The 1,153,433-nt window shown below is 47.6% G+C and overlaps 1 protein-coding gene across 5 annotated transcripts; it reads left to right on the top strand.

The window, feature by feature from the left end:
- The first annotated feature begins 190,251 nt into the window (after positions 1-190,251).
- AIFM1 (apoptosis inducing factor mitochondria associated 1) lies at positions 190,252-1,100,131 on the top strand. Of its 5 annotated transcripts, XM_069613096.1 has the most exons (19): positions 190,310-190,445; positions 234,839-234,917; positions 298,850-298,995; positions 323,982-324,087; positions 369,047-369,073; positions 473,136-473,168; positions 514,204-514,358; positions 582,515-582,645; positions 609,821-609,911; positions 631,595-631,679; positions 711,913-711,989; positions 726,015-726,123; positions 762,116-762,223; positions 851,623-851,711; positions 908,231-908,371; positions 923,728-923,870; positions 986,172-986,296; positions 999,873-1,000,105; positions 1,099,819-1,100,131. In XM_069613096.1, exons 3-19 carry the CDS (start codon positions 298,903-298,905, stop codon positions 1,099,888-1,099,890), a joined length of 1,818 nt encoding a protein of 605 aa, XP_069469197.1. In that variant the 5' UTR covers positions 190,310-190,445; positions 234,839-234,917; positions 298,850-298,902; the 3' UTR covers positions 1,099,891-1,100,131. The 5 variants fall into 5 exon arrangements, with proteins under 5 accessions (XP_069469196.1, XP_069469195.1, XP_069469194.1 ...); XM_069613095.1 differs by lacking the exons at positions 234,839-234,917; positions 298,850-298,995 and adding an exon at positions 299,804-299,928 and having other exon boundaries at positions 190,252-190,445; positions 369,050-369,073; XM_069613094.1 differs by lacking the exons at positions 234,839-234,917; positions 298,850-298,995 and adding an exon at positions 299,804-299,928 and having other exon boundaries at positions 190,252-190,445.
- Positions 1,100,132-1,153,433: the final 53,302 nt, after the last annotated feature.

The following is a 1,153,433-nucleotide window of genomic DNA, read 5'->3' as shown; positions in this document are numbered from 1 at the left end:
ACCACGGAATCATTGACACTGTTAATAACGGTGCCGGTGCTTCCGTGAAAGTTTGTGGGCAGGTGCTGTTCCGCCCGCCAGGTCTGACCCTGGCAGGCGGTATGGCACCCACCCACAGACTTGTAGTTTGCCGGCCCGGAACAACAGTGCTGGTAAGCTTACCGGCACTGTTGTTTCCGGACTGGCAAACTCGTAATGAGGGCCAAAATAAATCTCACTGTCTGAAGAGGACAAATTCTGTGTCTCTCCTAATGGAATCCTCCTGTTCCTTTGGGGGCCTTCTCCTCCCCACGTGATCCACCTGGATAATACCACCCCCGAGAGTTAGGATCAAGTAGCGGCTGCCTTCCCCTGGCCACCTGGGAGGAGACTTTAGGCAGGGATTCTGTGAGGATTCTGCAGGATTCATCACATACCCTTCCCCTAAAGATCTGATCACCCAGTCCAGTTTCCTTTACCATCTCTAAACCATCATCCTTCCCCACATTCATAGAATGTTCAGATGTTTCCCAATTCCATACTGGACCTTCTGGGAATGTCTCTTGTTGTACCCAAAAAAAATGTGGATGAAAGGAGGAAAGTATGTTATTCTTTTTTTTATCAGGGTGATTGATTGGATTACATTTTAACTGTGCCACCTGAAGAACCCATTCATCAAAACGGGGGACATCACTACCTATAATCATTGAAGTGGGAAGATCAGGTATCACTGCCACTAATAACGATATTGCTTTCCCCAAAATGGTAAAATTAAGTTTGGTTAAATGATGTCCTTCTGCCTGTCCGTGAACACAACCTATATTTCTATGTCCTAGGGTTTCCCAGGCTGCAGGAAGAATAGCAGTTTTCACCACATATCTTTTACTTCCTGTGCCTAATTGGGGCCAGATTGTTTTTCCCTGAATCACTACTAGGATTTGATAACTATGTTTCTCCCCTGTACAAAACATCCCATCAGGTTTTTCATTAGACATGGCTTTTGTAGAATAGTAAGATATGGTACCTTTGCTCAGAAACTCAAGATTTCTATGAACTTCTGTCATAGATGTCTGTGATGTACTTAGGCCTAGGGGCAATTCATCATAAGATTTATTTTAGACACTATTTTTATTAGGTGATTGATAATACCCCATTTTATTCTCTTGCATTTGATCATAACGGGCTAAATGTACACCTTGTCTATAATCATCAGTCTCGTCTGAACTCCATGAAGATTTTAATGGCTCACATTTTGGTTTACCACTATTAGAGCAGAAACAATATCTAGAAATGTTTTGTTCAGATTCAAAAGAAGTCAAAATGTTATGCGATTCTTCCTGCTCAACGGCACTAAGCTCACACTTAGCCTTATTCACCGAACAAGAAGGAAAAATGTTTCTAGATATACCGTCAAGAGTATTCTTTTGAGCTCTCTCCCCATTCCAAGTCTCCCAAGCCACATCATATATCAACCTTCCCACTATATCCGCTCTGTGTATCTTCCGGAGATTAGTTGAAGTATTTAGGAGTTTGAATTTTAAGTGGGAATCAATGGATATATTCTCCATCCTGTTTCTTGTACATGAATAATGTAGGCAGATAGATAGGAGGGAAACTCTATTTCCAGTTATGGGGAAATTAAATGTTTATCCTTCCCTGGGATCATATATTTATGAGCGAAGAACAGATGGCAACTATTACTTTCCACGGGTTGTCTCATAGGACTGATGACGTGTCCTGAGAGTCTATGAAACTGTAAGCACAAATTCACTAGGAGACACCACTGATTAGCAGGGTCTTCTTTTAACAATTTCAATCCCCTGATGACCTTGGGTTCCGGATTAATTTCTTCCCCGCTGGTAGATGTTATAGAGTTACATTCTAATGAGGGGACATATGATGTAAACAAGGAAGGAGTGTGTCCATACCAATCTTCTTCTGACTCAATATATGTACGGTTGGTATTTATCATATTTGATAAATGCCTCACTATCCTTAACCTAACAAGGATTTTCTCTGCCTATCAAAATAAACTAAAATAAACTAAAGGAAAACACTCTAACAAATGGAATCTGTCCCTCACACTTATACATGTATCAAACTCATAAAGGGAATTTATGACAATTTAATTATAACAGAAATAACAGTTAAGTTCAACATAAACCTAATAACTGTGTCGGCTCACCTTCCCCAGATTCAAAGCAGGATTTTTAATCAGAAGTACAAATAAGGAAGTTCTGTTGTGTAGCCAAGTTCTGATAATAAAGTTCTTCTTGCTCCAAAAGTCTTTAACTCTGACTTTAACTAACAGCAGTTCAACTAGACAAGTCTGTATCTCTCCAGTTATAGAAACGAGTTCAACATAACTCCTTCTTGAGAAACAAAACACTTTCACAATTCTTCTGTATCCACAGTCATGTTTTGTCAGGATGATTCGACAACAATTCATGAAAAACTTTAGTGGTCTTTGCCACTTCTTCTTGACCTTTGACCGTAATGCAGAACTTCAATGATTTCTTCCTGGTCCACTAGGCTGCCAGGACTACCACTAAAAGGTCCCTATCCTGGTATGCTTGTGTGCCAGAACAAATGCTCCTAACACTACTCATAGTACCTTGTGGTAAGGTTTACTTCAGGGAAAGTGTTGTCCGAGTACGGCTACCCAAAAGTCTGGAAGGACCTGTGTAATTTCTCACTCAAAGTTCATATGCATTTCTTGTGTATATTTATGTATTTTTCTTTATTTTCATTCCGAAGCCAGGGCAGTTCTTTTATTCAAAAAAAGAGTTAATATATGTATAATATATTTGAAAGTATTTATTCCACAGAAGAAAGGCCTATAGAGTCAATGTCCAATACATTTCGGCCCTAATGAGCAGCTTCAGGGACAATTTCTAGAAACAATAATACGTAAAGAAAATTGTGAAAATGTTCTCATTAACTAATATTGTCTGCTTAATAATTGTGTTGACATAATTACCAGGCTTTATTTCCATTGCTAGGCACAATCGGTGCTTTTGTAATATTTGTAAATGTTCAGGTCTGGAGCCCCCATACATATCTGTAATACAATAAGGTTTGACCAATTTACCATCCTATCCTTGAATTGAGTAAACTAGTTTACATAAAATATGTTGCATAAATCATACCTTCTTGTCATCTATCAGTGGATTTCCTTGGGGTTCCTGCACTGGTGACCTGTATTCAGATATACCTCCAATTAGGGAGAGTTCTTGAAAGTACATTATTTTTGTTAATAGCCTAAAGCCTATTATTCCTCTTACCTTCAAAATATCTTGTCAGAGTGTTTGCGCTTCACCAGGATCGCAGTTGTGCGATTGCCTGTGTTTCCCCTTCTCCTTTTTATACTGAAAATGGCACCGGCGATTGGAGCGTGATGATGTCATTACACGCCGGTCGGCCATTTTGGATTAGTTCCATTGTGTTGATGTCCTTTGAGAGACATTTTTTGTTTTATTTTCAATGAAGTCTGTTAACATCAACTAGTACCCTGGTCTTATGGGCTATTTGCCATTTGCATAGCATTATAAGCATTGTCATATTTTCTTGATTTTGAGATTACAAACATGTTTCCTAAGGAAAGATGATCCATATGTTTGTAATGCATGATGGTCCTGTCTACGCAGTTCGTGTTATAAAGTTACATAATTATTGAGGTACCAAGGTTGTTCTACTGTTGGTATATTTCACATTAATCATTAGTAAATAGAACCGACAATAGGTTTTGCATTATTATTCTTGTAGCATAACCATGGTGAGGAATCATCGTTTGTCACGTTAGGTCGATACATTACATGTCCATTTTTTAAGTTCTCCTTCTTTAGATAGTTCTCTAGTGCTGGTAAACAGTATGTTCATTATAATATTCTGAGGCACTGTGCCTGATTGATTTGTGTGTTATATAGATATTTCAATTATCTGGCTATGCAAAGAGTATGTGTTGAAAGTTGTTAGTATATAGAAAACATGCAAAGTTGCATTCTCCATTCATCCCTCCTGGACATAAGGAGTTCAATTTTTCTATCCAGTATGTCTCTTTTTAATGCAGGAGTTTGGTGATGTTGCATCCACCGTCTCTTTTGTCAATGGTCTCCAAAATTTGGAATTTAATTTGTGAAATTTGATGTTTGGCTTCTATGAAGTGGCGTGTTACTGGAGATTTTAGATTTCTGGTGTGGATGCTTGAACAATGTTCGTTCCATCGAGCCTTCACTTTCCTGATGGACTGGCCATCATATATTCCACAGGGGCATTTTATATTGTAGATGATATTCGTTGTGTTGCATGTTGCCTATTTTTTTTAGAAATATTTGTTTAACTGTATTTGGGTGAAATATAATGTTTCCTTTTTGAACCATACTACAATTGGTGCACTACAGACGTGGGTAGGTTCCACATTTTCGAGGTTTCTCAGGGAGTGTCTTTCTGTCACTCCTTACCAACATATCTTTCATGTTTCTGCTACGTGTGTTCGTAAATACTGGTGGTGTTGTGTATAGTCTTCCCAAAGTTCTGTCTTCAGATAGAAAATGCCAATCCTTATCAACAATCTTCTTGATCTGATTGCTTTGTGTTGACTATTTGGTTACAGATATGAGAGAAGGTTGTGTTTCAGTTTTCTCCTTCTGCAGCATTGTTGTTCTACTAATGTTGTGAATCTTGAGTAAATAACTGTTTATTTCTGTGTCTTGATATCCTCTTTGTTTAAATCTGTTGGTCATATCTTTGAGTAATCTGGTACATTCAATTTAATCTTGTACAATTTTATTTACTCAAAGGAATTGGCTGTAAGGTAGACTCTTGATGGTGTTGTGATATGATATGATAGGTTATTTATAACGTGCTTAATTCCCAGAGGTTTCTAAGCGCGGACCCGGGGATTGAACCTGTGTTGCTCTGCGTCATCTTGCTTCCAAGGCGAGCATGTTGCCCCAGAGCTATCCTCCCGAGACTGTGTGGATGAAAACTGAGTCTGTGGAGTAGATTGTTCCGATCACTAGGTTTCCGGTATAGAGTAGTGGTCAGTCTGTTGTCTATGTACTTGACAGTAACGTCCAAAAAGTCTACTCTTTCGCGACTCTTGTTTGTGGTGAATTGAATTCGGTCATCTATATTGCAACAGTAGTCTTCAAATAATTTGAATTTTTCTTCGGTACCTTGTCATATGTCAAAGATATCATCGATGTATTGACCCCCAATAGCCAATGTAATTCTACCAGATTGGATGTTTTGTAATATTGTCGGTTTCAAATTTGTACATAAATATATTTGTGTAACTAGGTGCCATGGTTGCACCCATAAATGTTCCTGACACTTGAATATAATGTTGGTTCTTAAACCTGAAATGGGAATTTTGTGCGATAAACTCCAAAAGTGACATAAGAAATTATTTGGATGCTCATAGGTTGTCGGTGTGGAGAAGTAACCATTCTACTGCTTCTTGTCCCAAATCATGGGGTGTTGAGAAGTACAGGCTTTGTACATCAGCCGTGAGAAGAATAACTTGGTTTGGTATTTGTAGTTTGTACAATATGTTAAGGAAATGCATTGTGTCTTTGATTTATGTTTCAGTCCCTTGTATGATTGGTTGTAAGATGGAGTCTAAATAGGTTCCTAGAGGTTATAGGATACTATTCATAGCTGAGACAATGGGTCTGCCTGGTGGTTTTACGAAATTCGTATGAATTTTTGGTTATGTATAGAAGATAGGTGTTCTCAGGTGGGAAGTTGAGTGTTTTATCAGATATCCATCCTCTTTCTTCCGCTATTATGAGTAGACTCTCTAGATTCTTCCGAATCCCAGATGTGGGATCGTGATTTATTCAAGCATATGTGTGTCTGTCTGCGAGTTAGGTTTCACATTCTTCTTCGTAGTCTTTGGTATTGAGGATCACTAGTCCCCCTCCTTTATCAGCAGGTTTAAATTTTATAGTTTCGTCTGAGAACATCTTTTGCACAATGGCTAGTTCTTTCCGCCTGAAGTTGCTTCGTTTAGGTGGTGAATATGATAATTTTTGTAAGTCTGTGGTTACCATCCTTTGAAAAAGGTCTATGATAGGGTAGCCCACCGGTGGGATGCACATGCTTTTTATTTTAAATTCCATGTATTCCAACTCTTCTGGTCTTTCATTTTCAATTTGAGCAAAGAAAGCTTTCAGTCTCAATTTCCTTGAGAATTTAAAGAACTCTACTCTCTTTTCAAAAAAATTGGCACTGTATGTAGGAACAAAGTTCAAACCCTTTTGTAGTAGCATTTCTTCTGTTTTGTTGAGTGATCGATTGTACAGGTTAATCACTAGGTTTTCTTGGGGTTCTGTTGTGTGATTGGGCGTCATGTTTCTCTTCCTCCCCTTCCTAAAAAAGGCCTGTTGGAAGCCTTGGGCGTTCCAGTGGTGGAATTGTGCTGTTGGTACTTGTTTCTTCTCTGTCCTCTGGTTCATTGTTGGTTGTTTCTGACCCAGTACTTTCTTGATTTGAGGAGCTGTTCCTACTGTTTGGTGTTGTATTTTGCCTGTATTTATCCATCCAACTATATACTTCATTGTTCAAATAATCATAGGTATCCCTTCGAAATGTTCTTATTTTTTGTTCTCTAATTCAATCCTATATTCGGAGAGATTGTTATTGATATCTTCTAGAATCTTCTCTAAGTCTGCAAAGTTCAGTCTGAATCTCTGCTATTTCACTGGAAAGTTAGTCACGCTCCTTCGAAAGTTAATGTATTGTTAATAAAATCAGGTCGAGAGAGCATTTGTTTAAAATGTATTCCCATTTACGTACAAATTTGCGACTCTCTTTACATAGTGTAGGGCGTAGAGGTATGCGCAGTCCACGTGGTAGTACACGTGATTCATTGAGCATGGTAGTACTTTGTTAGTGTCACTGCATGTAATTTTCTATTCATTTTTTTTCGTATCACTCTTTCTAGATTCTCAATCTTTACGGTAGGTTCTATAATGGTACTTGAGGTACCAGTGTCTCTTATCAGATTTAATATTGCGTTGGCCTCTTCTGTGCTGAAACCCAGGTTTACTTCAGACCTTTTAGAAAAGGCTTTGACTTTCATTAACATCAAAATTCACAACTCCTTCTAGGAAAACATGATACACACTGGTACTGTTTGTTCCACTGTTCTATTTGCCACTCGCAATGTAGGTTATGCCCCTCTCCTCCTTGACACTCTCTACCAGGAGGGCTTTGCTCCTGCTAGTTGTTTTCTCACTTTCACAACAAATAACTGCCTCTTTTTGACTTGGCCAAAGCTTGTTGATGTCTTGTTTAAATATTGTCTCTTCTTCTCTATGGCAATAATGGTTACAATCTTTCTGCAATAATGTTCTCTTGTTATTTTGCCACTGGGATTTAGATGCTTAGCTTGCTTCAGTATTGCCCCATTTTTACTTTGGCAATGGTGAGTATAAGTAGCTTGCTTCAGTATTTCCCCCTTTTTACTCTGGCAATAGTGTTGGTTTTGATGGTAATGATTGTAAACTTTCTCTTCTGGTCTTTTTGTAAAGTTCTTATTACGCCAATGTAACTTCCTTATTTTAGCTCGGTATTCAAAATAATTATCAATAGCCAGCGGTCGAATACAAAGCATATCGGGATTACCCAACAATGGTAAACTCACTGGTTTCTGAACATGTGTCTGTTCGATCTGCTTCTGCTGCTCATGCTGCTTCCTCTACCGCCTCCTGCACGGCAGGCTGCTTCTGGGTTCCTGCGGCCCACGCTGATCAGGAAAGGAGCTTTTGTTGCTCCTGATGTACACTGGTGCTTGCCAACCACTAGGACACTGCATGCAAACACGGGAGCCTCAGGTGGAGAGCCTGCTGCAACGCTGCTTCCTGATGTGCAAACTCTGCAATTAAGTTATTTTATTCTTAGAGACACTCTCAGGACTGGCATTTGTTTCGAAGGTAGCGGAAGTTCTGGCGGCTCCATTTTCTCTCTTCCACTGCTGCTGCAACTGCGACAAGTGGTTTCTACAACCCCATCTTCTGGTTCTAATGGCCTGCACCTGAGGGGGCCTTAGATATTAAAAGGCCTGCTCAAGTGAGGGTCATTAGAACCACTAGACTGCATACTGCAGTTTAGTACCTCTGAGTCCCTCTTCCTCGTCCCAGTACCTATGGCATTGTGGGACTTGAAGTACCCAATGTTCTGATTACCTTTTCCTTCATAACTATAAACTTCACCTTTATTGTATTTACATTGTTTATTGAATGAATCCTTAGGGAAGGGTTTTGGAGTTTTTAATGGTTGGTTCAGATTTAAGCTGGAATTATATTCATCATAAGCCAGAGTGTCAAGAGTCTGATTGCCACATATTAATCCCACATATTTTATTTTCCTGTTGATCACAAGAGGTTTAACTACCCTCAATGTGGGTAGCGTTGTGAAGTGAAGTCTTAATCTGACAACAAGCCATTAGATATTCTGGCACCATAGAAATCTCTCTGTCTGAAGAAGACAAATACTGTGTCTTTCCTAATGGAATCCTCCTGTTCCTTTGGGGGTCTTCTCCTCCCAAGAGATCCACCCGGCTAATACCACCCCCAGGGTTAGGATCAGGTAGTGGCTGCCTCGTCACGTGGAAGGAGACCGTAGGCATGGATTCTGTGAGAATTCTGCAGGATTTATCACATAGCATAGTAAAATACATTTAGTCAGTATTTAGAATTTTGTGGGCCTGTGAGAGGGCCATTAAGTTTTGTTTGGAATTATTGTGTGTGTGTATGTGGAGGGGAGCATTGAGTTTTGTTTTGTGTGGTTGAGGTTGTGGTTGGGGTTGAAGGTGTGGATGTGGGAAGAGATGGATGGGATATGAGGGTAAGTGAGAAGTGTGTGTTGTGAGGAGTGGGGTGTTGATTGAGTATGTATGGATCGCTCCCTAAGGGCCTTCGATGCAGTGAAGTCGAGAATAACGGCGTACCCCTCTCCTGATGATCCGCCTCTGACAAGAAGCGCAGATGTGAGCAGCACAAAGACCTGGACTGCAGCTGTGCACTTCTCCGATACCAAAAGGTGACTACAATCCAAGGATTGGCCAGGATGACCTGCGGGCCGCCTACCCACAAAATGGCGCTCGGCCAGGCCTTTCTATAGCGGTGTGTGCTGAATCATCAGAGCGGCCCTAATGGTGTTATGAGCTGCAGCGCTGTGCCTGGCCCATGGAAGCTGAGCAGCAGCTTGCTTGTGGGAGTGTGAGCTGGTACTTGTGGGTGTGGAGGGGACAGTGGAGTCAGAGACCGCCGACCACGGGGTGGAGCACCAGCCTGGCGGCATTGGAGAGGTCAGGAGCCTTACCTCTCTGCATGGGTCATGGAGAGCCGCTGCAGAGTGTGGCGTAGCCTGCTGGGCCCTCCGGTGCTGCGGGAGATACACAGTGGTGCCTGCGGTGGACCCAGCATAAATTTCAGTCTGTTGCTCCATACCATCAGCCTCATATTTCTCAGTACCCTCCTCTGTAAAACATCTGGGGGATTCTCAGTGGCTGCCTCTCCTGCTGAGCGCTGTCTGTGGAAAGGTCTGGTGATCGCTGGGGGGTATAGCTCCACTGACACTCCTGTGTGCTGCAGGGGCACGCTATTGGTTGTGAGCTCGGAAAGGAAAAACCAGACTGCTGCGAGGGAGCATACTCTATGGTGGTGTGCATTCAGCGGCTCCCTAGTCCCCTGTAGCTGGGAAAGCTAAAACACCAAAGCCGGGAAAGCAAGGAGATAGTTCCACGATGGTGCAACCTGTTGACAAAAATAAGCATGCTGAGGTGGTGACTGCCCAGGTCCATGGAGCTGACTCCCAAGTCAGACCTTCAGGAAATTCTGGCGGAAATTTGCAAGGAAATCCATAAGCGTACGGAAGAACATTTGCATAGGATACTGGCGCTGGATAACAGGGTCTATGCGGCTGAACAGCGGGTGTCCGAACTGGAGGGCACACTTTGCAAGCAATCCTCTGAGGTGGGCAGTGCACTAATAGACTGGAGGCCTTGGAGGCGCACTGTGAGGCCCTGGAAGATAAAGAGGAGGATGGAGAGAATTGCTCCCACATAAATAATATTTGGATATGGGGCATCTCTGCAGGGGTAGGGGACGACAAACTCCCTAACTTCATGGCGGACCTCTTTCGCTCCCTACTGAAGTTACCTGAGGACTTGGCCATAGAACTGGATAGAACACGTTGTACTAGGACTTCCCCAGCACAAGATGGGCCCCCAGATGTGCTCACAAGGGTCCACTTCTTCCACGTGACCAAGCGTATAATATCGGCAGCCCGTCCTTTTGCAAACATCACCTTCTGGAACATGTCACTCTCATTGTTCCAAGACTTGGCTTCCACGACCTTGGCAAAGCGAAGAACGCTCTAACTACTGTCTGAGTGGTTGTGTGGTAGAGAGGTGTCCTAGAGGTGGGGTTTTCCTACCACGCTCCAGTTCGCCTACCAGGTAAAGCGAAGGATTATCCGGACGCAGAAGGAGGCTGAGGGTTTGATGAATCCTGGGGAGGCAAAGGAGAGTGCACCTGAGGATGAGGGGTTGGGTCTGAGTCCTAGTCCAGAGGCATCACAAAAATGGAGGAAGGTGGGAAGGTAGAAGAATCTGAAGGGGTTAGTTAGGAAGACCTGAGCTGTCCTGCAGGGTTTTAGGAATGTTGGAGCATGAATCTGAAGTTAGGTGATGGGTCATGGTTCACGTTGGGGTGTTGAACCCTGAGCCTGGAAAGAAGCCATGAGGTTTTGTGGCAGCAGAGAGGGGGTAGTGGGAGGTGGGGTACGTTCTTTTTTTTTTTTTGGGTGTTAAGATGCCTTCCAAATCGGTTTCCCCATTGGGGATCCCCAGATGTCGAGATGTCCCATTTTTGTATTTGCTCATATTTGAGCACAGCTAATTTTTGGATGGGAACAGTGGGGGTGGGTTTGGTACAAATGTTTACTGTGGGAATGAAGTTGCATCACATGTACTACTGTGAAATATACCAAAAGATGACGAGGGGGTGGATATGGCCTGATGGTGTAATGTGTTCTGGATAAGGTAACAGCAGCACCGGGGGGTGATGGTCACATTGAATGTTCAGTGATTAAACTCCCAGATGAAAAGGAAATCTGTCCTGTGTAAGCAGGGGGAAATGTCTCTATCAATAGTGTTCCTGCAAGAGACACACCTGCTCGTGCAGGATGAAAAGGGGATGCGGGTTAGAATGTTCCAGCAACAGAGAAGAGGGGAGTGGCAATATTAATTGGGGAACATATCTCAATATCTAAGGTCAAGGTTTTACGGGATCCCCACGGGGAGATTTGTATGTGTGTGATGTGTGCTTTGGGAGCATCTCTTCACTTTGGTTTACCTATATACTCCTAATACTCGGCAGGATGGGTTCCTGGAAAAGTTTCTCCTCTAGGTGCTCCCCTTCGCAGAGGGGCAGACACTAATAAGGGGCAACTTCCATCTGGTGCCTGTTCCCCTAATGGATAAGACCCAGCCTGCTACTAGGCTGGATTTCAGAAATGCATTAGCCTTTGGGTCTCTTCTCTGGGAATTGAGGGTGGTAGATACCTGGATATTATTTCACTTTGGAGAGAAGGACTACTCTTTCTAGTCTCATGTGTATGGGGGTTTCTCTAGGCTGGATCTCCTGCTGGTTCCCAGTGCACTATACCCGTGTGTCTGAACATTATCAGACCATGCCCCGGTGACAATCACTATGTCCATTTTGGGTAGGCTGGAGAGACAGCAGCGCCCCTGGAGGCTGTATGATCCGGTCCTGATGGATCCAGACATATGCTGTGACTTAGGTGAGATAATCGCTTATTATTCTCAGGAAAATAGGAACTCTGGCCCTTCCCCGGGTATTGTGTGGGACGCGATGAAGGCCGTGGTCCAGAGGGTACTAATCAGCCAATCGGAGGCATACTCGAGGGAGCGGCAACTGATTCGACTGGGTCTGGAGAGAGGGATCAAGTAGGCAGAGTTGGAACATAAGAAACGGGGTCACGTCGAGCTTTATGAACACTGAGGGTGGCACGCAAGAAGCTGGAGGAACACTTGGCGGATAGGACGTCCCAGGCTATGTTAAAAACCAACAATTACACTATGCAAATGGGAACCGGGCCAATCACCTCCTGGTGGCTAAACTAAGGAAGACTCAGAACGGGAACACTCTGTTGGCCCTGTGGGATGGACGGGGGTGCGCTATAGTGTGTGGAGGTGGATAAACTGAGAATACTTGAGGATCACTTTGAAGAGGTATTTCGGGGAGTAGGGCACCAGCCCTCAGCCCAGGCCAAGTACTTGCGGGAGGTGAACCTGCCAAACTAATTGTGTTTGATGAGGTAGAATGGGCCATTAGGACACTGAAGAATAAGGCCTCTGCCACCGATGCTCCCTTCTATAAAGAATTCTGCCCTCTCTTGGCTTCCTCTCTGGTGGATCTCTTCAATTAATTTAGGGAGTCTGGTAATATTTCCACAACTGTACTGATCCGCAAACCAGGGAAGGACCTGACACTATGTGACTCGTACCGACCCATCACCCTCACCAACATAGACTTGAAGCTCTTCTCCAAGATCTTGGCCCATCGCATGATGGAGGTTCTCCCCAGAATTATAGCTGGCAATCAAGCAGTGTTCATTGTGGGTCATAGCACCCATGATAACGTAAGGTGGGTCCCTGACCTGCTCGAGGTGGGGGAGAGATTGGGGGTCGGGATGGGAATTATTGCATTAGATGTGCATAAGGCCTTTGACAGGGTTAGCTGGCATTACCCAAGGGGGGGTCCTAGAATGCTTTGGGTTTTGCCCTTGATACATCAAATGGGTTATGGATGTTTATCAAAACCAATCAACCTCCCTCTGTGTTAATGGGCAAATGTCGGGTGGGCTGTCGATAACTAGGGGCAGCAGGCACGGATGCCCTTTGTCCCCGCTGATGTTTGCACTGAGCATGGAACTGCTGGCCTGGCCCGTCATATCAGAGCCAATGCAGGTATAGAAGGGATAGAGCTGGGTGGGTACAGCTATAAGGTTTCGCTCTACGCTGACGACATTCTGCTTACTCTCCGAAACCCCTGCACCTCCTTAGCTGAACTACTAGATGAATTGGCAGACTATTGTCGGATCTCAAGCTTCATAATTAACTTTGACAAGTCGCATGGGCTGGACGTTTCATTGGGTGCCCTAAGAAGGTGTTAATGAGGCCGGCAGGGCTGGGGGTCTGGGAGTGCTGGATGTGTTTTGATACAACTTAGCATTGCAGGTTTCCCACATGGTCACCTCGGGTGACCTCGCTATGCAACCGGGCATGGAAAGTTATAGAGCAGGCTGAGTCAATGGTGGGGCTAAGTCACTTCCCATATGTTGGCCAGAGATCCTTGGTTTCTGTCCATGGAGAGATCCTTGGTTTCTGTCCATGGTTTCTCACTCCTGACCACCACTAGGAATAATAATAATAATAATAATTTCGCATTTATATAGCACTACGAACCCTCAGGTATCTGAGAACTGCTTATTACATAATCTGGATGAATACACTGTACTATATGGGAAGGGTGCTTCGCAGGTGGGGTACCCCTCGAGGGATGGGTCCACTCATACCTATCTGGTATAATACAGAGATTCGACCAGGGTGTAATGGTAAGAGTTTTGGCGCATGGATTGACTGTGGGTTGGAATCACTACAGCAAGTGTACAAGGATGGGTACCCACTAACCTTTCTAGAATGTAATGACACCTTTGCTCTGTGTAAGGAAGGCATGGTGGCAACAGTAAGACGGACACAAGCAACCACAGTTGAAGGGTGTTTATTGAACTTTTGCAGGGGTGTAATAAACGTCTATCTAAACCTAAATCTAAAGATGGGAGCAAGCTACGACGATCAAATAATAAATAAGGCAGTCATAGTGTAGTCGTGTCAACATGAAAAGGGCCTTACTAAAAAAAACTATTGCCAATCCTTACTAGTAGTTACAAATAGTGTTGGGTGCAGTTCATGAAAAAGAAAGAAGTGTTCACAAAATGATAAGTCAGGATACTTGGGCTGTTGGCCTCCCTTTCCCACTTTTTCAGCACAGCACAAGGGGGTTCACTTGAGCAAAGCGCTCACTCTGGCTTTTGCGGCACAAGGATGCAGTTCCATTTTCACAGTTCACAAAACTCAAGACCTTTTGTGTTCAAGTCTCTTTACTCAACACCAGTCTCTTGACGCACAGGGCCTGCTGTAACAGAAACCACACGCAAATGTTCTCTTTAGCATTCACAGTATTCACTTTGGATATTTACCCTAGGTTCCCCTCAGCTGGGCTCAGATCCTTTGCACAAACAAAAAGTTCAACGGTAGATTCCCCTCTTCCGGGCTCAGATCCCTTTACCTAAACAAGGTTCAATTAGTCTCCCTAAGCCGGGCTCGGACCAATTGGATTTGTTTTATACTGTTGAATACTTTTGAATGTGCACAGGGTTTAGCAAGACCTTTTGCATGACCACTTCAATCTCAATATTTCTTTCACACTCATCATCAGTTGGATACTTGACCTAGACTTTCAAATGAGCACCCATGTGGTGTCGGACCACTCTGTGTATGGTCTCTTTTCGTGATTTCCTCAGAGTTCAATTATGAAGTTCAAATGATTCTTTCTAGCTTCAAGTACAGTCACGTCACTCATTCCAAACGCTTCATACAATGTTCCCTTTATACGATGTTGTTGCTTACAGCCTTGGTTCAAAACACAAGCTGGTTGGGTATCAGTCTCTCCGACTCACCGTCTGTGTTGCTTTTTCGGCACTGCTTTGTTGTAGGAGCCAAGGACAGTACCACAGCAGCAATCGCTCTTCCCTGTCTTGATTATCGATGCAGGAGAGCCCCGGGTACCTCCGACACACTGAATAAGTTTGATCAGCCTTAGTTCCTGGTCTTTGGTTTCTTACTTTCCAAGGCTCATGAAAGTAACAGTCTTTATAGGTCAAGGGTGCTTCCCTTCTTGCAACCCTTTCAGGTCTCGCCATATTCCTCCTTGTATTTAACTGCCATCTTGGAACTGCTGTTTCCTCGTGTGTTTTGCCTCGCTCAGAGTGTGCTTTCGTGCTCCTTGTGGGGAAGTGTGATGGAAGTCAGGTGTGCGTAATGATCCATAATTGCCTGACCTTGCTTGGCCGTGGTTTTGGGACATGTCAGGTATATGGCTCTGGTGTTAGTCCGGTGTGGCTCACGGTAAACTGTCAGTAAGAAAGAGTTTGTGTCAGAAAAAGGGGGGTGAATTCCTATGTATCCTACCGGGTAGGATGGGGAAAAGGTGTTACTGAGAAGGGGATACCGCGTCTCACCCTCCAGTGTCCCACTGCCACTCCCCAAGGACCCCTCATGCAGGTGATCCTCCTGCACTGGTCCACCCCCAGGAACTGGATGCAAAAGCGATGGCTGTGTCCTGGCCACCTGGATGACAGGTCCCTGGTTTCTAGGGGGTGAGACACCTTCAGGGTTCTCACACATGCCAGAAACTGAACGTTTTAGATATGCACAGTTGAGACACTGGGCTTCTCACCATCCCACAAAATCTGGGGCCACTAGACCGTTAAATGCTCTCGAATTGGCTGTTCAAGGAGGGGTTTCCCGGGGCAGAATTCCACAACTATACAGGCTATTAGATACAGGGGACTCATTGTTGCGTTTACCATACATGAGCAGGTGTGAGGAGGATCTAGGTGGGATCACAGAGGATGAAGCGTGGTTGTGGATATGGGCGAGAATGCACACATCCTCTAGATGTGTCACTGAAAAGGAGTGTGCTTACAGGTTTTGTCACAGGTGGTACCTTACACTGGAGAGGCTTCACCGTATCTCTGCGGATTACTCACCAAATTGTTGGTGAGGCTGCAGTGCAGTGGGCTCTCTTTTCCACATGGTGTGGACGTGTGGAAAGGTTGGGTTCATCTGGAAGGAGGTTTTGTCAAGATCAAAGAAGTCACAGGCTTGTCTCTTCATATGGATACTTGGGTGGTGTTGCTAGGTGACACAGGTGAGATGGGCTGTTGACCCTATCTGGTCTGATGGCACTTTCTCCTGGCACTTTCTCCTGGCAGCCAAACTTGACTGTAGCCCGCAATTGGAAAAATGTGGAGGGTCCGCTTGTCCAGATGTAGTGGGTAAAAATGTGGGACATGCTGGTCGCGGACCAAATTACTGCACTTTGTGAGGGGAGATACAATACATATTTGTCCACTTGAAGACCTTTTATTGACTTTGCAGAAAACTGCCAAGTGATAGTTGGTAAGCCCCCACTGATGATACACTTTGCAATGGTGTAATGAGATTGGCTGGGAAAGTTGCCCCAGGGTTGTGGGAGGGGGTCGGGGGTAAGGTTGGCCAACAACCGCCTCTGGAAAGGATTGAGGGACTGGACTCCTCCTGTTGCGCAGGTGGTGTGTCTCCTGATATCCCATGCCTGTTTGCCGTCTCGCAATGTTAAATTGGTCTTGTGATATTCTTGAAATGTGAATTATGTACAAATGTATACGTCTTTCCCACAGTACATTAAATAAATGTGTTTTGAATCATTTGGAGACTTGTACAAGTGAAGCAATTGTGATTGGCACTCTTTTTGTAATTTGAGAGGGAAGCTAAATTGCATGAAGGGAAGGTGGAGGCATACTTGACTGTGGTCAGTCAGTTGGAGTGAACAAACGGGGGAAAGATGGGGTTGATTGGGATTATGGACACACCACTGGAGCATCTGTGCACTAAATTGCCCCAATACAGAGATAAAATATTAAAGTACCATTTTCAATAGGTGCAAGACACAGCAGGGCAGTGTTTCCGAGAATGGCCATATGTTTTCATATTTATTCGCGACACATAAAGGCACCAAATTGAAGAGGAGACAAAACATTTAAGACCTATGGAAGTTGTATGTGGAGAAGAAAGAGAAACCCACCAAAGAGGTGAAGAAATGTAGTGACGCAGCTGTGCCGCCCACCGCGCAGCCCCCTCCCTGTGGGCTGTACCAGACGCTGAAGCCTGCGGCAGGGTACACTAATCCACAACAAGCGTCCCCAACAAAGGACAAGACACAAATATGGAAGGACATGCCAGTGGCTAGGATCACTACTACTGAGAAAACTGCAGCAAGTAACAAGAAGTACTTAGCTGACATAGAAAAAAGTGTGCAGCAGCAATTAGAAACATTGTTTAAGGCAGCGGAGGATGAGATAGAGGGGGCGGTCTGAAAAAAGGAGGCGGAGCTAGGATCGGCAGGAACACCAGGTGTCTGGACGTCCGGAAAGATAATGTTTAAATTAGACAAGCAGACCCTGCAGGAAAGGGACACCGACAAAGACAGAGGAGCAGGGGGTAAAAAAGGGAGGATGTGGGATGAAGGGGAGTCGATGTAGACACAGAGACAGAAAGGGAGGAGGAGAGAAAGAGGAGAGGCAGAAAGCGGGAGAATGGGAGGGAGAAAGAATGGGAAACCAGCTGGGGCCGGTCCCAGACCCTCAGGAATAGGAAGGGAAGGATGGAGGTAGCCAGCGTTGCCAAGGGCTGTGCCGCCCCATTGCCACGGACAGGGCTGCCCCTGTTGCAGAAGGGCTGGGGAGGAGCGCAGTATATACCATGGCAAAGCATGGATAGAGAAAATGTGATAATTATGAAGACTAGCATTGTGTAATATCTAGACAGAATTGTACAGACAAGCATTGCGTCACATCTAGACAACTGTAATACTAGCTTGCGTCACATCTCGAGAGAATTGTGATGACTAGCATTGCATCACATCTATACAGAATTGTGAAGATTAGGTCTGAACATATTGACAAGCAATCACTGCCCCCCATTAGGCTGTCTGACCCTATCATATCCATATCTCCTGTCTCCAATATTATTCATCCTGACCGTGCCAGATAGCCATACCTCGTATTTAGCCTGATTGGGCCAGATAGCCATACCTCGTATTTAGCCTGATTGTGCCAGATAGCCATACCTCGTATTTAGCCAGATTCTTTTAAGATTGTGCCAGATTGAAAGACCCATTTAGGTATTTTTCTCCCATTATCCAGGTATCCCAAACCCAGGTACTACTGTATTTGACTGCTGAAAGACCCATTTGGCGTCTTCTCCCATTATCCAGGTGTCCCAAACCTAGGTGCTACTGTATTTAACTGTCTAAAAAACCCATTAGGCGTTTTCTCCCATTTGTCATGATGCCTACCCCCGGAGCACCAGGCCGGGCCCAGCACCCCGGGAAGCAGGCATCATGCCCTCGGGTAAAAGCCCAGCAGCCCCTTATAGGGGCTCTTTGGACTCAGTCCTGGCGCCATAGGCGCCAGGCTCATAAAGGGAGGTGTTTTATGCACTTACCTGATGCAGACCATGCTGCACGCTTCAGGCCTCCCTGAGACCTGAAAGGGACTATTTTTTCATAGGGACTATTTTTTCACTCGGGCGTGGCCAGGGAAGGATACATACCTAGTTGGGGAAGGATACATACCTGGGACTTCTTTGGAGGCTATTTAAGCCACGTCCAGACAGCAGCTCATGCTTCGCGTTGTTCTGCTTCCTGCAGCTTAACGCTCACCGTGTCTGCTCCTGCTCCTGGACTCCAGCCACGCCCGCCTCGAACCTGGAAGACCTGCAAGGAAGGAAGAGAAGAGAAAGGTGAAAACCAAGGACTATTTCAAACTTCTTACCTGCATCCGGAATCTTCTCGCCAGCATCCCTGAAGAAAGACTTCCATTTGAAAGCATTGCGTTGCTCGCTGCAGCGCCACGCTTCACTCACCTGTCCTCGAGACATCTCCCGGCTCCATCGCGGCTGTCAGCATCGGACGCCATATCTCTGCACCTAGGGGAGAGAGGAAGAAACAAAAGGTGAGCAGAAGGAACACAGAAGGAAAGCCTGATTAACAGCCATAATACTTACCGGCTTTTCTTCCACATTTCGGGTCGGCGCCGCCCCGTTGGCAGGTACCGTACCCCGGCCCCTATGGGGAAAAGACAAGAGACATTTCTGGGGAATGATAAGGACATTTAGAGGGATCGCCCTCATCACTACTCACCTCGGCAGTTTAACCCCTCGACGCATCGCCTTCATTCTGCACCTGAAATAAAGGACAGATCACAGGTTAGAAAGACAACATAAAGGGGGCCTCACTTGAACTTTGAACTTTCATACTTACGGCGCATCGCTCAGGAAAGTCAAGTGGATTTTGCCAGCGCCATTCTGAAAACCAGTGAAGTAACTGGACGAACGCGCGCCCCTGCACCAGAAGCAGGATGGAGAGTTCATCCTTCCAAACCATAAGGTGAGCTTAAACCGGGGTTTGGAGGAAGTTAGAGAGGAACGAAGGGGGAAGGGTGAAAGGGGGGAGCTAGCACACTATTCTGCAGACTATTAATCCCCTTTCTCATCTGCAGAAGGATATTCCTACGGGCCAGGCAAGCACGATTTGGAGGTCCTGTCCAATCGGTGTTCCGGGTCCTGCGCATCACGCTAGAAGAGGCCACAGCAATCCAGACTAGACCAGCGCCCCCGTGGGAACCAGGTGAGCGTTACACATTATCCAGGTGTCCCTAGCCTAGGTGCTACTGTATTTGACTGTTGAAAGACCCATTAGGCGTTTTCTCCCATTATCCAGGTGCCCAAACTCAAGTGCTACTGTATTTGACTGTTGAAATGCCCATTAGGCATCTTTTCCCATTATCCATGTGTCCCAAACCTAGGTGATACTGTATTTGACCGTCTCAAAAACCCATTAGGCGTTCTCTCCCATTATCCAGATGTCTCAGACCTATGTGCTATTGTATTTGACTGTGGAAAGACCCATTAGGCTTTTCCTTCCATTATCCACGTGTCCCCAACCAAGGTGCTACTGTATTTCACTGCTGAAAGACTCATTAAGTGTTTCTCCCATTATCAGGTGCCCCAAACCTAGGTGCTTCTGTATCTGACTGCTGAAAGACCTATTAGGCGTTTTCTCCCATTACCCAGGTTGTCCTCCCTCTCCCCCATCATTCTCCTCATCCCCCATGCCCTCCCCTCTCCGGGACCCGCCCTTGCTGCTCAGACTTTTGCTCCAGAGAGACCACGAATAACGAGACCATGCTGTCCACATTGGACAAAGAAAAAGAACACTGCGGCTGACTACATTAAAGCATACAGTACGTATACATTACACCACGTCTGTGGACACAGGCCGCAGGCACAGCCATCCATCCATGCACCATAGAATGCAGCTATGGCTATGCCATTCCGGTCTAGAAGCACACATAGTTGTCTACACTGAAACCCAGAACGTACCTCAACACCTCTGTCACTAGCATACAGTAACTACCAACAAAAATAAAATTCAGAATAGCACACACCGAATCTTCAGCAATAGCAATCTATCCTAAACCACCAACAGCGCCCACCCACATGCCTGACCTTTGGACTGCTTACTGAATCCTAGCCAGCCACCTAAGTCCTAAGCCGGCGGAAATGCACACAAGCATCTCTTAATCTAAACTCTTAGAACCTCCAAAACATTGACAACTGTCACCAAGGACGTTCCAGTCAGAAAGCGCATTGAGGGCATACAAATGGGGAAAGAGCGCTATATAAATAACAAATAAAAAACAATATATACCTTGCCATCACTTGCAGCGCGGGCAGGCAAATGGATATATACACTTGAGAAAGAGACAGTAGAGTTTACGCAGGGATACCCTGGCGATCGGCAATATGAAAACCTATTTGCAGCCATTTTGGGTGAACAGGGAGACAAAATATGGGAACAGGAATGATACAATGGAGTTAAATTGAGTAGTAACATCCACGACAGTGCGCCCTTCAATAACTGCCTATGGCATAGGGCCTCATTAACGGTTTGGCGGTATCTGGCCGGTAAATCCACCTAGATACCACCAAACTGAATTACTGTTACCGCCACTTAGTCAGGCGGAATTTCCACAGGATTACAAGTTGTGGTGGCGGTGTAATTCTTCATTTAATTTAAGTCCATTGGACTCAATGGGGCTTTTTGGCAGAATTACCGCAGCAGAATTTCTGCCTCAGTAATTCCACCGATTCTGCCGATTTTCTGGCAGTGAGTCAGAGGATTTACCTCCAGGATTTTTCTGGAGGCAAATCCTCCACTTCAGGCCCAAACTTGTAATTTGGCGTAGTGCTTAAATTGGCAGAAACAGAGTTTCTGCCAATTTAACCACTTAACGCCAAATTCGCAATGAGGCTGGACCTCATTACAAGGTTGCCGGTCTGGTAAAATCAATGCTGTAATCACTGTACCGGCATACTTTACGGGACCGGAGTATTCTGAGTCGTGATGCCGGCGTGATGCGCTGTGGACGACCACACCGTTACTGGTATCGGCGTTGACACGCGGCAGCCGTGCCAGTGACACAGGCATGCCGCAATCAATTCCACATTAAGAGGTGCATGGACATGCTAATACTGGCATGGACATGCCGGTAATAATGGATTAAATGATGCCGTAAACACTGGCATCGCGGAGCAACCGTTAATAGGAATCTGGTGTGTGGAAACCTGCCCCGGGTGCCCACAATCAGCACAGGTGGAGGCAATGGAGTCTGGCACAGCACAAAAGGAGCACTCCTACACACCACACCCTTACCAAAACCACAATGCTACCATTAGCACTAGCAGTACTGGAGCTGGAGGACATGCATGCAGAGCTACTCCTTGAGGAGGCAGTAAGCCAGAGTATGCCACAGAGACGCAGGAGGAGAAGGAGGGTGAGAATGGGCCAGCAGATACCAATTGTGCAGGCAGTTGTACCCCGCAGGCAGCCAACAACCCCTCGCCTAAGGCCCAGTCCATTCAATCTAACCCCTGCTCAGATCCATACCCTGTACCGGCTGGACAGGGACACCATCACCGCAATAGTGGACTTCATACATGATGACCTGGTGAGCCTAATCAACATCCGGACAGCCACCCCCCCATTGCTGAATGTAGTGTCTGTGCTACACTTGCTTGTAACAGGCACTTATCAGCACACAGTGGGCCAGCTGTATGAAATCTCCCAACCCTGTTTCTCCCGTGTGCTCACCCAGGTGCTAGCTGCACTCCTGTCCCACATATGCAACTACATTAGCTAACCACAGATTGCAGAGGAGGTGAATGCTACCAAAATATCATTCCATGCACTTGCAAGCTTGCCAAATGTAATAGGTGCGCTCGACTGCACACATGTGGAGTTGTTTGTTCGGCATGCCGTGGAGGTAGTGTACCGCAACAGGAAGCTGTATCATTCCCTGAATGTCCAGATGGTGTGCGATGCACGCAAAATAATCACGCATTGCTGTGCAAGATTCCCTGGCTTGACACATGACACCATGGTGCTGCGCAACTCCATGCTGCCCCGCTACATGGCACGACACGCTGGATATCGTACATGGCTGTTGTCAGAAAAACAGTTGTTTGGGGCAAAAAACAGCGCGTTACAGCCAGAAAATAGGCTGTTCTGGGATTAAACTACGTTTCCCAGCATGTCTAGGGAATTCAGTAGTCCGGGGTTTTCGCGCTATGCAGCAGCTGGCAATTAGGAAGGAATAAATCTCCAACCGCCCGTGCCTCGGTGCAGATAATTAATGATTATGTGCACGGGCGGCAGTGTGGAGAGTTTGTGAACCAGGTTATTTTCTCAGACGCCGGAGGACTGTTGGGCGTCAGCACGGATTCCAGGATCAAGATAAGCATGCATCCCGGGCCGCGGTGGTGATTTACAAGCGGCTTGGACGTGCTTTGGAAGCAACAGTCTTCAGGGCTCGGGTGCCCTCGTGAGGCGCCCGGGCCATCAGCTAAGTGCATTTTCCATGGTGTTCTATTTTATGGCTACGAAACTTTTGAAGTCATTAGTTATGTGTGCGTGTAAGGAAACACGGGAACACTTTGATACAAAGCAGGCTGAATTACTTTGTTCAGGAAGATCAAGTGTTTCACTAAAAACCAGGAATTAATGTCTAAGCATATGAAAATAAGGACACTGTTTTTTGTTTGTTGCATGTATTTCCTGTGCAGCATTTGTTTGTTGCTTCGTTGTGATAATGGGGCCATGAGTCCAATGTGCTTCATCCCAGTGTGTGCTACCATGCTTTATGTGCTGAAGTCTGTTTGGAGCATAAGTGTTCCTAAATGTTGTGTTCATTACATTTGAGTTTCTAACACCATGTACGTTGTGTTTAAAGTCAGGTTATGTGTTCTTGCTTATGAAAAGATACTATGAATATGTATATACAGTTTGAAGGACAGGTCAGGTGCAGGATTTATTATATAGCTTTCAACGTACTTATTTAGAGCTATTGTTATAAGTTGTATGTTGTGTTTCCCCCCTCCTTTCCTTTGTCATTCCACCCCCTTTCCCTAACTCCTTCTTCCCCCCATTGGCTGCCACGTGGCTCCTTGTGTTACTAGTTCAAGCGCCCGTGCTAACCAAGGTGGGAGGGTCGAATCTATTCGGCTTCTGTGGTTCAGGAGAGAGGGTCGAGACCCTTATCCCTTTGCTTGCATTGACAGAATTATCTGCCAGACAAGAATCAAACACATTAAAGGTTCAGGTGCAGTGTCTGGTCGCGCAGAATATCCCGTTGGATGGGACAGGACCATCTACAAGTGCTCCTACAAATAGAGTCCCTGCCACGGTGATAGTGCAACCACCCAGTAGTGTGCCCTTAGCGGCACCCGAAAGATTCACAGGGGACCCCAGGAAATATATGACCTTTTTAACCCAGTGCCGCTTACATTTTTTATGTAAACCTACAGCCTTTGAGACCATACAGGCTAGAACAGCATTCGTCATTTCATATCTAACTGGAGATGCGGCAGCGTGGGCAATGCCTCTAGTACAGAAGGATGATCCTTTATTATACAATTGGGATGGTTTCTTGGGAGAATTTGGAAGGTTGTTTGACCGCTGAGAAGTTTCTCTGGCACAAGATAAAGAGTTGTTGGCTTTAAGACAGGGACCGCGCCACTTAGTGTCATATGTTACCCAATTTAATAGATTAGTTATTGAAACAGATTGGCCCGAGAATAAGCAGACTGTGTTATTTTATCAAGGGTTAAAGGAAGAATTGAAGGATGCCATTGCGCAAGTGGAACCTCAACCGACTACTTGTACGGCCATGATTGATTTAGCTTTAAGACTAGATCATCGTATTAATGAGCGCAAAGGAGACAAGAAAAAACCCGAAGTAACACCCTTCGCCCGACTGGATCGGGGAAGAGGCAATAGGAGTATAGAAGAACCCATGCAGATTGGTGGAGTGAGAGGGCCCTTGTCAACAGCAGAAAAGGAACAACGCAAGGTGAACAATTTGTGTTTGATTTGTGGGCAACCAGGACACTATATTAGGACATGCCCGAACACTCCAAAGAAAGGAGTAAGTGGTGAACAAGGTAAAGGGGAGACGGGAAAAGGATTGGGCCGGCCTTAGGGGGAACTAAGGTGACAGGCCCGAAGGAGACTAGGTTCCCCAATTGGATAGCTAACACGACAGGAAACAGGAAGTCTCATGTGTATATTCTAGTGACTTTAATTTTTGCCTGTAACAAACAGATAGTATCAGCCATGGTTGACTCAGGAGCCACGGGTAATTTCATTGATATTGGGTTGGCCAAGAGGTTACGTTTACCCTTAAGAGAAAAATCACAGGTGGAGGGGGTGCAATCGGTGGATGGGTCACCCTTAATTTCTGGACCTATTTGTCAGCAGACTCAGCCTATTACCATGAAGTGTGGGTCGGGGCATTCTGAGACAATCGTGTTTGATTTGATAGCGGCACCTCAGTTTGGACTCATTTTGGGCATGCCTTGGTTAATGAAACACAATCCTAGGATTGATTGGGTTAAACACGAGGTGAATTTTGAAGATTCAGGGTGTGCGAGTCACATGGAGGAGGAGATGGGCCCCGCATTGTTGCTGGCGGAGCAAGTGGCTGAACCACAAAAGGTGGGAGCTGTGGTAAAAAATATTCCGGCACAGTACCAAGATTTGTCTAAGGTATTTGATAAAGGGGGAGCAGACAGGTTACCACCCCATAGATCATATGATTGTGTAATTGAATTGGAGCCGGGGGCCAAGTTACCTTGTAGTAGAATCTATGCTTTGACGGAAACGGAAAATCAATATTTAAGGGAATATTTGGATGAAATGTTAAAGAAGGGGTTTATTAGACACTCTACTTCACCTGTCTCGTCTCCTTTATTCTTTGTCCCCAAGAAAGAGGGAACTCTAAGGACATGTATTGATTACCGAGCATTGAATAAGGTAACAGTAAAGAACAGATATCCTTTACCTTTGATTTCTGTGTTGTTAGATCAGGTAAAAACAGCAGTGGTATACACTAAACTAGATTTGAGAGGAGCTTACCATTTGATCCGGGTGAAGGAGGGAGATGAGTGGAAAACGGCCTTCAGAACTAAGTTTGGTTTGTTCGAGTACCTTGTCATGCCCTTCGGCCTATGTAATGCCCCTGCAGCGTTTCAATACTTTATGCAGGAGGTGTTGAGTGAGTTCCTGGATGTGTTTGTCATTGTATATATAGATGACATTCTAATTTACTCAACTACTGAAGAGTTACACATTGGTCATGTTAGAGCAGTGTTGGAACGGTTACAAGATTATCAGTTGTATGTCAAACTAGAAAAATGTGCCTTTCATACCACTCAAGTAGAATTCCTTGGTTTCATTTTGACCCCTTCTGCTATAGTGATGGACAAGAAAAAAGTTCAAGTAGTTACTGAATGGCCAGCACCTCAATGTATCAAAGACATTCAGTCTTTTTTGGGTTTTGCTAACTTTTACAGAAGATTTATTTCTAATTTTTCACAAATTGTTACACCCATCACGAAATTGTTAAAGAAGGCCACTAGGTTTTGTTGGAATTCTGAGGCAGAAAAAGCCTTTCAAGAACTGAAGAAGGCGTTTACCTCAGCTCCGGTACTGAGACATCCGAATCCGGAGAATCCTTTTCAGGTGGAAACAGATGCATCCAATCTTGCAGTTGGGGCAGTGTTGTCACAACGGGATGAAGCAGGGGTGTGGCATCCAGTAGCTTTCTATTCTCGTAAGCTTACTAATTGTGAACAAAACTATTCCATTACCGATAAAGAACTATTGGCCATTCGAGCAGCCTTTTTGGAGTGGCGACATTACTTGCTAGGGGCCAAACATCAGGTGGTGGTTGTCACTGACCATAAGAACCTACAGTATTTCAAGACTGCCAATACTCTGAGTCCCAGGCAATTACGGTGGTCACAATACTTTAATGAATTTGACTTCTTGGTAACTTTTAGACCAGGAACAAAGAATGGGAAAGCGGATGCTTTGTCTAGGCAGCAAAATCTAGAAAATACTATAACTGAAACTAAAACCATCATTCCAGTGGAAAGAGTGGTGGGAGCGGTTATGACACAGTTATTGAGACAAGTGAAACAGGAAATGCGGAAACCCGAAAAAGTGCAATGGGGAAAGGAGAATCCATTAGAAACTTTTCGCAATGGTCTTTCGTATTATGCTGGTAGATTGTATTTACCCACACTTACTTTACAAAAGAAAGCGTTGCATTGGTGTCACGATTCTCCTTTGGCAGGACATTCAGGAAGTAAAAAGACACAGAGTATGCTAGAAAAGTACTTTTGGTGGCCAGGATTGAGACAGGACACTATGAAATATATCCAAGAGTGTGAAACCTGTGTACGTAGTAAGGCAGACCATACAAAGAAAGCAGGGCTGCTCCAACCTTTACAAACACCTGAGAAAGTGTGGACACATATATCCATGGATTTCATTACTGATTTACCTCCAGATGATCAGTATGATACCATATGGGTGGTGGTGGACTATTTATCAAAACAAGCTCATTTTGTGCCTTGTAAAGGTATTCCAGGAGCGGGAAGATTGGCTGAATTGTTCTTGCAGCATGTGGTTCGGTTACATGGGTTACCTCAGAAGATTGTATCGGACCGAGGTCCTCAATTCACTTCTAAATTTTGGTGTGCATTCTGTCTGATGCTGGGAATTGATTGTGCCTTGTCCACCAGCTATCACCCACAGACGGATGGACAAACTGAGAGGGTCAATCAGACGCTGGAGCAATATCTGCGCTGTTATTTACATGATGGTCGTGATTCTTGGGTACAATCATTATGGTTGGCGGAATTCACGTATAATAATACCGAACACGCATCATTGGGTATGGCTCCGAATGAATGTTTGTATGGCCAAGTGCAAAATATGATACCTGAATATTTACCTGATGTTGAGACTATTCCCACGCTACAGGAAAGAAAACAGTTACTTCTGAACATCAGACAGACAGCAAAAGCCAATTTAGAACAGGCTAAGGAACAGTATAAAAAACATGCAGACAAGAAAAGGAGAGAGGCTCCTCAATACAAAGTGGGGGATAGAGTATGGTTGTCTACTCACAATCTGCTGTTAAGAGGACCTTGAAAATTTGCATCTAAGTTTATTGGACCATATGAGGTGATTAAATGTATATCTAAGGTGGCGGTTAAACTACAATTGCCGCAATCATTGAAGATCCATCCAGTATTCCATGTGTCTTTGCTTAAACCTGCAGCTCCCGGGACGCGAGCACAGAAACCCCCAGCAATCATCAAGGATGGGCAATCGGAATACGAGGTGCAGAAAATACTGGACTCCAGGCACAGACAGAAGAAATTATGGTATCTTGTCCAATGGGTGGGATATGGACCTGAGGATTGTTCATGGGAACCAGCTACTGCGGTTCACGCACCTCGTTTGGTGCGTCAATTTCATCTACGTCTTCCGGAGAAAGCAAGACTTGGAAAGGGCCCTGAGAGAGGGGGTACTGTCAGAAAAACAGTTGTTTGGGGCAAGAAACAGCGCGTTACAGCCAGAAAATAGGCTGTTCCTGGATTAAACTATGTTTCCCAGCATGTCTAGGGAATTCAGTAGTCCCGGGTTTTTGCACTATGCAGCAGCTGGCAATTAGGAAGGAATAAATCTCCAACCGCCCGTGCCTCGGTGCAGATAATTAATGATTATGTGCACGGGCGGCAGTGTGGAGAGTTTGTGAACCAGGTTATTTTCTCGGACGCCGGAGGACTGTTGGGCGTCAGCACAGATTCCAGGATCAAGATAAGCATGTATCCCGGGCCGCGGTGGTGATTTACAAGCGGCTTGGACGTGCTTTGGAAGCAACAGTCTTCAGGGCTCGGGTGTCCTCGTGAGGCGCCCGGGCCATCAGCTAAGTGCATTTTCCATGGTGTTCTATTTTATGGCTACGAAACTTTTGAAGTCATTAGTTATGTGTGCGTGTAAGGAAACACGGGAACACTTTGATACAAAGCAGGCTGAATTACTTTGTTCAGGAAGATCAAGTGTTTCACTAAAAACCAGGAATTAATGTCTAAGCATATGAAAATAAGGACACTTTGTTTTGTTTGTTGCATGTATTTCCTGTGCAGCATTTGTTCGTTGCTTCGTTGTGATAATGGGGCCATGAGTCCAATGTGCTTCATCCCAGTGTGTGCTACCATGCTTTATGTGTTAAAGTCTGTTTGGAGCATAAGTGTTCCTAAATGTTGTGTTCATTACGTTTGAGTTTCTAACACCATGTACGTTGTGTTTAAAGTCAGGTTATGTGTTCTTGCTTATGAAAAGATACTATGAATATGTATATACAGTTTGAAGGACAGGTCAGGTGCAGGATTTATTATATAGCTTTCAACGTACTTATTTAGAGCTATTGTTATAAGTTGTATGTTGTGTTTCCCCCTCCTTTCCTTTGTCATTCCACCCCCTTTCCCTAACTCCTTCTTCCCCCCATTGGCTGCCACGTGGCTCCTTGTGTTACTAGTTCAAGCGCCCGTGCTAACCAAGGTGGGAGGGTCGAATCTATTCGGCTTCTGTGGTTCGGGAGAGAGGGTCGAGACCCTTATCCCTTTGCTTGCATTGACAGCTGTTGGGCGAATTTGACCACAGGGGCACGAGGGGTTTTATATGGGGGGGTATGAACAGCATAGGCAACCTGCCTGCTGGGTGGGCCATGAAGGTTGTTGAATTGCAGGGGTGCAGGGGGTATGAACAGCATAGGCAACTTGTCTGATTGGTGGGCCATGAGGGGTGTTGAATTGGGGCGGGGGTATGAACAGCATAGGCAACCTGTCTGCTGGGGGAGTCTGACCACAGGGCCATGAGGGGTGTGGGAACATAGCACCCCTTAACATCAACACGTATGCATTGAAGTGCAGAGAGACTGGGTAGGGCAATGGAAGGGTAGGTCAGATGAGGAATTAGAGCAAGCAACGGCATCATTCCCAACCTGCCCAACATGAAACCTCGCACATTGAATGGAACAAAACCACACACAGCGTACTGGGTGCTCTGAACTGTGACTTGTGTAAATGTAACAGAATGTGCAATACAGCTAATACATGCAGATGTGCAAGGACTTCACAGTCGTGTCTACATGCAAGCAACAGACACCGTGCTCACACCAGCACGTGTATCAGGAACATCTCAAAACATAAACCACATGTACCACAATGCACCACTCTTCAATGGCAATGCATTAAATACATGATCTCAGCAAAGCAAATGACGAGTCATGATGCTACGCCAGAGAGAAAATCATCTGCCATACTGAAAAAACGTAGTCACTGCACTCAGTCCACAGGTACGCCGCAAATTAGTATGCCTGTCATGTCACCTTAAGGGACACCTCCAAGTAGAATGTGTCAAGTATGACAATGAAAAAAAAACAATGATTGAGCACCACCAAGATATGATTGAGAGCTGCGGGACACATCCAATGTAGCCTCATTCTACCATGCTAACACCCACCCTGCTGTTCCCATGTAGGGGATGCCGGGTATACCCTGATGGGCTGGCTCATGACTCCCATCAGGCAACCACACAACAACGAAGAGGCCTACAACCGTGCACATGCATGCACTCGTGTCACCATCGAGCAGACATTTGGCCTGTTGAAGACCCGCTTCCGCTGCCTCAGCAGGTCGTCCGGAGCCCTCATTTACGTGCCAGAGAAGTTTGGAAAAAGCATACTAGTATTGTGCCATGCTACACAACATGTTCATCCACCACAACGTCCCCCTGCCCCCTGACATGGACAGATGCCACCTGAGGACGAGGATGAGGATGAAGGAGATGCTGGAATACCTCAGCGCCACAATGGCATTGATGGACGTGCAACATGTCAATAATTAATTGGCCACTACTTTTGATGGACTGGAGAATACACGGCACTGGGCATGGATTACACTGGGCACTGGATACTGTACATGATTAAATTAACACACACTCAAGAAGCAATGTCCAGTCATGTTTGTTTTCAACACCAGGTGTATTCAATGAGGATTAACTATGTACAAATTAGGACTTTTATACCTAATACTTCTACCCTGTTAAATTGACCCCACAACCCCTCCCCCATTGCCCCCACTCCCAATGCCCGAACACCCCCCATTGACCCCACACCCAATACCCCAACACCCCCTTCCCCACTGCCCCCACACCCAATACCACAACACCCCCACCCAATACCCCAACACCCCCTCCCCCACTGCCCCTTCCCAACTCATCCCTCCCCACATGCAGTAGTCACTTGGCCTATTTATGGGCCCTTTTTTGAGGATGGGGGTGAGCATCTGGTGACCGATTTAGTTGCTGTGACCGACGCAGAGGGCTACTCTGGACGGAAGTGGTCAGTGTCGTGCTAGAGGATTTGGCGAGTGGGATGATGATGTGCCATTGTTCGGCTATAGCGGTCACCAACATGTTAATTGACTCAGACATAGTATACATCACTCCATTCCCCTCCCGCACATGCCTCGCCAGGTGGTATTCACCGTCCGTGGCTCTGCCAAGCATCCGTCCCATGTTACGCATGGAGTCCTGCATAGTCTGCCGTGGCAGTTTTGCCTCTGTGAGGTAGTGGGTGATCAAGGCGTGCATTGCCTGCTGCCGCTCTTCCATTCTACTGAGGCAACCCTCAGTCTCTCTTATGTGTCTGAGTCCTGGGAGTGGCAAGGGAGGTGGGCTCCGAGGGCCTGGGGGAGTGAACACAGCTTCATCCTCATATCCAACGTCCTTATGTGTGTCCAGCCCCCTGGCATCCACAGTGCTGTGTGCTCTAGTGCCATCTGTTGGTGTTGCATGTATGGTCGTCTGCCTGGGAGCAGGGATTCTGGCTTCTCATGCAGGCTGTGCACTTGGGATTGTGCCTCCTCTTGCAGGCTGTGCACTGGGGATTCTGGCTCCTCTTGCAGGCTGTGCACTGGGGTTTGTGCCTCCTCTTGCAGGCTGTGCACTGGGGATTCTGGCTCCTCATGCAGGCTGTGCACTGGGGTTGAGGCTCTTCCAGCTGATGTTCCTGCTTGCCTGCAGATGTGGTAGACACCTGCCAGCAAGGCCCCCCGGCAGTCCACAACACCTGCCAGCAAGGTACCCCGGTAGTCCACAACACCTGCCAGCAAGGTACCCCGGCAGTCCACAACACCTGCCAGCAAGGACCCCCAGCAGTCAAAACAAATATTCAAAACAACAAATGAAAGTTCCTTTCGGTATGTACATTGGACGATGACTTTTCATCCCTGGACACCCCTCTTCAGGGTGCATATCTACAAGCAGTTCTTAAGGATATCAAGACCTTCAGTAGTTAATTCTCTTGTTTCCGATGGTCTGAAAGGTTAAAAAAATAACAAAATGTTTCATTCGGATTGCACCTAAGGTGATGATTGTCCGATAAACTCTTGATAATAATCTACAGGAATTCCGTCCGAGCCTGGTGCTCTATTTCTGTTTGACATCTTAATAGCCTTTACTACATCTAAGTAGTCAAATTTCACATAATTGTTCATCAGTGCTCGCATGATGTTGCACCGGGTAACCTGAGTCTCACTACTTTCCCTCTCCTCGAAAAGGCTCCTACATTTGTGGCAGAGTTATTATACAGTTTTGAGAAACGTCCAACCCAGCCACTGTTCGGTATCATAGTCTCCAGACCCGAAACTTGCCCCCAATATGCAGGGGTTTTATCCACTGCCGCCCAAAAGCTTTTTGAGTTTTTTTCCATGCTGGCTGCCTCCAATGATTCCCAAGCACTAATGTCTATTTGTAGTTTCCGTTTTTGATGGCTCTTATATGCAAAGATCTTGCCTGTATAAAATCTTCCTGCTTTGCACTGCTTATCAAACAAGCCTTTTGGTGCCTTCCAGTGCTCTTTTTGATGTAAAGAACCACTGAATCCCTCTCGTGAGGTCCTCATAGTTCGAGATAATTAGCTCTGGCTTCACAGACTCATCCAATAACAACATGACTTTTTGACTGTTTAGCATCAGGATTTCGTCCCCTACCCAGGGTTTGTCTGTGTTAGGCAAAGTTTGAATGCAGTACCCTCTGGGAACACTACAATCAACTATGACTACAGGTATAGGCAACCCAGCCTTTGGTATAAGCTTGTACTGCACAGTTTTGGTAGCGTGTTGAGCAGCCAGGCTTATCTCAAGAGGGGAAATGTTGGCTGTAGTGGAGTTATACAAAGATTCACAGTTACAGGTATTCAAATAAACTCTTACACTCACAGTTTCTTGCATAAACAATTAATAATTAATGTATCAGTCAGTTATAAAGCCTTCTTCAGAAGGGAGCAATAGAATAGTAACACACAAATATACTTCAATACTGTACACTCTGAGTTTCTGAATCAGACAAGAACCTTTTGGGATGGCGCACAGACACAACCTACACCCACAGGTGACTTCAGTAACAAGGGTCCTGGGGACATTAATATCTTACTGTTGGCATTCAGAACACTCTTAAAAAGTTGGTAAAAGGCAAAGGTTATTAGAACACAAGAAATTACAAATATTCATAAGAAGGGCAAATACTTTCAGATAGCACTTAGAAGAGTCATTCAATTCAAATAGGCTCAGCCAAAGTCAATAGGCAAAAGTCTTTGGGCCTCATTACGACCCTGGCGGAAGACCATGGTGCTATTAGCCACATGGTCCATGCCGGTAAGTTACCGACTCCGCCATGGAGAAAGGGGAAATTACCACCCCATTACAAGGTTGGCGGGGCGGTAATTCCCCCTTCCTCTATGGTCCTTCCCCATTCCCATTTTTGCCCCATAGGGCTCAATGGGAATGGGGAAGGCGCTAAGTACGGTGCCGCAAATTGCGGCACCGTAATTAGCACCAAGGTCCCTTTGCGGGTCCCTACTTTAACGGCTGGTATACACCAGCCGTTAAGGTCGGGTCCCGCAAAGGGACCTCGTAATTAGGCGCTAATAAGTTAACGGCGCCGCAGCCTTTTACAGCACCGTTAACCCATTAGCACCTGGGTCGTAATGAGGCCCTTTGTATAGGATGCAGCACTTCAGGTAAGCAAATGGAAAAGTCTTTGCACAAGTTCTTAGGAGTCTTTAAAAAGAAGAATCAAATGCAGGGCCACACGCTGATTAGAATTGTGAGTTGCAGAAGTTACAAGCACTTCCAGAGTAAGAGGTAAGTTCTCTTAGACTTGTTTTACAGTACCTTGGTAAAGAAGAAAAGATGCAGCTGAAGACTTCTGTTCCTGTGCATCTCTGCAGATCTCACTGTTCCTGGGCCTCTGTCGTGGGGAAAAGAGGGAGGACGTCAGGGAACTCCTGCGCTTATTGCTATTTGCTTTACCGCAAGGAGCTGAAATGCGAAACAGCCACTGAAAAAAGTTTGCCGTTGCCAGTTTTGACAGTGCCAGTGTAGACTGGCACTGTCAAAACTGGCAACCGGCAAACTTTACTTTCAGTGGCTGTTTCGCGTTTCAGCTCCTTGCGGTAAAGCAAATAGCAATAAGTGCGGCTCCTGGCTGTCAAGGTGGACTTTCCCCACAGCTGAGGTCCTGCACTCGACTGAGGGGGGTCAGGCTTGGTCAGTCCCGCTTCGTGGGAGTCCAGAGGATTTAACAAAAGCTTTAGGCCAGCTTACAAACAACAAACACAATCTGGTGCCCCTCTCCCTGGCTCTACGGTTTCCTGCAGCAACTCTGAGGAAATTCAAAAAGCTCCGAGATGGGTGTCCAATTGGCTTACTTGGGAGTTGGTTGGTCCCACCAACTCAAAGGAAGAAGTCGTCCTTGCAGGGCTTCTCTATCGATGCGAACTTGGCAAGTAGTCACTGCAGCAGGCCTTCACCGGGCAAACCAACGGTCCAGGAGTTGCAGCAGGCATCCTCTTCAAGCTCGTCTTCGGCTCTTTCGTCCAGTGGTCAACTCTGCCTTCCAAGCCAAAAGACTCACCTTTTATTCAGTTCTCTCCCATTCATTCCAGCCTAGCTGTCACTCACCTAGCAGGGTGGCTGTCCTTGCCGGACAGTCAGCCAGCCAATCACCACAGAGTCCATTTGGGTTTCCTAGGAGACTAAGTACAGGGAGTTTCGGGCACCTCCCTCACTTTCTGCCTACCCCAGACACTCTGGAGCCAGAGGCGGGTTTCACTCCTGAAGCCCGCCAGAGGCGGGTGAACAAAGAGATCAAACCTGGTTTGGCGAGCAGAGAAACTCTCTAGAAGGACCTTTCCACAAAGACCGGCCAGCATTTTAGCAAAGATGGCTAGTCGCCATTTTAAAAAAGATGGCTTCCGCGGTTAATGTTACAGAGTCCGCGAACGGTTGCAGTAAATGCAAACCATGGTAGTTCAAAACAAAACCACTGCCACCAGCCAGTCAATTCAGGAAAGGCTAACATAAAAAATGTTACATGAGCATTTAGACACAGGGGATACTAAGTAACCCCTCCAGCACTCTATTGTAAGATAGGGTGTGCTGGGTCTAGCAAGTACAATGCTAAGTAAAGTCAATTTCACTTTACTGCTCTGGGAAACAGTAGTTGATCCCAGAGAAGGTATTTAAACCTTGGGAAATCTGGAAGACTTCCATGTTCCATGTGGCACTGCACTGAAGGTGCTTTGTGACACAATTGTAAAAGATGATGCCTACGGGGTTGGTTAGACTCCATAACCAAAAAGAAACACAGTGTATAAAATCACATTAAAATACATGAGAGAGTGGGAAAAAGGGTCTCACTCTCTCCAGGTAAAAAAATCAAGTCCTCAAAATCCAGCAAAGTTGCTGGGGGTCTCTAGGGTGGAGGGAATTAACACATTTTGAGAATTCTCCCTAACTCTCGTCCCCCCAGACTAAGGGACAGGAGGATTTAATCCACCCCTGGATGAATCTCCTTACTCCAGTTGGTCATACTTTCTGGAGAGACCATCAGCATTTTGGTGATTACACCCTGACCTGTCTTCAATGGTAAAATCAAACACCTGTGGGCTGATTGACCATCTTAACAATTTAGGATTCTCCCCCTTCATCTGCATTAACCTTCTCAAGGGCTGGTGGCCTGTTTGTATCACAAAAGTAGATCCATACAAGTATGTTCTAAACTTTTTCAAAGACCACACAATGGCAAAACATTAATGTTCTATGGTTACCCACCTTGTTTCCGGTTCCTTCAGTTTCCTACTGATGAAGCAGGTGGGGTGTTCCCTGCCTTTCTCATCCAGCTGACTCAGAACTGTGCCTATACTTGTATTGGAAGCATCTGTCTGTACAATAAAGGATTGACTGTAGTCAGGAACTCTTAAGACTGGAGCTTAACAAAGGGCTTGCTTAAGTCCATCAAATGCCCTAGTGCACTCCTCATTCCCCTGATCTTCTTGGGGAATTTGAGTGAGGAGATCACATTTAAATGAGAAGCTATGGTCCCATAGTTCTCAATGAAGTTCCTATAGTACGATGTGAGACCTATAAAGGCTCTCACTTGGGTTTGAGTAGTAGGGGTGGCCCAGTCTTGTACAGCCTGTACTTTGCAAGGCAATGGCCTTATTTCACCTCCTCCTAACTCATGTGCAAGGTAGGCCACTTTACTGTGACCAATTTCACATTTACTTGCCTTTATGGTCAGATTGGCCTGCTCAAGAGCCTGTAATACATATCCTAGGTGGCCAACATGTTCCTTACAAGTAGGGCTTAACACTGCAATGTCATCCAAGTATGCCATGCAGAAGTCCTCCATCCCATTCAGAACATGATTCACCATCCTTTGGAATGTGGCAGGTGCATTCCTTAATCCAAAAGGCATACCCTTAAACTGGTAGAGGCTTGCTGGGGTTGAAAATGCAGTTTTCTCCTTGGCATGGTCTGTCAGAGCTATTTGCCAATAGCCTGAGGTTAGGTCAAATGTACTGAGGTAGGGGGCGTGGCTTGGCAGCCATGGAGTAGGCTGCACGTATCCTGAGCTCCAGTATCCGGCAAATGATCCGATGGAAGAGCAATCTTTTAAACCTTGCAAACCGATGAGAAAAGATACATGCTGCTGCATGAGACTGAGCGCATCTAGAGGAGAGTGGTTCTATGCAGCTGGGACATGTATAACTGAAGTTATGGATGACAGAAGCTCTGGTCGACAACCAAGGAACTAAAATTAAAATGGCCGTCGTCCCCTGAACAAAGGAGCCTCAGAGGGCGATTTGGAAAACAGTGATTGTGAGACATCAAAGCCTCCCCCAACACTCTGTCTGCAGCAATCAGGGTTGAAAAAGCTCCGTGGGTGCGGACGACGCAAAGAAACTGTGGAAAGGGAACACCGGCATTATCAAGTGGCATTGCCCCCCTGGGGAAGCGGAGACACGGAGAACGAACTGTGGCGGAGGCGCAGGGCAAACAGGCAGCTGCGGCTGTGTTCCCCAGCGACGCGGACACTGCGGGTGATGATTTGGGCGGACCGAGGTACTGGAAAGAGTGGCCTGGGGCAGCATAATGCGGGCGGCATTGACAAAGCGGCGTGATTAAATTAATGATCGGTTGAAGCCGTCGTGAAACGCGCTATAGCGAGAAGGCGAGTGGCCTTTGGCGTACCACGGAGCCCAGCCGGAATGATAAATAAGGAGCCGAGGACTGGCATGCCCCGCGGGCGAAGCTCGCGTGGTGGATACGGCCGCAACAATGTTGCACATAAAGTATACTAACAGTCATCCGCATGTAATATAACGAGCAGGCACTCTGATATGAATAAATAGCCCCCCCCCCCAAGAGGTCCGTGTGGTGGAAACTTGCATGTAGTACTGGCATTTAACGCACACACGGCACTCAGACTCTAACCCTGTTTGCTGGTAAACACTGAAGGCTTTTTGCTGCTGGCAGAAAATCACATGGAATATTGGCATGGCCAGCCTCAGAGCTGCAGCAACGTAGGGATCCGCATGAAGTTGTGTCATGCAAACAGCACGGATTGCAGTGGCGGGGCTTGGGAGCAAGGGTGAGAGAGCTGAGCTGGGTGAGCGGGAGGGCCGATGAGGCTCACATGAAACATTCCTACTTGCAAAGAGGTGCGGGTGCCAATAACTCGTCCCTGACACTCTGCTGAGAGGAAGGAATATCCCATACGAACAAAACACCATATTGGTGCCCCGCAGACACGGACGCCAGCACTTCAATTGAGTGGATTAGAGAGGTTCTACCCACTCTGCTAGGACCCAGGTCATAAGGCCTGATCTATAAAAACACGCTAGCAGGACCTGTATGAACACTGATACGGGCTCATTGACCACAGAACGCGCAGGCGACAAGAGGTCCTGCCAAGAGCTAGAGAGTGCCTAACTGCAGAAATAGCAGTGGACAGAGATGTGGGGGGACACAATCCACTCGGGGCACAGTACAGAGAGTGCATACTAATGCTTGCTACAGCCCCCTGAGGAAAACACTCTTAAGCATCAACTATCCCTGGGGCGCTATAGAAGAACGGGGAAGCAAGACTTGTACACCACAGAAGAGCTAGACCCTGATATATAGACAGGGCTGTGCAATGTCGATGAGAGGAGTCAAGGCCAAGAGCAAGCAGCCCACAATGGACGTTTTTGCTAAGACGCAACAGACTCCTACTGGACTGGCACAAGGCGCGGAGGCCGCGTCTGTAGAAGGTACCCCGGCAAAAGAGGACCGTCTGATCCTAACAGCCATCAATGAGTTAAAAGCCTCATGGGGGACAGCAATGGCGGACTTGAGGACTGCTCTGGAAAACAAAATAGATGCAGTGGGAATAGAGGTCACCTTGCTGCGGCAAGAGGTGAGAGCGCTGGTGGAAAGAACAAGCGGCCTAGAGAGCGCAGTGAATACCAACACAGAAACCAGCGCAAGCAATGCTAAGGACGTCCACATATTGAAGCAACAGGTGGCTAACCTCGAGAACCGTGCGGAGGAGGCTGAGGGAAGGGCAAGACGTAACAACATACGAGTGGTCGGCCTGCCAGAAGGAGAGGAAGGACAGGACCCCACGGACTATGTGGAGAATATGATCCTGCAAGAGATAGGAGCCGGCAAGCTCTCACAAGGATTTACTGTTTAACTAGCACACAGGGCCCTGATGAGGAAACCACGACCTGGACCCCCCCCCGGGCAATAATAGCTAAGATCCTGAACTACAAAGACAGAGAGAAGATCTTGGAGTATTTTCGCAAAGGTGGAACAATAAAGAGGGCATCTGTAAACATCACGGCATATCCTGATTACACCATGCTGGTGCAGAGGCAGCGATATAGCTATGTGGCGGTCAAGAGGAGACTGCGCACAGCTGGGATCAAGTACATGCTGTTGTATCCTGCGAAACTTAAAGTCCTGCGTATCCAGCCATGTCCCCGAAGGAAGCGGCGACATGGCTGGATACGCAGGGCTGCCCAGAACAAGATGAGGAGGAAGATCGTGAGGATCACGATAAGTGATGGGGATACGTCATGTATAATAACAGGATGGGTGGGGGGAGGCCTCGAAAAGACAGAGGTATGGATAACAGAGGAGGGGCGAAGACAGATAATATTGAAAATTGTAACATGGGACTTTTAAAATTGTTGGACTTGTTGGACTAGAATATAAGATGCACAAGTAAATTGTGTAGCACTGCAAGCACACCAAATTAAAAGCAAACAGGAGAAACAGGATGGATGCGACCCACCCCCCGGAAGTAGTACTAGTAGGAGGCCATTAGGGCGACTTCACCCTGCTGAGCCGTGAGTACAGGCTATTGCCAGAAAAGGGCTAGATGCGGAGGTGCTTGAGATCCAGGGATGGAGCTAGGCAACAGTTGGGGAGGGTGTTGAGGGGGGAGGGGACACAGGGGAGTGAATTGGGGCAGGGAAGGGAGGCGGCAGGGAGGGAAGTTTGGGTGTTTGTTGTGTTTTTAGTTAAAGGGAGTTTAATATGGGAAACAAGCCTACACGGAAGGGAAATACACTTGTTCTTGGACTGCACTTGTGGTGGGAGGAACGGGACCCTTATAAGCCATGGGGGATCTCAAGCTAATTACTTGGAATGTCAGGGGGCTTAACAGCTATCTAAAGAGGAACAAGGTCATGCTGTACCTACGCAGGCAAAAAATAAATATAGTCCTGCTGCAGGAGACTCACCTGATGCGGAATAAGATGGAGATGATCCGGAAGAAGTGGAGAGGGACTGTGGTGGGTGCATCATATTCAGCGTATGCTAGGGGAGTGATCATCTGGGTGGCACTGCATGTCCCGTTCCAGCTGTTACAGACGATAGTGGAGCCGGATGGTAGGATGGTCATAATGAGGGGATTGGTGGAAAACAGGGAGATAAGCATTATAAACACGTATGCCCCGAACCAAAACACGGCGGCATATTTTAGAACCTTGTGTAGCAAGCTTAGCACGTGTGTGGGAGAGGCAGTGATCTGGGGAGGGGGCTTTAATTGCGTGTTAAACCCTAAGGTAGATCGATCAGATGGTAAAATGGATAGACCTGTTCCAGCCGCTAGGACGCTGCAGACACTGCTGGAGGATTTCGGGTTCTAGGACGCATGGAGGGCACACCACCCCCAAGAGAGACAATATTTGCACTATTCAGCTCAACAAAATGTACATACTAGGCTGGACTATATGTTTGCCACACTGGAGCTAATGATAGAGATTACCCAGACAGAATACAAGGCGAGGGTCCTCTCAGACCACTCGCCATTAATCCTGAGGTGGCAGTACCGACCCCCGAGAGCAAAGATTCCGACATGGCGCCTCAGAGCAGAGGCGCTTAAAGACACAATTTTTAGGGAGGATATGAGGGAGGAGATTATAAACTACTTCGAGACCAATACTGGCAGTGTGGATTCAGCGGGTACGCTCTGGGAGGCCTTTAAAGTGGTGATGAGAGGGGTAGCTGTAGCAAAATCCAAGGGGCTACAAGGAGGGGTTCTGGCTGACCTACAGGATACTGAGAAGGAGTTGGAAAGGGCATTAAGAGGAGAAGGTAATACAAAGGAAGACAATGGGAAAATACTTAGACCTCAGCAAAAATGTGCGGGGTATTGGGAGAGACTGTGTAACCTTAACTATAAAAAGTACATAGAGAGACAGCACGCAGGAGGGGACAAACCAGGGAGGGTCTTGGCATGGTTATACAAGAGTGAGACCCCCAGGCCCATAATTAGAACAATAACGGGTGAAGATGTGAACATAGTGGATACTCAAGAAGGAGTCAACCAGGAATTTGCAGAATATTACAGACTCCTATACAGAGACAAGGAGGACTGCAATTGCACAGAAGTAACAGAAACACTGGAGGACATAGGACTGCCGCAGATCAGTGCTGAAGAACGAGAGGAGCTGGACGCTCCAATCACTTTAGAGGAATTAGAAGAAGTAGTGAGGCAGTTGCCCACCAGCAAGACACCGGGGTCTGATGGATTCCTTAGCAAATTCTATAAAACATTTAAGGAAGAGGTGCTCCCCCCGCTACTAGAGATGCTTAATGAGGCATATGAAGCAGGAAGGTTGCCAGAATCCCTCAGAGAAGCGATAATTATACCGCTTCCCAAGCCTAATAAGCCTGGTTACAATTGTGGCTCATATAGCCAGCTATCAATGCTGAATCAGGACAGTAAAATACTGACAGCCGTCTTGGCAAACAGACTAAGGAGGGTTATTGGTAAACTAATACACCCAGACCAGACTGCCTATGTCCCAAACAGGAACATATCCAATAATCTTCGGCGACTACATCGAGTCATTGAGCATGTAAGTGAGGACGAGGGTGTACTGGCAATTGTATCGCTAGACGCAATAAAGGCCTTTGACTCGGTTAAATGTCCATGGCTGATGGCGGCCTTGGCGGGTTATGGAATGGGGTCCGGGTATCTGCGGTGGGCAAAAATGTTATTATGTGAGCCATTGGCAAGAGTTAAAACAGGAGCAGTGATATCAGAGAGGTGGCAACTGCGCAGGGGCACTAGACAAGGATGTCTGTGGTCTCCTATGATGTATATTTTGGCCCTGGAACCCCTGGCGAAATACCTGAGACAACAGTACGACATGATAGGCATCGCCGTGGGAGGGGAACCACACTTAATCTCCTTGTATGCGGATGACATGTTGCTGTATTTACGACACCCGGAAGAAAACCTCCAGTACATTCTGGAGGTGATGGATAGATATGCAAGGCTGTCTCGCATAGCTGTAAACCCCCAAAAATCTAGCATATTCCCACTGGGAAGGTATAAAGAAATTCCGCTAAAACAGCTACCGGTGCTGCAGATACCATGGGAGGTTAGCAAATTTAGATATCTTGGGATAGACATATACCATACAGTGAATGAGGACCATCAGAATAATACAGAGGTAGCGATCAGGAAAATTGAAAACAGTATGAAGTTTTGGGTGAAGCTACCTCTGGCAATGATGGGGCGTGGGGCAATGCTGAAGATGGTGGTCCTACCCAGACTCTTGCATTACTTTGGGAACATACCATACCTGATAGCAAGGAGGTTCCTTACCAAGTTAGACGGCATATGCAGGGATTTCCTGTGGCATGGAACAAGAAATAGGGTGGCCCTCTGGAAGTTACAAAACTCACATGAGAAAGGGGGTATAAAACTGCCAAATTATGAAATTTATTACATAGCAAGCCAGCTGCAATATGTAGCTAAATGGCTCTCTGAAGAGACGACTTCTGAGTCCAGGCTGTTTCGACAGGACTGTGCTCCATACTACTTAAAAGAAATGATGTGGCTGCCCGGGGCAGATATGGAAGGGCGCCCAAAGATGATGATACTTGGGTGGAAGATGTGGCGCAGGGCCTGCCAGCTGATGGAGAACTCGTTCCCGTGTTCCCCGCAGGTACCGCTAGTGGCGCTAGCGGGTAGTGAAAAGCAACTAGAAATGATGATTAGGAAACACTGGGAGCCAATAGGGATAGCAACAATGGGTGACATATGGCAAGAGGGAACCATAATAGACTTTGAAGTGTTGGGGGAGGAAACTGGGTTACACACAGGCCAGTATATCACATACCATAGAGTGGTGCGGAGAATCAAGGAGACATGGTCTGAGGAGGTACTAGGAGAAGAACCAGATGCCACCATAGATACAATATATGACATAGCAGAGGGGGGACATGAGATATCCAGAATATATGGGATGATGATGTCCAAAGTGGGAAAGGAAGTGGTAAAACTGAGACGGGATTGGGAGGAGGAGATAGGAGCCCCAATGAGTGATGAGATGTGGGAACGGGCCCAAGGGTATCACAAAAAGGTGTCAAGGAATGCAATATTACAACAGATGCAATTATATATTACACATAGGGCGTATATGACACCCCAGAGAATAGCTGAATTCAAAAATGCAAGTCGGCAAGCATGTCCCAAATGTGATGAAGAAAATGCCTGAATTGTGCATATGTTTTGGTCATGCCCAATCATTGAGCGTTTTTGGGGGGAAGTGGCACTCAAGCTAGAGGAAAAGGGCATCAAGATTGTGGTGGACACAGTGTGGGCCTGCTTGATAGGAGGGTTTCCTAGACCGTGTAAACTTAAGCATGTGAGTAAACTAAAAGATTTAGCGTATGTACTTGCGAAGAGGAGAATTGCTATGGGGTGGAAGGCATGACATAGACCGCGACTAGAAACATGGTGGAAAGATTTACAGAAATGGGCTGAAGCAGAAACCATGGTGTGGCAAGAAGCAAGCAATGTTGGCGGGGAGGAAGAAAAAGAGACCCTGATGGCCTGGAAACTACTAATAGCAGAATTATTTGGGCCAACGCTAGACCCAACGGAAATCACGGGAGAAGAATCTCAATCATAAGGTGCAGAAACAGAATAAGATAGGGAGTAGGCTCGAAAGGGGGGGAGAGAAAGGGAGAAGCGGTGGACATGATGAAGCAAAGTATGTTGAAGATGTTATTATGTGCACCGCAAGTTTGGTTTGTATTGTTTGTTTGAATAAAATTAATACATTTTTTTTTTGTCCAGTTTGTCCACCAGCTCATCTGTCCTAGGTAAAGGAAGGGCATCAGTCGTGGTGACTGCATTAAGGGCTCTATAGTCCACACAGAATCTCAATTTGGATTCTGCCTTTGATACTAGCACAATTGGACTAGACCAAGGACTTGTAGATGGCTCTATTACCCCGAGATCAGGCATCTTGTTGACCTCTTCCTTTATGTGGGTCCTTACATGGTCTGACATTCTGTAACCTCTGCTGTTAACAGGTAGATAGTCACCAGTGAGAATCTCATGCTGGCCCCAAGGGGTCAAGCCTGGTGATAGTAAAAACAGAGGGGCAAACTGATTTAACAGAGCTGTGCACTCCTCCTGTTGTTCCAGTGTCAGATCCTAAGAGAGATTAACTCTTTCTATCTTTCCATCTAAAGGTTGTCCAATGAGGAAGTCAGATAGAGGCTCACTCTCCTCCTCCTCCTCCTGATCAGGAGCTAAAAGCAAAGCTCCCAGGTCTGATCTAGAGACATAGGCCTTTAGTCAGTTGTTGTGAAAGACCACGGGGGCCTCCTTAGGATTGCCTAAGTCCACCAAATAATTGAACTCTCCAAGTTTTCCCACAACCTTGAGTGGTCCAATCCATTTGTCTGCAAGGCCATCTGCTTTGTAGGCACCATAACTAGAACGAGCTGGTCTTGAGTAAACTCAACCATGTTGGCCTTCTGGTCATGCCAATGCTTCACCAGAGCCTGACTTGCTTTCAAGTTTTCTGAAGCTTCTGTCATCATTTGTGTCATTCTCCTTCGGAGACCGAACACATAGTCAGTGACTCTCACTGGCTTGTAGGAAGGAGCACTCTCCAACCCCTCTTTGATTAGCCAACCCCTCTTTGATTAGGGCCAAGGGACCTCTAACATGATGACCATAGAGAAGCTCAAAGGGAGTGACTCCAACTCCTTCCTGAGGGACTTCTCTATAAGCAAAGAGAAGGCATGGCAGTAGAAGGTCCCACTTTCCTCTAAGGGATTCTTCAAAAACACGTATTCTGCTCTTCATAGTTCTATTAAACCTCTCTACCAACCCATTCGTCTGGGGATGGTAGGCTGTTGAGAACGTATAGATCACTCCATAGTTTTTTCACATGGCGTGCATGTAGTGGGACATAACATGTGATCCCCTGTCAGAGATAACCTCCTTAGGAAAACCTACTCTGGTATAAATACTAAGTAGGGCTTTAGCAACTGCCTGGGCAGTAACAGTCCTCATAGGTAGAGTTTCAGGATACCTGGTAGCATGGTCTACCACAACCAATATAAATCGGTTGCATGAGGATGTGGGAGGGTCTAAGGGACCAACAATGTTGATTCCTACCCTTTCAAAAGGAACACCCACCAGTGGGACAGGCACCAAGGGTACCACATTCTTGGCTCCACTTTTGCCAGATGTCTGACAAGTGTGACGGAATTTATCTACATCAGACACCAATTTAGCCCAGTAGAAATATATATAAATCCTTTCCTTGGTCTTCTTAAAACTTAAGTGACCAGCTAAAGGGATCTTATGGGCTAACTGTAGGAACTGAGGTCTCACCTCCTGTGGCACTACAAGTATCCTGTAGTCTCCTGGGGTAGACTCAGTAGGTACACTGTAGAGGAGGCCATCCTCCCAGTATAACATGAGCTTCCCTGGCTCTTGCCCTTCCAGCTGGGAAGCTGCCTGTTGGGGAAGTCCTTCAAGAGTAGGACACTCTCTTTGACCTCTGCTGAAGTCTGCCTACAGGGGCCACCTTCTGTCAGTAAAGACTGCAGCTCAGGATGGTCTTTTGGATCCAGATCTTCTCCAACAGGGGGAAGGTCTCCTTCCAGCACTGAATCTTCAGTAGCTGACTCAACCTCTCCTGGTTGGTTCTCACACTCAGCCTCAGCTGGTGGAGTAGTCTCAGGTGTGACGTTGGACTGTCCTCTCAGGGATGTCCTGGTTAGATGCACAGGAGTGCTATCTTTCTTGTTTCCTGAGACCTTGGGTTTCCCCTTTGTCTCTTTCTTCTTGGAAATAGAAGTTGGCTTTTCCTGTGAACTCTGTGTTATAGGTTCTTTTGTAACAACCCACTGAGAGTCATTTAAAGGCCTTCCTTGTCTGCTCCTGCTTCCTTTTACTGGGATGCCTGGGGGTGCTTGATACAACTCTAAGAGTTTTTAAGTCATTCCCCAGCAGGACTCTCCCAGGCACCTCACTCTGTACACTAACAGGTATGCTTACAGTCATGTTGTTGCACTGGATGGGAGCTGGTAGTATTGGGACCATCTGGATAGGGCCTCCAGCAACCTTAGTGGGACCTTTGGTTGCCTTAGCAACATCCTCAGGTTTGAAGAAGTGTTCATCCACCACTGTGATGCTGGCCCCAGTGTCTGTAATGGGAGGGGTCTCCTGACCATTTACAAGTACACTGTCTTTGTAGTATTCTTTTGTGTTATCAGGTATAGAGTTATACACATCTATATTCTGCTGTTCCCACAGACCCAGGGACACTAAAGAAAGACTGGCAGAGACTCCAATGGGGTCTTGAGCCAATAGTTAAAAATGTCCACTTGCCATATGTCCTTCTCCCTCAGGGATGAAGGCTAAGGAGGCAGTGTGAACCCCTGAAGGTTTACCCTTGCATCTGGAATCCCCTTTCACATGGTCAGTTAACCCACAAGCATAACAGTTTCCAAATGTTTTGACAAATGGGGCGTATGCTGACCTCCCTCTGGTTTGGCACCAGAGGTTTCACTAGACTGACCTGGTTTCCCATTTGGCTTACCCTTCTTCTGTGTGTGGCCCTCTTTTGGATTGGAGATTTTAGAATTCTCTTTGTCATCTTTCTTGTGTTGCTTCCCCTCATCCTTTTTATGAATGGCCCCAGAATCCTTGTGAGTAGCCATGTTGGCAACCCACAAGTCAGCAGCCTTTGCTAGCTTCTTGGGATCAATCTCTTTAGAGTCAGCTAAGTGCTGTCTCAGATCAGGAGACCAGGCATCACAAATAGATTCCAACAAAAACAGATTTCTCATTCCTTCAGAAGAGTTCACTCTGTAACCCTTAATCCAACCTTCTAAGTTTTTCAAACATTCACACACCCAGGTAGCCCAAGGGGAACCATCAGTCTTTTTGAGGGTATTACACCTCTTAAGGTACTGGGAAGGAGTTTCCCCAAATCTAGATATCAAAGCTAGCTTCACATTTTCATACTCCAATATTTCAAGTTCCCCCACCTACATTACAGCCTCAGTTGCAACCTTGGGGAGCCTAGGCAAAAGCCAAGGAATCAACTGATTCCCTGTGAAACCCAACAAATCCAAAATATCAAGTTTCACCTCATACAAACTCACAGCTTCCTTAGGCATGCAAGGTCTCTTAGGACTGGAAGACCTAGAAGACTCTGGGATAGAAGCATTTTCAAGAGACACTTTCTTCATTTCAAGAGCATGCTGTAATTCCATTTACCTTAGCTTGAGATCATGATGTTTGGCTTCAGCTTGGATTTGTTATCTTTAAAATTCTAACTCAAGTCTCATTTTTACAAGTGAGACAAATTCTGGACTCAGTACTGGACCTGGCAGGGTCCCTGTGGCTAAAGGCTGAGGCCTAAGAGCTGGTTGAGGTAAAGAGGGGCTCTCTTCCTGAGACTCCTCTAACTCTTCTGACTCTTCAACAATATTAGAGTTACACCCTGAATCATTATCATCCTCATCATTTTCCACATTTTCTGGTATAGTAGGTGTGACAGACCTACTACCCAGACTTTGATTATCTAACAATCTTGTAATTAGTTCATTTTTCTTTTCTTTAACAGGGAAAGACCTGACTTTACACATTTTCTTTCAGTTGATCTACTGTTAAAATGATCAGGGCTTCCTGTCTGAAGTTATCCATATATCTGGTGTGTTACAATTGCTATTCTAGTGGAGCTTAGCCTTGTGAAGGGTTTTAGTTGAACAAAAGTAAAGCAAACTCTCACTGTAACAACTCTACAATATATACTCAAAGCCTGCCACCAGTGTTAGGCAAAGCTTGAATGCAGTACCCTCTGGAAACACTACAAGCAACTATGACTACAGGTATAGGCAACCCAACCTTTGGTATAAGCTTGTACTACACAGTTTTGGTAGCGTGTTGCGCAGCCAGGCTTATCTCAAGAGGGGAAATGTGAGCTGAAGTGGAGTTATACAAAGATTCACAGTTACAGGTATTCAAATAAACTCTTAGACTCAAGGTTTCTTGTATAAACAATTAATAATGTATTTATCAGTCAGTTATAAAGCCTTCAGAAGGGAGCAATAGAATAGTAACACACAAATATACTTCAATAATGTACATTCTAACTTTCTGAATCAGACAAAACCCTTTTGGGATGGCCCACAGACACAACCTACACCCACAGGTGACTTCAGTAACAAGGGTGCTGGGGACATTAATATCTTACTGTTGGCATTCAGAACACTCTTAAAAAGTTGGTAAAAGGCAAAGGTTATTAGAACACAAGAAATTACAAATATTCATAAGCAGGGCTAATACTTTCAGATAGCACTTAGAAGAGTCATTCAATTCAAATAGGCTCAGCCAAAGTCAATGGGCAAAAGTCTTTGTATAGGATGCAGCACTTCAGGTAAGCAAATGAAAAAGTCTTCTTAGGAGTCTTTGATAAAAAGAAGAATCAAATGTAGGGCCACAAGCTGATTAGACGTATGAGTTGCAGAAGTTACAAGTACTTCCACAGTAAGAGGTAAGTTCTCCTAGCCTTGTTTTACAGTACAGTGGTAAAGAAAAAAAGATGCAGCTGAAGACTTCTGTTCCTGTGCAGCTCTGCAGATCACACTGTTCCTGGGCCTCTGTCGTGGGGACAAAAGGGAGGATGCCGGGGGACTCCTGCACTGTACTGGCAAAACCGGCAACCAGCAAACTTTGCTTTCAGTGGCTGTTTTGCGTTTCAGCTCCCAGTGGTACAGCAAATAGCAATAAGCGCGGTTCCTGGCTCTCAAGGTGGACTTTCCTCACACCTGAGGTCCCGCACTCGACTGAGGGGAGTCAGACTTGGTCAGTCCTGCTTCGTGGGAGTCCAGAGGATCTTCCAAAAGCTTTAGGCCAGCTTACAAGCAATACACACAATGGGCCTCATTACAACTCAGGCGTTAAGGATTAACGCCGTCGTTAACCCTTAACGCCTGATTCCAATTTGAACGGCTGCTTTTAGCAGCCGTTAAAATCCATGGCACTAAACGGCCGTGGTGCTAATTACGGCCCCGTAATTTACGGGGCCGTAATTAGCGCCTTCCCCACTCCCATTATGCCCTATGGGGCAAAAATGGGAATGGGGAAGGGTAAATGGGAAATGGGGATTTACCGCCCCACTCACCTTGGAATGGGGTGGTAAATCCGCCATCCACCATGGTGTAAACGCAGTTTACACCATGGTGGTAAAGTTGGTGTACTTACCGTCTGGGTCGTAATGACCCCAAATCTGGTGTCCCTCTCCCTGGCTCTATGGTTTCCTGCAGCAACTCTGAGGAAATTCAACCAGCTTAGAGATGGGTGTCCAGGTGGCTTATTTGGGAGTTGATTGGTCCCACCAACTCAAAGGGAGAAGTCGTCCTTGCAGGGCTTCTCTGTCGATGCGAACTTGGCAAGTAGTCACTGTAGCAGGGCTTCACCGGCCAAACCAACGGTCCAGGAGTTGCAGCAGGCATCCTCTTCAAGCTCGTCTTCGGTTCCTTCATCAAGTGGTCGACTCTGCCTTCCAAGCCAAAAGACTCGCCTTTTATTCAATTCTCTCCCATTCATTCCAGCCTAGCTGTCACTCACCCAGGAGGGTGGCTGTCCTTGCCGGACAGTCAGCCAGCCAATCACCACAGAGTGCATTTGGGTCTCCTAGGAGACTAAGCACAGGGAGGTACGGGCACCTCCCTCACTTCCTGCCTACCCCAGACACTCTGGAGCCAGAGGCGGGTTTCACTCCTGAAGCCCGCCAAAGGCGAATGAACAAAGAGACCAAACCTGGTTTGGCGCGCAGAGAAACTCTCTAGAAGGACCTTTCCACAAAGACCTTGCAAAAAAGGAAGGCCGGGCACATTTTAGCAAAGATGGCTGGACGCCATTTTGAAAAAGATGACTCCCGCGGTTAACGTTACTTGGTCCACGAACAGTTGCTGTAAATGCAAACCATGGTAGTTCAAAATGAAACCACTGCCACCAGCCAGTCAATTGAGGAAAGGGTAACATAAACAATGTTACATGAGCATTTAGACACAGGTAATACTAAGTAACCCCTCCAGCACTTTATTGTAAGATAGGGTGTGCTGGGTCTAGCAAGTACAATGCTAAGTAAAGTCAATTTCACTTTACCCAGAGAAGGTATTACCCAGAGAAGGTATTTAAACCTTGGGAAATCTGGAAGACTTACCTGTGGCACTGAACTGAAGGTGCTTTGTGACACAATTGTAAATGATGGTGCCTATGGAGTTGGTTAGACTCCATAACCAAAAAGAAACACTGGGCCTCATTATGACCCAGGCGCTAAGTGTTTAGCGGCGCCGTAACAGGCTGCAGCGCCGTTAAACACCTAGCGCCTAATTACGAGGTCCCTTTGCGGGACCCGACCTTAACGGCTGGTTTTACCAGCCGTTAAAGTAGGGACCCGCAAAGGGACCTTGGTGCTAATTACGGTACTGCAATTTGCGGTACCGTAATTAGCGCCTTCCCCATTCCCATTGAGCCCTATGGGGCAAAAATGGGAATGGGGAAGGGCCATGGCGGCATGGGGAATTACCGCCCCACCAACCTCAGACTGGGGTGGTAATTCCCCATTCCGCCATTGCGGACTCCGGCATGGACCATGGTGCTAATAGCACCACGGTTTAGCGCCGGAGTCCTAATGAGGCCCACTGTGTATAAAATCACATTAAAATACATGAGAGGGTGGGAAAAAGGGTTGCACTCTCTCCAGGTGAAAAAAATCAAGTCCTCAAAACCCAGCAAAGTTGCTGGGTGTCTCTAAGGTGGAGGGAATTAACACATTATGAGAATTCTCCCTAACAGTCTGCCAACACCCATCTCAGATGTTTGATAGCAATGTCCCTGCAGGTCAACCAGGCGATTCATTGTGTTCCTGTATGGTGCTGTTGCTTGTGACTGGGCCACCAAAGTCAAGCCATAATGATCATTAAAAAGGGCTGGTTGTATACTAGAATCCACAATCTGATTCCACATGTTTGCTGTCACCATAAAATAATCAATTGTTGAGCACCCTCAGTGCTCCTGAATGTCACTTGGCCTGGAATATCATCACCTATGCTGCCATTTAATGATCTCATACCTATCTTAACCAACCAGTGCCAGAGTCTTAGGCCTTCTGCACATGATCTAGAGTACTTCATCTTTGGCGCAGGGGTATTCCACACTCTGGGCCTCATCACAAGTTGTGGTATTTGCGTTAATGCCACGATTTGTTGAGCAAACAACGCCCCATCACGAGTTGGCACGCACGCGCAAACAGATCTGGCATTAATGCAAATAGCGTCCGGCTGTAACAGTGGCTGTGAATCCACAAACTCAGTGCACATTGCGTTACCGTTGGTGTCCCGCACTACAGCGCCACGGGAAATGCATCACCGCCGGAACAGGAAACAAAGCGGCAGTCATCTTGGAAATCACAATCCACCAAAAATCACAGCCCCTGGAAGCCATTCACACCTGAAAATACAGGAAAATGTCTCAGGAGTGTGTGAGGGGAAAGTCTGCCCTGGACAGAGTGCGTAAACCCAAGTTTTCAGACTCTGAACTGTGGGCCGTGTCCCCAGGGATGGAGAGGACTGCTGCAAGCCGTTCAATGACTTGCAGGTCCGTGTTCGGGACATCCTGGCTCAGCACAGGAGTGAGTCCACGGGGACTGGAGGAGGGCTACCACCACCACCACCGGAGCTCACACCGTGGAAGGAGCAGTGCACCACCCTCAAAGATATGACTGCGATTAGGAGAGTGGGAGGAGCGGAAGGCACTGGCACCCAGGAGGTTGCAGATGAGTCAACCCCACCCCATGCCCTGGCAAATAGCATTGTGACTGGTCCACCCGGCCCTTCCCGGTGTGAATGTCTGAAATCCGGGCACTGTGGGTGCAGTGCGTGACATACAGCAGCCACCCACTACTGTACCCTTGTAACAGTGCACCCAAGCGACCCCAGGTATCCAGACTAGTCAGAAGTACATCCAATGTATAAATGTAAGCACCATGACACACACATCCATTGCCTGGGCATTACAACGTCAGGTGTGCGTGTGTATTACCAACCACCCCTCACTGTCAGCAGCATGCTAGCTGTGCATTCACATCAGACATATGAAAATGCCAACCCAACAAGTCAGAGTCGTGTTACCCCCCATGTAGGATGCCCCAGCAGCCCAACATAGTGAATACCAAACAGGTTATGGCCAAGCATAATAGAAACTGTCCCCTCACCCCCTTTAAACCATGAAATGCATGAAACAAATTTAAGTTGCTCTGTCCTCATACCGCACCCTCTGTACCCTACAGGCACGCAGGCATCATCGGAGGGTAAAGTGGAAGTAGAGCAGGCAGGCCCAGCCCGACTTATGCCCAGATGCGCCTCCACCAGCACCACCACCCCGTGAAGGGACCAGTACGATACTCCAAGGCGGAGGACACACCCAACCCCACCCCACCGCAGCAGGGTGTCACTGCATCAACAGCCCCAAGCCACCATGGGGTCACCGCCTCAACGGCCCCAAGCCACCATGGGGTCACCGCCTCAACGACCCCAAGGCTACAGGGGGTCAATGCCTAGACACCCCCGAGCCACCAGGAGGTCACAGGATGTCGAGGTTGCCACCAGTGCAACCGCCCCAGAGGACGACAATTCATCCTGTGAGGAGCAGCATGGTGCACCGGTGTTGTCACTCATTCACAGTCCGGATCACCAAATGGCCACACCACAAGAGACCCAGGAGCATGTGCATAGTGAAAGATACAATCCCCATGTCTCTGCACGCCGACGTCATGCGCACATACCAGTGGCGGATGAGGACACACCCTTATATGGGTCAACTGCCGGCAGCCCCTCCATCCATTGCAGCCCCACCAGACAGGCCAACACAATTAGCAACAGCACCTCCACTACCCCGTGTAGACCTGCCAGGCCAATCACCCCGACACATAACAGAACAACAGATCCTGGAACAGCAGTCATGGCACGCATGGACATGATAGAAGCATGTCAGATGCATATTGAGGGCATGGTGGTCCAACACAACCGCCACATGAAGGCAATCAGCAGTGCAATTCGGGGGGCTGCAAATGCCCGCACCTATAAAGTCATGGAGGGGTGAACTGTGGCTCTCACAGGATTTGGGCAGAGAGTCTGTGAACTATGTGAGGTACAATCAGCGCATGCAGAGCAGATGCATGAGGCCAATAACCTCCTCCGCCAGCAGCTGGAGTTGGCTGCATCACTGCCATCAACCTTGACAACCCCCACGAGGGCTCCCTATATGGTTCGCCCAGGCGGCATTCCCTGCCCCATTCACAATGGCACTCACCAGAAGGTGGAGGACGTGTCCTAGATGGACAGTGCACTGTTGGCCTGATGGCCGGGCAGATGGACCCATATGCACTGTGTTGGGGAGGGGGGAATGTATGCTGGGGAGTTGGTGGGGGAGGGGAAATGTGTGCCGGGGAATTGGTGGGGGCAGAGGGTTTGTTCTACGATAATTCAAGCCTGTTGGAACTGGAAAGAAAGTTCGGACATTCATGATTGTGTTGAAGTGCAGTTTATTTGACAAGCGATCTTTGTGACATGTACACATCCACAAAATCAAAAGAAATTGTCAATCAACATCTGTCTGGCCAACCTCCCCTCCCTCAACCCATCCCTGTGTGCATTGGCCCCGGCAACAGGCACATGGTCATCATCACTCCCATCTCCTGCCTGTTGTGCATCAGGGGGTAGTGGCACATGCCTACAGCAGCAGATGTTGTGCAGCATGGCACAGGTGAGTACAATTTGTCCTACTTTTTCAGGCACATACATCTGTGCCCCTCCAGTAGGGTCTAGGCACTGGAAATGTGCCTTCAGAAAACCAAATGTCCTTTCCACACATATGCGGGTACCACTATGTGCATTGGTATATGCCAGCTCTGCAGGAGTTTGTGGATTCCGCACAGGGGTCATCAGCCATGTGAACTGCGGGTATCCGGACTCACCTGCAGGGTGCAAAATGTGTACATTAGGCCTAGGTTGCTTCACTGGGTGTGCAAGGGATACGCATCAATTCGCTATGCACTATGGTAATTTATGCGTGCAACGGCTACATGTTATGCCATTGTCATATTGGTATACATCCATCATCCATAGGGACATGCATAATCTGACCCCTACATACAGCCGGGGTCAATGAGTAAGGTGTTCTGTGGCAGCTTACATTTGCTTGCACTTGGTGTTAATGAACTTGCAGCAGTGTTTCATGGACTATGTGTATGGATATGTGTGTGACACTCATGCTGAACAAGTACCATCATGTTTCCAGTTGTCCTTTGATTATGGTGTCTTCATGTGCCCCACGTTTGATTTGCAATGTGTGCCATGTCCCTTGTAGACTACTTTCTACATACACCACCACCTGTGTTTTATTGGAACAGTGGTGCATCCCTTACATCAGAATGATGCTCCTGTCATATCTGACTGTTCACGGACAATGTTTATTAGTAATGGGTTGTGGCTGTCTCTGTGGCTGGTGTGGCGTTTGCTACATGGAACATTATTTTGCAATTTTGCTGGCATGTAAATGGGCATTCAGGGGTCACTCTCTCAGGGATGTTCATGGTTGTGTATTTTCCTGCTCATCTACAGTGGTTTTGTGGCTGGGTTTGCCATTGATCTCACTTAGCATTCCTGTGTGTTGCCCTGGGTGAGTTTGCTCTTTGGAGTCAGGGGGGTGAGAAGCAGCACTGCAACACAGACAAGATGCATTGTGGTTGTGTTTCCATAAGTGTGTGCCCTTCACCGTCTGTGTGTTCTGGTGTGGGGGACATGTGCAGGTGTCCTTGTGTGCCACACTTGCATGGAACTGGTGCTGGGCTGGTGCTGGCTCTGTCTCTTGGTGGCATGCAATGATTCCTGTGTGGCTGCCCCCCCTTAATCTGGTTTAGTTTGGCATGCATTTCATGCAGGATTTGTACTCACCCACTATCTATGTGCGTTGGGCTCGGTGCCTCTCCATGTAGGCTGGCAGTGTGCTATTTCGCAGCACCATGGAGTTGTGGGTGGATCCTGGGTAGTGGACGCAGCAGTGGGTGATTGTCAGGTCTAGGTTACAGGTCATCTGCACATTGAGCGAATGGAAATGCTTCCGATTCCTGTAGGCTGCCTCATTGTCCTGGGGTGCTACAAGTGCAACATGTGTGCCGTCTAAGGCTGTGCCTTGACTTCGTTGACCTGTGCCTGGGTGGTGGGCGATGCTATGTGTTTATTCACATGGTGCAGTAGTGCGTCCAGCACCTGTCCCAGCATGGCACTGAATGTGGACTGGGCCATACCATGCATCATGGCAACTGTGTGTTGGAATCTGCCAGTTCCAAGGTACTGTAGGACTGACACAAGCTTCACAAGTGGGGGCACAGCGGTGCTGATGGCAATCCAGCTAGCTATGTCACCTTGGATTGTGTCAAGCAACTGGGTGATGGTTGCCCTGTCCAGCCTCTACTCAGATACCAACTGACCGTCAGTCAGGGCCCAGGGTGTTGGCCCGACCCTGGGGATGGCTGGCTGCCTTGCTGGTGCTGGTCTCCTCCTCCTCCTCCCCACCCCCTCTTCTCTCTGTACCCTGGGCTGGTTGTCGGGCCTCTGTAGCACCTGGCGCAGCATGTAGAGGTCCACATTAAGGCTCCCTGCTCCAAATGGCAACATGGTGTTGGGGAAATGTATGTGTGGGGAATGGGTAGGTCTTTTGTAGGCCTCTTGTGTGCATTGTTTCCACCTGGACCTTTATTACTGTCTCCTCCTTGCTAATGGCTACATGGTGTTGTGGAGGGTATGTGGGTCTTTTGTGGGCCTCTTGTGTGCATTGTTTCCACCTGGGCATTGTTACTGTCACATGTGTTCTTTTACCTCCAGCATTTGTCCTGAGGTATTTTCAGCAGAATTAGTGCCAGTTTTACGGCACTACGAGTGCCAATGCTGTGCTTGAGCTAGGTCTCTAATAGCGCCTTTGGTTGTCGGCTCTATTACAGCCGGCGCTATTACAGCCGGTTGTAATAGTGACGGCAGGGTTTACAGTTGTGATCTGGCGGAGCGGTATTGGTGGCTCTAATACCGTTACCACCAGATTTAAGGGTTACGGACCAACCCGTGATGAAGGCCTCTATCTTCTTCTGGGTGATATAGCCCCTCAGGGGGCCCATTATCCATTTTGAGATTCCAGTCCCCCCCACATATCAACAGTACCTCGTTCCCATGCTGTTGCTTCCATAGTCCCTCAAGGCTTATTTGGATTGCAGGGAGGAGATTTGGTGCCTGTACTGAAGGTGCCCTTTTATAAACATTGGCTATGCATACTGATGCACCATCTGATGTTTCAATTTTAAATACCTGTAGTGGAGCCTCTGCCGTCCCCTCCAGGTTTTATAGCTTGCAATTGAGGGTACATTTAAACAGTGATGCCAGCCCTCCATACGTCTTACCCTTCTACATCTTCTAGCCTTTATGTGGTACGCTCTATACCCATCTAGCACTACATTCTTCTCTAGCCATGTCTCCTGGAAGAGAATAATATCATACTGTTTGAGTTTATCCTCAGTGGAAGGTTCAGCCATTTTCGTTTAAAACCCAGCTATATTCCAGGATAGCATAGATATTTTTTCCTACATTTGTGCCCACACCTGCTGGATATTGTATGCTGCCAGTTGATTTTTTATTTCTCCTAACCCCCTAGTCCCCTCTGGCCACGGGATACTCTGTTATTCAGTGCTATCATGGTCAGCTGGGGCCCAGGTATGGTGACCAAGTGGCCTCCTTGCAATAGTCCCCACCCATTCGTTTAGGGGTAGTGACTTTAACTGCATCTCCCCTATACCCCACACACCACCCTGTTTCTTCCACTTCCAAGTCGGCCATCCAAGCTGCTTCAAAGGGGGGACCTGGGCAATATGTGCATATACTTGCTCCAGGGCCTGTTTAGAGGGTTGATACCGGCCAGGCTCGGCCTGCCCCAATCTTGACTCTAAATCAGCTCTTGTGAGGTCAATTATTAGGCAGTTTGGATCAACATTCCTCACCGTATTTCCATTTATCCCACTGCCCCCCATGGCTGTACCCCAATCGCCCAAACTCACCTCATCAACCAGATGTGTGTACCCTGTATATCACGAGTCATGGTATTCCACGAGTCATGCAGATGGCAGTTTTCCGCCTTTATATCCTCAAACACTTCAATCCCCACAATGCGAGTGCATCACGGCAATTCAAGATACAGCTCCGGAGGTTTGCAACATTAAAGCAGGCATTGCACCCTTTACAAAACATACAGTCTGAAAGAATTCTTATAGTGGGGAACATTTTAAAAGAAATGTCTGACACCCCCAAAACGTCTGACAGTCCTTTCACTAATGATATTTTGTATGCATTTTTCGGTGTGTTAACCCCGTAAAACAACAGATCAAGTTTGTCTCCCTCCAGTGTGAGAAACCTGAGGGTATTCTCCCAAGAAAATCCCGGGAATCCCTTATTCAGGTGGCCAGGGAAGAACTGGCCCTCTATTATCCCAACTCTAAAGGCAGACGAGTGGGGAAAGATCCCCTGGGTAGGGGAGCCCAGGGCTGTGCTCGGGGAAATAACCCAGGGGAGATGCAGTATTATACCAAGCAAGAAGCGGAGGAAGACAAAATCCCTAAGACCTTTGTAAGTTGTACCTCCTTTGTCTCCCTTCCTCCATTAGAATCTCCCTCATTGAACTCCAATGACCCCTTGATATCGGGTAAATCCCCTAGGATCCCAAACCCTGTTACACTCAGAAACTATCTTTACCAGAATCCCTGCTTTCCGATGTCCTACCCAAATGCTCCCAATCATTCTTCTCCACGTCACTTTAATTATTCTTTTCCAAACCCCCAGTCTACCTTGACTAGACACTACCGTTCCCACAATCCCCCTTGTTCGTCTCACGATAATAATCCCGATCATTTCTGTTTGCTTCACAAACTCTACCGGTCTCACCCTTCTGAATTTACCAAAACCCCTAGTACAATGACTATAATTCCATATAACACCTCTTCCCCATCCTAAACCGTACGATACTTGGAAACTCTACCACCCCCCTTTTCCGACACAAACACTTTCTCCCGACACGAAAAACAACAGACTAACACTGAACCCATTTACTTGACATGTCCCAATACAAGGGTCAGGCAATTGATCAGAACCACACACACCTGACAGCCCTTTCCTTTCCCCACATGGATAAATGGTGGAGCATGAAAGCACATGACGAGCAAGGCAGACCGCACAACGACTCAGCTATCCAAGCACGGCAGTTCAGGAGGAGGAGAAAGGCGGCAAGAACCGAAAGAGTGACAAGGAGAGAAGCGACTGTGCCCTTTCCGACCCATGCCCGCGAAGCCTCTGTGAAAGGAAGCGTAAGACCGCAAACAATAGCCAACGTGTGTTGCAGCAGATGTCAGCGGTACACTGAGCCCTCCTCTGCTGATAACCAAGCCAGAGAGAGACGCTTGCCACTGTGGTACCAGCCTTGACTCCAGAGACAAAAGAAGCCAAGCGGTTCATCACAGCCGGTGAGTTGAAGGGAAAAGCGATAAGAAACCAAACTGTAATTGAAGAAAAGTACAAAGAACTGTGAATGCAAGAGGGGAAAACCAGCTGCAGAGGAGTCTGGCACCACGTGGTAGCTCACTCGAGAAACTCTGGACGAATACCCTATTACTAAAACTACCGTTACCAGAAGGCCTTGGGAACGGGGCAAAAAAAGGGTCAAAGTGGTCGTACAGGGGTCCAGCTAAATCCTCTTTACAGTCGAAAGTCTTTGACCAGCAGAAGATTGTAAAGCTAAGGGAAGTGAATCCCGCATTGTAAGGAAGTAGAAGTAGAAGTAATTGTGTGATTGGCAAAAGTGAACCCGATGGAGGGATGCCGATGGAAAGGGGCAAAGCCTAAAGTCCTGATGAACAGTGTGTTGACAAAGGTGAACCGGACAGAGGGATGTCCATAGTGAACTGTTTAAAAAGACATTGGGCCTCATTACGAGGCTGGAGGTAGCCATGCCGTTTGTACCGGCATGGCTACCCCCAAACTCGGGTCCGGCTCTGGGTCCCGCGAAAGGGGAATTACTGGGCCATTCCGACCTCGGCAGGCCCGGTAATTCCCCTTGCGCGTGAGCCGGTACGTCACCATTCCCATTTGAGCCCCCGTAGGGCTCAATGGGAATGGGGTGGATGATAGCAGCAGTACCGTTCATAACGGTACCGTTGCTACCATCCAGTTCTGCTCACGGGTGCCGCTCTGCATGCCTGGTCATGCACCCGCAAGCAGAACTCATAATGTGGCGGCATGGTAACAAAAGCAGCGGTAGCACCGTTGTTACTTTACCGCCACAATCGTAATGAGGCCCATTGAGATTTCTGAATACCATAAGTGAAGTTGATTTGAGGAAAGCCATAGTGAACCGAACGGAGGGCGGCTAACATTTGAGATGCGTATGAGCACGGAAGACGGGGATCCAGGGGTGAAAAGCCATCACCCACTGAAAAACGCTGTAGTGAACCCGACAGAGGGAGGCAAACATTCGAGAAGGGTCTGAGCCCGGAAGAGAGGGATCCAAGGGTGAAAAACCATCACCCCACAGAGATATGAATGCAACGGAAGAGATCTTTTGAATACAAGCCAGAGTGAACCCGACGGAGGGAGGCTGATATTCGAGAGGGTAACTGATTGTCTTTTTTTGTGAAAAAAAGACAAAAACCAAATGTCTTGCGCTTTCAGTGAGCTTATTGGTTGAATAAATGATGAACAAATATAAATGTATTAACGTGGGTTATCCATGTTTATTTTCAAAATGATAGATTAATCAATATCCTCTAATTCTTGCCCTCTACATGTGTTTCACTGCCTTTAGTTTCAGACAGATCTTCAGGAGGGAATTGTAAGTCTATTTCTCCGATTTATATAATATAACTAAGCCTTTTCCGGTATATTTAACATCAACAAAAAATAAAATGTTTTATCTTATGTATCCTTTGTCGCTCTGGCTTTCGCTAGTTTCAGAGGTCAATCCTCATAGATGTGTAATCGTACGGCCTGATAACCGTTATATTTTTTGCTGATGTAGAGGGCAAGAATTAGAGGATATTGATTGATTGATCTATCATTTTGAAAATAAACATGGATAAACCACGTTAATAGGTTTATATTTGTTCATCATTTATTCAACCAATAAGCTCACTGAAAGCGCAAGACATTTGGTTTTTGTCTTTTTTTTCACAAAAAAAGACAATCAGTTACATTAAGTTTATAGTCTGATCAGCTTCAGTCCTAAAGAAAACCACAGTGCAGCCCAGTGACCAAGCACACACTATCAAATCTTATCAACTATTGGAAAAATATGGCTCGCCAAAGAATTGTATAAAGCTGAAAATAAGGGACCAATTGGAACCTAAACTTTGCATTGATGTTCGAGAGGGGCCTGAGCTCGGAAGGGGGGGACCAAGGGGTTAAGATTCATCATCCAAGTGCAATCAGAAAATAACTTTTGCTTATGATTTTTGTAGAAAGGAACTGTTTGTGGATCTGATCCCGGAAGAGGGAGATCCAGGGGTGAAAAAGCATCATCCAATGTACAAGCAGGGAGGAACTTTTGTTTATTATTTTGGATCACATCAGGTCCTCGGAGGCCAGAGACTTTTTATAGAAAAGAGACTTAACCACCGAAAGTCCTGATATCTGAGAAGCGGAACTGTCGTTTCGTGCTGGGGAAGCTCGTGCGTGTGTTGTGCTCAGGAGTCCCGCCTTATCCTGTGCTCAAAACGTGGGGAAGGGAGACTCCCGGCTACCACATCCTGACTTATCATTTGTGAACACTTCTTTCTTTCTTGTGAATCCTATCCCACACTCTTTTGTATTTAGTTGTAAGGATTGGCAATAGGTTTTTCTTAGTATAGGCCCTTTTATTTGACAAGACGCCACTAGGACTGCCTTATTATTATTTGATGGTCATAGCTTGCTCCCATCTTAGATTTAGGTTTAGATTAGGCGTTTTTCTAACTCGCATATACAGTTTAATAAACACCCTTGGACTGTCATCACTTGTGTCTGTCTTTACTGCTGCCATCATGAGTTCCTTACACAGGGTCAGTGCCAAGGGTCAGTATCAATTCCACTTTCAATTTTCCAAAACCAGCAAGGAAAGCAGGCAAGAGCGCGAGAGACAAAGGAGAGCAGTATTTATCGTTTTCACCGCACAGAGCCAGAGTCCATCAATACTGACAATACTGTCTTTCTGTCAATCTGTACCAATGAATCAAGGCAACAAGAGCAGTTAGCAGCCCAAGACTAGGGCTGAACAAGCTTAATCTGTTAATTATAGCACCAATTTATCCCAGAACCTGCCGCGAGGTGTGGGTTGCACTAGCCACAGCAGGCTTTATTGCCTCTTGTCACACCCCCTCGTAATCTACAGCAAGGCGCCTGCCAGTGGTCTGAGTACCTGATTTTCAAGGCCCCTCACTCTCTAACTCCACCCCCAGCACCTGCAGACTGCGGACTTCCAGAGCAAGGTCAGGGTCAGGGTTAGCATTTTTCTCTTTTCTCAGGCTTGGACACAGGCACAGGAACAGGATCCCCTCCAGGGAAAGCAGCGCTCTGTGCTCGTTCACTGCAGGCTCGGCAACCAGACAGCTAGAGGAAGGGCCCTAGCAATGCACTCACGTTTGTGTGTCAATCCGCACTGCTGTGCTATAGCCGCTTCCGACACCGAATGTATCAGTAAAAACTGTGTCCCAGACTATCCTCCACTACTTGTCTTATAACATTTATCAAAGGTTTGCTACAACTGTAACCCAGATCAGTGTGTTGGATTTCAGCATATTGAGAAAGGCATGGAAAGCTTCATTCATTTGTTTATTTTTGTTATTTTAAAAATAATTTTTATTTAAATGTTATATACCACAACAATTTACAGACATTACATCATAATATACATCATGTCACATTACAATTCACATCTGTTTATTCCCCTGCCCCCCTAATGCCCCCCACCCCTGCCCTGGCCTACCTGACATCACATCATTCACCCTTCTATGGTTTACTCCTCGTCTATCACTCTGACGAATGCACCCTCCTTTACGGGGCTGGGTTCCAATACTCTGTATTTAACTGTCTCCAAGCTTCTATTCTTCCCTCCTCCTGGTCTGAGTTCATGCTTATAGCTGCCTGCCACACCGCGGTTTCTGCGTTTGCCCATTTTAGCAGGTCCCTCCACCATACTTGCAACAGCCGTCTTGTTTGTGCTTTCCATCCCATCGCTATTCTGCGTTTTGCCAATATATATGGTAAGTCTCTCAGTTTACTCACATGTTTAGCTCTCTTAGGCCTTGTGAAACGTCCCAGAAGACAGGCCAGGGGTTCCAACTTCCAAAGTAATATCAGCTTTTGCTAATGCTTGGGCCACCTCCCCCCAGAATCTACCTATCTCTACGCAGGCCCAGAACATATGAATCAGATCTTTATTCACCTCCACTAGCTTCGGGCATGATTGTATCACTGTTTGACTAAATTTTGCTATTCTATTCAGAGTTAAGTATGCTCTGTGGGGAATATATAGTTGAATCTGTTGCAGCCTTGTGTTTCCGGACACTTTCTTGTGGTACACTATAGCTCTCTTCCAAACCGCGTCTGATATTGGTTCTTCCAATCATAAAAAGTCTCAATCGTATCCTCTACCTGCAGCAGGGCTGTGGTCTCCGGCCATCTGCATCTCACATTCCTCAGTAGGCTGGTGTATGCAAGGTGCTGCCCCGGATGCAATCCAGTTTCCTCTATCAACTCTGCAAACTCCTTAGGCACACCTTCCCTCATCAGATCTCCTACCGTCGCCACCTTTTTAGGCTCCCAGTATTTTCTCACACTCAACCGCAGCTGGTCACTCACCCCTTCTAACGTCACAAACGGAATCTGCAGGGAATACGGTGCAATGTTCTGCATCAATTTACAGGCCCTACGCCACATTACACATCCCAGCCTGGGCGCGCAGGTAGTGCGAGAGTCCATTATGCATATAACTTTGTTTAGAAAGAACTGGGTCCTCATCGTTTGCAGCAGCCGCGACTCATGTGTTTGTTCATCCGATAGCCATTTAGTTACAAATTGCAACTGGCTAGCCACGAAATACACCTCAAAGTTGGGTAGTTAACTACCTCCTAGTTCATACGCATTCTGGAGCTTCCAAAGTGCCACCATGCACCTTGAGTTATGCCACAAAATGTTCCTGCATATAGTATGCAGTTTTATGAAGAATGACCTCAGTATCATAGACATACAGGAAGCATTAACAGAGATCACACTCCCCAGACTCGAGGAAGCAGAAAGAGAGAGGCCTCATCACGACTTGGACGGTAACGCTATTAGCGCCGGCGGTATTAGCCCTACCGCCGAACTCCCCGGCGCTAATAGCGCCGGATCATGAGTTCGGCGGTAATGTAAGTCCCCATTCCCCACTGAGCCCATTCGGGAATGCCCCATTCCCCATTGGGCTCAATGGGGACTCTTCGCGCTAATACCGCCGGCGGATTTCCCGCCGGCGGTAATAGCACGAATTTTCGGCGGATTTCCCCCCAGCTCAGAGCTGGGGCGAAATCCGCCGTAGCCCTGATTCGGCGGACCCTTAAATCCGGTGGTAATAGCGCTACCGCCGGATTTAAGGGTTACTGCCGAAGTCGTGATGAGGCCAAAGTCTAGAAATCCCGATAACGTTGGAGAAGCTAGAGTATGTAATTAAGCTACTACCCACCAGCAAAGCCCCAGATGCAGATAGACTTCCCAGTGACTTTTATAAAGTGTATAAGACGAAAATACTCCCCCCACTGCTAGCAATGCTTAATGAGGTGCTCAGTACGGGCACGCTGCCCGAGACTCTATGGGAGGCAATTATTATTCCACTCCTTAAACCCAATAAACCAGACACAGAATGTGGGTCCTACAGACCTCTCTCACTACTCAATCAAGATAGTAAGATCCTGACGGTGGTGATAGCTAACAGGTTAAAACCAATCATAAGCAAACTCATACACTCAGACCAAACGGGCTATGTTCCACATAGGAATATAACCGAAAATGTGCATAGGCTTCATGATGTCATAGATCACACCCAGGGGGGCTTGCAAGAGGCGGCAATAATTTCACCTGACGCAGTGAAAGCGTTTGACTCTGTTAAATGGCCCTGGCTGCTGGCGGTAGGGGAGGCGTATGGGGTGGGCCCCATATACCTGAGGTGGCTGCGACTATTGTACATTGAGCTGGTGGCACGGGTCAAAATGGGCTCCAATATTTCAGAACAATGGCAGCTAAGTAACGCTACTAGAGAGGAATGCCCATGGTCCCTGATGCTGTTTATCCTGGAGTTGGAACCCCTAGCGGTATATCTAAGGCTGCAATATGGAGAGGTCGGTGTTAGCACCAAAGGACGGCAACACTTGATATCACTGTATGCAGATGATATGTTGTTGTATTTGGAATACCCAGAGGAGAGCCTACAATATATTCTGAAAGTAATGGCCAGATATGCAAGGTTATTGTGTATAGCAGTTAACCTTTAAAAATCGAGTATATACCCACTGGGGAGGTATGTGGGAATGCCCAAACATAAACTGTCGGTATTACAGGTTACGTGGAAAACCGAGACGTTCAGTTTTCTGGGTATAGATGTATATCACAATCCTGAAGTGGAACACAGACAGAACACAGAAAAAGGCGGGGTCCAAAATAGAAAAAAGTATGGCGTTTTGGGCCAAACTACCTTTGTCCATGATGGGAAGAGCAGCATTACTAAAGATGGTTGTGCTGCCTAGGCTATTACATTATTTTGCAAACATCCCACATGTAATACCCAAAAGGTTTTTTTCCAAACTACAGAGCATATGCAGGGGGTTCATCTGGCACAATTCAAGGAATAGGATAGCATTGTGGAAGCTAAAAAATTCATATGAGCAGGGAGGCATCAGATTGCCAAACTTTGAAGTATACTATCTGGCTAGCCAGCTCCAATATGTAGCGAGGTGGCTGTCAGAAGAACTAACACTTGGCATTAGGCTGTTAAGTGCCGAGAGCAACCACTTATTCTTTTGAACGAACGAATGTGGTTAGCGATTCAAAGCAGAATTGGAGAGTGCAGACTGTTGGGTCTGGGAAGGGAAACTTGGCGTAGAGCCTGCCAACTGTTAAATAATCCGGCCCCGTGATCCCCACAAAGGCCACTGTTGGCGCTGGAAGGAGTAGACGGACAATTTAGGCTGAACATCAGAAGGAAGTGGGAGCCGGTGGGAATAGCGACGTTGGGGGATGTATGGTCAGATGGGAAACCCAAGGAGTTTGATAGATTAGTGGAGGACACAGGATTACACCAGGGACAGCATATTACATATTCTAGGATAGTGAGGATAGTAAATAGCATGTGGTCTGAAACAGCGCTGGCTCTCCCCCCAGATGCGGTGATAGAAACATTTTACGATGTGTCCAAAGGAGGACATGAGGTCTCCCGTATATATGAGTTGTTGATGTCTAAAATAGGGAAACAGATAGTCCAAATGAGAATAAACTGGGAGGAGGATGTGGGAGAACCAATGGAAGAATGGCTGTGGAAAAGGGCGCAAGCGTACATAAAAAGGTATCGAGGAATGCACGATTGCACCATATTCAGTTGTATGTAACCCACAGAGCATACATGACCCCTAGGAAAATAGTAAAGCTCAATCATGCAAGTACACAGACATGTCCAAAATGTGGGGAAGTGGATGCAGGGATGGTAAATAAGTTTTGGGTATGCCCAGAAATAGTTGTTTTTTGGGAGGAGGTGGCCCAAATCATGGCAGGAGCAGAGATTACACTAGAGGTGAGTACCCACTGGGCCTGCCTTCCGGGGGGGTTCCCGAGGCTGCACAGAGCAAAACATGCAAGCAAACTCAAAGACCTAGCATATATATTGGCAAAACGCAGAATAGCAATGAGCTGCAAAGCGAGTAGGAGACCGTCAGCGTGTGTGTGTTGTGGAGAGATGTAAAGAAACAGGCGAATGCTGAAACAAGGGTGTGACAAGTGGCGAAGGGTGGGGATGAAGAGGCAGAGGTAGATACGCTGGTCGCTTGGAGACAATTGGTAGCTGCACTATCTATATCAGATCAGGATAGTCAGGGGAACTATAGCCCTATAGGAGAGTAGGAGAGTAGTAATGACAGACAGCGCTAAGGAGGGTGCGCATCGAAACGGTGCGGGGAGGTAGGCCAGGGGGAGGGGGGAGTTATGGGTTGGGTAGGGAGAAAACAAAACAAGAAACGGTACGTGTAGGTTATTTTATACATTGGATTATTGCACTGCATGGTTATGTGTTGAAAATCAACAAAAACTGTTTAAAAAAAACTACCTTGGTATCGCAAACAGGACATTTGTGAAAAAGTGAAGAAGTCTCGGAGTACCACCATTTTCAGCAGTGCCGCCTGTCCCATCATGGATAATGGAAATCGAGCCCAGAAAGAGATGGAATTTTCTATGCCTTTCATTTCTCTTACTGTGTTCCGTGTGTGTTCTGAGTGAGGACAGGCTTTCCAATATCTCCTCCCAGTGGAAACAGACTCGACTTTTGTGGATTAATTGCTATATCCGAGAAAACGGCATAGCGCTCCATCACATCTAGTATATATTGCAAATTTGTCTCGGGGTGCTACAAGTAAAGAAGCATACCGTCTGTGTACAATGAGATCAAATGCCACCTCTCAGTGTATCTATCCCGGCTTCCCCGTATTCATCCCGCAAATAAAGCGCCAGCGGCTCCAATGCCAGAATAAAGAGCACCAGCGACCATGGGCACCACTGTCTAGTACCCTTACTTAGCTGCCATTGTTCTGAGATAATTGTGCCCGTTTTGATTCTGGCTACTGGTTCGTTATATAACAGGTGTACCCATTTAATATATGTCGGTCCGATGCCAAACCTTTCCAGCACCGATTGCAGCCATGGTCATCTGACCGAATCAAACGCCTTGACTGCATCCAGCGATACCACCACACATTGTCATGTATCGATTTGAGTACAATCTATCACATGGTGCAATCTGCTCAGGTTAATAGTAATATTTCTATTCAGGACATATCCTGTCTGGTCTGAGTGTATGAGCTTAGCTATAATCGGTTTGCGTCTGAGCGCCATCACCGCTGTGAGCATCTTCCCATCCTGATTCAACAACCACAAGGGTCTATACGAGTCACAATCTATTTCTGGTTTATTCGGTTTCAGGAGGGGGACTATTAGCGACTCTCTTAAGGATTCGTGAAATCTGCCAGTTTCCAATGATTCATTAAGAATTTCCAGCAGTGGTTTTAGGATATCTGCCTTGATTTCTTTATAAAATTCACTTGGGAGCCCATCCGCCCCAGGGACTTTGCCCGTCAGCAGTTCTTTGATCACATATTCCAATTCCTCTTTAGTAATGGGGACCTCCAATCTGTCTCGTTCTTCCGCACTTATCCTGGGTAGGCTAATCTCAGACAGTGCTTCCCGTATCTCTGCCAGGCCACACTCTGAGGTGTTTTCATATAATCGCTTATAATATTCAAAGAAACATTTGTTTATCCCTTCTTGAATTTCGTGCAACACGTGTTCCATTCCTGCAACTTCTCTTGACTGGTTCCCGTTTATGCTCGCTCTTGTAGAGCCAGGCCAGCAATCGCCCCGGCGTGTCTCCTTCTGCGTGTTGTCTCTCAGTGTATTTCTTAAAGCTTAAATTACTGAACCTATCCCACTGCCTCCGACATTCCTGTTGTAAGTGGGTCACCTCCTGTGCTTCTTCTAGGGGTCTGTCTCCTTTTAGCGCTATAGCTTCTAACTTGCCCTCCGTCACCAATCTCTTAAAATAACATCTTGCATTCCTTTCGATTTTGACATGGCCGCACCTCTCACCACTACCTTAAAAGCCTCCCACAATGTACCTGCTGACCTCACACTGCCCTTGTTATGCTTGAAATATTCCTTCATTTCCACCGAAACCCGGTATTCCTGAGTGCTTCCACCCTGAGTCTCCATGTCGGAATCCTGGCTTGGGGGGGGAACCTGCCATGTAACCATCAAAGGAGCATGGTCCGAGAGGACCCTACCTTTATAGTCAGCTTGTACAAACACATAATCCAGCCTTGTGTAAAGATTTGTGGGAGCATCATAGTGAGAATATCCCTGCTCCTGCTGATGCATTATTCTCCACACGTCTTCCAATTTAAATGCGTGCAGCAACGTTTTTAATGCCTTCGCAGCTGGGGCTGGATGAACTAATTTACCATCGGACCTGTCCATTACCGGGTTCAGCGTGCAATTAAAATCTCCTCACCATATTAGTGCCCCATCCCTATACGGGCCTATCTTAGTATACAAGGACCGTAAATATGCAGCTGTATCGTGATTAGGGGCATATGTATTAACAATGCATACATCTCTGTTTTCCACTCTGCCCTGCAGTATGATTATTCTACCATCAATATCTAGGACTGCCGGTGCTACCCATATCAGCACTCCCCAGGCATATGCCGAGTATGTAGAACCCAGGGTCACTCCCCTCCATTTTCATGCCAAGGTGTCTTATCTATCTTTGGTCAGGTGCGTTTCTTGCAATAGGGCTACATAAATGTTTTGGCGTCTTAAATATGCCATTACTCTATTCCGTTTAATGTAACTATCCAAACCCTCAAACATTCCAGGTTGCTATCTTAAGTTCACCCATCCTCTTCAAGCATCACCACCCTCAGCCTCCAGTTACTCTCTCCGCGCTCCTCCTCCTGTGAATGCATGTAGGCCAACTTCCCTCTAACTATCCCAGCTTCCCCCATCCCTCTCCCCAACTGATCCCAACTTTTGCCCAGCTTCAAATCCGAGGCTCAGGCATCCCTGCGTCTCTCTTCAAACCTGGCTCGGAGTGCAGCGGGAGGATACTGAGCTACTAGTATCCTACCTAATCTAACCTAAATGGGTGATAGTGTGCTTCCGGCACCGTCTTAAGCTAAGCGGCATCGGTGTTTCCTGCATTTAGCTAACCATACTTTCATATTTTATTTTCTAAATCAAATTCCTATGTCTAAACATTACATAATAGCTACTCAGCAGTTTTAGTGTACAATATTGAAGTAATGCAGGATCACTTATCACTTCCGCCTCTCGTCTGATCATCTGTCTCCGACGGAAAGTTCAGTGTGTCCATCCATTTATGCACATCATCTGGAGTCTCGAATGAAACAGCACAGTCCTTATGTAGGACCTTCATCTTTGCCGGGTATAGCAGCATGTATTTAAGATTAGCTGCCCGCAACCTCCTCTTGACCGACACATAGTTCATTCTCTGCTTCTGCACCAAGAAATGATAATCTGGGTACACCGTGATTGTCGCTGATGCTCTGCTTATCGTTCCACCTTTCCTAAAGTGTTCAAGGATCATTTACCAGTCTTTATAGTTTACTATCTTAGCTATGATCGGCTGTGGTGGGGCCCCGGGTGGTGGATTTCTCATCAAGGCCCTATGAGCTCTTTCATCTGTGAACCACTGGGTGTTTCAGATCCTATCTCTTGCAACAACATGTTTTATTTTAAAGTATTTTTATTGGCATTTAACTTTTAGTAACATTTACATAATAACCTGTTAAAGCATCATTTCCATAAAGAGGTGGTGAAGCGGGGGATGTCAAAAGAAGAGGGAAAGGGAAAGAAAAGCAAGTGCGATGCACAAACATTAAACAATAGTAACTAAACAACTGATCTCTTTGCCACTTAAGTACGCTGGAGGTTCTGTCCCGGTTCATTTAGTCTTTCGGCATCACAGTTCCTTGGGTGTTGGACTGGCGGATAAGTGCCAAGTCTAGTAATTCTGCGGGTGCTTTCGTGGGGCATTGGCTTTAAGTCTGATTCAATAGTGTTTCGGTGGATAGGGGATGGTTCAGGGGGGTTTGTCATCCGACAGATGAAACATATCTCATATTAGTTCTTTCCAGTCTTCAAATGTCGGGCTCGCCTCTCCTCCAGCTCTGTCTACTCCATCTCCCCACACCTTTGTTTCGGCCCCTGTCCAGTGCACTAGCTCTCTGTACCATCTCTCGAAGTGTGGGCCTTTCAGGGATTTCCATGTCATTGCTATGGCTCTCTTGGCCAGCACGCACACCATGTCCATAAGTTTCACTATGTGTCGTAGTTTGCATATTCTTGGGTACGAACTGAGTAGGCATTCCTTCGGGGACAATTTATATCATGTCATTCCTGCCCTTCTGCAGGTCTGTTCCACTCTGGACCCTTGCAACAACATGTTTTCGATGAAATTGGATGGGTTCGAGCCTTCCTCTCCTTCTGGGAGCCCAACAATGCATACATTTTCCCTGCATGCTCGACCTTTCCGCCTCTTTTGCTCTGTTTTCCAGATTCCGCACCTGTTGTTGTAGCGTGGAGACCTCCTTCGAGTTCGTGTCGCAACTGCTTGTGTTGGCCTTCACCTCTTTCTCCAGTACTCCTGTACGTTCTGCCAGCGCTCTAACATCTTGTATCAAGAGGTTCACATCAATACTAATGGCGTCAATTTAGAGTTCCAATGATGACTTCAACTCTGCTATGGCCTCAAGAATCTGTTGATCACTCTGCCCGGGGGCTTCCTCTCTCTGCGCGTCTTGCCCTGTTGTTTTTGCATCATCCGGTGGTTGTACTGGTTTGGCAAATGCGTCTATCGATGATTGTTTCCCTTTGGTCTTATTGGTCTTATTCGGCTTAGTTGTCATTGTTGCGTCCACACCCTCCTTGGCCCCCTTTTCCGCTATAATCAGTGTGGCACCCTGTTTGTCCTGCTGTGCTACTGCGTTGAGCAGTGCCTACGTCAGCGTACCTGTACAGTTCACCATATGCACCGTCCCTCCTGGGGGTAGCTTGGTTACAATGTTTCTCCTTTGAACTGGTGTCACCTTGAAGAACAACTTGTGGCAGGAATTGTCTCACCTTGTCATCACACCGGCCTCTACCACCTCATCACCCTCATTACAGGAGCTTCGACCGGAATCCTCAGTAGCCACCCAATGTGTCTGCTCCTGGTTATCTTCATGATCACCACCACCCTCTGCTTGGTGTCATTATGTCTGGGCTTTTTTGCTGATATTGCCGATCTGCCTGAACAGTTGATCTGTGCCGTTTTGTTCCAGGGGGGCTGTTATTCGCCCCACTGCGGCCGATACAGATGACCAATTTCACCCTTACCCTCTGCAGTGGCTGTAGTACCACCTGGCCACCTCACAGCACACCACCACGCACATACACTGCTTCCACCTTCGTTGCTAATGCAGGCCTTTCCTTAAATCAGCAGCGCTTGGGGGAAGATTACAGCTTGTGAGAGTATTTCCCGAGCAGTGTTGCACCCTTGTATCCAATTCCATAAACTCCAGAGTCTTTGCTCGTTCAGGCCCAGTGTTCTAGCCCCATGTTCAGACAGAGTATTGCCCCAACGTTACTGCTCAACAAGCCCTGCGGATGGTCCTGTAATGTCTGCGTGGCTTTTTGTATGCTGCAGCCCTTCACCGCAGTATTTGTTTTTACTGCGTCCTATTGAAGCTGGGAATCTGCTGTTTACTGCCTTTGCCAACCAGTCTGTTTTACGGTCCTCTCTGTTCCGCCTTGCTTAATGTCTATTACGGGCTATTATAACCCGGTGGCTAGTACTAGTATATTTTGATGTGCCCAGGTCTCCAACGTGGGTCCGTGTGATGTTTTGTAGCCCTGTACCTTCATCTTACTTTGTTGGGCTGCACCTCTGTCTTTCACTGCGACCACATTGCAGTTCTTTCTATTGTGGTTCTTGTTCCTCCACACTTGTAGGGGTTAGCACACTCACACGAGTAATGCCATATACCTGCGTGTTCTGTGTCTTCCCTTCTACAGTTCTCCTCTTTGTTCAGCGAATTGTGTTGTGCTATTACTTGCTTCCGCTGCATTCAGGGTTCCTCTGCGCTCCGATAATTATGTCAGTTACAGTCATCCAAAGACCCGGGCTGTGCCTCTGTATGCTGCAACTGTTGCGCCTTGAAGTGTGTCTTTTGTATCTTGTGAACTTTCCTAGCAGGGTTCTGCTCCGTGTCTCTTCTGCAATGTCCAATGTGTATCTTTCAAAATGAGGTCCGCGACTACTCTGGCGTGTGTCGTTGCCAATTCCGCAGGCAGCGTTAGCGTGCGGGCAGCCGGGTATGCACCAACCCTTCCCTTCTCATTCCATGTGGCCTGTTGAGACTGCCGGCCCCTTTCTGCTACTTCACTTGTCGCGCGACTCCAAGCCCCGGTGCCAGGGTATGTTACCCCAGATCATTTGTCTATACTTCTGCCCTTAGGTGTGGACCTTCTCTTCGTACCCTCCCTGCAACGGCTCCGGTGTCATTCAGTACGGTGAGATTGGCCCACTTGCCACCGTGTTCCAATGCTGCATTGACTGCAGGCTTGAGTTGTATGCGGCTACTTTTGTATCGCAGTGATTTCATCTATTACACTGGCCCTCCATCGAAATCCTTTGTTCTGAGCCAGTCGCCATCTTGTATCGCCGAAGGGATGCTGCCAATCTTTTTTTGTTCAGAATTCACTGTCAGCACTACGGTTCACTGTGTTTGTCCGTGCATTCTGTTCAGTGCATATTCATACATCAGCTGCTCTGACTTCATGCAAAATAGCTTAGTTTAATCATATCTTCACACCAGGATCATTCAGGATCGACAGGAGCACCGTGGAAACACCTTCTATCGCATGGCTATGTAGCCACACACCCCTATTTATTTATTTGTGTTGCTTGTATAGCGTGTCGAGCCCAAAGGCATCTGGGCTCTTGCTTACATAAAACATTACATTTGTTACACATGTTACAGGCGTACAGTAAAATGTAGGCAGCATCTTTACATGTTTAGTCATACAATAGTCACTAGGCAATATGTATACAGGTCTGGGGGTTGCATACAGTGAGTTACAGTGTTGGTGGGGTACGTACATAGGGCATGCAGAGTATAACAGGCTCTGGTGTTGTGCATTAATTGCACATATTTTGAGCAAAGAGGTGTGTTTTAAGTTGTTTGGGGAAAATCCAGAAGGATTCCTGAGCTCTTAGTTGGACTTGGGACATTCCATAGTTTGCTGGCCATTGTGGGAAAGCTGCTTCTGCCTGCTATTTGGGGCTTGAATTTGAGCGTGACAAGGCTGTGCTTGTATGCTGCTATAGTGGGCCTGGTTCATAGAAAACATGTGAGGTTACATTCCATATTAATACCACCAGGAGCAGCAGAGTATAATCAGGTTAGCTGACATATTAATTCTTTCATACCTTTCCTCCAATTTAGCACGCTCAAGTGGAGGCCATTACTAAAGCACAGATATTATTTTTACCTTTCCCATTTTTTGGTTCACGCTTGTTTCCCTGACACTCTACAGTTATATTTTTATATTGCCTATCAGAGTGGTCCTGTCCACAGCACCTACTCTGCACACCAATGTTTTCCCTATATTGTGCATTTGTTTATATGATATACATGTATCTTTGCATTGAATCTAACATGTAATATTATCTATATTAAGTACTTGTTTGTTCCCTATAGAAGCCGAGATTGTTTCACATGAAAGACAGGTATTAGTATCTTCCCATGAAAAATGTTTGTATACATTATTACTATTGGTGGTGTGAGGAGTCAGAAAAGAGAGGTGGACACAAAGAGATACCATTCTCAACATCAGCCACTTTATTAATAGAAAGGAGTTCAGATAAAGGCCTAACTTTTCCTATCCTAACAAGAATGTCCCTTCATATGAAACTAAAACTAAAAAACTAAAACAGGATGACCTTGTGTCCAAAATCAATCTGACTCACACACTAATACACACAAATACAATTTGCAAAGCAAATCTATCAAAGATCAACTCAACAGAAAAGTGAAATAACTGAAACATATAATTTCAACAAAACACTTATTTTATCCAAGGGTTATCTCCCATCCCCTGGATTATTTCAGGCAAACAATTCACAATATTCTGTGACAAAACCAGTCTCTTAAAGGCATTGCAAATGTCTCCTTCTCCAAAACACTCGTCCAGATGACATAACAACTGTTCTTTCCATGATACTGAGTTGGAAAAGAGGACGTCTCTCCTGATCTTTCAGAATGGCAAAACAAAGTATCTTTTCCACAGTGCTGGTCTGAATAAGGTAAAAGAAAGTCTTTACTACTTTTCAGGGTGGCAAAACAAATCTCTTTTTTAGAACAGAGGTTCAAGTATGGCAAAAGACATGTCTTGTTAAAGTTTCTGGTTCACAAAATGTTCAAAGGAAACAAGAACTTAAGATGAACAAATCTCTTTTCATTATACCAATTCAAAATACGTTTCCCGGTACTATCTCCTGCCAGGAAACCCATCAACTGTAAACTCTTGATTTCCTGGTTTACGCTCCTGCCAGGAATATATGTCATGCACGGAGGTCCCAGATTAACTTATACCTTCTTCCCCCGGCCAGGGAAGAAAAGGAAAATGCCTGCCCAGAAATTGGGACAAAAGGTGAGAAAGGATACAGCACCGCCAGGCACTCGGCAGCTAGAAGAAACCATGGAATTATCTATACAGACCATTAGCTATATACTCATGTAACCCCCCACCCCCGTATACATAACATACCTGGTCCAGGAATGGGCAAGCCTTGAAGAGATGCTAATCTCTTCAAGGCATTGCTGGGCATTGTTAGAAAGTAATCCAATTAAGGCAGACCTAACCCGAACGGCACAAGTGCGCACGGTAGGGGGATGACAGTATCCCCTGTTTCAGTCTCACCAGAGTTCCAGGTAGAAAGAGTTCCTACAAGGTCCAATTACCAAAGTACCAAATCCAAGGAAGATCCGAAAGAGTTCCAAATGCAAAATTCCAGGGCCACAATTCACATAATCAAAGGTCCAGAAAGTATCCCGTTCGCCAAAACCAGCAGTTAAAAAACAGCAGCAGTCCAGTAAATGCCAAAGCCAAAAATCCAAAAGCCGGTGAATCAAGAAATACATGCAAAAACAAAGTGCCACCCCCAAAACAGCTGAGAAGCAATGTTATCCAAATGCTGAGCGTTTAAATAAGTCCGTGATAACTTCCTGTTTGGTAATGTGACACAGTTTTGTCACGTGCCTGAGTCTATGTGCCGTCGACTATGTGCGCTTCGCCCTGCATCCTTGAGGCGACATGGCAATCTCCATGTGCGTCGCCGTAACAAAAAAGAAGGTGGATGTGGCCGCATCCAGCACTGGACCCCCGGCTGTCCATAGGAGTACTGCCGCACCCGGAGCAAAACCCTTGGTGGCCCAGTGGAGGATTGCTGTGACTCCCTGAACTGCCCAGGAAGATCGCTGTATGCGGTGTACAGCGGTTGAGTCCACGACAGAGCCCCTCCCTAAAGGCCATGGACCCCGTGGGTGTTCAGGATGGGTAGAATGGAATCGAGCCACTAACTGGGGGGCGTGGATGTTGCCAACTAATTCCCAAGTTCTTTCTTCAGGACTGCAACCCTTCCAGTCAACCAAATACTGTGAACTACCCCTGGAAATGCAAGAGTCAAGAATGGCATTGGCTTCATATTCATCAGCAGAACTCAAGGCAAGCCGAGGCGGTGGCTTGGAAAGGGCAGTCGAGGCAGGACAAGGTTTAAGGAGAGAAGCGTTAAAACCGTGTGGATACGCCAGGAAGTAGGCTGCAAGAGATGGAATGAGACAGGATTGATGACCTTTGTGATTACATAAGGGCTGACAAAACGAGGAAGCAATTTACGACAGCCAGATATACGAAGATAACGTGCTGATAGCCAAACCCTATCCCCCGGTCCATACATTGGGGAAGGACGACGATGACGATCTGCCATACAGTGCACAGATAACTGAGCATCAAGTAGGTGCATGCAGACCTGTTCATAGACGACCTTACTGTAACAATCATTGACAGCAGGGATGAGTGTTGTAGGAGCATCAAGAAGAGGCCATGTACATTGATGTTGACCATAAAGGGAATAGAAAGGTGACGTTCCTGTGGCAGAATGAGGGGTGTTGCTATATGCAAATTCTGCCATACATAACATAGTAAAGCATGTATCTTAGTGTTCTAGACACAGACACTGGAGGTATTGTTCAAGCGTTGTGTTCAGACATTCCGGCTGACTGTCGGTTTCTGTGTGGTAGGCAGAGAAAAACCAGGCATTGATTCCAAGAAGAGTGGTAAGAGCAGTCCAGAAGTGTGACGTGAACTGCGATCCCTGATCAGAGACTATGATGGACGGTAAAACAAATTACTTAACAGAAATTTAGATCTGCCAGGACAGGAGCAGTGGGTATAACCCTACAGGGTATACAATGGGCAATTTTTGTGAAATAATCGATAATCTCACAAACAGTATTATGGTTCTTTACCATGGGTATGTCAGTAATAAAGTCCATTGATACCATATACCATGATTTATGGGGAATGGGCATGGGTTACAAAAGACCAAACAGCTTTCTTCTAATGTTCTTTCCTTGTGCACACACAAAACAAGAGGAGACATAGTCGATCATATCACATCTCATTCCAGGCCACCAACACCATCACTGTAAAAGTGTTAAGGTCTTAGGTTGGCCGGGGTGTCCACTAATGGGAGCGTCATGTGACCATTGTAGAGCTTGTTGTATAGTCTGTTGTGTTGGAAGAAACAGATGCTCTTGAACGAAAGGTAACCCCTCATGTAAGTCTACATACAGCTGATACAGATGACCAATTTCACCCTTACCCTCTGCAGTGGCTGTAGTACCACCTGGCCACCTCACAGCACACCACCACGCACATACATTGCTTCCACCTTCGTTGCTAATGCAGGCCTTTCCTTAAATCAGCAGCGCTTGGGGGAAGATTACAGCTTGTGAGAGTATTTCCCGAGCAGCGTTTCACCCTTGTATCCAATTCCATAAACTCCAGAGTCTTTGCTCGTTCAGGCCCAGTGTTCTAGCCCCATGTTCAGACAGAGTATTGCCCCAACGTTACTGCTGAACAAGCCCTGCGGATGGTCCTGTAAGGTCTGCGTGGCTTTTTGTATGCTGCGGCCCTTCACCGCAGTATTCGTTTTTACTGCGGCCTATTGAAGCTGGGAATCTGCTGTTTACTGCCTTTGCCAACCAGTCTGTTTTACGGTCCTCTCTGTTCCGCCTTGCTTAATGTCTATTACGGGCTATTATAACCCGGTGTCTAGTTCTAGTATATTTTGATGTGCCCAGGTCTCCAACGTGGGTCCGTGTGATGTTTTGTAGCCCTGTACCTTCATCTTACTTTGTTGGGCTGCACCTCTGTCTTTCACTGCGACCACATTGCAGTTCTTTCTATTGTGGTTCTTGTTCCTCCACACTTGTAGGGGTTAGCACACTCACACGAGTAATTCCATATACCCGCGTGTTCTGTGTCTTCCCTTCTACAGTTCTCCTCTTTGTTCAGCGAATTGTATTGTGCTATTGCTTGCTTCCGCTGCATTCAGGGTTCCTCTGCGCTCCGATAATTATGTCAGTTACAGTCATCCAAAGACCCGGGCTGTGCCTCTGTATGCTGCAACTGTTGCGCCTTGAAGTGTGTCTTTTGTATCTTGTGAACTTTCCTAGCAGGGTTCTGCTCCGTGTCTCTTCTGCAATGTCCAATGTGTATCTTTCAAAATGAGGTCCGCGACTACTCTGGCGTGTGCCGTTGCCAATTCCGCAGGCAGCGTTAGCGTGCTGGCAGCCGGGTATGCACCAACCCTTCCCTTCTCATTCCATGTGGCCTGTTGAGACTGCCGGCCCCTTTCTGCTACTTCACTTGTCGCGCGACTCCAAGCCCCGGTGCCAGGGTATGTTACCCCAGATCATTTGTCTATACTTCTGCCCTTAGGTGTGGACCTTCTGTTCGTACCCTCCCTGCAACGGTTCCGGTGTCATTCAGTACGGTGAGATTGGCGCACTTGCCACCGTGTTCCAATGCTGCATTGACTGCAGACTTGAGTTGTATGCGGCTACTTTTGTATCGCAGTGATTTCATCTATTACTCTGGCCCTCCATCGAAATCCTTTGTTCTGAGCCAGTCGCCATCTTGTATCGCCGAAGGGACGCTGCCAATCTTTTCTTGCTCAGAATGCACTGTCAGCACTACGGTTCACTGTGTTTGTCCGTGCATTCTGTTCAGTGCATATTCATACATCAGCTGCTCTGACTTCATGCAAAATAGCTTAGTTTAATCGTATCTTCACACCAGGATCATTCAGGATCGACAGGAGCACCGTGGAAACACCTTCTATCGCATGGCTATGTAGCCACACACCCCTATTTATTTATTTGTGTTGCTTGTATAGCGTGTCGAGCCCAAAGGCATCTGGGCTCTTGCTTACATAAAACATTACATTTGTTACACATGTTACAGGCGTACAGTAAACTGTAGGCAGCATCTTTACATGTTTAGTCATACAATAGTCACTAGGCAATATGTATACATGTCTGGGGGTTGCATACAGTGAGTTACAGTGTTGGTGGGGTACGTACATAGGGCATGCAGAGTATAACAGGCTCTGGTGTTGTGCATTAATTGCACATATTTTGAGCAAAGAGGTGTGTTTTAAGTTGTTTGGGGAAAATCCAGAAGGATTCCTGAGCTCTTAGTTGGACTTGGGACATTCCATAGTTTGCTGGCCATTGTGGGAAAGCTGCTTCTGCCTGCTATTTGGGGCTTGAATTTGAGCGTGACAAGGCTGTGCTTGTATGCTGCTATAGTGGGCCTGGTTCATAGAAAACATGTGAGGTTACATTCCATATTAATACCACCAGGAGCAGCAGAGTATAATCAGGTTAGCTGACATATTAATTCTTTCATACCTTTCCTCCAATTTAGCACGCTCAAGTGGAGGCCATTACTAAAACACAGATATTATTTTTACCTTTCCCATTTTTTGGTTCACGCTTGTTTCCCTGACACTCTACAGTTATATTTTTATATTGCCTATCAGAGTGGTCCTGTCCACAGCACCTACTCTGCACACCAATGTTTTCCCTATATTGTGCATTTGTTTATATGATATACATGTATCTTTGCATTGAATCTAACATGTAATATTATCTATATTAAGTACTTGTTTGTTCCCTATAGAAGCCGAGATTGTTTCACATGAAAGACAGGTATTAGTATCTTCCCATGAAAAATGTTTGTATACATTATTACTATTGGTGGTGTGAGGAGTCAGAAAAGAGAGGTGGACACAAAGAGATACCATTCTCAACATCAGCCACTTTATTAATAGAAAGGAGTTCAGATAAAGGCCTAACTTTTCCTATCCTAACAAGAATGTCCCTTCATATGAAACTAAAACTAAAAAACTAAAACAGGATGACCTTGTGTCCAAAATCAATCTGACTCACACACTAATACACACAAATACAATTTGCAAAGCAAATCTATCAAAGATCAACTCAACAGAAAAGTGAAATAACTGAAACATATAATTTCAACAAAACACTTATTTTATCCAAGGGTTATCTCCCATCCCCTGGATTATTTCAGGCAAACAATTCACAATATTCTGTGACAAAACCAGTCTCTTAAAGGCATTGCAAATGTCTCCTTCTCCAAAACACTCGTCCAGATGACATAACAACTGTTCTTTCCATGATACTGATTTGGAAAAGAGGACGTCTCTCCTGATCTTTCAGAATGGCAAAACAAAGTATCTTTTCCACAGTGCTGGTCTGAATAAGGTAAAAGAAAGTCTTTACTACTTTTCAGGGTGGCAAAACAAATCTCTTTTTTAGAACAGAGGTTCAAGTATGGCAAAAGACATGTCTTGTTAAAGTTTCTGGTTCACAAAATGTTCAAAGGAAACAAGAACTTAAGATGAACAAATCTCTTTTCATTATACCAATTCAAAATACGTTTCCCGGTACTATCTCCTGCCAGGAAACCCATCAACTGTAAACTCTTGATTTCCTGGTTTACGCTCCTGCCAGGAATATATGTCATGCACGGAGGTCCCAGATTAACTTATACCTTCTTCCCCCGGCCAGGGAAGAAAAGGAAAATGCCTGCCCAGAAATTGGGACAAAAGGTGAGAAAGGATACAGCACCGCCAGGCACTCGGCAGCTAGAAGAAACCATGGAATTATCTATACAGACCATTAGCTATATATTCATGTAACCCCCCACCCCCGTATACATAACATACCTGGTCCAGGAATGGGCAAGCCTTGAAGAGATGCTAATCTCTTCAAGGCATTGCTGGGCATTGTTAGAAAGTAATCCAATTAAGGCAGACCTAACCCGAACGGCACAAGTGCGCACGGTAGGGGGATGACAGTATCCCCTGTTTCAGTCTCACCAGAGTTCCAGGTAGAAAGAGTTCCTACAAGGTCCAATTACCAAAGTACCAAATCCAAGGAAGATCCGAAAGAGTTCCAAATGCAAAATTCCAGGGCCACAATTCACATAATCAAAGGTCCAGAAAGTATCCCGTTCGCCAAAACCAGCAGGTAAAAAACAGCAGCAGTCCAGTAAATGCCAAAGCCAAAAATCCAAAAGCCGGTGAATCAAGAAATACATGCAAAAACAAAGTGCCACCCCCAAAACAGCTGAGAAGCAATGTTATCCAAATGCTGAGCGTTTAAATAAGTCCGTGATAACTTCCTGTTTGGTAATGTGACACAGTTTTGTCACGTGCCTGAGTCTATGTGCCGTCGACTATGTGCGCTTCGCCCTGCATCCTTGAGGCGACATGGCAATCTCCATGTGCGTCGCCGTAACAAAAAAGAAGGTGGATGTGGCCGCATCCAGCACGGGACCCCCGGCTGTCCATAGGAGTACTGCCGCACCCAGAGCAAAACCCTTGGTGGCCCAGTGGAGGATTGCTGTGACTCCCTGAACTGCCCAGGAAGATCGCTGTATGCGGTGTACAGCGGTTGAGTCCACGACAGAGCCCCTCCCTAAAGGCCATGGACCCCGTGGGTGTTCAGGATGGGTAGAATGGAATCGAGCCACTAACTGGGGGGCGTGGATGTTGCCAACTAATTCCCAAGTTCTTTCTTCAGGACTGCAACCCTTCCAGTCAACCAAATACTGTGAACTACCCCTGGAAATGCAAGAGTCAAGAATGGCATTGGCTTCATATTCATCAGCAGAACTCAAGGCAAGCCGAGGCGGTGGCTTGGAAAGGGCAGTCGAGGCAGGACAAGGTTTAAGGAGAGAAGCGTTAAAACCGTGTGGATACGCCAGGAAGTAGGCTGCAAGAGATGGAATGAGACAGGATTGATGACCTTTGTGATTACATAAGGGCTGACAAAACGAGGAAGCAATTTACGACAGCCAGATATACGAAGATAACGTGCTGATAGCCAAACCCTATCCCCCGGTCCATACATTGGGGAAGGACGACGATGACGATCTGCCATACAGTGCACAGATAACTGAGCATCAAGTAGGTGCATGCAGACCTGTTCATAGACGACCTTACTGTAACAATCATTGACAGCAGGGATGAGTGTTGTAGGAGCATCAAGAAGAGGCCATGTACATTGATGTTGACCATAAAGGGAATAGAAAGGTGACGTTCCTGTGGCAGAATGAGGGGTGTTGCTATATGCAAATTCTGCCATACATAACATAGTAAAGCATGTATCTTAGTGTTCTAGACACAGACACTGGAGGTATTGTTCAAGCGTTGTGTTCAGACATTCCGGCTGACTGTCGGTTTCTGTGTGGTAGGCAGAGAAAAACCAGGCATTGATTCCAAGAAGAGTGGTAAGAGCAGTCCAGAAGTGTGACGTGAACTGCGATCCCTGATCAGAGACTATGATGGACGGTAAAACAAATTACTTAACAGAAATTTAGATCTGCCAGGACAGGAGCAGAGGGTATACCCCTACAGGGTATACAATGGGCAATTTTTGTGAAATAATCGATAATCTCACAAACAGTATTATGGTTCTTTACCATGGGTATGTCAGTAATAAGGTCCATTGATACCATATACCATGGCTTATGGGGAATGGGCATGGGTTACAAAAGACCAAACAGCTTTCTTCTAATGTTCTTTCCTTGTGCACACACAAAACAAGAGGAGACATAGTCGATCATATCCATCTCATTCCAGGCCATCAACACCATCACTGTAAAAGTGTTAAGGTCTTATGTTGGCCGGGGTGTCCACTAATGGGAGCGTCATGTGACCATTGTAGAGCTTGTTGTATAGTCTGCTGTGTTGGAAGAAACAGATGCTCTTGAACGAAAGGTAACCCCTCATGTAAATCTACATTCCACTGCTGTGAGTCAGTAGGGTGTAGTGTGACCCACTCTTGTACGGTAGAGATTATTGTAGGAGGAGGTGTACAGAGACAAACAAAGTATGTTTGTTGCAAAATTCTATCAGGAAACACAGGTAGACGCACAGCATCTGAAGGGCGGGACAAAGCTTCGGCATTCTCATGTTTTACACCGGGACGATGTTTAAGTCAAAAGCCGAAAAGAAGGTATGCCAACAAACTTGACGACTGTTCACACACTTCATCGAAGCCAAGTCTTGAATGTTGCGATGGTCTGTGTACATGGTTACTGGCCATTTAGCACCTAAGAGTTTATGATGTCTCCAAGCCGAGAAGGCGTCTTTAATGGCAAGAAGCTCTTTCTCCGTTAACAGTGTAATGCATTCCAGCAACCGAGTACTTTCTTGAATGAAACGCCGCCGGATGAAATAAAGCAGTGGTAGAACAAACTTGAGACAAAATAGCCGATTTAGAAAACAACATATTGCTTTTTTTTTTGCTTGTTTTTTTTAAACCGGATGCACAGATGAAAACAATACAAGCATTTCAGAGACACACAGTAACCCCTATTTCGGTCAGCAGAGACTGAGCGAGCAAAGTCCGGGGACCTCACGGCTCTCTCCGGACCACCCCCCACCCACCATCTCCCTTACCAACAAAATGTTCCTCTTGACCCAGTAGAGCGGCTGCGTCCATTTACAGATTACTGCCTGAGTGAAGGACCTTTGTGGCCAATTGGGATTTCTGGGTCATCATCGGGAAGTTCTGATCATAGTCTAGGAATGGAGCCCATATGTTTGCAAATCGATGTAAGAGGCCTGCCTTGGCTGCTGTGACTTTTTCCGCTACCAGGATTTCCCAGAGTTTGATCCACCAAAGAGTCATTGAGGGGCCTTTAGTTGTCTTCCAAGTACGGGCTACTGTACTTTTCACAGCCAGTAAAGTAATATCCTTTATAGTATTGATGCATGCATTGTGCCCAGAAAGCTTGTACAGTCGGGCATGACCACCACATATGGAAATATGACCCTGGCTGTTCACAGTGGCGCCAGCATTGGGGGTCAAGGGCCAGGTTGAAGTGGTGCAGGTGTAGCAGAGGGTAGTACCATCGCAGACGCGGTTCATGGGCACATTCCCTATTAGTGATGCAGAAGGATGAAGAGTGGGTCCTAGACCATATGTGTCAGCGTTTATACCTTCTTCACTAGTTTGTAGTGAATTCCCCTCCTCATCACCTGAATCAGAGTCCTCCTGTTGTAGTTCGTGTAGTCTCCTCTCCCAAAAGGGGAAAAAGCCCTAAGGCACAAAAAACACTTAAAGGTATAAACCGAGGAAGTTCTTCCAATGAGGTTCCCGTGGAGACTGGACTGCCAGAAGAGAAGCCGCATAAGAATACGCGACGAGGTGTTTACTGGAGAGCGAAGGTGATAACAAGAAGACTCGCTATTGCTCGGAGCACCGAGGAGAACCAAGGAGTAAGTATGTACGAGGTAGGAAAGAGGAATAATGGAACCGGTGGGCGAGGGAGGAGCCAGGGGGGAAGAGAAGAGCGGGGATGCGGAAGAGCCGCACAACACAGAGACGGCAGAGAGAGAGGGAAGAAACAGAGAAAGGCCGCCGAAACGGGGAAAGAAAGAAAGCGGGATAAGCAGCGTACCGTGTGTACAAAACAGGAAAAAACACTAGCGAAGCCTCCCAACGAGGAAAAAGCAAAAGAGGAAAAAGCAAAACGCCAAGCCAAGGGTTGCAATGCACTGTCCGCCGGAAGGGGGGGAACAAAATACCTTCTGGCGGTCAGTGTTTACACAACTAGACCGCAGCAGTGCGTTGTCAAAAACGTGACGGCGCTAGCAATGGCGATTCAGATGCCAGCGATCTCATAGGCGTCTGCCCAGTCGGGGGGATGACGGTATGACCCCTGCCAAGACTGGCTCCTCCTGGCTTGCCCTGGTGTGCTTTATGGAACATGCGGACACGCCACGGGGCCTGGACATAAGAGTAAGGTTCCCAATAGTCTTCAGATGAGGGAAACCCCTTCCAACTCACCAGGTACTCCAATTTACCCCTTCTGTACCTAGGATCACGAATAGAGGACTCTTCGTATTCCACAGGAGATGGGTCAGGGGTATCATGAAATGTTGTGGACCTTCAGAGTCTAATAGACGGATCCACTGGCGCAAAAGAGATGAGGGAAACACTGGATGGACGCGAGACAGACATTTGGGCAGCTTAGGACGATAGGCTACAGGATTGATCTTGGCTATAATCTCAAATGGACCGATAAATCTAGGTGAGAGTTTGGTAAGGCGAACCCAACGTGGAAGGTAACTTGTGTAAAGCCAGACTTCAGAGCCTATGTCCCAAACAGGGCATGGGGTGTGATGCTGGTCAGCTTGCATTTTGTGACGGTCATGTAGACTCTTCCAAGCAGTCCTGTGAGCACTCTCGATGTCGGCTAGAGTGGAGTCAATGGAGGGAATATTGCTAGGAGATAATACAGTAGGAATTATACCAAGGGGATGCAGACAGTAAGTACAAAAGAAAGGGCTCAACTTAGTGGAAGAATTAACTGTGTTATTGTAGGCGAACTCTGCAGTAGGAAGGAAAGAGAACCATTTGTCCTGATGGTAATTGACATAGAATCATAAGTACTGTTCAAGCGATGCGTTAAGCCTCTCAGTCTGCCCATTCGTTTGAGGGTGGAAGCCCGAGGACAAGGCCCTTTCAATCCCCAATCGACTGCATAAAGACTTCCAAAACCTGGAGGTATACTGACACCCACGGTCTGTGATTATCTTATCAGGTAGTCCATGTAGTCGGAAAATGTGCTTAATAAAGACTTCTGCCATGGCCGAGGCTGATGGTGTTCCTGGGAGTGGGGAAAAGTGTGCGAGCTTAGTCAGAGAATCCACCATGACCATTATACAGGTATGCCCATTGGAAAGCGGAAGGTCCATTATAAAGTCAGTGGATATCTGGGACCATGGTTTGGTCGGTACAGAGGGTTGTCTCAAGAGACCTAAAGGTTTTTGGGAGCAATTCTTACAAGATCAGTAGTACTTTTTAGATCAGCGGTAATGCTGGGCCAAAAGAAATGCCTGTCGATGAGTTTGGAGCTACCCTTTACTCTGCGATGACCTGCAGTGAGATGATCATGGAACCATTCTACCACCTTTTGCTGAAGGGCCAATGAAGGTATGAACAGTCTTTGATTGACAAAGATAAGTCCGTCCTTGGCTGTGGTTCGAACGTTCCTACCCAGATCCGGCGAGATGTTAGCTGAGGACGCGGTAGCTTCCTTGATATCATTAAGAAACATAGTCACGCTTCCTATGATACACTCCTTCTGAAACATGGGGTCATTAGTCAATGCTTGTGATGGGTTGTGGAGGAATCTACGGGAAAGGGCATAAGCCAGGATGTTTCGACGGCCAGGTATGTAGGTTATTATGAAATCATACTGACTGAAGAAATGGGCCCACCTGGCCTGACGGGAGTTGATACATTCCAAGTTGCATAAAACCTGTAGATTTTTATGGTCAGAGCGAACGGTAAATGGAACGGCCCGGCCCTGAAGAAGGTGTCTCCATTCTTCACAGGTGGTCTTGATGGCCAATAATTCCCTTTCAATTATGGAGTAATTCTGTTGACTACAGGTAAGTGTCTTGGACATGTACGCTATTGGGTGTTCCTTCCCATCCTCCTCTTGAAGCAAAACAGCTCCTATGGCTCCTGTTGAGGTTTCAATTGGTTGGGTTGCTTGAGAATGGGTGCCGAACAGAACAAGACCTTCAGATGCTGGAACGCTGCTTCTGCTTGACCTGTCCACCTAAAAGGTTTTGCTTCTTTCTTGAGAAGAGCAGTTATAGGGAGGACCACATTAGAAAAACTGGAGATAAACTTGCGGTAAAAATTAGCCAACCCCAAAAACACTTCCTTGATATTTATAGGGGACGGCCGGGTTGCTATAGCTTTCACCTTTTCGAATCCATCCTGATACCCTGTTCAGAGAGTACAAAACTCAAATACGGCACGGTAGAGACCGCAAACAAACATTTCTCTGGTTTTATCAGGTGTTTGTTGTCTTTGAGTCTTTGAAACACTGAGTATAGATATCTTTTATGTTCCTGTAGGTCATGAGAAAAGACAAGGATATCATCCAGGTAGACAATGGTATAGATGTAGAGACTGTCCGAAAATATCCGGTCCATAAACCGCTGAAAAATGGCTGGTGCATTCACCAAACCAAAAGGCATAACTTTGTACTCATAAAGTCCATAAGGTGTGAGGAATGCCGTCTTCCACTCGTCCCCTCCGCGGATACAAAGCAGATGGTATGCGCTGCGTAGATCCAGCTTGGTAAAGATAGAACACCCTTGAACAGCCTCTAGGATGTCTGATATTAACGGCATTGGGTAACGATCCCTGATTGTGACCTTATTAAGACTATACAAGGATTGAGTTCATTGGAATCTCTTTTGGAAACAAAAAATAATGGTGCACCCGCGGGAGACTTGGAAGGTTGGATAAGTCAATTTTCGAAATGGGCGTCTAGGTACTTCCATAAGGTCTTTTTCTCGGTACGAGACAGGGCGAACATACACCCGAAGGGTACCAAGGCATTGGGAACGAGATCTATTGCACAGTCTTCGGGATGGTGGGGAGGCAAGTCCAGACCTCTTTATATTGGTTGAGTTCAGGTGGTATACAGCATATCTTGCTAACAGTGGTAGATTCTGTAGGGAGTATTTGCACGGTTCTTTGTGGCAGATTTGAAAGACAATTATGGCGACAGTACATGGAATGAAATGACAGGTTTTATTTTGTCCAATCAATGGTGGGGTTATGTGCTGGCAAACAGGCTCAAACGAGTTATGGGCAAATTGATACACCCTGATCAAACAGGCTACGTTCCTGGCAGGAACATAACCGACAATCATAGGAGACTCCACCACATTATCGAACAGACAGAGACGGACCCCGGTGACATGGTGGTTGTCTCATTGGATGCCATTAAGGCCTTTGACTCGGTGAGGTGACCATGGTTGCTAGCGGCTCTGAGGGAATATGGGGTGGGGCCGGGGTAACTGAGGTGGGTCAAAATGGTGTATAGCTCCCCGATCCCAGGATTAAAACCGGTGCAATAATTTCAGACAATTGGCAACTTAGTAGAGGTACTAGACATGGCTGCCCCTGGTCGCCCATGCTGTACATTCTTGCCCTGGAACCTCTGGCAATCTGCCTCAGACAACAATATGGGGAGCTAGGGATCCTTACGAAGGGGGGCTTGCATCTCATATCATTGTACGCCGATGACATACTGCTATACCTGCGCTTCCCAGAGGAAAACCTACAATATGTCCTGCAGGTGATGGAGCGTTATGCCATCCTCTCGGGCATAGCGGTCAACCCCAGCAAATCAAGCATGTTCCCCTTGGGGAGATACAGGTGGGCCCTGCACGGGAACTTACCGATCTTGCCGATACCCTGGCAGACCAGGACATTCAGATACCTGGGAATTGACATATATCACACGGCCAAGGACGAACACAAATACAACACAGAAAAGGCAGTGGAGGGCATCAAGAATAGCATGGGGTTTTGGTCCAGGTTACCCATGGCTATGGTGGGTAGGGCGGCTTGGATTAAAATGGTGGTCGTGCCGAGAGTGCTACATTTCTTCACGAACATCCCGTATATGCTCCCCAAACTTTTTTTGCAAAACTTATGCAGGTGGTTTATATGGCACAACTCCAGAAATAGGGTGGCCCTTTGGAAGTTACAAAACTTGTGTGATAGGGGGGGGTATAAACCTACCAAAATTTGAGGTATACTACCTGGCGGGACAGCTTCAGTATGTGGCCAGATGGCTGTCAGAAGAAGAGACGGCCGAAGCCAGGCTATTGTGCAAGGACAACGCCCCCTTTTCCTAAGAGAGGTGGTGTGGTTGCCCAAATCAAAGCTGCAGGGGTGGGCGGGACTGCTGGTGTTGGGTTGGGAAATATGGAACAAGACATGGCAATTGGTGGGGAACCCGACCCCGTGCTCCTTGCAGGTGGCGCTGGTGGCGCTATGCGGGGAGGACACGCAAATGATAAAAGGGATCCGCAGATTCTGGGAACCGATGGGCCTTGTGACCCTCTGAGATGTATGGCAGGAGGGGGAGGCACTAGACTTCCAGAGATTAATGGAGGACACCGGGGTGCACAAAAGCCAATATGTCACTCATACAAGAATTATCAGACGGGTGCGAGAAAGGTGGCCTGAGGCAAGGCTGGCAGAGCAACCTGATGTGGTCATTGAGACGATGTATAATATCTCGGAGAGTGGACACAAAATATCCTGCATATACGAACTACTAATGATCAGGGTGGGCAAGGAGTTGCTCCAACTGAGGTGGGACTGGGAGGAGGAGGTGGGAGAACCTATGTTGGATGGACAATGGGATAGGGCCCAAAGGTACCACAAGAAGGTGTCCCGGAACGCAAGGCTACAGCAGATCCAGTTGTATGTTACTGTAACGCTCACCTGATTCCCGCAGAGGCGCCGGTCTTGACTGGGTGAATGCCGTATCTTCAAAGGTGATGTGTAACACACGGTTGGCTCTTTGGGCTGGACCTCTGTGCACTGTATGTCTGACTCGAAGAGTAAGATGTCTGCAGATAGAAAATATGGGATTAATGAACTGGGGTTATTGGGTGCCTCTCTCCTCTTCCCTTTCTCTTCTCCTGTAGAACCCCAAAGGTTAACGCCCTCACCTTAGGTAAGTGAACGCCGAGCTCTCCATCTGCCTCGGGGCAGGGTGCCGTAACCAGTTTCTTCACTGGATAAGGGTGCAGGCCTCTTGACCTCAGAGGACTGCTGTCCGTCGTTAACTGCACGAACGGTAAGTTCTGGGCACTTCAAATGTCTTAAAAGTCTTTTGTAATGATATCCCTTGTTTTGCAGGGTTCCGGCGATGGCGGATGGCGGGCTGATGAGAGTTGAGGATCGAACCCGCGTGAGGAATAGAAGCGCCTGGAAGCACGTAAGTAAGCGCTTGTAGCCTGCTTCACGATGCGCTCTAACTGTCCCTTTTATCTTGCAGGTACAAGTTCGGAGCTTTAGAGAAGCTGAAGGGTGCTGGAATACCCACTGGATTCGGCGTGGGAAGGAGTAATGGCACGTGAGTAGTAAAGTTGCCCAATGTCTTTAAACGCACCTTCTTTTGTCTTTCAGATGCGGGATGCAGCGCCGAAGGCCTCCGGAGCGTGCGAAGAGCTGGTAAGCTTTTGTCTTTCAGATGCAGGAATGCAGTGCGAAGACCTCCGGAGCATGCGAAGAGTAGGTAAGCCTTTGTCTTTCAGATGCCGGAATGCAGCGCGAGGCGTTGGTGACAGCCGATGGACCAGGTAAGAGATGCGCTGCCACTGAAGACCGTAGTGCTAACCTGTTCTTTCTTTGTCTTTACAGGTGCTGCTGAAGACTGGATTCCAGGATGGTAAGCCTTTGTTCCCTTAGGCCCAGGATCAGAAGCAGGAGACACGATGAGCGTTCTGCTGCAGAGAATGCAGAATAACGCAAAGCAAGATTCATCCATCGGGTGTGGTTTAAATAGCCTCCTGTAGTGCTTAGGTGTCTCCTTCCACAACCACGCCTAGGTAAGAAAAGAGTTCCTGCTTTACAGAAGAGTTCAAGTGTTCTGAACCTAGGGAGTGGCTCCTGCCCCACCCAACAGGAAAAGTAGTCCCAAACAGAAGAGGATCAGGGGTTCAACTGGCAGGTAAGTAAGCAGCATGGTCTGCTGCAGGTAAGTCTACCCAAGCATTATGAGCCCGGCGCTTCCAGCGCTGGGACTGGGCATCTTTATGAGCCTGGTGCCACTGGCGCCAGGACAGGGTCCAAAAGGTCCCAATTGGGACTGGCTGGCACTCGGAACCGGGGTTATGGGTCTGCTTCCAAGGGAGTCGGGCAAGTCCTGATCTTTTGGAAGCAGAGATCATGACAGCACCCCCCCTCAAGGCCCCTCCCAAACCGGGCTTCTCCGGGGGTTTGGGCTTGTTAGGAAATGTTCGATGAAATCTTTTGATTAGACGAGGCGCGTGGACATATTCTGCAGGTTCCCAGGATCTTTCTTGGGGACCGTAGCCTTTCCAGTCAATCAGGTAAAATAGTTTAGATTTGGAGATCTTGGAATCCAGGATGCTTTTGAGTTCAAACTCGAGTTCTCCATCAACTAGAATAGGTTTTGGAGATGTAGTTAGTTGGGTTTGAGGTTGCACGGGTTTTAATAGAGAGACGTGGAAGACCGGATGTATCTTCATGTGAGGGGGCAAGTCCAACTTGACCGCTACTGGATTTACTATGGTAGTGATGGAATAGGGACCAAGGTATCTTGGGTTGAATGTGCGTGGTCCTTTTAGAGGTAGATATTTGGTGGATAACCAGACTTGATCTCCTACTTGATATTGGGGGGCTTCCTTCCGATGTTGGTCTGCTCCTTTCTTGTATTGTTCTTTAGCCCTTTGAAGGTGAGAAACGGCTTCCTTAAAGGCTTGGGTGATTGTAGAATGCAGGTGGTCTACTGCTGGTGTTCCAAGATCTTGGAGTGGATCCAACTCCGAGGTTCGAGGGTGACTACCGTATAACAGAAAAACGGGGTCTTCCCAGTTCCCGAGTGGACAGAGTTATTGTAGGCATATTCGGCTATCCAAAGGATATCTTTCCAAGTTTTTTCAGTTTGTTGTAGCATGCAGCGCAAATACTGTTCCAGAGTTTGATTGGTCCTCTCGGTTTGTCCGTCGGTTTGAGGGTGGTGGCTGGTCGAAAGTCTCACATCAATTTGAACCGACCGACAGCAACTTCGCCAAAAATGAGAAATAAATTGACTACCTCGATCGGAAATTAGAACTGAAGGAAAACCGTGCAGTCGGACGATGTTTTCGAGAAATTCTCGGGCCAGAGTTGCTGCTGTTGGTAAGCCTTTGAGTGGAATGAAATGCGCCATCTTGGAGAATAGGTCCACAATTACTAGGATCGTATTGAATCCGGAGCATGGAGGTAGATCGGTGATGAAGTCCATAGAAAGCGTATGCCAAGGGCGAGGCGGGATGTCAATAGGGCGTAAGAGGCCGGCTGGTTTTTCCTTTTGACTCTTGTTTTGGGCGCATACTCCACAGGACATTATAAAGTCTCTGATATCTTTTTTCCAAGACGGCCACCAGAAGTAGCGCTTGATCTTTTCCGAGGTCTTGGTCATACCGGGATGTCCTTCCATTAAAGAATCGTGATAACAAGAGATTACCTTTTTCTGTAAATCTGTGCTGGGCAGGTATAACCGTTCTTGGAAATATAATAGGTTGTCCTTCACCGTAAAGTCCTTTCCCTGCAGATGCCAATTCTGTATGTCTGCTGGAGTTACCAGTAGCCTGGCTTTATCCTTAACTTCCTCTATGGATTGTGTGGCGATTACACCTAGAATTCTTTGTTCGGGAATGATAGGTACAGGTTTAGGATTGATCAAATGTTCTTCCACTCCCATCCGAGAAAGGGCATCAGCTTTACCGTTTTTTGTACCAGGTCGATAGGTAATTATGAAGTCAAACTCGGCAAAGAATAGTGCCCAACGGAGTTGCCTAGAGGATTGAGCTTTTGCGGTTTTCAAATATTGCAGGTTTCGGTGATCTGTAATCACAGTAACGGTGTGTCGGGCCCCCAGAAGATAATGCCGCCAAGCCTTAAAGGCGGACTTGATAGCTAGAAGTTCCTTATCAGTAATAGTGTAATTGATTTCAGGAGGCGAGAATTTGCGGGACCAAAATGCCACAGGATGCAACTGATTGGTTACTGGGTCCTTTTGTGATAGAACTGCCCCCATGGCAAGGTTCGAAGCATCAGTTTCAACGATGTAGGGGAGTTCTGGGCGAGGATGTTTTAAGATCGGTGCAGAGATAAATCTAGTCTTCAAATCCTGGAAAGCTTGTTCCGCCTCGGTAGACCATTCAAAACGTTTGTTTTTCTTTAATAAGGCGTTGATGGGCTGGACTATTCGAGAGAATTCGGGGATAAACCTGCGGTAAAAGTTAGCGAAGCCTAACATGCTTTGAACACCTTTTACGGAGGATGGCGATGGCCATTTGAGAAATGCATCGACCTTCTTTGAATCCATACGCACTCCGATAGGTGATAATATGAATCCCAAGAATTCAACTTCAGTCACGTTGAAAACACATTTTTCCAATTTAGCGAAATGTTTGTGTTGCCGCAATCTCTCGAGGACCATTTTCACGTGTTTCCGATGTTCAGTTTCCGATAAAGAATAAACGAGGATGTCGTCAATGTAAACAACAACACACACATCTATGAGCTCTCTGAGGACATCGTTCATAAAATATTGAAAGGCGGCCGGGGCATTGCAAAGTCCGAAGGGCATGACCTGATATTCAAATAGCCCATACTTGGTGCGGAAGGCCGTCTTCCATTCATCGCCCTCTTTTACTCGTACCAAGTGGTAGGCTCCTCTAAGATCCAGCTTTGTATATATGCATGCTTTTCTGACTTGGTCCAGGAGTTCAGGGATCAAAGGTAACGGATATCTATTTTTAACGGTGATCTGGTTCAGGGCGCGATAATCTATACAAGTTCTAAGGTCCCCTTCTTTTTTTGGAACGAAGAACAAAGCTGAGGAAGCAGGGGACTTGGAAGGGTGAATAAACCCATTCGCTAGGTATTGATCCAGGTATTGTCGGAGGTGAAGATTCTCAGGCTCGGTGAGGGCATAAATTCTACTACAAGGAGGAGTAGATCCAGGTATCAGGTCTATCTGGCAGTCATAAGACCTATGAGGAGGTAGAGAGTTAGCCTGATCCTTCCGGAAAACATCTTGGAATTCTAGGTATTCAGGAGGTAACTGGGGAGCCTCCAAGGAAATTGCTGCCAGTGCAACACCAGGTCGAGGGTGACAAGTAGAGACACATTCTGGAAACTGAACCGTTCTTGCTCGCCAATCGATCTGAGGATTGTGCTTCTCTAACCAAGGAATTCCTAGAATAATCTGGAACTGAGGGGCCTTGATCACATCGAACACGATCTTCTCATGGTGTCCATCTTGACTTACTAGCGTCACTTCTTGGGTGGTATGCGTTACTGGTCCGGAGGCTATCTCCGTACCATCCACCGTAGTAATGACGTCCTTTACAGCCTTTGGACAAAGAGTCAGATTCATCCTCAAAACCATTTCATGATCCACATAATTGCCGATGGCACCGCTGTCGACGTAAGCTTCAATCGCATGTAATCGATCCGGATGTTCAGGGCTAATGAGGACCATAGGTATCACGAAATGCGAGGTCACGGAACTGGTTTTAACGCTCGGCAAGAGGACCTCTATTCTTGTCGGGCGAGGTCGTTTCCCTGCTCAGAGTTTGTGACCCTGGTAACTGCAGCTCCTACTGCCTTCTTGGCTGGTTTCACCGGACAGTCTCGAAGAAAGTGCCCCGAGTTTCCGCAATAGAGGCATAATTGCAGCTGTTTTCTCCTTTCCCGCTCCTTTTGTGTTAGTGGTCCTTTCAGGCCCCCTATTTGCATGGGTTCCCCGGAGTCTACTCCTTTGGTAGGAGTTGGTGGTTTGGAAAATACTCGAGCATCAAACTTGGAACGATCGGCCTTCCTGTTCTGCAGTCTGTGGTCAATTTGAACGACTAAGTCAATATAGTCCGAACAGTCTTGCGGGGGATTCACTACTTGGGCTAACACATCTTTGAGCTCTCCACGTAGACCTCTATAAAACAGCGTAATCCTTTTGTCCTCAGGCCATCGAGTTTCCACTATCAGTCTGTTGAAAGACGCACTATAAGCCAAAAGGTCTTGATTACCCTGTCGCAATGAAAGGAGCTCATTGTCCAAGGCCTGCCCCTGTGAATGTCTTGCAAACAGTGTTTCCATACTGAGCTGAAAAGCTTGAAAATCATGGAGAACCGGATCATCTTGATTAACTAGAGGGATCGACCAGTCTGCCGCATTGCCACTAAGGTACGAAAGCACGAAAGCTACCTTAGCTTGATCAGTTGGAAAGGCGGCTGGCCGGCATAAGAAGTGCAACCGGCACTGATTAATAAATACTGCAAACCTCTTTGGGTCACCAGAAAATCGTTTGGGCGGAGCCAGAGGTACATTCCCAGGTAGGTTGATCTGCACTGGGTTCGTAGAGGATGTTGAAGGAAGATTTGCCCCTGATGCGGGTAACGGAGTTTGTCCGGCTTGTGACTGTAGCAATTGTCTAGCGAGATCGTCTGTTCGCTCCTTGGAAATAATCAGTTCCCTTCTTAGAGCATTCGTTTCCTGACGGGCTGCATGCACTTCTGCTCTTAGTTCCCCAAGTAACTGGGCTAGCTGGTCGGTATCCGAGGTTTCCATAGCGCCTGGGTGGGAGTTTTGCGGTAGGCTTTGCGTTCTGTAACGCTCACCTGATTCCCGCAGAGGCACCGGTCTTGACTGGGTGAATGCCGTATCTTCAAAGGTGATGTGTAACACACGGTTGGCTCTTTGGGCTGGACCTCTGTGCACTGTATGTCTGACTCGAAGAGTAAGATGTCTGCAGATAGAAAATATGGGATTAATGAACTGGGGTTATTGGGTGCCTCTCTCCTCTTCCCTTTCTCTTCTCCTGTAGAACCCCAAAGGTTAACGCCCTCACCTTAGGTAAGTGAACGCCGAGCTCTGCATCTGCCTCAGGGCAGGGTGCCGTAACCAGTTTCTTCACTGGATAAGGGTGCAGGCCTCTTGACCTCAGAGGACTGCTGTCCGTCGTTAACTGCACGAACGGTTAGTTCTGGGCACTTCAAATGTCTTAAAAGTCTTTTGTAATGATATCCCTTGTTTTGCAGGGTTCCGGCGATGGCGGATGGCGGGCTGATGAGAGTTGAGTATCGAACCCGCGTGAGGAATAGAAGCGCCTGGAAGCACGTAAGTAAGCGCTTGTAGCCTGCTTCACGATGCGCACTAACTGTCCCTTTTATCTTGCAGGTACAAGTTCGGAGCTTTAGAGAAGCTGAAGGGTGCTGGAATACCCACTGGATTCGGCGTGGGAAGGAGTAATGGCACGTGAGTAATAAAGTTGCCCAATGTCTTTAAACGCACCTTCTTTTGTCTTTCAGATGCGGGATGCAGCGCCGAAGGCCTCCGGAGCGTGCGAATAGCTGGTAAGCTTTTGTCTTTCAGATGCCGGAATGCAGTGCGAAGACCTCCGGAGCATGCGAAGAGTAGGTAAGCCTTTGTCTTTCAGATGCCGGAATGCAGCGCGAGGCGTTGGTGACAGCCGATGGACCAGGTAAGAGATGCGCTGCCACTGAAGACCGTAGTGCTAACCTGTTCTTTCTTTGTCTTTACAGGTGCTGCTGAAGACTGGATTCCAGGATGGTAAGCCTTTGTTCCCTTAGGCCCAGGATCAGAAGCAGAAGACACGATGAGCGTTCTGCTGCAGAGAATGCAGAATAACGCAAAGCAAGATTCATCCATCGGGTGTGGTTTAAATAGCCCCCTGTAGTGCTTAGGTGTCTCCTTCCACAGCCACGCCTAGGTAAGAAAAGAGTTCCTGCTTTCCAGAAGAGTTCCAGTGTTCTGAACCTAGGGAGTGGCTCCTGCCCCACCCAACAGGAAAAGCAGTCCCAAACAGAAGAGGATCAGGGGTTCAACTGGCAGGTAAGTAAGCAGCATGGTCTGCTGCAGGTAAGTCCACCCAAGCATTATGAGCCCGGCGCTTCCAGCGCTGGGACTGGGCATCTTTATGAGCCTGGTGCCACTGGCGCCAGGACAGGGTCCAAAAGGTCCCAATTGGGACTGGCTGGCACTCGGAACCGGGGTTATGGGTCTGCTTCCAAGGGAGTCGGGCAAGTCCTGATCTTTTGGAAGCAGAGATCATGACAGTTACTCATAGGGCATATATGACCCCTAGCAAAATCGCCAGTTTTGGGAGTTCAACGGCACAGAAAGGCCCGAGGTGCGGGGAGGTGGAGGCTGGGATGTTACACATGTTTTGGGCTTGGCCTGAGGTGGGCAGATTCTGGACGGAGATTAAGCTATGCTTAGCTGAAAAAGGGATCACACTGGAGGTGGAGTCAGTGTGGGCGTGCATGCTGGGGGGCTTTGCCAGACCACGTAACCTGAAGCATATAACTAAGATGAAAGACTTGGCCTACATCCTGGCCAAACGGAGAATTGCGATGGGCTGGAAAGCAGCCCAACGCCCCAGAATAGAGACGTGGTGGGCTGACCTCCTGAAGTGGGCAGAAGCAGAAACGGCAGCCTGGTACGAAGCAATCAGTAAGGGAGGGGAGGAGGAAGCGGGACCCCTGATAGCATGGAGACAACTGGTGGCCACGATGGTGGGACCCTCCCAGGCCGAACTTAGCACAGATGATACGAGGGAGACAATAATGTGGAAGACAATCCCGGAGATACGCAAGCAGATGGCATTGAAATAGGGGCTCGAGTTGAGGGGGCGGGAGGGGAGAGGACTGAGATGTAAAACATGTGAATATAATGACTTGAAACTTATATGTGAATGTCCTCAATGTTGGTAATGTTTGGAGTGTTGTTAACAAAAATAATAAAATTGTTTAAAAAAAAGAAAATGGTGGGGTTATGTCTTCTTAACCATGATATACCCAGAATGATGGGAAAATGGGCTGCCCAGATTATATCAAAGGTGAGTTCCTCAGTATGACTTAACACTCAAACCTGAAGTGGTTCAGTGGAATGGGTGATCGGACCAGAGCTGAAGGGAGAACCATCGACCCCTTCCACATTTTGATCTTCTTCTCTACGGAGTCGACGCAAACCGGTCTTTTCAGCCCATACCGTGTCAATAAAATTGCCTGCTGCGCCACAATCAGTGAGTGCTAAAGTGTCCAATACTTGTTCTGGAGTAGCTATCTGTAGAGACACAACCATGAGGTGGGAATCCTCCTCGTTCTGTGCGGGTGTAACAGATAAGGAAACATAGGGACCCTTTAGGGACCCTCGGATACCAGTCCCTAATAGGTCTGAGGGCGATCGTTTCCCGAACGCCTAGGTGGTACATCGGGACAGTTCCTGAGAAGGTGTCCATCAGAGCCAATGTACATACATAGACCAGAGTCTCGGCGATGTTTCCTCTCTTCTGGGGTCAAAGGGGCTCTTGCAGTACCAATCTGCATCGGCTCATCTCTAGGTGCTCTCACAACAGAAGGAGATGGTGAGGAGGAGGAAAAGGTAGTCGGTAGTGGCGGTCTACCCTTTCTTCTTTCTGCCCTACGTTCCCCAAGACGATACTTGATCTGTTTAACAGTAGTAAGTAAATCGGAAAAATGTGGCAGGTCTGGGGATTCTTGCAAGTTCATCCTTTATTTCTTCCTTAAGTCCTCTCCGGAAGATCACATACTGGGCCTGTTCAGGCCACCCGGCTTCTACTGCGAGGTGTTTGAACGTAGAGATGTAGGACAATAAGTCGGATGATCCTTGACGCACGTCCAGCAGATCTTCACAAACTGTGAATGTAATCTCAGGACCTTCAAAAGTGTCTTTAAGTCTTTGTAGGAATCCATCAAAATTCTGTAAGACGGGATCATTATTGTTAACAAGTGGCGTTACCCAGGACAGAGCATTCCCCATCATGTTGGAAACCATAAACCCTATACGAGAGCTAACAGACTCATAAGTGTGAGGCCGGAACCTGAAATACAGCTGACAGGCATCAATAAACTCCTTCAGCTTCTTAGGGGTGCCATCAAACTTTCCCAAAGAAAGTGTCATAGGAGGTCAATCAGTAGACTGTACTTCCCAAGTAGTCACCAATTGTTTCAGGATTGTATTTTCAGCCTTGAGATTCTGAACCTCTAGGTTGAGGCTCTGCACTGCGGCTACCAATTCCTGTATCTGTTCGGCAGTCGCCATGGTAGGAATTTGGCATTGCAAACTGTCAGCGTTTATACCTTCTTCACTAGTTTGTAGTGAATTCCCCTCCTCCTCACCTGAATCAGAGTCCTCCTGTTGTAGTTCGTGTAGTCTCCTCTCCCAAATACTCTTTTTTTTTTTATAGATGGAAATGGCTTGCCATGGAATGAAGCCACCGTGGGAGTTGTCACCAACGACTCAGGGGCCCCCTTCCGGAACAGCCGGAAGAGGGGGAAAAAGCCCTAAGGCACAAAAAAACCCTTAAAGGTATAAACCGAGGAAGTTCTTCCAATGAGGGATCCGTGGAGACTGGACTGCCAGAAGAGCAGCCACGTAAGAATATGCGACAAGGTGTTTACTGGAGAGCGAAGGTGATAACAAGAAGAGTCGCTATTGCTCGGAGCACAGAGGAGAACAAAGGAGTAAGTATGTACGAGGTAGGAAAGAGGAATAATTGAACCAGTGGGCGAGGGAGGAGCCAGGGGGGAAGAGAAGAGCGGGGATGTGGAAGAGCCGCACAACACGGAGACGGCAGAGAGAGAGGGAAGAAAGAGAGAAAGGCCGCCGAAACAGGGAAAGAAAGAAAGCGGGATAAGCAGCGTACCGTGTGTACAGAACAGGAAAAAACACTAGCGAAGCCTCCCAAAGAGGAAAAAGCAAAATCCAAGCCAAGGGTGGCAACGCACTGTCCGCCGGAAGGGGGAGGAACAAAATACCTTCCGGCGGTCAGTGTTTACACAACTAGACCGCTGCAGTGCATTGTCAAAAACGTGACGGCGCTAGCAATGGCAGTTCAGATGCCAGCGATCCCATAGGCGTCTGCCCAGTCGGGCCATGACAATATGCCCACCCACATCTGGTCTTCAAGAGGATGCCACAGGTCTGCCTCCCACTGTGCCATGTAGGGGGCCCTAGTAATGAGTATGTCCTCCTGCAAAGGTTTGTAGAGCGTGGAGATTTTCTCCTGAAGTGGTAGCTCTTTTAGGGTAAGCTCAAGAGGGCTTGGGGTGCGTATCGCTGCTTGACGGGTTTGGAGGTGGGAACACCAGTGATGAAGTTGCATGCATGAGAACCTGTCCGTCTCCGTTAGGTGAAAGGCTGCTTTGCATTGTTCAAAAGAGCGAGACTGATCATCCTCGAAAAGCTGACCCAGGGATGCAAGCCCCCCCCACCCCCCCTGCGGTCCGGTTTCTGAAGTTCAGTGGACGGGATCTAGGAGAAAATGCTGGATTATAGAAAATCGGGGAGGAGGGACCCAACCCCCTTAGGATGCCCTTATGTTTTAACGCCGGTCCCAGGTTTTAAGGGTATTTTTAGTGGAGGCCAAGGTCCCACTCCAGGTTTGGCGTAATGGAGGCCGGATGTGCGGCAGAAAGCGCAAGGAGAGTGGGAAGCCCCGGTTCCAGGCCAATCCCCAAGGCCACCGATTTCCCAAAGTTGATAGCAAAACCTGCTACCCTCCCAAATCTGCGAAGCTCTTCAAGGGCTGACGTTAGTGAGGGGCTAATGTTGGTTATGGATAGCAGCACGTCATCAGCATAGAGCGCAATCTTATGCTGGGAGGTGCCAATGAGAAGGCCTTTGATGCTCAGATCCATTTGAACCCGTTGGGCAAAGGGTTCCATTTCCAGTGCAAACAGAAGGGGAGATAGGGGACAGCCTTGCCCTGTTCCACAGGATAGAGTGATTGGGTCTGATAGATGGCCGTTGACTCTAAGGAGGGTTTTAGGGGACTGGTAGTTGGCCAGGATGAATCTTTGAAAGTTTGGGCCAAAACGGAAGGCCTCCAGGGCTGTTGTAGGAAGGCCCAGTCCACTTTATCAAAGGCCTTAGTCACATCCAAAGCCAGCAGTGCTAGTTTATGTGAGTCTTGTGTGCAATATCTACTAAATTCAAGGCTCTACGGATGTTATCCCCAGTTGATCTGTGCCTTATAAAGCCCATTTATTCCGAATCTATGAAGTTGGGAAGGACGTTCGCTAAGCGGTTCGCTAGGATTTTCGAGTAGATGTTGCGGTCGATATTTAATATAGAAATGGGCCTGTATGAGCTATTCTCTTTAGGGTCTTTGCCAGGTTTAAGCAAGAGGATGGTTATGGATTCTTGCATCGATGGGGTGATGGATCCCGACACACCGAATGAATTAAAGCGGGCCGTTAGTGGGGCTACCATTTATGGGCGAAACACATTGTAGAACCTTGTTGTGAAACCGTCTGGGTTTGGAGCTCTGGGTTTGAGAGAATTAATGGCTGTTTTCGACCTCATCACCTGTAATTGGGGTGTCAAGACTTTCTCTGTCGGGTTCCTTGAGTTGGCGAAGGGCTGCACTTTGTATTTACTCTTGATGTTCTGTTTGGACCCGGGGCGATGCCGTCATTGTCTTAGAAAGATGAGCTGCCGCCAGTCATAATTTATCTTGCTCTGAGTACTGAACCTTGCCCTGGGGGTCACGAAGGCCTAGTATAGTGTCCTTTTTCCTGGCCTTGGCTAGTTTCTCCACCAAGAGTTTATTCGCTTTATTTTTCCTGGCATAGTAGCCCTGCTTGGATTTGGCCAGTAGATGCGCCATTTCCTCTGCATAGTAGGCCTCCAACTTTCTCCGGGCTGCTTGTAGGACTTGTTGGGACCTCGGAGACCAGACCTTGCGTTTGTGATTGGCCTCGGCTTTCTGGACCTCTTCTTCGAGATCTATTTGGATTGGTCATTTGCATTTGTGTAATGCTGCCAGTGTGTGATTAGTTCTCCCCTTACCACAGTTTTCATAGCATCCCAAGTGTTCACAGGGGAGGTATCTTCAACTGGGTTTTCCCAGAAAAAGTTTTTGATGACGGTGGCTATGGAGTCCCTTGGTGGCATTTCATTCAGAATGTGGTCATATAGGTTCCAACGGCGTCGAGGAGGCGGGTCCGGGTCATGGGCTCAGAGGATCAGTGTTACCGGAGCATGGTCCCAGAGTACCCTCGTTCCAATAATTACATCATCAACAAAGGATAGGGTTTGTGGGGAGGCCAGTAGGAGATCAATTCGGGAGAAGGTTCTATGTACATGTGAAAAGAAAGAGAAGTATTTTTTGTTGGGTTGAAGCACTCTCCACGTGTCCACCACCCCCCAAGGTTCGAAACAGCTGTAGAAAGCTTATTGCAAGCTTAAAGTCTCTGGGTGCTGGGGGGTAGGATCTATCCCCAGCGGGGTTAGGGACCCCGTTGAAGTCCCCTCCAATGAAAACCTGGCCTTCGGTAGAAGAAGGGGAAGAATTGCTGTACCCCCTTTTTTGGTTCCATTAGAGGCCAGATATTGAAGCGGGAAATTCTTTTTGCGGAGGCGTGTAAAATCCGCTGGCATTAGGTGTGTTTCCTGCAAGAAGACCACCAAGCTTTCCACTTCCTGTAAACACATTTATCTTCAGGAAGTTTCGGCAGTTAACTGATTGAATTTCGTTGCATTAGTTCTAAGAGTTCTAGGTCTCGTGTCTGAGCCTTGAATCGGGTGTCGAAGACTTTAGTCATTTCTGAAACCAGAAGATCAAAATCATACAAAAACAGGACTATTGCCTTCTAATAAAGGGTTAGCCTATGTGGCTGTTATCCCACCCAGATACGATAATGTGAAAGCGGCCTTGGTTGTAGAATCAGGAAAAGCCTGGGGTCTATATAGAAAATGTGGCTTGCACTGGTTGATGAAGGTGCAGAATTTGCGGGGCTCTCTGGAAAAGTGCTTTGGCGGAGCCAGAGGGAAAGGAGTAGTTACGTAGACTGGGGCCTGAGCAGCTGGCACTGGAACAACCCCAGGATGTGGGGGTGGTCCATTCCCAAATTCATTGTCTGGAGGTAAAGCGTGTTCGGCATTCTGAATTGCATCTAATAGTTGATGCAATACTGTGTTGGCAGCATTCATGTCTGCCCTGAGTGCCCTAATGGCCTGAATCATGGCTACTACCGGGTTCTCGTGGCCTCCATAAATTCAAATGGGTGAAAAATTGCTTCTCAATCTGTCATGAACTGAGGTCCCAGATGAACCAATACCTTCTCCCCCAAGTACCAGCCAGGGAAGAAAAAGAAAATCCCTGGCCAGAAATTGGGACAAAGGTTAGATAGGATACAGCACCGCCAGGCACTTGGCCGCTAGAAGAAAACAGGGAATTAGTTACATAGACCGTTAGCTATATACTCATGTAACCCTCTTTATACATAACAGACCTGGTCCAGGAATAGGCAAGCCTTGAAGAGATGATAATCCGCTGTGAATTGTTAGAAAGCAATCCAATTAAGGCAGCCCTAACCCGAACGGCACAAGAGCGCAATCTAGGGGGATGACAGTATCTGTAAAACCAAAATCTTGTAAATGTACTGCAAATAAGATAAGACCAACAGACACGGAGATACGTTTAAACAACAGAGTTTATTCGCTTCAAGCAGACACAGGTTTAACACAACAATAGCTGTGGAGAAGTGAGCAATTTACAGAAAGGATATCATGTATTTTATGCACCCCAGTTTACATGAGTTCTTCTGCGATTGCGATGTCACAGACAGTTTACAGCTCTCTGCTATGTATAGGGTTTTCTGTGAAAACATACATTCGTCAGTGATTTCATGCTTGTACATTCTAACTTTCTGACCTTAAAAAACAACAGACTGTTCTCACTGAAAGGAGACATTCCTACCAATATTATCTTTTATTTTACAGTTTATTTAGGATAACCCTTTCTGGGTACATACAGAACTATTTGTGCATTTGTGAGACCCACGCAATTAACAGCTGCAGACGAGAATATCTTATTGTGTGTCATGCACTGGTGAACCGTCCCGAGCTTCCTCCTCACCTGTGTCATCGATGGAACTGTTGTGAGTCTCTGACCTCTACTTGCAGCGGGGCTGCTTAGGTTTCTTTGTCTTCTTCCCCTTCTTTTCATGGAGATAGGGGCGAGCTCCCTCAGAGGCCACCTTGCCCCAAAGGGTTACTCAGCAACAGGGAAAAAGTGGCTTGGAACAAAAAACCCTGGTTCTAATGTTGCACTGCAGATCACGTGTGAGATATGGTCTGACAGTAAAGATGCTTCCGGGACAGCCTCTTGTAGGTATGTGGCCTTTGAGTGGGTTATAGCAGATTGAGCCAGAGACCAGATTGTACCACTCGGTACGATAGAGAGAGAGTACGGAATGTCTGTTCCTTCCGATGTTATACTCCTGAAGGTAGAAAGAGGATAAGTATGAAGACAAGTGCAGTCTTCCTGAAGAATAAAATCCTTAGATAAGAAGACTGATGACCAGATCCAGGGAAGACTGGTCAAAACAGCAATGCTGCTGCAAACCTCTCTGGAGCAGCGCAAAGACAGAGGATACAAGTAGAGAAAAACTCTGCGAGAGCAAGTGTGACAAATAGAATAGCAAAGCAAGAGATAAGGTAAGAGTGACAAGACGAACAGAATGCGGTGGGAAAACAGAGGAAGCAAGATGACCCAGAAAGGCGAAAGGGTAAATCGTAAAGGAAAGAGAGAAGCCTGTCTGAAAGAGGCGGGCGAGCAAGAGAAATGAAAGCGCCGGAGGATCTGGTTAAAGAGAATAGTAAACAGGGAGCTCAACGGGAGTGCGGAAATGGAAAGGCAGAGAATGCAGAGGAGCACCAGAGATCAGGGAGGAAGAGTTAAGAATGGGAACAGAAGCAAGGAGACAGGAAGGCTTTGGCTGAGGCCGGAGTGGGATCAAACCTCTAAGTAGCTGGTTCTCTGGGAAACTAGAGGACGAGCAAGGCGAAATTCACGAGACGGATACAACACACAAGGTATTTGAATCCGCCCATAGTTATAACCTCTGCGGCCATCTTATCTTGGGTGTGGACTAGACCGCTACCCTGAGGAACAAACAGGTCGTGAATAGTGTCTGAATGTAATTTCCACTGCTGCCAGCATTTCCAGGGGTCCGGGCTGTGCAAGATCCAAGGCTGTATAAACACTGAGCTCATTCTTTGCAACATTTCTGTGTAGCTAAGCACTCTTGTGCGGTGAACACATTCCTTCCAGCTCCAAATAGAAGATCGCAAAAATGGAGTGAGTGCATGAAACAAAAATGGAGGATCTTAAGGGTAAACCTGAATAAATATTACACCCCGACCTTCGCCTCATCACACTCCCCGGTGTCTGCCCCGTGCCTCTTCAGTCTCCCGCGTTAACAAGGACAGTTGGGGAACTCTATGTAAGGCCAGAAAGAGGGACAAGAAAGTGGTTTCTCTTCATAAGGGGCTACGGCGCCGTCATGCACCTTTTTTCTCACGGTGGCAGCTGCCATGGAGAATAGCTGCAACAAACTACATTTCCCAGAAAACCTGCCATGGGTTTTAGTTCCCGGCATTAATACGGGAGCCTCGTTTTCGATTATGTTCCGCCTCCTTGTTGTATTTAAACCACAGCGGTTTTCAGAACGCCGCTTCTGTTTATAGTTACAACCGGCATTTTCTGAAGTGCTACTTTCTGTACCTTAATTCTGGAAGTCTCCTGTTTTCTCCGTGTACCGACCTTGCCTGCACACGGACTCCTACATCTTGATTCTACTTTGGTATTGTTTGCTGTCCGCCCGTGTACCGACCTTGCCTGCACACGGTCTTCTAATTCCTTATCCTGTCTTGGTTTTGTTTGCTGACCGTCCGTGTACCAGACCTCTTGCCTGCTCCTGGACTCCTGGATTGTGATTTTGTTGTGTTTGCTGACCGCCCGTGTACCAGACCTTTTGCCTGCTCCTGGACCCCTGTTTAAGACTTTGCTACTGCTACTACCTGTTGGAATACCATCTCTCATTTGACCACGGACTCTTGAACCCATTCCTCACAGTGCTTGCGTTCTTCTGGGGAATAACACTGGTAAGAACAATTCTTCATTTTGGAATCCTGTCTTCATCAAACTGTTACCTCATCTTTGGATAACATTGCTTAATTTCTAAAGTGCATTTTGGAACGCTTTGCTGTGGTGCACCATCTCGAAACCAGTGCGACCCTCGTTCTGTCCGGGGATAGCTACCCTACTAACCTTCCTTTTTTTTGTTTTATACTTTCGTTGTTGCCCGGGATTCTTTGCACTACTCTTACCTCCAACAGTGGTAAAGTATATTTCCTTGATTACCATCATTGGGCAGTTTTCACATTTAGCTAGTATCTAGAACTAGTATCTAAAGTCTCTTCTGCTTTATAGGTTGCTCCAGGTCCTTTTTTGTGGCTTAAGGGGAACTCACTCAGGTACTCTATTAAGGGTAATAGTCTTGGGGAAAGCCAGGATTGAATCCGATAGAATATTCATCTCTTGTCTTTTCTTTACAGCTGGGTCCGTGGCGGTGTGTTCTCCCCGCTCTTTTGATTGATCGGCCCCCTTGTCTGTATAGTTCAGCAGGTGGTCATATCAGTTTAAAGAGTTCATTCCCTCACAGAGAGGAGGCTCAGGTGGAGGCTCCAACCCGAGCTCTTCAAGCAAATCCAGCACAAGAGGACCGGTCTGTTTTTTACGCACTCCCCATACCGGTGAATAACAATAAATGCATTTTCACAAACCCTCCTTTTAGCCTAAGCTAACCCATTTTTTTATACGTCATCATATGTATGGATATCGATATTCATACATATCTGAATTTCCAAATCCTGCATAAAAAGTGCATTTGTCACATTCCCAGAGGACAAGCGTTCAGGTTGTAAGTGTTCCAGAGCTCTAAAACAGCACTGGCATAGCATAGATCCTAAAGTTGGCAAGAATGGCAACAGTGATCATAGCAAGGACAGAAAATATTTTCCAACCCCACGTGGTAAACAAATTCCACACCAAAGTACTGATGTCCCAGCTACCTACGTTAACATGAATTTTGGACCCCAACGTGTTTAACCTCTTAATAGCCTGATAAACAGTAGGGGAGGAGTCTTCTATGTAAACGCAGCAAGATGACCCAACCATTTTACAAACCCGTCCTCTTTCAGCTTGCAAGTGCAACCAATCTAATAGCCCTCTGTTCTAATGTCATATTTAATAGTATATCAGTTGTCCCATTAATTGTTCTTTCTAACAATCGCGCCAACCTTCTAATGTTTTGGGAGTTTATTCCCGTGCCCAAAAAAGGAATTATCGCTTCTGACACCTTAATATTTGGCCAGTTGTATCATCATCGATATCCCTCCTAGGAGGGTGTTTCAATATTTCTATGGTTAATGTCAAACAAACCCCTGGTAACAGTATCCCTAAGTAACATGTTCCCTTCCAATCTTTGGGTAACCATGGATATGCTTGCTTCCCGCAGACAAAGTAAATTGATCCCCCAATGTGCAAAGGCCTTGTTTCATTGACCAAAACGGCAGTATTCATTCATTTGTCATATGTACCCAGGTATTTAGAACCTTCCTTACTCAGACAAAAGGGTACAGTGGCAGGATTATTGTTAATTGTGTATGCTGGGGGAGTCGCTTCCCAATTGCCATTCGAAACGATATCAATGATTGTTATGGCTTAGAATTCTTGACTGTGCGTTTGGTAGAGGCAGTGTTTGTAGTGCTCCTCTTAGCAAACACCGAGCATCACAAAGGCAGTAGTACCTGCTGATCAGAAGTATTTATATTTGTCCCATCAAAGTTACCTGTGGTACTGTCATTCCATCTACCAAAGAACTTGGCCCTAAAGGGTGCATAGCAAGCAGTGGACAATGGGAGAGGATATATATACCATCCTAACCCTTTCTCTCCGTGTTGTGGAAGGTGGGAACAAGCCCAACAGTTGGTTTTGTTCAGTATTGCATGAGTATCATTCATTATTCTTATGAAGGTGCTAGGGAGATATCCCTCTCGGTGTTCAAGATCAAGGGGATGAAGTGTGTATGTGTGTACATAGAAAAGAGAGATAGTAGTGGAGCTGACCATGGGCAATAGTGTGCTGAGGTGGTGTGAGACCTCCAGAAACCATAAAACAGTCTTTAATATACGTGCAATACATGCTACAATACTTATTACTACACATTTATCTCGAGTCAACCACAATTCTTTGACCTGGCCTTTCCAGTGGTAAAGCTTTCCATTTAGTCATTTCTGCGCACCCCAAACAGAGGCATAGGGACCCATTACGACCCTGCCGGTCCGGAAAGAACGGTGGTGGTAAAACCACTGTCACTGTTGTTTTCGGACCGTCTGATTCAGAGTCCTGCAGGCGGGAGGTGTCATTCCCGCCAGGTCTGACCTGGTGGGATTAACACCACCCACATGCAGGCGGACATGGAAACTCCGGCTGTATCACAGACGGAACCGGTATTTCTATGGTCCCCATCCGCATGGACTCCTATGGGACTCCATGGCAATGGGGATTTACAGAATTCCGCCTCCGGAATTACCGGGTCACCGGGGTTGTAATGCCCCGGTGATTCCGGCAATCACGGAGGTGGAATGGTATTACGGGTCCGGCGGCAGCCTGCCGGTTTTTCCAGCACGACTACCGCCGGACTCGCAATGAGGCCCATAGTCTCTCAGTGTCCGTTAGGAAGCCTCACTGATATAGGCTTTATAAGTTCATCCATGGATGGCACCTGACCACGTGGCCTATCTTGCTTGGGGTCTTCTTTTCCCTGCCCCTCTCTACCTCCAGGCGTCTTTGGGGGGTATGGAGGGAATATCGTTGGTTTCTTGTGGGTGCAGCACTAAAAAATATCAACTTTCCTAACTTCAAGAAGTCCTTCCCTAGCTATTTCCATGGTCAAAGATTGTATCTGGACACCCCGGCACAGAGTGATCCTCAAACAGTGGGCCTCATTAGGCGTTTGCAGGTCCAGAAACAAGAGTGCCGGTAAGCTCACTGGCACCCTTGATTCCGGATCGGCAAACTCAGAGTCTGCCTGCCATGGCTGCTGTGCCCGACAGGTCTGGCCCTGCCGGGCGCAGCAGCCACGGTAGGCAGACTGGTGATGGAAGTACCGTTAGCAACGGTAACGGTGCTTCCGTCGCCCCACTCCCATAGAGTCCTTGGAATGGGGACTTACGTTTTTACCGGCACCTGACTTCCCGGCCGCCGGACTCGTAATGAGCCAGTGGCACCGGGAAGTCGGGTGCCGGTAAATTATTATGGGTCCGGCGGCAATCCGCTGAGAGCACCGGCAGGGTTACCGCTGGACCCGTAATGAGGCCCAGTGTGTCAATGGTTGACAAAGGTAAAATGTTTGCCTGCTTAACATTTGGGATAGTGTATTCTACCTCACTGACTGGTACGTGCTGAGGAACCTATTCACTTTCGCAATCCCCAACTCTCTCCTTTACCGAGCTGTCATAGGCAAAGGTAAAGGCAAAGCATTGTTTAAATAGTTACCACAGCTTCACCAAGAATAATGTAATAAAGCATCTAGCCGTCCTGTCTCCAGTATGTTGTTCCCTTGTGTAAATGTGTGCGCCCTGATGCCTGCGGGCTTCAGCGCAGTACAAATGTATACATAAAAATAAAATAAATGTACTCTTTTCAGATGTGCTGCATGTATCCAATGTTTTTTGCCGTCTACACGCACAGCAGTCTGGGTGGCCAATAGGACTTGTAGTGGCCCCTTCCAACGCAGCTGAAGGCTGGATTTCCGCTGGAAGTCTTTCTCCAGAACGTAGTCTGCAGACGGAATTGTGTGGCCAGGAACCACATATCGATCAGGCAATGCTTCTCGCACCTGTTGGTGAATCCAATGCAAGTTTGAGTCAACTGGTTACAATAGTCTACCATTAATGGATACCCAATTTCTAACAATTTCCTCGGCCTGGGTACATTCCCCATATTAGCAGGTCTCCTCATCACAATCTCATACGGGGACAGACCTGTTTTTGCCTGTGCTGTGATTCTCATTGACATTAATGCTAATGGTAGGGCTTCAGGCCATTTTAGCTGGCTGTGTGCACATATCTTGGCTAACGTGTTCTTCAGGGTACAGTTGTGTCTCTCAACCTAACCCGGCTGATTGAGGATGATTCGCGGAATTAAATTTCTTTCTTATCTGTAATCCCTCATACATGTGCTTGGTGACTGATGCTATAAAGTGGGAACCATTGTCCGACCAGATCACCCTTGGTAAACCAAAATGTGGAAAGTACTCTTTTAGCATTACTTTTAGCAGTTGACATTGCAGTGTTATCTTTCAGAGGGAAAGCTTCTACCCATTTGCTAAATGCACAAACTACCACTAGAACGTATTTAACATTCGGACATCTTTCCATCTCAATTAAATCAAAGTTTATTAACTCTAAGGGCATTGAAGGTGGACGAAAGCTGCCCTTAGGTACTGGTGTTCCTTTCTCAATGTCATGCTGTAAACAGGTCATGCAATTCTTGAGCAGGTGGTCTGCTATTTTGGGTATGTTGGAGTTCCTCTATACCGGGTCTAAGTGTTTACAGATGCCTTTTGCGCTTATGTGGGCTGGGCCATAGTCACTATAGCTTGTACACATGCATGAGGTAACATCCATCGCTGTTTATCATGGTCAACCCAACAACCTTCCTCATCTACACGGGCTGGTCCTGATCCCCACTCTTTGATTTCTTCGGCTGTGGCCTCAGCCTGCATCTCTTTTACACTGCTAATGCCCTCTTCCATCATCCCACTCTCGGTGACCCAACTAGCAAGACCCAATACGTACATTCCAGACTGTAAGTCTGTGGCTGTTTGTTTGGCGTTTTGGTCTGCGAAAGCATTGCCTTTCCCAATACTGCCAGTGATTTTTTGGTGGGCTGCGCATTTCATTATTGCTAGCTGTTTAGGTAATGCCAGTGCTGATAAAAGCTGCACTATCAAGGGACCATGCTGAATCTTGGTGTCATGGGATGTTATAAATCCCCTTTCGACCCATAGTTTCCCAAAATTGTGAGCTACACCAAAGGCGTACTGGCTGTCTGTATAAATATTTACTTTCAACCCTTGAGATACCTCACAAGCTTGAGTCAGGGCAATTATATTTGTAAGTAATCCTCCTAGTTTCTACCACTATATCTAGTATGCTGATTGTATAGGCAGCGGTAGAAGTGCCGTCCGTAAATTTAAAGCAAGAAGCATCACAAAATATTTCTCCATCTGGGGATGGCAGAGGTGTGTCAGTCAAAGCAATTCTCCCTTTTGTTCAATTTTCGGTGATAAAGATGCAATGATGATTGGTATCAGGAATGCTACTCTGCTCTAGGGGAGGTAACAGTTCAGCTGGGTTTAACTTGTTACATTGTTTAATGTTGATGCTAGGTGCAAACAAAATTAGCTTGTATCTAGTGAGACGAGCAGATGTGAGATGCTGGGTTTGCGTTCTGTTCAATAGTACGTCTAGTGAGTGAGTCACTGTGACGGTTAAGGAATGACCCAAAACCATGCCTTTGCTCGGTGTTACTGATGCAGCGGCAGCAGCCACAGCTTTAAGACATTTTGGCAAAGCACATGCAAGAGGGTCCACCGTGGAGGGAAAATAGCTGCACTGCCTGTTCTTTCCCCCATGTTTCTGCATTAAAACAGCCAAAGCACAACCATATCTTTCATGCACAAATAACACAAACTCCTTAGTGGAATTTGGTGTCCCCAATACTGGCGCGGAACACAAAGCAGTTTTGAGCATATCAAAAGCATCTTGACAAGCTGCATCCGAAGGTAGAGGTAGACACATCTTTTTTCATTAGTGCTAACAATGGCTTAATAAAAAGGGAAACATTCAGAATCCATTGCCTGCAATAGGAAGTCATCCCGATAAAAGTTCTATCCTCAGTTTGTGTGTTTGGAACCGTCATATCAGAGATAGCCTGTATTCTTTCTGGTGCAAGACGCCTACCCTCCTTCGACAGTAGGCAACTTTATGTTGACAATAATGGAATTTTTTCAAAGAAGCCTTGTGACCGTTGTTAGCCAAGTGTGTTAATAATACCACAGTGCCCTCCTTGCAAGCTTCCTCACAATCTGCGGCAATAAGTAGGTCGTCAATGTACTGTATTACTGTTCAAGATTAAGGTAATTCTAAAGTGTCCAGTTGTTCCTTGAGGGCTCTACTATAAAAGCTTGGGCTTTCAGTGTATCCTTGGGGTATTCTAGTGAATGTAAACGATAACCCCCCCCCCCAGAGTAAAGTACCTACTGTCAGCATGTATCAGTATGCTGAAGAATGCATTCTTTAAATCTACCACAGAAAAATGAGTGGCCTGGGCATGAATCATAGTCAAAATAGTTGTGATGTCAGGCACAATGGAAAATTGGGGACAAACATGTGTACTGATGGGCCGTAAATCAATTACAAAATGGTAAGGCAGTGCGTTGTCACCCTTCTTGTATAAAGGATGTAAGGGACTGCTACAAGTGCTACCCTTAATCCGTTCAATGACACCTAGATGTACATGATCTGAAATTATCATTTTCAGTGCGGCTTCTCCATCCACTGAAACCTTGTATTGTGGTATGCGTGGTAATGTGACATTTTGCTTTAACTGGACGCGTACTGGTGCAACATAGAACATTCCCACATCATTATCACTAAGGGCTCATAAATGAGTGGGTACACTTTGCAATTCACTTGGTAGTTGGAGTGCTAACAACTGAGATGTAGAAGTGTGCTGCTATGAAATAGTCAAATATACACCATCGGGTAAGCAGTAAACAACAACATATCATTTCTTCAGTAAATTCAAACCCAACAAGTCTTCCCCATAGTTTTTTTTTAAATGTATTTTGTATCAGTTTTATTGGTTTTATCTTATACAAACACAGTAACATATCAAAAAACAATGTCAGCATCTATATACTTAGAACATTCCACACAACCTAAACCCAAACCCCCCCTCCCCACCCTTCTCTTCCCCCCCCATTCCCTCCCCCGGCTTGCCAAGAAACAAATGCCGGTACCATGATTACTAGAGTTAACTTCTGGCTCACGAGGCACCTCGCTCTGTGATTAACCTTGGTCCACCCCCCCCCTTCTGTAATGCAACCACAAGCAAAGTGTGTAACAAGGTCTCCCATTTGGCGATGCCAGCTGTGGCATCACCCTGGCTACCACACACAGCTTGCTTCCATACTGCAGTCTCCGCCACTGCCCACCACTTCAAGTCCTGCCACCAAGTCTCCACTACCGGGCCTCTGGGGGATTTCCACACCATTGCTATCCTGCGATTAGCCAGGATGCACGCCAAATCTTTCATCTTATGGACATACTTTGTGCTTTACGGTGTGGAAAGCAGCGCAACAAGCATGCTCCCAGAGAGAGCACATCCTAATTCAGCCCCCCTCTATGTAGTCTATCTGCCACCCTCTACCAATAAAGCCCCACCACTGGGCATGCCCAAAACATATACAACAGCCCAGCCTCCAACGCTTTACATCTGGGACACCCCTGTGCCGTCACGCCTGGGAACTGTAAAATCCTCAGGGGAGGCATATATGCTCTATGTGTCACCAGCAACTGTATCAGCTGCAACCTTGCATTACTTGACACCCTTTTATGATATCCCAGCACCTGCCCCCATTGCGCATCCGTAAACTCTACACCCAGGCCTGTCTCCAATTTGTCCTGTGTCACTAGAGGTGAGGGGGGGTCATTGGACAGCAAAAGGTCATATAGTCATGATATGGTGTGCCCCCCTTCTGCCATGTCATATAGGACATCTACCACTGCATGTTTCCCCATTAATTCACTGTATGTGGGCCATCTTCACATAATCTCTGCCTTAAGTGTACTATGCAACAGGTATTGGCCCATATGTATTCTTGTGCACTCTACCAACTCTGAGAAGGTTATAAATGTCATATCTTGGAGTAAATCCCCTATTTTGGCCACCCCGCAGGTTTCCCATTGGGTGCGTATACCTCTCTAGCCCAGCTTTTAAGATGCTAACACCGATACCAAAGGAATCTGCACTGAAACTGGGTCCCTATGCCCCATCACCGCCAAGGCTCTGTCTCACATTCTCCCTCCCAGGGACACTAGGTGGGGCCACCTACCTCCCCGGGGCTTCTGAATCCACACCAATTCATTCAAGTAATAACGCACGCCCATGGGCTGTGGCATCAATGTGTCAGGGTTAGGGTCATCTGCCAACCAATCCACCACAAACTGTAACTGCCCCGCAATGTAGTAGAATTCAAACTGCGGGACCTTGATGCCGCCTCTGCATACGGTCTAATCAGCTGTGATAGCGCTATTTGATTCCACCTATTTTGCCACAAGAACCCCCTACAGATGCTATCCACTGTTTTAAATAAGGATCTGGGTATGTAAAACAAGGCATTTACCCTTCCCCCAAAGAGGCGGAGAGGTTTATGAACCCGGAAAGCGAAGAGGGGCCCCCCCCTAATGCGGCCGAGGTCCCCAGAGGTACCCGTGGGGAAGCCACCAGAGCCTGGTCAAAGGTACCTAGCCGTCGTAGACCCCGTGGTCCCGCGGGCAAACTCAAAAGGGACAATGACCGCTAAAGGGGCAGTCTAGAACACGGAAAACACAAGCTCCCCCCTGGCTGAGCTTTCTGCCCCTCTGACGGTGGAGCCGAGCCTCCTCGAGATACCTACAGTACTCAAATCAGTTAAACTTATCCTGAATGTTTACTGGCTAAAGGAAGAGGCAAAGTTTGCCTCCATACCGAATTCATATACCGGTCCGGCCGTATGCCCCGTTGGTTGAAGGCTGGCCCGGAAACCTTGTTATGGTTTGATGGGTGGGGGGTGGGGGGCTGGGGGGGGACGAGGGGCGGAGGACAACATGATAAAGAGGAAAGAACGGAGAATTTCGCCATGCAGGAACAAGGAACAAGAGAGCTTCAAGGAACAATCTGAACCGACTCACACGAAATCCAAAAGATGGGCTCGCTAGACAAAACCCTAACCATCACAACCTGGAATGTGCAGGGGCTTAACGCACCCAGAAAGCGGAAAGCAGTGGAACACAAACTAGACCAATTAGCAGCCGATATTGTCTGCATTCAGGAAACCCATCTCATTGCGGATGACCAAAGCCGACTAAGATTTTGGCGCTACCCAAAACGCTACTTCGCCTCAGCCACACAGAAAAAGAGAGGCGTAGCTATCCTACTAAAAAGAGATCTCCCTCTAACACAGATCACCATCAAAAGAGACCCCGAGGGCAGATTCCTACTCCTGAAAGGCCTCCTAGTGGAGCTACCGATCACCCTGGTTGCCGCTTATGCGCCAAACAAAGAACAAGACCAATTCCTCCTCAGCCTCCTTCCAATCATCACATCCTTCGCAGAAGGATGCCTAATAATCGGAGGGGACCTCAACCTCCCCCCGGATCCAACAATGGATAAGACGCTTCCAGCCTCAAGGGAGGACTTCAGCAGATCCCTTGCCTTGGCGAAATTCCTGCGGGAAACCGAAACAATAGACATATGGAGATTCCACAACCAAGGGGATAGGGACTACACCTTCTTTTCGCACGTGCACAAAGGCTATTCACGCATCGACCTCTTGCTCGCCACAAATAACCTGGCCCCCTGCGTGGAGAGGATTCAGATCGGACCGATCGCAATATCGGACCATGCTCCAGTCACGATGGTGGTGTCTATCCACGGGGCCCCGGAACCTGCCCAGAGGCAATGGAAACTGCAAGATTATATCTTGACAGATATATCGGCTAGCTCGGATCTCGCTGAGGCAATTCGGAATTATTTCTCTGAGAACACAACCCCCGACTCCTCAACAGCCATGGTGTGGGATGCCATGAAACCAGTGATCCGAGGGGTCGCCATGGACCTAACAGCCAGACTCAAGCGCCAAAACCTACTCAAGCAACAAAAGCTCGAGCAAAAACTCACAGCCCTGGAAGGCAAACTCAAAGCCAGTTACAAGAAAACAACGCACCAAGAACTCAAAAAAACTAAAAGAGAGCTCGAGATCCACCTGGCGGACCGAGCCGCTAAAGCATTAACCTATACCAAACAATACTATTACCTGAACAGTAACAAAGCGAACAGACTCTTAGCATACAAACTGAAAAAGCTTCAGACCAGGAACCACATCCAATCCCTGCAAGACAGGAACGGCACCCTATTCCACCGGGACTCCGAAAAACTCGGGTTAATGGTGCAACACCACGAGGAAATCATGGCAGGGCCCCCGACGACTATCTCAGCCATCACCCAATTCTTGACCCCAGTACCAAAGAAACAGCCACCCCCATCCCTAGTGAACTTAGAGAGCCCTATTTCAGAGGAGGAAGTCAGCGAGACGATCCGCCACCTAAAAAACACAACACCTGGCCCGGATGGGTTTTCAGCAAAATTCTACAAAAAATTCGCTCACCTGCTCGCCCCACAGCTGGCAAATCTATTCAACTCATTCCTGTCCACCGGCCTTACGTCCCCCTCCATGAACGAGTCAATAACAGTGCTGATCCCTAAACCAGGAAAAGACCAAACACAATGCTCATCGTACAGGCCTATTTCGCTCCTAAACAACGACGCGAAAATATTTGCAAAAATCTTAGCAAATAGGCTATCCCCCTTCCTCCCGGAGCTCATTCACCCGGACCAGACTGGATTTATCCTAGGTCGGGGCACCCAAGACAACATTCGCAGAACCATCAACATCATCGAATCAGCGAACAGACTGGGCACAAAACTGGCAGTCCTCTCCTTAGACGCGCATAAAGCTTTCGACATGCTCGACTGGGGCTATATTAGGAACACACTAGAGCACTTCGGCTTTGGCCCAAACTTCGCAAAATGGGTTCTGGCCATCTACCAAAAACCCTCTACAAATCTTCGCCTCAACGGGACTAAATCCAGCAGAATAAACATAACCAGAGGCACAAGACAGGGATGTCCTCTTTCCCCACTTATATTTGCCCTATCCATGGAACCATTCGCCGAAAGGGTCCGCCAAAATGCATCAATATCAGGCCTAACGCACAAGAAAGAATCCTACAAAATCGCGCTTTACGCGGACGATGTGCTCCTCACACTCACCAGCCCGGAAGAGTCAATAAGAGCCCTATGGCAAACGCTCGAAGAATTCCGAGCAGCATCGGGATTCACAATAAACATCTCCAAATCCACCGCACTGGGCATAAACATCCCAAGAAAGACCAAGGCTCATCTCGAAGAGGGGCTCCAAATTACTTGGGCCGGAAGCAGCTTCAACTACCTGGGGGTGCAGATAACCAATAAAACTAAGAGGCTGTACAAGACCAACTTCCCGACACTCTTCAGAGACCTAAGAAAGGACATCAACCGCTGGAAAAAACAGGAAATCTCCTGGTTTGGCCGAACGACGGCGATAAAAATGAATCTCACGCCACGGCTGCTATATCACGCCCAAGCCCTGCCGGTGTCGATCCCGGAAAAGGCCCTGCAGAAACTGCAAAGAGAGGTGCTGAACCTAGTCTGGGAAGGAAAGAAATCCCGCATCCCAAAGCGCATAATGCTCCGAAGCACCGCCCTGGGCGGCCTAGGGGTCCCAGACGTGTCAAGGTACTGCCTGGCAGCCCAACTAGCCCCAGCCTTTGCCTGGAAATTGCCAACCAACCGACCCCGGTGGTTGACTCTGGAGGAAGATTGGTGTCAGTCCCCACTGGAATCCTTGCCCCACTCCAGGGAGCCCAAGGGGGCCAGGGATCTGGGCCCCCTATCAGCAACAAGAAACACAGTCGCCAGCTGGAGGGCGGCTGCACGCCGGTGGAAATGCAGGAGCACAATGGGTCCACTCACGCCAATCTGGAACAACCCCGACTTCTCCCCCGGAATCACACCAAACCAGTTCACGGAATGGCGAGCCGGCGGCTTAGAAACTATCTCGGATTTCTTCGAAAACGGCCTCCCCCTGAACTTCGAAGAGTGCAAAACAAAGTTCAAGATCCAGGAAACAGAAAGGTTCCGCTACTCCCAACTGAGGCACTGGCTGTCGCACCCTCAGGTCAGGAAACTAGGCAGCAGGGAGCTCACAGCATTGGAAAACTTCCTCTTGACAACCCCCCCTAAGGGGAAAATATCAGCCCTGTACAAAACTCTAGACAGAACAGACCCGGAAAAAAAAGAGCCATATATGGTGAAATGGGAAGAGGACATAGGGAGACCAATTGAGCTGGAGGAATGGCAACACATCTGGTCCCGCGCTCTGAAAAGCTCGAAATGTGTGACGAACAAAGAAAGTGCGTTTAAAGTTTGCTACAGATGGTATAGAACCCCGTCATTCCTCAACAAATGCAACCCGGCTATCCCAGCGCAATGCTGGAGGGGATGCCCGGACCGCGGAACCCTATTTCACCTCCTGTGGTCATGCCCCAAAGCCACCCTATTTTGGGAAAACATCCTGGAACAAATTAAAACAATCACGGGACTCAACATCCCCTGGGACCCAGGGATTGTGCTACTGGGGTCGACGGGAGATGGCCAATTCCCGCTAACCGGCAACCTGGCGGACCTATGCTCCCATCTCCTAACAGCCGCCAAGATCTCAATCGCCAGACTCTGGAAAAACCCGGAGGGTCCATCCACGCAGATGTGGTGGTCTAAGTGCTGGGAAATCGCCGCAGCGGAGAAAGTCACAGCCATCAGGTCAGGCAATAAACCCAAATTCGAACGCACATGGGCGCCCTTTCTGGACTACGGACAGCAATTCCCTGGGGTGGCAAGGCAGCCACCCAACTTACGCTGGATGGAAACTCAAGACTGAAAAAGAAAGCACAACCCCAAGCCAGACAGGCAACTGAGCTCCTCCAGTCCTCCGAAGTACCACGAACAATCAATCGAGTTCCCCGGACTTGGAAGACCCGACACGAAAGCACCCTGGTGTAACCTAGCGAAGCCCCACATCGAACCCTTGAAATAATCTCCTTGGCAAAATAGACAGTAACCTGTTCTTGAGCAAAAACAGCTCCCTGCGAAAAGTGCTCCTTGTCCCTTGCCCCCCCTTTCTCACCCCCCTCACCCTGTAGTAGTTGTTTCTGTTATGATTTCTTTTGTCCTTATTATGGAGGAGAACGTAAGACCAGCTAAGACTAAAATATGCAAAGTAATGTTCTCCTAGCCATATGTTCTAACAAGTCGATATACATGCAATGATCTTATCCTCTACATGACTTGTTATGTTGAAAACAATAAAAATAATTTTGGAAAAAAAAAAAAAACAAGGCATTTATGAAGAAATGCAACAACATGGGCACCACTATCATCTTTAACAGTGCTGCTCTTCCCATAACGGAAAGGGACAACCTGGTCCAGAATGTCATGAACTACAGAACACGCCTCTTTTGGACTTCCTGGTCCTTGTCTCAACGGGGCTTACACTCAATGTCGTCTCAATGCTATTGCGAAGTAGCGACCAGACGTGTGCTCCGTAGCTTGCAGTATTGTTTTCCTTGCTTCTTTCCAGCCACCCCCATTCCTAGTCCCTTTCCTTCCTTTCTTGATTCCTGGACTCGTGTGCTAGTAGCGCACTCTGTAAATTTCCCGGATTACTGGATCTTTGCATCCCGGAACTTTGAACACACGCTGGAGTCGGAAGAGACTCGTGCAGCCTTATTCAAGACTCGATCCGTCCGCAAGACGGCATTGATCAAGAAATCCAACAAAGATCGAACTCAGGTGAGAAGGGGGGAACTCCTTGACAGTTTGAGACGCCACCCGACCGAACTCGATATGGACATGGAAGCGGCCGTCCAGGACCTGATGCGTGGCATGCGAGAGCTATCAACCGAGGTGCAGAATCTAAAGACGGAAAACGCCGCTCTCAAACAATTAGTTCTATTCCGTGATTCTGCCACAAAAGAAAGTGTGTTGCTGGGCGGCATAGTGGACAAATACAATGGGTCGGCAAAAACCCTTAGCGGATTCCTGGATTCATGTTTGGTCCACTTTACTTTTAAGCCCTACTACTTTTCAACTCCCAGGGCTAAGGTGGGGTTCATAATTTCCCACCTTTCAGGAAACGCCTTAACCTGGGCTGCGCCCCTCGTTAATACCGGCGATGCTCTCCTAGATGACTATGATGGCTTCATACAAGCCCTTAAGACCATGTCTGACCGTCCAGAACAGGTCTATAGTGCCCAGGAACGCCTGTTAGACTTTCAGCAAGGATCCCAGGATATGCTCACCTATGTCACCCGATTCAAGCAATTAGTCAAGGAAGCTGATTGGTCCCCTGAGGTGATTTTTACCCTTTTCCGGAGAGGACTGAATGAGGAGATTAAGGATGAGTTGGCCAGAGTGGCTCGCCCAAACTCATTCCAGGCACTAATGGACTTTGCCATGCAAATAGATTTCCGTATCCAGGAAAGGAAGGCAGAGAAGAAGAAATCCAAAGGTAATCCTCCGAAGCTGTCCTTTGAGAGTACCACCAAGACGGACACAAACCCAGGCTCAATCTCTGAACCAGAACCCATGCAGATAGGAACCTTCCGTGGAACTATATCCCCGCAAGAAAGGATGAGAAGGATTCATACGGGGTTGTGCATGTATTGTGCCTCAGACAAACACTTGGTTAGGGAGTGTCCTCTAGCCCCTCCTCGGCGAAACGCCAGCTCCCGATCCTAGATGGAGCAGAGCTTCGGGAGAGAGATGTTTGCTCTACATCAATTCCATCCTTGAACTCTCCTGGACAAAACAATTTGGTGATACTACAGGCCTTCCTGTCGCCCTCCAAGAATAAGACCTATCCCATTCTGGCCTTGGTAGACTGCGGAGCTATGGGAATTTTCATTGATCAAGACTGGGTTGTTAGTCATCATATTCCGTACGAGACACGAAGCACCATGCAGCCGGTGGAAGCAATCAACGGAAGACCCCTCACTTCAGGACCCATAAGCCTGCAGACAAAAGAGATCCAGCTTTCCATAAACCATCACCAAGAGCGGATTACATTCGACATCTTTAAGTCAGCTGATTACCCCATGGTATTGGGTATGCCCTGGTTACAGAAGAACAATCCGTATATCAATTGGACAGCCGGATCACTATTCCTAGGCTCAGAGTTTTGTATGTCCCACTGTCTATTCCTGGATCCCTCCTCGACACCCCCTAAAGAACCACTAAGAGACCAGCAAACACCACTCATGGTTTCCAATATCATACAAGTCCCAGAGGCCTATCAGGGATATGCTGATGTATTTTCAACTTCCATAGTCCAGGCCTTACCCCCTCACAGACCTGAAGACTGTGCCATAGATACAGATCCCTCAGCAGTGATTCCCTTCAGCACCCTTTGGTCACTATGAATATCTAGTCATGCCCTTTGGACAAGCTAATGCCCCCGCAGTTTTTCAACGTTTTATGAATAGGGTGTTTTCTGACATGTTATTCCTCTTCGTCATTGTCTATCTGGATGACATATTGATCTTTTCCAAGGATCCTCTAAAGCATGAAGAACATGTAAAGGCAGTATTACAACGACTCCGTGAACACAAACTTTTAGCCAAACCCGAAAAATGCATGTTTCACGTTACTTCTGTTCACTACCTAGGATTCATCCTTAGCCCAGAAGCAATTGGTATGGACCCTTCAAAGGTAAAGGCCATACTGGCATGGCCCGCTCCCACGTCCGTGAAACAAGTTCAATCCTTCCTGGGGCTTGCCAACTTCTACCGGAAGTTCATTTCTACCTTTTCCGAGATCGTTCAGCCGATCGTTGACCTCTTGAAGAAAGACACCCCCTTTATCTGGTCTACACTGCAAGATAAGGCATTGCAACGTCTAAAGACAGAGTTCACGCAAGCCCCCATCTTATCCCAACCCGACATAAATCGGCCATTCCTAGTGGAAACTGATGCCTCTAACTATGCCATAGGAGCGGTCTTGAAGCAGGAACTTGAGGATAAACTGGAACACCCCATTGCTTACCTCTCACGAACCCTGACTCTCAGTGAGACACATTACTCCGTCCTGGAAAAGGAACTGTTAGCCATCCACCAAGTCTTCACTGAATGGCGACATCTACTTCTGGGTGCTAGATATCCAGTTCAGGTCCGCACGGACCATCGGAATCTTCAAATTCTACAGTCGTTGGAGTGCAGGAACAGTCGTCAGGCGCGTTGGGCCTACTTCTTTGCCCAGTACCAATTCCAAATCACTCATGTTCCCGGATCACAAAACCTGATTGCTGATGCCTTATCTCGACGTCCTGACTATGTAACTACTGAAGACAGGGCCTATTTTAAGATGTTTCCCCACACAATCTTTGTAGCTCAAGCAGTCAACCTCCTGGAAGAAATTCGAGTGCAAACCCAATCCTCTGACCTCTGGAAGGATATTTCAAGGAAGAATCCATGGAACCTAAGAGTTAAGGAAGGATATTTATTCAAGGACAATGCACTGGTCATTCCTACACAGAAATTACAACAAAGAATAATAAACCTCTGTCATGATACCCTTCACTCCGGACATCGTGGCATAACCAAAACCCTCCGTCTCATACAAAGACAGTTTTGGTGGCCTGGAATGAAGACCAACGTACAGCAGTACATCAAAGCTTGTACTATCTGCAGTCAAAATAAACATGATAAGAAGAGACCGGCAGGTCTTCTGCTGCAACATACATTGCCAACAAGGCCACGGGAATTCATTGCTACAGACTTCATTGTGGAATTACCACCTTCCCGAGGATACACGACCATCATGGTTACCATAGACTTGTTCACTCATATGGCTCATTTTACACCCCTGCGTAGGCTACCATCCTCATCCGAGCTTGCTGGAATCTTCCTGGAACACATATTCCGTTTACATGGACTTCCTTCCAAGATCATATCTGATCGAGGACCTCAATACGTCTCTCAATTCTGGAAACATCTCTGTCGCATTTTGGAAGTCCAACGCGCCCTCTCATCTGGTTATCATCCCCAAACTAACGGGGCCACAGAACGTGCTAATCAGACCCTGGAGCAGTATCTTCGATGTTTCGCCACCAAGGTTCAGGATGACTGGTCGCTCCTGATACCCGTGGCTGAATTCGCCTACAATTCTGATCATTCAGCACTTAAGACCAGTCCCTTTTATTGTAGCCAAGGTTTCCATCCATCGGTTCTACCCTCTGTTCTCCCTCATCCTACACCAGTACCTACCTACTGTCGACTCCTGGATAGAAACCCTCATCAACGTACACCAGGAGGCCAAAGAAAACTTAGAGAGGGCCAGAACACAGACTAAGAGGTATGCGGATTCCAAAAGAAGACCAGGTCCTTCTTATGCAATTGGTGATCAAGTCTGGTTGTCCTCAAAATTACTACCCCGACATCTACGGCCAAACAAGTTAGCCCCTCGGTACTATGGTCCGTTTCCCATCAAGGAAATTATCAATCCAGTTTCATATCGGATCAGGCTACCAGACTCCTGGAAGAAAATTCACCCAGTATTTCACACATCCTTATTAAAACCCTACACCCAATCCTCCCGGAAATCCTGCCGACCTCCTCCTCTGCTGGTCGACAACCAATTGGAATATGAAGTATCCCGAATATGTGACTCCAGATATAAACGGGGTCAGTTTCAATACCTGGTTGAATGGAAAGGATATCCTCCTAGTGAAAGAACCTGGGAACCACTTTCTAATCTCAAGGCCCCTCGACTGCTCAGAAGATTTTACCTTATACACCCGGGCAAACCCGGAGGAACAGGTCTTCAGAGGAGGCATGCTGTCATGAACTACAGAACACGCCCCTTTTGGACTTCCTGGTCCTTGTCTCAACGGGGCTTACACTCCCTTGTACTCCCAACATGGCCGTCCACTGTGAAACACCTTCCTCGCTCTACACCTTGGACGTATCGTGTTCTATTAATAGACCACGCCTCCCGAGGCTCCGCGCGTCTCAATGCTATTACGAAGTAGCGACCAGACGTGTGCTCCGTAGCTCGCGGTATTGTTTTCCTTGCTTCTTTCCAGCCAACCCCATTCCTAGTCCCTTTCCTTCCTTTCTTGATTCCTGGACTCGTGTGCTAGTAGCGCACTCTGTAAATTTCCCGGATTCCTGGATCTTTGCATCCCGGAACTTTGAACGCACGCTGGAGTCGGAAGAGACTCGTGCAGCCTTATTCAAGACTCGATCCGTCCGCAAGAAGGCATTGATCAAGAAATCCAACAAAGATCGAACTCAGGTGAGAAGGGGGGAACTCCTTGACACAGAACTTGGATCTGACAACCCCCTCCAAGGCCCTCAGTCTGTTATGTACATAATCCACTGCAGGGTCATGGTACACATAGACACCCAAATACCTGAACATAGAAACCTTCCACTGTAAAGCTAGGACAGGTAACGCCCTCAGGTCTAGCTTGCACAGACCCGATAGGGGAAACAAAGCTGTCTGATTGAGCATCGAGAGGGGCCTATAAGAGCCACACTCTTCGGGAGGCTTGCCAGGCTTAAGAAGCAGAATTATGATGGATTCCCTCAAACTCAATGGGAGAACCCCAGCCCCATAGGACTCATTAAAGGTGCCAAGCAAATAAGGGGCCAGTTCCTGGGCATATTCCTTGTAGAATTCACCAGGGAGTCCATCTGATCCCAGCGTCTTCCCAGTCGGTAGGTTGGCTATCGTGTGCTGTATATCCTCCAAAGATATATGCGCATCCAAGCTATCCCTGTCTGCTTGACTCAGCACTGGGAGTGCTATCTCCTCCAGCACCTCCGCTACATGGGCCTTTGATGCCCGGTATCTTTCCTGGTACAGGTTTTGATACAATTTCAGGAACGCGTCGTTGACTCCCTTCTGGGGACACAAATCTTGTTGCTTCGTGTATATTGAGTGTATGGGACCTTGCCTATCTTCATTTTTGCACAACCATGCTAGCAATCGTCCGGGTTTGTCCCCATCCATGTGTTGCCTCTCAGTGTATTTAGCAAAGCTGTGTTTATCCAGTCTCTCCCAACATTCTATACATGTTTGTCTTAATTCAAAGACATTTGTGGTCTTGTACAGCACCTGCCCTTGAGACTGTTCTAATTGTCTCAAGCTTTCCCTTGCAGTGGATAACTCCCTGCTAAGGCAAGCCTGGATACCGTTTGTTGCTGCTATTGTGTTTCCTCTAATCACTACTTTCAATGCCTCCCAAAGGTCCCTGCAATTGGGGCACTACCCTTGTTGTGCGAGATATACTCAGTGATACCTTCCTTGATGCTCTCACGAAACGCAGGGTCCAGCAGTGACTCACTTCTGAGCTGCGACGTCAGAATTGGATCCCTAGGGAGTACATACTGCCATTGAACACTGAACAGAGCATGATCCAACAAAACTCTGCCTTTATATTGAGCCAGCGTGATGAGGTGTGCAAGCTCCCATCCCACAAAGAAGTAGTCTAACCTTGTGTGCACTGCATGTGGCGCCGAGTAATGCGAGTAGTGTCTGGTGTCCTTTGTGAAGGGCTCTCCAAGCATCCACTAAGGCGTAAGAATCTAAATGTTTCTGAAACGCCTTGGCAGACAGCGGAGGTTTAGTATCCTTACAGTTAAAGTCGCCTCCCCAAATTATGTTACTATTCCTATAGTAGCCCAGCCTGGTAAACAGGGTTTGGAAGAACGAAGCTGCTCCGTGGTTGGGGGCATAAGTATTGACTAGGCACGTCGTATCGACTTGTTCAAGAAGGCCCTGTACTACCACCATTCTGCCCTCATTATCTGTTTTCACATGGGTGACCTTAGGGGGTACAGAGGGAGCGATCCATATCAGAACCCCACTAGCATAGCCCGAATATGTGGAGCCTATGACCCGCCACCCCCCATTTGTTTGCCAGTCGTAATTGTTTCTCAGCCGTAAGGTGCGTCTCTTGTAACATAGAAATATCCATCTTACATCTCTTGAGGTATGAGTGGACCCTATTCCTTTTAACATAGACGTTCAAGCCCCTCACATTGCATGTGAGGACATTTACAGATCCAGCCATAAATTTCACATTCCCATTGTCGGGCTGGTCAATCCTGACTCAGCACCCATCCCTATTCTTTCCTTATAAAATGTCATAAGCGGAAGTGCCACATTTTCTAACTCCTTCAACCAAACTACTGGCAAGCTCCCACATCCCCAACAACAAGCAACTGCCCAGCTGCATTCCTTCGGCTCAGGCATAAACGTGCCTCGCATCCACCCCCAGATAACATGACTGGGGCTAGTGCACAGCGGGTAGGCACTTAAACAAGTGCCACCAAAAAAGAAAGAACCCGGAGGGTGTGACACCCGCCGCTGTGAGTTCGCTCTCCCACCCCGTGATGTACATTTCTAAAGCCCTGCCATATAGCAAGAGAAGAGTCGGTTAGCAAGCTCCTAGGATCTGTTCGAGAGAGAAACGCTCCCTTGCCAGGGCACACTCATAAAAGTGCCTTCACAGCAAGCAAACACATCAGTGCCCCACATCACACCCCAGTCCTTGCCAAAGCACTCTAGACGCTCCTGGCCACCAGTTGCGTAGAGCTGCCTTTATGTCTTCCCTCATCATCTTCCCCTTCTCAGCCACCCGGGCATATTTTCTCTCTGTCCATCCATGCCTGTGCTTCCTCTGGCAGGTCAAAGAACCTGGATCTGCTCTTATGTATAATTTTGAGTCTAGCCGGGTAGATCAGCATATACTTCAGCCCTGCCGCACAGAGCCTTGGCTTGGCCGCTGTAAAAAGCACCCGGCTTTTCTGTACTTGAAAGGTGTAGTCGGGGTACACCGCCAAATCTGCAGATGCCCTCCTCAGTGCGCCCACTTGTCTCACCACAGTTAGTTGTCAATTGAAAAGGACATGCATCAGTGAATGGTCCCAGAGAAATAGGTACCGGTTTGGAGACCAGACTTATTACAGGGTGTACCAGCGAACCATACAGATACATTTTGTTGCCCTGACAGAGGAATATCTAGAACCTATAGGTGATCAGTGTAGCACTTCAGTGCACCAGTATCAACTAGAAATGTGTATGCCTATCCCTAACTTTCATTGTAAAGTAGGGTCCTTTTTGATTGACAGGGATAGGGGTAGATTCCTGCCCCTGTTGCGGGCTGTCCTAGCCAAAAAATATGTCGTCAGATGTGTAGTCCTCAGAAAAATAATTCTGTGAGGGAGTGTTATTGAAAATGTTGGTGGGCTTAGTCAGTCCGGAATCTTCATCAGGATGATCGCTGGGCAGAGAGGCCGATGTGGATCACTAGTAGCGGCTGCAAGAAACTTCATCTCAGATTTTACAGGGATGCCCGGTACTCAGTGGTCCCAGTGATCTGTCACTCTGTCCTCGAAATACGATGGATCATCCTCAAAAGGCGCCACATTGGGTGCCAATTGTTAAACCAAAATCTGGTAACTCTACTGCAAATAAGATAAGACCAACAGACACAGAGATAAGTATAAACAACAGAGTTTACATGCTTCAAGTGGACCCAAGTTCAACACAACAATAGCTATGGAGAAGTGAGCAATTTACAGAAAGGAAATCACGTCTTGTATGCACCCCAGTTTACATGAGTCCTGCTGCGAGTGCTATGCCATATATAGTTTACAGATCCCTTCTAGGTACTGGGTTTTCTGTGAAAACATACATTCGTCAATGATTTCATGCGTGTACATTCTAACTTTCTGACCTTACAAGAGAACAGACTGTTCTCACTGAAAGGAGACATTCCTACCAGTATTATCTTTTGTTTTTGTGACAGAGGGTTACTGTGCTGTGCAGTGGTGTGTTTTACAGTTTATTTAGGATAACCCTTTCCTGGTACATACAGAACTATTTGTGCATTTGTGGGACCCACACAACAAACAGCTGCAGATGAGAATATTTGATCACGCTTGGTCCGGGCTGTGTAAAATCCAAGGCTGTATAAACACTGAGCTCATTCTTTGGAACATTTCTGTGTGGCTGAGGATTCTTGTGCAGCGAACATATTCCTTCCAGCTCCATATAGATGATCGCAAAATGGAGTGAGTGCATGAAACAAAAATGGAGGAGCTTAAGGCTAAACCTGAATAAATGCATTTTCCCATATCCAGTGTTTTAGTCTCACCAGAGTTTCAGATAGAAGGAAGTCCCACAAGGTTCCGATTTACCAAAGTACCAAATCCAGAGAAGATCCAAAATAGTTCCAAAAGCAAAATTCCAGGGTCCACAGGAGGACCGCCGCAACTTGTGCAAACCCCCAGTGTCCCAGTGGAGGATCGATGTGACCGACGTGGTACCCCCGACAGTGCACAGGAGGATTGCCGGCTGCGGTGTACAGAGGGTGAGTCCGCGACAATATCCCCATGTTGGTTCACTGGGATCCCCTCGTGTACTCTCCTGCCAGGTATCCTTGTCCAAAAAGGTTTCACTGCCCGATATCCTGATCAGGTGTCTCTGCACATACACTTTCTCCCTAAGTATCACACAACTGTGCTTTTTCACTAGCACACTTTGGTTGACTTCAACTGTTACTTGTACCAATCTCCCCCAAACCGTCATTCAGTATCTGAGGGTTTGTTCAAGCTTTTCCTTTCAACAATCTCTCTTGGCAATGCTTGTTCCAAGTATCTCCCAACTGTCCTCTTAGGTAGGGAGAATTACACCATAGTTGCCCCTGTTGTTCTTTTGCCAATATCTCTTGGCTTAGGCAATGCTGGTCCTAGGTTTCCCCAAATGACATTTCATGTCAGGAGAATTGCACCACATTCGCCTTTTCCATTTGGTTCTATTATGTCGGTATTCAAAAGTACGTTTCATATGCATATCAGCATATCAGCAGGTCCCAGGGTCCCCTTCACTTTAAGGCTGACTTATTGGCTCTTAATGCGGCGGTTGAGAGACGCTTGTACACAGCTTTACTGTGCTTCCTCTGCCTTCTCTTGACCCTAGCTCCTCTCTGAATGTAATGAACGTCTCCAGCTGAAATGACTTCTGGCGTGCTTCTCTTCCCACAGTCCTTTGTGGGATTTCCTTTGCCACCAGTCATGCTTCCCGCGCCGCGCACTGCAACTTTCCTTCTCTCTTCATCCACATTCACGTTTCACTTCCTGTTCCCCCAGCGGCAGGTGATTTGGGAATTATTAAGTCCCACACAGCTGATTAGCTTTGTGACAAGTAAACTGCATATTGCTCTCACTGGCCCTCATTACGACCCTTGCGGAAATCAACCGACCGGACCGCCATAGCGTAAATAGCGTTTCCGCCATTGCACGATGGAGCAAAGTGCGGCTCATTCCGACCCATCGGGCACGAGCACCACGCCATGGCGGAAGTGCAAAGTCCGCGATGGCGGAAATGACCCCAAAACGGCCCACACCGCCGCCGTAAGGCGCCCTAGGTGCAATACCGCCACCCATCTCAGCGGACACCGCAGTGAGCGCCAACCGGAAATTACGGTGATCGTAAATATACGGAAACGGAAGTAAAAGCATGGTCCCGGAACGGGAAACATCCCGCCGTACACCTATAAAACCACAAATTCCACACAACCATAAAAAATACTACCCTGAGACACATCCCAACCCGTCATCCACCCTAGTGAAACCAAGAAAAATGGGAAAAGTAGCGACGAAAGAGTGCGACCGCAAGCGGCAGGTCCACTTCTCCCGTGAGGAACTCACGGTGTGTAACGCTCACCTGATTCTCGCAGAGGCGCCGGTCTTGACTGGGCGACTACCGTATCTTCAAAGGTGATGTGTAGCACCCGGTTGGCTCTTTGGGCTGGACCTCTGTGCACTGTATGCCTGACGTGTAGAGTAAGATGTCTTAGGTAAGTGAATGCCGAGCTCTCCATTTGCCTCGGGGCAGGGTGCTGTAACCAGTTTCTTCACTGGATAGATAGCGCAGGCCTCTTGACTTCAGAGGCCTGCTGTCCGTCGTTTACTGCACGAACGGTAAGTTTCGAGTCATTCAAATGTCTTTAAAGTCTTTAGTAATGATGTCTCTTGTTTTGCAGGGTTCCGGCGATGGCGGATGACGGGCTGAAGTGAGTTGAAGATGGAGCCCGTGTGATGAATAGAAGCGCCTGGAAGCACGTAAGTAAGCGCTTGTTGCCTGCTTCACTATGCGCTCTAACTGTCTTTTTATTTTGCAGGTACGAGTTCGGAGCGGCTGCAGGGTGCCGGAATACCCACTGGATTAGATGTGGAAAGGAGTAATGGCACGTGAGTATTAAAGTTCCCCAATGTCTTTAAACGCACCTTGTTTTGTCTTTCAGATGCCGGAATGCAGTGTGAAGACCTCCGGAGCGCACGAAGAGTAGGTAAGCCTTTGCCTTTCAGATGCCGGAATGCTAACCTGTTCTTTCTTGTCTTTATAGGTGTTGCTGAAGACTGGATTCAGGATGGTAAGCCTTTGCCTTTCAGATGCCGGAATGCTAACCTGTTCTTTCTTGTCTTTATAGGTGTTGATGAAGACTGGATTCAGGATGGTAAGCCTTTTTCCTTAGACCCAGGACCGGATGCAGAAGACACGATGAGCGTTCTGCTGCAGAGGTTGCAGAATAACGCAAAGCAAGATTCATCCACCGGGTGTGGTTTAAATAGCCTCCTGTAGTGCTTAGGTGTCTCCTTCCACAGCCACGCCTAAGTAAGAAAAGAGTTCCTGGTAAGAAAAGAGTTCCTGCCTTCCAGAAGAGTTCCAGTGTTCTGAATCTAGGGAGTGGCTCCAGCCCCACCCAACAGGAAAAGTAGTTCCAAACAGAAGAGGATCAGAGGCTCAACTGGCAGGCAAGTAAGCAGCATGGTCTGCTGAAGGTAAGTCCACCCAAGCATTATGAGCCCGGCGCTTCCAGCGCTGGGACTGGGCATATTTATGAGCCTGGTGCCACTGGCGCCAGGACTGGGTCCTAAAGGTCCCAATTGGGACTGGTTGGCACTCGGAACCTGGGTTATGGATCTGCTTCCAAGGGAGTTGGGAAAACCCTGACCTTTTGGAAGCAGAGATCATGACAGTACCCCCCCTCAAGGCCCCTCCCAAACCGGGCTTCTCCGGGGGTTTTGGCTTGTCAGGAAATGTTCGGTGAAATCTTTTGATTAGGCGAGGAGCGTGGACATATTCAGCAGGTTCCCAGGATCTCTCTTGGGGGCCGTAGCCTTTCCAGTCAATTAGGTAGAATAGTTTAGATTTGGAGATCTTGGAGTCCAGAATGCTTTTGACTTCAAACTCGAGTTCTCCATCCACTAGGATAGGTTTTGGAGATTTGGTTAGTCGGGTTTGAGGTTGCACAGGTTTTAATAGAGAGACGTGGAAGACCGGATGTATCTTCATGTGCGGGGGCAAGTCCAACTTGACCGCTACTGGGTTTACTATGGTAGTGATGGAATAGGGACCAAGGTATCTTGGGTTGAATGTGCGTGGCCCTTTTAGAGATAGATATTTGGTGGATAACCAGACTTGATCCCCTACTTGATAGTGAGGGGCTTCCTTCCGATGTTGATCTGCTCCTTTCTTGTATTGTTCTTTAGCCCTTTGAAGGTGAGAAACAGCTTCCTTAAAGGCTTGGGTGATTGTAGAATGCAGGTAGTCTACTGCTGGTGTTTCAAGATCTTGGAGGGGATCCAACTCCGAGGTTCGAGGGTGACTGCCGTACAAAAGAAAAAACGGGGTTTTCCCAGTTCCCGAATGGACAGAGTTATTGTAGGCATACTCGGCTATCCAAAGGATATCTTTCCAAGTTTTTTCAGTTTGTTGCAGCATGCAGCGTAAATACTGTTCCAGAGTTTGATTGGTCCTCTCGGTTTGTCCGTCGGTCTGAGGGTGGTGACTGGTCGATAGTCTCACATCAATTTGAGCCGACCGACAGCAACTTCGCCAAAAATGAGAAATAAATTGACTACCTCGATCCGAAATTAGAACCGAAGGAAAACCGTGCAGTCGGACGATGTTTTCGAGAAATTCTCGGGCCAGAGTTGCTGCTGTTGGCAAGCCTTTGAGCGGAATGAAATGTGCCATCTTGGAGAATAAGTCCACGATTACTAGAATCGTATTGTATCCGGAGCATGGAGGTAGATCGGTGATGAAGTCCATAGAAAGCGTATGCCAAGGGCGAGGTGGGATGTCAATAGGGCGTAAGAGGCCTGCTGGTCTTTCCTTTTGACTCTTGTTTTGGGCGCATACTCCACAGGATATTATAAAGTCTCTGATATCTTTTTTCCAAGACGGCCACCAGAAGTAGCGCTTGATCTTTTCTGAGGTCTTGGCTATACCGGGATGACCTTCCATTAAAGAGTCGTGATAACAAGAGATTACTTTTTTCTGTAAATCTGTGCTGGGTAGGTATAATCGTTCTTGGAAATACAATAAGTTGTCCTTTACTGCAAAGTCCTTTCCCTGCAGATGCCAATTCTGTATGTCTGCTGGAGTTACAAGTTGCCTGGCTTTATCCTTAACTTCCTCTATGGATTCTGTGGCGATTACACCCAGAATTCTTTGTTCGGGAATGATTGGTACAGGTTTAGGGTTGACCAAGTGTTCTTCCACTCCCATCCGAGAAAGGGCATCGGCTTTACCGTTCTTTGTACCAGGTCGATAGGTAATTATGAAGTCAAACTCGGCAAAGAATAATGCCCAACGGAGTTGTCTAGAGGATTGGGCTTTTGCGGTCTTCAAATATTGCAGGTTTCGGTGATCCGTAATCACAGTAACGGTGTGTCGGGCCCCCAGCAGATAATGCCGCCAAGCCTTAAAGGCAGACTTGATAGCCAGAAGTTCCTTGTCAGTAATCGTGTAATTGATTTCAGGAGGCGAGAATTTGCGGGACCAAAATGCCACGGGATGCAACTGATTGGTTACCGGGTCCTTTTGTGATAGAACTGCCCCCATGGCAAGGCTTGAAGCATCAGTTTCCACGATGTAGGGGAGTTCGGGGCGAGGGTGTTTTAAGATTGGTGCAGAGATAAATTTAGTCTTCAAATCCTGGAAAGCTTGTTCCGCCTCAGTAGACCATTCAAAACGTTTGTTTTTCTTTAACAAGGCAGTGATGGGCTGGACTATTCGAGAGAATTCGGGGATAAACCTGCGGTAAAAGTTAGCGAAGCCTAACATGCTTTGCACACCTTTTACGGAGGATGGTGATGGCCATTTGAGAACTGCATCGACCTTCTTTGAATCCATACGCACTCCGCCAGGTGATAATATGAATCCCAAGAATTCAACTTCAGTCACGTTGAAAACACATTTTTCCAACTTAGCGAAAAGTTTGTGTTGACGCAATCTTTCAAGGACCATTTTCACGTGTTTCCGATGTTCAGATTCCGATGAAGAATAAACGAGGATGTCGTCAATGTAAACAACAACACATACATCTATGAGCTCTCTGAGGACATCGTTCATAAAATATTGAAAGGCGGCCGGGGCATTGCAAAGTCCGAAGGGCATGACCTGATATTCAAATAGCCCATACTTGGTGCGGAAGGCCGTCTTCCATTCATCGCCCTCTTTTACTCGTACCAAGTGGTAAGCTCCTCTAAGATCCAGCTTTGTATATATGCATGCTTTTCTGACTTGGTCCAGGAGTTCAGGGATCAAAGGTAACGGATATCTATTCTTAACGGTGATCTGGTTCAGGGAGCGATAATCGATACAAGTTCTAAGGTCTCCTTCCTTTTTTGGAACGAAGAACAAAGCTGAAGAAGCAGGGGACTTGGAAGGACGAATGAACCCATTTGCCAGGTATTGATCCAGGTATTGTCGAAGGTGAAGGTTCTCAGGCTCGGTGAGGGCATAAATTCTACTACAAGGAGGAGTAGATCCAGGTATCAGGTCTATCTGGCAGTCATAAGACCTATGAGGAGGTAGAGAGTTAGCCTGATCCTTCCGGAAAACATCTTGGTATTCTAGGCATTCGGGAGGTAACTGGGGAGTCTCTGAAGAAATTGCGGCCAGTGCAACACCAGGTGGAGGGTGACAAGTAGAGACACATTCTGGAAACTGGACCGTTCTTGCTCGCCAATCGATCAGAGGATTGTGTTTCTCTAACCAAGGTATTCCTAGAATAATCTGAAACTGAGGGGCCTTGATCACATCGAACACGATCTTCTCATGGTGTCCATCTTGACTTACTAGCGTCACCTCTTGAGTGGTATGCGTTACTGGCCCGGAGGCTATCTCCGTACCATCCACCGTAATAATGACGTCCTTTACAGCCTTGGGACAAAGAGTTAGATTCATCCTCAAAACCATTTCATGATCCACATAATTGCCGATGGCACCGCTGTCGACGTAAGCTTCAATTGCATGTAATCGATCCGGATTATCAGTGCTAATGAGGACCATAGGTATCACGAAATGCGAGGTCACGGAACTGGTTTTCACGCTCGGCAAGAGGACCTCTATTCTTGTCGGGCGAGGTCGTTTCCCTGCTCAGAGTTTGTAACTTTGGTAACTGCAGCTCCTACTGCCTTCTTGGCAGGTTTCACCGGACAGTCTCGAAGAAAGTGCCCTGAGTTTCCGCAATATAGGCATAATTGCAACTGTTTCCTCCTTTCCCGCTCCCTTTGTGTTAGAGGACCTTTCAGACCCCCTATTTGCATGGGTTCCCCGGATTCTACTCCTTTGGAAGGAGTTGGCGGTTTGGAAAATACTCGAGCATCAAACTTGGAACGATCGGCCTTCCTGTTCTGCAGCCTGTGATCTATTTGAACGACCAAGTCTATATAATCCGAACAGTCTTGTGGGGGATTCACTACTTGGGCTAAAACGTCTTTGAGCTCTCCACGTAGACCTCTATAAAACAGCGTAATCCTTTTGTCCTCAGGCCATTGAGTTTCCACTATTAGTCTATTGAAAGATGCAATATAAGCCAAAAGGTCTTGATTACCCTGTCGCAACGAAAGAAGCTCATTGTCCAAGGCCTGCCCCTGTGAATGTCTTGCGAACAGTTTTTCCATACTAAGCTGAAAGGCTTGAAAATCATGGAGAACCGGATCATCTTGATTAACTAGAGGGATCGACCAGTCTGCCGCATTGCCACTAAGGTACGAAAGTACAAAAGCTACTTTTGCTTGATCAGTTGGAAAGGCTGCTGGCCGGCATAAGAAGTGCAACCGGCACTGATTGATAAATACTGCAAACCTCTTTGGGTCACCAGAAAATCGTTCGGGCGGAGCCAGAGGTACATTCCCAGGTAGGTTGATCTGCACTGGATTCATAGAGGATGTTGAAGGAAGATTTGCCCCTGATGCGGGTAACGGGGTCTGTCCGGCTTGTGACTGTAGCACTTGTCTAGCAAGATTGTCTGTTCTCTCCTTGGAAATAATTAGTTCCCTTCTTAGAGCATTCGTTTCCTGACGAGCTGCATGCACTTCTGCCCTTAGTTCCCCAAGTAACCGGGCTAGGGGGTCAGTATCCGAGGTTTCCATAGCGCCTGGGCGAGAGTTTTGCGGTGGTCTTTGCGTTCTGTAACGCTCACCTGATTCTCGCAGAGGCGCCGGTCTTGACTGGGCGACTACCGTATCTTCAAAGGTGATGTGTAGCACCCGGTTGGCTCTTTGGGCTGGACCTCTGTGCACTGTATGCCTGACGTGTAGAGTAAGATGTCTTAGGTAAGTGAATGCCGAGCTCTCCATCTGCCTCGGGGCAGGGTGCTGTAACCAGTTTCTTCACTGGATAGATAGCGCAGGCCCCTTGACTTCAGAGGACTGCTGTCCGTCGTTTACTGCACGAACGGTAAGTTTCGAGTCATTCAAATGTCTTTAAAGTCTTTAGTAATGATGTCTCTTGTTTTGCAGGGTTCCGGCGATGGCGGATGACGGGCTGAAGTGAGTTGAAGATGGAGCCCGTGTGATGAATAGAAGCGCCTGGAAGCACGTAAGTAAGCGCTTGTTGCCTGCTTCACTATGCGCTCTAACTGTCTTTTTATTTTGCAGGTACGAGTTCGGAGCGGCTGCAGGGTGCCGGAATACCCACTGGATTAGATGTGGAAAGGAGTAATGGCACGTGAGTATTAAAGTTCCCCAATGTCTTTAAACGCACCTTGTTTTGTCTTTCAGATGCCGGAATGCAGTGTGAAGACCTCCGGAGCGCACGAAGAGTAGGTAAGCCTTTGCCTTTCAGATGCCGGAATGCTAACCTGTTCTTTCTTGTCTTTATAGGTGTTGCTGAAGACTGGATTCAGGATGGTAAGCCTTTGCCTTTCAGATGCCGGAATGCTAACCTGTTCTTTCTTGTCTTTATAGGTGTTGATGAAGACTGGATTCAGGATGGTAAGCCTTTTTCCTTAGACCCAGGACCGGATGCAGAAGACACGATGAGCGTTCTGCTGCAGAGGTTGCAGAATAACGCAAAGCAAGATTCATCCACCAGGTGTGGTTTAAATAGCCTCCTGTAGTGCTTAGATGTCTCCTTCCAAAGCCACGCCTAAGTAAGAAAAGAGTTCCTGGTAAGAAAAGAGTTCCTACCTTCCAGAAGAGTTCCAGTGTTTTGAATCTAGGGAGTGGCTCCAGCCCCACCCAACAGGAAAAGTAGTTCCAAACAGAAGAGGATCAGAGGCTCAACTGGCAGGCAAGTAAGCAGCATGGTCTGCTGAAGGTAAGTCCACCCAAGCATTATGAGCCCGGCGCTTCCAGCGCTGGGACTGGGCATATTTATGAGCCTGGTGCCACTGGCGCCAGGACTGGGTCCAAAAGGTCCCAATTGGGACTGGTTGGCACTCGGAACCTGGGTTATGGATCTGCTTCCAAGGGAGTTGGGAAAACCCTGACCTTTTGGAAGCAGAGATCATGACACGGTGCTCACGGAGACCCTCCAGGAGAATGCTGCCGTCGTCTTCTCCACGCAAATGACCAGGACGGCACTTGCGAACAAGAAGGCCATATGGGCCCTGGTGGCACAGCGTGTAAGTGCGGTGGGGACCGCACCCCGCAACCCACAGCAATGCAGAAAGCGATGGGACGACCTGCGGATACGCGTCCGTAGCATACTTTCTGCCAACCGCAACATTGCCACAGCTACCGGGGGAGGATCGGAATCACCCATCAAGTTGACCCCCTGGGAAGAAATCTGTGCCTCCACCATTGGAATGGAGAGCATAGAGGGAGTCGGAGGGATGGAGAAAGGAGTGCAGACATCCGAAGATTCAGGTAGGTGTCCCAAATAAAACAATGCCAAAACCACAATGTCCAATCATGTGAAGTACCACGTGCCCACATAGTGCAACAGGAACACATGTCCAGGAGAACGTCCACATACATAGGCCTGATAGCACACATTAAAACTCACATCAAATACATAAATAATTAAAAATCCTAAAAACACCCTCTACACGTGCAGCAGGCACACCCTAACTGCAGGCTGCCAAACAACTGCACCCTCACTCCACACACAAATGAAACCACCTCCAAGGCCCCGACCCAAATCACCCTCAGGTACCACCCCAATGCATGTGATACATTGCCATTCAAATTCCCACAGACCCATTAATAACGCTCGCCCTCCTTTACTCCACCACAGGGTCCGATCCAAACGACGAGCTCCAGGACACCCCTACCAGCACACCTGCAAAGAGGGCCAAGACCAACGGCCAAAGGCCCTCCACCTCAGCTGCACGCATCAAGACACGGCAGCAGCACAAATCAAGTGGCAGCACACAGGAGGGAACTCCAACAGGCACCCCAGCAGCCAGCATGCCCACAACACCACCACCACAGGTCCCCCCAATGGATGCCACAGTAGGCACTGCTTCTGGTGGCAGCAGCACCATAGGTGATACTGCATTAATGGCAGCATGACACAGAAAACGGGGATGTCGAAGTTAGATCCATCCATGACCTGTCTCAATCCCCCTGTCTGTTCCATCCCGTACACCATGAGGATACCACGCAGGGGCACCCACAAGACGACGACTGGCCATCCCCCACAAGCCCTGTGGCAAGGCAACATGAGGTGATCAGCCCCTCTGTGACACCACCGCAAATGGCCATGGCCCAGCAGAGGCAACAGTCCCTCGACCAGGTAATCGTGCAACAGCAGCAACTGGCCACGCTCCTCAAGGACCATGCCGATGAATGTGGGGGCACTAAGGCAGCCATAGAAACATCAACTGAGACACTTAGGGCAGAAATGGAGAGAAGTACAGAGACACTAAGGGCACAAATGGAGAGTAGCACCGAGAGCCTGAGAGTAGAAATGGAGAGAAGCACCGAGAGCCTGAGAGTACAAATGGAGAGAAGCACCGAGAGCCTGAGGGGGGAACTGCATGCGACGTCCAAAGACGTATGTGCCGAACTTGCCGCAGTGCGCCGTGTGCTCACTGAGCTCTCACAAACCCTTAGGGACATGCATGGACGTGAGCAGGCAGAGACATCATCCGTTGCAAGTTCCGTCCAGGGCAGCCCCCAACGTAGATCTGGGAGGAACCTGCGCTCCACAGGCAGGGGTGCCCCTGATACCCGCAGAGGGGGCTTGCAATAGCGACAGCCCACTGACAATGAGCATCTTTGGACACTGGTGTTCGGGGGGAGGTAGGAGGGTGGAGGGGGTGTGTTGGGCTCACTTGGGTGGCGGGTCGATAGGGTGTTTAACATGATATCACATATGCCATAAACAATGCACGATCATGCAATGAGATGTGTGGACATTGATCTTTGTGTACGAGGCCATTATAGGCGTACAGTCCATATTGTGCATGTTCCAGACACACACAGTGCCACGAGTCCCGTGTCCATGTATCAGCCACCAGGCGTGAGTGCTAGAAGCATGCATCTATGAGATGCTGACGAATGTCACGGCCCTCCTGTGCCTCGCAGACTCCTTGAGGTGCTGCCACATCCCCACCCTCATCATGACCATCATCAGGTGCTTGCAGTTCTGCGTCAGGGGGCATGTGCACATTTCTACGTACGCACATGTTGTGGAGCATGACACATGCCATGACCATCTTTGTACCTTCACATGGCGGTACAGGAGTGCCCCGCCAGACCTGCTGAGGCAGCGGAAACGAGTCTTCAGTAGGCCGAATGCCTGTTCTATGACTACACGGGTACGTGAGTGGGCATGGTTGTAGTCCTCCTCATGCTGGTCCCGTGGGTTCCGGACTGGTGTGAGGAGCCATCTCTTCAGTGGATACCCGGCATCACCTGTATGTGGACAAGAAAGGAATTTTGAGGAATGCCATTGCTATGTACGCACCCCCCCCCTTCCTGCCAGGTCATTGCCGCATCACATACCCCACATCATCATGCATGAAATGAGACTCACCGAGTAGCCAGGATCTGTTCCCTGCGTGTCGCTCCATGTAGCGTGGTATAGTAGAGTTCCTCAAGACCATAGAATCATGGGTTGATCCAGGGAATCTGGCACAACAATGTGTAATGATCCTGTTGGAGTCACACACCATTTGTACATTCAGGGAATGAAATTGTTTTCGGTTGCGGTACTGGGCCTCCATGGCATGTGGGACGACCAATTCCACATGGGTGCAGTCGATGGCACCAATGCAACCCGGTATGCCGGCAAGTGCATGGAATCCCACTTTTGTGTTGGTAATTTCCTGCTCCGAGCGTGGTAGAGAGATGTAGTCGTCTGCGTGCTTCAGGAGGGCATCGAGCACTTGCAATAGTGTCCGTGAGAACAGTGGCTGTGATATGCCATGCAACTGTCCGACTGTGTGCTGGTAGGTGCCTGTGGCCAGGAAGTGGAGTACAGACACCACCTTCAGTAGGGGTGGGATGGCGGTTGGGCTATCTATCATGCTGACAAGGTCAGCCTGTGTCATGTCCACAATGGCGGTTATGGTGTCCCGGTCCAAACGGTAGAGGGTGTGGATCTGCTCATCAGTGAGGTTGAACGGATGTGCTCGGAGGCGTGGGATTGCGGGCTGCCTATGTGGTGGTAGTGGCTGTGCTGGCGGCCCTTGCTGGCCCTGCCTTGGCCTCCTCCTCCTCCTCCTGCGTCTCCGCCGTGCGGCCGGTTGTAGTTGGTGTTCGTCTTCTTCTTGAAGTTGGAGTACTTGCAGTGCTATCAGGTCCCCCAGGGCCAACATGGCTAGTCCTGCCGGTAGCATTTCGGAGTGGGTGTGGTTGTGGGAGGAGACTGGGTGTGCAATTTATGTGTTTTCAGGCTGAATGGCCTCCACCTGTGGTGATTCATTCCACCTGTGCAAGCTGCACTCCCCTTTGGGCGAGCACGTCCCGCACACAACGCTGCAATTCGACGAATGGCATCTTGCTATTGCAATCATGTATTTGTACCCGATGGCAGTGTAACATTGGTTGATATGTACATTCGGCTATGGTCCCATTGTTTCACATACAATCTTTGCAGTCGCGAACAGACTTGTGAAGGGTCAGTGGAACGTAGTACTCGAGTAACGGTGGACCCTCATGCAACACTGTACCGAGCTTCACCGACGGGCGTTCCATTTGTGAGTGAAGGCAGTTGCCATTTTCACACACAGCCGCACTAGATGGATTAATTTGTGGTTTCAAGCGGCCACAGATGCCTTTTCGACGTGATGTTGCAAATGAGGAATTCGAAGGGCGGCGCTTTCGGTTTTCAGCTAGCGGCGAGGAGATGCCCACAGGTCTGACTGCAAATATAACGTTCTATTGTTCAATGTCCTTGGGACAGGGGCCATGGCGAGGATGCAATGATTGATATGAATAGTTTGGGATGCGCAATAGCGACGTGGGCGATGAGGCCGGACGTTCCCAAATACATGTTACTTCACAACACTGGAATTACGGGCTGGGGCACAGTGGATTTTGCAGGCTGCATAACGCACAGACTCAATGGAAATTTCACATGTTATGTGAGTATGGAAACAGGCGTTTTCATTACGGGATGAGGGAATGATGTATGGATGCATGGACAGATGATTTGATACAGAGTTTGCCATGTACAGGGCTTCTTGGAATCTATCCACCTCCCCTGCGCTATGTGATGCAGGGCTGCCATAGTGGGACCATCGTCTATCTGGCCTTGTTGAGCCCTCCCTGTCTCGACGCGCCTTCAGACACTTGTGTCTATGCACGTTACCAATCCCATCAGATGGATTCTGTTTTAACAGACGCATGCACAGGTACACTCGTTTGTGATAGTGTTTTCACCTCGATATGGATAGTTATGATTCGCAAGTGGTTTTTGGGTGGTGATGATCCTTTGGAGTGGGCTAACATGCATATGGCTGTGGATTTGGTGTGATCATTGAGGTGAGTAATTCAAATGTAGTTCTGATGGCCATACTATTCTTTTTCATTTCATTTGGTTGACAGGTATCTCCTCCCCTTTTGCCACTGCCATCTGTATGCCACTCCTGCAGATGGATTTTACTCCCAACACCTGCTGCTTCGTGTTAATCAGTGGAGCAGCATTACGATCTTATGGGACGATCGCCAATGGGCCACATGCCCTTACGCAGTACTAGTGGCTAGGAGCAACATTTCGGCCTTTCAGCTGGACTAGTGCCTCCCTATTGGGACGGCCCTGCGGTTCTAGGCGCTTCCATGTTGCCTTTTCGTACGGGAATGTAGCCCCTGTGTACCATGAAGGAACAGGGCGTCACACAAGAAGTAGCTGGTCATTTATTGCGGATGCAGCCCACAATGGTGAAATATATTTTGGAGTTCATGGCCTAATGGCTGTATGGGCTTGGTGAATTTGTTGTGCATTAAATTTCTGTTCTGATATGAACCGTGTAGCATTCTTCTTTGCGAGTGATGTGGCATATTCCTATTTGGGGAGCGATGTATTGTGAGGAGATCTGCATTGGGTTCCAGCTTCGGAGTATAGTTGTGTGGTACTGTGCTGGGCGCGTTTGCCTACGAAGCCCAGTGAGGTCAGGGATAAGGGCTGCCATTATGACTGTTTTGATGATGTCATGCTCAGGGGCGGGGGATTAGCTTTTGTGTGACAGTTGCCGGTCAGCCAGTTGGATTGGTGGAATGATGTGATTATCGGAATATTGCTGGTCACAGGTGCCTGTGTTTGCGTGCGTTTCTTGGTGGGAGACTGAGGTCATGTCCATTTGTATAGCTTCTGTATTCGTGCCATCTGTGCCCTGCAGCTCCCATTGGGCCCTCTTGAGATTCATTTGTTCGTTGGCAGGCATGGATGACTAGTACATTTCACTGGTTGCATTGTGTGACTTCATTGCACCTACGGGGGGTTGTACAATGTGGCCAGGGAGCGGTGTACAAGCACTCAGTAGGGCCGTTTACGGTTGGTTCGCGATGCCGTACTTCTCACCATGGCGGAATGGTACTTTCCGCCGTGCTTGATGGCGTTAGGTGCATGTCCGCTAGGGTCGGAATTCGCGTACCGTTACGCCATGGTGGTAATTACGGTTTGGCATGGCGCGCGCGCGCGTACTTGGTGCAGTTAGCGTTGGCGTTCACTACGGTGTCGCTAATGGCATCGTACTTTGCGGTGACGGGTCATGATCGCACCGAGCGCTATTCGATGGCGGTATTGCATTTCCGCCATCGTTTTTCGATTTCCGCCAGGGTCGTAATGAGGCCCACTGTCACATTTCCTCCACATGTACTCCTTGTTCCTCTTCCTCGTCACAGTATTTGAGGATTTCAGTGCCTTTGAGTCCAAGGAGGTTTTAATGGTTTTTGCTTTATATGATTGAACAGTTGTAATATCATTACAATTACCATAAGCATCAGATGTTTCACATATTTTACTTTAACCATATCTACATGAAGACTGAATAGGTTTTTGTTTAAACTTAATATCTCTCAGTGCTTTAGAATAAGATGGTTTTGAATAATGGCAACAAGCAGTGAAACACCTTGAAATTAATGGATCTTCTGAAAGGTAGCCGATACTTACAGGGGTACTCCTTAAATATATTAGGATACCCCTAATCACGCTCGCACCAGATTAAAGTTCGTCCTTCTAGGGAATTAAGGCCAAGAGTCTGGTCTTGCACGGATAACAATTTAATCTGTACACAAATGAAGATGGGGGGGAAAGGACTCTGCCCCCCGACCAGCATTCTGTCCTTCTTCTGTGGGCGGCTCCTCCAGACTGATGCCAAGCAGGCGCCTTATATACTGTTCAACTTGGTTACTGGATACTGGCATAGCACATCCAAAACTGTTCTTCTTGCCTTACAAGGGATTCTGCAGTCTTCCTTCTTGTATGGCCAGGTTACAAACTACTTAGCAAACTGCTGCCTATGCAGGAATACATTGTCAATCCTGTTTGTCATCATTTGCTATATTATAAAAATGTATATATAAACACACCTTTCCGTCATACTCTCCACACTTCACTCAATATTCTTATATTTTATCTGGTCCAGTAATTCTGCTTAAAACCCTGTTTTCCAATACATTTACATTGTGTATATGAGCCCTAGCCTGCCTGGGTGTTTTGATGGACAGGGAACAGCTGCTCAGCTACTTCGTGTGCTCTACCAGAGTTAGCCGATACCAGGCAATGTTTGTAGTCTATTTTTAGCACAGGCTAAATTCACTGTGCTTTGATATTTTAAAACTACATAGAAAAACAGAATAACAGAATAACCTTTACAAGTGTATTCAACTAATGGTTATTTGCACCTTATATTTAAATACTAACTATTTTCATTTAGTGGCTGGCCACGCCTGTGTGTGATTATTTTTCATGAAAAAAGCTTTCTCAGTGTTCCAGTGCTTATTTGTATTTGTGTTTTGTATTTGTTTTATTTATAAAGCGCAGCCAGGCCCAGGGGCATACGGGCGCGTAAGTTTAGATTTGGTTACAGGAAACTGGGTTACAGTTACATTAGTATGCAGGAGGCAAAGGTTTCAAGGTTACGGTTACAGATAAATACAGATGTTGGTGTTACTGTCAGATACCAGATTTGCCCTCGTAGTGTAGCTGATGAATTCTTCTTCCCAATGTACCCCTCTGGTTTTGACTAGAAAGAACCAGAGCGATCTATTGGAGAAAAGAATGGATGCCGATGGAAATCCTGGAATCTCCGTGGAACAACTCGGGTTGAAATACGGGATGTCAAGGAGACTTGGATAAGGGTATCATGCAGCAATTCGGAACCAAACCTGCATAGGTGAGATAACAACACACCACAACCACAAGATTTGTAAAATGTGATACCGAAGATATACCATGCAATGCAAAAAGGTAGGTTTCGTAATAACAACTGCCAGTAACAATAAGACAAAAACCACCCCCCTCCTTCTACCCAGTCTTATCAGAAAAAGGTTAACCGCTTACCGGTGTTTGTGTCCTAGGAGAAGGATAGTATTCGCAGGCGGAATCCAAGCAATCCACAAGAAGCAGTCCAGGACTATCCCGACGGCACGAGGACGCCTAATAACACCCTGACCCGACGGCACGAGGACGCTAGTACACACAGGAAGTCTCTAGTCCGTGTACCACTACTACAGTTTTAAGTTCCAGAAATACCAAGAACAAAATACTGAAGAGGATGAGGTCTGACCTGAAGAAAACGAGGTATCCAAGGAGCAGGCAAGAGAGGTCCAATAGCAATCCGAGATCAAGAAACCAGACGAGGCAATTCCAGGCAAGGCGACAAGAAAAAGGCAATCCAATAAACAGTCCGCGTCGAGGAGCCAAGGTGATCAATCACTGTGGAGGAAAGAACAGGGTAACAAGGACAGGAACGGGGAGAACAAGAACCAGATATGGGTAAACACAATTCCAAACGCCACTAATCTGTGATCAGAAGCACCGAACCAGTAGGAGGAGGTGCTAATAAGGAAGCAATTCACGTGACAATCCGGCGCACTACTCGACGTGGTCCGAGGGAGGAGTAGAGTGGACGCCAGCGTTGCCATGCCAATTTCCAGGTACCAGGTTTCGCCTTCCTTAAAGGGAAACGAGCCCGTGGTTTAGCGAGGAACGAGTGCCCATACATAACAGTATCCTCCCGCAAAGGGGACCTCACCCCCCGAGAGGACCAGAAACGGGCCATAAGGACAGGGGCATGAATGTTATCAGTTGGTTCCCATGTGCGGTCCTCTGGACCATAGCCCTTCCAATCGACCAAGTACAAACGCCGTCCCCTGCACACTTTGGTATCCAGGATAGCAGCCACCTCGTATTCGTCGAACCCCTGTACTCTGACAGGAGACGGGTGTAAAGGCAGTTTGGTCAATGGGTGACAAGGTTTCACCAAGGATACATGAAACACCGGATGTATCCTCCAGGTAGGAGGTAGAGCTAGACGGAGCACTGCAGGATTTATGACTTGCAGAACCTTATAGGGACCCACAAAGCGTGGTAACAAGGTCCGTCGACCTGACAATCGTAGGTTCTTCGTGGACAACCAGACCTTCATGCCAGGAGTATACAAAGGAGCCGAGGAGCGTCGTGAATCCGCATATTTCTTTGAACGCTTCTGGGCCAGAACCAGTTGATTCTTTACTAAGGCATGAGTGTCTGAGAGTCTCTTAAAACAATTTAAGGCAGCAGGATTGTGCAAGGGTGGCTCAGCATCAAGAGGTAAGGACCGTGGATGTCGACCATACATAGCGTAAAATGGGGACATGTGGGTCGCGGAGTGGAGGGAATTATTGTAGGCAAATTCCGCCAACGGCAATACGGAGACCCAGGTACCTTGACGTTGAAGAGTGAGGCAACGGAGGTACTGCTCCATGGTGGCATTAAGCCTCTCCGTTTGGCCATCTGTTTGAGGGTGATAGGCGCTGGAGTATCTGCCATCGATACCTAAGGTTGTGGTCAAAGACCTCCAAAAGCGAGAAGTAAACTGTGGTCCCCGATCCGTAATGATCATAGTGGGTAGGCCGAACCTTTTAAACACATTTTTCAGGAATAGATCCGCCAGTACCGGAGCAGTAGGGACACCATGGCACGGTACAAACATAGCCATCTTGGTAAAGTAGTCAATCACTACCCAGATAGTGTTGTAACCTTCCACCAAAGGAAGCTCCACGACAAAATCCATGGAAAGCATCTTCCACGGGGCTTCAGGTATAGGCATGGGTTGTAGTAGACCCACAGGTTTACCACGTTGATGTTTGCACTGGGCGCAAACGGCACAAACAGCTATGTATTCCCTCACATCCTTGTTCATAGAAGGCCACCAGCACCACCTTCCCAAAAGGTCCAAGGTCTTACCAACCCCCGGATGGGCCGCTATAGCAGCATCATGACACCATTGCATGGCGGTACGCCGAGTATCAACATCTGGCAGAAATATCTTGCCCTGTTTATAGGGTAGTGAATGAACCAGCTCCAGACCAAGGCTTGCCAACTCGGAGGGATGGTTATTCACCCAGTCCTTGATTGCCAAGTTTAATGGAGGACGTAACGTGCAACCACACACTACTTGAGTAGGCAGTAACATAGAGCCGTGAAGGTTAGAGGGAGTCGGAGGTCCATGAAGCCGCGAAAGGGCATCTGCTTTAGAATTCAAGGAACCGGGACGGTAGGTGATGGTGAAATTGAACATTGAAAAGAATTCATGCCACCTAGCATGGCGAGCCGTGGTGCATTTCACCGACTGCAGGGCTAAGAGATTCCTGTGATCTGTAAAGACTTGTACCGGTTCGGGAGAACCCAACAGATGGTGCCTCCATACCAAGAATGCGTCTCTGACAGCCAATAACTCACGCTCCGTGATAGTGTAATTTCTTTCATAGGGCGTAAGTTTCCTGGAGTGATAAGCCACTGGATGGAGAGTCTTGGTATCTGGACAATGTTGGGATAAAACAGCGCCCAAGGCTATATCCGAGGCATCGGCTTCAACAACAAATGGTGTGTTCATATCTGGATGCTGAAGAACAGGAGCGGAAGTGAAAGCGGATTTCAGGGCTTCAAATGCGGTTTGTGCCTGTGCATTCCACTTAAACGGATGTTTCGTGCTGGTGAGAGCCGTTAGTGGAGAAGCTAGGGCAGAATAATCTTGAATAAACCGCCGATAAAAATTTGCGAAACCAAGGAAAGACTGCAAGGTTTTCAATGTGTTGGGACGCGGCCAGTCCAAAATAGCAGCGACCTTGGAACGGCTCATTTGCAAGCCCTGATTAGTAATGCTATAGCCCAGAAACTCCACCTCAGTGACATGAAACATGCACTTCTCCAGTTTGGCGTATAGACGATTTTCCCTCAATCGTTGCAATACGTTGGAAACATGAATGACATGAGAGGCAATCGAAGGAGAATAGATCAAGATGTAATCCAAGTATATGACAACGTAATGGTCTAACATGTCATGGAATACCTCATTGATGAAAAACTGGAAGGTAGCTGGAGCGTTACACAGGCCAAAAGGCATAACACAATACTCGAAGAGACCATACTTGGTTTTGAAAGCAGTTTTCCATTCGTCGCCTTCGCGGATCCGTACAAGATTGTATGCACCCCTTAAGTCCAGTTTAGTAAACACCTTGGCCGACCCCAATTGATCCAGTAAAACGGAAATCAGAGGGATCGGATGTTGGTTCTTGATAGTGACTGCGTTCAATGCCCGATAGTCGATGCAAGGACGAAGGTCTCCCTTCCTTCATCGGAACGAAAAATAATGGGGAGGCAGCAGGTGAACGTGAAGGGCGTATAAATCCGGAGTCCAAGGAACTCTGAATATAGTCCTTCAAAATCAGGTCTTCCTTTGGGGTCAAGGAGTAAATGCGTCCTGAAGGTACCTTGGCCCCAGGGACCAAGTCAATAGGACAGTCGTAAGGTCTATGGGGTGGAAGTACCTCTGCCCCTTGAGCATCGAAAACATCCTTGTACTTTTGGTAAGCCACAGGAAGCGTAGTATTGATAACTGCCCCTACGGTACCAGCTAGTTCAGAGAGAACGCGGCCTGGATTGACCATGGCAGGGATTTTTAGACAATGAGTATCACAGTAATCAGAGAGAAAACACACGTCCCCTGAATACCAGTCCACTGATGGGTTATGCAGTCTGAACCAGGGCAGACCTAATATAAATCTGAACTGTGGGGCGGCAATAAGATCAAAGGATATACTTTCCTGATGCCCACAATCCGTGGTCATTACCAAGTCAATAGTGCGTTCTGTCACTAGCCCAGACACCAGAGAAGAACCGTCCACAGCATTCACCATTTCCGGACATGGTTTAAGGACAATCGGGAGACCCAATGCCCTCGCATGGGAGGCATCCACGTAATTCCCTGTGGCTCCAGAGTCCAATACCATGCTAACCTGCTTTCTCTCAACACCGGAGGCCATGAGTGACACGTTCAGACAATAAGGGCTACACAAAGAAGGATCTGTAGATGAAATACCCGGCGTCTGGATCCCTTCAGTCACCGGGTTTTGGCGTTTCCCTGTTTCTTGGTAGGTCTTTTGGAGCAATCCCTGAGCAAGTGATCGGAAGCTCCACAATAAAAACATAGACCGTTCTTTTTACGGTGTTCCCTGATTTCTGCTGATAAAGGACTTCTCAGAGCCCCTATTTGCATAGGTTCAGAGGATCCCGAAGCAGGAACAGGAACAGCAAGAGAAACCGGGGGAGCTGTTCTTTTCTCTCCTTTCCTCGCTGCCTGTCTGGAATCGATCTGAAGAACCAAATCCAAAAGTTCGGGGAATGTCTTGGGTATCATTGGCACAGTTGCTAGAGTGTCCTTCAAGGAATCAGATAAGCCCTTATAGAAGAGGGAGGCCTTCTTTTCTTCAGGCCAACCGGTCTCTGCCACCAACTGGTTAAATTTGGCCACGTATGCTAGCAGAGAGAGACCTCCTTGCTGCAGATTGAGCAGTTCTAAGTCAGTAGCTTGTGTCGCATAACGTGTGTCAAAGACGCGACTCATGGCATCTATTAATGCGTCACAATTATATAGAAGATGACTCCCTTCTTCCAACAGTGGATTCGCCCAGGCGGCAGCAGTGCCCCCTAAATGGGACAACAGAAATGCTGCCTTGGTAGTTGCATCAGGAAAAGAGGCAGGACGACAAAGAAAGTGCAGTCTACACTGATTCAGGAAGGTCCTGAATGTTTTGGGGTCTCCATGGACCCGTTCAGGAGGAGCCAAGGGGAACTGTGCTGTCATATATACAGGACCCGTGCCCTGTTGAGATGGGAGAGGAGCTGCGTCAGGAATACCCGCAAAAGGAGCCGCCTCGGCCCCCCGAGGCGACAACCCTGCTTGCAAATCATCTATGCGCCGCTGCGTAGCAGTATGGGCAGCGGTCATATCATTGCGGAGATCGGCCACCAATTGCAAGATGGTGGCCAATGTTTCATTGGCATCCATTAAGGCTTCTGATTCTGTCAGATACCAGATTTGCCCTCGTAGTGTAGCCGATGAATTCTTCTTCCCAATGTACCCCTCTGGTTTTGACTAGAAAGAACCAGAGCGATCTATTGGAGAAAAGAATGGATGCCGATGGAAATCCTGGAGTCTCCGTGGAACAACTCGGGTTGAAATGCGGGATGTCAAGGAGACTTGGATAAGGGTATCATGCAGCAATTCGGAACCAAACCTGCATAGGTGAGATAACAACACACCACAACCACAAGATTTGTAAAATGTGATACCGAAGATATACCATGCAATGCAAAAAGGTAGGTTTCGTAATAACAACTGCCAGTAACAATAAGACAAAAACCACCCCCCTCCTTCTACCCAGTCTTATCAGAAAAAGGTTAACCGCTTACCGGTGTTTGTGTCCTAGGAGAAGGATAGTATTCGCAGGCGGAATCCAAGCAATCCACAAGAAGCAGTCCAGGACTATCCCGACGGCACGAGGACGCCTAATAACACCCTGACCCGACGGCACGAGGACGCTAGTACACACAGGAAGTCTCTAGTCCGTGTACCACTACTACAGTTCAAAGTTCCAGAAATACCAAGAACAAAATACTGAAGAGGATGAGGTCTGACCTGAAGAAAACGAGGTATCCAAGGAGCAGGCAAGAGAGGTCCAATAGCAATCCGAGATCAAGAAACCAGACGAGGCAATTCCAGGCAAGGCGACAAGAAAAAGGCAATCCAATAAACAGTCCGCGTCGAGGAGCCAAGGTGATCAATCACTGTGGAGGAAAGAACAGGGTAACAAGGACAGGAACGGGGAGAACAAGAACCAGATATGGGTAAACACAATTCCAAACGCCACTAATCTGTGATCAGAAGCACCGAACCAGTAGGAGGAGGTGCTAATAAGGAAGCAATTCACGTGACAATCCGGCGCACTACTCGACGTGGTCCGAGGGAGGAGTAGAGTGGACGCCAGCGTTGCCATGCCAATTTCCAGGTACCAGGTTTCGCCTTCCTTAAAGGGAAACGAGCCCGTGGTTTAGCGAGGAACGAGTGCCCATACATAACAGTTACAGGTACATACATACAAGTTCTCATTTTCATGTGGTAAGCAATGGAAGGTGCAAATAATAATATAGCATATAATATAATATATAATTTACATACACACATTAGGCAGGCAACAAGATTAGGATCTAGGAAGTTAGGCTGTCATTGTGTCAAGGTCATGAAGCCAGTGCTTAGTATTACGTTTGAATAGGTTGAATGAGGGTTCTGACCTGAGGAGAGCGGGGAGTGTGTTCCATAGCTTTGAGGCTTGTACAGGGAAGCTGCTCCTCCCGAGTTATGGAGTTTAAATCTCGGTATGGACGTGGTGTTAGCTTGAGCTGCTGTAAGAGGTCTTAATGATGTGTGTGGGGTAAGTTGGTTGATGAGGTAGGATGGTGCAAGGTTGGCCCTGGCTTTGTGTGTAAGGGCAAGAGTTTTGAGGGATATTCTATGCTCTACTGGGAGCCAATGGAGATTGCGTCTGGTTTCATGCGACTTCTTAGGGATGTTGAGGGCTGCCCTGATGGCATTATTTTGAATTATTTGTAGTTTGTTAATATTTTTATGGCTGGTGCCTAAATAGAGGGCATTACAATAGTCTACTTTGGACAAAACGAACGTTCTAGCAAGTGTAATGCAGTTAGGTGTGGAGATGAACGGCCTACATGCAGTGATAAGTTTACAGGTGTAGGCGGCTGATGATGCTACTGCATTAGTTTGTTTGGAGAAGGATAAGGTGGCATCCAGGTAGATACCAAGGGTTTTAGTGTTGTTTGAGACGGGAATAGTGTTACCATCTATAGTGAAAGATTTAAAAGCAGTGTTTCGTTTTTTTAGTTTGGCATGAGTACCAAGGATAAGCAGCTCTGTTTTTTCGTCATTGAGACAAAGTCCATGATGAGCCATCCATGCTTGTATTACTACATATATTTCATTAAGGGTTATGCTGTCTGTTGCAAAGTCACCAGATATGGGAACGAGTATCTGGGTGTCGTCCGCATAATTAGTATACGTGACACCCAGATAGTCAAGGATATCGAAGAGGGGCTTCGTAAATACATTATAGAGCGTTGGAGACACACAGGAGCCTTGCGGGACCCCACAAGGTACCGGTGAAGGTTCCAGAGAATCAGTGGGAGAGAAGACCCTCATAGTTCTGTTTGCCAAGAAGGAGCTGATCCAAGCAGTGGCTGCGTCAGAGAAGTGTGCTGCAGATTTCAGATGGGGGCAGAGCTTTTGGTGGTTGACCAAGTCAAAAGCTGCTGACAGATCAAGCAGTTAGAAGAGTGCAAGTTTACCATTGTCTTTTAAGATTTGTTACGCTCACCTGGCTCCCACAGGGGCGTCGGTCGGACCCGGACAGCTGCGGTCTCCACCCACGTGATGCGTAGTGCAGCGATGACTGACTGGATCTGCCCTCCTAATCTTGTCTGCTTAACCCATAGAAATATTCTCCTGCAAGTGGAGAGATGGATTTAGCCACTTGTGGATTCAAGTGATGGCACCCCCACAGTCTTCTCTTGTCTTGCAGCTGGCTCGTGAAAAGATGCTCTTGTGGCAGCTGGTGGCGCTCAGGTAAGAGTCTGTATTACACGGCGCTGTCCGGTAAATGTTGCACGTGGAAAACGTGTTGTTTTGTCTCTCTTTACAGATGCGGCACGTGAAAATATGGAGAGTCACAAAAGGATGCCCCCGGTGGTAAATCAGGTAAGGCTATGGTGGTAAGAATTATATTTGTTGGTTCCCTCGGCTCACCTTGTGGTTTTCTTTTGTCTCCTAGGTGCCGAAGTTCAGCGAAGAAATGATGGAGGCAGCGCCGACCCGAAGGATGCTGTGAAGACTGGTGAGTATGGCACGGCGCTGCAGCTGGAGGTATTACACCTTTTCGCCGATGGTAGCTTAGGCGTCATTGGTCCCTGTGTGGAGCTATGATTCGAGGAAACTCCGATACAGCAAGAGAATCCTATGCCAGCAGTCTAGTTGTTTCACGTTGCCGTCAGGAACACATGATCAGTCATCTGATCCCTCTTAAGGAACCCGGAACTCCGCTTCAACGCGTTGCTTCTGCTGAATGTGATGCTCCGTAAATTCGCGAAGATTCAGAACCCTGAACCCTATTCTATCGACAGCTATTCAACTTTCTTTTTCTCACAAACATTCCTTTTTGTTATAGAATTGTATCTCGTCTCGGCCTGCTCACTTCCTCTCCTTCGTTCAGTCCAGGGAATTCCCTCGTCTCTTCAAGCAGGGCTCTCCATTTGATATTCCGCTCTAGTCAGAAGGTCCGCCTATCGGAAGTAAGTCCAATTCCTACATTTGGTCTATCTATTCTTTGCTTAGAACCACACTTACAATTTTTCCTTTGTCAGTTGTCACCCTCCTCTTTGGACAACCACTCCTTCAACTGCCCGGGAAGACCCATTCGAAGGATCTAACTCCAGTTATATCCAAAGTTAGTTTCGCACTTTCCTCATCAATTTACCCTTCATTCTGCTCTTCTTATACTTAGCTGTTATTCTCGTTCTGTAGGTCTCTTTCCACTTCGCCACATAGAGAAGGGCCATCCTGAGAGACAACCAGTTCTGAAGTCCAGAGTCTTTCCTTACAAGAAGGCTGATTCAAGATCTCCAGGGTTTTCTTCCCCAGAGGGTTTCCCTGGGGTCCGTGTTTCCCCTCACTGATTCTTTTATGTTTGGTACTAGGGGGAACAGGGATTCCGGGGTGATTCTTCTCTTCTGTTGTTGCTGCTCTGAACACGTTGGCATCCGATCAGGTTAGTGTTTTTCTAAATATCCTTTTTGGGAATTGTAACACAATACCGAGAGGTATTAACCTCAACAGAGTTATAACTGTTACAGTAAGCGATGCCTAATATAACTGACAAGATCGGGTGGCAATAACATGGAGCAGCAAATGCAACAATTAATGGCCGCTATGCAGTCTATGTCACTAGAAATGCAAGCTATCAAGCAGGATAATGCTCAATTAAGGCAACAGGTGACCCGAGCCTTTTCCGAGACTCCCCCAATTTCATTGAGCATGGGCAGGTTTGATGGGGATCCTCATAAACTCAAGGAATTTTTGGATAGCTGCACCGTGCAATTCACATTTAAACCCAGATTCTTCCCAACCGATAAAGATAAGGTGGGCTTTTTGATCTCGCATCTATCTGGTCCTGCCCTAGCTTGGGCTACCCCTTTAGTTACGTCAGGTAACGCAGTATTAGATTCCTACCCAGCATTTGTAAACAGTCTGAGATCTATGTTTAGTCGCCAGGAAATTTCGTTTACTACACAAGAGAAGCTTCTTGATCTCCGCCAGGGAAACAAGGACCTTCTTGTTTATATCACCCAGTTTAAACAATTGTCCTCAGAGGTTGGATGGCCAGATGATGGTCTCTTAACGTTGTTTCGCCAATGACTCTCTGAGGAGTTGAAGGACGAGGTTTCCAAAGTTCCTCGACCGGCCAACTTGGCTAAAATGATAACCCTCACCATGCAAATAGACTACTGACTTCAAGAAAGGGTGCATGAAAAGAAGAAGCCTAAGGGAATCCGTACTCATTCTGATCCTCTGCCCAGTATTTTCAAAGCCCCTACGGGTGAGGAACCTATGCAGATTGGATCCGTCAAGGGTCCTTTAACAAACACCGAAAGAGAACGAAGGAAGACCCTGGGGCTTTGTATGTATTGTGGCTCCACTTCTCACGTATCACGTGATTGCCCGATTGTTCGTCCTCGCATAACCAAACCTCAGACGGCGGGAAATGCCAAAGCCCTGCTGTAGAGGGAACCATGGTAGGGAAATCTATTCAGAGTTCCCCACATATTTTAGGATTGTCTCCAGAACAGCCCGTCTTCCACCAATCCATGATTGTACTAGCATTGACCTTTAGCCTTCCAGATCGTTTATTACAAAATATCCCAGCTTTACTCGACTGTGGGGCGGCTGGAAACTATTTGGATGACCATTGGGCAGCTAAAAATGGCATCGCAAGGACTCTTAAATCTTGCTCCACTCCAATCCAAGGAGTAGATCGTAGTCCCTTAATATCTGGACCTATTAGAGAACAAACCAGTCCTGTGACTTGTATGATTGCCTCACATAAGGAGAGTTTGACTTTCGATATGATAAAGGCTGCCCACTTTCCTGTCATTTTGGGACTCCCTTGGCTACGCACTCATAACCCGTTTATAAATTGGACAGCAGGGACTCTTTTTTTGGGTTCAGAGTATTGTTTAGCCCATTGTATATCTCAAGAGGCAGTTGGAATTCAAGTTCCATCGGAAATTTCCAATACTCCCACAACTTCTTCTATTAATCAGTTACAGACAGTGCCTGAATGTCATCAACAGTACCATAAAGTTTTTTCAAAACCCCTTTTTCCCTCTTTACCACCTCATCGTCGGGATGATTGCCACATCGCCCTGCTCCCCGATCAGCCTCTTCCGTTCGGACGGATGTATGTCCTGTCTCAAAAAGAAAAAGCGGCTCTCAAGGAGTATCTTCATTCTAATCTACAGAATGGGTTAATTACTGAGTCCAAATCTCCAGTTGGAGCCTCTCTCTTTTTTATCCCAATGAAAGACTCAGAGGAGTTACGTCCCTGCATAGACTATCGGGGACTCAATAAGATCACCATCCCAGATAAGTACCCGATGCCACTGATTAAAGACATCCTAGAAGCGGTTCAAGGAGCAGCACTTTACACCAAACTAGATCTTCGCGGGGCTTACCATCTGATCCGAATCGCCCCCGGAGACGAATGGAAAACAGCTTTTTGCACACCTTTTGGACACTTTCAGTATCAGGTGATGCCTTTTGGACTGATAAATGCACCCGCTGTTTTCCAAAGGTTTATGGACCATTTATTCTCCGACATTCTTCTTCATTTTGTAATCATCTATTTGGATGATATCCTAGTGTTCTCTGCAAATGAGGAGGATCATATTCATCACGTGAACATCGTCTTGGAGCGCCTTCAGGCTAATCAACTGTATTGTAAGGCTGAAAAATGTGAGTTTCATCAAGCACAGATCTCCTACCTGGGATTCTTTCTATCAGCTCACGGTATCTCCATGGACCAGAGGAAGGTTTCAGCCGTTCTAGTTTGGCCATCCCCCACATCGGTTAAAGAAATCCAATGATTTCTAGGATTTGCAAACTTTTATTGAAAGTTTATTCCTTGTTATTCTGAGACTGTCTTACCCATAACAACGTTACTCAAGAAGGGCGTACGTTTCAAGTGGGATGAACAAGCTCAACATGCATTTGATACTTTGAAAGGTCTCTTTACCTCTGCATCTATCTTGGTCACTCCAGATCAAACTCGTCCATTTATTGTAGAAACTGACGCTTCTCATCATGCGCTAGGGGCGGTCCTATTGCAACAATCAAGTACTGGGGACGAAAGACCCGTAGCCTATCTTTCGAAGACATTCACTCATTCCGAAGAAAATTATTCAGTACTTGAAAAGGAGCTTCTGGCTATAAAGAAAGCCTTTGAAGAATCGAGACACCTTTTATTAGGTTCCCTCTTCCCAGTAGTGGTACGTACTGACCATCAAAACCTTAAAGTACTTCAGCATGCTCAAACCACCAATAGCAGGCAAGCAAGATGGGCACATTTTTTTCTCCCATATCGGATTGAGTTCACCTTTTTACCAGGGAATCAGAACCTACGAGCGGATGCTTTATCCCGTAAGAATCCTCATGTTACTAGATTCTGTTCTGAAAAAATGTTTCCCCAAGCTCGATTTGTCTCCATCATTTTTGATTTTCTCCAGGCCCTTAAATCTGAAACCTCAAATAAAAGTCAACTGTCTGAAGGATTAGCTACGTCCTACCATCTAACCAGAGATCAGGGATTGTATTTTCATGAAGACCAAGTATTGATTCCTACGTACCCATTACAATTGGAGGTTCTTCGGATGTGTCATGACACCCGTGCAGCGGGACATCGAGGCATTCAAACTACTCTTGACTTGATTAAACGTCACTTTTGGTGGCCTACCCTTCAGTCGGACGTCACAGATTATGTAAAGGCTTGCAGTGTTTGCATTCAATCGAAGACACTACGGTCTCCTCCCTTCGGATTGTTGGCCCGCATGCCTATACCAGAAAGACCGTGGCAAGTCATCTCTACTGACTTCATAGTCGATCTTCCACCTTCTTCTCAGAACACTACTATTATGGTCACTGTCGACTACTTCACCAAGATGGCCCACTTCACTCCATTACCCAAGCTTCCAGGAACTGCCCAGATGGCTAAGATATTCATCTCAGAAATATTTTCAAGACATGGTCTTCCTGATATTATCATTTCAGATAGAGACCCTCAATATACATCCTGTTTCTGGAAGGGAGTATGCCAAGCCTTAAGCATCAAGAGAGGTCTAAGTTCAGGATATCATCCCCCGACCAACGGGCAAACTGAGCGCTTGAATCAGACGTTAGAAGGCTACCTCCGCTGCTTTGTGTCGGCTGCTCAAGACAACTGGGTAGAGCTTTTACCTTTTGTAGAGTTTGCCTATAACAATGCCAAGCATGCAGGATTAAAGACAAGTCCCTTCTACTGTTCTTATGGATATCATCCTTCATTTGTGCAATCCATCTCCTCAACCTCATCACGAATTCCTGGAGTAGACAGTTTGATAGCTGATATACAAGACGGACATCGAACGGCACGAGTGGCACTGCAAAATGCTCAAGATCATGCCAAGAAATATGCTGATAAACGCTGTCAAGCCGAGCCAAATTTGAATCCAGGGGACAAAGTTTGGTTGGCCTCTCGCTTTCTACCCAAACATCTGATCCCTTCCAAATTATCGCCAAGATTCTTTGGACCCTTTGAGGTACTAGAGCGGGTGGGTTCAGTAGCAGTGCGACTGTCTTTACCTCCCTCTTGGTCTCGCATTCACCCTGTTTTCCACTTGTCCCAGATCAGGCTGGATTTACCAGACCGTTTCCCTCGGTCCACCAAACCTTTACCTCCTCCCGTTATGACCTCTTCTGGGGATGAATATGAGGTTGCCGGTATCTGTTATTCCAGATATCGTCGAGGCCGTCTCCAATTCCTTATTGATTGGAAGGGTTACTCCCCTGCAGACAGAACATGGGAACCGGCATCAAGAGTACATGCGCCTCGATTGGTGTGCCGTTTCTTTCGCCTTAACCCGGGTAAACCGGGTTGGCCTCCCCTGAGGAGGAGGCAGACTGTTACACCTTTTCGCCGATGGCAGCTTAGGCATCATTGGTCCCTGTGTGGAGCTATGATTCGAGGAAACTCCGATACAGCAAGAGAATCCTATGCCAGCAGTCTAGTTGTTTCACGTTGCCGTCAGGAACACATGATCAGTCATCTGATCCCTCTTAAGGAACCCGGAACTCCGCTTCAACGCGTTGCTTCTGCTGAATGTGACGCTCCGTAAGTTCGCGAAGATTCAGAACCCCGAACCCTATTCTATCGACAGCTATTCAACTTTCTTTTTCTCACTAAAATTCCTTTTTGTTATAGAATTGTATCTCGTCTCGGCCTGCTCACTTCCTCTCCTTCGTTCAGTCCAGGGAATTCCCTCGTCTCTTCAAGCAGGGCTCTGCATTTGATATTCCGCTCTAGTCAGAAGGTCCGCCTATCGGAAGTAAGCCCAATTCCTACATTTGGTCTATCTATTCTTTGCTTAGAACCACACTTACCATTTTTCCTTTGTCAGTTGTCACCCTCCTCTTTGGACTACCACTCCTTCAACTGCCCGGGAAGACCCATTCGAAGGATCTAACTCCAGCCATATCCAAAGTTAGTTTCGCACTTTCCTCATCAATTTACCCTTCATTCTGCTCTTCTTATACTTAGCTGTTATTCTCGTTCTGTAGGTCTCTTTCCACTTCGCCACATAGAGAAGGGCCATCCTGAGAGACAACCAGTTCTGAAGTCCGGAGTCTTTCCTTACAAGAAGGCTGATTCAAGATCTCCAGGGTTTTCTTCCCCAGAGGGTTTCCCTGGGGTCCGTGTTTCCCCTCACTGATTCTTTTATGTTCGGTACTAGGGGGAACAGGGATTCCGGGGTGATTCTTCTCTTCTGCTGTTGCTGCTCTGAACACGTTGGCATCCGATCAGGTTAGTGTTTTTCTTAATATCCTTTTTGGGAATTGGTAACACAATACCGAGAGGTATTAACCTCAACGGAGTTGTTACTGTTACAGTAAGCGACGCCTAATATAACTGACAAGATCGGGTGGCAATAACATGGAGCGGCAAATGCAGCAATTAATGGCCGCTATGCAGTCTATGTCACTAGAAATGCAAGCTATCAAGCAGGATAATGCTCAATTAAGGCAACAGGTGACCCGAGCCTTTTCCGAGACTCCCCCAATTTCATTGAGCATGGGCAGGTTTGATGGGGATCCTCATAAACACAAGGAATTTTTGGATAGCTGCACCGTGCACTTCACATTTAAACCCAGATTCTTCCCAACCGATAAAGATAAGGTGGGATTTTTGATCTCGCATCTATCTGGTCCTGCCCTAGCTTGGGCTACCCCTTTAGTTACGTCAGGTAACGGAGTATTAGATTCTTACCCAGCATTTGTAAACAGTCTGAGATCTATGTTTAGTCACCAGGAAATTTCGGTTACTACACAAGAGAAGCTTCTTGATCTCCGCCAGGGAAACAAGGACCTCTTGTTTATATCACCCAGTTTAAACAATTGTCCTCAGAGGTTGGATGGCCAGATGATGGTCTCTTAACGTTGTTTCGCCGAGGACTCTCTGAGGAGTTGAAGGACGAGGTTTCCAAAAGTCCTCGACCGGCCAACTTGGCTGAAATGATAACCCTCACCATGCAAATAGGCTACCGACTTCAAGAAAGGGCGCATGAAAAGAAGAAGCCTAAGGGAATCCGTACTCATTCTGATCCTCTGCCCAGTATTCTCAAAGCCCCTACGGGTGAGGAACCTATGCAGATTGGATCCGTCAAGGGTCCTTTAACAAACACCGAAAGAGAACGAAGGAAGACCCTGGGGCTTTGTATGTATTGTGGCTCCTCTTCTCACATATTACGTGATTGCCTGATTGTTCCTCCTCACAGAACCAAACCTCAGACGGCGGGAAACGCCAAAGCCCTGCCGTAGAGGGAACCAAGGTAGGGAAATCTATTCAGAGTTCCCCACATATTTTAGGATTGTCTCCAGAACAGCCTGTCTTCCACCAATCCATGATTGTACTAGCATTGACCTTTAGCCTTCAAGATCATGCCAGGAAATATGCTGATAAACACTGTCAAGCCGAGCCAAATTTGAATCCAGGGGACAAAGTTTGGTTGGCCTCTCGCTTTCTACCCAAACATCTGATCCCTTCCAAACTATCCCCAAGATTCTTTGGACCCTTTGAGGTACTAGAGCGGGTGGGTTCAGTAGCAGTGCGACTGTCTTTACCTCCCTCTTGGTCTCGCATTCACCCTGTTTTCCACTTGTCCCAGATCAGGCTGGATTTACCAGACCGTTTCCCTCGGTCCACCAAACCTTTACCTCCTCCCGTTATGACCTCTTCTGGGGATGAATATGAGGTTGCCGGTATTTGTGATTCCAGATATCGTCGAGGCCGTCTCCAATTCTTTATTGATTGGAAAGGTTACTCCCCTGCAGACAGAACATGGGAATCGGCATCAGGAGTACATGCGCCTCGATTGGTGCCCCGTTTCTTTCGCCTTCACCCGGGTAAACCGGGTTCGCCTCCCCTGAGGAGGGGGCATACTGTTACACCTTTTCACCGATGGCAGCTTAGGCGTCATTGGTCCCTGTGTGGAGCTATGATTCGAGGAAACTCCGATACAGCAAGAGAATCCTATGCCAGCAGTCTAGTTGTTTCACGTTGCCGTCAGGAACACGTGATCAGTCATCTGATCCCTCTTAAGGAACCCGGAACTCCGCTTCAATGCGTCGCTTCTGCCGAATGTGATGCTCCGTAATTCGCATATCCCGTCTGGTCTGGGTGTATCACCTTACCGATCACCCTCTTCAGCCTATTGGCCAGCACTGCCGTAAGTATTTTGCTGTCCTGATTCAGCATGGACAAGGGTCTGTAAGACCCACACTCCGCGGCCGGCTTGCCTGGTTTTAGGAGTGGGATGATCATCGCCTCGCGAAGAGACAATGGCAGTTCCCCCTGCTCATAGGCCTCGTTGAACATAGCAAGCAGTCCGTCCCGGGTGCCTTACACGTGGGCAAATGTTGGATCACCACCTCCAGCTCTTCCGAGGTGATAGGGGCGTCCAGTTCCGCGCGTTCTAGGTCGTCCAGGGTGGGCAGCTCTATGTCCTCTAACGTGTCCAGTATGTCTTGGCTCCTATCCTCCCCTGCGTCCTCATATATGTGTCTGGAAAACTTGAGGAACTCCTCGTTCACCCCCTCCTGGGTATTACAGATGCGACCTTCCTCATCCCTTATCTCACTGATCACTGTGCGGGGGGTCTCACTCTTATACAGCCAGGCCAGCAATCTGCCCGGCTTATCGCCCTCTGCGTGTAGCCTCGCCGTAGATTTCTTGTAATTTAGTCTACATAGCCTATCCCAGAGTCCACTGCAGGTTAACTGTAGGTCTTTTATCTTATCGCTATTCTTCAGGGCGGTATCCTCATGTCGCGTGAGGCCCTCCAACTCCCTTTCTGTTTCCTGAAGTTCCCTTTCAATGCCCCCCTGGAGCCCTTTAGATTTCGAAATGGCTACTCCACGCACCACCACCTTGAACGCCTCCCATACTGTTCCAACCGAGCGCACACTGCCCATGTTTATATCAAAATATTCCTCGATGGCCTCCCTCAAGTCCTCCCGGAACCTCTCATCTTGTAATGCCTTAGTCCTAAGTCTCCATGTCGGGATCCGCGCTCTGGGGGGTTGGTGTCGCCACTCTACCACCAAAGGCGAGTGGTCAGATAGTACCCAGACCTTGTATTCCGCTCCCACCATTTCTCCCGCTATCTCAGCCGCGACGAACACATAATCTAGCCTCGTGTGCAGGTCATGTGGTGCTGCATAGTGCGAGTATTGCCTATCCATTGGATGCAACCTTCTCCACACGTCTTCTAGGCGTAGATCTTTTAACAATGTCCCCAGTGCTTTGGCCGCCGGCACCGGCTTCCCCGCTTTGTCGGCTGACCTATCCATTTTGGGATTCAGGGTGCAATTAAAGTCCCCTCCCCACACCACCGCACCCCCAACCAGGGGGCTAGTTTTGCTGTAGAGGGACCTAAAATAAGCTGCTATATCATGATTGGGGGCGTACAGATTTATGATATGCACTTCCCTGTTCCCCAGGAGTCCTGTCACTGCCACCATTCTGCCCTCTGGGTCTACCGTTGAGCTAAGCTCCTGGAGCGGCACGTGCGGCGCCACCCAAGTGATAACCCCTCTAGCGTACGCAGAATACGTAGCCCCCACAACATGTCCCCTCCATTTTCGCCTGACAACCTCCAACTTCTCCCTTGTGAGATGAGTCTCCTGCAACAGGGCCACATCAATGTGCATCCTTTTTAGATACAGCATCACTTTGTTACGTTTCAGATAGCTGTTAAGGCCCCGTACATTCCAGGTCACAATTCTGAGGTTACCCGATGCCATCTACTCAGTTTGTTCCCAACCCACCTCTCCCTTCAATGCTTCCCTTGATGGTTTGTTTTCCGGCTCTCTCCCCTAAACCCCTCAACAGTTTCCCCCCTCCCTGTTCCCCAACTCCCATCCACTGCACACAACCCAGCCCCTCCCCCCACCCTGCCCTACCCCAACAAATTCCCAGCTCCATCCCTGGATCTCAGGCCCACCCGCGCCTGGTCCTGTCCCGTCGCCGAGGACTAGGACCCCGCGGGGCATCACCGATCTAACAGTGACCTAACTAAGTATATTACTATTGGGTACAAGGGATGCCTCCCAGGAGCTCCCAGTCGTCTATTTTAGGATTGGTGCGTCCAGCGGGTCCAGCCAGTTGATACTACAACACACTCCTCACAAGCTTAATACAACTCTATAATCAAGTCCCAATGTCTTGGCCATGTCACCCTAGGTGCCACAGCTGTCTGCTACTTATCTCCTGCAGCCCCCATCTGGACATCCGGTTCCTGAGGTCGGCCCTGCATGTCCAGCCAGTCCATTGCCTCGGTCGGCGTCTCGAAAAAAAGGGATCTGTTCTTATAAAACACTTTCAACTTGGCTGGGTAGAGCAACATGTAGCGATGGCCTGCTTCCTTCAGCCTCCTTTTCACCGATCCAAAGTTCATCCTACTACTCTGTACAAGCAGCGTATAGTCCGGGTAGGCCGTGATTTTTGCGGAACCCTTTTCAATCGTTCCTCCCCTCCGGAAAACTTCGAGGATCTTCTCCTGATCCGATAGTTCAGGATCTTTGCGATCAGCGGCCGTGGGGGCGCTCCAGGGGGGCGGTCTCCTTGTCAAGGCCCTGTGCGCCCTTTCAACCGCAAACCCCTGGGTCAGCACCCCGCCTGTTATCTCCTGTAAAAGCATGGATTCCACGTATTCTGTGGGGTTTGACCCTTCCATACCTTCCAGCAGGCCCACTATACGGATGTTATTACGTCTGGCGCGCCCTTCTGCTTGCTCAGCTCTGTCCTCCAGATTGCCCACCCGTTGCACGAGGGCATGGAGCACCTTTCCATGTGCGGCGCATGCCTCCGTGTTCGGGGCCATCTCCTTCTCCAAGGCCCCAGTGCGCTCCGCAATCGTTCGCACGTCCTGCCTCAGCAGGTTCCCCTCCTCCTGGACCGCTTCGATCTTGAGGTCCAGGCCCTCCTGCAGCTCTTTCATTGCCTCACCCAACTTAGTCTCCCAGGCCACCTTTAAATCTGCGATCGCTGCCAGCACCTCCTGGATCATGCCCGGTGTTTCCACCTTTGCCGTGGGGGTCTCCTTGCTCTTGCCCCCCTCCGCTTCTGGGGGCGACCTGGCGTAGGTCTCCATCGTGGACTGTCGGATCCTGGGTCTAACCACTTTAGATGACATCCTGCTATGTTAACTGGGCGAGGGCCTGCCGTGCCTCCCTCCGCACAAAGGTCCGCGTGGTCACGGACCACTCTCAGCAGGCCAAGCATGTACTTGTATGTACTTGTCTCTTCTCTCGCGCCCAGAATGGGCCGTCTCCTCCCATGTGCTCGTACCCTCTTGGAGTTGTGGCCCGGTCTCTGTCATGTTCCTTCTGTGGCCAGTGCTCGAGTGCGCTCACCTATTCGCCGCACTCCCTTTGTTCCCCCTCTTCTGCGATCCCAAGGCCATCCGGCCCACAATGCCCAGGCCCAGAGGGGCCGCTTTAAGTGTAGGGGATCAGCAATTGTCTTGTGTCGGTCTCAACCACTTGGCCGGCGCCGATGTTTCGCTGTGGAAAACTGCAGCCACCACCGCCCGCTCATTCGCGTCGACCCCAGGATCCGCGGCCACCCAACTGGTGCGCTGCCACAATGAATCCTCCTGGGTTCCGCTGGCGTTCGATCCGATTACAACGCGGGCCCAGCGTCGGTTACCAATGTGCTCGCTGAGTCTCGGCAATGCACAGTCCATTGGTTGTACCAGCTCCGGGTACGTGTGCCCACAGATGTGCGCCGCCTCAGTGAAGCAACAGCGCTTTCCGGTCCAGTGCCGCGGTCTGCTTCTAATCGCTGGTCTTGGAGTTCGATGCAGGGGCTTTACAGGACCTACATCTCGTGACCCCTATTGTCCTCTTTGTCTCTGCCGCCATCTTGTTCCCCTCGCCGATCCGGGGCCCACGGCACGCAGACGAGTATAACTCAGTGTCCTCACCCTCCACTCGCATTTCAGCGAGTGTAGCCATCATCTTCACACGCATGGGCATTATTTTCCAGTACCGGCCGGTTCCCGTGCACGCACTTCTCCTCCAGGATCATTGTAGGATCAGCGGAGCTCCACGAGAGCACGTCCCTTTACATGGCCGTCCAAGCCACGCCCCCCTTCTTATACTTACCTGTTATTCTCGTTCTGTAGGTCTCTTCGCCACATAGAGAAGGGCCATCCTGAGAGACAACCAGTTCTGAAGTCCGGAGTCTTTCCTTACAAGAAGGCTGATTCAAGATCTCCAGGGTTTTCTTCCCCAGAGGGTTTCCCTGGGGTCCGTGTTTCCCCTCACTGATTCTTTTATGTTCGGTACTAGGGGGAACAGGGATTCCAGGGTGATTCTTCTCTTCTGCTGTTGCTGCTCTGAACATGTTGGCATCCGATCAGGTTAGTGTTTTTCTAAATATCCTTTTTGGGAATTGGTAACACAATACCGAGAGGTATTAACCTCAACGGAGTTATAACTGTTACAGGAGGTGCGGCGCATGCAGAAATTATGTTCTTTACAGGTCCGGAGACGAGGTGGATCCAGAATCAGGTGTGGAATAGAAATAAGTTCGTTTTCCAACCTTGTCCCTTTCTTTCCTCTTTGTTTTAGGAGCTCCGGATTCGAGGCGGGCGTGGCAGAAGACTGGATGCAGGCTGCAGGCACGGTGAGCGTTACGCTGCTGGATGCAGAATAACACAAAGCGTGTGTTGCTGGTTGGGCGTGGTTTAAATAGCCTCAAAAGTAGTCCCAGGTAAGAAGTCCCTGGAACCACACCCGAGTAAAAAATAGTCCCTGTAGAAAAATAGTCCCTTTCAGGCTTCATGTTGGATTGGAGTCATTTGCAGCATGGTCTGCCTGAGGTAAGTAATGAGTATGAGCCTGGCGCCTTAGGCGCCAGGACTGATTTCTACTATGAGCCTGGTGCCTAAGGTGCCAGGACTGAACCCAGATAGCCCCTAGCCGGGGCTGCTGAGGTTTTACTAAATGTCTAGATGCCTGCTCCCGGGGCTGATGGGCTTGGTCCGGATGCCTGGGGGTAGGCATCATGACAGCACTCCCCCCCAGGGCCCCTCCTAAAGTCGTTCTTCCCCTGGGCCCTGGTTTGTCTGGGAGGTTCCGATGGAATCTTTTCACCAACCGAGGTGCATGGACGTGGTCACTAGGTTCCCATGACCTTTCTTGTGGTCCGTAGCCCTTCCAATCGATTAAATAAAAAAGTTTTGATTTAACCATCTTGGAGTCCAGGATATTTTTTACCTCAAATTGAGGTTCTCCATCTATCAAGATGGGGTCGGGTGGTTTGGTTAATCTTGTTCCTGGTTGAACTGGTTTTAAAAGTGAAACATGAAAGACAGGATGAATGCGCATATTAGAGGGTAATTCCAATTTGACGGCTACCGTGTTGATAATGGCCTTAATAGTGTAAGGTCCCAAATATCTAGGGTTAAAAGTCAGAGTTCCCTTCAGACGTATGTGTTTTGTATCCAGCCAAACTTGAACCCCAATCTGGTATTGTGGAGTTTCACTTCTATGTTGATCAGCATTTTTCTTATATTTCTCTTTTGCTTGTTTCAAATGTTCTGTTTCCTCTTTAAAGGCTTGTGTAATAGTAGAATGCAAATGACTAACTGCAGGCATTTCTGAATGCTGAGGCGAATCTAGTTCTGAGGTTCGGGGGTGATGTCCATATATGGTATAAAAGGGTCTTTGTCCGGTTCCTGAATATATAGAGTTATTGTATGCATACTCGGAAATCCATAAAATATCTTTCCAATTACTTTCGGTCTGGTGTAGCATGCAACGTAGGTACTGTTCAAGGGTCTGGTTGGTCCTCTCCGTATGACCATCGGTCTGGGGATGGTGACTGGTTGATAACATCACGTCGATTTGCGCCAGTTGACAACATTTCTTCCAAAAATGTGAAATGAATTGACTACCTCGGTCAGAGACCAATACGGAAGGAAATCCATGTATTCGAACAATGTTTTCGAGGAACTCCTTGGCCAGAATTGAAGCAGAAGGTAATCCCTTTAGAGGAATAAAGTGGGCCATCTTGGAAAAAAGATCCACAATAACTAGAATGGTGTTAAATCCATTACATGGAGGTAGATCTGTAATAAAGTCTAACGATAAGGTGTGCCATGGTGTAGGTGGAATATCCAAAGGTTGTAAGAGGCCAGCTGGTTTTTTCTTCTGACTTTTGTTTTGGGCGCAAATGCCACAAGACATTACAAATGACTTTACGTCTTTTCGCCAGGTGGGCCACCAAAATTGTCTCTTAATTTTAGCTTCAGTTTTTGCGATACCTGGGTGTCCTTCCATCAGGGTGTCGTGATAATTGGAGATGACTAGTTCTTGTAGTTCCTTGTGTGGTAGAAATAGTCGCCCTTGATAATAAGGTAGGTCATTGATGACTGAGTAGTCCGAGCCTTTCTTCACCCAGTCCTGCATGGCTGTTGGATCGAAGAGTTGTTGGATCTTCACTTGAATATCCTCTAGTGTCTGTAGAGTGGTTATGCCAAGAATTATTTGTTCTGAAATTATAGGCACCGGTTCCGAATATGCTTCTCCCATCCCAATTCGGGATAAAGCGTCTGCCTTACCATTCTTACAACCTGGTCGGTAAGTGATCATGAAATTGAATTCGGCAAGGAATAAGGCCCATCGAAGTTGACGCGACGATTGGGCCTTGGCTGTTTTTAAATACTGCACGTTCCGGTGATCGGTGATTACCGTAATGGTATGCCTGGCACCGAGAAGATAATGCTGCCAACCCTTGAGGGCGGATTTGATGGCTAACAACTCTTTATCGGTAACCGCATAGTTTAATTCGGGGGCCGAGAATTTTCTGGACCAAAATGCTACTGGATGAAGTTGACCGTTTCTGGATCCTTCTGGGACAGGACAGCCCCCATGGCTAAACTGGATGCATCAGTTTCAACTATGTATGGAAGTTCAGGGCGTGGATGCTTTAAGACAGGTGCAGACATGAATTTCGCTTTCAGCTCTTGGAAGGCCTTTTCAGCCTCTTCGGTCCACAAGAAGCGTTTGTTTTTTCGCAAAAGTGCTGTGATGGGGTGTACAACATATGAGAAGTCAGGAATAAATCTGCGGTAGAAATTAGTAAATCCAAGCATGCTTTGCACCCCTTTAACTGAACTGGGTGATGGCCACTTGAGGATTGCATCCACCTTTCGAGAGTCCATTCGGACTCCTTTTGGAGTCAGGATAAATCCAAGGAATTCAACTTCTATAGCATGAAAAAGACATTTTTCCAATTTTGCATATAACTTGTGCTGGCGTAGTTTCTCAAGGACTGCACAAACGTGCTTCACATGGTCTGATTCTGAGGAGGAGTACACTAGAATATCGTCTATGTATACGACAACACAGACGTCAATGAGTTCACGAAGGACATTGTTCATAAAATACTGGAAGGCTGCTGGTGCATTGCACATCACGAAGGGCATCACCTGATATTCGAATAATCCGTACTTGGTGCGAAAAGCACCAAGTACGGATTTGTCGCCCTTCTTTACATGTACCACATGATATGCCCCTCGGAGATCTAATTTAGTGTAGATGCAAGCATACTTTACTTGGTCTAGTAGTTCAGGGATCAGAGGCAATGGATATCGGTTCTTCACCGTGATCTGGTTTAATGCGCGGTAATCTATGCACGTTCTGAGGTCACCTTCCTTTTTGGGCACGAAGAATAAAGCTGAAGATGCAGGGGACTTAGATGGACGAATGAAGCCATTAGCAAGGTATTGGTCCAAGTATTGTCGTAGGTGACGGTTTTCGGGTTCCGTAAGGGCGTAGATTCTACTGCATGGAGGTTGTGCACCGGGTATGAGGTCGATTTGACAATCGTATGATCTATGAGGTGGTAAGGTGTTTGAATGTTCTTGTTGGAAAACATCCTGGAATTCTTGATATTCCTGAGGTAACTGCATGACTGGATTAGCGACTGTGGCCAGGCTTTTGTTCAAGGTTTTTTCCGGGTAACAGGTCTGTGCACACTCCGGGAAGGTTACTCTCTTCTCTCGCCAATCAATACAAGGATTATGTGTTTCCAACCAAGGTATCCCCAGTATTATTTGGAACTGCGGGGCTTTGATTAAGTCAAACACAATAGTCTCTCGATGCCCATCTTGACCCAACAGTGTCATCTCTGTGGTGGAATCAGTTACAGGCCCAGAGGCAATTTCAGTTCCATCAACTGTGGTGATAACATCCGAAGTGGTCTTTTTGCAGAGAGAGGTAGATTCATCCTAGAAGCCAATTCGTGGTCCACATAGTTTCCTACGGCCCCGCTATCAATGTATGCCCTAACTGCGTGCATACGTGATGGCTGCCTTGGATCAATAAGGACCATTGGTATGATTAGGTGCAAGGTCTGAGTGTCCTTCTTTAAGCTCGGCAAGCGTAACTCTACGCTTGTCGGGCGTGGTCGTTTCCCGAATCAGGCTCTGTTTGATTTCTATTAGCAACTCCGACTACTTTCTTGGATGGTTTTATAGGGCAATCCCATAGAAAATGTCCTGAGGCCCCACAGTACAGACACAACTGCATCTGTCGTCTCCTTTCTCTTTCTTTTTGAGTTAAGGGTCCCTTAACCCCCCCGATCTGCATTGGTTCTGATGCATCTGTTCCTTTAGGATTAACATTGGGTTTAACCAATACCCGATTCTCGAACTTAGCTCGATCAGCTTTTCTATTCTGAAGTTGGTGGTCTAGCTGTACCAGATATTCTATATATTCTGCGCAATCCTGAGGTGGGTTCACAACTTGGGCCAAAACATCTTTGAGTTCACCCCGAAGTCCACGATGAAATAATGTAATTCGCTTTACCTCTGGCCATCCGGTTTCCACCACCAACCTATTGAAGGTTGCGGTATAAGTTAGCAGGTCCTGGTTTCCTTGTCGTAGGGATAGAAGTTCGTTATCCAGGGCCTGTCCCTGTGAATGTCTGGCAAATAATCTTTCCATGCTCAATTGAAAACCCTGAAAATCCCGAAGAAGAGGGTCATCCTGGTTGACTAATGGAATTGACCAATCCGCTGCGCTGCCACTAAGGTATGAAAGTACAAAGGCTACTTTGGCTTGGTCGTTTGGAAAAGCTCCTGGTCTGCATAAAAAGTGCAAGCAGCATTGGTTCATGAACACGGCAAACCTTTTCGGGTCCCCAGCAAAGCGTTCAGGTGGAGCTAAAGGAATGCTCCCGGGTAGAACCACTTGCACAGGGCTGCTCGATGAAACAGGGGTTGAATTCCCCCCAAGTCCAGGTAGTGGTATTTGCCCGGCTTGGTTTTGCAGCAGTTGTCTGGCAAGATCATCAGTGCGCTCCTTTGACACAATCAGTTCTCTCCTGAGGGCATTCGTTTCTTGGCGCGCGGAGTGCACTTCTGCCCTAAGTTCTCCTAACAATTGGGCTAGTTGGTCGGTTTCTGAGGTCTCCATTACGCCCGGGTGGGGATTTGTAGATAGGCTTTGCGTTCTGTTACGCTCACCTGGTTCCCACAGGGGCGTTGATCGGACCAGGACAGCTGCGGTCTCCACCAACGTGATGCGTAGTGAAGAGATGACAGTCTGGACTGGCCTGCCTAATCTTGTCTGCTGGACTCGTAAAAGTATTCTCCTGCAAGTGGAGAAAGGGATTTAGCCACCCGTGGACTTTAGTGATGGTTCCCCAACAGTTCTCGTTCTCCCCACTAATCACCTCCGATATTCCCTTTTGGTAACCTCACCTTATGTTTTTAAATGATGAGCTCTCCATCCTGCATGGCATGCAGGGGCGCGTAGATACCAGTTACTTCACTGGGTTGAAGGTACTGGAGGAGTTCTGGAGGAATATTGACTCCAGTGTCTATAAAGTTCAAAGAGTTCAATATGTCCGATGTTCACTCTTGTTCCATTCCCTCGTTAGGTTGCAGCTGGGTCCAAAAGAATTTTGCCTGGAGGCAGCTGATGGCGTTCAGGTAAGAGTCTGTATTACCAAACACTGTCCGGTAAAAGTTGCATGAGTTTAACTTCCTGTTTTCTCTCCCTTTATAGGTGTGGCATAGGAAGATGCGGCGAATTAAAGAATAATACCTCCGGTGGTAAAGCAGGTAAGCCTATGGTGGCAAAGAGATTGTTCTTGTTGGTTTTCTCGACTCACCTTGTTATTCCTTTTGTTTTCCCCCCAGGTGCTGGGTTTCGACGAAGAAAATGATGGAGGCAGCGCCGAGTCGAAAGATGCGGTGGACTGGTGAGTATAACGCGGCGCTACTGCTGGCGAAGCGACACGTGCTGAAATAATGTCCTTTCCAGGCTCAGAGATGTGCTGGGTCTGGAATCAGGTAAGGAATCAAATAATGTCTGTGATCTAACCTCTTCTCCTTTCTTTGCCTTTTGTCTAGGAGTTTCGGATTCGAGGCGGGCGTGGTAGAAGACTGGATGCTGACTTGCAGACGCGGTGAGCGTCACGCTGCTGGATGCAGAATAACGCAAAGCATGGGCTGCTGTTCGGGCGTGGTTTAAATAGCCTGCAAAGTAGTCCCAGGTAAGAAGTTCCCCAGAACCACACCCGAGTGAAAAATAGTCCCTGTAATAAAATAGTCCCATCCAGGCCTCACGTTGGCTTGGACTCATTAGCAGCATGGTCTGCATAAGGTAAGTAAAGTCTATGAGCCTGGCGCCTATGGCGCCAGGACTGATTTCTATGATGAGCCTGGTGCCTAAGGCGCCAGGACTGAATCCAAACAGCCCCCAGCCGGGGCTGTTGGGGTTTTAATGAGTATCTGGATGCCTGCTCCCGGGGCTGATGGACTCGATCCGGATGCCCAGGGGTAGGCATCATGACAGTTTTCGGGTTCCGTAAGGGCGTAGATCCTACTACATGGAGGTTGTGCACCGGGTATGAGATCGATTTGACAATCGTATGATCTGTGAGGTGGTAGGGTGTTTGCCTGTTCCTTTTGGAAAACAACATGGAATTCTTGATATTCCTGAGGTAACTGCACGACTGGAGTAGCGACTGTGGCCAGGCCTTGGTTCAAGCGTTTTTTCGGGTAACAAGTATGTGCACAATCGGGGAAGGTTATTCTCTTCTCTCGCCAATCAATACAAGGATTATGTGTTTCCAACCAAGGTATCCCCAGTATTATTTGGAACTGCGGGGCTTTGATTAAATCAAACACAATAGTCTCTCGATGCCCATCCTGACCCAATGGTGTCATCTCTGCGGTGGAATGAGTTACAGGCCCAGAGGCAATTTCAGTTCCATCGACTGTGGTGATGAGATCCAAAGTGGTCTTTTTGCAGAGAGATAGATTCATCCTAGAAGCCAAAACGTGGTCCACATAGTTTCCTATGGCCCCGCTATCAATGTATGCCCTCACTGCGTGCATACGTGATGGCTGCCTTGGATCTATAAGGACCATTGGTATGATGAAGTGCGAGGTCTGAGTATCCTTCTTCAAGCTCGGCAAGCGGACCTCTACGCTTGTCGGGCGTGGTCGTTTCCCGAATCAGGCTCTGTTTGATTTTTATCAGCAACTCCAACTACTCTTTTAGATGTTTTTATAGGGCAATCCCGTAGAAAATGTCCTGAGGCCCCACAGTACAGACACAATTTCATCTGCCGTCTTCTTTCTCTTTCCTTTTGAGTTAAGGGTCCTTTGACCCCCCCGATCTGCATCGGTTCTAATACATCTGTTCCTTTGAGGGTAACATTGGGTTTAACCAATACCCGATTCTCGAACTTAGCTCGATCAGCCTTTCTATTCTGAAGTCGGTGGTCTAACTGGACCACTAACTCTATATATTCTGCACAATCCTGAGGTGGGTTCACAACTTGGGCCAAAACGTCTTTGAGTTCACCCCGAAGTCCACAATGAAATAATGTAATTCGTTTTACCTCTGGCCATCCGGTTTCCACCACTAACCTATTGAAAGTGGCTATATAGGTTAGTAGATCCTGGTTACCTTGTCGTAATGATAAAAGTTTGTTATCCAGGGCCTGTCCCTGTGAATGTCTGGCAAATAGTCTTTCCATGCTCAATTGAAAACCTTGAAAATCCCGAAGAAGAGGGTCATCCTGGTTAACTAATGGAATTGACCAATCCGCTCCAGGTCTGCATAAAAAGTGCAAGCGGCATTGGTTCATAAACACAGTGAACTTTTTTGGGTCCCCAGCAAAAAGTTTGGGTGGAGCTAAAGGAATGCTCCCTGGTAGAACTACTTGTACAGGATTGCTCGATGAAACAGGAGTTGGATTCCCCCCGAATCCAGGTAATGGTCTTTGCCTAGCTTGGTTTTGCAGTAATTGTCTAGCAAGATCATCAGTGCGCTCCTTTGACACAATCAGTTCTCTCCTGAGGGCATTAATCTCTTGGCGCGCGGAGTGCACTTCTGCCCTAAGTTCCCCTAACAATAGGGCTAGTTGGTCGGTTTCTGAGGTTTCCATAACGCCCGGGTGGGGATTTGTAGATAGGCTTCGCGTTCTGTTACGCTCACCTGGCTCCCACAGGGGCGTCGGTCGGACCCGGACAGCTGCGGTCTCCACCCACGTGATGCGTAGTGCAGCGATGACTGACTGGATCTGCCCTCCTAATCTTGTCTGCTTAAAACGTAGACATATTCTCCTGCAAGTCGAGAGATGGATTTAGCCACTTGTGGATTCAAGTGATGGCACCCCCACAGTCCTCTCTTGTCTTGCAGCTGGCTCGTGAAAACATGCTCTTGTGGCAGCTGGTGGCGCCCAGGTAAGAGGTAAGAGTCTGTATTACCCGGCGCTGTCCGGTAAATGTTGCACGTGGAAAACGTGTTGTTTTGTCTCTCTTTACAGATGCGGCACGTGAAAATATGGAGAGTCACAAAAGGATGCCTCCGGTGGTAAATCAGGTAAGTCAATGGTGGTAAGAATTATATTTGTTGGTTCCCTCGGCTCACCTTGTGGTTTTCTTTTGTCTCCTGGGTGCCGAAGTTTGGCGAAGAAATGATGGAGGCAGCGCCGACCCGAAGGATGCTGTGAAGACTGGTGAGTATGGCGCAGCGCTGCAGCTGGAGGTGCGGCGTGTGCAGAAATGATGTTCTTTACAGGTCCGGAGACGAGATGGATCCAGAATCAGGTGTGGAATAGAAATAAGTTCATTTTCTAACCTTGTCCCTTTCTTTCCTCTTTGTTTTAGGAGCTCTGGATTCGAGGCGGGCGTGGCAGAAGACTGGATGCAGGCTGCAGGCACGGTGAGCGTTACGCTGCTGGATGCAGAATAACGCGAAGCGTGTGTTGCTGGTCGGGCGTGGTTTAAATAGCCTCAAAAGTAGTCCCAGGTAAGAAGTCCCTAGAACCACACCCGAGTAAAAAATAGTCCCTGTAATAAAATAGTGCCATCCAGGCCTCACGTTGGCTTGGACTCATTAGCAGCATGGTCTGCATAAGGTAAGTAACGTCTATGAGCCTGGCACCTATGGCGCCAGGACTGATTTCTATGATGATCCTGGCGCCTAATGCGCCAGGACTGAATCCAAACAGCTCCCAGCCGGGGCTGTTGGGGTTTTAATGAGTATCTGGATGCCTGCTCCCGGGGCTGATGGACTCGATCCGGATGCCCGGGGGTAGGCATCATGACAATTTTCAGGTTGTGCACCGGGTGTGAGATCGATTTGACAATCGTATGATCTGTGAGGTAGTAGGGTGTTTGCCTGTTCCTTTTGGAAAACATCCTGGAATTCTTGATATTCCTGAGGTAAATGCACGACTGGAGTAGCGACTGTGGCCAGGCCTTGGTTCAAGCGTTTTTTCGGGTAACAAGTATGTGCACAATCCGGGAAGGTTATTCTCTTCTCTCGCCAATCAATACAAGGATTATGTGTTTCCAACCAAGGTATCCCCAGTATTATTTGGAACTGCGGGGCTTTGATTAAATCAAACACAATGGTCTCTCGATGCCCATCCTGACCCAATAGTGCATTCTCTGCGGTGTAATGAGTTACAGGCCCAGATGCATTTTCAGTTCCATCGACTGTGGTGATGACATCCGAAGTGGTCTTTTTGCAGAAAGATAGATTCATCCTAGAAGCCAAAACGTGGTCCACATAGTTTCCTATGGCCCCGCTATCAATGTATGCCCTCACTGCGTGCATACGTGATGGCTGCCTTGGATCTATAAGGACCATTGGTATGATGAAGTGCGAGGTCTGAGTATCCTTCGTCAAGCTCGGCAAGCGGACCTCTAAGCTTGTCGGGCGTGGTCTGTTTGATTTTTATCAGCAACTCCAACTACTCTTTTAGATGTTTTTATAGGGCAATCCCGTAAAAAATGTCCTGAGGCCCCACAGTACAGACACAATTGCATCTGCCGTCTTCTTTCTCTTTCCTTTTGAGTTAAGGGTCCCTTGACCCCCCCGATCTGCATCGGTTCTAATACATCTGTTCCTTTGAGTGTAACATTGGGTTTAACCAATACCCGATTCTCGAACTTAGCTCGATCAGCCTTTCTATTCTGAAATCGGTGGTCTAACTGGACCACTAAGTCTATATATTCTGCACAATCCTGAGGTGGGTTCACAACTTGGGCCAAAACGTCTTTGAGTTCACCCCGAAGTCCACAATGAAATAATGTAATTCGTTTTACCTCTGGCCATCCGGTTTCCACCACTAACCTATTGAAAGTGGCTATATAGGTTAGTAGATCCTGGTTACCTTGTCGTAATGATAAAAGTTTGTTATCCAGGGCCTGTCCCTGTGAATGTCTGGCAAATAGTCTTTCCATGCTCAATTGAAAACCTTGAAAATCCCGAAGAAGAGGGTCATCCTGGTTAACTAATGGAATTGACCAATCCGCTCCAGGTCTGCATAAAAAGTGCAACCGGCATTGGTTCATAAACACGGCGCCGACCCGAAGGATGCTGTGAAGACTGGTGAGTATGACGCAGCGCTGCAGCTGGAGGTGCGGCGTGTGCAAAAATGATGTTCTTTACAGGTCCGCAGACGAGATGGATCCAGACTCAGGTGTGGAATAGAAATAAGTTCATTTTCTAACCTTGTCCCTTTCTTTCCTCTTTGTTTTAGGAGCTCCGGATTCGAGGCGGGCGTGGCAGAAGACTGGATGCAGGCTGCAGGCACAGTGAGCATTACGTTGCTGGATGCAGAATAACGCGAAGCATGTGTTGCTGGTCGGGCGTGGTTTAAATAGCCTCAAAAGTAGTCCCAGGTAAGAAGTCCCTAGAACCACACCCGAGTAAAAAATAGTCCCTGTAGAAAAATAGTCCCTTTCAGGCTTCATGTTGGATTGGAGTCATTTGCAGCATGGTCGGCCTGAGGTAAGTAATGACTATGAGCCTGGCGCCTTAGGCGCCAGGACTGATTTCTACTATGAGCCTGGCGCCTAAGGCGCCAGGACTGAACCCAGATAGCCCCTAGGCTGCTGAGGTTTTACTAAATGTCTAGATGCCTGCTCCCGGGGCTGATGGGCTTGGTCCGGATGCCTGGGGGTAGGCATCATGACAGCTTTGGATCTGAGTAGTGAGGTCTATTAAGGCAGTTTCCGTGCCATGTCTGGGTCGGAAGCCGGATTGCCTTAGTCCCAAAAGATTGTTTGATTCTAGATAAGCCTGTATTTGCAGGTAGGCAGCTCTATCTAGTATTTTTAATAAAAAGGGTACAGTTGTTATCGGTCTATAGTTAGACGGGTTGGCAGGGGTCAAGAGTTGGTTTTTTAAGTAGTGGAATGACCCAGGCGTCTTTTAAATTATCAGGCACTACTCCGGTTTTGAAGGAGGCATTGATAAGGTTAGTAATGAATGGTGCCTGGTCATGTGCTGCCGCTTTGATGATCGGGGCAGGGCAGGCATCGCCTTGGCAGTTTGACGGTTTAAGTTTCCTAATAATGTTTTCTACTTCCCAAACTGAAAGGGGTGAGAAGCTGAATGGCTTACAAGTTGACTCAAAGGTGGGTGACTTGTTGGGGAGTTGTCTGTAGTCGGGGTCAGAGAGTAACAAGCATTTTTTCACATTGATTTTCGATTGTAATTGAGATATTTTATCTAATAGTGCCTTCTGGATGTTGCTGCACCATAGTGCATCTGTGACACATTTGTCAATAGGGGCAATAGGGGATTCTAATTCTTTTAGGATCTTGAACAGTTCTTTTGTGTTGGATTCTGCTTGCGTAATCCTTTTGTTGTAGGTGTCTTTTTTAGCGAGTAAGATGGCTTCTTTGTAGCCAGAGGATGCTAGGGTTAGCTAATTCTTGTTGGTAGCTGAAGGGTATTTTTTCCAGTGTGCTTCTGCAGTTCTTTTAGTTTTGCGTAATTCTCTTAGATGCGGTGTGAACCATGTATTTAAGTGGCGTTGTGGTTTAGATTTCCGCAATTTTAGTGGTGCGATGGTATTCAGCGCTTTAAGAATTGCCTGATTATAAATGTCCACTAAGACTGTAGGGTCAGAGGTGGCAGTGTTGTTGAGAAGGGGGAGTAATAGTGGAAGGAGTTTATCCGGTGTGATGTCTTTCTTGTTTCTCGTGCGGGTGGCAGGAGCGATGATAGGAGCCGGGTGAGGTGTATTGGCTTTGATGGAAAGGTTATTTTATGATGATCCGACCAGATACAAGGATCATTAGATAGGAGATCAATAGAACAGTTAATATTAGTAAGCCAGTCCAATGTTCTTCCTTTGATATGTGTAGGCTCGTGAATAATGTGGGTGTGACCTAAGTCAGATAGGGTGTTGGCTAGATCACGGGCGTTAGTATTCTTAGGTTTGTTAAAACCAAGATTAAAGTCCCCGAGTAGGATAGTTTGTGAGTTAGGTTTAGTGTCCGTGGATATAAGGGATACAATATCCTCTAAGAATGTGGAAATAGGTCCTGGTGGTCGGTAGATAAGGTGCACTGTTGCTGTATGGTTAGGTGATAATGGAAGTTTCATGGACAAGGATTCAGCAGAGGGGATTTGGGCATCCTGAATGACTCTAATGTCAAACGTGTTTCTGAAGATGAGGGCGAGTCCGCCTCCCTTCGCCTGATTGGTGTTTCTATCACGTCTGATGATAGCATAGTCATTAGGTATAGCAAGGGCCAGAAATAGACCAGAGGCTGCATTTAGCCAGGTTTCCGTGACCGCAAGATCGAGCTTTTCATGAGTTATGAAATCAGCGATGTCCAGAGCATGGGCATGGAGGGACCTAGCATTCACCAAGGCTGCTTTGATGAATGTGTCTTTTGCAGGTTTTTTTTGTGGAGGTAGGGGTAGTATATGCAAGGAGATGGGGTCTAGGTTGCTATTTGAATCAGTGGCCAGATTAGCTAGGTTGTTATCTCTACGCAAGTGTTTGTTGCTCTTGTGGGCATGTGGTTGGGGATTTTTAGTAACCAATCGGGCTCCTAATCTCGAATTTCTTGTTAAAATGCTAGGGTGGTGAGAGCAAGGTGAGGTAGGAGCGAGATTGTTTGTGATGTTTTTGCAAGATAAGGATGAGCTATTATATAGCTTCAAGTATGGGCGCTGTTTTAGTGGGGTAGTTCTGGAATTAAGTCTAAGGTTTCCATTAGTAATAGTACAAGGTTGATTAGGAGATGGTCTGGTAGCAAAGTGGCGTATCCAGAGTGCCGGATCATCCAGGTATGGGTTTGCAGAGGCCATAGTACTAATCCACAGGGTGTGGGTAGTAGCTACCTTAAGTGTGCTGGTATATGTGTATTGATTAGTATGTAGGAGGGGCTGACAAGTCCAATGTCTAGTGTAAGTGTACAATAGGTGGAGGAGAGTAGTTAGGCACCAATACATAGTGGAGGTAAGCGATGCCAGTGGGCAGTGATTAGGAACTCAGTGTCTGTGGTACTATTGGAACTTGAAGATGAAATGCAGTGTCTAGAGCTATGTTCACTGATGTTCGTCTAGGTTGCTGCAGTGAATAAAGCCACAGCTTTAGTGCCCCAGTTAATCAATTTGGCTAGGTTGTAATAAGGTGATACCAGGTAGTTCAGAATAGAAGCAATTAGCCAGGAGTTACATAAAGGCAGCATCTAGTTGTAAAATAATGCAGTTATCAAATGCCAATGTTAGCACATAGGTTCTAGGTGTGGGCCGATTCGACTAAATGCTATGGCTAAATGAAATGTCTAACATCAAGTGGTAACAATTGGCTAAAACACAAGGCAGTACATGGATTCAATGTAGCATCACGTGGTACAGAACAGAAATAATCCATACCAAGTAGGTCACTAAGGGATAGATAGCCTTAAACAGTCCAGACAGACTCAGCAGTTCAGGGACAGATATGCACAAATAGCATCAAATCAATGGCCTAAATGGCATAGTTACCATACAAGTTAAGGTAAGTTATAGGTGCATAATGCATGCGAATGTATCTCAATTGTAGCAAAGGCACTTGCAATGTAGTAGGGAGAAAGTAGGCAATGTTAACATACGATTGAGCGGATGCACTGTTGCCAAGCTAGATAACACGGTAATGGCAGATGCAGGTAACAAACCCTGGTACATACATTAGAAGGGCACGTTTAAACATAAGGATAGGCATAGTCGCCGCACGCGACAGGAGGTTAAGGCGAGTTTAACTAGGCACATATCTGGTCTGTATTCACAGTGTACAGAGATTGTTATGTAGTGAAAACACAGTTCAGGCGCCGTAATCCGGTGAGCGTTGGAAAGTTAATGAGGCATATGGAATTCAGAAATCGGACGCACGCACAGCGGATCCGGTGGGCGGGGGATACCGGTGTGTATCAATTGGGAATAAAGGCACTGGCCACGTTATGCTGGCATGATACTTAGTGTATTGGTTATTGCTCTTGCAGGGGCGGAGGCGGGAGGGTCTGGCTGTACGTACGTTGAATCACAGTTACAGGTTGAAGTGCGGCAATAGTGTGGTGCAAGCAAATCTCACCTTTGTTAAGAAGAGGGATGGCGCGTGTATTTGAAGGAGCACTCGAGCACGTCCAGCTCGGTCAGGCTCAGTCAGGAGGAGCCTTTGTTGGTTGCCTTCGTGGGGGGCCGGCTTACGCCTGCTGGTCCCTCCCACTGGGCTAAGAAGCCACGGACAGCTAATCAGGGGAAAACAGGAACACCAGGTGGTTACAGGCAAGCCACAGAAGCGGCGGTGGCCATCTTGGAATGGCAAAAACCTCGTGGTTTTTGCAGAGTCGAATCTAGGTGAGGTGAGCTTATAGAAGTCTTGCCTAATTGTAAAGCGCTTGGGGGTGCAGGAAGGCGCTAGCTCCTCCCCAATACTTTGTCACAATAAAGAGAAGTATATTGCTTCTCTCCTTGTGGAGTCACAACCCCCACCCTCCACAGCCATCTCCTCCCATGTGATCCACCCTCAGAATACCACCCCCAGGGTCAGGATAAGTTAGCGGATGCCTTCCCCTGTCCACATGGGAGGAGACTTTATGATATATGATATTTTATTTATATCACACCCATACACAAGTGTTTTGGCTTAGATCCTTTTGTTACGCTCACCTGGCTCCCACAGAGGCGTCGATCTGGACTGGACTGCTGCGGTCTCCACCAATGTGACGCATAGGGCCGAGATGACGGACTGGACTGGCCCACCTAGCTTTGTTCGTTTGGCCCGTAGGAATATTCTTCTGAAAGTGGAAAGGGAATTAACCACCCGTGGAGTTGAGCGTAAATCCCCCCACCCCGCTGTTCTCCCCACTGATCACCTTGGATGTTCCCTCTTATAGTCTCACCTGATGATTTGAAAAGATGAGCTCTCCGTCCTGCATTGAGCGCAGGGGCGCGTAGATAACCAGTTGCTTCACTGGCTCGAAGGAATGGGTGAGTTCCAGGACAATATTGACTCTGATATTCCCGGCAAGACTCTGTATGTAGTTCGTAAGAGTTCAAATGCCTGACTTTCACTCTTGTCCGATTCCTTGCAGGTTGCAGCTTGACCCTACTGAAGAGTTCCTCGTGGCAACCGGTAATGTTCTGGTAAGGATTTGTATTATCCAACACAGTTCGATAAAATAATGTCCATATGTAACCTGTTGCTTTCTCCCTTATTCAGGCGCTGAGAGAAAGTATGAAGACTCAGGGAATAATGCCTCCAGCGGTAAAATTAGGGAAGTCTTTTGTGGTGAGGAGGGTTCCCCTTGTTAGTCCCTTGTTTCACCTTGCTGTCCTTTTGTTTCCCCTTAGGGGCCGGGGTTCGGCTAGGATGCAGTGGAAGCTGCTCCGACCCGTGAAGAAGAATAGTACCCCCGGTGGTAAAATCAGCTAAGTCTATGGGGGGTATTCCTCTGTGTATTCCCTTGGCTCACCTTGCTGTTCTTGTCTTCTCCTTAGGTGCCGGAGTGCGGCGGTAACATGCAGGAGGATGCGGTGAAATGTAAAGATGCTGCGAAGGCCGGTGAGTTCAGCGCAGTGCTGCAGCAGGCGAGGCGACGCGCATAAAATAACTTCTTTCTTCCAGCTCGAAGGCGTGATGGATCGGGAATTCAGGTAAGGATCAATGGTATTGCTCTTGTTCTAAAATTTTCTCCTTCTTTCTGCCTTTTTCTAGGAGCTCCAAATTCGAGGCGGGCGTGGCAGAAGACTGGATGCAGACTTGCAGGCACGGGGAGCGTTACGCTGCTGGATGCCGAATAACGCGAAGCGTGTGCTGCTCTTCGGGGTGGTTTAAATAGCCTCCAAAGTAGTTCCAGGTAAGTATTCCTCCCCAGCCCCACCTGAGTAAAAAAATAGTCCCTAGGTAAAATAGTCCCTTCCAAGCCTCGTTTGGCTTGGAGCTCTTGCAGCATGGTCTGCATCAGGTAAGTTTGCAGCATGGTCTGCATCAGGTAAGTTTGAATCTATGAGCCTGGCGCCTATGGCCCCAGGACTGACTCTCCATAGGAGCCTGGCACCATAGGCGCCAGGACTGCACCCAAACAGCCCCTAGCGGGGGTTGTTGGGTTTGCTTGGGGTAACTTGATGCCTACTTCCGGGGTTGCTGGACTTGGTCTGGGTCCCCGGGGGTAGGCATCATGACAGCACTCCCCCCCAAGGCCCCTCCTAAAGTCGTTCTTCCCTGTGGCTTCGGTTTGTCTGCGAAATTTCGGTGGAATTTTTTCACCAATCGGGGTGCATGAACATGGTCACTAGGTTCCCATGACCTTTCATGTGGTCCGTAACCTTTTCAGTCGATTAAATAAAAAAGTTTTGACTTTATCAGCTTGGAGTCCAGGATGTTCTTAACTTCAAATTCGGGTTCTCCGTCTACAAGGATGGGGTCTGGTGGCTTGGTTAGTCTTGTCCCTGGTTGTACTGGCTTCAAAAGTGACACGTGAAAGACGGGATGAATTCGCATATTAGCAGGTAAGTCCAACTTGACAGCCACCGGGTTGACAATGGCCTTAATAGAGTAAGGTCCCAAATATCTGGGGTTAAAGGTCCGTGTTCCTTTTAGAGGTATATGTTTTGTGGCTAACCATACTTGGTCCCCTATTTGGTATTGTGGAGAATCACTTCTATGCCATCAGCATCTTTCTTGTATTTTTCTTTTGCCTGTTTTAAATGTGTAGTTGCTTCCTTAAAGGCTTGTAATCGTAGCGGGCAGATGGTCCACTGCAGGCATTTCTAAGTCTTGGGGTGCGTCAAGGTCTGAGGTTCGAGGATGGTGCCCATATAAGGTATAAAAGGGGCTTTGTCCAGTTCCAGAGTGTACTGAATTATTGTATGCATATTCGGCGATCCAAAGAATGTCTTTCCAATTACTCTCCGTCTGATGTAACATACAACGCAGGTATTGTTCGAGAGTCTGGTTGGTCCTCTCCGTTTGACCATCGGTCTGGGGGTGGTGACTGGTCGATAACCTCACATCGATTTGCGCCAATTGACAGCATTTTTTCCAAAAATGTGAAATGAATTGACTGCCCCGGTCAGAGACCAACATGGACGGAAATCCATGTATGCGAACAATGTTTTCGAGGAATTCTTTGGCCAGGATTGAGGCTGAAGGTAGTCCTTTTAAAGGAATGAAGTGGCCCATCTTGGAAAAAAGATCCACAATAACTAGAATGGTGTTAAACCCATTACAAGGAGGTAGATCGGTAATAAAGTCTAACGATAAGGTGTGACATGGTGTAGGCGGAATGTCTAAAGGTTGTAAGAGTCCAGCTGGTTTTTTCTTTTGACTTTTGTTTTGGGCGCAAATGTCACAAGACATCACAAATGATTTAATATCCTTTCGCCAGGTGGGCCACCAGAATTGTCTTTTAATTTTAGCTTCAGTTTTTGCCATACCTGGGTGCCCCTCCATTAGGGTATCATGATAACAGGAAATGACTAGCTCTTGTAGTTCCTTGTGTGGCAGAAATAGCCGCCCTTGGTAATAAGGCACATAATCGGTGACAGAGTAGTCCGGGCCTTTCTTTACCCAGTCCTGCAGGGCTGTAGGATCAAAGAGTTGCTGGATCTTTACCTGAATGTCCTCTAGTGTCTGTAGAGTAGTCATGCCAAGAATCCTTTGTTTGGAAATTATAGGTACTGGTTCTGGGTTCACTTCTGCCTCTCCCATCCCTATTCGGGATAAGGCGTCTGCTTTACCATTCTTACAACCTGGTCGATAGGTTATCACGAAATCAAACTCGGCAAAGAACAATGCCCATCGGAGTTGATGTGACGATTGGGCCTTGGCTGTTTTTAAATACTCTAAGTTCCGGTGATCGGTGATCACAGTAATGGTATGCCTGGCACCGAGAAGATAGTGCCGCCAAGCCTTGAAGGCGGATTTAATGGCTAATAACACCTTGTCGGTAACCGCATAGTTTAACTCAGGTGTCGAGAACTTTCTGGACCAAAATGCTTCTGGGTGAAGCTGGCTAGTTTCAGGGTCCTTCCATGGCTAGACTGGATGCATCAGTTTCCACTATGTATGGAAGTTCAGGGCGCGGGTGCTTTAACACAGGTGCAGACGTGAATTTCGCTTTCAGCTCTTGGAAGGCATTTTCAGCTTCTTCAGTCCACATAAACCGTTTATTTTTTTGCAAGAGTGCTGTGATGGGATGTACATGTGAAAAATCTGGGATGAATCTGCGGTAGAAATTGGCAAAGCCGAGCATGCTTTGTACTCCTTTAACTGAACTTGGTGATGGCCACTTAAAGATTGCGTCCACCTTTCATGAGTCCATTCGGACTCCCTTTGGGGTCAGGATAAACCCAAGGAATTCAACTTCTGTGGCATGAAAAACGCATTTTTCTAGTTTTGCATATAGTTTATGCTGGCGCAATTTCTCAACGACTGCTCGGACGTGCTTCACATGGTCAGATACTGAAGAGGAGTATACTAGAATATCATCGATATACACGACAAAACAAATGTCAATGAGTTCACGAAGGACATCGTTCATGAAGTATTGGAAGGCTGCTGGTGCATCGCACAACCCGAAAGGCATCACGTGGTATTCGAATAACCCATACTTAGTGCGGAAAGCAGTCTTCCATTCGTCGCCCTCTTTTACACGTACCAGATGGTATGCCCCCCGGAGATCTAATTTAGTGTATATACAAGCGTCCTTCACTTGGTCTAGTAGTTCAGGGATCAGAGGCAATGGGTATCGGTTCTTAACAGTTATCTGGTTCAATGCGCGGTAGTCTATGCACATTCTGAGGTCACCTTCCTTTTTGAGTACAAAGAACAAAGCTGAAGATGCAGGGGACTTGGATGGGCGAATAAAGCCATTGGCAAGGTACTGGTCTAAGTATTGTCGTAGGTGAAGGTTCTCAGGTTCCGTAAGGGCATAGATCCTGCTACAAGGGGGTTGTGCACCGGGTATGAGATCGATTTGACAATCGTACGATCTGTGAGGAGGTAACGTGTTTGCCTGCTCCTTTTGGAAGACATCCTGGAATTCTTGGTATTTTGGAGGTAGTTGCATGACTGCTGTGGTTACTGTGGCCAGGCCTGCGTTCTGATTTTTCTTTGGGTAACAGGTTTGTGCACAATCCGGGAAGGTTATTCTCTTCTCTCGCCAATCAATACAAGGATTATGTGTTTCCAACCAAGGTATCCCCAGTATTATTTGGAACTGTGGGGCTTTGAATAGATTAAACACAATAGTCTCTCGATGCCCATCCTGACCCAATAGTGTCATCTCTGCGGTGGAATGAGTTACAGGCCCAGAGGCAATTTCAGTTCCATCGACTGTGGTGATGACATCTGAGGTGGTTTTTCGGCAGAGAGGTAGATTCATCCTGGAAGCCAATTCATAGTCCACATAGTTTCCTATGGTCCCGCTATCAATGTATGCCCTTACTGCGTGCATACGCGATGGCTGCCCTGGATCTACGAGCACCATTGGTATGATGAAATGCGAGGTCTGAGTATCCTTCTTCAAGCTCGGCAAGCGGACCTCTACGCTTGTCGGGCGTGGTCGTTTCCCGAGTCTGACTCCCTATGGCTCTTATCAGCAGCTCCTACCACCTTCTTGGGTGGTTTTACAGGGCAATCCCGTAGAAAATGTCCAGAAGTTCCATAGTATAGACACAATTGCATTTGCCGTCTCCTTTCTCTTTCCTTCTGGGTTAAGGGTCCTTTAACCCCTCCGATTTGCATGTGTTCTGAACCATCTGCTCCTTTGGGGTTATCGTGGGTTTTGTCTAACACCCGATTCTCAAACTTGGCTCGATCAGCCTTTCTGTTCTGAAGTCTGTGATCTAACTGGACCACTAAGTCTATATATTCAGCGCAGTCTTTAGGTGGGTTCACGACTTGAGCCAAGACATCCTTGAGTTCTCCTCGAAGCCCTCGATGAAATAACGTGATTCGTTTTACCTCAGGCCATCCAGTTTCCACTATTAACCTATTAAAGGTCGCAATGTAGGATAGAAGATCCTGGTTACCCTGTCGTAGGGACAAAAGTTCGTTATCCAGGGCCTGTCCTTGGGAGTGCCGGGCAAATAGTCTTTCCATGCTAGTTTGAAAGCCCTGAAAATCCCGAAGAATTGGGTCATCCTGAGTAACTAGTGGAATTGACCAAGCAGCTGCACTGCCGCTGAGATATGACAATACAAAGGCTACCTTGGCTTGATCGTTTGGGAAGGCTCCAGGTCTGCATAAAAAGTGCAAGCGGCATTGGTTCATAAACACGGCAAACCTTTTGGGATCTCCGGCAAAGCGTTCGGGTGGGGCTAATGGAATATGTCCTGGTAGGTTTATTTGCACAGGGTTACTCGATAACACAGGAGCCGGATTTCCCCCGGGACCAGGTAGGGGTGCTTGTCCAGCCTGGCTTTGCAATAGTTGCCTAGCAAGATCATCAGTTCGCTCCTTTGACAAAATCAGTTCTCTCCTAGGATCATTGGTTTCTTGACGGGCGGAATGCACTTCAGCCCTCAGTTCCCCTAGTAATTGGGCCAATTGGTCAGTCTCTGAGGTATCCATAAGGCCCGGGTGGGAATTTGTGGGTAGGCTTCGCGTTCTGTTATGCTCACCTTGCTCCCACAGAGGCGTCGATCTGGACTGGACTGCTGCGGTCTCCACCAGTGTGACGCGTAGGGCCGAGATGACGGACTGGACTGGCCCACCTAGCTTTGTTCGCTTGGCCCGTAGGAATATTCTTCTGCAAGTGGAGAAAGGGAATTAACCACCCGTGGAGTTGAGCGTAAATCCCCCCACCCCGCTGTTCTCCCCACTGATCACCTTGGATCTTCCCTCTTATAGTGTCACCTGATGATTTGAAAAGATGAGCTCTCCGTCCTGCATTGAGCGCAGGGGCACGTAGATAACCAGTTGCTTCACTGGCTCGAAGGAATTGGTGAGTTCCAGGACAATATTGACTCCGATATTCCCGGCAAGACGCCGTAAGTATGTAGTTCATAAGAGTTCAAATGCCTGACTTTCACTCTTGTCCGATTCCTTGCAGGTTGCAGCTTGACCCTACTGAAGAGTTCCTTGTGGCAACCAGTAATGTTCTGGTAAGGATATGTATTATCCAACACAGTTCGATAAAATAATGTCCATATGTAACCTGTTGCTTTTTCCCTTATTCAGGCGCTGAGAGAAAGTATGAAGTCTCAGGGAATAATGCCTCCGGCGGTAAAATTAGGTAAGTCTTTTGTGGTGAGGAAAGTTCCCCTTGTTAGTCCCTTGTTTCACCTTGCTGTCCTTTTGTTTCCCCTTAGGGGCCAGGGTTCGGCTAGGATGCAGTGGAAGCTGCGCCGATCCGTGAAGAAGATTAGTACCCCCGGTGGTAAAATCAGCTAAGTCTATGGGGGGTATTCCTCTGTGTATTCCCTTGGCTCACCTTGCTGTTCTTGTCTTCTCCTTAGGTGCCGGAGTGCGGCGGTAACATGCAGGAGGATGCGGAGAAATGTGAAGATGTTGCGAAGGCCGGTGAGTTCAGCGCGGCGCTGCAGCAGGCGAAGCGACGCGCATAAAATAACTTCTTTCTTCCAGCTCGAAGGCACGATGGATCGGGAAATCAGGTAAGGATCAAAGGTATTGCTCTTGTTCTAACCTTTTCTCCTTCTTTCTCCCTTTTTCTAGGAGCTCCAAACTCGAGGCGGGCGTGGCAGAAGACTGGATGCAGACTTGCAGGCACGGTGAGCGTTACGCTGCTGGATGCAGAATAACGCGAAGCGTGTGCTGATCTTTGGGCGTGGTTTAAATAGCGTCCAAAGTAGTCCCAGGTAAGTATTCCTCCCCAGCTCCACCCAAGTAAAAAAATAGTCTCTAGGTAAAATAGTCCCTTCCAAGCCTCGTTTGGCTTGGAGCTCTTGCAGCATGGTCTGCATCAGGTAAGTTTGCAGCATGGTCTGCATCAGGTAAGTTTTAATTTATGAGCCTGGCGCCTATGGCGCAAGGACTGACTCTCCATATGAGCCTGGCGCCATAGGCGCCAGGACTGCATCTAAATAGCCCCTAGCGGGGGTTGTTGGGTTTGCTTGGGGTAACTTGATGCCTGCTTCCGGGGTTGCTGGACTTGGTCTAGGTCCCCGGGGGTAGGCATCATGACACCTTTAGGCTTAGGATCAGTGATGTCACCGCCGGATTCATTGCAGGGGTTCCTTGTATAAGTTACTTTCTCTTCTTGTTTTTTTCTGTTTTATTTTACTTGATTTATATATAGCCTGATTAATGCATTGGCCATAGAGTTCGCTCTCCTTTGTCTTTCAACATAGTTTTATATTGATCACTAATACAATACTGTTTTGGAATAACTGGAATCTTGGAGTACTTATTTGTTAATGAAGCAATTTCAATGTCTATTCTGGTTGAAATGATTTGATGGTTCACTATAACCAGAGGCGTGAGCACACAGTACCAAAGCTCCAGATCTTATATGATGTTTGGTGTATCCACAATAGTGCCTGTTGGGTTACTGTAGTGTTTCTTATACCCATGATAATATTAGAGATATATGGCTTATTTTTGCAACACATTGGGTGGTGCCCACATCTACATTCTTCTATTGATCTCAAATAGATCATTATGAAAACCACCTTCTTGATAGCAGACTCATGAGCCAGATGGTTGGGTGAGAATGGAGCCCTATTATGTAGAGCCCCCTTTTTGAAGATCCGGGAGGAAGCGTAGGTTCTAAGGTGTGATCCAGTGATTAATCCTAAAGTCCTCTCCAGGTTTCAATGGTCTCAGGAGATTGTGTTAGCGGCCTTTTTTCCAGAGCCTCACTCTCCTGAGGAAGAGATATGACATAATTTCTTGAGGTTAAAAGATCAACCTTGGAATACCTGGATCTCACCACAACTTCTCAGAAGACTGATAGCTTACTGGTGGCTTTTGGGACACAACAGTCTGGACATAAGGCCTCCATGGATACCATTCATCGTGGATAATGTCTATTATCCCAATGGCCTAGGACCACATTGACCAGCAACCCAGGGGTCCCGTCCTAGGAAGGTCCACGTGCCCTCTTTGGCAAATGTACACTGCAGGATAACTGTAGGGCAGCCACATGGCTAGTCGTAACAAATGTGTCACTATATATTGAACTTGGAGGATCCCCGGTCAAGTGCCTTTTGGTTGGATGTGTCGCAATCTGGGACCTGTGAGTGAGTGATTCTTGAACTTATTGGAATTCACAATAAAAGGGTTATGGGTGATTCTGTCTGGAGTGGCTCTCGTGGTCAATATTCCCTTCCCCTGAAAGGTAGCTTTGGTAAATTCTGGGATGAGGAAGAGGGACATGAAGGTAATGGTGGGATTACTTACTGGTAATCTTCATTACTCATAGTCCTACTCTTCCTCGTCCCAATATGGAAGTTCCTCCTCTTTCCCCCTCAGTGCAGAAGGGTCCATGTCAGGGCTTGGTATTAAACTGAGGCATACGTGAACCTACAGAGAATATTGAGGTGTGGAATGCACTCATCCTTGCGATGTTCTGCCCATCGGATAAGCCCCTGTGAACAGTTTATTGTGGCTCTGTTTAAAAGTATGGTTCTGATAAACTCTTTGATAGTGAGAGATGGTTGTGTTGAACTATGGACTAAGGGCGTGCTGACTCGTGTAGCGCCATTCCCCGCATGGTGTCTGGGTGTTGGTGAAGAGCCAGAGACAGGAAAAATAAAACAACTAACAACTTGCCTCATTGACAGTAAGTGCGCTGCATGCGCGTGCGCCTGCTAAAGTAGCGCCCCTCATTGCAGGCCACGCATGAACTGCCAGCCCTCGGCCCCAGTCAGCACATCTGTCACAGCCTCACCAAAGGGAGCACACCACCTGGCTAGAAGTCCATACTTCCACAACTTAAATACCCCAAAGCACAGGACAGCATATGTGACACCTGGCCTAACCTCACAGCGTTGGGCCCCATACCTCATCCAGGGCCCCTAGTAAGGACAAGCACACAGCACAGCAGCTGGAGACACACACATCACTGGCCAAGTCAGTACTGAAGCCAATGGCAGACAGCCACAATACATCGGCGAGGAAAAGACAATCACCAAGCACATGTGCCCTCCTGTAAACCACGCACCATGTCAGAGGACCCCACTGTAATGCCACTGAGGCAACAAGCCCAGAATCCGGACACCAACACGTGGCTAGACACCGCGCAGGGAACATTTATGTAGTCATTTCAACCATTTGGCCCTTGTGCAGGGCTCCGCTGGGAGCTCTGGATCCAGCAATTCGAGCTGAACCTAATATCACGCGACAGCATTGTGGAGGAGAAGAAAAGGACGTTCCTGATGCCCAACCTCAGCACCATGGCTCTCAGGTTATTTAACGCACTCCCGAACCGAGGCACAGAAGATGACTATGAGACAGCGAAGGCCATCCTCACTAAGAAGTTCAAGCCCCATATCAGCCCAGACTTTGAGCAATTCAAAAGGAGCCAAGCCAGACAGCGCCCACAAGAGAGCATCGATGACTTCCATGGCCGACTGAGAGAGATGGCCATCGGCTGCGACTTCCCAGATGATGAGTTCGCAGTGAGGCAACAGGTCATACATGGACTCTCCTCTGAAAAACTCTGGAGGTCAATACTGTCAGAGACGAATCTCCCGCTAGACACCATGCTGACCATGAGCCAACTCATACCGGCAAACCCCCCAATCAGCCACTCAGGTCAGCCCAGCAGCCCTGATGTTTGGGGTACCCATTCAAGCAGGACCTACCCTAGGCCACTCGTGGTGAACCCACAAGTGGACCTGGAGCAAATTGAACAGAGGAGACAAGAACACAATGAAAGGGAAAACCACACCAGACGAGCAACACCAAGGCACCTCAGAGTAGGAGACACTGTTCTCATCAAGAACCGCACCCAGAGGGGAAAGATGACCCTCCCCTATGAATCTCTCCCATGGACCGTCACCCACCGAGAACACAGGCTGGCTACAGCGGCCTAGCTGCTCACATAAGAGTCATACAGGCCTAATGCAGCCAGAACCCGGTCTGGATGTCCACCCACCAGACTGCATACATTCAACTGATATCTCCACCACCACACCTAATGCTAGGATCTAGCTACCATCAGGCAATTACACCAGCTGCTCACATAACTGGTGCACCCACGCACCGTATGACACACACTCTCTCTACTCACTCTACTGACCTGGACTGCGGTCCCCGAGGGTGTTCAACCTACCGGCGCTTTGAGGTCATACCAATGATATATAGAGTGCTATATAAATGCCAAATAACATAACATAATAGCCACACGAGGCCCAGAAACAGTCACCAGAAACGTGTCCCACTTTACGAGGACACCATCGACCCTATGGGAAGAAACTGAACAGGACGAAGATGTCCCTGAACGGACTCCAAGAGTGGAAGCTCACCCGACTCCAAGGATATGTACTGCATGGCATCTACACACGCACGTGAGCGAATGCCCACAAGACAATCACCACCAGCAACCACCAAAATGTTTTAAAGTCTTACTGTTGACTTAGTTATTGTTTATGTTGTTTGTTATTCCAAGTTGGAGAGGGATGTGATGTCCACATGATCTGTAACTGACAGGGTCCGGACAGAACGCGTGAAGTAAAGCAAATAAATGGGAGCGAGAAAGACCGCCAAGGCAGTCTCCGCTCCGACACCAGATCAATTGTGTCGTGTTACAACATTGCACTGCGCAGCACGCCAGGTTGCAGGCCCTGCCTGCCATCCCCGCCGGCCCTGCTGGCAGTGCACTTCGCAGGACCCAGAACACTATAACAGGAGGTTATACCTCCACATGAGGGCCAGGGCCAGAAAAGTAGCTTGGAAAGGGTTCTCAAAAGTAAGTACTGGGACGAGGAAGAGTAATGAAGATTATCAGTAATTCCACCAGTTTGAGTGAGGTGGGTCAAGCTATGCAAATTATGCACGTTTCAAATGTGGGCAATGCTGCAAATGCATAACTCTCAAACTCACTGCGAAAAGTTGCATTTATGCTTCTCTCAAACTCACTGCGAAAAGTTGCATTTATGCTTGTCAAGCATGGCCATTGAAAACTTGTGAGCTATGCGTTTATTAATACGAGATCTAGGAGAAATTGTCATGTTTAGTTATGTCTAACTTCCATCTCTAAAAAGAGCACCTCAAACGTTTCAAAGGTTTTTCAAAAAACGCACGTGCCATTTGTATTGCACTTGCACATGAACTTGCTAAACTCCGTCTGGTGAAACGTTCTGGTCATCCTACACAAGGCACAGACGGAAAAGCGGCGGCCATCTCGGATGGTGATGCCTTACGATCAGTTCTGACTGTACACTTATTGCGCACATTCCGCACAAGTATAAGTAATTGACAAAATGACGAACGGTCATTTGGCGTCATCGTCATTGAACTGTTTCAACATTTAGAATTATGGAGCATTTACATATGTATTAATTCCTACGTCATATGCATCTTTTGTATATGTATAATGTTTAAAAAAAACAATCCTTGCTTATATGAAGCTTACAAAACGTTGATCTTGAAAACAAAACATCATATGACCTCTTCACTCGGTAGCAGGAAACCTGTTGCTGTGCTTTTCTGTGGTGGCTTTTTTTTTGCTGCCTTGCATATTTGAACTGCAAAGCAGTACAGTGTGGCATAGACACAAAAGACAGACTATAGCGAAATGTTTTCTGTCACTCCATTTTAACCAACCCCAAAGCCGAAGCTCTCTGACGTAGGCAACGCTCTTCCGAAGACTCAGCCAATCACAGATTCCTTGTGCGCTGACACTTTCGGTCCGAAGGGCACTGCATGCCCTCGGTTACTGGCCTGTATTCTTCAGCGCGCGGACATTGTACGAGCCAGCAACATGCTCCGCTGCAGGTCCTTACAGAGGCTGCTTGTTCCTGCTCTGCGCGCGCGCTGTCCCAGCTCCCGGAACAGGCCAGGCACAGGTGAGAGTGAACGGGTACACGCTTCTTGCAATTTCGGGGGAGAGGGGATGCATGCAAGTGTTACCTTGCTGGGCATTAGCTTGTAGGTTGCAAAGTGGCACCATGCCAACGCCTGTTACCTATAGCCAGTCCAGCTGTTTTAGCTAACCCCTCGTTACATTTCGATGCATTTAGTTTTCCTTTTTGCTCTGTCAGTGATGTACTTCCAAGTGGCAGCATGCAAAGTGGAATTGGTGGAATACACCCAACTGGTTGAAGGTGTCATATGGTGAACGAGGCACATTAGGTAGAAATGTGTCCGCTGTAAATGATTTTGCTGCATTCAGATTAAGGGTCATGGACAGGGCTTTAAGTGGGGTAAGAAATGGAGGGGGTGGGGCTCATTTAGGGGCGTGGCTTGTATGATAGGCGTGGCCTGGATAAATACATATGTATGCATTTATATGCTTGTATGCATACCTTACTATGATTTGTATACTTTGCAAGGCATCTTTTATACAAAAAAGGTAGCCGGTGCCTCTCTCGAAAGATCATGCTGCAAACTCTCTCTCATCTCAGAACAGGTTATCTGGCCATGTTCTTTCTGGAGAGGAGCGCCTGCTACCTTTTTTTTTGAAATAAGGCATCTTTTATGAATGTAGAAATATGTTATATATTTCTAGGTTTATGAAAGATGGCTTGAAAAGTACACAGCCCATAGTGAGGTATGTACAAAAATATATAAATGCTTACATTTACGTATTTGTGTGTGTACTTACTATGGCTTGTGTACTTTTCAAGCCATCTTTCATAAACCTAGAAATATATGTCATGAAATCCCCAGATTCACTACGCGTAAACAAGATGCATCTGTGACCTGGGAGGGGGTGGGGAAACAAGAGGACAGTAGGTCACCAGAGGAAATTACTTTGACTGACAGAAATGTCAGCCAGGCACAGTGACTCTGTGGCCGGCTTCTGTGAGCTTGCCTGGCTTAATGGTGGGCACATCTCCCGTCGCGGCCGTGGTGGGATAATGTGTCCTGCTGTGGTGTGGTAGTACTGGGGTGCCGTGGCTCAGCCCTGCTTTTTGGAGACTGCTGAGGCCTGGCCATGGCTGGCCCAGCCCACTTAATGCACTGATCATGGGGTCTACCCCCCCCCTTCTACATGCACTGGAAGGATGGGCCCTATACATTCCAAACTTTCCAATTTAGGAGTGACACGCAAGCAACCCCTTTGCAGTACCCAGCATTGCAAGAGTTGGGGTGGGTTTCCTACTGCTTTTCCCCTCAAGTGCATCTTGGAAAATAAATGCTCAACTGATACGCAATTTTTCTTGCATCTCCTATGTATGACTTTACTCTGTATTGGGCCTGCGGTGCGTTCAACTTCCTGGATTGTGACACAAATCGTGCTCCTGCTGTGCCACCTATTGTGCAGGGAGGGAGCAGAGCAGGAGCATACAGCAATACTGCTATCACAAACAGGATGTCCAGAGAAAATGTCACACCACAGTAGGAAAGGACTAGAATGGCTGCCCCAGGCCCGGCTGAAGATTAGGGGAGGGGAAACTGCTGAGAGTGAAAACCGTCTGAAGCACCCATACATTACAGTAGCAACAAAGATAATGTTAATAGGTGCTGATTTTCACGAGACGGCTAGCCAGCAGACAGCTTGAACAATAAATGCTCACTCGAGCTCTAAACCCTTCCTTCTCAGCAAGTGGCTGATGTGAAGGAACCAGTGTTAGGAGGCAATGAGCTGATAACACTTCTGTATAGAATCCCTGCAGACTACCCCTGGGTGGTAGCGGTGCGTAGTATAAATCAACATAACATATCCTGTGGGAAGACAAAACGCAGCTTGTAATGAGAGCGCTGCAAGGTTTACATTTTAAGACCCAGCAGGAATAAATATATTTTATGTTGCATGACCACTGACTGGCAACGTGAGGGCAGTTACTGGGAGGCCCCTAAGGCCGCATTGATTTGAAATGGTTGAAAGGCCCCAATGCCGTCCCTCGGCTGCCTCCATATGCAGTCTAACCAAGTAATAACACAAATCATATTTGGGTTTTAATCCAAGTATGCTATGCGTTATTTTTGGGAAGTTTTTTTATAAAAGTCTACCTTAGGTAAGACTTTAGAAGACTCACACGTGGGACACAGGGCTGCAACGGTGTATATATGCCTGAACTACACATGTTTGTTGGTTGCATTGGCTGAACAGCTAGGCTTATCTTAGGGTGGCGAGCAGGGCTGTAGGTGGTACAAAGAACTTGGGGTATATAAATGGGCCCAAAGAAACTTTCATACTAACGCTATAAAATGTTTTATTTTATATATACACTAAGTACTATACATTCAAATAGCACATAGAAAAACGAAGACAATGATCACAGTAACACAATGAGTATGCAATTCCAAAAGTTAAGTAAAATACTTTTGTAATGACTGTTTCAGGAAAAATAAATTAAACAAATCAACACAAGGTAAATAAATACTTTGCAATATTTTCTCAGAAGCCTAGCACTTTTCAAAAGTCCATCCCTATCTACTTATGAGTGTCTCAGAGTAAGATTGGAGGGCAAAATGGGTACGCCACAGATGTAGAAAGTTCGAAAGTTCCAGAGGAAGTCATCAGTTGCAAGTAAGTAACAGTCTTTGTTGAAAAAAGTGTCCGGGACTTCGTAGAAGGCTCTCATCTGCATTCCAGCAACACATGAGCTAAACAACTCCAGCTAAGTTTTTGTAAGTGAAGAAGTTGTAGCACAATACCTCTACGATGCAGCAGCAGACCTGCTCAACGGATTCTTGGTCAGGCAGACGAAAGAAGGTTCGCCGGAGTGGATCTCGCAGAAGCAGTTGGCAAGGTGCTACCTGCAAGGGATTCTTCGTTTCTTCTCGCGGCTCTGTGGTTTTGTTGCCCTTTTCAGGATACCAGATGCCCTTTTCAGGATACCAAATGGAAGAACTGTTGTTGCCCTGTTGATTTGACTCGCTTTTCGGCTCACCACTGGTGAGGGGACTTGAAGGAGTCCACCAAGTTTCAAGGATTCGATCTTCAGAAGACTACACACTGCACGATGGTCGCAGGTCCCAGGGTATTGGCGGGTTGCAGCCCAGGAAGGTCGCAGCCCGTCGTGGGATGGCTCAAAATGCAGGTAGTCTCAAGACTGATTACTCCCACCAGTCCAAGTGAGAGAGTCGTCCTATACAGAGTTCTCCTGATGCTTGGAATGAGGGGTTGCACAACAGCAGTTACTCAGAAGGCATCTATGGTCACCTGGAAGTGGCTGTGGGCATCTCTCCTCATCTCTCCTGGTGGCTGTTTCAGGACAGCCAGCCCCCTGTTTTAAATGGAAGTGGTAGACCAAGACACAGACCAGCTGTGGAGCCACTTTATGGAACCAGGTAGGGCTTTATTTTACATATCTACAAAGGTTATTGTAATTATTTACATCAGACAGGGACTGATCTTAGAGAGTACACCCACCGTCCATCCTCGCTCGCCCCCAGCTGCCACTCTGACATTCACCAGCATTCTCCCCAGCTGCTAATGATCTCTTGTAGCAACATTCTACTAATTGCATGCATAGCCAGGAAGACAACATAAACACGTCCTAACATCCCCCTTCCTACCAATTCAACACACAATCAAAAGCAGCAAACACACCAGCACATGTCACCCACACCAGCCTATCACCAGGAACAAAACTCCTCAGAGCTGAGACTGCCACTCTCAGATCCAAGGCCTGCCACACCCTGGCGCAACACTCGACTAAGGGAAACCAACTGAAATGAAACTCATACACCAACACGGGTACCAGGGCAACACAATGGTTTGAAACAAACTTGTTGTCACACAGCACAGGACAGGAGGCACCGCACAAAGACGGATGCAGAGCCCAGACGGATGCACCACACCCCCAGGCCAGCAAACTAACAAAACCAGACCAAGATGGGGTGCATATCCATCCATTTCTCACCCATAGTAAAAACCACTGACGTGACAAGCTATGCTTTGAACTATCATCTGCGCACCCTCATACAGACATATAACCCTTCCTAGCACATACAATCCGTACAACACTCGTACAGACACGTATGCACTTTGTACCGCATACCTGTGAGACGCAAAACTAGACTGCAAGTATCCACGCAAAACACTGTGCAAAACATCCAAAAAAAAGGTACACCTGGTGGTACCAATAAGCTGAAGTGAACATTTAACCAGAACACTGGACAAAATATATTTACAGTCTGGACTAAAGATAAAATTTCCTTGCAAGGTCAAAATGATGCATCAGAAATCTTGATTCCTTTCAATAGTGAAGAGTCATATCCTAACTGGACCCTTCCCAAATTGTAAAACTTTATGTCCTTATATCATTCCTAAAATATCTCCTGACCCAAAGACATGTACACACTTTAAAAAAATGTTTTCCTGGGATATCTCCTAACGCAAGGAGACCTATGACACCTACTTAAACATTTTTAGTGAGCTAAAATCCTTTTCCAAAATCTTTCTCAGCCCCGGGAGGTATGACTCATTTAATGTGTAAACCTGAATCACTTTTCTTGACCTGAACCAAAGCATACTACACATTTCACTAAAAAATTATTTATAACCCTGTCCAGCATAGATCACCAAGCAAAACAATGAGGGAGCAACTAGGGATGTAGATGCCAACAAGCATGCAACTCAATAATGGCCACGAAACTGAAAATGAAACTGGAAAATTGCGTCAAGATACGTCACTAATGGGGGGGCGCTGTTGAGCAGCCGACAAGATTGCCACTTAGCATCTAAGCTCCGTGACCCGCGAGCTATAATCCGCCGGAATCGGTGATTCTAAAGATAATTTCTTGCTGAGACCCCACGCATCCTACTGCCCATTGCCGCCTCTACACACAGCATTGTTTCTGGGTGAAAACGGACATCGGGGGCCATAGCTGCCGCCTGTGAAGGCCTCCGGCCCGCGTGACACCGATTGCGGCCCATCCCCCTTCGGCTCGAAGTGCGGCCGCCTGGGCCGCTTCCTCTCCGCCCTCCTGCCCCCCATGTGCCATCAACATCCACGGCCTGTGCTCCGCCCGCGGGGCCGTGCCGGAGACGGTGGCCACCCGGAGAGGCACCACCTCTGAACGCTCCTGTCGGTGAACGGAGGGTGTCGGCCCCCAGCGGGTGAAGATACAGCGGGGGCTGCCGGAGCGGCCCCCGTGCGGACACCGCCCGAACGCCCCGCCGCCTGCGCCACTGGCCCCATGTGACGGCGCGGCCCTGCACGATCCAGCTGCCTGCTCCGGCTCAGGGGCTTCGCCGACTGCTCTGCTGGTTCCCTCCGTTGGCCTCGGCGCGGGGCTGTTTTCGGGCCCTGGCTGAGGCTGGGGGGCCTGATCCTGCCTGGACACACTGCTGAAGCTGGTGGCCCTGCTACGGCCCGGATGAACATCGGTTCTTCGACTCACGAGGTCCCAAGGTGAGGAGGGTGTGGGATCTGGCCGCTGCACATCTGGCCCGCCTGCTCCGCCTCGTATCTGGGCTGCGCCTCTGCCATTTTGGGGGTGAAGTGAACCCCAGACTCATCTTGCCCCCCTGTGACCACTCTCTTGCTGCTGGGGCCACCCTGGGCGTCCATTACTCTGCTCTTATTGGGGCTCCCGCTTTCTACGCCCTGGGGTACCCTGCGCCCCTGACTCTGCTGCTTGCTACTACTGGCCGCCTCGGCCCGGGCCCCTCGAGTGGACTTGTCACCCCGGAACACGCCAAGTGTGGGTGCTTCTTGCATTCTCCTGCCAGGCAGCGACCGCCCCGTCACTGATCACGGCTCGAGCCCCTCTCTAAACCCCATTCCTGCCTCCCTGCGTAAAATACTCACTCTCTCTCTTCAAGGCGCTCCCTGAGGATGTCCGGCAAGGCACGCGGGGCCAATAAGGCTGAGGCAATGGATAAGTTTGCTAAAGCCCTAGCCAAGCAAGACCAAGCTGGGGCTGCCCCTCTTCCTGACGACTCAGATGTTTCCTCTTGCCCCCCTCAGCCAGACCGTACGTCGCTTATGGAGTCTATGGCCAAAAACTTTGCGTCATTTCACGAAAAATTAGACGACATAAATGCCAACGTAGCCTCCCTACGCACCAAATTGGATCAGCATGGCACCAGGTTAGGTGAGGCCGAGACTAGGATTGGAACAACTGAGGATGAGGTGTACGTGCCCCAGAATACGGTCTCGGACTTGGTGCGAGATATGAAACGGGACAAGGCGAAGTGCGATGACTTGGAATCTAGGTCCCGCAGGAATAATATCCGCATCGGTGGGGTTCCTGAGACAGCCCTCAAGGGCAAAATGGAACACGCAGTCGAGGCCCTGCTGAGAGACCTCCTGGGAGATCCTCAACTTTCCCCCTTCTTTACTATTGAGCGTGCTCACCGCTCACTGGCCCCTCGCCCCAAACCGGGCGACTTCCCCAGACCAATTATAGGCAAGGTTCTCAGCTACAGGGACAGAGACCACATCCTGCGGTTGGCCCACGAAAAAGGGGAACTAAGACTTGAATCCCAGATCATTCGCATCTTCCCGGACTTCTCTGTCAGTGTTCAAATGGAGCGCAGGCAATTTAATGGAGTGAAGAAGATGCTCAGAGAGAGGAAGGTGGAATATGCCATGTTATTCCCCGCTAGGCTGAAGCTCAACCACCGTAATAAACTGTACTTTTTCACTGTCCCAGAGGAGGCGGTGAAATTTGTCGAGGCTCGTATCCCTCTCACGGGCCCTGGAGCCGATCCCGTTGACGAGGACTGAGCTGGCCTGAAACACACCTGATACTTGCCTCGTTGTGGTACCGGTACCACGCTTGTTCTTTGTGATTTACTTGTAATTTCATGTATCCTCCTGTTGTGAATGCTCCTTTTGTCGTAACTCATTGTTGAATTTTGAGACAAGCTACGAGGGTCACAGATGGGTAGTCCACGATATATGGCACCTAAACATTGACTATCTACCCCTACAGCCCCTGCTCACTGGGCCCTACTATGCGGTCTCCTCTCACGATTTAATTTAATCACCGCTATACACTATTTGGTGTACTCCACCGTTCAACTATGTTGTCCGGGTTCACGGCAGCAGCTACCCCCGCTGCAGTTGCAACGCCGAGTTCGGCTTGTTTAGTTCATGGGCTGCCCCCCTGTTTGGTTTGGGGGTTGAACCAGCCACGTTGGGCTTGGTACGAACGCCATGAGAATTTGGGTGGGTTTCTGGGCACTGCTAGGTTGGGGGTGGCAGTGAGGGAGGGGGGAGGTGTTATTTGGGGGATGTTTTATTAACAAAAAAGGTGAGACAGTGGCAGCTTTCGAAATGACACATCAGGCCACCGCACTAGTGGCCGGCATCTGTTTGGCAATGTTTGACACACACTACTCGGATCCCCCCTAAATTGCTATGAATGGCCATTAGGCTAATGTCCTGGAATATCTGGGGGCTCAGCAACTACACCAAGGCACGCAGGGTCACGGCCTACTTCCAGAGGCACGGGGTCAAGATACTCTTCCTACAGGAAACTCATGCCCTTGCACAACTATCGTCCTCGCTCGCCCCGGCTTGGGGCCCCAATAAATATTACACTGTGTTCTCCTCTCAATCCAGGGGTGTCCTCACCTTGATTCACAATTCATTGGAGTTCTCCCTTCGCGCCAGTCATATCGACGCCCAGGGTAGATATGTGATCCTTCATTGTTTCCTGGCCAATTCAGAGTGCCTTCTGGTCAACACATACGCTCCATGCATTGATACACCCAAATTTTTTGACCATATCCTCCTTGGCTATGTTGGGGTTCCCATCATATGGGGGGGGGGTATGAACCTCATCCTGGACTCTGACCTGGACAGATCCGGGGCTGCACCCAGAGCATTGTCCAGGGCCGCCCGCCGCCTCCATGCACACATGCTCACCGCTGGTCTGGTGGATGCCTGGAGGATTCTCCACCCGATGTCGAAAGAGTTTACATTTTACTCCTCCGTCCATGACAGTCACTCCAGGATTGACCTGTTCCTTCTCTCTGCGGGCCTCATGGGCAAAACGCTCACCTCACAGATTCTCCCTCGCACACTCTCCGATCACTCCCCGATCACACTGGATATCGCTCTGCGCCCTGCCCTACCTCTGCATTCCAACTGGAGATTTAAATCTGACGTACTACACGATATAGTCTTCAAGGCTGACATTCTTGCAGATATCGCCTCGTTTTTTGACAGCAACAAACGCCACGACACAACGGATGGGGTAAGATGGGAGGCCTTTAAAGTTTTCATCAGGGGCATGTGCATTTCTAGGGAGACTGGGGTACTGAAAGATATTAGAAATTCTCTGCACCGTTCTGAGACCAAGCTCGGAGACCTAGAGCGTGAATATGCGGTCACCCCGACTCCGCCCATACTAGCGGAGATTAGAACTGAACTAGACACGTTCGAGTCCCTTGCCCATAGCGAGATAAGCTACCTCGCCCGCCCCATCGCGGCCCGAAAATACGGGGAGGGAGAGAGACCAGGCCGTGTTCTGGCCCGTCTCGCCCGGGCCGAGGGTGGCAGGGCACGCATTGATAGTATCATAGACAACGATGGAGTGCGACACTGGTCCGACCGCCCCATTCTTGAGACCTTTGCAGAGTTCTATACAACCCTTTATGCTCAGCAATCGGAGCACTGCCCACAAGACCTGGACGACCTCCTAGACGGCATCCCAATGTCCCTATTATCCCTGGACACCAAAGAACAACTAGATGCTCCCTTCACCCTTGACAAGATCACTGCAGTCATTTCGGCCCTTCCTAAAGGGAAAGCCCCCGGTCCGGATGGCCTGACCGCCGAGTTCTATCAGGAGCATGTTGCTCTCCTCGCTCCACGCCTTCACGAGCTTTGGGAGGAGTCGCTGTGCCTTGTCACCCTCCCACGGTCCCTGCGGGAGGCTGTCATTACCGTGCTCCCTAAGCCGGGCAAGCCCCCAGATGAGTGCGGATCCTATAGACCTCTATCCCTCATTAACACGGACACCAAGATCTTTGCCAAAATCATAGCTAACAGGTTCCTCCCCATCATGAAATATCTAATTCACCCTGACCAGAGCGGATTTGTGCCTGCCCACTCAACTGCCTTAAATATTCGACGGTTGTTTAATGTCATCTCCAGAATTGATCCCCAAGCCAACGCTGTGGCCGTGACATTGGACGCCCAAAAAGCGTTCGACATGGTTTCTTGGCAATATCTGTGGGCGGTGCTTGGAAAGATGGGGATTGGCCCATACATGCTGTCCTGTATTAAACTACTATACACTAATCCGGTAGCCAGAGTCCTGGTCAACTCCCGCTTATCGGCTCCCTTCTCCCTCCACAGGGGGACGCGGCAGGGGTGCCCTTTCTCTCCCTTATTTGCTATGGCCATCGAGCCCATGGCTGATAGCGTGCGAAACAACCACATGCGCAGAGGGATTCGCCTCCGAGACGCCCCCGAAATTATTTCACTATACGCAGATGACGTGCTTTTATATGTCAGAGACCCCTCAGTCCACCTCGACCCGATCATACGAGAAATCATAAAAATTGGCACATTCTCGGGCTTCACCATAAATTATTCTAAATCAGAAATCCTTCCCCTTACTCATGCTACCCCCCCAACCTGCATGTGAATTTCCTCTCAAATGGGCGCCCAAGCGCATCAAATACCTAGGGGTCCATGTGGCCCTCTCGAAAGCCTGGTTAGTGTCTGATAACTATGGGGCCGCCGCACAGTACGTTCGTACCAGCATAGAGAGATGGCGGAACCTTCCCCTCTCACTATCAGGGAGACTATCCCTAATTAAAATGATTATCGTGCCTAAACTCCTGTATGGGTTCGCTAATGTTCCTCTTTCGCCCGGGAAACAATACTTTGCGGACCTACACTCTGAGTTCACCCGTTTTCTTTGGCACTCGGGCACCGCGCGCAGGAAGTGGTTGCACATGACCCTCCCATACGAGAGGGGGGGCTTTGGAGCTCCTGACCTCACCCAGTACTGGACGGCGGCCCAAGCCCAACATGCTACATATTGGTACCACCACCAGGAACCCCCCTGCATGTTAAACTCGAAATCCTAGCAACCGAGGAGGTGAATGTTATGTCCCTGATCCTATTTCACTCGTATCAGACGCACGCCCCTGCCGACCCAGTGGCCTCCACTATCAAAGCATAGCGGCAGATCCTGACGCCTAGTTCGGACTCCGAACCCCCCCCCTGTACTACAAATGGCTTCCCCTCTGGTCTTTCCCGGGCCTCACCCCCACACAGGATAAGCTCCTTATACGCCACTGGTCGGACCTGGGATACAGATCATTCTCTGATCTGTTCCCTCATGGGGAAATTCATCACCCCGGAGACGTGGAGGCCCGGCCACTCCAGATCCCCACTAGAAATGCTGCAATACTTCCGCATTAGGGCGGCGGTCCAGGGCCTGTGGCCTTCATACCCGAACAAACCCCCTGAATCCCCCGAGGTCTGCTATATAGCCAATTCCGCTGGTTGTAGGGGTATCGTATCCTACTTATACAAAATGTTGATGACACGGGCTACCGAACCTCCCCACACTGTCCGGGATGCCTGGAGCCGGGACCTGGGATTAGACATCGCAGATGATATGTGATCCAAAATGTGCATGCACACCCGCAAGGTTTCCCTTAACTCTAGAGTTAGGTGTATCCAATACAAGCTGCTCAACCGCCTGTACTACACCCCTTATGCGATAGGAAAATTTGCCCGAGATCAATCGCACCCATGTCAGAGATGTAGGGCTAGCGATGCGGACCATGCGCACATGTTCTGGTCGTGCGGGGCACTAGCCCCGTTCTGGAACGCGGTGCTCGATGCCCTCACTGAAATAGTGGGGTTCAGTGTAGATCTTGAACCCCTGCCTCCCCTGTTTGGGCTCTGGGAGGGGACTGAGGCGAAACGGGTAGCCAAGTTTTTCAATGTGGCGGCGAGTGTGGCCAAGAAATGCATTCTGCAGTGTAGGAAGCGCAGGTCCCCTCCCTCTCTGGAGATGTGGCTCAAGGCCCTCACCTAGACACAATCCTGTGAAGAAGACTATGCTAAAATGCTGCCTAGTAAGGCTCGCCCTAAATACATTTGGACGGAGTTTTGTAGTTACCTGAACAATAAGGTGGACCTGGAGCTCTTGTCTTCCCCTCCCTCTCCGGATCGGGGGGCTGATCTCGGTACATGAAGCACGCCTCTACCGCAGTTAACCGCTGATAGCACTGTATATGACCATCTGTAATATTTGTACGCCATGATCCATGCTTTAATGTGAAATGTGTGTCACTGTGCTAAATTACACTGTATCGGCTGCTACTTCTTGCCAATAAAGAAAAGTTAAAAAAAAAAAAGATACGTCACTAATTCCTACAATAGACACCCTGCCCCTTGAGTTCCCCCTTTAACCACATTTACACACAATTTACCCTGAAGCGGAACGATGGCGTGCCAGTTAATAACGCACAAAACAATGATTTATTTTCATTTGTTATTCGCGCCCAGAACTCTGGGCTATCACGGCTATATGTATCCTGAATAAAAGAAATAAAGCTCCATCTGAAAATCTCAATTGCGGATGAACCCTTGAAGGAAAGAACAAAACGCATGAATTATGAAAATCCTTCAGAACTAGCTGCCTTACCAAAACTGATGTTAAACACAGCTTTACAGGTGCAGGTAGCATCAAAACAACAATTAATAAATCTCGAAACGACGTGCTGCATTCTAATCTAGATGCTGTATGGCACAAAATAAATGTCTCGGAGGACAGCGGTTTACCAACTGTACTCTTTTAGAAAAAAGAAAAAAAAAAAACTCTTCTTACTGCGACCTCTTCATAGTTAACAATTGGTAGTCAATGGCTTCCTTCTTGCTACTGGCCCGCCATAAAAAGAAGACTTCGGAACCCCTTTATTTAATACCTCTTGTACATGAGTCCCCGATTATGGCAACAACTAAAGTGGGTCACAGCACACCACTGTCATCCTGCTTGCTGCACCATTGTAGGAAGATCCACTCCCCCTACTTCTGCTGTCGATGGGGCACCCTATGAAGAAACGTCTGTTTCACTGCATGGGCCGTTGGCGCTGTGCTGGACGTTCACAACATCATCATTCCTCCAGACACAGAACGGAGCTCCCAACCTTTCTAACACAACCATTGACTGGGGCACCCTGGGGGACAACTAGAACGCCTGGACCCCATATCTCTTGCCCAAACTAAGCACGAATTTGCTTGGCCACGGCCGCAGAGGGCTTAATTGGCACCATGGTCTCCCTCTGATTAGCTGGGAGTGAGGATGGGTGGGAGAGATGGGAGAACGGTGAGTGGCTAAGCTGTCCCCTCCTCCCGTCCCACAGCTCTCGCACTCCTTACTTCGATCGTTGATTGGTCACCTCTCCGTCTTCAGAGACCCCGGTTACTCTCAAGTCACTCGGCATGCCTATTTCACTCTTGAGGTTCTGCAGCTCGTCGTCATTCATATTGTAAATGGAAGTGGTTGACCAAGATGCAGACCAGCTGTGGAGCCACTTTATGGAACCAGCTAAGGATATGCAAAGTTTCCAGTTCCGCTTAGTATTTACATCAGACAGAAACAGGGACAGATATCCTCACTTGCCCCTAGCTCAGGCCCCAACTGCCACTCTTGGAACATTCACCAACATTCTCCCGAGCTGCCGATCACCTTGTGCATTAACTGTTTCCAGGTAGGCACACCACTTTAATGAATAATTCAAGGGCCAGGAGAACATGATTCTCATAATTTGTGTAAGGATGATAATTGCACCAGAATAATGCACCACAGAATTCCTGGTCCTCTGCTTACTATTCACTTTACCTTGTCCTGTAAGTTTTAACAGCTTTTGCTCAAAACCAGACTTCCAGCTAAGAGACGTGTACACCATCCATTTTTACTCCCTAAAAACAACAGGTAAATGCACCCTTCAAAAACTCGCAACCATGAACATATAGGAGCCTATCCCCTACTTCTACCCACAAAGCTCCACTGATATTATTTCTAATCAGTGGCCAATAGAGCAGTGGCATTGGTAGGAACTCAAATAATAGTACTGCCTGATCTCCTGATTGATTTTTTTTATTTTAATTTTATTCTTCTTGGCATTTTAGATAATGGCAAAAAGGAATTGCCACACATTCCCTCCCACCCCAGTTTCCCTGCGGTACATGGTATGAATAACAGTACTTGAAGAATTAAGCAATACCTAAAATTCGAAGTTTATGAGGACAGTAAGAAATGTTAGTCACTTTGGAGAAAGTCCAGCACCATGTCTCAGTCACTGGTAAATTTAGATTGTTTTCTCTGTATGCAGTATGTCATCCATTCAAGTGCCACAAAATTCCATACCTTAACAAACCATTTGGTGATATGTGATGAGTCCTTTGACCTCCAGTTTTGAGCAATCGCCAAGAGTGCTGCTAGCTGTAGGGTGACTAAGGCTTTGCATTTTTGTTTGGAGCTATGTTTAAAATCTTTTTCGATTTTAAAAACCATTACACATGATCTAGGCGTTCTGGGCCCTTGCAGGGCGAATATTTGCATCATTGTTTTTTTTTTTTTTTCCAATACATTTTTTATTAACCCTTTTTAATAAAAACATCACAGGAAATTTAAGAAAACCAAACGAAACAACCCCCCCCCCCTCCAGATTCAACAGGTTCTCAAATAACATATGAACTGCACACATAATGTTTATCATTATAAAATCTTTCGGCCAGGGTGCCTTGGTGAATCTATGAATTGGGAACCAAAACCAAAATCCCCTTGGATTTGCTGCGATAATAGACCCCAAACTTCACAGATCAGATTCGTCCTGAGGGCTAATAATGCCCAGTAATTCCATAGCTTTGGGACACCAGGCCCATCGGGCCCCCGCTTTTAGGTAGGTTAGCAAGTTGGCCCAGTCCAAGGTGAAACGCATGTGTTGGCCCTGAATAGAGTAGGTGAGCCATTCCACTGCCACCAGTGACCACAGCTTGGCGACCCATTTGTGTTCCTGAGGGGGAACCCTCGACTTCCACCTCCGGGCAAGTACCAGCGCTGCCACCATTATCTTTATTACGTAGAGTTTGCAGTCCTTTCTAGTGGAAAGAGTCATCAACAGGTCGTTCAAGCCTAATAAGGCCAAGCCTCTATTTTGGCCCAGATGGATTCCCAACACCTGGGCGACGGCATGTTGTACCTGTGTCCAGAATGGGTCAATTTTGGGACAGTCCCACCAGACATGAGCCCAGGAGCCCTCTAAGCCGCAATCCCTCCAGCACAACCTCGACACATTGGGATAGACCTTATTTGACCTGGTTGGGGTTAAGTGCCACCTCATCAGTTTCAGCCATATCTCCCAAATTTGAATAGATCTGGCGAGTTTCGGGATCTGAGACCACAAGTTTACCCATTGCTGTTCCTCAATAGCCACACCCACATCCTGCTGCCATTTAATCATATACTTCCTCCCTCGAATGCAGCATTTCCTGCCTTTTTAATAAGTTTATAAATAGCCGATACCACCCCCTTATCCCCGGAGTCAGTATCTAAGTACTTTTCAAAATGGGTAAGGGAGCGTGAGCCCGCCTGCTTAAGCGACTGCTGAGAGACCCAGTGCCTGATCTGAAGATGGGAGTATCTCTGCTTTTCCCCTATGCCAAAGTCCTTCTTACACTGTTCAAATTGTTTCACCTCTCCCCCCCTCCAACATATCCCGGACCATCCGACAGCCGCCCTGGAACCAAGGAAGAAAAGTCAGCGGGTTGATGACTGCTGGAGTGAATTGTGAGTTCCCATGTATGGGCATAATCTGGGAAGGGAAAGTGGTGATGTGTGCTCTACTAATGGCTTGATCCCATGCCTCTCCAGTTGTTGAAGTTATATCGCTGCAATACATTCATGAAGGCCTATCCTGCTTCGGCACCCACAGAACTCCCTCCAAGTCCTTCCCCACCACCGCTCCATCCATCTGCCTCCACACCTTCCCCCTATCATTTCTCTGCCAGTCCCTGATAACTCTAATCTGAGCCGCAAGATAGTAAACCTTGAAGTCTGGCTCCCCCATCCCACCCCTGCCGGCCAAAGCTTTCATGAGGGCAGCCGCTAGTCTCGGGAGCTTTGGATTCCAAAAAAACCGAGGGGTTATTTTTTGTAGGGACTTAAAGAAAGCCGACAGGATGCTCACGGGGAGTGCTGTGAAGTGGTAAAGGAGCAGGGGCAGGATTGTCATCTTTAGGGCGTTGATTCTCCCCAACCATGAAATTTCCAGGGGTGCCCAATCCACCAATTTCAATTTCACCTTCTGAAGGAGTGGAGGGAATTTCGCCTTGTATAGGTCGGCCCGTGGACCTTGTCGGGGAAATTCCCAGATACTTAAATGATGAGTCAACCCACCTGTAATTGAAAGCCTTCCTGAGGTCCTGGACCTCACTAGGTGACAGTGAGGGGGAGCGCTTCAGACTTGTGGGTGTTGATTTTTAGGCCTGCTACTTGGCCGAACCTGTAACTCCCTAGCCACCGTCAGCAGGGAGGTGATCGGCTTGGTCAAAAAATATCATGTAGTCAGCGAAAGCCGCTATTTTATGGACCTCTCCACCAAACTGGACCCCATCTATATCCTCTGACGCTCTTACTGTCTCCAGGAAAGGCTCTAAGTGAAAGGCATAGAGGAGTGCTGACATCGGGCAACCTTGCTTGGTGTCCCTTCCCACCCTAACCGGGGCAGATATTTGGCCATTTATAGCTAGCCGGATAACTGGGTTACGGTCGTTTGCCCTTACCCTCTCAATGAAGCCTGGGCCAAACCCCATTTTGGCCATAGCCGCAAACAGGAATCCCCATTCAACCCGGTCAAATGCCTTCTCGGCCTGGATCACCAAAAGAAGGGCCGGGATGTTCTTTTTTGGAGCCTTTTCGATCAGGTGGGGCAATCTTCTAACATTGTCTGAAGTTTGCCTCCCTTTAATAAAACCCGACTGGTCACTGTGTATTAGGGAGAACCATTTCCAGACGGTTGGCCAGGACCTTGTAGTGAATTTGAGCATCCACGTTTATCAAAGCTATTGGGCAGTAGGAAGCACACTCGGTCTGATCTTTACCCTTCTTGTGTATTAAGATGACTTTGGCTTCATTCATCAATTCGAGGAGAGCGCCTGTTGACCCCATGCAGTTGAACAGTTTGGTGAGGATAGGAACCAAGACCTCTTTATGTGTCTTATAGAATTCAGATACAAAGCCATCTGGGCCTGCGGCTTTGCTGGGCGGTAAGTTATTTATCACTCTTCTAACCTCATCAGTTGTGATCTCCAGGTCGAGCACATCCTTCTCCTTCTGAGGGATCTGACGGCACCTCACCCGAGAAAGATGGGCCTCCTGTTCTGCAGTTGAAGGCTCACCTGATCTGTATAGGTCAGAATCAAATTTGCTAAATTTCCCTTCAATTTCCGAATTTTAAGTAAGGAGGACCACTGCCTGCCCCTTTTATTTTCAAGATTGTTTTGTTTCCAGGCTCCTACCTCAGCTTCCTGGCCAGAAGGCAGTCCGCCTTATTGCCTCTAATGTAAAACCTTTGTCGCATAGCGAGGAGGTTCCGCTTGGCCGCCCTTGTCTGTGTACGGTTCAACTGACCTCACTGCCCTATATTCCCTTTTAGTGGCTGCCGACAACCTCCCACCCATACGAGACATGATATCCTTGAGTCTGGCTTCCAGTTTTTGCTCTTCTAATCTCCGCTCCCGTTTGCGTCTGGCCTTGGTTGCTATAATCTTACCCCTTATAGTGGCCTTGAGGGCATTTTGCCCTCATTTTGGGGGGGTCATGTCTTCCCAGTTATTGTGGTTAGTGAAGTCTAGAATTCCCTCCTCTATCTCCTTGACGAGAACTGGATCCTTAAACAGCGAAATTGGGTATCTCCACTTCCAAAGGCCTGGGGGCCCCTTTTGGCCTGGTTATTGAGAGGGTAAGTGGAGCGTGGTCGCCCAAAGTAATTGCCCCTACTCGAAATCCAGGCATAATCTATACGTGAGTGTGACCTATGGGCACGTGAGTAGAATGTGTACCCCGGCGCATCGCCATAAAGTTCTCGCCAGGCATCGACCAAGGCCAGAACTTCCATTTTCTTCACCAGGTCCCCTGAAGGTCTCCCCCTCCCCCCTTTGTCCCCCAAGAGGCGGAACTCCTGTCTTTGGCGGGGTCCCAGGCTAAATTAAAGTGTCCTAGCAAGAGGATATTTGCCTTTGCAAATTTCCCTAGGCGGGTGACTGTATTTTGTATATAGGGGTCTTGGGTTTGATTTGGTGCATACAAAGTTGCTACCGTGAAGAACTCCCCTGCTAGACATTGGTCATAATTTTATGCTGCTTCCGCTGCCACAGAAAGCTAAGAGCAAATGGATGGAGCCACCTGTAGCGCACTTGATTCTCTGCTCCACGGGGCAGCTTCACCCGGCTCTACACCTAACAAGCCGCGGGCACCAGTCCTCTGCGGGTGTTCTTCGTTAACTGCCCACCAGCCTCCAGGCAGACGCTGCGCTCCCCCCCGGCGCCAGCCGGCAGGGCCCCCTCTCCGGGCTCCCAGAGTCTCATGCCCCCTACGCACACTCAGAGGGCACTGTCCTCCTTCCCGGCCTCCGCACCTCAGGTCCGGCTCCCCCGCTGTTCTGATGCTTGGGGAACCTGTGAACGACTATCTCCCGGGGGAGCCGCAATGCCGCCGCCACCTCCTCCATGGCCCGTGTCCTTCCCCCTGGCGCCGCGCCTGCCTCTTCCCGCACGGGCAACCGAGCTCAGGATTCGTTGCTCCACTTCTGTACGAGGCGACCGCAGCCGAGCAATAGCGGCGACCACCGCAGCCTTAGTGCTGAGTTTTGGACTTCCGGGAGCTTCCCCCACACCAGGCGATTCACGGGGAGGGCACCTGCAGCTTAGTCGCCGCTTCTGCGTGCTGCTGAACTGAAGCGGTGCGGGAGCTCCGGGGAGCGCGACCTCACAGACCCGCCGCCATCTTGGAATCGTCATGTTTTATTTACTTTGTCCCAATAATTTCCAAGCACTGGGCAGCTCCACCAAATATGTACCCAATCCACTAATGCTCCACATTCCCGCCAGCACCTATCTGAGGCAGAGGGCTTCATTTTATGTAAACTAACAGAGGTATGTAATGCCATTGAGTCAATACAGAATACCAAAATACCTGAACTTGGATAGACCTAGTATATTTGGGTATGTCCTTCCATAGGGTTTCCCACTCAGCTTCCGATAGCGACTCCCCAAGGACAGATGCCAGCGTTGTCTGTCGGAGAAGTTGTGGGATGATCTCAACCATGATTTTGTATAGATTGGAGATGAGGGCTGTATCACCCGAATTGGTAGTTACAAATATTTCGAAAGGGGTTAAATCTCTTAAATCTCGAACTGCTGCTTTCTTTTAAGGGGGGTGCAAGTATTCAGTGCCTGACCTGAAAGTACTCGGGCAACTTCGTGAAACCTCATTTCCGACTTGCATTGTATGAAAGATTTAGGTTCATTACCTTGAAAAATGTCCCATTGTTTAGTACAGCCTGCCTGTTTCCAATCTACAAATGTATGGGGTTCAAGGCCTGGTGTGAGTTGAGGGTTGTGAAATGACGGTGTAAGAGGTAAAGGAAGAGTCGTACGATAGTATTTCTTAACTGCCATGTTCCATACTTCTCAACCTGCTTCATGATGCACTTTTATGACTGTTAGGGGATCGATCTGGTTTAGGCAGCCACAACATGTCTCAGAGCTGCAACCCCCCCGCCCCCCGTACCCACTCCATCTTTTTCCCAGTTTTTTTCCACGCACCATTCTTTCATGACATGGATTTGTGTAGCCAGGTAATATTTCAAGAATTTCGGCAGACCCAAACCCCCCGCTCCCATCCTCGCTGTAGAGAGCATTAACATGCTCAAGGCTAGCCGTGGGTATTTGTTAGTCCAGATAAATGAAAACCCCCCCCCTGCAGCCTTCTCTTGGTGGTATATTCGGCATCTATTCCGCTGTTAACCCTCAAGGATTGTTCGCTATTGTCATTCTAGATTACGGGACAGGCCTTGTTCCTGTAAGTCCGTCGGGTCCCTTTTTGTGTCCAGGATCCTTCGTTTCCCGCGTTAAAGTTCTGAGACACTTGTGGCTGGCCTATGGAAATAATTCTCTCTGTGTATTCGTGGAACGGTAGCCATACTTTCACATAATTCTGATATTTGTTCAATGCAAGCGCGCAAACCTTTTCCATGACCATAATGTTCCGGATACGCACCCACCACATCACCAGTATCGGACCCTGTTCCGATTTCCAATTATGCACCAGCGTGATTCTAGCTGCTGTCAGCATATGGGTAACCAGCTTCACTCTTGCTACTGATGCCCCATATACCCCTTTTGCGCCTAGATGTACCACCTTCGGGCACATTGGCAACTGGACCTCCAGTGATTTCCTTAATGTGGTCTAGTATTTCTTTCCAGCTTTGGGGCATGTCCACCACTTGTGCCCCATATCCCCCCACTTGTCCACAGCCCCTCCAGCACTCCTGGGTCCGCCTTTTTCAGCCTCGTTGCTGCCAAGTACCATCTCAAATACATTTTGTAGGCAGATTCTTTGATTGTGTACTGCACCTTGAGCTTTTTTTGGCCCTCGGCCAAATCTGACCCCACTCCTCCGATATTGGTTTGCCCAGATCTCTTTCCCAACTCTTCATGAACGTCCCATTGCCGCCTTGTCCAATAAACGATATAACCTTGAGATTCCCCTTTCTTGGAGTCCCTTCTTTCATTGTAAGTTCCAGCCCTACTGGCTCTCTACTCGCTGTCTCTCGGCACTCCTTGGGTGTAATCCAGTCTTATTTGAACGTAGTGGAATCTTTCACTTTCGGGCAGGTGTAATTCTGTTTTGCATGCCTCAAACTGCATGGGAACCCCATCTTGAACAAGATCCTTTAGAGTCGCAGTACTCCCTCCCTCCCAATTTGCCCAGAAACCCAGGTTTAGGCCCAGGCAGAATTCGCTGTTATGACCCAGTGGGGTAAGGGGTTTTTTCGCCGGATTGAGTTTCTTCGCTCCCAATGCTTTGTCCCAGTATCTGAATGTGTTCCTAGTGGCAGCCAGCAGAGACCCCCCCCCCCAACCTCTCTTGCTTTAGCCTAGATATCCCAGCGGGATACTGCTGTTCAAGCTCACATCCTCCTTTCCCAGTCTTCCATTTCCGTAGTCTTTGATAACTTCCCATTCATATATAGCTTTTACATAGGGGGTCTGCAAATTTGCTAGGATCATAAGTGTTAAAACCTCCCCATATCCTATATGGGCCATCTTAAGTCTAAGGTAGTTGCAATCTATGCTGTAAAATGCGTGTGAGGCATCTAACCACCACCACCACCGAAAACCTCTGCCCGGTCCTTCTCCCCCACTCTATCACATTCACTGCCTTGCGGGTATTGCCCTGGGTGTGTCTGCCCATTATAAATCCCACCTGGTCTGGATGGATAGGTTTAGGCAGATACTTGTTAACGAAGTGCTAATATTTTAGAGTATATTTTGGCATCCCCATTAAATAAAGAGATTGGGCGGTAACTAGAACACTGAGTGGGGTCCTTGTCTGGTTTCAACAATCCCTAGCTGACTGACAGTCCACTAATCTCAAGTAACCTGAGGACTTAAATTAGGTGAGAAACATGATCCACAAGAACACCCAGTGGACCATATATTGCCATCCCTCCCACTCAAATCTTGTGAAATGCTCATTGGGAGTTTGGCAATCTCCAATTGTCGCACTTTCTATTTACCTACTATGTAGACCTCCAGGCTCTATCTGTACCTTCGAGGAGGATATCTCCAGCATTCTTAGCAATAACACCAAAGACTCCTCCCAAATTCTACTACTGGGTGATTTTAACCTCGGATTTAACGATCCTGCAGACAAAAATGCTCAGGCAGTAGCTAACATCCTTGCAGAACAAGGACTGACCCAAAGAGTATCCCTACCCACCCATGTCAAAGTGAGGACCGTAGATTGGGTGGCGGACCTGAACTGCGAAACCTCCATCACCACCATCATTCCACAACTGTGGACTGACTACCATCTGATTGCCTTCACCCTAGCAATGAATAGACAGCTGGCCAGAGACAATGCCATGGCACCAACCCTCCCCACCAGAAGTTAAAAAAATAGGCTACTCCCACACATCCAACCTTATCTCAACACACTCCCTAACGTCCTTGTTGAGGCCTATAACAATACTATGTCCAAGGCACTTGACATCATTGCACCCCTCAAAATGCTCAAAAGCAAACCGCGTGCACATCTCAATGCCTGGTTCACTCCACAACTCAAAACCCTTAGACTACTAAAAAGAAAACTAGAATCTGTTTGGCGACGTAATCCTTCAGATGAAAATAAAGTACAACTGACTGACTTTGCAAACAACTACAATAGGGAAATAATTCACACTCAAAAAGACCTCTAACGAAAGAATCACCAATGCAAGTTCAACACTAAGGAACTATTTATGGTCCTACGAGAAATGGAATCCCCTGTTCCGCCCACAGACAATGTGCCTAAGGCCTAGCCTTGGTGCATAAGCATACAAAATGCGCTAGCTACCAAATAACACTTGGCCATCAAAAAAGCTACCCTGCCCAATCCTGAACCACAATCCACCATTCCGACTAAATCTGGCAGCATCTTAGAACCATTTAGATTCTCCAAAATATGAAACTGAAAAATCTTTGAAACCGTCTGCCAGGGTGACAACTGCTCCGCCCAAATAATCAAAGATGCAGCGAGAGACCCAGCGCCTTTTATTTTCGACATTAACTCCTCCTTTGCATCTAACACGGTCCCAGCAACCTAAAAGAGTCCTGGGTCCTACACCTGCTAAAAAACAAACCCTGGACCCCTCCATCCCAACAAATTACAGGCCCATCACCACAGTGCCCTTCCTTCTCAATATAATTGACAAAGTAACTTACTTAAAAATTCAGAATTACCTTGAGACCAACCACCTCCTAGTGTGCCACCAATTGGGCTTCAGACCACTACATGGCACGGAAACGGCACTAATTGAGCTAAAAACACAAATTGATGAGCTCAAGGATAAATGGAAAACTGCCATGCTTCTCGATTTATCGTCTGCCTTTGACCTGGTTGACCAAGAAGTTCTGTGCAAACACCTTGCATCGGCGGCCCACTTCTCGAATGATGCAATAGTGTGGGACCAATCCTTCCTAAACAATAGAACAATGCGAGTTTTCTCCCAATCTCTGCAGACCCTATCCAGACTACATGTGGCGTTCCACAAGGATCTTGTGTATCGCCGACTATGTAAAATATATTTACAAAGCCTCTGTTTGACAAATTGGACAGGCTGGGTGTCACCTACACTAACTATGCAGATGACACCCAGATCCTTATTCCCCTTTTGGGCAATTACAGTAACGACACAGCTTTGTTAAATAAAATGTACCTCCTCATTCAGGCATGGATGGCAACCCACGGCCTCTGCCTGAATGACAACAAAACAGATTTCTTGGATCGGCCACTAACTTAAAAAAGCTGGACACCAGCTACTCTGGCTTCCTTGTAGACGGTATAGCGATCAAGGTAATCGAAAAGAAAAAACTCTAGGTTTTTACTTTGACTCCGCTCTATCCTTAAGCAAACGGGTAAACTCCCTGGCATCTTCAACTGCCTACACATGCAAGCTCATCAGGGCGTGTAGGCCATTCCTATCCAAAGCTAGCTGCATCATCCTTGCCAATGCACTAATACTCTCAAAATTGGATTACTTTAACGCCCTATACTTGGGCGCAAACAAATACATCCTAGACAAGATCCAAACCCTCCAGAACAATGCGTTTAGAACTGCTCTGAACATACCTAATAGAGAACATGTATCAGAACTCAGAAAAGAACAGCATTGGCTGAAGATCAGTGATAGAATTCTGCTTAAAACAGTTTCCCCTCACGTTCAAATGCCTCAACAATGCTGCCCCTCCATACCTAACAGAATCTCTAGGAAAACCTCTACCCACCCCTCGAGACAGACAAATTCCTTCTGTCTGAACATCCCTAAATTTAAAGGGGTAGTCCAGCTAAACTTTTTATTTAAAAAATAGATGGGCAACATTAAAAAAAAAAATAAAATACTAGCACTTTTATTTTTTTTTTAAACTTCCTATGTAAAATTCCTGCACTGTTCTCCGGTCCCCGTTCTCCGCGTACAGCACCAATGAAGGAAAAGCCACCCAGCGGTAGCTTTTGTTTACTACAGCTGGCTGGCTTTTCCTTCATTAGTGCCGCAAAAGCCAGCACAGGCGGGCATCCATTTCACAAAATGGATGCGCCCATGTGCTTGCTTTTGCGAATTTTGAGCTTGAATAGCTCAATTTTACATAGGAAGTTTAAAAAAAAAAAAGTGCCAGTATTTTTTTTTTTTTTTTTTAATGTTGCCTATCTATTTTCTAAATAAAAAGTTTAACTGGACTACCCCTTTAAGTTAAAAAAATAAAATCTGGAGGAAGTAGCTTCCCAGTGAAAGCTACCAAATCATGGAACGCATTACCTCTCACCCTCAGAGCTGACTAATCCTTCCTCCGTTTTAGACGTAACACATTGAACTGGCTACAAACCAATGACCTGTGATCCCTACTGTACTTAAACTTTATATTTGATGGACGTACCTACTCATAATGCCTCTGTATTCCTATTGAAATTTTTCTGCTGTTGTCTGATTGTCCTACGTAACCCTTTCCCCATGTAACCCTCGCCTGTCCAACCTGTAACCTAAGCTTTAAGTATTCTTGTATTCATTGCGCCCAGTTACTTTCGGGTTCGGTGTGCCCTACAAATCAATAAAAAAGTACAACAGAATGGTTGTGGAGGGCCCCGTGTTCTCCCCGACACTTTCCTCCGTCTCCTTTATGAGGTTAAAGAGTTTTGTGAGTGGGCCAACTAGAATCTGTTGAAATATCTTATACTATTAGTTCCCAAACCCGTCTGGGCCTTGAGCTTTATTCCCGGCCAGCATATTTATTGCCCTCCCAGTCTCCTCCTATGTAAAGGGAGCTTCCAACACCCCACTGTCGTCCTCCGCCAGCCTTGGCATGTCACAGCCCTCTAAGAACTTTATTTGGTCGTCCTCCCTGAGACCATCCCCCGCTAAGTTTTCCGCATGGAAGTTACACATGATATGTTTTCTCCCCCCCCCCCATCTTGGTTGCCCCTTCTCATGCCTCAGCTGTGAGATATATTTTCCAGCCTGATGTTTCCTTAAGTTTGCAGCTAAGTACCTATTTGCCTTATCCCCTTTGATATAGTATGTCTGCTTAGTAGGTATTAATAATTGAGCTGATCCTTCTGCCAGTTGCACCTCTATTTTAGCCCTGACCTTCATCAGTGCGCCCCAGGCCTTCCTCAAACCCTTTCCTTTGTGTCGGGCCTCCGTCTCCCTCACCTCCCTCTCCAAAGTCACTCTCACCCTTTCTTTCCCTTTTCATATAAGTTGCTGTTTGTGCAATAAATTCCCCCCGCATCAACGCTTTACTGGCATCCCACATGACTCCCCAGTTCATCCCCTCTGTATCATTCTCCTGGAAGAAATGCCTCGGCGTGCCTTCCATGTGCGCCCTTACCACTCGATCTTTCAAAATAAGGGTGTTTAATCGCCATGCTTTCCGCCTCTCTGGAGGGCCCACTAGGGCTTCCCAGTGCAGCACCACTGGAGCGTGGTCTGTAAGAAACCACCCCGCCCCTGATTTCTAATTCTGTTACCTGGGGAATACGCAAGTCTGAGACCAGGATCATGTCAATATGGGAGAACCCCCTGTGAGCCGCTGAATAATGTGTAGTCGTCCCTGGATTGGGGCTTAAAGAAACACCAAGTCTCTATCGGGTGTAGTTCCCTGAGGAATTGAGCTAGCGCTAACCTATTCCTCCCACCCACTTGCGTGGGCGGGAGCATTTTGTCCATGTGTGGGTCCATAAAGCAACCCTCATTGGAAAGCGCTCCTGCTGCTCATTTGTCCCATAAATGCTCACTTATGTTACTAATTGGCTTCTTATTAACTCACTTTCTCCCCCCCCCCCCCCCCAACAAGGAACCTCCCCTCTGGGTCTTTGTGGACAAACCGCTTAGCAAATGCTCCCTCCTTCGCTATTAAGATTGAAACACCCCTTTTCTTCACGCCACTGGAACGAGGATCGAACGCTGTTTGATAGGAGAATTAAGTCCCTGGACATTCAGGGATGCCCTATGGATATCCGCAGTCATCCTATCCCTTAACGGCACCCTTTGTAAAGCTCCGCCCGCAACCCGAATCCTTGACAAGTCAGCTTATATCTGTAAACCACCAAAACTATCCCCTTTCCCACCCCAAACTTGTGAGAAGTACCCACCCCAACCCCCCAAACAAACCTTTATTTGTACTTTTATCTCTCAACCAGAGATTTGGGGATCTTTCTGATTCCCCCCCCCCCCCCCCCCGGCCCTTCTTCTTACACCTCTACCTGCATCGTTAACCCCTTGAGTTTATCCAGTAGCTTCCCTTTAGGCTTTCTCTTTACCACTCCGACCACCACTCGTGTCATGTCATGTTGGATCTCTGCCTTCCACTGTTTTCTGTTTGCCTCTCCCCTTGAGCTGAGAGAGTCTCTCTCTCTCTCTCTCTCTCTCTCTCTCTCTCTCTCTCTCTCTCTCTCTCTCCTTCCAGACTGCAAGTCTGTTTCCTCCTCTTTTATATCCCCTCTCAATTCCGGGGGCTGTCTTTCCTCTCCTTTTCCCGTGATGGAGGCCATTTCTTCCTCTTTGGCAATTTCGTATTGACGACCCTGCCATTCAAATCGTAAGGCACATGGGAAGTTCCTAACAATAGCGCACCTTGTTGGATCACAGCCAATTTGTCGCTACTCTCAGCCTCTTACATTTGAGTAGCGTCGTCTGCGCCAAGTCCTGGAACCGGGTCAGCGTAGTGTTTCTGAATCTCACCGGCTCCTGCTTACGTTCTTCTCTAATGATTACTTCGTTCACTTGGTACAAGTGTACCCTGGTGAGTATATCTGGAGTGAGATTCCTGCTTATTTGCCATGCCGAGTATACCCGGTGGGTGTGATCAAATATTTCTCGAGCGCCTTCCCCACCCAAGATGGATTGGAACAGATCATGTCCATACTTCGCAAGGTTTTTCTCCCCAATTGTTTACAGAATTCCCCTGATCCTTATGTTTCTTCTTGATCTGTTTTCGGTGTCTTCCTGTTTTATCAAGGATGAACTGCATCTATTTTTCCACAGCCTCCATCCGTTGTGCTTGAGTCTCTTGGTCGTGCCCATGTTCACAAATAAGTGACTCCAGCTCCTCCACTCTTTCAACAGCCATGACATTTTTGTTATCCGATATGGCCTTTGTTAGGTCCATCTTGCTTTGTTTCCCTCACCATTGATTTTTTTTTTTAGGTCAGATCTCTGAAGCGGTGGGTCTTCCTCCACCGTGGGAAGTGCCAGCCGAGAATGGATTTGTGCATTTGTTTGCTGTTGCGCTCGTTTTGGGGTTTCTGCGCCCATCATGAGTGTTTTAATGTCCCCGGATTGTGGGCCCTTGAGTTTCCCCTGGCTTTTATTAGCCATACTTGCCAGCAGGAGAGTTCGTATGGCATCAGCTTGCTCCTTTGGGGGCTCCGGTGTAAGATTGACCATGTGGGGCGAGCGCTGTCGATTTTCCACCTTCCTCTTAGCTTCTGTTATGCACTTGATCCACATGACTGCTATTGTGGGGCTCCTCACACCACAGTGCCTGCTGTTGCTTCCTGGTGAGCGGGCACAGGAGTTACTCCATCTGCCTCATGTTTTCTCGCCCCCCTGTCCCTGCCACTGCCTCTTTTTTTTTTTTTTTTTTTTTTTTTTTTTTTTTTTTCTTGCTGCCACACCGCCCTGAGACACAGAGCTTTCTCCAATATCTGATTCTCCGTGAGGGGGGGGGGGGGTTCCGGAGCCCCCCACACCCTCTTGCTCCTCACCTCCCTCCTCTTCCTCAATGGGTCTCCTCCAGCACCTCTCGCTCCGATTATAGGCCTTGGGTTGGCAATATCGGGCTCAACGTCCCAAGTCGCTGCTGCTTGCTGTTGGTGTCCCATCTGTCACCATCGCCGCTGCGCTGTTACTTCACAGTGGGTGGACAATGGAGTTACTCCAGCCACCACGTATTTGTCGCCCCCTCTGTCCTGGCCACCGCCTCTTTCTTCTTGTTGCCACACAGTCCAGAGGCTCGGAGCCTTCCCCTGCATCCACTCTCCTCAGGAGAGATCCAGAGCCTCCCCCCCCCCCCTTCGTTTCCTCCTTTCACGCTTCTAACCTCTGCCACAGTGGGCTTCCTCTGACTCCTCCCCCGCCCTTGGTATCTCACTGCTGCTTGCCGTTGGTGCCCTGTCCGAGCGTCGCTGCTGGAATCACTCACACTTAACCCATGCTGGCTGGGGCCTCGTGGGGGGGGGGGGGAAGAGTGTTTTCTGCAGGCTGGCTCCTAATCCACGGCACCTCCACCGCACCTCCAGCCATTCCCTTGATGACCCCTGGGGAGATCCACCCCCCTGCCGACATAGCGTACCATCAGTCGGACTTGACTCTACTCTCATTCGCCTTCGCTCGAGCCAGCCCCTCCAGGCTGCCTGTTGCTGTTCTTGGAGCCTGCGGGCACAATAGCTTAACTGGTATGAGGGTCCGATGCGCGTGTGCCAGACGCCTTCCTCCCAGCTCCCACCACCGCCACGCACCTCACACGGGTAATGATCACATTGGGGGTTCTCTCCCTTCGCTTCCCGGCCAAGCTTAACCAGTCCCTCCCTTCTTTCGTGCTCAGTCGCGCCCGCCATTTTGTTTTCAGCCAGCTGCGCTTCGAGTCGGGGAGCCTTTCACCCCTTCACCATGCCTCTGATGCCACCAAAGTTGGTCCAAGTTCTCCTGCACCTTCTGGGAGCCCACTTCTGTTTTTGAAAGGGGTCTTTCATCTCCCGAGGAGCGGTTTACGAGTCGATACGGGACCAGCAGCTCAATGGAGGCGCATCCTGCGGTGTCTCCGGCTAGCCACACCCCCTGAAGTATTCGCCTTGTTCAGTTTTTGGAAGGAGGGGGCGGGACCCGGATTGGTAATGCCTGAAACATGTATAGGACCCTAGGCAGGGGGACCCTTTTTAGAGTTAATCCTGCCCAACCAAGACGCCGAAGTGTCTGACTTTGTCCAGTGTAATTTTAAGGAGAAAGAGAAAATATTTTAATAGGCATGAAATATCTCTACTGGCAAATCGAATTACTTTCTTATTCCCTGAAAAATCATTTGATTCCAAGTTGGGAATAAAATCGTATCGGGCCCGGCTTGTAACCTTGCCCTAGGAAGTGAAATGACAGAGAAAATAATTTATAGTTTTGCTGACCCTTCCTTTCCACAGCCTAGCTAAAATTCATTAAGAGCCTTACTGAGGTATCCTGGACCCCTGTTGAAGAAAATCTCAAATAATTGCCTTTTAAGTCAGTAGCAGCAATGCTCATAAATACAACAGATTGAGTACCACCTTCTTTAACTACAGGCCCCTCTTCTTAAAGTCAGTTATCAGTTGCCCAAGACGCATGGGGATGATGGAGGCAATAAAAGCAAACCTGTGATAATATTGAAAAAACCCTCTGTAGATGAGCATAGAAAGAAAGAGAAGGTGCAGTTTTCTAGACAGTTACTAAAGTTTCGTATCCTTTAGCCAACCAACACATTTCTTCACTGCACTTCTAAAATGTCTGATTTGGTTTTTGAAAGTTGCTGACTTGTTCTTCACCCCGAAGGAGTGTTCTTCTGTGCCCTTCCACCCGTAGCCCATCCCGGCTCCTGTGTTAGCCTCTAATACCAGTTGACATTGCTTTGTAAAAATTGTGCGATTGTAGCAGTAACACTAACTGAGATATTTGCATACCCACAATACTGCAAGCAAAACCTATTATGTGTGATCTGTATGCACACAATTACTATGAAGTACACACAAGATTGTTTGCAACATCCCCACCTTTAAATTGTAGGCAGGCCTCCAGATACAACTTGTACTGGGCCCTTACGCACATTAAAATCTTGTAAATACGGCACCGTTTATCTTTCTGTGCGTACCATTAACGCAGCAGTTGGGAGCAGAGTGCAGTGCAATTCAAAGGGCAAGTGACTTGATGGAAACCGGAATACCTCTTTTGAATCTTCTGCATAGATGAAATTGCAGGCCATATAAGAGCAGTTCCGACATGTTTCTCTGTGCTGCACGCACCAAGCCTGTCAGAACCAGCACACAGTGAGAGGAGGAATGGTTTCTTTGTTTAACTTTGCTTGTGCTTTGGGTCTGTAGATGCTCATGCAAATGATGCATTTCATAATGCATGTATATTTATTTTCCTAGCTTTTTAGGATTATAACGGTAATAAGATGGAAGATTTAATACAAATGGGAAGTAGTCTTTTGCCAAAAAATTATGCTTTTTAGTGAATACTTTCATTGCACCAAGTATTTTTCAGAGTTCATGTGGTGTGGGCATTCATCATCAATGCCAACTGATGTGTTATTTATGGGCTTTCGTACATACAATTATCACCTAACTGAAGTTGATACTCCTTTATCGACCTCTGAAGGATGAAATGCTCCATTGGTCTTGCCGGGATTGAAACCTGTAACCTGCCGATCTCTTGGACATTGCAGCGAGCGCACAACGTGCGGAGAGATCTTACCAGTGCATGATGCATCTATGTGGTGTTAATACATATTAATGTGCGAGAGACGGTTTTTCACAAATGTAATTAATTATTTGAAGGCAGACCTCTTTGCTACACAACTGATTTATTATCTTTTTGAAATTTTTTTTTTCAGTTCTATTCATTTTTATTAATGTTCTGGGTGCCTTTCCACTATTGACACTCTTGCAAAGGCAAATATTTTTCTCTCAAAATGTAATTTACACTTTTAAAACATTACTTCCACCACAAAACCTTATCTCGGACACAGATGAGTATGCAATGTCTCGTTTAAATGTCCATTAAACCTTAAAATGCAATCCATCGTTGTTTGCCAGTTATGATTTAGTGAGTTGGTCACAGCTTCCTTTTGCCGTCCTTGCATCAGCACTTTCTTCATTTCCCAGGGTTTTCTTTTGGGCAGAAAATTGTTGTTCCCCTTCTTCACACGTCGTGACCCTGTGCTGGCAGCCTTCCCAGGTAAATGACAAACTGAAAGGAAATGTTCATTTGTATTTTTTTTTTCCTTTTTTCCCATTGCTGTTTTTTTGCAGGGTGCTTTGGGCCTGATATTTGGGCCAGGTCTTAGTATAGTTGTATGTCCATTCCATTAATCCTTATGGGGCGGTGTTTGCCGCCTTCAAGATCGGCTCCTTTCAGGGATAGGTTAATGCTCCCTGGACCCTGGTTCACTCCTCCAAGGCCCCACATGGTGGATCCTATCCAATTGCATGCCCCCACCCCTTGCACCATTTCCAATAGATCTGCTAAGAGTTGTTGTACTGTGCTCTTCAGGCCTTTATCCTTGACCATCTCTGCCAGATTCTTGGTGCAAATGTTTAACCTCTTCTTCAGATCCTCACATTGTAGTTCAAGATGGGATAATCGGGAGAGGTGCTCATTTTTCTTGGTCTCGTCCGCCATCTCTTGCAGTACCTTTTCCGTGACATCCGTCCTCTCGTCTAGCTTGGCCATATCCACCTTCACCTCCTGTATGGACTGTTTCAGTTCTGTTTTCAACAGCGCAAACTGGGTCCGGAAAGTTTCCGTGATGGTATCTTGACATTCTTTAAAGCATTGCTGACTGTGCACTGCATTTGCAGACTGCCATGTCGAGCTCAACATAACTGCCCTGCAGTTCTGCGTCTTGGCCCTCTGCGCCCTCACTATAGCGTTGATGCACTTCTTGCCCCCAATACCTCAAAATTCTGACTTCCAAGCACGTTGGGGTGGTGGGGGGGGGGGTTGTCCTGTCTGGCTACCAGTGTTTTCCCCTTGCCTTTTGACACGAGGCACCCTTTCTAAGGTTCCTGTGTTCTATATGCCAATTGTCAAAGCTTCAGGTTTGGCACTTTTTTCCGGCCCCTTTGCTGTTCACCCCCTTCCTTGTTGACCTCTTTCTGGGGTACCAGGGTGTGCTGCCGAGGGAAATCTGCTGTTCAGTACCCCAAGGGGATGGCAGGCACTCACCAGACTCTTCTGCAAACCGCCTGCACCTGAGGCTTCCCTGCCACCCCATGGCTCTGTTGGGGGGGGGCTTCACTTGTAGGGGGCCTGGGTCTGCAGACTCACCTGTGGTGCTCGGAGCAGCTCCTGGGAGCTCGCCTTGAGCCTTTTGTGACCATCTTGTGGGGAGTACCACCACTCTCTGCAGGTCCGTAGGGAATCCCCTTCCCAGCTGGCACTTGTGATGTAAGTTGCTCAGGGCCACATTATTTGCGCCTTCTCTGTGCTCTCATCTGGACCAGAGCGTGCTTCTCACAGGTGTGGGTCAATCCGCTACTGCCGCTTTGACTCTGGGATCCCTAGACCGGTGGGGGCTTGCCACTCGCCGGTCAGATTTATGATGCAGAATGTGCCTCACAACAAACATTGGGCCCCCTTTACCCCCTTCCCCCCCCCCCCCCCCCCCCAAGCATGGATGCAACCTGGCCACCGCCGATCGCCTTCACTGATGCAGGGTGTGCACATGTTTCTCTCTATTACATTTGCTTTGTTGTGGCCCAGTATAGATGGAGCTTCGCCTCTCATGTCTCTAACCAGACGGCGGCCATCTTGGAATCCATGCCCCACCCCTCTTTTTAATGCATTAAATAAATAGGGGGGGTTGAGGCAATTGAGTGAATTTTCCTCAGGTTTGGAAAATTAGCCAGTTTTGTTTTTTTTTTTTTTTTTTTTTTTTTGTAGAATAAACAAAATAAACAAAATTACGCAAAATAAAGAAAGCACATTTAAAGATGAGAAAAGAGGGACAGGAAAAACGTTAAGCCCTTTTGTGATGGTAGAATAGCAGGGAGCAATGCTTGCTCCCCGGTGGGAGACCTTGAAGGAAACTTGGCAGTCAAGCCTAATTTAAAGAGGCAGTTTGCAAAAAGAGAGATGACATGGGGAGAACAATACTGTCTTTGGGGGACACATTGAAAATGTGGGGGCTAAAAACCCAGTGAACTAACAGTAAATTGTGGAAATCAAGAACAGGACGCTTCATTAATATATTCATGCGACTGTGCCGGAGTTGAAGAGACTCAGGAATGCTTTAGCCAGACAGACATTTTACCATTAGAAAAGGAGCGGCATGGTAAGGAAAAGATCTCCACAAGGTTTACTGTTAAAAGTGGTGAAAGCAACAATTTGACTTAAATCGGAGGAACCAGCGCAAGTTACCAGTTCTAAAGCATGGTGAACTTGTAGGAAGCAGGATGAGACGGAGATCTGTGGCAGAACATCTGTTACACGCATGTTGACAATAGAAAAGATCTTTGGCAATAAACAAGAACCTCTTACCCGATCCTGTAAAACCACTTAACTAGATTTCTATTTTGAGAATAATAGCAAAGCACTGTTGACTTACTCAATGTTAAGAACGAAATCCGAGTGACGTTCAGTTTGTATCGACGTCCGTGTGACGTTTTTATAACGTCTTGAATATTTACAAATGAAGGGTTTCGATGCATTGGAGATGGAAGAACATGGTTTGTTAGATCTGGCCTCTCATAATATGGAAAACCGCATAACCTCTGCAGAATGAAAGGCTTGGAGTTAGCTGTCCAGCAAATAAGAAACAAGAAAAAGTCAGTTCACCTGGAGCGAGCCCTGATAACGCGTGACATCATACGGCTGTGGTAGAATTCAACTTCAGGATCGTTCGGCTGCCTCCCGAGGATATGGTACGTGGAGCAAACCCATGGATGCTATTGCGAAGGACATGCAGCATGTTACGCTACATCTGAGCTTGCCGAAAGGCAACAGCGTTAACATGATAGTGTTATTTTACATCTATTGAGGTGTGCTGTACGTCACTGCGCATCTCCCCAATCTCTGTCTACCGCTATGATCTGACTGCTCTGCCGCATGGTGAGACCTGTGAGAGAGATATATATAATCACCAACTGTTACTGGATTCTTTATTTGCTGGTGACACCCAGTGGTATCTGATATTATGCAGTTCTGCCCTCACAGAAGTTAAGGTTTTGGACTTGGGCAGTACACTAATCCCGATATTATTTGGTGATAGTAAGGTTGTTGGATATTTATATAGTCATTGGCAGTGGGAAATTAGATTGCAACATATAACTAGTTGGGGCACTTTGAGGTGTATGGTTCTGATCTTTTAACTGTGCATTTGTAAAAAAAAAAAGATTATTGAGAATTGTGTATTTGGGATTTATTATCTGTTTTGTATGTTTTATTTGTTCTAACATCATATTTTTTTACGCATACTATTGATGTTCGTTGCGCAATGCCATTATAGATATGGTTCACTTAACTAGGATGCTACAAGTCACTACATTTGTAATTTTAGTTCCTATACATAAACACTGATTTGCTTAGGCTAATGCTTGCTCCGACTTTACCCATATGACGTCTTCATGAATGGAGACTTGTGCAGGTCTTTTTTTTTTTTTTTTTTAGCTTCTTTGTTAACATTCATTTGCTTATGATCACATTTTGCCCCAGCTTCCCTCAGTGACAGTTTAGGCATGAGTAATTGTGCAAATACAGTCTTTAAAATGGACCTGGTCGGAATTTAAATGGCACTTTTAAATGTCCAGGTGCTTGTTTGTATGCCCTGGGGTTCCCCCATATCTTCGGGACAACTCGCTGGTATTTCCTTCCGTCCCAAGCTCCTGCACCCTGCTGCGGCGAAGTTTCCAGGTCAGAATGGTGTCTCCTACTAGACAGCCCTGTTTCCAGAGTTCTTCTTGATCCTGCATTCACTTGGGGTACCGTGGCTGCTTCCTACCTTCATGGCGCCCAGTACAGCTTCCCTGCTACTGCTGGTATCCTCGCGGTTTCTCTCTGGAGCCTGCCTTGCTGCGTTGGGTCTTGCCACGCCTGTACTAAAGCATCTGCCTGTTCCCATGCGGTCTGCTTCTTCCTGCTGCTTTGCCTTTCGCTTTTCCTGGAGTGCGCCTTCTTGCTCCGACTCCACACCGCTTGATTGTCGGTGGAAGTCAGTTTTAAATGTCCCGTGCAGATGAGTTGAGTCTATAGAAAAATAGGAGGGTTTAAGAAGATTCTGTTTGGGATTCTTGCCTATTGTATCATAAATAGGTGTTGGTTATTTGTAAAGTATGAATACTATCCTGTCGGGTATTTGTAAGAAGTGGTTTTTGGATTTTACAATTGAAGGGATGGATATAATTACAATAGGACACCAGGGATCTTGGAATTCTAGGGCCTTCCTCGGATGGTGGAGAAGAATACGGTGTCTCTCCTGAGGAAATCATCACTCTCCTCCCATGTGATCAGGCAGCGGCTGCTGTACCCTGGCCACATGGGAGGAGACTTTAGTCTGGGGATCAGTGATTACTCCACAGGATTCATCACAACATCCAGGAGAGGAACGTTTTGTATCATGCTAGTGTTTGTCTGAAGTTCATCAAAAACATTATATAGATTATGGAGATTGAACACATACATTTTAAAGTATGACACCATTAAATGGGGGTTGGAAAGCTATATTGACAGATTAAAAAATAAATAATGTATTGATAATGTGGATACTGCAGACATCCGCATTGAATGGGATTGCTTTAAGGCTACGATAAGAGAGGAATGTATAAATCGGACTATTCACCTCAAGAAACAAGTTGTGGCAGAGATAAAGCTATTGGAATCTGCACTGGTTAAGTAAAGCCGGTATGTGAATTCCAAAAAGGGTAGCGGCATGCTTGTACTGAGTAGACTGAAGCAATTTCTTCATTGTAAAATAGCTCCACAAACTGACCGGTTTGTTTTATGGCATACTGGCAGAATAAGGAATTGGGGGTGTGGAGGTTCCGGCGGGCGGGTCGTTTGCTCTTGGCTAAGAAGCTCTGGGGCTATTCGCATCAGTTTGTTATAAAAGAATTTAGTGGTTGATGATTGTTTGGCAGTTCTAACTGATGATGAGATCTGCAAATGCTTCAAATTATATTATGGTCCCTTTATTCCGAAAATGTATGTCTGAAGCTGGAAGAGGGGATCTTGGATGCTGAAATAACTATAGCTATTAATCAATTACAATTGGAGAGGTTCCCTGGCCTGATTGGGCTGTCTCTACAGTTTTATCAATTCAAGCCTGCTTTCTCTAATATTCTGTAATGTTTATAACGGTTTGATAGCAAGAGGGGAACTATCCAACTATTACGTTAATCCCCAAGCCTGTAAACGACCATGCTAAAATGTGAAAATGATCACCCGATTTCCTTACTTAATGTTGATATGAAAATTCCTGCAAAAATATATTGGTATAGGTTAAGTGGCTATATTGGAGAGGTGATTCATATTTTGCAGTCTGGATTTATCAGTCAATGAAATGGATATGATAATAGCAGGACCCTTATTAATGTGATTGGACGTAAGTATGACCTGAATTTGAAAGCAGTGTTGAATTTTTTTAAGGATGCAGAGAAAGTCTTCGTTATCTGGAACTGAGATTTACTTAAAGAAAGATGGGTTTTTGTGGTACTTTTACAAATATGGTTGATTGTTTGCATAATGAGGCTTCAGCCAGGATTTGGGCTAATGGTACTGTTTTTGAGGCTTTCGAGTTGTATAGAGGCACGAGACAGGGCTGCCCCACTGATTGTATGTCGAGACCTGGAGGCTCAGATGATGCTTTTCTCCAAACTAAACTTATAGCGCAGCATAGTTAAAAATATAACAAGATACCAAAACACAAACTATAAATACCAATATATATTTGAGTCTTTTGGTAGTCCTTAAATGATTGATGTTCATGGACACGTGGTCCCATTCAACATTCTGTTGCGCCTTCATGTCCTTCAACTATCTAACCCTTATAGCTTCCTCTTTCTTTGCTGCTCGAACAGCAGCTAAGTACACTTTTGCTATGTTATTACTAGTGCTTTGTGATTCTGGAATGTGTTTAACTGTGACGCGTTCACATTACGTGCTTCGTGGTATGTGAGCACAGCGAACGGCAGAGCATATCCCCTTCTGCGCGAAGGGCCTGAGGGCAGTGGCGTCTGCCACACTCGGGATCCCTCAGTAGAGGGCGGTGCAACACGGAAGTGGCTATGAGCACGTGAGGAGCCCGCGCTAGCCGAGCGCACTTCCATGTCACATTGGAGAAAGTTTTGGCACGCATGGAGACATACTTGCCCAACTGGTGTCCAATACAACGCCGGAAGCACTCATCAGCTTCTGCTGAGGTATTGACAGGCAGAGTCCCAAGAAAAACTGCTAAGCTGTGTAATTTGCAGATATCCCTGACCTGGTGTTATTACTGTGTGTGTGTGTGTGTGTGTGTGTGTGTGTGTATTTACTGTGATGGAGCAGGCACAAGTACCCAGCATTTTAACCAATTTCAAGACTCCATAAAAGGCTACAACCCTGCATGGGTCGCGTTATACAGAAGGCACCAAGTGCAGGGCTAGGGCACAGTGCCAAGCACATGAGTCTTATGGAGTATTGGCTGCTATTCTCCCAGGGAATGGAAGAGCTTGGAGGTTCAGTGGACGCTAGGAGAATCAAAGGGTTAAGAAAAAAGGCCTGAGGGTTTGCAGTTACCCCCCTCACACCCCCCAACCCCCTCCTCACCCCCCCCCACCCCCGGCTCGCCATGTACAGAGAAGGGTGGCAAAAAGAAACCAGCTAGGTTAATGGAGAGAGAATAGGTGGCAGGAGGTCACCACATCCAGCTCGGATGGCCTTGAAGACCAGAGCTGGCATGAGGCATAAAGTGAGGAGGCAGTGGAAACGGTGTCATCCTCCAGTAAAGTCCAAGACAGTAAAGGAAGAGGGCAAAGGTACAGGAGGATGACGACGGGATGATTTGCTGATTCGTCCCAGATCCTCAGAATGGGATCTGCCAGCAAAGATTGTGGCATATTTAAAAAATAGATTAAGGACTCTAGTGTCTAAAGTGTCCAGGAATAGGTTGAGTCGCACGTCAGGCCGCATCGATCGGGGGGGGGCAGCAGAGACCCCCTAAAATTGACAAGCGAATGCTCGCTTTTATGGGGTGATGACGCTAAAGATGTAAAGGGCCTGGACAAATCAAGGAGATCGTTCCAGGATAAGATGTTAAATGTGGTGGGTCCAATAACAAAGATACACCATTAGTAGGTGAATCTACATTTTGATGGTTGGCATAAAGCTAATCCATTCATTCATTAATTTAAACTCTGTTTAGCAGTATGGTTTGTTTTGAGCAATCGTGGATCAAGATTTTCTGAGAGCCATGCAGAAAGATACATGTATTATACTTGTTGTTATGTACAGTGCAAATTCTAGTTTCTAAGCGCTAAATATGTTTGTGTGCCAATGATTAATGCTGAATGCGGCTGAACAGTGTAGATATGTTATTTAGAAGAGCGTATCTTTTGGCGGACTGTCAGCTATTCTCAGCACAGAGAAATGGCCTTGACGGAGAAAGATAGCGTGATAAATGTTTTCGGCAGAATTGCAATGTCTTGTTACCAGAGACACAATGCTCGCACAATATGTCTTGCTTTCTCAGAATATTTCAGAACTACATGTCATTATGTTCCAGCACAGTATATGCCTCTGAGAAATGTATGTACGGAACTAGAAGCAATGATGTTTCTCTGAAATGCTTCTACGCATGTGATGTACGTCACTGCACTATGTATACAGTTGATTTCTTTTCAGTGCGAGTGGTAGTGCTGAGTGCTGGGGGGGGGGGCGCTTGGCTTGTTAGTGAGCAGTGGACCTCTGCCATGCATAATTAACTGTGTTTAGTTTACTATCTACTGCTGTGTCTCTTGTGATCTTGTTTTGTATTCATAGGTTTATAATTTTGGGAATTGCAATCAGAGGGGAGGCTATAGATCTCATAATCTTGACTGTTTGGACTCCGGGGGGGGGGGTGGGGAGAGAGGGAGAGAGGGAGAGAGGGAGGGAGGGAGGGAGGGAGACACACACACTGTTTGGAGATTTGTTTATAAAGGAAATTACGTTTGCACACAGAGATACGGCTCTGGATAAAGCCCAAGTATCCCCTAAAAAAGTGTTTGGCAGACAGGTTTTCGGACAGGTTGGCAGCGGGCTGCTTGGCCAGCCATCCCTCCTACTTCAGGCCTTACAACGACCAAACCCATCAGAGAGAGCAGGAAGGCAGACAACAAAAATCTGTTCTTCCCCCCTCAAGGGGAAGAAACTGGTGTCCTGCTGCAAGACGGCAACATAATGCAGGTCAGAGCGAAAAGAGCGCAGCAACTTCAGTTAAAGAGCTCAGAGATCCCCGCAGTAGGTGGGAGGGTAGCGCAGTGCATAGAGCTGGAGAGCGATCTCTGGAGATCCCTGGGCTCTAGATAAAGTCCAGGGCTTTCATTTAGATTTTCTTTATCTAGAACCAGTCCAGTCATGTCTTACAGGACCAATTTTGTTCAGCAAAGGAGACCAGCAACTGCTGGATGCTGAAATCGGAGAGCTAAGGCGGAAGAACGCCATTGGTCAAATGTCAGACGCCACTTAAGGGTTCATAAGCAATATGTTTGTGGTGAAAGGCAAACACAAGCTGAGACCGGTGATCATCTCTAAGAATTAAATAGGTTCATAGTTCAGACATTTCAAGGTGGAGGATATCCACCTCCTAAGGTACATACTACAGCAGGAAGACTGGCTAGCCAGGGTAGACTTCAGAGACGCCCATCTGATGTTATCCATTGCCCCAGAACATCAAAGGTTCCTGCGATTTCTCTGGGTAGGACAGAGGTGGGAGTTGTGATGAATCCTACAGAATCATCGCTGAAACCCAGCCTAAAGTCTCCTCCCATGTGGCATGGGGAAGGCAGCCGCTACCTGATCCTGACCTTGTGGGTGGTATTCTGAGGGTGGATCACATGGGTGGGGGAGGGTGGCTGTCGGGTGACGATGGTGACTCTGATAGCAGGAACGCAGTACTACTCCCATAACAGTGAAGAAGAAACTATATAATAATTTCTGATGGCCTTCTGCTATTATACAGTACCCTTTAACTTGGTCTTGAAATCCACGCCTTTTTAAGCAGGATTTTCTGTGTTCTTCACCCATATACAACCCCTCTAAACATTCTATAACATCTACTAATGACGGTGCCTGTTGTATAGATAAAAATGTGCCACACCAGAATTTAAATTACTGTGGTAAACCTTGGGACTTTAATTCCCAGAAGGCTTTAAGTACTGGGACAAAGAAGATGAGGATTAAAATATGGCCAATATTAATGTATGGTTTATGGTTGTCCCTTTAATCAACAGTGTGGGACATTTAGACATGAGAAACACCTGCAGGCAGGAAATGAAGTGAAACCAGAACAAGCAGGAGAAAGTGGAAGAAGAAGCACGGTCGGGCTGCAGAGTGCATGCAGCAGGAAACCAAGCTGCTGAGGCAGACATGCAGGAGTTTACCAGACTGAAGAGGAGAGGTGCTCCCGGACTGCCTTCTGTCACCCCAAACGTACCGGAGTGGCAGAAGACCCATCGGAAGCCATCAGGCTCCAGAGAAGGACTGCAGAGGTGTCAGCATTTGCAGGTTGTCAACAGTGCTGCCTCGATGTAAAGCCGTGCCCGTACCGGCAAGGGGCCGCAAAATGAGCAGAGAACTTGAAAAGGATTCGGACAAGTTATGGATCTTATACCCATAATGGAACTCTGCCATTATTGCAAAATAGCAAAACTGGCGAGTTGGTCATTTGCTAGTGGTGACCCTGGGTCGTTCCAACAGGTGCATGGACAAGAAAGTATACGTTTAGAATACAGACCAAATAGAAATAGAGACAGACTACGCAATTCTCCTGACATGAGATGTCAGTTGGGGGGGGAAACCTGGAACCAGCATTGCCATAAGCTAAAAGACATTGGTAGAGTAACAAGAAAGGTAAAAATTATACAATTCTCCTGACATGAGATGTCGGTTGGGGAAACCTCGAACAAGCATTGCCAAGACACGCTGTAAAAGAGGTTAACAGAGGGAGTTTGAGCAAACCCTTTGTCACAATTCATGCCCCAAGCACAACAGCCCCTGGCAACAGTGGAACTACAGCTCTCAAAAGTGGCCCCAAGGGCCTTTAAACACCTCAGAAAGAATACTTAAGTCAGTCCTGGCGCCTCTGGCACCAGGCTCATTGTCAAGAATAGGACTAGTATCAGTCTTGGGCCTTAACCCAACATGGAGGCCTGTAGCGCAGTTCAGTTCCTAGAACTGAAGTATGCAGACCAGTGTTTTGGGTGTGGTCGGGGCCTTCAGGTGTGGCTGGCTGTATAAGCCACGGCCAAAACACACGCTTCGCGTTATTCTGCACTCCTGCAGCGTCACGCTCACCGTGTCCAGCTCCTGCTTACCTGCTTATACCCAGCCCGACCCTGAAGCCCTCGATCCTAACGCCATCACCGACCTGGAAGAAACAAGAACAGCATTACTAACAACACTTAACTGGGTAAGCGGCAGATCCTGAAACCGCTCCAGCGCTTCGCTCGCTCGTCACTCCGGAATATTACCGCAACCTGCAACATCAAGAGAAAGAGGAGAGGGAACACAACAGCAGGTTAGCAACTCTCACAATAAATCCAAGTGCAGCGCTGCGCTCCGTGCATCAGCACTTACCTGTAATCTTCGCCGCCCGGCACTGCATACCCAATCCGGCTTCTTGTCAAGAACTCTTACCGCAGCCATACCTGCGGAGACAAAAGACATTATTAGAGAAATTGCTTAGTCGGAAAAGGCAATATCAAAAAGAACAAAGAGAGGAGAAGGGGACAGATTAGAGACTGCAAAAAACACTATCTCACCTGAAGACAGCAAGAAGAGTTGGAGTCACAGCTGGTCTGGACCCGATATAAGGGGCCCACGGACCAGTGAAGCAACTAGGTCCAACGGAAAGCTGGCACTCACAACTTCCCCCACCCCCTGCACAGAGAAGCAGGATGCACAGCTCTACGCTTATCAATCCAAGGTGCTACCCCCCCACCCCCACCAGGCAAATAACGAAGCAGAGAAAGCCCATCCAGCATCGTGTGGCGCCCCCGTGGATACCAGGTGAGCCTAACACCCTAATATTTGAGATATCCCTGTGGGGGAAAGCAAAACAAGTGCTTACTGAAGTCAACAGGTTGTGCCTCTGTAGAAACTGAACTTTGGGAATTTTGTGAGAGAAATGTGAATGTTCTGAAGAGGCCTGATAAGAGAATCGGGTATTGGAACCTTTTTGAGAAAGATACCTGGCAGGAGCGTATACCTGGGGGTCTTATATGAACCAAAGGGAGGACAAGCAGTTTTGTTGTATTGAGTCTTTGTTGAAATTGAATCTTTTGGTTGAAGGAGTTTATGGCAAGGGAAATACACCATCAAATCCAAACTTTGTTGGAAAATAATTGTTATACCAACCCTTTGTTGAAATTAAACAGTTTGTTTTGACCATCCTGCATACTACTGGTTTTCAACCTATTTCAACCCTTATCGTAAATAAAACATTTTTTCCTTTGTCGGCTGCTTAAGGAAAATAAGACACTTTCATCATCCTTAAAAGAACTTTGGTGAAACAGTATATTTCCAAATTTCCTTTCCTGAAACAGTTCACGGGAAGGAAAACTAAACTTAGAAAACAAGGATTGTCTTGCTGAAAGCGTGTGTGTATGTGTTTTTCTTCTGTTAGTGTGCGGAATGGATGCATTTGGACACGAGGACAACTTGTATTTTAGGTTTGTTTTCATAGGAAAGGGCATGATGGGTCTCTTGTTGTTTGAATAAACATGATAGATATTGAGAATACTTCAACTTTGTGTTCGCCTCGCATTGCTGACCGCCACCCCCAGAGTTCACATGTCTGTCTGGCTTTCGGACTAGTTTCGGCACCCTGGTGTTTTACCAAGCTCATGAGACCGGTAGTGAGTTTAAGGGAACAGGGTATTTGACTGATCATATACCTGGACGATATGTCTAATGCGTCAGGATAGGGATCTACTTCAGGCGCAAGTGAAAATTGCAACTGATCTTTTGCAGCAGCTGGGCTTTCTTGTAAATTGGGAGACCTCTCCACTATGGCTGGAGCAGTCCATGGAACTCCTGAGATTTGTGCTAGACACGACCCACGGGACTCTGTTTATCATTGGGCCAAGAGTGATCAGGATGACGTCTCTGAGGAAGTTTGCTATAATGGTGGGTCAACTTGCGGCCTCAATCCAGGCCATATTCCCTGGTCCTCTCCATTACAGAGCCCTACAACAGTTGAAGATCCAACATCTCAGAAAGGGCCTGTCCTACGAGCAGCTGCTATATCAAGGAGCAATGTCTGAATTGGAGTGGTGGTCCCAGCATATGGAGCCCTTGAATGGGAGAGCATTATTTGTCTCCTCCCCGGACCTAGTAATAGTCTGATGCCAGCCGGTGGGGCTGTGAAGTCTGTTGTGGAGAAATGATAGGGGGCAGCTGGTCGGGACAGGAGTTAAATATGCACATCAGTTGCCTGTAGTTATTAGCGGGTTCCTTTGTAGTGAAATGCTGAACCCAGGACACAGGGCATTGTGTAGGCCTCAAAATGGACCATGCGTCTTTAGAAAAATATATATCAATCGACTGGGCGGAACGAGATCCAGAATGTTAGCGGAGGATTTTTGTCATTTGTGCCTGCAGAGGAAGATCTTGGTAATGACCGACTACCTACCAGACTCACAGAACGACGTAGCAGACAGGAATTCCAGATCTCGGGATGCCAGCCATTGGCAGTTGTACTCTGAGGTATTCCAGAAACGGAGGTCCTGATGGGGGGGGGGGGAGGGGGGGGGGTCTGTGTTGGACAGATCTATTTGCATCGAGGCTGAACAGACTGGCCTCATTTCTTCAGTTGGAGACTGGACCCCGAGGCGGAGGCAATGGATGTGTTTTTCCAGTCCTGGGGCCGGACAGAGTATGGGTTTCCTCAGTTAAAAATTATTCCGAGGACTCCAGTGCAAGAGATGAGAGACGATTGTGCTGGGTGCAACACGGAACGACATCCCTTGGTACAGTTGGCAACCTGAACTTAATAGCGTGGGTGATTCCCGGGTTATGGCAGTTCTTTCGGGAGAAGCTGAATGCATCACAGAGGAGTCGTGGGCTCCTGGGCACAGGAGGACTTATAAATCTGCGTGGACACAATGCATAGCTGGTGTCTGGAGTGGAACGTGCATTCCACTGGCACAGATGTGGCGCATGTAGGGAATTTCCTGGCGCAATTGGCGGCACAAGGAAAGGCCTATAGAACAATTAATACATCGCGGTCAGTGATTTCAGGGGGACATCCGCGTGTCGAGGGCCTACTATTGGCAGAACATCACTTGGTATGTAGATTGCTAAAATGCATAAAGAGTTTAAAGTCGTCAGCACCTAAGTACACACGGTTGTGGGATGTGGTGTTGAGGACCGACCATGCACAACTTTCCAGGAAGCCTCTTTCAGCCAAGCGACAAGGCTACTATGTCTTGTAGCTTGCAAAAGGGTTTTGGATGTGAGGGCTTTAGAGATTACTAGAAAGGCTTGTGTCCCCAACAGGGGTTGCGTTCACTGGCTCGAAAAGAACCAAGTTATGTTTAAGAATAGTGTCCTATGCTTCATTCCCAGATCAGCCCAAGCTTTGTCCGGTCAGATTTCTGGCAGCTTATGAGGCCATGACGGAACGCTTTAGACCCACAGGAGAATCACAGCTGCTCATAGCATTACGTTAGACTTATGGAGCAGTAACCGGCTACAATTGCGAGATGGGTTATGCAGAAATGTATCGGTTATGCAGCAATTGGTTTTGCATACAACGTAGGGGCTGGGCTGGAAGATATACTGAAGGCAGCCTACTGGTTGAATGAGTCAACTTTTAAGTAAGAATTTGTATTTCCGACCTGTTGAGCAGATTTTGACTGTGGTGGTAGGTAAGCTTTGAAAATCATAATCCGATACGCTGGGTATTGACCTAGAATTCAGATTTTCAACACAAACGTTTATAGAAAGTCCTAATTGTATTAAAGACACAGAGACTAAGGATGATCCCACTATGGCAATTGTTAATATAGTCATTGTATGTACTGACTGTTTTATTATGTGAAATACTGTAAAGTAATAATGGCATGATTGCCCACCTAGAGTAGATCTCTTATTAAAACATTGTTTGTGTTGTAGGTTTGGATACAGAGAACAAGCCGGCAGGTTCATGAGGAGTGAGTGGAAGGCGATCTTGAGTTGACGTCAACCAATTGAGGTGCAAAAAAAAGTTGGAACAGCAAAAGAGGAAGAAATGACAAGGGTTAGAGAGTTTAAGGACATGAAGGAGCAACGGATTGATTAATGGGACCCTTTGTCAGTGCACACCATTGTTTAAGGACTACCAAAAGACTCATATTATGGGATTTGTAGTTTTTGGTTTTGTTACCTTGTTATATTTTTACTATGCTGCTCGAGGTCAAGTTTGGAGAAAAGCGTAATCCTTCGCCTATGTGTCTTTTAATAGAATTAAGACTTTCTAGTTTATTTATTTGTATAGCGCCGCCTGGCTCTGGGGCATCTGGGCGCTTAACGTGGTTACATGGTTACAATCATTATCACAGTCAGTGTATGAATATTACAAGGCATATGTATGACCTTTACAGTTAATATAGTACACAGTATATGCAGGTAGAATAGGAGCATTTGCATCAATGTATAGCATTTCCAGGTTCTTACAGTATATACAATACTTGTATGGAATCAAATATGTACAGTCAGTTATATAGCTAGCTATTCTGGATGTCTTGGATACATGCTGATAATTAAGCATTGATGTTTTGAGGGTTATGGTGTCAATATAGATGTAAATAAATAGAACATTAGTGTTGCAAATCGTCATGGAATGGGTCTTAAAGGATTAAAGCTAGGGCCCATTTAGGTTTCATTGTTGGTGTATGCAGAGAATTTGGTGGCTGCACTTTTGCACCCTCCAGTGTCATGTCCACTTCTAAAGAGTGTTTTTGATGAGGTTGCAATGTTATCTGGCTAGAAAAGTAACTGGACTAAAAGTGAAATTGTTTTAATGGACAGTTGTTATATGAATGATTCTGAAGGATGGAGTTGTAAATGGTCAGATGAAAGGGTCACATACATGGGGTGAATTAGCTCGATAAGGGATTTAAAAAAAGATTGTGGGTTCATGTGAAGAAAGTGATTTCTCTTATAAGAAAGATGTTGCGAAATGGAAGATTATCTCTTTAATTATGTAGGACAAAATAAGTGCAATAAAGATGTCTTTATTACTAAAGATTTATATTATCCAGTCACTATCTTTGCCTTTCTCAAAGAACTTACTACGTTTTCAAGAACCTTCTGTAGGAGGATAAAGAGACTAAAGGGATTCCTCGTTCTATCCTGGCTCATGTGTGGCATTGAGGTTTTGGATATTCGGATCTGGGTAAATATTGTAGAGGTTTCGTTCTTAAGAAGTGTTGTACTTTACACAAACTGAAGTGAAAATACCAATCTGGGTGGCTATGGAGGCTTGGGCAGTAGCACCCTTCCGGCTTGCAAATGTGTGGGATGCCACTATTTTTATTACTTTTTCACCCTCTATACGGATGACTAGTACCGCGCTAATTGAATGGTTAAAGGAGAATGAGCAGGTTGTCTGGTTACATAAGGAGGCTTCCTTATGGAACAATCCGGCTCTTCAGTTGAATAATAGTGACATTTTGGAAAGGCTGTGTGAAGAAGGGTATGCTGAGTTTAGGAGATTGGGGGATAAATGTGGATTGTGTAGGAGGGATAGACGAAGATTTTTAGATTTGAAATCTTTGTGTCAAAGGATGGATATGACTAATGTCCCATTGGCTGATGGACCTGGGTTAAGATTTAAGGGTACGACTTTCCTTGGACTCATGTCGGTTGGGTCTGAGATTACTGATGGGATTGTTTGAAGGCAAAGTGGTCTACTGAGTTGAATTGTGAGTTGTCGGTGTGAGTGGGAAAAGGCGACTAAAGAGGCAACCTTAATGAAGTTGGATCTAAAGTTACGACTAATACAGCAGAAAACATTTATGTAGGTTGTATTGGACTCCTGAGAAAGTGTTTTAGGTTTCCAGGATGATTGTTGCTGGTGGTGTGGTGATGGTTGGGGGAGGGGGTGACTCTGTTGCCCATGTTATGGGAGTGTTCAAGGGTTAAAATGTTTGGAGAGAAGTCCTTGATCGAATTGAGTTAGTTGTGAACACAGATGTTTCAAGATACCCCAAAAATACATTACTATAGTTAAGTGGGTCAGCATTAATGAGGGAGGAGGTAAAAGGAGAGCGAACAGACGATATGGGGGGTCCATAGGTCTGGAGAGGGAATGAAAAAGAGGATGTTGGTAAGGGTTTGTCTGGAGGAAGTACTGGTGTAGGTATTGGCGCTAGTGAGGCCTGGGTTACACAGGGCAAACACACATTTGATGTATATGTTCTAATGGAATAGCCACATAGATCAGTGCACATACAAGGGAAATGCAAGAAAGCTATTTTTACAATGCATGTTGTACAAAGCAAAGGTGTCACATTTTCTTGTTGGGAGCTAAAATCTTTGTAGTACTTGCTGATTCTGACAGCTTATAGATGACCGTGTTAACATTTGGCCCTTTGGGTGGAGGGGGGAAGAAATTGTCAACACAGGTATGTTTCAGCCACATTTAGCAGTCTAGGTTGCTCAAAGTTGGGCGGCCTTCATCAGGCAGGCGGGAGACAATGCAGGGGCACTGTGTAGTGGTCCTGTGGGTATCTGTGGGATGTCAAACCAAGAGTGATGTTTGAGTCACTGTTCGGGTATGTCATTTTATAATTTGAATAAGCTATTATTGCTTTTAGTTGGTGGAAAGCAACCCTCAGAGGGGCTGACTTTGTAAACCTTGTTTGAACACGGTTGTGGGCCTCTACTTGTGTTGGTAGAAGAGGGTCCAGGTCAAGGCTATGGGTAAAGACTCTCAAGCCTTAAATGCGTGATGAATTGGTGAAAAATTAATCGAGCAGCAGCACGAGTATCACATTAAGAGCTGTAGAGTTAGGATGGGTAATATTTGCAGCAGCACGTTCTTTCCTAGCTTTAAAGCAGCTGGGTTCAGCATGAACAGGAGGAAACTCTTAGGAGAAAGGAGCCTTTTGTGCTCCTATCGGAAGCTCTAACGAGCACAGCCTGTAAGGTCGGTGCCTAGCTTCAGCTCTATCACAACTTTATATTTAAAGAAAGGGTGGTTATAATTTCATTTTGCTCTATGAACTAAACACATGGAAATGGTGACACATTTTTAATTTATGATCTACCCCCCTCTTCCCAGAAATGTTCTTTGGCACATTATGAATGGTGCTCTACAACAAAGGGGAGCCTTCAAAACACAATTCCTAACCGTAGAAGCCCAACTTTTATTACTAATGGGGCAGTAGTTAAGTCAGCGTGACATTGCAACACCTTTTCTCTTAGGTCTGAAAGCTCTTCTTTCTTTGTCTCGGTTCATTCTGAGCCATTTTCAGGGGAGACTATTAAAACCAGAATGAGCCCAGCCCTTTGGTGTGCTTTTTGTGTTACATTTTCTTTTTCAGTTCCTCCAAAGATGAGTCGGCAGGCTAAAGCTACTCCAGGCCCACATGGCACTCTAGAGGCGCAACTCCTTCTGGGAATTAACTTAACCTTTTGTGAAATGGAAAAGTGGTACCTATCTACTTGAATGCCTTTTTGGACACTTTGCTGTAGTCCCACTTCCCATGAATAATCTTTCTGGTTCCTCTGGTCTCTCTTATCTCATTTTAACACTGGTTGACTTTTCAGTCCATTGAGGGTGTATATGGTTACCCTAAAAGTACTGCAACTGATAAGTTTTCTTTTTTTTTTTTTTTTAAAGATTTTTTTGTTGTTTTGGTTGACCGCCATTTTATTTTAGAATCTTGTGGGGGTTTTTTTTGGTTCAATTATATTCTAATTTGATCCCAGCCAGAGTCCTTGAAGTGGTAGACATTTCAAGCTGTATGCTGCTAGTCAAGCATAGTCGCTTGCCACTTTAGTCCTTCACCTCCACACATCATATAATGTTTTAGATGACAAGTCTGTTATCAGTAGCCAGTGGCAGTTGAACATTTTGAGGCCAGTTTTGAGGGGAAGGAAAATCCCAGCAAGTCAATCTATGTTGAGGTTATCCAAAGCAGTTCTGTGTTGGGATTTCTTTTTAAACTTTATTTTAAAGCGAAAACGGATACCGTAACATGGACAATTATATGATATGCATGCTGAACCCCATGTTACAGCAAAGTGTGGCGAAGTACAACTAAAAGTAGTAATATAGTTAGTCTAGCAACACCATAACAGTTCAAAAGTTTCCACCCCCCCCCCCCCCACTTAGTGAGATTAGTCGATTGGACCATTTGTATGTATTGATTGTGACTGATGCATCCGCAGAGACCCCCAAATGTCCTTATGCCTGCAGATGAGGGTAACCGTACCTGTGCAGGTCTCTGCCCTTTCGCTGGTATAGACCAGATCTGAGCCACCCGGTACAAGTAGGCTCTCATGACGACTTCAGTACCGTAAGATACTTTTTACCACAATACAGGCCACAATCTAAAATCTCCTGATGACAATTGATACTTTACCAATGTCTCCCTGCAGGTATTAATAGGAGACAAAGTGGGTGGAATATCAGCAATATATCATTGAGCATCCCAGCCACGCTTCGTCAAAATTGAGCAACAGGATGACTGTCCCAGAACATTTATAATGCAGTTGGTTAAGCACCTTGAATTGTACTATAGGATATCTAGCACACATTGATAGCTCTTTGGTTAATGGGCATCATCTCTTCCACTGCACATCTGTTGGCTACTTCCCAGAACTCGTTCCCACTTGGAGCGTGCCCCATTCATCGAATGACTGGTTTGGTACATGTTATATAATTTATTGGATATTTATAAAGTGCCTATACAGCAAATGGTGTTTGAAGGTGCCACAAGACAAAAAATGGGAAGGGGAACAGGGATGAAACAATAACGTTCCTACTATGCTTTGTCTCATTCGGGTCATGCAATTGCAGTAACAAAAAGGGAGAGGTGGGTTGAGGGAGAGTGCCGGTCGGAGAGGAATGCAATCATGCAAGGGTGGGGAAGGGAAGTGCAGGACAGTGAGCGTGCAAGTGCTGGAGGAGAAGATGGGTCAAGAGGGCCCAGGGGTTAGGCGAGTGCTAAGAGGAGGCCAGGTGGACAAGTGCCAGGGAGTGACGAGCCACATGCTAAGTGCGAGGACGGGGGTGGACTGGGCGAGGAGGGCCTGGTGCCCTCTAGTATTCAGAAGGAAACTGTCAAATGAGGCAGGCGCAGGGGTAGTAGCAGCGGAGGGGGGGAAGGAAGGAAGGAAGGAAGGAAGGAAGGAAGGAAGGAAGGAAGGAAGGAACGAACCCATGATGTTCAGCTTTAAAAGTACTTGAGTAGACAGCTTTGAGCTGTTGACTCGTTTTCCTTGTGGTAGCACCCGATTCAAATGTGGAAGTAAAGGCAAATGAGTCCAAGCGAAGGGCAAATCTGTCAGAAAGCCATTACATACCCATTTGCCACACAATGATTCCTTGCAAACACTAAGATGTACATGCCCCAATAGTATTGCTATGTAGATGTGCCCTAGAGCCACCTGGCTGCAGTAATGACATTCTCAGAAAAGTCAGTATCCATGCCCAGCTAACCACACACAGACGGATTGCCAAAAATGTCATTTCTTTTGACTAGCTAGGCAGTAGTGATACTATCGTCCTTGAAGGACAAGCCACTGGCTTACTCGCACATTTTCGTTTTTCTGTCACCATATTATTTGGGCTTATAACTTATTGGTTAATGCTTCCCATCCAGCATTAATATTTTGTACTATCATCTCAACGGCTAATGTTTAAGTGCAGAACGTGTCCGCTAAAAGGAGAGCAGGGCTCCAATTAAAGTATGACGGCACTGGAAGGAAGCACCAATGTGGAACTGAATGAAGAGCAGAGTTTTGAACATTTCATAGTGAAAGTTTCTATCATTTTATTACTAGAACTACTTACAATTTCTTTAGAAATGCCACCTTTTTTTTTTAAGGGTTACAACATTTTTTTAGAATGAAAGCTGTGAAAAAGTACTGATCGGAAGGGGACACTGGAATGAGTAAAGTAGCCATCTAAAGAATAGAGGGGTACAGAGCAGCGGAAGATAGTGAGCAACTGTAGCAGAGACCGGGGTTGGCACGACCCCATAAGAGAAGGAAGGGTGAGACGGAGGAGAGCTGAACAGATAACTTTCCGAGGAGGTGGGGGTGGTGAGAAGGAGCCATGTATCATGTTAACATGGAAGCCCTTTTTATTTGGTGTGCTATTAAGCCTTCCCAGACCATCCACCTTCTACTTCTTTACTGCCCTCCGGGCCCTATAGGATCCTTTGGCAAAGATCTAGCTGATTTGGCAGCAAACTTGAACCTTCAATTCTCTAACCTTGTAATTCTAGGCGATTTCAATTTGCACCCTAACATGCTTAACTCTGCTGAAATTATGTCTTTTTTTGATACTCTTTCAGACTTACATCTACACCAATTGGTGCAAGCTCCTACTGCAATACATGGTAACATCCTCGACTTAGTATTTGCTAAAGACTCTTTACTGTGCCCTGGTCTGATTGAACCAGTGACATGGTCTGACCATCATTTGGTCTCCTGCTCTTTTCTACCCACTATTTCCTTCCGTAAACCTCCACCCCCTAAGATGCTTCTACGCTTGTGGCGCTCAGTCGACCCGAAGGCACGTAGTGCCCAGATTACCTCTAATTGTGCCTCTTTGAAGGCATTATCTTTGACTTCCCTTTCTCATTCTCTGACGACCGCAGCTGATTTCTATGCTCCATTGAAATTGACTCAGGGTCGTAGGCTACCCTCTCAACCCCGGTTCACGGACCAGCTCAGAACGGCTCGCCTCCAACGCAGACAAGCTGAACGTAAATGGCGTGCGTGCTATGGTCCCGTGCTTAGAGATCTATATAAACTTAACTTGGCCACTTATCTGACCAGTGTAAAACTGGCAAAATCCATTTTTTTTGCCCAGATAATTGAACACTCGCTGTGCAAACCTAAAGCTCTTTTCTCCATTGTGCACTCGCTACCTTCCTGGAGACTCTTACCACTATGGTTAAACCATCCCAGAAACTGTGCAATGACTTGGCTTCCTTCTTCATTACAAAAATTGATGTCATTCGAGCTAACATCGCAAAATCTCTTTCTTTACTGCCTCCTGATACCACCTGTTTTGTCCCCCCTTTCCCTAGTGACACTCTTGCGAGTTGGTCCTCTTTCCCTCTGTTCACCGAAGCAGAAGTCCTGGCAGCCATTTTAAAGATCAAATCCTCTTCTCCTGAGGATGCTATTCCGGCTGTTATGATGAAGACGATTGCCCCAGACATCTTAACTGATATCACGATGGCGATATGCCAGACTGGCCTGGTGCCATCGGAGTTGAAATCAGCGAGTTTCATTCCATTCCCAAAGAAGCCTTCCCTGGACCCTACTATTCCGGCTAACTTCCATCCCATCTCCCTTCTTCATTTCCTATCTAAACTTTTGAAATCTTTGGTTACCCCTTTATTGTCTTCCTTTCTGGAATCCTCTAAAATCTTTAATCATGCTCAGGCTGGTTTCAAGCCAGGCACAGGTACTGAAAGTGTCCTTGTCTCTGTGCAAGATGACTTGTCCACACTTGTCGATGCTGGCGGAGCCGGGGCTTTGATCCTATTAGATCTTTCTGCCGCATTCGACACGGACCATTCCATCCTCCTCTCACAGATCGGGATCTCTGGCTCTGTTCTCGCCTGGTTTACTTCTTTTCTTTCTGATCGCACTCAGACCCTCGCTATGCCTCCTTTTCTATCTACTCCCTGTTCCCTCACCTGTGGGGTCCCTCAGGGATCCTCTCTATCACCGATTTTGTTCAATATATATATCTGGGCCCTGATTTGTCTCATCCGTTCTTATGGGTTTAACTGTTAGTCATATGCGGATGACGCACAAATCCTGATCCGCTTAGATCAGGCTCAATCTGAGGTTTCAGCCTGCCTCCATGACTGTCTTGGGGCAGTCGGGATATGGATGGATCAGAATTGGCTAAAGCTTAATGGGGACAAGACGGAGGTACTGTTGGTAGGATGCCCTCCCAACCCCCTACTGTGGACCCCTGCTTTTTGGCCCCTCTCCCTGGGCCCTTTACCTGGCCCAGTTAGCAAAGTAAAGAACCTAGGGCTTATCCTCTCCGCTGCTCTGTCTATGGCTAACCAGGTCACGGTTGTTTGTCAGTCCACCCATCATCAGATCTGGGTCCATAAGAAGGTCATGCCTATGATCCCCGAAGCCCTTCGTCCTCCCGTGGTGGCTGCGCTAGTACTCTCACGGCTGGACTATTGTAATTCGCTGTACCTGGCACAACCGATGGTCTTATCCATCGTCTCCAGCGTATGCAGAACCTTGCAGCCAGGTTAGCCACTGGCTCCCCCTATGGGGCTCATATCACGCCAGTACTACGCCAACTTCACTGGTTGTCAGTGAAGCAGCAAATTAATTTCAAGTCTCTGCATCGTCCACCGGGCTATTCACGCCCAGGGTGCCAAATGTTTAGTCTAAATTTATTAGATACATACCGGATCGGGACCTCCGCTCCGACCTCTAACCGTCTGACCGTTCCTAGAGCTAATCAGGAAAGGCTTGGTGGCAGAGCTTTCTCTATTGCTGCTCCCAAATTGTGGAACAGCGTCCCCCCGCTACTGAAAGCCGCTGCCACCCATCTTGGTTTTAGAAGAGCTCTGAAAACCTACTTATTTTAATTTCTGGTCGTCCATTGGTTTTTCTCGACCGAGCAGCCACCTTTTCGATCACCATGATGCCTTTGGGCGACCGCGCGCTTTATAAACTGCAATAACATAACATCAACATGTATGCATTGCCCTCAGCCTGTCGGGTGCAAGGCTGTAACCCTGACATTGATGACCTGGTTCACCTTGAACTTCAAGTTCAAATGATTTAGACTGAATGAATCATTTTATAGGCACACAGCAGGAAACCAGCTGTCGGTCATAACACATTTAATGAGGCTAGGGCCGTCAGAATAAATTGCCACTTACTTGGCAGGTACATCTTGGGGGAAGTCGGAACCGATTACTTTGATAAAGAGGGGATTAGGATACTGTGTATGAGGGGACGGTTGGAAAGCAGCATTGTGGGTAAGGAACATGATGGGTCTGCACTGAGAGACTGGAGGGTGATAGCAAAGCACTTCAGCTAGTTGGCACTACAGCTGTTTTCTATGGCATGCTTTGAGGATGAGATGATCTTGGGGACCAGAGGTGGGAAGTAGTTGGAAGGCATTTTGATTGTTGAAACGGAGAGAACTGTTCACTCGAAGCGTCACAAAAGACATGAAATATACCTAACCATACCTTAAGCATGAGAATGTCGCATATCAAACTTTGACAGCCATGGATACAAGTCTTGCAGGCAGAACACTGTTCTTTCCCCTCAATCTTTCTTGCCACCAACTTCTCCCCTTACCCCACCCACCCAAGGCTAATGGGGTTGCATAGTGTTTTGGTCAGGGTTTTGGTATTTTATCCACAGGTAACCGGCAAAATGGTATTTTTGTTCTTTGCTCCAGCGGCCCCTGGGGATCTGTCCCTAGGGTTTGGGCAGATTTCGATGCATGCCAAGGGCTAGCACACGACCAGCTAGCAGCTCCAGTGAACAAGGAAAACTGTACACAGTTTGCAGGTGGTAGTAATGCTTCACTGACCGATGCATGATGCACCTCCAAATGTCTGCGATCCTTTCCAACCCTCTATTCCACTGCTTGCTTCAAAGGAACATGTATCGTATGTCTGCATTAAGATATGCTCTACACAACAAGCCCCAACTAAAAAATTCCTTTGGATTCCACTTCACGCCGTCTCCTGGATGTTCCCATTTACTATTATTGGCTTGCCTTCATGGCCTTTTCTGTTACTGGGCTGTGTGCCTGGCACCAAAATAAAATGCACCTAGAACATAGTTTCTAGCCAACCTGCAGATCCATTGTGGATTTTCCTCTGGCCCCACTCACTGCTCTGTGAGGTGCACAGCTTACACATTAGAAACAGATGGTCGTGGACAGAGACTTACTATCTTTAAAGAGGCGACTCGGAGCCCCAACCAGGTCTAATTCAATGCAATTGTTACGGTACCTACACATCTGCATCTCCGACCCAAAATCAAAATCCCAAGTAGCCACCAGTTGGTTACTCGGCATTTAAGAAAACAAAAACAGAAGACAAATAAGCATTGCAGAGCTGCCTATTGCAGTTCCATGGTGGCCGCGTGTTCAATGGGTGGAAAACAAACATTTGTTCAATTGAACTGCAGATTTAAACTAATCTTATATAAAAGCAAGCTGTAGGAAAGTCTACAAATCACTAACATCAGGATCATATATTGCAGGTTCTTTTGGAATGTTCCTCTACAAGAGTTTACAGAAATCTTACATTCTCCTTTGTCTAAATGTTCACTGTTAACCAGTCCTGGCTTTTAAGCTCACGTCACATCGTATTCTGGTACTTGTAGGCCAACATTTATACAAAGGAAAATAACGGGAGGAATTTCCAGAATAAAGAAACTCCATAGCAGAAGAGAACACCTGTTAGAATACCAATCGACTAAATGTATCCGAAGGGGCAGGATACAACCAGTTAACAGAGGCGTACCTGCCCACGTCCATGTATTTAAACAGGCTTGTATTGCCTTTATCTTAAGTTCTATGGCATAATGTTGTGTCATTTTGTGCATTCCATATACTAATTAGTCAACTACTTATTCTTTAGGACGTGTCCTGTAATTATGATGTTATAAGTAGCATTAAAGTATTACAACGTGCATCTGTTCCTGCCCAAGTAGTCCATTGTTCTGTAAGTTTGGGGATTCCTGCTCAGATGCAGCATGAAGGGGCAGGGAGCTAGGTAAGAAAGACTTAACTGTATGGTACATATGTCACAAGTACCAGTTACTTTTCGTGTTGCATGTAATCGGGAGCACACACGCCAGCCATCCTCAGGCTTACAAGCTCGGTTCGTAACTGGCAATTTCAGAACACTCGTGCATCATTCCCCATCCAACATCCATTGAGGCGTCATTCATTTAGTCAACTACATTCTCACAGCATGCAATCATGACCAGCAGGACCTGACTTGCAACAAGACCCAATAAACCACATTCCCTTTATATTCATTAACACTACAAGACACAACAAAGTGCTTGCTGGACACCAAGCACAGCCATGAGAAATTAGGTCCCCTCTATCGGGTACTTTATTGGATCCCAGGGCGTAACCCACAGCTGCACGATATTGTTTTGTTTAAAAAATTCTTCTATAGTTTTAACTTTATCCACCTATTAGATGTTGTACTTTTTACTCTCTTATGAAGACAAACTTATTTTTACTCTTAAAATTGCATTTACTCTCTAATTATAAAAATAGAGCGTAAAATACTCTCACCTCAAAATTGTATCTGGAGGACTGGGAAGGTCGGTCAGAAAGGAAGGTCAACCAGTCCAGTGCCAGGTCAGTGATGCCAAGGGTATCATCGAGCCAATTTATAAGGGTGGCATGGTTGACCGTATCAAAGGTAGAGGAAAGGTCAAGAAGGATGAGAACGGAAGGAGTTGGAATCGGGATTTGAGAGCAAGGCTTCACAGGTGTTAATGAGTGCAGGTTCTGCTGCTTCGAAGCCAGATTGGTAGTCGTGGAGACAACCAACAGATTCAGTGTGGTGGATCAGTTTGGGTATGACCAGCTTCTCGAAGAGTTTGCCCAGGAAGAGGGTAATCGAGATAAAGCGGTAGTTATCCGGGCAGGAGGGGTCAGCAGAAAGCTTTTTGAGGGGAGGCTGAACAAGGGACTGCTTGAGGGGTAGAGGGAAGGAGCCAGTGGCAAAAGGGTGATTGCACAAATCGGCCAAGGCTGGAGCAAGGGAGGCAATGTTGTACTGGATAGTTCTGCAGGAGCAGGGCAGCACCTGTTGGAGGAGACTTTCATAGAGAGGACTTGTCTCGAGACCTCATCCGGTGTTAGGGGGGGGGGGAGAAAGGGAGAGGGAGGGGGACGGGGAGGAGGGGGAGGGAGGGGGGGGAGCTATGGGAAGTCTCAGAGCAGGTGAGGGTGGGAGGCAGGGGTGTAGAGCAGCAGGAGAATAGGATATCCTGAGTTTTGGTAATCAAGTGGGAGGCAAGTACATTGCAGAGGGCCAGGGATGGCAGAGAAGAAGTTGAGTCTGCAGTAGGTTTGGCGAGTTCCTTGCAGATTTTGAATGGTTCACCTCTGTTGTTAGTGGTCCCAGAGATGCAGGCTTGGATATAGGCGGCCAGTCTGTCAGAGGATGTGCCTGAAGCCTGCCACTTCCTCTTAGCACTTGGTTTCAGAGAGGGTAGGTTGGAGTCCTACCAGGTGCTGCGCTTGGAGGCAGGTTTCATGCGGATCTTCATGTCAGGGGCAAGGATGTCCAGGTTGTTGTCGATGTATAGGTGAAGGTTAGCAAGGAATGTGTTGGTGTGGGAGTCAGTGGCTGGAGTGGGAGGAGTTATGAAAGTGGAGGCAACAGCAGAAACTGACCCTCGCTTTAACGGTCGAGTGACTGAGAAGGAGACTGTCAGTGCGGGCAGAGGCTTAGCTGGGGGACCCAAGACCCAGGTGAGAGGACAGGGGCGCATGGCCAGACCTGGATTGAGGTGGAGTGAGTGAGTTGGGGATGTCTGCTGAGATGAAAGCTGTAGGAACGTAGGTTCCTCGGACACATCTGTCAGGTTCCACGGGTAACCTTTATTTCAGTTACACAAGATAACAGTGACCCACTGGGTCCCATCACCCAGGTTAGGCCCCTCCAAGGGACAACCACAGGAACCTTTATTACATTACAGGCATTCCTGCACTCGCACACAAACCTTCTCCCAGGCACACCAACATTCTCTCCGCATTCCCAGGCACCTGCATTCACACCAAGCACAATACAACACATCTCCCTCCTTTACTCGCACACACAAATCCATGAAAGGGAATGAACAGGGAACACTTAAGGGTGACTTCTTTTTTTATGAGCGATGAAACTCGGGATAAATGGAATGAAAGTGATGGCGGAATGTGAACACACCCCGATCTACCCCGGTTGGAACATGCACAATTCCCAACCACTCATACAGCGGAAGGCTTAACCCACCTGTCCATCCTCATTGCCAGTGTAGAAATGTAAGATCCTTCGATGCATCTGTCAGGTTCCATATGTAAGCATGTACGAAGATTCAATTCAACACTACAGCTAAGTCAATGCCTAGTCTGGGATACTGAATGGAAACCTTTATTGATATATCTTTATGTCCAGTTCATGAGTTCTGGATGACTACCCCTATATAACACCCCTCTCTTAGAATCCCCCTGACCCCACTGAGCCAAGAAGTAGTTCTGTTTTGCAAGTTTAAAAGGTTTATTTGAGAACTAAGACAAAATATAGATACCATGCTTTTATAATAAATTAATAATCGATATCGCCCTTATAAATATAATGTTAATGAACAATGGGTAATCTGACACTAGCACACTTCTTTATAATCAATGAGGAGTTAGTATAGGATGGATCAAGTAGCAAAAATACTTTTATGATTTCAAGGGAAAAGCAATGAGGAATACAATGCAGTACAGAAATACTTGAGATGATTTTAGCAAAAGATAATATAATCACTTTTTCTCTGGCAATTCACCCCCCGCCCCTATGCAATGTAAGACATGGAAGTAGATGGAAAGAGGAGCACACAGTTCTCAGGAATGCAATCAATTACAATACAAAATTCAGTTCCCCCCCAGCAAGCTTAGAGAAAACCGGTATGAGTTTTAAAACACAGGCCCAAGTGCTTTGAATGTGGTGGCAATGAAGTGAGAAATATGCTGAACATGCTTTTAATTCCCTTTAGGAGGTTCAGGGTGAGTGAGAGATACTTGGGATGAGTTCAGGCTCACTTTAGCAGTGATTCTGAGGTGGTGATTAAGAGGCAAACGAATTTTTAGCAAGGAAAGAAATGACTGCTGATGGTTACACGTGGCTGGATTTTTAACCAAATCGCGGTACAATTCGCGAGTGCGTGAATCGTGATTACGGCAAAAGAATTTCGTTCCTATCCCAAACGGTTCCAGAGATACGGATGATTAAATAAAGGTGGTTTTTCGGATTTAAAGTAAACTCAAAATGACAGGTGACCGCTTGCAGCTTTACAAATGACAGATGACACGATTTCTAGGAGGCTGTTCTACTTAGGTTAAAATAGTTTGGATTAGATTATTTTAACTAAGAGATTGGTTCTGCACAGTTCTGCTAGGTACTCACAATATAAATTTGAAATAGGCCTCGCCACGGATCTGGTCAGGTTTTGGACTGGACTCCGGTTCTGGTCTCGGCACTTCAGTGATCTGGGTCAGCTCTCTGGTTCTGCTCACAGCGGTCTGGGTCACTCTGGATGCCTGGTCTGTCCGGATGCAACGGTCTCTGCACAGCTCCTGGATCTTTTCACTGGTCCTGGCAAAAGTTCTTGGCAAGGGATTCAAGCAGCTCGCCCGGCTGTGAGTAGCTTGCAATGATTTGAGGCCTGCTGCAGAGAACTCAGCTTGTGGTTTTAGGCCTCTGATTTAGGTTCTAAAGTAGAAGTTCTAGGTTCTGGAGTATGTAGCTTGAGTCAGTCTGGAACTGGTATCTTCTGGATGTTGTGTGATCCGGCAAAACGCTCCGCAGCAACTGGATTTGAATCCCTCTCTAGATCCAGTGGCTCTTTTTATGTCTTTTGAAAGTGGGTGTGTGCGCAGCATCACTAAGCCAGTCCCTCTCTACTTGTCACTGGCCCAATTCTCCCCTCTCCCATGATTGGGGGAAGGAAATGTGAGTCAGAGTGATGCTGTAGGTTTTATGGGTCAGAGGATCCTCCCCTGGTCAGTTTGCCCAGATATACAACTTGTTGAAATTACATGTGCACATTATATATTCCTTATGGTCCATGCTTGTCCGCCTCTGATCTTCCTGGGGGCTTGCATTCAAAAATGACAACATTTTGCGCTTTTTAACTGGTTTCGCAATATCGGACATTTACCCAAATTTACACACATGTGCACAAGGAGTATGGACATGAATTGATGAAGTGTCAGATTTTTAACATGCAGACATTTGGAGTGAGACCCTATTTTCCGCTAGCAACCCCCCAGAATACACCACAGGGTCCTAACGCATCTCAAAATGTTCACAGAAAAATCACAAAAAGGATATTACTTGTATAATTCTGACAAGTCCGCACTATGAGTTATCTATCTTTTTAAAATTATGCTCTGGCCCAGATGGGTGTGGTTTAGGTTCCAAAGCACATGGGGGGGGGGGGGAAGCTTCTGCCTGTCCCCGCCTCCAGCTCGGGTGGCTCCCAGAGGCACTTCTCCTCCCACTTCTCCCAAGAGGAAGCCACTTTTACGACGCCCCCAATATAACATTTGCCTGAGTCCAGGACAGGCCTTTGTTCACCTCCCTGTAGTCCCCAGCTGCTCCATCCCTAATCTAATCAGAGAGGTGACAACTCCTTTTGGCAAGGGGAAGAGTGGCTGAGCAGGTTTTAACTCCTGTGGGGGTAGATGTCAGGCAGAATTCAGTTTCATTAAGCCAGGTTTCAGCTAAAATGTCACTTTTTGTTCCCCAGTTTAAGTCAATACAATTTTTACATATGCAGCTAGAATGCTGATTCTAAGTTCAAAACTATGACATTTTAACAGTTACAAACTATGTGACACTCAAAAGTAGGTCACTCAGTTAATTTAAACATTTCGATTTTGGTGGTTTTAATCCAGTTTCAGTTAGGCTGCTGACATGCATAGCTCAGCCAGTTTTGTTATGAACATTGTTTTGGGCTCTTCATCTTCCCAGATTTTGTATGCACACATACTTCATTCTGCCAGATGTCCGCTGGTGTTCAGTGAGATTTTTGGATGTGTTGCAATGTTTGAAAATAGGCATTTTGAGCTGGCATTCAGAGAAACCAAAGGTAATTTTAAAGCGTTTTTGAGCTAACGGGCGCTGCTGTTTTACATTTGGCACCCATTCCACTCATGGCACCCTGGCCCATCATGCTCGCACTGGTGGGTGGCAAGTTAGGCAGCCATTTTGGTGTACGCACAAACTGCGTGGTTCTCCTGGATTCTGGCGCACATGTGGGCTTTTTGGCCATCTTGGATTTTCAAAGCCCACAGCACCAAAAGTTGCAGCATGATAGCTCAAACGTGGGTCAGGACACCCAACAAGCATTATTCCAGTTACATTAAGATGGTTAACATGAACCACTGGGTCCCCTCACCTAGGCTAGGCCTCTCCAACTGACCACTCCTGGAACCTTCAATGACTGGCATTCCTACACTCACAACCAAACATTCTCTCATGCATTCCCTAGCACCTGCATTCACTTCTAGCATTATAAAACGCAAGCATCCAAGGTGTCTGGCTGAGTATCGGACCGGAGGGAAGAATGGTGAGGGGAAAGGTAGCCACAGAGGTTGCTTGGAGTCCAGTGGCAGCATCAGGAGAGTCTAGGTGAATATTTAAGTCTGAGGGGGAGAAGGTTGGAAGTGAAGGCGAGAAGAGGTGAGGTCTGACCACTCCGAGAGGAAGAGGAGCCCGGACCAGGGGTCCTGCAGATGGTGGCGAGAGGATTGGAGAGACAGCAAGCCTGTAGAAGAGACCTTCAAAGAAAGAGTAGGTCTGAATGGGTATGATAGTAGCAAGGACCCACTCGGGGAAGATCCGTGCCACGCCACCTTCCGACTGGTTAGGCCTGGCCTTAGAGAGGATGTTGTAGCCCTCAGGGAGGAGTGTGTCAAAAGCAGTGATGGAGCTAGCAGTTGAACCATGTTTTAGCGTGAACATCGTCAGTCTTCAAGAAGGAGACGTATGTCAAGGGAGTGTTTAACAGAAGATCAAGAGTTGAGGGTAGCTTGGTGAAGCTGGTTGCCAACTTTGAAAGTCTTCCTAGGAGGGGTACAGGAATGTGGTATGTCTGTCAGTGGTGGCAAAGCGGCCAGAGGGGCTGGCAGGAGTGGCAGGAGAAGAGGAAGTTGTTGAGAGACGGTAGACGCCTGTTGTAAGTGATTTCAACCCAGCACTCCACCTAAGTCATTGTCTAGCGTGAGATGGCCAGCTGGAACCCTTATTTATATATTTTGATGTCAACAGTTCTTTTATTTCTGGATGATGTACCTTTATATAACGCCCCTCTTTGAATCCCCCCCCCGGTCTCACTGAACCAAGAAGTAGGTTGTTTTGCAAAGTTAAAAGATGTATTTTATGAATTGAATATATATATAATTTTTTTAATTAATAATATCTACATATCACACTTATTAATATTTATGCACTGATCAGCAATGGGTAATATGACAATCAACAATCTCTTTAATCAATAGGAGTATGGGTGAGAAGAATAATGTAGTAGAAAATAAACTTTGTATGGATTCAATGAAATGCAATGATATGAAATTAAGGCAGCACAGAAATAAAACTCGATAAGAATTTAATCAAAGACTATGTAATCACACTTTCCCCCTGTTACTGCTCAATCACCCCTAATATGCAATATGAAGAGGGGGAATGAGGGCACACAGGTTTCAGGAATACAATCAACAAATGCAGTCTCGCTCCCAGTTCCCCCAGCAAGCTTAGAGAAAACAGGAATGATTTTAAACAGGTCAAATGCTTTGAATGTGGTTTGTAATGAATGGGAAAAATACTGAAATGACTTTAATTCTCTAAAGTGGATTCAGAACTAGTGGTAGCTGAACTTCAGGAAAACACTAGCAATGATGGTGGGATAACTGGTAGATGGGAAACTGAATTCAAAGATTAAATGAAAAAAATAACTATTTTATATTGGATGAAATTGAGTCAACTGCAGATTCGCGGCAACTTTTGTCCGCGTGCAGGAAACGCGATTGCGGCAAAAGGAGTTCGAATGCGGTTTTGGATTCGTTTGAAAGCTGAGGACGTTGGCGTCAAATTGACACTTAAATTTCGTCCCTTGCATGTACAGTTCAAGAGTTAGAGGTTTTAGTAGAGGTCGATTTTTCTCAAAAAGAGTTAAGATTTCAAATGAAAGGCATGCTTTTCAAGATTAGAAACAAAGATTGGCTTACACTAAGGGGCTATGAAGATGCAAGATACCCAACGGTCAGCCCCCAGAACAGCGGTGCCTCCGCTCTGACTTTTGCCCTCCAAGACACTTGTCCTTCTTCAGCAAATATATTTAGCGCAAAGATGATACATCACTACAATTATCACAGGACTATGTGGATGAGAGAAGGATTCAGGACAGACAAAAGAGATTCTACAATACAATCTGGATATGTTGGAATGGGTTGGATGGGATTATTTAAGGCTAAGAGATTGGCTATGGACAATTCTATGCTAAATACTCACAACTATGGTTTTGGAATAGGCCCGTCGGGATCTGGTCAAGGGTTTTGGACTGGAATCTGCTCGCCACCGGACAGGATTCAGGCGCTTGGTTATGCTCTCAGCAAGGCACCCTGGTCTGCACGGCCTCCTGGACTGGATCTGATGGGTTGGTTCTGGGTACAGCTCTGCTCTACTGGTTTGGATCTCTGGGTTCTAGCAAGGGTTCTTGGCAAGAAGCAGCCAAAACGGCACAGCCAGGCTGTTGAATTGGTTGGGCCCCGTGGATGTTTGGGGTTAAAATCAGGTTGCAAGATTCTAAAGGCCAGCTGAGAAGGGTTCAGCTTTTTGGATAGGGCTTTCTGCTTCAGGGTTCTGGAGTCTGGATAGCTCTGGAGTCTGGATAGTTCTGGATCTGGATTCTCCTTCAGAGCGCTTCGCCAGTAGATCAGTGATGGGTGAATGTGTGTGTCTCTGTGCCCTCAACAGTCCCTATTCATGTATTTCTCAAGGGGGTGGGTAGGCTGATTATACTATGCCCAACCCTCTAAGAAGCTGATAGGTCAGAGAATTTTAGTTTATGGTCCAGGGAGAAAACCCTCCCCTATGTTTCTGTACAGTACATCTTATTTTTCACAAGAAGCATATTCACAATATCCCCAACTTGCTAATATTACATATTTATATCCCAAATTAAATAAAGCACGCATCCGTCAAAGTCCCATCTTCTGGAGAGCTTCTGTTCACAAATGAGTTTTTCGCGCTTTTGGTCGGTTACTCAGTGTCAGTTCTGTACCATTTTTTTTCACATGCATGCACATACCATCTGGGCAATTCCTGTAAAGTTTCATATTTTTAACATCACCTGCTACAAAGTCCACATATTGATAATTCTGTCTCTGAATATCGCACAAGTTCCAGAGTAGTTTCTACTTGTGAGCAACATTTTAATTTTAATAACCTCTAAATTCCATATTTTTACCAGTTCGGCACAATTTTCTATAAGTCTTTTTCAAAAAATATAATGTCTGTGTTTTCTGAATAAACAAAACTGCTCGTCTCTGCCTCCAAGGTCTTGCATGGGCTAGAGAGCAGTCCCAGGCCTCTGACTTTGGCATCTGGTTTCAGCCTACACCCGAATTAGCATTTCCTTGGAGTCAAAGGGAGTCTTTGGCCTGTTGCTCTGCTAGGAGACAAAAGTGCTCCTCCCCTTTCCTTTCACACCTCCATGTCAGATCCTCAGCAGAGCAGGGGGAAAGATTCCTTTGTTTGGGAGAAGGTGTGGAATGTCTTTGAAGCTCAGTGTAGTTGGCTTTAACTTTTAACACAATGTTTAAAATAGTCTTGTCATAAAATACAAATTACATTTTAACAAATATATCCATCGATCTCTTAATTCCATCCTTTTTGAAATCTAGTTTTGAATTGTATCCACCTCTATTGCTTCTGGTAGCAAGTCTTTCCTTTTCATACTTTGCTTTCAATGTACCAGTTTAAATTGACAAGTTAAGTAATCACCAGCTTCTGACACAGGTGAGTAGCGGTACTGCGCCCATTTTTGACATATCATTCCAAGCAAGCATCTTTAAATGTGGATTTTCTTCTGATAAATATGTTTCTGCTGACATTGTGCTTAGGTGAATTCTTTATATCCAGTGATGTTTAACACCCAACAGGGATGTTGGATCTTTTGTGATGTTTGAGAACCAAGATTTTTGCACTTCCCACAGCCGAGGAAAAACAGATTTTTAAACAGCTCTGTGTTTCTCTTGCAATGCAGGACTGCTTTTTCAAATAGTTTCATTTTCCTCTGTGGGCAGTCAAATGATGGGTTTTGGTAGTGGTCTCCTGTACCACGGACATAGGCAAAAGTGAATTGGAGGCCTTTTTTTCGGGTTTTCCTGCGCACTTATGGGTGATTTTAGCGCGCATAATGCTTTCCAGCGGCCATTGTTTCTGATGCAAGCAGTGCACAGTAATGTTGCAGGGCATGGACAGTGGGTTAAAACATCCCACTGTCCAGAAGAAGGTTGGGCTGAGAGCCCTGGGCCATGATCGTGCCGTTCTGGGAGACATTAATGTTGCACCTAGAGGATGGGAAGTATGCTAAGAGTACTCCCCATCTGGCTAGGGGGTGGGGTCCATAGGTGATTAGAGGGAGCGAAAAAGAGGATGTCTGTGTCTGCCTGGAAGAAGCGTTGACGTAGGTGTCAGCGGGCAGCCCTGAATTGGAGACCAGGAGAGATTATTTTGAACTTTTTCCTTCCAGGCTTCCAAAGAGTTGGGGTAACAATAATTGGGGAAGATGGCGAGCACCATGGTGGGAAATAGCTTGGAGATGGAAAGGGCGAGAGTGAGACTGAACCTGCACAATGCACGACAAACTCACCAGGCAGCCTAGTAGCAAGACTGGCACAGATGAGTCAAGTGCATGGGACATCCCACAGGTCGCTGAAACCCTCCCCCCGGCCCCCTTAGAGGGGGAATGCCCCAGGCACAAGCACGAGGGTAGAGTGGTCCGCAGCGTCTCCTGATGTTAAGGGAGACATGAGGTGCTAGAAGTCGAGAGGCAGCAGGAAACTCGCACTGTTCCTACAGCAGATGGGGGGGGGGGGGAGGAGGGATGTGGGGGGCAAACTCTGGTGGAGAGAACCCTGCCCCACAATACGCATAAAGTGCCTTTAAATCACAAGTCATCACTTCTTGGAACAAGGACATCCAATCTTAGTAACTAGTCATGGGGCGCCATACCATTATGGCCTAACCTCTGCAGCGGACATCAGTGTCTTGGCGCCCATCTTAATTTGCTAGGATATTCAAGAGGGAGCATCGTTTAGCATTTGCATAGGAGTCTGGGTTCGCCAGTGCCAGGGGTTCGGTTGCATCCAGTCTGCAGAGAAGGACGGCTTATGTTCAGGCTGTGTCAATAAATGTATGTAGGCCAGTGAACAAAAGCTACAAACAAGTGGCAACCTCAGCCATGTCGCAAGATGTTAGCAACTGTGCAGTATGTTTAGTTGGCTTGCAGCACAGTCTAGGATCACTTTACTTAAAGCTTGTCTTATGACCTTGGTCCACTATCCTCTAAAGTGATATCCTGCACCGTTAACCCAGTGTCCCTGGTACTTCGCTCGGTTCATGCACGTGCCCGGTGCTCCTTCGTGTATGCAGGGCACACTTTGATTGCGCAGACGTTGCTTCACTTGCACGCCTAACTGGCAGAAGGGGTTTGCTTCACCCTGATTTAGTATGTTACCTCCGGATCCCCCACTGACATGGCCTCTCCAGCAGTAGGCTCCTCCGTCCGTCTGTCTTGTGTGAGAGCAGGTGCCGAGCCTGCTGTCTCCCAGGATCAAGCAGCCTCAGTGCTCCTCATCCTGGCAGGGGTTAGGAGGACAAAGCTCACCTCTGTCCCCAGGCAAGAATCCCGTCAAGCAGATGTCTGCATCTGTATCCCCCAGGGTGCACCATAGCGCTGCAGGTGACGCCCATATCGCAGCAAGGGCAACCTTCCCTTACCCTTCTGCCATCTTTGCAGGATTATTTAAGCAGTTGCCTCGTCCCCGGGTCTCCTGTGGCACCCAAAAGCAAGTTGCCGGTCTGGTGACCTGGCGGGGAGCTCACTCCTTGCTGAACTCCACAAGTTGGCTGCTTCAGTTCTAGTCGCAGTTGAAGGATTGCATGCTATTCGCACATAGGTATTGTGTGGGTTTTTTAAATTGTCCTTTTTTGTTTCTGTGGGATCTGGAAGGATTTTATGGCAGATTTCAGGCACCTGTGTTGGACCCTCCTGAGGATCAAATCCTCTCCATGGTGAGCTTCCGGTTCCGTGAGGTGTCACCAGACAGTGAGTGTCCACTTACCCGCCAAGCTCTTTATCTGTCCATTAACTTGAATGGATTCTCACCCTCCCAAAACACAATTCTTGTCACCATCACCTTGGGCTCGAAAGGTTGAGAGCTATGCTCCCCCTCAATCCCATTGCCTGTCCATAAACGTCAATGGAGAACTTGCATGTAAAAGCAAAATCTTCTTTGGTATTTTAATTTTTTTATCCTGCCTTTTCATTTCAAAAGGTTGACCGATATGCATCGTAACATCACTATATAGTGTCCATAAATATCACACAGTAATGCATTATTTATATGGGGTTGTTTCCAAGCGTATTCGTGTTTCTCCAGTGTCCTGAATCTTCCTTTGGGGAGCAAGTCACCAAGAGTCAACCGTTGTTGAGAAGGATTTCTGAACTCTGTCTTGGAGGGGCAGAGGTTCAGAAGGCCAGCCTAGATTCTTGGAACAGGGTCACCTTTGGACAAGCCAGACCAATCAGGGTAGCTATGGCAGGCGGTCAAGACTTCATCTCAGGAGGCGCGAGGGTGACTGAAGGACCTCAATGAGCACACAGAGCAAGGACACTTACAAATTACTCCAGACAGATGTTATATTAAAAATATAGACACATTTATTACAAGGCCTTTGTAACATAGACCATAGCAAAGAATCACATGAACACTAAGTAAACCAACACATCACACTCAATACAATATATATACAAGACCACTGGGGTCCAAAGGGTTAAATGCACGAAATATGTTGACAACCTAGAGGGGAAGGAAACCGGCAATGCAGGTAATCTTTAGACCCAGTTCCACATCGATAATACACCTAACTAAGGGGCAGTCCAAGCCCTACGAAGAGAGGAGCCTTGTGCTCAACAGTACATGCGTGCGCTTGTGCAAATGGGAAGGATAGGGTCTCTTCGAGGGTCTCTAACAGCTCAGGACGGTGGATGAGGCGATGCAGAACAAGTTCACACTATTTAAGGAGGACCTCTACTTGAAGGCAGAGGCAGTCTGAGAGTGCGGGATGGAGTCTCTATTTCGCAATAGCTGTGGAAAGGAACGGGGCACTCGGGGGGCCACTCGTGCATTAAAAAAATGGGCTAAAAAAATGGGCTCCTGCACTAGGGGCCACCGATTGGGGTAAGGAGTACTCACCGGTCCCCGACGCAGGCAGACCCAAACTTCGCCAGTTCAGTCCACTTCGCTGACAGGATCGAATGCGGCAAAAAGGACGTCTCGGCACCATGTAGTTCCTGAGATACAGCAATGATTCCCAAACGGGACAGTGGCGATTTCTCCGCTCCGGGAGGGCAAATCGACCCAGTTTCACTGCAGCAGCCTTCAGGGGCAAGAGGGTCAAAAATGCAGCAAACTTGCACAGGTCGTTGCCGCGGCAGAGCAACACGGTAACCGCGTTTACTCTGGTCCTGGCGCACTCGTCTCACTTCAGACCTGGGAATACCAAGTGTACAAAATTCGGTGTGAGGGTGCTGTGGACACAGCTAGCAGTATACCAAGTTTCGAGGGCCTCATCGAAACGGCGGCAGTGACGGAGCAAAGCAACTGGGTAAGCTGGTCAGTCCACTGGTTGGCCCAGGGACACTTCCGAGAAAGCTTACTTGCAGGGTTTGATGAAGGTGTCGAATAGTAGGTCCCACTATTCCAATGGGTCGAAGCGTCTTCGCCGACCTTCTAGGACGACAAGATGCAGAGGGGTCCCACGGGACGACAGCGGGCTCAGGGTGCCAAACCTTGCAGCAGGTCACCAGCGGTTCCTCAACTCAGCTTTGTAGTTGCAGGAATTGGCTCCTATCCTTTCTTCAGTGTGAACTCAGGAGATCGACATGGTAGTGGTGTTTTCAGCCTCCTCTTATCCAAAGTTTCCTTCGTGCCAAAACGGAGGGGACCCAATGGGAGATCTGCTCACAAACACACACTCCATACGTGGACCAATCACGGACCACGGTGGTTCCAGGCATTCAGGGCACTCCAGACTCTCTGGCACCCAGGATGTGTATTGGGATCAGACATCCCAGCCCACATCCTGGAGGCACACGCACAAGGCATGCAGAAGCCCGCAAAAGCATTGGGATGTGCAGGAAAGTGCATGACCAAATAAGGACTGCCCCGGGTCGGCTCGACCTGGGGAAGGTGAAGGGGCAAGATGGCCAAAGGACAGGGACAAAGAACCTTGTGACATGGCCATTATGGAGCCAGGCCACCTATTCGTGCCAAACGCGGTTAACATGGCAGGAAAGGGTTAAAAATAATGCGAAAAGATAGCTGCCACCAGTCCTGTCCATGACATATCTTCACAGTTCATAAAGTCCAGCGAGAGTTTCTTATGACTTTGGAAATGACTAGAGACCCAAGTGTGCTGTATGGTAAGATACATTGCACACTTGTTACATGTTGTACAAAAGCTGCAACATGAGGAAACGACTAAGGGAAACAGTCTCCCAGTACTGACTGTCTTAAGGGCATGTCGGTTTCCCCATAAGAAGTGAGTGAAAGCCCAGAGGAGTGCAGCTGAAGGCTGTGCTTCTCTGGCAAAGTCAGTCAACGGTGTCTAAACAGCAGCAAAATGTTTGGGGGTTGACACATGGAGGGAACATTACATAGGATTATGAAATCCTTTCCTAACAACCGTCACTCCGCATCCCAGGATTTCCGCACTCATGTCAAATGAAGGGGGAATTACTTGAGAAGTTCCATAGTGGGGCCCTTTTTATTATATACGACGATCGATCCCAACCTGCGATATAGCCTTGCCCAGCCATTCACTGTACTGCACACTGGGTCGAGTATAGGAGTCAACATATCTATCGCTAAATGGTACTGTTTTCAGGCACACCGGCGCAGCCCCATACCTCTCTAATTGCAGATGTACTGGAGTGGACTCGCTAGCGTACCAATAACCTGCAAATTGGGCCTGTGCCACCAAATGACATCACTCAAGTCTGACGTGGCGAGTCCCCCATGTTCATAAAACTGATTCTGGCCACTCTATGACCCCAAACACCCCGGCGCTGTAAATAAATGCTCTACCAGGCCACATGGCTATATTGCAAAAGAAATGTAGTCATTTGGGAAGCACAATCGTGGAACAGTCGTCCATACGTGGAAATTGAGAGGCAAGACATACCTTAATTCTAATGGTGAGCTGATGGAAGTATACTGCGTGGTTATCAGCATGTAATGATTTTAGTGTGCCAGAGACCATTATACCAAGCTATCAAAACTGAGAAGAAACCCATTTAAATCCCAGCCGTTGGGACAGCTGCATCCGTAATGGTAAATATTTTGGACTTGGCTTCTGCCCTCCAGTTAAGTTGCGTATTGGGCCTTTTTAAGCACAGAAATCTTGTCAACAGAGCCCTTTTTAATTCTTACTTGCCTACCATTTACACAGGCTATTTATGGCAGCACCCCCAGAAATCGTGGAGCTCACTGGCGACAGCCTAGCTAGCAGCAGCTTGCAAATCCACTCTTTACTTTAATCGACATAGTTCCTTGAAAGAAGCAACTGGGATTGTCTAACATTCACCTCTGTTAATGATTCTATCAAGATAATACTTTGAGTAATGTAAAGGGGAATTTGTGCTTTGTTTACTTTGTTCAACTGCCTGCATTTTATAGGTTAGTGTTTTTTAAAGCATCTTCAATCATGAACCTGCTTTTCACTCTGCTTTAGCACACGGGTAGTAAGTATTGTATGAAATAAATTGTCTTAAGCAAGGGCTGCATTTCTGCTTAATTGGCTTTAATAGAGGCAGCACAGTTGCAGCAGCATGGGCATTTCATGCGTTTTCCTTTCATCACAGAAGCACACCAATTGCATAGCTGGGCATGTGGTATGAACTTTAACTCCCTTTCTGACTACTAACGGCAAGCGGGTATAATAGATACAAGTAGATGCAGTGCTGTATATATTTTCAGTGGCACAGATTTTACCTGTACCTCTCAATGGGACTGCTATATATTCAGGCAAAGTAGCCGAATTTATCAACAGAGCTGCTATACCGTGCGCATGCTATGGCACAATGCCAAATCTTCACAGCAGGGCTGATTGCATCATGCCCACATTTCTTAGTAGGACTGTTGTTTTGGGACAGTACCTGAATTTCTTAAGAGCTGCTGTTAAGAAAGCACGAACATGTGTTGGCATTTTCTGCAGCAAGCTGAAGTACAAAGTAAGAACTGTCTGAGCTCGTCACACCAACCCCCGACAGTGTGAGAAGATGGCATTGCTGTCATATACATCAAACCCTTCTACTCGGTCTTGTGCTTTTCAAAACATCTGCTTATCCCATCTCAGATTACGGAGTTCCACTGCCAAAAATCTAGCACATTTCCAAGCCTCATTCTTTTGACTAATTTAGGAAAGTCCAAACCGGCTTAGAGCTTTTGACGAGCCATTTGTCAGGCAAGCCTCACGTGGAACTGCCAGTGGCCTAACCCTCAGCGCTAATGCTCGGTTCAAGTAACTCTTGCATCAAACAATGCCAAATAATCCAAAACAATGCTGTTAGAACCATCACCGGGAAGTCCAAGCGCGAGCATATTACCCATGAACGCATAGGCCTTCACTGGCTCGCCATTGAGGAGCGCATTAAATTCAAATCCTTGACACTGGTCCATCGCTGTCTTTATGGCACGGCCCCCACATACCTAGAGAAGGAATTTCGCTGGTACGAACCAAGCCGCTGTCTAAGATCTGCTAAAAAAGGGCTACTCAAAGCCAGCCACACCAAAGTCAAAGCTAATGGACTCGGGAGAGCCTTCCCCACCAAAGCTGTAGCACTCTGGAACGAGCTGCCGGATAATCTTAGATGTGAAAGTAGGTACCTGCCATTTAGGAAGCAGCTGAAAACATTACTCTTTCGGTAATTGTTATATATTCAGCATAGACTCCCTTGAGTCCCCTGTCACTTCTTTTCTCTTCTTTCTATGTTGTCCTGTGATCTTGTCCTCTCGTGTACTTGTCGCGCCCTGATGCTCGCGAGCTCCGGCGCGTTATAAATATATAAATAAAATAAACAGCCTTTTGGGAAAGGCAGCTCAGTGGGTCAATAACCCTGCTGCAGAGATTATTGTGTAACCGGTTTGTTCAAATCCTGTTAATAGGTGAGTTAATGAGTCTGCATCAGAGATATGCATATAAGATGCAGTTAAAATTCAGTTGTAACAGTTGACCTAACATTCGACTTATCAAAAGGACTACTAAATGTTCAGTGATTTAGAACACACACATTTCATCCGGAATGCTCCATTTGTAATAGCTCATAACACACATCTCTTCAGGGCTGCTATGCTTGTAATGGCTCAGAACACACACCTAATTGGGGCTGCTATACCTTTGATGGCTCAGAAGTAGAACACACACATCCCATGAGGACCACTATAATGCAGCTCTTCAGGGCCGCTGTGCTTGTAATGGCTCGGAACACACACCTCATTGGGGCTGCTATATATGTGATGGCTCAGAACACACATCTCAAATTGGCTCTTGTACTTGTAGTGGTATACAGTGTTCGTAAAGCATCTGCATTCAAGCAAGTGCTGCATCTGGTCAGACAAAACTCTATAATTCCCTGCCTAATGGCCAAAAAAAAGTTTGCACACCCCTAAAAAGGAGCACCCAATGGTAAAGCTGCTCTAGATATTTTAATGGAAATGGCTTTTTCAGCTTTTTGGATATTTATTGCTGCTATGTTAAAAGACCAACAGAAAAACAGGAGAGGAGGAAGAGCAACTCTGAACCGAAGGAATACAGAAGAAAAAGGTGGGGTGGGGGGAGGGCTCAAAGGGACAGCAAACATACTAGACAATCCAAAACGGGAATTCACGAACAGGAAGAGAGAACAATTAGCTACATGATAGGGCAACAAAGAAAGTGAGCAGGGACACAGAGTTAATAGAACAACCACACAATAGAAGTGAGGGATAGAAGCAACAGCAAAAGAGATATTTGGAGACAGTAAAATAAAACACAGATCAACAGCAGGTGGGCAGTGATGGAAATAGAAAAGCAAGACTAGAGAAGGGCAGACCAATGACCTAAGCGGCCGTGCAAGAAAGATAATCAAAAGGAGTAGCAACCACAACCGAGAAAATGAAAAAACAGATATAGCCAGAGAAATGACATGAGAGGAAGAGGAGTTATATAAACCGAAGCAGCAAGATCTAGGAGGGCAAAAGCAACAATAGAATGCAGAGATGGGAGATCCAGAGTGACAGAAACATGCCGCAAAATGTGGCATCGCAACATTTAAGGGTGAGAGGCAGAGCATCAGAGTGAGACATGGGGAAACAAAGTAGCAAAGGGAAGGAGAGATGGAGAAAAAACATGGAGTGGCTGCCAAGCAGCAACAGTAGGCCCGAGAGGCAGAGAAGTGATGCGCGTAGAGTGAGGGACTTGATTTATGAATCACCCAATGTAACTAGCTGGCATCTGTAGTAACTCTTAAGAGAGTTTGTGCCCATGTATCGTGAAGATGGGTAGCATGCATCTACAAGGTTCTTGTGTGGGGAAAAGGTTTTCCACAGGTGCAACAGGTCCCTCCTTTCCCGTCACTCTTTTTGGCCGGCCTCTCTTGGCCCTCTTCCTGCTCCCACCTGCAATGCTAACAACCTCAGGGGTTATCTTCGACTCCACACTTGCCTTCTCTCCTCACATCTCTGATGTCTCTAAGAAGTCACACTACCAGCTGCACCACCTCAGAGGTATGTTTCCTTTCCTTCCCCCAGAAGCTCAATGTCTCCAGAGCTGTGGTTCTCTCTAGGCTGGACTATTGCAATTGCCTCTTTCTAAATCTGCCTGTTTCTACTCTCTGCTCTCTACAACTCATCCAGAACAGGACTGCGAGACTTGTCCTTGGCCTCAAGCCCACGGATTGTATCTCTCCAGGACTGAGATCTATGCACTGGCTCCCAGTGGATGCGAGGATTAAGTTCAAAACCCTCTGCATTGTTAGCAAGGCCTTCTGGGGCCTCAATACCTTCAACTCTCTTCCTAAATATCTTCCCTCTCGAGCTCTTTGCTCATGCGCCTTCATCTCCCTCAGGGTCAGTCGCTTCTCCAAGCAACGAGTTGGTGGTAGATCTTTCTTCGGCTGGGGCCTCCCTCTGGAACAGACTCCCTGCCTCCCTGAAACTTGAGGAGAACCATCTCTGGTTCCGGAAGCACCTCAAAACCTTCCTCTTTGCTTCTGTTTGCTCTCCTCCTCTCTCCTGCTGAACTCCTGGCTTAAACTGTACTGGTTACCTGGCCACCCTCTGATGTCTGGCCCAGGTCCCCTCCACCCACCAGTTGCACACCTGCACTCAGTGGTCGAAGTGGGGGGGGGGAGCGGTGCTCCTCTACTTTTAATTAAATTTTACCGTTCCTATACTTTTATTTTTAAAAGAAACCGTTCTGGAACGGTTTTGTTTTAAAATAAGTGTAGGAAGAAATTGAAATTTGCACTTTCAGTGCACTGCACTGGACGTTTCCTTAAAGAGCAGGCACATGTGTTTTGGGGTTTTTATTGTGCATGGGAGGGGGCGCGGTGATGGGGTCTGTGGGGAGCGGTGCAGGCCAGTATGGAACATAGTTCCACTACTTCTTTTCATACATTTCGACCACTGCCTCCCTGGCAACCCCCGCACTTGGGGACTGTTTTCTGTATGCTTACAGTCCCCCACCAGCACTTGACACCTGATGTCTGCACTTAACCTTGCACTTGCCACCAGCTGGCCGTACTGCTTGTTTTTTATTCCATTTATCCTATGTACTGCACTGTCCCCTCCCACCCTGCACTTTTCCCCTTCCCCTGCACTTGCCTGATCTGAATGATACCTGGCCTAGTAGGATCGTTGTCTGTCTTCCCTCTGTTCCCCCCCCCCACCCCTCCCTTGCTGCGTCGCACTTTGAAACACTTATGGCATTTATAACGCGCCTATACATCGATGCATTATTTTGAACCACTTTGAAATACAGCTGTTTTGTCACTTATGTTGTCTGACACTTTTTACTCTAGCAGAGGAGGAAAATCATTTTTACTCTCTTGAAATTGGATTTACTTTCTAATTCTAAAAATTGGGAGTAAAATACTCACTCCAAAATCCTCTGGAGCACTGCTTGACTCTATTTATCCTGTAGCCGGAGTATTTTTCAAATTCATATAACTTGTTCACTATGGGGTTAAGATTTATGTCTGGGTCGCGAACAAACCGGGTATAGTCTACATACAACGAGATTACTTGTGGTGGATCAGTCATACGGACTCCCCTATGTCAGTTAGGCAAGATTGGATGCAGTCTCCCTGCGGGAGACTACGCCAGCCTTGTCCTCTTGGTAATCGGTAACCCACCTATTGGTATAGGTCTGTACTAGACAAGTTGGTAGAGTGACTGAGCAGCCAGACTTATCTCAAGAGGGGTAAATGTGAGCTGTAGAGATGTAAACACTGAGATTCACAATTACAAGTATCCAAACAACACTTGCACTCAAGGTTTTCTAGTAAAATAGTTATTTAATTAACTGCCAGTGTTAAGTAAGCCTTCTTTAAAAAGGGCAATTTGCAACAATAAAAATACACTTCATAGCACTTCTTCAGATTTAAGATCAGCAAGTAGATACCCTTTTGGGATGCCTCTCACACACTTCATACACCTCGTGGTGACTTCAATTACTAGGACACTATTGGCATTGATATATCACTTTTTGTACTTAATTCAATTCTGAGGTTTTGGAAAAGGAAAAGGTTGTGGAAGGAAAAGGTTAGTAGGTTCTTGGAGCATGTTGGTGCTTTTCAATCTCCCATTGAAGTCTAGATTAGATCTTTCCCAGCAATGCAAGTTAAACCTATGCACCACCTGTGAGGGACAGTTAGAATCAAAGTCAATGGGTTAGAAGAGTCTGCAGGGAGCCAGGACAGCCAAAGTCAATTTGAACAATGTCTATTGAGCTGAGGCACTTCTTTAGATGGCACAAAAGTCTTGCACAAAGTTTAGAGAGTTTGTAATAAAATCACTGTTGGGCCATAAACTGTTAAGCTTGTAAAGGGCAGAGCTGAAATCCACTCTGCATAAAGAAGCTACTGCAAGTCTCAACTGAGATTATGGGAGCTACAGACAAGAGGTAAGTACCCCTTAGTCAAGACAGTACCTTAGGTTTGAAAAAGAGGATCCACCTGGTTTCTGTTCAGGTTGCAGCCTTGCAGATCCTGGGTCTCAGTCGTGGGGACACGAGGGAGGACGTCTGGAGGACTCCTGCACTGCAGTTTGAAGGTCGGCGGCGGCTACGGGCTCTTTTCAGTTCAGTGGCACTTTGCGGTTTCAGCTACCACCAAATGGTACTATTGTGGATCTTGTACACTTGATGGGCTTCCCTTGCTTCTGGAGTCCAGCATTCTGGTGAGGTGACTCTGGCTTGGGTCTTCCTGCTTTGGGAGGGTCCTCAGGATCTTCCTGGAGCTCTGGTCCGGCTTAAAGACGTGCACTCGACTATGGATTTCTCGGACCCCTCCCCCCCCCCCCCCAGCACTCCATTCCAGCAGCATCAAATAAGTACAGCCAGTTGGGGAAGGTCCTCCAGCAAAATTCATCTTGGCGTTAGTTCGTCCCACCAACCCAAGAGAAGAAGTTGTCTGTTCCGGGGCTTCTCTAGTCGATTCAGAATTGGAGCTTCAGCACTGCAGCAGGGCTTCACCGGGCAGTTACAACGGTCCAGAAGGGTGCAGCAAGCTTCTCTTCCAGTTTCCTCGGTCTGTTTCGTCCAGTGGTCGACTGTCTTCAGTTCAAGAAACCTTGCCTTTTATGCAGGTTTCTCCCATTCATGCACAGCCTAGCTGTCACTCACTCACACAGCTAGTCAATCAGCACTGGGTGCATTCAGGTAACCAAGGAGACTAAGGACAGGGAGTTTCAGGCACCTTCCTCGCTTCCTATCCTGATAGACACACTGGAGCCAGAGGCAGGTTTCAGTACTGAAGCCTGCCAAAGGCGAAACGACAGAAGGGTTAAACCTGGTTTGGTGCGCAGAGTAAAACCCAGGAAAGACCTCACAAGCAGAAAATGGCGAAAAAGATGTTCAGGCTGTTTTGACAAAGTGGGAACCCATGGGTGGTATACTGCAGCTGGGGTCTCAGCCTGCGGTAAGAACACAGTGGTAGGAAAATCAAACCACTGCCACTAGCCATTAAAAGTAGTGAGGGTAACATAAACAATGTTACATGGCTAGGTAGGAAAAGGGGCTACTAAGTAATCCCCCAGCACTTCCACATAAGATGGTGTGTTGCTGGACCTCCATTGCAAAAACAGATAAGTAAAGTCAATTTCACTTTACTACTCTTAGGAACAGTAGTTCACCCAAGAGAAGGTATTTAAACCTTATGAGAAATCCAAGGGGCGTATGTGCACTGCAGGTGCTGTGTGTCACCATACAAAAGATAGATACCTATTGAGTTTGTCAGACTCCAAAAACAAAGAAACTGAGTCCAAATCAGATCAAAAATGTAAGGGTGAGGAAAAGGTCTCCCTCCAGGATAAAAATTAAAAGTCCTAAAGTCCAGGAAAAGAGCAGGGGGGACGGGGCGTCTCTAAGGTTAAAGGGAATTTGCACAGAAATGAGAATTCCTCTTAACAGTCTGTGCTTCACCCGTATGCGTGCCGCTGAAGGATCCATCATGAGTGCAAAGGGAAGGGGAGACAAAGGGCAACCCGGGCGTTCCCCCCCCCCCCCCCCCCCTCTCCAATTCCAGTTTCTGGGATACAGTGTTATTGGTGTGGACCGTGGCTGTAGGGTGGGAATACAGTATTGTGATGCAGCTAAGAATGTATTGCCCAAATCGAAATCGCTGTAGTACTCCAAATAGCTATTTCCAACAGACCGAATCAAAGGCCTTCTTGGTGTCCAAAGAGGCCACAATAGCTCTGGCCTGTGGATTTATTTGCGATAGAATACAAAAGAGATGCCTCAGATTCAATGCTGTGGATCGTTCTGGGATAAGCCCGGATTGGTCGGCTGGATCAGCGTCTGCATGTATGGCAGTAGCCAGTAACTTTGCAAATATTTTCAGAACCATGGCTAGCACAGAATGGGCCAGTTCCACAACAAATTGCCTTGAGATTTGAGCCTCCCCAAGTATAGTTTTCAGAAGCCCTTCAACAAAGAGTTCCATCGTGCCCTTCACTGCGTGTTCAGGCACCCCTACAATGCGGACGTTGTTATGGCGTGATGCAACTCTAGGTTGTCACATTTTGCGCGTAGTTGCCATAAAAGCCTTCATCGCTACAATCTCATGGTTGTGCTGCTCCACCTTGTGCTCCAAACCACCAATTTGCATTTCGGCTTCTGTTATGCGCACACTTTCCTTGTCCAATTTGGCTTGCGGGGAACTTCTATATGCCACAATGTCATCCAGTCTGCTGTTGACTGATGCGAAACCAATCTGCATAGCCACCATAAGTGGATCAACATGTGCAGTGTCATTCACAAGTGCCTCTGGCCTCATCGCCCTCTCTGGCTTTCTGGTAAAGCGGTCCATGGGTCTTAGCCTCTTCTCAGCCCCCTTCGTCATGGTAATTTGGGGGGGGGGGGTGAATGGGGTGGAGTGGGGGGGACAGACAAAACCCTGTGATCGCGAGCAGGAGGCTGTCTCCCTCCATCACCGACCCACTCAACGGTGCATACCAAGGCAACTGCGACTCCTTTTCTTAGTTGTCTCCACTCAGATCGGATCTGATATTCTCTAGTGCAACTGTTTGACACTAGCATCCAACAGCGGTAGTACTCGTCTTGCAGACAATTAGCTTTTGGCTCCTCTTTCTGCTTCAGGACCTATCTTTAATCTGCATGGCTGTTAATGCCACAACTCTGTGTGCTCCCTACAAGCACCAGATGCATCAGTCACCACCTCAAGCTAGCCACGTACTCTGCAGTTACAAGCACATCTTGCAAGTGGTATTCCAGGTACAGAATGCTATGCATGTACTCATTAGACACACCAGTCTTCACAAGTGCTCTGATCCGCATATATTGCTGGCAGCATTTGTCTGCAGCTGCTGGGAGCTGGCCCCTCAGACCATACGTTTCCTCTACGAACTTAATTCTGTGCAAGTTCCCCTGCAACTCGCCGCTGGCGGGTTCTCAGCCCTGCAAATGTTGTTGACCGATCCGCACAGCACAAGACGTGCGCTCCAGCTAGCTTCTCGCCTCCAAGGATTATGCTAATTCTATTAATGTTCAGGTTTGACACACTCTTCAATGGCCTGCGCGTAAGCTGCAAACTCGCTGTCCCGCCACTCCCCAACGGTGTCAACTCCAGGAAGCACGGAGCCGGGTAGTGACAGCTCTCTGGTGAGCCCAGAGCCCCAGGCAGGCGTGCAAGCCGCTGACTGTTGTCACCATGTCCTGCAGCCCTCCACCAGTATGATCACTGCGAGAGGGGACACCCATCTCTTGTTCCACACGTCTGGTTAAACACCCCAGACAAGATACCATTAACCTTCACTCGCGCCCTTGGTTGTGTATACAACACCTTCACCCATTTCATGAATCCCTGCCCGAGGCCCATTCTTTTTAGGACTGCCTTCATAAAATGCCATTCAACCCTGTCGAACACCTTGTCAGAGTCCACGGAGACGAGGCAAGCGTCACTCCTCTAGGGTCTGATGCTGGTGTAGCAGATTGTTTTTCAAAAGTTGTCGGCACCCGGTCTACCTTTTTTATGAAGCCCACTTGATCCCCATGGATCAGGGATGGCCTACATTTCTCCAACCTGGTACCTAGGATCCTAGCCAGAATCTTCACATCGCTGTTTAGTAGAGCTATCGTATGATCGGAGGTGCACTTTTCCTTATTGTGTCCCTCTTTATCTATAGTCACAATTACTGCTTCTAACATTGGGTCCCCCTCCAGCACTGAGTTAAAGACCAGAGCCATATAAGGGGCCAGAGTGGATCTGATCCGCTTATAGAATTGGACTGTGAACCCGTCTCTCTTTGGGGCTGTGCCCGCCTTCAACCCTTTTATAGACTGGACCACCTCCTCCTCAGATATGGGCTCTCCCAGGTAGCTCGCTAACCCCCCCCCCCCCACACACGCTGTATCCCCACTAAAGCCAGGGCATCCAAGAGGTGGCATTTGTCGCTTGTTGCCTTTAAACAAACGTCGAAGTGTAGAGTCTTTTAGAGCAAGTGACAAATTCCCTCCCCAATCCCTCTGGGTTGTGCACGGTCACCCCATCTTTGCCCCTTATAGTCCCGACTGTCTACCTGTCTACACACACCCCCCCCCCCCCCCAGTCCAGGAGCATGTTGAAATTCCCCCTCCCACCACCAGACAGCCTTCCACAAACATTAGCAGTTAAACCTCGCCTATTCCTAGACGTTTACTTGCCCCGTGTTGGGGGCAAATATGGAGCACAGGGTGATCCTTTCAGGCTTCCCTTAATAAACAAGTAGCGTCCACCCGGCTCCCTTTGTGTCCCATCCACCACCAGTCCCAGGCGGGACGACACAATCGCCACCCCGCCCTTTTTTCTCCGTACCTGAAGCTGTGAACACCACCTCCACCTGTTTTGCCCCCAGTCTGTTTCTTTCCCCTCTGCCAGTGTGTATTATACCATGAGAATGTCCAGTTTGGCCCGTCTGAATTATCTTGGTCATTGACCTCTTACCAGGTCAGTTGTTGAGGGAGCCAATCACTAATTCGTCGTCGACGGGCATGTCCCCAGTTCCACTCCCTCTGGTTAAGCATCCCTCCCCTCGCGAAATCACACCAACTTGTACCCAAACCACTGAAAGAACTTTGAACCACTTAAACTCCCCCTGGAGGAATCTCCGGCTACCCTGCCCACCATCCCACCCTGACACTGAATGCGCCTGGATAGGAACACCAGAAGTCTCCCAAGTCAATAGAACTCTCAAAGAACACCCCTTGTTGTTACTGAGCCCCCCTCCATCTCCCCATCCATCTCACACTGTCAACATTAGCATCCACAATACCCTGGGGTCAATAGATTCAAAGTAAATCCCTCTTGTTTATCTCCCTGGGCCTCCCCCTCGCAATCTTCCTCAGGGCTGGCCCACCATTTGCTTTCACATCGCCATTTGGCAGCTTCGACCCATACATAAGGCTGGGTCATGGGCTTGAGGGGCCCCTCGTGGGGTATTAAGCTTTTTATACTTGTGGGCCCCTGCCATCTTGCGTCGACTTCTGGAGCTCGTGGGCAGGGCCATTGATCCAACGGTCTCTCCCAAGGCTGATGCCTGGAGCCGTGACTGCTCCACGAGTTCATCCGAGGTTCTGTGTACGGCGTCCTCCATTGCCAGCCGGTCACCACCTGCGTATTGATATCTCTGTAGTGAGTATCTCCGGCTCATGGGCTGGGGGAGGGGGAGTCAGCCCGGGCTCTATGCGCTGTCCACGATCTCCCTCTCGGTCCGGGATCTTAAGGCTCTGCTCTGGGTTTTCTTTGCTCTTGGGGAGGGTCTCTGGTAGACTCAGGGTGTCCTCTTCCCCTCTTGTGGCACCCACGCTTTCTGAGCAGGGGCCCTCTATCCTCGAGGCTGTCTCCAGGCTCAACTCAAAGGCCCACCTCTGTGCCTGTTACTGGGGGCCGCCTTGGTCTTCTCTTCATTCGCAGCTGGATCTTCCCAGTTGAGTGGTGTCACCTCGGCTCCTCTGCAGCTGGGCCTTGTCCACCCTGTCGCCACTACGGCACCCTCGTGTCCAGGGGACGGGCCAGCGTACTCCAGCACCCTCCCTCCCTCTCCTCCACTGCGAGTACCCAGAGTGGTGGGGCGATGGCACACCCCAAGGGGCTGGTGGCCTCACTCTCGCCGCTGGCTCCCGCCTCTGCACCTTCTCTGCTGCCTTCCGTTGCACTTATCCGCTGGAGCCCCCTAGGTGCCCATCCGAGGGGGGCACAGTCACATGATTTCAGCCGGTGGCAGGGACTCCCCCACGCCCTGCTCCCCAGGTCAGCTCACCCCACTGGGTCTGCAAGGCCTCTGTCCCTGGGATCTCCCTGGTTGTCCCACCTGGAGTGGGCCGGCCCCACCTGGCCTCTGACTGGTTGCTGTCTCTCTGGGATTGCAATGGGGCCTCCAGGGAACTTTATCTATTTCCCAATATGCTCCTTACTTGTGGCCGTGAGTGGTCGCACTGTCTGTTGGCCCCAGAGGGCCTCTCCCCTCAGCTCCTCGCTGGATGGGCTCCTCACGCTGGCAGGTTTGTAGTGCCTGGCCAGTCGTCCTCCTAGGTTCGGGGCGTGAGTGCAGCATCGAGGGACTCCCCCAGCCCTGTCTCTTCCTCCCAACAGGGGTGTCTCCAGGTCTTCCCCACTCGATCCCGCTGCACCCCCATCCTTTCTGCTTGCCTCTGCAGTGCCCGCGCCACACTGCTATCCGCCCTTCTTCTTGCAAGGTCTGCTCCGAATCCGACCTTGTGTATTACTTTCACTTTTTCACTACGGGTCAGACCGTCGCCTCTCCTCTCCTTTCCTTACTGATATCTCTGCCGTTCGTCGGCGGAATTGTCCCAGAACCTGAGTGGGGGTGCCAGGGGTGCTCCCCTTGCAGGGGCCTGCCCTCTGTTCAGACCGCTCAGTGGTGAAGGGGGGGCTCAGAATCCCTTTACGTCCGGTGCTACTGGAGCCGACAGGAGGATCTGCTACCTTCCATGCACCCCCTTGGTGGCCTCCTCCCCAGCTGTCTTGGAATGGATTATGAGCTGTCTCACTGCAATGTCACTGGATGGATCTCCGCTTCATGCTTCCTTTTTCTCCCGGCTTCCAATGCCACCTCTTCTTCCTGCCTGGCCTTCTTGCGGGTCCTCTGATGGTGACCTACAGCTGCAATAATGCATCACTATCACAGTCTCTGCTGCTCGTATAAACCTCCGAAACATTAGGAAAATATGTTCTTTTCTTACTAACACCTCTACAAAAACTCTATTCTCCACGCTTGTGCTCAGCAAACTTTACTGCTCAAGCTGTCTTCTTGGCCTTCCTATCTACTCTTGCCTCGCTCTAGACAAGTCCTCAACTTTGCTACCTGCACTCTACTTCCTACCTAGATCCTCCTCCACTTCTACTTACCGACAACATGCAGGTGGGCTTTCCATGCACAACTGCTCTAAAGTTCCTTCTCTAGTCTACAAAACGATCAATGGTCTTACTCCTCAGTACCTGTCTGATTGTATCTCTGTTTGCTCACCATCTTGTTCCCTCCGATCCTTCTCTGCACTCCACCTTACTTGCAAATACCTTCCCGGTGCCTCTTCTCAGTTGTGCTCTTTCCTGCTGGCACCACTCCATTGGAACCTACTGCACATAACAATCATCGCTCGCCCAACTTCAAATCTCTGCCTGACCCCACCAGAAACTCACCCCTCCCCCTGCCCCTACCACTGCCTCCAGTGTTAATGTTAGTTTGTATGTTTTTAAATAGTACTCCTCCTCTAGTTTGAAGCACTTGCCCCCTTAGGTTAATGTTACCTTTTTGTAAGTCACCTTTTTTCGTATATTGCACCAAGAAAGTTACGGTGTGTTTTTTAAAAAGGCTTATAACTACAAAAGTAGGATAGTTAATTTGAGCTAAGTCACATATTCCGCAATGACTGGAGGTGAACTTCCAGCAATGGCTACTAGGAGCCCTTGTGAAATGTGCGACTTATCCTACTTATATATTTCTGTTTTGTTTTCTCCCTGGTATATATCCCACATTTTTGTCACTCTTTTAAACTGGCTCCCCACTTGTTCGCCTCTTTGTGTTTTTGTATATCTTTCCTGGGAATGCCTCCGCCATCTGTAAACATGTTATTGTAAGTCATTTGTTTTGAAATTGACATTCCTGTTCTTCAAATAAATACAAATGCATGTTAAAATCCAATGGATGTAAGTCCGAAACAGTGCATAGCATTTTCTTACACATTTTCATGAAGCCTTTGCCCACAATATATGCCAGGGTTTAACAGTTTCATGCTGGCTTTGCCCATACATGTTCATGAAGACTGAAATGTATGCCAGTATTTCCATATATGAACAAACTTCGATAAGCTTTGCCAGTAAAAAAAGCCACGCCACTGTAATAAAATGTCACGACTGGCTGTATAGGTCAGTATAGCCACGTAACACCCAACTCCTCCACTTATTCTGCTTGCTTTACCTTTTTAATGGCCAGTAAGAAATGTCGACATGCCACAGTAAGAAAACGCATCCTCGAGGGCCACTGCTCAGCCAAGTGCACAAGTGTTCATTCAAACGCATTCACCATTCAGGTGCACACTTAAACACAAATCCTTGCTTGTACCCATACATACATTTTACTACTTTCAGCCCCAGTCCGGACTCTGCTTGCCACGATGCCCCCCTGGAGGCAGCAGAGCACCTCTTTCATGCCACCCCTGAATGTGCAGCGAAGCGTAAGTGCACATTGAAGTCTACAGTTCCCCAGCCGGCATCTTGACTGGAGCGTGCAAGGCTGGGGAAGTAAAACACCCCCGGCCCTGCATGGTCCATTGGACATGCACGCTGGGTTACTGGATTTCTTTTGATAGTTAAAGGCAGCCCAGGAGACTCCCTCAGCTGCTTGCTGCAGCTGGGGGATTGTTTAGTGTTGTCACTGTACTGGTTTGGCTCGTATGAGTGGCAAGTCGGTGCCCCGTCGCCCAGTATGGCTGAGCCGTCCCATCCATGACTGTGTGTGTACAGGAAAGTTTCGGAGCTCTGGCTGCATCGCACCAGACATGTCTCTGTAAAAGCATTTTTCTGATGCGCTGCGGGATGAAATGCCTCAAAATGGCATGCTCTGCAGTCCATGCTGTTCTGCTTCAAATGGCACCCTGCAGCAGGATTCATGTGCAAGTTTGGGGTGGCCAGAAACCTGATTTATATTGTACTGTTTCCAGGACTGAGCTGTGATTATCTGGTGCGTTTTTCCAAGTAGTTCACATGTAACGAACCAGGTATGCATGCCCTAGCATCTTAAAGCCCAGGACATGAAAAGTGGTGCCCGTGTGACACAAGTCTATCTGGACGTGTCTCTACTGCATGCAAGAAACGGTGCCCCACAGCATCCCGTTTAGTCCACTGCATCACACCAGGTGAGGCTTTGGAGTCCAAGTCCCAAATACATAATGCAGACTGGGCTCTTGCAGAAGAGGCCCTTGTCCTTGCTGTCATGGCATCAAAGCTCGGTATACATGTACTAGATTCTTGAGATTCTACCCAGCCCTGCCCATGTCCCAGTAGCTTACAACGAGGCTGCAGAGAAGGGGATTTAACTCCTAGAAACAAACCTGCTTGTGGAAGTGGGGGCAAGATGGCAGTGGTGCAAGGAGTTGGGGTACTCCTCTAGTGTGAGGATTTCTTTTGTTGTGACATTGTTTGCTTATTTTTAATTATTTGGTGGCGTCCTTCATTGCAGCAAACATTTGATGACCTGATGGAACTGTATTGCTCATTTGCAGAAAGTGCGTGATGGAATGCTGTGACTAAATATTCATTAGCAGCAAGGATATTGACCGCATGTATGTTTTCTGGGGGGCTGAATTATATGAACTTTGCATGCCAATTTATTTCAGTTTTTTGTGACTCTGAAACAGGCTCTTCTCCACAGTGATCAGTACTTTAGTGTACAATTTTTCTCTTCATTTAGCAGTGCGATGGGCCTGACGAGCATAAGTCACAGTGCTTCACATATGGTTACACTGATCCATTCACGAATCTTGAAGGAATTGAAGGACCAATGAAAACTTGACCGTGGTTCCATCAGAACCCAGAGATTTATTCAGTTTCAGAGTGGTCATAGCTGGGAAAACCTCCCCCCTTCTGGGTTGGGCTTTAATTTCACCTTGGCCTCTGCATTAACTGGGATACATCCATTCCTACAAGATCACTTTTTATACTCTGCAAGATTTGCACTCGCCACTAGCTAGTAATAATTGACTCCTGGCAAGTAAGAAATGGTGTGCTCTGTGTATGTGTAGAACTGAGGTGGCAATTGACTTTTTATGACTGGCTCGTAAATTGCATTTTGAAAGCTTTATACCTGTACGCTGCCTAGCTGAGACATCAGATTTCTGTTTTGAAGCATTTAAACTGACCACAAAAGTGATGAGTGGAAGGTTTCGAATGAATCTAAACCACTGGCAATTGCTCTGGGCAACCTTCCCTTTAAGCATTTAAAGACATTCAGTTTCTGTTTTTCATCACAAGAAGAACCCCTCCGCTCCCAGTACTTGTACGTATTCCTGCATTTTCCTTGTGCGTAGCTTAAGTGCTAAGATGGTCGGCTTTATTGGAAATTTTTGACACGTCTTCGAATAATGCTTATTTAGCAGATCAGTCAGGGTGGCATTAAGCTACCCTCCTAACCAGTTTGTGTATGTTGCAGCCTTGCCCACTCTTTGGTTAGCCCATCAACAAACAGTCGCCCCAAGACTCGTTAATAGGCGGGAGAGACTAGACTTCTCCAGAGAAGGAGTACAAAACCTGCCATCCCGGGCTGAGACCCTAGCATCTGCCACAATGGGGGCGCCCCACACTGGCATGCTTCATAGTTAAAATGATAAAAATTAACTTGACCCATTTGACTCTTGGGGTGGTGGGCTGGGGGTGGAGGGAGTTAAGAGGTCACAGCTACGACCTCCGATACTCCCCATGGTATCAAAATTTGAAAAGGATTGGCAGCGCCCATCCAGGATTGCGACGAGAAAGCTAAAAACATAACAATCCATGACAGAACCACAAAGGGCCTACACAATTTAATGTGTAGCTACTTGCACTGTTATCAAGGTGAGTAGCCCCATTTGATGCTTTTTTTAATTTTTATTTTTTTAAATTTATTTTTGTTTTCAACAATTCAATAGCGTGGTTACTTAACAATACAATAACACCCCCCCCCCCCTTCCCAACTGTCCAGACCTTAACGTTCTACACCACCAGTTTCATCGCTATGATTGTGAGTCATTCGTGTCATCACGTGAGGAGCCATCCACCTTAGGGCTAAACAACGTCACTGTTAGTGCCACCCATTGGAGTAGATCATCCGAGGTGTCCTGTCTTTGGGCTGTCTCCCAAACAGCCGATTCGGCATTCAACCATTTGCCAAGGTCTTCCCACCACGTTGTTAAGGACGGGGCTTGAGGGCGCTTCCAGTTCATGGCGATGTGTCTTTTTGCAAGTATATACATTAAGTCTTTGAGTCTGTTTAATGGCCTGTTCTTTTTGTTTCTAGGATATCTTCCGAGGATACATGCTTTTGGCATGTGCACCTCCAGGGTGATATCCGCCTCGGCAACCTTGGCTTTGATTTGTGCCCAGAAGGTCTGTATGGCGGGGCATCCCCAGAACATGTGTCATCCCTGCTTGAGGTTCTTTGCATTTAGGGCATCCCGTGGCCTCGGCTCTGCTGAATCTGGAAATGGTGTCTGGAGTGAGGTACGCTCTATTCATGATGTAAAATTGTATGAGCTGGAACCTGGCGTTCCTAGATACCTTCTTGTGGTATCTCGTTATGTCCTCCCATGCCTTGTCTTTGAACTGTAAGCAGAGTTCCTGTTCCCACTTCTCCTTACACTTGAGGCTGTGCTGGGTGGTGCTGTCCAGCAGTGCTTCATATATTCTGGAGGTCTCGTGGCCTCCCTCCGCTGCCCCCAGCAGGCTCTCGATGCTTTCGTGTCTAGGTTTTCTACTGTGGGCCAGCGGGCAGCTAGTCTCTTTACAACCGCGTTGTGCAGTAGGAACTGTCCCGTGTGAATCCCAGAGGCTTCCTGTAGCTCAGTAAAATTTAAGATACCCTGCTCATCCACCAGATCACCAACGGTGGCGACGCCACTTGGTTCCCATTTGCCTCTTATTGTCTTTTGGCTTCCCGGCTTGTTTGTCATGATGGCAGCAATCGGGATCTGAGGGGAGTAGGGATCTGTTATTTTAGCAGCCTTGCAGGCTCTTCTCCATATCTGGGTACCTTAGAGGATCAGGTGCGGATATTGGTGTTTTGTTCCTGGCGCAGTCCATAGCAGGTCCCTGAGTAGCATTTGGGTGATTCCTGGCTGCAGCAGGCGGGTGTCTGTTGAGGCCTCGTCAGCCATCCATTGGATCACGTGTTTCAATTGTCCAGCTAAATAGTACAGTTTGAAATTGGGAACCTTGAGGCCTCCTTTGTCATAGGGTCTCTGCATTGTGTCCAAGGCGTCTCTGTGCCTTCCATCTTGCCACAGAAATGTCCTGCAGAGCTTATGTAATTCATTGAAGAATTGTTGTGGTACGTTGTATGGTACGTTAGTGAAAAAGTAGAGCAGTCTGGGTAAAGCAACCATTTTGAGCAGGCCCACTCTGCCCGCCAACGAGAGTGGTAGCCTGCCCCAGAACTCCATTGACTTTGCCAGACCCTCCTTTGCCCTGACTGTGTTGAGAGCATGCTCTGTCTTGGGGTCTCTGAACCCTGATGCCCAGGTACTTAGAGGAGGGTTCCCATTTCAGGGCTAGTGTTGGGAGAGCTTCGGCCTCTTGCCCGCTCAAGGCCGCCAGGGGTTACAGGCAGGATTTACTATGGTTAATCTGGATCCCCGTATATCTGTGAAATCCCTCCAAGGTCTCTAATATGTAAGGCAGTATGTGTACGGGGTTTGTTAGATAGAGGAGCATGTCTGCATACATAGAAATCAAGTGATTCACCCCATCTATCACTATGCCCCCGTCTCCATACTCTTGTCTAAGGTATGCCGCTACGGGTTTGATGGCAATGATGTATAATATGGGTGATAGGGGGCATCCTTGCCTAGTTCCCCTGGATAGCCTCCATTTGTCTGAAAAGGTGGTGTTGGTCCGTACTCTGGCATCGGGGTTAGTGTAAATGAGTGTGACCCATTTAATGTAACTAGGCCCTATTCCCATCATGGACAAGGTAGCTAGAAGCCATTTCCAGCATACCGAGTCTATCGCTTTAGAGGCGTCCAGGGACGTCACTGCACATTCCTCCTGTCTACCTTCGGTACTGTAAATGACATGGTGCAGTCTACGTAGGCTTTCGGTGATGGTTCTGCCGGGCACGTACCCCGTTTGGGCTTGGTGGATCAGGGTCGGAATGGCTTTGCGCAACCTCATAGCCAAATTGCCATCAGTATCTTGTCTGCATTTAGTAAGGACAAGGGTCCGTATGAGCTGCACTTGGAGCTGTCTTTGTCAGGTTTTAACAGTGGTATAATGACTGCGTCCCTCATGGTATCTGGGAGGTGGCCTAAATCGCATGCCTCATTGAACACTTGGGAGAGTAACCGACCTAGTATATCCTCGTAGGCCTTGTAGAATTCCCCTGGGAGCCCATCCGGTCCCGGTGCTTTCCCGGAGGGTAGTGATCTGATAATGACTGCAACCTCCTCAGGGGTAACCGGGCCTTCTAGGGACTCTGCCACATGTTCCTCAAGGTGTGGCAGCCTAATGATGTCCAGCACATCCTCTATTTCAGTATCTGTTGGCGGTGAGGAATCGGTGTAGAGAGCCTGGCAATACTCGGCGAATGCGTGGTGTATGCTGGCTTGTGAGTGTGTGTCTATGCCGTCAGCGTCGCGGATAAGGCAGATGGGTTTTCTAGGGGCTTCTCGCTTATAAAGCCACGCTAGCAGCTTCCCCGGTTTATCTCCTAGGGCATGACCTCTTTCGATATGCTTCGCGTAGCTGAGACTTCCAAGGGCCTCCCAATGTTGCAGGCAGGCCTGCTTTAGTTCAACTATTCTGCGTATGTGGGCTGTGTCTGAGGAGGCTATGGTTTCCAATTGCTTCAGCTCTTCCTCAGCGCTCACTAACTTTGTCGTGATGGATTTCGTGGCTACCATTTCCCCTCTAACCTCTACTTTATATGCTTCCCATGCCGTGCTGATGTGCTGGACACTGTCTATATTCGTCTGCCAGTAATTTGTCGTACATTGTCTAATTTGCTCACAGAATGCCTTGTCTAACAGTGCTTCGCTTCTGAGTCTCCATGTGGGTATAGGGGGTCTGGGTGCCATCATTGTGCATGAGGTAACTAGGGGGGAATGATCCGATGGGACTCTAGCCAAGTATTGTGTGTCCTCGAATGTATCGAAGTGTTACTCGCTCACTAATAAACTGTCAATTCTAGTGTGTACTGCGTGTGGGGGTGAGTAAAAGGAATAGATTCTGCCTTCTGGGTGCTTGGCCCTCAAGAGATCTTGCAGGGCATATTGTTGTAAGAGGGCTTTCAATATTTTAGCGGGAGGGGAAGGGCGGGAATGTTTGCTGTCCGATCTGTCCAAGCGTGGATCTAAGGCGCAGTTGTGGTCCCCTCCCCATATTAACATGCCATTTCTACTTGGACTTAGCCGGGTGTACAACGATCAGAAGAAGACTGTTGCATGGTGTTTGGTGGCGTATGTGTTCACTAGGCAGAGTTCTCTGCCTTCCATAGTACTTCTTAACAGGGCCATTCTGCCTTCGTTATCTGTTAATGTGGGTCAGGTTGATGGGAATGGAAGGGGCGATCCATATTAGTATTCCTCAGGCATAGTTGGAATACGTGGTGCCTATCGGGCTTCCTCTCCAAACTTTAGCCATTGCTGCTAGCTTTTGTGCGTTCAGATGGGTCTCCTGCAGTAAGGCGATTCCTATTTTGTGGCGTTTGAGGAAGGTATGAACTCTGTGCTGCTTAATGTAGCTGTTCAGCCTCTTGCGTTCCAAGACATGACTTTGACTTTATTATTCATGAATGTGGCGTCTATGTGGGTTCCTGGGTGGGCTATATGGTGGCTCCGTCGCCTGGTCTGTCAATCTATGGCACGGTGGATGGTCATGGCGTGCTCCTCGGGCATCTCTCACTCGATCTGATAGTAAGTGGTGTTCACGGTGGCCCTGTTTTTCCCCGTTAAACAATTGAATCAGGATTTTAACAAACGGGTTCCCTTCCCATTGAACAATAAACTTGGAGTTCCCAACTAACAAAACTGGTCTAGCGGGGTTCCCCCCGTTCTGACTATCCCGTTTCCGCTCCATTCGACCTTCGGTCTCTTGGTGCCCTACGGGTGGGTTAATTACCCAAAGAGATTCGGGGGTGCGGGGCAAACCGCCTCGGTAGTGTCTGTTACCGGGCAGTACATGTTCGGCCAGCTCCAAGTCACTCAGTGGTGCCGCAATCTGCAAATTATAGCTACTTTCTGTTGGTTTTAGTTGGTTTTTCTGGGGGTGCCATTTTCCTGTGTTTGCATTTTCTTCCCTCTGTCAGGGATATGCTCCCTATCCATCCATTAGTTTACTTCTGCAGGTGTATCGAAGAGGTACGTTCTATTGTTTAGGATGACCTTCAATCTAGCCTGGTATAGTAGTGTATCGCAAGCCCGCTTCTTTCAGTCTCGCCTTAATGTGGGAGTATTGGGCTCTGCTTCTCTGGACCTGGAGGGTATAGTCCGGGTAGACGGCAATTTTAGCCGAGTCTCTTTCTATGCGGCCGCCTGATCGTGAATGAGCTAAGATCATCTCTGTCTTTGTAATTGAGGGCTTTGGCAATTATCGGCCTTGGCGGATTCCCTGGTGGTGGGCATTTAGTAAGGGATCTGTGCGCCCTTTCGATAGTGAACCCCTGTGATAGTTTCCCGGCTCCGACTTCTTGCAGTAGCAAATTCTCCACATAGTTTGTGGGGTCGTTTCCCTCTGTTCCCTCCGGCAATCCAATAATTCTGATGTTACGGCGTGCGCGCCCTTCCGCCTCATTTGCCCTGTCTTCGAGGTTCTTTACTTTTTGGGTTAAGGCGTCTACCTCTCTCAAGAGGTGGGTTTTTGCCTCAGTGTTTTCTTTTACCTGGGACTCCAGTGCCTCCGTTCTGCCTGCAATAGAGCGGACATCTTGTCTGAGCAGATTTAAATCAATAGCCACGGCATCTATTTTGCTCTCCATAGTTTTTTGAAGTGCCATGATGGCTTCAAGGAGTTGCGAGTTTGCTGGTTCGGGAGGCCCTTCCTCGGCCGCAGGCGAGGTTGTGGTTGTGGCGTCTGGTTTGGAGACGCCTGTGGCTGTGAAGGTCTCCATGGTTGTCTGCCTGTGCTTGCCTCTGGCGCCTTTTACGGACATCCCCTCGCGTGCTGGCAAGCTTGCCGTGTCCTGGTGTCAGTGGTTTGCCTGTGGCTATTCAACTTTAGTTCATTTATGGGCTCTGTGGCGCAGTCTGCGTAGCTGTACTATTGTGGTGATCTTTATATGTGCTCCAGCAATTGGCTCACTGTAACTGTTGGATTCAGGTATAGGATTGCAGGTTGTGTGGGCTCTTAATGTTCGCAGCTCCTGACGTTATCACGAAGCATTTAGCCAGCACTTTAGCCGCAGGCACAAACAATCATTGGGGCTCTTTACTTCCTTGTGGCCTCCATGCGGGTCAGTTTCAGACCGCTTAGCAGGGTGTTCTGTGTTCTGCTCGCCACGTCGGGCTAATTGTGTGTGCGGCCCTCTCGGGGCACGGTCCCGCCAGTGGATCCTCTGTAAGTGGGCAGGCGGGGGCTGCGTTGTGTGGCTCTTATGTCGGGCTATCCTCCCAACCCACCCCCTCCGCTCCGTACCTCTTGATTCGGTGCCACTCGCTGGCGCACCTGGACGCTGGGTGTGCCGCCGCCGTATCCCCTCCTCCAGCTGCGCTGCAGGTCCCGCACCGGAGGGGGCCCTCGGAGGCGGGTCCCAGTTTCGTTCCGCCGGTCGCAGCGCAGTGTGCCCGGCGGGGCCTGCAGCACGGCTCCTGTTGTCCTCGCCTTATTCAGCCGCAGCTGGGGTAAGCCTCTTCGCTCGCGCTGCGCCTCGGTGTCGGGCGCGGAGCTCGGCTCTCAGGCAGTCAGTAGGCAGCTGCCATTTTCGGGCTCGCTCTTTCTCTGTTCACCACGGTGCTTCTCCACGTTGGGGGCACGCAGCGGTCCAAAACTTCTGTCGATGGGTCACTGGGCACTTCTTCATGGGTTCGTGGGTTGCTGATGCTGTTTCACCACAGCAAAGGTGCAGTTTGGCGGCAGTATATTGGACGCATCGGCGGAGCTGTAACGAAGCCCGACTTTCTTACATGGCGGTTAGACACGCCCCCCTCATTTGACACTCTTGAGAAGAAAAAGGTTCCAATATTTTTCAGTAGACAGGTTTGCGTTGTGGCAAGGTTTTGAATTTCCCACCAGGGCAGCCTTGCTGGTCATCCTCCTTGTCTGGTGGGCACAGTCTGCTGTCCGTTTTTTATTTTTTTTGTTTTTTTTTTTCCCTGTCTGGCGGCATGTCACAAATCCACGCCCAGTAGAGCTGCTGCTTCATACAGATAGGTGCACCACACCTGCATGCCCTTCCAAAGATCATTGCAAATGGGATGGACCATCTGTAGTCCATTTTTGACCAAAGCTTATGTCCTTGGCCTGAAGGTTTGCCTTTTCTGCAGGGTCTTTGCAGTCAAATCCTGATATTTCTGAAGTGTCAGGCCCTAACAGGAGATCGTCCCATATCTGAGAGTCACACAATGTCTTTCTTCATTGCGTATTTCCACGGCTACGCCCAGGGCTATCCCCCCACTCCGTTCCACCCTGGGGCCCTCATAATGGAGGTTCAGGCATTGAGTCAATTTATGAGACCAAGGTTGCAGCAAAGGAAGTGTACTGAGAGGGTGCAGTTGTTCCCTGATATAGGGGTTTCTAAAACTCTGAATGAGGGAAGTAAGGAATTGGTCATGGTTAAGTGGATAAAAGAGGAGGGGACGGATACTGGTAAGCTATCGTGTGTGATTGAGGATACCTGCGCGTCCTCTGCGTCCATCATGCCCTTCTTGTCTTCCGTCGGTATCGAGATTAACCCTGTGCCTCAAACCCCTTTTCCCGCATTGGGTCGGCCGGTTCTGGATGAGGTGTCCCAGGTGCAGACCACTCCAGAGCAGTGGATGTTGATAAAAGCCAATATAATAAAAGATTTGAATCGGTGTAACAGCTTTCAATTTTTGTTCTTGGAAGGACTCTCTTGACAATTGTGTAGGGAATTATCCTCTCATCAGGGTGGACAATCCCTTGATCACGTAAGATCTGGTGACCAGTCCGCTCCTTTTATTGATTGAAAGTGACCGTACTTTGTTGACCTTTGAGTTAATATCAAATGATGTCAGCATTTCTAATGGCCCCCTTTCAAAAGTTGGGCCTTGTGTCCCCGCTTCAGTATGTAACGAAAAACTTGCATCCTTGGTGGAGGTGGAGCAGTACAAACCGGGCCTCATGGACACTGAGCGATCTGTGACAAGCCGTACGTTGTCCGTGAATCCCCAACACCTGAGTTAGGAAATCGCAAATGTCAGTACCCAAGGATAAGTCACTATGCGATTTTTGTTATGGATGGAAGGAACTTCGTCATTGCGAATATAGAGAAACCCAGTAGGCGGGAGCCAAGAGACGCATTAAGGAACAAAGCTATGGGCTGGCAAAGGAAAAATCGACATCGAGTAGTTAGATGCTCCGATGTGAAACTGGTTCGAAGACTTGAATGGTGTAACCAGGACAATGGGGATTGATTATCAGTGGGATGTGGAGCAAGTAACTATCCTTTTTACTTGAGTAACTGCAATTACTTAAAGGTTCCTCGAACTTAAAACTTGTAGTGAAATAGTTCAGAATGAATTCTATTGCTTGAAGTATTCGGTGTAAAAATGAATTGTAAAAATGTATACTGTCCCTCCCCTCCACGCCCCCCCCCCCAATATATGGTTCTAGTTTGTTTTATGTTTTACGTCATATTTGTCAGCGCTCTGATGCCTGCGGGCTTGCAGCACTATATAAATAAAAGTATTTGTGAAACTTCATGGTAGTTTCCGTGGGTACAGCCTTTGCTCCTCCTACGTAACAGACCTATTCTATAAATGGTGGTCCAAAATAATCTCCCATTGCTACTACAGGAAATGGGGTTTGAAACATTACCTGCATCCACTCCTTAAGATTTGAAACCCTATGTCACCTCCATAATGCCGGGAACCTGAAGGCTCTCCTGTCAGTGGGTCTACTGTCCATGTCTATTTTCAAGATCTCTCAGGCAGGTCAACGCAGCATCCCCGTGGTCACCTTGAGATTGCAGTGAGTTTAGGTTAATACTTGAATATTTTCCACTGAGGTTTCATTGTTCGCTCTTTATCCTAACTGACCAAAATCCTGTTTAATTTTAGTGAGATTTATGGTGATTAACCATGGCTCACCTGCATTTCTTGTTGAACCATTTTGGAAATGCCCTCCTCCAGTGCATCAATAGTCACAAAGGACTGATTTCGTGAAAGGTGCTCTAGGTGTCGCCAGCCACTTTGTAGTGTTCTCAAGCTTACTTGATCTTTATTGCCCTGTGTTGTTGCATCAGTTTTCTTGCCACTGGACCTCAAGTGTGACCAAAAGGGACCTTTTGCTTTGCGAACAGAGAGCTTTGCAGACATCATGAATCCTGGAGCAATATGATGTGACAATTTTAAGTCTAAACTGGCGCGAAAGGACCCAGTGCAGGCAATCCCTTTATTCAGCTCTTAGTGCAGGTTTTAGGGCTTACTCTCTCCTTCGGAAAGTCAGCTCTCCAGCAATCTGTCTTTTGTTTCACAAGAATGTTGTTTCTCTCATGTCCTTGGTGGTCTAGGGAGTAAATTGCCGGAGGCAGTGTGTCTCTGCCGGCCCTGGAAGCGTGATGCGGCTCTGCTGGTAGCTACGTATGGCTTGTTCTGCCAGTGCTTTTTCTCCTGGCTTGGGACACCAGTAGCGCATGCTTCCAGAGAGTTGCTATTTTCAATGGTGATTCTTGGCTGCCTGCAGTTTCTGGAGCAAGGACAGTTCTGATGGAATTGGGGGTGGGGCTTATCGCTCTCGTCTAATGTGTTTCTTCTTTCGGGATTACTGTATTGATTCTAATGCAGAGACTGACAACCATTGGTTGTATGGGCCACGGTGTGATGCAATTGTGAACTGCTTTGAAAAAGACTAGCACAAAGTGGGTGGGAGGGGAGGATAAAACGAGAATTTGCCAGAACCCACTTCCGGGGTAGGACTTGCTCTTGAGTTCTATCTGGTATGCCTCAGACTCCTGTATGAGAGGTTCCCGTCCACTCCCAATCCAGATACTATCAAACCAGATGTCGGTGCTGCCCCGCCCCTCTTACTTTTCAGGGATCTCCCTGGTATTGTGAATGTACTTTGAGATTAGAGTAGGCTGGCATGTACTCCTGCTCCTGAGTGCCTTTGTAGAAGCATATAGCCTATAACATGGCCTGCCGGTGGACTCCGGTGACTCTGGAAGACATTGCAGCACTAGAGCTGGAGCTGCTCCTTCAGTTTCCCTTGGTTTGCTGTGGGGCATAGAGGCCAGATCACACGGGTACCTCGGGTAGTGGATGCATGGATCAGCTGGAGACTCTGTCAACACCAGCGCCTCGTTTAACCTGCGTATGTGTTCTGCATCTTTGGTTGGTTGTGGTGCATCTGGGCGAGGTCCGCAAGAGCAGTCCGGCCGCACGGCAAGCCGGGACTGCAGCCCCAAGGAGGTGATGATTTGACTCTGTCCAGCAAATGATCCTGTTATGCTGATGGTGAGTCTTTGACTGTTTTTATAGTATATTGGTGTGCGAGGGACGAGAATGTCCATACTTGGGACACTTCATATGTATTCACTTAAGGTAAGGAGGTCAGGAAGGACCAGGCAAGCAGTTAGCCAGACAAAGGAATGAGGACAAAACGGCTTTGGAAAGCACACAAACAGGGTTCCGACTGAACGCATTAAGACACACTTAACCGAGGAGGGAGAAAGTAGTTTAAATACCCCTCCTCTCCTGAGAACGAGGTCAGCGGCGTGCGTGTTAGTTATGGCAACCCATGACCTCCAAGAATATCGCCTATGCCCGGCTGCCGTGCATGCGTGATGAAATCAGTATGGCGGTGCCCAGAGAGTGTTATGATGTTGTTAATTCTAGAACCCATACCCGGGTTCGGTGCGACGTCTCCTGGAACGTGGGATTCAGTTCTCGGGTGAGGAGAAGTTGTGCCGAGGCCGGGGGAACTCTCTCATGAATAAACAAACTAAAAGAACAAACGATCGTGTATCCTTATATATATTGTAATTGTAAACTTAACAAGTGGCAACGAGGAGCCAGCCCGTTCCGTCAAGAGTTCCCGTGAAGGAAAGAAACCGTGGAACGGTCGGCTGAACCAACGTTTAATTACGCCTTGACGAAGGAAAACAAATACAACTGCCGCCAATCTGAAGGTAACAGCGTTTTAATTACTGGATAAAGTGTAAAGATACAGCAACGTTCACCGATCACCGATCAACGTTGAAAATAAGTAGTGCATTGTTTAAAGTCGGCGTGAACTGTATTGATGAGGACAGCTTCCCGTATACGTCCTGCCGTACGAGAAAAAATAGAGTAAAGGACCTTAAACGTCCTATACGTGCCGCCATCTTAGGGAAATCGCATACATTATAACGGAGCTAGTGAACGGCTTTCCCAGTGTGTACGATCACAGATTGATCTGATACTACGCGGAAACTGTAATCTGAAGAAAGTGATACATACATAAAGTCGCACGACTGAGCGGCTATGCAAACAAATATATGAAGACAGAGTTTACAATAGAAAACACATCTACCAGAAGCACAAAGGTTATTTACATGAAAAGAGGACATATGTGTGCATTATATTAGTGTTACAGACAATTACAACATGGTGAAAATCTCACTAGAAAAGTAAATAGCGAAACCATAAGAAATATTTATAATTGGAAGACAATGGCTATGTAAGGAAAGAGATCTGTGGCACATTATACATATATTGACAGCAGCAATTGGCAAATACAAACAATCCACAAGCCTAAAGCCTCAACATGCGGAACATCATGGCACCAGAGAAATTTTTGGCTCAGCCTGGATGTCCAGTTTTCCCTTGGGAACAGTGGATAGATAATTTTCAAGTATACATGAGGGCCATCGGTGGTGCTAAATTCAATGACGACTTAAAAGAGGCTACATTGCTAAATTGCATAGGGGCTGAAGCATTAAGAATATTTCGAACATTACCTCATAATGCTGACATCGCAGGTGGATCTGAAGATTCCACGTCTAGCTCAAGGAAATATGAAACCGCCTTGGCAAAACTGGGAAAGCATTTTGGGAATAAAACCAATGTAGTCTTAGAAAGATACAGATTTTTTTTACCCGAAAACAACTTAGGAATGAATCCATTGACATGTATATTGCAGCATTGAGAGGTCTCATATCTACATGTGAATTTACTGGAGATTGCGATGAATAACTAAGAGATCAAATTGTTCTTCATGTTGCTGATCCTAAAATACAACAGAGGTTGTGGCAAGCGAAAAATCCATCTTTGGAACAGACAGTAGAGATCGCACGATCCATTGAACTGGGAGATAAATGTATGAAAGAGGTGCAAAGTAAACAAGAAGCAATTGACAAAGGGTCTATTCAAGCTATCCGAAACAGCGAAATGAATAAAGAAGAGGAAGCGCTGGTAGCCATGGTAAAAAAGTTTGTGAGATCAGATGTTAACTCAGGTTTGAGACGGAGTAATGAGATGTATTCACGATCGCAAACCAATTGTGGTAGGTGTGGTTGGTACAAGCATACAAATCCAGAAAAGGACTGTCCAGTTAATGGTGCTGAATGTTTCAAATGTGGTCAGATGGGACATTATGGCAAAATGTGCAGAAGCCTTAGAGGGAAAGGAAGGAGTGTCATGCGGGGAGTTGGCAACAGAAGCTATCGCCAATCTTTTAAACGTGCCACTTCAGGTGTGAGTGCTGTAGAAAATGATCCCAGATCGGATGATATAGTGGCCATATCTACACAAATTGATGAAGTGCAAATTCTGGCTCTTTCTTCTAAAGAAAAACGTATAGACTCATGGGTACCAATGGCTATTGATGGAATTATCATACAAGTTATGGTGGATACAGACTCCCCGTATACCATAGTTGATGAAGACACATTTCAGAAGGTTTTAAATAAAAAAAAAACATGAAGATTTGTATATCACTAAAGTAAAAGCCACGGGGTATGGGAAGTCTCCGATAGACATAGTAGGATACACCTGGGTCCAATTAACCTTTGAAGGGAGACAAACTTATTGCAAGTTGTATGTGGCTCGTGAAGGTTTTGCCGTAATAGGTTGGTGGGAACAAGCAGCCTTAAAAATTAGGATTCATCCGGGAGAGCAATCCCATTATGAGTGTTAAGGACAAATGTTGCGACTCTGATGCCACTCTAGTGAAAAGTTTTCCTGAAATATTCAATGACAGGATAGGTATGCTCAAAGGTTTCAAACATCGCATCATTCTAAAGAAAGGAACCATACCAGTTGTCCATAAAGTGAGAAGTATACCGGTGGGCACTAGAGAACCGTTGAAGAAAGAATTGGAAAGGTTATGCTTCCATGATATAATTGAGCCTATAGAAAGCTCGGAATGGTTGTCTCCCATTGTGATAGTGCGAAAACCTAAGGGAGATATTCGAATGTGTTGATTTAAGGGATTTAAACAGAATATGGGTTGATCGCCACCCTTTACCAAGCATAGGAGAGATGCTCTCAACCATGGAACCTGCCAAATACTTTACCACGCTTGATTTATCTTCTGCATATCATCAGATTGTGTTAGAGGAAGAATCTAGACATCGCACGTCCTTCATAACTCCGTTGGGTGCTTTTCAATTCAAGAGGATGCCATTCGGATTGGCATCTGCAGCTGCTGTTTTTCAAAGACTAATGCAAATCTTGTTTGAAGGCTTAAGTGGCGTATATTTTTTTCAGGATGATATTTTGATTTCAGCTATGTCGGAAGAAGATCATGATGCCAAACTTATTGGAGTTTTGCAAATATTACAACAGAAAGGACTCGCATTAAAAATTGAAAAATGCAAGATAAAAAAAGAGAAGTAACCCATTTGGGCCATTGTATCGATAGTGAAGGAATAAGACCCAAGGAGGGTCTGGTGGATACCATACTCAATTTGCCTGAACCATCAAACAAAGACCAGTTGAGGAGCTTGTTGGGCTTGACGGAGTATTATTCCAAATTCATTGATCACTACACGGACAGAACGAATTGTATGAGGAGTTTGATGAAAAAAGGTGTTAAATTTGAGTGGTCAGCCGAATGCAAAAGTGAATTGGATACCATCAAGACATTGATAAACAAAGCCCCCGCTTTGAAGATGTTTGACTGTAGGGCTAAATCCATCATTTCAGTTGATGCCAGCAATGTGGGACTAGGAGGTGTACTAGAACAAATTCAACATGGACTAGCAGTTCCAATTGCTTTTGCTTCTAGATCTTTAAGAGATGCTGAAAAAAATTATTCCACTATAGAAAAGGAAGCTTTGGCAGTAATGTGGATTCTGGAACACTTCAAAGGTTTAATATCGGGGAGTCCCATTGAGATCAAGACTGACCATAAACCCTTGATTCATATCTTGAGTCCGAAAAATTCACATTTGATGTCTCCTCGGATCAGAAGGTGGATTCTGATCATAATGCAATACAATGTTACTGTTAGCTTCACTCCAGGCAGAACTAACATGGTTGCTGACTGTTTTTCTCGTTTGCCGTGTTCCTCGATAGATGAGGAGGCGAAAGAAGAAGTGGTGGAGATGGACAGTGTGATAGCACAAATACATCCTAGTTTTACTAAGGAATATTGGATCCAAGCCAGCGGGATGGATGAAGAACAGGTGAAGTTAAGAAAAGCTATTAAAAGTGATTGGAAAGAAATGGATAATGAAGTTTCAGCATGGCAGGATAAGAAGGATGAAATGTCTTGTGATGAAGTCTGTATATTTCGTGGAGATCGAATAGTTCCACCCTCGAGTTTGAGAGAGAAGATAATGGAAATAGCACACGAGGGACAAATAGGCAGAAACCTTACAAAAAGGAGAGTAAGAGAGACTTTTTGGTGGCCAAATATGTGGAGTGAAATTGAAAATATTGTTAAAGAATGCTCTGCATGTGCAGTTAGCGACAAAGGAAGGATCACCAGAGCCACACCCTTGCAGCCTGTTTCCATACCAGATTCTGTTTGGACGAAATTGGCTATTGATATAGCAGGTCCATATGAGATTTTGGAACCTCACAAAATTTATATTATTGTTTTGCTTGATTATACATCAAAGTGGATAGAATGTGGTATTATGGAGGAATCAGTGTCAGCCATGAAAGTCAAGAAATTTCTTGAAGAAATTTTTAACAGGGAAGGAGAGCCTTTAGAGTTAATATCAGATAATGGTGCACAATTCATGTCGATTGAGATACAAAAGTTTCTCAAAGAGAGAGCTATCAAACACAAGACCACGGCTTTGTATCATCCCATGGGGAATGGACTAGTGGAGAGAATGAATCGTTTCATTAAAGATACCATTCAGTTGGCTATAGTAAACAATATGCCATGGAGAGAAACTCTCAAGGAAGCTATAATCACTTATAGATTCACGCCACATTCTACAACAGAGGAAGAACCATTCACCATGATGAGGGGAAGAGTTGCCAATAACAGGTTGAGGCCAGCTTGGTTGATGTCAAATAAGACTAAAATTGTGGATATGGAAGCAGTCATTAGGAGAGTGAAGGATAAACAAGAGAAGCACAAGAAATATTATGACAAAAAAAAAATGCAGTAGAGAGCAAGACTAAAGTTGGAGATTGGATTCAAGTGAGAGAACCAAGAAGAGTCATGAAAGGTGAATCTAAGTATCGTTATCCACAAAGAGTTGTAGATTGTTCTAATAAGTCTGTGACATTAGAAGACAGAAGCAGGTGGTCATGTGATGACATTGTCAGGTCTGATGAGAAAATAAAACGGATGATGGATGACAATGAAAGGATGGAAGGGAGAGGTGTCCAGGTGGAAGTCGAGCCATCATCATCCAAAATGGCATGCCATAGAGACAGCATAGATAATGATGGCTCTGGAATGAAAACCAGGAAAAGGATACCACGTGTCAAGGAAGATTACATATATTATTATTAGCAAACATGTGACTTTACTGGAGTATTAACGAATTCAAGGAAGATTCCATGTTCTGTATCCTTTCAAGTATTTACATTATTATTTAATGTTCTTATTCTTTGACAAGTTGTCCATGTTACTGTTCATTTTTTTTTTGTTGTTGAGGAGGGGAGATGTTATGATGTTGTTAATTCTAGAACCCATACCCGGGTTCGGTGCAACGTCTCCTGGAACGTGGGATTCAGTTCTCGGGTGAGGAGACGTTGTGCCGAGGCCGGGGGTACTCTCTTATGAATAAACAAACTAAAAGAACAAACGATCGTGTATCCTTATATATATTGTAATTGTAAACTTAACAGAGAGAACTGGCGTCCATGCCTGGCCTGCGCCCGGCACTCTGCCGTGCGCAGGTGCCAAGCCGGCCAGAGGTGCCGGGACAGGCGCTGCAATTAAGTGAGCGTGTCTGTATGTATTATTTGCGAGTTGTCTGGATGGATGTATGCGTGCATAAAGCGTGAGAGACCCCGATAGAACTACAGCGTCTGCATGTGTAATTATTTCCAAAGTCAACTCCACTGGGCTGAGGCTCCGTGCAGTAAAGCTAGAAAATGGGGGGTGAGGGGCGGGTTGATCTAGAGTCAAGAGGCTGCCTACTGCCAGTCACCAGACTCCAAAGCCTACATACAGCTGCCGACATGGCACTCTTCTGTTCACGGTCTCCCTTGTCTGCAAGCTATCCCGAATGTATGCGGGTGAGCCTTGTAGTTTCCTTTTGAAAAGACTTGTTGGTGCATTCATCAATGCTGAGAATTATTATGCTTTCGTGTTGATGCAGTCTGCAATGCTAGGATTATAGTTTGACGGGGATGGTCATTTGTGCTGTTTGTCGGGAGTTTCCCTGAACGCCCTGGTGAGGCGGGGCCCAGGTCTGGGGCTGCATTGATGCTAGGGCTCCGTCGGGGGAGTGCAGCACTCGAAGATGGGGATGTGATGGATGCATTGGGGGATGTCCCAGTGTGTTGCCCGCCCCAGGGACCCCAAAACTCTATTCTTCAGCATCCTCTGGGTGACCTTGTCGCACACTGATGCCCTCCTGCCACCTGTAGCTCTCTGACCAAATAGACAGTGGCACAGTTGAGGGAGGGCCTTGGAGAGAGTCATGGTAAGTGTCTCCTTGTGTTGACTGTTTCTCAAAAAAGCTCCTTAAAAACCTAATAAATAATGCCTTGCAAACCGGAGCTCCCTTTGGTGATGAATTCTCATCACAATGTGCGCTCATATGCATGTTGTAGATGCGGTTTGTGACCAATCTAAAGTAGAAAAATTGCAAAAAGACCCACTGGGTTTCCCGCGATTAGCCACATGTAATGAACCGACCTTAAAATGACACTTGGTAGCAAGTAAATGATATCTGTACAGTGGGGGCCACATTTTAGCTGTTTGTTTCCGTGATGCTGGAGAAAAACAGTTCAGACTTTTACCTCATCATGGTTGTGGAGCGGTTTGGAGAAGTTAAGATGGGTCTTTCTGCAGTGACCGTCATAACATCTCGGCGCACTTAATCTTTAGTCTTTATATCAGTTTTATTTTTTTCTGCCACATCAAAACCATTGCATTGCAGATGAGATGCGAGGATGCACACGGGGCTTGTGTGTGACTTTTACCCTCCCGTCAAGACCTCTTTGAGCTAGCGCCATCTCGCAGTAACATCTCAATGTACTGGGCAGTCCTTCCAATGTAATTTCTAAGGAGTCTTATAAGTTCATTACTTAATTGCTGCTGTAAATGAGCTCTTGGTGTAAACACGAAAATCCCACCATGTATGCCTTCCCCCCACTTGATTTATGAGCTATATGCACATCTTCTCCTCTGTTCCATGCACTGACGTCCTGTATAAGGCAAGCATCGGCAAAACCAGCAGTTTCGTCTTGTGTATAGCTATTGGACAGATATTTGCCACACTCTCGCATCATAGACCCAGGTATTGCCACCATTTTCCAGGTGTTGCCTTCCGTTTGCCACGTAGTACTAAATTGGCAACTGAGGGTTTGGAGTGGATGACAGCGAGGCTGAAGCTAAAAATGTGCACATTTTTTGTGGTTTGCACGTCAGCCGCTTGGGCCTCTCTAAAATACATTTGTGTGCCATTAAACATAGGATGTTTGTCTCCTCAGTTTACAGTTCATTTGGAGTTCGTCCATATGTAAACTGTTTTTGTACTAATTAGAAGTGTGGTTAGAAGAACGTATTCCTTTGTGCATTCGGGGCTAGGTAAGTTAGGTACTGTTTGATGCACCTTTGCTATGTGAAGACTGGGACCAGGAGAGTAGATGGGATAATGTTAAAGTTGGTAATACCCGTTAAGTGTCATCTATCTTCATAGGTATTGTTTCTACTATGCATACATTTCTGGGGAGGGCTTACCCAGCCTGACCATATTTGAATAGGCATTTGCTGGATGGTGAGGCCGAGGGGTTTTGTCAGTGTAGTTAACTTTGGGCATTCCCCCGGTTGGACTTTATTTTTATTCATCCAATGTTTAAAATATAAGCGCTTCAGCGGTCCAAACGGTACAGCAGTAGGGTATGACAATAAAATCAGTTGGCAAATGAGTTCTGAACAGAGAGCAAGAAGTCGGAGATCGAATAGAAAGAGGGAGGGCAGTCCAGGGGTGAGGAGGGAGAAGGAGCAGAAACTAGATGAATCACAGGGAGGATGGGTAACCACCAGAAGCAAGAGAGACTGGGAGCAAAGGGAACGAGAAGGAGAATAAAAGGGGACCCAAAAAGAGAAATGCAGCCGAGCAAGACTGTAGAGACATTTAAATAGTAAGCAGAGAAATTAAAGCCAGGTGACATTTTTTTTTTTTAAGTTCAGCCCCTGAAGAGAATGCAAAGCAGTGGAAATAGAATCATAAGGAGAGTGCAAAGAACGTGGATCGAAGGAGGTTGTGCGGAGTGGAGCAAGACTGTAGGTGAGAAGGACCAAGTAGTAAGCAAGAACAATAGAATAAACTGGAGTATACGAAGGATGAAATGAGTATTTTAGAAGCATACACAGTTGAGAGCTGGCAGGCTTTATGGATATAGAAAAGTTGAAATAGGCAGCAGCTTGCAGGTAGAAGAAATGTGAGATGAGAATGGAGGGGGGGAGGAGTCGCATTACTCAGATTACCAGCAGATGCAGAGATGGGGGGGGGGAGGGAGGAATGGAGAAAGCAGGAAAGAAAAGAACTTCCGTTTTTGCTGGATTATGGTGTTGATAGTGAGAAAACATCCAAGATAGTCTATCTAGCAGATAAGCTGAGAAGGAGCGATTTAGTCGGAGAAGGTCGAAAAAAGGCAAGAAGGATCTCCGAATCGTACGCATAGAGGTGGTGAGAAAAGCCAAAGGAAGTAATGATAGAACCCATTTGGGGGGAGAGAGTGTAGAGAGAAAATGACTGAGGACAGACCCTTGGGGGTACACCATGGGAGGAAAGGCCAGCTCAAGAGACAGAGGTGGGGTGGTTTGTGAGATGAGATTGAAACCAGATCAAAACAACCCCATAGACCACCTGCATGGGTGGTCAACGAGCGGAAAATCGCATATAGATCAAGGAGTACAAAGAGCAGTTTTTGGCATAGTGTGAAGAGAGGCGAGACCTGAGACAGCAAAGAGTGGTAGAATGACTGGATGAAACCCAGATTGAAGAGGACTTTGGTTTTACCTTTGACTTCTTATCCTTGTATTTAGTGCTCCACATAAGGATTTTGAAGTGGGAATATTTTACTCCCTATTTTTTAAAGTGGCGAGTACAATTTTCTTTTTTAGGGAGTAACATTTTACTTTTTTTACACCCTAAAAAAAAGTCTCATTCCCAATGGGGGTACTCTGTAACCGAGTAAAAATAGGTTATACTTGTAAAATAGAAATGTTTTGTGAATATTTCTTTGCACAGAGGTATTCCTGCACATTAAAAATATAGTTTACCTCTTCCGATCAGGCAGTTATAAGAGAAGGCTTCTTCCTGTGGCACTAAGTTTCCGACTGGTTTAAACATATTCATGGAGCTGTGTGAATGAAAGCAGGGAGCAACCTCCTACGTGTCTCTCCCAATTTGTATTGGGAGTATTTTCTGGCTTCTGTCCCAAAGGCAGTTCAAGGTATACACACTAGGGTGTATGAGCAACTCGTGAGACGGGATGAAAACGAGATGAAATCGGCACAGTGGTGATTACTCGTAGGTAATCTTGGAATTTTGGCCCAAGTATGAGCCCTTCTTTGCAGAATCTGTGCCTAAAATGCATCAATAAAGCAACATAGAAGGTTGGAGCTTACCCTGTGTGGTGTTACATCGTTCCATTTGTCACTGTCTGTTTTTACCAGAAATCCAGAGAGCTGTTGGCTTTTGAAATTAACTGTACTTCTCTGCAAAGTGTATTCACCCCTCTTCAATGCGAATTGTAGATTTTTGTAATGGAGGCTTTCTTTGTCCCCCGAAGACACTTCAAGGCACCATCTGCTAATGAAATAGCTTCCGTCCCCACCCCTGAATCCCCCACACGCACGACATTTCCCTATTGCCAAAGGCTTTAAAAGTCCAAATAGTGACATAAGCTCGCTCAGAAGAGAAATATCCCACTGGTACCGAGTTGGCATCATTATGGTGGGTGCGAATCTGGTAGGTGATGGCAGTGGGTCGAATTTCGGCATTCTACTGACTGGTTCTCCCAATATCTTCATGTCCGCTTTCTTGTTGTACATTTTCTGACTGTAAAAGAGAGCAGATATTTTAGGGGCACTCTGCTGAACCTTTTGTTATTATGAATCAATATTCCGAGCTATCATGAATTGGTTTTAAATAATGGGGTAAGTTAATTGGAAAGTAATGGAAATAAATGCGTGATATCCTTCTGTCAACTATTTGTTTTTACTGATGTTGATTGTTTCATGAATGAGAGAACCATAAATACAGCTTTAAACTAAAGACCTGAGTGATCTAACAGCAGCAAGGCTGTTTCAACCAAGATTATGTTCATTTGCTGGGGGTGCAGCATAATAATCTGGGCACATTAAATCAATGGTATAAAAGTGTAATTTGGGGAAATCCATATCTCCGAACTCAATTTCGGTGTTGGAACAGCAGAATGGCCTTGAGCAAGTGAGCTTTGTCTGGAAGTTGAATGTCGGATGGTACAGGGTAAAAGCATACTCTAGAATTCACCAGGTACCTGCTTAAAGCCTATCACGTTTTACATTGATTTAAATTAATTGGTGGGTGCACAAAGCCGCAAAGGGTGCATGACTTTAACCCCAATTATTTCAGAGATATGAAATGCCTGCTCTTCCATGGTTGCTGGACTTTTGCCTGGTCGGAGCAACATCCCCCCTACTAGAAACTACAAGTACTAACCTGACTAAATTGCAATTGTTAAAGCCCTATGGCAGCCTTCGGACTAAAGCAAAACGACCACATATCCCACATGAGGAGGGAATTGCACTGGCTGTCCATCCTAGCTAGAATCCTATTCAAGACACTGACCATTGCACATAAATGCATGACTAAGGATGCTCCATCCTACCTGAACAACTGTCGCCTAAAAAATAAAATCCACCTGATGCCTTCGATCCGGATCTAGCACACATTGGTTTTTCCCTAGATTCAAGGCCGGGGGGGGGGGGGGTTCTAGCTTCCCAGTAGCAGCACCCAAGATCTGGAATACCTTGCCCCATGCACATTAGAAACAAGCCATCTTACCTGCGCCTTAAGAGGCTCATCAAACTTGGCTATTTAACAAATTCAACTAATATTGGCTTTACCACGACCCCATGGCTATGGCCAGATCGACCCGCTCCAGGCTATTTTTTTATTTTTTATTTATAGCATTTGTTACATGCCCAAACCCACAGGTATCATGGCATAAGTTACATGCGATTGCTTATTTGGATGCAGAGGAAGTTACAATACAGGTAGGATTAGATGCATCATTACGTTTCATACAGGTAACAGTTAGGGAGACGGGATAGTTACAGCAACCGGCCTAAACATTTCAGTATGCAGTGATACTGGTTATAATTGATTGAATAGCCAAGTTTTGATAAGACTCTTAAAGCGCTGGTGGGAGAGTTAATTTCTGATGTGCATGGGGAGGGAGTTGCAGATCTGGGAAGCTAGTACCCCCCCTGCCCGGCAGCTCTCGAATCTAGGGATAAAGTGTGTGCTAGAGCCTGATCTGAGGGGTCTAGTTGACCTTTTTTGAGTGACACTGTTAGTGAGATAAGTGGGACATAATTGGTAATGCATGCATTTCACTTCTGTATCCTGTTTGACGTGTATGTTTTGTAACACAACCTGTAACCAGAAAGCTTTCCTGCGATACCTCCGGGTTTGGGCGTATAACAAATACAATAAATAAATACATTGATGGTCGCAGTGCAGTCTAGTAATTGGTAGCAGCTGCTTGGGGATTCTCCTGTGATGCTGTATTTATTCTAGTGGTTGTTCACTCCTTGGGTACATGTGGTTAATTTGTATCAATACTGTGACAGCCCTGACCAAGCAAATTGTTTTAACAAGAAGCCCTTGGAAGAGACTATGCTCATGATAAGCAGGAAATATACAGATGAGTGCACTAGACAGAAATGACACTCTTGTGGGGTTATGTTGGACAGCAAATGACTATGCAACGGATTAATACGGTAACAAATCTGATACAGGAAGGGCCATGCTATGAATTAGTTTTCATCATACTCTGTATTAACCCGAAATGAGTCCAGTTAATATAGTAATCTTCTGTTGTCTCTTTAGCTCGCAGACAGAATTTCAGTGTGGTTTGATGTGATTTTTTTTTTTTTTGTCTAATAAATTGTATCCCACAGGTAACTTGGTGCAGCGATGGATTGTCCCCATAGAGCAGCATACGACCAGGCTTATGGCTAGCTCTGGTGGTGCACCTGGGGACAAAGGGGACTCTGGTTATTATACCATAATGGTGGCCCTTTCAGCTGTAGGAGCAGTTGCATATGTAAGTAAAGCAACAGCTTCTGAAATGAGCTGCAAACAGTCCCAGCAACTAATGTATGTTTTTTGCTTCCTTGCTTTTGCAGGTCTTTACTATTCTGTATGTCGTCTTGTCAGTCTTGTCTGTTTATATCCCAGAGGGACAGTAGTACGATGGAGTACACCTCACATCTTTAACCTTTCAACTATGTCCTTTGTTGGGGTAATGACTATGCTGGATGTGTTTAATAACTTGCTACATAACAAGAGCGTGCAGTATTGGCGATAAGCAATAACTTCATTTTGGATGGCCGCGAACAGTGAAATATATCTTCAGGTATTGGCCAACTTGGAAATTAATGTTTCTGCTCATATTTTAAAGAGATGGGCCTGTTACTGATGTGCATCATTCGGGGTTTAGTTCTGCATCAATACTCCAATAGGACTCATTGTTGGTCAAGCCACAAACTCAGTGTTTTGATGAAAAAGGGGGGGGGCATCCGAAAATAAGGACTTTACTCATGTGTACTGTATTGAAAAGCGTTGTGGAAAAGGGTTCTTAAAGGATACTGTGGCATGCCCTCACATCTGCAGGCCTCTGAAAATATCGAGGCTTTGATTTGTTTGTTTTTTTAATATACATTCTGTATTCTGCAGTTTTGTTGTTTGACTCCATCTATTGTGTTCAGTTCTGTATGTTCAGACAAGAGGGGCAACTGAACATAATCCCAGTATGTATGTTGTGAAGCACTGAGCAAATTGAGATCTTCGTATTCTCTGCTTGTTTTTCTCTATTTCCATCTTGTTTGCTTTTCTTCTGTTTGTTCTTTCAGTTGGCCAGTGTCAGCATCTCAGATCCCCTTCTAGATCTCTCTCTACGGGTCTCCCAGGCAAAGATGGCAGTCACCTTGTATACTACATAATTGTAGGCGGCGCAGTCACAGGGGCAGGACTTTATGTAAGAGGCTTTGGTTTAATTCACGTTTTGTTTGCGTTGTGGGGGAGGGGTGCTGAGAAGTGGAGGACATTATTTATCCGTGATAGCTGTTTATTGTATAACTTGTTAACCAGCATGAGAATAAACCACGGCTTGCTGACAATGTAGCATTATGTTCCATTCTTTACCATTCGATGGAAAATTATTCTGGAATTTTGAAGAATTCCATGTAAGGAAATCCTTGGTTACAGAAACTTCCATCAAGAAATTCAAAGAACAAACGCATCTTGCTTTCTATTTCTGCTGATTTCAAAGAGTTAATCACAAAATAGGCATGTTGGACACCTCCTAGAAAATACCAAAATTTCCTTGGTCTATGTATGAACTACTGCTGTTACCTACGATAATACTAAAGTTGAGACCCTTCAAGGATTGTATATTGTCGCCATTTGTTTTCGTAGTTGAGAGGAAAATAAAGAACACCATTTAAGCTTGCTCAGAGCATACAACCACTGATGCCAGGGAGACGGGTTGGATGAGAATATTTTTGATGATTAGAACTCTCCCTAGTCTTTGATTACATTTCTTTTTTCCAAAGTTTTGCCTCTCCTGCTAACATGAATTTGTTCAGCACACAGACTGCGTTTGCACTTGGGTCTTGCACAGGGCCACGAGGAGTGCAAGTTCCTGGCCCAAACCTTATAAATACAAGGTAATAGCAGCATTAGATGACCTATGTCAGGGAGGTTGGGCGATCGGAAGCCCTGACATAGTTGGAAGAAACCTCCGGCGTCAAAGATATTGAAGCCAAAATGTTGTCAGAACTGCACATGGGCACTGAAAATGGCTTGTCTGTGACTCCTAAATCGCAGGTTGGCATTCAACCCCATTTGGTGAAGGACAGCCGCCTTAGTGTAAAGTACACCGTGCTACCGATAGTCACACCCCACACTCGTGCCTGTAGTAAATTACGAGGGAATAAAGATGGCGTAGAAACACAAAAACAAAACTAGTAAAGGCTGCGATTAAAAAAAGAAAAATACTTTACATTTGGGCACAAGCAATTGTGGCATCAGAACACGGCCCAAAGCGACACAGGCCATCAAAACGGCATGAGATGAATGGTGCTGTGAAGTCACATGCTCTGGAGACGTATGCTGCAGAGGAAAAGGCCTGCGCCAAACAAGGTTTTGTGGTACTGCATAGCAAAAGAGCACAATGAGGCGTTTTGGCACCAAGAAAACAGTTTGCCTGTAAAAAAGGATATGATCAGAGAAAGCCTTTATGCAAAGTAAGGCTATAGGTGTGAAACTCCAAACCTGCAACGATATGAACTATGGAAGCACAGAAACCTCAGGAGTCGTGGCCATTCTCGATCATGAAGACAAATCGGAAGAAGAAATGTTTGTCCCCAATGTAAATGGATTCAGATTCAAAATCTGACAGGATATTTCCATGCCACAAAGATAATGAGCAGGGCAGGGTGGGCCAACATGAACATATTCTCCTTTCAACAAGCCTTATGAAAGTTAAATACTGTGATGAAACATTAAAATACCCGCATGCAAAACACTGAGGGGTGCAGAAGGGATATCCAGGCGTTCAAAAGCTAGTTGAGTCTTTTGTGCAAGATATTGGTGTACAAGAGCCCATTTAAAAAGCCTCATCCAGATGAAGCAAGACTCAAAAGTAAAACCGGTTCACCGGGTAGGGAATATTGTTGCAAGCGCCCCCATCAGTGCGAGTCCAAATGATGCTAAGAACAGCAGCCACAACCGCACTGGTAGTTTCATGGTTTGATATGCTCAAGCTGTCTGGATTCAAGTCAGAAACTCAAGCCCAAATTATCACCATGCTATATGAATGTGAACATCTTTGAATGAATCTCAGAAGCAGGCCATAAAGGAAAATTAAACTACTAGATCACAAGGGGCTATAGCATCGAGGCTGCATAGAGGGTTTATGTACCCAACGGGCCATAGGGGATGCAAGGCTTGGGATTCAAGCAGGCTTTTCAGACGCATGCTGCCTCATGGCAACAAACACTACAGCCGTTCCAACTAGGGCAAAACTGATGTCCATCGCGTGATCCGAAGATCAGGAAGGGGGGAGCCACCAAGCTGTACATCCCCTGTGAAACCATGATGGTTAGTTCCCCATTTGGGTGAAGAACAAACTAGGACTGCAGCTGGGAGGTAATTACCAAGGAAACGTGTGTGCCTGAAAAAGTAATCGGATATTTAACCAAATTCCTGAAACAAAAACAAGTATATACAGTATCAACAAAAAGGACAGAACAAAAGAGGAATCCTCCCTCCTGCTACTGGTAGTGTAAGCAGAAGCTCTCCTATCAAAAGGAACACTTAACAAATACTGCAAAGGACAAGTGCCAGAGGTGCATATATTCAACATACTTTCTTATTGCCAAAATAGATGGGACATAAAGACTGATGCTGTATTTCTGACCTCTAAACAGATCTCAAAATACAGTAACAACATTTTTAGATCATTCTCCAAGAGGTCATTACTCAAATGATGGAAGGAGATTGGGAGATTGTATGTCCACAAAGGATGCAAAGATGTATATTTTCATATTTCTATGTAGTCTGAAAGAAGAGGGGATGGAGAGCCCCTTGCAGCTATGGGTAGGAGGCCTACAAGGATAGAAGCAGCCATTCCTACCCGACAGGAGGAATGTGGCAGTTGGGAGGGCCTCTCTTCACTTATTACCTGCATGCGCTTTGACAGTACACTGTGAAGTACCCCTACACCTTGCAAACAATGCTGGCCAGTTTCTTTCTTTGCTTTTCAGAGAACCACAACATGCAACCAAGGTCGGGCCAGACTGCCCACAGGATAACGATCCACCAGAGTCTTTTAGACAAAGGCTCCAGTCAACAGGTCATTACAACCAGCAAGACGGGAGAGCCCTGCTAAGTCAAGCAGCGGGAAGTCTGTACAGCCGCCACGAATGCTGTGCATGGATTACCAGTGTACACCGCTGCAACAGAGTCTGCAAAGATTGTCTCTGACCAACTCGCATGGAGCGACTTTTGATCGGAAAATAATTTCTCAGATTTATCAGACTCTGCAGCAGCACATCTCCCAAATGCATACTAGAACACTCTCCAATGTGGTCTACTATTGTTTAAACCCGGCCGGGCCGCACGGAAGAAAGGGTGGGGCTTTTCACCCATTGTAACACCTCATGTGCGGGGACGTCGGGAGGCGATTGGTTAGGAAAAGACCGATGGTATAAGGAAGGAGAAAATGAGAAGGGAAATGGGGAAATAAGGTGTGGAGTGTTCGGTGAGGTTGGAGGAGAGGAGGAGGCAGTGGCATACCAAGAGACGAGAAGGAGGAAGGACGGTGGAATGTATTGTGGAGTTTTGGAGAAAAGGTGAGGTATTGGTTGGTGAAAGCAAGTGGTTGTATGTTGCGAGTGGCCATGCATGAGTGAGTGTTAGAGGAAATGTAAAGAGTGAGTGGAAAGTGGTTGAGAGAGTGAAACAAGAGTGACCGAGTAGAAGGCAGAGGGAGTAGCAGGAGAGTAACATCAGTAGGTGGAGTTAGAGAGACTGGAGGGTCAGAACAAGGAGGTAATAGTAGAGAAGGTGGGTGGAGTTGGAAGGAAGAGAGTAGCGGGAGGAGAAATATCCTTTGTGCAGAGTTCTCTCAGCAGTGGATTGTGGCTGCGTCGAAAAAAAATGCAAATTTGATCTAGTTGCGTGGAAGCCAATATAAACTTTGATCAGACCATCAAATGTGTTCTGTAGAGCACCTTCTCTTTCTGTATTGTAAGGAATGGCTGATTCACAGAGAAGGCAGTAAATTACTTCTTACTGGAGTGATTGAAACTACAAGCAAACTTTAAAGTGAGATTTTATGGAACATTTGAGAAATGGGTTAAATGGAGGTAATAGTATGTGGAACTGCGTTCAGATCCAATACTGGCCTACTTATTGGTACGTGTACACGGTTAATCTCCATCCATGAACCCTTTTACCACTGGGCCTTTTCACCATAAGCTTTTGTCCTGGCATGTAGTATAATGCAGCCGATGTCGAAAGGAAAATCTTTAACTATAGGCTAACCCAGAATAAAATATGTTACTGTTTCAGTTGGTGTACCTTGTAATGGATCGATTTGTTGATGCACGCACCACATGACACACCCTCATCTATTGAGGTAGCAGGATCACTTAGAGGTTTGGCAGAGCTAGGTACGCATAAAATGAGTGTTTGTCTCCTGCATGTTCTGCATCACCCAATAAATTAGGGATGCTGGTGGAAAAGCATACGCAAATATCCATGATCAGTTTATCCATCAATAATGCCTAGTGACCCCCTGTTGTGGGTCCCTAAAGACAAAGTAAAGGCATTGTTTATTCCCTTATCACAGAGAGATGATGGTGTGCCACAAACAATTAAAATTATTTGGATAGTCTTGGGAGTTAAACTTGCACTCGTGACCATGTTGGTAGTGATGACAAATACTCTGCCAGACAAACGTCAATCCCTGGCATTGAGCTGATGCAAAACAATGCAGTAGTAACGTCCACCCAGACTAGCGCATGCTTTCCCTTTACATGGGTGTGAAAACCTCTTAAGGTAGGGACATAGCCAAGATCTTTTAGATATGGATATATAATGCCTGTTGCTCATTTATCCTTTGCCTTGTGCCCACAAGAACTTTAGATCTGCCGACCATCTTGTGAGCGAGTCATCATTCAATGGTGTCACTTGTAGAGTGGGAGCTGCGAGAGGACGTCGCCTTGTGATTATACACATTCCATCATTGAGGCAACTGCATAGCCTTTGTTACAACCACTCAAGCCTCCTAGTGCCTCTAACTCTGCGACCACTGCAAGATACTCCCGTTCTTGCATGGGCCTAGTGTTCAGTAGTGAATTGGGGATGACATTCCCAGTACTTTCATAGTATTCCTCACTCAAAGAGACGAGTCCTGGTAAAGGGGCAATCTCGCCATAAAGGCATGTATTCATTCTGATTAAGAAAATACCATTGCTTGATGTGGGGGTGTTCTAGTGTGATGACAAATGGGCCAGAGTGCCTCTACAAGATAGAAGATAAGGGGCCAGGGGGTGGGTACTGCGAGGATTTCCTGATCACCATCACTCAACCCCCGTCACAGGGCAGGGGACAGTAACAGGGAGGGCTATGTTCACACTGCCCTGTTCAGATAAAAAGGAGGCACCCTGGCTCAAGAACAGTGAGCAATTTATCCTTTACCAGCTTCCCTGGGGAGGTTAGAGCCAAGCGCTTCCTCGCTTTTATGAAGCGCCATACCAGGTACATCATTCCCTTATGAGAGCTGGGATCGACTCAAAAAAACATTACACTGCAGACATCAGGGGCCCTTCATGAATTAGCTTAAGACGTTCTCCGATGACATCAGATTTCACATAAATCTCCAGCGTGAAATAGGCTGTTCAGACAAAGTCAACAGCAATAACCCCTTAAACAGAACACAGGAGGTGGGAGATGTTAAAGAACTTGCCCTGCAGTTAATACAATTTTCAAATACCGACCTCCGTACTAGCAGCATAATATAGTGCCAAGAAGACTCCAGGAAAGAAGTTTAAAATCCAAGATGGCAACCCCTTAAGACCAATACCAAGAGGAGAGACCAGAAAGACACAAAGAAACAAGGGGCAGGAAACCCCTATGCTCAAGATTGACCAGACATTTTTGAGGGAAGACTGCTTGTAATGGTTCTGAAAAATTCTTGTAAATAAAACATTGCAGAGTTTCAATCACTCCAGTAAGAAGTGATTTACTGCCTCCTCTGTGAATCAGCCATTCCTTACAATACAGAAAGAGAAGGTGCTCTACAGAACACATTTGATGGTCTGATCAAAGTTTATATTGGCGTTCCACGCAACTAGATCAAATTTGCATTTTTTTTCGACGCAGCCACAATCCACTGCTGAGAGAACTCTGCACAAAGGATATTTCTCAGGGCAATACTGAATTTTGGATCTACTTTGTTCTGAGAATGTGAAACCAGTCCGTTCTTTATAGCTTTTGGCATTGTTTAAAAGCTAGCTCTATTAGCCAAGCAAGAATTGCTTAATGGATTTTGCACTGTATACAGAAAAGTTACCAACAGGCAAACAAACTATTGTTGCCTGATAGACTCTGAGCATACGCAACAAGGGCACAAGCAACAACCTTTGCTTTTCTAGCGAATGACCATATGCCTTTTTCATATGGCAAGACGCTACATGAAGTTGAATACGCACATTTAGCAAGTGTTACTGCAGGCCATTTAAGTAACTTATTTGTCCCAAGTGCCTGTATAACACCCCCCTACAGGGGACACATCGAACAGGTCACTAGTCCATGCGCAAAATGTTACTTACCTGTAATGGTATTTGGCATTTCTGCATACTGATCCGTTGTCCCTGATGGGTGGCTAAACAGATCATCCAACATCCCGATCTCACCTTTGTGATTAGAAGAGGGAACTGGCAAAGTTAAATAATAAAAATCTTTATCAGGAGTGCAAAATGGATCCATAAAATACATGCACATGGAAGAGTCAAATCTTTACAAGGAAAAGTGCATTCACTGCTGTTACATGCTTCAGTTTTTAAGTGCCTTAAATGAAGTGTACTTTGGAAAACATTATAAACCCACAGTTTTTACTTTATCAACGTATTAAGATCTTTCGATGAACACCACCAGAGGAACTAATTGACTGTAGGAACATTGTCGTCAGGCCCCCATTTTGTCAGGGATGAGCAGAGCCTTCTCTTGGAGAGGGTCAGGGAGGATACATCCTGGAATATCGACACTCGAAGTGCCATACATGAATGTGCCTCTTTAGCTCTCAGGGATCTTTAGTTTGTCCAAGTAATTATGGACGCGAGTGACGACAGATTTCGTCCCTCCCACTGCCCCACGTGCTCTGTGAATTATCTTTTTTTTTTTTTCCATGACTTCATATAATGTTCTCAGGTCCGCCTCCGTCTCCCCTTCTTTCTCCGGGATCCCAAACAGGCTTAAGTTGTTCCGCCTTTCTCTGTTTTCCAAGTTGTCAATTTTCATTCTAACTTTCTCCATTCGCCTCTCCATTTCGGACATGCGCATGTCCATTTGGGTTTCTAGGGTGTTGAGAGGATTGATTGGGCTTGCCTTCCTCCAGTCTCCTCCATTTTGTCAATCCTTTAGGTGATTCTATTCAGCCTACCCCCAATGTCAGCCCTCATGCTTCTAATTTCTTCCATGAGCGCTGCAACGTCCTTTAAAAAAAAATGTTTTGCAGAAGCTTCTACGGTGGTAGACATGTTGGCCTGCGTGACAACTCCTTCTCTACTCCGTCCCGTTGTATATTCAAAGGTGGCCAGTTTTAATCTCTCATCCATACTCCTCCTGCTAGTCGAATGGACCCCCACTTGGGTGTCTCAGATAACCCACCGGCCGGAGACTTTGATTGGTGCACCCTTTTTGTGCAGTCCCCTGGGTTCTGTCTGCCGGCCGGGGTCTGTTGCTCCTATCAGGGCTGGGAGGTGGGCACCTCACCTTCCACCGTTATTCAATCAATTCCTCCTCTGCACTGCGTGGCAGGGAGACCCAACCCCTATAGAAACTACTCCAGGACCACTGCAGGGGGTGGAGATCACCCCCTGTACAAATTTGAGTCCTGTAATGAAACGCCACTCTCACCAGGTGGGGTTTGAGTTTTGGTGCCCCCACTTCCTGGTTCCTGCCTCATGTTTGGGGTTGTCTCAATCTCCAGGAGGGGTCCTTCCAGGCCTTGTGGTCTCACTGTTTTCCTTTCCACCAATCTTCTTCTCCCTGCCTCAGAGGTACACTTCTAGTCCCCCTCACCCCCCCCAGCTGTGCTCTTCAACATGTTTTCATCCAGGGTGATTTCCTCCCAGGGCCTGCTGTGCTCCTATGCCTCCCTCGTCCTCTGCCCCACGTCTCACAATGTTTTCTGGGGAGGCAGGTGGAGCACCAATCTCCTCAAGGACACCATGTTTATGTCGGGCGTCCTCTCCGTGCCTCTCTAGTTTAATTTTGGGCCCACTATCCCCCAGCCGATGTGTCTGCGGCACGTTGTCCGTAAGGCGCTCACTTTGTTTATCCTGACAGGTTAGGTCACGTGGGCCTGCTGCTCTCCTGTAGATTGCGTGGTATATGCTGCCTTGTGGTAGGGCGATCCCCCTCAGGTGCGAACACCGATGGAAATCGATGGGTGGGAAAGGGGGTTCTCCTCCCCAATTCCGAGACTCTATTTTCAAAAGCGGACGGGCCGCTTTTCAGGGAAGCCGGGGAGGCAGAGTGCCTTCTCTACCAACCTCTGTCCGGTGGGAAGCTTACTTCATTTGGCCACCGGAGGTCAGAACTCCTACATTCCAGGGCCGATTTGGCCCGTTGCGCCTGCGGGGGCAGTGGGTACTGACCGCCTCTCAGTCCTGGGTTGCTGGTCTGGGAGGGTTCACAAAGTGGGGGCTCACTTCACTTTTCGGGAGCGGATTGTGCTTGGGCTCACTGCATCAGCACACCCCCTGGTTGCCACCCAGCTTTGCTCTTTAAGTGATTATCATAGTCCCAACAGACATACCTCTGGAGTACATTCAATCATCGAGCCGTCTATCTACCTCGGGGTGAGAACTGGCTCCCCCAGTAAGGTTGCAGTTTAGGGCAGTTCCACCACATATGTGAGTATGTGCCTACCGTTCCACAGCCTCTCCAACAAAGCCCAAAGCTATATCTTGGGACAGGGAAGCACACATGGGGAAGGGCGATCCCTATGCAAAGTTTACATTATGGTGAATCTGGGTTGCTGGGCCATGGAATGGTGTCAACCCCAACCTTTTCGTTCTCCATCGGTGGAAGGAAACTCGTACATGCTCATAGGGCGATCTGATCTGGGTAGCCAAGGCATATACCCAAGTTGTCTACCAACCACCTGCTCCTCTAGTTGTCTCCACACTTTCTTCGAGCCAGGGTCTATCCAGTCCAGCAAAGTCCTCATTTGCACCGCTTGGTAGTATTTCCCTAAGTGTGGCATGGCTATGCCCCCCCCTCCCCCCCTCCTAGATTTGTAAAATGTTTTCGCCGCTACCCTAGCTGGCCGATTCCTCCATGCAAACCTGTCCAGTTATTTTTGGAGCTGCCCAAGCACTTGCTTGGGAAGCGCCACTGGGAATACATGAAATGGATACAGCCGCTTCGCTCGGGTGTTGGTTTTTATTGCTGCTATTCTGCCTATCAGTGAAGTTCCTGTGCACTCCACTTGCTCATATCTGCCCAGGTCGCCTTTATATAATGTGATATCTTAATTGCATACCATTTTTATAAAGGTACCCAGGAACTTGTATCTCAGAACAGCAAATACCCAAAAGAAGACTCTCGCTTCCCAGAAGGCTGACCCACTAGTGTCCGCTCATAGGACTGTATTTACTGTACTGCTTCTATAAGGGGCCATGCAGAAAATGCTTACCTGAGAACCCACTGCAAAAGGTGCAACGTGCCGCTGCACTTAAGTGGTTTTTGTGTTGGGGCATTCATGAAGGTGGGGTGGTCTGGAGGTGGAAGAGGGGCTCAACAGGGTGGCCGTCTTGCTGGGTGTGGGTGAGCAGATGAGGCAAGACGTGAAGGGGGGGAGGGGTTGGAGAGGCAGAATCCTGCTGGTTGGAGACGCACCTAAGCGGTCTAAAGACTGTCTTTTGTGTGAGTAACCTCCAACAGGCAGGATAGAGATGTAGCACTGAACCACCAGCCAGGGGAAGGAGTAACCACAAAGATGACACCAGGAAGATTTAGGAACCTTACCAAGCGGATCCGGTTGGCTCACGTGGCAAAACTGGTCAGTCGGCATGCAGAAACTGCCAAGAACAGTCAGAGTGTGGATCATCCAGTCAGTGAAGATGAGGAACAGGGACGACCCACATGCCATAGGAAACTGGAGCTAAGGACTCATAGCCCAGCCAGAATGGCCAAACATGGTCTTAAAGATTTTGCACCGCATCTCTGTGCCAAATCCTTCAGCAATTTTATTTAGAATCAGCAGACTTGTAGAATGCACAGGTTCACAGGGATGCCCCAAAACAAAATGGCAGGGAGTAGGACTTATAAATAAATAAAATAAAATGCATTAATGCATTTGTACCCCAGTGGCTACCATACTGGTACATTGAGCTACTAATGTTTTAAAAGTGGCAGTTCCCCTTGTGAAGCCAAAACTAAGTTAGAGCTGCTACCAGCCTACTCCGCAATACCATAGTAGGGTGATGTGATATCACTGTGGGGCCAAAATTGGGTGCTTGAAAAACACCCATGTCCTAGGAGCCAGACTGGCTACTATTGGACTGTGTGCAGAAAGGGCTGCAATGGCAGGTTGTCTTCTACTGAAGTCTCTTGGACCCCATACATAAGGTCTGAAAACTAGAAACACTGAGGGGAAAAATGCAAAGGCTTAAGGGTTCCCATAAAATGGGACAGCATTTATGCCCCCCCCCCCCCCGGACCCTCACAAACATGGTATTCCACTCTACCAGCTAGTTTAATATACATTCATACCTTTTTTTTAAATATAAAGTATGGTGTGTGTGACTGATGTAGGGCACCAAACTGTGGGAAACTCTTGGAGAAGATGGCCTTTGCCCAAAGGACCCAGCACACTAAACTTGTTAGTTGCCCATCAATCTGGATTCCGATCATCCAGAGGCACGGAAACTGCTCTTCTGCACACCCGTGAGGAACTGTTCGCATCTCTTGATTTCAACTCTCCAGCTGTTCTTTCTACTTGATCTCTCCTCTGCGTTTGATACAGTCAACCACTCCAGCCTCATAAAAACGGCTCCACGATACAGTAGGTATCTCGGAGCGGGCACTGGACTGGCTGACCACCTTCCTCAGTGACAGTCCGTCCCAGGTCATTCTGGGCTCTTTCTCCTCCCCAATCTTCATGTCCACCTGTGGCATCCCCCAGTGCTCCAACCTTTGTCTTTGGCTCTTTAACGACTATCTTACCCTTCTCGCACACTTCATTTCCAACTTCTGCCCAAGATTCCTATGTTATGTAGATGACGCACAACTCTTCTTCAAACTTCCTTCTGATCCTCTTCTCACTTCATCTATCATTCCTGCCATCCAGTCCTGGTGTACTTCCAGTGACCTCTGCCTCCGGCAGCAAGACTGAGATCCTTGCTATTGGGACTCCTGCCCCCTCTTTCTCTCAATGACTCTGACCATTTTTCATGGGCTCTTCCGCCCTCTCCTTTATCTTAGGCCAGAAACCTTTGAGTAATCGATCAACTCCTCTCTCCTTCATCCCTCACATTCAGGACCTTGCCAACTCCACCTCCTCAAAGGAATTCTTACTTTCCTCACTTTGCCCCAGAAGCTCAATGTCTCTAGAGCTCTGGTTCTCTCTAGGCTAGACTACTGCAATAGCCTTTTCCTTTATCTCTCCTCTTCTCCAGCATGGGGTCTGGCATGGATTCACATGCTCATGAATATTCCCCGTCGTCAGGCTGGGAATCCTCGGTAAAGAAAAAACCAGTATCCGTTTCGTTTCTGATCTGTCTTTCGTAGTAATAACCAATCACTGGTCTCTGCGTCATACTGACCACAGCCAATGACTGCCCTCTACCTAAGCACCGCCTCTGGCAGCCATCTTCAGATTTTTACCGCACGTTCATGTGTTGGGATCCTCGTGCTATTGCTCTCGAGCGTTAGTGCTATTTTTCGCGCTTTTTTCACAAAAACTTCGATTCTTTCGGTCAAAAGAGCCTCAAGCTCCACCGATCCTACATCCGATCAACGGGGACCCGTGTCGGATTCGTCTGTGCCCCTCAAGGGTGAAGATTTCGTCGAGCTACACTTCGGAGGACTCCAGAAGCTTCTCAGGCCCGGTCTCGGAGATGGCCCAGGAGAAGGGAAGCTCGACGCCCGGAAAGCTGTTCAGGGTCTGCCCTGGATGCCAGCTGCAGAACGTCTTTAAGGAGGACGAACACTCTTTCTGCCTTTACTGCCTTCATGAGGACAAGACGCACGTGGAGAAGGACTGTGCGTTTTGCGGCAACATGTCGGAACGGACCATGAAGGACCGCCATCAACGTCTCGCCAACTGGCTGGAGGGTAAGAGCCCGTCTGGCGAGAAGAAGAAGAAATCCGAGCGGTCTTCTAAGACCTTTGAGGGCGCCCCGGCGACGGGGGCCCAACATAAGGCCAAGCACCGCGAGTCCGCTGGCACCGGGAGCGCCGAACGGTCGGGCTCTACGGGCGCCAGGCAGGGCGCACCCTCCCCGGCACCATCAACCACGAGCCAACGCTCTGGGTCGGGTAAGAGGAAGGCCGAGCACCCGGCGAAGCTCCTGGAGAGGCCCCGGTCGAGCTCTAAGGCAGAGGAGGAGCGTGGCAGTGCCCCCTCCCTCAAGGATAAGGCGGTGAGCGCACCTAAGGTGGTGAAGGCCTTGATCCATCCGACCAAGCCCTCTATCGAAACGGTCGCGGCGGCCCTGGCTCAGCCTGTGGAGGCTGCACCAGTGGTGGCGACCTCAGGGCCCAGAATCTCCCTGCCTCCTCGGAGGGAGTCTTCTTTTGTGCCCATCGATAGGACCCCCGTGAAACCCTCCGTGGGGAAGAAGGGGGGGCAGGGCGTCGTCGTAGATTCGGCCTCAACCTCAGAAGAGGAGCTGATCGAGGTCTTAAGCCACGGCCTAGGCGTGGAAGAAGGCCAGCCCGTCGGAATGGACCCCGACGCAGGTGACGACGACGACATCGTCGAGGATACCGACGGGGCCCCTGCTCGCCCGTCGGATTCCCCTCTGCCAGCGCCGCAAGACAACTCGGCGGCCATTTTGTTGGCCATACAGTCCTTATGCTCCGAGATAAGGACGAGGCTACCGTTACCGACGGAGGAACCTCTCCCGTCGGGGGATCCAGAACCGGGACCTTCTGGTGTTCCCCCTACCAAGAAAAGAAGGATCCATCCACCACCTCCTTTTCAACCGTCGCGCCCCGTCCAGCCCTCCTCCCCGTCCACCCGAGGGGATGATACGGGGACTGACACGGCAGCGACGGGTACGGACGACGAGGCATACGACGAGGATATTCCGTCGTCGCCTCCCACCAGGGCTTCTCCGCCCGACGAGATCGGATCTTTCCACTCCATGATCTCCAGGGCTTCCGAGCTTTTCCAACTCTGCCCTGAGGAGAAGAAAAAGGAAGGCTTCCTTTATCAGCGGCGCGAGGCCAAGAGGAAGACGGTCCTCGCAGTGCCTCTGTTGGACGACATTTGGGATGAGGGCCTTTCCCTCCTCAAGAACCCTTCCACGACGCCAGCTAGAAGAGACCGGTACGAGAAAAAGTACCGGGTCCCGGACACGGCCCCCCTATGCCTCCGGGCGCAGCCTACCCCGGATTCCGTCGTCTCCGCGGCAGCCAGGAAGAAAGCGGGGGGGGGGTGCGGCCTCCACATCGACTTCCCCGCCGGACGGCGAGGGAAAGAAATTGGATGCTATGGGACGTAGAGTCATCTCGTCGGCAGCGACGACGATTAAAGCGGCCAACGCCTTGGCTATCGTGGCTCGCTACGACAGGGAGCTCTGGTACAAGATAGCTCCCCTGCTGGATTTTCTGCCGGACGACAAGAGGGCGGAGGCCCTGGAGATCCTGCAGGAAGGTGAGGTGGCCTCGGACCACGCCATCACCGTGGCGACGGACATCGCCGACACTGGGTTCCGCCAGCTGGGCAACGGCGTTTGCCTTCGACGTCGTGGATGTCTCAAAGCTACGGACTTCCGGCAGGACGTCCAGACCAGAGTCCTGGACATGCCCTTCGACGGGAACAACCTGTTTGGGAAGACAGTGGACGATTCCCTTCAGGCCATCAAGGCGGATACTGAGACGGCCCGGGCCCTTGGAGTTCTGCAGCAACGACGGACGCCCTTTCGGAGCGGCGGAGGCAAGGGCGCCTCCAAAGGTTCCGGCGGCGGTTTCGCTTCCTACCGTCAAGCGGCCCGCTCGTCGTCGCAAGAGGCCTACAGAGGACGAGGCAAGTCTAGCGGACCCCGCCGTCGTCGCCAAGGAGGTCAAGGCGGCAAGGCCGCGTCCAAGCAGGATTGAACCGGCCGTGGGGTCGGGCCCCCACCGAAGCACCCCGGTGGGAGGCCGGCTGGCGGGCTTCGTCAGCGTGTGGGAGTCCATCTCCACCGACCGTTGGGTGCTGGACGCCCTGGCCCGGGGCCACGCGCTCGAGTTTCAAAGAAGGTGCCCGCGCGTCCCCCCCGTGGCCAGGAAAGAACTTCACGTCCCTCAACTTCTCCTGGAGGTAAAGGCGATGCTCAGAAAGGGCGCCATCGAACTCGTCCCAAAGAGGCTTCGGGGCTCTGGAGTCTACTCGAGATACTTCCTCGTGAAGAAGAAGACGGGAGGATGGCGCCCCATCCTAGACCTGCGACGTCTGAACAAGTTCATCAAGGCGCAGAAGTTCCGGATGGTCACCCTCCAGCACGTCCTGGGTCAGCTGGAGGAAGGAGACTTCCTATCGTCGTTGGATTTGGAGGATGCCTACTTCCACATTCCCATCCTAAAGGGGCACCGAAAATTCCTCAGGTTCGTGGTCCAGGGGCGTCATTACCAGTTCAAAGCCCTTCCCTTCGGACTACGGTCGGCACCCAGGGTATTCACCAAGTGCCTCGCACCGGTGGCGGCGCAGCTGCGCCGCGAGGGGATTCACGTCTACCCCTACCTGGACGACTGGCTCATCCGCGCCAAGACGAGGGAGCTCGCCGTGGTCCACACGGCAAGGACCGTCCAACTCCTCACGGACCTGGGATTCTCCGTGAACTACGCCAAATCCCACCTGGTGCCCGCGCAAGTCGCACTGTTTCTGGGAGCGAGGCTCGACAGTGTCCCTTCTGGCCTCCCCGTCGGAGGAGAGGACCAGGACCATCTTGGGCAAGGTGCAACGGATGTTGGTGGCCGACGCGGCCAAAGTGAGGTCCATCAAGTCCCTCCTCGGGATGATGTCTTCCTGCATCTACCTCATTCCCATGTGCAGGCTCCGGATGCGCCCGTTGCAAGAATTCCTGGATGCGCGCTGGATCCAGACGACGGGCAGCTTCGAGGAAAGGATCAAGCTCGACGAGAGTTTCCGACGAGCGATACGGTGGTGGGGCACCCGCGCGCATCTGACGGCGGGCATGGACTTCCAGACCCCAGCCCACCAGGAGACTGTGACCACGGATGCCTCCCTGGAAGGGTGGGGAGCGCACACCGAAAATCTGCACGCATGGGGACTCTGGCTCCCGACGGAGAAGTCCCTGCATATCAACGTCCTGGAGCTCCGTGCAGTGTTTTGGGCCCTCAGGTCCTTCCTTCCGTCCCTCAAGGGCAAGGTGGTGAGGATCTTCACCGACAACACCACCACCATGTTTTACATCAGGAAACAGGGCGGAACCAGGTCCCCAGCGCTGTCCAAGGAGGCGCAGGACCTGTGGCATTGGGCCGTCGCCCAAGGGATTTTTCTGGTGCCGTTTCATCTGGCAGGGATAAACACCATCGCCGACTCACTCAGCAGGGAGCTGCGCTCGTGCCACGAGTGGGAACTACGGCAGGATCTGGTGGATCGCCTCTTCCGACGGTGGGGCACACCCCAGATCGACCTGTTCGCGACGGCGACGAACACCAAGTGCCGGAGGTTCGCCAGCAGGTTTCCCCAGACGAGGAGCATGGGCGATGCTTTCTCGTTCCCCTGGGAGGGCCTGTTCCTCTACGCGTTCCCTCCCTTGCCTCTGCTAATCCGGCTCGTCAACCAGCTCAAGAGGTCACGGTGCAGGATGATCCTCGTCGCACCTGCGTGGCCGAGGCAGATATGGTTCCCGGACTTGCTGGACTTGTCAGCGTCCCCGCCGATCAAGCTGCCGGCGGACGCGGATCTACTCTCCAGGGAAGGAGGCGCCATCCTCCACCACGACCCAAAGTCGCTGAACTTGCAGGCCTGGCTCCTGCAGCGCTAGAGTTTGGAGGATACGACATACCGGCCGATTGCAGAGAGGTTCTTGCAAAGGCCAGGGCGTCCTCGACTCTTAAATGCTACGGACACAAATGGAAGAGGTTCTCTGTCTGGTGCCACGCACAGAAGATTAACCCTCTACGGATTACGGCTCCCCAAGTACTGCCGTACCTGCTGACGCTGGCCAAAGCTGGTCTGGCACACGCGTCCATCAAGATTCATCTTGCTGCGATCTCCCGATACACCAGAACCACGGGGCGTACGTCCTTGTGGTCTCATCGTCTGGTGAAAGAGTTCATGAAGGGACTGTTCAGATCGTTCCCGCCGGTGAAGGCTCCGGCCCCGGCGTGGGAGCTCAACGTGGTGCTGACCAAGCTCATGGGACCTCCGTTCGAGCCTCTGCACTCGGCCCCGTTGAAGTTTCTATCGTGGAAAACAGCTTTTCTTGTGGCCTTCACCTCCGCACGACGAGTGGGAGAGATCCAGGCCCTTTCCTGCAAGGCCCCGTACTTGACTTTCCACGACACGAGGGTAGTGCTCAGGACGCACCCCTCCTTCATGCCCAAGGTACCGTCGGACTTCCATCTCAACGAACCCTTGGTGTTACCTGTGTTCTTCCCGTCGCCTTCGTCGCCGGCTGAGAGGACTTTGCACTCGCTGGATGTAGCTAGAGCGCTGAAGTTCTACGTGGACCGCACGAAGGGTTTTCGGAAGACGTCACAACTCTTTGTGAACTTTGGACCTGTCAATCAGGGGAAGGCTCTCTCGAAGGCTTCCATCTCCAGATGGCTCTCCGGCTGTATCATGTGCTGTCACCGGTTGGCAAACCGACCGCTGCCTGGCCGTCCGAGAGCCCATTCCACCAGAGCGATCGCAGCTACCACGGCGTTCCTATCTGGTGTGCCCCTGCTGGACATATGCAGGGCTGCTACGTGGAGGTCGACGCACACCTTCACGAAATTCTACTGCGTCGACCGGGATTCCAGGGAGGAGTCCAGGGTCGGCCAAGCAGTGCTGCGCAATCTGTTCGCCTGAGGTGAGCCTGGTGAGGAGGTAAGATGCTTAATGTTGAGTTGATGTGATGCTTAATGTTGAGCCTTTGCCACCTCCCGTGGTTGTGCATGTGTGTACTGCTATGTATTCTTTATTCATGAGCATGTGAATCCATGCCAGACCCCATGCTGGAGAAGGAACAAGTTACTTACCTGTAACTGTTGTTCTCCAGCATGGGTCTGGCATGGATTCACATGCGAACCCTCCCGCCTACCCCTCTGCGGCTCTTCACTTGGTCATACTGCCACTTCACGTGCTTCCAAATCTGAAGATGGCTGCCAGAGGCGGTGCTTAGGTAGAGGGCAGTCATTGGCTGTGGTCAGTATGACGCAGAGACCAGTGATTGGTTATTACTACGAAAGACAGATCAGAAACGAAACTGATACTGGTTTTTTCTTTACCGAGGATTCCCAGCCTGACGACGGGGAATATTCATGAGCATGTGAATCCATGCCAGACCCATGCTGGAGAACAGTTACAGGTAAGTAACTTGTTCCTTCCTCCCTATGGCCCCTCCAGCTAATCCAGAATAGGGCAGCAAGACTTATCCTTGGCCTCAAGCCCAGGGACTGCATCTCTCCAGCGCTTAAAAACTCTCCACTGGCTCCCGGTTGCTGCAAGGATCAAATTCAAATTCCTCTGCTTCATCCACACGGCTGTCTGGGGCCTGGGAACACACTATCTGCAACATGTTCTCACTAAATACTTTCCCTCTAGATCTTTACCTTCCTCTGGCACCAACTCTGTGTGTTAAACGTTTTGCTAAACAGTGAGCTGGTGACAGATCTTTTCTTAGCAGGCTCCCTCCTATGGAACAGCCTCGCCGCCGCCTTCGTTTTGAACCAGATTTCCTCAAATTCCGGAAGCGTCTTAAGACTTTCCCTTTCACCTCCTCCTTTCCTTCCTCCCTCCTATGCTAAACCCCACAGCTGCTGAGATTGGTTACCAGGACCTTGTGTCCTCCTGGGTCCTGTCCTCCCACACCAAATTGCCTACAGCCTCCGCCCCTCCCAGCACTTGGTCTTTGCACCCACTGGCCTGTTCCACCACAGGTGTGCACTTAACCATCTATTGGTGGTTGACCACTCCACCAAGGCACTTACAGCTGCTCACTTGCACTTCAAACTTGATACCCCTAGCACTTACCCCCGACTCCCCCACCCCTTCTCTCTCTCTGCTTACCTCTATCTTTAGTGTTGTATCTAATTGTACTCCCATGTTGCCTCCCTGTTGCCCTGTGGGCGCTTTGAAGCACAATTTACTTGTTCTATAAGCGTCTTATAAATGTACAATAAAATAAATAAACACAGAAGTCAAAGATACTGAAAGGCATATAAAGTCTAGGGGTGGGGACAACTGACCGTATATAGCCCAGTTTGCTACTTATCTGTCCCGCTGTTAGGTACGTTCGCATGCAGTACCCTTTGGGACCACTACACACAACTAGGACTACAGGTGTAAGCAAAACCAACCTTTGGTATAAGTCTGTACTACTGAGTTTTGGTAGTTTTGGTAGCGTTGCTGAGTAGCCAGGCTGTTCGCGGTCGGGAAAAATCATGGTAGTTCGTTGTAAAACCACTGCCACCAGCCATTTCGAGAGGAAAGGGTAGCATTAAACTGCTACATGAGTTTCTAGACATAGGGGATACTAAGTAACCCCTCCAGCACACTATTGTGAGAAAGGGTGTGCTTGGTCTAGGAATTTGAAAACGCTAGTAAAGTAAATAAATTTCACTTTACTTTCTCTGGAAAACAGTAGTTTATCCGAGAGAAGGTATTTAAACCTTGGGACAGCCTAAAAGGCTTCCCCTGTGTCTCTGCACTGAGGATGCTGTGGGACACAAATGAAAAGATGCCCATGGAGTTGTCTAAAACTCCATAATCAAAGAACACAAGAGTAAAACGCATTCGAAATGCGTGAGAGCGCGAGTCTCCTGGTGCACACTGCACTGATCTTCCCAGATACTACATGCCAATGTGTAATGGCCTGGGAATCATTGGTTTTGTCTCATATTTTCCACCCTCTACTAGGTTAAAACACTTCCTTGCCTTCAGTGCACCTGTGGTTAACCCAAGATCAGGCTGAACGAAGTCTTGCCAACCACTGTGGGCTCCACATTGGTTCCCTGTGGCTTCTGGGCTCCAGCTGCTTCCTTTTTACTTTGTTGGCTCCAGCGCTTCAGACTCTCCATGCTGGCACTCCTCCACGCTGGTTCCCTCTGACATACGGGACGTGTGATTTAAGCTAACCTGCTGCACCAGTCTGATAGCTTGTAGACCTCTGTTTAGTCTGTCGGTGTCCCATCTGGTATGCAGGGCTTTGCGGGGAGAGTTGATGTGCAGTAACATTTCTTGGCTGCATTTCTGTGTCTTGGCTCAGTTACATTTCTGCAAGGGTCCCTGCTCACATACGGTACACCACAGACCTGAGTGTACATCGCAGTATATGGTGACCATGAGGGACCGGCTTCTGTTTGTACAGCTGTCCAGTCTGCATCTTCTGAGGGATAAAGTCCTATTCTCCTTTCCCTGCCACTGGGTCCCAGCGATTGCCCTCATATACTGGAATTCTGGACTTGAGGTGGGAAATCGAGCACCATAACTGCCAGCATCATCAGGGGCTCTTTGACCTAGATTGAGTGGGGGCCTGGACTTGGAGTGGGGGGGTTCTGTCAATAGCACCCATGACTGTATCCAGGATGTGTTTGACTCTACCTTGATGATAAAAGTTGGTTCAGCGTGTACACTTCTTTTGGTTTGTGCAGACTGGAAAATTGCAGGCATTCCTGTATTTTCCCAAGCTGCAGGTAGATGATGCTTTTCAAATCCACAAGCACTACAGTACCAAGGGACATGGGGCCTTCATTTCTATAATGGGCTACCTTTTATCCACCATAGTCTAAGCTGGGAGACCTGGTTCCTGTAGCTCTGAGTTAGATGGGCAAGTATGTGGTGTCTGACCTCCGATCATGCCTGGCTCTGACAGCAGTTGTTTTTAGAACCGTCAATCAGATGAAGGTACCTGTTCTAGTTAATGTGAATGCTTATAAATGTTCTCATCTAGCAACGTTTTCTTTTTGTATGTTTTACTCATTTGTCATGGTTTGCTGCCGCCATTTTCTAAGCAGACCCATGAAGGCATGCTCTGTCCTTTTTAGTTATTCATTTCTTGGGCCAGTGATAATTATGTAGTGGGTGAGGCAGCATGTAATTAGTTTTTAGATTTGGTTAGTCCCACCAGAATCATTTTGTTTTTGGAAATAGTTCAGTTTCATGTGTAGACCCCACTGTTGTCATATGTTTGTCTGTCATGGCACTATGTTTCATGTTGCATGCAATGTATGCTTAAGTCTGTGGTTTTGATGTCTGTGTCATTTCCGCCTACAAAAGTGGTCTCAAATCATGCATTTCATATGTTTTAATAATTTGTGTGAACTTTTGTAATGTGTTATTTTCTTTACAATAGTATTAATTTTGGGGAGCCTCGTTGTGCAGAGTAGCGGGCAAGCTGTTGTGACCAAACCTGTAGCTAGCTATCTTGAGTGGTGTCTGGGTTCACTCAAGGCTACCTCTCCTTCACCCAACTAAGCCACGGCCAATAGACACTTGGGAACCATGCTCCAGAAACCCTCACAATCTCCCACTCCTCACCATCAACCCCACACCTCCCAAAAAATCCTGCAATATCCTCATTAAAGCATATTCTGAAGTTTTCCATGCCAGAGGCATTGTTGCAGACTGCTACAGAGACTTACTTCTCTGTGACCACGGCATACATCCTAGACCTAGTTATTCTAGCAAGATGCAACATTGTGATCGGACAGGAACAATGAGACTGCTCACAATAGTACACAAGGCATCCTGTACTTCCGTCTTCCATGGAACTACTGATCTGCTCCTTGCCAAGCATGCTGTACATGATCTACAGCTTCCACATACCAACAAAGCCACCTTATTCAGTTCAATCGCAGACCTCTTTGACAGTTTTCACAAAATATTTCAGCAGTAGTTTGCTATATTAATCTCCCAGCAGCCACAGAATCTTCAAAAACATTGCTCTACTAATTGAATCTCTAAACTGCTTCTCAGAACCTTCCATCCTTATTAGCAGCACTCCCAACCTAAAATGCACATGGTCAGACAGGCCATGTCTAGTGCACCTGTACAATTTCACCACACACTATCACAATGGCCAACAAACCATTGTATTGCTCCTTTGGAACTTCTCCCACCCATGTGCATGCTACAAGAGAACCTCATCCTCCTGCCCTGAACTTCAACTGACATTATGGATGAAATTGATACTCTGACATACACTGACCACACCCATGATCCCCTGAAATCTTGGAACTGACCTAAATCATCAATTATTTTGAAGATCCCTTAACAGCAAACGTTATATTCACTTTCAAATAAACTCTGGTATTAAGTGGAAGACCTTGCAATTCTGAAGTCCCAGCACACCGCTTGCAAGAAACTGATTACCTACACAATCGCCTAAAACAGAACATGGACCACTCCATCCACATCAGACATCCCTCCATCCCATATCACCAAGTGTACCTTAACGGACCATGTTGAAAACCATAAGCATAGGAGACGTAACCCACATTTTCTTAAGCCAAGGCTGCTCTAATGAAGTTTACCTTTTCCCCACTTCTTGTAAAATGTGTTGCAGAGTAAGCCCATAATCCATTTAGTTATGAATCAACGATTTGTTCACATCAATCAACTCTTTGCTCCCTTCATGCATCTTTTCCCACCCTCTTAAAATGGGACAGATCTTACTGCTACTGGCCTTTTACACAACTACCTTTCATCAGTAATATCAATGAGAAAGCAGTCTCCCTCCAATTACACACCCATCTCCAAACGAAATCACATGTGTGGCTGCCAGTTCAGTTTCTGGTCTAGATGCACCATGCCGTCCACATATTATCCGAGGGAGATTCCTATCTGGTGGTCCTGCTTGACTCCTTCCCCCAACCTCCATCTTCACACGGCTCTGCTTCACATCCTTGCAACAATCATGGGTTTGGATAAATCTGTTCTCGTTTACTTCGTTACCAATAGATGCCAGCTTTTCCAGATGAGCACCATCTGATTCCTTTGACACCAAGTCCTCTTCAATATCTACATGGTGCCTCTGGGGCAACTGACCAATCTGGACATCAAAATCCACAAATGTGCAGAAGAGACTACTCTAAGGATGTGCACTCTTAATGACATACATCAACTAAAACCATGGCTCTTTCTTTTGTTCCTGAATGTTGCTCTGTACAGGACCTAGCTAGCATGGATGAACCCCTAGGAATTACCACTCCTCTCTCAATCCCTAGGATTTCTAACCAACTGCAATCTCTCATTCAAGACCCTTGTCGCCATTAAAACGGACTGCTTGGTATCTGCTGTCTCCTCAGCAAAATCCAACCGTTCCACCCTCCTCAGACTTCAGAACCCCTGTCCAAGCCTTCATTCTTGCCTGTCTTGATGGAGTTGACAAACTCCTGGTAATTGTGGAAAAATCCACCCTCTATCCCAGGCAAGACATGAGGAAGCATGGCCTCCTTAATGATGCTCCACCAGTACAACTGGAAAGGACCAGGAGGGCAACCTTTGCTGTGGTGGTCACCAATGTCTGGAACACCACGCCTGGATGACTATCTTATGGAAACTGCTGAAAACCTGGCACTTCTCCAAACCTCAATAAGAAGCACCTTATCTGCCACCTTTTATTTATAGTACACTAATTGACATCAACTACAAGGACACCTTGAGGGAACTCTGGACCCACTCAATCTTACATGAACCCTGCAACCCAAGACCATTGTAGTCAACCTCTTACACCTAACCTGTCTCTACGCTCCCTCTTCCACCTTGCACTCCACATAAAAATGAACAAAGACACACGGGAGCAGAGAGATTGTGTGTGTATATTGTGACTACCATAGACTACCTCATCCATAACGTCATCCCATCACATTCCCTTCCCAATGCTAACCTTCCCCTTTGGATAAATCTGAGGCTTATGTGACAAAACGCAACCCACATGTCCAGGTTAACTAGAATCACATGTGTACACAGGCATTTGTGAATCTGCTTCAAAACTTGATTGTGCACCTTCTGCTGCCACTAACCACCCTACCCATCCAACTCTCTTCCATGACCTAGTGCCAAGAGGTTGCCAAACGGGAAGAAGCTATACCTTCGATGATGCAAATAAATTAAATTGCATTGCTTGCAGCATCCTCATTAGCCCTCCTCGAAGACTGTCTGTCAGCAGCTCATACCCTCCCTGAGAATATTATAACTGCCTCACTCCATCTTCCGGAACTGCATCTCCTACCCATGTAAGCCACTGTCCACTTCAAACGGCCTGCATCACCTCTGAGGCAACACCACCAGTGCTCCATCCAACACGGTTGAGAAATATAATGTCTTGGACAATGTATCCCAAGAAGCCGGGATGGAAACTAACCACTGCAGAAAGAGAAAGCCGGGAAACTGGCTTTCTCCAGATAGGGCCCTGAAATGTTTATCTAATCCACTCACTACCATCTGGCATTCACACTCCCTTGTACACTTCAGGAAGAAATTGATGACACTACTCTTCAAGAACACTTAGCACAATGCAAACTGCCAACTCCTCCATCCCCATTTTCTCTTGTAGCTCGCACCCCTGGAATGGATTGCTAGCTTCCCTCAGACTCCGCACAACCCTTTGCCACTGTGTATTTTGCTGACCTAGCCCCTGTACATGACTGTTGCTTGCAGCTGGGTTTGCTCTATATGAAGCCATAAAAGCACATATTCAGAAAATTGTAGTAAATGTGTTAATCCTATAACAATCATAATTTCCCAGTATGGTTCTGTGGTTCTTTTGCCACTGTAAAATAATGGGAAGTAGTCAAATGTATGCTTGGATGTATGTAATGTAACCAGGGAGTATGGCATTGGTTTCAAAACCATTGCTCCCACAACTCTTATGAGACTTCATGCACTGTTTGTTCTTCTGTTTGTAGATTTGGAAAACCTTGAATGGTGATAAAGAGCGATACAATGATAGACTATCTGCGCTTGCGACAAAGACAAAGGAACAGTTGAAGTCTGAAGAATCCCAAAAGCAAGGTTTGTAGCCACTGGAGGGGGAGGCAGCAATGCCTTGGAGGTGGGCAGTCTCTTCAAGTTGTATTTGTTGCCAATCAGCTTCCTCGTTTGTACAATGTACTCAAAGAAATGTCCCATGATCATTCCTCCTAGCCCACCAGTTTCCTAACTTTGAGCTGCTCATTACATTGCCATCTGTCTACCGTAGAATTAAGTTAACCGCATCTGATGTCCATGCTCCTTTTCACTCTAGAAATTTTAAGGCGAAACCTGGCTCTTTCAGACTAAGGCCCACACTCTCATCAAGGTGTTAAGTACGGAAAAGGACGTTAAAAGGGTTAACCTTTTCGGTACTTAAGACCTATTCTGAAGGTGAGCATTCTCCTGCAGTTGGAAGGAATGCGCCACCTTCGGAATACATGTGGCGGTTGCTAGGATGGGTTGGAAAGCAATCCAGCAACCGCCACATTCGTGAACTGGTTTTTTGGAATGCTATTCTTGTGGCACTCCGCCACTTTAATATGTGTGCTAAAATAGCACACATATACAATACCCTTTTGGTGACGTTAAACTGGAGGAGTGCCACAAGAAGCCTTTTTGGTGTAAACGACAGTGTCCATATACACAAGTGTGTTGTATATGAACACTTTCATGTACACCAAAGCAAGCAGCTTCAATGTTGCTGTTTTGGTGTACATGGTGTACATGAAAGTGTTCATATACACCGCACGGGTGTATATGAACACTTTCCTATACACTAAAGCGAGCAGCTTCAACATTGCATCCTGCAACGTTGAAGCTGCTCGCTTTGGTGTATAGGAACTGTTCTCGGCAGCATTTTTGTAAAATAACAAATATGTCGTTATTTTAGAAAAAATGCTGCCGAGATTGGATTGCGCCTGTTAAAACAAAAAACAGGCGCAATTCATACAGTGCACTGTCGTGCTCTACGAGGACGCCCAAGCCCACTTGAGAATACTAGTGGAACCTGGGTGTCCTCTTTTGGCGCAGTGAATCGTGCTGTTTAGCACCTTCACTGCGCCAAGTTCAGAATGTGGAACTAAGTCTTTGCACTTTTGCTGATCTACAATTAAACCGCATTTTGCGCTTTTGAGGAGTTATTATTGGATGACCATTCTGAATGCTTTGGGAATACTAAAGCTTGATGGAAATAGTACCAAACAATTTCCTATGATGAGCAACAAACGTGAGACATCATATTTTTTTCCCCCTCCATAGTATTAATATTGTCTGGCATTACCTTTATGCTATTTACTTTATTTATTTTAATCTGCTTTATTGATTTTTTAAACAAAACACAACCCACAACCAAACAAAGAGGGAGTAGTAAGTGAATACAGATGAAATGAAACCACAGTACAAGCATCTCCCCATCAACAACCTCTTACCCTCCAATCCACCCCAAATCGCTTCTGCCATATCCAATACATGCAGCTCTCCTCGGAACACAGCATCAGGAGGTCAAGGATGGAGCAAAGAGCTACCACCTCGGACTCTGTCTACACAATCCACTGTTTATGCCACCGTAGGGTCCCTAGCATACCGTCCATCCATGATGAAGACAAATGACTGAATAGCTGTGATTACACCCTCAGAACCTTGCCCATACAGATGAGTCTCCACAGACCACCCCAATACAGTCAGGCCACCCCTCATAATTAATATATCCCCACAAAGAAAATAGACCAACAACCAAAGGGGAACCACACCATTTTACAAAGCTGCAACTTGTTTCTCAAGGAAGTGGTGATAACAATGTTGATAGGTGCCTAAGGTGTAACCTCAACTGTCCGGTTCCTATATGCGATTCACATGCATGTTTACAGTCCCACTGAGCCTGGGTCTCATTGCGGATACTACGGTTCCAAGAAGCCCTCCGCCATTCAATATACACCGTCCTACGCCATGGAGCTGATTCAGCCTTCGCCCAGCGTTCCAAATCTGCCAACTAAGCTTCCATTCTAAGACCCTCTGCTGACTTCAAAGTCATTGCGATTCTCCCTTTTAGCTAACACACACAGATAAGGTATTTTATCCTAGTGAGATGTACTGTGTGGTCCCTTCTCCCTCCCTCCGGTAATATTCCCAGCAAACAAGTCTCTGGGGGCCACGTGTGCATCTGAATCCCTCCCCCTAACCACCTTTTCTGCAATCTCCTTCCAAAACCGCCCAATGTCTTGGCAGGCCCATAACATGCGTAGCAAATCAGCGTAATTCTGCACACATCTGGGACAGTTAAACAAGTACCCCCGTCCCCTCCGCCCCCCGCTCAGCGGAACGATGATATCCTGTCAGGGGAGAGGGAGGGACAGGTAGTCTCTATGTGTACAGTCGGGTGGGCTTGAATCTGCAGTTTCTGGAGACATGTTTAGTGTATGACAGTATCCTTGCCCTTTCCGCATCTGTGAATGTCTTACCCAGGTCCGCTTCCCATTTTGAGCGTACCGGCAGAAAAGGTTTGCTAAGTTTAGTCTTAAGCAGTTCATATAATCCAGAAACTGTGTGGTCCTCCTCTTGGCACCACATACAGTCTCTAGTACCTGGTTATTTATAATCTCTCCGCAAAAATCTGTCTGCCTCTCACCAATGTTCCTCGCGAGGCCCAGGTGTATCAAAAACTGCCCATTATGCATGTCAGAAATGTGCATCAGCGTAACAAAGTCCATCAATCTTGTCTCTAGCTGCAAATCTCCCAATGTAACTATCTCCTTGCTCTCCCAGTGCCGCCTGATCTGTATAACTGAGTCCGTAGCCTTTCGAAGCCAATCCCAGCTACGGGATATTCAGGGAGTAAGGATCAGAGATTCCCATACATTTCCACGCTTTGTGCCAAACATTCCTGCCTAGCACGAGAAGCCAGGGCTGACACGGGAGTCGGTCTTCCTTAACCCACAGTACCTCCTTCAGAAAATACTGCTTAAGTGACGACATTTTGTCCAATCAACTGACTACAAACTGCAGCTGTCCCACAAATTAGTATCATTTGATGTGGGCAGTCAGATTCCCCCTGTACTGTAATCCCTATACAATGTGCTCAATGGTATTCTGTTCCGTCCCCCTCCACATAGGAATGATCGTGTCTCTGACTCCAGAGTACTGAAGAACTTCTCGGGTATGATGTGGGGTACATTGACAAAATGATATAACAATACCGGGCTTGGCACACTGCCATTTTAAGAAGGGCAGCCCTGCCTGCCACAGACGAGGCAAACCTCCTCCACAATGCCATGGACTTAATAACAAAGTCGTGCCAGACATTAATTCTCAGATAACTGAATGTGGCCTTTGACCGATCCTTTTGGGTGCAAGTAAGCCGGCTGGTTCAGGTTCAAGCCAGCTGGGCCTGCCAACGGGAACAAATGGGTCTAATAACTGCTTATATGGATGCAGGAGAGCTCTGCAAAATGCTCTAATATGTCTTAAGATTTATGGCAGGTTTACCTCATGGGTGTTAACGTGAAGGAGCATATTGTCCGCTTTCATAAATATCAAATGCCTGATCCCATAGATCACTATACCTGCCTCTGCATTTTCTGCCCTTAAGAATGCAGCGAGCGGTTTTAGGGCAAGAATAACATCAGGGACAGCGGGCAATCCTGCTTGGTGCCCTTGTGCAGTTCTCGTGCCTCGGAGATCTGCCTCCCTGTCCTTACATTTGATTGTGGTTCAGTATAAACAATCTGAACCCACCTCAGAAATCCTGTTCCTGCCGAATTGTTTCAAGGTCTTGTGTAACCAGTCCCACCTCAGTCAAATGCCTTGACCGCGTCCAGCAAGGCCACATTAGTATTAGACTGTCGTCTGGTGCGGTCGATCACATGGTGGAGTCTGCGCATAACCTGTTTGATCAGTGTGTATCAGTTCTCCAATCACTCCTTTCAGTCTGTTTGCAAGTAGGGACATGTGGATCTTATGTTCTTTATTAACCATAGAAAGAGGCCTGTAAGTGCTGCAGTCCAACTGTGACTTTCCGGGTTTAGGTACAGACACAATTATGGACTCTCAGGCTACAGGGCAGCTTTCCCACCGCTTATGTCTCTTTGAACATCGCTAAAAGCCTGGGGGCCAATGTCTCTGCGTACGCCTTATAAAATTCCCCCCCGCAGACCGTCTGGTCCCGGGGTCTTGTCAGAAAGCAGGGACATTATAACTGACCTTATTTCCTCGGGGGTGAACGGGGAATCTAGCGATGTCGACCTCACTCCCATCCGATGACCCTGCAGAGTACACATTTTTATAGTATGCAGAAAAAACATCATTAATCTGACTCTGGGTCTTCACTATTACACCCTCATCCCAGATGGTCTAAATCATCTCTCGTAGCTCCTCCCTGCGGCACAGCCACTTGTCACACCCCTGGAGTATCTCACATTTCTTTCCTGACCACGGAAGCCAAATGTAGTTGACCCCTCCCACCTTGGTTTGCATGGGCTCCTGATTCTAGTCAACGGGTTACCACGAGGCAGCCAATGGGGATTCGGGGGGAGAAGAGGGTTAGGGAGAAGTTGTGGATAGGGCAGGGGGTGTTAGGGTAGCTGGATTGATGATAAGGTGCGGATGGGAATTGGGGAAGTAAGGAACGGAACATACATCATTTATGATGATGGCAAGTAGCCTCCCGTTTCCTTGACCTCTTAACTCCTAGATGCACACTTCTACTAAACTGAGCATATTCCTTCTTGGTTAGGATTACGCTCTCATGATCAGCAAACATTCAGTAATCATTGCATAGCTGGTAAGCAACTAACAAAGCACATAGCACCAGGAATACCTGGACTAGCAATAACATGGAAACATGTACAAGACACAAGACCATAACCTTTTAGCATGTGTGCTTGCTGAAACACATGACGCAGTAATGGCGTGAGGCAGAGAGGTATTCCAATGTTTAGTTCCCCCCTCAGACGCTTCAGTCTCCTGACTGCCTGTGAATCCCAAATGTGTGTTTAGCAAGCAGCAACGTACAAACAAATATTGCATGCTTCCTGACCCATGTCCACAAACGCTCCATCAAGAGTGTTCATATGCCTTCATTGGCTAGTTTAAGCAACGTTTTGTATGCCAAGAGAAACGTTCCTTAACAGCAGTGTTTTACCAGAGCGTAGCCTTCACCGGTCCCCCCCCCCCCGTTAGCCAGCATGGCAGTGACCCAAACAATGGAGCGATTACACTGAGGCCTGGAAAGTGGGCTCACCGCCTCCTCCCCAGGCTTTGTAGAACATGCCTTGAAGCTGGAATAACCTGCGGTCTGTGCGGCGCTCACACGCCTGCCGCGAGGGAGACTACCGGTGCTGCCTCCTCCTGTCCCTCATTCAGTGCTGCCGCCCCACCTCCGACCACCACCAAGTTCCTCTCCTGCTCTCCAGCCCGTGCCTGCAGCAGCACGGGCCAGGAAGGGGCTTAGCGAGTCTCCTGTGCGCATGCACGCTCACCAATCCCCATGATAATCCAATGCAGACCGCCAATGGAGCCTCCATACTCCAGCTGCAACACGGCCAGCCCCCACTCCCCTTTTCCTCATATTATGCAATTAGTCTGCGCGGCTTGGCTCCTGCATGGAGGTTGTGTATATTTAGCTAAATCAAATCTGCTCAACGGGTGCCATTCCGTCAGACACCTCTGAGAGCCATTGGGTTCTCGGCCGCCTCCCCTCCCCCATCATTCCATGTTCTGCTTTTTCGATCGCCACTTCCATGCCCAAATGGTCCTCCAGTGTTTATTTCCTGAGCCCACCCATCTTGCCAATGGCCCCCCGCCCACTACAATCTTAATGGCCTCCCATAAGGTGCTAGTTTTCTCTACACTGCCTTTGTTTATATCAAAATATCACTCCATCTCGTCATTGAGGTAATCCAGTAAGGCTTCAGCCCTTAGTCGCCAAGTAGGGGGTTGGCGGTCTGGGCGAAGTCTTCCGTCATGTAGCTATCGATGGGGCATTATCAAAGAGGACCCTGGCCCTATTCAATGACAGTGAACTCCCCCAATATGTCTCCCCCAGTGAAAATATAATCCATGCGGGCATGTACCACCTGTGGTGCCGCATAATGTGAATAGCCTCGGGTGCTGTTGTGTGAACTCCTCCAAGTGTCCACTAAATCTAAGGTCTGCAGCAAAGAGCTTAAAGCCGTGGCCGGGAAGGGAGGGGTAGCATTCGGTATTTATCATCGGACATGTCCAACAGAGGGTTGAGTGTGCACTCGACACCCCTCCCGCCCCCGCCCAAAATCAATGCAGTCCCCTGTACACTGTCCCCCTGTAGAAGAGGGATTTGAAAAATGCTGTGGCGTGGTATTAGGGGCATGGGTGTCAAGGATGCATACCTCCCCGTTTTCTATGAACCCCTGCACCAGCACCATTCTCATTTTGTCGTCCTGTATTGATTCCAGCACCTTGAAGGAAACAGACGGTGCCATCCAGATAAGAACACTCTAGCATATGTAGAAAACTGTGATCCATTCAGTTTCTCACCCCACATTTTGGCTATCTGCTGTGAGGTGAGCTTCTTGGAGGAGCGCAATGTGCACCTCCATCCTTCTCAAGTGCTCACTCGCAGTCTTAATATAACTATTGAGGCCTTTGACATTCCAAGTGATTGTTCTCAAACTGCTAGCCATCCCCCCTCCCCCCCCCCCCCCCCCCCCCCGGGTTCAACAAGTCCCCACCGACCCATCATTGTCCCTCCTAAGTTTGCTCAGGCAAGCCATACACCATTAGGATCGGTTAAAGGCCATGCATGCTGCCACTGTGCACCAGCCACACGTTCTGGAGAAGGTCAGTATCCTCTCCCTATCTTTATAGTTTGATTCTCACAATCCTAGGCCTTGTGGGGAGCCCTCTTGGCCAGCAATCTGTGTGCCCTCTCCACTGTGAAGTGCTGCGTTGGGGTGCTAGGTCCCACATCCTGTAAGAGCAAATTCTTAACATAAGACGTTGGGTTGTTACCATCCTCACCTGCAGGCAAACCAAGGATCCTGATATTATTCATCTTTGCTCTCTCTTCGGTCTTCGACCCGGTGTTCTAGTATTCGCACTTTGTCAATCAAATCAGCAACCGGAGATTGGGTAGTAGCGATACCGGTCGTATTCGCCATCACTTGTTTCTGCAGTGCCTATCCAATCCAATAACCCGCGCACAACCTGCCTCAGCAGTCCAACATCCACGACAACTGCATCCGTTTTCTGCTCCAGAGACGACTTCAAGGATGCAATTGCAGCTAGGATGTGACTTCCCCCTGCTGGCTCAGCGACGAAGATGCAGGTCTCTCTTCATCAGCGACGAGCGGTTGCAATGTGCCTGCACACTCCTTCCGCACAAAGGCCTCCACGACTGTTTGCTTGCCTCTATGCTGCTTGCCTGGCATCTGTGGCCAAAGTGGGAACGCTGGCTACGGTTGAGTAAGGCAGAGGCCATGCGGCAGTCGCAGGATTTGTGCCCAGAGCAAGCACTCTCAATCTCTGAGGTCACCTCGGTGACGCCCAGCCCTCCAAGTTGAGGCCGGGGCCAGGTCCACCACCACCAAAACCCACCTGCTCAACTGTGTTAGTCTGCTGCTCAATTGGCATCAGTCCCGCACCCTGCTCAGCCACAGAGGCCCCAAGTGCTACCTCCGCAGTCCTTGGGGATGGGCTATCCTCGGTGACCAGCAGGCCAGCCCTCTGCCACCATCTCCCACCTGTCCCCCATCCAAGAGATAGCACGGCCTCAGTTATCACAATAGGAGGTCCGGGGCCGACCTGAATGCTCAGCAGGCAATCTTCTTGGCGTGCTTTGTTATGCCCATGGGTAACAGCCAGGCCAGCTGAGGGCCACAACATCGGGCAACAGCTATCACACTGACAAAGCGCCCCCTATTGTGATGGGGGGGGCACACATTGAGGGAGTACCCTGTTCAGCAGCCATTACCCCCCGAGACACTCCAGGTGCCTTGTTCACTCCCCCAGATGCCAAGCAGACAGTGTTGGGTAGGAATTGATGCAGCCCAATTGGTGTGGGACTACACAAGACTTATCTCTTGGTATTAGGTAACCCACCTTTTTAATATAGGCCTGTACTACACAAGTTGGTAGTGTGACCGAGAAGCCAGGCTTATCTTGGGGTAATGTGAGCTGTAGAAGGAAATCAGTAAATGCAGGTATCCAAATATACACACTTAGTTATATAATGCATTATTTATACACCAGGATATTGAAAGCATTCCTTAAAAAGCACCAATTAGTTCTTACATTAATCCCAAGTTAGAATTCAATTCAAAAGGTGAACAATAATGCAGGTGAGTAATTCATTCATATGTTACACATGTTTTAGGACCCAGAGGTGGCGTCAGTTGAGGTCAGTATAACATGTTTTATAAGTAACACCTTTGCAATATTGAGTTTATTTAAGGAAGGAAAGGTTAGGGTTAGATCAGAACAGGCCGATCCGTGATGAGAACTGTTGGATTCTCCCAAAGGGATGCAGGCAGTCTATTATCCCAGCATTAAAGTGTTCAACATTTAAAATCTGTGGGAACAAGCGCTGCCAAAGCCAATAGGTTCAGAAGGAGGGCTTTAGGGAGCCAGGACAGCCAAAGTCAATGGGCAAAGTCAAAGTTCGGATGCTCTTCTTAAAAAAGTTCTTAAATAGTCAGTGTTAAAGATAAATGACAGCAACTGAGGAGTCACCTTTAGAAAGCACAAGCTGTAAGGCCAGTGCAGGTAAGCTGAGGTCAACTTGGTGTAGGGTTAAATCACACTCCCAAAGATGGGAAACGCCCCAAATGGCAAAAGAATAATGTACCCCAAGCCCCCACAGTACGTTTTGAAATGAAGTTGTTCCAGCTGGAAGCCTTCTGGATGCAATGCAGCAGATCCTTGTTCCTGGTCCTTGGTCGAGGTGATGAAAGGGAGGATGTCTGGCAGGCTCCTGTGGCAGCGCTCGAGAGAGGGGCTCTGCAGCAATGGATTTCCTTCGATCAGCAGCTCTTTGTTGTTTTCGCACTCTTTTCTCAGTGCCAAAGAACGAAGAGCTCAGGTTAGGCGTTCCTTGATCCATCTGTCCTGGACTCTAGATGCAGATTTGTTTGCTTATGTATCGTCCCCTGCATGCCCACGAAGATTTGGCAGGATACTATGCTCTCACAGGTGGTCGAGGTACGCCAGGTATTGGGTTTCTGCGGCCTTGGAAAGTCGCAGCAAGTCAGGGGTTGCGCCAAAATCGTTTGTCTCGAGGCTAGTTGGTCCCACCAGCCTAAGGGAGGAAGTCGTCCTTTACGGTTCTTCCCTGTTGATTCGAAAACTGGGTCAGCACAGCTGCAGGGCTTTACCAGGGACTTCGAGGTCCAGGGGGGTGCTGCTGGCATCTTCTCTCGTCTTCTGCTTCCGATGTTGTCCTCCAGTGGTCGACTCTCCTCTTAAACCCAAAAACTTAACTTTTATGCAGGTTAGCCGTCATTCACAGCCCTACGCTGTCAATCACACACCAGGGTGGCTGTCCACAAGTATGGCCATCTGGCCAATAGGAACTGGTTTCACTCAGGCACACCTAGAGACAAAAGACTGGGAAGTTTCAGGACCCTCGCCCTCTTCCTGCTTTTCCAGGCACCCTGGAGCATGGGCGGTCTTCAGGGCTGAAGCCCGCCAAAGGCAAAACACACACACAACTCAAACCTGATGCAAACAGAGTAAAAGCCCAGAAGAAACTAACTTACAAGAAATGGTGAAAGAAGATGACTGGGGCCATTTTGAGAAAATGGTCACCCTTGGGTGTGTAGCACTGCAGCTGAGCTATCAGCCTGCAGATACATGTCACTAGGTAGTAAAAAAGAACCCACTGCCACCAGACATTCAAGTGAGTTAGTGTAGCAAAATGTTACATGAGGAATGTGTTAAAGGAGTTACTAGGCAACCCCCAGCACTCTACATATGATGGTGTGTGCTGGACCCATAAAGTAAAGGTAAGTAAGACAGGGGTCATCTTACTATTCTTGTGAAACAGCAGTTCCCCCAAGAAAATGTAGTTAAACAAAAGTTCAAGGGACTTTCCAGTGGCACTGCACAAAAAGTGCTGTCTCAATGCAAAAGCAGAGGCCTATGGAGTTTACCAGACTCCATAAAACAGTAAGGAACATAGGAAATCATAGTCCAGAAAACACATGAGTGAGTTGGAATGTCTCACTCCCTTGGGAGTAAAAAATTAAAAAGCCCTGAGTCAAGCAAAAGAACAGGGAGGTCTCTAAGGTAATTGCCACAGAAAGGAACATTCTCACTAACACAGCACAGTGCTAGCCTGGCACTATGGAGCACAGCTTCCCGGGCCACTCCTCCTGCCAGGAATGGCCAAATCATGCCTCCGGGGAGCACCCTGTTGTGCTCAGCAGCACAAAGCCCTGCAGCCTATGATGCCACACCGCCTCTACTGTAGCCGCACTGTGGGCCGCTTGAGTCTCTCTTGGGATGGGAGGCCAGCCCGGTGGACATCCCTCAGTCACGCAGGTTCCTGCTTGACACTTCTGAGTGGCGGCCGCCATCTTGGATCTGTTCAATCTTGTTTCTTTCCCGGTATGACAGCAGTCTGCCAGAACTCACCAACTGTGCTGATGCAGTTTCAATCAGGAGGGTCTCTGACCTCGGGAAGTACAAGTTTTTCACCAAAATGGGCACGATAAGGCTAGTGTTGCTTAGGATCTTGTAGGGGCACAAAGGAGAGGCAGCCCTACTGCATGGCTGCTAGTCAGCCACCCCCCACCTTTGCCATTTACTGTTGTCCACACACTAACTCCCTTCCCCAATTTAAAAGTCTGAAAAACATCATTTAAAAATGTTTTCATTTGTCCCCTTTGTATAGTTGTGGCTTTCTGGTACCACTACATGATGATAAAATGTTGACAAACGAGCATTGTATTGGCGAATCATGCACATACTAAGTTTAATGGCCATATGCGGAGATCAAAACAATGATGTAGGCACAGGGCATGAGTTAAGATGGCCACCACTACCTCCCTTTAATGCTTCCATGTGGCTATTGCTCTCAATCTAATGTGTCAGTAACTTCAAGCTCAACTTGGATGTCTTGGTGGCGACAATTCAGTTGCGTTTGAAATCAGTGTGGGGACATTCTAATTCCTTTTCAGAAAAGTAGAGTGCCACCATTGCTCCATGCAGTTTAGGGCTATCTGCAACCCCTCCCCCCCTTAATACCTGCAGTGACACTGGAAATGATGGCCTGGACATGGTAACTCCCCATCTCGCATTTTTTAATTAACTTGTGCAGTGTTCATTTTTGGGCGATTTATTTCTAAAGTCTACCTATGATGAGACCTTATAAAACTATCCCTTGGTATACAGGCCCCAACTTCTAGTATACGTCTGTACTACTCGAGGTTCTGGTAGTATGGCAGAGCAGCCAGGCTTAGCTTAGGAAGGAGATGTGAGCTGTATGTAAGTTCAGTGAACTCAGTAAATACATAGGCCCGAAGAAACTCTTGCACACTTGTAGTTGGAGTAAAATGGTTATTTTATATGCTCGCTCGGTACTCTTTCATGCTAAGTAACGCCATATAAAAATCAAAGCAATACTTCTGGTGAGTAAACCAGAAGTAAAAAATGATATATGTACATAGTTCAAAAGTGAGTAAAATCACTTGTTATAGCAACTCAGATAATGTTCTGTTGTAGGAATAAAAAGGTTAAGCAAGGTTAATCAACACCAATATCAGGTCAGTACTCTTAAAGACTTGTATTACTTTTCAGAGGCTTTAGGACTTCAGCAGTCCATTCCTATCTAGGTGTAGAAGAGCAGGTGGACATAATATCCTAAACTCCTGCCCCCTCACCACCGTCATACTGGAACAGGAGGAGAAGGGCCCCATATGGGACACCATGTGTTATGCCTATACTGCATCGAGTGTTCAAGAGACGATTGTTAGTTTGCATTCAGTACCCTCTGGGACCACTACACACAACTATGACTACAGGTGTAAGCAAAACCAACCTTTGGTATAAGTCTGTACCATACAGTTTTTGGTAGGGAGCTGAGCAGCCAGGCTAATCTCAAGTGGGAATGTGAGCTGTAAGAGTGTTACACAGAGGTCTACAATCACAAGTATTCAGATTGACACTTTACTCAAGGTTTCTTAGTAAAACACTTCTTAATTTATTACACAATCAGTTAGAAAACATTAACTAAAAGGAGGCAATCAATATCGCACAAAATTATACTATAGTACTTCACACTGTTAGGTTTGGAGGCATTAAACTACTGCCTACTTTGAAGGAGGAGGAAAAGGGCATTCAGAGCATTTGAAGTATGAGCAAAAAGGCGTAATATAATAAAACGAATATTACAGTTACTCTAAAACAGTGCAAATAGTGAGTTCACCAGAGGAGTTAGTTCAATGTAATGGGTAGGCCAAAGTCAATGGACAAGTGTCTTGTATAGGTAAAAACGGTTCTGCTAGTTTAAACGGAAAAGTCTTTGCCACGGCTCTCAGAAGTAGTTATTGGAAGAAAGGTTCATATGTCTGGTCACAAGCTGACCAGGCCTGCAAGTTGCCAAAGTTTCACGCACGTTCGCAGTGAGAGTTAAGTTCTCTTGGTCTGGTTTTCACAGTACCTTATTTTGAAGAAAAAGATGCAGCTGAAAACTTCTGTTCCTGCAGATCTCGTTGTTCCTGAGCCTCGGTCGTGTGGACAAGAGGGAGGATGTCGGGGGACTCCTGCACTGCACAGGGACTGGTCACAAAGCTGTCAACCTGGAAAATCTTCGATTCCGGTAGCTGTCTTCAAGCAGATAAACTGGTGTCCTGCTCCCTGGTTATTCTGTTTCCTGCAGCACGCTGAGGAAAATACAAGCAGCTCTGAGAATGGTGTCCAGGTGGCTTATGAGTTGATTGGTCCCACCAACTCAAAGGGAGAAGTCGCCCTTGAAGGGCTTCTCTGTCGAGATGAACTTGGCGATTCAGACCTGCAGCAGGGCTTCACCGGGCAAACCAACGGTCCAGGTGTTGCAGCAGCCGTCCTCTTCCAGCTCTTCGGTTCTTTCATTCTAGTGGTCGACTCTGCCTTCCAAGCCAAGAGACTCGCCTTTTTAAACAGTTTTCTCCCATTCATTCCAGCCTAGCTGCCACTCACCCTGCAGGGTGGCTGTCCTTGCCGGACAGTCAACCAGCCAATCATGCCAGAGTGCTTTTGGGTCTCCTAGGAGACTAAGCACATGGAGTTTCGTGCACCTCCCTCACTTCCTGCCCACCCCAGACACTCGGGTGCCAGCAGCGGTCTTCAATCCTGAAGCCCGCCAAAGGCATAGAAACAAAGGGACCAAACCTGGTTTGGCACATAGAGACAAACTCTAGAAGGACCTTTCCAAAAAGAAACGTTGAAAAAAGACCAGGACCTGTTTAAACAAAGGGGGCTCAGAGGCCATTTTGAAAAACATGGCTTCCACGATTTAATGCTACCGGTGTTCGCGGTCGGGAAAAATCATAGTAGTTTGTTGTAAAACCACTGCCACCAGCCTTTTCTATAGGAAAGAGTAGCATTTGACTGCTAAATGAGTATCTAGACATAGGGGATACTAGGTAACCCCTCCAGCACTCTTTTGGAAGATAGGGTGTGCTGGGTCTAGGAATTTAAAGAAACTAGTAAAGTCAATGTAACTTTACTTTCTCTGGGAAACAGTAGTTTATCCCAGAGAAGGTATTTAAACCTTGGGACAGCCTGTAAGGCTTCCCTGTGTCCCTGCACTGAGGGTTTTGTGAAAAGATGATGCCAATGGAGTTATCGAAAACCCCATAATCAAAGGTCACAAGAGTAAAACGCACATCAAAATACATGAGAGAGTGGGGGAAAAGGTTGCTCTCTCCAGGTAAAAAAATCAAGTCCTTAAAATCCAGCAAAGTTGCTGTGGGGGTCTCTAAGATGAAGGGAATTAGCACATTTATGAGAATTCTCCCTAACAACGATATGCACTCTGACAACTATCGAATGTATCCTCGCACTGAAGGACTTGAAGGATGTCGTGTGGAGTGATGTCAGCACACACTTCTGGATATCATATATTGCTGAATGAAATCTAGCGTGAACAGAATGATGTCAGAAAGAAGCTATACGAGGACATACTGAAACGATATGAAAATACTGAAGAGTAACGATGTAACTGAAGTGATAAGAGAAACATGTACGAAACGATAAAGTAATCGTATAAAGAAAGAAGAATGAAGTAATTTGAAGTGTAAATGCGCACCAACGCAAGGTAGATGAGACACATAGAAGTTTGCTATAGAGGAAAATATAACACAGCAAGACAGCCATGATGGGAAAATGGACACCGGCTTGTGTAAAGATTCAATTCAGCTACCTCAAACAGATCAGGGCTGCAGAGTCGGACGGTGGAGAATCTGCTTCATGTGCACAGCAGTCTGTTGGCCTGGGATCAAGAATGCTATTTCAAGGAATGGCTGTAAAGCACAAAGGGAGGCAAACAGATGAGCCATGGATGAGAAATTCTTCTTTTTGATTAAAGAAGAAATTTGCAAGAGCCAAAGTATTGGACAATTAGCAATGAATAGGGCTCCTACAAGATGAAGTGAGCAAGTCTCCAGAGGCCAAGAGGAGAAACAGCACCCAGCAGGAAAGTGACCCATTTGCGGTCTCCTCAGATGTGATCCAGAAGTTGAAAACCAGGGCTCTTCATTAAGCTGTGGAAGGAGATAGTAATGTGCTTACACTCCCTTGAATATCTCAGAACAGAGAGCAGGCTACAAGGTGAAATACAAACGGGAAATGTTGGCTCATGGCCGGACTGATGAGACATTGGGTTACTTGGGAAAGTGGAGTAATCTGCCGTGACTCAAGCACCTGGTTTTAGTTTTGCTTACGTGCTGCTAGCCAAGCCGAAAGTCCAAGGTTTGGTGGGGATGCCAACCAATCTGTGGGTCTATGGGGCAGCCTGCTATACAATGTTGCATAGACCAATCCGCTGCCATCTTGTCCGCTATATTCCTTATTTAGAGGTAGTACAGATAAGAGACAGCCAATGAAATAACCCATATGTATCCTATAAGTAGATATGTTCCCCTAACCAATCCCTCCCGTCGATGGGTTTTACAGTTTGCCACATAGGATGACATCGTAGATGAAGCATATTGGAGAATAAAACCACTGTGTAATCCAGTTTGTGGGTGCAAGCATCAGTCCGATGTTTGCCAGTTGACCCTGCTTTATTAAATTGAGAATAAAGTAGTACTTTGCCATATTCTTTGAGTCTGTCTGGTTATTTTATTGGTAATCCCATCTAGCACAATAGATGCTTCAAGGTGCTAGAGCACATTTGTATGGGTTTTTCAATGTCCGATTGGAGTTATCGCAAGTATGGTACAGATGCAGAAAAGGCAAAGTTCCAGCGGATTCTTCAATAACAAGTAATGGACTTTGGTCATAAAGGTTACAAGGACCTTGCCAAAGGCTTCCTGTGCGCACACAAGTGTTAGACCAAGGCAAACTGCATGGGTGAATACCCAAACACTGGAATCGTCACTTTAGCAGCAGAGGAGCGACAGAATGATTCAAGGTGGACTGGCCAAGCGGCACCTAAGATGGTGGCTTAAGTGAGAGGCTCTGCCTTCGAGAGATCATTTCTTAAATATGGGCAAAACTCTACTATCTCTGAAACATCAATTTGAACCATTAAACGGCAGCGACCGTGCATTTCTGCTGAGTTTCTGAGCTACAGCAGTTAAATAACTCTTACTTTGCTGTTGGAGGCTACGCATCTAAAGAAACGCTGCGTTCGTGTCTCTGAAGGTTTGTCTCGTTTACGTATATCCACAAACTTTGTTGGTGAGGTTGGCCACCGGAGACGAGGGAAAATATTAAGTGGCACCCTGTTGTGCTCCGGAGTGGCTCAGGACAATACTCTTAATGCCGTTAAGAGTTTCTCGTGTCGTCAGTGTCCCTCTTCTGAGGTGACATTCTCTACCCACTTAGGGTTTAACGTTTTCCTTGATTCCGCGCCTGTTGCGGTCTCACAGGGGGTGTTCCAATTGCTTTGGTGTGGTCTGTGATTGCACCTTCTGCAGATTGCTCAGATGCTCTCCTCTGGCGCCTTTCTGCCTCACTTGACTGTCTGCTTCCTGTCCCTCGATGCCAGATTACGTTACTCCCCGGCTGCTTTAACACTTCAGTGGCCTGCTCAATTCTGACACCCGGTGTCGCAATAAGAGATTGCGTGCCTAGTATTAGGTTTATCTTTTTTATTTCTGGCTCACTATTACTGTCTTTCAATACACATATGGCTGATAACACCAACGCCTCACCTATTGGATAATTCTTCATTCAACTCTTGTATGGAGAAGATCTTTGAGGAGCTCAGCAATATTTGTTCCTCCATCTCCACTCTTGATTCTCATTCCTCCAATATTCAAAAATAAATCCAAGGCTTCAAACATGAGATTAAAATGTTCTCAGGCAGATTGGATGAGGCTGAAGAAAGAATTTCTTTTGTTGAAGATGGGATGGAAGGCCTTGAAAACGTGCAGCAAAAAAATCACCAATTGGAGCTTGACTTCACTGAATCAGAGGATAGAAATCGGAGGGATAACCTATACTTTTTTTTTTTTTACAGGATTCCCTGAGAAAATAGTTGGATGACCCTATACATTTACTTACTAAATGGATCCCCTCAACTTTAGGTATCACGTTTTCACCTCCATTGGAACTGCAAAAAGCTCACTGAATAAGGCCTTGTTTTTCTACCAACAACTATATACGCCCAGACTGTTTATTGCTTCTTTTCTAAGACTACAGCAAGCGCTCCAAACCTTACTAGCTGCCAGGAAAAACTCTATTCTTTTTCAAGCTCAAAAAATCTGTCTCACTGGATTTTTTCCAAATACACACAAGCCAAAAGAAAGATTTCTAGATGGAAGAACTTTCTTGAAGACCCTTGGCATCGGATACGGACTGCTTGAACCTTAAAAAAAAATTACAATTCCGGTTGGCCCGACTAAAGAATTCAATTTATTCCAGTATCTTCAATCTACTCCGATGGATACTAAAGATTCAACATCCTCCTCTTCCAAACCAGACCCTTGGCATCAACTACCTTATTATAAAAGATCAAAAAAAATCAACAAAAGCTCAGTTTCATCTACACCCATGGCCTCTTCTTCCAATCCTAGTTGCTCCAGAGACCCATCTAGATCACCTATTAAAACCACGGAACCTGATTCCAAGATGGCCGCTGTGGGTAGCGGACGTGTTTGAGAGCCTCTCCCCCACAGGGCCGCACTGAAGGTGATTAAAGCAACATTGCCAGATGAATTAACAATAGTAAATATCTAATATTAACAATATTAAAAGATACAGGGTCACCCAAAGCCCCAGGTGAGAATGGAGGAAAGGGGGGGGGGGCGACAGAGACAAGGTCAAGCCAGCAAAAGGAGCAGAAACCCTGGGGGTGGAGTAAGGGAGCCATAAGAAACGGACCAGGACCCAGCGGGGGACACACGAGCAGAGGACAGGTGGTGCACGATGCACACAACTGGAAGAGGCCAGGACAGGAATAGGCCAACAGCCACATGTCAAAGACGAGAGGGAAAGCGGCAGCGGTGGCGACCCTACAAACCCCACATACAAAACAAATAGCGAGCATCAAACAACTGTGGAGAGCAGAGTCAACAGCAACCACGCGTGGCGGAGGCAAGAAGCAAACTTCACCAAATCAGGAAACTGGGGCAGAAGGACAGATGGCAACGTGCAAGGTAGACATGCAAAGCTGGTTAAAGGAATTCCCGGACCAGTCCATGGTCTCTTTTCAAATGCAATTCAAATCACTGAAAGTGGAAATGAGACAATCGGTACAGGGTCTAAAGCTGGATGGTGCAAAACTGGAGCAAAGAACAGATAAAATTGAAAGGGCAGTTCAAAATAGGGAGGAGGACTTGCAAAAGACGGAGGAGGCCATGGAACATCTTGCGCGCCTGATGCACAATTTGGAGATACAAAGTGAGGACCTGGAAAATTGCTCAGAGATCCAATATAAGCATTACAAATCTTTCGGTACAAATTGAGGATAAAGAGCAGAAAGCAACTACCCTGCAACTGTTTGCAGAAAAGAAATTCTGGCAGACGAAACGGAAGATGTGTTTCAGATAGACCGGGTACATTGTGTAGGCTCACGAAGAGGGGAACCAGGGGCACGCCCCTGGGATGTACTTGCAGCAATTATGTCCTATGGGCAGAAGTAACTGATCCTGCGGTAAGCAAGATTAGCAGGCCAGGTTTCGAATTAACGGAGAAGAGGTGCAACTCTATCGAGATCTTGCACAAGCCACATTACAGAAGAGCAGGCAGATTGGGCCAGTGGTGACATTTCTAGCGTCAAAGGAAACAAGGTACATTGCCTTTTGGACTACTAGTCACATGGGACGGACGACAGCACAGCATCACCACATGCGAAGAACAGATTCTGAACTTGCAAGGAGACACGCAGGAAGCGGGTGAGGGACTACAAAGTGGGGACAGATCCCGTAGTAAGTCGTGGGAATGGAAAAAGGTCACAAGCACAAGTGGCGTCAGAAAAGCCAATAAGAAATGAAGGGGCGATAAAGCCCAGAGATGGAGATCGACGAATACAAGGTGGACAAGTAAGATTGGGATAAAAGATGGTAACTAGATCCTGTGAAGGATCGGAACTGTCCAGGTTAGAGAACAAGAGGCCCAGGAGGGTGGGATGGGAGTGGAATCTTGGAACTCATAGTGGGGTTTAGTAACCCCCACTCAGATAACTCTGGGTGGTTTGAGGGCCAGGCACGGCAGACATGTCATCTGACCAGACATAAGAACATGGAACACCCTCGGGGTGTTGGGGGCTGGGTGAACAGATGGGAAAGTTGGGGTAGGTGGGGATTTTAGGGGGAGGGTACAGGAAGGGGGGGAGGGAATATAGGGGGGTGGAATGTAGAATCAAAGTCTTGGAAAGTAAATGGAGATGGAGGGAATGAAGACTAGGATGGCATCATTAAATGTGTTGACATATATAATGTAAGGGGAATAAATCCCCCATTAAAAGGAAAAGGATGGAACAGCTGGTGAGGGGGAAGAAAACAGACATACTAATATACCAGGAGACACACATTAAGAAAACAGACTAACCTCATTTAAGAGTGAGAGGATTCTTTCAAATATATCAGGCCAATGCTGGGGAGAAAAGGGCGTGGGTATTGGTAGGAATTCGGGACGAACAAGGAATACAGGTTCAGGGAACAATGGTCGAGGGGCGATACCTCTTTCTGAATATAACACTTGGAGACTGGAAAAACGTTGGCCTCGATTTATGCCCATAACACCGGCCAAGATGTTTTATTTTTTAAAAAGGGGTCCTATCCACGCTACAAGAGTTTGCTTGTGGAGAAACTTTCCTGGCAGGGGATCTCAACTTGGCATGAGATCTCCACTTGGACAGGAACCACCACTATGCGATCGGGGGCACAGGCCCCATCTAGGGTGTTGAAAAACAAAATGGAGATGCTGGCAGTACATGATGTGTGGAGGGCGGTAAGTGGACAAAATCGGGGATACACCTTTTACTCTCAGGTCCACACCTCGCAATCGAGGATTGATTATATATGGGCTTCAACCGGATAAGTAGGTAAGGTAAAAGAAATTGATGTTGGATCTCTTCCCTCTCTTCCCTCTCTTCCCCCTCTCCATGCCCCGGTCATGGCCACCTTCATATTGGGGAATATGGAGGTGGAAGTTCCCAACAGAATGTCTACAAGATGAGGTCATGGCGGACATCATAAGGGAAATGGAGCAATACATCTCGGACAATGACACAGGAGACCCACCACAGGGTGTGGTATGGGATGCAGTGCTGAGGGGGGAAATTGATAGCCCTAAAAGCGAGGAGAGACTAGCAAAAACGGAGGTGGGAAGAGGAGCTGGAGGGAAAGCTGAAAGAGATTCAACAGGAGATCTCGAAGAATCCAGCTAAGAAGCTGTGACTAGCACTAAGACGTGTCCAAGGCCAACTGGGAATGATGTGTAATAAATAGGCAGGAAAAGCACTCCTCTACCTAAACACTGGTACTATATTGGAGCCAACAAGGCAGATAAGCTGCTGGCAAGGCAACTAAAGGCTAAAGAGAATAGCAGAACTCGGGGACAAACTGGGGCAAGTGCAGACGAAAGATGAGTACATGGGTGAGACACTAAGAGAACACCATCAGACACTACAAATCTGACAACCCTTGACTCGACACACAGGAGAAATATTTAGACCTCTGCCCCCCCCCCCCAAATTTCTGATGAGGAAAAGGAAATTCTAGAGTGAGATATAACAGATGAAGTCCAGAATGCTATTAACAGTCTGCCGAGAAACAAAGCCCAGGGCCCAAATGGTCACCTGGATTGCTTTTTATAAACAATACCAGGATATCTTGGCTCCTAAATTAAGTGAATGATTGTGTTCCCCAAACAGGTAACGGACCCAGAGCTTCCAGGATCATACCGCCCGATAGCCCTGATGGACCTAGACGCGAAGCTCTATATGAAGATGTTGGCAGATAGGATTTCACTCTTGCTCCCAGCACTTTTAGCGCCAGGTCAGTCGGGGGGTTTATTCCAACAAGGAAAACCTTTTGATAACACATGTCGGAATACGCGTAGGGCATATCATCGGTTAGAAAAAGTGGAGAAAACACACCAGCCGGCAGTTCTCGTCTCGTTCGATGCAGAGAGAGCTTTTGACAGGGTCTGGTGGACGCAGCTATTCTACACAATGAGACGAATGGAGTTTGGACAGAATTTCCTCCATGTGGTGATGGCTAATTATCCCTCGCCTCAGATGCGGGTTGCCCTAAATGGACTAGTGTCGGAACCGGTTAACTTGGGTAGGGGTACGAAACAAGGGTGCCCACTATCGCATTTATATGCAATATTTATGGAGCCATTATTGGCTAAGATTAGAGAGGCAGATGCTGTAAAGGGCATAGATACGGCGGGAAGGGAACACAAAACTATGGCATTTGCGGACAATAGGAAATATTGAACCTAAAGGTAAAACCGGATACCGTGGGGAAACTATCCCGCAATATGCAATTAAAATGGGGGGGGGGGGAACAGGGATTAGCTACTTAGGGATAACATTGACATCGACACTGGGCCAAATGTATATAAGGCAAACTACCCGAATCATTTAGAAATAATTAAATCTGATATCGGGGAAATGGGACCCGCTAGTCACATCATGGTGAGGGAAAATGGTGGCAATCAAAACTGTGGTGCTAACCAAAACTGCTATATCATTTTCAAGCCCTACCCGTTGAGACCTAAATGCGTTTTTCAAATCCCTACACAAAGCCGTTAAGACGTATATATGGAAACAAAAGATGCCAATAATAGCAATGCTAACGAGGACGGCACCAAGACATCAGGGAGGGCTCGCACTCCCCCACTTCCGCAGATATTATGAAGCGGCCCTGCTGAGGGTAGTGAAGGAATGGTTTGCTGAGACCCCACCACATATGAACTGAGCAGGATAGGGGCGTTGGCGGTATCCCCACTATCGGGACTACTTTGGCTGAAGGGGCAACATAGACACCAGAATGTCAGGGTCAGCGAGGGGGTGGGAGGTCGAGATATAGGACACAGCAATCAAGAGGGGCACTGTCGACACTCCCCTCACCTTTTCTACCAATGTTTGGGAATTCTGACTTTCAACCGGGGATGGAGACAAACGCGTATAAGAAATGGGTAAAGGCGGGATTTCAGACGATAAGGGATATGTATGGGGGGAACTTGATGACACTTGTAGAATGCAACCAAGCTTTGGGGCTATTAGGCAACGTTTGTATGCAGTACCCTCTACAAACCACTCTGACTACAGGTATAGGAAACCCAACATTTGGTAAAAGCTTATACTACACAGTTTTGGTAGCGTGTTGAGCAGCCAGCCTTATCTCAAGAGGGGTCAATGTGAGCTGTAGTGGAGTTAGAGATTTACATTTACAAGTATTCAAATAAACTCTTACATTCAAGGTTTCTTGAATAAACAATTATTAATTTATCAGTCAGAATAAGCCTTCTTCAGAAGGCAGCAATGTAATACTAACACTCGAATACACTTCATGAAATGCACACTCTAAATATCTGTAAATCAGTAGATACCTTTTTGGGATGGCCCACAGACACTACCTACACCATCAGGTGACTTCAATTGCCAGGGTGCTGGGGACATTAATATATCACTGTTGCATTTAGAATCGTATAGTTGCATTTTCTAAATAACCTTTTCCTTTGACTTATAAGAGACCACACATATTCTTAAGCAGGCAAATATGTTCAGATCCCCTAATAAGAGTCATTCAGTACTTTAGGCTAGGCCAAATTCAATGGGCAAAAGCCTTATATAGGATGCAGCACTTCTGGTAGGTAAGTAGAAAGTCTTTGCACAATGTCTTAGGAGTCTTTGAAGAAAAGAAGAATCAAATGTAAGGCCACACGCTGATTAGATTTGTGAGTAAAATAGAACAATTGCAACAGTCGGAACTGCGCCACACACGAAAGATTGTAGCCCATCAGTGTACAATTGTTTAATTCATGTCATGAACAGCCTGACACATGTTTCGAGCGTAGCTCTTCCTCTGAGGCTGTTAAAAGGTCATATAATCAATCATTGTGTGAAAATATACATGATGATGCACAAAAACCATTCAGAATACATGGGCCAAATGTTGATGGACAACAGGTAATCAGCATAGTGTAACAACACCCAATACACAAGTATCAGGCATCAAATGTCAGCATCCAAGAACCACATTTATACAAAATTGTTTGAATATGAGTTTGACAAATGATATTCATGTAACATTCACAAAAGAAGCAATATTCATATTACCCGGTCAGGGATGGCATCGGAGTAATCCAAAACAACGGAAAAAATAAAAAAAGGGAGGAAAAAATTAAACTAAGCCTGCAGTTAGCCAGATTGGTGGGTGGGCAGTCGCGATAAAGCTCTGTGCAAAAAACTTAAATCATAATCACAAATGCATGTACCAAAAAAGAGAGAAAATCATATTTACCATGCAATCCTGTCCAACTTGGACCACTAATAATTAAGAAATGGGATAAGTATTAATAAAAAACCAATAAGGTGATATGTAGCGCTGCAAAATACCAAGAATTGCCACTTACCCAATAAAGAAGTTGTGTAAATCACAGAGCGAAATCAAAATCCGTAACTGAAAGAAAATAACAAATCCACACTAAGATATCCTCTCCGCCACACGGAGAAATATACTCTAAATTAAAAAACATGAGGATTTTACCTGAGTTAGCTTGTAATAGCCAATTATAATTGGGTTTAGGACGTGCAGCAAATCCAGAATGCCAGCATAGTATGGCAAATTCAAGGTCAACAAAACAATAATATAAAATAATTTGCTCAATAATACTGCCAGTGATGAGTAAGAATTGCTGTTGTTTACTTGCTGTACACGAAAGTCTTTTATATAATGGCAGCACATATCATTTATTCGACAACTATGCTAACTGCTACGCTCGAAACACGTGTCAGGCTGTTCATGACATAAATGAAACAATTGTACACTTGTACTGATTGGCTAAAATCTTTCGTGTGTGGCACAGTTCGATTGTTGCAATTGTTCTATTTTGCTTACACTGTGGGTGCTGGGCAAGGCACTCGTACATCAATTGACCACAGACGCCGTTAATCACGTCGCAAGCGCTGGGAGTATTTGGCCTTATTGCCCAATTCTCATTTTCTTTTTAGATTTGTGAGTAGTAGAAGATGCAAGCAACTCTACTGTAAGAGGTAAGTTCTCTCATACTTTGTACAGTACCTTTTTAAAATGGAAAAAAAGATGCAGCAGATGACTCCTGTTCCCGTGCAGCTCTGCAGAACCCCTCAGTCGTGGGGACAAGAGGCAGGACGTCGGGGGACTCCTGCACTGTACTCGGATGGTCAAAACTTGCAAATGGCAAACTTCCCTTTCAGTGGCGTTTCAGCTCCTTGCGTCTACCGCAAATAGCAACACTGCGGTTCCTGGCTGTCGAGATGGACCTTCCTTGATTCTGGGCTCCCGCACTCTTAAAACAAAACCACTGCCACCAGCCATTCAGTGAAGAAAAGGTAACCCCTCCAGCACCCTATTGTAAGATCGTGTGCACAGGGTCTAGAAAGTTACCAATATAAGTAAAGTCAATTTCACTTTACTGCTCTTAGAAACAGTATTTTAACCAAGAGAAGGTATTCAAACCTTTGGGAAATCTGAAAGACTTCACTGTGCCACTACACTGAAGGTGCTGTGTGACACAATGTTAAATATGATGCCTATGGAGTTTGTCAGACTCCACAACCAAAAGAAACATTGTTCAACAATCACATAGAAATACATGAGAGAGTGGGGGAAAAGGCTCTCACTCTCTCCAGGTTGAAAGAAATCAAGTCCTCAAAATCCAGCAAAGTTGCTGGGGGTCTCTAAGGTGGAGGGAATTAGCACATTTCTGAGAATTATCCCTAACGGGGGTTTACGGGGAAGTTGGCTTTAAATAAACTCAAATTAAACACTGGCTGGTAGCCCCCCAGTTGAGACAATCAGTCACTAGACAACTTACGCCTTTTGAGACTTACTTGACAACAAACGCAGGATCTGGGAAATTAGTAACAAACCTCTAGGTGCCTAAACACAGGAGGTTCGGTGGAATTATGTGGTAAAACTGGAAAAGACACTAGGGGAAACGATAACGAAGAAACAGTGGTAATACACATGGGGACTCATCCCCAAGCTTACACGTTCAATACAACTGAGGGAGATGTGGAAAGTGTCATTCTCCAATGGCACTATATGCCTGATAAACTTCATGGCATGTGTCCGGCTACTTCAGACAGGTGTTGAAGAGGATGCAAAGTGTAGGGGGACTGGAAGCACATATGGTGGAGCTGCCCAGTTCTTCTACAACTTTGGGAAGCAGTGAAGAAATAGTTGGGCAAAATGGTAAGGAATGGCTTTGGGAAAGGGTTTGGTTGGTGGGGGGGGGGGGGCAGGGATATGGGAACCAGGTATGGGAAACCTCACTAAGGCACAAAAAAGGGGATGCATGATCCTAGTAATAGCAGCATGGCTGTCGATTTCCCAGCAATGGAAGAAAAAAAACAGCACCCAGGATATGCGAATGGTTACAGAAAGTATGGAACATTGTATCCCTCGAATGGGTAACCTACCAATTGCAGGGGGCCCAAAAGGCGTTCAAGGAAGAATGGGGACCGGTGATTAGGTGCCTTCAGAATGACTATATGAAACAATGGTGTCCCCATAACATTTGAATAATGGACATAGTACACGCGTAAGGATATGCTCAGGGACTGGATTCTACACCATCGGGGTTGGAGAATGTTACTTGAATAAATGTTACCTATGTCTATGAAAATGAACAAAAAGAGTAAAAAAAAGAAAACACAGAACCTGCCATTGCTGCCTTACAAACTTCAATAAAATTTTACTCTCACAATATTCCAACTTTATTAATTCATGTTCACAGCCTATTTAATAAATGTTTGCATAGCTCATATACCTTAGGTCGGCTACTCGCATGTTGCCCTAGTTTTCTTTGTTTGATAATGTTAGTTATTATCTCCCTGTTGTCATGTTAATATTTTCAGAGCCGCCAGGGGATTACTCCGGTGGTGATAGTGCGCGGTACGAATGTCCATTAACATTAACATATCCTTCTGTACTTCCCAATATCGCTACAAGACATGGAGTTCAGCGTTGTGCTTGTTCACCAACTATTATAACACCATACATTTAATCTGGTCGTTTCACTGCTTTCAGTTTTGCTGCACCCCTTGATCAATACTCTATAATTTTATAATTACCAATGTCTGTTACGGGTGTCACATGGAATGTCAAGGGGCTAAATCATATCATCAAACACCATAAAATGATTACCCAACTGGCAAAATTCAAGGTTGACGTCGCCTACTTTCAAGAAACTCACCTGAATTCCAACCACAAAAATTACAAAATTAAAGCTTCCTGGATTAGTCGTGCTTTTTAAAATGCTCTAGCTAAAAAGGGTGATGTCTCTATTTTGATCAACAAGCGCTCTTCCTTGTCTTATCAATGAAGAAGAGGGCCCGAAGGCTGCTGGATCATTATCGATGCAATCCTCAACAAACTACCAGTTACTATAGTTAATGTCTGTAGCCCTACCGCTCCTGACCTCCATTTCTGGACCAACTTCAAATTGAAACTTGTTCAAAAGGACTCTCTTGTGTTGAGATTTAAACCAATTTTTTACTTCACTCTGGATCGCAAATCTACCTCCAACTTTGTTAATTCCAAGTCTCGCTAAATGTCTCTCAATATGTTTGATAACCTTCATTTGATTGACTCCTGTCGGTTTTTGTCACGCTGATGCGAACGACTTTACCTTCTTATTCTCCCCCACATCATTCTTTTTCTAGATTAGACTACATTTTTGTTAACCCATCGCTAACTCCTACCATTATTTTTTTTAATGATATAAATGAAGTTTGTAATCAACTATCTAATTTTTACAAAACCATACTTCTGAAAAGACATTCAATTAAAAACATTAATTTAATGTCTTTCAACTTAATGTTTGCTTCTTATTGGGGAAGTCAGACCTAGATTATTTTTTAAAGAATATTAGCCCGCTAGTGCATTATATTGTTCCAAAAGTGGATAATCGTGAACACTAAAGATTTATTATTTCCCCAATAGAATCTGCGTCCATCTTTCACTCTCATCATAGTCAGTTCCTGGTTGGGGTAAGATATCTCAAATTTTCTTTACTCATTTAATGCTGTGCATCCCATTACAAACTGGTATATAGTAGGGGTGTACTGAATAGTAAATTTACTTTTCGGCCGAATAGTGAGCCGAATAGTGGTTTACTACTAGAAATGTGTCGATATATGTATAGAAATAGATCTTATTGATTGGGACAATGAGATTGGTGGCAGGATAATAATCAGTGCTTTAAATGGAGGGGAAAAAAGAAGTGCAGGTCACTAAACTACTAAGCCGGACATTCCTGCCCAGCACTTTTGGCACCTGCATCATTCCAATGTTTAAATGTAGAGTATACCATGCCATAACCTTCACTATAGGCAACAACCTCTTAGTTACAAGTCACAAAGTATATAGAATTATGCCAGCTTGACAGGGTGTGTTATGGTGCATGGGATGCACACAATTGCCAGGAAGACGCCCATGTTGATGGATACACTTTTATTAGCAAACAATATCAAAATGATATACTAATAATTAGGAGCGCATTTTGAAAGGTTGAAGTTCAGCTTTTGCACCGAGTTTCTCGTTGAGGTGTGAATCCAGCATCTGCAGCTTAACATATCAACATGCAACTGCCCGGTATTGAACGTTCATGCCCTGCTGAAAGCTTCACATTTTACCATTTGCACTGCAGAGGGCACGATGTCCCAGCATGGATGTTATAGCTTTGTAGGGACGCATTTAAAAAGGGACATTTCTCATTTGAATGGGGTGTTTCCGATGCACATTATGTAATCTCAATAGTTCATTTTATGCATTGCATTATCAACCCATGCAACAGGGCAATCTAGCAGAGAGGGTTCTGTCTGCAAGAGTGCCACCCAAAAGGTTTTAGTTTGCTCATAAGAATAGTTTTGAACTGGTCTCCCACATACTTAATAAAGAGTGTGAACGGTTCATGTTTTGAACATTACATCATTGTAAAAGCTGCCATTAGGGCATCAACTCTTTAACACTATGTACATCACAGTTGCCAATTAAACAATGTTAAAAGCAGAGCCATTCTGCAAATCGCAGCCCATATGCAAACCCCAGCTTGTAAATCAAGTAAAAAGGAGAAGCCCACTTAGTGAGATAGTGTTCTGCGTGGTGTGTGAGAGCACAGCAGCTCAATGTATGTAATGTAACTCCTGTTGTTCTCCAGTGTGGGCCCTGGAGGGTACTTGATGGACACTACGGGTGGTTGAGCGTTCGTGTTTGCTAGCTGGCCGGGCACTTAACAACATGTGTGTCTGACAAGCACCTAGGCAATTGCATTCTAATAGGTTTCTGCTGTGTGATGCTGGTAAGTGACGCCTCTCTGGGTGAGAAAGCAGCAGAGTCAGAACAGAAACAGCCCAATATCTGGAAACCTAAAACAAAATATAACTGCATCAGCAGCGTTGGTGCATATGTAAGGAAGAAACGGGTGACGAAGAATGCATAAACATTAAGTGAAAGCTTCTGTAGCACAACAAATGAAAGCCCACAGGCAGCTCAAACGGCAATAGATTAGCCGCAGATTCTTATTTCATTAAACCTTCAAATGCTGTTCAGCAGCAAAACACAAAGACAGCTAGGTACATAAGCTTGCCTTCCGTGCTTGCTGCCTTGAATCATAAATCTAAAATCCACACCCGTGGGCTGTTCATGCTGCGAGCAGTGACCAATTCCTCTGTGTGATGCATTCTTCACAATTTACATACTAGCTGCCAAATTGCATTTTACACTGAGGCAATTATTGGAAAAGGGAAAAGACAGGCTTTATTGTCCTGTGATTACACCTCTCTGGCTGACATCCCGCACTGGCGTTTCAGGCAGGCCCCTTTCACCATCCCAATGCCTTTCCCGCTGGAACAAATGTACATGGGGCTGCCCAGGTTTTCTTTTTAAGAGCACAGCGCCAGACCTGATTATAAAGTCCTCGCAGCTGCCTTCGCATCAGGGAGTTGAAACAGGAGAAAGGCGCCTTCAGTTTCCCACCTTACCCTGCCAGGTCAGAGAGTACTGCCTGTCCTGTGGATTTTCCACAGTATGGTTCATGTTTTTATTACCTCAATAGCAAAGAAACATGTGCTATTATTCATGCCTCCCTAACTGCTTTTAACCTTCAGTGGCTCCAAGCAAACGCTCTGAACCAAAGCAGAATACTTTGAGAACCTCTGCTCTGCCTAGCCTGACCATCAGTGTTTGTGCACACAATCAGAGAAAAGCAGAACACATGGGATCAAGCAAGGCTTGAATTTCGCAAACAATGGGCCTGCATTCACATTTAAATGGTACATTTTTTTTCTGTTTGCCGAGTTTGTCTGGTGACCTCATTGACTTGCCATGCTCCAGATGACTCCTCTCCTGCCCCTTAATACACATCTCCAGTGGAACTAAGATTTGATCTGCCAGGGTTTTCTTTGCTTCCTCTAGGGGAATGCTGCCGTACTTGGTCCAGGTGCTGGAGAGACAGATCAACCGCTCTGTTTCATGAAGTGGGCGATGGATGGCTCGATTGAACCTCCAGTAATATGAAATGACAAGGAGTGGCACAGAGCAATGGTTTTGGGAGGGGGGGGAATACCATAGATCAAGTGAGCAGATGACGGGCAGAAATACAGTGAGAGTACGAGAGAGGGTGAGGGGGTCTAGAAGCAGGAGGCAGCTTGATGCTGGAGTCATATTTTGCAAGGGAAACTATTCGGCTTCGAGTGGTAATTAAATATTCGGCCAAATGCCGAATAGCTAATTTTAGCCGGAATTCGGCTGAATATTTACTCCAAGCCGAATTTCGGTACACCCCTAGTATATAGATTCAACTGTTTTGGGATAGAGACAAAAGCGACAATAGGTCAAGTCCGATGGCAGCTGTTTTGTCTTGACCACAGTTTCCCGTGTGGGCAACAGGTTAAGGCGTAGACGTAAAAAGGTTTCTGATGCTTGTTAATCTGCTTAGAATCACATGCTATGCATATGGTCCGACATCCAGTGGTAACCGCGGAGTATTGCATCTCGTCTTTCGGGGGACCGAAAGGGGACGTCGGCATAGGCGTGTCTGAAACACTATCCCTATCGTGACGTGTAGTACCCAAAATCCCTCACGCGCCGAGGTCCCTCAGATTGTGTTTTTCCGCCCAGATAACTGGTCGCCCTATAGCGGAGCTCTTCATGAGACATTGTTTATCTTACCGAATTGTCGGTTTAATCCCTGTTAAGTCACTTCGCCTATCAAGAACATCTTCGACGAAGACTACGGGGGAAATCGTCTACGGCTGTGGGTTCCGGCACCTAAGATCCGGCGTTCGGACCTCCACGTGGTCGGGCCTTCTGGCCGGCCTACACAGTAGGGAGAGTGGGCTTGGGGGTTTGCCATACTGCTATGTCTTTCCTCTTTTCCACTTCTTTCCTTTTTGGTCTGGTTACCCTTCCCTTCTGCAATGGAAAGGACTCAATTTAGATTCTGCCCTGTGTGAAGGGTCAGATATCCGTGGAAAGTCGAGCACACGTCGTGTAACGCTTGCCACCCCCTAGAGCACTAAAGCGGTGTTCGGCATATAACTCCTAAACCTAAAACCCTTAAGGAGCGCCGGTTGAAGCGGTGGGCCGCGTACGGAATGATACGCGTGGAGCCTCCCTCCCCTGCCGCGACACCAGCCGAGAGTGACGCGGGTACATCGGATGACCACACGTCCAACATGGACGTTATAGACCTTGAGGCGGACTATTCTAGAGCCGCCATGCCCGTCCCCGACCCTTCCAGGCTCGACTCTGGTCTTGCTATAGGGACCACACCCGGTGAAAGGGGCGTACAATCGCACCGCACAAAGCACACAACCCAAGCGCCCTCCTCAGCGACTTTGTCGAAGAAGGCGAAAGCGCCATCGGATCGATCTGATCCGAAGCCTTCCCCGCATCCGCAGCAGCGCATGACGACTGGGCTTAACGAACATAACAAGGGCGCTACTCCCCAAACTACACACGCCGAAGTTTCTGAACAAGAAACTTCGAGTTTCCAGGTTTCCAAGGCCCGTGCAGGCCCGAAAACTACGAGTAGGCCTCTACCCGAGAAGCCTTCATCGGAGGCGTTGTCTCCCGAAGATTTGGTGACTATCAGTAAGAGCATCAATAGGATTGCTACGGCGGTGGGCCTATTACCAGTTTCGCCCACAGTTATGGGCCAATCCGCCGAAAGGTTTTCCACGGATTTGGAAGACGATCCCGAAGACTCTTACTAAGAAAGCCAGGTACCCCTCTCAAGCACCCTGAGGAGATCCTCTCAACGCCTTAGGGCGGAGGACCCGGTTCCTGCTCAGCTGGGTCCATTTGGGTCAAGTGGACCACGGAGCAATTTGAGGGGTATATGGATCGACTGGAGCAGTTCTTCAGGGCTTCTGATCAACCTCCGCCAAAAAACCTCTCCGGGAAGGCGGTAGACGATGCGCTGGAGACAGCCAAGAAGGAGCACGAGACTATTAAGTCGCTGCACCAGATTTCCCAAAAACCCTCTTCACAGAGGGGCAGCAATTCTCGGCGGTCCTTTCGAGGACAAGCCCGCGCCGCTCAAAATAATTTCGGCAAGGGCAACTTCAACTCAAGTAAACCGGCTGCAAGCCCCACTTACTACCCCCAGAGGGGTCAGAAGCGCGGAAAGAATAGAGGAAGAGGCTCCAATTCCAGAGGTGCGTCAACCTCGGGTCAGAAATGACCACCAAGTTCAGGTCCCCTCCCATGTCTCCCCAGTCGGGGCAATTAACATCTTTCCTCAAGGCATGGGAGGGGATAACTTCAGACCAGTGGGTATTAAAGACGGTCGCCCACGGTTACTGTGTGGAATACGCCCCACCCCCACAGTTCAGACCGCCGAAACATCGACGCCTTTCACCGGAACATCAGCAGATCCTGGTCCCAAGAGGTGGAGGCGCTGCTGGGAAAGGACGCCATAGAAGCCGTCCCGATTCTTCAGGTAAACGAGGGTATCTATTCAATATACTTCCTTGTACCCAAAAAGGATCTCACCATGTGTCCTGTTCTAAACCTGCGCCCAGCGAACAAGTTCATAAAGCCCCAGGAGTTTTGCATGGTAACACTGCAAGAGGTGATCCCATTGCTAAAAAAAGAGGACTTCATGACAACATTGGATATGAAAGATGCATACTTTCATATTTCAATGCTGCCAGTGCACAGAAAATTCCTAAGGTTCGTGATTCAGGACAAACACTACCAGTTCAAGGTACTCCCCTTTGGCATAGCCTCAGCGCCAAGGGTGTTTACCAAGGTCCTGGCAGTGGCAGCAGCACACCTCCGCAGACTTTCAGTTCCAGTTTACCTTTACCTCGACGATTGGCTCATCAGGGGGGACTCGTTCGACCTGTGTTTTTCGAACACCCAAAAGACAGTAGACCTACTGTTCAGCCTGGGATTTTCTATCAACGAAAAGAAATCCAGCTTAGTCCCCAGCCAAGTAAAACAGTTCCTGGGGGTTCTAATTCGTACGGAAGACATTCTAGTCTTCCCTTCCAGCGAGAGGTTTCAGAACATGCTCTCTCAAGTTCCTCAGTATGTAGCCAGTCGGGAGGTGCCGGTACGCAAAGCTATGCGTTTGCTAGGAATGATGGCGTCATGCATATACTTGGTCCCCCATGCGCGGCTGCGCATGCGTCCCATGCAAGAGTGGCTCAACAGCCAGTGGTGTCAGGCCAGCGGACAATGGGAAGATCTGTTAGTTGTCTCGCCAGCCCTCGTTCTCTCTCTGCAGTGGTGGTCGAGGGAGAACCTCTTGAAGGGGAAAACCTTCACCACCCCTGCAGTGGAAGCCACTCTCACGACAGACTCATCTCTCACAGGGTGGGGGGCTCATCTGCTTCAACAGACAGCGCACGAAGTGTGGTCCCCTCAGGTAGCGTCCAACCATATAAACCTTCTGGAGCTACTGGCAGTGTTCAAAGCATTGAAAGCCTTTCAGGAGCAACTGCAAGGTAGGACAGTGCATGTCCTAACCGACAGCACAACAGCAATGTATTACCTGAACAAACAGGGGGGCACTCACTCTCCAGGGCTATCCAAGCTGTCCCAAAACATCTGGATATGGGCTCTCAAACACAAGATGTTTCTGATATCCCAACATGTTCCAGGGGAACTCAATCTTCTGGCAGACGTACTCGGCAGAGATTTTCCTCTGCCAGAAGAATACGAATGGCGTCTGCACGAAGACATTGTATCCAACGTCTTCGCAGAATGGGGGTTTCCAGAGATCGACCTGTTCGCTACTTGGGAGAACGCCCAATGCCCAGATTACGCCTCCAAGTACCCCCAGAACCGATCCAAGGGGAACGGTCTCTGGATAACTTGGTCGGGGAAATTTGTTTACGCACTCCCCCCACCCCCTCCCCAGACTCTCCTTCTGAACAAGATAGTATACAAGATGCACCAGGAACCAGTCGCCGTGATTCTGCTCGCTCCCATGTGGGCCCGCCAACCCTGGTTCGCGCACCTGATGGAAATGTCCCTCTACCCAACAGTCAAGCTGCCCTGCCCGTACAACATGTCTCAGGACAGGGGGGAGACTCTGCACCCATGCCCACAAACTCTGAACTTAGCAGCCTGGCTCTTGAGGTCCTAGAGTTTGGACATCTGCAACTCCCTCAAAGATGCATGGACATGCTGAGGGAGGCAAGAAAGCCTAACGCACGTTATTGCTATGTCAGCAAATGGAAACGTTTCGTCATCTGGTGCAGTTCCAAAGGCGTCAATCCCACCGATTGCTCGCCTTCACACATTGTGTTATATCTAACCCATCTGTTGGACTCTGAGTTAGTCTTCAATTGCTTAAAGGTTCACCTAGCGGCGTTGTCCGCCAACACCACGTCACAGCAAACGGTGTTGTGGTGGAAAGTACCTGTGATTAAAGCCTTTATGGAAGGGGTTAAAAGAATGTACCCCCCATCACTCACACAGCCCCTGGGTGGGATCTAAATGTGGTTTTAACTAGGCTCATGGGGACCCCCTTTTGAGCCTATGCATAAAGCTAGTCTGAAAGACCTGACTTACAAGACAGCCTTTCTAGTAGCTAGCTATCACTTCTATCAGAAGAGTTGGCGAACTACAGGCCCTCTCGGTCTTGGACCCCTTTGTGACAGTCCACAAAGATAAGGTAGTTCTGCGCACTCATCCCAGATTTGCGCCGAAATTTATTTCGAAGTTCCATGTGAACCAGTCAATCACACTACCCACGTTCTTCCAGAGACCTACTAACATGGCCGAAAGAAGCCTTCACACACTAGATGTGCGTAGGGCAGTCATGTTCTACATGGATAGAACCAAACCACTGAGGAAAACTAAACGATTCTTTGTTTCAGTGGCAGCTGGTAGAGAATGGGACCCTGTCTCTAAATCGGTAATATCAAGGTGGATTGTCAAATGCATCACACTATGTTTCTCTCTTGCAAAGAGAGAACTTCCCTTCAAGCCTAGAGCACATTCTACTCGAGGCACTGGGGCATCCATAGCATTCATTGCAAATGTTCCCCTAGAGTCCATTTGCAAAGCGGCAACCTGGAGTTCTGTACACACCTTTTCAAAACACTATTGCCTAGACACTCATTCTAGGTCTGATTCTCAGGTGGGACAAGCAGTACTAAGCCATCTTTTTTTCTACTGTTCCTTCTCACAACCCACCTCCAACTCCGGGTACTGCTCGCTAGTCTATGCACAGCATGTGATTCTAAGCAGAATAACAAGCATCAGAAGACATGCATTACTTACCGTAAAAGCATTTCTGATGATTGTATCTGCTTAGATTCACAAGCGCCCTCCCTGCCTCCCCGCTCGCGGTGGAAGGAACATAGACTTCTTACTACTCTTTCTCTCTTCATGTACTCACTCACTATAGCCTTGGGCTCCCTCATGGTAGAAAAAATGCAATCGGAGGGACCTCGGCGCGTGAGGGATTTTGGGTACTACACACGTCACGATAGGGATAGTGTTTCAGACACGCATATGCCGACGTCCCCTTTCGGACCCCCGAAAGACCAGATGCAATACTCTGCGGTTACCACTGGATGTCGGACCATATGCACAGCATGTGAATCTAAGCAGATACAATCATCAGAAATGCTTTTACGGTAAATAGTGCATGTCATCCCAAATGTGTCTTGATGGAAACATCTTTAGGTACTGTGGAGGTGGATTTATTGCTCTTATCTCTGTATCACAATTGAGTAAAAGCTGTGCCTTGATTTGCATTGTACGAATCCAGTCTTTCTGTTGTAATCGTTTTTTTGCTTGTTGTGGGCGACCTTTAAGCATCTCTAAAGTTATATCATCTTTCTGCAATATCATCGTGGCAGCATTTTTCCACACATTTAAACTTGTAGCACATATGGAAATTGATTGTTGGCGTAAGATCTCTATTGCTGGTATATGGTCATTTATCGCTGTCTTTTTAAAAAGGTCTCGATGTTTCCATCTTACTATGGACTCAAGCGATTGTATGGCTATTTCATATCGGATTCGCGGCACAGAATATGCTGGGGTTAAAGCTAGAATTTTCCACCAAAAAAGCCCTTCTATCTTCTGCTATATTTTTTGATCCATATTTAGAATAGTCTCACTCCCATATGAGAGAATGGCTACAACCCTCTGCCTATAGAAGGTGAGCACAGGTAACATTGAAAATTTGCCAAATTTATTATGCAGCGTTAGCCCTTGTCATGCCAGTGAACGTGCCTTGGAAATTAGATGGACTGCCCAATCCTTTTCGACCTCTGAATAATTAAGCCATATGCCCAAATATTTGATTGTATTTACATGGTCAAGTTTTTTTCTTTTTTTTTGTCAAAAAAGAGGGGCATTGATTTTGACTTGGCTTTCCATGTATCAGTCGGGGTCATAATTTTTGATTTCTGTGTTAATCATCAAATCGTTATCTTTCACATAGATTTCCAGATTTCCTAAAATGTTCTGCAGGCCCATTTGGGTTTGATCTAGTACTACTAGGTCATCTGCATACATGATATACGGGAGAGGAGTGGCTTTCACTTTTGGAGGATTTGCTGTCATGAATCACTGATTGTCTGCTATATCTGCTGTATACAGATTAAATTAAGATTGCTGCAGAAGGGGCAACCTTGCTTCAGCCCATTCCATGTGTGAATCTGGTGGGAGAAGGCTCCCTCCTGGGCCAATCTTATCCTGATCGTGTACAGTTCTTTAATAGGTTGAAGTATTTCATTCAGGCATTCCCACTTGGCTAGTTTTTTCCAATATTTGGTTCTGTTCACTGCATCGATGGCTAGTTGGAGATCAATAAATGCTGCATAAATTGGCAGTTTTTCTTTATTGCCTCTTCTTTTAAAATATTTAGGAGCAATAGATTGATATTGGTTCCAATGTTCTTCCCGAAACATGTTTGCCTAGGATCTTGTCTGTGATTTATTTTTTTATTTTTTTGTAGCCCTCTAAGTTTCTTCTGGAGGAGGGATGCAACGACTTTTCCCAAGGGATCAAGCAAAGCTATGGGGCGGTAATTGGCTGCTAATTTTCTATCGCTTGTAAATCGGGATAAGGATAGCAGCTTTTCATTTCAAAGGAATCATGGTAAATTCTGAGCTCAGTTCAAAAGTCTGGATACAGAGATTCACCCATATTTCAGTATTTCATTTTAGGAGGGGACATCGGGACCGAGGGGCCCTGGATATGTTCACATTTTTTTACTAAGGACTTCTTCTAAATCCCAGTTGGTACTCCATTTCATTATGGGTTTATCACAGTATGTATTTGCTGTTCCGTCCTTTTCCTTGTAAAGCTGAGTAAAATACGTTAACTACTCTTCTTCCGGAACTTCTTGAATAAGGTGCTCTTGTTGCAAATTCCAATTTAGTAGATTCCATAAATGTTTAAAGTTTTTATTTTTCAGTGCTTTTAGTATATTCTCAGCATCGAGTTGGTTCATCGACTATTGTGTTTAAGCAATTTCTATAGCGTTTTGCTGGTATAACTAGCTTAACTTGATCTTCACTTGCTGTTTTGGCTATTACTTTCAGTTGATTTCGGAGTTCCCTTTTTTTTTTCCTTACTATTTGAAGGTTGTAGATATGGATGTGAGATTTTCTTGAAATTCTTGTCTGGGAGTTAGTATGTTTAAAGGGAACCAACAGCCATTCATACTCCTTCTTTTTGCTATTCCTCTGAGCGTTGTATTGAAAAAAAGTCTAGACAGGCCTTTCAGTTGTTTGTTGCTTAATCGCAGTCTGTGTACGCTGATTCAACTCCAGGCATGGAAGATTAAGTTTATCTTGAATAGGTAGAGTTGGAGGTCCATGTGATGGTAATTTTATGGTGATCACTGTTTAAGGACTGAATTTCATCTGTCGCAAGTATTCGGTCTTTTATTTCTGTGGAGGTATAAATGTAATGGAGAATGGCCGTGGATGATCCTCTAGACCAAGTCAGTTTGCGGATACCATTGATGCTATCGGATCCATCACAGAGGGCCATGTTTCTTTTTGGAGAGTTCTTTTGACCATCGTTGGGCTCTTACAGGTAAGTGGTCACCCGGAATTGTATCTCCATTAGTGGCAAAGAGATGGATATTTAAATCGGCACAAAATATATTCAATGTCAGGAAATGTTATCATTGCCCCATCCATTGATGAAACAACAAGATCTGTAGAACACTCATCACTGATAGCTAATGGATTCCAATACAAATTCATAACACCTAGTTGTCTTCCATGCAGTGTTTTTTGTTGATTATCTCCCATCATTTGGATTTGAATTGGATATTGTAAGATGGTGAATTGAGCCCACAAATTGAGATTGATTGTTTCCAATACCTGTAGCTTTGAAGCTATTTTAATCAGGATTAACAGATCTGCAGACGGGCGCCTTTTTAAACAATGGGTTCATATAAGTCAGGTAGCCGTCGCAAAGTGGCTGCTCGTAAATCCATGTCTCTTGCAAGTAAATAATTTGATAGCTTGCGAGATCATTGTTTTCTGTTTGGAATCGATGTACTGAGCCTCTTGAATTTCAGGAGCAAAGTCCTATTGACTGGGTGGTGGTTGTTATTGTTGGTTCCTCTGATATGTTTGAAGCGATGAATTATCGTTCTGTATATCTCTCCATGTAAAATGTTTAGTTATATTCGATCTTGCTAACATCCTTCCAGTACCACTTCTGTTCGTCCGTTGATAAGACTGATTTCTTTTTTCAGTTAACTCTGGTCCCATTTTAGTCAGATTATCGGACTAAAATGTATTTTCTGTAGGAGTATTACTCCATTCTTGTTTCAGAGATTTCTGATCACACCTCTCACATGGGATTTTATTCTGTGTTCTTAAACGGCAGAATCCTAGTTTTCGTAATTGACGTTCTTGCCATCACCTTGTCCATTATTTGCATGGAGTTGAATTGTATCGCCACCCTATCCATAATTATGTCATGAATAAACTCTACTGATTTTGATATCATTACATAATACTCTGCAGTTGTGGTATAAGGCGTAAGATGTTTGTTCTGTTTAGTATAAGACCATCGTTTGTTTTCTCTAGTCTCTGTATTGTATTGGTAGAATCAGAATGGCCTGGATCAATGAATGTCGGTAATTTTAAACCAAAATCGCATGGTAGAGGCAGTTTCGTTCTCACTAGAATTTCCAGTTTGATCATGTACTCGCACCGAGTGACTGAGTCGTCCGACTCGGATGTTAAATCCGTTAGAGGTTGTTATCCAAAACATCTTTGCATGTCAATTCCACTAATTGGGTATGTATGGTATAACCTTCTTCATACTCGTCTAGGATAATCGGCGAAGAATCTTCTATCTCACTTTCTTCATTTATCAATGTATTTTCTGGATCCATGTGGACGGATTCATCAATTTCATGCTGGCGCTGTTCTTCGATTTATCCTTAGACACAGGAGTATGGTTTATCACACTCGATGGGGCTTTGTCCTTTCTTTGTTTGTTTGAGGAAGTAACCACTTTTTGCTTTTTTTATTGGTTCACTTTTAATCAGGGCAGGGATTGTGAGATTTCTCAGGAATGCCCTGGAGCCATTTCTCTATATATGTTTTCTTGGTCGGACATTCACTACGTTTAGTTTGTCTATTCGTATTATTATCCAGGGTATAAGCGACATCTTGTTTGTTCCAAGAGAAAATCAGAAAGGAATCTGTTCCTTGTGCCTTAGCTAGGAGGGGGGACTACTCTTGAGAAGTCTTCCTTTTTGCAGTTGACTCTGGGTATAAAGGTACTGTCTGATTCCCCTGCTGATGTTTCCTTTGGATTTCATTTATCAACTGCGGGTTCATTGACCTTAGTTACATTCGTAAATTGTTGTCGGTTGGTCTGATTATTTCCTGGTTTATGGTTTGAATAGCGTACATTTATACCATCACTCCTGTTTGAAGTACTGTCTTTTTGACGCTGCGTAGAGGCACACATCTCTAACATTGCCGCTGTCAGCTGTTTTATCTGCACAATCACTCCTAGCTATATCAAATAGTTGCATTTGCCATTGTATTGTGGCTTCAGCTTCAATGTCCAAACGACCTTGAATTTTATTTATAAATGCCTCAAGGTGTATTTGATTGGGCTGAATCAAGGCCAGCAAGGTTGCCTGATCTTTCATAGTATCCGTCATTGTCTCTTGTAATTTAAGGAACGGTAACAAAGCTTGGCTAGATTCTGCCATTAGTAAGATCTGTTAGTCCATCATAGTTGTTGGAATTACTTCTTGCTGGATTCTTTCCGGCGGCGAACAATAACATGATTGCTAATGTATCTTGTTGGATCTTTTTCGCATCCTTTTGTGGATCCCATGTATCTGAGATATCCTTTTCCATTTTTGGTGGGATATTTATACAAGTTGCTGCTTTTCTTAAAGTGCAAAGTTCTACAGGACAATTAGGTATTGGATGCATTTGTGTTGACGTTATGACGTCTTCCCTTGAGTGTTGTGTCCAAAGGGCCGAAGACATCATTTCTCTTTTCATTGTTTGTCAGCAATAGCTCAATCTCTGATATCAAGAGGGAGACATGCAATGCGAGAGTTGGTATTCACAGGCTTGCATGACTGAACATAGTCTTGGATGCTTGTTCATATTTTTTTTTCCTAAACATTTGTTAAGCCAGAATTGCTCTATCTTTCTGGGACAATGGAAAAGTTAAACCGAAGGTAGAATCGCATTGTCCAAGTTCATGCTCTATTGACACACTTGCTCTTTGCCAAGAACCCAGAGTGTCGTTGTGCATTATATTTCCCTCTTGGTTCCACTAATGCAGGGAAAGCAGGTTTTTATCAGCCTCGTGTTATGTATCGGTGACACAAGGTGCAAGTTGTTCTACCTGCGACAATCGCTGGAAAGAAACCAACTGAGGGTTCTCATCCGATGTTCAAGTGGTTACAAACTTCCCTCCATATGTTCAGTCACTTCTTCAGAAAACAAAGTGCAAGATGAGTAGAGAACCTTACGCCCGAGTTGTAACAGGCGGATCTTCTTTCCTCAAAGTCAGGTTGCAATTCCTCTTATGTTCGAGGGGAGGGAGAACCGACAACAATAGGGTGTCGGACGGGGGCGGGGGATCCGCTGACGAGAGATTCTTCTCACGATGCCTCGTTAAGGGGCCTGTTGAAGCTACCATGTTTGTTCACAACCCCAAAAGGACGCAGGAAGCACAAGGGGGAGCTCAATGGAAGAAGTGGGTCAAGAGGAATTAACAAATGTACCCCCCACTCCGCAGAGCAGATAAGACCTATATACTGCAAGCTCCTCCTCGCAAGTTTCTATCCTCTCCCTCTTCCCAAGATTCAACTGAATCACTCGTTTTGGGTGTCAGTAGGCTCGTCAGGTCAAAGCCACATTCATATTCATCATTTATAGCTCCACTTCACAAGGAAGGCAATATAACATGAAAAGCAAGCAGGAAGCAAACAAACTAAACTGAGCAAATGCAATGAATGCAGCGGAACACTTTTCCCTGCTCGTTCATGTCTTCACTCACAGAGGAAGGCAATATAGCCTCGGAGCAAGCAGGGATCAAACAGGGAGCAGTCACACTGAACAGAGCGGATGCAGTAAATGAACGCTTTTTCCTGTTCGCATCCAAAAAGAAAAGTTTACCTAGAGCAGCAGGTCACCGATTGCCGACTAATGCAGCTCTAGCACCACTTACCAGTTAAAACTTGCAATCTCACTTGGTCTACGGCCTCACGGTCTCTCGAGCCGCCATCTCTTGAGCTGCACAGCAACACTGCAGCACTAAACTGGAGGAAAGAACCTCCCAGCTTGGATGTTGAGTGTCAAACCATCACCGTTGGATTCTCTGAAGGAAACAAACGGCCGCTTCCAACACACCCTTTCTTTTTCCTACCATTATTAATTCAGAAATTGGTTTCATAACCATTTCCGATCATGTTCCTGTCTTAGCTTTTCACAGACAACACCACCACCATGTTCTACATCCGGGAATAAGGGGGCACCCACTCACCAGCTCTCTCTACGGAGGCCCAGGATTCACCATCGCAGACTCACTAAGCAAGGAACTGCATTCTTGCTGCAAGTGGGAACTTCACCAGATCTTCTGTTGGCAAGTGGGGGGTAGCCCCAGATAGGTCTCTTTGCAATGGCAGCGAACGCTAAGTGCCAGAAACGAGGAGTATGGGAGGGATGCATTCTCGTTCCCGTGGGCGGGACTGTTCCTGTATGCTTCTCCTCAGTTCCCCTTCTGTTACGTGTGATGAACCGTTAACCGATCAACCCAGCGTGGCCTCGTCCATCAGGATGCCACTGTCCCAGACCTCATCAGAGAAGGTGGGGAGGGAGGGGATTCTGCATCACGACCTGTAGTCTCTGAACCTGAGGGCATGGCTCCTACAGCCCTAGAGTTTGGGGGTTATGCTGTTCCTGCAGAATTTAAGGACATCCCGGCCTCAAGACACTCTTCAGGACATTCCTGCCGGTGAAGGCTCCTGCCCCAGCCTGGCAGCTCAATTTATTTAATTCTTTTGGGATTTGTAAAGCGCACTAACAGCCCAAAGGCATTGAGGCGCTGTAACATGAAGGTGTCTTAGTTGCATATAAATAAAGCTTAGCTCAGGGTTACAGTGAGCTTGTATCAACAGTGGTTACAGAAAACGTGTAACCGAACAGGTTGAGTATTGTACGATCATTACAGAAGAATTATATGTTAGTGTAATATAGTATTCCTTGAGGTTTCATATGGATATTAAGACATGCAGCCTAAACAGGATCCTTAGTTTTCCCTCGGTGCCACAGTGTATTTTATACAAACGGCAACTTTTTTATCACTTTTCGAAAGGCATTGTGAGAGTCAATGCTTCTAATGTGGGGCGGTAGTGTTCCAATGGGTCGCAGCCGGGGGTGGGGGGCGGGGAAGCTAGAGCCTCCTACACAAACTCTTTGGTCTTAGGGGTGGATATTCGGTTAGTGTAAGCCGATCCGATGGGTCTAGCTGAGAAGGGCTCAACTATTCTTTGAGACAGGTAAACCGGTGCAAGGTTATGGATGCATTTATGCGTTAGGGCGAGAGTTTTAAAGATCTGCTCTTTCACGTGAAGCCAATGGGCCTGCCTCCTGGTCTCAGATACATGGTCCCTCTTGGAAATGCCGGTAGCGGCCCTGAGGGCATTGTTTTGCACCGTCTGGAATTTCGAGATGTTGGACGTCCATAAGAAGAGTTCATTGCATTAGTCCAACCGAGATCCAATTATTGCTCTAGCAATAGTGAGGCAGTTCTGTTAAGACTGAAAAGGTCTTGCTGCGTTAGCAAGTTGGAGTGGTATGCTGATGTGGACGCAATAGCATTAACCTGCCGGCTCATGGATAGGTTAGAGTCCAGGTATACACCCAGTGTCTTGACGGCCTGAGATACAGTGATTGCCATGTTTTCAATCATTAAAGAGCTGCATTGTTTGTCCAGTTTATTGAGGGTGGCAGGTGATCCAGTTAGCAGAAGTAATGTTTTCTCGCCATTGAGGCACCAGGTTTTTGCCATCCATGTTTGAATCGTTGAGTATATGGAATTAAGGGTGTTCACGACGGCCTCGTAGTCGCCAGTAAGGGGGATAAGCACCTGCGTATCATCGGCATAGTTGGTGTATGAGATGCCCAGCGCGACCAGAATGTTGAACAGTGGCCTTGTAAAAAGGTTATACAAGGTAGGTGAGATGCAAGAACACTGGGACTCCACATTTGATGTCACTTGTGTGGGCACAGGCTGAGTCAGAGAAGACTTTCTTAGCCCTTTTCCCGAGGAAACAAGGTGAACCAAACACAGGCCTTTGTGGAGAAGTTGGCTGCAGAGGAGAGATGGTGGCAGAGGGTTTTATGGTCTACCAAATCAAAAGCTGCGGTCAAATCAAGGCGCATAAGGAAAGCGGGTTTGCCTGCGTCGCTGAAATAGTCCATTTGATTTTTTTAGGTCCAACAGTGCAGTTTCGGTACTGTGTCCCAAACGGAAGTCAGACTGACGGAGGATGAAAAAGCTATTTGTCTCAAAGAATTTTTGGACTTGCAGATAAGCTGCCTTGTCCAGGATTTTTGGTAAGAACGGGACCGTAGCGATCGGTCTACAGTTCCCTGGGACTGCTGGGTCAAGAGGAGGTTTCTAAATGAGAGGGAGTACCCAGGCTTCCTTGAGGCCACAAGGGACAATGCCTGACTGGAAGGATGCATTAATGAAGGTCGTGATGAAGGGGGCCAGGGTAGGGGCACAGTCTTTATTTAATAAGCTGAGCCGGACAGGCGTCCCCTTTGCCGACGGACGGTTTAATGGAATTAAGGCAGGCAATGACTTTTAGTTCGCTCTTTTCCTTGAAGTCCAAGGGTGGGGATTCACCAGGTCCATAATAAGCCGGCATGCTACTGTGTAAGTTGGAGATTTGGTGGCTACGTGCCCGTTGATGAGCAAGGATTTTGCTATGCAGGGTGTCCAGTTTGTCAAGCATGGGGATTGAATTTTATTCCACAACTTTTCATCCTTGTGGAGAGTTGGGGGCAGGGGTGGGGCTCTGGGGGTCTCCAGCTCTCTGAAGATAGCAAAGATTTCCTTAGTCCCTGATTTGGCCTTGCGAGTAAGAAGACTAAAAAGTCACTAAATGTAAAACCACTGCCACCAGCCATTCAAGTAAACTTGCCATTGTAACAAAAATGCTACAGGCAAGTAAGCAAGGCGATGCATTGTAGCTCCCCAGTACTCGGCATACGGTGGGGTGTGCTGGCTCACTATATAAAATCTAAAGGGGGATGAAAATCCCTCTTTACCCCTTGGGAACAGTAGTTCATCCAAGTACATTAAAGATAAATGAACAGGGAAGACCAAATGGGCAACCCAGCCTAATCCCAAAGGTTATAGGAAACTAACTCCAACCAAACACTATGGAGAGACATAAACAGGTTACCCTTAAAAAGATTAAAAGACTAAGTGAGAGGGGAAACGGATTCCCCTTCACATAGGGACATGGGAAAATAATCGCCAAGTACAAGCAAAAGAGTTCTCGGGTTGACACAGGTCAGGAAGATTTAGCACAAATAAGAAAATCTTACTTTAACAGTATGCTACATAACTTGAAAAGCATCAACAGTAAAACATGCTTGCAGCCATTAGGTCCATATTCAGCCATCAAAGCGTCACCTTTAAGACCAATGGTCACTATTTAATAATCACTGATGGTTCAACCTATTAAGCTAAATTGGATTTGATGTGACTGATATTTTTACCAGGCTGGGTAAATGACACTCCATCCATTGAGCTTCAGAAGTGAGGAATCTGCCACTGCAGCAGAATTACTGAGGACCACCTTGTACTGGAACAGTGCTTTGTTTTCTCTGCCACGGTTGGTAACACATTATGGTTTTGTAAGGTACCTTTGTCATTAAATTGATTGTATGCTTTAAGTTACCTTTAAAGGTGGAAGTGACTGTCTGATTCCCTTCCTCACTATCCCCTTCAATGCACTTCTGTTAGATGTTTGTGTCTCCTCTGAACTTTTTCTTTTTAATCTCCCCACTGGCCGTATTTAGCAGCCACAAAAGTTATGCTTTCCATCTATTTGTAAAACTACCATCTTCTATCGTTTTGTGTGCTACTAAAGAATCTGTGGTGGTGCGTGTCTATAATTCGGTTAACGAGGATGTGTTTGTACTTTTTTTCAGTCGAAAAGGAAACCGTGGTGCATGAAGGTAAGCTTGATTTATTTTTGGCACTGAATGTGGGAAACATACTGTTACTTTACATTACATTTTTTTTCTGCATATGTAACCGCAGCACACTTGCTAGCTTGTGTCTACGTGTCTTCTGTTTAGAATCCTTTCATCTCATTTGTAAAAAGACCGTTTTTGCTCAGCTTGATTTTTTTTGTGTTTTTTTTTTTTTTAAAAAATTAGTAGTTGCATATAGTGTAGGCCTAAAGGAAACTGTAAACTAAATGGCCACTGATCTGCAAAAAGATGGTCTGCCTTTCTTGTTTCTTTAATGGGGCAAAACCGAAGTGCACAAAAACAAAATTGTTGAATTATGAGAAATGTTGTTGTGGGTAATGAGTGTTTTGAAGAGATTATGTGGTTACGGGTGGGTTGCCTGTGGGAGGGACTGTGATCCTCTGCTGTAGAGGGGGACCCACTAGCTCTGTGATGCGACTCCTGGCAGGGGTGTAGGGAAGTATACCACAGGCCCCCTTTATACCCTGAAATATCCTTCCAAATTGCTGGAAAAAACATTCTAGTGAGTATGACACTCCAGACCTGGGCCACTAATCCTAGAATCCCCACAGGTGCCCATAGCACCAAAGTGTTCTTGCCCAATAATGTGAGACTACCTCTACCGATGAACGCAGCTTAAATAACCTGTTGCATGCAAAGGTGCACACTCGAGGGTCTACAATCTGGCTTTAGCAATGTGTGCCTGTTATGCAAAGTTTGCATGCAGTACCCTCTGGGACCACTGCACACAACTATGACTACAGGTGTAAGCAAAACCAACCTTTGGTATAAGTCTGTACCACACAGTTTTTGGTAGCGAGCTGAGCAGCCAGGCTTATCTCGATGTTACACAGAGGTCTACAATCACAAGTATTCAGCTAGACACTTCTACTCAAGATATCTTGGTAAAACACTTATTAATTTATTACAGTCAGTTAGAAAACATTCATTAAAAGGAGGCAATCAATATCACACAAAAATATACTACAGTACTTCACACTGTCCGGTTCTGTGACATTTAAATTACTTTGAAGTAGGAGCAAAATGGCATTCAGAGCATTTGAAGTAGGTGCAAAAAGGCATACGTTAATAAAATGAATATTAGTTACTCTTAAACAGTGAAAATAGTTTGGGTTCACCAGAGGAGTTGATTGACTTTGGCCTACCTATTGCATTCAATGAGCTAGAGTCTTGTATAGGTAAAAACGGTTCTGGTAGTTAAACGGAAAAGTCTTTGCCACGGTTCTCAGAAGTAGTTCATGGAAGCAAGGCTCATATGTTGGGGCACAGGCTGACTAGGCCTGCAAGTTGTCTAAGTTTCATGCACTTTTGCAGTGAGAGGTAAGTTCTCTGTCGGTTTTTCACAGTAACTTATGTTTAAGAAAAAGATGCAGCTGAAGATTTCTGTTCCTGGCAGTTCCTGCAGGTCTCGCTGTTCCTGAGCCTCAGTCGTGGGGACAAGAGGGAGGACGTCTGACTCCTGCACTGCACAAGGACTGATCACAAATCTGGCAAATCTTCGATTCCGGTAGCTGTTGTCAAGCACACAAACTGATGTTGTCCTTCCTGGTTATTAGGTTTCCTGCAGCACTTTGAGGAAAATGCAACCAGCTCGGAGAATGGTGTCCAGGTGTCTTACGAGTTGATTGGTCCCACCAACTCAAAGGGAGAAGTCGTCCTTGAAGGGCTTCTCTGTCGAACTTGCTGATTCTGACCTGCAGCAGGGCTTCAACGGGCAAACCAACGGTCCAGGAGTTGCAGCGGCCGTCCTCTTCCAGCTCGTCTTCGATTCTTTCATTTCAGTGGTAGACACTGCCTTCCAAGCCGAGAGACTTGCCTTTTATCCAGTTTCCTCCCATTCATTCCAGCCTAGCTGCCACTCACCCAGTAGGGTGGCTGTCCTTGCCGGACAGTCAGCCAGCCAATCGCACCAGTGCATTTGGGTCTTCTTGGAGACTAAGCACAGGGAGTTTCGGGCACCTCCCTCACTCTTCCTGCCCAACTCAGAAACTCTAGCGCCAGAGCCGATCTTCAGTCCTGAAGCCCGCCAAAGGCGTAGGAACAAAGGGACCAGACTTGGTTTAGCGCGCAGAGACAAACTCTAGAAAGACATTTCCAAAAATAAATGGCGAAAAAAGACAACCGGGCCCTGTTTTTTTTTTTACAGAGGGGACTCAGACGCCATCTTGAAAAACATGACTCCGGCAATTTTTTGCTACCTGTTTTCGCGGTCATGAAAAATCATGGTAGTTGGTTGTAAAACCACTGTAGTTCGTTGTAAAACCACTGCCACCCGCCGTTTCGATAGGAAAGGGTAGCATTTGACTGCTACATGAGTTTCTAGACACAGGGGATACTAGGTAACCCCTGCAGCACTCTATTGGAAGATGGTATGTGCTGGGTCTAGGAATTTAAAAAGGCAAGTATAATCAATTTAACTTTACTTTCTCTGGGAAAGAGTAGTTTATCCCGGAGAAGGTATTTAAACCTTTTTGACAGCCTAAAAGGCTTCTCTGTGTCACTGCACTGAGGGTGCTGTGTGACGCACATGAAAAGATAATGCCTATGGAGTTATCTAAAACTCCATAATCCAAGAACACAAGAGTAAAACACACCTCAAAATACATGAGAAAGTGGGGAAAAAAGGGTTGTGCGCTCTCCAGGTAAAAAAAAAAATCAAATCCTCAAAATCCAGCAAAGTTGCTGGTGGGAGGTCTCTAAGGTAAAGGGAATTATCACATTTATGATAATTCTCCCTAACAGTGCCTTTTCAGGGGTGAAATATATATTTGCACATTATTCTCGTCCCACCCACAAGCGGCGCAGTCTAACACCAAAAAGCCAGGCAATTCGCCAAACAAGAGAACGACCAGCAACCCGGAGATGTGTTTCTGCCTTGTTGGGCATCTTCTGTGAGTTTTGTCTGTCGTGCTCTGTTTCTTTCTAGGCAAACAGATGGTGATCTGGTCCTCTCTGAATCTAGAACATTTCTTGGCCTCTGCCTTGTATGGTACATAGTTATCAATCACCTGTTGACTCACTGTCCACAATTGGACATAAATGTGAAAAACTAATCTGGAACTTGTGACTTCATGCTTTTGACAGAGCATTGACACAGCCCCATGTCCCATTGCCCTCCACGTATCCTCTTTGCCTTTGAAAGGAAACTGCAACTACCTCTAATTACGGGGAGGAGGGTAAGCAACCTAAATCAACAATGCAACTTTGATGGGGAAATGCACTATACAATGTCACAATATTTTTTATGCTAGCCATGATGTGAAAACACATTGAACGCAGTAAGTCGCAAAGACACACATTTTACTCCTTGTTTACTCTAGGTGGATGGAATAGTGCTTACCACTTTAACCTTTAATAGAATCAAATCTTTTCTGTACTTTTTTAAAACCTTCTTTGTTTTAAATCCATAAGAACATGCAGAAAAAGCAAAACCAACCACATTCTGAACCCCTGTCCGCCCCCCCACCCCCCTTCAACCCCCAAGAAAAGCACAGCACAGCCGTTAGGAAAGCACAGGATAACATAATTGTAGTGTCCAGCATATGATTAACTAACCTCCCAGAAACCACCACGCTGTAGCCAGGTGAGTCCTATCCAGAACAAAAAAAGAGAACAAGAAAATGCTACTTCCAACTCTTCCGCCCCACCTCTTTCCCACCACATTTCTCTCACTGCTAGATCTTGCCGCTTCCACCTCTACAACATCCGTAAAATGTGTCCTCTCCTAACTTTTCACGCTACTAAGCTCCTAATCTCCTCCCTCATGTTCTCCAGATTCTTCTACTATTCCACTGTCTTCTTTGGACTCGCCTCCTCTCACCTCTCCCCTCTCAAATCCATCTACCACTCCGCTATCCGCTCCCTCTGCCTTCTCTCACCTCACGACTCCATCTCCTCTTCCCTTGACTCACTAGGTTGGCTCCCTTTTCACTCCCAACTTAAATTTAACTTCTGTCTAGTCTTCAAAGCCCTATATTGTCTTGCCCCTCCCTATCTATCCTCCCTTCTCACTTTCTACACCCTTACTCTCAGTTCTGTGGATCTCTTCCTTCTCTCTTCTCCTCCTCCACCCTGTACCCTTTCCCGCTTCCGCTCCTTCGAACTTATCGCTCCTTTCCATTGGAATCACCTTCACCTCCCTGTTTGCTCTATTACCTCCTACCCCTCATTTCGCACTTCTCTAAAATCCTACATCTTCCATTCACCCCGTAGCTTCTTTCAGCTTCCTCTCTCACCACTGAATCCTCCTCTCTGTTTCACCCCCCTCCATACGCGCTTAACCTCACTAATAATGTAAATTGTTCCTTGTACTGTTTTCTGGTTTGATTCAATGTCATGTATTGCTTGTTGTAATTGATTGTTCCTCATGTAAAGCGCTTTGGATTAAAGCGCTATATAAATCTAAATGAATACAAATCCAGTCCTCCCTACCAAGTCCCATAACATGTCTCTCCCTCTACCCCAGCTGTTCCAGAGGCCCACCATGGCCAGATGCATCATCCAGAGACGTCCAGCTTCTCCCCTTCAGTTCCTGAGTTTGCAAGGTCCTTGCACATGTAGGCGTGCAGGGGAGCCCAATAATCCAATGGCCTGCTCCAGCTAGGTAGCATAGAGGCATACAAAGTTTTGTGCTTTTTGCAAGAGGTTAAACATGACAGCCATTCATGCACATTAGGGGCCCTCGGCTTTCCCCAGGCCCTTGATTTAAAAGACCACAGCATTGCAGAAGCCATGCCCAACAGTTTCCTGTCAGCCCTTGGGAGTATAAAACCAAGCCAAGAAGCAGGCTTTAGGGGAGCTGTGGGGGGAGACAGTTGGGAAGCATTTTACCCATAATCCTATGGATTTGTTCCCTGAAGGGTCATATATGCCCGCATTCCCAAACTGTGCATAAAGTAGACTGGGTCCACCCGACATTTAGTGCATCTCGCTGACCTATCTGAGTAATACCTTTTTCAGTTGGGCCGGGGTGTAGTACACCTGGTGTAGAAACTTTAAGTATATCAAACTATGTATGTCGTTAAGGAAAATCCTTGGCATAGCATACAGATCTGCCTCTGTCGAATGCCCAACCCTATGACTCCCATTTTGCTTCAAAGATGGTGTGACCCCCCCCACCCCCCCTGCGTCAGCTGCGCCAGTTTGTATAATGGAGACCCCTTCTTAGTGAGTCCAGGTGGGTTAATTGAACCAGGGGAGAGTTTGCAGGTGCTTCCGGAAAGCTCTGCAACAGGCCACCAAGCATCTCCCTGAACCGGAAGTAAAGCAACATTCTCACTGCATTCCAGACACCCTTTTCCTTCAATGCATCCCAGGGAATCTACCGTTCTGAACCATATCCCCTTAGGAGTGAATTTCCAGGCCTTCAAAATGAGTCTTGAAGACTTTCTCATGTTTTATTTCGACCCCATGCATAGCACATACTGAAAATACAGAAGTGTACCTCCCTTCATCTCCCTCCCGAGGTACTTCCCATTCCCAGGCCCAGCATGTGATATCCACTGGCTGCACCTTCCCTCTAACCACTGTTTTCTTTGTTCCCCATAGCATCCCTTTCAGGTAGTCGGGCCACGTCTTCGCCCTTTCCAGTCTAACATGTCGGAACTCGGGTGATGGATGCCACCGCCAAACAGAGTACTGCATTTGTGCCGCTAGATAATAAGCAACCTAATCGGGGTATTCCAAACCCCCTTCTTCAAACGGAGCAGTCAGTGTGTCAAAGGAGTCCCTGGTTTGCCATCCTGCCCACGCCAGCCTCACCAGAAGGCTTTTAACGCGCGTCCAAAATCTAGATGGGTGAACCACTGGTACATTGTTAAAAACATATAGCAGCTTAGGGAATATGACTATTTCAGCCAAGGAGATCTTTGCAGCCTGCGATCGCGGAAGGAGGAGCCACGCTTCCACACTGCGTTCAAAATGCTCCAGTGTTGCCACATAGTTGGCTACATATAGAAAGGACCGGGAAGTAGACACCCTCACACCTAAATACTGAATGCCCTTGGGGCACCACCTAAAACCCTCCCCTGCGCACACCGCAAGCATGAAGGGCAGCATCTCTGATTTTTGACTAATTTATTTTTAGCACTGCGCATTCTCCATAACTTCATCTCTTGCACCAGTGGCTGCAGATTATTTTTGGGGCTCTTAACGTACAGAAGCATGTCCTCTGCATATAACGATATAGTCTAGACATGCAAATATATTTTGACCCCTCTATGGGCATGATACTCCCTTATGCTACAGGCCAAGGGTTTGATCACAAAGGCGAACAGTGTAGGAGATGGGGGACATCCTTGTCTTGTGCCCCTAGTAGGGTTGATGCAGGCAAACATTGTCTGATAAATTAACATGTTGGCCCGGAGTGCAGTACACACAAGCCTAATCCATTGAAGATATGTCGGACTCGGCACGGAGCGCCGAAGGACCTCGAATAGGAATGGCCATTCGACAGACTCGAAGGCCTTCTCTTCATCTACCACGATGGGGACCCCGTAATCTACATAATGCATCAGAGTAAATGTACATCGCAGATTATTTGGAGTAGATCTCTTGGGGATAAACCCAGCCTGGTCCTGGAGGATTAAAGCTGGCATATGTGGGAGAAGTCCATTGGTGAATAATTTCGCTATGATCTTGTTATCCGCATTTATCAAGGATAACCTGTATGAGGAGCGTTGACGGGGATCCTTATCCGGTTTCAGCAATAATGTCACCAATGCCGTTCTCGTAGATTCTGGCCGCACTCCTGTAGCGTAGCGATGGAGTGTTCATACATAATGCGTAAATGGGGGGGAGGCAGGTACTGTGCATACTTTGTACAACTTTGCAGTAATGCCCCCCCCCTCTGGGAGCCTTCCCATTCGGGAGAAACATAATCACTCAGCAGATCTCCTCCTCAGACGGTGGTACATTCAACAAATCCGAATGTGCTGGATCAAGCCATCCCAGAGCCACACGATCCAGGAATTGACTAATCTCGTCCTGCATTACTTGTAACTGAGAGGAGTGTATAACCAGTCGTAATAATCGTGAAACATTGTATTAATCTGGCTAGAGTCCCTTACTAGTTCTCCCCTAGAGTCTATAATCTCCAGAAGAGAACCCCAGCCCCATTTTTATTCTCGCCCATGCCAGGGTTCGACTAGGCCCGTCTCCCTCTCCACACGTGGTCACGGCAATCGGATCTCCCAGATATTTCTTCTCTCCACATGCCAGATCTGCATGTTTCCTTCTTTTTTCTTGAAGGGCCCTTTCCACATTTGGATCCCTACCTAGCATCCATATTAATTCGTTAATCTCCCCTTCCAGTGTGCCTATGGAACTACATAATAATTTCAATACCGGCCTTCCCTAGATATACAACAACAACCTCATTTATAGACCTTAAACGTTTCCCATATCACTTTGGGGTCAGGGACTGAAACATGTGTCTGAAATGACCTGTATGTCTTGTGTGATTTTTGTCACTGAACATTGCGTCTTAAATGGAGCAAGCCCAGAAACGCCACCGAAGTAGGCGTCTCCTGATACAGTCCGGATAGCGCCACCACAAGCAGACAGTGGTCCAATAGTGTCCGATTTCAATAATTTGGCGGTCTTTGCCAATTTAGCGAGGTCATCATAATGTAATCGATTCTGGATGCGCTGTCATGCACCCCTGAATAGAATCAATACTCCCTCGCTGTGGGGATGAAAATGCTGCCAGGCATCCACAAGGCAGTCATACTCCGCTACATGCCCTCACACTACCGGAGCCCTCTGGGAGGACCTGCTGAGTGGAGGCAGAGTAGACCATTGAAAGGGCCAGAGCAATGTTTGTCGCCCGTCCACACAATTTCATAGGAAGGGAGTTTGTGAATATGGGACGCACACAATGATAAAAATCTGGGAAATCATCATTTGGGGCATAGATATTAACAATTGGAAGCTATGTACCCATACATTCCCCCACCAGGATTAGAAATAACCCCTCCTTATCGGCAACCTGGTCATGCAAGCGAAAGTTCAGGGATCTGTGAAGGGTTGTTGCGACCTCTCTGGCATGAGAAGAATGAGGAGCTAGCTCTATGGCACACCCCACTTGAGGCCCCAGGAAGTGTTCCACCTTTAGCTAAATGGGTTTCTTGTGGGCACAGCACATTTATCTGATGCCGCTTCGCCTGGCTCATGAACAATCGGAATTTCTTCCCATTTGTCAATCGATGGATGTTTGAGGTCATTATCGTGAATTGCTCCCCCTCCCCCTCTCCCATCCCACAAACGTGCCAGTGCTATGGTACCAGTCCTGCCTTCCCAGAGGAAACACTGAGGGGAATCTAAGCGGGTGCTCTGTGCCCCCACAAGACAGCTGTTAAATCTGTAAACCAAACATGACATTAATACTGTGCTCATCCTGCCTTCCCCCTCCCTCCCACACCTGCTCAAGTCAGCAACTCGAACATACCGGCTACACTGGCCCCCCCAAAACCCCAAACTCCTAGTAAAACACTACAAACCACCCTAGTAAGCAGTTACTGCAAGAAAGGGGAGCTGTTGGCAGTCACATTGACTCAGTGACTGACGAGCCACACATAATATGCTCTTCTCTGCAACAACTCCTCGCAAGGGGATCTAAGTGCCACTCAAGAACTGGCTCACATTAACACTCAGCTTAGTTATCAGGAAATCGAATACATAGGATGGAACTACTTCTATTTGATAGTGTTAGCGGTTTGAGCCATGTGAGGATCCCCCCTGGATCCGGCAGTTCTGAAGAAAATGGCTTCTCTGGCTCTGGAGATGTTAAGCATGTTTTCCCATTATGCACCACCCATAATTTCATGGGAAACGGCATGGCATAGCAGACCTCCTTTTTCCGCAGGATATTTTTGACGGCTTGAAAAGGTGGGCTAAATTCCAGGAACACATGTATTATTGGCGAGCCAAATCGCAATTTGCCTTTCTCTCTTGCCGTCTTCAGGATCACATCCCTTTCCCTGCAGTTAAAAATCCTGGCGATGATAGCCCACTCAGGAGATGGTTTAGCTTCCAGGGACCTATGCGCTCTGTCCACAAGGAACATGCAGGAGACGGAGGGATATGGGAGGGTGGGGTGTGGGGCGGGGGATGACTAGGATGTCATATTGGCTTCTGTACGAATTTCTCCATATTATCAATATGGGTGGACTCCGTGGGTCCCAGTATGCACAAGTTATTCCTGCATGACCTTTCCTCAAGGTCATTGCAACTTTAGTCTGCTGAAGCAGGGCAAGTTCTCTGCAGCTCCGCCACCTTATCTTCTCCAATTTCGATACTTTGTTCTGCCTCTGTCATACGTCTGCAGAGCTTGTCCATCTGAACTGCAGATGTCCACCCTGCATGCGAGGCTGTCTATCTAAGTCCCCAAATTGTTTGCGCTATCTTTCGACGCCCGGAGGGTTAGTTTCAAGGCTTCCACATCAGGCTGTGAGGGACCCGGAGATGCAGCTGCCGGTGGCACAGACTGATCTGATTTGGCATATTGATCCATCTTCGCCTGTGTTTCCTGGTTACCCATGCTGGGCCCACTCGGCTTCTCAAATGTTGGTAGACCTCGCACCCCAAGCGCTTGGCCTCCACTCAGCAACTTTCCACAGTACCAATCGCTAGTGGGGCCAGGAGACCAGCCCACTTTGGGACCAGTGCCCCCAGACTGTCTACCAACAAGACCGGGCCCGACCAGTGTAGCACCACCCTCAGTGTAAGACTGAGGGGGGGCTTGCAAGCCAGTCTCGCCTTGATCCACCGAGTCACAGCACTATCTCACCTGGCCAAGGGGATAGACTGGCACACCCAGCTTGCTGTCTTGATACTCTCAGGGCTCACCACTGGCCCTTCTCAGCCCGGACAGGACCGGTAGAGGCTGCCAATTGATTCTTCTGGGCTCCAGGGAGGTGCAGGGTCAACATGGGGCCAAGACATCCCCTCTTCACCGGGGGGCCCCGCTGTCACAGAAGAAAAAAAGCACAGCAAGCCATACCTCGCCCGGCATCCTTGCAGGCCACGCACATCCCCACCCACCCCCACTCCCCCACCCTGTATTCAGCAGGCGCAGAGAAAGGGCACTTACCAGGTCTGTTCACCTGCCTGATCGCTGCAACAAGCTCCATTTTGGCTGGCTGCCACAGCTCTCCCCAGTCTCCTTGCAGCACCTGGGGAGGGGTGGGGGGAGGCCGGTTGTCCCCTCCAGGCAGGGGCCCACCGCTCACAGCAGTCAGTCGCTGCACCCGCCTCTGGAACAGCAGGGCGCTGCTGCCGCCCTCTCAGGGCTCACCAGTCCGCGCTTCAGCTTGCCCCACTTCTTCGTTTGTCAGCGTTTTCAGTCAGACTCTCAGCCGCACTGCTACTCCCGGCACACTCCGCTGTGGGCAGCACACAGTTGGAGAGTAAATATTCAGTGGAATAGAAAACTGTCGGGTGATTTACTCGCTACAATGAGGAACTGTCTGTTATGTGCTTGCTTCATATGCATTGAGACACTGAACAGGGCAGCTTTCTGTGTTGTGGGAATGAAGGCTTGAACATCAGATAATTACTTGGGAACCTTGAATTGTGGGGAGACTGCGCCCAGCCCACCCTGATACAATTCTTGCCAGTTCGAGGTCATAGACATCTGACATAATGCGACAATAGTCTTGCTTTGAGCACATGGTCTGCTTGCAAGAGAGGGCCATGTGTGTCAAATACTCATTTGTCACCCAGAACAGCCCAAGCTTTGTTCATGCTACATAGAATGATGTACCTAGTTGCCGGAGGCATGACTATCTTCATACCATTTAGTATATGATAAATTAGTCACGGATCCCAAATTGGGGAACCAGCAACTGCCCCCTTAGCGACCCATGTGATATGCCTATGTGGGCTGAGGGTAATCTCCCTCTCTGAGATTCAGGAGTGGTGTGAGCAGGATCTCCCAGGTTACCCTCTCCTCTTTAACACCTGGGTCATGGAGTAAGTGCTTGCCACACAGGCTCTAAAGCGCGTACGACCGCTTCCAGGCGATACTTGTGAAGACTCTGGCATTGGCAAGTTACAGGTCTGGTGACCCAGCTGTCCTGTACCATGCACTGAGCCCAAATGTGTGCTATTTCTAGAACCAAAGAATAAGCAGTAGTGGGGAGCACTGTTTCTTCAGACACTAGAGGGAGAACATCCCAGAGACAGTTTCAGCTTTGCACACAGGGTGCAGTCTTCAAAGTGTGTGCTTGACCAGTGAGTAACGTTAAAGGTGGCGTAACAGCCTTTCATACTGTCCACATGGCAGGGCAGACCCACGTTGAGGATGTTGTAAAAACTGAAATCCTAAACCATTTAGGAATGACCATCATATTTATATATTGGATATGGAAAAAAGTTGACATGACACGTTTTTTAAAACATCTTTTTATTAGCATTTCTTCAACAACATAAGAACATCATAACAATATCCCTCCCGTAACCCCCCCCCCTCCCTCCACACGGTACATTCAATTCAGTGCATCCTCCCAGTCTGTATCAAGTAGGTGCGTGCAAGTGCTGTCGGAATGACAGATTCAAGTTTAAGGCAGAGATTGACCCAACGGGGCCAGTGCATGGGGACCTGACATTTCCAGGCGAGGAGCAGGCCAGTCTCTGACAGGTGTTCAGTGGTCCAGAGTCCATTCACCAGGTGTGTGTATTGGGGGGTATTCCTTGTCCAAGGGGATGTTTCTCCTCTATTACAGTTGTGCGGATACTACGTAAATTCTGTTGGTTCCGCCAGTGTTTTCAGGAAGAGTCTTGCGGTGAAAGATTCCCTTAATTCTCTTTACCGGACTCCTTCAATAAGTACAGAGTGTATGCGTCCCACATTCTTCTGTCTCCCCATTTGCTACCCTGCATGTTGCCCCACCTGGTTTCCATGTTGCAGTACAGAATATCTCTGGACCATTGTCTCCCACCCTACACCATCGCCACTCTTTGCTTAGCCAGTAGCAGCAAAAGGCCAACTAGTCTCCTGATTGCACCTCAGCATCTCCCATCAGTGTGCGGAAATGAATCTTTTATCCTGGCAGGTGTATAATAAAACTGATGCAGGTATTTGAAATGTATCAGTTAAAACCTGGCACAGATGGCCCTCTTCCTGGCCATCTCACAGCAATCCTGCCACATTTCAACCGGTATTTCCTTCCCCAGCGCCCGTTCCCTGGCCTCCCTGCATGAGCCGTGACCGATGGTCTATAGGTCAGGGCCTTCATGTACAATGCAGATGTGACCCGGCTACCCAAAGAACCCTGTATTATGCTGTCCAATATATGTGCGGTCTGGAGCTGTTTAGGCGAACGACGGGAGCAGGGTCTGCAAAGTCAGTCTCACCCTAAAATATAGGAAGATGTCAAGTGTCGATTGCCGCCCCTCTTTTATCATTTCGAGTGTCATGAACTCCCCTTTCGGGAATAATTGGCCTAGCTTACTGACCCCCAGCCTCCATCAGTGATATGAACCCAGCCTCACGTGTCGGGTATGTCGGATGAGTGACCGGAAGTGCGGGTGAGTAGAGTACCTCCCCTTTGTTTTTCCGTTCTATTGCGGTCCAGGCTTTGCACGTCAACTCGACCATGTGCCTGGGTTTGTGTACGCGTTCTGGGGCGGTAAGGATTACGGATCTCAAAAGCGCAGGAGCAGCCAAGGCACTCTAGTTCCACGTGTCTCCGGTCCTGATGTGTCCCAAACCAGTACATAAGAAACCCAGCCTGAGCCACATTATAATACGCCTCGAATTCAGGTAATGCTAGGCCCCCTCATTTATCGGAGCTGTGATCTTATCCCAAGATATTCTTGCCCTCTTGCCTGCTCAGATAAATTGTGTGACAGCCGCCCTTAATTCACGGAAGAATTTCACATGCAACGGTACTGGTGCGTTTAGAAATGTATACAGAAATTTGGGTAAGATCGTCATTTTCACCACTGATACTCTACCATAAAGGTTGAGTGGGAGCGAGTTCCAGAGTAGCATGGCACCTCTGGCGACCTCCAGGGCCGCCACATAATTACTGCGATACACCACCTCTGTTCCTTGATGTGGTGATTCCCAGGTACCGCGTTTGGAGTAGGTCCCACTGGAATCCCCATTTATCCCGGAATTGAGTGACCACTCCTGTTAGAGGAAATATAATAGATTTGCTAGTATTAACATTCAAGCCCGACAGAGCCATAACACTGGACCTCGTGCATTACAGGGTCCAGGTTAACTATTCGGTCTCCAAGAAACACTACCATGTTATCAGCATATGATATCACAACTCTATGGTTGTACAGTCTGATACCCCTGTGTACATGTAGCTCCCTGATTCGTTCCATCCGCGGTTCAATTGCCAGGGCAAATATCAAGGGGGATAATAGGCAGCCCTGGTGTGTTCCGTGCCTGAGCGGGATCCTCTGTCTCTTGCCCATTCACTCGTATTTTAGCCACCGGGTCCGGATACAAAAGGGCCATCAGTGAAATGAAGAACTCACCCATGCCTAGGCGGCGCAGAACTGTGAACAGATATGGCCACTTGACAGTCAAACGCCTTGGTGGCGTCGAGCAGTACTGCTATCACTGGGTCATCCTGCGGGAGGGCTGCCATTAGGCCAAATATTCTCCTCCGCCCATACGAAGTAGAGTGTCCCGGAATAAATCCTGCCTGGTTAGCCTTGATCACAGTCTGCATCAGTGGCGAGAATCGTGCTGCAAGTATTTTGGCTAGTATCTTATTGTCAAGGGTGATCAGTGCGATCGGACGGTAGGATGAGCAATCTTTACCCGGCTTCCCTGATTCCAACAGAACCACCACCTCTCTGGGGGAGTGTGGCAGGCTTCCCTTCCCAATAGCTTGTTGGTAGACCTGTAACAGGTGAGGGGACAGTTTGTCGATATAGTATTTTATAAAATTCAGCAGTGAAGCCGTATGGCCCAGGGGATTTCGCAGATGGTAAATCCTTAATCGCTGCCTTAACCTCCTCTAAAGACAGTGGCCGATTCAACCATTCCCTCTGCCCCTCACTACACCAGTACATCCCTATTTGGTCTATGTACGAGTCTATGACCGCCTGAGGGGCATGGGTCTGAGCAGAGTACTAATACGTTTAACGTTTCTGGAACTCCTGGACAATTTTGAGATCCTTGTATTGGTCTACCCCGCTTTCATCGGTTAAAGCTGCTATCCTGCCCTCCAGACCCCCATCCTAGTAGTCCTGGCTAAGGATCTCCCCGGGGCCTGGCCCTGCCCGTATTGTCTGGGCGCATTCTTATCCCATAAAACTTAATTTCCCTCTGGCCTAGGGCGTGAAACTCTTGGAGTGTTTGCATCAGTACCGCCTGCTGGGCAGTCGTGGGGGTGGGATGAGCTTACTGTAAGGCCCGAATGAACGCCTCTTTCTCGCCCAACTCTCTTCTTGTCTGCCTTAATATGCCAGACTACTTTGCGATACATTCCCCACGAATCACACATTTAAACCCCTCCCATAGGGCTGCCACCGAGTCCACCGACCCCTAATTCATCTCTAAATATGAGTCAATAGCTGCAGTCAGCACCTCTCGACAGATTTTATCTGACAGGCCCTTGCTCTTGAACCTCCAAGGTGGTCGCGTCCCTCCCCTCCCAAGCAGGGCTATTCTTAAGAATACTGGGGCATGATACGACAATGTGCGGGCAAGTATGCCCACATCTGAAGTTTAACCCAGCAAGGTCTCGGATATTAAGAAAAAGTCCAGTCTGGAGGCGGAGTTGAGGGGATCAGAGTGATGTATATATTGACGTGCTTCTGGGTTGCTTACTCTCCACACATCCTCCAGCCCCCATACTTGGAGCATTCCCTGTAACCTAACAGACTCCTTGGTTTGTGGGCGCAGGTTCCTCCCCTTCCTATCCCGAGAGGGTTCCAAGACCTCATTAAAATCCCCTGCCCATACTATCTTGCCTTCAGATTTAATCCCCAGTTGTTGCTCGATCCAATCCAATGATTCCAATGTGTCTTGGTTGGGGCCGTAGTAACTGATTAATGTGTATAGCTTCTCTTGGATTTCAACTTGTACAACCAGTGCCCTGCCCTCTTTATCTTTTGTAGTCCTAGTATGTTTAAATCCCACAGAATTGTGTATTAGAATGCACACCCATCTTGCATACGAGGAGTAGTATCTGTGGCATCCCATCCCCTGCCAACTCCGATGTGAGGTGTGCCTCTTGTACGAAAGCTATCCCCACCTGATGGCGTCTCATGTACCCTTTAACTTTACGGCACTTAGAGGAGCTGTTAAGGCCCTTTACATTCCAAGTTAGAAATTTTACTGTCGCCATAACCGGTCTGCTTGCATCACTCCCTCCCAGCAGAGGAGGGATACCCCGGATATACCTGGTCTCCCATGTTTTAGCACGCACTTAGAAGATTCCACATCATGCCTGGATGCAACATTGCATGTACCCGTAGGTCCCCCCCCCCCTCCTTCGACTACCGACAATGCCAACACGTCAGTGGTATCATCACACCGCCCACCCCCAACCTCTGCTGTCCCCCCCGCCCCACGCTGAATACACCAACCTTTCAGCCCTTCAACGCCCCCAATCATTAACTATTATCAAGCTTCTGCTATAGTGTAGGCTTGGACCGACCCACCATGCACTCAATAGATGTGCGGTTCCTGAACCTGTAACACCAATTTAAATCCCGAACCTTATTGCGCAGCTGTTAACTGCTCCGTTCATACGAGCCACATTTCAAGTATTGTTCTGACGTGGGCGTGGAGCCCTGGCAGCATATCCAAAAACAAGCTAGCGTCTTCCGGGGTCTGAAAGAAGATGGGCTTGCCCACGTGCTCGACCCTGAGCTTGGCTGGGAACATCATGGCATATTTCATGCCTCTATCCCGTAATCTCTTCTTGATGGCAATGAAAGTTCTCCTGGTTGCTTGGACCTTATCCGAGAAGTTGGGGGAAAAGCTGTATCATGTCCCCCTTGTAGCAGACAGTGCCCATTTCCAGTGCCCTGGGGAGGGCTGTATCCCTATAATTCAACAGGCAAGCTATCGGCGTGCGAGGCGGTGCTCCATGGACTGGTTTCCTGCCACTTGGTATCCTGTGTCCCTCTCCACTATACACAGTGGTGAAAACTCCTCGGGCTCCAGTGGCTCCCGAATCAGCTCCTTCACCATTCCTTCCATATTCCTCCAGTCCAAAGACTCCGACAGCCCAACAATCCTGACATTATTTCTTCTGCAGCGTGATTCCAGATCTTCCTGCTTCGCTGCGAGTTCCTTCAGAGCATGCTTTACCTAATACATATCCCTGGAGATGAGGCTGTCTCATCCTCTACTCGTGAGACTCTGGCTTCCGCTTCATCCAGAATCTCACTGTTTGTCCAGCCTCACCTGCATATGGTCCAACTTGCAGGTCAAGGTGTCCAGCTTTTCGTCCAGGGACTGTATGCCAGACTGCATTTGCGACAACATTGCTTTGATGTCTTGGATGGCTGGCGTTGGATCCTAGGGGGGACACCAAAGTTTGGTCTTCCTGTGGGTACTCCATTGTCCTGGTTCCCTTTTGGCTCAGGTGTTGTCTCGAAGTCAGTTTACCCTGATGTTTACCGCCCTTCCTGGCCTTGGACATATTCAGCCGTGCCCCACGAATGGACCGGTGCTAATTGTGGGTGGACAGGCAGGTCTCCACACCCCACTTTGCCGCCAGACTCCTCAAACTCCTCACTTCAGTGATGAATGTGCCGCAGGCAACGGATGATATCTGCCGCTCCGTGACAATGGAGAGAGTTAAGGAATCTGCCGCCTCCGGGCCTGCAAGTGGTGTAGGGTTCAGCTGGTTTGGTGTGGTTTCGTGCAGTCCCATTAGCGCTCCCAGGTTGGGGTACAAGCCAGCTTGCAGACCTTCGCTATAGTTCCACCAACGTTCTCTGCCCCGCTGAAGTGTGCTATGCAATATCCCACCAAGAAGGGCTTAGATGCCTCTGCCTAGACACCTGGACCTGCTTCAGTGTAATTGCCTTGGGATAGCACGGAGCTATGGTCCGTTCTGGGTGAACACGCACAGTCATTGGGCAATCTGAGCAAGTTTCCTCTCCCCCACACGCCGGGTAATGGGGGCACACGGCAAAAAGGTGTTGCACGTCCAGATGCTGATCTGCTAGTGTGCCCCTGTTGTCTGGGATTTCGTTGCTGCCCTTGTCTGTGTATTGAGTGGCACCGCTCTATACCCCACAGTGGCGGTCAGAGCAGGAGCTCACTGCTGTTTCATTCCTTGGTCCCCCTGCCCCTCAGCGAGGAAGCATGTGCCAGGTGCGTCCTCCTTTTTACCCTGTGGTGTGGTTGGAGAAGGCAGTGTTGTGTGCGCCCCTGGCCCTGTCAGATAGCAGTCTGCGCTGGGGTGGGGAGGGGGCCGTTGGTTGTACCTTATGGTGCAATCCCCAGAGACGTTCCCACCACATCGGAAGATCACCATGCTCGCCGTGCTTCAGGGCTCCACGGCGCCTCCTCCCACAGGCGTTGGGCCAGGACCTTGTGCGGCCCCCGCACGCAGAATGTACCCCCGCCCGATGCATAGGCCAGACGGGGCGGCGGGGCGCCATTCATCCCTCGGGTCTGCCCCAGCACACCCCGGTGTCCCCTCCTCCACACCTTTGCCCCGAGATGTTTCTTATGCAGGTCATCCACGCGACCACGGGCAGATCTCCGGGTGCGTCCCTTCTCAGCCCGGCACCACCTCCAGGCGAGCCCGCAGCCAGTTCAGCCACAGACAATCCCAGATGTTGGACGGGCCCTGCCGGGGCACGGGAACCCTCACTCAGGTCCCCAGCCGTTATGGTGCTCGGCTGGCGAAGGATCAGTCCTCCCCCATGTGGTTTGTGCAGTGGGTTCTGGGGCAGTCTCTATGCCGATCCATCACCTCTGCAGCCGGTAGATGTAGGCTTCCCCTCTGGCAGACTCTAGGCAGGTTCTCCAGAGCCCTATCGTGGTCCTCAGACACTAGCACAAGGTCCGATCCAGGGCCTCTCTCCAACCAGGAGGCTGCAGCCACCCGTTCTCCACCTCTGCTCTGTACTTCCTCTGCAGCCCTCCACCGCAATGCCTGAATAGAGGGCTTGCCCACTCCGATTTCTCCCTGAGTGAGTCCACAGGAGCACGACCTTCTGCTTTCTCCGTTTCTGGCGTGTTGTTACCAGAAGTGGGTCGGGAACCTTCAGAATTTTGTACCAGATTTATAGGTGCATGGGAGCTTCACAGGTTCACAGCCATTTTGGTTGGGCTCGCTAGCGCCCCCGAGATGACACATGCTTAATGACTTGTGAGGCAGGCAGTGTTTAGAAGTAGGTTTATTTTTCTTGTACTTCAACCAGTTCAGTCCTTAAACCTTAAGAGTACACATACATACACCTACTGACCACCTCAATAATTCCAGCTGCGCCCCAACTGACATTCAATGTGATTTCAATGAATGTTCTAAGTAGTATTCCAGCATTGTCTGAGTTGTACATGCACACCATATTAATCAACCTTGTACTTGCTCACCGTGGCCAGCAGGACAGGCAAATGGGACACAAACACATACCACAACATGCAAACACACGGATACAGAGAAATGCTGCCCCTATGCCCAGGACAATGTAGAGGTGAGCTACATGCATGGGACTCAAAGCAATCCAAGACAGAAACTAACAGAACATATATCCCAGATAGCACATGAGGGGGCGGGGAAGGGATGAAGAATGCATGGATGGGGCAAAATGTCCCTATGACAAGCACACCTGACGCAAGAGGGTGAGGAGTTGTCCAGAGAATCAAACGCCTATTTTTCTGTGACTGCCAAAGCCTCAAGCTAAGGCCCAAGCAATAGGCAGCTCCCTACAACACTGGACCTGCCACATCCGTTTAACATGTATCCGCAATACACCTTAGTTTGGCAAGCCCTAGCGACATTTATAACTCTTGATACTCTGTTAAGGTCGAGCAATGATGCATGCAACATGACTATTGGTGTTAAAACAAAAGGTCTTTATTGGTATGCTTTCAGTGAATACAGGTTGGATAAGCGCCTATAGGTATCAAAGACGTTACTCCTATAGTCAAACCTATAGTCAAACCGAATTACATTCTAATGAAAAGTAGCAAACTGTAGTAGTTGTGTACATCTGCTCATAGTACACCAATCTAGAGGCTCCCTGCCTCTATAGACTCTTATTGTTCTTGACCTGCTCTTTATTAGCTGTTCAAGCAGCAGAAAAGTACTACTTTTGTTACTATTGATTTATGGTAATAGTTTTGTCTGCTATTTCACCAGTTCTCTCAAGTTTCCAGTAGTCATATGGGAGGTCATTGAGTCTTGCTTTTGTTTGGAGTCCTTGGAATTGTAGGTTTCCCAAATTCTAAATGGAAAAGAAAAACACAATTCCTGAAATCCCATGAGGAAAAAACAGGACTGGATGGCCTTGTCTGTTATTGCCACAGGAAACCGAGCTCTGATTTCATAGTCTTGTTGAGAATTTAAGCAGCGGCAGCTACTGAGAGTGATTAACACAGCAATAGACTTGCTGCAGTGCATGCTTCAGTTCAGGGCTTTTGCTGCAGGATCACTGGTTCTGGACTGAGATACTACAGTGCACATTTGAATGTGCAGGGAGCTCAAGCTTGGCCAATTTAACCAAACGGGCAGTATTTGAAGAGACAAAGAAGATTAAGACCTTTATAATAGATAATGTGACCATGTTTTCAATGTGTGACTGGACAACCCAAACCTGTCAATTTGTCTTATTGAGTCGTACATAAACGGGCACTTGGGGTTTGCAGGCTAGGAACAATCCCTGTACTGTCTCCATTGTCCCCTAAGCGGACTCCCACCTCCCTAACCTCCCTACTTCAAAATGTCTTTTTGCAGTACAGTCTCTCTAGACAGGTGACCCAAACTGTCTAAGCAAGCCCCACTATAAGAAGGTCAAAAGGCAGTAGCCTTCTCTTTTAAGCTCACTCGGGGACCTCCTAAGTGACCTTACGGGGTAGTTTTAGTTCCCCGACTTCCTTTTTTCTGGGTGAGTCTCTCAACCTTTTCTTCACTCTCGCTTGTCTCCTCTGTTCCCACTTATTCTCTTGGTTTTCTTTCTTCCTCCCTGTTATGTTTCCTCCGTATCTCACTCCTCCCCAAATTCCTGCTGTCCTCCATCATGATTCATTCTCCCTCCTGCCCTGCGTACGCTCACAGGCGATGGAGCGTGCCTCTTGCTTAACCAGTTACCTTCAATCACTCTCACAAACATGCTACCTAATTGGTACCACCCTCTCATTCAAAACACCTTAGTCTCCATCTCCAAACAAGCAAATAGTCTCCAAGTCCTTATCCACCTCCTGCTCTTTCCTCCACCACCCCTTTCTCGTTTCTTGGTCTTTCTCCAATCTCACCCAAACACGCCGACCAAGCTGGCTTTTTATAGTTTGTTTCTGCTTCCATTGACAACCTGAGTCACTGCTTTCCTGGGCCAATCTCTGCCTAAGCTACTTAAACTTCTCCCCTATAGCCGAGCCAACCGCCACAACGTGTATGTTAGACTACCAACGATGGGTAATCTTGTCTGGGTCAAAGCAGACACAATCTCCTTGAGTGGCTTTTATGATGGATTTTCTAGATTCTGGCCTGGTCGACAGATTTTAGTCCACCCTAGTTGAGATTAACAAGGAGCACTGCGAGCTTAACCAAAACACAATCTAGGTACATGGAAGAGCAGTGAAGGCTTAGTCTCAGGAGTGTTAGTGGGGTGGTCTTGGGCCCTCAATGAGTCGATACAGAATAGCACACAATAATTCCATTTAGACAGTTATAAAAACATTTATTTTTGGCCTTTAGGAACACACTGAGGAATGAAAATAACAGTGGCAGGGCTTCACCGGGCTGGACAGAGGAAGGGATGCTGGGCCACGTCAGGTGTTGTCTTCGGATATTCAACTGGCTGCTCTTCGAGGTACTCTTGGCTTCAATGTAGATCTCAAGAATAGCTGCAGAGGTCCTCCTCTTATCCAAAATCTGAGCAGGAAGCAAGTCCAAGCCCACCGATGTTTCTGCACCATTCAAACAGCCAGTAGGTCTCCAATCGTATCAATTATTTCTCCATAACATGTGAGCAAAAGGGAAGAGAAGTGAAGCTGAATGCTTTACTTTCATTCAAAAAGTCAGGAATGGATAAAAACAGAGCGAACGGAATGGGGTTCCATAGGAAACTATGGAGGCAAAGTTGCTAAAAGAAAATCTTTCCCAACAGTGGCAGAGTATTTAAAAACAAGGTTACATAAACTGCTGGATATAAGGTTGCAATGTCTCCTGCGCAGACATGCAGGGAAAAGTATCTCTGACCCCTTCTCTGGATACAAAGTTGATCATTCCTGAGCTGGAACACCAAAGTTCAATGGGGTCTTGCACGCCTGCCAGGATGAATTGCTGGACTTATCTGGGCCACTCTCTGAGATTCTATACCTGCCGTGAAAGACTGGTGCATCCATCCACACTGGCCGGCTGGGTGCAACACTGATTTGTCTTGGAAATGCTAATGATGCCATATCCTCGGAGAAAGATAGATATTGACATAAATCGACTGTTGGGCAAAAGGTCTACACGCCAAGAGGGAATGGAATTTGGTTTCACAGCAGGCATCTGACATGAGTCACTCTGGTTATGGTGCGAGAAACTGAAAGATCAGAAGGGGATACTTTTTGTGCTAGACTGGGGAGAGGGTGGGGGTTCTTGCTAGCTTTGAGAGATGGGAAGTGTCGTGGGCCTCCTGTCAGCATCGATCAAAGCCATCATAGGTTTGGTTGTTACACTACAGACCCCTGCAGAGGCTGAAGACGGTTCATCTGTGGGTGGGGCGGGGCTCTTTCTTTTACTCTGATTTCTCATAAAAAGTGGTGTTACAGACCGCTGGACAACATGGACGCCTGGATTGGGTTCAGCTCCAGACCTAATAATCCAACATGAGCAGAGAAGGCTGGAGTGCCAGGTGCAGGTCAAGGACCTTGGGTAGGAAAGGATCCAAGGGAGCTTTGAAATGCACATGAACCTAGGGCAGAGTCAGTTGCTGAATATATTGAAAATGGAAATCAATAAATCACAAGGCGACACAAGTCATGACTTCTAGCAGAGCTCCCAAAAGACTTAAGCATGATTGCCTTGTCGCATTTTGAGTACAGTAGAGTGCTTGCCAGTTTTGTCCAACACCCTGGTGAATTGGAATTAGACATGCCTGACAGATTCCATTGATTTAGCAACATTGACTCCTCCCTGCAGCATGAGTGGGGTCCTTTTTATTTGCAATACCGAGCTTCTGTGGTTCTTCTGTTCGAGGCCTTTAGATGCTTTCCATCAAGTCTGTGCAATAGGAACTAAAGGTTACCCACCCTCCCTATCTTATATTTATTGCTCAAGTTGTGGTGTAGATCCTGCAGCGAGCAAAAGCAGTAATAGTAACGCCATGGTGGAGCTTGCAATCTAGGTTTACAGGCTTACTGGAACTTTATATCCATCTTCCCCAGTGTGCATCTTCAGACTAATCCCAAGGGATTTCTGCACCCACTGGTGGCGAACTGGTCACTAGTGTTAGTTGCGTGCAGGAAAAGCATCCAGCCTCATTAGGGAGAGTTAGCTTCCCCTCTATCTCTCGAAGTAGCACATCCTCTTCGCCGGTATGGTGGTGGTGATGTGTGGAGAGAAAGTTGGATCCCTTTTCATCCCCTGTATCTTGTGTATTGCATGTTTTGGCAGAAGAAGGGAAGGCATACAGGAGCATACATGTACGCTGTGCTTTTTCCGACACTCCATGTTGCAGTGGAACAGTTGCCAGTAGGTGAGCCTCCCTTAGGATACTCGTTGAAAGAGCCACTGCTGCTCCATATGCCCCCTTTTGGGACATAAATGTCGCGCTGACCCTATTCCAAGAATGGGTGGCTAATGCAGAGCTATCACACTTAGCCCGATCAGGTAAGCGTACTACCTTGGTTTAATATGCTGTAGACCGGTATTGGACGTTAGACAGCTGGTTTTAAAGGGCATAGTATACATGATGGAATTACTTGGACCTCACAGAACGCTAAATGTAACACTGAGGCTTTCACTCTTATTTCTCGGTCCATTCAAAATGATGCGTAGTTCATGGTCTCCAAGCCTTCGGGAGTGTATGGAACCTTTGCAGAAGGATCCTAGTGCCGAGTTAATTAGGTCACAAAACAAGTAAATTCAGAGACGTTAGCAAAATAGCAATGCTAGACGGTGTTACAGGCAGAGAGCTTTTCAAATTTGCGGGCATTCCACTACAGGAGCCCTGGCATCTAAAGCATTTCAAGTTGGTGGGGGTTAAGAGAATTTGAAGATTATCAATTGGTCTGGCCAATCTGTCTTCAGTGTTTTCTTAAATCTACTGAGCAGCAGGAATTATTAGTGGCGAGTAAGTATTAAACAAGCATAATGCTTTCCTCTGGCCTTGACATAGAAATAATATTTTCTAGAATGTCTCATAGGAAAGTCTTCTATTAAATGCACAGACCTGAGCATTATTTCACCTTGAATGATGCATTTCAAGCCTGCAATAGCATGGTACTGTTGATGGTTACTGAAGAGAAGATCAGTGTGTTTCTAGAGTAGCACTTTGTGATGTAGCAGCATCAGCATTCTTATTTATTGAGGGAAACGTATGACCAGAAAATTAGTTTTGCAGTGCCTTACAATAAATAGACATAAAATGGAATACAATAAAACGGCAACAAATGCTGTAACTCTTGGGTCAGTAACAATCACCCCACACGTCACGTTAGGATGTCCACATTTAAAGCATTGCAGTCTTTCCTCTCCAACTACCCTGGACCTGTGGTCTATTCACTCCGTTTTTCTGTATTAGGCTTTTTCAGACCTCAACCTTCCATTAAAGTATTGTTTTTACTTCTGGTTCAGTTCCCCAATCCCCTCCCCCAACAGTCTACCAGTGCGGGTGCCGCCATGCTGATGTCTTGCTTCTTGTGATCTCTGGTTCCGGACCCCCTGGTGGGTGGGGAGGGTTGAGGGGGTTGAGTGTTTACTGTCATGAGTCAGGCCGGTACCTGGGCTGACCCTACAGCGTGGCCTGTTTGGGCTGCCTTGGCCCGTCTCTCCTGGGTGGAGGAATTGCTTGCTGGATGTTGTACCTGGCCACATTGGAGACTCCAGAAATTAATACGCTTGTGGAAATGCACTGGTTTCACAGTAAAGGTAATTAAAGATGGTCGTTCTTCACATTAACTGCGTGTTTAACCCATGTTGAACAGTTAGCAGATATATATTTTTATTTTTACAGTTTAAAAAACATTTTTTTTTTCACACAATCAAATTTAAAGCTCTTCTAGTACAGATAAATATTAAGAACAAATTAATTTGGAGAAAACAATTCAATTCATCAATACAATTCATACAATCAGAGTAAAATAATCCATAATAACCATTACATCAATCAACAAACTTAGCAAAATCATTCTACAATTAATTAAAATACAAAAAATACAAAAGATCAAGATATAAAACCTCAAACATGTTTCACAACAATCTAGAAATCTCAGAACTTCATCATGGGAACTGTTGGGGATCCAAGTAAAATATGCCAAATGTTTAAAGTCCCTTCAAGTAGTGTAGCAGATAAAAAAAAATCTTCCTATTGTGTTGGCACGCAAAATAGTAAGCTTGAAGCATATCATTACCAAGTGATAGAGGGTCTCCGTTTCTATATAACAAAGCCGACATAACCTCTCACATCTGGGAATGTTTGATCTACCTACCGTTGCCTCGCCTGTGGTGGCAAATAAGTTTAATTTTAGATACAGCCAAGTGTGCCTCCATTTTTTTTTTAGACTGGTATTTTTGCAATATAGTATTCATTCCCCCACTAGGTCTTCTATCATAAAGTGCTCGAACACCCTATATGATGACGACCGCCTCCTATTATCAATCCAGTCCATTTTAAACAGGAGTTTCCTGGCTGCACTTGGCGTAACGCAAGCATTTCCTCATACACCACCCTCTGAGAAAATCGTAGTACATTTTTTAACCGAGTCAGAGGTTTACACACATCTGCCGAGAGTAAGCGATGCAGCTTTACAAAGATCCACCTGGCAGAACAAGTAAGCTTCGATATAATTGCAAGCACTCAATCAATCATGTTTTGGATTCATATAATACCTAAAGTATGTCTTGCAGACACCAGGGTTCCCTGTGGCAATGAGCACCTTGTGCCAAAGCTTGCTCTCAAACTGCAGCCAGACTCCCTTAGAATTTGTCACTTCTGCACCATGTGTTAGAGTAGGAATATTTTTTTTGGCAATAACATTTCAATACAGGAAGTGGTGAGAATCGCCCATACTTCCTATCAAGTTGCCCGGCTGAGATATTGATTGTATGAATGCTGTTCTACAGCATGGGGTCTGGCATGGATTCACATGCTTAGGAATATTCCCCATCGTCGGGCCGGGAATCCTCGGTAAAAAAAAGTTTTACTTTCATTTATAAACTGTATTTCTCCTCAGTGAGCTCTGTCATACTGCCCCCAGCCTATGACTGCCCTCTCCCTAAGCCCCTCCTCTGGCAGCCATCTTGACTTCTACCTCCCGTCCAAGTGTTGGGTTTCTAGGGGACCTAGGGGACCCTGACGTCTATGGAAACAAGGCGAGTCACCACAGACGATAGATACGCCAGACACGAGGTTGTATTCCCAAAGCTAGGGTTTCATTGCAAAGCAAAAGTCTCAGTTGGCCAACTCGGTCTCACGGCCCGCGACGTGTATCTCTAGACCTCGAGGGACGCAAGAGTGAATTACGTACATCAGATATATATATATATATATATATATATATATATATATATATATATATATACAAAATGCATATCAAACAATCGGCTATGACGTGTTTAACACCCCCCCTTTTATTGGGTTTCTTCGAACTTGGTGTGATGGACATCTCCGACAACTATGACACCTTCAAACATCTATTCTAGTAACATTTTGCAATTTGTGAGTGTGAAGGCATCTTTCAGTTGTTGAATAGAACACAGCGCTTCTGTTCTTGGAAGCGAGCTACATACAGGGGGGATGAGTTGCATTCTGGACCTTGCTATCTATTAGGTGCTATTCGTGTCCTGGGAGCCGACACGCTCTAGCGGGCTCAGCAAAGGGGGGCCGTAAGAAGAGCATAATTCAAGCCTTTAGCTGTATTATTCTAACCTATTCTACCATATAACGAGACTGGCTGGCAGCTGCAAAATGATTAAATGCCCTGCAGCTCTGCTTCAAGGCTACATTCAGGAGGGAGCCGGGCATTCTTCCTGGCGCTGCCTACGTTTGTGTTTCAACAAACTCTTGTCATCTTCCCGGCCCTGCGGCCTTGTCCTTTTTACATACAGACAACAATGTTTTACAGTCGAGCAGTGTAAGTGGAAAATATACTGTGAAGCAATAGGACAGAAAGCAATGAGCAATGGTTAGAAAACAAAATGGCGATTCTTGTTACATCAAAATGGCCGTTCATTGGCAAACTCGAAAACCTATATTCTGTCATATCGTGCATGAGACGGTTGGCCCACGGCCACCAAAATACGTTTGCGGTCACAAAGTAGAGGTATCCATTTTTCTAGACTGACATGCTCTTGGAGCTTTCTGCGTTCTTCATGCTTTTTTGCTAGGAAAATTCTATTTGTTTGATCGAGCCCGTGTGCTGTATCGTTTCATTGTCCGACTAACAGGGATCCATTTTGTGACCTCTGTCATAGCCCCTCAAGGTCAAAATCGAGTGGTCCTTCTTTAAAGTTTCCAGAAGGATATCGGGCCTACACCGCACACCGGATCATGTTGGAGGAGAAGGAATGGGTTCCCTCTTCAAGCCTTGCAACATCTGCGGTTTGCGGAATGTGTTCGTGGAGGACAAACATTCCCAGTGCCTTTGTCTTCACCCGATGCACAAGGAGGAAGACTCCGAGATCTGCCGTGGCTTTATCAAGTGCACGAAGTATCTGCACAGCAGGCTGGCGGTGTGGCTCAAATCCAAGGCCCTTGCCCCGTGTGGTTCACAGGGGCATGCCTCCTCTGGATCCATCTAGCCAGCCAGAATGGTCTTCTAAGTTCGTTTGAGAGCACTCGATCCGTGGGGAACCAAGACAATGCCAAGCACTGCAAGTCCGGTTCCATCTGGGTCGCTGTGCAAGCAGGTCCCGCGACAGCCAGGGCGTGTCCATCTCCATCAGCCTCAATCTCCAGCTCTTCATCATAGAGAAACACAGCTACCCTGCGGAAGCTACAGGAGAAACCGGAGAAGGGCAAGCAACAGGAACAGGTGGCCAGCCTGCCCGTGAAGGCCCAGGTGATGCAGGTTAAATCCTCTGCATCTATCGAACTGGTGGCGGCCGCCCTTTCGAAGACGGGAGGCTTCGGCCAAGCCAGTGGAAAAGACCCTGGAAAAGAGGAAGCTGTCCCTTAGCACGATGCCGACCCCTCAGGACCCAAAGATGGGGATGGGGGGGGTGGAGTGGAAGAACTCCAAAGCATGGATATTTCTTCTTACGACGTGGAGGACAAGGGTTCCGTCCGCAGCATCCTGGGAGATGTTGGGGACGACGGGAATGTCGAGGAGGAGGAGGTGGCGACGACTTTGGCGCTGGGCCTAGTGAGCCTACTCCCCAGGTACCTCCCAGAGATCTCTGATGATCTCTCGACCCTCCACATGCTGGTGTCAGATTCAGAAGAGGATGCTGGCGGCGCCACCACCAGCGACGACCCTGTTGACACTGGGGCCACCACCGCTGAAGAAAAGGAATAGGCACCCTACGCGTCTGCTCCTACTGCCAATATTTCCCCCACCCCTAGGGAGACGGACATGGCGACGACTGACACTGATGGCAGCATCTCTCCGCCACCAAGGGCTTCTCCCCTGGACAAAGTGGGTTCCTGCCACTTGATCGCCCGTGCTTCGGAACTATTCCAGCTCACACCGGAGGTGTATCAATGCTGGGAGATGAAAAGGAAGACAATTTTGGCAGTGCCTCTCCTGGACGACATCTGGGACAAGGGGCTGGCACTGCTGAAGAAGTCGTCCAACCTGTTGTCTTCAGCATCCGTTTCCCCCCAGACAGCGAGGGGAAGAAGTTGGACGCGTTGGTAGAAAGTTCATCTACCCGGTGACGATTGTCAAGGTGGCCAATGCTTTAGCTCTTCTGGCCAGGTACGACCGGGAGCTTTGGTACAAGATGGCTCTGATTCTGGATTTCCTCCCCGAGGACAAGCGGGTCGATGCGATAGAAATCCTTCAGCAAGGCGAGGTGGCCTCGGACAATGCCAATGGCCCTGGACATTGCAGACACAGGATTCTGTCAGATGGGCAACAGGGTTTGCCTCCGTCATCGTGGCTGGCTGAAGGCCACCAACTTTAGGCAGGAGGTCCAAACGATGGTCTTGGACATGCTGTTTGACTGAGTCAATCTCTTTTGGAAAGGCCATCGATGAATCTCTTCAGGCCATCAAGATCAACATGGAGATGGCCCGTGCCCTGGGCATGCTGCAACACCGTCCGTCATTTCATTTTTCAGGAGGGAAGTCAGGCAGATCTTCAAAGGGTTTTGGCAGCAGATCGTCCTCTTACCGCCAGCCCTCCTGTTCCACGACCCAGGAAGCCTACATGGGTCGCGATAAGGCCTTCTGAGGTGGCTGTCGTCATCGCAGCTCCCAAGGTGGTGCGCCGGCCTCCAAGCAGGACTGAACCTGCCAAGACCTCGGGCCCCTGCACCCGGGTGGGAGGCCAGCTGGCGAACTTAGTCAGTGTTTGGGGAAAACCTCTCCACTGATCGATGTGTGCTGGATGCTCTCGCCCACGGACACACTTTGGAGTTTCAGCAAAAGTGTCAGCGGATACCACCAGTGGCCCGGCAGGAACAACATATCCCTTAGCTGCTGCTGGAGGTTCGGGTCATGTTAAAGAAAGGGGCGATGGAGCTGGTTCTGAAGCAATTCCGGGGCTCCGGCGTTCACTAAAGATACTTTCTAGTAAAAAAGAAGACCGGGGGCTAGAGGCCCATTCTCGATCTATGGCAACTCAACAAGTACATCAATTCACATAACTTCAGGATGGTCACGTTGCAGCATGTGCTCAGCCCACTGGAGGAGGGAGAGTTTCTGTCGTTTGATCTAGAGGACCCATTCTTCCACATCCACGAAAAACATTGCAAGTGCCGGTGCTTCGTCATACAAGGGAACCACTACCAGTTTAAGGCTCTCCCCTTCAGACTGAAGTATGCGGCTTTCACAAAGTGCCTGGCTCCGGTGGCGGCCCATCTGCACCTACAGGGGATACATGTGTACCTGTACCTTGACGACTGGCTCATCCGGACCAGGGTAAGGGACATCAGTCTTTCAGAGAGGACCGTCCGGCTTCTGATGGATCTGGGGTTCAGTGAACTATGCAAAGTCCTGCTTAACTCCAGGATGCGCTCTTCCTGGGGGCCAGGCTCAACACAGTGGCCTGCCTGGCAGCCCCCTCGGCGGAGCGGATAACAGCCATTTTGGGCAAGATGCAACGGCTGTTGGCACTAAAGATCACCACAGTTAGGACCATCAAGTTGCTGCTCGGCATGATGTCATGTATCTAGCTGATCCGGCTCTGCTGGTTGCAGATGCGACCGCTCCAGGAATTCCTGAATGCCCGTTGGATCCGTGTGTCCGGGAACTTCAAAGAGCAGATCGTGCTCGAAGAGGAGTTCCGTCGAGCGATAAGGTGGTGGGGTGTGCGCTGCAACATCGCCGGGGGCACAGACTTCCAGAGCCCACGATACCAGGAGAAGGTCACAACGGATGCTTCCCTGGAGGGCTGGGGAGCCCACACCGGACATCTCCCCGCCAGAGGCCTGTGGCTGCCGGAGGAGAAGACATTACAAATCAACGTCCTGGAACTACGGGCAGTGTTTTGGGCCCTCAAGTCATTTCTTCCATCCCTCAAGGGCAAAGTGATAAGGGCCTTCACGGACAATACCACCACAATGCTTTACATCCAAAAGCAGGGGGGGGGCACATGATCCCTGGCGCGCTCCAGCTGGGCGCAGGAATTGTGGCACTGGGCTGTCGACCAATGGGATGTTTCTCATTCTGTTTTACCTGGCGGGAGTCAAAAACAGTCGCTGACTTGCTCAGCAGGGAGCAGCGCTCTTGCCACAAGTGGGAGCTTCTGCAGGAATAAGTGGAGAACCTTTCCCTCAAGTGGGGCAAACCCCAGATCGATCTATTTGCGACGACAAACACCAAGTGCCAGATGTTCGCCAGCAGGATTCCCCAGCCGGGGAGCATGAGGGACACATTCTCCTGCGAGTCATACGTCAACTCGAGACTGTATTGGTGCAGGCTGATCCTCGTCACACCAGCGTGGCCGAGACAGATCTGGTACCCGGACCTTCTCAGCGTTTCAGCGTCCCCTGAAGTCAAGCTAGCAGTGGTCGCGGATCTGCTCGCTAGGGAAGGAGGTGCAATTCTGCACCACGATCCAGGATCGCTGAATCTGAAGGTCTGGCTCCTGCAGCATTAGTTCGGTAGTTACCAGCTGCTGGCGGAATGCAGGGAGATGCTTGCCAGGGCATTGTCGACTCTTAAATGGAAGTGTTTTGCGACTTGGTGCCGGTTGCAGAAGATTAACCCTCTGAGGGTCATGGCCCCCCAAGTCCTTTCGTACTTGTCGCTGGCCAAGTCGCGGCTGGCGCACGCCTCCATCAAAATGCATGTGGCGGCTATCTGCCGCTACACCAGATCTCCGGGATGGTCCTCTCTTTGGTCACACATCCTAGTCAAGGAGTTCATCAAAGGACTGTGCCGATCGTTCCCGCTGGTGAAGGACCCTGCCCCGGTGTGGGAACTGAACGTGGTGTTGACTAGGCTCAAGGGGTCCTCTTGGAGCCTATGCATCGAGCTCCTCTAGTTCCTTTCTTAGACAGCTTTTGTCATGGCCATCACCTCTGCCAGGAGAGTGGGTGAGATTCAGGCCCTGTCCTGCAAGCGGCCCTACTGGACTTTGCACGAGACGAGGGTGGTGCTGCGGACGCACCCCTTCATTAATGCCCAAGGTTCCGTCGGAATTTCATCTAAACAAACCCTTGGTGTTTGTGTTTTTTCCGACGCCTTTGTTGCCGGCCGAAAGAACTTTGCACTCGCCGGATGTGGCTCGAGTGCTGAATTTTATGTGACCTGCACAAAGTTTTCGGAAGACTTCTCAGCTTTTTGGAACTTTGGTTCTGTGAACCATGGGGAAGGCCTTATTCAAGGCCTCCATCTCCAGGTGTCTCTCTGGCTGCATCACTCATTGTCATCGGTTGGCAAACTGACCTCTGCCTGGCCGTCCGAGAGCCCATTTTACCAGAGCGATCTCTGTGACTGCGTTCCTGTCTGGTGTGCCCCTGCTGGACATCTGGAGGGCTGCTACGTGGAGGTCTACTCACACCTTCACGAAATTCTGCTGCGTCGATTGCGATTCCAGGGAGGAGTCCAGAGTCGGCCAAGCAGTGCTACATAACCTGTTCGCTTGAAGATGAGCCTGATGTGTTAGTTGAGCCTTGCCACCTCCCGTGATTGTGTATGTATTGCTATGTATTCTTTATTCATGAGCATGTGAATCCATGCCAGACCCCATGCTGGAGAAGGAACAAGTTACTTGTAACTGCTGTTCTCCAGCATGGGTCTGGCATGGATTCACATGCAAGCCCTCCCTCCTGCCCCTCTGCGGCTCTTCTTGGCCACTTTACGTGCTACTAAATCTGAAGATGGCTGCCAGAGGCGGAGTTTAGGGAGAGGGGTGTCATTGGCTGGGGGCAGTATGACCCAGAGCTCAGTGATTGGTTTATAAGAGAAAGGTAGTTTATAAACGAAAGTGAACGTTTTTTCTTTTACCGAGGATTCCCGGCCTGATGATGGGAAATATTCATGACCATGCAAATCCATGCCAGACGCATGCTGGAGAACAGTTACAGGTAAGTTACTTGTTCCTTTTACGTAGTTCGTAGAGTTTATTAGTGCTACAAAACTTTTAATGCACTGGGCTACGCATAAACTGACTGTTTGCAATGCCACTCCTTCTGGGTAAAACGCTTTCCTGTCAATGTCTAATGCCTTTACGTTTGAAACAGGCCTACAGGATACTAGACAAAGTAGGGTTGCCAGCTTTCCTGATATCTGTTTTGTCGACAGAACTTTGTTACTTGTCCATTGTTCAAAAATGTTTAGCACCCTGTTCGCGTCCCACAGGGAAGAATATTTTGGCTGAGGTGGTTTGCTCACTTTCACTCCTTTGATCAATCTAGCTACTGCTGGATGTTCTCCCACTGGGGTGCTAGTTACTAACTCGTGTACGGCTGAGATGGCTGATCTATATACTCCTACTGTTCTAAAAGCCCTCCCTTGACTGTGCAGAGTCGCTCGAAAGTTTATTACTTGACCTATAGGGGCTGAAATGGCAGGAAAACCCCTCCCCCTGCACCATAACTCCCAGGCTTGCCAAGTGGTACTATAGCTCCTAATGGTGGACGGAGCCCAATATATTCCGATCAGCTCTATGGCTTCCTCTGAAAGTGCTGGCAAACACCTTCTGTGCCTGAAATTTTGCATGCAATCAATGCTAGGGTTTGTGCCTGCACTAGTGGGTTTGCTGACCCTGACTGAGCCATCAGGAGATCAGTTCTCTGCGGAATCTTACGGGGGAAATCCGAACAAAGTTCCATCAGAACTTGAAACCAGGCTTGCTATCTCCATTCTGTTGTCACTATCAGTATATCTGCTCTCTGCTTACTTTCGCTAGTTTCCACATAATGGTCTTGGCCAGGCCAGCTGCGTAGGAAGTTGTCCGTCCGTCCCCTATGCTTCTGGATCCAACCTCCAACTGAAGTACTTTGGCAGCTTGTTGTTGAGCCTCGATGCGAACAGATCCGTACTGAATGGTGCCCACAGATGTAACCTGTTGAATACAGACTTGGGTAGTTTCTAGTCGCTTGAGTCCTGTAGATAGCGGGCGCTCCAATCTGCTACTGTGTTCTATCTCTCGACAGATACTCTGCTGTGACTGTGATCTTTTTCTCAAGGCAGAAATGCCAAAAGTCCTTGGCTAGCTCTGGTAGCATCTTGGATTTGCAACCCCCCACCCACACCCCTCCGGTCACCACCCAGTTTATATATCTCACTGCTGAGATGTTGTCCATCCGAAGTAGGACACAAAAAATGTGCCTTCTCTTAGACCATTGATTTTAACGCAAATGAGCCTGCTAGTAGTTCTGGACAGTTGATATGTAGATGGATTACTGCCTATAACCATTTTCCCTCCTATTTCCGTTAGATCACATCTTGCGCCCCAGCCTGTATGCTGGCGTAGGACTCTGATGCACTCTGAGCTTACCCAAAATTGGCTCTGCCGTTCCATACTTCAATTTTGTGAAGCCATCATAGAAGTTCTGACTTCCAGTCTTTGTCTACTGGCATTAACTGATGGTATCACACACCCTCCTGGAGATATTTGATTTTGAGCCTCTGTGGGGCTTGGTAGTATAGGGGACCAAGAAAAATCGCTTGAATAGATGCCGTAAGTAGGCTCACTTCTCTGGCTAGATTCCGAAGCGATATAACCAGATTTTTGAGAGCTACTCTCAGATCTTTATCGTTCTCATCTTGGGCACGGGAAGTTCTCATCTTGGGCACGGGATGTTCTCATCTTGGGTATGGGTAGTTCGAAGGTCGCCTTCCCGGTATCTATGACAAAGCCTAAATTCTGTCCTCTTGCTCAGTTAGGGTGGATTTTTCGTTGTTTACTAGGAAACCTAACCCTTTTATAGTGGAGCTCGCCCATTGTACTTGCTTGGTGAGCCTTTCCTTGTCATTTGCCATAAGCAGGATGTCTAAGTATCTGATCATCCAAATTCCTTGTTCTCTGAGCGCCGTTGCTACTGGCCCCATCAGTTTAGTAAAAGCCCAAGAGGCTGAGGCGATGTTGAAGGGGAGACTCCTGAACTGCCAGGTCTGTCTCCTCCAAAATAACCTCAAAAAGGGATGGTGCTCTGCTGGTATGGGTACAGTAAGGTATGCGTCTTGTCGGTCTAGGCCCGCTAACCAGTCTTCTTTCCTGAGCATATCCCCTAGCAGGTGGTTCCCCTCTATCTTGAAATGCCTGTACACTAGCCAACTGTTTAGTTATTTTAGGTTTATTAACGGCCGTACTTTGTTGCTCTGAAAGCCTAGTGTTCGTGTGAGCTTTCTATTGCATTTTTCTGCGATAGCAACTGTAGCTCTGTATCTAACAGGACGCGTTCTGCATGTGATATGCAAATGCTCGTGGGAGAACGAGATTGTTTTGTTGTCTTCATACATTTTTGCTTGAAACCTACTATGGTTTGGAAGACACGCGCCAATTAGTTTTGTCCTCCCTCCTAGCGGAGGGTAGTTTGTGCTGTGTGCTCTCACCTGAGGTAATTCCTTGCTGCCTGGAATATCCTCTATCTCAGCGCCCTCTATACCCCCTGTCCTCTGTTTGAGGGCCTGGGTGGGGGGAAGGCATCTTGCTTTCTTGATTCCCAATATTGTGCTATAGGTCGTTGGAGTCTTCTTTGTGAGTTGAAACGGCCAGTCAAACGGCCCCTGTAAAATTTCTCCCGAGGAATACTTTCCGGACGGAGGCTTGTGCTTTTTCTAGCACTGGGACAGTTCCTACAAATGTGTTGATCTCTTTCACGAAGGCTTTGCCGAAAAGCAACCTTGGGCTCCTTCTCCTGCTTCGTAGGATGCCAGGTCCCCTAGTTTCTTGTCTATTTTTAGGAGCATGCACTTGCGTCTTTCGGATGAAATTGTGGAATGTGTTACCTAACATGCATACTGAGCACTGAGCCCAGTTCGCTAGAACTTGAGGGTCTACCGGCTCTCCTGTATCTTTTGCTCTTTCTGCGAGGTCCATAATCTTTGCTATGGTCCCTGCTAGGTCTAATATTTTGTCCTGGCAGGACTTCTATGCACGATCCATGCCCTTTCTGGCGTCTTTTCCTGCTTTTGTTACGAAGGTGAGAATCTTCAGATCGAGCTCAGGTGTATCTGCTACTTTCCCTGCTTGCTCTGGTCTAGGACATTCTGCTTTTAGATGGAACCTGGTCTCTTTCTATGGTGGTTTGCATATTTTTTATGCCATGTAGAGAGCTACTCTTGGTGATGGGGCCCAGTCTGTTGACCTGGGGGTTGGTCTGGCTTGAACATGTCAGACATATCGTCTTCATCTTGAGGTACTTCCACATTGCTTGCTTTAGGCTTGCAGGTAGGCGCTCCGTGCGTGTGGATGCTTGCATCATCTGTATCGTATTGATCGTCCTCATCTGTGGGCTGTTTTGCTCCCCTTATCACCCTCTTAAATGGGTTCTATTGTGAAAGGTCCCTCACATGGGTCATCTTTTGCCAGCTTAGTTGCCCAAAATGTCTTCCAGGACTTGTAGCCTGTCTTGAAGGGGTTTAACACCTTGCATGACTGCTTGTACTAAGGAGTCTCCTAGAACATTTTTGAAGCTTTGGGAGAGGTCTGCTTCCCCTTCCTAGGTCTTGCTGGCTGTGTGGTCTCCCCTGTCACAGGCCATGACCACTTAATGGTCAGGCTAGGGTGAGCTGAATAAAGCTCTCGCTTTCCTTCTGGGAGGTGCTGAGTGCTTTGGAGCCTTCTTTCTTAATGCTAGTTTATGTCAAATATTTTCGTTTTGAATTTTTCTTTAACATTCTTTGGCATGATACTAGCGTTGGAGTCTCTGCAGCTGATAGATTGCAGAAAAGCTGCTCAGAAAGTTGAAGGAAAGGCAGCATTCGTTCTCTTACTGCTTGCTGGCTCTTTCGCAGTTAGAATGGATGTCGCGCATGCACATGCGCATTGTGCAGTATCCAAGTCACGCCAGCCTTCTCTACGGGGTTGTGCAAGCTTGTTAATGCTGGTGGTTGCGGTAAGAGGGAGATAAAAATCTGCGCACTGTGTGTGTGGCAGACCGGAGCCCTGAGGCGGGCTCGGTCTGCCTCAATATAAATAGAAGTAGAATCCGAGCTCCTTAAAGGTATAGTCCAGTAAAAAAAAATATTTTAAAAAGATAGGCAACATTAAAATCTTGCAGTTTGCTTTTAAACCACAGTTTCATATTCCGAATTGTGGCGCTGTATTGTGAGATGATCTAAGACCCTGTGTACAGCAAAGGAACCTCGCGTGCCTCAAAACGAACTTTTTGGAACGTGAGCAAATAAAAAAGAAAATCGCTGAATATTCTCTAAACATTTGATGTCAAATAAATGTACTTTACCAAATTTACAATCTTGCGGTTTGATTTAAAAGTACAGTTTCATATTGCGAATTGTGGCGCGCTGTGTTGTGTGAGCTGATCTGTGTTGATTTCCGGGTTCTGTGTGGAGTCGCGTAGAAGACGCCTGGGCGCGTTTGCCTACGCAGCTCAGTCACGTCACGGATAGAGGCGGGGAATATGAATGTTTTGATAAAGTCTGTTTCAGGGGCGGGGGATTTGATTTAGTGCCGCAAAAGCAGGTGAGCCAGGGCGATGCGGCAAGTGATAGGATTATCAGAAAATGGCGGCTGATTTCGAGTGCGTTAATGGACGAAAAGTCGGGTAAGGTCCATAGGAAAGTTTTCTACGATCGACCGAGTTATGCTTAAAAACACATGGCCGAACCGTAGGGACAATAAAAAAAAAGTCCCGGAACTATCCTTTAAGATCCTGATCCATGAACTAGGCTTTGACCTTGTTACAGAAAAGCGAAAAGGAGGGTTCTTCTCTGATGGGTATAGGAAGCGCATTCCATTTTTTTGCAGCGAGGACTGGGAAGCTAATTCCACCAGCCTGTTGGTTGAGCCGTGGGATGACAAGACCATGCATTTGCGCTGTTCTAGTAGGTTGTGATGTATGGCGAGAGAAGGAATCGCATAAGTATATGGGTGCCTGATTATAGAGGCACTTGTGGGTAAGTGAAAGCGATTTGAGGTCTCTTCTTTGCTTGATATTAAGCCAGTTTCTATTCTGTCTGGCTGCAGTGATATGGTGTTTCCTTGGAATATTGCATGCTGATCTAATTGCATTATTTTGCATGATTTGCATTTTGTTAATATTATGTTGAGATGTTCCTAAGTAGAGCGTGTTGCAATAGTCAAGCTTAGATAGGACTAATGCTCTTGTGACTGAAATGCAATTGGTAGAAGTCAGATAAGGTTGGCAAGCTATAATAAGCTTACATGTGTACGCCGTGGATGAGGCTAAGGCATTCGTTTGTCTTGTAAGTGAAAGTGCAGAGTCAATGTAAATACCCAAGGTTTTCACATCATTAGCTACTTTAATAATATTGCCGTCGATATTGAAGGCTGTGAATGTAGTTCCTAGTTTATTCAATTTAGTTGGGGAGACCAGGAGGAGTAGTTCAGTTTTATCGTCGTTCAGACATAAACCATGCTTGGCCATCCAGATTTGAATAGTGCTATAGATGTCGTTCAGAGTTTTGCTGTCTACAACGTAGTCACCAGTGATGGGGCTGAGTATCCTGGTATCGTCAGCGTAATTCATGTACGTGATAACCAGATTATCAAGTATATCAAATAGAGGCTTGGTGAATACATTGTAGAACGTTGGGGACACGCAGGAACCTTGTGGGACTCCACAGGTAACTGGTGTAGGTGAGGCTGATGCAGAGGGTGCAAAGACCCTCATAGATCTATTGCTGAGGAAGTATTTAACCCAAGAGTTGGCTTGGTCTGAGAAGTGTGCGGCAGATGACAAATGTTTGCAGGGGATTTCATGGTTCACTAGGTCAAATGCCGCAGATAAATAGAGTAATAAAAGTAGGGCATATTTCCCGTTGTCTTTTAGTAACTTGGTTTGTGTCTTTAAGTCATTGAGCGCTGTTTCCGTCCCATGTCTAGGTCTGAAGCCTGGTTGTCTTAGACCCAGCAAATTGTTAGTTTCCAAATACTGCTGAATTTGGAGATATGCTGCGCGATCTAGAACTTTTTTTAACAAGAACGGGACGGTTGTAATGGGTCTATAGTTGGAAGGGATCTTAGGGTCAAGACGTTTTTTAAAATAATGGGAGTACCCACGCGTCTCAAGTTGGTGGGTACAGTGCTTGAGTCAAATGATGCATTGATAAATGTAGTAATGAAGGGAGCGAGTATATGGGCAGCTTCCTTAAGTGTGGCCGGGCAGATGCTGCCCTTACAATTGGAAGGTTTGAGAAGGATCATCTCTACTTCTTTGGTTGATGTTTGAAATTGAATTGTGGCATATTGGGGTTGGCCACTGGGGGGGGACGTCCTTTGGTGTCGTTGACTATAAGGTTTTTTTTGGTAGATATTTTATTTAATAGCAGGTTGATTTTATCTTGGAGAGCGTTCTGTATGTTAGTACACCATAGGGTGTCCTTAGTACAGGAATCTGGTATAGGTGCAGGAGATTAAAGTTCTTTTAGAATATTGAATAATTCGTTGGTGCTAGAATTGGCTTTGGCAATGCGGTCATTGAAGTTATCTTTTTTTTTTTGCCTGGAAAATGGCTATTTTGTAGTTAAGTGAGGCTGCCATGAAGATAACTTTGTTTCGTCCTGATGGGTAGCTTTTCCAAGCAGTTCCCGCTGTACGTTTTTCTTTCCTAAGGATCTATGTGTGGTGTGTACCATTTGTTGATGTGGGTGCATGGTTTACATTTCTGCATTTTAAGAGGTGCGATCATGTTGATAGCCTTAAGGATAGTTTCAGTGTATAAATTCACTACATCAGTTGGGTCTGAATAGGAAGTAGTGGGATGCGTGATAGGACCTAGTAGTGGTACCAGGTTTTCTAAAGTAAGGTTGTGTCTACTTCGTGTCAGTGTAGCTGGAGCTTGTGTGTGTAGTTGGGGGGGGGGGGGGCGGGGTTGGCGGGGGGGTGCTACCTTGTCAATAGTAAATGTGATTAGTCCAAGCACATGGAGTGTTGGCCAGTACCTTGATGCTGCAATTGAGATCTGCTAGCCAGTCAAGCGTTCTACCTTTTATTATGGGTAGGACTGGTTATACGGTGTATAAACCCTAGCTCTGAAATGGTATCCTTCAGGGCAGATGCTTTGAAATCTTTAGGGTCATGAAGGCCTAAGTTAAAATCTCTTAGGATTATACCTTGTGATTACTTTTTGTTAGTGGATAGAAGATGTGATGTATCATTTTTGGATGTGGAGGTGGGCCCAGGGTGGTCAGTAAATCAGATGTTTAGTAATGGTGGATATGCCGAAGTGGATAGTTTGATGTAGAGTAGTTCAGTTGAAGGTAGGTATTGTTTCTTTGTTGATCAGTCTTAATTCTAACTCTGATTTAAAGATAAACGCAATACCGCCTCCTTTGGTAGTATTAGTCTCTCTGTCTGCACGTAGGATAGTGTAATTTTCTGGTAAGGCTAGTGCTAGTGAGAGACCTGAAGTAAGGATAAAGCAAGGTTTCAGTAATGGCAATGATAGCTAGGTCATGGAGGGTCAAGATGTTCGCGGTGCCCAAGGCATGTGCTTGGAGGGATCTAGCATTGATAAGCCCTACTTTAATAGTATTGGTACTATTCCTAGGTGTGGGTATTTGTATTTTGCAACTATTGTCAGGTTCAGTAAGTTTGGCCGATTACTCGATTTATCTTAGTGATGGTATGGTTTCTAACTTTAGGGGTTTGTGTCTGATGTTGTAGATGTCTAGATCCAAGTCTAAGATTTCTCAATGGCGTAGGGCAGGGGGCTGTAGTCAAATGTGTGGGGGAACATATAGGTACTGAATGGCGAGTTGTAGTAAAATCAAGGCCTATGTTGAGTGGTTCAATGTAAAGTGGAATTCTCCCTGGAAGAGTGGGAAAGATTTCGATGCATGAAATTGAGACATTAGCTTCTCCAACGGGAGGTCAAGAAGGCAGTATTGAGGCCCCCAACGCCTTTTGAAAACACTACCAACAGAAAATGAGGGAGACCAAACCTTAGTGGGCACCTTTTTATAAATGTATCAAACAAAATGAGGTAGCAGGGAACATTTTATATAAAAAGTTATGGGAGGCAGGAGTGGGTCGACAGATTGAGGAGTCCTAGTTGGTTCAGGTGTGGGCTCACATACCAAAACTCACAAGATCAATCCAACTGCAAGAGTATTAGACTAAACTGATGTGCCAATGGCACCTCACCCCGAGGACACTGAACAAATTATTCCTGCATGTGAATAAGAACTGCCGGAGAGAATGGGGGGGACGAAGGCACTTGGAACCATGTATGGTAGGGCTGCCCCTGAATTCAGGAGTACTGGGACATAATATCGGAGGTGATAGAGGAAATGGTAGGGATCCAATGTAAGGGTAACCTAGGCAGAGCTATGCTGGGGGTTGGAGGAATAATGGAGGAGCTCCCCTCTAAAGGGCATAAAAAGGTGTATGTGATACTGATGTTGTCAGGGCCCATAGTGATTGCTCAGAAATGGAAAGCGAAGGAACCACCCACAGAGCGTGAATGGGTGAGCAATATTTGGCAGTTTGCATTGATATAATGGCTATCGTACGCAATACAGGGGAACCATCAGGGATTTGTGGGGGATTGGGACTTGGTAATGAAGTTCTTACAAAGAGACCTGAGAGGCGCATGGTGTCTGAGAAAAATGAATCTGTTGGGCCTGGTGTGAGAGAGAAACGTACAATGAGAAGGCGGCAGGACAAAAGGGGGAAGATTGCTGACAAAGATCCTGAGGGGGGCATTGTTATGTAGTTGAGTATCCGGACTATCTTCAAATAAGAGGAAAGGAAAGACTGCATTGGATTCCGGATGGGTCAAGGGGGAGGGGACTAGTTCTCTATTTTGCAAATGTTAATCCAAAATGTACATGGAAAAAAAAAAAACTGAAGAGGGTCTAGTCTTTACATTAAAGGAGAGGGTACAAAACATGCTCCTGCAACTACCTCAGTATCTAGCCAGTCGTCAGATAACCGTACACAAAGCAATGCACTTGCTCGGGATGATGGCATCATGCATTTACCTAGTCCCACATGCGCGTTTGAACATGCGCCCAATGCAAGAGTAGTTGGTGAAACAGTGGTCTCAGGCAAGCGGTCAGTGGGACGATCTTTCGCCATCCCTAGGAGAAGCCCTACGCTGGTGGACAAAGGAATACATTGAAGAGAAAACCCTTCTACGACCCAGCGGTGCATGCAGTTGTTAAAACAGGCCCATCACCTACATCTCACACCGCATGGTCTGTGGACTCTAATCACAGCACAGAACCACATGATATGATAATGATATGATTGGTTATTTATAACGTGCTTAATACCCAGAGGTTTCTAAGCGTGGACCCGGGGAGCAAACCTGTGTTGCTCTGTGTTGTGTTGCTTCCTAGGCAAGCACGTTGCCCCTGAGCTATCTTCCTGAGGCAAACCTGCTGGAACTTCTAGCAGTTTGCAAAGCGCTCCAAGCCTTCGAAGCACAACTGACGAATCAATCCGTAGAAATTCTCGCAGGCAGCACCACTGCAATGGTTTATATAAACAGGGGGGCACACATTCTCCAAATCTGTCCAGGCTATCACAGAAAATCTGGATGTGGGCACTCAAGCGGGGCATGTTCCTAACATCACAACATGTTCCAGGGGAACTCAATTCTCTAGTGGTCTCACTAAGCAAAGATCCTCTACCAGAAGAGCACGAGTGGCAACTCGACAAAGATATCCTAGACTACATTTTCACACAATGGGGCTACCCCCAGTTAGACTTGTTCCCAACAAGGGAAAATGAACAATGGCCAGACTTCGTGTCCAGATTTCCCCAACACGATTCCAAGGGGAACGCCTTATGGATGAACTGGTCAGAGAAATTTGCCTATGCTTGTCCCTCAACTCCTCTAATGAGCAAAGTGGTGAAAAATATCCACAAGTAACATTAATCCTAGTTGCTCCAATGTGTGCGAGACAACCTTATTATCCACATCTGCGCAAACCAGCGATGTGCGACCCAATCAAACTCCCGTGCCCATTCAACATGCTCACACAGCACAGGGGGACGACATTACACCCTCAACCTCAGTCTGTGAACTTGGCAGCATGGCTCCTGAAGTCAGAGTTTGGACATTTAAATCTACCTCAAAGGTGTATGGAAATCCTTGGAGGCACGTAAACCAGACACTGTTACTTTAACAAGTGGAAGAGATTTGTAATTTGGTGCCAGTCAAAACAAATAAACCCAATAGAATGTACTCCATCATACCTTCATTACATGTTTCACTTACTAGACTCTGGGCTAGTATTGAACTCAAATCAAAGTTCTCCTAGCAGCTCTATCTGCTACACTTCTCAAAGTAAGGTGTCCTGATGGAAGGTCACGGTCATTAAGGCTATCATGGAGGGAGTAGACTCCACCTTCAAACCCGCGACCAGGGTGGGACCTAAATGTAGTACTTGCAAAGCTCATAGGACCACCCCCTTTGAGCCTTTGCATTGCATTGGTCCAGCCTTAAATGCCTCACATATAAGACAGCTTTTCTGGTGGCTATCACCTCCATAAGGAGAGTCCGTGAACTGAAAGCTTTCAGTGCAAAACCCTTTCTTTATTATCCACAAGACACATTGGTATTAAGAATGCACCCAAGGTTTTCACCCAAGTTAATTTTAAAGGTCCATGTCAATCAGAACATCGAACTACCAGCTTACTTTCAAAATCCATCAAGCTCAGTTGAGAACTCCATACACATGATGTCAGTAAACAAGACCAGACCTCTAAGGAAGACAGACCAACTGTTTCTATCCATAGCTCCAGGCAGGGAAGGACACTGCATTTCTAAAAACACCATCTCCAGATAGTCAGATGCATACAGCTCTGCTACTCTCTATTAAATAAACTACTGCCTTTCATACCAAGAGCTCACTCCACCAGGGATACAGGAGCTACCCTGGCTTCTATCGCAAACGTCCCACTGAACGCCATTTGCAAAGCAGTTACATGGAGCTCTTTCGACACCTTTACTCAGCACTACTGCATTGACGCTCACTCTAAAGCAGATTCCCAGGTGGTACAAGCGATGTAAAACATATATTTGCCACTGTACCTTATCACAACCCACCACCTTCCCCAAACACTGCTTGCTAATCTATGCATAGCATGTTATCCTAGCAAATTCCACAAGCCTTAGAAGGGATACATTACTTAACGTAATCGTATTTCTGATGCTTGTATCTGCTTAGATTTACATGCGCCCACCCTTCCTCCCCTTGGAGTAGAAGGTGCATAATGTTTTCTGGGTTTTATCTGATACATAATCTTCTTTATTACACCTGTACTCACGCTACACTTCATGCAACCTCATGTCGGAACCAAAATAATCTGAGGGACCTTGACACGTGAAGCACCATGGCTACAGTAGATGTCACACTATGGATAGTATTACAGGCACTCCCTGTCAATGTCGCTTTTCAAGTTTCGAACAACAATTAATACTCTGCAGCTTTCACTAGATGTCGGCCTGTTCATAACATGTGAATCTAAGAAGATATAAGCATCAGATATACGATTACGGTAAGTAATGTATCATATATATATATATATATATATAGCAAAAGGCAATAAACACTTACGAGTATATGTTCTTGGTAAGTAAATTCAAGGAGCACTTGACTGTCGGATATAAGCTAAAAAGAAGCAGCAAGGACCTAGTGAAGACTTATGTAATATGGGTAGGGTCCTGATTGTAGGAGAGAGAAAAAGGGTCTCGGGACTACCATAAAGGAGAAGATCATGGGGATTTATAGTTTCGCTTCTATTTTTGTTTAATGACAGATTTTTTGTTATACAGCCAGTAGCTGATGTAAAAAAAGAATTCTTTAAAACAATATATGTATATTTTTAAAGAGTTTTAAAAAGCTGCTGGAAGCAGTAATCAAAGAAGTTGAGCATAATGCTCGCCTCCGGACTTGACATAGAATCGCATTCCTCCAAGATTGCAGTGATATTAGTGACTGTATTTTGCAGTGCACTTGTTCATTAACATTCAACACAGCAGTATGTATTACAATTATACATTCTCACTTAATTTCCCTGAAGATGTGGGTGGTCTGGCGTCCAAGCCTTTTTTCAGTATGACCTCCGCAACTCTAATTTACCGCTGTTTGATATACATTGAAACTTGTGTAGGCTTTGTGTGCGTTTTCCCACTCGGGTGTGAATGACTAAGAAGTAGAAGTGATTGGGTTGAATGGATTGCATTCAGACAATATGAAAAACATTTATTTCTTGGCAGGAGTATTAAAATCTTGATGAATTTTGAACTTTTGTTTTGTCAATAAAATGTATGTGCACATCAAATGCATATTATTTACATGAATTGATGTATGTATTGTTTATATAAACTCACATATGTATTAGAAATGTTGTAGGTCTATAATTAAAATACCTTTTCAAAATTTCACCAAGATGATCAGATGTGCATCCTGTTCTGGAAATATATTTATTGATGAGGACTTGCAAGTTGAAAAAAGCATTCTGATATTAGCAACCATTAACTGCTTCGGTTGGTCTGGTCCTTTTTAAAATGTTTCTTTTGCTTGACCCCATCAATGAGCCGTGAGCAGCAGCTGAAGCTGCATTTATTAGGCATGTGTCCCCGTCGGGGGCGCTATGCACTGGTCAGGATGCCACAGTGTCCATTAGCCCCTCGTCCTCGTTGGGGCTGTTGGATGCCAGCAGGGGCCATGCTGCTGGATCCACCCTCCTTGTGGGTGCCAGCTAGGATGCTGCGGTTTGTGTCTGACTGAATGTAAAGCCCTGGTGGGGGCAGCAGGGTACCTTCTGGACTGGGCGTTGGCTGAGAGGCTGAGCACCCCGGTCTGTCACACACACGAGCGCATACACGCATAATGTAAACTGAGGAAAACAGTGATTTTGTAACTCCATTTTATAACAAATCAAGCCACTTGCAATGAAAATAGGGATGGTTTTAGAGGTTGCTTGAATAACCGCAGCAGAGAGTATTCCCTAACCAATTTAGGCAGTGAATGTGTATTGTGACAAGGTTTTCAAGGACCCACATGAAAAATCCCATACGTTTTGAACTTTAATTATAAAAAATATGTATGAAGTGTCAATTGGGGCTCCAAGTCTAGGGGTGGACCCTGTATCCTTCCCCTCGTCCTTGAAAGGGGCACAGTACCCCTACTGTCTGGTCTTCGCCTATGCTAGGAAGGCCTAGAGGCTTTGGCCTTATCTAGTACTCTGACTTACTAGGTGATGTAGAGGGGGAATTCTGTTTGACCTGGCTTGTCTTTCCTCCTGATGATCTGCTCTCAGCCTTTACCTCACCATCCTCTCCTTATGCCTGTCTTCTCCCTACACCACTCGGCTTCTCCTGCTCTCTCCCCCCTCCTGCTCTCCTTTCTTTCCCACCTGTCACTTCTTTTCCACTCCCTCCTGCTCTTTCCGCTCCTCCTGCTCTCATCTCTCTCCTCTCCCTCCTGCGCTCCCATATGAGCTCTCTCCCCCTGCGCTCCCATATGAGCTCTCTCCCCCTGCGCTCCCATATGAGCTCTCTCCCCCTGCGCTCCCACCTGAGCTCTCTCCCCCTGCGCTCCCACCTGAGCTCTCTCCCCCTGCGCTCCCACCTGAGCGCTCTCCCCCTGCGCTCCCACCTGAGCTCTCTCCCCCTGCGCTCCCACCTGAGCTCTCTCCCCCTGCGCTCCCACCTGAGCTCTCTCCCCCTGCGCTCCCACCTGAGCTCTCTCCCCCTGCGCTCCCACCTGAGCTCTCTCCCCCTGCCCTCCCACCTGAGCTCTCTCCCCCTGCCCTCCCACCTGAGCTCTCTCCCCCTGCCCTCCCACCTGAGCTCTCTCCCCCTGCGCTCCCACCTGAGCTCTCTCCCCCTGCGCTCCCACCTGAGCTCTCTCCCCCTGCGCTCCCACCTGAGCTCTCTCCCCCTGCGCTCCCACCTGAGCTCTCTCCCCCTGCGCTCCCACCTGAGCTCTCTCCCCCTGCGCTCCCACCTGAGCTCTCTCCCCCTGCGCTCCCACCTGAGCTCTCTCCCCCTGCGCTCCCACCTGAGCTCTCTCCCCCTGCGCTCCCACCTGAGCTCTCTCCCCCTGCGCTCCCACCTGAGCTCTCTCCCCCTGCGCTCCCACCTGAGTTCTCTCCCCCTGCGCTCCCACCTGAGTTCTCTCCCCCTGCGCTCCCACCTGAGCTCTCTCCCCCTGCGCTCCCACCTGAGCTCTCTCCCCCTGCGCTCCCACCTGAGCTCTCTCCCCCTGCGCTCCCACCTGAGCTCTCTCCCCCGGCGCTCCCACCTGAGCTCTCTCCCCCGGCGCTCCCACCTGAGCTCTCTCCCCCGGCGCTCCCACCTGAGCTCTCTCCCCCGGCGCTCCCACCTGAGCTCTCTCCCTCTGCGCTCCCACCTGAGCTCTCTCCCCCTGCGCTCCAACCTGAGCTCTCTCCCCCTGCGCTCCCACCTGAGCTCTCTCCCCCTGCGCTCCCACCTGAGCTCTCTCCCCCTGCGCTCCCACCTGAGCTCTCTCCCCCTGCGCTCCCACCTGAGCTCTCTCCCCCTGCGCTCCCACCTGAGCTCTCTCCCCCTGCGCTCCCACCTGAGCTCTCTCCCCCTGCGCTCCCACCTGAGCTCTCTCCCCCTGCGCGCCCACCTGAGCTCGCTCCCACCTGAGCTCTCTCCCCCTGCGCGCCCACCTGAGCTCTCTCCCCCTGCGCGCCCACCTGAGCTCTCTCCCCCTGCGCGCCCACCTGAGCTCTCTCCCCCTGCGCGCCCACCTGAGCTCTCTCCCCCTGCGCGCCCACCTTAGCTCTCTCCCCCTGCGCGCCCACCTTAGCTCTCTCCCCCTGCGCGCCCACCTTAGCTCTCCCCCGCCTGCCCTCCCTCCCGCCCGTGCTCTCTTCTGCCTGCCCTCCCTCCCTCCCTCCCTCCCGCCCGTGCTCTCTTCTGCCTGCCCTCCCTCCCTCCCGCCCGTGCTCTCTTCTGCCTGCCCTCCCGCCCGTGCTCTCTTCTGCCTGCCCTCCCTCCCGCCCGTGCTCTCTTCTGCCTGCCCTCCCTCCCGCCCGTGCTCTCTTCTGCCTGCCCTCCCTCCCGCCCGTGCTCTCTTTTGCCTGCCCTCCCTCCCGCCCGTGCTCTCTTCTGCCTGCCCTCCCTCCCGCCCGTGCTCTCTTCTGCCTGCCCTCCCTCCCACCCGTGCTCTCTTCTGCCTGCCCTCCCTCCCACCCGTGCTCTCTTCTGCCTGCCCTCCCTCCCGACTGTGCTCTTCTGCCTAAACTTCCTTCCCTCCCGACTGTGCTCTCTTCCGCCTGCCCTCCCTCCATCCTTACCTCCCGCCCGTGCTCTCTTCCACCTGAGCCTGTGTTCCCTCCCGCCCGAGCCTGTGTTCCCTCCCGCCCGTGCTCTCTTCCGCCTGCCTGCCCTCCCCGCCCGTGCTCGAGTAAAAGACCCCATAGCCCATTAAACACATTACAAAGTCAAAGGATATCTCAAATCATGTCTAAGAGTGGGAGAAAAATTAGCCTTAACAGAGAATTCTCCCTAACACCGCCCGTGCTCTTCCGCCTGCCCTCCCTCCCGTGTTCTCTTCCGCCTAACCTCCCTCCCTCCTGCCCGTGCTCTCTTCCGCCTGCCCTCCCTCCCGTGCTCTCTTCTGCCTGCCCTCCCTCCCTCCCGTGCTCTCTTCCGCCTGCCCTCCCTCCTGCCCGTGCTCTCTTCCGCCTGCCCTCCCTCCTGCCCGTGCTCTCTTCCGCCTGCCCTCCCTCCTGCCCTCCCTCCCGCCCGTGCTCTCTTCCACCTGCCCTCCCTCCCGCCCGTGCTCTCTTCCACCTGCCCTCCCTCCCGCCCGTGCTCTCTTCCACCTGCCCTCCCTCCCTCCCGTGCTCTCTTCCGCCTGCCCTCCCTCCCGTGCTCTCTTCCGCCTGCCCTCCCTCCCTCCTGCCCGTGCTCTCTTCCGCCTGCCCTCCCGCCCGTGCTCTCTTCCGCCTGCCCTCCCTCCCGTGCTCTCTTCCGCCTGCCCTCCCTCCCGTGCTCTCTTCCGCCTGCCCTCCCGTGCTCTCTTCCGCCTGCCCTCCCTCCCTCCCGCCCTCTCTTCCGCCTGCCCGTGCTCTCTTCCGCCTGCCTGCCCTCCCTCCCGCCCGTGCTCTCTTCCGCCTGCCCTCCCTCCCGCCCGTGCTCTCTTCCGCCTGCCCTCCCTCCCGCCCGTGCTCTCTTCCGCCTGCCCTCCCTCCCGCCCGTGCTCTCTTCCGCCTGCCCTCCCTCCCGCCCGTGCTCTCTTCCGCCTGCCCTCCCTCCCGCCCGTGCTCTCTTCCGCCTGCCCTCCCTCCCTCCCGTGCTCTCTTCCGCCTGCCCTCCCTCCCTCCCTCCTGACCGTGCTCTCTTCCACCTGCCCTCCCTCCCTCTTGCCCGTGCTCTCTTCCGCCTGCCCTCCCTCCCTCCTGCCCGTGCTCTCTTCCGCCTGAGCCCGTGTTCCCTCCCGCCCGTGCTCTCTTCCGCCTGAGCCCGTGTTCCCTCCCGCCCGTGCTCTCTTCCGCCTGAGCCCGTGTTCCCTCCCGCCCGTGCTCTCTTCCGCCTGAGCCCATGCTCGCTCCCGCGCTCTCTTCCGCCTGAGCCCATGCACGCTCCCGCCCGTGCTCTCTTCTGCCTGAGCCCATGCTCTCTTCTGCCTGAGCCCGTGTTCGCTCCCGCCCATGCTCTCTTCTGCCTGAGCCCGTGTTCGCTCCCGCCCGTGCTCTCTTCTGCCTGAGCCCGTGTTCCCTCCCGTCCGTGCTCTCTTCTGCCTGAGCCCGTGTTCGCTCCCGCCCGTGCTCTCTTCTGCCTGAGCTCGTGTTCGCTCCCGCCCGTGCTCTCTTCTGCCTGAGCCCGTGTTCGCTCCCGCCCGTGCTCTCTTCTGCCCGAGCCCGTGCTCTCTTCTGCCCGAGCCCGTGTTCGCTCCCGCCCGAGCCCGTGTTCGCTCCCGCCCGAGCCCGTGTTCGCTCCCGCCCGAGCCCGTGTTCGCCCCCGCCCGAGCCCGTGTTCGCCCCCGCCCGAGCCCGTGTTCGCCCGAGCCCGTGTTCGCCCCCGCCCGAGCCCGTGTTCGCCCCCGCCCGAGCCCGTGTTCGCCCCCGCCCGAGCCCGTGTTCGCCCCCGCCCGAGCCCGTGTTCGCCCCCGCCCGAGCCCGTGTTCGCCCCCGCCCGAGCCCGTGTTCGCCCCCGCCCGAGCCCGTGTTCGCCCCCGCCCGAGCCCGTGTTTCCCTCTTTGCTCCCCCCTTCCAAAATTACCTTCAATGTAAACCCCTCTCAATTCCCACCAACTCTGGCTTTTTATAGGCCTCCCCATCCTGTCGAAGGTTCTATCCGTTCCCATTGGATACCTGAGTAAGCTGCTTCCCTGGACCAATCTTTCTAGTTCTACCGCCTTCTATTTTGGGTTGGGGCTTTGACTAAGTGTTCATAAGAGCCTTCAGCCCTGCCCCCTTTTCAGCCCTCATCTTTGCCATGCAGTCAAAGTGGGGGATTGTTCTCTATTCCCCTCTCGGATCGAGTGAGGTTCCAGCTTTGCACCTGCTGCCCACTGCTCTCCTTTAGCCAGCCCAGGGTTCGAGAGGTAGGTGTTTAGCCTTGTCCATTTCCTCTGGGTTAACCAGTACTTCCCCCTGTTCCAACTCTTGTCGGTAAGGCAATGATGAATTGTGGTACTTGTCTTTTTTCTACAGACTGTGCTGCTTCCAGGGTTCCATTTCCCATGCCAGAGGCCTGGGTTCTCTAGTGCATGCTCCTCACTGTACTAACTCTGAAACTACCTGAAAGAATACACCTAGACCTGACAATGATGGAGGCTGAAAGGCATTGGGACAGATGATGGCGACAGTGTACATGCATGACTACATACGCAGTGGGCCAGGAATTTCCCATGGCCCCACCACACTGCCTCCTGGGAAGGTTTGGTTTTGGTGTTGCCTTGCTAGGCCACCTACCCCAGGTTGATGTGTCATTTCCCCCACCCCTGACAAGGGCACACCCCTTGTTTCTGTTAAAGTATTGAACAGATAATTTTTCTAGTGAATGTTTTAATATAGTCTTGCATGAATCCTTAATGCTCGCCTTAGTTTCTGACGTTTGATACTCCATTCATCCTAGGTGCAGAAGGGAAGATTAAGTGATCAGCTACAGTTCAAATAGCTACAATAGTCTCTGGAGGACATCCGGCTAAGAAGAGTTTGGCAGTTGTGTTCAGATATTGATGTTTGTTGAGCGGTTTTCAGGTTTTCTAGTTATGCAGCAAGAAAGAGCGACAGTCTAAAGGGGCAGGCATTCTTTGGATTGATGTACAGTGGCCAAATGGTAATAGTCATTTCTTTGTTTGGCACTACTGCAGTCTGTCAGATTTTAAGGGAAATTAAGTTCTGTTTGACCATGCCAAGTAATCTCACATCAATTGCTTTAAATTGTTACTGCTTGGGCTTTCAAATAAAGAAAAGCATAATACTCGCCTGTGTGTGTTCAATAGACTCAAGACTTTCCAATACGCATGTAAAATGCAGGTTGGTTTCTGAGCCTCTCGCCAAAAGCATTTAGAAAAACCTAACTGGGTGGCCCAGTGTTTAGGACAGTCTTTCTAAAGTCCAACTAAGGGATTCATAAAACCATACATCTGAGACGGTACATAAGCTTGACTCTTAGTACAAGGCTGTACCACCTGAGCACATGTAAGCATGGACAGTGCAGCCAGTCCTATCTTAGGAGGGAGAGAGGGCTGTAGCTTAGTACAAAATAATTGTAGCATACATATGGTCCAAAGAAACACCAAGACACTATGTATTGTAAAAACTAAAGGGTTTATTTAAACACAAGTAGGCCAAGCTAAATCTTGGGTAAGTAGGTACTATAACATATTATATAAACATAATTCTATAAACCAACTCAATACTTATGGTTCACAAACCTAAGTATATCCTTATTTAGATTACTATAAGCAGTCCAGGTGAGTCAGACCTACAACACATCTAGAATGGCAGTCAGCTATTCTTGGGGGAGTAAAACCAGGTGCTCTATATATTTGAGGCTTGTGGATCTGCTTAGATCACATGCTATGCATTAGGCCGACATCTAGTGGTAGCCGTGGAGGATTATATTCTTTTGTTATTTCGAAACTCTAAGGTACGTCGACAGGGCGTGCCAATAATACTATCCCTAGTGTGACGTCCACTGTACCGTACCCATTGTCCTTCACTCGTCGAGGTCCCTCAGATTTCTTTTTTTCCGCCATCGTAGTCAGACGCATATCAGAGTTCCTTCTTGGCTGATGCCATTACTTAGAAAAAAGTTAGACTTTCTGTGTGTCCTTTCGAAAACCGTACACCGCAAGATATCCGGCAATGGCTTTCGAGGACAAGACATGCGTCGACAACGACTCCTGTCTCCACAAACTTTGTCTGCAGGACTCAGCCCTGTACAGCAGGGAGTGGGGTATGTTCATATTCCACTTAGATAATGCATATTCACCTATACTTCCTTGTATTCTGCCAGGCTGCCATCTTTATAGACTATGAAAAATAGTCCTTTTTAAATTATGTCCTTCCTGTAACAGGAGTTTCCCTGGAAGGATTCACACTGAGTTTTAACCTATTCCTCCGTAGGGACCACGCCGGAAAACAGTGCAAGTCTTGAAAACTTTAAAGGATCCGAAAGACTAAATGGTGGGCCCTGCAGGCTGAGGCCGCCATGGATGTCAAGGGAGCCTGCATCGATGGCAGCGTTGGCGTCCTAAGTGATGCAGAGAGTGATGGGGATCCAATAGATTCCCGCATGCGAGCCCCTGCCTCCAACAGGCAGGCCGGCGGTTCTGCTACAGAGATGACACCCGGCGGCTCAAGCACCTCCATACACGCCACACCAAGCACATCCCCCCCATGGCCGACAGTCGACCACGTCGTCGACTGATAAGCCTGATGCAGATTCAAAGGGAAGGTCTGAACATTTCTTGTCCTCTGGGCCTTTGCAATCACCACATGACAGGCCCCTGAAACAGACGCCAAAGTCAGTTTCCCACACTGTTTCCAAATCTGGAAGGTCCTCCCGGTTCTGGCGACCGTGCGTCAAGACACGTGAACGGCCCCTGCAAAAAGCTCCAAAATGAGCGACTTAATTAAAAAACATGTCCGACACCCTACTGAAGGCCAGAACGTCGGAAAACTAGAAATCCTCGACGCCTCAATCACAAGTTTCAAACAGTAGGGATTTTTCTACCCCTGAGGACACCCTTGCAGGGGCAATGCATCACAAACAACCCCCTGGACAGCCTCTACCTACACCTGCTTCCTCAGTGGTGTTAAGCTCCTCCCAGTGGGCCCAGAACAGTTTGATAGGGTCATGAGGAGAATGTCTAGTTTTGTTCATTTATTTAATCAACACCCAGATGAACTCCCCCACCTTCAGGGCCCCCCTCAAGGCGAAGCAGTTAGCAAACAGCCTGACTCAAAAAGACTCTACACAAACTAATACCTCATCATATCAAGACGTAGGTCAGGATGCATACATTACGACACTCAAGGCTCACAAGACCCGGCTAATTTACAAACCCAGAAGACCAAGGGGACACAGGGGTAGACCAATACTATGATGATGATGATGAATGACGTATACATCATCCAATCCCCATACCAACCAACCATTTTGGATGATTCCCCGGTGGACAACTAGCTGCAGTACAGTGACTTGCTCTTAAAGGCTGCAGAACACTTTAAGATGGATACCGAGGAAACTCAAATCGATAGACTTTGTAGAGGACATACTTGGGGATAAGAGATCTGCAGCACAGTTCATCCATCAGTTTTAATCTGTCCAGAGGTGCATTCAGCCTTCTCCAGCATTGGATCTTTCATGGATTCACATGCTTAGAATATTCCCCGTCGACAGACTGGGAACCCTCGGTAAGCTTATAAAGCCGTTTCCCATAGGAAAACGTTCGACACTTTCGTGTCCTATCTACGTCGTTTTGGGCCGCGCACGCACGCCCCACTAGGACATACGGTATAAATGCCCCGCGGCTCCCTTAAGATTTGAACCGTCTCCAAAGTAGTGGGAGCACCTCGTGTAGTCTATTTGGTTAGGTTGTGCTGTTGCAGTTTTTCTCCTGATGTCGGGAAAAGCGCTATTCGGCCCGTGCGCTACGTGCGGGTTGAAAGTGTACGAGGGGGACGGACATATGGACTGCATATACTGTCTACACCCTCATCATTCGGCAGACAAGTGCGACATATGTAAGGGCTTCTCCCAGAAGACTCTTAAAGATCGGAGTCGCAGACTTGTGGCATGGTTGAACGGCAGAGCGGCGGCATACCCGCCTTCGGAGGTGGGCACCACGCGCAGTGCGGCCTCAGTGTCAAAATCTTCAGGGGCCCCGCGCTGCTCAACGTCGTCGGAACCCCCAGTGAAGAAATCGCGACCGGCGGAGAGAGAATCATCGGAAGGCCATTCCAAGGACTCTTCTTCGAAGAAGGCCTCTTCATCCTCATCTTCAGCGAGGAAAGACAAAAAAGAAAAATCTAAATCCTCCTCGGGTGGTCGTCATAGATAGGCCTCGAGTCGAGAAGCAGAGAAACGCAGGTCGAGTTCGGAAAAGGCGGGAACGCCGCATAAGCCTGCCCGACCACCACCAACACCACCGTCGTCGACGGTAGGGCAGTCGTCGACTAATTCTCTGCCGCTGACGCAGTTGACCTCAACCGTTCCTGGACCGCAGACGACAACGTCGATGATCGAGCCGACTATCGCTTCATCGACGGAGATCCCGCAAGAGGCCTGGCGTCCAGAGGTATACGACCCAATTTTGCCGGAGACACTTCTACAGCAAGAGGCCTTGTCGGTGTCCTCGGGAGACGAGGATGTGAGAATAGCTGGCCCTGCAGACTTGGGGTTACAAGTTACCAGGCCTCTCTCCGGGAGCATTCCGGGTTCTACCTCTCTGCTCAATCCACAGTCACTTTTGTCATTGGAAGTCTTGTCCACGTTGCAAACATTGCTGAAGACACTGGATGGCAGACTACCTCGAACAACATCCGGCCAGGTCGGTCATCGACGACCCGGGCCTGTCTCGTCGACCACCGCCTTCAACCCCCGTGGCAGTGCCGCCGGATGCAAACCTCTCGGCCCCACGCCGCGAGGAAGGGGAACTGATGGATTTGGACTCGGACAGCAGAGCCTCGTCAGTTGTCTCCCTTTCCCCCTTCAGGGATCCAACCTGGGAGTCTGAAGCAGAATTGGAAACCCCGAGGAGCCCGGCTCAGCCGTCTCCCCCAGACGATATTGGGTCATTTCACACCATGATGGCCAGGGCTTGTACAGAATTCGGGCTGGCCCAGGAAGAATAGAAAAAGGACTGTTTTCCTTTCAACCACATGGGGAAAAGAAGGTCGGTGTTTTCAGTGCCCATCCTGGATCATGTGTGGAAGGAAGGACTGCAGACCGTGAGCCACTCTTTCTCGGAACCAGCGATAAAGGGTTGTCTTGAGAAAAAATGTAAGGCCCCGGACTCTACTCCCAAGTGCCTTTCCTCCCAACCAACTCCTGTTTCAGTGGTATCAGCGGCGGCGAGGAAGGCGAGGGCCCAGCCCAAGTGCACGACTCCCCCGGAAAGTGATGCCAGATGACGGGATGCTTTCGGCAAAAAAGTGCTTTCGGTGAAAGCGGCCAATTCTCTAGCCATAGTTGCCAGATACGACAGGGAGATGTGGCACCGGCTGGCTCCTATACTGGAACACCTTCCGGATGAACATCGCAAAGTGGCTATGTTGCTGGTCAGGGAAGGTGAAGAGGCTTCCAATCATGCCATAAACCTCGCAGTGGACCTCGCGGAGTCGGGGTTTAAGCAGGTGAATAACTGTGTGGTTCTCCGACGGTAGGCATGGCTAAAATGCACCAACTTCCGACCAGAGGTGCAGTACAAGGTACTGGATATGCCTTTTGAAGGAGACCTCCTCTTTGGAGAGAAGGTGGACGAAGCCCTGAAGGGCTTGAAAGAGGACTCGGACACGGCGCGTTCCTTGGGGGCCCACCAGAGTGGTTGGAGTTTCCGGTCTTTTCGTCCCTTCAGGGGAGCATCGGGGAAACTCCAGATTCTCGGCATCGAGGGACAGATCCTTCAGTAGGCCAGCATATTCCTCCCAGGGATACAGACGAGCTTCGCAAGCGGCTAAATGTCGCCGGGACTACCAGGCCCCCAGAAGAGAGCAGGTTACTCGTCGACTAGGGATAAGCAGACCAAGGACCAGCAATGACGGGCATCGGAACGTTCTGGGGGGCAGAGTATCATGTTACATCAACGAATGGGAGCAAATAATAATGCATCAATGGGTGTTGGACACTGTAAAATACGGACATTCCCTGCAATTCAAAAGCAACCCTCCGCACATTCCACCGGCGTTTGTAGCTCAATCCCATCTGAGTGTGTTGCAGCAGAAAGTAGCACTTATGCTACAAAAAGGTGCTATAGAATTGGTTCCGTCTTCACAAAGGGGTCAAGGGGTTTATTACCGATACTTTGTGGTGAAAAAGCCAAACGGAAAGTGGCGTCCCATCCTAGACCTGCACGAGCTAAACAAATCGTTGAAAAGCATAAAGTTCAAGATGCTCACGCTCCAAGAAGTGATCCGGTCAGTTCAAGGAGATTTTCTGGCGTCTCTGGACCTGCAGGACGCGTACTTCCACATACCGATGTGTCGGCGACAAAAGAAGTTCCTAATGTTTGTGGTAGGGCGGACTCACTACCAGTTCACAGTACTTCCCTTTGGACTGAAATCTTCTCCCAGAACGTTCACGAAATGCTTGGCCCCGGTGGCAGCCTGGCTGAGAAGGCAAGGCCATCATGTATACCCGTATCTCGACTGGTTGGTGAGGGGGTCCTCCCCTATGTCGACGCACAGGAGTCTGCAGGCCACCATGAGCCTCTTACAATGGCTGGGGTTTGCGATAAACTTCGAGAAATCCTCGTTAACACCATCAAGAAGCTTGGTGTTCCTGGGCGCACAGTTCGAGACCCAGTCAGGGTTAGTGAGACCATCCCTCGACAGGATCACCAAAGTCAGTCGATTGGCGGGTCAGTTGAAAATCAATACCAGACTGTCAGTGAGAAAATATACATCGATCCTGGGCGCTATGGTGTCCTGCATTCCTCTGGTGGGCAACTGCCGCCTGTTCATGAGGCCAGTGCAACAGTTTCTGGCGGACCGATGGACGCAGGCTCAAGGCCTCTGGTCAGACAAGCTGACCGTCGACGACGACAAGCTCCTGTTAGCTCTTCGGTGGTGGAAAAGCATCCAGAATCTATCCAAAGGAGTACCCCTACAGGAACCGGAGTTTCGGTTAACCGTAGTGACGGACGCGTCCCTAACTGGCTGGGGGGCACACATGAGCACTCTGCAAACACAAGGCCGTTGGTCTCAGAGGGAATCTCTCCTGCACATCAACGTTCTGGAACTGAGAGCAGTGGGCGTTCCTGCCTCACATCAGAGGGTCCACAGTGAGAGTTTTGACGGACAACACCACGGCAATGTTTTACTTGAGGCAAGGCGGCACACGATCCAGAACCCGTTCTATCGAGGCTCAGAAGGTGTGGCACTGGGCTCTGAAACACGATATATCCATCGTAGCTCATCACCTTCCAGGAGTAAGGAACGAACAGGCGGAAATAGGGACCAGATTCATGAATGGGAAATGGACACCGGTCAATTGTCAAAGGTCTTCGAGAAATGGGGGCGGCCTCCGCTGGATCTCTTCGCCACGAAGAGGAACAAGAAGTGCGAGATGTATGCCAGCAGGTGGCCACAGGAAGATTCGATGAGAGAAGCGTTCTCCTTCCCGTGGACGGACTAGTTCATCTACGCCTTCCCTCCGTTTCCTCTGATACGGAGAACTCTGCAGTGGATACGCAGGTACAGGTGCCGAGACATCCTGGTGGCACCATGTTGGCCGAGGCAGCCGTGGTTTTCCGACCTGCTTCACCTGTCAGCGGATCATCCGATAACGTTCCCGAAGGTTCCCAACCTCCTGTCCCGGGACGAAGGAACAGTGTGGCATCACAATCCAGGCAGTCTCAATCTCGCAGCCTGGCTCCTGACCTTTCAGAATTTGGTGCATTGAACATTCCCTCGGACTGTCGGAAGGTCTTACAAGCTGCGCGGGCCCCTTCCACCAACAAGCCCTACAGGTGTAAGTGGAGAAGATCCTGTGCGTGGTGTCAAGGACAGACTCTGAGGGTTACTCCAGAACAGCTTCTTACGTATCTACTACACCTAGCAAAAAGCGGATTGTCTTTCATCACTAAAGGTTCACCTGGCGGCCATCTCTAGGTTCACAAGAAGAAGGAAGTCATCTCCCTTGTTTAACGACAGGTTAGTGAAACACTTCATGAGAGGTTTGTTCCGGACATTCCCTCCGGTTAAACGTTTTCCACCAACGTGGAGCCTGAATATAGTGCTAGCAGGGTTAATGAAACCACCCTTTGAGCCAATGGCCACATCGTCGATTAAGTCTTTGTCATGGAAAGTGGCTTTTCTAATAGCTATAACATCAGCTAGACGGATCTCGGAGTTGCAAGCGTTGGTCATAGACCCTCCGTACCTCAGATTTTTCAAGGACAAAGTGATTCTGTCAAGTCCTCGTTTCATCCCAAAAGTTCCTACAACTTATCATAAGCACTCATCCATTTTCCTGCCCACCTTCTTCGCAACCCCTTCATCGGCTGCGGAAAAGGTCCTACATACCTTGGACGTCAAGAGAGCTCTAAAATTTTACCTTCATCGAACTCAACAACTTCGATCTACGCAGCAACTCTTCGTTGCATATGGCCCTTTGGCAAAAAGGAAGGCAATTTCAAAACAGGGACTGGCCCGATGGGTCTCGTCGACGATTGCCTTCTGTCATTCAAAAGCGGGAAAACCGCTACAAGGACGTCCGAGAGCTCACTCAACCAGGGCGATTTCGACAGCGTTGTGGGCGGGGGTACCACTGACAGACATTTGCCAGGCAGCAGCATGGTCAGTGCCTCACACATTCACCCGCCACTACTGCCTCGAACGACAGCATGCGGACGAAATACAAATGGGAAGAGCAGTCTTGCGACATCTATTTCGGTAAGGTAAGACCTTTCTAAAGAAGGGTCTATGCTGATTTGGACATATATATGTATAGATATAAATGTGTGTTTATGTATACTATTATAGCTTTATATGGATATTGCTCTGTTCAATTACTGTGGCACTCTTTAAAATCGAATCTTATGTAAACGTGATTCGCTATATGCAGGATTGGGTGGGTGCTGGATTGCATTCACTCCTCCTCCTTTTTTCAGGATCACTGCTGTGCATTCTATTCTAAGCATGCAAATCCATGAAAGATCCAATGCTGGAGAAGGGAATAGTTTCTTACCTGTAACTCAATTTCTCCAGCATTGGTATCTTTCATGGATTCAAATGCGCCCGCCAGCCTCCCCTAAATGCAATCGTCTTGTAGTTCTTGGTTTCACCCCATTCTACTTTGGAGGGGTCGAAATCTGAAGGGAGCGGCGGTAGCGGGGCATTTATACCGCTACGTCCTAGAGGGGCGTGCGTGCGCGGCCCAAAACGACGTAGATGGGACACGAAAATGTCGAACGTTTTCCTATGGGAAACGGCTTTATAGACTTACCGAGCGTTCCCAGTCTGTCGACAGGGAATATTCTAAGCATGTGAATCCATGAAAGATACCAATGCTGGAGAAATGGAGTTGCAGGTAAGAAACTATTCCCTTCTCTCCTTACCCCCAATATGACAAGGGCAGACAAACCATGCATTGAAAAGATGTTCAGACCAGCCCCATCGGACCCGTTATCCATGAAGGGGCAGCTAAAGCCTGACTCTCTAGTTATCACCACCACAAGAAAAAGAGCAGGAACACCTTTAGCCTCTGTCGAGGCCCCTCCTGTCAAGGAGAGTAAGAACATCTACACCCTGGGCACGAAAGTAGCTTCCTCGGCTGCCTATAGAGTAAGAATAGCCAATATGCTATCATCCAGCTGTAATTGCCTCAAGTGGGTCGCACAAATCTCAGTTCCAGAGTCCCTAAAGACACCACTCTTGCACACCATTGCAGAAGGGAGACAAGTAGCAAACTGCATTCTTAAAAATGACTTGGACACAGCAGACAATGCGGGGCGAATAGTGGCAGAAGGTACACCCATCAAACGCCATGTATGGTTTCATCAATCGGGTTTCAAATTGGAGACCCAGGCTACTTTTTTAAACATGCCCATCGAGCCCAACGCATTATTCTGCAAAGCGGTTGAGGATGCACTAAAGTGTGAAGGAGAAATACGACCCTCAAATACCTGGGCCAACTCACTAACAAATGCTTTGGGCAGAGAGGAGGTTCAAATACACGCTGGTTTAGAGGACAGAACTCCCAGTGGTCCGCCAATTACAACCAGGATGGGCAGAGCTCATCCGGGGGTTCTTCACGGGGACAGTCCTCCCAACAGCATTTTCAAAGGGGCCAAAGACGGTTCAGAAGTAGGGGCAGATCCTGCCCCTCAAGAGAGGGCTCCGCCCCTCCTAAGCAATAAACAACCGCTACAGGGTTCCTCCAATGCCTCTCCTGTAGGATGTCGTATTTCTCACTTTACCCACGCATGAGGGGGGGGGAAATCAAGTGGGTACTTTCCACTGTGACAGTGGGCTATTGCAGAGGCTAATACAAACACCAGCCAACCACTCGCCAAGACAAACTACTCAGGAAGAATGGTGCATTCTGTTAGAAGAAGTCAAAGCACTGCTACTAAAGGATGCCATAGAAATCGTCCCAGCAAACTAGGTAAACAAGGGTATTTATTCAATTTACTTCCTTGTGTCGGAAAAACCTAACAATGCGCCCTGCAAACACCAATGTCAAGCCACAAAAATTCAGGAATTTGTATGATAACGCTACAGGAAGTAATTCCATTGCTAAAATAGGGCGACTACATGGCAACCTTGGACATGAAAGATTCATACTTTTATATTTCAATGTTCCCAGCGCACAGAAGATTCCTGCTCTTCAAAATAGAGTAACACTACCAATTCAAGGTGCTAGCCTTCAGCATAGCCTCTGCTCCAAGGGTATTCAGCAAGGTACTAGCGGTATGGCAGCGCACCTACGCAGAGCATTGATCCCATTGTACCTTTATCTTGACGACTGGCTGATAACAGGGGAATTCCCCCAAATTTGCAAGCAAAATACCCATTAAACAAGAATTCTTCTGTTCCAATTGGGATTCTCAATCAAAGAGATCTTGTTCCAAGCAAGGCAAAACAGTTCTTGGGAGCTGTCATAAAGACAACGAGGGTCTAGTCTTTCCGTCAAACAAAAGGGTGCAAAACATATTGCTGAAAATACGTCGCCATGTAACCGTACGTAATGCAATGCTCTTGCTCGGGATGATGGCTTCATGTATTTACCTGGTCCTGCATTGCGTATGTGCCCAATGAAAGAATGGTTAGCGAAACAGTGGTCTCAGGCAGCGGTCAGTGGGACATGGCGACGACTGACACGGATGACTACGGCGGCTTCTCCCTGCCACCGAGAGCTTCTCCACCAGACAAAGTGGGATCGTTCCACGCCGTGGTTGCCCACCGGTCTGAGCTCTTCCAGCGGCCGCCAGAGGAGACAAAGGAGGAGTGTTTTCTTTACCAGCGCCGGACGGCGAAGAGGAAGACCATCCTGGCAGTGCCTCTCTTGGACAATGTCTGGGATGAGGAATCCTGTCTCTAGCCCCAGCGAAAAGAGACACGCTGGAGAAGAAATACGGGGTGCCGGAGTCAGCACCCAAGTGCCTGCAATAGCAGCACTCCCCCGTGCAAGAAGTCTGCAAATCCATCATCTTTGGCCTCCGTTCCCCCAGACAGCGAGGGGAAGAAGTTGGACGCCTCAGGTAGAAAGGTGATCTGCTCGACGGCTAGTGCTCTCGCGATCCTGGCCAGGTGCGACAGGGAGCTGTGGTACAACACATGCCTTTTCGACTGAGACAATCTCTTTTGGAAGGGCGTCAACAAGTCGTCGTAGGCTATCAAGACCGACATGGAGACGGGCTGGGCCCTAGGCACGCTTCAGCAGCATCGGCCTTCCTATGGTGCCTCAGGGAGGCAAATCTGGAAGATCGTTTAAGGGTTTCGCTGGAGGATAACCTCATACTGCCAACCCTCTCATTCCACGACCCAGGAGGTCTACAGGGGTTGGTCCAAGGCGTTCAGAGGTGGCCGCTGTCTTCACTCCCAAGGCAGCAGGCAGGCCCTGAAGCAGGATTGAACCGGCCAGGACGTCCTGCCCCCACCCTTGTACCCCGGTGGGAGGCCGGATTGTGGACTGTGCGCCATAAGTGCAACAAACTGGAAAAGCAAATTGAGGCAGTCCCATGGCCCCTTAAGTCACACATTCTAAAAATGTGTCAGAAGGCAAGCAGGTGACTAACTGCATTTTGAAAAAATAACCTACATACCACTGACCATGCAGGCCACATCATAGCCAAGGGCACATTAATCAAATGGCAGGCCTGGTTAAGGCAGTCGAGGTTCAAACTAGACACGCAGGCCACGTTGCTCAACATGCTCATTGAACCTAATGCCCTCTTCGGTAAGGCAGTCAAAGATGCACTGAAAAGTTCCAAAGAGGAATACGATACCCTCAAATCTCTTGGATAACTATCCAACAAACCTTTTGCCCAAAGTGGATCTTTTAACACTAGAAGGTTTTGTGGCCAGGGCCCACAATGCTCCTCTTGTTAAAATCAAGGCAGCCAATCACCATCCTGCAGAACCTCACAGGGACAGTCCTCCTCCAACTTAAAAATAGGCTATAAAAGGTCTAGGAGCAGAGGAAGATCCTCCTCTGCCAGAGGCTTGATTCCACCCAAGCAATGATGCCCCGCTCCAGGTTGCCTCCCATGGCATTCAGGAGGTCGCCTTTCACAATTCACCCATGCATCGGAGGGGAGTACTTGCACAAGTGGGCGTTATCCACCGTGGCGGGCGGATACAGTATAGAGCTTCTGCTAAGACCATCCAACCACCTGCCAAGACACAGACAGATGACACCAGAGGAAAGGCGCATATTGCTGGAGGAGGTCAAAGCCCTGCTGGAAACGGATGCAATAGAAATCGTCCTAGATAAACAAAGGTATTTATTCAACGTACTTCCTTGTGCCAAAGAAAGACCGAATAATGCTCCTGGTACTTCACCTAGCGAACATTTATGTCAAGCTTCAAAGGTTTTGCATGACAACTCTTCAGGAGGTAATTCCTCTCTTAAAACAGGGGATTACAATGCAACATTGGATATGAAAGATGCATACTTTCATATTTCAATGTTCCCAGCTGTTAAGAGGGATTTCTGAACTGTGACCTGGCGACGCAGAAGTTGAGAAGACCAACCTAATAACTTGGAACATGGTAACCTCTGGACAAGCCAGACCAATCAGGGTAGCGATCGCCCGCAATGAGCACACAAAGCAAGGACACTTACAAACTACTCATAACAGGTGTTATATTAAAAATATATACACATTTATTCCAAGGCCTTTAAAACAATGACCGTAGCGAGAAATCACAATACAACTCTAGTAAACCAACACATACCATACCAATACAATATATATACAAATACAAACAAGTCTCAAGCGTTAGATGCACGAAATGTGTAGTCCACCTAAAAGGGAAGGAAAACAGGCAGTGCGAAATAATGCTTAGACCCAGTCCTCCTTCAGAGGCACCTAACTAAAAGGAAGTCCGAGCCCTACGAAGAGTGGAGCCTTGTGCTCAAAAGTACCTGCACACGCTGGTGCCAACGGGCAAAAAGGGGAGTCTCTTCGAGGGAATCGGGCAGTTCAGTTTAGTGCACAAATGAAGAACAGAGTTCCGCGACTCAAGCGCAGCCTCCACTGTGGGCAGAAGCAGAGCACGAGTACGGAAAGGCGTGCTGTTTTGACACAGCGGGGAAAAGCTATGGGCTCCTGCAGGAGGGCGACCAGTTCCTAGCTATGCTACTCACCGGTCCCCGATGCAAGCAGACCCAGGCTTCTCCGCGTCAGTTTCAGTCGCTGGCAGGTTCAGGAGAGCAGGGGACGTCTCGTCGTCGTGTTGATTTTGCAGCAGCAGAGTTGAGTTAAAGATGTCCCAAACGAAGTGAACCCGCACAGTTTGTTACCACAGCAGGGCAACGGAGCGGCCGTGTGTATCTCAGCCAAATGTACACTACTCGCTTCAGACCTGGGAACGTCAAGTGTACGAATCGTGTGAGAGTGACCAGGACTAGAAATACAACACAACCTGGCGGCGGTTACAGAGCAAGACTCCTGTGTAGGCTGGTCAGTCTGCTGGATGGCCCAGAGACACTTCCGAAGACTTACGTGCAGGAGATGGTGAAGATGCCGAGAATAGCTGTTCCCGCTATTCCAAGGGTCGAAGTACCAGTACAGGCCTTCTGGTTCGATCAGAGGTAGAAAGGGTTTCACAAGGCGACAGCAGTGCAGAGGAGCAGTCCTTCAGCGGGTCACCAGCGATTACTCGGTTCAGCCTCGTGGTTGCAGGATACTTGGCTCCTGTATTCCTTCGTTCGTAAGAACTCAGGAGATCGACATGGTAGTGGTGTTTCCAGCCCCCTCTTATCCACGGTTCCCTTCGCGCCAAAACGGAGGGGACCCAATGGGAGATCCGCTCATCAACACTCACACCATACGTGGACCTATCACGGACCACGGTGGTCCCAGGCATTCACACCACCCTAGACTCTCTGGCACCTAGGATGTGTATTGGGACCAGACATCCCAGCCCACATCCTGGAGGCACACACAAGGCCTGTAGAAGCCTGCGAAAGCATCCGTGTTTCGCGGGTAAGTACATGCCCAAATAAGGAAGGCCCCGGGTCGGCTCAACCTGGGGAAGGTGAAGGGAGCAAGACGGTCAGCGGACAGGACAAAGGAGCCTCGTGGTCTGGCCATTTTGGGAACCAGGCCACCATTTTGGGCTAAGCGCGAGAAACTTGCTTAAAACGCCAAAAGGAGCTCAAAACACAAACGATCGCTGCCACCATTCCCGTCCGTGATTCACTTGCACCGATTAGTTACAATCCAAAAAGAGTATGTATGGCCTGTAGAAGGCTAGAGACCCAAGAGAGCAGTAACTTAGCTTACAATGCCCTCTTGTGCCATGTTGCACAAAAGCCGCAACATGATAAAAGAAACTACGGAAAACAGCGTTTCCCGGTACTGACTGTCTTAAGGGCATGTCAGTTTCCCCGTAAGAATGGAGCGAAAGCCCAGAGGAGTGCGGCAGAAGGCTGCACTTCTCTGGCAAAGTCTAGATCGTGGTGAAAAACAGCAAAAAGTTTAGGGGTTGCCACATGGAAGGAAAAATTACCCACAATTACGGAATCTTTCCTAACACCAGCGCACAAAGTATCTATGCTTTCAAATAGCGGGAGAACACTACCAATTCCAGGTGCTCCCTTTCGGCATAGCCTCAGCACAAAGGGTATTCACAAATGTACTGGCAGTGGTAGCAGCGCACCTACGCAGAGTGTCCATTCCAGTGTACCCTTATCTGGATGACTGCTTGATAATGGGAGTCCCCTCAAATTTGCAAAGACAACACCCAAAAAACAACCAACCTTCTGTCCCAATTGGGATTCTCCCATCAATGAGAACAATCAAGTCTCGTACCCATTCAAACTAAACAATTACTGGGAGCAATCATAAAAACAAAGGAGGGGCTAGGTTTCTGCTCAAAAGAGAGTTCAGAACATACTGTTGCAAATCCCTCACTATCTAGCCGGTTGCCAAATACTCATACACAAGGCAATGTGCCTGCTCTGGATGATGGCCTCATGTTTTTACCTAGTTCCACCCGCGCTGCTGCGCATGTGCCAAATGCAGGAGTGGTTAGCGAAATAGTGGCCTCAGGCAAGCAGTCAGTGGGACGATCTATTGGTTGTTTCGCTAACCCTAGTACAAGCTCTTTGCTGATGGTCCAAGGAAAACCTTTTCGCAATCAACCAGTTCAAGCAATACTAAATATAGATGTCTAACTCTCCGGAAAGAGAGCCCATTACCTTCACACAGCTCACGGCCAGTGGACACACACCACAGCCCAAAACCCCATCAACCTTCTAGAACTTCTGGCAGTTCTCAAGGCTCTGCAAGCTTTTCAGCAGCATCTAGTAGGTTGCAGTGCAAGTCCTCACATACCGCACCACTGCCATGTTTTACCTAAACAAGCAGGGAAACCTACACTCTCAAAGTCTGTCCAAGCGATCCCAAAGAATGTGGAAGTGTGCACTCAAGCGGAACATGTTCCTAGTCTCAACATGTTCCAGGGGAACTCAATGCTCTAGCAGACACTTTGAGCAGAAATACTGTAGCTGAGTAGCACGAGCGGCAAATCAACAGATATATTCTAGACAATCGTCTCCCTGTGGGGTTATCCTCCTTTAGACTTGTTCGCCACAAGCCAAAATGCACAATGCCTAGACTTTGAATCCAAGTTTCCCCAACCAGAGTCCAAGGGTGGGGAGTAATGCCCTGTGGATGAGCTGTTCAGGGAAATTTGCTTACTCTATATCCCCCCCCCCCCCACATCAGCCCTCCAATACCACTCCTCAGCAGGATAGTGCACAAGATGCACTAGGAACAAGCTACATTAATCCTGATCGCTCCAATGTGGGCAAGACAATCATGGTTTCCACACCTGATCAAACTGGTGATGTGTAAACCAATCAAACTTGTGTGCCCCTGCCACATGCGGTTCCAGCACGAGGGGACAACACTCCATCCACATCCTCAGTCTATGAACTTGGCAGCTTGGCTCCTGAAGTCCTAGAGTTTGGGCACTTAAGCATTCATGAAAGGTGTATGAATATTCTAAAGGAGGCACGAAAACCCAACACCAGACACTGTTACTTCAACAAGTGGAAAAGGTTTGTGGTATGGAACAGATCACAATCATTCAATTTAATTTTCACCATCCAATATTCTAAACTATGGCCAGAAGGCATGTAGGCACTAAGAAATGGCTTGTGAGAGTCCATTCTGGAGATCCAAAGAGAATGTCCAGAAACTAAAAATGTCTTGAGAGCTTTAGGAAATGCTAAATGATCATTAATGCTTTGCAAATGATTTGGTAGTGAGTTCCACAAACCAGGTGAGAGGGTGCAGAAAGCACAACCACTGACCTGTGCTCTATGGAAGCGAGGCACCATCAAATGTTTCTGAGACTACGAACGGATCTGCCTTGAGGGAGTGTAAGGACTGAGTTTCTACTGCAGATACCCGGCACCCAACTGGTAGAAGGCTCGATGAGAAATGCAGAGTGTGTTAAACTCGATACAACTGTGCACAGCAAGCCAAAGCAATTGACGAAGATTATCTTGGGAGTGGGACAATGGACCAGCTACAAGAGCCAGCTTGGCTGCAGCATTCTGAAGGAGCTGCAGTCTTTGAACCAAGAAGTCCGGCTGGCCGAGATAAATTCCATTGCAATAATCAATAGACCCAAGAATTGAAGCTGCAACCATCTTTGCTCGAGATTCAGAAGGTAGAAATGGCAATGTCTTCCTCAAAATGTTAAGCTTTAAGAACCAAGTGTTGCATACTGATGCAATCAGGTATAGTTTGTGAAACATTTAGTGTGGGGCAACATTGTATTTGGTGCATTACGCTTTAATCCGGATTGTCTGATCGCGTGGCTCGAGTGAAAGGCAGAGAGTCTTTCATACTTTACTTTCTGTCCTTAACGGCAAGCGAATTCCATGCACAGTCCTTGCTGTGTTATAGCTACAAGATTTTACTTATTTTTGCAAAGAGAAAAAGCACTCTCTTTGGGGTCACTTGAATTGCCGGTATTGTAATCCAATATCCAGGCTTTCTGCATACTTGGATAGTGTACCAGCGTTGAGGCGCGCTCCAGACCTACACTACCCAGAGGGCCCAGAGTAGCATTTACTGAAACGTCAGGTGCTTCAGCAGCTAGCCGGTCTTCGTCTGTCCTTGTCGGAGTTGGCAGCGAGGTGGAAGTTCTTCTTTTCCTACACCAGGAACATAAGGTAATCTGAAACGTGGGTTTCCCCAAGTACGAAACCCTCTCGCTGGCGGCACTTCATCTCATTGAGAGACTTAAAAATTACTATTCTAGACAGCCCCGCCATTGCTCTCGAGGATGTTTGACCCCATGGAGGCCCTCGGGCGGTATCTTTTGATGGTGGTAGAGCCCAATGCTGGTCTAGGCTGGCAGTCACTGGACACAGCAATCACGACTGCAGTTCCCATAGGCTCTAAACCCTACCTAGATCTTTCTGCTTCAGTACAACCACCATTTCCGGCCATCACTCAGCCCACAGGGCGCTGTAAACCAGCACCCACAGAGACTAAGATTGATATGCTAAAAGTCGTCCTTCTCAATACACCTTCCTTAGTGAAACACGCACAGGACTTCCACAACCTCATCTTGAGTAGCGAGGCAGACCTTCTTTGGTACGGAAACCTGGTTCAAGACACTAGTGGCCCCTCTATTTCCCTGGCTTCTCAACCTGGATACAGTTTTTAGTGCAGACTGAGACTGTGTGGACGGGAGGGGTCGGTGTGGGCGGCTGTCCATTATCGCCAAATCCAACCTAGGACTGTTTCCTGTAACCATTTCTTGTACCGATTTCGAAGTTTTACATCTTAAAAAGACTCCTTACCCGCTTTTCTGTGTCAACTTAATTCTTTCTTAGGGCGTCTATTACCCAGATGCGGTGAATTGGATTCAGTCTTTTTTGTCCAATCGCAAATTTAAGATCCATTGGGGCTCAGCCTTTTCCTCCACCTCCCCTATTTGATGTTCTACAAGGAGCCTCCATGTCTCCCCTTCTCTTCAATCTGTACATACGATCTTTCTGTACACTATTGTAAGAGTTGGGAGTATTATTTTTACCAACTATGCCGTTGATGCGCAGTTGGACATCTAGTTGTTTGGGGACCACGTCATGGACTCGGGGATTCTGAATAAAATCTATGCCATTGAGAGGTGGATGTCCACAAATTGGCTATGTCTCAATGGCAATAAAACTGAGCTTCTGGTCTTTGGCTCCTCCCAGGCTCTTTTCAAATTGGACCCATCCTATGACCACATTGTGATAAAAGGCAACAAGACCCACTCGAAGGTTAAAACACTTTGGGTCTCTTTGGAGGCCCCTTGAACACCGATGCCCAGGTGCAATATCTACCGGACATGTAATTACCGTTTTAGGCTGCTCTGTACCATCTGGCCTTTTCTCAATAAAAAGAACTCGAACTATAGCACGAGCTACCTTACTATCTAGGTTGGACTATTGTAATATACTACTTGGCGGAGCCTCAAAATATAACTTCCATGCCTGTCTGGTTATTCAAAAGGATGCGGTCTGCGTTGCACTGAAGATCCCCAGTAAATCACGTATATCAGATTACAGAAGCGATCTACACTGGCTTCCGGTGCAGGAGCACATCCAGTTTTTAAAATTGGTACGCTAGTTCATCATTCCCTTTTTCGCAAAGCTTCAGAATTTCTCAAAGCCCGCTCTACCAACCCACGAGGACTCTGTGATCCTCTTTTCTTACACAGCTTCAAGGAGTGAAGTTCGCAAGATCCAAGGGTTTTGGCAGGTCCTTCCCAGTCATTGTGGACTTGTTTTGGAACTCATTACCGGTAGCCATTAGATCTCTGCCCAATCTACGGTCATTCAAAAAAGCATTGAAAACGTATCTGTTCAGATAATTCCATAACCTCCTGTGTCCTTGACCATGAAGTTCTATTGATTTATTGCATTTTTTGCATCTCTCTCGTTTTGTTTGTTGTGCTGGTGTGTTCATGTGGCGCCCTGATGCCTGCAGGTTGTGGACGCGGTTTAAATGAATGCAACTCTGCAACTCTGGGGAACCTGAGGACTGAGCTTTAACACCAAGACTTTTGACAGAATTGACAGGGGCCAGACAAGGGACAAGGGACAAGGGCCAAGAGTCTGGCCAAAAATAAGTGGTCCAGGCTGCCTGCAAGTCAGCAGCGCCTGTTAACCATAATCTCGGCCTTTGCACCGTTCAACTTCAACTAGTTATTGGCCATCCAGTCCCTCACTGCTGTAAGGCTATTCCTCAAATGAGACAGGAGGGGAGGTGTCACTTTCCAGAGAATCGAGCCAAAAGAGTAGCTGTGGATCATCTGTGTAGGTATAGAATCTTAACTTGTGGTTCTGGATTGTCTGGACGTAGGTATAAATTAAAAAGCAGTATGGACAGCGAATACCCTTGGGGGACACCACACGTCATGAACCTTGGAGAGGAATTAAAAGGAAATCGCAACACTGCTTGCGTGCTCTACGAAAGAAGGGACGCAAACCAGGCAAATGGTGCCCCAGAAATTCCTATCCTCTCCAGGCCCTTCAGCACGATGCCATGGTTCTTGGTATGAAAGGCTGCAGAAAGGTCGAGCAAAATCAGAACTCCAACGTCCCTGCTGTCTTGGAGGCATGCCAGGTCGTCCAGGACTGAAATCATTAACAATGCCGTATCCCTCATGGGGCGGAAGCCCGATTGAAATGGATCCAACAAGGCTCAAGATTCTAAAAAACATGAAGCTTGTGGAGTAACAATAGCCTCCATAAGTTTCATGACGTATGGTAAAAGTGAAATTGGCTGATAATTAGAAGATTACATGCTTTATCTACTAGACTCTGGCATAGTATTTAACTCCATCAAAGTACACCAGCGGCCCTGTCTGCGTACTGCACTTCGCAGAACAAAGTGTCTTGGTGGAAAGTTCCTGTTATCAAAGCTTTCATGGAGGGAGTAAAGAGACTATACCCTCCCATTTCTAACCATCCACCAGGTTGGGACCTTAAGGTTGTGCTCTCAAAGCTCATGGGTCCGCCCTTTGAGCCTATGCACAAAGCCTGCCTAAACCACTTAACCTACAAAACCGCCTTTCGAATGGATTGTGTCCTCCAACGTATTCCAGCTGTGCACTTCGGAAACTTTTTCGACAGAGGGCGTCCTGCGTCGATGTCGGCTCAATGTCCCTCAAAGGCCTCCGTCGAGGGTGACTTCACCAGATGTTATAAATAGGACGCACGGAACCCGTAGCCTCAGTTCAGTTTTTTCTGCAAACACGTTTGCTTTGAGAACTCGTCGCACCTCGTGTGTTTCCTTATAGAGGATCAGGATAGTCGCAAGAGACATGCTTCCAGGTCTCTGTCTTCATCCCCAGCGAGACCGTAGAAACCTGTTAAGGGCTCGAAGCCTACGTCGCCTCCGTCGGCGCAGTGTCCGACGGATTCGGACTTCGAGGCTTTGGCTTCTTATTAGCCCTCTGCGCCATCGGCACCATTGTCGACACCAAAGCCTTCGGCGCCCTCAATGCCTCTGGGGATTTTTGCCCAAAATTGACCTTTTTGGAGTTCCCTGATACGGCGGATCCTCCAAGGAAGGCTACTTCTAAGTGTGTGAGGCCAGTGGTGGACTCCAGGCCCTCTTCTGTCCCCAGGCAAGGTTTATACCTGCCTCTGGATGACATATATGAGGAGGAGGAAAGGTCTGACTTTGGGGACCCTGTTGAGCCTGATGTGGCTCCTGTCTTTTCTGGAGAAAGTCAATTGGAGGAGTTGAGGCAAACCCTTCATGATGCCAGTGGGTTGGACATTTCTCTGGAACTGGAATTTGGCAGGCCTGAGACTGGGGCTCATGCTGAGTCATCCAGGCGGCTCATGGCTAGGGTCAGAGTAGCTGGGCTGGTCCAGTCCTCCGGAAGATTTTGTAATAGATGATCTAACTGACATTTTAGATCAAGGTCTGTCCTCTGACCCGGTGTTATCTTTTCATCTCACTTTCCTGTAAAGGGTGGCGGCTGCTTGGCAGTCACCAGAATCTCTTCCGGATGTTAATAAATCATTGACAAAGTACCGCCCTTCCGGTAGTGACCCCAGCTACTTATCCACCCACCCCACTCCTGAGTGTTTGGTGGTACTGGTGGCTACGGCCACCTTGAGGCAGGTGTGTACCCTACCATCCCTCTGATGGGGATGACAAACGCTTCGACGGTTGGGCTCGCAAGGTATTCTCTGCAGGGAGTATGGTGTTGAAATCTTTCAACTCCACTTGTGCCTTAGCAAGGTTTTCACACACTCTGTGGAACTGTTTCTCTAGCGGCTGAGCATATTCCCGAGGGGGAAGAAAGGGATGGTATTAGGGGGAATTCTCTGTTTAGGCTGAATTGCCTAACCTAGTGAGTCCCCCAGCAGCTTTGCTGGATTTTTGGGGTTTATTTTTTCTCCTGCCAAGAGTGAGACTCTTTTACCCTCACTCTTGGACATGATTTGAGTGTGTTCCTTTGACTCTAGATGTGTTTAATGGGCTATGGGGTCTTTTACTCCATAGGGCTGCATGTGTTTTTGTGATGTGTTACACAGCACCCTCAGTGCAGTAAGACAGGGGTGTCATAGTGACTCCATACCCTGGGACTGACTACTGTCTCCCAGGGCATGTAAAGTCACCATTGACTTTACCAGTCTTAAATTCTGAACAGAACCAGTACAGACCATCATATTGTGGACGTACTGGCTGGGGCAATTCGATTGACCTGGGGTCTGTTAGTCGAGGGGGCACGTCTCCGTCCCCCCTGATCGAGTTTTGGCTGGTGGCAGTGGATACTACTTTTTATATTCAACCGCGAATATTTCTCTACGGGATTTTCCCATTGTTCGAGGCTACTATCTTTATTTATTTAATTACGATAGCCTCGAACATACCGCTGGTTTATTTAATTATTAATTCTCCGGTTGGTATTTTTTGCCCAAACTCGGTTCTAAAATGGCGTTTGTGTTCTCTTCTGTGACTCCAACCCAAGTCGAGCCCTTTGTTCCACTTTTTGGCGGGCTTCTCCACAGAAGCCCTCCAAAGTGGTGCCACTCTGTCTGGGGTACTTAGGAGGGGTGGAGGGGGATTTAGGCACCCTGGACTGAGTTGTCTAGGCAACTCAAGTCGCACTCCGTCCTGATTGGCCCAAGTGGGTTTTCTGCATAAAAGCAGGGCTTTGGGGACTGGAACTTCAGAAGTCGCCACAGGACCTAAGAATCCGACGAGGGAGAAGCTGAGCCGACCTGCCACGACGACACCACCGGTGGAGCCCTGCTGGACCGTCTCACCACTTTTCCCAACGACAGAGGAGATCTTCCGCCCGAGAGTCTTCTTCCTTTGACTGGTGGTGATAACCAGTTCACCGTCTTTTCGCCTTCCCGACGGATCTCGTGGCCGCCTTGCCTGTGCCAAGCACCCCGGCAACCGGAATACCACGTTTTACCACGACCGCGAAATAAAGGGTAATACCTTTAACCGGAAAATTCTGCGGCTGGTTTCTTCCCTGGCAGTTGAAAGACCTTCAGCTTTCCTCCAATTCGAGATCTTCTCTTCCCCTGGACAACGCCGAGACTTGCAACTGCTGCCAGGAACTGCCACCGCTGGAGGATCCTTCCCACTTAAGGTACCGTGTTCCGCCTGTCTTCCCTTGCCACAGACTGTACGGGGTAGATTTAGCTCCCGGCTTTTGAACCTGGGTTAGCCTGGGACACCCTGGCTAAACCTTTCTGAGCCTCTCAACTCTTTTCGAACTCTCTGTAAGACTTTCAAAGCCTAGTGTAACTGTGTGATCTTGGGCGCATTTGTGCTATGCTCTCTCTAAGAGTGGGCCCAGCCTATGGACTTTGGCTCACAAGTGACTTTTGCTCTTCTGCCTGGCTAAAAGTGTTCCTAAATCTTAGAGTGGTGTATCTTTCCATATTCTGTCTTTTTCCCTCCCTTCTTCATGAACTTATTGGAGTGCCATCTATAGTTAAGCGCTCACCTCTGTCTGGAAATAAGTGGTGTTAACTAAGACTTATCTGATAAGGAATAAGGGTTGTATATATTATAACAGTAACTGTGTTTAGAGTGTTTTACAATAAGAGTGCTGGAGTGTTTCAAACAGTGTGTTTTTAAATAAATAATTATATACTTTGATACCAAAGCTCTGGTCAGTGTTTGCTTCTTGAGGGAAGTCTGACTGCTCAGCCACAGCTACCAGGTAAATCTGGGTGGTACAGACTACTACCAAGTGGGTTTACTGCTAACACCTGTAGTCCTAAATCTTTTGCAGTGTTCCCAAAGGGAACTGCACAGGTTTCTGCCTAACAGATGGGTTCCTTGTTCTCGTGCAAGATGGCAAGGATGTCATGTGTGAATGCCTTCAGTCGGGCTTGGATACGGCCGAGAGTGGTAGCCAGTCCCTGGATGCGAGCACAGTTATACGCAGATTTGCGTGGTTGTGGAAGTCTGGTTTTCACCCGGATGTGCAAGCCCATCTTTTGAACATGCCCTTTGATGGTGCACATTTGTTTGGCAACAAGGCTGACGAGATTTTTGAGAGGTTGCAGACCTCGAAAGCTGCAGCGAAATCGTTAAGCACAGCTGTGCGTCAACCTCCGCCTTTTTGTCCTAGGGGACAGCAGTGGAGGGGAGGTGGTTATCGTTACTACTCCTCCTTTGGTTGAACGAGAGGGGCCGCCAGTCAAAGGGGTCCGCGAAAAAGTACCCGTGGTGGTCGGGGGGAAATGGAGGTGCCAAAGCAGCTCAGGCAGCTGCCTCTTTGCCTTCAGGCACTGCTGTAGCCGCTCAAAACAGTCATGAGGCCATGTCCCATGGTTTGCCGGTTGGGGGCAGACTGTCTCAGCATCTCGAAGAGTGGCGAGCCATTACTTCGGATGTGTGGGTTCTGGGTACTATAGCCCACTGCTACTGTCTTCCCTTCCTAAAGCGGTCTCGTGACAATCCACTGGGGAATTTCTCTTTGAAGCTTCCGGATCCGCTCCTTGTGCAGGAAATCTTGACCCTGATGGAGAAAGGTGCTATAGAACTGGTGCCTGTAGCGGAGAGGAACAAGGCATGGTTGTCCCCTTTTATCCCAAAGAAAGACTGAGGGTTGAGACCCATCCTGGACTTGTGTTGGTTAAACAAGGTTCTCAGGAAGGACAAGTTCAAGATGGTCACTCTTTCTTAAGTCCTTCAGTCCCTTCCACTTTAGGATTGGTTGGCATCTCTGGACCTACAGGATGCTTACTTTCATGTGCTGATTCATCCAAAGCACAGGAAGTACCTGAGGTTTGCGGCTGAAGACTCGCACTTTGTTTCAGGTCCTGCCCTTTGGAATGACCTCTGCCTGAGGGTCTTCACCAAGCTAATGGTGGTGGTGGCAGCGTATCTCGGGCGAGGGGGGGGGGGATACATGTCTAGCCCTACCTGGACAATTGGCTGATCCGCGTGACACCAACATCTCCAGTACATCGGGGTTGTGTTGGACACGTCCTTGGGGAAGGGCTTGCCTCCTAAGGTAAGGGCTCATCACATTGTGCAGATGGTGGACAAGTTTCAACACGGCTAGAGTCTCCCGGCTTTCGAATTCTTACGGTTGCTCGGCCTCATGGCATCCTGCATTTTTCTGGTGCCTGAGGCAAGGCTGAGGATGAGATCCCTACAATGGGTCCACAAGACACAGTGGTCAGTTCTCAGGCAAGATGTCAGATCCTGTTCAGATTCCAATCGGTCTCCCAGGATCTTCTGTGTTGGGCCAATGAAGGGAACCTGATGAAGGGGGAGCCATTTTGGCAACCGCGGTTGGAGGTGACGGTAGTGACGGATGCTTCCCTCACAGGATGGGGCGCTCATGCCATCGACTTGACCACCAGCGGTCGTTGGTCTCGGGAGTCCAAACTCCACATTAATCTGTTAGAGCTGAGGGCCATCAGGCTGGCCCTGAAGGCTTTTCTGGTGTCTGTGCAGGGGAAGAGTGTCCTGATCATGACTGACAACACAGTGGCCATGCATTACCTCAACAAAAAAGGGGGGTAAGGTCACTCTCGTTGTGCACAGAGGCAATGCAGCTCTGGTCCTGGGCCATCCAGCAAGGAATTTCGATCTCAGCAGTTAATCTGGCCGGAGACGAAAATGCGGCGACGGATGTTCTGAGCAGGCAGAGCACGGTCTGTTACGAGTGGGAGTTGGCTCAGGAAATCCTTCTGGAGAGCTTCGCCCTTTGGGGAACCCCACAAGTGGATCTCTTCGCCACCAGTGCCAATCGGAAGTGCAAGCGATTCTGCTCAAGGGAATTTCTTCAGAGGAGCGTTGGGAGACGCATTCGTAGTGGATTGGTCATTCCCACTGCTGTACGAGTTTCCTCCAGTCCCCGTCAATCCTCAAGTGTTGCAGAGGTTACAGAGGTTCGGTTCCCACATGATGCTCATTGCTCCGGATTGGGCCAGGCGAGCGGGCTAGGAGAGCGTGGTACCCAGATCTTCTAGAAATGTCCACCTGCCCTACACGCCCTCTTCCCTACCGAGAGGATCTGCTCTGTGTCTCTCTCTGTCTCTCTGTCTCTCCCTCATCAGAGAGAGAGAGGGGGGGTCAGGTTCTCCATTCAGAGGTCAGAACCCTCAACCATCACACTTCGTATCTGAAAGGTTGAGGTATAAGGATTGGGACCTCCCGGATGATGTGATGGAGGTGTTGTTTTCGGCCAGCAGGCCAGCAACAAAATCCCTGTATCGTTGCCGTAAGTTTTGCGATTGGTGCAGAGGACAACATGCTGATCCTTTTCAGTGTTCGATTCCTATGGTTTTGTCTTTCTTACTTACTTTGGCATACAGGGGCTTTCAAGTAGGTGCCATTAAGGGTTAACTGGCGGCGCTGTCTATATTTAAGCGCTCGTCTGAATAATGCTCTTACTCATTCTTTTGGTTTCTAAATTTCTCCAGCATTGGATCTTTCATGGATTCACATGCTTAGAATATTCCCCGTCGTCAGGCTGGGAATCCCCGGTACATTATATAGACCCTTTCCCGTAGGAAAACTCTTTCGACGCTTATGCGTCCTATCCACCTCGTTTTGTATCATGCGTGCCCGCGCCGTCAGGACGCCCTGATATAAATACAGGACCCGCCCCCGCGCTCCCTCAGATTTCAACCGTCTTTCAAAGTAGTGGGATCCTCGCGGTTACTGCTAATTGAAGTTAGGTTGTGTTTTCGCTTCGGCGAAATTCCGTTCTGAAGAAAATATGTCCGGAAAGGCTTTATTCCGTCCTTGGGCGACATGTGGACTCAAAGTCTATGAAGGTGATGTCCACATGGATTGTATCTACTGTCTCCACCCGCACCACACGGCGGATACATGTGAGATATGCCAGGGTTTCTCCCAAAAAACCCTTAAAGATCGGAAAAGAAGGTTGGTCGACTGGCTTAATGACGGAGCGGGTGCCTATCCGGCATCAGAAGTTGGCTCCACGGCCTCCAGGAGCAAGTCGGAACCTCCCTCGAAGAAGGCGAGGCCTGTCGAAAAATGCCCTGCGGACAAGCATGCGGGAAAGCATGCTGGGTCTTCCTCATCACACAAAGTCCTCCTCCTCATCTTCCAAGACGGAGAGGCAAGCGACATCAAAATCCTCCTCAGGGGACCGTCCTAGGTCTTCCGTGAGTCGAGATGCTTCAGCAGGGAAGTCGGCAACGAAATCGGCTACGAAGTCAAAAGGCTCGGTGCCGGCGACTGGCTCGTCGACCCCGGTATCGCTGACGATGCCGATTACTATTCAGGCAGCAGCGGTGGGGATTCCTTCCTCGACGGGGACTCAATTTATGGCCTGGCAGCCGGAGGTCTGTGAACCGGCCCCCCCTGAGGTCCTGCTGCAAGACACGGCCTTGCCGGGGTCGTCGGTGGAAGGAGAAGGTGACATGGTTATGCAGCCGTCGGACTTGGGCCTACGGCCTTCCAATACGTCGACGACGAGTGCGAGTGGGGGTGTGGTCCCTCTATCCTCGACGTTGCTGACCCCCCAGACGGTTTTGTCTCTGGATGTGCTTAATACACTTCAGAAGCTCCTGCAGTGTCTGGATACGCAGATCCCTCAGCCTGGCATTTCATCGTCGATATTTTCTGCACCTTACGTCGACGAACAAGCTCAAGCAGCTCGCACGACGACCAAAAGCCCTTCGGCCTCCCAGGTGGCGAAGGATCGTCCTCGAGTGCAGGAGGAGGGTGAGCTATCGGAGTCCGATTCTATACGAGGTGACTCGGGGTCGGACATCTCCCTGTCACCGTCGAGAGACCCAACATGGAATTCGGATGTAGAGGTAGAGTCTACGAGGAGTCGGGCACAACCATCTCCTCCGGATGATGTGGGAGCCTTCCATGCAATGATGGGAAAAGCGTGTTCCGAGTTCGGCTTAATCCCTGAGGAGCAGAAGAAAGATTGCTTTCTTTTTGATCACATGGGTCAAAGGAGGAAATCGGTATTTGCCATCCCAATCCTGGACCACGTATGGCAAGAAGGCCTCAAGACGATGCGTCATCCGTTCTCGGAACCGGCTATTAAGGGGCGTATTGAGAAAAAGTTTAAAGCTCCGGAGTCCACTCCAAAATGTCTAACATCACAGCCACTGTCAGACTCTGTGGTATCGGCGGCAGCGGCTAGGAAGGCCAGAGTACTGCAAAAATGTTCAACCCCTCCAGAAAGCGAGGCAAGGAGACAGGACGCCTTGGGGAAAAAGGTGCTCTCAGTCGGCGCCACGACGGTGAGAGCAGCCAACTCCTTGGCGATTGTATCGCGTTACGATAGGGAGATGTGGCATAAAATAGCCCCTATCCTAGAACACCTGCCGGAAGAACATCGCAAAGCAGCCATGTTACTAGTACGGGATGGTGAGGAGGCCTCGAACCATGCAATTTATATTGCGGTGGACCTAGCAGAGTCGGGGTTCAAACAAATCAATCATGGCGTAGTACTTCGTCGACAAGCGTGGCTCAAATGTACTACTTTTAGACCTGAAGTCCAGTACAAAGTTCTAGACATGCCATGTGAAGGAGAACATCTGTTTGGAGACAAGGTTGATGAAGCCTTGAAGGGGATGAAGGAAGACACGGATAACGCTAGGTCTCTTGGCGCCCTCCAGACAGGTAGAAGTTTTCGCTCTTTTCGCCCCTTCAGGGGCGCCTCCGGAAACTCCCGCTTTGGAGCCTCTAGGGACCGTGGATTTAACAGGCCCTCCTACTCTTCACAAGGCTACAGACGGGCATCCCAGTCTGCACGTAGAGGCAGAGATTATCAAGCCTCCAGACGACGAGGCTCGGGTCCCTCGTCGACGAAGGACAAGCAAACCAGCAACCAATGACGACCTTCGGAACATCCTGGGGGGTCGAGTCTCTCATCATATCGACCAATGGAAATGCATCACCACAGATCAATGGGTTCTGGACACGGTTCGCATGGGTCATGCGCTGCAATTCAAAAACAAGCCTCCGAGTCTTCCGCCAGTGTTTTCGGCCCAGCCCCACCTTCGAGTTCTAAGACAAGAGGTGGCGCTTATGCTACAAAAAGGAGCGGTAGAACGGGTTCCTGTGGCACAGGAAGGACAAGGGGTTTATTCCCGGTTCTTCGTCGTCAAGAAGCCGAATGGAAAATGGAGACCCATTCTCGACCTGAGGGTACTCAACAAATGGCTAAAGGGCTCAAAATTCAAAATGCTAAAGCTCCAGGAGGTTATCAGGTCAGTGCAACCCATGGATTATCTGTCGTCGCTAGATCTTCAGGACGCATATTTTCATATCCCAATACGTCCACGACACAGGAGATACTTAAGGTTCGTCGTCGGCCAAAAGCATTTTCAGTTCAAGGTCCTCCCGTTCGGTCTCATGTCCTCCCCCAGGACGTTCACCAAGTGCTTGGCCCCCATAGCGGCCCATTTAAGGAAGGACGGTCACCATGTCTATCCATATTTAGACGACTGGCTGGTCAGAGGCTCGTCCATGGAACAAACACGAAACTGTCTGGGGGCCACAATGTCCCTTTTACAGGAACTGGGCTTCGCGATAAACTTCAGCAAGTCCTCCGTAGAGCCCTCGAGGACCTTGGTCTTTCTAGGAGCGGAGTTTCATACGCACACAGGCCTTGTAAGACCATCCAACGAAAGAATACAGAAGCTACTAAGCAAGGCGTCGGAATGGAAATGCGGTACCAGGGTGTCGGTGCGCAAATACATGTCCCTGCTGGGGACCATGTCGTCCTGCATTCCGTTGATAAACAACTGCCGACTGTTTATGAGACCTTGCCAGGAATTTCTAGCGGACCGTTGGATGCAGAGCCAAGGTCGCTGGTCCGACAGATTGGTCATCGACGAACAACTGGTACAAGCACTCCGCTGGTGGAGAGTTTCTACTCATCTAACGAAAGGAATGCCTCTGCTGGAACCGGAGTTCCAGAAGACGGTGGTGACGGATGCATCACTGAGCGGATGGGGAGCTCATCTGGAGACGTTACAAGTACAACGCCGGTGGTCGTTACAAGAGTCCTCCCTGCATATCAACCTGCTAGAACTGAGAGCAGTGCTGTGGGCCCTAAAATCTTTTCTTCCTCAACTGAGAGACTCTGTGGTGCGTGTCATGACGGACAACACGACTACAATGTTTTACTTAAGGAAACAAGGAGGAACACGTTCCAGGTCCCTGTCGACGGAGGCACAGAAAATCTGGCATTGGGCCCTGCAACACAACATGCTAATCTTGGCGTTCCACCTACCAGGCGTGAGAAATGTGGAGGCAGATGCCCTCAGCAGGGAAATGAACGAGGTTCACGAATGGGTGCTGAACGACCAGCAACTACAACATGCATTCAAGAAGTGGGGACATCCTTCCATCGATCTGTTCGCGACGAAGGACAACAGAAAATGCCCGCAGTACGCAAGCAGATGGCCTCAGCAGGGCTCACTGGGAGATGCGTTCTCCTTCCCATGGACGAACAAATCCCTGTACGCATTCCCTCCTTTTCCTCTTATCCGGAGGACGTTGCAATGGATCCTCAAGTACCCATGTCGGGTGATTTTGGTAGCCCCGTATTGGGCCAGGCAGGTGTGGTTCTCAGACCTGCTGCACTTGGCTGCGGCGGAGCCAATGAGGTTCAGGAAGATCCCCAACCTTCTGTCTCGACAGGAGGGTATCATCTGGCATCACGACCCGGACAGCCTCAAGTTGACGGCCTGGCTCCTGACTTCGCCGAATTTGGCCAGCTAACGATTCCGGAGGAGTGTCGTCGTATTCTGCAAGCGGCAAGAGCACCTGCCACAAACACTTCATACTCGTACAAATGGAGGAGTTTCTGTCAGTGGTGTGGGGATCAACCAGGTTTGGATCCGCAGTTGATTATGCCGGAACAGCTCCTTCCATACTTGCTGTTCTTAGCTCAAAAGGTCTTATCGGTGTCGTCGATAAAAGTACACCTGGCCGCCATCTCCAGGTTTACACGTCAACAACATTCCGCACCATTATTCAGCGACCGCCTGATTAAGCACTTCCTTAAAGGGTTGTTCAGGAGATTCCCTCCCGAGAATAGATTTCCTCCAGTGTGGAGCCTCAATCTGGTGTTAGCGTCTCTTATGAAACCTCCTTTTGAACCAATATCATCGTCGTCTCTAAAGTTTTTGTCCTGGAAATTGGCCTTCCTGGTGGCCATCACTTCAGCCCGACGTATTTCGGAAATCCAAGCTCTAATGGTGGACCCACCATACTTAAGATTTTTTAAGAACAAGGTGGTCCTGGCCACTAACCCACAGTTCATACCGAAGGCGCCTTTCAGTGTTCCATAAACATTCCTCTATTGTCTTACCTACATTTTTTCCAGAGCCATGCTCGGGAGCGGAGCGCACGTTACACACATTAGACATGAAGAGGGCTCTCAAGTTTTATCTTCATCGCACGCAACCTTTCAGGGACACAAGGCAATTGTTCGTGGCCTATGGTCTGGGTGCTAAAGGCAAGGCCATTTCAAAGCAAGGACTGTCAAGATGGGTATCGTCTACCATTTCGTACTGCCATTCCAAGGCTGGGAAGCCTCTTTTGCGACGCCCAAGAGCTCATTCCACTAGAGCGGCGGCATCGTCGACGGCGCTGTGGTCTGGAGTTCCTCTGGGGGACATCTGCATGGCGGCTACCTGGGCGGCTACGCACACTTTTACCCGCCATTACTGCTTGTCACAACAACATGCCGAAGATACTCGGATGGGACAGGCGGTGCTTCGACACCTATTCCAATAAGGTAAGCCCCGGTTGAGGAGTTACTTCTGGTTGCAATTATGATTGAATATTGTTCGTTCTCTGTTAACTATTGCCTATGGGTACACGACCATAGAGAACTGGCATTGTGAGGAAAGTATGTGAGTTTGCATGCACGCCTCCTCTCTTTGGGATGGTACTGCTATGTAATCTATTCTAAGCATGTGAATCCATGAAAGATCCAATGCTGGAGAAGGGAATAGTTTCTTACCTGTAACTCCATTTCTCCAGCATTGGTATCTTTCATGGATTCACATGCGCCCGCCTGCCTCCCCTGGCCATGCAAACTGGTTCCCCCACTATTTTGGGGGCCGAAATCTGAGGGAGCGCGGGGGCGGGACCTGTATTTATATCAGGGCGTCCTGACGGCGCGGGCACGCATGATACAAAACGAGGTGGATAGGACGCATAAGCGTCGCAAAAGTTTTCCTACGGGAAAGGGTCTATATAATGTACCGGGGATTCCCAGCCTGACGACGGGGAATATTCTAAGCATGTGAATCCATGAAAGATACCAATGCTGGAGAAATGGAGTTACAGGTAAGAAACTATTCCCTTCTTAAAGGACTGACTAATGTGTTCCCGCCATACCCTTTCCAGGTGCCAGTTTCGGATTTGATTTTGAAATTTCTAATGGGTGCTCCATTTGAACATTTCCACTCTTGTCCTTTGAGATTGTCCTTCAAGACAGTGCTCTTGGTTGCAGTTTCTTCCACTCGCAGAGTGAGTGAATTGCAGGCACTTTCATCTAAGCTGCCCTTTACTGTGTTCCACAAGGACAGGGTTGTACTATGGGTACGTCCTTACCTTTCTAACTAAGGTAGTTTTCTGAATTTCATTTGAGCCAGAAAGTGGTTCTTCCTTCTTTCTATCCTCCTCATCCTGGTAAGGAAGAGGAGTGACTCCATAGGTTGGATCCTAGGAGAGCTCTGAGCATTTATATTTCTAGAGTGTTACCAATTGGCGGGTATAGACCCTCCTGAAGGGTTGAGCGCTCATTCCACCAGGGGCATGGCTACTTCCACCACCCTCCAATGGGGCGTTTCTATTAAGCATATTTGTGATCCAGCCAAATGGGCTTCTATCCACACCTTTGTTAAACATTACTCCCTGGATACGATCCATGGCCAAGATATGGCCTTTGGTAAGGCGGTTCTTTATTCCGCCATCTGATTGAATATTCTAAATTCTTTTCCCTCCTCCATTTTTCTTGTACTGCTGGGAGTCTGTCAAAGATGTGGAATACGTTGGAGTACACAATCCATTCGAAGAACAAGTTACTTACCAACTGGTAACATTCTTTCTATTGGATGTTCCTCCAACGTATTCCACATCGCTTTTCCAGCCTGCCCCTCTGGAGAATTTCCTATGCGATTGCAGCTTAAGTTTTTGCAAGGCTATGTGCAGTCAAGTAGGCATTGGATTGGTGCCACACATTATGGGGAGAAAAATCTAAACTGATGCTATGGGCGCCGTGCGTCCTATTTATAACATTCGAAGACGTCGCCCTCGACAGAGGCCTTGGAGGGACATCGACCCGACGTCATCGACGCAGGACGCCCTCTCCCGAAAAAGTTTCTGAATTGCATAGCTGTGGACATTACATGTCAAAGATGTGGAATCCGTTCGAGGAACATCCAGTCGAAAGAACGTTACCAGTTGGTAAGTAACTTGTTCTTCTCGGCCTACTGCAAAAGTCTGCTGCTGAAATGGCACACTTCAGTGGCATGCCTAATCTCTCATAAACACCAGTTCTCTCAATGTGTTCGCTTGGCAATGTAAAAACATTCAAATAATTCAGCATTTCAAAACATCCCAGTCTGGCACGATTCGTTGTAGAAGTCTGCCTTCAAAACATATTGCAAAGCTGTCAGGCAAAACGATATTAACCCTTCCAAAAGTAGGCGAAATGCGGCTGTCAAAAATTCTGTCAAAAATGCTGTTGTCATGACACTTCACATCAAAGATTTTCACAATCTCTCTCCTCCCCATAAACTCGGAATGCAAATCGAAATGTTGTACAAAACCAACTCTATGCAAATGTGCATTCAAAGATGATACATCAGGACTGGACTTTTCACAATGCAAATCTACAAAGGGAACCCCTCTAGGCATTTCTTCTGGCAAACTGCACATGTCTCTAATACATGTATTCCCCATTTTCTCTTGCCTTGCTGTCGTGTCAATCACTTGAACTGCTGCACTATCAGTGGAACATGCTGTCTGTGTCACACGACCCCGTCGTGACCTAGCTTTCATTTCACTCCAATTTCCTCCCCTAGGTGACTGCGTCTCCTGAAAGGCAATATTCACTCCTCCTTCTTGGACTGCTGTCTTGTGCATTACCCCTTCTAGGTTTCCCATTGGAACTTTGTCTGCTGCTGCTGGGACGCTTTCCCAGGTCGCAGGCATATTTCTGAGTCGATCCCTTATTGCTTTCAAATCACTAAGATATGGACTCATTACTGCAGTTTTTCCTTGTAACCCTTTGGGCTGCTCAACAACTAAATTCTCACAGCTTGTGTGAGTTACTAAACCAGCTCTCGACATCTCTGAACGAGCCGATCTCCGCCTTTAAGCTCAGTGAATATGTGCACAAATTCCAACCAATAAAATTCCAAACAAAGGTTGGATTTTTTCCAACCCAAATACATCTGCGGATTTCAAACAAAATACTTATTTCCAAACAGTCTGACAACTAGGTCCTGTGGACGAGCGAAGCTGTGGACAAACATGCTCTCTCTAATTCAAAACACAAGACATTCCCAAGAAAGAACCCAAGACAAAAACGACAAATACAAAACACAGCTGCACATGATGTTCGAACCATGCCGTCTGCCAATTTGATCAGTGGATCAGAAGCTGCTGCAAAACTCTGCAGACTAAACATCAACAATTCCTTCTGTTCCAGTAATCAATATTAGCTTAGTGGAAGGCCTTGCGTTACGGGCACCATTTGTGAATCGAAAATGCAACACCAGGGGGTGTAATCTGGCCCCTCGTTGTTGCGATGATATTTCAGTCTTGCTAAATATACCTGAGGGGGGTGTGCACTGTTACTATTTAATTGCTCTGGGACACACAAACAAACCCAAACACTAGAAAATGACACAAAATGAAATAACATAACTTGAGACAAAGAAAACGCATGAATCATTTCAACAATAGAAAACACTTTTATTCATGCATAGCACTGCATGATAAAACTCCCATTAGCAAGCTAATTTGCATGGTCACCAATTACTGCAACATTACCAGCTCGCCTGGCTTCTATGCACGCAGCCTAATAACAATGCTAATAACAATGCATGCCTAATAGCACCAATGCGGCCTAGTAACAATGTGTGGCTAAAAGCAACATATGGAAAGCTATTTGTCAGCAAGCTCCATCGTCAGCATTTCTAAATCCCCCCACACACATTGGCAATCTCTGAGACAATCCCTGCCTGATGATCTCCCCTTCCATCAGTGTGTCAAAACCTCTATACTGTGTGTGCAAATCTCCCACGTATCAATAGGCCCCAATGTCAATCAGCAATACTCCCCTATTCATTGATCAATCTTCCCAGCCTCTTCCTCCAAGCTCAGCCCCATCACCATCAGTGGCCGCTTCCCCCAAAATGTAATTGAGTTGACCAACCCTTCCATCTTTTTGTGTGTGTGTGTGTTTGTTTTCTTGTTGTGGGTTAAGATAGATGTCCAGCCCCAAGTACCTAAAGGTGTTTCTTTTCCAAGGGAGTGGTAGTGTCGGCAATATGCTGTTGTCATTTACCACTAGTTTGGCTAGCGGGAACAAACAGGATTTGGTCTTGTTAATTGTGATTCCTGACAGCCTGCTGAAGTTTCCTAGTACCTCTAATACATGTTGTAGCTTCTCCTCCAGGTTCTGTATATACAATTTGTCATCTGCATACAATGACACTATGTGGTTTTCTCCATTTATTCTGATTCAGGCTTTCTGGTATTCTTGCCTCAGGAATGCTATCGGCTCCATTGCCATAATATATAACACAGGGGCTAATGGGCAGCCTTGTCTGGTATTTGTTTTTTTTATAGCACCCATCAGAGAATGTATTCCCCGTCCTAAACCTAGCCAGGGGCTTATTGTAGACAATTTTTACCCAGCACATGTAATTTGGCATGAAACCAAATGTAACCATTGTTGCATATAGCCAATCCCAATGGACTGAATCGAATGCCTTTGTTGCATCCAGCGAGGCGACCACACTGTGCCCTTCCTTGCCTTCTGTGCTACTTATGACATGGTGCAGCCTAGAACATATCCAGTTTGGTCCGGGTGTATGAGCACATTCATTACCCTCCTGATGCTGTTTGGTGGTAGTGCGGTAAGGATTTTGCTGTCCTGAGTCAATAGGGACAGGGTCCTATAAAGGCCACAATCTACTGCATTTTTTATTTGATTTGGGTAGTGGGATTATCACTGCTTCCCTCATACTTTCTGGCAGCGACCCTGTTTCGAATGCCTCATTAAATACTCTTATCAAGATCGATGCAAGGGTATCCGTATATTCTCTATAATATTCACCCGGCAACCCATTCATACCCGCCACTTTGCCCGAGTGCAATGCTCTTATTATAGCTTTTACCGCTTCTGTCGTTACAGGCTCATCTAATGTGTGCATTTTGTGTCTATAGTTGGGGTAAGGATATCGAATCTAAGGCTGCTTTTAGTTCCTCATTTTGCTCTACTCGGGTGTCTTCGTATAGCTCCTTATATTCATAGACCGCTTTGTTCACCTCCAACTGGGTGTTAACCGTGTTTACATCCCCATTCTGGACGTAGTGTATTGGTGCTTTCCTTCCATCGTTTTTATATAAAAGCTAGTAATCTACCCGGTTTGTCTCCCTGTGCGTGCATGCCCTCTACTTATTTTGCATAGCTACATTTGCTGTGTCAGGCACTCCAGTCTAAGTTTGGTTTCAGCACTTAGATGGTCCTGTCCTACGCTATTCTTCTTCTCCACATATGCAAGTTCTTGTTCTAATCTGTTTAGCTCTGAAGTAATGGCCTTGCATACTCCTCCTGCTTGGGAAATCATATATCCCCTGCTCACCACCTTGAATGGCTCCCAAATTTATACCCATAAATCGAACGCGTATCTCTTTAATTTTGAAAAAGTACTCTGCATGTTGCCTAACATGTTCTTTAAATGCTGAGTCTAGCAGGGCCGCACTCCGAAGTCACCAAGTTGGTATTGGAGGTATCAGCGCGGCTATCACCCACTTCAGTTCCAACAGGGCACGGTCTGACAATACTCTTGGATTTTTATATTCGTCCTCCTTGAATTCCCTCATATGTTCCTCCCCGTACATGTTATCTAATATTGTATACACTTTGTGTGGGGTGGAGTGATGTGAATAATCTCGGCCTTCAGGGTGAATTGTCCTCCATATGATCACCAGCTTCAAGGATTGTAGGAGTGTGTTCAGGACTTTTGCAGGTGGAGCTGCACTTCTGTACTTGTCATCAGATCTATATATTTTATGGTTTAATGTGCAATTGAAATCCCCACCCCATAGTATGACCCCCGTCCCTATACGGCCCCAACCTTGAGTACAGGGACCTGAAAAATGTTGTGGCATCGTGGTTAGGCACGTACGTGTTCACTATACATATATCCCTATTTTCCAGCGTCCTTTGGACTATTGCCATCCTTCCTTAATCGGTCTTGGTGTGCTGTTTTTTAAGTGGGACCGACTGAGCCTCCCAAATGAGAGCCCCCTCGCATATGTGGATCCCACTACCAAGCCACCCCATCTTTTAGCAAGATTGTCTTGTCTAGTTTGGTTTAGATGAGTCTATTGCAATAGGGCCACTCCTACCTTATGTCTATGCAGGTATGATATTATTCTGTGCCTCTTCACGTAGTTATTGAGCCCTCAAATGTTCCAGGCCATTACTTAAATACTTCCCGCCATCATGTGTTAGTTTCAATGTTCTTTACCATTGTTTCCCCCTCAACGAATTTATTCTGCTTCTTAGAGCTCGTTGTGTGTCAGGACTTTGGAGTACTCTTGTCGGCTCTCTCCCCTTTCCCTCACCTTCCCAACCAAACCTTCCCCAATTTTAGCTGCCCAGCTATGCCACTCGTGCTTGGGTTCTCCCACTTTTGCTCCCTCCACTCCTAGACTACTGACCAGGTGTTCGGTGCTCAACGGGTGGGTACTTAGCGTACCCCCTCCAAATTGAACAGGTTAGTAGCAGAGTTTTTCTACTAAGTGACTCTTACCAAGTCGACTGTTTTTCCCTTGCAGTCCTGCTGCTTCAGGTCTATATTCCTGTCTGGCGGCCATTATGCATGACCTAGGTGAACTCTCTCGACCGCTCCATGCCGCATTGAGTTGCTGGTTCCTTTATTCAGCACGTTCCTACTATATGGTCTTTAGTTTAGGCAGTTCAATCTACTTTGTTCGTAGGCCTACATCTGTCCTCTAGCCTGTGTTGTACTTGATCCTTCCCCAGCCTTGGTATTCACACACTGTCCATCCAGTCTTGCTTCTGCTGGGTTGTCGAAGAGTACCGCCCGGCCATTGTGTAGTATTTCAGCCTGGCCGGGTCGATTAGCATGTATTTAAGTCCAGCTTTCCTCAATCTCTCCTTTGTGGCAATAAATGGGGCTCTCTTTTTCTGTACTTGGAAGGTGTAATCTGGGTAAATTGCCAGTTTAGCTGAGGCCCTTTTGTATTATGCCCCCAGACCTCAAACACTGGGCCTGGGGGGAGCACACAGGGCGAGTTCCTGACAGTGCGTTCACTCTACCTTGTATCCCTGTGTAAGGTTCCCTGGTCCTAGTTCTTGCAGCAGTAGGGTTTCTATGTAGTTGGTGGGGTCGGACCCTTCCATACCTTCAGGAAGACGCAGGATCCTTCGGCGTCATCTGCTCCCTCTTTGTGTAATTTTACCCTCTTTTGTAATATTTCGACAACCACCATTGTTTGTGCCATGTCTTTGGTGTTGTCCCTAACTTGCGCTTCTAACTGTCCTGTGCATTCAGCTAGCGTCCTCACGTCCTGCCTTAATAGCCCCACATCTATACTCACTTCATCGATCTTGGCTTCGAGGGTTGTTTGAAGTGCCGATATGGCGGGCAGTATTTGTTGATTGCCTTTGCCAATTGTCCCTCATGCCTTCATGCAATTAATAATTGGTCTAAAGATAAGTCAATAATAGCCAAAGCAGCAGACAAAGGAGGAAAAATTGTCCTATTTAACAGAATTGACTATATCAGAGAAGGATCTAAACAACTTAATGTAATGGAATGTTATGAGACGCTAACTAATAATCCTATTCCTGACTTGGAAATTCTCTGGAATGATCAGATTAAAACCTGGCATGAACAAGACCTATTAAGTGATGAGGAATATCAGTTTGATTTGCAAAAATTCTATCAAGGCAACAATATATTTTTTGCCTAAAGTTCATAAAACCTATAAAGATTTTCCACCACTTTGACCTATCATAAATGGCATTGGCTCAATAGCACAAAGAACTTCACAATACATTGATTCTCATCTACAACCGTTGGCAGCAAACTTAGCTTCATTTGTCAAAGATTCAAAACACATCATACAGCAGTTAAATCTAATACCATGGGAACTCAATTACCACTTTGTCACATTGGATGTAGTACAACTATATACAAGTATACAACACCAAAAAGGGCTGGAAAGCACGTTTTTTCATACAACAAGATCTCTCTCATTTCTTGAGCAAAACAAAATGATAATTGAAATGCTACATTTTTGTTTGCACAATAATATATTCATTTTTGACAATACCATCTTTAAACAACTCCAAGGAACTGCAATGGGGTTGAAATTTGCCCCTCCTTACGCAAATCTTTTTATGTTTTTTTTTTTGAGTTGCAACATGCTTGGAAACATCCACTTTTCCATACAAATATCAAATTTTGGGGTCGTTTCATAGACTACATTTTATTAATTTGGGAAGGAAACATGAAAGATCTGGACAACTATATAACTCATCTCAACAACAACTCTTTTAATTTGTCATTCACGAAATCAGCCAGTGCCACAAACCTAGAATTTTTGGACCTTGAACTTTTTGTTGAAAATGCACAAATCCAAACAAAGTTATTCACGAAACCTATAGCTGGAAATGGTCTTCTCTATGCAACATCTCATCCTAAACACACTGTGCACAGTATTCCATATGGGGAGATTCTCAGAATTAAAAGAAATTGCAGCACTGTCTCTACCTTTCAAGATAATCTTCGACAAACTCATCAAAAATTCATACACAGAGGCTATGGAACGAAAATCATCAAAAAAGCAACTATCAAGGCAGAACTTGTATCAAGGGACTCTCTTTTTGAAAGACAAACCAAAATTAACAAAAACAAGTCCAAAAACTTCTTTCATTACTACATACAGTACGGAAGCAAGTAGGATCAAACAAATACTCAAGAATCACTGGAATATTCTTCTCACAGACTCAAGTCTGCAAAAAACATCTGGATAATCCAAATATTTGCTTCAGAAGAGCACCGACTATTAATAATTTGATCAGCCCAAGCTTTGAGTCCATTACCCAATGAGAGGAAAATCTTTTTTCAAATGGCAAATATAGGAACTTTCAAATGTGGGCACTGCAAATTATGTCCGTTCATAAAACAAGGCAAAAAAGAAATTGAACTACCGAATGGAAAAATTAAACACATTAATCAAATGATGAACTGTAACTCCACTTTTGTTATCTATGGGATAGAATGCACCTGCAGGAAGCTATACGTAGGGAGTACTATAAGAAAAGTAAAAAGGAGAATGTTTGAACATATAAGAGCAATCAGAAATAAAGATCTAAGATCCCCATCTCAGTACATATCATCACGAATCACCCAGATTTTGACATTTCCAATTTGAGAATTTTTGGCCTGGAGAAAGTGACTGTATCTCCGAGAGGAAATAAGGAAGATTTATTACGAAAAAATTAATGCAAATGGATTTGTATCATGGATACCTGTGTCACAGGTTTAAATTGTGACACGGAAATGTATAACTGGCTTTAAATATCTATTTATATTTTTTTGTTTGAGGTTTTTTATCACTTGTTTACTTTCTATACATGTATGTTACAATTAGAATTGATTTGCTTAATACACATGATCTAAAAATTGTATTATCCTATGATCAAATGAGAATTCAAAATCAGCCCACAAATCATCTTTGCATGAACATACCATAAAATTAAAATAATTAGCCAATAAAAAACTAAATGAGCACATATATAACTTATCTATGTAGAACTAAAAACAGAATAATTCTTAGTTGAATGACCAACAAACAATATTCGAAAATAAATAAGTATTCCTAAAATATGATCAATTCTTAGGAAGGTTTGAGTTTAGAGGTAGTTTTACCAATCCAAAATGGCCGCTGGCACGTAAAAACGTGCGCGATGTCATCGCGTCACGCTAAATCACGTGGACGTGGTGTGATGTCATCACGGCATGATCGCGGCATAAATAGTAGGAACCAGCCAGGGTAAGTCATCCTTTTACTCGGATGCTTATCATGGCAAAGGATCGCAAAACAAGAAACCAGGTAAGAGTATTATTTCTGTAGAACTAAGCAGAGTCAGAAAATTAGTATTTAAACTGTGACCCTTTCTCCAAGCGCACTAACAAGAAATACTTTCTTCTTGTTTCTTTTCACCTTCCTCCCTCTAGTTATAACACAGAACTTTATCCAAAAATTGGGATAAAAAGGCAAACCCTGAAAAAATAAAATAACCATCAAGTTTATTTGTTGATCTATTTTGAGCCTGTCAAAATTAGCTGGATATAGGCTAAAACCACAAGAATGGTGAGTCATTACATAAAAAAATGCATTTTATTTGGGTATATAAAAATTAACAGCAAAATTGAATATGTAATTTAGCATTATTCTAAATGAAATTTAGTTTTTTTCTTTCAGCAAATACACTTCCTCTCCTGATGAACCATTGTTGGCAACAATGGGGAAACACGTGTTGAGAGAGATATAGTTAGGCACAGATAATCAGTTTAACAAAAATAATTTTTCTTGAAGAAGCTACAAAACTATAGGTGTGGAGTTAACACCTAATATCAAGTTGTATCAAGGATTGAAATGGTGTGAAACACAAAATTGGAACAATTTTTGTTTGAATGTTCTTTAATCTATTGTGCAAAATAAAAACAAAATTAAATTGACTCACCTTGAACATATTCTTTGAATAAGGTTGGCGCATTGGAGTAACTTTTCCAAACTTCTTTTTTTACTTGGTCTTCTATACTTGTATCCTTGAATCTGCCAGTGGCTTTCAACACTGTTAATCATTGTCTTACTATCGTCAATATCTCCTCTTGTCTTTTCTGGGTCTCTTTTCAACTGGGTTAACCCTACCTGCCAGGCTGCTCTTAGTAGTTCCTATAACTACCACCTCCCCTCCCCCTGTTCTCTACTTCAAGGCGTACTCCAAGGTTTTGTTCTTGGTCTTCTATTATTTTCTCTCTATACTATTTCCCCCGCCTGAGCTGACCTCTTCCTTTTAATGTATTGTACCATTTTTATGCAGATGACCTGCAAATCTTTTACATTTTCTTCCTTTTCTGAGTCACTCCCCATTACTATCTCAAACTGTCCCACTGCCATCAAATCCCGGATGATCTTACTTTCTGCACCTTAACCCTGCTAAAACTGAGCTACACTTCTTCCCTGCCAATATCTTGCTTCTGTTCTTTCTCACTCCTAAATAGGAAATTTTCTTCCATGTCTCTCTCCGTTTGGACCAACTACTGACTGTTTGAATGGTACAGATCCTTGCAATTGGTGGGCTTTGACTTACCTCCTGCCTGAATTTTGAGTAAGACTAGAACTTCTGCAGCTATTTCTTCAGTTTAGTGATTGAGCCAAGAATCCTCTTAGAAGAACATCTGACTGAAGATCTGAAGAAGACTCCTGAAAAGGTCTGGCATCGCTTCCTCTGTCTGGCCAGTTGAAGCCCTGTTGGACTACCTGGTCACTGAGGACTCTGAACGGTGCTTCAGCACTTGGACTAGTGGGTCCAACTGACTGAGCCTTCGAAAGTGTCCCTTGACCACTCGTGGACTGACAAGCTCTCTTGTGGGCTACCTTGCCAGAACCATCGCCATTCTTTATTTGTACTCAGAACTTTGTAGTTGCCAGTTCGTGCCACATGTCATCTTCCCTCTGAATTTCAGCGTCCCAGCATCGAGGGATCCTCTCCTAGAGGAGCTTTGTGACTGCGACTGGAAGGACACCTTTTGTCGCCTGTGTGCAGTGGCCATCACCAGGACTCTCCTTCCCCTGGCCAGTGAAGTGTCTTGAAGAAGCTTGCATCGGGCATATATTTCTTTGCCAGTGGTTGCATCTGTATCTGACCTGAGGAATCCTTGCACCCGCAGCTCCTGGGCACCTCACTGGAACCAACTACGGTGAAATCTGACTTCCAATGACCCCCCCTCCCAGCAGACCCATCAAGTAATCTTGGTGTGAGTACACGCAGTGCAGTGCGTATGTTTCCACCCCTGAGTTCCATAGGATAACATTGGGATGTCCCTTTTGGCTCCTAACCTTGCATTCCACTGCCTTTTGGTCATCCAGACCTGGGTAGTAACTCCTGAAATATAAGTCTACTTACCTTTTGTAATATTGGTAAAGAATATTTCATTCCTTCACCAACACAAGTAAATTATAACTTGCCTGCGAAGACTCCTTCTGGTGAGAAGCATTGTGGCTCCTTTGATTTTTGGGCACAAGTCCCCATTCTTCTTAATTTAAGGAAATCACTTGTGAATGGTTCCATTTGCTCCATTATTTTTACTTACCTCCTGTGTTGAATAAGTAATTTGAATGTATATATGAACCTATGGTGAATGTGCATATGTTTGTTAGGCAGAAACCTGTGCACTTCCTTTAGGGACCACTGTAAAAGGCTTAAGACTACAGGTGTTGACAGTAAACCCAATTGGTAGCAGTCTGTACCACCCAGATTTACCTGGTAGCTGTGGCTGAGCAAATAGCAAAAAGAAGTGGGCACCACTACAGGATATGATCCTTACTCAAATAATGATTTCTGTTAGAAAATTAATTTCTTATGAAATTGCTTGTCCATAAATTGTAAAAGGGAGCCGGCTGAGATGAATAAGGAGACACCCAAATTCGAAATCAACTAACAAAGCAAAAGACCAAGTGGGATACAAGGTCACACAGCCGCTCTCCAGGACACCCAATCTGGGTATATTGGTTATGCAAACTTTCAAAAGCTTAATATATTCCAAAATTCAATGTTCACATATTTAGAAAAAATGATAATAGCCACGAAAATCCATTGATTCTTCAAAGAAGATTTTAATCAACAAGTAGTTTTGTGAAAGAAGAATAATTCGTCTCGTGATGTGAGGCGTTGCTAATATCTTCTTGGCGAGGAAGGAAAAGCCACTAGCATCTTATATCAGACTAGAACATTTGCCAATGCATTTCGGATTTACATATCCTTCATCAGGGCAAGTCTGTAATTGTACATGTGTCATTCCATAATATTCCAAAAGATAATGTGTCAACAGTATGCATTCATATAAGTAAAGTAAATTGAAATACCGATCATTGTTGTGGTGGAAAAGGTCAAAATTGATAGATGCAAATAATATGAAACAGAAAAAGAAAACGGCAGTAAGAAGGCTGTTACATGTAAAATTGGCGGTAACCAGAAGTGCGGATAGCATTTACCTGAGCAAATGGTAGAATGCTTGCATAGGTGGCGCCTTCCATAGGAATATATTCGCGGTTGAATATAAAAAGTAGTATCCACTGCCACCAGCCAAAACTCGCTCAGGGGGGGACTGGACAGTGCCCCCTCGAACAACAGACCCAGGGGCAATCAAATTGCCCCTACCAGTACGCCCACAATATGATGGTTTGTACCGATTCTGTTCACAATTTAGGACTAGTGAAGCCAATGGTGACTTTACATGCCCTGGGAGACAGTAGTCAGTCCCAGGGTACGGAGTCTATGTTTGGGGGTCACTATGACACCCCGGATTTACGGCACGGAGGGCGCTGTGTAACACACATACCAAAACCACATGAAGCCCTATGGAGTAAAAGACCCCATAGCCCATGAAACACATTCCAAAGTCAAAGGATATCTCAAGTCATGTCGAAGAGTGGGAGAAAGAGTCTCACTCTTAGCAGGAGAAAAAATAAACCCCAAAAATCCAGCAAAGCTGCTGGGGAACTCACTAGGTTTGGGAAATTAGCCTTAACAGAGAATTCTCCCTAACATTTATTGAGTATTGTGTGATATCACCTGCTAGTTTCATTTTTCTTTGTGTAGAAGGCCTAGAATTAATATTTTTATGCATACCTGTCTGAATTGAATTATTGTGTGCTATATTGTGTGGACTCCATTTAGGGCCTCTGGCCCCACTCATTCTGTCCTGAGAATAGCCTTGACTGTCTCCATGTTTGCCTTGCTTGGGTTTTGTCTAACCTCAGAGTTCCCTGTTCACTATAACTAGGATGTCCCCCTAAAATCTGTCCACCAGGCCAGATTCTAGAAATCCTTCTTAACAGAAACCTCAAAGAAAAGGTTGCCATAGAATTCACGGTTGGAACTTTTTAAAAGTTAGGAGCCTGAGGAATGCAACTATACTCCCAGCCATAATTTTATACCCTTATCGAAACGGTCCCATGTATCAAGATATGCATACTTCGTGTTACTCATTGGGAAGTGTAACAATTTGTGTAAAAAAAAAGTTGCTAGTTCAGTCTTACTGGCCTTCTCCCATGGCTTTGTGCCGAAATGGGCAAATTTACATGGGCAACGTCATTACTGAATCGCAATGAAGTCCTCACGCCACATAGCACATTGAAGTACAGGTTTTCCTATAAATCTGAGAACACAACTCAAATTAATGCAAAATGACAGACGATTGCCAAACCATTTATCCAGGACACATTCCTAAAAATAGGTGATTCCCTATTAATGACAAATTATGAAAAGAGTAGTACTATCTTGCTTATGATACATTGTGCCATTCCACGTTCCCTTTGATCCCTACAAGGTGGTTCCTGGTAGGAATAATTAACCTCTGTTCCTGGCAAATGAGCTTCTTAATGATGATCTCCTGATTCAGGCCTTTTCTTTTTTTTCAAAATTAGCTATTGGATTTCCTGGAACATGTTCCTGGGTCAATAATGTGTCAACAAAGGAGCTTTTTCAATGTGGTTTTTGATTTTGCTCCTGTGCTCGATAATTCTAGTTTTGCATTTTCTATTAATTTCACTGATTAATCTCAGACCACAAGGACACAATCATGTTTATAACATTGCTGCTGTTGCAATTTGTAAGGTCTGTTATTAACCATGGTGTGGAGTAGTCCTAGGTCAATGGATTTGATCCTAATCGCATTCTTACAGACTATACACAACCCACATGGCAAATGGCCAAGAATAGGACACATGCCCAATAATCTTGTTGGAGGGTTCCGACAGTGTGGCTGTAATGCAACATTTCTTATTTGTATGTATGCTAGCGCTATTTTTAAAAGCAAATATTGGTTTCTCCGTGGTCTTATGAAAAGTCATGTGCCAATTCCTTACAATGATTTGATTTCTTTTTTTTTTTTTTTAGGAAATATTAATGAATATATTAACAAATCCTAATCTAACTGTATTGTTACTTTTAGGGCTGTGTTCCAGCAAAGCTTCCCTATTATTGGAAACCCTTTTAGATTACTTTTTGATTAGGATGGGGGGTGGTAACCTCTATTAATTTTTGGACTTTTCTGGCTTCAACTTTGAATGCCTCATAACTACTGCTGTTTCTTTCAAGGTTGAAGTACTGTTCAAAGGGCAAGTTGTCTTTGTGTTTAGCGTGCTGGCTCCCATAGTGTGACAGTGCATTCTTCTCCGTGACTTTATGATGAGGTTTCACCAAAGGAATTCCATTATGATGGTAAATTGTGATTTCTAGAAAGTTCATTTCTGAATTGCTCGTTTTTATTTTATTTTTAATTTTTAAAGCGTGCAGCAGCCCTCAGGCATCGTGCCGGTGTTACAGAAAGTCTTGCTCCCATTCCCCAGGAGCCCTCTCCCATGGATCATGAGCTGATCCACAACAAGCGATCCTGCCTCCTTCCTGGATTCCTTTGAAGCTCAGGTACCACACCTACTGCTACAGCTACCCGGGTGTGAGATTCCGGCTTTATCATCTTTTTGGTCGCTTATTCGCTATTCCCAATATCGATCTTGGCGCCAATTACAAGATGGCCGCCAGATGCGTCCATCAGCTGAGCTGTGCTCTATGCCCTATTACCGCCGCATTCTGATTGGGCCTGCCGAGCATTTTCATCGGAACTGACGACCGGAAGGCAGAAGCCAGGCGCCCTCCACAAGGGCCGCTTTCCTAAGGGCCTGTCTGTGTCTGTCCACGTGTCTGTCCGCGCTGTCGGCCAGACCCCCTGCCTGTAACACGTCCACTATTTCCCGTGAGTGTGCCCCCTCCACAATACCTTCCTTATTTTGGACAGCATAAGTGGCACAGACCCTCTACCTCTTACTCGCATCATCCGGCTCTTGTGAGTCACCCATTCACATTACATGTTCTTTCCACATCGGCTCCTAGCCAGCCAATTCTTCATCATACTCGACTTGATCAAATCTGCTGCTACCTATACGAAATTGACTGCTCAGGAAGGCTATTGCTACAGATGATCCAGAGATCCTATCGCGCCCTGCTTGCCCACTTTGCTCTAGCATCACCTAATCTCTATATATCTAGTATGTACTAGATCAATCTTGGCTCATGTATGCATTGTAGTCAGAATTCTACTCAGCCCGTACGGCATGTCTGTATTTTGCCATTGTGCCACTGCAAATGCATCACCTAGCTCATGTGTGGTCCATAGCTTGAACTCTACCTCAGCCCATACCGCATGTCTGGATTTGCCAAGATGTCAGTTATTGCACCATCCAGCTCTTGGGAGCCTTGCAGCTAATAATTCCACTTAGCCTTTGTATTGCAACTGTGCCACCCAGCCTTCAGGGCCCTGCATTGTAATAAGCCTCACCACGCGCAAGTGCACGTTCTGCATTGTACTAGTTCTATTTAGCCTTCCCACACTCCCAGACTCCTGATTGCTACCTACCCTGGCTCACTCAGAAAGACGAGCTACATAGCCTCGGCTCTACCACCCTTCTGATTCTTGGACTGCATGTAATTCTAGCCAGTAACCACTAACATTTGATAATCGCCTCACCTTACCTCTACGCTGGTATCCTGCTACTACACTCCTCCCCAAGGTTACTGCTCTCTTCACTGAGGACATCGCACAGCGAGCTAGGGCTTTACACTAATATACTACTTCTAGCATTAGCCAGCCTATCTGCACTCAGCAGTGTGCGCCCTGCAACTATGACCCCTACATGCAGACCTTCGACTGCTCTTGTGAGCGCTGAGCTGCCCAACATCTACTTAAATGACCCTGCTTTATGGCTGGACCAGTTCACCAAAAAACCCACACCCAACCAACCATGCTTCACACATTTAAGAAACAAAAGATTAGGAACACGTTTCCTGGGCAGGATGGATCATCCGATTCGCCCTCCTACCACATCCAGTCGCTTAACGCCTAGCCCGTCCCACCAATCTCCCATTTCATGTACTCCTGTTCACTCCCAGGCAGTCTCAGACCCACTAAGTAAAGCCACACAGATCAAGGCTGCTCTTGTCAATGCTAGATCCCTTGCAGCACACGCACTGGACATAGCTGATCTCATCAAGACTCAGGAGCTTGATCTCCTTGCCATCTCAGAAACCTGGCTGCACCCCGCCTCTGGCCCTGCACTATCCTTGGCTATCCCCCCTGATTATTCCATCTCGCGATGTGACCGCACCTCTAGAGATGGCGGAATTGCATTCATCCATAAAAAATCACTTGGACTTAGCCTTCCAAGTACAAACCTGGAATCGGCTGAGCTACTCTCCGTCAAACGTCCCATATCGGCCAATCAAACAGCCACTCTACATCTTATATACAGACCACCCGGTCCTCCCACAACATTTGTGTACAACATCATGTCCCTAGTACTCGATAAAGCTAAAACTAATTCTCAAACAATCGTCCTTGGAGATCTCAATCATACCAAGACCTCACGGCCACGGACCCTTGCTAACACCTTAACCGACTTAGGCTTCTCCCATCATATACATGAACCTACCCACATTATAGGGAGATCCCTAGACTGGCTAAGCGACACCAACTGCAACATTAGCCTGCTCTCTAATGTTCCTTGTGCCTGGTCAGATCACCACATCATCACCTTCATCATTGAAGCAGCTCACCTGCCCAAGCCTCCCATTGCCCCTGCCATCCCCACCAGAAACAAAAAGAACATCACTGCCGAAAAGCTACTCCACCTTATCATTCCTGCACTTAACGTTACTAACCTCTGCTCAGACCCCACCACCATGGCCGATACCTACAACCATACAGTGCTCTCAGCCATAAACTCTATCGCCCCTCTTAAACTAAGGAGCCCTAAACAGCATACGCACCTCAATTCGTGGTTCACACCTCAGCTTAGAGTGTTGCGCAAAGAGAAATGTACTGCAGAGGCACGGTGGAAAAGTCACCAGTCTGATGCCCTTAAGGACAGTCTATTCCTACCTACGTTCAACTATAAAGAAGCCATCTTTCAGGCCAAAAAAGATTCTTACAATAACCGTATCCTAACAGCACAATCTAATACGAAGGAATTATTCAAAATCCTCAAGGAACTAGAGACTCCTGCAGCACCCCCTGACTCCTGCACTAAAGATAGCACCTGGTGCTCGAACATACAGTCAGCACTTTTGGGCAAAATTGCAACCCTCCAAACAAACAAAACTCGTTACAGTTGGATCAACTCCTGACCGCTCCCACGCCGAACACCTCCCAAACTAACCCACTCTGTAAAACGTTCACATTCTCCCCTCTTACCACTCAGGAGGTAGAAGGAATTATGAAAATTCTCAAACCCTCCAGCTGTCAAGGCGATCCCTGCCCTGCTCCCATCATCAAGGAAGCCTTGCATGAATTAGCCCCTTTCATCACAGCCTTCATAAATGCCTCCTTCAAAATTGGCATTGTCCCCGACAACCTCAAGGATGCCTGGGTAATCCCTTTACTCAGTCATCACTTGACCCTAACATACCTACCAATTTCAGACCTATCACCACTGTCCCCTTCTTGCTCAAGATCCTTGATCGTGCAGCTTATCTGCAGATCCAAGACTATCTTGAATCTAATAACCTTCTTGGATTAAGACAATCCGGTTTCCGCCCCAAACACGGGACGGAAACAGCCTTAATCGACCTAACAACCCAAATGGAGATTCTAAAAGACAATGGGAAGCTAGCGCTACTCCTTCTCCTAGACCTCTCTGCGGCATTTGATCTGGTCAATCACCAAATACTCTGCCAACATCTCAAATCGGCAGCCCACTTCTCAGACTCTGCCAATGCATGGATCCACTCATTCTTGAGCAATAGATCCATGCAGGTCTTCTCACTGCTAACATCTGCAGACCCCTCACCAATTCATTGCGGCGTCCCTCAAGGGTCCTATGTATCACCCACCCTCTACAATGTGTTCACTTAACCCCTTTTCGATGTGCTCGACTATCCTGGTGTCTCCTACACCAACTACGTGGACGACACCCAGATACTCATCCCCATCACTGGTGATCACACAACCGATTCCAAATCACTGTCGTCTACTGGTCATCCAGGCTTGGATGGCACAACATGAATTATGCCTCAACGACGAAAAGACGGAGCTATTATTACTATGCTCAACTCAACGTCTCAGCAAATTAGACCAAGCCTTTAAGTCGTTCAATATCGACGGCAATGACATCAAGGTATCGGTAGACACTAAAACCTTAGGTGTCTACCTGGACTCGACCCTCTCCTGAACAGGCAAATAAATGCAGTTAGGTCGGCCTCAACCTACACCTGCAAACTTATCACCGCCTGCAGACCTTTCCTCAACCCGCTCAATTGTATTATTCTGGCAAGAACACTTATGTCCAAAATCGATTACTGCAGTGCCCTCTACCTGGGGACTAGTCAGTCTAACCTCAACAAATTGCAAACAGTCCAGAACAATGCCATCAAGGCCGCCCTTAACACCCCCAGGAGATCCCACATTTCTAACATCCGTTCTGACTTACGTTGGCTCCGAGTAAAACAGAGAATCGCTTTGAAAACCCTAGCATTGACCCACAAATGCCTGGATAACAAAGCACCACCTTACCTATCCTCTCGGCTCACACTCCATACTTCCACGCGACCTACCAGAACTCCACATATTCACAGCCTTATCATGCCCAGATTCAAACTCCAAAAAGCTGGTGGGGTGAGCTTTTCTGTCCTAGCTGCTAAGTTCTGGAACTCCTTGCCTACTCCCATCAGAACAGAGCCCTCTTTCCTAACCTTTAAGAACAAAACTAAATCCTGGCTGTTCTTCCAGAATGCTTGAAGCCCCAAGCCCAAGATCTGGCTCTGACTTGTAAAACTACTGTAACTGTGTATATATCCTCTGTATTGTGTTGTAAATATTTTATACATTGTATGTATGGTAACTGCTCTCAAAGATGCGCCCAGTTGCCTGAGGGCCTTGCTGCGCTTTACAAATAAACAAAATTACAAATTGCTGGTTACATAGGATAAGTTACATGGCAGTCATTGGTTGCAGTACATAGTAGAGCTTCGTAGTTGCATAGTAAGCAGTGGTTACACAGTAGAGTTTACACAGGAAGGTGGTTACACGAACATCTTTGGAAACAGACTATATGGAAACTATAAATGCATACAATAGGAGTGTGGGGGCTAGTTTAACAGAGTGGTCTTGAGGGATTTGCAAAAGATGGATAAGGAGGGTTCAGCTCTGAGAGCATTGGGAAGGGCGTTCCATAGTTTGGGTGCAATGTGTGGAAAGCCAATGCCTCCGGCATTATCTCTTTTGACAGAAGGAACATGGAGTTGGTTGGCATGGTGACTTCTTGTAGGGTGTGTTTAGGTGTTCCTGTGTATGGTTTCTGATATGTATGAGGGGGTAGAGTGATTGATGCAATTGGGTGTTAAGGTGAGGATCTTGAAGTTGATCCTTTTCTTTACTGGCAGCCAATGGGCGTCTCGCCTGGTCTGGGAGATGTGGTCTCTTTTGGGGATGGAGAGTGCTGAGCGGAGCGCGTTGTTTTGAACTGTTTGTAGTTTCTTGAGGCATTTTGCAGGGGTGCCTGCCAAGAGGGCATTGCAATAGTCAAGTTTAGCTCCTATTGTGGCGCGGACGAAGGAGAGTCTGTTTTGAGCAGTGAGAAAGGGTTTGATGGCATTTATTCATTTGGTAGTGTGTGCAGAAGCAGAGACGATGGCGCTAACGTGGCGTGACAAAGAGAGGGTTGAGTCAATGTGGACTCCAAGGGTCTTTACTGAGGGAGAGACGGTATGTTTGTTATCAATGGTGAAGTGGTTGTATTTCAGGTTGAGTTTGGGCAGTATTTCCTTGGGACCTAGGAGAATGATCTCGGTTTTGCCCCCGTTTAAGCAAAGGCCATTGGCAGCCATCCAGGTTTGGATGGTGGAGTAGATTTGGAAGGAGGGCAGCTGCATCTTGGTCATATGAGCCAGTGAGAGGGAGGAGGACTTGAGTAGCGTCGGGATAGTTCGTGTAGGCTATGCCGAGCGATTCCAGCATGTCAAAAAGAGGTTTTGTGAATAAATTGTAGAGGGTAGGTGCAGTGCAAGAGCCCTGTGGCACCCCACAGTGGATGGTGGTGGGAGCTGCTTTGGCCTGATCGGAGTACACTTTCATAACCCTTCCTTCCAGGAAGGAGGTAATCCATGAGGTGGGTTTATTGGAGAAGTGGGCTGTGGTGGAGGGATGCGAGGTCAGAATGTCATGGTCAACAAGATCAAATGCGGCGGAAAGATCTAGGAGAAGCAGGAGGGCAGGTTTACCCATGTTCATTATTTTGGTAATTTGATTTGTTTTAAGCCTAAGAGGGCGGTTTCTCTGCCGTGCCCTTTGCAGAAGCCTGATTGCCTCTTGCCTAGGATGGCGTTGGCTTCAAGGTAATTTTGGATCTGGTTGTGGTGGCTTTGTCTAGGATTTTGAGGAGGAAAGGGTCGGTGGTGATGGGGTGGTAGTTGTTGGGGCATGTTGGGTCTAGGGAAGGTTTCTTGATGAGAGGGCGGACCTGTGTTTCTTTTAGGCTTAATGGGACAATTCCTGAGGAGAATGACACATTGATAAATGCAGTGATAATGGGAGTAAGCCCGCCAGAACATTCTTTAATGATAGTGGGTGGGCAGATGTCCCCTTTACATGTGGATGGTTTGATGTGTTGGAGGTCGGCAACTTCCCTTTCTCATTGTGTGGGTAAACCTCAAATAGTGATTGATTGTTCTGCCTTTTTACAAACCTTATGGCATCCTCTTCACCATGCCACCATTTGCACTGATATGCTATATTGCAGCTTATGAGGTAAATTGTAAGTGATACCTCCAGCCTCTGTGAGTACTTCTCACTGAGAGATTTATTGCTAGTGGTAATTGTTCCATTCCCCAATGGAGTTCAGTCAGTACTTGTGGGAAGTCAGGAGGACTATGCCATTTAAAAAATTTGTGTTGGAAAAAAATAAAGAAAATGCCTAACTTTCCCTACCCTAAGGGTTTCCCTACTTAACACAACTAAACTACGGTGCTCGCCGTCCATGGTGGAGTCCACAAACAAGTCTGTCCTCCATCCAAAACTAACCCAGGCTGACCCTGACCCTAACCCTATTACCGCACAACAAAAGACGAGGAGAATGGCTCCCTTCTCCTGGGTTATTTTTCAGCAAAGTTCACCTTGATATGGGATCTTCAGATAGCCTTTTGCTAGCTCCCTTAATAAGCCCTTCAGTTCCAGCATGGGGCTTTTCCAGGCCCTTCTATATTGGTTTCCCTGACTCTTCAAATTCCTGTCTCGGCTTTCTTTGATTGTTGACTGAGTCTCTGATTATGGGTTGTTCTTCGCACCCCTAATTTCGTCTTTAGGATCAACAAATATATGCTCACTACAATTTTATGTCCTTTGCTTATTTAGATCCTCACAGGAACAAGTAGGTGGAGTCCATATTTGACTCTTGTCGTTTTTATGTTCTGTCCGTTCACTGGAACGAGTTTGCATCCCTGAGTGATTCTCAATCTTAGGATTTTGCCACTCACTAGGACGAGTAGGATCTCTCCAATCATGTTAGTATTTTCTCTGTACTTCTACATGTGTCACATGCCCTGCGCCTCCCACACTCCCCGTTACCTTGGTTGTACTGGGGGTGCGTCACCGGGTCGGCATCCAACTTTTTAAATTTTATTTATTTATTTTTTCCGGTCTTGGGTCAGGGCGGCGCTTCGATTCCCCACGCACTACTTCATTGGACACACAGCTGTGTCTGTTCTTGTTATCGGCTAGCAGAGGGTATGGGATTCTCGGTCCTCTCACGCTACCACACAGTTCTCTTGCCTTTTGCTTCGGTTTCCTCGATCTGTAAACAAACTTGCCATTGTGTTTAGTTCCTTTTATTGCAATTATTGCTTTTACTGTTTTGCATTTTGAAAGGCGATGGTTGTGATGTGCACTTTTTTCTTCACAGCTGTGGTTACTGCCTCCTGGTCGCTCATTTGATTAGTCAAGCTAAACTGTCGGTGAATGTATTGTTTTTCCTTTTTCTTTTATTTCCTTTTTGTAATTTTAATTTTGTGTCTTTTTCTTTAAATAAGGTAGCAAAGAGGAAGTACCTGCAGAAACTCAAGGTAAGGAAATTGGAAAAAACAATGTATTTGTGCAAGGAAATAGTCATTGTGGGTATTTTGACAGACACCCCTTCTCCAGGAACACTGCCCCTAGATGTGAAGGCTGCTCCTCTGGCGCTTGACGGGTACAATGGGCATGGAAGTCTCTTTAATGACACTGCCTAGAAATGAAAGGCAAGGACACTCCACACTTCAAACCCTCTATTCCACCTTGGAACAAATTGCTTGTTTCTTTTCATTAAGTTGCGTTAAATCCTTGCTACAGTATGAATCATTTAGGGGGAAGTCGCGTCAGAAACAGCCTTACAATCCCTGTAACAGAGGTGCAGCACAATGTCCCTAGGTCCTTTCCTTTGAGGCTGAGTGTGTCAGAGAGCGTTGCTCGAATGCAGACTGCAGCAGCAGCTGGAGGAAGTTGAGTGCCCCTAGCTACGAGCCGCAAGCATAGGCAGCTGCATCAGGCATCTGCATCAGGCGCACCAAGCAGACGGCTTGCCAGAGAGAGAGTGGTCTATATATTATACAGGGGCTGCCACCTTCCACATTGCCTGCTCAATGATGAGTGTGGAGGAAAGCGGAGATGCTGATGTGTAATTTTGTGTGCAACACTGTGTGGTGGGAGAGAAGTACAATGCTTTTGTATACTGAACCGGGATATGGGGGTTGTTTACATTCCAATTGGTAGAGGCCCAGAAATGTGTCTCTGCTGAATGAAATACAGGCGGTAGAAAGCATTCAAGAGCGCCTTAGTGTGTATCCACTGGTTTATTTATTACAGAAAGTTGTGAGCTGGATGCAATTATGGATGCGCTTCTTCCAGAAGGATGTTCTGTAAATGCTCCCCTCACTATTAATCGCTCTTCTTTGGTATTTCAAGGAGGCAATTCAAGCTATCGTGATGTTTCAGATGTGAGCATGAGTACCCTGGCGACACTCAATATTGTACTCCAATCTTTCATCCGCCTGTATGATATGGTGGCTTTTGAAGTAAGGACGAATACTTCCACTGTAAATGAAATACTTCCACTGTAAATGAAAGAAAGCTTTGTGTGGTATGATGCTCATTCCCATTCTCAACAGGGGCTAGTGTGGTAGGTCCTACTACATCTGTAGAAAATAATTCAAACTTTTCATGGACTGGGCAAAAGGGGCCGTAAATCCAGAAGAGGCTGGGGGGTTAGCCACAGGGGAATGCCTGTGACAATATGGGGCAAACTAAGCCAATGACTAATTCAATTAAATCTAAGAAACCTAAGACTATCACAAGTAGACCCAAGGCCTCTGATAAAGGGTCACAGAAATTTCAGAATCATCCAAAATGTCTGGGGGAAAAAAAGACTGAATGGAGATTTGGTTGAATTTGGGCCGTTGGAAAATTCAGAGCGCCTGAAAAGTTCAACCAAAGCCCCCATTCAGTGGAAAGGGTTGTGGGGTTGTCCCCGCACCCTTGTTTACTATACTATGAGTGGGGGTTGCAAGGGTTTCCCCCCCTCAGCTGATCCTGTGAAAAGTAAGAAAAAAATATATTATATAGCATTGGTATGGTCTGAAGGCGCTGGTAGGTTGAACGCCCTTGGGAACCGAAGTTCAGGTCAGTAGAGGGAGTCGAAGGTGTGTGTGAGCACCGGATATGTGTGCAGCTGGTGCGGTATTCGTGTAATAGCTGCTTCTTAGCGGTAGGTGTGGTGGTTGAGAGGTCAAGAGTATGTGTTCGTTCTGGCAGGATTTATCCAGACTGATTGTGGCTGCGTTAGACCTGTGGAGAACGCCTGGCTGGGGGGGTGAGTAACCAGCAGTGTTTAGTTAGTGATGGGGAGTATGAGGCAGATGTTGGTATGAGAACAGTTCTACCGAATGGTGTCATAGTATCTCTGTGTTCTAGTTGAATGGTGGTGTAAGGAAGAGAGTAAGCGTGGTGATGTGAGATGGTGGGTTACATGCTCATCAAACGTTCCATTCCAAACCATTCCATGTTCGTTGCGAAATTCTATGCCCTCGAGTCCGCTCCATGCCCTCGAGTCCGCTCCACGCACTCCAGTCCAGTTGTTTTATGCACTTGATCCTCCTATTTCACCTGTACCATCCACATACTTCCCGGTACCTTTCACATATTACACCAGTACCTTCCGCATACTTAATTTGTTCCATCCACATATTTCACCCTTCCATCCACATATTTCACCCTTCCATCCACATATTTCACCTGTTTCACCCGCACTCGCCTGCTCTACCCACTAGTCCACTCAACACACTCGTCTTCTCTACCCACTAATCTGTTCAACGCATTGATCCACTCTACACACACCTCCGTTCTTACTCACTCCTCCATTCTACACACTCGTTTGCTCTGCGCACTCTTCCGCTCTGCGCACCTATCACTATTTGCGCACCCATCCGCTCCGCACACTCATCCCTTCCTGGCACTCATTCGCTCTATGCATGTTCTTTTCACGCACTCATCTGCTATATGCAGTCATCTGCTCTACCAAGTCGTTCGCTCATAGGCACTCATCCGCTCTATGCACTCGTCCCCTCTGCACATTCATCTGCTCTATTCACTCGTGCGTTCTACACACTCGTCCATTCTACACATTCATCTGTTCTACACCCTATCCGCACAACATACTCATGCGTTCTACACTCTCATCTGGTCAACACTCATCTGCTCAACGGATTCATCTGCTCAGCGCACTCATCTCTTCCACGCGCTTCATTAATTCTAGCGATTTCATCCGCTACATTCACTTCGTTCATTCATCCGTGCATTATCGATTTCAGGCCATGTCATTTGTCATACGCACTGGATCCGTTCCGTACACTATCTTTTTCATGCACCACACTCGTCTCATGTACTTGAATCGTCTATTCTGTATTTTCCATTTATGCCATGCGTTCATACAGTTGGTGTCATCTGTCTGTGTACTCAGTCTCTTGTATTCATCTTTCCATCCTCTTCTCTTTATTAATTTCGCCAATTTTGTTCATTTTGCACTCATTACATCCATTTCATTAATTTAAACCTCATTACTGTTTTCGTATGATTTATTCTTTTTATCCACTTCACTGCTATGATCTACTTCACTCGTTCTATTCTGTTTGTCCTTTTAGTTTACATTAGCGGTTATTAGTTGTCGCTTTCTCGCATGGATCTTGATGTATTGTTATTTGTCTTATTGTTCAAGATCTAGTAGTTTGTTGGGTTGGTGTCATTGAGATGCTGCTGTTCAGTTTGGGTTAGTTTGCGTACGGGTTGGTTTTGGGGGGGAAGAGCCAAGTTTTCAGTAGTTTGCGTTAAGACATTAGATCTTCAGTTAGGCGGATGTGGGGTGGGAGTGCGTTCCACAGCGTGGGGGCTAAGGCTGAGAATGATGATCCGTCTAACCTGACCGAGTTTGTTTTAGGTATGACTAGGAGGCCGGCTGAGCTTGATCTAAGAGTACGTGGAGGGTGATGGGGTTTAAGCTTGTCTTGAAGATATTGAGGTCCGGTTTTATGCACTGCTCAATGAGAAATGCATAAGGTTTCGAAAGTCACCCTTCGGGCCACTGGAAGCCAGTGCAGAGTTTTAAGGGCTGGGGAGATGTGGTCTCTCAGGCCGAGCGCTAGTAGCAGTTTGGCTGCAGCGTTTTGTGCTCTTTGAAGTTTATTCAGTTGGTAAGCGTGGACTCCGAGGTAGAGGGGGTTAGCGTAGTCCAGTCTTACAACTGATTGGACCGCGTAGAGTCTGTTGGGAAAGGAGAGATATGGAAAGATGCGCCTAAGAGTTTTAAGGTGGTAGTGGCAGGACTTCAAGACGTTGTTGACTTGACGCGAGAGTTAGGTCAGAGTCAAGGGTGCATCCAAGGTTTTTTACTGAGTTAGAGGGAGTCGGTGAGTTGCCCATGGCAGATGGCCAGGGTAGTGGGTGTGGAAGAAGTTTGGAGTTGCCACATACTATGAGTTTGGTTTTGGAGGAGTTTAACAAGAGGTGGCTTTGGGTCATCCAGAGCTCTGTCGAGGAGGCGAGGTCAGGTCGGCGGTTGGGTTTTGAGTTCAGGAGTTTTAGAATCAGTTGAGTGTCATCAGCGTAGTTGAAACACAGGATGTTATGTGAACGAATTATTGGTCGGAGGGTGATCAAGTAGAGATTGAACAGGAGGGCAGATAGGCATGCTCCTTGTGGAACTCCTGTGTCGATTGGTCGGGCTTGGGAGGAATAGGTGGAGAGTATCGTTATTTGGTACCTATCTTTGAGGAATGAGGCTATCCATTTGAGAGCGGTTCCACGAATTCCTAGGGAGTGGAGGCGGTCAAGGAGGATTGAGTGATTGATTGTGTCGAAGGCGGCGGATAGGTCGAGAAGGATTAATGCGGAGCATTCCGCGGAGTCTGCCGTGATTTTAAGGTCATCCCAGATTGAGGTTAGGGTGGTTTCAATTCCGTGCCAGGCTCTGAAACCTGATTGTGCGGGGTCAAGGAGATTGTTGGCTTCGACAAAGGCATTTAGTTGGGTGTCGGCGGTTCGGTTAATGAGTTTGGCAAGGAACCTGGTGTTTGAGATGGGGCGGTAATTTTCGGGCTCTAGAGGGTCGAGGGAAGGTTTTTTTATTAGAGGTTTGACATGAACCATTTTGAATGCATCGGGAAAAATACCCGAGGAAAGGGAGTCATTTATGATGGATCTTGCATTTTCTCCTGCGCAGGTAGAAGCAAATATTTCTAGTGATAGAGAACTGGCTTTGCGGCACGGAGCAAAGTCTGCTGCCGCAAGCTAAGTGAGGGGGTGGGGCGTGTGGTTGGGTGGGGCAAGGGCAAAGTCTGAAATGTTCAGGGGAGAGAAGACCGAAAGTGATTTTCGGAAAAATAGCTTTTGGTCTTTTCTCCCTCGAACATTTCTGCCACAGGCTTCTAACCCCAAGCCGAAATTTCTTAGGACTATTTTGCCAGCCGTCACTGAGAACTGGGGGGAACCTAGTGACGGACCATCGCACACAATGGTCAGGAAACTGTATGACTTTGTTAGAGAAGAAGTTAATCTTCAGGATCAGGCTTGTGTGAATAACGATGAAGAAAGTACAAAGGCAACAGCAGACCTGTCGCGCTGAACATCAGTTCTCTTCATCCCTATCTTTAGTGGAAAAAAAGATGATCAAGGAAAGGCCCGACTATCCCCCTGAGAATCCTTATGACAGCCATTGACCCCACACAGATATCTGAGGAAAAAAAAAACAGGACAACAGTCCAGTCTAAAGTAAACGGTTGGGACAGAGATTGATTTTGCAGGATAGAGAGGGGAGGCGAGGTGTGTCCAATGCAAATTTGTGAGGCATCAAGTCTAATAAATCAGTAGGAAATATTATACCTCCACAACAACATTCTTATGAAGGCAAGGATGTCAAGAGAACAGGCCATGATAATTCTAATCTAAAGAGCACTGTGCCACCCATAATTCTTTAATCTGTTTGAGGAAGATTGGAATGTAGCACTGAATATAGACATTTAGGCCTGTAAACTATTATTCCAGAATTAAGGGGCATCTCCTCATCGGATATAAAATGTGTTCATTTCTTTGACCGCAGGCATTTCGAAAAAAATGTGCAGTACACTTACTCACCAGCTTCTATATTAGCTTAGAATGTGACTGTCAGGAAGAAATTCTGTTGAAGTTACCATACAAAGCAGTCGCGTACCAATGGGAAAGATAAAAAGAGCAGGCAAACTTAACAGTAAGATGCTATTTTGAGCCTGATCAACGGCGGCAAGTTGCACATGAATCAGAATCCTCGAATTGAGGATGGTTGGCTGCAACACTCGCCACATCATCAGGATCCTGAGCTGGTTTTAAGGGGAAAATAACTGTAAAATAACAAGCGTGGTCACTCCAGTATTAGGTGGCTATTTGATCGATCATAAATTGGCCAAGAAAGGTCTCAGCAGGAGACTTAAGGGAGGGCTCTTGACAGCTGTAAAAATTAAAATGTTTTGCTTGCTCAGAAATGTTCATTCAGATGCAGTTTTAATAACAAAGGTGATGGATGGAAGTGAAGGCAATTTATCTGTGATCTTATTAATCAATGTTTATTTCAATCCGTCCAATACTGAAATTAATGCTGTCTTGATTGATTGGCATAAGGATCACATCCGGTCATCTCATTATCTTAGGTGGTGATTTTAATTGTAGGTGTAATGTTCAAGCAGTGGATTTCGAAGAACTGGAACCTTGTAAGGGTTCCATTGAGCTAGATGCTTTGGTGAGTAATGGTAATCATGGGAGGATCGGCTCACAATTTTTGTCAAGATGGGGGGGGGTTCACAAACTAATTTGTTATTTGATGGGAAACTGAAAGATGAATTAACGTGGTTCAATGCAATCTCAACCTCCATTATTGGTTATTTTTTTATTAAGTATGTTGAGAACCTAGAGGTAACAGACTTTAAGATTGTAAGAACGAATGTGAGTGATCATGCAATGTTGCAACTGTTCCTCTCGTAGTAGAGGAGTTTGATGGCGAATGTATGAGAACCAATTGGTTGTGTCGGGGACAAGAAATGGGATTATTCAACTCTACCTTAATACTAAAAAATGCGAAATTATCAAAATGGTGGAAAATGTTGACAGCAGGGGAGAAATAATCAGTAACTCGACATTGCAGGAATTTCCAGCTCTATTGTCTAGGTTGGGTAGCTGTCCGGATACAAACGTGTTCCCTTTAAATAGTATTTTCAAACTCCAATCACATTCAATTTGATAAGGAGATAAATATAAAGAGATGCCAGCTAAGAAGGGATATCTGGATACTAATCAAATGCCCTGATGTGACGTGGGTAGAGAAAGGGAAAGAAATTCTGAAGCAGCAGTACAGAACCTTGGTGTAAGCATCATAGAGTACACAGATATATTGGAAGGAACCAGGACTTCTAATGAAGATCATTAGAAAAGATACCCACTCCATCTGGTGGACTTTAAAAAAGAAAAATCAAATTCTATCCCACACGAAATCCTGCTCTGTACCTGAAGAGGCTTGGGTTAGACTTCTTCAACAAAAGATTTAACGGAAATAACAATGTCAGTTCTCTGGGTCTTACTTAGTAGCGAGACTGGGATCTGGTCTTGTTTGTTCGACAGATCTGACATCAAAGCGATTATCAACTCACTTAATAACTCTCAAGCTATTTGCCCAGTCAGACTGACCAATGGCATCTTTAAAAATAATCTGCTGCTGTGGTCTGAAATTCTGTTGCATTTATTCTAACATATAGCTAGGGAAGGAGTCTGCTCGAGTTCTTGGTCCAAATCAATCTTGGTCCCATCAATAAAAAGGCGTCTGAGGGAACCCAGCTAACTATCACCCGATTTCACTATGGATTCCGCTTCAAATATTTGCCACAATAGTATTAAGGGAATTAACATCTTGGACAGAGAAATTCAGTGCTTCAGCCCGCTCCAAACACGTTTTGGAAGGGGGTAGGCACCGTGCCGAGTGATCTGATGCTCTCCGCTTGTGTGTCTGACATAGGAACTAATTTTGGCCGCTCACTATGTGGCGGCAAAAGATCTTTCCTCTGCCTTTGATCATGTGAACTTGTCCCGGCTATGGCGCAGAAGTTGGTGACTTAGAGGGGCGGGGGAGGTAGATCCAGGCTTATTGCGGATGATTCAGATGTCATACACAGGTAACTCCACGAAGGTGAGATTTAATACATTGGGAGAGCTGTCCAGGGACATCCACCCGAGGAAGGGAGTTTGTCAGGGGTGTGTCCTGGCCCCCACTTAATTTAATTTGTACTTGGCAGACTTGTGGGAGGAAAGCAAGGCTTGGGTAGTTGGGGGTGAGGGGGCTCGGGGTACTCACCTAAGTGACCAGATCTGACATTAGAATGTATTGCCTATGCTGATGATCTTATCCTGATGGATTACACTTGTGTACGATTGCTGTGTCTTCTGTCAGGGTTTGAGGCCTACTTAAATTCCAATCAGTTGCATATCAATCTGAGGAAATCCTACGTCATGACATATAGAACAGGCAGGAGACCTAAAAGTTACATCTGGAAACTGAATAATGAAGTGATAAAGAAAGCAAAGTCACTTTATTACTTCGGTTTTGTAGTCTCAAGTAAGAAATGTCTAGAAAGACAGAAAATGAAGATGGAGGAGAAGGCTCGATCCGGTCTCTCCCTTTTGAAGTCTGTCAAAAGTAAAATGTGTGCATTTTCACTGTCCCCTAATTGAGTTTTATAACCTGAAGATGTCTGCTATAGTGTTGTATGGATGCGAGTTGATGGACTTCAAATACATGCAATTCATGGATGTTCTGGAAGGAAAAATTCGGAAGCAGGTCCTGGGCCTTCCTTTTTCAGTCCCCGTGAGTTTCATCAGATTTGAACTGGGCTTGGTCTCATGGTGGTCACAGTATATTAAAAGGAGTCTCTAGTTACACAATAGACTTTCCCAAGGTGAAAAGCCTTTTCTTGCATTTTAGTTGAATGTATTTTTGCTGATGAATTCAAACTTCTATTTGAGAAATAGAAGCAGAGATGTGAATTATTTAGCTCTGTGCTTGACCTTACTTTTCTGGAATCTGATCCCACTATGAAAGCAAAGGTCAAATGATGGGATAGGTTAGCAGATATTCAGGCTCGGGGAAGGTTGACGCTGTTTAAAGGAAAGATTTCTTCTATCTCCCTTTGAAGGATATAAGATTGTATCTGATCAAATTTCCCTCTTCAAACTTTTGCGACTGGTACATCAAGTTCAGAATCTACACTTGATGTTATTGGTCTTAATCTGGGTATTCCCAAGGAATTGCGACTCTGTAGATTGTGGCGAATGTACAGAGTCTCTCCTACATTTATTTCTACTTCGTCCATTGTTATTAAATCCTAGGATACAGACTTTTGAGTCTTTTATCCATTCAACCGCTGCTGTTTTTTTCAAACTACCTATAGCCGAGGCTAATGATGTGCTCTCAACTTTTCTGTTATGATGGCTTTAGTCAAAATGTTGATGGAAATCTTTGTGGAAATTAATGGGTTGATGGTTCAGGATGATCTTGATGTGTGGCTGGATGGAGAGCTTGTTATGATTTAAATGGAGATTATAGATTTTAATGTTTCTCATTAAAATCTATAAAGTTTGAGGCTGTTTTCTTTATCTTTCTTTCCTTTTTGATTTTTATGTTTTACTTAAATTGCTCTTTTGTATGTTTTTTCTGTTTTGTTATAGTGAAATTGTGAAATTGAACCATGTGTACTGAAAAACGCAAAGAAAATGTAGGGCCTTTGTTTGCCAAGGGGAGGCATGCTTAATCCTTTAGAACAATGGTGGCTTCCATATAATGTAATTGGTTTTGTGGTATTTTGAGCACCAACATGATGCCTTATATTTGCTACCTACTGCTCTGACACTGCAGCATGTTGCAAAGCCTAGGAAAGAAAATACATTTATAAAATGTGAAGGACTAACCCTTGTGAAAGCTGCATCAAACAAGGTATTTGTGCACCACAGTGCTTGTGCCCAGCTACCCTGTTGGTCTCGAGGGCACTTTGAAGGAATCGAATTGGCTATAATGCAGTGTGATATGTTTGACATCTTTTCTACCGCACCACATGTTAAGTTAATGTACTTTTATACTGCACAAATCACCGTAGTAGTTGCAAAGCGTCAATCCTTGTTCATAGCATATTGTTCCCCTGACTGAGTTTGCCAGACCTTTGCCTGCTGGGAAGGAGAACAAGAGCAAGATTGAAGCAAGCGGGAGGGAAAGCAGGAAAGGAGGTTGCAGGTGTAGGGAGCAGTGGTAAAATGTGTTCTTTTGATGTGGATAAACGTTTGTTGTCTTCTTGAAAGATGATGCACAGAAATGTGTTTGGTTAATGTACGCATTCAGAATCCAAGGCAATTTTTGATCAATTATAGTTTACAGACCAAGTAGTGTTGCATATGTGAGGCACTTAACATACCTGCAGTGTCTGATACTGCAGGCAAGGTCCCAAATAGTAATTCTGGTACTGCCAATCAGACTACAGTAGGTGGTGTAATCCAAGATTAGGATTTGTGAAAAGGTGAAAGTTGTTGGAAAAGAAAGTAAGAGCAGTAGGATAGGTGTAATACAAGTAAGCAGTGATTATCCCTGGACCCTAGATTTAAAAGCGGGGGGTGGGGTGGGGATCATTGATATTATGATACTATATTGTACATGCTGTATGTTGGGTAAGAATTGATGTAGTCACATTGTGTGAGACTACACAACACGCATCTGCTTGTTATTGGGTAACCCACCTTTTGGTATAGGTCTGTACTAAACAAGTTGGTAGTGTGATTGAGCATCCACGCCTTTCTCAGGAGGGGTAAATGTGAGCTGTAGCAATGACATTTGCAAATACAAGTAACACTTATACTCAAGGTTTCTGTTATAAATGTATTTAACATTAATTTTTAAATAATTGTTCTTTAAAAATGGCAAGATATGTAACACTGTAAATATACTTTAAAATGCTTTTCAGAATCAGCACAGGTTAGTGGATACTCTTTGGATATGCTCTTTCCACAATTCCTGGACGTGACTTCCCAAGCACAGTTTTGGCATTTATAGATCACTGGTTATACTTTGCAGATTCTGAGGTTGCAGAAAGGAAAGGTTAAAGGAAGGATAAAAGGTTTAACAGGTTCTCAGGGCATGCCAGTATACTTAAATCTTCCAATGAAGTCGAGACAAGCCTTTCCCAGCAATAACAGTCTAAAACAAGTTACCACCTATTAGGGACAGAAATATCAAAGTCAATGGACTAGAAGAGTCTGCAGAGAGCCAGGACAGCCAAAGTCAATTGGCGCACAGTCTATGGAGCTGAGGCACTTCTTAGATAATGAGTGTTGCACAAAGTTAGAGAGTTGATAGAAATCACTTGTAGGGTCACAAGCTGTGAAGCCGGTGAAAAGCAGAGTTAGGACAAACTCTAAAGTATGCCAATGCAAGTCTCGACTGAGAAGACCACAGCTAACGAGACTGAGGCAAGTACCCTGAGTTGCAACAGTACCTTTGGTTTGAAGAAGAGTGGACCAGCTGGATTCTGTCCTGTTGTGGGGTACTGAGCCTCAGTCGTAGGGACAAGAGGGAGGACGTTCTAGAGGGCTCCTGCAGCAGCAATTTGGAGATTCTTGGTAGCTATGGGCTCTTTGTGGTTAAGCGGCACTTTGTGGTTTCAGTGCTCGGTAAACGGCACCACTGTGGAGCTTATAATACCGGTTGGGCTTCCTTCACTCCTTGGGTCCTGCACTCTGGTGAGGGGACTCAAGCTTCGGTCGTCCTGCTTCTGGAGGGTCCTTAGACTCCTGGAGCTTCTGGCCGGATTTCAGATGTTGCACTAGAATACGAATTTCTCGATCCTGCAGAAGTTCAGCCAGTCGGGGATGGTGGTCCAGTGGAGTTTCTCAGGGTTAGTTGGTCCCACTAACCCAAGGGAAGTCGTTCCTTCTGGACCTTCTCTTGTCTATTAGACAGTTTCAGCACGGCAGCAGGGCTTCACCAGGCAATACAAAGGTCCAGGAGGAGCTTCGTTCACGGTTTCTTCAGGTGTTTCTCCCAGTGGTCGACTGTCTCTAGTCCCAAAACCCTCAACTTTTTTTTTTTTTAAACTTCTTTTTGTTTTAATAATACAAGAAAAAAAAACCAACAGTATACCCCCACCCTCTTTCCCTCCAACCCACCCCCTTTCCCTCCAACCACCCCCCCCAAGGAGCCCATAATTACCCAACCATCCCACCCCCCACCCCCCTCCATCCCCTTTCCTTCCCTTCCAACGGTTAAGCAAGTAGGTCCAGGAGTCTGTCTGTGAGGTCACCATTGCTCCTGGAACTCGCCCTTCAAGAAGTCCAAAGTCTCTCCCCATTCCGCTGCATAACGGCTCAAATTGTCAGCGGCCAGAAACGTAGCCCACTCCGATGAGAATCTCCCACAGTTTCCTCAACCAGTCCTGCTCTGTTGGGATCAAAGAGCTTTCCCACCTTTGGGCAAGGAGAGATAGCCGTCAAGATGTAAACTACCTTTGCCTTATGGGGTCCTCCCCCTTCCTCCTCTCCCTGACACTCTCCACCTTCCCGCCAGAACCTCACGGGGGTCTTTACCCGTGCCTATACCGAATGCCTGATCAAGTGCACAAGAGATACTTTTCCAAAAGGGGGCAATGCTGGGACAATCCCACCAGATATGGGCTTCTGTGCCCTCCTCCCCGTAACCCCTCCAACATGATCCAGAAGCTGTTGGGAAAATTGCCCGGAGGCGCACCGGAGTATAATTCAACCCATTAGATACTTATACCAGGCCTCCTGCAACTGGGCAGCCTTAGCCACCTTCGGGATCAATTTCCAGAGCCTTTCCCACTCCCACCGTTCCATCCCCCCCCCCACCCCCCCAGGAGCCCCTCCCATCTAGACATGTACGGCCACTTCGTGGTAGGGCCAGCACTTCGCAGAAGTTTATATAAACTTGAAATCAGCCCCCTGGATCCCTCTTTTGTCAGCAGGAACCGTTCAAACTGAGTAAAACCCCATGTTGCCGCCCTCCTTATCTCTCCAGACAACACCCAGTGCTTAATCTGGTAATAACGAAGCCGCTCCCCTTCACCCACCCCGAACTCCTGCTTGCAGTCCTCAAAAGATTTCACTTCCTGACCTCGAAATAGGTCTCTGATGATCCCACACCCCCCACTTTCCCATTTCCGGAAAGCCCCCTTCTCCAACCCAGGAGCGAAGTCGCCATTGTTAAAAATGGGGGTGAAAGGTGACGGGAAAGTAGTGATCCCCAACTTCTCCACCACCCTATCCCAGATATCCACCAGTCCCTTTAGTTATGACACTTAAGTACAAGTGGGCCGGCCTCAACCTGCGCGGGTGCCAGAGTGCCTCTCCCAGATGGTGATGTGCTACCGCTCTATCCATCTTGACCCAATGCTTGCTGTATTCCGCAGAGAACCACTCTCGGATCACCCTGAGCTGTGCCGCTTCGTAGTAGCGCCTGTAGTCTGGTAGTGCTAAGCCCCCCGCCCCCTTGGAGGCTGTCATGAATCTTTTTACCAAACGCGGCGTCTTGCCCTCCCAAATGAATTCCTTTGCCGCCTTGTCCAGTTCCCTGAAGAAGGATGCGGGAACGGGCAACGGGACCGCCTGGAAGACGTAGAGTAAGCGTGGGAGATCTTCCTAAGATCTTTTTTAATGGATGCGAGAGCAGGTATATAATTCGCCCCGTACCCTCCCGACAGACCAGGAGTAACCCAGACCCCCAAATACCGTATCCCACCGGGACTTCACTTAACTGAGCGGAAGCCCTCAAAGCTCTTAGCTAGTCACCCTGCACAGACAAGTTCATTATTTCGGACTTATGCGCGTTCACCCTCAAGCCAGAGACCTCCCCAAAGTTGGACAACAAAGCTGTTCATGCCGCTATGGACACCGATGGGTTCGTCAGGGTGAGGAGCATGTCATCGGCGAAAGCCGCCACCTTATGCCGAGTCCCTCCAAAGGGGATTCCCTGAATATCCTTTGCTTCCCGAATTGCCACGAGCAGGGGCTCTAGATAGATGGCGTACAAAAGCGGGGACAGAGGGCACCCCTGTTTTGTGCCTCGTCCGAGTCTGAAAGGCCGGGACATTGTGCCATTAATAAGCAGCCGCGAGGAGGGGGCTCTATAATTCGCTCGGATCATGTCGATAAACTTTCGGCCTAGACCCATTCGCTCCATCACCAGAAACAGAAAGGACCACTCCACCCGGTCGAATGCCTTCTCGGCATCCAAGGCTAAAAGAATCGCCGGAGTGGGGGTCTTCTGTACCTTCTCAACCAAATAGGCGACTCTCCTAATATCATCGGCCGTTTGTCGTCCCTGCACAAACCCAGACTGATCCTGATGGATCATCTCAGGTAAATGCGCTTCTAGTCGCTTAGCCAGAATTTTGGTGTAAATCTTTGCGTCAGAGTTTAAAAGAGCAATAGGCCTATGAGAGGTTCATTCCTCCGGATCCTTGCCCGCCTTATGTAAAAGTGATTTTAGCCTCCTCCATGGAAGGGGTGATGCCGCCCACGGGGTCAAAGGAGTTGAAAAGTTGTCAAGTGTGGGACAAGTATGGCAGAATAAGACTTGTAAAAGGAGACCGGGAAACCGTCGGGACCCAGAGCTTTATTGCTAGGGAAGGCAGCAATGACGGCCCGCACCTCATCCTCGGTGATTACCCTTCCCAGATCCTCCCCCCACATCCCCGGAGAGGCGGGGCAGGCCATCTAAGAAATTATTTTGTAACTGAGTGATGGGGCCCTGGGATGTGTACAGGGCTTCATAGAACCCGGACAGCCGTTCCCTGATTTCCTCCGAACCGGTGATCCTCTTCCCCATACCCCCTCAAGGCTGCTATCGCTTTTCGTTCCCTGTTGCCCCTCAGACACGCCAGCAATGAGTCCGTCTTGTTGCCCTTAGTGTACAGCTTCTGTCTGATCCTCAATGGTGCACCTTCCACTTTCTTAGTCCTCAGGAGATTCAATTGCCCCTCAGCCAACCTGTACTCCCTATATGCTTTCCTTGAGGGGTCCCCTTTGAGCCTGACCCCCGCAGCCTCCACCTCCCCCTCCAACCGGGCCTCCAACAACCGTAGTTGTCTATTCCTCTCTGCCTTTAGGGCAATGAGGTCCCCTCTCAACGTGGCCTTGAATGCATCCCATCTCGTGCTGAGACTTGTGTCCGTCTCATTGTTTCTGACGAAGAAGGCTTTCATGTTACCTATCTCCTCCCTAATCACCTTATCCCTCAGGAGGTCCCCAGGAAAGTGCCAGCTCCAAACCGCTGGCCTGCGCCTACCCAACCGCATATTCATTTGCACCGCCTTATGGTTGGCTATTCCCATGGGGCCGATCTCAACCCCCTCCACCCCTCCCAGTAAGCTAGCCGACACCGATATATAGTCAATCCAGATTGAGCTCGATGCACATCCAAAAGATAAGTAAACCTCTCTTCCTCCCCCCCTTAATACCCGCCATACATCCCTCAAACCTGCCTCCTTGAATTGCTCTTTCAGCCGAGGGGAAGTCACCGCTCCCCCCGCCCCCCTCCCTCCCTCCCGCCCGCGTGCTGCGTCCAATCTAACCTCTTATCCCAGGCCAGGTTGAGATCCCCCATTAAAATGACCTGCTCTCTTGCAAACTCTCCCAGCGTACTCAGTGTCTCCCTCATAAAGCTATCCTGTCCCGCGTATGGACCATACACCGAAGCAATCGTGTAAGTGGCGCCCATGAATTCCCCCCCCTCACCATGATGAACCTCCCACTTTTATCCCTCCGGGTATCCTGGATCCTAAAGTCCATACCACTCCTGAATGCCACCTCCATCCCCCCTTTCTTTGAAGGACCTGATGCAAAGAGGACCTGCGTGTAGCCCCTCAGGCGCAGACGGCACTGATCTACGACCAACAAGTGAGTCTCCTGCAGCGCCAGAACATCCGGAGCATGCGTTCGGGTAAATTATTCTAGTTTCACCCTTTTGAGAGGAGAATTTAATCCTCTCACATTAAGTGTTAGCCATTTGAAACCGAGTTATGGAGATACCCTGCGCCAGCGAGCCCTCCTCCAAGCGACCTCCCCACCCCCCACTGTTCCCCCTGCACCCTTGACTTACCCAGTTATATGGGCCCCTACCGTCCCCCAACCCTAACCCCCCCCCAACTTCGGGCTCAGACTGAAACTCCCCCAACAGCTCCCTCCCACCCCCTCTTCCCCTCAGCTTGTCCCATTGCAACTTTATCCAACATGTTTAACTCCGTCCCCCTGGCTCCAAATGCAGCCCTATAGGCCACCACCACCTCCTAGAAGAAGTAAAATGACGAAGGCCCAGCTAGGGTCACCCAGCCCCCCCCCCCCCCGCATTCTGACCACCTTCTCCCGGAGAGCCCCGCGCAGGTGCCCCCCCTCCCACAGGGCCTCGCAGCACCTTCCTTCTCCTGCCCCGCTCTCCCACAGAGGCCCACTCCCATGGTCTGCTCCACTCCCTCGGGACCCCACGGAGTTCCGGAGCTCCCGCCCGTCCCCCCCCTCCCTCCACCTACGTTTCCAAGCCAATAGTATTGGCAGCCTCCTGTACAGAGGTCGGCCGTTTCTGGATCCCCTCCCATTCGAAAACCAGACTAAAAGGAAAGGACCACCTGCATTTTGTCCCCTTTTTAGACAGCTCTTTCAGAACAGGACCCATAGCCCTTCTTTTCACAAGGGTGCTCGCAGCCAGATCTTGGAACAACGAAAGCTTTGCCTGGCCGCTCGCAACACTGCTTCCTTCTGACCATAACTGGCAAAAGCAACCACCACTTCTTTGGGTCTAGCGTTGGGACAAGTCTGAGCTCGACCAACTCTGTGTGCCCTGTCCAATATTGAGCGCGGGTCCTCTTCCCCCAACAGCTCCGCGCAAATGTGCTGGCATGCCTTCTTCAAAGGTTTGTCTGTTACCAACTCAGGGAGCTCCTTTATTCGAATGTTACTCCTCCGTGACCTGTTTTCCACGTCCTCGAGCATCGCCCCCATGTTCCTTGTCGCAATGTCCAGGCGGTCTATTGCCTCGCTGTTGGACATAGTGTCCTTCACTGTGTCCTGGAGGCCCCTTTCCAACAAATCAGTTCTTTCCCTGAGTTGTGCTACTTCATGCCAGATTTCACCCAGCGCCGTATTGAGGTCAGACAGCATAAGCTGAAACTGATCCTGAAAGGTTTGCGCTGGGGACTCCCTCAAGGCTTGCAATTCTCCCCTGAGGTCCTGACTAGTCATCCGCTCTCCGTCGTCCTCCATCGCTGTTCTCCTATTCTCCTTGGGTTGGCCTCCACTCCATTTATTAGTCTTTGCTCCCCATCGTGGGCCAAAGTAGTGATAGCGAACCCTGGGGCGCCTTGTAAGAGGACTCGGCCTTACCAGCTTTCCGCTTTGGTCTGGAAGACATCCATGAGGGGCCCCGGAGCGGCCCCTATTATGCCCGGGAGGGAGATCCAATGCACCAGTCGCAGCCAGGGAGTGCTCGAGGGGCCCGACCCCACCCCGGAGCTCCCCCACGAGATAGAGGAATCCAGAAGACTCAGAGTCCCGCACACGGCCGGGCCCCATGCGCACACAGACCCTGAAGCAGAGCCGTCACCGCGGAGGGAAAACCAGGGCTCCAACACCCCCGCAGGCGGACCCCCAGAGCGAGTCCCAGCCCAGGGGTGACACACTCCGGTGCCCACCTTCCAGCAGCACAGAGAACAGACTCGGCACAGCCCCCGCCCGGGGAAAGGATCCAAGCAGATGAAACACCGGGCCCACCGCTCAGGGCGCCCCCCCCAAGGCCGGAGCGCACAGGGGGGGGGGCGAAGAGTCCGCCACCCGGGCTGCGCAACAGTCCCCAAACTTTCCAGCCAGGACCCAAGGGGGAGCCCGCCGCCGCAGTTCCTGCTCACGCACTTTTCGCCTGGCCCCCTCTGCACTCCCAGGGCCGGGCCGGTTAATGCCTCCTTCTCCTCCTTTGGACACCAGTTAGTCCACACTGGGAGGAGACGAGACATATTCCCGCCTCCCCCTAATGTGCCATCCCAGGTGAGTGGTCCGCTCCACCCCGGCACACTCACATGGGTCCTCCGGATCCTCGGGGCCGCCTCCACCAAACTTGCGGCGCCAGAGCCTCGGGCAGCCCAGGCACCTGCTGAGCGCACTCCCGGGGGGAGACGCAGACAGCGCTGTCCTGCACCGGGGAAGGCCCGGCTCCTCCCGCAAGGCGGTCGGCCTCACCTCCGCTCCCGATGCTGTGTGCCGACCGCGCAGGGGGGAGACCAAAGGCGAACCTCCCTCGCAGCCTGCCTTTCCATACACACTGGAGCCAGAGGTGGGATTCAGGGCTGAACCCCGCCAAAGGCAAAACAAAGGGCTCAAACCTGGCTCAACGCACAGAGTAAAACCCAAGAGGCCTCACCTCCGCTCCCGATGCTGTGTGCCGACCGCGCAGGGGGGAGACCAAAGGCGAACCTTTCCAGACACACTGGAGCCAGAGGTGGGATTCGGGGCTGAACCCCGCCAAAGGCAAAACAAAGGGCTCAAACCTGGCTCAACGCACAGAGTAAAACCCAAGAAAAATCTCAAACAGAAAATGGTGAAAAAAGACGACCAGGGCCGTTTTCACAAAATGGTCACCCATGGGTGCTATACTGCAGCTGAGGATTCAGCTTGTAGTAGAAAAATTAAACCACTGCCACCAGCCATTTAAAGTAGGGAGGGGTAACATAAAAATGTAATGGGTAAGAGGCTAATAGGCAACATCCCAGCACTCCACATAAGATGGTATGTGCTGGACCTACAAAGAGAAAAGGTAAGTAAAGTCAATTCCACTTTACTATTTTTGGGAACAGTAGTTCACAAAAGAAAAGGTATTTAAACCCTATAAGAAATCTAAAGGATTTCTCTAAGATGCTGCACTGAAGGTACTGTCACCATACAAAAAACAGATGCCTATCGAGTTTGTCAGACTCCAAAAAAACAGTGGAACACATAATCCAAATCCGGTCAAAACACATGAGAGAGTGAGAAAAAGGTCTCACTCACTCTAGGGTTAAGATTAAAAAGTCCAGCAAAAGGGCTGGGGGTCTCTAAGGTTGAAGGGAATTGGCACTGAAATGAGATTTCTCCCTAACACTGTACAACTCGGGGCTTTGCTAGGGTAATTTCTGGGGCTGGTAAAGCAGTGCCAAGGGTCCGCAGACTCCCAGCTCACAGAAGGCCAGAACTCCTTCCCTAATCCCAAGAAGTAGAGGTCCACACAAGGAGCAAGGATTATACCAAACTCACAGGGGTCATATGCGTGAAAAACATTCAGCCACATCTCGCTGCAGTCTGGCTCGCAGGCCAGTTTTGTACACCCGTGATGTAATAACCTTTGCCACTCAACAAACTCCCTCCTAAACCTATCGAGGCCCAGGATTGGCCCCTGACTGGTTGGTCCAGTATAGGGCCCCCATACAAGAGGATTATAATTGGACAGTACTGTGTAAGGTGGTGTACTTGGATCATCCCAGAAAGTTGCTACTTTCGAAAAGTTAGTGAGAAAGCCAAGTGATTGGTTGGCACCCCTCGCCATCTACCACCAAAACTCAGTGTCCTGATTGGTCAAGCTGGGGGCCCCCCCCAAGTCTGGGACACTCTGTTCCCAGCCTGCGAAACACCTGTTCTTAGTACATGTCTACTGTGTCCCAACTTATTGTAACTGTGTCTGCGTATTACAATAGTGTGAAGACGACTAATGCCATGAGAGCGCTCCATTCCCATCGTAAAAGGTGTGTGGAGATAACAATTATGTTGCAAGTTGCTGTCCAGCTGTGGGGCCGCTGCTCGTTTCCAGGCTCCGCGTCTTGGCCCGTTCACAGCTTGGCCGAGTCACGTGGTTGGAGACCACTCTTGTAGGTTTAATTGCTACGAATTAACGTGAGTTTGTGTGGAATATTCCCTGCTGCAGCCAAAGTCACCTTGGTTCGGGATGTGGAATGCAGCTTCGCAACATGGTGTCCTTGGCAGTCTGCTGCTCACACTAAGGGTTATTCTGCTAGCACAGAACCTTGCGGTTTGGGATTTCTGAGATCATTGCGGCCTATTGTACTCTCCTAAGGTCTGCTGTGGCTTACATTATGGAATCGTCAAAATGTCCATTGGTTAGTGAGGGCTTTACGGTTGGTCAGGTCCCTTGGGTGCGCCTGCCCATAGGGTTACTTGCGTGTAAGCATCTGTAAGCGTATACACAAGCTTTTTGCGTCTTGCATTTCTGCGGTGCTCTAGCAGGCCTAATGACATAATAAACGCTGATGGTGTATATGTCACAGTCCTCCATCTCAAACTGTGTGTTCTTTGTATAGATTGATGTGTGTGTGAATTGCACAGATTGCGTGTGTGCTTCGTGTCTAACGGGGCTATGTCGTCAGGATGTCTAACGACCCGCATTATGTCAGCTTAAGTTCAATGCTTTTAGTCAAGTCGATCCATGCGGTTCTCCCCAACTGTGTCCTGTGTTTCTTCGTCCATTCTAGACAAAGTTCACGTTGTAGCAGGAGAATATGGTTGGCCGGCAGGGTACCTTTCGCGGTGGTTGTCCACGGCTGGGGCAGTGGGGATCGGCATAAGATCGGTGGCCATGTTGTTGCTGGTGCTTCTTCCGGTTAGGGAGTTGTCCGGGACTGAGGGTCTGCTCGGATTTTGCCTCTTCAGCTTCTGTGCAAGGAGCAGTGCATTACATGACTTTTACAATAAGGCCAGGACACTTTGTTGCTCATATTGCACGTTATGCTTTATTAAGGCCACCTCACAGGATTGAGGAGCAGGCAAGGAATCTTTCAGGATGCAGGCCAACAACCTGAACACCACTGTGCCCAAAGATCGGATCCACAGCCATGTAGCCAAAGTGGAGAGAACAGGGATGAAACAGAAATGAACGTCGTCCGAAATTAAGTCGCAGGCAAGAGAAATGGTGATCTGTGCCGCTTGTACATCCAGAAACCCGCTTAGTCTGTCGGCAGAAGAAGTAGGTCAAATGCAAATTTTCCATTTTTGTGACTCCCTGAAATAACCAACATTGTCCAGTATTTCCTTTTTGCCCTTAAAGTTAGGTCACAATGTTTTTATAGTGTGCCAAATCACTGCTGTAGTAGTCTTAGAGCACCAAGCCTTGGCCTTTTGTGCACAATGTTTAAGTTTATGAGCACATCTTTGGCTCCGTATCAAGCGTTCGGTGCCATTGTGAGCCTGGGCATGTTGAATGCATGCACAAGAAAGCAGGTGAGCAAAGCCATTCAACTTACTTACTTCCCTGGAACCTTAAGAACTGTGACCACAGGATGGGTTTTAAACCACAGCTTCTTTGGGGGAAAATATACGTATCAGGCTCCATGGAAGTTAAGATCTGCTAGGAACCTTATTGGGAAGCTCCTAGGGACTCATTAGATGTTTTTAGCATCCTATTTGTCATACCTAAAGTTCCAGAGAAGGAAAACAAACCAATTTATCAATGGCCGTTTTACTCACAAAATACGTTTAAAATCTATACTTTGTCAAAGATTCCAGGTAGAAAATAAACTTCAAAAGCCCAGAGAGATTCTCAACCACCATGAGTTCCTGCATGTGATATTGTTGCTAGTTTTTAGTTTTCCAGCAGCATGTCTATCCGTGAATAATACAAACTTACCAATTCGTTTTCTACTGGCATTCTTTGCATTTGATGCAAAGTTGCTGTTTTACTCAGAATAAGCATTCCTTTCGTATTCACAGGGATTAAAGACTGTTGAAAGATTTTCAAGTATCTGGTTCACATGCTAGGGAGGCAGTTTCCTTGTCAAACAGTCATCTGCAGTAACCGGAATGAGGAAATGGTTTCCAAGATGCCAGACCGGCAGGATAAAAGCTTGGTCTGACCATTAAGACCAAGAGTAAGCTCAGGGGAGCCTATGAGAAATATACAGTTTGGGCCCTTTAACATCCTGATCCTGCTTGATCTGTCTTCTGCCTTTGACACTGTCAACTATGCCATCTTGCTAAACCGTCTCCTTGATAACCTGGGTATCCCTGGTCAGGCTCTGGCGTGGCTGACTTCTTTCCTCTCCGACCGACTGTCCCAGGTCCAACTTGGGTCCTTCCTCTCTATCTCTACCTGTGGTGTCCCCCAGGGGTCTAACCTCTCTCCCGCGCTTTTCACCCAATACCTGGCACTCGTGGCCCACCGCATCGCCGATCTCTGCCCCCACTCCCAGTGCTATGCGGATGACACCCAGCTCATCTTCAGGTTACCCTCAACCTCCTCTACTTCCCTCATCTCTGACTGTCTGCTATCCAGCAGTGGTGTGCCGCCAATGACCTCTGCCTTAATGCCCGTAAGATTGAGATTCTCCTCATGGGCACACCCGCTCCCTCCTTTCCTGTAGCTCTCTGGCCGGCCTCTCTTGGCCCTCTTCCGTGTCCCACCTGCAAGGCTAAAAACCTCTGGGTCATCTTCGACTACTCTCCTTCTCTCCCCACACCTCTGACGTCTCTAAGACGTCACACTAACAGCTGCACCTCCTAAGGGGTATTCTTCCTTTCCTCTCCTTTCCCCAGAAGCTCACTGTCTCCAGAGCTCTGGTTCTCTCTAGGTTGGACTATTGCAACAGCCTCTTTCTTAATCTGCCTGCTTCTACTCTCCGCCCTCTGCAACTTATCCAGAACAGGACTGCGAGACTTGTCCTTGGCCTCAAGCCCAGGGATCGTAGACTGAAATCTCTGCACTGGCTCCAAGTGGCTGTGAGGATTAAGTTCAAAACCCTCTGCATCATCCACAAGGCCTTCTGTGGCCTGGGGCCTCAGTACATTCAACTCTCTTCCTAAATATCTTCCTTCTCGAGTTCTTCGCTCATCTACCTCAAACTTCCTCAGGGTCAGTCGCTTCTCCAAGCAACAAGCTGGTGGTAGATCTTTCCTCAGCTGGGGCCTCCCTCTGGAACAGCCTCCTTGCCTCTCTGAAACTTGAGGAGAATCATCTTTGGTTCCGGAAGCATCTCAAAACCTTTCTCTTTGCTTCTGCTTTCTCTCCCTCTCTCCCTTGCTGACCTCCTGGCTGACACTGCACTGGTTACAAGGCCACCCTCTGATATTGGGCCCAGGTCCCCTCCCCCACCAGTCACACTCCTGCACTGCTTCCTGGCCACCCCTGCAGTTGGGGACTGTTTCTGTATCCCTACACTACCAGCTGTGGTCTGCCTTACCCTTTCACTTGCCACCTGCTGGCCCTACCTTTACTGTTTATTATTTATATCCCATGCACTGCACTCTCCTCTCCCCTCTTCCCCCCCACACTTCCTCCTTCCCCTGCGCTTGCGAGATCTGAATGACACTTGGCCTAGTAGGATCGTTGTTTGTCTTCCCTCTGTTCCCCCTCCCTTGCCTTGTCGTGCCTTGAAACACTTATGTATAGGCGCGTTATAAATATCATATAATTTCTAGGGCACAGGTTTAGACCCTCACACAAGGCCCAGCCTAGTAGGGAGGGAGCACAGAAGCACAGAGCTATGAAAGCCCACACCCCTGGTGAAGTAGGTGTTTGCATCCAGCACTTGAGACAGGAAAGTGGACACAGGCGTTTGTTCAGAGACGGTTGGACGAAGGAGTTGGAGATTTAGCATGACCCAAGTGACTGGAGGAGAGGCCCAGGAAGCTAGGCACTACTGGAACATAGGAGCAGGAGGATAGACCCAGGAGACAAGACCATGGAGTGAAGAGAGCTGGAGTAAGGGGCAAGTGGAACAAGAATGGTGACCACCAAAGAAGGATACTACCAGGACTGAGGCAAAATAGAGGATTATTATCGGGAGGAGAAAGCAGACCATCAGGACAATGATGGAGGTGGTCTTGAGAGACTAAGATGTTTTTTCCAGGAGGATAAATGGGTTAATCCCTGGGGGCGGGTGGAGGTGGGAGGGGGTGGGGGTTAAATGTGATTTTCAGGAGATGATAAAAGGTGAATGTCCAGAGATGACCAGAGCTGGTTATTGGGAGGACAAAGAGGAATATAAGAGGAGGAGACAGACGACATTGGGGGATGGCTGGGTATGCATAGCTGAAAGGAAATATCTTGATCTGGGTATCAAGGAGTGGAAATAAGAGTATTGGGACAAGGCTAATAAGAGTATTAGGACCTAGCCGGTCCGATAGCACAGCGAGTAGAGCGCTTGCTTTGACATCTGTGCAGAGCTTGCTGACGCAAGTTCAAATCCCGGCAGGGCCAAACTCAGCCTTTCTTCCTTCCGAGGTCGATAAATGAACACCACACACCGTGGGTAATGAGCAGCGCTCAGATGCCACGGGGTTCGTAGTGCTATGTAAATGCTAAAAAATATAAAAAGGCTTGCAAAGGGATGGCTTTGATATTTGAGAGCACAATTTGGGAAGAGTAAGAAGGGGGCGAAGAGCTCCTATTAAGTTACTTGAGATTGTTTGAGATGGCAGGTTTCCAAAGGAGGAATGTTATTGGGGATCTTGTCGTCTTTCACATGCCATTCCATGTGCAAGGCTTTCAGGAGTGTCGGGTTGCTTTCTGCAGGTAGTGGTAGAACATTTACCCCTGTCTATGTGAAACACTGCCCAGAAGTCTGCAATTTCCCTTCACATGTATCCTTAGTTACACCCAGGTCCTGCTACAGAATTATCTTTGATGGCTCCAACAGTGAAATGTCATTTTGTAGTGGGGGGAGGGGTGAAAGTGTAGTCTTGTCACTCCATCCCATCCTTCGTCTTAACTCTTTCCATGTCTGCATTACCAGCATGTTCACTGGAAGATGTGTAGGAAGCTTAGGCAGTACCTGAATCGGAGTATACCAGCCCATTCTCTTCCTCTTCAACCAAATCCTTGTTTGATTTTATTCATGAGCTAGTGTAAAAGCCTGTATACACATGCTAAATTGCTAGCCTAATATATTTCCAAAGGCAACAGCTCCCTCTAGCGGTGACAAGAGGTGAAGTGGGCAGTCTCATGCCTGCATCAGACAAGCATAAACCTTTTATTATATTGTATGATGTGATTTTTCAGTCCTGGTCAGTCACCTTATGCGACCGCCAGTCATATTTCTGTAGACCTGGTTCTCTTCAAACCTTCCTCCCAATTGCGACCTACACAGCATCTCCAAAGCTCTGTTTCCCCATAATAGTTTCTGGATACCATCCTCAATATTACTGAACTCCCCCTAGGGGATGCAATATGGCATATATTGTATGACATCAAAGTGATGAAAGGCAATCATTTTGACCCTATCCATCGGGGAAAGCGGAAACTGTGACCACTTTTTAACATCTCTCCAGCAGACTCCTCCAATTTGGGCACCACAAAACTGCCTGATTTCATGGGCTATATTCTCTAGATATCTAAAGGCCACTAATTCCTGCTTTGGCCGACAATCTCTTAAGCATAGGTATTCGCTTTCCCTTGCAATAATTCACACAGGCTTTTCCTAGTAAATTCTGAGCCCGCTATGATAACTATATTCTTGGATGTTATTCACTGCCCTTTGAATTAACAATATCGGCTTGCTTAGGTACAGTAGTAGATCAACCCCAAATACGCAGACACTATCCTGTGTCCCCCAACAACCTGACATCACTGGATGGTTTCAGGTCCATTCAGCAAGCGGCTCAATAGCCAATCTGTGAGTTCCCAAACTGGGTAACTTCTGTCCCCTGCACACTATCTTGGGCTGGACACCAAATTTGTTTCTAACTAGAAGTATAGTAGTAGCTGTTAGACATCATCACAAGATGTCACACTTTTCAAGAGAGGTGTATTTGTCAAATATTTACAGTGAACCAATTCATCAGATCAATCAGTCATTACAATTATTTCAGAAGCAAATAATTTTTAATCTTCAATTAAATTTCTTCAATATAGGGAAAAGAAAAAAGGAAGGGGCCTGTCCCAGCGCGTTTCGAGATTGACACTTCATCAGTTGTATTTTCATCAAAGCATTCTAAAAACAATCCAGAGGGGAGATTCTATCAATATTTACACTTGGCAACGGATTAAATATAAAATATACTCTTTACATCATTTGAAAAAAGTTAATGTAATAATTACCTATTCGTTCCAGGATTCCTCTGCAACTCCTGATCACGTTGAAATGCTACTGTTCCTTTTTGATCAGATGTCACTACTAATGTAAATGCAGTAAACAAAGTCTTGTGTAAGAGACCCTTCGACATAAAGTCGGAGTTCGAAATTGAAGGAAGCTGGGAGCAATTTAGCTACTGCTTCTAGCATAGTAGAGCCTGGTTAGCTTGAAGCCAACAGCTATCTGGAGCTACTTTTGGCACCTAGGGCCAATTGGAGCCTTACAAACATGTAAATGTGATATTAACATTTAGTATTTGAGAATGTAAAGACGAATTATAACACATCTAATTCACATTTAAACACATCTAATTCACATTTAAACACAATGGTTCATATAAAATGGACATAAAGTTAAAGGAGCGTCTCTGGTAGCTCCAGGTTCCCCTGCAGTAGCTCCTGCCTACAGAGTGATTGATGCCCAACATCCAGGAGCTGGTTTTAGCTTCTGCTCATCGAACCTCAATTTCGAACCCTGAAAGTGCATGAGATCTCTGAGCTATCGGAAGATTCCAATCAATATCTGTCTTACCTGCCTCGTTTGATCACAGATGCATAGTTCCTTGTATATTTCTCTAGGAATTTGAATCCCCAGTTCTAGAGAGAAATAGACCTCAGTACTTTAGATTCCTTATCTTGTAATATGTACGAGATACCACATATCGTATTCTTGAGATCTTATGTACACAATGAAAATAAGAAAATAGCGGGCCATCCACTCGCCTATAACTAGGGTCCAGATGGGAAGATCGGATGGTAGGGGTGTATGTTAACTCTCCTCTATACAGGAATAAATCCCAGCGCTCATTTTCAGAGGAGTATCTAGATGAAGAATACAGTGTCGCTATTAATTAAAGGCTCCTATAGTGTGTGAAAGATTTTTCTCTTCACCTCTTCTTACTAGATCTTGAAACAAATGCGTGCATAGCATCTGTCTGCCTAGCTGCTCGATCAGGAATTGTTTGTTCGCATCCCAAAATGGCTGCTACTAATATCAGCGTCCCTAGATTTCATGACGTCATTACGTGGGTGTTGCAGATGGCGTCACCTGTGAAAACAAACTATTACAAGGGTAGTGTGCCGTTTCCATTTGCGGTTACTTGATTTTCAAAAATTGTGATCTGTAATACTTAACTATTCACCAAATATTTTCACGTGAGAGGAGAAGGTAAGTAATAGTAAATAACCGAAGATCTAAAAAGATGTGAAATATGTAATTCATCAATCCCTCAGTTATAGATAAAATATTTCAAGGAAAGGTATACTCTTGGTATAAACGTACAAAACTTGACTGCAGTGCTTTGCACTTTGCAGTTCACGTGAAAGAAAAAGAAGTATTCTAAATTACCAAAGGTTATGTTTAAAAAGGTGGAACATAGATACCTCATAATCTTATGCTCTGGATGTGAAATCACTATCTATTCGTAACAGGGGATATTATGGAAGTAATATCTCTATCTGATCTCGAATTCCCAATGCAGATTACTTGCATTGGCTATATAAATAGGCTAGGATGGTCTAAAGCTTGAAGTCAAAATGGGAATTATTCCTCCTATGTGGGGGTTCATGGGGTTATAAATACTTGTGCCCCATAATTCTCCGTTATACAGGACATTTTGTCCTACCTTCATGGGGTAGACATTTTATTGTACTACATTGCATTGTACTTGCATAACATGTTACAGTAGAACTTGTGCATATCCAGCCTCCTCCCTAGAGTGTACAGTCTATTGGTCCTTTAGGACATGATAGTCATTTGCATAGTCACAATGCATTATGATTTATTTATATAGCGCGTGTACCACAAATCAAATCTAATCACAGCGCAGATGTTAATCTGAGAGCAATAGCTCCATCAGTGCTTTAACGCTTTATGCCCAGTCTTCCCTTCCCGGTAGTAGGTCTCGCCTTCATTTTAAAAAAAGACATTTTATTTTTTTCTGAAATACTGGTAGGGATTCAACTCTTAACGCAGGTGGGAGGCTGTTCCAAAATTTTGGTCGAAAAACAGAAAATCTATCTCCTCTGGACACACATTGGGTTGGTGGAACGGTCAGCAACTGCATGTCTTTTGATTGTAAGGACCGTGTTGGTTGGTAATGGTATAGTTTTTCCACAAGGTAGCTAAGGGCTAGGTCATACAGACACTTAAAAAAGATACAACCTGTTTTAAATTTGATTTGGTCCTCCACTGCCAACCAATGGAGTGATCAGAATCAGAAAAATCAGAAAGAAAGCCCCCCAATTTCACCTGTTGTCGTCCTGACAAAAAAAGAGGTGAACCATTTGAAGGTGCTTCCTGATACCTTCCCTATTGTCCTCAGCCACTCGATGAGGATATTATGGCCCACAGTAGCAAAGGCAGCGGATAGGTCCAACATCACAAGGAGGGACAGTTCTCCTTGGTCTCTGCTTCTAATAATTCATCCCATGCCGCAACCAGTGCCGTTTCAGTTCCGAATTTCAGAAGGAACCGTGATTGTAATGGGTCCACTATGCCTTCTTTTTCGACAAATACCTGAAACTGCCTTGTGGCCACTTTCTCCAAGATGTTTCATGGCCAAGGGAGACCTTCCACTGGGCGGCAGTTCTGTAAATTGTAGTATCTAAACTTGACTTCTTCATAAGTGGTGAAATAATGGACATCTAAAGTTAATCTGGAACTACTCCCTAGCTCAATTACATATTTACAAAGTTTGTCATAAATGGCTTTATATCTGGTGCTAGCCGCTTTGCTACACATGCTGGTAGGGGGAAGAGTAGGTCATTAGTAGGTTTGAGGGCCATTAGCTAGGGGTATATCATTTCTTCAGTTACTGTTTTATTTTATTTTTTAAACTTGATTATTTTAAATCAAGGCAGGTTGATAATTACAAAACTTTGTCAGCAACCATCATTCAGGCATGTTGATCCCCAGTCCTTTTTTTCCCTCTGACCTCCCCCCCTCCCACCTTCCCCTCGGTCCTCGGAGGCGGATTCCTCCCTCTTAGAATGCCTATTTTGCGCCTCAAAGTCTGTGTCTCCCTCAGGGATCACTTGGCCTTTCAGGATCCATCGAGCCCTGGTGGGTTTGTAGGTCAGGGCGGGGAAGCGCTGGTCGTATTCAAGTACTGGGGCCCAAATATTCTGGAATCGGTGGAGAGTTCCCGCCTGCGCTGCCGTCACCTTCTCCGCAATCAAAATATCCCAAAGCTTAGTCCACCATTGGGGCATGTGAGGGCCTTCCGGGGATTTCCAGGAGCGGGCCAACAGCGTTTTCCCTGCTAGCAGACAGTGTGAGTAGTTTCGATCTGGTCCCAGAGAGTGGGTAGATCGCGGGAATCGGAGCTCCCAGCAAGACTGGCTCTGGTTACAGCGGGATCGCCGTTCCAGTGATTTGCGTGATGGTTCCCAAACACGTCTTCCAAAATTGCTGGATCTTTGGGCAAGCCCACCACATATGAAAGAAGGAGCCTGGGCGGCCACAGCCTCCATCAGGTCTAATTGTGGATTTATATGGTGGAGTCTAAGGGGCGGGTAATACCACCGTAACATGATCTTATATGCGCATTCCCTATTGGTGATGCAGGTGGATGAGGCGTGAGTTCTGGTCCAAATGTCTACCCAGGTTTGGTCGTCTATTGGGTGACCCAGATCTGCCTCCCACTGGGCCATGCAGCGAGTTCTTGCGATCAGGAAGTCACCTAAGAAGCGCCTATACAGAGTGGATACTCTTCCCCCGAGCTGGAAGATCTCCAAGTGTGAGTTCTAGGGCGGTGGGAGGGCGTGTCGCTGCTTGCAGAGTTTGCGGGTGCGAGCACCAGTGGCGCAGTTGGATATAGGTGAATCTGTCCCTATCCTGGAGTTGGAACTTTTCCCTTACATTGCTCAAATGTGAGGGGCATCTCTCCCGTATATAACTGGCCTATAGTCTCTAACCCGCCATTTATCCAGTTCTGAAAGTTGCGGGGGTGCGCTCCAGGTGAGAATGCCGGATTATGGAAGACCGGGGATCGTGGCCTGAAGCCTCTTGGCACTCCCTTACGCTTCAGCGCCCAGTCCCAGGAGTTTAGGGTATGTTTGGTTGATAGGAGGAGGTCTCCCCAGTGCGCTCTGAGGGGGGGTGGGATGTGTGGCAAAAATCGTAGGGGTAGGGGCACTTGCGATTGTTCCAGTTCTACCCATCTAGGGCGATTTGTAATAGTTTGCCACGCCTGGACCTGTGCTAGTTGAGCCGCCACTCTGTATACCTGTAAGTCTGGGACTCCCAACCCTCCCAGTCTGGAGCCCCCAGTAAAGTTCTGAGGGGGATTGTCGCTCTCTTACCTTTCCAGATAAATTTCAACATCTTTCTCTGGATATCGCGATGAGTTGGTGCGGGAATCGCTGCTGGGAGGGAGGCGCAGGCGTACAGGAACCTTGGAAGGAGGTTCATTTTACAGGCTGTAATGCGCCCCAGCAGTGAAATCTCCTGGGTCGCCCAACGTTTCAGGTCTCCTTCCAGTTCTTTGAACAACCGGGGGAAGTTGGCTTTATATGTGTCTTTTGGGTCAGCTGGGATACAGACCCCTAAGTAGGGGATGGCTCTTTTTTCCCATGTTATCGGGCACATTTTAGACAGTGGTTCACGATCTGCCGGGGTGAGGCCGATGATTTGTCGAAGTTTACTGTAAAGCCCGAGACCTCACCATAGCTGGCTATTTCTTGTAGCGCATGTTTCAGGGATGAATGGGCCTCCGAGATCGTGAGCAGTACGTCGTCCGCATATAGGGCGATTTTGTGTTGCGTGGGGCCATTCTGTAGGCTTTTGATCTGGTTGTTTCGCCTGATTCTCTGGGCAAAGGGCTCCATGGTGAGTGCAAAGAGCAGAGGTGATAGTGGGCAGCCCTGTCTGGTTCCGCAGGACAGGGGGATCGGAGCCGAGCTGTGCCTGTTGATTCTCAGGAAGGTTCTTGGTCTGCTATAGTTAGCTAGAATCATCGTTTGGAATGCTGTCCCGAAGCCGACGGCCCCTAGGGTGTGTTTCATGAACGCCCTATCCACCCTATCAAATGCCTTGGCCGCGTCCAGTGCCATTAAGACTAGTTTCTGGGAGTTCCGGGAGACAAGGTCTACCAGGTTCAAGGTTCTCCGAATGCCATCTCCTGTCGTGCGGTGTAAGATGAAGCCTGCCTGATCGGGGTGGATAATCTCCGGTAGGACGCGACTCGGGCGATTCGCCAACATTTTGCAGTATGTTTGCGTCACTATAGGAGGTCAGGTTTCTCTGACCTTTTCCTGGTTTGGGCAAGAGGATGGTGGTTGATTCCTGCATCGATGGAGTTACTGATCCCGTTTCCCTGAAGGAGTTGAACAAAGTTACTAGGGGGGGAATCAGCTGGGATCTGAATAGTTTATAGAATCTGGTTGAAAAGCCGTCCGGGCCTGGGGCCCATGTTTAAGTGATTTAATGGCCTCCTCAACCTCTTTCTCTGTAATGGGCTCCTCCAATTCGCCCCTCCTCGTGTCGGGGAGACTGGGCAATGCTGCCTTCTGCAGGTATTCCATCTGTTGCGGTAGGTTCCGTGGGGTTGCCGTCATGATTTGGGTCAGATGGTCTGTTGCTAATCGTTGCTTTTCGGGTTCTGAATATAGTATGACCCCATTGGGATCACGCAGGCCGGTGATCGTATTAATGCATCTCTGCTTGGCCAATTTGGCCACCAGGAATCTGTTCGCCTTGTTCTTTGCGTAGTATGACTGTTTGGCTTTCGCCATCAGCAGTGCGGTTTGTTCCGCATAGTGGGCTTCTAGTTTTTTCCTCGCCATGCATATGATTCGCTGCGTCTTAGGGGACCACTTCAGTTACTGTTTTAAAACTAAAGTAAGTACCATTGCCTTACAATGAGGATCCTGTAGCCAGTTGGCTACATGTTTCCCTTTCCTCAGTTTCCCTCTCCTCTGATGTTTTCTTGTATGGTCTTAATCTTGTCTAGAAATAAAATTATTAAATACATTTGCCTGTTCCATTGAAGGTTCCCCCCCACAATGTGTATTTATTTGACCAACAAAGTCTTTGACCACCCGGAAAAGTTCTTGTACGTGATTGGCCGCTTTGTCTATCTTCCCACTGAAGAAGTCCCCCTTAGCTCTGAAAACCGCTATTTTATATTTCTCCAGCATGGGGTCTGGCATGGATTCACATGCTCATGAATATTCCCCGTCGTCAGGCTGGGAATCCTCGGTAAAGAAAAAACCAGTATCAGTTTCGTTTCTGATCTGTCTTTCGTAGTAATAACCAATCACTGGTCTCTGCGTCATACTGACCACAGCCAATGACTGCCCTCTACCTAAGCACCGCCTCTGGCAGCCATCTTCAGATTTTTACCGCACGTTCATGTGTTGGGATCCTCGTGCTATTGCTCTCGAGCGTTAGTGCTATTTTTCGCGCTTTTTTCACAAAAACTTCGATTCTTTCGGTCAAAAGAGCCTCAAGCTCCACCGATCCTACATCCGATCAACGGGGACCCGTGTCGGATTCGTCTGCGCCCCTCAAGGGTGAAGATTTCGTCGAGCTACACTTCGGAGGACTCCAGAAGCTTCTCAGGCCCGGTCTCGGAGATGGCCCAGGAGAAGGGAAGCTCGACGCCCGGAAAGCTGTTCAGGGTCTGCCCTGGATGCCAGCTGCAGAACGTCTTTAAGGAGGACGAACACTCTTTCTGCCTTTACTGCCTTCATGAGGACAAGACGCACGTGGAGAAGGACTGTGCGTTTTGCGGCAACATGTCGGAACGGACCATGAAGGACCGCCATCAACGTCTCGCCAACTGGCTGGAGGGTAAGAGCCCGTCTGGCGAGAAGAAGAAGAAATCCGAGCGGTCTTCTAAGACCTTTGAGGGCGCCCCGGCGACGGGGGCCCAACATAAGGCCAAGCACCGCGAGTCCGCTGGCACCGGGAGCGCCGAACGGTCGGGCTCTACGGGAGCCAGGCAGGGCGCACCCTCCCCGGCACCATCAACCACGAGCCAACGCTCTGGGTCGGGTAAGAGGAAGGCCGAGCACCCGGCGAAGCTCCTGGAGAGGCCCCGGTCGAGCTCTAAGGCAGAGGAGGAGCGTGGCAGTGCCCCCTCCCTCAAGGATAAGGCGGTGAGCGCACCTAAGGTGGTGAAGGCCTTGATCCATCCGACCAAGCCCTCTATCGAAACGGTCGCGGCGGCCCTGGCTCAGCCTGTGGAGGCTGCACCAGTGGTGGCGACCTCAGGGCCCAGAATCTCCCTGCCTCCTCGGAGGGAGTCTTCTTTTGTGCCCATCGATGGGACCCCCGTGAAACCCTCCGTGGGGAAGAAGGGGGGGCAGGGCGTCGTCGTAGATTCGGCCTCAACCTCAGAAGAGGAGCTGATCGAGGTCTTAAGCCACGGCCTACGCGTGGAAGAAGGCCAGCCCGTCGGAATGGACCCCGACGCAGGTGACGACGACATCGTCGAGGATACCGACGGGGCCCCTGCTCGCCCGTCGGATTCCCCTCTGCCAGCGCCGCAAGACAACTCGGCGGCCATTTTGTTGGCCATACAGTCCTTATGCTCCGAGATAAGGACGAGGCTACCGTTACCGACGGAGGAACCTCTCCCGTCGGGGGATCCAGAACCGGGACCTTCTGGTGTTCCCCCTACCAAGAAAAGAAGGATCCATCCACCACCTCCTTTTCAACCGTCCCGCCCCGTCCAGCCCTCCTCCCCGTCCACCCGAGGGGATGATACGGGGACTGACACGGCAGCGACGGGTACGGACGACGAGGCATACGACGAGGATATTCCGTCGTCGCCTCCCACCAGGGCTTCTCCGCCCGACGAGATCGGATCTTTCCACTCCATGATCTCCAGGGCTTCCGAGCTTTTCCAACTCTGCCCTGAGGAGAAGAAAAAGGAAGGCTTCCTTTATCAGCGGCGCGAGGCCAAGAGGAAGACGGTCCTTGCAGTGCCTCTGTTGGACGACATTTGGGATGAGGGCCTTTCCCTCCTCAAGAACCCTTCCACGACGCCAGCTAGAAGAGACCGGTACGAGAAAAAGTACCGGGTCCCGGACACGGCCCCCCTATGCCTCCGGGCGCAGCCTACCCCGGATTCCGTCGTCTCCGCGGCAGCCAGGAAGAAAGCGGGGGGGGTGCGGCCTCCACATCGACTTCCCCGCCGGACGGCGAGGGAAAGAAATTGGATGCTATGGGACGTAGAGTCATCTCGTCGGCAGCGACGACGATTAAAGCAGCCAACGCCTTGGCTATCGTGGCTCGCTACGACAGGGAGCTGTGGTACAAGATAGCTCCCCTGCTGGATTTTCTGCCGGACGACAAGAGGGCGGAGGCCCTGGAGATCCTGCAGGAAGGTGAGGTGGCCTCGGACCACGCCATCACCGTGGCGACGGACATCGCCGACACTGGGTTCCGCCAGCTGGGCAACGGCGTTTGCCTTCGACGTTGTGGATGGCTCAAAGCTACGGACTTCCGGCAGGACGTCCAGACCAGAGTCCTGGACATGCCCTTCGACGGGAACAACCTGTTTGGGAAGACAGTGGACGATTCCCTTCAGGCCATCAAGGCGGATACTGAGACGGCCCGGGCCCTTGGAGTTCTGCAGCAACGACGGACGCCCTTTCGGAGCGGCGGAGGCAAGGGCGCCTCCAAAGGTTCCGGCGGCGGTTTCACTTCCTACCGTCAAGCGGCCCGCTCGTCGTCGCAAGAGGCCTACAGAGGACGAGGCAAGTCTAGCGGACCCCGCCGTCGTCGCCAAGGAGGTCAAGGCGGCAAGGCCGCGTCCAAGCAGGATTGAACCGGCCGTGGGGTCGGGCCCCCACCGAAGCACCCCGGTGGGAGGCCGGCTGGCGGGCTTCGTCAGCGTGTGGGAGTCCATCTCCACCGACCGTTGGGTGCTGGACGCCCTGGCCCGGGGCCACGCGCTCGAGTTTCAAAGAAGGTGCCCGCGCGTCCCCCCCGTGGCCAGGAAAGAACTTCACGTCCCTCAACTTCTCCTGGAGGTAAAGGCGATGCTTAGAAAGGGCGCCATCGAACTCGTCCCAAAGAGGCTTCGGGGCTCCGGAGTCTACTCGAGATACTTCCTCGTGAAGAAGAAGACGGGAGGATGGCGCCCCATCCTAGACCTGCGACGTCTGAACAAGTTCATCAAGGCGCAGAAGTTCCGGATGGTCACCCTCCAGCACGTCCTGGGGCAGCTGGAGGAAGGAGACTTTCTATCGTCGTTGGATTTGGAGGATGCCTACTTCCACATTCCCATCCTAAAGGGGCACCGAAAATTCCTCAGGTTCGTGGTCCAGGGGCGTCATTACCAGTTCAAAGCCCTTCCCTTCGGACTACGGTCGGCACCCAGGGTATTCACCAAGTGCCTCGCACCGGTGGCGGCGCAGCTGCGCCGCGAGGGGATTCACGTCTACCCCTACCTGGACGACTGGCTCATCCGCGCCAAGACGAGGGAGCTCGCCGTGGTCCACACGGCAAGGACCGTCCAACTCCTCACGGACCTGGGATTCTCCGTGAACTACGCCAAATCCCACCTGGTGCCCGCGCAAGTCGCACTGTTTCTGGGAGCGAGGCTCGACACAGTGTCCCTTCTGGCCTCCCCGTCGGAGGAGAGGACCAGGACCATCTTGGGCAAGGTGCAACGGATGTTGGTGGCCGACGCGGCCAAAGTGAGGTCCATCAAGTCCCTCCTCGGGATGATGTCTTCCTGCATCTACCTCATTCCCATGTGCAGGCTCCGGATGCGCCCGTTGCAAGAATTCCTGGATGCGCGCTGGATCCAGACGACGGGCAGCTTCGAGGAAAGGATCAAGCTCGACGAGAGTTTCCGACGAGCGATACGGTGGTGGGGCACCCGCGCGCATCTGACGGCGGGCATGGACTTCCAGACCCCAGCCCACCAGGAGACCGTGACCACGGATGCCTCCCTGGAAGGGTGGGGAGCGCACACCGAAAATCTGCACGCAAGGGGACTCTGGCTCCCGACGGAGAAGTCCCTGCATATCAACGTCCTGGAGCTCCGTGCAGTGTTTTGGGCCCTCAGGTCCTTCCTTCCGTCCCTCAAGGGCAAGGTGGTGAGGATCTTCACCGACAACACCACCACCATGTTTTACATCAGGAAACAGGGCGGAACCAGGTCCCCAGCGCTGTCCAAGGAGGCGCAGGACCTGTGGCATTGGGCCGTCGCCCAAGGGATTTTTCTGGTGCCGTTTCATCTGGCAGGGATAAAAAACACCATCGCCGACTCACTCAGCAGGGAGCTGCGCTCGTGCCACGAGTGGGAACTACGGCAGGATCTGGTGGATCGCCTCTTCCGACGGTGGGGCACACCCCAGATCGACCTGTTTGCGACGGCGACGAACACCAAGTGCCGGAGGTTCGCCAGCAGGTTTCCCCAGACGAGGAGCATGGGCGATGCTTTCTCGTTCCCCTGGGAGGGCCTGTTCCTCTACGCGTTCCCTCCCTTGCCTCTGCTAATCCGGCTCGTCAACCAGCTCAAGAGGTCACGGTGCAGGATGATCCTCGTCGCACCTGCGTGGCCGAGGCAGATATGGTTCCCGGACTTGCTGGACTTGTCAGCGTCCCCGCCGATCAAGCTGCCGACGGACGCGGATCTACTCTCCAGGGAAGGAGGCGCCATCCTCCACCACGACCCGAAGTCGCTGAACTTGCAGGCCTGGCTCCTGCAGCGCTAGAGTTTGGAGGATACGACATACCGGCCGATTGCAGAGAGGTTCTTGCAAAGGCCAGGGCGTCCTCGACTCTTAAATGCTACGGACACAAATGGAAGAGGTTCTCTGTCTGGTGCCACGCACAGAAGATTAACCCTCTACGGATTACGGCTCCCCAAGTACTGCCGTACCTGCTGACGCTGGCCAAAGCTGGTCTGGCACACGCGTCCATCAAGATTCATCTTGCTGCGATCTCCCGATACACCAGAACCACAGGGCGGACGTCCTTGTGGTCTCATCGTCTGGTGAAAGAGTTCATGAAGGGACTGTTCAGATCGTTCCCGCCGGTGAAGGCTCCGGCCCCGGCGTGGGAGCTCAACGTGGTGCTGACCAAGCTCATGGGACCTCCGTTCGAGCCTCTGCACTCGGCCCCGTTGAAGTTTCTATCGTGGAAAACAGCTTTTCTTGTGGCCATCACCTCCGCACGACGAGTGGGAGAGATCCAGGCCCTTTCCTGCAAGGCCCCGTACTTGACTTTCCACGACACGAGGGTAGTGCTCAGGACGCACCCCTCCTTCATGCCCAAGGTACCGTCGGACTTCCATCTCAACGAACCCTTGGTGTTGCCTGTGTTCTTCCCGTCGCCTTCGTCGCCGGCTGAGAGGACTTTGCACTCGCTGGATGTGGCTAGAGCGCTGAAGTTCTACGTGGACCGCACGAAGTGTTTTCGGAAGACGTCACAACTCTTTGTGAACTTTGGACCTGTCAATCAGGGGAAGGCTCTCTCGAAGGCTTCCATTTCCAGATGGCTCTCCGGCTGTATCATGTACTGTCATCGGTTGGCAAACCGACCGCTGCCTGGCCGTCCGAGAGCCCATTCCACCAGAGCGATCGCAGCTACCACGGCGTTCCTTTCTGGTGTGCCCCTGCTGGACATATGCAGGGCTGCTACGTGGAGGTCGACGCACACCTTCACGAAATTCTACTGCGTCGACCGGGATTCCAGGGAGGAGTCCAGGGTCGGCCAAGCAGTGCTGCGCAACCTGTTCGCCTGAGGTGAGCCTGGTGAGGAGGTAAGATGCTTAATGTTGAGTTTGATGTAATGCTTAATGTTGAGCCTTTGCCACCTCCCGTGGTTGTGCATGTGTGTACTGCTATGTATTCTTTATTCATGAGCATGTGAATCCATGCCAGACCCCATGCTGGAGAAGGAACAAGTTACTTACCTGTAACTGTTGTTCTCCAGCATGGGTCTGGCATGGATTCACATGCGAACCCTCCCGCCTACCCCTCTGCGGCTCTTCACTTGGTCATACTGCCACTTTACGTGCTTCCAAATCTGAAGATGGCTGCCAGAGGCGGTGCTTAGGTAGAGGGCAGTCATTGGCTGTGGTCAGTATGACGCAGAGACCAGTGATTGGTTATTACTACGAAAGACAGATCAGAAACGAAACTGATACTGGTTTTTTCTTTACCGAGGATTCCCAGCCTGACGACGGGGAATATTCATGAGCATGTGAATCCATGCCAGACCCATGCTGGAGAACAACAGTTACAGGTAAGTAACTTGTTCCTTTGATAACTGCTCTGGCAATGGTCAGGCAGCTGTTGGCTGATAGGAAAGGTCTCATGCCTTTATAAGTTTCACAGTGTGTGCGAAAAAAGATGAAATGCCATTGACTTGTCGTATGAGTGAAAGGTAAGCGTCTAAGTAGATTCCCAGTGTCTTCCATGTCTGGGAGACCGGGATTTTGATATCATCGGTGAAGGAAGTGTATTGAAAGATAAGGTTCTTGAGCACCGTCTGGGAACCTGCCAGGAGGATTTTCAGCTTCTTATTGTTGAGACATTGGAGATGCATGGCCATCCAAGGCTGGATGGTCTGGCAGACAATATTTGGTTTCTCAGAGTCTTGGTGATAATTGTCGGAGAGAGAGAGGATAATTTGGGCCATCGCCAACGTAATTGGTGTATGAGATGCTGATAGTACGAACAGTGGTTTGGTAAAGATATTGTAGAGGGTAGGGGAGACAGAAGATCCTGTGGGGATGCCACAAGACATAGGTGCTCGGGGTGCAGTCTCAGTGAATACTCTTATTGTTGTATTCTCCAAGAAAGGGGAGATCCAAGGTGTTGCTTCTGGCGAGAAGTTTACTGTGGAGGTCAGATGTTGGCAGAGGACCTTTATGGTCAACCAGGTCAAATGCAGCCGAGAGGTCCAGGAGTAGCCGAAGGGCCGGCTTTTCTGCATCCTTGGTTTCATCCAGCTGGTTCTTAAGGTCAAGTAGGGCTGATTCTGTGCTGTGACCTGGGAGGAACCCTGATTGACGGATATCAAGGATATGATTTGACTCATAGCTGTATTTGAAGATAAGCTGCTCTATACAGAATCTTCAGGAGTAATGGGATCGTGGTGATAGGTTGGTGTGGTCTAGAGATTGTTTTTCTTTAGCAGTGGGAGTACCCAAACTTCTTGGGGTTAGTGGGGACCTGGGAGGATGCAAGTGAGGCATTGATGTACGTGCTGATGAAGGGGACTAAGGTTTCCGCACAGTCCAAACAAGGTGTAGCAGACAATTTAGAGATGATTGGTCTCATAATCTGCAGATGGAATATACCAATCCCAGAAGTAGAAGCCCCAACTAATCCCTCTGTAGATTCAAACATAGGTTCAAGAGGGAATTGTTATTACCAATTCTTGGGCAAGTTCCAACTCATTTACTTGCTCTGTGTGGGCGGCTTGCACATTGTCCATTAAGATGAAGCTAGGTCCTGGTTAGTTTAGTGTTCCCCACAGTCAAATAACCCATATTTGTGCAATACATTTGACCAACGGTTGCATCACTCATTGCGGAGGTCTGAATTGTGGCAAAAAAAAATCCTAATTTTTGCAGGGGTTCTGTCCCCTTGTCAGGTTTATCCCTTTTAGCCAAGGAGGCAGGGTCTCTAATGGTGGAATGTTTAACTATAGGGCGTCTGGTCCGTTTTCCTAAGCATTTGGCTTTGCTTCGAAGGGGATAGTCAAAAGCGATGTTTCATTTTCTTCCAACAGTGTGTCAACACGAAGCATGTTAAAGGTATGATTTCACCCAGTTGCGCTGGGCTAGATATCGGCCCCAGTTAAGAAGTAAAGAGGCATCCGTCTCACACACTGCTTGCCTTAAGTTCCAAACAATTCAAAATTAACTTTGTCAAGAGTTTCATGCTGCTTGAAATTGGGTTAATCAACCAGGGATGGCAGAATCAATTTTACTTGAATTCATGTGTCAAGGTCGCAAAAGGGGTCAGGTTGGCGCATACACTTACTTCAAGAAGGAGGTCCGCCCGACATTCGACACCTAGATCACCACAGACCACCAACAACCACACTTGCACCCAGACTTCCGCACGTATTCACTCTATCACCTCCTAGGTTTTCTCCTCACACCCCTCATTGCTCCTCTTGCCTGGCCAAACTATGCTGCTCTCTCCCCCCTCCCCACTCTGCTATTCAGAAATATGGTGTCCTGCTTGCCCTGCTCTATTTCCGCCTCTCTCAGCCTACCTAATACTCAATCTCCCTATTCTCACCCATCCCACTAATCTATTGCACTCCTCTCTATTATCCTTGTACTCTTCCAGCACCCACTCATTCGACCTACTACCCTCACTCCTACTTCTATCTCCCATGCTACCCTCACTGCAACTCAAACAAACACTTACTTCACTGCTCAAATTGGTACCATTCTCTCCCGCTAACTCTGCTAGCAACTCCTCTGCACTCTATGCAACACCTTCACGCCTTGTGACCTCACCCCTACTACCTACACTCTGCCTTTCACTTACTTCCCTTTTATAACATGGGCCTTCTGCTTTTAACCCTCTCCTATGTACCCTCTCCCCGCCCCGCTTCCCAATTTGTTCCAATGCTCACCTGGCTCTGGGCCAGTTTTGTTCGTCTTCCCCCAGGGGCTAAATTGCATGGGTGAATCACTTTAAAAACCCTCTAAGCCTCTCGTAATCCAGCATAGTGTTTCAGGGTCTGATGGCTTCTCCGACAACCCGATGTGTTTATGCTTGCAAGCTGGATTTAGGTGTTTCTGAGAGCTACATTAGGAATATGCTGCCAATTGTACTTTGTCAGGTTAAGTAGTATCCCAATGTATGTTTACCAAGTGAATGCAACCCCTTGCTTATGTTTTGAATCTAGTTATCTGGCTGGGTGGAACATGGATTTGTTGCGGTTGATGGAGGGGATTTGAGGGCCTGATGAATTGAAAGTACCAGAATAGTATTACAGAATGATGGCCAGGCTAGTGAGCAGCCATTCATGCAGCCAAAGTCTGAAAGCTATGCAATGAAAACGTAATCTATGAAGCTGGGCAGATGCAGAGCTGGTTTCCTTTTTAGAATTTAGATTTGTTTCAGTTTGAGCTAAATGGATATTGTAAGACGAATGCGAACCATCTGATTTCAAGTTAAATACATGGGTGTTTATTTGGGAGACTCTCATATGGAACTAAAAAAAGATACCTTTTTAACAACAATTAGTAATGATATCTGTGATTTATGACACAATACCACTCGTAGAGTGTACGGCTGTTTGCCATAATCTACTAAAGTCTTGTCTCCTTTAGTAACACATTTGATTTAGCTCATGTCATTGAGCATATTGTACTGCATTGTGGTTACTGTACTGCCAGGTTACTGGCTTTCTGTTGCACAATCTGCTGCTGGACTTTGCATTGAACTATTGTTGCCATCTGTTACAGCTCCATCTCAGCCTCAATCAGAAACCTCTTCATTGCCAGAGGATCCAAGTTCCCGTCCCGAAATTCCATCCAATGCTCCATTCCTGCTTATAGGGGGTGGAACTGCTGCTTTTGCTGCTGCCAGGTCCATTCGAGCCAGGGATCCTGGTGCAAGGGTAAGGATCACTGTACTGATTTTTGGGGATTTGTCTTGTAACGAATACCTTTGTCTATGTTAATTTACCATGTGTTTGCTCACGCTCATGGCAGGTGTGATGTATACCAGAAGACTCAATAGAAGTAAAACTGACAAAAAACCTGTTGAATATACACTAATTTGCGGTGTTAGCAGTGTACTGGAACGTCGTACAAATTTGGCAGTTGGACTCTTGTGTTGTACTTGCAAATGCGATTCCAACCAGTCTTGAGAAGCTAGTTAAACAATCCCTCATTCTGTTCACTTTCACCTAGATCCTTGATCTGTTTGTCTGAGATTTAAGTATTGGCTGCAAAGAAATGTAGTACTGGAAAATTCTCCAAATAAGTCAGAAACCAAAATGATACCAGCTGTTAGTAATTTAACAATTGGTGTACATGTGTCGCCAACATTAGCAATCCTCTTGAGTATTGCCTTTGTCAGGTTATCATAATTCTGATGTTCAAATCATTTAGTTTCCTTTGTGGGCATAGTTAAATGGGTGATAAATGCTGGGATGACCTAGACCAATTTAGTGGGATACTGTCTGCGCAGGTGAGAGGGAGGATGTGAAGACTAATTCTAGTTTGCCTGTATCTGTTCACTGCCTTTGTTGGCTGTCTGTAGTTCTTGTCCATCTTTCCTTGTCTGTCGGACTCCTTACACTCCTGTATCTTCACTATTCACCCCTCCGCTTTGAAGGAACGTCTCTGCCTTAAACCCCTGGCATCCTCTCTCTCCAATAGACGTCCTAAAAACAGCCTCCCTCAAACCTACTTACTACTCTGTCGATCATCCTGTCTTCCATCATTTAACAATTTATGGACCTGGTGCTGAACACACTCCATTACTGCCTCCCGCACAGAAGGGTTATTCCTAGACACACTCAAGACTGGTCTTGTGCAACCTCTTTTGAAAGAATAGACCCTAGACCCAGGGGACCTGGCCAACTACCGCCCCATTATGGACCTCCAGTTTATTGGCAAAATCCTGGAAAAAGTAGTCGCTATACAGCTACTTCACGGAAGTTAATAACTGCACCTCCTAAATTGATGATCTGCCCCAAGTGTAGCATTGACACAGGCACCATCCAGGTGGTGTATGATGCCTTTCAAATCATGGATCAGGGCAGGCGAATCATGCCTCCGCCTTGTCCTTGTCCTCTCGACTGCATTACATATAATCTACCACAGCATCCTGCTCTACCTCAGGATAGCGGTCTCTAGTAGTGCCCTGAATTGGTTTACCTCCTACCTCTCGGGCAGACACCAGCCTGACAGATCAACATGTTACATTGTAACTGACTGTCTCCTGCCGAATCCCCTAAACCCCCATCCTCTCTCTCTGATCCTGTTTATCTTTTACATGGAGCTTTTGGGCACACTCCTCCAAAGATCCCGATGTAGCCATCCACCAATACGCAGACGATACTCCAGTTTTTAAATGAGTAAAAAACCCACAAGACCGCATTCTCTGCGATTACCTGGTCATCATCCAGTCCTGGATGTCAACTGCCTACTTCAAACTTAACTCATCCAACACTGAATTTGTCATCAGTACCTCCGGCTAAACAACTTAATCAACAAGATACACCTAGAACGATTTGATCCACAACTCACTGATTCAGCAAAATCCTTTGGCTTCACTGTTAACAGCAGCCTTGGGGTCAACTGGCCTGACTCCAAATCTCCACCCTTCACAAAATGTATTTATTATTTATTTGTTTTTGGTTTTAAAAGAAAAACCTTTACAAAAGAATAGTGCATTTCCTTAGATAAAATTACAATAGGATCTCAGAAACCAGGGAATAACTACAATAACTGGGGGGGCCGAAGAATGTCAACCAGGAAAATCAAATCCTTCATCCTGCCACAGGACTTCCAGACCGTAGTGCAGGCCCTTGTGGTTTCTCACATCGATGTGGGAAGTGCCCTCCTGACGGGGCTACCAACTGTGACAGGATCATCACTTAGCTCCCTTAAAAGCATTCTACCATGCTGCAGCACATCATATGCGTTGAAATCACCCCTGCACTATGCAAACTACATTGGCTTTCTCTGCAGGCCAGGATACTGTTCGAGAGTGCATGTATCATGTACAAGGCAGTCACGAGTACCACGCCAGTGTACCTGGTGGCTAAGCTCCACATATGGCACATGTTGCTCACGCAGAAAATCGACAAACCGGTTTGAATCGCAACTCATCCGCAAAGCGAGCACCTGCAAACATTCCTCGTGTCACACACCCACCTGCTTGAGCTCAATCCATGCATCTGCTTTGAATGTCCCCACAATTCTCCACTCTCGAAACATGGAATTTTCAACACCTGACCAGGGACTGATACCAATGGACGCGCATAACGATGCGCAGAGAGCAACTCGCAGTAATTTGCTACTGTTGAAAGATGCCAGCCCAAATGCTGGCTACCCACACCTTGTACAGTGCTCTGCCTCTCTCGAGCTAGGTCTGCACTTTAAACCACAAAATAAAAAATACAGATGGGCTAATGGGAGAAAATTACCTGTGTTCTATGTCAAAATAGGAACCCAATATTTTATAAATTGGCGATTAGTCTAGTCCAAAAAGTTACTTTTTGACAATTTTGCGGAAAGGTATTTGTTATGAGCTTTCTGGGCAATCACTAAATGTTTGCTACATTTCTGTCACTTTTATTTTTATTCCTGTTGCACCACTAGGCTGTTCTACATATCTGGCCGCGAAAGAGTAATTATTCAGTCTGTTGAAAGAAGGCACATTTTTTTTTTTAAACCATTTTATTTTTCGATAGACATAAGCAATTAAAACGTATCATAAACCAAGCTTACTATATAGGGTTAAAGTCAACCGTTGCTGTGTAAATTGTCTCCAGTTTCATCAACTGTAAACTATTATCCCTCCACATCCCCCCCTTTATTACTGCCTTTCCCCGATCCCTCATTTGGCAAAGTCTCTCTGGATTTTCTGTCTGCTTTTGTGACCTTGACCACTCCCTGTTCCTCATCGAACATGGATGTTTCTAAGCATCCGAGGCTTAAAGTAGTGTGCTTCTCTGTCCTCCACATGATCTTGAAAGGGGTCCCAGGTCGACAGAAATTTCAGATATTTACCTGTTTTTAGGTCCCAGACTCGTTCCATTGCCATGACTCCCCAAACCTTAACCCACCACCATGGCGCTGTTGGCCCCTCCTTGGTTTTCCATCTTTGGACTAGCGTCATTCTATCTGCCGTCAGGAGGTACGTAATTAGAGAAGGTTTAGTTCTGGATGCGGCGTATCTGCCCTCTGACACTGCTCCCAATAAGATTATTTTAGGCGACAACGGCAATTCCTCTCCCGTTATGTCCTTGATGTGACCCAAGATTTCTTTCTATTAAGTTATCACCCTCGGGCACATCCGCCACATATGCTACAGGTCACCCCTCCCCCCGCATTGCCTACAGTATTCCGGAGGATATTTGGCATTTATTTTGTGGAGGCGGTAGGGTGACATGTACACCTGTAACAAAGCTTATACGCTGATTCCTTGATTGCTGTACATTTGGACAATTTATGCGCTCTGGGCCAAATGTGATTACATTCTAATTCTGTTATTTTCCCCATGTCCTTTTCCCAACATTCTTTATATTGGAGTTTATTTGTTGGTTGTGTCTTGTCCAGTAGTCTATACAGCCTAGTGATCCCCTTCGTAGATATCCCCACCTGCATTGTTAGTTCCAACCCAGTCGGGTTCCTCATTCCCGCCCTTTTCACCATTGGGTGGGAGCGCCAGTGTCGGAGTTGTATATATATATTTGAATCTTTGGTTTTCCCCAATTCCAAACTTCTCTTTGCAGTCAACAAAGGACATAGGGTCCCTTACTTATAAAAATTGACACTGCATACCCGGCGTGAAATCTGCGTTATGTGGCAGGGGGGAGAATGGGCTCAGACCCTGTGCCTTTTTTTTTTTTGGTTCCTGCCCCCCATATGCCTTGCTTGGTCCAAACTGCGCATTTTTGCTCTGGTGGCTTCTAGTAGATTATCCCCCCCCTGTCACGGGCGTCGGCATTTAGGGATTGTAGTACCCTTAGCGGGATCGTAGAGGGCGTTTGCTCTATCCTGCACCAGCCTTTCGGAGTGACCTGATCCACCCACTGGAGCATTGGCGCCAGCTGGGCAGCCAGAATATATCTGCTAACATCCAGGACTCCCAGGCCTCCGAGGAGCGTTGGGCGCATTAAGATTCGTCTTAGGACCCTCTATTTTGTTCTGCTAGATGAACTTAAGTATAGATTTCTGAAGTTCCCTGGTCATTCGCAGGGGTATGTTCACCGGGATCTAGCTTGTTACATGCAACAGGCGGGCGAGCAGAGATATTTTTATTGCTGCGATCCTTGCAAAGCAGGACAGTTCCTGGGCATCCCACCTTTGCATATCATCCTGAAGTTGCTTCCAGAGGGGTGCAATATTTGCTTTTAAATAGGTTCCCGACCTCCCTCGTTATTTGGATCCCAAATATTCCAGAGTGTGCCTTTCCCAAGTTAGTGGGTATGCTTTCTCCAGGCTCCCCAGGTCTTCCCTTTTTTCTGTAACGTTCAGCACTTTGGATTTAGAATAATTTATAGCAAAACTGGACACCTTAGCAAATTCCTCTAATTTCGCTATAACCCTGGGTAGCGTATTTTTTGTTTCCCCTATATAGAGTTTTACATCATCCGCATATAGCGCAATATTGTGTCAACCCCTTGCCCCCTGCACTTTACTCCCTTGATGGTTGAGTCTTTCCTTAACTGTACAGTAAACGGTTCCATTGCCATAGCAAATATCAACGGGGAGAGGGGACAGCCTTGTCAAGTGCCTTTCCTAATATTGACCTGCCTTGAGCTTTGGCCATTGACTCTGAAGTTCGTGGATGGGAGCTGGTAATTTGCTAGTATCATCTTAATGAAAGTCGTCCCACATCCAAATCCATCTAGAACTAACTTTAGGTACTCCCAGTCTAAACTGTCAAAGGCACGTTTGGCATCTAGTGCTGCTGCTGAAAATCTTCCATGTGTTCTCATGCCCATTTAGCATATAGTTTCGCATCCGTTTTTAGGAGTGCAATGGGGCGATAACTAGCGCATTCTTCAGGGTCTTTACCAGGTTTCAGGGTCAATATCGTAACAGTCTTTCCCATATCTGGAGAGACAGAGCCTTTTTCTCTTGCATTAAACAGACGGGTGAGGGGGGCCAAAAGCTGCGCAGAAAACATTTTATAATAGCCATTTCCCAAACCATCGGGGCTTGGGGTCTTATTCGCCAGCAGGGATGCTATCGCATCACTAACCTCCTGGGCTGTGATCTGGCCACCCAGCGTGTCCCTATCTTGTTCCGAGATTTGTGGTAAGGGGGTTGAGGCCATGTAAGCTTTCTGGAGTGCCATATTCAGATTTCCTCTACCCGATAGTTCCTCATAAAATTGGACCATTATTTCCAATTTCTCCTCCTCCTCGGTATGCCTTTCTCCCTGTTTGTCTTTCAGTCTAGAGACGTTATTGCAGGCTTTTTGTTTTCACAGTTTGGCTGGGAGGAATTTGCTGGCCTTCCCACTGTGAATGTAATATGACTGTTTGGTGATTAATAGGGTCTGTGCCACTCTGTGGTATAATTTTCTAGGTGGGCTCTAATCTTGCGTAGTTCCTGCCATGTTTTAGACGATTGTCGGGTATTATGTTGCTGCTCGGCCTCTTTAAGTTCCTTCTCTAACTTTTGTGTTATGAGGGCTCTCTCCCTGCGGTATGCCGCAGCTTGTGCAGTGAATTCACCCTGCACTACTGCTTTCCCTGCATCCCAGACTATCCACCAATCTGTTTCCCCATTGTCATTTTCTTTAAAGTAATGGTTAATGGTGACTTCCATATGTGCTCTGAGCGCTACATCTCTCAGGAGCCGCTCATTTAGCCTCCATTGAGGGTGGGGAAACTTTCTGCCCCTACCTAATTCTACACTGAGCATAACCGGGGCATGATCTGAGAGATATTGAACCCCAATTTCTACCTTTATAACCTGGGGGACAAGAGATGCGGAGGCCTGGATTAGATCTATCCTAGAGTAACCTCTATGTACTGCCGAATAGTGCGTGTACGCCCTGTTATCCCCTTGGAAGAACCGCCACATCTCAAGCACCCCCAGTGACCCCCCCCCCCTACCCCCCCCCCCCCCCCCCCCCCAAGTCTCGAAAAAGCTTGCCCAGTGCCTGTCGATTCTTCTGATCCGACACCGTAGGGGGTAGTGCCTTGTCCAGGACTGGGTCCATCACGCAATTAAAGTCTCCGGCTAGGATTAAATGGCCTTCACACCACCCCCACCTCACTTTCTGGAACAGTCTAATAATGTTGTGTCCTGTTGCACATTAGGAACGTATAATGCCAGGAGTGTGTAAGTATGGCCCCTGATTGTGCCCTTGATCCCCAGATATCTACCCTTAGTGTCCCTGATCACATTTTGCTTTTGGAATCCCAGGGCTCAACTGCAAAGGATCGCTACTCCTTTAGTCTTACTGCCACTAGAGGCAAAGAATTGTAGAGGGAATGCCTTACTCCTCATCCTCTTTTCATCCTTCTGAAGAAGGTGATCCTCCTGAAGGATTGCCAAAGATACCTGCATCGCTTCTAGTCTACCCAGGATTGCTCTACGTTTACTGGGGGAGTTCAGCCCCTGCACATCAAGTGTCATTATTGCTACTTCCTCCGTCATGGTATGGTTTACAGGTTGTTACCCTCGTCCCACCCTCTGCTTCCAGTCCGGGCTTCCCCCTTATTAGATCAGTCCCCCCTTACCGTTCGGGGACGCTAGAAGTATTCACTGTGTGTGCTCTGTGCATGTTCTCTCCTCCCCAATCCTGCCTTCCCTCCCCTCTCACCTGCCCCTGAGGTTTCTCATGGCCAGGGTTCCCTTGAATCCTCCCAGCACAGCAGTCTCCTGTGGGCGTTGGGCCTCATTCCCTCCCCAGTTCAACGTGTGCCAGGATCTACCTATATCCTGACTCAATTCCGAGATGTAGTAACCTCCTACCTCCGTGCGGACTCGACCAAATGATCCCTGCAGTTTGTGTTTATTCCGTTACGCTACTGGTCAAACTTTTCCAGCCACCACGGTTGCATACATTCACCCCTCCCGTCACCCCTGACTCGTGGGAGGGCCAGCTTGACTCGACTCCCTTCTTGGCCGCCTTCTCCTTTCCGTCGACCATTCCCATGGGTTAGCCTTGTTGTGGGAGGTTTCGCCTTGGTCTGGCGACAGTATGATTACAATGTCTTCTATTTGCAGAATTGAGACCACCTTCGCAGGTGGGGATCTTCCTCGCTTTCCCTTCCCACGTGAAGGACAACAAACCAAATGGGTAGATCCATCTGTACGGTGTTTGCTTTGCTTGTAAAGCTTTAGTGGCCGGCTGCATTAGCCTTTGTTTATAGAGCGTGGATAACGCTAGGTCTTGGTATAGATGCACGTGGCTCCCATTGATGGTCGTTGTGCGTTCCTGCCGCTTGCAGGATGTCTTCTTTCAGGCAATAAAATGACATTGCTATCAGCACATCCCTAGGTTGCAAACCCGGCTCATTTCTTTTGGGGCCCACCCGATGTATTCTATCAAAGCCAATCTTCTCCGGCAGAGTTTCGTTCAGTAAGCTGCTGAAACATTGCTGCATAGTGTCTTTCAGGTGCTTATCTAGCACCAACTCCGCCAGCCCTTTGGCTTCTGACTGGAGTTTTCTTTCTCTTGATGGGCGGGTTCTTGCCTTGGTTCCTGGCATCGGGGTTTAAGTTGGCAGGGGAGGAACGGGGGGAGGGGTCGCGTGGCAGATAATGCAATTGGCTGTATCCCTCCCTAGTAACTCCCCACCTTGTTGATGATTCCGATGTCCTTTCCCTCCCAGTGGTTTTGTTTGCTTGTGGTGGCCCCTATTATGTTGTGCACTGTCGTCCGGTTTGTTTCCACCATGTATTTACTTCATTGTCTGCTTTCCCCACCGCTGATGGCTATTGGGTGGGCTCTCCCCCCCCCCCCCCCCCGGCGTTACTTTCCTCTGCTCACTGACTGTAAATGCATGAAGACTGCACTGAAGATTTGAATCTGTCCACCCGTCCACTTTTGACAGAGGTTCAAGGTCCCTATAGTTTAGGAGTTGGTCTATGGCCCGGGGTGACCGCTCTGTGCTCAATCCCACTGCATTGTTGCTTATTGATGCGGGACCCTTCCGGCATTACCCTTGATTGTGAGCTCGTTCATACACAGGGCAAGGTCGTTGCAAGCAGGCAGCTCAGGCTCCAGTCCTCCTGCACCCTGTGGACCGAGTGTCTTCTTGTGCCAGGTGTGGTCCTGGTTATCAACCGGGTCTCGCTGAGTGCCTATGGGGGGTGGGAGGGGTGGGGTTCAGGCATGGCTGTAAATCAGTGTACAAAAGTTCAGGGCTAGCATAATCAAGAGCGCTGTTGCATGCTGGTGCAGGCAGGGCGAGCTTCCGTAGTGTACGCTAGCTATTTTGGCCGTGTCACCTGCCTGTATGGCCCAGGTCTCCTGTTACCACGGGCGTGTAGCGCCCCTCCAATGCAGCTACTTCACTCTGTGATTTATAGGGTCCATCCGCTGCATTGGGGACGATGAGGACCGCCGAGCCCCTGGGGACGCCCGGTGTATTTGCCACATTACATAAGCTGCAGGGCACCAGTACCTCTCGGGCTGGGGAGTATTCGAACTTTCCTCCTGCGCCAGAGCCCAGGGTGCACGGTGCATTCGCGACACTCCTGGCTATGTGGGAGCATACAGGTCTTCCGTCTCCCTTCGTCCCTTAGTTACCAGTGTTTTAGGAGTGCGATGTTGTCCGCTCCGGTGGGTGGGGGAGCATCGTTATTAGTTGTTGCTTGCTTTTGCGAGTTCCGGCTAGCGGCGGGGTAGCTTCCCAACCTACGCCACGCTACCGCTGGGCCCTGCGGCCTTTCAGCCGACTTCTGTAAATAGGGTCCTGATCCACCGCCAGTGATTTTCCCGACAGGGGGCCCGTCTCTCCTTCATCACGTGGCCTTTATGGGCACCGATCTTCTCCGCCCTTGATTCCCATCTCACTCTGCAGGCTCTGCTTGACGGCGGGCTGAACTCCCACCTTGCTGTTGTGCAGTGGCCGGATCCTTGTGGCAGCTCCACGCACTCGACGGTTTGAAGAGTTCGTTAGAGCAAGATAGTCAGCTCCACTTCTCCTTGATAATAGCCCAGAATGCTTGGCTAAGCTTGGAAAATGGCTTACAAAAACCACGATTTACACCTTTTTATGTTCATCCGCACGGAGGACCTAAGGTGTATGTCCTCACAGTCCGGCAGCCGTCTTGGAATCAAGAAGGCTAATTTTTAAAAAGGTTTATCAGTTTCCTCATGACTTGTATAGACATTAATCCTGAATCTGCATCAATATATATCTTTTAAACACCGTTCTGTCTCAAAACTGTAAGGATTTATCAATTAAAACATTAAAAGGTGCGAGATTACATCAATCTTCGGATTTCATTTGAATATTCAAGACTCCAATTATTTTTTGTATTGAAACGCTCCCAAAATCTTTTCATAGCTAAAATTGTTCCATTTGTAGGAACACTTGTTAACCGGCATCTTCATCCTTGGGAACAACATAGTGTAACTTAGAACATTTGAAGAGCTAAGTATTTCATCACGTTTTGCTAGGGTGTTTTCAAAGTCACTAACTGCAGGATGACTTATAAAAGCCAACCTAGGATTAGCAAGGTTATTCACAACCCTTCTTGAGCAATGCCACACTTTTTTCTTTTTTTTCTCCATATACATTTTTTTATTAAAAACCCTGGTCCGGTCGTGATCATATCATTTAGCACCACCTCGTCTTCCGGGTAAATCAGCTTGCATGTGTGCATACATTGTGCCATGTCTCTACAGTAGTCCCAACAGTCTTGTTCTTCTTGGGCACAGGCCCCTCTCGCCCCTACCTGGAGGTACTCCATAACTACAGCCCAGTCTGCCAGGTATCCCTGGTGGTCCCCTTGAAGTGAATGACACCCTCTCCATAATCACAAGATTCCACACTTTGCCCACCCACTCATGCTCTACTGGCGGGTCCTTTGACTTCCATTTTTGCTCCACTGTCAGGGTGCCCGCCATCATCAGGATAACATAAACCTTGCGCTCTGCCCTTGTGGGTAAGTCCCTGAGGTGGACCCCCATCCCAAGCTGTGCTAGCCCCCTGATACCAGTTTCTTCTATCCCCAGTATACTCTTCAGTGCCCCTGTTAACATATCCCAAAAAGACAGTGTGCGGGTGTCCCACCAAATGTGGCTCCAAGACCTTTCCATGTCGCATCCCCTCCAGCGTTTTGACGATGTCTAGTTGTAGAAGTTATGTAGCCTCTCCGGCGTTGGGTGCCATTGTAGCATGAGCTTTAAGCAAATTTCCTGTATTTGGAGGGATCTGGTCAACTTAGGAATTTGCTCCCAGAGCTGCTTCCTCTATCAATGTGCCCACCAAATGTACCCATTGTGCCATATATTCTTTCCCCCGACTCTTCCCCTTGTTTCGCCAACGCGTACATCTCCCTATTCCCTTGTGAGGTATCTTTCATATGGGGTTAAGGGTCGTGTCACCCCCTTCCCTCACTGGCCTCTGCATCACCCAATGCCTTATTTGGGCATATCTGTACGTTTCCTCCTCCCCACTCCAAAGTCGTCTTTACATCGCACTCGCGCTCTGAAACACGTGTGTATGAGCGCAATACAAATAAAATATCATATTGGTTTTAATTTCAGTCCCCTCAAACATATCTCGGAGTCTGTGACAACCCCCCTCCTGCCATCTGAGGAACCCTTTCCTACTCATCCCTGGGGAGAATTGTGGGTTGCCAAATATGGGGGTGCACAGTGAGGGAAATGTAGTGAATTGGGCAGACTTTGCCAACCTGTCCCAGGCCTCCCACACTACCAAGAGTATAACACTCCTGTACATATTTTCCATCTCTTTCGGTATCCATACCACTTCCGCCAAGTTCCCTCCCACTACCGCTTCGTCCATTCCTTGCCATACTTTCTCCTGATCATCCATCAGCCTATCCCTGACCACTTACTTGTGCCGTCTGGTAGTAAACTCGAAAGTATGGTTGTCTCATCCCCCACTCCCTATTCCTAGGCATCATCATGACCCGCCTTGCTAGCCTAGCTCTTTTCTGTTTCCACACATCTCCCAGCGCACTTTTCGAGCCCTTGGTAGACTGGTGGGGTGACCCGTATCGGAAGGGTCAGAAAGTAATACAGCACTTGGAGAAGGATTGCCATCTTCAGCATGTTAAATCTGCCCATCCATGTTAAATGTAACGGCCGCCAGCCCACCAATTTACTCTTTAATTCTCTCCAGGAGGGACGGATAGTTGGCTGCATAGAGGGTCCCCAATGTATTGGTGATATAAATCCCCAGGTATTTTATAGCCTTCTCCTCCCATCTGTATGGGAATTGTCTCCTCAGTTCCTGTTCCCTAGAAGAGGGAATTGTCAGATTGAGTATTTCAGATTTATGAGAGTTTAAGTCCCGCTACTTCCCCAAACCTTTTCATCTCCCCCCTCCAGGGACTTTCCTGGGTTTTGTAGGGTCATGAGCATGTCAACTGCAAAGGCTGCAATTTTGTGTTCCCTCCCCCCAAATGAGATTCCCTGTCTATCTTTATTGGTCCTTACTGCTTCCAGAAGAGGTTCCAAGTGGATGGCGTACAATAGCGACAGAGGACACCCCTGCTTTGTTCCCCTCTGGACCGGGATGTTAACCAATAACTGGCTATTTATTGCCAAGCATAGTGAAGGGTTTTGATAGTTGGCCTTGATTTTAGACATAAATTAGTCCCCGGACCCCATCTTCTGCATAGTTATAAAGAGAAACGGTCATTCTACCCTATCAAAAGCCTTTTTGGCATCCAGCGTGATGCGAAAAGGGGCACGCCATCTCAACTTTTTCGATGAGATGAAGTATTCTCTTGTTATCTCTCGTCTGCCTACCTTTTATGAACTCCGACTGGTCTGTGCTAATTAAATGGGGGAGAACATGCTCCAACCAATTCGCCAAAATGTTAGTGTAAATCTTGGCGTCCACGTTTATCTTGGCTATTGGCCTGTATGATCCGGATACGGAAAGATCCTTACCCTGTTTAGGAAGCAGGACAACTTTCGACTCTTCCATGGACAGAGTTATTCTCTCTGTCCTTCCGAACTCATTGTAAAGAGGGACCAGGTATGGGATTAAAGCCTCCCTTAAAGCTCTATAAAATTCAGATGTGAAGCCATCGGGCTCTAGGGATTTGTTAATTGGCCGGGAGGAGATAGCCCTCCTCACCTCCTCACTTGTTATGTCCTGTTCCACTCCCTCTTTCTTGGGTTATTTGTGCTACCCTCTTATCTGTTGGGTCCCCTTTTTGTTCCCCTTCCAGTGCTCCTGCCGTGCTGTATAGGTGAGAGAATTATCTGGATATTTCTTCTGTGTTTCTACTAACACCCCTGTCCTCTAATTTAATTCTCAGTATTTTGGCTTTTTCTTCTCGACGCAGCATCTTGCTAACATCCTATCTGCCTTGTTTGCTTTGACATAATACTTTTGTTTGAGAAATGCTAATGAGCGTTCCACCGCCTTTGCCTGTATCAGCTCTAATTGTCCCCTTATTGCCCTTTACTCCCTCTTCGTCACTTCACTCGATCCCATCCCCATTCGTGTCATCACCTCCTTCAATTTGTCTTCCAGGTTCCTTTCTAATTTCCTTAACTCTGTCCCTCTGTGATTTACATGCCATAATCCTTCCCCTTATTGCGGCTTTAAATGCATCCCACCAAATCTGTAAAGAGGTGTCACCTTCCCCATTGTCTCCAAAGAATTCCCCAATTCCCTCACTAATCTCATCGCTCAGTGTATTATGCTTAAACAGATAGGAGGGATACAGCCACTTCCACATCCCTGGGTTTCCTCCCTTCCTTACTTCAATGTGATGGGTGCATGATCAGAAATGGACATAGCTCCCACTTCCATACCCTTCACCCGGCCTAATGAAGACTGGGAGGCCCAGATGTAGTTGATCCTGGATGACGAGAGATGTACATAGGAGAAAAATGTGTACCATTACCTGTCCCCTTCCCTTTCCCTCCACATGTCAATCAGACAGACACTCGAGCAGGGGGAGCGGTGGGGCATGGAGCCATTCACGCATGGCTAAGTATCTGCTAAGTATCTGCCCTGGGAGCCCCTTTTCATCCCCTCAATTGTAAGATTGATGTTGTTGCTAGGTGCAATCGGGACCCCTCCCGTTTTGATTTCTCATTGGCCTGGTAGATGTGTCGAAAACCCTGTAATCTCAATCTATCCCTGTCCCGTAGTTGAACAAGGGTCTCCTGGAGTGTAACAATGCCGGTCCCTCCCTCCCTCCTTAAAAATCTTTCCAACTTTTTCCTCTTTACAAGGGAATTGATACCATTGATGTTCATGGAAATCACCTTCAGGTTTGCCCGTTCAGACCCCGTTATGTAGTTGGTTGCTTATGCTGAACCTCCTCCTTTGCTCCCGACTGTCCCTCCCACACTCCTCACGTGTCCCACACCCTCCCCCCTCCTCTCTTCCCCCCTATATCCCCACCCACGCTTAGCGGGTTCAACCAGCCTCTAGCCCCCCCTCGAATCGTGCTCTTGAGAATTGAACCCCCCCCCCCTTTCCCTGGGACTTTCACCAACGGGTACTCCCATGCCATAACAAGATGACACCTTCCCCCTCCCCTCACCCCCATCCCCCCCACCCCCTGGGACTTGATCATTTCCCCTCTCCTTGCCCTCCCCAGGCTTGGATCAAGTCACTTCACACTAGGAGTACCTCTTCATGTTGACTCCCCTCCTTTGTCGGTAGACCGCCCACCTCTCGCTGACCTCACATCACTGGGCCTTTGAACTGGGGTTGATAGCCCCCTTTCCTACACCTTTTGGGTCTTGCTGTTGACCATTCCCAGCTCCTTGATTTAGGCTGGCCCCTCTGTGGAGGCTCGCTCATGACCTGTTCTTCTCCTTCTATCCCCAAAGGTTTCGCTCCTTCGTGTGAGCCGATCCTTCTCGGGTTCCCTTGCCATGCAAAAAAGACTCCAAAAGAAAATGTTCATTTATATCTAATGTCCTCTTCAAAACCGGAGCATTTGCCTTCTCTTAATGTTATTTAGACCAAATCTTGAAATAGGAGAATGACTGCTCCATTGTACAATATCTTCTTCTTCGTAGTGTAATTATGAAGTGCTACCAGGACGTCCCTCGGTCAGCCCCCTTCTTCCGATCTTTGTGGCCCCACTCTGTGCACCCTGTCCATCCGTATGTCTGCTGGGATCTCCGGGGTCCAGGAGGTCAATGAATACTGTCTGGACCGCCTCCCTAAAGTCCTTTTCCAACACCTCCTTGGGCAGGGCCTTAAAATGAATTTTGGACCTATTTTCCAGGTCCTGTGCCTGGAGTTCCAAATTCTGGATGGCGACTGCCAGCTGTTCCATGAGCTCTTCCGTTTTCTTTGAGTTGTCGGCAATATCCTGGATCGCCCTCTCGTTGGTGTCCACTCTCTCCTCAATCTTATTTACATCCCTCTTTGTCCTGCAAGGTCCCTGCCAGATCCTCCCTCATTTTATCCATCTTCTGTTGAACTGTGTCTGTAATTTTATCTCCAAAGTCGTTCAAGTATTGCTTGAGAACCGTAGTTGTTACTGTCTGGTCTGGGCTGTCTTGTAGGTGGAGTTCCTGAGTTCCCCTTCTCCCCCCCCTGACACTGGGAGTCTTCTGCTGTTGGGGTGAGCCCATCTCTCGGCCCCATATTCTTTGTAAGCTAGTGTCTTGGGGCTTCTTGGCACCTTTTGAGGGTGGTGCAGGGTCTTTTCCCCCTTGATTTAGACATTGTGGGCAGGGTCTTTCCCCCTTGATTTAGACAGTGTGGGCACGCACAGTCTTTCCAAAAACCGTCTGTGTTGGTATATCTTGGTCTTGTCTTTTTGTCCTTGCCCCTGACCATATGCCTTTTGAATGATCAGGCAGAAATCGCAATTCACTGTAAGTGGACAGGAGCCCCTCCTGTACTTTGATTCCTCTCCTCTTCAATCTTACAGTGGTCTGGCCGGCCAAGTTCAGCTGTTTTCTGGCCATTGTTCCTTTTTCCACTAGCCAGTTCTTATGTGCTTTCACCCATAGATTGGGGGAGGGGAGGAGCTATGGTCCGACAGCCCCGTTTACCTGATTATGTCCTCTGGTGGCACCGACGTTTTTATTCCTCATTCCCCTCTGTCACAGGCAGGTTGACTCCCAGCTGCAGTACACTGGAAGCACATTGAAGTCTATGCCTCGGGAGGGTAACCGAGCTTCAAATCATACCTTGAAGGTCGCAGGGTTCAGGAGAGCATCAGCTACAGTGCTCTCCACCCGGCGGCCATCTTGGATCACGCAATTCCACTCTTAAGTAGTGTTGACCAAGCAGAAAGACTGAACTAAGGGGGCACTGTTTTGTGGTACAGTTAACACTTAGCAGAAATAATGCCCACTCAGGCAAGATGTAAAAACAAAACTATTCATTATAATGCTACACAAAGGCACACTTTAAATATTCCAAGGTAAAAAATTAACTACATTTATACAACTCAAGTAACCCACTACGGGTTACAGAGTACTTTGACAATAATTGCCTTCATCAAATTAGGGGGAGACGATATTAAGCACACATCAAAACATTGCTGTCTAGATAGAAGGCACTCTGCACAATATACTTAAATTTTAGAAGTGAAACCGTAGCGTGTGCCAAAGTCTTTGGTATTCCTTTCGGTGTTCTGAAAGGTTCTTGAGCATAGAGGGGAGTAGGCCGGGGGGAGGGCAAAGGGGGGTGTCTTATGACACTCAGCTAGTGTATGAAAAGTAGCAAAGTTTGTGCAGAGCAGATGCAACACCCATCATACTGACTTGAAAGCTTTAAGTCTGTTTGTAATGAAAGGAGGAAAGGTGCAGCTACCACCCATGAGGTTCCAAAAGATGACCCACATAAGTACTGACCTGGGTCACCAACATCCTGGGCCAACCCTGGATAGCGCTAAGGTATGCAGGACTTTGAGTGCAATGCAAGCCCAATGGGGGGAGAGGAGTGGTTTCAAATGTGAGCACAGACCCTGCAAACCTGAGAAAGAGAAGAACAGGGTGAGGCGATGGTAAATCGCTGGAGAAGACATGCCTCCCTCTCGTTCTTGCTGTGCAGGGTCACAGGTTCAAGGGCAATCTCTGCCAGTCGTCTCCAAGTTGTTGTGTGGGGCCCTAGGACTATAGAGGCGACACCCAGATTTGGTTGTTGGAGAGACTGTTAAAAAAGAATGTTCACCGATGCAAGTCTTGCATTGGCCTCGGGTAGGGTCAGGATGCACTCTGTAAATCAGCAGCAGGACTTCAGTCTTCCAGCAGGCTTGTCTACTGGTGGATTGCAGCACAGTGGATTTCCTGTATCACATTAGAACCTTGAGGATACAGATGTTGAGTTCCAGCCATTTGTCCACCTGAAGTCCTTGGAACAATTAATAACTGGGTCCGTGCTTTGTAGAGGAAATAAAACGATGCATGCTCCAATGACTGAAAAGAGGTGATGGACCTGCAGTAGGACAGGTGACAACTGGTTGTTCCCACCATTGAGGGAGGAAGGCAACTTGCTGAGGTTCACAATGTGGTGGTATTGGCTGATACAATGCTGGTTTCTGCAGCAGTCCTCTGACTTGATTTTGAATATTTATAACGCTCTCGTGACAAACTTAACTGTATAGCGGCCCAGCTGAAAATGAGAAATTGAGCAAAGCAGACTGAGCTAAAAACTGTTTCAAAGCAAGAGTGGTCACTATCACATGACAATACTCTATCTAAACAGGAACGTTTTTAGTGCCCTACGGAATTGAAGTGTCTCCTGGGCCTAATCTGTCTTGAAATGCTAATCCACAATTTTGGGCCAAAAACAGCAAATCTTCGATCACCCTTTGACACAGAAAGATGAAGGAATACTTAATAGCAGCTGGTCTTTTGATCGTAAGCACCTTGGAGGTTGATGGCGGCTAATCTTATCCCTCAGGTAGACTGGCGCCGATCCGTTTGAACATTTAAAAATAAGGCATGCCACTTTAAATTGAATACGCTCTTCCACTGCCAGCCAGTGGAGTTCTCGATGAGATGGAGATACATGAGCTGATTTGCCCAGCCTGCAGACCAATCTGACGGCCGCATTCTGGACCTTATGGAGTCTATGAAGTTGTTTAGCTGGAATGCCCATCGGCAGGCTATTACAGTAGTCCAGATGGGCATTTGTTAAGGCCCCCACCACTGTTGTGTGATCTTTGTCTGGAATATATGGCAAAACCTGCCTCAGCAATCTCAATGAGTAGAAAATTGCCTGTACCTTAGCTCCTACCTGGCCTTCACAACCCAGATTGTTTAGCCAAATAAATCCCAGGTGTTTTACCCTGGGGGTGAAATTCTACACCCAAAAGATTGAGAACTGGCAATAGTTTGAAGGCTGCGAGTAGATGTCTAGGGCCAAACAGGACAAACTCTGTTTTGGACACATTCATTTGAAGCTGGTTAATAGACATCCACTCACTGACATCTTCTAGGCAATGTTAACCCTCGTGAAGGTTTCTTCAAAGTCTCCAATTTTGATGAAGATCTGGGTATCGTCAGCAGAGGAAGGATGGTGCACCCTGTGACGCCTCAAAATCTCCATCAGCGGTTGTGGGTATAAATTAGAGTAGTGGTGACAGTGAGAATCCATGCGGTACACCACATCCCATAGTAGTGGGATCTGAGGTGAAACCGCCAAGTTTAACATGTTGACGGTTAGTCAGGAACAATTTAAACCATTTAATGGCGTGCTCTGAAACACTGCCAGCTGCCTTCAGCCGATCAAGCAAGGTGTTATGGTTGACCGTATCGAAGGCCGTAGACCGGTTTAGCATCACTAATGGTGAGAGTTTGCCCTGGTCAGCGACTTCTATAAAATCATCCTGAACTGCTAGCAGGGCAGTCTCTGTTCCAAACTTGGGTCGGTTACCCCGATTGAAAGGGGTCAAGAAGTGACTCTTTTTCCACAAAATCCTGCAACTGGCAGCTAACCACTTTCTCCAAGATTTTCCCCGGCCATGGGAGTCCTGCAATTGGTCGGTAGTTCTGAAGAACCACAGGATCCAAATCAGTTTTTTTAGTAAGGGTGTTAGAATTGTATTTTTTAGCCTCTGAGGTACTAGGCCCTGATTCAAGTATTTATTGATGAACTCAGTCAGAAATGGTGTACATTTCCTGGGTCATATGCTTTGCTGCATAAGCAGCAGGCAGGGGAAATAGTTATTTGTATGTTTCAGGGCTTTAACTAGCAAATATACGTAGTTCTCGGATGAAAATCAAAACAGACCGTTGGGTCTCCTACCCCCGGGTGCACTGTTCCTGGTGGGGGTTGGGGGGCTGACCAGTCATCTGTCCTGGGGATTCTGAACTGGAGTCTGGGCTTTAGCTACGATATCCATCTTAATGTGTTAAATTTTCTCCTCAAAGAATTTGTTGACAGTGTTGGCCTGTGCCAGTGATGGAGACCTTGCAAGTAGTTTGACAAGCTTGCTAGCTGCCGCTATTTCTTTGTGTAGGAAATCTCTTGGCCTTAAAAATGGCTGGTTTATAACTGGTCAGAGCCATTCTTGCTCTGCCCACCTTCTCTGGAGTTTTATTCTCTCGCCATTTCTGCCCTGTTAAACTAACAAATTTACGCAGGTGTACTAGGTTTTGAGTAAACCCAGGTTTTGCAATCCTCTTCCTCTTGAGTTTCAGGGGTGCCATGTTGGAACATATGGCGTCTATGATCTTGGTCCCAGCATTGAGAAATTCCTTAATTAGTAATGCAGTATCTACAAAGGCTAGTAATTCCTTAACCTCTGATCCAGAAATGTTATCCAAATCTTTACGTTTCCAGACTAGTATGGAGGAATTATCTTTAGTCACTTGATTATTCCTCATAAGGGGATGGGATGGGGGTCAAGGTAAAAAAGTGAACAAAGTGATCTAACCAATGGATCGGTGAACTCTCTATTAAGGAAATCTCTTTACCTCTCACCATGACCAAATCCAGTTCTTTTGAACCTGGCCTTTTAGAATCATCTACCCAGATATTCCAATCCCCTGCAAATAATATCTCTCTGTATTTGCTCTCTATAGTTATCAAGGAGTCTAGGTTTTCCAGAAATGTTCTATGTGGGCCAGGGGGTCTGTATCCCAACACAATTTGAACAGCAGATTTTTGGGACCATTCAATAGTCGTCTGTCCCACTTGTGATTTGTCATCCCATTCGAGAATATTTAAATGTGATGCTTGTAGTGAAGACCTATGGATGACTGTAATACCCCAACCTCTCTTACGTAACGCGATAATGCATTGTATTTAAATGTTTTCTGGTACCAGATCATGGAAGGAGGGCCTGTGAGGTCCGAGAACTACGTTTCAGTAATCGGGAGTAAATCTAAATTGTGTTCCTCAATGAGCTCGGCCACCTCTGCCTGGGCACAAGCAGATCTAGCATTAATTAGAACTGCCTTTATTCCTGTTTTATTGATGCTAACAGGAGTTATTAGTGCTTCCTTCGTAGCTCTAAAAATACCCAGGTCCCTGTTTTTATTTAACATCCTAAGTATGAAATCACCTTGGTTGTTATCCAGCCCCCTTAATATAAGTGCATCATATTTATAGCCCCCCCCATAATTACTTGTATAGCCACTTGGCAGCAATAAAGTATCGGTGGGAAAATGACCCACATGGTGAAGCAGTATACAGATAGGCATGCACAGTCATGACCTCGAACCCTCCCCGCTCCCTGCCGACTGCCGTCCAAGCCATAAACCGGCTTTGCGTCAGTGCTTTGCACTGACGAAAGCCAGTTGAAGCCTGTGGCGCCACCCAGTGCCGTCACACGGGTGCGCGCCGCAGGATTTGCTGGGAAATGGAGTCTAAACTCCAGGGACAGTGCTTTGTGCAGATGGAGGGACACCTTAGTTAAACGGGAAAGCTTAAAGGCAATCTGCTCTGAATGAGCGATGAGTATAGGCAATGACTGCAGTTTCAAAAAGTGATTTAAAATTTCAAAAATAACTACCCCATTTTCATCAATCTAACACAAATATAAAATCTCCCAATGCTTTAAAATAGTTTAAAATTCAAATCTGCTTCGCATTAGCCATGTAACATCTGAGGATGGAAAACGAGCTAAACTCAGGAACCAAGTTGACCATTGATCACTCTGTCCTCTTTGGATTTACTTCAGCTCCAGTGGTCGTCTTGGTTCTTGGGTTTAGCTAGTCTCCTTGTATCCAAAATCTGGGCTTGGGGCGATACAGCCCTTTATATAAGGACATTTGGTCAAATTCAAACTTGGAGGTGGCTGTCCAATAGTGGACAGTCTGCCTTCAGAATCTGGCAAGCAACATCAGAACTCCCACACCGTACCTGCTGCAGAGTACAATATCACAAAACAAAGTGTAATGCCCCTAATATGCACATGTAGTCATGAGAGAAAGAGGTGAAAGGAGTATCCATGACCCCTCACCAAAACAGCAAAGGAAGGAGAAAGATCAGACAAAACAATAGAGGGTCCAACTATTGGTCATGGATGTTCCATTTGCCAGAGTCCTTCAGGAGGTATCCTAGTCCGATGTGAAATCTTTTTTAACTTCAGTTTTTATAAATTTTTCAGTAAGGACGAGAGAGGAAGGTTACAGCATAGGTATCAACACATACCCTAACCTGCTCAACAATGTAATGGCTCTACCATGTTCACTTAAACCGCAAATTTCCCGAGTGGGTCTACAGCCTTTATGATTAGTATGTCGTTCTGTTGTTGCACGGTGTCCACTAAACAACGTGATGTGCATCCCTGGCTTCATCTCCCTCTGAACCGGACAGTCCCTGAGCTCACCTATTTTTAAATGTTTTTATTGGCATTTATAAATATACATACACAAGAAAAAGAAAACTGTTGAGCAACTACTCTGGGTTGTATCGTCTGATGCATATATTGTGTGCCAATTAATCTTACAAAAATGTAGCAACAAATAAACAAAATAACAACATCGACTGTCCCACCGTGTACTAGGGCCTTATATTCCTTGTTTCTAGGTTAGGGGCATGGGTCCGGAGCCAGTTCTCTGCATTTGCCCACTCAGGGCGGCGACAAAGTTGAGTACATAGGTTTGATGGGCTGTTCTCTGCTGCCTGTTGTCTTCTGAGGTTCGGGGGGGGACAGGCTCAAGGAGGTTTATAGGTCGTTGAAAAGATCATGTTTCTCAGGAGGGCCCTCCAAGCCTCTAGCGTGTTGCTCACGTCGTCGCCTCCCCGTCTGTTCCCCTCCTCCCAGGCTCTAGTTTCAGCCGTGGTCCACCTTTCCATCTCTTTGATCCAGGGCTCGTACCTGGGGCCTGCTGGGGATTTCCAGGCCATGGCAATTGTCCTCTTGGTTAACACGCAGGCCATGTCCATAAGCTTCGCCAGGTGCTTGATTTTAGTTAGTCTCGGGTAAGTGCCCAGTAGGCACTCCTTGGGTGTCCACTCGTATGTCTCTAGGCCAGCGTTCCTGCAGGTTTGTTCGGCGGCCTGCCAGAGTTTCTGAGATTTGGGGCAGGTCCAGAACATGTGGATCATGTCTGCCAGGTCTGAGGAGCACCAGGGACATTTTGGGTCGGCTGTGTTGTTAAACGTAGATATCCTGTGTGGGGTCATATATGTTCTGTAGAGTATGTTCAGTTGGATCAGTCTAAACCTGGCATTCCTAGATATCTCCATTGGGTATATAGGGCTCTCGACCACTGGCCCTCTGTGATTTCGGTCCCCAGGTCTGTCTCCCATTTTTCTTTCAGCCTTGCGCTCTTTGGATTGGATCTGTTGTTTATTTGGGTGTACAACCTTGATGTCGGTCTCCATCCGTCGCTGAGTTCGTATATTTCCCTCAGGAGGGGATGTGTCTCTGGCTCCTCAGGCCATTCGGCCCAGTTCTCTTTGGCTGCATGTTTCACTTTTTGGTACCAGAGGAATTGGCCTGGTGGGAGTCCGTCCCTTTCTTGGAGTGAGTCAAAGTCCCTGAAGAGTCCCTCGCAGAACATGTCCCCCCATGTGTAAAGGCCGTGACTCTCCCATCTCCTCATCGTTGCTAGATCGCTGGGGGTTTTGCAGATGTCCGCCAGCATGGGAATGTCGGGTGTGTATGAGTGTTATAGTCCGACTATGGATCTCACCCTGCTCCATACCTGTCTCCCCACCTCTAGTATCATGGGTGGGTTGGGCGGCCCTGCTCGAGTGTTCCAAATTAACTCTTTGGGGTGTAGCGGTGAGGAGGATTGGGATAAGAGATTCAGCTCTGCTGTATGTTCATCTGAAAGCCATTTTGCTAGATGTGTCGATTGAGCCGCCAAGAAGTACCTTTGGAAATCGGGGAGTTGGATGCCGCCCTCGGCGTAGGTGAGTGTGAGGACATTTAGCGTGAGTCTGTGCCTAGCTCGTCCCCAAAGAAAGTCTCTAATCAGGGATTCTAGCTTCTTAAAGAAGGATGGGGGGATGTAGTATATCACGTTGGTGAAGTAGTAGAGGAACCTGGGGAGGATTATCATTTTGGATATTGCAGCTCTGCCCATCATGGAGAGCGGGAGCTTTGACCAGAATTGTATGGATCTATGTACTCCGCTCATTGCAGCCTCCGTGTTGGAATTGTGGGTGGATATTGGTGTGTGTGTGTGATGTCCAGGCCCAGGTATCGAAAGGTGTCCACCTGCCAACGGATCCCGATCTCAGGAAGCTCCTCCACAGGTTTACCCTTTAGCCTTGCAAGTGGGAACGAGCATGACTTCCGTCTACTGAATCTTATCCCCGAATATTTCGCGAAGTTATCCAAGACATCCAGTACAATCGGGGCGTTTTCCAGGGGGTCGCGCAGGTATAGGAGGACGTCATCTGCGTATAGGGAGATAATGTTGTCCGACCCACCAATGCTAATGCCAGCGTCGAAGAACTGCTTCCTAAAGTATATTGCCACTGGTTCCAGTCCTAGGATATATAGCATTGGTGAGAGCGGGCATCCCTGCCTGGTGCCTCTCTGGATGGGCCAGGCCCTTGATACCACAGCGCCTGTTTTTACTCTTGCTACTGGGTCGCTATAGAGGACCTTGATCCAGCGGATGAAGTGCTCTCCGAGCCCAAATTCCCTCAGAGTCTCTATCAGCCATTCCCAATAAATAGAATCGAAGGCTTTTATGGCATCCAGTGAGAGTACTGCTAGGTCTTACTCGCTTTCGGTCGTCTGTGCTATTATGTGTTGGAGCCTCCTGAGGTTGGCAGTGGTGTTTCGTCCTGGAACAAAGCCATTCTGATCCTCGTGCACCAGAGATCCGATCACCCTCGAGAGCCTCTTAGCCAATATGGTTGTTAGTATTTTGCCGTCATAGTTTAGGAGCGCCAATGGGCGATACGAATCACACCTGTCGGCTGGTTTTCCTGGCTGGAGCATTGGGACGATGAGGGTTTCTCTCATGGAATTGGGAAGAGTGCCCGACTCATATGCCTACGTGTATACTGCATTTAGTACAGGGGACAAGGTCTCCTCGTAGGCTTTGTAGAATTCTGGGATGAGGCCATCTGTCCCGGGGGACTTGCCTGTGGAAAGGGATCTAATCGCATCTGTGATGTCCTCAATCGTGATAGCTTCTCCCAGTTTGTCCCGTTGTTCTTGATTCAGCCTGGGTAGTCCTACTTCGGCCAGGGTGTCTCTTATGTCTGCCGCGGGGATCTCGTTCTTGTGAGCGTATAGGTCATTTTAGAAATCCGTGAAGGTGTCATTGATCTCTTGTTGTGTCCTGCGGGTCATATCCTTGGTGTCTTTGATCTCCTTAAGGGCTTGCCTCGGGTGTTCCTTTCTGCATAACCATGCGAGTATTCTGCCCGGCTTATCTGCTTCCCTGTGGGCCTTCAGAGTGTGGACAGAAAAGTCGAACTTTGAGAGTCTCTCCCATGCCGCCCTGCAGTCTTCCCTGATCGGTTTCAGTTCTGATTCCTTTTCAGTGGTCAATGGACCGTCTCTTTCGAGTTGTTTGATTTTCTCCTGCACTGCCTCTAGTTCCCTGCGTAGTTGCCTCCTGATCCCGCCAGCTTCGGCGATTATCTCTCCCCTTGTCACCACTTTCATCGCCTCCCAGAGTGTGCTCCACTTCTCGACTGAGCCCTTGTTTATCAGTAAGTATTCTTCTAGCTTTTCTCCTAAGGTTTCCTTGAATGCTGGGTCGGTCAGGGCATCTACTGGCATGCGCCACATCGGGATGGGTGGGCGAGGGCCCTTGAAGCAGAGCTGCAGCAGTAAAGGGGAGTGGTCCGATATTGATCTGCCCATGTATTCTGCCAATTCTACTTGTGGGGTTAGCTCATTGGCGATGAAGAAATAGTCTAGCCTGGTGTGGAGGTTATGGGGAGCCGAATAGAATGAGTATGATCTGTCGGAGGGGTGGAGGTCTCTCCAAATGTCGGTTAAGTTTAGGTCTGCCACCATCTTGGAGAGGGGCCCTGGGGAAGGGCTGTTAGGTATGCGTGGCGTCACTGATCTGTCTAGTTCAGCATTCATGACGGAATTGAAGTCTTTCCCCCCCCCCCCCCCCCCCCCCCCATATGAACGTGTATTCTCTGTAGTGCAGCAATCTGGCACATGGTTCCTTGATGTGAGAGGGTATGTTGTGATGAGGAAAGTATGAGTTTACTATGCACAGAGGGGAGTTCTCAAGCATGCCCCACACTATTACATACCTTCCCTCTTTGTCCAGTTCGGCCCCCATTTGTTGGAACGGTATTTCCGGACTCACCCACGTGTAGACTCCTCTTGCATACTTTGAGAAGGATGCGCCGTTGCCCTGGCCCCCCCAGTAGTTCACCATCTTGTCTGTGGCCTCCTTGGTTAGGTGTGTTTCTTGAAGAAGGGCCAGTGATATTCTTTTTCTCTTCAGGTATGAATATATTCGGTTTCTCCGTATGTATGTTCCCATCCCTCTAACATTCCATGTGATTAACTTGAGTTTTGCTGCCATTGCGTGAGTGGGTTCCTCGTTGCGGGGAGCGCCTCCCCTTCCTCCTGTGTCATATGCGTCGCATCATGTGATGCATGTTGTTCCGCTTGTGTGGGATGGGCAGACCCAGCCTCTGGTTCGGAGTCCAGACCAGGCCAATCATTGTTCATCTGAGGTAGGACAGTCGAAACGATAACAACTTGAAAAAAGTAACTAACTAACGCACCCAGCTTCTGTCACCGGAGTGCAGTGCTCGGGGGCTCTCGCGCTGTCTGACCTAATCCGGGTCTCTGGCGCGAGTGGGTGCGTGCAGGCAGCTGGCCTGCAATGGTCATCAGTGGGTCCGTGGTCTGTGTCCATGGGCGGGATGTCAGGCAAGCCCCGCAGTCGTTTAGCATTCTCACTTAGTAGTTTTGCTTCAGTGATAGTGTAGCTTCGTTCTGGTTTAGGGTGCGATGCAAGGGGGCTTGGGTGCCCCGGCCGTGTTATTAAGCGATCAACCTTGGCTGCTTTCGTTATGTTTCTCAGATGTGGGTTCCGTGGGGACCTCAGCCAGGTTGTTGTGTTCCATCCACATGGTAGCTGCCTCTGGTGACTCTAAGAATATCGCGCGCCCTTTATGGATTACTTTCAATCGTGAGGGGTATAGCAGCATGTATTTCAGGTTTAGTTTCCTCAGCCTGGCCTTGATCGGAACAAAGGAATTCCTTGCTCTCTGCACCGATTGGGTATAGTCGGGGTATATGGTGATCTTTGAATTGCCCCGCTCTATTTCTCCTCCATCTCTTGAGAATTTCAGAATCACCTCACGATCGCGGAAGTTGAGAACCTTAGCGATGATGGGGCGGGGATAAGATCCGGGAGGAAGCCTCTTCTGAAGAGATCTGTGGGCTCTCTCTATGGCAAAACCCTGTGAGAGGTTCGATGCCCCTATTTCCTGCTGTATTAGGGATTCTACATAGGCTGTCGGGTCCATGGTCTCTGTCCCCTCCGGTATGCCCAGAATCCTGATATTATTTTGTGTGGCCCGCCCTTCTGCTTCCTCGGACCTCGCCTCCAGGGAGCTCACTTTGCGTTTTAAGTCTGCAACCTCTTTCTGCAGCGACGATGTCCCGTCTGAAATGTCTTTCTGGGAGGATTCAATGATGGTTACGCGCTCCGTTAAGTTGCGGGCGTCTTGCCTTATGAGTTGGATATCCGCCTTAACCTCCCCTATTTTCGCGTCGATAAATGTTCTTGGGGCTGCGATCGCCTCGAGCAGTTGGTTATGCCTGGCCTCTTCTTCCGGGCCATCGCGATTTGCTGAGCTCTTCGGGGTGGATTGGGCAGTGGGGTGAGGCTTGGGTGTTATGAAGGGGTCTAGGGTAGCGTTCTTGGCTTTGTTCCTGGCGGCGGCCATCTCTCCTTTGCCTGGTCTCACCAGGTAATGCAGCGTATCTGTAGCTCCCCTTGGGGGAAGTATCGTGTGTGGGCTCTCAGAGGTTGTTTCAGCCCAGTGTGCGGCTGTGTGGTTCTGCCACTCTCCGTGATGGTCTGGACCCTAAGGCATGGTAGCGTCTTGCCTCGGTGGCAGAAGTGGCATTAGGGACCGTGGGCACGCCCCCCTGGGGTGGTCTATAATGTTGAAGGGCCTCTGCGGGGGCTCTTAAGATGGCACCGTTCAAGTGGTGTGATATGCGGTTGGTGCGGTGGGGGGGGCTCCCTAGCGTGAATCAACAGTGTCCGGTCGATTGATTTGTCCACTATGGAGTGGCCGTAGTCCTTGACGGCTGTGGTCTCACTTGACAGGTGGAGGAGGTTGGCAATGGGACCCGCGCCGGCCCCAGGGGGGGACTGTCCGTGAGTGCCGCGGATGGGCTCCGATGTTCTGGTGTTGTAGGGTTGTAGGGCTGTGGGGCTGGGTGGTTGGATGATGACCCGGCCCCCGTCGGTGAAGCAGGATCTCCTTCGGGGAGCGGACGCTCGGCTCCCCTATGTCGAGGTGGCCGTCCGGGAATCCAGAATTATAATGCTGTGGGTTGAGGGAGCTAAGCGACGGCCACCAGCACCGCCGATGGAGGAGGCTCTGTCCCGGGGAGCGGCTCCCCGATGTTGGGGTGTCTGTCGGGTGGTGGGGTGAGTGGTCCCGGAGGGGTCCGTCAGCGTGTTCACGCGTCAGCCTGGAGCGGAGCGGCGCCTCCCCCCAGCGGGTACACCGGGGTCCCGGGTCGTGGATCGGGGGGGACACTCACCAGGTGCGCTGGGGGGGTGCAGCCTCTCGGGTGTGGGTCAGCACTGTTCCTCGGCGTGCAGTCGGTGTGCTCCCTCCAAAACGGACCTCAGGCGCCGCCGGCTCCGCCGTCTTTATGTGCTCCAGCCGCACAGTGATCCTCCGTGGCGCCGGCCCTCGGCGGTTATCTGGGGCGCTCGGGCCGTGGGGGGCGGGGCCACCTCCAGTTCTTGATAGCGTCCTGGTGGGCTCTAGCTGTCGGCCCGTGGGTTCGCCCCGTGCTCCCAGGGAGGGACATCAGCAGGGGGGCACTCATAAGCAGCCTGGGTCTGCCTGGGTCTGTGGTCGCTGGTTCCTGGCCCCGATGTGCGCCACGGGTCCGTCAGCGCGAGGCGGCCGCCATCTTGTGCGCCTCGCACAGGGAGGAGGGGGAGCTGGGCCGGATCGCAGCAGAGGCTTCTCGGGCTCCGATTTTTGTCGGAGTAGGGCGGAAAGCGCAGTTCTTCGCCTCGGTCGTTGATGGATCACCGTGTCTATGGTGTCTGTGGGCAGAAGCACCCAGAAAAGGATCGGACTGCTGTGGCTTAGCCGGAGCTCAAGGAGCCCGCGTCCTCACTCCTCGGACATCAGGCCACGCCCTCTGAGCTCACTTATTGCAAGTACTTTTCACAAGTCAGCCCATTCCGTTTGCACAGACCCCAAGTCCCCATGTATTGTAGCCGGTAGCGTTCCATCAAATATAGGTTCTTAGCCATGTTAACCGATTATTTCTTAGAAGGCAGTAGCCCCCTCTTCCAATGTGTGGCACGGATGCCCTCCCCACAAGATGAAGACCATGCACCATTTTCAGTAATCGTACATACTCCCACCCCACCTCCTACTCTTCTAGCCCAAACATACCAACATCAGGGTTTTATGTCTCGTGATCCCATCCAAGTTCTTGATCCAGCGAAGGACTTCATCCCAGTAGGACTGGACCATTTCACAATCCCGCCACATATGCCGATAATTGACTCCTTTGCCACACCTGTGCCAACACCTAGGGCTCTATGAAACATTTTGACCAACCTGACATGGTCATACTGCCACCTATGTCAACATCTTAATGCCATGGAGTTTGTACTGGCAGAAGATCGAAGCCTATGAGGCTCCCCGGCACCTTCTCCGCCACGTCTGGGGAGACAGGACCACCTAAAGATCTCCCTACCATCTCTGTCTCAACCTGCCGATGATCCCATTCACATGTCCACCAGGGTTTGGCATAGAGAACCGATCAATCCCTTCGAGCCTGAGGCGGTATCTAAAAATCTTCTTGAATAGCGTGAGATCCCTGAGAAGACTGGGAGCTTGCCTATCCCCAGGGCCTCCTCCAACTCCTTTAGCGTGATAAACTTGCCATCCCTCCACAATTGCCCAACCCTTTCCAATCCTGCCTCATACCACAGTTGAAACCTCTCAGGGTTCGGAATGGCATCCCTGATCCATGGGACCCAAAGATGTCCAAGGGGCGAAGACCACGTCGTGACACCACCCATTCCGACTCCTTGGCTCCAGACACTCCATATAGTGCCCAGAATGGGGTGTTCTCTAATCCTCCTCAATAACTTTCCTGTGCCGACCCACAGTCATTCCATCGCCGGTTTCAAATGATAGTTGTCCAGGTCCACCCATTGCAAATCATCCCCTTTTCTGAGGTGTGGGATCCGAATCCTAAGCTGGGAGGTGTTGTAGTATAGTTGTAGATCCGGATGACCCACACCCTCCATATTCTTACAGAGACCCTCGGCTGCGTCCCTTGCCAGATAAACCGTGGGAGAGTACCCTTGGTCATTCTAAAAAAAGGTGTCGGGATCTGTATCGGGAGCATTTGAAATAAATATAGGAACTTGGGGAGTACAACCATCTTTGTGTTCAGCCTGCCCATCCACGATACGGTCAGCTTGTTCCACTTCCCTAGATCTTTCTCCACTCTCGTTGTCAGCGGGGGGAAATTTGCCTCGTCAAGGCTTCTTAGCTCTCTCGTGACATTGATCTCCAGGTACCTTCATGTCCCCAAACTCGCCTTCATACCCAGATGGGAGAAACCTCCCACCCCCGCCCTTCTGGCTATCCAAACGGCTGTACCCTTCAATCAATTTCATTGCCGCTGGGACTGAGGTCAGTGGGTTCACTACGTGCAGAAGCATGTCGTCCGCATAAAGACCCAGTTTATAGGTCACGCCTCTCACAGTAAACCCCTCAATTTGCGTGTCCTGTCTCAGTCTCTGAGCTAGGGGCTTCAGTGATAAAACAAAGAGCACGGGGGAAAGCGGGCAACCCTGTCTCGTTCCCCTCCCCAGATGAAATCACCTAGAGTATCCTCCATTCACCGGTACGCAGACCCTCGGTGAGGAATAGATTGCCCGGATGACTTTCAAAAATCTAGTGCCCAAACCTATTTGTATATGTACCGCTTCCAAGAAGGCCCACTCAACCCTGTTAAAGGCCTTTCTGCATCAACCGATAGAAGTGTTAAGTCACCCCCGCAGTGCCTGTGCCTCATTGATCAAATGATATCTGTCCCCTGACGCCCCCCACAAACCCCACCTGGTCCGAGTGTACTAAACTCGGAAGATGCCCCTCAAGTCTGGCCGCAAGAACCCTAGCGTAGATCTTGGTGACTATGTTTAGGATTGAGATTGGGCGGTATGAACTGCAGGCACTGGGGTGCCTGCCTTCCTTTGCTATCACTGAAATAAGGGCCTTGGCAAAGGAGTCCAGTGCTCTCCCCATGTCCAGGATATCATTGAAAAGTAGTGCTAAAAGGGTCTGAGGACCAAAGAGAAGGTTTTGTAGAAGCCCGATGTAAACCCGTCCTTCCCAGGTGCTTTTCCCAAGCAGAGGCATCGTATGGCATTCTGAATTTCCTCAACCGAGATTCTGGCCTCCATAATCCCAGAGTCGGCCACAGACCGAGATGGGAGGGAGGCTCCCCCAAGGTCTGCATCCATCTCGCTAATTGTGGCCTTCCCTTCATTTTGATATAGAGTCTAATAGAACGCTGCAAATATCTCCTGAATCACTTCCGCCGTACTCTCACTGGCCCCCCTACCCTTGACCTTTGCAACCCATCTATCTACCCGCTGTCACCTGAGCCTCGCGGCAAGGAGGGCGTCCGCCTTATCCCCCTTCTTGTGAAACATTTGCTTAAGTAACTGCAGAATACGAAGCACCGTCCCTTCCAGCAATTTCAACTTTTTTCTCTGACCCCTCGCATTCCGACTATGAACCTTCTTATCCATAGGGGAAGACTGAGCACGTCTCTCGAGTACCTATTTTGTCCGAGTTCTTTCTCAATTAGTGTACGTTCCTGTTTCCTGCAGGCCCCCTCCCTGATTAGCAAACTCCTCCATGTGGCCTTATCTGCATCCCACAATGCCCCCCTTCCAACGTCACTGGTGTCATTGATGGTAAAGAATTCTTTAATACCCATCTCAAGGTCCTCTCTGAAGAACGGGTCCTTAAGCAGTGAATCATTACACATCCACTCGGAATTTCTCAGGCACGGCCCTCCCCAGTTAATGTCCATCGAGAAACCTGGTGAATCCCTTGTCAACTCCCAGAGATCCCTGGAGACTTACAGGTAATCTATTCTGGTCTGAGTACCATGAGGTACTGAATAGAAAGTGAATAACCTCTCCTGTGGGTGGAGGTGCAGCCATAAGTCCCTTAACCCGTACAGTTCCATGGCCAATCCCACCTCAACCTCTGCCTGCCTCTGCGATTCTTGGTGTCCTGCGTGCCTGGTCGATCTGTCCAGACTTGTCATCCAGGTCCCCTCCCAGGATGAGGTGTCCCTGGCTTTCACTCATTATTTTCTCAAACATTCTCTGCAGGGATCTCTTCTGACCCTGATTTGAGACATACATCGTTGCGAACGTGACCCTTATTTTGTTAATGAAACCTGAAATCAACACAGATCTCCCTTCTGCGTCAGACCGCACCTTTGTTCCTTCCATACGTAGCCCTTTCCAAACCAAAATCCCCACCCATCCCTTTCTGACAATACCCGACTCACGACCCCCCCCCCCCTCCCTCCTCCCCCACCAATGCTCACATCCAATTTGCCCACCCGGTATTCTGTTCTTCACCTCTCTGGGATCTGGTTTCTTGTAGGAACATAACATCAATGCCTGACCTTTTTAAATTCCCTGGCAAACAGCGACCTCTTAGTGGGGGAGTTGAGCCCCCCTTAACATTTAAAAAAAAAAAAGATTTTATTAATTTTATTCAAACCAAACAACAATACAAACAAACCCAACATGCAGTGCAATTTACAACAGTTCCATTAAACACCATTTGTTTTTCCATTTTTGCCACTGCTCCCTTAGTCCCACCCCCCATTATGAGCCTATTTGTACTTCGCATTCAGTATCTGCTACATGTGGCAGGGTCTCACTACCCTCGGATTCCGTTGGGTCCGATATAGTTCCGAACAGTTCCGCTATTAATAATTTCCATGCCATCAGGGTACCCACTTCTTCCTCCCCACTCATGTTGCTCGCCTCCTGCCATACTATCGTTTCAGCCTCCGCCCATTTCTGCAACTCCTTCCACCATACCTCCACCCGTGGCTTGTGGTACTTCTTCCATCCCATGGCAATCCTCCGTTTTGCTAGCACGTATGCCAAATCTTTCAATTTCTCAACATATTTCCGTGGTCTGGGGAACCCTCCCAGCAAGCAAGCCCAGACCGTGTTTATGACGAGCGTGACCCCCTTTTCTGCTAATTTTTGTGCCACTTCACCCCAGAAACATTTGATTACTGGGCATGACCAAAACATGTCATGTCAGCGTTTTCCATGTCACACTTAGGACACGCCTGTCGCCCAGCGTTTCCGAACTTGGATATCCTCAGAGGGGTCATGTATGCTCTATGCATTATATACAGCTGTATTTGTTTTAGGCTGGCGTTTTTTGACACCTTCTTGTGATATCTCGGGGCGCGTTCCCACATCCCATCTTCCATTGGGGCCCCCACCTCCGCTTCCCAATCCAGTCTCAAATGTGTCAATTCCTTCCCAACCTTAGTCATCATCTCATACAATCTAGAAATCTCATGCCCCCCTTCCGATATGTCATAAATTGCCCCACAATAGCATCTGGTTCCTCTGTCAATACTGTTTCTGGCCACGTTTTCCGAATTTTCTGAACCATCCTATGGTATGTAACATATTGGCCCGTATGTAATCCCACCTCCTCCCCAAGTTCTTCAAAATCCCTAATGGTCCCCTCTTGCCAGATGTCCCCTAACGTTACCAGCCCCACCGATTCCCAGTAGGTTCTGATAATCACCCTCCGCTGCTTATCCCCTCCTGCTAAAGCCACCAGCGGTACCTGCGGGGAACATGGGAATGGGTCCTCCATCATCAGACATGCTCGACGCCACATTTTCCACCCAAGCATCATCATCATCATCATCATCCTAGGGCGCTCCTTCATGTCTGACTCAGACAACCATATCATTTCCCTTAAGTAAAATGGGGTACAGTCCTGCCCAAACAACCTAAGTTCAGGGGTCACTTCGTCGGAGAGCCAATTCGCCACATATTGTAGTTGACTTGCTACGTAGTAAACCTCAAAATTAGGCAGTTTAATACTTCCCTTTTCATAGAAGTTCTGCAAAATCCATAGCGCCACTCTATTCCGGGTACCATGCCATAGGAAGTCCCTACACATACTATTCAGTTTAGCAAAAAACTTCTTGGGTATCATATGTGGGATATTACTAAAATAATGTAGAAGCCTAGGTAGGACCACCATCTTAAGCATTGCCCCCCGTCCCATCATTGCTAGGGGCAACCTCTCCCAAAACTTCATGCATTTCCGGATTTTCTCAATAGCTGTCTCGGTGTTATGCTCATGTTCCTCTTCTGCTGTGAGATACACATCTATTCCAAGGTAGCAGAAAGAACCAACCACCCATGGTATCTGTAACACCGGTAACCTTTCCACACGGGTCCCCTTATAGCTACCTAGCGGGAATATACTAGATTTTTAGGATTCACCGCTATGCCGGACAACCCTGCATACTTCTCCATCACTTCCAGAATATATTGAAGAGTTTCTTCCGGGTATTTCAAGTATAGTAACAAATCATCCGCATATAAGGACATTAGGTGCCGTTCCCCCCCCCAACCTCAATACCTATTGTATCATATTGTTGCCTGAGGTATATTGCTAGGGGCTCCAGGGCTAGAATGTAAAGCATCAGGGACCAGGGGCACCCCTGCCTGGTGCCTCTACTTAGTTGCCATCTCTCGGAGATCACGAATCCCGTTCGAACTCTGGCTAGCGGCTCACTGTATAGCATTTTCGCCCACCTGATATAACCCGGCCCTACTCCGTATCATTCCAGGGCCGCCAGCAGCCACGGCCACTTAACCGAGTTGAAAGCTTTTACTGCGTCTAAGGATACAATCGCCATTTCGCCTTCATTCCTACCCGCCCATTCGATCACCCGGTGGAGTCGCCTATGGTTATGGGTTATATTCCTATTCGGGACATAGCCCGTTTGGTCTGGGTGGATTAATTTGCTAATTACTCTTTGCAATCTGTTTGCCAGGACAGCCGTCAATATCTTTCTGTCCTGGTTCAGCATCGACAAAGGCGTGTAGGAGCTACAGCTATGCCCTGGTTTGTTGGGTTAAGGGAGCAGTATGATGATCGCTTCTCTGAGTGACTCCGGCAACCTTCCCATCTCAAACGCTTTGTTAAGCATTTTTAGCATTGGGGGGAGCACTTCTTCTCTATATACTTTATAAAATTCGCTAGGGAACCCATCTGCTCCTGGTGTCTTACTGGTGGGCAACTGCCTCACAACCTCCTCCAACTCCTCCAAGGTAATTGGTGCATCAAGCTCTCTTCTCTTTCCTCATCACTTATCTTGGGCAGTCCTATATCTTCTAGTGTTTCGGTTATCTCCTCCCCCCCTTAACATTTATTGTGCACACATGCAGACTGTCCATAATCCCTGCCCTGCCTCTGTGAACCATATTCAAGTAGTGTCCTACCTAAACCACCTGCCAAATCACCCGCCCTCATACTAGAAGAACAAACTTGGTTGGTGAACACACCCTGCGCCATTATGTATAGACTAACTTCCCTAAACCCCCAATCTCACCCCCCCCGAACTGCCAACTAAATCCTCCATCTTCAGCACCATGTCTGCCCCTCTACGCGCCAGTTGTCTCATCCTAACATCTATTTGGGTTTCGAGAGTGTCCAAGGAGGACTGATTATGCTCCACCTCCTGCAGCCTCTCCTTCATATTGTTGAGTCTGACCGTGATCTTGTCAACTTTGCCCCCTATGTCGGATCTTATGCCCCTGATTTCCTCCAGCAATGATGCAATGTCCTTCTTCGTAGCCATTGAGTCCTCTCCTCCAGCCGCCATCGCGCCCCCCTCCCTACCCCCTTTGTTGTTGTCCACACCTTCTGGCCTGCTCAGGTATGCAAATTCAGCAAGCCGGGACCTGCGTTACATACAAGGCTGCTGCCAAATTGCGAACCACAGCAGGGCAGGTCCTCCTCAGGCACCATGTCCTCAGCGGGAGAGGGTCACAGTGACACCCGACGAACCATCCATCCTCAGATGAAGCAATGGGGGGGGGGGAGACCAGACTCTTTCTTGCCCCCCAGTCAGGGTTCCCGGGCCGGGCCCATTTAGGGTCAGGTTTTCCAGGCCAGGCAGCTCTCCGAATGTGTATAAAGGTAATGGGCAGCACTCATTCACCAATTTGTGCCTCCCCTGCCTTTGGACCTGGGCAGGCAAGCACATGCCCTGAACACGGGGGTGGGGGCACACAGCTACCCTCTGGGCCATCCACTGAGATATAGGGGTTTAGTGAGGGAGACTACAATGACCACACAGATTTGCTGGGCTGTGATTTCAAGAAGTAAACTTTGCGATATCGGCTACTGGTTTCCAAAGCATTAGCAATAAGCGGGCACTTGCTTTCAGATCTCTCATGTAATAATCAATTACAGGCGGTGGGACGCCTTGTAGCTGTAATCCGAAGAACAGCAGTCCACCTTTTACTTCCAGCTTGCTGTCCACCTCCGCCTCTCCCAGTTCGTCCACAGCTTTGCAGGCCCAATGCCCCGGGGGCTACACTAGGCCACAGTCTGCCTCTGTCGTCTCCTCAGGGCCCCTGTGTCTAGCTCCAGCAAGATGGGCACACACCCCTGCACAGGGGGGCCCTCGTCTCGTGCTGTGGTCCTCCAGATGTCCCACTGTTGGTTCTGGTCCCCGGCTCAGGGCACCCCCTCACCAGGAGGTCCCAAGATGCCTAGGATCATTCAAGTGCTCTAGCCTCAATGTCACCCCCACAGAGTCAGATGGGCCCTGGGGCCCAGGTGGGCAGACCTGGCACCCCACCATGTATCCAGGGTTGGGCCCTGCAGCCCCTTTCTGGTTTTTCATTTGTTCTTGTTACCGGCCTCACTCACCCTGCAGTCCTGGGTTGTCCCACACCGCGGGTCACTGGGGGGGGCTCCAAAGTCACCTCTGTTTGAGGGGGATAAGAAGCACACAGCATCTGATCTCCACATTGGTGCTCGGGCCAACTCCTGCTGTCTCCCTCCAGGCCCCTGTGTGCAGCTGAGTCACTTTAGTGTTGACGGGGGAGGGTGGCAAAGCTCCGCATATGGTCATCTGTGTCAGGGGATAGACACGTCCCTCGGTCTCACCTCAAGTCCCCTCCTGCCCTAGGAGGGGGTGCAGGAGCAGGTCGTTTCACTTCCTCGTTGGGTCCGTAATGTTGGAGACACTTCGGTGTCTCCGCGTCCCGGCCTTCCCTCCTCGCTTTGTTTCGTGCCGGTCCAAGGGTGAGCCGGATCTTCTCTATTCTGGCAGCAATTTCTTCCGGACTTTGAGCAGAATGGAGCCCACCGTCTCGGTTGTCCACCACTGTGGTCACCTTGTCACCATGTGGGCAATAAGTGGGGGCAATCTCACTTTATTGGGCCTGGGTGACGGAGGACCACATTCAGATAAGTCATCCACGCACCCCGTGGTGGCCTCCCGGAAACAGTTTTTAATGGATTCTTCTCTCCCACAGATTCCATATCTATGGTATCCCTATTCCTAGTGCAGCTGTCCTCCTGGAAACCTTTCTGCCGCCAAGGGGCGCCGTGTGGCTCCGTCTGCTCCATCCTGTCCCTCTACGTGCCCCGTGCTGAACATGGTGCACCATGTGATCTCGGTTCCTTTTTTCTGGGCACTCTGTTCGCTGATCGGAACACACTCGTTGAACGTACCTATATTTCGATATACCATGTGTACTCCATCCAAGGTTTCAGGCTTCAAGCCGTGTGCGTATTGCAGCCGGCAGATGTCGGCCTCGAATCCTCAACGGATTTGTTTATATTGCTTGGGCAAGGAGCATGACACCCTGGATTGCGGATCATGCCAGTCCATGCACCTAAAGGCCCTCTGGGAGAGGACAGCAGAGATCTTCACATTCATCCACAAGGCAAAGGGTGAGGCTCTGCAGTCTCGGTCGAGGTCGCAGAACGACACTCCGAGGAGCAACCAGCTCCAAGCAAGAAAGGACAAGACAATGCATGGGATGAGGTCCCGTTATCTTAGTGAGTCCTTGCACCGACATTCGTCTTCAAAGAAGATCCACCGCTCCAGGGAATTCCCTAAACGTCCAGTGCAGGTACCTTTTCCTGCTCAGTCCTCCACAGTGGAGTTGTTGGATATCTTCTCTAAGGCGCCAGTGGCTCTGGCCTTGGCGTCTGGCGCAGTCGGTTCCAGTGCCGCAGGGTCCCACTGTGTGCTGCAACCAGCAGGGTACCCTCTGGGAACCACTCCTCTCCTAAGGACCCGGGCCTGAAACATATGAGATGGTATCTCTGTGCCGATTGACCTCTCGTTCGGGAGTGGTGGCCTCGGCGCTGACTGGTGCTATGGACACTGCAGCTACACAAGCATACATCCCACTCCCTAGGGATGCCTTCATGTTAAGAATGTATGACATCTGTGGCAAGGACGAGTTCTAGGGAGGTGAGGGATCTCCTGGAGGAATTCTACAGGGAAGGTGAGGATGTGCTGAGCCTGAAAGAGGACCTGCATGGGGCCAGTGGTTTCAACACCTCCCCGGAAATGGACGTTCTACCAGCTCACACACCCCAGGAAAGCCTCACACCGCATTCCAGGGCTTGATTGCTAAGGTGGCCAGTACTGTGGGCCCATCTGCTTTGTGCAAGTTTTGGACTTTGCAATATTCTCGATGATGCCAAAAAGAGACGCTCCTGCCTTCAATGTAGCAGTTGAGGCCCCCGTTTTGGAGCTGTGGGAAAAACCTGCCTTTGTTCCAGCAGTGGACCAGGGGTCTGATGAGGAAACACCAACCTGCTCCGTCTGACTCAGCCTTATTTTCCTACTATGCTTCAACAGGGAGCTTGGTGGTTCAGAACACAACGGGTAGCCTGAAGTCTTCTATCTTCCTGTCTCTTCCACCGGACAGGGAAAGTAAGAGGTTTGACACATGGGGAAAGGAGGTGTTTACGTTGAGCATTCTTGCACTGTGGGGCGTGACTGCCTTCTGCGCCATGGTCCAGTTCTCCTTCGGCCTTTGGACGGCGTTGGCCAATGAGTACTTCCCATAGGAGGTGAGGGATGGCTTCCTTTCCTTGGTCACAAACAGCAAGGAGGTGGCACGTTGGATGCTGCAGTCGGAACTGGACACAGCAGAGTGTGCGGTAAGGGCCATGGCCCTTTCCACTAGTACAGTGGTTGGGCGCCACTCGTGGCTGAGGACGTCCAGGTTTGCTGCTGACTTCCAAACCATGCTGTTGGATATGCTGTTCGATGGCCATAGCCTTTTTGGAGCCAAAGCCGATGATGCCCTCCAGAAGGTCCAGTTGTCCAAGGTGACTAACTCTTTGGGGCTAGCGGTACAACAGCCTTCCTCAGAGCCATCTTCTGGGGGCTGAGGTTTTCGTCCCTTTCCTACCTTTGCCCCGAGGGTCTGTGGTCAGTCTGCCCCGGGAAGAGGGCTTGGCAAACGCTTCCTGAAGAAGGGGTGTCCAGTGAGGGAGAATTGCAGCGTGGACAGGAGCCGCTGTCCGCACTGCACCCTGGCGCCAAACCTCAGTGACTGGCTTTGCCATTCGTCACCGGTGGGGGGAGAGGCTTTTCTTGTTCAGCCCGGAATGGTCAAAGACCATGTCTGACGATATTGCCTTCCATTCCTTCAGCACTGCCAGACAATAGCCATCCAGCCACACCTTCGTCTCCAGAACCCATGCTACTGGAGGTCGTCTGATTCTGTCAAAACGTGATCAAGCTAGTTCCGTGCTCAGATTGAGGGAATGTGTGGTCCCTCCACTTTCAGTTAATTGCTCTTTCCATTGTTCTGTTGTTTGATTGATTCATATTGTTATGCTTCAACAGTTTATCGTTCATGTTTTATGTATCTTATTGTTCTTTGTACAGCGCTTTGGCGTAAGGCGTTTTATAAATAAAAAAAATACAAATACTCCACAGATTATTTTTGGTGCTAAAGGACTGGGGCTTGCACTTCATCCTGGATCTGTGTCTGCTGAACTTGTTCCTATGCAAGGACAAGTTCAAGATGGTTACTCTAGCCCAGATTCTACAAGCACTCGATCTGCAGGACTGGTTGGTTTCCCAGATGCCTGCTTCTGTGTTCAGATTCATTGAAAGCACAGGAAATACCTAAGGTACGTTGTGGGTCAATACAATTACCAGTTCATGGTCCAGCCGTTCGGGCTTTCTTTGGCTACCAGAGCTTTCACCAAGCTGCTAGCCGATGGTGGTGGCTCGCCTTAGGAGGGAGGGCATTCATGTCTTTCCCTATCTAGACGACTGGCTTGTCGGAGCTCACTCCCCAGATCTAGAGTCGGAGCACCTACTTTGCACTACACTATTACACAGACTATGCTTTTCCCTGAACTTGGAAAAGTCTCTGGTTTCAACATCCCAGTTACTCTGATTTATCAATGTGGTCTTGGACACTCACCTGGGCAGTGCCTTACTGCCCGAGGATCAAGTGGCAAACTTCTTTCAGATGGTCAATGTCCTCCATTCCCAGGGACAAGACCCGGCCTTCCGGACCCTTCTCGGTGTCATGGCCTCCTGCCTTCGAGTGCTGCCATAGGCAGGCTGTGCATTGGATCGCTTCAGTGGCTTCTCAGTTGCCAATGGTTGCAGTTTCAGGGCCATATGTTGGACCCTTAGCGGCTCTCGGACAAGGTGGCTCAGGATCTTGCATGGTGGGCAGTGCGAGATAACTTGATGAAAGGGGCATTTTCGTCAACCATGGCTCCTGGTGACGTTGATCACATATGTATTGTTGACTGGTTGGGGTGCTCACCAGTTGGACCCATCAGTGAACGGACTGTGGTGTTGCCCAGTCTCTTGGGAACTGTGAGGGGTCGCCAGTGAGAGGCAGACCCAAAGAGATACTTTGCTCAATAACGGTCATTTTATTAACATAAAAAGGGGTATGGATGAAGGCTTAATTTTCCCTATCCTAAAGTGAATGTCCTTTCGTATGAAATGAAAACTAAAGCAGGATGACTTTGTATCCAAACTCAATCTGACCCTCACACTAACGAGCAAACTTTGTAAGGTAAATGTTTCAAAGTTCAGCTTAATAGAAAAGTGCAACAGCTCAAACATATACTTCAATAAAAACGCTTCTTGTATACACGGTTGACTCCCTTCCCCTGGATTACTTCAGTTAAATTACTCACAATGTTCTTGTATCCAGACCAGTCTCTTAAAGGCATTCCAAATATCTTTCACCTAATACTTTCATCAGCATGACAAAACAAATGTTCTTTTCATAACGCTGGTTCAGATAAAGCAAGGCAAAGTCTTTACTACTTTTCACAATGGCAAAGCAAATGTCTTTTATACTGATTAAAATGGATTAAATTATTGCAAAAGGCATGTATTATCAAAACATCTGGTTGACAAAATGTTCAATGGAAACAAGAAATTAAAACAACTCAAAATAAGTTTCCCGGTACCCTGTCCGCCAGGAAACTTCTCAACTTCAACTGAAAAGAAAAAAAGAACTCTTGATACCTGGTTTACTCTCCTGTCAGGAATATTTCCCTTTTGGTTCACTTGGAATCCCTGGTGTACTCTCCTGCTGGGTATCTCCTTCCGAAAAGGTTTCACTGCCTAATACTCTACAGGCTTCTCTGCAACATTCACTTTCCTCTCAGATATTCTGACAGTTGCACCTCTCCAGTGGCACAGCCCTTCTTAACTTATACTAACACTTTATGAGGGTTTGTTCAAGCTCCTTTTAATCAATCTCTTATAAAGTCTCTTGTCTTATGGCGATGCTTGTTCCAGGTTCCCCCAACTGACATCTTGTGCCAGGAGAATTGCACCATATTTGCCCCTGTTATTCTTTAGACAATGGGCCTTATTCCGAGGTTGCCGCTGACCCGGAAGCACTGAATCCGGCGCCTGACTTCCTGTTGCCACCGGGACATTCTAAGTTCTGGCGGCGCAGAAAGTCTGGTGCCGCAAGTCTGGCACCAGATTTTGGAAGTCCCCATTCCCATGGAGTCCAAGAGGATTCCATGGGAGTGGGGAGGCGGAAGCACCGGTGTGAACGGTGCCAGTGCTTCTGTGATGACTCTGCCTACCGGTGCTGCTGCGCCCGAAAGCTTACCGGCTCCCTTGTTTCTGCCCAACTTGTAAAGAGGCCCAACATCTTTTGGCTTAGACAATGCTGGTCACAGGTTTCCCCTGACTGACATTTTATGTCGGGAGAATTGCACCATAATCGCCTTTACCGTTCAGTTATATTTGGTCTGTATTAAAAAGTACTTTCCCAATGCTGTTTAGCATGTTTGCACATCCCGGGGCTGCCTTCGATACCAGGCTGGCTCAACGGTTCACTGTGCAGCAACTGAAATGTGCTGGCGAGGGACCAGCTTCCCTGTCTGGACAGTATGTCTCTGGGTCTCCGTGTCGGCTCTCCTGGGCTTCGCTGTCACGGCCTGTGCAGCTTTGCAGGACTGCGTCTCAGTCCCACTGCGCGCCATACGCTCTCTACTGGAGCTCTCCTCCAGTCCTGAGCGAGGCAAAACTGCTTCGGCCAGGCATCTCTCGTTATACCCACGTTCCTCCGTAGGTCTTCCTCTGCCACCGGTCACGCTTCCCGCTCCATGCACTCTGTAGCCTTCCTTCTCTTTCTTTGTTCCTGACGTTCTGCTTGTGTCAACTTCCACAGCTGATCAGGGGGGGGGGGGTTTAAATATCCCGCAAAATTGACTATCCTGACAACAACTAGACTCCATTGTTTTCAAAGTCACAGTTCCTCCACATGAACTCCTTGTGTTTCCTCCTCGTCGCAGTACTTGACTGTCAAATTATTTTGGATCACATTGTTGAACAGTTGGGTTTGAAATACAATCATCAAAACCATCAGAAGTCCCACAACAATATGCCATCAAAAACTATTAGGGTTTCCTCTTCACAAGAGGGGGAAGAATACTGTGTCTCCCCCGTTGGAGCAAGTACTCTGTTCTTTGTATTCTACCTGTCCTCTGGAGTATTTTTTTCCTCCATAACTCTTAAAGGCATTTGTATTTTACAATTGCAACACACAGCTCCTTATGGGCAGTGTTGCTGGGGACCCTTGGGGTCCTCCTTTGCGATTATTTTCTTAATCCTAGAGTAACTACAGTTCTTAAACTTTATAGTCTGAGAGATTGGCACACACCACCTTATCTGGAGTGCCAAAGGGATAGCTAGTATCCCCCTTCTCTCTGCTCCTGTGACGATTTAGTCACATAGGAGATTGTCTAGTTATGGCTGGTGACAGTGGACGTGTCCTACCTACTATTGTGTGATTTTTCTCCCGCAGGCTATGTCCGTAGCCTTGGTAGTGCACAATAGGGGAACCCAAGTACTAACTTGGGCTTTCATTACTAGCGTGGTTGTTCTTTGTCAGCCCTTCTTACACCATTCTGGGAGGGGAAGGCTTGTGTGTGTGTTTTGCCTTTGGTGGGAACCCTTTGGGTGCCCCCGCCTAGGCTCCAGAGTATCTGGGCAGGCAGGAAGTGTGGGGGCCTGAGGGGCGAATATGGGGGTGTGGGTGTCTGGCTGTCCTGAATGGACCGTGAAATGCCCCTTTATGTAAATTGTTGAGGAGGATTGCAGAGGGGTGAGTGCTGTAACTGGATAAAAGGCGAGGGTCCTGGACTGAATAGCAAGTTGACCACTGGAAGCTGAAGTAAATGCTGAAGACGACCAGAGACCCCTGCAGACTCTTTGCAACACTGTGAAGCGACCACTGCAGCCCTGACCCAGTTTTCTATGCAACAAAGGAACTCTGAAGATGACTCCTCCTTCCCATTGACTGGTAGGAACAACCAGTGCCAAGACTATCTTGGATTTGAGCGATCTCCCGAGGTCCTGTGAGTATTCAGAGCTGCAGAACCCCAATACCAGGAGACCTGCTGCCATTCAGAGTGCATCATCGTGGAAAGGGCGAATTTGTTCCAAATCTTTTCTGAGCCCTCAAGGACAATCCAACTAATCCAGACCCCCTCATCATTGTGGGACTGCAAGAACCAAAGAAAATTGACCAGGCGAATTGTGTGACATGTTGGTACTGCAGAAAAGGCACCAAAACCGCAGAGAGACCAGAGAAGTTGATGAAAGCCATGCCAGAGGTCCACCATCGAGACTGCTCCTAAGAGTTCCTGTCCATTGTCCTGCCTTTCGTCATCAGACCAGGGAATCCGGAGCTCTGTTTCAGAACTGCAACACCGCAGAGCATCCACCACAAACGTTTTCTTCAAACCGAAGGTACTGTGGGGAAAAAGGTATTGCTTACCTTATTCCAGAAAATCGCTCCAGAGCGTTGGAGTGCATGTAACGGTGTTCAGAGAAACCCCCTCTTACCTCCGACTAAAGCCGCTGCTTGTTTCCCTTTAGTGAGTCCTTTAACAGAGTCTCCAACATTGGGTAAACCATCTTTTATCTTCTTTCCTAGAGACAGGAACATTTGATTTCTGCTACTTTTCAAGACGTTAAGCCTCTGAACTGCCATTTAGCTAGGGTTACGTTTTGGACTTTAAAAGTCTTGCTGTGCAGGGAAACTGCCTCTAGAACCTGAAGCTCTGCTAGGATAACGCTAACCAACTGTTTACCTTCACGAAAAATCACCATCTTATATGCGTATGCTGACTAAATGCTATTGCTGTATTACTTTGTGTGGGCATGTTATTACTGATAATACAGTAGACTAGTCGAACTCCTGTAACAATTGTGCACATTCAGCAAATCAACTAAGAAGTGGCCTTTTGAAAATTTTGAAAAGTATACCTGTGTGTGTTGGTTTATTGTGCTAAGTATTTAAAAGTGACTCTTGTATAAATATAAACAAATCTATATTTTAATATACATTTCTGGGGCTTGTGGAATCTGCTTAGATCACATGCAGGCGCCTCTCTCTAGAAAGGGGAAACTCTCCGAACCATGACTCTGCAGGATTCATCACAGAACGCATCAACTTGCTGGAGCTGAGGGCCATCAAGCTGGCCTTGATCGCTTTCCTCCCCTTGTTGAAATGCAAGCCTGTGGTGCTCTTGGCTGACAACTGGGTGGCCATGCATTACCTCAACATGCGAGGTAATGTGGGGTCCATACCTCTGTGCAGAAAAGCAATGCTACTGTGTTTTCTGGGCACTGAAGAATGGCGTCTCTCTGACAGCGGCTCATCTGGACGAGAAAATGTCTGTGGATGCCTTGAGCAGACTGGCTTTGGCCTCCGTCAGGAAGTTCTGGAGATATTTTCCTGTTGGATTTTGCTAGACCCCTGTATGACCACTTTGACCTTATTCCTCACGCCTTTCCCAAGGCCTTCTTGTACTGGTAGTTTCAACCATAGGGTAATTACCCAGAGTTTCTCAAGTGAGCACCCACGTGGTGCCGGACCCTTCTGTAGCTGGTTTTCCCCTCTGTTTTTTCCTCAATCAGCCGTTTGCTACTTTATTTCAACACAGTTCAGTTTCTTATCAGCTCTCCCCTCGATTCACTGGCTGTGACGAACCGCTTGGCTTTTCTTGTCTCTGGAGTCAAGGACGGTAACACGGTAGCAGGCGTCTCTCCCCGACTTAGTTATCAGTGTTGGTGGGCCCTGTGTACCGTTGACATATGCAACAAAGGCTGGCTATTTTTTTTCAGTCTTACAATTCCATCCACTGAGGCTTTGCGGGTCTAGGTCGACAAGGTCGCTTGTTACCCTTTCGGTTCTCGCCGTCTTTCTCCTTCTCTTGAACTGCCATACTTATATAGCTGTCGTTGTGCGGTCGGACTTATTCGAGGCCTTAAGAAGAGGGTCTGGGACCCATAATGAGAATTAAGAGGGTCTGGCACCCACGAAGTGAAGACTGTGCTGATGGCACGACCAAGTAAAGATTGTGAAAGAAAGTGCTGGGTGTTGGGGGAGTCTTCCTAAAGTCCTACTGGCAGTAAGACTTTAGTAAGCTATCCCAGTGGTTTGTATATCCCCCAACTCTTTGCATCAGTCTGTACTAGCTCAGGACCTTGGTAGTGTGGCAGAGCGGTCAGGCTTACCTTAAGAGGAAGATGTGAGCTGTAGGTAAGCACACTGAATTTTAGCTAGACAGGCACAACAAAGAAGCACTTACACATATATTTATATAAAAGATATATATTTATTATATTTATACCAGATTTACTTTAAATACTAGACATTTACAGTAGAACACTTAGGAATGCTAGTTAATACATTTCAAAGGGCACTTTCATTTTTGTTTGTTCGCGGTTACATTTGTAGCAAAGTTAGCAAGGGAAAGGACCAGGTTATCGTATTATCGGTAATTGCGCACTCATGCAGTTTTCAACTGGTTATACAGTAATGCATTTACTATGCAAACACGTATAGAAAAATCACTTAAAGGGAGGAAAATAAGTGATTAGTTCAACATGAGCTTGGTTCAAGGTTCTAGAGAAGATTTCTTCACCTGGAAAGTCTTTTAAGTCCAAAAACACAACCCTACCTACAGGCAGTTTTGAGAGGGCTTGAAGTTTTGAGAAATCGGAGTTCCTGCAGATTTCTTCCAGTGTCTAAAGTTATTGAAGCAGCAAGTTGGCAACTAACAAAGGAAACCTTAAAATGGACTGGAAGGGGACACAAGAAGCGGCTTGGGTTGGAGTTAGGAGGGGGTTGCCCCGGACACCTCTATGTGCACGCCAATGCTCTGGAGTGACTTCTTTGAATCCGGATAGCAATACCTTTTTCCCCACAGTACCTTTTGGTTTGAAGAAGGGGTTTGTGTTGGCTTCTCCGCAATGTGGCAGCTCTGGACCCAACCTCCGGATTCCTTGGTCTGGTGATGAAAGGCGGGACAATGGACAGTGTCTCTCGGCAGCAGTCTTGAGAGAGAGAGGACCTGTAGCACGACTTTCACAACTTTTTTGGTTCACTCTGCGGTTTTGGCGCCTTTTCAGCAGCACCAGCAAAGGACACGGATCGCCCGGTTAATCTTCTTCGCTTTCTGCAGTCCACACTCTGGTGAGGGTGGTCTGGGTGAGTTGGATCGCATCTCTGGAGTGTCCTTGTGGGTTCAGCAAAGATTTTACCTTTCCACAACAATGCACTTGAAATGGGCAGCAGGTCTCCTGCTATTGGGGGGTCTGCTACTCTGAAAGCTCCTAGGACCGCGGGAGATGGCTCATTTTAAAGTTTGTCTTCGCTTAGAAAACGGGGTCAGGATAGCAGTGGTTGCTTCGTGGTTTTGCCAAGGGTCTGCAGGTGTCTTTGGTCGTCTTTTTTTTCAGTTGCGTCTGTTTCCTGTGGTCGACTTGCTTTACACTCCAGAAGCCTCGCCTTTCATACAGTGCCAGCGCACACTCCGCTGCAATCTCTCAACATTTTACAGAAAGGGGCGTTTGGCTCTCCACTCTGGAGGCTAAGCGGGGATACCTACTGGTTCCTGCCAATGGCAAAACATGCGCATATACCTCCACCTCGCAGAATGGTAGAACATGGGCTAACAAAGAATAACCATGCTAGTTATGGCGAAAAAAGGGGAGGCCCCAAGTTGGTACTTGGGTGCCCCTATTGTGCACTACCGAGGCTATGGACATAGCCTGCAGTATAATAAATATACAATAGTTGGTAGAAAATGTCCACTGCCACCAGACATAACTAAGTGAATGTCTATGTGACTAGAAAGTCACAGGAGCAGAGAGAAGGGGGGATACCAAGTATCCCGTTGGCTCTCCACTGAAGGTGGTGTGTGCCAATCTCTCAGACTATAGAGTTTTGGGAAAGAACTGTAGTTACTTGAGGATATAGAAAAATTCTCTTAAAGGAGGACCGTAAAGATCCCCAGCAACACTGCCCATAAGGAGCTGTGTGCTGCAATAGTTAAACACGGATGCCTTTGTGAGCTATGGAGCAGACAGACTCCATAGTACAGGTAGATCACAGAGTTCCAAAAGACAGAGCCTACAAGAATGAATGAGTTGAAAAAGGCTCCACTTGTTCAGGATTGAAAGAAAAAGGTCAAGAAGTCCAGAAAAATTGGTGGGGGGGGTGGTCTCACTAGAAGAGCGGACGACGCACAATAATGATAAATCTCACGAACACGTGTACCCTCACCCCCACAGACTGGGGGCATGGGATCTAATCTACTCCTGGATGGCTCGCTTGATTCAGTTGGTCATACTTTCTGGAGAGACCATTCGCATACTTATGTTTGGTACCTGATCTGTGATCTATAGTGAAGTCGAAGCTTTGTAGGCTTATGGACCACCTGAGCAGTTTTGGGTTTTCTCCTTTCATCTGCATCAGCCACCTTAAGGGTTGATGGTCAATTCGAATATTGAAAGTAGTTCCATAGAGGTATGGTCTGAATTACTGCAGGGCCCACACAATAGAAGACATTCATGTTCAATGGTGCCCACCTGGTTTCCCCATCTTTTAATGTTCTGCTAATTGTTATAGTTCTGCACTCATATTGGGCCAGTAGAAGTACAGTGAAATCCTTTCCTTGTTCCTCTTAGAACGTAATTGACCAGCCAGGGGGGCGTTATGTGCTAACTGTAGGAATTTCAGTCTTAATTCCTGAGGAACCATCAATCTTTTGAGGTCTCCAAGAATAGACTCCATAGTCCCACTGTATAGAAGTCCATCTTCCCAGTACAGCCTATGCTTCCCAGGGTCTTGACCTTCAATCTGAGAAGCTGCCTGCTGACGCAGACCTTCTAGAGAGGGAATCTTTGTCCCCTACTGAAGTCTGTCCTTGAGGGTCAACCTTCTGCAAGCAGTCTGCAGCTAAGGATGGTCTCTTGGATCCAGATCTTCTAGACCGTGTTGAATCTCCTCCTCTGACTCCTCAGTAGAAGGCTCTTCAGGGGATTCTTCTTGCACCAATTCAGCTTCAGCTGCTGGTGGGGTTCACTGGAGTGACCTCTAGGTTTTCTACAGGAACCTTTTTCCTTGTGGATGTTTTGGGCTTGGGGCCCTTTTTTCCTTGAGACGCTGGGTTCCCCCTTGGTCTCAGTTGGAAGATCCTTTAAGGTTGCCTCTCTGGCGTTCCATGTCAACTCCCTTCTCTTCTTAGGGGGGTGTTGGGGTGTGCTGCAGACTACACCTAAGGTCTTCAAATCGTTGCCAACATTACCCTCCCTGGTACATCTGACTGAAAACCTATAGGAATGTTTACAGTAATGGCATTACACTTAATGATAGCTGGCAGTACTGGACACATTTGGACAGGGCCTCCTGCTAACTTGGTAAGCCTTTTGGGAGCCTTAGCAACTTCCTCAGGTTGAAAGAAACTTTCAGCTACCAGTTATACTGGCCCCAGTGTCTCTAATGGCAGGGGTACCCTGACCTTGTACAAGTACACTGTCTTTATAATACTTTAGTATTATCAGGAATGGAATTATAGACCTCATTGTTCTGTTGTTCCCACCGTGCCAGAGATGCTAGCTAGAAACTCTAGCCTGAACACCAATGGGTTCTTCAGCTTGAGGGTGAAAGCTTGCCCCTGTCATTGGAATAGCCACATCATGTGTGAATGCTAAACTGACAGAGGGGATCCCTGAAGGTTTTCCCTTACACCTGGTATCTCCTTTCACATGGTCACCAGACCCACAAACCACACATTTCCCAAATGTCTTTTGGAATGGGGGTTTCTGATAACCTCCCTCTGGTTTGGGCCCAGAGGTTTTATTAGCCCCATACGGTTGTTTGGGAGGGATACCTACCCTTCTTATGCTTTTGGCCCTATTTTGGTGGGGGTCTTTGGAATGATCCTTCTCATCCCTTTTGTGCTTTTTCCCCCCTCCTTTTTCTTGTGAGGAACCCCAGACTCCTTGTGAGTAGCCCTATTGGCCAACCATACGTCAGCAGCCACTGGCAGCGTCTTGGGGTCCAGTTCTTCACAGTCAGCAAGGTGCTGTCTCAGCTCTGGGGAACACACCGAAAATACTTCTCAGCATGAAAAGGCACCTCCATGCCTTCATAAAAGCTCACCTTGCAGCCCTTAATCCACCCACCTAAGTTGTTCAGGCTTTCACACACCCAAGTGGCCTACAAGTTATCATTGCTCTTCTTGTGGTCTCTAAATGGTCTTATGTATTGGGAAGGGGGGTTGGAATTTGAAATTGGATGAGCAGGAGCTATAACAGTCTCCTGGGTGTCTGCATCACCCTGTAGGCAGGAGCTGTCCATTTTGTATTAACCATTGTGTTTAAGTTAATATCACATTTACATGTTTGGTAGGCCCCAGTTGCCCCAGGTGCCAAAAGTAGCTCCTGGTAGCTGTTGGTTTCAACCCAAACAGGCTCTATTGTGCTAGAAGCAGGAGCTAAATGGCTCCCAGCTCCCCTCATTTTCGAACCCTGGGAAGGGGTTTGCCCAAACCTGTATATCAGAGCAGTTTTCACCAACTGGTATTCTTGCCTATCAACATCATTCAACTCCATCACAGCCATTCTAAGGGGGCCTTGAGAATACCCATGGAACAAACTCACTTTTACAAATAACTTGTACCTAGCATGTAAACTCAAATGTACTCAGCCAATGAAGGATATCAGTTTTCACATCATACAAAATCACCAAATCGTTGGGGAGACGAGGCTTCCTGCTCCTGGATTAGTCTGTTCAAAAGGACTCAAACTGAAATAGAATCAAGGGACAACATTTACATCTCTAGGTCGTGCTGCATCTCTCTTGCTGTTCCTTCCTAATTTATTTGTCTCTCATTTCAGACTGTATTTCCAGTTCACTGAATTAAAGCTGCATTTTAATTTTTTCGAATTCTAGAACCAGCTCAGCTGACCTGTTAGATACAGGTAGGGTTGAGGTTGGAGGATTGGCAGGTGAATTTATTTCATACTTTCATCCACATCTTCTACCTCATTATCTGGAAGTTGAGGGCTAAGGGTTAAACTTTGACCATCATTTCATTCTGGATCTCTTCTGGAAGCAGGAGTTACAGGCCTACTTGCAGTTTGGTAATCCAACAAGTTTTGGATTCACTCTGCTTTTTTTCCTTTTGTACTAAGACATTTATCTTTACACATTTCTTTGTTTTTCAACAGTAAGAGACACAAGAGCTTCTGTCTTGGAGTTTTCCATAGTGGACATAGTTTGTGTACTTTATAGTATAATGCCCTAGAGGATAGATTTTTTTGTGTTCAATACAATCAGAAATCGGTGTAATCCAACCTACACAAATCCCACCAGCTGTAACACCAGTGATGGGGGGGGGGGGGAAGAGTTATCCTAAAGTCCTACTGGCAGTAAGACTTTAGTAAGCTATCCCAGCGGTTTGTAGATCCCTGACTTAGTATCAGTCTGTACTAGCCAAGGACCAAGATGTGAGCTGTATGTTAGTACACTGAATCTTCCTCTTAAGATGAGCCTGACTGCTCTGGCACATTACTAAGGCCCAGAGCTAGTACAGACTGATACCTAGAGTTGGGGGATCTACAAACCACTGGGATAGCTTACTAAAGTCTTACTGCCTGTAGGACTTTAGGAAAACTCCCCTAACACCGGGGGCATTACCATGTGAAATCTGTACTAGGAGCACAAATTGTATAGACAGCCTTATTAAACGAGTGGTCCCGCAGAGGGCAGAGCAAGATACTGCGCGTTTGCGAAAGTCTGTTACTGTACTATGAAGCAAAGAGGTGCCAAGAGCACGATTGTGTGAAAGCCTCACTGGCAGAGTGGTCCCACACAGGGTTAGCGAATACTGTGCGTTTGGGCTACCTGGGTGTTTGATTGCCTGAAGAACATGGATGGCTGGGTAAAGGGTTGCAAGGTGAGCTCTTTTGAAGGAATGAGAAATTTATTTTTACTGGAATTTATTTGTGATGCCTGCTCCTGAGAGCCAAGACAGCACCGTACTGACTCAAGATATTGATCCCAAGAGACTAGCAAAGCTGCTGACTTGTGGGTAGCCAACAGCGCCACCCACAAGGACTCTGGGGCAACTCCTAAAAAGGAAGAAGGGGGAAAAAGCACAAGAAAGAAGGTAAAGACAGTTCTATCCTCCCATCTAAAGAAGGCCACAAAAACCATAAGGGTAAATTCCAAGGGAAACCATACAAGTCTAGTGACAAATTTGGGGCCAAACCAGAAGGTTACCAGAAACCCCCATTCCAGAAAACCTTAGATAAATATGTGGTTTGTGGGTCTGGTGGCCCTACTTGGTATTTTTACCAGGGTAGGCTTTCCTAAGGAAGTAATCCCTAACACAGGGTCAAATGTTATGTCCCACTGCATGCAGACCATGTGGAACTGTGAAGTTAATTAGAAGTTCTCAACTGCCTTCCACCCTCGAACAAATCGGTTGGTATAGAGGTTTAACCATACAATGAAGAGCATGATTGGTGCCTTAAGCCTTAGAAGAACCCTGAGAAGAAAGTGGGACATTCTACTGCCTTGCCTTCTCTTTGCTTATTGAGAGGTGCCTCAAGCTGGAGTAGGTTTCAGCCCCTTTGAGCTCCTCTACGTTCATCTTGTCAGAGGCCCTGTGGCACTGATCAAAGAAACATTGGAGAGTGCTCCACCCTTAAAACCAGTCCATGTGACAATATACTAGATCTCAGGAAGAGGATGGTGCAATTGATGACTGAAGCTTCAAAAACCTGAAGTCTGGTCAAGCAGTGGCATGACCAGAAAGCTAACATGGTAGAGTTTACTCCAGCCCATCTAGTTCTTGTAATGGTTCCAACGATAGTCTCTTGCAGGACAAATAGTTAGGTCCCTTCAAAGTTGTAGGCAAACTTGGAGAGGTCAATTTAGTGTACCTGATAACCCCAAGGAGGCCCCTAGGCTCTTTCACACTAATCGTCTAAAGGCTTATGTCTCCAGACTAGAACCTGTAGCTTTGCTTCGAGGGGATTGGGTCCTCTGACGTATTCCATATCTTTGACAGTAATCCCCACAGCTGTGCTGCTTCGGAACATTTTTCGGGGGTCTGCGTCCTGCGTCAATGACGTTGATGCGCCGTCCCCGAGGACCTCCTCCGACGGCCGACGTCAACCGATGTGATAAGTAGGACGCACAACGCCCGTATCCTCAGTTCTGTTTTTTCCGTGAAACGTGTTCGCTTCGTGAATCTCGGTACGCCTCGACTCTTTGGAGTTTCTGTTGTAATCTTCTCGGTTCTTTGAACCTGTTCGGTTTTGTGAAAAAGCCTGTTCGTGACGATGTCTACCTCGTCTTCAACCTCGCGTCCGGGCTTCAAGAAATGAGGGGACTGTGGGTCCAAGATGTCGGTAACGGACTCGCACGATGCTGCCTCGGGGAGGTCCATGACACGGAAGACTGTCGACTGCCAGTCGCTCACGGCCAAGGCCTTGCGGGAGCGCAAGAAGTTGTTGTCGGTAGGTAGGGAGTCTAAGCCCCGGAAGTCGAGGTCTGCAGGGCTTTCGACGGATGATTCGAGAGGCCACTCTCCGCGTCATTGTCGGAGGTCCAGTGGGTCTCCTTCCAGGAGTCGGTCTCGCCACTCCTCTGCCTCTTCGAGGCATTCCCGGAAGCGCCGGCATCGGTCGCCTTCCCCGTCCTCTTCCGAGGACTCCGCCCGTCGGCGGGTCGCTTATCCCACCATGCAAGCGACACCAGAGGAATGGGCTTCCTTCGGGAAGATGTTAGCGATTCTCGAATCGCAGGGCACTGGTCAGTCCGTGTCTCCGAGTGGGGTCGGTCGTGATCGGTCGAGAGACACCACTTGCAGGCCTTCGGGCTCAGGTCGCGGGAGAGGTCCCGCTCGGACAAGGGTAACCGTTCTCGCCATGCCTGTTCCAGGTCCCGGTCCTCGACGCGCTCGAGACCGCATGATCCTGTGCAGTCTTCGAGGAAGATGTCGACGCCTGTGGCGCCGAGGTCGTCGACGGGGTCTGCCTCCGAGGGGGTCGTCGATGCTGTCAGCATCTAGGTCGTCGAAGTACACGCTCGGAGCTCTGGCTTAGAGGCCTGTGTCGACGCCGTCAATGCTGGCGGGGCTGCGGCTGACGTCGACGCCGATTCGTTCGGCGCCCTCGATGCCTTTCGAGGCGGTGGTGTCGGAGGTGCCCCGTGGCACGGGGGAAGCCCCTAGAAAGGCTCTGGCTAAGGTCAGGCATAGCTTTGGTCTCCAGGCGTCTTCCTCTCACCGCCTGGAGTACATTTCAGAGGGTGATGAGGGCTCTGATGAGGGCTTGGTTCCGGTTACGGTGCCAGATGAGCTTCTCTCGGGCCATAGCCAATTTGATGACCTGAGGCAGTCAATGCATGATGCCAGTGGACTGGACACCTCTCCGGAGGTGGAGTTTTGTAGGCCTGAGCCTGGCACTCGTGCTGATTCTTCGTACCAGCGTCTTATGTCTCGGGTCACCGAGTACTTGGGATGGTCGGCTCCCCCAGGGGAGTTTGTTCAGGATGATCTCACGGACATCCTCGATCTTGGTCCCTCCACTGACCCGGTACTGCCGTTTCATATGGCTCTGCAGACAAGGGTGGCGGCGGCTTGGACTGCTCCAGAGAGTCTCCCGGCAGTGGGCAAGTCTTTGTTGCGAAAATACCGTCCACCCAGTAGCGACCCCTGCTACTTGTCCAGGCACCCCATTCCAGAGATTTTGGTGGTGCAGGCGGCTACGGCCCTGGCAAAGCAGGCGTTGTATCCTACCATCCCTCTGGATAGGGACGACAAACGGTTTGATGGCTGGGTGAAGAAAGTGATTGTTTTCTTCAGGGGGGATGATTTTACAGGCAGCCAACTCTGTGTGCTTTGTTGCGTTTCACACACACTCTTTGAAACTGTGTTGCATTAGCGGCTGACCATATTCCCGAAGGGGATGAACGGGATGGTTGCCTTGCTATGGTCCAGGATGGCAAGGATGCCATGTGTGAGGCCGTTCAGTCGGGTTTGGACATGGCAGATTGTGTCAGCCGGTCCATGGCGGCGAGCACCGTAATACGCAGGTTTGCGTGGTTGCGGAAGTCTGGGTTCGCTCCTGATGTGCAGTCCCGGCTCCTCAACATGCCCTTTGATGGTGGACATCTTTTTGGCAGCAAGGCTGACGAGAGCCTTGAGAGGTTGCAGACCTCCAAAGCTGCAGCGATGTCGTTGGGCGCTGCAGTTCGACAACCTCTGCCTTTTCGTCCTAGGGGACAACAATGGAGGGGAGGTTCCTTTCGTTATTACTCGTCCTTCAGTAAAGCGAGAGGAGCTGTCAGTCAGAGGCCACCGTAGGAGTACCAGAGGTGGAAAACAGGGTACTCAAGGTGCCAAGGCCGCTCGGGCAGTTGCCTCTTTGCCCTCAGGCAACGCCACAGCCGCTACCACTCAGTCATGAGGACATGTCCCATGTTTCACCGGTTGGGGGAAGGCTGGCGCAGCATCTTGTAGAGTGGCGTGCCATTACTTCAGATGTGTGGGTTCTGGAGATCATAACCCACGGCTACTGTCTTCCCTTTCGGCAGACGCCTCACGACAATCCACCTGGGAACCTCTTTGAAGAGTCCAGATCCGCTCCTTGCGCAGGAAATTCAAGCCCTGCTGGAGAAAGGCGCCATAGAACTGGTGCCTGTAGCGGAGAGGAACAAGGGATGGACGAAAGACGGGGGATTGAGACCCATCATGGACTTGCGCGGTTTGAACAAACTCCTCAGGAAGGACAAGTTCAAGATGGTTACTCTCTCTCTCGTCCTCCAGGCCCTTCAACTTCAGGACTGGTTGGTGTCTCTCGACCTCAAGGACGCTTACTTCCATGTGCCGATCCATCCCAAGCACAAGAAGTACCTGAGGTTTGCGGTTGGCGACTCGCACTTTCAGTTTCGGGTCATGCCGTTTGGATTGACCTCCGCCCCGAGGGTTTTCACCAAGCTCATGGTGGTGGTGGCAGCGCATCTCAGGAAAGGGGGGGGCGATTCACGTCTACCCCTACCTGGACGATTGGTTGATCAGGGGGAGCTCTCCCGAGCAAGTCCTGGATCATCTGTCAGTTACCTGCCACTCCCTTCACAAGCTGGGCTTCTCCCTCAAATTAAAGAATTCCCATTTGACGCCAACACAGCGGCTCCAGTACATCGGAGCAGTGCTCGACACATCCCTGGGGCTGTTTTCCCCCCCAAGTGAGGGCTCTTCACATTCAGCAGATGGTGCACAAGTTTCAACTTGCCTAGACGCTCCCGGCGTTCGAGTTCTTGAGGTTGCTCGGCCTCATGGCATCCTGCATTCTTCTGGTGCCAGAGGCTTGTCTGCGGATGAGATCTTTGCAGTGGGCACTCAAGATGCAGTGGTAGCAATCTTCCGGCAGGATGTCTGATCCTGTTCAGGTGCCGCCCTCGGTCGTCCAGGACCTTCTGTGGTGGGCCGTCGAAGGCAATCTGATGAAGGGGGCTCTGTTTTAGCTGCCCTGGCCGGAGGTGACGATCGTGACGGATGCATCCCTCACGGGATGGGGAGCTCATGCCAACGAGTTGACAGTCAGCGGCCGTTGGTCTCCGGAGTCCAGACTCCATATCAGTCTGTTGGAGCTGAGGGCCGTCAGGCTAGCCCTGAAGGCTTTTCTGCCGACTGTGCGAGGAAAGAGTGTCCTGATCCTAACTGACAACACAGTGGCCATGCACTACCTCAACAAAAGGGGGGGCAGGGTCACTTCCTCTGTGCAGGGAGGCAATGCAGCTCGAGTTCTGGGCCATCCAGCAGGAAGTTTCGATCTCGGCTGTTCATCTGGCCGGAGACGACAACGAGACGGCGGACGCTCTGAGCAGGCAGAGCACGATCTCTCACGAGTGGGAGCTGGCTCAGGAGATTCTCCTGGAGATCTTCGCCCTTTGGGGGACCCCTCAAGTGGATCTCTTCGCCTCCAGTGTCAACCGGAAGTGCGAAAGGTTTTGCTCGCGGGAATTTCCTCCAAAAGGAGCCTTAGGAGACACGTTTGTGGTGGAGTGGTCATTCCCACTGCTGTATGCGTTTCCTCCAGCCCCCGTCATCCCGCAAGTACTGCAGAGATTCGGTTCCCGGATGATCCTCATTGCTCCGGCGTGGGCCCGGAGGACTTGGTACCCAGACCTTCTCGACTTGTCCATCTGCCCTCCACGTCGTCTTCCCTACCGAGACGATCTGCTCGCACGGGAGGGGGGTCAGGTTCTCCATCCAGAGGTCAGATCTCTCAACCTTCACGCTTGGCTTCTGAAAGGTTAAGGTATAAGGATTGGGACCTCCCTGAAGACGTGTTGGAGGTGTTGCTCTCGGCCAGACGGCCGGCAACAAAGTCTCTGTGCCGTTGGCGTAAATTCTGCGACTGGTGCAGAGTTAAGAATGTGGATCCTTTTGAATGTGACATTCCCATGGTTCTGTCTTTTTCGCTTTCTTTGGCCGACAGGGGCTTGGAAGTGGGTACCATTAAAGGTTACCTGGCGGCTCTGTCCATATTTAAGCGCTCGTCTGAAGAGTGTTCCTATTTTAAGATTCCTTTAATTTCTCAGTTTTTGAAAGGGCTCACTAATGTGTTCCCTCCGTCACCTTTTCTGGTGCCCGGTTGGGATTTGAACCTTGTTCTTAAGTTTCTTATGGGTGCTCCGTTTGAGCCTTTGCATTCTTGCCCTTTGAGACTGTTAACTCTTAAAACTGTGTTTTTGGTTGTGGTTACTTCCGCTCGCAGAGTGAGTGAGTTACAGGCACTTTCAGTTAAGCCACCCTTCACTGTGTTTCATAAGGACAGGGTTGTCCTTAGAGGTCGTCCTTCCTTTCTTCCGAAGGTGGTTTCGGAATTTCATTTGGGCCAGAAGGTTGTTCTTCCGGCATTGTATCCTGCTCCGCATCCTGGTAAGGAAGAGGCGAGGCTCTATAGGCTTGATCCTAGGAGAGCGTTGAGCTTTTATATTTCACGCATGTCCCGGGTCAGAGTGGACGATCAACTCTTCATTGGTTACGCTGGAAAGCGTTTGGGACAAGCTGTGACAAAACAGACTTTGTCTCGTTGGATTATTTTGGCTATCTCAGAGTGTTGCCGCTTGGCGGGTAAGGACCCACCGACTGGCTTGCGGGCCAATTCTACCAGGGGTATGGCTGCATCTACTGCCCTACAGAGGGGTGTTCTTATTCGTAACATCTGTGATGCAGCCACCTGGGCTTCTGTACATACTTTTGTACGTCACTACTCCCTCGATTCCATCCAAGGACAGGATCTGGCCTTTGGCAAGGCAGTCCTTTATTCCGCAATTTGATTGGGCATGCTAAATTTGTGTTCTAAACTTTCTAGCAGCATGGTGCATTCTTTGCCTGTAGAAGAGCCGGGGATGGCCAGCCAAGCCCTGTCAGGGCCTGACAGGGGCCTTAGGAGTGGGCCTTTGGAAGGGGCCGTTCTTCACTTGCCGGCGGCCCGGATTGGCCCAGCTGCAAAAAGCTTGGCCTGTCACAGGGTCTGGGGGCAGGCAGAGCACTCTGATGCATAAAAAGCATGTTGCCATCTTGGAAATGTCAGAGGAAGATGTAACAATTGCGGATCCTGGGACACAATGCGTTATGGCCCCAAACACAATTCAATATTGGCAATAGAGTATGATTCTTCAGTTCTCTTCATAGTATGATTTTTCTGGAAGGCCAATTTTGGAGAGTGAAAGAAAATATAAAGGTTAGCCAACGTGGGTTTACCTGCACATGTCCGTGATTGGAATTGCAACTGATGTCTCATGGTCAAGGACAGCCTTTGAAGTGAGCCGCATCCCCTGATGCAGTGCCAGGGACATTGCCGTTGAGTCGGGGGGTGGGTGGACGAGGAGAAAACTGCATTCTCTACCCCTGGAGGCTTGTAACAATTCAAGGTCACACCCTTTGAACTAAGGAATACACCTGCAAAATTCCAATGGATGGTTAATAATGTTCTGAATGGGTTAGAGGACTTGTGCATGGCCTATTCGGATGACATTGCAGTGTTCAGCCCCACTTGGGAAGAATATCTTCACCTTGGATATGTGTTGCAGGCCATTGAACATGTCTGTGTGCCCATAAAGGCAAGCAAATGTCAAATTGGTCAGAGTAAGGTGGTCTACCTTGGACATGAGGTAGGAGGAGGTGAGATTAGGCCCCTGTCTAGTAAAGTAGAAACTGTATAGGACTGGGCCACCCCTACTTCTCTAACCCAAGTGAGGGACTTCCTAGGTCTCCCAAGGTACTACAGTAACTTAATAGAGAACTCTGGGTCCATAGCGTCGCCACTAAGTGTCCCCTCTTCACCCAAATATCCAAAGAAAGAAGTAAGATGGAATGAAGTGTGCCAGGGCGATTTGAAGGGCTGAAAAATGCCCTATGCAAAGCTCCAGTACTAAAAGCTCCTGATTAAACCCAAACCTTTATTCTTCAAACAGATGCATCTAACATAGGAATAAGGGCAGTCTTGAGTCAGCTGGATGTGCAAGGCAGGAAACACCCTATTTGCGTCATCCGTAGGAAACTGAAGGACCGAGAAACAAGGTGGGCAACCACAGAGCGAGAATGTTTTGCCATTGTATGGTGTTTGAAGAAGTTTAGGCCATACTTGTAGGATTCTACTTTCCTTATTCAAATAGACCACCAACCCTTGAGATGGTTAATGCAAATGAAGGGGGAAAATCCTAAACTGCTCAGATGGTTTATCAGCCTCAAAGATTTTGACTTAACCATTGAGCATAGGTCAGGATCTAATCATCAGAATGCTGATCTATCCAGCAATTATGATCGACTAGAAAAAGAGATTCATCCAGGAGTGTATTAAATCCTCCTGTCCCTTAGTCTGGGGGAGGCGGGCCGAGTGTTGGGGAGAATTCTCAGTTTCTGTGCGAATTCAGTTTAACCTGAGACCCCAAGCACTTTTGCTGGACTCTGGACTTTTAAAATGTTAAACTCCTGAGTGAGTGGAACTTTTTGCCACTCCTTCTTTTTCTCTAACTGGGATTTTTATTCTGTTTTATGGAGTTTTGTAACCTCCATATGTGAATGCAGGCATCAGCTTTTTACTTAGTGACACAGCAATCTCTGTGTAGTGTCACTGAGGAGTCCCTTGGACTTCTCATCAATATTTAAATACATTCTCTTGTGAGAACTACGGTTATCAAGAGTAGTAAGATAATGTTAATCTTACCCTTCTCTTTGTGGGTCCATCACACACCACCTTATGTGGGGTGCTGGGGGGTTAAATTGTAACTCCATCTGCCACTCCTTTTTGTTACACTGAATAACTGAAATGGCTGTGGGCAGTGGTTTCTTTTTACTACCTCTTTGTGCGGGTTACTAGCAGGCTGATTTCTCAGCTGTAGTACAGCACCCCTGGGTGACCATTTTCCCAAAATGGCCCCTGTTGTCTTTTTTTCACCATTGTTGGTTTCAGTTCCTTCTGGGCTTGTCTTCTATCCATTAGAGTAGATTTGAGTCATTTGTGAGTTTTGCCTTTGGCGAGCATCGGCCCTGAAGCCAGCCCAGGCTCCAGTGTCTGGCAAGGCAGGAAGTGAGGGAGGAGCCTGAAACCTCACTGTACTTTGTCAGTAGGTGTGCCTGACTAAAACCAGTTCTAACTGGACGGCTCCCACCAGGTGACCGAGTAGATCTGTGAGAGTGAATGGATGGGTACCAGGATATAAGGCGAGGATATTTGGACTACATGCAGTTGACCACTGGAGCAAGGAATCTGAAGCAAAAGACAAGCAGAGACGCCAGCAGCATCTTCCAGGACCGCAGAAGCACTGGTCAAGCCCTGCAGCTGTGCAGACTCTATTTTCAAATCGATAGGGAAGACTCACTAAAGCTGACTTCCTTCCTTAGGCTGGTGGGACCAACTAGCCCCATTTTGGGCCATCCCCTGCGACTTTCCCGGGCCCAGAACACCAATACCTGGTGTACCTGGACCATGATCGAGTGAATCGTCTTCTGAAGATCTAATCCGGCTGAAACTTTGCATGCATCCGTGTGGACCTCCAGAGGCAGGAGTTCTTCACTAAAGGTCCCCTCAGAATCAAATCAGCGGCATTCGTTTTTTCTTGGTGCTGAGAAGAATTACCAAAACCACAAGTGAGCTGATTCCATTTCTGCCAACCCCTTCTCCCCAGTGCTGCCGCAGTAGCCTGCCAAAGGCTGACCCCACCTCCCCCCCTTTAGTCACCATGACCAAGGAGCAGCAGTTGGTGGACTGCAACGTTGCACCTAGCTGGAAGCCACCTACAATTTCTTCTTCATCTTTAAGGTACTGTGGGGATTGGGGTGAAAATTACTTTTTGCTATTTTCGATGCTTCCTAGTTTGGGAAGAGCTGTTTTCAAGTCAGGGTTGACCTCAACTCCTCTGTGCAAGCTTTGCAGCCTGTGTGTGAACAGTAAGGATCCTCTTGAGCCTTGAGCTTTCTTCACAAACTACTGACTGCTTGAATAAGTTTTCCTCTGAAGATCTTAATCAGAACTGCCGGGGCCTGGAACTTTCGTTATGAGGCTACACCATGTGAAGAATCTGATGGTGTCATCGCTCCTTTCCCAGCTGTGACCTCTCCCCATGTGGGCAAGGGACTGCAGCCGCTACCTGATCCTGACCCTGGGGGTGGCTATATGATGGAGCATCACATGGGGGAGACAACCTACAGGGGAGTAGTAAGGCACCATCGGACAAGGCATGTTATTCCCCTTCCATACCCAATGCCATAATGGCATGTTGTCATCTCCACTCATCCACATAGGAAGGGTACTGTAAACCACCTGACAAAATCTGTGTGTGAACCATCAAGATTTGCTCTAAAAATCATAAGAATGTCTTCTCGGACTCTGGCTACAAGTTAAGAGCTAACTTGCCTTCAAGGACTTCTGAGATCACTCAAACAGATTCTACATATAAAATGGACTTCCATTACCATAACTGCAAGAATACCGGGACGAGGAAAATGGACCGAGTAATGCAGTGGAAAAGACCAAGAGTACAGGCTGTGGTATAGTTGCCTTGAGCACAAGCCTGTAGCCGGGAGATTTAAATCGCAGCAATAGCTGACTGGAAGGCACTGCTGGAAAGAGAGCTGCTTCGGACACGAATGACCGGGAGACCGTGAGGCTGCAGAGGTTGTCCTGGAGACCTAATGCGAGCACTCCAGAAGCCACCATAGGGTTCCTGGCCGTTTCCTTGGCCGAAGCCAAACGGAATGCAGAAGAGCTCAGCAGGAATCGAAAGGAGTGTATGAGCCGAGAAGAGAAGCAGAAAGACTGCCACCTGCTGCCCGTAAGAAGTGGAAAGAATGCTAGCAAGAGCTGGGGAGTCCCTGAGAGGGGAAGGAGGGACACCAGGCGTACAGGAAAATATGCCAAAGGCAAATAAATGTCAAAGAAACAAACGAAATACTTGAAAGTGAAGGAAATACTGAACCTTTTTTATTAAAAGGGAAAGCAAACAAGAAGCAAGAAACATGAAGTTCTGTAAGTGTATACAATATGCATTAAAGAAAAGCCCTGACAGGATAGTGTACCAGGTAGGCATTGTGTTTGAATCTTAATGATCTCTTGGGTTTACTTTGTCGAAGTGTGTCCAGAAGACACACAGGAAAAGCCCTGGAAGGAGAATACCAGGCAGAGTAGAAACTTCAAAGTGTGTGCATTTAAAGAAGGCTCTGGCAGGATGGTATACAAGGCAATGGCGTGTACATGGGGAAAGTCCTGGCAAGAGACTGAATAATGTGCAAGTACATCAGCTAAAATGAGCCTGAGATGGATATATCCGGATCTGCCAAAGGCTGTATGAAACCAAGGAGTGTAAACCTGGTAGGAGAGTACACCAAGTATCCCAACAAAAAGCGCCAAATTGTTTTTGTGGAACAGTTGCATTTTGAATTAAGAGGAATTCGAGGAACTGATATCTTTGAACATACAACAGCGGGAAGAGAAATCCAGGGGAAGGGAGCCTCTCTCTGGAATAAGGAACACTGCCCTTCTGGAACTTTGTGGTGGAGTTATGAATTCTTCTTTTGAATATTCATAAACCACTCGAGGCCAAAGACATTGTTTTTTTCACCGTAGAGTTTATTATGTGTGAAGGCCTGAATAGTACTTTGGACTTCGACGGTTTGCCTTTGGACATTCTGACATCGACAGAACCCTAGTTTTGATTTTAGGTAGGGAAACGCCTGTAGTGCAGGGGCAGGGGCATTTCCCCACCCACTTTTATTTTAATACATCTTTGACCAAAACTATGAACCCCTTGTGTTTGAGTCTCATTCCTGGCTCCTCACAATTCTGTTACCAGGCGGGGGTGCTGCATAACGTTCACTGCCGTGGCTGACTCATTCATTGGCGCCCCTGTGAGGATGGGTAGCACCCAACGTTCACTGATGCCACAGCCATGGTGCTCCCCTGTTAGGCAAGATTGTTTGTAGTAACCCTGTGGGAGACTACACCAGCTTGTCCTCTTGGAAATAGGTAAACCAACCTTTGGTGTAGGCCTGTACTACACAAGTTGGTAGAGTGACTGAGCAGCCAGGCTTATCTCAAGAGGGGTCAATGTGAGCTGTAGGGTTGTAACATAAATTCACAGTGACATACATGTATTCAAATAACACTTATACTCGAGGTTTCTTGATTTAAAATAATTATTTATTAATTTAACAGTCAGTTTTAAAATAAGCCTTCTTTAAAAGGGGGTAATATGCAACAATAAAATATACTTCAAAAATACACTTCAGTCCAGTAAGTAGATAACTTTTTGGGATGTCACACACACTTCCTACACCCTGCACTTTGCCACCAATTCAGCTTTTGTCCCAGAGGTAGATATACCCTTTTCTGAACACAACTTTTTTAGAATATCTCCTTGCGCATGGACAGGGTTTTAATATTGTGGGTTTCCATGTTAATAGCAGTTATAACCACTTCACAGACCAAAAACTACTAAAGCTAACAGTTCTGCATAACAAAGCCTTCACTGAGTACAATTATCTTATCCCATCCTTAAGCATCAATTAAGTTTGATTTTCAGAATCCACCCTGTGTACAGAGTAAGAGGTCACCCATTTTGATGAACAGCAAAAGACATTAATGACTAGCCAAACTCTAAGGTACTATGACTGAGCAGGCTTAAACTTAGACTGTGAGTGTGGGGTGGCTAAGGGTTCAGTTAAGCACACACACAGAACACTCTTAATAATTCATTTCAAGTTGGGCAAAATGTTTAAAAATAGTTATTTATTGAGCCTTAAATGCTTAGCAATGAAAATCACAGGAAAGTGAACTGCTAAACTTAGGCTCTACGTTAAAAAAGAATACAAAAAGCTCAAATTACAAGATTGCAAATCCAGTTTGTTTGCATTTCATCAAGATTTTCGTATTTCGGTTGTTTGTCCCCCGCTGGGCATCTAATGTATGCAGGGGACACTCTGCAGCCCATAATACCGAACGACGGGAGTGGGGGATACCCGCAATCTCTGCTCCCCTTGTTCGGTATCGTGGGATTCAACCTTTTTGTACCATGCCGAATGAACACTAATTGTGCATTCAGTCTTTTCCCCAATATTTTGGGGTGAATCCCTAAACGTGCACTTTTAACATATGTACATTCACCTTGCGGTACTCTGGCTATAGACATCAACACTTTGCTTTTGACACAATTTGATTAGACTTCTAGAACACTGTAATATAGTAAATTAGGTGAAGAAGGGCAAAGGTAAGTAATAAACCAGTTTGAGAACAGGTAACTAACTCAGAGAAAAACACTATGCCATGTAAAAAAAAGGTCCTTCCCTTCTAAAGGAGATGGGGCCTAGTGTCCCAAGAGTCATGGGTTCCAAAAGTTAACCCTTGGTGTTTTGTTTAAGCAGGCTGAACAAGTGTTGGAAAAGCCAACTTGTAGGTCTTAGTGTCTCGTAGTGAGGAACAAAGTGAGCAAAGTTCTTTGGATGTCCTCTCTCAATCCCACCACTTTAGGGGCACCCTGGGGAGTGGGAGGGTGGATCCTTAGCCAGAACTCCTTCAATCGTGACCAGGCAAGGGAGAGATAGGGTTAGGACATTGCACCCATCATACTCTATAGTGGTAGAGGTATGTTAACTCACACCCTGTTCTCAGATTTTGTCAAACAACTTCTGAGGCTTCTGAATCTACTAGGCCCACTTAATTTGTGTCTTGGGTTCATCTGAGGTGGTCCAGGGATTGTTGGTGCTGAGGGCACTTAGGCTTTGGGATGTAGTCTGGCTAGTTGGTAGTTCCTCACTCTGGAGGGATGGTTTCCTGGTCTTGGACAGCTGTACGACCCTGGCATGATGAAGAAAGGACTACCACGTTGCTGACTACCTTGGAGGACACTTGGGACACTATGCAGGTGGGAGACAGTGATTGTAAGGTAAGATTTTCATTTTTAGTGCTATAGCTTTCTCACTTGTGAGACCCCACAGAACATTTAGTTGGACTGGTGGATAATTTGTTCTTATACCTCAGTGAGTGGGAGACATTTTTTTTTTTTACTCTTTTTTTTTTTTATGGGTGTCATTTTTAAGACTGCATAGTGTATTTTTGATTTTATCCTCTTAGATAACTTTTTGGCATATACCTCTTATTGTTGCTCGGTTGCCCTTTTGTCTCTGCTTTTTAATTTTCTCTAGCTTACCTTGTAAGAACGGTATATGACGATTTTACCGTAAAAAATGGTCACAATGACCAAAAGTTCTAAAAATGCTACCACCAAAGGTTTCGAACACCAAAAGTTCCAACCTTTGGTGGTAGCATTGAAAAAAAAAAAAGAAACTGGTGCTGCGGGGGTGTCCTCTGCATCGCCCCGTTTACTACAGAGAACTACTACTCCCAAGGATGGAAAGGATATTTTATCCTCTCCACTTTATTTTGGTGAATCCAGCACGCCCCACCTTAAATGGAGTGCTGGGGAGATGCAGTGTATCCCCTTTCTGACCATCATTGTAAAATGTCTATTGCAGAGACAAGCTTAACCTAAAGGGCTGGTGGCAGTAAATCATTTTACTAATTCAGTGCACCTTACTTGCAGGCTGTTTGCACAGCTGAGGTAAAGGCACCAGTGGGTGCCCATTTTACCAAAATGGCTCCTGTCTTCTTTTTTCGGTTTCTTGTCCTTTCTTTGTCCTTTCCCTACTCTCCAGGGTGGGAAATTCCTTTGTGCAGGTTTTGTCTTCGGTGGAAGACCTTGGGTAAGCCCTCCCAGGATCCAGAGTGTCTGGGATGGTAGGAAGCGACGGAGGGGTCCAAAACTCTGCAGCCCTTTGTCTTCCAGCCTGCCTGCTGGGATCCAGTTCCAACTGGGAGCTTAGTTCTGAAAGGACTGCCATCCCCTTAGGTTTGAATGTTGCACGCCTGTTTGATGGGCTGGGTTCCTGTATAAAGGTCTGATCCTGGAAGCTGAAGAGGTAGTTGACCAGTGGAGCCAAATCCGAAGAGGGAGATGTAGAAAAGCCAGCTGCGATTTCCAGCGACTGGATAGCCTGCTGTGTTACCAGAGCATGCTGTTAACATTCCTTCCAAGCGACCTGGGGGCGGGTGGGGCGGTCCCGAGAACGACAGCCCTGACCCAGAGCCTCATGAGATCCACTAGACTTCAGATCACCTCCATTTTGAGCTGTCCCATGGCGTGCTGCGACCTTGCCAGGCTCCATTACACCAATACCGTGGGACCTCGAAACATCACCGGGTGCACTAATTCCAGATCTTGCTGAAACTTTGGAGGCATCCTGCTGGACCTCCAGAGAATTGATTTGAGTACTTGAAGTCCCCTCACCAGAGTGCTGGACCAGATTAGCAATGAGAATTTGACTGACGATATTCAGTCTTCTCCTGGCTCCAGGAAAGGGTGCCAAAATCGCAGAACCACGACCAGCGATGAACAATCCCTTGCCTGGAGCCTTCCCCGTTTATCCCTCTGCAAATTCCCTTCCAGTGTCCTGTCTTTAGTCTTCACAAGGAATTCATAGACTGGGTTTTTGGCTGCAGATCCTGACGACTTCTAGCTGTGCACTCTTTTACTGTGCTGAGGTACTGTTTTGGCTGGGGTATTACTTCCCTTAAGCCTCTTGTGATTCCTGTGAAGCCTTAGGGGCGATTCATGTGATGGGCAGTCCTCTCTCATCCAGTTCGCCCTGGCCCGTTGCTGGAATCCCTCTTGGGGTGTCTTTCTTGCTTCCCCTGACCTGCTGATAGCCTTTCTAGAATGTCTGCCCTGGGATTTACCTACCTTGAATAGCTGTGTGCCATTCTTAATAAGTGTACTGTAGGTTTTGCTAACCTTGGTCTACCTTGTGCCATCCTAAAACAGTGTAAAGAGTTATTGCATACCTTAGTCTGTGTTCCACTGATCTGAATTGCAACCATCATAGTTTATTACATCATTAGGTCTTACTCAACTAATGGAACTGAGGTTTATCCTGAATGTAGTTGTAGGTTTATACTGTTCCATGAATTTGTGTTCAACTATTCAGAAATGTATCCTGTTGACAAGGTTGGTTTACAATGTGATTTCTTATGTTAGTGGTACTATATGACCGGGTCTACTACCCTTGAATTACTGTAAGTAATCTGACAGTAACCTGGGGTTTTACTCCCCCCTGAATAGGTGTGTTCTATTCTAAATGTGTACGATTAAGTTTGACTTGTCTAAAAATACTGTTAGCTCTGAACAAGGTCTATGCTTTGGTCTGTGTACTTTCGGCATTGTGTTTTTAAATTGCATTTATGACTCTGACAAAGTACTTACCAACCAAGATTTACCTTGGCCCATTTGTATTTATAATAAACCTTTATTTTTGTATAATACTTCTGTGTGCAAGTGTTTCTTTTTAACCATGTGTATGCTACAAGTTCATTGTACTTTCCTATAGCTCTCTCTCCCTCCTAAAATATGCCTGGCTGCTCCGTCTACACTACCAAATACTCAGGTGGTACAGCCTTATACTAAGAGTTTAGTTTTGTACCGTCTCAGTTGTATGGTTTTACTAAACCCTTAGTTGGACTTCAGAAAAACTGTCCCAATAGCGATGACCACCAAAATGAAATTGCACTGCCCCCAAAACAGATGAGCTAAGCAAGGTAAAGCAAACAGGCTTTTCATACTAAAGTCACGACCGATTTAAAACAGCAAAAAGTTGGGGTCCTTCAGAAGTCTATGGAGGGAAAGCAATAGGAAAATATCTCCTAACACCATAGCGTTTGACACGCAGAGGTGGCTGCCAAGCACTAGATGAAGGCCCGGAGAAAGGAATAGAAGTGATCTAGGGATGGGCTCCAGCCATGGGGTCGTATCACATCTCTGGGGCATCACCTGACCCCCACGGGCCTCATTCCTCTATTGTGGTCCCTTCATAGGTCACTTGGAGGTCTTCCAAGAACAGAGATGATCTGGGGATAGATGTTTTACCAAATTTGGATTTATTTCTCAAACCCTACTATGAAACATATTGCAAGTGAAAATAGTATCTCTTGGATCCAGGAACGGGGTGAAGGTACTTTTATTGGCTACTGAATGTGGAGATTAACTGGGGAGTGTGAATGGCAAAGATAGCAAAGAGTGATATGTTTTTCATTTTATAAAAGCAGGAGGACAATTGTTACACTTGTTTGTGCATAATGTATCTGTCTAATTCAGTAGAAACCCAGTGCTATGTTTGTTTTGCCCTCTCTGAATACGTTAGGGATGGATTTTCATCGGGATTGGTTGTAGACAGGATGCCATTTAATGGCATCAAGATTGAAAAAGGGGATAATGTGTAGCAAAGGTGTTTTATCCTGCCAGCTGTTACTTGGTAGCTTTTTGGGGTGAGGAATGGAGAAATTGGACAGATTCCTGTTAATTCACATGTTTTCAAATCGTTCACACTTTAATTTACTATTGTTCATAACTGATGACTGCATTTATTTTGCTATCAACAGTTTGTACTGTTTTGTAGGTTTTATTGTTTTCAATAAAAACGGGTAGGAGAAAGGCTACATGTATTAAACATCATGTTCCTTTCCCCTTTTTACTCTGTCGCAACACCTGCAGCCTTTCTCATTCCCCTTGCCAACATCCAATCTTTTCCCTTTAAAGTTAGTTTTGTTGAGCAAGTACCCTTGAACCCCAATACTCGGCCACTTAGCCATTCAAAATCTGATGCAGTTTTAAGTTTGGATTTTGTTTTTTAATTTCATATCATTTGAATGGAAGGTTCAAGCACCTATCCCGTTGCTTCAAACAGGAGTACTTGGGATGGATTACTGAGCATTACTGATTACCTTTCTTCTCCCTCCCCATCCCCTCTGCAAATAATTACTTTGTAAAGACTGCTGTTTTTTTTATTCTTTAAAGGTGTTGATCATATCAGAGGAAGATGATCCCCCATACATGCGCCCGCCTCTCTCTAAGGAGCTGTGGTTTTCTGAGGATCCAAATATTGTAGAAACCCTACGGTTCAAGCAGTGGAATGGCAAAGAACGAAGGTAAGTCCAGGCCCCCCCCTCACAAATTGTAAATTTGACTATCTTTGTGTTACTCACATGAGTACAGTGAATACATTCTTAAGTGCGTCACCTTGTGGTGATCTAAATGACCAAAACATGTCTTGGAAATACGTGTTGCCAGAATATGGAAATGGTTCAGTTTACATGAACATTGATGAATTAAATAACTCAATACATGTACCAGAAAATAGATCTGTCCTTGCTTTTTCCGTTAGTAAGTGTAGTTGACTTGTTGCTGGAAGATTGCGGTACAAGAAAGTCAACCCCATAAATGTGTACCCATATCTAAATAAATTTGGCGGATCAAGGCAAACACTTAACGGAGAGCTTTGAAAAATGTCCAGGCTCAAATTGTGCACTCACCACTAGCTAGTAATACTTTACATTTCATGAGTAAGAAATGGGGTGCTGTGTGTGTGTGCGCGTGCAGAATTGAGGGGGAAACTGACTTTTATGCCTGAATAGTAGCTTGAAACTTGAAATGTGTACCCCTGATTTCAACACAATGTGCCTTCTTAAAGAATGTGGTCTACATACGAATTTGAGCAAATCTGTTCCAGCACTGACCCAGCCAATCCACTTCTTTGGAATGGTTTTAAAGTAGAGCTTGGGATGTGTATTCTTCATAAGAGGATTGATAAGACAGTTTCTCTAAAGCCCACCCCAAAGGACTTTATAAAACTATACCTTGGGTAATATAAAAACTGTACCACCTGTGATTATTTGTAGCAATGACATAGCATGCAGGTGTATCCTAGGAAGGGGGGTGAGGGCTGTAGATGGGGTACAAAGAATCTGCAGCATATATATATACACATATATTTCTGAGGCTTGTGGAATCTGCTTAGATCACATGCTGTGCATAGGCCGACATCTAGTGGAAGCTGCGGAGTATTGCAGTTTGTTTTTCGAAACTTGAAAATGGGCGTCGACACAGGGCGTGCCAGTAATACTATCCCTAGTATGACGTCCACTGTACCCAAGATCCCTCACGCGTCTAGGATCCTCAGATTGTTTTTTTCCGCCATACTGGTCGGAAGCATTTTGCGGAGTCCCCTGGCCTTAGCCATACTTTTGCTAAAAAATTTAAAATAATAATCTATTGACATCCTTCCCCACCCCAACGTCGAACTTCGACACTCAACTCCAGCTGGAGAAGAAATCGACCGTCGGCTGCTGCACGACGGATTTGGGCCTCGGAAGGCCGCTGGCCTCGGCCCGGGCCTTGGAAGGCCTCTGGCCTCGGCCCTGCAAGTAGGAAGAGTGGGGGTGGTACATACTCTACACTCTTGGTATATAGGTACACCTTATACATTTCCTACACTTAACAGCCCGCTGCCTCAAGGTGCGTATGGAGGGTATCCCTTTTCAATTCTGCCCTAAGTGCAATCGCAAATACCCTTGGGTTGACAGGCACGCCACGTGCAATCTCTGCTTGCCGAGGGACCACCCCGAAGCGAACTGCAGAGCGTGTATTAGGTTTAAACCTAAGACACTTAAGGACCGTTCGACGAAGCGTTGGGCCCACCACGCCAGGCAGGCGGCCATGGCAGCGGAAGGCGCCTTCAGTGACGGCAGCGACGCCGTACTTTCGGACGGCGAGGGCATTACGGCATCGAAAGACAGCCGAGCGCAGGTCCCCGACCTCGGAAGGTCGTCCGGCAGGGCGGCTATGGGGAAGACCCCCGGCGACACAAGCGCTTCACATACTACACACACTAAACACACTAAGTCCAACCGAGACTCTACGTCGAGTTCTCGGAAAGAGGCACAAACAGAACGGTCCGATTCGGTGTCCTCTGGGCGCTCTCGATCAAGATCGCTGCATGACTCCAGGCAATCATCCACTCTTGCCAAGAGTGCCTCGCTCCCTAGGCTAACAGAAGTTCGATCGTCAGAAGACGACTTCCACCCCCAGGCCGCGCCCCAGGTGTCGGAGCCCGCAGTTAAAACCAGCGAGGCCCCACGCTCGAAGGACAGGGACACCACCCCCGATCCTCGACGCCAGGCGTCGAAAACCTCCGGAGCCACTAAAGGACAGGGAAAACATTTTTCCACTCACGGGGAGGGGGGAAAACAGCAGAAGAAACAACCTTTGCACTCTTCCACACCTGTGAAACACACCACCCCCCCATAACAGACAGACAAAGCCAGGTCTGCTGATATGTCTAAAACCAGCAAAGCTACTCAAGATAAATTCCATAGACTTGCTGAGAGAGTCATCCCCAGTTCCAAAAAATGGTCCAGTGAAGACATAGGGTCATGTCAAGAATGTCTTCTTTGGCAGATTTGTATGATAAAAATCCAGAACATTTCCTCTCGTATGATCCACAGGGGGCGACACCCTCAGGCTCTACTGATCGTATCCCCCCGAGTAAGAAGCCCCGGTTTGAAACTCTGATGAGGTCAGAACCCTTCGAGGTACAACCATACGCAAGACCATACTCACTGTATGAAGGAGAGGCTTCCTTTTGTGAGGACCAAGAATTTGGTATGATAGAAGAGCAAACCGGGACGGGCTACTATGGGGATGATGAGGACCAGGAAGAGGAGGACCCGGAAACATACAGAGTAGATTCCCCGGTAGAGAACGAAGCCCCGGTTACCGACTCCCCGGTCGATAACCACCCCTCCTAAACGAGGTTCTCGCACGCGCAGCAGAACACTTCCACATTGACACCCACGGTGTCCAGGAGGAAAGGGACTTCGCAGAGGAGTTAGTGGGAGAAAGGAGGCCTGTGGCCCAGACCATCCCTATCCTTAAGTCCATTCAGCGGAGAATAGATCCGTCCCTGGTGAACCCGAACCTCATCAGAGCAGTCAATCCCAGGGTTGAAAAACTTTTCAGGGCGGCCCAGTCTGACCCTCTCTATATAAGAGGACATCTGAAGCCAGACTCCCTAGTTGTCACCAACACTCGTAAGAGGGCTGGAACACCCTTGTCATCGTCCGAAGCTCCTCCCGACAAGGAGAGCAAAAAACTATACGGTTTCGGCAGGAAAGTAGCCTCAACGTCCGCCTGTCAAGCAAGGATTGCTAACTCCACCACCCTGTTGGCCAGCTACAACTGCCATCAGTGGGAAGAAGTCGCGGCACTCATAGCCTCTGCTCCTGAACCTTTAAAGGGCCAGTTAGCTCGGATTTCCACAGAGGGTAGAGCCGTGTCCGGTTGCATTTTAAAAGCAACCTTCGACGCCGCGGACAACGCAGGCAGATTGATAGCAGAAGGCACTGTTATCAAAAGACATGCGTGGTTACTGCAGTCTGGTTTTAAGGCAGAAACCCAGGCATCATTGTTGGACAAACCGGTGGAGACCGATCTGTTTGGTAAGGCGGTCGAAGACGCACTGAAGAATGCCAAGGACGAATACGAAACACTCAAGTCCCTTGGCCAGTTAACCAATAAACCCCCTAACCAGAGAGGGAATAGTAATTTTCGTCGCCCACGCGGCCAAAATTCCCAGAGAGGATCTACCTATTCCTAGGGGCAGGGTACACAGTGGAACAACAACCAACAGTCTACCCAGGGTTACGGCAGGGGTAATAGGAGAGGTCGTGGTAAAGGCAGAGGCAGCCCCAACAAGGGAGGCGGCACGCCTCCACCAAAGCAGTGACGCTCAGTTCAGGGTCCCTTCTCACGCAACCCCAGTAGGGGGACGCATTTCCAACTTCACCCAGGCTTGGGAAGGGATCACATCAGACAGATGGGTGCTGTCAACAGTATCCACAGGATATTGTATAGAACTACTGCAGCGTCCCCGGAACCATCCTCCACGACAAAGAGTACACTCTTTAGAACATCGGAAGATTCTCCTCGAGGAGATCGCCATTCTGCTAGAAAAGGACGCGATAGAACTCGTCCCGGGACACCAGGTAAACAAGGGTATTTATTCAACGTACTTCCTTGTGCCAAAGAAAGATTTGACAATGCGCCCAGCATTGGACTTACGGCCTGCCAACAAGTATGTCAAGCCCCAAAAATTTCGTATGACCACGCTACAAGAGGTAATCCCCCTCCTAAAAAAGGGGATTACATGGCAACCTTGGATATGAAAGATGCTTATGTTCATATTTCCATGTTCCCACCGCACAGAAAGTATTTGCGCTTCAAGGTGGACAGTCGACACTACCAATTCAAGGTACTGCCCTTCGGGATAGCTTCAGCACCAAGGGTATTCACCAAGGTACTGGCGGCTGCACACCTCGCAGGGAGGCGATCCCAGTGTACCCTTATCTGGACGACTGGCTCATAACGGGGGAAACCCCCGGGAATTTGCAGGACAAACATTCAAAGGACTATCGACCTCCTTCACGAGTTAGGCTTCTCAATCAACGAGAAAAAGTCAAGCCTAGTGCCAAGCACCTCAAAACAATTTCTAGGAGCAATCCTAGATACCCAAGAGGGGTTGACCTTTCCTTCAGAAGAAAGAATTCGGAATATGCTACTGCAAATTCCGCATTATCAGTCTGGTCAACAAATAACGGTACGCAAAGCAATGCGTTTACTGGGCATGATGGCGTCATGTATTTACCTGGTCCCCCATGCGCGCCTGCGCATGCGTCCCATGCAGGAATGGTTGGCGAAACAGTGGTCTCAGGCAAGTGGTCAGTGGGACGATCTAGTGGTCGTTTCGCCAACACTTGTACAAAACCTTCACTGGTGGACAAGAGAAAATCTGTCCAAGGGGAAACCCTTTTACGATCCCGAGATACAGGCGGTAGTCCCAACCGATGCATGCCTGACGGGGTGGGGAGCTCACCATCTCCACCACACAGCTCAGGGTCTCTGGTCGCACTCAGTGGCCTAGGATCACATCAACCTGTTCGAGCTTCTGGCAGTATTCAGAGCACTTGAAGCGTTCGAGCCCTACCTGTTAAATCTGTCAGTGCAAATCCAGACGGACAGCACTACAGCCATGTTCTACCTGAACAAGCAAGGAGGGACTCCGTCGCCAAATCTGTCCAAGCTTGCCCAGAGAATCTGGATGTGGGCACTCAGATGGAACATCTTCCTGTCATCGCAACATGTTCCAGGGGATTTCAATTCCCTAGCGGATGCTCTGAGCAGAGACCCCCTCCCAGAAGAACACGAATGGCGTCTACACAGAGAAGTCGAAGATGTCTTCTCTCAGTGGGGTTTCCCCACTATAGACCTATTAGCCACAAGCGAAAACAGACAATGCCCAGGATTTGCATCCAGGTTCCCCCAACCAGACTCCCAGGGGAACGCCCTGTGGATGAACTGGTCAGGGATGTTGCGTACTCTTTTCCACCAACTCCTCTAATCAGGAAGGTGGTCAACAAGATGAACAGAGAATCGATGACGCTCGTCCTAGTTGCTCCCATGTGGGCAAGACAACCGTGGTTCCCACACTGCAGATTGGCGGTGTGCGAACCCATCAAACTTCCGGGCTGGTACAATTTACTGTCCCAGCACCAAAGTCAAACCGTGCATCCTCAACCCAACTCAATGAACCTGGCAGCATGGCTCCTGAGGTCATAGAGTTCGGACATCTAATTTACCACAGAGGTGTATGGACATCCTAAAGGAATCTAGGAAACCTAACACGAGGCACTGCTACTTTGACAAATGGAAGAGATTCGTTATCTGGTGCCAGAATAAAAAAATCAACGCAGTTGATTGCACTCCTTCCAATATTGTCACTTACATGCTTCACCTGCTGGACGCAGGCTTGGTATTTAACTCACTAAAGGTACATCTGGCAGCGCTTTCAGCCTACACCACTTCCCACAACAAGGTTTCATGGTGGAAAGTACCAGTGGTTAAAGGATAGTTCCGGGATTTTTTTTTATTGTCCCTACGGGTCGGCCATGTGTTTGTAAGCATAAATCGGTAGATCGTAGGAAACTTTCCTATGGACCTTACCCGACTTTTCGCCCATTATCGCACTCGAAATCAGCCTCCATTTTGTGATAATCCTATCATTCCGCCGCATCGACCTGGCTCACCTGCCTTTGCGGCACTAAATCAAATCCCCCGCCCCTGAGCCTGACATCAGCAGACGCGTACTGCCCATTTCAAGCACGTCTCGTGTCAACAATCGCTGCGCCTCAGCTATTGACGTGTTGCCATGGAAATGGCAGGACGCCTCTTTCCCCAATAAGTATAAACAGACCGTTTCACAACACACAGCAGCAGATTTTCGATTCCATTCCTCTCTCTGTGTTACTTTGAGTATTCTGTGACTCGTTTCAGTGCTCTGGTCAGCTACCTTCGCCGCTTGTAGCCCATGTGAACACCTGTACCATCTCTGTAAATTATTTTACTATCTTTACCGCACAATGGCCACAATAATGCCGTATATGTACGAGCCCGAGTACACCGAGGAAGAACTACTGGAAAGTCAAGCACGCGAAAACGATGGGGATTCGGACGGCAGTTGGGAGGACCAGTCAACGGATGAAGAGCCTGGACCATGTCGCATGGACGGCGTCTCCACCTGGTGCACGTGCAATCGGTGCGAGCTAATGCCAACTGAGGAGGAGAACTGCTGCTGCCGTGAAAATTCCGGGTGCTTGGCCTACATTTCGGAAAGCGAGCAAAGTCTGCAGGAAGGCGAGCAAAGTCCGCAATGCATCACCGAGCTGCCAGAGTTCAGGGAAGCCTGCCTCTCACGGACCGTGTTGAGGATGATGATGGTGCTTATGCACGAACTTCGCGGCACTGTTCGTCCGCGTAATCCGAGTAACGAGTAAGTATACTCTGTTTGTGATGTCAGTGATGCCACCACTATTTCATGGTCGTCTCCCACATATTAAATTACATTTACATATCATTCGAACGCATGTAAATTTGTTCCATATAGTGCATTTTCTAGATATAATTTTTTTCTAAGAAAAATGACATGTGTTACCTGAATCGACATTGATAAGAAAGTTTGGTCAGTTTAATACAGTTTGCATCTTTTTTTTTCACAGGTGGTACAGGCTGGTGGCCTATCGTTGCTTCACTTGGTGGCTTCACGGGAGGCTCGGACACCGCGTTCGGAGAGTAATACCTGCCTGTGCGGTACTTGCCATTAGACAACATTTCCCCAGTGACAGTGGACAATACCGCGGATTTTCCCTCGATGTGCTGCAACCTCAACTTTACAATGTGTAATGTTTATTATTTATGTTTAATTAAAATCTAAAATAAAGCCCAACATATATTTTAACAATGGTGGTTTTGATTTTTTAAATGAATCTAGTGTATATTCTCCTGGGAGGGTGAGGTATTTATAAACTCACCCCCCTGCATTCCATGTAGTAGATCCTGCAGCCATCCTCTTACATTCAGTTAGATGGCCTCTCCTTGGTGAGGCCCTGCGGCAAACTGGTCTTGTCTGCACGACCACCGCCCCGATCCACCCCCCGCCCTATCAAAGGCAGTTCGCACCGGGGTACTTGTGCTGGCAAGTGGAGCTGTCAGGGAGCGATAAAGGCCAAGAGGTGCCAAAGACCATGTACACTTCAAAGTGGTCTATAGAGCATGGGTTGTTGTTCCCATGTCTACCTACAGACCCCGTGTCTCCTGCCAAGCATCCCCCCTCACGCTGGACGGCCCCCTGCAATCCACATAAGTGTGTCTCCATTCACGAGTCTTCCTGTGTCTTGTCTGCACGACCACCGCCCCAATCCACCCCCCGCCCTATCAAAGGCAGTTCGCACCGGGGTACTTGTGCTGGCAACTGGAGCAGTCAGGGAGCGATAAAGGCCAAGAGGTGCCAAAGACCATGTACACTTCAAAGTGGTCTACAGAGCATGGGTTGTTGTTCCCATGTCTACCTCCAGACCCCGTGTCTCCTGCCAAGCATCCCCCCTCACGCTGGACGGCCCCCTGCAATCCACATAAGTGTGTCTCCATTCACGAGTCTTCCTGTGTCTTGTCTGCACGACCACCGCCCCGATCCACCCCCCGCCCTATCAAAGGCAGTTCGCACCGGGGTACTTGTGCTGGCAACTGGAGCAGTCAGGGAGCGATAAAGGCCAAGAGGTGCCAAAGACCATGTACACTTCAAAGTGGTCTATAGAGCATGGGTTGTTGTTCCCATGTCTACCTACAGACCCCGTGTCTCCTGCCAAGCATCCCCCCTCACGCTGGACGGCCCCCTGCAATCCACATAAGTGTGTCTCCATTCACGAGTCTTCCTGTGTCTTGTCTGCACGACCACCGCCCCAATCCACCCCCCGCCCTATCAAAGGCAGTTCGCACCGGGGTACTTGTGCTGGCAACTGGAGCAGTCAGGGAGCGATAAAGGCCAAGAGGTGCCAAAGACCATGTACACTTCAAAGTGGTCTACAGAGCATGGGTTGTTGTTCCCATGTCTACCTCCAGACCCCGTGTCTCCTGCCAAGCATCCCCCCTCACGCTGGACGGCCCCCTGCAATCCACATAAGTGTGTCTCCATTCACGAGTCTTCCTGTGTCTTGTCTGCACGACCACCGCCCCGATCCACCCCCCGCCCTATCAAAGGCAGTTCGCACCGGGGTACTTGTGCTGGCAAGTGGAGCTGTCAGGGAGCGATAAAGGCCAAGAGGTGCCAAAGACCATGTACACTTCAAAGTGGTCTATAGAGCATGGGTTGTTGTTCCCATGTCTACCTCCAGACCCCGTGTCTCCTGCCAAGCATCCCCCCTCACGCTGGACGGCCCCCTGCAATCCACATAAGTGTGTCTCCATTCACGAGTCTTCCTGTGTCTTGTCTGCACGACCACCGCCCCAATCCACCCCCCGCCCTATCAAAGGCAGTTCGCACCGGGGTACTTGTGCTGGCAACTGGAGCAGTCAGGGAGCGATAAAGGCCAAGAGGTGCCAAAGACCATGTACACTTCAAAGTGGTCTATAGAGCATGGGTTGTTGTTCCCATGTCTACCTCCAGACCCCGTGTCTCCTGCCAAGCATCCCCCCTCACGCTGGACGGCCCCCTGCAGACCGCATAATGCCACGACATATACACGTCATTCATTCACAAACACACCCCTGTTTCGAATTCTTTATAACCCACTTCATATTTCTAATGAGAACTTCTTTGCGCTTTGCTAGTCAACCCGTGAAGGTGCTGGTTATCTGCTCTTCGTCTCTGTGAACTTCCGTGACCACTTTGAGCAAACTCGTCAGTTTGCAACCTGTGAACTGCTCCCTGTTCTACGACAAGAAACTACTCTGATCCCTGCATCTAACTGTTTGTTCGTCAAGGTAAGTCCATGTACCATAATCATTTTGCGTCCAATTTTTTAATTTATATCTATTTGCTAGTAGTCATCAAATTGCATCCATGTTTTCTTTTCGTTCACGACAGTACATGCAAGGAACTAGTCACATGTTCTGAGTTTAGTCAAATTACTTTTTCTATTTTTTGAAAGTTATTGAAATACTTATCCGCATGTGAATAACGTGTATAGTTCCAAGAACCAAAACGGACCTTGCATTTAACCTTTTATGTGTCATTTAATGTTTTAACACATTGGTATTCATAGAGAATTGTTGATCTTTACTTTTCAGAACTTTCCATAATGCCTGCCTGTTCCATTGGCGGTTGCCCTTCGAAGACCCATAACAAATCTGAAGGTACTATAATGCATGTTTTCCCTAAGACAATAGATCAGATAAGAGAATGGGTCCGATATTGCGGATATCCAGCCTCTGAGATAGAAAGTAGAGTCCTAGAAGTCTTTGCGGACAAGAGGGGTGATCGATACCGCATCTGCAGCAGGCACTTTAGCCCAGACATGTACTCCACATCATTGCTAATAAGGACGAAAACACCGCGAGCGAGGCGAAAATTGCTCTCAACCGCTATTCCCACTCTATTCGTCCACATCCCTCCACTGGTGAGTCAAGTTTACGTATTTATCTCTCGGCATTGCGGTAGTGTGTAGCATTAGCTAACAATAATTTCCCCATTTATGTATCCACTCAATATGAAGGCTGAAGATTCTCCATCCGTGTCGTTATTGCAGTCATCAGCCACTTCAAGCGCCTATCGGGTAATCTTACTTAGCTATTCTGACACTGACTTGTTTTAGGCATGTAAATCAATAGTTTTAATTGATCGTGTAATTATTTTACCTAATGGTACACCACAGTACTCGTCCTCTAGTCTTTGTTTTCAGTTATAATTATTGTTATCCAAAATAATGCAAGTACTGTCTTTCAGGGAGATGCTGAGGAGTCCAACGCATTGACGACAACCGTAGATGTCACTCAGATGCTCGAGGTACGTTTCCGGACAGTTCCATCGATGGAGATCATCAGTTCTTGCATTCTTGTAGCGTGATTGTTACACACAATGTTTCTTTCGTTTTTAGCCATTGGTATGTCCTTCTGTCGTCGCCCTCCTATGTGTCTTCTTTTTTCAATATTGTGTTCATTACTAATGAAAGTCCTATGTTTCAGGGAGTCGATGGAGCATTAGTCCAAGAGGAAGGGGGAGCATGCAGTTACGGGTCGGCGCAACAGCTTGCAGAAGTGTGCACCGCAGTTACAGCGTCCCTTGATGTTCTTATGCATTTCGAGGTATGGATACTGACAGATCAATCATGCGAGATCAAATGACGTGATTACATCCGCTATACTTCCTTCTTTATTAACGCAAGTACTATGTTTCAGGGAGCTGACGGAGCTTCTTCAACAAGAACATCACCCCTAGTAGTTGATGCAGATCTCTGGGTGGTGACACTTCCAACGATGGAGCAAATCGAATCATATTTAGATATCCATTATTTATTTTAGACAACTGATCATTTGTGCAGGTCTATTTAGATGAGCCGTTGACGCCTGCAGAAAGTTTATGTTCTTTTAAACAAAATACAAAACCATACTAATGCAATTACTGTGTTTCAGGGAGTTGCTGAAGCCTCATCTTCAATAATATCATCAATGGAAGTCTATGCGGAGCCCGAGGTATGGATCTTGACAGTTCAATCTAACTAGATCAACAATGCGTGAACTATTGTCGTTTGAATGTTCTACACAATGCGTTCATTCGTGTTTTGCTATTGAGATGTACGTATGGGTATTGGTCCCCAAGTACATTTTGTGTTTTCAATATTATTATACATACTAATGAAAGTTCTATGTTTCAGCGAGTCGATGGAGCCTCAGTGAGTGATGGATGTGCTTATCATGAAAGTATAGTCGTTGCAGCGCGAGAGGAAGTGGAGACATGCACACACGAGTCGGAGCAACAGCGTCCAGATGTTGAAGTTCGAGGAAAGAAAGTTTCAAAGAAAAGAAAGCAAAAGAAGGTTAGTGTCCTGTTCACTATATTATGTTGTCTTTCACTGTCAATAGTTCAATACTGTAAGTTGTGTTTAAACTGAACATCCCTTTTCTAATCTGTCCTCTAGTTGCGAGTGGGTGTAAGAACTAGATCTACACAGACAGTGAAGCGAACGAGAGATGTTGCTTGTCAAACCTTTTGGCAGGGACTTGAGACTGGAGATGCATCGTGCCAATGGGAAGAATATGAAGTGATTGACAACGGAGCTATACCACCACCAGCCATTGATAGTGAATGTCCTCCTGGTAGTTTGGATGCAGTCGTAGATCAATTCACAGAATCCACACCCGCAAAAAATAAGAGCACGCGAAAGTTGAAGACATTGTTTTTTTCTCCCATCTCCGGACAAGGAACAGATGTTGCAATGGAAGAGAATGAAGTGGACGACAATGAAACACCATCAATATCACTCAGCATAGCGGAAGACGATATCAGAGATTGTACCTTTCATGCGAGTGACATGTCCTCAACGTTACAGGCCGAACCAGCTGGGATGCAGAGTGACAGTATAAGGAAAGAGGCCAAATTCATTGTATTCGATAGCTGTTTGATGGATATTATTATGATGATGAAATGTGGGCATTGGGTTGGTGGGGAAGTATGTGGGGAGCCATTGATTAATGTGACTCGTGCAATTCGAGGCACTAACCTTAAAATACATGCCACCTGTACACAATATCATCCGTTCGCATGGTCTGCACAACCCATGCTGGGGCAACTGCCAGCAGGCAATCTACTTTGTGCAGCGGCCGCACTTTTTAGTGGTTCAAGTTTTAAAAAGTTACAGTATTTCTTTCAGTTTGTGGGAATCCATTTCATTGCGAAAAGTCAGTTCTACAAATACCAAACCGATTATCTATTTCCAGCCATCAGCGAAGCTTGGAGAATGGAAAAAATGTCAATGGAAAGTACATTCGCGGGCAAACGCTTCAGGCTAGCCGGTGATGGACAATGCGACAGTCCAGGATTTTCAGCCAAGTACTGCACCTACCACTTTCAGGACATGGAAAGTAAGAAAATTGTGAGTTCGGTGGTCGTGCAGGTGTCACAAAGTACATCCTCAGTGGCCATGGAGAAAGTTGGCTTTGTAGCATCATTGCAAGAACTACAATCGCGGGGAATGGTGATCGACCTGATAGCCACGGACAGACACGTTTCAATTGCCAAGACAATGAGAGAACAGTACAAAAATATAAATCACCAATTTGACGTTTGGCATCTTGCAAAATCAATCAATAAAAAATTGTCGGCTGCAGGAAAAAAAAAAGATATGCAAGGTATTTCACAGTGGTCCAAGTCAATCAGCAACCATCTTTGGTGGAGCTCAAAAACATGTGAAGGGTCGTTGGAAATTCTACTGGAAAAATGGCGGTCAGTAATGTTGCACTGTAGCAACGTACATCGATGGTCGACAAATGAGCATTTCCACAAATGTGAACATGGCCATTTGTCCACAGAGGAGGCACGGAAGAAGAAGTGGTTGATTCCTTCATCACCCACTCACAAGGCCATTGAAAAGATTGTATTTGATAAAACTATAACAAGAGATTTGAGGGGACTCACGGAATTCTGCCACACAGGAGATTTGGAGGTGTTCCACAATATGTGCCTAAAGTACAGGCCCAAAAGATTGCATTTTGGCATGGAAGGCATGATAAATCGGACTCTTCTAGCGGTCTTGGCACATAACCATAATGTTGGCCGTCAACAAAGTAGGACGACCGGAACTTTAGGGACGCTTCGCTACAATAAGGCCTTCACTAAAAGAAGTAAACAATGGGTGATCAAACCAGTGTTTGAGGATATGCAATATGAGTTTATTGAGAGACTTATCGTAGATGTCCTCGATAGGCACATACATGGAGTGGTGAACGAACCTATGCAGGGGACAACTGCATTGCCACCCAACATTGCCTCTGTTCCATGTCCACCTAAAGCAGAGCTCATTGAGAAATACACATCACGGTTTAAATGATTGTAATTCGATTGTCTGTTCTCTCGAGTCTCCTCATGTTGCAGGCCCATTGCAATTAAACCAAACAGTAATATAAATCATTTTTACAAAAATTATAGAATGTTTCCGTATTACAAACACATGGCCGACCCATAGGGACAATAAAAAAAAAGGCACGCAGACAAGATGTCCCTAAAACTAACTGCAGCTAACTAGAAATGTGTGCTCGCTCAAAGTGAAGGTCAGCTGCTTTGATGTTTTGCTCGGGTGGCGGAACGGCCCACGACCCAATATAAGGTTCTATTGTGATTTGACCTTGACAGGCCGGGACCATCCTGAAAGACTAAGAAAAGATAATGAATAAAATTTCAGAAACGAAACGATGAGCCACGTTCATTAGAAGAAGTAACGTCGGCAAAGAAGGAGTGGTGTTTCGGGTCTGCCCTACACAGAGACACAATGGAAAATGCAAATATAATGTAAGTAACTTTTGATGAGTTTATACCGCAATTTCATTACTATACAGTGGCTTTAAAGACGGGTTCAGTTGTACTTGTTCGTTCTATGTGGCATAGTGTTTTCTACCGCGCACTATCTGGAGGAGAAACATCTGCTTTTACTGAAGCACCTCAAAACCTTCCTCTTTGCTTCTGCTTTCTCTCTCCCTCTCCCCTGCTACAACTGGTCCATTGTCTGCGACCTCGGTCCTGGGCCCTTCCACTCTCCACCTGCACTGCCTCCCTGTCAACCCCTGCACTGGGGGACTGTCTCAGTATCCTACAGCCCCCCCTTCCCAGCACTTGTTCTGCACTTACCTTGCACTTGCCACCAGCTGGCCCTATTTATTTATTATTTTATGCTACTTACCTTGTACTCCACTACCCCCCCCCCCTCCATGCCTCGCCACGCCTTTAAACACTTGTGTACACCCAGTAGCGCTGTCCTCGCTATGAAATGAATAATTTTAATAAGGATCTGATGGTGAGACTAATTTCATTTTTTATGTTTTTAGGTACATCATTCACTACTGTCTGTGTCACGAGTACCAGACACCGGCGGACGGCTTCTACAGCCGCCAGTTGCTTCTCCGCGTGAACAACGTTACCACCCTGACCATTTTATGGGACGATCGCCAAGTACAAGTATGCCCTTACGCGGTACTAACGGTTAGATGCAACATACCTACCGTTGTGGTGGCCTAGTGCCTCGTTGTTGGAACAGCCATGCGATTATCAGTGCGACAGAAGAGCTTATTTTTATCGTAAACCAACACCCTGTGTACTGCACACGAACATCGCTTCCCTCAAGACGAACTAATTTGGATCGAGAGCAAAGAAAAATGCAAATCGCTGAATATTCTCTAAACATTTGATGTCCAATAAACGTACTTTGCCAAATGTACAATCTTGCCGTTTGCTTTTAAACCACGGTTTCACATTCCGAATTGTGGTGCTGTATTGTGAGATGCTCTAAGACCCTGTGTACAGCAAAGGACCATCGCGTTCCTCAATACGAACTTTTTGGAACATGAGCAAATAAAAATGCAAATCGCTGAATATTCTCTAAACATTTGATGTCAAATAAATGTACTTTACCACATTTACAATCTTGCGGTTTGATTTCAAAGTACAGTTTCATATTCCGAATTGTGGTGCGCTGTATTGTGAGCTGATCTGTGTTGATTTCCGGGGTCTGTGTGGAGTCGCGTAGAAGACGCCTGGGCGCGTTTGCCTACGCAGCTCAGTCACGTCACGGATAGAGGCGGGGAATATGAATGTTTTGATAAAGTCTGTTTCAGGGGCGGGGGATTTGATTTAGTGCCGCAAAGGCAGGTGAGCCAGGTCGATGCGGCGGAATGATAGGATTATCACAAAATGGAGGCTGATTTCGAGTGCGATAATGGGCGAAAAGTCGGGTAAGGTCCATAGGAAAGTTTCCTACGATCTACCGATTTATGCTTACAAACACATGGCCGACCCGTAGGGACAATAAAAAAAAGTCCCGGAACTATCCTTTAAAGCCTTCATGGAAGGGGTAAAGAGACTCCACCCTCCAATTTCAAACCCACCACCTGGTTGGGACCTTAATGTGGTGCTTGCTAAGCTCATGGGCCCACCATTTGAAACTGGCTTTATGCATGGGTTCAAACACCTGACCTATAAAACTGTCTTCTTAGTAGCCATTACATTTATAAGAAGGGTCAGTGAAATTCAGGCTCTTTCAGTGTAGGATCCTTTCTTTACTGTTCATAAGGATAAACTGGTTCTACGAACACACCCTAGGTTCTCACCTAAGTTTATTTCTAAATTCCACGTTAACCAGTCCATCAAGCTTTCGGCCTTCTTCCAAGAACCCAAAAGCTCTGTTGAGGTGAAACTACACACTCTAGATGTGCGAAGAGCGGTCCTCTACTATGTAGACAAGACCAGACCGCTAAGGAAAGCAGACCAACTGTTTGTTTCCGTAGGTACAGGCAGAGAAGGAGATTGCATCTCTAAAGGTGCCATCTCCAAATGGATAGTCAATTGTATCCAACTTTGTTACTCCTTTTCTGAAAAGAGACTGCCTTTTTATGCCAAGAGCCCACTCTACAAGAGGCATTGGGGCCACTCTGGCTTTCATTGCAAATGTACCCCTTGACACCATTTGCAAAGCAGCTACTTGGAGCTCTATTCACACTTTTACTCAGCATTACTGCATTGACACCCATTCCAAGACAGATACTCAAGTGGGACAAGTGGATCTAAGACATCTGTTTGCTCAGGACCCTTCTCACATCCCACCTTCTTCTTCTAACACTGCTCGCTAATCTATGCACAGCATGTGATCTAAGCAGATTCCACAAGCCTCAGAAGGGATACATTACTCACCGTAATCGTATTTATGATGCTTGTATCTGCTTAGATTCACATGCGACCCGCCCTTCCTCCCCTCTGAGAGCAGGTGCATGGATGCCTGTAATCTTATCGTTCTAGCTGCTTGGAAAATCTGTACTCGCGCTACTCCTCATGCTACCTCATGTCAGAAAAAATACAATCTGAGGGTCCTACACGCGTGAGGGATCATGGGTACAGTGGACGTCACACTAGGGATAGTATTCCTGGCACGCCCTGTGTCGCCACCCATTTTCGAGTTTTGAAAAACAAGCTGTAATACTCTGCAGCTTCCACTAGATGTCGGCCTATGCACAGCATGTGAATCTAAGCAGATACATGCATCAGAAATACGATTACGGTGAGTAGTGTGTATGTATGTATATATGTATGTATATATATGTATATATATTTCAAAGTGAGTAAAACCATATTGGTCATACATTCTTACACTATTTCGATTACAGGAATAGTTAGTGTACCAATGTTACATTTCAGAAGAGTGGAACACAATTATAAGGTAAGGAAGAACCGACCTTTTCAGAATGGTAGTAAGTAGTTCAAGGGAAGTAAGAAACTAATGTTATTTATTAAACTTTTATGAAGCGCCTCATGCCCATGGGGCCACAGGGCGCACAAAAAACGGACATGTACAGAACAGACAGGGGTCAATGCAGAGAGAGGAACACTCTGCCGAAAAATGGCTCTTCAGCCTGGCCTGAGATTACACAAGTGGTGCATAACAAGTTTTTTGAAGAGTGATTGTGCCGGCTGATCTATAGATCCTGGAAGAGCATTCCAAGCTAGAGGAGCCTGAACATCAATGTACCGCCAAACCTGATAATCTTAAATGGCAGTAGTAAACCCTATTGGTAAACTTGTACACTGATTCAGTTTCAGAAATAATAAAGCAATGCCAACTCAGTTACTTTCTAGAAGGGTGGAACACAAGTTAGAGGTAAGTAAATAATGTATTCTACTTTTCAGAAGGGCAATAAGCAACTCAAAGGTAAGTAAGAATTTAGTAACACTTTCTAACTTATTCTGTTACAGGAATCAGTTACTAACACATTTACAAGTACGTACACTTGTTATATTTTCTAGTCTGAGCCCTTATACTTAAACGTCATTCCCTATTCTAAGTCATGAGTGATCTGAGTCAGGGACTCGGGTGGTCCAGTGGCCAACAGTAGGCAGTTCAGGGTAAGCTCATATGCAGGAAAGACGGTGTTTCAGAGGATTTCTCATCCAACAAGTACGCACAGACTTTAGAGTTAGAAAGTGTTTAGGGACTTCGTAGAAGGCTCCCTAGATGCGTTCCAGCATTAGGCCTGGGCGGACGGTACGGGCCAACTCCCAAACACACTAATCACCACCCTAGCTAACAGGAGCGACACAAGACTTGAGCAGTGAAGAAGAGTTTGCAGGCGATGCCTTTACAATACAGCAGCACAGGGCCCGGTGTCTGGATTCTTAATCGTGGTGACGAAAGAATGGACACTGGATGGTAACTTGCAGCAGTCGACAGAAAAGGCTCCCAACAAAGGATTCTCTGGTGCTTCTTATGGCTGTGGTTTTGGTGCCCTTTTCATGGCACCAAATGAAGGACGGTCACCGCCAATCAGATGCGCCTCGCGATCTCAGTCCAGCACTCTGGACCCAGTGGGGACTGCATTCTTAGGCACACCATAAAACATAGGTGAGCAGAGTTTCCGACTCCTCACTCACTTCCTACCTTCAGACACTCTGGAGTGTCGCAGGCTACACAACGGGTTCCTGCCGAAGACGAAAGAAAAACCAGCTCCCCCGCCCCTTGCATGTGAAGGTAATTTGGCATATAAATGAAAATCTTACCAAATATGTATCATTTCCTAATTTCACAAGTTCTCCTGGGTCCTCAGCGCTGTTAATTACCTACCCTCTGTGTGCAGCATGGTCTCGCCCAACAATTGCCACTGGCTGTTTGTAGTGGGTGTTCGTAGCCCTCTGCATTATGCCCGCGGTGCATCCGAGACTGACGGATACACCGTTTTCCTGGTGTTAAGATGGATTTTTAGAATCTGGCCTAGTGGACAGATTTTAGGAACCCACGCTAGTTTTGGTGAACTGTGACCTCTGAGAGTTTAGCCAAACCCCAATCAAAGTAGCAATGGAGAGCATTCAAGGCTTAGTCTTAGGAGAGTGCGCATGTGGTCAGGGGCCCTCAATGAGTCTACATAGCATAATGCGCAATAATTCAATGTAGACAGTCGGTTATAAAAAAGTTATTCATTTAGGGCTTTAGAACAATGAAACTAGCTGGTAGTAATATCACACAACACTCTATAATACAAATCTACACTATCACCATTAGATGCAGTTAATATATATCAAAGAACTTAACCAGGAATAGCAGATAAGTAATGAAGATGCAATAAAATGATGGAAACCTGTCACAAGTTGTTTGGGATTTTTACTAAAGTCCACCTGTGTAGAACTGTAGAAGACTCGCTCTTAGGAGTACAGAGCTCCAACTCTTAGGTTTGGCCTGATCTAACCAAAAGGTTTGGTAGCTCTGGTTGAGTAGCCAGGCTTAGTCGAGGAGTGAGAAGGGCTGTAGGTAAGTACAAAGACCCCACAGCACACTTGGTCATAAATACACTTACACACTGTAGTTTTATAAAAATAATATGGTAAGCACTAAGGCAACTAACACGCACTAGTAGGATTTCCGGTAAGTAAACGTATTCACATATACAAGAAGACATTGGTTGAGTATTACTCAATTCACTGGTAGACCTGGGTTAATAAACTGGTAAGTAGTCTGGGTAGCATTCAAGTTAGCAAATACATTCTTTTACCAGCATTCAATATAATTCAACACAATACTGGTAAGTAACCTCTAGGCAGCCTACACTTGAGAAAGTCCAGCCCTATCTGGGGATGAGTTTCAAAGTGAGTTGTGACACGGGGTGACCAGGACCCGTGGGCTGAAGAACGAAAATAGGCAGACACTGTCAAAGTTAATGTTTGTGGGATTATTCAATGTTGCATGTAGGTTAAATGTTTAGTATAAAGAGTTCCGGGAGGTCCGATATACCCTCTGATGAATTTTAGCCCAAAGGTCCAATGTCCTTGGGCCTGGGAGAACACTATTGGGTTGTCCACCCCAAGGTGTCTCAAGCTCAGGTGGAGTACCCATCAACACAGCTGGCACCCAGGTAAGCACCTTGGAGCGGGACAGTACCTTTTCTGATGAACATCACCACCACCGGGTCCCCAATGTGAGGCAACAGCAGCTCCTGTTTGGATTCTTTGCCTAGAGGCTGTATAAAGAACTTTGCTGGGAGCAGACAGTCAGTTTTTTCAGATGTGACGCCCAGCAGGTGATCTTCACTCTACTGGCGTGTTGGGACTCGGCACAGGTTTCGGAGCAGCGACTGTTGTCACACGGCAGACTTCCTTCTGTTTCCTGATATCCGACTTGGAAGAGGAGACGTCTCAGAGTGGGAAAGAGTCACTGTAGACTCTGAAGGATGCCCGCAAGTTTCCAGCGTAATAGTGCTTCAGGAGACGATGCACAGAAAAATGGTCCAGGTCCCAGGGTATTGGGAGATTGCAGCCGAGGACGGTTGCTGCTCTTTGAGGGATGACTCAAAATGCAGTTTGTCTCGAGACTGGTTAGGCCCACCAGTCTAAGGGACAAAGTCGTCCAGTCTGTATCTTCCCTGTCGAGCAGAAGAGGGGGTTGCAGCAGCTACTCAGCAGTCACTGGCGGTCGATGGGGGTGGCTGCCAATGTCCTCCTTCGGATTCTTGTTTACATTGGTAGACGTTCCCTTTCTGCTCCAGGACTCTCGCCTTTTATGCAAGAAAATCCATCAGGATTCACCAATACCCATTCAACCCTTCATGCAAATCTGGGGGCTGGCTTGTCCAAAAGGACAGCCAGCCTTCCAGTTCGAACTGGATCTAGACAGAGACATTGCAGGACAAAGACCAGGGCAGTTTCGGTCACCTCCCACACTTCCTGTCTTTTCAGGCACGATGAGAGCTTTGGCGGGCTTTCGCAAGGAAACCCGCCAAAGACAAAAGACTTAGCATGACCTCCCCGACACAAGCAGGTAGAAGAAGGCTCTAGAAAGGACAAGTCATCAAGAGTTGGTGAAATAAAGTACAGCCATCATTTTAGTTCAATGGTGACCATATGTCCCTTACCGCAGCTGTGGTAGCAGCCTGCATGTAAAGTTCACAAAACGGTGGTAGAAATCATCCACTGCCACCAGCCACCCAAATTAAGTTGTCACTGTAACTAGAAAGTTACAGGAGAAGTGGAAAAGGGGATACATTGTGTCCCCTTGGCACTCCACATAAGGTGGGATGTGCTGATTCCACAATATGAAAGTCAGGTAGGATAAAACGTATTCCACTTCCCTTGGGAGCATTTACTATAACAAGGAAAATAATAAGGGCACCTCAAGGAACTCCAAAACTGCACAGAAAATGCTGTGTGCTGCAATAAGAAATTGCAGATGCCTTAAAAGTTGGAGGGAAGTGTGACTCCAAAAAGATACAACCAAAAGGGTTGAAAAAGGTACCCAAAGGTAGTGTAAAGGACTGTGTGTGTGTGTGTGTATGTATTGTATGTATGTGTGTATATGTATGTGTGTGTATATGTATGTATGTGTATGTATATGGGGACTCGCAAGTGGGGAGAACTACACCCAAGAGGAAATTCTACCTAACACAAGTACAATATGCTATTTTAGCAGTCCAAACCCTAAGATGAATGGGGCCTTGTGCCCAAAAGTCACAGGTTCCAACGCAATGTTTCAAAGTGATTAAAAGTTCAGTACCAATTTACCAGAAGATGGGAACGTTTTTGCCTTTCTTCGACGCCCAGAGGTGAGGGCAAGGGAGATAGGCGACAAAGGCATTTGTTCTCCATATCCTTCTATGGAGGACAGGGGCAGGGGCAGGCACAGTTATACTCATCTCAGACTGATTTTCCGAGATGTCATGATGGATCACCTGGGGGTTGCTGGGGGCTCGATTTCCTCCCCCACTCCCACCCCTTTGTTCCTGTGAGAGGTGTTAGAGCTGGGTGAGCCCGGCGGTGCTTGGGCCTGCCCAATCCCCACGTAGGGCTCTGGCCTGACCCGCCTCTCTGGCCAGTGACTGCCCAAAGCACGCTTGCGTCTGACTATTCGGCCTGTCGGATCCGAACTTACCCTGCCCAAGAGAGCACGTCCTGCTTCCAACAGCACACTTCACCTCGTCGACCGCACCATGGCGGCGCTGTGATGCCGCGGACCACATTTTGTCCTTTTTTTTCTTAGGTTATTCATGATGTTGAAAACATTTAATTAGTGACTTAAAGCAACTTTGTTTTGCCCTTCAAGATAGTAGACATCATGAATATAAACACATCTTTAAATGGGCACTTTGTGTTGCTCACTTTATCTAGCACAGATGTGCAAGGTAACTGATGCTTTGCGAGCTCTGAGTTGGAAATGTCCATCATGCATATGAAATGCTCTGTCTGCCACTGATAAAAGAAGTGTTTACAAGCTGGGCACCTTAATGACCTGCAAAGCCACAAAACTGCGTTTGTGTCTGCTGAGCCGAGACCTGGGAAAATGGCAGTGCTTGAATGTCTGGCCTGAGGCGATTCTATATATGGCTCAGGAGAAACAAAAAGCGTCCATGACGCGTTCCTTGACCCTTTGCCTGGCACCCGCAAGTGCAACAGCCCTGTAGGTATAGGTCCCAGGTGATTAAGCAGGCATGTTAGGCAGGGGTGGGGGGGGATCTGACACAAGGAGGGCATACATGGTTTCCTTCTCCCCCCCCCTGTGAATAACACCTTAAGGACTAGTCTGTTATGTTTAAGGCAGATGGCTTGCAAACTCCTGGGAACCCGAAAGTGGAAGGAGCTGAGGGGCTCTTCATAGTAGGTACATGACAAAAGCCCTAGAATACAAAAGGACAAGTTGGGGACTCTGGTCTGAGCAAATGGGTCTCCTGAGGTGTGTGTGCCCTTTGGCATCTTTTAGACTATAAAGTATGGACCAAGAGTAGCCCCTGTTATTTGTTTTCCCCTGCACAGTGATGGAATCAACCGGGACTACAAGGTGATTTGGAAAGAACCACCCATCTCGCCCTGCAAAAGACATACACGAGATAAAACAGGCAAAATATACTAGTGCTGATGCTAGAGAATGGACCATGGTAAAGGACAAAAGAAGACCGCACAATGCTGTCCGACAGTCATAGGCTGGCGGCTTGGGTCAGGCTCCAGTGGCCTGCTACTGAATATCAGCATGGGCACCCTGCTCACCTGACCACTTGGTGCCCAAAAGCACATTCTAAGAAATGTGATTATTTTTATTTTTTGTATTCTGTGTATTTAATAGTCTGCACCCTCCTATTTTCCCACCTACCTCACTCTCTGCTTGGTTATTAAACACATGTTTAGTTAATCTTATTTTTTCTGTTATTACAATAAAAATAGCCATTTTATTGTATAATAATTTTATTGTAATAGAAAAAATAAGAAACGCAAACATTTTATTGTATAATATAAAATAGCCGTATATAATAATAAAAATAGCCATTTTATTGTCGCCGCATTACGACACTACCCTGCTTATTAACTAAAGGTACGCTCTATAAAAATGAAAAACTAGTGGTACAGCGTATCAATGATTTATACTACACTTCCATCTCTGAATGTCAGTCAATTGTCACCACGTATCCCACTTTTTGCAGGCACTAAGACTTCATTAACACTGTCCATGAAAGTGCAGTGGAGGGCACAAAATACATGTCCTGCAAACTTACTTGTAACAGTGAAGGTCACCATCGCTTTATTTATGAACGCCATACTAAAGAATAATGTAGTGTCGTAATTCTATACCATAGCTGGTAAGATAGCTCAGTGGGTTGAGCGCTCGCTGCTGCAACCTGTGTGGGATATGCAGGTTCACATCCCGGCAAGACCAACTCAGCCTTTCATCCTTCCGAGGTAGATAACACGGTACCAACTTCAGTATACATTTATCGTCATGCAAATATGCTGTATGTACAGTGCTTTGAAGAAAGCTTTTTTTTTTCTCGTCAAGCCGTTTTGTGAGCTCAGCCCGTGGTGGGCCCCTAGAGCCAGGCCTGACCCCCAGGGTTGGCCCTGGTTCAACCCTACCCATGAAATCTTTGGCTCCCCCACCTCTAAGAGGTGCCCAGCGATTGTGGGTTTGAGGATTCTTCAAGTCTGGTCTAAATGCAGGATACAGTCCCTGTCAGCAAAGAAATGTAGAATCCAACGATGCAGAACACTTTAAAGGATGATGTAGGAAGGCGACTTCAAGCGAGTAGTACCATTTGCAGGCAGCGACAGACGTCCTTCCAGTCGCGGTCACAGAAGCTGCTTTAGGACAAGTTCCCTTGAAGATAAGCTGGCGTCCACCAAAGTTCTGGACTTGAACACAGAACCTCAACTGTTCTGGTGAAGTATACAACGAAAGAGCTGGTCATTCTAACAGGCATTCCAGAGACATTTCTGAAGGGCTGGAGTCTCAAGGCATTGAGACTAGTTGGTCCCACTAGTCCAAGGGCTGAAGCACTGCGGAGGGTCTTTGGAGATCAGGCAGAGGAGCAGGGCTTCACCAGGCTGGACACTGGAAGGGATGCTGGGCCACTGCAGGAGTCTTCTTCGGTTCGTGGCTCCAATGTAGAATAGCTGCAAATGTTGTCGTCCTATCCAAAATCTGAGCTAGAAGCAAATCCAAGCCCACCAATGGTAAGGATCTGCACCATTCAAATAGCCAGTAGTTGTCCAATCCGGGACTACTGGTCACACCCGCCAAAGTAGCAGACTTCCTTGCACCAGTGATGTGGACTGGGACTAGACCATCCCAGCCCCCTTCCTGGGCCACACACATACATAGGATAGGCTGATTAGCCCGTGAAAGAAGCATCTTTCCTGGGCAAGCGCATGTCCTTATAAGGACTTTTCTGAGCTGGGAAGGCAGGAAGAAGAAACAATATGGCCAGAGAACAAGCGAAAATCTCATAGCAAGGCAATTTTAGGGCACTAGCCACGTTTAGTTACCATATGCAGTAAGTGCGAATGTGCACACCAAAAATAATGAAATAACAGTAAAAATGTAATCTCTGTCCTGCTTGTCTTTAGGCACATTTAAAGTAACCAAAAATCCCATGTGGAAAAAAAAGGTAGGGTGATATAAAAAGTATCCGTGTTGTACTGTACGATGCTCGGTGCCATATTAAAAATACAAGCATTAAAAAGGGAAACCACTCCCCGTACTGATAGTCTCAAGGTCTGAACAGTTTCCCCATAGCGAATGAGCAAAAGTGAAGCAGAAGGCTTTCCCATCAAAAAGTCGGGTCAGGATCCAAAATATAGCAAACGAAATTGGGTGCCATAGAAAACTATGGCTGGAAAGTTGCAAAAAGAAAATATTTCCTAACACCTGCCAAGCTTGTATGGTGTAGATCCTTGCCATTGGTGGACTGAGGTAAACTCCAGCTAGGATCCGAGATGAGAGAGGGACTCCAATTGTTTGGCTAGGAAGGAGAGCAGCCTGCTAAAGACTGGAGCTCACCGGAAGATCCCCAGCAGCCCTTTCTTCATTGTCTTCACTTACATTGTGAAGCCCCATCTCTCTGCAGATCTCAAGAAGATCTTCATCAGTGCTTCGACTACTGGACCAGTGGGAACAACCAGTCCCAGCCTCTACTCAAAGGTCCAGCTACTGGAAGTGTTTGGAACAGTCCTGGAACTATCCTATTGGCTAGCGAGACTTTGCTGCAACGGCTGCTGCCCCGTGTCAAGCCTTGGGACGCTGCACATTCTTCACTTATGGTACTAGAAGCATTTCCCTAAAGGCTCAGCTCTCCAGCACAAAGAGGAGCCTTGCAGGACCAGTTTCTTTGTTTCCACCAAAGGGGTCGCCTTCTGCCATTTTCAAGTGGCCATTGCTGTCTGCTGCCTGAATCTCTTCCTGGGGGTATCCTGAGGTAATTCACTGAGTGGTGGTCATGAAGCTGGTGTGCCCTTGGTGTCCAGCTGTCCATTGTCCAGAAGCGGTCCACTGGTGCCCAAAACTGTGAACTAGCCAGACCCCAAAACCTGAAGTAACCAATGCACCCGAGACCCCTGGACGTCCTACAATGGAATCAAGGTGTGTATATAGATGGCCCAACGATTTTAGGAACTTCCACAGTGGTCCCTGAGTGAATCCAAGTACAGGGGTGAGTAAACCGATCTGTTTTGCCCCCACTGTCTCCATAGGGTTCTATGGGCATGACTTCCTAGCCCGAACTCTCCCTTGCCTAGCCCTGAACAGTCTTGTTCTGGCCTGGTATCCTGCAGAGGGTATGTTAAAGACTTTCCTTAACCTTGTATCAACTTCTGGAACACATAAAACTACTTGCTGGCACAAGCCAAGGCATCTGCAACTTCCTAAAAGACTCCTAGACTCATGAAAAGACTTGCACGGGACCTGTAAATAGGGAAGGACTTTAAGTTTAGTACCTTTTTTTTTTTTTTTTTTTTTTTTTTTTTATAAGGTTTTGAATGGTGTTTGCTAATCCTTATTTTCATCCTGTCAGTTCTCAAAGTATTTATTACTTACCTTTGTCTATTTCTTCCTTTTGCTTTGCAACAGTTATGTTAACTTGAAATATGACTTAATTGTACTTGCAAGTTAAATGTTGGTACTTGAAGCAGAGTACACCAAGGTGAATATGCATATAGTAGTAGTGAATGTTTTAGTCTTGTGGTTTTTCATTGATAAGATTGTTCGAAGACCTAAATGATTATATTTCTATACCCTCTGCCTAAGCTGTATTAGGAGGGCTCAGTGTGTGCTTAACTGAACCCTTCAGCACTCCCACTCCACCCCCTAAGCCTTGGGGCTCAGTCACACTACCCACATAGAGTAAATACCTGTTCACCAGAATATGGTGGTCTCATCTGTCCACAGGTCTGATTCTGAAAATACATCTCAACACTCTCCAAGAAGGTGCTGCAGCTCTTCAATCTGTTATTTAGCCTGAGATTCATTTGAGTATAATAGACATGCATCTGGAACTAGACCTAATATCAAGAAATTCTTTCCACCAACCAGTTCTGTGCAGATAGTGAATATCAATGGGTACAATGTGCCTCCTTTGGTAAACTCCACATGAAGTCCCCATTTCTTTCTTGCTGGCTGTGCTTGGTCAGAAAGAACTAGATCCATTTTAAGCTTGCTCTAGTTACCCAAATTAATTTCTCCAGGGGTCTTGCGGGATCCCATGTGCCCTCTATGCCACAGCTCAGATATAGTCTGAGAAGGACCAAGAACACTGAAGTTCCTTCAAGGTCCTTTAGTAGACTTTCTCTATTATAAAGTAGGGCTTTTTCAGTTTCCGTTGCCAGCTAGTTGTCTAACTAGTAGTTGTGATAGAAAAGATCAACTTTTGAAGTTGCTTAGCAATTTATTCTGCAGGGATATTGTTGAGGATTGAGAGATTAGGTATGGCTCAATAGTTTTTCTGCTCCTTAAATCCAACTGATGTTTAATTTACCAGAACTGCAAATAGGCCATGTTTGGAGAGATTGGAAGCCACCTACTTGCTGCATGGCATTGGGTATATAGTTGAGGCTTTAAAACAATTCGTGGTGTGGATTTAATTATGAATATGAAGCAAGTGTCAACTGTGGAAGGTAGGATGTGTGAAAAAGTGCTGGTCCCTGAAATATCCTGGATTGTTTCACATGCATTAAATTTTGGTTCGCTATGGAAGGTATTTTTCTCTCAGTGGATGGGAGGGGACTGTGTAACACTGCTCTAGTCATCTTTTTCATTTCAGATGTCTTTATTGGTATAAGTATTAGTCAGTAAAACAGTAAAAATTAGATCTAGTAATCAAAAACAGACAAATCATGTAAGACCTATTTATGCATGTATAATGTATGGCTTTATTAAATGGTGGAAGGTATTAAGTAACTTAATGGTATGCAGAGTGTTCAGATTAAAATTTAACATTTTCTCTCAGCATATATTTCCAGCCTCCATCTTTCTATGTGTCTGCCCGTGACCTTCCCTTTGTGGAGAATGGTGGAATTGCAGTCCTCAACAATAAAAAGGTTGGTGCACAGTTGTACACGACAATGCTTGCTTTTTACGTTGGACTCTTTAATTTCAGGTTTATCTGGTGGTATTTATAAATCATGCAAGGATGTCTCAATCAGTTAAAAATGTGTATACCTCTGAAGCAAATTGATGATCATTTGAAACTCTCAGCATGATTCCACATTTAAAAAAAAATGGTATGAATAATTTGGGATTTATGTGGTGCAAGACTACTAATGTTAGACTTGTAGGTGCTTTGATCAGGGAAGCTAGATTTAGAAATAAATGCAAAATGAACATATTGTTGGCAAGTTGATTGTGTGACAGAAAGCACATTCTGGAACACATTCTATTTGTCTTGTTTTGGTCAGAAATCTCTGCCTGTCTGCCATCAATTAGTGGATGGCATCTCACTTGCTCCTGCACACCCCCTCTAAGACTGAAGTTCTGTTAATCCTATCCAAACAGACTCTCTTCTCTCCCTCTATTCTATTCTTCTCATCCTCCCTTACTCTGTTTCGGCTCGCAATCTTGGTGTCCTCTTCGACCCATCTCACAACGTCTCGCTCTTCATCTCCAAATAAATGCAGACATCATCTCCTCAACATCAGCAAAATAAGACACCTTCCCTCCACACGGCTAAGCACCTAATCTCCTCTTTATTCTCTCGATCTGACTAAAGTCCTCAACTTCGCTGTCTGTTCAACCTTCCCCGCTTCACCTCCACATCTGCAGCCTGTAGTCGGGCTGGGTATCTATGAGACAGGGGGCAAAATGTTAACTAATTCTCATCTTTAAAACTATACATGGACGTGCCCCACCATACATTGGCCCACGTCACTCCCTACTCTCCCCCCCTCACTCCCTACAGTCATCCTCTGCTCACCTCCTTGCCCAACTCTCGTGCTCCTTGCGCTCCTTCTGGATTCCGCTCTTTTTCTCTTCGCCCCCTTACTCTTTAATGCTCTTACCCTCTGCACTACTCCCACTCTTTAAATCCACCTCCTAGCTCGCGACCTTTCTGTAGAACCACTTACGCATAGCATTCTATGCCACCACATCTCCCTGTTCTTCTCTCCCCCTAACTCCCTACGCCCCACAGCACATATCCCTCTTCCCTTCATCCTAAAACTTGGCACTTCCTCCACTATCCACCTCCTATATCATGCTCTACTGCCTGTGTCCCTGGTTCGTGTTTCCACCTCCCCTGTGTCATCTAGTGTTGTATCCACATCCTCTCCCCCATTGTTAAGGACACTGGTCCTCAGCTCTGCAAATCAATGCTAAAAAGGTTTGTAAGCATTTTTGTGCCAATAATGAATTGTTTTCCCTGTAATTTTCATTCAGTAAATAAACAAAAATCTGAAGCGTTACTCTAACCTAGTGATCTAAGCACCCTGGTGGCCATTGTAGGAAAACCACTCTAAATGTATTACCGAAGACCTTTTCAGAAATGACACCCACTGCCCTGCTGGATCTGAGTCACTGTTTTTTTTTTCCGTTGCTCCTGTCTATAAAATGATTGCAATCCTCTTCTCTGTAACCGTCTCACATTCTTTTCTTTGTTTTCCTAGCTTGTGTGTTCTCGGCCAGGCTTCAAAGCTGATGTAATCCTTCCTATAAAAAGTCTGTCGATTCCTCCCGTCCCTCAACCTTTGGCAGTTTAATCTCAACTGTCTTCTTTTAATCCTTTTAAAACTTTCCCTGAATCTTGCACTACTTCACCATGAACAGTACCTGCAGCTGGTTTGAGAAGATGCGGTTGACCCAGTATACTCTTTTGCAAGTCCCTACCTTTAATACATCAGTGCCTCCAACCATATCTTCTCCTTCCTTGTTCTTTATTATCTCTGCCACCGTTGGTGCATGCTCATCTCTGTCCAGTTTGAACATTGAAGGACAGCACAAAGATTGCGATATCAGCAATTCTGCAGACCTCATGCACAGTGACTAACTACTATAAATGTTAGGTAGATTTTCCTGGAGTAAATTTCTTCCCACTTTGTGTGGCCTCATCATTTTTGCTGATGTATTGGGTTTTTTGTACCAGGTGAGTGAGAACCTTTTTCCACACTCCATCATTCTTTTACTCTGTACTCAGGGACCCCTTTTATCTCTTTTTAATGCATTCTAATGGAGCTATGCTTTCCACCATCTTTTCTGGCATCTACCTTTTACTATTGCAGCATAAAGCACTTTGTGCATAGTATTGTTGGAAGCTCCCTGAGCTTTGCTTTCTATTTTACCTGCGCTAACTATTTTTACCATGGCAGGGGTGGACACCCTTTTGTTCATCCTGTATTGTACTTTGTGAGCTCAGCACACTCCACCCTATGTGGAGTGCTGAGGGAAACCATTGTCTCCCTTTTCTCACTGTTACAGTAACTTTTAGTTACTGTTACAAGTTCATCTGACGGGCTGGTGGCGGTGTACATTTCTGCACGACTTTTGTGGACTTCTACCGCATGCTGACTTCGCAGCGTAGTAGGGAGAACAGGGGTCACCATTTGCCTAAAATGGTGGCTGTACTTTATGTCCTGTTCACAATGACTTGTTCTTACTTGAGCTTTCTACCTTCCTGGGTGGGGGATGTCTTGATGGGTCTTTTGTCTTTTGCCAGCTTCCTTTGGAAATCCTGCCAAGTCTCTCCCTGAGTGCCTTCTGCATGAAAGGCTTGAATGGTGATTGGTGGGCTCAGCCAGTTTTCTTGCATAAAAGGCAAGGGTCCTGGAGCTGAACCTCAGTCAGCCATTGGACTGAAGATCCAAAGAGGAATTTGTATAAGGACGTCCCAGCGATGTCCCAGCGATTTCCAAGGCACCCCCAGAGCTGTTGAGTGACTGCTAAAGACCCAACCCCAAATTCTGAGCGATAGGGAAGATCTCTTGAAGACTACTTCCTCCCCTGGAATTGTGGGCCTAACCTGTCTCAACACCACTTAATTTATTGGCCATCCCACAAAGAGCTGCTATCTTCCCGTGCTGCAAACTCCCAATACCCTGGGACCTGTGCCATTTTGCAGTGCAACGTCTTGCAAAACTTTTTTGTGATTAAGTGCAGAGAGGTAATGACCATGTGGGGGTCATTGTCTGACTTGAGCACCATCCAGGAGCTAACACAGGACTGTGTTGCTCTGCCGTTGGTTGCCTGAAGGAGGGATAGCTGTCTCGGATTCCTTTTGTGTACCGCATACCGTGAAGATGCCTGAGAATGCTGCATGGTGGCTTACAATAGTTGGCTGCTCTGCATATGTTTAGATGGTGCGTGTTTGTGTAGGATTGGTTGCCGGGGTTATTCTCTATCCTTGGTTTGGCATAAAACCTGACACACTGCACCAAGAGATTGGTTAACTGCTGAGACTTGAACCTGAAGCAGCCAGAGGACCATAACTGCACCAGCATCAATTGGGGCCTTGAATGCTCTGCTTCTTTAATGACCAGAAGGAACAATGTCTGGTAATTCTTTCCCTTGATCCGGCAGGATCCTTTATTCATAACTTTTTGTTGTAACTCCTCTGTGTTGCTTGACCTTTGGAATCGAGCACTGCATCCTCCTGGTGTCCCGGCATGTCTGTTGCCTCTGCTGCACTCCTTGCTCGAAAGTTCTTCTCCGTAGAGACCCTAGTGCTGTTTGACTAGTGTAGGGACCTCCAGCGGCATGTTCTGCTGCACTTTCTTCAAACCCTCATTTTTGACCCCTCGGATAGGCCATTCTACCCTCAGCTAGGCTTGTTGGTCTGCCTCCTGGGGTTAGTGTATTTCTTTATTCTTCTGTTTTGTTGACTACAGCAGATTTCCCGCCTGCTGTTTCAAGGACTCAACTCTGCAGCCTTTTCAGTGGGGTGGTTCTGAGTTATTTTTTTCATCACTACTTTTTTGCACAGTTTCCTCAATATTCCTGGAAGTGGCGATTCTGCTCCTCTGAAAAGGGCAGGTCTTCCATGCTGGTCCCTGCTTATCCAGTAGAAAACCACCACCACTCCTGCTTCTGATACTATCTCTTCAAACTGTGAGCCTTACTTCTCTGAGCCAACATCTTCATTGGATTTTCCTTTTTTGGAGATTCCCTTACTCATGTGAGGGGGATTTATGTTCTTCCGTGGCTCTAGGGCTTCAGTACTCCTCTAAACCATCCCTAACCAAACCATGACTTTACCTGCCGGTGATGTCACTATTCACCTCCTCAGACTCCTGTCCTGGAGAGTGGGAAGACACATTCTGTTAAACTTCTTCTGACAGGTCCCCTTATCTCTAAAAGCCATCTTTGGTTTCTGTGCATTGAGCGGGGGCGAGGGGGAGCACTTGGCAGCCTTCTTTACCTCCACTGAATAACATTTTGCCATTGGCTTCCATTGGGGGGGGCGAAGGGTGAACACTGTTGGGGGGGGGGAGGGGAGCATTTGCTGAGACCCGTAAACCTCACCAAAAGTCCATTAAGACTTTGTGTATACTAAACTATATTTCATAATTCTGTTGGATCAATAGTCTATATTTTTCAGTTTCTAAAAAGCTTTTTTCTGGATTACTTATCTTTGTATTTTAGTTATACATTTATTACAATGAAGAATGTTTACGGCTATTGTTAGGAAAGATTTGGTGCAGTACCCTTTGGGTGCGCTACAACAACCTTGAGTTCCTGGCAATAGGAACCCAACCTTTGGTATAAGTCTGCACTACACATGTTGGTAGTGTGGCTGAGCAGCCAGGCTTATCTCAAGAGGGGTCAATGTGAGCAGTAGGGTGGTTACACAGTGATTTACAGAGACAAGTATCCAAATAAACACTTGCACTCAAGGTTTTTTGATTAAACCATTATTAATTTAACAATCAGTTTGCATAAGCCTTCTTCAGAAGGGGCAATATAATAGTAACACACAAATACACTCCAAAATACACACTTAGTTTCTCTAAATCAGCAAGTGCCCATTTGGGATGGCACACAGACACTTCCTAAACCCTCAGGTGACTTAAATAGCTCGGACACTGTGGACATAAATATATCACTGGTACATTTAGAGCAATACTGAGATTGTGTCAAAGTAAAGAGTTTTTAGAATACAACAAGAGATCACACAAATATTCTTAAGCAGGTAAGTACTTTTTAACCCCCCCAAGCCAAAGTAAGTTAGCCCTTTCCTGGAAGGAAGGTATAAAACACAATCGGAGGGGAGAAGAGTCATTCAGGGAGCCAGGCCAGCAAATGTCAATTGGGCAAAAGTCTAGGTGAACTGAATCACTACTTGCTGGTAAGTAAAATTCAAATGGATTGTGTCCTCCAATGTATTCCTCATCTTTGACATGTAATGTCCACAGCAGTACTGCTTTGGAAGTTTTTCATCAGAGGGCGTCCTGTGTCGATAGCGTCGGGTCGCAGGCCTCCGTCGAGGGTCACGTCATCGGATGTTATAAGTATCACGCACAGCACCCATAACCCCAGTTCTGTTTTTTCCCCAAACGTGTTTGCTTCGAGAACTTGGCACGCCTCATGTTATCTATTTCAATAATGTCTTCTTCTACCCTGTCGACCCCACGGTCAGCAAAGTGCCGGGACTGTAAATCCAAGATGCCCATCATGGACCTGCACCGTATCTGCTTGTGGTGTCTGGGCGAGGGTCACGACACTGACAACTGCTCGAAGTGCCAGTCGTTGACTGCCAATGCCTTGCGGGAACTTATGGGGAAGTTGCAGGTAGGTCGGGTATCCAAACCCTGTAAATCCAAAAAGACTACTGGTCTTTCCACCGACGACTTGAGGGGTGACTCTCCCCGTCGGAGGGAGTCCAAGGGATCTCGGTCCCGGAGTGGTTCTCGCCACTCGCCTTCGCCATCCTTGTCAGATGATGGCTCCACGAGGAAAGCGACTTGCCCCACTAAATCCTCTACTCCGGAGGAGTGGGAGGCACTTAGGGAGAAAATGCTGGAGATTTTTCAATCTCAGGGCACTGTTCCATCTGCGCCTTCGGTTGAAGCTGGCAGGGAACGTTCTCGGTCAGAGGCTTGTGCGCCTTCGGGCCAGTCAGTTGGCACGATAAACATCGGGAACAGTCGAGGTCCCGCTCGGACAATGCTCCGGGAGATCGCCAGAGACGTGCCAGATCTAGGTCGGAAGGTGTCGAGGAAGGCGTTGACACTGTGGGCGCTGTGTCCATCGGGACCTTGCGCTCTGTCAGGCACTCAGAGCCCTTGTCGAAATTGAAGCCCTCGGCGCCCTTTGAGGCTCCTGGTGACACTCCTGATGCTCCTGACATGGTCTTTTCTGAGGCCAGTCAGATGGAGGATCTACGTCAATTTTTTCATGATGCCAGTGGCCTGGACACATCACCTGAGATGGAGTTTGGTAGGCCAGAGCCTGGGGCTCATGATGAATCCTGCTATAGGAGGTTGATGTCGAGAGTTAAGGAGTACCTGGGGTGGTTCGGCCCTCGATTTGAATTCGATCAGGATGACCTGACTTTCGTTACTATTCCTTTTGGTAGAGCGAGAGTAGCGGCCAGTCGCGCCACCGTACAGGTCCTCATGGTGGACGGTGAAGAGGTGCTCAATCCGCTCAAGCAGCTGCCTCTTGCCTTCAGGCGCTGCTGCAGCCGCTCCAAAACAGCTGAGGCCAGGTCTCATTGTTTTCCGGTTGGGGGCAGACTGTCTCAGCATCTCGAAGAGTGGCGAGCCATTACTTCAGATGCGTGGGTTCTGGGAACAATAACCCACGGCTACTGCCTACCCTTCCTAAATCGGCCTCACGACAATCGACCGGGGAAACTCTTTGAAGATTCCGGGTCTGTTCGTTGTGCAGGAAATCTTGACCCTGCTGGAGAAAGGCCCTATAGAACTAGTACCTGTGACGGAGAGGAGCAAGGGTTGGTATTCCCCATATTTTTGGATTCCCAAGAAAGACGGAGGACTGAGACCCATCTTGGACTTGCATTGCTTGAACAAGTTCCTCAGGACGGACAAGTTCCAGATGGTCACTCTTTCTCAGGTACTTCAGGCCCTTCGACTTCAGGATTGGTTGGTGTCATTGGACCTACAGGATGCTTATTTTCATGTGCCGATGCATCCAAATCACAGAAAATACCTGAGGTTCGTGGTTAGCAGTTCAAAATTTCAGTTTCGGGTCCTGCCATTCGGGTTGACCTGCCTGAGGGTCTTCACCAAGCTCGTGGTGGTGGCACTGTATCCCAGGAGAGGGGGGGGGGGGGGGGGTTCACGTCTACCCCTACCTGGATGACTGGCTGATCCGAAGCCTTGGATCATCTCAGCCTCACCTGCCACTCCCTTCACAAGCTGCACTTCTCCCTCAATTTCAAGAAGGCGCATATGACACCTTCCCAACGGCTCCAGTTCATCGGGGCTGTGTTGGATACATCCTTGGGGGAAGTGCTCGCCACCCAAGGTGAGGGCTCATCACATTGTCCAGATGGTCAACAAATTTCAACATGCCCAGAGACAGCTGGCTTTCGAATTTTTAAGGTTGCTCGGCCTCATGGCATCCTGCATTCTTCTGGTGCCATAGGCCAGACTGAGGATGAGATCACTTCAATGGGCTCTCAGGACGCAGTGGTCAAAATTCTCAGGCAAAATGTTGTATCTGCTTCAGATTCCATGCAGATCTTCTGTGGAGGGCCAACAAAGGGAATCTGATGAAGGGAGAGTCCTTTTAGGAACCATGGCCGGCTGTGACAGTAGTGACGGATGCTCACGCCAATGAGCTGACCACCAGCGTTCGTTGGTCTCCGTCTGAGTCCAAACTCCACATAAATCTTTTGCAGCTGAAGGCCACCAGGCTGGCCCTGAAGTCTTTTCTGCCGTTTGTGCGCCAGAATAGTGTCCTGATCATGACGGACAACACAGTGGTGGTGTAGGATCACTCCCGCTGTGCAGGGAGGCGATGCAGCTCTGGTTCTGGGCAATACAGCAAGGAATCTCACTCTCGGCGGTTCATCTGGCCGAAGAGGAGAATGTGGCGGCAGACACTCTGAGCAGGCAGAGCACAGTCTCCCACGAGTAGGAGTTGGCTCAGGAAGTCCTTCAGGAGATCTTTGCCCTTTGGGGAACCCCTCAAGTGGATCTGTTCGCATCTGGTGCTAACCGGAAGTGTGAGACTTGTTGCTCAAGGGAATTTTCTCTGAGAGGAGCTTTAGGGGATGCGTTTGTCGTGGATTGCTCATTCCCACTTCTGTACGTGTTTCCTATGGTCCCTGTAATTCCTCAGGTTCTGCGGAAGTTTGGGGTCCCACATGATCCTAAATTCTCTGGATTGGGCCTGGAGACCGTGGTACCCGGACCTTCTGGAAATGTCCATCTGTCCTCAACGCCATCTTCCCCCCACAGAGCATTCTCCCTCTCCTCTCCTCACACTAGGGCCACAAGCTGGGAGGCTTGTGAAGTGTAGAAGATGCAAGCAACTCTGCAGGAGCAACCAGGACGGGTTCCAACTGAGAACAAGTAAGGCTACAAGACAGAGGCAAGTTATCTTAGATGTTACAGTATCTTTGGTTAGAAGAAATGGTTCCAGCTGGATTCTGTACCTGTGTGGCTCTGCAGATCCTTTTGTTCCTTTGCCTTAGTCGTGGGGACAAGAGGGAGGACTTCTGGGGACTCCTGCAACACAACAGGACGGTCAGCGACATCAAAGGGCAAACATCAATTCAGTGTCACTTCGGCATTTCAGCTCCTTGCGTCTGACAGCAGATAGCAACACTGCGTTTCTTGGATACCACTTCAGACTTTCCTTGCTTCTGAGGTCCAGCACTCTGTTGAAGTGGCTCAGGCTTGGTCAGTCCTGCATCAGGTAAGTCCAGAGGATCTTCCCAGCGCTCGGGTCTGATCCACTCAATTTGGTGTTCCTCTCCCTGGCACTTTGGTTCCAGCAGCAGAAGTACAGCCAGCTTCGAGAGGATGTCCAAACGAGTTCACTTTCGAGTTGATTGGTCCCACCAACTCAAGGGGAGAAGTCGTCCTTGCAGGGCTTCTCTAGTCGAGGTGAATTCAGAGCTTCAGCACAGCAGCAGGGCTTCAACGGACAAACCAACGGTCCAGGAGTTGCAGCAGGCGTCTCTTCCAAGTTCTTCTTCGGATTCCTTCGTCCAGTGGTCGACTCTGCCTTCCAAGCCAAAAAGCCTCACCTTTTATGCAGGTTTCTCCCATTCATTCCAGCATAGCTGTCAATCACACAGCAGGGTGGCTGCCCTTGCCAGAGAGCCAGTAGGCCAATCATCTTTGTGTGCATTCAGGGGATTGAGCACAGAGGGTTTCGGGCACCACCCTCACTTCCTGCACCTGCCAGACCTACTGGAGCCAGAGGCGGACCTCACTTGTGAATCCCGCCAAAGACAAAACAAAGGGACCAAACATGGTTTGGCACACGAGTAAATCTCAAGAAGGACCTTTCCAGCAAGAAATGGCGGAAAAAGACGACCAGGGCGATTTTGACAAAATGGGCACCAATGGGTGCTTTACTGCAGCTGCGAATGCAGCCCACGGTAAAAACTCCCAATGGTGGTTAAAAGTAAACCACTGCCACCAGCCCATAATTGTAGAAAGGGTAACATAAAAAGGTTACATGAGAAACTAGATGAAGGGGATACTAAGTAACCCCTCCAGCACCCTATTGTAAGATGGTGTGTGCTGGGTCTAGAAAGTTACAATTGTAAGTGATGATGACTATGGTGTTTGTCAGACTCCCAAGACCAAAAGAACCACAGAGTTTAAATCACAGTAAAATGCTTGAGAGAGTGGGGAAAAGGGCTCTCTCTCTCCCCAGGTTTTAAATTAAAAAAGTCGTAGAGTCCAGCAAAAGTGATGGGGGTGTCCAAAGTAGACCGGAATTAGCACATTTCTGAAAATTCTCCCTAACAGCTATTTTGTGTGGCCCTCCTTTTGTGAGATAGAATAATACACTGTAACTTAAAAGTAGTTATTGCCATGACTGCTCTGACCATTGTACCACTTGGGGAAGTCAACCAGGGCACCGCAATACACAAGATGGCTAAGAGAATTTGAACGATGGGCAGAAGCAGAGAACAGTATGGCGCAATGTGGCTACTAGATATGTAACCAATGAAAATGACACCTATGTAGCTTGGAAATCACTGGTTGGGATATGTTCCATCCCTCGGGCGATAAGCCCCCATGAAAGCCCAAATGTTGCAGTGCAATTATATGTAATTGATGTTAATATAGAACAAATGCCGGAGACGCAATTCTAAGCGGACCCTCAAATGCTGCCGCTGAACAGGGCACATGTTAAGCTGGCCACCAAGACGCACCACTAGGATTTAAATTTCCAGGTGTTGCCAGATACGTGAAGACGGTTTCAGTTTGTGGTTGTTACTTTGTTGTTAAATTACAGGGAATGCCCACATATGTGGAATTGGTAGTAAATCATGAAACGGTTGATACGTGTGTAAATGTTCAATAAGAAATGGCAATAAAAACCATTTTAAAATAAAAATAGCTCATCCAAAACTTTTCTTGATGTCCTAGAAGGGACGCAGCAGTCTTCCTTCTTGTATGGCCAGGTTACACACTACTTGACAAACTGCTGCCCATGCCGGAATACATTGTAGCTCCTGTTTAGCATCATTTTCTATATTATAAAAGTTTATATATAAACACACCTTCCCGCCATACTCTCCACACTTCACTCAACATAGTCATATTTTATCTAGTGCAGTAATTCTGCTTAAAAACTCTGCCAGAGCTAGCCGGGCCCCACGCAATGCCTGTAGTCTATTTTTAGCATAAGCTGCATTCTTTTTGGCACAGAGCTCATTACCATGCTCTGAGAAAACAAACTACAGTTTAACAGTTTTACAAATGCAATCAACTAAATAGTATTTAAATATAAGGTGCAAATAACTATTTTCATTTAATGCCTGGCTACGCCTATGTGAGATTATTTTTGCATGAAAAAAGCTGTCTCAGTGCTGTAGTGCTTAGAGAAGTCTTGCCTAATTGTAAATCGCTTGGGGCGTGCAGGAAGGCGTTAGCTCCTCCCCAACATTACCTTCTTTTGTTACTTCTACAGTAACAAACTCATCCACACCCGACATATCTACAACCCCAGAAATATTAGTTGGAATTTTGCTGTTTATTGTATGGCAAGGTGTTTTAGATCCCACAATTGATCTCATCATCTTTGCACTATTAAGGACTATATGAACACAACATCTGAGACCCAATTGGCACATGCAGAAGAGAACCAAGAAGAACATGATCACAGGAACCAGTAGTTTTACTGCTGCCTACAGCCATGAGGGGACCCAATCAGAGGCAAGCGATAGCTATCTGTGTTCTGAACTCCACCTTCTTTCTTCATTTGAAGGCCCGCTGTATTGCCATTTTCTGCTCAAACTTCCAGTGCTACGCAGACGACACTCAACTCATTTTCAGGCCGTCCTCAGCCACCTCCTCCACCTCTCTCATCACTGATTGCCTAACTGCCATCCAAGATTGGTGTGCCGCCAACGATCTTTGTCTTAATGCCAGCAAGACAGAGATCCTCCTCATTGGCACACCATCACCTTCCTTTCACCTCACTCTCTGGCCAGCCTCCCTTGGCCCTCCTCCTATCCCCACCTGCGAGACCAAGAACCTTGGTGTCACCTTTGATTCCACACTCTCCTTCTCTGCCCACATCGCTGATGTATCAAAAAAGTCAAACCTCATACTGCACATCCTCAGAGGTATTCTTCATTTCCTCTCATTCCCCCAGAAGCTCTGTCTCCCAAGCTCTGGTTCTCTCTAAGCTGGACTATTGCAACAGTCTCTTTCTTAATCTACCTGCCTCTACTCCGCCCTTATCCAGAACAGGACTGTGAGACTTGTCCTTGGCCTCAAGCCCTGGGATCGTATCTCTCCAGCTCAGAAATCTCTCCATTGGCTCCCTGTGGATGCAAGGATTAAATTCAAAACCCTCTGCATTGTCCACAAGGCTTTCTGGGGCCTGGTTCCAACATACCTTCAGCTATCCCTCCGCAAATACTTCCCATCTCGAGCACTCCGCTCCTCTACCTCTAACTCCCTCAGGGTCAGTCGTTTCTCAAAGAAACGAGCTGGGGGTAGATCTGTCTTCGGCTGGGGCCTCCCTCTGGAACAGCCTCCCTGCCACTCTAAAACTTGAGGAGAACCATCTCCGGTTCCGGAAGCACCTCAAAACCTTCCTCTTTGCTTCTGCCTGCTCCTCCCCTCTCCCCTGTTGATTCTGCTCTCCCTCGGCACCATGCATCTGGCCACCCTCCGTCCTCTGGGCCCAGGTACCTGCTCAACTTGCCACCCTCACGCACTGCCTCTGGGCCACCCCCTGCACTGGGGTCTGTATCTGTACCCATACAGCCCTCCCCTTTTCTTCCTGCACTTGCAGACCTACACGGCCTGCTGCCATAAACCCAGCACTTGCCACTTGCTGGCTGCGCTCCCATTGTTTGTTGCCTTTTTATTTATGATTTTATTATTATTTTTGTTTTTTTCCTTCTCGTTCCACACTCTCCTTTTGTTCCCCCTTCCATGCACTTCTCCCCCTTCTCCCTCTACCCTGCATTTGCACGTTCGCAATGTCACTGGGCCTAGTAAGATCGTTTTTTGTTCTCCCCTGTTCCCTTGCCCTGCCTGGTCGCGCTCTGAAACACTTGTGTATGAGCGCGATAGAAATAAAATATCAATCAATCAAACCTAGATTGTGCACCACCTTAATGACCTGGGATAGTGACCCATTATCAGAATCCTCCGGGGGTATAAAAGTGCAGCAGCTGCTTGTACCCTAGGAACAAAAAAAGATGAAAAAGAAAGTCTCTGCTGAGCTAAAAGGCTGATACGCCTCAGGTATTCCTCGGAGTTGTGCGGAACAGTCTTTTGAAATCGCCCTTTTTCTGGCAGCATACCAAATTCTTGTGTGATCTGCAAACTTCTTTCTGCTTCTTTAGGTGCTAGAGTGGCTGTTGGCATCTCGAAAGGCATTTCTTCTCCCTTCAGGTGTTCTTCCAGGATTACTAGTAGCACTGAGTGCAGGGTGGCCAGTGAACGCTTGTCACTCCGAGAGTGGGAGGTGCAAGTAGGCTTGTTGGCCACAAACCCAGTAGTAATCCATCACCGTTGCCATACCTTTCGTCATATCGGGGATCACAAGAGTGTGGTTGCACTGTGTGTTTGCGCCACCAGGAACTGTTCCTTCATTGACTCTATGGCTCTATGTTCCTGCACTGGCTTCTTCATTGTTGCAATCCGTGTTAGCCTTGTGATGTGCTGGGACCATTTTTGCGCACACAGAGTCTCTATTGGAGATATTGCTTCTCCACTGTGCTCGATCAGTCCATCTGCCAGACACATCACTGTGGTGCCCTGCGGCATTTTGTGTTCCTATTGCATAACTCTGGGTCTAGATCAGTGCTCTTCAACTGCACTCTGTGTGCCTGGAATGTGCCCTTTATCACCTATAATGCAAGATGTACCAGGCATTGTGCCTCTGTGATTGGAACTGCATGTGGAACTAAAACCTTAGGAGCCCCTGATGCTTGCGGAATAAGTGCATACACGTAACAGCTTTCATTGATTATATTCCTTCCTGCAATGCGCATATCAGACACCAGATATTGGAGGATTCTGGGTACTCGATATGAGAAATGACGTCAAAGCCCATCCCTTGATATAAAACATACATCATTCATACTGTGAAAACAAAATCAAAATATCGAGGCTGAGTACCCCAAAAGGAAACACACTGAAAACGGGTTACAAAGGAACATACAAAGTACTTTATTTTATACTGAATCCAGTTACTAAGAACAGAGCAAAAATCAGATGGCTATCGGCCCTCAGTACAACACAACGAACTCCAGCGTGGTTCAATGTGTTCAGTGAGAGACGCTGTACATTAGAATGCATTGGCTTTTTATACTTTTTGTGAGCACGATGTCCAGCCCCACTTCGGGTTAATATTCCACTAATACATCACTGATCTAGGGTTCATGCCAAGTCTCGCACATCCGCATAGGACTGGTTTGCTTTTAATACATATATCAACAAGCCTATACGGCAACTGTGTATTCTGGGATTTTCCATGTATGTCTTCTTAAACATTAATGCAATGTATTTAAATAAGTGTTCTACGTTCAGTATTTGAATACATTGTTCTTATCGTATACTCGTGGATTAGTTTCATTGCACGAGTAATCCTTTACACACAGGTCAACGAAGGACAAGGTCTCAGTTCACGACCTCAACAAGTGGCCTGCAGGCAAGTTACATACTAGCTACGTACAGAGGTCAAGACGGCCATGTTGTATTTTGGAATGACATCGTCCACCAGTTTAACTCGCAGGGTGACTTTTACAAAGCAAACCTAAAATGGCGGATTTACCTAAAATGGCGGCTTATATTGATTCTAAGGTCAGGACCTTGCAACTCGGATTCCTTCGCAAGCGACTTGTGAGCAGCTTGGTGTAGGCCAATATACATATATTTATTGCGATAGGAGGCACAATATCATTTCTCTTTTGACAATACTTCCCATTTCATTCGTCTAAGAAAACCTGTAGGGGGTGCCTGGCAAAATGTGAGCCATTTTGGATTTCGTTTTTTATAGACATATTAGTATTTTTTGAAACTGTCAGCCCCCTCCCCTTTATATGGCCACCCCGTATAACATGCGTACCTTCATCCACCCCCAACAACCACGACCAGTGTCATACAAAACAATTATACTACTACATTTCTACAGTGCATAGCATCTTTATTATCACTATCCCTACATAACAGAGGTCGATCAGCCATCTTTGCTTGTTCCTGGAGAGTAGAAAAAGGGTTATCAAGAAAGGGAGAGAAAGAGGGGGGACGGAGGGAGGGAGGGAGGGAGGGAGGGAGTGGAGAGATATACCGACGGCGATTGGAGTACAGAACACCACCTCATATGGACCTTTAAACCTGGGGCTGATCAGTTCCCCAGGTAATAATGGTCCAGTTGTAATATGGGCAATGCTGTGTATGAAACTGTGGTCTCACTTTGCACAGGGGTGGTCACTATTTCTGCCCCTCCCCCCCCTTACCGTGCCCCACTACCGCCTCTGTGTGCCTCCGTCCCGCCACCTGGTCATTTATTTATCACCCATCAACATATAATGTCTCCTTCCGTCAATGCATGAGCCGTTCATCAGAGTGGAAAATAAATAAAACTCCTGTATATAATCCGGAGTTGCTAAAACAGGGGCCATGCAAATAGCGTAAGTCCTCAAATTCTCTAGTCATTTTGTCAGTCCATTCAAATGTACTTTTAAGTCCTCTGTCCTTCCCTGAGACTTTGTAACAGTGGCCTTGTGTAGACTGCGTAGTCTAGGATCCATGCCCTACAATAATTACATAAGCCCAAAAAACTGCTACATTTCCGTTTGAGTACTGGGCCTAGGGGTGGCGCGTACTGCCGCCACCCTATCTGGTAATGTTTTTTTCCCCATTGCAACAATGAGTTGTCCCAAATATAGTACCTCCTGTTGGCTGGATTATAGCTTGTTTTTATCTGCCTTGTACCGTTCGTGAGCCAGCAATTGCAATAATGCAACAGAATCCCTCCTGCACTGATGTTAATTTTCACTACATAACAACCAACCGATTGATCATCCACATACGGGATGATTGTGCTAAGCACCTGACTTCAGTGTAATCTGTACTGGGGTCACGTCTCTCAGTAACCTGTCATTATGTGGATTAATGGTCCCTAATTGTGCTGGCACATGTCCTCCTCAAAATGTAAAACCGACTGGGTCACCACTGCCATCGGGGGGCACTGTACCACCCTATACTGCACCATGATATCACAGGGGATGCAGATTTCCAAAATAATCTCCCCATTTTGCTTACTGTCCTCAAATAACTCCTCATGAGTCATTTTCTTCAATTGCATTGTCGGGTCTACACATAGGACTGTGCGCCACTTGCACCCGTCCGGGTCTGTTTCACCCAGGACTACTCTTTTGGCTGATACTACTAGTCCTTGTAATTCTAATGACAATATTGTCCCTGCCTCCATCTAGGGTGGCACCATGGGGTTGGAAAATGAAATCTGTAGGCACCTGCCAACATTTTGTCGCAATTGGAGGTACTGCTTCGACTAATACCTTAGTACCATACAACACACATCCCTGGAGCGGAACACACTACCCCTTGATCTGTAAATAATATAGTTCTATTTAGTTTACTGAGCAGAAACCTACCCAACAAGTTCCCTGGGGAACACTCTGAATATCACAAGGGAGCTCGTACTACCTCCCCTCCCACTTTTATATCCAGCTCCTCAGTGTATGGAACTGTAGAAATAGCCCCACAGAGTCCCTGCGTGTAAAGAGTTTTACCTGATGATGGAAAGTTCCCCTCCATGATGCATGATTTAGGTGCACCTGAATCTACCATAAATATAAATTTCCTGTTTCCTCTTCCACCAAGAGCTCCCCTTTAGGGTGTGCGGTTATCAATAGGATTGGACATGCGAGTGCTCTCTGTGGGCTATCCTAATCAGAATATTTGTGTCCCGGGAAATGAAAAAAGGGCTGCCCCCGCCATTGCAACTCCTTGAAATGGAGGCGCCTGTTCCCCCTGCCATCCTGTTAAACTGTGTTCCCTCACCCTGCTGTAGTTGCCCACGTTGCCCTTGCCTGTCAGTCCCATAAGGGAACTGATTTTTATCCCCTAGCCCAAATTGCTGTTGTCCCATTCCTTGAGGCCCTTGGGATCCCTGCCCTGGAGGTGATGGCCCATAATTAAATCCCATCCCAGGCCTGTTCCTGCATTCCTTTGCGAAATGCCCCATTTCCTGCAATACAAGCACTGATGTTCCCAATCCTCCCGAGGCCCTATCCTCCCAAAGCCTCCTGCTCTTGTTCCTCAAAATCCTCCTTTTCTCCTTGATGCTTTTTCATACTGCCACTGTGGGTTAGGGTACTGTCCCCCCACCCCATTGTGCCTGTCCTCCTTCACCCCATAGTGCGCAATTGTGGTATTCCCAATTTGTTGAGTGTCTCCGGTCTTTTCTCCCTGAGCCAGTGCCGTCACTGGTGCTTGGACGATAACCTTATTTAGTTTCTTTTCCACTAGTTTTGCCTCGTCCGTTTGCCGCTTATGGGCCCTCTCCCTGTCCCGCTCCTTGATTCCCTTACAATGGTGAACTATTATACTTTGTATATCTGCCCACCCTTTGGCTTCAATTATCACAATTTTATCTAGTGCCTTCTGGACTGCTTTTGGTAATCCCCCTCTTTACAATAACATTGAAAAATAGTACTGTCACAACTCTCCACATTTCCTGTAACTTAAGAATAAACCTAACTGGGTCCTCATCATCACCCATTGTGCACTACATTAAAGAATGTAAATCAGGGGTATCTGGGTACATCCTTCGTAGGGCATCCCATGCACTTGCCTTTTCCTCATCAAAGGATGCTTCATCATGTTCATTATCTGCAAGACTTATCCCAGAGTAACCATCCCTTGCTCATATGTCCCCAGACTGGTCCAAAACTATGGCGACAGTAAACTCAAATTCATAGATCCATTTACTAGCTCCGACTATAAGCTGGGGGAGAGCTTTAATCAAATTATTTTTGTTCATTTGGGGCCATAGTACATACTGCGTTATCCCTACTCCTTTATAAGAGGCATCTGCATATCTATTTTGATGTATACCCCTTTAATATTCTTCTGATCTTGAACTACCATGATTAAATATGGTCTCTTTCTTGCTCTGTCCCTCCTCACTGTCTCTTGTGGCAGGGACGGATTTCTCACCACCTCCTGTCCTTCTTGCCCTGCCTCTTCATTATTTCTACCACCTTGATCTTCCCCTCCATTATCCATTGCTCGTTCTACTTGTTATCCCAGGACAGTCCATACCCTCTGCCCATCCTCTTTTTCAACACAAACATTTCTTATTGCCCCTGGGTTGAACCTAAACAAAAAATCTCCTGACTTCCAATCCCCTTTTTTCTGCACTGGTACCGTTATTTCTAACTCTTTGTCTATGTCTACTTGTGGACCCTGTGGGTACACCGATGCTACAGGTATATCGGCGCTTGTGGATGGGTTATATGGAGGTGCAAAAGCACTCTCTCTACCACTAGAGGCTTATAGACTGGGTTTGTATACCCTACTCCAGGTTTAGGCGTTACAGGGTATATCCCATTGCATTGGATCTTTCACTTTCCTGATCGTCCATATCCTGAGTAATTCCCAGAGATCTAAAATCTTTTTTATTTTTTGGGACTTGTTTCCTTTATATTTTGCTGCTGCAAAGATGGACATTTTTTCTAGCATGTGTCTGTTATGGGAACACTGCTCTGGCCAAAAGTGGGACAATTCCCCCACCCACACCCCACATTTCTTTGTTTCTACTATCAATTGTTTGTTTGTTCTGTCACAATACAGTGGCAGAACCCATTGCATGTGTTTTATTGGGGTTTCTTCCCCCATAATTTTGCGTTGCGTGCGTCCCTAACACTTCACTTGGACCCTATTGCATGCTTCAGCTTTTTACACCAAAAATACAGATCAACCCACTTTTTTTTCCCCCCACCTCCTATACTTTTTCTACTTTGATTTCACACTTTTCCACTTTGATTTCACACATACACACCGTGACTCATCCACCTTCCTTCCCTTTTTACCACAAAAGACAGCACGAAAAAATATAAAAAAACAATTTACTAAAATCCAGGCCCATTCCTTATATCGAGCCACTACTGTTTTTCCTCATATCCTTTGTAATACCACCTTCTCAGCATTTTTTAATATGCTGAGGATCCCATTGCTTTTTTTGTCATAAAAGAGTAATGCGTGGTACTACCTTCTCAACCTATTATGGCTGAGGATCCCTTACTTCCCAGTCCTTATAAGCCAAGGTTCCCTTTTTCCATTATAAAAAGTAGGAAAACAAAAATGTGACAATTTCAATACATAACCTACCTCCTATCCAAACTACTCCTTAACACATCATCGAAAGTCCTATTCCATAATACATCGCCAAAACGTCCTATTCCATTGACCTCGTACATCATTCACATCACCATAGTATCATTCACATCACCATATCATTCATACATGTTCCCATGTTATCACTTGCAAGAGTATACTCGCGTGTGGGGGACCAGTCACTATAGATGCGCATGGCTGACTGGCCTGGGGCTTTGCAAAATACAGGGGTAAAAAACTAAGATCACATCGGAGTCACCACTGATATGTAGCCCAACCTATAGGGGTACCCCTTAATATTATATTGGAGTACCCCGAATCACACTCACACCAGATTAAAGTTCACCCCTCTAGGGAATTAAGGCCAAGAGTCATCTTGCAAGGAGAACAAATGTAATCTGTACAAAAAGAAGGAAGGTGGGGGGGCAAAGGACCCCCCCCCCCCCCCCCCCCCCCCACCTCTTTACCCCTCCGACCAGCATTCTGTTCTCCTTCCGTGGCCTTATATACTGTTCAACTTGATTACTGTATACTGGCATAGCTCATCCAAAACTGTTCTTCTTTCCTTACAAGGGACGCTGCAGTCTTCCTTGTTGCATGGCCAGTTTACAAACTACTTAGCAAACTTCTGCCCATGCAGGAATACATTGTAGCTCCTATTTAGCATCATTTTCTAGATTATAAACATTTATATGTAAGCATACCTTCCCGCTATACTCTCCACACTTCACTCAATATAGTCATATTTTATATGGTCGAGTAATTCTGCTTAAAAACCTTGTTTTTCCATAATGTTGTATGTCGTGCATTATGCATGTACCCACCTATTCTAAGTATACATGGGCTTTTGATGGAGAGGCTACAGCTGCTCAGCCACTTTGTGTGTTCTGCCAGAGCTAGCCGGCTCCACGCAATGCCTGTAGTCTATTTTTAGCACATGCTGCATTCTTTTTGGCACAGAGCTATTTACCGTGCTCTGAGAAAAACTAACTACAATTGAACAGTTTTACAAATCTATTCAACTAAATAGTTATTTGCACCTTATATTTAGATGCAAATCTGTTCCTTTTAGTGACTGGCCACGCCTGTCTGAGATTATTTTTGCATGAAAAAAGCTTTCTCCGTGGTCTAGTGCTTAGAGAAGTCTTGCTTAATTCTAAAGCTCTTGGAGGGTGCAGGAAGGCGCTAGCTCCTCCCCCACGCTATTCTCACGAGAAGATGAAGGCATTTGCTGGGGTCTTAAAATGCATATTGCCTACTATATTGTATGGCCTTGAGACCAAGAACATCGTCACTCCTATCGTTCTACATAGGTTAGAGGCAAAATACTGGAGAAGTGTGTTACATCTCCCTCAATGCGTACCTAGTCCTTGGTTAAGACACAAATTGGGTCTGACATCCTTGAGTGCGGAATATCATTGGAGGCTTTGTGCCTTGTTCCGCAAGTGTTTGACATTTGTAAGACCTGATAATATACTTACCACATTATCAATTTACATGCTGTCCTCTGAACACTCATTTGTTAAAACTTGGGTTTTGTATGTTTACAATATTTTGACTAGAGTTGATCTGACTTTGGAAGTTCTTATTGTCAATCCTACTCAAGCAAAAGAAAAAATCTTCAGATGGGATTGGATTAACACGAGAACTGAGTGTCTCTCGTACCTAGATTACCAAGTATTTGCCTACGAACACAAAAGGCTTAAAGTGTTGGCCTCCTACCTAAATCGGTCTCCATCACCACAAGTAAGAACAACTATCTTACGTCTTCGGTTCAATTTATTTCCCACGCGTGACGTTTTGGCTAGAAGAAGGTTGCTGCCATCGAATGAGAACTACTGTACCTTCTGTCGGAATATGGCTGTCAAAGAAACCCTTAAACATATTTTAGCCGAATGTCGGGCTGTAAATGATTAGAGAAGGAAATAATTTGAATCGCACATGTCCTATTTTAGTGCGATACCTCCTGACACTCGATGGTCGGTAATACTATCCACTAGCTCAACAAGTATTCATATTGCTATTCATAACTTTCTGGTAGCAATAAAATTGAAAGAGAATTAGGATTCGAATTATAAGAGTTTTTAAATTTGATGAACTAGCCTGAATGTTTAGAAAAAGTCACACTCGGGATGGGCCTTGTGTTTTAAAAATCTGTGTAGTTTAGGCAGAATCAATATAGGACATATTTTTGACTGAGCAACTAAAAGATTCTTTTTATGGAATTATTCTTGAGTGGTAACTATGAGTCATGATTATGTTTAATCACTAAATGGGTGGTATTTAAATTGTAATTTTTCTTTTGTATTTGGCTAAGTGTTGCATAATTTTTATCCCCTTCTTACTTTTATTTTTCCTAAGATTTTATGATTGTCTTGGTTTATATTGTAACCTTTTTATTCCACTTTTACTGTTGTACCTGATGTTTATAATGTATTTAAGATTTAAATGAATTTTGGTTAAATATTGAAAAAGTTGAGTTATTCAGTAACATTTTTTTAAAAATGCATATTTGCTCAGGTTCAGTCCAACACTTAAAATGCCAATAATTAAAAGCCAATCGCAAACCATTGGTAATGCACTGAAAGGACAAAAAAACTGGGATCATTCATCTGAGCTGCCATGTAGTTGCTGAAGAGTGGTTGTTTTAAAGAAAATGCAGTATAAATGGACAAACAAGATGCACACGATTGGTAGAAATGAGGGTTACAGAATTAGTAAGCATTGTACATGCTTTTTTCTTTCCCCTGTAGGTTGTGTACATGGATGTGCGAGAAAACAAAGTGAAACTTGATGATGGTTCTCAAATATCCTATGAAAAGTGTTTAATTGCAACAGGTAACTGTTTTCTTTTTACTGTTAGTTTGCGTCCCCTACATTGTTGGATGTTCAAGTAGTAATCATGTATGATGGTCAGCTACGATTTAGAAGTATTGTAGGCTTTTGTTGTGCTCTATTTGGCTAAGTAATGTCATTTGAAAACTACAATAGTCCTTTTTTGATGGTCACAGCTCACCCACTCACTCAGTCAAATCCTCATGTGATAGTCCGATGACTCCAAAGGTATCACTAAAGAAGCCTGCGCTCTGCAGAAGGTTTCTGACACGATGAGGCCAATTGCCCAGCACAGTGATGCTCTTTAAACAGCATTGGTGTCAGAGATTTTCTATTCAGTCTGCAGCTTCCTCTTTGTCAGAGCAGCATAGCGCTTCGAAGTTGGCCTTTGTTAGAGCATGCTGCTGATAGTATGGCACATGACATGACACAGCTGTGTACTTTGCTCTCGTCTAAGGAATTCCAAAGGGAAGCAGAGAAAATGCTGTATTCACCGAGCTTTGTCATGCCAATGGAATACGCCTTTTATATTCAACAGGTGTAACTATGTAGTTGTATGTTGCAGCGTTTTTTTTGCTCCTTTTTTTTTTCTTTTTTAAACCTGTATTTAAAATAGTTGTAGACGTTTCAGCTTAAGTCCAAATCACACACATGGAAAAATAGCACCATTACATAGTGTACATAGTGCATAGATTGAATCATTGCTGTATATCAGATTGTTGGATTTCCTCGTTTATTTGCATCAAATAGTTCCGAAAGGTGGCCCTAATGTCATTTGGCCTGCATCTGAGCACAACCAGCGCTGTATAGCCAGTTTCTCTCTCGTTAGCATAAGTTGGTTCCCTGAGCCATTTAGTTGTATTGGGGGGTTGTTTGGATTTCCAGTACTTCAGAATACATTTTTTAGCTATTATGCAGCCCAGGTTAAAAAGTATAACAGTCTTTGTGGCAATCTTCCTGATATCACCCAGTAAGTATTTAAGTGGGAAAAGTATAGGAGGTATCCCAGTAATATCGGACAAGACATCAGGCACCCTCTGCCAGAATCAAGTAACCAGGTGGCAACTCAATACATGTGGAGAGAGTGCGCAGCAGCCACACCACATTTCATACACTCACTGCTGACATTTGGTGCAAATCTTGTGATGCGTGCTGGAGTGTAATCCCCACATCCCTCTCCCATTTTGCTTTGGCCACCTTTTCAGATGTTTGACTAATCTGACCTGCTTTGTATAATCTAGACACCAGTCTCCTTGGATCCCCACAGTGTACTATCATTTCCAGTGGTTCACAAGTATTGGGTTCCTGGGCCAATGGGGGCCAGTGGCGACGAGCCACAGTCCTCATTCTGAAATATTGAAGTGACCTAATCGGGCTATCCCCAGCTAAGCTGTGAACTCCTCGTGAGTAACAAACGCCCCGTTAGTGAACAAGTCTTGTAAGGTCCTCACGCCCTCTGCATCCCACATATTCTTGATGTCTCTATCGTATGTCGGGGAAAGTCCCGGGCAATTCCACAATGGGACTGAGGTACAGTACGGGGCTGTCACGCCCAATCTCTTGAGGAGTCTAGATCAGGCTTTTACCGTTGTGCAGACTGGGTCGAAGGAGCATGAATCTTCATGTCATTCAGCCAGGATAATGGACTTTGTTGGTGTAGCACTGTATGATTAAGAGCATGGTGTATTGGGCCTTTGCTAATGGAATACCAGTGGCCTGCATATTGAGCTTGTAATGCAATAGAGTATAGCTCAAAGTCGGGTGCTGCAAGGCCCCTTGTTCGAATGGTACAGACATTCCTTCCCATTTCAATCGTGGTACCCCTGCCCTCATGTGTATTTAGTTGTCATCGAGTGAAGTTTTTCAAAGATTGCTCGCCCGGGCCACACTAGGATATTGGCAAAAAAAAGATAGTAATTTGGGAACCACTTTCATTTTAAGCAGTGAAAGCCTGCCATACAATGACATTGGGATTTTAGCCCATAGTTGTAGCTTAGTCGCCAGTGTGTCCAGGTATATTTCGTGGTTGTCAGCTATTGGGGATCGATGGGAGCGAGAGATCGATATGCCCAGGTACTTAAATGTATACAGGACCCACCTGAATCCCATCAAGTCTGTCAGGGCGAGGGTGGAATCGGTCAACAAACAATTCTGATTTTGCCTCATTTATTCGGTATCCAGAGTGGGGTGTGAATTTGCGGACTTCTTCCATCACTGGGGACATATTTTGTTCCGATTGCAAATGTGTGTCATCAGCATATAGGGAGATAACCTGTGGTGGTCCCACTATGTGAATCCCTCTCTGTCCATGCTTGTCCCACATTATTTGTGCTAGTGGTTCTATTGTTAATGCAAAGAGCAGTGGGAAAAGCGGAAAGCCCAGTCTTGTCCCTCTTCCCATGTAGAAGGTCGATTATAGCATGCCGTTGGTGCGAACTCTGGCCTATGGTTTAACATACATTAACTGTACGTACTCTATATAATCTTCAAGTGCCATCCAGTGTAGGAATGCAAAGAGAAATTTCCAGGAAACGTAGTCGGAAGCCTTCGCTGCGTAGAGTAAGGCTGCGACTGCCCTAGCCTTGGGATTTATTGGGGACATAATGCAGAAAAGCCTACGCAGATTGACTGCTCGCATCCGGATTGATCTGGATGCACCAGGGTCACCACATGTGGCAAGAGATGGGTGGACAGAATGTGGGTGTATATTTTTGTATCAGCGTTGATTAGTGATAGCGGTCTGCATGTGGCCATTTCGGCCTCTGGTCTATTTGGCATTAATAATACCGTAATCACAGCCTCGGATAGTGTAGGTGGTAGTTGGCCGGCCTGCAGGGAATCCTTCCAGACCTTTAACAGTCTGGGTGCCAATATCTACAGAAGTTCTTCATATAATTCAATTCCTATCCCATCGGGGCTGGGAGCATTACCGGATGAGAGGGTCTGGCATGGATTCACATGCTCATGAATATTCCCCGTCGTCAGGCTGGGAATCCTCTGTAAAGAAAAAACCAGTATCAGTTTCGTTTCTGATCTGTCTTTCGTAGTAGTAACCAATCACTGGTCTCTGCGTCATACTGACCACAGCCAATGACTGCCCTCTACCTAAGCCCCGCCTCTGGCAGCCATCTTCAGATTTTTACCGCACGTTCATGTGTTGGGATCCTCGTGCTATTGCTCTCGAGCGTTAGTGCTTTTTTTTCTCCACGTTTTTTCTCAAAAACTTCGTTTTTTTCGGTCAAAAGAGCCTCAAGCTCCACCGACTCTCCATCCGATCAACGGGGACCCGTGTCGGATTGTTCTACGCCCCTCAAGGGTGAAGATTCGTCGAGCTACGCTTTTGGAGGACTCCAGAAGTTTCTCAGGCCCATCTCGGTCATGGCCCAGGAGAAGGGAAGCTCGACGCCTGGAAAGCTGTTCAGGGTCTGCCCTGGATGCCAGCTGCAGAATGTCTTTAAGGAAGACGAACACTCCTTTTGTCTTTACTGCCTACATGAAGACAAGACGCACGTGGAGAAGGACTGTGCGTTTTGCGGCAACATGTCGGAGCGGACCATGAAGGACCGCCATCAACGTCTCGCCAACTGGCTGGAAGGGAAGAGCCCGTCCGGCGAGAAGAAGAAGAAATCCGAGCGGTCTTCTAAGACCTTTGAGGACGCCCCGGCGACGGGGGTCCAACATAAGGCCAAGCACCGCGAGTCCGCTGGCACCGGGAGCGCCGAACAGTCGGGCTCTACGGGCACCAGGCAGGGCGCACCCTCCCCGGCACCATCAACCACGAGCCAACGCTCTGGGTCGGGTAAGAGGAAGGCAGAGCACCCGGCGAAGCTCCTGGAGAGACCCCGGTCGAGCTCGAAGGCGGAGGGGGAGCGAGGCAGTGTCTCCCCCCCCCCCCCCCCCTCAAGGAGAAGGCGGTGAGCGCACCAAGGGTGGTGAAAGCCTTAATCCATCCGGCCAAGGCCTCTATCGAGACAGTCGCGGCGGCCCTGGCTACGCCTGTGGAGGCTACGCCGGTGGTGGCGACCTCGGGGCTCAGAGTCTCCCTGCCACCGCGGAGGGAGTCCTCTTTTATGCCCATCGACAGGACCCCCGTGAAACCTCCGACGGAGAAGAAAAAGGGGGGGCAGGAGGTCACCGTGGATTCGGCCTCAACCTCTGAGGAAGAACTGATCGAGGTCTTAAGCCACGGCGTTGGCGTGGAAGAAGACCAGCCCGTCGGGAGGGATCCCGACGCAGGAGACGACGACATCGTCGAGGGTACCGACGGGGCCCCTGACCGCCCGTCGGATTCCCCTCTGCCAGTGCCGCAAGACAACTCGGCGGCCATTTTATTGGCTATACAGTCCTTATGCTCAGAGATAAGGACGAGACTGCCGTTACCAGTGGAGGAACCACTCCCGTCGGGGGACCCGGAACCAGGCCCTTCGGGCAGCCCCCCTCCTAAGAAAAGAAGGATTCACCCTCCACCTCCTTTTCAGCCGTCGCGCCCCGTTCAGCCCTCTTCCCCGTCCACCACTCGAGGGGATGATACGGGGACTGACACGGCCGCAACGGGTACGGACGACGAGGTGTACGACGAGGACCTGCCGTCGTCTCCTCCCACCCGGGCTTCCCCGCCCGACGAGATTGGATCTTTTCACTCCATGATCGCCAGGGCATCCGAGCTCTTCCAGCTCTGCCCTGAGGAGAAGAAAAAGGAAGGTTTCCTTTATCAGCGGCGCGAGGCCAAGAGGAAGACGGTCCTCGCGGTACCTCTACTGGACGATATTTGGGATGAGGGCCTCACCCTCCTCAAGAACCCATCCACGACGCCGGCTAGAAGAGACCGGTACGAGAAGAAGTACCGGGTCCCGGACGCGGCCCCCTTGTGCCTCCGGGCGCAGCCTACCCCGGACTCCGTCGTCTCCGCGGCGGCCAGGAAGAAAGCGGGGGGGGGGGGTCGCGGCCTCCACGTCGACTTCCCCGCCGGACGGCGAGGGAAAGAAATTGGACACGATGGGGCGCAGGGTCATCTCGTCTGCAGCGACGACGATTAAGGTGGCTAACGCCTTGGCTATCGTAGCCCGGTACGACAGGGAGCTGTGGAACAAGCTGGCTCCCCTGCTGGACTTCCTACCGGACGACAAGAGGGCGGATGCCCTGGAGATCTTGCAGGAAGGTGAGGTGGCGTCGGACCACGCCATCACTATTGCGACGGACATCGCCGACACTGGATTTCGCCAGCTGGGCAACGGCGTGTGCCTTAGGCGGCGTGGATGGCTCAAGGCTACTGACTTCCGTCAAGACGTACAGACCAGAGTCCTGGACATGCCGTTCGATGGGAACAACCTGTTTGGGAAAACAGTGGACGATTCCCTTCAAGCCATTAAAGCGGACACGGAGACAGCCCGGGCTCTCGGGGTTCTCCAGCAACGGCGGCCGCCCTTTCGGAGCGGCGGAGGCAAGGGCGCCTCCAAAGGTTCCGGCGGCGGATTTTCCACCTACCGTCAAGCGGCCCGTTCGTCGTCTCAGGAAGCTTACAGGGGACGAGGCAAGTCAGGCGGACCCCGCCGTCGTCGCTAAGGAGGTCAAGGCGGCAAAGCCTCGTCTAAGCAGGATTGAACCGGCCGTGGGGTCGGGCCCCCACCGAAGCACCCCGGTGGGAGGCCGGCTGGCGAGCTTCGTCAGCGTGTGGGAGTCCATCTCCACTGACCGTTGGGTGCTGGACGCCCTAGCCCAGGGCCACGGGCTCGAGTTTCAAAGAAGGTGCCCGCGCGTCCCCCCTGTGGCCAGGAAAGAGCTTCACCTCCCTCAGCTTCTCCGGGAGGTAAGGGCGATGCTAAGGAAGGGCGCCATCAAACTCGTCCCAAGGAGGCTTCGGGGCTCCGGAGTTTACTCAAGATACTTCCTCGTGAAGAAGACGACGGGAGGATGGCGCCCCATCCTAGACCTACGACGGCTGAACAAGTTCATCAAGGCTCAGAAGTTCCGGATGGTCACCCTCCAGCACGTCCTGGGTCAGCTGGAGGAGGACGACTTCCTGTCGTCGTTCGATTTGGAGGGTGCCTACTTCCATATTCCCATCCTAAAGGGGCACCGAAAATTCCTCAGGTTCGTGGTCCAAGGGCGTCACTACCAGTTCATAGCCCTTCCCTTCGGTCTACGGTCGGCACCCAGGGTATTCACCAAGTGCCTTGCACCAGTGGCGGCGCAGCTGCGCCGAGAGGGGATCCACGTCTACCCCTACCTGGACGACTGGCTCATCCGAGCCAAGACGAGGGAGCTCGCCGTGGAGCACACGGCAAGGACCGTCCAACTTCTCACGGACCTGGGATTCTCCGTGAACTACGCTAAGTCCCACCTGGTACCCGCGCAAAACGCACTGTTTCTGGGAGCGGAGCTCGACACAGTGTCCCTTCTGGCCTCCCCGTCGGAGGAAAGGACCAGGTCTATCCTGGGCAAGGTACAGCGGATGTTGGTTTCCGACGCGGCCAAGGTGAGGTCCATCAAGTCCCTCCTCGGAATGATGTCGTCTTGCATCTACCTCATTCCCATGTGCAGGCTCCGGATGCGCCTGTTGCAGGAGTTCCTGGACGCGCGCTGGATCCAAACGACGGGCGGCTTCGAGGAGAGGATCACACTCGACGAGAGTTTCCGCCGAGCGATCCGGTGGTGGGGCACCCGCGCGCATCTGACGACGGGCATGGACTTCCAGACCCCAGACCACCAGGAGACAGTGACCACGGATGCCTCCCTGGAAGGGTGGGGAGCGCACACCGAAAATCTGCACGCGAGAGGCCTTTGGCTCCCGACGGAGAAGTCCCTCCATATCAACGTCCTGGAGCTCCGTGCAGTGTTCTGGGCCCTCGGGTCCTTCCTTCCGTCCCTCAAGGGCAAGGTGGTGAGGATCTTCACCGACAACACCACCACCATGTTTTACATCAGGAAACAGGGCGGTACCAGGTCCCCAGCACTGTCCAAGGAGGCGCAGGACCTGTGGCATTGGGCCGTCGCCCAAAGGATGTTTCTGGTGCCGTTTCATCTGGCAGGGATAAAAAACACCATCGCCGACTCACTCAGCCGGGAGCTGCGCTCGTGCCACGAGTGGGAACTACGGCAGGATCTAGTGGATCGCCTCTTCCGACGGTGCGGCACACCCCAGATCGACCTGTTCGCAGCGGCGACGAACTCCAAGTGCCGGAGGTTCGCCAGCAGGTTTCCCCAGCCGAGGAGCATGGGCGATGCTTTCTCGTTCCCCTGGGCGGGCCTGTTCCTATACGCGTTCCCTCCATTGCCACTACTGATCCGGCTCATCAACCAGCTCAAGAGGTCACGGTGCAGGATGATCCTCGTCGCACCTGCGTGGCCGAGTCAGATACGGTTCCCGGACCTTCTGGACTTGTCAGCGTCCCCGTCAATCAAGCTGCCAGTGGACGCGGATCTGCTCTCCAGGGAAGGAGGCGGCATCCTCCACCACGACCCGAAGTCGCTGAACCTGCAGGCCTGGCTCCTGCAGCGCTAGAGTTTGGAGGATACGACATACCGGCCGACTGCAGAGAGGTTCTTGCAAAGGCCAGGGCGTCCTCGACTCTTAAATGCTACGGACACAAATGGAAGAGGTTCTCTGTCTTGTGCCACGCACAGAAGATTAACCCTCTACGGATTACGGCTCCCCAGGTACTGCCGTACCTGTTGACGCTGGCAAAAGCTGGACTGGCACACGCGTCCATCAAGATTCATCTTGCTGCGATCTCCCGATACACTAGAACCACGGGGCGGACGTCCTTGTGGTCTCATCGTCTGGTGAAAGAGTTCATGGAGGGACTGTTCAGATCGTTCCCGCCGGTGAAGGCTCCGGCGTGGGAGCTCAACGTGGTGTTGACCAAGCTCATGGGACCTCCGTTCGAGCCTCTGCACTCGACCCCGTTGAAGTTCCTGTCGTGGAAAACAGCGTTTCTTGTGGCCATCACCTCCGCACGACGGGTGGGAGAGATCCAGGCCCTTTCCTGCAAGGCCCCGTACTTGACTTTTCACGACACGAGGGTGGTGCTCAGGACGCACCCCTCCTTCATGCCCAAGGTGCCGTCGGACTTCCATCTCAACGAACCCTTGGTGTTGCCTGTGTTTTTCCCGTCGCCTTCGTCGCCGGCTGAGAGGACTTTGCACTCGCTGGATGTGGCTAGAGCGCTGAAGTTCTACGTGGATCGCACAAAGTGTTTTCGGAAGACGTCACAACACTTTGTGAACTTTGGACCTGTCAATCAGGGGAAGGCTCTCCCGAAGGCTTCCATTTCCAGATGCCTCTCTGGCTGTATCATGTACTGTCACCGGTTGGCAAACCGACCGCTGCCTGGCCGTCCGAGAGCACATTCCACCAGAGCGATCGCAGCTACCACGGCGTTCCTATCTGGTGTGCCCCTGCTGGACATTTGCAGGGCTGCTACGTGGAGGTCGACGCACACCTTCACGAAATTCTACTGCGTCGATCGGGATTCCAGGGAGGAGTCCAGGGTCGGCCAAGCAGTGCTGCGCAACCTGTTCGCCTGAGGTGAGCCTGGTGAGGAGGTAAGATTGCTTAATGTTGAGTTTGATGTGATGCTTAATGTTGAGCCTTTGCCACCTCCCGTGGTTGTGCATGTGGGTACTGCTATGTATTCTTTATACATAAGCATGTGAATCCATGCCAGACCCCATGCTGGAGAAGGAACAAGTTACTTACCTGTAACTGTTGTTCTCCAGCATGGGTCTGGCATGGATTCACATGCGAACCCTCCCGCCTACCCCTCTGCGGCTCTTCACTTGGTCATACTGCCACTTCACGTGCTTCCAAATCTGAAGATGGCTGCCAGAGGTGGGGCTTAGGTAGAGGGCAGTCATTGGCTGTGGTCAGTATGACGCAGAGACCAGTGATTGGTTACTACTACGAAAGACAGATCGGAAACGAAACTGATACTGGTTTTTTCTTTACCGAGGATTCCCAGCCTGACGACGGGGAATATTCATGAGCATGTGAATCCATGCCAGACCCATGCTGGAGAACAACAGTTACAGGTAAGTAACTTGTTCCTCCTATCCCATCGGGGCTGGGAGCATTACCGGATGAGAGGGCCATAATAACTCCATATTTTCTTCCAGCATGATTGGGTGGTGTTCGGCAAGATTGTATACAGTACCCTCTGGGTGCACTATAATAACCATGACCACCTGGCAATAGGAACCCAAACTTTGGTATAAGCTTGTACTACACAGGTTGGTAGCATGTTGAGCAGCCAGGCTTATCTCAAGAGGGGTCAATGTGAGCGGTAGGGGAGTTAGAGATGCACAGTGACTAGTATTCAAATAAACACTTACACACAAGGTTTCTTGAATAAATAATTATTCATTTATCAGTCAGTTAGAATAAGCCTTCTTCAGAAGGGAGCAATATCAAAGCAACCCACAAATACACTCCAAAACTACACACTCTAGTTTCTAAATCAGTAAAGACCCTTTTGGACTGGCCCACAGTCACTACCTACACCCTCAAGTGAGTTCAATAGTTAGGGTGCTGGAGACATTACTATCTCACTGTTTGCATTAAGAATCCTCTTGGAACTTGGTCAAAGGTAAAGGTTATTATAACAAACAAAAGATCACAAATATTCTTAAGCAGGCAAATACTTTTGGATCCCCTAAGCAGAGTCATTCAGTAACGGGCTAAGCCAAAGTCAATGGGCAAAAGTCTTATATGGGCTGAAGCACTTCTGGTAGGTAAGTAGAAAAGTCTTTGCACACTGTTTTAGAAGTCTTTGAAGAAAAGAAGAATCGATGTAGGGCCACAAGCTGATTAGGCTTGTGAGTAGTAGAAGGTGCAAGCAACTCTACAGCAAGAGGTAAGTTCTCTCAGACTTTACAGTACCTTTGTATTGAAGAAAAATTGCAGCAGATGACTCCTGTTCCTGTGCAGCTCTGCAGATATCACTGTTCCTGGGCCTCAGTCGTGGGGACGAAAGGGAGGACTTCTGGGGACTCTGGGACGATCACCGCTCGCAACTGGCAATCTTTCCAACAAGTGGCACTTCGATGTTTCAGCTCCTCACGACTCCCGCAATAGCAACACCACGGTTTCTGGCTTTCGAGATGGACTTTACTTGCTTCTGGGGTCCCGCACTCTGTTGAGGGGGTTCAGGCTTGGTCAGTCCTGCCTCCTGGGAGTCCGGAGGATCTTCCTGGAGCCAACTTAAAAGCAAAGCACACAATCTGGTGTTTCGGTTTCCAGCAGCAACTCTGTGGAAATGCAACCAGCTCCGAGAGAATGTCCAGGTGGCTTACTTTGGAGTTGATTGGTCCCACCAACTCAATAGGAGAAGTGGGGCTTCTCTAGTCGAGTTTCAGCACAGCAGCCGGGCTTCACTGGGCAAGCCAACGGTCCAGGAGTTGCAGCAGGCGTCCGCTTCAATTTCTTCTTCGGTTCCTTCATCCATTATTCGACTCTGCCTTCCAAGCCAAAAGCCTCGCCTTTTATTCAGTTCTCTCGTATTCATTCCAGCCTAGCTGTCAATCACACAGCAGGGTGGCTGTCCTTGCCGGACAGCCAGCCGGCCAATCATCTTTGGGTGCATTCTTGTAAGCAAGGGGATTAAGCACAGGGAGTTTCGGGCACCTCCCTTACTTCCTGCCCCTGCCAGATATATTGGAGCCAGAGGCGGGCTTCACTTGTGAATCCCGCCAAAGACGAAACGTACAAAGGGACCAAACCTGGTTTGGCGCGCAGAGAATCTCAAGAAGGAACTCCCCAACAAGAAATGGCGAAAAACGATGACCAGGAACATTTTGACGAAATGGGTGCCTTATTGTGGCTGAGAATGCAGCCCGTAGTAAAAACACACAATGGTAGTAAAAGGTAAACCACTGCCACCAGCCATTAATTATAGAAACGGTAACATAAAAATGTTACATGAGAAACTAGATAAAGGGGATACTAAGTAACCCCTCCAGCACCACCCTATTGTAAGATAATGTGTGCTGGTTCTAGAAAGTTACATAATTTAAGTAAAGTCAATTTCACTTTACTGCTCTTGGAAACACTAGTTTCACCAAGAGAAGGTATTTAAAACCTTTGGGACATCTAAGGCTTGCCTTCAGTACAGTGACACAATGTAAATATGATGCCTATGGAGTTTTGTCAAACTCCATAGTCAAAAGAAACAGAGAATAAATAACATTAAAATTACATGAGATATAGTCCTAAAGTCAAGCAAAAGGGCTTGGGGTCTCCAAGGTGGAAGGGAATTAACAAATTGCGGATAATTATCCCTAACACTAGTTCTCATCGTGACTTTGAGGAGGGGAGTGTTGTAATGCAGGGTGTCTATGGGAGCGCAGCATCCAGCCATGTAATTTGTCTGTTTAGTGTAGCCGGGCAGTGGCAGGTGGAGTATAGTCTAAGTATGCGCCTGTCTTCCAGGAAATATTCAGGGCTCTATTGCGGTGTGTAGTGGGATCGAATACTTAAGGTAGTCCCAAGTGACAGGCAGACCAGGTATTCCATGTTCACACAGCACCCAGGCGTCAATGTGTCAAACAGATTTGCCCAATTGTCCATTTGCATCGGGATGTAGTCTGGTTTCCAACCCCGAGCAGTTGGCGAAATGGTGAGATATCAGCATGTGGTTCCAGTGGGAGGCCGAGATTGTGATCCGGGTGTCCTCCCACACAGGAGAAATTCTTTTGTATTAACACACGTTGGTAAGCTGTGGTGGGGTGCAATTCTGCATTTGAGCACTGTTCCTTGATGACAGGTCACTTTGCATGCAAGTTCGCTGGTTACTGATGGCGCTTATCAACGTGGTGCAGGTATTGGCAGCGATTGCGGTGAGGGAGTTCCATTGACGGTTATTAGCACCCAGCGGGTTCTGTAGGCTCCCCGGGCACTCTGCTTTGCGTGGGGAGATCTGGACACAGCCCTCAATACGCTCTGGGTAGGCGGGTTCTGTGATCATTTTGGAGCGCGTACTAATATTGGTGAGCCGCTATTGAATAAAAATGTGTTCAGTGCCATCTTACCGTCGGCGCTGCGTAACGCTGCCACTCGGGTCTCTCACACCGGGACCCCAGCCGCCTCACTTCTGGTCTGCGCTCGGTTCACACCGGGCGATTCCAAACGATTTTCAGATCGCAGGCTCAGCGGTTCATCAGACATGGAACAAGCCCTTCAGCAAGCACTTTGGTGGTGTATAGCAGGATTTATTTCGTTCCAGGATTTCTACTGAGCTGGAGCGCTTTCTCAAGCGGCCATCTTCCAGGCTGCTCAGCCGCGCCACCATATGTTACAGCATTTTAATAGAAGCAATCAAGACCAAGGTGTGTATAGCACTGCAAAGAAGCTTTAGGAAAGAACTGTCACTACTGATAACTTTGAATTGTTCAATTAAGATAGGTTTTGTACTGAAAGAAGGTTGCTGAAAAAATATTGGCGCTTAGGGAGAACTGTCATCTTCAACAAGGATAGCATGCCATAGAGGAAGATGGGCAGTTTAGCCCAGATCGTAAGTTTAGACTCTAGATGTTCTATATATTCAGCATAATTATGTGCATATAAAGTACGCTGTTGTCTTGGGACCCTGATGCCCAAGTATTTAAACCGGGAATCCACTAGGCGAAACCCTTGCAGGTCAGACACAGGAAGCATAGCATCAGTGAGGGAAAGCCTCTGATTTCGCTTTATTGACGTTATTGCCTGAGTGCTTGGAGAACATATGCACTTTGTCCATCAAAGGACCAAGATTTACCTTTGGGTCTCGAATGTATAATAAGGTGTCATCAGCATACAGAGATGACCTGTGGGATCTCTGACATACGTATCGCTGTGTGACCATGCTTAGCTCTGATAATTGCAGAGAGTGGCTCTATTGTCAGTACAAACAGTAAGGGGGATAGAGGACACCCCTGTTGCAACCCTCTATGTAAACCCAAACTGGATTTCAACGGGGAATTGGTCCGCACTCTGGCCGTGGGACGGGAATGGAGTAGTTGGACACAACCGAGAAAGTAAGCCCTGAATATATATTGCTGCAGGATCCTCATCAGGTATCTGCATGACACCGAATCAAAGACTTTCTTGGCATCTAGGGATGCCGCCAAAGCCTTAGCCTGTGTGCCAATTTGAGCTATGATATCGAAAAGCTTAGAGATTTTGCGCTTTGGATCTAGCTAGGATAAATCATGAGTTGTCCAGGTGAAGTAGGCCAGCCATATAAGGAAGAAGTTTGGATTTTTGCAAAGATCTTCGCATCCGTATTTATCAATGATAACCGATATGATATGAAGTGACATCATTTGGCGCCCTACCAGGTTTCACAAGGACAGTTGTCGCTTTGCGCATGAAAGGTGGGGGAGGGACCCAGCAGCAAGAGACTCCTCCCATACTTGTAACAGATGTGGAGATAATATTGTCCTGTATTCTTTATACAATTCTATTCCCAGTCCGTCTGTGGATGTCTCCTCAGATGTGATGGGGGCATCGAATACCAGATTTGCTTCTTCTGGCAGCACCCGGAGATCTATGCCCTCCAGATACTATGCGAGTTCTACCTCTGAGCTAACATCTCTTAGAGTATAGTGATGCGTAGTATGCTTAAAATTCGTAATTAATTTCGTCCTCAGCAGTCAGGGTATCCCCAAATGTCATTGTGATCCCAGTAATGACACTGGGGGAAGGGGGTGTTCGAGCTAGTTTCACTTCCCTAGTGAGAGCCCTTCCTGGTCCTTGCCATACCTAAGAGCAAGTACTGGTTTGATGATATATACTTCCCTGTCTGACAATTCTTGCAATTTCAGTAGGTTGCCCTTGATTAAGCCCAGCAATGCTTGATCATTTGTCATGCGATTTGTTATCGAGAGGCCTAATCAGCTTCTCAAGCTTGTGAAGTTACGACCTGAGTGACTTAAGAGATCTGTAGACAATGATAGCAGTTAACCCCGCATGAACACTTTTACCATTTCCCAAACAGTAGACTGAAGTGTCACCAAACCTACTTTGTTATTAAAGAACTCTTCAATTTTGATGTAAAGTGCTTCTGTGAGATTGGGATCCTGCAGCATTGTAGGTGACCTATGCCAGAGGAGACAAGGTCTGCGTGAATGTGTAATGACCAGAGACCACACAATGGGTGAGTGGTCAGAGAATGTACGCGAAAGGTGTGAGCACCTTAGTATCCTCCCGATCCACTTTGTGGATAGAAGCCAGTAATTGATCCGAGACATGGAATCATTGACATTAGAATATGTACCCTTCCTCACTGCGTGGTGTAAACTCGGCCAGACATCTGATAGGTGCAGCTGCAACATTATCTGCAAAAGGGTTTGTGCTGCTAATGTTAGAGACTGGAGGGTATTGGAGTGTTAGGGAGAATTCTCAAAATTGTGCTAATTCCCTCCACCTTGGAGAACCCCAGCAACTTTGCTGGATTTTGAGGACTTGATTTTTTTTTTAACCTGGAGGGAATTAGACCCTTTTTCCCACTCTCTCATGTATTTCTAATGTGAATTTTTACCTCTGTTTCTTTTGGTTAGGGGATCTGACAAACTCCATGGGCATCATCTTTTACATTGTCACACAGCACCTTCAGTGCAGTGACACAGGGATGTCTTTTAGATTTCCCAAGGTTTAAATACCTTCTCTGGGATAAACTACTGTTTCCCAGAACAGTAAAGTGAAATTGACTTTACTTAGCAGTGTACTTGCTAGACCCAGCACAATCTTATCTTACAATAGAGTGCTGGAGGGGTACTTAGTATCCCCTGTGTCTAACTGCTCACGTAACATTTTTTATGTTACCTTTTTCTCACAGAATGGCGGCAGTTTTGTTCCGAACTACCATGGTTTGCATTTACCATGGCTGTTCGCAGTAACGCTAACCGGGGGAGCCATCTTTTTCAAAATGGCGCAGAGCCATCTTTGACAAAATGGTCCCTGGCCTTTGTTTTTCACCATATCTTTATGGAAAGGTCCTTCTAGAGAGTATCTCTGCGTGCCAAACCAGGTTTGGTCTCTGTTAATTTTGCCTTTGGCGGGATTCAGGAGTGAAATCCGCAGGGGTAGGCAGGAAGTGAGCGAGGTGCCCGAAACTCCCTGTGCATTTGGGTCTCCTTGAGACCCAAATGCACTCTGTGGCGATTGGCTGGCAGAATGTCCGGCAAGGACAGCCACCCTGCTCAGTGAGTGACGGCTAGGCTGGAATGAATGGGAGAGAACTGAATAAAAGGCAAGTTTTTTGGCTTGGAAGGCAGAGTCGACCACTGGACGAAGGAACCAAAGAGGTTGAAGAGGACGTCTGCTGCAACTCCTGGACCGCTTGTTTGCCTGGTGAAGCCCTGCTGCAGTGCCAACTTGCCAAGTTTGCATCGACAGAAGCCCCTGCAAGGACTTCTCCCTTTGAGTCAGTGGGACCAATCATCTCTAAAGTAATCCACCTGGACACCCATCTCGGAGCTGGTTGAATTTCCTCAGAGTTGCTGCAGGAAACCGTATAGCTAGGGAGAGAGACACCAGATTGTGTGCTTTACTTTTAAGCTTGCCTAAAGCTTTTGGAAGATCCTCCGGTCTCCCATAAAGCAGGACTGACCAAGCCTGAGCCCCCTCAGCAGAGTGTGGGACCTCAGAAGCAAAGGCAGTCTGCCTTGAGAGCCAGGAACCGCATTGTTGCTATTTGCAGTAGCTGAAATGCGGAACAGCCACTGAAAGTGAAGTTTTCCATTGCGGTTTTTGGCAGTCCCATTGCATTGCAGGAGTCCCCTGATGTCCTCTCTCTTGACCCCATGACTGAGGGCCAGGAACAGTGAGACCTGCAGAGGAACAGAAGTCATCAGCTGCATCTTTTCTTCTTTACCAAGGTACTGTAAAACAAGTCTAAGAGAACTTGCCTCTTACTGTAGAAGTGCTTGTAACTTCCACAACTCACAAGTCTAATCGGCGTGTGGCCCTACATTTCATTCCTCTTCATCAAAGACTCCTAAGAACTTTTGCAAAGACTTTTCCATTTACTTTTCAGAAGTGCTTTATCCTATCCAAGACTTTTTTCCATTTACTTTGGCTTAGCCTATTGAATTGAATGACTCTTCTAGTGAATTCTAAAAGGATCTGCAATGCTTACGAATAATTGTGATCTCTTGTGTTCTAATAACCATTGCCTTTTACCAATTTTTTAAGAGTGTTCTAAATGCCATCTGTAAGATATTACTGTCCCCAGCACCCTTGTTACTGAAGTCACTTGTGGGTATAGGTTGTCTGTGGGCCATCCCAAATGGGTCTTGTCTGATTCAGAAACTCACTGTACAGTATTGAAGTATATTTGTGTGTTACTATTACATTGCTCCCTACCGAAGAAGGCTTTATAACTGACTGATAAATGAATTGTTTATGCAATAAACCTTGTGTGTAAGTTTATTTGAATACCTGTAACTGTGAATCTTTGTAACTCTACTACAGCTCACATTTCCCCTCTTGAGATCAGCCTTGCTGCTCAACACGCTACCAAAACTGTGTAGTACAAGCTTATACAAAAGGTTGGGTTGGCTATACCTGTAGTCTGTTGTTTGTAGTGTTCCCAGAGGGTACTGCATACAAATTTTGCCCAACATGGAGCGATCCATGGCAACATCAAGGATTGTGTTCATATCCTCACCCCAGTATCCCCATCCCATGCACCTGCACGATCTGAATGACACCTGGCCTAGTAAGATTGTTGTCTGTCTTCCCATTGGTCCCCCTCCCTTGCCTCGTTGCACCTTGAAACACTTGTGTATAGGCACGTTATAAATGCCTTATCAGTCCACATATATATCAATATGCCCAATGAGTATATCCACAAGAGTACCAATAGCAGTCAGGATCATCAATGTTGGGGCCGTAGGAGTTGACCAGTATTACGTCATCTCCATCTAATGTGCCCTTCAACATGCCATACCTCCCCTGAGGATCAATATAGCTTCTATTCAGTGAATGTGACCATAGGGCGTGTTAGTCATCACTCCACAAGCAGGTTGTGAAGAGTCTTCGTTGGACCCATTCAGGAGAAAAGGATTTGTGCACCAGACTCAACGCGCAAGTCTCCTGCAGTAGCAGGACCCTTGAGATATGCCAACAATCACCTAGCCTTAGCCAGGTTATTTAGACCCCGCACATTTCAGGAGATAAGTCAGTACCCCGCCCCACCACCCCAGGAGGGCCACACTCCTTTGCACTAGCCATTTTCATATATCATTCACCCCAAGGGCCTGCGCGGAATAGCCAGAACATAAATGTAGTGCAGTATACAGTTTTCCCAAGATTTTAAACTTTTTAACCCCAACCATGGGAACCTCCTCGCCCCCTGCCTCACTTCACCAATGAAACATTCCACCATCCCTCCCAACTTGATGATGCATACCCAAACCAACAACCACTGAAATCTCCTGGGGTGCGTTGCGAACAGCAACCTTTACCTAAAGTTGTGCCGGTGGCCACAGCCTGTTAACAATCATAGCACCCTGTGCCTTCGGGTCGTTCCCGGACAAGGGATCTGTCTGGTGGCCCCAGTGTTCACTCTCTAGTGTCCACAGAACAAGGATCAGCGCTCCTTCGAGAATTCTGACTGTCCGAGGGGGAAGTGGAATCAATGCCTCAATATATGTGAGGGCGTCAGCAGGGTTTTAAAAAAACTGCTGCCTATCCCCATGCTGTATGTGGGCATATTGGATCTATCGAGCCCAGAGACGACGCTTTACTGGATCGTAGGCGCTTCGTTGCACCTGCACCTGGATGCAGCCACAAAGTCAGGATATATATGGACCTTATTCGAACCAAACTGCAGGGCGCCATGCTCTCTGGATAGCTTTAGAACAAGGTCCCTGTTTCTGTAGTTTAGTAACTTGGCAATGATCGTCCACGGGGGCGGCCCCGGCTTGGGGACTGGGGACAGGGCACAATGGGCACGCTCAACAAGAAATTGAGTGGAGAATTGCAACACCCCCAATAGCTGCTTCAATAGCTCTTCGATAAACTGCTCCATTGCCCCCTTCACTGCATTTTCAGGCACCGCGGTAATACAGACATTGCGCTGGGAGCGTGACTCCAAGTCATTTCACTTCATTCGGATCGCTGCGAAGTCTCTTCAAACCAGCTATGTCGTAGTCGTGTTACTCAACCTTGTCCTCTGCGCCTCTGATTCTGGCTTCTGTTTCCGCAATGCGCCCACTTTCCTTGTTCAACTTAGAACGCAGGGATCTAATATTAACAACAATATTGTTGAGTTTCACGTTGATGGCAGCAAAGCCACACTGCATGGCAACCAACAGGCGGTCAATAGGTGTATCCTCAACTGGCAAATGCATATTGTCGTCACTCGCAGGTTCTCGGGGTGCACTGTCCTTGCCAGTGCACTGGTGAAAGTGTCCATCGGCCCTTCTTTTTCTCCGATCACTGTTCGTCATAATGTGGCCAGCTAAGGGGCATCTCCGGCAGATAAATCAGCATGGCACCAAGGGGGAAGCTCACAGTAGTAGGATTACCTGTATCGGACTCCACCTGTGTAGTCCAGGCCAATTTATTGCACACCAGGCAATGCAATGGTGGGTATAGTCACAAACTTAGTGCTTCACTCCAGTGTTGCCTCCAAGCCCAACAGTCCTCTGAAACACCCGGAACCTGCTATGGGAAGCAGGGTACTCTTATCTGAGCCTAAATAGGCCTGGCTGGTGATGTTTCAACATTTCTGCTGGGTCAGTATTGCAAATGGGCATCGCTCTGCTTATACTGTTCCCGTAGGCGAGATGAGCTACTGGATTGCCTCAGGGTGGGTGGTATTTATGTTGATAGTGTGGGGAGGCCAACAGGGATCTGCACCAGAGCTGCAGTAAAGCATTCACTGGTGCCTCTCACTGCATGATCCGATGTAGGGTTGTGCCTCTCCTCCCATGCAGGCCTCACAAGCAGCGGACTATGGTGAGTACGTCCTAGAGGAGATACGGATGTGCCAGCGGGACGCTGTCACTCGCCCCACCCGCTGTCAGCTGCGAGCTGCTCTGAGCTTCGATTCCTGCCAGTCGGACAGCATCCACCGTATCCATAGCGCTACCCATTTCAGACTCATATCGGCTCTGTTGGGGCACTGTGCAGGAAATTGTTAGTTACAGGATGTCGCCAGGGCCGAAGCTCGCTCTGACCTCCAATTGCGTTGCTGCTCAGCAACGTCCCTCTTGTACTGACAAAGGTGAATATGTAGTCCCATTGAAAGTGACTTTGTTGACCTTTAGGAATAAAAGGTGGCTAGGGGAGTTTTCTTAGTCTTTAGGTAAGACTCTATAAAACGATCCCTTGGTATACAGGTCCACAACTCGTACTATAAGTCTATACTACCCAAATGATTGGTAGAATGGCAGAGCAGCCAGGCTTATCTTGTGAGGAGGAGGCAAGATAGATAAATATTATTTTAGACTAATCAATTAGCATAGGAAATATCAACAATAATTTTCATTGGTGACTGCTTCAATAGTAGTTGCTCATGCTTAGAATAGTTACAGAAAATGACAGTAATGACCGTTCTACTGTTTAAAATAGCACACCCACATTTGTTAGTGAAATGACAGTTTCATTCATTCACAAAGTAACCCTGTCTGTAGGAAGGAAAAGGAGGGTTATTCGACACCAATAGCAGTGATATACTTCTTAGCCACACTTTTGAAGGGCCCTAATGCTTTAGCAGTCCAATCCCTAAATAGTCAAGAGTTCATCAATGTCAGCGTAGGATGGGAGCAAAAGTCTTTTGCAGCAGCAGAAAAGGCAAAGTACACTTTAAATAAAATGCATTAGTAGGATAACACAATTTATAAGGACCCTGCATAGGTCTCCCGAAACGAATACACGCTGTTAAGCCTGCGCAAGAGGTATGGGTGGACATCCAAACCCCTGATATTGCACTACAGTCACACTGGAGCGACTAGTCGGCTTGAGTGAAGTTCTACCTTGAGCCCCACAATACCTTAGGGTGGCTGAAGAAAAATGCAGCTGGATTCTTTCCTGTGCAGCTGCGACAGACCCAGTGTCCTGATTCCTCAGCCTGGTGAGGAAAGGCAAGGCTCTGAATTGGGATGTCACCGCAGCAGTCGCAAGAAAGGACCCTCAGCAAGGATTTCTTCGGTCTGCCACATTGGTCTGCGGTTTTGGCACACTTTAGTCAGCTCCAACAGTGAACGGTTACCGTTGAGTTGAACTTCCTCGATTTTTGCAGTCATGCACTCCGGTGGGGCAACTTGGATGAGTGGGATTGTGCCTCTGGAGGTCCAACTGGAGTTCATCGAAATTCTGCGAGGATTTGTTCATGCAAAGACGTTGAACTGCAAATGGGTTGGTGGTCCCCTGGTATTCGTGGTTTGCAGCCCTGGAAAATCACAGCACCTTTGGGATGGCTTGACCTGCAGTTCGTTTTAGGGCTGGTTGGTCCCACCAGCCAAAGGGAAGGAGTCCTCGTCGGAGCTCCTCTGTCAGTAAGAAAACTGGATGAGGACAGCAGTACTCGCTTAATGGTTACTGGAAGGGTCTGCATGCGTCTCTTGTAGTCGGATCTTCTGTTCCACTGGTCGACTTGCCTTCTGCCTCAAGAACCTCTCCTTTTATTAGGATTTCCCATTCATTCCTCTGTAAATTCTCCCTGCAGTTTACAGAAAGGAGCAGGTGGCTGTCCAATCAGGGCAGCCAGCCCCCCAGTAGTAGTATTTGGGCTCCTCGCCTGATTCCTCCCTTCAGACACACTGGAGCCTAGGCAAAGACACAAGGGATACCACCAAAGGCAAAACTCACATTCAGACCTCCCCCAATGGTAGAAGTAGTTCCAACAAAGGACAACCACACAAGAAATGGCGAAAAAAGTAAGGAGCCACCATGTTTGAAAATAGGTGACCCTTGTGTGCATAACCGAGGCCGTGCATATTGTCTGCTGTAAAAATAAATAGCACCAACGTTGGTAGAACATGTCCACTGTCATCAGCCATAACTTGAGGGTGGTCACTGTGACCAAAAAGTCACAGGAGCTGAGAAAAGGGGGATACCAGGTATCCTCTTAGCATTGCACTTAAGGTGTGTGCTAATCTATCGTAAGTTAAAGTTTTAGCAAGGATATAAAGTATCCCTCTTTCCTTAAGAACAGTAGTACTTTGGGGGGGGGAATATTTATTTATTGAGCATTTGTTAGGCGCCTGCACAACAAAATAGTGCTTCAAGGCGCCACTAGGCAAAGTGGGCAGGGAACGAGGGAAGGAAATAAAATAATGTCAAAAGACAGAAAATATACTATTGTGGTCCTATTAGGTATTGACACATTCGGACGTGCAAGTGCTGTGAATAGTGCAAGAGAAGGGAGTGGGGGGATGTTAGGCAGAAACCTGTGCAGTTCCCTTGGGGAACACTGCAAAAGATTTAAGACTACAGGTAGAGCAGTAAACCCCTTTGGTAGCAGTCTGTACCACCCAGATTTACCTGGTAGCTGTGGCTGAGCAGGCAGACTTCTCTCAAGAAGAGTTAGGCAGTATGTAAAGTATACACAATATGTACCAAAACACAATAGCACAAGCAAACACTGACCAGAGCTTGGTTTCAAAAGTATATAGTTATTTATTTAAAATACACATAAGTTAAAAACACTCTAGCAAAAATATAGTAAAAGCACTTCAACACAGTTATAATGAAAGTAGATTCAATCCTTTCTCCTATCTAGACAACTCTAAGTAAACACCACTTAATTAAAACAGAGGTGAGTGCTTAACGTTAGATGACACTCTAGTAGTTTCCAAGAAAGGGAGAGAAAAAGCAGAAATGGGTTAGACACACCACTCTAAGGTCCAGAGCACTTGCAATAGGCTTAAAGAAGAATAAAGTCACAGGTGAGCAAAAGTCACTAGGCAGGGCCCACTCTTAGAGTAGCCGGAGCGAAAATGTGCCCAAGATCACACTGTTAGTTAGAGATTCAAAGTCTTGCAAAGAGTCAAAAAGAGGTTAGAGTGGCTCAGAAAGTTTAGCCAAAGTGTCCCAGGCACTCCCAGGTTCGAAAGCCGGGGACTAAATCTACCCCGTACAGTCGGTAGCAAGGGAAGCCAGGCAGAACACAGTACCTTAAGCGGAAAGGATCCTCCAGCGGTGGCAGTTGTTCCAGGCAGTGGCAGCAGGGCTCGACGTCGGTCAGGGGAGAAGAAGTTCTCGCTGAAGAGCAGAAGAAGAGGGTCGTTGCACTGCCCGGGAAGAAACCAGCCGCGGAGTCCTCCGGTTAAAGGGTTGGTACCGACTTTCGCGGTATGGGGGTAAAGTGTGGTATTCCGGTTGCCGGGGTGCTTGGCACAGGCAAGGCGGCCACGAGATACCTCAAAGAACGGAAAGAAGGCGAAAACTGGTTGTCCCCACCAGTCAAGGGAAGGAGCCACTCCGTTAAGAGTTCTCCTCGGTCGTCGGGAAAAAGTGGTGAGACGGTTCAGCAGGGCTCCACCGGGTGGTGTCGTCGAAGCAGGTCGGCTCAGCTCTTCCCTCGTCGGATTCTTGGTCCTGTGGCGACTTCTGAAGTCCCAGTCCCCAAAGCCCTGCTTTTATGCAGCAAACCCCCATTCACCCAGCCTAGCTGTCACTCAAACATGCTAAGTGGTGAGCCGGGCGGCTCACCACTTGGGCCAATCAGGACGGAGTGCGACTTGAGTTACCAAGGTAACTCAGTCCAGGGTGCCTAAATCCCCCTCCACCCCTCCTAAGTACCCCAGACAGAGTGGCACCACTTTGGAGGGCTTCTGTGGAGAAGCCCGCCAAAAGTGGAACAAAGGGCTCCACTTTGGGTCAGAGTTACAGAGGCGAACACCAACGCCATTTTAGAATCAAGTTTTGGCAAAAAGTCCCAACCGGAGTTATAAAAATAAATATATAAACCGGCGGTATGTTTAAGGCTACCGTAAATAATTAATTAAATGTGTTAGCCTAAAACAATGGGAAATCCCATAGGGAAATATTCGCGGTTGAATATAAAAAGTAGTTTCCACTGCCACCAGCCAAAACTCGATCAGGGGGGACGGAGACGTGCCCCCTCGACTAACAGACCCTGGGGCAATCGAATTGCCCCAGCCAGTACGTCCACAATATGATGGTTTGTACTGGTTCTGTTCAGGATTCAAGACTAGCAAAGTCTTTGGTGACTTTACATGCCCTGGGAGACAGTAGTCAGTCCCAGGGTATGGAGTCTATGTTGGGGAGTCCCTAGGACACCCCTGGGTCACGGCACAGAGGGTGCTGTGTGACCCACATCACAAAAATACATGAGGCCCTATGGAGTAAGAGACCCCATAGCCCATTCAACACAAGGTTTAACCAAGAAAACACACTTCAACATGTCCAAGAGTGAGGGTAAAAGAGTCTCACTCTTGGCAGGAGAAAAAAAATAAACCCCAGAAATCCAGCAAAGCTGCTGGGGGACTCACTAGGTAGGGAAATTCAGCCTAAACAGAGAATTCTCCCTAACACTCGCCCCCCCCAGACTAAGGGACAGGAGGATTTAATCCACTCCTGGATGAACCTCATACCTCTAGTCGATGATATACATCCTAGAGAGTCCATCAGCATTTTGATGGTGACACCTTGACCTATGTTCAATGGAGAACTCAAAGGTTTTCTTTTGCAAGCTAACGGACCTACAGACCCTTTGAGGAACATCAGTCTTTTTGTTATAGGGGATCTGGTTGACCAGTCCCTCAGAAGTTGGTACAACTTCTGAACCTATGTTAGGCTTTTTCAAGGGGTCCTTATAAAGGATTCCCTTAGATCTAGAGGGGCCTCCAAGGTTCCTCACCACCTCTCTTGTGGGAGCAGGTTGGGTCTTAGGCCTCTTGGTTGGAGGGGTTGGGGTTAGGCAATGTACCTGCTTCCCCTTCCTCTTAGATCTACCCTTACCTATTTTAGGAGTTCCCCCCCTAATATTAGGATTTGAGTTGGGGTCTTCAGTAGAAGGTCCAACAGTCTGAAGGTTTTTGGCCTTAGACTTTTCTTTTCTGGTTTTCCACCAGCACTGAGAATTACCAGTTCTCTCGGGTCCAGATAGGGGCCTAGTTGGTCTATCCACCTCTTCCTCAGAAGCAGGGGGAGTCAGAGACTCTGAGACTAGGGGAACAATGATGGAGCTTGGTTGGGGCTCCCATGTTCCTAGCATACTATCCGGAAAGGTGCCTGGGTCAGAGGTCAACTTACTAAACCCAGGGCTTGTAGTGGGGTTCTCAGTAGAGGGTCCCACAGGCTTAGAAGGGTCCTTCAAGGTAGCCTTTCTAGCCAATTTGGTTAAGTTCTGCTTCTCCATACTGGGAGGCCTGGGGGTATGTGACACTACTCCTAGAGTTCTTAGGTCATTCCCTAACAGGACCTTCCCAGGTACCTCAGCCTGAACACTGACAGGGATCCTTACTGTCATGTTGTTACATTGAATGAGGGCTGGTAGAATAGGAACCATTTGGACAGGGCCTCCAGACATCCTAGTGGGACCTTTGGGTGCTTTGGCCACATCTTCAGGTTGAAAGAAGCTTTCATCCACTACTGTTCTGCTGGCCCCAGTGTCTCTCCTGGCAGGAGTATCCTGGCCATTGACAAGAACACTGTCCACATAATACACCTTAGAGTTAACAGGTAGGGAGTTATACACAACCCTATTCTGGGGACTAACCAGACCCATAGGCTCTAAGTTTACAGTTGCTTGAAGACCCAAGGGTTCTTCAGCAAAGAGTTCAAAGTGGGCACTAGCCATCTGTACTTCATCCTCAGGAGTGAAGGCTAAGGAGACTGTGCTGATCCCTGCAGGTTTACCCTTGCACTTGGGATCTCCTTTGATATGGTCAGTACCCTGACAGACATAGCATTGTCCAAATGCTCTCTGGAAGGGTGGCTTGTTCTGACCTCCTTCTGGCTTGTGGCCAGAAGGTACAGTAGCCTGACTAGGTTTCCCATGTGGCTTACCCTGGTTATTTTGTGGTTTGGGGCCCTCTTTGGGATAGGAATTATTAGAATTCTCTTTGGAGTCTTTTTTAGGCTGTTTCTCCCCATCCTTCTTCTGAGTTACCCCAGAATCCTTGTGAGTGGCCCTGTTGGCAACCCACAAGTCAGCAGCCTTAGCTAGTTTCCGGGAATCTAATTCCTTGGAATCAGCCAAGTGTTGTCTGAGCTCAGGAGAGCAGGCATCATAAATAGTCTCCAACATAAACAAATTCTTCATACCTTCATAAGTGTTCACCTTGTAACCCTTAATCCATCCCTCTAAGTTTTTCAAACATTCACTCACCCAGGTAGCCCAAGGGGTACCATCATGCTTTTTGAGGCTCCTAAACCTCTTAAGATACTGGGAAGGGGTCTTCCCAAACCTAGCTATCAAAGCTAGTTTCACACATTCATAGTCCTTCCTATCCTCCTCCCCCATCTCCATTACCACATCAGTGGCAACAGGGGGAAGCCTAGAGAACAACCAGGTGAGTAAGTCATTTCCTGTGATGTTCTGGAGCCCATGATTATATTCAAACAGAGACAACCAATCCAACACATCCAACTTAGGCTCATACATACCAACCAATTCTTTAGGCATCCGGGGTCTTTTAGGACTGGAACTTCTAGAGGAGCCAGAGAGAGAAACATTCTCAACAGATAATTTCTTCATTTCTAAGTCATACTTGAGCTCCATTTCCCTTAGCCTTAGTTCTTTGTCAGTTTGAGCATTAAGTTTCTTATACTCCAATTCTAGCTTCATTTTCTCCAGTTCAAAGTACTGAGGACTAAATGTGGGACCTGGTAAAGGTCCAGTAGGCACAGCAGGTAGAGCAGGCAGAGGCCTAGGGGGGACAGTTACAACAGCCTCACCCTCCTCTTCTGACTCTTCCTCAGAAACATCAACATTTTGTTCCATGTTAACTTCAACACTGTCATCTACAGTTGCTGGAGTGGTAGGTTCCTCTGAACCATCACCCAGACTTTGGTTAGCTAACAATCTTTCAATCAGCTCCATTTTCTTGCCCTTAGTCAGGAGATCCTTATGTTTACAGAGCACTCTTAAACAATCAGCAGTTTTGGCTGCAAGGGACTCTTGACTATAGCTTTCTATAACTGACATGTTAGAGGTTTTACTTTTTCAGTGCTAAGCTTTGTGGTTAGTTGCACTAAGGTATCTAAAGCACAATAAAATGTATACTCAATACAAATCCCACCGCTGTACACCAGTGTTAGGCAGAAACCTGTGCAGTTCCCTTGGGGAACACTGCAAAAGATTTAAGACTACAGGTAGAGCAGTAAACCCCTTTGGTAGCAGTCTGTACCACCCAGATTTACCTGGTAGCTGTGGCTGAGCAGGCAGACTTCTCTCAAGAAGAGTTAGGCAGTATGTAAAGTATACACAATATGTACCAAAACACAATAGCACAAGCAAACACTGACCAGAGCTTGGTTTCAAAAGTATATAGTTATTTATTTAAAATACACATAAGTTAAAAACACTCTAGCAAAAATATAGTAAAAGCACTTCAACACAGTTATAATGAAAGTAGATTCAATCCTTTCTCCTATCTAGACAACTCTAAGTAAACACCACTTAATTAAAACAGAGGTGAGTGCTTAACGTTAGATGACACTCTAGTAGTTTCCAAGAAAGGGAGAGAAAAAGCAGAAATGGGTTAGACACACCACTCTAAGGTCCAGAGCACTTGCAATAGGCTTAAAGAAGAATAAAGTCACAGGTGAGCAAAAGTCACTAGGCAGGGCCCACTCTTAGAGTAGCCGGAGCGAAAATGTGCCCAAGATCACACTGTTAGTTAGAGATTCAAAGTCTTGCAAAGAGTCAAAAAGAGGTTAGAGTGGCTCAGAAAGTTTAGCCAAAGTGTCCCAGGCACTCCCAGGTTCGAAAGCCGGGGACTAAATCTACCCCGTACAGTCGGTAGCAAGGGAAGCCAGGCAGAACACAGTACCTTAAGCGGAAAGGATCCTCCAGCGGTGGCAGTTGTTCCAGGCAGTGGCAGCAGGGCTCGACGTCGGTCAGGGGAGAAGAAGTTCTCGCTGAAGAGCAGAAGAAGAGGGTCGTTGCACTGCCCGGGAAGAAACCAGCCGCGGAGTCCTCCGGTTAAAGGGTTGGTACCGACTTTCGCGGTATGGGGGTAAAGTGTGGTATTCCGGTTGCCGGGGTGCTTGGCACAGGCAAGGCGGCCACGAGATACCTCAAAGAACGGAAAGAAGGCGAAAACTGGTTGTCCCCACCAGTCAAGGGAAGGAGCCACTCCGTTAAGAGTTCTCCTCGGTCGTCGGGAAAAAGTGGTGAGACGGTTCAGCAGGGCTCCACCGGGTGGTGTCGTCGAAGCAGGTCGGCTCAGCTCTTCCCTCGTCGGATTCTTGGTCCTGTGGCGACTTCTGAAGTCCCAGTCCCCAAAGCCCTGCTTTTATGCAGCAAACCCCCATTCACCCAGCCTAGCTGTCACTCAAACATGCTAAGTGGTGAGCCGGGCGGCTCACCACTTGGGCCAATCAGGACGGAGTGCGACTTGAGTTACCAAGGTAACTCAGTCCAGGGTGCCTAAATCCCCCTCCACCCCTCCTAAGTACCCCAGACAGAGTGGCACCACTTTGGAGGGCTTCTGTGGAGAAGCCCGCCAAAAGTGGAACAAAGGGCTCCACTTTGGGTCAGAGTTACAGAGGCGAACACCAACGCCATTTTAGAATCAAGTTTTGGCAAAAAGTCCCAACCGGAGTTATAAAAATAAATATATAAACCGGCGGTATGTTTAAGGCTACCGTAAATAATTAATTAAATGTGTTAGCCTAAAACAATGGGAAATCCCATAGGGAAATATTCGCGGTTGAATATAAAAAGTAGTTTCCACTGCCACCAGCCAAAACTCGATCAGGGGGGACGGAGACGTGCCCCCTCGACTAACAGACCCTGGGGCAATCGAATTGCCCCAGCCAGTACGTCCACAATATGATGGTTTGTACTGGTTCTGTTCAGGATTCAAGACTAGCAAAGTCTTTGGTGACTTTACATGCCCTGGGAGACAGTAGTCAGTCCCAGGGTATGGAGTCTATGTTGGGGAGTCCCTAGGACACCCCTGGGTCACGGCACAGAGGGTGCTGTGTGACCCACATCACAAAAATACATGAGGCCCTATGGAGTAAGAGACCCCATAGCCCATTCAACACAAGGTTTAACCAAGAAAACACACTTCAACATGTCCAAGAGTGAGGGTAAAAGAGTCTCACTCTTGGCAGGAGAAAAAAAATAAACCCCAGAAATCCAGCAAAGCTGCTGGGGGACTCACTAGGTAGGGAAATTCAGCCTAAACAGAGAATTCTCCCTAACAGGGGAGATTACAAAAAGTACCCAAAGTGTTCCCAGCAACACTGAAGAGGGTGATGTGTGCTGCAAAACTGTAACACGGAGGCCTTTAAAAAAATATGGAGGAAAGCAGACCTCATAAAATGAAGTAAAATATAAAGAACAAAGTTCCCATAGAGCAGTAAGAATGAATAGGGGGAAAAGGCTCCCGTCATTCAGGAGAACAAGAAAAGGGTCAAGCAGTGCAGCAAAAAGTGCTGGGGGCCTCACTAGGAGAGTGGATTAAGCATATAACTGATGTATCTCCCTGACAAAGGTTGATGTATTATCATGAAACCCATGGTGGTACAGGATTCATGGCTGCACATGCCACCAAAGGAGAGACTGTGCCTGACTGATGCAAGAGAGATCTTAAAACTGACTTTTAAAATGTACATTGCCTATTTGTTCGATCTGTGTCAACCCCAAAACGTTTTACTTTGACTAGGTAACTATTTTACCCTGTCCCTAGGTGAAGGGGAATCTCCCCCCACCCCTCCCCCCTCACTTATTGTTTTACTCTTTTTATGGGTGACATTGTTATGTCTCTCCATAGTGGATGGTTGAAGTTATAGTTTCCAGCAACTTTTGAGTTTAGGCTGGGTTGCTCCTATGGACTCTCCTGTTAATTTCTCTTTTGTACTTGTATGAACTACAGTTCTGAAGCAGTAAAGAGGGATTTTCATCCCCCTTTACATTTGATATACTGAGCCAGCACATCCCACCTTATGTGGAGTGCTGGGGTGTGGGGGTTGGAGGGGGCAAGGGAATTCAATGTATCCCCTTTCTTACTGACCTGGTAAAAAATGTTTACAATTGCAAATTTTACATGAATGGCTGGTGGCAGTGGTTTTACCTTTATGACGTTTAGTCTCTATTACTCGCAGGCTGTTATGTCAGCTTGGTGAATGCACAGAAGGGCTGCCATTTGTAAAAAAATGGTGGGCTCCTTTTTTCAATATATTTCTTGTGTGCTTGCTGTTTCTTAGGTAATCCCCTACCATTCCTGGTGGGAACAACCTCCGTGGCTGTTTTGTCTTTGGCGGGAATCCTGTGCAGTCCCCGCCCAGGATCCAGAGTGTCTGGAAAGGCAGGAAGCGAGGGAGGAGTCCAAAACTCTGCAACCCTTTGTCTTTCACCTTGCCTGAAAAGAACACACTCCCAGTGGGGGGGCTGGCATTCCTAATTGGACAGCCAAACCACCCCTTGCTGTAAAATGCAGGGAGAGAATGCAGAAGTTGTGCTGTAGTTCTTGATAAATACTCCGAACTTGGAAGTTGCTGACAAGTCGACCACTGGAGCAGAAACCGAAGAGGAAGATGAAGAAACAACGGCAGTAGCTAGTTCCAGCGACCGTAGAGTCTGTTGTGTAACCGGAGCATGCTGTTACCCTTCCTTCCAATTGACCTGGGGATCCCGAAATGGACGATCCTGACCCATGGCCTGCTGCGATCCACTAGACTCAAGAAGATCTGCATTTTGAGCCATGCCACGTCATGCTGCAACCTTGCGGGCTACAATACCCTGGGACCTCGAGCGATCGTGTGCCATGGTCTTCTGAATTCCGAATCGAGCTGAAACTTTGCTGGCATCCTGCTGGACCTCCAAAGACGTGCATCGAGTCCGAGAAGTCCCCTCACCAGAGTGCTGGACCTTGCAAGTGACGAGAATCCTACCGGTGATAGGCGCCAAAACCACAGAGCCACATCCAGCCGCAAGGAAACTCTTGCCTGGATCCTTCTCCATTGATCCCTGCAAAATCTCTTCCAATGTCCTGTCTTCCGTCTTCATGACAAAAGAATCCATCGACTGGGTCTTTGGCTGCAGATCCTGTAGGCTTCCTGCTGCAACATTTCTTCTGTGCTAAGGTACTGTGTTGGCTGGGGTGTTTACTTAACATAATACTTTGTGTTTCCTGTGTAGCTTTGGGGTGTTTTTTGTGATTGGGAGGCCACTCATCCAGTTCACCTAGGCCCCTGCTGGAACTGTGCTAGGGTGTCTTATCTGATGTTCCTGGACCCTTACTAACTTTAAAGAGAGCTACTTATTTGTTTGAACGGTCTTCCACAGGATCTCTTACTTTTGCCTGCCACATAACCCTATCTCACCTTGCCTACACCTGGCACTTAGACCACCAGGGTCCCTCTTCTGCCCCTGAGTGATCTCATGCAATAGAATTGGAAAGCACTGGATAAGTAAAGGATTCTGTCTTAAAGTATAACACGTGTTGAAAAGTACTTGTGAAAGAGTTGGTTGGTAACTGTAACTCTGAGTGCACAGTTTCCCAACTGGGTCTTGCTTCCCCTAACTGGCTGTATATCCTGTCTAGAATAAGTCTGCCTTAAGTTTTGCCTACCTAGAATAACATTGAGTCATTCATAAAGTGTAAGCTTTGGTTTTGCTTTTCCTGGTCTATTTTATACAGATGCTAAAACAGTCTTGGGTTTATACCTACCTTTAAGTTTCTGAAAGCTCCTTTAAAAAGTATATAGGTTTTCCTTACCTTGAGTTAGCTGTGTGCCATACTAATATAAGTGAGTTATTGCTTACCTCAGTCTGTGTTCTACTGGTCTGAAAAGCAACTGTAATAGTATATTGCAGCATTAGGTTTTACCTGCCTAGAATAGCTGTGTACCTTTCTTGAAGTGTTCTTTAGGTCTAGCTGACCTTGGTCTGCCTGGTGCATCGTAAATTAGTGTAAAGAGTTCTTGCTTATCTTAGACTGTGTTCCACTGCGCTGAAAAGCAACTATAATTGTATATTAAACCAAAAGGTCTTAGTCACCTAGTAGAACTGTGTGTTGTCATAAATGTAATTATAGGTATATACTGTTCTTTGAATCTCTGTTCTACTATTCAGAAAAGTATTCTGGTAACAGGGTTGGTTGATTGTGATTTCTTTGAGTGTCACTACATAACTGACAGGGTCTACTACCCTTGTATTACAGAAAGTAATCTAAAACGGACGATTTTTACTGCCCATGAATAGGTGTGGCCTAGACTTCCTAGAATTACTTTTAGGTATTCTGAAGAGGGTTTTATACGGTCTGTGTACCCAGCACTGTGGTGTGTTTTATATTGTTTGACTCTATAACCAGTACTTACCCCAAGACGTAACTTGGTCTACTTGTATTTATATGAAACCTTTATTTGTTTTATAATACTTCTGGTTGTAAGTGCTTCTTTTGAATCCTTGGTGTACTACAGGTTCAGTGTACTGTCCTACAGCCCTCTCTCCCTCCTAAAATAAGCATGGCTGCTCTGTCTACGCTACCATATACTCGGGTGGTACAGACTTGTATTAAGAGTGGAGTCTTGTACTGTTCCAGTTGAATGGATTTACTAAGCCCTTCAGAAAAACTGTCCCAACAGTGAGTGTGTGTGTTGCAAGTCCTGATTTGGAGACTGACAAGTTTTATTCTCTCTTTGAAGAAAGAAAAGAACCTCTTCTTTCTCTAAGCCTGTGTTGCTAATCCCTACTCTATACAAAAGAAAGTCAAGAGGTGCTTTGTCATCATGTTAAACTGGCTAAACAGAGTCTTCTTTTCCGAATCCTTTTCTAACCCAGTTTCTTGCCCTACTTTTTCAAAAGAAAAACCTTAAAACAACCAAGATACTGTGCTGTTCGTGTACTGCTAGAGTGTCGTCTCAGGGCACCATTGAGGTATTGTTGTCCCTTTCAAATAACTGTCTCACCACTCTGGGGCTCCTATCCTTTTCACTCCCCACCCTGGGTTTCCTTTTCCCACTCTGGTGCTCTGCTCTTTCTCTCCCCCCACTCTGGGGCTTCTTGGTTCTCTTCCCCACACCGGGGCTCGTTCAGTGTCTCTCCGCACTCTGGGGATCCTCTATTCTTTCCCACTCCATGGTTTTCCTTTTTCTCCCACTCTGGGGCTTCTGGGTGTTTTCCCCAATGTGGGGCTTGTCTCGCTCTCTCCACTCTGCAGTCTGTCTGGTTTCTCCCCACTCCGGGACTTTTCTAATACTCTCTCCCCACTCTTTGGGGGCTTCTTAGTGTTTTCCCCTCTCAGGAACTTTTCTCTGGCTCTCTTGTCTCACTGCCCACCTCCCGGTCTGTTGGAGCCACTGCATACGTGTTTGTGATGGGTGGTGCTCCTCAGGAGGCGTGTGCACGCTCTGCGGCACTCCTCTCTCCACAGAGCCGTTTACGCAGCTTGTCTGCTCGGGTCCGTGTCGACCGCCAACTCGTTTTCTTTCCTGGTCTTTTTGCATCGGGCTGGTGGGCGGATTCTCAGCGGGCCCTTTCCTCGGCCCTCCAATACACTCTGATCTTGCTAGTTTTTTCGAAGCGGCCTGTCTCTGGTCACCCGTCTGTGAGGCCCTTCTGCACTTGCCAGGCATGCAGCACGGTCTGCGGCACCTTGTCTGGTGTATGCTCTTTCCTGCTGCCTCTAGAAGGCTGTTCTCTCTGCTTTTCTGTGGTTTCCTGAAAGGATGGCGAATAATGTGGGTTGGAAGTCATATCAGCCATTAGAGGCGACATAGGGTTACCATACACCTTAGTTCCTATCTGCCCCATAAAAATGATTGTGTCTGGGGGAAGGATGTTGTGTTAAGACCCCATTTGGGAGGGGGTGGTTTCCTGCCCCCTAAGGGGGTTTGAGGGGAGTCACTTCCATAGGGATTCTGCTTCCCCTTCCCCTACACGGTGTTGAGCATAGGGGGCTCTTGTCCCTAGTCCGCGTGGACGTGGCTGCCCCTTGTGGAGAGGTGACTAACTCTTTGGATACGTAAAAGTATTTGTGTGTCGGTGGGTATATGACTTGGGGGGGGGGGGGGGGGGAGGGGGGAGAGAGGGCAGGCACTACCACTTGTTCTAAAATGTAGAGCTTTGGTGTGGCTTTGACAAGATACCCTAGTCTCTATCCATCCCCCACAATATGGTGGTCAAGGGGTAGGGGCTCTGCACATGTGGCCCCCAGCTGGTACTCTATCTTGAAGGGTGTTGCGATGGATTTTCACAATCGGCCCAGTGGACAATCTAGGAACTCACCCTATTCCGGTGAAAAGGTATAGAAACCAATGTCTAGCCACACTCTTATCTGGGTAGTGTGACTGAGCAGCAAGGCACGTAGACTTAGGAAGTGTGACAGTGGTGAAGGGTTCAGTTATGCACACATAGAACACTCTTAATAATACAAGTTAGGCAGAATGTATATTTTATTTAGGCCTTGCACAAACTCTTGGGCTCGGCTAGACAGCGGTTCCGTACTCTAATTGATCGGTTCTGGATACTAGACTGGTGAACACTCTACTGGATTGAAGAAAGGACCACCTCTCTGGCAACTACCTCAGAGGACCCTTCTGGATATGATGCGGGTGGCGATCAGCAATAGCTACTCTGAAGAAATGGCAGAATTCGCCCTTCATATTGAAGAGCTGCAACTGCAGGGGCATGCTTCTTGTTTCGTAAGCCAAGGACTATGTAGACCCAGGGCTTAGCTCAGAATAACCAATGCAGCAAGGTATCTGTGAAAGAAACTGGCCAGCCAAACATGATGATTCTGGGAAAGTTATGGAGGCTTCCATGGGCAGGATCCTCTAGCAAGTTTGAGACTGGTTGTTCCCATAAATCCAGAGGACTAAAAGACATCAGAAAAGGAGCAGGGTTTTGCTGGAAAGGTTGAAGAAAATCATTTCTGGATGGCTTTACAACAATGAGTTACGGGTCTTCAGCAGGATGTTTTTCTTTGTTTGGGGTCTTGGCTCCTATGACGATTTGCACAAGTCCTCCTTTTATCCAGGATTGGAGCTGCTATCTCCCCTGAGCTCATCAGTTGTAAGGATCTACACCATTCAAACTGGCAGGTGCTGTCTAATCCCATTTCCACCACTATGTGTGACCCTGGTTGCCCCTGCTGCAGTAATCGATCGTTGGCTTGGTGCGTTTATTTGTTTGTCCTTTGCCGCCGCTGCAGCCTTAATCCTTTCTCCTCCTGCCTTCCTCAGCACTGCTTGCCTGTTTCATTGTTTAGCTACGCCACCCCCCTCCTCAACTACCTGCATCTGCTGATTGCGCCACCAAACACCCCTCCTAACCCGTTGCCTGGTGTGCCAGCTGTTTTCTCCCGTATCCAGATCCCCCATCCCTGGTTGAGCCTTAGCACCATACTACATCGCACTAGGATAGCCCCCTGCCCGTGTAGCCCCTCCGGCGAAGGGCCCCCAAGGGAAAGGGTAGCTTCTGCAGTGTTTGCACATTTCTGCCAGCAGAGCCTACACAGCAGCCGTCAACCAGAAGCGACTGACAAGGTAAGCGAGGTCCGGGCAGGGGGGGGGGGGGCAGCCATTACAGTGCCCCATTAAACTGTCGCACCACTCTTATTACCTAAAACCTTGTAGTCTGCTGCTGCTGTATGTTAGCCATATCTGGCATTTAGGCATGCGTCGGAGCTAAATAAAATTCTGAAGATTAACCATGAAGCTCACTTAAAGTGAAATGTGAAGATTAACCATGCGTCACACTGTTGGGACCGTTTTTCTGAAGTCCAACTAAGGGCTTAGTAAAACCATACAACTGCGACAGTACAAAACTCCACTCTTTGTATAAGGCTGTACCACCTGAGTATTTGGTAGCCAGGCTTATTTTAGGAGGAAGAGTGGGCTGTAGCTTGGTACGAAGAAATTGTACCATACCTATGGTCCAAAGAAACACTATGTATTGTAAAAAATAAATGCTTTATTTCACTACAAGTAGGCCAAGATGAATCTTGTGTAAATAAGTACTATCACATATACATAAACACAATTAAAAACCAACTCCATACGTAAGGGATTCAACCCCAAAGTATTAACTTATTAAGAATAGCAGTCAGAAGTTTAAGGATAGGTAAACCTATAACACATTCAGAAAGCAATCAACTATTTTTGTGGAGTAAAACCAGGTTTCATATACTTTTTTCATACAGTCAGTAATTGGTCAGTCATGCAGTGACACTCCGTTAAGGAATCACTTAGTAAACCAACCCTGTTAACGGGATACTTTTCTGAATAGTGGAACAGTATGAACCTATAACTACATTAAGAATAACCCTCAGTTATACTAGGTGAGTAAGACCTAAAGTTGTAATCAACTATTACAGTTGACATTTCAGATCAGTGGAACACAGACTAAAGTAAGCAAGAACTCTTCACACTATTTTAGGATTGCACCTGGCAGATCAAGTTCAGCTAAACCCAAAGTACACTTTGGGAATGGCACAAAGCTATTCAAGGGGAGTAAGACCTATATACTTTTTAAAGGAGCTACCAGCAACTTAAGGGTATGTATAAACCTAAGACTGTTTTAGAATCTGTATAAAGCAGACCAGGAAAAGCAAAACCTAATGTCACACTTTGGGAATTACCCAATGTTGTTCAAGGTAGGTAAAACCCAATGTAGACCTATTCTGGACAGGCTATACAGCCGGTCAGAGAAAGCAAGACCCAGTTGGTGAATTTATACACTTACATTGTGAAAGAGATAGTTAGGTGAAGCCAACAGCATTACTTTTTGGGAAATGGGGGAACCAATTCACAGGTGTCATGAACCATCGGACGCGTCCTTTCTGGACTTCGTGGTCCCTGACCCATAGGGGCTTGCACTCAGCAGTACTCCCAATATGGCCGCCGAACGTGGAACGCTGTTTAACAGTTTCTGTGCCGTACGCACTACGTTCTATAAAACAGACATGCCCCTGCGCGTCTCAACGCTACCGCTTGCCGTGGCTAGACGTGTGCTGCCGTAGTCGCTTTGCTTATCCTTTGATTCCTGGTTCCCGGTCCCCCTAAATTCATCCTCCTTCAGTCCCCCTCTTTTTTGTCCTCTATTGCATCCCAGATCTCCGTGCACTCATTTCCCGAGTGCACCCTTTGCCGTTTCCTGGACTTTCCCCGGACATCTGAATGTTTCAGGAGATGGAACGCTGAACGCACGCTGGAACCCGAGGACCGACGCACAGTTATACAAGACCCGAACTGTTTGAAAGAAGACTCCATCGAAGAACTCCAACAAACAGACAGGTGAGAAGGGGGGAAACCTGTGACAGATTGAGACGCCAACAAAGTGATACAGATACGGACATGGAGGCTGCAGTTCAAGACCTCATGCGTGGCATGCAAGAGTTAACCACAGAAGTTCAGAATCTCAAAGCCGAGAAAGCCGCATTAAAACAACTAGTCCTGTCACGTGATTCCGCGACCAAGGAAAGTGTATTGCTGGGCAGAGTAGTGGATAAATATGATGGCTCCTCAAAGAACCTTCGTGTTTTCCTTGATTCGTGTTTAGTGCACTTTACCTTTTAAGCCCTGCTACTTTTCCACCCCCAGGGAAAAGGTGGGCTTTATGATTTCGCATCTCTCTGGGAATGCGTTAACCTGGGCTACGCCCTTAGTTAATTTTGGAGATGCCCTCCTGGATGATTATGATGGGTTCGTACGGGCTCTGAAGACAATGTCTGACCGCCCAGAACAGGTTTACAGTGCCCAAGAACGTCTATTGGATTTCCAACAAAGGTCCCGGGATATGCTTACCTATGTAACACGCTTTAAGCAACTGGTCAAGGAAGCAGATTGGTCCTCGGAGGCCTGCTTTACCCTATTTCGGAGAGGACTAAACGAAGAGATAAAAGACAAGCTAGCCAGGGTAACTCGCCCAGGTTCCTTTCAGGCCCTTATGGACCTCTCTTTACAAATAGACTTTCGTATCCAGGAAAGGAAGGCGGAAAAGAAAACAAAGATGTCTTACCAAACGACCTCTATAGAATCTCCCTCTAAAACCGACCCCACTCCTGCCTCGACCACAGACCCAAAACCCATGCAACTGGGGGCCTTCCGCGGACCCATAACCCAGCAAGAAAGATTGCGACTGATTCACACCGGGCTGTGTATGTACTGTGCCTCAGATAAACATCTTGTGAGAGAATGTCCTTTGTCCCCTCCACGGCGTTCGGGAAACGCCAGCTCTCGATCCTAGATGGAGCACAGCTTCAGGAGAGAGATGTTTGCTCCACTTCTATTCCATCCTTGAACTCTCCTGGACAAAACAACCTTGTGATCTTGCAGGCCTTTCTATCGCCGTCCAAGAAAGAAACTTACCCCATTCTGGCATTAGTGGATTGTGGGGCCATGGGGATTTTTATAGATCAGGATTGGGTCACTACCCACCACATTCCATATGAAACTCGAGACATCATGCAACTTGTAGAGGCCATCGATGGAAGACCTCTCGTCAGGACCAATAACCCTGCAAACCAGAGAGATCCAGCTCTCGATAAACCATCATCAAGAGATGATCAAGTTTGACATAAAGTCTTCCCATTATCCAATGGTACTGGGTATGCCCTGGTTACAGAAGCACAACCCATACATCAACTGGGCAGCAGGATCCTGGTTTCTTGGCTCCGAACATTGCATGTCTCACTGTCTATCCCTGGATTCCTCGTCAAGATCCTCTGAAGGTACGCTGACAGACCAGCAAGCCCCACTCACGTCTCAAATATTATCCAGGTACCCAGGGCCTATCAAGATTACACTGATGCGTTTTCAACTGCCATAGTTCAAGCCCTTCCCCCTCACAGACCTGAAGACTGCGCTATTGATACTGAATCCTCAGCAGTGATTCCCTTTGGAAGGATGTTCATCATATCAGAACCAGAGAAAAGGGCCCTCCGAGAATACTTGGATACCAACTTAGAAAATGGCACCATACGACCATCCAAATCCCCGGCAGGAGCTTCGTTGTTTTTCGTTCCCAAGAAAGATACTAAGGAGCTTAGGCCTTGTCTTGATTATCGTGGTCTTAATCAATGCACCGTCAAGGAACGCTACCCATTGCCCTTAATCTCGGATATCCTGGAAGCGGTGAGAGGAGCTGTAATCTTCACGAAATTGGATCTCAGAGGTGCCCACCATCTGATCCGTATAAAGGAAGGTGACGAATGGAAAACAGCCTTTAGAACACCCTTTGGTCACTTTGAATACCTGGTTATGCCCTTCGGACTCGCCAATGCCCCAGCGGTCTTCCAACGTTTTATGGACCGGGTGTTCTCCGATATGCTGTTCCTCTTCGTCATAGTTTACCTGGACGATATACTCCAAGGACCATCTTAAGCATGAAGAGCATGTTAAGGCAGTCTTACAGCAGCTACGTGAACCTAAGCTCCTGGCTAAACCCGAGAAATGCCTTTTTCATGTCTCTACTGTTCACTATCTCGGATTTGTCCTTAGTCCAGAAGGAATTGGAATGGACCACTCAAAAGTAAATTCCATACTATCCTGGCCTGTTTCAACTACTGTGAAACAGATTCAATCCTTCGTGGGGCTTGCCAACTTCTACAGGAAATTCATACCTTCCTTTTCGGAGATAGTTCAACCGATCATTACATTGTTGGAGGATACTCCCTTCCTCTGGACAGCAGCCCAGGACGAGGCGTTCCAACGATTGAAGTCGGAATTTACACAAGCCCCCATCTTGGCTCAACCTGACATTGATCGACCTTTCCTAGTGGAGACTGATGCCTCCAACTACGCCATCGGAGCAGTCCTAAAGCAGGAATTCAAGGACAAGTTAGAACACCCCATTGCTTATCTCTTGCAAACCCTAACTCCTAGCGAGACCCATTATTCTGTTCTGGAAAAGGAATTGTTAGCCATCCGTCAAGCCTTCACAGAGTGGCGTCATCTACTCCTGAGAGCAAAACATCCTGTTCAGGTCCGTACGGATCATCGGAATCTTCAAGTTCTTCAATCCCTGGAATATAGGAATAGTCGTCAAGCCCATTCGGCCTTCTTTGCCCAGTACCAGTTCCAAATCCATCATGTTCCTGGAACACACAACATAATGGCTGACGCCTTATCCCGACGTCCCGACTATGAAACTCTTGAAGCTAGATCCTTCCCAAAGATGTTTCCCCATACAATTTTCATAGCCCAAGCAATCACTCTTCTGGAAGACATTCAGATTCAAACCCAGTCCTCTGAGATCTGGAAGGAATTTACTGGGAAGAATCGATAGAATCTTAAAACAAAGGATGGACAATGGCCTGGTCATTCCCACACAGAGACTGCGACAAAGGATTACAAACCTCTGTCATGATACCCTTCATTCAGGACATTGTGGCATTACCAACACTCTCCGTTTAATACAAAGGCAGTTTTGGTGGCCAAAAATGAAAGTTGACGTCCAGCAGTACATCCAAGCCTGTGCAGTCTGCAGTCAAAACAAGCATAACAAGAGGCTGGCGGGTCTCCTACTCCAACCAACGCTACCAACAAGACCCTGGGAATTTATCGCTGCAGACTTTATTGTGGAACTACCACCTTCCAGGGGATACACAACTATCATGGTTATCTTTTGATTTATTCACTCACATGGCTCATTTTACACCCTTGTATGAACTAACATCTTCCTCAGAACTCGCTGGAATCTTCCTGGAACACATATTCTGACTTCATGGACTCCCTTCCAAGATCATATCAGATAGAGGTCCTCAATACATATCTCAATTCTGGAAACACTTATGCCGTATACTAGGAATCCAACGTGCTCTCTCCTCAGGTTATCATCCACAGACCAACGGAGCTACTGAACGTGTGAACCAAACCCTCGAGCAGTATCTTCGTTGTTTCACAACCAAGGTCCAGGACGATTGGTCTCTCAATACCTGTGGCTCAATTTGCCTACAACAATTCGGATCACTCGGCTGTCAAGACCAGCCCCTTCTTCTGCAGCCAAGGATTCCACCCTTCGGTTCTACCATCCCTTCTCCCACATCCTACACCAGTTCCTACAGTCGACTCCTGGATTGAAACCCTCATCAACGTACACAAAGAAGCCAAAGAACACCTCGAAAGGGCCCAAACTAACATCAAGCAATATGCGGACTCCAAAAGAAGACCAGGACCTTCCTATGCAGTGGGTGATGTGGTCGGGCTATCCTCAAAACTACTGCCTCGACACTTACAACCTAATAAATTGGCTCCTCGGTACTATGGCCCCTTCTTTTTAAAGGAAATCATTAACCCAGTGGCCTTCCGACTCAAACTACCAGACTCCTGGAAGAGGATCCACCCAGTGTTTCACACATCTCTAATGAAACCATACGTCCAGACCTCCCAGACTGCTCCTAAATCTACCCCTGTGGTTGTCGATGACCAGCTAGAATACGAAGTGTCCAGAATGTGACTCCAGGTACAGACGTGGTCAGCTACAGTATCTGGTTGAGTGGAAAGGCTATCCACCCATTGAATGCACCTGGGAACCAGTCTCAAACCTAAACGCCCCCAGATTACTTCTAAGGTGCCACCTTATACACCCGGGCAAACCCGGAGGAACAGGCCTTTGGAGGGGAGGAGGCATGCTGTCATGAACCATCGGACGTGTCCTTTCTGGACTTCCTGGTCCCTGACCCATAGGGGCTTGCACTCCGCAGTACTCCCAACAAGGCTGCCGAACGCGGAATGCTGTTTACCAGTTTCCGCGCCATACACACTACGTTCTATAAAGCGGACACGCCCCCGAGACCCTGCGCGTCTCAATGCTACCGCTTGCCGTGGCTAGACGTGTGCTGCCGTAGTTCTTTGCTTATCCTTTGATTCCTGGTTCCTGGTTCCCGGTCCCCCTAATTTCCTCCTCCTTCATTCCCCCTCATTTTTGTCCTCTATTGCACCCTGGATCACTGTGCACTCGTTTCCCGAGTGCACCCTTTGCCGTTTCCTGGACTTTCCCCGGACATCTGAACGTTCCAGGAGACGGAATGCTGAACACACACTGGAACCCGAGGACCGGCGCACAGTTATTCAAGACCCGAACTGTTCGAAAGAAGACGCCATCGAAGAACTCCAACAAACAACATAGACTGGTGAGAAGGGGGGAAACCTGTGACAACAGGTGAGTAAAATAACCCTATGTATACTTTTAAGAATGGCAAAACACATTCAAAGTATTTAGGAATTTCAGAGGGACAGTTACCAAGCCAACTGTGTTACAAGTAAGTAACTAGAAAACTATAACACGTGTTTCAAAGTCAGAATCCTTTTCTTATCCAGTCCTTCCCTAGTCAATAGCATGAGTTCTCTGAGGCAGAAGAGGGACCCTAGTGCTCTAGGTGCCAGCTGTAGGCAGGGTGATCTAGGGTTCAGTTGCATACAAAGTCGAGAGTTCCTGTGGAAGTCTCTTCAAAACAAGTAAGTCATTCATTTTAGAGTTAGTTAGGGTCGAGGGACACCCTAGGAGGATTTCAGCAGTGGGCCTGAGTGAACTGGATGAGAGGACTCCCAATCACATGAAATGCCCCAAAGCTACACAGGAATCACAAAAGGCTTAAGGTAGGTAATGACCCAGCCAACACAGTACCTCAGCACAGAAGAGTTTGCAGCAGGACGTCTTCAGGATCTGCAGCCAGAAACCAAATTGATTACTTATTATGAAGACTGAAGACAGTAAAACATCCAAGTCCGCACACGCCGATGACTGAGCGTCGAAGGACGCATCGAAGGCCCCTGCAAAACCCTCTCAAAGCTCGAATGTCAGAGCTCACCAGAGAACATGTCCCAGACACGTTACTAAAGGGTCGGACGTCAAAAAACCACAAGTGCTCAAAGCAAAGGGAGGGCTCTAGTTAAGGGACTATGACCCAGGGGGTGGGGACCATTTCAGTTGGTATGAGGCACAAGGAACACCCTGCACCTGAGCCACCTCCCACCCTTCCCATCTTATCTGTTGTCCCAAGTTCATCCCAATGGTGAAGAAATTGATTACGTCATGAGACTTATTTTTTCATTAGACCATTTCTTTGACAACCACCCCAAGGTTTCAGTAAACCTTCAGGGAACTCCACCAGCTAGTGGGGCCTCATTTACACAACTCCCCTGCCAAAAGAGCATGTACAGACTCCATACAAGCACCCTCCCGTCAGCAAGGTCCAGGGCAGCCTTCTTACTACGACTCCATTCAAGACTTCAGGACACTGGAGCATACACGGACACTGAAGACCAAGGGGACATGGGGGTTGTAGACCAGTTTTAGGACGATGACCTCTACGTCATACAGTCGCCGGATCATGCAGACCTACCACTGGCAGACTCTCCGGTCAATAATCAAATTCAATATAATGATATGCTCCTAAAAGCAGCAGAACATTTCAAGATTGATACTCGGGAAACCCAGATAGACAAGGACTTGGTTGAAAACATCTTGGGAGACAAAAAGTCTGCTACCCAATTAATTCCAATTCTCCAATCTGTACGGAGGTGAATTTAAGCTTTTTTAGTAACCCCAAACTTAACACAGGCAGTAAATCCGCACATTGAGTCTTCAGACCAGCTCTCTCAGACCCCATTTACATCAGTGGTCAATTAAAACCAGTTTCATTGGTTGTTAAAACCAATAGAAAGAGAGCAGGAACACCTTGAGCCTCTTCAGAAGCACCCCAGACAAAGTAAAAACAATTATACATTTGGCAGAAAAGTCGCCTCCTTGGCAGCCTACCAGGTGAGGATTGCCAATAACACCACCTTACTGGCAAGCTACAAATGCCATAAGTGGGACGAATTGGCCATACCGATAGCTTCAGCCCCAGATCCCCTTACATCACAACTCTCTCACTCCATTGCAGAAGGAAAAGCTGTTGCAAACTGCATTCTCAAGAATAATCTAGGTGCAGCAGATAATGCGGGGAGGATAATAGCCGAGGGCATGCTTATTAAACGATATGCATGCCAATTTGAGTTTAAACTCGAGACACAAGCTACTCTTATCAACATGCAAATAGAACCGAATGTCTTGTTCGGCAAGGCAGTGGAAGACGCCCTCAAAAGCGCCAAAGAACAGTACGACTGTTAGGCAAAGTTTGTATGCAGTACCCTCTGGGACCACTACACACAACGAGGACTACAGGTGTAAGCAAAAGCAACCTTTGGTTTAAGTCTGTACTACCCAGTTTTGTGGTAGCGCTGCTGAGCAGTCAGGCGTATCTCAAGAGGGAATCTGAGCTGCAATGGTGTTACACAGAGGTCTATAATTGCAGGTATTCAAGTAGATTCTTATACTCAAGGTTTCTTGGTAAAACACTTATTAATTTATTTTGCAGTCAGTTATAAAACATTCACTAGAAGGAGGCAATCTATATCGCACAAAAATATACTTCAGTACTTCACAAGATCAGGTTCTGAGGCATTTAAACTACTTTGAAGGAGGAGCAAAATGGCATTAATAGCATTTGAAGTAGGAGCAAAAAGGCATAAGTTGATAAAACAAATATTACAGTTACTCTAAAACAGTGCAAATACTTTGAGTTCGCCAAAGGAGTTGATTCAATGCAATAGGTTAGGCCAAAGTCAATGGGCTAAAGTCTTCTATAGGATAAGGCAGTTCTGTAAGTTAAACGGAAAAGTCTTTGCCAAAGTTCTCAGAAGTAGTTCATAAACGAAAGATTCATATGCAAGTTGCCAAAGTTTCAAGCACTTTCGCAGTGAGAGGTAAGTTCTCTCGGTCGGGTTTTCACAGTACCTTACAATGAAGAAAAAGATGCAGCTGAAGAAGTCTGTTCCTGGCAGCTCCTTCAGATCTTGCTGTTCCTGAGCCTCAGTCGTGGGGACAAGCGGGAGGATGTTGGGGGACTCCTGCACTGCGCTTGGACTGGGCTTTTTTTTTAAATTTGTATATTTACATAAACCTTTACAATTAACATTTAATGAATAGGAAAAAAGCAATAGAATACATATCTGTAGATTAGCAATACATCAAAACCCTAGACTCCTAAAATGTATACACAGCATATAAAATCAGTGCAAAAGAGTATAAAAATCCGACATTTGTGAAAGTTCAGTGCAAACATTCAATGTGACTTCTGAGTAGATAAAAAACGGGAGAAGATAGACACTCAGAATTAACTGGTATAACTCAGACGATAGGGTCATTGCTCAAAGATAAAGGGAATGTAGATGAAAATGCATTAAACAGGAGACTCAGACCAGGGATGCATAGAGATCTAAAGATTTGATGAAGCCTGCAACCGCAAGGCCCTCCGTAACAATAGAGATTGACAAACATCTTGACCATGTAAACATTTCCGCCCCTAGAAGCCCCAAAGTATTGAATATTCCTAAATAGAGTGCCTTTGGATCTTTTAGAGCAGCACAGTTTAAGAACAAATGACGAACAGTTTCAGTGACCCCTGTTGCATGGCAGAAAGGACAGAGGAGATTTGAGTCTTGCATAGCATTCCTTCTGTGTAGGACTTCCTTAGTAGGAAGAATATTCCACCTAAGTTTCAGAAGAAGAACGATAATTGCAATTGGGAAATTGTGTCAGGATAAATGACATAGTACCTCTCTTCTTATGTTCGCGTTTTAAATCACAGAGAGAGGGAAATGAGTGAAATTTTTCGGTTGTACTAGTCCAATCATGGGAGTAAAGGAGCTTTTTCAACTTATGCGGATTAACATCAGGGTATCCCTGTCCGTGGACAGATATCATGGAGTCCTATCACAGAAGTCTCTAAATTTTAAAAGATAAGCATTGCGATCCAAACATCCTTGTGAAAGAAGAATATTCCCCAGATCGACATAGAGCTAGTCCTCTTTAGGACAGAGCAAAGAGCAAACGAGTGCCAGAACCCGCCAAAGATTTTTGGCTCGCAAAGATACCAGACCTAGTTCAAACCTTATAGCCACTGTTGGAATACTGTTAGGAAGTTTCATAACTTTTCTCCAAAAGATTCCCTCAAGAGAGTCCCAGAAAGTATGGATATCTAAGTAATGGAGTTCCATGCCATATATTAATTTCGGGACAACCTTTCCTACGAAGAAGTCTACCACTGACTTCAAAGAGAACCTACCATACTTATTGTCCAATTTAATAGTCTGGGAAACTGGGGGTAAGGCTTTATATCTGATAGATCGTCGAAGTTCACCAACCAAGGGTTGAACCTGGATCAAGAATCCCAGATGAACAATTTTTTGTGCTCTGACAATCGGTTCCCCACCAATTTTCCAGATTTGTGTGTTCTTTTCTTCCCTTCGAGAAGACCATAGTACGAGTTTTACTAGGGTTAATGTTTAACCCATTTATTGCAGCATATTCTTCGAACTTGTATATTAGTCTTTGTAAGCCGACTTTGGTCTGATCAAAAAAGAGAAAATCGTAGGATATGCCAACCACGAAAACCTTAGATCTCCCAATTTTGCACTCACCAGTCCTGCATCTCTAAGGATTTCCCCTGCATCTGCCAAATATAAGATAAAAAGGCATGGGGCCAAAGAGCTGTCATGTCTTACCCCTATACGTGTTCTTATTCTTCTCGAGAGGGTCCCTTCTAGATTGATCCTGATATGGACCCCTGAGTTCGCATACATGGCCATGACCAAATTCAGTAGGCTAGCCAGTATCACCCACTCAGATTTTGTCCCACAGATGCGACTGAATGACCAGATCAAAAGCATTAGTCAAATCGATTGATGCAACATATAACGTTCCACCGAATTTGCTCCTGTTTGGAATTTCTCTAGGATATGATTCTCTTTGATCCAGACATTGACATGTTATGTTATCGGTACTTATATAGCGCACCAGTGTCGCCAACGGAATTGGTCCCCAGGCGCTCTGGCGGATCTGTAAACAGGAAGGGTGGGGTAGGGTTAGTCGGGAGGAGGGGAGAAGGGGAGAGTGGGAGATGTGGTGTGCTGTTGGCAGCTTCAGCTCGGTATACACAGAGTGCTGGGCTTTGGTGCTAGTATCGGATTGGATGAAGGCCTCAAGTGCTGTGGGTGAAGTTTGTGTTGGTTATGCGGTGTGGTAAAGTGCGTGCGGATTGCTGGGAGAGAGATGGTTGTGTGGTTTTGTGTGGGTTTAAGTATGCAGAAGATTGAGGGTTGGGTTAGTGGGGTCTGTATCCTGGTTCAGGTACTTATGATTCTGTTAAAGTTGTATACCCTGTGGGTTAGGATGTTGCTGGTTCCTGGTGGCCGACTCGATTTGGTGGTGTTGCGCTGATCCAACTGTATCCTATTGAGTACAGTTTGGATTAGTGGGTGAGTCTGAACCTAACCTTCAGGTGTGGGACTGGGTGGGTGCGATCTATTCTTAGGTGATCTAGTGTGACCTTGATCGGTTAAGGCTTTGAGTGGTTCTCGGTCGCGGTCGTGTTGAAGTGTTGTCCTATTGGATCCGTCTTGGTGAGCGTGGATATTCAGACGTTCGTATCCTTGTGTCGTGACTTATTTGATTTCCGTCAGTGAACATCCTTGAGACTGTTTAGTTGTAGTTTTGTGTGGGGGGGGCATTGTGCTTCTTGCTTTGTTTTGGTGGACCGTGTGTAGTGATGAAACATTCTGTTTCTCACCCATTGCATTGGGCCCGTGATGCAGTGCTTCCTTTCCCTCTGTTTTGCTCTAAGGGCTGTTGGGGAAGGTCATAGTTAGGTCCTGGTCCTCTTAATGATTCGTTCTAGTCTTTGTCTTAGTTTGCTATGTTTACTGTCTTTGGTCGTATTGCGACTGTCTCCCGTTTGGTCCTTTAGTATGCCGTGGGATATTTACCTTGCTTTTCCCTTTGATAGGTGTGTATCGCGGTCGCTCTGCGTTCGTTGATGTATTTTGGTATGTCAGTGCCCCTGTGGCCAGTCTTTCTAGTTATGACGTGAAGAGCCAGATTTTGAGTAATTTCCTGAATAATAGGTGGCTTCTTGTGTTACGTGTGTACTTTGGAAGGTCGTTCCAGGTTTTCGAGGCTTGGTGAGAGGAGGATCCTCCCAAGTTTTCTTTTGCTGTAGGGCTTCGGTTCCAGGCGGATGTCCATGCTTGATCTGAGCGTTCTTGTTGGTTGATGTAGGCGCAGTTTGTCTCTTAGGAACTCAGCGCCTTCGTTGTGTACTGCTCTGTGCGTAATGCACATTGTTTTGAATTTTATTCGTTGTTTCATTGATAGCCAATGTAGTGTTTTCAGCGCTGGTGTGGTGTGTTCTCTTCGGGGTAGTTTCAGAAGTAGTCTGGCTGCCGCGTTTTGGATGCGTTGTCGTTTTTTTAGGAGTCGTTCAGGCATGCCTAGGTATAGGCTATTGCCGTAGTCTACTTTGGACATGACTAGGGCGATGATGATGGTCGTTTTGTTGGCGAAAGATAAGAACAGTAAGATTCTCTTTGCCGCCCGCAGGAGGAAGAAGCATTTCTTGAGGAGAGCGTTTACTTGTGGCTCTCTCATGAGATTGTCCATCGGAACCCCCAGGTTTTTTACAATTGCGAGGGTGCTGGGGTAGTTCCCTTGGCCAAGGGATGAATTGGTTTTCTCCTCCATTTTTTGTGACGATCATTATTTCAGTTTTGCCTGGGTTGATTTTGAGGGAATGAGTTCATCCAGAAGAATACATCGCAGAGGCAGATTTCTAGCGTTGAGTTTCTTTGCGGGTTGTCTTGTATTTTGAAGATTATTTGTGTATCGTAAGCGTAGTTGTAGCAGGTGAGGCCGTGGCTTTTGATGATTCTGATAAGTAGATACAGGTAGATGTTGAATAGTAGCGGGGAGAAGGATGATCCTTGTGGTACTCCACAGGTGGAATCTCTTCGGCTGGATTTGAAGGGTTTCATCCATACAGTTTCCGTTCTGTTTGTTAGGAAAGATTTGATCCATAGTAGGGCAGTGCCTGTTATTCCAAGTGCTTCTAATCTCGTTATGAGGGTGTCGTGGTCGACTGTGTCAAATGCTGCCGATAGGTCTAGGAGTATAAAGGCAGTGCTGTTCGAGTCTGCGTTGATTTTTAGATCATCCCATATTCAGAGTAGAGCTGATTCTGTTCCTCTCAGTGGTCTGAAGTCAACTTGTGCCTGGTCTAGTAGGCCGTGCTCTTCTTTAAACTCTTGGGTCATTTTGTATATGTACGTTTCGAGCAGCTTGGCTGTATACGGGATGTTGGCAATAGGTCTGTAGTTTGAGAGGTCCTCTAAATTTCCCACTGTATCTTTGAGTAGTGGCCTGATGTATGCAGTTTTGAGGGCTTGTGGCACTTTCTCAGTTGCGATGGAATGGTTGAGGACGTTCCTGTGATATTCCATGGGCGTTCCTTGTTTAAGAATTGATTTGTATGTCTGGTGGGCTTGGGTCATCGGGGGACCTGAGTTGTTGCTTTAATTCACCAGTTTGACGAATGTCTCCACTGATATTTCTGGAAAGCTTCGTAGTTTGTTTGGGGGCTCCTCCCGGGTGTAGGTTGGGGTTGTGGTCAGATCAGCCGGTCTGCTTTGAAGGGTTTGTTTTTGAAGTGGTCCGCAAGGTGGTTGCAGAGTTTCGCGGACGGAGTTGGTGTGTTACATCCTGGAGGGTTTTTATTTCGTTTATGATTTTGAAGAGCTCTTTTTGGGCGTTTGGTGCTTCGAAGATTCGGTTGTCGTAGTGTTTCCTCTTTGCTTTTTGTATTTCCTTTTTGTAAGCCCGGTTGTGTTGTAGGAATTTCAGTTTGTTCGCCACGTCGTTTTGTTTTCTCCAATCAAGTTCTAGTCTTCGTTTTTTTCTTTTCATGGTGCAAAGTAGCAGAGTGAACCATTTTTCCACAGACCGTTTATTAGAAGTGAAGGGTTTTTCTTTGGCGATGTTGTCTCTAGTAGTTATAATCCAGGAATGCAGCAGGGTTACCTTTTTTTGTCTAGGTCATCCTCTTCCATGAATGTTGGGTGTGGTTTGTTTAGCTCCAGGACTTGATGCAGGTTGGAGTTTCTGATGGTTCTCCAATTTCTTCTCATGGTTTTCGTTGTTTTGTCCGGTTGATTGTTTGTTAGCCTGGTCATTTTGATTACGATGGGGATGATGATGAGGTCGCTCCAGGGTATTTGAATTGGGGGTGCCGTGGTGAGGAGTAGTTTGTTGGCGAAGATTGCGTCAAGTGTATGCCCTGCCGAGTGGGTTGCTCCTTTGACTGGTTCATTGCTGCTAGTTGGCTGGTTAGCGATATTTGTATCGTTGTGCTTTCTCCTTCAAACCAGATGTTGAAATCTCCTAGGGCTATCAGGTGATTGTGTTTGATGGCTAGGACGGTGATTGCTTCTGTGAAGGAGTCTACGAAGGTTGCATCGTAGGTTGGTGGTCTATATATTAGTACGAATTTCAAGTTTGTTTTGGATGTTACTGCTAGACGTATGATTAGGTATTCACATTTATCGATGATTAGTGGGTCTTCCAGTTTGATATCCAGGGGTTTGTGAATGATTGCCAGCCCTCCCCTCTTTTGGTTTTTCTGTTTGATTGGACGCATTTGAAGTGTTCAGGTAAGCAGTTGTTGAGGGTGATCTTGTAATTGTCGTCTAGCCAGGTTTCTGTTACAAATAGGATGTCGATCCCTCCGTCGCAGAGCAGATCGTAGATCTCAGTGGCATGTTTCGACATTGATCTTGCATTGATGAGGTTGTAGTGGATCTTATTGGTGTGGTTTTGCTTGTTGGTTGTACCTTATTTTGGTTTGTGGTTGTTTGGTTGCGGTGCATCATTGTTGGCGTTGATTGGGGGTGGATGAGGATCAGCGAAGGTTGTATCTTCATTGAGGCGGTCTGCTAGATTGAAAGCTTGGCTGTCCAGTGGTGGTGCTTCTACGTTTGTGCTGGTTTGGTGAAGGTCCATGAAGGCTTCTTCTTCGTTGAATTGGTCAGTTAGGTTCATGTTTGTGTTGTTGGTTATAAGATCTTCGTCGTTATGTCCGGTATGGCGCGGGTGTTGGGAGGTGTCCTTCTGTTCTTGTGATGTATGGGGTGATGTGGTCGGACTCTGGCCACCTTCTTCCTGGGTGTTCCCATCTTTTTTCTGGTTGTCTCGGGATTTTCTTTGTCTGTCTTGATGTCTGTGTCATTGGGGTATCCTGGTTCTGCGGTTGTTGCAAGGTATGGTGTGAGATATAGGGAGTTTTCCCTTTGGAGTTTTATTCTGGTCGTTTTGGTTTTTGGAGTTGTTTCTTCTATATGAGGTTGTTGTTTCGGTGGTAGGTTGGATTTGTGTGCTTGTTTCCAGTGCGGCCTTGTCTTGTGCCCTTTCTCTGCGTCCTTTTCTGGTCCGGAGCGTTTTGGTGCTCAGTGCGGAGGTGCAGGTTGAGTGGTTGGCTGATGTGTCTTGTGATGGGAGTGCTGGTGTTTCTTCTTGTATTGGTAGGCTTGGAAGCTTTTGTGCCGTCTGTTCTTCCGGTGGGTCGGTTTGTGTCCTCCGAGTGCTGTCTGGTGGGGTTTTGGTGCTGGGCGTACTGTTGTCAGGGGTGTAGGTCAAAGTTCAGTGCTGTCTGTGTAGGTCTCTCTGAAAGGATAAGGGCAGCTGGAACTATACTATCACGGTCTAGTCCTCTCTGGGAATATGTTAAGGTGGTTAAGCTAAGTTTGTGCTTGAGGCTAGTTCTGACTATGTTCTAGAGTCTCGTATGGTAGGAGGGACCCTAAGGAGTATTGTAATCCTTATGATTCAAAAAATTTAGGAGCAGAGTCCCTGCTAAATTTGGGAGACCTGTATAGTGCGAGAGAGGCCCATCGCTGTGATCTGAATGGCACAAAGTGCAATTTGGCAATAGGACCCCTGCTATATTGGGATAGGCCTATCAATGTAAACTGAATATCACACAATGTGGTTTGGGACCAGAGCCACTGCTAAAATTGGGAGACTTGCACTATGGGAGAGAGGCCCCCCAATGCAATCCGAATATCCTATACCATCTGGCAACAGAACCCCTGCCAAATTTGGGAGGCCTGTGTTGTGGGAGAGAGGCCTATCAATGCAATCTGAATGTCATACAATACAATTTTGGAATAGAACCCCTAATAGTCTTGGGAGACCTGTACAGTGGGAGGGAGGTTCCTCAATGCAATCCGAACATCATGCAATACAACTTGGGGACAGAGCCCCTGTTGGACTTGGGGGACCTGTATACTGGGAGAGAGTCCTAACTATGCAATCTGAATGTCACACAATGTAATTTCGGGGACAGAACCCCTGCTAAATTCGGGAGACCTGTACAGTGGGAGAGAAGCCCATCAATGCAGTCTGAACATCATAAAATGCAATTTTGGGGACAGAACCCCCGCCAAGTTTGGGAAGACCTGTATAGTGGGAGAGAGGCCTATCAGTGCAATCTGAATTTGATACAATACAGTTTGGGAGCAGGCCTGTATAGTGGGTGGGAGGCCCACCAATGCAATCTAAATATCATACAATACAATTTGGGGTACAACCCCTGATAGATTTTGGAGACTTGTATAGTGGGAGAGAGGCCTATCAATGCAATCAGAACATCATACAATACAACTTGGCGACAGAACCCCTGATGTGTTTGGGAGACCTGTATAGTGGGAGAGAGGCCTATCCATGCAAAGAGAACATCACACTATGCAGTTTGGGGACAGAACCCCTGATCAATTTGGGGGACCTGTATAGAGGGGAGAGACCTATCAGTGAAATCTGAATATCATACCATACAATTTTGGAACAGAGACCCTGCTAAATTTGGGAGACCTGTGTATTGGGAGGGAGGCCTATCGCTACAATCTGAATATCAAACAGTATAGTATGTGGACAGGACCTCTGATAGATTTGGGAGACCTGTAAAGTGGGAGAGAGTCCTATAAATACAATCAGAGTATCATACAATTCGATTTCAGAACGGAAACGATCCTAAATTTGGGAGACCTGTGTATTGGGGGAGAGGCCTATCTATGCAATCCGAGTACCACACAATACAACTTGGGAACAGAATCCCTGATAACTTTTGGAGACCTGTATAGTGGGAGAGAGGCCTATCAATGTAATCTCAATATTTTGCAATACAATTTTGGAACAGAAACTCTGATACATTTTGGAACTGTTTTATATCGGATTAAGTGGCTAGGGTATAGGGTAGAGTGGTTGATCTACTCTTAAAGGCATGGTCTAGTAAACATTTTTATTGTCCCTACGGGTCGGCCATGTTTTTTTAAGCCTAAGTGGCTCGATTTTAGAAAACTTTCCTATGGACCTTACCCGAGTTTTCGTCCATTGAACGCAGGCGAAAACGAGCACCAGGGAGCTGCCATTTTCTGATAATCCTATCTTTTCCCCGATCGCCCTGGCTGACCTGCTTTTGCGGCACTAAATCAATTCCACCGCCCCTGAGCCTGACATTATCAAAGCATTCATATTCCCCGCCTCTCCCCGTGACGTTATTGTGCTGCGTAGGCAAACGCGCCCAGTCGTCTTCTGCGTGACTCCACACAGAACCCGGAAACCAACACAGATCAACTCACAACACAGCGCGCCACAATTCGGAATATGAAACTGTACTTTAAAATGAAACAGCAACACAGTAAATTTGGTAAAGTACATTTATTTGACATTAAATGTTTAGAGAATATTCAGCAATTGACATATGAACTCCGGAAGCCATTTCTTTTCTTTTATCTGTATCCGCAATAACTGTTCAGTTTCATCTTGAGTCACGCGCTGTTCCTTTATGGTACACAGGGTGTTCATTTTCGTAAAAAGAATCACTTTGGAAGCACGGTGAACCGCAAGGCTGTTCCATCAACCAGGCACTAGTCCAGCCTAAAGGTTGATATGTTGCTTCTAGGCACTAGTACAGCGTAAGGGCATCTGGGTGATCGTGCTCCAGTTGTTGACACGAAGCTGCAGGTGTCTGCTGAAGAATCCATCCGCCGGTGTCTCAAACAGGTGGCAGTGGCAGAAAGGGATGAAATACCTGTTATGAAAACAAAAAAATGATAATTAGTCTCGCTAGCCGAACTTCATTAATATTACTCATTTTATTTATTACGGCCTATCAGAAACTATTTGCTTGCAAGGATAGTTCAATGGAGTATGTTCGTCTCTAAAATCAATGCGAAAAGTAACTAGATAAATCGAGGCCAACACACAATGATAAACGACAGTCTACATGCGTGAGGAATGATATATGATATGGCATTTGTAACGCGCCTATACTCAAGTGTTTCTAGGCGTGACGAGGCAGGTGGGGAACAAGGGCAGACTGACAACGATCCTACTAGGCCAGGTGTCTTTCTGATCGCGCATGGGGAAGGGCTGTACATGGTTAGTTGAATACAAATTAAATAGGGCCAGCTGGTGGCAAGTGCAAGGTAAATGCCGGGAGAAGTGGCTGAAGGATACAGAGACAGTCCCGTAGTGCAGGGAAAAGTGGCTGGGCCAAGGACCGAGATCGGTGAGACCAGTGGACCTGCATGCCCATGTGCCCACTACGAACAGTTTTACTTGCTTTTCGTAGCTCTTCATTCATTCATTTATTCATGCATCCATTCATTAAATCTTCATTCTGGTATAAAAGCGTGTAAAGATTTACTTACATTATATTTGAAATTTCCATTGTGTCTCTTCGTAATGCAGTCTGTAAAACGGACCGTGCTCTTGACAATGATTTTTCGTATACTGACCTAAAACTGAAACTCGGTCTAGTTTCTGAATTTTCTGCCTTATTGTCTTACGTTACTGCGCACTCCCTTCAAATGTAGTTCTTTCGGCATGGTCCCTGTCTCAAGGTCAAAAAACAATAGGCCCTTATACTTCCAGTGCGACTTGTGGACCTCATCTGGGCGCTGTCCTTCGCATTCTTTATTTGCAACATCACGTAGTATAGGCATCTGTGAGAACTTGAAGTTTAGAATCCGTCTATGTAGTGCGCCTCAATGTGCAAATGCAAACTGGCTTCTCTCCCAAATGCCACGCGCCGCTTGGCTGGCGCATTCTAAGTGCCCCAATTTTGTCCCCGTTGTCTGCGAGCTTTGCAGCCCAAATTGAGACATTTAATTTTTGGCGGAAGGTCAGGGAAAGTATAAAGTACCACAGGAGTTGAGTTAAAAGTGAGATTTATTGTTTGTTTGTTTTATTATTTGCAATACGCAAGCCTCCACTCCGTTAACAGTGCGCAGCATTTACATTTACATGAGATATGAGAAAAATATATACATACACATATATGAGGTGAATAGAGAGAATTCAAAGATGACACCCAGCTTGTTCGCCACCCATGATGGTGAAGGTAGGGGTTAGGGTTACAGGTACATTGTACAATAACATTTATTTACAAAAAGACAATCGTATTGCAATTATTTAAACCGGGATTTGTACTTCACAATCGGCTGTGCTTCGGGTGGGCATGACACAGTCGCAATGTTCGGTGGCAATGGATCACTGCTCTGCACAGAAACGTCCAAAATTCCATATCTGTGCTTCTCTAACACAGCAACAATAAGGCCTTTCACAAAGTCGAACTGCATTTCATCATAGACTGGTTTGATCACCCATTGCTTACTTCGTTTTGAAAACACCTTAGTGTAGCGAGGCATCCTTACTTTACCCCTAGTCCTAGATTGTTCACGTCCGACATTGCTGTTATGGGCCAAGACCGCTAGTAGAGTGCGATGTTTCATGCCCCGAAAGCTAAAATGCAAGCGCTTTGGCCTGTACTTTAGGCACATATTGTGGAACACCTCCAAATCTCCTGTGTGACAGAATTCTGTCAGTCCTCTCAAATCTCTTGATAGTTTTGTCGAAAACAATCTTCTCAATGGCTTTGTGTGTCGGTGAAGATGGAATCAACCATTTCTTCTTCCGTGCCTCCTCTGGGGACAAAGGGCCATGTTCACATTGGTGGAAATGTTCATTTGCTGTCCAGCGGTGAACGTTGGTACAGTGCTGCATCAGTGACCGCCATTTTTCAAGTAGTATTTCCACTGACCCCTCAAGTTTTTGAGCTCCACCAAAGATGGTTGGTGATAGAATGTGACCACTGCAAAATACTTTCAAAACCTTTTTTTTTCCCTGCAGCCGAGATTTTCTTATTGATCGATTTAGCAAGATGCCATACGTCAAATTGATGTTTACGGGAACTGCTCTCTCATTGTCTTAGCAATTGAAACCTGTCTATCCGTGGCTATGAGGTCGATGTGCATTCCCCTCGATTGTAGATATTCCACTGATTTTATAAAACATAGTTTCTCCATGGCCACTGAGGATGTACATTGTGTTAGCTGCACGACCACCGAACTCACAATTTTCTTACTATCCATGTCCTGAAAGTGGTAGGTGCAGTACTTGGCAGAAAATCCAGGGCTGTCGCACTGTCCATCGCCGGCTAGCCTGAATCGTTTGCCTTCGAATGTACTTGCTAGAGACAACTGTTCAATTTTCCAAGCATCACTAAAGGCCGGAAACAGATAATCACGTTGGTATGTGTAGTACAGCGCTTTAGAAATGAAATGGAGTCCCACAAACTGAAAGAAAGCATCTAACTTTCTAAAACTGGAGCCACTAAAAAGTGATGCAGCTGCACACAGTAGATCGCCTGCTGGCAGTTTCCCCAGCATCGGTTGTGCAGACCATGAGAACCTATGATTTAATCTACAGGCGGCATTTATTTTGACGTTACTGCCTTTTATTTGACGAGTCAAATTAATCAATGGCTTCCCACATACTTTCCCTCTAAAGGAATGCACACATTTCAGCATACTTATAATTTCCATCAAACAACTGTGGAATACAATGTATTTGCTCTCTTTCATTAGACTGTCATCCTGTGTCAACGTTGTTTCGGCCTTTGACGTTGTGGAGATTTCAACACATTGGTAAGTAATATCGCTGATATTAAGTTCTGATGCGTCTATGGATGCTGCGGCTGGTTCATTCTGTCATTTCAACATCTATTACTTCGACATTGATGGGAGAACACAACAATGTCGACAGGTTTTTTGGTGGCAAATTTTTGGCGGGTGTAGATTGTGTAAATTGATCTGCAACTACTTCAGAGCAACTACTTCAGAGCTATCTTCAATACATTCAATAACATCTTCTTGTGGTGGTGCGGTCGCACTGTAGCTATGGTCCAATGCAACTTTGCTGTAGTCTCCAAACACAATTAATTCATGTTCTGGCCATTGGACATGAGCATCTCGAGCCTGAACACGCCTGGCCTCAATTAATAGTTCCTCCATAGTGTACATGGTCTGGCAAGCCACATCTCTCATTCGCTTCACTGTCTGTGTGTGTATAGTTCTGACACCCACGGGTAACTGGAGGAGAGATTGGAAAAGGGAGGTTCAGTTTAAACACAAGATGGAGTGTAGTAGAATTGACTGGAAAAAACATAAAATAGTCCCCAGCACAAACACTGTTTTAAAGTTATGAACTGTTTGTAACTAACCTTTTTTTGTTTTTTTTTCTTTGCAACTTTTTTGACTGGACCTTCAACATCTGCACGCTGTAGCTCCGATTCGTTTCCGCATGTCCTCCCTTCCTCTTGAGCTGCAACGACTATATTTTCTGTATCCGCATAGACAGCACGGAATGAGGCTCCATCGTCTCCCTGAAACATAGTACTTTCATTACTATGTATCAAAATATTGTTAGCATAAAACACACGTGAGGACGAACACACAGGTACATCTCAATAGCCAAATACGATTTTAAACATTGTGTGCAACAATCACACGACAAGTATTCGACCAGTGATGATCTATTTCGATGGAACTGTCAGTATCCATACCTCTGGCTCTGCATGGACTGCCATGAATGGTTGTATTGGAGAGGAGGCATCCGCATCTCCCTGAAACACAGTACTTGCATTAGTATGCTTTTCAATATTGGAAACACAACACACACTTGGGGTCGACGGCACAGGTACATATAAAGAGATAACCGCAAATGATGCATTGTCCAAAAGAATCAAGGAAAATCCAAATATGATCACATTTCATCGACTTATTTCAACGATTCCTTTACATCTGCATCATCTAAATGAGATGTTGTGATTGTGGTGGAAGCTTCGTCGTCACCCTGAAACACAGCACTTGCGTTAATAGGGAAGAAAGTATAGCAAATGGAATCACGTTACATGATCACGCATGATGGAGCTGTCATTATCCATACCTCGTGCTGCTGAAGAATATCTATGGATGTTGCAAATGTAGTGCGCACTTCCGAAAGCTGTTGCGCCGATTCGTATACTTGAATGTCAGGCTCTGCATCAAGTGCAGGGGTTGACGCTCCATCAACTGCCTGAAACATAGTACTTGCATTAGTGAGGATTACAATTGTGAAAACATAACACACACCTGGGGTCGACAGCACAGGTACATATCAACGGCTAACCACGAATGAAACATTGTGTAGAACAATCAAACGACAAGAATTCCAGCTCTGATGATGCTCAATGGAGCTGTCAGTATCCATACCTCCTGATGTTGAAAAACATCTAGAAATGTTGTAGATGTGGCGGACGCTTCAGCATCTCCCTGAAAGACAGTACTTGCATTAGTATGGATAACACTAATTACAACTGAAAACAAACACCAGTGGACGATAACTAAGGTGTATATCAATTGGAAAGCAGTAACCAAACATTCGGTAAAATAATTACACGATAGAATAAAACTATTACTTGACATGCATAAAACAAGTATGTAGCGGATTAGCCTAGTAAGATTACCTGATACGCGCTAGAAGTGGTTGATAACTGCGACCACGTCGAGGATGTAGAATGTTCTTGCTTCAGATTCAAGGGATAGTCAAGAAGTTGTAAAGGTCAATTAATGATTGATAATGAAATGCCAATATTAAAAATAGCCATGTAAGCCGACAGAATACTTGAAAAATGCTCAATACAGCACAGTTCCCTGTCCCCATATATATATACATTGCGTTTGTGGGTTATGAAATCGAAAAAGAATATATTGATAAATGTCATTATTCAAAAAACTATACTCTTATCAATATCGAAATTATTACAAGGGATAGAACACCTACAATATCTATTAATCCATTCGGCTACACACTACCGCAAGGCCGAAAACTAAATCCGGACACTTGACTCACCGGTGGCGGAATGTGGACGAATAGAGTGGGAATAGCGGTTTCGCGCAATTTCCATGTCGTTCGCCGTTTATTCTTCTTTGTTACCCAAGAAGTTGTGTACATGTCCAAGGAAAAGTGCCGGCTGCAGATAGGGTATCGATCACCCCTCTTGTCCTCTAAGACTTGTTGGACTCTACTTTCCAGCTCATCCAGTGGATATCCGCAATGTCTGACCCATTCTCTTATTCGATCAACAGCTTTCGGGAATACATGCATTGTAGTTCCTTCAGATTTCGCATGGGTCTTCGAAGGGCAACCGCTAATCGAACAGGCAGGCGTTGTGGATGAATCTGGAAAGTAAATATCGACATTATTATACAATCTTCAAGAGTAAAGATTTGATACAAAAGTAAATGAATCATACAATGATCAATGCAAGGTTTGTTTTGGTCGCAGGAACTATACCAGTTCATTATGTGCTGCTTAGTATTTGCATAAGTTGCAGAAATGTATAATTGATGTGACTGAAATCTGAACATGTGACTCGTCCCTTGGATGTTCTGTCTTGCACGAGAAGGAAACATGCTTACATTATTGACTGGACCCCCGAAGGATGCAATTCAATCACAATAGTCACAGACGAAAATAAATAGATCTATTGATAGCATAGCAATGGAAACTCAAGTCAATACCAATGAGACCAATGAACATAGCACTATTGTGTACTCTACTCGAAAATAGATTAGAAATTTAAAAATCTGCGAAATATGACCAGGATACATGGCCTTACCTTGACCAACAAACAGTTGGATTCAGCAAGCAGAGCAGTATGTTGCAGGAGAATAGGTGGATGGCCACAGGTAGCGCACTGATGGGTATGCTCGAAGCGGTCACAGAAGTTAACGGATAGCACGACGACGAGCAGATTAGCATAGATCTCAGTGGTTCCCAGGTAGCACGTTCAGGAGTTGACTTGCAAAGCACAAATATGTTCTCGTGAGACATATAGAGTGGTTTTTAAAGTATTAGAAACTGCGGTGTGTTTGTGAATGAATGACGGATGTATGTCGTGGTATTAGGGGGGAGGTCTGCCTGGAGACACGGGGTCTGAGGAGACCATGTGAACAATGGCCCCTTGGCGTGGGACACCTTTTGAAGTGTACATGCAGTTTGGCACCTTGGCCTTTCGCGCCCCTGACAGCCCCCCATGCCAGCGCGCATCCACCGGCGCGAACCGCCTTTATATCAATATACAGTATATCGCCTTTATATCAATGATAGTATATCGTTGCTTATCATTAACAAATGCCACACACCGGAGATTCTTGTGAACACAGACCCACACTTCAACCGGTGTATTATAGTGGTCAAGACTGTATAATCCAATGGTAAATGTTAGGATAGATATATGTGTGACTTTTATAGAGACATAACCTACTGAAAGACTTTGAACAAGTGTGTTTTAGTGCATGCATTATCGAGAATGTTACGTTAACTTAGATAGATAGTGACCACCCTGCTTCACAGCAACCAGACCTTCACCCATTCGGAGCACAGATGTCTGACGTCCATCCTTGTATGGAGACACACTTGATTCATTTAAAAAATCGAGACAACCGTTGTTAAAATATATGTGGTGTTTTATTTTGTATCTTATTTTCATGACACAAAAATACAAGAGTTTAAAGATTATACAGGTCAGGTTGCAGCACAGCGAGTGAAAATCCCCTGTACTGACCGCTGTCACTCGGGAACGTTTCTCTAATGGCACGAACGGCACAGGCGGGTATCACTCTTCGAACGCGGTGTCCAAGCCTCCCGTGAAGCCACCATGTAAAGGAACGATAAGCCACCAGCCTGTACCACCTGTGAAAAGGAATGAAACAAACGGTTTTTAAATGACCAAGATAAGTTTAATAAACGTTTGTTGTCAATGACAATTCTTGTAACTAATGGCATTTTACACGGACAAATGCTATCTAGACAATGCACACTATTCAACGACTTACATGCGTTACAATGATATGTAGATGTAATTTTGGATATAGTAGAAGACCATGAAATAGGAGTGGCATGACAAGCAGAGTATACTTACTCGTTACTCGGATTACGAGGACGAACAGTTGCTCGAAGTTCGTGCATAAGCACCATCATTATTCTCAACACGGCCCGTGTGAGGCAGGCTGCCCTGAAGTCTGGCAGCTCGGTGATGCATTGCGGTCGTGGCTCGCCTTCCGAAATGTAGGCCAGGCATCCTGAGTTTTCTCGGCAGCAGCAGTTCTCGTCCTCGGTTGGCATTAGCTCACACCGATTGCATGTGCACCAGGTGGAGACGCCGTCCATTCGACTAGGCCCAGGCTCTTCATCTGTTGATTCGTCCTGCCAACTGCCGTCCAAATCCCCATCGTTTTCGCGTGCTTCCCTTTCCAGTAGTTCCTCCTCTGTATACTCGGGCTCGTACATGTAGGGCATTTTTGTAGCCATTGTGTGTTAAACAAACTAAAATAATTTATAGCGGTGGCACTGGTATCTGTTCACACGGGCTACAAGCGGCGAAGGTAGCTGACCAGAGCACTGAAACGAGTCACAGAATACTCAAAGTAACACAGAGAGAGGAATGGAATCGAAAATCGGCTGCTGTGTTGTGAAACGGTCTGTTTATACTTATTGAGGAGAGAGGCGTCCTGCCATTTCCATGGCGACACGTCATTAGCTGAAGCGCAGCGAATGTTGACACGAGACGTGCTTTGGCGTTGGGAAATGGGCGGTACAAGTCTGCTGATGACAGGCTCAGGGGCGGGGGAATTGATTTAGTGCCGCAAAAGCAGGTCAGCCAGGGCGATCGGGGAAAAGATAGGATTATCAGAAAATGGCAGCTCCCTGGTGCTTGTTTTCGCGTGCGTTCAATGGACGAAAACTCGGGTAAGGTCCATAGGAAAGTTTTCTAAAATCGAGCCACTTAGGCTTAAAAAAACATGGCCGACCCGTAGGGACAATACAAATTTTTACTAGACCATGCCTTTAACCCAGGCCACTCCTACCTTACTGGTCCTTGTAGTTGATGGTTGACGGCTGGCACCTGTCTTCCCCTGTGGACTCCTGACGTCACTTCCTGGAGCTGCCTCTCTTGGGGCCGACCTTGGCCTTGGGGCTACCGGGCAGAGGGCTGCACTGGAAGACCAGTGAAGAAGGCTTCCCAGTAAAGGAAGCAGGGGGCGGGGAAGTCCAGGAAGGGGAGCTGGGAGGGTTGTGGCGAGCTGGGGAGGGAAGCGGGCCTGGCCGCGGGTGTGTTTTTTTTATTCTTCCTTAGTTATGGGGGTGCCGGGGACTGTGGGCTGCCTTGCCTGGATTGCTTCTTTCTCGGTTCCCCGCTCTGCAGCCAAGAGGCAAACAGCTTGCAGTACGCATCAATAAGAGAGAGGCCTATAGTTCTTAATGAGTCCGCTGACCTCTGTTAAAGATGGGAACAATATGAGCAGTCTGCCAGCTGGTTGGTATAGTGCCAGTTCTCACTATGTCTTGGAAAAGCATACAGAGTAAATTAGCCCAAATTTCTGGCAGAGCTTTCAGTGTATTATTAGTCAGACCATTCGAGCCTGGCGCCCTAGAGTTCTTAGCCTTGACGATTAGCCCGAATACCGTCTCATAATCAATAGAAGGTTCCCACAGAGTAATGGGTACAGCCTCCCCTGTTAGAACTTCTAACAGACCCTCTTCCCCTTGGCCAAAAAGCTCAGTATAGAAATCTACCCATTGGATCTCCGTGATGGAATTCAATTGATCAGTGGCAGAGACAGACTCTTGAGAAGAAAAGAGAGCCCAAAAAGCCCTGATATCCCTCTTGACCAGGACGGTAAGCATCAGCTCCGCATTGTTTTACAGCAAACTGGATTTCTTTTGCTAGACAATAACAAAGTTTACATACATAGGTATTTTCTCCAGCAAGCTCCTCATCAAACCTGTGGAGATGGTCTTTTTTAGAATAACCCTTTCTTAGTGTATCATGAACACTACTATGACGAACATTCAAAAATGTATCATAGTGTTGAGTGTTAAAAGCCACTTGCTGCCACAGAAGAGAAGTATGGTTCAGAGAAGAGAGGAGTTGGCCATTGAGGAGACTGTTTCCAGGCGACCAACGTACCCCCCCGTTCCTTGCCCCACCATTTTAAGGTTTTGTTGACCCCCGGAGAGCAGTTTTTTTAGAGAGTAGGAAAAAGGAAACGGAGACCCATGATCACTCCAGGGATTAAAGAGGACCTGGACTTCAGAGGAGAGAGGTAGAAGAGAATGATCTACATAGATATAGCCTATAGTAGAGGTTGAGGGACCTCTCTGCCAAGTAGGGAGGAGAGAGTGGGGTAGAATCAGAAGTACCATTCAGACATGTCAGACCCACCGATTTCAAAGAGATTCCAAAGTCTACCCCAAACATATTTCTTAACCCCCCCCTCTCCACACCCCCCCACCACCCAGATTCCTCCAAATCTTGTCCCAGGTCCCCATAGCCAACGTCAGAGGACCTAGAGCAGCCAGTTCAAATCTCCTCTCAAAATCACTTTCCCCTTAATATTCACAGATCTCCAAGCTAGGATCAATACCATTAGACTATCCAGAAAGGACTCAAGCATGGCTAGTCCTTGATGCCAATAAATATTAATCAACAGAATATCAACCGATCCCTCTCTAGAGGCCGTCTCCACTGCCAGAATCCCAATTGTGGTATCTGGGAATAATGGTACTACGGAACCCCAGAGTGGACTTAAGCCCAATAAGTAGACCCCCCTGAAGCTCTCCCACCCAGACTAGCTTTAGCATTTTGAGAGTACATTTCGAAGCCATCAATACATGGAGACGAGAGCAGCCAGGGTTCCTGCAGATAAAAACAGCCAGTACCTTTAATCATAGCTACTGTATTAATATTAGTCATGAGATGTAGATTTCCCCTTGTGTTCCAGGACATGAAACCCAATTTATTAGAATCTATTTTCTTTGTTACAGAGACCGTAGTTATACAAAATAGCTCAGTTCCACAGTCCAGAAGTAAGCTGGGCCCTAATATCGAGCATCTCCATGATTCCTGGTTGAGAAGTGCCTCCATTGAGGTTGAGAGAATCTTTCAGGGTGGTAAACCATAGTCAAATGTCCCCTGTACTCCTCAGCACTACCATACATATTGAGCGGTTAGCTTGGTTTTACCAATTTTATCTCAAAACCAAGCTCCCTGAAGCCCTCTTTTTCTCTCATCATCAGGTCCAACACCACTCTAGATTTTAGGATAATATTGCTGCAATCTATACGGTCCTTAACGGGAAAGTAGATCCTTTCTAGATCATAGCTAGAGATCGGAGATAATGTAGGAATTTGAAGAATGTTAAGGATATTCCCTTGGTTAAGACACATGAGCATATCGCTACCCCAGAGACTTGCAAGTTGTAGGATCTCTCAGGGTTCATTATTTCCCAAGGCTTGAGGCAGGGAGTCTGAGAGATCCTTACTAAATTGATTTAATGAATTATCTTCGGATTCAGGGCTGCTTGCACCCCGTAGTATTGTCCCTTTCTGAGCTAAACGGTTTTAAATGGGCAGAGCCCAAAGTTCCAGGGACATAAGGATCCCCACTGCCCTGAATCCTACCGTATGGTCCCCCATAACTGATTGGGGCAGGCTCATATGAGTGTCTAGAGGGAGAGTTGATTGACCAGCTGTATGGAGAGAACAAGTGTCAACAACATTGGGCTGGTCTTGACCCGCAGTCTAATAGACGTCCACCAGAGAGGTTGACTTCACTCTATATAGATCCAAAAGAAGTTGTTTTGCCATATCAATATTGACCAAAGTTGCGGGAGCAATAGTTATAGGAGTTAGAGAATCCATAGGGGTCGGAATAGAAGACAAATTCACCGGCAAGATATATGGGAGATGCAAAGAGGAAAGAGTTTCCGTAGGGTTTTCTTTGAGTATTAGAGCTGCCCCAACCACTTTTTACAGGGTCAGAAACCTCAGGGTTGCTGTTAGAAATAGGGAGAGTATTCATACCCTGCCCGGGACCATAGAACAATTGGTATCATCAGGTGGAGGTGTATTATTAACAAGAGGATCTGTCTGGATACCTATGGCTATTTTCAGAGGGAGTGAATTAACCTCACTAGCCAGAATACCGGCAGAAACGGCCATGGGGATAGGCACCCCTGCTATTTCAGAAGGCAAAACATCCTTAGGAGGCACAATCACACCAGGGGGACAAGAGCGCGTAGGAAAAAACATATTTTTGAAAAATGTATTCGTCAGCGAATTCATTTTTTAAAATATTTTTCTGATTTTTGGTTTTCTTAATTATTTGAAGTTTTTTACCTACTGGCTTTTAGAGGAGAAATTTTCTTTAGTCAAGTCTATAAAAGCAGGAGCATTCTCCAGATTTTGCGCAACTTTGAAATCTGGAGTAAGGTGAATATCAGCTCCCTTATCCCGTTTACGATCTTCAGAAGTATTAGGGTGGCAAGCATCTGCAAAAACGGAAATACAAGAGGTTTGAGGAGTCAACCTCACTAAAGTTTCCTCAGGTAGAGGGCCGAGTTAGTTAGATCTATAAGGGCAGCAACCTTATCAAGTTGTTGCAGTTCTTTTACCCCTAAGACATGAACAATTAAATCTCCCTCATTCTGCAGAGAGGATGTCATTGGTATTTGAGCAGATCCGACCATCGCAGAGAGGAGAGAGAGAGTAGGGCAAGGGATTTTATGTATATGTTCCCCAATGGCACTGGCCGTTGCCAAACCCAAGGTCGCTACAGTAGGACCCCCCTCAGAATTTAACTGAGGTGGCAAGGGAGAAGCAAAGCATTGTTTAGTAATTGTGGGATTACCTTCCCTGATAATCTTCACCAACTCTTCAAACCTGTCGAGCCCCTCAGGCCTGGCATAGATTTCCGAGAGAATGAGATCTAACCTCTGCCCAAATATTATCATACTGACTGACAAAAGAACTCAGCATCATATTTAAGGCAGAAACGGTAAGTTGGGTAAGCCTTATCCTTTCCTCATCCTCCTTGTGTGTGATGCAGCAGAGTCACTCGGATGTTCCTTAATCGGGTCTTGGAGAAGACCCCTCTCTCTCAGCCAATTTTGCTTTTCAGTGTACTCATCAATGAAATTCGTGAGTTCAGAAGGAGATCCCATAAATGAAGCATTGCATGTCTGCTAAGTAACATTGTTAGTATCAGTCGGCCTAGTTTCTAACCCGCTCTCGGTGAGTGCTTTGGCTGCACATTCAATGATACTAATGTAATCAATATCATTGTGAGGCCTCCTCAGTGTCCAATCTTTTCACTACTTCTGCCAAATGCAGGTGATCTAGAGTGACCACTGAGAGGGCCGAGGGAGGTGGCTTAATTAACGTACTGGTGGCTGTTCTTTTCCCAAAGTAATTAGACAAGGTTTTACCAGGAATGGGTTCCCCCAAGGAGCCTGTCTTGGGTTTAGTTTTAGAGGTACTAAGCAATGGTTTCCTTAGAGGAGTTTTCAAAACCAGAGCTTTCACAGTCGAGCTATCCGGGTTCCCAGCCATGCAGGCAGAAAGATTCATATGTGTAGTTTGGGGGGGGGTCTGATTTACCACCCCACCTGGAGAAGGCACCCCCAACACCCCAGAGGCTTAAGAGGAGAAGTTGTTCAATTATTGTGGTCCTTCAAATGGGAGCAATGTGGAGCAGTAGGGACAACAGTAGCAGCAGACATTTTTGTAGGCTTTTGATCAGGAAGCTGCAGCTGGGTGGCATGCAGGAATGTATTTAACCGTGTAGTAGTGGGAGACATATGGGTAGCGTTCCCCATTTCATCCTCTCCTTCAACAATATGGGGAACCCCCCCCCCCCCCCAAACTACCCCTGTCACCCAAATTTAGGGTTAAGGTAGCCGCTAGTCGCTCTTCCAGAGCATCTATGGAAATGTCATTATTTCCATTGAAGATACAACTGTTGTCACCCAGAATACGTGGAATAGTGTCAGTAGTAATGGAAATCATTCCTATCCTGAGGGTGAATCTGTGCATGTACAATACTTTTCGATATAATAGTCTCGAAGGGATCAGGAATTTGAGTGCTAGGTAATTCAGCCTGAGTAGTATCCCGTTTGCCTAAAAGGACATTAATGGGAGATAGAGTACCTTCTCTGACATGGGGAGAAAGCAGCTCTTCACCAGATTTCAGAGACTCAAGGGTAGCCTCCATGGCTGATTGACTCCTGAGACCCCTGCGTGTCATCCAGCTATAAGTCCACACAGAGAGCTAGAGAACCAGAGAAACAGACTAGAGATAGAAATAAACAATTTCAGACCAACAGGGGCCAAATGTCACCACAGTATGTAAATCACAAAGTTCAATAAAATTTGAGTTAAAAACAGATTAAATCAATAAAATGCACTGAGAAGGGTAAAGAGCAAAGTTCGATCATAAAATGAGGATGTACAATCACCCCAAGAACACTAAAACAGCCACAGGTATATCTAAAAAATTAGACATGACAATGCTGCTTCTAGATAAAAAGTAAGTGGTACTGTTTTAAGGGCGTATAGGCACCAAAGTTCCTGGACAGCAGCCAGAAATCCCAAAAAAAAGGTATTGTCCAGAGTCACAGGGTGAGGAACGCCTGACAGCTTGAGGAGCTGCCAGAGTCCGACTCTCCCCCCTCACCCTGTGAACTTGAGATATTTAAGTAGTGAGGGTGACTAGGATAGTAAAACTGGGGGATTCCTATAGTTTTGTGGTACTCGCACGTTTAATTCTGGACAATAAGTAGTCTTCAGCGGGTCAGAGTAGAAACCAAGGACACAGGTCACAGCTAAACAGCTCAACCGCAGCTCCAGCCCTTACAGCTCCAGGGCTTAACGCTGCAAGGGGGACTGTGTGGGAGATTAAAGCTTCCCGGGAATGTCACGTGACATGCCCACGTAGATGTAGCAAGAGCCGAGCGCTCGCAGTGCTGCCTTGGGCGAATACAATTGAGGCTCAGAGCAGTCCGGAAAATCAGCAGCAGTACTCAGGAAGTGTGCATCTCCTAGTCAAAAATCTGGCAAAGGCAAATCTTCAATTCCGGTAGCTGTTGTCAAGCACACAAACTGGTGTCCTCCCTGGCCATTCGGTTTTCCTGCAGCACTCTGAGGAAAATGCAACCAGCTCCGAGAATGGTATCCAGGTGGCTTACGAGTTGATTGGTCCCACCAACTGAAAGGGAGAAGTCGTCCTTGAAGGGCTTCTCTTTTGAGATGAACTTGGCGATTCGGACCTGCAGCAGAGCTTCTCCGGGCAAACCAACGGTCCAGGAGTTGCAGCATCCGTCCTCTTCCAGCTCGCCTTCGGTTCTTTCGTTCCATTGGTCGACTCTGCCTTCCAAGCCAAGAGACTCGCCTTTTAAACAGTTTTCTCCCATTCATTCAAGCCTAGCAGCCACTCACCCAGCAGGGTGGCTGTCCTTGCCGGACAGTCAGTCAGTCAGCCAGCCAGCCAGCCAATCATGCCAGAGTGCATTTGGGTCTCCTAGGAGACTAAGCACAGGGAGTTTTGGGCACCACCCTCACTTCCTGACCGCCTCAGACACTCTGGCGCCAGAGGCGGTCTTCAGTCCTGAAGCCCACCAAAGGCGTAGGAACAAAGGGACCAAACCTGGTTTGACGTGCAGAGACAAGCTCTAGAAGGACCTTTCCAAAAAGAAATGGCGAAAAAAAGACCGGGACCTGTTTAAACAAAGGGGGCTCAGACGCCATCTTGAAAAACATGGCTCCCGTGATTTAAGGCTACCGGTGTTCGCGGTCAGGAAAAATCATGGTAGTTCATTGTAAAGCCACTGCCGCCAGCCATTTCTAGAAGAAAGGGTAGCTTTTGACTGCTACATGAGTTTCTAGACATAGGGGATGCTAGGTAACCCCTCCAGCACTCTATTGTAAGATGGGGTGTGCTGGGTCTAGGAATTTGAAAAGACTAGTAAAGTCAATTTCACTTTACTTTCTTTGGGGAAAAGTAGTTTATCCCAGCAAAGGTATTTAAACCTTGGGACAGCCTAAAAGGCTTCCCCTGTGTCACTGCCTGCACTGAGGCTGCTGTGTGACACAAATGAAAGGATGCCGCCTATGGAGTTGTCTAAAACTCCATAATCAAAGAACACAAGAGTAAACCACACATCAAAATACACAAGAGAGTGGGGAAAAGTCCTCAAAATCCAGCAAAGTTGCTGGGGATCGCTAAGGTGAAAGGAAGCAGCACATTTATGAGAATTCTTCCTAACAACGATACCTTAAAGTCTCTGGGCCTACTTTACTAATCAACCCTCTGGTCAAATGGGGGGGGGGTTATAATTTTCACAGGTTTAGGGGTCAAAACTCACAAGGGGGTGTCGGAACAACCAGGGTCAGAGCTCAGCCTTGGGCTCACCACACGGGCAGTCCTCTTAAGGTTTTCAAAGAGGCCAGAGATGTGTGGCAGGGATAGATCCTACTCTTTCAGAGGCGGATCAACAATCCCAAAACAATGACCACCCACTACAGGTTCCCTCCCATGCCACTCCAGTAGGACGACGCAGATCACACTTTACCCACGTATGGGAGGGAATCACCTCAGACAAGTGGGTGCTTTCAACCGTGGTGGGAGGTTATTGTATAGAACTGCTTCAGCAAACCGCCACCCAACGCAAAGAACCACCTCCAAAGAACACATCGTATTGGAAGAGGTGGCAGCGCTGCTATTAAAGGATGCTGTAGATGTCATGCCTGCAAACCAGGTAAACAAGGGTATCTATTCAATGTACTTGTGTCGAAAAAAGATCTCCTGATGCACCGTGTTTTAGATTTGCCCCCTACAAACACCTATGTCAAGCCACGGAAATGCTGCATGACACTACAGGAAGTAATCCCACTGCTAAAGCCGGGACTACGTGGCAACCTTGGATATGAAAGATGCATACTTTCATATTTCAATGTTCCCAGCTAATAGAAGGTTCTTGTGTTTCAAGATAGCAAACCAGCACTACCAATTCAAGGTTCTGCCCTTCGGCATAGCATCCGCTTGAAGGGTATTCACCAAGGTACTGGTGGTGGCGGCGCACCTACGTAGTCAATCCCAGCTGGACTGGCTGATCACAGGGGAAATCCCCTCTCCCTCCAAATTTGCAAGTAAAATACCCAAAAAACCATCAATCTACTTTTCCGATTGGGTTTCTCAATAAAAAAGAAAAAGTCCACCTGTGTACCAAACCAGACCAAACCGTTCCTAGGAGCTGTCTTAAAAACAGAAGTGGGTCTAGTCTTTCCATCAAAGGAAAGAGTACAAAACATACTGCTACAAATACCTCCGTATCTAGCCGGTCACCAGATAACTGTACGCCAAGCAATGCGCTTGCTCTGGATGATGGCATCATGCATTTAACTGGTCCCACACGCACGATTGCACATGCGCCCAATGCAAGAGTGGTTGGCGAAACAATGGTCTCAGGCAAGTGGTCAGTGGGATAATCTAGTGGTAGTTTCGCCAACCCTAGTATAAGCTCTATGCTGGTGGACAAAGGAGAATCTGTTGAAGGGAAAACCATTCCACGACCCAACGGTGCAAGCAGTTGTTAAAACAGACTCACCTCTTACCAGGTGGTAGGGGCCCATCACCTTCATCTCACATTGCATAGTCTGTGAACTCAAATCACAGCACAGAACCACATCAACCTGTTGGAACTTCTAGCAGTGCTCAAAGTGCTCCAAGCCTTCGAGGCACAACTGACAAACCAATCGGTACAAATTCTCACAGACGGCACCACTGCAATGTTCTATATAAACAAGCAGGGGGGGGGGGCACACATTGTCAATCTGTCTAGGCTAGCACAGAAAATATGGAAACGGGCACTGAAGCAGTGAATATTCCGAACATCTCAACATGTTGCAGGGGAGCTCAATAGTCTAGCAGGCTCACTAAGCAGAGATCCTCTACCAGAAGAGCACGAGCAGCAGTTTGACAGAAAAATCAGAGATTACATTTTCACTCAGTGGGGCTACCCCTCACTAGACTTGTTTGCAACAAGAGAAAAACAATGCCCAGACTTCGCCTCCAGGTTTCCCCAACACGACTCCAAGGGGAACGCCCTGTGGATGAGTTGGTCAGGGAAATTTGCCTACCCCCTCCCCCAACTCCACTAATGTGCAAGGTGGTGAACAAGATTCACAAGGAACAGTTGACATGAATCCTAGTTGCTCCCATGTGGGCAAGACAAACATGGTATCCACATCTTCGCAAACTTCCGATGTGCAACCCGATCAAACTCCTGTGCCTGTTCAACATGCTCACCCAACACGGGAGGACAACATTACACCCTCATCCTCACTCTGTGAACTTGGCAGCTTGGCTCCTGAAGTCCTAGAGTTTGGACATCTAAATCTACCTCAAAGGTGTTTGGAAATCCTAAACCAAACACTAGACACTGTTATTTTAACAAGTGGAGAAGATTTGTATTTTGGTGCCAGTCAAAACAAATAAACCAAATAGAATGTACTCCATCACCAATTCTTCATTACAACTGCACTTTCTAGACTCGGCTAGTATTTAACTCAATTAAAGTTCACATAGCGGCTCTATCCGCATACACCAGGCTGGGACCTCAATGTAATACTTGCAAAGCTCATGGGAACCCCCTTTGAGCCTATGCATAAATCAAGCCTTAAACACCTCACTTATAAAATGGCTTTTCTGGTGGCTATCACCGCCATAAGGAGAGTCAGTGAACTGCAAGCTTTGTCAGTGCAAAACCCTTTCTTTGTGATCCACAAAGACAAGTTGGTATTAACACACCGTAGGTTTTCACCTAAGTTCATTTCCAGGTTCCATGTCAATCAGACCATCGAATTACCAGCTTTCTTTTAAAATCCAACCAGCTCAGCTGAGAAAAAACTCGATAAACTGGATGTAAGGAGGGCGGTCATTTACTATGTAAACCAGACCGATGAGGAAGACTGATCAACTGTTTGTCTCCATAGCTCCAGGCAGGGAAGGAAACCGCATTTCCAAAAACACCATCTCCAGATGGATAGTCCAATACATACAGCTCTGCTACTCTTTATCAAGCAAGACACTGCCTTTCACACGAAGGGCACACTTCACCAGAGGTACAGGAGCTACCTTGCCTTTTATCGTGAACTTCCAGCTGGACGCCATTTGCAAAGCAGCTACATGGAGCTCTGTCCACCCTTTTACTCAGCACTGCTGCATTGATACTTGCTCTAAAGCAGATTCCCAGGTGCCACACGCAGTGCTAAAACATTGATTTGCCACTCTACCTTCTCACAGCCCTCCACCTTCTCCAAACACTGCTTGCTAATCTATGCATAGCATGTGATCTAAGCAGATTCCACAAGCCTCAGAAGGGATACATTACTCACCGTAATCATATTTCTGATGCTTGGATTCACATGCGCCCAGCCTTCCTCCCCTGGAGTAGAAGGTGCATATGGATGTTTTTTGGGCTTTATCTACTGTATAATCTGCTTTACTACATTACTACACCTGTACTCGCGCTACACTTCATGCAACCTCATGTCAGAAACAATCTGAGGGACCTTGATGCGTGAAGCACCATGAGTACAGTAGACGTCACACTAGGGATAGTATTAGGCATGCCCTGTCGGCGTCCCTTTTTGAGTTTCGAAAACTTACTGTAATACTCTGCAGCTGCATGCATAGCATGTGAATTTAAGCAGATACGAGCATCAGAAATACAATTACGGTGAGCAATGTATCTCATATATGAAAATATGATGTTGATGCAGAAGAAAATAAGTAGATACCTTAATTAGACGAACAGTCATTTATTTTGCATATTTGCAAGCTTTTGTGGAATGTCTCCACTTCCTCAAGCAGGGATTAAATGAAGCATTAAAAAAAATATCACACCATCACAGCATACATAAGCCCCTCCTGCAGATACCCCGTTATCTGTGCGTGTCTACCTGATTTGTAGTTTTGCTCGGAAAGGCATGTGAATGTTCAACTCCCCCGCACATTGCAATCTTCCAGGCCTACATGGTACAGTGTGTCAAATAGGGCCTGGGTCAGTCTAAGTGGAGAGCAGGGAAAAGAAATGAGGAAACGGCTCACCCTGTTAATGTGTTCTCAGGAAGGCAGGAGGGGCTGGTTGGGTGTCAGTCATTGTATGTGCAGTCCAGTAGAAGCTTGGTATGTCAGGCCAGTCCCTTTACAAGATCCGTTGTAGCACAATCACCAACATGCCAGGCTTGTGCCTCTAGAGGTCTGAAAGGGGGGGGGGGGGATATACAGCCGGTTTGTGTTAGGCCTGTGACCCGTGGAGGCCAGTGTGGTAACTTTGTGTCAAATACCGTATCGGGATTGTTACATCCCAATCAGGAGGAAAGGGGATGTAACAAAGAGGAAAGGGAGAGACCAAAGAGTACAGAATGGAAAATTGCAATAGACGCCAAAGTTGATATCGATGAAGGACAACAATGAATTGAGAACTCCATGCCATAATGATTTTGACAATGCTCAGGTTATGAAAGTGTACTTTGCGAGAACCTGGGATGAGCGTTGTGATCTTGAAGCTTGAACGCTATAATCCTTTTCTATAAACAAAGATGTTCACTGCTTTTCTGGGAAAGGCGCTAAGTGTTCCGATAAATAGTAAACAAGCGACAACAACGCGAAAGAACTACAGCACTGCAACAAAAAAACTACAGAACTCTTTCCTTCTCAACTTTAAGTGGTCGAGCAGCTTTAAGCTACTTGCAGATAGGGATGTGCTGAGCCAACCTTGCTTTCGTTTGCTCAAGTTTGATGTTGTTCACTGATATCTTTTGTTTGGACTACTTCGAGCTGTTGGAGGATGAAGCAGACCTTGGATAGCTTATACAAGCTTGATGCAGTTTGCTGATGCCACTGCTACAGAGCAGGTCTCTCTCCCTCCCTTCTGTGTAGACGACTTTAGTGGTTGTAGGCGTGGGACAGTGGGAGCACAGATATTATGAACAAGACAGGCTTCAAGCCCCACTGATTGAGCTGTTTGGGAAATCAATTTTCTTTTCTCCCCCAAGGCAAACAAACTCACCACCTAAGAACAGACCATATTCTTGATTGGCTACATGCTGGTCCCATTAATCCCAATTGACATTTAACTTTTTTTGAAGCATGTGCTACTTTTATGGTTTTTTTAATGGTGCTCGGATAGGTGATTTTTTAAAATATTCTTTGCCAATTTTTTGCATTTTTCCTAGATTGTGTAATTTGCTTAAGGCATCCTGTCTTTTCCATCTCTCATCTCCCTACCTTCCACAGTTAGTGAATATGAGTGGATTTTTACCCTTCATTGATATCGCATTGAGAAAAGTATTGAGGTATAGAGGCAGGTGGTTCTACAAGGTTGCCTATCGTGATTTGGTGAAGCAGGTGCTTCTATGAAGATTGCCTAGCATGATTTGTGAGGTCACCTAGCATGACCTGGTGAATCAGGAAGTTGGTTTTTAAGGTTACTATGATTTCTTGGAGAAGGTTGATCAGTTTTAGTCTTGATTAGAGGTAGAGGCAATGACAATAATTTCAGCTTTTTCATTAATGAATTTTTGCATGTTAAGCGTGTTGTGCACAGTGACAATAATAGCTATGTTTCTTCATTACTTATTTCTCATAATTAAAAGATTTGCTTTTTTCGAGAGTGTAAGAAGCATTCATTGAGTGTTCGTTACTGAGTGTTCTGTCAGAAGTATTTGAACGTGAACTTAAAGAATGGGGCGTCTATCGAAATGCATTGTGTATTGATGTGTTATATATGGCACGTGTCTTTAATACACACCAAGGGTTACAGGATGGTGTGAGCGGTGGACTATTAATAAACGGACACTCCAGTTGCAACAGATGAACAACTAATAAATAAAGGTGAACTTGGAAAATTTAAATACACCCATTCCCCAGTGAATGTCCTTTTGGGAGAAAAGCCGCTCGAAAGAACAACTGAGCCATGTTTTGAAATTACATCCTTTGCTATAGCAGTAGAAAGTGCTCAAAGCATAGGAAACCATGCAAATGGCGACGCCCAGATGCCCTCAACATCAGCTGACCTTAGAGGCCGCACCATAGATCTTGTGAGTCCTGTGCTGCCTCCTCACTCAGACACAAACACCACTGAAGAGGTGTTTTCGATCTTTAAAGTGCCGCAAAAAAGACCACTTCCAAGTAAAAAATCTAAAAACCAAAAAGGGAATAGCGCTTGGTTTGGTAACAACTCGAGAAAATTCCTTAGAAATATAAAAGCTGTAAGCTTTACCATCAATTCAAATGCTGTGTGCACACAGGCAACTCTTATAGCTCCACAAACTGTGAAGATAAGTCAAGTGGTTCAAGATGACACAAAAAAGAGGTAAACTGTGATATTCCATCTGACCTTCTGGATTTCATCTGTCTATGAGGATGTTGATTTGGATGATGTCGAACAAGTTCAAGAGTTCTAAGAGGTTGAGGGTGCCGTTCATGAACGGGGTGAACTTTTCGTGATGTCGCATCCCATTAAAGATAACTGTACAAGAGTATGTACGATAGTGCCACCCATCTGTTCGGAACCGAGAATGTTGGCAGAGCTTGAGAAACCACAGAGCCCGCCTTTTGTGACGTTTTTCCAAAAATGGGACAAACTCACCGTCCCTCAGCGTAATGTGTCTCAAGACCCAATACAAATAAACAAAAGGCCGAAAATAGACATTGAAGTGGAAAAAAGGACTCCTCATCAAAAGAACTGTTGAGGAAAGAGTGGGAAACACTAATCAGCAAGTCAATTCACAGTTGAGGACCTACTCCGAGTGAGGGCCCTAATGGCCACAAGACAACAGCTGTGAAAAGAAATTATGAGATGCAAATAGCTAAGAATCATTTAAGCGCGAAGTGCTGTTTGGGCCTGGAACGCATAGAGAACATTGAAGATGATTTGTCCTTGAACCGGAACAATGTCCTACAATTGTTGCACTACGTACCGAGCCTGGGTATGATTAACTCAAACAACATAAAAATTGTTGAATTCTTGAAAAAAAATCAAAATGATGCGGTAAAACTCCACATCGACTCACGAATAATTTGTAATATCATACTGGATGCTGCACTCATTTTAATATCCATGGGCTTTGATATTACAGAATCGCAAGTAAAGTTGAATATGGAAGACAAACCATATTCATCTGATGCTGATCCTAAAAAAGATAGAATGGAAAATCGGGGTCATAAACTGAATGAGATAAGACAGAAAGAATCTGGAAGTAATCTACACAATTATCAAATACCTATTGTCAAGAATATGTCTGTCACAACATGAAATCTTGCAAGCGCCAGAAACTAGAGAACCAATCAAAATAACCTTTGCTCATAAAGGCGCAATATCAGGCAGAGAAAATATCATACCCGGCACAATTCAACCTTGGAGTGAAGTCACTGACTGGAGCTGGATTGTGTCATCCTTGGCTGCCCAAAATCGCAGCTAATGCCAGGACTCGGAAAATCTAGGAGAATGCACCATTGGATGCTGGAACACTCATGGTTTTGCTCACCTGTTCCAAATCAATTGGTTGGGAAATTTGAATATAGCATGTTTGCAGGAAACATGGTTGGTTGAGTGCCCTACAGTAGGCGGTTATGAAGTTGCTATAAATCCAGCAATTAAAAAAGAATTGGGTCGGCCATCGTCTGGATTATTGACATTTGTGCAAAGGAAATCTGGTCATAAAATTCTGGAAGTGCTTAATATATTACCTTACATTCAGAAGGTTGTGGTGATTTTGGAAGGACCGACTGAGAATGTACAAAACTATCTACATCTATTTAACGTATACTGGCAGCACAGCTCCAGTGACTCAGCCACCTTTATAGATCAAATTACACACTCCATAGATATAATTTATGAGCAGGAAATGGCACCGAAAATCCTAATTTGCAGAGACTTGAATATCAACTGTTTAGATCTACCCCATAAAAAACGAAATGTTGGAAGAGCAGGTAAAGCGGCACAATGGTGTGCCGAAATGGACATGAGAAACTTACATCTTCTGAATGGCAATACACCAGGTGACATCCCACCAAAACCAACCTGGAAGAGACAGCAACAGGAATCAATATTGGACCATTACTTTGCCTCAGAAGACCTACAAATCCATGTCAAAGAACTTTGTGTGGTGCCTAAAACTGAAAGCGACCACAATTTAATTCTTTTGAGCTGCCACTGTTTGTAATATAAGCAGTCTACATTATGGAAACATGATATAGCAGTTGAGCCAAGCCGCACTAGACTTAGAATTAAAGAAGAGAGCGTGAGAATGATTAACCTCGCCTATCAAGAAGAAGCCGGCTGTGTGGAATATCAACATCTAGCTATCTTTGCTGAAACACAAGGTGTCAGAACCCAACGTTTACAAATAAACATGCCTTTGATCTTGACATCATGATACAAAAAAGACAGCTAAGAAGCAAAATTAGAGCAAACGATAAACTGTATACCGATGAGATCTTGGCTAACATCAAAAAGGATAAACGGTCCTATAAAAATTGGTTGAAGTCTCACCGAGCAATCATGCTAGAGCAAGATGCAGAATTGATGTTGGCAAAAATTCAAAACAAAAACACCCGTCAGTTTTGGGCCTTAGTCAACAAGGAACAGGCTTCGCAGACTGCAGTACAATCAAGTATGGTCACGGAATCCGATTGGATAAGGCACTATGAACATCTATATAAAAAGAAAGGAGAATCCGTTGACCCAGAATTGCCAGTCCTGGCTAGGTGGGATTTGCAATTTGAACGCTCTGATATTCTTGAAACCATCAACAGAATAAGTACATTGCGCGCGCCAAGTCCAGATGGGTTAACTAACTTCATATTGAAAGAGAATCCGGAAGACTGGACAGACCTTTGCTGTACCTTATTTGAAGATGTTGCACGTGTGTGCACTACCCCAACATCCTGGAAAAGTGCTTTAATCATACCTGCGTTTAGGAAGGGCAATCGCGCAAATCCAACAGATTATCGTCCTTTTGCCTTACTGGATGTCCTAAGCAAGATTTATGCCACGCTCCTTCAACGCAAACTTTTAGCGTGGGCTATAGCTAGTGAGCACATCGACCAGAGGCAAGCAGGATTTGCTAAAGGAGTGGGCTGCAGCCTAACTCTCAATTGTCAACATACTGAAGATGGATGCAATAAGATCTAGCTCTAAGATATGTCTAGCCATAATTGATCTATCACACGCATTTGACAGTATAGACCGTGAGAAATTATGGTCTAAACTGTCGTATTGGAATTGCACTCTGAGCTTGTTGTTGGCAATAAAAGATCTACACACAAACACGATGATAAGAATTCATTTGGATCGCCTGGGTAATCTATCTGCGCCTATACAAACCCGATGTGGAGTCAAGCAAGGTTGTCCCTTTGCTGCGATTATCTTCAACTTATTTATCTCAGACATTGATCAGGCCATCGAGAGCCCCAGATCTTTTTATCCAAAAATAAATGGAGCGCCTATAAGTCGTCTCCTATATGCAGATGACTTGATATTATTAGATTTAACACCCATCGGCCTCCAAAGAAAATTGAACGCATTGAATCAGTATGTAAGAAACAATGGGCTGTCCATCAATGCGTCAAAATCTGAGATCCTTGTTTTGGAGAACTTAAGCGGCCAAAAGAAGAAATTTTACCCACATTTTCGCTGGCATATGGACAAATCTGTGTTGAACATCACAATGAATGCGTAATATTTGGGTATGCAAATCAATTCAAATATCAATGACTGCCCGTGGGTCGAAACAACTAAAAAGAAATGCCATATTCTAGCAGTTCAGGCGACGGTCCTAAATCGAAAATATGGGAAATACTCTGTTACCTGCTTTTGCCTTCTACAAACAAAAAGCAGTTCCTGCATTAATTTTTGGTGCAGAATGCGCATTTGGCTGCCCAGAAGAATTTTGGCGTTCGCTTGAGAGCATCTTTTGGTCTAGAGTTTTGTGCCTGCCCAAGGGAATTCCCACCGATTGTATACGACACAAACTCAGCTTAATTTCTATAAAAGCTGGAGTGTGTTGGAACATGCTTTCCCTATACAGGAAAATCACGATGACAGATTCTCCAAAACAAACAGTTTAAGATCTTACAAGCATCCACTCAATGTAACGAGAACTCAGTCTTTGCTTTATGGTAACGATGCAGTGACATAATGCTAGATCTTGATATCAAGCTGCAGACTTTACAAACAAATCCAGAACACGCAAAAAAAATGTTATGGAGACGTGATTGGTGTTCAACCTGCGATCAAAAAAGAAATCATCGCATAATGAAAAATGTTCCACAAGAGAAGAGAGCATACAACGAAATTCAAAATTTCTGGAAATTATTTCCGGATCCCCATCGAAAGAAGTTGTACATGCAATTTTGTTTAAATCTGTTTAAAACAAGAGAAAAAATGAATAGATGGGCTGGCCCCAACAATCTAAGTGATTAATGCAGACTGTGTAAAGCAGCGGAGGAAACCCTCAAACATTTAACATTGTTCTGCCCTTCAATTAGGTGGGAAAGAACAAAGCATTTGGGAAGATTCATCTGAAATTGTTCAACACTAACCGCTCTAGACTGGTGGCAATTAAAGTTTGATGAGACCGACAGGACATTGACGATAACAGTAACCTTTTTCCTTGAAGACATATTGCTTCGATTTCGTGCTGTAAATGAGGAACTGTAATAAATTGTTTTAATCTCTCTGGCTTTTCGTTTGATGTATATTATAAGGATGTGAGCTGGAAGGACCAGTATATGCACTTGATCTACTTTTATGTATAGTCTTCATACCTAGGCTTTTCTTGGTTATTTGTTAATTTGCAGGATGCCAGTGCGGTCTTTTTTGAAGAATGTGGTGATATTATTGATTTAGTGTTGATGTAATATATGGATGATTTGTAATGTTTTCTTTTTTAAAGGTTTGTAATAAACCATATAAAAATAAAAAAATAAAAAATTAATAAAAATGCAACATTGGTAAACCCCTCCTGGGCAGATAAGAGATTAGCAGCCTACTGCAGGGGTTGTTGCCTGATCTCTTTACTGATGCACATACGTATATGCTAGTCCCTACCCATACTCCTAGCATGCCCCTGCTGGGGGTGGGGGCACAGGGGGGTCCTGTCTTGGACACTCCCCTTGGAGTGGAGGGAATGCTCTGGAGGTAGGGGTGATAAATATCACATTAGCCCATTAGCAAGTGAAGTCATTTTGGAAACAAATGTTCACTCGAATACAGCTGTCATTTGGCAATTACCTGATCCACTCTGTAATATCAATTGAGTACAGTTTGTAATGTACTCTAGATCACAGTACTTTTAATTTTGGATACCTTTAGGGGACTCCTGTTAATAAGGATGTGTCCTTTCTGGTTGCGGACCTGAGCTGCTGCACTGATAGCCAAATTAATGACGTTGCAGTCTTGCATAAGTCCACAGGCACTTTGAGCATCTTGTGCAGGAGCAGAACTGCTAGACCATGTCCCCGGTCGCAAATGAGTATGGACCTATGATCAATTCTGATTAAATCCCAGTATATCCCAGGGTGTTGGGTACAAAATAAAGTGCACCTGTGATTACCCTCCTCTGTAGTACAGGGAACTTTTTGTTTTGTTTCCAACATCATGTAGGAAATTGAACTTGGCACCTCGAATATCCATAATGCTTTGAGAAAATATTTAATTCTTGCAATTTTCATGAATCCAGGCTACCAGATTCTCTCTGAAGCTCAATTGTTGTAGATTGACAGTAGTATGGTAGTATTAACCAGCTGTGTATTGATCACCCAAACCTGAGCCACAAGTATGCATTAGATTTTCTATGACATTCACATGTTTGATTTTTTTGATTGTATTTGTTTTTCATTTGATTTTCTTCAGTTAGTCGTCATTTCCTTTCTCCAATACACATTTGTGATTGTCGTGTTTGTCTGGGAATAACACATTTTTCACAGCTGTCTGATACATTTATTGTATAGCTTGAAACATTCATACTTAGTACATTTTTATTTTCCTCTCATTCCAAAGGTGGATCCCCAAGAAGTCTTCCTGCCATTGAAAGAGCTGGTGAAGAAGTGCAGCAAAGAACAACACTCTTTAGAAGGGTAATTGCCATCCCGTATTTGTGTTTTGCATGTGGATTTGAATGGGTACATCAGGAGAAGACTTGTGCTCAGCTCCAGAAACTCAACCTCCTCTGGCTCATCCTGGCTGAGGATTTGGTATTCAGGAATTTAAGTTTATATAAAGTGTCTTTTTAATTGCCAACTTGTTGTCCTTGGTTCAAATGCCAGCATGGAGTATAGACCATACTATAATTCCCAGATTTATAAAGAAACAAACAACTATGCAGTTGTGGCATGTGCCACTTGGTTGGTGGAGCAAATGGAGTGTGCTCATGTGGGTGAGAACTGCTTGGATGCTTGCTCTGGAATTCATGGGGAGCACATGGACGTGGGGGTAATTGGGTTGGAAGTGTTGTTGTTACTAGCAGTCTACCTGCAGCATTTTCTTAAAACATTACTATTACATTGCAAATTGCTACTGCATGATTTATTGTATCATTCTTTAAACACGTTCCCCCCACACCCTCCACTTAGTGAGGACCACACCTTACTCATTGAATGATTACACACACACTTCACAGGTTTACAAGTAAAACTAACTTAACATTCATAAACTTGTGGGGCACATTAGATGTAAACGGGTGTTATTTCATTAAGACAGGGAGACCAAATGCTATAGAATTTTACTGCACATCCTTGAAATCTGAATGTAAGATATGGTCCAATTCCCCCAGATACCACTTACACTTGTGTATAGGCGCATTATAAATGCGATATCATATATCATAACATACACATGACTGTTAGCAGAATCAGATTTGTCCCAAAGTCTAGGGATACACCTTTGAGTGTCAGATGGCTTAATAATTCTGCAGAGCTTTGGGGAAAGTAAATTATCAGATGTTTTTAGAAAAACAGTACACTGCTATTTCAATATAGCGTCCATGCTGAAACGGGGGTTTTGAGTGTGGCACTAGGGCCTTCCCTCACTCCTTCCCCCTAGCGCAGGCGTCCACAACCCCTGGTTAGTACTATTGCTATATTAGTAACCCCTACTGTCCACTCTTAGCCTAAGGGGGTTTCCCCCTTAAGTGAAGTATCACAGACCTAATCAGGGACCTCCTAGCTGTCCCTACTCTAGCCCCGCTTAATGTCTACAGGGAGTTTGGTGCATCATGGAGTATACCATCTTCATCGCTGACCTGACCTCAACCAAATATCTTTATGGCCTAGGCATGACCACCACACATGAGTAGAAGACCCCTTGTCACCACAGCCCCACCAACTTTCCCCTGATTACATTTTATGAAGCCATTTGGGTGTGCGTTAACACTTGTATATCAGTTTGTCGTGCGCCAAGAGCCTGTAAATTGGAGGATGTTCTACCGATCCGTCTAATTTAAGGACCAATGCTTTTCTTCACGCTTCACTTACAGTTCCCTCTCCCAAGCTACTATGTGCTTCTGTTTATTGGTGGATTTCAGGCCCACTAGTCCTTCAGAAATAAATGAAAGGGGGACACTTTGAGTTGCTTGCCTCCTGTAATATCTGTTCCATCCCTGTAAGGGACCTTCCGGCATCCATCCTATTTTTGGACTGTAAGAGCTAGTGTTGGAGTTAAAGGTGCACAATTTAGTCTGTTTCATGAATTCCAATGTTCATCTTGCACTGCTCAAAACATTTGAAGGCTCCATTGTGCACCAGGGGCCCTATTTTGTAACACTCTGTAGTCTTTCAGTTAGAAGAAAACCCTTGTGTTATCACACCAAAAGTCATCTTGCTCTTCGAAAATATACATTAGTGAGGTGTATGGGTCCTTTACTATCCGAATTACATCCTCTTCAAAGAAGCAGAACACAGTTCACTAGCGTCCCTAGTTCACACAGTACACAGTCCAATGCCACCTTGTACTCGATGAGGATCAATCTTCACACCTCTGCATGCTTTGACCATTATAATGTTCACCCATTTTGTATTGTCAAATGTTGTCCTGTTTGGATTTAAACCTTCCTTCTCCAGCATGGGGTCTGGCATGGATTCACATGCTCATGAATATTCCCTGTCAGGCTGGGAAGCCTCGGTGAAAGAAAAATCAGTTTTTCATTTCTGACCTGTCTTTCTCCTTAAAAGCAATCACTGAGCTCTGGGGTCATACTGCCCCCAGCCAATGTCTGCCCTCTACCTAAACCCCTCATCTGGCAGCCATCTTCAGATTTTTACTGCACATTCAAGTGTTGGGAGTCCTCGTGCTTAGCTCTCAAGCTTTTCTGTGATTTTTTTTTTAAAAAAAAAAACATTTTTTCGAGGGGATTGGGTCCTCCGACGTATTCCATATCTATGACAGGTAATGTCCACAGCTGTGCTGCTTTGGAAAATCTTTGGCTCCTGCGTCGATGACGTCGATGCGCCGTCCCCGAGGACCTCCTCCGACAGCCGACATCAGCCGATGTGATAAGTAGGACGCACGACGCCCATAGCCTCAGTTCCGTTTTTTCCGCGAACGTGTTCGTTTCGTGAATCTCGGTACGCCTCGACTCGTTGGAGTTGCTGTTTTCTATTCTCGGTTCGTTGAACCTGTTCGGTTGGTTGTGAAGACCTGTTTGTGGCGATGTCTTTCTCATCTTCAACCCCGTGTCCGGGCTTCAAGAACTGTGGGGACTGTGGGTCCAAGATGTCGGTCACGGACTCGCACAACGCCTGCCTCTGGTGCCTCGGGGAGGCCCACGATACGGACGACTGTGTCGACTGCCAGTCGCTCACTGCAAAGGCCTTGCGGGAAACGCAAGAAGAAGCTGTCGGTAGGCCGGGTGTCTAAGCCCCGGAAGTTGAGGTCTGCAGGGCTTTCGACCGATGACTCGAGGGGTGACTCTCCGCGTCGTCATCGGAAGTCCGGTGGGTCTCCTTCCAGGAGTCGGTCTCGCCACTCCTCTGCCTCTTCTAGGCATTCCAGGAAGCGCCGGCATAGGTCGCCTTCCCCGTCCTCTTCCGAGGACTCCGCCCGTCGCCGGGTCGCTTATCCCTCCATGCAAGCGACACCGGAGGAATGGGCTTCCTTCGGGAAGCAGATGCTAGCGATTCTGGAATCGCAGGGCACTGGTCTGTCCGCGCCTCTGAGTGGGGTCGGTCGGCACCGGTCGAGAGACACCGCCCGTCCGCCTTAGGGCTCAGGTGGTCGGCACGGCTCGCGGGAGAGGTCCCGCTCGGACAAGGGTAGCCGTTCTCACAATGCCCGGCGGATTGTGTCAGCCGGTCCATGGCGGCGAGCACCGTAATGCGCAGGTTTGCGTGGTTGCGGAAGTCTGGGTTCGCTCCTGATGTGCTGTCCCGGCTCCTCAACATGCCTTTTGATGGTGAACACCTTTTTGACAGCAAGGCTGACGAGAGCCTTGAGAGGTTGCAGACCTCCAAAGCTGCAGCGAAGTCGTTGGGTGCTGCAGTTCGCCAACCTCCGCCTTTTCGTCCTAGGGGACAGCAATGGAGGGGAGGTTCCTTTCGCTATTACTCGTCCTTCAGTAAAGCGTGAGGAGCTAGCAGTCAAAGAGGCCATCGTAAGAGTGCCAGAGGTGGAAACAAAGGTACTCGAGGTGCCAAGGCCGCTCGGGCAGTTGCCTCTTTGCCCTCGGGCAACGCCGCAGCCGCTACCACTCAGTCATGAGGCCAGGTCCCATGGTTCGCCGGTTGGGGAAAGGCTGGCGCAGCATCTTGTAGAGTGGCAAGCCATTACTTCGGATGTGTGGGTTCTGGACATCATAACCCACGGCTACTGTCTTCCTTTTCGGCAGAGGCCTCACGACAATCCAGCAGGGAACCTCTCTTTGAAGAGTCCGGATCCGCTCCTTGCGCAGGAAATTCAAGCCCTGCTGGAGAAAGGCGCCATAGAACTGGTGCCTGTAGCGGAGAGGAACAAGGGATGGTATTCCCCTTATTTTTTGATTTCAAAGAAAGACGGGGGGGATTGAGACCCATCATGGACTTGCGCGGTTTGAACAAACTCCTCAGGAAGGACAAGTTCAAGATGGTGACTCTTTCTCAAGTCCTCCAGGCCCTTCAATTTCAGGACTGGTTGGTGTCTCTCGACCTCAAGGATGCTTACTTCCATGTGCCGATCCATCCCAAGCACAAGAAGCACCTGAGGTTCGTGGTTGGCGACTCGCATTTTCAGTTTCGGGTCCTGCCGTTCGGATTGACCTCCGCCCCGAGGGTTTTCACCAGGCTCATGGTGGTTGTGGCAGCGCATCTCAGGAAAGGGGGATTCACGTCTACCCCTACCTGGACGATTGGTTGATCAGGTGGAGCTCTCCCGAGCAAGTCCTGGATCATCTGTCCGTCACCTGCCACTCACTTCACAGGCTGGGCTTCTCCCTCAATTTAAAGAAATCCCATTTGACACCAACGCAGCGGCTCCAGTACATCGGAGCAGTGCTCGACACGTCCCTGGGGCAGTGTTTTCCTCCTGAGGGCTCTTCACATTCAGCAGATGGTGCACAAGTTTCAGTTTGCCCAGAATCTCCCAGCGTCTGAGTTCTTGAGATTGCTCGGCCTCATGGCATCCTGCATTCTTCTGGTGCCAGAGGCTCGTCTGCGGATGAGATCTTTGCAGTGGGCACTCAAGCTCCAGTGGTCCCAGTCCTCCGGCAGGCTGTCGGACCCTGTTCAGGTGCCGCCCTTGATAGCCCAGGACCTTCTGTGGTGGGCTGTCGAGGGCAATCTGATGAAGGGGGCCCCATTTTGGCTGCCCTGGCCGGAGGTGACAATCGTGACGGACGCATCCCTCACGGGATGGGGAGCTCATGCCAACGAGCTGAAAGTCAGCGGTCGTTGGTCTCCGTCGGAGTCCAGACTCCATATCAATCTGTTGGAGCTGAGGGCCGTCAGGCTAGCCCTAAAGGCTTTTCTGCCGACTGTGCGCGGGAAGAGTGTCCTGATTCTGACGGACAACACGGTGGCCATGCACTACTTCAACAAAAGGGGGGGGGCCAGGGTCACCTCCGCTGTGCAGGGAGGCGATGCAGCTCGAGTTCTGGGCCATCCAGCAGGAAGTTTCGATCTCAGCGGTTCATCTGGACGGAGACGACAACGAGACGGCGTATGCTCTGAGCAGGCAGAGCACGATCTCTCACGAGTGGGAGCTGGCTTAGGAGATTCTCCTGGAGATCTTCGCCCTTTGGGGGACCCCTAAAGTGGATTTCTTTGCCACCACTATCAACGGGAAGTGCGAAAGGTTTTGCTCGCGGGAATTTCCTCCAAAAGGAGCCTTAGGAGACGCGTTCGTGGTGGAGTGGTCATTCCCACTGCTGTAAGCGTTTCCTCCAGTCCCTGTCATCCCGCAAGTGTTGTGGAGGTTATGGAGGTTCGGTTCCCGGATGATCCTCATTGCTCCGGCGTGGGCCCGGAGGACGTGGTACCCGGACCTTCTAGACTTGTCCATCTGCCCTCCATGTCGTCTTCCCTACCGAGACGATCTGCTCTCACGGGAGGGAGGTCAGGTTCTCCATCCAGAGGGCAGATCCCTCAATCTTCACGCTTGGCTTCTGAAAGGTTGAGGTATAAGGATTGGGACCTCCCTGGAGACGTGATGGAGGTGTTGCTCATGGCCAGGCGTCCGGCAACAAAGTCTCTGTACCGTTGCCGTTGGAGAAAGTTCTGCGACTGGTGCAGAGTTCAGAATGTGGATCCTTTGAATGCGACATTCCCATGGTTTTGTCTTTTTTGCTTTCTTTGGCCCACAGGGGCTTGCAAGTGGGGACCATTAAAGGTTACCTGTAGGCGCTGTCCGTATTTAAGCGCTCGTCTGAAGAGTGTTCCTATTTTAAGATTCCTTTAATTTCGCAGTTTTTGAAAGGGCTCCCTAATGTGTTCCCTACGTCACCTTTTTTGGTGCCAGGTTGGGATTTGAACCTTGTTCTTAAGTTTCTTATGGGTGCTCCGTTTGAGCCTTTACTTTCTTGCCCTTTGAGGCTGTTGACTCTGAAAACTGTCTTTTTGGTTGCGGTTACTTCCACTCGCAGAGTGAGTGAGCTACAGGCACTTTCAGTTAAGCCACCCTTCACTGTGTTTCACAAGGACAGGGTTGTCCTTAGAGTTCGTCCTTCTTTTCTTCCGAAGGTGGTTTCGGAGTTTCATTTGAACCAGAAGGTTGTTCTTCCGGCGTTCTATCCTCCTCCACATTCTGGTAAGGAAGAGGAGAGGCTCCATAGGCTTGATCCTTGGAGAGCGTTGAGCTTTTATATTTCGCGCATGTCCCGGGTCAGAGTGGACGATCAACTTCATTGGTTACGCTGGGAAGCGTTTGGGACAAGCTGTGACGAAACAGACTTTCTCGTTGGATTATTTTAGCTATCTCCGAGTGTTACCGCTTGGCGGGTAAGGACCCTCCGGCTGGCTTGCGGGCCCATTCTACCAGAGGAGTGGCTGCGTCTACTGCCCTGCAGAGGGGAGTTCCTATTTGTCGCATCTTTGATGCAGCCACCTGGGCTTCAGTACATACTTTTGTATGTCACTATTCCCTTGATTCCATCAGAGGGCAAGATCTGGCCTTTGGCAAGGCAGTTCTCTATTCTGCAATTTGATTGGGCATGCTAAATTTGTATTCTAAATTCTTTCCCACCTCCTTGCTTGGTACTGCTTTGGGAGTCTGTCATAGATATGGAATACGTCGGAGGACCCAATCCCCTCGAAGAACAAGTTACTTTCTTACCTGGTAACGTTCTTTCGATGGGATGGTCCGACGTGTTCCATATCGCTCCCTCCCTGCCTTCCCCGCTGCAGAATTTCTTTTGCGATTGCAGCTTGCGTTCCGCAAGGCCTTGTGTGTCTGACTGGCAGAAAACTGGTGGCACATGTTCTGGGAAAAAACTATAACTGAGGCTATGGGCGTCGTGCGTCCTACTTATCACATCGGGTGACGTCGGCCGTCAGAGGAGGTCCTCGGGGACGGCGCATCGAAGTCATCGACGCAGGACGCAGACGCCAAAGATTTTCCGAAGCAGCACAGCTGTGGACATTACCCGTCATAGATATGGAATATGTCGTCGGGCCATCCCATCGAAAGAATGTTACCAGGTAAGAAAGTAACTTCTTCTTTTCAAGAGTTTACTTTATTTTTCGGTCAATCGAGCCTGTGTGCTCCATCGATCATCCTTCCGATTAACGGGAACCCGTTTTTCTGATTCTTCAGCGCTCCTCAAGGGTGGCTTTTGTGGAGTTTGTTCGTGGAAGCTTCCAGAAGATTCTTCAGGCCTACACCACATGAATCATGTCAGACGAGAAGGATTCCCCTTCCCTTTTCAAGCTTTGCTCCGACTGCGGTTTGCAGAATGTGTATATGGACGACATACCTTCCCAGTGCCTGTACCCAATGCATAAGGGGGAGGATTGTGCGTTTTGGCCTGATCTCTCTAAACACACATTGAAGGATTGGCGTAAGCAGCGGCTGGAAGCGTGGCTGCAGGCCAAGCCCTCTGCACCGGGTGGTTCCCAGGGGTATGCCTCTCCGAGATCCGGGAAAGCTCAGCAGGCTTTTACGTCCTTTGAGGACACCCCTCCCGTCGGGGTCCAACAAAAGTCCAAGCACAGCGAGTCTGCTACCGTCGGGAGCACCGCTGCGGCGGGCTCTGCAACGGACAGGGCACGTTCGACATCCCCAGCTGTATCCGTCTCCAGTCAACGCTCAGGTTCTTCAACCAAGAGGAAGTCTGATCACCCGGGTAAGCTAAAGGTGACCCCGGAGACGACGAACGAGAAGGCCAAACAGGGTACAGCGTCCAGCCTACCCTCGGCAGAGAAGGCCAAAGGGGATCAAGGATATGTTCCGACCCCTAAGGAAAATCCCAAGCAGGACAAGGTGTCCGAGGTGACCATGAAAGCCAAGCAGGACAAGGGGCCCGGTCTGACTGTGAAGGCCCATGTGCACGAGACGAGGCCAGCGCCTTCCATCGAGGGGGTGGTTGTGAGACCTTCGAAGCCTGCCGGGTCGGACCCGGAGGGCGCCCTTACGACAGCAAGGGTGTCCCTTCCTCCCAGGAGGGAGGCTTTGCTCAAGCCCATTGAGAAGTCCCCGGAGAAGAGGATGACTATCATCTCCCGAGACCGTCCACTCTGGACACAAAGAAAGGGCGGGGTGTTGAGGGCCTCCAGGGCGAAGATATTTCCTCTGTTGAGGAAGATGAACTCTTTTACCTCCAGATCATCCAGGAGGGCGATGGCGACGAGGGAGACGTCGGAGTCGCGCTCTACAATGAGGATACCGTAGATACTGTCAAAGGCGACGGAGGGCCTCAGAACGACGAGAGCCCTGGCCCTGCCCCTACACCCGAGCTGCCTACTCCTACATCTGAGCTGCCGCCTAGGGACCTTTCAATGGACATTCTCGCGACGCTTCATACTCTGGTATCCCAGCTACAGAGGAGGATGCCGGTGACCCCGCCACGTGCTTCTTCTGCAGCGCTGGGGCCGGCCGCCCCGCAGACAGCAGAGCAACCGCCTGCCAGGAAGAGGAAGAGGCACCCAATGCCTCCCTCTCCTCCACCCCGCTCAGGGGAGACCGAGTCAGACACAGCGACAACAGCCACAGATGACGGGATGGGCGACCTCCCGTTGACTGCCCAGATCCTCCCCTCCGGACGAGATAGGATCGTACCACGTGATGATCTCCAGGGCTTCTGAGCTTTTCCGGCTCACGCCGGAGGAGGGCTTCTTATACCAGCACCGTGAGGCGAAGAGGAAGACCATCCTTTCAGTCCCGCTCCTGGATGACATTTGGGATGAAGGACTGACTCTCATGGAGAACCCTTATACAGCCCCAGCAAAGAGAGACCAGCTGGAGAAGTAGTACAGAGTGCCAGACTCTGCACCCAAGTGCTTGCAGACCCAATCGTCTCCAGACTCCTGGTCTCCGCAGCAGCCAAAAATAGTCGAGCTCTGCGTCTTGTGCAGCATCCAACCCTCCCAACAAAGAGGGGAAGAAGTTGGACGCAATGGGTTGGAAGGTTATCTACTCTGCAGCGACTACCGTCAAGGCCGCCAACGCCCTCGCTTTCGTGGGAAGATACGACCAGGAGCTGTGGTTTAAGATCACCCCTCTACTGGACTTCCTCCCCGATAAGAGGGTAGAAGCTTTGGAGATTCTACAGGAGGGTGAAGTAGTGTCGGACCAGCCATCACGGTGGCCATGGACATCGCAGATGCGGGTTACCGCCAGGTGGGCAATGGCGTTTGCCTTCGCCGTCGTGGCTGGCTCAAAGCCACCAGCTTTCGGCAGGCGGTCCAGACGAGGTTTTTGGACATGCTCTTTGACCGGGACAATCTTTTCGGAAAAGCTGTGGATGAGTCCCTACAGGCCATCAAGGCAGACATATACAGCCCTGGGCACGCTACACCAGCGACAGCCGTCCTTTCCGTCCTCAGGAGGCAAGTCTAGCCGAACTTTGAGAGGTTTCGGTGGGGGCTCCTCCTCTTACCGCCAACCCTCCCACTCCTCAGCCCAAGAAAGCAACAGGGGCCGTGCCAAGGCCTTGGGAGGTGGGCGTCGTCAGGGACCGCAAGGCGGCCCGTCGACTTCCAAGCAAGAATGAACCGGCCAGGTCGTAGGGCCCCCACCTCTGCACCCTGGTGGGAGGCTGCTTGTGGAAGACCATTTCCATCGACCGTTGGGTGCTGGATGCTCTTGCCCAGGGAGACACGCTAGCGTTCAAATGACAGTGTCAACGAATACCACCAGTGGCCTGGCAGGAAAACCACGTCCCGCCACTGCTGCTGGAGGTTCTGGCCATGTTGCAGAAAGGGGCAATAGAACTAGTTCCAAGGCGGCTCTGGGGCTCGAGTGTATTCAAGGTACTTCCTCGTACGAAAAAAGACCGGGGGCTGGAGGCCCATTCGCGACCTGCGGCGACTGAACAAATATATATAGTCCCAGAAGTTCTGCATGGTCACTCTTCAACACATGCTCGGACAGCTGGAGGAGGGAGACTTTGTCGTTGTTGGACCTGGAGGATGCGTACTTCCACATCCCCATTCAAAAAGGACACCACAAGTTTGTGCGCTTCGTCGTTCAGGGTAAGCATTGCCAATTCAAAGCCCTCCCGTTCGGACTGAAGTCGTCGCCCAGTCTTCACCAAGTTCCTGGCGCCGGTGACGGCCCATCTATGACTTCAAGGGATCCACGTCTACCCTTACTTGGGCGACTGGCTCATCCGGGCCCGATCAAGAGACTTTGCCGTTGACTCCACGGCGAGGACCATCCGCTTACTGACCGATCTGGGGTTCTCAGTGAACTATGCAAAGTCCTGCTTGACTCCATTGCAGGACGCGCTATTCCTGGGATCCTGGCTTGACACTGTCATGCTTGGCATCCGTGTCGAAAGAGGATAGCGGCCATCCTGGGCAAGGTGCAGCAGCTGTTAGTACTGAGGATCACCACAGAGAGAGACCATCAAGTCACTGATCGGCATGATGTTGTCATGCATTTACCTCATCCCGCTCTGCAGGTTACAGATGCGCCCGCTGCAGGAATTCATCGACGCCCGTTGGATCTAGGTATCCGGAGAAGTTTCCTAGATAGGATCGCTCTAGATGAGTGTTTCCGTCAAGCGGTAAGGTGCTGGGGCGTGTGCTCTCATCTGACAGGAGGCGTGGATTTCCAGATCCCACCACACCAGGAGACGGTCATGACGGATGCTTCCCTGGAAGGATGGGGAGCCCACACCGGATGCCTTCATGCCAGAGGCGTGTGGCTACTGGAGAAGATGTTACACATCAACGTTTTGTAGCTATGGGTGGTGTTTTGAGCCCTCAAGTCGTTGCTGCTGTCCCTCAAGGGCAAGGTGGTGCAGGTTTTCACAGATAACACCACCACAATGTTTTCCATTCGGAAACACAGTGGCACCAGATCCCCAGCACACTCTCCAAAGAGGCGCAGGATTTATGGCACTGGGCCATCGCCCAGGGGATGTTACTCGTTCTGTTTCACCTGGCAGGAGTAAAGAACAGTCGCTGACTCTCTCTGCAGGGAGCTGCGCTCTTGCCACAAATGGGAGCTTCGGCAGGACCACGTGGACAACCTTTTCCTCAAATGGGGCAATCCCCAGATCAATCCGTTTGCGACGGCGACAAACACCAGGTGCCGGAGGTTCGCCAGCAGGTTCCTCCAGCCGGGGAACATGGGGGGGATGCATTCTCCTTCCCTTGGGAAGGCCTGTTTCTGTATGCGTTCCCGCCGTTGCTTCTTCGCGCCATCAATCAACTCGGCCAGTACCAGTGCAGGATGATCCTCGTCGCACCCGCATGGCCGAGGCAGATCTGGTACCCAGACCTTAGTCGGCGGCACCTCCAGTCAAGCTGCCAGTGGTCGCAGATCTTCTCGCCAGGGAAGGCGGCTCCATTCTTCACCATGATCCAGGCTCTATGTACCTGATGGCCTGGCTCCTGCAGCGCTAGAATTCGTTGGCTACGATCTTCCAGCGGACTACAAAGAAGTCCTCGCCAAGGCTAGAGCATCGTCTACTCTTAAATGTTACGGGCACAAATGGAAGCGTTTTACGATTTGGTGTCGGTCACAGAAGATTGATCCCTTGTGGGTCACGTCTCCTCAAGTACTTCCATATTTGCTTTCATTGGCCCAATCGGGACTGGCCCATGCCTCCATCAAGGTACGTCTGGCGGCTGTTTCCCACTACACCAGGTCTCCAGGACGGTCTTCCGTGGTTGCAGCATCTGGTGAAGGCTCAAGCCCCTGCGTGGGAACTCAATGTGGTGTTGACTAGGTTTATGGGTCCTCCGTTCGAGCCTGTGCGTTCGGCGCCACTGACCTTTTTGTTGTGGTAAACCGCTTTTCTTTTGGCCATCACCTCCGCATGATGAGTGTGAGAGATCCAGGCCCTCTCTTGTAAACCACCTTATTTAACATTCCACGAGACGCGGGTGGTGCTATGGATGCACCCCTCCTTCATGCCCAAGGTGCCGTCGGATTTTCATCTAAACGAGCCCTTGGTGTTACCTGTATTCTGCCCGATGCCTTCGTCGCGAGCTGAGAGGACTTTGCACTTGATGGAAGTGGCTAGAGCGCTGTAGTTCTACATGGACCCACAAAGTGTTTTCGGAAGATGTCGCAACTTCTTGTGAACTTTGGCGCTGTAAATCATGGGATAGGCCCTCTCCAAGGCTTCCATTTCCAGTTGGCTCGCCGGCTGAATCGCTCATTGTCGTCGGTTGGCAAACCGACCATTGCCTGGCCGTCCGAGACCCCACTCGACCAGAGAGATCGCTGCAACTACGTCAATCCTGTCTGGTGTGCCACTGCTTGGCATCTGCAGGGCTGCTACGTGGTGGTCAAAGCACACCTTCACGAAGTTCTACTACGTCGACAGGGATTCCAGGGAGGAGTCCAGAGTCGGTCAAGCAGTGTTGCGCAACCTGTTCGCTTGAAGGTGAGGCTGGTGAGGAGGTAAGAGATGCTTAATGTTGAGCCTTGCCACCTCCCGTGGTTGTGCATGTGTGTACTGCTATGCATTCTTTATTCATGAGCATGTGAATCCATGCCAGACCCCATGCTGTAGAAGGAACAAGTAATTTACCTGTAACTGTTGTTCTCCAGCATGGGTCTGGCATGGATTCACATGCAAACACTCCCGCCTACCCCTCTGTGGCTCTTCTCTTGGTCCACTTTACGTGCTACCAAATCTGAAGATGGCTGCCAGAGGGCAGTCATTGGCTGGGGGGGGCAGTATGACCCAGAGACCAGTGATTGTTAGTTGAAAGACAGTTCAGAAGTGAAACTGAAACTGATTTTTTTCTTTACCAAGGATTCCCAGCCTGACGATTGGGAATATTCATGAGCATGTGAATCCATGCCAGACCCATGCTGGAGAACAGTTACAGGTAAGTAACTTGTTCCTTTGAATACTTGTCACTGTGAAACTCTTTTGAAAACCCTACTGCTCACATTGACTCCTCTTGAGATAAGCCTGGCTGCTCAGCCACACTACCAAACTGTGTAGTACAGGCTTATACCAAAGGTTGGGTTACCTATTGTCACGAGGACAAGGTTGGTGTAGTCTCCCAAAGGGTACTACATACAATCTTGCCTAAAACATTATTTCATTCAAAGAACATGTTGGCCTATATCGATGCTTCTCCCTTTCACCAACAAGAGTTTGCTTTAACTGATACTAATACTAGGTGACCAAAGAAAATTTTAGTTTGCCTGTACTTCAACTGCCCCCTCACTCCAACCACCATAAATTTAGGGCTGGATTATTCCTTTTGACAACCACCAAGTACAAAGTTCCAACCCCATCTTCCAGGGATCTCTTCTGACCAGGCCCTGCTCCTGGTTGCCCTATTCAACATACCACTTCCTCTGCTGCCCCTTCCTGCTTGTGAGGTCCTCCAGAAATGTGCTTTGTTCAATCTACACCACCACAGATAAAGCCCTGTTCCACTACTATGGGGATGTACACTCTGCTCTGCATGTCGTTGGCCGACTCTGGGGTAGCAAGGAAGAGCAGCTTTTTAGGGGGGCTTCAGGGGCAGGTTGGTGCAAACCCACCACTGACTGCCAGCTGCACTCCCAGGTCCTCACACCAGCCCCCATTTGCACTGGCACTTAATTGCAATGATAAAGGTGAACGTAGCTACAATGCCAGCAGTCCGGTGTTCACAGCTTTCTGGTGCACAAGTCTTCTCAGGATCTTCTTTATTGAAAGAGAATGTCAGAAAATTGAGCTCTTCTGTGTCCTGGTCTACGTCTGTATGGTCCTCCTTTATGGCATTTGTCTTGCCGCCCTTCAAAAAAAACAACCTGAATTGTGTTGCCTTCTCAAATTCTGAACATATTGTTTGTTCTTGTTCATGTTGTGAGGCTTCAAAGTTTTGGACATTTGAAATTGATGTTGATTTTAGGGATATTCTCTTTTAAATAGTGAACAAATGCATTTCTGTGCTTTAATGCCTGCTGGATCTTTGTTTTTGGTGGTTAGTGTAATATCCGTTCAAAAATGTGTGTTCGCAGTCTGGTGTTTCCCAGCTATATTGATGCACCACTTAATAGGTTGCTTTAATTTCTTAAAGGTCCGAGATTTTATTGCACTGGAGAAGATTACCAAAGAAGTCAAGAGTGTGACCATCATTGGTGGTGGCTTTCTTGGAAGTGAGCTTGCATGTGCTTTAGGAAGAAGGGGTAAGTAAAATTATAATGAAGACTATGAAAAGGTTTTGGACTGTAGTACAATAACTGTTTCAAAATATGTAACTTGGATGTATTGTTTATGTATTTAGTGTTTTGGATTCTGTTGGTGCCCGAGTGACATTCCCATTTTCATTAAGTAGCTGTAATACCTGCATCATAAAGTTGTTTTTGGTTTTCATTTAAAATGTTCATCTTTTATCCTATTTTTTTAAAGTTTGTTTTTTATTGGCATTTTTATATGAAACTATTCTCCCCACTGCCCCCCATCACCTTCTGCCCTCTCCCTCAGGCAGGGTTGTGTTACCATACTTTCTACATTGCAGGTCATCAACAAAATCAAAGCGTTATACAATTTACATAATATTCAATATTCTTAAATTATGAGGGCACCACTGCCGTACATAATCTACTTTGAGAAAATCCAAAACCATTTCCCATTCTTTGTCATCTCAGAATGTCCATTGCCATAAACCCCCACAGTTTAAACAGAGTACCATATCGTCGGTGGTCGCTTCCATTTCCAGCAATACGCTATCCCCAGCCATGCCGCTATTGCCCTTAACATAAAGGCTTTGCTATGTATCCCGGTGCGCAAGCAGATCTCTGGGTCAAACCGCACAACCACTCCCTAGGTGTCAAATTTACACAAGGGGTTACCATTGTCTTTAAATGGGTTGTGACTTCTTCCCAGAATTTCCCCACATTTGGGCACTCCCACCAAATAGGTCTCCAATCCCCTTTCATGCCACATCCCCTCTAGCACCGGGGTATAGTGTGATTGGACCATTATTTTATACCACACTTCCCTGACCTGTATCGACCTTGTCAGTTTAGGGATATTCGCCCAGAGATGTTCCCAGTGCTCCTTTGGAAGAGCCATCCCCAATGTCTTTTCCCACCTGCGCATATAACCCCAAACCTTTCCCAGCTCCGCCTCGATCAAAATCGAATATAGTTTCGACACCATTTGTCTGTTAACGGAATGTTTGGTAATATATCTTTCAAACGCTGTAAGCTCTCTACCCGTTACTGCTTTCCCCCCCTCTGAACTGGCTATCCAATGACTCATTTGATAGTACTGCAATTTCTCCAGCATGGGGTCTGGCATGGATTCACATGCTCATGAATATTCCCCGTCGTCAGGCTGGGAATCCTCGGTAAAGAAAAAACCAGTATCAGTTTCGTTTCTGATCTGTCTTTCGTAGCAATAACCAATCACTGGTCTCTGCGTCATACTGACCACAGCCAATGACTGCCCTCTACCTAAGCACCGCCTCTGGCAGCCATCTTCAGATTTTTACCGCACGTTCATGTGTTGGGATCCTCGTGCTATTGCTCTCGAGCGTTAGTGCTATTTTTTCGCGCTTTTTTCACAAAAACTTCGATTCTTCGGTCAAAGAGCCTCAAGCTCCACCGATACTACATCCGATCTACGGGGACCCGTGTCGGATTCATCTGTGCCCCTCAAGGGTGAAGATTTCGTCGAGCTACGCTTCGGAGGACTCCAGAAGCTTCTCAGGCCCGGTCTCGGAGATGGCCCAGGAGAAGGGAAGCTCGACGCCCGGAAAGCTGTTCAGGGTCTGCCCTGGATGCCAGCTGCAGAACGTCTTTAAGGAGGACGAACACTCTTTCTGCCTTTACTGCCTTCATGAGGACAAAACGCACGTGGAGAAGGACTGTGCGTTTTGCGGCGACATGTCGGAACGGACCATGAAGGACCGTCATCAACGTCTCGCCAACTGGCTGCAGGGTAAGAGCCCGTCTGGCGAGAAGAAGAAGAAATCCGAGCGGTCTTCTAAGACCTTTGAGGGCGCCCCGGCGACGGGGGCCCAACATAAGGCCAAGCACCGCGAGTCCGCTGGCACCGGGAGCGCCGAACGGTCGGGCTCTACGGGCGCCAGGCAGGGCGCACCCTCCCCGGCACCATCAACCACGAGCCAACGCTCTGGGTCGGGTAAGAGGAAGGCCGAGCACCCGGCGAAGCTCCTGGAGAGGCCCCGGTCGAGCTCGAAGGCAGAGGAGGAGCGTGGCAGTGCCCCCTCCCTCAAGGACAAGGCGGTGAGCGCACCTAGGGTGGTGAAGGCCTTGATCCATCCGACCAAGCCCTCTATCGAAACGGTCGCGGCGGCCCTGGCCCAGCCTGTGGAGGCTACTCCAGTGGTGGCGACCTCAGGGCCCAGAATCTCCCTGCCTCCTCGGAGGGAGTCTTCTTTTATGCCCATCGATAGGACCCCCGTGAAAACCTCCGTGGAGAAGAAGGGGGGGCAGGGCGTCGTCGTAGATTCGGCCTCAACCTCAGAAGAAGAGCTGGTCGAGGTCTTAAGCCACGGCCTAGGCGTGGAACAAGACCAGCCCGTCGGAATGGGTGCCGACGCAGGCGACGACGACGACATCGTCGAGGATGCCGACGGGGCCCCTGCTCGCCCGTCGGATTCCCCTCTGCCAGCGCCGCGAGACAACTCGGCGGCCATTTTGTTGGCCATACAGTCCTTATGCACTGAGATAAGGACGAGGCTACCGTTACCGACGGAGGAACCTCTCCCGTCGGGGGATCCAGAACCGGGACCTTCTGGTGTTCCCCCTGCCAAGAAAAGAAGGATCCATCCTCCACCTCCTTTTCAACCGTCGCGCCCCGTCCAGCCCTCCTCCCCGTCCACCCGAGGGGATGATACGGGGACTGACACGGCAGCGACGGGTACGGACGACGAGGCATACGACGAGGATTTTCCGTCGTCGCCCCCCACCAGGGCTTCTCCGCCCGACGAGATCGGATCCTTCCATTCCATGATCTCCAGGGCTTCCGAGCTTTTTCAACTCTGCCCCGAGGAGAAGAAAAAGGAAGGCTTCCTTTATCAGCGGCGCGAGGCCAAGAGGAAGACGGTCCTCGCAGTGCCTCTGTTGGACGACATTTGGGATGAGGGTCTTTCCCTCCTCAAGAACCCTTCCACGACGCCAGCTAGAAGAGACCGGTACGAGAAGAAGTACCGGGTCCCGGACACGGCCCCCCTATGCCTCCGGGCGCAGCCTACCCCGGACTCCGTCGTCTCCGCGGCGGCCAGGAAGAAAGCGGGGGGGGGTGCGGCCTCCACATCGACTTCCCCGCCGGACGGCGAGGGAAAGAAATTGGATGCTATGGGACGTAGAGTCATCTCGTCGGCAGCGACGACGATTAAAGCGGCCAACGCCTTGGCTATCGTGGCCCGCTACGACAGGGAGCTCTGGTACAAGATGGCTCCCCTGCTGGATTTTCTGCCGGACGACAAGAGGGCTGAGGCCCTTGAGATCCTCCAGGAAGGCGAAGTGGCTTCGGACCACGCCATCACCGTGGCGACGGACATCGCCGACGCGGGGTTCCGCCAGCTAGGCAACGGCGTTTGCCTTCGACGTCGTGGATGGCTCAAAGCTACGGATTTTCGGCAGGACGTCCAGACCAGAGTCCTGGACATGCCCTTCGACGGGAACAACCTGTTTGGGAAGACGGTGGACGATTCCCTCCAGGCCATCAAGGCGGATACTGAGACGGCCCGGGCCCTGGGAGTCCTGCAGCAACGACGGACGCCCTTTCGGAGCGGCGGAGGCAAGGGCGCCTCCAAAGGTTCCGGTGGCGGTTTCGCTTCCTACCGTCAAGCGGCCCGCTCGTCGTCGCAAGAGGCCTACAGAGGACGAGGCAAGTCTAGCGGACCCCGCCGTCGTCGCCAAGGAGGTCAAGGCGGCAAGGCCGCGTCCAAGCAGGATTGAACCGGCCGTGGGGTCGGGCCCCCACCGAAGCACCCCGGTGGGAGGCCGGCTGGCGGGCTTCGTCAGCGTGTGGGAGTCCATCTCCACCGACCGTTGGGTGCTGGATGCCCTGGCCCGGGGCCACGCGCTCGAGTTTCAAAGAAGGTGCCCGCGCGTCCCCCCCGTGGCCAGGAGAGAACTTCCTTCCGTCCCTGAAGGGCAAGGTGGTGAGGATCTTCACCGACAACACCACCACCATGTTTTACATCAGGAAACAGGGCGGAACCAGGTCCCCAGCGCTGTCCAAGGAGGCGCAGGACCTGTGGCATTGGGCCGTCGCCCAAGGGATTTTTCTGGTGCCGTTTCATCTGGCAGGGATAAAAAACACCATCGCCGACTCACTCAGCAGGGAGCTGCGCTCGTGCCACGAGTGGGAACTACGGCAGGATCTAGTGGATCGCCTCTTCCGACGGTGGGGCACACCCCAGATCGACCTGTTCGCGACGGCGACGAACACCAAGTGCCGGAGGTTCGCCAGCAGGTTTCCCCAGACGAGGAGCATGGGCGATGCTTTCTCGTTCCCCTGGGAGGGCCTGTTCCTCTACGCGTTCCCTCCCTTGCCTCTGCTAATCCGGCTCGTCAACCAGCTCAAGAGGTCACGGTGCAGGATGATCCTCGTCGCACCTGCGTGGCCGAGGCAGATATGGTTCCCGGACCTTCTGGACTTGTCAGCGTCCCCGCCGATCAAGCTGCCGGCGGACGCAGACCTACTCTCCAGGGAAGGAGGCGCCATCCTCCACCACGACCCGAAGTCGCTGAACTTGCAGGCCTGGCTCCTGCAGCGCTAGAGTTTGGAGGATACGACATACCGGCCGATTGCAGAGAGGTTCTTGCAAAGGCCAGGGCGTCCTCGACTCTTAAATGCTACGGACACAAATGGAAGAGGTTCTCTGTCTGGTGCCACGCACAGAAGATTAACCCTCTACGGATTACGGCTCCCCAAGTACTGCCGTACCTGCTGACGCTGGCCAAAGCTGGACTGGCACACGCGTCCATCAAGATTCATCTTGCTGCGATCTCCCGATACACCAGAACCACGGGTCGGACGTCCTTGTGGTCTCATCGTCTGGTGAAAGAGTTCATGAAGGGACTATTCAGATCGTTCCCGCCGGTGAAGGCTCCGGCCCCGGCGTGGGAGCTCAACGTGGTGCTGACCAAGCTCATGGGACCTCCGTTCGAGCCTCTGCACTCGGCCCCGTTGAAGTTTCTATCGTGGAAGACAGCTTTTCTCGTGGCCATCACCTCCGCACGACGAGTGGGTGAGATCCAGGCCCTTTCCTGCAAGGCCCCGTACTTGACTTTCCACGACACGAGGGTAGTGCTCAGGACGCACCCCTCCTTCATGCCCAAGGTACCGTCGGACTTCCATCTCAACGAACCCTTGGTGTTACCTGTGTTCTTCCCGTCGCCTTCGTCGCCGGCTGAGAGGACTTTGCACTCGCTGGATGTAGCTAGAGCGCTGAAGTTCTACGTGGATCGCACGAAGGGTTTTCGGAAGACGTCACAACTCTTTGTGAACTTTGGACCTGTCAATCAGGGGAAGGCTCTCTCGAAGGCTTCCATCTCCAGATGGCTCTCCGGCTGTATCATGTACTGTCACCGGTTGGCAAACCGACCGCTGCCTGGCCGTCCGAGAGCCCATTCCACCAGAGCGATCGCAGCTACCACGGCGTTCCTATCTGGTGTGCCCCTGCTGGACATATGCAGGGCTGCTACGTGGAGGTCGACGCACACCTTCACGAAATTCTACTGCGTCGACCGGGATTCCAGGGAGGAGTCCAGGGTCGGCCAAGCAGTGCTGCGCAACCTGTTCGCCTGAGGTGAGCCTGGTGAGGAGGTAAGATGCTTAATGTTGAGTTGATGTGATGCTTAATGTTGAGCCTTTGCCACCTCCCGTGGTTGTGCATGTGTGTACTGCTATGTATTCTTTATTCATGAGCATGTGAATCCATGCCAGACCCCATGCTGGAGAAGGAACAAGTTACTTACCTGTAACTGTTGTTCTCCAGCATGGGTCTGGCATGGATTCACATGCGAACCCTCCCGCCTACCCCTCTGCGGCTCTTCACTTGGTCATACTGCCACTTCACGTGCTTCCAAATCTGAAGATGGCTGCCAGAGGCGGTGCTTAGGTAGAGGGCAGTCATTGGCTGTGGTCAGTATGACGCAGAGACCAGTGATTGGTTATTGCTACGAAAGACAGATCAGAAACGAAACTGATACTGGTTTTTTCTTTACCGAGGATTCCCAGCCTGACGACGGGGAATATTCATGAGCATGTGAATCCATGCCAGACCCATGCTGGAGAACAACAGTTACAGGTAAGTAACTTGTTCCATATCCTTCTCAGTAAGATCCACAAGCTGTTTACATTCTTTAAAATTACAAATATCAGTTCCCTGCACCATATTTCACAACTTTGTACACCCCATTTGCCACCATTTCCTAAATGTTTCCTGTGCATCCCTGTCTGAAACTGCGGATTCCCAAAAAGCGTCGTAAACCGAGATGGGCGCGTGGATAGACATCCCTTTTTTAGTAATCGGTCCCATACATCATAAACCACTGCCAACACCTGGCTGATCCGTGTGTTCTGGGGCCTATCCTGTCTATGTAGCCAAAGAACCCCCTCCAATGGACATCCCACCACTGCCCTATGCATCCTTACCCAGGGTTTCGAGGTATCTCCCATAAACCATTACCGAAGTATAATATTGTATGTCATTTCCGGATGCCCCCACCCCCTTCATTTCTAGGTGCCATAAAAGTACGTACTGCCACTCTCAGGGTTTTATATCGCCATACAAATCTTGAGACCATTTTGTTCAATGCCACAAAGAATGAACGTGGGACTGGTATCTGGAGAGCTTGGAAATTGTAAAGTACTCTCGGAAGGGTCACCATCTTAATAGTAGCTACCTTTCCTAACCATGAAATACGGAGCAGGGTTGATCTCCCTAAATGCTCCTTCACCTGTTGGAGCACTCGCATGTAATTACTATCAAACATCTGCAAAACCGCCTTAGTTGTATTAACCCCTAAGTATCTAATGCAGCTGTCCACAAACTGTGGGTAGCAAGGTAGAGCTGTCCTCTGCTCTGGAGAGAGACCCAAATCTAATAACTCTGACTTCCCCAGATTAACCTTGAGACCCGCCACTTGCTCTGTCTGTCAATTCCACCACAAGCGCCGGCATGGACAGTTCTAGATGTGTCAATGATATTAGCATATCGTCATATGCTCCTTCTCACCAAAAGGTATGCCTTGTATCACTGACCTCTGTCTATGTTTAACCAAAAATGTCTCCAGATATATTGCATATAGAAGGGGTGACCAGGGACAGCCTGATAATTTGCCTGTACCATCCGTATAAACTTGGTTCCTATTCCCATGTGCTCCATAGCGGCAAACAAAAAGGGACACTCCACCCGGTAAACCGCCTTTTCAACATCTAACAACATTGGCACTGATGAAATCTGCTTTGTGTTGACCTTCTCTATTAAATGGATAACCCTCCTAGTGTCCCAAGTCTGTCTCCCCATAATAAACCCCGATTGATCAGTGTTGATCAAGTCCAAAGAAGAGGCACCAATCTCGCCTCCAGAATGCCCATGTACAATTTTGGATCAATAATAATCGATGCGATACGTCAATAAGACCTGTATTTCATCAAATCTCTGCTTGGTTTCCCAAATACCACCACTTTTGCCTCTGTCACCCGCCTTGCCCCCTCCCCCTTAACCACCACCATATTGAACAAACTTGCCAACTTTGGGATCAATTGCCTAGCATATTTTTTTATAGAGCTGCTGGGAACCCATCCGGTTTCGGCGCTTTATTCCGTGGTGGTACCCTAATGGCTGCCTCCGCCCCCTCCTCCCTAATATCGCCATTCAACACTTCCTGCCCTGTAGATGTTATCTTTGGCATAGATATATTTGAGAAATTCCAATCTATCGCCGGATTCTCTGAAGCGTACAATGATTCGTAGAATTTGGCAAAGGCATCTAATATGGCCAATTGAATCGGTAGCACTCGAGCCATCAGGCTGAGTAAACCGCAGCATCATCCTAGCTGCCTCTTATCCCTTCAGTTGCCGAGCAACAGCCTGTCCGCTTTATTGCTTGCACATAGAGCCTCTGTTTAGTCATCAGCAGGGATCTCCGTCATGCAGGTCCTCAGCAATTCCAGTTGGGTAAGGAGTTCTTTCAACTTTGCGTTCAGGGTCCTCGGTCTACGCTTCTTAATAAATAGTACGTTGGACATCTCGTAATTGTGGCCTTCAGGTCCGTTTCCATTCTCCCTCTCTGCTTCTCACGCTGAGATCGCAATGCAAGAAGTCCCCCTGTCCCACCCACACCCCTGCATCACTTTCTTTAAGGCATCCCAGGTCACCTCTGGCAAGACAGCTTGATTGTCATTAACCAAGAAATACTTGTCAATCTTGTCCCCAATCACCTCTACCACCACCTCTTCATTCAATAATTTATCTTTAAACGTGCAGGCCCATAGCCACATGCGTGGCACTATATCCCTCACCGTCACTAACAGAGGGGCATGGTCGGACAATGAAATGGAGCCTTGATCTATTCCCTTACCTCCCCCATTAGCCTGGCTGTTACCCACACATAATTCTTGACAGGGATTGATATATATGCGAAAAGCACGTATAACCCCTTTCATCGCCCCTCATAGTCTGCAAGACATCTCGTAGGGTCAAAGTTTCAAAATTCTCTTTTTGTGCCCATGGAGTGAGTACTGATCCCTTCCCCGCACTCGTGCTTCTATCTATAATAGGATTCCATCCCAAGTGGAAGTCGCACGTTAATATCATTATCACCTACTGCAAAGCCCACCAGTTTAGCTGCCACCTCACACAAGAACCAAACCTGCCCTGTTAGGTGGATATACCGTTGCCCAAGTAATTTGTCTATATTCCATCTGCACTAGTTAAGCAGAATTGCATGCAGTACCCTCTGGGACGACCACATACAATTAAGACTACAGGTGTAAGCAAAAACCAACCTTTGGTATAAGTCTGCACTACACAGTTTGTGGTAGCGAGCTGAGCAGCCAGGCTTATCTCAAGAGGGGATGTGAGCGGTACAAGGATGTTACACCGAGGTCTTTCAATCACAGTAGTTGAAGTAGACACTTACACTCAAGGTTTCTTGGTAAAACACTTATTAATTTATTACACAATCATTTAGAAAACATTCACTAGAAGGAGGCAACTTAATATTATATACAAACAAACTTCAATACCAAACCAATAAGTTTCTGAACAAATTAGGCTCCCCTGAAATAGGGCATTTCAGTTACTTTCAGTGGGAGGAAAAAGGCACAAGTTAGCAGACTAGATCACAAATACTTTCTTAGGCAGTGCAAATAGTTTTAGTTCACTAGAGGACTCGATTCAGTTCAATAGGCCTAGGCCAAAGTCAATGGACTAGTGTCTTGGCTATGAAAGAGCAGTTCTTGAAGGAAATGGTAAAGTCTTTGCCAATGTTCTCAGAAGTAGTTTGTACGAAAAAGAATCACATGTTGGGTCACAAGCTGATTAGGCCTGCAAGTTCGGAAAGTTCCGCAAACCTTCACTGCGAGAGGTAAATTCTCTCAATCGGGTTGGCAGTACCATAATATGAAGAACAAGATGCAGCAGAAGATGTTGGTTCCTGGCAGTTCCTGCAGATCTCACTGTTCTGAGCCTCAGTCAAGGGGACAAGAGGGAGGACGTCAGGGGGGACTCCTGCACTGCACGGGATCGTTGAAAAACACGGACAAAAGAGTCACTTCAGTTCGACTAGCTGTTCATCAAGCACACAAGCTTGTGTCCTTCCCCCTGGTTAATCCTAACCAGCTCCAAGAGTGGTATCCAGGTGGCTTACGAGTTGTTTGGTCCCACCAACTCGAAGGAAGAAGTCGTCCTTGAAGGGGCTTCTCTGTCGAGGTGAAGTTGGCAATTCAGACCTGCAGCAGGGCTTCACCGGGCAAACCAACGGTCCAGGAGTTGCAGCAGCCATCCTCTTCCAGCTCGTCTTCGGTTCTTTCGTTCCAGTGGTCGGCTCTGCTTTCCAGTCCAAGAGACTCGCCTTTTAAACAGTTTTTTCCCTTTCATTCCATCCTAGCTGCCACTCACCCAGCAGGGTGGCTGTCAATGCCGGACAGTCAGCCAACCAATCACGCCAGAGTGCATTTTGGTCTCCTAGGAGACTAAGCACAGGGAGTTTCGGGCACCTCCCTCACTTCCTGCCCACCCCAGACACTCAGGCGCCAGAGGTGGTCTTCAGTCCTGAAGCCCGCCAAAGGCATACAAACAAAGGGACCAAACCTGGTTTGGCACTTGGAGACAAACGCTAGAAGGACCTTTCCAAAAAGAAATGGCAAAAAAAGTAGACCGGGACCTGTTTAAACAAAGGGGTTTAAGGCGCCATCTTGAAAAAAAATGGCTCCTGTGATTTTTAGCTACCTGTGTTCGCGGTTGGGAACCATCATGGTAGTTCGTTGTAAAACCACTGCCACCAGCCATTTCTATAGAAAAGGGTAGCATTTGACTGCTACATGAGTTTCTAAACACAGTGGATACTAGTTAACCCTTCCAGCACTCTATAGGAAGATAGGGTGTGCTGGGTTTAGGAATCTAAAGACTAGTAAAGTCAATTTAACCTTACATTCTCTGGGGAACAGTAGTTTATCCCAGAGAAGGTACTTAAACCTTTAGGAAGTCTAAAGACATCCCTGTGTCACTGCACTGAGGGTGCTGTGTAACACTCATGAAAAGATGGATATGGAGTTATCTTAACACTCCATAATCAAAGAACACGAGTAAAACACACATCAAAATACATGAGTGGGGAAAAAAGGCTCACACTTTTTCCAGGTAAAAAAATCAAGTCCTTAAAATCCAGCAAAGTTGCTTGGGGTCTCTAAGGTGAAGGGAATTGGCACATTTATGAGAATTCTCTATAACCCTAGTACACATGCATACCTCCCCTCAATATCCGCTAAGGACCTCACAATCATCTGTGAGCCCCATCAAAACCCCAGATGTCTTACCCCATCGCGTTGGACTGTGAAATTCGTGAAAATGCCGCCATTTTACCACAGACTTGTTTGCCCTCTTAATATGTCTCCTGTAGATTAATAACTGCACATTCCTTTCTCATTAGAGCTTACTCCTTTTTACTCTTTACATGGGAATTTAACTTGTGCATATTATGACACATTGAACACCTGTTTATAATTGGATTGCTTATGCTATGCTTATATTGATCCTCAACCTCCAGCATTGTCCATTTCTCAACAACCTCTTGCCTCCCCCAGACCTCCAACTTCCCCAACCAAACCCCCCACCAACAAACCATCTCAGGACCATACCGAAGATCCCATGATACCTTATGGGACCATCCCCAAAGCTTTGGCCTAAGAAAATACGTGAGGTCACTCCCCCGATTCCAAAACATTGCCCACCATCCCTCTGCTCCAGGCGACCAGACCAATATCCAACCCCACTTCATCACCCACCTCCACCTCCTCCTTGACTTCACCGTTTTTCTTCTGAGACTCCATCCGCACCCCACAACCACACATCCCCTTGTCCTCTCCCCAGCTATCGTTTTAATTTTACCCCCTATCACCTATCCTCCCCTGCACCATAGATCAGTCCCATTGTCGCATCCTACATTGGGAAGAAGGCCTCCGCATATGATGTAATTCGGTGCTGTACGCCCTCCAAGTTGAAAAGTAAACCAAACGGAAATGTCCACTTATATGGAATCTGTTTTGCAATTGGAGCCTGTGTCACTTGGCCCATGTCTCTTCGCTTTTGCGGTGTCACCAGAGCCAGGTCCTGGAACAGCTGCACCTTGGCCCCATTCACTGATATTCGCATCAATTCGAGCAGCACGCAAAATGTTCTTTTTTTAAACCATAACGAAGTTAGGGCAACCAGTACATCTCTTGGTCTAGCTCCCGGCTCCCTTCTCCTTGGCCCCACTCTATAAATTCCAATGTCTTCTGGCTGTATGTCCTTCAGTAAGTTCCCAGGGCATTGTTGGATCGTACTCTTTAAATATGTATCCAGTATTGACTCACTTATGCCCTTCACGCGAATGCTAGAAGACCTGCGCGAGCGGTTCTCCAGGTCCTTCGCCTGCAGTTAGAAGTTGTGTGATCCTGGCCAGCTGATCCAAAAGCTCAATATTCTGCCGTATCGCATCTGACATTTCTAAAAGGTCCTATTCAGTGACATCCACCCTCTCCCCCAGCACTTTCACCTCCCCTTTGACTTCAGTCGGGAAGTTCCTCAGTTCTTCCCAAAGTGAAGTATACTGTTCCTGAAAGGTATTCGTGAGTCTCCCTTCTTTGTCGTTGAGGCATTCCTTAAGGTCTTCCTTACTGATGGCCATATCCCCTCCCACTTGGACGTCCCCTTTCTCCTCAATGTCTTTTATTTTTTTTGCCCCTGTTGTACTCTCAACACGCTGCTATCAGCAGCGCTCTAGCTGTCCTTCCTGTGCAATTTGAGGTAGCCTTCTTCTGGGTGCCCATCTCTTCAGGTTTTGGCATCTGGCATCTACATATGCATTGCCTTCTCGTGTCAGTGGCAGCCGCCTGTCCAGTATATGGGCATCTCCCCGGCTTCCTATGCTTGTGTTGCCTATGTTGTAGGCGCGCCGGTCCCTCTCTGCCCCCCGATAACTCTCCTCTTTTGCACCGCGTTCACCCCTGCCTGTTAGCAGCTTAGAGGGGTGCTCCCAAGTCACATCCCACAAGGATCCGCCATACTTTTGCCCCCCCCTTGTACTTCCATCAGAGTCCTCACCCATCACACCAGGGAAGGGGCACTTTTCACGCACCAAAGCGAGCTTCCTGCCCTTTCCTTCTCACTCCAGTTGCATATACCAGCAGTGCCACCTGTCCCTTAGCTCACGCCCCCCTCCTACTGCTGTGATTCACTTGTCCGGCCCAGCGGAGAGTGGCCATAGTCTATATCAATACTGGCAGCTGACTTTATGCGTCCCTTGCGAGACTGCGTGCCTTAACAGGGGCGTTGTTGCCTCAGTCACACCTGTGGCACCTGGATCACAGCTCCTTGCGCCAGCAACGCTTCCAACTTCGGGGCCACTTCCTCATTCAATGCCACACCTCTGATCGCCATGCCGCAGCAACAATCTGCATCCCCTTTGTCGGTTCCATGTGCCGCTGACGCCTGGTCGCTTCTGCTGGCGAATCCTTCCTTTCCCACCATGTGGTGGGGAAGGGCGTGCAACTGCTGTCACCGCCTCAGTCCCAGGTTCTATGGCTACCTCTGTCGCCCAGCCCTCTATTGACATCGGAAGAGCACAGCTAGCTTGTGCGACCTAGAGCGGAGCAGAGAATTTCACTTCCTCACGTGTTTTGATTATTAGTAGAAATGGTTGTTTTGTCATCCCTATTATCTTCAATTGGTTATTGTTCGGTGTTTTCATTTTGATTTGATTTTGAATATTTATAACCCGCTCATGACGCACTAAACCGTATAGCGGTGCAACAAGCAGACTGTAGCTAGAAACAGGTTTGAGGCAAGGGTTCTTGTTGTCACATGATGGGATTCAGTTATTTAAACAGGAAGGTTTTAAGTGCCCTACGGAATTGATAGTGTCCAAGGCCCTGATCTCTCTGGGAATGCTATTCCACAATTTTGGGCCAAAGACAGCAAATCTTCTGTTGCCCCGTGACACCAAGGCAGAGATGGGGATACTCCGTAGCAGCTGATCTTTCGATCATAAACACCTTGCAAGTTGGTAGCAGCTGATCTTATCCCTCATACTGGTGCCAGTCCATTTAAGCATTTAAAGATGAGACATGCCACTTTGGACTTGATATGCTCTTCCACTGCTAGCCAATAAAGTGCTCGGCGAGATGGAGATATGTATGTGGGCTTATTTACTCAGCCTGCAGATCAGTCTGACAGCCTCATTTTGGGCCGTCTGAAGACTATGGAGTTGGTTGGCTGGGATGCCAGTCAACAGATTATTGCAATAGTCCAGATGGGCCTTTGTTAAGGCCCCTACCACTGTTGTATGATCTTCATCTGGAATGTATGTCAAAACTTGCTGTAGTAGTCTGTGATTAGAAAATTGCTTGTACCTTGACTCCTACTTGGCCTTCGCAGCCAAGGTGGTGTTGCCAAATGCATCACAGATTCTTTACCTTTCAGGTAAAACTTTTTTATCCCAAGAAGATCGGGAAAAAGCAGTTCTTTGAAAGCTGTGAGTATATGTCTAGGTCCAAACAGGACAAACTCTGTTTTGGATGCATTCAGTTGAAGCCGATTGGTAGACATCCACTCACTAACCTCTTCCAGACACAGTTTGACCCTGAGAAAGGTTGCCTCAAAGTCACCAAACTTGTGTATTGTCCGCATAGGAATGATAAATTGGCGCCTCAAGATCTCCATCAGCGGTTGAAGGTATAAATTAGAGTAGAGGCGACAGTGAGGACCTCTGCGGTACACCACATCTTATAGTAGTAAGATCTGAGATGAAACCGCCAAGTTTAACCTGATAACGATTCTACAAGAATGATTTGAACCATTTGATACCATGCTGTCAGACTGTCCTGAGCCGATCAAGCAAGATGGTGGGAATGACCGTATCAAAGGCAGCAGACAAGTCTAGCATTAATAGCAATGAGAGTTGGCCCCGGTCAGCGACTTCTACAAGTTCATCCTGCACCGCTAGCAGGTCCGTCTCTGTGCCAAACTTGGGCCGAAAACCCAATTGAAAGGAGTCGAGGTGACTCCTTTTCCACAAAATCCTGCTGTTGGCGGGTGACCACGTTCTTCAGGATTTGCCACGGAAGTCCTGCAATAGGTTGATAATTCTGGAGAACCATGGGGTCCAGATTGTTTTTTTTTTATTTTTTTTTTTTATAGTAGAGGTGTCAAGATAGAATGGTTTAGTCTTTGAGGCATTACGCCCTGAGTCAACGATTTATTAAGGAAATCCATCAGAAATGGTGTAATTTCCCAAGCCATACACTTTGCTGCATAAGCAGGCAGGGGAAATGGGGAATTGTTTGTGTTTTTCAGATCTGCAACTGGGGGAGCATATATCGTTCTCCAATACAGTGTGAAAATCAAAGCAGGTCGATGGACCTAAAACCACTGGCTGCACATTTTCTGATGCGGACTGGCTAATCATTTGTACTAGGCGTTTTATTTCTGATATCTGGGCTTTGACTGAAATATCTTTCTTGATATGTTCTATTTTCTCCTCAAATAATTTGATTAAAGAATTGGCCTTGCCAGTGATGGAGCTATGGTAGAGACGTTACAGATGGGTTGGCAGAACTTGGATACGATGGTAAACATTTCTCTTGATTGGTTGCTAGCAGCTGCTATTTCTTAGTGCAAAAAACCTCTTTACTTCAAAGATGGCTTTTTTATAACTGGTTGTTGCCTCTCTTGCTCTGCCAACCCTCTATGGGGTTTGTTTCTCTCGCCATTTCCGCCCTGTTGAACTAACTAGATTGTGCAGTAGTGTTACATTTTGCGTAAACCAGTGTTTTGAAACCCTGCTTCTCTTGGGTTTCATGGGTGCCAAGTCAGAACACAGTATGTCCATAAGTTCAATTCCAGCACTAAGGAATTCCTCACTTAATAAAGTAGTTTCTGATGCTTGTTAATCTGCTTAGAATCACATGCTGTGCATATGGTTCGACATCCAGTGGTAACCGCAGAGTATTGCATCTGGTCTTTCGGGGGACCAAAAGGGGACGTCGGCATAGGCGTGTCTGAAACACTATCCCTATCGTGACGTGTGTAGTACCCAAAATCCCTCACGCGCAGAGGTCCCTCAGATTGTTTTTTTCCGCCCAGATAACTGGTCGCCCTATAGCAGAGCTCTTCATTAGACATTGTTTATCTTACCGAATTGTCGGTTTAATCCCCGTTAAGTCACTTCGTCTATCAAGAACATCTTCGACGAAGACTACGGGGAACCGTCTACGGCTGTGGATTCTGGCACCTAAGATCCGGCGTTAGGACCTCCATGTGGTCGGGCCTTCTGGCCGGCCTACACAGTAGGGAGAGTGGGCTTGGGGGTTGCCATACTGCTGTGTCTTTCCTCTTTTCCACTTCTTTCCTTTTTGGTCTGGTCACCCTTCCCTTCTGCTATGGAAAGGACTCCATTTAGATTCTGCCCTCTGTGAAGGGCCAGATATCCGTGGAAAGACGGGCACACTTCGTGTACGCTTGTCTCCCCCTAGAGCACTAAAGCGGTGTTCGGCGTATAAACTCCTAAACCTAATCCCTTAAGGAGCGCCGGTTGAAGTGGTGGGCCGCGTACGGTATGTCACGCGTGGAGCCTCCCTCCCCTGCCGCGACACCAGCCGAGAGTGACGGGGGTACATCGGATGACCAAACGTCCAACGCGGACGTTGTAGACCTTTAGGCGGATGATTCTAGAGCCGCCACGCCCGTCCCCGACACTTCCAGGCTTGACTCCGGGTTTGCTACAGGGACCACACCCAGTGACAGGGGCGTACAATCGCACCGCACACAACCCAAGCGCCCTCCTCGACGACCTAGTCGAAGAAGGCGCAAGCACCATCGGATCGATTTGATCCGAAGCCTTCCCCGCATCCGCAGCAGTGCATGACGACTGGGCTTAATAAACATAACAAAGGCGCTACTCCCCAAACTACACACGCTGAAGTTTCTGAACAAGAAACTTCTACGAGTTTCAAGGTTTGCAAGGCCTGTAAACTACGAGTAGGCCTCTAACTACGAGTAGGCCTCTAACTACGAGTAGGCCTCTAACTACGAGTAGGTCTCTACCCGAGAAACCATCATTGGAGGCGTTGTCCCCCGAAGATTCGGTAACTATTAGTAGGAGCATCAATAGGATTGCTACGGCGGTGGGCCTAGTACCGGTTTCGGCCACAGTTATGGGCCAATCCGCCGAAAGGTTTTCCACGGTTTTGGAAGACGATCCTGAGGACTCTTACGAAGAGAACTAGGTACCCCTTTCAAGCGCCCTGAGGAGATCCTCTGAACGCCTTACGGCGGAGGACCCGGTTCCTGCTCAGCAGGGTCCATTTGGGTCATCCAAGTGGACCACTGAGCAATTTGAGGGGTATATGGATCGGCTGGAGCAGGTTTTCGGGGCTTCTGATCAACCTCTGTCAAAAAAAAGCTCAGGTAGACCCTAACCCTCATACACAAGTTGTCCAACACCTAGATGTTCAACACTATGTTGATTATCAAGAAGATGTCCAGAAGGCCACGTATAGACACATCTATACAGAAGAAGAGACTTCTTTTCTGGACAATTATGGGGAAGATCAAGACGCAACGGACAACTGGGAGGACACCCAGCAGGACGATCACAATTCTGATATCGTTTGCCTCGACTCTCCCCCATCCACACTGGTTCGGCAAACTCCCCCGGTGGATGATCAAATGGCTTTCAACAACACGTTGAAAAAAGCAGCGGAATTCTTTAAAATCGCCACGCTTGAGGCATTGCCTGAACAGGATTTCGCGGAAAACATTATTAATGACAAGCCTCCGGCAAGCCAGTCTATCCCTCTCTTGAGCTCAGTAAAGAGACGGCTGGCCCCTTCTTTGCTCACACCCGCTCAGACTAGGGCTGTGAACCCAAGGGTCGAAAAACTCTTCCGGCCCTCCCCCACCAACCCGCTTTATATCAAAGGGCACGCAATCCCAGACTAGCTGGTGGTGACCAACACTCGCAAGAGAGCAGGGGTTCCCCTTGCCACGGGAGAGTCACCCCCGGACAAGGAGTCCAAAAGTTTGTATGCCTTAGGCAAACGGGTCACGTCGGCGGCTGCTTATACCGTCCGGATTGCCAATAACACGACGTTACTGGCAAGCTACGTCGATGCCAAATTGAACCTACTCCAGGAAGGCCTCCAGGAGGTTCCGGAACCAACCAGAGCCAAGCTTCTCGCCATTGTCTCGGAGGGTAAACTTGCTAATCAAAATGTTGTAAAGAATACTCTGGACTCCGCAGAGACAGCAGGCAGGTCTCTCGCACAGGGTACTCTCCTAAAGAGACACGCGTGGCTGCACACGTCAGGTTTCAGGCATGAGACCCAGGCATCATCATCAATAAACCCATAGAAGAGGCCAACCTCTTCGGGAAGGCGGTAGATGATGTGTTGGAGACAGCCAAGAAGGAGCATGAGACTATTAAGTCGCTGCACCATATTTCCCAAAAACCCTCTTCACAGAGGGGCAGCAATTCTCGGCGGTCCTTTCGAGGACAAGCCCGCGCCGCTGAAAATAAGTTGGGCACGGGCAACTTCAACGCAAGTCAACCGGCTGCAAGCCCCACTTACTACCCACAGAGGTGTCAGAAGCGCGGAAAGAATAGAGGCAGAGGCTCCAATTCCAGAGGTGCGTCAACCTCGGGTCAGAAATGACCACCAAGTTCAGGTCCCCTCCCATGTCTCCCCGGTCGTGGGGCGATTAACATCTTTCCTCAAGGCATGGTAGGGGATAACTTCAGACCAGTGGGTATTAAAGACGGTCGCCCACGGTTATTGCGTGGAATTCGCCCCACCCCCACAGTTCAGACCGCCGAAACATCGACGCCTTTCACCAGAACATCTCCAGATCCTTGTCCAAGAAGTGGGACAAGGATCTGCTGGGAAAGGACGCCATAGAAGCCGTCTCGATTCTTCAGGTAAACGAGGGTATTTATTCAATATACTTCCTTGTACCCAAAAGGGATCTCAACATGCGTCCTGTTCTAGACCTGCGCCCAGCGAACAAGTTCATAAAGCGCCAGAAGTTTTGCATGGTAACACTGCAAGAGGTGATCCCATTGCTTAAACAAGGGGACTTCATGACAACATTGGATATGAAAGATGCATACTTTCATATTTCAATGCTGCTAGCGCACAGAAAATTCCTAAGGTTCGTGAAACACTACCAGTTCAAGGTACTCCCCTTTGGCATAGCCTCGGCGCCACGGGTGTTTACCAAGGTCCTGGCAGTGGCAGCAGCACACCTCCGCAGACTTTCAGTTCCAGTTTACCCTTACCTCGACGATTGGCTCATCACGGGGGACTCGTTCGACGTTTGTTTTTCGAACACCCAAAAGACAGTAGACCTACTGTTCAGCCTGGGATTTTCTATCAACGAAAAGAAATCCAGCTTAGTCCCCAGCCAAGTAAAACAGTTCCTTCGGGCTCTAATTCGAATGGAAGACGGTCTAGTCTTCCCTTCCAGCGAGAGGTTTCAGAACATGCTCTCTCAAGTTCCTCAGTATGTAGCCAGTCGGGAGGTGACAGTACGCAAAGCTATGCGTTTGCTAGGGATGATGGCGTTGTGCATATACTTGGTCCCCCACGCGCGGCTGTGCCTGCGTCCCATGCAAGAGTGGCTCAACAGCCAGTGGTGTCAGGCCAGCGGACAATGGGAAGATCTGTTGGTTGTCTCGCCAGCCCTCGTTCTCTCTCTGCAGTGGTGGTCGAGGGAGAACCTCTTGAAGAGGAAAACCTTCACCACCCCTGCAGTGGAAGCCACTCTCAAGACAGACGCATCTCTCACAGGGTGGGGGGCTCACCTGCTTCAACAGACAGCGCAGGGAGTGTGGTCCCCTCAGGTAGCGTCCAACCATATGAACCTACTGGAGCTACTGGCAGTGTTCAAAGCATTGAAAGCCTTTCAGGAGCAACTGCAAGGGAAGACAGTGCTGGTTCTAACCGACAGCCCAACAGCAATGTATTATCTGAACAAGCAGGGGGGCACTCACTCTCCAGGGCTATCCAAGCTGTCCCAAAACATCTGGATATGGGCTCTCAAACACAAGATGTTTCTGATATCCCAACATGTTCCAGGGGAACTCAATCTTCTGGCAGACATACTCAGCAGAGATTTTCCTCTGTCAGAAGAATACGAATGGCGTCTGCACGAAGACATTGTATCCAAGGTCTTTGCAGAATGGGGGTTTCCAGACATCGACCTGTTCGCTACTCAGGAGAACGCCCAATGCCCAGATTACGCCTCCAGGTACCCCCAGAACCGATCCAAGGGGAACGGTCTCTGGATAACTTGGTCGGGGAAATTTGAACAAGATAGTACACAGATGTACCAGGAACCAGTCACCATGATTCTGGTGGCTCCCATGTGAGCCCGCCAACCCTGGTTCGCGCACCTGATGGAAATGTCCCTCTCCCCACCAGTCAAGCTGCCCTGCCCATACATGTTGTCTCAGGACAGGGGGGAGACTCTGCACCCAGGCCCACAAACTCTGAACTTAGCAGCCTGGCTCCTGAAGTCATAGAGTTTGGACATCTGCAACTCCCTCAAAGATGCATGGACATACTGAGGGAGGCAAGAAAGCCTAACACACGTTATTGCCATGCCAGCAAATGGAAACGTTTTGTCATTTGGTGCAGTTCCAAAGGCGGCAATCCCACCGATTGTTCGCCTTCACACATTGTGTTATATCTAACCCATCTGTTGGACTCTGGGTTAGTTTTCAATTCCTTAAAGGTTCACCTAGCGGCGTTGTCAGCCTACACCACGTCACAGCAAAAGGTGTCGTGGTGGAAAATACCTGTGATTAAAGCCTTTATGGAAGGGGTTAAAAGAATGTATCCCCCATCACTCACACAGCCCCTGGGTGGGATCTAAATGTGGTTTTAACTAGGCTCATGGGACCCCCTTTTGAGCCTATGCATAAAGCTACTCTGAAAGACCTGACTTACAAGACAGCCTTTCTAGTAGCTATCACTTCTGCCAGAAGAGTTAGCGAACTACAAGCCCTCTCGGTCTTGGACCCCTTTGTCACAGTCCACAAAGATGAGGTAGTTCTGTGCACTCATCCCAGATTTGCGCAGAAATTTATTTTGAAGTTCCATGTGAACCAGTCAATCGAACTACCCACGTTCTTCCAGAGACCTACTAACATGGCTGAAAGAAGCCTTCACACACTAGATGTGCGCAGGGCGGTCATGTTCTACATGGATAGACCTAAACCACTGAGGAAAACTAAACAATTCTTTGTTTCAGTGGCAGCTGGTAGAGAAGGGGACCCTGTCTCTAAATCGGCAATATCAAGGTGGATTGTCAAATGCATCACACTATGTTACAATCTTGCAAAGAGAGAACTGCCCTTCAAGCCTAGAGCACATTCTTCTCGAGGCACTGGGGCATCCATAGCATTCATTGCAAATGTTCCCCTAGAGTCCGTTTGCAAAGAGGCAACCTGGAGTTCTGTACACACCTTTACAAAACACTATTGCCTAGACACTCATTCTAGGTCTGATTCTCAGGTGGGACAAGCAGTACTAAGCCATCTTTTTTCTACTGTTCCTTCTCACAACCCACCTCCAACTCCTGGTACTGCTCGCTAGTCTATGCACAGCATGTGATTCTAAGCAGAATAACAAGCATCAGAAGACATGCATTACTTACCGTAAAAGCATTTCTGATGATTGTATCTGCTTAGATTCACATGCGCCCTCCCTGCCTCCCCGCTCGGGGTGGAAGGAACATAGACTTCTTACTACTTTCTCTCTTCATGTACTCACTCACTATAGCCTTGGGCTCCCTCGTGGCAGAAAAAATACTATCAGAGGGACCTCGGCGCGTGAGGGATTTTGGGTACTACACACGTCACAATAGGGATAGTGTTTCAGACACGCCTATGCCGACGTCCCCTTTCGGTCCCCCGAAAGACCAGATGCAATACTCTGCGGTTACCACTGGATGTCGGACCATATGCACAGCATGTGAATCTAAGCAGATACAATCAGAAATGCTTTTACGGTAAGTAATGCATGTCATCTACAGAAACTAGAAGATCCCCGACTTCTTGTCTGGAAATGTTGTCCAAGTCTTTAAGTTTCCGGATTAGAATGGGGGAAGGGGGTTCCCGTCTCTCGATTTATTTCCTGTGGAGGTGGTCAGGGTAAAATATTGGACAAATTGGTCTGACCAGTAAATCTGTGGGCTCTCTGCTAGGGCGGTATGGTTGCCTCTCACCAAAAGTACACCCAAACAGTGGCCTTTCGTATGAGTAGGTGAGATACCTAGTGGCTGTAGCCCATGATTTTCTAAAATTTCCCAGAGTTCTTTTGAGTCTGGCCTTTTAGAATCCTCTAACCAGATATTCCAATCTCCTGCAACTAGTAACTCTCTCAATCAGGCCTCCAGATAAGGTGCGATCCAAGCCTTTTTACGCATGAAAATCTTGTAAATACGACAGCTTTACATTTACACACAGGTTTAGAGCAGAGGGCATTCTTGGCAGAACCCAGAATTTTATCTACAAGGATGCAATTGCAAGACACCTCTGAAACAGAATGTATTTCTCTAAAGCTTTTAAAAAAAAGAAACTTCACACTGTGATAGAAGGAATGGTTTATTTCCATTAAGCTTATGCTGCTGTGTTGATGCTCATGGAGCAAACAGACGGACTGTGCATATTTATTTTCCTAGCGTTTTATGATTGTATAATTAATAAGATGGAAAACTAAGTTGCAATTGAGAATTAATATTTTGTAACAAATTATGCTTTTTTTCTTAGTGAAAGCAACCAGTATTGCTCAACTGCATTTTTCAGAGTTCCGGTTCCATGTGCATAATCATGCAGCGGCAGATAATGTTTACACTTATAATTTAATTTACACTCTAATTATAAAAACAGTGAAGTGAGGACTATGCACGGGCTAGTTTACATCCATTCAACCTTGCAGTCAATGGGGTACATTACTATAAATGGGCAGTGGCAGCAGAGTCTCTGCTCAAGGACGAGTGATTGTCATTACCCCATTCACAGGTGTTCTAGCCTCTCAAATATTCAAGACTTCAATTAAAACATCCAAAATGTAACTCTCCAGGAAGTACAAGCGCTGTTCAAAAACAAACAAAGAAGTTACATTGGTAATTGAAATAGAAACTCAGCAAAACCTGTCCGGTGATTATCCAGATAGGTATTTAACTTTATGTAGCGCTTCATAAATGGTTCGTCCAACATCTAGGTACTGTGATTAGTATACCTCAGTCGATACTCAGTTACCCGACCTCTGCGGGATGTTGGCTAATAAGATAGCTCATCTGGTTGAGCACTTGTTGCTGCAATCTGGGCGTGATTCTATAGGTTGCAGGTTCAAATCCCAGCAAGGCCAACTCGGCCCTTTCATCCTTTCGAGGTCGATAAAGGAGTAATGACTTTGGTTTGGTGATATTTGTGATAAATATGTTCTCTGTACAGCGCTTTACCAAAAGCGCTATAGAAATAACCGTTAGATTAGATATAGAATTTAGCATGGATTCCATGCCTCTCCGCACTGTTGTCACAACATTGGCATACCATTAGGTAGTAATAGCTCCAGGAAATTAGGACTTTCATTAAACATTAAAAGACCATTCTGCTATCGAACCTCAAAACACACCATACAATTCATGTTTGCTTTACTATGTAATTGGCTGTTTTTTTGTGATTTCTACATTTACATGTATACAGGACAGATTAAATGGCCAGACCTTAGAGAAATAATGCAAGGTTTTCTGTACCAATGCAGAAAGCTGCCCCATAGTAATGTTTCCATACAGTCTTTGCACACGTCGGCTGGATGTTGCATACATTTTACTCTCTTGCAAAGGAGAAAAGTCATTTTTACTCTCTTAAAATCACATTTACTCTCAAAGTTTAAAAATAGGGAGTCACACTATACCACCTTTTGTGGACCTGCCCCAAAGCAGCCCAATTCTGGAGGAATGTCCTCGACCAAATCAAGCTAATCGCAGGCCTCACAATCCCATGGGACCCTGGAATCATCCTACTCGGAGCCACATGCGAAGGCCAATTCCCGCTAACCGGCCGCGTAGCCGATCTCTGTTTGCACCTCCTAACGGCTGCAAAAATATCAATCGCCAGACTATGGAAACATCCTGAGGGCCCCTCAATCCCAATGTGGTGGGCCAAACGTTGGGAGATCGCAGCAGCAGAAAGAATCACGGCCACCCGCTTCGACAACAGAAGCAAATTTCACCAAGTCTAGGCCCGCTTCCTGGACTACACGAAGCAGTTCCCGGGGGTGGCAAGACAGCCTCCTACCCTACCCTGCGATGGATGGACAAGCTGGACTGACAACTCCCAATATAGTCCTTATTGACACAAGCTCCCCCAAAGATAAGCTGGGACGCAACACAGGCAATTTTCCCTCCATCCTGGCAGCAAGGCGACCCCAGGCCACAGAGACGGGCCCCCCTCACCCTAAGACACAGAAGATTTTGCAACCAGAAAGTGACTCCCGAAAAAGCGCGCTGTGTAAACTGATGTTCCCTGTTCCTCCCCTCCCCTCCCCTTTCCCTCCCACCGTTTTCTTTTTGACTTTAGTTACTCCATGTTACCAGTCCGGCGAAATGAAGCCTCAATGTACCCCTGGTCTCTATAACTCGCCGAAAGTTGAATGTTTTATGTCAACTTGCTTTAATTTGTTATTGCACGAAAATAATAATAAAAAGAAGTGTTGGGGGGAAAAAGAATAGGGAGTAAAATACTCCCACCTCAAAACCTTATCTGGAGCACTCTGCTCTATATTTGCTCCGTCGTTTCCAAAAATGAGTCTTGGGTCCAGAGGGTCTATATCCCAGCACAATTTGAACAGCAGATTTTCTAGACAGTTCAGTAGTCCTCTGTCCTACTTGTGAGTCATCGTCCCATTCAAGAATATGTAGATAGGATAGTTTCAGTGAGCTCATATGGATGACTGCTGTACCCCTACCCTCCTTACCAGCACGGTTAATGGATTGAATAAATACGTTTTCTGGTACAAAATTATGAAAGAGGCCCTGCAAGGAATCTGAGAACCACATTTCAGTAATCAAAAGTAGATCTTGATATGTGCCTCAATGAGCTCTGCCACTTCTGTCACGTGGGCACATGCAGATCTGGAATTAATGAATGCTGCCTTAATTCCTATTTTGTGAATGGTTGCAGGAGCTTCCTTCATAGGTCGAAAGATGCCCAGCTCTCCAGTTCTATTTAACATCCGTAGCATGAAATAGTTTTAATAGGGTATTTACTGCTGGTTTTGCATTTACTGTTACACATAGCATGTGGTGGTTAGAGTTCGTCTAGATGATTCATCACGCCCGTGCAGGACAACTTAGTTGTTTACCCTGTATCCAAGCAAAGCTGTTATTATTCTAGGTTCCATGTCGATCTATAAAAGGGCTCTGCCTTCGTGTGAGAAGCAGTTGGCGGAGCTGTTGGTGCAGGAGGGCCTCATATTCTGTATGGAATAAACTCTTTAGAAAATTCTCCTTGTGTCTGGCGTGGTGGATGACATAACCGCTTTGGTGGCGAGAATGGGTGCTTACTTTTTTTTCAAAACTTTTATCCATCTTTTTTAAAATGGTCTCGTATGGATTGGGTGCTTCTTCGCCATCCCCAGTGCCATGAGCAGGAGAAGATGGATCTAGGAGCCTTTTGAGAATGTGTCAGCCTTCAAAGCCAAGGCAATGCATGAGGAGTGCTCTGTGCCGTTCCAAGCTGAACGATGGACCATGAATGGCCATAACCTAGTCTTCACAAGTTTTCAAATAAAGTAGTTTCAGAGTTTAAAATTGTGGATGCAGATTTCTTTGATGGATAATGGTGGAGGAGAAAGGACTGCTGAAAGGAGATTGTTTGGTGCTGGCCACATGCTACTGCAAGTAATTTATTCCAGATGTGCAAAGTGCAAGTTTACTTCAGGGTTTTAGGACTAAAACTTTGGAGCAGTCCTAATCTGTCTAGGGGACCCTTAGCCTGGAGCCAACACTGTCTGGCTACTGAAAGTAATATTTCTGCCAGCTATGTTCCAGAATGCAGCAGTTGTATTGTGCCAAAGGTTGATGAACAAAGAAGGCTATCACATTATTAAAGAACATGGTAACATTTCAAACCGAAATAACGAACAAAGTAGGCAATAACAGATTGAAGGTAGTCCTAGGATAAGGTATTTTCATTTAAGAACATTAATGGGTTGAGCGACGTGAACCAGGCAGTGGTGGTGGTCGGCTGGCAGAGGGTCTGGGGGGGCGGGAAAGGAAGTACGTGTGACTTGGACAGGGCCTGGAGGACGTAACCATATTTTTTACATTACAAGCCTGAGGCTATAATGTACATATTTGTAAATTACAGTGAGTAGACCTGAGGGTTTAATGCAGGGGATGTGAGTTGGGTGGTTAGCCTAGACAGCAGGAGTTCCACTAAAGAGATGGCTTTCATGGCTGAGGAGAAGGCGGGAGAGAAGTCCTGTTGGCTAGGACTAGAAGGGAAAAGGAGTCAGTGTGAGGAGGCACAGGAGGAGGGGATTTATATGTTGTGAAGAGATTAGGAGCGGATACTTTGAAAGAGTGTACAGAGAGATGGAGGTAGCGAAGCAAAATCATGGATGGATTTCCAGATGAGGAGAAGATATTAAGAGAATTCTTTTCGGCATGAAGAGCCATCCAAAATGGGGATGGCAGGTAGAGGAGGATCTGAATACAGCGAAAAGGGTGTATTTTGCAAAGTGGAGCACTTTGTTGAGAGGAGCAAAAGAGTAGCTGGACAGACTAAGGAGTAGGCGCTCGGCAGTTCTGCTTGCTGAACACCTTAATAAAGGGCTTTCGTTTTAGGGCATGACCGTATGGGTGGAATTTTTGGATGTTTAGGAAGTAAAGCCTGCATGACAGTGGCCATTATGGACTGTAATATTTTCAGGTCACTGTTTGAGACCCCTCTCACCCCCCCAAATTGTGATCCAGGTGTTGTGGGTTGAATAGTTTGGGGGAAGAGATGATTAAGGGGCGGGTGTTGGCATTGGATGTTGGGTAGAAAGATGGTGATCTGTGAGGAGTTAAGCTTAGGCAGTTTTATATGCATTCAGATATTGCAGGTTGAAGGTGGGGAAAGGAGATGATGATCAGAGTATCTTTAGGGATGAGATCATGTTTAAAGCCACAGGAGGAAACTGTTTTGCAGAGGGAGGTGTGAAGATGATTGTGCTTAGGACTATACATGAAAACCCACACAAAGGGGTTTTGGGAGACTATGCTGCAGGACCATGAAATGGGGAAGTAGCACCCATTTGAGCATGGTGTCCTTGAATACAAGGTCATGAATTGGAAGGAAGGAGGATCCACAGTGTCAAAGGCAGCAGACCGATCCAGAAGGATGAGAATGAAGGACAAGTGATAGTGGAGAGTAATGGTAAGAGGATTGGCAAGTGTACCTCGAGATAGTTACTGTGGAGTTGAAGACTAAACTCAGATTTTAGTGGGATCCTTGGAATGAGAGGTTGTTTGGTTCAGCACTTGGTTTCTTAGAAGTGATGGGATTGTGGTTGTTTAACAAGCCGTGCTGATGCCACTTGAAAAAGAGGATGAGTAAGGCAGCCAGGTGAGACGTTTGTGCAGCAAAGAGGTCCATTGGAGCAGGAGATAGATTGGCAGAATGAAAAGTGGCTAGAAGTTTGATGGAGCAGAAGTGGACTAGAGGGGAGAGTTTGGTGAGGACTGGAGAACTAAGAGCTGGAAGAGAAAGAAGGTGGACATGATGTAAAAGTAATTGAGATGAGCAAGAAGGAACTGAAGCATTTCTTAGGTGATTAAGCATATCCTGGAAGGTCACATAGTTTAAAAGGGTACAAATGGAGAGGTGCTGGGGACAGAATGTTAGTAATGGGAGACGATTTGGCTATGTCTAGAACTGTTAGGGTAAGTAGTGTCCTTATAGGCAGTAAGCAAAGGGTATAATGTTTACACCTAGGGCATAAACCGCAATGCATCATTGTTCTCAGCTGGGCAGATCAATGTTTGAGGGCGTGTGCCAGAGGCAGTAAATGGACAAGCAGGGTAGTGATCATTGACCGGGGTGGACCGTGCAGAATTGAATTTGGTAAAGGTGAGGTCGATGGTGTGTATCAAATAGAGGAAAATACAAGGTCCATTATTCCCCAAATACTCGTAATACATTTCCCCAAAAGAATTGTTCCAAAAATAAAAATAAATCTGAGACGAAGAAGACAACTAGAACAACACATCATCCTATTAATACCGACACTTGTCAGACCCTTTTTGTAAATGCAGACACTTGGCCTCAGCTGTGTACTGAGACGAGGAGGAAAACAAAGGTAAAGGGGCTTCAGTGGTGAACAGCCTAGTCCTTTTTGGAAGAATGATGGAAGTGGGAACTTTAAAAGCAGAGTCAGCTGGGAAAGCAGGAGCAGCTGTGGAGGCAGAGGCAGTAGCTGAGAAAGCAACTCCAGGTCTACAGTGTGGCAAGCAGAGCGCTCAAGACCTGTGTGCAGATGTAGTGTATGCAGCAGGAGGCGAAGCCAGGGAGTGCTGGAAGCCGGTAGCAGCCCACGAGAGGAAGACCGGTGTCACGGAGCGAAGCGGTCACAAGAATCCTGACCTTCAGGTGGAGCATCGCCGAGGAGCCACGCCACATGGAGCCGCTGGGAGAGAAAGGCAAGGTAACGCACAGGAGGGTAGAACCCGTGGCAGCAGAGACCTCGCAACGCCACAAGCTCCGATCAGTGCGTGTGGGAAACACTGGGATGGCAGGTGGATGTGTGATGGGCATTATTTTGAATTCCGAACGAAACAAAAAACTTTACAAGTGCTGCTGAATATTACACAGAACAATAACAAGCCATTTTGAATAACGAACGACAAAGTCCTATGAAATGCTGAACAGAGCAAAAACAACGTTTGAGCACTCGTAAGTGAAAGAAAGCCGATGAAATTACCTGATGCCACAAATGGTATTTTCTGAAATACAAGTGTTGGCAAAGTCAAGAAAAACCCCTCAAGGGTATGATGTGAGAACCTAGGTATTGTCCAAAGCCAATAGGAACTTCATGTTGTGACAAAGCATTGCAAGAGCCAGGAAAAGCCAAGAAAGGGACTCTGTCGCGTGACCTGTAATGGGTGGATCCATGTTGGTGTGACAACTGCGCCTAGACCGAGAGCCCTGTATGGATAAGTCATTGAAAGTATCCCAGAAAAGGTTTGTTTTGGCAACAACCTTTTTTTATGTGATTTTCGAATCCAGATATTGAACTGCTTGTGTGAACCGGTGAAAAGAACCAATATCAAAACAGCCTGGAAGGAGTCCCAAGAAACTGTATTGTTTTGAGAAAGGTAGAAGCTGTGAACTCTTGGGGAAAGGCACCCCAGTCTTTTGTGAACTATTTTGAACTTGGGGAAGGGGAGGCTGATTTCTAGCCAAGAGCTGGAAGAAGCTCAGAACTTTATCTTGAACACTATTAATTTTGATGCTGACATCTACACGCGTATACTATTAGTTGTGAGGGCAAGTATATGTTTTGGACACAGGCGGACATTTGATTTGGACTTTCTGACGCAGACTATCCTTTGTTTTCTTTAGCTAGGGTTATCCCACCTTAGCATAGGGCAAGTTAGGCCTTATTCCATCCTGATTTTTAGTTGGTCGTTTTGTAAAAGAACTTAAATTTGTTGTCGGTGTCTGACTCATAATGCCTTTACAGAGGTTACCCACCACCAGAATGACATGTGGTAGGCGGAAAAGACCACACAATGAAAAGGCAACCTAGCAGAATATACACCTTCGGCCACACTTGTGAGTTGGCTTAATAAACACAATAATATAATTGCCCAATACAAATATACAAACAGAAAATAACTACTGCAGAAGTAACTAAACAAAACAAACACTGACGCAATGGGGTGAGCAAGTGGCGGAGAGTGAGATTGGGGTAGGATTTTGACTTGAGGAATGGGAACACAGAGTTGGGCTTACATTTACATTTGGTGGTGGATGAGAGGGTGTTGGAAGAGCAGAAGGGGCATATAGTTGAAGTTGGTGTTGTCTGATGGGGAAGGGTCGATTGTGACCACAGAGAAAGCCATTGGGCAGAATAGAAGTAGATCAAGAGAGTTGTCTTGGGTTTGGATTGGAAGGTTATCTGGGTATACTAGTGAGTTGTCGGTGTATGGAGTCAAGTTGGAGCGGTTTGGCATTGTCATAATGGCCAACCTAGATCTCTCCAATATGACTGTCAGGGCATAAGCTCGGAGCATAGTGCTTAGATTTTTCTACCATAGGGCATCAGGAGCTGTAGGAATAGCTGTGATTGTGGTCCAGCGACTCTGACAAGCCAACTGTCTTCAACCCTGGTCAAATGCTTGTTAGCTGCTAACAGAATTAATGTTTCTGCCCAGCATGTGATTGCAAGACTCTATAGGTGCATTTGGTTGTAGTTGAAGACTGGTCCTTGGAGGTTGGAAAGCTCCCCGCAGTATGTATCTGCACATCTATGTAATGTCTGGCTGATTGGTATCTGCGCATTTGCACTTCCGGAAGGCACTAAAAACGTTACTGTTTTAGTTCATGTGTCACGGTTCCTGATCGTGGGTTTCTGCTTTTGTGCCATGTTGCCTTATCGGTGGTGTTGGGTGCGCTGCATCCACCTTTTTTTCTTTCTGATGGGTGTAAAAAAAATGTAACATAACTTAACATTGGTGCCTTGTCTGTGGAGTTGGTCTTCACTGGAATTTTTTAGATTGTATACACTCTTAACCTTGTATTAACCACCAGTCAATAAAATTCTATCCTCCTCCATGCCAGATATGGCCTGTCATATCTTTTTTTTCCACCTCCCCAAAGATGTTGGCCATCAATGAAACTGTAGCCTTCTTTCAAGCATCAAGCATTTGCTTGGTGGGTTCTGAGAGTCCAGGGTTTGTGTCCTTGCACGTCTGTATGATTCCTAGCCTTGGCCTGAGGAAGAAATCTGACCTATAGGGTCCTTCAACTTTGATTAAAGCATAGAGCCTTCCTGGCAAGAGATTCCATTTTCCAAGCCCCATTTTCTTTCTTCTATTTTGTAATTAAAAGGTAGAAGTATACCTATAGGCTTGTGGTGAATTGCCCACAAAGCTATTTCATTTAGATGGCTTGCGATTTTTATTTTTTAAATGTTTATTTTTGGGGGTTTTAGATAAGATGACTTTCTATCAGACTGTTCAGTGACACTGGTCAGAGAATGATGAGCTATTTCACATTTCCTATTACTTCCAGAAACTTAACCACCAGGTTTTAATAATTGAATTGCATTGTTCCACCCTCCATTGTCTGGTTGTCATTTGAACAAACGTTTTGGAAAGTCAGCTAGGACTATCTACTTGTTATTTTTGAAAAGTATTGATAACGTATTTTGACCGTCATCTGATAAAATACTGGAGACACTCGCAATTCAAAACCCTAACCCACCTTTCAGAATTCCATATAGGCCTGTACAAAAAAACTTAAAATGCTAATGAAGAGTGACACTCAAAGCCACTTCCATTGAAATAGATATTGTTCTCTTTAAGTGAAATCATTTGCAGACACTTACAAAGGATTTTGATACAGTTGGAAGTGCAACACAGTTCAAAGGAAAGCATTTCCATTGCATAAAAAGACATGTAATGAATGTTGTACCTGCAGATACAATTTTTCAGATACTGTAAGGGACGCATGGTATCACAAGTATAACACTGACACAAGTTACACGTTTTCAAAATCTTTATTAGATTCTTGGGGTTTGGAGAAACTACTACTTTCCCACCCTGTGGCTATGGTGGGAGTAGTCTCTACCATTAAATAATAAAGAAAATACAGTCCCAGTGAGTCTTTGTCAAATCAAAATGGCCTATACTAATAAAACCTAAAGCCTGCCCTATCTCTCATACAAAAAGTGTGCAAAGGGGAATATGCATGCAAAGGAAAATCAGTGTTATAAAGGATCAAAGTGGCTGAGTCCGCTCTCCTCCCCACGTTTGACAACGCAGAGAAAGGCAGCTCCCGTAGACAAGATGACGCACTGTGGCTCAAGTTTCAAAATAAAAGCAGTTGAAACCGTGGATCGAGGACCGCCTTGCCTTCCATGTTAGCCACTTATTCCAGCGTTCCAAAAGTTCTTTCAGTTCAACAAAAAGTTCACGCAGGTCTCCCTCTGTTGGGCTCGGACCTTTCAAAGCTTTTAACAGTTCACTTAGGTCTCCCTTGGCCGTGCTCGGACCTTTCAATCAACAAGTACCTAAATCAACGCAGATCTCCCTCAGCCGGGCTCGGACCTCGCAATCACAGCACTTGCAGGGGTTGTCTTCCCCAAGCTTGATGCACATTTTCCCTAAATTATCACGCTTACGGTTTCCTTCAGTTGGGCTCTGACCATTTACTGATGTCGAAGACTTTTGGATGTGCAAGGCTTTTACCATAGAACTCTGCAGTATCACTTCGACTTTCCCTTCAACTTTCTTATGTTATTTGCCCCAGTGTCTCTTGGTCTTAGTAATTCAATATCATAAACACAAAGGTTCCAAGAAATCTTTCTCTTCAAGCATTCACCTTGTCACTTCCCCTATTTCTGGGGTTAATCTTGATCATTACGCATTTGAGTCCGTTCACTTTATAACAAAACTTTTCACATTTCACTGAGACTTTCAAGTGGGCTACTTTCTTTCGCCGGACCAATTGGCTATCTGTCAATGGCTTCAGTCATCAGCCACTTCAAAGTTCATCACTGGTTAGCTTTCTTTCGCGTCTCATTGGCATGTGCGCAACCTTCACTTGTGAGATGCACTGCTTCAATCTTTACTTGACACAAACTGGCCTTTCATGTCTTTCACTAAATCACCAGTTGTGCGAGTTCATTATTTTTCTCTGCGGCTTTGATTCACGAGTCAAGGTTAATATCGCAGGCTTGGCCTCGCCTCCCCAACTGTCGTTCATCCGGGATGGTAGCTGGCCTCCTTGTAACACAATGCAGGATTCTTCTTGTCTGTGATTTGGCTTTCTCCTCATCTCCTTCACGGTTTCCCGGAAGCAGCAACCTTCTGTAGGATCTTCAGGGTTTCCCTACCATTTGCGCTCGTCCCTCGATCGGCCATCCTGCTCCAGTAGGGTTGCCTCAGAAGTTCTGCTCCTTCTCGTGTTCCACCTTGTTCAAAGTGTAAGTATACATCTATGTTCCGTCCTTTATCCATGTGGGGAGAGAACTATGTATGTGATTAAAGTCAAGTGCCTGACTTTGCCTGACCCGATTAGCAGGACATGTCCAATGAGATATGTAAGTGTTGGTCTCTTTACTCTGTCGCTCTCTTCCTCTGCTCAGTGTTTGTATAGAAATGGGGGGAAGGGGGGCATTGGAGAATCCTATAAAATAGGATAGGCCATGGTACGGGAAAGAAGGGGGGGGAATGCCGCGTCTCACCATCAGTTGCCTCACCCCCACTCCCTGAAGAACCTTCACCCAGGTGATCCACCCGCACTGGTCGACCCCCAGTGTCTGGATCCAAAGGCGATTGCTGTGCCCTGGCCACCTGAGAGAACGATCCCTGGGGACTAGAAAGTGAGACACCCTTTGGTTTCTCACAATACTCTCCCCGAACGAAGGCAGGACACTGAAAACAAAATCGTTGAAGCTTTGTTCTCTGGCAAATGATTTATATGCCAGAGATTCAATGTTTGATCTTTCACTCAGAGAGGCTTGTCAAATGGAAATGGCTTTACAGACTTGACAAAGGCTTGCTGGACTGCTCATTCGTATACTGAGAGTAGAGGGGGAACTCAAACTTTGCACAGACAATATAGGCAACATCAGGGAGGTTTTCCGGGTAAAATAAGATCCTAGATGGTGGCAGGTCCCATTCTTTGTGACACTGTCCTGTACAACCAACCTGACCCAGTTCACATTAACCAATCGGACACAGATCAGCCCAGAATCACCAGGTGCAAACCCTTAGCCAGAGTCCCACCCAGGTGAAGGAGAGACCACCGTTCATTCCGGCAGTGATGTTGCTGGGAAGGAGTCATTGGGCAAAGAGTGTTGTAGAAAGGAATTTGGAAATGGAAAGAGAATGAAAAAGACAGTTCAAGGTGAGACTAGTGGACTGTGTGAAGCTTATGTTGAGAAAGGGGGGAGGTGTTCAATCGGATATTGAAGGGGTGCAGAAATTACCCTCATATTTGTAGAAAAGGGTGCAGGGGTCATTCAGAGATTGAGATAGTGGAGCCAGTCCAAAAGGGTGAAGGTGGTAGAGGGAGAGAGAATTTGAAGGTTGGAGAGTAAACCTCTGGTGAGACTGGAAGGTGAATTCCAGGAGGGAGATGCAGTGATGCAGAGAAAGCTCGAAATAAACGTGCAAGGGAAAGTGGGTAATGCAACAGAAGACCATCTTGTCAGCCTATGAGGGTTCTGGATGATCGGTTGGTCCAAAGCAGGCACAGAAGGTGAGAAGAGGTATGAGACTTTCCTGCTACACCAAAGGTGAGGGAGATCCAAGGAGTACAGGATGGAGGGAGGTCTAGCTCAGATTTCAGAGAGCAACAAGTGATTCAAGAGGAAGGATCAGGCAATTCTCCTTCGTCCACATTGCAGGACTTCGAATGCTACGGGCCCAGCTGACAAGGGAAAGAATGGCCTTTCGGGCCACTGGAACCAGCTATTGTCGCATTAAGATGCCTGGTGTGAACTTGGTTGTTGTGATTGGTCTGTCAAAGGGGTACGGATCCCAGAAAGCCCACAACTAGTCATTTTATCTATGGCATGGGCCTATTCAGCGCAGTAAGGAAGGCACTTGATTGATCATTGTGTCCCTCAAAGGGAATTTGAGAATAAGGAGAAAGACTTTATTTCTGGTAACACGTTGAAGGATTCCCATACTTTTTGTATCTTCTCCTTAGCTAACCCCTAAAGGTCAACCGGTTATTGTGTACTCCATTTTGTAATCTAGGAAAGTGTTCCCAGGAGTTAGTTTGTATCCTCCCTTTTGTTGCTTTAAACACTTTAAAGGCCATCCTGTAAGCGATTTGAAACACATTGTGTATAGGCGCTATATAAATAAACTATCATATCATTATCATATCATATATATTCATTAAAACCACAAAAAAGTAACCTGGGACTTGGGTCTCATTTCTGATCTCAATAACTGTTGACAGTGAAACACTTTTCAGAATGTACATGCTATGCTTGTTGAAAACACTGCTCTATTGCCAAGGCCAGCTCTAATGCCTAAGGACAGTAATGTTAGTAAGTCATCAACTTCTTTAAACTGATTATTTTGTTCATTTTGAAAAGTAATTTGGTTTGATCTGTACATTGCTAATGCTGAGAGTTCCAGATCTCAAGAACTTCTGCAGAGAAAGTCTGTTTATGGGCCTTTGTTCATTGGAAATGTACAAACCCACACCAGTTATTATAATTTTAAAAGCCCCTGAAATCTTGTTAAGCTGAAAGAAGTAGGAGTGTCCAACCATCAGACATCTCTAAACTGTGCAGCCAAATTTTAGCAAGATTGGCAAATCGTGTTTACAATGTAGTGAGGGTGGGTTTAGCAAGCCCAAAGACGAATGTAACATGACCAAGTGCATGTCTCTCACTTTCAAGAGTAGCTCAGCTGGAAAAGCCAGGGTAGGGTATGGTGTGGTGAATTGGAGGAACTCTCCACCTCTTTGAATGAGGGGTGTGAGCCACAGAAGACTGAGTTGGTCTGGTCGCTACCCAATGGGCCTCGCAGATGGTAGCAGGAGAGGGACCCTGCAGGCTCGCCACCCCCGCTGTACAGCTACCTGAAATGCATTTACTTATTTTAAAAAAAAATGGTGAGGGGCAATAAATAGCCCCATTCCTTTTGGGATCCTAACCATTCTGGACTCTACCTTTCGGTTTGTGCTTCCTGCTCAAAAGCCCATTCCGTAACCATCTCCCTCCCCTTTTTAGATTCTCACACAAAAAGAATACATATTTGGTACCGTTATAATGCAGGGTTGTTCACCGACAATGCAGTGCTTGTGGTTCTTAAATCAGTAAGATGGGTATTTAACTGAGAGGCCGAAACTTGGCATAAAGGTATTTTTCCATGCACTGTTTTTTTTTCAATTAAAGTTCTAAGTGATTTAGGATTTCACTGTATTAGCTTTGAATTGAACCTAGCGTTCTGTTTTTGGTCATTGCTTGGAATGTAAACTATTGTTTTGTCTGCATGTGATCCCATCCACAGCAGTGGTTGCTTCTGTTTTGTAATGAGAGGATGAGGGATTTTTTTCTGAAGGTTGGCAGCAGTTCATCTGAAGGGGGATCATTAAATAGTGCTGGGCCATATGGCCAGAGCATTTTTGCTCAGCCTAGAAAATACACTGATTGATACTGATGGTCCTATTTGCCTTTACAGCACGACTGACTGGCCTGGAAGTGATTCAGATGTTTCCAGAGACTGGGAACATGGGAAAGGTTCTGCCAGAATATCTTAGTAATTGGACCACAGATAAAATCCGCAGAGGTAAGTCATGCCTCTCAACTCAAATGCCTTTTGCAGGTGCCACGCACAATGTGATCTTTCACTCACCTTCCAAGCCCCTTAACCACCTGTACATTTCCATGGGATCTCACCCGCCAAATCCTAAATAGCCAATTTTCAACTGCCTTGGGGACTCCGAAGTTTGAGAGGTATCGGTAAGTCGTCTTAAGCAGCAAGGCATGGTATGGAAAGAGCTTTAATAGTCTTACACTTAGCTGTACTGTCAGGGTGTGTGGGCTGGTAATGATGGATCTGCAGATGTGGGCAGAATGGTACAAAAGAAGTAGCCTTTTTTTCCCCTCCGCTGTTACCACAAACCATAGCGTCTTAAGAGGTTTCAAGTGGTTAAAGGTGTAATTCTGACCTTTTGTAAGTCTGGCTTGGTGCTTGGTCACAGCGGAGGCCCCATGTTAATTTCTTCCTGGCACTCATGATGTACTGGTTGTAGTGTAGTGTCCGTTCAATAATCATTAACTAGTAGATTGGTTGCTAATTCTGTAGAGAGGTTTGTGGGTCTTAATGCCCACTTTTCCCTGCCACTGACCATGCACACATTGTAGTGTTGTGAAGAGGTAGTGTTTGCAGAGTGTTCAGTCTGTGTAAAGTGGGCGCAGTTCATACCAGATTCTGCTTACAAGGTGAGAAGGAGCCTTACCATAAATACACTTTGAGGGGATTGGTTCCTCCGACGTATTCCACATCTTTCACAGATAATCACCACAGCTGTGCTGCTTACCTGTCATAGATGTGGAATACGTAGTCGGAACATCCCATTGAAAGAACGTTACCAGGTAAGAAAGTAACTTGTTCTTCTTTACTAAGGTGGCAACTTTAAATGTTGTCCAAGCAGAAACCGACAGCCAGTGAAGTTGTTGCAGACATGTGATATAGGCTCGTCCAACAAGTGTTCATGGGGCCTACCAGGCCGCTTTCTCTGGCTCACATGCATTGCGAAACAGAAAGTAAACCTGGGTCAGAGTAGTGTGATGGGGTACGCCTGGAGTGTTCTAGAGTGGAAGCTGGGGAGAGAATAGCATGCCCAAACTGGACACCTTCACTGCTTGTAGAGCTCTGCAGGTGACTCCTCCCCCTCCCTTTAAACCCCTCGGCTGCACTCTGTCCATAGGCATACCCGTTGTTACCAGGATCAAGGCCCCAGGCGGAGACGCATCACATGCACCTCTTACTGCGAGTCCAGGAGTTTGCTGTGGTCCCCAAACAACCTCATGGCATACTGCGCCTGAGTATTGCTCACTTGCGAGGTCTCTGGTGCTGCTGCACATGTGTAGTTTCCTTTTTCCTAGCCAAGGTGCAGCTCCACCTCTGGCTGGTGGGTAACCATGCATTGTTGGAGCTGATAAAAAGGTGCCAAAACCACAGACCGATCTGGGAGATCAAAGAAATCCTTGCTGAGTGTCATTTCTTGCGACTGCTGCTTTGTGACATCCCATTTAGAGTCCTTCCTTTCTTCACCAGACCAAGGAATCGGGAGACTGGGTCCATCGCTGCTCCACAGGCACAAATCTAGCTGCATTTTTGACAACCAGCCTTAGGTACTGTGGAGCTCAAGGTAGAACTTATCCCAAGCCGAATAGATGCTCCAGTTTGACTGGAACGGGTTACAAGGTGTTTGGGTGTCCACCCATACATCTGGCCCAGACTTAATAGCTTGTGCTCTTTTAGGGAGTCATTTGCAGAATCCTTAAAAATTGTGTTATTCTACAAAAGTATTATTTAGATAACTAAAGTATCCTGATCTTTGCCTTTTCTGCTGCTGCATAAGAGGTTTGCTTCCATCCTACACTGACTTTGATGAACCCTTCCTTTGTTAGGATTTAACTGCTAAAGCTTTAGCAGCCTTGAAAAGTGTTGCTAGAAAGACAACCACTGATAATAGTGCAAACAGTGTTGAATACCCTTCTTAGACTTTGTGTGACTTTGTAAATGAATGTAACTCACTGTTACAGACTACTATTTAAACACTGTCAATGCTGTCATTTTCTGTAACAATTGTAAGCGCGAGTAACTACTATTGAAGCAGTCACTTATGAAAAGTATTGTTGATATTTCCTGTGTTGGTTAGTCTAAAATATTTACCTACCTTGCCTTGTGTACATAGAATCCATGTATATATTAGAACTTTCAGTGTGCAAAGGTTTCTTTGGGCTAATGTATTGACTGGGTTCTTTGTACTTAGCTCAGCTCACATCCTTATCATAAGATAAGCCTGGCTGCTCTGCCACTTTATCAATTATTTGGGTATTACAGACTCATACTACGAGTTGGGAACCTGTATACCAACAGATAGTTTTATAGAGTCTTACCTCCAGATGGACTTTACGAAAACTCCCCTAATGGACAGTATACCAGGCAATTCCAAGTGAGTGAATAGAGGAAGACTTGGCAGGAGACTATACCAGGCAATTGCAAGTATGTGGATTCAAGAAATCATAAGAAGGAATATTAGAACTGTGTTGACCTGACAAGAAGGAACCAAATCCTGGCAGAAAGGAAAACCAGTGTTGGGACAATTTTGCTGAAGTACAGCTAAAGGTTTACTAAAGGTTTAGTAAAAGCATACAACTGAGACAGTACAAAACTCTTAGCTTAAGGCCGTGCCACCTGAGTATTTGGTTGCGTAGACAGAGCAGCCAGGGTTATCTTAGGGGGGCCAGGGGGTTAGAGGGCTGTAGGAAGGTACAAAGAAACATGTAGTTTACAAATAGCTTGAAAGAAACACTAATAGGCCAAGGTAGTCTTGGTGGTTAAGTACTTTGTCATAGTTATAAACACAATATAAAAACCAACACCATCCTTAAGGTACACAGACCAAAGCATAGACCTTGTTCAGAATAACTAACAGTATTTCTAGGCAAGTCTGACCTAATCATACACATTTAGGATAGAACACACCTTTTCAGGTGGGGTGGGGGGAGTAAAACCACAAGTTACGTATAGTTTACCTGCAGTCCAAGGGTAGTAGACCCTGTCAGTTATGCAGTGACGCTCAGTTAAGGAATCACTTAGTAAACCAACCCTGTTACTAGGATACATTTCTGAATAGTGGAACACAAATAACTACATTCAAGATAATTGTAGCCAGTCCTGGTTAACTTGCAATTTTTGTTTTTAGTGAATCTTATGCATCAAATGATTCTCACGCTGGATGCGGTATTGCTTAGTGAGATTTTATATTTATTGTAGTGTAGACACATGGTATAATGGTGGTTAGCCGACACATGTTTTGACCCCGAGGGGTCCTTGTAAGGGCTGGTGTTTAAAATCACATTCAACAGTAGTTAGGCATACATTACATTTTTTGTTTTAAGTGACATGTGTTGAGCAAATTGAGTGACAATAGGTAAGAACAATCATTTGTATGTTACATATATTCGATGGTAAACACAATAGTGGTTTTCGTTTAGTTTACAGTGCGTTACATTGTTTACATTTATTGCGGGTATTACCCAAAGCATGATTGGTAGAAGAAAAGGAGAGAAGAGGTGGAAGGAAAAGGACAAAAGCGAAATAGCAGTAGACCCGTGTAATGGATTAGTGCACAATTTGGAGACATGCCTGGAACTCTTGCTGACTGGCATGAGACTTCTGTTTGTGGTAAGGAGTCTCTATATATAGTCTTTGTTCGTTGAGTTTCAGAAATACCCGCATCCAGCTGAGCTTTGGATTCATGTGTATTAGGTATTTAGAGGGCCACGTGTGTGTGAAGTAAATAAACCACGGAGAACTGGGGTATTGGGAGTGTCACGTTGTGCACATACTAGGTATGCGCGTCTGAGTGTTTTGTTGCTGCACATTATGGAAAATGAAGTTAAACTACTGGTTTCGTTTTTTGTAGCAGTATGAACAAGTAATCTAATTTACATGGAGGAATCCTCAGGGCGGGCTGTTTGTTGATTGTGCTCATGGGTCGCCCATTTGTTGGGTGAAGTCGTGGAGAAATGAAGAGTTTGTGTTGGTTTGTAAGGGGTTGTTTTTACCCGACGTGCACAAGGTATAATGCGCGACTGTGTAGAAAAACCCTCGTGGGTGCAGGCTAAAGAGGTATTCTTGAGTAAAGCTGTCCAGGTTTGCATTAGGAGATCAATAGCAGAGAATAACTGTTTAACTTAAGTAGGGGCACTGTGAAGTGTCGCAGTGATTTAAAGAGAGTATGGCTCTGTCAGTGCTTACCTGTTGCTTCCGTGAGGGATCTCGCTGCCACCCAGTGTTGGGTGACTATCTGTGCCCTGCGACCGTAGTGTAGCATTCTACAGTGCCGCATGCGCTCTGCTGTATAGCTGGGTTGTAGTTAATGACTAACGTGCTCATGTCTAGTGTGTGACCACTGGATTTGGTCTGTGATACGTCATTTATGACGTTGTGAGTGAACTCTGGTGTGGAGCTAGGTCTCAGGGAGTGTTGATTAGCACATGGTGGATGGGCATGTTGGTTGGTTGAATGCTTGACAAGAATAGCACTATCAATGCACATGGGTACGTGCTATATCAGTGCACATGGGTACGTGCGGGTGAGAAGGAGTGCATTGGTAGAGGCGTTTGGGTGAACGTTGTTCTACCTAATTGATGCTTAGGGCAAAATTGAAGTAATTATCAGTGAATTCAAGTGAGAGTTGCACCTAGGCTGGGGAATCCACAAAGGTGAGGGGGGAATAACATTTGGAAGTTAGCTTAGGGATTTTATACCCAGGTTAAGGTGTACGTAGGGAAACAGCAGTTGGAATAAAAGGGTCTATATTGGGGATGACACACATTGTCTTGAGTGTCTAAGGATCTTATAGGTCAGAGTGGTGATGATGAGGCAGGGATAGTTGTCATAAGAGCTTGTATTCGGGCTGGAAAGAGTCTATAGGAATACATTAAAATCATGATCAGAGTTTAGTCCATTTTTAACACATCTGAAATGACATTTCGAGGGGATTGGGTCCTCTGACGTATTCCATATCTGAGAGTAATCACCACAGCTGTGCTGCTTCGGAAAATTTTCTGCGTCCTGCATCGATGACGTCGATGCGCCGTCCTCGAGGACCTCCTCCGACGGCCGACGTCACTGGATGTTATAAGTAGGGCGCACGACGCCCGTAGCCTCAGTTCCGTTTTTGTCCGCGAACGTGTTCGCTTCGTGAATCTTGGTACGCCTCGACTCTTTGGAGTTTCTGTTGTTCATCTCGGTTCTTCGAACCTGTTCGTTTGTGAAGTTATTCTTCGGGAAGATGTCTACCTTGTCTTCCACACCACGTCCGGGCTTTAAGAAGTGCAGGGACTGTGGGTCCAAGATGTCGGTCACGGACTCGCACGACGCCTGCCTCTGGTGCCTCGGGGAGGCCCATGACACGGATGACTGTGTCGACTGCCAGTCGCTCACGTCGAAAGCCTTGCGGGAGCGCAAGAAGAAGTTATCGGTAGGTAAAGGTGTCCAAGCCCCGGAAGTCGAGGTCTGCGGGGCTTTCGACGGACGACTCGAGGGGCGACTCTCCGCGTCGTCGTCAGAGGTCCAGTGGGTCTCGGTCCCAGAGTCAGTCTCGCCACTCTTCTGCCTCTTCGAGGCACTCCCGGAAGCGCCGTCATCGGTCGCCTTCCTCATCCGAGGACTCCGCCCGTCGCTTACCCCACCAAGCATGCGACACCGGAGGAATGGGCTTCCTTCGGGAAGAAAATGTTGGCGATTCTCGAATCACAGGGCACTGGTCCGTTCGCGCCTGCGAGTGGGGTCGGTCGTGATCAGCCGAGAGATGCCGCTCGCACGCCTTCGGGCTCGGGTGGTCGTTGTCACGATTCGCGGGAAAGGTCCCGCTCAGACAAGGGGAATTGTTCTCGGCATGCCTGGTCCAGGTCCCGGTCCTCAACGCGCTAGAGACCGCGTGAACCTGTGAAGACTTCGAGGAAGACATCGACGCCTGTGGCGCCAAGGTCGTCTATGGACTCTCTTGAGGCTCCGCCTCGGAGGAAGTCGTCGACGCCTTCGGCGCCCAGGATGTCGAGGGACAAGCTCGGGGCTCCGCCTTCGAGGCCTGTGTCGACGCTGTCGGTGCCGCGTCTGTCGTCGACGCCGATTCTCTCGACGTCGGCGCTGATTCACTCAACGCCCTCGACTCCTTTCGGGGCTGTCGACAGGGTACCCCGTGGCTCGGGGGAACCTCCAAAGGCTCTGGCCAAAGTCAAGCATGGCTTTGGTTCCAGTTCTGTGCCATCTGGAATTCATTTCAGAGGTGGATGAGGGCTCTGATGATGGCATGGTGCCTGACGAGATTCTCTTGGGCCATAGCCAGTTTGAGGACCTGAGGCAGTCCATGCTTGATGCTAGTGGGATGGACACCTCTGCGGAGGTGGAGTTTTGTAGGCCTGAGCCTGGCACTCATGCCGATTCTTCGTACCGGCGACTTATGTCACGGGTCACCGAGTACTTATGTTGGTCTGCTCACCCAGGGGAGTTTGTTCAGGATGACCTTACGGATATCCTCGACATTGGTCCACCAACCGATCCGGTACTGCCATTCCATATGGCTCTGCAAAGAAGGGTGGCAGCGGCTTAGACTGCTCCGAGAGTCTCCCGGCAGTGAGCAAGTCTTTGCCGCGAAAATACTACCCAGCCAGTAGTGACCCCTGCTACTTGTCCAAGCACCCTACTCCGGAGAGTTTGGTGGTGCAGGCGGCTACGGCCCCGGAAAAGCAGGCGTTGTACTCTACCATCCCTCCTGATAGGGACGACAAGCGTTTTGACGGCTGGGACGACAAGCATTTTGACGGCTGGGCAAAGAAACTGTTTTCTGCAGGGGGTATGGCGCTTCAGGCGGCCAACTCCATTTGTGCCTTGTCTCGTTTCACGCACACTCTGTGGAACTGTTTCCTTGGCGGCCGAACATATTCCCGAAGGGGATGAATGGGATGGTTTTCTTGACTTGGTTCAGGATGGCATGGATGCTATGTGTGAGGCCGTTCAGTCGGGTTTGGACATGGCAGATTGCGTCAGCCGGTCCATGGCGGCGAGCACCGTGATAAGCAGGTTTGCGTGGTTGCGGAAGTCGGGGTTTGCTCCTGATGTGCAGGCCCGGCTCCTCAACATGCCCTTTGACGGGGGAACATCTTTTTGGCAGCAAGGCTGACGAGAGCCTTGAGGTTGCAGACCTCCAAAGCTGCAGCAAAGTCGTTGGGCGCTGCAGTTCGACAACCTCTGCCTTTTCGTCCTAGGGGACAGCAATGGAGGGGAGGTTCCTTTCGTTATTAGTCCTCCTTTGGTAAAGCGAGAGGAGCTGCCAGTCAAAGGCGCCACCGTAGGAGTGCCAGAGGTGGAAAACAAGGTACTCGAGGTGCCAAGGCAGCTTAGGCTGTTGCCTCGTTGCCCTCAGGCAACGCCGCAGCCGCTTCAGCTCAGTCATGAGGCCATGTCCCATGGTTCGCCGGTTGGGGGAAGGCTGGCGCAGCATCTTGCAGAGTGGCGCGCCATTACTTCAGATGTGTGGGTTCTGGAGATCATAACCCACGGCTATTGTCTTCCTGTCCGGCAGAGGCCTCGAGACAATCCACCGGGGAATCTCTCTTTGAAGAGTCCGGATCCGCTCCTTGCGCAGGAAATTCAATTCCTGCTGGAGAAAGGCGCCATAGAACTGGTGCCTGTAGCGGAGAGGAACAAGGTATGGTATTCCCCTTATTTTTTGATTTCCAAGAAAGACTGGGGTTTGAGACCCATCATGGACTTGCACGGTTTGAACAAACTCCTCAGGAAGGACAAGTTCAAGATGGTTACTCTCTCTCAAATCCTCCAGGCCCTTCAACTTCAGGACTGGGGTTTGCGGTTGGCGACTCGCACTTTCAGTTTCGGGTCCTGCCGTTCGGATTGAACTCCGCCCCGAGGGTCTTCACCAAGCTTATGGTAGTGGTGGCAGCGCACCTCAGGATAGGGGGGGGATTCACGTCTACCCCTACCTGGATGATTGGTTGATCAGGGCGCGCTCTCCCGAGCAAGTCCTGGATCATCTGTCAGTCACCTGCCACTCCCTCCACAAGCTGGGCTTCTCCCTCAACTTAAAGAAGTCCCATTTGACACCAACTCAGAGGCTCCAGTACATCGGAGCAGTGCTCGACACGTCCCTGGGGCAGTGTTTTCCTCTCCAGGTGAGGGCTCATCACATTCAACTTGCCCAAACTCTCCCAGTGCACAAGTTTCAGCATGCCCAGATGCTCCCAGCGTTCGAGTTCTTGAGGTTGCTCGGCCTCATGGCATCCTGCATTCTTCTGGTGCCAGAGGCCAGGTTGCGGATGAGATCTTGCAATGGGCACTCAAGCTGAAGTGGTCTCAGTCCTCCGGCAGGATGTCGGACCCTGTTCAGGTGCCGTCTTCGGTTGCCCAGGACCTTCTGTGGTGGGCCGACGAAGGCAATCTGATGAGGGGGGATCCATTTTGGCTGCCCTGGCCGGAGGCGATGATCGTGATGGACGCATCCCTCACGGGATGGGGAGCTCATGCCAACGAGTTGACAGTCAGCGGTTGTTGGTCTCCGGAGTCCAGACTCCATATCAATCTGTTGGAGCTGCGGACCGCCAATCCAGCAGGAAGTTTCGATCTCGGCAGTTCATCTGGCCGGAGACTAAAACGAGACGGCAGACGCTCTGAGCAGGCAGAGCGCGATCTCTCACGAGTGGGAGTTGGCTCAGGAGATTCTCCTGGAGATCTTCGCCCTTTGGGGGACCCTTCAAGTGGATCTCTTCGTCTCCAGTGTCAACCGGAAGTGCGAGAGGTTCTGCTCGCGGGAATTTCCTCCAAAAGGAGCCTTAGGAGACGCGTTCATGGTGGAGTGGTTCTTCCCACTGCTGTACGCGTTTCCTCCAGTCCCAGTCGTCCCGCAAGTACTGCAGAGGTTACGGAGGTTTGGTTCCCGGATGATCCTCATTGCTCTGGCGTGGATCTGGAGGACGTGGTACCCGGACCTTCTCGACTTGTCCATCTGCCCTCCACGTCGTCTTCCCTACCGAGACGATCTGCTCTCACGGGAGGGGGGTCAGGTTCTCCATCCAGAGGTCAGGTCCCTTAACCTTCACGCTTGGTTTCTGAAAGGTTGAGGTATAAGGATTGGGACCTCCCTGAAGACGCGATGGAGGTGTTGCTTTCGGCCAGAAGGCCCGCAGCAAAGTCCCTGTACCGTTGCCGTTGGAGGAAGTTCTGCGACTGGTGCAGGGTTAAGAATGTGGATCTTTGCATGTGAAATTCCCATAGTTCTGTCTTTTTTTGCTTTCTTTGGCCCACAGGGGCCTTCAAGTGGGTACCATTAAAGGTTACCTGGCGGCGCTGTCTATATTGAAGCGCTCGTCTGAAGAGTGTTCCCATTTTAAAATTCCTTTTAATTTCTCAGTTTCTGAAAGGGCTCACTATTGTGTTCCCTCTGTCACCTTTCCAGCTGCCCGGTTGGGATTTGAACCTTGTTCTCAAGTTTCTGATGGGTGCTCCGTTTGAGCCTTTGCATTCATGCCCTTTGAGACTGTTAACTGTATTTTTAGTTGCGGTCACTTCCACTCGCAGAGTGAGTGAGTTACAGGCACTTTCAGTTAAGCAACCCTTCACTGTGTTTCATAAGGACAGGGTTGTCCTTAGTGTTTGTCCTTCTTTTCTTCCGAAGGTGGTGTCGGAATTTCATTTGGGCCAGAAGGTGGTTCTTCTGGCATTTTATCCTCCTCCACTTCCTGGTAAGGAAGAGGAGAGGCTCCATAGGGTTGATCCTAGGAGAGCGTTAAGCTTTTATATTTCACGCATGTCCCGGGTCAGAGTGGACGATCAGCTCTTTATTGGTTACGCTGGGAAGCGTTTGGGGCAGGCTGTGACGAAACAGACTTTGTCTCGCTGGATTATTTTGGCTATCTGAGTGTTACCGCTTGGCGGGTAAGGAACCACCGGTCCACTTACGGGCCCATTCTACCAGGGGTATGGCTGCCTCTACTGCCCTGCAGAGGGGTGTTCCTATTCGCAACATCTGTGATGCAGCCACCTGGGCTTCGGTACATACTTTTGTCCGTCACTATTCCCTCGATTCCATCCGGGGGCAGGATCTGGCCTTTGGCAAGGCGGTCCTTTACTCCGCAATTTGATGGGGCATGCTAAATTTCTGTTTTCAAAATTCTTTTCCCACCTCCTTGCATTGGTACTGCTTTGGGAGTCTGTCATAGATATTGAATATGTCGGAGGACCCAATCCCCTCGGAAAAACAAGTTACTCTCTTACCTGGTAACGTTCTTTCGATGGGATGGTCCGACGACGTATTCCATATCGGTCCCTCCCTACCTTCCCCGCTACAGAATTTCTTATGCGATTGCAGCTTACGTTTCCGCAAGGCTTTGTGTGTCAGACTGGCAGAAGACTGGTGGCACACGTTCTGGGAAAAAACTACAACTGAGGCTATGGGCGTTGTGCGTCCTACTTATAACATCCAGTGACGTTGACCGTCGGAGGAGGTCCTCGAGGACGGCGCATCGACGTCATCGAGGCAGGACGCAGACGCCAAAAATGTTCTGAAGCATCACAGCTGCGGTGATTACTGTCATAGATATGGAATACGTCGTCGGACCATCCCATCGAAAGAACGTTACCAGGTAAGAGAGTAACTTGTTCATTAGTTTCACTTCTTCCTGGCAGAGCTTGTGTTCTCTGTTGCTGCCCTTTGGTCCACATTTGATCGTGCATAATCCAACAAACCGGATCTTCCTCTTGTCCATTTGGTGGTACTTCTGCCAGTGATTGGCCAAGGGTAGTTTGGGATCTTGTGAATGTATGTTGTGGGGGTGCTCTCTGATTCTCACACGAATTTCCCTGATCGTGCTCTCACAAACACAATTGCATAGATTACATACTTGGATCTGCAATTTATGTGTTCCATTATCGTGTATTCTTGTCAATTTAGGAACTTGGTAGTTGTTGTTTTCTCAGCATATGTGCACATGAAACATGAGCCACATTTGGTAAAGATGAGTCCCTGTTCTAAGCCAATTATAAGCCACTATGTTTTGTTGTGGCATGAACGAGGGGCCCAAAATGTTGCGTAGGGGTGGTGCCCTGCTAAAAGAAATACTGGGATACGGCTTCAGGTTTGATTGGAAATTGGGGTCCAATAGTAGGAGTGCCCAATGCTTTTTCAGAATTTGTTGTATTTTGTGGCTCTCAGTGTTGTACCTTGTCACAAATGTTATGGTGTCATTCTTTTTGTCCATTGTCCGACCTCGGGTGTTAGTAGCGTCTCCCTAGGCATAGATAGGGTTTTTCTTTTGCTTTTATAATGTTATGTGCCTTGTAGCCTCCGGTTTTGAAGCTGTTATCTAGTAGTGGCATTGTCTTTCAAATGTTTAATTTGTGTCACAGTTCCTTCTCACTCATCTATATTCTCCGAACTACTGTTGAATGTGATTTTAAACATCAGCCTTGATGAGGATCCTCTGGGTTGTAACACGTGTCGGCTGACCACCATTAGACCATGTGTTTTATACAATAAATATAAAATCCCACTAAGCAATACCGCATCCAGCATGAGAATCATTTGATGCATAAGATTCACTGAAAACCAAAAATGGCAAGGTAACCACGACTGCCTACAATTACCTAAATAGAGGTGTGGGTTCACCTCTACCAACCGGTGACCTTGCATAGGCATATCTAGATCATTAGACTAACGAGCTCAGCACAGGAGTGTTAATTTCTAGAGCTGAGTTTTATCCTTACCCTACATTCAGGATAACCCTCAGTAATTCCAGGTGAGTAAAACCCTAATATTGTAATAAACTATTACAGTTGCTTTCCTGGCCAGTGGAACACAGATTGAGGTAAGCAATATCTCTCTAACATATTTTAGGATGCCACAAGACAGACCAAGGTTTGTAAAACCCACAATACATGAACAAAGACTGGCACATAGCTATTCAAGGTAAGTAAAACCCAAGGCAGACTTATTCTAGACAGGCTATACAGCAGGTCACAGGAAGCAAGACCCAGTTGGTAAATTTATACACTTATATTCTGAAAGAAATAGTTAGGCGAAACCAACTGCATTACTTTTGGTAAGTGGGGGGAACCAAGTCACAGGTGAGTAAAATAAGCTTGTATATACTTTTCAGAATCGCAAAACGCATTCAGTGGATAGTAAGAACTTTTGTAACTACTCATATTTTAGAGGTACAGTTAACAAACCAACTCTATTACAAGTAACTTTTAAACACTTATTGCATTTACTAGGCAAAAGGCCCAAACCTTAAAAGTCCTTCCCTATTCGTGAAGCATAAATGTTCTCACTGGCAAGGAGGGTTCACCAGGTTTCTAGTGGCCGACACACAGGTCAGGATAGGCACAGATGTAGCAAAAGTCAGAGTTCCTGAGGAAAGCTGTTCAAAACAAGTTTGTATTTTACTTTAGAATTGCAGAAGTGTTCCAGAGACTTCAGAGAAGATACCCTAGAGGGATTCCGGCAATGGAACTGGATGAGAGGACTCCCATTCACATGAATTGTCCCCAAAGCTTTGCAGGAATCACAAAAGGCTTAAGGTAAGTAATACCCCAGGCAACACATTACCTCAGCACAGTAGAATAATTTGTAGCTGGACGTCTTCAGGATCTGCAGCCAAAAATCCAGTTGGTGAATTTCTTCTCATGAAGACAGGACACTGGAAGGGAATTCGGAGCAGGGATGAACGGGGTAGGCTCCAGGCAAGGGTTTCTTCGCGGCTGCATGCGGTTCTGTGGTTTTGGAGCCCTTTTCATGAGCCAGGAGAAGACTGAATATCGCTGGTCAGATTCTCGTCGTTAATCTGGTCCAGCACTCTGGTGAGGGGACTTGGACTCAAATCAAGTCTCTGGATCTCTTGCAGGATGCCCTAAAAGTTTCAGCAAGATTCGGAATTCCGAAGACAATGTCCCGCACAATGGCTCGAGATCCCAGGATATTGGGGTATTGCAGCCCGGCAAGGTTGTAGCACAGCAATGGATGGCTCAAAATGCAGGGCTTCTTGAGTCTAGTGTGTCCCACCAGGCTCTGGGTCGGAATCCCCAGTTCGCTTGGAAGGAAGGGTAACAGCATGCTCTGGTTACACAGCAGGCTCTCCGGTCACTGGACATCTCTACGGCTGTCGTTACTTCATCTTCCTCTTCGGTTTCAGCTCCAGTGGTCGATTTATGTAATAGTAATTTTAATTGGTTATTTATAACGCGCTTAATACCCAGTGGTTTGTAAGTGCAGAACCCGGGATCAAACCTGTGTTGCCCTGTGTCGTCTTGTTTCCAAGGCGAGCATGCTGCCCCTGAGCTATCCTCCCGAGTCAGGAGCTTCCAGGTTCGGAGTATTTATCAGGAACTACAGCACAACTTCTTCGATCTCTCCCTGCATTTTACAGCAAGGGGCGATCTGGCTGGCGAGCTGGCTGTCCAATAAGGACAGCCAGCGCCCCACTGGGTGTTGGTTCCTTTCAGACAAGGTGAAAGACAAAGGGCTATGGAGTTTTGGACTCCTCCCTTGCTTTCTGCCTTCTCAGACACTCTGGAGCCTGGGTGGGGAATCCAAAGGATTCCTGCCGAGGACAACACTTCCAATGAGGTCGTTCCCACCAAGGAAGACGTCAGAAACAGCAAGCACACAAATGGCGAAAAAAGGAGCCAACCATTCTAGAAAAATGGTGGCCTTTCGGTGCATTACTGAGGCTGAATTAACAGCATGCGACTAGACTAAAAGTCATAAAGGTATAACCACCGCCACCAGCCATTTATGTAAACTTGCAATTGTAACAAAATGTTACCAGGTGGGTAAGAAAGGTGGAGGAAGGATATCTCGGGGGCACCATCTTTGTCTTGGAAGCAAGACAAAGCGGCGCGACACAGGTTTGAATCCTGATCCCTCAATTAGAAACCACTCGCTGGTATTAAGCATGTTATAAATCAACAATAAAATAAAGGGGATACATTGTATCCCCCCCAGCACTCCACATAAAATGGGGTGTGCTGGCCCACTTACACAAAATGTAAAGGGGATAAAAATCCCTCATTACTACTTGGGAACAGTAGTTCACCCAAGTATAGGAAAGAGAAATTAACAGGGGAACACAAAGGGGCAACCCAGCCAAAGCTGAAAAATTGTCGGAAACTATAATTCCATGCATACACTATGGAGAAACATAAAAAGGTCACCCATAAAAAGAGTAAACGACTAGGTGAGAGAGCAAAAAGATTCCCACTGCCCTAGGGACAAGGTAAAATAATTACCAAGTCCAAGCAAAATGTTCTGGGGTTGACACTGGTCAGGAAGATTTATCATAAATATGAAAATCTTACCTAACACTGCCTGACCACATGGTGGTGCTTTTCACACAGCTGGTCATTGGCGCTAGTCTGGGCCCGGCATGCAGCGGTCCCTGATCATCCGGGGAAGTTTTGCTGTGCCTCGCAGTCACCGTTCGGCAGCGTCTGTGTTGCCGGCCAATGCATACGCAGTACCAAGCACTGTCCTGGTTGCAAGGAAAAACACACACAGAAGCCTTGTATTCAACAGGGATGTATATAAGCGGGATAGTGAGGTTTCATCGCTGGAGATTTGGTTGAAGCCAAATCCAACACTTGCACACTTAGACACTTACACACACACACACCCCCCCCGCCACACTCCCTCTTGTGGCGTGGCCATTGTGTAGGGCACTAGCCATGTTCAGTAGCCATATGCGGTAAACACACAAACCAGCTTGTCTATAGGCACATATAAAAGTAACCAAAATGAGACCACTTGGGGGGCATGGAGCAAGATGGCCACATGAGTTTGGAGCGCTACGTCTCGTCGGCAGTGGCTACCTTTTTTCCCCTTCCCCTTTCATCCCGGGCTGCGGTGGAGTGCGGGGCCAACTGGAAAGGTTCCTGATTGTCTTTCAAGAGTGTGTGGGGTCCGGAGGGCCGAGTGAGCAGTTTGCTGCATTTCGGCTGGCGCCCTGTGAACTGATGATCCGAAAGGGTGAGGAAGGCTGTCTGGGGAGGGGGGAACGCTAGGGCTGGCCCACCACCCCTGTAGTGAGACGATGCCTGCGGTGTCAGCAAGCGGACATTACTGGTCCGGTGATAGTGTCGGGCGGTTCATGGTGCGCTGCCCCGTAGAGAAGTGCGGGCTGCAGCAGTGAACAGATTCTAGCTGAGCCCAGTGCTTGCCCTGGAGGTAGAGGGGCAGCCTGCCAGGCCCTGGTGATTTGGAGCAGCAAGTCTCAGAAACAGTGCATGCATGCTAAACTGGGAGTGGACCCTGGCGCTGGGGAATCACCTGCTGGTCTAAGAGGGGCAAAGGGTACACCCAGGAGAACATGCGCCGGATTGGATCCCAACTGGGTGCCCATCCTACAGGTATAGAGAAGAGCAGACTGTGGCCACCGTGAGGGAGGAGCAGAGGCTTCCCCCATATTTGCATGGGCACCCCAGAAAAACATGCTGGCGCTGGAATGCCCCTGTACTGAGTACTGGAGTAGCAGGAGTAGCCTCGACGTTGGCCCTTGTAGTCCAGCCACATTGCATACTGCAAAGTACATCAGGTTGGCTAATTGTGTGGCCGGATTTGGGTGCCTGCCCAGGGGGAGTGGAGAATCCGTTAAATACCTGGTTGGCCCTTCGATGCCCCCGCGCTGCTCTGGAACCCAGGAAGGGGATCTTGGAGATCTGCCGGGTGCCCCAAGAGCCATCACTTACCATATGCTGAAGCACGACGCCATTGCACCATAAGGGGGAATCCCCTCTGCAGTTCGCTCCTTGGAGGCGTTACGAAGGGTGGGACTGGGCGGAGGCAATACCCCACTGTTGAGTAGCATGGTGGACCCCTGAGTGACGTCGGGGGCACTGTCGCAGTAAGACAGGGCCTGCTGGTGACGTGCTTGCACCTGTGCCTAGAGACGCCGTTGGCGGAGGAAAGAAAGCAGTGCTTACCCAACACATCGGATAGTGTCTCTACGGTGGAAGAGCATGTGGAGACCCTAGAACACAATCAGCACGCAGCAGATGTGGATCTAGAGTTACGGATTAAGGAACTAGAATGTAGGGAAAAAGAAGCCAAGAGTAAGCTGGATGATGTGGAGAATGGAGAAATAATCTCAGGCTATCGGTGTTATAAATGATAAGTGTAAAACTTTCTTTGGTGTGCATGCCTAACTAAGGTTCAGTGTACTTACCCACAGCTGACATCTTACTCTTAAGATAAGCGTGACTGCTCTGCCACTCTACCGAAGTCCTGAGTTAGTACAGACTGATGCTAAAAGTTGGAGATCTACAAACCACTGGGATAGCTTGCTAAAGTCTTACTACCAGTAGGACTTTAGGAAAACTCCCCTAATAACGGTATTCCCAAATAACGAGGCTGGATCTCAAGAGAGTGGGAGCACCTGCTGGTCTTGTGCTGCGGAAGCTGCAACGACCGGCACCCAACAAAGATCTGCTATGACAGTCCGTAGGGGTGCTGGATATGCAGGGAGGCCAAGCTCAGTAGTGGCTAAATGCCACTACGTCAGGGACGAGGAGGAAAGCTTGCAAAAATAGCCAGTGAAGTGGAAGAAAGAACGGGAAGGATCCTCAGTGAGAATGTTCCAGGGCTTATCATATACCCCTGAGCAAAGGAGAAAATGCAGGCCCCTAACGTGATGGCTTCACGGGGAAGGGATGCAATACTCATGGAGGTGTTCCTTTGCCCTATCCTTCGACTATGGTGGAGAACATTATGAACTAAAGCAGGGGAAGGATGCGGCCCCTGGTTGAGAGTGGGGCACTCATTGAAGAAAGTCAAGTTATTGTGATTTCAAATGTGTAGTTTGACGTGATGACGGTCTCTCTGTTACCCTAGTGGCCCGGATATGTGTGGGTGTCAAGAGGTCTGGGTGTGGGATCCTGGCCGAAGACGGTTAGAATGTTGAAGTTGCAGAGGCCTGGGGGGATGCAGCACACGCATTATTCTGTCACAATCACAGGTGAAGGGCTGCTTGATCATGGTGCAGCACCAGGAAAGACCTCTTTGAGGGGGCTATGGATAAATTAAAGTCAGCTACTTTAAATCTGAAAAGGCTAAATTCCCTGAATAAGAAATCCCTCATGGCGAACATGTCCTGCAAAACCCATCCAGCAGTATTGCAGGAAACCCATTACCGAATCGGGGAGGAGCGTGTTCTAAAGGGGACAGAAATTGGGCAGTTGTACTGGGTCTCGCACAAGGTTTCCTAAAAGGAGGGGGGTAAATCAATGTGGTTGAAGTTGGTGTAAGTCCGGCAGGGGTTTGGTAGTTGGTTTGTAGGGATAAAAGGTCATCTGGATGGTATATTGCTCACCCTCAATATGTGCCCCAAATGTGGACCAGGTGCTATTTCTCCAGACGGTGTTTAATGTGCTGGAAGACTGGGGTGAGGGATCTATAATGGTGGGAGGGGACTTTAATATGATTGCAGATCTGGCAGTTATTGGTGGTCCGAAAGGGGAGGTATAACTAGGACAAGTGTAAGGGAACACCAGGAGTTTGCACAATTGCTCCGGAGCATTTCTGGAATGATGTGTAGAGGTCCAGATTTCTGCAGGTGTTGTGGGTGAGGGTGTGGATGGCTACACCTTTTTCTCACCCCCACACCAAATCTATACTAGGATAGACCTTTTGCTGGTACCCAGGAACAGGGGAGTACTGTGGCCTTTCCCAAGGTTAAGACTGTGACCTGGTCGGACCTTGAGATAGTCACTGTGCAATGGTGGGTAGAGAACGGGAGGAAAGGGATGCCTAGGTGGCGTTGAAATGGTGGCCTCCTGCGAGATCGCATTCAGAGACTTTTTGGGAAAGGAGATTTCCTGTTATTTCACAGCTAACAACACTGGGAAGGCCCATCGGAATAATGTGTTGTAAGCAGCCAAGGCAACTGTGCGAGCCCTTCTTATAGCGGATGATGCCTGGAAAAAGACGGAGAGGGCCCTTGTGGCAGACCAAATAAGGGATGAGATTCGGGGCATGCAGGCTCAACTAACAAAGCCAGGAGTGAATTGGGGGGGTACAGCTGAGTTAGGAGAGATAAAAGGCAAGTATTGGATTCCAAGATGTCCGGACCATGAGAGTGCACAATCTTGTGCTCCGTCCCGGCACACAACATAAGGTGAACTATAAAGCATAAGAACTGTGATACGGATCGAGCTACTTTTCCCCACGTATAGTTAAGGTGACGGTGCATCCAAGCACATCTACTCCCCCCTTCCGACACCGCAGTGAAAATGGAGCGGACCGTGTGTCACAGCAGAAGCGAGAGACCGATACGAGATAGATTCTGCGGGGGGAGATCAGGAGCTACAACAGCAGCGGACCACATAACCAGAAGGGAAAGCAAAGCGGGCATCGAAGGATTCTGTAATGGTAGTTGGGCTCGAAGCTGCAGTTACAGTAAGCTGCTCATGAGTAAACATGGTATGCAGCACAGCGAATTGTGTGAAAGAACGCTGTAATTATTCCATCCCCCGCATTGATCTAAGAGGACGAGGCGGCGGTGGCCCAAAAAAAGAGCGGGACATCATCAGTTACAGAGGTATGGGCAACCACGCGATAATTACCCCGATATAAATATTAACGAAGAACCCCTAGGAGTGCCGCGGCATGGACAAGGCAAGCGACATGGTGGACAAGAAAGCGGGGGAAAGGGCAGTGACAAGGGATTGCCTGGGAGACCGGTAACTGCTGCACAGAGTGCAAGTCAAAGCAGCGGGGAACAAAGAAAGCAGTGAAAGCACTGCAGCACACTAGGAATGCTACGTTACAATCTAAAGGTTGAGAACTTGATATTTAAACTTACAGGTGCACATTGAAAAGGCTTGTCCTTGATATGCATGAATACACACCGAACGCTAGGAATACAGTGAACGACAGCCACAAGGACACAGGGGACAGGGGAGAAAACAGAGGCTGTAAAGCACGATCAACACACAGGCACGGAAGTCACTGCAGCTCTCCTAGGCAGACGACTGAAGCATCTCATCGATAGGAGCACTGACTATTAACACCTGCCGCGGATATTACCTCAATGCTATTCACTTATCATTATCATTTACAGCTCATAACCTCCCACCTGGCATATATATGCAATAGCCTCTACCTTCACAATTGTCTACATCTGTAGGATTTATGGAAATACGCATATGCCACTTGAACTCTGGTGCCATCCTCCGCGCTATGGTTGTCTCCTAAATGCTTTAAATGTCACTCTATCAGTTAACATTAATCACGTCTACATTTAATGTATCCAATGTTAAGTCAGCAGAATAACCTACTAATCCTCTAACGCCTGTATGAATGTAATATGTAGCCGCCTTTTTGCCCTTCATTCATGCAACTCCTAGGTCAGTGCTACCAAATGCTTGCATGATGCAGCTAACCTTCTTCCCTTATACTCCTCTCGATCTCCTATCTGACATAGCTCTCCACAAAATGATTAACTCTCCTCTTACATATTTATCTGCTACTCGATTGAACCCAATATATAATTGATGTAGTTCCCTTCAAAAGGCGAACATTCCATTTATGTATTTACTTTGCTACCTGATTTGACTCCTATGTATTTGTTGAAGCACCCTACAAGAGGCGAACATTCCATTTATGTATCTACCTGCTACCAGATTTAACCCTTCCTTAACTGTTACATCGATATGATGTCCTATTTGCCCAACACTATCCCCTTTGTATATGTCTCAAGCTCCTTGTACCTAACAGGCGAAGATGTATACACACTATTCTATTGACCATGTATGTAGCCCTCTCATGATATTCCCCTTGACTGTTTTCCCCCCTATATAGCTATCTTTGTAACTGCTTATGGCACTTATTGTATTATCGTAACCTGTCTTAAGTTAAGCGCTGAGATGACTAAGGGCTTTGCGCGCTATACAAAAAATAAACAAAACCAAATCCCATTCCTCGAGGATAATTAAAGAGTGTCCTTGTTGCGCCGGGCGTAACCAACAAATATGCGGCGTCACCCCTGAGCCACAGGTGCAGCACATAGGCAATTTCTGGAAGTGAGGGAGGGGAAGACGGTGCAAGGAAGCTACCAGAGTAACCCAGGCCCATCTTCAGCGCGGAAAAGGAAGGGAGAAACTGTTTGTGGACACTGAAAGAACAGATTGGGTATATAGACCCCAATCCACGCATTGCGGACTCCACCCTGGACCCTACCAACACTAAACAGATGTTGGGTAATGTTTACTAGATAACGATAGTCCACAGCCCTGAAAACAGACCGAAGTGGATCATGCATACTTAAGCTGCAGCAGACCCGCATCTCCGGCGACAAATGAATCATAAGTACAGTTTTCAGATGCCAGGAGCAGAACCGTGTAACACCCCAGCAAGAGCCAAAAAGATAGCAAGCTTACAAGGACAGCTGGAACGTTGCTCGAGACAACCAAAAGAAAGCTCCCTAACACCAGCGCTCAAGAAACAAGTAGGGAGCAGAGATAAAACAGAAAAGGGTGAGACTCCCCTTCCCCCCAAACATGGCATTGAGTAAGGAAGAGCTACAAGACTGTCTAAGAGGAATGGAAACAAGGATGATGGACTAATTCCAGGAGCAATTTGGGAAAATGAGGGAGGAGCTCAAGACATCACTACAAGAAGTCAGAAAGGAAATAAGTGAGCTTGGGAACAGAGTGACTGTGAGGGAGGACAGATTATCCGAAGTGCTGGAAAAACTAAAACAAAACAGTGTGCTACTCGAACAAGTGGCTAGAGCCACCCACAATCTAGAGATTCAAGCAGAGGACCTAGAGAATCGATCTCTACGGTCCAACATTAGAGTTAAGGGTCTGGTAGAGACTGTCCTAGATCATGACTTAAAGGACACTATGCAGCAATGCTTTAGTAGCCTCCTGAAAGGAATACAATCGGAGGACATAAGAATCGACCGAGTGCATAGAGAGGGCCCCAAAAAAAAGGATCTGGGTGCAAGACCCCTGGGATGTTTTAGTGACCCTGACTTCATACACTATGAAGGAGGAGATACTCGGGGGAAGCATGTCCGCACCAGAATCTATAAATCAATGGATCCCAGATTCATCTCTTTCAAGACTTGGCTCTCATTACACTTCGTAAGAGGAGAAAGAGGCAACCGGTTACGAAGATACTGGTAGCCCAAAAAATCACCTACAAATGGACCTTTCCCTTCGGACTATTCACATGGGACGGCAAACGACGGATCACCACATATGAAGAGGGAACATCTATGATGCACATGGAAGGTGAAGAGGAACGACCCGGACAATCTGCTTCACAAAGCCCCCTGAGCTGAGGCATAAAACCTGGGATTGGACTGCAGAAAGAGGAAGGAGACAAAGTGGTGCAAAGCTAACAGGTCCAGGTACAAAATCACTGATTAAATGAAAGATGATTGACAATGGCCGGTCATCATATGGTGCAGGGAGAGAAATTGACAAAATAAAAATGCTGGATTAAGGTGAAGTGTGCCCGCAAGGAAGGGCACATTCATGGCTATCTTGGAAGGTAAATCAGGATGTGGAACATCCTGGAGGAGGGAAATACCAGGGTTGTACAAGGCCCAACCCCCCAGAGTTTTAACTGGGGAGGTTCGAGAGAACCTAGGTCAAGTTGGGGTAAAGGGAAGGGGGGTTAAAGTTTGGAGGGTATTGGATTTGTTGTTGTATGGCATGAAACTTGGGTGGGTCTAAAGATGCGCAAAGCAAGAGGCGTAAGCACTGGTGGAGGAACAAACAGAATTTTTGGATATGGCCGAGATAAACGTTATAACCCTGAATGTGCAGGGGTTGAACCAGCCGGCAAAACGTCACTCGTTATTGGGGAGTCTCTTAGAACTTTGGACTTCTATAACGCTCCTACGGGATACACATTTACTTCCCAAAGATGAGCGAAGAATGTTTCATAAGGCACTCCCCAAGCAGTACTACGCCTCTAGTGGGACTAAGACGAAAGGAGTCGCAATCTTCTTTGGAGCCAAGGTGAACTTTACAATACGATTTCTCTACAGGGACCTTGAGGGAAGGCGGAGTACCAGAAAGTATAATGGAGGGGCAGATGAACACACTGGTGCTAATTTATGCCCCTAATGAAAAACAAGATCTTTTCCTGGTGAACACGCTCCAACAAATAGGAAGCTGGTGTGAGGGACAGGTGATTGTGGGTGGAGACTTCAATTGTGTGATGGACCCACAACCATACCCACAACTAGTCTGCCCGCCCTCCATGGCAGACCAAAAGAATAGGCAAGCTCTGGGGAAACTGTTGAGAGATTAAGGGGTAATAGAGGCATGGAGATTCTTTCACGACCAGGCAAGAGACTACACTCATTACTGTTGGGGAGAATTCTCTCTTTAGGCTGAATTTCCTAACCTAGTGAGTCCCCCAGCAGCTTTGCTGGATTTCTGGAGTTTTTTTTTTTTCTCCTGCCAAGAGTGGGACTCTTTTTCTCCCACTCTTGGACATGATTTACGGTGTTCCTTTGACTGCTTGTGTTTTATGGGCTATGGGGTCCTTTACTCCATAGGGTCTCATGTGTTTTTACTATGTGTTACACAGCACCCTCCGTGCAGTAACACAGGGGTGTCATAGTGACACCCCACCATAGACTCCATACCCTGGGACTGACTACTGTCTCCCAGGGCATGTAAAGTCACCATTGGCTTTACTAGTCCCAAATTATTAACAGAAACCAGTGCAAACCATCATATTGTGGACGTACTGGTCGGGGCAATTCGATTGCCCCGGGGTCTGTTAGTCGGGGGGGGGGGCACGTCTCCGTCCCCCCTGATCGAGTTTTGGCTGGTGGCAGTGGAAACTACTTTTTATATTCGACCGCGAATATTTTCCTATGGGATTTTCCCATTGTTCGAGGCTACCAACTTTAATTATTTAATTCTCATAGCCTCGAACATACCGCCGGTTTATTTAATTAATATTAATTCTCCGGTTGGTATTTTTTGCCAAGACTCGATTCTAAAATGGCGTTTGTGTTCTCTTCTGTGACTCCAACCCAAGTCGAGCCCTTTGTTCCACTTTTTGGCGGGCTTCTCCACTCTGTCTGGGTACCACAGGGGGTGTGGGAGGGGGTTTAGGCATCCTGGACTGAGTTACCTTGGTAACTCAAGTCGCACTCTTGTGTGATTGGCCCACTTAGCATGTTTGATTGACAGCTAGGCTGAGTGAATGGGGGTATGCTGCATGAAAGAAGGGCTTTGGGGACTGGAACTTCAGAAGTCGCCACAGGACCTGAGAATCCGACGAGGGAGAAGCTGAACCGACCTACCACGACGACACCACCGGTGGAGCCCTGCAGAACCGACTCGCCACTTCCCGAAGACAGAGAAGATCTCCCAGCTGGAGAGGCTTCTTCCCCTGACTGGTGGGCAAAACCAGTTTACCTTCTTTTCTTCGCACCCCAGACCGGTTTGTGGTCGAACTGCCTGTGCCAAGCACCCCGGCGGCCGGATAGCCACTCACCACTGAACCGCGAATCAACGGACCGCTCCTTGTACCTGAGAAACTCTGCAGCTGGTTTCTTCCCTGGCAGTGCAACGGACTCCTGTCTTCCTCCACAACGAGATCCTCTCTTCCCCCGGATGAAGCACCGACTTGCTTCTGCTACCAGGAACAACTACCCCCGCTGGAGTCTTCTCACCACTTTAAGGTACTGTGTCCGCCAGGCCTCCCTTTCTAAAGATTGCTACAAGGTAATAACTACTTAACCTTCTGGACTGGGCTGGCCGCCTTGACCCTCTAACTGGTCCCTTTCCTTGGTCCAACTCCTTTTTGAACCATTACAAGACTATTTGTGCACTGCAACCGTGTGACCTTGGACACATTTCGTTTCGATCCTCTTAAAGCGGATCCAGCCTACTGACTCTGAATTCATGGTTTTACCTTGCCTTCCTCTCTTGTTATGTTCTTATAAAAGTGTTGGGATCTGTTTCAACTTGTTCTCTGCTTTTCTCTCCCTTTTTAAAAACGAACTATTAGAGTGCAATCTACGTTAAGCGCTCACCGCTGTCTGAAAATAAGTGGGGCTTTACTTAAGACTGGTCTAATTCTTTTAAGGGAGTGTATATCTTTTATTTTTATATCTTTTGTGTTTTTGAATTGCTTACTATTAGTGCCTGTGTGTTTTTCTAGATGTGGTTTTAAATAAATAATGATATCTCTTTTACACCAAGCCCTGGTCAGTGTTTACTTGTTCTATTGTGTGCTCTTGACCTATTGTGAATACTCTGTATACTGCCTAACTCTTCTTGAGGGAAGTCTGACTGCTCAGCCACAGCTACCAAGTGAATCTGTGTGGTATAGACTGCTACCAAGTGGGTTTACTGCCAAACACCTGTAGTCTTAAATCTTTTGCAGTGGTCCCAGAGGGAACTGCACAGGTTTCTGCCTAACAATTACTCAGCTGTGCATAAGGGTTATTCAAGCATAGACATGATCCTAGTTTCGAGGGGATTGGGTCCTCCGACGTATTCCATATCTATATATCTATGACATGTAATCACCACAGCTGTGCTGCTTCGGAAACTTTTTTCGGCTCCTGCGTCGATGATGTCGATGCGCCGTCGTCGAGGACCTCGTCCGACGTCATCCAATGTGATAAGTAGGACGCACGACGCCCGTAGCCTCAGTTCCGTCTTTTCCGCAAACGTGTTGCTTCGTGAATCTTGGTTAACGCCTTGACTCTTTGGAGTTCTGTTCTTCGAACCTGTTCGTTTTGTGAAAATCCTTCGTGTGAAGATGTCTTCTACTTCGTCTTCGTCTTCGACCCCGCGTCCGGGTTTCAAGAAGTGCGTGGAGTCTGGGTCCAAGATGTCGGTGACGGACTCGCACGACGCCTGCCTCTTGTGCCTCGGGGAGGCCCACGACACGGATGACTATCGACTGCCAGTCGCTCACGTCCAAAGCCTTACGCGAACGTAAGAAGTTGTTGTCGGTAGGTCGGGTGTCCATGCCCCGGAAGTCGAAGTCTGCGGGGCTTTCGACGGATGATTCGAGGGGTGACTCTCCGCATCATCGTCGGAAGTCTCGTGGGTCTCCTTCTAGGAGTCGGTCTCGCCACTCCTCAGCCTCTTTGAGGCATTCTCGGAAGCGCTGACACCGGTCATCTTCCAGGTCCTCTTCGGAGGACTCTGCCCGGCACGTCGCTTACCCCACCAGCCATGCGACACCGGAGGAATGGGCTTCCTTCGGGAAGAAAATGCTGGCGATTCTCGAGTCGCAGGGTACTAAGCCTTCCGCGCCCCCGAGTGGGGTCAGTCGTGAGAGGTCGAGAGACACCGCTAACAAGAGTGGTCGGCACGAGTCACGGGAGAGGTCCCGTTCGGACAAGGAGACTCGTTCTCGACGTACCCGTTCCAGGTCCCGGTCCTCGACACGTTCGAGACCGTGTGCACCTGTGAGGTCTTCGAGGATGACATCGACGTCTGAGGCGTCGAGGGCGTCGACAGGCTTTCTCGAGGCTCCGGCTCCGAGGAAGTCGTCAAAGCCGTCGACGCTCAGGTCGTCGAGGGACACGCTCGGGGCTCCGGCTTCGAGGGCTGTGTCGACGCCGCCGATGCTGGCGGCTCTGCATCTGACGTCGATGCCGATTTCCTCAACGCCGATCCTCTCGACGCCGATGCCTGTTCTCTCGACGTCGGCGCCGATTCGCTCGACGCCTTTCGTGTCGGAGGTACCCGTGGCACGGGGGAACCCCCTAGGAAGGCTCTGGTTAAGAGCAAGCACTCTCGGGTGCCTTCTTTTCGCCACCTGGAATATATTTCAGAGGCGGATGAGGATTCTGATGGCCTGGTTCCTAGTCAGGTTCCAGATGAAATTGTCTTGGGCCATAGTCAGTTTGACAATTTGAGGCAGTCACTGCATGATGCCAGTGGACTGGACACCTCTCCGGAGGTGGAGTTTTGTAGGCCTGAGCCTGGCTCTCATGCCGATTCCTCGTACCGGCGCCTTATGGCTAGGGTTTCTGAGTACTTGGGATGGTCTGCTCCCCCAGGGGAGTTTGTGCAGGATGATCTGACGGACATCTTTGATGTTGGTCCCCCAACTGACCCGGTACTGCCGTTCCATATGGCTTTACAGAGAAGGGTGGCGGCGGATTGGACTGCTCCGGAGAGTCTCCCGGCGGTGGGCAGATCCTTGTCGCGAAAATACCGTCCAGCCAGTAGCGACCCCTGCTACTTGACCAGGCACCCCACTCCGGAGAGTTTGGTGGTGCAGGCGGCCACGGCCCCGGCAAAGCAGGCGTCGTACTCTACCATCCCTCCTGATAGGGACGACAAACGTTTTGATGGCTGGGCGAAGAAAGTGTTTTCTTCTGGTGGTATGGCGCTTCAGGCGGCCAACTCCATTTGTGCCTTGTCTCGTTTCACACACACTCTGTGGAACTGTGTTGCGTTGGCGGCTGAACATATTCCCGAAGGGGACGAACGGGATGGTTTCCTTGCTATGGTCCAGGATGGTAAGGATGCCATGTGTGAGTCCGTTCAGTCGGGTTTGGATTTAGCTGAATGTGTCAGTAGGTCCATGGCGGCGAGCACCGTGATGCGCAGGTTTGCGTGGTTGCGGAAGTCGGGGTTTGCCCCTGATGTGCAGTCCCGGCTCCTCAACATGCCCTTTGACGGTGAACACCTTTTTGGCAGCAAGGCTGACGAGAGCCTTGAGAGGTTGCAGACCTCGAAAGCTGCAGCAAAGTCGTTGGGCGCTGCAGTTCGCCAACCTCCGCCTTTTCGTCCTAGGGGACAGCAGTGGAGGGGTGGTTCCTTTCGCTATTACTCGTCCTTCAGTAAAGCAAGAGGAGCTGGCAGTCAAAGAGGCCAACGCAGGGGTACCAGAGGTGGACGACAGGGTACCCGTGGTGCCAAGGCCGCTCGGGCAGTTGCCTCTTTGCCCTCAGGTAACGCCGCAGCCGCTCCCACTCAGTCATGAGGCCGTGTCCCATGGTTCGCCGGTTGGGGGAAGGCTCGCGCAGCATCTTGTAGAGTGGCAAGCCATTACTTCAGATGTGTGGGTTCTGGAGATCTTAACCCGCGGCTACTGTCTTCCCTTTCGGCACAAGCCTCGCGACAATCCACCGGGGAACCTCTCTTTGCTGAGTCCGGATCCGCTCCTTGCGCAGGAAATTCAAGCACTGCTGGAGAAAGGCGCCATAGAACTGGTGCCTGTAGCGGAGAGGAACAAGGGATGGTATTCCCCTTATTTTTTGATTTCGAAGAAAGACGGGGGGATTGAGACCCATCATGGACTTGCGCGGTTTGAACAAACTCCTCAGGAAGGACAAGTTCAAGATGGTTACTCTCTCTCAAGTCCTCCAGGCCCTTCAGCTTCAGGACTGGTTGGTGTCACTCGACCTCAAGGATGCTTACTTCCATGTGCCGATCCATCCCAAGCACAAGAAGTACCTGAGGTTCGCGGTTGGCGACTCGCACTTTCAGTTTCGGGTCCTGCCGTTCGGATTGACCTCCGCCCCGATGGTTTTCACCAAGCTCATGGTGGTGGTGGCAGCGCATCTCAGGCAAGGGGGGATTCACGTCTACCCCTACCTGGACGATTGGTTGATCGGGGGGGTTCTCCCGAGCAAGTCCTGGATCATCTGTCAGTCACCTGCCAGTCACCTGCCACTCCCTTCACAGGCTGGGCTTCTCCCTCAATTTAAAGAAGTCCCATTTGATGCCAACACAGCGGCTCCAGTACATCGGAGCAGTGCTCGACACTTCCCTGGGGCAGTGTTTTCCTCCCCAGGTGAGGGCTCTTCACATTCAGCAGATGGTGCACAAGTTTCAGCATGCCCAGATGCTCCCAGCGTTCGAGTTCTTGAGGTTGCTCGGCCTCATGGCATCCTGCATTCTTCTGGTGCCAGAGGCTCGCCTGCGGATGAGATCTTTGCAGTGGGCACTCAAGACGCAATGGTCGCAGTCCTCCGGCAGGATGTTGGACCCGGTTCAGGTGCCGCCCTCGGTCGCCCGGGACCTTCTGTGGTGGGCCGTCGAAGGCAACTTGATGAAGGGGGCTCCATTTTGGCTTCCCTGGCCGGAGGTGACGATCGTGACGGATGCATCCCTCACGGGATGGGGAGCTCATGCCAATGGGCTGACAGTCAGCGGTCGTTGGTCTCTGTCGGAGTCCAGACTCCATATCAATCTGTTGGAGCTGAGGGCCGTCAGGCTAGCCCTGAAGGCTTTTCTGCCGACTGTGCGAGGAAAGAGTGTCCTGATCCTGACGGACAACACAGTGGCCATGCACTACCTCAACAAAAAGGGGGGGGGCAGGGTCACTTCCTCTGTGCAGGGAGGCGATGCAGCTCGAGTTCTGGGCCATCCAGCAGGAAGTTTCGATCTCGGCAGTTCATCTGGCCGGAGACGAAAACGTGACGGCGGACGCTCTGAGCAGGCAGAGCGCGATCTCTCACGAGTGGGAGTTGGCTCAGGAGATTCTACTGGAGATCTTTGCCCTTTGGGGGACCCCTCAAGTGGATCTCTTCGCCTCCAGTGTCAACCGGAAGTGCGAAAGGTTTTGCTTGCGGGAATTTCCTCCAAAAGGAGCCTTAGGAGACGCGTTTGTGGTGGAGTGGTCATTCCCGCTGCTGTACGCGTTTCCTCCAGTCCCCGTCATCCTGCAAGTGCTGCGGAGGTTACGGAAGTTCGGTTCCCGGATGATGCTCATTGCTCCGGCATGGGCTCGGAGGACGTGGTACCCGTACCTTCTCGACTTGTCCATCTGCTCTCCAGGTCGTCTTCCCTACCGAGACGATCTGCTCTCACGGGAGGGGGGTCAGGTTCTCCATCCAGAGGTCAGATCCCTCAACCTTCACGCTTGGCTTCTGAAAGGTTGAGGTATAAGGATTGGGACCTCCCTGAAGCCGTGATGGAGGTGTTGCTTTCGGCCCGAAGGCCAGCAACAAAGTCTCTGTACCGTTGCCGTTGGCGTAAGTTCTGCGACAGGTGCAGAGTTCAGAATGTGGATCCTTTTGCATGTGACATCCCCATGGTTCTGTCCTTTTTACTTTCTTTGGCCCACAGGGGCTTGCAAGTGGGTACCATTAAAGGTTACCTGGCGGCGCTGTCCATCTTTAAGCGCTCGTCTGAAGAGTGTTCTTACTTTAAAATCCCTTTGATTTCACAGTTTCTGAAAGGGCTCACTAATGTGTTCCCTCCGTCACCTTTCCTGGTGCCCGGTTGGGATTTAAACCTTGCTCTTAAGTTTCTTATGGGTGCTCCGTTTGAGCCTTTACATTCTTGCCCTTTGAGGCTGTTAACTCTGAAAACTGTGTTTTTAGTTGTGGTTACTTCCGCTCGCAGAGTGAGTGAGTTACAGGCACTTTCAGTTAAGCCACCCTTCACTGTATTTCACAAGGACAGGGTTGTCCTTAGAGTTCGTCCTTCTTTTCTTCCGAAGGTGGTGACGGAATTTCATTTGGCCCAGAAGGTTGTTCTTCCGGCATTCTATCCTCCTCCGCATCCTGGTAAGGAAGAGGAGAGGCTCCATAGGCTTGATCCTAGGAGAGCTTTAAGCTTTTATGTTTCACGCATGTCCCGGGTCAGAGTGGACGATTAACTCTTTATTGGTTACGCTGGAAAGCGTTTGGGGCAAGCTGTGACGAAACAGACTTCGTCTCGCTGGATTATTTTAGCCATCTCAGAGTGTTACCGCTTGGCGGGTAAGGACCCACCGGCTGGCTTGCGGGCCCATTATACCAGGGGTGTGGCTGCATCTACTGCTCTGCAGAGGGGTGTTCCTATTCGCAACATCTGTGATGCAGCCACCTGGGCTTCAGTACAAACATTTGTACGTCACTATTCCCTTGATTCAATCTGGCCTTTGGCAAGGCAGTCCTTTGCTCTGCTATTTGATTGGCTATTCTAAATTTTGATTCTAAATTCTTTCCCTCCTCCTTGCTCTGGTACTGCTTTGGCAGTCTGTCATAGAAATGGAATACGTCGGAGGACCCAATCCCCTCGAAGAACAAGTTACTTTCTTACCTGGTAACGTTCTTTCGATGGGATGGTCCGACGACGTATTCCATATCGCTCCCGCCCTGCCTTCCCCGCTGCAGAATTTCTTTTGCGATTGCAGCTTACGTTCCGCAAGGCTTAGTGTCTGACTGGCAGTTGACTAATGTCACACGTTCTGGGGGGAAAAACTACAACTGAGGCTACGGGCGTCGTGCGTCCTACTTATCACATCGGATGACGTCGGACGTCGGAGGAGGTCCTCGACGACGGCGCATCGACGCAGACGCCGAAAAAAGTTTCCGAAGCAGCACAGCTGTGGTGATTACATGTCATAGATATGGAATACGTCGTCGGACCATCCCATCGAAAGAACGTTACCAGGTAAGAAAGTAACTTGTTCTTCCGTAACATTAACCCCACAAGTGGTTAACTTAGAAATTGGAGTAAAATACCTAACTGACCATGCCACAGTGATAATACAAATCGAATTGGCCAAGGATACTCCAGAAACGGTGAGACATTGGAGGCTAAACTAATTGATCTTGGGTGATATGGCACTGAGAGAGCACATTGAAAAAGTGTTCAACTATTTATTTTTACAGAAAGTGATACTGGGGAGGTTGATGGGACAAGCCAGTCCGATAGCACAGCGAGTAGAGCGCTCGCTTTGACATCTGTGCAGAGCCTGCTGACGCAGGTTCGAATACCGGCAGGGCCAAACTCAGCCTTTCATCCTTCCGAGTTCGATAAATGAGCACCACACACTGTGGGTAATAAGCAGCGCTCAGATACCGGAGGGTTCGTAGCGCTATATATAAATGCTAAATTATAATTTTTATTATTGTTTGGGTGCATGTAAGGCGGTGGTACGGGGAGAATTTATATCGCAATCCATAATATACGTTGGGAGTAAAGAGGGAATCTGGAAAAAAACTGGAGGGGGAACTCAAAGAAGCAGAGGCCCGGCATAAAACACGACCGACACAAAAATGGCTAAGAGCATTACGAAAGATCAGAGCGCCGCTAGAAGCGCACACGGCAGACTGCACTGCAAGAGCATTACTGAATACTAAACAAGCATACTATATGCAGGGCGGGAAAGCTAATCAATATCTAGCAGTGAAAAGCAGAAAACTTGGGATTACATCACACAACTATGGGATGAGGGATGGAGAATGTTCACAGCAAAAGCGGATAAACTCTGAATCATGCAAACCTTCCATGCAGGGCTCCTGAAACAAGAAGGGTTAGACCCACAGTCACAGACTAGTTATATGGATGCGCTACAACTACCCCAAGAGCAAAGGTAAGTCTTGGAAGTACCCATCAGCCCAAGTGATGCAATAAACCTCATTGCTTAGTAATAAAACACTGGGTCCTAATGGATTAGGGAATGTCTTCTGCAAAACGTTTAGAGCCCAACTACCTACACGATTAACCACAGAAGGACCCCACAGACTGTGCCAGTCATCGACCCATTGCACCATTAAATAGTGATGCTAAGGTATATGCCAAGGTTCTGGCTGCTAGACTGATGAAGGTCCTCCCTGGAATAATCCATGAATATCAAGCAGGCTTTATAGTAGGGAGACAAATGCAAGATAACGTACGACGAGCCATAGATGTAATAGAGATAGATGGGTACGAGAACTGGACAGAAATTGAAAATAGCAGAACCAGATGTGCGCCGTGCCTTTGATAGCCTAGACTGGGGATGTTTGCGTAGGGTTCTTAAAGCATTTGGATGTGGACCAGAGTTCACCAAGATATTTGCACATTTTCAAATGCCATCAACAAACTTTCTGGTCAATGGGCAAATTTTGGCACCGATTAAAATAATGCGAGGCGCATGTCAGGGATGTGCTCTGTCCCCACTGGTATTTGCTAAGGCCAGGGAGCCCCTGGCAGTCACAGTTAGGCAGGATCAGAAGATTCAGGGGATAACAAGCGGAAAAGAGGTACACAAAATAGCGTTTTACGCAGATGACATTCTCTTGTTGTTGAACACAAATGGCTCATTTTCTTGAGTGATGAAAAGTTAAAATATTTGCTTCAATTTCTGGGTTCACCATAAACTATGTGAAATCCAAAGCCCTAAACATCAACTAAGATAGTGAGGTAATTACGAAATTAGGCAAAGATTACCCCTTGATAAGGGAAGAGAACAGCACAGAATACCTGGGGAGTACAAATAACGAACGAATATAAAGGATTATACGGGGCAAACATAACCCCACAGTGGAAACAATTGGAGGAAGACCTACGCAGATGGGATACTCAGGAACTCTCCTGGCTTGCACGTATTTCAGCTGTACATATGACATTGCTTCCGCGACTACTGTACATAGTTAGCTCTCTTCCAGTACAAATACCATCTTGCATGTGCAAGCTATTGCAGTCTGAAATGGTATCCTTCATATGGCACCGGAATGGGCAGCAGAAGGGACACAAAGGGGTTGGTGTGAGATTGAACAAGGGGTCACTACTATTCCCTTAAGAGTCTTGCATGCTTTGTGATCCGCGGCCTGAGGGGCAGGGGGGCAGCTACTAGAAGCAACAAAGGTGGCATTAAGCAGATGGGATCTAGCGCTCCTAAGGAAGAAAGTACCCAGAGGTTTGGGACCACAAACTCCAATTGCTCACACTAATGACTTCACCCCGGGTCGGAAAGGGACATTTTGGGATACTTGGAGGGAAACTAAACCTCTGCTACTAAAATAATTATTTCTGAATGGGAAAGCCCTTCACATTGAAGAGTGTATAAAGATATTTGGTAAAGGAGAAGACTGATACAAATATATACAAGTCCGGCACTGGGTTGCACAGAAGGTCATAAAAGCAGGCACAAGAGCCCCGATAGGACTAGAACTGACCATTCAAGACGGCGCAACATCCAAGGGATTATCTAGATTATATAGATTGTTAGATGGGGAGAATTTGGGAGACCAACTCCCATACATGGACAGATGGGAGAGGGATTTGTGCACTCCAGTTACGGGGGAGGAATGGGAACAAATCTGAAGGAGGGCACATAAAACTTCCAAAAACATGTCATTAAGGAAACGGCATACAAACTATGCTATAGATGGTACACCCATCACCTCACCAGATACATGGGATGAATGCAAAGTACCCCCCTTTGTGCTGGCGGCAATGTGGAGAAATAGGCGGTTTACAAGATATGTGGTGGACATGTCCTAAAGCCCAAATATACTGGAAAGAGATCTTGGGACATATAAAACTGATCATGGGGGCACAGCTGCCGCTCTCAGACGGTGGTCCTGATGGGGGCAGAAGTAGAGCGGGTTTATGCAGCAAGTGGTAACAGAGCAGCCCTCATCACACATCTCATGGCATAATAGCTTGGTGGTGGGTGAAAATGTGGGGGGGTCATGGCAATGGAGAACGTCTGTGCCTTAAAAGCAGGGATGTATCAGAAATTTCTAGCGGTATGGAGTCCCTTTCATGAATACTTAAAGGACAGGGAAGGACAATTCCATAAACCTAAACTACTCAATAATACACATGTGATTTGATCCTAGCGGAACGCTATCTCGTAATTTTGAACAATAGACTGAAAACCTGGAGCATCAAGGTTGAAGCCATACAGGTTGGTGTTAGGGAGAAGAAAAGGGGGGGGGCAAGGTTTAGGTTTTTTTTATAACACATAAAACTTAATGTTCGCTGAAACCGTGTAATGTAATATTGGATAAAATACCTGTACAAATTGAAATGTCAATTGTAGGTATCATACTGTTGTTAATATGGCGCTAGCATGAATGAAAAATACAATCTTTTACAAAAAAGGGCAAGTATTGCTCTCTCTCCTGATAGGTGAGGTAGTTAAAAAATGTGAGATATGCTAAGCAAATGTTCTATGAAATGGGAGATGACGTGGGGACGTTAGGGAAAATTCTTATTTCTGTGCTTATTCCCTTCAACCTTAGAGACCCCTAGCTCTTTTACTGGACTTAAGGACTTTTAATTTTAACCCTGCAGTGAGTGAGACCTGATTTGGATTATGTATTTCCTCTGTTTTTAGAGTCTAACAAACGCCATAGAAATCTACTTTTGTATAGTGACACACAGCACCTTCTCATAAGGTTTAAATACCTTTTCTTGTGTGAACTACTGTTCCCAAGAACCATAAAGTGAAATTGACTTTACTTCCCTTTTCTCTTTGTGGGTCCAGCACACACAATCTTATGTGGTTACCAAGTAGCCTCGTAGCCTACATTCTCATGGTAAAATGTTATGTTACCCTCAATACTTTACATGGCTGGTGGCAGTGGTTTAGGTTTCCCACCATTGTGCTTTTCTTTTTTTTTCTTCTTTTTTGCAACATATCTTTTTATTAAAGGTGTTCAACAGCATATAAACAAAACATAAAAGGAGGTAGAACGTGGAAAATCAAAAATGAAATGTGGTTCGAGGGATACGGGGGGCCAAGACAGGGGCAGTTGTACACATATACATGGTTACTCAACATTGTGACATTTGGGAGCCAATAGTTTCTATTCTAAAGTAAGGTTTACAGGGCTGGGGCCAGTATGGAGAATGGCAAGCTTGGTTCCTTCCCTGTTCCGGGGCTTCTAGCACCTTGGGTGGCTTGTGAGCACTCTAGTTCCACAGTTTCTGTTTAGCCGTTTAGTCGTGCTTCGCCAACCAACGGGGGGCAGGAGGTTGCCAGGTCGCACCAGGGAATTGCTCCGGAAAGTCTAGGAAGGGCGCTCAGACATTATAGAATGTACTCATTTTTCTGTTCCTGAAGGCTGTGATTTTTTTTTTCGCGACTGCCAAGTCCCAGCATTTTGTCACTGCATGGGGAATGCCGCTCCTTCAGGGGGTTTCTACATTCTAGTTATTGAGATTTTTGCTGCTAAGAGCAGGTGCGAACATAGGTCTGCTAGGCGGCCAGTCATTGGGAACTGCCCTTCGCCCGTGTCCCCCTGCAGGACTATCCCCAGGTCCCATGAGACTGTCAGCCCTGTGATTAGCCGGGTTTGCTCTAAGACTTCTTTCCAGAATTGTGTTGCTTTGGGACATGTACAAAGGTGAAAGAAGGTGCCTATGGTTGGGCAGCCTCTACCAACATTGTGATGGAATTTTTGGGTTTTTGTTTAGGATTTCTGATGTCAAATACCAACGGTAGCCCACTTTAATGACTACCTCTTTGTTTGTGATGCATTTTGAGCTCTTATGCATTTGTGTCCAGATTCGGCACCATTCCTCCAGACCCAATTCTTCTCCTTTATCCTGTTCCCATTTTCTGCATGTAGATTTCCTTTTTACTGGGATCCAATTTGTCTAGTAGTCTGTATAGGGTTGATATTTTGCCTTTAAGGGCATTTGTTGTTTGGGTGTGTGCTAGTGCTGTTAGTTCTCTGCCCCCATGTGCTTTTATGTTGCTGTGGGATAACCAGTGCCTAAGTTGCATATAGTGGAATCTTTTGGTTTCTGGCACCCGGAATTTCATTTTACATGCCTTTAAATGTTAGTGGGGTACCATTGGCGAAGAAGTCCACCATCAGCTTTAAGCCCCCTTCCCGCCACTTGTCGAATCCATTCAGAAGTATTCCCGGGGAGCAGTCACAAGTTATTCCAGAAGGGGGATAGGGACCCCACAGTGCTTTTGCAGCACCATCTGCGAGCTGCCTTTCTGCCGCTTTCTACAGTGTTTCTGGTAGCTGTTGGTGGACCAGAATTGTGGGGAGGGGTGATTTGTTGGAGCAATGCTAGTAAGGCCCTGCTCCAGTCCTCCAGCCTCTACCAGTGAGGTTAGTTGGTTTCTGATTGCCATGCAAAAGCTTGCGAGAGCTGTGCTGCGAGGCAGTATCTGGTGATGTCTGGAACCCCCATGCCACCCATACCGGTTCCCCAGAGCCTTACCTGTTTAGCTATTGCCGTTTTCTTCCCGCCTCAGACATATTTCACGATTTTTGCAGCTTCTGCAGGTCCTTTTTGGGGATGGCCATTGGGAGGGCTAGGTAGTCATAGATTAATCTTGGTAATCGGTTAATTTTCAGAGGTGTGATTCTCCCCATCCACAACACTTCTCGTTTTTGCCATCGTTCCAGGTCGTTGAGCATTTCCCTAAATAGTGGTGGAAAATGTATTCAGTATGTACGCTCTATTTTATTTGGGATCTGGACTCCTAGGTAGCTGAAATGGTATTTAGCCCACGGGATAGGGTGTTTAGTTGCTAATGCCTCCCTAAGCTTCCGTGGAATGTTGATGCCTAGTGCTATTGATTTTGCGTAATTAACTTTGAACTCTGATGCTTCGCCAAATGCTTCAATCTCTTGCCACAGGGCTTTCATAGATTTGTCGACCTGGGTCACGGTAAGGACATCATCTGCATACATGCATACATAGCTGCTTTATAAACATTGGGCCTCATTATAAGTTTGCCAGTCCGGTAACAACTGTACCAGTAAGCTTGCCAGTACCGTTTGTACCGGACTGGCAAACTACGACGATTTCTGCTCACGGGTGCCTTCCGCCCGACAGGTCTGACCTGGCGGGCAAACCGGCACCCGCGAGCAGAGCATGTCGGATGCACTGGCACCATTCTGAATGGTGCCGGTGCATTCAACCTCCCCATTCGCATTGAGTGGGAATGGGAAGCATTTTTTTCGCCGCCCGCAAATGGGCAATTACCGGGTCCGGCGGGACAGTAATGACCCAGTAATTGCCCATTGCCAAACTTGTAATAAGGCACATTGCCTTTTACCTCCACCCCATGTATTAGTGAATTGTTTGAGTCTGCTGGCGAATGGCTCCATAGAGTGTGAATATTAGCAGTGAAAGGGGGCATCCCTGCCATGTGCCTCTGGTAATGGATCATACTGGGAGACCTAATACCGTTTATTCTGAGGGACGTGTTAGGATGCTTATAGTTGGCTAGGGCCCATTTCGTGAACTTCGGGCCAAACCCAAAGTGGGCTAGTGTTTCCTTTACATATACCAGTCTAGCATATCGAACACTTTGTTTGAGTCAAATGAGAGCACCGCTAATTCTGCACCAACTCTATTTGCAATTTCAATTATGTTTAGGGTGCGTCTAATGTTGTCGTGGGTATTACGTCCTGGGATGAATCCCGGTTGGTCTGGGTGGATCAACTCTTTGAGAAACATTGCTAGTCTGCGTGCTAGGACCTTTGAAAATATCTTGGCGTTGTTGTTGATTAGTGTAATAGGTCTGTATGATGCGCATTGTTCTGGGTCCTTTCCTGGTTTTGGGATGAGTACTGTTAAGGATTGCTCCATTGAGGGTGTGATGCAACCTGTGGAGAGGAGTGTGTTGAAAAGGGATAAAAGTTGGGGGGCTAAAATGTGAGCACATTTTTTATAGAACGGGGCAGTGAACCCGTCGGGCCTGGGGCTGTGTTTTTTAGGGTTTATATTATTTCAACTATTTCGTTTGCAGTTATTGGGAGCGCCAGGGGCTCTAATTGAGGGTAGGGGATTTCCCTTTTGGATGGATTGCAAGTATCTTGTCTGCGCTACCTTATCTGTTGGTGCTCCAGACATAATTTGCCTGTGGTGCTCGACTATTGTCTCTAGTTTTTCTCTCTGTGAAGCAGTGCCTGCCATTTGGACCTTGAAGAATTTGAATATTATTCTGGCTATGTAATCTTTTTAATTTGTGTACTAGCAGACGGTTTGCCTTGTTGCTGTTTATATAATAAAACTGTCTGGTGTATGCTAGTGTTGATACACCTGCCAAGTGCATTTCCAGAGAGGCTTTTGGTGGATTGTTGTCTTTTGAAATTTTCCTCCAGCTATGCGACCCTTTCCTCTAACCTAGTCTGCTGTAATTGCTTCCTTCTCCTTTGCTCGGCAGTGCAACTGATTGCCACACCTCTCACCACTGGCTTCATTGCGTCCCAGACGGTTGCCTTGGAGGTGCCCCTTGCTGTGTTTTCCTTGAACTAGCATGTGAGGGCTTCAGATAGCTCGCTGCTGATCGCTGTATCTGCTAGACTACAGTATTGCAATTTCCAGAACCTTTGCGGAGGATCTGGTAGTCCCTACACTCGCAGGCGGATATTACTGGGGCATGATCAGATAGTATTCTGTGACCAATTTGTATATCCTTGATGCATGGGAAGAGAATACTGGATGTTAGCAGTAGGTAAAGTCTGGAGAAGCCTGTATGTACATGTGGGTAAAAAGTATAATCGTGTATGCCTTCATTTGCGAGCCTCCAGGTGTCTACAGTTCCTATTTCCCTTAGGAACTCAGCGAGCCCTATTGCCCGAGCAATGTCTTCCCTGGTGGGTGGTAATGCTTTATCATTGTATGGGTCTGGAGTTAAGTTGAAGTCGCCCCCCGTTAAGAGGTGGCCCTCTGCAAATGTGGTTATAGTTGGGAGGATATTTCGGAGGAAGCGATCCTGTGCATTGTTTGGGTAGTATGTAGATGCTATGGTTATTGGTTGTTCGACCAGAAGTCCCTTTACTAGGAGGGATCTTCCCGCTGGGTCTCGCTTTGTGATTCATGTAAGGGGGACCTCTTGGCCTGTGTGCCTTCAAGCATAGTGGTGTGTTTTTATCAGTGTCTGACTGACTAGTACTTGCCACAAGACCGCACTTGGCCTGAATGTGTATTTATAAGCCTTTATTTTTTATAATACTCCTGGTTGTCAGTGTTTCTATTGTATCCTTGGTGTACTACACGTTCAATGTACTTTCCTACAACCCTCTCCTCTCCTAAGATTAGCCTGGCTGCTCTGTCTACGCTACCATGAACTCAGGTGGAACAGCCTCATACTAAGAGTGGAGTCGTTTACTATCTCAGTTGAATGGTTTTACTAAGCCCTTAAATGGAATTCAGAAAATTGTCCTAACAATATGCCAATATCTGCTTATGGGTTCTTTGAACTTAGGACTTTTTATTTTTTTTAATCAGATTTGTATTGTTTTCTTTTAACAGACAATAAGCAGGTATAATGCAGCAACACATTTTGAGCGATATTCACTGTTTGCATTTGTTATGTTATGTTATTTTGCACTTATATTTGAACATTCGTCAACTGTCCCTCCTATCCCGCCCTCCACTCCTCCCCACCCCCCCTGTTGCCCTACATACTAGTGCCTTGGCTACATTATGTGACCATATTCCACATGTGTTGACTAAGGTGTCTGTCAGGTTGTGTCCTGCTGGTCAGGTCCTGTGCCCGCGAATGCAAACATAGTGTGTACCAAGTCATCCCATGCTTTGATGTCATCGCTTGTATCAGTTGCACTTAGATGTGCCGCCCTTTTCCAAGCAGCTGATTCGTCTATCGCCCATTTTTTCAGATCCCACCACCAGCTTTCTATGTTAAGGCCCTTGGGAGATTTTCATGCCATGGTGATTCTGCGTTTGGCCAACACATACGCCAGGTCTTTCATCTTTTGCATATACTTACTGTGCTTAGGACTTGCGAAACGGCCCAGCAGGCACCTGGAGAATTTGTCAATTTTCAGCCCTCCTTTGGTCATTCTGTCTGCCACTCCCACCCAGTTTTTCCTGACCGTGGGGTAAGCCCAAAACATGTATAACATACCAGCATCTGGTGGCACTGCACCTGGGGCAATGTTGTTCCGTCGCACCAGGGAACTTGGAGACTCTCAAAGATGTCATGTATGCTCTGTGTTATAAACCGTTGTATCAATTGGAGCCTAGCGTTCCGGGACACCCTTCTATGGTAACCTAGTATGTGCTTCCATTATGTGTCAGGAAGAGGGGCCCCAAGGTCTCCCTCTCATCCAAGTCTTACTGCCAAATCCGTGGTGGGGCTTCCAGTCAGGAGGAGGTCATATATCCTGGATATGGTGTGTCCAACCTCCGAGATGTCGTACATAATGTATACTATTGCATGTTTTTGTATTATTTCATTGTATGTGGGCCATCTGCGTAGGATCTCCCTCTTTACATTGCAGTTTAGTAAATATTGGCCCCTAGGTAAGCCCTTATGTTCAACTAGTTCCTGGAAGGGTATGAAGGAGGCATCTTGCAGAAGGTCTTCCACCGTGGCAACGTCATTAAGTTCCCAATAGGAGCATATCCCCAAGCACGCTGGTGTAGTTGATACTATCTAGGCCAAGGGGGATCTGTACTGAAAAGGGATCCTTTAACCCGATGGATGCAAGCGCTCTGTCCCAGAGCTGTACCCCTAAGGATACCAGGTGTGAGCTTTGCCGGCCTCTGGGTCTACCATTCCATAACAATTCTTTCAGATAGAAAGGTTGTACAGTAGGTTGGAGCATTTGAGTGTCAGGTGAAGGGTCATCAGCCAACCAGACTATGATGAATTGAAACTGTGCAGCAAGGTAATACAATTCGAAGTGGGGGACTCTGATCCCACCCTCCTCATAGGTCCTACGTAGAGTGGACAGTGCTATCCTGCCATTCTGCCACAGAAACCCATTGCATATAGAGTCTAGGCTCCTAAAAAGGATTTGGATATATAATATGGGACATATACAAAATAATGTAGTAGCCTGTGAAGGGCTACCATTTTTCATAGGCCTGCTCTGCCCATGAGTGAGAGGGGTAGTTTGCTCCAGAACTTCATAGAGTGCCTGATGCCTTCTAGAGTGTTCAATGTGTTATTAGCGTGATCTGACGTCATGCTATGGCATATGTTGACCCCCAGGTATTTAAACGTGGTTGTGCTCCACTGTAATGCCAGGATTGGCAGCTCATCATTCTTCCTTTTGGTAAGCTCTGCTAGCGGGAGCAGTGACGATTTATCTAGGCTAATTGTGATCCCTAATAGCCTCGCAAATAGAACCAGGGCCTCCATAAGGTATCGGGTAATATTAGCCCCATAAATAATGTCACGATACATATAGTCGCTGTGAAATTGTACAGGCGTCATTATTTATGGGGACAATATATGGGGTAAATGGTTGTGGGGGTGTCCCTCACTCCCTTTAAAAAAGAATGTGGGTGTTGCAGGGGTGTCCCTTGCAGGTTCCATTTGGTAATATTGCCGTAAAAAAACAGCACCATTCTTGTATGGCGACATTTTTGCGGGGATATTATCACATGGAACCCTCCATAATCCGTTCCAAATTGTCCTCTGGGTGTAGTATAACATGTCATCCGCGTACATTGAGATCAGGTGGTATTGCGATGGCTATGCCTGCTGCGGCACACTCTATCCTCAAGTACTGCGCTATAGATTCCATGGCTAGGATGTAAAGCGGCGGGGACAGTGGGCATCCCTGTCTGGTGCCTTTTTCCAGCTGCTAAGATTGCAAGATACAGCCGCCAGTATTGACCCTTGCGACTGGATGAGTATGAGCCGTATCCATCAATGTATGCCTGCCCATAGCCGAACCTGTGCAGCGTAGCATATACCCACTCCCACTGACGGAATCAAGTGCTTTCACAGCATCAAGCGTGGCCACTGCGCAGTGGGGTCTCCCAGGACTCGGTGCTGTCCATAATGTGATGCAACTGCCATAAATTCCAGGCCATGCTCTTCCCAGGCACATATCCCGTTTGGTCTGGATGGATAGGGTCCCCTCTATGAGCTGCACTCCTTTTGGAGTTTGTATGGCTTAAGTAGGGGTACAATGACTGATTCCCTTAAGCTAATAGGAAGGATCCCAGCTTCGTCAGAGTCCACAAATGCATTGAGGAGCGGAGGGGCGAATTCCTCCGCAAATGCTTTGTAGAATTCCCCAGGCAAACCATCCGTGCCTGGGCTTTTTGCCTGTCGGTAAAGATCTAATCGTATTTAGTATTTCTTCTAGTGTAATGGGTGCGTCCGGCCTTTCGATCTCTTCCTGACTTACTCTAGGGAGTTCATTGTCGGCTACCACTTCTATATGTGCCTGCAACACTTGGGATCTTTCCTGGTAGAGGGAGTGGTAGAAGTCTTGGAATGTCGCGTTAATACCCAGTTGGGTTTGACACAGTTTGCCCTGTCTGGTGTTTATCGAATGGATCAGACTCTGCCTGTCCTTCTTTTTATATAGCAATGCAAACAATCTGCCTGTCTTATCCCCATCCCTATGCTGCTTTTCGATGTATTTGGAATAATTATGCATGTCCAATCTCTCCTAGCATCCCAAACATTTCTGTCGCAGTGTCATTTCCACTTTATCGTTTCGACCCACTCGGGTCTGCTGCACTTCTCTTAATTGCTCCTCCGCTGTAGTTAGCTATCTACCTAACATTGCCTGGACACTGCCAGATTTCGCAAAGGCCGTACCCCCAATTACGACCCTCGGACTGTCCCATAGAGTCCCTGCACTAGATACACTGCCTGTGTTATTAACGAAGTAATCAGCTATACAGTCCCGGAAAGTTCCATCCTGCAGGGATTCGCTTCTGTGCTTACGATTGGGTATTGGAGCTCTGGGGACACATATTGCCATAGTAGCCGGTGGGGAGGAGGGGGGTGATCTGATGGGACTCTACTCCTATATTCAGCCAGTGTGAAGTTACTGGCCAACAAAAAAATGATCTAGCCTGATGTGTAGTCTGGGTGGAGTGTCCTCCATATGTCTATCAAATCAAATGAAGACAGTAGTGTCTGCAGAGACCTAGCGGGAGGCGTTGGTTTAGGAAATTTGTTGTCTGATTAAAATTAAAAGGCCCGCCTCTACCCCCATATAATACTACCATTTCTCCAGCATGGGGTCTGGCATGGATTCACATGCTCATGAATATTCCCCGTCGTCAGGCTGGGAATCCTCGGTAAAGCAAAAACCAGTATCAGTTTCGTTTCTGATCTGTCTTTCGTAGTAATAACCAATCACTGGTCTCTGCGTCATACTGACCACAGCCAATGACTGCCCTCTACCTAAGCACCGCCTCTGGCAGCCATCTTCAGATTTTTACCGCACGTTCATGTGTTGGGATCCTCGTGCTATTGCTCTCGAGCGTTAGTGCTATTTTTTCACGTTTTTTCTCAAAAACTTCGTTTTTTCGGTCAGAAGAGCCTCAAGCTCCACCGATTCTCCATCCGATCAACGGGGACCCGTGTCGGATTCGCCTGCGCCCCTCAAGGGTGAAGATTTCGTCGAGCTACGCTTTTGGAGGACTCCAGAAGTTTCTCAGGCCCGGTCATGGCCCAGGAGAAGGGGAGCTCGACGCCCGGAAAGCTGTTCAGGGTCTGCCCTGGATGTCAGCTGCAGAACGTCTTCAAGGAGGACGAACACTCTTTTTGTCTTTACTGCCTACATGAGGACAAGACGCACGTGGAGAAGGACTGTGCGTGTTGCGGCAACATCTCGAGCGGACCATGAAGGACCGCCATCAACGTCTCGCCAACTGGCTGGAAGGGAAGAGCCCGTCCAGCGAGAAGAAGAGGAAGAAAGCCGAGCGGTCTTCTAAGACCTTTGAGGACGATCCGGCGACGGGGGTCCAACATAAGGCCAAGCACCGCGAGTCCGCTGGCACCGGGAGCGCCGAACGGTCGGGCTCTACGGGCGCCAGGCAGGGCGCACCCTCCGTCACCATCAACCACGAGCCAACGCTCTGGGTCGGGTAAGAGGAAGGCCGAGCACCCGGCGAAGCTCCTGGAGAGGCCCCGGTCGAGCTCGAAGGCGGAGGGGGAGCGAGGCAGTGTCCCCCCCCTTCAAGGATAAGGCGGTGAGCGCACCTAGGGTGGTGAAGGCCTTAATCCATCCGGCCAAGCCCTCTATCGAAACTGTCGCGGCGGCCCTGGCTCAGCCTGTGGAGGCTACACCAGTGGTGGCGACCTCGGGGCTCAGAGTCTCCCTGCCACCTCGGAGGGAGTCCTCTTTTGTGCCCATCGATAGGACCCCCGTGAAATCCCCCGTGGGGAAGAAAAAGGGGGGGCAGGGCGTCGTCGTAGATTCGGCCTCAACCTCGGAGGAGGAGCTGGTCGAAGTCTTAAGCCACGGCCTCGGCGTGGAAGAAGACCGGCCCGTCGGGATGGATCCCGACGCAGGTGACGACGACATCGTCGAGGGTACCGACGGGGCCCCTGATCGCCCGTCGGATTCCCCTCTGCCAGCGCCGCGAGACAACTCGGCGGCCATTTTGTCGGCTATACAGTCCTTGTGCTCAGAGTTAAGGACGAGACTACCGTTGCCGACGGAACCTCTCCCGTCGGGGGACCCAGAACCGGGACCTTCTGGTGTTCCCCCTACCAAGAAAAGAAGGATCCACCCTCCGCCTCCTTTCCAGCCGTCGCGCCCCTTCCAGCCCTCCTCCCCGTCCACCCGAGGGGATGATACGGGGACTGACACGGCAGCGACGGGTACGGACGACGAGGTATACGACGAGGATGTACCGTCGTCGCCTCCCACCAGGGCTTCTCCGCCCGACGAGATTGGATCGTTCCACTCCATGATCACCAGGGCATCCGAGCTTTTCCAACTCTGCCCTGAGGAGAAGAAGAAGGAAGGTTTCCTTTATCAGCGGCGCGAGGCCAAGAGGAAGACGGTCCTCTCAGTGCCTCTATTGGACGACATTTGGGATGAGGGCCTCACCCTCCTCAAGAACCCTTCCACGCCGCCAGCTAGAAGAGACCGGTACGAGAAGAAGTACCGGGTCCCGGACACGGCCCCCCTGTGCCTCCGGGCGCAGCCTACCCCGGACTCCGTCGTCTCCGCGGCGGCCAGGAAAAAAGCGGGGGGGGGTGCGGCCTCCACATCGACTTCCCCACCGGACGGCGAGGGAAAGAAATTGGACGCTATGGGACGCAGAGTCATCTCGTCTGCGGCGACGACGATTAAAGCGGCCAACGCCTTGGCTATCGTGGCCCGCTACAACAGGGAACTCTGGTACAAACTGGCTCCCCTACTGGACTTCTTGCCGGACGACAAGAGGGCAGAGGCCCTGGAGATCCTGCAGGAAGGTGAGGTGGCTTCGGACCACGCCATTACCGTTGCGACGGACATCGCCGACACTGGGTTCCGCCAGTTGGGCAACGGCGTTTGCCTTAGGCGGCGTGGATGGCTCAAGGCTACGGACTTCCGTCAAGACGTTCAGACCAGAGTCCTGGACATGCCCTTCGATGGGAACAACCTGTTTGGGAAAACAGTGGACGATTCTCTTCAGGCCATTAAAGCGGACACCGAGACGGCCCGGGCCCTTGGAGTTCTGCAACAACGACGGACGCCCTTTCGGAGCAGCGGAGGCAAGGTAACCTCCAAAAGTTCCGGCGGCGGTTTCTCCACCTACCGTCAAGCGGCCCGCTCGTCGGCTCAGGAGGCCTACAGAGGACGAGGCAAGTCTGGCGGACCCCACCGTCGTCGCCAAGGAGGTCAAGGCGGCAAAGCCTCGTCGAAGCAGGATTGAACCGACCGTGGGGTCGGCCTCCCACCGAAGCACCCCGGTGGGAGGCCGGCTGGCGAGCTTCGTCAGCGTGTGGGAGTCCATCTCCACCGACCGTTGGGTGCTGGACGCCTTGGCCCGGGGCCACGCGCTCGAGTTTCAAAGGTGTCCGCGCGTCCCCCCCATGGCCAGGAAAGAACTTCACGTCCCTCAACTTCTCCTGGAGGTAAAGGCGATGCTCAGGAAGGGCGCCATCGAACTCGTCCCAAAGAGGCTTCGGGGCTCCGGAGTTTACTCGAGATACTTCCTCGTGAAGAAGAAGACGGGGGGATGGCGCCCCATCCTGGACCTGCGACGTCTGAACAAGTTCATCAAGGCGCAAAAGTTCCGGATGGTCACCCTCCAGCACGTCCTGGGTCAGCTGGAGGAAGGAGACTTCCTGTCGTCGTTGGATTTGGAGGATGCCTACTTCCATATTCCCATCCTAAAGGGGCACCGAAAATTCCTCAGGTTTGTGGTCCAAGGGCGTCACTACCAGTTCAAAGCCCTCCCCTTCGGACTACGGTCGGCACCCAGGGTATTCACCAAGTGCCTTGCACCGGTGGCGGCGCAGCTGCGCCGCGAGGGTATCCACGTCTACCCCTACCTGGACGACTGGCTCATCCGAGCCAAGACGAGGGAGCTCGCCGTGGATCACACGGCAAGGACCGTCCGACTTCTCACGGACCTGGGATTCTCCGTGAACTACGCCAAGTCTCACCTGGTACCCGCGCAAAACGCACTTTCTGGGAGCGAAGCTCGACACAGTGTCTCTTCTGGCCTCCCCGTCGGAGGAAAGGACCAGGTCCATCCTGGGCAAGGTACAGCGGATGTTGGTTTCCGACGCGACCAAGGTGAGGTCCATCAAGTCCCTCCTCGGAATGATGTCTTCCTGCATCTACCTCATTCCCATGTGCAGGCTCCGGATGCGCCCGTTGCAGGAGTTCCTGGACGCGCTCTGGATCCAAACGACGGGCAGCTTCGAGGAGAGGATCACACTCGACGAGAGTTTCCGCCGAGCGGTCCGGTGGTGGGGCAACCGCACGCATCTGACGGCGGGCATGGACTTCCAGACCCCAGACCACCAGGAGACAGTGACCACCGATGCCTCCCTGGAAGGGTGGGGAGCGCACACCGAAAATCTGCACGCGAGAGGCCTTTGGCTCCCGACGGAGAAGTCCCTCCATATCAACGTCCTGGAGCTCCGTGCAGTGTTCTGGGCCCTCAGGTCCTTCCTCCCGTCCCTCAAGGGCAAGGTGGTGAGGATCTTCACCGACAACACCACCACCATGTTTTACATCAGGAAACAGGGCGGAACCAGGTCCCCAGCGCTGTGCAAGGAGGCGCAGGACCTGTGGCATTGGGCCGTCGCCCAAAGGATGTTTCTGGTGCCGTTTCATCTGGCAGGGATAAAAAAACACCATCGCCGACTCACTCAGCAGGGAGCTGCGCTCATGCCACGAGTGGGAACTACGGCAGGATCTAGTGGATCGCCTCTTCCGACGGTGGGGCACACCCCAGATCGACCTGTTCGCGACGGCGACGAACTCCAAGTGCCAGAGGTTCGCCAGCAGGTTTCCCCAGGCGAGGAGCATGGGCGATGCCTTCTCGTTCCCCTGGGAGGGCCTGTTCCTCTACGCGTTCCCTCCTTTGCCACTGCTAATCCGGCTCGTCAACCAGCTCAAGAGGTCACGGTGCAGGATGATCCTCGTCGCACCTGCGTGGCCGAGGCAGATATGGTTCCCGGACCTTCTGGACTTGTCAGCGTCCCCGCCAATCAAGCTGCCGGTGGACGCGGATCTACTCTCCAGGGAAGGAGGCGCCATCCTCCACCACGACCCGAAATCGCTGAACTTGCAGGCCTGGCTCCTGCGGCGCTAGAGTTTGGAGGATACGACATACCGGCCGACTGCAGAGAGGTTCTTGCAAAGGCCAGGGCGTCCTCGACTCTTAAATGCTACGGACACAAATGGAAGAGGTTCTCTGTCTGGTGCCACGCACAGAAGATTAACCCTCTACGGATTACGGCTCCCCAGGTACTGCCGTACCTGCTGACGCTGGCAAAAACTGGACTGGCACACGCGTCCATCAAGATCCATCTTGCTGCGATCTCCCGATACACCAGAACCACGGGCCGGACGTCCTTGTGGTCTCATCGTCTGGTGAAAGAGTTCATGAAGGGACTGTTCAGATCGTTCCCGCCGGTGAAGGCTCCGGCCCCAGCGTGGGAGCTCAACGTGGTGCTGACCAAGCTCATGGGACCTATGTTCGAGCCTCTGCACTCGGCCCGCTGAAGTTTCTGTCGTGGAAAACAGCGTTTCTTGTGGCCATCACCTCCGCACGACGGGTGGGAGAGATCCAGGCCCTTTCATGCAAGGTCCCGTACTTGACTTTTCACGACACGAGGGTAGTGCTCAGGACGCACCCCTCCTTCATGCCCAAGGTACCGTCGGACTTCCATCTCAACGAACCCTTGGTGTTGCCTGTGTTCTTCCCGTCGCCTTTGTCGCCGGCTGAGAGGGCTTTGCACTCGCTGGATGTGGCTAGAGCGCTGAAGTTCTACGTGGACCGCACGAAGTGTTTTCGGAAGACGTCACAACTCTTTGAACTTTGGACCTGTCAATCAGGGGAAGGCTCTCTCGAAGGCTTCCATTTCCAGATGGCTCTCCGGCTGTATCATGTACTGTCATCGGTTGGCAAACCGACCGCTGCCTGGCCGTCCGAGAGCCCATTCCACCAGAGCGATCGCAGCTACCACAGCGTTCCTTTCTGGTGTGCCCCTGCTGGACATATGCAGGGCTGCTACGTGGAGGTCGACGCACACCTTCACGAAATTCTACTGCGTCGATCGGGATTCCAGGGAGGAGTCCAGGGTCGGCCAAGCAGTGCTGCGCAACCTGTTCGCCTGAGGTGAGCCTGGTGAGGAGGTAAGATGCTTAATGTTGAGTTTGATGTACTGCTTAATGTTGAGCCGTTGCCACCTCCCGTGGTTGTGCATGTGTGTACTGCTATGTATTCTTTATTCATGAGCATGTGAATCCATGCCAGACCCCATGCTGGAGAAGGAACAAGTTACTTACCTGTAACTGTTGTTCTCCAGCATGGGTCTGGCATGGATTCACATGCGAACCCTCCCGCCTACCCCTCTGCGGCTCTTCACTTGGTCATACTGCCACTTCACGTGCTTCCAAATCTGAAGATGGCTGCCAGAGGCGGTGCTTAGGTAGAGGGCAGTCATTGGCTGTGGTCAGTATGACGCAGAGACCAGTGATTGGTTATTACTACGAAAGACAGATCAGAAACGAAACTGATACTGGTTTTTTCTTTACCGAGGATTCCCAGCCTGACGACGGGGAATATTCATGAGCATGTGAATCCATGCCAGACCCATGCTGGAGAACAACAGTTACAGGTAAGTAACTTGTTCCTTCTATAGGGGCCTAGTCTTGGGTATAGTGTTAGGAAGAAAGTGGCAGTGTTATTATTGGGAGCATAGGTATTGATCAGGCATGTCTACGTGTTCCAGGAGGCCTTGTACTAGCACCGTTCTACCTTTGTCATCAGATTTGACATGAATGGTACTGTGGGCGCTATCCATATCCAAACCCCACGGGCAAATGTGATGGTATGGAGAGCCAATTACTCGTCCACTCCATTTGCGAGCCAGCAGTGTCTGTTTTTCGGCTTTTTGGTGTTTCTTGCAGCAAGACGATGTCTATTTTGCATCTTATCAAATATGAGTATACTCAATTACTTTTCACATAATCATTCAAACCCCTAACATTCCAGGTGAGTATATTTACGGCACCAGCCATGAACATGTATTAGGCGCGATGAAAACGTATACATCCCTCCAGTGCAATGACCCCCTCCACAGCCCACTCAGTGTGTTTATACTACAGTTCCAGTCAGCAACCAGTACAGGCAAAACATATCCCCTTATAGCTTCCCTCAACACCCCAAACTGAAAAGTCGCCCGACCTTGTTGCACATGCTTGGGCTTATCCACTTCTCACACCCAAAAGCAAGCTCCCTTAAAAGAGAAATCTCAGGAGCATGGTAGAGGTAAATATGAGTTTGTGTACTACACATGGGTGTGCTGTACAGTCCGTGACTCGAGACACGCCACTCAGTTTGAAGAAAGGAGGAAAAGGAAAAAGGACCACGTTCCAACAGACCACCAAGTTAGCGACCCACTTGTCCTGTGTTGTTCAACTGCCGTTCATTTCCTGATTTGTTGAGTAGGACAAACGCGGCCGTCAGTGACTCGCCGACTATACTTTGCTATCTGACAATTCCGCAATTCTCTTGTGCTTAGGTGAGACTCCTTCCTCCTCACCGCTAGGGCATAGTCTTTCCTTATCCATCCAAGCCTGCGCTTTGTCTGGGAGCACAAATAACAGGGCACGGTTTTTATATAGGACCTTTAGGCAGGCAGAGCACATCAACATATATTTTAGGCCGGCTGTCCTCAGCCTCGCTTGCACTGCTGAGAATTGTGCTCTGCTCTTCTGGACTTAGGTGTAGTCAGGGTAGACTGCTAATTCTTTTGAAGCTCTTCGCAGTGTTCCCCTTTTTCTGGAGTAGGAGTGGATATTTTCTGTCTTTATAGTTCATGACATTTGCGATTATTGGTCTGGGGAGGGGGATGGTGTCATGATCTCTGCTTCCAAAAGATCAGGACTTGCCCGACTCCCTTGGAAGCAGACCCATAACCCCGGTTCCGAGTGCCAGCCAGTCCCAATTGGGACCTTTTGGACCCTGTCCTGGCGCCAGTGGCACCAGGCTCATAAAGATGCCCAGTCCCAGCGCTGGAAGCGCCGGGCTCATAATGCTTGGGTGGACTTACCTGCAGCAGACCATGCTGCTTACTTACCTGCCAGTTGAACCCCTGATCCTCTTCTGTTTGGGACTACTTTTCCTGTTGGGTGGGGCAGGAGCCACTCCCTAGGTTCAGAACACTGGAACTCTTCTGGAAAGCAGGAACTCTTTTCTTACCTAGGCGTGGCTGTGGAAGGAGATACCTAAGCACTACAGGAGGCTATTTAAACCACACCCGATGGATGAATCTTGCTTTGCCTTATTCTGCATTCTCTGCAGCAGAACGCTCATCGTGTCTTCTGCTTCCGATCCTGGGCCTAAGGGAACAAAGGCTTACCATCCTGGAATCCAGTCTTCAGCAGCACCTGTAAAGACAAAGAAAGAACAGGTTAGCACTACGGTCTTCAGTGGCAGCGCATCTCTTACCTGGTCCATCGGCTGTCACCAACGCCTCGCGCTGCATTCCGGCATCTGAAAGACAAAGGCTTACCTACTCTTCGCATGCTCCGGAGGCCTTCGGCGCTGCATCCCGCATCTGAAAGACAAAAGAAGGTGCGTTTAAAGACATTGGGCAACTTTATTACTCACGTGCCATTACTCCTTCCCACGCCGAATCCAGTGGGTATTCCAGCACCCTTCAGCTTCTCTAAAGCTCCGAACTTGTACCTGCAAGATAAAAGGGACAGTTAGTGCGCATCGTGAAGCAGGCTACAAGCGCTTACTTACGTGCTTCCAGGCGCTTCTATTCCTCACGCGGGTTCGATCCTCAACTCTCATCAGCCCGCCATCCGCCATCGCTGGAACCCTGCAAAACAAGAGATATCATTACAAAAGACTTTAAGACATTTGAAGTGCCCAGAACTTACCGTTCGTGCAGTTAACGACGGACAGCAGTCCTCTGAGGTCAAGAGGCCTGCACCCTTATCCAGTGAAGAAACTGGTTACGGCACCCTGCCCCGAGGCAGATGGAGAGCTCGGCGTTCACTTACCTAAGGTGAGGGCGTTAACCTTTGTGGTTCTACAGGAGAAGAGAAAGGGAAGAGGAGAGAGGCACCCAATAACCCCAGTTCATTAATCCCATATTTTCTATCTGCAGACATCTTTCTCCAGCATGGGGTCTGGCATGGATTCACATGCTCATGAATATTCCCCGTCGTCAGGCTGGGAATCCTCGGTAAAGAAAAAACCAGTATCAGTTTCGTTTCTGATCTGTCTTTCGTAGTAATATCCAATCACTGGTCTCTGCGTCATACTGACCACAGCCAATGACTGCCCTCTACCTAAGCACCGCCTCTGGCAGCCATCTTCAGATTTTTACCGCACGTTCATGTGTTGGGATCCTCGTGCTATTGCTCTCGAGCGTTAGTGCTATTTTTTCACGTTTTTTCTCAAAAACTTCGTTTTTTCAGTCAAAAGAGCCTCAAGCTCCACCGACTCTCCATCCGATCAACGGGGACCCGTGTCGGATTCGTCTGCACCCCTCAAGGGTGAAGATTTCGTCGAGCTACGCTTTTGGAGGACTCCAGAAGTTTCTCAGGCCCGGACATGGCCCAGGAGAAGGGATGCTCGACGCCCGGAAAGCTGTTCAGGGTCTGCCCTGGATGCCAGCTGCAGAACGTCTTTAAGGAGGACGAACACTCCTTTTGTCTCTACTGCTTACATGAGGACAAGACGCACGTGGAGAAAGACTGTGCGTTTTGCGGCAACATGTCGGAGCGGACCATGAAGGACCGCCATCAACGTCTCGCCAACTGGCTGGAAGGGAAGAGCCCGTCAGGCGAGAAGAAGAGGAAGAAATCCGAGCGGTCTTCGAAGACCTTTGAGGACGCCCCGGCGACGGGGGTCCAACACAAGGCAAAGCACCGCGAGTCCGCTGGCACCGGGAGCGCCGAACGGTCGGGCTCTACGGGCGCCAGGCAGGGCGCGCCCTCCCCGGCACCATCAACCACGAGCCAACGCTCTGGGTCGGGTAAGAGGAAGGCCGAGCACCCGGCGAAGCTCCTGGAGAGGCCCCGGTCGAGCTCGAAGGCCCCATCGGAGGGGGAGCGAGGCAGTGTCCCCCCCTCAAGGATAAGGCAGTGAGCGCACCTAAGGTGGTGAAGGCCTTAATCCATCCGGCCAAGCCCTCTATCGAAACTGTCGCGGCGGCCCTGGCTCAGCCTGTGGGGGCTACACCAGTGGTGGCGACCTCGGGGCTCAGAGTCTCCCTGCCACCTCGGAGGGAGTCCTCTTTTGTGCCCATCGATAGGGTCCCCGTGAAATCCCCCGTGGGGAAGAAAAAGGGGGGGCAGGGCGTCGTCGTAGATTCGGCCTCAACCTCAGAGGAGGAGCTGGTCGAAGTCTTAAGCCACGGCCTCGGCGTGGAAGAAGACCGGCCCGTCGGGATGGATCCCGACGCAGGTGACGACATCATCGAGGGTACCGACGGGGCCCCTGATCGCCCGTCGGATTCCCCTCTGCCAGCGCCGCGAGACAACTCGGCGGCCATTTTGTTGGCTATACAGTCCTTATGCTCAGAGTTAAGGACGAGACTACCGTTGCCGACGGAATCTCTCCCGTCGGGGGACCCAGAACCGGGACCTTCTGGTGTTCCCCCTACCAAGAAAAGAAGGATCCAGGGTGGGAGTCCGCCTCCGCCTCCTTTTCAGCCGTCGCGCCCCTTCCAGCCCTCCTCCCCGTCCACCCGAGGGGATGATACGGGGACTGACAAGGCAGCGACGGGTACGGACGACGAGGTATACGACGAGGATGTACCGTCGTCGCCTCCCACCAGGGCTTCTCCGCCCGACGAGATTGGATCGTTCCACTCCATGATCACCAGGGCATCCGAGCTTTTCCAACTCTGCCCTGAGGAGAAGAAGGAAGGTTTCCTTTATCAGCGGCGCGAGGCCAAGAGGAAGACGGTCCTCTCAGTGCCTCTATTGGACGACATTTGGGATGAGGGCCTCACCCTCCTCAAGAACCCTTACGAGAAGAAGTACCGGGTCCCGGACACGGCCCCCCTGTGCCTCCGGGACTCCGTCATTTCCGCGGCGGCCAGGAAAAAAGCGGGGGGGGGGGGTGCGGCCTCCACATCGACTTCCCCACCGGACGGCGAGGGAAAGAAATTGGACGCTATGGGACGCAGAGTCATCTCGTCTGCGGCGACGACGATTAAAGCGGCCAACGCCTTGGCTATCGTGGCCCGCTACGACAGGGAGCTCTGGTACAAACTGGCTCCCCTACTGGACTTCTTGCCGGACGACAAGAGGGCAGAGGCCCTGGAGATCCTGCAGGAAGGTGAGGTGGCTTCGGACCACGCCATTACCGTTGCGACGGACATCGCCGACACTGGGTTCCGCCAGTTGGGCAACGGCGTTTGCCTTAGGCGGCGTGGATGGCTCAAGGCTACGGACTTCCGTCAAGACGTTCAGACCAGAGTCCTGGACATGCCCTTCGATGGGAACAACCTGTTTGGGAAAACAGTGGACGATTCCCTTCAGGCCATTAAAGCGGACACCGAGACGGCCCGGGCCCTTGGAGTTCTGCAACAACGACGGACGCCCTTTCGGAGCAGCGGAGGCAAGGGCGCCTCCAAAAGTTCAGGCGGCGGTTTCTCCACCTACCGTCAAGCGGCCCGCTCGTCGGCTCAGGAGGCCTACAGAGGACGAGGCAAGTCTGGCGGACCCCGCCGTCGTCGCCAAGGAGGTCAAGGCGGCAAAGCCTCGTCGAAGCAGGATTGAACCGACCGTGGGGTCGGGCCCCCACCGAAGCACCCCGGTGGGAGGCCGGCTGGCGAGCTTCGTCAGCGTGTGGGAGTCCATCTCCACCGACCGTTGGGTGCTGGACGCCTTGGCCCGGGGCCACGCGCTCGAGTTTCAAAGAAGGTGTCCGCGCGTCCCCCCCGTGGCCAGGAAAGAACTTCACGTCCCTCAACTTCTCCTGGAGGTAAAGGCGATGCTGAGGAAGGGCGCCATCGAACTCGTCCCAAAGAGACTTCGGGGCTCCGGAGTTTACTCGAGATACTTCCTCGTGAAGAAGAAGACGGGGGGATGGCGCCCCATCCTGGACCTGCGACGTCTGAACAAGTTCATCAAGGCGCAAAAGTTCCGGATGGTCACCCTCCAGCACGTCCTGGGTCAGCTGGAGGAAGGAGACTTCCTGTCGTCGTTGGATTTGGAGGATGCCTACTTCCATATTCCCATCCTAAAGGGGCACCGAAAATTCCTCAGGTTTGTGGTCCAAGGGCGTCACTACCAGTTCAAAGCCCTCCCCTTCGGACTACGGTCGGCCCCCAGGGTATTCACCAAGTGCCTTGCACCGGTGGCGGCGCCGCGAGGGGATCCACGTCTACCCCTACCTGGACGACTGGCTCATCCGAGCCAAGACGAGGGAGCTCGCCCTGGATCACACGGCAAGGACCGTCCGACTTCTCACGGACCTGGGATTCTCCGTGAACTACGCCAAGTCTCACCTGGTACCCGCGCAAAACGCACTGTTTCTGGGAGCGAAGCTCGACAGTCTCTTCTGGCCTCCCCGTCGGAGGAAAGGACCAGGTCCATCCTGGGCAAGGTACAGCGGATGTTGGTTTCCGACGCGGCCAAGGTGAGGTCCATCAAGTCCCTCCTCGGAATGATGTCTTCCTGCATCTACCTCATTCCCATGTGCAGGCTCCGGATGCGCCCGTTGCAGGAGTTCCTGGACGCGCTCTGGATCCAAACGACGGGCAGCTTCGAGGAGAGGATCACACTCGATGAGAGTTTCCGCCGAGCGGTCCGGTGGTGGGGCAACCGCACGCATCTGACGGCGGGCATGGACTTCCAGACCCCAGACCACCAGGAGACAGTGACCACCGATGCCTCCCTGGAAGGGTGGGGAGCGCACACCGAAAATCTGCACGCGAGAGGCCTTTGGCTCCCGACGGAGAAGTCCCTCCATATCAACGTCCTGGAGCTCCGTGCAGTGTTCTGGGCCCTCAGGTCCTTCCTTCCGTCCCTCAAGGGCAAGGTGGTGAGGATCTTCACCGACAACACCACCACCATGTTTTACATCAGGAAACAGGGCGGAACCAGGTCCCCAGCGCTGTCCAAGGAGGCGCAGGACCTGTGGCATTGGGCCGTCGCCCAAAGGATGTTTCTGGTGCCGTTTCATCTGGCAGGGATAAAAAACACCATCGCCGACTCACTCAGCAGGGAGCTGCGCTCGTGCCACGAGTGGGAACTACGGCAGGATCTAGTGGATCGCCTCTTCCAACGGTGGGGCACACCCCAGATCGACCTGTTCGCGACGGCGACGAACTCCAAGTGCCGGAGGTTCGCCAGCAGGTTTCCCCAGGCGAAGAGCATGGGCGATGCCTTCTCGTTCCCCTGGGAGGGCCTGTTCCTCTACGCGTTCCCTCCTTTGCCACTGCTAATCCGGCTCGTCAACCAGCTCAAGAGGTCACGGTGCAGGATGATCCTCGTCGCACCTGCGTGGCCGAGGCAGATATGGTTCCCGGACCTTCTGGACTTGTCAGCGTCCCCGCCAATCAAGCTGCCGGTGGACGCGGATCTTCTCTCCAGGGAAGGAGGCGCCATCCTCCACCACGACCCGAAATCGCTGAACTTGCAGGCCTGGCTCCTGCAGCGCTAGAGTTTGGAGGATACGACATACCGGCCGACTGCAGAGAGGTTCTTGCAAAGGCCAGGGCGTCCTCGACTCTTAAATGCTACGGACACAAATGGAAGAGGTTCTCTGTCTGGTGCCACGCACAGAAGATTAACCCTCTACGGATTACGGCTCCCCAGGTACTGCCGTACCTGCTGACGCTGGCCAAAGCTGGACTGGCACACGCGTCCATCAAGATTCATCTTGCTGCGATCTCCCGATACACCAGAACCACGGGCCGGACGTCCTTGTGGTCTCATCGTCTGGTGAAGGAGTTCATGAAGGGACTGTTCAGATCGTTCCCGCCGGTGAAGGCTCCGGCCCCGGCGTGGGAGCTCAACGTGGTGCTGACCAAGCTCATGGGACCTCCGTTCGAGCCTCTGCACTCGGCCCCGTTGAAGTTTCTGTCGTGGAAAACAGCGTTTCTTGTGGCCATCACCTCCGCACGACGGGTGGGAGAGATCCAAGCCCTTTCATGCAAGGCCCCGTACTTGACTTTTCACGACACAAGGGTAGTGCTCAGGACGCACCCCTCCTTCATGCCCAAGGTACCGTCGGACTTCCATCTCAACGAACCCTTGGTGTTACCTGTGTTCTTCCCGTCGCCTTCGTCGCCGGCTGAGAGGACTTTGCACTCGCTGGATGTGGCTAGAGCGCTGAAGTTCTACGTGGACCGCACGAAGTGTTTTCGGAAGACGTCACAACTCTTTGTGAACTTTGGACCTGTCAATCAGGGGAAGGCTCTATCGAAGGCTTCCATTTCCAGATGGCTCTCTGGCTGTATCATGTACTGTCATCGGTTGGCAAACCGACCGCTGCCTGGCCGTCCGAGAGCCCATTCCACCAGAGCGATCGCAGCTACCACGGCGTTCCTTTCTGGTGTGCCCCTGCTGGACATATGCAGGGCTGCTACGTGGAGGTCGACGCACACCTTCACGAAATTCTACTGCGTCGATCGGGATTCCAGGGAGGAGTCCAGGGTCGGCCAAGCAGTGCTGCGCAACCTGGTCGCCTGAGGTGAGCCTGGTGAGGAGGTAAGATGCTTAATGTTGAGTTGGATGTACTGCTTAATGTTGAGCCTTTGCCACCTCCCGTGGTTGTGCATGTGTGTTCTGCTATGTATTCTTTATTCATGAGCATGTGAATCCATGCCAGACCCCATGCTGGAGAAGGAACAAGTTACTTACCTGTAACTGTTGTTCTCCAGCATGGGTCTGGCATGGATTCACATGCGAACCCTCCCGCCTACCCCTCTGCGGCTCTTCACTTGGTCATACTCCCACTTCACGTGCTTCCAAATCTGAAGATGGCTGCCAGAGGCGGTGCTTAGGTAGAGGGCAGTCATTGGCTGTGGTCAGTATGACGCAGAGACCAGTGATTGGATATTACTATGAAAGACAGATCAGAAACGAAACTGATACTGGTTTTTTCTCCAGCATGGGGTCTGGCATGGATTCACATGCTCATGAATATTCCCCGTCGTCAGGCTGGGAATCCTCGGTAAAGAAAAAACCAGTATCAGTTTCGTTTCTGATCTGTCTTTCGTAGTAATAACCAATCACTGGTCTCTGCGTCATACTGACCACAGCCAATGACTGCCCTCTACCTAAGCACCGCCTCTGGCAGCCATCTTCAGATTTTTACCGCACGTTCATGTGTTGGGATCCTCGTGCTATTGCTCTCGAGCGTTAGTGCTATTTTTCGCGCTTTTTCACAAAAAACTTCGATTCTTTCGGTCAAAAGAGCCTCAAGCTCCACCGATCCTACATCCGATCAACGGGGACCCGTGTCGGATTCGTCTGTGCCCCTCAAGGGTGAAGATTTCGTCGAGCTACACTTCGGAGGACTCCAGAAGCTTCTCAGGCCCGGTCTCGGAGATGGCCCAGGAGAAGGGAAGCTCGACGCCCGGAAAGCTGTTCAGGGTCTGCCCTGGATGCCAGCTGCAGAACGTCTTTAAGGAGGACGAACACTCTTTCTGCCTTTACTGCCTTCATGAGGACAAGACGCACGTGGAGAAGGACTGTGCGTTTTGCGGCAACATGTCGGAACGGACCATGAAGGACCGCCATCAACGTCTCGCCAACTGGCTGGAGGGTAAGAGCCCGTCTGGCGAGAAGAAGAAGAAATCCGAGCGGTCTTCTAAGACCTTTGAGGGCGCCCCGGCGACGGGGGCCCAACATAAGGCTAAGCACCGCGAGTCCGCTGGCACCGGGAGCGCCGAACGGTCGGGCTCTACGGGCGCCAGGCAGGGCGCACCCTCCCCGGCACCATCAACCACGAGCCAACGCTCTGGGTCGGGTAAGAGGAAGGCCGAGCACCCGGCGAAGCTCCTGGAGAGGCCCCGGTCGAGCTCTAAGGCAGAGGAGGAGCGTGGCAGTGCCCCCTCCCTCAAGGATAAGGCGGTGAGCGCACCTAAGGTGGTGAAGGCCTTGATCCATCCGACCAAGCCCTCTATCGAAACGGTCGCGGCGGCCCTGGCTCAGCCTGTGGAGGCTGCACCAGTGGTGGCGACCTCGGGGCCCAGAATCTCCCTGCCTCCTCGGAGGGAGTCTTCTTTTGTGCCCATCGATAGGACCCCCGTGAAACCCTCCGTGGGGAAGAAGAAGGGGGGGCAGGGTGTCGTCGTAGATTCGGCCTCAACCTCAGAAGAGGAGCTGATCGAGGTCTTAAGCCACGGCCTAGGCGTGGAAGAAGGCCAGCCCGTCGGAATGGACCCCGACGCAGGTGACGACGACGACATCGTCGAGGATACCGACGGGGCCCCTGCTCGCCCGTCGCACTCCCCTCTGCCAGCGCCGCAAGACAACTCGGCGGCCATTTTGTTGGCCATACAGTCCTTATGCTCCGAGATAAGGACGAGGCTACCGTTACCGACGGAGGAACCTCTCCCGTCGGGGGATCCAGAACCGGGACCTTCTGGTGTTCCCCCTACCAAGAAAAGAAGGATCCATCCACCACCTCCTTTTCAACCGTCGCGCCCCGTCCAGCCCTCCTCCCCGTCCACCCGAGGGGATGATACGGGGACTGACACGGCAGCGACGGGTACGGACGACGAGGCATACGACGACGATTTTCCGTCGTCGCCTCCCGCCAGGGCTTCTCCGCCCGACGAGATCGGATCTTTCCACTCCATGATCTCCAGGGCTTCCGAGCTTTTCCAACTCTGCCCTGAGGAGAAGAAAAAGGAAGGCTTCCTTTATCAGCGGCGTGAGGCCAAGAGGAAGACGGTCCTCGCAGTGCCTCTGTTGGACGACATTTGGGATGAGGGCCTTTCCCTCCTCAAGAACCCTTGCACGACGCCAGCTAGAAGAGACCGGTACGAGAAAAAGTACCGGGTCCCGGACACGGCCCCCCTGTGCCTCCGGGCGCAGCCTACCCCGGATTCCGTCGTCTCCGCGGCAGCCAGGAAGAAAGCGGGGGGGGGTGCGGCCTCCACATCGACTTCCCCGCCGGACGGCGAGGGAAGGAAATTGGACGCTATGGGACGTAGAGTCATCTCGTCGGCAGCGACGACGATTAAAGCGGCCAACGCCTTGGCTATCGTGGCTCGCTACGACAGGGAGCTCTGGTACAAGATAGCTCCCCTGCTGGATTTTCTGCCGGACGACAAGAGGGCGGAGGCCCTGGAGATCCTGCAGGAAGGTGAGGTGGCCTCGGACCACGCCATCACCGTGGCGACGGACATCGCCGACACTGGGTTCCGCCAGCTGGGCAACGGCGTGTGCCTTCGACGTCGTGGATGGCTCAAAGCTACGGACTTCCGGCAGGACGTCCAGACCAGAGTCCTGGACATGCCCTTCGACGGGAACAATCTGTTTGGGAAGACAGTGGACGATTCCCTTCAGGCCATCAAGGCGGATACTGAGACGGCCCGGGCCCTTGGAGTTCTGCAGCAACGACGGACGCCCTTTCGGAGCAGCGGAGGCAAGGGCGCCTCCAAAGGTTCCGGCGGCGGTTTCGCTTCCTACCGTCAAGCGGCCCGCTCGTCGTCGCAAGAGGCCTACAGAGGACGAGGCAAGTCTAGCGGACCCCGCCGTCGTCGCCAAGGAGGTCAAGGCGGCAAGGCCGCGTCCAAGCAGGATTGAACCGGCCGTGGGGTCGGGCCCCCACCGAAGCACCCCGGTGGGAGGCCGGCTGGCGGGCTTCGTCAGCGTGTGGGAGTCCATCTCCACCGACCGTTGGGTGCTGGACGCCCTGGCCCGGGGCCACGCGCTCGAGTTTCAAAGAAGGTGCCCGCGCGTCCCCCCCGTGGCCAGGAAAGAACTTCACGCCCCTCAACTTCTCCTGGAGGCGCAGAAGTTCCGGATGGTCACCCTCCAGCACGTCCTGGGTCAGCTGGAGGAAGGAGACTTCCTATCGTCGTTGGATTTGGAGGATGCCTACTTCCACATTCCCATCCTAAAGGGGCACCGGAAATTCCTCAGGTTCGTGGTCCAAGGGCGTCATTACCAGTTCAAAGCCCTTCCCTTCGGACTACGGTCGGCACCCAGGGTATTCACCAAGTGCCTCGCACCGGTGGCGGCGCAGCTGCGCCGCGAGGGGATTCACGTCTACCCCTACCTGGACGACTGGCTCATCCGCGCCAAGACGAGGGAGCTCGCCGTGGTCCACACGGCAAGGACCGTCCAACTCCTCACGGACCTGGGATTCTCCGTGAACTACGCCAAATCCCACCTGGTGCCCACGCAAGTCGCACTGTTTCTGGGAGCGAGGCTCGACACAGTGTCCCTTCTGGCCTCCCCGTCGGAGGAGAGGACCAGGACCATCTTGGGCAAGGTGCAACGGATGTTGGTGGCCGACGCGGCCAAAGTGAGGTCCATCAAGTCCCTCCTCGGGATGATGTCTTCCTGCATCTACCTCATTCCCATGTGCAGGCTCCGGAAGCGCCCGTTGCAAGAATTCCTGGATGCGCGCTGGATCCAGACGACGGGCAGCTTCGAGGAAAGGATCAAGCTCGACGAGAGCTTCCGACGAGCGATACGGTGGTGGTGCACCCGCGCGCATCTGACGGCGGGCATGGACTTCCAGGCCCCAGCCCACCGGGAGACTGTGACCACGGATGCCTCCCTGGAAGGGTGGGGAGCGCACACCGAAAATCTGCACGCAAGGGGACTCTGGCTCCCGACGGAGAAGTCCCTGCATATCAACGTCCTGGAGCTCCGTGCAGTGTTTTGGGCCCTCAGGTCCTTCCTTCCGTCCCTCAAGGGCAAGGTGGTGAGGATCTTCACCGACAACACCACCACCATGTTTTACATCAGGAAACAGGGCGGAACCAGGTCCCCAGCGCTGTCCAAGGAGGCGCAGGACCTGTGGCATTGGGCCGTCGCCCAAGGGATTTTTCTGGTGCCGTTTCATCTGGCAGGGATAAAAAACACCATCGCCGACTCACTCAGCAGGGAGCTGCGCTCGTGCCACGAGTGGGAACTACGGCAGGATCTGGTGGATCGCCTCTTCCTACGGTGGGGCACACCCCAGATCGACCTGTTCGCGACGGCGACGAACACCAAGTGCCGGAGGTTCGCCAGCAGGTTTCCCCAGACGAGGAGCATGGGCGATGCTTTCTCGTTCCCCTGGGAGGGCCTGTTCCTCTACGCGTTCCCTCCTTTGCCTCTGCTAATCCGGCTCATCAACCAGCTCAAGAGGTCACGGTGCAGGATGATCCTCGTCGCACCTGCGTGGCCGAGGCAGATATGGTTCCCGGACTTGCTGGACTTGTCAGCGTCCCCGCCGATCAAGCTGCCGGCTGTTAGGGAGAATTCTCTGTTTAGGCTGAATTTCCCTACCTAGTGAGTCCCCCAGCAGCTTTGCTGGATTTCTGGGGTTTCTTTTTTTCTCCTGCCAAGAGTGAGACTCTTGTACCCTCACTCTTGGACATGTTGAAGTGTGTTTTCTTGGTTAAACCTTGTGTTGAATGGGCTATGGGGTCTTTTACTCCATAGGGCCTCATGTATTTTTGTGATGTGGGTTACACAGCACCCTCTGTGCCGTGACCCAGGGGTGTCCTAGGGACTCCCCAACATAGACTCCATACCCTGGGACTGACTACTGTCTCCCAGGGCATGTAAAGTCACCAAAGACTTTGCTAGTCTTGAATCCTGAACAGAACCAGTACAAACCATCATATTGTGGACGTACTGGCTGGGGCAATTCGATTGCCCCAGGGTCTGTTAGTCGAGGGGGCACGTCTCCGTCCCCCCTGATCGAGTTTTGGCTGGTGGCAGTGGAAACTACGTTTTATATTCGACCGCGAATATTTTCCTATGGGATTTCCCATTGTTTTAGGCTAACACATTTAATTATTTATTTACGGTAGCCTTAAACATACCGCCGGTTTTATATATTTATTTTTATAACTCCGGTTGGGACTTTTTGCCAAAACTTGATTCTAAAATGGCGTTGGTGTTCGCCTCTGTAACTCTGACCCAAAGTGGAGCCCTTTGTTCCACTTTTGGCGGGCTTCTCCACAGAAGCCCTCCAAAGTGGTGCCACTCTGTCTGGGGTACTTAGGAGGGGTGGAGGGGGATTTAGGCACCCTGGACTGAGTTACCTTGGTAACTCAAGTCGCACTCCGTCCTGATTGGCCCAAGTGGTGAGCCGGCCGGCTCACCACTTAGCGTGTTTGAGTGACAGCTAGGCTGGGTGAATGGGGGTTTGCTGCATAAAAGCAGGGCTTTGGGGACTGGAACTTCAGAAGTCGCCACAGGACCAAGAATCCGACGAGGGAAGAGCTGAGCCGACCTGCTTCGACGACACCACCCGGTGGATCCCTGCTGAACCGTCTCACCACTTTTCCCGACGACCGAAGAGAACTCTTAGCGGAGTGGCTCCTTCCCTTGACTGGTGGGGACAACCAGTTTTCGCCTTCTTTCCGCTTCTCGAGGTATCTCGTGGCCGCCTTGCCAGTGCCAAGCACCCCGGCAACCGGAACCCCACCACTTTTACCCCAACCACGAAAGTCGGTACAACCCTTTAACCGGAGGACTCCGCGGCTGGTTTCTTCCCGGGCAGTGCAACGACCCTCTTCTTCTGCTCTTCAGCGAGAACTTCTTCTCCCCTGACCGACGTCGAGCCCTGCTGCCACTGCCTGGAACAACTGCCACCGCTGGAGGATCCTTTCCGCTTAAGGTACCGTGTTCCGCCTGGCTTCCCTTGCTACCGACTGTACGGGGTAGATTTAGCCCCCGGCTTTCGAACCTGGGAGTGCCTGGAGCACCTTGGCTAAACTTTCTAAGCCACACTAAACTCTTTCTAACTCTGCAAGACTTTGAATCCCTAATAACAGTGTGATCTTGGGCACATTTTTGCTCCGGCTACTCTAAGAGTGGGCCCTGCCTAGTGACTTTTGCTCACCTGTGACTTTGTGCTTCTTTGAGCCTATTGCAAGTGTTCTGGATCTTAGAGTGGTGTGTTTAACCCATTTCTGTTTCTCTTTACCCCTTTCCCTAACCTACTAGAGTGTCATCTAACGTTAAGCGCTCACCTCTGTTTTAATTATGTGGTATTAACTTAGAGTTGTCTAGATAGGAGTAAGGGTTGAAACTGCTTTCATCATAACTGTGTTTGAAGTGTTTTTACTATATTTTGCTAGAGTGATTTCCACTTATGTGTATTTAATAAATCAATAACTATATACTTTTGAAACCAAGCTCTGGTCAGTGTTTGCTTGTGCTATTGTGTCCGGGTACATATTGTGTATACTTTGCATACTGCCTAACTCTTCTTGAGGGAAGTCTGACTGCTCAGCCACAGCTACCAGGTAAATCTGGGTGGTACAGACTGCTACCAAGTGGGTTTACTGCTATACCTGTAGTCTTAAATCTTTTGCAGTGTTCCCCAAGGGAACTGCACAGGTTTCTGCCTAACACCGGCGGACGCGGATCTACTCTCCAGGGAAGGAGGCGCCATCCTCCACCACGACCCGAAGTCGCTGAACTTGCAGGCCTGGCTCCTGCAGCGCTAGAGTTTGGAGGATACGACATACCGGCCGATTGCAGAGAGGTTCTTGCAAAGGCCAGGGCGTCCTCGACTCTTAAATGCTACGGACACAAATGGAAGAGGTTCTCTGTCTGGTGCCGCGCACAGAAGATTAACCCTCTACGGATTACGGCTCCCCAAGTACTGCCGTACCTGCTGACGCTGGCCAAAGCTGGTCTGGCACACGCGTCCATCAAGATTCATCTTGCTGCGATCTCCCGATACACCAGAACCACGGGGCGGACGTCCTTGTGGTCTCATCGTCTGGTGAAAGAGTTCATGAAGGGACTGTTCAGATCGTTCCCGCCGGTGAAGGCTCCGGCCCCGGCGTGGGAGCTCAACGTGGTGCTGACCAAGCTCATGGGACCTCCGTTCGAGCCTCTGCACTCGGCCCCGTTGAAGTTTCTATCGTGGAAAACAGCTTTTCTTGTGGCCATCACCTCCGCACGACGAGTGGGAGAGATCCAGGCCCTTTCCTGCAAGGCCCCGTACTTGACTTTCCACGACACGAGGGTAGTGCTCAGGACGCACCCCTCCTTCATGCCCAAGGTACCGTCGGACTTCCATCTCAACGAACCCTTGGTGTTACCTGTGTTCTTCCCGTCGCCTTCGTCGCCGGCTGAGAGGACTTTGCACTCGCTGGATGTAGCTAGAGCGCTGAAGTTCTACGTGGACCGCACGAAGGGTTTTCGGAAGACGTCACAACTCTTTGTGAACTTTGGACCTGTCAATCAGGGGAAGGCTCTCACGAAGGCTTCCATCTCCAGATGGCTCTCCGGCTGTATCATGTGCTGTCACCGGTTGGCAAACCGACCGCTGCCTGGCCGTCCGAGAGCCCATTCCACCAGAGCGATCGCAGCTACCACGGCGTTCCTAACTGGTGTGCCCCTGCTGGACATATGCAGGGCTGCTACGTGGAGGTCGACGCACACCTTCACGAAATTCTACTGCGTCGATCGGGATTCCAGGGAGGAGTCCAGGGTCGGCCAAGCAGTGCTGCGCAACCTGTTCGCCTGAGGTGAGCCTGGTGAGGAGGTAAGATGCTTAATGTTGAGTTGATGTGATGCTTAATGTTGAGCCTTTGCCACCTCCCGTGGTTGTGCATGTGTGTACTGCTATGTATTCTTTATTCATGAGCATGTGAATCCATGCCAGACCCCATGCTGGAGAAGGAACAAGTTACTTACCTGTAACTGTTGTTCTCCAGCATGGGTCTGGCATGGATTCACATGCGAACCCTCCCGCCTACCCCTCTGCGGCTCTTCACTTGGTCATACTGCCACTTCACGTGCTTCCAAATCTGAAGATGGCTGCCAGAGGCGGTGCTTAGGTAGAGGGCAGTCATTGGCTGTGGTCAGTATGACGCAGAGACCAGTGATTGGATATTACTACGAAAGACAGATCAGAAACGAAACTGATACTGGTTTTTTCTTTACCGAGGATTCCCAGCCTGACGACGGGGAATATTCATGAGCATGTGAATCCATGCCAGACCCATGCTGGAGAACAACAGTTACAGGTAAGTAACTTGTTCCTTCTTTACCGAGGATTCCCAGCCTGACGACGGGGAATATTCATGAGCATGTGAATCCATGCCAGACCCATGCTGGAGAACAACAGTTACAGGTAAGTAACTTGTTCCTACTCTTCGAGTCAGACATACAGTGCACAGAGGTCCAGCCCAAAGAGCCAACCGTGTGTTACACATCACCTTTGAATACGGCATTCACCCAGTCAAGACCGGCGCATCTGCGGGAATCAGGTGAGCGTTACAGATGGACGTCTGGGGAGGGCTCTGTGTGCCCTTTCTATTGTGTATCCTTGTGACAGGTTCCCGGGCCCGATTTCCTGTAAAAACATATTTTCAACGCAAGCTGTAGGATCTTCCCCTTCCTCTCATTCTGGCAGACCAATTAGGCGGACATTGTTTCTACATGCCCTGCCTTCCGCATCTTCCACTCTGTTTTCCAGTAGACAGACCTTCTGTTGCAGGATATGCACATTAGCGTGCGTCTCGCAGAGTTCTTTAGAGTTTTCTTTTGTTTGACTTTACAAGCTTGTGGTGTTCTACACCAAGTTCCTGACGTCCTGATGCAGTAGACCCACATCCCCTTTGACTGCTTCAATTTGGGTGCCCAACGTGGTCTTTAGGTCTGCTATGGCCTGCATCACTTGATCATGAATTTCCCTGCCGTCCCCTTCCTTTGCTCCTGGTGATGCCATCTCTCCATGGGAGTCTTTTTGGGTTCCTGGCGTAGTTGGCCAATGTTTGGTTTGCCTTCAGCTTGGCGGCTTTAGGAGGCATCCAGTTTGCAGAGAAAATGTCTGCAGTTTACTTAGCAAACTATCAGCCGCTGTTTCCCTGGGAGTCAGCAGGCTATTACCTGAGTCCTGCTTTGGAGGTGCTCGATTTGGTGTGCTAGTGTGCAGTATAGCAGTCAGTTGTTTGAGTGTGGGGGCAGTGTTTAGCTTCTAACTTCCTTTACCCCTTATTTTTTTATATTGGACATCAAAGGATGCAGCTCCCCGCCTACGCTCTTACCCTCACTAGGTTGGGTACTGTACTCGCTGGTCGTAGGCTAGCCGCTCCTACTTGAGCCACCACGTGTTAGCGTGGTTTGTGTATACTGAGTGGCTATGTCCTTCAGGCATGCTTCTCAGTGCAAGTTCGCAGTTTCCTCCATTCCAAACCATAGCCTCTGGACTGAGGCGAGGTGCTGGGCACACGAGAGGGACAGTGCGATCTTCCATGCTTGCGCTATGCGGCCCCACAGCGCACAGTGTTCCTGGGGGGTTGCGGAAGTCCACTTCCGTGCCGGGCATGCCGCAACAGGCACAGCACTCAGCCCGGTCTAATCCGCTGCATATGCCAGCGCGCGCACTGTACACTCGCCACCACAGTCGCAGAGCGCCTCCACAGTCCGGGGGCAGCCTCTTCTGTAATCTGCAGCCTGCTTATGCTCATATCAGAGCCCTACCTTGGTTACTGGGCGACGCAGCCACGCCTAGCGTCGTCCTCCATCTTGGATTTGCGCTCTGAAATATCTGTCGGGGTGCTCCGGCTGTGTTCCTGATATTTTGTAGGGGCGTCTGCTCCATGAACTTAACTGTGCACTCCTGATGTATTGAACTCCAGTTGCCAGTAATTACGGGCCACATGTATGGAGCGAACCGGTCCTTTTGGGCGGATCACGTCAGATCGGGCAAGAGATGCTACGCGAGACGGCTCGCTACATGGCTCGTCGGCCACGCCCCTCCTCGAAATTAGCACTTGTTATTGATTAGTTTCAGTTTTGACTGCTTGAATGAGTTTACTGGGATCATCTGTTGATTGCTTTTTTCAAATATTGGTTTGTTGACAATATTTGTTATGTTTGTAAGTTGCAGTTCTGTGTAGTGCTCCGAGGCCTCAGGGTGTGTAGCGCTTTTATATGAAATAAATAATAAAATAACATGCCGCAAAATGGCAGGTGCTTTGACCTTCCAGGTCAACATCAGAGGACCCTCCTGACAAAAAAAGCAGAAAAGTTTTTTGCCCTAGGTAAAAAGGTGGCAACCTCTGCGACATATGAAATCCGCATTACCAACAATACAGCTTTAACGGCTAGTTTCACACGAGCACAGTGGGGCCATGTAGCAGAACTCATATTAATGTCCATATGACCCTAAAAACAAATACTAAAAGCCTTATCAGAAGGGAAACACTCCTATTAAAAAACACCCTAGGCACAGCAGATACTGCTGGAAGAATCATTGAGTGGGGAACCTTATTGAAGAGCTATGCTTGGCTCAGACTCAAGCTATCCTTTTAAATATGCCAATAGAGGCAAAACAGTCGATCAGGCCCTAGAAAATGCAAAAAATGAAAACATTGATTCAAATTTCAAACTGCCCTTTTTAGCAGAGTGGAACGCAATCAAGCAGAGTTTTCGTGCCCAAAGCTACTCAAGGTCTGCAGCACAGACAACTTCATCCTCAGGTGCCGGTTCCTCCTAATGGTTTGGAAACCAGGGACAATTGCATTCCTCTGTCCTCATTTCCAAGAAAATTCAGAAGGGGCCGAGGGAGAGGCCAAAAACCCCAAGAGGTTCGCCTGTTTCTGCAAAACAAGGACTGTTCCAGGTTCCTTTCCCAGATCACCCCGATGGAGGAGGGGGTTGCATTACATAATTTTCCAGCGTATGGGAGGGGTATCTACTCAGACAGGTGGGTGTTGTCAACTGTAAAAAATGGGTATTCAATAGTTTCAAGAACAACCGTGCAATCACTCGGCAAGTCACTTAGATATCAGTAGAACATCTACAGAATCTACAAGACGAAATTCAAATACTGTTACAAACGGGAGCCATAGAACCTGTTGCATATCAGAGGTAAACAAAGGGTATTTATTCCAGACAGAGACAAAACAAAAAGCCCAGTGCTGAACCTAAGGCAAGCAAACACTTATGTAAAGCCACACACATTCTGGATTACGCTACAAGAAGTCATCCCACTGCTCAAAACGTGAGACGTTATGGCAACACTGCTTATGAAAGTTGCATACTTATATTTCAGTGCTGCCAGCACATTGAAAATATCTACGGTTCAAAGTGGGTCACTGCATGATCAATTCAGGGTGCTACGCTTTGGGATTGCATCAGGCTCTTGTGTATTCACAAAGCTACTTTGCAGCACATCTATGCAGAGATAGCATTCTAGTGTACTCTTATCTGCATGACTGCCTAATAAGAGGAGAAGCACCAGAAGTATGTCAGCTTAATACGCAGAAAACAATAATATCTTCTGCACGAACTGGGTCAGCAAAAACAATTTCTAGGGGTAGTCATTCAAACAATAGAACTTCCCTCCAATGAGAGGGTCCAAAACTTAATAAAACAAATAACTTGTTAGCCAGCCGGTAACAGTCAGAAAGGTTGTGCGCCTTCTTGGCATGACGGTATTGTGCATCTTTATTGTGCCACAGGCAAGGCTTCGTATGCGTTTGGTGCAAGAGTGGTTAGCGAAACAATGGTCGCAGGCAGAAAGCAAATGGGATGATCTAGTGGAGGTTTTCCAAACACCGGTGTCTGCTATTCAATGGTGGATAAAAGAAAACCTGTTACAGGGAAAACAGTTTGTCAATCCACCAACACACCTTACATTCGCAACCGACGCATCACTCTCAGGTTGGGGAGCCCATTGTCTCCACCAAACAGCACAAGGAATGTGAGCATGCAAACTTGCCATGAAACACATCAACACACTGGAGTTGCTAGCAGTTTTCAAAGTGCTACACGCTTTCCAACATTACGTTATTTGTGAAGAATGTGCTAATTATTGCAGACAGCACAACAACCATGATTTACATCAACAAACAAAAGTGGTACTCACTCCCTCAGTCTGTCCACACTAGCACAGACAATTTGGAACCTCCAAAGAGGAATGCCTCTCCAATCCCAATATGTTCCAGGGGAACACAGCTACCTAGCAGACACACGAAGCAGAATCCCATGTCAGCCCTCAGAACAAAAGTGGGAGTTACATTTTGGCCATCATTCTAAGTGACATTTTTACACTTTGGGGCAACCAGACCTAGATCTACTTGCCACAAGAGAAAACCAAAATGACCAAATTATGCCTCAGAGTTCACGTAAAAGGAATCCAAAAGGGACGCCCTGTGGATCAGTTGGTCAGGGATATTTGCTGTCGCTTTTCCTCCGAACCCATTATTAAACAAAGAAATGCACAAGGTGCACCAGAAGAAGTTAACAGTGATTCTAATAGCGCTGATGCGGGATTGTCAGATGTGGTTTTTCCCACCGCCTCAAAATGTCCATTTGCCAACCAATGAAACTAATGTATCCTTACAACATGTTGACTCAGAATCTGATGTCTAACACTAAATCTTTGACCTCAAGCAACCAATTTAACAGGTTGGCTCCTGAAGTCCTAATTTGGTCACCTTAATTTGCCTGTCAGATGCATGGAAATTCTAAAAGAAGCCTCTAAGCCCAACACTGACACTGCTATCTTAACAAATTTGTAGTATGGTGTACAAAATCAAATGTCAATCCAATTGACTGTTCACCATCACATATGGTGCACTACCTATTGCACTTATTTGACTCAGACTTGTTTTTAATTCTTTAAAAGTCCATCTTGCAGCTCTATCTGCTTATACTACTTTGTAGAGTACAGTTTCTTGGTGGAGCGTTCCAGTCATCAAAGCCTTCATGGAAGGAGTAAACCAGCTTTATCTTCAGATTACAAACCCACACTCATCAACCCCCTCCCCCGCCCCCTTTTTGGGCTAGTTTTATGAAGCCCCTGGTTGGACTGTTGAGACACCCCACAAGTCATGGCCTTCAGCCTTGGCCACTGTACACATTGCACCAATAGGTTCCTTGGGCCCACTAGCCACAGCTTTCGGCCAGACCCTTAGGGCCATGCGCCCTGTACATATTGCACCAACATGTTTCTTTGGGGGCCACTGGCACAGCCTTTGACCAAAGTAGTTGTGATCTCTACAGGTCTTTCACTTTTTCACACTCCATGTTTTCGTGGTATTACACCAATCATGGGGAAAACAGGTGGCAATTGCTTTGGTAATCCCCTGATAAACTGAAAAAAGCTCAAAAAATTGAAATGTCTTCCACCGTCCTCACAAGCTCTTACCATGTACTCCTCTTTTCTTGGTCCCTCCACTCCCTTCAATTGCTTTTTCATTCACCAATTACCAATTATTCTCCAATTACCCTCTATCACTCTTCGGTTCGCCTGACGCAGCTGCTTTTCAGACCGCATTGCCACAGTAAACTCAAGAGATTTCCCCTGGTATTCTCAGGACCATCCTACACCCTCCCTCCCTCCCCCCACACATTTCGCATGGTGTCCTCTTTCTCCCTCCCCACTTATAGCCCAATGACTTTACACCAGGGGAGTTGTTGGTCTGGAAAAGACCCGGGGCTACGCTGGTGTCGGAACTGTTGGGACTGGGAGTTAGCTAGTCTTTTGGCTGTAGCTCCTGAGATTCTATCCGGGGCTACAACCAAAAGATCAGGGGCTATAGCCCCCTTAGCCCCCCCCCTAGCAACGCCCCTGCTTTGCACCCTTTTTCCTCCTCCAAATAGCCTTCTGAGCACTTTCGTTTTCGCATTCCCTAGGTAGCTTGCATCAAGCATAAATTATGGCCACTTTCCATTTTTGAAAAGCAGCTCTGCTGCAAAGCGCTATGGAATATATGGCTATTTTTGGGGGCGCATGGGGCACCCCTTCCTAGTCAAAGATTTGAAAAACTACTGGACGGATTTACTCCAAACATGTCCTGGAAATCGTGTCAATGCTTTGTGCGCAAGTTATATCTTATTTGGTCCAAATCCATTCAGCGTTTTTTGCGCTTCGGCTGGCCCAAAAGTGGACGTTTTCTATATGGGGAAAATGAAAGAGTAGGCCGAAAACTGTTTTTTTTTTTTTTTTTTTTTTTTTTTTTTTGTTTGTGCGCCTCCTTGATAACTTTTTCATTTTTTAACAAATCCTTCCCAAAATATCCAGTCTGGGGATGGACCGTGACAAACTGTTTGGAAAATGTCATCCAAATCCATCCTGCAAGTCAAAAGTTTTTAGCAAAAGAATTTCTGGATTTCCTAGGCCTCAAGGCTGTTACCTTAACTACAGACCGGCGCCCTATACAATATGGAATACATTACTCACCGTAATCGTATTTCTGGTGCTTGAAACACTTGTGTATAGGCACGTTATAAATGCCATATCATATCCTATCATTGTATCTGCTTAAATTGAAATGCTATGCATAGGCGACATCTAGTGGAAGCTGCAGAGTATTAGTTTTTCGAAACTCGAAAATGGACGTCGAAAAGGGGCGTGCCAGTAATACTATCCCTATTGTGACATCTCCTGTACCCATGATCCCTCACGAGTGCAGGTCCCTCAGATTCTATTTTTTCTGACTTGAGGTAGCATGAGGAGTAGCGGGAGTACAGAGTTTCCAAGCAGATATATATATATATATATATATATATATATATATATTTATTTATATATATATATATCTATTTTCCTCTCGGGGGAGGAAGGATGGGCGCATGTGAATCTAAGCAGATACAAGCACCAGAAATACGATTACGGTGAGTAATGTATTCCTTCTAATGCTTGTGTAATCTGCTTAGATCACATGCTACGCATAGATTAGCGAGCAGTGTTATGAGAAGGTGGTGGGTCAAGAGAAGGAGTAGCGGCAAATAGATGTTTTAGAACCGCTTTTCCCACCTGTTTATCTGTCTTGGAATGGGTGGCAATGTAGTAGTGTTGAGTGAGGGTATGAAATGAGCTGCCTTGTAAATGCTTTCTAGGGGAACATTTGCAATGAAGGCTTGAGTGGCCCCGGTACCTCGTGTGGCGTGGGCTCTTGGTGTTACAGGCAGTGTTTTGTCTGATAATGAACAGCATAATTTGTATACATTTTTTGGAAACCCGTTCTCCCTGTTTGCCTGTAGCCATGGAAACTAACAGTTGATCAGTCTTCCTCAGCGGTTTGGTCTTCTATACATCTTCTATACATAGTAGAAAACCGCCCTCCTCACATCTAGTCTATGGAGTTTGACCTCAGCTGAGCTTGTTGGCTTCTGGAAGAAGGCCGGGAGCTTGATGGACTGGTTTACGTGAAACTTGGAAATTAATTTGGGTGAGAACCTAGGGTGCGTCCGTAAAACCAATTTGTGTTCATGAATGAAAAAGAAAGGGTCCTGCACTGACCAGGCTTGGAGTTCGCTGACTCTTCTTATGGAGGTAATTGCCACTAAGAAGGCAGTTTTATAGGTTGTGTCTAAGAGTAGCCTGATGTAAAGGCTCGAAGGGGGGGGTCCCATGAGTTTTGCTAGTACTACATTTAGATCCCAACCAGGCGGGGGATTGGAGACCGCAGGGTTTAGTCTCTTTACTCCCTCCATGAATGCTTTAATGACTGGCACTTTCCACCATGAGATTTTACTTTGAGAGGTGTATGCTGATAAACCTGCTAGGTGGACTTGAGGAGAACAGGTGGAGCATCTAAGTAAGAATGTGAGATGGAGTACACTCTAAGGAGTTTATCTGCATAGATTGACACCAAATGACGAATCTCTTCCACTTGTGGAAATGGCAGTGTCTGGTGTTGGCTTCCGTGCTAAGGGACAGTAGTCATGGCCCTCAGCCATGGTCGGCCCTCAGCCGTGGTCAGTGGCCACGGCCTTAGTTTGTGATAACTGTACATTTTACAACACTAACTGGGCAGTAGCCATGGACTTTACCCATGACCAGTGGCACGGCCTACAGCCATGGCCACTGTATATTGTACAATACCAACTAGCCATAGCCAAGGCAAAGGCCATGACCTAAATTGTTATTTAGTTAAAGCTTTTATTAGCTAATTAATAAATGTTATGTCTGATGCCATCACAGATGTAATCATTGGTGTCATATATGTCAACTGTGATGTCACCATTGATGTCATAGATGACTTAATTAGTGATGTCACCTGTGATGTCATCATTGTGGTCAAAGGCTGCGCAACAGTGGGTGTGAAGTTAAGGTGGCTTCATTTGAGTTTTTTTTTTGCCTTCTCACCTTAACGTCCCTGCAATTAACATTTTATTTATTTCATTGCGTTTCAAAGGTTTTGTTATTCCATAGATTTATTTCCACTCAGCCATGGCCAGTGTATATTTTAGAACACTACCAGACCACTGGCCATGGCCTTCAGCTGTGCCCACTGTCCATTTAGAACACTACAAGACACCTAGCCATGGGCTTTGGCCATGAAGGCTGTGCCCACTGTACATGTTGGTGCTAATCCTTATGGCCCAGAGCACACCTTTTTGTTAAATTAAAACATATAAAGTTTCTTAAATTAGTAGTAGGGTGCAGGGGAGAAACAACCCTGACACTAGCTTGTGTCAATAGTTAAACAGGTGTCCACAACCTTGTGGAACACTCTCGTCACCTGCACACCAAATTGTAATGCAGTCCAATCAATATTTTAGACCATCTAGATACATTTCTTTCTCTAGTCACTTTTTCACAATTTATAGATCCGTAAATATGATTGCTCACAAGAAAGCAGTAATGCCTGATTCTTTTGTGCATATATTTTTTTTTAAATGTTTTTTTAATTTAAAATGTTATAGTTTACAATTGAAACTTCATTTTTATAACTCTATCTTAACATCTTATTCTTGTCTGTCATTAGGGCATTGCAACTTTTAAATGTGCTTTTTCTGTTGGAAGATCAGTTTTGTTCATGATATTGTTCCAAAATTGGACAATGGTATAGATTAGTTTCTTATTGTGGCCCAGGTGATCTGTGCCCACCTTGTATCTGCGTCCATCTGTGTCTCGGCTATTTTGAAGTCATTTCTGTAAAGGTTTCTCTTTCTGCAGAGGACATTCCATGATGTGTCAGAAGATTTCCATACACTTCGTATTGTTACAGAATCTGCAATGTTGTAGTGCGACTGGTAGAAGATTCATTTTAGTTAGTCTATATCTCGTCGGTAGGATGTTTAGACGTAGTTTCAGGTAGGTGTTCCTGATCGCTTTATCCGGAAATATCAGCAGGTAATTAGGCAGTTGATTTATTGCTCTGATGTCTAATTTCCATGTAAAATTTTCATGATGCCTTGACTTTTCTTTAATCGTATTGATCCAGTCATTTCGCAATATTTTCCACTTTGTGTATTGTGGGTGGTTTATTAGCATTTAAGTGGAATGTGTTTGCTTATCAGTTTCGCTGCAATTTCCGCCTTCCATTCATTTAACACTGTGGTACACATGGCCTTTCAATGGCTGGGATCTCATCCTCACTTTAGGATATAGATCGATTTATTTCCAAAGTACCATCGATGCCAGAGATTTTGTTGCAACTTCAAATCTAATTCTGGGCATTGGAAAAGAGGAGGCAGTGTCAGGATTTTTCTCCGAAAGATAGCTTCTATTCTTTGCCAGATGCTCATTGGGAGTTTGATCATCGTTTCACGCCCATAAATTATCCTCGGCACAGCTTTTTGTCGGTGGTCAGTCAAAATCTCGAAAAAATAATCTCGAATAACAGTCGTTAAAAAAAAGACCGAAAAAAATAGAATTTTTTTTTTTAATTATATTTATTTTGGGGTCCGGGATTAAAAAAAAATGGTTAAAAAAAAAGGGGGGTTGGGGGGAACCCCCATTTCGAATAAAAAACGTCATTAAAAAAAATTCACCCTTTTTTTTCGCCCTTTTTGTTTCGAGATTTATTTTTTCGAGATTTTTAAATTCGGTATTATGACCATAAACCCTTTTTGTCTATAGAAAGCTATGATTGGCTTAAATGAATATTTATCGAATTTGCCATGAAGGAATTTTCTTTGCAGGGCGGGCAATTGAGTCTTTGCCAACAGTTGGTCCGCCCATTCTTTTTCATTTTTCAACTGATCAGAACTCCCAGGTATTTAAATGGGGAGACTGCAGCTAAGGGGATTCCTCCTAGGAGTAATGTTGGGCTCTTTACTTAATTTTTTTTGATCTTCGTGAATGACATAAGTTTAGTTTTTGCAGTATTGACCTTTAGTTCATTTTTTTTCCATGCATTTCCCCATCTCTAGACTTCATTGTAGCCCCGTGGTCATTTTGTCAATTAGAAAGATGTCATCAGCGGTAACACAATGGAGTTTATTTTTGGAGGGTTTACGGTGGTCCTCCGCATTTCTTCTTTGAAGACAGCTGTGTACAGATTAAAAAGGGTTGCCCCCAACGGGCATCCCTGCTTTAGACCGTTCAGGTCTCAATGAAGGAAGTTTGTACTCCTTCTTTGGACAGCCTGACTCGGATCTTTGTATTCGAGTAGAGCATTTTAATGGGTTTGATGATGTTACTTCGGCATTTCCATTTCACTAATTTGTCCCAGAACAGTTGACGATTCACTTCGTCAAACGCTAAATGCAGATCGACAAAAGCTGCCCATACTGCTGTTTTCTTCGTCAGAGCTTCTTGTTTGGTAAACTTTAGCAGAATGAGATGTATGTTTGTGCCCACTTTTTGGGCAAAACCAGTTTGCCTGACTGCAAATCTTTTTCATCTTTTTTGCCCAACTGCAGAGTTCGGTCAGGAGAAGCGAAGCAAACATTTTCCCAAGGGGGTCAAGCAGGGCAATCGGTCTGTAGTTGACCGGATCTTCCCTGTTGCCCTGCTTGTAGATGGGAATGAGGATTGTGTTCTTCCACGTATTAGGAATCTGGTTGTGTTTTTCTATTAAGTTGAGGATATGAATCATGTCTGTCCACAGTTCTGGTGCTTGTTTAATGATTTCATTCGATAAGCCGTCGGGGCCAGGGGCATGTGACATATTTAGCTGTTTCATTATCTTCAAGATATCTTCCTTGCTCCATATTAGATTCCAATTCCCTTTTGTTATCAGGCTGTGTTGAGCTTGTCCTTTTGCGGTATAAGAAGGCGAAGTGTTCAATCCCCTTTGATTCTACTATGTTCTGTATTAATAGCTGTTGACCATTGGCATTTGAATTCAGAAGGCTCCACAGATCTCGCATTTTCCTATTTTTTAGTGTTTCTAGAATTTGTTCGGCATCTAGTTGGCATAGGGTGCTTCTTGTCATCTTTATCCAGTTATTATATCGCTGTTTTGCGGATTTTATCTGTTTGATGTTTTCTTCCATCTTGGACTTTCGCAAGACTCAATTGTTTCCGTAGGTCTTTCTTTTTTTCCTTGATATGCATGTTAAATTGGTGTTTATGTATTCTTGGGTACCTTTCATCAGTCTTCCTTTTTTGCCAATATAGGTCAAGGAGCCATTAGTATTTTAGTTTTTCTGTACCTTCCTTCTGAGTTTGTTTGTACTACTCTGCGATTTTCTCAATCTGGTTTGTCTTAAGTCTGAGCCTGTTCCCGGTGACTTTTAAATCCATTTCAGGGAGATGTTGTTTTTGCTGTTGCCTGCCGTTTCCTACCACCAGTAAGTGGTGACCGCGCTTATCTGTATTAATTGTATCTTTTTTGTTTGTTGCATCGAAGATGCTTGGTGAGACATATATGTCATCAATTACTGCTTTATAAGTTCCGCGGGTCCAACTGGGGATCAGTTGTCGCTTTCCTTCTTGTGTTTTCCCGGTCAGGGACATATTTCGTAGTGCCATTTCTTTAGCCCATGTTCTTGTGGACAGGTGAATTTGTTTCAGTGCCTTGCCTTGTTTATCGTACATATGTACATTCAAATCTCCCCAGATGATAAACTCTATATTTCCATGGGTGACTGTGACTGTATCGATCGCAGAAAAGAAACAATCAATGAAGGTTGCCTCGTTGATAGCTATGGGGTTCCAATACAAATGCATTATACCCAACAGGGTCACTGATTTGTTTCTCTTGTGATTGGGGATAGTTTCGACTATCCTCTGTAGTATAGTGCATTGGACCCAAGGGTTCAGATTCGTGGATACCATTGTTGATCAGACTGAGTTTGTTTTGTATCAATGTCAACATGCCTGATAATGGTCTTCCTTTGTTCTGTTGGACAGCTGGGTTCATGTGTATTGGAAATCCATCGCATATTGGTTGTTTTGTGATCCACGTTTCTTGTAGGCATATTATGTGGCAACTCTCCAATTCTAGGGTCGCTTGGTGAAATAGGTGACCATGACCACGTGTGTTCCACAAACATATCGTCCAGTCTATATTGGTCTGGGCCACTGATGGTTATGAATGTTTTGTGCTAATCCTTCCATCTTTTTCCGAATCATCGTTCATATCTCTCCATATATGTTTTGTGATATTCAATCTAGTGGAGGTTAGGTGGCTTTTTATTGTTTCGTTGTTCATCATGATAATAATTCTCCGCTAGATATTGACACCGTTCTCATGATTGAATTGTTCAATGCTTTGTTAGTGCTTGTCTCATGTGAATCTTGTGTATTTAGTTGGTGGGATTCTTGTTGTGTTGAGCTCTCTTTTCGACCAGCAACAAAGTAGAATCCTAGAAAATCAAAATGGTTCTCCATTTGTGTTATCTGATACATTGTGTCCTAATGAGTTCAATTGCCACATTGTCTAGTATCACTTCATCCATGAAAGATACTAGTTTAATGTCTTGTGAACATATGCCTTTCAGTTCCGGTATAGCATTAAATAGTCGTAATACATTCATTCTACTCCAAGTCACTTGTTCTTTCCTTGTTTCATGTTGGGATAGGGTTATAATGAATTTCTCCTGTGATCATCTTGGATCTATGAAGATAGGACTTTTCAGGTGTGTAAAAGTGTTTGTGCTTTCATTGTTGCTTGTCGATGCTCTGGACAAGTCCATTTTTGCAGTCGCCCCGGTCGGAGATTTCCTCGGTTTCCCTGGTTTTGCTCTCTTAAGGTGATCGTTGAGTTTGGCGTTCTTATAGAGCACATCAGGTCGACGTCCAAGATGTCTACATGCAATAGTTCGAAGTCAATAGATTGTAGTGAGGGATCAGTATTATACTGGTCTATGATGATCAAGGCAGAGTCACTCGGCTCAATATCCGGAATAGAGTTGGGGGTTGCTGGATCTTCCATGTGTGTCGAGAGATTAATCAATGTGGCTAGTTGTGATGCTTCCTCGTTTTGTGAGACTTGTCGCTGAGGTATCGGAGTATGTTCACTTTTGATTTTGCTTTTATATTTTTAGTCGTTTTGCAAAATAAATCAAAAATTCATACATCAACAATTCATAAATCATGAATATAAAAAAATCACATGCTCTACCCTTTTTTTGGGAAATTCTTTTCCTTATTCAGGAGCTATTATTGATACATTTTTAATGCGTCAAGTTGCTTGTTGCTTTCCAAAACCTGCAAAGAAAACAGAGAGCATACCTATTTAGTGTGGACATCCATACATAATCTTACTATATACATACATTAGGTAAATCAATATCTATCATGATTTTTTGTTAATATTCACCTGGTATCAGTCTTTTGAGCCCATTCCAAACTGAGAAGTATGTTTATAAAGTAATGTTATAGCTGATAGTTAACCAGAAAATCCAATAATCCCTAATGAGAAGAAAACAAAAATGTAAGCTACTTGGTCTATTCAAAGCTAGTTGTCCTTCTTAGTTACCAAATCCCCTGGTATCCTCACCTCTAGTGGAGGATGTGTCCTTTCTTCTAACAAACAAGGAATTTGCTTGTGTTGAATACCCGCTATTAGTTACTCTAATGTTGTCACCAATGTTTTGGGACCCGTAATGCCACCCACAATCAAAAATAGATTCTGTTGGTGTAAAATAAGTTGTGCTGAATGCACTAAATTTCCCATGGTTTCTGACAACAATGTATTAATACCAGTTCTCCAGAATATCCAGATCTCACGGATTCTAATCTGTTTGAGGCCTACCTTTTCCCTGTGTCCTCTCATGTCTGATTGATTCACCGACTGAGTCTCGGTCGATTTCAAAATGGCTGCTATTTACCGCATGACATCATCATTTTGTGGCATGATGAAGTTACACACGTTGCTCAATTCGGGATGCTCAGAATGTTTTATATTAAATCCCCAATGCGGATCGTGAAGTTAAATACAATTTCTACTGAACATTGAACTTCTGATGTCTAGGAATCTCCCTGAGGGGCAGTACTGAACTGTTGTCTGAAATCTCGATGTCTATGAGAAACGCCTAACCTTATCGAAGTTCCTTAAAGTCATTGTTAAGTACATCTACCTGCTTGACAGTCGAGAAGGGAATTATATTGCACATCACATTTCATTAAAAAGTCATTTCAATGTTGTTGACTACTCCAGGTGCAATATTAATGAAATCCCATGCTTCCATTCTAATATTTGTCTTAATAGTCCTAAGTACTTTACAGTTTCCCACTTTGCTGGTACAATTGTGCTCTGTAATACTAGATTGTTGCTACATACATAGAAGTATCTTTTTTTGGTAATGCAGGAATGGTTTCACTGTAGGTTAGACTTTATTAGTCACCACACATAATTCGGACTATTGTTCAATATAGTGTAAATCTATCTAGATGTCTGCTATAGATTTACATCAGATTTAGTTTTCACAATAAAGCCCACAAAATGTTTGCAATTCCCACCTGAAATTACCCAAACGGTTTTTAATAAAAACAGGTGAAATACACTGATTTAGAGTGCGGTTGGGGTGTAGCAATTGATCATAGCTACAATATGGAGGTGAAATAGCTGGTAAATAGCGTGAGAGTGAGTTATGCAAGATCTAGAAAGGTGCAATTTGAGGAAAATGGAGCAGTGAAAAAGGAAAGGAAATCAGTTTTGACAAGAACAGTTTTACTCTACACTAGAGTATTCAGGCTAGACTACCAAAGAGGAACACAGTAAGCTCCAGGGTTGATTCGCAAATTCAACCCTAGCTCCCCAGTGCCTGCGCAGAATCAGTCCGATTACTCGAAACAGGATTAATAGCTTAGGATTTACAAGACAAATTACTAAAGAGATGGTGCTAGCACTAGAAATCAATTGCAGCGTTGCAAGAATGATTCTGACGGTATTACAATTTATCAGAGTAAGGATAGGATGACTTAGAGAGGGGAACGAAGGACAAGGCAAGATATACTATGGTTTTCTATGGTTCCTAGTGATCATCACAGTCCACTTTAGTTTAGGATTTTGGACAGTCAGCGTTCTGGTCACCACAGAGATCTGGTCTAACAAAGCACAGCCGGACAAAATCACCGGGACAGGATCAGCTGGGCAGGGACTGGTTACCGGGTAGCACTTCTGGACTGGCAATTCTGGTCACTGGATAATATAGTTCATCAGTGTCAATTCATTCGAACTTTGGACATTGCAAAGACTGCTAATTAATCCACACTCACACGGTACTGCGAGCAGGGAGGAGCTCTTGCCGGTGTTGCGGTGTGTTGCGAGGAGAACGCTGCGCTTCCTGGAGGGGGCGGGGCCATAGTGCCCACGTGAACTATCACGTGATTCCAGCCATCTACAAAACAGCGAGGCTGTCGCCCGAGCGCTGTGTCAATTCATTCGAACTTTGGACATTGCAAAGACTGCTAATTAATCCACACTCACACGGTACTGCGAGCAGGGAGGAGCTCTTGCCGGTGTTGCGGTGTGTTGCGAGGAGAACGCTGCGCTTCCTGGAGGGGGCGGGGCCATAGTGCCCACGTGAACTATCACGTGATTCCAGCCATCTACAAAACAGCGAGGCTGTCGCCCGAGCGCTGTGTCAATTCATTCGAACTTTGGACATTGCAAAGACTGCTAATTAATCCACACTCACACGGTACTGCGAGCAGGGAGGAGCTCTTGCCGGTGTTGCGGTGTGTTGCGAGGAGAACGCTGCGCTTCCTGGAGGGGGCGGGGCCATAGTGCCCACGTGAACTATCACGTGATTCCAGCCATCTACAAAACAGCGAGGCTGTCACCCTCGCGGCGGTAAGCCCGGCAGGAGTCAAGTCCATCGGCTGTTGTGCGGCTGTTTGGTGGCGTAATGATGAAGACGTACGGACTCACGACCGGAATGCCTCAATCTTTTCATACCCGCATGGACCTTGTATCCTCTGATCTTCAGCAAGTAAGCACTAATCTCAATTCAACACCTAATGGGGCTAGAGGTCCCAAGGGGAGGTTGCACAATATGGACATTCGACAATTCTGTAATGGTTCCTTGTCAGCTCATAGAGCAAAATTTAGTCTATCAAACAAACAGGCAACCGTTGCTAAAGAAATTGTTGTTGCTACATTTGCTGACTCTGCTCTATCTAAAGATCTGTGTAATGAGCAGTCAGCAAAGAGTCACCCATGTCAAATAGTAACAGATTCCACTTTGCTTGAGGGTGTATCCGAGACTGGGTCTCATACAACCTCACCCATCAAAGATGTGGTTGTGATTGACTTAGACCCTGATGGCTCGGCACTTTCGAATGGTCTGATGTCAGAAAACCTCTCCAAATCACCAGTGCTTTTTCCTGAGGAATCATATTTATACTCATCAACAGAATCTAATATTTCTAGCTCAATATCACAAAGGAGCATTGCTCACACTAAAACGCAGGGACTGAACACGTCACTCCCTCATGAAACACCTGAATTGTTTTCCAACATAGCATTGCAAGCCATGAATCTAGCTATTCAGGCATTAAATCAAACATACCAAACAATAAATGCACGGTTGGTGACGCAGGATACGCTCCTGCAAAAAATTTTAACATCCCATGAAATGTTGAGGCGCGAGATTGTGCTGATTAATGATCAAAGATCTGCTATCCCAGCAACGCCTTTAATTGCTACCACCACAGCCTCTCAAACCAACCATAAACATGAGTTCATTAATCATAGCACTTTCCCATCCACTAAGAGGTTAAGAGAAGAACCCATAAGCGTCCTACCTCATATAGCTGCCATCATATATGATCCTTGTAAGAGTCCTGAGAATCCACCTCAAAGTGGAAATACGACTTCACTGGGACAATTAAATGTACCCACTACAAAAGCCCTGTTCCCAATTTTCACCTTGCAAAAATCGAGTGCAATTAAGCACAGTGACGAGAACATATTGGATGCAGTAGCTGCATGTGAAGATATACCACAGCAACCTAGAAATAAAATCTCTCAAAAAATAAAAACAGGGCACCCAAAACTCTCAAAGAATGAAAAAACTATAAAACACAGGGAAAATGCTGTGACTAAACGCTTCCTAAAAGCTATTTCGCTCCCAAAAAAAAACCAGATTCGGGCATCACAGGCAATTAAGAAAAAATATGCACTGCAGATGTGCAATGCGAGAAATAAGGATGTGCTTCCCTGCCAATCTGCTCAAGCATTGGATCACTCGCCTCTAAATGACCTCATACAGGCATTACGCCCGCAAAATTTACCTCAATCTCCACCACCCTGCATTCCAACTGTCATAAATGACTTACAGTCCACTGCTAGCCGTAAGGCTAGTGAGAAAAACACACAGAATAATATCGATAGAATTGAGATTAGGAAGGCTGTTGACGCTTATATGTCAAACCGACAATCCCAAATAGACACATCCAGAGGAATCTGTGAATGCTCTCAGAACAAAGGTAAACAAGAGCAGGGCAATCTGAATCTATCAGTGACTCAGGAATTTCCCTCCCAAACACAACCGATAAGTACTTCTATGAATACCCAAATAAAACATCAAGAGGAGCCCAGATCAAGCAAAAGCTGCTTAAAAGCATCCTCCACATCTAACATATATGCACAAGACTCCGCCCTAACGAGTGATCTCTCAGATTCTATCAAATGTATTATTGAGAGTGCTTTGAGAAATGCACTTCCCACACAAACACCATTGAGGGAGTCAGCTCAGATTAGAAAACCAGGCCAAAAGCAAGCCCCGGAGAAAAACCGTTCCCCCAAAGCTAATCCAGCTCCTCACTCACTGATCCTAGCGTGTAAACCTCCGCCATTCACCCAATACGATTTAAACCGTAGAGCTGTTATGGCAATATTTTCGGATATCCAACAGCTTGAGGATATTGTATCGGGAGATTTGGCACAGGTGGAATTTGTGGAACACAGAAATGTGAATATAGTAAGACTCTGGATTCATTCGAGGGTGGTGCAAAATTTAATTTGGCAATCTAAGGGTGCCTTAAATGCTCTAGGCTTTGACCTTGATATCGATAATGCTATTCGGGATCCAACTAAGATTCGAAATCTACAAGAGAATCAATCAAAAGCTAATACACCCTCAAAAACTCAAAATCACGTTTCATTCAATATGCCTTGCTCTTGCTTTAATAGCAATGAGCATAAATAACTAAGCCATAAAGTTGATCAATCTTTAACTTTAGTTAGTTGGAATACTAGAGGCCATAGGCATCTTGCTAACAACAATTTACATCACTTGAATAGTTATGATTTGATACTATTGCAGGAAACATGGTTGGTCAATCCCCCCATTTGGGACAGATATGAAGTTCATTTGAACCCCGCCATTAAGACACAAATGGGCAGGCCAATGTCGGGTCTCCTTATAGCAGTTAGGAAAAAAACTGGTATGATGTCCCAGCCATGGGCTATGCCGAATGAATTCATGATGTTGGTCAAGGTAACCATATCCAGTGATGTTGTATACGCGGTGTTAAATTTGTACTGGAATTCACGGGCAATAACGGATGACTGTTTTTTTCGAGATCTAAATTACCTTTTAGACATGGTGGCCAGTGATTGCAGCACAAGGTCACTAATACTTGCTGGTGACTTAAATTTAAGATGCCTAGGGAATGAGAGTGTGTTGATTAACCAGAGACAAAGACGCTGGTTAGCACTGATTCAGCACAGGGGTCTGCATGTTTTGAACGGAGCTTTCTCAACCGACATACCACCGGCTACAACGTGGCATAGAGGCACAAAATCATCCATCATAGATTACATCTATGTAAACACGACGTTATGGCCGGCTGTTCGTAGTTTTGTGGTCTTAGCCACAGAAGCTAGCGACCATAATATGTTGTCCACTGAATTAGAAGTCCAAATGCAACATAGAAGTAGTCCAAATGAGTTAAATGAAGGCTGCTTAGTGGCAAACACTGGGGGGTGTCGCCTACGATGGTCGGAGGATGCTCTCATTTACTTCAACGAACTTCTCGAAAAGTCAAGTCTTAATCAAAAGAATACAATAGATAACTCGGGAATTGCATATAGCAATATGTTGCAGATTTTCCGGCAGACCAAAAATCACATAAGTAAACAACACAACGAAAAACATCTACACATATTTGATAATTTGGTAAGTGCAAGGAAAACTGCGTATCGTACAGAATTAAGGAAACTCATGAGACATCCTCCGGCCATTCGAATACACCTCTCTAGGAAGCTACGCAACGAATATAAAAATTGGATAAGATGCCATCGAGGTGCTCTTTACCAGAAAGATGGAGCGTCAATGTTAAAAACGCTTGCCAGCAAAAATATCTCCAAAATGTGGGCAGAGATGAACCAATCTGTTGGTCTACGTCAGATCTGCGCCCAGTCAACTGCCGTGGACACACAGACGTGGATCTTGCACTTTGGTAAACTCTATGCTGCACCTCAGAGTAGCTCCTCTTCCAGCAATTTGATTAGCACCACACCGTTCAATCTAGAGTTTAATGAGGCGGGGATATATCAACTGATCACAACTGCTAGCAAGTCAAAAGCAGTAGGGCCAGATGGTTTATCCAACTTTGCTATGCAAAAGCATCCGGAGATATGGGCAACCATCCTGTTTCACATCTTCACCGAAATCAATCGCTATCAGATGATTCCTTTAACATGGACCCAGGCAATCACAGTCCCAATATATAAAAAGGGTGATCGACAATCCCCAGATAGCTATCGCCCAATATCACTATTGGATGCCCCAGGTAAAATCTTTTGCAGAATCATACTCCACGAACTTAATGCTTGGGTTGAAAAAAAATCATTATTAGACCCTCGCCAGTCTGGATTTGTGAGGGGACTAGGCACCATCCCTAATATATTTACACTTGCCATTATACAGGCTCAGCAGCTAAAGCAGGGCGCCCCTTTGTATTTAGGATTTATAGACTTTAAAGCCGCTTTCGATTCAATCGATCGGGAACGACTTTATAGTAAATTAAAGAAAAATGACTGCCCAAGCACGTTACTTTCTTTGATAATCCTGCTCCATTCTAATACTTCTATGCAAGTACGTATTACCTTTGATGGCCAACTATCGCCGAGGATTAGAACATATAGGGGATTAAAACAGGGATGTGCTATGGCATCCTTCTTGTTTAATTTCTTTATACTTGACATAGGCGAATATTTGAACAACTGTGCAGGTGATCCACCGAGAATAGGATCACAGAGAGTCCCATATTTATTATATGCAGACGATTTAGTCCTTTTGTCACAGACCCCTGTAGGATTGCAAAATATGTTAAATCGGTTGAGTGAGTATGCTCAGGACAACAACTTGAATATCAACACACACAAATCTCAGATAGTCGTATGTGACCCTAAAAAGCACTCCAGAATGAGTAACTATAGTTGGCATCTACAGCAAGCTAAAATGGATATCGTCAAGCAATATAGATACTTGGGTGTAATGGTACAGCACAGCAAAACATTGGAGCAATATAAAGATGAGATGAAAGTTAAATTACAATCTTTGGTGTCACAATCCCGAATCCTCTTGCGAAAATATGGGAAGTTTTCAGTGATGCACATTGTTACATTCTATAAGATGAAAGTAACACCCATCTTATTGTATGGAGTTGAAGCTTGCTCACATAGGAACCGCACATTTTGGGACAGAATAGAATCAGACTACTGGAAACAAGTGTTGCGACTCCCTGTTTGTGCACCCATGGCAATAATTCGTTTTGAATTGGGTCTTACATCGCTCTATTCACAAGTAGCATGGAAACAATGTGCATTCCTACGGAAAGCTATGATAGGGCTGGAGAAATCAACCATTTTACAGGTTGTAGCCCATAACTTATTAACATCTAGCAATATCTTCCCTCGCAAGTGGCGCAATCATACATTAGATGCACTTAGTGATGCGGCAATAACACTTGATTTACTGCTATCAAACCCTGATCGAGCTAAAGTAAAAATATTCCAGCATGATTGGGCGGAAAACATCAATAAGTGCTCAACCTATAAGGACTTTGATGTTACTCTCTTTGGGCTGAAGAAACTTGGCATAACCGCCTCTTACCTTATAAAACATCCGAGCTCGCACTTCAGAGGAAAGTATATGAGGTTCAGGCTGAACCTATATAACACTCGTGACATTTTGCATAGAAGAAAGATCATCACAGGCGAGCAAAATTACTGCAGATACTGCAAAAATAAAGCTCAAATTGAAACCATGCAGCATCTGTTAGTAGACTGTGAAGCAGTATCAGAGGCGAGAAATAAATGTTTTAAAGGTAAATTAATATTTCAGAACCATGTAACTCAGTTCCAGAAATGGCAAATGCTTTTCTCTAGCCCTAGAATATCTCTGCAAATAGCAATTACGCAATTTCTAGACTTAGTTTTACCAGATGATTATATTTTTTAATGAATTTGAGAACTTTGATCTATGCAAAGTATGAATGTTTTCTCTCCCCTTTTGCATTGAACCCAATGAAAAAACACCATATAGTGTAGAGACCAAAGAGGTCTCAACGGTAAAAAATTTTTATGATCTAAATCTAATTGTGGTTAAATGATTGCACTATGTATCTTTTATTATTTTTATTATGATCACTATTAATGATTGATGAAATAATGTTGAAAAGTGTTATGTAATTGATTTGAAAAGTTGTTTTACGACTAAACAAATAAAAAAAAAAAAAAAAAAAAAAAATATAGTTCATCAGGGTAGCAGGGTGGCAGCAGCATGCAGTGAGTGGCAGAAAGCCAAGCTGCATCAGGATGCCAAAAGTACCAGAGTTTTCTCCTTGTTAATGGGAAATTTAGTGGTTTTCGGAATTTGAGGCCTTGCTGGAGCAGGATCAGCAATGCTTGGGTGGTGCAGTGGACCCTGGGGTAGGATCAGCAATGCTTTGGCCTTGTAGTTGGGATCTGGATCAGGAAGATGACGGGTACAGGAACGCAGCTCAGGAAATCAGGAAGAGTGTATGTCTAGAGTCTTGTCAGGGACCCTTATTTATAATGCCTAGTGACATCATCCAAGTATATGACTGGGGCAGGCTTCACTAAACATACCCCTAACAAAGGTATTGGGCAAGGGTGCTAGTCTCTGCCTCGCTCTCAGCTAGTTGGATTTCCAAGGGAATGATGTCAGGTTTATGAGGTGAATTTAACAATGTCTAAAAACTCCCACATTTACTTTACTTAAAATCCGATTTTGCCAAAAACATACATTTATACACTTGCAATCTCTTGGCAAATTATACACAGAGGTTACATATTATGTGCAGCACAGATCAGTCCAATCCTCAAGTCTGTGGGACCTTGTTTCACCCTTCTGATGCATTTTGGTGATTTTACACATTAAAGATGTGGCCTAAAATTCCCTAACTTTATACACAGGTGTGCATTATCCCCAGGGATGTGTACACATTTTTATGGTTGCAACATTAATACTTTCCTTGTAATATGTCAGATTTTGTAACTTCTGTTCCCCATGCGGCAATGAGTTCTATCAAGTTTGAAAAGAAAACCCATCAAATTATATTTGAAACTGCGTACATTTTACATTTTTGCTAATTCTTGCTGCAGAAATAAGTCTTTAAAGTTTCTTTATAAAATAGTCTTTGGCACCAAAAGACAGTCCCTTTGTTGGGTCATTTTTTTTCTTTCCTCCCACTGCTGCCAACTGTCATTTCCTTCAAGGCAAAGTGGGGGGTTTCTCATCTTAATTGAAGGTTTTATTGCCCTTTCACCATTGACAGGTGAGTGTCCCAGTACTGTTGCTGTCCCAGCCTGGAGCACAGACGTATGTCTGACGAGCGTGTGAACTTTCTTGCAAAGTTTTTCAAGCTTACAATTTTCACTTGCGTGTCCTGGATTTATGGTGCATCTCCCTTCCTTGGGGAAGTTTCATGGCTGGCAACTGGAATGACTGGCTTTTTTTAGAGCTTGCAAATCCAGCCCATGTGTTTTAAACTCTTTAATTTCTTATTTTGGGTCCTGAATTAAACAAACCTGATAGCCTATTTGTGTATTATCACCACTAACATAATCCCTTTTAGACTTTCAATAACAATTTAAAAGGCCATTTTTTTCCTTCAGTCGGCAAAGCCCATTTTTCCACATGTGTTTAAAAACTGAAAGCATTTCCTTCTTTAAATTCGATTTGGCAGCTCCCTCAGATGCCCATACTGTTGTTGCAGCTGTAATCATTTCCTTGAATGCAGGAGTTGTATCTAAAGTATAGGTACATTTACGCTGACCTGGCTCTGCTGAGCCTGGATACTTTTTGGAAAAAAATAAACGTGTATTCCCGTGCGATTGAAAATGAAGTTGCTTATTGATTTCTCTGAGTTTGTTTGACTGGGCCTGTCACTCAGGAATTATGCCTGGTTTTGGTGAAGCACAGTGAAATATCCTGGACATGACAAGGCCTTTTTAATCACATTGGTTTCAGAATGAACAGATGAATTGGTATCGAAACAGCATTTTTAAAGGGTGAAAATGTCTCATTTTCCAGGGGATTTTTGGCTTTTGCAGCAATGGCAGTGCTGCCTTTTAACTTGATTCCATTTATGTTTCACAACACACTGGCATACTTTTTCAGTGTGTCCTCTTGTTCCATCTTGCCTGAAGTGTGCTAGGTAGGATTATGCAGCCATTTCTTTTTCCATTGCTGCCAAAACGCAGTTTTGAGGTCCGGGTGCGCACAGGAGTCAGCGCAGCCAGGTTGCTGTTTATTGCGCAAATGCAGTTTGGTGATGTGGTGCAATGCTGTGGAGTGGGTCAATATATCCCACAAGTAGATCAGCCATCCCACCTGATAAGTGATCTGGAGTGCCACTAGCTTGCCTAAATATATCACAAGAGTGACACACCAGAGGGATACTTTTTTTGTGTATTATCCAGCGCCACCTAGAAATGCAGACTTGTTTAAAATTCTCATCTTGCCATTTCTAAAAAAGCACGCTGTCTCGCCACCTTGCCCTTATAACATCTTGGATTTACATGTGCACGCCTTATGACAATCGGTAGTTAAGTTTGTGTGTTTTCGGTTTTTAAATATTTTTTTTCTTTGCATTTTTAGAGGGAGTCAATGTTATGCCTGAAGCAGTTGTGAAGTCTGTTGTTTTCCAGGATGGCAAGCTCACGATAAAACTGAAGGATGGAAGAACGGTATGGTAGCTAAATGAAATTAGGCTTTGTTTGTGCCTTGCGTTATGTCCTGCAACCTGGTATATACTGTGAGTGTGATGCAAGGTAACCGCTAAAAATGAACCAGTGTTATGTGCCCGCTCTCTAATAGGAGCTATAAATTGGACAAGTTACACTATTCTTCAGTTCCCCATCCAGCCTCCACTGCCACTCCTACACATTAGGTCCTGGTGTTTCTGCACATTACCATGTACCTTTTCATTTGTACGCCTCTAACTTCTTTATCATCCTCGTTTTAGAATGGTCCTTCCTAGTTACCGCCTTTAAAGCAAGACCAAATGTGCACAGCTCCTATTGGGGGAAATATAACCAGTTGTGTTGCAGCTACATTTTCTTTTGAGACCATACTGTGTGTAATACATTCAAAACGGTATTATGTCAATGTATTCAATTCTGTGATGACACTAGTAAAGAATGTTTCAGATTACTATGCACTAGTCATATGGGAATATTGTTGATGTATTTCTCAAGAAACATTAACACGTGTAAACTTGTTTCCATGCCCTTGAATTCAATGTATATTTGTGACCAACATTTATCTACAGCAGACTATTGTTGAGTATCTGCTGTATATCATCCACTAAGAAATTAAGAAATATTTACTGTAGTCCAGCACCCTGGATCCACGGTTCAGCCAATCTGGAATGAGGATTCCTTGCAAATTACAGGCTTTTTTTTAGCGGTTAAAGGTTAAGATGGATTTCTAAACTCTGACCTGGTGGGCATAAGTTTAGGCGGCCACCCTCGGTTTAGTGAAACAGGTGAACCTTCTGCAGAAGCCAGACCAATCTAGGTAGCTTGGCAGGCGGTGAAGACTAAGTCTCAGGAGGGGTGAGAGTGATTGGAAGCACACAATGAGCACATCGCAATGAACCACAAATTACTCTTAGACAAGTGTATATGAAAAATATCTTTACATTTATTGTCGTCCGGACCAATTATTTATTTATTGGTCACTTATTAGGCGCTTAACAATTAGCAAAACTGTTTCAAAGCGCTCACAGGGCAAACCTGGTGGGCACGGGGGAAGACCATGAATTGCAGCAAGGATAAATAATTGCAATAATAGTACAAACTAATGAGAATAAGGGAAGGGGAGACAAACCTACTGTGCCTTGTAAGTGTTCAGAACGTGCAAGTGCAGACGGGGAGGGTGTGAGGGATAAGGTGCTTTGATGCTCAGGGTAAGTGCTAAGAGGAGAAGGACGTAAGTGCAGCCAATGATGAGTGGGTGAGCCAAGTAAATGCAATAGAAAGAACAGGGCTGGGATGAGCGATGTGGGGTGTCATGGTCCCTAGGACACATAAGGGCCCTGCGCATCAGTCATGTCTCTGTGAGATTAGCAGGGAAGAGGGGAGGAGAAGGAGGTAAACAGAAATGTCTTGAGGATTTCCGTAATTTAAGGAGGTCTTGCTCAAGATGCAGAGAGGGAGGCTGTTCCACAGGAGGGAGCCAGTTGAGGAAAATGATTGCCCACAAGCTCTTTGTTTAGCAAATCGCTTAACACGCAGGGAGTTGGTGCCGGAGGAACGGAGGAGTCTAGAAGCAAAGTATTTGGTCAGAAAGCGTTGAAGATAGTGGTCCACGACCCCAGATAGCCTTGTGTATGATACAGAGGGATTTGAATTTAATCTGTGCTTAAACCGGGAGCCAGTGAAGGCTTTGTAGGGCAGGAGAGACATGGGTAACTTTAGCAATGAGAAAAAAAGTGATCACACAAATGCTTAAACTATACAATACATATACATTACATTGCCTAATGCATTTTAGTGATAAAAGACCATAACCTGTAAAGAGACGGTTAAGTTAGCACACAAAGGGCATTGGGTAAATCTTCAGAGTTCGTTCCCTAACTTTAGAGTTCAACCCTAAGAAGAGTGGAGCCTTGTGCTCAACTGTACAGTTGTGCGTAAAAACGCACAATCGCATAGAGGAGCAAAAAGCAGGTCTTCTTGGAAAGGCTGTAGCAAGTCAGGAAGGCGCTTGAGCCGATGAAGAATTGGTTCCCACTATTCAAGTAGGCCCTGCCCTTGGCGGCAGAGCGTTGTTCAAAGGGCGAGAATAGCTAGGGAGTGCAGGCTAACCCAGCCAAGTTCGAATACCTTTATGGGATACTCGTGCGTAAAAGTGATTGGTTGTGCCAGGTGGCCACCGGTAAGTGATGTTAGTACTCACCGACCCTCGGCACAGTACGGACCAAACTTTGCCAATTTAATCGAGGTCACTAGTAGGTTCGAGCCCTGCAGTTTTGCGGCCCTTCTGCTCTCTGCGGCTGCGGTGGAGAATGATCGTCTGTGACGGGACAGGTGCCTTTTCTCAGCTTCCAAAGGAGGTATGGGGAAAATCCCGGTGCAGGTGGCTTCAGGGCACAGTAGAGCGGAACAGCAGGGGATCCATAGCGACCGTCACCACCATGTAGTGACTCGGGAATCGTGGATGCAGGCAGTGTTATGCACTCTCCTAATCCAGCACCCAGAGAAGCAAGGCCTGCAAAATTTGGCGGGAGAATGCACGGGAGCACAAGCAGGCGATGTCCCAAGTCTCGGGTCTGCACTTGAGACGGCAGCAGTGCTGCGGGTTACCCTGTGGTAGAGCTGATCTACAACAACGATCGGAACTAACATACAGCCTCAGAAAGAAGGATAAGGAATCTTTTACTATAGAAACCTAAGTGGGCTAATGATTGCTATAATTAGCTAAAGGCATGAGGGACTGCCTAACAGCCAAACACTAGAAACATGAGCACAACTAAATAAATTGCAGATAACATTTGAAAATTTGGATTCCTTGAAGCAAAAATTATGTTTTGAAGGAAAAATATGCTTTGAATAGAAGAAACAACAAAACAGATCATTATAACCCTCCTGATGAACCATCCCAAGGGATGGAGAAACACGTCTAGGGGGGAAATTTAGACCTGAGGGAATATTTACTGTTTTGAAATATTGCCAAGAAAGGGCATTTTTGAATTCCAAGATTTAAAGGGGACCTTTTTCTTTTTTCATCTCAACATTGCCAAGAAATGGTTTTTTGAATTTTAATGTCATGGATTGACTTTTTGAATTGCAAGAATGTATCTTTTTGAAATTATGAAACAACTGTGAAAACCAAAATACCAAGTGTTGTGGGATCGCTATCAAATTGCGTGCGCTATTTTCCACTCTCGAACTTCAAAAAATAAAAAAAGGGGGGGGGTCGGCAGCAAGTGATATCACTCCCTCAAACTTCCCACAAAATTTGTACAAAGTAGACAAGAGTATCAGAGTTTGGGAGGATATCTCGCGCTCACACCAACAACTTCTTATGAGACCTATTATCACTGTTGTTAAAATTCCTCAAGATAGGTTCAAAAAATCCTCAAGTTACATAACGCTTGTCAGTTCAATATATTTTAATTTTTCTTCCAAAGTAAAGAACAGCCGACACGTGTTTCGACCTTTGGTCGTTATCAAGGCCTCTCTATGTCAATTAGTTATGTCTTCCATCCCTATATTGTAGACCCTGAAAATCTATGTTCTAAAATACCATATGTTCCAATAATCTTTAGGTTCGAAATGTTTTAGGTCCAAAATTGGCTTTCACCTTTACATGGGCTGAATCCCAGAACCGAGGTTCTGGGATTCAGCCCATGTAAAGGTGAAAGATTATTGGAACATATGGTATTTTAGAACATAGATTTTCAGGGTCTACAATATAGGGATGGAAGACATAACTAATTGACATAGAGAGGCCTTGATAACGACCAAAGGTCGAAACACGTGTCGGCTGTTCTTTACTTTGGAAGAAAAATTAAAATATATTGAACTGACAAGCGTTATGTAACTTGAGGATTTTTTGAACCTATCTTGAGGAATTTTAACAACAGTGATAATAGGTCTCATAAGAAGTTGTTGGTGTGAGCGCGAGATATCCTCCCGAACTCTGATAACTGTGAAAACCACTCTGTATGAATGCAATACAGAGTGTAAACAGAATAAACACAGTCAAATAAAATACTAATCAAAAGCAAATTTTGGAGCGCACCAAACTGTCTGTTTTTCTTAATTTACCATAAGCTCTGGTCAGTCACAGTGATTCAGAGACACGGTGCTGCAAACCAAACCATATAAAATACTAATCTCAGCAGGAAACTCGCCATAGTTGTTCACTTTTGTACCCTGCGGTAGAGCTGGACAGTTCACTGGATGGCCCAGGAACACTGCCAAAGGGGCTCCTTCGGTGGGTAAGCAGATGGCGCCGAAAGAAGTTGTTACCACTACTCCAAAGGGTCGAAGTGCATTGGCAGGCCTTCTTGATTGAAGAAGAAAGCAGGGGTCTGATGAAACAGAAGTTGAAGGGTGCCAAAACCTTCCAAAGTGTCTCTGGGGGGGGGGGGGTTTCACAGGTCAGTTTCTTTGTGTAGGAGACTTGGCTCCTTCTGTGGTTCGGTGAGAACACAGTTGATCGATCTGGAATGTCTGCAGAGCCCCTTCTCTTATCCAAGATTAGCTTTGCGCCCACATGAAGGATATCCAGTAGAAGATCTGCTCTCTTGCAGGCATCCCAGATGTGGACCGATCACAGCCCACGGTGGTCTGTCATTCAGGCACTGCAGACATCCTGGCAGCAGTGGTGTGGATTGGCACGGGACAGTCCCAGCCCACTTCCTGGGCACACATACGTGACAGACAGAAGCCTGTGAAAGAGATTGGTTTTTGTGGGAGGCTCCATGCCCAAATGAAGAAAACCTGGGTTAATCAACCTGGGTCAAGGCAAGGGACATCATGTCCCTGGGACAGAACAAAAGTCTTTGTGGCTCGGCCATTTTCGGACCTGGCCACTGTCTTGAACCAAACGTGGTAAACGTTGTTTAACTCAGTGAAAAGAAGTAAAGCATTATAAAAGTAACTGCTGCCACCAATTCGTCCCGGGCACACTTGTACAATCGCCAGAAAATCCTCCAAGGGTGTCTAGGCCCATAAAACAAAAAGGGACCCCAGCGCCCGGTACTGGAAAGTACATTGTACATTGTTAAAAAGTTACCATTGTTAGGCAGAAACCTGTGCAGTTCCCTTAGGGACCACTGCAAAAGATTTAAGGCTACAGGTGTTGGCAGTAAACCCACTTGGTAGCAGTCTGTACCACCCAGATTTACCTGGTAGCTGTGGCTGAGCAGTCAGACTTCCCTCAAGAAGAGTTAGGCAGTATGCAAAGTATGCTCAATAGGCACTCGGATACAATAATACAAGCAAACACTGACCAGGGCTTTGGTATTAAAGTATGTATATAATTATTTATTTAAAAACACACAGTTGAAACACTCCAGCACTCTTATTGTAAAATATTCTAAACAGTTACTATTATGATATATACACCCCTTTTTCCCCTATTAGAAAATCACAGTAAAACACCACTTATTTTCATACAGAGGTGAGCGCTTAACTAGATTGCACTCTAATAAGTTTGTGGAAAAGGGGGGTGGGGGGGAGACAGAATATGAAAAGGTACACCACTCTACGATTCCAGAACACTGTTAGCAAGGCAGAGAGCAAAAAGTCACTGGTGAGCCAAAGTCCAAAGGCTGGGCCCACTCTTAGAGAGAGCAGAGCACAAATGCGCCCAAGATCACATAGTTACACTAGGCTTAGAAAATCTTGCAGAGGGTTCAGAAAAGCGTTTAGAGAGGCTTATAAAAGTTTAGCCAAGGTGTCCCAGGCTAACCCAGGTTTCGAAAGCCAGGGGCTAAATCTACCCCGTACAGTCGGTAGCAAGGGAAGCCAGGCTGGACACGGTACTTTAAGTGGGAAGGATCCTCCACCGGTGGCAGTTGTTCCTGGTAGTGGGTGCAAGTTACGTCGTCGTCCAGGGGAAGAGAAGATCTCGACTTGGAGGAAAGATGAAGGTCGTTACACTACCAGGGCAGAAACCAGCCGCGGAGTTTTCCGGTTAAAGGTGGTACCTTTGTCTCGCGGTCGTGGTAAAACGTGGTATCCCGGTTGCCGAGGTGCTTGGCACGGGCAAGGCGGCCACGAGATACGTCGGGAAAGCGGAAAGACGGTGAAACTGGTTATCCCCACCAGTTAAAGGAAGAAGACTCTCCGGCGGGAGATCTCCTCTGTCGTTGGGAAAAAGTGGTGAGACGGTCCAGCAGGGCTCCACCGGTAGTGGTGTCGTGGCAGGTCGGCTCGGCTTCTCCCTCGTCGGATTCTTAGGTCCTGTGGCGACTTCTGAAGTTCCAGTCCCCAAAGCCCTGCTTTTATGCAGCAAACCCCCATTCACTCAGCCTAGCTGTCACTCAAACATGCTAAGTGGTGAGCCGGCCGGCTCACCACTTGGGCCAATCAGGACGGAGTGCGACTTGAGTTGCCTAGGCAACTCAGTCCAGGGTGCCTAAATTCCCCTCCACCCCTCCGAAGTACCCCAGACATAGTGGCACCACTTTGGAGGACTTCTGTGGAGAAGCCCGCCAAAAAGTGGAACAAAGGGCTCGACTTGGTTTGGAGTCACAGAAGAGAACACAAACGCCATTTTAGAATCAAGTTTTGGCAAAAAATACCAACCAGAGAATTAATATTAATTAAATAAACCGGCGGTATGTTCGAGGCTACCGTAAATAATTAAATAAAGATAGTAGCCTAAAACAATGGGAAATCCCATAGGAAAATATTTGCGGTTGAATATAAATAGTATCCACTGCCACCAGCAAAAACTCGATCAGGGGGGGGCGGAGACGTGCCCCCTCGACCAACAGACCCTGGGGCAATCGAATTGCCCCAGCCAGTACGTCCACAATATGATGGTTGGTACTGGTTCTGTTCAGAATTTAAGACTAGTAAAGTCAATGGTGACTTAACATGCCCTGGGAGACAGTAGTCAGTCCCAGGGTATGGAGTCTATACTGGGGGGTCACTATGACACCCTTGTGTTACTGCACTGAGGGTGCTGTGTAACACATCACAAAAATACATGAAACCCTATGGAGTAAAAGACCCCATAGCCCATTAAACACTTCTAGATCCAAAGAAAACACACTCAAATCATGTCCAAGAGTGAGGGTAAAAGAGTCTCACTCTTGGCAGGAGAAAAAAATAAACCCCAAAAATCCAGCAAAGCTGCTGGGGGACTCACTAGGTTAGGAAATTCAGCCTAAACAGAGAATTCTCCCTAACAACCATCATAGTCAAAGACTAAGGGAAACATAGTTTCCCAGTACTGACAGTCTGAAGGACGTGTCAGTTTCCCCATAACAAGTGAGCAAAACCCCAGTGGAGTTCAGCTGAAGGCTGGTCTCCACTGCAAGAAGTCAGGTTAGGATAGCCAAACAAAAGCAAAATGTTTGGGGGGGGGGGGTCCATAAATGGAGGGACAATGGCACATAAATGAAATCTTTCCTAACATTAAAGGAATAGTGTGCTCAAAAATTGTCCTGAGCGTTCGGGCATGTGTTTTTGAGCATACGTTGATCGATCGTACAAACATTTCCTATGTACCTTATCGTAGTTTTCATCACTTTTACACATGAGAAATCAGGCAGCAGGGCGTGGCAATCTTGTGTTAAACGTATCTGTTGCTGCATCGCCATAAGGTGAACTGCTGTGGCGGCACTAAATAATATCCCCCGCCCATGAGGCAGACATCACCATTCCTAGCGATATTCTCCGCCTATCTCCATGACATTACTGAGCAGCGTAGTCAGACGCGCCCAGTCATCACCTAAGTGTTGACGTCAGTTGACGCAGAACCTGGAATATCAACACAGATCCTCTCAAAACACAGCGCGCCCCAATTTTGAATACAAAACATTATTTTTAAAGGAAACCGCAATACTTTGCGATTCATAATGTGCTTTTATTTCACAATAAACGCTCCGAGAACATCCGGCGATTGCCATATTCAACCACATTGGTAATTTCTTTCTTGGTTCTCGATCCACAAATGTTTATCGTGAGTCACAGTGTTCCTTTTGGGTATAAGAAGCGTATTGGACGCACTGTGAATCGCAAGGCTTCGGCATCAGCTTGGTGTTAGGCCACCGTAAACAATGTCAAGTTGCTCCTTATCACTGGTACCGCGAAAGAGCATATCAGCCCGGGACAATCGTCCCAAAACAGCGTCATTATAATCCAGCCATTTGAGTGCATCTGCAGCTGCTGGCTAAAGAAGCCATCAATTGGTATCTGGAATCGATGACATTTGCAAAAAGGCATGCAGTAGCTGTGTGGAAAACATAGCAGAAATGTGCCTCAGTAGCTGTCCTTTATTCTAATTTATCAATTTACCCATTAATACTGCACTGTGTGAAAACTAATGTTGAACACAAACGTGAAACAGTGGAAACACAGAGAAAACATTGTGGAAAACAGTCTACGATTTGCTTAAGAGGTTAGGGCTATGGAGTATGTTTAACTCGTAATGGGATGCGGAAGTTGTTGCAACAATTCGAAGAGCACATAGACTGCATTTTAACAGAATATTGGCGTATAATTTCAGGACTGGTTGGTGTCTCTCGACCTCAAAGACGCTTACTTTCATGTGCTGATTCATCCCAAGCACAAGAAGCACCTGAGGTTCTCCAGCATGGGGTCTGGCATGGATTCACATGCTCATGAATATTCCCCGTCATCAGGCTGGGAATCCTCGGTAAAGAAAAATCGGTATCAGTTTCGTTTCTGATCTGTCTTTCGTAGTAGTAACCAATCACTGATCTCTGCGTCATACTGACCACAGCCAATGACTGCCCTCTACCTAAGCCCCGCCTCTGGCAGCCATCTTCAGATTTGATTTTTACCACACGTTCAAGTGTTGGGAGTCCTTGTGCTTAGCTCTCGAGCTTTTACTGCGTGTTTCGCATTTTTTCAGGTGAATTTTCACATTTTTTCGGTTAATCGAGCCTCAAGCTCCACCGTTTCTACTCCCGTTAACGGCTACCCATTACAGGATTTTCCTACGCCCCTCAAGGGTGAAGATTTCGTCGAATCAACTTCTTGGAGGATTCCAGAAGATTCGCGGCCTACTTCGAGATGGCCCAGGACGCGAGTTCGTCACCCGGACCCAAGCTGTTAAGCAGATGCCCTGGATGCGGGCTGCAGAATGTGTTTAAGGAAGACGAACATTCGTGATGCCTCTACTGTCTTCATGGGGACAAGACTCATGTAGAGAAGGACTGCCAGTTCTGCAAGAACTTGTCGGAGCGGACCATGAGGGACCGTCGATCCCGTCTCGCCAGCTGGTTGGAGAAGGGCTCAACGGGTGAGAAGAAGAAGAAAGGGTCCGAGTGGGCTTCTAAGTCCTGTGCGGGCGCCCCGGCGACGGGGGCCCAACACAAGGCCAAGCGCCGCAAGTCCGCTGGCTCCGAGAGCGCCGAAAGGTCGGGCTCTTCGGTCGCCAGGCAGGGCGCGCCTTCCCCGGCACCGTCAACCACGAGCCAGCGCTCCGGTTCGGGGAAGAGGAAGCCCGAGACCCCGGGTAAGCTTCGGGAGAAGCCCCGTCCGATCTCGGAAGAGGGGGAGCGAGGCGTCACCCCTCCCCCTAAGGAGAAGGCCCAGGACGCACCTAAGGTGGTGAAGGCCCCTACCCAGCAGGCAAAGGCCTCTATCAAGGCGATCGCGGCGACTCTGGCCAAGCCGGCAGAGACCCCGCCAGCGGAGACTGCCTCCGGGACTAGAGTTTCCCTGCCGCCAAGGAGGGAATCCTCTTTTCAGCCCATCGTCATGGCCACCATGATGGAAGAAGCGAGGGGGGGGGCACGGTAGCCTCCTCGAGCTCGGAGTCCGCCTCGGAGGAGGAACTGACCGAGGACTTGAGGAACCTCGAAGTCCAATTCGAGAAGGTTCGATCCCGTAAGGAAGATCCTCGGGAGATAACCGAGGAAGACGACGATGGCGAGGAAGAGCAGCCTTCCCTTCCGGCACAGCCGGAACCTAGGCCTCAGGATAGCTCGGCGGCCATTTTGTCTGCGATCCAGTCCTTATGCTCTGAGATAAGGACGAGATTCCCACGGCCCAGGCCGGAGGACCCGCAACCTGGCCCGTCGGGAAGTCCTCAGAACAAACGACGGAGGACCCAACCCTCTCCCCCACTCGCCCCCGTAAGGCCTACAGGTACCTCCTCATCCTCCCACGAGTCAGGAGATGACGGTGCGATGGGCTCGACGAGGGGTTCTGAGGGCGACGGCGATGACGACGGAACGGGTCTCCCGTCGCACGGGCCTCGCCGCCCGACGAGATTGGCTCATTCCACGCCATGATCGGCAGGGCGTCCGAATTGTTCCAGCTCTGCCCGGAGGAGCAGAAAAAGGAAGGTTTCCTCTATCAGTGCCGGGAGGCCAAGAGGAAGACTGTCATCGCGGTGCCTCTAATCGATGACATCTGGGAGGAGGGCCTGTCGATTCTCAAGAACCCCTCCACGGCACCAGCCAAACGGGACCGTACCGGGTCCCCGAAACCGCTCCCCTGTGCCTCAGGGCCCAGCCAACGCCAGACTCGGTCGTCTCGGCGGCGAAGAAGAAAGCGGCGGGGTCAGGAGCCTCGACGTCGAATTCCCCGCCGGACGGCGAGGGAAAGAAGTTGGACGCCATGGGACGGCGGGTCATTTCGTCGGCGGCGACGACGATCAAAGCGGCCAACGCCCTGGCGATCGTGGCCCGTTACGACAGGGAGCTCTGGTTTAAGCTGGCCCCCATATTGGATTTCCTACCGGGCGACAAGAGGTCCGAGGCCCTGGAAATACTTCAAGAAGGCGAGGTGGCGTCGGACCACGCCATAACGGTGGCAACCGATATTGCCGATACCGGGTTCTGCTAGCTGGGCAACGGTGTTTGCCTACGACGACGGGGTTGGCTCCGGGCGACCGACTTCCGTCAGGACGTCCAGACCAGGGTGTTGGACATGCCGTTCGGCGGCAGCAACTTGTTCGGGAAGGCGGGGACTAATCCCTCCAAGCCATAAAAACGGACACGGAGACGGCCCGCGCCCTAGGAGCTCTTCAGCAACGACGCCCCTTTCGGAGCTCCGGAGGCAGACAGGGTGCCTCCAAGGGATCCAGCGGTGGCTCGTCGTCCTACCGCCAGGCGGCACGCTCCTCGTCTCAGGAGGCCTACAGGGGTCGCGGCAAGCAGGGAGCGCCTCGCCGTCGGCAAGGTGGCCAGGGCGGCAAGGCCACCACCTCCAAGCAGGACTGAACCGGGCGTGGTCTCGGGCCCCCACCGAAGCACCCCGGTGGGAGGCCGGCTGACGAAGTTCGTCGGCGTGTGGAAGTCCATCTCCACCGACCGTTGGGTGCTGGATACCCTGGCAAGAGGACACTCTATCGAATTCCTGAAGAAGTGTCCTCCCGTTCCACCTGTGGCCAGGAAGGAAAGTCACGTCCCTCAACTGCTGTTGGAAGTACGGGCGATGCTCAGGAAAGGCGCCATCGAGCTTGTCCCGAAGAGGCTCCGGGTTGTACTCAAGGTACTTCCTCGTCAGGAAGAAGACGGGCGGCTGGCGCCCCATCCTGGACCTTCGTCGTTTGAACAAATACATCAGGTCACAAAAGTTCAGGATGGTCACCCTCCAGCACGTACTGGGACAGCTGGAGGAAGGCGACTTTCTATCGTCGTTGGACCTGGAGGATGCATACTTCCACGTTCCCATCCTCAAGTCACCGTAAGTTCCTCAGGTTCGTCGTCCAGGGACGCCACTACCAATTCAGAGCACTGCAGTTCGGATTGAAGTCGGCCCCCAGGGTCTTTATCAAGTGCCTAGCACCTGTGGCGGCGCGGCTGCGCCTGCAGGGGATTCACGTCTACCCCTACCTGGACGACTGGCTCATCCGCTCAAGGACGAGGGAACTCGCCGTTGAACACACTGCGAGGACCGTCCAGCTACTCAGACCTGGGATTCGCCATAAATTACCCAAAGTCTCACCTGGTGCCGTCGCAGGTGGCCCTGTTTCTGGGAGCGAAGCTCGATACAGTGCGGCGCCTGGCGGCACCGTCGGAAGAACGGACGAAGACCATTCTAGGCAAAGTGCAGCGCCTGCTAGCCACGGACGTGGCCAGGGTGAGGTCCATCAAGTCCCTCCTGGGGATGATGTCCTCTTGCATCTACCGGGTGCGCCTCTGCAGACTACGGATGCGCCCTCTTCAAGAATTTCTTGACGCCCGTTGGATGCAGGCGACTGGCACCTTCGAAGACAGGGTCCCCCTCAACGAGGTGTTCCGGCTGGCGTTTCAGTGGTGGGGCGTTCGAGCGCACCTCACGGCGGGCAAGGACGTTCAGACGCCGGCGTACCAGGAGACTGTGACGACGGACGCCTCCCTGGAAGGTTTGGGCGCCCACACCGGAGATTTCCACGCAAGAGGCCTCTGGCTCCAGGAGGAGAGACTCCTGCACATCAACGTCCTGGAACTCCGAGCCGTGTTCTGGGCTCTCAAATCGTTCCTCCCGTCGCTCAAGGGCAAGGTGGTGCGGATCTTCACGGACAACACCACAACCATGTTTTACATACGGAAGCAGGGAGGCACCAGATCCCCAGCCCTATCCAAGGAGGCACAGGATCTGTGGCACTGGGCGGTCGCCCAGGGGATGTTCCTGGTTCCCTTCCACCTGGCAGGAGAAAGAAACGCCATCGCCGACTCGCTCAGCAGGGAGCTGCGCACGTGTCATGAGTGGGAACTGCGCCAGGATCAGGTGGATCAACTCTTCTGGCGATGGAGCAAACCCCAAATCGACCTGTTCGCAACAGAGTCGAACTTGAAGTGCAAGAGGTTCGCCAGCAGGTTTCCCCAGCCGAGAAGCATGGGCGATGCGTTCTCGTTCCCCTGGGACGGCCTATACCTGTATGCGTTCCCTCCGTTGCCGTTGCTGCTTCGACTCATCAACCAGCTCAAGCGGTCCCGGTGCAGGAGGATCCTCGTCGCACCGGCGTGGCCGAGGAAGATCTGGTTCCCGGACCTTCTGGACTTGTCAACGTCCCCTCCCATCAAGCTGTCGGCGGATGCGGACCTTCTCTCCAGAGAAGGAGGCGTCATCTTCCATCACGACCCGGCGTCGCTGAACCTGCAGGCTTGGCTCCTGCAGCGCTAGTTTGGAGGCTACGATATACCGGCCGATTGCAGAGAGGTTCTTGCAAAGGCCAGGGCGTCCTCGACTCTCAAATGCTACGGTCATAAGTGGAAGAGGTTCTCTATCTGGTGCCGAGCACAGAAGATCAACCCCCTACGGATTACGGCCCCTCAAGTGCTGCCGTACCTGCCATCGCTGGCAAAGGCTGGGCTAGCCCATGCCTCCATTAAGATTCATCTGGCGGCGATCTCCAGATATACCAGAACCACAGGACGGACGTCCCTGTGGTCCTATCGACTGGTGAAAGAGTTTATGAAAGGACTGTTCCGGTCGTTCCCGCCGGTGAAGGCCCCAGCCCCGGCGTGGGAACTTAACGTGGTGCTGACCAGGCTCATGGGGGCCCCATTCGAGCCGATGCACTCCGCACCGATGAAGTTTGTGTCGTGGAAGACTGCATTCCTGGTGGCCATTACCTCAGCACAACGAGTGGGAGAGATCCAGGCCCTATCCTCCAAAGCACCGTACTTGACTTTCCATGCCTCGAGGGTGGTGCTTAGGACGCACCCCTCCTTTATGCCCAAGGTGCTGTCGGACTTCCATCTTAACGAGCCACTGGTGTTACCTGTTTTCTTCCCGTCTCCTTCGTCGCCGGCCAAGAGGACTTTGCACTCGCTGGATGTGGCTAGAGCACTGAAGTTATACGTGGACCGCACAAAGAGTTTTCGGAGGACATCACAGCTGTTCGTGAACTTTGGACCTGTGAATCAAGGGAAGGCTCTCTCGAAGTCTTCTATTTCCAGATGGCTCTCCGGCTGCATCATGCACTGCCACCGGTTGGCTAACCGACCGCTGCCAGGCCGTCCGAGAGCCCATTCGACCAGAGCGATCGCTGCTACTACGGCGTTCTTATCTGGTGTGCCCCTGCTGGACATCTGCAGGCCTGCTACGTGGAGGTCGACGCACACCTTCACGAGATTCTACTGCGTCGATCGGGATTCCAGGGAGGAGTCCAGGGTCGGCCAAGCAGTGCTGCGCAACCTGTTCGCTTAAGGTGAGCCTGGTGAGGAGGTAAGAGATGCTTAATGTTGAGTTTTTTGTATTGCTTAATGTTGAGCCTTTTGCCACCCCCCGTGGTTGTGCATGTGTGTACTGCTATTTATTCTTATATTCATGAGCATGTGAATCCATGCCAGACCCCATGCTGGAGAAGGAACAAGTTACTTACCTGTAACTGTTGTTCTCCCGCATGGGTCTGGCATGGATTCACATGCGAACCCTCCCGCCTACCCCTCTGCGGCTCTTCACTTGGTCATACTGCCACTTCACGTGCTACCAAATCTGAAGATGGCTGCCAGAGGCGGGGCTTAGGTAGAGGGCAGTCATTGGCTGTGGTCAGTATGACGCAGAGATCAGTGATTGGTTACTACTACGAAAGACAGATCAGATACTGATACGAAACTGATACTGATTTTTCTTTACCGAGGATTCCCAGCCTGACGACGGGGAATATTCATGAGCATGTGAATCCATGCCAGACCCATGCTGGAGAACAGCAGTTACAGGTAAGTAACTTGTTCCTTTGCGGTTGGTGACTCGCATTTTCAGTTTTGGGTCCTGCCGTTCGGATTGACCTCCGCCCTGAGGGTCTTCACCAAGCACATGGTGGTGGTGGCAGCGTATCTCAGGAAAGGGGGGATTCACGTTTACCCCTACCTGCACGATTGGTTGATCAGGGCGTGCTCTCCCGAGTAAGTCATGGATCATCTGTCAGTCACCTGCCACTCCCTTCTCAAGCTGTGCTTCTCCCTCAACTTAAAGAGGTCGCACTTAACACCTACCCAACGGCTCCAGTACATCGGAGCGGTACTCGACACATCTCTGGGGCAGTGTTCGCCCCCCCCCAGGTGAGGGCTCATCACATTCTGCAGATGGTGTACAAGTTTCAACATGCCCAGAGTCTCCCGGCGTTCGAGTGCTTGAGGTTGCTCGGCCTCATGGCATCCTGCATTCTTCTGGTGCCAGAGGCCAGGTTGCGGATGAGATCTTTGCAGTAGGCTCTCAAGATGCAGTGGTCGCAAGCCTCCGGCAGGATGTCGGATCCAGTTCAGGTGCCGCCCTCGGTCGCCCAGGATCTTCTGTGGTGGGCCGTCGAAAGGCAATCTGATGAAAGGTGCTCCATTTTGGCTACCCTGGCCGGAGGTGACGATCGTGACAGGTGCATCCCTCACGGGATGGGGAGCTCATGCCAACGCGTTGAGTCAGCGGTCGCTGGTCTCAGTCGGAGTCCAGACTCCATATCAATCTGTTGGAGCTGAGGGCCGTCAGGCTATCCCTGAAGGCTTTTCTGCCGGCTGTGGGGGGGGGGGGGAAATTTCCTGATTCTGACAGACAATACAGTGGCCATGCACTACCTCAACAAAAAGGTGGGGCTGGGTCTCTCACGATGCAGCTCTGGTTCTGGGCCATCCAGCAGGAAATTTCGATATCGGCAGTTCATCTGACCGGAGATGAAAACGTGGCGGCGAACGCTCGGATCAGGCAGAGCATGGTGTCTCACGAGTGGGAACTGGCTCAGGAGATTCTCCTGGAGATCTTTGCCCTTTGGGGGTCCCTACAAGTGGATCTCATCGCCACCAGTGTCAACCGGAAGTGCGAAAGATTCTGCTTGCGGGAATTTCCTCCAAGAGGAGCCATACGGGACGCGTTCGTAGTGGAGTGGTCCTTCCCACTGCTGTAAGAGTTTCCTCCAGTCCACGTCATTCCGCAAGTGCTGCGGAGTTTACGGAGGTTTGGTTCCCGAATGATCCTCATTGCTCCTGCATGGGCCAGGAGAATGTGGTACCCGGACCTTCTCGACATGTCCATCTGCCCTCCGCGCCGTCTTCCCTACCGAGATGATCTGCTCTCACGGGAGGGGGGGGGGGGTCAGGTTCGCCATCCAGAGGTCAAGTCCCGCAACCTTCATGCTTGGCTTCTGAAAGGTTGAGGTATAAGGATTGGGACCTCCCTGAAGATGTGATGAAGGTGTTGCTTTTGGCCAGAAGGCCTGCAACGAAGTCCCTGTACCGTTGCCATTGGAGAAAGTTCTGCGACTGGTGCAGGGTTAAGAATGTGTATCCTTTTTCATGTGCCTTTCCTGTGTGGTTCTGTCTTTTTTGCTTTTGTTGGACCACAATGGCCTGCAAGTGGGTACCATTAAAGGTTACCTGGCGGCGCTGTCCATGTTTAAGCGCTCGTCTGAGGAGTGTTGTTATTTTAAAATTCCTTTGATTTCTCAGTTTCTGAAAGGGCTCACTAATGTGTTCCCACAGTCACCTTTCCAGGTGCCAGGTTGGGATTTAAACCTGGTTCTAAAATTCCTAATGGGAGCTCAGTTTGAGCCTTTACATTCTTGTCCTTTTAGATTGTTGACCTTGAAAACTGTATTTTTAGTTGCAGTCACTTCCACTCGCAGAGTGAGTGAGTTGCAGGCACTTTCTGTTCAGCCACCCTTCACAGTGTTCCATAAGGGCAGTGTTGTCCTTAGGGTTCGTCCTTCTTTTCTTCTGAAAGTTTTTGGAATTTCATTTAAGCCAGAAGGTCATTCTTCCGGCGTTCTATCCTCCTCCGCATCCTGGTAAGGAAGAGGAGAGGCTCCATAGGTTGGATCCTAGGAGAGCTTTAAGTTTCTACATCTCACGCATGTCCCGGTTCAGAGTGGACGATCAGCTATTTGTAGGATACGCTGGAAGGCGTTTGGGACAAGCTGTTACTTTTGGGACAAGCTGTTACTAAACAGACTTTGTCTAGATGGATTATCTTGGCAATTTCTGAATGTTACCGTTTGGCGGTAAGGACCCTCCGGTAGGCTTACAGGCCCATTCTACTAGAGGTGTGGCTGCCTCTACTGCCCTGCAGAGGGGTGTTCCCATTTGTAACATTTGTGAAGCAGCCACATGGGCCTCTGTCCATACTTTTGTCAAACACTACTCCCTGGATTCTATCCATGGGCAAGATTTGGCCTTTGGCAAGGCGGTCCTCTATTCTGCAATTTAATTGGGCATTCTAAAATTCTAAATTCTTTTCCCACCTCCTTACGTTGGTACTGCTTTGGGAGTCTGTCATAGATGTGGAATACGTCGGAGGAACCAATCCCTTCGAAGAACAAGTTACTTTCTTACCTGTTAACGTTCTTTCGATGAGATGTTCTGACGACGTATACTTCAGCGAACCCTCCCAACCTGCCCCTCTACAGAATTTCTTATGCGATTGCAGCTTCCATTTCCACAAGGCTTTCTTTAGTCATAATGGCAGAAGATTGATGCCACATGTTCTGGGGGAAAAAACGACAACTGAGGCTATGGGCGTCGTGCGTCCTACTTGGAACATCCAGTTACGTCGGCTCGACGGAGGCCCTCAAGGACAGCGTATCGACGTCATTGACGCAGACATTTTTCCCAAGCAGCACACCTGTGGTGATTACCTGTCATAGATGTGTAATACGTCGTCGGAACATCCCATCGAAAGAACATTACCAGGTAAGAAAGTAACTTGTTCTTTGCATGAATGCATGAGAAAGATGGAATTATCATACATTTTTCTATGCAATGTATGGTATGGTCTGTTAGGGAGAATTCTCCTTCTATGGCTAATTTCCCTCACCTAGTGAGTCCCCCAGCAGCTTTGCTGGATTGCTGGAGTTTATTTTTTCCATTTGGTGAGTGTGAGCCTTTTTCCCACTCTTACCGGTGTTTTGCCTTGTGTATTTTTACTGTTTGTACCACTCCATGAGCCCCACTTTTTGTGCGTTTTACACAGCACCTACAGTGCAGTAGCACAAGGTTGTCTTTTAGACTCCCACTGATTGAATTCTTCTGGGGCTGACTACTGTCCCCCAGAAACATGTAAAGTTGCCATTAACTTTATGTAGTCACTTTAAAACTATAGACCTTACATGGAGTATTGGAAAGGGTTAACTCCTACCCCTTTTTGTTTGTGCCTCGCTGAGCTTTGTTTTGCTCTTTTAACATTTAGACTTGGCTGGTGGCAGCTACCCTAACTTTTCTACCGCGATTATATTATATAAACGTGGTATTGTTCCAGGCTATTGTGGTAGCCTCGAACTTAATCCTGCTTGCCCAAATACTTTTTATTTTGGCTCCGGTTGGGTTTAGTCGCCATTTCTTTTGGTTAAAGTCCTTCTTGTGTTTTACTTTGCGCATAAAACCAGGTTTGCCGCCTTTGTTCACCGCCTTTTGGCAGGCTTCTGCAGAGAAGCCCTCCTCTTGGCGCCTGGGTGTCTAGGTGGGCTGAATGTGAGGGAGGGGTGTAGTCACCCATGCACAGGGTCTCCATGGAGACCCAAGTCGCACTTTGCCATGATTGGCTGAGGTGGTTGTCCGAGCCGGACAATCCCCCCCCTTGCTGGGTGATTGACAGCCAGGCTGTGTGAATGGGGGATTTTCGCATAAAAGGCAGGACTCTTGGGCTGGAAGTCAGTCACCACTGGAACTGCAAGGAACCTAGAAGAAGACGGCTGCTGCAACCCCAAGTCCCAGTGAAGCCCTGCTGCAGTTCTGAGCTATACCCTTCAACGACCAGAGAAGATCCAGTCCGGAGTCGTCTTCCCTTGAGCCTGGTGGGGTCAACCAGCTCATCTTCCACAGCCAGAGGACCCTCTTCATGGTTGAAATCGCTGCACCCTGCTGTAGTGGTCCGGATAGCCATCTGAAGAGCCTCTCCTGTTTTAAAGGTGCGCACCTTTTATTCAACGCCGCTGCTGCTGGCCTCATCCCTGGGTAGTGCAGATCGCTCCAGGCGTCGTCCTTCTTGTCACCACGACTGAAGCTCCAGGAACCGTGAGTCTGCAGGAAACTACCAGGAACAACTGCTGTGGCACCATCTTCAAGGAATAAGGTACTGTGTCCGACTTCGAGGAACTAGGGTGATCCCTTTTCTCCTCACTAAAGGCTTGTCCTTTTCTTCCTTCCCTCTTATTTTGCCTCCTCTTCTGACAATATCTAAGTACTCCTGGCAACCTTGAATCGTGAACTATCTGATTGTGTGATCCTCGACAACAGGAACTCTGTTCCACCTAACACTGGCGCAGGTCCATTGACTTTTATCTTTGGGTTAGAAAGTGTTCTCTGATTCCGTCTGCCTTGACAAAAGTATTGCCTATGATTTTTGCCACCAACTCTCTTGTGCTAACTCGGGTGCTAAGTGTGTTTTTACCCTGGTAACATTTCTTCCCGAGGATACGCGTATCTTTAGTAAGACCGAACTGTCATTACTGTCAAAAAGTGATCGCATATGTGTTCCCGGTAACGTCTTTTGTTTCATAACACCGCTCTGTCAAATCATAAGGTACTTACCTTGAGTTGTTCTGCACAAGGGGAATTGGTTGTGTGTAGTGTATTTGAAGTGTGGTTTTATTTTACTAGAAGTGAAGTGTTTTGTGAACAGATGGTTTAAAAAAAAATGTACTTATATTTTTTAACCAGAAACCTTTGTGTAATCTCTACTACTGCTCATTTGTTCTTGAGATAAGTCTGGCTGCTCAGTCTTGTACCAAAGGTGAACTTGTATTATCACTTGTAGTCTTAACTCTGTGCAGTGGTCCCTAAGGGCACTGCATAGGATTCTGCCTAACATGGTCACAGAAGCAAAACCTGTGTAGCGTACCCGACTATATTCTAGGATAACTTTCATACACAATTGATTGATGTGACGCAAATCGTAACGTGTTTCTCGTCCCTTTAGTGTACTATGATGCATCAAAAGTAAACATGCTTATAGACACGGTCCGCGAAGGATGCAATTCTATCCCAATTGACATTGACAATTGCTATATATCGAGAACAGAACAAATCAAACAGAAGTTAATGGTAATGGCAATGAGATGAAAGAACATTACACCACTGCGTACATTCGTTCGAAATAGATAGAAATTTAGAGATCAAGAAGAGATGATTAAGTGACCTGCCTTTACCTTGACCAACTAACAGTTGGATTCAGCAAGCAGGGTTGTTGGTAGCCGGAGAACAGGTAGCATGATGACGAGCTGACTTTCAGTGTTCACAGATGTTGTCATAATAAATATCAAGGGGTTAATAAAGAATTGGAAAAGTAGGTGTGTATGTGAATGAGTGACGTTTATATGGCGTGGTTTTATGTGGATAGCATGGGCACAGCCTGCTTCAGGGGAGCCTGCCTGGAGACACTGGGTCTGGGAACGCCATGTGTACAATGGCTCCTGTGCGGAAGATACCTTTTGAAGTGTACATGCTTTTTGGCACCTTGGCCATTCAAACCCTGCCAGCCCCCTTGGGAGGGCACGGCCACAGGTGCGAACAGCCATTGATACTGGATGGGTGATGGAGGGGCATGGGGCATTCAGGAAAGGGCCGGAACACTGCTGAATGGAGACTTGCATATGTGGATTGCAGGGTGCGCGGTGTGCTCCAAGGGAGCCTGCCTGGAGACTCTGGGTATGGGGAGGCCATGTGAACAATGGCCCCTGCGCCTAAGATACATTTAAAGTGTACATGGTGGTTGGCATCTCAGCCGTTCCCACCCAGTGAGCCCTGCTAGGACAAGTGAGCGTCTCCTTGATTCACTGAAAAATTCATAAAAGTTGAGTTGTATTTTATTTTGTTGTTGTCACAAATGTACTACACATTGTATACTTCGGGTTGCAGCACAGTGTGGGAAAATCCCCTGGACTGACCGCTGTCACTGGGGAATGTGCATCTAATGGCACCAACGACACAGGCGGGTATTATTCGTCCAACGTGGTGTCCAAGCCTCCCATGAAGCCACCATGTAAACGCACGATAGGCCACCAGCCTGTACCACCTGTGGAAAAGAAAGATACAAACTGTATTTAAATGAACAAGATAAGTGTATCAAACCTTAGTTGAAAATGCAATCTTGTATCCTATGGCAGTGCTGCCAGTAGAAATGCTACTTCATGGATCTATCAACTTGGGCTTTATAGTGTAGACACATTACAAACCTGAAGACCCATGCATTCCATAACGTTTGGGGCACAGAGAAATATTATTTCTTGGTTCTGCGTGACAGACACAAGATGACCACTATGATTTCCTCCGATCGCGAGTGATTTATAGAATTGCAAGACTACATTCATTTGGCAGGGATAGATCAAAGTTACGACACTATAGGAAACAAACATGGAATGCTAGTGGCCTAAGTGACAGCACATCTAGAGTACACTTACTCATTACTTGGATTGCGAGGGTGAACTGTTGCGCGAAGTTCGTGCATAAGCACCATCGTAATCCTCAACACAGACCGTGTGAGGCAGGCTGCCCTGAAGTCATGCAGCTCGGTAACGCATTGAGGCCGTGTCTTGTCTTCCGATATGAAGGACAAGCATCCAGAGTTTTCTCGGCAGCAGCAGTTCTCCTCCTCGGTTGGCATTACCTCGCACCGATTGCAGGTACACCAGGTGGAGACGTCATCCATGCGCCTAGGCTCAGGCTCTTGATCTGGTGATTCGTCCTCCCAACTGTCATCCGAAGCCCCATTGTTTCTGCATCTTTCTATTTCCAGTAATTCCACCTCGGAATACTCCGGCTCGTACTGGTAGGGCTGGATTGTTGACATTAGGCGAACAAAATTAAAATAGATAGTAATGATAATACTAGTATCTGTTCGCACGGGCTACGAGCAACAAAGATAGCTGAACAGAGCAGAAATGAGACACATGATACACAAAAAAGACAGTGAAATGATTGAAAAAGCAACTCTGATGTTGTCTGATGGGAAGCGGTCTGTTTATACTTATTGAGGAAAGAGGCGTCCTGCCATTTCCATGGAGAGACGTCATTAGATAGAGCACAGAGAACATTGACACAAGATGTGCATTGTGTAACGCTCACCTGATTCCCGCAGAGGCGCCGGTCTTGACTGGGTGAATGCCGTATCTTCAAAGGTGATGTGTAACACACGGTTGGCTCTTTGGGCTGGACCTCTGTGCACTGTATGTCTGACTCGAAGAGTAAGATGTCTGTAGATAGAAAATATGGGATTAATGAACTGGGGTTATTGGGTGCCTCTCTCCTCTTCCCTTTCTCTTCTCCTGTAGAACCCCAAAGGTTAACGCCCTCACCTTAGGTAAGTGAACGCCGAGCTCTCCATCTGCCTCGGGGCAGGGTGCCGTAACCAGTTTCTTCACTGGATAAGGGTGCAGGCCTCTTGACCTCAGAGGACTGCTGTCCGTCGTTAACTGCACGAACGGTAAGTTCTGGGCACTTCAAATGTCTTAAAGTCTTTTGTAATGAGATCTCTTGTTTTGCAGGGTTCCGGCGATGGCGGGCTGATGAGAGTTAAGGATCGAACCCGCGTGAGGAATAGAAGCGCCTGGAAGCACGTAAGTAAGCGCTTGTAGCCTGCTTCACGATGCGCACTAACTGTCCCTTTTATCTTGCAGGTACAAGTTCGGAGCTTTAGAGAAGCTGAAGGGTGCTGGAATACCCACTGGATTCGGCGTGGGAAGGAGTAATGGCACGCGAGTAATAAAGTTGCCCAATGTCTTTAAACGCACCTTCTTTTGTCTTTCAGATGCGGGATGCAGCGCCGAAGGCCTCCGAAGCGTGCGAAGAGCTGGTAAGCTTTTGTCTTTCAGATGCCAGAATGCAGTGCGAAGACCTCCGGAGCATGCGAAGAGTAGGTAAGCCTTTGTCTTTCAGATGCCGGAATGCAGCGCGAGGCGTTGGTGACAGCCGATGGACCAGGTAAGAGATGCACTGCCACTGAAGACTGTAGTGCTAACCTGTTCTTTCTTTGTCTTTACAGGTGCTGCTGAAGACTGGATTCCAGGATGGTAAGCCTTTGTTCCCTTAGGCCCAGGATCAGAAGCAGAAGACACGATGAGCGTTCTGCTGCAGAGAATGCAGAATAACGCAAAGCAAGATTCATCCATCGGGTGTGGTTTGAATAGCCTCCTGTAGTGCTTAGGTGTCTCCTTCCACAGCCACGCCTAGGTAAGAAAAGAGTTCCTGCTTTCCAGAAGAGTTCCAGTGTTCTGAACCTAGGGAGTGGTTCCTGCCCCACCCAACAGGAAAAGTAGTCCCAAACAGAAGAGGATCAGGGGTTCAACTGGCAGGTAAGTAAGCAGCATGGTCTGCTGCAGGTAAGTCCACCCAAGCATTATGAGCCCGGCGCTTCCAGCGCTGGGACTGGGCATCTTTATGAGCCTGGTGCCACTGGCGCCAGGACAGGGTCCAAAAGGTCCCAATTGGGACTGGCTGGCACTCGGAACCGGGGTTATGGGTCTGCTTCCAAGGGAGTCGGGCAAGTCCTGATCTTTTGGAAGCAGAGATCATGACACATTGGCAATGTGAAATGGTCCGTACGCGTCTAGTGATATCAGATTCAGGGGCGGGGATATGATTTAGTGCCGCCAGGGCAGTTCACCTTAGGGCGATGCAGCAACAGATAAGATAAGCACAAGATGGCCGCGCCCTACTGCCTGATTTCACATGTGTAAAAGTGAGGAAAACTACAGTAAGGTACATAGTAAATGTTTGTACAATCGATCAACATATGCTTAAAAACACATGCCAGAATGCTGAGGATAATATTTCTGAGCGCACTATTCCTTTAAGCAGTTGGAATCCTCTCCCTGGTCTGGCTGCACCAAGCAGACGGCACCTGTACTTCCTATCCCCAGTGCTTGCTATCCAGCACTCCTGCTTGATCTCAGCTAGGTGCAGGGGGCTCATCCTGCTGCTGTGCCTTCCCTCAGCCAGTCCACGCCACTGAATCTGAGGGAAGGCATGACTTCCCCAAATGTGTTTTTTAAGATCCCTTGCTTCCTTCCCCCATGGCTGCTAAAAAGCTTTAGACCCCGCGAGGGGTAGAATACCCAGGTATTGGGTGCGTGAAGACCTCCTTAAAGCCTTTTCTTCACTTGAGGCAATAAGTCTTCTGGGCTCCTAATGCCCAGGAATTATTGACGCCTCTCCCCTCTGGCATTACGCCTTGGTGTATTGAATTTATCTGATTTGTTCCCACCCAAAAACGTCTTGTTCTTAGCAACTGCAATTTAGATTTGACATGCCTAATATTTTTTAATTTTTTTCTCCAAGACCATAATTTGTCCCAGCTCACTCTGACTCGCACCCCTAAAGCAGGAAAGGTTAACATCTGCTAGACTGGATACTTTCAGTCTCATTTGCCAATATCAGACAACTCATATCTGGAGTTTGGAATTAACTGTTTCCTCTCAATCTTTCCACTTCGCATGACCCCATTTACATGCATTGGTAGATAATGCTATGGGCATTAATTTCTTGGAAACTGAATGCACTGGTAAAATAAGTTCTGGCGAATCAGAGTACCCCATTGATGTGGAAAAAGCACATTCCTGCTCGTGTGGGGAGACCTTTTCCAAAGCAGTTGAAGAAACCAGTAGCCAAACACCTCTATGCTACATGGTGTTAGGACCGTGTTTTTATAGCCCTAGAAGACTTCAGGAAAAATATATGAGGCAGTGCATATCTCCACTCTTAGTATAGGCTGTACCACTTGAGGATGGGGGTAGCATGGACAGAGCAGCCAGGTTTATCTTAGATGGGATAGGGCTGTAGCTTGGTACAAAGAAATTGTAGCATACATCTGGTCCAAAGAAACACAATGTATTCTAAAAATAAAGGGTTTATTTAAATACAAGTAGGCCCAGATAAGTCGTGGGGAAATAAGTACTATAACAGATATAAACACAATCATAAAAAACAAGTCAATAACTTATGCAAACCAAGGTATAACCTTATTTAGAGGAGCAAGAAGCAAGTCAAGGTGAGTCAAACGTAAGGCTATACATTCAGGCTAGTGGTATACTATTCTTGGGGAATAAGAGCAGGTTAGATATACTTTTAGAATACAATCAGTATTTCAAGGGCAGGAGACCAGTCTGTCCTGTAGTGACACTCAGTTATGAACTCGCATAATAAACCAACTCTGTTTATAATTGTTTTTTTTTATAACGTGCTAATATCGAAGAGGTTTGTAAGCGCAGACCCGGAATTCAAACCTGTGTTGCTCTGCCTTGTCTTACTTCTAAGACGAGCGTGTTACAACATTACTTTTTAGAACTCAGTTCGTCAGAGCTAGTAAACAACTCATACTTTCTGCAGGGGCCTCAAGTTACTCAATGGTGTATGAACTCCAACTATTTTTTAATGCACTAAGCAAATCGGGGAAAGCAAACCCCTATTACATTTTAAGAAAGACACAATGTATTGTAGGTAAGTAATTGACCTATTGGCATATAACTTATCTTTTGTATACTAGCTAGGTATACCCAGTTTACTTTTAAGAAGTATATAATACAGTTTCTAAGGTAAGTAAGAACTTTATGAAACTATTTTAAAATAGCACCAAAGCAATTCAGAGAAGCACAACCCAAGGTTAAACGTTTGGAAGAGCAGCTGCTCATCAAGGTAAGACCCATGTACTTTTTAAAGGAGCCTCCAGCTACTTATATGTAGGTATACACCCTAAGACTGTTTTAGATCTATATAAAGCAGACCAGGGAATGCAACACCCAATGTTACACTTTAAGAATGACACAATGTTATTCTATGCAGGTAAATCCGATTGGCAAGCTTGTACACTCGTTCAGTTAAGCAATGATAAAACAGTACCAGAGTTTATTACTTTTAGAAGGAGGAAAACACCATTCAAAGTTAGTAAAGCAACGTATACACTTTTTAGAGGGGCAGAATGCAACGCCTAGGTAAACATAAACTTAATGACACGTTCACTTCTTCTTTCACAGAGATACAGTTACCACACTAACTTCTTTAGCAAGTAAGTACTTTTACACTCATTATACTTTCAAGGCGAATCCATTTCTTATCCAGTCCTTCCCTAGTCTATTGCATGAGTTCTCTGAGGCAGAAGAGGGACCCTAGTGGTCTAGGTACCAGCTGTAGGCAGGTTGAGATAGGATTCAGTTGCAGGAAAGTCAAAGATCCATAGGAAATCTTCTTTAAAAAAGTATGTATTCACTTTTAAAGTTGGTGTTCAGGGACTTCTGAGAAGGCTCCCTGTTATGATAATGTCTCAGTTTACACTGAGACTGTATATAATGTTAGTAGAATGCTTAGTGTGAAGAATGCCATGACATCATTGTTAGATCCATGTGGAATGTTATGGCTTGTCTCATTTAGAGTGTTATCCTTTGAGTACTGTCAGTTGATTGATGTTGTGGAGAGGGTTGGGGGTCTCTGGCTTATGACTTGTATATCATTAATAAAATACTTGTCAAATCCATTGCTGGAGTGGTGTTGCCCTTTCACATATGGCGACGAGGATGGGATGTCAGCACACTGATGCCTGCTGATCGATCCGACATTGAAAGCAACGTCGTGGATCTGAGACCCCCAACCAGGCGCCGGTCTGAGGAGGAGCTACCTCATTCCTCCCTGCAAAGCCCCGTACCTGGAGAAACAAACCTTTGGCCTGTCGCTGCAAAGGCTGCGGGCGAACAGGAGCGGCGAACAGGAGTGCCTCCCCATCTGTGGAGGAAGCCGCCCGGGTCCCCCCGCCCCCCGCTTCGAAAGGCATCGGCTGGGGGCAGCATTCGGCAGCGCCGCATTCCTGGACTCTCTGGCGGCATTTTTTTTTTTGGGCAATGAGGTGAGCGGAGCCGGCGTGCCCGGGATACGCTCATTTGGGAGGGCTCGCGCGGCGCGTTTCGAGTAAAGGACCCAACGCCGTCTAGTCACGTGTCCGGAAGACGCGTACACGTACTTCCTAGCAGCATTGAGGACGGGTTTTGAGTAAATGACCCAACGCCGTCTAGTCACGTGTCTGGAAGACACGTACACGTACGTCCTAGCAGCATTGAGGACGGGGAATTTGCTCTCCGGTGCGGAGCCGCTGTGTGCAAGCGGGAACGCTTCTCCGTTGCAGCACGCAGGGTGAGTGAGGCGCGGGTTGCTTTCTCCTACTAGCAGGAGGACATTGGAGAGCGAGCGACCAAATAAAGGTGAGAGTCGTGTTTTGGGGTGAACAGTGGACAAGTGAAGGAGAGGGGGCCATTAGACACCTCAGGAGTGCCTCCCAGCAGAGCTGCAGCACCATTGACGTTGGAAGACTGCCTTCCTAAAGAGCCAGGGTTGGGCGGCATCAATAGTTGTGGGTATTTTAAGGCATTGTATTGTGCACTTATGGCCTTGTCAGGGATACCGGGCCCACAGATGTTCTTGCCATCGCCGGGTCCACCAAGGATCAAATGGGGACCATGGAAGAAGGGCTTTCTTCACTATGTGAAAGCCACATGTGGGAACGGCATGTCCGTAGAAAGAAAGGTGTCTATGCTCATGCACTTATTGGGATATGAAGGGCAGAGGATTTTTGAAACCTTACCTAATATTAGTGAGTTGGATGCTGAGGAAGGCATGAATGATTTTGATCTTGCACTAGCTAAACTGGATAAACATTTCGAATTGAAGATAAGTACTGTGTTGGAACGATATCATTTCGGGATGAGATCACAACATGATGGTGAATCAGTAGAAGACTATGTCACTGCTCTACGACATTTATCCCCTGAACTGTAAGTTTGGCGAGAGCCTGGATGAACACATTAGGGATCAGTTCATGCTACATTGCTCTAGTGACAAGATTAGGGAGGAAGTTTGGCTGAAGGATGATCCCGGTCTAGATGAGGTGGTTGCCATTGCCAAAAGAATTGAACATACTTTACAGTGTGTGGCAAAATTAGGGACAAAGGGTACCAGAGCGGAGCAACAGGTTGAAGTTCTGAAAGTGAATGACAAAAAAAGGGATGTGACTAGAACGCAGAGAAGGCAGAAAGGGAAAAACCCAAAATCCGGGGATATGACCCAAGGAAAAAATGGCAATGCATTCCAGATGTCACAGATATCCAATAGATTGCCCCAAAGGGAGGTTGTACAGAAACTTGGGAAAAAGGACGAACGTTTATGTTTTCGGTGCAGGAGTTCCCACCACCTATCTTCATCACCGATATGTCCGGGAAGGAAAAGTAAATGTACCATTTGTAAGAGATGGGGGCATTTTGAGATTTGTTGTTCTAACTATAACATTGGTACAGGGAGAAATACGATGGTAATTGAGGAAGTTGATGGACCATCATCAGAGGAATATGAAGTTTCCGATAGTGAAATTGTGACAGTGAATATGGTTCAATGTAAAGAGATGGATGAGTGTGAGCACCCCTCAGCATGGGTTGAGGTTAATGGGAGTCAGGTTAGAATGCTTGCTGATTCGTGCTCAAAGATTACTTTGATGTCTAAAGCGGTATATGAAAATGTGGTTGGTGGGAGGATGAATGAATTGAGTCAGTCAGATAAGACACCAGGTGGGTATAATGGAAGCAAAATTGAGGTTTTGGGATGTTAAGTTCAAAGACCGAGTTACATGTGGCAAATTGTATGTCACAAAGCATGGTGAGACGTTGTTGGGATGGAAGGAACAAAGGGGTTTATGCATCAAGTTAGACCCTAATAGCGAAGAACAAGTTTTAAATGTAGGGAAGGAATCTGAGCGTGATGGTCTGGATGTGTTGCCCAATAGTTTAATTGCTGAATATCCTGATGTTTTTAATAAAGGTGTTGGTTGTCTCAAAGGTATGGTCCATAAAATAACTCTAAAGGATGGTAGTAAACCAGTAGCGGCTAAACTTAGTCCATTACCGTTATCCATGCGTAATGCGGTGAGTGTAGAGTTGGAGAAATTGATGAAAGCATGCATCATCGAGCCAGCTAAGGCTGTTGAATGGATATCCCCGGTAGTTGTCGTTAAAAAGCCAAGTGGAGAGTTGAGGGTGTGCATTGACCTGAGAGAATTAAATCGTTGTGTGGTAGCAGACCGACATCCTCTACCCAACCTGGGGGAGCTGTTAAGCAGGATTGGCAAGTTAGATTTGGCGAGTGCCTATCACCAAATCAATCTAGATGTGGAGTCACGCAAATTGACAGCCTTCATTACGTATGATGGTATTTACCAGTTTAGACGCATGCCGTTTGGTTTAATCTCAGCATCTTCTGTTTTCCAAAAGGTGATGGATGGATTGTTCAAAGGTATTGCCAATGTGTGGCGTTTTCAGGATGATGTATTAATCTGTGGTAATACTGAAGATCTAAAGAAAAAAGTGAAAACTGTGTTGGAAATATGTAGGGCCCGTGGTATTACTTTGAGAGGTGAGAAGTGTGTGTTTTCCACTCGGGTAGTGGAATATTTAGGCCATCAAATATCTGAGGAGGGTTTGAAACCAAAAAGAGAGCTAGTTGATGGTATAAAGAAAATGCAATCCCCCAGGAATAAGGCAGAACTACGCTCATTCTTGGGGACAATAGAATTCTATCATCGCTTCATAGAGAATTATGCCGACAAAGTTACTGCACTGAGGGCACTTTTGAGAAAAGGGGTAGAGTTTGATTGGAGTTTGGAATGTGAAAGAGAATTTCAAGAAATTAAGGCCAAAATTGACATGGCTAAACCTTTGGCTATGTACGACACTAAAAAAAGGACTATTCTAGCGGTGGATGCGAGTGAGAGTGGAATTGGGGTGGTGATGTCTCAGGTTGGAAGGGATGGATTGGAGATGGTGGTATTACATGCCTCACGAATGTTGAGGGGAGCTGAACTCTATTACTCAGTTTTGGAAAAAGAGGCATTAGCGTGTCATTGGGGAATTGAAAAGTTAAAAAACTTTGTGTGGGGCCAAGACTTTATATTGAGAACTGATCACAAACCATTGAAGGCTATATTCGAAAGTAAGGGACCGGACAAAGTGTCAAGAAGAGTTGCGTGTTGGGTCACGAGACTACAATGTCACAAGTTTAGCATAGAAGTTGTTCCAGGGAAGGACAACATACAAGCTGATCATGCTTCAAGGTTAAGAGTTGAGGATGAATATGGTATCGATGGACATGATGAAATTGAGGCTATGGTGTTTACCACTGGAGGTAGTGTAATACACAAAGAGGAATGGATCAATGCGTTTGCTGTGAACGATATGTGGAAACGCATAATGTCATTGATTGGAGGTGATTGGCCTGAAAAGAGGTTGTTATCTAGTGATGAAAGGGCCTACTGGGAGGTGAGGTTTGAACTATCCATGAAGGGTGGTTTGGTATATCGATGTGACAAGTTAGTTGTGCCTAGTTGCCTGAGGAGAAAGATCATTGATATAGCACACCAGGGTCATATTGGTACGTATAAGACTAAGGAGGTGATCAAGGCTGATTACTGGTGGCCGGGACTAGACCGAGAGGTTGAGAGGGTAATTGGTTGTTGTATTGATTGTACCAAGTCAGGAAAGAACATATCTGCAGTTGCACAGCCAATGAAGGGTGTTGAAAGTCCCAAAGGCGTTTGGCAGGATTTGGCAATGAACATTGTAGGACCGGTAGATATGCGTAGGGGCAGGGGTAACTTTATTGTTGCACTGGTGGACATGTTCTCGAGGTGGACGGAGTTTAAAATCATGAGGGATGTGACGGGAGTGTCCATAGTGGCATTCCTGGAAGATGTGTTTGAAAGGGAGGGTTTACCTAGAAGTATGTTGACGGATAATGGCCCACAGTTCACGGGAAGTATGTTTCAAGAATACATGTACAAGTGTGGTATTAAACACAAAAAAACTGCATTATATTATCCTCGGGCCAACGGAATGATTGAGAGGGTCAATCGTTGCATTATGGAGGGTATCAGGAGAGGTAGTGCTATGGGTCTGGATAGGAAAGTAATTGTAAAAGAACGAATGTATGCTCTGAGAATGGCTCCCAACACTGAGACTGGAGTCAGTCCGTTTGAGTTGATGAGAGGGCGGAAGGGCAACACAGTACTGTCACCAGCTTGGTTAGGCCGGGCGAGAGAGACGGATAAAGTTGTGGAAGAAGTAAAAAAAAAAGGGTGGACGAGCGGAAAAATAGATGGGTTGAAAAAATCTACAAGAAATTTCCCTGGAGGAAAACGAGTGTTGAGGTAGGAGACATAATCAGAATAAGAAAAGCTGTCATAGCAAGAATAGGGGACCCACTGTATTCGGATCCCGTTAAAGTACCCCAGGTTTTTGATGGTGCTGTGAAATTGGAGAGTGGACAAGTGTGGAATTTATCGCGAGTTGCCAAGGTGAGAAAATAACATAGGTCACTGTCAGTTCACTGTTAGTAATTTACAATTACTGTACAATTACATTTTGCAATTTCTTTGCTTACTAAATTTAAGGTCCATGTGGATATAGTTTCTTTTCTTAAGGGAGGGGGGTGTGTTATGATAATGTCTCAGCTTACACTGAGACTGTATATAATGTTAGTAGAATGCTTAGTGTGAAGAATGCCATGACATTGTTAGATCCATGTGGAATGTTATGGCATGTCTCATTTAGAATGTTATCCTTTGAGTACTGTCAGTTGATTGATGTTGTGGAGAGGGTTGGGGGTCTCTGGCTTATGACTTGTATATCATTAATAAAATACTTGTCAAATCCATTGCTGGAGTGGTGTTGCGCTTTCACACTCCCTATATGTGTTAGAGCAATAGGCCTGGGAAAGTGGTATGGGCAAATTCCCAACCAACACAAATCGCCCACACAGCCTCACAGGATGCACACCAGACTTGGGTAAGTAAACCCCAAGCCCGCACAGTACCTTTGGAGAAAAGCAGAGCTTCAGAGTGGATGCCTTCAGGATGCAGCAGGACGGGACCCGGTTCCTGGATTCTTGGTCTGATGACGAAAGAACTGGACACTGGATGGGAACTTGCAGCAGCAGTCGTCGGAGCAGGCGTCCACCAACGGACACTTCACAGATTCTCAAGGCTCTGTGGATTTGGTCAACTTTTACAGCAGCCGGATGAAGAGCGAATCTCGCCAGCCGGATTCTCTTCACTCTCTTGGTCCTTCACTCTGGTCAGGGGACTTTAGGGATTTAAATTGTCTCTGGATAGTTGGGAGTCCAGGGTTTCAGAATTCGAAAGACCATGCACTGCACTCAGGCTCGAGGTGACAGGGTATTGGCGGTTTGCAGCCCAGCAAGTTCGCAGCATGTCATTAGATGGCTCGAAATGCAGGTCTTGAGATGGTGGATCTCAACAGCCTCTGGGTTAGGAGTCTTCTCATTCGGGAACCCCAGGTCAATTGGAAGAGAGGGTTACATCAGGCTCTGGTTACACAGCATGCTCTTTGGTTGCTGGAAATTGCTGCAGACGTTCTTTCTCTGGTTTCAGCTCCAGTGGCCGACTTGTTAACAGGTTCGAGGTTCAGAGTATTTATTAGGAACTACAGCACAACCTCTGCAATCTCTCCCTGCAGTTTACTGAAAGGGGTGGTCTGGCTGTCCAATTGGGACAGCCGCCACTCCCAGCCCCCCTGTTGAGACTGGGTTCCTTTCAGGCAGTATGAAAGACAAAAGGGCTGCAGAGTTTTGGACTCCTTCTCGCTTCTTGCCTTCTCCGACAAGCTGGAGCCTTGGCGTGGAATACAAAGTCCTGCCAAGGACAACATTGCCACAGTTCGTTCCTGCCTACAATGGCAGTGGAAGACCTTAGAAACTACAAGCAAACGAGAAATGGTGAAAAAAGGAGCCCACCATTTTAGCCATTCAAGTAAACTTGCAATTGTAACAAAAATGCTATAGGTAAGTAAGAAAGGGGATATACTGTATCCCCCAGCACTCTGGGGCATGCAGAGGTTTTACACCAGCCCCGCAGCTTCCGTCCCACGGTCTCCATGTCCATCCTTAACAGAATATTGACTCCATCAAAAGGCCTGGCCTCGCTCATTCCATCTCTGCTGAGCTCCGCCGGTGCAGCCGCTAAGCTGCTGTGTTATGCTGCCCCCCACCCCTTTTACATTAGCTCACAGTCCTACAAACTCCGAAAAACGTAAACTATCTACGATGCATCCGGTGACAGTATTGGCCTGCTTCATGTCTGCTCCGGCTGCAACTGATCCTGCACCTGTTGCTAGCTGTTCCCCGATAGGGTTCTCCCTTCACCCGTCTGCCCTCCCACTCAGTACTTGAAATTCCTACATTGCGCATGCATGCGGCTAGCACTACTGCTGCACAGATTTCTAACCATGTTGGGTATCAAGCTACTCCTTGTGGATTGTTATATCAACCTCGAGCTATCCAGCATCCAACATGACCGTTTTCCGTATAACATGACTATTGGCCCCTCCGCAAGATCCTCACTCACTCAGACCACACCATGTTAGGTTATAAATTACTGAATTACTGCCACCACCGCGCCCATTCCCATACCTCCAATATGTCTCCATTCTATCATTACCAACATAGCCCTCTGTTTCAATGTCATGTTCTCTAATGTATCTGTATTCTATATGTCCTTCTACCTTGCAACCACTGTAACCACGCCAACCACTGATTGCAGCCAGATGCCTCAGGACCTTTACTCTCCCAGAGTTGCACCTACTAACTTTGCTGTGATGTCTACCTGTATTCACTCTCTACACTGCTGTCAGATTACCTCCTTTGTTTCCGTCTCAATCTTTGCAACATGCTATGCAACTATGTATGCAGCTAGGTCGGCCCCCCCGCATCATGAGGTGTAGCTTTGCCAGTCCGTCTACACACGCTTACTTTGTCACTTATAATTGACTGCATGCCTGAAGTAGCCCCTCCCTTACCATGTGAGGCTTTTCCCAGTCTACATACACACACACCTATTTTGTCTGTAACCCTTGAACTTCTCTATTGTACAATGCACCTGTAACTAGCGCCTAGATGCCTAAGGGTTTGATGCGCAAAGATAAATGGATACATAAACATCTGGTTACTGCTTGGCAGCAATTTACAGATATCGGGACATCAACGTGTGGGTTAGTCATCCTAGCATCTCTTAGCTACCTAACTATTAAGATTACTTGCTTAGTAAAGACACCCTGCTCTTCACTAGAGTGTTTTTTTAAGACTTTTAATCAAAGGCGCATCTGGGGTGGGATTGCCTTCAAGTATAGGTATTCTGGGCGCAGGTCTTCAAGGTTCTATTCCTAATTGTTAAAGAGCAGGTGACGTTGGATCCAGTGGTGGCATTGCTGTGTAGAGATGGGGCCACTTTCCGTACTAGCATAAAAAACAATACTCCATAATGGAGTGCTCAAAGTGTATGGTAAAACCCAGCTTTATTCAAAACACAGAATAACGGCCGGGGTAGCATACAAGTAGCTCTCAATATTACAATAGTGCGAGCAGATTTTATGCTAAAAATACATAGACTGTCCCAATACGATATCAGTTACAAAACGTATGAGTGATTAGGATTGGTTAATATTTTAAAATGTTTAGAGATTGTGTTCATTACCTCATTGGTTTATACATCTCTGATGGCTCCTCCTGAGCCCATCCCATCATAGATAAGTTTCACTACATCATTTTACTGGCCACTAGTTGACTCTTGTTCATCATGGGCAGTGTAGCTAGAAGGATTTCTGTTGGTTGGCACCTTACTCACCAACCTTAGACACTTTGACGAGACATCAGAGTATGAGAGACACATAGGGTATGGTGAGAGAGAAGTCCATGGTCTGCACTAATTCCAATTAAACATGCACCCCATCATTCCCAGGCCTTGCGTAACATCTCTTGTCTGTGGGTGTGCTAGGGAGTTTAGCAGGTGTCTTATCTGTACTTGGCTTATAATGAATAGAAGTGTTCTTCACGTCTTTATCACGTGCTACGGAACTGTGTTGGAAAATCAGTTTCTTCTATTTACTGGGCTTTTAGCTCATTAAAACATGAATGTTGTGTTCTTTGTGGCCACTATAGAGTGTCTATTCGCGATTAAGTCTTTTGGCATAATGATCTCATGCACCTGGACATCGATGGCTAGTTGTTAACTTACATAGGTAGGTCACCAATTTGACCATGCGACCCAGCTATTCGTTACTTTTGACTAGTCTCCTTGTATACTAAAATACCACAAGAAGCAACCTTGGCCATGATGAGAAGAACTGTTATTTTCAAAGCGACTGACCATTCCAAATTCATTCATCCTATGGTGTACCGAAATGGCTCTGACGGAGAACTACTTTCAATTTAACAATCGATTCTATAATCAAATACACAGCATGGCGATCAGCAGTGGCACTGACCCTGGCAAATCTATATGTCCCAGCCCTAGAAAGTAGTAGAATCTTAATAGATATGAATCCCCATTTCCAACACATAGTAAAGTGGAAATGATACATTGATGATGTGCTTTTAATTTGGCAAGGCAATGAGACCACTTTGGGCTTGTTTTTTGCTTGGCTCAATACACACAATCCATACCTCCAATTTACGTTGTCCAGTTAATATGGAAGTTCATTTTTTAGATGTCACAGTTTTCAGTGTCACAACCAAGCCTAATGCTACCTCATGTGTTACCTATCCTTCTGTTGCCTTATGTAATTGCTAAAAAGTATTCCACCAATGTTATGTGATATATGGAACACTGCCAGACTCTCAGTCGCGTATGAAGTAGTACATGAATGTATACACACTAGAAATGTGTAATCATCCTAATATTAATAACTTTACTAACCGTCCACTCGTATGGCATATTGTGCAGCCCAGGCACAGAGAATTGCGTACAACCACAAGGCCATCTCCCCCTCCTCCTGCCAAGGGCTGCCAGGGCTTGCTGGTGTGCGGGCAGCACGGCCTCACCTCCCCTCATTCAGTTGGACCCGCTTCAAGTATTCACCTCCCCAATATCCAAGGCCGCCATGGTCGGCCAAATGAAGTATTTACAACCTGGTCCTAAACCCCACCGCCTCAAGGTGCACCCTCGCTGATCCAGTAGTACTCCAGCTCATCCCAAGTTAATGGGCCTTGGAGAATAGATATTCAACCCTGGACTAACACATGACGTAATTCCTCACCACATCTAACAGGACAGATCGACAAGGCAGCTCACCTTGTGCCCTCCAACCAGACACATAGGTTTACGACACCCGGTCAACAGGGCAAAAGTAACAGTGCACTGATGTATTGGTGAAGCTTCACATTGCATGTGTTTCTCCGGTCTCCTATTACTTCTTAGAGTAACATTTTGTAGGATTTACAGGACAACTGGAATCGTCTAAAGGATGAGTGTTTGTGTGTGTGTGGCCACAAGGGCAGAATGTTAGTGCAGCCATCAATCAACGACACTGACCGCGCCTGGCCTGGCAGCTCCACCCCGATGAGCACAGCTGACCCATCCACCCCATGTTGGCACCATGCGGATGTCCACCAATCCTGGAGCGGCTCATCACTGCCTCACCTATAGTTAGTCGACGCCACCCAATCCCTGAGACTATGTGCCCCCTATAGCGTGTAGGACTTGTGACGTGGTTTTGTAATAAATAAGACTGTCTTTGCTATTGTCAGACAGAGCGCTCTTGGAGCTTGCAGAGTCCTTTACATGCCCTATTTGATTAGATAAAAACCCTTTACAGTCACCCGCACTTGGTCTTTGTCTTATTCCCTCCTGGGGTGTGTCCTATATTGCCTCTCGTTGTGGGGAGGGTACTGCCTTTTGGGGACGCTTGCTTTCACTAATCATGTCAGGACTTAGCATCCAATAGAAAAGGTATAGGATTCTACCTGCTGACGGATCACAAAGGAACAGAGAATTTAGTCTGTCTGTGCAGACTGTACGTTCGGTAGTTCGAACGAACGCCACTCATCGTTGAAAGAAGGCCGCTCGATAGCGTCCATATGACTTGCTGGTCACATGACTCATTCTTGCAACAATTGAAAAGTTCCCTTCACCGGGAACTGCAATTAGTTGACATCCTGTGCAGAACAGGTGCAGCAAATCTGCTGTTATACGTACCTCAGAGTCAATCACATAAAATAAGTACTTCAACCACCACTGAGAGAAAATTGTACCTCCGAATATTCTGCTTTAAGATCAGAGTTATCTTGAGTCTGTCGTTCCGCATAACAGAAGGATCTAGCTTGACTTGGGACTTCGACGCAGAGTACAGACCAGCACAGCCGTTGGTGTAACGGCCTCGTGATGATACAGATCACTTGCAGCAATTGATTTATACTGAAGTGGGAATGCCCGACGTAGATGTAAACAAGTGCAGTACCCACAGTTACTTTATATATCCTAAAACTTGCATGCCCACATAGATAGGCAGGTGTTTGTTTTGATCAACACGCCATGTGCATGCCAAGAGAGCACGGGTAACTGCATGCTCACGTAAATAGGACCGTCTAGCATGATAGCTCCATGAAAAATGAACATAGCCCTACTGTGCAAGATAGTGAGTGATCAGACACAATAGAGGAACCCCAAATTCACCTCCATTGAGAATACCTTGTTACATCCATCGTGAGAATTGTGTTGCTTATTACCAACCCAGTTGCACTCCACCCCTCTACAGATCCCAGACAGGTTTGACTCCAAACTCGGGTAATAAGATCGGGACCGAGCAAAGTCAATTGCGGAAAGCCGTTCAGCGATGTAACTCGGAATAATGTACCCTTCATTTAATTTAAGTGGTTACATGCACCCCACGGGTTTGGGACATTGCATTTAGTTCCCCCATGACTAATTGAAGTAATACTTGAATATATGAGTCATGATACAATATACGGAAGTGATCGGTGGATACTTATGACTAGTCTTTCTCTAACTGGAAAGGTGGAATAATACCCCTACAGTCACATTGCATATATTACCATTAAGTGTCACAGAAGCACAAGAGAGCTATTAACCAGCTCTGTGCAATGTATGTCATTAGGCTAAGAATTATTTATAGCCGCGCAAGCAACAATTAATTTGTTGCTTCTATCTGTTCCACAGCTTCACGAAAGCACACTTGATGGAATCTTTCTGTTCCTCACACGGAACAAGAATTACAGAGACACAGTTACCCAATACTAGCACCCCTGAAGAACTTCCCCCGAATGAACTACAATCTTTATGTATTACGGGAAAGAAACCTGTTGGGTTAGAACTGAGCACTAGGACACTGCTCATCTTAATCAGTACATTTTATATTTGTTATGTTTTAGTTTACGTTTGTATGTTTGCAATAATTTGTGTTTTTCATGCTCCACTCCCCACTTGAGCATGATCAACTGTGTAGCTATTAGGTAGTCTTAATTTAGAATAGTAAAATTGATGTTTGTGTCTCTTGAGTTGAGTTTAAAAATTGTTTTTCTTGGCTTGTAATGTGCATTTTAGCAATGTTGTATAATCAAATAACCAATTTCTGTGTTTATTTGTAAAGAAAATCTTGATTAATAAATTCATCACAATGTGTTAATTAGAAATCTAGACTGATTATTGAATCCTTAATCACTAGTCCCTAGTGGTTTCCCCTTACGTGGTGGCTCTATCGATTGGATTGTTCTTCAAGCAACCGGTCTAGTAGTTTGTTTTGTATATCATTGAACCTTTAATTAGCTTGGGAGTCAACTGCTTCTTGTGCTGGGAACGGTTATCTCATCCTGGCGTTCTGCAGCTCCATTACTCCCTTTCATGCATCTGACCATGACGCTTGCTATGAAATACTGCATGGGCCGCTTCGAAGTGTCTAAATTAAATGTATATTTTGAATTAATTAATGTCTGAGGTCTTACTAACTTCTAGGCCTGCTGCAGCTTCTGTGCTAGAAAAAATGCTGTACTTGCTTTTACGCATCCATATTGGCGACCTATATTTGTGTCTATTCATGTTACATTCATCTTGTGCATCTGCCATATGTTGATTTCCCTGCCTGTGTTTGCTGCATCTATTCTGACTGTTATTTATCTGCCCTCTGTGTAGTGAGTTCCTCTTAGTATCCTGGAATCGTTCTCCCTTTTATACTATATACAGTACGCTACTTGAGCTTTCTACCATTTAACTTTAATCCCTGCTAATGTCGCTCAGACGAACTAATTATTTATAGAAGAGGCGTATGTATTGACTTATTTTAAATATTGTTTTAGTACTTGTCTTAGTTTGTCTTGTCTCACCCCTAGATTCATGGGGTGGTACGGCCGCCTCAGCTGGTATAGTTTCTCACCTGTACGGTACTGGTGAAGTCTGGGCAGGAATTGGTACTTGCATATTGTTAGGCAAAATTTGAATGCAGTACCCTCTGGGAACACTACAAGTAATTATGACTACAGGTGTAAGCAAACAAACCTTTGGTATAAGTCTGTACTACACAGTTTTGGTAGCGTGTTGAGCAGCCAGGGTTATCTCAAGAGGGGAAATGTGAGCAGTAATGATGTAACACAGAGGTCTACAATCACAGGTGTTCAAATAAACTCTTACACTCAAGGTTTCTCTGATAAATACTTATTAATATATTTATCTGTCAGTTATAAAACAGTCAATAGAAGGAGACAATCATATAGTAACACACAAATGTAATTCAATACTGTACACTCTACGTTTCTGAATCCGATAAGACCCTTTTGGGATGGCCCACAGACACAGCCTACAACCACAGAGAACTTTAGTAGCAAGGTTACTGGGGACATGAATACCTTACTGTTGGCATTCAGAATACTTTTCAAGAGGAGTAAAAGGCAAAGGTTATTGGAACATAAAAGATTACCATTATTCTTAGACAGTGCAAATATTTTGAGTTCATCAGAAGAGTCAATTCAATAGTCTAGGCCAAAGTGAATGGGCTGAAGTCTTGGATAGAATAACGCAGTGCTTGTAGTAAAACTGAAAAGTCTCTGCACAAATTCTCAGAAGTAGTTTGTAGAAAGAAGAATCATATGTTGGTTCACATGCTGATTAGGCCTGTGAGTTGCAAAAGTTCCAAGCACTTTCGCAGTGAGAGGTAAGTACTGTCTTGTTTTACCGTACCTTACAATGAAGAAAAAGAGGCAGCTGATGACTTAGTTAGACCTGTTAGTGGCAGTTCTGCAGATCTCGCTGTTCCTGGGCCTCAGTCGTGGGGACAGGACTGGTCAAAAAGCTTGCAACTGGCAAATCTTCCATTTCGGTGGCTGTGAGTACGGCACACAAACTGGTGTCCCTCTCCCTGGTCCTACGGTTTCCTGCAGAAACTCTGAGGAAATTCAACCAGCTCCGAGATGGGTGTCCAGGTGGTTTACTTGTGAGTTGATTGGTCCCACCAACTCAAAGGGAGAAGTCGTCCTTGCAGGGGCTTCTCTGTCAATGTGAACTTGGCGATTTGGACCTGCAGCAGGGCTTCACCGGGCAAACCAATGGTCCAGGAGTTGCAGCAGCATTCCTCTTCAAGCTTTTCTTCGATTCCTTTGTTTCAGTTCTCCCCATCATTCCAGCCTAGCGGCCACTCACCCAGCAGGGTGGCTGTCCTTGCCGGACAGTCAGTCAATCAGCACAGAGTGCATTTGGGTCTCCTAGGAGACTAAGCACAGGGAGTTTGGGCACCTCCCCATATCCTGCCTACCCCAGACACTCGCGCCAGAGGCATTCTTCAATCCTGAAGCCTGCCAAAGGCGAATGAAGAGAGACCAAACCTGGTTTGGCGCGCAGAGAAAAAGTCTAGAAGGACCTTTCCACAAAGAAATGGCGAACAAAGACCGGGACCTGTTTTAACAAAGGAGGCTCAGACGCCATCTTGAAAAACATGGCTCCCGCGATTTAACGTTACTGGAGCTCCGAATAGTTTACGGTCGGGAAAAATCATGATAGTTCATTGTAACATCACTGCCACCAAACATCCTGAGAGGAAAGGGTAGCATTTAACTGCTACATGAGTATCTAGACACAGGGGATACTAAGTAAACCCTCCAGCACTCTATTGTAAGATAGGGTGTGCTGGGTCTAGGAATTTAAAAGACTACTAAAGTCAATTTCACTTTACTTACTCTGGGAAACAGTAGTTTATCCCAGAGAAGGTTTTTAAACCTTGGGAAAGCCTGATCAGGCTTCCTGTGCCACTGCACTGAGGGTGCTGTGTGAGACAAATGAAAAGATGATGCCTATGGAGTTGGTTAGGCTCCATAACCAAAGAAAACACAAGAGTAAAACACACATCAAAATACGTGAGTGGGAAAAAAGGGTCACACTCTCTCCAGGTAAAAAAAAAATCAAGTCCTCAAAATCCAGCAAAGTTGCTGGGGGTCTAGAAGGTGAAGGGAATTAGCACATAAACTGCCTTCTTAATACCTCTCCTCTTTCCCAATGTGATATTAAAAATGGGTAAAACTGACTCTCATACTTGCTACAGTCTTACCGTACAGAGAGGTGAGCTGAAAGCTGGACCCCTGCAGCCTGGATTGAAGGCTTGGGTCTGTACAATCTAGAAACATATCCATAACCATCAAATCCAGTTGGAAAAACCACCTATCAAAACATCATGGTCTCTTAGCAAAAATCGGCAAACAAAGCAAAAATACCTTAAATGTAGTCAAAAATAGCTCTCGAGAAAGAAAAGCCTTCTGAGTCTTTGTAGCACATAAATGCTATTTCATATGCTTCAGAACCCAAGCAGAAAAAGGAGGAATTCCCTCTTCTCCTCTTTATCGGCCGTAATGGAGGAAGTAGTTGCTGGTTGCTTGTGGGTCCTCCAGTTCTGCCTCATCCAGGATCGTGAACAGCACCTTCTGCCCTTCCCAGAAACTGGCCTTTTATAGCTTTAGCACAATTGTGTACCAGAAGCCTGAAGCTATTTCATCTCTAAAAGCCTGAAGCTTTTTTTTAATCTCCAAGCCCATCAGTCAACAATCTCCCTCACTTCAGGTCTAGCCTGGAAGCCTTGTAGTCCATTGTAGTATTTCAGAACTTTGTTTATTGAAATATCGGGTACTATTTACCAAAACGAAAAACTGTTGGAGCAAATCCCAGACCTTTGGATTCTAGCTCAGAAGCTTTGTTGGTTATTTTGTACCTGGTTGTTCCAAAACAACTGTTTAGCCTGGCTCGAAGTCTAGACTTTCAAAGTAAATTTTAACATCTTTTCATACTTGTTGATGTTTGATCACCACATGAATACATTTAATTTCTTTCTATTGACATGCTATTGTGCATAAAGACTACACAGCGTGAGATAATGCTCAATCTCATGCATAGCTAGGATCCACATCATAAGTCCTCTTTATTGCTTTCTAGCAGAAGGTTTGAAAATGCACCAATCCCATGCTAGAATGTTGATATAAATGGAGTGCTCATCCACCACTCTGATTCTTTTTGGAGTTGATTAAACCTTTAAAGCCCCTTTGTACAGAAACGAAGACCTCAATCAAAAGAGGCAAATGGCCCCTCTTAATGGTCCCTGAAGAATGAAGGTACCTCAAAGGGAACAACAGTACCCGTCTGTTTTCCTGTGCATGACTTTCCATACTTCTTATGGTGGCCATTTGTTTGTCTTATTTGATTTGAGAAACGGTTGACGGGCTGTTTCTCAACTCAAGTAAAAATACTATTAGTACCCTGGTACAACATGCCATGGAAATAAGAGCAATAGAACCATCTGAGGGAGGGCATTGCTGGTCCGGTAGCGACCCCAGGGCTACTTTAAAGCCCTTGCTTTGCTCGGGCTTGTAACGATCCCCCCGGGGGCATTACTCTACTGCTAATGCCCCCCTCTGGTTCTATTGCTTTAATAAGCACAAGAACTAATGCAATATTCACAGTAAGTAAAACTTATTTGTATACTTTGTGAATGACCGTATGCAATTCAATAGGCAAGGAAAATTCTATAGTAATAACTGGTTCAAGTAAAATAAATGAAACCAGACCAACGTAAGGTGAGCAAATACATTGCAATAATTTCAGAGGCATTAGGTTTTAGGAGTCGATACCTATCTAGTTACAACTGTCTGAGAGTCAGATTGGAGGGTTAAAGAAGCAGGGCACAAGCTGTAGAAAGTTCAAATATTCCAGAGGAAGTCTTCAGTAGCAAGTAAGTACACCCTTTGTTGGTGACAAGGGTCAGGAATTTCAGAGTAGGCACACAGGCTTTGGGCCTGGGCAAACGTGTATGGGCAAACTCCCAAACACACGAATCGGCACTCCAGCAACACAGGAGCAGCCAAAGAACTCTAGATAAGTTCTACAAAGAGTCTCACACTACCTTAGAAGTGAAGAAGAGGATGCAGCATGATGCCCCGACGATACAGCAGACCCGGTCACCAGATCCTTGGTCAGGTAGATGAAAGAAGGGACTCTGGGATGGATTTCACAGCAGCAGTTGTGCGAAGAGGCTTCAGACAAAGGATTCTTCATGGTTCTGTGATTTTGCACCCTTTTCAAGACGCCCACGAAGAATGATTACTGCCCAGTCTATTGTTGAGTGGAAACATGCCTCTGGAGCTCCAGAAGAAGTCCACCAAAGCTTTGGGAGGATTCAATCTTTGGAAGGCAGTGCACTGTGCACAGTAGCCACAACCCAGGGTATTGGTAGTTTGCATCCCATGAAGGTCGCAGTTCGTTGTGGGATAGCTCAAAATGCGGGTAGTCTTCGGATTGATTGGACCCACCAGTCTAAGGGAGTGCGTCATCCTTATCGTGGCTTGGAAGAAGGGATCGGACAGCAGCAATAACTCGGAAGGCAGCTTCGGTCATCTTGATGTGGTTGCGGACTTTCGGACATCTCCTTCGATTCCTATGTTCCTGGGCTCAGCTTGTCTTCAGCCTCAGGATCCATTCCCCTTATGCAGGAACCCAGCCAATCCCACCCCCACCGCCCCCCGCTTCATGTTCTCAAAGACACAGTTGCCTTGGCAGGCTTCACAAAGGATCCTGCGAAAGACCAAAGTCAAACCAAGGACCTACATGTCAGAAGGACCAAGAAAGTACAAGCCATCTTGAATTGGCTTGTCACTGTAACCAAAGAGTTACCAGAGTGAGCAGAGTGATAGTCTAACCCCTCAGCATGCACTCCACATAAGGTGGGGTGTGCTGATCTCACAATAGAAAAGATAGAAAGGATACTAAATATCACCCTCTCCATGGGAACATACGTTCCCACAAGAGAGTGACTGAAAATAAAAAGGGAAGCCCAAGGGGCTCCCAGCAACACTGCGCAGAAAGTGCTGTGGGCTGGAAATGTCAGACAGATGCCATAAAACTTGGAGAAACAGAACTTCAGGCAAAAGTATAAAAAGAAATAGAAATGTATCTCAAAGATAGGGTACAAGAATGAGTGAGTGTGGGAAATGGTTCCGACTCACTCAGGGAAATGGACCAAAAATCCAATGGTCCAGCAAAACATGCTGGGGGACTCGCACGTGGAAGAGATTGTGCATAACAAATGAAAATCTACCTAACACTATTCATTTAGTTTTAGTTTTTTAGCAATTTGGATAAATTGATGGCGGTTCCTGTCTATGTACCTATATACTGTTATGTTTCATCTTGTAGTGGGAACCTAATGGTACAAAGGATGAAGCGCTGAGGGTTATGTTATTTTTAGTTGTACACTTTTGTATTCTGGATTAATTGTTGTTTATTCTTTTACTTTTTTATAATCCGGCATTGGAAAGCTATAGCTCCATTTTTCCATTGTTTAGTCCAATGTAGGGGAAATGGTGTTCTGCTGTTCCTGATTCCTGGGAAACAGTATTATGGTTTATCTCCTTCAGCTGCTTGTGCTTTGGTGGGGGATTGCAGGGGTTCCGGACTCTTCACAGAAGAGCTGGGCCTTTCCTGCATGCATGATTCATTGTAATTGTTTGAGTCATGGCTTATGCAGCGATGGAGAGAAACATTCAACGGGTCACCCACTTAAATTATCAATTTATCTCCTTGGGAATTTCATGGTTTAAAGATCAAATTGAAATTATTTTTAGGACCAGAATTAAACACAATAACCTGGTGTGTATACAATGGACATTGTATGACTGACCGTACTACAAGTCTAGGTGTATATGCCTGTAGTCTCAGTTAGGGAGAATTCTCTCTTTAGGCTGAATTTCCTAACCTAGTGAGTCCAACAGAGTTTGTTTTTTTCCTCCTGCCAAGAGTGAGACTCTTTTTCTCCCACTCTTGGACATGATTTATGGTATTCCTTTGACTGCTAATGTGTTTTATGGGCTATGGGGTCCTTTACTCCATAGGGTCTCATGTGTTTTACTATGTGTGTTACACAGCACCCTCCGTGCAGTAACACAGGGGTGTCATAGTGACACCCCACCATAGACTCCATACCCTGGGACTGACTACTGTCTCCCAGGGCATGTAAAGTCACCATTGGCTTTACTAGTACTAAATTATTAACAGAAACCAGTACAAACCATCATATTGTGGACATACTGGTCGGGGCTGTTAGTCGAGGGGGCAAGTCTCCATCCCCCCTGAAATTTTTATATTCGTCCTCGAATATTTTCCTATGGGATTTTCCTATTGTTCGAGGCTACCAACTTTAATTATTTAATTCTCATAGCCTCGAACATACCGCCGGTTTATTTAATTAATATTAATTCTCAGGTTGGTATTTTTTGCCAAGACTCGATTCTAAAATGGCATTTGTGTTCTCTTCTGTGACTTCAACCCAAGTCGAGCCCTTTGTTCCACTTTTTGGCGGGCTTCTCCACAGAAGCCTCCAAAAGTGGTGCCACTCTGTCTGGGTACCACAGGGGGTGTGGGAGGGGGTTTAGGCACCCTGGACCGAGTTACCTTGGTAACTCAGGTCGCACTCTTGTGTGATTGGCCCAAGTGGTGAGCCGGCCGGCTCACCACTTAGCATGTTTCAGTGACAGCTAGGCTGAGTGAATGGGGGTTTTCTGCATAAAAGCAGGGCTTTGGGGACTGGAACTTCAGAAGTCGCCACAGGACCTTAGAATCCGACGAGGGAGAAGCAGAACCGACTCACCACTTCCCGACGACAGAGAAGATCTCCCGGCTGGAGAGGCTTCTTCCCCTGACTGGTGGGCACAACCAGTTTTCCTTTCTTTCTTCGCACCCCAGCCCGGTTTGTGGTCGAACTGCCCGTGCCAAGCACCCCGGCAGCCGGATAGCCACTCACCACTGAACCGCAAATCACCGGACCGCTCCTTGTACCTGAGAAACTCTGCGGCTGGTTTCTTCCCTGGCAGTGCAACGGACTCCTGTCTTCCTCCACGTCGAGATCCTCTCTTCCCCCGGACGAAGCACCGACTTGCATCGACTGCCAGGAACAACTGCCCCCGCTGGAGCGTTCACTCCACTTTAAGGTACAGTGTCCGCCAGGCCTCCCTTTCTAAAGATTGCTACAAGGTAATAATAACCCCTTAACCTTCTGGACTGGGCTGGCCACCTTGACCCTCTAACTGGTCCATTTCTTTGGTCCAACTCCTTTTTGAACCTTTACAAGACTTTTGTGCGCTGCAACCGTGTGACCTTGGACACATTTCGTTTGGATCCTATGAAAGTGGATCCGGCCTCTTGAACTCTAACTTCACGGTTTTACTTTGCCTTCCTCTCTTTTTATGTTCTGATAAGTGTCCCATCTGTTTCAACTAGTTCTCTGCTCTTCTCTCCCTTTTTAAAACGAACTATTAGAGTGCCACCTACGTTAAGCGCTCACCGCTGTCTGAAAATAAGTGGAGCTTTACTTAAGACTTGTCTAATATTCTTTTAAGGGAGTGTATATCTTTTAGTGACCGTGTTTTTGAATTGCTTATTATTAGTGCCTGTGTGTTTTCCTAGATGTGGTTTTAAATAAATATCTCTTTTACACCAAGCCCTGGTCAGTGTTTACTTGTTCTATTGTGTTCTCTTGACCTATTGCGAATACTCTGTATACTGCCTAACTCTTCTTGAGGGAAGTCTGACTGCTCAGCCACAGCTACCAAGTGAATCTGTGTGGTACGGACTGCTACCAAGTGGGTGTACTGCCAAACACCTGAAGTCCTAAATCTTTTGCAGTGGTCCCAGAGGGAACTGCATAGGTCTCTGCCTAACAGTCTCGGAAGTCTATCAACAATGTAGTTAGCAAGATAAGTCCCCCTTACTAATGGGCTCCATTTGGATCAGTGATACTGAATGTCTTTCACTCGGATGCATAGCTTGTTGGGTGGTTGTTGGAGGATGAGAGCGGTGGAAAATTGTGAATTTGGTGCAGTGGAGTAAAGTAAGAACACTCGTACTTGGCTTGAGTCAATTAAGGGAGTAGTCTCAACAGGCCAGACACACTCAAGAAATAAAAGCTAAAGTGGTTTATTTGTACAGTGTTGCAGTGCAGAGGAAAATAATTAAACAGGGAAGGCATCAGTGGCAATGGACGTGTCAGGATGTCTTTGGGTAACTGCTACTAAAATAATACAGGGTAACTCAAAGTTTGCAAATCTCTGAATGCTCAATGGGTACCAAGATTTCCTCCCGGAAAGTGTTGGAATGTGCAAAAACAAAGTATTGAGGCCAAAGCCTCTGCTGCTGAATGTCCAGTACTCTCCTCAGGGACATGAGTCACTGCTGGTTTCAATGGGACATCTCCCCTTTCTCTCTTGCCCTTTCTTTGCCCCTCCACTGTTGGATGAGTTCAATGGGTATTCATTGGTAGTAATCTCCAGGGGTATCCTCTGGAAAGTCATCCGCCTCCAGTTTCCGAAGAATAAAGGGTCTGGGCTGCAAGTGTGGCACCACCCAGAGGCTGCTTTGTCACTCAGACGGTTTGGCAAGGTGAGGAATTGGCCAGCTACTCTAATAGTATTCCCACAGCGCCAAGCTAGATGAGTGGGCCCCTCTAATGTCTCCTCTGTAGCCTGCAGTCCACACTTCATGATCTGTCGTTATTCCTACATTCAAGTGCTGAAACAATCTGCTTGTCCCCCAACTTTTGGTCTCATTCTTTCAATACCCTTTCCTTTAGTAACTAGCTATGATCTGTATATTGATCATGTCACACTAATCCCACCATAACCTCCCTGTCCCGTTGCTCGGTCCTCCTCCCATCTTCCTTAGGGCTGACCTGCATGCTTGAATCATACTAAACTGGGAGGCTTATGCCAGGCGCTTCCTTTGTTTGATGTACTCTACCTTTCCCCACAACTATTACCACTTGTGTTTGAGTCCACATCTTCCTCGATCCGCTCCCTACGCTCTTTCAATTTTATCCACATCTGCTTTCCGATAGTCATCCACTACTTCAACTCCATTTATCAACCTCCTACTTATCAGTCTCAGCATCACTCGCTGCTGCTTAATCTCCTCATGATCTTCACCAATCTTCTAATGTCGATCCTTTTCTGTGTTATCAGCCAGTCTAATGTCCTCCTGTTTAACCACTTCTCTAGCATTGGATCTTTCATGGATTCACATGCTTAGAATATTCCCCGTCGTCAGACTGGGACCCTCGGTACACAGATATAGCCTTTTCCTATAGGAAAACTTCTGACACTTTTGTGCCTATCTATGTCCTTTTAGGACCCGCCTACGCATGCTCCGTAGGCCGTCCCAGTATAAAAGGCCCGCCCCCGCGGCTCCCCTTCAGATTTCAACCGTCTCCAAAGTAGTGGGATCTCCTCGCGTCGTCTTACTATTTTGTACAAGGTTGTGTACTGGAGTTGGAGTTCGAAAAAACGTTTCCCCCATGTCAGGAAAAGCGCTGTTCCGTCCATGCACGACGTGTGGATTGAAAAAAGTTTACGTGGGGGACGGGCATATGGATTGTATATACTGCCTCCACCCTCATCACTCGGCTGATAGCTGCGACATATGCAAAGGGTTTTCTCAAAAGACCCTCAAAGACCGAAACCGACGGCTGGTGGCATGGCTGAATGATGGAGCAGGGTCATACCCCCCTTCGGAGGTAGGCTCCACACAATCGGCGAAAACATCACACCGCGCTGCCTCGTCGGAACCACCGGCGAAGAAATCTCGACCGATGGAAAAAGAGTCCTCTCGGAGTCATTCAGCTAGAGAATCCTCGTCGAAAAAATCGTCATCTTCATCAAAAAAAGTATGACAAGGAAAGGCCGAAATCCTCCTCGGGCGATCACCATAGATCGACCTCGAGTCGAGAGTCGAGTAAAGGCAGGCCAAGTGTGGAAAAGGCGGGACCGCCTAAACCACCTGCTAAGCCACAGTCGTCGTCGACGGCGGTCCAGTCATCGGCCTAAACCCTGCCACTGACGCAGGTGGTATCCACCGTCCCACCGACAACGACTGCGACGGTGGCCTCGTCAACGGGGATTCTACAGGAAGCCTGGAGGCCTGAAGTTTTTGATCCGATCCCCCCGGATACTTTATTGCAAGAACAGGCTGTGTCGCTGTCCTCGGGGGGAGGACTAGAGCGGGAGAATAGCTGGCCCGGCAGACCTCGGGCTACGAGTGGTTGACAAGTCGTCGACGAGGGGATCCGGTATACCGGTATCTGCCCCTCTTCTCAATCCTCAATCTCTTTTGTCGTTGGAAATTCTGTCCACGCTTCAGTCTTTGGTACAGTCGTTGGACCAGAGACTACCTCAGGTAAACCTGCCACAGTCACCCGTCGACGAGCCGGGCCCGTCCCGTCCACCGACGCACTTACGCACGCCAATCTCAGCACTGGCACCCCAAGAGGAAGGTGAGCTGCCAGATTCGGAGTCGGACAGGGGAGCCATGTCTGATATCTCATCCCCCCTCCAGGGATCCAACCTGGGAGTCAGAGGTGGAATTAGAAACCCCAAGAAGCCCAGCTCACCCGTCCCCTCCGGACGACATTGCATCATTCCATTCTATGATGGAGAAGGCGTGTAAGGAATTTGGTTTGTCCCAGGAAGAACAGAAAAAGGACTGTTTTTTGTTCGACCACATGGGTAAGAGAAGGAGGTCTGTGTTCTCAATACCAATACTAGACCACGTGTGGAAGGAGGGGTTGCAGACAATGCGTCACCCCTTTTCGGAGCCGGCAGTGAAAGGACACCTCGAGAAAAAGTTTAAGGCTCCAGAGTCTACCCCCAAGTGTTTATCCTCCCAACCAACGCCAGAATCGGTGGTGTCGGCGGCGAGGAAGGCGAAGGCCCAGCCCAAGTGCACGACTCCGCCTGAAAACGAAGCAAGACGCCAGGATGCCTTTGGCAAAAAAGTGCTATCCGTGGGAGCAACCACAGTAAAGGCCGCAAACTCTCTGGCTATTGTAGCCAGATACGACAGAGAGATGTGGCACAGGCTAGCGCCGTTGCTGGATCATCTTCCGGAAGAGCATAGGAAGGCAGCGATGTTACTCGTCCGAGAGGGTGAGGAAGCCTCCAATCACGCAATAAACATCGCGGTGGACCTCGCTGAATCAGGCTTCAAGCAAGTCAATAATGGGGTCGTATTACGACAGTCATGGCTCAAGTGTACCTACTTCAGACCAGAGGTACAATACAAAGTATTAGATATGACTTTTGAGGGAGACCTTTTATTCGGAGAGAAGCTAGACGAGGCCCTAAAGGGAATGAAAGAGGCCGAAGCTACAAGTCTTTTCGTACCTTTAGAGGGGCTTCAGGTAATTCCAGATTCTCTGCGTCTGGAGACAGATCCTTTGGCAGGTCGGCTTACCCCTCCCAAGGGTACAGGCGTGCTTCCCAAACGGCAAACCGACGCTGGAACTTCCAGACGTCCAGGAAGAGACCATCCTATCCGTCGTCGTCGAGAGACAAACAAAATAAAGATCAGCAGTGACAGTCAACACACCGTTCTGGAGGAAGAGTGTCCGCATATGTCGACGAATGGGAACGAATAACGACGGATCAATGGGTGCTGGACACTGTAAGGAACGGGCACTCTCTACAATTCAAGCACAGCCCTCCGCACATTCCACCTGCGTTCACCGCTCATTCCCATCTGAGGATACTGCAACAAGAGGTAACACTCATGTTAGCAAAGGGCGTGATAGAATTAGATCCAACATCACAGAGAGGTCAAGGAGTCTACTCAAGATACTTCGTCGTAAAAAAGCTGTACGGCAAATGGCGTCCCATTTTAGACTTACGAGATCTCAACAAGTCTTTAAAGAGCCTAAAATTCAAAATGCTCACGCTGCAGGAAGTGATCCGCGCCGTTCAAGAAGGGGATTTTCTAGCGTCCCTGGATTTACAGGACGCGTACTTCCATATTCCAATGTGTCGAACACAGGAAATTCCTGAGATTTGTAATAGGGCGGACTCACTACCAGTTCATGGTTTTTCCCTTTGGGCTCAAGACCTCCCCCAGAACGTTCACGAAATGCCTGGCCCCAGTAGCGGCCTGGCTAAGGAAGCAAGGCCACCATGTATACCCATACCTCGACGACTGGCTGGTAAGGGGATCCTCCCCAGCGTCGACCGACACAAGTTTGCAAGCCACCAAGCAGCTTCTGCAACAGCTGGGATTTGCCATAAACTTCGAAAAATCCTCTCAGTGGCCATCGAGAACGTTGGTGTTCCTGGGGCCACAGTTCGAGACCCAGTTGGGGCTAGTGAAACCTTCTCTCGACAGAACCTCAAAACTCAATCAGCTGGCGGGCCCACTACGACAAACCACCAGGCTCTCAGTGAGGAAATACGTTTCGGTCCTAGGGGCCATGGCATCCTGCATCCATCTGGTGGCAAACTCGCCTATTCATGAGGCCAGTCCAGGAATTCCTCGCGGACCGATGGACACAAGCCCAAGGATCGTGGTCAGACAAGATAACCATCGACAAGCTGCTTCGGACCCTTCAGTGGTGGCAGTGTTCCCACAATTTGAACAACGGTGTACCCCTACAGGAACCGGAGTTTCAGCGAACCATAGTCACGGATGCGTCCCTAACCGGATGGGGAGCTCACATGGGTACCCTTCAAACACAAGGTCGCTGGTCTCCAACGGAGTCACTCCTACACATAAACATGTTAGAGCTCAGAGCAGTACGATGGGCCTTGAAGACATTCCTACCACACATCAAGGGATCGCGAGTACGAGTACTCACCGACAATACGACGGCCATGTTTTATTTGAGAAAACAAGGAGGGACGCGATCAAGAACTCTTTCCATAGAGGCCCAGAAAACATGGCATTGGGCATTGAAGCACGGGATTTCCATCGTGGCTCACCATCTCCCGGGAGTGAGGAATTCGCAAGCGGATTCCCTCAGCAGAAGCATGGCCCAGATACACGAATGGGAAATGGACACACTTCAGCTGATGAAAGTGTTCGAGAAATGGGGTCACCCCCCTCTGGACGCTTTCGCAACCAAGGACAACAAGAAATGCAAGCAATTCGCAAGCAGATGGCCCCAGGAGGGTTCCATGGGGGAGGCATTCTCCTTCCCATGGACGGACATGTTCCTTTATGCTTTTCCTCCGTTCCCCCTCATACGGAGGACAGTACAGTGGATACGCAGATACAGTTGCCGTGTAATTCTAGTGGCACCGTATTGGCCGCGGCAACCGTGGTTCTCCGACCTGCTTCACCTGTTGCTGGAACATCCAATAGCGTTTCCAAGAGTCCCAAACCTTCTATCCCGGGACAAAGGCACGGTGTGGCATCACGACCCGGACAGTCTCAACCTTGCAGCCTGGCTCCTGACTTTTCGGAGTTCAGTGCTTTAGACGTGTCGGAGGATTGTCAAAAAATTCTGCAGGCAGCTCGAGCCCCTTCTACCAACAAATCTTACACCTATAAGTGGCGGAGGTTCTGTGAATGGTGTCGAGGACAGCAAGGCCTACAACCGTTGACGGTGACGCCGGAACAAATTCTACCTTACCTGCTTCTCTTGGCGGAGAGTGGTTTATCCTTCACATCGATAAAGGTGCACCTGGCGGCCATCTCGAGGTTCACGAGGAAGAGACAGTCGTCTCCTCTATTCAGCGACAGACTGGTGAAACACTTCATGAGGGGTTTATTTCGTACTTTTCCCCCGGTGAAATGTTTCCCTCCAACTTGGAGTCTCAACACAGTGTTGGCAGGCTTAATGAAACCGCCATTTGAGCCTATGGCCATGTCGGACATGAAATTCATGTCGTGGAAGTTGGCATTCTTAATTGCTATCACATCAGCTAGGAGAATCTCGGAACTGCAAGCGCTGGTCGTAGACCCGCCATACTTGAGATTCTTTAAGGACAAGGTGGTCCTGGCAACTAATCCTACGTTCGTCCCAAAAGTTCCGACAGTGTATCACAAACACTCGTCCATTGTTCTCCCTACTTTCTTCGCGACCCCATCATCGGCAGCAGAAAAAGCTCTTCATACCTTGGACAGTAAGACGGCTCTGAAATTTTACCTACATCGTACACAGGAACTCTGGTCTACTCGACAATTGTTCATCGCATATGGTCCGTCGACGAGGGGAAAAGCAATCTCTAAACAAGGATTGGCTCGATGGGTCTCATCAACGATTGCGTTTTGCCACTCCAAGGCCGGAAGGCCGCTGCAAGGGCATCCTAGAGCCCATTCTACAAGAGCAACGTCCTCCTCAGCAGCATTATGGCCAGGAATTCCGCTGGCAGACATATGCCAGGCTGCGGCATGGTCAGTGCCCCACACGTTTACCCGCCACTACTGCCTTGCCAGGCAGCATGCGGACGAGGTGCAGATGGGAAGAGCTGTCCTGCGCCATCTGTTTCAGTAAGGTAAGCTCCACGCTGTGGAGAGTCGGTTTTTCTACCTTTTGATGACAGTATACTTTATGTGGGAAAAGTTATGAGTTAACTTATTCCTGCTGTACATATGCATTGTGTATTATGGTGAGGGTATATTACATTACATTCTCACCGCCGTCTCAGATGTTACTGCTATACAATCTATTCTAAGCATGTGAATCCATGAAAGATCCAATGCAGGAGAAGGGAATAGTTTCTTACCTGTAACTCCATTTCTCCAGCATTGGTATCTTTCATGGATTCACATGCGCCCGCCAACCTCCCCGGAATGCAATGTATTTGCTTGATAAGTTTAACCCTTCCTACTTTGGAGGGGCCGAAATCTGAAGGGGAGCCGCGGGGGCGGGCCTTTTATACTGGGACGGCCTACGGAGCATGCGTAGGCGGGTCCTAAAAGGACATAGATAGGACACAAAAGTGTCAGAAGTTTTCCTATAGGAAAAGGCTATATGTGTGTACCGAGGGTCCCAGTCTGACGACGGGGAATATTCTAAGCATGTGAATCCATGAAAGATACCAATGCTGGAGAAATGGAGTTACAGGTAAACTATTCCCTTCCACCTCATCAGCCTGACTAACCTTCTCCTGATGTTTAACCTCCTCTGTTTTGTCAGTTAGAACAACCTAGTGCCTTCCTGATTGCAGTTCTTTTTCCCTACTTAAGGAGCCCTCCAGCCTCTTCTCCTTTGCAGATGGGGAGCAGGTGCAAGTGGATCTTGGTCACCTGGCCTAAGCCCCGCCCACCTTCTTAGCCCTGCCTCTTCCTTCCTGCTCTTAACTCCTAGATCAAGGGCGTCTCTCGCCCGGTCGTCCGAAGCAAATGGCAGACAAAGAAAAGGGCAATTTCTGTTTGGGCAAGTTCGGACCAGGAGGACCCACGGCCCTAACCCCTGCTCGGACAGCAGGTACGCATGCGCCAACATGTGTTTACTCCCTCTGTCCCCACAAGCCATCCACAACCCTCTGGACCCCCCATGATGTTCCTTTGTCCCCACCCCCCACCCCCGTCTTGCAAACCGGTGTTGCCTGTTTTGCTAGATTCTTCTACCCTGCTCACCCTCCCCCCAGTTTACTTCTGCAGGAGTCTGTCCTGATGCATTCTGGTTTCACCATCACCGTCTCGTGGCCAATGCTGGATTTGACTTTTATGGACTTCATTGATTCACGTGCACCACCCTTACTGATGGTGGCCATGCATTGTGCTGTTCCCATCTTCATCTTGTATCCAGGCTTGCAACATTGTGTGTTACTACTGACTTCTGCAATTTTATTCCTTCTCCCCTCTTGCTTCTCCACTCTTTTGACTGCTTGCTCTCTGTCCTCGTCTCCTCTCCCTTTCTCCCTTTTCCTATCCCCTTCCCTCCCCCCTTTACTTTCTTCTATGCACTTACTTTGTCAGAATTGTCCCTGGACCCAGTATGATAGCAACCTCGTCTGTCTCCTCCCTCCTCCTTACTTGTCCCCCCAAGCCTCCTCTCTCCAGCACTATCTGAAATGTCGTCAGTCCTAGTCGCCTGTCTGTTTCCATTTCCTTCCCAGTCTCCCCCTCATCCCTTCCTTATCTAGGTCTTAGCTCTTGCACTATTTGAAATGTTGTCAGGCCAGGTACGATAGCTACTTTCACATCCTTACTGTTCATGGCCTGTAAGAATGTCATTGTATTTTCCCTTGTTCCCTCACTTGCCTTGAAGCGCTTTGAAACACATTTTGTATAGGTCGCTATATAAATAAACTGGCTATGGCCACATCTCATTCCCACCTGGTCTTCTGTGTTTACACCTCCTTCCAACTCCTGCGCTCTTGCTCATGTTCAGACTCCTTAAGCCTTCTTCAAGACACAACCCATATCTGGTCTCCAGTTTCTTCCCCAAACAATACCAGTGACAGAATGGCACTGTATGCTTTGATAGTGCTGTGTTCATGCCTTTCAGAATCTCCCTGGTGAAGGGGGATTCCAGAGTGTTATCTGGGATGTGTACCGGCTGTCTGCTTTGCCCACAGATTGCCTTGCATACCTGAAATAGAACTTGGATTGGCTTGTTCCCTCCGCCTGGGCGGTCCTTTCTTTACCAGACACACAGCGGCCCTAGCTTTCAGCCTCTCCCAAGGGTGAGGGTACTCTGGTGTGCCTCTTTGGGTAGCTACTGTAGGGACTGTCCGATGTGCTCCCACCTCTGACGATGGATTCTAATTCAGGTGTGGGGCTTATGGACTGGCTAGTTCCTCCTATTGGACTATCCTTTATTTGAATGTCACACCCTAACCCTGATTCCCTTAGCCCATCTGTTCTTAAATGGATGGATTGATTGGCGGGTGTGTGGGGGATTGGGGGGTGGATGGTCTCACTTTCCTGCCCATTAGATTTAATTGGGATTCTTGCACCCGTGCAAGGGTAATGGAGCATGGTGACGCTAATTGTTCTGCAGGACTGCATCAATTCCCTTAAAGAGATAGTAGTTAGTCACAGTTCCAATGGAAGCGACAGCACTGTGCTTTTGATTCGACTGGAATATGTATGGGACAAAGTACATGTGGGAAAGGCAGAGTTCACTTGTCCCATATAGTCTGTTTCCTCAGTGTTACATAAATGGAGTTGCTAATCCAGTCCTGATTTTAACTTTGCATTCATGGAGTTGTAGCTCTGTATTTACAGTGGGGAAAACCAGGACTGGATTAGCATCTCCCCGAATGAAATGGGGCATTTTGGCATGTATGCTCTTGGGGCTGTGTCCCGTGAAGGGGCCATGTCCCTAGTTGGTGTCATGTTACTCTACTTTGTCCTGAGACTGGGACTAAGTGAGGGTGGCCAGGGGATTCTACACAAACTGCCCCCAAGCTCATTGTCCGCTAACTCGAAGTCTCAGGAGCGAGGCAGGCAAGTTTGTCGCAGTACTTTTGTTGAGAGGTGTACCGAGAGGTCCGTCTAAAGAATTTGAGGGGGATGAATGTGCACTGAGGGCATAAAACACAGCAAAAGATAGTTGCATTAATTGCTTTTTCTTCTTGTAGGTTGAGACGGATCACCTGATTGCTGCTGTAGGACTGGAGCCAAATGTTGAATTGGCCAAGTCGGCAGGCCTCGAAGTGGACTCTGATTTTGGCGGGTTTAGGGTGAATGCAGAGCTGCAAGCACGCTCCAACATCTGGGTGGTAAGTTGATATTGCAACATTTGAAATAGATTCTTGTGGTATGAAAAACAATAGCAATCTTTAAAGTTCTCAGGAGTGAAACTTTCATTGAAAATAACTTTTTAAGGCTTAATGGAATGTGAATTAGAGTAGCATTAGGTATTAGAGTTCAGTTTTTTAATTTTGTAAAAATAACAAGTATGAATGAATTTGTACATACTGTAGTTAGCTATCGACGACTGTCTTGTAAACATTTATTTTTACAAGATTTTAAGTGGCGCTGATGTGTATCCAACCAATGTGTATCCTCCTCACTTCTCCTGGAAGTACCTGAGTGGGGGTACTCCTTAGAGAACAGTGCTACTAGCTTACTATTCCAATCACAGTAATAATATGCCTCTCAGGTGACACACTAGTTAATTTCTTGATTTACCAAATGTGATTGGTTGGTTAATGACAAAGGGTGAGGCTAAAACTTACTGAGACACACATGGTAAGATCTCCAAACCCAAATTACTAAAATGAGGGCATCTGTGCTTTGAAGCGTTTCAGCATGTGAAGTGCATTATGTAAATGTATTCATTGTGAATGCAATTGCAATACAATAAATGCATTAATATTGGAACCCGCTTTAATATAATTAGCTGTGCAACTTAGGTGAAGGCAAGTGGTAAAGAACAAGATTTCCTGCATTATCAAGGGACCAGAATATGAGAAAGGTGAAGTGCTAAACGTGAGTTTTAAACAAGCATGGGTTGACAGTTTAGCAGAGGCTACACATATCTACTTATAGGACTCATCCAGGTGCCTTAATGAAGCAAAGGTAAGTTCCGCTCAGAATGCATGAACGATCTTGGCACCATATGATAAATGGATGCCCACCCCCCCCCAATTTATTATGGAAAATTGGGTTTAAAATGTTCCCCTGGCTACACAGTACAATTGTCTTTGGGAGCTGAAGCCTTGTTTCAAGCTCATTAATAAAGACCCTGAGTGGAGTGGAGTGGTGTGAGAGTGGGCAGTCTGTGGCAGTCTGACGGCTGGGGCGGATGGTGGCGAACCCCTGGACTTTCGGCTAAACACACCTCACCATGACAAGGAGCGGCGCAGGTTGTGCAGTTCTCGCATAGACGGCTCTTACTGAAGCTCCTACTACACCAAATACAACTACAAATATGTTTGCAGTAACCCAAGCCGGCCCCTCATCTTCCTTAAAACGGCCAGGGGGGTATACTGCAAAACCTACCTATCAAACGTGCGCTGTCTCTGGGGGGGCCGTGGGTTGAGGCGGGCAGAGCCGTGGGTGATGCTGTGGAGAAACTAGCCGTAGCAGTATAGGAGGGGGTCTGAGGCCCGGCCAGGTTCTCTTGCCATGGGCCTCATAGCACCAGAAGGGCAGGATCAGGTCCACACTCCTGATGACAGGCAAACCAGAGAGATCCTGAAGTCATCGGTCATAAACTCGCATGCAGCCGTATCTCCACAGCGCCACACAGTAGTCAATGAAGATAGTGCGACAGGTGGACCGAATAGTGCACGCTCAGGTCCGCGAGACACCTGTGTCATTATATGTCATAGGGTCTGCATCCACCTCATGTCCTGGCAATGAAACCCTGGGTTTGGCTCCAAACTACCTCAATTTAGACACTTCTGCCTCACCAACTCGCTCAGAGTGTCTGGAAGCAGCCCCCAGCCCACTTTGGAATGGGAAAGAGGGAGCTAAGCAAGGTGTACAAACTCGCAACATGCATGACATTCCTTCCAGCCTTAGTTCTTAAAGGAATGATCTGTTAACTCATAATAAAAGTCTCAGAAGATGGGCCCTTTCTCAAAATCTTCAACAAGTGCGATCTTGGAGAATTCTCTCAAACACTTTTTCCAAAGACAATCTAAACGGTAGCAAAATGGGCCAGATGAGATTTCAGATGCTAATTTACTGGAGGCACTCCTTGAACCCATGGTAGCATCTTCAACATCTCAATTAACTAGCGATCCACTAAATCCCGGTCGGGATCCATCAAGCAATTTAAAATGGCACATAGGTGACCCTCCAGAGCTTATACCATCTGCTCGATTATCTATGACTAAGGAGCCGAGGGTTTTGGACCAACCAACGTCTTCAAACCCTAAGCCGCCTCTACGTAACCAGCTTTCCTCTTCTAATTGGCCTCAATAGCCCTTAATCTTCTTCTATCCCACTTTCTGTGTCAAAAGTTCAAGCTGACTATAAGGCAGAGTCTTAAATAGACACAGGTGTAGCTCACACAAGCAGTTCCCGACTCCTGGACAGGCCAGTTCCACCAATCCTAAACGTGGGCCACCGGGAGATGTCCGATGCATACTCCATTAGTCCTGCTCCTCCGGTCTGTGCTATGCAAGTGCTCCCTAAAAGGAAGGAGCAAGGTCTTGAAGAGCATTCGGATACGGCTCCTTTACTCATTCGGATACGGCTCCTTTACTCACAGCTCAATTTTCCACAACTCTCTCGTCCAGGGTTGCCATCCTCGCCTCTACGATCTTGTAACAACAAAAGATCAAGTGATGTATCTTACACTAAACCAAAAGATACTCCAACTAAACAAATCAACATTCTCTCCATCATGTCCTCAGTTATTAGTGTTAGCACATTTTTTCAAGCTGTATGATTAACGACTCTCTTAAAGATCACACTTCTATCTTTGCAATGATGAACTCTAAACTCAGCTACTTGGAGGGCTATATCAACGCCTTGGAACACCGCAAAAATGATTCATTTACCATGTCTCACGTGATCCAACTGAATATCATTGGGGACACCAGTATCAACACTAAAACCTTACGCCACCGGACAACTGTAGACCTAAGTACGCAAATGAATCCACAAGACACAATCTTGTCTGAGAACTCTCATAACCATTGCGGTACAAAGCCTAAAGTTTTTTTCCCCTCGCCCTTCAGGGCCAGTAAGTCTCTTGGCAAACAAATCTAAACCAACAAAGCCTACACTCTTGGATAATGATGTGTTGTGCTTGGATGACATGCCTCCAGGCAAAGACAATAAAATGGCAAGCCGGGCAACTGAGAAAAAATCGACGCCAGCTACCTTCCCTGTTGGCAGCAGTGCCAGTTTCACAATGACAAACATCAATCAGGCCATTACTCCCCAGGTGTGCCTAAAACTTGCCTCTACGCTTAACCCAGCCCCACTTGGGCCAAAGAAGGCCCGGAAGACATCTCTGGGAACCACACAAAACAAAGACACACGTGTTGGCGCGGAAAGTTTGGAGCTGAAGGAATCATCAACTCCTCAGAATGCTACTGCCAGCAATTTACACTCTCCTAAGACTATAAATGACTTTCTTTCCCACAAGGAGTCGATGGACCTAGGTCAACATCCTGAAACTACCAATGACAGCCAGCCAGGAGTCGCTGCACTCCATTCTAGCGTGACGACGACTCTACAAACTGTCACAGTAGATCTTGCAAGTTTTCGCTCGCTGAGTGACCGTTTTAAAAACTTGCCAGACACCTTTGTGTCTCGGCCTAATCCCCTCAGACAAGGGCCGGCACAGCAAGCGTTTACATTAGAAGCAACCATTCATCATGCAGCGACTAAATACATTTCCAGGGTTCATATGCCTAGAATGACAGAGGACATATATCACGTCGTTTCTAGTTCAGATAAACATAACAGGTGACCTCAGTATGTCGCACATGTACAAACGAGATCTTCCAAAAATAATCAAGAAGAGCAGCCTCATCACGAGTGCTCCAAGAACAGGATGAGTCCCACCTTTAAATTACGCCAACGATCAGGCACCCAAAAATATATAGTCCTGAACAGACGCACGGTGATGAACTTGATGCATAGCATATCAGCTCTAAGATCTATCAATTCTGAAGATTTTAGGATAGTTGAACCATCCCATGAAGGCCAAAAAGCATCTTGCTTTCTTTATACAACATCCAAGGGGGGTGGATGTCGTGTTAGCGAAGGAGGCAGATTCGCTGTACAAACAAGGATTTGATCTAACACGTCTAAAAAATGAATGAAAACGTGTTCCCAGACCATAATGATGAGCGGAGACATGTGCTAGAGCATAGGAGACCTTATTCTGAGGATATTCCACGCTCTGGTTCCCGAAAAGGAGGGGCAGATTGTCATCTAACTACCGCACAAGCAGCCGCATCTTCACCAAGGAAAGGTCCGCAACCGAGGGCGTCTTCAGGCGGTAGACCAGATACAGCGCAGCCGCCATCACAAAGGGATGACTCACTTCATCGACGAAAAGGTCCGGCCAAAAGCCACAAGGACCCAGTGGCGTTAGTACGGGACTTAACCGTTCAGAAGTATGCTGACCCCCTGAGACCAGATTTACAGAATCAAACGTGGCCGTGGCTCCCTAAAGCACTGTCATCAAGACTTCACAAATAGCCACCACCGCGGACCGCCATCCCTCCTGCGGTCCATTTTCTCTCGCTAGCTTGTTGGAATACAAGGGGCTTCCTCCATCTAACGGCCCCAGGAGAAATCAACCTAGGTGGTTACGACATTTTGTGTCTACAGGAGGTTGAAAGAAAAACCAATGCTAGACGGGTTCGAAATAGCTTTCTCAGCGGCACTGTCAGGAGAAAAAGGCAGGCCATCTTCAGGATTGATTATTGCAGTTCGCCTGGGAAGTGGTCTACAGCTTGTAAAAGTTATTTTGAAGTCCCCGTTCGTCCTAGCGGTTCTACTTTCATGGGTCTGCAAAGATGTACGAACAGGATCTCTATCTTCTACGCATCTTCTCATCATAAACATCTATTGGAACCCAAATGGAATACAAAGAGACTCATTGTTCGATCTGGTAACATCCACGCTGGACTCTGTACATTCAATTCTTCAATACAATAATTTGTGGGGACCTCAATATCAACTGCTCCAGGAACAAGCCAGAGTCACCTGAATTTACAATCTCCCAGGCCTTTCAACGTGGGAAGGAGTGGTCTAAGCTAATGGCTTCGAGAAAAATATATAACACGCCCACTCTGCTTCCCCAAACCTGTAAGACACCAACATGGAAGCGTGGCTCGGCTAACTCCACCATTGACTATATATTCGCTTCAGTCATTCCTTGCCAATCGGTTGGAAACAAATGTTCAGTATACAACTCAAAGCGACCATCATTTTCTATACATAAAATGGGCATCGGCAAAGCCAGCCAACTCTTACTATTTGGAAGACGTTGAACCAGTAGGCAAGGGAAACCAGGTACGGGTTACCCCGAATAACATCTGAGCGATAACAGATTCCTACACGAACTTGGAAAACCATTTTGAAGTGGATTATAGACCGATCTTAGAACCATTTAGAATGGCCAACGTAGGTTCTAAGTATACCAGTCTGGAGGAGTCCTGTTACACCCATACATTCGACGCTTTACTGGTGGCTAAGCGCAATATGGTCCAAAGAGCCAAAAGAACAGCTGTACGTCACAATACAGAACCAAACAGAATCCACGCAAAAGAGGTGGTACGGAGCTGTAAGGCTTGGCTATGGTCATATCGACTTGTCCTCTACCAACAGGACTCAGGGGCTATGCTAAAGCAAATTAACAGTAATTCCAGAGATTTCTAGAAACTGATCAATCCATGGGGCCAAGCAACAGAAACAATCTTGACAAATAGCATTGCGGAGTCTACTTGGACGCAATTTTATTCAACATTGTTTAAAACTCCATAGTCAACCTTACCATCTCCATTGGCCCTAGCAACTGCCCCCTGGGTGGATCGCCATGATACAACTGACATATTGTTAACTATAACCAAGTTGAAAAATTCCAGGGCCCAATGGCTTGCCTAGTGAGAACTTTAAAATCTTCTCCAGCGGATTGGGCAAATCTAATGAGCTTAATCTTCAAAAGATGCAGTATTCAAAGGAGGATGCTGCCTTCCTGGACTTCAGCAGTGATTATACCTATTTTCAAAAAAGGACGCAAAGACAACCCTAGGAACCTCCGTCTTGTGGCATTATTGGACGTCATAGGGTAGGCCTATGGCAGCTTGCTTTTGAAACATTTCCACCTCATGGGCGAAAAAAAGCACCATGTGAAGACACCTTGCAATCAAGGTTCAAAAAGGGGACGGGAACAAGCATGAATATTCTGCTACTCACTATACTAAAGCAAAGGGAATCAGAAAATCTACCTAGTGTTCATAGACCTTACCCAGGCTCTCGACTTAGTCAACAGATCGAAACGCTGAAAGAAATTAGTCGATTGGAACTGTCGGCCGGAGATCTTGGGTCCTTTACAAGCTCTACACTCACACCTGTGTACAAGTTCGGCTGAGCTCAAGGGGGCTGTTATCTTCTGTCATCCCAACATCTAGAGGAGTTAAACAGGGTTGTCCTCTTGCTCCGGCTCTCTTTCTGGCGTACTTTGGTGAAATACATAATGCACAAGAGTAGGATTAACCTCCTCCCGTTGAAGATGTGTACCTTGAATATATAAAATAAAAGATGTACATAGCCCCCAATAGCACATGATTTTGAAAATAAATGTCTATTTGTGGAGCAACATTAGAATCCTAAATGAAATGTATAGTGACTCCTGAAAATCACCAAAAGATAACATCATGTTTTTATGTTTCTCTTTTTACATGTGTGTTCTTTGTATATGGGGTATGCAACAGTATTAATACTATATTGAAGAAATGTACCAGTCCTAAAGAAGGCCAATAAATCATGGGTTCTACAAGCACTAGAGATGGTGCTTAATCTTACCCAAGGGCCGAAACATGTCGACTACTGTATAAGACTAGAAAACAACTAAGTCAAACATCTAACAGCTGCAATCTATTGTAATCTGTTGTATTGATAAAAGAAACCCCTATTGAAGAGTTGTTTATCAACTACTTTTTTAACTGTATTTTGAAAATCGTGAATAATTGTATGTCTTTTATGTAGATATTTTTATATTTTGTGATATTGAATAAAATTGCTCTTTTCTGTAAAGCAAATAGTGAAAAGCGGTTTATCAGCATTGGAGCACTATGGTATGGGATTAATTGAGGTTGTATTGAGTGTGGTTTTGAAGGAAGAATTGTTTCTCCCTGTGCAATAGTGAAGATCTTCCAACCCGACATTTATAGACGATGAGTGGGGTAATCTGTTTTCTCATTTTTGTCATATGTACTTTGGTGACTACAAGGAAGCTAATGCTGAGACAAGATCTTTTCCTCCGGTGATTGGCCAATCGAAGGTTCCACAAATCCTTTACGCAGATGATCTAATACAACTGAATCAAACGCCAATCGGCCTCCAACGCCAGCTTATTTCATTAACCAAGTACACTGCGGACAACAATCTAGAAGTCAGCAAGCATAAAACAAAGATAATGGTTTTTGAAACAAAGAGCCGGAAAAGAGGCAACCCGACCTGGTTCTTGGCAGGAGAGAAGGTGGAACAGGTTTTGGACTTTACCTCGGGGTCCTGATCGACTCTTCGCAAAAAAGATACAGCAATGCAACTTCATCTGCACGTAAAAATTAGAAATCTCATTTCACAAGCTAAAATTCTGGACAGGAAATATGGGCGTTTTTCGCTGATGCGATTACTTAAGTTCTATCGGGGGGGGGAAAGTGATTCCCACAATCTCATACGGAGCTGATGCTATGCCATCTCTCCCAGATCTAATATGGCCTAGATTGGAAAGTCTGTTTTGGCGATCAGTTGTTAACCTTCTGCAATCCACGCTGATCGCGTTAATCAGAAGAGAATTGTCATCATCTTTGACGGCAACAATAACTAGAGCCACGATAATTCTGTACCGGAAAATTAAGGATCCATCTAGCCCAGCGATTTTCCCCCTAGTCCAAGAAGAGCTGAACCTAGGCAAGTGTAATATGTTGTCCATCTGGGAGGACAGATGCAAACTAAATCTAGAGGATTGTGGCAGCTCAATTGAAGAATTAGTTTCAAATCCAAGCAAAACGAAAAAACGTCTAGATGAAACAGACTGGATCGCCACTCTAGAGAAAGCCTCCACCTACAAATTGACTCAGCACTTGCCTCCAACAGTCAGAAAACTAAATGAGGTTCAACCATTTCTCAAGAAGCACCCAAATAGGAAAACGAGATCAACCCTTCTGAGAGCCAGATTGAACCTTTTGCCTTCAAATAAGATCCTAAATATAAGAGGAGTCTCAGTGACTAACAGCTGTTATTTTTGTAACTCAGTCAACTATAGAAACACTTGGGCACCTTTTACTATTGTTCCCGGGCAAAAGTCACTACAGAACCCCATACTTATCCCACCACTTGGAGAAAGCTTATTTGGCAGAATAATTGTGGTGGGAGCGGTTAATAGGGGGCCTTAGACCATCATGGGCGATAGCAGCGGCCAAAATCTTGGAGTTAATCTTCAAGGTCAAATTAACAGAGCTCTTGCCAGATACCTAGAGCTCAGCAAAAAAAACAAAAAAATTAATCGGGCGATTCAGGGGGTGTCAGACTGTGTAAAACATGAGTTTGTGTTTTAAATCGGTGTTTACTTTTACTTCTACTTCCTTCTTTTTTTCCTGTTAAGTCATTGTTACTTCTCCGTCTTTACTTTACTTCCTTTAAAGATTGATTGTTTCTCTCTTGTAAAAATCACTTCGGTGATTAAACCTTGTAATAATAAAAAAAAGACCCTACATAGCTCTTCAGTCTGTTTACTTCCATGCAGCCGCTCACATTTAACTGGAAATGTAGCTAAGGGACTTAATATTTAATGACTCTTTTTACAGTATTTTCTAAGCTAAATGTTTTTTTTAAAACATATTTTTATTGGCATTTTTTCAACAAGGTACCAAACGGTTGTGATCAATGCACTGTCACTTCCCTTAACTCTTAAACCTCAACAACATTAGCATTTCCCTCCCCCCCTCCCAAACTGTGAGTTGCTCCAGTGTGTTTGTGTTTTGTGGTAGGGTGTATGTGTACTGTAAACCCCTTTCGCCGCCTTACCTATCCCGTATAGGGCTGCGCACCATGTTTATATGCATGATGGTCTCCTTCCTTTTTCTCTCGGTTTATGTGTAAGGGTTGGTTAATCTCTGAATTTTAATGCTCTTGAGGGATTGTCTGCCCTCTCGCAAAGGCCTCTCGCTCCAATCTGCATGTTTTTGAAAGGAGTGAGGCCCGCTCGGCCGAGGTGGGTAGGGGTTTTTGCCTTCCAGTGGGTGATAAGGAGTTGCTTTGCCGTGAATAGTAACAAGACTGAGTTTGCGGGTTAGTCCATCTTCATGCCAATCATCTTGTTTGGCCCCTAGAAGCATTACCTTGGGTGTGAATGTGATGGAGACCCTGTCGATGTCGCCTATCTGCCTCTGCACTTACCTCGTACCTATGGCACCGCACTCTCTGCAGCAGCTGTTTGTTTGGGAGATCCCCATCTGCTATAGTAGTGCAGGGGTGAAGTATAGTTGGTGCAATATTTTGTATTGGATCTCTCTGTTTGTGAGGATGACAGAGATTAGTGGGATGGCGGTGTAGTATTCCAGGATGTCCGTTATCTTAATTGAGACCCCTAGGTCCTCAGACCCTGTGTGTGCGGTTCGTCCCAGGTTATTCGGAGCTGCTAGTTGGTAAAATATGTAGAGGCGTGGGAAGGATTCAAGGTGTCGCACCACCTCAATCTCACAGGGGCTGGGGCCGATTGGAGGGGGGGGCGTTGTGCAGTGTGGTGGCGTATAGTGGTGCAAATTGTGTGGTATGTGAGCCAGTCTCCCTTGTTAAGGCAGAGTTTCATACGTGTGTCCTGGAACATCTGTAGTGCCCCCCCCCACCCTCACACACATGTCCATTACCCTTATGCTGGCCCACTCCCGGTCCTGCTTGTGGTGAGTTTTGTGCGGTAGGCGTAGCTTAGCACCACCCAGATACTAGACCATGGTAGTGCATGCCTGGTTTGGACCCCATGCGCTGTCCTGAGTTTATGCTATTGGGCGATCGTGGGCCTGATTATGGGGTGTTTTTTTTTATGGATGCAGGGAGCCTATTTGGGAGGATGGCCATGATCTCAATTGGGTTAAGTGGTTTCATTAGCTCAACCTCCATTGGCCGCCAGCTTGAGTCGTTTTGATGCATCCAGCCAGCATTTTACCCAGAACACTTGGGCCGCTTGGTAGTATACCTTGAGGGATGGGGCCGCCAATCCACTGTTTGTCTTTGCTGCCTGCAGGACCGATGGGCATATTCTCGCCTTCCTCCCTTTCCAGATAAACTTGTTAATTGCTTTGTCAAGTTCTTTCATGGCTTCCCATGGGATGTTCGGTTGTAGTGGCATGACTTCAGATTTGCTCCAATTGATTTTATATCCCGCCATTTGGCCTATCTGAAGTAGAAGTGCTCGGATGTGCAGGAGGGATGTGGGGCCATTCCTGATGTAGTGCAACATGTCTGCGTTGAGGGACACGGAGTGTTCCTCGCCCCTGTGTATTATGCCTGCCCACCCCTTGTCTGCCAGGAGCTTGATCATTATCGGCTCTATGGATCGGGCATAGAGCAGGGTTGATAACGGGCACTCTTGGCGTGTGCACGATTGGAGTTCAAACGCGGGGGAGGTAATCCTGTTGGTTACCACAGCAGCGTTGGGGCCCGTATATAACAGTTTGATAATTTGGATAAGGCGGGGAGGAAAGCCATAGCATGGTAGGACTTTGAATATGAACTCCCAATGCACTTTGTTGAAAGCCTTTTCGGTGTCTACAGCCAGTATTTGGTACTCGGGGTCTCGATCACCTGCTACCATGTGCAGCAGTCTTCTGATATTGTCACTCGAGTGTCTTTCATATGAAGCCATTTTGGTTTTTATGAATGATGTATGGGAGGCTGTTTTCTGTGCGTTTTGTAAGGCACTTCGCAAAGATTTTGTTGTCTGGGTTTATAAGGGATATGGGCCTATAGGAACTGCATTTTTCTGGGTCCTGCCCCCTTTGTGAAAGACTATGTTTGCAGCGATCATAGATTGGGGAAGATGGCCTTGCTTAGTTGCCTCTGAGAATGCTTCTTCCAGCCGGGGTGCTAATTCTTCCTCTAATTCTTTATATAGGTCGATCAGGAACCCGTCTGGCCCGCTGCTTTCCCCCGCGGACAGTGCAGTTATGGCGACTGAAATTTACGCTGCCATAATTTGGGCCTCCATGGTGGCCTTATGGTCGGGGGGGGGCGGGGGGGGGGATTTTGGGGATCTGTATGGAGTCTACAAAGAGTTCAATTTCTTGGGCTGAGGAAGCATCTAATGCTGTGTATAGCTCTTTGCAGAACTCTGCAAAGCATTCGTTGAACCGGGCATCCCCCAGCAGTAGCTCTCCCCCTTTCACCTGGATAGATACTATTGTTTCTGCAGCTTGTCTCTGTTTTAGGGCCAAGGCCATTGACCTTAGAGGCTTGTCACACTCAATATAGTATGCCTGGGACCAGCTGGTGTACGATTTTTGGGCCCCATCTACGGTCAGTTGACCTATTTTGGCACAGAGCTTGTTTAGAAATGGTTTAAGTAGCTTGTTTCCGGACCTTTTGTGTTACTTCTCAACTTTGTCTAGTTCGACCGTTAGGCGAGCTACTTCATCCCTCCATGTTTTACGCTTGTGCGCCTAGCTCGCTATGCAGTTGTCCCTCATAAAGGCCTTGTAGGCGTCCCAGCACTTATGGGCTGTGTAATTATGTCCTAGGTTATCATCCCAGAACCTCTGTCTGCTACGAGCTGTTCCACGATGTCAGGGTAATGGAGCATGCGTAGGTTTAGCCTCCACGGGGGTTTTACATATTGCGACCAGTAGGGTGACATGTAGGAGGACCGGGGCATGATCCAATAAAATGGTCGATAGTATGGTGCATTCCAACACCAGATAATGTGTGTTCTATGGGATTGGCCAGTAGTCCAGCCGGGAGTAGCTATTGCGTGAGTAGAATGTGAAGTCTTGTTTTTGCCTGTGTATTTCTCTCCAAATGTCGATGAGATGAAGATCATTTTTTATTGCCTGAAGAGCTGCCCGTTTCTTTGGTGTGCATGGTGCCCCCTGTTGTCGTTCCTTGTCGATCTAGTTGGGGATCCAGGGTCAAATTTGTCATAGAGGATGGGGTGTCCGTGGTGGGTGCGTACACCTTGAGTGGCGTGATGGGATGATGATGTAATAGTCCCTGTGCTAGAATATATCTGCCCTCAGTGTTCGCGATGGTATGTTTGACCTGGAATGGAGCCCGCTTATTTAAGAGTATGGATACTCCTCTTTTCCCATGGTGAGGGGGTTGGATCACCGTGAACCCCTGGCTGCAGCTTCCCAGATTTTGTGATTCCTAGGTGTGTTTTTTGGAGGAATATTATGCCACCTTGGAGATCCCGCATGTTGTTAATCATTCTTCTGGGAAGCATTCTTCTGCGCTTAATAGGGTGGCCCAGACCCTGTCTGTTAAGTGAGACGAAGTTGATAGTGGGGGTCATTACCTGTGTGTTATGTGTCTTTGGATAATGCGGTTCGTGTGTTGGTTTTGCCCTGGGGTGTCATAGTATGTGGTGGCAGCTTGGAACGGCCGCCGTTGTCTTCCCCTGGGAGTATGGAACTCATTCTGGCTCCAATAGGAGCCTTCCCCAACTCTTAACCAAACAACATAATACGAACGTTGGGTAGGTCGAACTAGACGCCTTGCCCAACAAGTGGCACGTATGCCAAGGCAGGAAGTTTGAGAGGGGGGGGCCATTGTCCATTACATCCCCCATCCCCTCGTGCCACACCTTACTCCGGGTGTGTTGCCGCCATGTGTTCCTGTCGAGGCTGCGTCTGCCCTCGACGCACTGGGGACGGCTGTTGCAGCGCGTAGCTGCTGTGCGCCTGGCTTTCTGAATGGGAAGTGTCCGATGCACCGGTTGCAAGGATCCAGAGGTCAATACCAGTTCGGGTCCATCTTGGGGCCTGGGTAAGAGTTTGTTTCTAGAAGTTATGTGGTCCCTTGGTGAGGCCTAGTGCTTTAAGCGCTTTGGTCCCCATCCTTTCGGGTGTCGATAGTTTTTGTGCCACTTTCCGCTAGTCTGTGGCCTGTCTGGGTTGGGGGAGGAACGTCTTTCTGGTTGCCGGGTCTCCAGTGGTATTTGTTGATAGTCTGTGGTGAATATGACTTGCTGTTGGAGGAAGCGCCACACTGTTTCCGGGTCCTCAAAACTGCACCATTGTTTTACGTGATGGACACACCATGTTGTTGGGAATTTCAGATAGTGGCGGGTGTCAGATTCTTTTAGCGCTTCAAAGATAGAGTTGAATTCTTTGAGTCTACTGGAGACTTCAATTGAGTAATCATTGTATGTGCAGATGTCTGTTGCTCATACTTTGATGGGGCATGCTGCCCTGTAGGTTTTCAGGATCATCAACTTGTGCTGAAAATTGAGAAGGCGCTGGCTTCGGTATCGGTGCCCTATGTAGCCTCTCGATTACAAGTTCTCGTGGGTTCTCGATCTTGGGGGTGTCGCGTAGGAAGTCGTGTATGTAGAGTCAAGGTTCGCTCCTTCAACGTTCTTGGCGAGGCCCACCACCCATAGATTGTTCCAGCGGGATCGATTTTCCTGATCATCTATTTTCTCACCCAGTCTTTGGACCTCTCTGATTACCCCGTCCAAGTCAGTTTCAGTTGTCATCTGGTTGTCTTCTAATGCAGTCCCTGGGCGGTTGGATCTCTGTTTGATGCACTTACTGCTGTGATTAGTGCGACTGCAGGGGTGTTCTGCTGCAAGTCTGGGGTGGCGTGCTGGGTCAGTGTACTTGCATGTCCGCCAGTGCTTGATTTACTCTTGCCGCAGCGGGTGGCTGGGCTTCTCCCTAATCAGGGAAGCTAGGTTCTAGTGGGGGGGGGGGGGTTGGCATGGTCAGATGTCTCCTTGTCTTGGCTTCCTCCACCTAGGCGTGCTTGTGGTGTTTGTTTAGGGCCCCCCTGCGTGGCTTGTTGCGGGGGGCGGGCCTGTTTGACCTCCAGCTGCGCCTGGCATTGCGTGGTGCCTGGTGGGGCGGTTCTCTTTGGTCCTTCATGCCCACTGATGGCGTCCGCATTTTGCGCTGTCCTGGCTCATGTCAGCCGCCGCGGGCACGGCCAACACAGGAGGTGCACAGTTTATGGGTGCGCAGCTTGTCTTGAGTCTTTTTTGTGGCTGCTCACAGTAACCTCAGACTTGGTTTTGTGAAGTGCCTGCCTGTGTTATTTTCACTGGTTGTTCACATCCCCATTAGGTGGGGTGTGGGTGGGGGGGGGGGCTTGGGCCGCTGTGTCTGTGCCCTCTATGCCCTTATCTGCAGTGCCCTTCGGTGGTCTGGGCTCGTAGTGTCTCTCTGTGCGGGCCTTCTCGGGGCTCACCACTCCCCCTGCCCGCTTACTTGTGGCTGCTGTTGTCTGCTTCAAGCAACCTCCTCCTCCTGCGTCCCGGCACCGGGCGTAGCGTCCCCGGTCCAGGGCCTTCCACACGTTGGTGGAGGTTGTACTGTGCTGGAGGGTGGCGAGGCACCGTCTGTTCAGGGGTTGGTGGTGCCAGGTGGTATCCCGGCTGGGTGGTGTGGGGGACAGTGCCTCCGCTCCCCCGGCTCTCTGCCTTGGGGGTGATATTGCGCTCCACCGCTCCATCCGATGGAACCCTAAGGGGGCGATGAGCTGTGAGATCCGAGTGAGGGTGTGCCATGGGGCATGCCCGGCTCTGGTCTTGGTGTATGTATGGGTAGGGGTCTGCTCCTCTGCAGGGCACTGCTGGTGCAAGCCGCCTGTGTCTGCATGTGGCTGCGCAGCGTTCGCCCGTTAGCAGGGCGAGGTTGTTTTGGCGTACTTAGTGCTGTACCGTGTATTAGGAGCGGCTGCGGGCTGCTAGTTCTGGTCTTCTTGCCCCAATTTGCACATGTTTGGGTCCCTCTGGATCCTAAAGAGGTGCGCTTCAATAATCCTTCATTTGTGGGGCGGTCTGTTCGTGGGAGCTTGTTCAAATGTGCAGTTCCGTCCCTGCACTGTCAGCTCTGCTAGCCCGCGCCCATCTTGCGCCGTGCCCCCTAGCGGTCCCCTAAAATGAATGTTTTAATTGTAATCTGGATTTTTCTTTGAGTAGCCACACAGTTGATGTGTGGGTTAAGCGCAGTACAAATCTGCTGCAGAATTGAAATGTCTGATTTCTGTGTCAGTGCTGAATGTGAATTTAAGAAAAATACTACTTTTTTCAAATGTGCACGCATATGTCTGAGCTTTAGGTACAAGCTTTGAAATGGCGTTACTTTAAACGTAGATACATTTCTTTTAAAACACATTGATAAAATAACTGCTTATTTGTAAAACAGCTACAGTATATCATTATAGGTGTCGTTGGAGAGCAATCTGTTACAAGATCTTTTTTTTTTCTTTTTTCTTTCAGGCAGGGGATGCAGCATGTTTTTATGATATTAAGCTGGGCCGAAGGCGTGTAGAACATCATGACCATGCAGTCGTGAGCGGCAGACTGGCAGGTGAAAACATGACTGGGGCTACGAAACCATACTGGCATCAGTCCATGTTCTGGTATGTTGTTTTATCTGTAGCATGGTTCTGTTGCTCTCTGACCATTTTCTTTTGTGATGACTCCAAGGACGCAACTCACAGAAGTTTTATAATTGCGCAATCCCATTGGAAAACGCTCAGTGAATTGGGACCCCAAATCTCTCTAGTAGTACTGTATTGCACCTGTTTAATCTTGTGTTTTGAATATTAGAACCAAACATTTTACAATTTGTTTTATAATTGGGAGTGATACGGAGGGTTTTACCTTTACTGTTTTTCGCCTCATTCCTTTTCTTTTACGAACCTAGGCCAGCTAGATTTGTCTGCCCCATTTGCCTCTGTAACTCTCTTGGGAAAAGTACTGGTTGGTCACTAAGGCTGTCGGTGCTGGGGGATTCTCTTCTGTTTTACCTTTTTTTGGCAGCACTTATACCGTCCTCTTTGTCTGGTAGTGCAGGAGGTTCCTGACCCTCATTTATTTGCCTTTTTAAGTGCATTTTTCTCTAACAGTCTGTTGCAGACAGATTGGTTTATCTATTTTTTACATCGTCTACTATTGCAGTACTTTGCACCTTTTTATTTTATGCTTTACTACATATTGTGTTATCCCGTTGTACTGGCCAGGACTCGGGTAAAAAGTAATATGAACTGCAAGGAACAGTTGTCCTAACTAGGGGCAAATGCTCTTCGGACAGGGCTTCCGCCTGACCACTTTGCTCTCCTAAAAGCAGTCCACCAGGCTTCAGCATGTCTTATTACAGGTGTATGGAAATTGGACTGAATGCCTCCCCCCCGACCCTACGTGAACTACAGGCCTGGATGTTGTTCAAGACTACATGTATTGTCTACAAAGCAGTTCGTTCTGGTTGGCTCACCAAGTGGATAAGTTCCACATATCTGTTGGCACACACTCCTCGCAGAACAAATCGACCAACTGGCTTGAAACACAGCTTGTCCGCAAAGAGAGGACCCACAAACAATCCTTCATTTGACATGCACCCACCCTCCGGAACTCCATCCTGGTCTCGGCTCAGAATGCCTCCACAATTCTCAATTTTCTCTCAAAACATGGCTTTTTTTTTTTAACACCTGGCCAAAGACTAATTCTAATGGATGCACATACCGAAAAACAGACCTCAACTCACAGTACTGGGCTACTGTTAAAAGATTCCTGCCCAAATGCGGACTACCCATACTCTGTACATCTTTCTCTAGCTAGGTCTGCGCTGTAAACAAAATAAATTAATATTCTTATTTTTAATAAAAAAAAGATAATTATTTTTATAGATTCAGCTGGGTGGGGTGGTTAGTAGTTAGTAGGGCAGCAAGATTCAACACAGTGGTAAACTTTAAAGGGCAGAAGGTTTGAAACGGTAGCATAATTCAAAAGGCAGCAGGATTTAAAACAGTGGTACACTTTCACAGGGTAGCTACATTCACAACACAACGGCAAACCCCAGAGCACAGCAGGATTCAAAGCAGGGCCAACATTCCTAAGGCGCCGTGATTCAATGTAATGTCAAAACCCAGAGTGCAGCAAGATTTAAAGCAGTGGCATACTTCAGAGTGCTTAAAGGTGCAGCTGCATACCAAACTACTGTTCAATTCCAAAGGTTTGTTTATTAACATAATGTGGTGATCCATGTATTGCACAGTGGTTACTATATTGATGATCAAAACTAGAATCGATATACCATGATATTGAGAAATGGCTATTTTATTTAAGGCAGAATTAGTGGGAAGAGATGGGTTGGAAAAGCTGCATCAGCTTACCTAAAAGATTATAGGCATAGTCTTGTACACCCTTTTTGGGAACAGTTGTGATTGTGTAGGTTGAGTAATGACTTTTGTTGCAAAAGCTAATGCGCTGGTAGTAATCTGTGGTAAAAAGGATATGCCATTGCAGTGAGATCTATTTTTTCATGATGTACAGAAAGTTTAGTACTTGGGATACAAGTTAGGATATAGATGATGCTCTGCTCATCCGAAAAATACAGGTCACATGATGTTGGTATTTAGAATCTAACGTTCAGCATTTTTGGATCGGTACGGGTGTATGTGTGCGTCAATAAATGACTTTTTTATGTCATGATGACATCACACTGATGTGGATGCGTGTTGCAAGGTAATGGATACATCGACATATTTGATGTGTGGAAAAGAAGCTGTTGACAAGTTGCAAAAAACAGACAAGGAAACAAATATGGGAATTCCAGACTAAGACCATGTTTTTTGATTAATAGGTAATTTTTGGTTGTCAAGTGAAATGAAAGTAGGAATGAAGACTTTTTTTTTTTTGTAGACAAAATGATTAAAATGTTTCTTGTTGGTTGCTTACCAACACAGATGGAATTGTTTGCAGTTTATGAAAAATAACATTGGTGCGACTTAGATGAGTTGGTCTGAGAGAGGCCTCTCCATTTGTTCATTGTGCTCAATCCCGTCTCATTTCATCATGAAAATCCACATGGGCAAACCCTTAAGTTTAAATAGTCTAATTTTTTATATCCCTGGAGGGCCTGTTTAACGATCCACCATAATAGATCATCCTCAGTAATCATAGAACTTAATAATGTGGCATTATTCAGATAATGTTTGATCGTTTTTACATTTAATTTGAGACCTGTGTTACGAAATACATTGATTTGCTCTGCTGAAGTTTGGCCAATGTAGCAAAGTCCATGTGGGCATATCATACAGAAGATGATGCCTTAAGTTTTAAAATTGGTGTGGCTATTGTTAGGCAAGATTGTATGCTGTACCCTCTGGGTGCACTAAAACAACCCTGACCTCCTGGCAATGGGAACCCAACCTTTGGTATAAGTCTGTACTACACAGGTTGATAGCGTGTTGAGCAGCCAGGCTTATCTCAAGAGATTCAATGTGAGCTGTAGGGGAGTAACACAGAGATTTACAGTGACAAGTATTCAAATAAACTCCAACACACAAGGTTTCTTGATTAATCAATTATTAATTTATCAGTCAGTTAGAATAAGCCTTCTTTAGAAGAGAGCAGTATAAAGCAACACACAAATACACTCCAAAAATACACACACTTAGTTTTCTAAATCATCAAATAGCCATTTGGGATGAGACACAGGCACTACCTACACCCTCGGGTAACTTCAATAGCTAGGGTGCTGTTGGCATTAATATATCACTGTTGCATTCAGAATATTCTTGGGAGTAGTGTTAGAGAGTGCAGAATAAAACGAGTATTCACACAGTTATACTTAAGTAGGCAAGTACTTTCAAAGCAACCCCCAATGCAAAGTCAGTTAACCCTTTCCTGGAAGGAAGGCAAAACACATAAGCAGTAGAGAGAAGTCAGTCAGTGAGCCAGGCCAGCCAATGTTAAGTTAGCAAAAGTCAATGTAACTGAAGCACTTCTTGCAGGTAATTAGAAAGTCTTTGCCAATGTCTAAGAAGTCTTTGTATGATAGAAGAAATCAAAGTAGGGCCACAAGCTGATTAGGCTTGTGAAGTAAAGAAGCTGCAAGCAACTCTACACATGCAACCAAGCAAGTCTCCAACGAGGACAAGTGGCAACACAACAATAGTTAAGTTCTTAGACTGTACAGTACCTTTAGGTTGAATAAAAAGTGCAGCAGATGACTTCTGTTCCTGTGCAGCTGTGCAGATCTCACTGTTCCTGGGCCTCAGGCGGGGGGGACAAGAGGGCGGACTACTGCAATAGGACGATCACCGCTTGCAACCGGCAATCTTCAAACAAGTAGCACTTGAGTGTTTCAGCTCCTCGCATCTACCGCAAATAGCAACACTGCTGTTCCTGGCTGTCGAGATGGGCTTTCCTCGCATCTGGGGTCCCGTACTCTGTTGAAGGGGCTCATGCTCGGTCAGTCCTGCTTCCTGGGAGTGCGGAGGATCTTCCTGGAGCTCTTCGCCAGCTTAAAAGCAATGTACACAAACTGGTGTTCCTCTCCATGGCGATCTGGTTCCAGCAGCGACCGCATCGGAAACTCGACCAACTTCGAGAGGATGTCCAGGTTGCTTACTTGGAGTTGATTGGTCCCACCAACTCAAAGGGAGAAGTCGTCCTTGCAGGGGCTTCTCTGTCGATACGAATTTGGAGTTTCAGCACAGCAGCAGGGCTTCACCGGACAAACCAAGGGTCCAGGAGTTGCAGCAGGCGTCTTCTTAAAGTTCTTCTTTGGATTCCTTCGTCCAGTGGTCGACTCTGCCTTCCAAGCCAAAAAGCCTCGCCTTTTTTGCAGCTTTCTTCCATTCATTCCAGCCTAGCTGTCAGTCCCCCATCAAGGTGGCTGTCCTTGCCAGACAGCCAGCCAGCTAGTCACCAAATAGTGCATTCCTGTCTCCTAGGAGACTAAGCACAAAGAGTTTCGGGCACCTCCCTTGCTTCCTGCCCCTGACAGACACCCTGGAGCCAGAGGCAGGCTTTACTCATGAATCCCGGCAAAGGCAAAATTAACAAAGGGACCGAACTTGGTTTGGCACGCAGAGTAAATCTCAAGAAGGACCTTTCCAAAAAGAAATGGCGAAAAAAGACGACCGGGCCCATTTTCACAAAAATGGCACCCATGGATGCTTTACACACAAACCTTAGGGAGACTTAAGGGAATATTTATCTGGACCACTTCAAAACAGCCCTCTTTAAGTCAAAAGACTAAAACTACAACAATATTGTTTTAAAGGGTCCCTTGCTTCTCCAGTACCCTAATCATCTGGCTCAATCATCAATGTTGTTTACTTCATTAAATTTCAACATACTCCGTCAAATTTTGTATCAAAAATAACTATCATTTTTTAAAAACATTTCAATAAAATACATTTAGCATCTTTTCTAAGACCAATTCACAAGCTATTTGTTAAAAATCACATCTAGATACTATTAAGCCAAGACATGCATACTCCACCATCTGTTACCTAGTACATTGGTTCTCTGTTAATCAATTCTTTAATAAGACAAGTTTTTTGTAAAAATCTATTGTGAACAATTGTCTATTCTAACAGGGGAATCAAAGCTTTGGGATTACTTGTTCATCCGTACATTCGTACCGGTCACTCATACACACATTCATTCAACCATCAACACTACCCAACATGTTTCTTTCCTTTTGTTTATCACAATTATAGGAAATTCTTCAGGGGTTTTAGTACTATAATAATTGGTGTATGCATTAGCCAATTTGGACTTCTTGCACATTTTGACTCCTTGATGAGAAAGTCCTATGTTCTACTACCATCCATCTTGTGTTTGGGCCAGAATTCGAAAGGGATATCTATGAGAAGCAAGTATACAAAGACTGGTTTTATTATTCAACCAACTTCACTGTAGTTTGATTGCTACATGGGGGTATATAAATTACCAGGGAAGAGAACATTTTATACAGTTGTCTTCCTAACATCTGTCATTTGACATGCATTACTTGATGGAGGAAACTAGTACAGGCACGAACACAATTCTTCATATTTTATTTCTCTCCCCCACAGTTACATCTGAAGTGGTACTCTTTACCTCCTGAATGTAATCTGTTTTTTTTTTTTTAAATCGTCTAGAAACATCATCTCAAATGTTTCTCTGTCGCCTATTTCGCCATGGCACGTTTGTGCTCTTTCTGTTCTGCCTTTTTCAGAAGACAGATACACATAAGGACATCCGTTAGAATTCTGTCCTGTTCATCATCTATTTGTCACATCTACACATTATGTCTTTGGATGTTATACCTTACTGTGCAGTTCTTATCACACAGATCCCACCAAGGTAGTTTCTCCTCCGGGTTTCTGATTACCATAGGGCTTCTACTTGGCAGAACACTCTACTTTTCTTGGGTTCCCGTGGGCTCCTTATCTTGAGTGAGTTTGTTTCCTCTAATCTGTGTTTAGCACAAAAGGGACATACTTTAGTGTGTGTTGGTTGCTTGTCCTTATCTACAGTTTCTCAAGTTGGTATATTTCCACTGTTCACTGTGTACTTCAAGGTGAGGGGCTAAACAGATACAATTCCCATGGATGCTTTACCTAGCTGCGAATGCAGCACGCGCTAATATCCAATAATGTTAGTAAAAAGTAAACCACTGCCACCAGCCTTTCAGTGAGGAAAGGGGAACATAAAAATGTTACATGAGAAGCTAGACAAAGGGGATACTAAGTAACCCCTCCAGCACCCTATTGTAAGATGGTGTGTGCTGAGTCTATAAAGTTACAAATATAAGTAAAGTCAATTTCACTTTACTGCTCTGGGAAACAGTATTTTATCCCAGAGAAGGTATTTAAACCTTTGGGAAATATGAAAGACTTCCCTGTGTCCCTGCACTGAAGCTGCTGTGTGACGCAATGTAAAAGATGATTCCTATGGAGTTTGTCAGACTCCACAACCAAAATAAACTGTATACAAAATCACATTAAAATACATGAGCAAGTGGGGAAAAGGGTCTCACTCTATCCAGGTTAACTGGGGGTCTCTAAGGAGGTGGGAATTGGCACATTTCTGAGAATGCTCCCTAACCGCTATATACGTTCCACTTTCTATCCTGTATCATAAATGATTTATTACGTCTGATGAATCTACAGCATGCACGTTTCCTGCAAGGGTAATGTCCATTAACTGTATTAAAAGGCCCAGGAGCACTGGGTTCAAGATGGCAAATTAACTAATTCCTCTTTAAGATTTGTCCCACTTTTCAGAGCAAATAATGGGCTGGGTGCATACTAAATGTTTTGTTGGAAAAGAGGGCAGAATTTCTTGACAATGTGTTTGTTACTGTGTGTGTTGGGATTGAATGTTGAAACACAGAGTAATCTATTCAAAGGAGGGTGACTACATCTAGGAATTAAGGTTTTCTGGGGTGTATACTGGGTCTTTTGTTCTATTGGTCACTTTCTTTGGGTAGCCCTGTACACCTAATCTATCAAGTATTGATGCTTGTGTTTTGTAGTCTGTTATGAAGCTGCAGTTGCGTCTAATTCAAAGGTATTGGCCGAAAGGAAGGCCATACCTCGGCGAGCGTGGATGAAAGCTTTTGCAATGTAGATGTGTGTTCCTGTCAGTGGGTTGTCTATACAGGTCACTTTGTAAGACTTACTTCTGATATTTAATTAGAATGTCCAAGAAAATGATCTGTGAGTTGCGTTTGATCTTTATTGAATTCTGTTTCATGCATTAAACCAATCAAAACAACAAGTTGGTTAGTGTTCCCTGTCCAAATGAGAAAAACATCAATGTATTGTTTCCACATTGTGATATGTTCTTTGTAAGGATTTGTCTCAGAAAGGATAAATGAATGTTTTAAAAGTCGTCAAATGTATCATAGTTATACTTGAGTATTCTTTCCTAGTTATTTCAATTACCCAGAGTCTCTGTTCTTCTCCTGGGCATGTGAAAGGATACGCCTGACACCGTATGCTTGATTTCAGGCTTTTAATCAGTGGGCCCGCTCGGAGCGTAGTCAAATAACTCCACATCATGTTGTCCAATACTTCTCTCCACGGCTGCCCTGTGCACATAGCTAACTGTATCCCACCCTTTATGTACCTGTTAGCTCTCTCCACAAGCCCATTGGCCCTAGGATGATACAGGGCTGTCCTGGTATGTTCAATGCCATAACTTTCCAGAAATGTCCTCATGAAAATAGAGACAAACTGGATGCCATTATCAGACACAATTTCTGAGGGACACACCCTTCCCTAAGGAAAACCTTTTCCAAAAACATCACTAAATCCCTAGCCATTACCTCCCTGGCAGCTTACCACTCTACCCACTTGGAGTGAAAATCCACAAGAGCAAAAATATACTTGAAACCATCGCCTAAACCTGCGACAGGTCCCAAGATGTCTACAGCTAACTTGCCACGGTTGAGCGGGAACAGTATGGGAAATTAATGGAGTCTCACGCACCACCTTATTTTTGTCGCTCATCTGGCAAGACATACAATCCTTAACGAATCCTCCGCCATCCTATCTATACCCTGCCCCCAATGATGCTCAATTCTTCCCTGACGTCCCACCAAACATCAAACCTCTTTTCCAGCACATCCTTGTTAGGCCAACCATCCACTGTCCACTGCTTTATGGACTTCAAATCCTTGTACATGAGTTTTCCCTCCCATACTTCATGCATTTTGCTTCAATCAGCAAATATTAAGATGTCACCCTGGAAAATGACTATTTGGCACACCATCCATCACAGTCTCTGTGACCCTTTGAAAGACTGCCGACGCCAGTCTAAACGGCATCCTACAATATCTAAAGGTCCCTTTGGTGGTCACAAATGCAGTTAAATGTTGACAGTCTTCCGCAAGTGGCATCTGATCATAGGCCTGAGACAAGTCCATTACAGAGAATACATTAGCATTGTTTAACGTTGCCAGCTTTTCGCCAATAATTGGAACGGGGGGGGCGATCCACCAAAATGTTTCTGTTCAGATCCCTCAAATCCACAGTCTGATTTCTCCACTGGCCTTCGTTGCAATCACCACGGGAGACAGCCACTCCAAACCTTCGACTCTCTCAATGATCCCCTTCTGAAGTAAGGACTCAATCTCTATCTTCACTTTGTCTCTGAATTTTGGGGAACCGGCCTCTCTTTGTGTACTTTAGGAACTGCTCCCCTTCTAGTTTTGATCTCATGCTCAACCCATCCAGCCTTCCCAGATCCTCTGAAAACACATTGGGAAATTATTTCTCCTACTTCTGCGATTGTGATGGGGAACTCGGCACTAGCTTGAATATGTATACCTAACTTTCACTGCTCACTCCGTTTTAGGAGTGACAATCCTTCTCTGGTCACGAATACATCGGCATCACAGCTCCTCCCTTTATACTTGATGGTTGCAGAGTACTTTCCCAACACATCAATCTTGACGTTACCATATGCATATGGTTCAATACCATGTTCCTTTAACTTTTCAACCTTTCCATTTACGCAGTTTTCAAAGGTTTGTTTGGACATGATCATCCAAGGCGAACAACTATTCACCTTCATCGTCACAACTCTTCCATTCACTAGAAACACATCAATGGGGCCTTTGCCACTGTCGAACTGGTCTCCTACCTCTAGCACATGTTTTACTTGAATATGCTTGGACACCACAGAACTTTCCTCTTGATCCGGACACCTTCCACCAGGTTTTCAACCAAAACGGATTCTCTGCAAACTCTAGCGAAGTGCCCTCTCTTTTTGCACTTCAAGCAATTCACATTCCTGGCGGGGCAAAACATGTTGGTGGAGATGTGACGATTGCTTCCGCATTTGAAGCACTTCACTTCCTTGCCCACAGCAACCTTCCTGCTGTTCTTGATTGCCGCAACTTCATTGACTTGCTTATCAGCTTTCATACTAGTCATGTACTTGGAGGTTTGTTCCATGCCCCTGGCCATCTCCACAGCTTGTTCCAAAGGCAGATCCTTAGACAGTAACTTTTCTTGAACCCAACTGCTGTTCGTACACCACACAAGTTGATCACGTATGAGGGAATCGGCAAGGAGTCCGAAATCACATGTGCAACTTAATGTCCTTAGTGCAGCAATGAAGCTTTCAACTGGTTCATGCAGTTCCTGAATTTTCAAAAAACGTGCGCCTCTCAAACGTGACATTTTTCCTCGGTTCAAAGTGACATTGCAACTTCTTCTCTGCGATACTGTACTCATCTACATCTCCCTGGCCCTCTTCACTTGGTTCCAGTAGCCCATCAAACACACTACAACCTTCTACCCCTAGATTGTGCAACATTATGGCCTCCTTTCTTGCTGGAGCAAAATGTTTACCCCCTATGGCAACAAGGGAAGTATCAAACAGTTTCTTCCATCTGTCCCATCTGATACTTGGCGTGCCTGGCACTGGTAAGAAGGTTGGGGGGTGGAGGCATGCTGGCAGCTGCCATGGTGGACATGCTGCAACTGGCTGAACGCCCAACTTCAATGTTGCAACACAAATTTGAAAACTCCTAGGGTCCGACTTTGTGTGTTTTGCCTGAACTCTTATAGCGTCTCAGACTGTCTTCTAGCCATCCAGGTTCCATGGATCAGCCAAATCCTTACTCTCCTTTAGTTTCCATGACCCGCACGGCCTCCTTTACCTTGGCTTGCCACAAAGGAGCTGCACCTCTGTGCTTGGAGGTTTCCCCCTCTTCCTAGTCAGATTACTGTGGCAGCACTCCAAATGCCCCCTCTGGAGTGCCTGTTCAATTCCAGTCTTGCTGTGCACAGATATACAGTGTCGGTTTGTAGACTACCTTTTACTAGGATTCGAAGTGTTACCTTGGTAACCACGCCACGTGGACTTAAGCTCATGGGTGCTTTACTCGCCCGCGAGCGTGAGTCAGCGTATACCCAGCCCAAATCACACATGGTTCAATGCCCTGTTCGTCGTCCTCCAGCTGAGGGCCCCCCCCTCACCTGTGGTTGTCGCGGATGCAGCACTGTGGTCGTGGGAGGCTGCTGTGTGATTGGTGAAGTGAAGACAGACTGCCGGATTCTCTGCTGCATTTAAGTCGCCGCGCCCCCGCAGCAGGCCCGCTATCCCATCCTCGTCGCCATATGGACTGCGAGACTTGTCCTTGGCCTCGAGCCCTGGGATCGTATCTCCCCAGCTTTTAAATCTCTCCATTGGCTCCCAGTGGATGTAAGGATTAAATTCAAAACCCTCTGCATTGTCCACAAGGCTTTCTGGGGCCTGGGTCCAAAATACCTTCAGCTATCCCTCCACAAATACCTCCCCTCTCGAGCTCTTCGCTCCCCTACCTCTAACTCCCTCAGGGTCAGTCGTTTTTCAAAGAAGCGAGCTGGGGGTAGATCTCTATCTTCGGCTGGGGCCTCCCTCTGGAACAGCCTCCATGCCACTCTAAAACTTGAGGAGAACCATCTCCGGTTCCGGAAGCACCTCAAAACCTTCTTCTTTACTTCTGCCTTCGCTCCCCTTCTCCCCTGCTGATCTGCTCTCTTCGCACTGTGTACCTGGCCACCCTCTGCCCCCTGGGCCCAAGTACCTGCTCACCCTGCCACCTTCCTGCACTGCCTCCTGGCCACCCCTTGCACTGGGGACTGTATCTGTACCCATCCCCCTTTTTTCTTCTTTTCTGCACTTATTCAGACTTATCCAGTCTGCTGCCTTAAACACATCACTTGCCACTTGCTGACTGCACTACCACGGTTTGCCTCAATTTTCTATTTATTTTATATATCTGCTCTCCTCGGCTTCTGCACTTTCCACTCTCCCCCTTCCATGCACTTTTTCCCTTTTCCCTTTCTCATGCACTTGCGTGTTGTTAATGTCACTGGGCCTAGTAAGATCGTTTTTATGCTGTGCTGTGTTCTCCCTTGTTCCCCTCCCTTGCCTAGTCGCGCTCTGAACCACTTGTGTACGAGCGCGATACAAATAAAATATCATATCATGAAAGGATACGCCTGACACAATAAGCTTGATTTCAGGCTTTTAATCAGCGGGCCTGCTCGGAGTGCAGGCGAGGCGACGCCGCTCAGCAAGTCTCTCTCCAACTGTCGTCCCTGTCTCATAAGCCCACACAGAACATGAAAGTAAGGCTTGTGAGACAGCAGTGACATACAAACAATACATAACATAACCAAAGATCATTACAGCATGCTTTCATACCCTTTATGCACCCCTTCCAACTGGATTTTGTACATTAATATATGGCATAGAATTCTTGTCTTTGGTGGTGGAACTTGAACTTTGGGATCTCATGTGGGGGTCCATCTGACTCCCCAGATCGGTGCCTGTACTTCTTTTCTTCAAGGAACCTGCTATTACATACTTAACAGTTCGTATTAACAAGAGCACAATTGCCTATTAACTTTGTTCTAGGTTATCTTACGTGAGAGCTTTTCATAATGACAAAAAACTCTTCTAAGTAAGCATACACATGTGACTTTCATTGGACAACTGCTCAGTGGCTAGTGCTCATAATTTACATTGGTGTTGTCAATTTTGCTTGTCTTAGAATTTGTAAGGCCTGTAATATGTTTGACCATTGTTATTTCGGTGTAGTCCCCGATTTCTTTTGCAGTAGTGTACTCTACTGTATTAATAATTGTATTAGTATTTTCACTTTAAAAGTGAGGGTTGTGTCCATTTGGGATGCCTTATTGTTTTTAGGTATCTTATCTACAAATATTTCTGGGGCTTGTGCATAGGCCGCAATCTAGTTCTTGGATCAGAGCATTACCGCTTGTTTGTTCAAATTCGAAAATGGGGTGTCTACGGGGGCGCCCCTTGCACACATCCATATCCTGCATGTACAGTGAGTGACCCTTCATCCTTCACACGTAAATGTCAAATTGTTTTTTTACCTGCTGTTGTTTGCCCGCTAGTACGTGCTGTCTAAAAAAAATGTTCATCATTTGACGCAACAACACTTCTTTGGTGACTGAGTTCAAAGTTATCGACATTGAAAAAGAGGTGAAAGCAGAAGAGATCCCTTTCGAGATAAGGCATACAGTAGGGAGAATGCAGTTGTCTCTTACTATTAGAACTCTAGAGAATGCCCAAGACCCTTAAGGAGCACCAAACAAAGCGACATGCTGCATGCACCGTGTAGTATGAGATGGCTTAAAATGAAACCGCCACCTTGTGGGAGGCTCTCGGAAATCGAATTTCTGGCACCAGGATCAACAAAAATTCAGACGAGCTGCATGATTAGGTACCAACAGGAAAAACTTTGCAGCAGTCACCTGTCTCTGATGGCCTAAATTCTTGTGATTTGGCGAAGACACCAGGGCACCCTGAGGCTTTGCAACTTTATAATCCCAAACACAGGCAGAGACCTGAGGGCACCCACTCTAGAGATAGTGCCAAGTGATTGGGTCGACTCCGAAACAGTCTTAGCGGGCACAGGTGTCGTGCACAGTAGGTGCCAGCACCGAAATAAATTAATGTAAATTCTCTATACTCTATGGGGTATTGTACGTTTTGACCGTATCTAAACGGTTGCACGTACAAAAAGGTCTAAAATGCTACCACCAAAGGTTTGAAACCAAAAAAGTGATGGGTGGAAGGTTTTGAATGAATCTGGACCACTGGCATTGCTCTGGGCAACCTTCCACACCATCGTTTTGTAGCCTGTCTGCGCCATTGCAAAAGGGGTCCAGCCATATGCAAATTAGTCAGGTACTGCACCTATGGGAGCAGCCCTGCCCGAACTGCTAGGCCTGGTCCCCTCTGCACGGAAACACAAGAAACCCCAGACATGTTTTGGCCTTTTTGGACCTCCTCAGTGAGGTGCAGCTTGGTTCCCTATGGCGCAGCGAGCAAGGGACACACGTCTGGGCATACCCTCTCACATAGGGAGACAGACTGAAACCAAAAAAGTGATGGGTGGAAGGTTTGGAATGAATCTGGACCACTGGCATTGCTCTGGGCAACCTTCCACACCACCGTTTTTTAGCCCGTCTGCGCCATTGCAAAAGGGGTCCAGCCATATGCAAATCAGTCAGGTACTGCCACCTATGGGAGCAGCCCTGCCCAAACTGCTAGGCCAGGTCAAAGGTTTGAACACCAAAAGTTTGAACCTTTGGTGGTAGCATTGCAGGTAAGTAAAAAAAAAGTGCAGGGTATAGTGAGCGAGGGTTGTGGGGGAAACCCCTGCAGCCCCCGTGAAAGGAAAAAATAAATTAAAGGACCCTGCGGCGCCGGTTCCCGATCACAGAAGTGAAAGGGAACTGGCGCCGCAGGGACTCGGCGTGAAGAAAAAGGTAAGTGGGGTTTGTTTATGTTGGGGGTGGGGTGTGTTGTGGGTGTGGGTATGTACGTGTGTTCGCATGAGAAAGGTGCAAACTTTTGGTGGTTCGCACTTTTCTCATGCAAACTTTCCAGCAAGGGCAAATCAGCCGTGGTCAGATCACGTAGATCCCGCTATGGAGTTTTCCAGGCATCAGGAAAAGTGAGGTCACAAGTAAACAGCATCCACCCCACATAAGGCATGACCTTCAGGAAGCACATACAACAGGGTGGGGAGTCTAGTCTTCACTCGGTTATGCAAAAGAAGGGCCATGTGGATTTCTTGGTGTCTGAGGAAGACTGGGGCGAGGGATGAGGACAGCGATTGCGGCAGAACCTCCCACTCTTCCCTCTTTGGTTTCTGAGCAAACATCTCGTCAACAAAAATACGAATTGTGGAGGCTTTTAATGGTGCTATAGCTAAAGTCCACACATTCATTGTAGAGAGTAAACATAGCGCAGAAAAGACAGACTGAGGTACTGCTGCAGATGCACAGAATAAAAATGCAAGGACACTGCCGGACCCTGTTCCTGAGGATCAGGAAGAAACAACCCTAGACACAGTTGACATTGGCGATGATCATGGGAAATATCCTCCAGATGAGGAGTTTGTTGCCCCAATGACTATCCCATGGTTTGACTAGATGAGGAATAGCTGCCTGTCCTTTTCTACAGAAGACCATTTTCAAAATGCAGCATTACTGAAAAGGACTGCAGGGCTTTCTGAATTAAGGCTTAAGAGTGCAATGAGGATATTACCTTTATTGAGGATGTTCTGTAAAAAACGAATTAAGCCTTCTATTGCACTCCATTATTAAAAGCTGTGAAAAAATAAATGCATCGCACACTCCCTCCGCATGCCTGTTACTCACCAAGGCATTTAATCCCAAAATTGAGAAAAAATAGAAGCCTTCTCCCAGTGATCCTTTATACATCCGAGGACACCCCCATAAGAGATTCCTCAGCGGTAACTACAGCTGGTAAGCAGGGCAATGCACCACTCTACCACAGGGCACTCACCAGATGGGGATAGTAGGATAGAATATTCTTTTGGCTGAGAGTTTGCCACCTCATCTGCCTACATTGTGCACATAGCCAACACAGTGGTGCTAGTGGCAGGTTATGATGGAGCCCAGTGGGAGGTGCTAGTGGCAGGTTATGATGGAGCCCAGTGGGATGAGATGGAAATCCTAGGAAAAGACATCCTGGATGAGCTCCAACCTGCTTTCCAGAAAATTCTTCAGAAGAGAAAGCAAACTGCTAGCATGGAAAGTCATGTAACTGGGGTAATTGAAGTCAAATGACATGCATGGCGAACAGCCACGTCTTTCAAGGCGGAAACCCATGCCAGTCTATTAGATAAACCAGTAGAGGCCTTCATGCTGTTTTGGAGAGCGGTAGACTAGACTTTAGAAAAGGCTAAAAAAGACTTTAAAACACTGGGTCAAATTGCAGGAAACCCCTTTCAACATGGGGGCATGGCCTCCAATTGTTTATCCTTTTGGGCCCAGCACTAGTGCCAATATTTGTCAATTTAGCCAGCCGACACAGTGGATGGTGCACCAGTGCAGCAGCAGCTGCCCTTAGTCTATTCCTCAGCACTGCTAGAGGTAGCGGTCCAATTCAAAGAGGGGCTGCCTCTTCCTCCGAGCAGTGACATCAATGTCTGTGTGAGTCATTAGAGAGAACAATGAACACAAAACTCAAACTGCGCATAGTAGTGTAAATCAATTGGTGTTGAGCGAGCGTGTGTGTATGGTCGATGTGTGACAATGCCCTGGCGTCACGGTGTAAGTACACTATACAAACAAGGTTTCTGTAGCTACCTCGCGCTGGGCCAGTCTCTGTATACATCTTCATTCTTTAAATCCGTTTTTTGTAAGCTGCGAAATACAAGCTTGCACTCTTTTTTTAAAAAAAATATTTGTTTTTTCAAATACAATACAACCAGTATCATCAATATAATAATCAGTTATGTGACAATAATGACTCCCTCCCCCTCTCCCCCCCAATATAAACCAAGACCAGGACGTTGTGCTGTCAACCGCTTGCGCTAGGGTGAGCCTGGGCTGTCCAGGTCCTCGCCGGAGGAGCTGTCTTCTTTGGTCCGGAACAGAGCTGCTGTGAGGGCTATCCATTGTAGGAGGTCCTCAGAGTCACCTGTTTTTTGTTGTCGCTGCGCCAGCTCCCAGGCCCCGGTTTCGGCCACCGTCCATCTACGGTGGTCTTCCCACCATGTTGTGACGCTAGGGGCTCTGGGGCATTTCCAGGCCATGGCGATACGTCTTTTTGCCAGGATGGTACATTAAATCCTTGAGTCTGTTAAGAGGCTTGTTTTTTTTGCCTCTCGGGTATGATCCCAAAATGCAAGCCCTGGGGGACTGCACGTCCAGTGTTATATCCGCTTCTGCTACCTTAGCTTGAACTTGGGACCTGAAGGTCTGTATGGCCGGGCAGGCCCAGAACATATGGGTCAGTGCGGCTGAGGGTTCTTGGCACTTGGGGCACGTCGCCGCACCAGTGCCATTGAATTTCGAGATGACGTCTGGGGTAAGGTAGGCTCTATGGAGAATGTAGAATTGAATAAGCTGAAATCGGGCATTCCTGGATACTTTTTTATGGTAATGTGTTATGGTCTCCCATTCCGTGTCTCCAAACTGCGTGTTTAGTTCAGATTCCCATTTACTTTTGCACTTGAGTTCGTTTTGTGTGGTGCTATCAAGTAGGATCTCACAGAGCCTCGAAGTTTCGTGCCCCCCCTCTGCAATGCTCAGCAAGTTTTCAAGGACCTCGTGCCCGGTGTAGAGGGTCTCTGCGTCTGGCCATCGCTTCTTGAGCTTTTCCAACACCGCCCCGTGTAGGAGGAACTGACCCAGCGGGATCCCTGTCATCTCGTGCAGCTCAGAGAATGTGTGGATACCCTGGTCATCCACCAGGTCACCCTGGGTGGCGATACCAGAGGGTTCCCATATGTTCCGGATCACCTTTTGGTCCTCTGGTCTGGTAGACATGATAGCGGCTATTGGGATTTGCGGGGTGTAAGGGTCAGTTTGGCCATTTTACAGGCTCGATTCCAGATCTGGGTGCCCAGGCGAATTAGATGTGCATTTTGCGTTTTCGGCTCCGGTTTAATCCAGAGTAAGTCCCTGAGCAACCAGGGTGCGTCTGTGGGCTGTAACAGGCGAGTGTCCGTTGAGGCGTCATCAGCCATCCACTGGATCATGTGCTTGAGCTGGGCTGCTATGTAGTAGAGCTCGAAGTTAGGGGTTTTTAGGCCTCCTTTGTCATACGGTCTCTGCGTTATGTCTAGGGCGACTCCGTGCCTTCCTTCCTGCCATAGGAGTTTCCTGCAAAGTTTATTCGGGTCTCTGAAGAATTGTTGTGGGATATTGTACGGGACATTGGTGAAGAAGTGTAGGAGGCGCGGGAGTGCCACCATTTTAAGGAAGCCCGCCCTACCAGCCACCGAGAGAGGTAGCTTGCACCAGAAGTCAATTGATTTAGCCAGACCCTCCTTTGCCTTTCCAGTGTTTAGCGCGTGTTCAGCTACGGGGTCGCGGTGGATCATAACGCCCAGGTATTTGAATGTGGTGGGTTCCCATTTGAGGGCTAGAGGGGGGAGGTGTTCTCTCTTGGTCTTGCTGAGGGCAGCCAGGGGAAATAAACAAGACTTGCCGTGATTGATCTGGATCCCGGTGCATCTATGGAACCCATCTAGGGTTTCAAGAATGTAGGGGAGGATGTGTTCGGGATCTTTTAAATAGAGGAGCATGTCGTCCGCGTACATGGAGACAAGATGGTTCACCCCATTTATCATTATACCCCCGTCTCCGTACTCCTGCCTGAGGTATGCCACCACTGGTTCGATCGCTAAAATGTAAAGTAAAGGGGATAGGGGGCATCCCTGCTGGGTGCCTCTGGCCAGGCTCCATTTTCCTGAGAAGGTGTTATTGGTGCGCACTCTGGCGGTGGGATTGGTGTAGACGAGTTTGACCCAATTCAAGAAGGCCGGTCCGATCCCCATCTTGGATAGGGTGGCGTAGAGCCACTTCCATCGGACCGAATCAAAGGCCTTAGAAGCGTCGAGGGACGCTACTGCGTATTTACCAGGTTCACTGTTTGTGCTGTGTATAACGTGGTGCAGCCTGCGCAGGTTCTCTGTGATGGAACGGCCCTGCACGTAGCCTGTTTGATCTTGGTGAATGAGCTGTGGGATAGCTGCTTGAAGCCTTCTGGCCAATAGTGCTGTGAGGATTTTGTTGTCTACGTTTAGCATGGACAAGGGCCGGTACGAGCCGCAATCAGTGCTGTCTTTGTCGGGATTAAGTAAATGGATGATGATGGCCTCAGCCATGGAGTCGGGGAGGTGGCCTTTTTCGTACGCCTAATTGTATACTTTGGACAATAGAGGGGCGAGTATGTGTAACGCTCACCTGATTCCCGTAGAGGCGCCGGTCTTGACTGGGCGTATACCGTATCTGCAAAGGTGATGTGTAACACACGGCTGGCTCTTTGGGCTGGACCTCTGTGCACTGTATGTCTGACTTGAAGGAGAAGATGTCTGCAGATAGAAAATATGGGATTAAGGAACTGGGTTATTGAATGTCTCTCTCTTCTTCCCTTTCTCTTCTCCTGTAGATCCCCAAAGGTTAACGCTCTCACCTTAGTTAAGTGAACGCTGTGCTCTCCATCTGCCTCGGGGCAGGGTGCTGTAACCAGTTTCTTCACTGGATAAGGGGAGCCGGCCTCTTGACTTCAGAGGACTGCTGTCCGTCGTTTACTGCACGAACGGTAAGTTTCGAGTAATTCTAATGTCTTTAAAGTCTTTAGTAATGATGTTTCTTGTTTTGCAGGGTTCCGGCGATGGCGGATGACGGGCTGAAGTGAGTTGAAGATGGAGCCCGTGTGATGAATAGAAGCGCCTGGAAGCACGTAAGTAAGCGCTTGTTGCCTGCTTCACGATGCGCTCTAACTGTCTTTTTATTTTGCAGGTACAAGTTCGGAGCGGCTGCAGGGTGCCGGAATACCCACTGGGTTCGGTGTGAGAAGGAGTAATGGCACGTGAGTAATAAAGTTACCCAATGTCTTTAAACGCACCTTCTTTTGTCTTTCAGATGCGGGATGCAGCGCCGAAGGCCTCCGGAGCGTGCGAAGAGTTGGTAAGCTTTTGTCTTTCAGATGCCGGAATGCAGCGCGAGGCGTTGGTGACAGCCGATGGACCAGGTAAGTGAAGAGCTGTCACTGAAGACCGTAATGCTAACCTGTTCTTTCTTGTCTTTATAGGTGTTGCTGAAGACTGGATTCAGGATGGTAAGCCTTTTTCCTTAGGCCCAGGATCAGATGCAGAAGACACGATGAGCGTTCTGCTGCAGAGGATGCAGAATAACGCAAAGCAAGATTCATCCATCGGGTGTGGTTTAAATAGCCTCCTGTAGTGCTTAGGTGTCTCCTTCCACAGCCACGCCTAGGTAAGAAAAGAGTTCCTGCTTTCCAGAAGAGTTCCAGTGTTCTGAATCTAGGGAGTGGCTCCTGCCCCACCCAACAGGAAAAGTAGTTCCAAACAGAAGAGGATCAGAGGCTCAACTGGCAGGCAAGTAAGCAGCATGGTCTGCTGCAGGTAAGTCCACCCAAGCATTATGAGCCCGGCGCTTCCAGCGCTGGGACTGGGCATATTTATGAGCCTGGTGCCACTGGCGCCAGGACTGGGTCCAAAAGGTCCCAATTGGGACTGGTTGGAACTCGGAACCTGGGTTATGGATCTGCTTCCAAGGGAGTTGGGAAAACCCTGACCTTTTGGAAGCAGAGATCATGACAGTATGTCCTCGTGAGCTTTATAAAACTCGCCTGGGAGTCCGTCTGGTCCCGGCGTTTTCCCAGAGGGTAGAGATCTGATAGTGGCCGTGGCCTCGTCTGGGGTGACGGGGCTTCCAAGGGGATCTGCCAGGTGATCGTCTAGGCGTGGGAGCCGATGATGTCCAGGACATCTTCAATTGCAGAGTCTGGGGGCGGTGCGGGGTCGGAATAAAGGGTTTGGTAATATTCTTTGAACGCTGCATTAATCCCCGCTTGCGTGTGGGAGGTCAGGCCGTCTTTGTTACGGATAGAGCAGATGGGGTTCCTGGGAGTTTCTCGCTTGTATAGCCACGCGAGTAGTTTCCCGGGTTTATCGCCTAGGGCGTGGTTCCTTTCGGTGTATTTAGCGTAGCTTAGTTTCCCCAGTGTGTCAGGCACGTTTGTTTGAGTTCAATCAGTTTGTGCGTATGGGCTGGGTCAAGGGATGGTGTTGCTTCGAGGGCTTGTAGTTCGGCTTCGGTGTGCGCTAGTTGGGACGTGATGAGATTTTGGGCCCCACCAGCGGCGGCTATCATTTCCCCCCTTGTTACCACTTTATAGGCTTCCCATGCTCTACTTATGTGTTGGACACTATCAATATTGGTTTGCCAGTAGTGTGTACAAGCTTGCACTCTTAACCAAAATGTTACTTATTTAATTTTAATTTGTGAATTGTAATTTGCTAAATTACAGCCAACGCGTGTTTCGACCCAAACAGGTTCTTTTGAAGGGATTGTGTCCTCCGACGAATTCCACATCTATGACAGTTAATTTCCACAGCTGTCCCCTTCGAAAACTTTTCGGCAGACGGCGTCCTGCGTCGATGGCATCAAGCCGATGTCCCCCTCAGTTGAGGGTCGACATCACCGGATGTTATATATAGGGCGCACGGCGCCCCTTGCCTCAGTTCCGTTTTTTCTGAAAGCGAACGTGTATAGCTTCGTGAAACTCGGCGCGCCTTGTGGATTCATCGAATCTCTTGTCGATTTCACCCTCCCCCTCGCCCCCCCCTGACTCCAAGGGCCGGGTTTAAGACTTGCCGGGACTGCAAGTACAAGATGTCATTAACCGAACTGCACCGTATTTGCTTATGGTGCCTGGGTGAGTCACACGACACCGACGACTGCTCTAAATGCCAGTCTCTCGCAACCAAGGCCTGGCATGATAGGAAGCGGAAGCTCCGTGCAGGTAAGCCTCGAAGTCCGGATCGAAGTCTAGGGTTTCCACCGATGACTCGAGGGGTAACTCTCCGCGTCGGAAGGAAGCTCAGGGTTCTCGGTCCCGCCATGCCTCATCCTCGCGGCACTCTCGAAAGCACCGGTCACCTTCGAGGTTCTCGGTCCCGGAGTGGGTCCCGCCATTCCTCATCCTTGCGGCACTCTCGGAAGCACCGGCACTGGTCACCTTCTCTGTCCTCTTTGGAGGATGGCGCTGTGCGTAAGGTAGCTTGTCCCACGAAATCCTCAACTCCTGAGGAGTGGGCGGCTTTAAAGAGCAAATGATAGCGATTTTCCAGTCGCAAGGCACAGTTCCTGTCGCGCCTTCTCACGAAGCCGGCAGTGAACGCTCTCGAACCGCAGCTCCCATGCCTTTAGGCTTGGGTTCGCACCGCGACTCGCACAGGGAGCCCTCGAGGTCCCATGTGGACATGAGCAGTTGCAAGAGACGTGCTTCCAGGTCTCGGTCCTCATCCCCAGCGAGACAGTTGCGGCCTGTGGTGGTTTCGGTGTCGACTCGTTTGGCACTGGGACAGTCTGACTTGGACGATGCTGTTCCATCCTATCGGCACACGCCTGTAGGTCGAAGGTCTCGGCGTCGACACCCGCTGCGCGGATTCCGAAGTTGAAGCCCTTGGTGGTCTCGACATCTGTTCTCGATGCCCTCGGCGTCGGTTTTCCATGTCGAGGCCCTCAGCACCATCAGCGTCGAGGCCTTCGGCACCCTCTGCGTTTTTTGGCCGCAATGTGTCTGAGGATTTGCAGGGGGCTTCCTCTACATCTGGGAGGCCGGTATTGGGCCACAGGCCCTCTTCTTCCACTTTGGCTGGGTTTTCTGATCCTTTGCCTGACATATTTGAAGAGGAGGAAAGGTCGGAGATTGAAGACCCTGCTTCTCAGGCTAAGGCTCCGGGATTGCTGGGTTACAGTCCCTTGTAGAAGTTGCGGCAGACCCTCCATGATGCCAGTGGCCTGGATACTTCTCCGGAAGTTGAGTTTGGTAGGCCTGAGCTGGGGGCTCATGCAGACTCTTCCTACAGACGGCTCATGTCTAGGGTTGCCGAATACCTGGGGTGGTCCAGTCCTCCTGAGGATTTTATTCAGGATGACCTTACTGACATCTTGGACCAAGGTCCCCCCTCTGACCCGGTATTGCCCTTCCATCTTATATTGCAAAAAAGGGTGTCATCGGCTTGGCATGCTCCGGATTCGCTTCCAGCGGTCAATAAGAATTTGTCAAAAAGAACTGCCCATCTGTTAGCTACCCCAGCTATTTGTCTACTCACCCCACTCCGGAGAGTTTGGTGGTGCAGGCAGCTACAGCCACCTCGAGGCAGCAGGCATACCCTACCATCCCTCTGGATAGGGACAACAAGCGCTTTGGCAGATGGGTTCGGAAGGTCTTTTCTTCAGGGAGCATGGCACTGAAAGCTGTCAACTCCACATGTGCCTTGGCAAGATTTACACACACTCTGTGGAACTGTGCTTCCTTAGCGGCTGAGCATATTCCCGAGGGGGAAGAAAGGGATGGCTTCCTAGCCCTTGTGCGTAACGGCAAGGATGCTATGTGTGAATCCCTTCAGTTGGGTTTGTACACGGCAGACTGTCAGCCGGTCCATGGCTGCGAGCACCGTCCGCAGGTTTGCATGGTTGCGGAAGTCGGGGTTTGCTCCTGATGTGCAAGCCTGTCTTCTGAACATGCCCTTTGATAGCGTTCATTTATTTGGCAGCAAGGCTGAGGAGAGCCTTGAGAGGTTGCAGACCTCCAAAGCTGCAACGAAGTCTTTGAGCGCTGCAGTACGTCAACTTGCGCCTTTTCATCCTAGGTGACAGCAATGGAGGGGAGGTTCCTTTCGTTTCTACTCCTCGTTTGGTAGATCGAGAGAAGCTGCCAGTCAAAGGGGCCAACGTAAGGGTACCCGTGGTGGACGAGGTACTCAGGGTGCCAAAGCCACTCGGGCAGTTGCCTCTTTGCCCTCAGGCACTGCTGCAGCCGCTCTAGCTCAGTCATGAGCCCATGCTCCATGGTTCGCCGGTTGGGGGCAGACTTGCGCAGCATCTTGGAGAATGGCGTGCCATTACTTCAGATGTGTGAGTTCTGGATATCATAGCCCACGGCTACTGCCTTCCCTTCCTTCAGCGGCCTCACGACAATCCACCGGGGAAGCTCTCTTTGAAGCGTCCGGATCTGCTCCTTGCGCAGGAAATCCTATCCCTGCTGGAGGAAGGTGCCATAGAACTGGTGCCTGTAGCGGAGAGGAACAAGGGATGGCATTCCCCTTATTTTTTTATCCCAAAGAAAGACAGGGGATTGAGACCCATCATGGACTTGAGTTGGTTGAACAAGTTTCTCAGGAAGGACAGGGTCAAGATGGTCACTCTTTCTCAAGTCCTCCAGGCCCTTCAACTTCAGGATTGGTTGGTGTCTCTGGACCTCAATGATGCTTCCTTTCATGTGCTGATTCATCTCAAGCACAGGAAGTACCTGAGATTCGTGGCTGGCGACTCGCACTTTCAGTTTCGGGTCTTGCCATTCAGATTGACCTCTGTCCCGAGGGTCTTAACCAAGCTGATGGTGGTTGTGGCAGTGTAACTCAGGAGAGGGGGGATTCCCGTCTGCCCCTACCTGGACGATTGGCTGATCAGGGCGCGTTCTCCTGAGCAAGCCCCGTATCATCTATCCATCACCTGTCATTCCCTTCACAAGCTGTGCTTCTCCCTAAATTTAAAGAAGTCGCATTTGACACCTTCCCAGCGGCTCCAATACATTGGAGCAGTGCTAGACACGTCCCTGGGGCAGTGTTCACCTCCCCAGGTGAGGGCTCATCACATTCTGCAGATGGTGGACAGGTTTCAACGTGCCCAGAGTCTCCTGGCTTTCAGATTCTTGAGGTTGCTAGGCCTCATGGCGTCCTGCATTCTTCTGGTGCCAGAGGCCAGACTGCGGATGAGATCCCTGCAGTGGGCTCTCAAAATGCAGTGGTCGCAGTTCTCCGGCAAGATGTCGGATCCCCTTCAGATTCTGCTCTCGGTCGCCCAGGATCTTCTGTGGTGGGCCGACGAAGGAAATCTGATGAAGGGTGCACCGTTTTGGCAACAATGGGCGGAGGTGACTATTGTGACGGATGCCTCCCTCACAGGATGGGGCGCTCATGCCAACGAGTTGACAGCCAGCGGCTGTTGGTCTCTGTCGAAGTCCAGACTCTACATCAATCTGTTGATCAAGAGCCGAGAGTCATCAGGCTGGCCCTGAAGGCTTTTCTCCCATCTATGCGGGGGAAGACTGTCCTGATTATGACAGACAACACAGTGGCCATGCATTATCTCAACAAAAAGGGCAAGGCAGGGTCACTCCCGTTGTGCAGGGAGGCGATGCAGCTCTGGTTCTAGGCCATCCAACAGGAAATCTCGATCTCTGCAGTTCATCTGGCCGGAGACGAAAACGCGGCAGCGGACGCTCAAAGCAGGCAGAGCAGGGTCTCTCACAAGTGAAAGTTGGCTCAGGAAGTCCTTTTGGAGATCTTAGCCCTTTGGGGAACCCTACAAGTGGATCTCTTCGCCACCAGTGTCAACCGGAAGTGCGAGAGATTCTGCTCACGGGAATTTTCCCCGAGAGGAGCCTTGGAGGACGTGTTCGTAGTGGAGTGGTCTTTCCCACTACTGTACGCGTTTCCTCCAGTGCCCGTCATTCCTCAGGTGTTGCGGAGGTTCGGTTCCCGTATGATCCTCATTGCTCCGGATTGGGCCAGGAGAGTGTGGTACCCGGACATTCTCGACATGTCTATCTGCCCTCCACGCCGTCTTCCCTACCGAGACAATCTGCTCTTACGGGAGGGTGGGTGGGGGGGGTCAGGTTCTCCATCCAGAGGTCAGGTCTCTCAACCTTCATGCTTGGTATCTGAAAGGTTGAGATGCAAGGATTGGGATCTCCCGGATGACATGCTGGAGGTGTTGCTTTCGCCCAGGTGCCCCGCAACAAAATCCCTGTACCATTGCCGTAAGTTGTGCGACTGGTGCAGGGGTCAAAATGTGGATCCTTTCCAATGTTCCATTCCTATGGTGTTGTCTTTTCTGCTTGATTTGGCCCACAAGGGCCTTCATTAAGGGTTACCTGGCGGCGCTGTCCATATTTAAGCGCTCGTCTGAAAAGAGTGTTCTTACTTTAAGATCCTTTGATTTCAATGTTTCTGAAAGGGTTAACTAATGTGTTTCCACCGTCCCCTTTCCAGGTGCCTGGTTGGGATTTGAATTTGGTTTTAAAGTTTCTGATGGGAGCTCCGTTTGAGCCCACACTCTTGTCCGTTGACTGTTGTCTTTTAAAGACTGTGTTTGTAGTTGCGGTTACTTCTGCACGCAGAGTGAGTGAATTGCAGGCACTTTCTTACAAGCCACCCTTTACTGTTTTCCATAAGGACAGGGTTGTCCTGCCGGTGCGACATTCTTTTCTGCCGAAGGTTGTCCGAATTTCATTTGAGCCAGAAGGTGATTCTTCCGGCATTTTATCCTCCTCCGCATCCTGGTAAAGAAGAGGAGAGGCTCCATAGGTTGGATCCTAGGAGAACTTTGAGCTTTTATCTTGCATGGATGTCCCGGGTCAGAGTGGACGATCAGCTCTTTGTTGGTTATGCAGGACACTGCTTGGGTCAGGCTGTTTCCAAACAGACCTTGTCCAGATGGATTATCCTAACTGTCACTGAGTGCTACCATTTGGCGGGGACGGACCCTCTGGTAGGCTTACGGTCTCACCCCACTAGGGGTGTGCCTGCCTCCACTGCTCTACAAAGGGGTGTTCCTATTCAGAATATTTGTGAAGCAGCCACATTGGCTTCTGTCCATACTTTTGTTAAACACTATTCCCTGGATTCCATCGATGGGCAGGATTTGGCCTTTGGTAAGGCGGTCCTCTATTCAGCCATTTCATTAGGTACTCTAAATTTCATATTCTAAATTATTTCCCTCCTCCATAGTCTGGTACTGCTTTGGGAGTCTGTCATAGATGTGGAATACGTCAGAGGACACAATCCCTTCGAAGAACAAGTTACTTACCAAACTGGTCATGTTCTTTTGATGGGATGTTCCTCCTCCGTATTCTACATTGCCCTCCCAGTCTGCCCCTCTGGAGAATTTCCTCTGTGATTGCAGCCTCCATTTACGCAAGGCTGTAGGCAGTTATACTGGCAGAAGACTGGTATCACACGTTCTAAGGGGAAAAAACTAAACTGAGGCAACGGGCGCTGTGCATCCTATATGTAACATCTGGTGACGTCGACCCTTGATGGAGGCCCTCGAGCAACATCGGCTCGACGCCATCGACGCAGGATGCCCTCTGCCGAAAAGTTTCCGAAGTGCACAGCTGTGGGCATTAACTGTCAAAGATGTGGAATACGTCAGAGGAACATCCCATTGAAAGAACGTTACCAGTTTGGTAAGTAACTTCTTCTCAAGGCTGCATAGATGAATAATTCATATTGTTAAATTCAGCAGTCATCTCAACGATCGATCTTCCTACGTCTGGAAGATCGATCTTCCTTTTCCTTCTCGATGGCTGGCTGCGGCCTGCACCAAGCTTCAACCATGCAGTAGTGAGAGCCGGGGGTCTCTACATTTACATCCTTTTATGGAATGCCTCTTTCCGATTTCTTCTCTGCAGATTTTTATCTAGCTGCTGCTAAAATTCTACAACAATATGGAACGGAAGCCCTATAAATTGTCCTTCCTGTAATAAAAAATGTCCCTGGAAAGATGCACACAGAGTATGTAATAGTTGTCTTCCACGCGATCACCCTGAATGGCATTGCGATTCCTGAAAACTTTTTTTGCCGAAAACTCTTAAAGACGGGGCACCAAGCAGTGGTGTTCAGTGGGGGTTGCTGCAAAATAACTTGACTGATGTCCCCGAGCCAACTAGGTCCTAATTACTTAACATTAAAGAGGGTAGGCAAGTTGCCCAAATTATCTTAAAGAATAACCTGGACTCCACAGAAACAGCAGGCAGAGTCCTTGCACAGGGAACTTTATTAAAGAGGCACGCTTGGCTGCACAACTCTGGATTCAAACCAGAGACAAGGCCATCTTAATAAACAAGCCCATTGAAAAATGTCTTGTTTGGCAAGGCTGTGGATGAGGCTTTAGAGACCGATGACAAGGAACACGACATACTTAAGACGCTTCGTCACATTTCTAATTAGCCGGTTGTCAAATGCAGAGTTTTCAACACCTGTCGTTTTTTTTCATAACTAAGCCTTCTCCAGACACTCATTCAGGGTTTTCATCTGGGGTCCTCTTCCTGGTACACTCCCCAAGGATATAGACAAAACAAGGGTAGAGGTAGGAGTGCAGTCTCTAGAGGCTCCCTTGCTCCTGCCAGCAAGTGCCTTTTGCATCAAGGTTCCCCCCCATGCATCTTCAGTAGGAGGTTGAAAATTATTATTCAGACACATGGGAGGAAATAACATCAGACCAGTGGGTATGGACTACCGTCGCAGGCGGGTGCTTCATCAAATTTCTACTAAAGCCCTGTAACTCATCCTGTAAGTGGAGTTTGAAACATTACTGCAAAATAAATTCCCATAGAACTTGTCCCCCTTCTAAAGGTAAGCCAGGATATTCAGTTTACTTCCTTGTACCCAAAAATGACTTAGCTATGTGCCCTGTTAGATTTGCATCCTGCATACAAGTATGTCAAGCCACAAAAATGCACGATGACTACACTGCAGGAGGTTATCCCTCTTCTCAAATGGGGGGATTACATGGCAACACTAGACATGAAAGATGCATATTTTCATATTTCAATGTTGCCAGTGCACAGGAGGTTCCTAAGGTTCAAAATGGGGGACACTCGCTATCAATACAAGGTACTTCCATTCGGCATAGCCTCATTGACAAGAGTGGTTCAACAAGGTTCTAGCAGTATTGGCAGCCCACCATCGCAGAACATCCCTTCCAATGTATCCTCATCTAGACGACTGGCTAATAACAGGAGACACCTCAAGCATGTCTCAAACATTCACGATACCATCACCCTACTGTTCAAGTTAGGCTTCTCAATCAACAAGAGAAAATAAAGTCTCGTGCCCAATCAAGTAAAACAATTTCGAAGGGATTGGTTCCTCTGACGTATTCCACATCTATGACAGGTAATCACCACAGCTGTGCTGCTTCGGAAAATGTTCTGCGTCCTGCGTCAATGATGTCGATACGCTGTCCTCGAGGGCCTCCGTCAAGCCGACATCACCGGATGTTTATAAGTAGGATGCACGACGCCCGTAGCTTCAGTCCATTTTTTTTCGCTGTGTTCGCTTCGGAGATCTCGGCGCACTTGGGTTCTTCTGAGTACTTCTATCGGTTCTTCGAACTTGTTTGTTTGTGAAGATATCATGTCTTCATCTTCTTCTACCCCGCGGCCAGTTTTCAATAAGTGTCGGGACTGCGGTTCCAAGATGTCGCTGACCGACCCGCATGACGCCTGCCTCTGGTGCCTCGGTGAGGACCATGCCACAGATTATTGTGACAATTGCCAGTCGTTGACATTGAAGGCCTTGCGGGAGCAGAAGAAGCTTTCTGTCAGTAGGGTGTCCAAGCCCCGAAAGTCGAAATCCGCTAGGCTTTCGACTGACGATTCAAGAGGCGACTCTTTGCGTTGTCGGCGCAAGTACAGGGGGTCTCGGTCGCGGGGTGGGTCCCGCCATTCCTCTGCCTCTTCGAAGTACTCGCGGAAGCGCCGTCATCGTTCATCACCTTCCTCGTCAGAGGACTCCACCCGTCAGCGGGTTGCTTGTCCCAACAAGCATTCTTCTTCTGCGGAATGGTATGCATTTCGTACGGAGATGATGTCGATTTTCCAATCGCAGGGCTCCGTTCCGTCCGTGCCTTCGAAAGAAGCCGGCAGGGAACGTGCTAGGGCCGCCACTCCCACGCCTTTGGGCTTGGGTGGTCGGCGCGATCATCGGGAGCCTTCGAGGTCCCGAACGGACAAGGTGGATCGCTCTAGCCATGCCCGCTCCAGGTCCCGGTCCTCGACGCCCTCGAGACCATCTGAGCCTGTGAGGTCTTCAAAGAAGACGTCGATGCCGTCGGCGCCATGTCTGTCGAGGGACTCTCTCGAGGCTCTGCCTCCGAGGAAGTCATCGGCGCCGAGGCCGTCGAAGGACACGCTCGGGGCACCGCCCTCAAGGCCTGTGTCCAAGCCATCAGCGCCGCGCTCAACGCCGATTCTGTCGACGCACCAAACGCCTTTTGTGGAGGCTTTACCGGAAGTACCCCGTGCGTCGGTGGAAACTCCGAGGATGGCCCAGAAGAAGTCAGTAAGGCCTGTATTTGAGCCTTTTTCTGTGCCCTCTTCCAGGGATTTGTTCCAGCCTCTGGATTATATTTCTGAGGTGGAGGAAGGGTCTGAGGAAGGTTTGGTACCTGATGAGGTTCCTGACGACCTGTTATCTGGTCATAGCCAGTTGGAAGGCCTGCGTCAGTCTTTGCACGATGCCAGTGGTCTTGATACCTCCCCGGAGGTTGAGTTTGGTAGACCTGAGCCTGGTACGCATGCTGACTCTTCGTACAGGCACCACATGTCGAGGGTGACTGAGTACTTGGGGTGGTCTGCGCCACCAGTAGATTTTCTGCAGGATGACCTGACCGATATCCTGGACCAAGGTCCACCAACTGACCAGGTACTGCCATTCCCTATGGCCTTGCAAAGAAGGGTGGTAGCGGCTTAGACTGCTCCGGAACTCCCGGCAGTGAGCAAGTCGTTGCTGAAAAAATACCATCCAGCCAGTAGCAACCCCTGATACTTGACGACGCACCCCACTCCGGAGAGTTTGTTGGTGCATGCGGCTACGGCCCCGGCAAAGCAGGCGTGGTACCCTACCATCCCTCCTGATAGGGACGACAAATGTTTTGATGGCTGGGCGAAGAAAGTGTTTTCTTCAGGGGTTATGGCTTTACAGGCAGCCAACTCTGTGTGTGCCTTAGCATGTTTCACTCGCACTCTGTGGAATTGTTTCTTTGGCGGCTGAACAAATTCCCGAAGGGGAGGAACGGGATGGTTTTCTTGCCCTCGTTCAGGATGGCAAGGATGCCATGTGTGAATCCGTTCAGTCGGGTCTGGACATGGCAGACGGTCAGCCGGTCCATGGCGGCAAGCACTGTGATGCGCAGATTTGCGTGGTTGCGGAAGTCAGGGTTTGCTCCTGGCGTACAAACACCGGCTTTTCAACATGCCCTTTGATGGTGTCCATCTTTTTGGCAGCAAGGATGACGAGAGCCTTGAGAGGTTGCAGACCTCAAAGGCTGCATCGAAGTCATTGAGCGCTGCAGTTCACCAACCTCTGCCTTTTCGTCCTAGGCGACAGCAATGGAGGGGAGGTTCCTTTCCATACTAATCTTCTTTTGGTAGATCGAGGGGAGCGGCCAGTCAAAGGGGTCAACGTAGGAGTACCAGCGGTGGAAAACAGGGTACTCAAGGAGCCAAGGCCGCTCGAGCAGTTGCCTCCTTGCCCTCAGGCACTGCCACAGCCACTTCAGCTCAGTCATAAGGCCATGTCCCATGTTTCGCTGGTTAGGGGAAGGCTGCTGCAGCATTTTGCAGAATGGCGTGCCATTACTTCAGATGTGTGGGTTCTGGAGATCATAGCCCACGGCTACTGTCTTCCTTTCCGACAAAGGCCTCACAACAATCCACCAGGGAATCTCTCTTTGAAGAGTCCGGATCCTCACCTTGCGCAGGAAATCAAATCCCTGCTTGAGAAAGGCGGCATAGAACTGGTGCCTTTAGCGGAGAGGAACAAGGGATGGTATTCCCCTTATTTTTTTATCCTGAAAAAAGACTTGGGATTGAGACCCATCATGGACTTGCATGGTTTGAACAAGCTCCTCAGGAAGGACAAGTTCAAGATGGTTACTCTCTCTCGTCCTCCAGGCCCTTCAACTTCAGGACTGGTCGGCGTCTCTCGACCTCAAGGACGCTTACTTTCATGTGCCGATTCATCCCAAGCACAAGAAGTACCTGATGTTCACGGTTGGCGACTCGCACTTTCAGTTTCGGGTCCTGCCGTTCGGATTGACCTCCGCCCCGAGGGTCTTCACCAAGCTCATGGTGTTGGTGGCTGCGTATCTCAGGAAAGGGGGGATTCACATCTACCCCTACCTGGACGATTGGTTGATCAGGGCGCGCTCTCCCGAGCAAGTCCTGGATCATTTGTCAGTCACCTGCCACTCCATTCACAGGCTGGGCTTCTCCCTCAACTTGAAGTCCCAATTGACACCTACCCAGCGGCTCCAGTACATCAGAGCAGTGCTCAACACTTCCCTGGGGCTGTGCTTTCCTCCCCAGGTAAGGGTTCATCACATTCTGCAGATGGTGTACAAGTTTCAACATGCCCAGTCTCTCGGCCTTCGAGTTCTTGCGGTTGCTCGGCCTCATGGCATCCTGCATTATCCTGGTGCCAGAGGCCAGGCTGCGGATGAGATCTCTGCAGTGGGCTCTCAGGATACAGTGGTCGCAGTCCTCCGGCAGGATGTCTCATCCCGTTCAGGTGCCGCCCTCGGTCGCCCAGGATCTTCTGTGGTGGGCCGTCGAAGGCAATCTGAGTCCAGACTACATATCAATCTGTTGGAGCTGAGGGCCGTCAGGCTAGCCCTGAAGGCTTTTCTGCCATCTGTGCGGTGGAAGACTGTCCTGATTCTGACGGACAATAAAGTAGCCATGCACTACCTCAACAAAAAGGGGGGGGGGGCAGGGTCTGTTCTGGGCCATCCAGCAGAAAATTTCGATCTCCGCAGTTCATCTGGCTGGAGATGAAAACGCGGCGGCGGACGCTCTGAGCAGGCAGGGCACAGACTCTCTCGAGTGGGAGCTGGCTCAGGAGATTCTCCTGGAGATCTTCGCCCTTTGGGGGACCCCACAAGTGGATCTCTTCGCCACCAGTGTCAACCGGAAGTGTGAAAGATTCTGCTTGCAGGAATTTCCCCCAAGAGGCGCCTTGGGACGTGTTTGTAGTGGAGTGGTCCTTCCCACTGCTGTACGCGTTTCATCCAGTCCCCGTCATTCCGCAAGTGCTGCGGAGGTTTCGGAGGTTCGGTTCTCGAATGATCCTCATTGCTGCGGCATGGGCCAGGAGAATGTGGTACCCGGACCTTCTCGACATGTCCATCTGCCCTCCACGCCGTCTTCCCTACCGAGACATACTGCTCTCATGGGAGGGATGGTCGGGTTCTCCATCCAGAGGTCAAGTCCCTCAACCTTCATGCTTCGCTTCTGAAAGGTTGAGGTATAAGGATTGGGTCCTCCCTGAAGACGTGATGAAGGTGTTGCTTTCGGCCAGAAGGCACGCAACAAAATCCCTGTACTGTTGCCGTTGGAGAAAGTTCTGCGACTGGTGCGGGGTTAAAAATGTGGATCCTTTTTCATGTGCCATTCCTGTGGTTATGTCTTTTTTGCTTTCGTTCGCCCACAAGGGCCTGCAAGTGGGTACCATTAAAGATTACCTGGCGGCGCTGTCCATATTTAAACGCTCGTCTGAGGAGTGTTCTTATTTTAAAATTTCTTTGATTTCTCAGTTTCTGAAAGGGCTCACTAATGTGTTCCCACCGTGCCCTTTCCAGGTGCCAGGGATTTGAACCTGGTTCTAAAATTCCTAATGGGAGCTCCGTTTGAGCCTTTACGTTCTTGTCCTTTGAGACTGTTGACCTTGAAAACTGTATTTTTAGTTGCGGTCACTTCCGCTCGCAGAGTGAGTTGCAGGCACTTTCCGTTAAGCCACCCTTCAGTGTTCCTTAAGGACACGGTTGTCCTTAGGGTTAGTCCTTCTTTTCTTCCGAAAGTTGTGTCATAATTTCATTTAAGCCGGACGGTCATTCTTCCTGCGTTCTAGCCTCCTCCGCATCCTGGTAAGGAAGAGGAGAGGCTCCATAGGTTGGATCCTAGGAGAGCTTTAAGTTTCTACATCTCACGCATGTCCCGGGTCGGAGTGGACAATCAGCTCTTTGTAGGATACGCTGGAAGGCGTTTGGGACAAGCTGTTACTAAACAGACTTTGTCTAGATGGATTATCTTGACAATTTCTGAATGTTACCGCTTGGCGGGTAAGGACCCTCCGGTAGGCTTACGGGCCCATTCTACTGGGGGTGTTTCTGCCTCTGCTGTCCTGCAGAGGGGTATTCCCATTCGTAATATTTGTGAAGCAGCCACATGGGCCTCTGTCCATACTTTTGTAAAACACTACTCCCTGGATTCTATCCCATGGGCAAGATTTGGCCTTTGGCAAGGTGGTCCTTTATTCTGCAATTTAATTGGGCATTCTAAAATTCTAAATTCTTTTCCCACCTCCTTACGTTGGTACTGCTTAGGGAGTCTGTCATAGATGTGCAATACGTCGGAGGAACCAATCCCTTCGAAGAACAAGTTACTTTCTTACCTGGTAATGTTCTTTCGATGGGATGTTCTGACGACGTATTCCACATCGAACCCTCCCAGCCTGCCCCTCTACAGAATTTCTTATGCGATTGCAGCTTCCGTTTCCGTAAGGCTTTCTGTAGTCATACTGGCAGAAGATTGGTGCCACACGTTCTGGGAAAAAACTACAACTGAGGCTACGGGCGTTGTGCGTCCTACTTATAACATCCGGTGATGTCGGCTCGATGGAGGCCCTCGAGGACAGCGTATCGACGTCATCGACGCAGACGCCGAAGATTTTCCAAAGCAGCACAGCTGTGGTGATTACCTGTCATAGATGTGGAATACATCGTCGGAACATCCCATCGAAAGAACGTTACCAAGTAAGAAAGTAACGTGTTCTTCTTGCAGTGTTGATTTGGGCAGAAGACAGTCTTGTCTTGCCCCTCAAACGAGAGTACCTAAAACCTGCTATTCCAAATTCCACATTATATAACCAGTCGTTAGATAACTGTACGCAAGGCAATGCACTTGCTCATAAGGATGGCTTCTGCATTGGTACCTCAAGCAAGCCTGCGCAAGCGTCTGATGCAAGAGTGGCTCGCAAGACAATGGTCTCGAGCAAGTGGTCAGTGGGACTATCTAGTGGTTGTCTCGCAGTTTCTAGTTCTGTCCCTGCAGTGGTGGTCAAGGGGAAACCTTCCCATGGGCAAATTATTCACCACACCAGCAATAGAGGCCAACAGACAGCATGACTGCCATGTTTTATGTAAACAAACAGAGCAGAACACACTGTCCAGGTCTGTCAAAACTACCCCTGAACATGTGGTACTTGGCGCTTAGAAACATGTTCCTCGTGTCCCAGCATGTTTCTAGCGAACACAAGCTTCTAGCAGATGTCCTCAGCAGAAATGTACAACTTCCCATAACACACGAATGGCAGCTGCACGCTGACCTCTTCGCAACACCGGAGAACGCGCAATGCCCAGACTTCGCCTCCAGGTATCCCCAAACGGGATCTTAGGTGAATGCCCTGTGGATGAATTGGTCGGGGAAATTTGCCTACGCTGCACCCCCTAAATCTCCCCCCCCCCCCAACTCCTCAACGGGATAGTCAGCGCAATGCACCAGGAACTAGTCCCAATGTGGGCCCAGCAGACATGAATGATTCTCACACCTAATGAGATTGTCTTTGTCTTCCAGTTCAACATGCTGTCCCAACATCAGGGATCAGCACTGCCTCCATGTTCTCAAACTCTGAACTTAGCCGCTTGACTCCTGAATAAATAGTTTGGCCATTTAAAACTGCCTTAAAGATGTATAGACATTCTTAAGGGGGTATGTAAACCTAATACTAGACGCTGCTATTTCAATAAATGGAAAGACTTTGTAATTTGGTGTAGATCACGTATCATCAATCCTATTGACTGTACACCTTCTCACATTGTTCTATACCTACTTTACCTTTTGGATTCAGGGCTAATCTTTAATTCACTAGGAGTGCATCTGACTGCTCTTTCTGCTTACACCACCTCTCAGAAGAAAGCCTCTTGGTGGAAGGTCCCTGTCATTAAAGCCATTATGGAAGGGGTGGCAGGATTACACCCTCCAATTTCAAATCCAATTCCAGGATGGACTTGAATGCAGTCCTTACTAGGTCCTCCTTTTGAGCCAACGCATAAAACCAGTCTTAAGTGTCTCACTTATAAGACTGCTTTTCTCGTGGCCATTACATCCATAAGGAGGGTGAGTGAACTGTAAACGCTCACAGTTCAAGATCCATTTGTAACTATTCACAAGGACAGAGTGGTCTTAAGCACACACCCACGCTTGTCTCCTAAAATCATCTCCAACTTCCATGTCAGTCAGTCTATAGAGCTTCCGGGTTTCTTCCAAAACCCTATAAATACAGCAGAGAGCACCTCGATAACATTAGATGTCAGACGAGCTGTAGTATATTACCTAAATAAAACTAAACCACTATGGAAAACAGTTCTTTGTTTCCATAGCCATTGGAAGAGAAGGGGCTCCTGTGTCAGTCGGCTATTACAAAATGGAATGTGAAATGCATCCCGTTGTGTTATTCTCTTTCAAAGAGAACTTTACCCTTTACGCCCAGAGCACATTCTACTCGAGACACAGGAGCTACTTTAACTTTCATTGCTTATGTTCCGTAAGATGCCTTTTGCAAAGCAGCTACCTAGAGTTGTATTCACACCTTTACACAGCATTACTGCTTAGATACACATTCTAAAAGTGATTCACAGGTGGGGTCAGGCGGGGCTAAGACATCTCTTTGCTACTGTACCTTCTAACATCCCACTACCATCTCCTGGTACTGCTTGCTAGTCTATACACAGCATGGGATTCTAAGCAGATCCACAAGCCTCAGAAGGCATACATTACTTACCATATTTCTGATGCTTGTATCAGCTTAGATTCACATGCGCCCGCCCTTCGTTCTCTCTTGGAGTTGAAGGTACATAGACATCTTACACCTTATCTTCTGTACTCGCACATCACTTCATGCTCCTTCTTGTCAGAAACCAAACAATCGGAAGGACCTCGACGCGTGAAGGATCATGGGTACAATGCACGTCACAAAGGGATACTATTAAAAGCATGTCCAGTCAGCGTCCCTTTTCGAAACTTGAAAACAAGAATGCATTACTCTGCACCATGTGAATCTAAGCAGATTAAAAACATCAGGAGTATAATTCCAGTAAGTAAAGTATGCCAAATAAAGGCATTTTGGTAACTTTTACAATGTGCTTGTTTATTCTGTTTTTGATACATTTTACTTGTGCCCTTGATGGCCATACCACAAGGTTTTTCGCTTGTTCTTTGGCCGCCTTCCTGCCTTCTCAGGTCAGGACATGACTTATATAGAAATTCCTTTCCCGGGGGAAAGCTGTGGCTTTCGTGGCTCAGGGGCAGCTACTGTGTGTGGCCAAAGGAAGGGGCTGGGACTGTCTAGTCCCAATCTACATCCCTGGTGCCTGAATGTCTGTTGCTGGGTTATATGTTGTAGCCAGTTGCTATCCATGATTGGATAGCCATTGACTGAATTAGTGCAGATCCTTCCCATTGGTGAGCCTGGGTATGCTCCCAACCCAAATCCTGAATAGCTTCAGGAGACCTCCTTTCATCCGTCACATCATTGTTAGAGCCAAGTACCTCACAAAGGAGAGCAGCCCACTGATAACCCATGGTCAACATCTGCAGCTGACCAACACTGAATCCAGTGCTGTCCCATTGACGCCCTGCTCCTCTGCCTGATAGCAAGACAGCCTTTGTCTGGGTCTTTGACCCCTGGCTTTGTGGTGAGTCTCATCCTCTGGTTGATGATCCGAGCCTTCGGTAGTGTCCCTGGACCAACTGGGAGACTGACTAGCTCTCTTCTGGTGTACCTCGCTGCAGCATTCACCGTTGCGAGTACATCCTTGGAGGATCTGCAGCCTATGGAACAAGGCGCCTGTTACCTCATTTTCAGCCTTCTTTCATGAACGTAAGTTGTGCCTGGGCCTGCTCCTGTGTTCATCCCTTGAATATCAACTGTCTGTGTCTGACCGTGGTAACCCCTGTTGCAAAACTCCTTCAATCCCTGGAGGTGTTCCAAGTCGCCTGCGGAAAGAAGTCTTCATCTTGCCTCGTTTGAATGTTTTAGTGGAAGCTGCCTGGAACAGATTCCTAAGCACGGTTAACGACCAAAGCTAAATTCTGCATCTGAAAGTGACTCCTGCACCCGTGACCACCAGCAATGGTCTCTGGAAGAATCAGAGTCAGGGGAGTAAGTAATCCTACCTGTTTCTGTCCCCTCTATTCTCCATAGAGTTACATGGGTGTAAAATCATTTCCATAAATCACACATTTGCCTCATCAATGATCCCTTTCTAGGGCTATCCGAAGGACTGGGATTGATTGATTGAGTGAATTTACTTCACTAAACGCTAACATTTTGACTCTTTATCATAACCACTGGCACTGCCAATCAATTCATAAACCTACTTTAGAAGTATCTGCTTTGGAACTGGTGACATTGGGGCACAAGGCCCTAAACCACCTTATGGTTGGAGATTATAAGAGGTAGGGAAGCTGTTCTATCGTTATCCTGAAGTTTTCTTTCTACCGGTGTTGCACTGGTCATTGAATCAAAATCCATTTCTCCTTATGGTGAATGTATATATGTTTTAGAAGGGTTTTGTGTGACAATATACAACTACATTTTTTACTTACTTAGTGTATATTTTAAAGGCCTAATAAACTTAGTATATGTGTATGCTTACCTGTGTGTGGGAGTGAGGGGTCGTTTGGGCCCCTTTGCACATTCTGCACGTTATGGACCACTTGCTCATACAATAACGAGGGACGCCTCCATTGCCCGTATGCTAACATTAGCATAAGTGGGGCTATTGCGGGACACACTTAGCTTCCATTTTATGTGCCCTCGACTCCATCTTTGGACTAGGCCTTACTTCGATAGTACGAAAAGGCTTCTCGCCCCTCTGCAGCACAGAGCACTCGTGGCCCCCACCTTTTCCTCCCTGTCTGAAAGCTTCACAACTCCCATTCTCATGGATGCGCCGGGGACAATTGAATCAAATAACATAATGTATCATTTCACCCTTCCTCTGTGATCACTGTCCTGTGTGTGAACCGGCTCGAACCATGCCTTGTAGCTCATCCATCTCCACAAACCTGCCCCTGCCCCCATGGCCCCGCTGTTGGAAAATTACTGCCAATGTAACCCTTTGCCCTCGTAAGGTATTCTCTTGATGTACCTGAAGTGTGACCATGCTGTGCAGCCCACCTCACCCCCAATAAACCCAGACCTCTGTCTCAGTATATTGTGCCCTAAAACCAACACGTCATTACAACTCCCCATTTGCCTTGATGTGCTAAGAACCCCACAATTGCCCAGGTTATCACGGAAGACAAGCTCTCTGTGCCCTGGACCTCATAAAAGTCCCAATGAAAGATGGTGTGATCGCATGCAAGCAATTTATAGGTTTTCTAGATTTATTCAAAGGTATACTAATGGTTGTTGTTTATTATATATTGAATGGTTGTTTCTCATGCCAGCTGAGTTAGTGTCAACTCTATCTCGCCATGACCTAACCCTCACCCCTCCCGGACACATGCAGCTGGACTTAGTGATGCTCACCCTCCCGCCATCTGGGGAACCAATCCAGAAGAAGCAGCGCATACATTGCTATATGTATCTTTGCTTTCCAGCCAATCCTGCACAGTTGTGGCACCCTAAGTTAGTTGCGCAAAAGAGGCATATGACGCCCTCAAATCCCTCGAGCAGCTCACCAACAAACCCTTTGGGCAAAGAAAAAATTAGGGGCAGATCCTCCTCCTCTAGATGGGGCTCAACCGCCCCCCCCCCCCCAAGCAATGACCACCCGCTACAGGTTCCCTCACATGCCACTTCAGTGAGAGGTCGTATTTCACACTTTACCAACGTATGGGAGGGGATCACTTTGGACAAGTGGGTATTTTCCACTGTGGGGGGGGGGTGGGTATTGCATAGAGCTGATCCAAACACCAGACAACCACCCACCAAGACAGAGACACACCTCCCAGGAAGAGCAACGTATCCTGTTGGAAGAGGTGAAGGCGCTGCTTCTAAAGGACGCCGTAGAAATCGTCCTGGCAAACGAGGTAAACAAGGTTATTTTTTCAATGTACAGCCTTGTGCCGAAAAGACTTAACAATGCGCCCTGCCGTAAACCTGCGCCCTGCAAACGCCTATGTCAAGCCACAAAGATTCTGCATGACAACATTGCTGGAGGTAATTCCACTGCTAAGACAGGTGGACTACATAGCAACCTTGGATATTAGATGCATACTTTCATATTTCAATGTTCCCAGCGCACAGAAGGTTCTCACTTTTCAAAATAGTGAACCAACACTATCAATTCAAGGAACTACCCTTTGGTATAAATACCCTTGGAGCACTAAGTACTAAGTACTAGCGCTAGTGGCAGCGCATCTACACAGAGAATCAATCCCAGTATACCCTTATCTGGACAACTGGCTGATAACAGGGCAACCCCCCCGTCCCCCCACCCAATTTGCAAGCAAAATACTCGGAGAACAATCCATCTCTGGTTCCAATTGGGATTCTCAATCAATCAAAAAAGGATCAAGTTTCGTTCCAAGCAAGACCAAATGGTTCTTGTGAGCTGTCATAAAAACAGAAGGTCTAGTCTTTGTCAAACAAGAGTGCAAAACATAATACTGCAAATACCTCAGTATCAATCCGGTGGCCAAATAACTGTACGCAAAGCAATGTGCTTGCTGGGGATGATGGCATCATGCATAAACCTGGATCCGCACGCACGGCTGCGCATGCGTCCAATGCAAGAGTGGTTAGCGAAACACTGGTCTCAGGCAAGTGGTCAGTGGGACGATCTAGTGGTTGTCGCTAACCTTAGTGCAAGCACTCCGCTGATGGACAAAGGAAAACCTGTTCTAGGGGAAAACCTTTTCACAACCCTACAGTACAAGCAGTTATCACAACAGATGCATCACTCACTGAGTGGGGAGCCCATTACCTTCACCGCACAGCGCATGGCCTGTGGACACAGATCACAGCCCAAAAAACACATAAACCGTCTGGAACTGCTAGCAGTGCTCCAAGCACTACAAGCCTTCTAAGTGCACCTGTCAGGTCAGACAGTACAAATCCTCATGGACAGCACAACTGCCATGTTTTACATAAACAAGCAAGGGGGCACACATTCCTCAGGTCTGTCCAGGCTAGCACAAACAATTGGGAGGTGGGCACTCAAGCGGGGCATGTTCCTCACATTGCAGCATGTTCCAGGGAGAAACAATTCTCTGGCAGACTCCTTAAGCAGAGATCCTCTACCCGAAGAGCACGAGTGGCAGATCGACAGAAATATCCTAAACAATATCTTCTCCCTATGGGGTTACCCCCCTTTAGACTTGTTCGCCACAAGCCAAAACATGGAATGCCCAGACTTCACATCCAGGTTTCCCCAACACGTGTCAAAGGGAAATGCCCTGTGAATGAACTGGTCAGGGAAATTTGCCTACGCTTTTCCCTCGACTCCGCTACTGAGCAGGGTGGTGAACAAAATGCACCAGGAACAGGTGACACTAATCCTAGTTGCTCCGATGTGGGCGAGGCTACCTTAGTTTCCACATCTGCGCAACTGGCAATGTGCGATACTCAATTTCCTGTGCTCCTACAACATGCTTACACAGCACAGGGGAACAACGTTCCACTCACATCAGTATATTAACTTGGTAGCTTGGCTCCTGAAGTCATAGAATTTGGCCATTTAAAACTACCTGAAAGGTGTATGGACATCATCAAGGAGGCACGTAAACCAAACACCAGACACTGTTATAACAAATGGAGAAGATTTGTAATATGGTGTCAGAGTACCCCATCACACATTCTCCATTACATGTTCCACTTAATAGACTCCGAGCTAGTATTCAACTCCAAAGTTCACCTGGCAGCTCTATCCGCGTACACCACTTCTCAAAAAAAGGTGTTCTGGTGGAAAGTCCCGGTCATTAAGGCATTCATGCAAGTAGTAAAAAGACTCTACCCTCCCATTTCTAACCCGCCTCCAGGGTGGGACCATAACGTTGTCCTTGCCAAACACATGGGACCCCCCTTTGAGCCTATGCATAAATCCAGCCTTAAACATCTTACATATGTCAGCTTTCCTGGTGGCTATCACCTCCATAAGAGTCGGTGAACTACAAGCTTTGTCAGTGCAAGACCCTTTCTTTGTGATCCACAAAGACAAGTTGTTACTAAGAACACACCCTGGATTTGCTCTTAAGTGCATATCGAAGTTCCATTTCAACCAGTCCACCGAACTACCACCTTTCTTTCAAAGCCCTTGAAGCTCAGCTGAGAAAAAACTCCATGCACTAGATGTGTGTGGGGGGAGGGTTCCTTTACTATCTAAACAAGACAAAATCGCTAAGGAAAACAGACCAACTGTTTGTCTCCATAGAACCTGGCAGGGAAGGTGACCATGTTTCAAAAAAACGCCATCTCCAGATGGATAGTCAGATGCATACAGCTCTGCTACTCTCTGTTAAATAAAACTCTGCCTTTCACACCAAGAGCTCACTCTACCAGGGGTACAGGAGCTACCTTGGGCTTTATTGCAAACATGCTGCTGGAAGCAATTTGGGAAGCAGCTACATGGAGCTCTATCCATACTTTTACTCAGCACTACTGCATTGATACACATTCTAAAGCAGATTCACAGGTGGGACAAGCGGTGCTAAAACATCTATTTGCCGCAGTACCTTATTACAACCCACCACCTTCTCCAGACATTGCTTGCTAATCTATGCATAGCATGTGATCTAAGCAGATTCCACAAGCCTCAGAAGGGATACATTACTCACCGTAATCCTATTTTTGATGCTTGTATCTACTTAGATTCATATGCGCCCACCCTTCCTCCCCTGTGGAGTAGAAGGTGCTTCGACATCCTTTTTCGAGTTTTGAAAACAAAAACTGTACTACTCTGCAGCTACCACTAGATGTCGGCCTATGAATAGCATGTAAATCTAAGGAGATACAAGCATCAGAAATATGATTACGGTGAGCAATGTATCCCATATAAATATATCAAATTTGTAGTGGGAGTCATTTGCCCAATGTCGTCAAACAGTATCCAGATTCAGCACATCAGTAGGATTTACTTTATTTATTAGGTATTTATAATGCACCTATACAGCAAAAGGTGTTTCAAGGCACAACAAGCCAGAAGGGGCGGGACAGAGATGTAAAAAACTGTCTTACTAGGCCTTGTCATTCGGATAGTGCAGGTGCAGTAACAAGAACTGCGGGCCCATGGGTTAAGCGAGTGCCAAGGGAGGCCAGGTGGACAAGTGCCAGGGGAATGCAGAGAATGCATGGGAAAGAAGGTACACTTGCTAAGTGCGAGGGACTGCCTGGAAGGGCTCATTGGGGTGCAGGCCAGTCAGGCTAATGCAGGGGGAGGGAGCCCAGAAGGTTAAGTGCCGGTTAAGGGGGGTGTTTAGACTGGCCAAGGAGGGCCTGGTGCCCTGAAAGAATCTGAAGGAACCAGGAAGCCAGTCAAAAAGAGGCAGAGGGGACATTAGCAGGGGAGAGGGAAGGAGGAAGAGAAAGCTTCTGGAGCGTAAGGAGATCCGTCTCAAGTCTGAAAGGGTCAGGGAGGCCATTCCAGTTGGAGTCACCTGCGCAGGAGAGAGATCTACCCCCACTCCCTGCTTGGAAAACCGTCTGAGCTGCAGAGAGTTGGAGCTAGAAGACCGAAGGGCTCAAGCAGAGAGGTATTTAGGGAGAGTGAGTTGAATGTAGTGGGATCCCAGGCCCCAGAAAGCCTTGTGGATGATGTAGAGGGTTTTAAACTTGGTCCTTGTAGCAACCGGGAGCCAGTGGAGAGATTTTAGAGCTGTAGCGATGTGGTCACTGGGCTTGAGGCCAAGGATAAGTCTTACAGTCCTATTCTGGATTAGTTGAAGGGGCGACGGGAGGAGTTAGCAGATTAATGAAGAGGCTGGTGCAGTAGTCCAGCCTGGAGAGGACCAGAGCTCTGGTGATCAGTTTCTGGGGGAAGGTGAGGAAAGGGAGGATGCCTCTGAGGAGGTGCAGCAGAAAGTGGGCTGCCTTCGCAAGGCCCCTGATGTGAGGTGAGGTGGTCTATGGAGGGTGACCAGAGTGTAGGAGGGAAGGGGGGAGCTGGGGTCCCAATGAGAAGGATCTCAGTCTTACTGGCATTGTGGCAGATATCGTTGGCAGTGCACCATGCCTGAATTGCAGACACAGGAATGAGAGAGGACGAAGAGGAGGCAGTGGAGGGAAGCTTGAAGGAGAGCTGCATGTCATCCTCATAACATGAAGCTAGGAGAGAAAGCAGAGATCAAATAGGCTAGAGGGGCAAGGTAGATGTTGAAAAGCCATGGCAAAACGATAGAGCCCCGAGGGACACCACAGGTGGAGAGTGAGATGGAGAGAAAAGGGCCCAGTTGAACCTGGGATGGTCGGTCAGAGAGGAAGGTCGTCAACCAGTCAAGAGCCAGGTCATTAAGGCCAAGGGTATAATGGAGCAGATTTATTAGAGTGGCATGATTGACCGTATCAAAGGCAGAGGAAAGGTCAAGAAGGAAGAGAACAGAAGGAGAGTTGGAATCTAGATTGGAGAGCAAATCTTCATAGGTGTACAGAAGTGCAGTTTCTGTGCCTCTGCCTGCTCTGAAGGCAGACTGCTGATCGTGGAACAACCAACAGATTCAGTGTGGTGGATAAGCTGGGAGATGGCCAGCTGATCTAAGAGTTTGCCCAGGAAGGGGAATAATGGAGCGAGGGCGGTAGTTAGCCGGACAGGAGGAGTTGGCAGAGCGAGTGCACAAGGGAGTGCTTCAGAAGTAGCAGGAAGGTTCCATTGGCCAAGGAGTAATTGCAGAAATCATCCAAGGCTGGAGCAATGGAAGCAATGTTGTCCTTGATAGTTCTGGAGGAGCAGGGGAGCACCTGTTTGGATGAGACTTTCATAGAACAGACTTGTCGAGAGACCTTATAAGGTGATAAGGGAGAGGGGAGGAGGAGGAGGAGGAGGAGGAGGGAAGGGGAAGGGGGGGTTGGTCAAGGGAGGCCTGAGAGTAGTTGAGGGAGAAAGGGAGTGGTGTAGAGGAGAGTGAGGCCAGGATGTTCGGAGTTTTAGTAATGAATTGAGAGGCCAGTGCAGTACAGAGGGCCAGGGAAGGCAGAGGAGAAATGGAGACTGCAATAGGATTGGCGAGTTCCTTGCAGATTTTGAAAAGTTCAGCAGTGTTAGTGGCCCCAGAGATGTGGGCTTGGATATAGGCCCTCTTTTTCGAGCGGATGGAAAGTCTGTATTGCCTTTTGGAGCAGGCGACAGGCCAATCTGCCAGAGGATGTGCTTGAAGCCTGCCACTTCCGCTCAGCAGCTCTGCACTTGCGTTTCAGATAGGCCAGGTCAGAGTCATACCAGGAGTTGCGCTTGTAGGCAGGCTTCATGCCGATCCTAATGACTTGGGTAAGGATGTCCAGAGTGTTGGAGATGGAGGGTTGAAGTTTCAGTGAGGGCTGCGTCAGTGAGAGAATCAGTGGCAAGAGTGGGAGGGGGAATGAAGGTGGCGGCAAAAGCAGCAACTGACATTGTCAGACCACTCTGAGAGGGAGACCGGACCAGGGGGCCTGTAGATGGTCTAAGTCAGCGAGAGGATTGGAGAGACACCAAGCCTGCAGACAAGGCATTCGAAGGAGGAGTTGGACTAAGGTGGTTATGATAGTAACCGGGACCCATGCAGGGAAGATCAGGGCCACTTCGCCCCCGGAGTGGTTATGATTGGCAAAACATAGTATGTTTCAGTTGCTTCCTAAGGGCTGCACTAGAGGATATGGTTCTAAGTGAGAGAGATAACATTCCATCTTCCTCTCATAATTGCAGAACCTCATTTATGAGCAGGAATGTCCAGCTGAGTGACAAATTCTGAACTGAAGCACTCCTATAAAATGCACCTGTAGAGGGAAAGGCACACAAGGGAGTGTGTGGGGCGGAGACTAAATGAGAGGATGTCAAACCTGATGCTTACAAAACAGGGATTTGAAAAAGGAACCACTTCCTTTCAAAGACCCTAATGTAGGTCACGGACCGTCGGTGCTGAAGGCAGAATTTGAACTTTTATGTGTTTTTGCCCTCCTTAAAGTCTTGCCAGGTACTTCAGGTACTTATCTGGGAGACCGAGAAAGGGTGTTGGCATAATACATCCTGGAAGTAAGGAATGCAGTGTTAGGAAAGATTTCTCTTTACTGCACCGTTCCTTCATTTGTATGGACCCCCACACTTTTTGCTTTTATTTTTTTATCCTTAACTGTACTTTTTACAGTGTAATCTTAAGCTTCACTACTGCCTTTTGCTCCTGTGTGGAAACTGACATGGCCTTCAGGCTGTCAGTACTGGGAAACATTGTTTCCCTTAGTATTGTGACTTAGTTGCTACTTTTAGTAACTTGTTATCACTTGTGGTACCTTATCATTGTAACATGCATCTTGCAATACCGTACAACGGGGCACACTATTGTGTTTGCCCTAGAGTAACACTCAGAGGATTCTTGGTTACTCTAGGTGTGCTAAATGGACAAGCTGAAGGCAGCAGCAACTTTTTTTGTGCTTTTCGTTTTAGCCTTTCCACATGTACCACGTTTGGCTACTAATTGTGGCTCGTGACCAAACATGGCCATGCCACAAGGTTTTTCGCTTGTCCTTTGGCCATCTTGGTTTTTAGCCTTCTTCCTGGCCTCTTTACATGGACTTCCTGTACCCGGGAAAGCAGAGGCTTTTGGCGAGCTACTGTAGGACTGTGTTTTTACTGGCAGGATGTGGGCTGGGACTGTCTGGTCCCAATCCATAAACTGGTTTCAATGTGTGCGTTATGCATTAGTGTTCCCGCCAGTGGTGCTGATTGGACCACTGCTGGGGGTGTGTGTGGAGCTAGTTTTGCTATTGGCTAGTGGGAGTTTCGGCTCTTATCTGGCTTTTGGGATGGGAAGAGGGCCCCTGCACCCCTTGTAGAGAGATCTTGGAGTAACCTGAAGGAGCCAAGACTCTGTGTCCAGCTGTGAGACCTGTGAAGAGACCAGCGACCCGTCTGAAGGAGGTCTGGTGACCAACTTCTGCTGCTGTATTGGAGGAGCCCCGTCTTGCTGTCGATCTTCAGCAGTCCATCGAGGGAGCTGCGACCTATGGAGTGGAGGCCATTCCCGACTTCATAAGTGTCCCAGGACTGCCCTTGACTGACCAGCTCTGACTTTAGACTACCGTGCTGCCGACGTCCCGTTCCATGTTGAGACCGGAAACTTGGGGGATCCTCAGCTTGTCCTACAAAACTTACCTCTGCAAAATTCAGAGTCCTAGCCTCAAAGGGACCCGAGATGGGAGGGAAAGGCTGACTGCGACAAGTGAGTCCCTTTGCATCGCTGTGCTGCGGTGACCACCGTCTGAAACACCTTACCTGAGTCCAGTCCTGAGAGGGGTCCTGCATTGTGTTCTTCTGCATTCTTCTTCCAAGAGTGCTTGCACCAGCTAAAGACACCGACTGGAGCACTGCTTGAACCTGCAACCCCTATGAATCAAGGACTGAGGCTGATGGTGGGAAAAGCGACCTCAGACCTTCTTCCATTGACCTGCCAACTCCTGTGAAGAATCTGAGTACGAGGGGTGAGTTAGTGGTTCTTACCTGCCCCTAAACTCCCTTTTAAAAGTTTTTCTAACTTTTCTAAAACGTTTACAATACTTTGGCTTTGCGAACGCATAAGGCCCTGTATTGCTCGCCAAATGCACGGACAGTAATTTATCACCAGTACAGCCGCAGAGCCAAAACATGTATTGCTCGCCAATAGTGCACGGACAGTAATTCATCACCAGTGCAGCCGCAGAGCCAATACTTTGAACGCAGGTAGACAACGCAATGACTTACAACCACACGCACGCTTAGAGAGTAAGTAGCACTTATACGGCTATTTATTCGTAGTTAGGCATATATACAATACAAGCATAAATCAGATAAATCATAGGAAATTAGCAAGAATACATCACCATGGGCATAGCTTGACGAAACCTCATCTCGCCAGAAGCGGCTGAAAGACCCCGATAACAGCCCGGCCAAGAGCACAACAGCCCACAGGTATATCTGATCAGGGCGTCCCCCCTCCGACTGAGGTCTTTGTGCTTATCCCGTCTGACCGTTGAGGGTTTCCGCATATATGCCCTCCTCAACAAGGGGTGGCAACTTCTCGAACCTTCTGGCAAATGCGCTTGCGCATTGATGGGTGACCGTTGATTGCCAGCTGGGTCAACCGACAGTAACCGCAAGGAGCACAGCGCTTCCCTCTCCTAAGCGCCCTGGAAAACAATTCCATAACTCATCTCAAAACCTTGGCGCAAGCATAGCAAACCAAAACAAACTTCGTTATCAGGTACCAGCCGGCACCTGCGGATCTTAGCTTTCCCAGCGCCGTGTCCTTGGCTGAGAAGGCCTGCATTCCAAACCCATCAGCGAATAACGTTGAAAACATGTTGTTTCGCAAAGCAAGTGCAGCTTTCCACTGAGGCATGGATAAATATCCATCATGGCTCTGAGTTCCCCCAGAATGCACTGCGCACCAGCGCCATGTTTTTTAGCTCGAACACCACAATCCACCCTTGGATATTTACCTTCCATAGCCCAGTGGCAAAGGAGGCGGTCTTTGAAACCGCCGAAATATTAAAACCAAGTTGGGAATACATTGAATACAACAACAACAAGCTATTATGATAGCTAATATAATACAAATGCAAGCAAAGGCATAACGCAGTGTACCTCCAATATCAGGAATCCATGAAAATAACCAATCCCACCAATTCCCAGTTTGCTCTTGGGACACTTGAGAAATGAGATCCCTCAAACCTCGAATATGACTTTCAATGGATCGTGAATGGTCACTTAGATTGAAACAACACATACCTTCAACTGCGTTACAGCCTAAATTATGCTTCAGCAATAAGTAATCAACAGCAGCTCTGTTTTGCAAAGTAGCTTTTCTAATAACTTTGCTGTCAAGGAGTAACTCTTCTAAAGCTTGAGAAGTATGATTGAGTCCTTTTACTACTAAACATGCTAATTTGATCAAAGACTTGTACCCCCCAGCAGATAAACCCCAAACTCCTACTAATGAAAGGGTTAATGCTAGAACTTCAGCTTCTGATAGCAAATGCACATGTGAATCACAATCGGGGGATAGACCCACAGATTCGAAAGTTGATCTTTTGCTTCGGGATATTGCTGGGTGTAAAGGAAACATCATTAGTCCTAATCGAGTTAAGGCACACGGACCTCCAGAAATGTTAGCTGGAATGTAAGTGTATGTGATGTTACCACATGAAAAGAGCCATCCTGTTGGAAGTTTCACATGATTCAAATGACTGGCAGCTATTACGGTATGATTGCAAGACATAGTATTATTCACACTGGTACATGTGCTTGGAACTCGTGAACACAATCGTTTCTCGAACACAGTTTGATTCTTCTGTTTGGTTAAATTTAGCTGTTGGCATTTGCCAATTTCTTTAGTATTGCAGGTCATAAAGTAGCACACATCGCCTTGAGTTATATTGTAGGTTATAATACGTGTCAAATTTCTCCATTTGCGATCCGTTTCCTTGCAAAACCTGCAGTACTCATAGACGGAAAAAGATTGTCTGATATCGGAATCTTGAACTAACGAATCATTGTGTGTGACGCTAAAAATGTGCTTTAGAACCGGGACTGGCGTCGGCACTGTAACTAAACACGTAGTTAGTAAAGCTTCAGCATTGGGCACATCGGTTAAGCAAAAGTGCGTAATGTTGAGTACTTGTTGTGCCAGGTATGTCCACATATTCTCCGTTTGGGTAATCATCGGGGAATATTTTCGCCGTCCTAAAGACGCCTCTTGCATAGCTGGCATCGATGTTTGCACTTGCACTTGACGTGTTCGTCGCCTTCCATGAATCCATGTCGCTGGTCTGGCTGGCTTTTCGGCATCGGTATCGAGCTGCTTTTGGACGTCATTGCTCCTCATCATCGGTCTCCCATGGATCATTGGCACAGATATGACATTTTTTATCCGGAGCATCATGCCGTTTGACTCTCCCAAATGGAGTCCATTTAGTTCCACAATCACACCAGCCAGACACAGGATCTACAAGGCAAACCCAGAAAAGAGATATCAGTGTTGAAAATCACTCCCTCAGGTAACATTTGCCTGCGGGCACATACTGCCATTTGTCTTTACCAGGTTCCATTACTAAGACTATCTGGTCTTTGCCTGATGCAATAACATCTGCGGGCACTGATGGACCACTTGGCCTTTCGACCCACACCTTTGCACCTGGTATCATGCTGTCTGAAGAGCCAAAACCACGATCCCCACGGGTAGTTAACACTGTGGGAGGCTCCCCTTTCTTAATCATGGACAACTTAACAGGGATGATAATTAGCTGAGCCACTCTATCACCCTTATGAATCGGTAACACTTGGTCCCCACTATTCAGCAAGATGACTTTGATCTCGCCTTGGTAATCAGCATCAATGACCCCTCCCAGCACTTGAACTCCCTTCAATGCTAGTCCAGATCTGGGGGCAATCCATCCCATATGCTCTGGAGGAATTTGTACCCCAATCCCTGTTTCAATCACAACAATCCCTCTCGGGTCTAATCTGATTTCTTCATGAGAATGCAAGTCTACCCCTGCTGACTCGGGAGTCGCCCGATAGGGAGCTAAAGAGCCCGGGGTGATCTCCCAGTACAATAGAGCCTCTCTAACTAGGTTAGGTTGAATCTGTAAAGCAGGAGTCATTAGTCGCAACAATGGAGTCTCATGATTGTTCACCGGTCTATTATTCAACACTTGCACCGTATCAAACACACGATCACGCCAACCTGCCAAACTGCCATCTCCAGACTTGCGTAGCTGTTCCTTCAACAACCCATTCATTCTTTCAATTAACCCTGACGCTTCCGGGTGATAGGGCACATGGTAAAGCCACTCTATACTCTTCTCCTGACAATAGTCCTGAATTAATTTGCCTTTGAAGTGTGACCCGTTGTCACTTTGAATTTGCAAAGGCACTCCGTAATGCAACGTGAGCTGATCTAGCAACTTTATGGTATTCAGTTGTGTGGCACACTTGCATGGCAAAACCATCATGTATTCAGAGTAAGTATCCACAATAGTGCATGCATACTGACAACCTTTGCTGATTGTCAGAGGACCGATAAAATCGATCTGCCAAATTTGACCTGGTAACTTTCCTCTTCACAACTTGCCGTGAACAATCTGAGGGATAGGCCTATGCTGTTGGTGTTGGCACACCGGACATTGCAAGATAACTGTTTTCACTACCTCTAAAGGAATACTAATTCCTCGAGCTTGTGCCCACCTGATAGTAGCCTTTTCTCCAAGGTGCCCACATTTCTGGTGAGCCCACTTGGCCAAACCCTCCAAATCGTCTTCCTGAGCCTCCGCATCCACAGATGAAATCTTGGTGTGTTCATCTGCAACAGAATTAAACCAATGTTCCAATGAATCTGTCGCACAATGCGCATCCACATGATACACTGTGACTTCACTTTGTGATAACATTCCTGCAATATCTTGCCACAATTCTTTTACCCACAATTCTTTCGAATGAATCTTCCACCCATTCTTTTGCCAGGTTGGCAGCCACACCGCCAACCCATTCGCCACTGACCATGAATCTGTGTACAAATGACATCGACCAGGGGTCTCTTGTTTCAATGCTTGGTAAACTGCGTAAAGCTCTGCAAACTGACTGCTCTTCCCTTTCCCTGACGTCGTCAAAATCTTTTTTGTCTTGGGATTATATGACACCGCTTTCCAGTATCGCTCTGTTCCCACATATCGGGCTGAGCCATCAGTAAACCAGGCATGCTCTGTCTGCTCTACGGTCAAATCGCCATATAGTACTCCCCATTTCACGGGAGACTTGCGTTTCTCAGACACTTCTCGTGGTATGTAATCCGAGGGCGGTATGTTGGCTACTTGCTCGTGTAACTTTGCAACCCCACCCTTTCCTGATTTGGCTCTGTCTTGAATGTACCATTTCCATTTAATTATGCTGGCTTCCTGGGCATGTCCTATTCTGTGTGTTTTAGGAGAACTCAACACCCATTGCATAATCGGTATTTCTGGCCTCATCAATACATCATGGCCCACGGTCATTTGCTCAGTATCAACCAGGGCCCAGTAACATGCCAGCAACTACTTTTCAAATGGAGTGTATGAGTTACCAGCATCGGGCAACTTACGACTCCAAAACCCCAATGGCACACGTTTCCTGTCCTGTTTCTGCCACACACTCCAGTTAGCATAATTGTCTTGTACAGACACATTCAATTCCACTTCGCCTTCCTTCAATGGCCATAGATCGAGCACCTGCTGCACGGTGTCTTTTGCCAACTCAAATGCTTTCTGCTGCTCTTCCCCCCACTGAAACTCATATTTCTTTCGTGTCACTTTGTAAAGGGGGGCCAGTATCTGCCCTAAATGGGGAATGTGCTGTCTCCAGAACCCAAACAGCCCTATGAACTGTTGAGCTTGCTTTGTATTCATTGGCGTGGTAAACTCAAGTATTTTCTGTCGGGCCTTCGGCACCATTTCTCGATGCCCATTATGCCACTGAATTCCTAGAAATATCACTGTCTCAGCTGGGCCTTGAATTTTGTTCGGGTTAATCTCCCACCCTTCCTTCTTCAATCCTTCCATAATGACTTCTAACTGGTTTTGCACACTGCGCTCATCCTTGCCCTGAATCAAAATATCATCAATGTAGTGAGAGATTTGTATGTCCGGTTTACACGGTATCTTGTCTAAGTGCTCTGCCACCAGCCGGTGACAGATAGTCGGGCTATGTATGTACCCCATAGGTAACCTTGTGAAGGTGTACTGACGCCCGCTCCAAGAAAATGCAAACTGCTCTTGACACTCTTCAGCAATTGGCACAGAGAAAAATGCATTGGCTAAATCTACCACTGCATACCAAGTCCCTTCAAACTTTTGGACATTTTCAATCAAGGTAATGGCATCTGGGACTGCGGGCACCAAGGGAGGAGTGTGTTTATTTAACTCGCGGTAATCCACCGTCATCCTCCAAGACCCATCCCCTTTTTTGACGGGCCAGAGGGGGTTGTTCCAGGCGGTAGTGATAGGTCGTAACACACCCGCCTCTACATACTCTTTGATGGTGTCTGAAATTTCCTTTTGCCCCCCAGGAATGCGGTATTGCTTCATTGCTACTCGCTTGGTCGCCACAGGCACATGTACTGGGGGCATCTTCAATTTGCCTACTGTAATGGGTGTACAAATTAATGCACTCACCCCAAACTGGTATGTTTTACCTCCAAGTCCTAAAGTCAACCCTTCCAGAATGTCAAAGCCAATTATGTACTCAGGTATCGGGACAATCAACACTTGGTATTTCTGCCTAGCCAAACTGCCTATTTTCATTTCCACTCCAGTTTGTACTGCGGGGGTCTCCTTCCCCCCTAGACCTGTAATAGTAAAGTGTCTGCCTTTGAATCGTGTCGGATTTCCGTGAATCAGAGAGGCCTCCGCCCCGGTGTCTATCAATGCTCGCACCCCTTGCGTATTTCCTGGTCCCCAAAAAATCTTAACATTAACATGGGGCCGCCTATCCACCTTTATGCGAGCAGACGCTGCCGGAGCTTGGCCATAACCCTAGTCAAATTTTGAATGAGTGTAACCTGACTCTGCCTTTAGCATCGCACTCACCACCTTCCTCAAATCAGCATATGTCGGTTGGTACGGGGGTGGTGTCCCCCTGTGGTTTAGTCACTACCTGTTTCTTAACCTGTTTGTAGCGCTCCTTGGCTGCAAGCCCTCTCTTTCTGTATAGTTCGTACATGACCCTGGTTTCAATGCCATCAATTTCTTCCCGTGGCACACCATCTTTTAACAGGGCCAAAAACATGTCTTTTCTGGACACTCGGGAGTCTCTACTATCTTGCCTCCTGCCTTCAGTTCTTCTCTCACTACGCCCCTCTCTCTCCCGTGGCCTGGTGTCACTCTTATCCCACTCCCCTAAATCTGCCAGTTGCCGAATGGCATCCACTACTTCATCTGTGGGTTTGCCCGTCATACCTACGAGCAAAGTCATAATGACACTTTTGTATGCGGGCGGTGCAGTTCTGATCACCATGTTTCTAGTTGAAACTGAGAGCGACACGGCCCCCATGTGTCCTGGAGCATCTATATGAATTGCCTCTTTCATAGCATGCTCTCTGACCTTTTGAATCGCCTCTTTCAAAGTATACCACTTTGTTTCCTCACTAGGCCAATCTGTGGTAATGGGGTACTTGCGGTTACATGCTTGGGCTGCTAAGTTCAACAAAGCCATTTGTGAAAGTTGGCCATTCTCATCAGGGGGCGGCCCTGCCCTTAAGACCCCCTGTACATTAGTGTCATTGGACAAAGGCAAAAAGCGCGGTGAGTCTGCAGCATCTACGAACAACCCTGCAGCTCCCCCGTCTAGCAGTCTCACCATCCATGTCAATAAAGGTTCCCCTGACTTTTGCCTCAAACGAGTAATGATTTCTCCAACCTCCTGCTGAGTGTAATCTTCCAGCGTGGTTAAATCCACAACCCCGCCTCCAGGGTCCTGCGGGTGGGGCCCAGCACGGCGTCTTCTAACCGGCTTGGCTGCCACTGCCTTTTGATTAATTTCTGCTTTGGAATCTGACTCATTTGCCGAGCTACTCTCTGGGCTTGTTGAGTCAAAGATGTCTCCATCCCATTTATCGGGATCCCAATTTACATCTGCGGTAGCGATTACCGCTGCCACTTTTCTTTGGTTGACCCCTCCCCGTCTTTTTCTATACTTATATCGGGCTACTCTGACTGCTGCCCTTTCAGCCACAGCCTGATATTTGTCAGCTTTGTCTTTGAAAAGTTTCATCTGAATCTGCTGCATTATCGCAATCTGTTTCTCAGCAGCTAACTCTTTTTCCAATCACAAAATATTATCCTTCATTTCCACATTTTTCTGATGCATCTTTCGGTAGGCATGCAGGAGAACCCAACCCCGCCTGCCTAGCGCGGCGCATTCCTTTCCCCTCTCTACTGAAATCTGTTGTAAAGAAGACATTACTTCTGACGGATCAGCGTCTCCCACTTCACCATCCCATGTTTCACACAGCCCTGCACCGCATGCCCATAACTGAGCCAACTTATCATATGGGCTTTTCACCCACCCTGGAATCATCACATCGGGACATTCACCGCCAGCGAGAACTCCCTTTTTCTTGAACAAACTATTCATCACTGCAGTAATGTACAAAGCCTCTATATATATATATATATATATATATATATATACACATACACAAATATTTCTTTCCACACCGCAGTCACTTGCGCAGACACGCACACACACACACACACAACAGATTAACACAGTCCAGCACTCTCTGCCAAATGAAAACAACCTTTCGCTCGCAATGTAAGCAAAACCTATCTGCGTTCAACTGGATTCTTTAATGTTTGGAACAATTCATCACAAACTATCCCATCCTCGTCGCCAAAGATGTATTGCTCGCCAAATGCACGGACAGTAATTTATCACCAGTACAGCCGCAGAGCCAAAACATGTATTGCTCGCCAATAGTGCACGGACAGTAATTCATCACCAGTGCAGCCACAGAGCCAATACTTTGAACGCAGGTAGACAACGCAATGACTTACAACCACACGCACGCTTAGAGAGTAAGTAGCACTTATACGGCTAGTTATTCGTAGTTAGGCATATATACAATACAAGCATAAATCAGATAAATCATAGGAAATTAGCAAGAATACATCACCATGGGCGTAGCTTGACGAAACCTCATCTCGCCAGAAGCGGCTGAAAGACCCCGATAACAGCCAGGCCAAGAGCACAACAGCCCACAGGTATATCGGACCAGGGCGTCCCCCCTCCGACTGAGGTCTTTGTGCTTATCCCGTCTGACCGTTGAGGGTTTCCGCATATATGCCCTCCTCAACAAGGGGTGGCAACTTCTCGAACCTTCTGGCAAATGCGCTTGCGCATTGATGGGTGACCGTTGATTGCCAGCTGGGTCAACCGACAGTAACCTCAAGGAGCACAGCGCTTCCCTCTCCTAAGCGCCCCGGAAAACAATTCCATAACTCATCTCAAAACCTTGGCGCAAGCATAGCAAACCAAAACAAACTTCGTTATCAGGTACCAGCCGGCACCTGCGGATCTTAGCTTTCCCAGCGCCGTGTCCTTGGCTGAGAAGGCCTGCATTCCAAACCCATCAGCGAATAACGTTGAAAACATGTTGTTTCGCAAAGCAAGTGCAGCTTTCCACTGGGGCATGGATAAATATCCATTATGGCTCTGAGTTCCCCCAGAATGCACTGCGCACCAGCGCCATGTTTTTTAGCTCGAACACCATAGGCCCCCACACAACTTTGGGAAGGACTTTTGAAGTTAGGGCTAATTCTCTGTGTACCTATAGTGCATAAACTAATCTGCACTTTCCTTTACAGGGGTTTCATCTGTATTATGCCCTATTCTAGTGACTGTATTCTATTATGTATATAATATGTAATATGTATTCTATTAGTCATTTTTCATAGTGTTTGGCCATAAATAATTGTATTTTATACATACTGTATACATGTAATTTGTGATTCTCATTCTGTATTCATTGTGGAGCCTTTACAAGCTCACAACCTCTTGAGACTTGGCCTAGACCTCTCGTCACTGCTCTTTGAACTGGTTTGGCCACAGCTCCCAGAGTTGTCCCCGTCACAATATAGATTAGCCTTCTATACATCTGTCACCCAGGCCACAGTATAGAAAATCAGTCCTAACGGGCAGTAATGGCGGTTATACGATGGTTTCTATCCAGCTACTGAGAGGCTCCTGAAGGTCATTCGGTGGTACTAACAGGTTTGAACCACATTGATTATCTGGGGTCTAAAGGAAAGTTTGGCAATGGTAGGACCCGAGGCTGGTATTCGGAGCTTTGTTGATTACAGGCATTTTCCAACAGCATGACCTTTGCCATGCTTGGATTAGAAGACTGACAAACTGCATCAGTTTGTCAGTCTTCAGTAGTCTTGGGCAGAATTAAAAGTTGTACGTTTTGTAATCCGGTCATGTGAATAAGGATGGCTGTCACCCCATAATGAGTAGTTAGCCCCCGTCTTTGGGTATGCACTGTATATGCATCTGTCACAGTTGGCAGAGGATGAAGGCTTGCACAGGGAGCCAATCTACCTGTAGATGCTGCAGTGCATAACCATTGGCCCATGTGGGGGCCTGGCACCAGAGCTAGCTCATCCATCCCCACACTGAAGCATGCTGTTTAGGTATACCAGAGGACCGGGGTTTGCACTACACAATCACTATTCAGGGCACCCAGGGCCCATCAAACCCCCAGTAAACGGATGGAGGACTCAACTGGGCAAGTTAGAACTGTCCTTTATTTTCCATAACAGACAGGGATTATACAGGAAATCTCCAGCAATCACAGTTCCTGAACCCATTTCAGGGGCTTTTGTTGGGGTGTGTTGTCACAAGTCAGGGTTCTTCCCCGAAAAAACCTAAGAGCTTACACGATTGGGTGGCTGGGGTGGTAGTGCCTATAGCTGGCACATACATAAGTTAGCTGACTGTCCCTCTCATGTCAGGTGGCTTTGCCTGAGCCTTCCCCAAAAATTATCTATTACATTGTTGCAGGGTCGCAGGATTACCATTGGCCCTTGCCCTTTGCCATCCACCGCTCGATTTGTGTTCCTTGATTGGCTGGAGTGGGACTCCTCAGGCCTGAGACCCAGCTCAGTTCTCAGCCCTCTGTGTGCCTTCTCAAGGTGATGAGGACTGTGTCTCCATTGTTGCTCCTGGCATAACCATTTTGCCTTAGTGAGTGCCTGCAGGTCACAATGTTGTAAAACAACACATGTATCAGTTCTTGTCTGCTTCGCTGGGAATTGCTTCTCTTGCCACCGCGGGTAAATGGCTATTCGGCTCGGCCTGGTCACGTGGGTGAAGACCGCAAAAGAGAGCGTTTCTGTCTGAAATTAGTGATGATTTATTCTGTTATTTTGCTGGTGGGTCATTGTCTCTGGAGCCAGAAACGTTCTACTCATCTCTGACTTTGTCTGCGACACCAGCCCTGGACAGTTGTTAGGCAAAGTTTGAATGCAGTACCCTCTGGGAAAACTACAATCAACTATGACTACAGGTATAGGCAACCCAACATTTGGTATAAGCTTGTACTACACAGTTTTGGTAGCGTGTTGAGCAGCTATGCTTAGCTCAAGAGGGGAAATGTGAGCAGTAGTGGTGTTAAACAAAGATTCACGGTTATTCATGTATTCAGATAAACTCTTACACTCAAGGCTTCTTGCATAAACAATTATTAATTGATCAGTTATAAAGCCTTCATTAGAAGGGAACAATATATAGTAATATAGTAAAACACAAATATACAAAAGTCTTGTATAGGATGAAGCACTTCAGGTGAGTAAATGGAAAAGTCTTTGCACATGTTCTTAGGAGTCTTGGATAAAAAAGAAGAATCAAATGTAGGGCCACAAGATGATTAGACTTGTGAGTTGTAGAGGTTTCAAGCCAATCTACAGTAAGAGTCAAGTTCTTGGACTAGTTTTACAGTACCTTAGCAGAGAAGAAAAGATGCAGCTGATAACTTCTGTTCCTGTGCAGCTCTGCTGATCTCACTGTTCCTAGGCCTCAGTCATGGGGACAAGAGGGAGGACGTCTGGGGACCTCCTGCAATGCACTGGGACTGGCAAAAACTGGCAACCGGCAACTTCACTTTCAGTGACTGTTTCGCGTTTCAGCTCCTTGCAACCACCTCAAATAGCAACAATGCGGTTCCTGCCTGTTGAGGTGGGCTTTCCTTGCTTCTGGGGTCCCGCACTCTGAGGGGGCTCATGCTTGGTCAGTCTTGCTTCTTGGGAGCCCAGAGGATCTTCCAAAAGATCTAGGCCAGCTTAAAGGTAACGCACACAATCTGGTGTTCCTCTCCCTGGCTGTACGGTTTCGAGCAGCAACTATGTGGAAATTCAACCAGCTCCGAGATGGATGTCCAGGTAAGTGGCTTTTGGAGTTGATTGGTCCCACCAACTCAAAGGGAGAAGTCGTCCTTGCTAGGGGCTTCTCTGTCGATGCAAACTTGGCAAGTTGGCACTGCAACAGGGCTTCACCGGGCAAACCAACGGTCCAGGAGTTGCAGCAGGCGTCCTTTTCAAGCTCTTCTTCGGTTCCTTCGTCCAGTGGTCGACTCTGCCTTCCAAGCCAATACACTTGCCTTTTATTCAGTTCTCTCCCATTAATTCGAGCCTAGCTGTCGCTCACCCAGCAGGGTGGCTGTCCTTGCCGGACAGTCAGCAAGCCAATCACCACAGAGTGCGTTCTAGTCTCCTAGGACACTAAGCACGGGGAGTTTCGGGCACCTCCCTCACTTCCTGCCTACCCCAGACACTCTGGAGCCAGAGGCGGGTTTCACTCAGAAACCCTGCAAAGGGGAAATTAACAAAGAGACCAAACCTGGTTTGGCACGCAGAGAAACTCTCTAGAAGGACCTTAACACAAAGAACTGGTGAAAAAAGAAGACCGAGGGCCATTTTATCAAAGAAGGCTCAGTGCCATTTTGAAAAAGATGGCTCCCACGGTTGCTTTACCGTAGCCGCGAACAGTCGCAGTAAATGCAAACCACAGTAGTTCAAACGAAACCACTGCCACCAGCCATTCAGTGAGGAAAGGTTAACATAAAACATGTTACACAAGGAGCTAGACAAAGGGGATACGAAGTAACCCCTCCAGCACTCTATTGTAAGATAGTGTGTGCTGGGTCTAGAAAGTTACAATGCTTAGTAAAGTCAATTTCACTTTACTGCTCTGGGAAACAGTAGTTTATCCCAGAGAAGGTATTTAAATCTTGGGAAATCTGAAATACTTCCCTGTGTCACTGCAGGGAAAGTGCTTTGTGACACAATTGTAAAAGATGATGCCTATGGAGTTTGTCAGGCTTCATAACCAAAAGAAACAGTGTAGAAAATCACATTAAAATACATGAGAGAGTGGGAAAAAAGGGTGTCACTCTCCAGGTAAAAAGACTCAAGTCCTCAAAATCCTGCAAAGTTGCTGTGGATCTCTAAAATGGAGGGAATTGTCACATTTCTGAGAATTCTCCCTAGCAATGTGCTGCAAAATTTGTTTTCCTTCGTCCCACATTATGAGGCCTGTGGCTTCATGTAATTCTACTACCGTTATGCTTTGATTTCTATATGCCTATATTGTATTATTTTCCTTTAGGGTTAGTGGGACTTGGTCCTTCCTGGTTCTTTATATGATCCTGTAGTTCCATATGGTTATTTGATATAAGCGGCTGCAAGCTTGCTCTGCATCTCTTGCTTTTCTTACGTGTCTGCATTTGGCCTATGAGAGAAAATAAGAAAGGCTTTTGACAGTGTGTATATGTATCTGTCCTCCATCTACAGAACTGTTAGCGTATTCTTCGTGTGTGCAAGTGTGTGTCTGTGTAACTTCATGCATGGGTGCCAGTTTGCTTCGTGGCTAAAGTTACTATGTCGTGGTGCCTCTAATGATGTCAGTCAGCACAGCAGTATATTTTTCATTAATCAATCAGGTCCAGTGAGGCTCCTGCATCCATGATCAGTGCTGAGGCACCTGTATCCAGGAAGATGTAGGCTGGATAAGGTTTGACTGGTTGTCTGAGAGAATATCTGTTTGCATTTGTAGATGTCACTGGCACTCCTGGGTGCCGGCCAAACAGTGACTGGCATCTTGCATTTCTGGCTGTTCGGGCTGTCATGTTTATGGGGTGAAGAGAGGCATTCCAGGGACCCCTTCAATGCAGACTGTCATCCATGCAGGGGCTGCACTGTACTACCATGTCTATGGAAGGGAGGGCTTCAGAGCATCACATTAATGGATATGCCTAGAACAGTACATGCCTGGGGCTAGAAGTGAACTCTTGAGACTTTCTATGCCGCACCAAGGAAGCAGGATTTTGGGGCACCTCTTTCCCTGCCTATTGTTTCCACATGCTGTCTTACAGTAGAAGTCCTGCAGAGAAGAGGCATTGAGTTGCCGGGTTATTTAAAAGAAAAACTGAGTACACATGGTATGGGGAGGGGGCAACCAATTTTTCACCCCCCCCAACCACATACCATGGTGTTGTGCTTGCATACCATATGGAAATTCAACTGGTAAAGGGACATGGAGCTCTGTGGGTAACGAGATGGAATCCTGGGATGTTTTATTCGAACCGAGAATTGTTCTGTCCAATTTATCACCTTTTACACAAGTTATCTTGGTGCGAGAACATAACCAAAAACCCCTTAGTGGGTTCTGACTGGCTTTCTACACTTGCCCTAGTTTTGGTAAAAATGTTGCAGCGCCACCAGTAAATGTATGTTCATTTTGTTCCGCACGCGTGTGTGTGTGTGTGTGTGTGTGTGTGTGTGTGTTTAAACACTGTTTTTGCAGCAATGTAAGCTACTTGTAATGCAGGATTAATATGTCAAATGAGATGTACTGTGAGAAACCCAAAGGTGTCTCACTTACTAGTGACTGGGGATCTGTCATCCAGGTGGCCAGGACACAGCCATCGCTATTGGATCCAGTTCCTGGGGGTGGACCAGTGGTGAATGATCACCTGATGGGGTGGGGGGTCTCCGGGGTGTGGAAGTGGGACACCGAAGGTTGAGACGGAAGCTCTACCCCCACCCCCTTTTTCGACACAAACACTTTCTTGCACCATAACCGACAATGGACTAATGCCACAGCTGTTTACCTGACTTGTCCCAACACACGGGTCAGGCAGAGTCAGGCAATTGACAACACCCACGCACACCTGACGGCCCTTTACATTCCCCACAGGGATAAAAGGCGGATCATGAGAGCACACTACGAACAAGGCCGAACACACAAGGACACAGCTATACCGGACCGGCTGTTCAAACAGAGGTGAAAAGTGGCGAGACCTGGAAGGACAACAATGGGGAACTGCCCTTGCCCTTTTCAACTCAGACCTGCGAAGCCTCAGAGAGGGACATCATAAGACCGGGAGAAACGGATGTCAACGGTGCACTGGGGCCTTCCGCATTGATAGCACCGGCGGGGAGGCGTGCTAGCTACCGTGGTACTGTCCTTAACTCCAGCCAGAGAATAGACAAGCCAACAGGTTCAACGCAGCCAGTGAGTCGGAGAAAGCTGATAGCAAACAGACATGTGTTGAGCCCAAGGTTGCAAGTGTAAACATTGCATGAATGCAAGAGCTTAGAACAAAGAACTTGTGTGTTTGAACTTTTATGAAAGCCCAGAGATGGGCGAGCTGCAGAGTGGTCGGGTGCCACAGGAGTGCTCATTCGAAGCACTCTCGCTGGCCCTTTTTATTTGTTGAAAACTACAAGAACCAGAAGGCCCTAGAAAAAAGGGCGGCATGCAATGTCAGTGGTCCTACAAAGGTCATGTCAAAATCTTTATAGAATCAAAGTCTCTGACCCATGACCGAGAGAAAGCTAGGCGAACCCCGCTTTCTGATAAGATTGTGAACTGTGAAATAAGGCAAGTGTGAACTGTGAAATAAGGCAAGTGTGAACCCGACCGAGGGATGCTGAAAGAAAGCTGGGAGAAGGGAACCAATGTTTTTTGATAAAATTGAGCAAATCATGAACTGTGTGAAAAGATGGTTATGTGAACCTGACGGAGGGCTGCCAATGGGAAAAGTGAGAGTGAATCCCGAATTGAGATAAAGCAGAGTAAAACTGTATATTTGGCAAAAGTGAACCTGGCTGAGGGATTCCTACGAATAAGGGTGAAGAATAATACACCCAGTAACATTGTGTTGACGAGAGTGAACCCGGTTGATGGTTGTCTACAGTGGTGTTTGTTTAAAAAGACATTAAGACTCCTGAATGTTGCGAGATGTAATTGAAAGGCTGTAGTGAACCAGACAGAGGCCCATTTTGCAAGGAGGATCCGAGACCGGCAGAGGGATGTCCTAGGGGTGAAAAGAGCTATCGCCCAGGTGCAAAATCACCAAAGAAACTTTGTTCTGAACCAGCAGGCCTTCTGAGGAAAGAGACTTAGCACCTGAAGGTTCTGGTATTGTTGAACTGGTATTGTTAGCGTTGTGCTGGAGAGGCCCAGGATTGTGCTGTGCACCGGAGTTCCGCCTTGTCCGGTGCTTGAAACGTGGGGAAGGGAGACCCAGCCATACCATCCTGACTTATCTTTTTGAGAACACTTTTCTTTTTTTGGTGAACATTATCCCACACTCTTTTTGTAATTTATTGGTAAGGATTGGTAATAGTTTATTGTAGTATAGGTCCTTTTTATTTGACAAGACGCTACTAGGACTGCCTCATTATTATTTAATGGTCGTAGCTTGCTCCCATCTTTGCTTTAGCTTAGGCGTTTTTCTCACCCCTGCATACAGTTTAATAAACACCCTTGAACTGCGATCACTTGTGTCTGTCTTTACCGTTGCCACCATGCGTTCCTCACAGTACTGTGGTCTACATTTTTCAGGAGTGATCTGGGTCCTGATGTGGGATATGAAGCAATTGGTCTTGTAGACAGCAGTTTACCCACCGTGGGAGTGTTTGCTAAAGCCACTGCAAAGGACACTCCAAAGTCTGCCACAGAAGAGTCTGGTAAGAAAAACAGTAATGCTGAATGAAAATCAAAATCTACTCTTAATGTTAAAATCACAGCTGATCATATTTCCATAAAATGGGGAAAGTATAAATAATGTACCTTCAAAAATGTATATTGGTATACCTGTGTAATACAGTGATATAGAGCTGCATGATTTCCCCCATGTACTTTGACTTTCATGTACTCCTTATTGAGCAATCCTCACTGTGCACCCCGTTGATGTTGTGTACTTCACAAGTTAGGCACAAGATTGGTTGTGTGGCAATGCGAATTGCCACTTGGTGAAATACTTATTTTTAACTTCAGGAATTCCAACCAAATCCATACAATGCTGCAGCCCAACGTTTCCCCTTTAATTGTACTTTGTTAGTCAATGACAGGCCACTTTTAAAAAATATCGCAAAATGACTTCTCTATTAAGGATGCTCTGTTCCCGTCATTTCTAGCTGTACATACCTGGGGAGGAATAATTAAACCCAACACATGTTTGTTAGCACCAAAAGAAAAATAGGCTTGCAGGGAGAATGCAACAAATAAACGGAAACCTACTTGGTACAGCATAAAATTTGTGCTATAAGCCACCCTTTCATGGCTATAATAGCAGGTGGCCATATCACACACATGAATTCCAAATAGAGCAAAAGTCCCCACTTCTCCATGAAACTTCTATCGCATTCCAACAGTCCTGTTTCACTTCAGTTCTCTTAACAGCTCACACCCATGAAGATTAGTTCACACATCCATGACGCCATTCGTGCTCGAGCCTTTTTCATTCAAGAATGCATGATGAAATATCATTACCTTGTTTACAGTGTGTGTGTATTTCTGAGGCTTGTTAATCTATTCAGACTTGCATGCTTTGCATAGGCCACCATCTAGTGTTTGCTCTGGATTAGAACAAGTCGTTTACTTCCACAGTAAAAGGGTACCACCGCCTTCATTTATTTTGCTTCTAGTTGGTTGGTCCACTCCTCTGAAGGACTCTTTTGGGCTGTCTTTCTTTGTTGGTTTTGGGCTGTCTTTCTTTGTTGGTTCAGCGTGCAAGACCCAGAATGACCGACGCTTCATTTCACCCTTTAAAAAAAGCACTTTACTAACCTGGTTGTGTTGCCTTCTGGGAACGGGCTTTCTGGAAGTAAACACTCTAAGTACTCTCGGTTTACGGTTGGTGGGTTATTTATGATACTCTCAAGGAGCTCTGTGGTAGTCTGGTTCTACCGGTCTCCGATCATATTTCCCTAGTGGTTAACAGTTGGGCCTGCATCATGCTCTGCGTTCTTCTGCTGCTGGGTTTAGAACTCTTCATTGGATCTCTTCTTCTAGGTCTCCGCTGGTGTCACTTGGGAGTGATTGCTTCCTTGTGGATACCTATGGAAAGAAACCAAGACTTTCCTGATTTTTCCCGTTTCCTATGGGCCGCTGTTGTCAACACTGGCAAGCCTACAAAGTACTGGCCTGCACTGTGGAATTGGTCTAGAGTTCTGGTAGGGTCCCTGGCTTTCTCCACTAAGCCCTGGTTTAGAGACTTGTTCTAATTTTATTGGGGATTCTAATACTTTGTATTACACTCCTGCAGCGTTTATGCATTGTATCACTGTGCGTTTCTTCTGTTTCCCTCCTTGGTGTGTGATATTCCCCTCTGGGCCTAGAGGGCTGTCTACCTAAAATATATCCTACATTTTGGTAGCCCTCGTGTCTGTGTTGGATGTTATGTTGCATTGCTAAGTACATCTAGCTGCTTCGGCTGTGTTCTATGAATATATATTATGTGCAAAACATTTTTAGAATGCAATAGGAAACTTGTGCCGAGTTCTGCGTGGTACCTTTGGATTCTGAACATGATGGTAATTACTTTGTTTAATGTTATCTAGTGGTCTCCTCTTTCACTCCCATCCGGAAGCCTACATGTAGTCTTGTCTGCCACCAGATATGGGGCTTGCATTTTATAGTGAAGTATTGGACCTTAACTGGCCATTCATTGTTTTTTTACTTGCACCGCCTTCTGCTCTGTGTTGTGTAATCTTAGCACTTATTTTGCCCATTTAAAATAGGTTGTGTGACTTTAGAAATAACAGTATTTCTGAGGCTTGTGGAATCTGATTAGATCACATGCTGTGCATAGGCCGACATCTAGTGGAAGCTGCGGAGTATTACAGTTTGTTTTTCGAAACTCGAAAATGGGCGTCGACACAGGGCGTGCCAGTAATACTATCCCTAGTCTGACGTCCACTGTAACCATGATCCCTCACGCGTCTAGGACCCTCAGATTTTTTTTTTTCTGCCATATTGTTCAGAAGCATCCCGCTGAGTTTCTGGCCTTAGCCACAATTTTGCTAAAATATCTTAATATTTCCCCATTTCTCCACCCAAACGTCGAGCCACCGAAGTTTGACACTCGACATCGGCCCGGAGAAGGAATCAACCGTCGACAGCTGCACGACGGACTTGGGCCTCGGAAGGCCTCCGGCCTCGGCCCGGGCCTTGGAAGGCCTCTGCCCTGCAAGTAGGGAGAGTGGGGGGTGGCGCATACTCTACACTCTTTAATATATAGGTACATCTTCTATATATTCCTACAATCATTAGCCCGCTGCCACAAGGTGCGTATGGAAGGTACCCATTTCCAATTTTGCCCCAAGTGCAACCGCAAGTACCCTTGTGTTGACAGACTCTCCACGTGCAACCTCTGCTTGCCGAGGGACCACCCCGAGGCGAACTGCAGAGCGTGTAGTAGGTTTAAACCGAAAACACTAAAGGACCGTTCAATCAAGCGTTGGGCCCGCCACGCCAGGCGTCAAGAGGCCATGGCAGCGGAGGGAGCCTTCAGCGATGGCAACGACGCCGTGCTTTCGGACGGCGAGGGCAACGTGGCGTCGAGAGACAGCCAAGCGCAAGTCCCCGACCTCGGAAGGTCATCCGCCAGGGCGGCTATGGGGAAAACACCGGGCGACACAGGCACTACCCACACCACTTCCACCAAACATAAGTCCCACCGAGACTCGACGCGCACGTCGGGTTCTCGGAAAGAGGCACACAGAGAACGGTCCACCGCATCAGTGTCGTCTGGGCGTTCTCGATCGCTGCATGACTCCAGGCAGCCATCCACTGTTGCCAAGAGTGCCTCGCTCCCCAAGGTAACAGAGGTTCGATCGTCGGAAGACGAAGCCAACCTCTATCCCCAGGCCGCACTCCAGGAGTCGGCGTCAGCAGACCGCTAAACGGCTGTTCCCGAGTCCCAACCTCCACACTCTAGAGATAGGGACACTACCCCCGAACCTCGACGCCAGACGTCGAAAGGCTCCGAAGGCGCGAATAAACAGGGAAAACACTCTTCCACCCACGGGGAGGGGGAAAAACAACTAAAGAAGCATTCTCTACCTTCTTCCACACCTCAGAAGCAGTCAAACAGGCAAAAACAGACGGACAAGTCTCAGTCTTCTGTCATTTTAAAGACCCCTGCACTAACACAGAGGTCCAGTTAGGACAAGACGGGGAAACTCTCCCAGGAAAGAGTCATTCCCAGCTCAAAAGAATGGTCTAGTGACGACATAGACAGTTATGTCTAGGATATAGTCTTTGGCGGACTTCTATGCCAAGAATCCTGAACGCTTCCTCTCATATACCCCGGACGTGGCTTTACCCTCAGGTTCTCTGGACCCGATACCCCCAAGTAAGAAGTCCCGGGTTGAAGCACCAACACGGTCTTCGGACCCTTTCTGTATACAGCCCTACTCTCAATATAATGAGGATCCACACTTTATTGAGGATCCTGATTTGGGCATGTTGGGAGAACAATCTGGGACGGGCTACTATGGGGATGATGAGGACCAAGAGGAGGAAGAGGACGACCCAGAAACCTACAGGGTAGATTCTCCAGTAGACAAAGATCCCCCGGTTACCGACTCCCCGGTCGACAACCAACCTCTCCTGAATGAAGTTCTGTCCAGAGTGGCAGAATACTTCCACATTGACACCCAGGGAGCACAGGAAGAGAGGGACTTTGCCGAAGAATTAGTGGGAGAAAGGAGACCTGTTGCCCAGGCCATCCCTATCCTTAAATCGATACAAAGGAGGATAGACCCTTCCCTTGTAAATCCCAACCTCACCATGGCGGTAAACCCCAGGATAGAGAAACTTTTCAGGGCAGCCCAATCAGACCCGCTGTACATAAGGGGGCAACTGAAACCAGACTCCATGGTAGTTAACACACGAAAGAGGGCGGGAACACCCCTGTCATCGTCCGAAGCTCCTCCCGACAAGGAGAGCAAGAAGATTTATGGCTTGGGTAGGAAAGTAGCCTCCACTTCCGCCTACCAGGCAAAGATCGCCAACTCCACCACCCTACTGGTGAGTTACAACTGCCACCAGTGGGAGGAAGTCGCGGCACTCATAGACTCCACCCCGGAACCCTTAAAAGGCCAATTGGCACGGGTTGCGTCAGAGGGAAGAGCTGTGTCGGTTGCATCTTAAAAGCAACCTTTGATGCCGCGGATAACGCCGGCAGATTGATAGCAGGAAGCACTGTTATAAAAAGATATGCTTGGTTACGCCAGTCTGGGTTCAAACCTGAAACACAAGCATCATTAATAGACAAACCGGTGGAGTCAGATATACTGTTTGGGAAGGCGGTAGAGAACGCCCTGAAAAATGCCAAGGATGATTACGAGACTCTCAAATCCCTAGGCCAATTAACCAACAAACCCCCGAATCAAAGAGGGAATGGCAATTTTCATCGCCCACACAGACAAAATTCCCAGAGAGGAACAAACTATTCCCAGGGGCAGGGTACACCATGGAACAACCACCACCAGCAGTCTACCCAGAGTTATGGCGGGGGTAATAAGAGAGGACGTGGTAAGGGTGGTGGCGGCACGCCTCCACCAAAACAGTGACGTTCCGTTCAGGGTCCCTTCTCACGCATCCCCAGTAGGGGGACACATTACCAACTTCACCCAAGCTTGGGAAGGGATCACATCAGACAGATGGGTGCTGTCCACACTGTCCGCAGGATACTGCATAGAACTGTTGGAGCGTCCCGAAACCACCTGCCACGTCAAAAAGTACACTCATTAGACCACCAGAAGATCCTCCTCGAAGAGATCGCCAATCTTTCAGCAAAGGACGCGATAGAACTAGTCCGGGGATACGAGGTAAACAAGGGTATTTATTCAACTTACTTCCTTGTGCCAAAAAAAGATTTGACAATGCGCCCACTATTGGACATAAGGCCTGCAAACAAGTATGTCGAGCCCCAAAAGTTTTGCATTACTACTCTCCAAGAGGTAATCCCCCCCCTGCTAAAAAAGGGGGATTACATGGCAACATTGGACATGAAAGATGGCTATTTTCATATTTCCATGTTCCCAGTGCACAAAAGATACTTGCGCTACAAGGTGGACAGTCAGCACTACCAGTTCAAGGTACTGCCCTTTGGGATAGCCTCGGCTCCAAGTGTATTCACCAAGGTACTGGCGGTGGCGGCGGCACACCTACGCAGGGAGGCAATCCCAGTGTACCCTTATCATGACGACTGGCTCATCACGGGGGAGACCCCAGTAATTTGCAGAACAAACATTCAAAGAACGATCGACCTCCTCTTCGAATTAGGTTTGTCCATAAACGAGAAAAAGTCAACTCTGGTGCCAAGCACCTCCAAACAGTTCCTAGGAGCTGTCCTAAACACTCAAGAGGGGTTGGCCTTTCCATCAGAGGAAAGAATTCGGAATATACTGCTGCAAATTCCGCAATATCAGGCCGGTCGCCAGATAACGGTACGCAAAGCAATGCGCTTGCTGGGCATGATGGCGTCATGTATTTACCTGGTCCCCCACGCGCGCCTGCGCATGTGTCCCATGCAAGAATGGCTGGTGAGACAGTGGTCTCAGGCAAGTGGTCAGTGGGACGATCTAGTGGTAGTTTCGCCAACACTGGTACAAAGTCTTCACTGGTGGACAAGAGAAAATCTGTCCAAGGGGAAACCCTTTTACGATCCCGAAATACAGGCGGATGTCACAACGGACGCATGCCTGTCAGGGTGGGGAGCTCACCTTCACCACACAGCTCAGGGTCTCTGGTCTCACTCAGTGGCTAAGAATCATATCAACCTGCTAGAGCTTCTGGCAGTATTCAGAGCGCTTCAAGCTCTACCTGTTGAACCTGTCAGTGCAGATCCGGACGGACAGCACTACAGCCATGTTTTACCTGAACAAGCAAGGAGGGACTCGTTCGCCAAATCTGTCCAAGCTTGCCCAGAAAATTTGGATATGGGCACTCAGACGGAACATCTTCCTGTCATCTCAACATGTTCCAGGGGATCTCGATTCTCTGGTGGATGCTTTGAGCAGAGATCCCCTCCCAGAGGAACACGAATGGTGTCTACACAGAGAAATTGTAGAAGATATCTTCTCTCAGTGGGGTTTTCCCACTATAGACCTATTCGCCACAAGCGAAAACACAGTGCCCAGGATTCGCATCCAGGTTCCCCCAACCAGACTCCCAGGGGAACTCCCTGTGGATGAACTGGTCAGGGATGTTTGCGTATGCTTTTTCACCAACACCTCATCAGGAATTTTGGCCATTGACACTATCCACTCTGCAGTAGTATTAAAAAGACCATGGTGAACTGACCAGATCCCACGGTAGCCACTGTCAACATTGCAGCAATTGGGCTAAAAGACCAGCCTTTGGACCGTCGCCATGCCCCTCCTTTTTTTTGTTCACTCTTCTTTCATTTCCGTATTAGTTTCCCTTGACAATTTCCCACTGTAACATACTGCGATCACCATTATGAGGACTACTGTTGCGATAATCATTTCTGCAGTAATGTAGTGTTTTCCAATTAAAAAATGCTCGGAAATTAGTCTTCCTCATCCCCACTGCCTCTCTCCATGGGCATCCTTGCTCTTTTTGTGACCCCTCGCCCCCATCTCTCCTGCTTTGTTTATCCCTCCTGACCCTCTTTTATTGGTTTGTAGTGATATTATCAAATAGAAAACAACGAATGGATGTTTAAACGAACCCAAAACATCTATACATCTATAAAAAACAAGAAATTGTTTAAAATGTACATATGGGAATAGTCATTTTTTTTTTTTTTTTTTTTTTTTTTTTTTTTTTGGTGGGAAAAATATTTTGAAAAGGGAGGGTTCGGGAGGTACCCCCCCAATACCCCCGTCCCTTTAGATGTTTTGTGTTTGTTCAAAATTCTATGTTTTATAATTCAATATAATCACATGTAACCCTTCTATTATCCAATTTCCCTTCTTGCCTATGGTACACTTTTATGACCGCATCTTTCGATGTACTTGTCGAATTCCCACAATAAGAGTAAAACGATCGGACTCGGCCACCTAAGTATTTCATCCCCTTAACCCGCTTCTACTCTGAAACCACCCCTTGTAATCTACAGCCATTTTATTTTTTTACTTCCTGTGAGGTTAACGCAGGAATCGCTTGCATCGAACAAAAGAAAAAAGAAAATTGCGGCGCTTGATTTCTGAAAAGCCTTAGTTGCTGCACTGCACCATGGGAGATGTATACAAGTTTTTGGGCTGGGGGCAGCCTCTTCTCCATCAGATTGAAAATAAACTACTGCATTGATTTACAGCAAATCAGATAAAAGTATTATCTGAACCTTTTTATGCCGTAATTGTTTCTTATTGGGTGCAAATCTGGCAAGCGGAATTCGCCGTGTGTGTTCCAAGGATGCATCTTTTCCCCCTGTGGGAAATAAAATGGGAGTAGGCCAAAAATAGATATATATTTTTTTTTTTTAAACGCAATAAATTGTTCACCATTTGACGATTTGCCTCCAAAATGTTGCATATGTAACAATAGATCACCCCCATAATGTGAGTTTTGTGAATACACTTGGATTCACATGCTTTGCATAGGCCTCCATCTAGAGTTTGGTTGCGAGTATTCGAGTATTACATTTCGTTTTTTCAAAACTGGACAGGTCCTTGATTGGGGAGAGTGCCTGTCACTGTCCTTATCAGGTGCAGGTACCCGTTATCCCTCATGTGAGACTGAGGTTAAAACGGATCATTGGCACTTGACGGACACAGCCGCCAATTGGGTGTACTGTAAGGATAAAGAGGGCAGGGGAGGGTTACTAGTTTCCACTAGAGCGCCTCTAAACCACATTTATATTGCACTTGTTTCTCAGAGTACCCGTGGAAAACACTCAGTTTCAGTTTTGCCCTAACTGCAAAATGAAATTCGATTGAAATGAAACACACTGGATGTGCATCAATTGCTTTCCAAGGAATCGCGTCAGACACACTGGCATGTAAGCACTTCGAGCTGAAGACACTCGGGCAGTGCTGAGTCAATCACTGGGCCGCCCATGCCATGCAGAGGGAGTTGGCGCGGGGCAAAACCTCGGCCTCCGGTGAGGTTATCAGGATAGAGAAATTGCCAATGTTGACCTTGAGCAGCCATAGAAACTCGCAGGCAGCCCCCAGATCCCTTGAACCCTGTTTACCACTAAAATGCATACATTAAAAAGCCCAAACATAGTTTTTAAGCCTGGAAGCTTCTCACTCCGAGGAAGTTGCCAAAAGATTGGTGTCTGTCACCAATCAAGTTTTTTGGGGTCCTACCAGGAAAAGGCATCTAGCTCATCAAGTGCCAAAACATCAAAACAAACACAAAGACCCCAGGAAGAGCATGGAAAGGGCAACATAAGTACAGTTAGCAAGGGGGCGTTCTCAGAAGGGGTAGTCTCTTAACAAACGCGTGTGCACATCGCTCTCATTTGATAACTAAGCTGTCCAATCACTCTCACAGCATTACCCAATACACTTTTAGACTTAGAACTTGGGTCCTTCCATCCAGATAACCTATTCCCAGATGTCGCCACCAATTATGCAAAAAATCATTATTGTAGAATAAAGCAAACCCGTGGAACCTTACCGTCACACGGGAATGCTCGGTACTTGCAAAATGCACTCAACATGAGTTTTCAGATCTGCTTCTTCTCCTATCCCACTAACAATCCCCCCCTCTTTTCCTTGCAGAGTCACAAGCAGTGGGGCCAACCATACGGCAAAAGGGTGCTATGCAAGACCACTTTACTTATGCATTTAACTTATTCTTAAGGGAGTGTTGCAGAAGCAGCCAGCTCCTAGGGTACGTGTCGGGGCTCTATGTGGCCGCAGTGGTCAGGTTTGGTCTGGAGGGCATGCCCGGCGGGCTATTGTAGGATCAAGAGCTCCTGAATCTTGATTCACTAGATCTCCATTTGAAGACAGAGCTTTGTCCGAAGTGCTTACCCTTTTTCCTGTGACTCCCCCAGGTTGCCCATTAAAAAGCCAGCATGCTCCCACATACTCCCAATACGTTGTGGAAGAGTTGGGGTTTGAGTATTGATGTGGTGGGGTGCAAGTGTAAGGAGTTGGAACAGCTGATTTGGAAAATGGGACATCTAATAAGCCGTTCTCCGGTCTTGCCCACTAGACCCTTCTTTCTACTCCTTAAACTAGTCTGCACATCTTCCTTTAACTACTTTCCGCATGCTGGACCTAGACACCTCCATAATAATCCCCAAACTGTTTATACCCCTCATGCTCACTTTAAACTTGTCGTCCAGCGCTGTTTTCACAGGTATGTTTTGAAAAATGACAAAGCGTCACTTGACACCATAACTATTGCAAATGACCTGCTTTCCTAAAGGTAGGTCAAAGGATTTCTTTGAAAATTAGGAGCATCCAAGCCCTGGGTGGCCTATATATACACACTTTGATATAATGAACGCAGCACCAGAAGACCCACTACTTGAGATGCAATGTCTATTGTTCCCTACTTGCAAGAAAGTCCTTCATTTCTGCCCAATTTTTTGGAGCGTAAATGTACAGCTGCCCCCAGCACTTATCCAGCAGAAAGAAAGCTTTGAAAATATCCCTTCATTTAGAGGTAACGGCGAGTGATTATTGTGCTCGGAGGTGAGGCCCATAGTCCATATCAAAGTACCTTATAAGCTCTTTTAGACTTTGTTTAATTTTATACCCCCGTTTTATTTCCCCCACATGCACCCACCAACAATTATGGAAGCTTATGCCACTGTTGACCTGGATTTTCAATCAAGCTCTGTTTGAGCTGCGTACCAGCCACAAGGATTGTCAGTTTTTAGAATTTAATTCCCAGGCCCAATCCAAAAATAAGTTGGTTGCTTCGGTATAAGACAGGACACATGTTCTGGTCATGCTCTAGACGAGTAGCGTATTGGACCAACATTCACAGACCGATCTCCCGCATACATGGCTCTACTGTCTCAATGTCCCCTATATCCATGTTTGGTTCTGGGGCTGAAGATTGGGATGACGACCCAATCACCAGAAAATGGATACATCTTATGTTATTCACAGCTAAAAAACTCATTGTATTACACTAGAAATCCGAGAATGCGGCCGTCAATCAGTGGTCTACCCTCTTAGATAGGTTATGCTCACTCGAGCAGAGCTGCTTTATGCAATCGGCTGACGCCCCACAAGCTAGAAAATGATGTGAACTGTCTGTCCGGTTTATATGATATGAGGTTATACGATACAATGTGATATTGTTAGACAAAATGTTTTACCACGTCATGCGCCCGTTTGATCGATCTAAGAGGTGGGGTATACAGGACACGCTCCACCTCTTGTACGCTCTGTCTGACAACCTACTCAAGCTTAATGTCTTTGCTTGCTTAAATAAGATGCCCCCTAACCCCCATTGCTTAAGATTTGCACTGCAGGGTGGACGGGTTTCTTTGGGTGGGAATGGCAAGGATCTGACGCTGGCTAATCAATATCTGTTATGCGGTACCATGCTTCTTTTTACCTTACCTTGTTGTTTGCAATTTCTTAATAAATGTTCAAACTTAAAACCTACTGTAATTAATCTTTTACAAAAGGAGTGCCTTGAGTTTGTATTTGTATTTATTAGTCTTAAATAGCGCTTTATACCAAAGCGCTGTACAGTTACAACAACAGGGTACATTTAACGTAACAGAAGCAAATTACAAACATGAATCAGTCACCAAAACAGTATGTAGAGCAATTATTCAGAGGGGAGGTGGGGCTAGGAGGAAGGGGGAGGAGGAGGAGGAGGGAAAGGAAGGGGGAGGAGATAGGATGGGGAGGGGGAAAGTGGGGGGAGAGATTAAGGGGGGAAGGGGGGAAGAGGGGAAAGAGAGGGGAGTGAGAGGACGGGGGGTGTCATGGCGGGGAATGGAGAAGGAGAGATTTGAGGGACATGCGGAAAGAGTAAAAAGTAGGAGTAGAGCAGATAGCGAGAGGCAAGGAGTTCCAGTGGAGGGGGGCCAGGGGTTTGAAGGAGCGGAAACGGGAGGAGGCACAGGGGAGGGAGGAACAGTGAGGAGGAAGTGGTCAGCGGAACGAAGGAGACGAGAGGGAGTGTAGAATGAGAGAAGGGATGAGAGATAAGGGGGAGCAAGATCGTGGAGAGATTTGAAGACCAGACATAGGAAGTGGAATTTAAGTTGAGAATGAAAGGGGAGCCATCCAATGGAGGATAGGGAAGCAGAGATGGAGTCATGGGGGGTGAGGAGACGGAGGGTACGGATGGCAGAGTGATAAATACATTTGAGGGGGGGCAAGGTGGGAAGACCAAAAAGTAAGGCGGAGCAGTAGAAGAGGCGAGAAAAGATAAGGGAGGAGATTAAGAGTTTAGTAGCATGAAAAGTAAGTGGGGGAAAACTTTGCAAATATTGTACAGTTGGTAGCGACAGGCACGAGAGGTGAGTGAGATATGATGGGGGGAAAAAGTGAGAGAAGAGTCAAATTGAAAGCCTAGGTTACGAGTGTGCGGGGAGAAAGTAAGATTAGAGGGAGGAAAATGAAAAAAGGGGGAAGGGAGTTGGAAGGGAAGAAAACTACTTCAGTTTTGTCAGAGTTAAGGGAAAGAAAGCGAGAAGCCATTCAGTTTTTAATAGCAGTGAGACAGCAGGAAAGTTTAAGGTGGAGGTCAGGAGAGAAGGAAAGAAAGAGCTGCGTGTCATCGGCATAGAAATGGTGGGAGATGCCAAAAGAGGAGATCACAGGGGCAAGGAGGGCGGTGTAGAGTGAGAATAGGAAAGGACCAAGCACAGAGCATTGGGGAACTCCGTATCCAAGAGGGTGGGAGGGAGGGGAGCGGCCACCCCAGGAAACAGTAAAAGAGCGGGAGGAGAGGTAAGAGGAAAGCCAGTTGCGTACAGAGCCTTTGAAACCAAAGGAGGAGATAGTGTTGAGAAGAAGGGGGTGATCAACAGTGTCGAAGGCAGCCGAGAGATCAAGAAGAATAAGGACAGATGATTGCTTAGTGTGTCGGGCAGAAAGGAGGGAGTTAAGGATGTAAGTGAGGGCAGTTTCAGGAGAGTGTTTGGGGCAAAATCTAGATTGAGAGGGGGGAAGGAGAGAGAGATTAGTGACAAAGGATGAGATTTGCGAGTAGGCAAGGCGCTCAAGAAGTTTAAAGAGGAAAGGGAGAAGTGAGATGGGGCAGAAGTTCGAGGTGAGCAGGGGATCAGCGGTAGGTTTCTTCAGAATCGGAATGATAGTGGCATTCTTGAAAGCAGAGGGGAAGATCTTAGGAATAAGAAGGGAGGGGACAGGGTCAGATGGGGCAGACGAGGGATGGGCTCTGGAGAGGAGGATAGACATGTCAGAGGGGGAGACTGGGGAGAATTCAGTCATGCAAGTAGAGGGTGATGAGGGAGAAAGGGGGGCGAGTGAGGAGGAATACATTTTTTGTCGAAGGGCAAGAATCTTTGAGGAGAAGAAGTTTGCGAAGTCAGAGGGAGAGAGGGTGGAGGAGGTTGAGGGATTAGGGTTGGGGGAGAGTGAAGACGAGAGAGTTTGGAAGATACGACGGGGGTGGGAAGCTTGGGAATAAAGAAGGTTTGAGTAGTAGGAGCGTTTTGCTGAGGTGAGACAGGAGACCTAGAGGGAGTGATAAGAGAAGTAGGAGGATTGGTTGGAAAGTGATGGAGATTTGAGCCAGAGTGTTTCAAGACGTCGGAGGAGACGTCACATGGAGAGGAGTTGAGGGGAGAGCCAAGGTTGAGAGGGTTTCCGGGTTGGACGGAAGAAGGAAATGGGGTTACATTCCTGTTCAATTTCCCCATACCGCATTTACTGTAACTAGTCTGCTTCCTTTTGCTGAACTCTTAAACTCACAATATTGAAACATGACAATCATGTCTGCACAGAAGGCCAACAAGTATTGGAAGAAAGCAGTTTGTCCTTCCAAACCAGTTTTATTTGAAATGTATGCCACTGCTTTCTTTTTATACTGAAGATAAATCTGCTTTTCACTGAATTTGCTGTGCCTCTCTTGCCTTTGTACGTTTCTTTCTTCCTACTTCAAATATCCAGGTACCAGTTCAGAGAAGAAATGAAGCTTACAATTTGCACCTGTTTTCTTGCCTGTGTTTAAGACTGTTAGCTAGTCCAGCCTCTCAGTGTAACACCCCTTCTCCCTTCCCCATCAGGTGGTACTTGCCCGTTTTCCAAATCTTCTCTGTTGCTGAATCGACGCAGGTTCTTAGGGCTGTGCTCACTGCTTTTTAACATGTTACATGTCCTTCTATAGGTACAGGCATCCGATCAGAAAGTGAGACAGAAGCAGAAGCTTCAGCTTCAGAAATCAATGTGCCCTTTAGTGTGTCGGCAACCGCAGCTTCAGCAGCCGCCACGTCCAGCTCAGCAAAAGCTCCACAGCAAGGCGAGGAGTACGGGAAAGGCATCGTTTTTTACCTGCGAGACAAAGTTGTGGTGGGAATCGTACTTTGGAATATCTTCAATAGGATGCCAATTGCTAGAAAAGTGAGTGAACCTTTCATTTTGTAACAGTCTAACATATTGTACTTGAGACATGTTTGTGTACAGTAGTAGATGGATCCGGGCTTATAAAACAGGTACTTGGTGCATGTGGAAATAGTTTGGTATCAGCCACCTGTTGAGACTGTCAACTATATCTGTTGGGGAGCAAAACCAGACTGACGCTCCCAGAAAACCATAGAGTTGTCCTTGTAGTTTGGGCTGAAAGTTAGGGGGGGTGGGGGAGGTGGGGGGGATTGGAGGGGCACAGGGGGGGCAGGGGTGAGGGGGAGAGTGGGGGGGCAGGGGTGGGGGGAATTGGAGGGGCACGTGGGGGGAGGGGGGGAAGGGAGTGGGTGGGAGTGGGCGGGGGGGCACGGGTGGGGGGATTGGAGGGGCACGTGGGGGGGAGTGGGGGGGAAGGGAGTGGGGGGGAGTGCGGGGGAAGGGGGGGAAGGGAAAAATCGTGTTTGTTTTTTCTAGGGTTTTGGGATACCTTTGAACTTCCTTTTACCTTGTGTCACTTTGTAGAGCAAATACCCATAATTAATCTTGCCCTGGAGGTGGGTGAAGAGTTAAGACATGCAGTGAAGGTTTAGGGTTGGGCGGGGGAGGCAGGGTTTCATGGAAAGGGGTAGAGTTAGCAGATTTGACATTAAGCCTTTCAGGACTGTTCTACTACTGGTTATGAAAATCAACAGAAGGCAAGTACTGTCTTGGTTGAATGAAAGGAAAGGGCAAAGAATGTATAACAAAACACAAGATGTCCTAAGCCAAAATACATGTGGCAATATTCAGTGAAGTACACAGTTGAATGAAGAAACTGTTCATGACAATAGGGTACATATTTATGACGTGTCATAGTTATGTATATTTGTGAGTATGACTTGAAAAGGAACAAGGCACACAATGGGCAATGTGGCCAAGGCTTTAGGCAAACATCAAAAAGTGTCTAATGGAACAAACATGAAATCAAGTAGGTTTGATTGAATAGCAAAGAGTCTAATATCTGAATTGAATTGCACAAAAAATGTATTGATACATACTGACAAAGCGCAAGGTAGAAGATTGTAGATTGTATGGGAAAATAAAACACTGAAGTTCAATCTGCAAAATTACATGTAATGCAATGTAATTTGAAAAAAAGTGTCTATTTTGTCGACCCGAGAACTGGGTCTTTGGCTATGTGGGCGTAAACATTCTAGTGCGTCCCAGTCTTCATCAGGACAGTAGAAATAATGGAAGAGAGATCTTCTGATGTGTTCGTTTTGAAGGTGTTTATTGCTAAAAGAAAGTATGACAGACTTTAGTTCCCTGAGGAACTTTGTTATCAAAGGCTTTGTTATGCATGCATATATATATATATATATTTCTAAGGCTTGTGGAATCTGCTTGGATCACAATCTATGCATAGGCCAACATCTAGTGGAAGCTGCAGGGTATTACAGTTGTTGTTTTCGAAACTCAAAAGGGATGTCGACGGGGCGCTCCAGTAATACTATCCCTAGTGTGATATCGACTGTAACCATGGGCCTTCACACGTTGAGGTCACCCAGATTGTTTTTTTCCGCCATCACATTGTACTATCCAATGTACTGCACTTTCCCCCTTCCCATCCTCCACGCATTTTTCCCCTTTTCCCCTTTCCCCCTTCCCATGCACTTGCGCGATCTGAATGACGCCTGGCTTAGTAAGATCGTTGTCTGTCTTCCCCCTGTTTCCCCTCCCATGCCTCCTCGCACCTCGAAACACTTGTGTATAGGCGCGTTATAAATGCCTTATCATATCATCTAACGGATGCTTAATCGCAGAGTTCTTATTTCAACTAATGCCATAGTTTGAGAAATAATAAGTTGGTACTCTCTCTCTATCCTTTTATCATCGACTTTCGACAAACATCTCGACGGCAGTGGAAAGGACGATCGTCTAACAAAGACCTTGTTTCGATGACACCCCTCGGCCTTGGAAGGCTGCACCAGGACTCGGCCCTAACAGTAGGGAGAGTGGGGGGGGGGGGGCTGGACATTTCTTAGGGCTCACTAAGAGAATGCATATTCCCCTTTGTTCTCTCTATTTTCGCCTGGCTGCCCTTCCTTTAAACCATGGAAAACACTCCATTTAAATTCTGCCAACGGTACAATAAAAGATTTCCATGGAAAGACGAGCAACGTGTGTGCAATCTTTGTCTTGCATGGGACCACAACAAAAGCCATTGTCGAGCTTATCAGCTCTTCAAAGCTAAAACACTCAATGGCTGAAAGACCAAACGTTGGGCCCACCACGACATGCAGGCTGAAACCGCGTTGGCCGTGGAGGGGGCATCCAGCGACGGCAGCATCGGACAGCGAAGGCGACAGGGAACCAATCGATTCCCAGGTGCTAGCCTCCAACCCCAATAGACAAGCTGACGTCACCATTACAGGGACGACATCCGGCGGCAGTAGCATACAAAGTGCAACTCTCTCCAAACACATACCCTGTGGCTGAAAGTCAATGACGCCATCCTCGACACAGCCAGTCACGGCTCCAAGGGGACGGTCCACAAGTTCCCTGTCCTCTGGGCACTCTAGATCGCCACACAAGAGGCCCACAAAGTCACGCACAGCGTGACATGCCTAAAACACTGAGCGTAAGCTGAGCGTCAGAGGATGCAGCTTCGGACCGCACTTCCGCCGAGACTCGACATGAGACTTCTACGTTGAAATCAGCGAAATGTTCCAGTTCCTCAAAATGATCACATCTCGTCCAAAAACATGTCCCTGAGACGCTTCTCAAGGGGAGGACGTCAAAAAAACATACCTCCAAAAGTCACCAGTCTACTAAAACTCACCATTCCCACAAGGAGAAAGGTAATAATACACCTCACAAGGAAAGGAGTATAGATTCCCAAGAGGAGGGTACCCTAGCAGCTGCTTTTAAAAAATAAGCAACCTACTCAAGAACCACAGACACCCATATCTGTACCATTATTAACTTCCATCCCTAGCTCCACCCAATGGTCCTGTGAGGACATTGATAAGGTAATGCGCAAGATGACCTTGATGGCTAATTTCTTTGAAAAGAATCCTCAAGCCTTTCATAACCTACAGAATACGCCAGCCACAACTGTTTGTCTCCATAGCATCAGGCAGAGAAGAAGAACGCATTTCCAGGAATGCCATCTCCAGGTGGATAGTCAGATGCATACAGCTGTTACTCATTATTAAGCAAAACTGCCTTTCACACCAAGAGCTCACTCCACAAGGGGTACAGGAGCTACTTTGTCCTTTATCGCAAATGTCCTGCTAGACCCCATTTACAAAGCAGCTACATGGAGCTCAGTACATACTTTCACTCAGCACTACTGCATTGACACTAATTCCAAAGCAGATACACAGATGGGACAAGCGGTTCTAAAACCTCTATTTGCCGGTGGACCTTCTCACAATCCACCACCTTCTCCTAACACTGCTCACTAATCTATGCATAGCATGTGATCTAAGCAGATTCCACAAGCCTCAGAAGGGATACATTACTCACCATAATCGTATTTCTGATGTTTGTATCTGCTTAGATTCACATGCGCCCACCCTTCCTCCCCTTGGACAGAAGGTGCATGGATGTTTATATGAGCTTCTCTGGTACATATCTGCTGTGATACACTTCATGCTACCTCATGTCAGAAACAAAAGAATCTGAAGGACCTCGACACGTGAAGGACCATGGGTACAGTGGACGTCACAATAGGGATAGTATTACTGGCACGCCCTGTGTCGACGCCCATTTTTGAGTTTCGAAAAACAAACTGTAATACTCCGCAGCATAGGCCTATGCATAGCATGTGAATCGAAGCAGATCCAAGCATCAGAAATAAGATTACGGTGAGTAATGTATCAGATATATACATTTCTGAGGCTTGTGGAATCTGCTTGGATCACATGCTATGCTATGCATAGGCCGACATCTAGTGGAAGCTGAAGAGTATTCTAGTTTTCGAAAAGGGACGTCAACAGGGCGTGCAAGTAATACTATCCCTAGTGTGACGTCCACTGTACCATAACTCTTCACACGTCGAGGTCCCTCAGATTGTGTTTTTCCGCCATCGTGAGCGGATGCTTTTCACAGAGTTCAATTTCGGCTTGCCCCATTTGCTTATGACAAATAGAAAATAGTTTACTCTTTCTATCTTTTTTCTTCCAACTTAGACAAATTCATTGATGCGGTGGAAAAGACAGCCGTCACGCGAATGAATTCAAGATACGACTGACCCTTTTGACCTTGGAAGGTCGCACCGGGCCTCGGTCCTTACAGGAGGGAGAGTGGGGGCGGTCATTGTAGAATGCATTTTCCCACCCATTCCCTTTCTCACCTTGCTGCCTTTCGCAAACATGGCTAGAACACCTTTTAAATTCTGCTCCACATGGAATAAGAACTTCCCGTGGATAGATAAACACTGAGCGAGTAACTTGGGTCTAAACCGCGACCACGACGAGGGGCATTGTCGAGCCTGCAAGATTTTCAAACCTAAAACTCTTAAAGACCGAAGAACCAAGCGCTGGGCCCAGCATGCATTGCAGGCCGAGGCCGCTATTGACGTGGAGGGAGCTTCCAGTGATGGCAGCCTTGCCTTTATTTCAGACAGCGAGGGCGGCGGGGAACAGTCAAGTTCCCAAGTGCAAACCCCCGACCACAAGAGACAGGCCGGTAGCTCTGCTACGCGGACGACACCCGGCGGCAGGAGCACTTCCGCTACCTCCACCACTAAACGCACATCCCGGGGCATTGAGCCGGCGTCGTTGACAAAACGCCCAACTACGTCGTCAATAGGGAGGTCTACAGAATCCCTGTCCTCTGGGCACGCCAGATCCCGATTGCCCCATGACAGGCCCTGGAAATCGAAAGACTTATCTACCAAACGCCGGCTGACGAGGCGGAGGTCCGTCCCACTACCGAAAGTCGACGACATGAGTCGAAATCGGCTGTAGGGTCGAAAAACACTGGTTTACCCCACTTAGTCAAAAAACTAATCCCAGAGAGCCTGTTAAAGACTAAGTACTCCAAAGAAACACTCCTCCAAGAGCCCTAATCGTAAGGATAAATCTCTTAAAGGCAAATCTACCCCTTCTAGGGAACCTCTCTCTATCCCACAAGAGGAGGGTTCTTTGTCTGAAGCCTTACAAAACCAGGGCCTAGCCCCACCCTTAGGACAGGTCGCTGCCCCTCCGTACCCTGGGGTTATTCTCAGTTCATAGCTATGGACTGCGGAAGACCTATATAGGGTAATGTCAAGAATGACCTTTATGGACACTTTCTTTGGGGGGAAAAAAAAAACCTCAGTCTTACCAGAACTTCCAGGTTACACCTCCTGCTACTGAGGCTTCCAGCTCTCAGCCCCCCGCTTCAAGCTCCCAGCCCCCAGCAAAGAAAGCTCGGCCAGATTCACTACCAGTCCAACCTGTACTAGGTGTGCTTATATGATGCTCACACAGACACTGAAGGGGATAATGAGGACTACCAGCAGTCTGATCATCATTATTATTATTATGATGATGAAGAGGCAGAGGTGTACACCCTGGCCTCACCAATTCAACAGGGCTCCTCAGTGGCCGATTCACCAGTGGATAATCATCCCCTCCTTAACGACATGCTAATCAAAGCAGCTGAACACTTTGGTATCCAGACACAAACTCAGCTAGACAAAGACTTTGTGGAGGATATCTTAGGAGACAAAAAGGCTGCCACCCAATTCATCCCACTCTTACAATCTGGCCAGAGGAGGATCCTACCTTCACTGGAGACACCTAACCAGACTAGGGCAGTTAACCCGCAAGTGGACAAACTTTTCCACCCGGCACAATCTGACCCGCTCTGTATCAGGGGCCAGCTTAAGCCGGATTCACTTGTGGTGACAACAACCCGTAAAAGGGCAGGGACACCACTAGCCTCTTCAGAGGTACCCCCAGATAAGGAAGGCAAAAATCTCTATGGGCAGGGAAGTTGTGACTTCAGCAGTTTTTCAGACCAGAATTGCCAACAACTCAACACTGTTGGCAGGTTACAATTGCTACAAATGGGATGAAATAACTGCCTTAATAGCTTCTGCTCCCGAACTCTTAAAATCATAACTAGCCCTGGTGGCGGCTGATGGCAAGGAAACTTCCAGCTGCATCCTAAAAAGTAACCTCTATGTCGCAGATAATGCGGCCGGGATTATCGCTGAGGGGCTTTAAACTTGAAACCCAGGCTACGTTACTTAGCATGCCAGTGGAACCTTCAGTTTTTTTTCGGTAAAGCAGTGGAGAATGCCGTAAAGTCAGCCAAAGAGCAATACGACACCTTGACGTCTCTGGGCCAGTTAACAAATGCACCACCAGGCCAGAGGGGTGGAAACAATTTTCGCCGTTTTTGTGGCCAAAACTCCCAATGAGGCTCTGGTTACGGACATGGTCAAAATTCCTCATGGAATAACAACCAAGGTCAAGCCTAACAGGGCTACCATAGAGGCCAGCGCAGGTCCTGCGGCTGGGGAAGATCCTCCAGATCTAGAGGTGGAGGAACACCTACCTCCCAAACAATGACAGCCCGCTACAGGTCCCCTTCTTACCTCCCCAGTACGGGGACGTATTTCACTCTTCACCCACGCATGGGAGGGAATAACCACGGACAAGTGGTTGCTATCAACAGTACCGGGAGGCTATTGTGTGGAGCTGATCCAAAGACCATCAAATCATCTCCCGCGCCAGAGAAAGACAACGAAGGAAGAACAGCTCCTCCATGTAGAGGTCAATGCGCTGCTTCTCAAGGACGCCATAGAGCTTGTGCCATCCAACGAGGTAAACAAGGGTATTTATTCGACCTACTTCCTTGTGCCAAAAAAAGATCTATGCGCCCAGTGTTAGACTTACGCCCTGCAAACACTTATGTAAAGCCACAAAGATTCTGCATGACAACGCTACTAGAGTTAAGCGGGGAGATTACATGGCAATACTGCATATGAAAGATGCCTATTTTCATATTTCAATGTTCCCAGCGCACAGAAGACTCTTGCGTTTCAAGATAGCAAACCAGCACTACCAATAGCATCTGCTCCAAGGGTATTTTCAAATGTACTGGCGATGGTGGCAGCGCACCTGTGCAGGGAGGCCCTACCTACCCCTATCTGGATGACTGGCTGATCACAGGGGAGTCACCCCTTCTTTGCAAGCAAAACACGCGAAGAACCATAAACCACCTCTTCCAATTGGACTTCTCAATAAACAAGAAAGTCAAGTCTTGTACCAAACACAACAAAAGAGTTCCTAGGAGCTATTTTAAGACACAAACAGGCTTGGCCTTTCCATCCATGGAGAGCGTGCACAACATGCTTTGGCAAATACCACAGTATCAAGCCGGTCGCCAGATAAGAGTATGCAAAGCAATGCGTTAACTAGGCATAATGGCATTGTGCATGTACCTGGTCCCGCACGCACACGTGCGCATGCTCCCCATGCAGGAGTGGTTGGCGAACCAGTGGTCTCAGGCAAGCGGCCAGTGGGTCGATCTACTGGTCGTTTCACCAACACTAGTTGAAAAGCTACGCTGGTGGACAAAAGAAATCCTGTTAAAGGGAAAGGCCTTCCACGATCCATAAGTGCAAGCGATTCTCACAACAGACGCATCACTCTCCGGGTGGGGGGCTCATTACCTGCACCACACAGCACATCGTATGTGGACTCGCATCACGACACAGAACCACATCAACCTGCTGGACCTGCTAGCAGTATTCAAAGCGCTTCAAGCATTCGAAGCGCAACTGACGAACCAGTCGGTGCAAATTATAACAGCACCACTGTGATGTTCTATGTAAACAAACAGGGGGCACACACACTCCAAGTCTGTCCAGGCTGGCACAGAAAATATGGAGTTGGGCACTCAGACGGGGGATGTCCCTAGCCTCCCAACATGTTCCAGGGATACTCAACACCCTAGCAAACTCTCTAAGCAGAGAGCCCCTACCAGAGGAACAAGAGTGGCAACTAAACTCAAGTGTCGTAGACCACATCTTCTCACAGTGGGGTTACCCCACGCTAGACCTGTTCGCTCCAGGAGAAAACAAGCAATGCCCAGACGTTGCATACAGGTTCCCCCAATCAGACTCCGAGGGTAACGCCTTATGGATGAACCGGTTAGGAAAATCTGCTTATGCTTTTCCATTAGCTCCCTTAATGAGCATGGTAGTGAACAAGATTCACAGAGCACATGATGCTCATCCTAGTTGCTCCTATGTGGGCAAGACAGCCATGGTATCCACATCTGTGCAAACTGGCGATGTGCGATCCATCAAACTCCCGTGTCCGACAAACCTATTGACCCAACACGGGGAGGGGAATAACAGTACATCCTCAACCACACTCAATGAACCTGGCAGCTTGGCTCCTGAGGTCATATAGTTCGGTCACCTTAATCTGCCACAATGGTGTATGGATATCCTCAAGGAACCTCGTAAACCAAACACCAGGCGCTATTATTTCGACAAGTGGAGAAGATTTGTAATCTGGTGCCAGTCGAAACAAATAAACTCCATAGAATGTACTCCATCTCACATTCTAAATGATATGCTCCACTTGTTAGACTCAGGGTTAGTATTCAACTCCATAAAGGTCCACCTGGTGGCTTTATCAGCATATACCACCTCTCATAATAAAGTATCGTGGTGGAAAATTCCAGTAGTTAAGGCGTTCATGGAGGGTGTAAAGAGACTCCACCCACCAATTTCTAATCCACCGCCAGGCTAGGATCTCCATGTTGTGCTAGCTAAGCTCACGGGGCCCCTGTTATGATAGTTCTTCTATTGTTCACAGCATGACGTACCACGTCATGCTGCATGTGTTGCATAACGTTCTGTATTAACTGGAGCGTGTTCGTGTACCGTTCCAGAATGTTATGGGGCCGTACACGAAGACGCTCCAGGTCTGATGGTTGGCCTTCTAGGGGGCTCCTCCTAATAAACTATCGTAGTCACAATATACTACACTCAAGTGTGTTAATTACGCTACACTACAAATGGCGACGAGGAGCTGGGAGGGAGCCCCCAGATGCGACAAAGGATTGAATTGGAAACTTGTTACACACAAGATAAGAAATTGACGACTGAACCTGCGCAAATCGACGCATGGCACGACGATAAAAGAAGGCAAGTGCATGCGAGTGTGGTGTTACGGAACGAGATGAAAGGGTGTTTAAAGTGAAACCGGGCGGATTAACGCACTGCATGCATCTTTTAAAACTGTGCTCGAGCCACGGTCAACTGAAAGAGACATTAGAGGAAAGCACCCGTATGCGTGTTTTACGTGCCGACGCACGTCTTTAAGGATGGATAGCATGGCAACATAACAAGTGATGGACAAGTACAACTGCATACAATACGCTACGTATTGATAACGCAGCTAGCGAACAACACTACAAGTTAAAGACTGAACGGCCGCCTTTGATATAATATTGTGCATGCACGCTGCGGTAAATTTTGTTATATAAGCAAAGTTGCTTATAAAAAAAAAAATTTTTTTCACTTCTTAAAAAAAAAAAAAAGAACACTGCAAAATAAAAGGAAAGAAAAGTGGTGATTAGTCGCATACGAGGAAAATTAGGCCGACATGCAAAACAATATCGTTCCTCCAATGAAGTTTCTGGCACTGCCAGGGAATCCAGTGTGTCCATGGGAGCAGTGGCAAGACAATTTTCAGGTATACCTGAGAGCAGTAGGAGGATCTAAGTTTAATGATGATTCAAAGGAGGCAACATTGCTCAACTGTATAGGTACTGAGGCACTCAGAATTTTCAGGAATTTGCCAGATTTGGACCACACGGATGTAGTTGTGGGTGGTGAATCATCAGCTGGAGCAAGGAAGTACGATGTAGCAATTACTAAACTGACCAAACATTTTGGAAACAAAACAAATGTTGTGTTGGAACGATACAGATTTTTCACGAGGAAACAGAATAAGGGTGAGAGCATAGATGCCTACATAGCTGCGTTAAGAGGTTTGATGGCCACATGCACATTCACGGGAATGGCAGATGAATATTTAAGAGACCAGCTGGTACTACATGTGGCGGATACACGCATACAGCAACGTCTGTGGCAAGCTAAGAATCCCACATTGGATCAGGCAATTGAAATAGCCAGGTCAATTGAGCTTGGCGAAAAATGCTTGAAGGAGGTTCAAAGCAAAATAGAGACTGCTGAGATAAAGTTGGTCAGTGGAGTCACAGATGGACAGTATGGAAATGAAGAAGAGTTGGTTGCCATGGTCAAAAGAATAGTCAAGGCAGATACTGATGCTGGACAAAGACAAGAAAGAGATGGTTCATACAGAATGTCTAACAATTGCTTCAAATGTGGTCGTTGGAGACACATCAACGTAGAAAAAGAATGTCCTGCCATATCGGCTGAATGCTACAGGTGTGGAATGGTAGGTCATTTTGGGAAGTTGTGTCGTAATAGCAGAGGCAGAGGCAGATTCAATAACCGACATACAAGGTATAATGGTCGTTACAATAGGGGAAGAGGCATCACTACGGCAAGTATAAAAGCCTTGGAAGAAATAGGCGGTCCAAGTAGTTTGATGGCGATATCAAACAGATTTGAGGAAGAGGTACAGATACTAGCTTTTAATTCTACCGAGAGTGGTGCTGGAGCATGGGTGTCAATGGAATTGGATGGAGTAGTGTTAAAAGTTATGGTGGACACAGGTTCACCCTATGCCATGGTGGATGCAGAGACGTATGTCAATGTACTAAAAAAAAATATGGAAGATTTACAACCGACAAAACTAAAGGCTACGGGATATGGCAAGACTCCAATCAATGTAATTGGTTATGTGTGGGTACATCTGAATTTTGAAGGGAGGAAAACGTATTGCAAGTTATTTGTGGCTGAAGATGGATTTTCTATAGTTGGATGGTGGGAACAAGCTGCACTCAAGATGCGTATACATCCAGGAGAGAATGTACCAATTCTTTGCATTACTGAGAGTAGTTGCAGCACTTCAGAGAATTTAGCCAAAAGTTTCCCCAAGGTGTTTAATGATAACATAGGGACCCTTAAAGGTTTCAAACATAAGATTATACTTAAAAGGGGAGCAAATCCCATAGTACACAAAGTTAGAAACATACCCATTGGCACTAGAGAGGCATTGAAGAGTGAACTGGAGAAATTGATCGTACAAGACATAATTGAACCAATAGAAATTTCAGAATGGTTATCCCCCATCGTTATTGTTAAAAAACCCAATGGATCGATTAGAATGTGTGTTGACCTAAGGGACCTAAATGCCAACATTTGGGTGGATCGCCATCCTCTTCCGAATATAGGAGAAATGTTGACCACGATGAAACCAGCAAAGTGGTTCACAACGCTTGACTTGTCGTCAGCATATCATCAAGTGATGTTAGCTGAAGAGTCCAGACATTTGACATCATTCATTACCCCTCTAGGAGCATTTCGATATAAGAGAATGCCATTCGGATTAGCTTCTGCAGCTGCAGTATTTCAACGTTTAATGCATCACCTGTTCGATGGTCTTAAAGGAGTTCATTATTTCCAGGACGATATATTGATATCAGCAATGTCCGAGGAAGAACATGATGCCAAGTTATTGGGGGTATTACAAGTTATACAGCAGAAAGGCATGACACTAAAAATCGATAAATGCAAAATAAAACAGAATGAAGTAACATATTTGGGTCATTGCATAAATAATGAAGGTATAAAACCCAAAGAATCGCTGGTCGACACCATTCTTAAGATTCCAGATCCACTCAACAAAGATCAATTACGCAGTTTTTTGGGATTAACAGAGTATTATTCAAAATTTGTAGACCATTATACTGACAGAACAGAACAAATGAGAAAACTGATGTGCAAGGGTACAAGATTTGTTTGGTCTGAAGAATGCAAAAATGAATGTGAAATAATAAAATCAATGATCAATAAGGCACCGGCACTTAAAATGTTTGATTCAAAAGCAAAAACCAGAATATCAGTGGATGCCAGCAACATGGGATTAGGTGGTGTATTGGAGCAAGTTCAAGATGGTGAAGTGGTTCCCATTGCCTTTGCATCCAGGACATTGAGAGGAGCTGAAAGAAATTACTCCACTATTGAGAAGGAGGCTTTGGGAGTTAAATGGATCCTTGAACATTTTAAAAGTCTAGTGTGGGGCATACCGATTGAGGTCAGAACTGACCACAAACCATTGATACACGTTTTCAATTCAAAAAATCCACACATGACCTCACCGCGCATAAGAAGGTGGATCTTGATTATTATGCAGTATAATGTCAATATAAAATATACCCCAGGAAAGTCGAATGTTGTGGCAGATTGCTTTTCTCGATTGCCTTGCAAGTCAGAAGTGATGGAAGATGAAGGAAATAGCGAATTAACAGATGATCAGAACATGGAGTGCATTATTGCACATATACATCCGAGTTTTTCAAAAGAAGAATGGATTGAGGCGAGAGAACAAGATTATGAACAGAAACAAGTAAGGAAAGCCATTGAAGATGGGTGGACGGATGTTGAAAAAAACATTAAATCCTGGGAAAAATTTAGAGATGAATTGACGTGCGATACTACATGCGTTTATAGAGGAGATCGTATAATTCCCCCTGTAAAGATGAGAGAGAGAATTATGAGAATAGCGCATGAAGGACATATAGGAAGAAATTTGACCAAAAGGAGGGTGAGAGAAGCCTACTGGTGGCCCAACATGTGGGGTGAACTGGAAGCCCTTGTTAAAGATTGCACAGCTTGTGCAGTGAGCGATAAAAGCAAGACGACACACGCCACACCATTACAACCAGTGGAAATTCCGAATACTGTATGGACAAAACTGGCCATTGATATAGCAGGACCATATGAAACTTTAGGGCCACAGAAATTTTTTTTAATTGCGTTGGTTGACTATACGTCCAAATGGGTGGAGTGTGGCATAGTAGAAGAGTCTGTATCAGCAATGAAAGTGATGAAGTTTTTAGAGGAGATCTTTAACAGAGAAGGAGAGCCTCAAGAAATGATATCAGACAATGGTGCCCAATTCATGTCAAGTGAAATCCAAAAGTTTTTCAAGGAAAGAGCAATCAAACATTCCACCACAGCCTTATATCATCCAATGGCAAACGGATTGGTAGAAAGGATGAATCGCTTTATAAAAGGTATTATTCAGTTAGCCATTGTCAACAATATACCTTGGAGAGAGACATTAAAGGAAGCACTAAATACGTACAAAGTTACACCCCATTCAGTAACAGAAGAAGAACCTTTCACATTGATGAGAGGGAGAATAGCCACGAACAGACTTAGACCTGCATGGATGATAAGAAGAAAAAATAAAGAAATTAACCTGGAAGAGATAGTAAACAGAGTAAGAAGGAAACAAGAAGTATACAAAAACTATTATGACACACAGAAACATGTCAAAGAATGCAGTTATAAGAAAGGAGATTGGGTGAAAGTGAGAGAACCCAAGAGAGTGATGAAGGGAGAATCAAAATTTCGTTCTCCACAAGTAATAAAGGAATGTTATGGAAAATCAGTAATTTTGGAAGATGGGAAAAAGTGGTCATGTGATGACATTATCCTGGCCAAGGAGGAGGAAGTTGAAAGGAACAGGAGAGAATCGATGACAAAAGGAGAAATATTCAAAGATAAGACTGATGGACTAAGATACATGAATAAGTCGCATGTTCCAGAGAATAAACAGGAAGAAAGGGCAGGAGATAACCTATCATCTGCAAGAATCAAGAAAAGTGTATGGAATCGAAATCAAGACTATGTGTACTATTAGAGATCTCTTAAAAGATTTAGACTACTCATCAACAAACAACAAAGAAATCTCATGACAAAGTGTATCCTTTCTTGTTGTTTTCCAATATATTTGTAGTTATACACTGCACTTATGCATAATATGTAGATAACTGTTAGACAGTCTTAGACTATTAATGTTGGTTGAATTATTATAGAGGGGAAGATGTTATGATAGTTCTTCTATTGTTCACAGCATGACGTACCACGTCATGCTGCATGTGTTGCATAACGTTCTGTATTAACTGGAGCGTGTTCGTGTACCGTTCCAGAATGTTATGGGGCCGTACACGAAGACGCTCCAGGTCTGATGGTTGGCCTTCTAGGGGGCTCCTCCTAATAAACTATCATAGTCACAATATACTACGCTCAAGTGTGTTAATTACGCAACACTACAGCCCCCATTTGAGCCTATGCATAAGTCAACCCGTCAGTGTCACACCTGACATACAAAACTGCCTTCTTAGTGGCTATTAGTTCCATAAGAAGAGTTTGTGAATTGCAAGCATTGTCAGTGCAGGACCCTTTCTTTATTATTCATAAAGACAAATTTGTTTTACGTACATATCCTAGGTTCTCTCCTAAATTAATCTCCAAATTCCACTTGAACCAATCCATTGAGCTACCGGCTTTCTTTCAGAATCTAACTAGCTCGGCTGAGGTGAAACTCCACACACTGGATGTGAGGAGGGTGGTCCTTTACTATGTAAACAAGACCAAACCGCTAAGGAAAACAGGCCAGCTGGTTGTCTCCGTAGCACCAGGCAGAGAGAGAGACCGCATTTCCAAGAATGCCATCTCCAGATGGATAGTCGGATGCATACAACTATGCTATTCATTATCAAACAAGACACTGCCTTTCATACCAAGAGCTCACTCCACAATGAGCACAGGATCTACTTTGGCTTTTATCGCAAATGTCCCCTTAAACAGCATTTGCAAAGCAGATACACAGGTGGGACAAGCAGTTCTAAAACATCTATGTACCGCAGCTCCTTCTCACAACCCACCACCTTCTCCTAACACTGCTTGCTAATCTATGCATAGCATGTGATCTAAGCCGATTCTACAAGCCTCAGAAGGCATACATTACTCACCGTAATCGTATTTCTGATGCTTGTATCTGCTTACATTCACATGCTCCCACCTTTCCTCCCTTGAGAGATGGCGCATAGATGTTTATGAGCTTTTCTGATATTTATATGCTTGGATACACCTGTAATCACGACACACTTCATGCTACCTCATGCCAAAAACAATCAATCTGAGGGACCTCGACGCGTGAAAGACCATGGGTACAGTGTACGTCGCACTAGGATAGTATTATTGGCACGCCCTGACGATGTCCCTTTTCGAGTTTCAAAAATAACTGTAATCAGGGGCGTTGCTAGGGGGGGGCTAAGGGGGCTATGGCCCCTGATCTTTTGGTTGTAGCCCCGGATAGAATCTCAGGAGCTACAGCCAAAAGACTAGCTAGCCCCCAGTCCCAACATCAGCTTAGCCCTGGGTCTTTTCCAGACCTAGCAACTCCCCTGACTGTAATACTCAGCAGCTTCCACTAGATATCCGCCTATACATAGCATGTGAATCTAAGCAGATACAAGCATCAGAAATAGATTACAGTGAGTAATGTATCCCATATTTCTGAGGCTTGTGGAATCTGCTTAGATCACATGCTGTGCATAGGCCGACATCTAGTGGAAGCTGCAAAGTATTACAGTTGTTGTTTTCGAAATGGGACGTCGACTGGGCGTGGCAGACGTCCACTGTTCCCATTGTCCTTCACACGTCAAGGTCCCTCAGATTAATTTTTTCCGCCATTGTAGACGCAAGCTAATTCTTGAAGTTTGCCTTTCGGCATATCAGCATTGAATTATACAAATTAGAGATAGTTTCTCTTCCTATCCTTTATATCTTCCTATGACTATCGATAACCTCCGACAGCGGTGAAGAAATCGACCGTCGAAGAATCCCATCAACAGAGCCGTCCGGCTTTGGAGGGCTGCTTCGGGCTTCGGCCCAAACACTAGCAAGGGGAGAGGGGGAAGGACATTTGAGAACGTATATACCCCTTTTCATACACTACTCTCGCCTGGCTGCCATGTCATTCCATTATGAGTAGAACCCCTTTCATGTTCTGCCCAAAGTGCAACAATAAATTCCCTTGGGTCGACAAGCACCTGCTGTGCAACCTTTGTCCCCCTCAGGACCACATCGAAGGGACCTGTCGAGCCTGTAAACTCTTTAAAGCCAAGGCGTTAAAGGACCGTTTAACCAAGTGCTGGGCCCACCAGGCCATGCAGGTCGAGGCCACCATGAACGTTGCGTGGACTTTCAGCGACGGCAGCTATGCCGCATTATCCAACGGCAAAGGCAATGGGGTTACTTCGGTTTCGCAAGCCCCCGATCCCATCAGACAGGCCGGCGGCCTTATTACGGGGGCGACACCCGGCGGCAGTGGTGCTCTCACAGCCCCTTCCACTAGGCACACAGCCCATGGCCGAGACTCTACACGTTAGTCAAACAAAGGCCCACGCATGACGTCTGGGGAGAGGTCTGCAGAATCTCTGTCCTATGGGCACTCGAGGTCCCGATCGCCACATGACATGCCCCGACTGTCGGAAGACAGAACAGATGTCGTGACTAAATCCATTCCGGAACGTCGCACGTCAATAGACGAGACTTCGGATCATTCCGTAGCCGAAGTTCTAAGTTCTTTGTCGAAAACGGCACACAACCCTATAAAGACGGGACTTGCCCATTTGGTTAAAAAACACGTCCCAGAAGGCCTAAGGGAGGGGAAGGAGTCCATTAAGTCTTCTAAGACCCCTCATAGGGAAAGATCCCATAAGGAAAGGTCCCCACACATGGGTAAGGAGCCACAGGACCAGGTGAGTAAGGGACAACTTGCACCACAAGTACCAGTCACTCCTCAGGATCAGGCGTTTCCATTAGACCCTATGTCCATTCCTAGCTCTATCCAATGGACATGTGAGGCTATTGATAAGCTCATGAGAAGGATGATCTTAATGGCAGACTTTTTTGTGAAAAAGAACAGATTCTTTCCAGAGTCTTCAATCCACCCCACCCACAACAGCTGCCTGTAGTTCTCAGGCCCCTGCATCGGCTACTGCTTTTCAGCCCCCCTCAGAGGTCTCGCCGTGATACCCCAACTATTCCATGTCAGCAGGAACCCAAAGTCATTGACCTGTAGGACCCAGATACTGACACGGAGGACCTCTATGTAACTCGAGGCCACAGATCCTTACTATGGTGGTGATGATGATGATGATGATGAAGAGCCAGACATGTAGAACATGGACTCACCCGTCAACCAGGATCCTCCTGTGGCCGATTCACCGATGGATAACCAGCCAATACAGAACGACATGCTCGTCAATGCTGCTGAGCACTTCCAAATAAAAACGCAGGAAACTCAACGAGAGGGGCTTTGTTGACGATATTTTAGGGGATAAGAAGGCTGTCACTCAGTTCATTCCCCTCCTGCAGTCTATTCAGCGAAAGATACAACACTCACTGGAAACTCCTAACCAGACGGGAGCAGTTAATCCCTGCATAGAGAAGCTCTTCCACCCTGTATCCCTCAGACCCTCTATATCAGGGGACAGCTCAGACTTGACTCTCTTGTAGATACAACAAGGAAGACAGCAGGAACACCCCTAGCCTCGTCTGAGGCACCTCCGGGTAGGAGTAAGAAGCTGTACACAATAGGAAGGAAAGTGGACTCCCCGGCTGCCTTCCAAGTGAGAATAGCTAACACCACTCTTCTGACGAGTAACCTCATCCCATTTATGGCAGTTATATCAGCCCCTGAATCCCTTAAGACACAGTTGGTCTTTGTGGCTGCAAAAGGCAGGGCAGTTTCAAGCTGCATTTTAAAGGGTAATCTGGACACTGCGGGCAGGATTATTGCAGAGGGGACAATTATTAAGCGTCATGCTAGGCTACGCCAGTTCGGCTTCAAGCAAGAGACGCAAGCCATGCTTCTTAATATGCCCATTGAGCCCAACGTCCTCTTTGGAAAGGCCATTGAAGAAGCCTTAAACTGCTAAAGAGGAATATGACACACTGAAGTTGTTGGGCCAGCTAACTAATAAACCCACTGGCCAGAGAGGCAATAGTAGTCATTTTCATCGCAGGTGCCCTCCCATGCCTCTCCAGTAAGAGAGCGTATTTCAAACTTCACCCAAGTATGGGAGGGAATCACCTCGGACAAATGGGTGTTATCCACTGTAGCGGGTGGTTATTGTGTGGAGCTAATCGTGCGACCCCCGTAACCATCCTCTGCGCCAAAAGACTCACTTGAAGGAAGAACAATGAATCCTTCTCAAGGAAATCGCAACACTGCTCCAGAAGGACGCCACAGATATCGTCCCGGCGAACCAGGTAAACAAGGGTATTTATTCAACCTACTTTGTGCCAAAAAAAAATCTAACATTGCTACCAGTGTTAGACCTATGCCCTGCAAACACCTATGTCAAGCCACAAAAATTCTGCATGACTAGGCCACAAGAAGTAATCACTGTTAAAACGGGGGTATTACATGGCAACATTGGATATGAAAGATGCTTATTTTCATATTCCACAGCATGTGATCTAAGCAGATTCCACAAGCCGCAGAAGGGATACATTACTCACCGTAATCGTATTTCGAGGGGATTGGGTCCTCCGACGTATTCCATATCTATGACATGTAATCACCACAGCTGTGCTGCTTCGGAAGCTTTTTTCGGCTCCTGCGTCGATGACGTTGATGCGCCGTCGTCGAGGACCTCGTCCGACATCATCCGATGTGATAAGTAGGACGCACGACGCCCGTAGCCTCAGTTCCGTTTTTTCCGCGAACGTGTTGCTTCGTGATTCTCGGTTCACGCCTCGACTCTTTGGAGTTCTGTTCTTCTCGGTTCTTCGAACCTGTTCGTTTTGTGGAAATCCTTCGTGTGAAGATGTCTTCTACTTCGTCTTCGACCCCGCGTCCGGGTTTCAAGAAGTGCGGGGAGTGTGGGTCCAAGATGTCGGTGACGGACTCGCACGACGCCTGCCTCTGGTGCCAGTCGCTCACGTCCAAAGCCTTACGCGAACGTAAGAAGAAGTTGTCGGTAGGTCGGGTGTCCAAGCCCAGAAAGTCGAAGTCTGCGGGGCTTTCGACGGATGATTCGAGGGGTGACTCTCCGCGTCGTCGTCGGAAGTCTTGTGGGTCTCCTTCTTCGGAGGACACTGCCCGGCACGTCGCTTACCCCACCAGCCGTGCGACGCCGGAGGAATGGGCTTCCTTCGGGAAGAAAATGCTGGCGATTCTTGAGTCGCAGGGTACTAAGCCGTCCGTGCCCCCGAGTGGGGTCGGTCGTGAGAGGTCGAGAGACACCGCTCGCAAGAGTGGTCGGCTCGAGTCACGGGAGAGGTCCCGTTCGGACAAGGGGACTCGTTCTCGACGTACCCGTTCCAGGTCCCGGTCCTCGACGCGTTCGAGACCGTGTGCACCTGTGAGGTCTTCGAGGAAGACATCGACGTCTGAGGCGTCGAGGGCGTCGACAGGCTTTCTCGAGGCTCCGGCTCCGAGGAAGTCGTCGAAGCCGTCGACGCTCAGGTCGTCGAGGGACACGCTCGGGGCTTCGGCCTCAAGGGCTGTGTCGACGCCGCCGATGCTGGAGGCGCTGCATCTGACGTCGACGCCGATTTCCTCGACGCCGATTTCCTCGACGCCGATCCTCTCGGCGCCGATGCCGGTTCTCTCGACGCCGGCGCCGATTCGCTCGATGCCTTTCGTGTCGGAGGTACACCGTGGCACGGGAGAACCCCCTAGGAAGGCTCTGGTTAAGAGCAAGCACTCTCAGGTGCCTTCTTTTCGCCACCTGGACTATATTTCAGAGGCGGATGAGGATTCTGATGGCTTGGTTCCTAGTCAGGTTCCAGATGAAATTGTCTCGGGCCATAGTCAGTTTGACGATTTGAGACAGTCACTGCATGATGCCAGTGGACTGGACACCTCTCCGGAGGTGGAGTTTTGTAGGCCTGAGCCTGGCTCTCATGCCGATTCCTCGTACCGGCGCCTTATGGCTAGGGTTTCTGAGTACTTGGGATGGTCTGCTCCCCCAGGGGAGTTTGTGCAGGATGATCTGACGGACATCCTTGATGTTGGTCCCCCAACTGATCCGGTACTGCCGTTCCATATGGCTTTACAGAGAAGGGTGGCGGCGGCTTGGACTGCTCCGGAGAGTCTCCCGGCGGTAGGCAGATCCTTGTCGCGAAAATACCGTCCAGCCAGTAGCGACCCCTGCTACTTGACCTGGCACCCCACTCCAGAGAGTTTGGTGGTGCAGGCGGCCACGGCCCCGGCAAAGCAGGCGTCGTACCCTACCATCCCTCCTGATAGGGACGACAAACGTTTTGATTGCTGGGCGAAGAAAGTGTTTTCTTCTGGTGGTATGGCGCTTCAGGCGGCCAACTCCATTTGTGCCTTGTCTCGTTTCACACACACTCTGTGGAACTGTGTTGCGTTAGCGGCTAAACATATTCCCGAAGGGGACGAACGGGATGGTTTCCTTGCTATGGTCCAGGATGGTAAGGATGCCATGTGCGAGTCCGTTCAGTCGGGTTTGGACTTAGCTGAATGCGTCAGTAGGTCCATGGCGGCGAGCACCGTGATACGCAGGTTTGCGTGGTTGCAGAAGTCGGGGTTTGCTCCTGATGTGCAGTCTCGGCTCCTCAACATGCCCGTTGACGGTGAACACCTTTTTGGCAGCAAGGCTGACGAGAGCCTTGAGAGGTTGCAGACCTCGAAAGCTGCAGCGAAGTCGTTGGGCGCTGCAGTTCGCCAACCTCCGCCTTTTCGTCCTAGGGGACAGCAGTGGAGGGGTGGTTCCTTTCGCTATTACTCGTCCTTCAGTTAAGCGAGAGGAGCTGGCAGTCAAAGAGGCCAACGCAGGGGTACCAGAGGTGGACGACAGGGTACCCGTGGTGCCAAGGCCGCTCGGGCAGTTGCCTCTTTGCCCTCAGGTAACGCCGCGGCCGCTCCCACTCAGTCATGAGGCCATGTCCCATGGTTCGCCGGTTGGGGGAAGGCTGGCGCAGCATCTTGTAGAGTGGCAAGCCATTACTTCAGATGTGTGGGTTCTGGAGATCATAACCCACGGCTACTGTCTTCCCTTTCGGCACAGGCCTTGCGACAATCCACCGGGGAACCTCTCTTTGCAGAGTCCGGATCCGCTCCTTGCGCAGGAAATTCAAGCCCTGCTGGAGAAAGGCGCCATAGAACTGGTGCCTGTAGCAGAGAGGAACAAGGGATGGTATTCCCCTTATTTTTTGATTTCGAAGAAAGACGGGGGATTGAGACCCATCATGGACTTGCGCGGTTTGAGCAAACTCCTCAGGAAGGACAAGTTCAAGATGGTTACTCTCTCTCAAGTCCTCCAGGCCCTTCAGCTTCAGGACTGGTTGGCGTCACTCGACCTCAAGGATGCTTACTTCCATGTGCCGATCCATCCCAAGCACAAGAAGTACCTGAGGTTCGCGGTTGGCGACTCGCACTTTCAGTTTCGGGTCCTGCCGTTCGGATTGACCTCCGCCCCGAGGGTTTTCACCAAGCTCATGGTGGTGGTGGCAGCGCATCTCAGGCAAAGGGGGGGGGGGTTGACGTCTACCCCTACCTGGACGATTGGTTGATCAGGGGGAGCTCTCCCGAGCAAGTCCTGGATCATCTGTCCGTCACCTGCCACTCCCTTCACAGGCTGGGCTTCTCCCTCAATTTAAAGAAGTCCCATTTGACGCCAACACAGCGGCTCCAGTACATCGGAGCAGTGCTTGACACTTCCCTGGGGCAGTGTTTTCCTCCCCAGGTGAGGGCTCTTCACATTCAGCAGATGGTGCACAAGTTTCAGCATGCCCAGACGCTCCCAGCGTTCGAGTTCTTGAGGTTGCTCGTCCTCATGGCATCCTGCATTCTTCTGGTGCCAGAGGCTCGCCTGCGGATGCGATCTTTGCAGTGGGCGCTCAAGACGCAATGGTCGCAGTCCTCCGGCAGGATGTCGGACCCGGTTCAGGTGCCGCCCTCGGTCGCCCGGGACCTTCTGTGGTGGGCCGTCGAAGGCAACTTGATGAAGGGGGCTCCATTTTGGCTTCCCTGGCCGGAGGTGACGATCGTGACGGATGCATCCCTCACGGGTTGGGGAGCTCATGCCAACGGGCTGACAGTCAGCGGTCGTTGGTCTCCGTCGGAGTCCAGACTCCATATCAATCTGTTGGAGCTGAGGGCCGTCAGGCTAGCCCTGAAGGCTTTTCTGCCGACTCTGCGAGGAAAGAGTGTCCTGATCCTGACGGACAACACAGTGGCCATGCACTACCTCAACAAAAAGGGGGGGGGCAGGGTCACTTCCTCTGTGCAGGGAGGCGATGCAGCTCGAGTTCTGGGCCATCCAGCAGGCAGTTTCGATCTTGGCAGTTCATCTGGCCGGAGACGAAAACGTGACGGCGGACGCTCTGAGCAGGCAGAGCATGACCTCTCACGAGTGGGAGTTGGCTCAGGAGATTCTCCTGGAGATCTTCGCCCTTTGGGGGACCCCTCAAGTGGATCTCTTCGCCTCCAGTGTCAACCGGAAGTGTGAAAGGTTTTGCTCGCGGGAATTTCCTCCAAAAGGAACCTTAGGAGACGCGTTCGTGGTGGAGTGGTCGTTCCCGCTGCTGTACGCGTTTCCTCCAGTCCCCGTCATCCCGCAAGTGCTGCGGAGGTTACGGAAGTTCGGTTCCCGGATGATCCTCATTGCTCCGGCGTGGGCTCGGAGGACGTGGTACCTGGACCTTCTCGACTTGTCCATCTGCCCTCCACGTCGTCTTCCCTACCGAGACGATCTGCTCTCACGGGAGGGGGGTCAGGTTCTCCATCCAGAGGTCAGATCCCTCAACCTTCACGCTTGGCTTCTGAAAGGTTGAGGTATAAGGATTGGGACCTCCCTGAAGACGTGATGGAGGTTTTGCTTTCGGCCCGAAGGCCAGCAACAAAGTCTCTGTGCCGTTGGCGTAAGTTCTGCGACTGGTGCCGAGTTCAGAATGTGGATCCTTTTGCATGTGACATCCCCATGGTTCTGTCCTTTTTACTTTCTTTGGCCCACAGGGGCTTGCAAGTGGGTACCATTAAAGGTTACCTGGCGGCGCTGTCCATCTTTAAGCGCTCGTCTGAAGCGTGTTCTTACTTTAAAATCCCTTTGATTTCACAGTTTCTGAAAGGGCTCACTAATGTGTTCCCTCCGTCACCTTTCCTGGTGCCCGGTTGGGATTTAAACCTTGTTCTTATGTTTCTTATGGGTGCTCCGTTTGAGCCTTTACATTCTTGCCCTTTGAGGCTGTTAACTCTGAAAACTGTGTTTTTAGTTGCGGTTACTTCCGCTCGCAGAGTGAGTGAGTTACAGGCACTTTCAGTGAAGCCTCCCTTCACTGTATTTCACAAGGACAGGGTTGTCCTTAGAGTTCGTCCTTCTTTTCTTCCGAAGGTAGTGACGGAATTTCATTTGGCCCAGAAGGTTGTTCTTCCGGCATTCTATCCTCCGCATCCTGGTAAGGAAGAGGAGAGGCTCCATAGGCTTGATCCTAGGAGAGCTTTAAGCTTTTATGTTTCACGCATGTCCCGGGTCAGAGTGGACGATCAACTCTTTATTGGTTACGCTGGAAAGCGTTTAGGGCAAGCTGTGACGAAACAGACTTTGTCTCGCTGGATTATTTTGGCCATCTCGGAGTGCTACCGCTTGGCGGGTAAGGACCCACCGGCTGGCTTGCGGGCCCATTCTACCAGGGGTATGGCTGCATCTACTGCCCTGCAGAGGGGTGTTCCTATTCGCAACATCTGTGATGCAGCCACCTGGGCTTCAGTACATACATTTGTACGTCACTATTCCCTCGATTCCATCCGAGCACAGGATCTGGCCTTTGGCAAGGCGGTCCTTTGCTCTGCTATTTGATTGGCTATTCTAAATTTTGATTCTAAATTCTTTCCCTCCTCCTTGCTCTGGTACTGCTTTGGGAGTCTGTCATAGATATGGAATACGTCGGAGGACCCAATCCCCTCGAAGAACAAGTTACTTTCTTACCTGGTAACGTTCTTTCGATGGGATGGTCCGACGACTTATTCCATATCGCTCCCGCCCTGCCTTCCCCGCTGCAGAATTTCTTTGCGATTGCAGCTTACGTTCTGCAAGGCTTTGTGTCTGTCTGGCAGTTGGCTAGTGTCACACGTTCTGGGGGAAAAAACTACAACTGAGGCTACAGGCGTCGTGCGTCCTACTTATCACATCGGATGACGTTGGACGTCGGAGGAGGTCCTCGACGACGGCGCATCGACGTCATCGACGCAGGACGCAGACGTCGAAAAAAGTTTCCGAAGCAGCACAGCTGTGGTGATTACATGTCATAGATATGGAATACGTCGTCGGACCATCCCATCGAAAGAACGTTACCAGGTAAGAAAGTAACTTGTTCTTCTGATGCTTGTATCGGCTTAGATTCACATGCGCCCACCCTTCCTCCCCACAGAGAAAAGGCGCATGGATGCTTATGAGCTTGTCTGATACATATCTGCTTGCATACATCTGTACTCGTGCTACACTTCATGCTACCTCATGTCAGAAACGGAGCAATCTGAGGGACCTCGATGCATGAAGGACCATGGGTAAAGTGGATGTCACACTAGGGATAGTATTACTGGCATGCCGTATTACAACTGTAATACTCCTCAGCGTCCACTAGATGTCAGCCTATGTACAGCATGTGAATCTAAGCAGATACAAGCATCAGAAATATGATTGCGGTGAGTAATGTATCATATATATTTATTTCTGAGGCTTGTGGAATCTGCTTTGATCACATGCTAAGCATAGGCCGACATCTAGTGGAAGCTGCAGAGTATTACAGTTATGTACCCATGGTCCCTCATGTGTCGAGGTCCCTCAGATTGTTTTTTCCGCCATCGTGCGCGGTCGCTTATCGCAGTTCTATTTCGGCTGATGCCATTTACTTATGTAAAGTTTATAGTTAATCTTTCTGTCCTTTTCCTTCCGACATCTATCTTCGATGCGGTGGAAAGGACAAGACAAAAACAAGACAACGCTGTCGGACGGAGTCATGTTTCGACAGACCGTTTCGGCCTTGGAAGGCCCACTGGGCCTAGGCCCATACAGTAAAGAGTGGGGGGCGGTCATTGACAATGCATTTTCCCATCTTTTACCTTTATCGCCCGACTGCCCTTCCCAGACTTGGATAGGACACCCTTTAAATTCTGCCCCACTTGTAATAGAACATTTCCGTGGATCGAGAAACACAGACTGTGCAACCTGTGTCTGAACCGTGACCACAACAAAGGGCTCTGGCAAGCTTGCAAGCTCTTTAGACCTAAGACTCTTGTAGATCGCAGAACTAAACGCTGGGCCCATCACACCATGCAGGTCGAAACCGCCATGGACATAGAGGGAGCCTCAAGTGACGGCTGTGTCGCCGTCGTTTCGGAGGGGGAAGGGGAACATCCAAGTTTGCAAGTGCAAGCCCCCCGACCCTAGTACACAGGCCGGCGGCCCTGTTGTGGGGCTGACACCCAGCAGCAAGAGCACTTCCTCTTCCCACACTAAGCACACACTCGCGGCGATGTGTCGGCACCGCTGACCAAACGCCAGATTCGGCATATAGGGGGAGATCAGTAGATTCCCTGTCCTCTGGGCACTCGAAATCCCGGTCGCCCCATGACAGGCCCCTTAAGACAAAGGACGGCGCCCATGAAACTCCTTCGACCAAACGTCGACAGACGATGCAGAGTTCCCTTCCAATGCCGAAACTCGACATATTGCGTCACAACCGGCTGGAAAGTCCAAAAACACAGGGTTATCTCACCTGGTTAAGAAACATGTCCCAGAAGGACTGTTCAAGCCTTCTAATTCCAAGAAATCTTCCTCAAAAAGCTCTGATCATAGAGACAAGTCTCATAAGAACAAAGACAAGGCTCATAGGGGCAAGTCTACCCCTTCAAAATATATTGTAACTGTGCCACAGGGAGAAGAGGGTTCCTTAAGTGAAGCCTTCCAAAATAAAGGCCTACCTACTTCTACACCCCAAGTCCCTGCCATACCCAACAAAGATTTTGTCGAAGACATCCTGGGAGACAAAAAAAAGCTGCCACCCAGTTCATACCCATCTTAAAGTCTATCCAGAGAAGAATCCAACCTTCACTGCAAACTCCCAATCAAACAGGGCAGTAAACCCGCGGATAGAAAAAACGTTTCCACCCGGCACCATCTGATCCTTTATATATTAGAGGACAGTTTAAGCCTGATTCACTAGTTGTTACAACTACTCGAAAGAGGGCAGGTATTCCACTAGCCTCTTCAGAGGCTCCCGCAGACAAGCCCCATACCATGGGGAGGAAAGTTGCAACTTCGGCAGCGTTTCAAACTAGGATCGCCAACAATTCCACACTATTGGCAGCTATGACCGCCATAAATCGGACGAAATTACGACCCTCATCGACTCTGCTCCACAGCGTCTAAAGTCTAGACTTGCCCTAGTGGCAGCGGAAGGTAAAGCCACTGCCAGCAGCTTGCTAAAGAACAACCTCAACGCTGCAGGTAATGCAGGCCGTATTATTGCGGAAGGAACCATTCTCAAGCGCCACACTTGGCTTCACCAATCTGGCTTCAAGCTTGAGACCCAGGCAACGTGGAATCGGTAGAAATTACCAATAAAAAGGCTCGACAAATGCATACCACCAAAGGTTCGAACACCAACAGTTCGAACCTTTGGTGGCATGCATTTAAAAAAAAAAATGAAGCACTGCAGGGGTGACCCCCGCAACACCCTGCTCACTATACTACACAGTGTGAGTGGTGTTTGCTGGGGGAAACCCCTGCAGCTGCCCGAAAAAAAAAAAAATAAAGCGCAGGTTCCCATTCACAAAACTGTAGGGGAACAGGCGCAAGGTAAGTAGGTTGTGTGTGCGGGGTGTGGGTGTGGTGGGGGTGGATTTTGTAGGGTTATTAATATTATGTTTGCATGGGAAATGTACGAACATTTTGTGTTTGTGCATTTCTGATGCGAACTTTTCAGCCACGAACAAAGCAGCCGCGGTTGGATCACACAGATCCGGCAACATTGCTCAACATGCCAGTGGAACCTACCGTACTATTCGGCAAAGAGGTAGAAAGCGCTCTAAAATCAGCCAAAGATGAACATGATACCCTCAAATCCCTTAGGCAACTGACTAACAACCTGGTCAAAGGGGCGGGAACAATTTTCGCCGTTTTCGCGGCCAAAGTTCCCAAAGAGGGTCCGCATACGGACAGAGTCAGAATACATCATGGAACAACAACCAGGGTCAAGCGTCACAGGATTCTCCTAGAGGCCAGCGCAGATCCTGAGGCAGAGGGAGATCCTCCACATCTAGAGGTGGAGGAACGCCTCCCAAGCAATGACAGCCCGCTACAGGTCCCCTCCCATGCCTCCCCAGTAGGGGGACGGATTTCACTCTTCACCCACGCATGGGAGGGAATAACCACGGATAAGTTGGTGTTATCTACAGTAGTGGGAGGTTAATGTGTGGATCTCCTAGAAAAACCATCAAACCAGAAGTCAACGTGCTGCTCCTCAAAGATGCCATCGAGATTGTCGTCCAACGAGGTAAACAAGGGTATTTATTCAACATACTTCCTTGTGCCGAAGAAAGATCTAACTATCCGCCCAGTATTACACTCGCCCCATGCAAACACTTATGTGAAGCCACAAAGGTTTGGCAGGACCACGCTAGAAGAAGTAATTCCCCTGCTAAAACAGGGGGGGTGGGGATAACATGGCAACATTGGATATGAAAGATGCATATTTTCATATTTCAATTCTCCCAGTGCACTGAAAACTCTTGCGGTTCAAAGTAGCAAACCAGCACTACCAATTCAAGGTGCTACCCTTTGGTTTAGCTTCAGCTCCAAGGGTATTCACCAAGGTACTGGCGGTGGTGGCGGCACACCTGTGTAGGGAGGCAATCCCAGTGTACCCCTACCTGGACGACTGGCTGATCACAGGGGAAACACCCCATCTTTGCAGGCAAAACGCGCAAAGAACCATAAATGTTCTCTTTCAGTTGGGCTTCTCAATAAACGAGAAAAAGTCAAGTCAACCAAACACAACAAAACAGTTGCTAGGATCTGAATTAGATACAAGAACAGACTTAGCCTACCCAACCATGGAAAGAGTGCAGAACATGCTTCGGCAAATACCCCAATATCAAGCCTGTCTCCAGATAAGCGTACGCAAAGCAATGCGTTTGCTAGGCATGATGGCATTGTGCATAAATCTAGTCCCACATGCACGTCTGTGCATGCGACCAATGCAGGAGTGGTTGGCGAAACAATGGTCTCAGGCAAGTAGTCAGTGGGACGATCTAGTGGTCGTTTCGCCAACACTACTTCAAAACCTATGCTGGTGGTCGAGAGAAAACCTGGAAGGGAAAACCCTTCCACGATCCGGAAACACAAGCGATTGTCACAACATACACATCACTTTCCGGGTGAGGGGCTCATTACCTTTCCGAATGAGGAGCTCATTACCTTCACCACAAAGCACATGGTCTGTGGACTCGCACCACGGCACAGAACCATATAAACCTGCTGGAACTACTAGCAGTATTCAAAGCACTTCAAGCATTCGAAGCGCAACTGACGAACCAGTCGGTTCAAATTCTGACAGACAGCACAACTGCGATGTTCTACATCAACAAACGGGGGCACACACTCAGTCTGTCCAAGTTTGGCACGGAAAATATGGAAATCGGACGGGGATAGCCCTATCCTCCCAACACATTCCAGGCGTACTCGACACTCTAGCAGACTCTCTGAGCAGAGATCCCCTACCAGAGGAACACGAGTGGCAACTAGACTAGAGCGTTGTAGACCACATCTTCTCTGTGGGATTACCCCACACTAGACTTGTTCGCCACAGAGAAAACTAGCAATGCCCAGACTTCGTCTCCAGGTTCTCTCAGCCAGACTCCAAGGGGAACGCTCTATGGATGAACTGGTTAGGGAAAAATGTCCTGGCTGCTTTATCAGCTTATACCACCTCTCAAAGTAAAGTATTGTGGTGGAAGATCCCAGTCATTAAGGCATTCATGGAGGGAGTAAAAAGACTCCACCCTCCAGTTTCAAATCCACTGCCAGATTGGGGTCTCAATGTAGTACTAGCAAAGTTCAAGGGGGCCCCCATTCGAGCCTATGCATAGGTGCAGTCTTAAACACCTGACATACAAGACAGCCTTCTTAGTCTTGTGTATCTGCTTAGATCACATGCTTTGCATATGCCGACATCGAGCGGTAGTCGCAGAGTATTACATTATTTGTTTTTGAAACTCGAAAAGGGACGTCAACTGGGCATGTCAGTAATACTATCACTAGTGTGACGTTTACTGTACCCATGATCCTTCATGCGTCAAGCGAGGTACCTCAGATTGTTTTTTTCCGCCATCATAGTCCGATGCAAGTTGCAGAGTTTCCTTCTGGCTAACGCCTTTAATTACCAAAGTTTAATTATAGACTTTCTTTCCTTTCGACTGCCGTACTGCCGCAAGATCTTCAATGGCTTTCAAGGACGGATTCATCATCAAAGACGACGGCCGATAACGTCTTGAACTTCACTGCGGCCTACACAGGCCTCACTGGGCTTTGGCCCTTTACAGTAGGGAGAATGGGGGTGAGGGGGGTCGTAACTTTCTTCTCAGAGAATGTCTATTCCTTCCCTTTCTTTCCCTTTTTATCGGCAGGCTGCCATTACCCCGTATTATGGAAATGCACCTTTTTAAATGTTGCCCTTCCTGCAACAGGAAATACCCCTGGATGGACACACACAGGGTGTGTAATCAGTCTTCTCAGGGACCACGCCTAAAAACGCTGCAAATCTTGGAAATTATGTTGGCCTAAAACTTTAAAGGACCATAAAATGAAACGCTGGGCCCACCACACCATGCAGGCCGAAGCTGCTATTGGCGTGGAGGGAGTGTCCAGCAATGTCGGTGTCCTATGTGACCCAGAGGGCGATCGGGACCTGACTGGGTCCCACGTGCGATCCCCTGACTCCATCAAGCAGGCCGGCGGTCCTGTGACGGAGATGACACCCAGTGGCTCACTCAGGAATTCACACTGCACAACACGCAAAACACGTATCCCTCGGCCGACAGTTGTCCGCGTCATCAACTGGTGAGGCACACGCAGTGTTGAAGGGTAGGTCCTCCAAAACATCCCTGTCCTCTGGGCCATCATGCTTGCTGCATGACAGGCTCCCAAAACAGATGTCCAAATCTGTTTCCGACACCGCAAATAAATCTGACTGTTTCAGGCACCAGAGAACATGCGTCCAAAGATGCTGCGGCAGCCCCCACCACTACCTCGAAACTGAGGGAACATGTACCAGACACTCGGAAAGTCCAAGACTTCAAAAACACCCAACACATTTGACGCACCCAACGTCGAAACCCTCTACTTCCCTAAAATCCTCTACTTCCCAGGCCAGGGAGCCTTCTGTCCCCAAAGGCACTTCTTCAGTGGCCCTGTATCACAGTCTGCTCCTATAGAGGGTACCCCTCACATACCAGACGCCCCTGCTCCCTTGGTGTTCCCTAGCTCCACTGAATGGACCACAAAGTTTTGACAGGATAATGCAGACAATGTCATGCTTTGTAGACTTCCTTGACCGCCATTCTGATCAACTTTCTAGCCTTAAAGGGCCCTCACAAGGGGATGCAGCTAAAGGTCAACGAGCTGCCAAAAGAGCTTGGTTAGACACCTCAGAGCCCAGCACCTCACATGATGCTTCTCGGGATCTCTGACAGATCAGGCTCTCAGGATCCTCGTTCACAAGGGGACCAATATGATAGTGGCCAGTACTATGATGATTACATCTGTCATCCAATACCCAAACCACCATGACCAGCCTGTAGCTAACTCCCCTGAAGATAGCCAGGTCCAGTACAGTGAGCTCCTCCTAAAGGCTGCAGAACATTTCGAAATTGGCACACAAGAGGTGCAGGTGGATAAGGACTTTGTTGGTGGCATCCTTGGGGACAACAAGTCCGCGGCACAATTCAGCCCCCTACTACAGTCTATTCAGAGACACATTCAGCCTTCACTACCTACTCCTAACCTTATGAGGGCAATTAACTCCTAGATTGAAAGAAATTTCAGGCCAGCCCCCTTGTACATCAGGGGTCAGTTAAAAGCTGACTCTTGTAACCACCACAAGAAAAAGGGCGGATTCACCTCAAGGCTCTGCTGAGGCCCCCCCGATAAGTAAAGTAAAAAGATGTATACATTAGACAGGAAAGTGCCTTCCTCGGCTTCCTACCAGGCAAGAATTGCCAATAACCCTACCCACTTGGCAGGTTACAATTGCCATATGTGGGACAAAATGCTTCAGCAGATTGAGACCGTCACAGAGCCGTTTGAATCACAGCTTCTCCAGCATGGGGTCTGGCATGGATTCACATGCTCATGAATATTCCCCGTCGTCAGGCTGGGAATCCTCGGTAAAGAAAAAACCAGTATCAGTTTCGTTTCTGATCTGTCTTTCGTAGTAACAACCAATCACTGGTCTCTGCGTCATACTGACCACAGCCAATGACTGCCCTCTACCTAAGCACCGCCTCTGGCAGCCATCTTCAGATTTTTACCGCACGTTCATGTGTTGGGATCCTCGTGCTATTGCTCTCGAGCGTTAGTGCTATTTTTTCACGTTTTTTCTCAAAAACTTCGTTTTTTCGGTCAAAAGAGCCTCAAGCTCCACCGACTCTCCATCCGATCAACGGGGACCCGTGTCGGATTCGTCTGCGCCCCTCAAGGGTGAAGATTTCGTCGAGCTACGCTTTTGGAGGACTCCAGAAGTTTCTCAGGCCCGGACATGGCCCAGGAGAAGGGATGCTCGACGCCCGGAAAGCTGTTCAGGGTCTGCCCTGGATGCCAGCTGCAGAACGTCTTTAAGGAGGACGAACACTCCTTTTGTCTCTACTGCTTACATGAGGACAAGACGCACGTGGAGAAGGACTGTGCGTTTTGCAGCAACATGTCGGAGCGGACCATGAAGGACCGCCATCAACGTCTCGCCAACTGGCTGGAAGGGAAGAGCCCGTCAGGCGAGAAGAAGAGGAAGAAATCCGAGCGGTCTTCTAAGACCTTTGAGGACGCCCCGGCGACGGGGGTCCAACACAAGGCAAAGCACCGCGAGTCCGCTGGCACCGGGAGCGCCGAACGGTCGGGCTCTACGGGCGCCAGGCAGGGCGCACCCTCCCCGGCACCATCAACCACGAGCCAACGCTCTGGGTCGGGTAAGAGGAAGGCCGAGCACCCGGCGAAGCTCCTGGAGAGGCCCCGGTCGAGCTCGAAGGCCCCATCGGAGGGGGAGCGAGGCAGTGTCCCCCCCCTCAAGGATAAGGCGGTGAGCGCACCTAAGGTGGTGAAGGCCTTAATCCATCCGGCCAAGCCCTCTATCGAAACTATCGCGGCGGCCCTGGCTCAGCCTGTGGGGGCTACACCAGTGGTGGCGACCTCGGGGCTCAGAGTCTCCCTGCCACCTCGGAGGGAGTCCTCTTTTGTGCCCATCGATAGGACCCCCGTGAAATCCCCCGTGGGGAAGAAAAAGGGGGGGCAGGGCGTCGTCGTAGATTCGGCCTCAACCTCGGAGGAGGAGCTGGTCGAAGTCTTAAGCCACGGCCTCGGCGTGGAAGAAGACCGGCCCGTCGGGATGGATCCCGACGCAGGTGACGACGACATCATCGAGGGTACCGACGGGGCCCCTGATCGCCCGTCGGATTCCCCTCTGCCAGCGCCGCGAGACAACTCGGCGGCCATTTTGTTGGCTATACAGTCCTTATGCTCAGAGTTAAGGACGAGACTACCGTTGCCGACGGAACCTCTCCCGTCGGGGGACCCAGAACCGGGACCTTCTGGTGTTCCCCCTACCAAGAAAAGAAGGATCCACCCTCCGCCTCCTTTTCAGCCGTCGTGCCCCTTCCAGCCCTCCTCCCCGTCCACCCGAGGGGATGATACGGGGACTGACACGGCAGCGACGGGTACGGACGACGAGGTATACGACGAGGATGTACCGTCGTCGCCTCCCACCAGGGCTTCTCCGCCCGACGAGATTGGATCGTTCCACTCCATGATCACCAGGTCATCCGAGCTTTTCCAACTCTGCCCTGAGGAGAAGAAGGAAGGTTTCCTTTATCAGCGGCGCGAGGCCAAGAGGAAGACGGTCCTCTCAGTGCCTCTATTGGACGACATTTGGGATGAGGGCCTCACCCTCCTCAAGAACCCTTCCACGACGCCAGCTAGAAGAGACCGGTACGAGAAGAAGTACCGGGTCCCGGACACGGCCCCCCTGTGCCTCCGGGCGCAGCCTACCCCGGACTCCGTCGTCTCCGCGGCGGCCAGGAAAAAAGCGGGGGAGGGTGCGGCCTCCACATCGACTTCCCCACCGGACGGCGAGGGAAAGAAATTGGACGCTATGGGACGCAGAGTCATCTCGTCTGCGGCGACGACGATTAAAGCGGCCAACGCCTTGGCTATCGTGGCCCGCTACGACAGGGAGCTCTGGTACAAACTGGCTCCCCTACTGGACTTCTTGCCGGACGACAAGAGGGCAGAGGCCCTGGAGATCCTGCAGGAAGGTGAGGTGGCTTCGAACCACGCCGTTACCGTTGCGACGGACATCGCCGACACTGGGTTCCTCCAGTTGGGCAACGGCGTTTGCCTTAGGCGGCGTGGATGGCTCAAGGCTACGGACTTGCGTCAAGACGTTCAGACCAGAGTCCTGGACATGCCCTTCGATGGGAACAACCTGTTTGGGAAAACAGTGGACGATTCCCTTCAGGCCATTAAAGCGGACACCGAGACGGCCCGGGCCCTTGGAGTTCTGCAACAACGACGGACGCCCTTTCGGAGCAGCGGAGGCAAGGGCGCCTCCAAAAGTTCAGGCGGCGGTTTCTCCACCTACCGTCAAGCAGCCCGCTCGTCGGCTCAGGAGGCCTACAGAGGACGAGGCAAGTCTGGCGGACCCCGCCGTCGTCGCCAAGGAGGTCAAGGCGGCAAAGCCTCGCCGACGCAGGATTGGACCGACCGAAGCACCCCTGGCGAGCTTCGTCAGCGTGTGGGAGTCCATCTCCACCGACCGTTGGGTGCTGGACGCCTTGGCCCGGGGCCACGCGCTCAAGTTTCAAAGAAGGTGTCCGCGCGTCCCCCCCGTGGCCAGGAAAGAACTTCACGTCCCTCAACTTCTCCTGGAGGTAAAGGCGATGCTGAGGAAGGGCGCCATCGAACTCGTCCCAAAGAGACTTCGGGGCTCCGGAGTTTACTCGAGATACTTCCTCGTGAAGAAGAAGACGGGGGATGGCGCCCCATCCTGGACCTGCGACGTCTGAACAAGTTCATCAAGGCGCAAAAGTTCCGGGTGGTCACCCTCCAGCACGTCCTGGGTCAGCTGGAGGAAGGAGACTTCCTGTCGTCGTTGGATTTGGAGGATGCCTACTTCCATATTCCCATCCTAAAGGGGCACCGAAAATTCCTCAGGTTTGTGGTCCAAGGGCGTCACTACCAGTTCAAAGCCCTCCCCTTCGGACTACGGTCGGCCCCCAGGGTATTCACCAAGTGCCTTGCACCGGTGGCGGCGCAGCTGCGCCGCGAGGGGATCCACGTCTACCCCTACCTGGACGACTGGCTCATCCGAGCCAAGACGAGGGAGCTCGCCCTGGATCACACGGCAAGGACCGTCCGACTTCTCACGGACCTGGGATTCTCCGTGAACTACGCCAAGTCTCACCTGGTACCCGCGCAAAATGCACTGTTTCTGGGAGCGAAGCTCGACACAGTGTCTCTTCTGGCCTCCCCGTCGGAGGAAAGGACCAGGTCCATCCTGGGCAAGGTACAGCGGATGTTGGTTTCCGACGCGGCCAAGGTGAGGTCCATCAAGTCCCTCCTCGGAATGATGTCTTCCTGCATCTACCTCATTCCCATGTGCAGGCTCCGGATGCGCCCGTTGCAGGAGTTCCTGGACGCGCGCTGGATCCAAACGACGGGCAGCTTCGAGGAGAGGATCACACTCGACGAGAGTTTCCGCCGAGCGGTCCGGTGGTGGGGCAACCGCACGCATCTGACGGCGGGCATGGACTTCCAGACCCCAGACCACCAGGAGACAGTGACCACCGATGCCTCCCTGGAAGGGTGGGGAGCGCACACCGAAAATCTGCACGCGAGAGGCCTTTGGCTCCCGACGGAGAAGTCCCTCCATATCAACGTCCTGGAGCTCCGTGCAGTGTTCTGGGCCCTCAGGTCCTTCCTTCCGTCCCTCAAGGGCAAGGTGGTGAGGATCTTCACCGACAACACCACCACCATGTTTTACATCAGGAAACAGGGCGGAACCAGGTCCCCAGCGCTGTCCAAGGAGGCGCAGGACCTGTGGCATTGGGCCGTCGCCCAAAGGATGTTTCTGGTGCCGTTTCATCTGGCAGGGATAAAAAACACCATCGCCGACTCACTCAGCAGGGAGCTGCGCTCGTGCCACGAGTGGGAACTACGGCAGGATCTAGTGGATCGCCTCTTCCAACGGTGGGGCACACCCCAGATCGACCTGTTCGCGACGGCGACGAACTCCAAGTGCCGGAGGTTCGCCAGCAGGTTTCCCCAGGCGAAGAGCATGGGCGATGCCTTCTCGTTCCCCTGGGAGGGCCTGTTCCTCTACGCGTTCCCTCCTTTGCCACTGCTAATCCGGCTCGTCAACCAGCTCAAGAGGTCACGGTGCAGGATGATCCTCGTCGCACCTGCGTGGCCGAGGCAGATATGGTTCCCGGATCTTCTGGACTTGTCAGCGTCCCCGCCAATCAAGCTGCCGGTGGACGCGGATCTTCTCTCCAGGGAAGGAGGCGCCATCCTCCACCACGACCCGCAGCGCTAGAGTTTGGAGGATACGACATACCGGCCGACTGCAGAGAGGTTCTTGCAAAGGCCAGGGCGTCCTCGACTCTTAAATGCTACGGACACAAATGGAAGAGGTTCTCTGTCTGGTGCCACGCACAGAAGATTAACCCTCTACGGATTACGGCTCCCCAGGTACTGCCGTACCTGCTGACGCTGGCCAAAGCTGGACTGGCACACGCGTCCATCAAGATTCATCTTGCTGCGATCTCCCAATACACCAGAACCACGGGCCGGACGTCCTTGTGGTCTCATCGTCTGGTGAAAGAGTTCATGAAGGGACTGTTCAGATCGTTCCCGCCGGTGAAGGCTCCGGCCCCGGCGTGGGAGCTCAACATGGTGCTGACCAAGCTCATGGGACCTCCGTTCGAGCCTCTGCACTCGGCCCCGTTGAAGTTTCTGTCGTGGAAAGCAGCGTTTCTTGTGGCCATCACCTCCGCACGACGGGTGGGAGAGATCCAGGCCCTTTCATGCAAGGCCCCGTACTTGACTTTTCACGACACGAGGGTAGTGCTCAGGACGCACCCCTCCTTCATGCCCAAGGTACCGTCGGACTTCCATCTCAACGAACCCTTGGTGTTGCCTGTGTTCTTCCCGTCGTCTTCGTCGCCGGCTGAGAGGACTTTGCACGCTGGATGTGGCTAGAGCGCTGAAGTTCTACGTGGACCGCACGAAGTGTTTTCGGAAGACGTCACAACTCTTTGTGAACTTTGGACCTGTCAATCAGGGGAAGGCTCTCTCGAAGGCTTCCATTTCCAGATGGCTCTCCGGCTGTATCATGTACTGTCATCGGTTGGCAAACCGACCGCTGCCTGGCCGTCCGAGAGCCCATTCCACCAGAGCGATCGCAGCTACCACGGCGTTCCTTTCTGGTGTGCCCCTGCTGGACATATGCAGGGCTGCTACGTGGAGGTCGACGCACACCTTCACGAAATTCTACTGCGTCGATCGGGATTCCAGGGAGGAGTCCAGGGTCGGCCAAGCAGTGCTGCGCAACCTGTTCGCCTGAGGTGAGCCTGGTGAGGAGGTAAGATGCTTAATGTTGAGTTTGATGTACTGCTTAATGTTGAGCCGTTGCCACCTCCCGTGGTTGTGCATGTGTGTACTGCTATGTATTCTTTATTCATGAGCATGTGAATCCATGCCAGACCCCATGCTGGAGAAGGAACAAGTTACTTACCTGTAACTGTTGTTCTCCAGCATGGGTCTGGCATGGATTCACATGCGAACCCTCCCGCCTACCCCTCTGCGGCTCTTCACTTGGTCATACTGCCACTTCACGTGCTTCCAAATCTGAAGATGGCTGCCAGAGGCGGTGCTTAGGTAGAGGGCAGTCATTGGCTGTGGTCAGTATGACGCAGAGACCAGTGATTGGTTGTTACTACGAAAGACAGATCAGAAACGAAACTGATACTGGTTTTTTCTTTACTGAGGATTCCCAGCCTGACGACGGGGAATATTCATGAGCATGTGAATCCATGCCAGACCCATGCTGGAGAACAACACTTACAGGTAAGTAACTTGTTCCTCCTAAACACAGTGGCTGGGGGTAAGCAAGTGGCCAACTGCATCCTAAAGAATAACCTGGATTCCGCCGATCATGCGGCCCGAATAATAGCAGAGGGCACTTTTATTAAACGACATGCCTGGTTAAGACAATCTGGCTTTAAGCTTCAAACACAAGCCACACTACTCAGTATGCCAATTGAGCCAAATTCCCTGTTTGGTAAGGCGGTTGAGGACGCACTTAAAAGTCCCTTGGGCAGCTATCTAACAAACCCTTTGTGCAGAGAGGTGCTTTCAACACAAGGCATTTTCGGGGCCAAAATTCACAACGCTCCTCTAATTATAGTCCTGGTGGCCAAGCATTATCTTGGGGTTCCTCACAAGGACAGTCCTCCCATCTGGGGCCATGCAAGGTCTAGAGGCAGAGCCTCCTCAGCCAGAGGCTTAGCCTCCCCTCCCCCCAAAACAATGACGTCCCGCTCCAGGTCCCCTCCCATGCCTCTCCAGTAGGTCACATTTCATAATTTACCCACTCATGGGAGGGGATCACCTCAGATAAGTGGGTACAATCCACCATGGCGGGCAGTTAATGTATAGAGCTCATACAAAGACCATCCAACCACACGCCAGGACAAAGGAAGACAACGCGGGAAGAACGCATACTGCTAGAAGAGGTGTGTTGGACAGTTTTTCTAAAGTCCAACTAAGGGCTTAGTAAAACCATTCAACTGAGGCAGTACAAGACTCCACTCTTAGTATAAGGCTGTACCAGCTGAGTTCATGGTAGTGTAGACAGAGCAGCCAGGCTTATCTTTGGAGGGAGGGAGGGAGGGAGGGCTGTAGAATCAGTACAAATGAAATTGTAATACAAATGGTCCAAAGAAACACTGAAACATTATGGGCCGGATTTATGGAACGTTTTCCTATGGGGTTGCGCCGTTATAAAACACTTCCATGAATCAGGCCCTATGTATTGTAAAAATAAAGGATTTATTTAAATACAGGTAGGCCCAGATAAATCTAGGGGTAAATAAGTACTATCACAATGTAATCAAGGTTATCAAAACACACTATGCTTGAAGGTGCACAGAGCAAAGCATAAACCTTATTTAGAACACCTAACAATAGTTCTAGGGAAGTCAAAACCTTTTCATACACATTCAGCAGCACTCCAGATAAGGTGCATATTTGCCTTTTTTGCGCATGCAATTATAGAAAATACGGATTTCATTTTCTACTGCGTACCATGTACGCTGTAGTTATTAATTTTAAAAACATACTCTTCCCCACTAAATGGCACTGTAGCAAGCAAGCTCCTGCCCTGAGGCAGGCAGACCTTCCCTTGCCAGTCTCTCTCTGAGAAATCTATCCAAGGCTTAACCCACCCTCTCTGCCCTGGAAGACATTTCCAGAAACGCCCTAGTCCTTCTGCTGCGTTTTTTCATTTGAAGAATAAGCTGAGAGGAGGCCACGAACACGTTGACACCAGAGAGTCCAGCCAGGTAAACATCCCGCCCTTCTGCTGCTGGCACTTTTAAATTCCATTTTTATTTTCTCTCTAACAGCCGTGGTCCGGGAGGCTGTTGGAGAGGAAATGAACAGTTTAAAACAGTTGAAAATCAGGAACATGCTTCTGTGCGCATTTTGTTTCTTCCGAAGCAAGTCTATCTTCTCGGGTCGCATGATCAAGCAACTGCCCGTTTCCCAGAGTCACAACCCCCCTGAGACACACAGGCTGCGTCCCTGATGAACTCGGCAACACAGTGTTGTCAACGCAGCCTACGTCTCTCAGGCATCTGTGACTCTGGGAAACACGTTTCTTTTGTCATCAGCAACATAGCCCATCTTATGCATGATGGTGAATTGCCAACTGAAAGACCACAAGTCCCCTTGCAAATATGTTACAGTTAAAGCGAGCAACACAATAAAGCACACACACTTTGAAAATGTGTTCATACCAGTAACGTCTAATAGCTTGATATGCTAAAAAGTAAAGTTTGCTTCAATGTCCTTAGTTGAATGTTCTTAAACCACACATAAGACGCTGTAGGTTTGTGCCAAAGCTCCAAGCCTAAGTGAGTTTATGGCACAACTTATTTTTTTGTATGTTTTAAAGCGCTGAAAATAAAGTGGATAAATCAGGATATTTTTCCTTTTCCATGTTATCGTTTTCCATTCAGGATGTGGAAAATAAAAGTACAGTGATATTATTTTGCCGCAACATGCTGCTATAAGGATTTACATGTTGTCATGATGCTTTACTATGCAATTTGTGTATTTTGCCAGCCAGACAGTGCACCAGAGATTCTAGAGACTGTGGTAGAACCAACATTACATTTTCTCCCCTGTTGCTCCCAGCCACTGAAGTTGCTTGGGCCGTTCCGAGTACTGCCCACGCTCTATGCAATGTCCTGTTATGCTACAATATTGAGTCTTTCTTTGCACACCATCTGCCATTTTCACACTTTTTAGGACCTTCAGGATCTGCAAGAAGTGGGTGTTTCAGACTTAAAGGAGAGAGTTGACTGATTGTAACATTGAAGCTGCACTAGAATAGTCTCATTACAAGTAATGAAGTTAAATGCCCGTACACAAGTACGTTTGCTACCCCTTCACCGTCTCTGAATTAGTGCTTCTCCCAACATTTGAAGAATTAGCCCCATCTAAATTTTGGCCTAGGTGCACCCCTGGATGTGCACATTTGCATTTTGTTAGGCAGAGAGGTGGGGGAAGCCTTTCCCCGAAACTGGTGGTGTTAACGTTTTACTGTTTGTTCAGAAAATTGTACTTGAACAAACACAGTAACACTTTAAAGCTGCTACTTTCACAAAAGACTTCCATCACTTCTCTGCATATTGTGCTTTAAAATATACTATTCGATAGTTGGTCTCCAGACCGTGGGGGCGGGGGTTAGCCAGGGGTAGACGGGGCAGAGCCTATAAGTTTGCCCCGTCTATTTTCTGAAGTGGCCCCTGCCAGCCCGTTCTATCCCTTCCTGCTTGCATTGCGCACTTCATCGACGGACAACCCATTTTGCTGTGACCTGAGCCCTGGAGTTTAGTGGCCGGGCTCATCCCTTGACGCCCATCCAGATTTCCTGGCATTTCTTCTCCTTTCTAGCCTCTGCTGCACCATTCCCCCCGCCCCCTCTTCTCGTTCACTTGGGCCGGGTTAATTATCTCATTCCCTTGGGGCCCTCTCCCCTTTTTTTAGGCCTTTGTGTACCACTCTAGAAGTAGGAGGAATCTGGCATGAAGCACTAGCTAAAACGGTGGCAAAGTGTGCTGAAGACCTTTCATAGCCAAAAAGACGGCAGCACAGAGAACACACTCACAAACGGAACCTGGAAGGTAGGAAGTGACCACACTAGTAACTGACATACTGCGATATCAGGAGAGGTGACCAAGAAGGTGCACTGTGCTGTTGCTACTAGACCACCAGGTACATATGGGGATTATAGAATGATGGATGTGGAAGGGCGCTGTTTAAATGTAAAATAGCAATGCCAAGAGATGCATACAGACGTTACCAAGCTTGGGGTAAAGTATACACAATTTACCCAAGTAGTCTGTTCTTCACTGGATTACCATTTTCGGGAGTGAGTTGGTGTCTTCCTTTCCCCCAAGTTATCTAAATTGTTGTGCCTCTGTAGCTACCTACATGTATTGATTAATGCAGTCTTGTGGGTCCCGGTCACCTTTTGTGAACAGTCATAAATTTGTATGGAGTTCAGGCCTAAGTTAAGAAAACAATCCCCCCGGTCACTGCACATTAATGCCATCTCGTAGACCTCTATATACCAATGTTTCCTGGTCTTCATTGGTATATGGTCAATAATGGGGAGGCAGGCACAGAAGAGCCATCCCAGCCCGTGCACTTGGAACTTCAAGTACATGGGAAAGGAATACTGCTATTTGCAGAGATTAATGTCTACACACTTGGCACTAATCTCACTATCTGGTTGGCATTTTGAGAGCATTGCCAGGAGGGATCTTTATTATATTATGAATAGTACGCTGTAGCCAGTTTCAAAAGCGCAAGTGCAGCTATGTTAAGTTTTAAACAACTTTATGTTCAATTGCATAACTAATATAGCATGAAAGGTGGTTGAAGTTGTTCATGCTGTTTTCCAGGTAAGAATAGGGTGCCTGGCAGTGGCAGAATTCTAGGGAGAAGCAAGAAAAGAAACGCAGAGGGAGGTCAGTTGAAATGGCTACAAAGAGAACACTGCTAGATTTCTTTGCTCTTAGTACAACAAAAAGCCCACGAATATCCTGTACTTTTATGTGGAGCAATTGTACATGACATTATTTGCAATGTAGTTGACAAAGTTGAGCAGCAGAAAAAAAACATAAAGGAGAAAATGTTAAAGATGGCACTTTTGCTGAATGGCAATTTAGGTACCCATGGTTAGAAACAAAAATATATGAACAAAGCAATAGGAGACTTCTATGTAAAGTCTGTGTTAAGGCAAACGTTTGTAGTGTGTGGGCACAGGAAGGAGCCCTCAATGTTCAAATATCCATATCGCGCCACAAGGATTCCAAAGATCATCAAACTGCTGAACTGAAAATTGCATACCTTGTGATGTCCAACACAGATTCAGAATGTTTAGGTAGTAGTAACAGTGGGGAAGATGCCAGCATTATTGTAGAAGAGAATGACAAAAGATTGTTCAGAACAGTATTTTATGCAGCAAAAGAGGAATTGCCATCAGAAAAAGTAAATAGTTTACTTGAATGTCAAGCTAAGAATGGAGTTACTACAGTACACAAAGATTACAAAAATGTAAGCTGGGAGTCGGTGAATGATGTACAAAGTAGCATTGTATCTGTGATGGAAAAACAAATATTTAAGCAACTAAACCAATCGCCTGTGTTTGGTATTATGATAGTCAGGATCTTGGTATTCAAAAGAAACTGGCTATTTGTGTCCGGTACCTTAGTAGTACAGGAGCGCCAGTTACTAAATTTGGGTGTAATTTACGTATTGACAATGGCAAAGCAAGCACAATTGTAGCACGGGTGAACGAAAGAATGATGGGTATTCGTCTTGATATGGGAAAGCTTGTATCTCTTGGAGCTGATGGCGCTCCCTTTTTGTTGGGTTCAAAGACAGGTGTTGGTGTGCAACTCCAGGCCAAATACTCACCATTCCTTACACACACACATTTTCTTGCACACAGACTCAGTCTAGCATGCACACTCTATGAAGAAAATGCCAGTCCTCGACAAATTGAAATCCCGGTTTAATTCTTGATATGCCCTATTTCATATTTCTGCAATAAGAACAACAGAACTTGAGAAGGTGTAAGATGTAATGGACAATCCAGTTTTAAAAATGAGACTCACTCGGTTAGGTGGCGTAGTATGAGAAAAGTGGTTGAATCAGTCCACAGAAGCTACCCTTCGGTTGTAGTTTCTCTAGCTGAGCTTGCTGCTGATGGGAACGCTACTGCATCTTCACTGCACAAATACTTTAGCAACTACAAGTCAGCCATTATTACTGCATTTATGTTAGATGTACATATTGTTGTGGGAATTCTTTGCAGCAAATTGCAGAAACAGACTTTACTATTTACTGAAATTCAGCCATTGGTAGATGCTACTTTTATAAGTCTTGAATCATCCTTACTCAGAGGATGGTGATAATTTAGGCAACTTGAGAGTATCTTTGGGGTCCCCTGAAACAGAGGACAAATGTATGTCACTAAAAGGTGTAATACTCTCTTATAGTTCTCTTTCTGATCCTGAGTTTAACTTAAGAGAACAGTATGTCACAAATCTAAAAGAAAGCATTGGGGAAGAGATTTCAAAAGGACGATAATGCCATTTTTACTCATTTGGGTAACTTGTTAGAACCAGCAACAGTTTCAGACAATAAACAGCCAGAAATCGGGGAAGCACTCAATGGCATATGCACATTTTATGGACAAGCAAAAAAAGTAAAAATTCAGTATGACAGCAAAGGCCTGCATGTTGATGAAAATGCGATTGCTTCTTTAATAGATGGCAGAACTTTATAGAAAAAAGAATGGCCTCTGTTGCATGGTATGATTTGGGGGAGCTATAAGGGTTGCAGTATGACACACATCTGCAGGCGTGTTGCTAGTCTACATGGTGATTTTATGCCAAATATTGCAAAGAATGAAAAATTGCTTTGTCTGTGTGTAACCAGTGTAGAATGCGAATGTGCATTTAGCACACAAAACAGGATTAAAAGAAAATTCAGATGCTCCCTTAAAAGTGAAACCATAGTCACTTTGATGAAAATAGTTATGTTAGAACCATCGGTTAGGGACTTAGACCAAACTACTGCAATAAAACTATGGCATGCAAGGAAGAAAAGACGTCCAGCCAGGCTTTCACAGCCATAAACACATAGACAAAACCCCCTAAAATTAACTGAATTCTTCACCTTGGTACTTTGTTTCTGCCGTGATGCTTTGAAAAGCATTATTTCTGAGGCTTGTGGAATCTGCTTAGATCACATGCTGTGCATAGGCCGACATCTAGTGGAAGCTGCGGAGTATTACAGTTTGTTTTTCGAAACTCGAAAATGGGCGTCGACACAGGGCGTGCCAGTAATACTATCCCTAGTGTGACGTCCACTGTACCCATGATCCCTCACGCGTCTAGGACCCTCAGATTGTTTTTTTCCGCCATGCTGGTCGGAAGCACTGAGCGGGGTTCCCTGACTTAGTCAGATTTTGCAAATATTGTTATATATTTCCCCATTTATTCCACCTATATGTCGAGTCTCTGAACAACGACACTCTACGCCGGATCAGAGAAAATTCAACCGTCGGACTACAGCGACGGATTTGGGCCTCGGAAGGCCTCTGGCCTCGGCCCTGCAAGTAGGGAGAGTGGGGGTGGCATATATCCTACACTCTGATTAATATAGGTACATTACTTATATTCCTACACTCCCAGCCCGCTGCCACAGGGTGCGTATGGAGGGTACCCCTTTTCAATTTTGCCCCAAGTGCAACCGCAAGTATCCTTGGGTTGACAGACACGCCACGTGTAACCTCTGCTTGCCGAGGGACCACCCCGAGGCGAATTGCAGAGCGTGCAGTCGGTTTAAACCGAAGACCCTTAAGGACCGTTCGACAAAGCGTTGGGCCCACCACGCCAGGCGACAAGAGGCCATGGCTGCGGAGGGTGCCTTCAGCGATGGCAGCGACGCCGTACTTTCGTAAGGCGAGGGCAATGTGGCGTCGATGGACAGCCAAGCGCAAGTCCACGACCTCGGAAGGTTGTCCGGCAGGGCAGCTATGGGGAAGACCCTTGGCGACAAGAGCGCTACCCACACCACTTCCAGCAAACAAAGGTCCAACCGAGACTCGACGCGCACATCGAGTTCTCGGAAAGAGGCACAAAGAGAACGGTCCATCGAGTCAGTGTCCTCTGGGCGTTCCCGTTCGAGATCGCCGCATGACACCAGGCAACCCTCCACTGTTGCTAAGAATGCCTCACTCCCCTTAGTGACTGAGGTTCGGTCGTCTGAGGACGACGCCGACCTCTACCCCCAGGCCGCACTCCAGGAGTCGGCGTCTGCAGGCAGCGCGAAGGCTGCTACCGAATCCCTTACACTCTCCAGAGACAGGGACTCTACCCCCGAATTTCGGCACCAGGCACCGAAAAGCTCTGATAGGGCCCAAAAATCGGGGAAACTCTTCCACCTGCGGGGAGGCGGGGAAACAACGAAGTAAGCAGTCCCAGCCTACTTCCACTCCTAAACTACATTCTACTCCACCTACACAGATGGACAAGTCTCAGTCTCTTGTCCCTAAGACCCCTGTTCAAACCAGTAGGTCTAGTCAGGAAAAGACAGGGAAAGCACTCCAGGAAAGAGTTATTCCCAGTTCAAGGGAATGGTCCAGTGATGACATAGACAGAGTAATGTCAAGGATGTCATCATTGGCAGATTTCTACGCCAAAAACCTGCAACACTTTCTCTCTTATACCCCAGAAGGGTCAACTCCCTCAGGCTCTAAGGATCGAATACCCCCAAGTAAGAAGTCCCGGGGTGAAGCACCAACTCAGTCTTCAGGCCCCTTCTATATACAGCCCTATTCTCAATATCGGGAAGATCCATCCTTTGGTGAGGATCCAGACGTGGGCATGTTCGAAGAACAAACTGGGACAGGCTATTATGGGGATGATGAGGACCAAGAGGAGGAGGACGACGACCCAGATACATACAGGGTAGATTCCCCGGTAGAGAAAGAGCCCGCGGTTACCGACTCCCCTGTCGACAACCAGCCTCTCCTGAATGAGGTCCTGTCCAGCGCGGCACAGCACTTCCACATTGACACCCAAGGTGCTCAGGAAGAGAGGGACTTTGCAGAGGAATTGGTGGGAGAAAGGAGACCTGTTGCTCAGGCCATCCCTATCCTTAAGTCAATGCAAAGGAGGGATAGACCCTTCCCTTGTTAACCCCAATCTCACTAGGGCAGTAAACCCCAGAATTGAAAAGCTTTTCAGGGCAGCCCATTCTGACCCACTGTACATAAGGGGACATCTCAAACCGGACTCCCTGGTTGTTACAAACACCCGTAAGAGAGCGAGAACACCCTTGTCATCGTCCGAAGCACTCCCCGACAACGAGAGCAAGAAGATTCATGGCTTGGGCAGGAAAGTAGCCTCCACTTCCGCCTAACAGGCAAGGATTGCCAACTCCACCACCCTGCTGGCTAGTTACAACTGCCACCAGTGGGAAGAAGTCGTGGCTCTCATAGACTCCGCCCCAGAACCCTTAAAAAGCCAATTGGCACGAGTTTCGGCAGAGGGGAGAGCCGTGTCAGGTTGCATTTTAAAATCAACCTTTGATGCCGCGGATAACGCCGGCAGATTAATTGCTGAAAGCACGGTCATCAAGAGGCATGCTTGGCTACGGCAGTCTGGTTTCAAGGCCGAGACCCAAGCATCATTGAAAGATAAGCCGGTGGAGCCGGATCTATTGATGGGAAAGGCGGTCGAGGACGAGCTGAAGAATGCCAAGGACGAGTACGAGACACTCAAGTCCTTAGGGCAACTAACCAACAAACTCCCTAACCAGAGAGGGAATGGCCATTTTCGTCGGCCTCGCGGACAAAACTCCCAAAGAGGCTCAAACTTTCCCAAGGCCAGGGTACTACATGGAACACTAACCAGCAGTCTACCCAGAGTTATGGCAGGGGTAACAAAAGAGGTTGTGGTAGGGGTAGAGGCAGTCCCAATAAAGGAGGGGGCACGCCTCCACCAAAACAGTGACGCTCCGTTCAGGGTCCCTTCTCATGCATCCCCAGTAGGGGGACGCATTTCCATCTTCACCCCAGCTTGGGAAGGGATCACATCAGACAGATGGGTGCTGTCCACAGTGTCCGCAGGATACTGCATAGAACTCCTAGAGCGTCCCCGAAACCACCCTCCACGACAAAGAATACACTCCTTAGACCACCAGAAGATCCTACTCGAAGAGATCAAAAATCTTCTCGCAAAGGACGTGATAGAACTCGTCCCGGGACACCAGGTAAACAAGGGTATTTATTCAACTTACTTCCTTGTGCCAAAAAAAGATTTGACAATGCGCCCAGTATTGGACTTACAGCCTGCAAACAAGTATGTCAAGCCCCAAAAATTTTACATGACTACTCCAAGAGGTAATTCCCCTCCTAAAAACGGGGGATTACATGGCAACATTGGATATGAAAGATGCTTATTTTCATATTTCCATGTTCCCAGCGCACAGAAAATATCTGCGCTTCAAGGTGGACAGTCAGCACTACCAGTTCAAGGTACTGCCCTTCGGGATAGCCTCGGCTCCAAGGGTATTCACCAAGGTACTGGCGGTGGCGGCGGCACACCTACGCAGGGAGGCAATCCCAGTGTACCCTTATCTGGACGACTGGCTCATCACGGGGGAGACCCCAGTAATTTGCAGGATAAACATTCAAAGAACTATCGACCTCCTCTTCGAATTGGGCTTCTCCATAAACAAGAAAAAATCAAGTCTGGTGCCCAGCACCTCCAAGCAGTTTCTAGGAGCTGTTCTAAATACTCAAGAGGGGTTGGCTTTTCCTTCAGAGGGAAGAATTCAGAATATACTACTGCAAATTCTGCAATATCAAACCGGTTGCCAGATAATACGCAAAGCAATGCGTTTGCTGGGCATGATGGCGTCATGTATTTACCTGGTCCCCCACGCGCGCCTGCGCATGCGTCCCATGCAAGAATGGTTGGTGACACTGTGGTCTCAGGCAAGTGGTCAGTGGGACGATCTAGTGGTCTTTTCGCCAACACGTGTACAAAGCCTCCACTGGTGGACAAGAGACAATCTATCCAAGGGGAAACCCTTTTAAGATCCCGAGATACAGGCGGTAGTCACGACAGACGCATGCCTGACAGGATGGGGAGCTCACCATCTCCACCACAAGGCTCAGGGTCTCTGGTCTCACACAGTGGCCAAGAATCACATCAACCTGCTAGAGCTTCTGGCAGTTTTCAGAGCACTTCAAGCGTTCGAGTCCCACCTACTGAACCTGTCGGTGCAGATCCGGACGGACAGCACGACAGCCATGTTCTACTTGAACAAGCAAGGAGGGACTTGTTCGCCAAATCTGTCCAGACTTGCCCAGAAAATTTGGATATGGGCACTCAGACGGAACATCTTTCTGTCATCTCAACATGTTCCAGGGGATCTCAATTCTCTAGCGGACGCTTTGAGCAGAGATCCCCTTCCGGAGGAACACGAATGGTGTCTACACAGAGAAATCGTAGAAGATCTCTTCTCTCAGTGGGGTTTCCCCACTATAGGCCTATTCGCCACAAGCGAAAACAGACGGTGCCCAGGATTCGCATCCAGGTTTCCCCAACCAGACTCCCTGGGGAACGCCCTGTGGATGAACTGGTCAGGGATGTTTGCGTACGCTTTTCCACCAACTCCTCATCAGGAAGGTGGTGAACAAGATGAACAGAGAGTCGATGACGCTCGTCCTAGTTGCTCCCATGTGGGCGAGACAACCGTGGTTTCCACACCTACGCAGACTTTCAGTGTGCGATCCCATCAAACTCCCGGGCTGGTACAATCTTTTGTCCCAGCACCAAGGTCAGAAGGTGCATCCTCTACCCAACTCCATGAACCTAGCAGCATGGCTCCTGAGTTTGGACATCTCAATTTACCTCAGAGATGTATGGACATCCTAAAAGAGTCTAGGAAACCGAACACGAGGCATTGCTACTTCGACAAATGGAAGAGATTCGTTATCTGGTGCCAGAATAAACAAATAAACCCAGTTGATTGCACTCCTTCCACAATCGTGACATACATGCTCCACCTGCTGGACGCAGGTTTGGTTTTCAACTCACTAAAGGTACACCTGGCAGCACTGTCAGCGTACACCACCTCACATAGCAAGGTGTCGTGGTGGAAGGTACCCGTGGTTAAAGCCTTCATGGAGGGAGTAAAGAGACTTCATCCCCTTCTATCTAACCCACCACCAGGATGGGACCTGAACGTGGTGCGATCTAAACTCTTGGGCCCCCCATTCAAGCCCATGCATAAGACAAGTCTCAAACACCTGACCTATAAGACTGCCTTCTTAGTAGCCATTACATCCATAAGGAGGGTCAGTGAAATTCAGGCTCTGTCGGTGCAGGATCCTTTCTTTTCTATTCATAAGGATAAGCTGGTTTTACGGACACACCCTAGGTTCTCACCTAAGTTTATTTCTAAATTCCATGTAAACCAGTCCACCGAGCTTCCGGCTTTCTTCCAAAACCCACAAAGCTCGGCTGAGGTTAAACTACACACCCTAGATGTGCATAGGGCGGTCCTTTACTACGTAAACAAGACCAGACCGCTTAGGAAAACAGATCAACTGTTTGTCTCTGTAGCCACAGGCAAAGAGGGAGATCGCGTCTCTAAGGGTGCCATCTCCAAGTGGATTGTCAACTGTATCCAGTTGTGTTACTCTCTTTCTGACAAAACTTTGCCTTTTACGCCCAGAGCCCACTAGCCAAGAGGCATTGGGGCCACTCTGGCTTTCATTGCAAATGTTCCCCTTGACACCATTTGCAAAGCAGCTACTTGGAGCTCTATTCACACTTTTACTCAGCACTACTGCATTGACACCCATTCTAAGACAGATACTCAAGTGGGACAAGCGGTTCTAAGACATTTATTTGCTCATGACCCTTCTCAAATCCCACCTCCTAACACTGCTCGCTAATCTATGCACAGCATGTGATCTAAGCAGATTCCACAAGCCTCAGAAGGGATACATTACTCACCGTAATCGTATTTCTGATGCTTGTATCTGCTTAGACTCACATGCGACCCACCCTTCCTCCCCTCAGAGAGAAGGCACATGGATGCTTGTAGTCTTATCTTATCTATCTTCTATCTGCTTGGATCACCTGTACTCGCGCTACTCCTCATGCTACCTCATGTCAGGAAAAAATACAATCTGAGGGTCCTAGACGCGTGAGGGATCATGGGTACAGTAGACGTCACACTAGGGATAGTATTACTGGCACGCCCTGTGTCGACGCCCATTTTCGAGTTTCGAAAAACAAACTGTAATACTCCGCAGCTTCCACTAGATGTCGGCCTATGCACAGCATGTGAATCTAAGCAGATACAAGCATCAGAAATACGATTACGGCGAGTAATGTATCCCATACATTTGATGGGGGTGTGTATTAGCAAGGACAGAGCAAGCCTGGAGACTTGCATTTTCAATCTTGAAAGTGAAGACTTTATTTGCCAGAGACTAAACTTCACCCCGAAACAGGGCAAACATGTACTGTACAGCCAGGAGTGTTAGTGGATGCAGATGTTTGCAACAATTATATAAGCTTGGCTTTTGAAATGTAGACTGAACTGTCTCTCCATTCTCCAGGTGACAATCGCACACACCTATAATCGTCTTGCTTTTTTAAGTGTTTCAGGCTGTTTTTTTTTCATGTTTTAGTGTGTGATTGTGTAATGGGTGGCTCAGTTTACCTTGCTCTGAGCTACGAACTAAGCCAGTAAAAGTTGATTCTGGCTATTGAGTAATGTGTGGAATACTTGGTGGTCAAAACAGATTACCGTGGCTCTACGTAAGGGTCACATTTATGTTTGTGAAGCGTTGCATATTATTTTCAGAATTTGTGAAGTCTGTTTGAAATTATAGGAAAGGAGACCACTTGTAATCTTCCTGATGAGAACAACACACAGAACATGTTCTAGAAATTGATTTTGAAGTTATATAGTTCTTAAACTCTAGCCTAGCACTGTTTTGTTGACTGCTTTCACGTCTTTCAAACTATGTAAGCAAGTTCCTCTGCAGGAAATACATTAGTCTCAATCTATAGTAGTTCTTAACAGTTTCTAGGCCCAGAATTTTGAAAATGAAGCTGCATATGTAGCATGTACTTACAAGTTATTTTATGGCAGAATATTTTCCTCAAGTGTAATATAAAGGTTAAAGGCAAGCCAGACAACTTTGATCTTAAACTCTTTTTGTCTACGAGTCTTGATTTTACGTATGCATTGGGTGTATGTTGGATACGTTGTACTCCCTTGCAGAGGAGAAAACTCATTTTTACTCTCTTGAAATTGTATTTACTCTCGAATTTCAAAAATCATGTGTAAAATACTCCCACCTCAAAATCTTATCTGGAGCACTGAATCCCCCATATTAAAAGGTTGTCATTATGAACCATCTCGTGTCCGATGCTACAAAGGGGACTGAGGTGAGGTGCTAGCTGGTGGGGGTCAGTGGGTGTGGTTACTCCTGCTGTCCCACCTACGCTCTTAAATTTGAAGGGGAAAAGTGAATTTTTGCAAGGCTAAATGGTTCTGGTAATGTCCCTGTACAGGGACATCCGTGCAGTACGGAGGAAAGGGGGCTATGAGTACTTTTCACTATTGTGAATAACTCTTAATAGCAGGGATGTGGCAAGTGCCTATCCACTGCCTATATGAGCCAAATCTTTTGGCTTTGCCAATGCTGCTTTTTTTTATCAAGAATTCTATGCAAGAATACATGTGTTGCTTATAAATAAAGTGGATGAAGGGGGCGCGCACACACTTTTATTGCACTAGGAGCTGGCTTACAGCTGCACTAAAGCTTTAACTTTTCAGAAGATTTATTAGAATTATTATTGGTATCCCCTAAAAAGCACAGTGCTAGCCAGACAGATCCCATAGGGACTTGCGAGGTAATTGGCAGTCAATATGGGGGTCATAACCAATCTGCCACTGCTGTGCTTAGAATGCCACATAACGGCTAAAACTAAAAAGGGGAGAAACGGGTGGTTTGGTACCTATATTTTGAATGGTTCAAAAACCATTCCACACCGCCAAAGTTGTGCAGTAGAGTGTTCAGAGGGTGCACAACACAACGCCTCGCCGAGTTCATTCGTCTTGGCAAATATTTGTTCAGGGTCCGAACTTTAAATTCGATCTTTTGAAAGACTGTTGCATATTTCGATCATGTTAATCAGTGGGCTTGAATAACCTGCACTACTTCGACTTTTGATGAACGAGGCTTGAATCTAGCGAACACGCCAGCAGCTTCAATGAGGGCGGGAAGTCGTTCCGCCCGCAGCTTGGTTTTCTGTATAGAACGCTCCCCACATATCCAGTGGAACAGCCCTCTCCTGCACGCCTTTACGATTCCCCGCTCTCCTTCATCGAGGCATGGTGGGTCTTACACGAAGTTACCAATCATGATGATTCCTTTTTATGGTCTCCCTTTTTTGGCGAAAAAAAGTAATTGGACAATTAATGAAAAATTAATGCTATTGCTTGCCTTTTGCTTTCAGTGCTTAGATAATACTTATATTTCTGACTCCAGGATGTGGGGTATAATATCATACTTTTATATATTTTGTATCTACCATAATACATGTAAATGGTTTACTTTTTACAATGTTTTAATTAGAATGGTTGTATTTGAAAGAATCATGTATAACAAAACGTTTCACATCGGTGATCCGACCAGCCAACTTACAAATCTACAGCGACATCTAGTGGTCACATTGAGGAGTTGCCTCTAGTAATTTTTGCTAGAAGATACCTTTTGGTTCTGACTTCTGATGCATTCAAGTCTGAATACATCCCTGTATCCTTCTCGTTGGTAAAGCGTTACACAACCGGGTGCAAATAATGACAGATGAGAGTTTTGTAGCTGAGTTAGTGTGGCTATGTATGTGTAATACATGGCACGTAAACACAACTTTCAGGGGGTCTTAATTGTACACTACCCGTTTATAATTTACGCCAGGGCAGCAATGTAATATTTCAGTGTGCACCTATCGGCTGTGTGCTCAATCCATAAGAGTGGCCATGTTCTTTTTAAATGTGTGGAGATACTGTAGAGATATCGCGAGACCTCCGGCTCTCGCGAGATCTCGCGCAGAACACCGAAGTGGGGCCCCGCCTCCGAGGCCGAGCGCGGCAGATTAGAGCATACTCGGCAGAGAGCCACGGAACAACATCAGCTTATGTGCGCTCCTTCACAGTAGAGGCTTGAGAGCTTGAAAGACTCCAAAGACTCATACCAGCTATGCAACAGTTCTGGGGCCTGTTGCCCCTTTTGTTAAACATATCATCATACATGCCAACATTCACACGTACCTAAGAGGGAGTTTTGAGAGAGAAATCGGGAGACGTCGTTTTTCCCATAGAAATGTATTGGCGCTGGAATTATCTTAGGTGGGAGAACGTGAGAAAAAGCAATATTTCTCACTGAAAAGTCGGGAGTCTCCCACCTAAATCGGGAGGGTTGGCATGTATGTATCATTAATGATGCAGATTTACCTTGATGTCACTTATGAATAAAAAAGGCATCACCTGCAACAACTCCGCCTAATATCTTTCATTGTGACAATTATACAACAGATACCCCGATGGTGTAGCCAAACTTTTTTTTTTTAAAACTTTATTTTTGGTTTGCATGTCACATAACACTTGCTGCGGTTCTCATCTACATGATACGTATATACATTACATATTGATAACCCGTGTCCCATTCCAGGCTCTTGCATCAGGTGAATACTATCGTGCATCTAAACGATTTAACATTACATTTGGGTAATTGCTTGGCAGGTTATGTCATTTGTGCTTTCGTTATCTGAGTTATCTATGTCTGGTAAGGTTTCATCTAGGTATGCCCTGAACAGGGCCCAGATGTCCTTTGGTCTGCATGGAGCGGGGACCATTCCCACATAGTTTTCCTCGCATTTTTACATAAGTCAATGCTGTGAGGAACTGTTCTGTCGTCGGAGCCCGAGTGCTCTTCCATTTCTGAAGGATGCATTTCTTCGCTACTGCGCAGGCGACATTAAACAGTCTCCTCGTTTTTTCCAGAACCTTTCCGATATCGCCAAACAGGTATTTTGGAGGGTTGAGACATGCAGGGATTTGTTATTTCCTCCAGGATATTAGCCACCGTGCACCAGAAACCCACTATTTGGGGACAGGCCCAATAAATGTGAAAAGAGTCCGCATCCGGGGCATGGCATTTTGGGCAGCTATCGGATATGCTATTGTGGAATTTTGCCATTTTTGCCGGGGTAAAGTGTAGCTTGTTCAGGATCTTGAATTGTATTAGTCTTAGGCCTGCATTTAGTGAAATCTTCTTAGAGAGGAGACAGTATCTGGACCATTTCCCCGTCTCAATCGTGATGCCCATGTCCCTTTCCCACAATGTCTTAATGGTGTTCAGTGTTTGCGTGTGTGTCTGGACAATATTGTATAGTTTGGACACCCCGGTACCCACCTGTGAGTACAGTGACTGGTAGCATGAATGTTCGGGGGGTATGGCTGGAATTATGTTGGCCACCGTTTTTTGAACGCCGCTTTCATACGATGGAATTGTAGGGTTACCAGTTGGTTTCTCCCAACCGAGTCTGCGAAATCTTCAGGGGTTACAAATTTACCATTTGGGAACATAGTTTTCATTTTAAGATCATATTCTGGGAGCCAATTTCTCTGGATGCCAATGTCATATGTCGGCTTTATGCCTGGGAAATTCCAGAGCGGGGCCTGGGGGTCGTACGGGGTATCTATGTGGAGTCTCTTGCTAATTGCGGCCCATGCTGCAACTGTGCAGGAGGCTGGGTCGAATTTACAATAGTCTTTGTAATGTTGTGAATATAATGGATCGCAAATCGGTTGGGTAGACTGAATGTTGCTCGATAGGTACATGTGGTCTGTCCAAGGGGTCTTGCCAAAACTTTGCATAGTGTGCCTGTGCCACATAATAATACAGTTCAAATCAGGGGCAGCAAAGCCCCCCATTTCGTAGGGTTCAACCAGCTTGTCCCATTTCATTCTGTTCACACCTCCGTTCCACACAAAAGTGGTGGCCATGGTTCGAAGATTGTCAAAGGGTCTGCCCGGCATATAGGTACATTACAGAAGACATATAGGAGTTTAAGGAGTACTGTCATCTTAAGTACCGCTATTCTGCCAGCCAGGGATATAGGGAGTTTAGACCAAATTTGAAGCTTAGAGTATATAGTTTGTAGTGTGGATTCATAGTTATCTATACATAGGGAATTCCTGTCGCGGGAGACCAGGATTCCCAAGTATCTGATGTAATCGGGAGCCCATGATAGACCATGTGTGTTAGTGGGGCAAGTAGTAGCACGTGTTAACAGAAAGATTTCTGATTTGGCAGTATTGATCTTGTAGCCTGAATGTGTAGTGACGTCGCTAATCACGGCTAATGTAGGGGATGGGTTATTTTCTGGTTCCCGAATATATAGCAGTGCGTCGTCTGCATATAATGAGATGGCTTGGTATACACCGGCCATTTTTATACCCCTCAGGTCTTGCTCGGCTCTAATTGCAGCATCAACAGATTTTATTGTAAGAGCGAAAAGGATGGGGGAGAAGGGGCATCCCTGCCTGGTTCCTCTGCATAGAGTAAAATGGCTGGATAGGGTCCGATTGGTTAGGACTCTGGCTTTGGGTGAAGAGTAAAGAAGTTTGACACACCCTATCAGGTATGGGCCAAACCCGAATTTATGAAGGACCTCGAACATGTATAACCATGAAACCGAGTCGAACGCTTTCTCTGCGTCCAGAGATATGACTGCTGCTTGTGCCTCTGGCTTGATCTGTGCCAGGATGCTGAACAGTCTGCGCAAGTTTAGGGCCGTGAATCTGGTTGGGATAAATCCACATTGGTCGGGATGTACCAAGGTGGTCATTTTGGGAAACAGTCTAGTGGCCAGTACCTTTGCGTACATTTTAGCGTCTGTGTTGATCAGGGATAAGTGGCAATAGGAGGAGCGCTTGTGGGTCGGGCGTCTGGGTTTCAGTAGCACCGTAATGACTACATCTGACATCGACTCTGGGAGTGAACCGGCGTTCATAGCCTCCCCCCACACAAGGGTTAGTATAGGGGCAAGTATTGAGGAGTATGCCTTATATAGGTCAGTGGTCCGACCGTCTGGTCCTGGAGTTTTACCCAATGCCAATGATTTAATCGCCTCAGCAATTTCATTGCTCGTTATTGGTTGTTCTAGGGACCAGTTGTCTTCCAGTGTTAGCCTGGAAAGGACGTTCTTACTCAAGTATGATTTTATATCGTCTCGTGTACATCTATCATGATTGGCATAGAGGTTAGTGTAATATTCTGCGAACTCAGTTTATTTCATCTTCCCCATGAACAGCTATTCCCCTCATCCGTTATGGTGCATGTGATGGGGGGGGGTGTGGTTATAATCGTTGCGGAGAATATGGGCTAGGTGGTGGCCTGCTCTGTTGCCCTCCCCGTATCTGCGTGCCCTTGGTGGGGTGGCCATGTATTGTTGTTCTTTCTCTGCCAGTTCATTGAAGGTTTGGAGATGTGAGCTAATATCCGCCAATGTGCGCTTGTCATGGGGTGTGCTGTAGTCCGTTTCGAGTGCTTGTAGGCGTGACTCAGTATTGTCCAATTCGGTTCTGACAGATCTTAGAAGACCAGATGTTTTGGACAACAAATTACCCCGTACCCACACCTTAAATGTTTCCCATATGGTTGCCTAGGTGTCCACGGAGCCTTTGTTCAGTTGAAAGAATTCTTCCATCTGAGTGTACAGAGCTTCTACTACATTTGGGTCTTTTAATATGTTGGGGGGCATTTTCCATCGCTGTGCTGAGCGTTTGATGTCGGGGAACAATATTTTGAGAATGACCGGGGAATGGTCCGAGAGTGTGCGGGGGAGGATTTCGCAGCACTCAATGGAGTTGACCAGGGGGGATGAGACAAGCCAGTAATCTAGTCTAGATTCAGTGTCGTGAACTGAAGAGTAAAACGTGTATTTTCTATCTATTGGGTGGATCCCTCTTCATACATCGGTCAGGATTAGTTCCTCTTGGGCTTGGCGTATAACATTGGCCGCTTGAGTGAGAGTTCTAGCGTTGCTCGAGGACCTGTCCAGTGTGGTATCAAGGATAGTGTTAAGGTCTCCTCCCCATAAGACCCAAACGTTCGCGGTTGGGCTTATTTCTGCTAGGAGATGTATATAGAATTCCGGATCATCTAGATTTGGACCATATTTGTTAACCAATATAAGTTTTTCACCTGCAACGGTGCCCCAAATCACGACATATCTACCTTGTGGGTCGATTTTGCTTTTCTCGGTGGAGAATCCCAGTGAGGGGTGTATTAACGTGATGACCCCTCTGTTTTGGGAAGAATATTCCGTGTAATGTCCATTGATGGCCCATTGCCGCAAGATACTCTCGTTGGTAGATTTTAATGTGCGAGTCTCTTGGAGCATAGCGACGTGTGGATGGTGCCTGTTGATGTATGCCCCCACTTTGCTGGCTTTCGCCCTATTGTTTAATCCACGAATGTTCGTGGTAAGCATTTTCAGTTTTAGCCCCCTTGATGTTCTTGTTTTTTGCACCATTTCCGTGAGCCATGATAAAGCTTGGGAGGATGGGTTTTCTCATAGAGGAAGACAGTGAGTGAAGTAGTGAGTGCAATTTTCATGATATATAAACCTACTGAACTTTGTGCCCAATGCCCAACTGGGGCCTTCTGAGGCGTTAACATTGTTCTCGAACAGTAGAACCGTCCCATGTTACCTGTACCCACCTCCTCCCACACCATCGTGCCCAACTTGATGAGTCCCTTTTTCTAACTTGTGGATATTCCCAAAGAAGGGGACGAGTGCGACATCTCCGCTTCGTGGTTGGGTGCATCTCATCCGGCAGTATTCAAGGATAGGAAGCAGAGGTGTTTCCCTGCTTCGCCCTGCTTCCAGCCTTTCCAGTGGCCAAGAGGAGCCAATTATGACTGTGGCAGATCCCTAGGAATTGTGGTGCAGGCTATACTGGCTGCTGTAGATCGTTCTGGTCGCGTTCCTGTCTCCCGGGCGGAAGGGGTATTGAGGCTTCCATGTAGGCCAACGCCGCTGAAGGAGATTCAAAGACGTGTGCCCTTCCACCATGCTGTATACGAAGCTTTGCCGGAAAAAGGAGGGCGTATGGGACCTGTCTCAGCCGCAGCTGGCGCTTGATTGTTTCGTAGGACCGCCTTTGAGTTTGCACTCCTGTAGAGAAGTCCGGATATATATGGATGTTGTTGTTGCCGACCCTCAGGGGTCCTTTCTCTCTTGCCAGCTTCAGGAAGGCGTCCCTATCTCTATAATTCATCAGTTTGGCTATAGCTGTGCGGGGAGGGGCTCCCGGCCTGGGCGGTGGAGTGAGGGAGCGTTGTGCCCGTTCAACCAGGAACTGAGGTGAAAATGCATCTTCACCAAGGAGGGATTTCAAAAGGTCTTCGATTCGAGATTCCATTGGACCTTTGCAGAAGTTCAGAGGCCGACTATTCAGATATTGCTCCGTCTGGAGCGAGATTCCAAGTCGTTGCACTTGTCCCAGAGTTGATTAATTTCCCCTCTCAGGAGTGATATGTCCTGGGTGTTTTGCCGAGTCCTCGTTCGCGCCAATTCTATTTTTAGTCTCCGTAATTCTGGCACTTTCTTTGTCCAGGCGGGTTTTGAGAGAGCCTATCGTGGAAACAATGTCGTCAAGCTTGACATTTATGGCCAGGAACCCTTTTTGAACCGTGGTTAGTAGATGATCGAATTTAGTATCTTCCGTCGCCAAGGAGGGAGCCGGGAGTTGTGGAACCGGACTTTCGGGAGGCGATTGTGAGCTCGTAAAGGAGTCCATGGGTCCTGTATTTCTGCTTTTGCCCGCGTGTTTTCCAGGCATTGCGAGAATGATGAAGCAGCCTGTGCCAGTTGATGTGATGAGGCCGTGTGGTGAGATGAAGTGGAGAATGGCTCGGGAGGGTTATGGAGCCTGCAGGGGTCTTGGTGTGTCTGCGCTACCAATTGTCCTACATGGGTCAATGTACTTTGGAGCCGGGCTGCACGGGTTTTCACTGCACTGATGGATGGCGGCAGGATCAGAGTCGACAGAAGGGAGGCACGGGGTGACCCAATGTGCGCCAGCTGTGTCTGTCAGGGTCTGTATCGGGACACCCCTAACCTGGACCGCGACGAATTATGCTGAATGGATTGCGTCTTCCCACATTTACATGGGTGCCAGATGTGCGTTATTCCTGGGTAGGAGTCTATTTCTTGAGCGTTTTGCCGTGAGGCGCTTTACTGGTGTCGAGGTGAAGGCCAGACTTAAGTCTGGGGCGCCGCTTCCAGGACAGTGGTTGGGGTTGTGGGGTCCCCAAGGGGGGGGGGGTGGTCGCTGGGGTTCTGATGTGGCCTCCAATGAGTTTTAGGGTCTTTGTCTACTGTTGTTGTGTGCACCTGGCGTCAAAAAAAAGGGGGGGTGATGATTTGGTCCCCCCTACCCCCCGGGTATCCAATGTCTGAATTAGGCACAGCGTGCCCTGGAGAGACGCCAATTCCCGGTATGGAACCCCACACCTTGCTGCCGCGTCCACCCCCTCCTCCGTACCTTCTTCCAGCTGAGGAGCACCTTCAGGGACGCCGCAGGACCGCCACAAGGGGTATGCCTCGGCCCGCAGTGGGCGTATCACGTTCAGCTGGGTCAGCAATCAGAGTGGCCCCCGGCCCGATAGAAAGGGGGCAGGAGATGGAGTGCCCCGGTCTCTCCAGGCCCGTGCAGCAGCGCTGGCATCCCCCGCACCGTGCAGTGAGGTGCCACCGCCGTCCCAGTCACCGGCGGCGAAGTTCTGGGGGAGGGCGTAGATGATATGGTCCCGGGACCGCGAGGGCAGAGGCGCAGGGTGGAAGCCCAGATCTGCACACAGCAAGCGGGGAAATAAGTGCAGCGGGGTGCTCGATGAGGGTCGGCGCGCATAACGTCCCGAAGTATCAGTATGAATGCTGCGACGCTCTGTGTCCGCCGTCCGCCAGCCCCGCTCCGCCCACTGCAAGGCCCGGGTGTGGAAAGGAGCAGCGGCTCTCCCGTGGTTTCTTGTGGAGCCGCGGAGCGGGTCGGGCCCGCAGCCTCAGTGACCTCTTACTTTTCCAGCCTTAGGATGTCCGATTTCACTCGGAATTTCGCCTGGGAGTTAAGGGTGACCTCGGGGAACAGCGTAGATGGTTTGCAAGGGACGAGGCACACTAGAAGCAGGGTATAAATCAATGAGGATTCATGCCGGAGAGGAGCCCTATAACTAAGCGGTCATCTTGTTGTGCAACAGCGCCCCCTCCCGCCAAACAACATTTTTGACAAGGTGGGCCTGGTCAACGTGAACAATTTGGAAACAATGATGAACTCCCCCTTGCCTGAGAGGGGAGCCTGGGGAACTCTGGGGGGTGGGGTGTCACCCACTCTGTGCTCTGACCGGTGCCCATGGAGGATTCCCCAGAGCTGCTCCAGTCATTCTGGTGCTGGTACAGGGTCACGCCTGTTCCACCTCACAGCACACACCTGTGACCAGTGGTGGAAATGGAAAAAAAATGGTATGGGAATGGATCCCACAAGGGCCAGGGGGACGGTGGGGGACGAGGAGGCAAGGTTAAAGGGGGCCAGAGCTGGCAGTTCATGTCCGATCAAATGAAATGTCCAAAATAATAGTTTAAAAGGGCACTATTTCTTTCATGCTGCTTCGTTTCCAAACTATATATCCATTCCACTTTAAACCACTTCCATGGCACTGGTGATGAGTTACTTCACTATGTGGAAAATAGTTTTGACCAGTGTTGCTGAGTAAATGTTCTTTAAAATGTACAATTTGCTTTCCATTTTATTTTTAAAAAAACTTCCCCTTGTGTACTATTCAAACAGTGATTTCTGTTTGCCATAAGTAACGTTTTTCTTTACTTGAACCACACCCAGCACAGCTCCTGCAGCTCCCCTCTGAAAGCAGTTGCGTGGCTGCATCGTGTGTGATGTTAATGGGGGTATTTATTTATGCAATTTTTGTCGGATACCCGTATATTTATATATTTAGGCAATGTTTGTCAGATACAGGTATCTGACACACATTGCATAAGTACTTAAATAATCTGGGGTCATATATGCGACAAACATTCCATAAATAAATAAACCGGGTCGTGCTGAGGACTGTAACTACCTGTTGTGTCCTCTTGCATGGGGTCACCAGAGGAAGTTACATTATGCTCTCGGGTGCCTTTTTTTTTTCTTCTCCCCTGCGCAGAGCAGGGGTTTGGGACTGCGGACTCTGGCCGGATCCCGAGATCCAGCTACACATCTGTTGCCGGATCTCGGAACTGGCAACAGCCGGTCCAATGACCAGCGCTGCCTGTGACCCAAAGGTGCATATACTATGCAAGTATGGTCACTGAGGTCCGCAAGGATTTGGGAAAGGAAGCTGCCAATCCCTTTGGAAGGAAAGCACAAGAAAATGTGCCCGTAAAACATGAGTGAATATTTGAACACACGCTGATGTCCCCTGTGGGTTCGCAACCGGCCACTACACATTTGGAGTGGGACTAGAGCAACAGAATGTCTTTGCAAACCCCAAGGAACATGCTCAGCAGCAAATTTTCTCATTCGTCACGGCTGCTAAAATAGGAATCATTGCTTGCTTCCGGGGAACATAAGCATGAACTCCAGGCCTGAAGCACACCACTGGGAATTAAAAACTCGAATCCAAAACAGAGTGAGGAGGTGGACCCATTTCGAGAGAACCTATCTTGAACAAGGGTACAAATCAGAATGCTCATTAGGTTTCAGTTAGTGGCCCCTCTGTAAAATGGAGCAGAAATTGCTTGATGGTGTGAGTGTTGGACTGCATACTTGGAAGTGAGGTGTGATAGGGTGAGCAGGGGGTGCGGCGTGGGGGGGGTGGAGGTGGTTGGTGAATTCTAAAGGTGCCAACTAACAGCATGAGTGGGCCAGAGTTGGCTGAGCCAAGTAGACCACAAGTTAGTACAGAGCAGATCAGCATGCTGAGAATGTGAACCCAGCCTGAGAAGAGAAGCCAGGGAACCTCCAGCTGACGACGCTAACCCTAAATCCTATGGTAGCAAAAGGGGTCCAATACGGGGCTTTCCCAGGCAGCTTTATCCAGGCCATTGCTGCCTCCAGGAGATGTGTGAAATCTTGGCCTGGGGGTGCTCCCCTGTTACCAGTCTCCAAACAAATGCTGAAATGATTGGACCTTCTGCTGTGGCATGTCTTCGATTTATCTAGCGCATAGATACCCCCGAGTTTGAAGGGCTCTACAAATGCTAAATAAATAAGAAAAGGCAAAGACCATGGCCCAGACAAAAGGTGGAGATAGTGTGCTGGACTCGCTAAACCCAACCCGTTCAGCAATGAGTGACTTTTTACACTACCTTGGGCGGAACACTTATCAGGTATCTGGTTTGGTCTGTTTTTGCTCCTCATTGTAGGCTTTCATTTTTATGCGACTTGTGACAATGCAATGTAACATATTGGCATGACGTAACAGAAGGTGCACTAGCAATCCATCAATGCATATGTAATTAATATGTTAAAAAAAAAAAGTTAGAGGACTGCTTACTAGGGAGCAATTTAAGAAAGGTGTAGCAACGCTTTAGTAATTGAGGAGGGTTTACTAATTGATTGTGCAACATACACTTCACCACTGGCTCTAGGGTCCTTCTATACAGATTGAGTGGTTCACCAGTATTGGAGGGACTCCCACATGATTGCATCAAGTTCAAACAGTTCAAACTCCCAATGATCCCCTTTTTACTGTGTCAATTAAATATTGCATGTTTCCTAACGCGTGGTGTGCCCATGATTTCTCTCTAGGGTGGGCCTGCACCATGTACATGTGGGCCTGAGGGCGATGTATCTATTTGGAGTTTTACTATTGCAGGCTCCAGTTACCAGGTCGAGCGTTCAGCTTGTATAGGCTACCTTCATTGGGTTGTAACAAACAGATGTTACTATTACCTAACAAAATGGTACTTTTATTTTGACTCCTTAAGGATTAAAGGCAGAAAAGGACCCTTTCAGAATTCCGACATATACATACAGGTCCGCAAAGATCTCTGGAGATCCCCATATATGTGCCCCTTGTCCCATGTGAAAAATCTCCCTAGTTCGCTTCATCCTTCCAAGCTCTGCCCTGCAGACTCATGCTTTCCCCCTCTTAAAAAAGCACTCCATTGCTTACTTGCTTGCTTGTGATACATACATCGCATACATAGGTCTGTTTTCTACTAATGCAGACAAATTACTGCCAACTGTCCTCACGTTACTACTTTCGCACTCTTGTTTCATGAAAACAAATTGTTATGGAAGAGGGCCCTCAAATGAAGTTTAGCAAGTCCTGGGCCGGCAAGTGCTTCGGATAAGTGTGGCTGCAGTCTAGCAGAATGACCCTTCCCTGCTATTATTGCTGAGCAAAGTGGCGAGCAGGACTAAGCGTTCCTTTGGTTGGTGTTGCATTTCATCTTTCGTGCAGTGATCTACACGCTGTCTGGAGCTTGCCCTTAAAACCGGAAATCTGCTTGTCAGCGCGCGCATTGCCAAGTGCTTCGGTTAAGTGTGACTGCAGTGCAGCGGTACAGTGGGGACCTGGCAGTAGTGGTGAGTTTTAACAGCCCTTTGTGATGTCTGTATTGCTGAAATCGTTCTTTATCCTTTGTTATATTGACTGTAAAAGATGCCGGTTTCATGGTCTTTTAAGCCAAACTATACGGAGATACCGCTCCATCTAACAAGTCCGAAATCCAGGAGACCCTAGAAGACATAGGGCTACCAACTCTCACTGCAGAGCAGCGTGACTTACTAGATAGCCCGTTAACATTGGAGGAAATACAAGGAGCCATTGCTTCGCTGCCCACAGACCAGCCACCAGGCAGCGACGGATTGCCATCTGAATGCTATAAAGAGTATTCAGACATACTGGCGCCGCGATTGCTGCAGGTCTTGCAAGAGGCATATGAAAAGGGCGTCCTCCCAGAGTTGATGGAACAAGCCCTCATACTACCCATTCTGAAGCCTGGCAAGGATAACCAGCTATGTGAGTCCTACCGGCCCATAGCGCTAATAAACCAAGACACAATATACTTACCGCAATCCTCGCGGATCGGCTTAAAAGGGTGATCACCACATTAATTCACCCAGATCAAACCGACTATGTTCCTGGTAGAGCCACAACTGCAAACCTGAGACGCCTCCAAGCATTCATAGAAGAAGCACGTGCTAGACCTGATAATTGCACAGTGGCAGCTCTTGATGCCATAAAGGCCTTTGATTCTGTGAGGTGGGAATGGATGTTTGCAGCATTGGAGCACTACAGGATTGGTCAGGGGTTCACGAGATGGATACACATGCTGTATGCTACCCCAACAGCTAGAGTACGCACAGGTAAACACATCTCGGCTCTTTCCAGATACATAGGGGCACTAAACGGGGCTGCCTGCTCTCGCCTCTTTTATACATCTTAGCGCTTAAAGCCCCTAGCAATTTACATGAGAGAAACATTTCATGATACGGGACTGCGGGTTGGTGGTACAACACCATATCCTTATATGCAGATGACATTCTCCTTTTTATACAAAACCAAGAAGGTAGTTTGGGATCATACCTAGAAGTGCTCGACAACTTTGCACGTCTCTCAGGAATAGCCATCAGCAAGACAAAAACATTCACCACTCCATAGAAGACGCACAGAAGAGCAACATGCTGAAGGCGAAACATAACCTTAGACACCCATCAAATTCTGGGAGAAACTACCCTTGTCAGTGGCTGGCCGAATATTGTTGGTAAAGATGATAGTTCTGCCAAGACTATTATACCACTTAATTAATGTGCCATACCTTATCCCGAAGAGGTTCTTCATAGAACTTAACTCCACATTAAATAGCTTCATATGGGGCAAAGGTAGGAAAAGGGTGGCTATGGGCACACTTTGGAGGGATTACTCAGAAGGTGGAACTGCAGCACGTAGCCCACTGGCTTGCAGGCACAAACGGTAGAGCACATCTTCCTGAGTAAAGCGGTGAACCCATACCTTCTCAAGGAAGTGCTCTGGATAGAAGAAAAGACAATCCCGCAAGTCCCGACATTCCTGCATCTGGGGAAACAAATATGGAAGAGAACAAAGAAACTATTGAAACTAGAGGAGCTATACTCCCCTCACATACCATTAGCAGCACTTAATTGCATGAACACAAAACACCTTAAACAAAGTAGGTACCACTGGGAGGCCAAGGGTATAATCACAATCGGAGACCTAGCACCAGAGGGAACGAAACTAGACTTTCAAGACCTGGTAGAGTCTCATGATTTACATTGAGGCCAGTATATAACCTACGCAAGACTCGGCAAACAGCTGGACGCCAGATGGCCAACTCCCATAGAACGACAGAGAACCCAGTTTTAGGTCAACTTTATGATGTCACTGAGGGGGGTGGGGGGTCACATCGTATCCAGGATTTATCAAACAGTCGCAGAGGAGTTCCCAAAGGATAAGAACAAGGGGAAGCACAGATGGGAAAATACACTAGGTAGAGCGATAACCGACAGAGTGGCCAAAGGCAAAGCTCTACCCAAAAAACATATCCAGAAACGCCAGGCTAAAACAATTGCAGTTCTACATACTTCAAGGAGCATACCTAACCCCAGAGAGAATATCACGCTTCCCGGGAGCAATCACGCAGAACTGCCCAAAGTGTGGAGAAGAAAATGCTGATCTGGGACACATGTTCTGGAGCTGCCTGAACATTCGAACATACTGGGAACGAATAGAACAGCGCCTGAGAGCCAAAGGGTTAAAAGGACAGACACGGACCATTGAAGCCCGTCTCCTGGGCCTCTACAGCTTCCCCAAAAAGAACAAAGCGATGACAAGGACGCTCAACCTAGCATGGGCATTAGCCAAGCGATGAATAGCAATGGGATGGAAGGAAATGTAGGAACCAAACCTAGAAACATTGTGGAAGGATCTACAGAGATGGACCATTGCAGAAACCGCAGTCTGGCAGCAATCACTGCGAACTGGAAGAAGGGAGAGTTCCATAGATATAACAAACTGGAACATGATAATAAAGGACTTATTTACCTACCTGGACGATAGACCTCCCTGAAGCCGCACTGCCCCGTGAACTGAAGTATTGCAAAGGAAGATGTAGCCTAAATGCGCATTATTATCGAGGATGCGGAAACCAGCGGATTGGTCAAGGTGTAGAAGGACAAGATGATAGCTACCTGTGACTTAGTTTAAGTTTCAATTTATTGGGGTGGGGGAGTTTAGAGGGGGAAGGTGGTAATGGCACTGCAAGGTTAACCTGTACACATGATAAAGTAATAGTTATGTATTACACTATGCATAAAACCTGAAAATTAATAAATGTATAAAAAAATTAAAAAAGATGCCGGCTTAGCTCCGTAAGTAAGTCAAAAAGAGCTAGCAAACGCAAAAGAAGTAAAATATCGGAAGACTTAATGATTGAGGCAAATGTTAATGCTACCAAAAAAGATAGAATGGATTGCACCAACACGTAACAACCCCAAATCATGGGTTTTTTGCCTCCTCAATCGTCTGTGGAATCACTGGAGAATGTAGCATTGGTGGAAGAAAGTGAGGCTCCTGTGCCAAATGGAAATTAATCTTCACCCATGATAGACAATAATAACTCTTTGCTTAATTTGTTTAAACCTGCAACGTGAGTCCCATGGACATCAGCAACCGAAACCTCCCAATTTGGCCTCCAATACTTATGATAATACTATTGCAGCCAACCTCTCTGCGTCACCTAATTTGGAACAAATAGAGGCAGAATTATAAGATTTTGAGAGCGATTCGGAATCCGATACAAGTATTCAGGATAACAACTGGAGGGTGGATGTTTTTTTAGCCTGGTATTAACGCCATTGCCCTGACTCTAGATTCCATTTTTGTTTTTTGCTCTACGCTGGTAAAAGAGCAACACAAACGTAGCTAAAATCACATCAACCACTTTTGCAAAAATGTTACTAACAGCTTTGAGTGAAATGAAGGAGATTCAATAAACACTTGATTGGGATAGCTCCTCTCTTCCTGAGAATCTGCAGACTATGATATCTCCCGGCGAAGGGGATGGCAATAGCCCTGACATTGGGAAACGAGGCAAGAGACAGGATGATAGGGAGAAAACATCAGCTTTGGTAGTCCTTAATGATATAACTAGGGCAGTGGGCCATGGAGAAATGCCCTTAGGTAAACGTAAACGGATGAAGCTAAAACTTAATAGGAGAGGACAAAAGTGCCATAAAGGAGTCCCTTCATCAGCTCAGATATGTGCTAAAAGAGTAAAAAGAATGCTGGAGCACCGGCAAATGCTACTACAGAAGATGTAGTATGTATTAGCACAGAGGACAGGTTTGAACTGATGAGTTACAAATCCAGCTTCGACCAATTCAAACAATATGAGGGGGCCCATTGGACAATTGCCTATGCAGAGAAAAGCAGGTTAAGGGGATGCATGATCATGCATAGTCATTGGCAAAAACCGTCTGGAGCAGGCTAACTTCTTGGGAAAAAATAACTGTTCTCGTTTGCAACTTGCTACACAGACAGAGGGACATGTAAGAGGGAGAAACGGACCAAGACGGAATTCCCGAGTGATAGCTGGAGCAATTGAAGAAGCTGCTGGTTTTGAGCCCTGTAGAGGTCTTAAACACCTGGGTACTGGCCTTAAGTTTGGAGCAGTTGTGAAGTTAGTTGAGCTGTTCGCCACAACAGGCAGCCCCTTCTTGAATTGAGGCAAAATGATACACATTCTACATCTTGGGCCCCAGCCGTGCACTATTACTACGTCAGACATTGCGTGTGGAACTGCCAGATCTATTCAGTGAACATAATTCCTTTTTTTGTTTTTAGCAATTAGTTTATTACAAACTTTTTGCTTTCATCGTCACCATGAATACACATAGAAAATACAAAACAGTTTAAAATTATACATAGAAATTAAGAAAGAATCTCAAGTCTTCTCAATACACCTCTTTCATATTACTAATTTACTTTAGAAAATACAAGTGGGGCTGCAGCCTCTATGAACCTGCATTTACTTATTTTTTTTATTTTTTTTATTGAAAAACTACAGTTTCTTTTATACAAAACAGAAAAAAAAAGTTTGTTTCAAAAAGAAGACAACTCCATAACTCCATAGCTCCATTGCTGAAATCTTCAATCAGCTTAATAGAATCATAGTGTTTCATTCCACGCAACCATCTGACATCATAAATGATGCATACTTAGACCTAAACTGACCCACCCAAATCTCCACACATTAATTAGATACACACTATTCAGCAACATTAATCCTTCAAGGAACATCGTTGAGAGCAGCCATTAAAGGGGAAATGTCAGCAACACATTCAAAAAGTTCACAATAGCACAGACGTGTTTCTCATTATTGCCAGAAGAGATCAAGCGCCACCACGCCTCCATGTCATCATCAAAAGGTGCAAATTGGCCAAGGTATAAGGATCGCAAGTCATTAATGGCATGACAGTCCTTGATTAAATGTTTCAAAGATTCTACACTAACAGAGCAGAAGCGGCAATGATTGTCAATTATGGCTGAATCTTTGCGACGCCATAAAATTTCCTTAGATTTTAATATATTAAGGCGTAATCTCAAAAATTGCTCGCGATAATGGCTGGTGTAGCACCGGGTCAGATAAGAAGCCTGAGCATTTAGTTTTTTTTTTATCATAGCCAAGCGAACGTATTGAATCCATCTGGTTTCGCTTTTCTACATTGACTATCCATGCCCAGGCCTCAAATTTTCTTTTTGCGTGTTGGGGCCGAAAGGTTAAATCAAAACTACATATTTCTGCAGCTTCGACCCAGGCTTGTACTTTTAACCGCCATTGAGCCACTAAGCCAGGGTTAGGTACATCTTGTATATGATTGAAAATATGATAGGGTGAAGCTTTACTCATACAGGACATCTTGCGCATAAGAGAGAGAGATTTCCAGATGACATGGCTGAAAAGGGAATTCAATGATAGTTCATAACGAATGACAGTAATTGAAAGACAGCGTGGAAGGTTAAGTGCACGTTTCCAAAAGCGGCCTTCTAGTTGGTCCCAGTTTGACTCCTTTATGTTCCAACTTGCTTCGCCGCCAAACGTTAGAATGGGCACTACCTTTTGCAAGTAAAATATCAACATTGGTTAAAGTGAGAATTTCCCAAAATTCTGAAATGGGTTTTCAGTTTTAAGTCTTGGATCCACTGAAATTCACATATGGAGTTATTGAACTCCAAACCTAGATATCTGATGGAATTTACTGAAGAAAGGTGATGACCACCGACAGCCCAAGTAAATGCTTTATCTTTTCTGCTCTTAACAGGGCCAATTGAAACTATTTTGGTTTTTTCTGTGTTGATAGATCGTTAAGTACAAGATGGTCATTAAGGCAGAGAAGTAGACATTGGAGACCAATCTGTGTTTTATCAAGCAAGACGAGGTCATCCGCATAGGCAATGTACCTTACATGTACTTGATTTATCTTAGGTGGAAAACAGTGAACCTGTCCAAGATAAAGTGGTAAGTCTGCCAGAAATAATTTGAAAAGATCAGCGGCCAAGGGGCACCCCTGCTTAACACTGCGAGTAGTTGGAATGCATGTTGATAAGTCGCCATGTTTATTAAGGCGTACTTGAATAGAAGTATTTGAGTGGAGCGCTATAATAGGATTAAGAATAGCGGCTGGACAGTTCCACTTGGATAATTTCGACCAGAGGTGGTCGCGATTTATTCCACCAAACACTTGTTTCATGTCAATGAAAGCTAGATGTAATTTCGAGTTTGATTTTAGAGTATCCAACTTCAACAACGCGAGTAGGGCAAGATTAGCGTCCACACCTACGCCTTTAGAAAAGCCAGTATGACGCTTGTCCTGAATTCAAGCTTGGCTGGCCCAAGTCACAAGTTTCGATCTTAAATTTGCTCCAAAGAGTTTCCCAATCGAATCTAAGAGGGCAATGGGCCGATAATTACCTGGATTGTCCCAGCAGCCTTTCTTGTGAATTGGGAATACAATCGCAGATAACCATGACTCAGGTAAGGTGTTAGATTTGGCAATTTTCTTAAAAAGATGACCAATGAAGAGAGCCCACATCGGTGCATTTTTCTTAAGCATCACGTTGCTGATGTGATCTGGGCCGGCAGCTCGGGAATTTTTTTAACTGCGAGATTGCTCGAATAATTTCAACCTGTGACATTTCAACGTCCCAGGGAGCGTTATTATCTCGATTACATTCACCGGCTGTCTCTTTCTTAAGACTGTTGAATACCTGAAAAAAATGCTCGTTCCAGATGTCTCCACAGATGGTATTTTGGGTTGAGTTTAGATTATTAGCATAGCCCATATTCAGGATGTGCCAAATATCACGTGTATTCTTTGTTATTATTAGCTTCAACATTATTTCGGCCCGATCTTGCTCAATGATTGCTCTATGTGATCTTGCCCAGTTTCGGTAAGTAGCTCTTTTTGCCTTTACTTCATCTACAGCTTCCTGGGTTGAGCCAAGTTTTCTTTTTAATTGTCTCAAGTCTCTTTGTAGGTCTTTCTTCTTTTCATGCAATAACTTACTAAATAGATATCTGACATTTCTGATGTTGTCCTTGGTCGCTAGACTTAGTAACATGTAGTGATAATAGAGGGAAATAGTCTACACCATACGGAGAGGACAACAGTCTTTCAGTCTTGGTTAACACCTATCCGGAGGCGATTTCCACTTGAGTTAGTCTCCACTGGAAGATTGTATCTCGGAGTTGGAGAGGAGATAGCCAAAGAGCAACCAAGAGATAACAGCATATGGTCACTGTCAAGCATTTTTCGAACCTGTAAAGTTGTATCTTTGGTCTCAAAATGACTTGGGACCCAAAAGTAATCAATGATACTGTTGCTCGACCCGCGATGCCAGGTTGGTTGAGCGGGAATGTCACCTCTAACGGCACCGTTCATCAGCACACAGTCTCGCATCTTCATTGCGTTTGACCATCTTCGTTCCCTTGCACCAAGATTTCCTTCGGCGATGCGTTTGTAGCTTTGATTTTTCTGATCGTATTCAAACCATGAGCAGTTTAAGTCGCCACAACAGATGATTGTCAAGTGATTGAATTTCAAAGACGCATCATCCATCAGGAGACAAACTGCATCAACAAATACTCTGTCACTGATTTTTGCAGAGTTCCGATAACAGTTTATGAAAAGAAGTGATGAATCTGGCTGCGCATAGTCATTCAGTAAATGCATTATTGAACCTTGTACATAAGGATTTGGATTCGTGCATACCGGGGTAGACCAGTTTTGGGAAAGGCGGACCATGGTTAAAAGTCCCGCACTTGGGCGACCTTGTAGATTTTTGATGGCTGGATTAACTGTTATTACATAGCCGTCTCTCATTGGTGCATCAAGAAGCCATGTCTCTTGCAGACAAACTGCAAATACGTTGTCGAGCGACACGTCAAACCCATTAAACAGATGATGAAACCCGCGAGTGTTCCAAGATAAGACTGAACAAGGGGCATCCCGAATGCTCAGTCGTGACTATTTTCTAGTATGGTTTTTTTAGGTTGTGGATTTGTTTAGCATTGAAGAGCCTTGTGGAGCCCTGCAGGGCAACTGAGCTCAGAAGATTCCGTACGTGGGACACATCGACCACCTTTTTCTCTGCAAAGTTGTTTGACGAGCCCCTCAAGTTGCTTTCCTGTTGGAAATTTTCTGGTTCGATAGAAATATCAAAACCAAACAGCAGTAGGTCCTCCGTTGCTTTAAGCAAAGTGTTACGGACGCCGGCTGACTCAATATGCAACAGCACAGCATCAGAACACTGTTCTGATACATATTCAACAATTTTTATATCGTCCAAACTGATTAAACGTAGGGGGGGAATGTGTGTAAATAGTCTTAGAACATTTGCACGATTGAGATTCAGGTCGGTGTCATCACTGTGAATGTTTTGCAGTCTTAATTTGCAGCTCGAATTTACTGCACGGCGAGCATTAGTTTGGTGCACTCTTGATTTGAAGTGGATCTGTTGCTTTTGTTGGTTTTGCGTCAATTTAGGATTTAGAGAGGTGCTCGCCAATATCAATTTTGGTAAAGTCGCCTCAGAGAGCACCAAATCAGACTGCTGAATTACTTTATCATTTGGCAGCAGGGGACCTTTCTTTAGTTGAGAACCACGCAAGAGAGGGCGTGAAAGCGGACGAGTCACATCACTTGGAATTTGTTGAAATTCATAGTCTCCAGAGACAGAATATGTCGAAAGATCACATAAGTCAGTTGAAGTGGCAGCCACCGAGGAAACTGATGAATCATCGTGGGAAATTAATCAACGTCGTTTAATACCAATTTTTGTGGCTGGCTCTTTACTCTGATTTTGAGCTTTCAAGAGATCTTTATCAGGCCCCGAATTTTGTTTAAACAGGCCCACACGTGGCGGGGTAGTTAAATTTCTTATAAAGCTTTTTGATGTTGTGCGGGCCGTTGGATTCAACTTCCTCACTTTATTGGCTGCCCTGCCTTTTTGGACAGATGCTTGAGACTTATCGGTGAGCACAATTGCAGACAATTTTTTCGTCATGCCTACAGCACCTGTTTTGGCAGGGCCAGAGAAGATTTCAAATGAAGAAAAAGGATTTCTCGTTGACTTTTTTGAGGCTTTGCTTGGATAGATTGATTCACATCAATTGAGGACATTGACTTATCAGCAACCAGTGGGACAGTTGCGTCCTGCACATTTGAGCCTGATGACGGATGTATAGTGACGTCTGCAACAACTTGAGCTCTAGCATTAGCACTCAAGAGATCAACAATACACCCATTTTGCACGTGCTTAGCGGGATTCTTCATAGCAGCTGTATTTGAAAATAATTGACTTGCGGGCACATCTAGAGTGGAAGCTGTGGCCACCTTAGCTTCAAAACACTTATCTAAACTACTCACTTGGGAGAATTTTGTAGCCAGGTCCTTTAGTTCAGCCAACAGATCTTTTAACACTTGATCGTGGTTCCTTTGTTGACTTACCACTTCGTCACTCAAACGTGAATACTGTTGCAAGTTTGAATCAGCTTCGGCTTGCATATGGTGTCTTGTAAATAAGGTAGAAGACTCAATTTGCTCCAGTTTTGTAGAAAGATTCAGAATCATCGCGCCTTGATCACGGATTGTTTCATTTAAGGCCTCATAAAGTTTTACAAAGGGTATCCTGGCCTGCGAAGATGCTGCGAGGACGTTATGTATTTGAATTTCTGCAGCAACAGATAGACTTGATTAAGAGGCAGGCGTCTGTAGGCACTCATTCACTGGACTTGAGGTGCTTGATAGATCTTTAATGAGTGTTGATCGCTTTAGAGGCGTCGTCAAACTAGCTGGAGCATTAGTTTTGTTTGCGACAGGACGGGGTTCCAAATGACTAAGAGCAGACGACTTATGCAGATCCTTTATTTGTTTGTCCTGTTGCTGTGAGATCTGCGAAATCGGTATCAAGCCAAAAGGAGCGGCAGGGATTCGAACACAGTCATGATGAAGAGTGCCTTTTTTCTTTAAGTTGGAGCTTGCGTTTTCAGGTGTTGGAATTAACGTAAAGTTCTTAAGTTGACACATATCGTTGCAAGCAGATTTCGGTAAAAGAGGCAGACTATTTTTAGAAGTCAATGGCTGCCTGATTACTTGTGATGAAATTGATGAAGTGTGTGAATCAGGAACATGCCCTGAGTGTGGAGCCGGGGTTGAAAAAGGTAGCTGAGTCAAGTCGACAGTAAGCTTGGAAACCAGATCTGTTACGTCTGTTAGACAGCCGTCGGTGCCTGCATTGGAACCCACATGTAGTGGGTCAGTAGTGACCTGCATATTTTTAATGGATTTTTTCTGGCGCAGCCAGAGACGCGCTCATTAGTTCTGCGTCGGTCAGTTCAAACGGCGAAAAAAAGATGTCAGGCGAAGCGATAGGCTTGGCCAAGAACAAATCCGCCGCCGCAGAGTCAACAACCGGGACCGGCGGCAGTTTTGCCAGTGAGAGCAGCACAATAGGTTTTATCAGCCTGGCCTCAGACAGAGGACTGTTCATTGCACAGGAAGGTACAATCTGTGTAGGGCTAGGCAGAAGGGAGGTACTAACAGGGGCCTCTTGATGTACCTGCGCTGTAATCTGGAGAGGGGTGGGCATAGGCAATGTAGATTGAGAACTCAAACAAGCCTCTTTGCTTACCTTATTGGCAGCAGCAGTACATGCCATGCTTTTCTGCCCTGCTACAGTCCAAGGGTTCAGCATTCTCCGTTGTTGTAGAGTCTTGTGCCGCGTCTGTGGGCCGCCAGCCGCTGAGGAAGAAGAAACTTTTGGGGTGACTCCCATACTGACCAGTGACCCAAGTTCACCCTGGTCACTTAGGCGAACTGGGCAGACTGGACTCAGTGCCGGTATCAGAACAGTAACTTACAAAGTCGCCTCGCCACCGTCCGCCAACAGCCGTACAACAGCCTGTGGACTTGACTCCACCGGGCTTATCGCCGCAAGGGTGGCTCTAGCGCAGCTTTGAATGCGCGTCAGGGTCACGTGATGGCACATGTGGCGAAACTCCGCCTCCTCCAGGAAGCGGAAAGCAACAGGCAAGAGCCGAGCTCGCAGTGCCTGAAGGTGTTGCAAAGTCAATGGAGCGCAAGGTAGAAGTCCGCTCCTAGTTCACACAACGTTCCAAAAGTGCAGTCATTCAATTCCGTTCAATGGATTAATAATAGTCCCTTTGTCATTAATTCCTTTCAATTCCTCAAATGTAGCTTTTAGGAAATTTACTGTAGCATAATTGGCTCTTCGGTCTTCTGCTTGATAGATGCTCTCCCACCATCACTCAGCATGTAGACCTTTGGTTTGTTCTAATACGGGAAGGAAGTGAATTGATCTTAGTTCTTTTAATTCTGCTCATAATAGACATAAATGTCTCAATGACTCGTATCTTTGACTGCAGTCTGCATACATCTGATGTTTCTTTTTTGTATCTCTTCATGGTACTTTAATTTTTATGGGGATTTAGCCTTAGTCTCGAGTATATTCCAATCATTACTGTTTGGAAATTTTGCCAAATTTCTTGTCACGTTTAAAGCTGCTACTTTTAGAAAGCATGCGAGTTCTGAATGCATGTCTCTTCTCTTCTGTGATTCGTCAATCGTCGGCCCATAAGATTTTTTGTTAACGCCACTGGGATTTTTACACAAAAGTTCTTCTGATGTTCCAAAGTGAGAGAGAAAATGTGTAAACTCAAACTTCCAATTTGCAAGACTCCATTCATCATTTAGGCTTTCTCTTTTTTATTTTCCTAAACAGTGAGATTTTATTCCATCTGATCTTGTTGATTAATGAATTCAAGCCTAGCTCATGGCGTATTACGGCGACAGGGGTAGATTGTGGTAGATTTAGTATCTGCTTCCAGAAAACTCCTTTGCATCGGTCCCATAACTCTTCACCCAAAACTGCTGCATGCTTCTGCTCCGTATATAATGGCAGGGGTTACTTTTTGGGTGAAGAATTTTACTATTGGAATTAATTAAAATTTTCCAAACCATTTGTTTAGCGCCTTCCCCTGTGATGTCAATTGGTTTAATTTTTTTCTTTACGTTCTCCGACCAATGTCTTTCGTTTTTGAATACGTTTAGGATCATGCCTAAGTATTTCTGTTCGCATATTGGGTAAAGTCTTTTTATCTAGAACCCACAATGCTTTTGTTTTGGTTTTCTTGTCACCAAAGACCATGATTACAGATTTGGAAGCGTTGATCTTTAAGTGGTTTTGCACGACATATATTTGTAAACTTACGTGTTACCTTTGTAGGCTAATTTCGTTCTGGTCCAAAAGGACCTGATCATGTGCATATAAAAGCCACTCTACCTCTTTTCCATTCATATTCAGTGGTAAGGTGTTACTACCTGTTAAATTGTCACGTATGTCTTCAATGAAAAAGATGAATAAGGTAGCGGCGAAGGTGCAGCCTTGTTTCAGCCCGTAGATGTCCGGATTTTTCTCAATTTCCTTGCTGGTCAAGCTTTACTTGCATATCCGCGTTTGAATACAGTTTGTTTAGGATTGCAAGTAAATCATGTGGACAACCCTTCTTTACCGATTTTCTCCATAACCTGGAACGATCGATGCTGTCGAAGGCCTGACTTAGATCTATGCTAGCTGCGTATATTTTTATTTTCTTATGCTCAGCTTGTTGTTTCAGCAGGTTTAGAATTAGCAGATTTAGATTACATCCAACCCCTTTTACGAATCCGGTCTGTCTTTTATAAAAGGAATTTGATGTTTTTATCCATTATTTTAATCTTTTCAAAACGACAATTGCGACAACTTTTCCCACCACATCGAGTATGGCGATTGGCCTATAATTCTTGGGCGTATTTCTGTCTCTTTGTTTGAAGATTGGATTTATTATGGGCAACTTCCAAGATTCTGCTATCTTGCAATTTTTGCAGATTGTTTTAAACAGCATTTCACAAAATTCTGCCCATTGTTTGGAAGCCTCCTTCATTATTGCATTTGAAATGCCGTCAGGGCCCGGGGCACGGGACTTGCTGCTTTTTTTAATTATGTCCAGTATCTTCTCTTTCACACAAAATCTCCCAGGCTTTGTCTCTTGTATTTCTGGTATTTCAAATGGATCTGATGTTTTGTTGAATAGACTTTTAAAGTGATTCACCCATACTACTTCAGCTATTGGATTAAGTAGACAAGGCTCAGCTGTTTCTCTTTTTTCATTCATTAATTGTCAGAACTTCACTCCGCTTGATTCTGCGAGGGCTTCTAGCATACATTCAGCATCTTTTAAATCCATATTTATTTTTGGGGATTTCAACCATTTCTTGTATTTGTTTTTGATAATTCGATTTTATTTGAAATGTTCCGATTTTTCAGTTCTTAGATCTTTGTGTAAAAGCCTTTTTTGTAGGAATATGTCTTTGTTAAATGTATGTAAATGTTTAAATCTTGATTTTAAAGGTCCTTTTTTTTATCTCTTTGAAAGCCAATAATGTGTTACTATATTCAACTGAGTCTAAATCATTTTTCTGAAGCTCATTTAATTTTTTTATTTTATTTACATTAGCAGATTTTATTCTCAATTGATTTAAGCCTCCTTCAAGCTCTATTTTATGGCTCCATTGCTTTTGTAGCCGCGTAGTTCCCCTTTTAATCGTTATGATTAACGGGTGGTGGTCACTGCACAAGGTCTTTGACTTCCATCCGAGAAATCTCGGGAAGCAAGTTTCCAGATACGAACCAATAAACAAGAGTTGCTTTGCTATTTCCAGCAGTCCATGTAGTAGCGTGGGGCATATCATCTCTCAACATCATTTCTTCCAACCAATATCGCCTCTGCGCTTTTTTTGTTGTTGTTGGAATTGCAGTTAATTTTAGGCGTCATTACTGTCATCCCTTTCAGGCAATTTGCATTCAGATCACCGCAGATTAGTACTTTAACGTCTGGTTGTTCTACCAGGTTTTTATCAATGATGTCTGTTGCGACTTCAATGAAAACATAATTTTCTTTGCCATCCGTTTTCCAATACAGATTCCTTATAAAACAGTTCTCTGGTGGCCTTCTATCCTAAGCTTAATCGCTTGAACATAATGATTTTGATTTGATATTTCTGTTTTGCAAAAGTTTCGATTGTTTTTAATTAAGGTTAAAAGGCCCGATGAGTGTGTGCGCCTTTTGGCCCTCGTCTTGCTGGATTTATGTAAGCGGTGTAACCATCAAGTATAGGCGGGTCCTTTCACTATGTCTCTTGGAGACAAATCACTCCTAGGTCATGAAAGATGGGGAGCATCTCGTTAAATAGATGTATATGACCACGAGTGTTCCAACATCCAAATTTCCAATTTTCATGCTGCGTTCCCTTCTGGATCTATTTCTGGGACTTTGTTATAAGCAATCTTGCTAGCCAGTCCCAAGGCGACTTGGTGTCCTTTTTGTTTTCACATAGGACTAGGTTTGATCATTTTAAGGGTTTTTGCAATGAAAAGTGACTTTTATCCTTTGTAATGCTTGGGGTTCAGGCTTCGCGAACTCCCTCTGCTCACTCCTCTTAAATTGACCTTTATTTGGAGTGTTTCTGGGAGTGTCTTTCTCTGTAGGTTTAGAGGTCCAGCTCAACCAAGTGGATGTTTTTAGGTGTTCATCATCCACCATGTGGGGGGATCTTTTCGAATCCTGTCTTACATTCTCATTTAAAGGGAAGCTTGTCAGTGGTTCGGCATATCGCTTTTCATATGCTTTGCTAATTTCAACATCAAATACCAGGGATCTAAAGTCATCTCTTGCTTTTAGCACTGTGAACGCCAAATTCATGCATATTTTGACTTTAACGTTGGTATTCTCATCTGGGAAGCTAACTGCTTTTATGTCCTTTGAAGAGATCACTCAACGTTTTGGAATGTGATGTAATAAAATCGTCAAATATGCTCGATTTAGGATCAATCCATCAAGTTTTTGTGTCCTTATTAAGGAGTTATCAGCATAACTCTTCCTTTGCTTCCAGTTTTCTTTCTTTCTTCATTTTTGGAATATTGCCAACTATCTATTCTTATTTTAAATTTTATCGTACTTGACTTTTCCGCCGTAGGCTTACTGGATCTCTATAGTACTTCAATGAGATCTTCTTTCACGTCACGAAATCTAGGTGGTCTCTGTGGGGTGCCTCTTGTTTTTCGACATTATCCTCACTTTATTTTGTTGCGCTCAATAGTACAACCCTACACTGTGATTCATGCGATGAGTCAAGATCTCCTTCATATGTTGATAACTCTAGTAAGTCTGGTACGCTCAGATCCAATTTCTCTTGTAGGTAAGGCTCAGGGATCGAGGGAATTACCCTTTTGATATTTTTGTCAGGTTGTGATGTGATGGTGATCTTTGTTGTCTCTGCTGTTTGGCGGTTTTTGAAGCATTGCTTTTTCCTCTTTTGCTGAGGAATTTCCTTGAGTTGGTGCTTTTGGTTTTTGTCCACTTTTTAGTGTTTTTGCTGTTTGTGGTTGCTTTGTTTTGCCTTTTGTATTTCCAGAGCTATTCAAGCTGTTCTTTTGGTTAAAAATCAAAAAAGGGATTTTCATTGTTTGAGCTCTCTGTTTGCTCAATGTTATTGTTGTGTACTTTTAGGATGTTTTCCACTAGATTCACTGTTATCAGTTTTGTGAATCATAGCAGTTGTTACTGCTTGAGGCAAGAGGAATGGTGAGGGGGAGACTAGGGGAGATTGAGTTATTAGAAGTCACGGTGAGACTTGAACATCGTAATGTCATAGGTGCAGTGTTAACCATTGTCTTGTCAGGTCCTGTCATGATGCCTGCCCCCAGAGCACCGGGACAGGCCCAGCACCCCCGGAAGCAGGCATCATGCCCTCGGGGGAAAAAACCCAGCGGCCCCTAATAGGGGCTCTTTGGACTTTGTCCTGGCGCCTTTGGCGCCCGGCTCATATTGGACATCAGTCCTGGTGCCAAAGGCGCCAGGCTCATAAAAGAAGGTGTTTGGTGCACTTACCTGACGCAGACCATGCTGCATAAAGCATCAAGCCAAATGAGGCTTAGAAGGGACTACTTTATTAAAGGCACTATTTTACTTGGGTGGGGACCGTGGAAGAATACTTACCTGGAACTTCTTCCAAGGCTATTTAAACCACGCCCGGACTGCCACACGTGCTTCGCGTTGTTCTGCACCTAGCAGCTGGACGCTCACCATGTCTGCTCCTGCATCCTGACTCCAGTCACGCCCGTCTGCATCCTGGGACACCTGTAAAGGAAGAAGAGAAGAGAAAAGGTGAAATAAGAACATTACCTGCTTTTATCCGAAATCCGAGTCCATCAGCGACCATCCGGACCATCCGCCAAATTTCCGTGCCTAAGGGAGAAAAGAGAAGAACAAAGGTGAGCTAGGGAACAGATCGAGGAAGGCCTGATTTTCCACCATAATACTTACCTGATTACTGTTGGAACAATCTCTCCTCACTTCGGGTCGGCGCCGCTTCTTCGGCTCTGCCGTACCCCGGCCCCTATGGGGAAAAAAGACAAGCATTAGTGGGTGAATGCAAGGACACTAGGGAACCACCCATCAAAGACTCATCAGAGTTTACCTTCGGCGATTCCATTCCTCAACTCGGCATCTTCACTCAGCACCTGAAAAAGAGTAAACGGACAATGGTCAATTAAGGCTTGAACTTTACAACAGTATACTTACGGCATCTTACCGGAAAAGTCAAGCGAATTTGAACCCTTACCAATCCGAGATCCAGTGAAGTAACTGGATATCAACGCGCCCCTGCATCAGAAGCCGGATGGAGAGCTTGTCCTTCCAGACCCTAAGGTGAGACGCCACGGGGGATTGCAGAAGGGTTTTGAGGAGGGTGAGAGGGGGAAGTGGGAGGCCGACGCATTACCCCGCAGACAGCTAATCCCCTATTTCCACCTACAGAAGGATACTTCTGCGAGCCAGACAAGCAAGATTTGGGGGTCCGGTCCAGTCTGTCTTCCGAGTCCTGCGCATCACTTTAGAAGAGGTCACAGCAGCTCAAACCAGGCCGGCGCCTCCGTGGGAGTCAGGTGAGCGTTACAGGTCCTACTGTATTTTTCAAATTCACCTGTTTCTTCTCTTATATGATTATCTACTTCCTTATCTCTGCGTTGCGAGGACATTTTCTCCCCGTCTCTTTTTGGGTCATTTTTTGAATGCAAGACAATCTTGCGAACTCCCTCCAAAAATATTCTTTTGTCTGCTTTTGCATATTGCATTGAATCTATTTGATATTTCAATATTATTCCATCTAACTCTTTCTCCATTTTTATTCCTTCACTGACTCGATGACATTTTCTATACAGATTAACTTCGAATTCATTAGTGCAATTAGTGTGATTGATCTTTATAGTTATCACACAATGTCTCATGCAATTTTAAGTATAGGGCAAGGGATATCGTTTTTTGTTTTTAACTCTTTATTATTTTTTGTTTGTTGTTAAAAAAAAAATAATAAGTTACTCTGGCACTTGTGGATTCCGCCTTTTCGTTCTTATGAAGCGAATCTGCGGCCATGCTCCCCTGATCTAGCACTGTCGGTTTGATCAGTGTAGAGACTGTGTCCCCCTTCTGATATTTTGTACCACATATAAAACCACACCTCCCCTATGTGAGGCACACTTCAGCTGTGATTTCCCTGGTTTGAGGGTAGGTATAATTACTGATTACGACAGCTGTTCCTTCTCATACACTCCTTGATATGTTTCAAGCAGTCTCAATGCTATGGTGCCCTTGTACGTCTTGTAGAATTCACCCGGGAGCCCATCCGGTCCTGGGGATTTATTTGATGGGAGTTGATTACTGTATCTATTTCTTCCAATGTGAGGGGAGCATCTAACAATTGGGCCTGTTCTGCTGCTAGCTTCGGCAGACCTATCTCCACCAGGGCATCTGCCTTATCCCTGGCTCCACCTCTGGGTTAGGGGCGTACAATCGCTCATAAAAGCGGGAGAACAGTGTGTTAATGCCCTCCTGACCTGTTTCCCCGATTCATCATTTATTGAATTAATTGGCTCTCTTATATTCCTGCTTGGTGAGCCATGCCAGGAGCCTGACATATCTGTCCCCCTCCGCATAAAGCCGCTGAATATATTTCCCATAATCCAGTCTTCCCAGTTTCTCGGAGTTCTACGCATCTTAGTCTCAGTGCCATTAGTTCTCTAGGTTCATCCCCAGTGATCCCCGCCTGGCGTTCCCTCAATTCTAACTCCCTTTCCAGGTTGCGAAGCTCTGTCAGGGCCTCTCCTTAGTCCCCTCAATTTCCCTATTGCTGCCCCCCTTAACACCACTTTGAACGCATCGCAGAGCGTACCAGTACATTCTACCCTTCCCACGTTATGCTCAAAATAATCTTCTATCACGACATACAAATATTCCTCAAACTTGCCTTCCTTCAGTACCTCCGCCCTCAGCCGCCATGTTGGTATCAGAGCCCTTCTATAGGTTTGTGCCCATGTTGCCAGCAATGGTGCATTGTCAGATAGTGTGCATGCTTTAATAATTATCCCCATAAAGTCTTTCAAAGATTCAATACCCGTGAATAAATAATCTATGCATGTAAATATTCCATGAGGTGCACTATAATGTGTACCCCCTCATCGCCGTGTACCTTTCTCAAGACATCCGTCAGCTGCAATCGGGTCATGACCGTTTGTAATGCCTTGGCTGGGGGTGCTGGCTTCCATCCGATCTGTCCAGAAGTGGGTCCAGTGTGCAGCTGAAGTACCCCACCATGATGAACGTTGCTTCTCTGTATTGGGCTAGTTTGGGCGCAAGTTTCCTAAATAATTGTTACATTGTGATTCAGAGCATATGTATTTATCCGGCATATTTCCTTACTCTCCAGCGCATTCCGTGCAGTATCACCAGTCTTCCTTCTGAGTCGCTTTCTTGCTTGATTAGCTGAAATGGGACCCCTGGGGCAACCCATATCAGTATTCCCCTAGCATAGTTCGAGTATGTGGAACTGTATACCTGTCCCCCCCCCGCCCCCTTTTCTTGTCCACTTTGGTTTGTTTTGCCCGTGTTAGGTGAGTCTCTTGCAATATTGCTATCTTAACCTTCATCCTGTTTAGCCAGGCATATACTCTTAACGTAAGCATTGAGCCCCCTAACATTCCAAGTTGCTATTGTTCTCTCATCTGGACCCATATTCGCTGTGTTTTCTTCCGGCTCCGCTGTCCCCTAGCACTTTGTATGCTCACTGTCTCCATCCCTCGTCCCAGGCATGAGGAATCCCCTCCTGTCAGTCCAGAAATACTAAGCACCCCTTGAGGGTCCGGAAATAAATAATTGGTTGGCCGAAGACCAACCGCCTCATTTACAGTGTAAGAATATATATTAGTCATTAGTTATTACGTAGCTATTAGTTTAACTAGAGTGAAGCCATTTTAAGATGACCAGAATCGCCATTTTGTTTTCTCTCTCTGCTCTCTAACGTTGCCACTTTGCCTCATGTAAAACCGCTTTGCTGTAGATATTATTTCGCTTCAATGGCCCAAGGCTAAGAAACATGTTAAAACATTACACTGGAGAGCCAGACAGGAATGCCAGATTCCCTCCCTCACGTATCCTTGAAGACAAGGAGCAAGGCATTTAATCAGTATACGAATGCCAGCGAGTCTCCTGAAAGAATAGCAATGTACGAAACTAGCATTTAAAGAGTTGAATTATGATCTTCTTTACGGCCCCCCTTTCTGAGCCCAGTGAGGCCCTGGAGAGCGGGCTGACTTCTAGAACGAGAATCGAAACTTGGAGATAGTGAGGCCTGGTATATGCCAGTCTCCTACGCGCACCTTGCCCATGAAAAACAAATGCTGTGTTCTCGCAAACAAAGAATGGTGTCTGTAAAACTGGAGATTGCAAACTGTTACTAAATATAGTGGTCTAAGGTGTCTTATTTGTCACACTGGTCAATCATCGCCTCTAATTCAAACGGAAATGAATTGGGGGCGGCATCAAATGTGTCATTACTGATTGTAAGATGCTCCGTTTGTATATATGTAACTTATGTACGTTTCACGCTCTCTTGCGTCCCCTGAAGTCTGTTAGAGACACGTCGCGGGGCGTGGGACCACTTGGCCAACTGGGACTATTTGGTGTTGCAATAAACCCTAGATTTTGGGAACAGAACTGTCATGATGCCTACCCCTGGAGCACCAGGCCAGGCCCAGCACCCCCGGGAGCAAGCAGCATGCCCCCGGGTAAAAGCCCAGCGGCCCCTTATAGGGGCTCTTTGGACTCTCTCCTGGCGCCGTTGGCACCAGGCTCATGTTGGACATCAGTCCTGGCGCCATAGGCGCCAGGCTCATAAAGGAAGGTGTTTTGTGCACTTACCTGATGCAGACCATGCTGCAAGATTCAGGCCTCCCTGAGACCTGAAAGGGACTATTTTGCCACTCGGGCGTGGCCAGGGAAGGATACTTACCTGAAACTACTTTGGGGGCTATTTAAGCCACGCCCAGACAGTAGCTCACGCTTCGTGTTGTTCTGCATCCAAGCAGCTGAACGCTCACCGTGTCTGCTCCTGCATCTGGTCTCCAGCCACGCCCGCCTTGATCCTGGAACACCTGTAAGGAAAGAAGAGAAGAGAAAGGTGAAAACCAAGAATTTTATCAAACTTCTTACCTGCATCCGGAACCTTCACGCCAGCGTTCCTGAGAAAAGACTTTCATTTAAAAGCACCGCGTTGCTCGCTGCAGCGCCGCGCTTCACTCACCTGTCCTCGGGAGTTCTTCTGGCTCCACCGCGACTGTCTGCTCCGGTCGCCACATCTCTGCGCCTAGGGGAGAGAAGAAGAGACAAAAGGTGAACAGAAGGAACATATGAGGAAAGCCTAATTTTCCGCCATAACACTTACCGGTCTTCTGTTGGTGGACCATTCCTCATTTCGGGTCGGCGCCACTTCGTTGGCAGGTACCGCACCCCGGCCCCTATGGGGAAAGGACAAAAGACATTACTGGAGGAATATAAAGACATTAAGAGGGGTCGCCCCCATCGCTAACTCACCTGAGTTTACCATCGGCAATTCAATCCCTCAACGCATCGCCTTCATTCTGCACCTGAAATAAAGGACAGATCACAGGTTAGGAAGGCAACAGAAAAGGAGGCTCAACACTTGAACTTTTGTAATCTTCATACTTACGGCGTTCCGCTCGGAAAAGTCAAGTGGATTTTGCCAGCGCCATTCTGAAAACCAGTGAAGTAACTGGACAAACACGCGCCCCTGCACCAGAAGCAGGATGGAGAGTTCATCCTTTCAAACCATAAGGTGAGCTTCAACCGGGGATTTCGGAGGAAGTTAGAGAAGAACGAAGGGGGGAAGGGGGGAGCAAGCACACTATTCTGCAGACTGTTAATCCCCTTTCTCATCTGCAGAAGGATATTCCTATGGGCCAGACAAGCAAGATTTGAGGGTCCTGTTCAGTCGGTGTTCCGAGTTCTGCGCATCACGCTCGAAGAGGCCACAGCAACCCAGACTAGACCAGCGCCTCCGTGGGAGTCAGGTGAGCGTTACAAGAACCTTGTGTTTGGCGTATCTATTTGTGTGTGGTGACTGTGCCTTGTTTCCACATCTGAGAGTCCTCCAGGGGCCCCTTCACTCCTCCCAGAGGCCGATTCTCTTCATCCTTTTGATCCTCTCTCCAATGTCTTCCTGTGTCTCCGTTTCCATAGGCCTCTGACTGGGGATGTTTCTCTCAGCCTGGCCTTTTGCTCTTTATCATATCCGCCTCTTCTCGCTCCATTTCTTCTGCTCCTGCATATGCTGCTTCCTCCACTGTTAGTTATTTGTTTGTTTGGTTGGTTGGTAAAAGGCACTAACTACAACTATCAAACCAATGCCGAGCCACCCTCTGCCTGCTCGGTCTTTGCTGCTTCTCTTGCTCGGCCCACCGTAGTGGAACCAGCCCGCCGTAGCGTGATGCCTCATAACTGACACCTGCACTCGTAAAACACTCTGGGATTGTGCGTCTTGTCAGTTCTTACTGTAGATCTGGAGCCCGTTGCTCCCTTATAAATTCCTTCTGGCTTGCATTATGTTCTGTGTACTAGAATATCTCAACACATATTGGTCCCTGCACTTTATCACCGGGGTAGGTTCCCATCATCATTGGCGTTCCTAGTTCTTTGCTGGGGGGGATACCTTGCTGGTCCATCCATGTGTGGGCCTCCCCTGTTGTCTCAAAGAAGCACGGCCTAACCCTGATGTAGCACCTTGAGTTTAGCTGGGTATAGCAGCATGTAACGTATGCCTGCCGCCCTTAGGCATTCTTTAGTGGGGCCGAAACATGCTCTTTGTTTGGGGACCATGGCTGTGTCGTCTGGATATATAGTGATTCTGGAGGAACTCCTAGTAATCCCTCCCCCTTATCTTGAAAATCTCTGTATCGTATCCCTTTCTTTGAAATTCATGAGCTTGGCGATCATTGATCTCGGGAGGGGAGCGCCCGGTTGGGGCTTTCTGGTCTGGGCTCTGTGTGCTCTTTCTACCGCAAAACCCTGGGGCAGTGCCCCTGCCCCAATCTCCTGGAGCAACAGACTTTCAACGTACCCCTTGGGGTCTCTGCCTTCTTCACCTTCCGGCAGTCCAACTATGCAAATGCTGTTCCTTCGTGCCCTCCGTTACGCCCTGCGTTCCAGGATCTTTACTCGCTACATTACTTCTGACATTTGCGGGATGGCGACATTGGTGGTGTTCAGCGGCAGCTGCTGTTCTGCTGTCGTCACTCGATCTGTTAAGTTTTGTGCATCCTGCCAGAGGGAGGCCCACATTTCTATGACTGTGTCTAATTCGTTTTCTAAGGACGCCTTCAGGGCACCTAATGCTGTTTCCATCTCATTTTCCAGGGACGCCTTCGGGGCACCGATTGTTTCCAGTATTGGTCCTTCACTTCCCACTTGTTGTGTGGCGCTTGACGAAGCCATCACTGCGTTTGACTTGCCAAATTGCTTTTTTTCGGATTTCCTGGTAAAGGAGTCTATGCTGGTTTGCTTGCCTCTCCCTCTGTCTGTCCTGTTGGGCATTCTCCCTTCGCAGGCTTGAGGTGTCGTTTTCCCCCCTCTTATTTCTCGAAGGCCTAGCCGGGTGGGTCTTCGTGGGCAGGGGTATAGGACAAAATTACTGAGTTAAAATGACTGACCCCACCAAAAGGCCTAAAAAGCATCCCACCAAAAGTTCTAACTACTAAAAGTTCAAACCTTTTGGTGTTATGTATGTTTTGGTGAGGTCGGTGTAAAAAAAAAGGCTGCAGGGGTGTCCCCCGCAACACCCCGCTTACCCTACTTTACAGTATGACCCGGAAATGCAGACATTTCCGTCGTGGGAAATTTGGCCACAAATAAATTACACAGATCCACGGGCAGGTATCTACTGCATGCTGTATTGTGCAATTCTAAGTCCGGCAGTTCTATCCGCCCGAGCGCCGACCCGGGTGCTCCCGATGTTCAGGCCCACCTGGGTGTCCAGATCACTGCTCGCTTGACTCTTCTCTGATCTGTGGCTTGTCCCATTGAGGCACAGTTCTCTAATCCTCCTCCCCACTCCCCTTCTGCTCCACAATATATTAGTTCTTGGGTGGGTTGTGTTCTCCCACGTCTGCCAATCTGCTATTTATTCCAAGGCCCTCTGCAGCATCCTGTGGTGCCCCCTCTTTCCCACTCTTGTAGGGATCTACTCCCTGCTTGGGAATAATATGCGCTGTGGCTGCACCTGTCGGCCGAGAGAGATGCCCAGTGTTCAACTTTTCATTAGGAGTCCCGGGCCAGTCCATAGGTACCGAGCGCCTGACGCACCCTTCCTCTGGCTCTGCGGGCACCAGCCAATATCCCACTTAATTTCGGTCCAGGATAGCCTTACCACGAGGGGCCCGTAGTTGTGTTCTTCCAACCCTGTACTCGGCGTACCTTCCTCTGCGGGTGTCCCGGGCGATCTGTCTTGCAGTTGTCCTCTCGAGGTGACCAGCGTCACTCAAGGTTGGCCAGGTCCTCTTGTAGGTGTCACGCTGCATGCCTCTGCCTGCATCCCTCTGCCACCTTGTACGTTTCATGTCGTTGCCTTATGTAGATAGGCCCCTCCACGTCACCCCTATTATGCTAGTGGTTGGATCAATGCTCCAGTGCGCCCAACACGGTGTGCCCTGCCGCAGACTGTTAGTAGTGTCCAGGACCCCCAGGGGGTTCCCTATAGCTTCAGTGCGGGCCAGAGGGCACTGTGCCTTCCCAGTGCTCTGCTGTAGGCCCCCACAGGTGGGTCTGAAGCGATATCTAAGTTAGTGCAGTGTTAGAGCGGCCTGCGGCATCGCCCGCAGCAAAATACACCTGGGGTTCCATAGGTAGTATGCTCTCTCCTCATTGGATTGATTGTTGGGAGTTTGTCACCACATATATGGCATCTACACAGTCCGCACGACCATGGTCGCTGTGCCACCCTATCGGTCTGCCTCAAGCGCGGGGAGCAGACTCGTCCTGGTGTCCGGCACAGCCCTGAGGGAAACACCTCACCCCCAGCCAGGGGAGCGGAGGGGGGGGCACCTTTATTCACTGTTGGCGCCTCAGTTTGCATTGCTGTGTCCCACTGTCTCCTGCCGTGGCGGGGGCGGGTCCGCCGGATCCTGGCTGCACCCCTGCTTCGGGGGGCAGACCCCCCAGCTGTCAGTGCCGAGGAGGGGGTCTTCCCCCTCTTAACTGTCGCTGGTCGGTGTCCTGGCACTACGCTGACACATGCCTCAATCCTTGATGGCACGGGGACCACACCGTCTCGATCCGCTCCCGCGTCCCGCACCACCCGTGTTCCCAGAGTGAGTCAGATCTCCATGGCTCCGGATCTTGTCTCTTCTCCCCCTGCCAAGGGCACACTTTATGGGTGCTGCCCGTATCGTGGCTACCCCGACCAGGCGGGCCGCCGCTCTTCTGGTTCGTCTTCTGGCCACCCTCAGAGCCCGATCGGCCCTGGCACCACCAGGCAGGCCGCATTGCATGCGTCTGCCATTTTGCCCCCCATGGGGGGTATCTTGCAAGTCTTTTTCGGGCCTATTCCACACTCCAATTTCCTCCAGAGGCTCTATTCAGCGTCGCTCTGCACCTTTACGCGTCCCTCTGTAGTGCTCCGCTGCTTCTGCACTGAATATAATACCAGATTGTCAAAGATTCGGTTAGGATCATCAGGGAGCTCCGGAACTCTGCTGTCTACGGCAAGGCCGTCAAGCCACACGCCGGGGCAAGGGATATAGTTATTGCTGACGTCACGTAGGTAACAAAGTGTTTTTCCTAGCCTTGCGGGATATTAAGAGTTTTTTGGAGCGTTTCTTGTGTCATGTATTTGTTTGAAGTTATCTTTTACGGATCTAAAGCGAATGGAATCGGATGAATATGTCAAGTCGGATGAGTCGGATTCCCTGCTAGTTGAACTCTTTTGGGTTGTTTTTTTTGTTAATGTTGGATTGTGAAATAAATGCATGATTTACATTGGTCTGGGTAGGCACCCTTATTTCAGGTATACATTCCACTATTGGAGGTATAGTTTTAATTCTCACAGGTTCTGATTTGCCCAATCTGCTTTCAATTCTCATTCTGATGGTGCTGGTATAATTTGTAGGTTTTTAAATGTAATCACTCTTCTCTCCTATGTGTATCTCGTGTTACACGCGGGATTGTCCATTTCCTTCACAATTGCTTTTGTACCGTCGTCCGTCTTTGTGCAAGACCCTCCTTCACTTAGCTTACAGCTTTGCAGAAAGGGCTCTTTTGAGAGTCTCGCAGGACGATTATGTCCTCTTGAACATTTGTCAGCCGATCAATTGAGACATTCAATTTCATCTCTGGTTCACATAGGGAGGACAAAACTTTGGTCTTAATCTTCTGCTGCACTGTTTTTTATGTATTCTCTGCTTTCTTCCTTTTCTGGAGCAGTTTAACTGGATACAAGTGTTGATAGTGCTGTAAAAGCAACGGCTACTACATTAGTCTTTTCTGATGGAATTACAGGGGGATATGCAAATAGGTCACCAGAGGTGTTGATAACGCTGGAAAATAAATTTTCATCAGTTATTTCTCGGGGACTAAATGCTTTCTCTGAGTTGGTTTCATTTCCAAAAGATCTTAAGCTTTTTTCACATGGTGTATCTTTTTTTTGCATCTCGCGGTTTGAAATGCCATCTTAAAGTACCCAAATCTGATGTTGAATAATTTCTTTTCTTCAGAGCGTGATCTGTGTTTTTTCCTTTTAACTGATCCTTTCCTTTTAAGTTACCATTATATGGTGATAAAGTCTTCAAATCTTGCATAGCCTGATTGAATAGCTTCTTTTGTTATTAGTAATTTAGCAGTAGCTTGGAATGCGGTCACGAGGTTCTGTAAACTGGATTACTCTGCTGTCTCCTATGTTCTTTTGGAACAGATCTTTAACTATTGGAGACCGGGCATCAGATTCATTTGCAGAAGTCATTTCGGTACAGAGCGGCTCCGTCGCTGTACGAGAGTCAGGTTGCGACTTTCGTGCAGGCTCGGCATGTACATACTTTGTGGAATCCGGAGCTCGTGTTAAGGAGGACAAAGGGAACTTTTCCCCAGCTGTAACAATGCTGTAGCATTCTGAGGTATCCGATGCACTAAGCGTGATTGTCTCTGTTAAATCTATCAGAAATGTCGACACTGCAGGCGATAAGGTGAGTGGAGATTTTGGCGCCGAAGTTGGGCATCGTAGTTCTATGGGTTCTGCGTCAGTATTCTCACAATGGTCTGAAGCCGGGCAGGGACTTGCATATGGCAGGGCGTTTATTAACGGCACAGGTTTTATTTGAGTTTGAGTGTCATTTATGGGTACTCCATCCACTTTGTGTTTTTTTTACCGGCAGCCCTTGCGTTCTCAGTTCAACTTGGCCTTCAATTGAACTTCCACTGTATGTTAACGCAGCCTTCGGAAGCGTGCTTGCATGTACCTTGCTCCGTGTTCTTTGTAGCGGGCCCATGTCCACAGCTTCTTCCATTAAATCGCAGCTGTGTGCAGAAGATGGAGATTCTTTGGGATCTCTTGGTTTGCGGGCAGTGTGAGACTTAGTTTCACACTCCCGCAACATCCTGCAACCACTGCGTGACACTCCGCGCCGGGAGTGGAAATTTTAAGTAGAGTAGTAGTGTAGACCAGGAAAAAAGACTCGGGTAGTCTCCGGAAACAAGCTCCTCTGGGCAGCAAAACTCCACAAATCTCGAAGCTGCACACTCTGCAAACGCTCCGCACTGGGCGCCGATTAAATTTGTTTCCCCCATTATTGTAGCTCTCCTCATTTCACGTTACCCCATTATTAAAAATGGGTTTTGACTTAATTATTTGTAGGAAATATTTACAAGGAAGCCTTCAGCCAGTTTGAAAATGCATGAAAATACCGAAGTGATCATATCAATGGTATGCAGTCATCTGAGAGATTTAGCCTATTGGAGGGGAGGGGGGGTAGGGGACAGTCAGTTACATATCTGGCTGAACAATATGAAAGTGAGGAAGAGCAGTGCATTCCAGTCTCTGTGGAGAAACAACCATGTCGACAGAATGTAGAGTCAGATTCTTACTGTTTGATTTCATGCAACACCAGCGGCCGCTGTTCCCTTCAAGTTAATCCTGATGGTCAAGCTCTGTTATTCTCTTCGGATATATTCTTGCTTCAAGTGACCTGGCTTAGGGAAGGTTTTATTATAAATGGATGCAATGTCATCTGGAGAGCAGCCACATGTGCAGCGAGGGGCTGTCCATCAGGGGGCGATGTATAGGTGCAAAACTCATATCACGATGAGGGAATATAAAAGCTATAATAAATCGCAATTGGTGCTTTGTACCGAAATGGTGGGACATTTGGGCCTGGGAAAAGGCCCCTATTGATTCCCCAAGGTACAGGATTCACTTCACTGATTTTTCTGGTTGTTCGTGATTTCAATTCTTATTGTAGAAGAATTGGACACAAATTCAGACTATGAAGAAATGGATGTGGTAACTCCTAGGGAGTATAATCCTCCTGGCATGGATTATGTTACGAATCTAGCAATATCGTCACTGATTCTCTGGGGGGATGCTTCTCGTATGTGGACAGGGAAAGGCAGAAGCTACCTGACTCTGACCCTGGGGGTGGCTATCTGCAGAAGGACCACGTAGGGGAAAGAGAAACTCCAGAGGGACAGATGAATTTCTAGATAAAAATAGTCTTGCAGTCATTCCCAATGACATATATGCCTTTACTACATACATACCTATCTTATTGTGGCATAGATGGAGACATCCCACCGTACTGCACTCAAACACCTTATGTGCCCCCTAGCCCCCTTTTTTTCAGTATTAAGATGAGAAAGAGGGATGGAGTAATAAAAATAACCAGAAGCGGTAAGCCAACGCCACGTTCTAGTCTTTGGAAGCATTTACACTGTGCCCGGAAGTTTAAAGTTGACACAGCTGAGAGAACACCAGAAGGAAGATCCAGGCAGAGGCTCTGTCACTGACTTGTTCTGATGCCGGTCAGAACGCAGAGGACAAGCAGACCGTCAGAAACAGTATAGACGCTGACACGAACTGCGTGCTGAAGAGGCGAACCAGAGGAAGCTTACTGCTTGAGGGCCTGAATGAACGAAATCTGTGCACAACAAAGCAGGACAAAGCAAAATCTTACCAGGTCACGGGAAGCACAGAGAATCAGCAAACGAAGACAAAGAAGGGAAGACATGAGGAACACCGAAGCCACCCATTAAGCCCAGAGAACGCACGCGGGTTACCAGAGCAGGTGTTGGTGAATGCTGCGTTGTGTTAAGTAACACCATTGAAGAAGTTGAAGCGAGTGTAAGCAATATTAGAAAAGGGTCGGGACCCAATGTTTCAAAACAGGAATTAGTGTGTATGCAAACAGTGCTGGAAAAGGGGCAAGGATCCCATATCTGAAGGAAGAAGTAAAAGCAGAAAGGAATTGTAATGAAGGGTCGGTGACCCAGTATTTAGAAAAGATTGTTTCATGGAAGACAAAGTAGTTGGAGAATGGAAAAGCTCTGGCAGGTTAGTGAGCCAGGCAAATGGTGAATCTGGGGCTGAAACCCTCAAGAGAAGTGAACTTTGAAACAGTGTGATATCCTGGCAGGAGAGTATGCCAGGAGTGGGAATGGAGGTGCACCTTAATTTGCAAAAAATGTCCTCAATACATAAAAGGGAAGTATTATACAACTTTTTGGAATCCGTGAGAAGGGAATACATACCCTGGTAGGAGAGTACACCAGGGACATAAAGAGAAGCAATCAGTAGAGAAGGGTAGAGCCATACCCTCAGAAAACAAGTGGAAAATGCAGAGTGTGAAGAACTAGACCAAATGAGACATTGTGTGAAAAGACAAGGGAAGGGTAATCCCCCTTGAGATTGTAAAGTAAAACCTTGAGAATAACACTGGACCCGTGCGGCGGAGAAGGGTAGAGCTATACCCTCAGATAACAAGTGGAAAATACAGAGTTTGATGAACTGGAACATTCAAAAGGAATTGTGTATTTAAAAGGAGATGCAGGGAAAGGCCAATCCCCTTGAGATTGTGAAATAAAGAGCTCCATATGTGTAAAGGAAACTCATGGAAAGATTTATATCATTTAAGATTGTGAATACTTAAAGTAAAGCATTGAAGGAATACAAGGGAAAATATGATTTTCCTTAAAAAGCGTAAAAGCATGAAAAAAGATGGAGAAGCTGAAGGGAGAAGTCATTCTCAAGGAACTTGTAAAGCGAAGCCTTAAAAAGGGAAGAGAAACACTGAAAAGGAGCGCCACTTTTGTTGAATGCCGGAACTTAATACAGGTGCACCGGATAGATACAGAAGGATAAGAAAAAACATAGGGGAAGAGGGTATCCCTTTTCCTGGTGGAACTTTATTTCTTTTCCGCACCTTAAACTTAATAATTTTATAACTTTGAAAGAAGGGTACGAATGCATAGTCTATAGAAAAGCCCTTTTGCACATTATATTAAAGAGTGTAAGGGTCAGATTAGGGATTTTGGACACAGGGCGGAGAACGCTCTTTTGTTTGACATTCTGACGCAGATCTTCCATAGTTGTGTTGAGGCAGGGAAGCCCCGCTTAGTATTACGAATAGATAGGATATTCCCAGCCCTCTTGTTAATTTGAAAATAGGTTGTGCTCTTGAAACTGATTACTTTGAGTCTTACTCTTGGTCCCTTACAGTTCCCATGGACGACAACAGAGGGGTAACTGCCATCAGTAGGTTGAATTTTTGAAGAGATGCATATTAATGTACATCCACCCCTCTTTGAAGGCTGGTACCACTAGGTCATGATACTTGGACTAATGGGAAGCTGTCTTCTGGTACCACTAGGTCATGATACTTGGACTAATGGGAAGCTGTCTTCCAGGGTGGACTATCTATTTATATTTCTTTAGGTAATCGTGAAAAAAAATTGAGGAAAGTGTTTTGTGGCCCAGTTCACCTCTTACTGATCATGTGTTCCTCTGCTTCACTATAGGCAGAATAATATTAAGAAGCATTGCGTGTGAAAGAATTAAATGAGTAAATATACCAGGGAATCATAATGTGGAATGAAGCCAATGTATACATTTAATTGTGCTTTGAGTCCAAATAAGGACCTTTTTAGTGTAATGGAGATGAGCCAGGGCTCTGATATCTTCCCTATTATTAATGAGATTATAAAGCGACCCACTAGGAAGGGGAAGCTGATGGGACTCAAAAGATAAAGACATAGAGGCTCCTTTTGAGAGAACTCTTTTGTGCAGCTTTTTGGAAGATATATCTAGGAATAGTTGTAAGGAAGTAAAGAAGAAGATGGTGCCATGTATTCGATCATAATCCAAATATTGGATTAACTGATATAGGCACAATCTTAATAATGCCAATTGGAAGTAGATTTTTGACATGGTGAGACCAAATGACACCAGAAAATGTTGTCACCACCTATTGTAAGCATTTGTCCGAGGATACGTCACAGGACATTAGCCCCATTTCAGACAAGATTTGGTATTCCACATTGCTGCGCTTTATAGTTTCCTGGTAGAGGACGTGAATGGAGGCTATAGTTTGAATCTATCCTTTAGAAATAATAGTTGGGGGGCTTGAAATAGATGACATCCATGGTGTTGTCATGAAGATTAAGGCGTCTCGAACACCTGGATCCGACTGCCTGGCTGATCTTATCATCAAAAAGAACCCTGAATTACGGCAATCATTACTCTACAGGATTTTTTCTTGCATGTCAAAGCTGGGAGTGGTACTGGATAGCAGGAGAAAGTCTGTTTTGATTCCGTTTTTTAAAAAGGGTTCTAGAAGTGATCTCTTAAATTATAGGCTATTAGCCATGATTGACTCCAGCTGTAAAATGTTTGCTGCACTACTATTAAGTAAAATGAATAAATGGGTGGAGGAGAATTACACGGGCAAACTGGATTTAGACTGGGTCAGGGCACAATCCCTAATATTTAAACAGTAGAATATATCAGCCGGTCCGATAGCATAGCGGGTAGAGCACTCGCTTTGACATCTGTGCAAAGCCTGCTGACGCAGTTTCTTATCCCGGCAGGGTCAAACTCAGCCTTTCATTCTTCCGAGGTCGATAAATGAGCACCACACACTGTGGGTAATAATAAGCAGCGCTCAGATGCCTGAGGGTTCGTAGCGCTATATAAATGCTAAATTATTATCATAGCAGATACATATTGGATCCCTGGTAGTAGGTTATATTTGGATTTCATGGTTCTGCATTCGAAAGTTTAATACGTACAAAACTGTGTGATAAACTTGAGATGTGGGGCATCAACCCCTATAGTCTACATTTCCTCAAACGGATGTATACAAATACCTTCGCTATAAGCCTTAATCAAGAAGGGCCCATAACTAAATGTATAGATGCCAACCATGGCTTAAAACAGGGTTGCTATGTGCCCTCTTTATTAAACCTATACACCGCTGACATGAGTGATGCCTAAATAATTTTCACAACTGTCCTAAAGTGGTAGGGGAGCAGCTATTGTGGCGTGCCAACACCGATGACACAGTACTATTAGATAGTACTCCCATAGGACTTCAACGGTCATTAGAAGGGCTTCACTCATATGCCACCATCAATAACCTTAAAATTAATTTTAAGAAACCAAAGGTGATTGGAAAAAAATTTAAGTAAAGAAGGCTTTGTCTGGAAGATAGGGGAGGAGACACTGGAAGTGGTGTATACTTGCATATATCTGGGAATCCTGCTTAAAGACCATCCCGATATAGCATTCTAAGATACCCTTCTGACTAACAAAGTGACGAAGTGGCAGGTGATTAGAAATTGTCAGGCTAATGGGGGTTGGGGTAGACACTCGGTGGAGGGTTATCTTCAGATCTGTAATATCAGTCTAATATCTTGTGTATTGTAAGTGTTTTAGTTAGATGATTGACACCTGAGGGGAAGCTCCTTGGCACTATTTTAAGCCTACCTAACGCCATCCCTGTGGAGGCGGGCAAGATTGGGTTTACCTCTTTACTAGCTTGGTGAGAGTTACGATGCAAATGAGATCTTAAATTAGTAGAAAGGGAAGATTTCTGGTGAGATTGATGGTGCGCTCTAGTAACAACAATATTAACACAAGTCCAGCATTTGTTGTGCTTCAAAAGAGTGTATCGGAGCATTTTAGGGTGATGGGGCTAGAGCCTTCCATAAAGGCGAATATGAATGAATTTGAGGGAACTCGAGCAGAAAACTATTGATTTGGATCGAGCTTCTAGTTTAGAGTCCTTAGCGGAGAAAGAGATTGCAAATACATTGGGCACGGGTTCATGCCGGGAGTTCCCTGTTGTTATTTGTTAAAGCTTTGTGGTATACATTACATTTGCGTTTTAACATCTTGGGTACTTTGGATTACGTAGGAGTTTGGTCCAGTATTCCTTATGGGAAAAAGTGATGGCGCATGTCCAGTATAGAGATAGAAACTGCCAGACATGTATTAACTGCATGCACACATTTGACGGAACCCTATTGGAAGGGATATGCAAGATTTGTTACCAATTTAAGCATAGGTACAAATCAATTTTGGGCTATTGTATACTCTACGGAAGTATTAGTCATTACGGCAGCTTCGTAGCATGTATGAAAAATTGCTAAAAGACAATTTAGTGTGACAAAGTAATTATGGTACACATTTAGTTTATGGTAGATTGGATCATCAAGATGGAAGACTGATACGAGAAGCAGATTTGAAATTTGTTTTTTGGTGTACATAACTGTTTTGTGATATTGGTTTTAAAAATTGTAATTTAATACTATAGAAGTTTGTAACGTGGTTAATTTTTGTGATTTGTTTATGTGCAGAAGGTTTATGTTTAAGCCATAATGCACTTGAATAAAAACAAATTAAAAACAGTCCTGGGATTGTTAGCACACGACATTTTGCAATGCAGTACAGTTTATAAAATAAGGGACTAAAAGTACCAAAATGTAAAATTATCTGAGCTAAAAATGCTAGATTTGTTGATTATTTCACACACAGCATGGAACAACTTGAGATGTTGCCCAATGAGTTCTTCTGCTTTCAACTCTTGGGCACACTCCAGAAGAACCTATGTGATAGTTACACGCTTGTAGATATTTTTGACACGGCATGCATAATGTGCACAACAAATAACCCATACTCCTGCATCAGATGTCCAGAGAGGCTCTGAACACAGCTATGATGTGGCCAGAAAGTTGGGTTGACCCCTGTGGCAATCAGGGCGGGCCTTACTCCTCATGCCACACTCTGTCTTCATCACTGTTCCCCAGTGTTAAACGTGCCATTGACACCTGCTGTACAGAGCTATACATTGAATTTGAATGTATTGAACATTTGTATGGCCCCTATACACCCACTGTTTCCAGGCGACACAAAGCAGGGGTGGGGGGCGGGTGGGAGAGGAGCAGAAACAATGCTCCTACTAGGCCTTGTGACATTCAGATTGTGCAAGTGCAGAATAGGAAGTGGGAGGGAGCAGGTCAGGGAGGAAGGATGGATGAGGTAGAGGGAAAGGGGGAAGTGCAGGGGGGTGGGGCCCCAGGGGCTGGGCAAGTGCTGGAGCCAAGAGGGCAAATGCAGGGGGTAGAGGGTGATTAGTAAGAGTATGGTGGGCCAGACTCCGCAGGCTAGTCCGGGAAGGGTGCCCAGGGGCAAGTGCTGGTTAAGGGAGAGTTGGGTGGGCTGAATTGGTCAAGGAGGGCCTTGTCCCAGTAAGACGGATAAGGGACCAGGAACTAGTCACAAGGGCAGAGGGCATTAGCAAGGGAGGGGGTGAAGAGGGAGGGAGGGGGAGAAAGGGAAGGTCTAAATGAGCTTCCAGAACGGAAGGCAATTCGGGTCAGGTCTGAGAGGGTGTGGAAGCCATTCCAGAGGGAGGCCCCTGCCGAAGAGAGATCTACCCCCCACTCTCATGTCGGTGAAATGTTTGATCTGCATAGAGTTGGAACTAGAGGACTGAAGGACACTAGCAGGGAGGTATTTAGGGAGAGAAAGCTGGATGTAGCTAGGCCCTAGGCCACAGAAAGCCTTGTAGATGATGCAGAGGGTCTTGAATTTGATCTTCTTAAGGCTGGAGAGATGATGTCCCTAGGCTTGAGGCCAAGGATAAGTCTTGCAGTCCTATTCTGGATTAGTTGAAGAGGGTGGCGGGAGGAAAGCGGTGGATTGAGGAAGAGGCTGTTGCAATAGTCCAGCCTGGATAGAACCAGAGCTCTGGAGACATTGAGTTTCTGAGGGAAAGTGGGGAAAGGGAGAATGCTTCTAAGGCGGTGAAGCTGATATAGTGTGCCTTCTTGGCAAGGTCAGTGATATGAGGAGAGAAGGAAAGCGAGTACTCTAAGACACCCAGGTTTTTTGCCTCACATGAGGGTGAGGGCTCAAGGAGGGGCGGAAGGGGCAGTAGTTCCAATGAGAAGGATCTCAGGCTTATTGGCATTAAGGCAGAGATCATTAGTAGCACACCATGCCTAATTAGTAGTCAGTCAGGAATGAGAGAGGAAGTAGTTTCCTTTCCTTAGTGACTTATGACAAAATGTGTTCATCTCTAGCTTGTGAGTTTCATATGTTCTTCTAAAATTTCTGTAATTAAATTTGTTTGCATCACCTAGACCAGATTTCAAGTTCTACGATTAGTTATCGATTAGTTCTATGAAGAACAAGATCAATCGAATCTACGTCTAAAAGCCGGGGGGAAAAGACTGACTTTACAGATTTTAGGCAGACAAGGCTGCACCCACAAGTTATCTGTCTTTTGTCCATGGCCCTCTCCAAGTCCTTTTGGGAATGCCATCCCCGTACCCACCCTCCGCTGCTCAGCCCCCTTCACCTCCCAAACACCTCCTCACAGCCAATGTTGGCTTAATTCATGTAATTGCTAATAACTGCAACAAATTGAGCTTTGGTGAAGGGTCTGGCTTCTAAAAGTTTTCGGTGTTCCCGTTCCCCCTCCATCTTCCCCCGGCCACTTAGATGCGGGAAGCAGCCAAAGCCTGCAGCAGTTATCTGCAGACCACGTAGACTGAAGCCCACTGACTGGCATCTTGAACTTCTGTATGCAACCTTTTGTGCTCCCGGCTTCTGTCGCCATGACCTACAGACCATGAATGGATACATCAGGGTGAACATTGGTGGTATCTAATTCTCAACATTTGCAGGAATTAACAAGGTCCCCTTTCCAAATCTGACATTTTGGGGCTCTTACCAGCCCCCCGCCACCCACGCCTCACAAACCCCTCATCTGCAAAGAATGTGTCTAAATTGGTCTGGTCATATTAAGTCACTTCTGGGTCAAGTTAACCCAGGTGGGTTTGGTGTGCACCAAGACATGTACACAGGCTAATTCGGACTCAAGGGTTGAAGTTTGCTTGGGGAGATCATTCAAATCCAGCCCCGGATGCAGGTACCAAGTCCCAGCAAGGACTGCTTCCTTGCCCCCTCACCCCCTTTTGCAGGGTTTGAAGTGCTCAACAAGACTCATATGTATGCCATCACAGAGCACTACTTTAGGTGGTACTCCTACAACTCACTCAAGGTGACACATGTGATTAGTGGCAAATCTCCACTGGGGTCGTTCACAACTGACACTGCTATTGGTTGTTTCACAAATACCTTGATATGCTATAATGTGCCCCCAAAGACATTCTTTCACTCAAAAGGCAGTGTAACAGTCATCTGGTGCCCAGACTTCCCACTTATTAGAGTAGCAGCGAATGCTGTTGGACTGTACATCTCCGCAAGAATTGGATGAATGAGTAGCGAAGGCCTTCAGTTTGTAGAATCTCTGATCCTAAGTCAAGCTTTCACAATGTCCAAAAAGACTGACAGGCAGGATGAACAATGGTAAATTAAGTTTAAAACAATAGACGTTACACTGGGACCATCACGATATAGATGCACTACATGCATAATGAAGTTTACAGCATGGTGTTTGTGTTGTCTGTCATAAGACATTAATTTGCTTTGTGTTTTCCCAATCACTTCAGATCATCAAGGATGGTGAAGAGCACGATGATCTCAACGAGGTGGCAAAACTGTTCAATATCCACGAAGACTGATCAAACACCTGACTTATTTTCCAAAATTACCCAGGATCACAGTAGAAGCCGTGCAACATTTGAAGATATTTTAGGGCATGGCACTCAGTGTTGACCCAATGCACAGACTGCATGTGCTCACCACGTCCTTTGTGAATATTTCTATGGCCTAATCTCTACCCATTCGCACTGAAAAATAAAACAAGACTGTACATTTAAGATATGTAATGTGGTTGTTAAATTAAAACATATTTTGACAGTGCTGTATTGGTGGTGGTTGGTTGTTTGAAAATGATGAATTTATAATGAAAACTGTTCCTTTGATTTTGCAGCTTAAATTTGTTATGGTTTTTTTGCTTTGCATTCTCCTGTCCTCCAGGAGCTGGTCTAAGTAAGCTGAAGAACACTCTCTTAACTTGGAGTTTTGTGTCTGTGCGCACTTATGTGCGTGTGTTTTTAAGTAACAAGATATACTGTGACATTGAACATAACCCGAGTATGTCCTGTGATGCAATTGATTTGTCTGCTTTCACGATCATCCTAGGAATCCTCGGTTCCAAGGAATCTTTGATCATTCTGGGCAGTGGCGGCCTGTGAATTTTTTTTTATTGGACTGGCTTAAACATTTCCCATGCATATGCCCGAGTGACTGAGCCTAGCGAAGGAACCTAAGCCAACCGCTGGGCGTTCTCCACACCCTGGCCCCCGTACTATAAATGCTTTATAATGTGCTAAAATTGTGCATTTTACTGCACACTTGTTGTGAACAATTGGTTTAAAAGCCACGCAGTTTACAATGAGTTTTGTAGAAGTTCCATTAGATGCTAATTCACCCACGGGAGCATTCACCAATGAATTTTCATGATTTCTTTGCCAACTATATGCCAGTATTCTGGCAATATAAAACTTTTCATGACTGTGCCCATACATTCCCATGCTGGCTGCACCAATTTGTTAATGATACTAATGGCAATCATGTCCTACCTCGGACAATATGTCATTACCCCCACCAAAGAACATACTCCTGTTGGCGTTTCCCTTAATGGCGGTACAAAATGCTGTGCCAAATTAAGAAAGTGTCCAGGCTAGCTGCACAAATATAGGCCAGTATGGCCATGTAAGAACACTCCTCATCTTGGCTTTACCCTTAATGCCAAGCAAAAATGCTGATCTATAGTAGGAAAACATGTCTTTGCTGGCTAAGAAATGCCCCTCATATATGAAGACTCGTGTTGACTTTGCCCTTAACTCCGGTAGTAAATACCATAACACAGTAAGAAAAAATCTCTCTGCTGGCTGCAAAAATACCCCTGTCCCAAGTAAGAACATCATTTGGTTTTGTTCTTAACGCCGGTATTAAAAAGAAACATTAATTATTTTAAAAAGCCATGCCAAAGTAAGACAACTTGTCTTTAGTGGCTATACAATTGCACCCCTCTACATATGTACTACCACTCATTGTGTTGGCTTTGCTCTTAATGGCAATATAAAATACCATGCATTAGTAAACGAAAAAGAAAAAAAGATCTCTGTTGTCTACACAAATTACCCCTCCTCCCCATATGTAAGAATACTCACGATTTTGCCCGTAATGCCATATGCAATGCCATAGTAAGGAAGCATGCCTTTGGTGGCTGCAAGCGCCAATGCCCACCACGCCTCACAGGCGCGCGCACACACACACACACATTCAAACCCATTCAGACAAGTCGTGTCGCACCTATACAGACGCCCCCCTTGTAGGCACACATAGCTGCACTGATTAAATAAATTGAGAAAATCCACTACTGTACACCACCACCTTTCACACGCTCATGCATTCAGTAGCATGCATTCACTTGCGCAATCAAAAGCATTCATTATTTTTCACTTCCACCAAGCACACCTCGCTCTACTCACATACCCACACAAACACACACAGAAATCAAACAAGCACACACTCATACATTTTCCGTTTTTAATTAATATAATTAATATAACTTGCTTACCTGCTCCTCGGCTTCAGTCTTAAGACTCACTCTCCTGCTTCCCGGAAGATCTGCTGGTAAACCTTTTGAGGTAGGAAACATGGGAAGGTGTCAATCAAACTCCTCTCCCTGATGCCTGGTGAATAAGAGAGCGAGGAGGAGAGGCGGCGACTAACCGGCCCAGGCACGCTTAACCCGGAGGGAGGTTCAGGCGCATCTCTGGTATTTTCATGGTGTGATTCCCCCAGCCAGCAATGGCTACTGGGCCATGCATGGCTGGAGAAGAAAAACTCCTCAATCTTGCATGACTTATTGACCACCCAAGTGAAAACCTTGTTTCCCCAGAACACAGCCAACCAAGGAGCACTCCCTCGGCTACACAGTGCAGTTAGGGGGGTTGCTCTCTTTCACTACGCAAGCTCTTTTTGTTTGGTCCATAATATATGGACAGATCTGTGCCTTGTCGCCCTTTATGGACTAGCTGCCCTCACTGGTGCCTTTGGGCCCAAGCACTCCCAAACATAAAATGTGTGCTCTACTGCCTGAAACTTGCGGTCATACTGGAATCGGGGGCCCAGGTTTGGTTGGGCTGCTACATGCATTGGGGCTGCTACTTGCATTGCGAAGGGTCCTCGACCTTGTTTATGATCAGGAAACATGTTTATTCTCATTTGCTTGCAAGCCAAATGGACAGCCTCCTAGCTATTAACCCATTCCCAACCAACTAAGTGACCCTGCCCTCCAGACCTGCTCTTTTACAGGGTTCTGAGACTTTACAACCTGAACCTTCAAGAAACATTAAATGGACTTCGGGCAAGTTATTCCCACCTCCCGTCTGAACCAGTGGCGCCTGGTGAATTTTTTATTGGAGATGCGTCAATATTTCCCCCAAATGTGCCCTAGTGACTAAGTGTAGCAAGGGAGCCTGAACTTAGACAGGGGGTTTTGTGGTGGTTCTTAGCTCACCCCTCCCGAGAAATGTTTTAAAATTATGGATTAAAATGGTGCCTTTTGCAGAACACTTCTTTGAAAAATTGGGTAAAAAGCCAAACAGTTTGCAATTGGTTTTGTAGCATAACTCATGAAAAAAATCCAATAGTTGCAAGTCACCAACAATGCACAGAAGCATTTCAAGACATTTTCATCATGCCTTTGCGAACAATGTGTGCCAGTATAAAAATGTGCATGCTGGCTGCACCAGTATAGGCCAGTATTACAATATAAGAACATACTCATGTTTGCTTTGTGCATAATGCCAGTAATACTATAAGAAACTATGTCCACGCTTGTTCTGCCAATTCTATGGTTGTATCCCCACATAAGGACATATTCCAGTGGGTTTACCATTAGAAATGCAAGCCACAGTATGAAAACGTGTCCAAACTGGGTGCACCAAAATGCCAGTCTAACAGCATAGTAACGTATCCGGCCTGCTTTATCAAAGGATGTCCAATACAAAATATGATGCCATGGTAAGAAAGGGCTATACAAACTGCACCAAAATGCTAGTCTAGCCACACAATAACACTCATTGCTTGCTTTATCCTAGATGCCCAGTTAACAATGCCATCGCTGCCCCCTAGTGCGCCAGCTCCTCACACATAATCACATTTCTACTGGGCAAAGATGCCCAGTAAATGCCTTGTCAGCCCTCTGGGGTACCTAGCACCTTGCAGACACCCATTATCAATTGTGTGCATGTGAGGTGCTGGAGGCCCACACGTGGCATTTTTTACTGGACATTAGCATGGGTGCCCAGAAGAAAAAGAATACCATCCCTTTGCCCCCCAGCGTCTTGGAGGAGGAGTTGATTTTGGCTGGTGTGGAGGGGGTTGAGCAACAAAGGTATTTCTAAAATGTCATTGTTGTAAAACAATCGCCCACCAACTGCCAAAATCAGCCTACTGGCTCAGCACACACACACATTTACATAATATTCAAACACAGCATGCACTCACAAGTGCACTCATACACACACTCATAATACATGCATACACACATCCATACACGTATTTAAATTAACATTAATTTACCTTCTGCCCTAGTCCTGAAATGTCCTCCTAGTGCTCAGGCTCCCGTGTAGCACAAACAGGATTCAGGAAACAAAAACTTCCAGGAACCAGAGCACTGTTGATGAAGCACCCCTTCTTGATTTTGTGTGTGCTGTAAGGCACAGGTGCGCCACCCTCCCTCGCAAACATGTAGTTCTCCAGCCTGCATTCGCAATGGGCTGCGCAAGCCTAAGGAAACAAAACGCCCTGGCCTTGCATGGCTCTCAGCATGTGCCTGGGGGAAGAACTAAGGAAAACTGCGTTTCTCTTTGACAGTTCAAGCCAGCCCAGGAGCGTCCCCTCAGTCGCAGAAAGCAGCTGAGTGAGTGCTCAATGTTTACACTGGGCTGGCTCCTCCATAATGGGTGGGGGTGCCACTGCTGCACTAATACCCCCTCCAAGGCCGAGCCCACGCATGCATACATCAGTCACTCACCGATGCAGCACCTCTCAATCATTCACACAACACCCACCGAAGCACTTTACTCACACAGATGTCATTTTGCGTTTCTGCATAAGTGAAGTGTTGGAGTGGGTGTAATGTGAATGATTGAGCTGCATCGGTGCGGAACTGCTTATATGCATGCATATATGAATGTGTGTGTGGGCTCGAAGGGGGCATTAGTTCATGGCAATACCAAGGAAAGAAAACATGTACTTGCTGGCTACTTGCAGTGCCAATCACTGAATGATTGAGAGAAGCTATATGGGTGTGTCTCTGCTTGTGTGCATGTATATATGCATCTATCTTGGTGCCCGTCATTGGTGAGCATCCACTCGTCTGACCAAAGGTTCTCACTGTCCTGAGGGACTCATCCGTCCTCAATGGCTATGCCCATTGTATGTCGGGTGGTGGTGTGTTTCTGAGCTAAATATTGCACACGTACTTCCGGTCACATCCTCCTCGGGCAAGGGGTGTAGGGCCCCAACCCCCTGATTCCATCCAACGTGTATGTGAAGTTAATTTTCAGTGCTGGTTCAGGCCAGTGCAATTCTCTGACTGAAGTTCAGTGACCTTGCCCCAGTCCTCTAGATAGGCCAAGTCTCTGTCAATTTAGGTGCACATACACAGTCCGGAATATAGCAGCCATCAATACCCAACGCCACTCTAGGCAGTGGTGCACTCTAACCAAAGTCGCCTGAGATTTACAAGATAATAAATGCTAAAGTTTAGGGGATGATGTCATGATTGGACATCAGCAGAAAAACATGTTTGTCTTATTGCCTTCAAAGGAAACTCCCTGCGCCCTCCCACCTCCCCCCTTACCCGGTGTCCCTTCATCATTTCATACTTTTCTCTGTCGCTCGGGATCAGTACATTATCTTCATTTTTCGTTCACTGGGGGCTGTGCACTGCCACACTATATCTGGATGTGATGGCCTTATGCAAAAGCCTTATCTATAGCAAAATCCATATGTGAGCAATGTCGGTGGTCCCTGATCGAAGTTCCACAATGCAATATACCTTAAGGGTTGTGCCTTCAGGGTTGTGCCTTCAGACACTTGAGTTTCGCTTGGGCTTACTCTTCTGCACCCTGATGGTCCTCTGTTTGACCTCTCGTTCCTCCTACTGTTCTCTCAGGCATTAGCATTTGATCGAATTTTGTTGATCTTTTTATTTTGGCCACATTTAATTAAGTATATATTTGTGGTGGGTACGTGTATAGATTAGGTTGAGGGGACATGGTGGTGGTTGCAGGGGTCTCCCCCTGCATTTTAGACAGAAAGGAAGGTCAAATCAATTCTATCGGACACATGGACACAAACCGTTTTCCCACTACAATAATAATAATAATAACTTTAATGTGACATAGTTTAAATAATAAACTTTACACATATTAATCTTGTCGATAAAACCGTGCAGTAGATAAAATTACAATACAATATATACACTAAAAATCTAAATTCAAACAATACAAAATTATGAATCATTCACTGTCTCTTAAATTCATCATCAGCAATTTAAACCAAACATACTAATCATTCTTCCCTCATAGTCTTAGACATTATCACATACATTATGGTTCACTTAACAATATCACAATTTCCATATTGCAGTCATTATATAGATATACCCAGCTTAACTTCTACCCTTAACCATATCCATTAACTGTATAGAGTGCAGTTAACAAGCTCAGGCTATTGGTGTTAATACAATGATTCCAGAAAAGCATATCGCCTATGGTTTCCCAATTATGTACATGCTTTCCCAGATGAGTTGTTATATCATCTATCATTGCCAAACATTCCGTAAACACATGCTTCGCTGTCTCGAGAAATTCCTGATTCTTACAAAGACGGCAATAGCGTTGTTCTTTGGGTATTTTATCTATCACCTTTGGGTTCAAGCTCTATCCCAAGATATTTGTATACCGGGACATATGAGATTTCAACACTATCAATGCGAAGTAAAACACGTGCAGATCCTTTAGTTGTATGTCTCATCACTTGTGTTTTCTCGGCATTAATAGTGAGCCCATGGCTACTGGCTCTGGCCCCGCAGGATACTTGCTTAGCCATCTTGCGTTGCTTACGCTGCTTACGTGAAACTGGAACTGGGGTTTGTTGCTCATGTATCTCATTTGCTATTGAGATAGCTTCAGATAAGTTACCTTCCACCTCCTCTACCAGATTCTGTCTATGTGCATGGTCACTGATCAATGCGTCTGTGTTTGCCAATATTCTCCCAGACATCTGCAGCAGTATTTTTAATGCAAATTGTAAAGATGCCTGTAATTCCGCAATTTCTGGCACTACCGGAAAATTACTGTTGGTTTTCTCTGTATCAGTGGCCAATGAGGTGTCAATAATTAGATTAGGTGAGGCTGATAATCTCACCGATGACCCAGCTTGGTGAGACCATTTACCATGTTCTTTAGCTTGGCTCTCCAGCATTGAGAGATTCCTATTTTCCAGAGGGACTACTGTCTGAGGAGTCATGCCTCTCTAGATATTCAGACACAGATCCAATAAAGAATTTTTGTCAATGTCTTCAAAATTTAGCGAGCTGCCCAAATTAGAGATGTTAGTCACTGGTTCCATAGGTATCTCCAAGGCTGTGGAATTAATTTCCACTGGCACATTTAAAGGGAAAAAACCTGTAATCTTTCCCTGATCTACAGGAATTCCCTTCTTGACTTTATTCCTCTTACTTTTAGTTTCTTCCATTATAGGTCCCAAGGCTGCCTCCTGTTTCTTTTCCCTTAGGTTGTATTTGGAAATGGAGGGTTTTTTAGAAGGTGCCATCCACTCAGGGCTGTGTATGCTGCTTTCAGGACAACAGATATAGATTAAACAGATTTCAGGATCAAAGGGAACAAATCCCTGCAGTCTCCAGAAAAATCAATATTTTAATTCAGGAGCAGATGCTGCCCCCAACCGTCAGGATTCAACGTCAAACTATGTTTTAATGCTTAAAGAGAGGCAAAGGCATGGGCGGAAATAACTACAAATGCGCTCAGTAAGCCCAAATATATTGCTAGCAGGCTAGCCACCCCTGTCACAGACCCTTCTATATCAAAAAAAAGGGTAGTTACAGGGGAGCTGACATCCTCTTCAGATGCCACAGAGACACCCCCTGTACACGTAGCGAGAGTGCACAGATATCTCGTCCAATGCTCCCACAACAGTTTGACAACCAGGTTCGCTGATGGCACCTTGCCTACAACACAGCCCACCTGCCGTCACCTACCCCGAAACCCTTGGAGGCCCGCAGTTGATGGCTTACTTCCAGTGCCCACTCAACTTCAGTAGGGCTGCCTCGCTCAACTTAGCCACAGCTAGCCTGACTCATACATCAGGAGCCGGCAAGGTAGCCACTCTAAGGCACTTTAGGGGCCGTCACTTCTCCAAGCCACTCCTTCTGCAAGTCGGGCCACAGAATAGCCCGTATGGCCCTTAGCAGAGAGAGTCGGCCGGACAACCACTTTACCTCACAGCATTGGGTTTCAGCTGGGTCACTGATCAATGCGTCAATGCTCACAGCTCCGCTCTGAAACTCGCCACACACGGTTCCCGCTTTTCACTCGGTCCGTGTCGGGATCAGCTGGCAACTTCGCTGGCTGCTGGCACTGGCAGCTGGTGGCTTAACTCACGCGCCCCCTCAGCCCCCACAAACCCGTAGCCTCGAGCGTTACTCAGCCCGCGTCCGCGTCCTGGTCCAACAATCAGAGAAAAGGACCTTGCATCAAGCCGCACCTCACGTGACTACCAAACTCTGCACACAGGCCGCTTCCGATGCATCCGTTCTGAATCACCCACTACTACTCCACCCACCATCTGTCCTTTCTCTCCCTGACACTTCCTCTTCTATCCCTCCAGTGTTTCTCTCTCTACTACCTACCTACACCTTCCGATCTTACTCCTTACTAGTCTCTCTCCCGCCACACTACTGCAACTCTCCTCTCCCACTCTTCTCCCCCTCCACACTAGTACTAATATCCCCACCACTACTACTTGCCCTCTTCCCTCCAATACTACTCTCCCCTCCACTGCAGCTCTCCCCACCACATCCCTCTCCCCACTGCAACCCTCTCCCCACCGCAACTCTCCCCTCCCCTCGCCACTACTACTCACTCCACCTCCCATAGCCTGTTTCCTTCCACTTCCTCAGTCACCTTTCATGTCCTGCTCCCACCCCTGAGGCTAAAAACCTCAGGGTCATCTTTGACTCCACACTCTACTTCTCTCCTCACATCTGACGTCTCTAAGAAGTCACACTACCAGTTGCACCTTCCCAGAGGTATTATTCCTTTCCTCTCCTTTCCCCAGAAGCTCACTGTCTCTAGAGCTCTGGTTCTCTCTAGGCTGGACTACTGCAACAGCCTCTTTTTAAATCTGCCTGCATCTACACTCCGCCCTCTGCAACTCATCCAGAACAGGACTGCAAGACTTGTCCTTGACCTCAAGCCCAGGGATCGTGTATCTCCTGGACTGAAATCTCTGCACTGGCTCCCAGTGGCGGCGAGGATTATGTTCAAAACCCTCTGCATTGTCCACAAGGCCTTCTGGGGCCTGGGACCTCAATACCTTCAGCTCTTTTCCTAAATATCTTCCCTCTCAAGCACTATGCTTGTCCACCTCCAACTCCCTCAGGGTCAGTCGCTTCTCCAAACAGTGAGTTGGTGGTAGATCACTTTCTTCTGCTGGGGCCTCCCTCTGGAATTGCCTCTCTGCCTCTTTGAAACTTGGAGAACCCTCTCCAGTTCTGGAAGCACCTCAAGACCTTCCTCTTTGCTTTTGCTTTTTCTCCTCTTCTCCCCTGCAGATCTCCTGGCTGAATTTGAAACTGCAGAGGGTATCTGGCTACCCTCTGATCTTGGGCCCAGGTCCCCTGCCCACCAGTTGCACACCTGCTCTGGTCCCCTGGCAACCCTTGCACTCGGGGACTGTTCTGTATCGCCTACTAGCACTTGACACTTACTTACTGCACTTACCCTGCACTTGCCACTAGCTGGCCGCACTTTTATTTATTGTCCTCATTTATCTTACTGTTACCTTATGTACTGCACTTTCCCCTTCCCCTCGCACTTTTCCCATTCCCCTCTGCACTTGCGCGATCTCAATGCCACCTGGCCCAGTAGGATCGTTGTCTCTTACCTCTGTTCCCCCTCCCTTGTCTTCGTCGTGCCTTGAAACACTTGTGTATAGGTGTGTTATAAATGCCAAATCAGATCATTAATTCCCTACTCTTTCAAAATCTCACCTTGCACACACATTCAGGCCCAAGTGCCACTTTCTCCCACTAAATGATGCCTCACTTTGCACACTTCATCGGCTATTTATTTATTTCATTTGTTACACGCCCAGAACCTTGGGTATCACGGCAAGGTTACAGACAGCTTATAAATTGGTTAAACATTGTTACAATGATGCAGATAGAAATAACATATGGCCAAATGGCTCGGATCACAAAATAGATAGTTACAGAGAGACAGATAATTCAAAGGAGACCGTACATGGTTTGTAAGTGTGGTGTGAGTCTGAATTGGTTGATTGCAGGTAGGATGTCTTAATCCCTCAATATTGGTTGAACAACCAAGTTGTCAATGGTTTTTTGAAGCTTGCCATGGTTAGCTCGATTTTAATTCTGGACTCTGAAGCTGCTCCCTCCTGCTTTGGTACTTTGGTGACGCAGAATTTCTAATAGTGCCTTGCTGTTTGATCTGAGTGCTCTATTAGGTGATTTATTTCTTGACGTCCTTCGTGAGGGGGCTAGGGGCTTTATTTGTGAGGCATTTATATACTACACATAGTTCTGAAAATGATTGTGGCTTTAATGGGAAGCCAATGGTTTTCTCGCCTGATGTTCGAGATGTGATCTGATTTCTTTATGCCTAGAGCCGCTCTGTCTTCCATGCTACTCCTCACCGTCCTTCCTCCACGTGGACAATTTGTCCTCCTTCCACCTTCATTGGCTCTCTTCCTTGGCTAGATCCTCTGGCCAACTGCTGTCTTTTCCCCAGGGAGGTGTCACATGCAATCAACAATACGAAAGGGGTCTTAAGCCCTGCACCCTTCCCGTATGCAGTCCACTGGTCCTGGCACTGATGGCCTGCAGCGTTCAATGTCCCAGTTCGTGTGAGAGCTTTCTGGCTTCTTAGAGATGCCAGTTTAGTAATACTGCTCTGTGCCTCCCCACCCCCGCAGGTGAGTACAATCTCTGAGCTTTGCTGGAGCGCTCGGTGCACTGGCCATTGCTGGCCTTGTGGTGATGTGGGTCGTCTAGCGGCTTGGTTTGTTCAGGCTGCTGTGCGGTTGGCTCTGTCCCATCTGCTCTTCTTGGTCTTTCTTTGGATAAGGTTGTTTGTGGGCTGTTCCATCACTGGTGCTACCGATGTTGGATGTCGTATGGAACAAGTAGAAACTGGCCAAAGTTGGGCAGTGCAAGAATACAGTGTTTGGCAGTGATAATCATTTTCTGCATGCATGCTTTTGAAGAAGGGACAGGGGACTGGAGCCTTCCCAACTCCACGCACCACGTCTGGGGCAGGACTGGCTCTGGCATTCCCTGTAGTAGGCCTCCCACACCAGACTAAGAGGGACCCTCCCCCCCTCCCATTCCCTTTACACTGTCAGATCTCTGATGGGGTCTTGTCTAAAGTCAGTAAAAAAAGATATGCCACTTTAAGTAAACGTCCATAGGGCTGACTGCGCAAACAATGCAGACCTCTCCCAGTCAGAGGCTTGCTCTCTTCGCTGGTCCATATGCCAACCGATTCATACACATGCGGCACACTGCTCATATATATTCACTCACACATGCACCCCTAAACTGCAATGTGCACCCATATATGCTCACTGCACACTCATTCTTCAGTCTTTACTCTGTAAGATGTGGTTAGCTGGAAGGTGCCAATGTTCAAGAGGGCCTCAGTATGGGGCAGCTTGGGTACCCCACTGTCCAGTTACTGTAATCCACTGTGTTGGCTGTGGTTTTTGTACAGCTGGCTAAGATTCTCCAATCAAACATGACCAAGTTGGAGCCACTGAAGATCCTTGTTTGCTGAAGAAGAGGATAACGGATGAAGCTGAGATGTAGTGCAACTGTCTGGTTGGGTGTAGGGGCAGCACTTGGCTTTTAAGATTAAGCTGGTACCCACCAGTGGTATTTCAGGCAGGTGATGCACCTTAGCGTTCCAATGTTCACTTTGGGTTTGTCTGGGTAGTTGTCAAACTGCCTGTCCTTTGTCATCCACAGGTCTTGGACCGTTTTGGTTGCTGGTGTGCTTGGTGTCTGGTGCTCTCACCTTTGTGTCCGGTCTGTGCATAGTTGGCGTTAAAGGCTTCCAGTTAGCTGTAGCCTTGGCAGCTTGCCGGTTTAGGCAGGGACTACTCCTGGTCCATCTTCAGGTTGGCATCTTTATCCATGCTTTTGATCTTGTTATCAGTCTTACGGGGTAAATGAGCAATTTCCCACTTTCACATTTTGTGTTTGCTCTGAGAGGCATCCCTTCAGAGAGAGGCATGCCTTCACAGGTAGTCACCCATTCAAACCTTCTGGTGAACACCCAATAAGTGGGAATACCACATTGAACTTGTGCAGCCTTCTGTCAGGGCTTTCCCAGAGGCATGGATTAAGGTAGGAATCCAAGACTCTATTAAAAGAACTGGTCATATCTTCTCTTGGCAAATGTAGCCCAGACACTTGTGGCAGGGGGAAGCCATGACATGTATTGCCACCTTCATAATCCAACTCACTCACTCACTCACTTGTACGAACAACATCTGGCTGTTGATCTTCGTACCGCATTTTATATGGGTTTTCTTAGTAATGAAACCCGCAAGATAGAGTAGCTGCAGCCCTTTAGAATTGCAATAGGCTGACCCCATACAGTGTATCTCGCACAGCCAGCCGTATGGACCGTCTCCCTTAGGGTAAGCAGCATCATGTTCATGTTTTATGGTGGGAATGCTGGCATATATTGTGAGCAGAGGCCTAGTGAAAGCGCTTTACAATGGGAATGCTACCATATATTGCGAGCGAGTGTTTTTGCAGTAGCAGTGCTGCCGTATATTGTGGGTACAGCATTATGAGTGTTTTACCGTGACATTACTTTGATATATTGTGCGAAGAGGCAACATGAAAATGTAAAGTTCTCCTAGGTACTATTGGTGACCCATCACATTTTTTGTCATGTTTCCTCACAGAACCGATTGCAAATTGTATGGCCTTTACTGCATTTTTCAACAAAATAAAGTCTGCTGTACAATACACCATTTCCATCAACCCACATGTTCTCTGGGAGAGAGGTAGGGAGGAAACCCACCCTGAATTCTACCACTGCCGTCCCCCTGGGCGCCTTAAGGTGGCTCAGGACAAAACATGGTGGTCTCTGAGAAGGGACAGTCCTCTTCCTAGGCACGCACAAAATGTGGCAAGCATGGCAACGCTGGGGGAGGGGGTGGGGCTGAACTGGCGAATAAAGCATCAACAAATATCAGCACTCCAATAACGTTTCCGGTGTCTGTTAAGGCTGCAGTCAATCTGACCTCATAATCCCAGGCCGCGAGTGTCAAGGTGATGAATAACGGACCCGCTACAGCGAGAAGGGGAGGAGAAAATGAGGGGGAAAGATAGTATCATGGAAAGAGGTGGGGGCGAAGTAAAAGAGCGAGGAAGTGAAAGGGGGGATGGAAAAAAGGGGATCATGAATGGAAGGAAGGATGAATGGGTGGATGGAAGCAGGGACAGATTGGAGGAAGGAGGGGGGTGGTGAAAGGAAGCAAAAGAATCAGCGAGGCAGGCGTACTGGGGGAATTTTCGTCCAGAGCAGCAACACCCAGGGCTAGCATTGCAGATGCCCCTACAAAATCCTCATTAGATTACTATAGAAACACTCATAAGAACATGTGAAAGAGGAGCAGGGGTTTGGAAACCATAGCAAGCACTTTACAAGAACGTTTATGGCACCCAAACACGTGAAGACTTGCATATTCTCATGTTTTAAGTAGAAATTGTGGATGATTTTATGAAAGTCTGATAAGAGCCGTTAAAAGGAGGGGCGAGATCTCCAAATAAGGCTCCTGGTTGGGGCGTGTGTATAATACTGGTACATTTAGTACTAACAGTAAACTATAGGGCTGTGGTGTTAAAGCGGCAATATGACACTTTATTCTCGAACCATGCAGCAGATAAATGGTGAACCTCAGGAACAGTGAACAGAACTTGGAGTGGTGCCTTTTAGCCCTGAAGGAGGGCAGGACTGCGCTTATATCGGCAGTATGCTTGAAATGGAGGAAGCGTCTCGTCATGTGGCCTTTCGCAAACGAAACGAGTTTCAGACTCTAGCCAGCGGCCCTTCAATCGGATGTTGTGGTTCGCCTCTCTCAGGAAAGTGTCAACTTCTGCAATCGTTTGTCGTTTCCTGGCATGTCAAAAGGGTACAGGCGTCGTGGGCCACACTCCAGCACTTCGAGGAGGAATAAGTTGCAGGGTACACTCGTATTTTAAAATTCTGTGAGATAGGTTAACCGTGTTTCTCCAGTTGCTGATTTAAAGCTATAGTGTAATCTCCCACACGCATACCTTCATCCAGTTACCGCAGCAAGGGGCATATAACTGACATCAAAAAGCAGAATCAAATCACCTGTGGGGCTTTCACAAGAGTATGCAGTTATAAAGCAAGGCCAGGGTTTTGAAATGTGCAAGCAGGACTAGGAGGCTTCCGGTGTACTCTGCAACGTCGGCCACGCCGTGTCACCACAGTGTTTTGCTTACCAACCACTTCAGCACAGGAGGGGGCCTGGACTGACTTGCTCTTTCCCACATATGTCCATATTCATGTAGCAAGCTTTATACGAATGCTAGATTTTCATGCACACGGTGTCAGCTTAAGAGTGCAAGTAACTAGCGATTGGGAAGCCGCTAGCCCTTTTTATTACGCATTACACGTGATCACAGACGTCCCCATGGGAGACGTGCTTTTATCACTCAAACTACAACACGTCACAGCATCCCAAGCCAAGGGTAGGAACACAAAATGACACCATAAACATTTATATCCTTCATACGATTCAACTCCAGATTGCCTCTGCACAGCTAGCCCTGCCTGCTCGCGCTTCTGCGCCATCGGGCACAGGCCTTTTTTGCCATCTTCTGTGTTTTCCGCTCTGCTACCTATAGGTCGCTTGCTGGTGGTCTTGGAACCTGCTCTGACAGGAAGAACCTGTCTTTGAAATCGTAGTCATACTTGACTGTCTACCAATTCGTCCTCCTTTCTGCGCTCTTGCGTTCTCCACGATGGGTTCCATGTTGGTTGCTATTACGGCCCTCCTGTTTCTCGATGGCTCATGCTCGCTGGCCCCGGTAATTGACGCCCAGGAGGTTTTGCAGAAGTTGGCATAATGTCCTGCCTTTTGACACCTACCACACTGCCGCCCCCACCACCGGATACGGCCCTACATTTGGCAATCCTCCTCCACTGAATTCAGTCTCTGGGGTGTCTCATCCATGACCTTCTTTTGCGCGACTCTGAACCTGGCCCCTGTCATCAGACCGGCTTTCTTGCTCGGGGTCCTGAAGGCGTGTACTTCCTCCACGTGCATCCCTTTCATAGACACCAACTTTTGCGTCAATCACACCTCGGACAGCTCTTAGGCTCTTGCTAGCTCGAGAATTTGCATCAGAGGAATTCCTGGTTCCTTCAGGATCTGGGTGCGCAACTTGTTTGGCCAGCATTTTTGCATTATCTGGCCTCGCAACTCCCCTTCTTCAAACTCGCACGTCGCTGCCAATTGTCGCAGCCAGGTGTGGAATGCATCAATGGACTCTGGGCCCCTGAGCAGCCTGTTGCAGTTGGAAACGTTCGTAGTCCCTATTGAATATTGGGGCAAAGTAGTTGGACAGTGACCTCCTTGCAGCTCGATATGACCCATCACCTGGCAGCAGCCCCTTATATAGCTTATTTCCCTGCATAGAACAGCAGGAGTGCCTTCCTTTTGGCGTCATCGGTTTTTTTGGCCCCTTCAAAAAAAAGGTCGAGCCTCTCCAGCCAATGTACCCAACTTGGGCCTAGGGTGGCAGGATTTGCCTTCATGTCGAATTCTGGCACCGAGTGGCAGTGAAACAACGTGCCTGCTGGCAGCACTTGTACCCCTTAGGCTCGGACTCTGCGTCTGGAAGTTGAGAAGCTCTGGGTTTGAGCCATGCCCATTGGGCATCAGTGCCCCTACCGTTGCTGGTGAAACTGAAACCCTCCTGCATGATTGCTCCTGCGGGTCTTTGGCTGCACTCCTATCTGAACCTAGAGGACCAAGTCGCGCGAGCGTCCCACTTTCCTTGAGGGCCGCAGTGGTAACAGGCCAGGTGGCTGTGCCAGCGCTCTTTGCCCCTTCTCTGTGCCTTGCTGAACACCCCCTGCAAGCACTGGGAGCTCCTGCCCACGTGTCTGTGAAAATCTGCCCGCCAAGCAACCTCTAGAGGGTTGAGGCTGAAGAGGGCAAGTTGGTTGGGGCACTGTGTCACCTCCCACGGCAGGAAAGGAATCCCCCAGCAGAGTTTCTTATGAATTGTCCCAGGCGGATGAAATACTGTGTTGAGGATGCTGTCAGATGTGCCAGGAACCTTCAGCGCAGTGTACCCTTGATATTGGCCTCTCAACCAGTGACATCCTCTTTCTGTAGCATCACTTTCCTCTTTGTACAGGGCTGCAGTGTCACTTCAACGATTTGAGAGGGGTCTTGGTGGCCACCCACCTGTGTTCTTCACTGATCCCAGCTCCCCCAACATGTTCACCTAGAACGTTGCCTCTATGTCTAGGGCCAGTGGCTCTGCCAGCAGTCCAATTTCCCTTGCAGCTGGTCTCCTTCTGCAGCTATGCTGCCCCCCAAACCCCAGCCAGCCCCTGCAGGAGGCCGCACCACTGCCACCGGCAATTGCCGCTCCGCCCCCTGCCTTACTTGGGAATGCTGGCAGTCCTCCTTGTCGCTCTCCACGCCTGCACTCCACCAGCAAGGGGGCTTATCTAGGCGGGAGCACAGGTGGCCACAGTGCAAATCGCAGGAGTCTCTTCACTGGCTCACCACTCTCGGTAGATTATGGCATTACACCCTCTCTCTGCTGCCTCGCGCCTTTGCGGTCCTGCGCTGCGGGCACCTAGCGTCTTCCAACTTTTCTTTTTATATTGTGTACCCGAGAGCACAGAGCAGCACTGCTCTCCCACGGCACCATCCCGGGGAGGCACTGCCATGCACCGGGCGCAGTGGTCGAAGTGAACTGGAGCGGTGCGCCTCTACTTTTTTAAAATAAGCTTTACTGCTCCTATACTTTTATTTTGAGAAGAAACCGTTCCAGAACGGTTTTGTTTTAAAATAAAAGTACAGGAAGAAGTCGAAACTTGCACTTTCTGTGCACTGCACGGAACGTTAACCTAAAACAGCAGGAGCATGTGTTTAGGGGTTTGTATTGTGTGTGGGAGGGGGTGTGGCGATGAGGTTTGTGGGGAGTGGATGCAGGCTACCAAGGAACATAGTTCCACTACTTCTTTTCGTACACTTCGACCACTGACTTCGTGGGGGCGCGAGGGGGAGGCCACGTGCAGGGGTACGCTCCTGAGTGTTGGGAGCTCCCACACTGAGCCAGACCGAGTGTGCAGACCGGGGAGGCCGGCGCATGCACAGGTCACTTTGGGAACCTCATCGCCAGTTGTTAAGGGTTCCTGGGAGGCCGGGCCCTACCCCAGGACACATACAATAAATGCACACAGAGTCGGCTTAAGTGTGCAAGTAACTAGCGAGCGGGAAGCCGCTCACCCTTTTTATTAAGTGTTAAAAGTGATCACAGCCATCCCGTACTGTGAGTCGGTCCCTTTGTCCCTCGTACCCACCCAGCCATACTCCTTCGAGAGCCTGGTCTTCAAGTTGGTCATCTCTCCTACTTTCTCCCTGACCATTGCCACCATCTATAGGCCATCTGGCTCTATCACCCTGTTACTCTCTGAATAGACCGATTTCTCACCCTCACTGCTGACATCTTCCTCTAAACTCCTTCTACTGGGTGACTTCAACATCCACCTTGATTCCTCGTGCATGGCGTCCACTCTCTTCCGTGAGCTCTGCACCTCTCCCTATCCCACTCCATTCTCCACTCTGGTCCTACCCACTCGGCTGGACACACTCTTGATGCCTTTATCCACACAGATCTTTCGCTCTCCTCCCCACACACCACCCCTCTCTCCTGGTCAGACCACTCCCTCCTCCCACCTGGGCCCTCTGACCGCACCTCCCCAGCCCTGCCAACCTCGTTCAGATATCCGCCCGATGAAATGAGTCAGTTGCTGCCTTTACATACACCTTTGTCCCACCCTCTCCTCCCACTACAGACTCTACCTCCGACTCAGCTCTCGGCAACCTCCATCTTGCCATCTCTAATACTCTCAGCCATTCTTGCCCCAGTCATGAGGATCTGCCTGAAAGACACCACCAAGTGTAACACTTGGTACAACTCTGATCTAGCAGACCTGAAGCGCAAATCCAGAGCTGCAGAATGGAAGTGGCAGACCACTGGCTTATCCTCTGACAAACTGGCCTGTCGCCGCCTCCAAAGGCAATACTGTCTCACCAGTCTATCCAAGAAGAGTGCCCACATCCAGGCCACTGTCCCTGGAGCATCTAACAATATGGCTGAACTCTTTAAAATCTGCAAGGAACTAGCCAATCCTTCTGCAGTCTCCACCTCACCTCTTCCGTCTCACCCACTTCACTGTAAAAACTCAGGACATGCTGAGCACTCTATCTTCCTCCCCTTCTCCCCCGCCTCCCATCCCTCTGCCACCCCTTGCCTCCCAACCTCCCTCAGCCTTTCTCTCCTCCTCCTTCTCTCCCATCACACCAGACAAGGTCACTAGGGTTGGCCGCTCTATGAAGGTCTCCTCCTGTTGTTCCAGAACTATTAAGGACAACATTGGCTCCCTTGGCCCTGCACTTGCTGATTTCTGCAATCACGCTCTTGCTACTGGGTCTTTCCCCTCTTCTCTCAAACACTCTCTTGTGCGCCCCCTCCTGATAAAAACGTTCCGCTGATCCCTTGTGTCCGGCTAACTACTGCCCCATCTCTATCACTCCCTTCCTTGGGAAACGCCTTGAAAAGCTGGTTTACCCCCAACTGGCCCAGCATACTGAGCTTGTTAGTTGCCTACACAACCATCAGTCTGGATTCTGAGCATCCATAGTCATGGAAACTGCTCTTCTGAACACTCGTGAAGAACTGCTTGCATCACTTGACATTAACCCCCGCGCTGTCCTCCTTCTACTTGATCTTTCTTCTGCATTTGACAGTCAACCATTCCATCCTCATAAATCGGCTCCACAATACCCTTGGTATCGCAGAGCGGGCACGGACTGGCTGAACTCCTTCCTCACTGACAGTCCTTCCAAGGTCATCCTGGGCTCTTTCTCCTTTCCTACCTCTAGCTTCACCTGTGGTGTTCACATGGCTCTATCCTCTCACCTTGGCTCTTTAAAGTCCATCTGGCTCCTCTTGCTCGCCTTATCTCCACTTTCTCTTTACACTTTCAGTGTTATGCAGACAAACCCCATTTCTTCTTCAAACATCCCCCTGATTCTCCCCCTTCTTCCTCTACCATTTGTGACTAGCTATCTGCTCTCCAGTCCTGGTGTACCTCCATTGATCTCTGCCTCAATGCCAGGAAGACTGAGATCCTTCCTATTGGGACTCCCACTGCTTCTTTCCTACCTTCACTCTGGCCACCCTCTATGGGCTCACCCCCCACCCCTTTCACCTGCATCCAAAGCCAGAAACCTTGGAGTCCCACTCTTTCCTCGCATCTTGGACCTTGCCAAGAAGGCCCGTTTTCAACTCCACCTCCTCAGTGGTATCCTTCCTTTCTTCACTTTTCCCCAGAAGTGCATGTCTCTAGAGCTCTGGTACTCTGTAGGCTTGACTACTGCAACAGCCTCTTCCTTAATCTACCCTCTTCCTCTCTCTGACCCCTCCAGCTTGTCCAGGATAGGGCTGTGAGACATATTCTTGGCCTCAAACCCAGAGACTGCATTTCTCCAGCCCTAAAATCCCTCTACTGGCTCCCGGTTGCGGCAAGGATCACATTTAAATCCCTCTACATCATCCACAAGACTGTCTGGTGCCGGGGACAAATCGATCTACAACTTGCTCTCACCAAATACCTTCCTTCCAGATCCTTATGCTCCTCCGGCTCCAACTCTCTGCGTGTCATGTGCTTTTCTAAGCAGCAAGTTGGTGGCAGATCTCTTTCGTCGGCTGGCTCCCTCCTCTGGAACAGCCTCCCCCCTTCTCTCTGTCTTGAGCCGGACCCCCTCTAATTCCAGAAGCTCCTCAAGACTTTCCTCTTCACCTCCTCCTTGCCCCTCACCCCACAGATGTTGAGATTGATGGCCTGGACCTCGTGTCCTGGCTTTCAGCCTGCCGCCCAATCGCCTTCAGCATTCCGCACTTGCCTTCTGGCACCCACTGGCCTGTGTTTAACAGGGCTGCGCTTACAAATGGCAGGTGACCAGTCGCCAAAGGGAAAAGTCCACCTATACCTCACTCATTCATTTTGCAATTTCTCTGTGATCGCTTGGAAAGCTTGTCTTTTTTGGAGAGTTAGTGCTGCAATATTCTGAAAGATCAAGAGACACTGCCCTTGGAAGGATATGGAGCCCATACTCCTCGAGGCCCTAATGATCTCCTCTGTCATAGTGTAGGAATTAAACTTCATAATGATGTCCCAAGGTTGCGCTTTGGGACCCTTACGAACCGGCTCCACCCTATGCACTCTGATCAGCACTGTGCCCTTTCTTTGCCACCTCCAGGAATGCAGAGTGGAACATCTGTAGCACCCACTTCCTGGGATCCGCCTCCTCCAGTCCCTCTGCAGCTCCTCAGATCTGTGTCTGTTTTCCAAATCTTCAATTGTTGATACCAGGAGTCATATTCTGCTTAGCATCTGCAAGCTCTACCTGTAAATGAATAACATCCTCCTGGAGGGACTGGACCAATGATTCAGTGTCCTTCAGCCTATTGTTTAACTGCTTAGTGTCTCTAGTTAACTCTGCGATGGGTTTCCTTATCTCTTGACTGAGCAGGTTAGCTCCTCCTTCAACGCTTGCAGACATTTCTGGAGCTCGTTCTTCGTTAATGCCTGCGATGTGGCCATTCCCTCGGGGTTTGAAACCGCAGGTTACGGGGCAATGTCGCCCAACGATATCCTCTCCATGCCCCGAGGCCTGGTGACAAGAAGGAACTCAATGGCTTATTTCTTCATGGAGCTCTCCGTGTGAACATCCGCCCTTGGGATGGGCCCTATCTGGAACCCCGTTCCCAGCCGTGTACTCACAAGACCCCCTGGAGGTTCAAGTTGACATCCACCGCCAAAGTCAACAGTAATGCCATGTCATTGCGAAGGTAATCTAATCAAATCAGGAGAGGCAACCTCCACATCGCTCAATTACCAGCCAGATTGCACCACTCCCTAACCCCCCTGCCAAGTGCTTCTCCAGACTGTACTGAAAGCTCTGGCCGCTCCGGTACCCCTCCTGGGATGCAGTACCTCCCGATTCCTCCCTGGTTTCTTTCCAGGCAGAGTGGAGGTCCGCCACACCAGCCTGGGCTGCTCCAGTGCTGCTGCTCACAACCTGCAAGCACTATATGCTGTCGCTGGCAACCTCCTTCAGTCACGGGAACCTTGGGCCTTGCCTCCGGGGATCGGAACCCGCCGCAGACCGGGAAGTGTCCTTTGGGGGACTTCAACCCCCCTCCTCACCTCGCTCAGCCCCCAATCCTCTGATTGGCTCCCTGCCGGTCGGGGACCGCTGCCGTTGATGCTCCTCCGAGGCGGCAAGCTCAGTCCCCAGGCCCAATCCCACGGAGGAGGCCCTCGCCTTCCCTCAGCCTCCCTGAGCTTCACCAGGCTCTGAGAATGCAACAGCCGGTTACTCAATGCAGCTTTTCATAGCTTGGTGCCAGCAGCCAGTGCTACACTCGAGGGAGTGACGTTTCTCTCCCTGGGGGCCTCCGGAGCTTCTTCACATGGCGGCCATTTCAGGCACCCTTGGCCTTGCTTCCCCCAAATGTCATATTGCACTATGTTGACAAACACAGCACCCAGATTGTCTGGGTGCTCCACGGATAAAAATGTTATGTTTTTCTTGCTCACTGAAATGCATCACATTTTCAGGAAACAAGAAAAGAAATTCAAACAAGCATTTACAAAGCCAACAGTTTTGTCTGTTGCATATGCATGGGATAGACATGTGTGAGGCACTACCGTACTGCCTTGCTATAAGGTGACAGCTGCTTGGAAATGGTGTGACTACATAGGCATAGGATAGTTATGCCTAACAAATGTTTTGCCAATGCTTGTTTTTAACAGGACTTCAGTGCAATGAACAGAGGCGAGGAAAACACATACCTTTAAATCAAGTGGTTGAAGAGACACTTGATTAAGACATTTTTATTACATCAATGGCACATTTATAGCTCCAATCAATCCATTAACTCTCAGAAGACTGCGAGTAATAACACTGACAGGCCCTTGATAAGACAGTTTGATGTGACTGACTGAGCTTAAAGAGATGCCAGGAGGATGTGTTTTGGGTATGGATAGGCATGCAGTAGGTGGGAATAGTAATAGCAATTAGCATGGCCACAGGCAATCAATGGGTGGGTAAATAACCGTTTACATAGGTGGGTTCCCTACATATGTGTGCATAATTAAAAAGCGTGATTGCACATACTTAGACTGCATAAAGAGATCCTTGACCCAAAAGAAAGTTCTTTTTAGTTTTAGTTTTTTTTTGTTGCTCGAAGAACACGTCCTTATTCGCCATTAAATATTTAAAAAATATCAATGTATTCTTAGTATCTGTGTACAAAAATGTTGTATATTTGTGACATGATTTGAACATGTGGTTACTAACAGACACACAAACGAAAAGTCTCAGGATGTGAGACAGAATGACATTACCTAATACATATTGGTGTATATACAAGTTAAAATATAAACAAGAAACTCAATACATGACATACAGTTCAAAACACATTTACTCAAATTCTTACAAGCACATTAAATGATATACCAGTGTAGCGATTTTATACATTGTATTTTTAAAAGGGTTGACACTTGAAAAACCCACTTGGATCGTGTGGTGATGGCTCTTAGCCTATCTGTCTTGCAATATGACGTTTCGGCAACTGTCTGTTGCCTTCTTCAGGGCCTTTCTCAATTTCTTTGGGGAGCCCTCTGGGTGCTATTCATCTGAGGGAACGGCTTGGGTGGCTGCTTCATCTAGAATCTAGATTATTCAGGCGGTCATAGCTCGGCAGGGCAAAGCCTCATCTGACTTGTTGTACAGCGTCAGTGCAGGAGAGGGGTATAGATGTCAGATCTTTTCATTAAGACTTCCATCAGTTATTGCTGAGACAGTTGTGAAGGAGAGCTGGACAAGAGTGTAATACCCATTTGAGGTGAGGTTGGCAATTGGCCAGGTGTCTGTTACCTAAGAGTCCATGCAGTTGGTCTAAATACTGTCGTTCTATGCCAGTCGCGCGCAGTGTGAGTAAATAACGAACACCCACATGAGCTCTGTATTGCTCCTCACATCCCATTTACTGCATATCTGTATTCCCATGCAATAGTTTTGGTTTATAGGAGGTGCTTAAGTGACAACTAATAACCAAAACTAAATAGGGGAAGAGGGCATTCTAAGTGGTTTCAACCCAGCACTCCGCCTAAGTCAATGCCTGGCGTGAGATGCCCAGCTGGAACTCTTAATGATATATTTTTATGTCTAAAGTTCTTTTATTTCTGAATGATGTACCCTTATATCATACCCCTCTTTGAATCCCCCCAGTCTCACTGAACCAAGAAGTAGGTTGTTTTGCAAAGTTAAAAGATTTATTTGATGGATTGAACAATATATAGATCACACTTTTATGAATTATGAACAATATCTGGATATCACACTATTAATATTTATACATTGATCAGCGTTGGGTAATATTGCAGTCAACAATCTCTTTAATCAATAGGAGTATGGATGAAAAGAATAATGTAGCATAGAATAAAACTGGGTGTGGGTTCAATGAAATGCAATGACATGGAATTAAAGCAGCACAGAAATAAAACTTGATATGAATTCAATCAAATGCAATATAATCACTCAATCCCCCCAATATGCAATATTGAGATGGAAGGAGAGAAAACAGGTTTCAGGAATACACACTGTTAAATGCAGTTTCAATCCCAATTCCCCCAGCAAGCTTAGAGAAACAGGAGTGATTTTAAAACAGGTCAATTGCTTTGAATGTGGTTTTGTAATGAATGGAAAAATGCTAAAAATGGCTTCAATTCACTAAATAGGATTCAGAACTAGTGGGAGCTGCTTTGTATAGCTTCAGGTAAACACTACCAATTATGGTGGGATGACTGATAGAAACTGAATTCAGAGGTTAAATGCAAAGAAATAGCTATTTTAAATGGCATGAAATTGAGCCAACTGCAGATTCGCTGCAACTTTTTCCACGTGCGGGAAACGCGATTGCGGGAAAACTATAAGGAGTTCAAATGCGGTTCTGGGTTCGTTTGAAAGATGAGGATGTTAGATGTACGGTTCAAAAGTTAGAGGTTTTAGTAAAGGTCGATTTTTCTCAAAAAGAGTCAAGATTTCAAATGGGATATGCACTGTTGAAGATTACAAACAAGGATTTCTTAACACTAAGGGTGGCTATGAAGATGCAAGATACCAACGATACAGCCACCAGTCCAGAGGCGCCTCTGTCTGATCTTTGCCCGCTGCGACACTCGACTTTCTTCAGCAAAATATATTAGCGCAAAGATGATTTATCACTACAATGATCACAGGATTACATGGATGAAAGAAGGATTCAGGACAGACAAGAGATTCTACAATGCAGTTCTGGATATGATAAAATGGGTTGGATAGGATTACTTAAAGATAAGAGATTGGCTATGGACAATTCTATGCTAAATACTCAACTATGGTTTTGGAATAGGCCCGTCGGGATCTGGTCAAGGGTTTTGGACTGGAATCTGCTCGTCACCGGACAGGATTCAGTGCACCTAGTTCTGCTCTCAGCACACCACTCTGTCTCTGCACGGCCTCCTGGACTGGATCTGATGGGTTGGTTCTGGGTTACAGCTCTGCTCTACTGGTTTGGATCTCTGGGTTCTAGCAAGAGTTCTTGGCAAGAAGCAGAAAAACAGCACAGCACAGCCCGGCTGTTGAATTGGTTGTGCCCCTTGGAAGTTTGGGATTAAAATCAGGTTGCAAGATTTGAAAGGCCAGCTGAGACGGGTTCAGCTTTGGATTGGGCCTTCTGCTTTCAGAGTTCTGGAGTCTTGATCTGGGTTCTGGAGTCTTGATCTGGGTTCTTATTGCAGAGTGCTTCGCCAGTAAATCGGTTGATGGGTGAATGTGTCTCTCTAGGTCCTCGACAGTCCCTATTTATGTATTTCCCAAGGGGGTAGGTAGCCTGATTATACTATGCCCAACCCTCTAAGAAGCCTATTGGTTAAAGTTGTCCCTCTCTCCTGATTTGAGAAGCAACCAGAGTGTCATCATGTGTCATAGTGATGCTGCAATTTACAATCCAGGGAAAAGCCTCCCCTTTATTCCTACGCAGAAAATCTGTTTTTCATATAAAACATATTTCCAACATCACCAACTTGCTAATAATACATATTTACATTACAGATTAAATAAGGCACGTATCTGCCCAAGTCCCATCTTTTTAAGAGTTTCCATTCACAAATTAGTTTTTCGCGCTTTTGGTTGATTACCCAGTGTCAGATCTGTACACATTTTTCCAGATACATGCACATAACATCTGGGCATACTCCTGTGAAGTTTCATATTTTTAGCATTATCACAACTGCTACAATATCAACATTTTCGTGGTTCAGTCTCTGAATATCCCACAAATTCCAGAGTGGTTTTAAAACGTGAGCAAACATTTCATTTTAACAACACTATATTTACAGATTTTTACCAATTTTGTTCAGTTTTCTATGAGTCTTTTTCAAAAAGATATTTTCTGTGCTCTCTGAATAAACAAAATTGTCTGTCTTCGCCCCCAAGGTTTTGGCTGGGCCAGAGCAAGCCCAGGCGCCTTCCTGCCGCAGTTGTTTTCTGTCACACCCGAATTTGCATTTCCTTTCATTCAAGGGAGTCTTTTGTTTCTTGTCAGAGCAACAGGCCAAAGTCCCCTCCCATTTCCTTTCACACCTTCCTGCCAGTTCTTCAGCAGAGGGCAGGGGGGGAAAATTCCTTTGTTTGGGAGAAACTCTGGAATGTCTTTGAAGCTCAGCGTGGCTGGCTTTAACTTACTTTTAAAACCATGTTTAAAATAGTCTTTCTGTAAAATACAATTTACATTTTTACAAATATAGCCACAAATCTCTTAATTCCAGCCTTTTTAAAATCTAGAGATTGAATTGTCACCCTATTTGCTTTTGATGGGAAAGTCTCTTTTCCATACTTTGATTTTAAGGAATAAGTTTAAATGACAGTATAAGTAAATGCTAGCTTCTGACACAGGCGAGCGGCGGTACTGCGCCCATTTTTAACATATTTTTCCAAGCAAGCATCTTTGAATGTGGATTTTCTTCTGACAAAATATGTTTCTGCTGACATTGTGCTTAGGTGAATTCTTTAAATAAAGTGATGTTTAACACCCAACAAGGATGTTGGATCTTTGGTGATGTTTGGGAACCATGATTTTTCCACTTTCCACAGCCAAGGAAAAACTGATTTTTAAAGCAGTTTTGGGTTTTCCTTTGCAATGCAGTGCTGCTTTTTCAAGTAGTTTCATTTTCCTCTGTGGGCAGCCAAATGATGGGTTTTGGCAGTGGTCTCCTGTGTTACCACTGACATAGGCAAAATGGATTGGCGGCCTATTTTTCAGGTGTTCCTGCGCACTTTCAGAGATTTTTTAGCGCAAAGATCTTTTTGGCGGCCACTCTTTTGTTTCTGATGCAAGCAGCGCACAGTGATGTTGCAGGGCATAGACTAGTGGGTTAAAACATCCCACAGCATAGTTAAAAAAAGGACGAGTAGGGCAAAAAATGGAGAAGGGTCTGGCGATTGCCTATCACCATTTTCTTAAATAAAAAAAACACGATTTTCCTGCACCAAGAACTTTACTCTGATGCTGCTAAGCCAGAGCAAAATCTTTGCACCAGTGGCGAAACATGGAAGCATCAGAATATATGGCGATCAGGCCACGTCATTGATGTTCTTGCCTGTCTTGCATACAATACAATTCACGATATCACTGAAAAAGTTAAAACCTATCGTTTTTTAACATCCGCAATGGAGGATTCAGTTTCATTGGCCACTACAGGGTGATGCCTTATTCCTGATAAAGATAGGGAAGGGAAGAAAGTAAAGAAGAGAGGACATTTAAAGGTTGATCAAGAACTGCCCCTAGCCAGATGGTCTCTGAGTGCCTTACAAAGTTCGAAGGGTAGGTGGGTGAAAAGAAGTTACAATATTTTCAGGGATGGATAGGAAGATCAGGCTAGGCAGAAGACGACAGATTAGGTGGTCTGGACAGAAGGAAGGAACTCACGTGCTGTTGCTAATTTTCAATGCTCTAGTTTTGGCCTGATTTCCTTCATGAATATCATCTCCTCTAATTTGGTCTGATGCAATTTACACCATTCCATTCCTAGGCGACGAGTGTGGGCAGAGGGCACAGTGTTATATTGCCCCTGTTGTGGTGCTGCCCCTTTAAGAGCACATGTACGCGGTATAAATAAAGTGGACATTCCTGGCTGCCGCAGAGCGACCGGGGAGCCCGACCCAGCAACAAGTGAGTGTGCGTGGTCTTTGTTGGTGGGAGGAGGGGCTCACGGATACTCCGGTAACAGACACCTCACAGTGGCGACGAAACGGGAGATGTTGTAAACCCGGGCACGGCGGTGAAGGCAGTGATTTTTTTTTTCTTCTTCTGTGATAGCTTCACCATTCTGGATGCGTGGTTTGGCCGCCATTTTGTATACATGCTTGGGATGGTCGCAGCTCTAATTTAGTGTCCCTGTGCACCATCCGGGCTGAAATTTTGGCTTTCTTCTCAGTGGAACAGCTGATATTCCACATGCTGTGCTTTTGGAAGTGTTTTTCTGCATTTTCACGTTAAGTATGAGGTGAGGAGCTGGAGGAGGCCTGCAATTCCTTTGTCTGTTCCCCTTGGCCCACCCTACTCAATTTATGGAGCCGCTGGGGTGGCTAGGAGTTGGCAGCAACATCTGCCCAATCTGTGCACTGCTGGACTGGGGTATTCTGCCTCCAATTCTCCACAATTTGGACATTTTTCCATGGTGCCTGGGAAGGCAGTCTAGGCTTTTTGCATGGTGGTGGTGGAGTCATCAGAAGATTTCAGGAGCAGTGTCTCATTAACATTGTCACACTCACCCTCTGTGTGCTACATCAACAGCGCCTGACTGACATTGTCACACTCCTCTTCAGTGGGCAGATCTGTGAGTTGCAGCCCCATGTAGCGTGGGTGGGGTGCCTGTGCGCTCACTGCCATGCAGGATGGTCAGGCACCGCTTGTGATGAGACAGCAAGGGGCACTTCAACCACCGAATTTGACATCTCGGGTGCTCCGTCCAGTCTGGGGCCAAGATGGAAAATGTGGATAGACAGGCTGGACATGTACTTCAGCACAAGAACAATGGACTCCAGCATGAAGTGCGGATATGACCTCCCACACCCCGTAGAGTGCCCAGCGCAGGGGATACCTTGTGGCCGCTGCGGGGCGTCCGACCACTATGCCCTGATGTGCAGAGCTCCACTGCTGGTCATGGTCCTGAAGGGACCCGTTGGAGCGGGGTTCTTCCAGCAACAGCGCCAGCCTAACGTCACCCAGGTCGTCCAAGGGGAGGAAGGTGCCCCAAAGGAGGAAGATGACGTGGAGGTGGAGAACATATTTTTTGTGTTGAGTGTGGGCGGTCTGCGGCCTAAGAACAGGAGACAGCCACGGTGCCTGGTATAGGTGAACGGGTCCTCGGTCCCGGTGCTGTTTGACACAGGGGCATCAGTGAATTTCATGGCGTGGGAACACTATGATGCAATGGAATGCCCGCCGCTATTGACTCCTAAAGCACGTATCTTTACGTTTTGGTGGTGAGCAACCCATACCATTGGATGGGGCATTTGTGGCCAACGTAGGACACAGAGAGGCATCGATCAGGTCCCGCTTCTATGTTACAACCATCAGCAGTAACACCTTGCTGAGCAGTGCGGCTCCGGAGGCGCTTGGCATAGTGAGTTTTGCCTACTGTGTCTACGTGGAGGATGTTCTGGAGCTCCTTGCGAAGTACAGCCAGCTATTTGAGGGCATTGGGTGCATGGCAGGTGATCCGGTGAGGTTCCACATTGATGAGTCCAGCCAACCGATCGCTTTGAAGCATGGCCGGGTCCCGTTCCATTTGCAGGACTTGGTTGACAAAAAACTGGACAGCTTAGTTGAATTGGATATCATTGAGAAGGTGGAAGGCCCGACATCGTGGGTGTCTCCCATTGTCATCGCCAGGAAACCCAAGCAGCCAGACTCTGCACATGTGTGTACATGCGGCTTCCAAACACAGCCATTAAAAGGGAGCGCCGTCTTACCCTCACCATAGATGACATCATCTGAGCTGCAAGAAGCCCAGTTTTTCTCTAAACTGGACTTGAGGGCCGGATATCATCAGGTAGTGCTGCACCCGAGTTGAGGTGCATTGCAACATTTACCACACACCGTGGTCTCTACCGCTACAAGCGCTTGAGCTTTGGGGTGTCATCAGCGAATGAGGTTTTCCAGAACATTATCCGCGGTGTCCTTGCTGACTTGGAGGGAGTGTTGAACATAAGTGATGACATCTTGGTGTTTGCATGGTCAGAGGTAGAACATCTAGACAGGCTGGCAAGGACCCTTGAGCGACTTCAATCCCTTCGACTGACACTGCACAGGGACAAGTGTGAATTCCTGAAAACTAAGATCGAGTTCTTTGGCTTTGTCTTCAAAGAAGGGAGTGTCACCGGACCCACCGAAAGTGAAGGACATTGTGGAGGCACGACCTCCGAAGAACGTGTCGGAAGTCCAGAGTTTTCTGGGAATGGTCACATATTGTGGCCGGTTCATCAAGAACCTTGCATCCCAGTCGTAGCCATTACGGGCCATGACTAAGAAAGATGTCACCTGGCAGTGGGGGCCGCTGGAGAAGGCCGCTTTTGAAGACGCAAAGGGGGGCCTTGACATTAGAGGACACAATGGCCTTCTTTGACCCGTCTCTTCAATCTGAGATTGTGGTTGATGCCAGCCCATTTGGACTGGGTGCCGTGCTCAATCAGATGGACTCCAACTTTGAAGTCCGGCCAGTCGCTTATGCCAGCAAGGTGCCGTCAGAGACAGAGCAAAGGTATTCTCAAATTGAGAGGCCTTGGCAGTCCTGTGGGGCTGTTGTCACTTTCGGCTGTATGTCCTGAGGAGGCCGGTGACGGTGGTCACGGATCACAAGCCCCTCTGGCCCATACTGGTGGGGTCGTCCTCGAAGCCGCTGGCAAGGATTGAGCAGTGAATGCTGGCCCTGCTGGAGTACAGGGTATCCCTCGTGAACCGGCCCGGCAACAACAATGCAGCCGATTTCCTGTCCAGACACCCGAGGGGGGAGTTAGAGGGGCTGCAGGACATCAGTGCAGAGGAGGCTGATGAGCACGTCCGGCTGGTGGTGGGGGCAGCCACTCCGAACTCAGTGCCGTTCCGTGAGCTGGAACAGGCGGCAGCAGAGGACGAGTTTCATCATCCTGAGGGCTCATGGAGATCTGTGGTGGACACATTGGCACTGAGGACCCAGGAAGCTAGGCAGCGTTGGAACAGCTAAGGCGGGTCAAGGATGAGCTGGCATTCTGGGAGTCAGGACTGTTGCTCAGGGGTGACCGGTTTGTGATCAGGTGATTGAGCAGGCACACCAAGGGCATCGGGGCACCGCCAAGACAAAGGCCCACCTGTGACAAAAGATGTGGTTTCCAGATTTGGCGAGGCAGGTCGAAGAGTTTGTGGCAGCCTGTGTGTGGTGTCAGGCGGCGTCCCCGGCTCAGCGGGAACCCATCATAGAGACCATGCGAGAGGCACCAAGCCATGGGAAGTAGTCCACTTAGACTTAGAGTCCACAGGCCGGGACCCACACTTCCTTGTGGTCGTGAATGAATGGTCCAGATACCCGGAGGTAGAGTTCGAGTCAGTGGCTTTTGAGAACTTTGCTATCGCGATGGAGAAAACCTTTGCCACACACAGACTGCCCCAGGTGCTGTGCTCGGATAATGTTCACACCTGTGGAGATTCAGCAACCAAAATGTAAAATATGAATCGAGTGCCAGGCTCTTCTAAATCACTGGGTAAGGCTTCTGGCTCCTCACCTGCTGGGCTCAGGCTTGGTGAAATGTTAGCATCCATCTTGCAAAATTAGCACGTTCTGTTCAATTCAAAGTGGGAAAGCCTCTTCATCAATGGGCCACCTGAAACTTCATTACTGGGATGAGGTGGGTTTAGATATGGGCGAGCCTGGTGAGGCTCTGGCATGGCTGGTCTCCAACTGGGATTCCAGCCCAGCCCTCCTTTCAGGTCGGTATCCCCGGATGCCACGGGCCGCCCCCACAGGCTGCCTGGTGCACAGTGCAAAAAAAGGCATTTCTTTCCTTTTTGGCTGCGCCACGCCGGCAAATGGAAAGAAATACCCACATGTGAAACAAAATAAACACGGCCCTGTTGGTGACTTTTTTTCACAGTTGGCCAAGAAATCCCCATTTTTTTTTCTTCCCATATCACCATTTCTTTCCATTTTGCCGTGGAAAGAAATGGTCAAATAGGAAAAGAAAATTGCCATTTCTTTCCATTTTGCCTGCGCCACGCGTGCAAATGGAAAGAAATGCCCATATAGCAAAAAGAAAATAAACACGGCCCTGATGGTGGCTCACCAGGGCTGCGTTTCATTTTTTCCCTTTTTCTTGGGGAGCCAGGGATTTCATGGGCTTGGCCTGTGGTGGGCTCCCAGAGCGAGGCCTGACCCCCCAGACTCGGCCCTGCCCATGAAATCCCTGGCTCCTTCAGCTCTAGGTGGGTTATGGGGGGAAACTGTTTGAAGGGGAAGTAGGGAATCCTAGCAGAATGCTGCAAACAAAGCTCAGCAGGTCATACTTTGATGTTGTATGTTTAGGCCCACCTGCGAATATTACGTTTTTTTTCTCCAATTCTTCCTACAAAATGTGCTGTTTCGAACTGGGGATGGGTGTAGCGAAAATCAAAACTTGGCAACTATGATTCCAATCACCCATACTGTGATGCTAAGCTCTCAACCTCTGCTATGTTAAATCAGCCTCCAAGGGGGCACTTTTACTGCCAACCCTCCTATCTATAGCGAGAATCATTAATACGGGAAGCCTGAAGGCATCTTGTGGGTGTTGCTGATGTGCGTGGGACGGTGGTTGTTTTTCCCTCTCCAGTCGAAGAAAAGGGGTTCTTTTATGGGCTGGGCACTTGGAGAAACCCAGCAACATGTTAACAAAAAATGCAGCATAACCTGTTTCCAGACATCTATCCACAGTTTAAAACTAAAAACAAAACCTCAAACTCAAGACTGAAAGCAGTCCTCGGTGTACAATTACAAACGGGACAGAAAAATATACCCATTCCACGCGTGTGTGGTGGCCCGCCTCCTGTCACCGGGGCGGGCCACACCAGGTGTCGGGACCTCCCGACAAGAGTCCTGAAACTGCGAGCACGCAGCTTGATGGGTGCAGGTATCACCCCACACGTTCCGGTTACTGGACTGCTGAAGTCTGCTGGGTTCACCCAGTTCTTGGGGGGGAGGGGGCTCGGCCTTGGGGACACCCAGGCCGGGCTACCCCTGGTAGGCCACGATCACGTGGCAAAACCCAGCCCCAAGAACCACACACAGACACGAGTTGCTGCTTCCTGGGGCTCTGCTGCACTGGCCTGTGCGTGCCAGCAGAGCCCCTTTTATTAGAGAGGCGGCATGACGCTCTCTCGTGTTCACAGAACTAGACCCACACATAACAGCGTGTGCAAAACGGAAGGAATATTAAATATGTAATAAAATCTCTCCCAAATGGAAACGCTGTGTGAATCGATGGCTAATGGCAGAAATCTATAAATAAAATAGTGTCTATTACCATGGGCAGTAATCCTCATTTCGAGGGGATTGGGTCCTCCGACGTATTCCATATCTGACAGGTAATGTCCACAGCTGTGCTGCTTCGTAAAATCTTTGGCGTCTGCGTCGATGACGTCGATGTGCCGTCCCCGAGGACCTCCTCCGACGGCCGACGTCACCCGATGTGGTAAGTAGGACGCACGACGCCCATAGCCTCAGTTCCGTTTTTTCTGCGAACGTGTTCGCTTTGTGAATCTCGGTACGCCTCGACTCGTTGGAGTTTGCGGTTTTCAATTCTCGCTTCGTTGACCTGTTCAGTTTGTTGTGTAGACCTGTTCGTGGCAATGTCTTTCTCATCTTCAACCCCGCGTCCGGGCTTCAAGAACTGCGGGTCTGTGGGTCCAAGATGTCGGTCACGGACTCGCACGACGCCTGCCTCTGGTGCCTCGGGGAGGCCCACAACACGGACGACTGTGTCGACTGCCAGTCGCTCACGGCAAAGGCCTTGCGGGAACGCAAGAAGAAGCTGTCGGTAGGCCGGGTGTCTAAGCCCCGGAAGTCGAGGTCTGCAGGGTTTTCGACGGATGACTCGAGGGGCGACTCTCTGCATCATCGTCGGAAGTCCGGTGGGTCTCCTTCCAGGAGTCGGTCTCGCCTCTTCGAGGCATTGCAGGAAGCGCCGGCATAGGTCGCCTTCCCCGTCCTCTTCCGAGGACTCCGCCCGTCGGCGGGTCGCTTATCCCTCCATGCAAGCGACACTGGAGGAATGGGCTTCCATCAGAAAGTAGATGCTAGCGATTCTGGAATCGCAGGACACCGGTCCGTCCGCGCCTCTGAGTGGGGTAGGTCGGCACCGGTCGAGAGAAACCGCTCGTACGCCTTCGGGCTCAAGTGGCCGGCACGGCTCGCGGGAGAGGTCCCGCTCGGACAAGGGTAGCCGTTCTCGCCATGCCCGTGCCAGGTCCCGGTCCTCGACGCGCTCGAGACCGTGTGATCCTGTGCCGTCTTCGAAGAAGACGTCGACGCCTGTGGCGCCGAGGTCGTCGACTATTTCTCTCGAGGCTCCGCCTCCGAGGGGGTCGTTGACGCCGTCGGCGCCTAGGTTGTCGAGAGACACGCTCGGAGCTCCGGCTTCGAGGACTGTGTCGACGCCGCCAATGCTGGCGGCGCTGCAGCTGACGTCGACGCCGATTCGCTTGACGTCGACGCCGGCGCCGACTCGTTCGGCGCCCTCGACGCCTTTCGAGGCGGTGGTGTCGCAGGGGCCCCGTGGCACGGGGTTTGCTCCTAGAAAGGCTATGGCTAAGGTCCGGCACTGCTTTGGTCCACAGAGGTCTTCCTCTCCCCGCCTGGAGTACATTTCAGAGGGTGATGAAGGCTCTGATGGCGGCCTGGTTCCGGTTACGGTTCCAGATGAGCTTATCTCGGGCCATAGCCAGTTTGATGACCTGAGGCAGTCACTGCATGATGCCAGTGGACTGGACACCTCTCCGGAGGTGGAGTTTTGTCGGCCGGAGCCTGGCACTCATGCCGATTCTTCATATCAGCGCCTTATGTCTCGGGTTACCGAGTACTTGGGTTGGTCAGCTCCCCCAGGGGAGTTCGTTCAGGATGATCTCACAGACATCCTTGATCTTGGTCCACCCACTGACCCGGTTTTGCCTTTTCATATGGCTCTGCAGAGAAGGGCGGCGGCGGCTTGGACTGCTCCGGAGAGTCTCCCGGCAGTGGGCAAGTCTTTGTCGCGAAAATACCGTCCAGCCAGTAGCGACCCCTGCTACTTGTCTAGGCACCCCACCCCGGAGAGTTTGGTGGTGCAGGCGGCTACGGCCCCGGCAAAGCAGGCGTCGTATCCTACCATCCCTCCGGATAGGGACGACAAACGTTTTGACGGCTGGGCGAAGAAAGTGTTTTCTTCGGGGGGTATGGCGCTTCAGGCGGCCAACTCCATATGTGCCTTGTCTCGTTTCACACATACTCTGCGGAACTGTGTCGCATTAGCGGCTGATTATATTCCCGAAGGGGACGAACGGGATGGTTTCCTTGCTATGGTTCAGGATGGCAAGGATGCCATGTGTGAGGCCGTTCAGTCGGGTTTGGACTTGGCGGATTGTGTCAGCCGGTCCATGGCGGCGAGCACCGTAATGCGCAGGTTTGCGTGGTTGCGGAAGTCTGGGTTCGCTCCTGATGTGCAGTCCCGGCTCCTCAACTTGCCCTTTGACGGTGAACACCTTTTTGGCAGCAAGGCTGACGAGAGCCTTGAGAGGTTGCAGACCTCCAAAGCTGCAGCGAAGTCGTTGGGCGCTGCAGTTCGCCAACCTCCGCCTTTTCGTCCTAGAGGACAGCAATGGAGGGGAGGTTCCTTTCGCTATTACTCGTCCTTCAGTAAAGCGAGGGGAGCTAGCAGTCAAAGAGGCCATCGTAAGAGTGCCAGAGGTGGAAACAAAGGTACTCGAGGTGCCAAGGCCGCTCGGGCAGTTGCCTCTTTGCCCTCAGGCAACGCCGCAGCCGCTACCACTCAGTCATGAGGCCAGGTCCCATGGTTCGCCGGTTGGGGGAAGGCTGGCGCAGCATCTTGTAGAGTGGCAAGCCATTACTTCGGATGTGTGGGTTCTGGAGATCATAACCCACGGCTACTGTCTTCCTTTTCGACGGAGGCCTCACGACAATCCACCAGGGAGCCTCTCTTTGAAGTGTCCGGATCTGCTCCTTGCGCAGGAAATTCAAGCCCTGCTGGAGAAAGGCGCTATAGAACTGGTGCCTGTAGCGGAGAGGAACAAGGGATGGTATTCCCCTTATTTTTTGATTTCGAAGAAAGACAGGGGATTGAGACCCATCATGGACTTGCGCGGTTTGAACAAAATCCTCAGGAAGGACAAGTTCAAGATGGTGACTCTTTCTCAAGTCCTCCAGGCCCTTCAACTTCAGGACTGGTTGGTGTGTCTCGACCTCAAGGATGCTTACTTCCATTTGCCGATCCATCCCAAGCACAAGAAGTACCTGAGGTTCGCGGTTGGCGACTTGCACTTTCAGTTTCGGGTCCTAACGTTCGGATTGACCTCCGCCCCGAGGGTTTTCACCAAGCTCATGGTGGTGATGGCAGCGCATCTCAGGAAAGAGAGGATTCACGTCTACCCCTACCTGGACGATTGGTTGATCAGGGGGAGCTCTCCCGAGCAAGTGCTGGATCATCTGTCCGTCACCTGCCACTCCCTTCACAGGCTGGGCTTCTCCCTCAATTTAAAGAAGTCCCATTTGGCACCAACGCAGCCGCTCCAGTACATCGGAGCAGTGCTCGACACATCCCTGGGGCAGTGTTTTCCTCCTTAGGTGAGGGCTCTTCACATTCAGCAGATGGTGCACAAGTTTCAGCTTGCCCAGAATCTCCCAGCGTCCGAATTCTTGAGACTGCTCGGCCTCATGGCATCCTGCATTCTTCTGGTGCCAGAGGCTCGTCTGCGGATGAGATCTTTGCAGTGGGCACTCAAGCTCCAGTGGTCTCAGTCCTCCGGCAGGCTGTCGGACCCTGTTCAGGTGCCACCCTCGGTAGCCCGGGACCTTCTGTGGTGGGCCGTAGAGGGCAATCTGATGAAGGGGGCCCCATTTTGGCTGCCCTGGCCGGAGGTGACGATCGTGACGGATGCATCCCTCACGGGATGGGGAGCTCATGCCAACGAGTTGACAGTCAGCGGTCGTTGGTCAACAAAAAGGGGGGGGCGGGGTCACTTCCGCTGTGCAGGGAGGCGATGCAGCTCGAATTCTGGGCCATCCAGCAGGAAGTTTCGATCTCGGCTGTTCATCTGGCCGGAGACGACAACGAGACGGCGGACGCTCTGAGCAGGCAGAGCTCGATCTCTCACGAGTGGGAGCTGGCTCAGGAGATTCTCCTGGAGATCTTCGCCCGTTGGGGGACCCCTCAAGTGGATCTCTTCGCCTCCAGTGTCAACCGGAAGTGCGAAAGGTTTTGCTCGCGGGAATTTCCTCCAAAAGGAGCCTTAGGAGACACGTTTGTGGTGGAGTGGTCATTCCCACTGCTGTACTCGTTTCCTCCAGTCCCTGTCATACCGCAAGTGCTGCGGAGGTTATGGAGGTTCGGTTCCCGGATGATCCTCATTTCTCCAGCATGGGGTCTGGCATGGATTCACATGCTCATGAATATTCCCCGTCAGGCCGGGAATCCTCGGTATAGAAAAAACAGTATCAGTTTCGTTTCTGATCTGTCTTTCTCAGTAGTAACCAATCACTGGTCTCTGGGTCATACTGCCCCCAACCAATGACTGCCCTCTCCCTAAGCCCCGCCCCTGGCAGCCATCCTCAGATTTTTACCGCACATTCAAGTGAAGGGACTCCTCGTGCTTAGCTCTCGAGCTTTTGCTGCGTTTTTGCGCTTTTTCAGGAGATTTTCTCATTTTTTCGGTTAAATAGAGCCTCAAGCTCCACCGTTTCTACTTCCGATCAACGGGGATCCGTTTCGGAGTTTCTACGCCCCTCAAGGGTGAAGATTTCGTCGAGTTGCGCTTTTGGAGGATTACAGAAGTTCCAAGGCCTACCCCGGACATGGCCCAGGAGAAAGGGAGCTCGACGCCCGGGAAGCTATTCAGGACCTGCCCTGGATGCCAGCTTCAGAACGTTTTCAAGGAGGACGAGCATTCGTTATGCCTCTACTGTCTACATGAGGACAAGACGCACAAGGAAAAGGACTGCGTGTTTTGTGGGAACATGTCGGAGCAGGCCATGAAGGATCGCCACCTCCGTCTCGCCAACTGGCTGGAAGTTAAGAGCCCGCCAGGTGAGAAGAAGAAGTAGTAGTCCAACCGGTCTTCCAAGTCCTGTGAGGGTGCTCCGGCGACGGGGGCCCAACAAAAGGCTAAGCACCGCGAGTCCGCGGGCACCGGGAGCGCCGAACGGTCGGGCTCCTTGGCTGCCAGGCAGGGCGCACCCTCCCCGGCGCCATCAACCACGAGCCAACGCTCTGGCTCGGGTAAGAGGAAGTCCGAGAACCCGGCGAAGCTTCTGGAGAGGCCCCGGTCGATCTCGAAGATTTCGGCAGAGGGGGAGCGAGGCTCGGACCCTCCCCCCAAGGTGAAGGCCCCAGGCGTACAGAAGGTGACGTTGGCCTTAATTCACCCTGCTAAGACCTCGATTGAGGATCTCGCCGTGGCCCTGGCTCAGCCTGTGGAGGCTACACCAGTGGAGGCGCCCTCAGGTACCAGAGTCTCCCTGCCACCGCGGAGGGAGTCGTCTTTCAGGCCCATTGAGAAGACCCCCACGAAGTCCTCGTTGGAAAGGGGGGGTAGGGGTTGGTGGCCATCGTGGATACGGACACGACCTCTGAAGAGGAGCTCATCCAAGTCGTGGAGGAGGCCCAGCCCATCGGGAGGGATCCCGACGAGGGCGACGGTGACGCAGACGAGGCTCCTCAAGAGCCCTCGCTCCCGTCATTTCCGGCGCCGCAGGACACCTCAGTGGCCATTTTGTCAGCCCTCCAGTCCTTATGCTCGGAGATAAGGACTAGGTTGCCCCTTCCCCCGACGGAGGTGTCTGAGCCAGACCCGACGGAGGAACCGGAGCCAGGACCTTCGGGGAGCCCACCACTTAAGAGGAGGAGGACGCATCCTAGGCCTCCTCTCCTGCCTCTACGGCCTTCTCTGCCTTCCCCCCCGGTCCACTACCCACAGGGATGATACAGGCATGGACACGACTACGACGGGTACGGATGATGACGTAGGCGACGACAGGACGTGTTCCCCGTCGCCCCCTGCCCGGGCGTCCCCGCCCGACGAGATTGGATCCTTCCATGCAATGATCTCCAGGGCATCCAAGCTTTTCCAGCTCTGCCCCGAGGAAAAGGAGGAGGGGCTCCTTTACCAGCGGCGCGAGGCTAAAAGGAAGACGGTCCTCGCCGTACCGCTTCTTGATGACATCTGGGATGAGGGGCTCGCCCTCCTCAAGAACCCTGCCACGGCTCCTGCGAAGAGGGACCGGTACGAGAAGAAGTACCGGGTCCCCGACGCTGCCCCCTTGTGCCTTAGGGCGCAACCTACCCCGGACTCGGTCGTTTCGGCGGCGGCCAAGAAGAAAGCGGGGGGCATCGGCCTCGACTTCAACCTCCCCTCCGGACGGCGAGGGTAGGAAGCTGGATGCGATGGGACGACGGGTCATCTCATCTGCAGCGACGACCATCAAGGCTGCCAACGCCCTGGCCATCGTAGCCCGCTACGACAGGGAGTTGTGGTTCAAGATCGCCCCTCTGTTGGACTTCCTTCCGGATGCCAAGAGGGCTGAGGCCCTGGAAATCTTGCAGGAAGGTGAGATTGCCTCGGACCACGCCATTACGGTGGCTACGGACATCGCCGACACCGGCTTCCGTCAGTTGGGCAACAGCGTTTGCCTGAGACGACGAGTATGGCTCAAGGCGACGGATTTCCGCCAGGACGTTCAGACCAAGGTTTTGGACATGCCCTTCGATGGGAACAACCTTTTTGGCAAGGCGGTTGATGAATCCCTTCAGGCGATAAGACGGACACGGAGACGCCCGTGCACTGGGTGTGCTCCAACAGCGACGGCCGTCCTTTCGGAGCTCCGGAGGCAGACAGGGTGCCTCCAAGGGAGCCGGCAGCAGCTCCTCTACGTACCGTCAAGCGGCAAGGTCTTCATCGCAGGAGGCCTACAGGGGACGCGGCAAGTCGGGTGGATCCCGCCGTCGTCGCCAAGGTGGTCAAGGAGGCAAAGCGGCCTCCAAGCAAGATTGAACCGACCGTCGGGTCGGGCCCCCGCTGAAGCACCCCGGTGGGAGGCCGGCTGACGAAGTTCATCGGCGTGTGGGAGTCCATCTCCACCGACCGTTGGGTGCTGGACGCCCTGGCCCTGGGGCACGCCCTCGTTCCTGAAGAGGTGCCCCCGCATTCCTCCCGTGGCCAGGAAGGAAAATCACGTCCCTCAACTGCTGTTGGAAGTACGGGCGATGCTCAGGAAAGGTGCCATCGAGCTCGTCCCGAAGAGGCTTCGGAGCTCCGGAGTTTACTCAAGATACTTCCTCGTGAAGAAGATGACAGGAGGATGGCGTCCCATCCTGGACCTGCGACAACTAAACAAATACATCAAGGCACAGAAGTTCCGGATGGTCACCCTCCAGCACGTGCTGGGACAACTGGAGGAGGGCGATTTCCTATCGTCGTTGGACTTGGAGGATGCTCTCTTCCACATCCCTATTCTAAAGAGGCACCGAAAGTTCCTCAGGTTCGTGGTCAAAGGGCGGCACTACCAGTTCAAGGCCCTCCCGTTAGGATTAAAATCGGCGCCCAGGGTGTTCACCAAGTGCCTAGCACCGGTGGCGGCGCGGCTGCGCCTGCAGGGGAATCACGTCTACCCCTACCTGGACGACTGGCTCATACGGGCAAGGACAAGGGAGCTCGCCGTGGAACACACTGCGAAGACCGTCCAGCTGCTCACGGTCCTGGGGTTCTCCATCAACTTTCCAAAATCCCACCTGGTCCCGTCGCAAGTCGCCCTGTTTCTGGGAGCACAGCTCGACACAGTGGCGCGGCGGGCCTCACCGTCGGAGGAAAGGATAAGGACCATCCTAGGAAAGGTGCAACGTCTACTGGCCACGGATGTGGCCAGAGTGAGGTCTATCAAGTCCCTCCTCGGAATGATGTCCTCCTGCATTTATCTGTTGCCCCACTGCAGACTTCGGATGCGGCCCTTGCAAGAATTCCTCGACGCCCACTGGATCTAGATGACGGGCAGCTTCGAGGACAGGATCCCACTCGACGAAGCGTTCCATCAGGCGATACGATGGTGGGGTGCCCGCGCTCATCTGACAGCGGGAACAGGTTTCCTAGCCGCGGCCCACCAGGTGACGGTGACGACTGATGCCTTCCTGGAAGGTTGGGGAGCGCACACGCGAGAGGCCTTTGGTGCTCGGAGGAGAAGACTCTCCACATCAACATCTTGGAGCTCTGCGCTGTGTTCTGGGCCCTCAGGTCCTTCCTTCCTTCCCTCAAGGGCAAGGTGGTGATGATCTTCACCGACAACACCACCACGATGTTTTACATTCGGAAGCAGGGCGGAACCAGATCCCCTGCCCTGTCCAAGGAAGCCCAGGATCTGTGGCACTGGGCCGTCGCCCAAGGGATGTTTCTGGTAACCTTTCATCTGGCAGGGATAAAAAAACACCATCGCCGACTCACTCAGCAGAGAGCTGCGCTCATGCCACGAGTGGGAACTGCGCCAGGATGAAGTGGACCGACTCTTCCGACGATGGGGCAAACCCCAGATCGATCTCTTCGCAACGGCGGCGAACTCCAAGTGCCGGAGGTTCGCCAGCAGGTTTCCCCAACCGAGGAGCATGGGCGAGGCTTTCTCGTTCCCCTGGGACGGCCTGTTCCTTTATGCATTCCCGCCGTTGCTACTCCGGCTCGTCAACCAGCTCAAGAGGTCCCGGTGCAGGATGATCCTCGTCGCACCGGCGTGGCCGAGGCAGATCTGGTTCCCGGACCTTCTGGACTTGTCAGCGTCCACACCAGTCAAGCTGCCGACGGACGCAGATCTTCTCTCCAGAGAAGGAGGCGCCATTCTTCATCACGAACCAGAGTCGCTGAACTTGCAGGCATGGCTCCTGCAGCACTAGAGTTTGGAGGATACGACTGCAGAGAGGTTCTTGCAAAGGCCAGGGCGTCCTCAACTCTCAAGTGCTACGGACATAAATGGAAGAGGTTCTCTGTCTGGTGCCGTGCACAGAAGATTAACCCTCTGCCGATTATGGCCCCTCAAGTATTGCCGTGCCTACTGTCTTTGGCCAAGGCTGGCCTATCTCACGCTTCCATCAAGGTACATCTGGCTGCCGTCTCACGTTACACCAGAATTACAGGACGGGCGTCCTTGTGGTCTCATCGTCTGGTGAAGGAATTTATGAAAGGACTGTTCCGATCATTCCCGCCGGTGAAGGCCCTTGCCCCGGCGTGGGAGCTCAACGTGGTGCTAACTAGGCTCATGGGGGCCCCATTCGAGCTTATGCATTCAGTGCCGTTGAAGTTTCTGTCGTGGAAGACAGCATTCCTCGTGGCCATCACCTCTGCACGACGAGTGGGAGAGATCCAGGCCCTGTCTTGCAAGCCTCCCTACTTGACTTTTCACTACACGAGGGTGGTGCTGAGGACGCACCCCTCCTTCATGCCCAAGGTGCCGTCGGACTTCCACCTCAACGAGCCCTTGGTGTTGCCAGTTTTCTTCCCGTCGCCGGCTGAGAGGACTCTGCACTCGCTGGATGTAGCTAGAGCGCTGAAGTTCTACGTGGACCGCACAAAGAGTTTTCAGAAGACATCACAGCTGTTTGTGAACTTTGGACCTGTGAATCAAGGGAAGGCTCTCTCGAAGACTTCCATTTCCAGGTGGCTCTCCGGCTGCATCATGCACTGTCACCGCTTGGCAAACCGACCCTTGCCAGGCCGTCCGAGGGCCCATTCGACCAGAGCGATCGCTGCTACTACGGCGTTCCTGTCTGGTGTGCCCCTGCTCGACATCTGCAGGCCTGCTACGTGGAGGTCGACGCACACCTTCACCTGTTCGCCTAAGGAGAGCCTGGTGAGGAGGTAAGAGTTGCTTAATGTTGAGTTGTTGTATTGCTTGATATTGAGCCTTTTGCCACCTCCCGTGGTTGTGCATGTGTATACTGCTGTGTATTCTTATATTCATGAACTAAACCAAATCAAAAGGAGGACTATTTTTAGGGTAATGCAACTGTGTATTGCCCAATCTCGTTTTCACACTAATAATAACACAGTTATATCGATTTGTAGAGAGTTTTTCAAAGAAAGGCCAATATGCCTAATTGCGCTTTCCGAATAGTCTCTTTTTGCACTTATGGTGTGCTAAAAGACACATGCTCTACCACCTTGGCTTTGGCATGTGTTAGCTGCCCCCCAAATGAAGATAAATATTAATTTTATTAGGTTTTCTCTGGGTAGGCAGGTGCAGATACAAATTAGTTAAAATTGTGAAGAAATTTCTTCAGCGAAGGTCTCTCTTGAGGTAGGTCACTTCAGATAAAGAAAGGGTCCCTGGATATTTTTAACAGGGTAACCTCAAATGGAACGAACAAAAACTGTGCGGTACGTGTTCTGCACTAGGTTAGAGTCGTTCTCTTAGCCGACCGGTTTCTGTGGTGCAAATAAGTGGGCCACATTCATCAGGGCTTGTACATGACATCTGGGTGTGTGCCTGTTGTTAGTCTCATAAAGCAGCACTGTCTGCATATCTTGACGTCCTCTCCCTGTAGGGGTAACAGGAGGGAGGGAGTAGAGAGAGAGGGAAAGCAGCGGTAAATATCACATGCTGTCATTTCGAACTATTAGAAGACACTGCACTGGTGTGTCAAGAGGGGAAAAAAGCTTACCCGCTCCATGTGATCTGGTGGCTTAATCATGAACGGTGAGACGGCCCGATACCTGGGGGCCAAAGGACAATCATTATTGTCTTACTTGATGCCTGAGTACTTCAGATCGGAAAGGTGACAGTACAAAACGTTACTAATTCTTTTAACCAAATTGAGTAAATCTCCTGTCTAACGCGACACGCGCTCGGCGTTGTCGCTACACGTTTAGCAAACATTTATCCAGGACATCCCGGGTGATCACAAGGGCCCGCGTGTCTGACAACAGGGGGAGGGGGGTGGCTAAACCAGGTGGGCTACAGGGGGCTTACCTCTGAGCAGAGTTCAGACCGTATTACGAGCCGCACGCGAGAGGGCTACATCTGCGCGGGCCATGTTAGTACACTATTTATGTTGCCATGGGGTAGCGCGTGGTCACGTGATCACGCGTGCCTGACTCTGGCATGGCCGTCCCATAGAGAGGAGGCGGCGGCCATCGCCAGGTCAGGCCTCAGGGGCCGCGGGTCCCCAGGAACTCAACGTCAAGTGTTATGGGTGGGATGAATCCCCAATTTCCCATCATTGTTATTGATGCTAGTGCCTACATGTATCATCCTAGGCAGCCATTCACACATACAGCACTTATCACGAACACAATCAGGAACGCCAAGCCAGAGTGCATCAGAATCAAAAACCTCCCTGCAACAATCGGTCAGAATGAATGTTAACCAACTGGCAGTTTGGTTCATAAAGTAGCCAATGTTTGCCAGCTGGTTGCTTCGTTCAATCCGTCTTTGTCTGTTTTGAGCCGGAATATCCAAAGTTGTTCACGTTTGAACAGTAGGTTCTGTAGGTTCCCACCTCTTGTCGGGATGGGCAATTTTTCAATTATTGTCCATGTGAAATCTGCCGGGGTGTGTTTAGCAGCTAGGAAGTGTTCTAGGAACTGGAGCGAGAGATTATGCCGGGATTCAAGAACTTGTCCAAGAAAAACAGACAGGCACTCCAATCCTTATCCAATAATGATGCCATTACCATAAAACCAGCCGACAAAGGGGGTGCCACGGTAATAATGGATACCACGGCATACCACCGTATGGTGATGGAGCTCCTTCAAGACCATGCGAGCTATAGACAACTTGGAACGGACCCCACTGAAGCTATCAGACAGCTGATAGTACCAATTCTCGAGGAAGCAAACGCTGAGGAACTCATCAGTAACAAAGAGTATGAATTCCTCAATCCAAAATACCCCAAAAAACCGGCCTTCTATGCCCTCCCCAAAGTGCATAAAGGAAGGAATCCACCACCCGGCAGACCCATAGTATCTGGGATAGGCTCAATACTTGAACCATTGTCACAATTTGTAGACTACTTTTTGAAACCTGAAGTTACAAAGATGCGTTCATATCTGAAGGATACCACAGCTGTGCTAGAACTCATTAAGGACCGACCGTTTGATCCCACACTGAACATTCTGGTGACACTAGATATTGAATCACTCTACACGAAGATTCCGCAAATGGCTACACTCGGAGTCATTGACAAAATACTACGGGAAAGAGACCCTCCGATGACAACCCCAGTCTCCCTGGTGATGCAATTGGCAGAGATTGCCCTAACTAAAAACTTCTTCATCTACGAGAACTCGTTCTATGAACAAATCTCCGGGACCGCAATGGGAGCTACCTTTGCCCTGAGTCTTTCGAACCTTTATGTAGCAAACTTTGAAGAAGCAATCATCTACAATCTAACCAATCCATGGCTACCCAATTTGGATCTTTGGGCTAGATACATCGACGATGTGTTATTAATCTTTAAAGGTACCGAACCAGAACATGCAATGTTCATGATATGGCTCAACGGGCAGAACTCTTTTCTCAAATTTTCAGAGACACATAGCACTGAATCTGTACATTTCCTGGATCTCACTCTGGAGATACGGAATGCAACCATCATCAGCACAGTATTCAATAAACCTACGGACAGAAACTCACTTCTTACATATGGAAGTTTCCACCCCACCAGCCTGAGAAGGAACCTACCATTTGGACAATTCCTTAGATACCGGAGAAATTGCTCCACACTAGCAGACTACAACCGGCAATCAGCAAGCCTCGCAGCCAAACTCCGCAACAGGGGTTATCCTAAACGAATAATCAAACAGGCACGAAAACGAGCCAGCAACATCCCACGAGAAGTCACTATGGAACATCATGCCAAGCCCAATGAAGCCGAGAACACTATAACTGCAGTAATGAGCTTCTCCCCAATTGCCAACAAAATCAAGAAAGAGATTGTGAAATTATGGCCAATTTTGAACGTTGGCCAGCACAGTATTGGAACCCCGAGGTTCGCATTTAAAAGAAGGAAGAATCTACGTGACGCCCTGGTACATTCATATAGAGAAAAAGAACCCAGATTGAACACACTGTGGGGGCAGAACCCAGCGACGGGCCACACTCCCTGTGGCACATGTAATGCCTGCTCAAGTACCAAGAGAACCACCTCCATCAACATAGGGTGGCACTACCCGTGGATCCAGAAAACCCTGACGAATTGCAATAGTAGCAACGTGATTTACATGATCACATGCCCATGCGGCAAACGCTACATAGGCATGACAACACGTCCTATAAAAACACGCCTTGCAGAACATAGATCTTGTATCCGCACTAAGAAGATCACGGCACCCATGGTAGAACACTTCCTAGCTGCTAAACACACCCCGGCAGATTTCACATGGACAATAATTGAAAAATTGCCCATCCCGACAAGAGGTGGGAACCTACAGAACCTACTGTTCAAACGTGAACAACTTTGGATATTCCGGCTCAAAACAGACAAAGACGGATTGAACGAAGCAACCAGCTGGCAAACCTTGGCTACTTTATGAACCAAACTGCCAGTTGGTTAACATTCTTTCTGACCGATTGTTGCAGGGAGGTTTTTGATTCTGATGCACTCTGGCTTGGCGTTCCTGATTGTGTTCGTGATAAGTGCTGTATGTGTGAATGGCTGCCTGGGATGATACATGTAGGCACTAGCATCAATAACAATGATGGGAAATTGGGGATTCATCCCACCCATAACACTTGACGTTGAGTTCCTGGGGACCCGCGGCCCGCGGGGCCTGACCTGGCGATGGCCGCCGCCTCCTCTCTATGGTACGGCCATGCCAGAGTCAGGCACGCGTGATCACGAGCTACCCCATGGCAACATAAATAGTGTACTAACACGGCCCGCGCAGATGTAGCCCTCTCGCGCGCGGCTCGTAATACGGACTGAACTCTGCTCAGAGGTAAGCCCCCTGTAGCCCACCTGGTTTAGCCACCCCCCCTCCCCCTGTTGTCAGACACGCGGGCCCTTGTGATCACCCGGGATGTCCTGGATAAATGTTTGCTAAACGTGTAGTGACAACGCCGAGCGCGTGTCGCGTTAGGAGATTTACTCAATTTGGTTAAAAGAATTAGTAACGTTTTGTACTGTCACCTTTCCGATCTGAAGTACTCAGGCATCAAGTAAGACAATAATTATTGTCCTTTGGCCCCCAGGTATCGGGCCGTCTCACCGTTCATGATTAAGCCACCAGATCATACGGAGCGGGTAAGCTTTTTTCCCCCTCTTGACACACCAGTGCAGTGTCTTCTAATAGTTCGAAATGACAGCATGTGATATTTACCGCTGCTTTTCCTCTCTCTCTCCTCCCTCCCTCCTGTTACCCCTACAGGGAGAAGACGTCAAGATATGCAGACAGTGCTGCTTTATGAGACTAACAGGCACACACCCAGATGTCATGTACAAGCCCTGATGAATGTGGCCCACTTATTTGCACCACAGAAACCGGTCGGCTAAGAGAACGACTCTAACCTAGTGCAGAACACGTACCGCACAGTTTTTGTTCGTTCCATTTGAGGTTACCCTGTTAAAAATATCCAGGGACCCTTTCTTTATCTGAAGTGACCTACCTCAAGAGAGACCTTCTTATATTCATGAGAATGTGAATCCATGCCAGACCCCATGCTGGAGAAGGAACAAGTTACTTACCTGTAACTGTTGTTCTCCAGCATGGGTCTGGCATGGATTCACATACGAACCCTCCCGCCTACCCCTCTGCGGCTCTTCACTTGGTCATACTGCCACTTCACGTGCTACCAAATCTGAGGATGGCTGCCAGGGGCGGGGCTTAGGGAGAGGGCAGTCATTGGCTGGGGGCAGTATGACCCAGAGACCAGTGATTGGTTACTACTGAGAAAGACAGATCAGAAACGAAACTGATACTGATTTTTTCTATACCGAGGATTCCCGGCCTGACGACGGGGAATATTCATGAGCATGTGAATCCATGCCAGACCCATGCTGGAGAACAACAGTTACAGGTAAGTAACTTGTTCCTGCTCCGGCGTGGGCCCGGAGGACGTGGTACCCGGACCTTCTAGACTTGTCCATCTGCCCTCCACGTCGTCTTCCCTACCGAGACGATCTGCTCTCACGGGAGGGGGGGGTCAGGTTCTCCATCCAGAGGTCAGATCCCTCAATCTTCAGGCTTGGCTTCTGAAAGGTTGAGGTATAAGGATTGGGACCTCCCTGAAGACGTGATGGAGGTGTTGCTTTCGGCCAGGCGGCCGGCAACAAAGTCTCTGTACCGTTGCCGTTGGAGAAAGTTCTGCGACTGGTGCAGAGTTCAGAATGTGGATCCTTTTGAATGTGACATTCCAATGGTTCTGTCTTTTTTGCTTTGTTTGGCCCACAGGGGCTTGCAAGTGGGGACCTTTAAAGGTTACCTGGCGGCGCTGTCCATATTTAAGCGCTCATCTGAAGAGTGTTCCTATTTTAAGATTCCTTTAATTTCGCAGGTTTTGAAAGGGCTCGCTAATGTGTTCCCTCCGTCACCTTTTTTGGTGCCAGGTTGGGATTTGAACCTTGTTAAGTTTCTTATTGGTGCTTCGTTTGAGCCTTTACATTCTTGCCCTTTGAGGCTGTTAACTCTGAAAACTGTGTTTTTGGTTGCAGATACTTCCGCTCGCAGAGTGAGTGAGTTACAGGCACTTTCAGTTAAGCCACCCTTCACTGTGTTTCATAAGGACAGGGTTGTCCTTAGAGTTCGTCCTTCTTTTCTTCCGAAGGTGGTTTCGGAATTTCATTTGAGCCAGAAGGTTGTTCTTCCGGCGTTCTATCCTCCTCCACATCCTGGTAAGGAAGAGGAGAGGCTCCATAGGCTTGATCCTCGGAGAGCATTGAGCTTTTATATTTCGCGCATGTCCCGGGTCAGAGTGGACGATCAACTTTTCATTGGTTACGCTGGAAAGCGTTTGGGACAAGCTGTGACGAAACAGACTTTGTCTCGTTGGATTATTTTAGCTATCTCCGAGTGTTACCGCTTGGCGGGTAAGGTCCCTCCGGCTGGCTTGCGGGCCCATTCTAGCACAGGAGTGGCTGCATCTACTGCCCTGCAGAGGGGAGTTCCTATTCGTCACATCTGTGATGCAGCCACCTGGGCTTCAGTACATACTTTTGTACGTCACTATTCCCTTGATTCCATCAGAGGGCAAGATCTGGCCTTTGGCAAGGCAGTTCTCTATTCTGCAATTTGATTGGGCATGTTAAATTTGTATTGTAAATTCTTTCCCACCTCCTTGCTTGGTACTGCTTTGGGAGTCTGTCATAGATATGGAATATGTCGGAGGACCCAATCCCCTCGAAGAACAAGTTACTTTCTTACCTGGTAACGTTCTTTCGATGGGATGGTCCGACGACATATTCCATATCGCTCCCTCCCTGCCTTCCCCGCTGCAGAATTTCTTTTGCGATTGCAGCTTGCGTTCTGCAAGGCCTTGTGTGTCTGACTGGCAGAAAACTGGTGGCACACGTTCTGGGAAAAAACTATAACTGAGGCTATGTGTCATGATGCCTGCTCCTGAGGAGCCAGGTCAGGCCCAGCGTCCCCGGAAGCAGACTTCATACTCACCAAGCAGGACCCAGCAAACCCATATAGGGGCTCTTTGGACCTTGTCCTGGCGCCATAGGCGCCAGGCTCATCATGGCAGAACATATGGTAATGCTTGGGTGAACTCACCTGAGGCAGACCATGCTGCATACTCACCCGAGGCAGACCATGCTGTCTGAAGCTCCAAGCCAACTAAGGCTGGGAGGAACTATTTTCTTTCAGGAACTCTTTTCTTACTCGGGTGGGGCCAGTGGAAGAACACTCACCTGAAGCTCTTCCAAGGCTATTTAAACCACGCCCGGATGGTCACACGTGCTTCGCGTTATTCTGCATCTGCAGCAGGACGCTCACCGAGTCGGCTCCTGCATCCTGGCTCCTGCCACGCCCGCCCGCACCTGGAACACCTGCAAGGAGAGAAAGGCAAGCATTAGGACATTACCTACCTTCATCCAGCATCCGGATTCTTCACTCCGTTGATCCTGCAAAAGAAAGTCAAGGGTTAGAAACGCATCTCATCGCTCGCTGCAGCGCCGCTTCCACTTACCTTCACGTGGCGCTGTCTAGCTCTTCAGCAGTCATAGGCGACATCGGCCGCATCCCAGCACCTACGGAAAAGAAAGACAATAGTTAGAAGCGCTCCGCTTCTCACGCTGCCGCGCCGCTTCCACTTACCTTCACGTGGCGCCGGCAACCTTTTCAGCGCCCATAGGCGACATCAGTCGCATTCAAGACCTACGGAGAAAAAGGACAAAACAAGGTGAGCAACGAACTAATTGCAAAAGGACAGATTACTCACCTGAAGTCTTACCTGAATTTTGTTGGGACCTCAGTTCCCTTTTCGGGTCGGAGCGGCTTTTCTGGATTTTCCGTACCCCGGCCCCTATGGGGAAATAAGACACACTCATTAAGGTGTTGGAGCAAACCACTACGGCACACCTTCATTAAAAGTACTCACCTGAGCTTACCTCGGCGAATCCATTCCTCCACACGGATTACTCACCTAGTCCCTGAAAATTAAACAAAAGCCAAGGGACAAATAAGACTTGATCTTTTGAACTATATACTTACGGCAGCATTTTGGTAAAGGCAAGCAGACATCGAACCCTCGCCAAATCCGAGATCCAGTGAAGTAACTGGAAATCTACGCTCCCCTGCGTCAGAAGCAGGATGGAGAGCTCGTCCATACAGAAATTAAGGTGAGAGTCTGCGGAAGGCACAGCTAGGGTTCGAGGAGGGTGAGAAGGGGAAAAAGGGGGGAATCTCACACACAATCTAGCAGACAGTTAACTCCCTTTTCCCATCTACAGAAGGATTATTCTACGGGCCAGACAGACGAGGTTTGGGGGTCCAGTCCAGTCCATCTTCCAAGCACTACGCTTTACCGTGGAAGAAGTTGTAGCAGTCCAGAACGGGTCGCCGCCTCCGTGGGAATCAGGTGAGCGTTACACTATGGGCGTCGTGCATCCTACTTATCACATCGGGTGACGTCGGCCGTCGGAGGAGGTCCTCGGGGACGGCGCATCGACGTCATCGACGCAGACGCCAAAGATTTTCCGAAGCAGCACATCTGTGGACATTACCTGTCATAGATATGGAATACGTCGTCGGACCTTCCCATCGAAAGAACGTTACTAGGTAAGAAAGTAACTTGTTCTTCTGCTTGTCATTCGGCCCGAAAACCACCCAGACAGCGCAAGTACTGTGCTTTTAAACCCAGAGTAACCACCATAGTTGTTGCAGTACTGTATTTTCCACGCGTTGCTTCAAACAATTGATAAAACGACAACTCTGCTTCAATCTTAATGTGCACTTTATTTGTTGTACACTTGCTTTCCATTCTGCATGTGGGAGCTGTGAGATACCACAATCAGTACATGTTTTGTCTAGAGCTGGAATGACAGCATGTGGAGTGTATCAAGTGTATCTCTGGAAACCGTGACATCTCCTCCATGATTACCAAGACGTGCTTGCCATTGGGAAGGGGCCCAAACATGTCAATTCACACTTCACTTTATACTTTAGTCTGCATGGCTGTCATCTTTAGAGGTTCTTTCGTTGGCAGTAGTCGTTTGGTGGAGACTATTCTTCCCTGTGTCCAGTGTGGACATTGTCAATGACTCAGTCTTGTAGTGTGTGTGGAATTACTATCCGGTCTTCCTTCAGCAGCAGACCTTCCGGGGACAGTGACAGGGAATGCTTCAGAAGATTGAGTGTTCGGCAGTATTTCTGTTCTTGCTCCGACAGAGTTATTTCCATTTGTTTTGCATCGTGTCATCTGCCGGAAAGTACTCTTTCTTTCATCATGGAGAGGACTTAGTCCTTGTTCAGGTTGTGGAGTAGTTCTGGAATGGTGAGTGACTTTGGGAAGTGCCTTGCTGATATAGTTTACATATTGATCTGCTTTGAGAGATTGTGATTCGTCTTTTGCGGGCAGAGGCTATTTTGACAAGAAATCGGCCGGGTCGTTTTCTTTCCCAAGTCGGTGCAGTATTTTTAAAGCGTATTCTTGGAGGCGGAGTCCCCATCTGGCAATTCGTGGGGGCATTTTTGCTGTTTATTTTCCATAAATGGTTGTGAGGGCCTGATGGTCGGTAATGATGGTGAAATTTTGTCCATATAGAAATAGATGGTAGTGCTCACAGCAGCTAAACTCTCTTTTTCTGGCTGTGAGTATGCGGGCTGTGATTATGCACACTCTGCCGGCGATAGACTGCGACTGGCATATGCTACGATTCGCCGTGATTCCAAAGGAGGAGGGCCAGGCTTGAATTGTGCAAGGATCGCCCCTAAGCCAACTGGACTCGCAAAACGGTCTGTTCCGTTTCCAGGTTTGGATCATAGTACACCATGCACGAGGCTGATGCGATTCAGGGTTTTATTTCCTGAAAAGCGTCCTCCGTCATTTGACCACGCAAATTCTTGTCCCTTTCCTGTTAGATTTCCTAGTGGGGTGCTGATGGATGCAAAGTCCTGTACATATCTGGTGCAATAACTAGCCATTCCCAGGAAAGAACGGATGGCTGAAACAGATTGTGGCATGGGAGCTTCTACAAATGCATGAACTTTTTCTGGGTCAGGTCGGAGGCCTTCTTGCGAGAATGTGTGTCCAAAGAATTTGAGCGTTGTCTTATTGAGTTCACATTTGTCAACATTCAGGGTTAGATTTTCCTCTTCCAGTGCTATGAACACGCGCTACAGTGCGTCATTGTTTGATTCCTGAGTGGCACCAAACACTAGGATGTCATCACTATAATTGAGACATTGTGGAACCTGCTTAATTACCTGGTGTATCTCATTCTGGAGAATTTCCACTGCCGAAGTCACTCCAAAACTCAGTCGCTTGTAGCCAAATAAACCTACATGGGCGGAAAATGTGGTTCTGTATCTGGATTCGGGATGTAACGCAAGCTGATGATAACCTTTATTGAGATCTAATTTTGAGAACACTGATGCTCCGTGTAGCAAGTGCATCATGTCTGTAATTTTCAGTGACATATACCTCTTTCTTTCAATGGCTGTGTTTGGTGCCCTCATGTCCACGCAGATGTGGATGCTTTTTTAGTTTTCCTTCTTCAGGACTGGGACGATAGGGGATACCCAGGGTGTAGGTCCCGTTGCATGCTATATGATGCCTTGATCTAGGAGAGCTTGTATTTCGTCCTCGACTTGCTTCTGGATGTTCAGCGATATTCCGTTGTTTTGTTGTGCCACGGGCTTGATATCGTGATTGATATATAACTTGACTTATTTTCATTTGAGTCGGCCAAGTGCTTTGAATAGGGCTGGGAAGAGTTTTTGCATCATGTCTTTTGGGCTCGTGGTATATGCTGTCATTACTTGGTACATGATGTGTACTAGACCCATCTGTATAGCAGACTTGAAGCTGAGGATTCCGCCACCTGGTCCCTCTCCTTCTATTACGTACATCAATACTTTTGCTATTTTGTCCTTGTATGTGCAGGTGGCATTGAACATACCTTTACATTTTCGCAATGTGTTTACGCCATACGTATAAATGTCAATGTCTGCTGGTTGAAGCGCCTTCTTGTATTTGAGTCCTTGGTATGTTGCCTCATTGATTATTCATGGTTGCCCCGGTGTCGATTAGGAATTGTCGGGGGCTGCCGTTGAGTTGCACTAATGTCGGGCTATATTCTGTTGCTGTCTTGTTATGCATGTTATCTATGTACATAGCCTCGTTTGCGGACACCGCTGGACGACGATGAGCCTGATGTGTTTCTGCGTCTTGGTGAGACTTCAATGTAGAGCTCTATGTGCGTTGTAGATCTCTTTTCCATGAATTCAGGGGAACGTCTTCTTCTGGATTCATCTCCCCTGTCTCTTGTTTGTCTGGATCTTCAAGGGGATTCCCTCCTCCTGCTCGGAGATCGTTGACTTCTGCTTGTTGGTGGTGATAGCTGTCTGGAGCGGGAGCTATCCCATCTCCTGCTTGGCCCACTGTGATTCGTAGACCTCTGGTAATGTCTGATGTTTTTACAGACGGACTGGAAATGGTTTTCGCCACCACACTTGTCGCATGTGTGACCAACCGCCGGGCATGGCCCTACATGA

The sequence above is a fragment of the Ambystoma mexicanum genome, chromosome 5p, assembly GCF_040938575.1.
Source record: "Ambystoma mexicanum isolate Mex_15411 chromosome 5p, UKY_AmexF1_1, whole genome shotgun sequence".
Classification (NCBI taxonomy): Eukaryota; Metazoa; Chordata; class Amphibia; order Caudata; family Ambystomatidae; genus Ambystoma; species Ambystoma mexicanum.
The sequence above is the reverse complement of the archived record's forward strand: the minus strand, read 5'-3'. Positions and strand labels throughout refer to the sequence as shown.

Coding starts and splice junctions, on each gene's coding strand:
- AIFM1 (XM_069613092.1), top strand. CDS start 190,361: ATGCTCCGCTGCAGGTCCTTACAGAGGCTGCTTGTTCCTGCTCTGCGC. Junction 473,169..514,203: donor AGTACCTGCAGAAACTCAAG/GTAAGGAAATTG, acceptor CATCTGTTACAG/CTCCATCTCAGCCTCAATCA. Junction 908,372..923,727: donor CACGCTCCAACATCTGGGTG/GTAAGTTGATAT, acceptor TTTTTCTTTCAG/GCAGGGGATGCAGCATGTTT.